The sequence below is a fragment of the Gorilla gorilla genome, chromosome 16 (genome assembly GCF_029281585.2).
Source record: "Gorilla gorilla gorilla isolate KB3781 chromosome 16, NHGRI_mGorGor1-v2.1_pri, whole genome shotgun sequence".
In the NCBI taxonomy this organism is placed as follows: domain Eukaryota; kingdom Metazoa; phylum Chordata; class Mammalia; order Primates; family Hominidae; genus Gorilla; species Gorilla gorilla.
Genome location: NC_073240.2, coordinates 68770443 through 69923875, shown reverse-complemented (window position 1 = coordinate 69923875; position 1153433 = coordinate 68770443). Strand labels below are relative to the sequence as shown.

The 1153433-nt window shown below is 44.4% G+C and overlaps 9 protein-coding genes, 3 long non-coding RNA genes and 7 pseudogenes across 34 annotated transcripts; 9 read left to right on the top strand and 10 right to left on the bottom strand.

Moving 5' to 3' along the window:
• Positions 1 to 28072: 28072 nt before the first annotated feature.
• Positions 28073 to 70681, bottom strand: NOX5 (NADPH oxidase 5). 3 transcript variants are annotated; one of them, XM_055363161.2, is made up of 16 exons: positions 70420 to 70681; positions 58563 to 58686; positions 56849 to 56999; positions 53407 to 53701; positions 51927 to 52167; positions 49675 to 49828; positions 49246 to 49424; positions 47973 to 48155; positions 46194 to 46326; positions 42382 to 42524; positions 38330 to 38374; positions 37677 to 37801; positions 37303 to 37384; positions 36156 to 36255; positions 29712 to 29878; positions 28073 to 28644 (listed from the first exon to the last, which is right to left on the bottom strand). In XM_055363161.2, the coding sequence occupies exons 1-16, from the start codon at positions 70467 to 70469 to the stop codon at positions 28513 to 28515; spliced, it is 2304 nt and encodes a 767-aa protein (XP_055219136.2). In that variant the 5' UTR covers positions 70470 to 70681; the 3' UTR covers positions 28073 to 28512. The 3 variants fall into 3 exon arrangements, with proteins under 3 accessions (XP_055219136.2, XP_055219137.2, XP_055219138.2); XM_055363162.2 differs by having other exon boundaries at positions 53407 to 53674; positions 70420 to 70675; XM_055363163.2 differs by having other exon boundaries at positions 53407 to 53617; positions 70420 to 70675.
• LOC129527004 (uncharacterized) lies at positions 40289 to 47453 on the top strand. The gene is made up of 3 exons (XR_008671840.2): positions 40289 to 40574; positions 41842 to 42016; positions 46814 to 47453. It is a non-coding gene; the product is annotated as an uncharacterized lncRNA (long non-coding RNA).
• On the bottom strand, positions 61159 to 62990 carry LOC101147318 (broad substrate specificity ATP-binding cassette transporter ABCG2-like; annotated as a pseudogene).
• Positions 70682 to 144419: 73738 nt separating the features above from the next.
• SPESP1 (sperm equatorial segment protein 1) lies at positions 144420 to 160756 on the bottom strand. The gene is made up of 2 exons (XM_019011335.3): positions 160441 to 160756; positions 144420 to 145632 (listed from the first exon to the last, which is right to left on the bottom strand). Exons 1-2 carry the CDS (start codon positions 160502 to 160504, stop codon positions 144644 to 144646), a joined length of 1053 nt encoding a protein of 350 aa, XP_018866880.2. The 5' UTR covers positions 160505 to 160756; the 3' UTR covers positions 144420 to 144643.
• A 95356-nt stretch (positions 160757 to 256112) lies between these two features.
• Positions 256113 to 257776, bottom strand: LOC101123721 (anamorsin-like; annotated as a pseudogene).
• A 12756-nt stretch (positions 257777 to 270532) lies between these two features.
• ANP32A (acidic nuclear phosphoprotein 32 family member A) lies at positions 270533 to 312421 on the top strand. Its single transcript, XM_004056396.5, has 7 exons — positions 270533 to 270750; positions 303430 to 303579; positions 303815 to 303937; positions 306749 to 306947; positions 308290 to 308387; positions 310859 to 310922; positions 311190 to 312421. Exons 1-7 carry the CDS (start codon positions 270697 to 270699, stop codon positions 311249 to 311251), a joined length of 750 nt encoding a protein of 249 aa, XP_004056444.4. The 5' UTR covers positions 270533 to 270696; the 3' UTR covers positions 311252 to 312421.
• Positions 312422 to 340086: 27665 nt separating this feature from the next.
• Positions 340087 to 365071, bottom strand: LOC101154292 (cysteine--tRNA ligase, cytoplasmic-like; annotated as a pseudogene).
• On the bottom strand, positions 363991 to 579235 carry CORO2B (coronin 2B). 6 transcript variants are annotated; one of them, XM_063698656.1, is made up of 13 exons: positions 579029 to 579235; positions 556080 to 556179; positions 446052 to 446252; positions 396502 to 396618; positions 380945 to 381094; positions 380117 to 380281; positions 377785 to 377901; positions 377163 to 377267; positions 376515 to 376611; positions 373010 to 373122; positions 372586 to 372676; positions 372268 to 372407; positions 363991 to 365953 (listed from the first exon to the last, which is right to left on the bottom strand). In XM_063698656.1, exons 3-13 carry the CDS (start codon positions 446250 to 446252, stop codon positions 365822 to 365824), a joined length of 1428 nt encoding a protein of 475 aa, XP_063554726.1. In that variant the 5' UTR covers positions 556080 to 556179; positions 579029 to 579235; the 3' UTR covers positions 363991 to 365821. The 6 variants fall into 6 exon arrangements, with proteins under 6 accessions (XP_063554726.1, XP_063554725.1, XP_063554727.1 ...); XM_063698655.1 differs by lacking the exon at positions 579029 to 579235 and adding an exon at positions 574227 to 574293; XM_063698657.1 differs by lacking the exon at positions 579029 to 579235 and adding an exon at positions 574227 to 574275 and having other exon boundaries at positions 556080 to 556144.
• A 25288-nt stretch (positions 579236 to 604523) lies between these two features.
• Positions 604524 to 608357, top strand: LOC129526871 (uncharacterized). Its single transcript, XR_008671683.2, has 3 exons — positions 604524 to 604824; positions 605219 to 605508; positions 606971 to 608357. It is a non-coding gene; the product is annotated as an uncharacterized lncRNA (long non-coding RNA).
• Positions 608358 to 659746: 51389 nt separating this feature from the next.
• ITGA11 (integrin subunit alpha 11) lies at positions 659747 to 792994 on the top strand. Of its 4 annotated transcripts, XM_031002245.3 has the most exons (30): positions 659747 to 660087; positions 688749 to 688860; positions 724959 to 725059; positions 729454 to 729545; positions 732558 to 732672; positions 735680 to 735807; positions 736986 to 737134; positions 742884 to 743028; positions 743505 to 743670; positions 745386 to 745456; positions 754521 to 754665; positions 758347 to 758495; positions 761731 to 761871; positions 762148 to 762351; positions 763088 to 763218; positions 766028 to 766194; positions 767506 to 767648; positions 769066 to 769176; positions 772796 to 772881; positions 773901 to 774108; positions 776925 to 777023; positions 778565 to 778641; positions 780435 to 780524; positions 781446 to 781536; positions 782901 to 783014; positions 783236 to 783322; positions 786617 to 786727; positions 786870 to 786965; positions 790392 to 790505; positions 791147 to 792994. In XM_031002245.3, the coding sequence occupies exons 1-30, from the start codon at positions 660036 to 660038 to the stop codon at positions 791216 to 791218; spliced, it is 3567 nt and encodes a 1188-aa protein (XP_030858105.1). In that variant the 5' UTR covers positions 659747 to 660035; the 3' UTR covers positions 791219 to 792994. The 4 variants fall into 4 exon arrangements, with proteins under 4 accessions (XP_030858105.1, XP_063554720.1, XP_063554722.1 ...); XM_063698650.1 differs by lacking the exon at positions 791147 to 792994 and having other exon boundaries at positions 790392 to 790961; XM_063698652.1 differs by lacking the exon at positions 783236 to 783322 and having other exon boundaries at positions 659888 to 660087.
• A 5409-nt stretch (positions 792995 to 798403) lies between these two features.
• On the bottom strand, positions 798404 to 816911 carry FEM1B (fem-1 homolog B). 3 transcript variants are annotated; one of them, XM_019011038.4, is made up of 3 exons: positions 815650 to 816595; positions 803787 to 804667; positions 798404 to 803564 (listed from the first exon to the last, which is right to left on the bottom strand). In XM_019011038.4, exons 1-3 carry the CDS (start codon positions 815895 to 815897, stop codon positions 803032 to 803034), a joined length of 1662 nt encoding a protein of 553 aa, XP_018866583.1. In that variant the 5' UTR covers positions 815898 to 816595; the 3' UTR covers positions 798404 to 803031. The 3 variants fall into 3 exon arrangements, with proteins under 3 accessions (XP_018866583.1, XP_004056441.1, XP_018866582.1); XM_004056393.5 differs by having other exon boundaries at positions 798404 to 804667; positions 815650 to 816911; XM_019011037.4 differs by lacking the exon at positions 815650 to 816595 and adding an exon at positions 811691 to 811776 and having other exon boundaries at positions 798404 to 804667.
• Positions 816912 to 827209: 10298 nt separating this feature from the next.
• Positions 827210 to 827330, top strand: LOC115930973 (uncharacterized; annotated as a pseudogene).
• Positions 827331 to 837605: 10275 nt separating this feature from the next.
• CLN6 (CLN6 transmembrane ER protein) lies at positions 837606 to 896345 on the top strand. Of its 3 annotated transcripts, none has more exons than XM_055362716.2 (7): positions 837606 to 837883; positions 885026 to 885140; positions 889252 to 889350; positions 891453 to 891641; positions 892000 to 892055; positions 893563 to 893685; positions 894912 to 896345. In XM_055362716.2, the coding sequence occupies exons 1-7, from the start codon at positions 837705 to 837707 to the stop codon at positions 895180 to 895182; spliced, it is 1032 nt and encodes a 343-aa protein (XP_055218691.1). In that variant the 5' UTR covers positions 837606 to 837704; the 3' UTR covers positions 895183 to 896345. The 3 variants fall into 3 exon arrangements, with proteins under 3 accessions (XP_055218691.1, XP_018866284.2, XP_004056432.2); XM_004056384.5 differs by lacking the exon at positions 837606 to 837883 and adding an exon at positions 874413 to 874650; XM_019010739.4 differs by lacking the exons at positions 837606 to 837883; positions 889252 to 889350 and adding an exon at positions 874409 to 874650.
• On the bottom strand, positions 838830 to 840416 carry LOC129526870 (non-histone chromosomal protein HMG-17-like; annotated as a pseudogene).
• A 65-nt stretch (positions 896346 to 896410) lies between the features above and the next one.
• Positions 896411 to 912739, top strand: CALML4 (calmodulin like 4). 5 transcript variants are annotated; one of them, XM_063698649.1, is made up of 6 exons: positions 897635 to 897893; positions 897949 to 898146; positions 898240 to 898270; positions 903715 to 903855; positions 905783 to 905971; positions 909345 to 912739. In XM_063698649.1, exons 2-6 carry the CDS (start codon positions 898015 to 898017, stop codon positions 909440 to 909442), a joined length of 591 nt encoding a protein of 196 aa, XP_063554719.1. In that variant the 5' UTR covers positions 897635 to 897893; positions 897949 to 898014; the 3' UTR covers positions 909443 to 912739. The 5 variants fall into 5 exon arrangements, with proteins under 5 accessions (XP_004056430.2, XP_004056431.2, XP_063554719.1 ...); XM_004056382.5 differs by having other exon boundaries at positions 896411 to 898146; XM_004056383.5 differs by lacking the exon at positions 903715 to 903855 and having other exon boundaries at positions 896411 to 898146.
• Positions 911983 to 1132383, bottom strand: PIAS1 (protein inhibitor of activated STAT 1). 5 transcript variants are annotated; one of them, XM_055362712.2, is made up of 14 exons: positions 1132227 to 1132383; positions 1013966 to 1014410; positions 961536 to 961620; positions 961229 to 961276; positions 957673 to 957763; positions 956885 to 957019; positions 949915 to 950020; positions 938759 to 938832; positions 929667 to 929827; positions 927800 to 927930; positions 926940 to 927120; positions 922229 to 922371; positions 919798 to 919835; positions 911983 to 915902 (listed from the first exon to the last, which is right to left on the bottom strand). In XM_055362712.2, exons 1-14 carry the CDS (start codon positions 1132359 to 1132361, stop codon positions 915609 to 915611), a joined length of 2067 nt encoding a protein of 688 aa, XP_055218687.1. In that variant the 5' UTR covers positions 1132362 to 1132383; the 3' UTR covers positions 911983 to 915608. The 5 variants fall into 5 exon arrangements, with proteins under 5 accessions (XP_055218687.1, XP_018866279.2, XP_055218689.1 ...); XM_019010734.4 differs by lacking the exon at positions 1132227 to 1132383 and adding an exon at positions 1046324 to 1046456; XM_055362714.2 differs by lacking the exon at positions 1132227 to 1132383 and adding an exon at positions 1045427 to 1045638.
• Positions 1053526 to 1078606, top strand: LOC134757335 (uncharacterized). The gene is made up of 4 exons (XR_010131198.1): positions 1053526 to 1053647; positions 1054113 to 1054175; positions 1073634 to 1073788; positions 1078150 to 1078606. It is a non-coding gene; the product is annotated as an uncharacterized lncRNA (long non-coding RNA).
• Positions 1114635 to 1115789, bottom strand: LOC134757334 (ubiquitin-ribosomal protein eS31 fusion protein-like; annotated as a pseudogene).
• LOC134757333 (small ribosomal subunit protein uS8-like) lies at positions 1126217 to 1127029 on the top strand (annotated as a pseudogene).
• Positions 1132384 to 1153433: the final 21050 nt, after the last annotated feature.

Below are 1153433 nucleotides of genomic sequence, written 5' to 3'. Positions count from 1 at the left end.
GTATAAGGTTAAAAAATTCAATCAGGAAAGTTTTAAAAATTAAATACCATTCCCCTCTATTCCTCTCCCAAAGGCAATCTTTGCTAATATTTTCTTGTGATTCTTTCCAGCAAAAACGAGCATGTAAAATCCTATAGATATGACTCTATTTTGTTTTTGACATGAATGGAGAGAGTACCCCCTGGGTATTCTGCAGCTCGCTCCTTTCACTCTAACATGTCTGAGAGAAGCTTCCCGTTTTAGCACAGAGCAATCCACTGTTCTTTTCCTGAACTCTACGTGTTCATATTCTTTGCTCATTTAAAAATTTGGCATTTGGTTGTTTTCTTATCAAACTTTTTGTAAATTAATAAGTTTGTGGTTAAGTTTATATGTTAGAAATACATTTTCTCTGTTTTTCACTGCTGTAACTTCTAATAAATATTAGCATTTCTCCTTTTTAGCCACACAAGGATCACAGAGAGGAGAAGAGAGGACTGTATGAGCTACCTACTGCTACTGTGACAAATTACCACAAACTTAGTGGCTTTAAACAACTCATTTATTGTCTTACAGTTCAGGAGGTCAGAGCTCTAAAGTGGGTGGGCAGGGCTACATTCCCCTGGTGGCTCTGGGGAGCCTTTTCCAGCTTATACAGACCACCTTGGTTTGTGGTCACCTCCTCCGTCTTCAAAAGCAGCAGCAAAGTGGCCTTTTCTTCCCTGTGTGACCTCTGTTTACACCCTCATGTCTTCTCTATCTGAGCCTCCTAGCTCCCTCTTATAAGGACCCTTGTGATTACACTGGGCCCACCCAGATAATCCAGGGCAACCTCCCCATCTCAACACCTTTAATTTAATCACAATAGCAAAGACCCTTTTGGCATGTAAGTTATCATATTCATAAATTCCAGGGATTAGGACATGGACATATTTGGGGATCATTTTTCAGGGAAGAAGGGGAGAAGGGTATGTTGGGGGAAGGGTTGGTAGTATTGCTGCAAATTGTAGCTGTCCCCTCACCTCTGAAAGTCTGGAACCTTCTACACTTGGTTTGATTTAAGCCTCCTAAAAAGTGACATCCCTGCTCTTCAAAGCTATCACATCACAAGGTTTGTTTCTTATCCCCTCCTTGCCCCCAACACATATATCTGGCATGAGGGTAATTTATGACAATCAAGTACCTGTGCCAGAAAATTAACTCTCCCAGCTAGGTGGTACCTCCTCACCAGGCTATAGGCTCCTGGAAGCCAGAGACCACATCTCAAGCTTTGTTGTTGTTCTATCTCACACAATCTGCCTGGCACAGCACTTCATATGTGATTAGAGAGGGAAAGAGGAAGGAAGGAGAGAGAAAGAAGGAAGGAAGGAGAAAGGAAGGAAGGAAAGAAGGAGGGAGGGAAGGAAGGAACGGGAAAGAAGGAAGGAAGGAAGGGGAAAGAAGGAAGGAAGGAAGGAAGGAAGGAGGGAAGGAAGGAAGGAAGGAGGGAAGGAAGGAAGGAAAAAAGAAGACAAGGAGTCAGTGCTTCTCTGCAGGCCCCAGCTCTCCTTGCACATTCCCGTAGAAATGCTCTCCTGTTCTTCCTCTTCCCCAAGGTCTCCCCCTCCCTGGGACTCAGCTTGACTTCTCTTTCCTTGGATGACTGGGCTTTCCAAGAGGACACTGGCTATAGGCAGGTGGTTGAGCAAAGACTTTGTGGGAAGATCATGCCCTATTTTCCATCCAGCCATTAGTGCCCTATTTTCTATTTAGCAGAACACTGAAAGCAGGAAAGAAGTAAGAATAATTAGCACGAAGTCAAACCTCTTTTGGCATTCTGCTGGGAGTGGAAGGGCAAGGAAGGCAAGGAGCAGTTCTGACATGGTTGGGGGAGAGGGTTCAGATATTGGTCTTATGCAGATACATCCGGAAGGCAGGAGGATGGGCTAGATGACCTCTCAAGGTCCCGTCCAGTCTGAGATGTTCACTGCCACTGTGTCCTCACCCCTGTGAATCTGCCTCTGGCCTCTTACTCCGAAACCTCCAGCCTTATGTCCTCCCTGAGTTGGCCAGGGAACCTTTTCCCCTCCTGATTATAAAAATAGCTCATACTTCCTATTACTGAAAGTTTGACAATTTAAAGAAGCAAGAAAATATGATATCCACAATTCAGCTACCCAGAGGGAAGCATGCTTAATATTTTAGACTATTTTTCTCCTAGTCTTTATTCTATGCATATATATTTGCAACTCCTGCAGTAGGCTTCTTTCTGCAGTTTTCTAGGGAGGGTGCATCAGGAGATCAGCCTCCCTACCTCCAGGTAGCTTGTCCCCTAATGGATGGCTGCTTCCCATACCCAGTGGCTGCCAATGACGGAGCTGCTTTGGCTCACCCCAACCAAGGAGGCAGCCGGAAAGCCTTCCTCTGCAGTAACTCAGACCTTAAGGGAGGTTTCACTTTGTCATTGAATGAAAACAAGAGACTGGGCCAGGTGTGGTAGCTCATACCTGTAATCTCAGCACTTTGGGAGGCCAAGGTGGGCAGATCACTTGAGGCCAGGAGTTTGAGACCAGCCTGGTCAATATGGTGAAACCCTGTTTCTACTAAAAATACAAAAATTAGCTGGGCCTGGTGGTGGGTGCCTGTAATCCCAGCTACTTGAGAGTCTGAGGCAGGAGAATCGCTTGAACCCGGGAGGTGGAGGTTGCAGTGAGCCGAGATTGTGCCACTGCACTCTAGCCTGGGCAACAAAGTGAGACTCCGTCAAAAAAAAAAAAAAGAACAAGAAGAAGAAGAAAGAAAAGAAAGGAAAGGAAAGAAAGAGAAAAAGAAAAGGAGACTGTCTTCAGGCCTCACAGAATTGGAGTCCTACTGGGGGAAATGGGAGGGTGGAGGCAGGTATCTCACGAAGTCCCACGGACCCACACAAGGTCTCCTGCATGGATCTCTTCCCCATCTCCCCTCTTCCTGTTGCCTCTCTAGCTTTTCACCTCTTTCTCCTCAGTAGCTACTGCTTCAGGAGAGAAGAGGTGAGATCTCTGAGAAGAAAGGTGTGGGGAGGAGGGGCTCCCTGAGGTGCAAGGCAGGAGGTGGGGAAAGGAGGACTTCTGCTTAAACTGTAGCTGCTTCACTCAATGAAGCACTCGTCTAAAATAAAACGTATCTCATTCTCTAAAAACTAATCTTTTCCAGGAAAGAAAATACAACTACAGAAATAATATTTGGCCCACATAAGAAATTGATATTCCTCCTATTACTCTACTCATAACTCTATTTCCTGTGAGCAAACACTCTGACCTTGTTAGCCCAAGAGAACATTTACATCCTCTCTGTCCAAGGTCAGATGACAAGATATCCTTTATTAACTTGACAAAACAGCATATTGTACTCAAGTTACCGACTCCTGTAATCACTCAGAAAGGAAATAGTGGTGGGTGTGGAATCCTGGGGAAGGCAGGGTAAGAAGTCTCTTTTCACTTGATCACACATATTTTTAACGTACACGAAATTACACAGTTTTGGTGTTTGTTTTTCACAATATCATAAGCACTGCCCCCCAAGTTTTTTTAAAACTCCCTAAAGACTCTATCTTATCTGAGCACGCTTGCAAATGAATTCATACTATTCCATTGTAGAGCACAGCCGTGGTTCTGTGATTTTAGGAACAGAGGTCCTTACAGACCAGAAGACCTCATATTATTCTTGCTAAAATAAATCCTTAAGATTTCCCGATAGCTAGCTTAGTAATTGCTGGTAACTTTCCAAAGACATCACTGATAAGGAGCAGCTTCTGTTAGATGATTGGAAATATTGCCCTGGTTTTCAAAACTGTGTGTAGAAGGCACTGAGGCCAGGTTTGGCAGTAACCACATAAGCGGAGTCAAGAAACATATCCTAGGAGGAGACACAGTATCTGGGTCATTGTTTCCACAGCTGTCAGTCTATCCCAGGGAACAGAACTGAAGACATTTCATCCTGGACACAGGCAGGCAGCTGTGTTACTGCACAAGAGGGGACAGACGTAGAGCCAGCACATTCCTAACTTTGAATTCTGATCATCTCTGAGATTGTGTAGCCCTCAGTTCTCAACCCTGGTTGTACATTAAGGGGGGAAAAAAGCCAGTACTCAGGACTTGTTACAGACTGATTAAAAAAAAGAATCTGAGTCTCCCCCCTCTGGAGAATCTGAGAGAGAAAGCTCTCTGTTCAATTTTCGTAGTTTGGATGACCTGGAAAGCCTCTATGGAGGCAGAGAGTGGGTTCTATGACCTCTGTTAGGTCCCCTTTCCCTCCCTGTGTTCCTTAGCCAGGACTTGGCAGGAAACACTGGGATATCAACAGTTCCACAGAGCATTTTGCGCCCAGTTTTCTTGTTTTTATCTTGAGATCTCATCATCAGGGAGACTTGGGGAATAGGCCAGTAATTTTGAAACCACAACTTGGCTTCTGACTGCCTCAGGCCTTCTTGAAAGTTTCCACCAGCCAAGAGTTTCATCCAGATATCTGCAAGGGACCTTCAAGGGAACGGCTGGGAAGCTCATTGTCCCATTAAGACTCCCTATGACCTTCCCAGAGGGCCCAGCCACACAGATGCAGCCTGGAATGTGGCAGGAAGCGGCAGAACAGGCAGGAAGCCCAGCTCCACATTACATCTCAAGCAGCCTCCAGCAGCCAGCCCTGAAATATCCCGTTTCTTCCTGATCCACCCCCACTCCCAAACACACATCTAACCAGCCAGTAAGATTCAGCAGTTACCTCTGAAATGCGTCTTGGATCTTCTGTCCTAACACCAACTCCCCAGCGCAGGAGCAATCTCCTAACTGGACTTCCAACCTCCAGTCTCTCCACCTCCAGCCCATTCTCCATGCCACGGCCAACATGATCTTACTAATCTAAGATCTTCTGGTTTGAAGATGGCATAAAGTTAGTAACCCTCCCTTCATTTTCTGGAAGTAATCCAAAAGCAAAAAGGACTTGAGTGATAAAAACACAAATTCCATTTTTAGTAAAAGTAGGAGACACCTAAACCACAAAATAGATGAAAGAGTTGCCAAAAGCAATAGAGCTTCAGCAGAGACGTTGCAGGAAGAAATAGAGCAAGGATGCTGTGCTGCAAAGACTCTGGGACTGCCTGAAAAAGAATCCTCCAGAAGGGGAGGGGCACACCTGGATGCGGAATGCACAGAGCCCTTGTGTGCAGCAGCAGAAAACGGGTGCAGGTGCTGTGGCCTGAGCTCTGCTGGCTCAGGACTCAGACAAGCCATAGTTGTAGGAAATGGTCTGTTTCTGTGGCAACAGGGGAGGAGAGACTTTGCCTCGGGGAATCTTCGCCATTGGTTGGAAAGAATTCAAGGCTCAGTGAATTTACATCAACTCTGGGTCATAAGGAAAATTTAGCCAACCTGGAAGACAATCTTGGCCTCTCTCACACCTGAGGTCCACGGGGAAGAAAAAACATTACCTTCTTCAATAATGAGTAATATATACAAAGTTTTGACAAGAAACAAAGGAGGAAAAAAAGAAAAAGAAAAAGCAAACAGCAGGTAAAGAAGATTCATCAAAAAACATTGTCATGGAGCAGATGACAATTTTAACGAGAAAATTAAGAAAACATAGCAAAGTAATTTCCCCCACAAAGAAAACACGCACATGAAAGATGAGGGAAGAGGTAATGAAACAGTGGGAGGAAATGAATCCTGAGCTGCCAGAGCTCGGGGAAGAAGTGAAAGAAAAAAAGAAAACTATCCAACCTTCACTCTTAAAAAATGAAGCCTCAAATCTGAAGCAGTAAAAGGGGAACACATACTATGGAAACTCAATGAGAGATAGTGAGAGGAATAAGAAAAGGAGGCAAATTAAATGAAAATAAAGAATTAGAAAACAATAGGTACATTTGAAAGGCAAAGAAGAATTAATTTTATATGCATTAAATATGTCTGAAAGGGGCCGGCCATGGTGGCTCACGCCTGTATTCCCAGCACTTTGGGAGGCCGAGGCAGGCGGATCGCTGGAAGTCAGGAGTTCAAGACCAGCCTGGCCAACATGGTGAAACCCCGTCTCTACTAAAAATGCAAAAATTAGCTGGCGCGCTGACACACACCTGTAGTCCCAGCTACGGGGAGGCTGAGGCAGGAAAATGACTTGAATCTGGGAGGTGGAGGTTGCAGTGAGCCGAAATCGCTCCACTGTACTCCAGCTTAGGCAACAGAGTGAGACTCCACCTCAAAGAAAAGGAAAACAAAATTCTGAAAGGGCACACAAGAAATTGATAATATCAGTTGCTTCTAGGGAATAAAATTGGGTTGGCCGTGAGGTAGGGTGGAAGGGGTGGAAGGAGGGCCAGGGTGGAAGGGAGATTTTTCACTTTTGTGTTTTTTAAAGTTTTGACTTGTATGAACATATTAGCTCATCAAAAACATTCAAATTAAGCAATACACACCCTGCCTCCAACACACACACACTTTCACAATCTGATTTTGTTACTGTCTGTTTAAAACCCTTCCATCGTTCTCATTTCTCTTAAGATAAAAAGCACATATCTAAAAATGGCTTATTAGTAGGGTGATCATATAATTTATTGTCCAACAGGGCACTTAAGATCAAAAAGATGCACTACAGATGTAAACTGGGACTAAGGCCATCTACTTATGAGGCAGGCCATGATCTGGCCCTTGTTTCCATCTCCAGCCTCATCTGTCACCTTCCAGCCCACAGGCTGTAACTGCAGTCTTACTGAGCTATAAGCAGCCACCCTCTTCCCTCCAGACCTCTCAGCACAAGCTGTCCCCTCTTCACAGTACTTTCCTTCTTCCAAGTCTCCCTACACCCTACACCCTACTCTTTGGCTTATTCTGTATATCCTTCGTGTCTGATTTACCTTACTTATTTAATCAGTTCTAAAACGCATGTTCTGGCCAGGCACAGTAGCTCATGCCTGTAATTGCAGCACTTTGGGAGGTCAGAGTGGGAGGGCTGCATGAGCCCAAGAGTTCGAGACTAGCCTGGGCAACATAGTGAGACATCGTCTTTACAAAAAGTTAAAAAAAAATTATGGTTGAGTGCAGTGGCTTATGTCTGTAATCCTAGCACTTTAGGAGGCTGAGGCAGGTGGATCGCTTGAGCTCAGGAGTTTGAGGCCAGCCTGGGCAACATGGCGAAACGCTGTCTCTACCAAAAAAAAAAAAAAAAATTAGCTGGGCGTGGTGGCATGTACCTGTAGTCCCAGCTACTAGGGAGGTTGAGATAAGAGTATTGCCTGAGCCTGGCAGGCAAAGGTTGCAGTGAGCTGAGATCGAGCCACTGCACTCCAGCCTGGGCAGCAACAGAATGAGACCTTGTCTCAACAACAACAACAAAAAAAGTTAAAAAAAAAAATTCCGGGCATGGTGGCTCATGCCTATAGTCCCATCTACTCAGGAGGTGGGAGGATCACTTGAGCCCACGAGGTTGAGGCCGCAGTGTGCTGAGATTGCACCACTACACTCCAGCCTGTGTGAGTGACAAAGACAGACCCTGTCTCTCAAAATAAATAAATAAAATAAAATGCACATTCCTCACCTCCCTACCACCCGGTTACATTTTCACATCTCTGAAATTAGAACAGGTCTTGATAAAATCCACGACATGTCGTGGTTCAATTGGCAGCATTTTTCTTAGTGGTGCGTAAATTAATGATGCATCTTTTTTTTTTTTTTTTTTTTTTTGAGACGGAGTCTCACTCTGTCCCCCAGGCTGGAGTGCAGTGGCGCAATCTCGGCTCACTGCAAGCTCCGCCTCCCGGGTTCACGCCATTCTCCTGCCTCAGCCTCCCAAATAGCTGGGACTACAGGCGCCCGCCACCATGCCCGGCTAATTTTTTGTATTTTTTAGTAGAGACAGGGTTTCACCGTGTTAGCCAGGATGGTCTCGATCTCCTGACCTCGTGATCCACCCACCTCGGCCTCCCAAAATGCTGGGATTTACAGGCTTGAGCCACTGCGCCCGGCCCTCAATCTCACTCTTAACTTGGTTCACAAAGCGGAAGTGACAAATACAAAACAGAAATTCATTTATTTATTCAACAAATATCTGCAGAATCCCCACCACTTGCTTGCATTCTTTTCCATACTGAGAACATCCCAGTGAATAAGACAAGGTCCTTTCCCTCTTGGAGCTTACAATCAAATGATGGTTGAGATACAATGATGTACATACAAATTAAAAACATAATATGTCAGAAGCTGTGACTGCAATGATGATATGCGAATATACCATTTTATTACACTTGTGGGTCCCCAGGCTTATCTGATCATAACAACTACCAGGGAGCTTGTCCAAAATACAGATTCTTGGGCCCCTGCCAGCTCCACTGAATCAAGATCTACAGCAGAGAGGCTGGGGCAAAACTATTCTAGGGAGTGCTCCAGTAATTCTTGTGATCACCTAGGCTGTGTCAGAACTTTTGAACTTTGGCTGCAAGCTAGAATCACATGGAGAGCTGTGAAGATATGTGACACTGGATCCCTTTCCCAACACTTCTGATTTCACCCATCTGGGATGAGTCCTGCATCTGTATTTCAAAGCTCACCAGATGATGCTAGTGGGCAGCCAGGGTTGAGAATGGAGGGCTACACTGCCTCAGGGATGGTTGGAGGTCAGAATTAGCAACTTGCTGCCCACTCCTGCTCAGGAATCAGGAATCAGGATCTTGTATGCAGCTGCTTGCCTGTGTCCAAGATTAAATGTCTTTAGCCTACACCCAGGGACACATGGGCAGCTAACCCAGGTACTGTGTCTTCTGTGTCTGGCTTTATACCTTTGCCTTGGATGTAGCTCCTCCTTGGATATGTTTCCTGTACAGAGCCAAGTCTGAGAGGTGACCCCTGCTGTAACATTTCAGCTGGCCCTGGCCTCAATACCCAGCTGTGATAACCTGATGCAACACTTCCAGTCACCTAGCACAAGCCATTCTCTCTTAGCAGTTTCTTTGGAATGTCCCCAGTGTATAATTTCCATTAGTAACTTCATTTTGAAATCCCATCAAGCCTACCAGCTGCTATGCCAGGAACCCAAAATGCAAACACTCCAACAGTTCCCCTTTTAAGAAAAGAAGAAAATGTTTTCCTTTTTCAGCTCAAAAATTTCCAAAATCATTATGTCACTACACCTGGCCTCTGAGGGGAGAAGGAGAGGAAAACAAGAAGATGAAAGCCCCAGAAAACCCTGGTGTGAGAAGCATTGTCATTCTCTTTTCCTACGACCAGCCCCTGAAGTCCCTACCACTCTAAGACATTGTATCCTAACTGGGCACAATAGTAGTTTTTTTCCCCCCCCCCAGAGGTAGTAGAGTGCTATGGAAAAAACTCAAGTTCAGGCCTTAGTTGGAGATGTGTGACTTCTGTAAGCCTCAGTCTCCCCATTTGTCAGTTTTGTTGTGAGGATTGGAGGAAACATAACTAAAGCAGTAAGCATGACACCTGCACATAGTAGGTAGCTATGATTGTTATTGCAACCTCTCTGACTTTCGGTATTTTTCTCCTAGAGAAATGATTATGCTGGGATTTTTTTATGTCATTGCTCAATGAGCTGGAAAAGGCAGCCCTGCTGATTAGAATGCTGGTTTGCAGGAAACAGAGTGGTAGTGTTGACATTTGCAAAAAGCTTTCTTGCTAAACTTTAAACACTTGGCAGATCTAATCCTGCTGGCATTGCCTGTTAGTGATATTTCTATGGCTATAACGGACATGCCGAGTTCAATCAGACACCCAGGGAAAGGGCAGGATAATTGGTTTCCCTCAAGTTTCCAGCAAAGTTATGTGGACGCAAAGTCTATTTTAGCATGGAGGGAACTAATGTGTATTGAGTATTACCTGTCTAGCACATTTGGAGGTGCTCAATAAATGCTGAGAAGCTGAATATACTGTGATGGAATGAATGTACTGCATAGGCCAGAATGGACTACGCATTTTTATTCTGTGCTATGTGTTTTGCTATGGATAAACGGTTAATTTCAAATATTGATGTATTTTTTTGAGCAAAGGGTGTGTCACTCCGCATGCTAGGTTCTGGGACCATACCTGTAAGCAAAACAGAAAAGGTGTCTCTGCCTTCTGAGCCCTCAGCACGTGACAGGGAAGAAACGGGAATATTCTCCTACTCTGTGTGCTAAGTCCTGTGATGGAGAAAGCACTGAAGACATCTAACCCAGCCTGGACCGAAAGCTAGGGAAGTGGAAATATATGCTGGCTCTGGAGGGCAATGGGAAACTCAGGGAAGGACTGAGCCTCGGAGGAACTGGAAACAGGTTAGCCGGCCGGTGCAGGAAGAGGAGAGAGGCAAGGTGAGGAGATCCTAACTGGTTTTGCAAACCTTACTGGATCTTCTGTTGGGCAGGCCAGTGTGCTGCAAGGCAAGGGCTTGTCGTTGCTATTAAAATAATTTCATAGAGGAAAATCGGCTTTTTGGTAAAGTTCCATTTAAAGTTTTTTTTTTTTTAATTACATTGATGGAGATAGTGGGTCTTATAATTTTAGGGCCTCCAAAGGTCTTAATCAGGCTCTGATGGTGAGCTCATTAGGGCAATGGGGAGTTATTGAAGCATTAGCAAGAGGGTGGCGAAAACGCCCTCCTTTCTCTTTGTCTCACCACGTTCCTGAGGACCTCCGTTCAGTAAGCGCAAACGGGCAGGCGTGGCTGCGGAGGTGGAGTCCATCCACTTCCTGGTTTTCTGCTCAGCCTGCGGGAAGGGCAGGGAAAGAGTTGGGGACTTGGTTGCTCCCTGGGCTTGGCACACCAGTTCAGCCTTGGCTTCGGGTCCAGGGTCCCCCACCCAAGCTCCCGTCTCTGGGGAGGCCCAGGCAGGGCGAGGACTAGCGCGGTGATCGGGAGGCTGGATCCTGGAGAGACAGGGGCCTGCTTTCCTGCCCCGAGCGGCCACGACCTCGTAGGGTTGCAAACCGAATCAATCCTCTCCGTGCCACCACCTCCAGTATCTTGTTTGTTCTCTGGACTTGATTCCTCCCTTTATGCAAAATCTGCTGGGACCTCCCGCGCCTGGAGACTCCCGGGGCGGCGTGCTGTCCCCACTGGGCGCGCAGCGCAGAGCGCCCCGGGCAGCGAGAGCGCTCCCTGCACCCAGCCCTGCTCCGGGCTCACCACCGCGGCCCTTTTCTTAGGTTGTAGACACTCCCGCCCCTGCACGTTCCGAAAGCTGCACATCCAGCGGGAAAGGCGAGAATGGGGTCGGGCAGTTCCCAACGTCCCCCTCCACAGCCCATCTCCGAGCACCCTAGGGGCAATGCCAAGCAAGCGAAAGACCACAGCGAGGCGGTTCCTCGCTGTTACTTTAAAACAAAGTGTGTGTTTTCTATGTTGGGATGTTAAGGAAAAACAAACAGGTAAAATAAGATGCTTGTAGTCACGACTCAGTGGGTAAAATGCTGTTTCTATTTATCTCCTCTTCCTTCCATCTCTGCTATCTGCCTGCCTCTCTCTCTTTTTATGATTTTCTTTGTTTTATCACACAGGGAATATGCAAATGCATTTTATTGTAAGAAGTTGAAACAATGCAGGAGATTACAAAGTAAAATGTGAACACCATATTGCAACTCGCCACCCCCATTCCACTTCCCTCCACCCCGGTAAAACCACTGCCTGCCATTTGGTATGTGACATTCACTCCTATTCCACGCATTTACACGTATGTGAAAGTACACATTCGGATATACGCAAATATAACATTGTTGCATATATGCACATATGTACATGCACACATAACTTTTTTGCAGTTTTATGTCATGGAGACCATACAGTAAGTGTTCTTCAGATTGTCATTTTCATATACTAATATGTCTTAAGGAGCTGTCAATGACAGAACATACAGGTCTTTTACGCCATAGCTCTCTTTCTAATAGCTGCAAATTCCAAACTGTGGATTTCTCATGGATTATTTAACCTCCCATTATTTACATTTCTGGTGTTTCTTTTTTTTAATTTTTTATTTTCTTTCTCTTTTTTGTCATTACGAACAGGAAGCAATGATTATTGTATTAGTTATTACTGCTGCCTAACACAATACTCCAAAAAGTAGTGGCTTAAAAGTATAATAAATATTTATAATCTCTCACATTTTTTGCCAGTCAGGAATTCACAGCTTCTTGGGTGGGTGGTTTCTGGCTCAGTGTTTTGCATGGGCTTGCAGTCAAGATGTTGACTGAGGCGTCAGTCAAATGAGGCTTGACTAGGCCTGCAGGATCTATTTGCTCTCAGAGCTGGCAAGTGGATGTGGGCTGTTGGTGGCAGCCCTTAGTTTCTCGCCCATGTGTGTCTCTCCACAAGGCTAATTGAGTGTCCTCACAACATGGTGGCTGTTTCCATCATAGCCAGTCATTCGAGAGAGCAAAGTAGAAGCATAGGGCCTTTTATGACCTAGCCTCCGAAGTCACACATTGTCACTTTGGCCACATTCTATTCATTAGGAGTAAGTCATTAAGTGTAGCCCTTTTGTGAAGGGAAGGGTATCAAAGAATTTGTGAACATATTTTAAAACCACTAGTATTACCCTTATACATAATCTTTGCGTAGTTGTGTGACTATTTCCTTAGAATACATTTCTAGAACTGGAATTGCTGGGTCTAGCGATATATGCACTTTTAACTTTGATAATTCCTCCTGTTTGTGTTAGAAACTGTTCATTGTCCCCCTAATATCCATTTTCTCTTTTCTTCCTTTTAGCAATGAATCTCCTGAGTTTCAGGTGGGTATGAGTTGAGAATATATTTTCCACCCCCCTTGCTACTACATGGGGACGTGTAACTAAGTTATGACTGATGAGAAGCATTGTGTGCAATTTCTGAAGCAGGTCCTTAAAATACGCTGTTTGTTGTACTTCTGCTTTCCCCATGGAGAAATCTATTCAGAGAACAGATGTGGTGGTGGGAGTCAGCTTCCAGCAGGTTATGCAGGTAACACCCCTGGGGATGGTGGTACAATGTACAGAAAGAACCTGTGTCCTTGCATAACCTTGTGGAGCTGAGCCAGCCTTCTTTCCAGGACTTTCTACTAGCTTAGACTTTTGTATGAGAAAAAAATAAAATAAAGCTTTTATCTCGTTTCAGCCACTGTTACTTACTGATGATTTGCCTCCTCGAAAGCCTCCCCAACAATTATGAGTATCCATTTCCTCCATCCTTGCCCACACTAGATATTATCAATCTTCAAAAAGCTATCAATCTGATGCCCCCCTAACTTATGACTTTATAATCTCCTTCACGTGCTACTGCTAGGGGCAGGGTGAAGGATATTGATATAAAATTCAAGAAAAAAACCTACCACAATCTGTATTAATAGAAAACACAAAGATATAATCTTGCTTTTAAGAAAGAAACTGCAATTTCAAAAGGACTCATACATCCCCCCATAGACTCTGCATGGATGCTGTGCCTTCCCTCAAAGGCATTACAGCCTGACTGGGAAAAGGTATCTGGACATAGAAATCTAGCAGTACAGAGTGGAGCAGTCTGGCTGGCTAATTCCTGGTACTGACCCAGGGAGATTGGGAAGGGAGCTGTGATGGAGGACATTTAGCCTCCCAAAGTCAGTGGTTCATGAATTTCGTATGCTATTCGGGTGAGAAGCAGGGAGAACGGAGTGGACTATCTGGGAGAAAGTTGTGGCAAATGCTAAGGGTACAGGCTCTGGAGTTAGACTGTCTACATTCATGTCCCATCCCTGCCACTTCACTCTGTTGGCACATACTTACTGAGTGCCTTCTGCAAGCAAGGTTCTATTGGTGAGGCTGGGCGTTCCACGAGCAACTCTGCTGTAACCGGATCTTCCTTTCAGAGTGCTGAGACAGATGACGACAGGCTGGGCTTCAGTTCCCTCACCTGGAGAGTGATGAGAACACCAGCGCAAAATTCCAGGGCCATTGGGAAGATGGAATGAAATAGTACATGTAATGGCTCTCATCCATAGTGCCTGGAACATAACAAATGCTCGTAAAGGTAGGTGTTATCATTAAGAAAAGCCATGAAGGAGAAAGTCCCTAGAGCCCCCAAGGTTCCTTTCTGTGCCTTCACTGGTGACTCCCATAAACTTTGTTTTAATGCCCCCTGATATAGTGTGGATATTTCTCCCCTCCAAATCTCATGTTGAAGTGTGATCCCAGTGTTGGAGGCAGGGGCTGGTGAGAAGTGTTAGGTCATGAGAGTGGGTCCCTCATAAATGGCTTGGTGCCCTCCTTGTGGTAATGAGTGAGTTTTTGCTCTATTAGTTAGAGTGAGATCTGATTGCATAAAAGAGCCTGGCACCTCTTCCTCCCTCTCTTGCTCCCTCTCCTGCCATGTGACCTGCCTGCTCCCCCTTTGCCTTCTGCCATGAGTAAAAGCTTCCTGAGTCCTCACCAGAAGCCGAGCAGATGCCAGTGCCATGCTTATCCAGCCTGCAGAACCATGAGCTAAATAAACCTCTTTTCTTTATAAACTACCCAGTCTCAGGTATTCCTTTATAGCAATGCAAAATGGACTAATACCACCCCCCTCCATAGAAAAACTCCTGCTTTCATAAAAGATATCAGTTCTTTCTCACTGAGGTGAAAATGATTGATGTAGTTTCATGCACTACTTCTGCTGCATTTACACTTTAGTGGAGAACATACTGTGTTTGGTTAAATCACAGGGATGAAAGTCTAATTATGAAATTTCAGGTATCAGTAAAGCTAAACCAGGGGCATTTGGGCCAATTGAGGGTGCTTCACTGATGCTGCTGAAATAAACATTTTTAGGGAGCTGGCCCAGTCTTCTCTTCCCTTCCCTTCCCTCTCTTCCAGTCCCTTCTTATCTCTCCTCTTCTGTCTCTGCTCCCCTGCCTCCCTTTTCTTTCTCTCCCTCCTCTTCCTCCTCTCCCGTCTCCTCTCTGTCTTTCCCTTGCTTAAATGGCTAAGTCCCTGATGATTCAATGTGATTACGTTTCCATAGGCAGGTGTGTGTCTTGTTTAGTCACATTAAAAATAAATCACTTGGCCACACGCAGTCGATGCATCAATCTGTTACTTTCCTCTGCTTTCCAGGAACAGATTGCTCAAAAATCAGACGACTGTTGGGTGAAATGCGAGTGGGGAAAGGAGTGAGATGAAGGGAACAGAGCCCTTCCAAACTCGCCCTTCAGCCTTCCTACCCAATCAGAAAGGAAATCAGTCATGCCCACAATCCTGCCAATAACACAGTGTAGCGGCTGCATTCTTTGGACCAATGACAGTGAGCTGTAGAAGAAAGCTCATTTGGAGAAGAGATGGGGGGCTTGTGTTTACTGAACATCTACTACGAATCAGGCCCTGTGCTTTTTTTTGCATCTGTTCTCTTCTAAAGGGGAATCAGGATCCTGGCTGGGGGACCCCGGACTATTTCACCTTTCAGGATCTCAGTTCCTTTAGACCAAAAGCACTAACTCTTATTTTTTTGTTGCACTTTTTTTAAAAAAATTAAACTTTAAGTTCTGGGGTACATGTGCAGAATGTGCAGGTTTGTTACATAGGTATACAAGTGCCATGGTGGTTTGCTGCACCCATCAACCCATCATCTACACTAGATATTTCTACTGATGCTATCCCTCCCCTAGCCCCCCAACCCCAAGATAGGCCCCAGTGTGTGATGTTCCCTTCCCTGTGTCCATGTGTTCTCATTGTTCAGCTCCCACTTATGAGTGAGAACATGCAGTGTTTGGTTTTCTGTTCTTGTGTTAATTTGCTGAGAAAGCTGGTTTCCAGCTTCATCCATGTCCCTGCAAAGGACATGAACTCATCCTTTTTAATGGCTGCATAGTATTCCATGGTGCATATATGCCACATTTTCTTTATCCAGTCTATCATTGATAGGCATAATTCCTATTATTTAAAAAAATTTTTTTTGTAGAGATGGGGTCTTGGTATGTTTCCCAGGCTGGTCTCAAACTCCTGGGCTTAAGTGATCCTCCCACCTTGGCCTCCCAAAGTTCTGGGATTATAGGTATGAGCCACCACACTAATTCACATTCTAATAATTCTTTCTGGCATCAGGGACAAGTCTTGGGGTTATTCAGACCTAGCTCCACTCTTTTGGGTAAATTGCTTATCATCTCTGAGCCTCAGTTTCTTCATCTCTAAAATGGGGATGGGAATCAAGATCAAATGAAATAATGTATTTAAGACATCTTTTTAAAATGGACAGCTAATAGTGATGATGTTTAATCTTTCCTTCATAATATGCACATTTTCACCCTCTTAGAGATTTTTTTAAATATTTTTTACAGGTTGGAATGGTGGTTTTCCAGGTGGTATGAGTATGTGTGAGTGTGTGTGTGTGTGTGTGTGTGTGTGTTCTTTTTATTCTTGATGAAAATAGTCTGAGGAAGAGACAGCTGAGGTTTTTTATAGTAATCTCGTCACTAATGACAACCAGACCCTGGCCTCCATAAATGCTACTGGGCATTCAGTCAAGGGGTAGCAAGTATCCCAAGATGTTCCCTAGCAAATCAGACCTCCCCTAGTGAATCACATCACCCTTGTGTGATCCCCTCCCACACTGAATCTGAGCTGGCCTGTGACTTGCTTTAACCAATAAAGTGTGTTGGAAGTGACACTAAGCTGTTTGTGGTCTAAGTTTTAAAAATCCTCAAATCTTATACTTTTGTGCTTTGGGGATACTCAAGTCAATATGTAAGAAGTGTGGTCTCTCTGTGCTGGAGAGATCACATAGAACAAGTGGAGAAGGAGAGACCTTGAGAATATATGGATAGAGGAAGACAGGGAGGAAGGGAGGTCCAACTGTCTCAGCTTCACAACTGAGCCAGGCCTCCATCCACCCCCTCAAGGCACCAGCAAAGTGAGTGACTTATCCTGGATACTTCAGCCCAGTAGTCCCCAGATGACCGCAGCCCCAGCTGCTATCATGTGCAACAGAAGAACCACCCAGCTGATCCCAGTCAACCTATGGACTCATGAGAGATGATAGAATGGTTGTCTTAAGCCATTCACTTTTGCACTGGTGTATTAAAAAGCAACAGATTATTGAAAAAGTCAGCAATATTTTTGAGCTTTCACTATGTACCAAATCATGGATTCTCATTAGGAGATATACAGAGGAACTGCCCGCAACTTCCCTCAGGAACTTAGTTTGGGCAAGAAGATTGTACAAAGGCAAGTATAAAGATTCTAGACATTTACTAATCCACACACAAGTGTGTGTTTGGAAGTATGATGTAAATAGACTGTTCAGTGATGGGGTCATTGGGGTTCAGTTAGGGTTAGGAACACTCCTACAGGGAGAGAGTCTTGAGCTGGATTTTGAAGGAAAGGGCAGGTGCCAGTTCAGACAATGGCTGGGGTTGGAAATGGGGGGCATTGACAGCAACATAGCAATAAAATAGGAGCATGTGGAGTGGGAGCTGAGAAACTCAAGTTTGATATCAGCTGGACATAAAAATAATGGGTCTCAAAGGGGATCTTCCCAAGTCAGGTTCTAGGCCTGCAGCAGGGACCTCAGGAAAGCTGGTTATTTCATGATCTTCATTTTCTTCATATTTGGTAAAAACATAATTTGTGAATGGCAGCATAATCCCTTTATAAATGCCCCTGATTGTGGAGTCTCCTGGGGGAAACTTCCTCTTCAGCACCCATTGAAGGGGGCTCAGAAAGATGTGTTTAAGCTGTTTATAGAGGACCCTTTTAGGCCTCCCCCAAGGACAGCCCCCAAGGGGCGGGGGTTATAAGGGCCCCTCTGTGTGGCTGATGAGAAGCAGAGACATAAGCTAGGGAAGCACAGCCGAGACCAGAGCTAATTGGTTGGTAGTTGGCAGGTTAATGGCTCACATCAGGGATAATGCAAGGCTGTAGCCATATGGCAGGAATGACTTCAGGGTTTTCCTTTCTTTGCTTCTCTCCCTTCCTGGTCTTTGGTGGGGCTTTGAAGCTCTCCTGTCTGGGAATATCTGGGTCATGCTTGAATCCTCAGCTCTGGGAGTCAAGGCAAGGCCAAAAGGTGATGACCTGTACCATGAAATGTGGACTCATAGGAAAATGAGCCATTCTGCCAGCCCCTTGAGGAACAGGGGTGCAAGTGCAAGTTGGAGGGGGCAAGGGGCAAGTGGTTCCAGCTCTGGGCAGAGAAAGACTGAGGGGTCGGGAAAACAGGTGGCTCATGACAGCATCTTTCTTCAAATTTTAGGGTGGTACCTTAGTTTGTGATTCTACCCAGTTTACTCCATTTATAAACTTAGCATATACTGTTATTATTTTTCACAGTTACTGAGTTAGGCATATGTTCAATTGTAAGTAACAGAACTCCCAGCTAACAGTGGCCTAAGCAATGTAGACCTTCCCTCAACCCACAAAGGATGATTGAATGGCCACCACATACCAGGCCCTGTTCTAGGAGCTGGGAAAGAGCAGAGAGAAAAGCAAACTTCTTTCCCTCATAGAGCAAGAAGGCAGCCCGGGTCAGGGCAGGGACTTGTCACTGTCCTGAATGCCTGGGGCTTCTGCCTCATGGGCATTGGAGACCTCAGGATGTCCAGGAATCTCAGTCAAGACAGGAAGCAGGAGAAAGAGGTGGATCAGCCTCCCTTGTTCCTTTCAGCAGAAGAGCAAAAGCTTCCCCAGAATCCCCAGCAGATCCCTCCTTACCATCACTGGAGAACCAGGCCTGTGGCTACCTCAGAATCTTCATGGTTAACTTGGTCACTGTTTATGACCTGGGGCTGCCCAGAACAAGGCAGGATTCAGTTTGCAAGGGAGAAGGAAATTGGGCAGGTAGTCAGAACCGGGTTGTCTCTGTGTTTGCAGGGGAGGCAGACACTGGAGAAGGTAAACATTCCATGGCAAATATATCATTGCAAACAGTAAGGAAATAGTGAAATAACTGTAAAATGGCATTGAAACAATCCAAGATGAGGCAAAAAGTCCTTATTGAGTGCTTGTTGTTTCCTATGGTCTTTTCCAAGTAGGACATGTGAAGAGGGAAGGAAGGATCCAGCCTGGGGGGGCTTTCAGACTGGCAGGAGATGACACGCACACATCTGAAACAACCTGTGCCCAGAGAAAGTGAAAAGGGATCTGGTGGCAACTGAATACGCAGTTCAAAGCAGTCATTGTCATAGGCACTTTCCCTGCCTGTCCTGCCCATGCTTCTTCTAGGGAACATGCCCTGCTCACAGCTGTTAAAGGTGTTGACCCATGACGTCCAGGCCCATCCCCATCCCACTAAAAGGTGTTAAAACAAGGAATATCCACTAAAAGGTGTTAAAGCAAGGGTGTGTCTGGTCTCATCGCCTGATTTTAGTGCTTTTAACGCTAAAAGGTGTTAAAAGCAAGGAAGATTCACTAAAAGGTAGATGGGACCAAACATGCCCTTGCTTTACACATTTTAGTGGATCTTCCTTGCTTTCAGATTAAAGACAGACTCCTTGGCACAGCCTCGAGGTCCATCACTGCGCCTGTGCTCCTCTCTCACTGCCTCCTGACCTGGCCTCCAGCCACCCCAAGATGGGCTGATCCCACCCAGCAACTCACACTTCTGGGTCTTTTCACACGCCTGGACTCATGTGCACAGATATACCCTCCCCCTCCCCTGTTTTCCAGCTGGTGAAGTCTCATTCCTCCTTCAAGACCACTGCCTGGGGTCATCTCGCCCCCACCCTGACCTTGCTTCCTCTCTCCTTCATGCTGCCCCAGCACCTCATGAGGACTGTGCTGGCATCTGCCCCTTGTATTGGCACTATGGGCCTGTGTGTTTCCCTCTCACTCTAGGGCAGGGCCTATGCTTCATCTTGGTATCCTTGTTAACTGATACAGTGCCTGACACAAGGTGGACACTCAGCCAGTGCCTGTGGGGTGAATGAATGAATGAGTGGTTCTCTAATGGTGACAGGGTAGGTCTCACCTGATTTAGTAGGGCTTTCCTCCCTGGGAGTTCAGCCTCAGTGTGGCTCCGGGTGGGGGGTCAGGTGCTTTATGGAGCCCTTCTGCCCTCTGCCCCTAAAGCCAACCTTATTTCCTGCTCACTGTCACCATCATCCTCTTCTCTAGAGCCGGAATCCCCTAGGAGCATTTCCTTGTTTTCCTCCTCTAGAGAAGAAGAGCCCAGAGCCAAGGAGCAGAGGGCTGCAGAGCATGGCTCGGATTTGATAAACAGGCAGGAGATTTCAGCAGCAATCAGGAGAGGAAATCACACACATTATCCCCGGAATTCATAATGCAGCGCTAATGAGCTGGAGGGGCTGGGAGTTGATCTCCACCCACCTCTTGCAGCCCAGGATCATCAGTGTTTGGAGAAGGATGCAGGGAGGGGCAGTGCCATAGCCTGATGGTCCTCTCAGGAAGGGAAGGCATTTATTAGGCCTCCAAATGTGGCTTGGTCACAAAGGACATGAAGATGAGGGGCTGCAGAGACCTCCAGGGGGCAGTGGAGCTGCGGAGGGGTGCGTGCAAGGTGGGGGACCCACAGCGACCTCCCTGTTGAATAACCTTTCCCTGAGAAAGTCCTAATGTCTGGGAAATTTCTAAATCACATTATCATTGAATTAGTATCTATTGAGGCTTGTCATAGGCAGGAACAATGATCAGCATTTATTGAACCTTTGTGCCCCAATGCTGATAGTTTACAGTTGTACCTTATCCAATTCTCTACCTCCTCCCCAAATGCACATACTCACACCATGTGCACTCACATACATTCTCACACACCATGCCCCCTCCTACACATACTCTCCATGGTGAGGTGGGCATTGCTGCCCTCACTTTACAGGGTACAGGAAGAACAAAAACACCAAGCATTTCATGACTTCCTGTCATCACACAACTCCTGGCATGTGCACCCCAGGGGATTGACTCCAGGTACCCGTGCTCCTGTCTGCACTTACTGTCTGCCGCTTCCCTGTTTTATTTTCTGAGAGCACTTACTCTCCGTAATGTCATTGTTTATTCATCTGTTTACTTGGTTTTTGCCTGCCTGCCTCCATAGAATGTAATTGTGATGAGGATGATGACAGACAACATTGACTGAAATATACTACATGCCAGGCACTGCGTTAAGCACCTCATGTACATTCACTCATTTAATCCTTGCCATTACTCTACCTAATAGTACCAATCTTATGATCATCCCCATTTTACAGGTGAGAATGCATTTACTGGGCTAAGGCCTGGAATACAGGAATGAGTATGGCTTGGATCCCCATCTGATCAAATGAGGCAGTGGCTTCTTCCCTCAGGGTAGCAACGCCTTGGGGAGAACACACTCCTGCCACGCCCCTGCCAGTCATATCTCCCTCCTCCCACTCTTGGCCCGCCCTAGAATGGGGCTTTCAGGGGGCTCTGTTGAGTAAAGCAGGTCAGTAAAGCCCTCTCAGGCCTTTGGGCTAACTGTCCGCATTCAGTGTCCCTCTGGCCTCTTTCCTCTGTGGCATCTGGCAAGGGCCCCAGGCTCCTGGCCTGGTTGTTCACGCACAGAGTTATCCACAGACACCAACTGCTGGGTCCCCCGCCTGCCCCATTCTGCTAGGTGATTGATGGGGCCACTCTTGCTCTCAGTCCCAGAGAGCTCCTTTGAATAATAACTTGGCAAAATTACCTCTCTTTTTGCTTTCCCTATCTCTGATTCATTTGCTTTTTAAGTCATTCATCTCTTTTGAGTTAGAAGAAGAATGAGGAAGAGAAGGAGGAGGTAGCACAAAGGAACCAGGCACCATGAGCCCCGCCTCCTCATTTTTTTTTTTTTTTTTTTTGAGAGGTAGTCTCCCTCTGTCCCCCAGTCTGGAGTGCAGTGGCGCTATCTCTGCTCACTGCAAGCTCCGCCTCTCAGGTTCACACCATTCTCCTGCCTCAGCCTCCCAAGTAGCTGGGACTACAGGTGCCAGCCACCACGCCTGGCTAATTTTTTTGTATTTTTAGTAGAGACGGGGTTTCACTGTGTTAGCCACAGCGGTCTCGATCTCCTGACCTTGTGATCCGCCTGCCTCAGCCTCCAAAGTGCTGGGATTACAGGTGTAAGCCACTGCACCCGGCCCCCACCTCTTCATTTTACCAAGGGAGAGCTGGAAGCAGCTCTGTCACCAGCCTGTCCCATCTTAGTGTGATTTTAAGGTGGAGTGCACCTCTGCACTTTCTAGGGTTTGCAAATTCAACCTGATCCCTGGCTATGGAATGAAAGCATGTGTGAGAGATCTAGAGCTAGAGCTGGGGGGAGGCGGGATGTTTCTAGGGCCCCTGAAGGTGCACCTTGAAAGGCAGCCAGCTGCTCTACCCACCTATACCACTGGTCCTGTCTGCCTGTGGGGATGGTGGGATGTTCTCACCCTTGCAGGGGAGCAGCAGAGAAAATAGGGAAAGGAATGAGATGGAGGCTCAAAGGAGTCACAGCAGCTCACCAACACTTATTCTGATCACAAGGCACTGGGGAGACAAAGCCCACAAGGAGTTCACAGACAAGTAAGTAGGCAAATACAATACCGTCCAATACATGTGTAGGTACAAGTAGGTACGTACAGTACAATCCTACGGAGCAGGCTGTTTATTCTGCGATGGGAGGGACCAGCAAGGAAGTCTTTACAGATAGGCTGATGATAAAGTGTTCCGAAATCTCAATCTGAAAGTGGGGAAGGGTGCTCCAAGTGTCAGGCGATGCAGAAGCAAAGGCTTGGAGGTGCGAAGCTGCACAGTGTCCTGGGGGAGCACGAAATGATGTTATTTAAAGTAAAAAAAAGAGCAAGGTGGATATTGCCAAGACCTGAGAGGTAGGCAAGGGCCAGGTAATACTGGCTGTAATGGTAGCAGATCTTCCTCTCGGGCTTATGTGGGGGAGGGCTTGTGTACCAGACTCAGGAGTTTGATGGCTGTAATAGGAGAGTCCTCCAAAAAGAAGGTGTGCAGTCAGACCCACAGCAGTGTGTGGAGGATGGATCAGAGCCAGGCTGGAGAAAGGAAGACCAGTTAGCCGGGTGGTCTTCCAAGCTTCCTTTCCGGCCAACTGGTCTTCCTTTCTCCAGCCTGTCTCTGCAGCACCAGTTCAGGCAATAGGCAATTTAAGGACTGAACCAAGGCAGGGCCAGTGGGGAAGGAAATGTGCTTGAGAAGCATTTAGAATGCCACGTTGACAGGCTTGATGATTGGCTGAAGGAGGAAGATGGGGGAGATAGAGGAGCCAAGGGTACCTCATGGGGTCACCAGCTGAAACAGACCATAGCAGTGGAAACATTCATGAAACACGCCAAGCACCTACTAGGTGGTGACGCTATTCTAGTCACTGGGGACACAGAGACAAATCATTCACTGTTCTTGAACATTCTTTAGGGTTATTTAAAGACAAGCTTAATCTGTATTTATAAACTCATGTCCAGCCAAATTTGGGTAAATCTCAGAAATTTTTTTCCTTTACCAAAAAATGCATCCTTTTCTTCCCTGCCACACTAAAACTCACTACCTGTCTTTCTTTTTTTCTCCAGCAGGCTACACTCACACAGCTAGGGTAGTTTAAGAGGGCCCATTTGTCCCTGAGTAGTATTAGGGCAGCCCTTTTGGGGCCATGGCTGGGTGGCTAAGGTTGGAGGCTGGAAGCTTCCTTGAGAGTCAAGTCTCTTTCCAGCCATTTCTGCCATTCAGGTTCAGTATTTTTTCCCCTGGGATGAATTTCCTCATAAAATAAATGTCTTGTCTGAATTAATCTTATTTTTAAAAGGAGAGAGTCATCATATTGTAAAGACAGATCATAAAAAGATGCATCAATCTGTCAGGAAGGCTGCTTAATATGAGTATTTGTTTAGCACAGACAGTGTGCCCTGAGGCATCTCAACTCCCAGGCTGGGCTGGTGCTGGGCTTAGCCCCTGTGCACACAATTTCACGTGTATGCCCACGGCCTCCACAGTCCTTCTGGACTAGTTTTGGGCCTGGACAGGGCATTTTATTTTAATACTTAGGCCATTCAGGGCCAGCAGCATATTGATAATGGGCACTATAGGAGCCTCCCTTTTTGAAGAGCCCACGGAGTGACCCCTGACGTGGAGGGCCAGTCCCCTGGCTTAGGCCTGAAATACTTTCACTTGATACCAAATCAATATTCAGGATCTTAGACAACACTGCAGATAATCTCTGCATTTTGTTTTACTCTTAAAAAATAGATACAAGCCATACAAAAGTACATAAATTAAAAAGTAAAATATCACATGAGTAATACAGGAAGTGAAACCTTACTCAGGTAACACACAAATACAGGAAACAGATAAGAGGAAAACATTCAAGTCCTCCTTTGCCTCCTCCACAGTTAACCACTGCGAACTGCTTGGCATTTGGGCATCATCGGCCATCAGCAAGAAAACGCATCAGGATGGCTGGCTGACTTTTCTCCTTTCACCAGATGTTAACAATGCTGTAGACACATCTGGGCCCCCAACAGATAAGGGCTGTCTGGGCCCAAGGCAGATTAAGGCTGGCTTCTAACTGTCTTTCCGTGTATTTTTATCTATTTATCACCACACGATATACATATGTCATTTATTTTCTGTGTTATAAATAGGATTATATCAAACACTTGGTACTTGTTTTTTTTTTTTCTTTTACATGACATCCTATTTGGGGTTTCTTTTTACAATAAAACTATAATATTAATAAAAACTTAAACTTTACAGAAGGGCAAAAAGTAAAACAAAAACAAAAACACAAAATCCTTTCCTTCATTGTATCCCTCCATTCCCATTCCCCAGAGCACACAGATAAATATATTTTCATGTATCCTTTTAGAAATGACAAGTGCTTAAACGCATACATACTTGATCTGTTCACTTTATAATAAGAAAGTGAGAACTCAGAGAGGTCAAATGATACACCCAAGGTCACACAGCAGACTGCGGCAGAGGCAAGCGTAGGACTCAGTGCCCTGCCTCCCAGAGGGCAAAGGTTTGTCCACTGTGTCTCCAACAGGTTGGCCCAGAGCCAGTCTCGGCTAATGTTCCTCATCCCTCCCTACCTTCAACCTTGTCTGCCAGCCTGGTGACTCTCCATGTTGCCCATGCCCCTCCCCTCCCACGAATGCCCCAGCTCAGTGTATTAATAGCCTGCACTTGTGCCGCTCGTCCAGGAGGGCCCTGCCTGATTGGTCATTTCAGGAATGCCTGCTGTCTCCGTCAGCGCTGTCCTCACAGAACAGTGCAACGGCACCTGGCAAAGTGGTTCAGTGGGCTTGTGTTTGTGCTTTTGTTCCCCAAATTACAAGTGACAATTAGGTGCAAAAGACTCTTTGTAAGGATAATTCCATTTAAGTAACCCCTTGCCCTGGGAGGAACCGACATCTGGTCTACACTCTGTGCTAGGCTTTGAGTCCCCATGTCTGGCCTTGGGGAGTTTGCAGCTTCATGGGGGAGGATGGGCACACGTGCCGATAACTGGCCTTTGCTCCTTCTCTCTTCTCTTTGCGTGTGTCAGCCTTATCTGTCGTGGGCCCAGATGTTTCTACAGCATTGCCAACATCTGGTGAGAGAAGAAAAGTCAGCCAGTCATCCGGATGCATTTTCCTGTTGATGGCCGATGATGCCCATCTGCACATCTGGGAAACATCCAGATGGTCAGACCATGCGTGCTGTACACTCACATGTGTGGTCCTGCTGCCTTCGATGACATGTCCACCGAGGCAGACAGAACCTGGACCTGTGAACTCTCCCCAAGCCAGGCCTGTTCAGTTCAACTTGACCTCACCGATGGACATTTTGTTGCAAGCAGAAAAGAGGAAAGCCCAGAACTGGACACTGGGTATGGGGAGGGTAGAGTTTTTGGGGGAAGGCAGCGGCAGTGAGAAGCTGCCAGCTAGAGAAACTGACCTTGAACATGAAGTCTCTTGACTTCACAGAGATGGAGCCTGGAGGTTTTGCCTCTAGTGGGGAGCTTTGGAACAGGGCGTTGTCTTCCCAGCCCCTTTCCCTTTGATTAACTGCCACTCACGGACCAGTCTCATTTCCTGGGAAATAAACCCGCTTGAGATCCGTGATTCTGCAGCGCCCTCTCGTGGGCAACTGGAATCTGTCTGGAGAGAAAACCTCAGGACACGGGCATATGGTCGTCACACATGTGGGCATTCACGTATTTTAGAATCGTATGTCCAAGTCCTTCCACCTGCTCCCACCCACTATATTATTAAGTCCTAAACGAACAGCTGACTATTTGTATATGCGGGTGGGAGCCTGGTGGAAATCTGTTACGAGAGAGCAAAGGACTGAGGACAGGGCTCAAATGTGTTAAGGTGGCGTAGACAGAGATGGGAAAGAATCCAAAACGGTGACATGCATGTGTGTGTGCATTGAGTGCATGTGTGAGACATCCTGTGCTAAACAGATTCTGCCACGTTTCCAAATGATTTGGCACAGCCTGTTTACATCCTCCAACCTTAAGTCAGAACACCCTCTTTAGTTTCCTTCTGTGCCCCAGAGAGCGTTTTGTCCAAGCCTTCCCAAGCCTGATGAAGAGAGGAAAGTACAGACTCAACAGAGGGAAAGAGGTTCCAAGAGTGTGTGGCCTCAGGCTGGTAAAACTCCAGGTGTGAGTTTCCCTGGTGAGTTGTGTGCCTCCCCAGGCTTGCTGGAAATTAAACACGATCTGGTTGGAAGGCCCCAACACCAGGTCTCCTGGCCTTGCTGACTCCCAGTCCAGGGAGATGGAGGCTTGGTGCAAGCACGAGCCCCGCTTTCCACCCACCCAAACCGAATTAGCCTCTCCTTGACTGCAGGCCCCACTCCTCCTCTCGTATTCTTCTTCCCGTTCCTCCTCACATCTTAAAGATGACATCCTCACTCCCATCCTGCTCTGTCCCAGTCCTCAAGGTATGTTTTGCCTTCCCCTTTCCAGGGCCTGCCTCAGCGTCTTCCTCCACCATCCCCTTCCTATTGCCCCTTTCAGAAGAGAGCTTTCCCCCACCTTCATTCTTCCATCCACCCAACTGGCTCATCCCCTGCACATCACAGCCACCCCCACTGCTGCATCCCAGCCCCACCTTAGATAAGGGACATCATCATCCAGGTTATGATCTGGCTTCTTTACCTCCCCCTTCCCAACCATGGACTTCCAACCCATGGAAAATAAAGGTGCCAGCTACAATCCCATTGGAAAGTGCCTGGTTCCAACCCCATGATGGCAGCCTTGGGGAAGGGTGCTTTACACTGTCAAGAAGAGAACCTAGCAGGACTGACTGCAAGTGGAGGATGCCCAGGAAATGTGGGGCTCACAGGAGCTCATGGTGTGGCACAGATGGAAATGTCCAGCTCAGATGGAGGAGGTGAGGCCCACCCTGTCCTCTGCCCAGGGCCGCTCCTCCCCACAGTATGTGCTGAGAGAGCCTTTGCTGCCTCTGCTGTTCCCTCCTGCCCAGACAGGGACAGACGCAAACAGAGGCTGGAAAACAGAGACAGAGGGAGCCAGGATAAAGAGAAATGATGTAGACGCATGAAAGCCTGGAGCAGCAAGGAGCTGTACTGAGGTGGAATGTCTTGAGCACTTGGCGTCTCATGTCACCTCACAGCAACTGTGACTGACGGATGGTATCAGCTTATTTCACAGATGAAAATAGCAGACATGGGGAAGCTTCCAGGGCCACACAGCCAGGGTGTGGCTGAGCTGAGCTTCCAGGCTTAGCCCGCTTCATCCCCAGGCACTTGGCCTTTCCACGACAGAGAGAGGCACACAAAGAGGCTGTCTCCATCCTGTTTCTCAAGCGACTCAGCACACAGAAAGAAGGAAGAGGCCAGCATACAGAGCCCAGAGAGGCTCTGAGGGACGCGCCAGGAGAGAGGGAGATGGGGAGACAAAGACACAAGGAGGGGCAAGGAAAGATGCTGCTTATTTCTCCCTATGCAAATGGATTTGGTGGAAAATACATATTTCAGGTTTCATTCCCAGATCATCAGAATCAGAATTTCTGGTAGTGGGACCAAGGAATATGCATTTAAAGAAGGCTCCTCCAAGTGGCAAGGTGTGCTGAGATATTTGCACCTAACTTGAAAATGCATCCAAAAAATCAGATAAATTGACAGATGGAAAGAGGGAGGAGGAACTGATGGATAATATGTGATAAACAGAGCAAATTATTAACTGAGGAGTCTAGAAAGTAGGCAACACTGTTCACTGTATGATTCTTCTCACTTTTTGTATGTTTGAACAATTTTATAAGATGCCGGAGAAATAAGCTTCCAAATGACTGTGATGATTGGGCAGGTTTGGGACCATGGATGTGGGGGAAGGCTCCGTTGGAAAATGTTTGGAGGAGTGGTTGCCCTCTGCCCCCTCGAACCCCACCCCCAAGCTCCCGTGACCAGCCTCTGGTTTCCTCACTTTCACAGAAACCCCAGAATCTACAGCAGACTGAACAAGGCACTGTCTCTTCCCCTGGGTTCTAGAGGAAGTTCATCTGCCCCTTGGGGTCTCCTGTTCTCTCTGTTGAGCAGGATTAGGGGTCCCTAGGCTTTGTCTTATTGGGTGGGTCATCTGAGGCTGGTCCCTGTGGGGGCATTTATACTAATGCGATGAAGCAGACCCATGGTGTGGACTTGGGGCAGAGCTTGGAGAGGTGAGGCTAGAAATTCTCTTGGAAAAATCTGAAGCCGAACTTCTCACAGTGGCCCTTCAGCACCTTGGCCAGAGCTGGGGAGCCACAGAAGAAGACCTGCACCTTGCCCTTCTTCTCAGCAGCCACTTTCTGGAACACCTGGAGTCAGTGGGGTTGAGGAAGAGAAGAGGGAAGATAGGTGGAGCTGCTGACTCACCAGTGACACAACCACCTGGAGGTAACAACATAACGGGTCGGCAGCAATGAGCATTCCCATTTTACACAGGGAGCTGCATGGCACAGCTGCTGGGTTTTACAGCAGAGTTCAACACTCAGCCATTCAACTAAGAGCCATTTGTTCAGCTGGCAACACGACCCAGAACCCCAGGTAGAGGACCAGGGCCAGAAATAAATAAAACCCAGGCCCTCCACTCAAGGATCTGCAACTGTGGGAGACAGGCACTAAATTAGACACGCAGAGAGATGCATACAGTGCTCTGGGACTCCCATGGGAGTCTGAACCTGGTGTTAGTCCCCAGGGCTGGCCACCCTGCTGTGATTTAAATATCCTTCCTGATGTCAGTCTTTCCCCCAGTGAGGACCCTTTTCTACCCCAAATTCTGCTTATGAATTGCCTTTTTCTGAAAGTCCTCTTTGATGCCCAAGCACTCACCACGGACATTCCCCTCCCACTCAGCTGTCATGACCCAGGCATGGGGTCATCTGCAGCACTTTTAAAAGCAGCACCTTCTGGGCCACTTCCTGCAAACCGCATACCCTGACAAGTAAGTGTTCAGGGAAGAAAAATAATAATAAAACCAATCTGAGAAATAAAATAAAAGGATTGCAAACGATTTCATGTCTCTGTGCCTCAGTTTCCCCATTTGTAACAGGAGATGATAAGATTTAGTGTTTTTCCAGGTCCCTGTCCACTCAGGCCTTTTGACACTGGTCCATAGGGAGTCAAGGCTGCAGGGGTCTTTGAGGTCATAGAGACTAACTTCCTCTCTGAACAGATGGAGAAACTGAGGCTAATGATGGAACAAAGTCTAGTGATAAAGCCAGTGTAGGTGCCCTGTTTACCTTTTACACCATGAGGTCCCTTCTGGACTCTGGACTTAACCTCACACTTTGCCCCTGACAGCTTGGGCCTCGTCTCCCCACCGCTGCCTCGGGCTCTCAGCTTCATCCATACCTGCAAGCTGCAGGGCTCCAGTTGGCATTACCTTGCTCCAGTCAGGCCGCCCAGGCTGGGTGCGCGTCTGCAGCCCCGTGATGGAGTCTTTCTTCTCCTTGTTGGCCAGGAGGTCGAGGGCCATCTGCAGGCCAATGGCCTTCATGTCATTCTTGCCCAGTGCAGATGTCATGTACATATGCAGCTCCAGGAAGCGGCCTGTTGGGCAGGGGACAAGGGCTACACTGAGGGTCTAGTACCCATGATGGGCGCAGGGCAGGATGCCAACCACTACCTTACCCTGGGGCTTGGAAGGAGACCCATAGGTCTTTTGCCCAGGATCTGTCGTGTAACCAGTGCCATGGAGAGGAAAGGCAGCCCGTTGCTTGAGCTGGGCCTACTATGTACATGGCACACATTGGTTACTTTATATGCACTAAGGTGAACCTCACAACCACTCCAAGAGTTAGATCTTTTATATTTATTTATTTAGTATTTTTGTGGAGATAGGATTTCACTATGTTGCTCAGGCTGGTCTTGAACTCAAGCAATCCACCCGCCTCAGCCTCCCAAAGTGCTGGGATTACAGGTGTGAGCCACCATGCCTGGCCAAGACTTTTTGTATTTATAGAAGAAGAAATGCATCCCAGGGAAGTGAGCATGGCAGTCCCTGGGCTCCAAAGCTCATGCCCTTCCATGCCTCACATGTCTGTCCTCAGCCTGGCTGGGGACACAAGCCACACACACATGAAAAGGTAATTTGGACTAAAGGGTCAAGGGTCGAGTGAATGGATCATAGCGTGAAGGCTACTGATATGCAGGGAAGGGCTGATGCAGACAGAGCTGCTTCCCAGAAGGGATGGGGACTGGGTTAGGTCTGGGACAAGGAGCGAGAGTAAAGGCAGAGGTGAAGGGAAGGCATGCTAAGAAGGACTAGTGTGAGTACAGAGTGAGAGGCTAGAACAAACGCGATGTTTGCGGGGCAAGGTGTGGTGCCCAGCTGGAGCCGCATCCTCGGATGGGAGCAAAAGGAAATGGGACTAGAAACAGATTGAGGCCAGAATGAGAAGGGTCTTGAATGCCCAGCTAGGAGACAGGGGAAGGTTGAGAGTAACTGAGTAGGGTGTGACATAATGAAACAGCACTTTAGGAAGGGGCATCGGAGAGCTGAAGAGATGGGGAAGGAGACTGGGACGAAGGAGCCCACAAGGCCAGAGCACCCGCAGTTCTGCGCCACAAAGTTATAGGTCTGCTGGGATACTGATGCTTCAGTACTCAGGAGCTCCCAGGTGGGCACCTCTGTATTCCATAACCAGACATGACATATGAATGTTATCATTTTTATGTATGCCATGGTGAGAAAAAGATTGGTGAGTGCTGCCTTAGGCTTGAGCGTCGGTTCAAGCCAGAGTTGGCAGGGCCTGATCTAGGATGTGGGAAGGAGCATTCCTGAGCTGACTGATGATCACCCCATCCTTCTCCTCTCCCTCTCTTCCCCTACACCCAGACTAAAGGAGCTTTGCCATTCCAACCTGCTCTCTATTGTTTCCTAAGTCACCATCAGCTCATTTTTCATTTGGCCTAAGGTCTCAGCTGCTGTTACAATGCAAATGGCCCTAGGAGGGCTAGCACATTTCATGTCACATGTCATTTAACCCCTAGTCGTGCTGGATGGTGTGGGAGGGAGGGAGATGTATTATGAGATGCCCACCTGGGGGACCCCTGCTTCTTACCCTCCCTCAGAGTCACCATACCCCAGAGAGGGGTAAGAGGAGAGAAGGGGAGACACCATGGTGGGAGGGAGAAGATAAAGGGGCTGTGGAGGATGACCTGGCATGGTTCTCACTCTCTCCATCCAGCTGTGTTTGAGATAGCCATCTCATTTCTGGGACACTTTCCTAAGAAAATCATCCAAAGCAAGGAAAAAAACTATGTGCACAAATATATTAATTTTGGCATTTTTATGATTATGGAGAATGAGGAATAAACAAAATGTACAGTAGTAGGAGCTTGGTTAAATAATTTACGGTATAACCACTAACTATACCACTCATTATACAGCCATTAAATACTACTACTACTTTTATTAAACACTTATTACTACTAGCACTTCTACTACAAATAAATGTATTAAGCAGTTACTATTACCACCACCACCACCACTAAATTTATCAAGCAGTTTATTAAGCTCCAGTCACTGTTCTATGTGTTCTGCAGATGACACCTCATCTAATTCCCATGACAATCCTATGAGGTGGGTACTAGTAGCATCCAGATTTTTCAGATAACTGCTTTCAAGGCAAACTAGTTAAATAATATGCCCAAGGTCCTATACCTATTAGGGTAGAGTAAAGATACAAACTTAGAATAATTGATGCTTAAGCTATAGCAATGAAAAATTATAAACCAAAAATTGTTTAATGCAAACCTTGACATATAATTAAAGTTGAAATCAGAAGCCACAAGTTTCAGCTGCAGTTAATGAGAAACCCTGAAAGAAATTTGATGTGATAGAGTTGTTGACTCGAGTGGCTTTGAGAATGCAAAGCACTGGGTTAGCTGTTACCCTTTGTTTACACAGATTAGGAAGAAGCAAACAGTAAATATTTATGTGCCAGTAACTAGAAAATTTAAATTAAATTTAAACTTTTCCTTTAGCTTGTCATCATAAAATTGAGTTTCTAATGAATTAATATACGTAAAAGCATTTAGAAAAATGAAGTCAATGCTATATAAATATTTGCTGTAATTGTTATTTACAAGAAAGGGCAAGGAGCTTTACTGAACCAGTCTAAGCTTGAAGAGTTATCTTCCAAAGACTGTTGACTTGAACTTTAAGGCTCTGAATGTTTGTTATAGTAAACTAGATCTGTTTGGATAGTTTCTTGTAGAAAACTGTGTTTGATTCCTTGAATGTATAAACTGTGTTTATCATAGGAATTTGAATTCACTCATGACAACCTTGTGATAATTAAATAGTCAAATACGATCTAGTTCTAATGAACTCAACAAGTCTAAAACACTATGCCAATTCTCTTAAAAAGTTAGAAACATATCTAAAGATATTTCTCCTTGTATAAATTATAAGGAAAACGAAACAATGACTTTAACAGATTAACATTTAAATATAGTGTAAACCCTCAATATTCCACAAAGATGTCCCATGAAGACTATGATATGATCCAGAGAAATATTTTATCATACTTAACGATGAGAGTAAATGCTTAGTAAAAAATGTAGAATACAGCAAACACTTAGGCAGTGAGGAGGGAGAGGTTGGAGAGGTTGAGGGGAGGACATTCAAACCTTCTATTTTTTTTTTTTTTTTTTTTGAGACAGGGTCTTACTCTGTTGCCCAAGCTGGAGTGCAGTAGGGCTATCATAGCTCGCTGCAGCCTCAAACTCTTGGCCTCAAGTGATCCTCCCACCTCAGCCTCCCAAGTAGCTAGGGCTACAGGTGCATGCCACCATGCCTAGCTAGTTTTTTAAAAAACATTTTTTGTAGAGACAGCATGTGCCTATGTTGCCCAGGCTGGTCTCAAACTTGACCTCAAGCAATATTCCTACCTTGGCCTCCCAAAGCACTGAGATTACAGGCATGAGCCACCAGGCCAAACATTCATTTTTGATAAAAGTATAAAAGAAGGGACCAAACAGTTAATGACTTCATGTATGTTAAGGTATTTAATCTTTTTTTAAAAAAAAAAAAAAACAGGAATGGAAGGAAAAAGGGTGTCTAATCTTTATCTTAGATCACTCTCTAAACTTTTTATTCTCATTTCATCAGAAAAAAGGTTGAGCACTCACCCCCAATAAATATATATCTGTATCCATGTTTGTCTCTACTCACAGCTTGTGTACATCAAAAATGTATGTTGCAGGCCAGGTGCAGTGGTGCATGCCTGTAATCCCAGCACTTTGGGAGGCCAAAGCTGGTAGATCACTTGAGCTCAGGAGTTCAAGACCAGCCTGAGTAACCTGGAGAAATCTCATCTACAAAAAATGAGATTAGCTGGGCATGGTGGCACACACTTGTAGTCTCAGTTACTTAGCAGGCTGAGATGGGAGGACCGCTTGAGCCCGGGAGGCAGAGGTTGCAGTGAACGCCACTGCACTCCAGCCTGGGTGACGGAGCCACACTCTGTCTCAAAAAAAAAGAAAAATTTACATTGCCGTAAAATGAACCACATTTACCCTTCCACCTGAAACAACCAGAAAAATGGACAAAACACATGAAACAATGGTTTCCAGACATTGATCAGCAGGTGGCACGGGACTATCATTGCTGAGAGAAGAGAAACAGATGAAGTAAGCCCTACAACAGCCCCGCTTATTGCCTGATGCAGTCTCCTGAGGAGAGGAGAGGAGACAGAAACTGGCATTCACAGAGGCCAGGACAGCCAGAATGTTAAGCACAAGACCGGAAAAGTGAACTGCAGAAAGGAAGAGAGGGAAGGTAGGAAGGAGAGAAGGAGAGATGCAGGGAGGAGGGGAGGCAGGGAGGAGGCTACTCACTTGCTCTGAAAATCTGCATAGTTTCTCCTAAGTCTCTGGCTGAGCATTAATTTGAATGTGTGAAAGAAAATGACCAGAAAAACTAGGATGAACGATACCTCGAGCTTAAACAGCTGGGAATAGTTGGTGTTCTCACTAAAAGCAAAGAGGCTTTGCCGTATATAGCGCATTAGGTGGAGTCCTCAGAAGTGTATCACCTTAGTACTGGGGTTAAATTAATCCCACACTAAAGGCTGCTCTAGACTCACCCCAATAAAAGTTAAAAGTGAGCCTCAAGAAGATCCACAGTCTTACATAATTTAACTGTGCACCAGAACGAAGTGCAGTACTATTTAAAGAAATAACACAAAATCCAGGCCGGTGGCTCACGCCTGTAATTCCAGCACTTTGGGAGGCTGAAGCGGGTGGATCACTTGAGGTCAGGAGTTTGAGACCAGCCTGGCCAACATGGTAAAACCTCTCTCTACTAAAAACACAAAATTAGCCTGGCATGGAGGTGGGCGCTTGTAATCCCAGCTACTTGGGAGACTGAGGCAGAAGAATTGCTTGAACCTGGGAGGCGGAGGTTGCAGTGAGCCGAGATTGCACCTGGGTGACAGAGCTAAGGTGTTTGCAGTGAAAAGCCAAAAGAGTTTCTCACCAGCAGACCTGCATTACAAAGAACCATCAGTTCTTCAAGCAGAAGGAAAACTTTCCCAGATGGAAATCTCAATCCAGGCACAAAAAGTGAAAAGACCCCAGAAATGGTAAATATATGTATAAAAATAAAAAAATTTGCTTTTCTGATTTTTAAATTTCTTTTTAAAAGATAATTGGACAAATGGTGGTACACCCATAAAATGGAATACTACTCAGCAATGAAAAGGAATGAATGGACTTACTGATATATGCAACAACACGGATAAATCTTGAAGGTATTATGCTAAGTGAAAGATGTCAGACGGAACAGACTACGTATTATATGATTCCATTTATGTAAAATTCTGTAAAAGGCAAAATTGTAGTGATAGAAAGCAGACCAGTGGTTGCCAGGGGTTACAAGTCAGGGGAGGGTGTTGACTGCAAAACAGGAAAAGGAAATTTTCAGGAGGAATGGAAAGAAATGCTCCATATTTTGATTGCAGTGGTGGTTACACTACTGTATGCATTTGTCAAAATGTCACTGTATTTATTGTACACTTAAATTGGTAAATTTTATTGTATGTAAATTATACTTCAAAAGCCAAACACAAATTAGTGTGAATAAGAATCGTTTGAGGAGCATGTTAAAATGTACATCCCTGAGCCTGACTCTCAGAGAATCTATCTGATTTGGAAGATCTGGGGTGAGGCCTAGGAATTTAAATTTTCAACATGTGCCTATTCTGAATTAAAAGATATGTCATGAAAAAGATAAATTACAAAAATAAAGAAATATATTTTTATAAAATATGAATAAGAAAACAAAAATTGGAAGGGAATCCTTTAAAATGCCTGATGTCATCTGGATAGCCTGGATAGCTGGATGAGATTATGAGGGCTTTTTTTTCCCCCTTCTATTTTTCAACTTTACAAAATGTTACATTTTAATAGAATCTCCCCCCATCCTACTTCTCCAGAAATGGAATAAACACCTCTTAAAAAGACTCTGAATTAGCCTGGGCAATATAAGGAGATTTCATCTCCACAAAAATAAAAAAAAAAAATTAGCGGAAGTGGTGGCCTGCACCTGTGGTTCCAGCTGCTCTGGAGGCCAATGTGGAGGATTGCTTGAACCTGGGAGATGGAGGCTACAGTGAGCCATAATCGTGCTACTGCACTTCAGCTTGGGCGACAGAGTGAGACCTTGTCTCAAAAAAAAAAAAAAAGACTCTGGGTTCACTTTAATGGTTAAATGGTTCATTTTAGGTTACGTGAGTTTCATATCAATAAATTATTTTTTTAAAGAAGATGAAGGCCCCTGCCCTACTCCTACTGCCCTCAGGCCCTGTCCCTCTCTTACCATATTGAGCCTCCTCGGCCTGGTCCATCTCCAGTTTAGTCAGCAGGCTCACAAACCACTCAAAAGACCGCTGGTCTCTGTTGATCCAGATAAAGTCCACCTATGGAGAGAGGCCCTTCAGCTCAGAGGCTGGGTCTCCCTGATTTGCAGGAGGCTCACATCTGTAATCCCTGGGACCCATATGACCACCCTGAAGTAAGCAGGGAACATTCAGATACCCATTTAAGGGAGGGAAAAATCAAGGCTCATAGAGGTGAGCAGCCATGCGCAGATCACAGAACAGCATGGGACCAGAACCAGGTTTCCGACCCCAAGGCGGGGATTTTCTCTAATATCTTCTATTGTTTACAACAAACAGTGTGTTGAAATACTAGCTTAGGATAGCCAGAAAAACATAAATTACTTTTTAAGAAACTCTTCTAAGTGGCCTATACAGGATGATGAATTTTCAAAAGGCAAACATGTTTCCATTATTATTTGATTATATTATTTTAATTATTATTATTATTTTTATTATTTCTTTTTTGAGACAGAGTCTCACTCTGTCACTCAGGCTGGAGTGCAGTGGTGTGGTCTCAGCTCACTGCAACCTCTGCCTCCTGGGCTCAAGTGATCCTCCCACCTCAGTCTCCCAAGTAGCTGGGACCACAGGTGCTCACCACCACACCCAACTAATTTTTGTATTTTTGTTAGAGATGGGGTTTCGCCATGTTGCCCAGGCTGGTCTTGAGCTCTTGGGCTCAAGTGATCTGCCTGCCTTGGCCTCCCAAAGTGCTAGGATTACAGGCATGAGCCACCATGCCCAGCCAGTATGTTTTCATTCTTAAAACCACCATAGGGTCATGGATAGGTAGCATCATGGCTGTAACTGAATCCAGACTGCCTAGCTGTCAAGCTTTGCAGCATTTAATGAAATGTTAAGAACATCTCTCAGAAGTGATGGGAATGTTAAAGCAGGGGAGGGGCTCAGACATTCAGGAGGCACCGGGATAACTCATTTAAGAGAATTCAGGGTATTGTGGGGAAAGAAAGATCCCATTAGGGATCACCTATCTGCTCCCACCTTTGCACAGGAGGATGGGCTCCTATTTTAGGAGTTGTCCAGGGGAGAAGGTCTGGAGGCCTGCCTGCAGGAGGTGGTACTCACCTTATGGAGCTTCATGTTGTCTTGGACACCTTCGATCCAGGAGTGCTGGCAGCTGGGGCAAGTATGCTTTCTTTTCTGGTGCCTGAGGGGAGGCAGGAGGAAGGGGTTGTAAATTTGGGGTGAGACTTTTCAGGACCCCAGAGAACAGTTCAGGGGACAGGGAGCAAGGATGGGGTGGCAGAGCCCACTCTATGAGGAAGGGGAGGGATGAGACACAAAAAGGAGAGGGGGGCAGAGCAGGAGAGGAAAGAGAGAGAAGAGCAAAGAGAGACAGGTGAAAGGAGAGGAAGGAGAAGGAATAAAGGGAGGAGGAGCAGGGAGGGCGCCTTGGGGCTCTGACCCAGGATGCAGGCAGGAGCACACTGTTCACCCACCTGTACATGATACTCTGCAGGATGGAAGCAAAGGGGGTGATGCCGATGCCTGCCCCGATGAGCACGGCATGCTCAGAGGCAAAGATCCTGCGGGTGGGGGTCCCATAAGGCCCATCGATGTAGCACTGTGCACAGGAGGGCATCAGAGAAGAGAGATGGGGGGTGACGCTGGTCTCCCCTGCTATCAGGGGATGTCCCCAGGGCTTCAGAACCCCCTTTATATATAGAAAGACATCTCCTGGGCTGGAAGCCAGGTCTAAGTGGCTCCCACTCCTGTGCTCTCAGCACCAGTCTGGGGAGAGCTCTAGGTGTTAGAATGCAGAACTAGTGAAAACAAGGACCCAATTCGCATCCCTGGGGTGCGTGCCGTGGGTGCCCAGGAGACAGGGACAGAGAGCACGTAGGCCTGTACACTGTACACCCATCCCTGCTCCTGGTGAAGAGATAGGCTGAGGGTGAGGCTGAGCACCCTTGGATATAAAGAGCAGGGGGACGGATGTGGTTACATGACCCGGATACCTGGATGTCAGCCCATGGGGATTTGAGGAGCTTGAGTACCCACAACCACAACAGCCCCTCCTTAAAGGCAAAGACTTCATTTCCTTTGGTTGGGGCAGGCATTATTGCTCATGTCCACCCCTGCAGCCTCTCACCTTGATGTTACAGAATTTGTGTTTCTCCAAAAGTATCTCAGAGCCCTGCAGGGAGTAGAGCAGAGAGTTATGGGTCTTGGAATGGACAGTGTTAGGGATTTCTTAGAAGTTTCTTGCCCTTGCCAGTCTGAGCAACTTTATAAAAAGGGAATTGCTTTTTCTGCCCAAACCATTCAGGGAACACGAAGCTCTTTTGAAAGAGAACATCAGGGATGTGCTGGTAAACTGACTTCTGGAGAAGGGATAACAGTCTTGATTGTTAGCTTCTGCCCATTTTTGTGGTGTAAATCCTGCCCACCATGGCTCCCACCATAACAACTGTGTTTAATAACCAGCTCATGAAATTCCTGAAAATTTAACAGTGGCTCCTATGGTCCAGCACAAGTCAGTTTCAGGGTGTGACTGGAGAGCATTCCCCTACTAGCCTGAAATATTCTTTTCCCTCTGCCTGAAACACCCTTTCCTCTTCCCCAGCTGTCAAATTCTGTCAGTGTACACTGCATCCTTCATTGTCCAGCTCATTTGAAGTTGCTATTCCTCTTCAAAGCTCTTCCCACCTTCTCCAAGCAGAGAAGCCAGGGCCTCCCCTGGCTCACGGCTCCCCAGGCCCTAGGGCTTTGCTCTGGGGTTCAGACAGTGTGCTCCTCGGGGAAGAGAGCAGGCCTCCTCTGTCTTCCTCAGGACTTAGAGCGTGGTAGACAGTCAGACAGCCCTGTCCGAGTCAATGCCTTTCCTTCTGGAAGGTGAAGGAAGCAGACCCCAGAACAGGCCTGAAGGAGCCTGTGCTATTTCCCGCTCTGGTGCAGGAGGCAGAGTTAGGAGTGACCTTCGCAATCATCCAGGCTGAAAGCATGGGAACGACGTGCCCACATTCCCACAGAGCTCGGGTAGAGCCTGGGTCTCCTGCTGCCTGTCCAGGATTGTGACATCACGCTGTGTTGCTTCTTTGTCCGGAGATGACTGAAGGCTGCTCCCCCTGGTGTGGGGCATGAACTCCTGGCGGTGGTTTGAGAGTTATGCTGTGAGACAGCTCTTCTCCTTTTAATTTTCTTTAGTCCTTCTGATGGCAACGACAAAGCCTTCCATTCTGGCTAATGCATCTTTTAACCTCTCTAACACTTACTAATCTCCTCTCTTTTTTCGTTCCTTTTTACAAAGTGAGAAAGGAAAGAAAGAAAAGAAAGAAAGAGTGAAAGAAAGAAAGAGAGAGGGAGGGAGGGAGGGGGAGAGAGAGAGAAGGAAGGAAGGAGAGAGAGAAAAAAAGAAAGAAAAGAAAGAAAGAAAGAAAGAAAGAAAGAAAGAAAGAAAGAAAGAAAGAAAGAAAGAAAGAAAAGAAAGAAAGAGAAAGAAAGAAAGAAGGGAGAGGGAGGGAGGGAGGAAGGGAGGAAGGGAGGGAAGGAAGGAGTAAGAGTGTGGAGCACCACCTCTGGCATGGAGCCTTAGCAGACAGGCCATCTAGCAAGAATTTAATAACATTGATTCTCATTGTTTTTACTTTCAGAGCTATCCTGTGCAGCATGCGATACTAGTTTTCCATTAGAGATAATAATCTTATGACTTGTTTTGAAATACAATTAAGTTTAAAGTAATGTTGGGATGTAAGAGAAATACTAAGTAGAAAGTATTACTGGGGCAGTTCTTACGCAAAAGTTAGGAAGGTAGCAGGCAGATGATTGGCTTCAGAGACATCCAGGTGATGTGTCACACTTCCTGAACATGGCTTGCCCTTAAGGCATGTTCCAAGGACCCACGATCCCTGGGAAGATAAGCCAGCTGACCCTCCTGTCTCTAGTCCCACCTTCCTCAGCCTTACTAGGCCACTGTCTTCAGAAGAGGCTTCCCACTGTGTGTGAGTCTCCTCCTTTGTCTTCATGTACACCAGGTCTTCGTCCTGTGGCCAGGGATCTCCCTTGGGCCTATAGGACGTCAGCTCCAGTGATGTCCTTGGATGCCTGTGCTGAGATGCAGGACTGGATGAGTGGGGGCTGTACACTCTGCTTTGTTTCAAAACAGAAATTTCTTTATTATTTAAATCACAAATCGATAATGTTAGCTTTAAAAATGCAGATATAGAAACTATTAAACAATAGTGAAAAAAGTATCAGAGCACATAACTACTCAACATTTTCTCTATGCCCTTACAGATTTTTTTCTAACACAGACATACACAACACTTTTACATAAATGGAGCATACTTTTTAGTAACCTGCTTTTTCCACTTACTACATCTTGACTGGTTTTCCAGGTAAATACATTTAAATTGACCAAATCATTTTTTTTTAGGAGACTTAATATTCTATTGTAAAGGTGATCAGCAATTTATTTAGGTATTTTCCTATTGTTCGGCATTTTGATTAGCCTCATTTTCTCATTATTGAGAACAACCACCCTCTCTGAAATAGCACTTTTCCCATCCCTACCTCTTGACACTGACTTATTTATCTTTATAGCATTTATTATCACCTGACATGTTATGCATATATTTATTTGTTCATTGTCTGTCTCCCCACCAGAAGGTAAGCAGTGACTATGCCTATGTTGCTTACTGATAGATCTCCAGCATCTAGAACAGAACCTGGAAAATAGCAGATGCTGTGCTTCATAAATATTTGCTAAATGAACAAGGAAATTACTATATTTTGTGTGCACCTGTCCAATTAGCTTTTTTTTTTTTAGTTGGAGCCTCATTCTGTTGCCCAGGCTGGAGTACAGTGGTGTAATCTCGACTCACTGCAACCTCTGCTTCCTGGGTTCAAGAGATTCTCCTGCCCCAGCCTCCCAAGTAGCTGGGACTACAGGCACACACCACCACGCCCGGCTAATTTTTGTGTTTTTAGTAGAGACGTGGTTTCACCATGTTGGCCAGGATGGTCTCAATCTCCTGACCTCATGATCCGCCAGCCTCGGCCTCCCAAAGTGCTGGGATTACAGGCGTGAGCCACCGCGCCCGGCCCCCAATTAGCTTTTAAGAATACATCTCTAAAATGGAGCTGCTGGGTGTGTAGGTATACATATTTAAAATGCTGACACATATGGCCAGGCTGCCTGCCAGAAAGATTGCGCCAATTTATAGTGGCAGAGGTGACTGAGGTCCCAAGAAAACAGCTTTTAGTGTATCTAGCCCATTGATCCACAGTGTGCCATGACTCATCTGATTTTGAAAGTCAGCTTCCTCCTTCAGGAAGTTTCCCTGATTAACAGCCGAGAACGTTCTGCTTCTCCTACCTATCCCTGCATATCCCAGACCTTTCTTCCTGGTGTGGTCCTGGAAAGGTCCTCTGGTCTGGCCAAGCAGGATCTCACCTGGATTTCAACTCTGGACTTTAAATTCCCCAATGGCAAGGTAGGGTTGGGCCAGGCCTGGGAACGTCTCCTATGGCAGGGTTTTCATATGTTAACCTGTCTCCCAGTCACGAGGCACAGTCTACTTAGTTTGAGTTCAGCCACCCTCGGCCTCAGCGTCTATTCTTATTTCTTTAGCAGTTTCTCTGTCTCTCTCTGTTCCTCTAAAGCCTTGATGGCACCAGCAACTCATCAGCTTTATAGGTTTCATCAAGGCTCAAAAGAGAATAACATTGCTGATGGTGATGATGATGATGAGGGGCTCACCTGGACCAGGCTGCCTATTTCAAGCAATACTTTATGTGCATTCATTCAGTTGGTTTTTAAAACAGTCACAGGAGAAAGGTAAGTAACAGACGAAACGACTTCTATTTTATAGATGAACAAACCAAAAGACATGCCCAAGCCCACACAGTTAGAAAGTATTAGAGCAGAGACCTGGAGATGGGTTTTTCTGATTTCAATTTCCACTCTCTTTCTGTTGCTCTCTCCCCCTTCTAATGGGGGACATCAGACTGGGAAGGATCTGGAGTGGTCAGACTTCGAGAAGGTTCTTGGACCACGGAGTTAGCAGTTGCCTAACCCCCTTGTGCTGCCATCTGTGTACACAGCAGTTGCTCAATAATTGATGCTCACTGAGAAGAATGAGGCAACTTGGTCTCTGTGGACTTGCCAGCAGAGTGGACCCCTTCCCTCCAGTAGCCACCTACCTTGGACGACCTTTGACTCTTTCTCATTGTCACACTCCGCGACAGCCTCTTAGAACCACGGCCCAGTGGGTCTGATGCCTTGAAGGACTCATACAGCCTGTTTGTCCACTGGCCTTGGGACCGAATGTGCAGCCAGATAGTGTCTGAGAAAGAGAAGAGTGGGAGGGGAAAGGAGGTCCATAGTGACCGGCACCAGGGAGCAAGCCTCACCCCACTGGAGGGATTGCTGCTGGGCCTCAGCCCTCCAAGTCCTGGTTTGAATGTCCTTCCTCAGGACCAGACTAGCAGCCATAGCCACAGGACTTGGAGAGCTGATCTCTGTGGGGCAGACCTTGAGATCTTTCTTGATGAAGTCAACCTGAGCTTAATAAGGGTACAGACTCCTGTACCAAAGAAAGGATCAGAGCAGCTCACTAGGAATTTTCTAAAGGCAGGGACTCTGCCACCTTCATCAGGCCAAGGACTCATCAAAACAGGCCCTCCTGCTATTCAATGGTTGTGCACACAGTAGGCGTTCAGTCCATGGTGGTACCAACTGCTTTCATGATACCCATGCCTGGGATGTAGCAGGTGCTTACTAAGGTCCTCTGTTGAATGAATGACTGATGGAAATGTGGTGTGAGGTGACGTGACTCTTCTGCTGAGTGGTACCAAATAGAATCCACAACATCAGAGTGAGGAGGATGCAAGAGATCTCCTGCTTTGAACTCTTGCCCTTTTCCTTTTTTTTTTTTTTAAACCAGGGATTCTTTTAGCAGTCCTGTGAAGGCAGTGGATAGTCTCCTTCTCAGAATAAGGGTCTAAATACACGAAGCAGGGATGGCCAATCTTTTGGCTTCCCTGGGTCACATTGGGAGAACAAGAATTGTCTTGGGCCACACATAAAATACACTAACACTAACAATAGCTGATGAACTAAAAAGAAAAAAAAATCACACAAACAAAAAGATCTCATCATGTTTTAAGAAAGTTTATGAATTTGTGTTGGGCCACATTCAAAGCCGTCCTGGGCCCCATGCGGCCCAAGGGCCACAGGTTGGACAAGCTTGACATAAAGTAATATACAGAGAAATTACATATGAATCCAGTTATAATTAGTTATCAAAATGTTAAAAAAAAATTTGTGACTTAGGAATCCATGTGCTTCTTTGTTAATACATGAATTAATGAGCTGTAGCAGGACCCAATGAGCCCTGGGAATCAGAAGTAGTAGTGAGCATAAATACTCTTGAAGCATTGGCCACAACTGTAACATACAGAAAGGCATCCATGGTTTTTACCGTGAAAAAGTCAGAGGTATCATTAATGCTCCTGGGGTTTGTTGCTCACATTTATCATTGAAGAAAATGCTAAATTTCAGTTAGAGGTTAGTAAAAATAAAGATGTCCCATTCAAGTTGATGAAGGAATTCATGACCTGGTGTTACTCTGCATTTTACAGAGGCTTAGAGAGGTGCTTCATAGTTTATGAGGAGTGGATTGAAAAGTCAGGACTGGAGCTCAAGTTCTAGGATCCTAGCTCCATCCACCTCTCTGAGGTTTCCTCCTTCATTAAGGCATCAGCATCCCAAGTCGCTTGAAGTGCCTCAAGCAATGACTCAGACCTAGGAGGTCTCCAAGAATGGTGGTTGAATTCATTCAGCCACAGCTGCTAAACTGAGTTCCACTCCTGACTCCAGTAAACAAGCTCTGTAAACGAAGTTGGTATATTATCAGCCCCCACATGAACCCTCTCAGCTCAGGGCAGGAGACTCTCCCAGGGTCCAAGGACAGGCAGATTCCAAACTGAGACCCAGAAGAAATCCCTTCAAGAACTGGTGAAGGTGGGGCACGGTGGCTTATGCCTGTAATCCCAGCACTTTGGGAAAGGCGGGTGGATCACCTGAGGTCAGGAGTTCAAGACCAGCCCGGCCAACGTGGTGAAATCCAGACTCTACTAAAAATACAAAAATACAAAAAAATTAGCCATGCATGGTGGCGCGTGCCTGTAATCCCAGCTACTCAGGAGGCTAAAGCAGAAGAACCCAGGAGGCGGAGGCTGCAGTGAGCCAAGATCACACCACTGCACTCCAGCTTGGGTGACAGAATGAGACTCTTAAAAAAAAAAGAACTGGTGAAATATAACAAGTTTGGAAAGTTAGGGGAGAAAAAGAATTGGTGAAATACATGACACGCCCATATAATATTAATAATAGTCAATAACCATATTAGTATCCACACACTGGAATACCATGCAGCCACAAAAAGGAAAAGCTGTATATTCACTGATATGCAAAGATCTCCATGACATACTGTTCACTAAGAAAAAGTGTGCTGCTATGAAACACTGCCTGTAGTGTGAGCCCATGTATACAAAATCTCTCCATCTGATTAGCCATGTAGATAGATAGATAGAGAGAGCTGGAAGCTTATTCACCAAATAATTGGCAATGGTTTTCCTTGGATAAAATTATTTGAAGGATTCTCATTTTCTTCTGTACATATTTTGATATTGTCTGAGTTCTCTGAGAGCATAGACGTTCTTTACAAAGTAGAAAAGAAAAGGAAAAAAATAGGGAGAAAATAGCTTCACCCTCTCCAACCTCTAACTTTGTTCTGTGGTACATCGAGGGCACAATTCAGGTGATTCCAAGGTAGGGGGTATGCAGCCCCACATGGGGAAACCCTGGCCTTGGGTCTACATCGTGAGCTGAGGGATCTGGGCCAGGGGTCCTGCTGGGCTGGGTCTGGGAGGCATCCTGAGTGACACTAAAGCTTGTAACCAGGATGAGTCAGAGAACCCCCAGCACCCAGGGCTGGATACCCCTCATGAAGCCAAGCAAGGGTCTTACTGTAATAGGTCACTCAAGGCCTTCCCTGTTGGAAATGTCAGTGCAAGCCACACTTGTCATACTTGGAGGCACCTCTCGTGGTGGGAAGGCCAATCATTGGCCTGGCCAGAAGGGCAGAGGTCCAGGTAGCAGCTCTAAAAACAGCCTGGGACCAGAAGGAAGGCACGTGCACGGGTGAGAGTCAGAGGACAGCTGAGCAAAGCATCAGCTGAACTGTTCTGTGTGTGCTGGGAACCCAAAAAGCAGTGGGAATAGTTCAGGGCTGGAGAAGGGTGTGAGGGATTCTGCTGCCTTGGGGCTCTATAAGGCCCAAGTCCAGGCAGGAGTAGGGAAGCCTGGTCTCCCATTGCAGCCCTCTTAAAAATGCCTATATCCTCTCCTGAGCTGGCTACGCCTCTGCTTAAGAACCATTCCTGGCTCCCAATTGGCTGCTCCATCCATCTGGATTCCAACTTTGCTTCTGAAGTCCTCCTTAGTCCCATCCTAGCTCTAACTGGCTTTGCCAGCCACATCACCTGCCTTTCATGCTCTTTTTCTCTCTCTGTATGTCCCTCCCTTCTTTCCTTGCTACTCCACCTGCCTACCCCCCGCCACCCCCCATAGCTCTAGTTACAGGAGACTCTTCTGAGTTTCCAGGTCCTCATGTTTTTACTTCTGCTTTTCCCTCTGCCTCCTCCCCATCTCCTTCCCTATCTGGTAAACTCCTACTAACCATTCAAAGTCCAGCTGAATGCCCCTGTGTCTGCAAAGGCTTCTCTCCACCAAGCCAGGCCCTCCCTGTAAGACTTCAGTGCAGCTGGTACAGCCCTTGCCATGCCAATCAGTGTCTGCATGCCTGCTCCCACTTCAAAGAGAGCTTTTTGAGGCTGACTTTGTGTTTCTGGCCTTGTTCAGTGCTGTGTTCCGAGTTTCCAGCCTGTACTTGGCCCACGGCAGGAACTCAGTGAATATGTGCAGAGTGACTGGAGGAGGTGGCCATTACCTTTCTGCTCAGGAGCACTGCTGATGGTGAAGGGGTGCCACTCATAGCGAGCAATGGTGGGGATGTTCAGATACAAGTAGTCACCAGGTCTATAGTGAAAAAAAGGGGGCCGCTTGATGAGGAGATGAGTGACCTGGGAAAGAGGAAGGAGATATGCATCATTCCTGCAGGCCCAAAGCCACCAGGGGCTACAGGACAAGAGGGCAGAAGCTGGGCTGCCCTCCTCCTCCATAAAACAGGCATGCCCCGAGACACGACACTCTTCTGTGCTTCTGAGTGGTGGCCCACCTCAGCACCCAACCTGCCAATCTGGAAGTGGGCAACAATCCTAGAGGGGGCAGCCAGGCTGTGTCTGAATTGGGGCCCCTGGTTTTACCCTGCTTCTCAGGGTGTAAGCACTGCTTTTTAGTGGACCCTCTGTGACGTATCCCTGTGATGCCTCCCTGGCTACTCCAGCCCTTTCTTGGAACTTCAGCCAGAGTGTGGCTAGCATTCTAACCATCAATGGGCATCTCTCCTTGGATAACAACATCCTCCCAGACAACTGCTTTGGAGCACTGTGTTATCTCTAGGCCTCACAGCAATTGTATGACGTGGATATTATTTTCTCTCTACTTTAGGGACAAGAAGAGGAGGCTCAGAGAGGTTAAATAACTTCCCAAGGCCACTGGGTAAGAAACCGTGGGATCTGAATGCAGCTGAGGCTGTTGGATGCCAGAGCCTAGACACAGAGCACAGCCTCATTCTTCAGCCTCCCAGGTCCTCTAACGCAGTGTGTCCAGAGCTGAGCCCGCCTAGAACTGCCTTCCTTTTCTCAGACACCTGGGAGACGTCCTAGACTCCATCCTCTCTGTTGCCGCAAAACATAACCAGTTGCTTCTTGAGTCTTTCTGTGATGTGCACCTGCCTCCATCCCATGGCCACTGCCTCAGTGTCAAGGCCCTCATGAACTCTCATCTTTGTATTTGCAAGAACCTCCCCACAAGCCCCCTCCAAGCTATCTTCCACAGAGCAACTAAAGAAATCTAACTAGAATATTAATGGTCACAGCTTAATACCACCATCTCCTCCCAGCGTGCTCAGGGGTTCCCCATGGCCTGCGGGGTTGGTCTCCCAGCTCAGGAGGCCCTTCATAATCAGGCCTTACTCACCTCTCTGGCTTCTTCCTGGCAACTTGGCTCCAGCTATGCCAAATTACCTGTGGTCCCCCAAGCACAGTATACCCTTTCACAATTCTGTGTCTTTACTGTGTTGTTCCTCCTGCCAGCAATACCCTTCCTTGTCTTCTCTATCCAACAAACTCTTATTCATCCCTCAAAACCCTGATATGGCATCTTCTCCCTTATTCTGAAGCTTTTTCTGACCTCCCAAAGACAAAGGGTTTAATACCTCCAGCAACACAGCCCTGCACTGTAATGAAAGGGCTGGCTCCCCTAGAAAGCAGGACAGTGCAGAACCTTCTCTATTTCTCTGTAACCTAGTTCAGGGCCTGGCACCCTGTAGGCACTAATAAATGCTTACTGAGCTGAAGGAGACTGTTCTCCCCAAAATCAGATTTTAGAGGTTTATTGCCTGCCCTGCCATTCATATTCCTAAAGCTTCCCTCCTGGAGGGCTGGACTGGGTCTTGCATTTTGCTTCTCTCCTCCATAGCAATGGGGCTGCAGCTACACTATTCTCTATATCCTTGGGGATCTGACAGGGTACCCAGCTGCTCCACCCCACAAACTGTCCCTTGGGGTGAGTTGGAAAAGCACCTCCCCATCCCCCGCCTTTGTACCTTGGAGGGGAGGAGGTTGACTTCCATGATGCACACGGCTGCCATGCGGGACACTGCCAGTCCGATGGCCTTCTCCAGGAAAAACAAGATTCCAGGCACCAGCAGCCACTTCCAGAAGTTGGGCCCATGAAAGATGAGCAGAAGCCACACGAGGAGGTAGGACAGGTGAGTCCAATAGAACACCTATGGGGGTAGGGGGGCAGTCAACTTCCAGAGCTCAAGGCCTGGGGGGTGGAACAGAGCCAGGACTCAGGGTTATCCTCAAAGCCAGGGCAGTGCCCAGAGCCTTGACTCTCTCCCAGGGATGGAGTTGGGTAAGCTGTTGGGGCTGGGAAGCTTCTTTTTCTGGGTGCTTGGCCAAAGGAGGCTGTAAGGGAAGATTCCTGATACCAGAGGCAAACATCTGAAATATCTGCCTGGGGAGGTTCTGGGCAGAGTGGACTGCCCCCACAGGGATCATGAGCATCAGTATCACTACCCCCGACCCATTCTCAGAAGGAAGAAAGGAAAGACAGCAATGGCTTCCTGGGAGTGGAGAAGAAATAGTAGAAGACAATTTTAGCACCTTCTGAAGCTTTGGGATCTTGGGCAATTTCATTACTTTTCTGAGTGTGAAATTCCTCATGGGTCAAATGAGGATTCTGATTCCTACTTCAAAGGCTTGTTGCTGGCCCAGAGTAGGTACGTGCTCAGTATGTGTCTATTTCTGATGTGGTCAGGCCACAAGATAGTCAAGCTCTCCAAACCAAGTCCTCTGTGACTTTCTGCATCTTGAGGAGGCTGGAGAGACAGAAGCAAAGATGGAACTAACATTTTCAGAGCACCTATGTGCTAGGATGTAGTTAGTGGTTTTACATGTATTATCGCCTATAATTCCTAAAATAACATAGAGAATTACACCTCCATTTTACAGATGAGAGAACTGAGGCTTGGAAAGGTTGGGCGACCAGTAAGCAGTGGAGTGGGGATTCAAAACCTGCTGAGCCTATGTTCCTTCCCCTCCCTGTACTGTTTTAAGCCCAACTTAATCCAAATAGGCTAAAGGGATAAGCCAGCAAAAAGGCAGACTCTTCCGCAGCAAAACATCTACACTTGGCAGACATAAACTACAGTCCAGTGGCAGAACACAGCAGCAGGTCCCAAATCACATGCAAATAATATGCAGACCAGCTTGGGACCTTCCTGGGCTCTGGAGTAAATCAGAGGGGACACAGAAAGAAATGAAAGTAGGACCCTGGCCTTGGGGGAAGCAAAAGGGCAGCAACTGGGGCACCTCAAAGTGGCCACTCCTGCGGATGCAGGAACTGGAGCAGATGAACATGAGGAGGAGCAGCAGCAGCAGAGCGACACCTGTCGGGGAGGCCGAACCGTGTACCCAGCCAATGCCAGGCCTCGTGGTGAGCAGCAGCTCCCAGAACTGGAAAGGGCTGGCCTCCGCCTGAGCCTGGAGTACTGGAAACAAGCTCAGAAAGGTTGAGTGACTGCAAGACCAGCTCTTCCCACTCCACCTTCCCATTGGGATCCCCACCATGCACCATCAGATACTAGCACGGGCAGAAACTTTTGTCCAGAGCGTTGGCTTATCCAGGGCACCCCTTCTCTGCCCTTTGGGCAGGCAGTACACACAGGGGCTGGGCCCTGCATTCTGGGCTTGAGGCTGCTCAAGCTTCTCCCCAACCCAACCCTGCCCCAGATCACTCACCAAAGTTCACAGTGTGGGCCATGGTGTGCACGAGGGACAGCCCCACTACCACGTAGCCCATAAGCTGGTGGAACTGGATGTTCTGGTCCAGTGGTAGGACTTGAGCCAGCCACGTGGCCCACAGCCAGGTGAGGCAGCGTCTGAGCATCAGCACCTGGCCAGGCAGAGTGGGAGAGAGCCCTGCCTCACTCTCTGTCTGCCTTGTCCTCTTTTCCCAGCCACCTCCCTGCATCCTCCTGAGCTAGCTGTGCTTTCTGAACAGGACACTCACCAAAGTCCCCTGCCCCCATGCCTTGTTGCTTCCCTGGATTCACACCTGGGGTCTCTAGAGGAGGATCTCCAGAATTGTGGCGGGAAGAGAAAGTTACAGAATGTCTATTTGTATTAATTTTTATCTAAACACATGAGAAACATCTATGCTTTTACTAATATTTAATATATGGGCCAGGCGCAGTGGCTCACTCCACTAATCTCAGCACTTTGGAAGGCTGAGACAGTAGGATCACTGGAGCCTAGGAGTTTGAGACCAGCCTGGGCAACACAGCAAGACCCCTGTCTCCATAGAAAAAAAAAATTGTTTAATTAGCTGGGCATGGTGGCACACACCTGTAATCCTAGCTACTTAGGGGGCTGAGGCAGGAGGACTGCTTGAGCCCAGGATTGCTTGAGCCCAGGCGTTTGAGGTTACAGCAACCTATGATCAGTCCACTGCACTCCAGCCTGGGTGACACAGACCTTGTCTCAAATAAATAAATAAATAAATAAATAAAATATCTCTGTTGACTTGGTGCCCTCATTTAGTCCATATGTCAGATGGGCACGTGTTGTGTTAGTTCTCGAGGTGCCTTGCAGGAGGACCAGACTTTCCCTAATCCAGAGTGGTTGACCAGGGTTCTCTCATTGCTCATTTGCTTTCAGTATATTTATGTTTGCCAAGGATGTGGACTTGTAGGTTACAGTATTTGACTTTACCAAAACTAAGCTAACTACCCCTCACAGGAAGGACAAGTAGCTTTAAAAGTTTCCCAGCAGAGAAACCACAGATTAACAGTTGTGTTAGTAATGCATGAGCAAGTGACCAAGAAAATGAATCACACGTCTCCCACTCCTGGAATGAAGTCTTTGGCAGCTCGTTGAGCCGTTAAGACAAAACCCACTTTAGGGATGGGTACCCCATTTTGCAAGATGTGATTATTACACATTGCATGTATCGAAACATCCCATGTATCAAAACATCCCATGTACCCCATAAATATATACACCTACTATGTGCCCACAAAAATTAAGATTAATAATTAAAAATAATAAAAATAAATTTAAAATAAAACCTATAAAACCCACTCTAATGAGAAGCTCATATCCAGAAGTGTATCTGAGCTAGAGATGGGCATCCCTGCTCATCAATGATGAATCTTCCCCTGTAGTTACTTTGTGCCATAAGTCTATTAGCTAATGATAATAGAGCATGCATATAAGCATAAGAGGGCTTTTGTTTTAATGGTAGGAGTTGTGTGATCAAAAACTCTTAGAGGTCAGGTGTGGTGGCTCATGCCCATAATCCCAGCACTTTGGGAGGCCGAGGAGGGTGGATCACCTGAGGTCAGGAGTTCGAGACCAGCCTGGCCAAAATGGTGAAACCCCATCTCTACTAAAAATATAAAAATTAGCTGGGCATGGTGGCGGTTGCCTGTAATCCCAGCTACGGGGAGGCTGAGGCAGGAGGATCGCTTGAACCTGGGAGGCAAAAGTTGCAGTGAGCTGAGATCGTGCCATTCCAGCTGGGCAACAAGAGCAAAATTCCGTCTCAAAAAAAAAAAAAAAAGAAAAAAAAGAAAAAAAAAAGAAAAAAAAAACACCTCTTAGAGGCCTCATCCATGAGCCAGAGAACCACATTCCAACTCCATGGTCTGGTATTCAAAGCCTCTTCTAGGGTTTCCTCTTGAAGGTGCACCTGCACAGGGGTCCACTATAGGGGAGTTGTGAAGATCAAATGGAGCGTGCTCAGCACCGTGCCTGGTGCATAGTGCACAAAAATGCCAATTATGTTATTATTTACTGGCTGTGTGACTGTGGACAAGCTACTGTCCCTCTCTGGGCGGCATCCTCCAACTCTGAGCGTTGGCCCAGCTGATTTCTAAGGTGCCACCCTGCCCTGGCATTCCAGGTGTCCTCTGTGGGTCGCTCTGTCTAGGAGGAGCCCACCTCGGCTCCTAATTAACATTTTCAGAGCACCGTGTGCTGGCAGAGCCTACCGCGATGAAGCTGCAGTCGAAGTTGAGGCACTGGCCGCAGCCCTTGGCCACCATGACGCTGGCGCCGAGGTCCCGGTGCGCGCTGGCCGCCAGCGCGAAGAGCAGCACGTGGAGGCCTGCATAGGTGGCCAGGCAGAACAGCTGGCTGCGGTGGTTGTGCCAGTAGGCGCGGGTCAGCTGGCGCGGCCGGCGCGGGCGCGGGCGTGGGCGGGGGGCGGGGGCCGTCAGCCAGTGGGCAGCGCTGCGAGAGAGGCGGGTTCCGCTCAGAGGCGAGCGGTGGGGCTGGGACCACCCGTGTCTTAACTTAAAGACCCCCTTCCAGCTATGGCCGACCAAGTCTGCCAAGCAGGCCGGCTTTCTTCACACCAGGAAACAGAGAGGTCAAGTGGCTTGGTCACAGTCGCACAGCTCCGCGGAGCTGAAAGGGGACTCCGGTCTGCCTAATGCCACAACCACCGCTATTTTTATTACTTCTCTTTACTTTCCAATTTTAAAAGAAGCAGTCGAAAAGGATGGAAGAATCTGAAATATGTTTTGGTAAGTAAGCCCCAAGAAAGTTAATAGGCAGGTGCCCAGTGCAGTGGCTCACGTCTGTAATCCCAACACTTTGTGAACCCAAGGCGGGCGGATCACCTGAGGTCAGGAGTTCGAGACCAGCCTGGCCAGAATGGTGAAACCCCGTCTCTACTAAAAATACAAAAACTAGCTGGGCGTGGTGGCTGGCACCTATAATACCAGCTACTCGGGAGGTTGAGTCAGGAGAATCGCTTGAACCCGGGAGGCGGAGGTTGCGGTGAGCCGAGATCATACCACTGCACCCCAGCCTGGGCGACAGAGTGAGACTCTGTCTCAGAAAAAAAAAAAAAAAAGTTAATACACAGGAAGAATGAACTACAAAACCGGCTCTATTCAGAGCCTGGAGTCGGACAGACTTGGGTCTTGCTGTTACACTCTTATTTTCTCCACAGCACTTATTAATTTTGTGCTTCTCTAGTTTGTGTGTTTATTGGTGTAAATGACATGTCTCTCCGTCTGGAATGGAGCCCCAGCAGGGTGGAGACCTCATTCACTGCATTAATCAGAACAGTGCCTGCTGCATAGAAGCTGCTCAAACATTTATTGCATAAATAACTACCTTTGTTAATTATTTGTGTGATCCTAGGCAACTTACTTCAGGCGAAGTAATTTCCTTTTGTAAAACGAGTATTGCTATAAAATGCACTGGTATATGCAAAAGTGCTCAGCACACAGTAGGTGCCTCAGACTTTGAGTTGATTCTGCAGAGACACTGCAGGAAGTGGAGGCAATGAAGACAGCTGCCCTGCAGTACACTCAAGAGTGGGCTAAACTGGGGAGGGGCGGGGCAGGGCGGGGAGGGGCGGGGTAGGGCGGGGTGGATCCGCGGTGAGTTCCTGCCACACTTCCGACCAGGAGTCTAACGCCGCCGTGGACAGTGCCAATGCCCGAGACCCGGCCGTACCTGATGGTCAGGTTCTCCATGACTCCGGGGAAGCGCTGCAGCTCGTCCCGGAGCTCCTCGAAGGTGATGGCCCCGTTGCCGTCCGCGTCGGCCGATTCGAAGAGCGCCAGCGTCAGCTGGTCCAGCTTCTCGTCAGGCAGCGAGATGGCGCTCTCGCGCAGACACGACTGCAGCACAGTGCGCAGCTCATCCGGGTCAATGGAGCCGCTGCCTGTCCCGAGTGGGGATGAAGCCCAGTGCGGGCCTGCCCCAGCACCCCACTCTGTACCTGCAGACGCCCCCTGCCATGCACACACTGCAAGAAGTGGTGGGCCTCTTCTGTTTACCCACCTCCAGCTTTCTGCCAGTCAGCTCTCCTTGGGGGTATAGACCATGCAACTGAAGGACCAAATGTCACCCTCAGCTCAGAAACCTTCCATGTTCCCGACTGCCTAGCTCAACAGCAATGGACACCTCCCCGCGGGTGGAGAATCTTTGGCTTCAGCGGTTGCCTGTCTCCAGAATCGGTAGCTCCCTAAGTACTACTCAACTTCCAAGACTATCTGCCCAGAAAATACACCTGCTTACTTAATCTATAAGGGGCTGTGTGCCCACAGCCTCAGTTATCCAAAGGCACACTGTATGTGGGTTAGCGCTGAGGGAGTGTGCCTTGTTGTTCAACTTGGAGCAAATGCTCTGTTTATCATGTTGTCTTGAGAGGGGCCACAGCTAGGCATTCCAGCCCAGCAGTGTGTCCTTATGTAAACAAGGGTGGTTGAAAGTGATGGGATAAGGAAGCCAAAACTACCAACAGAGATGAGATTTTTCTGTATTTTATTCTTCCTGAGCAGCAGAGCCCGTGATTAATGATTTCTTGGCCTGCTTTGGATATGGACACACCCAGTGTGGCATCCTGCTCCTGCCCCTCCTTAACCGTGCAATAGTGGGCTCTAAGTCCTCTGGGGTAGTGGACCTCACTTTGCACATCTCTAAAATGAGAGTAATCATTTCTCCCTCTCAGAACTAGCTCAAGGAAACTCGATAATGGTAAAACACCTAATGCAGTATCTGGGAGAAGGAAATTGCATATACATGGAAATTCTCATTGGTGTTGTGATCATCATTCTGGCCCAAATCACATTACGATGTAGAATCAATTAGAGTATATTATACCATTCTCCAGTCACACCTCCTGTTCTGCTTTCCTAGTCAACAGCCAAGATGACAGCAGGTTTCTGGACTCATCCAGAGGACCAGTCTCCCCCTGGCCCCTTCATGGCCTCTTCTATCTGCTTTAATCTCTCTGTTGGCCAATTTCAAATCCAGGGTCCTCCTTCACAATAATTCTCATGTGCACATTCTCCTTCATTCTCCCTTTAACCTTCCATTCTACTGACTCTAAGAATATCCCATCCCTGGGTGAAGCCAGCTACCCGTTTTCCGCCCTCCTGCACCAGGGCAGCAAAATGAACATTGCTGAAGAACAGCTTTTCAGAATGCAGGTCCATCCCTGCGAATCCCTTGCTCAACACACTTTGATGGCTCCCCGTTGCGCGTAAGTTAACTAATTTAACCTTCATCTCAACCCCATGAGTATGAAATATTATTATCATAATTCCTATTTGATAAATAAATTGAGGTACAGAGAAGTTAAGCAACTAGTCTAAGATCATATAATAAGTGATGGAACTGAGATTTGAACTTAGGTAGCTTGTGCTTAGAGTCTTAAATACTACATGATGCTGCATGATACATACAGTGGAGTATAATGCAGCCACTAAAAATGACACTATAAGTACAGTGAGTTACCACTTCACACCCATTAGGATGGCTATTATCAAAAAGCAGAATATAAGGCCAAGCACAGTGGCTCACGCCTGTAATCCCAGCACTTTGGGAGGCCAAGGCGGGTGGATCACTTGAGGCCAGGAGTTCGAGACGAGCCTGGCCAACATGGTGAAACCCTATCTCTATGAAAAATACAAAAATTAGTGGGCATGGTGGTAGGTGCCTGTAGTCCCAGCTACTCGGGAGACTGAGGCTGGAGAATCACTCGAACCTGGGAGGTGGAGGCTGCAATGAGCTGAGATCATGCCACTGCTCTCCAGTCTGGGCAACAGAGTGAGACTCCATCTCAGAAAAAAAAAAAAGCAGAAAATTACAAGTGTTAGCAAGAATGTAGAGAACTTGGACCACCTGTACATTACTGGTAGGAATGTAAAATAATGCAGCCACTGTGGAAAACAGTATGGCAGTTCCTCAAAAAATTAAAAATAGAATTACCATGTCATCCAGCAATTCCCCTTCTGGATATATACCCGGAAGAATTGAAAGCAGGAACTCAAACAGATATCTGTGCACCAATGTTCATAGCAGCATTAATCACGATAGTTAAAACGTAGAAACAGCCCAAATGTCCACTAATTGGTGAATGGATAAACAAAATATGGCATATACCTACAATGGAATATTATTCAGCCTTAAAAGGAATAAAATTCTGTCACATGCTATGACACAGATGAAGCTTGAGGATACTATACTAAGTGACATAAGCCAGATACAAAATGACAAATATTGTATAATCCCACTTAGATGAGGTGCCTAGAGAAGTCAGATTCTTAGAGACAGAATGTATGAATAGAATGGTGGTTGCCAGGGACTAGGGGAGGAGGCATGGGGATTCAGTGTTCAGTGGGCAAGGAGTTTCAATGGAAGGATGAAAAGGTTCTGGAGATGGAGGGTGGTGATGGTGGCACAGCAATGTGAATGTACTTAATTAATGCCACTGACCTGTACACTTAAAAATGGTTAAGATGGCAAATTTTACATTATGTATATTTTACCACAATAAAAATGACACTGTAAAGCAATATATTTTTACATATCAAAATGTTCATTTTTGTAAGTGAAAAAGTTCATTTTTGTAAGTGAAAAATCCCATTAAAAATGGGATTCATTTTTTAATCCCATTTTGTTAAAAAAAAAAAAAAAAGGTGTGTGGGGTGTGTATGTGCAACCAGTTAGAAGGCAATATAGCAAAATGTTATGGGTGATTTTTGTGTTATTTTTTATACCACTCTGTATTGTCTAAAATGTTCATAGTGAGCTTATACTATGAGGAAAAGGAAAAAACAACAGAGATTTTCTTTTTCAGACATACAAAAGATCAGAAAAAGGTTCTGGCCTCTGGTAAGTTGAATAGAAGGCATTTGTCTCCTGTGCCAGAGTCCCTCCTTTTCTCCCTGCTGCCCCAGAAAGGGGGGCAGGGATTAGACAGAGAGACTGGGGACTGGGAGAGAGATGTGAGGAAAGGAAGTGTCAGCCTCACCTGGAGAAACCAGTCCCAGGCTGGGCTCAGGAGGCCGGGATGGCACCTCCAGGCCTGCCAAGGTGAAATGGCCAGTTCTCACTGAGGCCCCCACTGATCTCCCCACCGCAGCCCACACCCAGGAAGAGCCCTTACCATCGATGTCATACACCTGGAAGAGGAATTTGAGTTTGTCCATGGGGCTGCCATGGATGAGCAGGGTCAGTGCCTCCTGCAGCTCCTGGAGGGTGATGGTGCCACTTCTATCGGAGTCAAATAGGGCAAAGAATCGCTCTGCAAAGAAGGACTGTGGGCGAGAAAGGTGGAAGACAGCACAACTGTGGCCGCAGGGCCTGGGCTTTGAATTCGTTCACTGTCTCCCTGTGTCTGGGGTGGTGGTGGGGGGGTGCACCACGGAGTGGCGGTATTCAGGCAGAACTCAGGTGCCTGAACACCCATCGTGATCTGCTCTAATGGAAGACCTGTTCCGATCCCTGCAGTAAGGATGGGCTTGGTTTGGGCTTCAGGCCCCCTTCAGGCACTGGACTTTGTAATTTGCATGGGCTCTCTGCCCCCTACATACAATCACCCCCATCAGCCTTTAAATCCCAGCCTCTGGGTGGCCCCTTAACCAACATGGGAAAGGGTCAGACACAGGGTCCTCCTGCAGGCTCCTTCCAGCCCTGTCTCACCCCACTTGGGGTGAGCGCAAGGGATGAGTGAATCTGGGAAGGACTTATAGATTCCACTGGAAGATCTGAGTCCTTTCTTTTGCTTGTTCTTAAGGCTGCCTACATTTTATACTTAAGGCTTGTTCTTAATCACCAGTTCACTCATTCATTCACTGAGCAGTCTTGTGCTGTGTAGCCTCTGCCTGCCAGGCCTGGTGTTAGACCCTGGGAGCACAGAAATTAAGAAGACAGGCTTGGATGATGGGTGTCCCAAAGATGCTGTGTCCTGGGATGCTCCCCTCAAGGCAGGGGGAGGACCCTGTGGAGCTCTAGTGTCTGACTTAATAAAACTATGAGGGGTTCACAAGTATGAGGTATAGGCCGAAGTCTGCTGTGGACTGACAACCTTGCCACCTTGCCTTGGCTTTCTTCTTCATCCCCAGGATCCCTGGGTAGTACCTTTATCACTCTCTACCATCCCGAATGCTCTTTGTCTTAAGATGTTTTACACCCTCCCATTTGGATGGGATTGTATCATTAGGGAGAATGGGATTTTTTCCTTCCCCATATCTGCTGCGAAAGGAGGCGTGGCGTTAGAGTTCTGAGTAGTATCCCCAGGACCAGCAGGGGAGGGTCCTTCTGATTCAAGCAGGGCATTCAGATGCTCATCAGCTAGTCCCTGTCAAGGACCAGGCCACTATTCAATGCCAGTCCCAAGGACAGCTAGGAGAGGCTGGTGTTTCAGACTCAGTCCTCCCTTCTCTGCTGATGTCTCCTCTGTGTGTCAGGGCATGCAGGCTGTGTGGGGTGGGCAGGGTAGCTATGGAGTCTGGAGGACTGGGAACAGTGTGCCACAGCAGACAGGGCTTTAATAGGTATAGACCATTGACAAGCTTATCTTGAGAGGAAGCTTAAGTCAGAGCATCAGCTCTGCCCATGAGCCTAGTGGAAATTGTGAGGTTAATCATATTGCTTAAGATTTGACAAGCTACTGACTTCCAACTTCATGTGTTGAAGACCCAGGAGGCCATGACTATTAAGAGGAATGGGAGGGTGCCATAAACATCCCGCCAGCCCGCTACAAGGTGGAGACCTCAGGAACCCCAGGGAGTTCCCTTTCCCTCCCTGTAAGGGCTATGCCCTGAGAACCAGGCCACATAACGATAAATGCAGGGCTTCCACCTTGGCCCAACACTTGCCTCTTTCACATGCAGAGCTGCTTTGAATTCTTGCAGGCTGATCTCCCCATCTTCTCCCGCAATGGTCTTAAACTGCTGAGTCACCCACCGGAGCCACCTGGCATCCTCCTCGGCACTCATGGTGCTGGGAGGCAAAGGAAACAGGTTTATGGGCTTGGGGTGGCCAAAGCCTTATGAGGTCTCATGGTGGTCCCAGGGCCTCTGCCTTGCTCTAACTAGGGACCTGAGCCTCCCTGAGTTGAATCGGGTCAATCAGTTCTGGCTGTGGATTGGAGCTTCCCACAGCCGTTTCTCCTCCTCCCTATGCCTCAGTCTCTTCCTCTTATCCTGAGTTGGCTGGCCCAGGCTTGCTTCTCTTTAGGTTCTGAAATGACAGGGCCCGAGTGAGGTGGACCCACACTGTGGGGATCAGGTCAGAGAGTGGCATGCTGCGACTGCATTAATTAACATCATGACAATGACTTTCCATCTTGCGTTTACACAGATCTTTACTGCTTTCCAAATATTTCCCACCACCACTACTTCCTTTGGTCTCTCTGACAGCCTGGTGGGCCAGGACATTTTGCAGAGAAGAAATAGGCTCAGAGCAATTAGGTAACTTAGCTAAATGTATTCAGCAAGTTAGAGACAGAGTTCAAATTCAAGTCTAGCGTTTTTTTCCATTCTGCCCCAAAGCCTCCACCCTCTGCTTAAATGCTTGTGATACAAGATGGATCAAGCCAGGATTCAGCCCTCAGGTCTTAACTCTTCAGGCCCAGGTTGTCTTCTATGATGTCACCAGGGTATTGGCTGTCTAAAACCCTCACAGATGGGCTGTCTGTACTATGATCTAAACAGAGGTGAGTGATGAAATTAGGACACTTCCCTAGCATTAGGACCCAGGAAACCAAAATTGAGGCAGTGAGTGAGGAGTTACAGATTCTTGTTGCTGTAAATGACTCCCTGGGAGAATGGCCTTGTCTATAGCTCATGAGTGTAACATAACCCTAAATGACTTAGCTACAGTAATCCTCATTCTTTGTGGATTTTGTATTTGCAAACCTGCCTACTTCCTAAAATTGATGTGTAACCCCTGAATCAGTACTCACAGCCCATCCGTAGTCATCTGTGGACATGCATAGAGCAGTGGAAACTGAGTCATCCAATGGCTTGCTCCCCACTGAGGCTGAGCAAGGCGACGATGCCTGCCTTCTTGTTTCAGCTCTCAGACAGTGAGTGTCCTTTTCATGATCTATCTAGTACTACATTTTTCACATTTTTGTGCTTTTTGTTGGTGTTTTCACTGTTTAAAATGGCTCCCAACCATAATGTTGCGGTGCTCTCTAGCATTTCTAAGCGAGCAAAGGCTGTACTGTGCAGTATGGAGGAAATACGTGTTAGGAAAGCTTCATTCAGGCACAAGTGACAGTGCTGTTGGCCATGAGTTCAATGTCAACGAATCAACAATACATATTTTAAAGGTGTCTTTAAATAGAAACACACATAAAACAAGGCAACTTATTGATCGTTTGACAAAAATATTGTGCCCTGAGGCTCACATGAGCCTAACTCTATATTTCCTTCTAAGAACAATGGTTCCGAATTCGCTAATTCAGCGTTTGCAGTGACTTTATAGAACATAAATGAGAATTGATTTTATTTTTAGAGACTAAATATTAAAAATAAATGTAATAGTTTTCACATAAGCAACTAGACAAAGAAGGAAATACATATCACACACATGTAAGTACATACTACTAAATATAAAGTCAGAAATTAAGGTATTAGAAAACCAAAAAAAAACCTCAAAATGATACATTTATTTCAATTATGGAAATGGTTTTACAGATGTATGCATATAATACTTCTCCCTTATCTGTGGGGGGATACTTTTTAAGCCCCTTAGTGGATGCCTGAAACTGCAGATAGTAGCAAACCCTATATAGACTATGTGTTTCCTATATAATACATACTTATGATAAAGTTTAATTTGTAAATTAGCTACAGTAAGAAATTAACAATAGCTAGTAATAAAATAGAACAATTATAACAATATATAACAATATACTGTAATACAAGTTAAGTAAATGTGGTCTCTCTCTCTGAAAATATGTGTTTTTACTGTACTAACCCTTCTTCTTCTTGAGATCTGTGGATCTGATAACCGAGACAGCGACTAAGTGACTGAGGGATGGGCAGCGTGTATAGTGTGGATTCACTGAACCAAGGCGGGACAGAGCAGAAAGGCTCGAGATTTCATCAGGCTACTCAGAATGGCTGCAATTTAAAACCTATGAATTGTTGATTCTAGAATTTTTCATTGGGTATTTTTGACCTTGGTTGACCATGGGCAACAAACCATAGAAAGTGAAACCATGTGTAACAGGGGGCTGTACTGTCTCTCGACACTCATCAAATTATTCTTTTCCTTTTTATTTTTTAAAAATTATGGTCTCATTTTTTATGTGAGGACACATCATAGTAAATTAAAGGGAAATGTAAGAATATTTTAAAAGAAATAACAATTTTAGGTAGGCAAATCAGGAAGATAACCATACAAGCCACGGTTATATGATTCTTCCACAAGCCCCAGGGTAAGACATTGATGGCTGGTTTATCAAATATTCCTTGCCAGTACATATTGGGGAGCCACAAGTATTGTTTACTATTTCACGGAGTCCTGGGCAGAAGTTTTGTTCCAAAAATTCGTTAGGCAGCAAAGCTGTAAAACTGGAATGCTGAAGTACTTAAACCATAACAGCCAAGATGCAATGGTTGCGAGATTTACTAATAGACCTGAAAAAACCATTATAAACACAAAAGAGATGGTCAGGAGAAGCATTGCTATGGAAACCACACTGACCTGCTGCTATGGCCAGTGCTAAATAAGTCACCATCATGAGGGCAAACATCATGATGATGAAGGTGTCCACCTTCGTCTTTAATCCTAACAAGATTAGGATTATTATACAGCATTATTTTTATAACGCACGTATTATTATAGAGGTAAATATAATACTTGGTAACATCGTCCTGGTAGTAAATTAGATAACAGTTTTCCAAAGAAATAAGATGACACTCTGTAGTATCCACTAATATATTTGTGTATAAAGAGCTTCTCTAGCACAAAGAGCTCTATGACCGACACACTGCTGAAACACCAGCTGGTGGTCAAGAAGACAACCCTGGCTCTATTCGGGATTTCAGTAGAATCATTTTTTAGCCCAAAGTAAATGGCACCTATAATCAGCCTCAGTATGGTTGTGACAATTACCTGAGCTATAGAGGCCTGGGATTTACCCAGCAGGTTTTTGAATAAATGCATGGAAACCCATCTGAGAGAACGAAGTGGCATTAGGTGGTCTTGAAAGCTGAGATTCTCTTCTTTTTCTTACCCTCTGAGAGTTGATCTAATTCAGCTTTTGTTTCTCTGTTGAAGGAGGAGTTGACATAAAACTCAGCTAATTTTTCTGTGAGTGACTTATCTCTCTTAGCGGTCTCTACAGTCTCCGTGGCTTCAGTCTTCTTCCTCTCTGTTTAATACCACAGCAGTGAATTTCCATTAATGACACCCAGGAAGAAGTCTGCAGGTTTATTATTGAACTCACAGTGGTAACCAGTTGATGCAAAGTACCCCAAGTCCTCTTAAGCAGGTCCATGGAACATTCCTCTTTGTGAGGCCATTAAGGTGAGGCTATCAAACAACTTGAAGATGGAATACCAAGGCTGGTGAATGGGAAGAAGATGATTGTTCGTCCCTACTTAGACATCCTTTTCAGGAGCAAAAAGGTCAGCATTTGCTGTGCTTGAGTCCAGTCCAGTTGTGGGCTCATCCAGGAACAAGATGAGAGGATCAGTAATAGGCTCCATTCCTATATTAGTCCTTTTTCTTTTTCCTTCTGACACACTGCAGATGAATTGAATTCTAACCTTGAAATCCGCTGCTTTATCCAGACCTAACTCTTGAATGACCATATTTATCTATTCATTTTTTTTTCACAATTCATCACAGTTGTTGGAAGCTGAAGAGCTTCTGAGAACTGTAAATGTTCTCTCACTGTTGGGGTACTCATCATGACATCATCCTGTACCATGTAACCTGAATTACATTTGAAATTGGCAGGTTGAGGTGCTGTGTTTATCAGAACATCTCCAGATAATACATGTGGGTCTTTCCTTGAAACTAAGACATCTAATAATGCCTCCACTTGCGGGTCCCAGAATGGCATTGAGGCCAGGTTTCACGATCCCATTGATATTCAATTGTATTTCTTTCTCAACTGGTTTTTGACCATGTAGAAAGCTGCTCTTCACTTTTTCTTGATAACAGATGTTATGAAAGCACAGCTCTTTCAGTAAATGCTTTCAGGTCTTTGAGGTCACCTTGGGTAAGCCATTGGTGTTTCCTTGTGACATTGGGATAAAAACTTCGACATTATTGGAAGACATCTGGAGAGTTTCTGCGTTTCTTTCCAGACACACACTCTCAGCACAAATGGCTTTCACTATTTACTCACTCTGCTTAATAGCACTTGGGTTTAACCAAAGTTTCCAATCTCAGGATCCATGTGCTCAGAGGCAGAACACTGACAATCATTGATATAAATGTTGAGATGAGTCAGCTGGACCTTCCAAACAAACCCTAAAGAAGCAGCTTCCACTTAATAATGCCACCAAGCATGTGCACTGTGCTTTCTAAATCATGAAGAGCTTTCACAAATTCTCCCAGGCTCCTCTCTAGGCTGCCTCCTTCCATGTCAAAATATCCATTTTAAATATGCAGATTATGGCACATGATTTATGCCTCAATATAGTGAAAAACAAGTTGGTTCTTTTAAAAAACTAAGAAGAAAAGCATGATTAAGGATAAAAGAGAGAATAAAACCCCCAAATATACATTAATACTGAGAAAGGCAATAGAATTACAGATAAGGAAAGGGCTACTGAAATACAAGAGTACTGTGTGCAAATGTTTGGTGGATTTAAGAGAAATGAATTAGCTCCCAAAGAAGGTAACAATCTGAATGGACCAATAATTATTTAAGAATTCAAAATGGCAGTTAGGCTAGGTGCGGTGGCTCACGCCTGTAATCCCAGCACTTTGGGAGGCCAAGGCAGATGGATCACGAGGTCAAGAGATTGAGACCATCCTGGCCAACATGGTGAAACCCCATCTCTACTAAAAATACAAAAATTAGCTGGGCATGGTGGCACATGCCTGTAGTCCCAGCTACTGGGGAGGCTGAGGCAGGAGAATCGCTTGAACCCAGGAGGCAGAGGTTGCAGTGAGTTGAGATCACAGATGCTGTCTCAAAAAAAAAAAAAAAAGAATTCAAAAGGGCAGTTAAATGTCAACCATTGAAAATAATGTCAGGGGCAGCTTGTTTTTAGAGCTGAGTTCTATCTAATCTTCAAAGAATGATAAACCTAATGGTAAACCATCTTAGATCATAGAAAGAGATAGTAAGATTCCCAATTCATTTTACAAAGCAAGCTTTACCCAAATCCAATGAAAAGAGCATATGAAAAGGAAATTCTATACAAGTTTAACTTATACAAAGCTTTAACTAAAATATAACTGAATTAAATCTAGAAGTTCACTTTAAAAAAAAAACAAACCCAACCTTAGTTTAGTTAGTTAGAACCTAATTAGTTAGTTAGAACTTAGTTTAGTAATGTAAGGATGGTTCATTATTAAGACACCTATCAACGTAATTTTTGATATCAACAAATTAAAGAAGAAAAATAGTTTTTATTATGTCAATAAATGCTAAGGAAGCACCTGATAAAGTTCAAAATTCATTCTTAATTAAAACTATAAGAAAAATGGGAGGAAATTACCTAGTTTACAAACTAGTAATTTTCTCTCTTGTTCTATGATATTTGCAATGTTTATTTAGTTTCTCTAGTTTAATGCATTAAATTCAATCTCCAAATACTAGGTATTAGTGATGGCTAGTTTCTGGGCTCAAGGGAAATAGACCAAAATCAATGATCTATATCTATCTATATTTATATGCATATAAAAATTGATATCTATATCTATATATATATTCATATTTATTTACATCTTTACCATCTATCTTATTAGCCAAAGCAGTTACAAATGGAAATTGTAAAAAATTGTATTTATAATTGTTATTAAAAGTTGGATAATTAAATGCTTTTGACAAAATGTCTACACAGAATAAAATAATTAGATAACTACAGTATACTATTTTATTTACATTTTCTGATCAAATTATAAATGCCTAAATGTAAAAATAAATAAAATAATGAGAATTAGCAGAAATTATAGGAAATTGTATCATCTTTAAGTAGGGGCACAAGATAGGAATCCCAAAAACATTAAGGAAAATGATCTGTAGATCTGCATATGTAAAAATTAATTTCTGCATGATAGAAGACAACAAATTCAAAAGGCAATAGGCTGAAGGAAAATATTTGCAATAAGCATGACGGAATGGTCACACCTGTTATAAAATAACAACAACTAAAAGGGCAACAATAACAGTAAATGCTTTTATCAGGTATTGATAAATTGCAGCTGTGTTAGTGTTCTTTTAACATAGAAGTCCTATAGGTTTGACAGAAGCAAAAACAAACAAACAGAAACCAGCAATGGAAAGTAGCAAAAGATATAAAAGGACAATTCATAAGAGAGAACTTATATTGGTTGATAAACATTTGAAAAGATGTTCAATTCACTTCTCATGCCTGGGGAAATGGGATTTATAACAATTATATCTTTTGTAGTTGGGGGAAGTGGTATCAGAATGCCAAAAATCAAAAGATTGGTAATATCCAATATAAACAGTGCTGGTGAGAACATGAATTGTACTATCTTTCAGGCAATTCAATTTTTAGGAATGTATCCTACAAAAATAAAAGTGTTATTACATAATGGCCCATATCCATCATCCACCACTGTGTACTAGATTGCCATTCGAAACAGCTAAGCCCACCCACGTTATCTATAATAGGTGTGAATCGATTTGAATAAATACAGTAGCACTGTGTGGAAGGGAATCATCAGGCTGTCAGCACTGGTCCTTAAAGAGGCAGGACTGGAGGGGAGAAAGAGGATTTCAGTTCCGTATTGCTTTACGCCTCAGTATGATTGATCTGATGGTATCCATGAGCATATACCATTCTTGTGATAATCTTTGAAAACTCTTCATTTTGAGATAATTATGGATTCACATACAGGTATGAGCCATAATGTAGAGATTTCTTTATTCCGTTTCTCCCAATTGTAATATCTCACAAAATTGTAGTACAATATCACAAAGAGGATACTGACATTGATAGAGTCAAGATACAGAACTTTCCACCACAAGACTCTCTCAAGTTGCCGGTTCACAGCCACACCTACATCCCTCCCTGCCCCCTTCCATGGCAGGTGGGCAGTGGGCAAAGTCCTGACTCTCCACTGGGCCTCCTCTGACCATCCCAGTCGGGAGGAGGAGGGAGTACCTCGTTACTGCCGGGTACGACAATTAAAAAGCAAGCAAGGCCGGGGGTGGTGGCTCACACCTGTAATCCTAATACATTTGGAGGCTGAGGCAGGAGGACTGCTTGAGTTAAGGAGTTTGAGACCAGCCTGCGCAACATAGTGAGACCTCATCTCTACAAAAATTTAAAAAATTAGCCAGGCATGATAGCATGCACCTGTGATCCCAGCTACTCTAGCAGCTGAGGTGGGAGGATGGCTTGAGCCTAGAAGGTCGAAGCTAAAGTGAACTTTAATCACACCACTGCACTCCAGCCTGGGCAACAGAGAACCCATCCCTTATAACATAATAAAATATAAAATAGAATAGAATAGAATAGAATAGAGCAAACAAAAAATCCCTCTCCATCCCCTGACCTTTAATCCTGTGCCATCAGTGAGCTCTGGCCCGGGATGTGGCTCCCCAGGGCGGCTTCTCCAAAAGGTGATATCAAGGGTGTTACTGGCCTCTTATCCCCCAGCAAATTAATACCTTAGTAAAACAAACATTTTACACGGCACAACCTCATCCCAGAACACACCTGTGAGGCAAGTGGCTCAACAGGTACAGCCCACTGATCAGATGAGAATCCGCCCTCTGAAGCACGGTTCCCAGCTTTGGGGGTCCAGTAACACAAAAGAGTCTTGTGGGGGTGGGGGTGGTCCTCACTTGGTGGGAGAGGTGCACTGTCAGCATCTCCCTAGGTTGTGTCCCAGCTAACTGTAATTCCCTATCAGAGCAGCGTTTTCTAGGTTAAAATAAGGGCTTATGGAGACCAAGCTTTCATCATTCAGGTAAAGCCTCCAGGTAGCAGGCTTCAAAGACAACAGAGTGTAAATGTTTCTTATCAGACTTAAAGAGTCTGTTGCTGGCTCACACCAACTCCGCAAGCTGCCTCTCACCTGCCTGAGCAAGTACCCGGTCCCCAGGCCTGGCCCTGCAGCCTCCTTGCCCATTCTCCCTGCCAATCCCTAGGAATCCCACCTGCTGCTTGTTCCTCTTTCTCTGAAACCCAAATGGGAGTTGGAGTTTCCCTAGAATGCCTGAGCAACCGGCGCCTCTGGGGCTCCATGAGTGAGGTCCATGGACCGCCCACAATTGCATCACCTCAAGAGTTGAAAGTGCACGTTCTCTGCAGCCCCAGATCTTCAGGACCAGAAGCTCTGAGGTTTGGGCCCTGGGAGTGTGAATTCTAGCAAGCATTCTCAGAGCCGCTGGTATTACTGAGTGAAAAGAAACCCTCAGACAGCACTTCCATGGTTTTCTAAAGTGCCTCGTGCCTGCTGGGTGATCCTGTGCCAGTTATTTGACCTCTCTGTTTCTCTGTTTGACCTCTTTATAGGCATGTGTCTTATGCTATATATGTGTGGCATGTATTTGAGTGTGTGTGTGTGTATAAAATATATCAACAAAGAGTCAAACTATAAAATACTTGAAGATACTTATTCTGAGCCAAATACGAGTGACCAATGGCCTGTGACACAGCCCTCAAGCTATCCTGAGAACATATACCCAAGGCTGTTGGGTCACAACTTGGTTTTGTACATTTTAGCAAGACATAAAACATCAATCAATACATGTAAGTTGTACACTGGTTCTGTCCGGAAAGGTGGGACAGCTGGAACCAGGGGCTTCCGGGTCGTAGGTAGATTCAAAGATTTTTCTGATTGGCAATTGGTTAAAAGAATTAAGTTTTTGTCTAAAGACTTAGGAACGTCTGGCCGGCCGCAGTGGCTCATGCCTGTAATCCCAGTACTTTGGGGGGCCGAGGCAGATGGATCACTTGAGGTCAGGAGTTCGAGACCAGCCTGTTCAACATGGCAAAACCCCATTTCTACTAAAAATACAAAAATTAGTCTGGTGTGGTGGCATGCACCTGTAATCCCAACTACTTGGGAGGCTGAGGCATGAGAATTGCTTGAGCCCAGGAGGTGGAGGTTGTAGTGAGCCAAGATCACGCCACTGCACTCCAGCCTGGGTGACAGAGTGAGGCTCTGTCTCAGAAAATAAATAAATAAATACATACATACATACATACTTAGGAATTTCTATGTTAAAATAAGGGGTTATGGAGACCAAGGTTTCGTCATTCAGGTAAAGCCTCCAGGTAGCAGGCTTCAAAGACAATAGAGTATAAATGTTTCTCATCAGACTTAAAGGGTCTGTTCTATCAGTAATCCCACAAGGGAGGAGAGTATAATGAGGCATGTCTGGTCCCTCCTTCCCATGATGGCCTGAACTAGTTTTTCAGGCTAACTTTGGAATGCCCTTTGCTGAGAGGAGGGGTCCATTCAGATGGCTGAGGGGATTAGATTTTTATTTTTGGTTTACAAATATATGTTTTAGTATGTGTATGGATGTGTGTATATATATGCATATGTCATATATGCTTTAGTGTGTGTGTGTATGTGTGTGTGTGCATGCATGCTTCAGTTTCCTCATTTATTAAAAGCGTTAGTGATAGCTCACCTTGCAGAGTTGTGACAGGGCATAGGATGTCTGTCTAGCACATGATGATTAGGTATGTACACCTTTCTCTTCTCTTTTTCATGCCTATTAACTCACGTCACTTTCCAAGTCAGCAAGTCCTAGATGGATTCCCATTTCCCAGAGGGAGCACAGACAGATGTCCTCTCAGGGCCCCTGCATTGACTTGGGGCAGAGCCAGGCCTAAGTCCCAGGCTTCAGACTCCTCAGGTTCTTCTTGAGGACCACCTGTCTAGGTTCTCACTCTCTCCTCGCCTATAAATGTGTGGTCCTAGTAAGTCACTGGAGCTGCAGGCAGCAAAGCGGGTGCTCCAGGCAGCCCCTGCCAGAGGCCAGTCCAAAGCTCCCAGGGCCCAACTCACTGTGGAGGAGGGGGGTGAGATGAGGCATGGAGAGAACCTGTAGCTGGGAGTGTCAAGGGCCAGGGCAATGCCCCCACCCAGCCTCCCACTGAGATAGGCCAGCTCCTGCACGCTCCCAAGGCAGGGGCTCCAGGCCCTCCAGTGTGCCAGCCACTTTATTTAGTATATTGGCCCCTTCTGTCTTTGGTGCAGCCCAGTGAGGTAGGTATTATTACTATCCCTGTGTACCAGAAGCAGCCCACAGCTGGAAAAGAGGAAGGGAGCTTCGCATGAGACCTTCTCATCCCTCGTGGCTTCAACATCAGCCAAGGAGCCTCTTTTAAGAGCTTCCTAGGTTTTTTCACACCAGCCCCAGAGAACCACTGTCCCGGGCCCAGCTCCACACACTTCTCCCCACCCCCGACCCAACAATGACTCTGCTTCGACCTTCACTGATGGGCGTTCACTGCCTGTGCAGACACAAAGCTTCGAGTGCCTGCTTCTCGTGTCCCTGAGCTGAAGCCGCCTTCCCATCACTGCCCCCCGCAAGACATTCACGCCTCCCACTGACTTCTAGCCACCCTTTGGTGGTTTCAAGGCAGCCCTCCACGGCCCAAAAGAGCACTCACCTAATGACTAGTGGTTCCCAAACTGCAATATGTTCTTGCCAGAAACATGAGAGTTTGTAAAAATGTGCATTCTGACTCGCCAACCTTGGTGGGGAGGAGGCAGGAATCTGCACATATCACCTGCACCCCGGATCTTGTGACCCACGCATGGGTGACCCACCCATGCACCTGGAGAAATGCTGCCCTGGGGGTTAAACAGCCTCCACTTTCTTCATCTCTCGGGACCCTCGGGAAGGCATTCCACAAAGCAGAGAGAATTCTGGAAAAAGGGCTGCATGCAAGTGCTAACGCAGGGAAGGCAGGGAGGAGGTATCTGCTGTTCACCTCCCACTTTTCAGAGACAAGATCAGTGTGGTGGGCCTGTGCAAGGGGAGAGGTAACTCTGGGAAGGAGCTGAGAAGAGACTGGGACAGCCAGAGTGATCTAGGTGGTGAGGGAATAGGGTGGGAAGGAAGGTAACACTGTAGGTAGCAGGAAGGAGCGGGAATCTTCAGATTTCAGAGCTCAAGGGGAACAATGTGCTCACCAGAGGCCAGAATTTACCCCAGGAGACCAGGATTTTAGGTCCAGCCTTGCTTTGCACCAGCTGAATGACCAGCCCACAAGCATCGCTCCAACAAAGGGCTATGAGGACCAAATGAGATGCTGTTTGGAAAAGTACAACTGGAAAGCATTGTACAAATGCTGGGTATTGCTATTACACTGACTTGGCCAGTTCTTTATTTTACAGATGAGAAAACAGACCCAGAGAGGGCTGGTGACTTATCCAAGATTGCCCAGCTTGCTAGTAGCAAGGCAAGAATAGAGCTCAGATCTTCTGACTTCTGTCCAAGGCAGACACAGTTACCTTTTGTAGATCCCACAAAGGCAAATAATCCCACCTTTCCCTTGTCCCTGGCATGGAAAGCTGGACAAATGAGCCACTCACCCTCTACAGCCTTCAGGGCCCGTCTGGGCTGGGTCTCCAGATGTGTTCATCTTCTCCTGTCTTCTAGATCACAGGTCCCAGAAAGACTGCTGTCCATTGAGCTGCCTGCACTGTGTAGCCACCCCCCTGACTCCTCCTCTTCCTGACTCCTAAAGACCTGCTCACACCCACAGTCCCTCATAAAACTGGTGGCTGAGTTGGTCTAGAAAAATCCCAACCAGAAAGCATGGAATGCAATGGGGCAAGAGTTTTATTAGGAAGGATGAGCTGTCTTCCATCTGGCCCAGTATCTTCTCTTTCCTTTCCTCAAAAATACTATGGTGAAGCTAGGTTATCTAGGAACATACTGTGAAAAAAATCACCAACAACTCCAGGCAGGCCCTGCTTATAAGTCAAGCAAGACTTCACCAATAACAATAATATCAATTATCAACAAAAATGTTTAAGCACTTATTCTGAGCCATGCACTGTGCTAAGAACTTTGCACGTATTGCTCAGTTTAATTCGTAACACAGCCCTATCTGGTGGGTGTTGGCATCATTCTATTGATTAGGGAAGTGAAACAGAGAGGTGAAGTAATGTGTCCAGTGGGCTCAGCACAAATTTTACAACTACATTGGGCTGACTGTGGAGATTGTATAGTTAACCACCCATGGAGCTATACTCAGTCTCAACATATTGTGTACAACTATATTGAAACAGTCACCTGCAGAGGTTCCTAGCCCATAGAGCCTAGGGAAAAAAGTGGGACCTGCAAGCTATTTTGTTTTAAACTTAAGGGAAATTGTATAATTACTTAGGTAATACTGCTCTGCGATTAAAATTCAAAGCGTTTATACTTTTTGTTTTGCCTGGAGAGAGATCAGCTTTGGCTGATAACCCTGGCCATCTGGTTTAGATTGGGATGTCCTAGTGGTGATTTTAGATGTCTCTGGTTAATTTCCAAAATCAGGGAAATGATTAGTTATCATTATGGTTTTGTTTTAAAGCAGAGTGCTACAAGAAATTTCTCCCAGTATGTGGCTCATGGTGGGGGTACCCTAAAGGGATCCTTTGGTGCTGGCCATGTCAAGTCTTCTGAACCAGCAGGGGCTCACTGGAAGCCTCTTTGCTGTCACTCACATATTTTTCTACCCACAGATTCAGCCAGTTCTCATTTGTTTGGGGCCAGTCCCAAGACAAGTTCTACAGAATTTCAGTGATCTTTTGGTAATCTCTGGAAATGGGGTGCTCCCATGCCTGGATAGCAGCAATTTTGGAGGCTACTTTGACTGTTTCAATAGTTTTCCTGGCAAAGTAAAGAGAGAAATACAAACACATTTCATTAAATCAGTTCAGGAATAATATGTAGGAAACAGAAAATTCTTTTGAGGAAATAAGCCAAGCAGTAAATATGAATTATACTTTCAAGTTAAGGCCAGTTAAGGGAAAAAAGCAAGAATGAGAAGATGTGAGACAGAGCTGCTGGTACCCACTGTAATTGTAACTATCTGTGTGTGTCTCTTTCTGTCCCTCTGGACTGTGAGCCCCTAAAGGCAAGATCTGTGCCTCATTAGTTTTGAATCCCAGGAAACTAGCACAGTGCTCACTATATCATGGGCATTCCATGTATGTTTGTGGAATGAATAAACCTGCCTCAATTCAACAAATACTTAGGAAACACTATATCCAGGCCCTGATTGTATATACACAGACAAGTAAGATAATCCAGCATGGTAAATGAAGATACAGAAGTGTGTTGTGAGACAGCATTGGGAAGGGAGAACCGAGGAGACTTCCCAGTGAAAGTGACTGATCTGTAGTGGGTTTTAGAACATGAGTAGGAGTTTGCCAGGTGGAAACGGAAAAGGACATTCTGGGCAGCTGGAAGATCGTGTAAGAAAGGCATGAAATGAGAATGCATTCTGTGTCCTGGGAACTATAAGCAGTTCAGGTAATGACCTGGAGACGCACACATTTGAAAGCAGAACTGGAGCAGGGAGCAGGAGTCAGGTCATGACAAATTTGGCAGGAAGAGAGCTAAAAGGCCTAGGATTACCTAGGAGCTAGGAAGCCAGTAAGCAATGCTAAGCAATGGAGCAACACATCAATACTTGCCAAAGTTCTAACAACAATCTAGTTCATATCCTAGTATCTGGACAAAATGCAAGTTTTTACAAGGGAAGTAATAAACATGAAAAAAAAATTTTTTTTTTTTTGAGATGAAGTCTCACTCTGTTGCCCAGGCTGGAGTGCAGTGGCATGATCTTGGCTTACTGCAACCTCCGTGTCCTGGACTCAAGCGATTTTCCTGCCTCAGCCTCCCTAGTAGCTGGGACTACAGGCATGCACCACCAGGCCCAGCCAATTTTTGTATTTTTAGTACAGGTGGGGTTTCACCATGTTGGGCAGACTGGTCTCGAACTCCTGACCTCAAGTGATACACCTGCTTCAGCCTCCCAAAGTGCTGGGACTACAGGTGTAAGCCACCGCACCTAGCCAGAAAATGTATTTTTAAAAGAGTCTTTTTTTCTAACAAAACTTTTGGAAGGAGAGATTTTTTTCTCTCAATGACACTTTTTTATAATTACACAAATTATAAACATTAATTATTAGGCCAAGGTTTGTGGATCACTTGAGCTCAGGAATTCGAGACCAGCCTGGGCAACATGGCGAAAACCCATCTCCACCAAAAATACAAAAACATTAGCTGGGTGTGGTGGTGTGCACCTATAGTCCCAGCTACTCAGGAGGCTGAGATGGGAGGATCACTTGAGCCCAGGAGGCAGAGGCTGCAGTGAGCCAAGATCACACCACTGCACTCCAGCCTGGGTGACAGAGTGAGACCCCATCTTGATTTTAAAAAATAATAATTATTATTATTTAAAAATCAGAAAAAAGCCTAAAAGCACCAAAAAAAGAGTAAAAATCGGTGTAATCCACTTGCCCAGATTAAAATCACTGCTAAAATGGAATGTTTGTTTATTTCTAGTTGCATGCAGAAGGTAGCCCAGCGTGGGATTCAGAGTGGGGTTGTGTCTGACAAGCTCACTTGCCTGAGCTAGTTTGCCTTGTTGAGGCCGATTTGCCACTGAGGAGGAAGTTGGATTGGGGGGCTTCAGATAGTTCCTGGGGAACAAGGGAGAGTGTGAGTCTCTTCTCCAGCTTTGCCCTGGAACTCTGATCTGAGACCCTGAAGAAAGAAGGTGGGGGGCTCTCCCTAATTTTGCAGGGAATTTGGTGTGGTTCTGGTATTATTTGGTTATTCAGGGGTCGTGAATTTTGGAGGCCCAGGAGAGAGCCCCTGCACTGGGAGGTGCTTTCCAAAGAGACACAAACTATGGGGCAATGGAAGAAGAGATCCCCTCCAAAGGCTGTCAGAGTGACCGGATGTGAGTGGCCGGCTTGTGAGTGCCTGTGAGGTGCCTACCCAGGAAATAGCTGGGGAGAACTGACAGTTGGCTGAGGGAGCCTGAGACCCTGCCATCAGCCAAAGGGGTACATCCATGCTAATGTCCCTTCCTTCACACCCACAAGCTGGAGCCAGAAAAGTAAGAAGTGGTCACTCGGGACTTCTGGTTGAGATGCATCAAGTTTACTCTGAGTTCACCCTTTGAGACCTCCCCATCTGTGCCACACACAAAGCGATGAGAGATAAAGTCTTTTTTTTTTTTTTTTTTCAGATGGAGTTTGGCTCTTGTTGCCCAGGCTGGAGTGCAGTGGTGTGATCTTGACTCACTGCAACCTCCACTTCTGGGGTTCAAACGACCCTCCTGCCTCAGTCTCCTGAGTAGCTGGGATTACAGGTGCCTGCCGCCACTCTCGGCTAATTCTTTGAATTTTTAGTAGAGATGGGGTTTCATCATATTGGCCAGGCTGGTCTCTAACTCCTGACCTCAGGTGATCCACCTGCCTCGGCCTCCCAAAGTGCTGGGATTACAGGTGTGAGCCACCGCGCCCGGTTTAAAAGACTGCCTGCTCTTGAAAAATAGACTAACATCTCTATTGACCAGAGATAAGGCAGAAATATGCAATGGCAAGTGAAACTGAAGCTACAGTCCTGCGCAGCTCCAAGTCCAGAGGCAAGTAGAGGCTGCTGCAGGTGAAGGGATGTGAATCCCTCATCTGAGGGTGCAGCTTGTGGCTGCAGTGAGCTCCAAGAATGAAGTATTCAGACAATTCCAGCTGAGCAGGGCGGGGAGCAGCTCCTCTGAGAGAGTGCCGCTCCAAGGTCTGTCCACCGAGTATTTATTGAGAGAGCTTGTTTAAACTACAATTCAAACAAAAGGCATCCACCAGGCGGCTCTTTGCAGTTGGGCCATGAGGCACATATGGCCTTGGACATACACATAGACCATAGTCTCAGGAGGCTCCTTACTACACATTCCTTTCCTTGCCCTGTTTTCAGGGTCAAGAAGTTTCAGTCGCATGCACAAACAACATGCACACAGTGCCTCGGTACTTTTCCATTCCTCGACCTCAAATGCCTTGTACATAAGCTTGAATATATTGCCATGCACCCTCCACAGAGGGGACCCTGCCTATGGCAGAGCACTGAAAAGAGCTAGGACTGGCCATTGTTGGGACAATGATTTATATCTTATATCTAGGAGAGAAGAAGAAATTGACAAAGCCTGATAGTGAAGAAGTAGACTAGGCCAACTGCTCCTTGGTGATTGGACCCACAATAGCCTCAGGATTTTCATGGACAGGAGCCTTGAGACACCAATACAAGGCCAGAATTGAACTAGGGAGCCCAGGAGGTGGGGTGAAAGCTACCACAAAACTTTTAAATGAGGACTGAACACTAACATGCACATGCCTCCACACACGCACGCACGCATACCCACACATGCACTCACACAATTACCATTCAAGGTGAACCAGTAAGCTGGCATTCCAAAAGATCTGAAAAAGAATATCAAGAATGCTAAGAAAGACAGCCAATCAAACCAAAAATAGGGAGAAGAACTCATACTTTAAGAAGTGGAAATCATAGACTTTAAGCATGTTTAGAATCCTCAAAAAAGAAAGGAAAGAAAAACATGCATTAAAAAAATAATAAGAACTTGTAAGATGGGCAGCACTGAAGTGAAACAGCCATTCACGAAAAGATATTGTATGATTCCAATTACATGAGGTACCTGGAGGAGTCAAATTCATAGACTCAGAAAGTAGAATGGTGCTTACCGGAGGCCAAGGGAAGAGGGGAATGGGGAGCTACAGCTTAATCATACAGTTTCAGTTTTGCAAGACGAAAAGAGTTCTGAAGATAGATGGTAGTGATGGTTGCACAATGTAGTAATACAACAAAACCAGGAAGTATTAACTTTCTGAAGCCTTTTGACATAGCCAAATAGCTTTCCAAGAATTGTGAAACAGCTGAAGGTGAAAAAAAAAAGAAACTATTCTGGCCGGGTGCAGTAGCTCATGCCTGTAATCCCAGCACTTTGGGAGGCTGAGGCAGGTGGATCACCTGAGGTCAGGAGTTTGAGACCAGCCTGGCCAACATGGTGAAACCCCATCTCTACTAAAAATACAAAAATTAGCCAGGCATGGTGGCACATGCCTGTAATCCCAGCTACTCGGGAGGCTGAGGCAGGAGAACTGCTTGAACCTGGGAAGTGGAAGTTGCAGTGAACCAAGATTGTGTCACTGCACTCCAGCCTGGGTGACAGAGCAAGACTCTGGCTCAGAAAAAAGCTACTCTGAATAAAGTGTTTATAAACGATATGTGCACAGGTGTAAAGTAGGCTCACTTCTTTTCCCGATCTATCCATGCTGAGTCCAGGGATAGAGAACGATTTCTATGCCCTATTTCTTAATGGACTCCACCCTAAACTCAGTAATTTTAGCTAACAAACAACAGCTAAGTTTAAAAGATCACCTATTGAACTAAAATACATATTTCTGGCATTTAACTGGCTATCTGTAAACCCTTTTATAGGAGAAATTTAAATCTATGAAGGAAATTTCCATTTGTAAAGGTGTCTGAGAGGGAGGGCTGGGTCACTAGAAACTGTTACCATTGTTTGAAATTTACATAACAGGTCTTTGTTACGGCGCCTATCCTGGCCATCTTGTCTTAACTGGGCCTTTACATACAACCTTTTTTCCTTGGTTTAAGCAAATGATGGTACAATATTTAGGCCCAAACAGAGCTAAGAACAGGTCTTAGCTCTATTCTTTTGAGATATACATTTTCTACCTTGTTTAACCTGTTGAGTCATCTTTTTAAAAGGCAAATTGTTGCATAGCTAACAATTGCTTAGGGCAATAAAACAAGTAATTAAAAGATTAACAGTCTAAATGGGGGAAAAAACTAAAACCTGGCAAGTAAGAATTACTTATAAAAACTATAAGATCTGCTTCTGTTTGTGTCTGTATGACTATATGTCACTATGTGGCATGTGTATATGATAATATTTGATAAATAAAGCTAGATTTTAAATGTTAGTAAAATAGAAATGGCTCCAAAATTATCAGTTAAATATAATTCAGACATTTTTGCCTGGGTTTACTGGTCAGACAGGCTTATGCTGCCTTTGTTACATGTTTTAAGGTCATAATACTACTGCTTCTGTAATATTTTTGATATTTGTTTGATTTGACTTTGAGCTTACATTTTGAGTTTTAAACACCTGGATTCTGAATAGGTCATCATGGTGAGGCCTGTTTATATATAAAGTTTTGGTGCCTTTATATATAAACAAAAGGAATAGCACTCAAATATAAAATTTTCTTTTTAATTCTCAGCAAGGCAAGGTACTTCTATATAGAAAGGTGTGCCCTTACAGATGCAAAAATGGTGAGTGCACACTCAGACAAGGGAGGGGAAGGGGTTCTTATCCCTGATGCACATGACCCCTGCTGCTGTGTTGTTCCCCTATTGGCTAGGGTTAGACTGCACAGGCTAAACTAATTCCGATTGGCTAATTTAAAGAGAATGATGGGGTGAGTGCTTTGGCGGGAGTCAGGGCAGAGCAGGTAGCAGGTAATCAGAATGAGTTACGGTGGAGCAGGTGATTGGAATGAGTCAGGGTGGAGTAGGTGATTGAAAAAGATTGCTTTATGAGGAAGTTAACTTTAAAAGTAGAAGGCAAAGAATTGAACATATTGACATATTAATTCTCTGAAAAGAAATTTAGAACTCATATCTAACAGGCCTGGGAACATGTTCTCAGTGCCTAGACTAGCAGCTATGAGGCAGAATCAAGCCTAATATGGCCCCTTCTTCTCTGCCCCAGCTTTACCTCCTGGCTATTCTGAGAGGGGTCTGATCCTCCAGGCACCATCTTCACAGCAATGTCTTCTGTCTTGAACTTTATACCTGGTATATAAATTCAGGACTCAGGCCCTCCTCTTTATAGCTATCCTGGGTGCTGTGTAGCTACTTGAGACCCAGGATGACTAAAAAAGACATTAGGGAGGGTACCTGTGTTATAGTTCCAAAATTACTTTCAAAAACTTAAAATATTAAATTATATTATGTTAGATAATAGATCATTATAAAGTATCTGACTCATTTTAAGGTTAAAATACCAAAATATTAATTAAACATAAGTTTATATACTTTGGCATCTTATTTTTATACGGTATTAAAAAGCTAAATATATTTAAATGTAATAAACAGTAATTTGAAGAAACCCCTTTCTAAAAAATTATAAAATGGTTTTCATCTACAAATACTGATATAAGACAGTTCAAAATTACTTCCTAGAATTTGCACTAGAAATTAGGGTTACTAAGAGTTAAAATTATTGAAAATATATGTAATCAGAACCACTAGATATGAGAAAAACAATTTTTTATACAATGTGTAAACAACAGAAAGACATGGTTTTGATAAAAAGTTATAAAGGCATAAAATATATTTGTTAAAACAATAATATTTTCTGGTTTAAAAGTTACTTAAAAGTTGTTTCAAATTTAAAAAATAGATAACACTAGCTAATGCAAAGAATTGAGAAGAGAAAATATTTTAAAAATCATAAGAGATTATAAAAGGTTTATAAAAATCTGTTGTGGTCAAAAGCTAACTAAGATTAGATAGATTTATTTATAAGGCTTATTAAAATTAATTTTAGTGTTAATAATACATAAATACAAAAGTAAAATTCAGTTTTCGCTTTTAAACAAAAATTTCATGTAGTATTAATAAGTCACAGTAAAATATTTTTGTTCACCTTTTCTATAAACTGAAAAAAAGAGAAAGAGGGAGAGTGGAGAGAAGAAAAGAAATATTCTGACTCATGCTGTTTTTCTTTGATTGGAAAACTGAGTCTCCTCTCTATTAAAGAGTAAAGGTTTTTGCTTTGTAAAATCTTTGAATTATCACTTTGGCTGAATAAATAACTATTATTTAATAGTGACCTGTGATCCTATTTTGATTGTTTTAAACCTTTTATATATTTGATAGATTTCCCAAATCAAATTTAAAATTTAAAATTGTCTTTTTTTTGGCCTCAAACTAACTTTGTGATGCTATAGAGAGCCCCCGCAGCATCCAACAAAGAGATAAACAGGATTAATTAGTATATTAAATTCCAGGGGAGGCATTGTCAAATAAGAAATGATGTTTAACCTTCTTCAAAATAGATTTTTATAAATATGTTATTAATATATGTTACAAAATTGTATGGGATTCCTAAAAATCTGATATATCTGGGTATATTCTATCACTTATAATTATGGTTATATTAAATTATTGTAGGTATAAAAAGTAAAAAATTTGCTCTTCAAAGTTCCCCTTCTTGTTAAAGAATAAATCATAAGTGTTAGAAATAATAGTTTCTTTTAAAGATTAACTTTCTTCAAGCCTCCTTGCTTTGTGCTAATAACTCTTTGTTAAGCCCTATCCTATGTAACTGTTGGACATGCTCACAGGCACATCCAAGCTCACAGCCTACGCCCCTTCCTTATATGGAAATGTTATTGCTTCCTTAAACCTTTTGTAAGCAACTTCTTTGTTCTTCCTTGCACTTACCTATTTAGCAAAGTTTTAGGCTATTAGCAAATCGGGTATCAGTTTAAGACTGTGAGGTCCCGCTCTAGCCAATGGATGCAGGACAAAGCAGTAAGGACAACCCAAATGCGTAAGGGATAAATACGTCTGCTTTTCCTTTGTTCAAGTGTGCTCTTGCCATTTTTCCATCTGTGATTAAGCAACGTTTCTGCAGAAAGTAAAGATGGCTTTGCTGAGAGATCTTTTGTCTCTGTGCTGACTTTTCTTTGTGGCACCGATTATCTATCTCTAACAATTTTGGTATTTCTAACAGTAGGTCACAAAAATGATCAAATTTCTTTGTCTATTGTGTCTTTCACTATGACCATTTTAAATCACTTTTATAGTTAATTGCTTAATTCTGATGCAGTTTCTGTAAACTCTTCACAAACAAAGTAAAATCCTAGATCATTGTGTCTTCAAGGAGGTTCATAAAAAGGATGAGAAGGACGCTGAAAAGCACTCTTAAATATTGGTTTTTGGTCATTTTAGGATCATATCATTTGGACTGGGTAAGAATTCCCAGAACTCCAAGAAAGGAGCTGGCTTATAAAACTGCTAATGCAAGCAGGACAAGAATTAATTGAATACCAAGAAAACACTCTTCCAGATTTTCATGCTAAATCAACCAGTACTAAAGTTTAGATATGCAATTTAAATAAACTCCATGGTCCAAGCCGAATTACTTATGATAACTCATCTACTAAACAGTGCTATGCACCTAAATTGTAGAAACAAAATTGGTATTTAAGAGGATATAAGTCTAACATTAAGCATGGACTAATGGAGAGCCTGGACAGCTGCCTGGTCCTTCCTGAGTCCCTAAAGCTTCCATTATTAAAAGTTCTGCATTCCATGACTCATCACGGAAGAGACAAAATAATCCAAATGAAACATATATGTATATATATTTACCTGATTGGCCATTTAAACATTTATAGAGGGATTTCATTCATCAGTTTCAATGCATGTTTTCTGGTTACATAAAAGCTTTCCTATGCAAGAGGGATGATGTATAAACAGCAGCTAAAAGGTTATTAGGAAATGTGTTTTCCTTATGGGGTATTCCTGGACAAATCTCCAGTGATAGAGGTACTTGCTTTACTGAACAAGTTGTATAATAGTTAAATAAGGTATTACTGACACAACAGCATTAGGCAAAGCCAGCTGAATTGACTGGATTGCCTTGGTCAAAAATATTGTGGATTCATGACAATCAGATCCACTTCCAGTGGAATAGTCACTGTAATGCCTATGCACCTAGTAATAGAATTTCATGTATCTTCTGCTACTAAACTCTGATATGACTAAATGCTGCAAGGCTTTACTACATTGTGCCAAAGTGTATTTTCACCAGATAAAAGAAGCTTTTCATGGTCCTCAGAAAACATGGACAATCAAACCCTTCACAATCTCACTCACTCTCTAACTCCTCAGCTTGTCTCTTCATTTAATCTTTATGTTAAAGATTGGATCTTTCATAGAGAGATTGGATCTTCTGAAAAATGACATCAGAGAAAGACTGCCCTACCCACACTGCAAAAAAACTCAGGACCTTAACCTTTGGGTTCATAGTTTCACAGCTCAGAAGGGCCTGTCCAGACTCTTGGAACCATACACCCATTGGAGACATTAAGGTAAAGCTAACCAGCTTCTCACTAGAAGCAGATAGCATCCTAGACGTCAACAGCCTTTTCCCAAGATCATGGATCAAGGCTTCTCTGCTATCACAAGACTATCGTCTCTCATTTTTTTCCTTGCTTATCTCTCTATGAACAACAGAACTAAAAAGGGGATCTCTTGTGTTTACTCATGGGGTATACTTTTCTTTGCAAGGGATTTTACAGCCAACCTTATACATGAATAGCCTTATGCCCTAGTAGACAGAAGACAAAGGGCCAATGTGGGTAAACAAATTTTAATGATACTCTGGTGATTCATAGTCAGAAACAGAACACTGATCCACTCCTCTTAACCTACATCATGGGTTAAAGAGAACATTGCCAGCATAGGTTAAAGAGAACATTGTTTGGAGGCCTTCACTCTTCTGGATGGACAAGATTTGTTAAGTCTCTTTTTCCATGGTTTGGAGTAAATGAGACAATAATTCAAAATTTCTCCCTTGTAAATAGGCTCTATAGCATATTCTGCTACAAAGCCTATGGTTACACAGTAGACTTTAAATTCTCTTGCTAAAGTTGTGCTGAATAATAGAATCACTCTAGATTACCTCCTTGCTAAACAGAAAAGTATCACTTTAGATTACCTCCTTGCTAAACAGAAAAGTATCTGTGCAGTTGCTGACACTTCTTGTTACACATGGAGGAATACATCAAGTATTATGGAAATTCAATTGTAAGGGATTAATGAAAAGGCTGCTTGGTTAAAACAAGTAGACTCTTTATCTAGCTTGTTATTTAATCTATTTAATTTTAGTTGGTTTCATTCATGGAGACCCTGGTTACGGAGCACATTCTAAACTCTTGATATTATCCTCTTGATAGTCATAAAGGTAACCTCCCTGGTGAACTGTATTCTCTCAAAAGTTTTAAATGTTTGCATACAGCCATCTGTAAAGATTCAAATTATCTCTCTTCAACTGGACCAACAAAAATTCAAATAAATGTGTTATCATAAGGACACCGTAATCTATAAATAATGTGCTGAGACCAAAAACCCAAAATGATGGTACCTGAGAGTGGTGTTAAAGACCTGTTAGTTATACTCTCACTTAATTGAGAACTTAACCAAAGGGAGGCCATTCTTTCGAATTGATTTTGTGAACTAGGCCCCAGCTGACAAGATCAAAACAAAATGGAGTCATTCATGCTAAATGCAAAATAATCAAATTGAAACTTTAATACATCCTAAAACAGATCAAATTTTGTTTTTCTCCAGTAAATAGGAGATTCCAGTACAAGGAAGTGTCCTCTACTCTAATCCTTACTCGCCTTAGAGAACACACTGTTCTGATTATTTCCCAGTGGGATTTGAGATGAAGTAAATACATTTATGATGGCAACGAAGTGATATCAATGCCTGAAATTTTGGTCAATGTCTCAATTTTGTGGGGGGAATTGTTAAGTTTAGCCTAAAGCTGCCTCCTTACCTATTTTAAGTTTGGCCCTAAAGGTTTCTCCATACATAGTAAACTGCAACCTAACTGAATGTGTGAACAAACTATAACCTATTCTTGGCCAATGGTCAACTATAACCGAGTTTCAGCCAATCAAAGGTGGCTAACTGTTCAAATTTTGTTCAAGAAAAGCAAACCCCCAGTTATAACCAATCCAGCTGTTTCCGTACCTCATTTCTGTTTTCTGAACCTCATGCTCTTTATTCTGTCCATAAGTCTTCAACCACACAGCAGCGTCAGAGTCTCTCTAGTTGTATTCTGGCCCTGGGGCTGCGTAATTCACGAATTGTTCTTTGCTCAATTAAGCTCTGTTAAATTTAATTCATCTAAGGCTTTCTTTCAACAAATAGTTGCTGGGCTATAGTAGCCACACAATTGCTATTAGGTGAATGAAGTGGGCTAGCTGCAGCAGCACCCTACAGAGGACGCCCCCACTCCAGTCAACTGCTTACAATGCCCCTGTCCAGTTCTAAGGAGCAATCAAGAGAGGTGCTTCCACTCCCAGGCTGCTAACTCACTGCATGATCTGGGCAAGGTCACCTTCTCTCTACAGGACCCAGTACTTCGTCTGCTCAATGGAGATTTTCTTCCTTTGCTCCCTGCCTCGGGACACTGTGTAAGAGCAGACATAGGGATATATAGAACATGTATTTTTTGTTTGTTTGTTTTTGAGATGGAATCTCACTTTGTCACCCAGACTGGAGTGCAATGACATGATCTCAGCTCACTGCAACCTCCACCTCCCAGGTACAAACAATTCTCCTGCCTCAGCCTCTCGAGTAGCTGGGATTACAGGCGTGTACCACCATGCCCAGCTAACTTTTGAATTTTCAGTAGGGATGGGGTTTCACCATGTTGGCCAGGCTGCTCTCAAACTCCTCTCCTCAAGTGATGCACCCGCCCCAGCCTCCCAAAGTGCTGGGTTTACAGGCGTGAGCCACCGTGCCTGGCCAGCATTTGTTTGTTTTGTTTTGTTTTGTTTTGTTTTTTAAGCCCAAACAGTTGTCTTTGTCTGAGAGACTCAGAAGGAGCTGTTTACTGGCAATTTGCTGAAGAGAAATTTTCCTTGTGGAGGTCTGACAACCAGTGTGGCATCCCTTGGGGCCAAAAAAATATGCAGAAGCTCTGTCTTTCTGGAGATGTAACTGGAGTTTATTCTAATGAGATGAAATGTGGCCTACCCCTGCCCCCTCAAATGACCTTCTCATGGAAATCAGAGCAGGTAAGATTCTCTAAGATCATTCCAGACAAGTTCTATTATTATTTTGAACTTATACACAAGATTTCAGAGGAAATTAAGTTTTCATCAGTTTCTTCTTATCTTGTTTGTTTAAGCCCTGGAAGCCTGGAACATGTCTTCTTTCTCTTGTATCCCCTGAGAGCTTGGCTGGCAGTAGCAGCTCCCTCAGCAGCTACTGCTTTGGTTCCGGTCAGTTTCCTGTTCCCTGGATCACCATCCCTCATCTTGAGGAAAATATGGAGATGGCAAAAATTCTGTCTGCTTCGGGAGGAGGTTCTGCAGGGAGCTCTGGGGTCACGGTGAGCAATCCCCTGAGTAAGAAGACAGCTCTCGGTTGCAAAATGCGTATATGCAAACACATCCCAGGAAATCCCAACCAGACCCCAAGCAGGTAGACATTCTGAGGCTCCATTTGTCAGACAGAGAAACTGGAGACAGAGTGGGTGAGTCACTGAGTTAGCTCACAGAGTGAGCTGAGGGGCCCAGCCTGGACCACAACACTCAGCCCCACTAGCACCTGCTCAGGCTCCCTTCTTCCTATGGCAGAGACACAGCCTCTGTTTGAACTTGCCTTGCTCACTCCCAGAATAGAGCCTTTGCAGCAACTGCCTCTCCTGTGGGATGCCTCTGAGGGTTCTCAGCACTCAAGAGTCAGCTAAAAGCCCACCTCCTCCTGGAGGCCCCTCCTGCTACCTCCAGCCCTGAGTTACAATAAATTCCTGCCGCCTTTACTGTTTGCAACACAAATGTGACCTGACATGCTGTGCTGTCATCAACATCTTGTGCCCTTGCTCTGTGTGGTAACTCGGTCCTTGGGTCATCATTATGCTTTACGTGTGTGGTGTGTGTACCTCATCTCCCCAGCTAGCAGGTCAGCTCTAGATAGGCAGGAACCACCTCCACCCATTCACAATTTCATTCATGCATTCATTTAAGAAATATTCTCTGCTATTCCAAGGATAAATCAATAATTAAGCAAGACGTGCTTCCAGCCCTCGCAGTGCTTAGAATTCTTATTCCCTGCAGGACCCAGCATAACCTGCTTGTAGCCAGCAGGCACGAGTTAACAGGGACAGCCTCTGGCCAACAAGTTCCAGCAGTGTCTGTCTCTTTGATCTGGTCAAAGCCCTGCAAGGACTATTTTTAAGTAGAAAAGCAGGAAGGACCACAGAGACAGAGGCTGTGGAACAGCTTTTGAATGTAATGCATTCGTAGAAAGGAATTCCTTTAGGCCCTGCTCCTGGGATACATCAGGAGCCCCACCCATAAAAGGGTGGAAGAGCCCTTATGCCCAGAATAGACCTCTAAGCTGTAACCAAAAATAAAATTCTGAGGCTCCTCCAACTATCTGAATGGACTTTCTCCTCTGCCAGGGCACTTTTAAAATTTAACCTGAGAGACTGGTTCAAGCCATGATGTGAAGTGGGGGCTCTGACATGGCTTATTATACGTCTCTGGCTCCAGCATTAACAACAACATAGACCTGATGTCTGATGAGAAGCATTTATAGTCTATTCTCTCTGAAGCCTGCTCCCTAGAGGCTTCAGCTGCATGATTAAACTTTAGTCTTGGCCAGGTGTGGTGGCTCACACCTGTAATCCCCACACTTTGGGACGCTGAGGTGGGTGGATCGCCTGAGGTCAGGAGTCCAAGACCAGCCTGGCCAACTTGGTAAAACCCCATCTCTACTAAAAATACAAAAAAATAGCTGGGAATGGTGGCAGGCACCTGTAATCCTAGCTACTCGGGAGGCTGAGGCAGGAGAATTGCTTGAACCCGGGAGGTGGAGGCTGCAGTGAGCCGAGATCGCACCATTGCACTCCAGCCTGGGCAATAAGAATGAGATTTCATCTCAAAAGCAAACAAACAAACATAAAAACACTTTAGTCTCCACAACCTCCTACAGCAACCCAGACATTTCCTTTCTACTGATCCCAGGTCTTTAGATAAACTCAACCAATTGTCAATCAAAAAAATTTAAATCTGCCTATAACCTGAAAGCTCCTCCCCCACCTTCGAGTTGTCCCACCTTTCTAGATGGAACCAATGTATTTTTAAAATGTATTTGATTGAAATCTCATGCCTCCCTAAAATGTATAGCACCAAGCTGCACCGCGACTACCTTGGGCACATGGACATATGGACACATGTTCTCAGGACCTCCTGAGGGCTGTGTCACGGGCCATGCTCACTCATATTTGGCTCAGAATAAATCTTTTCAAATATTTTACAGAATTCAATTCTTTTGGGCGACAAGACTCTCTAGGAGATCGCTTTATGGCACAGATGGGGACACTGAGGCAGAGCGGGTTTGTGGCTGATCTGGTACTAAACTGCTAGGACAGTGCTTTCATCCTAGTACCCACTGAGGCATGAATTCCTGCTGAAGGAGAAGAGTTGTTTTCCCACTTAGCAGCTGGGAGTAACCCTGGCACACGGGAGCATATAGGTGGAGAAAATAAAAGAGCATGAGAGAGAGAAAAATAGAGAGAGAGAGGTTCTGGCCATCTACTCTGCCAGGTGTTGGACCAGGGACTGGGGCAGATGGTGACTAACATGTGGTCCTGACCTCGAGCAACTCAGTGGGACAATGAGCTATTTAGCAAGTATGGTTCATGGCCCCATGATGGGTATGGGACCTGGGAGTCAGTGTAATGGACCTCTCTGAGCCTGAGTTCCCTGCAGCCATGGGGGTCCTGTCTGTTCTGCCCACCTGTCCACGTGGTTGTGAGGATTAAATGAAATAACATAGGAGGAAGCACCTAGTCCATAACACACACTCAACTCATTTTCACTCATTCAGAAGGTTGTTTTGGTTCTTCTCAACCACCTCCTTTGTTCCTCAAGTTCCAGTAAAAGAATCCTAATTAGTCTTCTTGAAGCAGAAATAGCTGAGTGTGCAGGACCCTAAATGACCCCCCGGGGGTTATTGTTCTGAGGTTCCAGCTTGCCCCACCACCCACAGAATTGACAGCTTTGGCTCATCCCTTAATGCCTGAGGCCAATGTGCTTCCTTTCCTATTTTTCATTTTTCTTATCTCTAAAAAGGGCCTGTTAAGACCTATCCCCATAATGTTGTTAGGCTCCATTGAGACATCACATGTACAGCCCCTAGCAGGTTGCACTGGACACGTGGTAGTTCCTGTCCCCTTCTTTCTCCCTCCTGCTGAAGGGGTCCTGCTGCTGACAGCAGGGAATTGTCCTCCAGAGAGTGTGGGGCAGAGATCTGAGCTGGGCAGGAGCCTCTCCTCCATGGCTGCCCCTGTGCCCTCATATCCTCCTCCAGCATCCTTAGCACAAGAGTCTCACTTTCTGTTCTGGGCACCAGAGACACACGTGGTGAGGGCACCACCACTCAGCTTGGCACATGTGAGACACAACAAGCAATGGGTGAGGGCAGCTACTGTGGGAACCCAGATGCAGAAAGAATTCTGCTTCTCTCCTCCTTCCTGCATCCCATCTTTGAGCTTGGAGAAGTCTAGAGACTCCCAGAAAATAGGTCTGAGTACAGACGTGGAGATTCCTTATTCCACTGGCTTCTGAACACTTAAAATTCATTTTCAGTCATGTGGGTAAAATTTTAACTGACCCTCCAAAACATGTGTGTGCAGATATTCTTCTGCAAAAGATCTGGTGGTAGCTTTCATTTCTAGATGGAGAAATGGAGGTGCTTCCCACTGCCCTCCACCGGAGGAGGTAACTGAAGAATGCAAGGCTCAGCTCTGCACCTGAAATATAAGGAGGAAAAAGGCAGGGTGGAGTGCTTTGTGGCTTTGGTGGGGAAAGAATCTTGGGTGACCCAGGAACTCTGTCAACTTATGTCTGAATCCAACTTCCTAAGAATCAGTCCTTGGAGTAAGATGAGTAGCTATAAATCCAGATTTTGTACTGGAAGAAGTAAAAACATGATAACTTTTTGTTTTTAAGAGATGCCAAGAACTATGAGGCCTTGGGAATCTCAGAGGAAGGAAATGTAAGCCTCCACGTCTGTCTCTGGTCCCCACTGTGAGCCAAGGCCTGTGATCCTCACCAAAGCAGAACTGACTTCCCTTTCCCCGCCTTTCCCCAACTTGCCTTGCCTTTCTTTGCTTTTTCCTCTGCTTCCTTCCCTTTCCTTCCTCTAATCATATTATTGGCACCCACAGGAATCACAGCATGAATGACAAGGCCTTCCTTTAGAGCAGCAGTCCCAGCCTGTTCCCAGAACACTGGCTCCACAGGAGAAGCATGGGGCATCTGGCGATTCCATCCACACTGGCGTATTACAGCCTCCATCTTGACCACGCACGTCCCAGACAGCTGCCAAAAGAGCATCCTCTCACTAAAGGCTCTGAGTTCACCTGGACCTACTCTTTAAATCCTAGAGATGCAGAGGAATTGGGGCCGCTGTAGCTTGGTATAGTTTGGGCAATCTCTGGACAGAGTCAGGTCCTTGGATTTAGCACCAAGTTTTGATAGCTCTCCTCATTTCTTCACCTGGTGAATTCCTACTCAACCTTCAGGTGCCACCACAAGCACAAGTGTTCCCTTTTCCAGTCCACTCCTCCCCAAGAGAGCTAATTTAGTTCTCTCCTCTAGTTCTCACTACACTGTACTTTTACTCTTTTTTTTTTTTTTTTTTTTTTTGAGACAAAGTCTCACTCTGTTGCCCAGGCTAGAGTGCAGTGGCACAATCTCGGCCCACTGCAAGCTCCGCCTCCTGGGTTTAAGTGATTCTCCTGCCTCAGCCTCCTGAGTAGCTGGGCTTACAAGCATGTGCCACCACACCCAGCTAATTTTTGTATTATTAGTAAAGACGGGGGTTTCACCATGTTGGTCAGGCTGGTCTTGAACTCCTGACCTCAGGTGATTCACCCGCCTCGGCTTCCCAAAGTGCCGGGATTACAGGTGTGAGCCACCATGCCCAGCCTACTGTATTTTTACTCTATCAGGATATACCCGAATTGAAGAAGAGGAACTCATTGAAAATGTATAGTAATAACTCACTGAGAAATTAATGTATGTCATTTATTGCTGCTGTTGGCTCACAAGGAAAGAAAAAAAGCTATCCAGAGCTTCACCTATTGGAGGGTGGCATGATTTTCTTCCTAGAGGCAACAAGGATTCTCCAACCCCCTAAGGAGCAATAGACAATTCTTTCGGTTTCTGGGTCTGAGAGAGGAAGCTGAGTAGGCATGGAGGGGCCCTGGTGTGAGAATGGCCAGCCCTGAAGACAACCTCTAAACAGGACTGTGTTTAGAGACCACTGGAGGCAGTTAAGCCAGATTATCCCAGAGGGAAATGAGAATAAAGGCAGTACTGCAAGGTAGAGGGTAAAGATGTTTTTAGGTAAAGAACATTTGTTTTTCTTAAGTGTATAGCACAGAGTGCTGAACGTATTTTCTTCCTAAAGTAACACCATAGTGTGACACCAACACACTGGCACTGCGAGAGACATTATCTCAACATTTGGGACCCAGGTTGGTGGTGGGATGCTGCATACAGAGCTGGGAAGCCTAGGCCTGCATCTTGCGATCACTAGGAGCAACAGCTGTCATGGCAACCAGAAGCTGCAAGACCCCCTTTCCAGATGGCTAAGTCCCTTGGGGGGGCCTTTGACAAACCCAGGAGAATTCAAGGATATGATGATATAAGACTTCTGGTCAGTCTTGCTTAAAGAAGGTCCAAACAGGATTTAATCTTCTTTTAATAAAAATAAGTCATGCCTATAGTGAAAACTGAAACAGTGCGAGAATAAACAAGGAAAAGAGGGTCTCCTTCCCTCTTCAGGCCCTGGTCTCGCTTTGCAGAGGTAACACCATTAGCAGGGTTTTTTTTTTTTTTTTATGTACAGATACATGATATGTACAATTATAAAGCTTCCTAAACACACACACACACACACACACACACACAGGAGTACACTGTGTTGCCCTTAGCCTTTCGCCGCCTACTCTGAGGATCATTCTGTATCAGCTTACTCAGCACCAACACATTCTTTTTTAATGGTGGAAAGGATCCCATTTTTCGTCCCCATTCAGTGGAACTTAGACATCCTAGAAACACTACATCAACTGCACCCCAAGTGTCATGGTATAATTTCATTCCTATATTTATACAGGCATGGACAAAGATCTGAGAGCTGGCTGAGGCTAGAGAGAGATTAATGTGCATGGTACAAAAGGAAAGGGCACTGGAAGGATGAATGTCCAGAGAATAATAATAAAGAGAATGGCCAGGGCCGTGGTATGAGAAAGCCACCAGCTGAGGGCTACCGCACCCAGGAGGAACCCGACACTGACCTGATTGGGTTGGCAGGGGCTGAAGGATATGAGGACTAGGACAGACTGGGCTCCTTCTCATTGGGCCTCCAGGAGCCCATGGTCACATTAGAAGTTGGAGGCCAGCTGATGGACTTTACGGTAGACACCGAGGCTGAACACTCAGTAGTAACCTGACCTATAGGGCCGCTGTCCAAGAACTGTGCAACTACTGTAGGAGCCACCAGAGTCTCAGAAAAAAGGCCTTTCTGTCAGTCAAGGATGTGCATGATAGGAGGACAAGAAGTTTAGCATGACTTCCTATACCTCCCAAACTGCCCACTTCTCTTGCTAGAAAGAGACCTCCTCCAAAAACTGCAAGCACAGATTACATATGGGCCACAAGGGAATGTAACTTTAAACCTAGCTCACCTGGAGGGTATGGTATTAACCCTTACTGTCCCACAGGCTGAGGAATGGAGGCTATATGCAAAAAGACTCTGGAACCAGGGGTAAATGAAATGCATGGGGTGCTTACTAAAATTCCTGGAGTTTGGGCTGAAAGTAACCCACTTGGACTGGCTGTAAATCAGGCACCAGTTGTGGAAGAGTTAAAACCGGGAGCAACTCCAGTTCAGGTTCACCAGTACCCACTACTCCCCGAGGCCATACGGGGTGTCCACAAGCACTTAGAGTGGTTTCATAAGCATGGAATCATAGTCAAATGTGAGTGATCCTGGAACACCCCTCTCTTGCCAGTGCAGAAGCCGTCTGGAGAATATAGGCCAGTGCAGGACTTGCATGCTGTAAACCAGGCCACAGTGACCATGCACCCAGTGGTGACAAACCTGTATTCTTTAATGGGACATATTCTGGCAAGTGCTGCCTGGTTTACAGGCCTAGACTTAAAAGATGCATTTTTCTGTCTCTGGCTGGCACCGATTAGTCAGCCTATTTTTGCTTTTCAGTGAAGTGAATCACAGTACATTTGGACAAGACTCCCACAGGGATTTAAAAACTCTCCTACAATCTTTGAAGAGGCACTGGCCTCAGACCTTAAAGCCTACACCGCACCAAATAGTGACTGTGTCTTGCTTCACTACATAGATAACCTTCTTCTAGCAGCCCCAACACGAGAGGACTGCTTCCAAGGAACCCAAGATCTCCTGCACCTGCTGTGGAAGGAAGGATATAAAATGTCAGGGAAAAGGCTCAAATTTGCTTTGAAAGTGTCCAGTATTTAGGCTTCTATATAAGCGAAGGGGAAAGATGGCTTGGTAGTGAACAAAAGCAGGCTGTTTGGACACTTTCCACTCCAACCACCTGGTGACAAATAAGAGAATTCCTAGGGGCAGCAGGGTTCTGCCATATCTGCCTCCCAAATTTCTCGCTCATGGCTAAGCCATTATATGAAGCCACAAAGTGGGGAGAGAAGGAACCCCTCCTCTTGGAGGCCAACCAGGAGAAGGCCTTTAAAGAAATCAAAGAAGCCTTAACTCAGGCCCTGGGCAGGGGGCTATCGGTACATGTAGGTGTTCATTTGCACCTTTTCAGGATGGGTTGAGGTTTTCCCCACCAGAACACAGAAAGCACAAGAAGTGACTAAGGTGTTGTTAAAAGACATTATTCTTAGATTTGGACTACTCCTGACTCTGGGGTCAGACAGTGGACCAGCACTTGTAGCTGAAATAGTTCAAGACTTAACTCAACTATTAAAAATAAAACAGAAGCTACACACAGCCTACCGGCTGCAGAGCTCAGGAAAAGTGGAGCGCATGAACCAGGCACTCAAGCAGCTGCTGAAGAAATTTTGTCTGGAGACTCTTCTGAGATGGGATCAGGTCTTGCCTGTGGTCCTCCTCGGAGTCAGGTGTACCCCCACAAAACAAACTGGGTATTCACCCTATAAGGTCTTGTTCCGCCAGCCACCCCCAATTATAAGTCGGGTTAAAGGTGATCTCTGTGAGCTAGGAGAATTAACTTTAAGGAGGCAAATGCAGGCTTTAGGGATGGCCATGCAGAAAGTGCATGGCTGGGTGTGGGAAAGAATGCCTATAAGTCTGACAGACCCAGTACACCCTTTCAAATCTGGGGACTTTGTTTTGGTTAAGAAATGGAATCCAACCACTCTGGGACCCATATGCGATGGGCCCCATACTGTAATCTTGTCCACTCCCGCTGCTGTTAAAGTTGCAGGAATCGTGCCTTAGATCCACCACAGTTGGCTGAAACTGGCATCCCAGGACCAGTGGACCTGCCAGCAGGACCCAGACCATCTGACCGGGCTGATCCTGTGACAAGACCAAGTTGCCACTGAGAACAACAACAGCCCTGCTCTGGTCACTCCGGAAGCTGACCAGTCTACACACAGTGGAAACTTGAGGAAACAGCAAACCCTGCTCTAGTCACCCCAGAAGCTGACTAGTCTACACACAGCTGAAGCTTGAGGAGTCATCATCAGATGAGTAAATGTGGCTGGAAATCTTAGGCCCAATAATCTTTCCTATATTATTAATCGTACTTCTGTTGTTCTGTTGCTTTAGCCAACCCCCTCCCCTGGGAAAACATCTCTTCTGCCCATGCTGGGTGTAAGAATGCTACTCTTTGCTTTACTTTTGATGGTCCCCATATCCATGCCAGAAGGAGAAGGGCCCATAGAAGGATGCCCTCACTGCATGCATACTACATGGATAGGAAACACAGTAGTTAAGACTTTATTGTACCATAGAAGTCTTAGTGGACAAAACAACCACCACTCAACTAATGGCTCTAACAAAGTATAAACCTTTGCCAAAGAGAGAAGATCTGCCTTGTCATGAAGGACTAAATAATAGTGATGCTTTCTATTAAATTCCATTTATAGGAAACATCAAAGGGGGGAAATGAGGCAGGAAATTCAAGAAAAATAAAATTAAAAAGAGAAAAATAAGCTTTCTATATTAGGCTGACATCCCAGAGGCAGTAACAGGCAAAGCCCAGACCCAGGCAGTCTTGATAACATTTTCAAAGAAGCCAGGGCTCAAAGGGATGTGCTCTGGAGACTCTCCCAGCACTCCCTCAACATAAGGATAAGAAAAAGTGAAGTTCCCCCTCAAATCCCACTCCCCTCTGTGTGATTGTACCTTGCTCTGCAAGTTTTATGAGTTTATACATTCCTGTTTTCTCTAACTAGTAACTTCAAGTATTCTGTTTTATCTGAGGAGCACAGTGAAGGTTATAAGACACGCCTGAGCAGGCCTAGGCTGCGGCCGTCTGGGTGCCAGAGCGAACATTACGAGATAAGCCCATGCAAGGCTCTTTTGAGTAAGCCTAGATAACAGCCATCTGGACCGCACAGCAAGAGTTGCATGTAATCCTGGGTTATGAACCTGTCACAGTTTGATTAGCTGCCTTTGTTCTGCCTCTGTATCCTGGCTTTTGCACCACTACACTTCGTATCACTGTAAGCTTGTTTCAAGCAAGCACCTTTCAAAGGTGTGTATATAAGCCAAACCCTGTCTTTGTTCAGGGCCCAGTTTTTGGATGTTAAACCACTGGGTCTGAGTGTATTCAATAAATCCTCCTGTCTCACTCCATGGTCTCTCCAGCCTCCTGATTCCCACAACACAGGTTCTGACCTTGGCTGTTCAACTTCTCTATCAATTCCATGAACAGCCCCCCAGCCCAAAGTCTTCCAATCAGTGCTGCTTAAGTTACCCAGAGCTGGTTTCTGTTGCTGATAATCTAAAACCTTGACTGAAAGATGGTAGGGAAATGGTTGGAAATAGGTCACTGGCTAGAGGATTCTTGGCAGGAGCCACCCCAGGGCCCTTCACGTCCATCAAGACAGCATGCTCCAGATGGTTGCCTGCCTGCCCAGGGTCCAGCTCCTCTGTGGTTGCTTAGAGCTCTCAAGAGAGGGCTGCTCAGGACCAGAACCAGAGACAAAGTTCCCCTCTACTCTCACACAGGAGCTCACTGGGACCCAGACTGCCCCCATGCCTGCCTGCTGAGGTAGGGATAATCATGATTGCAGCAGAGCAGGGCAGAGGTTGGGAGTCCAGGCCGTCCAGTGGGCGTGCCTGAATTCTGAATCCTAGTGCTATCCCTTTCAGCTGAATGTACTTAGGGCTCTGATTCCTCTTCTGTGAAATACAACAGCACCAACCTGACAGATTGTGCTGAGGATCAAGCTGTTGCCTGTAGAGTGCGTATTTTGGTCTGTGCCTAGCTGTTTGAAGGGTAGGTGGGGTTGGTTCTACTCAAGTATGACATGACACGCAGACACTAAAGTGACCGTTAGGAAGGGGGACGTTTGTTACGTATACAGATCCCTAGAAGCAGGAGGCGCTGCCCACCACTCAGAGCCACATGAGGAAGTGCCAGTTGCTCAAGAGCCAGAGAGGAGCAGGAGAAACGTGGGCAAGAGACTCTGTCATGACTTCCACAAGAAGGAATGAGCAAGGCAGGGTTGGCAGACTTAGGATTGATTCTTTTAAGTAATTTCAGAGAGCTCTGGGACACAGGGGCTGTCCCTTGTTGTCTGGTACCCAGCTCATGGGTGACTAAGGCAGGGGGATAATGGCCTGCAGTACAAAGGCCTGATAAAGGAGAAGGGTGGGGGTAAGAGCAAGAGTTTGGTTAGTTTGCATATGAAAGTCATGTTCTAGGATAGGCAAATTGTTTGCTATCTGTAGGAACTGGCTAACTCTAGGAGGGACAGTCCCTCCAGGGTCAGCAAGGATGCAAAGCATCAAAATACAGAAAATAAAAAGACATGGCCAATGGCCAATACACTGAGAAATGCATTTTTCTGCCATGGGCCATGTGCCTGCCATATGACCACAGACTTTGTCTCGTGCCTTCCTGACAAAAGCTCTGTGAAGCTGTCAACAGAAAGATTGATTTCCGCAGAAAAGTTAAAAGCTCATCTAAGAATCTGCAGGCAAGGGGGCAAGGATAAGGATCATCCTTTTTCACAGATGAAGAAACTGAGGGTTGGGGAGATCAAGCAATTTACCTAGAGTTACAAACCCAGTAAGGGGCAGAGCCAGGATTTGAAGCTGTCTGACCCCCAATCCTGTGTTCCTGCACTCTGTGCTGTATCAGCATAGGTCCGTACTTGAGTCCTCTGGCCTGTGCCAGGACCTGGAGGGCCTTGTTTTTGTCAACACAGAAGGTTGCCTTTGTGTTCAGTTTCCCTGTTTCCCATCAGACCTTACTATTTAAAGTGGCTCTTGTACTTTTATCTGAACTGGTTTCCACCCAGCTGACCACACCTCCACCTCAGTTCAGGCCCCTCAGGGGGAGACTTAGCAATTCTTTAGTCCCCAAAGGTCAACACCAGCAGATCTGTGAGACCAGGGAGGCTGTTAGAGCTGAAAGCCATTTTCCTCAAGTGTCTAAGCTCTCCTTTGTACATCTGGAAGCCGGGTAGGGACTGTGGTCTTGGACAGAAGAGCAGCAAAGTCAAGTGGCCTCAGGGATGTGCAGGAGAGAAGGAGAGGAGTGGCCAAGTGTATGTGCATGCATGCATGCATGTATGTGTGTGTGTGTGTGTATGCACAATGTGTTGAGTGGTGGAGGGTGGGCACACAGGGCCTTGTGGGGTGAATGTATTAAAGTGTCTAGAACACACTTCCAGGTCCTTCCCTCACTGTGTCCAGCTGAAGGTCTGTTTTGTACATTCTACAGGGCCCCATACATAAGCATCATTGTTCAATAGCAAACTTACCTAATAATGGGCTGTATGTATCATTACTTTCTGGAGTTCCTCTTATTTTGATGGGAACTTGCCTCCTTGGCTAAAACAGAAATGGCAGCTTCTCTCTGTTCTCTCTGCGTATGAGTCTTGTCTTCTCACAACATCAGGTAGCCCATCATTCACCTGAGATAGGGACGAAGCACTTGGGCTCAGGCAAAACCATTGCTTATACTTCATCTGTTGAGCAATATCAGTGTGGGGGCCCTTGAAGACAAGCAGGAAGTAGAAGGACTTCCCGCTTTTTTTTTTTTTGAGACAGAGTTTCACACTTGTTGCCCAGGCTGGAGTGCAATGGTGCAATCTCAGCTCACTGTAACCTCTGCCTCCCGGTTCAAGCAATTCTCCTGCCTCAGCCTCCCGAGTAGCTGGGATTACAGGCATGCGCCACCACACCCAGCGAATTTTGTATTTTTAGTAGAGATGGGGTTTCTCTATGTTGATCAGGCTGGTCTGGAATGAAAAAAGGGAGTCCTGGCTGGGGGTGGTGGCTCACGCCTGTAATCCCAGCACTTTGGAAGGCTGAGGCAGTGGATTGTGGGTGAATAATCAGGCAGACATCCCTGCAATGATTAAACACCAAGGGAAGGCTGTCTTCCCGAGTCCGTGACTGGCACTGGAGTTTTGGGTCCATGGATAAAATGTGTCTCCTTTGTCTCTACTAGAGAGGAAAAAGAACTGGAATTGGAAGGACAGGGAGATTGAAGGGTAGTGAGAGAGGAAGATTGAAGGGTAGCAAGAGAGGCTGGAGAAGAGAGTGAAAAGACTGCTTACCCAATTTGAAATTGGGGAGATGTTCCTCGGGCTGGTTGGTCTGAGGACCCAAGGTCATAGGTGGATCTCTTCACGGAGCGAGGGTGAGGACAGGGGACTGGTCTCCGGAAGGAGTCCCTCTGACCTGGGTCTTCAGCACCAAATTTCTCATGTGCATCCGTGTGAAGAGAGTCCACCAAACAGGCTTTGTGTGAGCAACAAGGCTGTTTATTTCACCTGGGTGCAGGCTGGCTGAGTCAGAAAAGACAGTCAGCAAAGGGTGGTGGGATTATCATTAGTTCTTATAGGTTTGGGGATAGGCGGTGGAGTTAGGAGCAATATTTTGTGGGCAGGGGGTGGATCTCACAAAGTACATTCTCAAGGGTGGGGAGAATTACCAAGAACCTGCTTAAGGGTGGGAGAGATTACAAAGAACCTTCTTAATGGTGGGGGAGATTACAAAGTACATTGATCAGTTAGGATGGGGCAGAAACAAATCGCAATGGTGGAATGTCATCAGTTAAGGCTGTTTTCACTTCTTTTGTGGATCTTCAGTTGCTTCAGGCCATCTGGATGTATACGTGCAGGTTACAGGGGATATGATGGCTTAGCCTGGGCTCAGACAGTCCCTGCTCCTCAAACACTTTCCCGGGGCTTGGAAGTGAAGTGGCAGGGAGCAGAGCTCTCCTGTTTGACCTGCAAGGGACCTCACTGAGGTGTTGCACATATGTGTCACTTGCAGCTTCCTGAGAAGTAGCTCTTAGTGTCAGCAGCAGGCTGTGTTTTCCAGTAGTTTGGGTTAGATCCCCCCTAGCTGGAGACATTCAGAGGGTCCCCAAGGGACCAGAAAATCATGTTTATGGAATGACATGAGGTCAGAAAAGAAATCAAATTCTTATGAAGGGTGGGATTTTGTTGGCCTGAGACAAGACATGTGACAGAATGCTCCAGGAGATGAGTGGCACGCATGTTTTTAATAAAGGAAGACAAGAATAGACTCCCGCCCCAAGATGGCTGCATGCTCAGGCAGTGGTCCCTGCCCAAGATTGCCAAATGAAACTTACCAGAGGATGCAGGGCGCTGCTGGAGTAGAATCCGGAACACCAGAAAGACTGAGGTAGAAAAGTTAAAAGCTCAGCTAAGAATCTGCAAGCGGGGGGCAAGGATAAGGAACATGGGTCTGAAAAGATTCAGAAGCAAGTTAAGTATGCTCAGCCCGGCTTAAGCTGAATGACAGAGAAGCAGGAGGAGAGAACCTAGAGAAGGTGTGGCCCTGAGTCCTGGGAGAGGAAGCCTCCACAGTGGGAAGAAACCACCTCCTTCCTGAGAACTAAAACCCCCATCTGACCCATGTCTTGCGCTGATGCAGAGCTTAATGGTTGACAAAAGCCTCCATGAGCATGCGATCATTTGGTTTGGTCTTCAAGCCACCCCTTGATGTGGAAGGCAATGGTTACCCCATTTTACAGGTGACAGCAAGAGAAGCACTCCCATAGCAAGATGATGAGCCTCTGTGAGAAATCAAATGTAGGTGACTAAGCCAGGGAGGTCTCCCATCTAAGCACTCTCTGGAACCTTGGCCATGATCATCTCAGCCTCCTTTATATGATATTGTGACAGTGGTTTGTCCAAGCCACCCAAATTGTCCATTCTTATCTGCAAAACCTTCAAAAATCAACCCACACTGCCCCTTATCCCTAAAGCAGAAACATCATCACTGAATGTATGTATGTGTGTGTTGTATGTATGTACAATATGTATGTATTGCTACTATTCAGGGGAGAATTTGGGAACAGTGTGAACAAATCTGACAAGAGGCTCATGTCAGCCTGAAAACCCTCAGGGGTCACAAAGCCTAGCAGAGGATGCACTTTGACATTCATGTCAACAGATTTATACAGACTGATTGGAGACCAGCTATGAGGCAGACTCTGGAGAGACACAAAAATCAGTAAGACACACATCATAGGTGTAGGAAGCTTCCTACCCAGAAGGGAGGTGAACACAAAAAGGGCCAAGAGTCCTCACAGTAGCCAGTCGACACTTCTTGGGTGTCTACTGGCTGCAGATACTGTGGCAGCATGTTGCTTGTGTTACCCACTTAACTCTCACTACAACCTGATGAGATGGGTACTTCAATCAAACGCAGTCATGCCCATGAAGCACTGGGCTTGGGTAGCAGTAAGCAGTTAACACATGCGAGCTCTCATTACACATAATTACTATCCCTGTGTTAGAGAAATGAGGCTTAAAGAGGTTACGTGATAGGCCCAGGATCCCATGCTCTATACTGTTTGATTCCAAAGTACCTTAACTTTGACCACTGATAGTGATTTTTAAACTTGTGTGCTAGTTAGAAATACAGCTTTTTTGGCTCTCTGTTGGAGATTTATTTTTAGCAAGTCTAAGGTGAGGAAGTTATTATGACAAGAAAGAGGCACACCTAGTGTTTAAGAGCATGGGCTTTGGAGTCAGACACTCGGGTTTGAGATCTAACTTTGCTTGTCACTAGCCTTGTGACCTTGCTTAATCTCATCAGGATGCAGTTCCTTGATCTGTAAATGGTGTAATAATGTTAACCATTATGTTAATATACATTAAAGGCAGTTTAATAAAGTCTTTGAGAGAATAAACTCTGAAGTCAGATGGCCCGACTTAAATTATGGCTCCAATACTTACCACTCTTGACACTGAGAGAGAAAATTGCTTTACCTCTTTGTGCCTCAGCTTCCTCATTTATAAAACTAGAGTGATACTAATTCCTTCCCCAAAGGGCTGTTTGATTTTAAAGTGTTCATACTTGTAAAGCCTAGAATAGGGCTTGAAGAGTGGGAAGGGCTCAATCAGGGTTAGCTGCTGCTATTATTAATATTGTCATCGCCATCATCAACATCGTGGCAAAAAAAAAAAAAAAACAGCTTTAACCAGGGCAATGGTAGGAGGACTAAATCTAATGGAATACACATGTAAAATCCAACAGATAAGCGCTTAGGAGCAGCAAGAACGAGAAAAGGGAAGTGTGATGCTCTTCGTCCAAAGAGTGGGGAGGGTTGTGGGTGGGCTTGGGGCTAGTCCTGGATGTGCCACCAGCATGCAGGGTGACCATGAGCAAGGTCCTCCCCTCCCTTGGCCTCAGTTTTATGATCTGTAAAATGGGGGGCTTGCATTAGTTTAGCTCGTAGATCTCCTCTGATTTTAACACACTAAGATTCTGAGAGATTTCACGCAGATGCTTTCAATTTTTTTTTTTTCTTATTTGCTGGTGGGTTAGGGCATCCTCTTGTGTTTCTAAGTTGTCATATTTTAGGCTTTTTTGAAGGACATGTTGATTTTCAACACCACACTGTCACAGTTCCTATGGATCCTGGGCAGGGAGGACGTTTCTATGACTGAAAGTGAAGCCCAAAGTCCACTGGTTGGCACCTCCTTCACATGCTGTCTTGGTGACCCTGACCAGAAAGTCCATCTGCCCTCCTCTGACATAGCAATGTCAGCTGCTCATGGAGAAGAGCTCTCCGTGTCTTCACGTCTTTGACATAGACTCAGCACTCTATTACCAGGAGCTCTCCAAATTTTTGTCTTGAGACAGGATCTTGCTGTGTTACCCAGGCTGGTCTTGAACTCCTGGGCTAAAGTGATCCTCTCGCCTCAGCCTCCCAAAGTGCTGGGACTACAGGCGTGAGCCACCGGGCCCAGCCAAGCTCTCCAAATTAAATTCCATGTAACATAGATAAGTAATACAAATGTGATAATCTGGAGTTTACATATGGAATATTAAACTCAACAGAATCACAGCAATTGCTTAGAACTTGGACCTACAGATTTTGGAGAAGGAAGTAGTATTCTATGTCAAGCGCATACAAGGGAAGGCAAAGCATGATTCAGCGAGTAAAAATACAGTAAGCTACTTTCAGATTCAGACAGTTTATTACTCACATAGACAACTCTGAAATAAAGAGTAGGCAAATATGCCACTCCCCCAAAGATCCTTGTCCTACACACCAGAAAGGATGACACCGAAACAAAATGGGCCAGATGACTGGACCGTGAGTTGTGGTGTTGTGGGACAATCAAAGATGGGAGAGAATGAACAGAGTTCAGGAGAGTCCTTTATTGAAAGGTGATCATCTGGCTCAGGTGGACTAGCGTCCAGGAAAGTCTGAGCCCTGGACAAAGAAAGCAGCCACCTTTTAAGCAGTCAGTGGCCCAGAGCTACATGATGCAGGAAGCATACTTACAGAAGCGAGAACAAAGGCAGTTGTTATTTCACGTCTTACATTCTTGGGAATACATGGTTCTGTAACATATACTTATCAATCTTATGACCTTGCAGCTGTGCTGGGGAGGTAAGCAAGAACTTGCTGAGCCTCAAGGAATGTGAAACCAGTGAGAACAGATAAGGCTCACTGAGCACAGAAGGAAAAATAGGCAGTTAGTATTCTTCTCTAACTTAGAATACGGTGGGGGGGTGGGGGATGCTACACTACACTAAGCCCTGAGGGGAAAGTTAATTTTCTGGCTTTACATAGTGTAAAATTCATGAATTCCTTCTTCAGTGGGATATACTCTCACCGAGCAGCCAGTTCTAGACTGGTTCTTTTAAAGCTATTTTGTTTCCTTTTAAGCAATGTGTACTGGATTTATCTCTTCAGGCCTACTATCTGCCTGTCTCCACCCTAGAAATGAGCAACCCAGGAGGCTGACCTGGATAAGCAGCATCAGTGGGCTCCCTTGCTCTCTGGACAGGCAGCATCAATGGGCTCCCTTGCTCTCAGGCAGTTAACCAGTGGGCACAGGAGATCAGAGAGATGGAGAGTGAGGCCAGGTGCTTACACCCCTGGCTTCCCTCTGGAAGAATCATAGCTGGCTAGCTGCTCTTCTCTATCTAAGGGGGCATCTCCTATTAGGCGGATCTATTAGTTGGTCCTCTCCACACAGTTCTGTCTCCAGGTTCTAGTAAAGGCTCCTTCTCCTCCCTCCATGTAGTTAAAGGAAGTAATGATATCTCTGCTGTTATTCACCATAAGATACCACACTCTTCTTTGTGGTATCCCTCTCCATACCTTTGTAAAAAGTATCTTTATTAACTCTCTTTAAATCGCCTAATTTGGGAAGGTCATCTGTTTTCCTAAGTTTTACAGAAAGTGGCCCCAAAGAACAGACCCTCAGAATGTGATTCTAGAATTGGATTGCTCACATATTTGAGAAGTGCAAGGATGTACACTCCTTGCCTGGGAGAAATGAGAAAGCAGTTAATCCATGGCATATGGTGGCATCATAAGTACTCAAGTTATTACTAGTAATGACACAGAGTAGATTAGAAGGTGCTGTTGGTACTCTATGCCATATCTTCTCAGCCCAGCTCTAATGTCAGCCACAGCTGTGCAGGACAGTCCCAGGCACACTGATGGCTTCCCATCTGAAACACTCACCATTCTTCGGTCTCAGAGCTTTCTCCAGAACCATAAGAACATGCTCAGCCTGCAGGAATGCACAGCCTCTTATTGCAAGGGAGTTTCCCCTCCACAAATGGGATAATTCTGAGGTACATAATTCATGATTTCTCAGGGTTATTAAACCTCAGTTCCCCACAGAGATAACACCTCAAAAATACTCCTTCACTTGCAGTCTTAACTCTCCAAACTCTCTTATCACTGCTTTCTTGGATTATTGACTCTTCTATGGTTTGGATGAGATATAAGAAGCAGAGGAGGTACTGGGATGTGCAGTATCTTTATACTTGAATATAGGACCAGGACTAGGGTGAGACAAACAAGGTGCTGAGGTCACAACATTTGAGGAAGCACTCACTCTCAGGGTTGTGCAAGTGCAGGTTTGGCACTTGTGAGTATTTCCTTAAAACTTGCATGCTAGGTGCTCATTTGCCTCACCCTAGTCCTGGCCCTGCACGGTGATAAATTGAGTCCTTGCTCAAGTCTATCTCGCCGTGGTTCTAAAGGGTCCATAACATCCCCTTCTGGTGATTTCCCCAATGTTGAGTATATAATTGACATGGATTTTCTTAGCAACTCTTAGTCCTCACATTGTTTTCCTGACCTGGGGCATTAGCGTCATTATACAGGAAGGGCAAGCGAAAGCTCCTAAGTTAGCACCCTCCCTCAACAACCAAGATGGCAAATCAATAGAAATAATGAATCTTTGAGCATTTGCTGAGTCACTCTAGAAAATTTAAAGGATGTTGGGGTGATAATTCCCATCGCACCTCCCCATTCAATTCACTCGTATGGTTCCTGCAAAACATAAACAGATGGTGGCGGATAATGATGTACTACTGAAAACTTAACCAAGTGGTAGCTCCAATTACAGCTGCCATGCCAGCTGCTACATGTTTATTACAACAGATCTAATGTTTGGGCAAATGTAATTTTAAAAATCTCCATCAATAAAGAAGGACAAATGAAGATAATACATATGGAAAGGACAGAGATACAAATTTATCCTCTCACCCCAGGGCTATGTTAGCTCTCTTGTTCTCTGTTACAATATAGTCCACAGGGACTTTGATCATTTTTACATTGCACAGAATATTGTGCTCATCCACCATAATGATAAAACATCATATTAATTAGATATGGTGAACAAGAAGCAAAAAATTTTCAGGAATTGTGCTAGAGGGTAAGAGATAAACCTCACCAAGATGCAGGAGACGATCATATTCATGAATACCCTGGGCACAAAAAAGCTACATAAACAGGTGACCCAAACCTCCAAGACTCCCCCATTCATTGCATCAACACCTTAGCTCAAACCTTGTAAATTTTCCCTATGACCAGATAAAGGAGGAAGAAAACACCTGGGTCTAATTCATGAATGGGTCAGGCTGGCATGCTGGCATGAGCCAATAAGGACTACTGCTGCTACTGCTGCAGAACATCTGTTGTGTCTAAAGTACAATATCGGGTGGTGCAGTGGGGAGGAGAAATCTTACAGGTGGAGCTTTAAGAATACTTAATCATCAATTTTATAAGGAGGGAGTAATAACCTGAAGTAAGGATATACATGGACTCCTGTGTAATGACAAATGAACTAAAAGGAGCAAGAGTAGAGACTAGGAGATGTGGGAAAGAGACATATAGATGACCTGTGAGGGTGGGCATAAGCTTGTGGAACTATGTGTGTCCATCAATGCCTACCGGAGAGTATCCACTTCAGAGGAGATACTGAAAAACCAGTGAATAAGATGGTACATCCAGTGGATGTCTGCTAGCCTCTGTCTTTGGCTACCTCAGTGCTTATAAAATGATTCCAAGAATGGAGTAAACCATAGCGGCAGGGGTGAGACCATGTTTTAGCCCAAAAACATAAGCTTTCTCTTACCAAAGTTGATCTAATTATTGCCACTACTGACTGAGTGATTATAGAGCTACATAGACCGGACCTGAGCCACCAGTAGGGTGCCATCTCTTGAATAGAGCAGCCAGCTAATCACATGAAACCCCTCCATCATGCAGGAAGCAGTGATTCATCCCTCCTGGGATTGGCATCTTCTTTGGATATGGGTTTTTCTTCTCTATCCATTGTATTTTTTTTCTTCTCTATGCAATGTATCCACTGTATCCATTTTTGTTTTCTATCCAGCATTACCATCTGAGGGCTTACACATGCCTGCTTTATAAAAGGGTATCCTATATAACATCACCCTGGACTAAGGTACCCATTTTATGATAAAGGAGGTGTGACAATGGACACATGACCTTGGGATCCACTGGTCCTAATACATCCCTGGAAGCAGCTGAATTCATTAACTTGAGTGCACTCACTCAAGTTCAGGAATTAATATGATGGCTTAAGCACTGGAGAGCGGCACAAATAGTCTGCGAGATTCTCTAAATGAAGCCTGAACTCAACAGTGACCAATGCTGTCCTTAGACCTGCTCCTCTCCCAGGCCCTTCCTCATGGAGCAGTGCCACCATGCTCCATAGTGGAATTCCAAAGTTTCTCTGAGAATCCTAAGTATGAACATTCTAAACTGTAACATTTCTCAAGGTAGAAGGAAAAAACATTTTATTTGTTTTTTATCCTGATTTACAAATATATGTATGTGACCCTCCATTTGTACCCTTTTCCTGGTCACCACAAATGTTAGGAGCAAGCTTAATACTGGTCTATGGGTAATGACAAGATTCCTGGCACATGGAAAGGGTCCAAAGATTCAGAGATAGGAAAAATTCCCCTAGGATACATAAAAGGTCCAAAGATTCACAAGGATCTGTTTTGTGCAATCTGCTCAGCATCCCTTCTTCATCAACCGTATTCCTTGGGATGGCCTGGAAGACATTCCCTTCACCAAGGTACCTTGAAGAGGCAGATGCCAGCATCCTTGAATAGTTTTGCTTTGGTTGTGCTCTCCAAGGTGATGACACTAGTGGAGATTACGAAATTACATTCTTTGCTCACAGTGGGTATAGTGAGATTCTGAAGTAGCAGAGGCCAGATGGCAGTGCTCTACTATCACAGACCAAGTGGGCACAATTATCACAATAAGTACAGGGATGGGGTGGTAAACAAAGGGCTTTGGCCTGCGCGGATCTGTGGCAATGGCTAATTAATTGCTGGATCCTAAAATGTGACCCAGTAAGCAGTCTACTAAAAGGTTGCTTAACATGTGCATGCAGGAAAATTCTGGGTCTGGGGGAACAGAAATCTTACTTGAATATGATGATTTATATCCTCTTACTCAGGTCCTAGACCTAAGCTAGTCCACAGATCACAAGTTCTTTGGCCAAAAAACAGACCAGGTCTTTTTGAGGAAGGACTCTGCAACAAGATTGTGTGAATCTCCCCTAGGTCTTCTCCAGAGTCATTTAACAGAGTGACTGAGCACTATGGAAAAGAGAATACCCATATCTTCTAAGGGTTGTTAGAGACTGTTCCTGAGTGATGCTAATCCACAGATACCTAAAATGCCACTGCCTGTCAAGAGTGGGTCTTAAGTATAGCTAGGGAGGTTTAAATGGAAGCCTCTATAATTGCAACTCCCACTGAGATAGTAAACTAACAGCAACACCACATCGCTGAATTGCAGAGATTAGTGCCACCATCACAGACCTGAAAGATGCAGGCACAGTGGTTCCCATTGCATCCCCAAATGCAATGATGGTTTTTATCTTTGGCTGGTGCAAAAAGCCTGATGAATTGTGGAAGATAACAGCAGATCATCACACACAATCAGATGGTGATGTCACTTGCAGAAATTCCAGATGGTATCTTTACTGGAGCAGATGAACACAGCCCCTAGCTCCCTAGCTGTGTTGATGAAACAAATGGATTTTCCCTCTTCTCCATTAGTTAAAGAAAAAAATGAGAAGCAGTTCACCTTCACGTAGCAGGGACTATAGAACATTATAATACTATAGTCCAGAAGTATCCTGATCATCTTGATATCCCAAAGGACATCATGCAGGTCCACTGCTTTGGTGACAGAATGCCTATTGGACTTGCGAGTGGAATGTAGCAAGCACCCTAGATGCCTTATGACACGTCAGCCAGCAGTTGGAAATAATTCCTCCAAAGCTCAGTGGCCAATCACATCAATGAAGTTCCAAGGAGTTCAAGGGTCTGGTGTATATTGGAATATCTTGTTTAAAGTAAGACACAATTTTCCTGCCACCATAAAGGGGAAGGCACAAAGCAGGGTGGCCTCTTTGCATCTTGAAGGCAACCCATGTGACAGTTGGACATGCTGCTACAATCTATTTAGTGGGTTAAAGTAAGGCTTTTCCATGACATGATTGCCTATGAAGAAAATCCTGAGAAATAAACCTCCAAAATCCTCTTAGAACTAATAAGCAAGTGTAGTAAGGTCAAAGGATATAAGACCAACACACAATAATCAATTCCATTTCTATATACTAACAATGAACAGGAAAACAAATATTAAAAACTCAATACTATTTACAATCACTCCAAAGATAATGAAATACTTAGGTACAGGATTGTATGATGAAAATTACAAATTGCTGATGAAAAAATCAAAGACGACGCAAGTACTTGGGGAGACATACTGTGTTCCTGGATTGGAAGACTTACCTAGTGAAGATGCCAGTTTCCCCCAGATTGATCTATATATTTAACACAATTCCTATCAAAATTTCAGCAAGGTTGTTTTTGTAGACATAGACAAGCTTATTCTAAAACTTATGTGGAAGGGACTGACTCTACAATTTGTTGCGGGACATCAGGAACCCTGAATGGAGGGACTGGCTGAAGCCATGGCAGAAGAACATAAATTGTGAAGATTTCATGGACATTTATTAGTTCCCCAAATTAATACTTTTATAATTTCTTACGCCTATCTTTACTGCAATCTCTGAACATAAATTGTGAAGATTTAATGGACATTTATCACTTCCCCAATCAATATTCTTGTGATTTCCTATGCCTGTCTTTACTTTAATCTCTTAATCTCATCATCTTCATAAGCTGAGGATGTATGTCGCCTCAGCACCCTGTGATGATTGCATTAACTGCACAAATTGTTTAAACAATATGAAATCTGGGCGCCTTGAAAAAAGAACAGGATAATAGTGATGTTCAGGGAACAAGAGAGATAACCATTAGATCTGGCTGCCTGACAGCCAGGTGGAACAGAGCCATATTTCTCTTCTTTCAAAAGCAAATAGGAGAAATATCGCTGAATTCTTTTTCTCAGCAAGGAACAGCCCTGAGAGAGAGAATGTGTTCCTAGGGGTAGGTCTCTGAAATGGCCGCTCTGGGAACGTCTGTCTTTTACGTTTGCAGATAAGGGATGAAATAAGCCCCAGTCTCCCGTAGCACGCCCTGGTCTCCGGTAGCGCTCCCAGGCCTATTAGGACGAGGAAATTCCCACCTGATAAATTTCGGTCAGACTGGTTGTCTGCTTTCAAACCCTGTCTCCTGATAAGATGTTACCAAAGACAATGCATGCCCAAAACTTCATTAGCAATTTTAATTTCACCCCAGTCCTGTGATCTTACCCTGCTTCCATTTGCCTTGTAATATTTTATTACCTTGTGAAGCATGTGAGCTCTGTGACCCACACCCTATTCGTACACTCCCTCCCCTTTGAAAATCACTAATAAAAACTTTCTGGTTTTGCAGATTGTGGGACATCATGGAACCTGCCAACATGTGGTGTCTCCTCTGGATACCCAGCTTTAAAATTTCTCTCTTTTGTACTCTTTCCCTTTATTTCTCAGACCAGCTGACACTTAAGGAAATAGAAAAGAACCTACGTGAAATAACGTTGAATTATCAGGGGTGGGTTCCCCTGATAAGAATTGTCAAAACTATTTTGAAAAGAAGAATAGGGTGGGAGGAATCACTTCTCCCTGTGTCAAGTCTTACTATGTAAGTATAGTGATCAAGAGTGGTACTTGGAGAAGGATAGTTGCATAGACCAATGAAGAACCTAGAAATAGGTGTACAGAAATGTACCAAATTAATCTTTAGCAAAATAGCAATAGCATTTCAAATGAAGAAGGAGAGCCTTTTTAATAAATGATGCTGAAGCAACTGGACATCCATGTTGGGGGAAAACAAAAACTTTGATAAAATCCTATACATTACACAAATGAACTCATAATGAATCATGGACCTAAATGGAAAATGTAAAACTCTAAAAGAACTAGGCAGAGAGTTCTTAGACTTAACACCAAAAACACATCTATAAAAGAAAAAAATTGAAAAATTGGACTTCATCAAAATGTAAAGCAATATTTAAAACCCTATTAAGATAATGAAAAGACAATTATGGGCTGGAAAAAAATTTCAAAATCTCATATTTGACCAAAAATTTGCGCCTAAAAATATATTAAAAACTTTCAAAATTCAACATTAAAAAAAAAAAACAATCCAAGTGACACTTCACCAAAGAGGACGTAAAGGGGTAAAATAAACACATGAAAAGATGTCCATGGCTGGGCACAGTGGTTCACACCTGTAATCCCACCACTTTGGAAAACCAAGGTGAGAGATCACTTGAGCCTAGGAGTTTGAGCCAGCCTGGGCAACATAGCAAAACCCCATCTCTACAAAAAATACAATTAGCTGGGTATGGTGGCATGCACCTATAATCCCAGCTCCTCAGGAAGCTGAGGTGAGATCACCTTAGCCCGGGAAGTTGAGACTGCAGTGAGCCATGGTCACATTGACAGGTGACAGCATGCTGGCAGCCCTCGCAGCCCTCGCTCGCTCTCGGAGCCTCCTCTGCCTGGGCTCCCACTTTGGCGGCACTTGAGGAGCACTTCAGCCCACCGCTGCACTGTGGGAGCCCCTTTCTGGGCTGGCCAAGGCCAGAGCTGGCTCCCTCAACTTGCAGGGAGGTGTGGAGGGAGAGGCACGAGCAGGAACCGCGGCTGCGGCAGCGCTTGTGGGCCAGCTGGAGTTCCAGGTGGGCATGGGCTTGGCGGGCCCCACACTCGGAGTGGCCAGCCGGCCCTGCCGGTCCCAGGCAGTGAGGGGTTTAGCACCCGGGCCAGCGGCTGCGGAGGGTGTGCTGGGTCCCCCAGCAGTGCTGGCCCACTGGTGCTGCACTCGATTTCTCGCCAGGCCTTAGCTGACTCCCCGTGGGGCAGGGCTCGGGACCTGCAACCCACCATGCCTGAGCTTCCCCCACCCACCATGGGTTCCTGCATGGCCCGAGCCTCCCCAACGAGCGCCGTCCCCTACTCCACGGCGCCCAGTCCCATAGACCACCCAAGGGCTGAGGAGTGCGGGCGCACAGCACGGGACTGGCAGGCAGCTCCACCTGCAGCCCCGGTGCGGGGTCCACTGGGTGGAGACAGCTGGGCTCCTGAGTCTGGTGGCGACTCGGAGAACCTTTATGTCTAGATAAGGGATTGTAAATACACCAATCGGCACTCTGTAACTAGCTCAAGGTTTGTAAACACACCAATCAGCACCCTGTGTCTAGCTCAGGGTTTGTGAATGCACCAATCAACACTCTGTATCTAGCTACTCTGGTGGGCACATGGAGAACTTTTGTGTCGACACTCTGTATCTAGCTAATCTAGTGGGGACGTGGAGAACTTTTGTGTCTAGCTCAGGGATTGTAAATGCACCAATCAGCACCCTGTCAAAACAGACCAATCAGTGCTCTGTAAAATGGACCAATCAGCTCTCTGTAAAATGGACCAATCAGCAGGATGTGGGTGTGGCCCAATAAGAGAATAAAAGCAGGCTGCCTGAGCCAGCAGTGGCAACCCGCTCGGGTCCCCTTCCACACTGTGGAAGCTTTGTTCTTTCACTCTTTGCAATAAATGTTGCTGCTGCTCCCTCTTTGGGTCCACACTGCCTTTATGAGCTGTAACACTCACCGCAAAGGTCTGCAGCTTCACTCCTGAAGCCAGTGAGACCACGAACCCACCAGGAGGAATGAACAACTCCAGATGCGCCACCCAAAGAGCTGTAACACTCACCACGAAGGTCTGTAACTTCAGTCCTGAGCCAGCGAGACCACAAACCCACCAGAAAGAAGAAACTCCGAGCACATCCGAACGTCAGAAGGAAAAAACTCTGGACACGCCACCTTTAAGAACTGTAACACTCACCGCGAGGGTCTGCGGCTTCATTCTTGAAGTCAGTGAGACCAAGAACCCACCAATTCCAGATACAACATGACTGCATACCAGCCTGGGCGCAATGGATTGAGACCCTGTCTCAAAGAAAAAAGAAAAGATGTTTATTGTCATTAGGCAAGAGGGAAATGGAAATTAAGACCACAATGAGCTATCACTACACACACAGCAGAATGACTAAAATAGAAATAGTGACAGCAAATGCTGGCCAGGAGGTAGAAAAACTGATCACTTATACACTGTTAGTGGGAATGTAAAATGGTATAGCCCCTCTGGAAAATAGTTTGGTAGTAGTTTCTTATGAAACTAAACATGCAACTACCGTACAACCCAACAATTGCAGTCTTGGGCATTTACCTCAGAGAAATGAAAAAACATTTATATTCACACAAAAACCTGCACCCAAATGTTCATAGCAGTTTTATTTGTAATAGCTCAATCCTGGAAACTACCCAAATGTTGTTCAACTAAAGAATGGTTAAACAAACTGGTAAATCCATACTGTGGAATACTACTCAACAACAAAAAGAAACAAACTGTTGATACATGCAACAATTTGGATGAATCCCAAGGAAATTATGCTGAGTGAAAAAAAAAAAAGCCAACCTCAAGAGGATACATACTGCATGGCTCCATTTACATAGCATTTGTGAAATAATAAAATTATAAAGATAACAGATTTGTAGTTGCAAGGGTTAGGGATATGGGAGGGGAGAAGGTAGATATGGCTGTAAAGAGGTATTGCGAGGGAATCTTGCGGTGATAACAGAGTTAAGCATCTTGATTGTGGTAGTGGTTACATGAAGCTACCCATGTGATAGAAATACATAGAGCTATACATCCCACCCTCATACACACATACAGACACACAATCAAATGAGTACTGAAATAATGGGTGAAATTTGAATAAGCTCTGTGGATTGTACCAATGTCGATTTCTTAACTTGATATTGTACTATAGTTACACCAGATGTCAACATTGGGGGAGGTTGGAGGAAAGATGCACAGAACTTCTCTGTACATTTCTTTGCAACTTCATGCAAACCTATAATTACTTTAAAATTTAAAAATAAAAGTAATGTTGGCCGGGCAGGGTGGCTCATGCCTGTAATCCCGGCACTTTGGGAGGCCGAGGTGGGCGGATCATGAGGTCGGAAGATTGAGACCATCCTGGCTAACATGGTGAAACCCTGTCTCTACTAAAAATACAAAAAATTAGCCGGGCGTAGTGGCAGGTGCCTGTAGTCCCAGCTACTCCGGAGGCTGAGGCAGGAGAATGGCATGAACCCGGGAGGCGGAGCTTGCAGTGAGCCGAGATTGCACCATTGCACTGCACCCTGGGCGACAGAGTGAGGCGCCGTCTCAAAAATAAATAAATAAATACATACATACATAAAAGTAATGTTGCCCATTTTGAATAAGCAAGGATTCTGTCGCAGGTCCAGGGTACTGTACAAGCTGCCCTAACTCTTGTACCTTAGGACTCAGTGAATCCGATGATATTGGAAGAGTCTGTGGTGGCAGAGATGCTACACAGAGGTTGGCAAACACAGTAAGAAGCACTCAGCAGACCACACAAACTTTGAAGTAAAGCCACACCATCCTCTGCCCACAGTTTCCTCCATTGGAAGGGCAGAGCCTGGCCTGTGACAGGCCCTGGCAGTGACTAAAGGCTTGACCATGAACCATCCACAACAAACTGATTATGATCCAAAAAGCATAAAACTGGATAAGGATAGCAGTGTCCCCCGACAAAATGGAAACAATTTACATTAGACCCAGCCCAAGCAGGTCTGAAATGCCTAAGGAAATTCCATGAGCAGGTGGCTCAGCCTCCCCTATGGCCCTGCCTCTGTCTTTGCTGGGGAGTTCCCTAAGATCACTAATGAAGGAAGAAAAACACAGTTCTTCTTTACAGCTCTGTATACCGGCACCAGCCAGAAGTAGGCAGCCACTGTCCTGTTGTGGGTTGAACTGTGTCCCTCAAAAGAGATATTGCGGATTCCTAAACCCCAGTGCCTCAGAATGTGACCTTATTTGGAGATAGGATCTTTACAGAGATAAGTTAAAATTGGGTCATTAGAGTGGGCCCTAATCCAAAATGACTGGTGTCCTTATGAAAAGGGGAAATTTGGACACAGACACACACACAAGGAGGATGCCATGTGAAGATGAAGGCAGAGATCAGGGTGATGTTTCTATAAACCAAGGAATGCCAAAGCTTGCCAGCAACCCCCAAGAAGCTAGCACAGAGGAGCTCAGGAAGAGGCATGGAACAGATCCTTCCTTCATAGCCCTCAGAAGAGATCAACCCTGCCCACACCTTCATTTTGGACTTCCTGTCTCCAGAACTGTGAAATAATACCTTGCTGTTATCTAAGCCACCCAGTTTGTGGTACGTTATTATGGCAGCCTTAGAAGACTACCACAAATCCTCCTCCCAGGTGGCTCTGAAAGGCAGTGGTGAAGAGAAATTCTCTCAGTGGGCAGAACTCTGAGCAGTACACATGGTTATCCATGTTGTGAGGAAGGAGAGATGGCCTGAGGTCTGGCTCTATACCTAACCATGAGCAGTGACTAACAGATAGGAATGGTTTTATAAAAAAAATTTTAAGAGAACTCTACCAAAGATAAATACCCATTTGCTCTTAATTTCATACGTAACTCTCACTCTGTTATCTGGGTTTCCTAGCCCAGCCCATTTTTGAAACAGACAACAGAGAGGTAATTGGAGGTAGATGCATTACATGATGGGGAGAAAACATAAATAAGAATATTAACAAATACTCCCCAAAAGTACAGCATACTGGAACCGCTTAGCATGGCTGTAAAAAGCCTTTACATCTTACTAGCTTCAGGTACTATTATTGGCTCTCCAGGTACCATTATAATCCCACACAACACATTGTTTAAAACGATGACAAGGTCCTGAGTCAAGGAAAGATCAACTTCTGTTCAGAATACTTTTTTATTAAGGCAGAGAAAGTGTTCAATATACTTTGCTTAAGAGTAAAATGTCCTCAAAAATGCCAAAATAAAAGTATGCGCTTAAAGGCATAAAATTTGGTTATCTGGAAAATTAATTTTTTATGAAATAGTCCAAAAAGTCCAACATTTAGGCATAACTTTTTAGTTTTGCCATGAAATTACAGATAAATTTAGCTATCTAAAATAATAAGCTGAGATACAGATGAATTAACATTTCATACTGTTTATATATTGTTCTGAATTATCTTACTGTTCTAATTTTGAAATTGCTATTTTAATCAGGAATTTAAATTGAAAAATCAGAATACTATTAGAGATTCAACAATATTCTTTTAACTCTATTCTGGATAAGTTTTGCTATAATGCCTGCTAATATGTATATGAAACTAATTACAGTTATTCTATCTAAAAGAATCAGTCACTATCATTATCTATGAGTGAAAGTTTAAAAGGATGATCATATGTACAAAGGTCAACAGTGAAAATGCAAAAATGAAATGAGTTGTTTTCTCTGCATTTTAAAAAAATTTCTATTCTGCTATATTGTGGCCATCATTAAATATTAAAATATGTTTAGGAGTCTTAAACCTTATTCTTATGGTCAGGGGCAGTAGATTTATAATAATGGAAAGGTTAAATATAACCTAATTAGAAAATAACTTGGAAAAGCTTATTAAAGATCATGATTTAACCCTTCTCCAGGAGTTTAATCCTAAGAAATTATTTTTTAAAAGAAGAAGTCAGACTGTTAAAAATGATCCATACAGTTGTATTATTTTTAAAACTAGGAAAACCTAATTTCTAATAATTAGGGATTGGTGCAGTATATAATAACATGTAAACTCAATGGAGTATTATGTAAACATTAAAAATGATTAAGTAGTGACAAAATAATGTGTACTTGATGGAAAGGCAGCATTGCAATATAAGCAGTATAATTTGATTTGCAATAATGTATCCATATAAGCAAGGACTAAAACTAAAGAGAAATATTTCTATTGAGGCAAGGGGATGATTGTAAATTTTTCCTTATATTATGTTTATACTATGAATAAAAATTGGGGAAGGGAAAACCCATTGTAGGAAAATAAGGGAGTTTAAAATTAGATGGCAGAAACAGTAATAGACTGGAAATCAGAAACTGTAGATTATCATGTTATCTCTACCATCACTTAGGATTGTGTCTTTGGACATGTTATTTTATTTCTTTGAACATCCCCTTGCCTCATATTTTTTCATCTTTTTTTCACTTTCAACCTATTTGTGTCTTTGGATCTAAAGTGAACCTCTTTTAGACACCATATAGTTTAGTCCTGTTTAGTTGTATTCATTCATTCTACAAACCTCTGCCTTGTGGTTGGAGAATTTAACTCATTTACATGTAAATTAATTACTGATAAAGAAGGATTTACTTCTGCCTTTTTTTTTGTTTGTTTTCTGTATGCTTTATATACCTTTGTCTCTCATTTCCTCTATTCCCGTCTCATTTTGTGTTTAGCTGATTTTTTTGTAGTGAACAATATTGATTCCTGTCTCATTTCCTTTTGTGTATACTTTCTGGATATTTTCTTAGTGGCTATAAGAGGGATAATACTTAACATCTTAAATTTGTAGCAATCTAGTTTGAATTGATACCAACTTAACTTCAATAACATACAAAAACCCTGCTCCTATACAGCTCTGTCTCTGTCCCTTTATGTTGTTGTTGTCACAAATTATATCTTTATACGTTGTGTAACTAATAACTGATTTTAAATGCATTTGTCTTTTATTATGTAAGAAATAAAAATAGAGTTAGAAACTAAAAATAAAATAATGCTGACTTTTATATCTACCTATACAGTTACCCTTACTACAGATCAACATGTTTTCCATACAGCTTTGAGTTACTGTCTAGTGTCCTTTTATTTCAGCTGGAAGAATTCCCAGTATTTCTTATAACTCAGGTCTACTGGTAAACTCCCTCAGGTTTTGTTTATCAGTGAATGTCTTAATTTCTCCTTTACTTTCAAAGAATAGTTCTGCTGAATATAAAATTATAGGTGCAGTTTTTGTTTACTTTCAGCATTTAAATATGTCAGCCCATTGCCTTCTGGCTCCATGTTTTCTGAGGAGAAATATCTGATAACCTTAGTTAGAATCCCTTGTATATAATGAGTCACTTCTCCCTTGCTGCTTTTAAGATTTTCTCTTTGTCTTTTCCTTTCAACAATTGGATTATAACATGTCTCAGTGCAGATCTCTTTGAGTTTATCCTGGTTAGAGTTATTGAGCTTCTAGGACATGAAGATTCATGTCTTTCATCAAATTCTGGGCACCTGCAGATATTATTTTTTCAAATAGTCTATCTACTTCTCTTATATGCTGGGACTCCAAAAATACATATGTTGGTACACTTAATGATGTCCCATGATGGGTCCCTTAGGCTCTGTTCACCTCTTCTTTTTTTTCCTTTCTACTCTCCTCAGACTTGGGTGATGTCAGTAATCCTATCTTCAAGTTCACTGATTCATTCTTCCGCCTAATTAAATCTGCCTAATCAAATTGAATCTTTCTAGTGAGTATACTATTTGTTATTGCACTTTTCAGCTCCAGAATTTCTATTTGGTTTCTTTTTGTAATTTCTATCTCTTTGCTGATATTCTCATTTTGTTCTTACTTAATAGTTTCCTTTAGTTCTTTGTCCATGGTTTCCTTTCATTCTTAGAGCATATTCAAGACAGTCAACATAAATTCTTTGTCTAGTAAATCCAATGCCTGGACTTACTATTTCTTTGTATGTCTTGTGGTTTTTGTTGAAAACTCAACATTTGACTATTATCATGTGTTAACTATGGAAATCAGATATTTCCTTTCCTGGAGTTTGTCATTTTTTTATTGTTGAAGGCTGAAGTCAGCCATTGTTTAGTGACTTTTCCAGATTATTTTTGCAAAGACTGTATTCCTTGTCACATTTAGTGACTAAAGTCTATGTTTCTTTAGCTTGTGTTTAACTAGTGTTTTGACACAGATTTTCTTAAGTGCCAGGAGCTAAAAACAAACAAATAAATTTAAAAACCACTTCTATTCTTTGCAGATTAGCTCTGTGCAGTAGCACTCCTTCAACACTTAGCCAGGCTGTTTACAACTCTGCCGTAGCCTTCACTTCTTGCTTGTACTGAACCTAGAGATCAGTCAGAGTGAAAGCTTAGGGTCCTCTCAGGTCTTTTCTGAGCATGTGTATGTTTTTCTAGATTCACCAAAATACACGGGCATTTTTGAAAGTCCTAATTTTCCAAAGACATTCTTCCTATCTTTTCTTTTTTTTTTTTGAGATGGAGTCTTGCTTTGTCGCCCAGGCTGGAGTGCAGTGGCGCGATCTCGGCTCACTGCAAGCTCCACCTCCCAGGTTCACGCCATTCTCCTGCCTCAGCCTCCCGAGTAGCTGGGACTACAGGTGCCCACTACCACGCCCGGCTAATTTTTTGTATTTTTTTAGTAGAGACGGGGTTTCACCGTGTTAGCCAGGATGGTCTCGATCTCCTGACCTCGTGATCCGCCTGCCTCGGCCTCCCAAAGTGCTGGGATTACAGGCGTGAGCCACCGCGCCCGGCCTCTTTTCCTCCCAGGCTTTAGGTGGCCTATTTTGTCTTTTGCCCCAGGTTGCTGTATGTTTTTCATTTGTCTTACAATGTTTTTGACAGTGCCTACTGCTCTTCCACCTGATGAGTTCTGAGTTAAGTATAACACACAAGGGCACCTCATATCAGTCATTCAGTGAGTCCTTACATAGGTTAGAATAGGCAAACACAATAATGTGTGAATAAGGTCTTCTGTGCTCCCTCTGGAATCAGGAAACAGGGTCCCTCACTGGCAATGTGAACTGCCATCTTCAAGACCATGGCTGAGCTAGGGAGGGGCTGAAGCAGGGAAAAGTTAAAACACCACAAAACCTCCCCACCATTTAAAAGTTGCCTTTTTCCTGATTCAGCACTTTTACTTATTTGCTATAAAATTTTGTTTTCCAGAATTCTGATACAGTTGGCTCTGACAGTTTCTGCTTGTATTGTTGTTTCTGTGCAGTGAAGAGACCTTGCCATTTTGTTGATCAATCATATTATTTTTAATATTAAGAAGATCAAGATATTTTTCCTTCTGTTTTGGATTATATGAATTCAAAAATTTTTAAATATTTTGTAAATGTTAATGATCAACACTCTTCTAACGCAAATAGATTAAAATAAAAGGCTCAGAAAATATGACAACTGAAAAGGACCTGAGAAACTATCTAACTCGACCAAGCAGAAAAAAAGAATTTCAGAGCTCAAAGAACAGGCTTTCAAATTAAAAGAATTTTAAAAATAAATGAAGTCTTCAAGAAATATGGAATTATGTAAAACAACCAAACCTATGACTTACAGGCATTTCTGAAAGAAAAGAAGAAAAAGTAAGCAACTTGGAAAACAAATTTGAAGGAATAATTCAGGAAAATTTCCCTACTCTTGATAGAGAGGTAGACATCCAGATGTAAGAAATTCAGAGAACACCTACAAGATACCATAAAAGATGAAAATCACCAAGGCCAAGGTCAACATTAAAGAAAAAATTTTAAAGGCAGCTAGAGAAAAGGGCCAAATATGGTGTCATTGCAAGATTAACCCTGAATGTAAACAGCCTAAATTCTCCACTTAAAAGATACAGATTGGCAAACTGGATGAAAAAACAAGAGCCAATCGTCTGCTGCCTCCAGGACACCCAACTAGTGTGTAATGACACTCACATTTGGTCCTTTGCCCTAGCTGCCTTTAACAGACTAACTGTGGACTTCTCCACAGAAACCGTACAAGCAGAAAAGATTGGGAGCCTATTTTTAGCCTTTTAAAAGAAAACAAATGCCAGCCAAAAATGTAATATCCTGTCAAACTAAACTTTATAAACAAAGAAGAAATTATTTCCCAGATAATCAAATGCTAAGGAAATTCTTCACCACCAGACCGGATTTACGAGATATGCTCAAGGGCGTTCTAAACGTGGAAACAGAAGGACAATACTGGCTACCGTAAAAGCACATATAAGTACAAAGTTCATAGAACCTATAAAGCAATTACAAAATTAAGACTACAAAACGATAACAACACCATGACAGGAACAAAATCTCACACATTGATATTAAGATTGAATGTAAACAACCTACAAATGCTCCACTTAAAAGATACAGTTTGGCAAATTGGATGAAAAAACAACACCTAATCATTTGCTGCCTCCAAGAGATCCACCTAAAGTGTAATGACATCCACAGGCTCAAAGTAAAAGGGTGGAAGAAGACATATCATGGAAATGGAACACAAAAGCACAGGAGTTGCTAGTCTTGTATCAGATAAAATCAGCTTTAAACCAACAGTTAAAAATATGCAAAAGAACATTACATAATGATAAAGGTTCAATTCAACAAGAAAATTTAACTATCCTAAATGTATATGCACCCAACACTGGAGCATGCAGATTTATAAAACAAATACTACTAGACCTAAGAAATGAGATAGACAGCCATACAATAATAGTGGGTGACTTCAACATCCCACTGACAGATCACTGAGGCAGAAAACTAACAAACTCTGGACTTAAATTGGACTCTTGAGGAAATAGACCTAATAGACATTTACAGAACATCCCACTCAACAACTGCAGAATATACATTTTTCTCATTTGTGCACAAAACATTCTCTAAAATTTGCCATATGCTTGGTCATTAAAAAAAGTCTCAATAATTTTTGAAAAATCCAGATTATATTAAGCACCTTCTCAGACCACAGTGGAATAAAATTAGAAATCAATACCAAGAGGAACTCTCAAAACCACATGGGTACATAAAAACTAAACAACTTGTTCCTGAACAACTTCTAGCTAAACAATGAAATTAAGGCAGAAATAAACATTTTTTTTGGAAACAAATGAAAACAGAGACACAACATACCAAAACCTGTGGGATACAGCAAAAAAAAAGAAGAAAGTGTTAAGAGGGAAGTTTATAGTGCCAAATGCCTACATCAAAAAGACAAAAAGACTTCAAATTAACAACTTAATGTTGCACTTCAAGGAACTAGAAAAATAGGAACAAACCAAACCCCAAGCCAGCAGAAGAAATCACAAAGATAAGAGCAGAACTAAATGAAACTGACACAAAAAAAATCATATAAAAGGTCAATAAAATGAACAGTTGATTCTCTGAAAGAATAAACAAAATTGATAGACCACTAGCTACATTAACCAAGAAATCAGGAAAGAAGATCCAAATAAGCACAGTCAGAAATTGCAAAGATGACATTACAACTGAAACCACAGAAATACTAAAGATCCTCAGAGACTCCTATGAACATCTTTGTGCACACAAACTAGAAAACCTAGAGGACATGGATAAATTCCTGGAAACATACAGCCCCCAAGATTGATCCAGAAGTTGAAATCCTGAACAGACCAGTAACAAGTTATGAAATTGAATCAGTAATAAAAAAATCTACCAACTAGCTGTCCCTGTCCCTGTCCCTGTCCCTCTCCCTCTCCCTCTCCCCACAGTCTCCCTCTCCCTCTCCCTCTCCCCACGGTCTCCCTCTCCCTCTCTTTCCACGGTCTCCCTCTGATGCCGAGCCGAAGCTGGACTGTACTGCTGCCATCTCGGCTCACTACAACCTCCCTGCCTGATTCTCCTGCCTCAGCCTGCCGAGTGCCTGCGATTGCAGGCACGGGCCGCCACGCCTGACTGGTTTTCATATTTTTTTTGGTGGAGATGGGGTTTCGCTGTGTTGGCCGGGCTAGTCTCCAGCTCCTAACCGCGAGTGATCCGCCAGCATCGGCCTCCCAAGGTGCCGGGATTGCAGACGGAGTCTCATTCACTCAGTGCTCAATGGTGCCCAGGCTGGAGTGCAGTGGCGTGATCTCGGCTCGCTACAACCTCCACCTCCCAGCCGCCTGCCTTGGCCTCCCAAAGTGCCGAGATTGCAGCCTCTGCCCAGCCGCCACCCCGTGTGGGAAGTGAGGAGCATCTCTGCCTGGCCGCCCATCGTCTGGGATGTGAGGAGCCCCTCTGCCTGGCTGCCCAGTCTGGAAAGTGAGGAGCACCTCTGCCCGGCCGCCATCCCATCTAGGAAGTGAGGAGCGCCTCTTCCTGGCTGCCATCCCATCTACGAAGTGAGGAGCGTCTCTGCCCGGCCGCCCATCGTCTGAGATGTGGGGAGCGCCTCTGCCCCGCCGCCCTGGCTGGGATGTGAGGAGCGCCTCTGCCCGGCTGTGACCCCGTCTGGGAGGTGAGGAGCGTCTCTGCCCAGCCGCGCCGTCTGAGAAGTGAGGAGACCCTCTGCCTGGCAACTACCCCGTCTGAGAAGTGAGGAGCCCCTCCGCCTGGCAGCCGGGTACCCCGTCTGGGAAGTGAGGAGCGTCTCCGCCCAGCAGCCACCCCGTCCGGGAGGGAGGTGGGGGTCAGCCCCCGCCAGGCCAGCCGCCCCGTGCGGGAGGTGAGGGGCGCCGCTGCCTGGCCGCCCCTACTGGGAAGTGAGGAGCCCCTCTGCCCAGCCAGCCGCCCTGTCCGGGAGGGAGGTGGGGGGGGGTCAGCCGCCCCGTCCGGGAGGTGAGGGGCGCCTCTGCCCGGCCACCCCTGCTGGGAAGTGAGGAGCCCCTCTGCCCGGCCAGCCGCCCCGTCCGGGAGGGAGGTGGGGGGGGGTCAGCCCCCCGGCTGGCCAGCCGCCCTGTCTGGGAGGTGAGGGGCGCCTCTGCCCGGCCGCCCCTACTGGGAAGTGAGGAGCCCCTCTGCCTGGCCACCACCCCGTCTGGGAGGTGTGCCCAACAGCTCATTGAGAACGGGCCATGATGACAATGGTGGTTTTGTGGAATAGAAAGGGGGGAAAGGTGGGGAAAAGATTGAGAAATCGGATGGTTGCCGTGTCTGTGTAGAAAGAGGTAGACATGGGAGACTCTTCATTTTGTTCTGTACTAGCAAAAACTCTTCTGCCTTGGGATCCTGTTGATCTGGGACCTTACCCCCAACCTTGTGCTCTCTGAAACATGTGCTGTGTCCACTCAGGGTTAAATGGATTAAGGGCGGTGCAAGATGTGCTTTGTTAAACAGATGCTTGAAGGCAGCATTCTCGTTAAGAGTCATCACCACTCCCTAATCTCAAGTACCCAGGGACACAAACACTGCGGAAGGCCGCAGGGTCCTCTGCGTAGGAAAACCAGAGACCTTTGTTCACTTGTTTATCTGCTGACCTTCCCTCCACTATTGTCCTATCACCCTGCCAAATCCCCCTCTGCAAGAAACACCCAAGAATGATCAATAAAAAAAAAAAACAAAGGCTTAACACCGGAAAAAAAAAAAAAAAATCTACCAACTAAAAAAAGCTCAGGACCAGATGGAGTCACAGCCAAATTCTACTAGACATATAAAGAAGAGCTGGTACCAATCTTACTGAAACAATTCACAAAATCAGAGAGGAGGGATTCCCCTAACTCACTTTATAAAACCAGTATCATTCTGATACCAAAATCTGGCAAGGACACAACAAAAAAAGAAAACTGCGGACCAGTATCTGTAATAAACATAGATGCAAAATCCTCAACAAAAGACTAGCAAAGCAAATCTAGAAGCACACAAAAAGATCATTCATCATAGCCAGACATGGTGGCTTATGCCTGTAATCCCAGCACTTTGGGAGTCAAAGGCAGAAGGATTGCTTGAGCTCAGGAGTTCAAGACCAGCCTGGACAACATAGTGAGACCTCATCTCTACTAAAATTCAAAAAAATTAGCTGGATGTGATGGCACATGCCTGTAGTCCCAGTTAGTTGGGGGGCTAAAGCAAGAGAAGCACTCAAGCCCACAAAGTCAAGGCTGCTGTGAGCCCTGATTGGGCCACTGCACTCCAACCCAGGATAGGGAGAGACCCTGTCTCAAAAAATAAAGGAATAAAATAAAATGAAAAAATTATTCATCACGATAATTATTCCAGGGATCGCAAGGATAATTTAACATATGCAAATCAATAAATGATTCACCACATAAACAGAATTAAAAACAAAAACCATATGATCATCTCAATAAATGCAGAAAAAGCATTTGATAAAATCCAATATCCCTTCATAAGAAAAACTCTCAACACACTGGGCATTGAAGGAACAAACTTTAAAATAGTAAGAGCCATCTATGACAAACCCACAACCAACATCATACTGAACAGGGAAAAGTTGAAAGGATTCCTCCTAAGAGTTGGAACAAGGCAAGGATATCCATTCTCACCACTCCTATTCAATATAGTGCTGGAAGTCCTAGCCAGGGCAATCAGGCAAGAGAAAGAAATAAAAGGAGGTACCCAAATAGAAAAAGAGGAAGTCAATTTATCATTGTTTGCCAAATGACATAAACTTATACCAAACTAGGAAACCAAAGATTCCTCCAAAAGACTTCTAGACCTGATAAACAACTTCAGTAAAGTTTCAGGATCCAAATTAATGCACAAAAATCAATTGTATTGCTACACAACAACAATGCTCAAGCTAAGAACCAAATCAAGAACTCAATCCCCTTTACAATGGCCACAAAAAAATACAATATCTAGAAATACATTTAACCAAGGAGGTGAAAGACATCTACAAGGAGAACCTCAAAATATAGACGAAAGTAATTGTAAATGACACAAACAAATGGAGAAACATCCCATGCTCATGGGTAGAAAGAATCAATATTGATAAAGTGACTATACCGCCCAAAGCAATCTACAGATTTAATGAAATTTCTATCAAACCACCAACATCATTTTCCACAGAATTAGAAAAAACAATTCTAAAATTCATACGGAACCAAAAAAGAGTCCAAATAGCCAAAGCAGTACTAAGCAAAAATAACAGAATAGAGAACCCAGAAATAACACCACACCCCTACAACCAACTTCAACAAATGGAGGAAGGGACACCCTATTCAATAAATGGTACTGGAAAAAATGGCTAGTCATATGCAGAAGAATGAAACTGGATCTTTGTCTCTTACCATATACAAAAAATTAACTCAGGATGGATTAAAGACTTAACCGTAAGATTTGAAGCTATAAAAATCTTGACAGACATATAGTAAGCCAAGAGATTGAATCAGCAACCAAAAACCTCTCAAGAAAGAAAGGTTCAGGACCAGATGGCTTCACTGGTGAATTCTACCCAAACATTAAGCATGAATTAACACTAATCCTTCACAAATTCAAAAACAGAAGAGGAAGGGACTGGGGCAAGGCTGAACCTGCAGGAAAGCATCAAAGGAGATTTAAACAATAATGTGTTACATTCTTGAAAATTGCTAAGAGAGTAGATTTTAAGTGTTCTCATCTCAAAAAAATGAGAAGTGTGTGAGGTAATGCATATCTTAATTACCTCAATATAATTCTCTTCCATGTTTATATATTTCAAAACATGTTATACATGATAATTATATACAATTTTTATTTGTCAGTTTAAAAAACCCTTTTTAAGGGTTTTATTTAAGTAGGAACTAAACAAGAAGTTGGCTGCATTTTAAAACACTGCATTAAAGAAAAAAAAAGAATCCCATCTAAAAGTGGTCAAAGGACATGAATAGACATTTCTCAAAGGAAGATATACAAACGGCCAACAAATGTATGGAAAAATGCTCAGCATCACTAATCATCAGGGAAACGCAAATTAAAACCACAGTGAGATACCACCTTACTCCAGAAAGAATGGCCGAAATTTTTTTTTGTTTGTTTTTAAAATGGCCGTAATTAAAAAGTCAAAAAACAATATATTGGTGTGAATGTGGTGAAAAGGGAACACTTCTACACTACTGTTGGGAATGTAATTTAGTACAACCACTATGGAAAACAGTATGGTGATTCCTTAAAGAACTAAAAGTAGATCTAGCATTTGATCCAGCAATCCCACTACTGGGTATCTACCTAATGGAAAAAAAGTCATTATATGAAAAAGACACACGCACATGCATGGATACCTCAGCAAGATGTGCAATTGCAAAGATGTAAAACCAACCTAAGTGCCAAGTGAATAAAGAAAATGTGGCACATATACACCATGGAATACTACTCAGCCATAAAAAAGAACAAAATAATGTCTTTTGCAGCAACCTGAATGGAGCTGGAGGTCATTATTCTAAATGAAGTAACTCAGGAATGGGAAAACCAAGTGCCCTATGTTCTCACTTATAAGTGGGAGCTAAGCTGTGAGGACATGAAGACACACGGAATAATGTAATGGACTTTGGGGACTCCAAGGGGAGCAGGACATGGAGGGGAGTTAGGGATAAAAGATTACATATTGGGTACAGTGTACACTGCTTGGGTGACGAGTGCACTAAAATCTCAGAATTCACCACTATAGAAATTAACCACATTACCAAAAACCACCTGTACTCCAAAAACTATTGAAATAATAAAGTAATGCATCTCACCAAAATATGAACAAATAAAACAGATAAAGCAGTATTTTACAATGCTTTAGTCCAATGTAACCACTTTCTCAAAGTTGAGTTTCAAGCACTTTGGCAGACCTATAAAGAAAATATTTTAAATGTTCTCAAATCACATTATACTGTACTAATGCTATAATCATACAAAACCTTTCTAAAACTGCAAGTAACACAAAGCTACTATTTATTAAGCACCTACTACATGCTAGGCCCTTCATATATGCTGTCTTTTTTTAAACCTTATAACTTAATCTAAACAGATATCAATTTCTACACCATTAAAAAAATGTTTAGAAGCTACAATCTGGAATTCCTTCATTTTTTGCTACCAAACCTTCAGACTTACCTTTATCTGTATTCATTTCTTCTCCTTCCCTCCTATTACTCTCTGCACCCCATCTTCAACCTCTCCTTTTCTACTGGCTCTTTCTCATCAGCTGCTAAACATGGTCTAGTCTCGTGTCCAGAGTTGGTTCCTTCGGGTGGGGTCATGATGTCTCTGACTTAAAGAATGAAGCCATGGACCTTTGCGGTGTTACGGCTCCAGATGGTGTGGACCTAAAGAGTGAGCAGCAGCAAGATTTACTGTGGAGAGCAAAAGAACAAACCTTCCTCAGCGTGGAAGGGGACCCGAGCCGGTTGCTGCTGCTGGCTGGGGTGGCTAGCTTTTATTCTCTTGTCTCCGTCCATGTCCTGCTGATTGGTCCATTTTATAGAGTGCTGATTGGTCCATTTTACAGAGCACTGATTGGTCCATTTTACAGTGTGCTGATTGGTCTATTTTATAAACCTCTAGCTAGCCACAAAGAGCTGATTGGTATGTTTTACAATGTATTGGTGGTACATTTTATAAACTTCTAGCTAGCCACAGAGCACTGATTGGTGCGTTTTACAATTCTAGCTTCAGAGTGCTGATTGGTGCATTTTACAATCCTCTTGTAAGACAGAAAAGTTCTCCAAGTCCCCACCTGACCTAGAAGTCCAGCTGGCTTCACCTCTCAGTCTCACCTATCTGAAAATAACAAACTAATATTCTCCCTGGGCTTTACATTCCCCCCACCCCCATCACCTTTTTCTCTCATTCTAGTCACTTAAATATTTCAAGAATTGTCTCTACTTTTTGTCTCCATTTTCTTTTCTTTTTTTTTTTTGAGACGGAGTCTCGCTCTGTCACCCACGCTGGAGTGCAGTGGCGCAATCTCGGCTCACTGCAAGCTCTGCCTCCCAGGTTCAGGCCATTCTCCTGCCTCAGCCTCCTGAGTAGCTGGGACTACAGGCGCCCGCCACCACGCCTGGCTAATTTTTTGTATTTTAGTAGAGATGGGGTTTCACCGTGTTAGCCAGGATGGTTTCGATCTCCTGACCTCGTGATCCGCCTGCCTCGGCCTCCCAAAGTGGTGGGATTGCAGGTGTGAGCCACTGCGCCCGGCCTCCATTTTCTTACCTTAACTCATTTTTCCAGTATGGCTTATCTCCAAACCTATCAAAACCGTTTTTGCACTAATCCAGTGGATGATTTTTAGTCTTTATCTCGTTTGATTTTTGAGTTACAACAGTGTCAAATCCTCCCTCTTTTTTAAACACTCTTTCTTCCTTTGACATCTATTCAACCACACTTTTCCTGGTGTGGTTAAATACAGGAGAAATATTTCAAATGTTTTAATATTTTTAAGCACTTTTCTAACTATTCTTACTTGGTCACTTTGGTAGGTGTTTTCTTCATTTTTCCCTCTAAATTAGAGATATTTAAAGCTTAGTTCTAGGTCTTCTCCTCTTCTCTGTACATTCTATAAAGAATGTCTCCACTGCAATAGCTTAAATTTCCATTTAGCTTCCAGATAGCTCCATTTAGCTTCCAGGTAGCTCCAAAATCGTTATTTGTAGATCTCTTAAGCTCCAGACTAATATATCTAACTGGATATGTCTCATAGGCAACTTAAATTTAATATATTCAAAAATGAGATTTCTAAAATCATCTTCTCCATAAGCATGCTTCCCCTTTTAAATATATCATAATGCATTAATATTTATTGAGCATATAATTACAGGCCAGACATTGTGCTAGCTGCTGAGAGTACAGCAGTGAACAAAATTCTTATTACTCCTTCTCTTATAGACTTACAATCTGGTAAAGAGAGACAAACATTAAACAAATAATCATATAAATAACTATAAAATTATAATACAATGTTGATACATGCTATAAAAAAGACAAGGTACACTACCACCCACAAAGTAGCTCAAGTCGGAAACAGAAGTTATTCCTTACCGCTTTCTTTATCTTGCACATCAAATTGTTAGCAGCAGTGAATCATACGGGTCTGCAGCAACCTCAATTCTTGCCTCCTCAGAAGAAATAATTCACCAGCGGACAGAAGGCAGAAGGAGAGACTGAGGCAAGTTTTAGAGCATGCGTGAACGTTTATGAAAAACTTTTAGAGCAGGAATAAAAGGAAGTAAACTTGTAAGAGGGCCAAGCAGAAAACTTGAGAGATCCAAGTGACTTCATCAGCCCTTGACTTGGGGTTTTATACACTGGCATGGCTCTGGGGTCTTCTTTCCTCCTTCCTTGATTCTTCTCTGGGGGTGGGTCATGCGCATGTGCAGTGGCCTGCCAGCACTTGGGAGGGGCCACATACTAAGTGTGATTACTGAAGTTGTACACATACTCAGTCGAGGTGTTTTTCCCTTACCTGTCGAGTGTTTAAACTCCATCATGTTACCTCTTAGTGCACATACTTGAGCCCACTTCCCCAGCTCTTGAGATTTTACTGGGAAGTTGCTGATCACCAGTGTCAGGTTTTTTCTATCTACTGGGAGAATGCCTTTTCCCGGCACTGGTTGCAACCAATTATTATTTTAGAGAGACAGTTTAACAACCACCTGACCATCATCTAATGGTCGCCTGACATTCCTGGTGGGGTCAGGAGAGGGCTTTCATACCCTGTTCATGTCTAACTACCTACAGTAACAAAATAATCACCAAATTCTTGGTTCTTAATTCCTAAATATCTCTCAAATTTACTACTTATTTCCATCTCCTCTGTTACCATCCAAGTCCAGGAGATCATCATCTTTCACCAGATATTTATGACAGTCTCCTAACTGGCCTCTACTCTCAGTCTTGCTCCTTCCTTTCCTTTATCTACACTGAAGCCATTTAAAGTGACTTGCAAAAAATGCTTAAAATCTTTCAAAATATGTTCATTGTCTTAAGAATAAAGTACAATCTCTAAAATACAAATAAAGGTCCTGCATATTATATATAAAACAAATATAAGATAACTGTAAAAGGTGAAGAAAAAAAGCCAAACTGGCTAAAGACTTCTGAACCCAAGGAATGACACGGTGGTGCATTCTCTGAATTTTCTTTTAGCCTCATATATCCCAAACTTGGAGCTAGAGAAGATGACAACCCAGAAACATGAACAGGCACAGACATAAAATCCCCAACAAAAGCCTCTTCCCTCTAGCCAAAGGATTGAGAGAGGGATCGGGGACAACACAGAAAACTTTTAGACAATAACCATTCTATTCCAGCCAAACACTACAGAAAAACTGTGACCCCCATCCAATCTCCATCCGCACTAGCAAAAGCCAAGTTGGGAACCTAGATTTCCATACTCACCAAGCTGTAAGGGCATGTTGGAGAAGGCTGAGTAGGGATACAGGACTTTCATCTCTGTTGGATGTATGAATTCTCCACTTAATATTAGTGAAGACCAGGTGAAAAGCCTAGACTTTCACCCCCACCCAGCCTTAATGAGTCATTCCTCCCCCTCACCACTACAGTAGTATCAGAGGAGCCCTAATGGTGAGCCAGGATTTTTACCACTACTCAATGGAGAAAATAATCAATAGATGTCAACACCAAGATGACAGAGATGTTGAATTATATGACAAAGATTTTAAATCAGCCATCATAAAAATGCTTCAGTGAACAATTATAAACATGCTTGAAATCCATTAAAAAGTATAAAAACTTCCCCTCCCCCAAAAAAATAGAGTCTTAGCAAAGAATTAGGAAATATAAAGAAGTACCAGGCTGAGCACAGTGGCTCACACCTGTAATCCCAGCACTTTGGGAGGCCGAGGCGGGTGGGTCACAAGGTCAGGAGTTCAAGACCAGCCTGGCCAATGTGGTGAAACCCCATCTCTACTAAAAATACAAAAATTAGCTGGGTGTGGTGGCATGTGCCTGTAGTCCCAGCTACTCGGGAGGCTGAAGCAGGAGAATCACTTGAACTCGGGATGTGGAGGTTGCAGTGAGCCGAGATTGTGCCACTGCCCTCCAGCCTGGGTGACAGAGCGAGTCTCCATCTCAAAAAAAAAAAAAAAAAAAAAAAAGAAGTACCAAATGGAAATTTTAGAACTGAAAAATACAATAATTGAAATAAAAAGCTCAGTGGATGTGCTCAACAGAAGGATGGGGAGAACAGATGAAATAATAAGTATCCTTGAAGATAGAACAATAGAAATTACCCAATCTGATCAATAAAGAGAAAATAGACTGGGAAAAGTTTGGGAGCAAAAATGAATGGAATGAGCCTCAGGGACCCAAGGGGCTATAATGAAAGATCTACCATTCATGTCACTGGAGTTTCATAAAAAGAGGAGAAAAGGAAAGAGTTGAAAACGTCCTCAAAAGAATGGGTACAGTGTCTAAATTTGGCAAAAGGCATAAACCTACAGATTCCAGAAGGTGAGCAAATCTCAAGCAGGATAAATACAAAGAAATCCATACCAAGGCACATTATATCCAAACTTCTGAAAATTAAAGTCAGAGAAAAAAAAACCCTTGAAAGCAGTGAGAGAGAGATTACATTTTACCAATAAGAAAAAGCAATAGAAATGACAGTGGATCTCTCATCAAAAACCATGAAGGCAGGGAAAAAAGTAGCACAACATTTTTCAATTGATGAAAGGAAAGATCAACCTGGAACCCTATATCATGTAAAAACATCCTTCAGGAATAAAGAATAAATTAAGATATTTTCAGACAAAGGAAAACTAAGGGAATTTGTCACTGGAAGATCTACCCTAAAAGAATGGATAAGGAAGTTTTCTATATGAGAAAGAAATCATAAAGCAAGGAGTCGTGGAACATAAAGAAGAAAATAATGGCTAGAGCAAAAATGTGAGTAGATACAATAGATTTTTCTTTTCTTTTGTGTTTTCTAAATTATGTTTGATGTTAAATCAAAATTTATAATCCTGTCTGATGTGGTTCTAAATGTATGTAGAGGAAATAGTTAAGACAATTCTAAGTTGGAGAGGATAAAGGGATCTAAAGAGAGGTAAGGTTTCTACTCTTCACTCAAACTGTTAAATGATGACACCAGTACACTGTCTTAAGTTATGTATATGTAATATGCTACCTAGAGTAACTGCTACAAATCTATTCAAATAAAACATAAATAAATCAAAATAAAATTCCAAAAAATGTTCAAGTAATCCACTGGAGGGCAGGAAAGAGAAAACAGAAAAACAAAAATCAGAGAGAACAAACATGAAACAAAAATAAAATAAAATAAAATAGCAGAATGAGCCCTAATATGCCAGTAATTATACTAAATTTAAATGGTCCAATTAAAAGGCAGAGATTGCAGAATGAATTATAAAACATGACCCAGGTTACACTTTCTACAAGAGACTCACTTCAAACATAATGATATAGGCAGGTTGAAAGTAAAAGGATAAAAAACAATATATCAAGTAAACATTAATCAAAGGAAAGCAAGAATGGCTATATTAATATCAAATAAGGTAGAATTCATAACAAAGAAAATTACCAGAGGCATAAATGGACATTATACGAGGATTAAATGTTCAGTCCATCAAAAAGACATAACAATCCTAAATGTACATGCAATAAACAACGGACCTGCAAAGTATGTGAAGCAAAAACTGATAGAACTGAAAGGAAAAATTCACAAATCCACAATTACAGTTGGAGACCTCAGCACTCCTCTTTCAACAATTGATAGAAAATCAGAAAGATTACAGAATAAATCAACAACAGACAATAGGATCTAATTAACATTTATAAAATCCTCCAACCAACAGAATATACATTATTTTCTATATGTATATACCATATCCTGGATCATAAACGAACCTTAACAACTTTTTTTTTGTTTTTTTGTTTTGTTTTGTTTTGTTTTTATTTATTTATTTATTTTTATTTTTTATTTTTTTTTTTGCTTTCTCTTTTTTTTTTATTATACTTTAAGTTTTAGGGTACATGTGCACATTGTGCACGTTAGTTACATATGTATACATGTGCCATGCTGGTGTGCTGCACCCACTAACTCGTCATCTAGCATTAGGTATATCTCCCAATGCTATCCCTCCCCCCTCCCCCCACCCCACAACAGTCCCCAGAGTGTGATATTCCCCTTCCTGTGTCCATGTGATCTCATTGTTCAATTCCCACCTATGAGTGAGAATATGCGGTGTTCAGTTCTTTGTTCTTGCGATAGTTTACTGAGAATGATGGTTTCCAATTTCATCCATGTCCCTACAAAGGACATGAACTCATCATTTTTTATGGCTGCATAGTATTCCACAGTGTATATGTGCCACATTTTCTTAATCCAGTCTATCATTGTTGGACATTTGGGTTGGTTCCAAGTCTTTGCTATTGTGAATAATGCCGCAATAAACATACGTGTGCATGTGTCTTTATAGCAGCATGATTTATAGTCCTTTGGGTATATACCCAGTAATGGGATGGCTGGGTCAAATGGTATTTCTAGTTCTAGATCCCTGAGGAATCGCCACACTGACTTCCACAATGGTTGAACTAGTTTACAGTCCCACCAACAGTGTAAAAGTGTTCCTATTTCTCCACATCCTCTCCAGCACCTGTTGTTTCCTGACTTTTTAATGACTGCCGTTCTAATTGGTGTGAGATGATATCTCATAGTGGTTTTGATTTGCATTTCTCTGATGGCCAGTGATGATGAGCATTTTTTCATGTGTTTTTTGGCTGCATAAATGTCTTCTTTTGAGAAGTGTCTGTTCATGTCCTTCGCCCACTTTTTGATGGGGTTGTTTGTTTTTTTCTTGTAAATTTGTTTGAGTTCATTGTAGATTCTGGATATTAGCCCTTTGTCAGATGAGTAGGTTGCGAAAATTTTCTCCCATGTTGTAGGTTGCCTGTTCACTCTGATGGTAGTTTCTTTTGCTGTGCAGAAGCTCTTTAGTTTAATTAGATCCCATTTGTCAATTTTGTCTTTTGTTGCCATTGCTTTTGGTGTTTTGGACATGAAGTACTTGCCCACGCCTATGTCCTGAATGGTAATGCCTAGGTTTTCTTCTAGGGTTTTTATGGTTTTAGGTCTAACGTTTAAATCTTTAATCCATCTTGAATTGATTTTTGTATAAGGTATAAGGAAGGGATCCAGTTTCAGCTTTCTACATATGGCTAGCCAGTTTTCCCAGCACCATTTATTAAATAGGGAATCCTTTCCCCATTGCTTGTTTTTCTCAGGTTTGTCAAAGATCAGATAGTTGTAGGTATGTGGCGTTATTTCTGAGGGCTCTGTTCTGTTCCATTGATCTATATCTCTGTTTTGGTACCAGTACCATGCTGTTTTGGTTACTGTAGCCTTGTAGTATAGTTTGAAGTCAGGTAGTGTGATGCCTCCAGCTTTGTTCTTTTGGCTTAGGATTGACTTGGCGATGCGGGCTCTTTTTTGGTTCCATATGAACTTTAAAGTAGTTTTTTCCAATTCTGTGAAGAAAGTCATTGGTAGCTTGATGGGGATGGCATTGAATCTGTAAATGACCTTGGGCAGTATGGCCATTTTCACGATATTGATTCTTCCTACCCATGAGCATGGAATGTTCTTCCATTTGTTTGTATCCTCTTTTATTTCCTTGAGCAGTGGTTTGTAGTTCTCCTTGAAGAGGTCCTTCACATCCCTTGTAAGTTGGATTCCTAGGTATTTTATTCTCTTTGAAGCAATTGTGAATGGGAGTTCACTCATGATTTGGCTCTCTGTTTGTCTGTTGTTGGTGTATAAGAATGCTTGTGATTTTTGTACATTGATTTTGTATCCTGAGACTTTGCTGAAGTTGCTTATCAGCTTAAGGAGATTTTGGGCTGAGACAATGGGGTTTTCTAGATAAACAATCATGTCGTCTGCAAACAGGGACAATTTGACTTCCTCTTTTCCTAATTGAATACCCTTTATTTCCTTCTCCTGCCTGATTGCCCTGGCCAGAACTTCCAACACTATGTTGAATAGGAGCGGTGAGAGAGGGCATCCCTGTCTTGTGCCAGTTTTCAAAGGGAATGCTTCCAGTTTTTGCCCATTCAGTATGATATTGGCTGTGGGTTTGTCATAGATAGCTCTTATTATTTTGAAATACGTCCCATCAATACCTAATTTATTGAGAGTTTTTAGCATGAAGGGTTGTTGAATTTTGTCAAAGGCTTTTTCTGCATCTATTGAGATAATCATGTGGTTTTTGTCTTTGGCTCTGTTTATATGCCGGATTACATTTATTGATTTGCGTATATTGAACCAGCCTTGCATCCCAGGGATGAAGCCCACTTGATCATGGTGGATAAGCTTTTTGATGTGCTGCTGGATTCGGTTTGCCAGTATTTTATTGAGGATTTTTGCGTCAACGTTCATCAAGGATATTGGTCTAAAATTCTCTTTTTTGGTTGTGTCTCTGCCCGGCTTTGGTATCAGAATGATGCTGGCCTCATAAAATGAGTTAGGGAGGATTCCCTCTTTTTCTATTGATTGGAATAGTTTCAGAAGGAATGGTACCAGTTCCTCCTTGTACCTCTGGTAGAATTCGGCTGTGAATCCATCTGGACCTGGACTCTTTTTGGTTGGTAAACTATTGATTATTGCCACAATTTCAGCTCCTGTTATTGGTCTATTCAGAGATTCAACTTCTTCCTGGTTTAGTCTTGGGAGAGTGTATGTGTCGAGGAATGTATCCATTTCTTCTAGATTTTCTAGTTTATTTGTGTAGAGGTGTTTGTAGTATTCTCTGATGGTAGTTTGTATTTCTGTGGGATCGGTGGTGATATCCCCTTTATCATTTTTTATTGTGTCTATTTGATTCTTCTCTCTTTTTTTCTTTATTAGTCTTGCTAGCGGTCTATCAATTTTGTTGATCTTTTCAAAAAACCAGCTCCTAGATTCATTGATTTTTTTAAGGGTTTTTTGTGTCTCTATTTCCTTCAGTTCTGCTCTGATTTTAGTTATTTCTTGCCTTCTGCTAGCTTTTGAATGTGTTTGCTCTTGCTTTTCTAGTTCTTTTAATTGTGATGTTAGGGTGTCAATTTTGGATCTTTCCTGCTTTCTCTTGTGGGCATTTAGTGCTATAAATTTCCCTCTACACACTGCTTTGAATGCATCCCAGAGATTCTGGTATGTTGTGTCTTTGTTCTCGTTGGTTTCAAAGAACATCTTTATTTCTGCCTTCATTTCGTTATGTACCCAGTAGTCATTCAGGAGCAGGTTGTTCAGTTTCCATGTAGTTGAGCGGCTTTGAGTGAGATTTTTAATCCTGAGTTCTAGTTTGATTGCACTGTGGTCTGAGAGATAGTTTGTTATAATTTCTGTTCTTTTACATTTGCTGAGGAGAGCTTTACTTCCAACTATGTGGTCAATTTTGGAATAGGTGTGGTGTGGTGCTGAAAAAAATGTATATTCTGTTGATTTGGGGTGGAGAGTTCTGTAGATGTCTATTAGGTCCGCTTGGTGCAGAGCTGAGTTCAATTCCTGAGTATCCTTGTTGACTTTCTGTCTCGTTGATCTGTCTAATGTTGACAGTGGGGTGTTAAAGTCTCCCATTATTAATGTGTGGGAGTCTAAGTCTCTTTGTAGGTCACTCAGGACTTGCTTTATGAATCTGGGTGCTCCTGTATTGGGTGCATATATATTTAGGATAGTTAGCTCCTCTTGTTGAATTGATCCCTTTACCATTATGTAATGGCCTTCTTTGTCTCTTTTGATCTTTGTTGGTTTAAAGTCTGTTTTATCAGAGACTAGGATTGCAACCCCTGCCTTTTTTTGTTTTCCATTTGCTTGGTAGATCTTCCTCCATCCTTTTATTTTGAGCCTATGTGTGTCTCTGCACGTGAGATGGGTTTCCTGAATACAGCACACTGATGGGTCTTGACTCTTTATCCAACTTGCCAGTCTGTGTCTTTTAATTGGAGAATTTAGTCCATTTACATTTAAAGTTAATATTGTTATGTGTGAATTTGATCCTGTCATTATGATGTTAGCTGGTTATTTTCCTCATTAGTTGATGCAGTTTCTTCCTAGTCTCGACGGTCTTTACATTTTGGCATGATTTTGCAGCGGCTGGTACCGGTTGTTCCTTTCCATGTTTAGCGCTTCCTTCAGGAGCTCTTTTAGGGCAGGCCTGGTGGTGACAAAATCTCTCAGCATTTGCTTGTCTGTAAAGTATTTTATTCCTCCTTCACTTATGAAGCTTAGTTTGGCTGGATATGAAATTCTGGGTTGAAAATTCTTTTCTTTAAGAATGTTGAATATTGGCCCCCACTCTCTTCTGGCTTGTAGGGTTTCTGCCGAGAAATCCGCTGTTAGTCTGATGGGCTTCCCTTTCAGTGTAACCCGACCTTTCTCTCTGGCTGCCCTTAACATTTTTTCCTTCATTTCAACTTTGGTGAATCTGACAATTATGTGTCTTGGAGTTGCTCTTCTCGAGGAGTATCTTTGTGGCGTTCTCTGTATTTCCTGAATCTGAATGTTGGCCTGCCTTGCTAGATTGGGGAAGTTCTCCTGGATAATATCCTGCAGAGTGTTTTCCAACTTGGTTCCATTCTCCGCATCACTTTCAGGTACACCAATCAGACGTAGATTTGGTCTTTTCACATAGTCCCATATTTCTTGGAGGCTTTGCTCATTTCTTTTTATTCTTTTTTCTCTAGACTTCCCTTCTCGCTTCATTTCATTCTTTTCATCTTCCATTGCTGATACCCTTTCTTCCAGTTGATCGCATCGGCTCCTGAGGCTTCTGCATTCTTCACGTAGTTCTCGAGACTTGGCTTTCAGCTCCATCAGCTCCTTTAAGCACTTCTCTGTATTGGTTATTCTAGTTATACATTCTTCTAAATTTTTTTCAAAGTTTTCAACTTCTTTCCCTTTGGTTTGAATGTCCTCCCGTAGCTCAGAGTAATTTGATCGTCTGAAGCCTTCTTCTCTCAGCTCGTCAAAATTATTCTCCATCCAGCTTTGTTCCGTTGCTGGTGAGGAACTGCGTTCCTTTGGAGGAGGAGAGGTGCTCTGCGTTTTAGAGTTTCCAGTTTTTCTGTTCTGTTTTTTCCCCATCTTTGTGGTTTTATCTACTTTTGGTCTTTGATGATGGTGATGTACAGATGGGTTTTCAGTGTGGATGTCCTTTCTGTTTGTTAGTTTTCCTTCTAACAGACAGGACCCTCAGCTGCAGGTCTGTTGGAATACCCTGCCGTGTGAGGTGTCAGTGTGCCCCTGCTGGGGGGTGCCTCCCAGTTAGGCTGCTCGGGGGTCAGGGGTCAGGTACCCACTTGAGGAGGCAGTCTGCCCGTTCTCAGATCTCCAGCTGCGTGCTGGGAGAACCACTGCTCTCTTCAAAGCTGTCAGACAGGGACATTTAAGTCTGCAGAGGTTACTGCTGTCTTTTTGTTTGTCTGTGCCCTGCCCCCAGAGGTGGAGCCTACAGAGGCAGGCAAGCCTCCTTGAGCTGTGGTGGGCTCCACCCAGTTCGAGCTTCCCGGCTGCTTTGTTTACCCAAGCAAGCCTAGGCAATGGCGGGCGCCCCTCCCCCAGCCTCACTGCTGCCTTGCAGTTTGATCTCAGACTGCTGTGCTAGCAATCAGCGAGATTCCGTGGGCGTAGGACCCTCCGAGCCAGGTGTGGGATATAGTCTCGTGGTGCGCCGTTTTTTAAGCCGGTCTAAAAAGCGCAATATTCGGGTGGGAGTGACCCGATTTTCCAGGTGCGGCCGTCACCCCTTTCTTTGACTCGGAAAGGGAACTCCCTGACCCCTTGCGCTTCCCAGGTGAGGCAATGCCTCGCCCTGCTTCGGCTCGCGCACGGTGCGCGCACCCACTGGCCTGCGCCCACTGTCTGGCACTCCCTAGTGAGATGAACCCGGTACCTCAGATGGAAATGCAGAAATCACCCGTCTTCTGCGTCGCTCACGCTGGGAGCTGTAGACCGGAGCTGTTCCTATTCGGCCATCTTGACTCCTCCCCCCTTTTAAAAGAATTAAATCATATATAGTTTTTTCTCTGACTGCAATAGAATCAAACTAGAAATCAGTGATGAAAGGATTACAGTAAACTCCCCCAACACTTAGAAACTATATGACATACTTTAAAATAATCCGTGGGCCAAAGAGGAAGTCTCAAAGAGGAAAATGTACACATGGCCAATAGGCAAACAAAAAGTTCAACGTCATTAAATAAAATGAAAAATACATTAAATTGAAGGAAAAGAAAATACAGCATATCAAAAGTTATAAGACATGGAAAAAACAATGCTTATAAGAAAATGTATAGTGTTAAATTCATACATTAGAAAAGAGAAAAAGTCTAACACCAAGAACCTAGAAAAATAAGAGCAAAATCCCCAAAGCAAGCAGAAGGAATGAAATGATAAAGAGCAGAAATCAATAAAATTTAACACAGAAAACAATAAAGAAAAATTAATGAAACAAATTTTTATTGGTTTGCTCTTTGAAAAGATAAAATCCACAAGCCTCTAGCAAGACTGAAAAAGGTAAAAAGAAGAAAGACACAAATTATTACCAGGAATGAAACAAGTTATATCACTAAAGACTGTAAACATCAAAAAGATAAAAAGGAATATTACGAACAACTTTAAAAACATAAATTTGAGAAGTTGGATGTAATAGACCAATTCCTCAAAAAACATGAACAGTTACATCTCATCTAACATAAAATAATTTGAATAACCCTAAAACTATTAAGGAAATTGAATTTATAGAGGTAAAACTCTCAAAACAGAAACCTCCAGGCCCAGATGGTTCACTGGCGATGATTCTACCAAATGTTGAAAGAAGAATTAACACCAATTTACAAAATCTTTTCCATAAAATAGAAGAGAGAGGAATACTCCTCAATTCATTTGATAAAGCTAATATCCTGATACCAAAACCAGAGAAGGACAGTACAAAAACAAAAAGAAAACTACAGGCCAATATCCCTCATTAATACATGCAAGAATCCATAATAAATTTCAGCACACAGAATTAAGCACACAGAAACTCATACACTGCTGGTGGTTATGTTAAATGGTACAGCCACTCTGGAAAAGAGTTGGGCAGTTTCTTATAAGACTGAATATGCAACTGCCACACAACACAACAATGGCACTCCTGGGCATTTATCCCAGAGAAATGAAAACTTATGTTCACACAAACACCTGTATATGAATGTCAGATTATATATAATCTGTATCAGATATATAATTTGCAAATATTTTCTCCCATTCTGTCAGCAGCTTTTCTTTTCTAATAGCCAAGACATGGAAACAATCCAGAAATTCTGAAACAAGTAAATGGTTAAACTGTGGAGTACCATTCAGCAATAACAAGGAATGAGTTGATACATGCAAAAATCTTGATAAATCTCCAGAGAGTTAAGCTAATGAAAAAAAATTAGTCCTAAAAGATTATGTACTGTATGATGCCATTCATATAACATTCTTGAAATGACAAAATTATGGAAATGGAGAACAGAATAGTGATTACCGGTGGTTAGACAGGGAGGGGGGAAGTGGTGTGGCTATAAAACAGCAACATGAGAGATTTTTATGATGATGGAAATGTTCTGTATCTTGTACCAATATCTATATGTTGGCTGTTATATTGTACTCTAATTTAAATACTACATTTGGGTGAAATAGGGAAAGGGTACATTTAACTAGATCTCTCTGCATTATTTTTTACAACTATAAGACATGTGAATCTATATCACAAAATAAGGTTAGTTAAAAAGCAATAGATCATAACAATAAGATATCACTACACACCTACTAGAATGGCCAAAATGCAGAATACTAACAACACTAAATGCTGGCGGGTATGTGAAGTAACAGAAACTCTCATTCATTTGGTGGGAATGCAAACATGGTACAGCTGCTTTGGAAGACAGTTTGGCAATTTCTTGCACAGCTAAACATACTCTTACCACTTGTATTAGTCCATTCTTGCATTGCTATAAAGAAGTACCTGAGGCTGGGTAATTTATAAGAAAAAAGGTTTAATTGGCCCCCGGTTCCACATGCTGTACAGGAAGTGTGGTGCAAGCATCTACTTCTGGTGAGGGCGTGAGGGAGCTTACAATCATGGCACAAAGTGACAGAGAGCTAGCATATCACATGGCGAGAGTGGGAGCAAGACAGCAAGGAGGGGAGGTCCCAGACTTTTAAACAGCCAGATCTCACATGAACTAACTGAGCAAGAGTTCACTTATCACCAAAGGGATCATGCTAAATCATTCATAAGGGATCTGCCCCTGTGATCCAGTCATCTCCCACCAAGGCCCATCTACAACATTGGGAATCACATTTCAACATGAGATTTAGAGGGGACACACATCCAAACCGTATCACGTATGATTCAGCAATCATGCTCCTTGGTGTTTACCCAAAGGAGTTGAAAACTTCTGTCCACACAAAAACCTGCACATAAACGTTTACATCAGCTTTATTCATAATTGTCAAAACTTAGAAGCAACCAAGATGTCCTTCAGTAGGTGAATGAATAAATAAATTGTGGTACATCTAGACAATAGAATATTATTCAACACCAAAAAGAAATAAACTATCAAGTCATTAAAAGACACAGAGGAAACTTACATGTGTATTACTAAATGAAAGAAACCAGTCTGAAAAGGCTACAGACTGCATTGATTCCAACTACAGACTGAGCATCCCTAATCTGAATATCCAAAATCCAAAATGGGCTGGGCGCTGTGGCTCAGGCCCGTAATCCCAGCACTTTGGGACGCCGAGGCCAGCAGATCACTTGAGATCAGGAGTTTGATACCAGCCTGGCCAACGTAGTAAAACCCTGACTCTACTAAAAAAAATACACACAAAAAAAATTTGGCCAGGTATAGGGGCACGCGCCTGTAGTCCCAGCTACTCAGGAAGCTGAGGCAGGAGAATTGCTTGAACCCAAGAGGCGGAGGTTGCAGTGAGCAAGATCGCACCATTGCACTCCAGCCTGGGAAACAGAGTGAGACTCTGTCTCAAAACGAAAAACAAAAAGCAAAAAAACAAAACAAAACAAAAATCCAAAATGTTCCAAAATCTGAAAGCTTTTGAATGCTGACAGGACATCTCAAGTGAAAAATTCCACAACTGACACATTATTTTTTCATTGTATTAATAGTATGTCATGTTTTTACTGTCAAGTACTTATGTGTGCATAAGTGTAAGAAAATAATCGCTTATCAGTAGCAAATAAATTCAGAGTCAGAAATGATAGTGATGCTAAATAACCACAGACTGTCCACATGGGTGGCTGAGATATTGACACCTTTGCTTTCTGATGGGTCATGTACACAAACCTTATTTCATGCTCAAAATTATTAAAAGTACCTTAGAAAATTACCTTCAGGCTCTGTGCATAAAGTATATATGAAACATAAATGAATTTCATGTTTAGACTTGGATCCTATCCCCAAGATATCTCATTATGTATATGCAAATACCAAAATCTGAAAAAAAAACAAAATTCAAAACACTTCTGGTCCTAGGCATTTCAAATAAGTTACTCAACTTATATATACATTCTGGAAAAGGCAAAATTGTGGAAAAAAAAAAAAAAAAGCAGTGGTTGCCAGCCAGAAGTTAGGGGAGAGAGAGGCATGAATAGATGAAACACAGAGGGTTTTAGGGCAGTGAAACTACTCTGTGTGATACTATAACGGTGGACACATGTACAATTGTCCAAATGCATAAAATGTAAAACACCAAGAGCGAATCTTAGTATAAACTATGGAGTTTAGGTGATGATGATGTGTCAATGTAGGTTCATTAATTATAACAAATGTACCACACCAATACAAGATGTGTCAGGGAGGAGAGAGACGGATGTGAGAACTCTGTACTTTCTGATCAATTTCTCTGTAAAACTAAAATTGTTTGAAAAAAATAAAGGCTACTAATAAAATAGAGTATCATTGGAGATTCTATGAACTAATTATTCTGGAAATTATTAAGCAAAGGGATTCAAGCATTTGATGTCTTTCCAATACACACTAGACCACTGGGGAATCAAATAATAGATGAAAGTTTCTCTTTATAGACACATTCCAGATAATACTGGAAGGAATGATATCTCTACTTTGTATCACCTGATCAATTAATCTATCTAGGCAATGACCATAAAAGTCTGCTAAAAATACAAAAAGAGACCCAACCATATGGAAGAATAAAACAGCATCTTGCCAAAAAAAAAAAAAAAAAGAAGAAAGAGAAAGAAAAAGAAAAACCTCAGTTTGATGAAGCCTCTCTAGATCCAACTACCAATTTATAGAAAAGATAGAGGATAGGAGAACATGCTAAATGGCACTATGGGGATGCAATTAGCAAAATCCATATTGTGGGAAACTACAGGACAAATGACCAATTTCTTCAGTAAATAAACCTAAAGGGAAAAAAAAAAGAGGTATAAAGGAATGCTTTAGATTAAAAGAGACTTATTAGTCAAATCAACCAATTTTAATGTGTGAACTTTATTTAATCTCGATTCATATAAACCCTAAATTTTAAAAATTATTTCACAATTGGGAATTTGAACATTGACTAGATATTTGATGATAGTAAAAATCATTAAACTTTTTTTTTTTTGAGATGGAGTCTCCCTCTGTTGCCCAGGCTGGAGCACAGTGACACGATCTCAGCTCACTGCAACCTGTCTCCTGGGTCCAAGCTATTCTCCTGCCTCAGCCTCCTGAGTGGCTGGGATGACAGGCATGCACCACCACACCCAGCTATGTTTTATATTTTTAGTAGAGACAGGGTTTCACCATATTGGCCAGGCTGGTCTTGAACTCCTGACCACAAATGATCCTCCTGCCTTGGCCTCCCAAAGTGCTGGGATTACTGGCGTGAGCCACTGCACCCAGCCAGAAATCATTAAACCTTTATGTGTGATATTGTGGTTATGTTTTTTTTAAAAAAAAAAAAACTTACAGAGCTTCACATTGTTATATTTTTACTGATGAAATGATAAAGTATCCGTGATTTAATTCAACATAAAATAGGAAGAGGGGAAAGGGGTAGGGATATAGATGAAAGAAGATTAGTCTTTAGATGATTGTTGAGACTAGATGATGGGTATGTGGAAGTGAACAGTAACAAAATGGAGTCACTTATGTCAAAGCCCTAATCAAAAATGGGAGCTGGGGAGGTCATAAAGAAAAAATCCTCCTGCTTACATTCTTGAAATACCTATACATCTTGGATGTATCCTGTAGTCAGAGCTTATTCTCAGGCATTTCCTTGGCCTTCAGCATTTCTGATATGATCTGACCAGGACAGGCGCCTACCAAGGCCTATCTCCTACAGTGAGCTTTGTTTCAAAGCAGTTTGTGTGGACTCCTGCTTTAAAAACTCCCTTTGTCCTGATTTTCCTGGTGTGTGTGCTTATGATTTTCATGGCTTGTGTACCCTAAATTGCAACGCTTTTTTATTCCCAATTAAAATCTTTTGTTTCGGAGAGCTTGTCTCTATGAGGTCTTTTTTTAAGGTTGACATGTACATGGATTCATTATATTATTCTTTACTTTTGCAAATTTTTGAAATTTTCCAAAGTAAAATTATTTTATAAATAACAGTAAAAGAGTATTTTTAGTAAACAAAGCCTATATATAATACTTTTTACAATACAACTAATTGTGGGAATTATTTTTGGTCCCTGCTATTAGCACAGTCCCCATATCCATTCAATCACCAAATCTTGTTGATTCTCCCTCTTCCCCCCCCCGCCCCCCAAAACAGAGTCTTGCTCTGTCACCCAGGCTGGAGTTCAGTGGCGCAATCTTGGCTCACTGCAATTCGGCTCACTGCAATCTCAGCTCACTGCAATCTCGGCTCACTGCAACCTCCACCTCCCATGTTCAAGCAATTCTCCTGCCTCAGCCTCCCAAGTAGCTGGGATTACAGGCGCCCACCATCACGCCCAGCTAATTTTTGTATTTTTAGTATTGACGGAGTTTTACCATGTTGGCCAGGCTGGTCTTGAACTCCTGACCTCAGGTGATCCGCCCACCTTGGCCTCCCAAAGTGCTGGGATTACAGGCGTGAGCCACTGCGCCCGGCCTGATTCTCCCTTTTAATTGCCAATTGTTTCCACCTACTCCAAGCAACATTTGGCCTGTGCACAGCGTGCTTCTACTTTTGCCCACTTCCAAAACTGCAGCGAGTGGGTTTGGTTGTTGTTAACAGATATTTGATCATACTAGTCCTTTTTGCTTAAAGTCCACTAATGGCTTCTCATTGATCACAGGGTAAAGGCTAAAACATTTAATAACGCACTGAAGGCGCCACAGGATATATTCTGACCTGGTGTGTATGTCACCAGATCCATCTTGTGATGCTCTTTCTTGCCTTTCTATACTCCAGGTACTTCCTGAACTTCTCATCCTTATTTTTAACTCACAGCATTCATACCTGCTGTTCCCTCTGCCTGGAATGTTCACTTTCTCCTTACACACACCCTAATCTTTCAGACTATACCTTAATTGCCACTTTCTCAGGGTAGATTTCCCATTATTCTTGGTCTAAGTGAGGTCAAACACCTCACACCTTCATAATAACTTGTCACAACTGAAATTTAAAAATTCTTGAAATTATTTGTTTAGTGTGTATCTTTCCCGCTATAATATAATGTCAAAGAGAAAAGAAAGTAGGTCTTATTTTTGTATCCCCAAAGCCTAGCATCTATTGTGTCCTGCACATAGTAAAAGGTCAATAAATCTTTATCAAACTATAAATGAATGTCTTGATGAACAAATAAATAAATGTATTTGAATATAATACTGGTCAAATCATAAACAGAATTACCTGAGCCATTATTATAATACTACACAGTTAACCTTAATGGTGTCAGTCATACTCTCTGACAAAAGATTTGAAAATCTTCAATGTGTATGTACACAAAGAAAGGAAATGAGAATGACTTCATTACATAACCAGGTTACAGTCCCTCATTGACACTCCAAAAGTACTTAATGACAAAAGAATAGAGATGTATCTTAATATAGTATCTACATTTTAAAGGAGGCACACCTATATCCAAATAAAAGTGCAGATACAAGCTCCAAGTTATGCTATTAAGACAGAAAACTCGCTGCGCGCACTGGCTCACGCCTGTAATCCCAGTACTTTGGGAGCCCGAGGAGGGTGGATTGCCTGAGGTCAGGAGTTTGAGACCAGCCTGGCCAACATGGTGAAACCCCGTCTCTACTAAAAATATAAAAATTAGCCAAGCGTGGTCATGGGTGCCTGTAATCCCAGCTACTCAGGAGGCTGAGGCAGGAGAATCACTTGAACCCAGGAGGCGGAGGTTGCAGTGAGCCAAGATCACACCACTGCACTCGAGCCTGCGTGACAGAGTGAGACTCTGTCTCAAAAAAAAAAAAAGACAACTCAGATTATCTGAAAGAATAAGAAAGACCATATGCCCCAAAATTTTACACTTTATATATATAGAATTATTTTATTTAAAACTAGCTATAGAGTGAGAGAGAGCACAGTCTCTTAACTCATAAAATGAATGAATTTAACTAATCTATTCAAGTAAAATCAAAGCTTAAACATCGTAAAGGTCTTCACAACATTTAAAATTAATGAGAAAAAACTACAAACTCATGAACCAAAATTTTATTTTAAATTAGGTTTTTAGTGCATATGAAAATTGTTCATAACACATGACACATAAAGATGTTGGCACATTTGAACTACAATAGAAAATATTTTTATACAACTTTTGAAATTACGAATATGATTATTTCTCCTGTGAAAAAATGCAGTTTGCTTAAATCAACTTTGTTATGGAATATCAAGTAGGTTTAAAATTTTTATATTATTGTTTAATAAACTTTTAATAAGGCTGTGACTCTCCTTGATCTACACATATTTTTTAATGTATTGAATACTGTAGCAGCTTTTTCTCTCATCTCTGGTGGAACACATTTAGTATCTAAATATTCATAGAGTTTAGATCTAGAATTACACAGCATGTTAATAACAGTTTCGATGTCATCAATTTTATTACTTGTTCGTCCTACTGGCAATAACTGGGACTTATACATTGTTTTTAATTTATGTTCTGCTGCTGCTGCTAGAGCAAGGCTTCGTTTTAGGTGATCTTTAGAGGCTTCAATATCTTCTCTATATGCTGGGTTGCTGGTGTCACTAAGAAGTGCCTGTTGCACTTGTGAATTAATATCTAAAATTTTTTTCAAAATGTCATCATTATTCCAACTCTCTGGGTGCTTTCCAAACTCTTCGGGTTTTTCTATCGCAGTTTCACCTGAGAGCTGAGGAACATCTTCTGATTCTGTAGAGATCTCAATGCCAGTGCTCTTATCTGAAGTGGTGACAGGTGACTTGTATGAGGTAACATATGGACTTGTAGATGATTCAGTAACAACTGGCAACATTCTTGGTGCCTCAGTTTGTTTTGCAGCTGGCTCCGGCTCTGGCTCTGGCTCTTCATTTTCAATATAAGCTTCCTCTGCATGCAAAACAATGGAAACATTGTTTGGTTTGATCGACCAGAATGGGGTACTTTCCGTGTGTTTTTTCTTTCCTATTTCCGGTGTGAAGCCTCCTGTAGGGAAAGTTGTAGTTTCTTCACTGATAGGATTGGTTAAAACATCATTCTCAGTTGAAGCGTCTCCATGTGTAACTAGCTCCTTAAATTTTGATCCCTTTGATGCTATAGAATAAACATGTTTTGGAGAGTTAGATTTTTTCTCACGACCTGGCTCCCCAGAGGGAACACTTCGTACTAGGTTCTCTAAAACTTGTATATAATGATTCAAGTTTTGCTCTTCATCAGGTGTCACAGTTATGCCTTCAGGGAAAAAATCAAATAAATAATAAGTAACATTTATTATTATATATGACACACTGACAGAATCTACTGACCAAAATTTATTTCATATGCTATCACTTAAAAATTGAAATAAAGAACCAATATGCAAAGCACCTTTGACACAGAGTCAACTTTCACTTAAATAAACAAAATTATTTCTTCAGGTTCTTATTAAACAGTTGAGCAAGATTAGTGCAAAAGTTGCATATTAACACCATTCTCTCTATACTTTTGCTTTTATTCTCCCATATAACTTATGATTCAACAGGCAACTTATTAAATGAAAATTCTTGATTATGTCCTCTAACACAGTGGTGTGCTGGAGTAGGCTTATACTGGTTCACTAGAGCCCACTGTTAAATTTTTATGAATTTTGTGAGCCAGATGTTAAACACAGACATTATTTAACAATTAACTTATCTACATTTACAATCAAATAAATTATATTAAAAGCAAAGGTAATAAATATCCCAAACTCATCACTTTCTAATTATTTTACTATTTTCTATGCTTGTGAGGTTATTTACATCTAGTGTATCTGTATGATGAAAATGCATATAATGGTGTGCTACTGTGCATCTCTACCTCCCTGCTCAGTGATGTCAACTTGGTAGTTTGAAATCAACCATGGTTGGAGTATCTACGCCACGTAAATGAGCAAATGCTACAAATCAGAGTTTCCTCCTCTCTCCGAAAAGCCAGTTTTAAATATTTACCAGTATACTACTGCCTTCAACCCAACAAAGATCTAACTATAGTCTGTGACTCATATCCACTCAACTGTTTTAGTAAGTAACGTTTTATTGGAACCCAATGAGTCTTGCCTATTTGTTTGTGTATTATCTACAGGTGCTTTTGCCTGCAACACTAGAGTAATTGTAAGAGACCACATGGCCTGCAAAGCTGAAAATACTATATTACCCTTTACAGAAAAAGTTTGTGAGTTCCTGGTCTAAATCATCAGCATTTCACTCTTAACAAAATGGTAGTTCTACTTCATGAACCGCTGGCAGCACCTTCCTTCTCCTCACCTGCCCCCGGATCAAAAATATATATATATTCTTGACTAAAGTCTAGTCAGGAAATATTTCCTGTCTTTTATTTTAAGCATCAAATTGTTTTAGTTGACTTAAAAAAGAAAAAATACAGAAAAGACAAAAAAAGCCCAAGGGTATTGTTGGGGCGTCTATCTAATGTGGAGAGTCTTTTTTTGAGGGGTCTCCTAAAATAAAATATTTTGATAAGCAAAAAAAAAAAAAGGTAGTTCTATTTATACTCCTATTTTGCAGCATCTGAGCAGTAAAGCCTCTCATTTCCAACATGGAGAACAGAAAAGATAGTAAGATATTAAGATATTCTGGAATTCTGTTCAACTACTCCTGAACCAGGGTATTTTAATTTTAAGTGCTATGGTTTTTTACCATGTGCAATTTTAAGGTTTGCCATTTTCAAGTATACAAATTGATTTAATTCAGGGAAGTAAATCACTTTTTACCAAACACTAATGCATTACGCCTACCTGAACCATCCCCCTGCAGGCTAAATAAAGTAATAAACTTTCTGTTCAGGAGGCACTTTTATTTAGCTTTTTGGTAAGCACAAAATACTCAAAAACTGCTTTGTATTTACATGTTTCTCCTCTCTTCTTTATTCTGTTACAACTTAGAAAGACCAGATAGACGTTTAATCAAAATTGAAGGCATATTTCTAAATCTTAAAAAATTCTTTTTTTTTGAGTTTTAAGGAGGCCAGCTTTATTTACTAGAAGCACCATTTGTAATTAGCATTAACAGTTTTACAAAATCTCTTTCGTACTGCTAGCATATTCCTACTTTATTCACAGAGAGTATAAACCTTTAACAGTGGCCAGAATAGATTGGTTTTGAACAGAACAGCCATCAGAAAAGAGCCCCAAACAAAATGAACCCCCAAAAACTGTAAAATCAGGGGGTGGCTGCTTGAGGTGGAAGTTCTGCATTTACGCCCAATGAGAAAACAGATATAATTTATATTAACCCATTTCACCTCAAAAACAGATGCTGATCAATGAAATTACACTAGATTCCACAGCTGATTATTAAAAAATTCTTAATGAGAACAGTTTAGTGAGCCAATGTGGTTAGTGGAAAGATACCACACGTCTGGAGGTCTTGATTCTAAAAGTAAATTCTGCATTTTATGTAATGCTTAGAAAAACCTTGTATACTCCTAAGATCCATATGATGATGATAAGTGAAAAAGAAAGCATAAAACATAAAGTAGAGTTTGATGTTATCCTTATAATACTTTTTAAAAATCACTCACATAGTATCATATATTTTGTCTGTGAACTGCAGATTTTTTTAATGGACTGTAATGATAACGTACTAAACTCATATGGGCAGTTGCCTCTAAGGAGAGGCAGTGGGACTCAATTTGGTCAGTAGAGGAGACTTTAGACTTTAACTATAATGTTTTACTCCCTAAACACACACACATACACACACACACACACACACACACCCCAATCATTTAATATAGTAAACCATTATAAGTCACATTTATTTTTTTAAGTTTCAAGAATTTTTTCTCCTTTATTTTTTAATGGCAAACAAAAATTGTATAAAAATCACATTTTAAAAAGGAAAATAACTTATTTATGTAAACTCATACTTATAAAATGCATTGTCCTGAATCAGAGTCTTCATGAAGGAAAATAATTGAGTAAAATGAATATGCCTTGTGCAGTGAAAATAAAATATTTGATCCTGGTCCTGGCTCTACCAATTTATAGCAGCATGACCTTAGGTAATTATTTAACTTATCTGGATATTCACTTAACTATAAAGCTAAGATACTACACTTGCCTTTTTATTTCACTGAACCAAATAAATTAGATATTTTAAAACACTTTCAAAGCTACAGATCACTAATAAGATATTATTCTTTATAAAGGTAACTGCTTACATTTCTCATTTTAAATATAAATTTCCCTTAAAATTATATAGAAAAACATGTTCCCTAAAAAGAACATTAAAATATACTTTGTATCTTATTTAGTGGGAAACAGTAGAAGCTTTTCCACTAAAGACAGGAACAAGGTAAGAATACCTAATATCTTCATTACTGTTAATATTTAACATCATGTTGGAGATACTAGTCAATGCAATTAGATGAGGGAAAATAATTGGAGACATAAGAATTGGACAGAAAGAGGTAAAACTATGTTTACATACAGATGATAGAATTATAAATACAGATAACACAAAAGAATCCATTGAAAAGCTACTACAATTAGTAAGAGAATTTCATAAATAGCAAGTCATAAAAATCAATATACCAAAATGAATATATAAATATAAACTGCTTAGAAGATATAAGAAATAAGATGTTGTTTACATAACAGAAAAAATGAAACAAAATATTGGCTGTGTGCAGTGATTCACACCTGTAATCCCAGCACTTTGAGAGGCCGAGGCAGGTGGATGGCTTGAGCCCAGGGGTTCGAGACTAGCCTGGGAAACATGGTGAAACCCCAACTCTATAAAAGCACAAGAATTAGCTGGGCTTGGTGGTACATACCTGTATTCCCAGCTAGTGGGAAGGCTGAAGTGAAAGGATTGCTTGAGCCTAGGGAGGCTGAGGCTGCAGTGAGCCATGATCTTTCCACTGTACTGCAGCCTGGCATTATATATATACATAACCATAAAATATTAAAAACATGCCAAAATCAATATGAAGAGTTATAGTAGGCTAAATAATGAATATTCAAAGATATCACCCTAGAACCTGTAAATATTACCTTAAGAAAGAAGTGTCTTTGCAGATGTGGTTAAATTAAGTTTCTTGACATGGGGCAATTATTCTGGATTACCTGGGTGGACTCTAAATCCAATTGCAAATGTTCTTATAAGAGATAGACACAGAGAGATTTGACACACACCCAGAAGAGGAAGAGGTAATGTGGAGGAAGAGGCAGAGATTAGACTGATGTGGCCACAAGTCATGGAATGTAGGCAGCCACCAGAAACTAGAAGACGCAAGGAGCATATTTTTCCCTTGAGTTTCCAGAAGGAGCATAGCCCAGTCTATGCCTTCATTTTGGCTCAGGGAAATGGATTCCAGACTTCTGGCCTCTAGAACTGTGAGAATAAATTTTTGCTGTTTTAAACCATCAAGTTTGTGGTAATTTGTTATAGGAGCTACAGTAAACTAATACAGGAATACAATAAAATCTTTTGAAAGACATAAATATCAACAAATAGAAAGCTATACCATGTTCTCAGATGAAAAGATTCAGCATCATAAAGATGCTTAGATGTCATATCCTCTCTTTTAATTTATACATTTAATATGTTTCTAAAAATGTCATTAATTTTTTTCTGGAGTTAGAAAACTTTATTATAAAGTTTATTTGGAAGAACAAATAAGAACAGCCAGGAAAACAAAGCCTAGCCTTATCAGATATTAAAATCAAATATTTAAATATATTATAAAGCCTCTATTATGAAAAATAGTATAGCATTGGCCATGAACAGATGAATGGAGCAGAACAGAAAATATAGAAATAGACCCAATTGCATATGGAAAAATAGCTCAAAAGGAAGAAAGGTTTCAATCTGTAAACTATTTCAGCTAATAATTAAAGAAGCCATTTATAATTAAAATATGATCATTTTGCAATAATTTTCTATGGCTATGTATACCTAAAAAGGCACAAAATCCGACGTTATGTATTTCTTGATGGAAGAACGCAACACCACCTATGAAGTAGTCTTGCAAAAAAAAATAAAACGTCAATTCTGAATCCAGTAGGTCTCCCTAGATATAACTAACAATATACAGAAAATATATAGGACAATAAGGGAGATATTAAACTACACCATGGGGGTGTAATCAGCAAAACCTAGACTGTGAAAAACTAAAGGATGTATGACCCAGTTTCTTCAACAATTAAATTGCAAGGGAAAAAACAGAGATGGAGGAAGAACTATAGATTAAAAGAGAATTAACAGGTATATCAATAAGTTACATGTATAAATCTTACTTGAATTCTGATTCTATCAAACTGGAAAAAGAGAAAGACAATCAGAAACACTAACCAGATATTTGATAATATTAAGGAATTATTTTTATAAGTAAAAAATTACATTGTTTTGTGTTTTGTAAAGTCCTTATATTTTAGTGCTTCATGCTGAAGTATTTGCTGATAAAATTATAGGATGTCTAGAATTCGCTTCTACATAATCCAAGCCCAAGAAATTAGGGAGAGTGTCCAGGGAAGTGAGAGGAAAAGGAATGTGGGTAGAGCTATCAATGAAATAGGATTAATCATGAATTAATAATAACTAAAGCTAGAAATCACCACTAAAGAACTTACCCATGTAACCAAAAACCACCTGTTCCCCAAAAACTACTGAAATGCTAATAATAGTAATAATAACTGAAGCTATTATAAATATGTGGAGATTATGTAATTCTTTGTACTTGTGTACATATTTAAATTTTTCTGTAATGTTTTTTTAATCTGAAAAAGATTTTAATTCTGAGCAACTATAATAAGCAAATCTAAAATGTAAAACCAACAAAGGTTTCAACGCTTTTAAAAAGACATTGCCATTAGATTATAGGCTGCTAAACACTTGCTTTTCAACTATTTAGCTTGCCTCTTCTCAAAGTAGTAAATAAGATACCCAGGTGGATATTAGGTGAGTTAGAGTGCCAAAGGACAGGAAAAGGAGATACTTACTACTAGCTGATTCCTTAACAAACTGCAATATTTATCATCCCCTTCTATTGTTACTCAGGCAACACCCAAAAGCCTGTTCTTGGCTGCCTAGCAACAGAGTGCACTACCTCCTACCTCGATTTTCCTCTGTTCTTCATGTACCCTTGGCTCCATATTTTTCTATTGTTAATTCCATCCTCTCTCCACACACCTTCTACCTCCTGCTTTTGTCCCCTAAAACATCTCCCTATTTCATGTTGACCTTCTCAGTTCTACTAATCAGGTCTGCTCTTGCAAATCAATTTGATCTTTATAAAAATGTTTGTAGTCAAGGTAGTAAAAGATAGTGGAGCCTCAACTGTCCCTACAGATGGCTGTGGCCACGGTGAAAACCTGTTTTTCTCCATTCTTCAGGAGGTGCTAGAAAGCTGAACAAAATTCAAATTCTTACAAGGAACAGACAATCTTGCTAGAAGTTGTGTTATTATACTTGGATATTCATAGTCTACACTGGTATACTTTATAATATCCCATCTATTTTTACCAGTAAGTGATTAAAGCAAACATGGCAATGTCCTAGAACATGGCTCTGGCCCAGGTAAGAATCTTCAGCTTGGGAAACCATGATGCTGCTCTCCAGTTCCTCTTATAAGCAGGATGGCTAACTGCTAAGCAGGCTTGAGATTTTGCTGGAATCTCAGATATGGGGCCTGAAGGTGAGCCTGAGGTTGCCTGCACTTCTCTTCTTGAAATAGTACAGGAAGAACTGTCACACAACAGAAATGGTAAGAAAGTAAACAAAATGGTACTAAATAACTGTAGGAACAAAAGTGGTAGGAAATCCAAAGGGGAAATGGAAGATAATGATTAAAAAGATCCTAATAGCTTCCACTGATTGAATGATCACTATGTGCCAGGCACTATACCCAGGGCTTTGACTGTGAGAAGTACTTTGTCAAAGAAGAAAAGGAAGAGACTTAGAAAGGATAAGCAATTTGCTTAAGATTATATTCAACTTATAAGTAAGGATGAGATTTGAACACAGGCTGCCTTACTTCAAAGCAGGTGCTTGTAACAACCACACAATGTTGTCATAAAGAAATGACACAAGGATGCTGGCAAAGCTGTATTAGTGTTGTGATAAAATTATTCTGCAGGGATACTACTCTGTTTTAAAATACATGTGAACATTAAATAAAATCAAATAAATAAATATAGTATCCGAAATTGTGCTGTCAACTGGACCAAAATATTTTAAACTACATGTAAATATTAAAATTAAATTAAATTAAATATGACCAAATTTTGTTCTATCATCAAATGGACCAAAATGCATCCCTTTCGCATATTAAGATGTATCTAGTAATATTGAAAATAATCCAGATACAGTATTTTCTTACTAGAAAGTACAAGTAACTGACAATCAATGACTTACAAAAAAATACATCCCGTTCACACAGAAATAAAAGGCAAGTTAATTACTTTTGAGTTTATTATGAGGAAAATAATAAAATCATGATTTAAAATGAGCAATGAAATATAAAATTTCAGGCTGTGCTTGGTGGCCCACGCCTGTAATCTCAGCACTTTGGGTGGGTCAACTAAGGTCAGGAGTTTGAGACCAGCCTGGCCAACATGGTGAAACCTCGTCTCTACTAAAAATACAAAAATTAACTGGGCATGGTGACATGCACCTGTAGTCCCAGCTACTCTCGAGGCTGAGGCAGGAGAATCGCTTGAACCCAGGAGGCAGAGGTTGCAGTAAGCCAAGGTTGTGCCATTGCACTCCAGCCTGGGGGACAAGAGTGAAACTCCATTTCAAAAAAATAAAATAAAATAATAGATAAATAAATAAAATTTAAAACTTCATTCAATAAATAATACATGTGAAATATATTTCCTTTTCATAGAATGACCAATTAAAGGAGGAAGAGAATAACATAAAAGCCAATTCATGAAAACTTGCTAAAATTCATAGTTCATAAAAGATATGCAAATTAAAAACAATTTTTGTTTTGCCAGTCAAGTAGGCAAATATTTTTAAATGATAAAACCTAGGATTGGCATGTGTATATGTTACTTCCTTAGTAAAATAAGTTCCCTCCTACCCAGACAGGAGAACAATAAAACCCATTTCCCATATCCCCTATACCCCAGCCCCTGGAGAACACACACCACTGCCTGTTGGTGGGTGGGGGGTGAGGGGAGGGAACTTAAAGGATGGGCCAATAGATGCAGCAAACCACCATGGCACACGTATGCCTATGTAACAAACTGCACGTTCTACACATGGATCCTGTTTTTTTTTTTAGAAGAAATAAAGAAAAAAAATAATAAGTTCCATCCTTACTTCCCTTTTGATCCCTAGATCCTTCTTTAGTCTCTCTCTAGCATACTGCTCTTTTCTTTATAGAATTTAGACAGTTCTAACTGTATTTGTTTGTTTAATATTTGTTAACTGTTACACTTAGTAAGCTCTTTGAGAGCTGTGACACATCTAATTTGTTCATTATATACTCTGTTTTACCCAGTGCCTAGAACCATACTAGACAGTCAAAAAGTATGAATAACTGAATGAATGAACAGAATGCTGGAAGGTATGTAAATTAATTGCACTTCTAGTAATTTATCTTACTAAGATAATCACAGGTAAAACATTTCTACAGAAGAATACAGAGGAAGAAAACTAGACTTCATGTTATGTTTAAAAATAAATCTGTTAGTCTAAAAACTATTGTGTGGGGAGCAGTTTCTGGCTAATTGTCCAATAATTATTAGAGAGAAAATTTTAAATGAGTAATAAGAATGTTCTTTTATTTTAGGCAAAGTAGGCAGTTTTTTATAATAAAAGACACAGCTTACTACGTCTTTCTAAATTTCTAAGTGTGAAGTTTATATAAAATAACATCATAAACATCATGGTGAAATAGCTCCATTTCTCAGAGAGCCCCCATACTTCTTGTAACTGCCTCTTACTAAATAGCCTAATGTAAGTTTAGATCACATAAACTTATGTTCTACTAATTACCTTTCATTGAATTTTATCAATCTCTAAAGTAATACTGCATTGACATAATTTTAATGTAAGTAAATCACAATCTTAATATTAAAATACCTCCATAATTTACCTTTCATTTATCTTAAAGTATGCAATTCAATGGTTTTCAGTATGTCCAGAGTGGTGCAATCACCACCACAATCTAAGTTTAAAACAGTTTTGTCATCCCACAGTAAAATCCATTTCCCATATCCCTTATCCCCCAGCCCCTGGACAACCACTAATCTATTTTCTGTAGCTACGTATTTGCTTATGCTAGACATTTCATATAAATGGACTCATATGATATGTGTCCTTTTGTGAGTGGCTTCTTATACTTAGCGTAATGTCTTCAAGATCATCTATGTTGTAGCATGTATCGGTACTTCATTGATTTTTATGGCCAAATAATATTTCATTGTGTAGATACACATACATTTCTACTTTGCCCTTGGCCAGTAGCCTTGATATGGCTACTGCTGATTGCACCCAAAATTTAATCACCAATTATGGATGCTCATTTTGTTAAAGATTTGAATATAACTAGGATTTTTATTACAATGATAGTGAAAACAAAATGGCTTTCTCCATAAAAAACTCATGTATATAAAACTTAAACATATACCCAAGCATCCATCACTTATAGATGGTCCACACACTCTGGCTGAATGTCCATAACTTTGGAGAACAAATTGCTTGTATTTTCTATACATGCCATGAAGTGGACTCATAAAGAATAAACTTCCCTTATTCTACAGCAGTTAAGTACTAAAGTAAGAATTAATAACTGAAAGCTGTAATAATGCAAGAACTACCAGTTAAAATATCCAACACCTTCAAATTAAAATGAACTTTTATGAAGGTTAAAATTTTAAAATGAACTGAGCTGGAGTACTGTATTTCCAACTCAAAGTAGTAATAATTGTGCTTAATTACTGAGGTGTACTCAAGGAATGGTCATAAAAGGAAATATTAAATCTTCTTATTCATCCAGCAATTTTCTTATAATTATGCAAATCTTAATTTTTGCTGACAGGTAAATAAACAAGTAATTATGTTCATATTAATCAAGTGTTCCAGTTAAAGAAATGTAACTTTATGGCTTTACACTTCCTGCTATTCATGTTCTTGGGTAGTGTCTTCTGACATTGGATATGGGCTTGCCCCATGTGACTTGTCTTGGCCTATAGGACATTAGCAAGTCTGATACAGTGTAGGCTTCGTAAGAGCATCCATGTTGGGGCTTATAAATCTCCTTCTTGGAAGCAAGCTGCCATGGTGTAAAGAAACTTGGGCTAGAGTACTGAAAGATGAGAAGTCATGTAAAGACCCTGGAGGATGAGAGGCCATCTGGGATGTTCCTATCCATTTGAACTTCCAGCTGAATGCAGCTGCATGAGTGACCTCAGCTATACCATATGAAGCAGAGCTGCCCAGCTGAGTCTAGTGAACCCATAGAATCATGAAAAATGATAAATTTGGGGAGCAGTCATTTTTGCCACAATACACAACCAAAACAGCCTTATTAAATTATGTAACAATTCTAGTGCAGATAAAGAGTTAAAAATCAAGATGCATCCTATGAGTAATGTTATAATTGGAACCAAAATAAACTCATTATTTTAAATCTTTCTCTTCTACTTCTGTTCACTAAAATGACAAAAATAACAATATTTCCCCACTGCAGTAGTCTAGTATGTATCGCAGGCACTTTGGTCTCTCATACCATGTTCTCCATCCCCTTGGAAAGACAGTTAATTCCATTCAGAGTGAGAAAGATAGAGTGGGAAAGACACAAAGTGGGCTTGGAACAATCAGTTAACATCAGAAAACAAGAAGTCTTTAAAAATATATGGGATCCTATCAAAAGAACAAGAGAAGACAGCTTACAATGGCTCCAAATGGTCAAGGTATGAATATTTGAGGCTCAGAAAAAACTATACTTAGGTTAAATAAATTGTGTGTTTTTAAAATGCTTCAAATATATAGTGATACTAAAAAAAAGAAAATATTTTCTTTTCAAATAATTATTATTTGGAGATAAAAAATGTTGCTTAAGTTTAATTTCACATATATTATCAAGAGATTAAAGTATATCCATTTAAGGGATAATATGATCAACAGAACAGAAAGACAGGACTTTTTTCCCCCATAAAACATCAATGGACAGGCTAATGAAACTTCCTGCTACTCCCCCACAGACTACTCTCTTGACACTTGCCTATTGGATGACATGCTCCTCATTATCTCAAACATTAACAAAGTGTGTCATGACAGTCTATTCACAGGTTTGAGAGACCTTTTAAATGCTGTAGCCTTGGGCACTAGCTAAGTGAACTTGCAGCACCAGAACTCAGTGAACTTTACCTTTAGAATGTATTTGAAATAAAAGAATATTCTTTTCCTCTTAATTTATTTGGTGATAGATTCAAACAATTGTTGCTGGTTGCTGCCTTATTGTTTCCCTTACCTTCTGTGGTTCATTAGGACAAAATCCTTCCTAAACACAATGACAGAAGCCAAAGACTGATACATTGAGCCTTCTTATAATACCAATCTAGAAATAAGAGCTTTTGTAATCCTAGACTAACCCTATTTTTCCTAGTCTATACCAAGAGATGATCTAGAGGAAATAATTTATTTGGGAGATACCTCAAAATTAATATTTTAATTTTATTTATACTTATTATGCAAAGTTTGAATCATTTAAAAATTAACATATATTAATATTAAATTAATATTAACACACTTTAATTTTAATTAGTTTGCACTCCCAGCCCATGAATATTTGATGACTTAAAATTTAAAAAGGCCAATTATATAATTTTAATAGTAGTTGATATTATTTAAATATGTAACTATTATGTTAATATTACTTTAGAAGTTACTGTGCTTTTTTTTTTTTTGAGACAAGGTCTCACTCTGTCAGCCAGGCTGGAATGCAGTGGCGCCATCTCAGCTCACTGCAACCTCTACCTCCTGGGCTCAGGTGATCCTCCCACCTCAGCCTCCCGAATAGCTGGGACTACAGGCCTGCCCCACCACATCTGGCTAATTTTTGTATTTTTTGTAAAGACAGGGTTTTGCCATGTTGCCCAGCCTGGTCTTGAATTTCTGGGCTCAGGTGATCTGCCCGCCTCAGCCTCCCAAAGTGCTGGGATTACAGGTGTAAGACACCGTGCGCGGCCTGTGCATTTTTTTTTTTAAAGCAAAAAGAATTCTCATTAAAAAGTAAAGTAAGTTGCACAGTGCAAATACATTAAAGAGGGAATACATTAAATACTTTCCCATTTAAAAATTTAAAAATGGGAAAGTATTTAAAACTATGGAAAAATCAGGTAGAGGAAACTGAATGTATAAAAATTTTATATAGTAAAACGTTGTTTCTCCAGCACCATCAGGATGTGTGTGTGTGTATGTAAAGGAGTGCCGACTTCTGTATACCCAAGCTGCATTTATGTCTAACTGAATTTAGATTAAACAAATACTAGCTAAGCTTGGATTGGGCCTGTTAGAAAGGTATAGGCAGATACAAGAAGTACTGAGGTTTTCAATAAATGCAATTACTTAATACACCCGTGATGTTTGCATAATATAACCTCAAAACTGTCTAGTAGTCTAGAAAAAATGTGTCAAAGCTGCACTTTTCATTATAAAAACCTATGTACCTTATCTTTTGCATCTCGCCAACAATTGTTTGAATAGTGGCCATATAAAAGAATGCATAGCTGATTTACATCAAGCTCAATGATTACGCATTTTGGTATACTTATTTTAAAAACAAAATTAAAATTAGAGAAAAAGTAGAGAGACAGATACAGAGAAAGCAGCCATGTACCACTGCCTGCTCTATATATTCCTTAATCCACTTCTGTAGAAGAAAGGTAATTACATATTCCAAGACATCTTCTATGATTACAACCTGTATATAGTTTCCTTATGTCTTATAACATCTATATATTCAACACAAAAATCACTCCTTTTTTCTGGGAAGCGTCTTTTCATTTCCTACAACCCTTTTCTTTCTTCCCAAGAAAGATTAGGGAATAGGGTGCTAAGAAAGACAACAGGCTGGCTGGGCACAGTGGCTCAAGCCTGTAATCCCAGCACTTTGCGAGGCCGAGGCGGATGGATCATTTGAGGTCAGGAGCTCGAGACCAGCCTGGCCAACATGGTGAAACCCCATCTCTACTAGAAATATAAAAATTAGCCAGGCAGTAGTGACGTGCGCCTATAATCCCAGCTACTCAGGAGGCTGAGGTGGGAGAATCCCTTGAGCCTGGGAGGCAGAGGTTGCGGTGAGCCGAGATCGGGCCACTGCACTCTAGTCTGGGCTAGAGAGTGAGACCCTGTCTCAGGAAAAAAAAAGGGGGGGGAAAGGGAAGGGGAGGGGGAGGGGAAAATTATGGTGTTAGGCAAGAGACTGCACTGAGTTAAGTGGGAGTCCAGGGACTCCTACCTAGCAGTCCCAGAGTGTACTGTGTGACAGTGTTAAAGTCACTTCAGTTAAAGTCTCCATATATGTTAGTCACTTGTGACTTGCTGATCTACAACTACCAAAATGCAATAACTGGTGTTAGTAATAATGATCATCAGACATCAAGAAAAGATAGTAGCATCTTCATTATGTTCTGGTCCTCTATGTCAAGGAAGAAAAATTTTACAAAACTTTTTATTAAAAACAGCTACAAATCATAAATGCTAGTATTTAAAGAGCTAACTTTAGTTACCTAGAACTTCATCTAGAACTTTTCCCATTACTATTCATAATTTAGATTGTGTTGTATTTTCAGTTTTTAAATTTGATTTTTAACTAAGATCGTTTAGCAATTCTGAAAAATAGATTTGCATAATCAGCATGCACGATAGTGCTTTTTTTAACACCTGTTAAATTGTATTTATTGATTTAAGTGAAACCAAACTCCAACATTACTAAATGCCACAATGAACTACAGTTAGACTAAATGGGGAAGCCTCACCTACCTGACTTAAATACTAAGTGCCTCAAGGTGCCCACACGATATTGTTAATATAGTAAAGTCTTAGCACCCCTGAATTTGACCTTATTGGTTTTCAGCTTTCGGGGAGGGACAAAAATTGCTCCTTGGCAGGTCTTAAGTTATAATCCTGCTTAACTAAGGCTTTGAATGCCGTGTGCGCAAGCATGCTCTCTGGGAGCGCATCCTCAGGTGAGTGTCCCAGACCGCGACCCACAATCCACATGCTCTCCAAATTTTACCGTACGGGTCAACCTTTTTCTGTACAGGGCCAGATAGTAAATACTTCAGTCTTTGCAGACCAGACTGTGTGGCAACCAGTTAACCCCGTTGTTCTAAAGCGGGAAAGCAGCCATGGGCAATACGTAAAGGAATGAGCGTGGTTGTGTGCCAGTAAAACTTTATTCACGAACAATGAAATGTGAGCGTCATGCTTTTCCACAAGTCATGAAAGAGTACATTTCATATTTACTTTGAAAATGCAAAAATAGAACATCACACACCAGGGCCTGTCGTGGGGTGGGGGGAGGGGGGAGGGATAGCATTAGGAGATATACCTAATGTAAATGACAAGTTATGGGTGCAGCACACCAATATGGCACATGGATACATATGTAACAAACCTGCACGCTGTGCACATGTACCCTAGAACTTAAAGTATAATAATTTTAAAAAAAGAAGAAAATGTAAAAATCATTCCTAGCTGGCCAGCAGCTGTCACACGACCCCTGCACGGTCACACGCCCAATGGCTGGGGAAGGATCGGGTGGGCAGAGGCAGGCCTCCGGTGAGGGGAGGGGGTTCCACCCGCACCCACGGCCCGCAGGCGCTTCCCGTCCCATCTGGGCCGCGCCGCCTCAGTTGTTGCGTTCCCTGACCAGGAGAGGAGAGGGACACCCCTCGGCGTCGAGGCCAGGACCCCGGACAGTGGGGGAGGGAGGCATGTAGGACCAGGGAGAAGGAAGGGCCAGGCTTCGAGGTCGCGGAGCTCGGGAGATTCCCCCAGGGTGTCCCCGGTCCGCTGCCTCCTCAGGCCAGTCACTCACTTGGATAAGCCGGCACAGACGAAGGCCATAGCAAAAGCGCAACTAGAAGGACTAAGGGCTTCATAGGCGTCGTCCGTAGCACTCTGCCATGCGACCGGAACGTCCTGGGGCCACCAGGCTGGGAACCTCAAGGCCGAAAGGGAAGGTGTCAGCGGAGGACCGTCCTGCCTCGGGCCCTGGGACACCCAGCAACGGTTGTCCCCAGCGCGCAAGCGCAGCGGCATGGGGGAGGGGAGAGCGAGCGGCCAAGGCCCGCCTCTCCTGGGACCGCGTGCAGGGGGCGGGGGATCGCGCGCGCCCCGCCCCGCCCCTTCCTAGTGCGCATGCTCGCTCCGCCTTCGTAGGTCCGCGCCTGGTGTGGGCTGGGAACTCCTCGACGCCCGGCTACTGCGTGCGGGGTGCTGCCTCGGGGCGTGCGGGGCTCGGCCCATCCTGCGCGGTAGGGATACCGCCGTGGTTTAAACGCGGTCCCTGTGAGGAAGGAACTGTAATGGGAGAGGCAGATAACCTGGCAATTACCACAGCGTGAAAGGGGGCTGTAGTGGGGGAAGCGCTAGGTACTGTTGTACACAGTGGAAACCCACCCCCGGAAGCGGGTGGGGAACTTGGCTAAGTGGAGGACAGCTTGGAGCACCCCAAGAACTGAGCATAGTTCCGGCGAGTTGCATTGCGGGGCCTGGGAGGGCAGTTGTTGGAGGACAGGGAGGAGAGGTAGGCAAGGGCATTAAAAACGCCCTAAGGGGCTTGGGTGTTTTTGTTTTTCAAAAGATCACATTCCATTTCTTTGACCTTCTTAAAAAGATAGAGGTAGGGATGAGGGAGAGTACGACTATGAAAGGATAGCATGAGGTTGTTTTGGGGACTAATAGATGGCAGTGGCCACAAGAATCTATACATGTGTTAAAATTCACAGAAGGCCGGGCGCGGTGGCTCACTCCTGTAATCCCAGCACTTTGGGAGGCCGAGGTGGGCGGACCACCTGAGCTCAGGAGTTCGAGACCAGCCTTACCAACATAGTGAAACTTCGTGGCTACTAAAAATACAAAATTAGCCAGGCGTGGGTGGTGGCACACGCCTGTAGTCCCAGCTACTTGGGAGACTGAGGCAGGAGAATCGCTTGAACCCGGGAAGCAGAGGTTGCAGTGAGCCAAGATCGTGCCACTGCACTCCAGCCTGGGCGACAGAGCAAGACTCCACCTCAAAAAAAATAAATAAATAAAAATAAAAATTCACAGAACTGCACATCCCAAAGAATCTGTTTTTCTGTATGGTTATTTTTAAAAATTCACATACACTCATCTCTGCCTCAGGAAGCAAGGGGCTTGGATTTTAGTCTGAGGCACCAGTACTAGAGTACTGCTAGGTTTTGAGCTGGGAACGGTTGTGATTAGATTTGTATTCCAGAAAACTCACTCTTCCTGTAGCATGAAGAATGGACTGGAGGGAAGCAAGACTAGAGGCGCTGGCGGAAACTGGGACTGCGCACGGCGCTTGCGGGCCAGCCCGAGTTCCGGGTGGGCGTGGGCTCGGCAGGCTCGGCGGGCCCGGCACTCAGCGCGGCCGGCCGTCCCCGCTGGCCACGGGCAGTTGGGGGGAGCTTAGCACCTGGGCCAGGAGCTGCTGTGCTCGATTTCTCGCCAGGCCTTAGCTGCCTCCCCGCAGGGCTGGGCTCGGGACCTGCAGCCTGCCATGCCTGAGCCTCCCTGAGGAGCGCCGCTCCCTGCTCCACGGCGCCCAGTCCCGTCGACCGCCCAAGGGCTGAGGAGCGCGGGCGCAGGGCGGGGGACTAGCAGGCAGCTCCACCTGCGCCTGGATGTGGGATCCACTGGGTGAAGCCAGCTGGGCTCCTGAGTCTGGTGGGGACTTGGAGAACCTTTATGTCTAGCTAAGGGATTGTGAATGCACCAATGGGCACTCTGTGTCTAGCTCAAGGTTTGTGAATGCACCAATCAGCACCCCGTGTCTAGCTAATCTAGTGGGGACTTGGAGAACTTTTGTGTCTAGCTCAGGGATTGTAAATGCACCAATCAGCACCCTGTCAAAACGGACCAATCAGCAGGATGTGGGTGGGGCCAGATAAGGGAATAAAAGCAGGCTGCCCGAGCCAGCAGTAGTAACCCGCTGGGGTCTCTTTCTGCGGTGTGGGAGGTTTGTTCTTTCGCTTTTTGCAATAACTTGCTGCTGTTTACTCTGGGCCCACGCTGCCTTTATAAGCTGTAATACTCGCTGCGAAGGTCTGCTGCTTCACTCCTGAAGCCAGTGAGACCACGAACCCACCGGGAGGAATGAACAACTCAGATGGGCCGCCTTAAGAGCTGTAACACTCACCATGAAGGTCTACAGCTTCACTCCTGATCCAGCTAGACCACGAATCCACCAGAAGGAAGAAACTCCAAACACATCCGAACATCAGAAGGAACAAATTCCGGACATGCCACCTTTAAGAACTGTGACACTCACCACGAGGATCCACGGCTTCATTCTTTAAGTTAGACCAAGAACCCACCAATTCCGAACACATGTTGAGGAACCAATGTCTCCAGCCAACAGCCAGTAAGGACCTGAGGCCTGACAACAATCAGGTGAGTGAACTTGGTAATAGATTCTCCCCAGGTGAGCCTGGAGTTGACCACAGCCCGGCTGACATCTTGATTGCAGCTGCCTGAGAAACCCAGAGATGGAGGCACCCAGCTAAGCCACGCTTAGATTCCTGACTCACAGAAACTGTAAGACAATAAGTGCTTGTTAAATGGAGGAGGAGAAAGCATTTGCCTAAGCAATAGCTACATACAAGGGTCTCTGTTGATTTGCTCCTTGAAAGAGACCACACTTGGAAAGGCACCTGCAGTTGGGTACACTACTTAATTGAGTTAATAATTGTCAGTCATTCTTCCAGGTCCATCTGTTTTCATTACCAGTCAAGCTGGAAGGCAGATATAAATTAAGATAATTGATTCAGATATTTTAGGGTGACACTATAGCTAGTCAACAAGGGATTGTTATAACTTGTGCATTACTATTTTGATTGGGGGTTGGAGAGTGTAATAAAGCTCTGTGGATTCTTCATAGTCTTTTCTATCTTGCTCACCCTTGCTCTAAAGGTTAGGAAACCAATGTGAAGATTCTGCCTTGTGTCCTTTAAATGTACACTCAGGAATTGGGGAAAAAACACTGGAAGGGTTTAGGGTTCCATTGAACTTACTGTAAGGTGGACTTGGGTTAAAATTCCTTTAATTACTTCACCCCTGTAAACCTCACTCTAACCAGTGAACTACTGTGGCGTACGGCGATTTTCCTTTTTTTTTTCAGTGCAGATTTATCCCTAGATGATCACTGGTCCCTTTGGAGAAGGCTAGGAGTTAAGAATCACAGCACATACTTATCTCATTGTATTACTACTGAATTCTTCAAGGGTTTCCTGCTTTCCCTTCACTTAAGAGACTGGATTTGTGAAACACACTGCAGTTTGGGGATTGAATGAGGAACTGCAAGTGAGAGGTTCAAGTAGGATGTCTTTTAGGCCCAGAGTTGGAGTCGTTTTTCCCTTGTTTGGTTATAAAAACCCCAATAAGACTTTAGTAGTTTTCATCTTGTTAACCATTAAAAAGGAAACGGTGAAATAGCCAAGGTATATCCTAATTGTGGAATTCCAGTTTTAAAAAAAAAAATGTTGTAACTCTGTACTCCATGGTCTATGTGCTAACATATAAAATTCTCTAAAATATGGTGTTGAGTAAAAAAGTTCAGAAAAACACATATATCCACTTATGCAAAATTACACCAGTTACATATTTCCATGAATTCAACTGAAATCATTCTGGAAGGAAACACAGTAAGCTGATAATAGTGCTTACTTCCAGAAAGAGAAATGAGATTGGAGGAGAACAGGGGATTTTGAAGGGAGAATTTTGCTTTTTACTTTTTCTTATCCCTTGAATTTTTTGAAGCAAGATTACTCATCTAATTAAAAATAGAAACAGTAACTTTTTACAAAATCTAGTGAAGAAAGGAGGGCTAGTGGTAGAAATGTCTTATTATGCCTCGTGTTTTCCTTTACTGACTTCACTGAAATATTTTTGAAGTGGCTAATTCACTACCCAGAGAAAAGTAGCCTGCATTTCTGCTTCACCTCTGGATTCTGTAGACTGTTTTGATAGGTAATCAAACAGTATCATTTACTGTTATATGACTTTTTTTCAGGGATGTATTTTATCTCCCCTTTATAGTTGTTTTTATGCTGTCTGTTTTACACAACACCTTGCTGGTGCTCAATAAAGACAATAAATAGCAACACATGCTCTTCCAACCTAAAGGAAAAGAATCCTTCCCCACTTTCCCCCACCCTCTTCCCCTAGAGCTGTCAAAATTCTGTTTCAAGGCTCAAATGCCACATCTGCTGGGAATCTCCCCTCCATCATCCCTCCAGTTAGAATGTATCATATCTTCCCTATCCCATATTTTCATAATGCTGTATTGTAGCCATTATTTCACCATAAATTCTGTATTTTATGTTTTTACAAGCCAGGCTTCTCTAGACCAAGGTCTTTGAGGGAAGGAATCCGATCTGAGTTATCCCTGCATCACAACCTCCTAAAACCCAGCCAAAGTAGTGTGCATTCACCAGGTGCTCAATAAATGCATATTTGAGTTCAATTGAAATCAAAAGACTGGGAATTTTTATAGAATCTTAAAAAGATCGCTGGGAATCTTGTAGAATTTTTACAGACTCTTAAAAAGAGCTAACAATACTAACCCAGCTACAGTGACAACTTCCAGCACAATCTTCAATCTCCAGAAGAAACTCCTCATCTCGAAGTGTCTTAACTCTATTATTTAAGTCCAGGTGAAACGAATAACAGGTGGTCTCATCTGTTCTTTTCTCTGTATATCATGCAAGTAATTCTAGACAATAAATTCCTGATTGTGAAACCACTATGTCAAAATAAATGTACCAGTTTGCATATCCATCAATAGTATAGTAACTAATACTGAGTGGCATCATCTTTGAAGACCAGTCACGTCAAGTGCCATATCTTGTTTTAACCTGTTTGACTTTGTTTTTCAGTGTAGCAAAGTGTTCTGCCTACTCTCCCTGTTCCCACCTTGGATTTTCCCTGTATTCCTTCTAGTATATATCTAACCCCACACTTACTGTTTTTTATTCTTTCTCCTGTTAACCCAAGTGATTTGAGTTAATAGGCTATGGGTTAGCCAGAGCTATATTTGTCTCCCTAGAAGAAGTATATTTGGGAAGTCCCTCCCCTCTTATCTTAGGTCACTTCCTTAATCCTTTCTTACCCCGCCCACCCCCCCCCCCCCGCCCCGCCCCGTCCCGCCCCATCCCATTCTCCTGGGACCAATGCACTGAGCCGCTCGGACCACAGCTTTAGCTTAATTAACACCAATGCAGTTTTTTACATCTCAGATCTCAAACATCATGTCTTAACAGCACTTGGCCCCATGTGTGGAAAAATAGTTGAAATTAAATACTATTAAATGAATGAATACCCCAATCCCTCCATGCATTTATCCATCCATCCAACTATTCATACATCCACTCTGCCCTTGTAAAAATCACCGTAACATTATCAGCATGAGAGCACCGGCAGCTTTGTCAGAGAAGGACTTCAGCCACCCGGGGGCAGTAGAGCCTCACCAGTGGCTGGGATGGCACTTGTAGTTACATCAGAGCATCTCTCCAGCTGTGACTCTAGAAACTGAATTTTGATTTTGCTGCAGTAGATCATGTTTTGCTATTGTGTGTTTTGCTTTACTCTCATGCACTTGGAACGTACCAAATAGCATGTAATAATGTTTAAGTGATTTAATAGTAATAGCCTTTGTTTTCCAAAGAAGATTTTCTTCAGTGCCGGCTACATAGAAGAATGTTACATCCAGTCTTTTCTCTGACAAAGCTAGTCCACATGCAGTTACATTATAGATAGTCCTTGGCTGAAATCAATTCATGAAATGAGACCTGGGAGCACACAGAAGAAGCAGGCTGACCTTTGGGAATACCCACTGTCTGCACGATCTGTCCCACCTGATGTAGGCAATATACACTTTTTAAATTTTTTAAAAATTGTATTTTTTTAACTATTTTATATTCGGGGGCACATGTGCAGGTTTGTTACATAGGTAAACTCGTGTCATGGGAGTTTGTTGTGTATATTATTTTATCACCCAGATACTAAGCCTGACATCTGGGCCCTGAATAGGCTCTGTGGGATGTTTTTGATTAATAAATGGATGGCAGAGGAATCCTGGAGTGTAGATGGTGATCGCTGGGAAGTGGTTACAAGTGTGTGAACCTCACAGGATTTTTAGCTCTGTCCAGGAAAACCCTCTTTCCTGTTGACTACCAAAGTCAGTGTGCATCCCTGTGAAAGTCTGAAAGTATAGCTGGGGACTTACAGAGATGCTAGGACAATGATTTATTGTCCTGTGGACTCATCCAACTAGGAGGGTCCTGGAATTCTAAAGGAATACTCAATACAAATTTAATTTGTATTCACTTAGCTTTTGTAAAATTATGTCCTCACTAAATAGAAAGATTCTTAAGGCAGAGACCATGTCTTTTTGTGTTTGTACCCCAGGGACTTTTCACAGTGCCTGGCAGAGTTCGGACACTACGTATGTGCTGAATAATATGTGAAATTTTCTGATGGGTGCCACGAAGTCAAGTAGAAGATGACTTTGGGTAAGGAGAACCTTAATCTCTGAATCTCATTGTGCTTATCCCTAAAATAAGAACCCTTTGTATTTGAATTATGCTTAAGTCTAAACCTTACATATAGATCAAATATATTTCCTTTTACACTCACAAGCATACTGGGAGGGTAGGCTAAACAAGTGCTGTATGAGCATCCCAGTTCCACAGGTGAGAAAACTGGGACTCAGACTAAAAGACCTAGCCAGGTCACTCAGCCACATCCTGATGAGCTGAGACTACAAGACCCAGGTCTTTTGACTCTCAGTACAGCACACTTTGACTATACCTTTCTGGATTACAGGGGATGATTGGACTAGTCAGTCTCTTGGAGACTTTCTTCTAGCTTCAGAAATGGTTCTCAGGCCACACTGAGAATTAGTTCAGAAACTTTTTAAACATAACCAATAATCAAGACTGTGTGGTATTGGCAGAGGAGTAGACACATGTATCAATGGAACAGAATAGAAAAATCCAGAAATAGACTACACAAATATGTCCAAGTGATTTTTCACAAAATGCAAATGCAATTAAATGAAGGAAGGATTGCCTTTTCAACAAATGGTGCTGGAGCAATTGGATGTGCACAGGTAAAAACATGAACATCAACCTAAATTTCACACTTTATATAAAAATTAACTCAAAATGGATCACAGGTATAAATCCATAAAACTTTAAGAGAAAAATAGGAGAAAATTGTTATCAGCCAGGTCCAGGTCTGTTCTGCCCATGCACAGTAAGTCAGTCACAGTCACCTGGATTTGCAAAAGACAAAATATTTATTTACAAAGCTGCCAGGTGAGGAGGTGGGAGACCAGCTCTCAAAACTGCCTCCCCAAAGATGAGGCTTAGGGATATTTATGGGTTAGGGAAGTGGGGTGGTCTAAGGTGTGGGGAAAGGTGATTGACAGTGGGGAAAAATGAAGTGGCAGGTTCTGCACAAGTGTCATTTCATGGAACATATGCACAGAAAATGCCAGCATTAGCATGATCCGAGGGAGAAGCTTTGGCCCTCTAACATCAAAAGGCCACCTCTCCAGCACCTGCACAAGCCCAGTTGAAGGGGCAGTGGCCTCAACCAGTTCAAACTGGACAGGAGCTGGCCCAAATTCCTGAAAAACAACTGAAGTGACCATTACCATGGTGACCCATGAGTTATCGATAAAGGAGCCAAGGAAGGATAAATTTCAGTGTGCAGCAGCAAGGGCTTTAGCTACTGAGGCCTTCAGCTTCACGGAAAAGGGAAGGAAAAAAAATAACAAGAAGCAGGCGACCAAAAAAACCAAGCAGGGCAGGCAGACCTGATCAAATTAACACCTGGGTTTTGAAATCTTCAGGATCTATGATTAGGCAAAAAGTTTTTAGACTTGACAACAAAAGCATAATTCATAAAACTGATAAATTGGACTGCATCACAATTTAAAATGTTTGCTCTGAGAAAGACCCTGTTAGGATGAAAAACAAATTACAAATTTCTTTTAAAATCTGCAAACCACAAATCTGACAAAGGACTAGTGTCTAGAATATAGAGAATTCTCAAAACTCAACAGTGAGAAGTATCAGTTAGAAAATGGGCAAAAGACAGACATTCACTGAAGAGAATACACAGATGCAAATAATGCACATGAAAAGGTGTTCAGCATCATTAGCCACCAGGGAAATGTGAATTAAAACTACATGAGTTATCACTACACACATATCAGGATGACTAAAATAAAAATAGTGACAACACCAAATGCTGTTGAGGATGCAGAGAAACTGGATCACTTATAAATTGCTGGTGGATTTATTCCAGCAGCCACCTCTGCAAGGCAGTTTGGCATTTTCTTATGAAACTAAATATGCAAAAACCATACAACTCAACAATTGCACTCTTGGGCACTTCTCCAAGAAAATGAAAACTTATGCCCACACAAAAACCTATACATGAGTAATCATAGCAGCTTTATTCATCATAACCAAAAAAAAATCTGGAAGCAACTGAGCTGTCCTTCAATGGGCAAATGGTTATACACACTGTGATGCACCCGCACCATGGACTACTATTCAGCAATGAAAGAAATGAACTTTTGATACATGCAACGATACATGCAATGACTTAGATGAACCTTCAGTGAATGACGCTGAGTGAAAAGTCAATCCCCAAAAATTACATATTGTATGATTCTATTTATATAACATTCTTAAAATGACAATTATAGAAATAAAGTAAGGTTAGTTGTTGTGAGGGTAGGAGATGGGAGAGGAAAGAGAAGTGGGAGGTAAGGAGGTGTGGTTAAAAATGGGCTACACAAGGGATCCTTTGGTGATGGAAATGTTCTGTGCCTTTATTATAGCAATCTCAATATCCTGGTGGAGAGCCAGGTATGGTGGCTCATGCCTGTAATCCCAGCACTTTGGGAAGCTGAGGCAGGCAGATCCCTTGAGCCTAGGAGTTCGAGACCAGCCTTGGCAACATGATGAAAACTCATCTCCCTGAAAAAATACAAAAATTAGCCAGGCATGGTTGCCCACACCTGTTGTCCCAATTACTTGGGAGGCTGAGGTGAGAGAAAGGCTTGAGCCCAGGAGGTTGAGGCTGCAGTGAGCCTTAATCATGTCACTGCACTCCAACCTGGGTGACAAAGCAAGACCCTGTCTCAAAAAAAAAAAAAAAAAAAATCCTGATCCTGGTGGTGAAATTATACACATCTTGTACATATCTTGTTTTGCAAGATGCTACCATTGTGGAGAAAACTGGGTAAAAGGGTATGTGGAATCACTATTATTTTCTACACAAATACATATGAATCTACAATTATTTCAAAAGTTTAATTTAAAAAAAAGCTCTATCCGCAAACAATTGAATCAGAATTTTTCAGGTGGAGTCTGGACATTGGGATTTTTAAAAAAATAGAGTACAAAAGATTTTAGATAATTAACTCTAATACACAACTAGGGCTGAGAAGCCCTGTGCTGTAGGGGTACAAATGCAGCAGGTGGCTCTAGTAAGTAGAGTTTGAACGAAGATGAAGAACTTTCCACATCTTTTTTTTTTTTTTTTTTTTTTTTTTTTTTTGAAACAGAGTCTTGCTCTGTTGCGCACGCTGGTGTGCAATGGCGCAATCTTGGCTTAATGCAACCTCCACCTCCCAGATTCAAGTGATTCTCCTGCCTCAGCCTCCCAAGTAGCTGGGATTACAGGCATGTACCACCACGCCCAGCTAATTTTTGTATTTTTAGTAGAGATGGGGTTTTGCCATGTTGGCCAGGCTAGTCTTGAACTCCTGGTCTCAAGTGACCCACTGGCCTTGGCCTCCAAAAGTGCTGGGATTACAGGCATGAGTCACCACACCCAGCCCACCACTTTCATTTTATTTCAATGTCAGTGAACTATATTTACCATCACAGAGGATAAATGCTTAATTTTTGATGTTGAAATTGGCAAATACTGCTAGTGGTCTCTGAGGTGGTCAGTGCAGCCTAGAGAAGGTTTAGTAGTGACCACACAAAGGCAGACCCAATTTTTAGGGCTTTTTTCCCCTTACTCCTTACTCTTACTCTGAGTAGTTGATTGAAGAAGAGTAGAAGTCAGCATCTCATTGATGCTTATTTTTTTTAACTGAGGTGAACATCACATACATAAAATTAGCCATTTTAAAGTGCACAATTTGGTGGCATTTAGTACATTCACAATGTTGTGTAATTACTCCTCCGATCTAGTTTCAAAACACTTTATTGGTGGGGTACGGTGGCTCATGCCTGTAATCCCAGCACTTTGAGAGGCCTAGGCAGGAGGATCACTTGATCCCAGGAGTCCAAGACCAGCCTGGGCAACACAGTGAGACTCCATTTTCACAAACATTTTATCTCCCCAAAAGAAAATTCCATACCTGATAAGCAGTTATTTCTCATTTCCCTCTCATTGCATCCCCTGGAAAACAACAATCTGCTTTGTCTCTTTGGATTTGCCTATTGTTAATATTTTATATAAATGGACTGATACAATATGTAGGCTTTTGTGACTGGCTTCTTTCACTTAGCATATTATTTTTGAGGTTCATTCACATTGTAGCATGTATCAGCATTTAATTCTTATGGTAAAATAACATTCCATTATATGTGTGTACCACAATTTGTTTATCCTTTTATCTGTTGATGGACATTTGGGTTCTTTCCAACCTTTCAGCTGTCGTGAATAGTGCTGCTGTGGACATGCATGTAAATGTATTTGTCTGAGTATCTGTTTTCAATTATTGGGACTATTATTTGAAACTACTGGATCAAACTGAAATTCTGTATGTTACTTTTTGAGGAATCGCCAAACTTTTCCACAACAGCTAGACATTTTGCATTCCCACTAGCAATATACAAGGGTTTGGTTTTTTTCACATCCTTACCAAGACTCCTTATTTTCTGGTTTGTTTGTTTTAATTATAGTCACTGTAAGGGGTGTGAAGTTTCTTTTTTTTTTAATTTAAGTTTTTGGTACATGTGCACAACGTGCAGGTTTGTTACATATGTATACATGTGCCATGTTGGTGTGCTGCACCCATTAACTTGTCATTTAGCATTAGGTATGTCTCCTAATGCTATCCCTCCCCCCTCCCCCCACCCCACAACAGTCCCCGGTGTGTGATGTTCCCCTTCCTGTGTCCATGTGTTCTCATTGTTCTATTCCCACCTATGAGTGAGAACATGTGGTGTTTGGTTTTTGTCCTTGCAATAGTTTGCTGAGAATGATGGTTTCCAGCTTCATCCATGTCCCTACAAAGGACATGAACTCATCATTTTTATGGCTGCATAGTATTCCATGGTGTATATGTGCCACATTTTCTTAGTCTATCATTGTTGGACATTTGGGTTTGTTCCAAGTCTTTGCTATTGTGAATAGTGCCACAATAAACATACGTGTGCATGTGTCTTTATAGCAGCATGATTTATAATCCTTTGGGTATATACCCAGTAATGGAATGGCTGGGTCAAATGGTATTTCTAGTTCTAGATCCCTGAGGAATTGCCACACTGACTTCCACAATGGTTGAACTAGTTTACAGTCCCACCAACAGTGTAAAAGTGTTCCTTTTTCTCCACATCCTCTCCAGCACCTGTTGTTTCCTGACTTTTTAATGATCGCCATTCTAACTGGTGTGAGATGGTATCTCATTGTGGTTTTGATTTGCATTTCTCTGATGGCCAGTGATGATGAGCATTTTTTCATGTGTCTTTTGGCTGCATAAATGTCTTCTTTTGAGAAGTGTCTGTTCATATCCCTTGCTCACTTTTTGATGGGGTTGTTTGTTTTTTTCTTGTAAATTTGTTTGAGTTCATTGTAGATTCTGGATATTAGCCCTTTGTCAGATGAGTAGGTTGCAAAAATTTTCTCCCATTCTGTAGGTTGCCTGTTCACTCTGATGGTAGTTTCTTTTGCTGTGCAGAAGCTCTTTAGTTTAATTAGATCCCATTTGTCAATTTTGGCTTTTGTTGCCATTGCTTTTGGTGTTTTAGACATGAAGTCCTTGCCCATGCCTATGTCCTGAATGGTATTGCCTAGGTTTTCTTCTAGGGTTTTTATGGTTTTAGGTCTAACATTTAAGTCTTTAATCCATCTTGAATTAATTTTTGTATAAGGTATAAGGAAGGGATCCAGTTTCAGCTTTCTACATATGGCTAGCCAGTTTTCCCAGCACCATTTATTAAATAGGGAATCCTTTCCCCATTGCTTGTTTTTGTCAGGTTTGTCAAAGATCAGATAGTTGTAGATACGTGGCATTATTTCTGAGGGCTCTGTTTTGTTCCATTGGTCTATATCTCTGTTTTGGTACCAGTACCATGCTGTTTTGGTTACTGTAGCCTTGTAGTATAGTTTGAAGTCAAGTAGCGTGATGCCTCCAGCTTTGTTCTTTTGGCTTAGGATTGACTTGGCAATGCGGGCTCTTTTTTGGTTCCATATGAATTTTAAAGTAGTTTTTTCCAATTCTGTGAAGAAAGTCATTGGTAGCTTGATGGGGATGGCATTGAATCTGTAAATGACCTTGGGCAGTATGGCCATTTTCACAATATAGATTCTTCCTACCCATGAGCATGGAATGTTCTTCCATTTGTTTGTGTCCTCTTTTATTTCATTGAGCAGTGGTTTGTAGTTCTCCTTGAAGAGGTCCTTCACATCCCTTGTAAGTTGGATTCCTAGGTATTTTATTCTCTTTGAAGCAATTGTGAATGGGAGTTCACTCATGATTTGGCTCTCTGTTTGTCTGTTATTGGTGTATAAGAATGTTTGTGATTTTTGTACATTGATTTTGTATCCTGAGACTTTGCTGAAGTTGCTTATCAGCTTAAGGAGATTTTGGGCTGAGATGTTGGGGTTTTCTAGATATACAATCATGTCATCTGCAAACAGGGACAATTTGACTTCCTCTTTTCCTAATTGAATTCCCTTTATTTCCTTCTCCTGCCTGATTGCCCTGGCCAGAACCTTCAACACTATGTTGAATAGGAGTGGTGAGAGAGGGCATCCCTGTCTTGTGCCAGTTTTCAAAGGGAATGCTTCCAGTTTTTGTCCATTCAGTAAGATATTGGCTGTGGGTTTGTCATAGATAGCTCTTATTATTTTGAGATACGTCCCATCAATACCTAATTTATTGAGAGTTTTTAGCATGAAGGGTTATTGAATTTTGTCAAAGGCCTTTTCTGCATCTATTGAGATAATCATGTGGTTTTTATCTTTGGTTCTGTTTATATGCTGGATTACATTTATTGATTTTCGTATGTTGAACCAGCCTTGCATCCCAGGGATGAAGCCCACTTGATCATGGTGGATAAGCTTTTTGATGTGTTGCTGGATTCGGTTTGCCAGTATTTTGTTGAGGATTTTTGCGTCGATGTTCATCAAGGATATTGGCCTAAAATTCTCTTTTTTTGTTGTTGTTGTGTCTCTGCCAGGCTTTGGTATCAGGATGATGCTGGCCTCATAAAATGAGTTAGGGAGGATTCCCTCTTTTTCTATTGATTGGAATAGTTTCAGAAGGAATGGTACCAGCTCCTCCTTGTACCTCTGGTGGAATTCGGCTGTGAATCCATCTGGTCCTGGACTTTTTTTTGGTTGGTAAGCTATTAATTATTGCCTCAATTTCAGAGCCTGTTATTGGTCTATTCAGAGATTCAGCTTCTTCCTGGTTTAGTCTTGGGAGAGTGTATGTGTCGAGGAATTTATCCATTTCTTCTAGATTTTCTAGTTTATTTGCATAGAGGTGTTTATAGTATTCTCTGATGGTAGTTTGCATTTCTGTGGGATTGGTGGTGATATCCCCTTTGTCATTTTTTATTGTGTCTATTTGATTCTTCTCTCTTTTCTTTATTAGTCTTGCTACTGGTCTATCAATTTTGTTGATCTTTTCAAAAAACCAGCTCCTGGATTCATTGATTTTTTTGAAGGGCTTTTTGTGTCTCCATTTCCGGGTGTGAAGTTTCATTGAGATTTTGATTTGCATTTTCCAAATGACTAATGATATTGCACATTTTTTTCAGGGTCATTTTGGCCACTTATATATCCTCTTTGGAGAAATGTGTATTCAAGTTTTTTCCCCATTTTTTAATTGGGTTTTTTCTCTTTTTGTTGTTGAGTTGCAAGAATTCTTTATATATTCTAGACAGTAGACTCTTATCAGGGATACGGTTTGCAGATATTTTCCCCCATTCTATGGGTTGTCTTTTCTCTTTCTAAATAACGTCTTTAATGCGCAAAAGTTTTTAATTTTGATGAAGTCCAATTTGTCTATATTTTTCCTCTGGTTGCTCATGCTTCTGATATCATATTTATGAACCCATTGCCAGATCTAAAGTCATGAAGATTTACCTCTGTTTTCTTCTAAGGATTTTATAGTTTTAGCCTTTATATTTAGATTGTTGATCCATTTTAAGTTGATTTTTAAAATATGGTGTGAGGTAGGGATCCAACTTAATTCTTTTGCATATGGACAGCCAGTTGTCCCAGCACCATTAGTTGAAACACTGTTCTTTCCCTATTGAACAGTCTTGGCACTCTTGCCAAAAATCAATTGGCCATAGATGTGTGGGCTTATTTCTCAACTCTTGATTTCATTCCACTGGCCTATATGTCTATTCTTATGGCAGTATCACAGTTTTGATTACTGTAGCTTTGTAGTAAGTTTTGAAATCTAAAAGTGTGAGTCCTGCAACTTTTTCAAGATTGTTTCAGCTCTTCAGAGCTCTCTGTGTGTTATGATCCATGAACACAGATGTCTTTTCATTTATTTAGGTCTTTTTAAATTTCTTTCAGCAGTGTTTTATAGTTTTTAGTGTACAAGTCTTTCACCTTTTTGGTAAAATTTATTCCTAGGTATTTTATTTTTTGATGCTATTGTAAATGTAATTGTCCTCTCTCAATTTTCTGTTCAAATTGTTCATTGCTTATGTATAGAAACATGGCTAAATTTTGTGTTTTGATCTTGTACCATGCAACTTTATCAAATTTGTTTCTATTAGTCCTGACCCACTTCACTCCCCCAGGCCATTTGGAACCTTCCAGAAATAACATTTATTTTAGAGCCATTCACAGACAGCTTCTGCTTCCTGTTTTAAAAATATCTGAAAATTTACTTGGATGGTGTCTAGAGAGAGACAGATGTAGGCTTGGGAAAACCCAAGAGAGTAAGAAATAACTTAGGGAAGAAGGAAAAGCATTCTTTATTCTTTTTATCCTCCATATTTAAAATAGAGCAATATGAATAGGCCCAAACATATAACTTTAGTTCTTTAGACAATATATTAGCTTTATTTGATAAGTGACTTTAATATTACCTAAGTGAACCCTTTTCCTCAAAATATAGTAGGATAGATAAGGTGTTTGTTCATTTGTTTTCTGAGATGGTGTGGTGAGCCTGGTTGGTCACCAGTGGCAGTCACCACTGCTTTTTGTCTCTTATGTAGACAATGCAAGTACATGGTATTCAGAGTAAGGACCTAACAACAGCTCCCTGATTCTAAAAAATAAAAATAAATAAAAATAAAAATAAAAAAAAGTGTTTTTAAAGACATTCTGGCCAGACACAGTGGCTCATGCCTGTAATCCCAGCACTTTGGGAGGCCAAGGCAGGTGGATCACTTGAGGTCAGGAGTTCGAGACCAGCCTGGCCAACATGGTGAAACCCCATCTCTACTAAAAATACAAAAATTAGCCAGACGTGGTGGCACACACCTGCAATCCCAGCTACTTGGGAGGCTGAATCAGGAGAATTGCTTGAACCAAGGAGACAGAGATTGCAGTGAGCCGAGATTGTGCCACTGCACTCCAGCCTGAGCAACAGAGTGAAACTCTGTCTCAAAAAAAAAAAAAAAAAAAAAAAAAAAAAAAAAAAAAATTCTGCCTTAAAAAGCAGAAACTAATATAAGCACATCCTAAAAAAATTCAAATGAAATACTTCCAGTCCCATTCCCAAGTACTAACCACCCTTGACAGTTTGCTGGGAATATAGTATTTCCTGTATTATTTATGAGCACACATATACACATGTATTCAGATTGTTTTATTTTTTAACTTATTTTAATACTGTACATGCCTGTAACTTGTTTTCTTCTCCCCAGTTTATTCCCAACTTACTTCCATGTCAGTGTATACAAAACACCTCAATGAAGTTTTTAACTCTATTGTTAAATATCTAGGTTGTCAACTTTTAACTATTACAAATATTATAAATATTCAGCAATAAGCTTTCCTTGTTCATATATTTTTGCAAATTTGTGTAAATATTCAGTGTGCTGGATTCTCAGAAATGACCTTACTGAATCATAGTATATGTGTATTTAAAATTCTGTATATGGGGTCAAATTGCCCTCCAAAAAGCTTGTATCCGTTTACCTTTCCACAAATGCAGACATGATTACTGTCTTCCCCACATCCTTTTGGTGAGACTTTCTATCTGACTCTCCACTTTGATAAAACTAATCTATTTTCAGTCATTCATGAGCTACAATTGCCTTTGTTTTAACTGACCTTGCAGTTGAAATCTCACTGGTGCTGTGAATGGCCAAGTCTTAAGTGGTTAATTAATGAAGCCGCCGTAACTTTTTTGTTTATTTTACCATTTTGATTCTTTTCTTTCAGGTCTAGAAGTCTTTTTTGTTTTGGTTTGGTTTAGTTTTGTTTTTCAAGTAGCAACAGGCAAAGATGTTAATTAAACTTGATCACAAATGACTTTATTTCAAGACTTAAGTTCTACTATAAATCATTATTTATAGATTCTGCAGACCGTGCCATTGGTTAAAGGACAACATGCAATCTATGAGAAACACCACTATTCTCTTTTACTACTATTTGTTTCAGCACTAAACCTCCAACAATACAATAGTTTGGCTGTTGGTAATGTGTATTGATTTTTTAGTAATGTGATTCACTTGGGGTACAGTTTCAGCAGGGCTGTAATACTCCCTGAACCTTTTATTTCGTTCCATATTCAAAAATATTTCTTAGATCTCTGGATACTTACATTTCAGCCCTGGAACCCCAAATCTAGGGCTTTCTGAATTTATGCCACAGAGGTGTGGCAACAGCCTCCAGGTAATTTTGAGAAAGGTAAGTCTCTCTCAGGTCAGAAAGAAAATTGCAAATTTTCTATGGCCATTTTGATTTTAGTTTATAAAACACTGTACTCTGAGTTATATAGAGGACATTATGTAATTGCATTTGTTGTTGTTGTTGTCCGGTAGTCTATTTGAGTTAGAGATTGGTTTAGAAAGATGTGGGCAGAGGGTTGTGGAGGCCTCCGTTCCTCTAAGCTGAACTCTTCTAGTTTGAGTGCCTGTTTCAGCATGAAGGGAAAACATCTATCTTCTGTTCTTTACCAGAAAAAATCTCCAGACTCAGCAGTAAGAAACCAGGCATCCTATAAGATTAGGGTGTGCTGTACTCTGAAGGGCCTACGTCAGTAACCAACCATCCTGGTTTACCTGGACAGGACTGTCTGGGTTTTAGCACTGACAGCCCTGCATCCCGTGAAATCCTGTAGTTCTGTGCAACCCAGAGGGTTGGTTGCTTTAGCAGTGCAAACAGGCTCAATGGCATCTATTACTTTGTCATTTTGTAGAAATGGCAAAATGGTTATAAAAGTTGCAATCTGTTTTAACATTTAAATTTTTTAAATTAACCCATTTAAAACACCCCAAATGTACAATTTATTATACTTGTGCTATTTATAAAAATAATCTGAGTTTTTAACAATATTAATTTACACATAGCAGTCCACTAACGGCATAAGTTAAACATTGTAAGGTGAACATCTCCTTCCTTCATTCTTGTTGGTCTGTCTCTGACTACAGAAATAGCCTCATATAAATGGCATGTCCACATTCTAAATTCAAGGCCCTCTGTGAAAGTGAGTTCTGGGCCGTGGCAGCTCTGATGAGGTGGGAGGAGTCATTTTGCCACTAAAGTGGCAAAATGTAAGACATTCAAGAGGGTGGAGTGCCAAGAACAAGGTAAGCCTGCCCGTGGTGCAGGCAAGAGGGAACATTGAAAAAAAATTTATAAAGTAACAAAACCAATAGAAAGTTGACCTACTTTTTATTGTCACTACTCCCTGGCAATTATAAAAAATGTCAATGGCAAGGCCAGGCACGTTGGCTCACACCTGTAATCCCAGCACTTTGGGAGGCCAAGGCAGGCGGACCACCTGAGGTCAGGAGTTTGAAACCAGCCTGGCCAACATGGCGAAATCGTGTCTCTACTAAAAGTACAAAAATTAGCCAGATGTGGTGGCACGTGCCTGTAATCCCAGCTACTTGGGAGGCTGAGGCAAGAGAATCACTTGAACTAGGGAGGCGGAGGTTGCACTGAGCCAACAATGCACCACTGCACTCCGGCCTGGGCGACAGAGCAAGACTCTGTCTTAAAAAAAAAAAAAAAAAAAAAAAGTCAATAATAAAACACTCCTACCTAAAAACAAAATTATTGGTCTGTACTCTATACAATAGCAGTGATTACTGGTGAGTTTTAAGAATATACATGTAATCTGTCAATTAGTACATCTATTTACCGCTTATACTTGAGAATTGTTCCAGCTGTCTGGCACAGTGTGTGCCTGAATCCAGCTCAAGTGATAAACACATTCCTGCATTGAGATGGTAGATTTGACATCAGCAATGATGGCACAGCCTTATAAAGATGAAGAAGCAAAACCTGAGTTACTTCAATCATGTCAGTCTTTGTGACCTCTTAGCGTTTTCATTTGTATTTAAAGTTGAAAACACCGCATATTCTCACTCATAGGTGGGAATTGAACAATGAGATCACATGGACACAGGAAGGGGAATATCACACTCTGGGGACTGTTGTGGGGTGGGGGGAGGGGGGAGGGATAGCATTGGGAGATATACCACCAGCATGGCACATGTATACATATGTAACTAACCTGCACAATGTGCACATGTACCCTAAAACTTAAAGTATAATAAAAAATAAATAAATAAATAAAGTTGAAAACAGGCCAGGTGCGGTGGCTCATGCCTGTAATTCCAGCACTTTGGGAGGCTGAGGCAGGCAGATCACCTGAGGTCAGGAGTTTGAGACCAGCCTGGCCAACACAGCAAAAACCTGTCTGTACTAAAAATACAAAAACTAGCTGGGCATGGTGACGTGTGCCTGTACTGTAATTCCAGCTACTTTGGAAGACTGAGGTAAGAGAATCACTTAAACTTGAGAGGCAGAGGTTGCAGTTAGCCGAGATCATGCCACCGCACTCTAACCTGGGTGACGGAGCAAGACTCCATCTCAAAAAATAAAAGGAAAAAAGTAATAAAGTTGGGAACAGTAAAGTAGGGCAAATTGTGAGATATATTTTTGTTGTTAACACAAATTTTATTTCATACGTGAAATATCTTTAAAATTTATACTCTTTTAGTAGTTGTTATAAAACTAAAGAACAAATCAAGAGAATCATTATTACTGATTATTACAGAAGGTAATCTTGTCCTATAGAGGATCGGGGATGTTGAATATATTAGGTATGCCATCGACTGCCCCCTAACAAAACAAAAAGTGAGAAGAGGCCTGCCAGAAGCACTGCTCCAAAACATTAACTCTGCAAGGAATATTTAAGGAGCTTTGGAATTGGGCGTTGGGCATTGCAGTGTTACCAGCTGTCTTTTTGTTTGTTTGTTTGTTTGTTTTTCAACATTTTCCCACCAAAAGGCATACAGATACTGTAATAAGCACATTCAGCAGTTTGTTCTAGGTCAAATCTTGGGAACATTACGCTAAGTGAAATAAGACAGTCACAAAAAGACAAATACTACATGATTCCACTTAAATGTGGTTTTAAAGAAACCAGACTCTTAGAAACAAGCAGAATTGTGGTTGCTGGGGACTGGGGAATGGGGAGAGGGGGAGTTGCTGTTTAATAGGTATAGAGCTTCAGTTTTGCAAGATGAAAAAGCTTTTAGAAATCTGTTGCACAACAATATGAAAATAGCTGACACTACTGAACTTCACACTTAAAAATGGTTAAGATGATACATTTTATACTGTTTAGCACAAAAATAATTTTATAAAAATGTACCTTTTGAAGGTTTTTTTATCTGATATGTGTAATACATAAAGCCAATTCTATCTAGATCCAGTCTTTATATTCTTTTTTTAATATACAGACAGGGTCTCACTCTGTTGCCCAGGCTAGAGTGCAGTGTTGTGATCATAGCTCATTGCAGCCTCAAACTCTTGGGCTCAAAAGATCCTCTTGCCTCAGCCTCCTGAGTAGCTAGGACTACAGGTGCATGCTACCACACCCAGCTAACTTTTTAATTTTTTGTAGAGACAGGGTCTTGCTGTGTTGTCCAGTGTTTACATTCTAAAGACACTGTATGTTGTCTGTCTAGAAATAATATGCTTTGGAGTGACCCAAACTGCAGTTAATGACATTAACAGGTAGAGGTGTTTTACGTACCCAATGAAGGGATACACCTTTGCAAACTTTTCTATATTCTTCACAGATGCAGTCTGGCCTGGTGCTATCATGAAGCACATGTTCTCTCTCTGCTTTCAAGGACAGACATTTATGGGTTTATGATCTTCTCTCTATAGAGTAGGAAATATGTAATAGAGTTACAATACAAACTCACATTCACTAAAGAACAATTTAATAAGCATTTTCTTTATTTTCATTGTTAAAACATGACAAATTGAGGTGCCTGTATTATTCTAATTTACAAAATTCTAATCTAGCTCACAGTAGGACCCTAAGGAAACATGTTTGAATTTTTGTTATCTTTCCAAAAGGCTGAATATTTTGGCTTAAACAGTTTGACATTTTTTTCATTTGTTTACTAATTTGTAATGTAATTTAATACATTGCCACTGATATGGACAGTAGACTCTTTTAGGCACTAGATAAAAAGCACAGCCTCTGTGGTCCATGCTCCAGATTATTTTTCTACTCAGTCCTAAAACCTGTGACCACCTGGCTACTTGCTCAAATATAACAAGCTGGAATGAGAATGAGACTTAGATATGATAGACTTGGCATGTATCCTCAGTGTGTGGGCTGGTGGGAGGGATCATTTGATATACAGTTAACCTCTCAACAACACAGATTTGAACTACGTGAGTCCACTTCTATGTGGGTTTTTAAAATAAATACATTAGAAAATGTGTTCTACATTTCCAACAATTTGAAAAAACTTTGATGTGAACCATGTAGCTTCAAAATAATGAAAAAATTAAGAAAGTTAAGTATGTCATAAATGTATAAAATATACGTAGATATTGGTCCATTTTATCATTTATTACCATAAAATAACATGAGTCCATTATAAGATGTTAAAATTTATAAAAACTTATGCACACACTTACAGACCATAGATGACACAATTCAGTCAAGAGAAATGTAAACAAATATAAGATGCAATATTAAATCATAATGCACCAAATGAACTGTGGTATATACTGTACTACTGTAAAAACTTCATAGCCACCTCCTGTTGCTATTGTGGGGAGCTCAACTGTCGTGAGTATCTGCTTAACTCAAGTGATGCAGATCATCTCCAGGTGAGCAGTTTCTCCCTGCAGACCATTGGAACCACAGTACATGTGATCTCTCATGGTTCTCACATAGCTTTCATTATGTTTAGTTCAATACTGTAAACCTTGACTCACACCATGGAATCCATACAAAGTGCCCCTAGTGATGCTGGAAGTGTCTCAAGAAGCAGAGAAAATTCATGACATTACAAGAAAAAGTTAGATTGCTTGATATGTACTGTGGATTGAGGTCTGCAGCTACGGTTGCCATTTCAGAAAGACAATTCACCTTGTAAACAGTTAACTTACAATATGGATAAATACAGTAGAGTACTGTCAATGGATTTTCCTTAGGATTTTTTAAATAACATTTTCTTTTGTTCTAGCTTACTTTAAGAATATAGTATATAATATATATAACATACTAAATATGTGTTAATTGACTGTTTATGTTATCAGTAATGCTATCAGTAGTTAAGTTTTGGGTGAGTCAAAAGTTACACATGGATTTTTGACTGAGCAGGGGGTAGGCACCCCTAACCCCTGCATCATTTAAGGATCAACTGTATTTAAAACTCAGAGTTATGTTTTCACAAATTTGGAATTTTGTTACCAACCACTCTGAAATCCAGCCTCACTGGGCTTTCCCTGAGCCCCACCGCTTCTCTAAAATGCTTTGCCAGACCATTTCCACACCAGCCTTCCTCTCACTCCTCCACTCTTGCTGTACCCACTTTCTGCAACCCCACAACCCCTGCTCCAGTGAGAACTTATCTTTTCTTCTTCACAGACAACTACCCCTATAAACCTTTCAGCTGGTATTTATTTATTCTTCCTTTTAATACTTTGATTTCTTTTAACCATTGAACTTTTCAAAGGAATGCAATGTTTATATAGAACTGGCCAGAATTTCAGTTACAGTTATTTTAAAAACTGGATTTGTTAATGGAAGAGTGTTTTCCAACTAGACAAATAGAAGGCAAAATGGATTGCCATTAATACAAGTGAAATACTACTAGTTATTTTGACCTGGGTAGAAGTTACATGGGTGTTCCTTTTGTGACCAATCACTGAGCTCTTCATTTCTGTCTTATACACTTCTCTGTAAATTATATTTCAAAATTACATACTTTTAAAATGTTGATATACACTGTCAAATTGCCCTTCAAGAATTCTGTGCAAATCTACATTCAGACCCCCCAGTGAGCCAAGCACTTCTTCCACATGGCGCCCTTGCCAGTTGTACAGTAGATTTCTGCCTGCACAAAGCTCATCTACTTTCAATCATTTACTGAGAACATTTTGCAGTTGTGCAGTTTCCAGGTCTTCATCTATGCTATCGATAATTGTGAAATTATGAAACATGCCATAACTATCTGCAGAAACTTTGTCCTTCCAGTCTTCCATCTTGTTTTGCCATTTTGCCATTCCATCTTATCTGCATTTGAAAATACTTCATTTCATCCTCGCGTGAAATTAGTGAGATAACTTCAAATATTGGGAATATCATAAAAGTTAGCAATTCTGACATCTTTAAAAAGCTGGGACCAAATTAGTTTCTTATCTTGCAGAAATACCAAGAGTTGGTGTTTGCAGAGAATGTTTATTCTCTGCAGAATTCTCCACTCAGCAACCATCATACCTCATCATACAACACCACTTGTTTATGATTAGCTTCCATATGATCACAGAATAGCCTCACATTTAACACATAATCCTTTATGTAACTCACAATTTTAACTATGCTGCTAAGACACTATTGGTTCAGCTGGTTTTTTTTGTTTGTTTGTTTGATAGCAAGACTTTCTCAATGAAGGAACAGCATGTTTATATTCTGGCCCAGCTCTTTTCTCTGGATTAACTACTCCAGAATGCTTACCTGTCATTTCATCTGTGCATCAAAAATACTTCTACCCCTAATCTCCAAACCACATAGACAGTGTAATCTATCATCATTTTATACAGTTCTGAGTTCTGTTTATGGTAATGAAGTTGGGAAAAAAAATTCTACTTTCATATTACCATCATGCTCAAATAACACATATACTAAAAGAATTGCTTAGTTAGTGTTACCTGTGCATCAGGTTTCATTAAAAAATAGTTTGCTGGCTTTATTTGTATCATAAATTGGTCTTCCACATAATTAGATAGTTTTAAAATACATTAATCTATAGTTTCATTGGAAAATAGTCTTCACAGTATCTTCTTTGCTCAAGATTCCCCCATCATTTCCAAGCAAACATTTTTATGAAGTTTTTTGCTAATGTTGCCACAATTTAATTTTTTGTCCTAGTCATGCAAAGTGCTACTTGATAAGAAGCCTGAAAAGTACTACTCACTCTTCATATATGAAATATTGAACATCTTCTTCCATTAACTTTTTAATTCAATATTCCTTCTTTCGAACAATTCTTTTCATTGTGAATGTGTGTCTTTATGAGTTGCGTATGCATGTTGCCTATAGTTTGACGGTGAATTGCTTACATTAGCCGGTATATCTCTGCAAATAACACATTCAAATTTTAGTGCTTCTTAATTAATTAGAGCAGTGCAACTGAACTCAGTATGTAAAGGATTATACTTCTGAGTCAATCTAGCAGAAACTCTTTTGGTTGTCATGCCTTCAAAATTACTTTCATCGTCATTATTTGATTTACTACTGGTGCTACATTTAGAAAAGGTATGTATTTTCTAGATTTTTAAAAATGTCAATGAAAGTTATTCTAGTAAATTATGGCTAAAAAGAAATGACACAAATTTTACTGCCCTAAATTGACTAATAATATTATAAATTAAATAGTAGACTTGATTAAAAATTAGGCTGATTATAAAAACAGGTTATCAAAAATGCTTACTTTTTTTCAGATTTTTATGTATTTTTGCATCACAGTTAACCACCTAACCTTAAGCTATCACACAATGCAATTTGGTCCTACTGTTCATGAAAACATGAACCTTGCCCATTCTGAGTTGAAAAGATATAAGAAGAGTCTAATTATGTCTAAAGGAGTCAAGCAGGCCCAGGGAGCGGAGGGAGATAGGGGACAGCGGGAAGACAGCTCCAGCTTCTCCTTGAGTGGCTGACCTGAGGCTGGAGAACTCTTTGAATGTTGGAAATTGGGCCACTCCCAACACAGAACCTGTGAATAGCATGGCTTTCCCAGAAGCCCGGATGAAATGTCCACTGATTTAATAACAGAATTGTTTTTGCAGAAGTAAGGATTGCCACTTTAAAGAAACACACTGATTAAATAAAAATGAATACATCAAATTTCAGAAATGCTAATACCTGAAAAGCCATACTTCTTAGAATCTAGGAAATGCCATGAGGATATTTTACTAAGTCTGTGCCTACTTTTTCTAAGTGTGTGTGTGTATGTGTGTGTGTAAGAGGCTGTAGGTTCTCTCATTGGCAGGGCTGTTGTGCAAAAAGTGCTCACTGCTAAAGACCTGGAATACAGGCATCAAGGAAGTGGAGGAGTGGGGTCTCCTGAGCCATGGATGCTAACATTCCTTTCACATGCCCAAATTTTACTTTCCCATCTGTGACACGATGTCATAAACAGTATATGCTGCCTAGCATTTTTTTTTAAGTCTTCTACTGACCTAGAACAAAGCAAAAATATGTTGATGCACTTGGGAAGCCGTAACTCCATTGGTAAGGGAAAAGTCTTTGAAGTTCTACATGTGTGTTTTAAGACTAAGGTTTGCCCTATAAGACCCCACATCCTCTGGGGACAACAGTGGCTTTCTGGGTTGCTGTGAATTAAGGTATCTGGGTACTTCCCAAAATCTGGGTACTTCTCTTTTCTCACCACACAGTTAGCTGGTTAATTGTTTATTCCATTAGAAATGAACTGGAGTTGGACCCTGAGTACATACTTATGACATTTTAGTTAGTTGTTCCTCAAGGGTATCCAGCTTCCTCTTTTTTCAAAGGGCTCTTGGTCTGTGAACTGGGTCAGAATTAGACAAAAGGAGGCTTTAGTCCTTGTTTGTAATGTTGTTATACAAATCAAGGAGAGCCTCAAGAGGCTAACCATTTTTGATCCATCAGTGTGGTTATAGATAACTAACGAAGGTACATCCAAAATATGGAAAATTAGTTTAAAAGAAGTACGTATTCCGGCCGGGTGTGGTGGCTCACACCTGTAATCTCAGCACTTTGGGAGGCCGAAGCAGGCGGATCACTTGAGGTCAGGAATTCCAGACCAGCCTGGCCAACATGGTGAAACCCTGTTCTACTAAAAATACAAAAATTAGCTGGGCCTGGTGGCGGGCACTTGTAGTCCCAGCTACTTGAGAGGCTGAGGCATGAGAATTGCTTGAACCCAGGTGGCGGAAGTTGCAGTGAGCTATTGAGATCACGCCACTGCAGTCCAGCCTTGGCAACAGAGTGAGACTCAGTCTCAAAAAAAAAAAAAAAAAAAAAAAGTATGGAGACATCAATATATATGTAGACGCATATAGATACCTAGGTATATATTTTATAGAGAGATGGAGATCATATATATACATACAGAGATACAAATAGGAATAGTTATAGATGTTTGAGTGCATTCACATATTTGTGAGTATGTATGTGCTGAGGTTTGAATATGTCCCCTCCAAAATTTAAGTGTTGAAACTTAATGGCCAATGTGATGGTATTAAGAGGTGGAGCCTCCAAGAGCTGATTAGGCCATGGAGGCTCCTCCCTCATGAATGGATTAATGTCCTTTATAAAAGAGGCTTCATTCAGGTTCAGCCCTCTTGCCCTTCTGCCTTCTGCCATGTGAGGACAATAGCATTCCTCACCTCCAGAGGATCAGTACCACGGTGCCATCGTGGAAGCAGAGAGGAGCCCTCACTAAACAACTGAGCCTGCTAGTGCCTTGATCTTGGATTTCCCAGCCTTCAGAGCATCTATTTCCTAGCGTTGTCCACTGACAGGGCCTAGAAGCAATGGCACCTCAATGGTAATGAGCACATCTGGTTTTCCAGTGTTGGTTCCTAAATTACATTCTTACTAAAAGGTACCAGTGTTCCTTATGGAAATTGCTAGTTCTAGGGCTGGAGCAGGGAAAGGACAAGACAGGACTGGAACCTTATATTGTGTCAGAAAGTGAAGAAATGCTCAATGACAGATGGAGATACATCAAAGGACATAGGAACTAGCTTGACAGAGTTCCCATTGGCCAAAACAGGGACAATCTGAACAAATAAGAATCTGAACAATCAGAATAAATAAGGATAGTAATGAATTACAACCTACCGAATAAAACAGGAGACCATGAATCCATACTGATATAAACATATAAATAAATAAGGTGGGGTCAAAGCTCTTCTTTACAGTAGAATGCCATCGAATACACGTAGAATGGAAATAGAAAACCAGCATTGGCAACCATCATGGGGATGCCCAGTTGAAGTGAGAATTGTCAATTGGTGCTAAAGCTGGGTGGAAGTTTGATGGGGAACAAGATATTGCGATAATCTCCGAATACCTCTTTACAAAATACTATGGTATTATCAAGGGAAGAACCATGACCTTATGGTGAAGAAATGGGGCAGACAATGACACAACTAGGTAATCGCTGCTAACATCACCAGTGTCAGGATGGGTCAACACAGTGTGCTTCTGGAAGGAATGCCCTGAGAAGAACACAGTAGCAGATCTTGGTGTACCTGAATCTAGACATAAGGAAATATCCCATGTTGAAGGCCATCCCACAGAATGGAAGTCCTGTACTTAGTTTCTGTCAAGGACATAGAAAACAGGAAAAGGCAAAAGACCTGTTGCAGATTTACAAGTCTGAGGATACATGACAATTAAATGCAACATACATTTCCTGGACCAGACAGGAAATAGACATTGTTAGGACAGGTGGCAAATGTGAATGAGGACTATGGATTGGACAGCAGTGGGGAACCAATGTTAATGTCCTCATTTGGAGGTTGTATACTGGTTTTATATCCTAGTGTTTTAGAAAATATACAAAGGTTCCTTAAAAGACTAATAATAATGGGTATATATAAGTAAAGAGAGAGAGTAATAGAGAAAATTTAGTGGCCTCAGCAATTGGGTAAAGTAATATGGGAGTTATTTGCAATTTTTGGAAGTTTGAAATTATTTCTAAATGATTTTTTTAGGAAAAAAGATCTACATGTACCAACATAGAAAGATCACATGGACAGGATCAGTAACAGCCACCTGCTCATCCATATTGAAGCCCAAAGCCAAAGGAACACTCAGTAATACAGATCCAGTCTTTAAGATTTTGATATTTTGTTCAATATACATTTTTGGTGCTGATTTAGATTTTTTTTAAATATTGCACTAAAATTTATCTCGATTACTGAGCTTTTGGCAATCCCTTCAGTTGTTGTGGGGACTCCCTTAAATTGTGTGCCAAAATGCCTCACTCGCCTCACCTTCATCCTGGCCACAAAATAATATATATTGTTGAATAAAAGAAAATAAATTGCAGATGAACGTGAAGAGTATGCAAAAACACAGACAAATAGAACAACTATTCACTTGTTTCTGGAAATAAGTGTTTATAAATGCAGAGAAAAACTTCTGGAAGGAAACACAGCCAGCTGTGAATGATGATCCCTCTAGGGAGAGAAGAGAGATTGGAAACAAGATATGTGGTAAAGGGAGGCTTTGGTTGGCACTCTTTATACTGTTATTGCTTAAACATTTTTGCAACAAGAATGTTTTCAGATTTTATGCACGTAATTTTATTTTTTTAATCAAATATTTTTAATCCAGAACCTTGTGGGAAGGTAGGGGGAGAAGTAATCTATTCCTCCCTTTGCCTCTACTAGGTTTAGCTGACTTCTTCCCACTGGCTAATTTGCTACAGATGTTTGGGCAGCAGTTCTGCCTCATCTCTGCATCCTTCAGATTGTATTAATTCTTTTTTGTTTGTTTTGGTGTTGCCCTTTTTTTTTTTTTATTTTTGGAGACAGAGTCTTGCTATGTCACCCAGGCAGGAGTGCAGCCTGGACCTTCCGGGCTCAAGTGATCCTCCCACCTCAGCCTTCCAAGTAGCAGGGACTACAGGCATGTACCACTACGCCTAGCCAATTTTTGTGTTTTGTAGAGACAGGGTCTCTCTAGGCTGGTCTCGAACTCCTGGGCTCAAGCAATCCTCCTGCCTTGGTCTCCCAACGTGCTGAGATTATAGGTGTGAGCCCTGTGTTTGGCCGTTTTAATTATTTAGCACATGATACATGAATAACATATTCTTTCCTCAAAATGGGTTTTGTCTCTTTTGAAAGTCCCTAGAGTACATTTTTCATATTTTATTCATTCTCCTATTACTGGAAAATAGGAGTTATTTCCCATGGAATTATTGGGAGATAGACATTGTTCAGTCAAATATGTGGCTATCCCTTGGTGAGTGAGTATTGGAAAGAGAGAGGTACACCAGGGAGCTTCTAATGGATCACTTTTCTAATCCTCTTACCCCTTCCCTCCCTATCTTCCCAAGCACCATGTACATTTTTTTATTTTTTTGAGACAGAGTCTTGCTCTATCACTCAGGCTGGAGTGCAGTGGCACTATCAGCTCACTGCAACCTCCATCTCCTAGGTTCATGCAATTCTCATGCCTCAGCCTCCTGAGTAGCTGGGATTACAGGCGCCCACCACCAAACCCGGCTAATTTTCGTATTTTTAGTAGAGATGGGGTTTCACCATGTTGGCCAGACTGGTCTCGAACTCCTGACCTCAAGTGATCTACCCGTCTTCGCCTCCCAGAGTGCTGGGATTACAGGCGTGCACCACCACGCCCAGCCCCAAGCACCATGTACTTTTATAATTCCAAAGTATTTGCTTATGTAATTATCTGACTAATATCTGTAATGTTTATGTGAGAGTAAGAGCCTTGCCTGTTTCTGTTCATTAGTGCTTCAGTGCCTGGCATATACCAGGAGCTCAAGAAGTGGAAGACATTAATCAATCAACAATTTTACATGAAATCGGTATAGCACTTGGTTCTGACTTGGGTGCACATCACAATCACCTGGGGAGTTTTTTTTTTAACCCCAAATCCTTGTCTTCAATGCAAATGTATTAAGTCAGAATCGCTGGAGGTAGCAGCTTGTCATCATATATATTTTTTTAATTTCCCAGATAATTTCAGTCTGTAGCAGGGATTGAGAAACAAAGACAGTGTCTCTGTTAGGGTTTGCCAAGAGGAGGTGCGAAAACAACCCAAATAGTACAAGGAGAGTACTTGCAGCCACCCTGGGACCTCCCGAGTGAGGGGGCTCATCTCTTCTACTGAGAATCTTGGGACCTGGGTTTTGATTTGGCTAAGTGGGAGTACCCTCATCCCCACTGCATACTTCAGAATGGCAAATGCATTACATATGAAAGTAATATGAATAGTGATTCAATCATAATAAACAAGAATGGCCCTCATTCCTCAGGTGAGGTTTTCCTCAGCCCAGGCTCGAAGGAGGGAATTTTCCTCGCCCAGCTCTCCATTAAGGCCAGCCCATGCTGTGAACGGTCTACAGAAGCTTGGCTTTGTAAAATAACTTCTGGCAGTGAACAGCAGAGGCAGGATGCTCCTAAGTGGGTGATGTTCCAAAGATTTCTGGCCTTCTTCAATGGGGCAACCTGAGTTTTGTGTTTTCTACTGCAGAATGCTGAATGGTTTTGCAGGCTGTTTTGTTTTAAGAAATGGTGGGTAAGATATTTTTGGCTTTGGTTGGGGGAAGAGGGAGGAGGTTTGTGGACAGTTGCTAGCTTCAGATCTCTTAGCTAGTCCAGGGTAGAAACCATCGTATTTTTATAAAATATGTTATAAATACCATATTTTACTGTACCTTTTAATGATATGTTTAGATTCACAAATACTTACCATTGTGTTACAACTGCCTGCAGTATTCAGTACAGTAACATGTTGTACAGGTTTGTAGCCTAGGAGTGATAGGCTATAGTATACAGCCTAGGTGTGTAGTAGGCTATGCTGTGTAGGTTTGTGTAAGTACTGTACACTCTATGATGTTTGCACAGTGATGAAATTGCCTAACACCATATTTCTCAGAACATAGGCTTCTTGTTAAGCAACTCATGACTATTGTCCCAAGTCAATATTCAGCCTTCCATCTTAGCTGCTCAGTCTCAGAGAGTAAGACAGGCAACTTCTCAGCGTACCACCCCTCAAGTCATGACTCTGTGACCAAATATATGTGTCCCAGACACTACGTCCTCACAATCTCTCTCTCTCAATCTTCTTATCCTGTTCTCTGCCTTTCTCTCCTAGCAGAGTGGTTGAACCTGAGAAAAGAAAATACGACTTCAAAAGTGTTTAACTCCTTTCTCTTCACTGTCTTCAGTGTACCTGATCCTGTGCTAAGGATTCCAGTACATTTACAGTAAAACCAACTACTGTACATCATGCGCAGAGTCCTGCAAGGGTGCTCCTACTAGCCAGATATCATTTCACAGAGGGGCCTTGAGCTCACAGAGGTAAATAATTACCCAAGCTCACACACACCTGATTCCAAGGCCATGGAATTAGAAAAATGAGTCACAGGGCCAGGCATAGTGGCTCACACCTGTAATCCCAGCACTTTGGGAGGCTGAGGCGGGTGGGTCACTTGAGGTCAGGAGTTTGAGACCAGCCTGCCAACATGGTGAAACCCTGTCTCTACTAAAAATACAAAAATTAGCCAGGTCTTGTAGCAGGCACCTGTAATCCCAGCTACTTGGGAGGCTGAGGCGGGAGAATTACTTGAACCAGGGAGGCGGAGGTTGCAGTGAACCGAGATTGCACCACTGCCCTCCAGCTGGGGCAACAAAGCAGGACTCTATCTCAAAAAAAAAAAAAAAAAAAAAAGAATGAGTCAGACAGACCCTGAGATCAGATCCCAACTACATCACTGACAAACTGTAAATTTGAGCAAGCCATGTACTTCTCCTGAGGCTCCCGTCTCATCAACAGAATGGAGTGTTACAAGAAGCAAAGTGAACAACAAATGTGAAAGCCCCTAGCAAATTCCTTTAGCACAGTGGGTACTTCATAAGTATGTGTCCATCTGTCTCTGTCTGTTCGTCTTCCCTTTCTCTCATTCTTTCTGTTTGGAACAGAGTAGGCTGTTATTAAGATGTTAGCCTGAGAGAGAACATGGTCCACGGTCCCATCTCCTTCAGAATTCTTCCAGTTCTGGGCACTCACTGCTTCATGGCTCCACCCCTTTCCTGGTTGGGTAAAAATGCCAGCTAATACAAAGATGAGTATTAGGAAAACCCATAGATATTACAGTATCTAAAATATGGAAACAGTTTAGTGATGGAGAAGCTTCTTCCCTGGAAAATTAAAGGCATTAAGAATCTGGCTGGGGCTTCTGCGACCAGGTCTAGCAAGCTCTTTGGATCCTCTGCCTGTCAGATCCTCTGCATGCCAACATCTCCAGCACTCACAGCACTTGCTCCATCTCGCTGCGAAAAGGCTGAGCATAGGTCTGCATGATTACCAGCTGCTGGTCCAGCCACTATGTAGCCTGGTCTTGGTACCAACATCATTTGTCTGAGTTTCTGGCCTTGCCCACCACTTCTGGAATTTTTGTTGGGTTATGTCTTACTTATTAATTTTTAGTGTTTTTTTTAAACATGTATTTTCTGGATAAGAGTCCTTTGTTATATGTATTACAAATAGCTTCTACTTCTATTCTGTGGTTTGTGTTATTAGTCTCTTTAGGAACTCTTTAGATAAGCAGAACTTCTTAATTTTAAAGTCATCGTTTTATCTTTTTCCTAATGGTAGTAGGAGGCCTCAAGGGTGGTAAATTCTTTCTTGGAGAGCATGGAGAGAGAGAAGGGGCAAGGAAGGAAGGATGCAGTCAGGAACCCTTTCCCTGAGAGCCTCTTTCTAGGGCCAAACACACACTAGCAGGTGACCCAGGCCGAGAGAGGCACCAAACTCCCTCACAGTGTGAAGCAAGACCACATTTCATGAAAGAATGAAACTCCATAGAAGAGAAACTAATCTGAACTTGCCACACCATGACTCCTTCTAATGGGGAGAAATTGTTCTGCATTCACCAGTCTGTAAACACTGGGGAATTCATCATAAATCAAAGGTGCGCTGACTGAGCCACTGACAAGACAGCATCTGGAGTGGGCTTTCTGGTGGAGATGATGGCAGGTGTTGAGCAGGCTCTTTGTGTTTCTCAGAAACAATGCAGCCATGTCCCCAGGTAGGCTTAAAACCCAGCCAGCCTCTTCTCCCAGTCTTTTATCATTTTTTTACAGATGAAGTCTTACCCTGTCACCCAGGCTGGAGTGCAGTAGCACCATCTCAGCTCACTGCAGCCTCCGACTCCTGGGCTCAAGCAATCCTCCTGCCTCTGCCTTCGAAGTAGCTGGGACTATAGATGCATGCCACCACACCTGGCTAAGTTTTATGCTTGTATGTAGAGACACAGTCTCCCTATGTTGCCCAAGCTGGTCTCAAACTCCTGAGCTCCAGCGGTCCTCCCATCTTGACCTCCCAAAGTGCTAGGATTACAATTATGAGCCATGATACCCAGCTGCTTCTCCTTGTCTTAAAAATGCCTTTGATCTCTTTGTTCTAATTATAAAACTTGCACATATTTGAGAAATTTTATAAATTTAAAAAGACAAAAGAAAAATTATCCATAATTTTGTATGTCTGTAGATTTATGTATATCCACATAAAGTAAGTATCATCATTTAGTATAAGTACATTGCAAAAAAATTAAAGCAGACAAATATATGGAAAAAGCAAAATTCACCTTTATTCCCACTACCATTATAAATATTTCAGTCTGTAGCCTGTTGGGGCTTTTTCATGTGCCCATGTTTTTATATCTAATTTTCTTAAAAATCAGGATCATGCTGTATCTGCCCTTTAAAACCTCCTGAACAACATGTTCTCATTAACTGTTAGCATCCTCATGACAGCTGTCTTTTACTAGAGACTTGTGCTGTGCTTACTGAATCCTCATCTCTCCCCTGTCAGGAGGGTATTCTTATTGTACAGGTAAATGAGGAAAGAGCCAGACTCTGCTCCCTAGAAATAGCCGCAAACTCAGCCAATGTGTAACCAGCACCCTGTCAGGTCAGAGTGCTTTGTCCACAGAAGTGCTCAGGGCCAAGTGGAAGCAGACAGAGCTTCTCAGCTGCCCTAAGTCACCAGATACTTCCATTGGTTGCAACTCCTGATATTTTAGACATTATAGAAATGATAAAATAGGGTTACAAAAATAATTATGTATTTGAGATGCTTACATTCAATAAGCTGACACTTTTTAAACTCCATCAAAATATATAATTCATCATCATTATGGAATTCACAAGATATTTACAGGATTTATAAAAAATAAAGTGGTGAGATCAGTGATTCATCACTACTTTTATAAATCCTGTAAATATCCTGTGAATACCATAATGATGGTATTCTACCTACCAGCAGTGCCTTCCACTAATGGGATCCAGCGCAGAAGCTGTAAGTTGCACATCTCTTTCTTCTGTCCTTGTTGGTATATCTCTGTGATCACAGATAGAACCTCTTTGGGATAGATGTAAGGTCCAAATTCTAAATTTAAGGGCCTCTGTGAATTTGAAGCCCAGGACACAATAGGCCCTGAATGGAAGGAAATATTGAAGGCCACCCTTTTAAGCCCATCAGTAAGCTCATAAAAATTCAAACCCATTGGGAGAATTGCCCCAGAAAAAGAAGTTAGAGAAAACCAGCTAACACTGTCAGGTGCACAGTTTCTGAGCATAAATCTGTAAGAAAAAAATTATCACCTTTGTAATCAGGTATAACACAGTTATCAGTTACCACCTTGTCTCCCTACTGGAATATATAGAGATCATAAAATAAATAGAACCAGCAGCTTTTTCTATAAGCTATCATAAATCATCCTAATCTTTCTAAGGGCAGAATATGGACTCCAGAGACTGGAATTTCAATCTTACCTCACTCATTCTTCTTACTAGCTGTGAGACTGATTCACTGTAAGCTTTTAACCTCTTCGAGTTTGTTTCCTAAATTATAAGGGAAAAGTAACTTCTATTTCATAGGGCTTTGCAAGAGTTGAGTGTAACAATGATTATGAACATTTCTAGTACCTAGGAGGTGCTCGGTAACTATTGGTGATTTTTCTGAACAGTGATAATTATTCCTAGGTTTACTGATGAATATTCAAACTGCATGTAACCTAAATAGGTAGCAAGTTGGTCCCATAATCACACAGATAGTAACTAACTCCAAGTGACTTTAAACAAAATTGATTTGACTATTCATCCCTATAAAATATCCTTAATGTATAAGGAAAACTACCCACAAAAATCATAAACTCTTTTCTATAATCTTATTATTGGTGTAGTGTTGGTATTGTTACTCTGAAACATTGTGTGTGTGTGTGTGTGCACATGCACACTGTAGAATACAGCAAATGAGTAGTTGTATGATCTTCTAATTCTACCACCCCAGTGTCATGAGAACTGGGATTCTCACACGAAAGAAAGAGAATAGGCCGGGTGCAGTGGCTCACGCCTGAAATCCCAGCACTTTGGGAGACCGATGCGGGCAGATCACCTGGGTTCGGGAGTTCGAGACCAGTCTAGCTAACATGGTGAAACCCAATCTCTACTAAAAATACAAAATTAGCTGGGCATGGTGGTGCGCACCTGTAATCTCAGCTACCTGAGAGGCTGAGGCGGGAGAATCGCTTGAACCTGGGAGGCAGAGGTTGCAGTGAGCCCAGATAGCACCACTGCACTCCAGCCTGGGTGACAGAGTGAGACTCCATCAAAAAAAAAAAAAAAAAAAAGAGAGAGATAGAAAGAGCATAGACATTTAAGTTAGTAGAGTTGTTTCAACTAATGGCAATATAGAGACCTTATTTGGATCCTGATTCAAGTAAACTGTAAGATAATGACATTTGAAGCAATTATAAATTTGAACATTGGGAATTTGATGATATTAAGGATTTTTTTTTTTTTTGAGATGGAGTCTCGCTTTGTCACCCGGGCTGGAGTGCAGTGGCGCAATCTTGGCCCACTGCAAGCTCCACCTCCCGGGTTCACGCCATTCTCCTGCCTCAGCCTCCCGAGTAGCTGGGACCACAGCACCTGCCACCATGCGTGGCTAATTTTTTGTATTTTTAAAAGAGACAGGGTTTCACTGTATTAGCCAGGATGGTCTTGATTTCCTGACCTCATAATCCACCCGCCTCGGCCTCCCAAAGTGCTGGGATTACAGACGTGAGCCACCAAGCCCGGCAATATTAAGGAATTTTTAAATTTTGAGTATGACAGTGGTATTGCCATTAGCTTTAAACTGTGCTTGTGTTTTAGAGATAATGTTAAAATATTTAAAGATGTAAAGATATAAAGTCTTGATAGACTTCTTGTTTCTGGTTGCACATGTACGGAACTTGGAAGTTGCCACTCCATCCTAACAAGAAAAAAGCTGAACAGACTGATGGACAACTGCTCTTGGATCCATAAGAGAGGTGAGGACACAGGCAACTGCTGCCCCGAGATGGGAAAGACGGATAAATACAGGGAGCCACAACTTACCAGAGCAGACTCATGGGCAGAAACAACCAAGGGAAGCAGTGTTGGGTAGGAGAACCTGAACTGTTCATTGACAAATTGGCCAGAGGCTTGGTGTGGACAAGCCTAACAGTTAAAAACTCCAGGGGGACCCACTCATAGAAGGGCCCCCACAGTCTTGTGATGTTTATCTTCAGGAGCTCAACCACCATTCCCACAGTAAATATCAGAGAAAACCCCCTCATGCTTCCAGCAGGAAGAGGTGGAAAGGAACCATTTGAAAATACCCCGGGGCACTATGTACTTTTTAACATCTACCCTTCAGGAGTAAGAAGTTAACCAGAGCCCAACCTAGCGGGTAGAGAGAAATATCCAACTCGGGCTCCCTCTAGCCATCCTGTTTCACCTAAGTGGGAGGAAAAAAGCTGAGAAACACATGTGATGTTCATAGTCCAGAGGCACAAGCTCACTAAAAGACGGAGACCTGTTGATGGGACTACAGAACATTTCCCCTCCCCTACACCTCACCATCATATCACTAAAGCCTATTTACAGCAGTTCCTTTTACCCAGTGCATCATGTCTGCCTATCAAGAAAAATATTACAAGGCATACCAACAGGCAAGAAACATAATTTGAATAGACAGAGCAAGCAAAAGAACCAGACATGGCAGGGACGTTGAAATGATCAGACCAGGAATTTAAAAGATCTACAATTAATATGCCAGGGGCTGTAATGGGTGAAGTAGACAGCATGCAGGAACAGATGGGTGATGTAAGCAGAGAGACGAAAATCCCAAGAAAGAACCAAAAAGAAATGCTAGAGATCAAAAACATTCTAACAGAAATGAAGAATTCCTTTGATGAGCTTATTAGACCTGACACAGCTGAGGAAAGAATCCCTGAGCTTGAGGATATCTCAATAGAAACCTTTAAAAACTGAAAGGAAAAGAGAACAAAAACTGAAAAAAATAAATAAAACAGAATATTCAAGAACCGTGGGACAACTACAAAGGGTGTAACATGCACAAAATAAAAATGCCAGGAGAAGAGAGAAAGGAACAGAAGAAGTATTTGAAACAATAATGACTGAGAATTTCCTCCAAATTAATATCAGACACCAAATCACAGATCCAGGAAGCTCAGAGAACACTAAGCAGGATAAATGCAAAAGAAAAGAAAGGTATACCTAGGCATATCATTTTCAAACTACAGAAAATCAAAGATAAAAGTTCTAAAAGAAAAACATATTACCTATAGAGGAACAAAGAAGAATTGCGTCCATCCAACTTCTGCTTAGAAACCAAGCAAGTGGGGGCAGGCGCGGTGGCTCACGCCTGTAATGCCAGCACTTTGGGAGGCCAAGGCGAGTGGATCACCTGAGGTCAGGAGTTTGAAACCAGGCTGGCCAACATGGCAAAATCCCATCTCTACTAAAAATAGAAAATTAGCTGGGCATGGTGGTGTGCACCTGTAATCCCAGCTACTCAGGAGGCTGAGGCAGGAGAATCGCTTGAACGCTGGAGGCAGAGGTTGCAGTGAGCCAGGATCACGTCACTGCACTCCAGCCTGGGCAACAGAGCAAGACTCCATCTCAAAAAAAAAAAAAAAAAAAAAAACGAAACCAAGCAAGCAAGAAGCAAGTGGAAGGAACTGTTTGAAGTGTTGAGCAAAAATTGTTACCCTGCAAAATTATCCTTCAAAAGTGAGAGAAATAAAGGCTTTCTCAAACAACAAAAATTGAGGGAAGTTTTACCTTGCAAGAAATGTGAAGTTATTTAGAGGAAAAATGATATGTCAGAAACTTCAATTTCTATAAAGAAAGGAAGAGTACTCATTGAAGAAGGAATGAGTGAAGATAAAATAAAAACTGCTATGTTTTTCTTCTTAATCTAACAAATAACAATTTGTTCAAAATAAAAGCAACAATGCATTTGATTATGATCACTTATGTGTGTATATACTTGGTTGTACTTATGTGTATATGTGTGTGTATATATATGCTTAAACATAAAATGAATGACAGAAATGTTAAAAGGGACATGAGGGAGGAACTGGGATTATTTTGTCATTAGAAGATACCCACACCACTTGTGAAATGATATAGTAATCTGAAAGTGGACTTGGATTCGTTATAAGTGAATATTGCAAAATCTAGGACAATCACTTTAAAAAGTAAAAAAAGAATTACCATTGATATGTTAAGAAGGGAAAATGGAATCATATAAAATGGTCAACTAGGCCAGGCACAGTGGCTCATGCCTGTAATCCCAACACTTTGGGAGGCCAAAGCGGGAGGATCACTTGAGCTCAGGAGTTCGAGACCAGCCTAGACATCATGGCAAAACCCTGTCTCTACAAAAAATACAAAAATTAGCCGGGTGTGGTGACATGCACCTGTGGTTCCAGCTACTCAGGAGGCTCAGTGGGGAGGATCATTTGAGCTGGGGAGGCAGAGATTGCAGTGAGCTGAGATCGCTCTACTGCACTCCAGGCTGGGTAACAGAGCAAGACCCTGTCTCAAAAAAAATAAATACATAAAATTCTAGTTAAAACCCCAAAAGACAGAAAAAAAGTGGAAGTCAAAAATAGAATTAAAGAATAAGGGCAACAAATAAAAAACGGTAACAAACATGGTAGATATTGATCCAGTTATATCAAAAATCACTTTGAACATCAGTGATTTAAATGTACCGATTAAAAGAGTACCAATTGTCAGAGTGGATCAAGAAACAAAACCTAACTATATGTTATCTACATTAAGACCACTTTAAATATAAAGACACATGTAGATTAAAAGTAGATGGATAGAGAAAATATACCATGCTAACACAAAAGAAAGCAGGAGCAGCTCTATTTCAGACAGAGCAGACTTCAAAGCAAGGAAAGATATCAGGAATTAAGAAGGATAATATTACATAATGATAGAGGGGTAAATTCTCCAAGAAGACATAACAATCCTTAACATGTATAAGCCTAACAACAAACCATCAAACTACATAAGGCAAAAACTGATAGAACTGCAAGGAGAAATACAGGAATCCACTACTATAGTTGGAAACTCCAACACTGCTCTCTCAGAAACAGACAGACCCAGCATGCAAAATATCAGTAAAGACATAGTTGAACTTAACAACAATCAACTAGATATAATTGATATCTATAGACTACTTCATCCAACAATAGCACAAATACACATTCTTCTCAAGCTCACATGGAACACTGACCAAGATAAACCACATTCTGGACCATATAACACAACCTAACAAGTGTAGAAGAACAGAAACCATGCAGGATCTGCTCTCAGACCACAATGAAATTATATTAGACATCAATAACAAAGGACAACTGGAAAATCCCAAAGTCTATGGAGATTGAACAACACATTTCTAAATAACACATGTGTTGAAGGAATTTTATGACCAATTTAAAAATATTTTGAAATAAATAAAAATGAAAATGCAACTTATCAAAATTAGTGGGATGCAGTAAAAGCCGTGCTTAGAGGGAAATTTTTAGCTTTGAATTTGTATCTTAGAGCAGAAGAAAGACCTAGAATCAATAATCTAAGTTTCTACCTTAGGAAACTAGGAAAAAAGAGCAAATTAAATCCAAAGTAAGCAGAAGAAAAGAAAATAAGGTTTAGAGCAGAAATCAATGAAATTGAAAATGGAAAATCAAAAGAGAAAATCAACAAAACCGAAAGCTAGTTCTTTGAAAAGATCAAACCACCTTGAACATCAGTAGTCTAAATGCAACAACTGAAAGACAGAGATTGTCAGAGTGAAGGAAAGTTGATAATCCTCTAGCCAGGCTAACTAAGAAAAAAAGAGACAAGACACAAATTACTAATATCAGAAACAGAAGACATCAATCACTAGAGGCTACGGACATTAAATATGAACATTATTATTTAATCATAATAAATGAATACTCTGAACAACTCTATGCTCACAAATTTGATAACCTAGATGAAATGAACCAGTTCCTTGAAAGATACAGTTTGCCAAAACTCACACACACAAAAATAGGCAATCTGAATCGGCCTATATTTTCTAAAAAATCCAATTCTTTAGGCTGAGGTGGGAGAATGGCTTGAGCCCAGGAGTTCAAGGCTGCAGAGAGCTATGATCACACCACTGCACTCCAGCCTGGGCAACAGAGTAAGACTCAATCTCTAAAAATATATATATAAATATAAACGAATACATAAATCAATGCCTGACCAGTACACCTTAAAACTGGCAAGGACACCAAAAACCAGGAAAGTCCAAGCAACTGTTACGGTCCAAAGAAGCCCAAGGAGACATGAAGACTCATGTAATATGGTATCCTGAATGGGATCCTGGAACAGAAAAAGGATGCTACGGTAAAACTAAGGAAATATGAATAAATTTTCCAAAGTAGTTAATAATAAAGTATCAGTAGTGGTTCATTAATTGTAACAAACGTACCATACTAACCTAAGATGTTCATAATAGGAGAAACCGGGAATAGGGTCTATAGCAGCTTTCTGTACTATCTTTGCAACTTTTCTGTAAATCTAAAACTGTTATAAACAGTTAATTTGTAAAAAGAAAGGAAAAGAGGGCCGGCCTGTGTGGTGGCTCGCACCTGTAATCCCAGCACTTTGGGAAGCCAAGGCGAGTGGATCACCTGAGGCAGGAGTTCGAGACCAGCCTGACCAACATGAAGAAACCCCGTCTCTACTAAAAATTCAAAATTAGCTGGGCGTGGTGGTGCATGCCTGTAATCCCAGCTACTCAGGAGGCTGAGGCAGGAGAATCGCTTGAACCGGGAGGCGGAGGTTGCGGTAAGCTGAGATCTCACGATTGCACTCCAGCCTGGGCAACAAGAGCGAAACTCCATCTCAAAAAAAAAAAAAAAAAAAAAAACATGCAACAACATAATCTCCAATTTTATTATTAGACTCAACATAGGTATTTTTAATACATATAGTCAGAACAAGCAACAAATGGGAAAATAAAATTATAAAAATTATTGTTTATTTAAAATATGACATATATGCAATCATGTAATATAAAGAATCATTTTCAGCTGGGCGTGGTGGCTCACACTTGCAATCCCAGCACTTTGGGAGGCTGAGGCAGGTGGATCACCTGAGGTCAGGAGTTTGAGATCAGCTTGACAAATATGGTGAAACCCTGTCTCTACTGAAAATACAGAAATTAGCCAGGCGTAGTGGCGTGCACCTGTAGTCCCAGCTACTTGAGAAGCTGAGACAGGAGAATTGCTTGAACCCGGGAGGCTAAGGTTGTGGCGAGCCAAGATCACACAACTGCACTCCAGCCTGGGCGACAGAGACTCTGTTCCCCTCCCCCACCCAAAAAAAAGAATCATTTTTACACTCATAACTTTGTCATTTCACCACTGTAGCTATACAAAATTTATGAAATAGGAAGTCTTCACATTAAACATCTATAAAAACGCTTTTGATGAACAGTGTGTGTGTCAATAAATTATTTAAAGTTTTTAATGTGAGAAGTGAGGTCATTCTTGTGTATAACCTTATCCAAGCCAGGTGGAATTAGCGATGCCACTGTTCACAGAGGGCAATATAGCATATCTAAACTGTTTCTATGTTTTGTTTTTAGTAGCACTCATTTTAAGAACCCAGTGTCCTTGAGGTATATTGATGGAGATGGAAGAACAAATTTTTAAAGAAATTTCAGCAAACTCAGGATAGTCATTTTTAAATTTGTATACAAAACAAATCGTTTTTTTCCTCCTCTACTTAGGCTATAGAAAGCTGGAAATGTGTCTAAACTGTGGGAAAGCTAGATAAACTACAAAATCATAACTTTCCTTGAGCCTGTCAGAGGGCTGAAGTTGCAAGTCAACCAAGTAGCCTGAGTTCCGGAGAGAGACAGGGTGCCACCTAGGAGGGAGGGACACACAAGGTCTCCCCGGAGGCTGAGCACCGGAGGAGGAAGCGGCTGTCATACAAGAGGGCGAGAAGAATCAGCAAAAATTTTAATAAAGACCGAGCGTGGAATAGACACAAGGAGAGATGGCAATCCCCCAAAAGCTCTTTTTCCCAGGTTCCCACGGAGTGTTCAGAAGAGAGACGGGGCGGGGTGAGGGCGGGGCAAGATGGAGATGAAGGCAGGGCTTGCTTGCGGTGGGAGAGCCCCTGGGGGCGCAGGTTGCAGGAGGTGACAGCCGCTTCTGCTTCTCCAGTCCTGGCCTAGAAAGAAAGTGCCTTTGGTTATTGGGTAGAGGCAGCAAAGCCTGTTGTCCTCAAGGCACAGGCACAGACCTACTGTCACTGGGGGAGGAAAAAACCCCTCTATCCTTGGGAGAGGGGCAGGAAATGGTCTTGGGTTCAGGACCCGACCCCAACACCAACATAGGTTAGCTCCACGAGGGAGGAGTGGGGAACTCTCTCCCACCCAAGACCAACAAATGCAGCGTTTGGCTGCCATGAGAGGGAGGGGCAGGAATGTTGAGACAGCACGACCCCCCTCCCAAACCCAGGCCCACGGGACCAACCTAAAACCGAGGCTGGAAGGGCAACCCAGAGCCCACCCCACCTCCCTCTCCCTCACTTTCAATTCTGTACTTATCTCCTCATGGATGGGCAGCGATCTACAAACCACACTGTGAATAGCACTACATCATACCATCCTATGTTTTGCATATTTACATTTTTCCATGATAAAGCAAAACAAACAATGTACATGCTGGCTGCGGTAACTTTTCCATGTCTAGCAAGCTGCATGTCTCCCACTGCCAGGAGTGAGGCGGTTTTGGCTAATGTGGTATTCTGGTTGGGTGAGAAATGTCCCTTACACCGCACATATTAACCGTAGTCGAAATAGAAGCACCTGATATGCTAAAGAACTAGAAAAGTCAGAGATAAAAATAAACAACAACAAAAAAGAGAAAAGCCTTTAAGAGTGTCTCTCATAGAGGAGGAAACTAGGCCCAGGAGGTGAAGCACCCTGCCCAAGGTCACCCCACTGGTTATTGGGGTACGGGGCCCCAGACCCTCAACTCTCCTTACTCTAGCCTACCCTGACAATATTTACTAGGGGTGAAAATCTTCCAGAATGTAATTTAGGGCATGGACCTACACCGTTAGCACCATACAATACCGATATAAAATAGTTTATTGGAAAATTTGTATAGGTAGAGAAGTATCAGAGGCACCTGGTCACCTGAGCTCTCATTATCCCACCCAGAGATAGGTCTGGGCATGCTGTGGCTAGCATCCGAGTGGCGAGGGACCCCACCCTCATAACACTCTATACTTAGAGGTCAAAGCAACAGGTAACACTATGTTCCTTTGTAACTGCAGAAGTTGCTAGGCTGAGGAAGAGGCCTTGTTAGAAAGGGGGCTCCCTGAAGAAGCAACCTCTGGAGCCTGTTCTTCCATCAGCAAACTCAGCCCTAAGGAGCCATGGAAAAAGAAGGAAATGAGTCTCCAGGGCCACCTCTTCTCCCCTTTTCTTTCCTCTTTACCCTAAGCAGGCTGCTGTGGCTCGTCTGAGTCTTTTGGGCTATTTGTGTCATGGACAAAAGAAAGTTACTAAATAAACAATGCTATCTGCCTAGTATTTCCATTACCCATTTTCTGGTTTGATTTGATTTGATTTTTAAATTTTATTTTATTTGTTTTTAGAGACAGGGTCTGGCTTTGTGGCCTAGGCTGGAGTACAGTGGCATGATCACAGCTCACTGCAGCCTCGACCTCCCAGGCTCAAGCAATCCTCCCACCTCAGTCTCCCAAGTATCGAGGACCACGGGCGAACACCACCATGCCCAGCTTATTTTTTTTTTAGAGATAGGGTCTCATTATGTTGCCCAGGTTAGCCTTGAACTCTTGGGCTCAAGCGATCCTTCCACCTCAGCCTCCTAAAGTGCTGGGATTACAGGTGTACACCACTGCACCTGGCTCATTTTCTGATTTTAAGGCAGCTTTTTATAAAGTATTGATCTAATCTCAAATCTGAGGGGGGATGTGATAATAAGAAAACCTAACAGGTGTATGTATTTGCTTTCACATTCACTGTTAGAATATATTTGTTTATATCTCTTGTTTATGCCAAACAATTTGCCCAAGATCACACAGTTAGAAATTGACTGAGTTGAACCTTAAACTCTGTTCTTCCGACTCAGATGTCAGTACTTTCCACAACCGTAAAATTATCTTTCACTACCTGTTCTTCCTCATTTTTCAAGTGTAATTCAAGATCTGAAAAATTTGGGTCTAGAAGTTTAGCTGCAACTTTGGAGAAAAGAACATATTGTTTAAGAGGCAAAATCTCTCCCATGTGCAAAAATTTATTTTGTGCAAAAGTAGCCATGTTTTTCCCAAGTGTTTTTTTCCCCCACCCCCCCGAAGCACAAATTCAATTAATGCCTGTGAGACTTTCCAGATAGCTCCTCTATAAACTGTGAAGCCCCTCTGGAAAGTTATTCAGTGAGTACCTAGAAGAGCCTGTTGGGAGCTACACCAAAAGCAGGAATATTCAGAGGTTAGTGCTCCATCCCTGGAGGCTCATGGATGAGGTATGACCCACATAGGGAATAATCTGGAGAGTTAACTGCAGTGGATAGGGAGAGATCCACAGCAAGTACTTGAACATTCTGTACTGATATTGCACATCTGTATGGCCAATTCTTTATTGGTCTGACATATATATAGACCTTAGGCATTGTTGCAGAGTGGTCCTTTATGCGGCTAGTGATGATAACAGCTGTAGTTGTTTCATGTGTCCAGTGCATGCATAGTTTGTTCCAAACCCTTCCTCCCAGCCTGGCTCCACTTTTTAGTGATAAATGATACCAGTATCATGAAACACATGTCACTACTCTCTGCTTTCAAGGACAAATTTTGTGTTTGGTTTTTCTCCCCCATAGGGAAGAAACATAAAACATAATGTCAATACAGATCCTTTATCTTTACTACTAAAGCACAGTAAACTAAGGTGCATATTTAATTTAACACATTCTGATGTAGCTCACTGTGGGCCCTCAATGAATAGTTTGTGAACATTTTCTACTATTGCCTTTGAAAAGGTTGTACAACTTAGCTTGAACAATTTGGCTTATTTGTTTACTAATTTGTAGAAGAAGGAATTTACAGTGTTAGATTGTGAAAAGTAGAATGTTTTAATAATGTATTAATAATTTCATTGCTAGCATGGCTCTGCTGTCTTCAGATTATTTTCCTACTCAGTTCTAGCACCTCTGGCCTCCTAGTTACTTGCCCAATTTTGACATGCAGGAATGACTGTGTAAGGCTCGTAGAAACTTGGCATGTATTCTTTCTTTGGCATCATTTAATATATTTAAACACAGCAGTGTATCTAGAGGCAGCTGGTGTTTCACCACCGGGTTTTATATATATTAAATGACACATTCCAGCAGAAGACCAGAATCTAGCCTGGCTGGATTCCTGCTGGATTTTGCAATTTTCTCTGGAATGTCTGGGCAACCCATTTTGGCACTGTCCTCGGGGGTCGGGTCGGGGGAGGTCCTCTTCTTCCCTTTCTCCCATGACAAAACTCACCTCCTCTTTATGTCTTTGTGGTCTATTAGTCTAATCAACATGTTGACTGTTATTATTTTCTCTGTTTTGTAAGTTGATTTTTTTTCTTAATTTTGTACTTCCCCTTTAGGAATATATTTTAAATTTAGAATCAGTCAGGATTTTACTTACAGTAATTGAAGAAATTGGCTTTCCAATTTTTAGATGAGTGCATGCAAACTGAAATCAAAATTTATTGCTATTAGTGAAAATCAAATGATATCAGTTTACAAAATATAAACAGGGAAAATATTCACTAATGTAAACTGCAAATGATAATCCATTATTTGTCACTCAGTAACATAGGGAGGAAAAAGATAGCTTCCATTTTTACCTAAAAAAAAATAACAAAATTTAGCAGAATACATCTAGACCAAAGTAATTCAAGTTTTGAGAGAATTGGTCTTCCTAGATCAGCAATAAAGAAGGAATTGATGACAATAATAACTTCACTTGCCAATAGCCATAAGAAAGTAGGAATTATTCAAAATGGTGTTCAAGCCAAGAATTTTTTATTTGGGGAAAATATAAGTTAAATTATCTTTTCCTATCTTATACCAGAAATGCCTAGGTAGATCAAATAGTTAATCTGTAAATGTCAGTCCATAAATAGAGAAAATAAAGTTGCATATCTATCAGGTTCCATTCACCGAATAGAGTCTCCCTCTCTCAGTGGGGAATAATTAATTTCCTAAGTTAAAGAGCAATGTTAGAAATTCTGCTGGGTGCACTGGCTCATGCCTGTGGTACAAACACTTTGGGAGGCCTAGGCAAGAGAATAGCTTGAGCCCAGGAGTTCGAGACCAGCCTGGGCAACATGGCAAAATTCAGTCTCTACAAAAAAAAAAAAAAAAGATATTTAATTAGTCAGGTGTGGTAGCATGCACCTATAGTCTCAGCTACTCAGGAGGCTGAGGTGAGAGGATCACTTGAGCCCAGGATGTTGAGGCCATAGGGAGCTGAGATTGCACCACTGCTCTCCAGCCTGGGTGACAGAGTGAGACCTTGTCTCAAAAAAAAAAAAAAAAAAAAACCTCAAAGGAAGAGGAAAGTAGCAGTAGATTTAATTACATTGGAAAAAATTGCAACAATTATGATAAATGTGTAAAAATCTTTACTAAGTGAAAATCTCATATATATAACAAAAAAGCCCTAAAGGTCCAAACAAATCAATGGGGAAAAAATATCAATAGATAATTATTTTTAAAAAGTGCTGGGTGAGGTGGCTCAAGCCTATAATCCCAGCACTTTGGGAGGCCAAGGTGGGCAGATCACCTGAGGTCAGGAGTAGTGTGGTGGTGGGCACCTGTAATCCCAGCTACTAGGGAGGCTGAGGTAGGAGAATCACTTGAACCTGGGAGGTGGAAGTTGCAGTGAGCTGAGATCCACCACTGCACTCCAACCTGGCTGACAGAGTGAGAGACTCCATCTCAAAAAAAAAAAAAAGAAAAAAAAAAACAAAAATAACTAATAGGCAAAAAAAATACATTTAACCTCAATTGTTTGCAAATTCATGCAATACAAATATCATTTTGCCAAATTCAAATAGTGCACATTACTTAAAATTGATTTTAATAAGCAATTCTGCAGTAAGATGAATTTCTGCTCACTATGGTGAGTACATACATTTTTAACTTTCTGGAACCAGTTCAGTCATGTATACCAGTAATCTGAAAAGTGGTGATATCTTTTGACATACGGGTACCATGAGGCTGACTGTATTTCTGTGATGCTGTTCACCATGATGTTGGATTCCCCTGGTTGATTAGATTTACTGTTTTTCTCTTTTAGGGAAGGATACTGCAAGTGCAGTGCCATGTGCTTCATTCAGCCTCACATCAGGGGGCACAACGTACCTGACAGTGGCAGCCTTAGCAGTGCTGAGCTGAGTAACACAGAGTAAACCACTCAGCCTTTAAATCTATGATATAAGCCTTTATATCATTTTTAATATGTGAAATAATCAAAGTCAGATTTTACAATTACCTTAGAAAGAAACTGCAAACATAAGTTCTATTTGTAAAATATTGGGGGGAGGGTATTTTCTAATATACGTTGTAAAAAAAATTTAAATGGTGAGCATGTAGTTGGTTATATATGCTTTTTGAATACTTCAACTTACAAAGTGATTGATTCAAACTTGGTACAATTAGAACAGCATCCAGAGAAGCCTTCTTTAATTTTCTATACCACATAGAAAAATGCATCGTCAAAACGGGTGAAGCTGGGCTGCGTCTGAAAACAGAACTATAATGCATTTGTTTTTTTGGGGTTTTTTGTTTGTTTGTTTGTTTTTGTTTTTGAGTCTGAGTCTCCCTCTGTAGCCCAGGCTGGAGTGCAGTGGCGCGATCTCGGCTCACTGCAACCTCAGCCTCCTGGGTCCTGGTTCAAGCAATTCTCCTGCCTCGGCCTCCCGAGTAGCTGGGATCACAGGCACGTGCCACCATGCTCAGCTAATTTTTTTTTTTGTATTTTTGGTAGAGACGGGGTTTCACCATGTTGGCCAGGCTGGTCTTGAACTCCTGACCTCGTGATCCACCCGCCTCGGCCTCCCAATGTGCTGGGATTATAGGCGTGAGCCACAGCACCCCGCCAATGCATTCGATTTTGATTGGATTATCAGCTCAGAAATTTCCCAATACCAAATTCTACCACTCTGTCTAAGGAAGGACTCTCTCCATATTTTAGCTCCTAGATCACCCTCCCCAATCTTTATACTACATAAAATAAGCTGTCTGCCTCTGCTCAAAAGGGCTGAATGGGATACATGGATACATGAATTGATAGGGTTTTAATGGATTCTTCTGGAAAGGGGACGGTCCCACACCATGCTATGGCCTTCGATGTTATTTTTTAACAACTTCTAAATAACAACATGTTGTTTTTTAAATGTGCCTGAAGATGTATATTTACCATCCAAGAGAGTACAAATTTGAGACTCCAACTTCAGCGCTACTCCACTACATGGCTTCTGTACACCTTAGTGAATTGTGGCACTTGTGAGGGTCAACGAAACTCACCCTGTTTTATGGTACATGATGGCTAAAACATGGATAGGAATGTCAGGTTGTCTGATACTAAACTATTTTGAATTCTGAGGTTGCAACCTCAGTCTTTAGAGTCTACACCCAAAGCTTTCTATGGCCCTGTTCTTCCCCCAAAGACACCAGATGTTGGAGAAGCAGGGTCCCATGAGCCTTTTCATTAACGTTTCATGAGGGAGACTTATCCTTCTGTATGGATGTCATCAAAACACCCTGAGAATATACTTACAGTTGAACCATTTTTTTCTCACTTGAATAAAATTAACCTGAGTACAGTAGTCCCCCCTTATCCACAGGGGGTGTGTTCCAAGACCCCCAGTACATGCCTGAAACCATGGATAGTACCAAACCCCATATATTCTATGTTTTTGCTATTCACACATACCTATGATAAAGTTTAACTTATAACTTAGGCACAGTAAGAGATTAACAACAGTAACTAATAGTAAAATGAAACAATTGTAACTATTCTGTAATAAAAGGCATATAAATGTGATCTCTCTCCCAAAATATCTTTTTTTTAATTTTTATTTATTTATTTATTTATTTTGAGACGGAGCCTCACTCTGTCACCCAGGCTGGAGTACAGTGGTATGATCTTGGCTCACTGCAACTTGTGCCTCCTGGGTTCAAGCAATTCTCCCTGCCTCAGCCTCCCAAGTAGCTTGGATTACAGGCAACTGCCACCATGCCCGGCTTATTTTTGTATTTTTAGGAGAGACAGCGTTTCGCCATGTCGACCAGGCTGGTCTTGAACTCCTGACCTCAGGTGCTCCACCCGCCTCAGCCTCCCAAAGTGCTGGGATTACAGGCATGAGCCACCATGCCCAGTCCTTTTTTAAAATTTTTAATTTATTTTTAATTTTTTGGGTACACAGTAGGAGTATATATTTACGGGGTACGTGAGATATTTTAATACATGCAATGTATAATAATCGTATCAGGTTAAATGCAATTATTTACCTTCATCTCAAACATTTATCTTTTGTGTTGCAAACCAATTACACTCTTAGTTATTTTAAAATGTACAATTATTTTTTACTATAGTCACTCTGTTATACTAGCAAATACTAGATCTTATTCATTCGTTTCAATTATTTTTGTACCCCTAAAATATCTTATTGTACTATACCGTGAGTAACTAAAACCTCGGAAAGTGAAAGCATGGAATACTGCATATTTCCCACCCTCAGCGTGTGTGTGTCTTAACAAAGTCAGCCAGGGCACCTGCCCCCCTCCTTCTCATCAGGCCTTCTTAGCATAGTAGCATCTGTGTGGAGGGCCAGGGCTGTGTCCTGTGGGTTAGTGATGTGATCAAGATTCCTAAATACAAAACTGAAGCGCAGGACCTTAGAGCTGGTATAAGTCTGAGGCAAGATGTTGAAAGTATTCTGCAGCCCCTGCCATGTGAAAGCAAACTGTTTCTGGTGTTACTGCTTATTGGGATGGAGAAAAAAGCATTCGCCAAACTGATAATGACATAACACGGGCTATGAAGGAGACAATGTCTGTAAAAGCAGAAGCAATTAAACTCATTGTCATTTCATTCTCTGTGTTATTCTACATACTGCATCAGCCATATTGTCAGTTAAATTGCAGATGTGATAGAAATCATCACTTCTGGCCAGGCGCGGTGGCTCACGCCTGTAATCCCAGCACTTCGGGAGGCCAAGGCGGGCGGATCACCTGAGGTCAGGAGTTGGAGACCAGCCTAGCCGACATGGTGAAACACTGTCTCTACTAAAAATACAAAAATTAGCTGGGTATGGTGGTGGGCGCCTGTAATCCCAGCTACTTGGGAGGCTGAGGCAGGAGGATCGCTTGAACCTAGGAGGCAGAGGTTGCAGTGAGGTGAGATTGCGCCATTGCACTCCATCCTTGGCAACAAAGCGAGACTCCATCTCAAAAAAGAAAGAGAAATCATCACTTCTGCATCTTTCAAGTTTTGGATAGTAGTGCTAACCACTGTGTTTCCCCCAACAATGCAATATTACTCTTTAATTTAGTTTTTAAAAAAGCAAGGGAAGGGGGAATGTCTTGGTTCTTCCAATAATAACAGCTCTCACTCCGTAGAGGGGATTGAGTGTGAAAATTCTGCCAGTTTCTAAGTATATCAATTTCAACTGTACACTCAGGAACTTGGGAAATAATCACCAGATAAATTCAAAATATCTTACCCCGGGAGTTCCTTAATTCCATGGCTTAAGTAAAATAGAGTTTACCAGCTCTCTCATTCTCTGCTCCTGTCTCTATATATCTATGAGAGTAATTCTATGGGATAATTCCTAAAAGTAGGATTGCTGGGTCAAAAGGAAAATATAGATCTTCATCCCATAAACAACGTATTACTTGCCAATCAGCTATCTTATTTTAATCTTTATGTCTTTAACTTTTAGCAATACAAAGCACTTTTAGACCTCCCTTCCCCACCCCAAATATCTTCAAATGTCCTTAGAGTCCTTGTCACAATGAGCCTACTATGAGATAGAGTCAAATCAAAACATCATTTATTCCCCTGCCTGCTGAGAGCCCCCACCTTCACAAATGGGCCAGAGTAGCTTTCAAGCTCTTGATATTTTCCTTTTATTAGCATATAGTTACTTGATCAATGACAACCAGTCATTAGTGGGAGGCTTGCAGTACAACTCTCAGCTGTTTGTCGTGCTGGGTTCTTCTCTGAGGCTCCCCAGCTTCCCTTTCATTCTGGTTTGGGAACTGACCAAGATCATGGAATCAGCAGTGGAACTGTTACTCTCTAGACTGGTGCCTCAAGACAGGGCTCCATTTACTAAACCCAGGCTGGATTTTGTTATTGTTGTTGCTGATGCACAAATCAAGTATAAATTTTATCAACTGCCCATATTATCAACTGGAAATAGTTCAGTGACTGAGATGCACCATGCCATGGAATACAAGTTTAAAATACTGAGGTATATCTAAATGAACTGACATGTAAAGTTCCCCAAATGCCTTGGAGTGAAAAAAAAGCTATAGAAAATGTTCCGAATTTACCATTTATATAAAACACACAGCAACCCAAAAACTGTATGTTTATGTACTTACATATTTGTATTTATGTGTAAATACATCGATAACATTCTGGGAGAATCCACACCAAAGTGGCGATAACAGTTACATCTCAGCGGGATTACGGGGGAGTTGGGGTGGTGAGGGAAGCTTTTTTTCCCCCCCTTTATGCTTGAGTTTTTTGCCAAAGTGTTTTCGGGTATGGTTCATGTCACATTAAGAAACAATAATACTTTTTAAACTCAGAAATTGAAAACCAAATATCATATGTTTTCACTTATATGTGGGAGCTAAGCTGTGAGGATGCAATGGTATAAGAATGATATATGGACTTTGGGGATGCAGGAGGAAGGTTGGGAGGGGGGTGAGGGACAAAAGACTACATATTGGGTATAGTGTACACTGCTCAGGTGATGGGTGCACTAAAACCTCAGAATTCACCATGAAAGAACCTATCCACATAACCAAAAAACACCTATACCCCAAAAACTATTGAAATAAAAAATTGTCAAAAGAAACAATAATATTTTTTAATCCAGAAGTTTGTGGAAAGGTGATGGTAAGAATGTACCTCCCATTTCTCCCGTTGCCCTCAGCAGGCTTCTGTCCACTGCGCTGCAAATATTTGAAGCAATGGCCTCATCTCTAGATCTTGCTGACAACATTGACACCTAATTACACAATATAATGTAATATCCTGGCTTTTGTTCTGCTTGTGGTGTGTTTTGTCTCCTTTCCAAGGTAGAAAGTTCTCTTCCTTCTGTATCCCACACAGCATTTATCAATGTGCTCAGTAAAGCCTTATTAAATAAATAAAGCCTCATGCAACTCTCCTTAAAGCAGAAGGGCCTTCTCCCCTCCAATACCGCTATGCCAAATCTAGTGAAATCCAATTGTTTCTTCCAAATTTTGTTCAAATGTTATTTCCTCTGGGAATCTTCCTCAGACTCGTTTCTTCAATTACAATTTGAAAAATGTTTTACCTCTCTTCTCATAACACTTTAAACACACATTCTTATACCTATAATATAATATTTATTTTATTATAATTACTGCATTTCAATTTGTCGCTTGTCAGCCTTCGTCTCTAGCCTACATTCCTGGAGGACAGGGAGCCAGGCATGTCACCCATCCCTCATGATAATGCAGTTCTTCACACCCACCTAAGCCTTGCAACAGCAGGTACTCAATAGGTATGTCAAATTCAGTTGAAATTAAAAGGATAAGAGAGGTTGTTATATGGAAATTTTTCTACACGTGAATCTTCTTTTATGTAATCCCACATGGAGCGATCAATGGTAATTCAGCCACTGAGACAACGTCCCACACAATACTTACTCTTCCTCTTTAAAACAAACCTCTCCTCCCCAAGGGGTTATGATCCTGTTCTTTAAGCTCAGCCATACTCCCTTTCTCTGCTAGACTCTCCACTTATCTATGCCCATCATTCTCCAGGGGGACTTCCTAACAGTGAATTTGCTGGATCAGAGAGAAGAATCTCCATTCTCATCAAGCACTGTGTATTATACGCCTTTGCCAATTGGCCTGATGAGACATGGCTCCTTTTTGTTTAAAGTTGCGTTTCTTTGATGTTCAGCGCTCCATCTTGTCTTCCTCCTCGACCTTCACCCACACATCTTTTGCTGCCCTCAGGAGCAACACTTTCCTCCTTTTAATGTTTTCACATTACCCTGATGGAATTAACAGGCAATCATCGTCATCCAGGGATCCGATTGTCCACTTGGGCAGGAGGCCAGAGCCATATAAAAGAAGGCCTGCCTCCAACTTCGTGGGCCACTTGCCTGACAAGAGCAAGGAGACTTGAGGCAACTAGCTGTGTCAGTGCATCAGCCTGGCCTAGTTAACTCCAGCTCACTCTTCAGACCTCACTTCAAAAGGCAAGTCCTCAAGCCTTTGCTGACTTCCAGATGCACTCAGATTGTCCTATTCTGAGCTCTAACGACTATTTTTTCATTGTATGTTTATTTCACTAATATTTGTAATTTACATGAGGACAGGGCACTGGTCTTTCTGTTGCTCATCATCTCCTATCTCAGTGCTTAACACCTAGTAGGAGCTCAATAAATATTTGCAAAATGAATCAAACCCATCAATTTGTAACTCTAAATGAAATCCCCAGGGCCGGGCATGGTGGCTCACAGCTGTAACCCCAGGACTTTGGGAAGCCGGGGTGGGTGGATCACCTGAGTTCAGGAGTCTGAGACCAGCCTGGCCAACATGGTGAAACCCCGTCCCTACTAAAAATACAAAATTAGCCAGGCATGGTAGCGCATCCCTGTAATCCCAGTTACTTGGAAGGCTGAGGCAGGAGAATCGCTTGAACCTGGGAGGCGGAGGTTGCAGTGAGCCGAGATGGTGCTATTGCACTCTAACCTGGGCAACAAGTGCCAAACTCCATTTCAAATAAATAAATAAATGAAATCCCCCTAGCAGTGGTTATCCCTGTCTGCACATTAAATCACCTGTGAAATTTCTTTTAAAAAAAATAATACTAATGTCTATCCCAGCAGTAGACTTTTTTTTTTTTTTTAAGACGGGGTTTCACTATTATTGCCCAGGCTGGAATGCAACCGCAAGGTCTCGGCTCACTGCAACCTACGCCTCCCGGGTTCAAGCGATTCTCCTGCCTCAGCCTCTCAAGTAGCTGGGATAACACGCATGCACCACTAAGCCCGGCTAATTTTTGTATTTTTGGTAGAGACGGGGTTTCACCATGTTGGCCAGGCTGGTTTCGAACCCCTGACCTCAGGTGATCCGCCCGCCTCTGCCTCCAAAAGTGCTGAGATTACAGGCGTGAGCCATCAGTAGAGCTTTTAAATCAGAATTTCCAGGTAATTCCTCACGTGCCACCACGGTTAAGAAACTGATGATCTGTGCCAACCTCCTTGACAAGGAAGGCCATTGGCCGCCAGGGGGCGCGCAAACAACACCAATAGTTCCAGAAAGCTACTTGCAGCTACATATGGACTTCTTTGATGAGTTCGTCCTTTCAGTGACAATTTTAGATCTGGATCCGTTTACACACACACACACGATCCTGCTTCGTAACATTAAAAAAAGTGAAAATGAACATCAGAGGCATGGTGACTTTTGTAGGTTCTGCCCCGCAAGGGCGAGGCAGCATGAGTTTGGATTGGTTTGTTTGTCTTTTTGTTACAGAGTCTCGCTCTGTCCCCCAGGCTGGAGTGTAGTGGCGCGATCTCCGCTCACTGCAACATCCCCCTCCCGGGTTCAAACGACTCTCCTGCCTCAGCCTCCCGAGTAGCCAATACTACAGGTGCACAACACCACGCCCGGCTAATTTTTGTATTAGCAGAGACGAGGTTTCACCGTGTTGGCCGGGCTGGTCTGGACTCCTGACCTCAAGCTCAGTCCGCCCGCCTCCGCCTCTCACAGTGCTGGGATTACTAGGCAGCAAGAATTTTTAATCCTTGACTGCAGAGCATTGAATGGGCTCCGCGGGCTACATTGTTTAGTTTTAACATGCGAAGGGCGAGACATTCTTGGCTAGGAAGGAATGCAGTGGATGGGCACTAGCCTTGGATCTCTTAAGGCAACCCCAAGTCAATGTCCAAAGTTTTAGATGCTTTATCTTAAAATTTAACGTGAGCCACTACTCACTTTGTCACCATTAAGTGACAGCTCTACTCCCAAAGCTTTGTGCCCCAAACACCAGCGATCACTTTGCTGGCAGAAGTTTGGTGCCAGAATACCCGACTCTGTGCCTGAATAGTCAACTCTTCCAACTTCAGGGCCTTCTGTGCGCCAGGCCCGGTGCTAGGAATTTGAGTACATCCACACATTAACTCGCTAGCTTTTAACTACCACCCTGCAAAATAGCTAGTAATGCCCCATTTTACAGATGAGGAAACCTGAGCTCAGAGAAATTAAGTAATTTGCCCCAGGGCACACATATCTTCCGACTCTAAGGCGGTGGTTATAGCCAAGTCAGACAAACCTGGGATCCCAACTGCACCACTGACAAACCGTATAAACTTGGACAAGCCGTGTCATCTTCCTGAGGCTCCATTTCTTCATCTGTAGGAGGCAGTGTTATGGAAATCAAATAACATACATGCACGCAGCCGATCAGATACCTGAACACAGAAGGCACTTCATAAATAGGTATGTCTACCTGTGTTTCTGTCTATCCTTTCTTCTTTCCTTATTCTTTCCAACCAGAATGAGATGGGTTATCAGTTGCTGGCTCTGAAAGGGAGCATGGTCCACCATTCTATCTTCTGAATACTTCCAGCTCTGGCACTCACTGCTGTGTGGGGGGGCCCCACTTCTTTACCTTCCCCTAGATATAAAGGTGAGTATTAGGAAGAATTCCAAGATGGTAAGTGTTCTGGATAGTGAAACACTTACCAAGAGAGGAAATTTCTTCTCAGGAAATTCGTAGTTCATCTAGTGTCTGGCTGGACACGTGATTGCCCAAAAGCAGGAGGTGGGGTCTTCACATTGTCCTTCTCGAAAATACCCCACAAGAATTTCACACATTATAGCAGTTGCCCTCTAAAATTTTTCTTTCTAAGTTGTTTGTTGTCTGTCATGGGAGTTGACATTTTTAAAGAAAACTTTCATAATGTTCTTTTAAATATACACAATGGGGCCGGGCATGGTGGCTCATGCCTGTAATCCCAGCACTTTGGGAAGCCAAGGTGGGCGGATCAACTGAGCTCAGGAGTTTGAGACCAGCCTGGCCAACATGGCAAAACCCCGCCTCTACTAAAAATACAAAAATTAACCAGGCATAGTGGCACATGCCTGTAGTCCCAGCTACTTGGGAGGCTGAGGCAGGAAAATCACTTGAAACTAGGAGGCAGAGGTTGCAGTGAACTGAGATTGCACCACTGCACTCCAGCCTGGGGGACAGAGTGAAACTCCATATAAAAATAAATTAAAAAATAAAAATAAACAAATAGATACAATGGAAAATAATTACTATGTAATTTGATTTCCATTATCTATTTAAAACATACATGAGCTAGCTCATCTTTAACAGTCAAAAATGTTACATCTTTTTTCCTCCTTCAATTCAAAATTTTACATAAAAATATATCTTTGTTTCAAAGTTTTTTTAATTGATTACCGTATTATCCTTATGTATAACTAAAATATGGGAAATTTATTTTAATTTTAAAATTTCATATGATTCTAAACATTAAAAAAAAATCCAGATTGAGTTATCATTGCAAGTATCATCTGTATAAAATTAAACAAAACATCAAGTTATAAATTTTTTATTAGGTATAAAATGTTGAATTACATTAACTGTATCCTGTTTAAATTGTATTAAATTATACACATATTCCTTAATGAAATAGGCTTTTGTTTTTCAGTTAGTTCATATATGTATGGAAAATATCACTGATTATTAAAATGAGACAGGGTTCAGAATAAATCCCCTTCCGATTTTTATTTCTGTATATATTAATACTTAGAAAATGTGTTTACCAACCGGGCATGGTGGCTCATGCCTGTAATCCCAGCATTTTGGGAGGCCAAGGCGGGCAGAGCACCTGAGGTCAGGAGTTCGAAACCAGCCTGGCCAACACGGTGAAACCCCGTCTCTACTGAAAATACAAAATTAGCCAGGCATGGTAGTGCATGCCTGTAATCCCAGCTAGTTGGGAGGTTGAGGCAGGAGAATCACTTGAACCCAGGAGGCAGAGGTGGCAGTGAGCCGAGATCACACCATTGCACTCTCGCCTAGGCAACAGGAGTGAAACTCCACCTCAAAAATAACTAACTAAAGTATATATGTATATATGTTTATCAAAAATATATATATGTTCATATATATATATCAGTGAGTGGAAATGGAAGGAATTTTGTTATGCAATGTCATTCAGCTTTTTAAAATTTTCTTCTGAGCTCTCCCTCTCCCTCTCCCTCTCCCTCTCCCCACAGTCTCCCTCTCCCGCTCTTTCCACGGTCTCCCTCTGATGCCGAACCGAAGCTGGACGGTACTGCTGCCATCTCAGCTCACTACAACCTCCCTGCCTGATCCTCCTGCCTCAGCCTGCCGAGTGCCTGCGATTGCAGGCGCACGCCGCCACGCCTGACTGGTTTTCGTATTTTTTTGGTGGAGACGGGGTTTCGCTGTGTTGGCCGGGCTGGTCTCCAGCTCCTAACCGCGAGTGATCGGCCAGCCTCGGCCTCCCGAGGTGCCGGGATTGCAGACGGAGTCTCGTTCACTCGGTGCTCAATGGTGCCCAGGCTGGAGTGCAGTGGCGTGATCTCGGCCCGCTACAACCACCTCCCAGCCGCCTGCCTTGGCCTCCCAAAGTGCCGAGATTGCAGCCTCTGCCCGGCTGCCGCCCCGTCTGGGAAGTGAGGAGCGTCTCCGCCTGGCCGCCCATCGTCCGGGATGTGAGGAGCCCCTCTGCCTGGCTGCCCAGTCTGGAAAGTGAGGAGCGTCTCTGCCCGGCCGCCATCCCATCTAGGAAGTGAGGAGCGCCTCTTCCCGGCCGCCATCACATCTGGGAAGTGAGGAGCGTCTCTGCCCGGCTGCCCATCGTCTGAGATGTGGGGAGCACCTCTGCCCCGCCGCCCCGGCTGGGATGTGAGGAGCGCCTCTGCCCGGCTGTGACCCCGTCTGGGAGGTGAGGAGCGTCTCTGCCCAGCCGCGCCATCTGAGAAGTGAGGAGACCCTCTGCCTGGCAACCGCCCCGTCTGAGAAGTGAGGAGCCCCTCTGCCCAGCAGCCACCCCGTCTGGGAAGTGAGGAGCGTCTCCGCCCAGCAGCCACCCCCGTCTGGGAAGCGATGAGCGTCTCCGCCCCGCAGCCACCTCGTCCGGGAGGGAGGTGGGGGGGTCAGCCCCCCGCCCGGCCAGCCGCCCCGTCTGGGAGGGAGGTGGGGGGGTCAGCCCCCCGCCCGGCCAGCCGCCCCGTCCGGGAGGGAGGTGGGGGGGTCAGCCCCCCGCCTGGCTAGCCGCCCCGTCCGGGAGGGAGGTGGGGGGGTTAGCCCCCCGCCTGGCCAGCCACCCGGTCCGAGAGGTGAGGGGCGCCTCTGCCCGGCCGCCCCTACTGGGAAGTGAGGAGCCCCTCTGCCCGGCCAGCCGCTCCGTCCGGAAGGGAGGTGGGGGGTCAACCCCCCACCCGGCCAGCCGCCCCATCCGGGAGGGAGGTGGGGGGGTTAGCCCGCCGCCTGGCCAGCCGCCCCGTCCGGGAGGTGAGGGGCACCTCTGCCCAGCCGCCCCTACTGGGAAGTGAGGAGCCCCCCCGCCCGGCCAACCGCCCCGTCCGGGAGGTGAGGGGCGCCTCTGCCCGGCCGCCCCTACTGGGAAGTGAGGAGCCCCTCTGCCCGGCCAGCCGCTCCGTCCGGGAGGGAGGTGGGGGGGTCAGCCCCCCGCCCGGCCAGCCGCCCCGTCCGGGAGGTGAGGGGCGCCTCTGCCCGGCCGCCCCTACTGGGAAGTGAGAAGCCCCTCTGCCTGGCCAGCCGCTCCGTCTGGGAGGGAGGTGGGGGGGTCAGCCCCCCGCCCGGCCAGACGCCCCGTCCGGGAGGTGAGGGGCGCCTCTGCCCGCCCGCCCGCCCCTACTGGGAAGTGAGGAGCCCCTCAGCCCGGCCAGCCGCCCAGTCCGAGAGGGAGGTGGGGGGGTCAGCCCACCGCCCAGCCTGCCGCCCTGTCCGGGAGGGAGGTGGGGGGGTCAGCCCCCCGCCTGGCCAGCCGCCCAGTCCGGGAGGGAGGTGGGGGGGTCAGCCCCCCGCCGGCCAGCCGCCCCATCCGGGAGGGAGGTGGGGGTTCAGCCCCCCACCTGGCCAGCCGCCCCATCCGGGAGGTGAGGGGCGCCTCTGCCCGGCCGCCCCTACTGGGAAGTGAGGAGCCCCTCTGCCCGGCCACCACCCCGTCTGGGAGGTGTACCCAACAGCTCATTGAGAACGGGCCATGATGACAATGGCGGTTTTGTGGAATGGAAAGGGGGGAAAGGTGGGGAAAAGATTGAGAAATCGGATGGTTGCCGTGTCTGTGTAGAAAGAGGTAGACATGGGAGACTTTTCATTTTGTTCTGTACTAAGAAAAAATTCTTCTGCCTTGGGATCCTGTTGATCTGTGACCCTACCCCCAACCCTGTGCTCTCTGAAACATGTGCTGTATCCACTCAGGGTTGAATGGATTAAGGGCGGTGCAAGATGTGTTTTGTTAAACAGATGCTTGAAGGCAGCATGCTCCTTAAGAGCCATCACCACTCCCTAATCTCAAGTACCCAGGGACACAAACACTGCGGAAGGCCGCAGGGTCCTCTGCCTAGGAAAACCAGAGAACTTTGTTCACTTGTTTATCTGCTGACCTTCCCTCCACTATTGTCCTGTAACCCTGCCAAATCCCCCTCTGCAAGAAACACCCAAGAATGATCAATAAAAAATTAAAAAAAAAAAAAAAAAAAAATTTTCTTCTGAGATATATCTCAAAAATCCCATGATGATCTAATGCCATGCTGTGCCCTTAACACCTAGATGTCTAGGCGATGAAAAGCCATGCCTTCAGTTTATGGTGCCTTGATTCCCGTTAATGAACACTTCAGTGTACCTTTCTTTGGTGCTCCAGAGGCAGAGACATAGTAAGAAGTTAAATGGGTAAGTGAGACGCCTTTCTTTTATAAAGTAAGATAAGCAGAATTATAAAGGGAAATTAAAGGGAAAGCTTCATGACACCTGGATTACAGGCATGTCATCAGGCAGAGTAGGGGCTTCCTGTTTACTGAGATGGCAAGCTGCATTAATAATGTGGTCTTCTAATGTGTAAAGCAAATGTGAACAGAAAACTACAAAGATAAACAGACAAATCCTAGCAACAATGGAAGATTTTAATATACTCATCTCACTAATGGGACAAACAAAAAAACCAATAAGGGATAGAGATTCAAACACATCAGTAACTCACTTGATGTAATGCACGCTTACAGACCTGCGATAACAATCTGCAAAGCACACATCCTTCACATCACATACAGAATATTTACAAAAATTGACTATATACACAGCCAAGTATGTGAGGTAATGCATATATGCTAATTAGCTGGATTTAACCATTCCAAATGTATACATTGTCAAAATATGTTGTATAAGTACAATTTTTCTCAATTTTTTAAAAAATGGGCCAAAGACCTTGACAGACACCTCACCAAAGAAGATATACAGATGACAAGTAAACATATGAAAAGATGCCCACATCATATGTCATCAAGGAAATGCAAATTAGAACAACAACAAGATACCACTGGCCAGGCACAGTGGCTCATGCCTGTAATCCTAGCACTATGGGAGGCCGAGATGGGCGGATCACCTGAGGCCAGGAGTTTGAGACCTGCCTGGCAGATGTGGTGAAACTCCCTTTCTCCACCACAAAAAAAGAAAAAAAAGTTAGCTGGGCATGGTGGCACGCACCCGTACTCCCAGCTACTCGAGAGGCTAAGGCATGAGAATCACATGAACCGGGGAGGCGAAGGTTGCAGTGAGCCGAGATGGCACCACTGCACTCCAGCCTGGTACAGCCACTTTGGAAGACAGTGTAGCAGTTTCTTACAGAACTAAACATACTCCTATCATAGGATCCAGCAGCTATGCTCCTTGGTATTTACCCAAAGGTGTTAAAAACTTATGTCTACACCAAAACCTGCACACCAATGTTTATAGCAGCTTCATTCATAACTGCCAAAACTTGGAAGCAATCAAGATGTTCTCAGTAGATGAATGAATAAACTATGGTACATCCAGACAATGAAATACTATTCAGCACTGAAAAGAAATGCGCTATTAAGGCATGGAGGAATCTTCAAGGCATATAACTAAGTGAAAGGAGCCGGTCTGAAAGGGGTACATACTGCATGATTCCAGCTATATGACATTCTGGAAAAAGCAAAATTGTAGAGACAGTAAAAAGATCAGGGGTTGCCAGAGCCTGAGGTAGGGTGATGAATAGACAGAGCACAGAGAATTTTTAGGGGACTGAAACTACTCTGTATGATACTATAATGGTGAGTAACTATCATTATACATACGTCCACACACATAGAAAATACAACATCCGGGGTGAACTCCAATGTGAACTACAGAGTTTGGATAATTATGATGTGCCAGTGTAAGTTCATCAATTGTAACAAATGTGCCACTCTGGTGGAAAATGTTGATAATAGTGGAGGCTCTGTATGTGTCAGGGCACAGGGTAATATGAAAGGTTTCTGTACCTTCCTCTCAATATTACTGTGAACCTCAAACTGCTCTAAAAAAGTGAAGTCATTTTTTAAAAGGACATCATAGTAGTCCTCCAAAACTTATCTTTAATCCTTATTATGTTAATAAAATTTATCCATATTGTTGATGTCACTGTTATACATTCATTTTCTCCACCTTTTGGTGTCTGCATAATTATTGAAAATCCTAAGAGCTTTTATTTATGAAGATTACCTCTAACAATAACATAGATATTAAACATTTAATCTGAGGATTGTTAAAAATATTTATTTGCTTTTAAATAACAAGGACCCCATTGTATATTAACATAGAAACATTCATTTTATTAGAAATGACTGTATTTCTCAAGACACAAAAAAATTTTAGTGAGAAAACTAAATCATTACTTTACAAATCTTCTTAGTGTCTGGCCAGATAGAAGACAGCCAGATTCTTATATCTGCTTTGGCATTTAATTTGCTGTGAAAGGCTGTTTGGCAGAAATATATGAAGATAATCCAAGCTCACACGGACGTGGAATTGGAGAGGGGAGGAATAGTTCAGTAGCCTTTATAGATCATTGTGGCCGCTTTGTAAGGTTAGTTGCAGGGTAGAATCTGAAACCGTATCAATAAAGTTTTAGTATGCAGTCATGTTAAAACCCACTGGTCTGTCTTGCAGTTTGAATGGATTTTTGCCCCTGATCAATTTTGCAGTAAACAGATTGACACTAGCACTCTCACCCCAACATGTGACAACCACGTGTTATTCATGGGAACCCCAGGAAGCTGAGGGGCCAAAGGGGGCTCCACAACTCTGAGTGGCCAACGTGACGGTGCCCTTGAGATTTTCCTCTCTTTCAGCTCATGGCAAAGCACTGAAGTTTGCGGGCAGTAAGTTACATGGATTTACAGACTAAATCATCTCTTGTTAACCTAAGCAACCCTCCCAAGATGGACAAATGTTATAAAATTGGACCTTCAAAGGGACCTTGGATCAAAGATGACACTAAAAAAACAAGCACAAGTGCGCAACAAGAGAATGGCAAACCTGACACATCTCCTGCCTGTTTGCAAGGTTACAAACAGCAACCATCCAATAATGAGGTCTGTCAAAAGGTCAGCTAGCAAGACTTGAACTTACCAAGACTACTGGAGACACAGTGATGCCTTGCTTAAGGATGGGGATACGTTCTGAGAAATGCGTTATTTGGCGATTTTGTTGTTGTGTGAACATCATAGAGTGTAGTTACACAAACATAGATGGGCTAGCTCACTACGCACCTAGGCTACGTGGTATAACCCATCGTTTCCAGGCTACAAACCCGTATGGCACACGACTGTGCTGAATACCACAGGCAACTGTAACACAATGGTGTCTGTGTATCTAAACACCTCTAAACACAGAAATGGTACAGTAAAAATACAGTATAAAAAAATGGTACACCTGTATAGGGTAGCTGCATTATAGTCTTTTGGGGCCATGGTCATTGATGTGGTGTGCTGTTGACTGACGCCTTGTTATGCAGTGCATGTCTATACATTATTTACACCCACTATTGTTAGCCACCACCATTACTTCACATACACACTAAACCCAAGACGTTAGCTATGAGATTATGAAGCAAAACATTTACATCTCTCTCGCTTTCTGTGTGTGTGTGTGTTAGTTTAGAAAGTAGGTATCAGAAGAATTCCTTTTTTTTTTTTGAGACGGAGTCTCGCTGTGTCCCCCAAGCTGGAGTGCAGTGGCTCAATCTCAGCTCACTGCAAGCTCTGCCTCCCAGGTTCACGCCATTCTCCCGCCTCAGCCTTCCGAGTAGCTGGGACTACAGGCGCCCGCCAACACGCCCGGCTAATTTTATTTTTGTATTTTTAGTAGAGACGGGGTTTCACCATGTTAGCCAGGATGGTCTCGATCTCCTGACCTCGTGATCCGCCCCCCTCGGCCTCCCAAAGTGCTGGGATTACAGGCGTGAGCCACTACACCCAGCCAAGAATTCCTTTTTTGTAAAGAAAGTCCAAAATAGTCTTTGCTGTCACTAGGAAAATATAAATTATTCAGTCTTGTATTTGACCTAAGTATATACAAGATGTTGTGTACAGATTGTTCCCTCGAGTAGCTGAACATTTCCCTACTTTATTTTCAAGATGACATCTTAGTTTTTAAATAATTAGAAATAGTGAATAGGAATTAATGCTGGAGTGTCCTGAATATCTTGCATCTGATTTGGCAATAAAAGACAAAAGAAAGGCTGTACTCAACTCTCAAAACTTGGTGCCAATATTATACATCCAATAGTATTATACTTAGCGTGCCCAAATTAGCACATAACTTATAATTAAGTGTGTAGTTGTTTATCTCTACTCAGTGACAGGCTGTGAACAGAAGGTGACAATGGTGAGGATTATATTGTCATTGTTCTGAAGAGCAATCAGAAATTATCTGGTTTTTAAAAAATTCTCCTTTTATAAATGAACAGAAAGTCATTCTGTTGCATTTTTAGGATCCAAACCAAGAAAAAACTGTATCTGATATATAAATTACATACTTGGGAATGGCTTAAATCTCAGAGTTATGAAATGTCTTAACACCTTTTATATTTGGTATAAATAAGATATTTTGTTGTTTATTGAGCTGATCAGCTTACAGTTTAATATGACCAGATATCACCCAATTCTCTTACCCAGCCTGGCAGGGCAGGAATGATTACTCTCTCCTTGCTGTCTCATGGCACTTCATACATAAACGCCATATGGCACTGTCCACCAAGTGTCATCGCCACAGCTCACATTGCTGCATAACTGACTAGACCAAATCCTTCAAAGGCTGAACCATTTCTCATTTCTTTCCTGCATCTCCCAGAGTCACTGCCATATAGTAGACATCAGTGTATAAGACACATTTGTAAAATACATGTGTTTTATTGAACTATCTGGACCATTCCTGAGCTTCTTTGGATTTCAGAGGCTATAGATTGGGTGTGATGCTCCAACCCATCTAACAAGTAACTTGCTAAGACTGAGCTTTAGGTAAAGCCCAAAGCAAGAGCAGGTTCTATAGTGGGCCCAGGTGTGGCACAGGCCATGCTGCCTGGGGCTCAGGACTGTGATCCAACAGATCCAACAGTACTCAGAGGTCTGTGGTAAATAAAAAGCTGTATGGAACAGGGAAATCCCAATAAGAGAACCCTAGCATAGTCCCATAGTATTTTAAAGCAAAGCTATACCTTCCTGAGCTGACAACTAATCTTACTTTGAGAAGAAGACCCTGGTTTACCTCAAGGACTTTGTAGATTCTGAACATTTGACTATTTGGTTGTTTCTCCAGAAAGCCAATTGTAAGATGGGGTTTGATGGACAGAAGCTATATTGGAGACTGCGTTTTGGAGCAACAATCCATTAGAGAGTAAGAGAGACAGAGGAAGAAGGTGAACTGTGATTGTTGCAACAGAGGCCTCAGCTGCTCACAAAGGGAACTCAAATTGGGATGTCCCTATTGAGTTGTCCTGCCTTGAAAGGGAACAGGTGCCAGTGTTGCCATATCAACCAGGTATTAGATGTGGGAACCACGTAACCTCGGGCAAAGCTGTTCCCGTGAGCTTTGAGAAATTTCACAGGAAGCTCAGCTGTGGCAGCCTCTCAATCCTTGACTGGGAGATGTGAGCTGAGTACCACAGTATCCACTCTACCGTAAGACTGAGTGACTATGTGGCTTGAGTTTCCCACCATGAAGTGAGTGTTCTCTGATCCTCTAAGTCTTAAGGTTTGGTGTCTGCAGAAACAAACTTATCAAGTGGAGGTGGTATCTGTGAGATCAGGTTCAAGTAGGTCTGGAAGGCACATGCAAGTTACATCTGCCACCTTGAGCTACAGTGCACCTCCCTCAGTTCAATCTGTGCCCTTATGAGGAACTTCCATTGCCCCATAGACAGAACTGAGAGTAATTCATCTGGTTGTCCACTGCAGATGGAAGGAGAATGACCTGGTAAATGAAGAGATCTACCTTGAGTTTTAGGCAGTGGCTAACACTTTGGCCACCTGGTTAGGAACTTGGTAAAAACAAGATTGTAAGATTGGTGACAATAAAGTCTGGGTAAGAGTTACGAGGATGGATATATGAAATAGGCCTAGAGTGTGGGGACATGTGTGCCTCATGCAAATGTTCACCAGAGGGCATCCATTGTAGAGGAGGCTCTTAAAGGTGTCCACATCAAGCAAATGCAATTATGGATCTATCTTGGAGCAACTAATAGCGAAAACCAAGACTGAACACCATTTCCTAGGGCGACCAGTCAACCACCCACTAGCAATTTTGTTATATTGTACTTATCAATTTGCCCTAATTGAAATAAACACCTATTTGAGGGTGCTGGTTTGTCTTCCCTGACCACCATGCATTTGCCAACATAATCATCCATGATGCCTTTGCCAACATAATCATCTGTGGAGTTAGAGAAAACCTTATTTACCATCATTAAAACCCATACAATATTTATTTATTTATTTATTTTTACCAAAGTACTCACTTCATAGCAATAAAAGCAGTGAGCCAAGATCACACCACTGCGCTCCAGCCTGGGCACCAGAGCAAGACCTTAATCTCAAAATAAATAAATAAATAAAAATAATAACTGAAGGTCCTGTTAACCATTATTAGAAAAAAAGAATGAAAATCTGGTTTGTAGGCTGTGAAACTCAGTGTGTGATTTGTTGTATTTGAGATGAGAACATCAGGTGGATATTTGGATATCCTGGTTGGGGTCCTGGGAAGAGGAAGGAATTTAAGAGACAGATTTGGAAATTTATTCTCAGGGGGGATTCAGGAGGCCTCAAGCGTAATGAAAATCTCTACGAGAGAGTTGAAAGTGAAAGGGGATGGCCAAAGAAGAGGAAAGGAGTTAAAGTTCTTTCCTACTTAAAAACCTCTCTCCAGACATACACCTCCTTTACAGTGTGAAGCAAGAGCGCATTGGCTGTCAGGAAGGAAGCAGATACAGGGAGTCAGTCTGCACCCAGCCTCAAGGCAAGTACTAGGGCGTCCTTTATTCAGTGAAGGTGCTGCAACTGAGCACCACCACGCAAGGATTCCGAACCACCTGATGGCTGTGATGATGGACGATACTGAGCATGACTTCTTTCCTTCTCCCTCAACCCTGGTGGTAGGGTCTTCACGTGGGATTAAAAGTAAAAAAATAAATAAATAAATAAAGTCCCTTTCATGACTTTAAAATGCTCAGGTGGGCCGGGCACGGTGGCTCACACCTGTAATCCCAGCAGTTTGGGAGGCTGAGGTGGGCAAATCACTTGAGCTCAGGAGTTCAAGACAGCCTGGACAACATGGTGAAACCCCTTCTCTACTAAAAATACAAAAATAGCTGAGCGTGGTGGCACACGTCTGTAGTCCCAGCTACTCGGGAGGCTGAGGCAGGAGAATCGCTTGAACCAGGGAGGCGGAGCTTGTGGTGAGCAGAGATCACACCACTGCACTCCAGCCTGGGTGACAGAGTAAGACTGTCTCAAAATAAATAAATAAATAAATAAATAAAATGTTCAGGTGTATGTTTGTTCTACTTATATATCTGTCCAACAAAGAAAATTAATAAAATTAAAGAACATATAGTAAAAATTATTCATAATCCCACCCCACAAAATAATTAACTACAACTAAAATTTTTATACGTGAATACATACATCTATTAGCATAGATATAATAGATGTACATCTATTAGCATAGATATAATAGATGTACATCTATTATATCTACTTGTGAGTGCAAATAGATATAATAGATATACACTGTTAGAAAATTAGAAATGAGAATTACATGGAAAAATTTTTAAAGTCACCTAGATAGACTCCTGGAGACTTTTTTACACCTATGCTTGCATATCTTTTTTTTTTTTTGACCAAAAAATGGAATCATACCATACACAATGTTCAATAACTCTCCTTAAAAATATGCTATCATTAATCATTGTTATCACCATTATTAGAGTTATTAATTATTGAGACATATAATTTCAGGGAGTTATCATTACTCCCATTTTACAGCTAAAAAATTGAGGATGACAGATGTTAAGTAAATTGCGATCTGGAGCAATTTTAACCAAGTCTTAGAGACTCCAAACCCATGCACTTAATCTATGTCAATAAATACTCATTTAGAATGTTGGTTTAAAATTAATTATTCAATTAATTAAAGCTACAAATGCAAAAACTGCAGTTCAATTTAAAATATTAATCATGCTCTTATTCTCCTTATACATCTAGAGAAATTTAATAATTGCTTATAAGGAGCTTGGATTAATTTTGGTCCCATTTACAAATTTAATGCTTTATTTCAAACTGAATTTTAAAATTTAATATAATAAATTTCTTTTTTATGCATTTCAATTATCTCATTAACAAAGAGATCCTTCCAGTGTCTTTAAGTAATACTTCAAATTTAATAAGTTAAATATAAATTGATGAGTCTTAAATGCCTTTAATTATTTCTCTATTGTTTATAAAATAAGTGAGATTTAAACATTAATAAGTTTAAACCAAACTCATTTACACGTTGTAAGTTAGAATCTCAAATCTAGTATGCTAAATGCTATTAAACATTACCAATATCTAAAGAACCAAACAGAAACAAATTCATTAGCACATAAATATTAATAGTGCATGTTTAATTTACTTCTTCATCTTTAGACTTAATTTCAAGTGTCTTGACTCAAAACATTTATCCAGTTCCAGTTCATGTTTTAAAGGAGTAGCCTGTATTGAACTAATTCTTCTACCAGTAACAATTACAAATTCTGAACAAAACATAAAAACACAACTGTGTGAAGGCACTGGAGGGCAGCTGAAGTTAGGAAGAGATGAGAATGAATATTATTCTTGAAGAAGGAAAGCTCACTGCGTGAGGTCCACGTTTAAATCAGCTTGTCCCCTAGCACACTTCCCAGTTCACTGCAGTGTCTGGAGAAATTGAGCTGAAGCAGAGAGTGGCACCTTTAGTAGGCTGGTGAGACAGACAGAAATCAGAGTTTGAAAAATGATCCAGAGGCATTGGAAATTGAGGGCGAGAATCCTAGAAAGGAGAAAGCCACAAAGGAAACATTCGTAATGTTCACATAAGTTTTCCTCAAATCCTTGACTGATTCGTAAATTGTGTATCCACAGGACAAGACTCCAAGAAACCTAGGAAAAAGAAGGAGGCTAAAGAACTGAGATGAGATTTTAGCAGCTGTCTAGGAGATAAAATTTGGCATTTAAATCAAACGAAAATATTGGAATTAGGCTGAGTGCGGTGGCTCATGCCTGTAATCCTAGCACTTTTGGAGGCCGAGACAGGAGGATCACTTGAGGTCAGGAGTTCGAGACGAGCCTGGCCAATACGGTGAAACCCCAATTCTACTAAAAATACAAAAATTAGCTGGGCGTAGTGATGCACACCTGTAATTCCAGCTACTCGGGAGGCTGAGGCAAGAGAATCGCTTGAACCTGGGAGGCAGGGGTTGCAGTGAGCTGAGATCATGCCACTGCACTCCAGCCTAGATAACAGAGCAAGACTCCATCTCAAAAATAAATAAATTTAAATTTAAATTTAAAATAAAATTTAAAAAGGAATTGGATAAATATGTTGGGCTTTCCATTGAAATGTCAAAAGGACCACACCTTACCACACCTTAGGGATAAAGATCACATCCTGGAACCAAGGGCAAAATGAATATATCTACCCTGACAAAGCCTAAAACTAAGCCCCACAGGATCAAGTTGATTTGCCAGCAATTTAACCACTGCCATAACAAAATGTAATGCTCTTTGGAGGAAGATACCATAACCCAGAGTTTCCACAACAGATTATTCTAACCAATCGGCTGGGCACAGTGGCTCAAGCCTGTAATCCCAGCACTTTGGGAGGCCAAGGCAGGCGGATCACAAGGTCAGGAGATCGAGACCATTCTGGGTAACACGGTGAAACCCCGTCTCTACTAAAAACACACACACACAAAAATTAGCCGGGCATGGTGGTGGGCGCCTGTAGTCCCAGCTACTTGGGAGGCTGAGGCAGGAGAATGGTGTGAACCCGGGAGGTGGAGCTGGCAGTGAGCTGAGATTGTGCCACTGCACTCCAGCCTGGGCGACAGAGCAAGACTCCATCTCAAGAAAAAAAAAAAACCAATACATAATTTTAAAAATTACTAGACATGCATAGAAGCAAAAAGTGTGACCTGTAATCAAGAGATCAGTAGAAGCAGACTTACGAATAACTCAGATGTTGAAATTAGCTGAGAAAGGCCTTAAAACAAATATTAATATATTCTTTTAACTTCCTTTTTTTAGAGACAGGGTCTCACTCTGTCACCCAGGCTGGAGTGCAGTGTCATGATCATAGCTCACTGCAGCCTCAAACTCCTGGGTGCAAGCAATTCTCCTGCTCCAGCCTCCTGAGTAGCTGGGTTTACAGATACAAGCCACCATGCCTGGCTCAGGTATAAATATCTTAAATAGGGAATCTCAATAGAAAAATGGGAAAACATTTTTAAAACCCAAGTAGACATTCCAGAATTCTAGAAATTCTAGATGAATAACCTGAATCTAACCACAAAACCAAATTGACTGACATTCTGCAAAATACTTGCCCTGTAATTTTTTTTAAAGAGTCAGAGATGTGAAAGTCAAGAAAACATGAGAAACTATTTTGTAATGCTCAGCGTATAAATTCCATACATTTTTGTTAGATTTATACTCATCATCATCACCATAATACATTTTGCATAGCCATCAAAATATTTTCAAAATAAATATATAGAAAAGTACTTATGATATAATTTAATGTTTAAAAAGATTAAAAACTCAATGTATAGAATCCTAAGAGTTTTATTTTTAATATCTCTCTCATAAATGACACTGTATATATTGATGAGGAAAGCCCTTCTTTACACGGAAAGGGCATATTGTTTGACAGCTAACAAATGTAAAAATAATGATAGAAAGTTATAATTTTATTACAACTGAAAAAATGATTAATTCAGATAGGCTTATCTGTGGATGCTAAAGCCTTTGAATGAAAAGTTGGTTAGAAACTGAATATTCACATAGTTCACAAGTCTCACACAACACATCATTTGAGGATTAAAAGAAGAAAAAAATCACCTTTACATTGGAGGAATTAGGTTGTCAAAAACCTTAACTTAATGATCAGTCTTGTCATCCTTCATGGTAAGACAACAAGACATCATATGCCTCCTAGTACGGTTTAATTTAAACAACTGTCGGCCAGCTATGGTGGCTCATGCCTGTAATGCCAGCACTGTGGGAGGCTGAGGCTGGCAGATCACTTGAGGCCAGGAGTTTGAGACCAGCCTGGGCAACATAATGGAACTCCATTCCTACTAAAAATACAAAAAATTAGCCAGGCGTGGTGGCACATGTCTGTAATCCCAGCTACACAGGAGGCTGAGGCAGGAGAATCACTTGAAGAGGTTGCAGTGAGCTGAGATTGTGCCACTGCACTCCCTTTAAAACATGTAACCACATTACATTGGTCCTTGGTTATATCCTGGTTTCAATAAAGTAAATTTTAAGTATATTTTGGAGATAATTGGAAAATTTGGATACAGACTAGGTATTAGATGATATTAAAGAATTGTTATTGGCCTGTTGTGGTGGCTCATGCATGTAATCCCAACACTTTGTGAGCTGAAATGGGAAGACCACTTAAGCCCAAGAGTTTGAGACAAGCCTGGGCAAAATAGTGAGTCCCCATCTCTAGTAAAAATAAAGAAATTAGCCAGGCATGGTGGCATGCACCTGTAGTCCCAGCTACTCAGGAGGCTGAGGTTGGTGGATTGCTTGAGGCCAGGAGTTTGAGGCTGCAGTGAGCTATGATCATGCCACTATACTGCAGCCTGGGTGACAACGCAAGAACTAGTCTCAAAAAAAAAAAAAAAAAGAAAAAAGAAAAAGAAAAACAAAGAAAAGAAAAATAATTATTGTTAATTTTGTCAGAGGTGACAATGTGTTGTGATTACATAGGAAAATGTACTTACTATTTGCAAATGCTGTAGGAATCTATTATTATTCTCAATTATGTAATCCCTCTTCCCGGGGTGAGGATTATATATCCTTCCTTCCCCACTTCTCTTGCCCTGTGATTTGTAGCTTTCTTATAGAAGGAGTCTATTTCTTTACTCCGTTGACATCATGCTGGTCTTTGATGGGTAAAATGTAAGCAAAGGTGACAGTTTGCTGGTTCTGGCAGAAACTGGAAGTGGGACTGCAAGGTTCTGTCTGCTCTTATTCTTTTCCTTCTTCCATGAGAATGGTATGACCCTGATAGAGGTTGCTCCTTCAGCCTGAGTCCCAGGATGAAAAGACAAGTAGAGCAGACCCATAGCCCATCCAAAGGCTGGAGTATGACCAGCAGCTTACATGTAATGTGAAGGAAAATAAATCTTTTTTTCCCGAAAGCTGCTGAGGTCTAGAGGTTATTTTTTTATAGCAGTGTAACTTAGTAAAAGCTGATTGATACAGATATATATTGAACTGTTCTGGGATGAAATATTTTAAGTTGTTTAACAAAAATTCAAAGAAATATGAGATATAAAAAAGGACTAAATGAAAATTTTAGAATTAAAAAATGCAACAACTTAAATTTCTTAAAACTCAGTGGATGGCTTAATAAAATGGAGATGACAGAAGAAAAGACTCAGTGAACCTAAAGCTAGAAGGACAAAAATGATTAAACCCAATCAACAGGTTTAATGAACAGAGACTCAGGGACCTATAGCAGGAAAATAAAATATTAAGTCATCTTATTAAGACCTAAAAGGAGAGGAAAAAGAAAGATGGAGCAGAAAAAATATTTTAAACACAATGGCTGCAAAGTTCTCAAATTTGGCAAAATATATAAACCTACAGATTCAGGAAGTCAAGCAAGATCCCAAATAGAATAAGCCCAGAGAAATTCACACCAAGACACATCATGCTCAAACTTCTGAAAACTAAAGACAAAGAAAAATCTCAAAAGCAGTGAGAGAGGGCTGGGCGTGGTAGCTCATGCCTGTAATCCCAGCACTTTGGGAGGCTGAGGCAGGCAGATCACAAAGTCAGGAGATCAAGACCATCCTGGCCAGCATGGTGAAACCCTGTCTCTACTAAAAATACAAACATTACTCGGGCGTGGTGGCGGGTGCCGGTAATCCCAGCTACTCAGGAGGCTGAGGCAGGAGAATCGCTTGAACCCAGGAGGTGGAAGTTGTAGTGAGCTGAGATCACGCCACTGCACTCCAGTCTGGGCAACAGAGAGAGACTCAGTCTCAAAAACAAACAAACAAACAAAAACTGTCAACTCAGAATTTTATACCCATCAAAAATATCCTTCAATAAGGAAGGGAAAGTCAAGACATTCTCAGATAAAGGAAAGCTAACAGAATTTGATACTGGCAAACCTACACTAAAAGAATATCTAAAGAAAAGTCTTCAAGCAAAAAGGAAATGACAAAAGAAGGAAACGTGAAACATAAGGAATGAAGACAGGATGAGAACAAGAATAGAATATGTAAATATAAACTATCCTGTTGGGTTTTCTAAATTATATTTGATGGTCAAAGCAAAAATTATAATACTGTGTGATATGGTTCTCAAAGTATGTGAGTAAATATTTAAGAGAATTATAAGGAGGAGGTAAAGGAACCTATAGGTTTTTACACTTTACTCAAAGTAGTAAAATGTTGATACCAGTGAACAGTGTTAAGTTATAAGTGAATAATATAATACCTAGAGTAACCACTGAAAAACTTATGAAACAGATACCTTCAAAAACACTATAGATAAATCAAATAGACCAAAAATTTTCAAGCAACGTACAAGAAGACAGGAAAAGCAAAAAAGAGAAAAAGAAAAACAGAAGGAATAAACAGAAAACAAACAAAAAAATAAAATGGTAGTCTCGAGCCCTGATATATCAATAGTTTCATTAAGTGTAAATGATCTAAATACACCAATTAAAATAAAAAATTGGCAGAATGGATTTTTAAAAAGCATGACTCAACTATATGCTATTTATAAGAGTAATGATATAGGTAAATTAAAAGTAAATGCATGAAAAAGATATACCATATAAATATTAATCAAAGCAGGAGTGGCAATGTTAACATCAAATCAAGTAGATTTAAGAACAAAGAATTTTACCGGGAAAAAAGAGGGCATTACCCAGTGATAAAGGAGTCTATCCACCAAGAAGACATAGCAATCCTAAATATTTATGCCCAAGAAAATGGAACTTCAAAATACACAAAGCAAAAATTGGCCAAACTAAAAGGAGAGATAAACTACAATTATACTAAAAGACATCAATACCCCATTCTCAACAATTGAGAGAACTATGAACAGAAACAGCAAGAATCCAGAACTAAACAACACCATCATTCAACAGGGTCTAATTAATGTTTATACAACATTCCAGTCACAAAAGCCAAATACACATTCTAACAAGCTCATGGAACATTCACTAAGACATACTACACTCTGGGTCATAAAACAAACCTCACGGTTGGGCGTGGTGGCTCATGCCTGTAATTCCAGCACTTTGGGAGGCTGAGGCAGGTGGATCACTTAAGGTCAGGAGTGCAAGACCAGCCTGGCCAACATGGGGAAACTCTGTCTCTACTAAAAATACAAAAATTACCCAGGCATGGTGGCGTCCCTGTAATCCCGATTACTCGGGAGGCTGAGGCAGGAGAACAGCTTGAACCCAGGAGGCAGAGGCTGCAGTGAGCCAAGATTGCACCATTGCACTCCAGCCTGGGGGACGAGTGAAACTCCATCTCAAAAAACAAACAAACAAAAAAACCTCAACAATTTTTTTAAAAAGTGAAATCATATAGAGTGTGTTGCTAACCACAGTGGAATCAAACTAGAAATCAAAAATAGATAAGAGAAAATTTTCCAAACACCTGACATTAAATAACACACTTTAAAATAATACATAGGTCAAGGAGAAAGTCTTAAGGGCAATTTTTTAAATGCATTGAACATAAAAATAAAGCATATTAAAATGTGTGGGATGCAGCTTAAGCACTGCTAAGAGGCAAATGTATAGAACTAAATGCTTATAGTTTCTTAAGAAACTAGAAAAGGAAGAGAAAAATAAATGCAACATAAGCAGAAGGAATGAGAGAATAAAGACAAGAGCAGAAAAACATCAGAGAAAATCAGCAAAACAAAAGTCAGTTCTTTGAAAAGATCAATAGATTGACAAACATTTAGTAGACTGACAAAGAAAAAATGAGCAAAGACATAAATTACTAATATCAGGAATAAAACTACAGATTCTATAGACACTGAAAGGATAATGAAGGAATATTATGAACAATTCTACATGCATAGATTCAATAATTTAGGTAAATTGTTAGTGAAGCCATTAATTAAATTCATTTAAAAAGACCACTACTAAAATTAATCCAATATGAAACAGGTAATTTAAAGATGCCTATAACCATTAAAGAGATTGAATTCATATTTTTTTAAGTCTGAACAATAAATCTCCAGGCCCAGATGGTTTCAGTGGATGAGAATGGATGAGCAGCAAGAGAGAAATGATGCTAAATCATTTTATGCTGAACCTACTAAATGTTTAAAAAAGAATTAACGCCAATCCTATGCAATCTTTTTTACAAAATAGAAGAAGAAACGCTTCCCAACTCATTTTATGAGGCCATTATAATCTTAATACCAAAATCAGTCAAAGAAAGCACAGAAAAAGTAAAACAGACCAATATGTCTTATGAACATAGAAGAAAAATCTTCAACAACATGTTGGCAAATTGAATCTAGCAATATATAAACAAATAATAAACACAACCAGGAGTGTTTTATTCCAAGGATGTAAGGCTGATTTAATATTCAAAAATCAATCTGTATAATCCACCATATTAAGAAGACAAAGAAGAAAAGTCACACAGTCATCAGCCTTGTCATATTGAAAAAAAGCATTTGACAAAACTCAACACCCATTCATGATAAAAACCAACTAAACAACAACAACAAAACCCCAAAACTCTTACCAAACTAACAACAAAGGGGAATTTTCTCAACTTAATAAAGAGGACCTACAAAAAACCTACAGATACCATTGTATTAAATGGTGAAAGACTGAATGCTTTTATCTTAAGATCAGAATCAAACAAAGATGTCCCCTCTCATCACTGTTATTCAACAATACTGGTAATCCTAGCCAGACCAATAAGGTAAGAAAACGAGATAAAAAGCATACAGATTGGAAAGGTAGAAATAAAACTGTCTCTATTAGCAAATTATATGATTGTCTATATGGAAAATACCAAGGAGTCTCAAAAAAAAAAAAAAAAAGCTAACGTCTTAGAATTAATAAATGAATTAAGAAAGCTTTGGGCCAACACACAAAAATCACTCATATATACTAGCAACAAACATGTGAAAACCAAAATTTAAAACACAATAGCATTTTCGATCACTCAAAAAAAGAAATATATAGATGTAAGTCTAACAAAATATGTACAGGATATGTCTACAAAAATTACAAAGCCTTTTTTTTTTAACTTTCATGGCTTTGACACTTTTAAAGATTACAGGGCAGGTATTTTGTAGAATCCCAATTCATCTGGGTTTCTCTGGTGATTCCTCATAGATTCAGGTTATGCATTTTTGTCAGGAATATCGCAAAAGTGGGTGCTGGTTTTTCTTGCTACATCCTCTTAGTTTTCAGGTTTCAATTTGTCTCATCGCTGACAATGTTCACTTTGATTGTTTGATTAAAGTGTTGTCTCCCAGGCTTTTCCACTATAAGGTTGCTCCTTTTGGTTTAAAAAAAAGTTGCACACAGCAAAAATCACTCTTGGCACATAGTTCTATGAGTTTTGACAAATATATATAACAATGTAACCACCATTGTAGTCAAGATATAGAACAGTTCCATCACTCTAGAAAATGTTTTTCATGCTGCTCCTTTGTAGTAAAGCCCTCCCCCAACCCCTTACACCAAACAACCACTGATCTGTTCTCCATCCCTACAGTTTTGCCTTTTCCATAATGTCTTTGTGCTTTAGAGGATAAGGTCATATAAATGGAATCATACAGTGTGTAGCTAAAGAATGTAAGTAGAATCACGCAATATGTAGCTAAAGCCACTCTATTGTCCCTCACAATTAATAAATATTTATGGGGAAATCATTTTAGAGTACGTAAATGTCTTGCTCGTCGTGAAACTTTCTATTTGTTTACCTATTTATATCAGTATGGACTCATGGTCCATACTCATCCATCCTATTTAATTCAATGGTCATAATCTATTACTATTCACTATGTATTTTGATGCTTAAATTGTCCCTGATTTGGCTAGTAAGAGTCCTTTCAAGCTGGTTTCTCTGTCCTTTTCACATATCCTCATCATTCTTTAGCACTTTCTGGCTTTCAGGCACAACAGTATGTCCCAGGCTTCCCTTGGACTCTTCACTGTTGGGGGGTTCCTTCTCCCAGGCCTTTTCAGTAGACAGGGCAAGTCTCTATATAATACAATTATATGCATATGTATTATGTGTGTACACACAAAATATGTATGTATGCATATATGTGTATATGGTGTGTATATATATGCATACACACATACATATATTTCTATCTATATTTACTTCTATCTCTATCTATGTAAATTGAGAACTATTAGCTTACACCAATACCTTCAGTTCCAGTCCAGCATCTCAGGGCTCATTCTAGTTTAATCCCTTTCCAGGTTTGTGCTCTCTTCTCTGACAGTGAGAAACCTGGCTCCAATCATCCTTAATATGTCTAGCTATTCAGTATGGAACCAGTTTGACATCACTGCCACCCACTCCTCCCTCATGCAAAACTCATGTCCAGGTTCAACTCCTCCCCTCAGACCAGCCTCCTGTATGAACACCCTCCTCACTCTGCTCGGGCTCCAACACCCAGTGCTGGGCTGGCCTTTGAATGGAGGCCCTCCTTTCACCTGCTGAGGCTCTGAAACCCCACCCAGGGCCTCCCCAGCTCCCATGTGAATGCTGGTCCTCACCTGGCTCAGGCTCTGACACCCGTGACAGCTCTTGCCCCTCACCCTGGGTATCCTCTTCACCCTGCTTGGGATCCCCAAGCCCAGGATGGGCTCCCCCTTGTGAATGTGCTTCTCACCTGGCTCTGGTCTGGTTCTCACCCTCCTCTTGCTGCATGGACACCTTCCCACCCTGTGCTGGGCAGCTGTCTTCATGTTGTTCCAGCTCTGACACCCCAAACTGCCCCACATGGGCACCCTCCTCACACTATCAGACAGAGAGATTAAAGCAGATCATCTTGTTCCGCCGATGCTGCTCTACATCCAGTTTGCTTAAGGCATCACCTGTTCGGGGGGCTCAAGTGAAGGGCCTGGGTTTTACAAGGGTCTTTCATCCATGATGAATTCTGAACTTCAATATTTGTCTCCTCATAAATATGAAACTGCCAAAATCGCTGCTTAGCTTTTTAGCCCCTTTGCACCTTTCTCTTCATGTTTATTTTACTTTATTTTGGAATCTTATAAGCTCAACTTTGGTGTCAGCAAATGCCTTAAAAGGAGATTATAAATAGAATTTCAGGCTCACTTCTTTGTAGTTTCCTTTTTTCTGGGATCTTGACCCCTCAAATCCTAGCTGTCTAGGTAGCACTGAACTGCAATTTTTGTCTCCCCGGCCCAGTAAGCTTGCTGAAGGTTCTGGGCTGCTGCTTTCTATTCAGCTTCCACGGCCAGAACTGTGAATTTGCAAACACCCCAAGGGGAAAAGCTACTGAGAATGCATTTAGAAAACAACTCAATTCACTTCTCTTTGCTTCAGGATATTGGTCCTTCAAGTCCTAGCTATCCTGCTTCTTCTCTAGTGCTTTCAAACAGCTTTCATAAAATAGCTTTTTAAATCTAGTTTTCATAGTGGTTCTCAGTAGGAGAGAAAATATGGTACCAACTACTCTGTCACACCTAGAAGCAGAAATCTACATTTGAGTTTTGTTTTTGTGTTTTTTGCTGAAAGCTTCTTTGAGTTGGGAAGTCAATAGGTTCACTGCCTGGTTTCCCGAGTAGGATTAGAGTGTATGTAGACAACCATCCTTCTAGAATAATTGTCTATTTTGGTGCTAGAAGAAATTAGGCATATTTTGTTCCTCTCTAAAAGGGGCTAACGTGAAACCAGCCATCTTTATAGGGTTATCTGTACCTCGAATGACTCGGATATGAACAGAAACTGTTTCTCTTAGTAGAAGCCCATTTCTTCCTTTTATCAAGTCTATATCATAAAACAAAGAAACTTCAAGCAAAGGTTACAAAAATTGGAGCGTATTTAAAATTTTTACATGTAATGAATGTGACCTTTAAAATACAAAACAGGTACATTTTTATTTTATTATTTACTCTAAGATAATCGTAGGATTATTAGAGTATTAATTTACACTACACTATCAGCACTGATGTCCAATAAAGTTTAAAGTTATAAGAACATCTTTCTCTTCCACTCATCAGTGTACCTTATGAAGTCAGATGTCATCTCATGTGGATACAACATTCACATGTGATTCTCTGAAATGTGCATCCCTGACCATGACAGACCGTACCTGGGAGAATTGTTCCAAAGAAACAAGAGTTAGAAGAAAACCCTGATTATGGACTTGCCCCAGGCCTAAAGTTGGGAGGAAAATAATTAAGGTATAAAAACATTTATAGCTTTAAATGTGTATCACTGGGTTGTCTTCACACTAGAATGCATGTAGGTAACTAACAGACATGTGTCACTGTGAGATATCCCAACTGTTGCAGGGCCCTGTGGCCCACTGGGGAGGGTATGCATTCTGGGTAGGACCAGGGTCTACATCCCAGCCCCACCTACCATTCACTAATTGTGTGACCTCACAGAGGTTGTTTAATGTATGTGAGTTTGTTTCCCCAAAAGTTAAGATAAATTATAATATTAATAATATCCACCTTACAGGCAGGGCATGGTGGCTTATACCTGTAATCCCAGCACTTTGGGAGGTCAAGGTGGGTGGATTGCTTGAGCCCAGGAGTTGGAGACCAGCCTGGGAAATATGGCAAAACCCCATCTCTACTAAATATATAAAAATTAGCCAGGAGTGTGGTGCATGCCTGTAGTCCCAGCTACTTACTTGGGAGGCTAAGGTGGGAGGATGGCTTGAGCCCAGGAGGCAGAGGCTGCTGTGAGCTGATATCACACCACTGCACTCCAGCCTGGGCGACAGAGTGAGACTCTCTCTCAAAAAAAGAAAAATCCAACTTACAGAGTTGCGAGAATTAAATGAGACAATGGTGCATGAAAACACCTGGCAAATAGTATTTCCTCTTTTAGTGACTATTTTCAAAGATGGTTTAAGATGTGGTTAGTGATTACTAAAACTATGTGAACACAACAGCTGGAGTGTCACTTTTACATACAGAATACTTTCCACATAGAGAATATTTTTCCACAATAGCTGGCAATTAATTTCATTCATTAGTCTAGTTGAGTGAGAATGGCTGTATGTAACATACATATATTAAAAGTGTTCATGTACATGAAATAATAAAAATCTAGAAGAATCTGTAGGATTATCCTGGTTGGATCTCTTTGTCTCATAGATAAGGAAACCGGGCCCAGGGGGCAAAAGGCATTTCCCTGGGTATCCTCCTCGGTTATGGGCAGAGCCAAGACTGGTTTGTGGGGGTCCAGACTCTTCACTCCCCTCTCCTCCCATGTGTCCACACGGATCATGTTTATTTGGAAGCCTACATTCATAACTGGCACTTTTTCTCTTCTGTCTCATTGTAATGGCCAAAGCAGGTCACATGGCCAGCCCAGATTCGAGGCTGGGGAAGTGGACTCCACCTCCCAATAGGAGGACCTGCAAAGCCGCATTGCAACAGATATGGCTATAGGACAGGGTGAAGACTCTAGAATATTTTTGCAATTAATCTACCACAAATGGCCAATGTCTTCCACAACCTGATCTTTTCTCCAGGCAAAGTAGCAGTGGGCCCCATACACACTTTTTCAAGTGCAAGTATTATGTTTGCCTTTTGGCATTCTAGACATCTCCTCCCTAAACTGTGGGGAAGCCTTGGAAGGGTCTATAAGTGTCTGCTGAGTGCCTATTGTGAGCTCAGCACCAGTGTGAGGCTGAGGAGAGTACAGAGGCACGAATCTGTAGGAATCAGTAAGCTGTCCCTGCAGGCTCGCAAGCGAGATAAGATACACATGGGAACAATCAGGAGACGTGAATGGCAGTGAACCACAAGTGACCCCAACACGGGCAGAGGAAGATGAGAGCAGCCTGCCAACAGTCAGGACAGCAGAGGTGCCTTGAAGGCAATGAAATGTACACTAGGCAGGGAAAGAGGACTTAAGTAGCCAGGTGGAGTTTGGGGAGAATGTCTTCGCTGAGGGAAATTGCATGAGCCTGGGTTGCTGCGGGGAGGTAGAAGGCATTCAAGGTGGAAAGATGAGGTTAGTCCAGATAATAGAAACCTTCCATTCAGGATGGCTGGGACACAATGAGGTGGCTGGGGCTACACCTGGTCTTCGAGGCAGGGGCATGGAAAAGAAGGACAAATCTGGCAGTATCTGTGAGGCAGAGCTGGGGCAACTTTAGGAGCGGAGACAACAGAGAGAAGCCTTCTTTACCAACCCAGGTAGTTGGGTGAGAATGACTATATGTAACATACGTATATTAAAAGTGTTCATGAAAATGAAATAATAAAGATCTAGAAGAATCTGTAGGATTATCCTGGTTGGATCTCTTTGTCTCATAGATAAGGAAACCGGGCCCAGGGGGTGAAAGGCATTTCCCTGGATATCCTCCTCAGTTATTGGCAGAGCCAAGACTGGTTTGTGGGGGTCCAGACTCTTCACTCCCCTCTCCTCCCATGCGTTCACACAGATCATGTCTATTTGGAAGCCTACATTCAAAACTGGCAAAGAGTTTAGGTTAAGAAGGTCTGGGCAGTGGGAACCTAACGGGAAAATGCAAAGTCTGGTTTGAAGGAAGGATAGACAGGATTTGGAACTTTTATGTCCCTAGCATTCAGACCCTAGTGGCAAACTGTATTATAAGGTAATTCAGTGTTTCATGATTCTGACATATACGTACAAAGCTTGAAGGTTCTCTTTTCTTTTCACTGTTATCTCCACTCTCTTATCCTAAATGCAAAAATATTAGTTGCTTGCTAGGTAAATAGAATTTTTCAGCTTATTTTTCCATTCTTGAAAATATTCCAGAACAAATGCAAATCAAAAGTACGTATTTGGAAAGTTCACCTTTGAAAATGTTGTAGTTAATACTGCTCACCTGCAACACCTAAAGCCAATTCTATTAGGCCCAGTATTTTTATTTCAGACTGGAACTGTCCCACATGTAAGCCACAACTGAGTACTTGAAATGTGGCCAGTCCCAATTGAGATTTGCTGAAAGCGTAATATATACACTGGATTTCAAAGACTTAGTACAATAAAAGAATATAAAATATCTCTTTAATCATTTTATACTGATTAGTTATTGAAATGATAGTATTTTGGATATACTGAGTAAAATATAAATATTAAAATTAATTTTACCTATTTTCTTTTTACTTGTTTTAATGTGACTACTAGAAAATGTAAAATTATATATGGGCTGACATTTGTGGCTCACATTATATTTCTGTTGGACAGTGATATTTTAAAAGCACATTATGAGCTGGGCGTGGTAGCTCACACCTGTAATCCCAGCACTTTGGGAGGCCGAGGCAAGTGGATCACTTGAGGTCAGGAGTTCGAGACCAGCCTGGCCAACATGGCGAAACCCCATCTCTACTAAAAATACAAAAATTAGCCGATTGTGGTGGTGCATGCCTGTAATCCCAGCTACTCGGGAGGCTGAGGCAGGAGAATTGCTTGAACCCAGGAAGCAGAGGTTGCAGTGAGCTGAGATTGCGCCACTGCACTCCAGTCTGGGTGACTGAGACTATGTCTCAAAAAAAAAAAAAAAAGCACATTATGTCTAGAAATATTATGTTATGGAGATGCCCATGTTGCAATTAATGACATTAACAGGTAGAAAGGTTTCTCATGCCCAATGAAATGAAAAATTGTTCCATACATTTCTATTTTCTTCCAGGCTGAATCTGTGATTTAGTGATAAATCATACAAATATCTTGGAGCACATGTTATATTATCTGCTTTCAAGGATATCCATTTATATGATTATGGTTTCTTTTCCCATGGGGGGGAATACGAAAGAAAATTTCAATAAAAATTTCCATTTATTAAAATGTTTTAATAATAAATATTTTAGATTATCTCTAACACATGATAAATTAATGTGCCTGCATCATTTTTGCATTAATTTATAAAATCTGAGTACAGCTAGCAGTAGGCCCTCACTGAACAGGTGTGTTTTGTTGTTGTAATTGTTTAATTAGGTCCCTCAAGTGTTTTTCATCTACAGCAGTCCCCTTGCTACTGCTACTGCTTCTTTTCATGATACTGGCTTTTTGAAGATTTCAGGTCAATTGCTTTGTTAAATATTCTGCATGGTGTTCTTTAAATTGTCCCACTATTCCCTGAATTCCTGAAAGGTAGAGACCCAGTCTAGAGGAGCTTGCTTACACTCAGGCCACACATTTTAGTAAAAATGCTTTGTAGGTGATGTTGTATGCTTAATATTACATCATATTGGGAAGCATACATATCAAGTTTTTCTATGATTCATGATGTTGAGTTTGATTACTTGCTTAAGGTGGTAATTGCCAGATTTCTTCATTGCAAATGTATGTTTCCATTTGCAGTTAACGAATAATCTGCATGATTCAAATAATCATGTGAATATTTGGTTCCCTAGTAATTGTTCACCTAATGGCTGTAACATCCATTGCCAATCCCAGCAATTGGGATGGGATTGCCATCCAAACCAAGCTGGAACCAAAATTATTTCATTAGAAGTTGTAAAATGGTGACTTTAAAATTCTATCATTCCTTTTACATCTATTAGCTACTAGCACTTTTCCATAAAGAATTGCCTTTTTCTCTCCTTCTATTACCATGAATTCATGAATTGTTTTTTTTTGTTTTGTTTCGTTTTTTGTTTTTGAGACGGAGTCTTGCTCTTTCGCCCAGGCCGGAGTGCAGTGGCGCTATCTTGGCTCACTGCAAGCTCCACCTCCCGGGTTCATGCCATTCTCCTGCCTCAGCCTCCCGAGTAGCTGGGACTACAGGCACCAGCCACTGCGCCCGGCTAATTTTTTGTATTTTTAGTAGAGACGGGCTTTCACCGTGTTAGCCAAGATGGTCTCGATCTCCTGACCTCGTGATCCGCCCGCCTCGGCCTCCCAAAGTGCTGGGATTACAGGCGTGAGCCACCGCGCCCGGCCTCATGAATTGTTATATGCAGTATTTACAAATAATTATGGTCATTATTCATTTTGATGCTCAAATTTTCCCAAATTTGACCAGTGTCATTTAGACATGCTTGCCATTCTTTGAGCACTTCCTTGCTTTCTTGTACAGTGAAATATCCCAGGCTCACCTTGTACTTCCTCTGCCCCATATTGGGCCCACTTTAGTGAAGAAAGCTATTTAGAAGCCAAGATCTGGGCACAAGGTGTGCTTGGTGCTACTTGGGTCTCTCAATGAACATTTTTTCATTGAGATATAATTCACATATAAAATTCATCCTAACATGTACAATTCAAAATGCAAATCAAAACTGCAATGAGATATCATTTTATACTCATTAGGATGGCTATTATAAACAACAACACTAGAAAATTAGTCTTGATGAGGATGTGGAGAAATTGGAACCCCTGTGCACCGTTGGTGGGAAAGTAAAATGGTATACACGGTATGGAAAACAGTGTGGCAGTTCCCTAAAACATTAAAAATAAAATCACCATATGATCCAGCAATGCCACTTCTGGGTACATATCCAAAAGAACTGAAAGCAAAGACTTGAACAGATATTTGTACATCGATGTTCATAGCAGCATTATTCACAATAGTCAAAAGGTGAAAGCTCAGGAGATCAAGACCATCCTGGCTAACACGGTGAAACCCCGTCTCTACTAAAAATACAAAAAATTAGCCGGGCATGGTGGTGGGCGCCTGTAGTCCCAGCTACTCGGGAGACAGGCGGGAGAATGGCATGAACCCGGGAGGCGGAGCTTTCAGAGAGCCGAGATCACGCCACTGCACTCCAGCCTAGGTGACAGAGCGAGACTCCGCCTCAAAAAAAAAAAAAAAGAAAGGGTGAAAGCAACCCAAGTATCCATGATGGATGAATGGCTAAACGAAGTGTGGCATAAGTGTATAATGGAATATTATTCAGCCTTAAAAAGGAAGGAAATTCTAACACATGCCACAACATGAATGAACCTTGTAGACATTATGCTAAGTGAAATAAGCAAGTCACAAAAGGGTAAATACTGTATGAATCCACTCATATGAGGTGCCTAGAATAATAAATTCATACAGAAAGTAGAACGGTGGTTGCCAGGGGATGCAGGTGGAGGGAGATGGGGAGTTATTGTTTAATGGGCACAAAGTTTCAGTTTGGGAAGATGAAAAGCTTCTGCAGGTGGCTGGTTATGATGTTTGCACAACAATGTGAATGTACTTAACACCACTGAACTGTACACTTGAAATGGTTAATATTTTAATGGTTAATGGTAAGTTTTAATTATGTATATTTTACCACAATTTTAAAAATGTTGTTCAGTTCACAGAGTTGTATAACCATCATCACTTTCTAATCTGAGAACATTTTTATCCCCCCACCCCCACAAGAAACCCAAGCCCATTAGCAACCACTCCCTGTTTCCTCCCACCCCGAGCCCTAGGCAACCACAAATCTTTCTGTCTCTGCAGATTTGCCTATTCTTGACATTTCATATAAATGAAATAAAATATGTGGCCCTGTGTCTTTCTCTTAGCATAATGCTTTCAAGGGTCATCTATGTCATTGCATGTATCAGTACTTCATATTTTTCCATGGCCAAATAGTATTTAATTGTCTAGATATACCATATTTTGTTTGTTAATTCGTTAGTTGGTGGATATGCGGGTTAGTTCCCATGTTTGAACTATTATGCATAACGCTGCTGTGAACATTAGTGTACAAATTTTTGTGTGAACACGTTTACAATTTTTTTGTAAACATGAAAATGGATATACCTAGGAATAGAATCGCTGGGTTATAATGATAACTCTATGTTTAACTTTTTGAGGAACTGCCAAGTTGTTTTCCACAGTGGCTGCATATTTTACATTCCCTCCAATATATGAGGGTTTCAAGTGAAAACTTTCTAATGCTGTTCTTTTCTAAACTTCTAAAAGATTTGTATAACTTGCTTTAAATAATACAGCTTCTGTCTTGTATTGTTTTGCAAACGTATAATAAAATATACTGGGAATGACATACACATTAAAAAAAAACTATTTTACTTATAAACTATGTATAGTCCAAGCTCTGCTATCTATAATCCAGATCCTTTTCCTACTCAACCTGTGGCCTTCTGACTCCCTGGCTGACTGACAGGTAGGGTGGGATGATTTCCAGCTTGACCTGGCGTGTTCGGGATAGACAGGCAGCGCTCAGCATCCTTCCCGCCCCTCCTCCGCAATGCAGAGCAACGGGAACTACACTTCCCAGTATGCCCCCTTCCAGCTGGAGTTTGCCTTGGGAGGAACTTGAGGGACATTTGGAAGGGAGAAGGGAAGGGGATCTGTTATTCTCTTGAGGGGGTGACAGCCAGATGCTGAACAGATGTGAGAGTCGCTGAGGCGCCCCAGCGAGCTCTCAGGAGCCGCCCGCATCAGGCTGACACCTTCATCTCCGCTGCCACCGTCGCAGCAGCTGCTCCCACGCCGCTCTCTGGACCTGCCAGCCGCCCTGTGAGCCTAGCGCGGTGTGCACGGAGCCCACCACAGCCGCAGCGCAGAGCCGCCTGTCCTCCTGAGCAGCCCCTGAAACACACACACGTGTGTGTGTGTATGTGTGTGGGGGGTAGAGGGGGTGTGGAGGCAGTATTTAAATACAATGAAGGAGAACAAAACTGAAGCGTGTCTTAGAGGCCAACTGTGCCGGGAAGTTTCTATTTCCGAACTGAACGAGTTCAGCCTTCCTATCCTTAAGTTATCGTGAGCACACACACACACACACACACACACACACACACACACACAAAAGCATTAAAAAAAGAAAAACGTGGTATTAAAAACCCCTTGTAAACACCATTTAATGGTAGAATAATAATCCATCAAACGGATGTCTCATAATTTAAGAATTAGTCCCTTAATGTTGGCATTTAGACTATTTTTCTTGTTTTGATTTATGAATAATCCTGAAAACAGTATTTTTATTATTTCTTTTAGACGGATTCCAAAATGTGGTTATTTCTGGTTCAAAATATATAATCATATTAAAGATTATCACTACACATCCCTAGATTGGCTTTCAGAAATCTAACAATTACACCCCTCCATGTATTGAACATACATTCATCTGGCCACGCCACAGCTGCCATCGAATGCTATCATTTAACAATAATTTTGCTGCTTTGATAGATTTAATTTGGGTGTAAAAATTCAGGTTTACTTTTTATTCACCTGCTGATTAGCCCTCTGTGTTCTCCCTCCTCTGTTCTTCCTTAACTCCTTTCCCTTTCTCTTCTTGTCTTTTTTCTTTCCCTCCTGCCATTCCTTCTTTCCTACCTTCCTCCCTCCCTTCTTTCCATCCTTTTTTCCTTTTTAGAATTTACATCCTTTAGTTACAAATCTGTTGAATGTCCTTATGTTTTTGTAGATTCCCCCAACTTCCTGTTGCATTTAATTGCTTCCATTTCATTATGTATTGGGGTATTCTCATGCAGCAAAAATTTACCTGTTTAGAGTTCCTAACATTACTTTTAACCGTTGAAAATTTCTTTGCAACTCAGAAAGCAGATAAATGTTAACCCCTGTTTTCTATTATTTGACAATTTAAAAATTATGGCTTGATTTTATACATTACCTCTTTGACTTATCTAAGCAGTTTTTGTATATATTAAAAGAAGATCTAACTTAAGTTTTCCCCAAAATAACTAGTTGCTGGAGTGCAATTTGGACAAATCCTACAATCTTCATGTAATTATATTTTTAGATGCTCAGTGTGGCTCTTTTTAATAACTAAGACATACTGGTTGAAATAGTTCAAAACCTCGGAAATACATAATGTGGGAATCCTGTTCCCTAGAGATACCCACTGCTGAGGATTTAGTATGTTTTAAAGTTTTTAGCTTTTTAAATTGAGATATAGTTAGCTTTTTAAATTGAGATATAGTTTAAATCAATATGCATAGATTTTAAATGTACAATTTGATTAGTTCTGTCAAATACATACCACCACCCAATCAAGATATAAAACATGGCCAGGCACGGTGGTTCACGCCTGTAATCCCAGCACTTTGGGAGGCCGAGGTGGGTGGCTCACTTGAGGTCAGGAGTTTGAGACCAGCCTGGTCAACATGGTGAAACCCCATCTCTACTAAAAACATGAAAATTAGCTGGGTGTGGTGGCGGGAGCCTGTAATCCCAGCTACTGAGGAGGCTGAGGTAGGAGAATCGCTTGAACCTGGGAGGCATAGGTTGCAGTGAGCTTAGATCACGCCACTTCACTCCAGCCAGGGCAACAGAGAAAGACTCTGTTAAAAAAAAAAAAAAAAAGATATAAAATATTTCTGCACCCAGAAATTTTCCCACAATGCTTTTCAGTCAATCTCCATTTCCCCAAAGCAACAACTATTCTATTCTAATTTCAATCACTATAGTTTAGCTTTGACTGTCCTTGAATTTCATATCAGTGGAATCATAAGTATAAACTCACCTGTGTCTGACTTCTTTCATGCAACATAGCACTTTTGAGATTCATCCATGTTGTTCTGTGTGTTAGCAGCTCATTCCTATTTATTGCTGAATAGTATTCACATTGTATTGACAAACCACAATTTATTTATCCATTTGCTTATTAATGGACATTTGGGTTCTTTCTAGTTTGGGGGTATGTTGAATAAAACTGCTAAGAACACACAGGTCCTTTTGTGGATGTGTCTAGAAGCAAAAGTTTGTTACATCTAAGTTAGGTGTAACTTTAACTTTATGAGAATCAGACACACAATTTTCCAAAGTGGGACAGGTGCTCCCTTTCCTCACAAACACTTGGTATTATTTTGTGTGTGTGTGTGTGTGACGATAATAGTTAACAAAATTTTGGCATAATCACATATTTAGAGAAAGTTGCAAGAACAAAACAAAGAACTTTTTTTTCTGAACATTTTAGAATAAATTGCCAAGCTGATGCTCCATTCCCCCTAATTCTTTAGTGTGCATTTTATACTAACAAAGACATTCTCCTACTTAGCCACATACAACCATCAAATTAGGAAATTATTGGTGCATACAACCATCTAATTCTCAGACCCTATTCAAGCTTTTTTAAAATTTAGATTTTATTTTATTTTATTTGTAGAGACAGGATCTCGGCATGTTGCCGAGGCTGGCCTCAAACTTCTGGGCTCAAGTGATCCTCTTGCCTCAGCCTCCCAAAGTGCTGGTATTACAGGCATGAGCCACCGTGCTCAGCCTCAAACTTTAACAATTATTCCAATAATATTCTTTCTAGTAAAAGGATGATTCAAAAATTATATGCTGCATTTAGTTGTCAAATTTCTTTAGTCTCCACCAAGCTGTAACTGTTCTCAGGTTTCCTTGACTTTCATGACCTTGCTACTTTGGAAGTTTACAGGCCAATGGCATTGTAGAACAGCCCCAAATTTGGGTTTATCTAAAAATTTCACTTCTAGACATGTCCACAAAATTTGGGTTTATCTAATGTTTCTTCATAATTACATTCAGATTATGCAGCTTTGGCAAGGTTATCATAGAAGGCACATCACTTTCATTTGCCCCTTTACTGATGATGTTCACTGATCACTGAATAAGGTGGTGTTTGCAAGTCTTCTCCGCTAAAAAATTATTGTTTTCCCCTTGTAAGTAATACTTTTGCAGAAGTACTCTCAGATTAGTTAACAAGTTGCTTCCCAGACAGATTTTTAATTTGTTCATTTATTAATTTATATCTGCATAAACTTGTGGTTTCCTATATTCTTCGGTGGGTCATAATCTATCATTTATGTTAATACTCAAATGGTACTAAATTTGGCTCTCCAAACTGGCTTTTGTGTCCTTTTGACACACATGTTCTTATCATTCTTGGAACAACCTATTCCTCTCTGGAACAAAAATATCCAGAATCCCCTATATTTTTTCTGTCCATCCCTAGAATCAGCCATTTCTCCAAGGAAGCCTAGTTTCTTTTAGTGAAAAATTGTATCTAGAAACCAAAATTTAGGTACTTGGTGTGCTCAATGTTATGGCATGTTACTGCTTCCAGGGCCTGTCTCAGAACAGAGCTGGAGAATAAATATATGGATGGATACACACACATACAGACACACAAACATATACATTTACATCTGTATTTATTTCTGTACCTATGTTTATTGAAAACCATGAGTGTACACCAATATTTGTTCTTCTTTTATTTTTATTTTTAGTAGAGACAGGGTTTTGCCATGTTGCCCAGGCTGGTCTCGAATTCCTGAGCTCAAGCGATCCGCCCACCTCAGCCTCCCAAAGTGCTGGGATTACAGGCATGAGCCACCATGCCCAGCCTATGCCAATACTTCTAAATCCAATCCCCCTTTCTGCATCCAATAGCCCCTTTCTCTGATATGTGCTGTCCTTATTATATTCACTTATTTGGTCAATGTGCTAAGTGCATCCAATCTTCCATGTTCATTGCCATCCCCTCCCCAGCGTGGTAACCTCTTCATCACATTCACTCTCTGACACTCCATTCTAGGTCATCCCTCTGCCAGTGTGCCCTCTTCACCTCACCTCTTGAAATCTTCACCTTGTAATCTTCTTTGAGCCTCCCTCCAGTAGATGCCCTCCTGACTCCACTTAGGCTCTGACTCCCCATGCTGGGCCACCTTCACAGTAACACCTCTCTTACCCGGCTGAGGCTCTAACTCCCCAGGTTGGGCTACCTCCTCTATGGACTCTGCTCTCCTAGCTCAGGCTGTGATATCCAACACTGGATATTTGTCTCACCCTGGGGCTCCTATTCCAATATGCCATGCTGAACTGTCCCTGGACATGACCATCTCTCTCTCTCTGTCTCTCTGCTGGAGCTCTGAATTCCTCCATGCCAGGCTTCCTCCTACATGATTAGCCTTCTCCCCCTACCTGGGCTCTGACCATGCCAGGACTTCCCACTGTAGGGATGCTTTACTCACCCTTCTCAGGCTCTGATATACTGTTCTAACCCATTGCAGCTGCCTCCCCCTACCCTCACCAAATCCCCATCACGTGGCATGTTCTTACTAGGCATTTATACATCTTCCTTTGTCAAAAGTCTGATTGGGTTTTTGCCCACTTATAAAGTTGTTTTTCTTGTTTATTGGTTTGTAGGAGTTCATCTATTCTGGATCCAAGTCCTTTTTCAATAAATGCATTGAGAATGTTTTCAACCACACTGTGGCCTGCCTTTTATTTTCTTAATGGTATTGAGCAGGAATTTTTACTTTTTACAAAATCCAATGTATATGTTTTTAATTTTATGGCTAGTGCGCTTTTTTGTGTGTCCTGTCTGAAACACTTACCTACCCTAAATTCAGAAATGTATTCCCCTATTTAAAAAAAAATTGTGTATGCTATGAGACAGAGGTCAAGGTTATTTTTTCCTACAGATTTCCAGTTTTCCAACACCATTTATTGAAAAATATATTCATTTCCTGATGAATGACCTTGGGTCTTTTGTCAAAAATCAATTACCAGCTGAACATGGTGGCTCACACCTGTATTCCCAGCATGTTGGGAGGCCAAGGGGAAAGGATTGCTTGAGATCAGGAGTTCAAGACCAGCCTGAGCAACATAGTGAGACTCTGTCTCTACAAAAATTTAAAAATTAGCCAGGTGTGGTGGTGTGCACTTGTAGTCCTAGCTACTCAGGAGGCTGAGGTGGGATGATCACTTGAGCCCATGAGATAGAGGCTGCAGTGAGCTAAAATTGTGCCACTGCACTCCAGCCTGAGAGAGAGCAAGGCCTTATCTCTAAAAAATAAACAAGTAAATAAATTACCATATATTGGAGATTCATTTCTGGACTCTCTATTCTGTTCCACTGATCTGTAGTCTATCAATACACCAATATCCCATGGTACTTGGTTACTATAACATTTATAATCAGGTGGTATAAGCTCTCCAACTCTGTTCTTCTTTTTCAAGATTGTTTTTCCTAGGTCTTTGAATTTTCTATACCTAACTATGTGTATTGAAAACCATGAATCTACACCAATTCTTTATTTTTATTTTTAGTAAAGACAGGGTTTCCCAGCCTATTGCCCAGACTGGTCTGGAACTCCTGGGCTCAAGCAATCTGCCTGCCTCGGGCCCCCAAAGTGCTGGGATTACAGGTGTGAACCACCGCGCCCAGTCTATGCCAATACTTCTCATTCCAATCCAATGCCATATAAATATAAATTTCACACTCAGCTTGATTTGCTACAAAAAAAAAGGGCTGCTTGGTATTTTGATCGGGATTATGTTGAATCTATATATCAAATTGGGGAAAATTGTTACCCTAATAATACTAAATTTCTATTCTATGAACATTATATATTGCCATTCATTTAGGTATTTGCTAAATTTTCTTACAATGTTTTATAGTTTGGAGTATAAATGTCTTGAAGATATTTTATCAAATGTATTCCCAAATATTTTATATTTTTGAATACTATCTAAGTGGCATTTTTAAAGTTTATATTTCAATTGTTTGTTGGTAGCAGATAAAAATACAGTTGACTGTATATTGACTTTGCATTACACAATATTCTTAAATTCACTTTTCAGTTTTAGTATTTTTTCATAGATTTTTAAAGATTTTAAATGTAAATAATCATGACTGCCATAATGACAGTCCTGCTTCATTTTTTTTTCAATTTGCACACCTATTTCTTTTTCCCGTCTTATCACACTGGCTAGGATTTTCAATATAATGTCAAACAGAAGTGGTGATAATGCATATTCTTACCTTTTCCTCATTTTAGGGAGGTATCATTCTGGCTCTGTCACCCATGCTGGAGTACAGTGGCACAATCTCAGCTCACTGCAATCTCTACCTCCTGGTCTCAAGCAATCCTCCCACCTCAGCCTCCCACCACTTGGCTAATTTTTTGAACTTTTTGTAGAGACAGGGTCTCACTATGTTGCCCAATATGGTATATTTTATTTTCTACCTATGTTATAAACCCTGCAAATATATTATGATTGTTGTTTTAATAGTGAATGGTCTGCCAGGCATGGTGGCTCACACCTGTAATCTCAGCATTTTGGGATGCTGAGGCAGATAAATCACCTGAGGTCGGGAGTTCGAGACCAGCCTGGCCAACATGGTGAAACCCCGTCTCTACTAAAAATACAAAAATTAGCCCGGCATGGTGGCAGCTGCCTATAATCCCAGCTACTAGGGAGGCTGAGGCAGGAGAACTGCTTGAACCCAGCAGGTGGAGGTTACAGTGAACCAAGATCACACGACTGCACTCCAGCCTGGGTGGCAGAGTGAGACTCCATCTCAAAAAAAAAAAAAAAAAAAGGGTGAATGGCCTTCTTTCATATTTACTGGGCATGATGACATGGGATCATTTTCTCTGACCTGATAAATTACTTTAGGATTTTTTCTCATGTTAGTCTACTAGGTGTGCAACTTCACAGTTCTTATTTGTCTGAGGACATTTTTTTCACTTTCATATTTGAAGTATTTTTTGGTGGAGGGTAACAGAATTCTAGGTTGACAGGGTTTTTGTTTAGCTTTGTATTTCTTTCAGCATTTTAAAGATGTTATTGTCTTCTGCTGTCCATAGGTTTTTGTTAAGAGATCAGTTATCTTTATTGTTGTTCCCCAAGAGAAATTATATCATTTTTTTCTCTGGCTGCCTTTTTTTTTTTTTTAAGAGTGTCGCTCTATTGCCCAGGCTGGAGTGCAGTGGCACGATTTCTGCTCACTGCAACCCCTGCCTTTCGGTTCAAGCGATTCTCTTGCCTCAGCCTCCTGAGTAGCTGGGATTACAGGCGCCCACCACCATGATTGGCTAATTTTTGTATTTTTAGTAGAGACGGGGTTTCACCATGCTGGCCAGGCTGGTCTCGAACTCCTGACTTCAGGTGATCCACCCGTTTCGTCCTCCCAAAGTGCTGGGATTACGGGCGTGAGCCACCATGCCTGGCCCTGGGCTGCTTTTAAGATTTTCTTTTTGGACCAGGTGTGGTGGCTCATGCCTGTAATCCCAGCACTTTGGGAGGCCGAAGAGGACGGGTCACTTGAGGTCTGGAGTTGGAGACCAGCCTGGCCAACATGGTGAAATCCCATCTCTACTAAGAATACAAAAATTAGCTGGGTGTAGTGGCGCATGCATGTAGTCCCAGCCACTCAAGCGGCTGAAGAACAAGAATCATTTGAACCCAGGAGGTGGAGGTTGCAGTGAGCTAAGATAGTGCCACTGCACTCCAGCCTGGGCAACAGAGCAAGACTTTGTCTCAAAAAAAAGAGATTTTCTTTTTATCTTAAGTTTTCAGAAGTTTTATTGTGCTTTGCTTAGGTGTGCTTTTATTATCCTGCTTGAAGCTTTTGGTGAAGCTTTTTGAATCTGTGAACTTTATCATTTATTAGATTAGGAAAATTCTCAGCCATTATTTTTTCAAGATTACTTATGTTCTTTCTCTTTCTCTTCTCTGAATGCTAATTGCACATACATTAGACCTTTTGCCTATGCCCCACATCTCTCTCTGTTATTTTTTATCCCCATTATGTTTTTTTCCTTCTGTGTTCCATTTGAATATTTTCTGTGACTATTTTTGAATCTAGCCTGGTGCTGTAACCATTCAAATAGTTCTTAACTTCAGACATTTCAACTTGCATTTCTAAAATGTCCATTTGATTCCTATTCATAGATTCAAATGATCAGTTAAAGTACTTTTTCATCCATGTTATCCATCTTTCCAATTTTTTAAAACATACTCATGATCATTATTTTGAAATCCTTGTCCACTAACTCTTGTATCTGAATCATCTCTGGGTCTGCTTCTTTTACTATTTTATCTCCTGATTGGTTGTTTCTTCCTTTTTCTTTTTTTGTTGCATGTTCAGTGACTTTTTTTTGTATGCTGTATATAGTGGTTAATACAGTGGATGGGCTCTAGATGATATTCTTCTGAATGTTGAATCTTGTTCTAGCAGCAAGTGTCTATTTAAATTTAGCCCTCACATGACATAATTGACACATCTTTTATCTGAGAATTACAAAATTTGATCATGATCATATTGTAGCCTCTCAAAGTGCTCTAGAAATTGTCAGTGGTTTACATGAAGTGGCCATGGGTGTCCGGAGAACCCTGAAACTGTATCAAATTTGTACATATTTCCAAACATTTTTATTTTATTTATTTTCAAGATATGCAGCAAGTTTAATACCTGAAGGTTAACAGAAATGGCAACAGGACACAGATGCAATGCTACAGTAAAATGGGGCTGGGGGTAGAAGGGGGCAGAGGGACACTGGATATCATCACGCCAACCAGTGAATGACTCCTCTGGTGCCCTGAGGTCATGAGACACTTGACCGTGTCACGAAGTATGGAGTAAACTAACAACTCTGAAAGACAAGTAGCTGGTAGCATTGCTGAGATTAGACTAGGGGCCAGGGCCTGGAGCTTTGTCACAGAGTGTTGATGCTCAAGGATGCCTGGGCTCAAGAGTGTTTTGGTCAGCATTTTAACATGAGGAGAAGGGCTTCTTCAGGACATACTCCCTTCTCTTAACATGAGTTGAAGAAACCCATCCCATTCTGGATAATGGGGCCCCATAATACCTTGGTCTTTTGATATACACAACACACCACTGTGCCCCCCCCAGCCAGCTTCAATCTGTCTGCTAAGCACCCACTTTGCAAATGGATCTCAGAGAGAAGAAATCCAGAGGAGGTGGGAGGAGCACTGTGGTGGGATTTGAGGAACAGGAGTTGGCCAAAGGAGCAGATGTGTCCCATGTCGGGTCCCTCCTAGGCATGGTAAAGACTGCTATTGCTCAGAAGCACCTTTTCCCCAGGTTTGAAGGCTGGTATCCCAAGGTAGGGGCAGCTGGCACAGTGGAAACTATTGCCCAGATAGCAGTTTCCACAAGCTGACTTGGGTTGGGAGCTCATCTGCTCCCTTGACTTCTCTTTTTCCAGTTCTTCGGCAAGCCCACGGGTGCAGCTCTGGCAGGTCTTCCTCTTTTTCCCTTCCCCACAAGGAGCAGCCTGCAGGGAAGTCGGATCTGGCTTCTTCAAATCTTCTGGATCCAGCAGCTCCTCTGAGTCAATGAGATCCATGCTGTCATCCTCCATATCATTGGCTGAGAGGGTCCACAGCTTGGCAGCAGCAGGGTACCCAGCAGGCTTCACTGAAGGAGATGACTTCTTGGTGATGGAAAGCTTAAGCTGACTAGAAGAACTCACTTCAAAGTTTTTTTTTTTTTTTTTTTTTGCTTGTGATCTGAACAAAGAGCAGGCTGTCACTTTCATGACCCAGGTGTTCTTGAACAGACTGTACCTCCTCAGGGCTTAAGGGCTCCCATGGCAGCTCTTTCACTTCCACAAGACCAGAAGCAGTCAGGGCTGAACACAGCTTGCTGTCTTCGCTTTGCTGTTGTTATCTACAGCTGTATCTACTGGTTCTTTCAGAAAAAGACATCCACTAGGCCGAAGGATCCGGGCGATTTCAGCCAAAATCTCAGCACTCAGTAGAGCGGTGCTTCCCAGGACTAAGCCCAACAAAATAATGTCAAAGCTGGATTATTTGTGGGCAGACTGCAACAGCTGGTTGTTTTCCACAGACACGTGGCCCTCATTGCCAGTTAACACTTGAAGCTTATCCACCAGATCTTTCAGAGCCTGCACTGGGGATGACTTATCCCAGACCACTGCCACAAACTGGCCAGCAGAGATCCCAAAATCTGCCATTCCTGCAGTGCAGTGCTGATGGACCTAAAAACTGCCGCCTGGGCTCGCTCCCAGCTTCTCCTCAGCCATCGACCCCATGCAAACATTTTCAAAATGAAAGGCACTCTCGTGTTCTCCTCCCTCTGTGCACGTTGCTGTTGGTGTGTGACAAGGCATCTAAAGATGTTTCTGGGTTTTTTTTTTTTTTTTGGTAAGGTGGTGTTAACTATATGGTTATTGGCTAGAAATTCTAAGTTATCAATTGTGTGTGTGTGTGTGTGTGTGTGTATATATATATATATATTTGTAAAAAGAACAAAACAAACAAGACGAACTCGGATGCTCCTTGCTTGGCATCGAGGCTGTGGAGAAGATGCCTTTTGGAGGGGCGATAGCTCAGGACCTGCACTGTGAGGCTGGGCCTGTTGACTCTGCAGTGGCATCCATTTAGCTTCAGGTTGTCTTGTTTCTGTATATAATGACAGCATTCTGCTGCCATCTTAGCCGTGGACAAAGGGGGATCAGCTGGCATGAGAAGTTTTTTTGTTTTGTTTTGTTTTGTTTCAGTTAAGTGGGGTAGTTTTTAAACTGTTTGTTTTTAAACAAACTATAGAACTCTTCATTGTCAGCAAAGCGAAGAGCCACTGTATCAATGAAAGTTCAAGAACCTTCTGTACTTAAACACAGTTTGCTATTTTGTTATTTTTTGCTTAGAATGTTGAAATGTTTTTGAAGTTAAATAAAGAGTATTACATTTAAAAAATAGATAAATAATAAACAAATAAATGTAGCCCTCACTCCTACTGTGTAACACTGGTCATTCATGGTCCATAATCCTAGGATGTGGGCTTTCTAGAGTCTCCATGAATACCTAGACATCCACGAAGGTTTACACATTCTACATTAGAATGAGCCTAACCTCTTGCATATCCACATTATTGTGCAGCCTCTGAAATCTCTGTTCAGCTCTCAGCCTCCCAAAAACTATTATCTGCTAGACATTCTGAAGTCTTGCCCTGCAAATACAGATCTTAACAGTGGGCTGAATAGCTGAGGGAAATTTTAATGCAATTTTTCAGGGCTCCTTTTCTGTAGCTCCTGCCTCTAAGTGACCTTGCCCTCCAAACCCAGCTGTGTTAGAAGGCCTGAGCTCCGATCTTTGTTTCTTCTGCCCAGAGACACTGCCGCTCTCTCTTTGGGCTCCATCTCTCTGTGCTGGGACGAATGTGAGGTTGGCCACGTGCTTCCCTTTTCTGAAGGATAATAATCCAGTGACGCATGTTGTCATTTTACGTAATGTGTCTAGCTTCTATTGTTGTTTACATCAGAAAGGTGAGTCCAGTACCAGCTACTCAATCGTGACTAGAACTGGATGTCAAGAAATTTATTTTTTAAAAGGAATAAATTTAAAAAACCATTATGTTTTTCCCATCTCTAGTTGTAGTGCATGGCTACACATAAAAAGCCTCTTACCACATGCTCTGACTAAAATTCAGATTACAAATTGTATTTTCCTGGACAGTGCTAAGAGCCGAGAAAAGTTCTATATTTTTATAGGGTTCTGTCTCTTATTTTCATACCTTCCATAAAACACTTAATAACAGCTGGGCACGGTGGCTCACACTGGTAATCTCAGCATTTTGGGAGGCCAAGGTGGGTGGATCACCTGAGGTTGAAAGTTCGAGACCAGCCTGACCAATATGGTGAAACTCCGTCTCTACTAAAAAATGCAAAAAAATGGCCGGGCGTGGTGGGTCACGTCTGTAATTCTAGCACTTTGGGAGGCCAAGGCAGGTGGATCACCTGAGGTCAGGAGTTTGAGACCAGCCTGGCCAACATGGCAAAACCCCATGTCTACTAAAAAAATACAAAAATTAGCCAGGTGTGGTGGCGGGCACCTGTAATCCCAGCTACTCAGGAGGCTGAGGCAGGAGAATCACTTGAACCCAGGAGGCGGAGGTTGCAATGAGCCGAGATCGTGCCATTGCACTCCAGCCTGAGTGACAAGAGCAAAACCCCGTCTCAAAAAAACAAAAAACAAACCCAAAAACGATTAATAACAAGATAGAATATATTTGACCTAATCTTTGTGGACTTTTCTATTATTCATATAAGTGGAATAAAACTTTAAAATTTACATATTGATTATTTTTTTTGAGACATTTGGCTCTTGTCGCCCAGGCTGGAGTACAGTGGCGTGATCTCAGCTCACTGCAACCTCCAGCTCCAGGGTTCGAGCGATTCTCCTGCCTCAGCCTCCCGAGTAGCTGGGATTACAGGTGTGCGCCACCATGCCCAGCTAATTTTTATATTTTTAGTCGAGACAGTGTTTCACCATGTTGGCCAGGCTGGTCTTGAACTCCTGACCTCAGGTGATCTGCCTGCCTCAGCCTCCCAAGTGCTGGGACTACAGGCGTGAGCCATGGTGCTTGGCCAATATTGATTTTCATAATAATAGAACACTACAGAAATAAATATTTCTTAGGTCAAAGACAGAACATGGAAGTACAAGTGCTCTGATTTCCTTCAAAAGTGAAATAAGAGGGAAATAGATGAGTTTTGTCACCCCATTTTTTCTCGCTTTTTGATGAATACAAAATCTAAAGGAATAAAAGCTGTGCCCAAGTACCTTCACTAAAAATGGCTTGTACACAAAATTAGATCAGAGTTAGGAAGATCTGTAATTGCTATTTCTCCTACACATTGTCTTTTAAGACAATTCAATTCCTGGTTAGCCACCTAAAATAAAAGACAATTCCTGGGTAGGAGCCTAAAATACAATGTTTATAGTAGAAAAGCTTCTGTGTTATGATCATGGAAACTGGAATTTAGTTTTGTTTCCCTCATTTTGGAAAGAATAAAGAAGTTACTTAGCAATCTCTGTTTCCCCAATACCCTATTGTTATTTACTTGACATTGAAGATTAAAGTTATTTAAACATTTCAAAGATACTTTTTAAAGTCTGGAGTTCACTATGTCTAAAGTATTCATTAAGTCATTAAATATATATTCAACATTTAATGTTCAAATAATGGAGGGGTAATAAAAATGAATCAAACATTTTTCTTATCTTTAAGGATTTATTGTAATTTTGTGGGAGAGGTAAATAAGCACAGCATGTGGAAGAAAGCAGCCACTTGCTATACTTTACCATGTTATGCAAGTTCAAGGAGAGGAAGGCTCTTGTTTGTGTGGGTAAAATGGATCATCAAAGGTTTCAAAGGAGGCAATGATATCAAATGTGGTCTTAAATTTTGGGTAGAATTTTTCGTGGTGGGGAAAAAAGGATAGACTGTACAGGTGCAAGAACTGCATAGTCAAAGATAGAAAAGAAAAAGGAATAATAGAAGGTCTAATTTGCCTGGAAATTAGAGATAACACTGGAAGGTAGTATGAGGCCTTCTTTGGGGAGTTTTAATGCCAGGTGGGAGAAAGCAGGCCACAGGGAACCAGAGAGGCTGTTGTTGACCGGAGGAGCACTGGAACTGGAACTCAGAAACATTCATCTGGCCACAAAACCACATCAAGACCTCAGGGCCAGTGCTGATCTAGACAAGAGTTTCCAACTACTCAATCTTGAACAAGGTAGTGAATTCTCATAAAATTAAATTCAATGTAGAGGAGTGTCCTATATTCTAAAGCTGAGTCCTCCCTACATTGCCATTTTAAAAATAGTCTATAGAACAATAAAAGATAAGTTTTTTAAAGAATGTCTTTATCTGGCAAAATTAAAAGTTGGGAATTCTGTGTTGGTCCTAAACCCTTTTTTGAAACGTTATTGGTGAGAAAACCCAAAGCCTGGGAACTCTTAGCACACGGTGCCAATTTAGACATGAGAAAGGGTGGGGCGAGCTTGCTTGGATAGAGTGGTGAAAAAGTGGGGCTGATAGGAGGAAAGGTAGTTGGAAACTTAGAGGACGAGTTAACCATTTGGTTATGGGAGTCAACAGAGGACAATTCCAAGGGTACCATTAATCAAAACAGGAGAGCCGGAAGGATAAAGGTAGTTTGGTGGAGGCAGAGTAGGCAGAGGCTGGCAAGGAAGAGATTCGTTTTGGAAATGTCATGTGGTTTGTTCCTGTAAGATAGCTATTTGGAAATGTCCAATGAGCAAATAAAATGTCAGTCTGCAGCTTGGGAGGGGAGGACTACTTATTGATGAAACAACAGGCATTTATTTTATACTTACTATGAGCCAAGCACTAAGTTTGGGGGAAAGAGACATATTTGCATGTTATTCCATAGACTCCCTTGCACTGATCTTTTCTTCATTAAGTACTTGTTAATATAATCCTTTTATCTGTTTTATGGTGCTTTGAACATGTAAGCCAAGATACAATGGAAATACAATATTCACATTTACACTTGGTCTACAAATGAATAGAAAACTAAGACTGAAAAAAACCTTTATTATTGTATTAGTTACTAGCATAGGCTACAGTAACAAACGGATACAAGCATATAATGGCACAGCCCCATAAAAGTTTCTTAGTCACAATTTCTCTCTTGGTGGGCAAGTAAATAGGTTGCTGAAATGACTCTTAAGAGACATTTCAGCCTGAGAGGGGGTCCACCTCATAAACACAAGGCTTCCACTGCATCTCAGTCAGTATGCAGTGGCACTTTCAAGCCTTTAAGTGGCAGCATCACTTCCACTTATAATCAACAAGCTAGAACCCAGACACATGGCCCCATCTAACTGCAAGGGCCATCTAGGAAACATAGTCAAGCTTTGTGTTCAAGGAGAAGAGGAAATGGATTTTGTTGAACAATGAGCAGACTGCCATAATTTTCATTAAATCATCTGAGAAAAAAAAGCTAACTTATAGGAAATAAAACACTGGGTCATGAAGAACACTTAGTGTACCAATGAACAGAATCTTTAGCACTGCTTCTCTGGAAAGAAGTAATTGGCACTTATAAGGAACTTCTATTCATGTAACAGTTAAACCATGTTTTATTAGAAACAAAACAGCTGAATTCCAATATTGTTCAGAGTCCTTGCAAGGGTATCATTTGTTTTTTCTAGCTGAATAGTAATCTAAGCTAACTGACCTGAAATGATGGGAAAGAAGACAATATTCCAGTATTAATATGTTTTCTACAAGCACATCGATAACCTTCCTCTTTGTTCCCAGGAATATAGGCCTCTTCAATGTGTTTGTGGTTTTTGCATTCGTTTCACCATCAGCATTTTTTCTTCACAATTGTCCTTCAATGACTGCATCCGGTTATGAACTCTTAGTTAGCCTGTGATCACCTGCCTACTTCCAGATTTTGACTAAATTCTCCAACCCTTCATGTCAGTTCTTAACTTGAGCCTGAATTGTGCTCAGAGTGGCAGACAGAAACCCATTAGCAGTAATCCATCACTGCTCAAGATCTTTTATCATTTGATATCTAGAGATATCTGCATTTATTTATGAAATATGTCGATTATCCCTTAGAACTAAATTCCTTGTAATTTAAATCAAATATCTCTACTAGGGACATTTCCTTTCCAAATCTTAAGATTATCACCAGTTCTGCTGTGGTAGAGTCTTCTTTTTTTTTTTTTTTTTTTTTGAGACGGAGTCTAACTCTGTCACCCAGGCTGGAGTGCAGTGGCACCATCTTGGCTAGTTGCAACCTCCACTTCCCAGGTTCAAGCGATCCTCCTGCCTCAGCCTCCCAAGTAGATGGGATTACAGGCGTGTGCCACCACACTGAGCTAACTTTTGTATTTTTAGTAGAGTTGGGGTTTCACCATGTTGGCCAGGCTGGTCTTGAACTCCTGACCTCAACTGATCTGCCCACCTTGGTCTCAAAAAGTGCTGGGATTACAGGTGTGAGCCACGGTGCCCAGCCGAGGAAGTCTTATTGACATCAGCAGTGATACATTGTTTCTTCTGGCTTCAAATTTGGAAAGGGAAGCATTTGAAAAGAAACTGGGATTTCAGATATTACCTCTGCTTTACATTGATCCTAAATAGGTGGTACGGTCTCTTGCTGGTAAGTAGTAGGGAGGAAGAGGGGAGATACTATGGGAGTAACATGGCTCATCAGGAAACCTTCACAGCATTATTTTGTTAGAACATGTTCGTGGATTTTTGGTTTTGGTCACCTAGCACCAGAACACTTTGTTTAGGCAGAGTCCTAAAATAGGCAGGAGGCAGGGTCACACATCCCACTGTGGAAGCTAAAGCAGGAAGATAATCTTTTTTCTCTGACAGCTGGGGCATCTGCAAATGTTCTTGCCAAGGGCTTTGAACCTCGAGGGAGTGACATAAAAAGGCAGGATGCTGAGATCATTGTAGGTATGGTGGGATTCACAGCGCATAGCAGAGATGACTTCTGAGGTGTAAGGTCCTCTGAAGAGTTTACCTAGGGCAGGGACCATCTTGGCTATGCTCCAAGTTGCCAGCTTCCCTGGCTTCTTCTTTCCTGGACCTTGTTCTTCTTTGGTTCTGTGACAGACTTATAAAAATTGCCTTTTTCTTGTGTTGGTCAAGGTAAATTTCTGTTATCTTCACCAAAAATTCTGACTAGCATAAACATTCCACATATCATCTACACCTATAATTTCCATTAAAATACCTGTTTCATTGCAAAAATTATCAATGGAAAACTTTTTAAATATAGACAAATAAAAGACCCCAAAATCAAAAACCACTATGACCTCATCGCCCATGCACAACCGTTGTAATCAAAGTTTTTAAACATTTTTTGGTACATACTCTCCCAGACATTTTTCCTGGGCATATGAATCTTTTCTGTTTTTTTCTTTTTCATTTTCCCTCTTCCCCTTTCTTTTCTTTCTTTCGCTATTATAAAAATGCTATGATACGATGATCAACATGTCTGTTATACATCTTTGCACACTTGTATCCTGAGTTTGTCTGCTCTTCTGCCTTATCTATAGAATTACTTCTCAACATGAACACAGACATGAGTTGGTCTAGCCTAGTGAAAAATGTTTGTCACACTTACTTGACTTGCCCTCCAATATATATGTAGAAGTGGTAATTCTCATATACAAAGAAGGCATATACAATAATTTCACGTACATTATTGAGTTATAAGACCAATGCAAGGCTGGGCACCATGGCTCATATCTGTAATCCCAGCACTTTGGAAGGCCCAGGCAGGAGGATCGCTTGAGCCCAGGAGCTTGAGACTAGCCTGGCCAACATGGTGAGACCTCATCTCTATAAAAATTTAAAAATTAGCCAGGTGTGGTGGTGCATGCCTGTGACCCCAGTTACTTGGGAGGCTGAGGCAGGAGGACTGCTTTAGCCCAAGAGGTCAAGGCTGCAGCGAGCCATGATCACAACACTGCACTCCAGCCTGGGTGGCAGTGAGACCCTGTCTCAAAAAGAAACGAAAAAAAAAAAAAAAAAAAGACCAATGCAGCAGAGTAAAACATGTTCCTCCACTGGGTAAAAGTCCTCTAATGCCTATCATGGCTATCTCATTTCGTCATGTACAAATGAATTCAAAGTTTTTATATTATAGTTGCTAGGATCCAGAACTTCCAAAGAAAGTTTAGGGTATACATATACTCGCCTGAAAGAACCCAATATTTCAACTAGAAATACGTTAAAAATTTACTAATTTCTCAGAATGCATTAAATTGATCTCTAATTCAAGAGGTGCTGTAGAAAATTTTTTACAAATAGATAATTACTTAGAGGTACAAATAATAATTGCCATTACAAAGCAGAGAATCTAAGAGGATTTAATTATTGTATACATAATTTTACTATGTATACGAAAGTTATAAATGCCATTTGCAAATGGTAAAAACATTAAAAGTTCTTAAAAAGTCTGATCTCTACCTCATATCTTAATAGATTTTAGTATTCTTTTCTTCATAGAGGTAAACCTCAACTCTAGATGGATTAAAACAAATTAGTGGAATCTAAATTAATTGCATTTCTATTTTTCAACCAAAATTGCCTTATGTCACTTTGTTCTATAGCTCCTCATTCCATTATTTGTCTTTAAGGCATTTATTTTTTTCCTTCACAGCCATATTTTAATACTAAAAGTAAGAGCTTACAGCTCTGGTTTTCTTCCTGATGAATAGTAAACAAACTTCCCTCATTGCTACTTCAAAACTGTCTTTAATAAATATATTTAAGAAACCGATTCACAAAATTTCTAGAGACTTCCAAACAAGTGTGCAAGTGATTTTTTTTTTTTTTTTTTTTTGGGATGGAGTTTCACTCTTGTTGCCCAGGCTGGAGTGCAATGGCGCGATTTTGGCACATGACATCCTCTGCCTCCTGGGTTCAAGTAAGTCTCCCGCCTCTGCCTCCCGAGTAGCTGGGATTACAGGCACGTGCCACCAAGCCCGGCTTTTTTTTTTTTTTTTTTTTTGTATTTTTAGTAGAGATGGCATTTCACCATGTTGGCCAGGCTGGTCTCGAACTCCTGACTTCAGGTGATCCACCCGCCTTGGCCTCCCAAAGTGCTGGGATTACAGGCGTGAGCCACCATACCTGGCCTTTTTTTTTTTTTTTTTTTTTTTTTGAGACGGAGTCTCGCTCTGTCGCCCAGGCTGGAGTGCAATGGAGTGCAGTGCTCTGCTCACTGCAAGCTCCGCCTTCCGGGTTCACGCCATTCTCCTGCCTCAGCCTCCCGAGTAGCTGGGACTACAGGCGTGCGCCACCTCACCCGGCTAATTTTTTGTATTTTTAATAGAGACGGGGTTTCACCGTTAGCCAGGATGGTCTCAATCTCCTGACCACGTGATCTGCCCACCTCAGCCTCCCAAAGTGCTGGGATTACAGGCATGAGCCACCACCCCCGGCCTTTTTTTTTTTTTTTAATGAGACAGTATCTGGCTATGTTGCCCAGGCTGGAGTGCCGAGGCGTGATCTCTGCTCACTGCAATCTCCACCTCCCGGGCTCAAGGGATCCTCCCACCTCAGCCTCTATTGTAGCTGGGACCACAGGTGCACGCCACCATGCCAGGCTAATTTTTTTTTTTTTTTCATTTTTGGTAAAGATGGGGTTTCACCATGTTGCCCAGGCTGGTCTCAAACTCCTGAGCTCAAGCTATCTGCCTGCAGCTTCCCAAAGTGCTGGGATTACAGGCGTGAGCCACTGCACCTGAGCCTTTTTTTCCTTTTTAAAAGAAACCAACCATCTTTAAGCGGTTTTTAAGATTTTTACTGTTTTTTGTTTTTAGAGAAACAGGTCTTGCTATGTTGTCCAAGCTGTTCTTGAACTCTTGGGCTCAAGTGATCCTTTCACTTCAGCCTCCCAAGTAGCTGGGCCTACAGGGGAACATCACCATGCCTGGCTTATTAATTTCACTTTAAAAGTCACATATATGACAGTTTTCATCCAACAGGGCTTTTTCTCCCTGACCAATCCATTAATAAGGTAACTGTCCAATCATTAAAAAAAAATTCTTTTTCTAAATTATCCAATAATTAAGCAAAAGAAAATAAGGAATATTTAACTTTTTAGATCCCAGGCTTCAACATTATTTGCTATTCAATAAAAATAAATAAAATGTAGTGGTTTTCACATTTGTTACCACAGATTTCAAAAGAATAATCTACATTCCTAAAAACTATTTACATATACAAACAAAAAAGACCATAATTAAGCTGGAGTTTTTCCATGTCATTGTCTTTGGGGTCCAAGCAGCAGAACCATGATGTAGGTAAGAGAGTACTATGGCCGATTGCCAGTGATGTGATTCAAGCTCAAGAACAAAAAGTTGAGCTGTGGGTATATTAGCTTGACTCATAAAAAGGATGCTAACCAAAGGGTCTCCATCTTTAGAGACCAAACAAGGGCAAATGTGCTATTGGTGCAAAAGTAATTGTGGTTTTGCCTTTTTTTAAAAAAATGGTAATTACTTTTGCACCAACCTAATAAAATGGCAATAGTAACGATATGGTTATTTGTAAAACAGTACTCTCCTACACATTTCAAAAGAGCCTAAGGACACTCATTGTTCATGTCTTTGAGAACAAAATAGGCTGCTCATTTATTTGGAATGGTTCTTGATGGAGGATATTCTGGAAGGCGGGAAGATCTTTCCTTCCTGGGCCATCTATCTCTCTAGGGGGTTAAACTTTGAATTGTATCTCATTTATTCTTCTCAGTGTGACTCAAACCTAGTTTCAGAGGTTAGAGACTCTACATCTTTCAAACACAATTCCTGTTGTAGAATTACTCCGTAGATAGGAACTCTTACCTGTTCCCAACTCCGTTTCAAAATTCAGCCAAGATTCCTTGATATGGGATTTCTTTCTGTATTTTCTGAAATGCAGTGCCACTTAGAACACTTATTTACTACTATAATATACAATAAAATGTAATTTAAAAAACAACTTTGTAAAATAAGATATGTAAGAGCAGTGTTTTTTTAATATTTGGTCATGTTGTGTGGGGCAAATACAGCTCAGCTTTGGCTTAGCTATATTCCTTTTTTAATAATAAAAAAGCAAAATCATATGAAAATTTTCTTACAAATAGATCTATTTGTAAAAGCAGAAGAAAATTTATTTCAAGTATGTAAGGAAAACGGAAATTACTCAATTGGTTATACATATACTTTTGGATATTTCAATTTCTGTAACGACTGACATCCAGTGAAGCCTTCTTTCAATCTTCTAACATTAATACAAAAGTCATCAAAATGTATAAATGTAAGATGCTTCTAAAAACAACTGTCACATTTAACGTTTGGATTTAGTAATCAGGCCATGATTTTTTCAATTCTAATTTGTTTCTGTACTTTCTCTTTAATGGGGTAGGGGGTGGGCTTCTAAGTCTTCCTCTTGAGTCTTTGTACAATAAAGTGAGCTATTTGCTTCTATTTAGCAAAGCTGGATGGGGCATATCTCTGCATTTGATTGGTTGGTTTTTAAGGGATTACTCCTCTGGAAAGACACTGTCTCATATTGCATTGCTAGCAGCGTGGTCTTAACTGTGGTTAAACTTTTAAATTGAAGATGAACATTTACCATCAAAGAGAACACAAACTTCAGGACTCCTATGTTACACAGATCATACACACCATATTGACCTGTTTTGATAAGAGTTCTGTTTGAATACAATCCTAAACACCATATCCAGAAATAACAACTGTCTCAATGGCATAAGAAATTTGGGGTTCCTCATGTATTACAAAGAAGCCAATAAAACTTAGAATAAATTCCAACTATACAAATAGGCTTCAATAAGATTAACAAAATCTGAGGATGACAGTCAAGTCAACAAGTTAAATAAATTATACTATTTATACCCAGATGAAATAAAACAATGACTTCTAACTTTTATGTTGCATTTCCCACCTACTCAGAGTAAACATCAGACTTCAAATTCTATTTATCATTTTATCTGAAAGAATTTACTGAGTAAAATCCTTAGTTGCAGGGCTTTACACTTGCAATCCATCAGGTTGCAATATTAAAGTTACTACAGCTTCTTCCCCAGTGTAAGCATTCTATATGTGTTTTATTTACATTGTCACTTTTTATTTCCTCAACTTCATATGTCTAAGAATGAAACTGTATTGCTATTATGCAACAGTATTTTAACTTTGCAACGTACATACTGGCTTATGTCTCCTTTGAACTCCTGTTCCTGAAAAATAAACACATGTATCCAGAAAAACTACCTTGAGGTGTGTGGGGAAGAGTGCAGACACGTAGAAACAAACACTAAAATACAGTCGTGTGGAAAGGTAAGGATGTATCTGTCCTTGTTGACAACAATCCCCGTGGTTTATTAACAGCCACAGGCAGCCAACTTAGTGCCGTAAGTCGGTAACTCAGTGGGCATCAGGGCTTTAAGGTCTCTTAAAACTTAATGTGATTCAAAAATACCCAAGGCAAGCACGCCGAAAAACCTGGAGAAAGTGCTCCAGTTAGAGCCTCCTTGGCAACCCAAACCGAACCAAATGACTCAGGTGGACGATTAGAATAAACCGTGCGCCGTTCTCTTTCACTAGGTCTATAAAGCCCATAAATTATGTTTGGTCCAGAAAACCAGGAGTTATGAGCACCTTCCTTTTCCACCTTTTAATATTCTACATATCTAGCAACAGTTCTTAATCCATGGTCTTCATTCATTTATTGCCTAAACAAGATCTTGGGTGTCTCTTGGTGATCAGTTCTTCCAAGCTGACCTAATATGACAGCAAACTGAAAAGCCTCTTCGTGGGAAGGGTCGCGACCGCGCGGTAAGTCATCCAAAAGTGGAAGCATCTTGCTTTTACTGACTTATGTATACGAGGGTGGCGATGGTGGCGGCCTGACAGGGACGAGGCCGGAGGGGAAGGGGCGCGCGGGCTGGGCAGCCGCGGCTGGGGTGACGGGGGCAGCCACGCTCCCCAGCGCGAGCCGCCGGACCCGGGACCCGACGAGCCCCTCCCGGCATTGCACCCTGATCCCTCTCCTTCTTCCAGGCCTTTCATCTGCCCTCCCGCTGGGCAGCCCGCGGTCCCCGGACCTCAAGCCGCCCGCCTCCTTCCGCAACCCCGTCGCGCTGCCCCGCGAAGCCCTCGGCCGGGCGGGGACCCCGACCCGACCCCTCCGGCCGCGCCCCTCCCCCTCGCAGAACGCACCTGCGGCCCCGCCCCCGGCCGAACTCTGAGGCGGCGGCTGGCTGGCAAGGCCGGGCGGCTCGGCCCTCGAGGCACAGTCACCTTCCCTGCCCCCGCCATTCCGCCCACCCCCCTCACTCAGCCACAGAGCAGCCGCCGCGCTCCTCAGCCGCCCCGAAATCTAAAGGGGTCCGTCTCCGGCACCACAACCAAATGGCCGAGCCTCCCTGGCCGGCTGCGCAGCCCGCCCATTGGTCCCTTCCCCCCCCCGCCGCCACTGCCATTGGCTGTTGCCCGGAGACCCTCGGCGGCGATTGGCTCGGGCCGCTGCCGCTCGTCCGTGGGGCCGCACATCCCGCCTCCACGGCGATCAGGTTAGTGTGCGCCGCGGGTGCTGGGGGCTCGAGAACCGAGCGGAGCTGGTTGAGCCTTCAAAGTCCTAAAACGCGCGGCCGTGGGTTCGGGGTTTATTGATTGAATTCCGCCGGCGCGGGAGCCTCTGCAGAGAGAGAGCGCGAGAGATGGAGATGGGCAGACGGATTCATTTAGAGCTGCGGAACAGGACGCCCTCTGATGTGAGCATTTGCCAAAAATATCTCTGTCGGTCCATTCTCCTACTTTGTGTGTGTGTGTGTGCGCGCTGGGGGGAGGCACTTTTTTTTGGGGGGGGGGCGCCCGGGAGGTGCGGGTTTGGGGGTCGGACTGCAAGCGAATTGGCAAGGCTGGGGGGTTGCAATGCCATCCGAGCATGTTCCGGCTGCCGCCGCCGCTGCCCTTGGTGTGTGACTACCTGTGCGTGTGCTCCCGCGTGTGCGAGTGTGGGTGCGAGAGTGTGCGTGCGAGTGTGCACCCATCGGGGGCCGGCGGGCGCACGCGTTTGGGTCGGAGAGAATGAGGCGAAATCACCCTCGGAGATCGCTGCTCCCGTGACTCCGTCTGGGGGGAAGATTAACGAGGGAGGAGGAGAGGGGCTGCCTCCTGGATTTAACAACAAAAAAAGAGGGTTTTACATTTTATAAATGTATCCCCCCTTCCGCCCCCCTCCCGCGCCTCCCCCCTCCCTTTCTCTCGCTCGCTCGCTCGCACACACAATAAGTTTGGGGCTTCGCGAGTCCGGTTTAGTTTCTGATAAATGTGGGCCGAGGCCCCCGGGGAGAGCGCGTGGGGAGGGGGCTGCAGCGGAGTTGGGAATGGCTGGAGTTTAAAGTGCGTCTTCATTTCTTTGCAGTGATGAGGCGAGAGACGGGGGAGCCATATTTGTAACTTTGTAGTGTTCGTGAACGCGCCCTTTCTCTCCCTCCCTCCCTTTCTCTGCCTCCCTTCCTCTCCTCCTCTTTCTCCCTCACTCTTTCCACCCCACCTTCGGGCCAGATGCTGATGTTTCTTCCTTTCCTTCCGAAGGGAGGATAAATTAGAAGGAGGGGGAGGGATTTTCGAACGTGCTAAGGCACAGATAATCCCCGCGTCTCCCTGCCTCCAGCGATCGCTGGTGCAAGTTGCCCAAAGGCTACGTCCCGGTGCCCCCTCGCCCCAGCTCCTTCCGGCTTCCCCAAGATGCCAGCCTTTGGGCCCTGGTGCCCCCCAGCTCGAACCCCCGGCCCGTCTTTCTCAGGGCTCGGCTCGTCGGCAGCCATTCGGCGCCTGCTTAATAAATGGGCACGGGAAACTTTGTCAGGACGCGAGCTGCCCGGAGCTGGCGCCCGTGGTGGGTACTGGCTGCGTCCACGTTTATGCGGGCATGGCAAACACGCAGCTCTAGGATGGGAGTTTGCCTCCTAGCCGCCGTTATTGATTGGGCAGCGGCGGGAGCACGGCCGGAGGAAACTTACACGGGTGGGAATCGCGAGGCTCGAGCGAAAGCTTACCCCTGAGGAGGGGAAGGTGAGGGTGGGTGACTCGAACGCTGGTTTTTATTTCTGCCTCCCTCTCGCTTTCAAACCTGAGTGTTTTCGGCGAGTTGGCGGCTCTGGGGCGGAGACCCCGGCCAACTCCCCTCTTGGCCCCTTGGGGGGACCGGGGACGCGCTGGCGGGAGGACGCCCCCAGTCTCGGTGGCCCGAGCTCCATGGAGTTGGGAGTTTGGGCAGCACCGTGCGCTGGCCTGTCGCCCCTCTAGCCCGTTAAACCCGAATCCCGGCGAAGGCAGGCCTCGCTTCCTCTTTTCCCTAGTTCCTCCCCCAAACCTGAGTGAGACTTTTGAAAACAAGATCCTTTTTGTCTACCCCCTCCCCGCCTTAACGCAGCTGTGGACTGGAGACGTGCGAGTGCCTTATGGCGCGCAGGGCGGGGAGGGGGCGGCCGCGGGAGAGGAGGGGGCGCCGCCGGTGGAGGCCGGAGTTTCCGCGCACTATTTGCGGGCGGTTTGCCTCTCTCCGGCCGCTTTCGTCCCGGCCGGGACCCGGCGCTTAGCGTTTGGGGGCTGGGTGTGGTGATGGGGGAGGGGGCCGGGGCCGCGGTCTTCCCGCGTACTTTCCGGAAGCCCCCTGCGCGGAGGGGGAAGGGCGCCAAGCGCGGGGCCGGGGTCGCCGCGGGTGGGTGCGGGGGCGCGGCTGGCCTGGCGAACCCGACCGACGCTGCCGGCCCCCCGGGAGCAAGCAGGAAAGCGGGTCGAACCGGCTCTTTAAACTTCCCCGAGTGTGTGTGTGTGTGTGTTGGGGAGGGGAGCGCACCGCGCCGTACTGGGAGCGATTTCTCACGCTTCGCCCCCTCGCCTCCCAGCCTCGCGGCCCACACGCCTGCCCCCTGCCTGGAGGCGGGGTGGGGCGCGGGTGGCGGAGGAGGGGGCACTTTCTGCACATTTGCGGGGGAGGGGGAGAAAGCTAGCGAAAGAGGGACAAAAGGGTTGGGGGAGGAGGAACTGTATTTTTTTAAACGTTCTTAAGACAAATGGCTCCCGGAGCGCGCCCCCTGCGCCCCTCCCCGCCGCGCTGCCCCTGGGCCCCCCACACACCCACCTTCGGCACCTCTCCCAACTGGGCTCCGGGAGCTGGTGGCCATGCCGCGACGCCGAAATAGGACGAGCAGCCATGTTTCCCGGGGCTTGCGCCGCACGCCCCGCCCCTCCTCCCCGGCGCGGGGCGCGGGGCGCGGGGCTCGGAATGCGGGCTCTGGGCTCCATGTGGCGCGGGGCGCTGGCAGGCGGGCGGCGGGGGTGCAGTACGCGCGGGGCCGGCCTTGTGGCTTTCTAGGCTGGTTTTGAGTTCCAGGTGTTTTATTTATTTATTTTTATTTATTTATTTTTTTTAACGGCTAGGCCCAGCCGGGGCTGAGCCCGAAGGGCGCCGAGGCGTTACTGGGGGGCAGGAGCCGCCGCCAGGGCCCTGCGCGCCTGTGGCACGACTGCCGGGCGCCGGGCTGCCATTTTGTCACCGTGGCTGTTGTCGCTGTGGGGGGCGGGGGGAGCGGAGTCTTGCGCCATCACCCCGACGGCCTCCCGCGCGGAGGAGGCAGGGGGAGCCGGCTTTGGGGACCCCCAGTTGTGCTATGAGCCCCGATGGGGGTTTCCGCCCCGCGCCAACGGCCTGAGGCTGTGCTGGAGCGTCACGGCGGCCGCGGCGCCGGGAGGACGACGATCCTCTGTGCAAATGCCCCCCCACGCGCTCCCTGCCTCCCCCGCCCTCCTCTCCGGGGTTTCGCCGTTCCTCCTGCAGGCGCTCAGACGTAGTTAAATGTGGCCTTAAGGACTAACCGATCGCTCTGGTGTTTGCTCTTTCGGCGGAAGTGATAGAGTAAGGGGAACATTAAACATGAGGTTCTTTTGGCGGGGGTGAGGGGTGTCGCGCACGCGACTCTAGTGGCCCTGACTGAAGCCAAGGACAGCAGCCTGTTCCCCGGGAGGGAAGAGTTGTCGATCCATTGGGGAAACGCCCTCCCGGGCTGGGCTCTCCGGGAAGGTAGGTCGAGCTCCGTGTTTCAGGTGGATGTTGCAGCGCCCTGCAGGCTAGGGGAACCCTCCTCCTCGGTCTAAACCTGCTCCTTCCCCCTTTTATTTTTGCCTGGGAGAAGGCAGCTACAATAGTAATGAGATCCTAAAGCGAAAGAGAGGGATGAAGGTTTGCTTTTGAAAAAAGTAAACCGCCTTTTTCTGGATGTTGACTTAGGAGCCAGGCAATTAGTCGCGTCGGGTCCTCCGATGCTGGCATCTCTGAGAATTTTAAAAAGCCGATATAGGTGCTGGTTAAGCACCTCTCGAGCTGAACTCTGGTATCTGTGCAGAGACTAACTTTCATGGCAGTGTCCAGCAGAGGCTGCCTTGGAAGCCAGCTTTTACTTTGACCTTTGGAATACATCGCATGATGTTTTCCAGGCTGACTTACTGCCTAATTGGGTTCAAGTAGCGTGATATTAACTACAGTTTATGCAAGCCAACCAGGAACTCGCAGGCAGAAAATTGAGCCTGAGTTCCCCTATGGTCATAGTCAGTTGAGTTCTGCTGCTGATAGTAGTTTCGAGTCTGAGGGGCTCCATGATGAAGATGGGCTTAGGAATTACACAGACCTGGGTTTGAATTCCTCCTGCCACAAGGAGGTAGGATACGTTTACCTGCCCTTGTGACCTTGGGCTGGTGAGCTTAACCTACCTTTTTGAAGCTTTGTTTCTTTACCTGTAAAACGGAATAATCCCATTTAATCAGTAAATGATGACAAAATTGGTTTGATATGGCCCTCAGTATATGCTGTCCATATGACAGTGTTAGTCTCGGAGACATATCAGGGTGCTTCCAGGCATTACTTTGAGCTCCTCCATGGTTTAGGATAATAACAATATTAGCTAATGCTTACATAGCAACCACGCTGTGTCTGGCACATTTCTTAAGTGGATTACATGTATCAACTAATTTAGTCCCCACAACAGCACTATGAGGTAGGTATTATTATTATCATCGTCATTGTGCATATGGAAATTGAGGCATACAGGGGTTATCATGTGACCAGTGAGTGGCAGAACCAGCATTCAAACTCAGCCAGTCTGCATACTCAACCTCTAGACTCTACTGCCTCCTTTGAAACACCCTTTTTTTCTTAAGATACTGTAAGGAAGACCTTTTTCTTCTCCAGCTTTGGAGTGGTGCCACCGTAGAAAGAGAATGAGTTTTCTATTATTGAAGATGCTGAAATGAAGAGTGGATAGCATCCTGGTTGAAGATATTAGAGGACCAGGAGGTTCAGGACCAGGGGCTGTGGATTATCATTTTATGAAGCCTTGCACTGAGTTTGCTTTAGCACATCACAGTGGGTTAGGTTGAAGTGGATCTGGCCTTTAAGGTGCTGGGGGACACATTTTGAGTAAGGAGAAGACAAGCAGGAGCTGCTCAGGCAGTCTGCATCTGCAGCCAAAAAAAACAACATAACTGGCATGTCTTTAGTATCTGGGACATAGTATACTCATAGCACCTCATGGATCATCTCACTTAATCATCCCAGCAACTCTTTAAGGGTAGGCCAAGCAGTGCAATGCCACCCCTGTTGTGAGGATGAATCATCTGATTTTTGGAGAGGTTGAGCAACTGGTAGGTGGCACAGCCGGGTTCTCGCACTGCAAAACCACAGGCCCCTTTGGTGGACAGAGATTCCGAGGATTGGATAGTCCATTGGGTCCATGGCCCATTACCAGAATCACGTGAGAGGCATGTAAAATGCAGATTCCTGGGCTCCACCCCAATCACAGGAGTACCACAGCAATCACCAAACTATAACTGAGCTCCCAATTTTTGTACAGTCATGAGCTAAGAATTATTTGTACATATAAACGTTGCAGTCAATTTGATGGTATGGAACACTCTTTGAATCCCAATGACTTGAAATGTTATTCCCCCAAAAAATAAGAAATCCACTTGTCTCGTTAGCAGATCTCGTTACAAAAAAAAAAAAAAATTGTACTCAATATATTCTGAACTTTATCAGTAAAAGAATTGTGGAAATGTGTTAGATTTTTCTCTTGTTATAAAAGTCCCTATGTAGTGTTCTTAATTTTGGCTCTTGATAAAGTTTACTATCTGCCCCCTTTGCAGAAGAGGTTTGCTGAAAAGGTGGTTCAGTAGATGGGAGGGTGGGCCCCTGGGATCTAGTGTTTTGCTTTGTTTAAGCAAATGGCAAGCCATATATTTGGGTGGTACTCTCAGGGTCTTTTTAAGTCCTTTTATGTGTTCTGTGCCCTTTAAGTAATTGGTGCCTAGTGGAAATCAGCCTCAACCCAGGAACCTCCATAGGAAGAGAAATTATCCTTGTTACTGGTTTAGTATGAAGCACTTCTCGTCTAGAGTTCTGTATAGCCAACTGAAATTCTTCGTTGTGTACTCAGAACATGTCAAAGCCTTCTGTGTATCTTGTAGTGGAATGGTCACTATTAGGTTCTAGATGTCATCTCAGAGATAGAAAGAGCTTTGGGTTGCAACGGTTAGAGCTTTGAGGCTTGAACCAAAGGTGGGGCAGCTGTGCACCCAGTGGCTGACATCAGCCTTTCAGAGCCCAGATCTTTGAAAATGACAGATAATCCTGGAATCTCTAGTTTTTGGCCTGCTGCTTTTCTACCATGTGTGTTTCCTGGGGAAAGAACCAGCAGCATAGTGGCTTTGAGTTTCAGAAGTTTTTCCCTCTAGCGTCTTGTGCCTGAGCTAATGAACGGAAGGAATGGTTATAAAATTGGCCAGGTCAAGGGGAGGAGGAGATAAATTCAAGGGGACAAATCCTAGTCCCCATAACAGCAGCCTGTGTTATGACAGCACACCACAGCCCCAATTCTCTCCTCTCTCCTGCTGCTGCTGCACCACCAGCCTCTCAAGGTGGCTTACTCTAGACTTACACAGTTGGCCATCTTTCTTTTTTTTTTTTCTTTCCCCATAGCAGTATGAGACTTGTTTCCTTTTTTATTTATTTATTTTATAATTTTTGTAGAGACGGGGTTTTGCCATGTTGCCCAGGCTGGTCTCAAACTCCTGGACTCAAGTGATCTGCCCACCTTGGCATCCCAAAGCGCTGGGATTACAGGTGTGAGCCAGCGTGCCTGGCCCCCTTCTTCAATACCATTGGAAAGACATCTGCTTGAGCTTTCAGAGCTGTCCATCCCAGAGCTTGGGTCCAAATTAATTACATCACATTGAAATAAAAAACTTCCTGGAGGCCGGGCGCGGTGGCTCACGCCTGTAATCCCAGCACTTTGGGAGGCCGAGGCGGGTGGATCACGAGGTCAGGAGATCAAGACCATCCTGGCTAACACGGTGAAACCCTGTCTCTAGTAAAAATACAAAAAATTAGCCGGGCATAGTGGCGGGTGCCTGTGGTCCCAGCTATTCGGGAGGCTGAGGCAGGAGAATGCCGTGAACCCGGGAGGCGGAACTTGCAGTGAGCAGAGATCGCGCCACTGCACTCTGGCCTGGGGGACAGAGCGAGACTCCGTCTCAAAAAAAAAAAAAAAAAAAAAAAACTTCCTGGAAATTGTGTAGGATACTCTTCAGACATCTCATGCCTTCTCTATTTTGGTGCAGTCACTTAGGAAAGGAGCAGGGAGCTTGTTGGTGATTGGGCCCTGGCCCAATGAACGTGGCCCAATTGTCTGGCCTGAATTCTAACTTAGTTTAAGAGGAGGCTCATAGCTCTGGTGTCTAGAGAGGCATTCCTTTAGAAATGTTTGCCACCAGCATCCCTCCTTTTTGTTTTGGCAGTCCATCCCTTGCTCTAGCTAGTTCTCTGGTCTCCTAGGAACTACCCTCTCCCAGTCCCCCAGCACCACTGCCTTCAAGTAGAGAAACATGGACCTGACTCTGAATCTTCTATAGCTTTGAAATAGAATTATACAACAAATGATAAATACCCAACAATGATGTTTTCATTAAAGAGATGGAGTCTGGCAGGGACAGAGATTTGTGAAGGCATGTGTTATTCAGAACTTCTCATTTAATAAAATTTGTTGAAACTAGATGAGCAAAGCACCATGGCCCTGAGCCACCTTCTCAGACATGGAAGCAGCCTCCTTGTCTAGAACTAGTTGTCCTGATGATATACAGACTCTAAGGAAGATAAAAGTCCCTTTATTCTACCACACCAAGCCCTGTCCTGGGCCTGCTGGGCCACACCCTGCAACCCAGTGCTTTCCCTCAGATTTATTTTGTTTTAGCTCCACAGCTGCCCCCTGAATTCATTCAGCTACTGTTTCCTTTACCAAAACTTGCTCCAGGCAGCAGATCTAAAAGATCAGCTTACTTACTACTCCACTGTTATTTACTCTAACGTGGATTAAAGTCAGCACTGTTTTTCCCAGAGGTATTTCCATTTGGAGATTCTGGTTTGGTGAGGAAATTACCAGAGAACTATTAAAGACTTGGATGCTCTTCTCAGCTTTGCTGTTAAGTAGGTTGGACAAGTTGTTTGGCTTCTTTGAGCCTCTGTTTTCTCCATTCTAAAATTCTAAAATGGGAGTGTTGAATTAGATCAGTGGCTTTCGAACTTTCTGCTCCTAATAGTAAGAAATACATTTTACACCACTACCTGGTATGTACACGCATTCCTGTGTTTTGTGAAAAACCAACACCATGCTCCTCCCTTACTACATGTAAAACACTTTTATTCATTAAAAAGAAAACTGACTGGCTTGGACCTACAAATTAGTTTCATTATTTTTTAATGTTTGAAAGCCATTAAAAGATGAGTATTAAGGTTTCTTTATACTCAATACTTGTAGTTTTGTTTGGGGGAATGAGAGGATGCCCTTGGTAACTTTATGAGGCCTCTCCACTGAAGGTCAATCATGACTTCTGTTTTAAACCAGCCCATCCCATCTTCTCCAGCTGCTCTCCTTATGTCTTGCTTCTCTCCCCTCCAACCTTCTCAGCATAAGGACTCAGTCCTAGGCTCCTACCCCAGACGGGTGCCTTCCAACGTTCCTGGTGCCAGTGGCCCCCCATCAGCCATGTTCCCCCAACCCCTTCTCCACACTCTTGTCACCCAGGGCCCCATCCTTCAGTGCATTGCACACTTTGCATTGCTGGGTCAGGGAAGATTGTGGAGAGAGGACAGTGCACCTGGTTTCCCCCACATAGACTGCGTGGGGGTATGTTCTGCCTCCGCCACTTCCAACTGTGGCACTTGGGCACGCCCCTCTCAGGGCACCTTCCCTTTTTGTCTCTGCAAAATGAGGTTGTAATAGTGCCTGCCTCACTGTCTGGCACACAGTAAGCTCTCAAGAAATGTTAGCTGTTGTTGCCGTTAGAACACCATAGCTAGAATACCATACCTGGCATTCACTTAAAAAGAAAAAAAAAAACCAACTTAGGGCCAGGTGCAGTGGCTCACGCCTGTACTTCCAGCACTTTGGGAGGCCAAGACAGGCAGATCACCTGAGGCCAGGAGTTCAAGAACAGGCTGGCCTTGTCTCTACTAAAAATACAAAAAAAAAAAAAATCAGCCGGGTGTGGTGGCAGGTGCCTGTAATTCCAGCTACTCTGGAGGCTGAGGCAGGAGAATCGCTTGAACCTGGGAGACGGAGGTTGCAGTGTGAGCCGATATCGTGCCACTGCATTCCAGCCTGGGCAACGAGAGCGAAACTCGGTCTCAAAAAAACCCAACTTACATTATCCGCAGACACATTACATACAAAAGTAACCATTTTCTTTCAATGGGAAAGGAGGTTTAGAAGCTAGAGATTCAAAGTTACCAGGAGTTACTTTTTCCCACTAGGAATTCACTGCAGTCCTGACATTGGACTCTAGGTAGTTTCTACTGAGGGTAAGTGACTCGTCCCTCTTCTGGGCAACTCTTTTTCTTACTGCCCTCAGCAGCTATTTCAGGCCTGCACCCCTTCCCTCCCAGCCAGGACGTCCTCTTCACAGAAAATGGAAACCTCCTGGTTTCTTAAGTAGTTGTGAGGCTGAACCTGCCTTAATCCCTCCCAGTTCAGTGGTCTTCTTGTCTTGTCCACCCCTCCCTCGGTTCCCTTGTTCCTCCTGGGCACGTAGCCACTCCTGTCCTTTGGATTCTTCTCCAGCTGGGGATGCTTCTCCCATCTTAAAGCAAAGACTCTAATTGATCCCGTGTTGCGCTGTAGTTACTGCCCATCCCACTCTTCTCCCTACTCCCTAAACTTTCTGAATTGTCTGACTATCTTCTCCATCCTGTCACCTCTCTTACTCCACCACGTGAAGTCTGGTTTGCTTCCTAAATAGTGCCAAGAATCCCAACAGCCTTCATTTCTTATCTTGCATGATGTCTCAGTGGCGGGATTCAGCATTCTTTTTTTTTTTTTTTTTTTTCCAGACAGAGTCTCACTCTGTGGCCCATGTTGGAGTGCGCAGTGGCTTGATCTCAACTCACTGCAACCTCGACCTCCTGGGTTCAAGCGATTCTCGTGCCTCAGCCTCCCGAGTAGCTGGGATTACAGGTGCCCACCACCATGCCCGGATAACTTTTTTATTTTTAGTAGAGAAGGGGTTTCACCATGTTGGCTAGGCTGGTCTTGAACTCCTGACCTCAAGTGATCTGCCTGCCTCGGCCTCCCAAAGTGCTGGGATTACAGGTGTGAGCCACTGCGCCCGGCTGGGATTCAGCATTCTTGACTTTGTGATAGATGCTCCCCGCCTTGTCTCTCCCTTTCTCTGGTATATCTTCTACGGCTCTAGTCACTCCTCAGTTTCTGGTGTCCTGTTGCTCTCCTGTTTAGCCATGAAGTATTGACTTAGTCAAACTTGGGTGCTGGGCATTCTTATCCTGTATTCTCTCCAGTTGGAAATTTGTCCTCCCTCACTGACAGCTGCAGGTACTGCGTGCTGCTCTCTGAGGTTTGAAGTTTACTGCTTGAGTAAGCTCGAGACCCACCTGATGTCTCTACCTGGGTGCTCCAAAAGTGCCCTACTCTTAAGTCCAAAGGGAACCCTTGTCCTCTGTCCCCTGCCCACACACACACACTCATGATCCTCTTTCCATCCATCATCATCACAAGTCTTGTCTGTTTAAAACATGCTCTGTTGCTTGCCACTGATCTCCCTGTATCATAGTCTAGTCTTCTTGAAGCCATGCTGTGACCTTCAACTAGAATGATCTTATCAAAACACACATGTAATGTCACCCCATACTTAAAATTCACCATTGTTCCTAGGATAAAGTCCCAAATCTTTAATAAGACCAACAAGGTGCTGCATGGTCTGGCCACTTCCCATCATCTGTTCCCTTGCCCCACTCTCTCTGGGCCTCCCTGGCTGCCTCTCATTCCTGCAAACCTGTACCACACTGAGATTGCCACTGTATCCAGTTAGCATCTAGTCATCTTTACCATCTCCAGCCTCCTCCATCAGGTTTAGATCTAGTTCTTTTGCCAGAAAACTCTTACAGAACTTTTCCCTCAGAGTGCTTCAGTTTGTAACTACATATTCCAGATTATGAATGTTTAATTAGCATCTCTGTCCCCTTGCCTAATGGGTGCACTGCACGATTTGAGGGACTTGCTTTTGCTCATCATTGTGGTCTTCAGAGCTCCACACTGTGCCTGGCACATGGTAAGCATTCTGGAAGTACTGATGGAGTGAAGGATCTGTGGTACTTACACCTTCTTGTCACTTTCATCACCTACCGGTTGGTACATCAAGCACGAAGCCACTGAAACGAAGCGCACACCTTCACACCCGCACCCCCACCCCCGCTGGTGTGAGTTTCTGATGGAGTTGCTCTGGGTGGGTGATGCACACTTCTTAGGTCGCTGGTCATCACGTTTTTCTCATTATCACATCCCTTATCAGTAAACAATTTGAACCTGAGCCCCAGTATGTCTACCTTGCAGTTACGGATTATTCACATACACTACCTATAAATATGGACATTATAAAATGTAACGCCAAAAATATAAATTAAAAAGGATACATTTAAAAATCTAAAAAGTCCTGAAATTCTTGCATCCCAGTGGATTGTCTTGGGCAGTCCACATAAGAGACTACTGTTCTAATTAATTGCTCGTTTTATTTTAAATTCAGTTACTAAAGTTCACTCTGTAAAAGAAATGCTCATACCTTCCTAGACACTGCTTGTTAAGATCTCTCCAGCTCTAGTGTGTGATGAGTAGGGGTAGGGGACATTCACAGTCTCCCTTTAATACAATAAGCTAGCTTGCCCAAGATCCTTGGTGAATCAAGGCTCCACTGCCGTGTGTCAGCTTGGTGCTCTTTGTTTAGGCTGTGTGGACAGATCCACCAAAGTCCCCTCCAGTCACCCCTGGGGTCCCGCAGAGGTAAATCCCTGGGTTCTCTCTGCCCATGTCCTGAGAGGCCAGGAAGTAGCTACGATAAGGATTCCATCAGCCATAGACTCAGGGTGGGTGGGAAGGTGGCTTTCTCCTAGTTATCTTGGAGTGGGGAACAAGTAAGAGGCGGGATGTGTGGGCTGGAAGGGCAGAGACAGAGGCGCACAGTGAAGCTTGAAAGAGAGAGGCCCGCAGAGTGTGTTTGCTGAGAGATTTCAGCGAAGTTGTGCTGGGACTCTGCAGCCAGCAGTGCCCAGTGCTGGGTTTCTGGATTCTGCTGCCTCCTGTAGAACTCGTGAGAACTATGTGTGTATGCATGTGCGTGTGCAGGGGGTGATAGGGTGGAGGCAAGGGCCTGTCATTCTCAATTTAGAGGAATTACTTTCAGATTTCTTCAGGGACCGTGCATCTGGAGGAGGGACTCATCTTCACTTTATGTAACCAACTGTCACCTTAGCCATTGGCTTCATGGGCAGGCCTAAGTGGTGTAACTGAATGGACGGGTGAGGGGAGTCCACTGATATGGCCTGTGTGCCCAGCATCAGGAATGAGACAAGGAGCTGTATAAATGCTATGTAGGTATTTTTGTAGCAAATTTAATTTCTTGAATCCAGTCCTTGCATCCTGGGCTGGGTAGGAGAGAAGAGAGTGGTTATAGTGGATGGTGGTGCCTGGCTCCTGTGGTGGAGTTGGGGTGATGGAGCATAGCACATACACTGCAGGGAGGAAGGTGTGTGGTTAGTAAAGCCGATTTCAACCCCAGCTGTGGATCAGAACTGCCAGGGGAGCATCTGAAGCAATACCCAGGCTCTGCCTGAACTGAATCAGTCTCTGAGGGTGGTGCCCCAGTCCGTGTATTTTTAGAAAGCTCTAAAGGGGACTCTAAAGCACAGTTGGGAACCACCCCATGGAGCAGGGTGCAGAGCTTCACAGCAGGTAGGAAGAAGTAGCTAAGTGGAAACTAGAGGAAAATGGAGCAGAGAAACCAGGAAATAGGAAAGAAGGATGCAGGATTTAATCTGCTGGGGTACAGGGATCTGCTCCTTGACCTGCCCCCCACATCCCCACCACCATGGGATTGTTCACACAACCACGTTCTGCTCATCACACTTGGAATTTTTCATTTACGTTTATCTCAGGATGCTGCTCCTGGGAGTGTCAAGTGGGCATTACTGATCAAGACTGGACTCGGCCCATCCTTCATGTCCAGCTCTTGAGAGGCCGTGGACCTTTTGTAAAAGGGCGGGGGCCCAGGCGCAGACCCAGGCAATCAGGTACAGTGGGTAGTAGTGCTTGAGAACTGCTGAGCCTGAGGATGTTGGCAGGTCACCTCACTGAGCCTCAGTTGCCACATCTGTGAAATGGTGAATAACGTGCTTCCCAGAGCTTGTTGTTAGCACGGAAAGAAATATCGTTTATGCCAGGTATGTGTTGTAGACGGACCCTGAAGGTTAGATTCTACCCGTCAGGGCTTGAATGAGCTGTTTGGTCAGCGGTGGGGGTGGGGGGGAGTCAGCCCCTCTCCAGAAGGTGCTTGCTGGGGTGGGAGGAAGTCTGAGAAGAGTTGTCTCGGCCTGCCCCAGGAGGAGGCCTCGCCTGGAGCTGTGAAGCGGAGGGGAGGGGCAGGGAGGCTCTGGGTAAAGGAGAGACTCCCCCCAGTTTTTTGTGGAGGTGGGGTGGGAGGAATACCAGCCAAGCTGCAGGCATCCCCTGCCCCCGGGCCTCTTCTGGGGTGGGGGCTTTCGCCCTGGCTCACCTTTTCTGTAGTAGTTGTTCTGTGACCCTAGCCTTCTTGCCTTTAAACTCCCCTTCTGGCTGCAGAAGTCTGGGCCAGCCTCTCCCAGTCCTTTATCTTTCATTCATACAGCTCCTGAGAGGTCCCCTTTTCTGGGAAGCCCTCCTCAACTCACTGGAAGAAAGGGAGCAAATTGTGTCCACCTAGGTGACATAAAGGTAAAAGTCCTGGGGACTTCCAGGGCACGCAGCAGCGTTCACCTCTCAGCCAAGTCCAATAGCACTCACTTAGGTGTGCATCTGTGGCTTTCCCTCTGTCTGGTCAGTGCTCCTTTATATGTCCATACCCCCTGCCAGAGGGCAGCATTGAGGGTGTACAGAGCCCAGTGTGACTCTCCTGCAGCTGGGGACATAGAAGAGCTCTGTGACGATGGCAGATGTGGTTCTCCAGCCTCTTGCCTGGCTGTCAGTGGGAGTAGCCTGTCTGTTCTGGCACAGGGGGCTGTTCCATATGGAGGGCCAGAAACTGGCCTTCACAGCCACCCAGGCATTCCTTCCACTTCTGCACGTCTTCCTTTCCCCATGAAGATTTGGGTGTACCCTGGTTGTGGCCTCTGAAGACTGGGCAGGCCTGTACTTTGTGAAGCTTTCAGCTGTCTCTGGTAGGCCTGATGAAGCCTATCTGCAGAGGTTGGCCTGAAGCCATAATGAGCAGTTCTGTTCTTTTTAGCCCTTGTCTAGTTTATGGCTCTGTTGCAGACATGCCTTTCTGTGTCTTGGTTAAAAGTACTGGTGTGTCTTTGCATTTAGGTGTGGTCTGTGAGTCTGGGAAAGCTTCTCCTAGAGGAGAGCCCTCCAGGGTTGCTCTTTGGGGTGGGAGTAGTGGAAGCGGAAATGGAATGCTGACTGCCCTCTTAAAGCCAGAAGGGTACTTCATTCAGGGCAGGCAGTTGGCATGTGTAGGCACTCAGGAGTCTTCCTTCAGTTTCAGCGGCCGGTGTTCATCATCAGGAGTGGCAGGGTTGGATATGGGAGTGAGAACGTGCCTCTGAGATTGACCAGTGGCCATAGACTCCAGCAAGATGTGGATCTTGGTCTGAGAGGCACCCACTGTATCAGAAACCAGACTTGTATCGACCAATGGCTCATTAGCCCCAGGAGGCTTATTACTGCCACAAATGTCCCTGATGGTGAGCAGCACTTGGCCACTACTGTCTGATGTTAACCAGAGTTATGGGGGTGGTTTCTGCAAATACACAATACTGTGGAGGGGTTATGTGGCTTACCCAGAGGTGCCCAGATAGCAAATGAAGGTGTAAGATTGGAATCCCTGTCTTTCTGGTTGACCCTTGGCTTGGCTAATTCATTCATTCATTCATTCCACACACATTGATGAATGCCGACTCTGTACTGGGTTCTGTTCTAGGAACTAGACAGACACATCACCTATGCTGCTCTTGTGGGGCTTCTGTTCCGCTGGGGGAGACAGTCAGTAGTAAGCCTTCAAGCAAAGGCATGGCTGCTGGTGTGATGAGTGCCATGAAGACCCATAAAGCTGTGTTAAAGGAGATGGGTGGTCCAGGAAGGCCTCTCTGAGGAGGTGGCATCTGAGCACTCAAGTGCCTTACACTGGACTTCTGACCCCATGAGCTGGAACTTAGGATATCTGATCTAGAAGTACCTCTAGAATTCCTCTTCCCAATGAACAAGCTAAGGCCCAGTGAGCTTAAGGTGTGAATTCATGGGGTGATTCATGGGAAAGATGAAATTAAACCCAAGAAGGACAAGTATAATAGCCGGCCACTGCTCTGCTCACACCAGCCTTGGGCTCTAGCCCTCTGCCTTTTCATCCCAGAATGTGTTTTATTATCTTCAAGACTCAGCCCTTTGAAAGATTTAGACTTCCAAATTGCATTTATTAACAATAATAAATTTATTTTCTCATGGCTGGGTGTGGGGAGGGGGTAGAAATTTTAAACACATTTGTGACAGTTGATCAGCTCTCCAGGTAAGGCAACGGCTGACTGCCTGGAGCTGGTGTTTTTCCTGCCTAGGCAGAGACACCGCCCAATTTTATACCACCAGCTGCTGTCACTGTCAGAGTGGAATTTCCATTGGTGTTTCTGAAATAGCAGTGTTTCTAGGAGGACCCCCATTTGTACTTTCTGGATTCCATCTGGACCTGGTTTAGGTGGTTAGATGCTTTAGAATGGGGGCTGGAGAGACCCTACTGATGCCTCTGACCAGAGATGGTGAGGCAGGACTCACAGGGCCCCCAGGGTTTATTTTAGGGAGAGAGAAGCCCACAGTTAAATCAGAGGTCACAAATACAGCAGCAGACCCCACCTCTCCCAAGGACCAGACTGAGCTATAATTGGCCAATAATTTCATCTAAAAGCAGGAATCCTACATCAATTTGAAAGGAGCTTCTGGCTGAAGTAAGACTTTATTAATTAGCCTGTTAGGAAAATAGTTGCCCAGTATTATGAGGGCTGGATAATTTCATGCCCACTTTTTCTTGAAGCTTCTCAAAGGAAGACACAGCCACGTGCAGTGGCTCACGCCTACAATCTCAGCACGTTGGGAGGTCGAGGCAGGTGGATCACGAGGCCAGGAGATCGAGACCATCCTGGCCAACATGGTGAAACCCCATCTCTACAAAAATACAAAAATTAATTGGGCGTGGTGGTGGGCGCCTGTAATCCCAGCTACTCAGGAGGCTGAGGCAGGAGAATCAGTTGAACCCGGGAATCAGAGGTTGCAGTGAACCGAGATTGTGCCACTACACTCCAGCCTGGCCACAGAGCGAGACTCATCTTAGAAAGCAAGGGAAGACACTAGATTTTCATTTTTGTACTAAATAGAAAAAGTAATATCTTTTTAAAAATGTGTTTTGTTTGTTTTTAACTGTTTGTTCATGCCAATGTGCCAGGCACCATATTTATTCTTTAATCTATACAGAAATGCTACTGGATGAATGGAATTATGCTCACTCTGCCAATGAGGGAACCAAGGCTCAGAAAGGTTAAGTAACCAACCTAAGGTCAGGTAGCACTGAGGAGCTGTGCTTGGATACAAAACCAGGTCATCTAACCTGGAGTCTTAGCTTTGACCCCCAACCTTCTCCCGGCAACTTTGATGATAATATGGAAATACCTAGACTCTTGACTTGACTTTACTTTCTCTTCTCTGTTATAAAATCTGCTACATTTCTTTTCCTGGGAAAGCGAAATAGATTATGCCAAAAGTTCTGATTTTTAAAAATGTTTTACTGTGAGCCGGGCGCAGTGGCTCACGCCTGTAATCCCAGGACTTTGGGAGGCTGAGGTGAGCGGATCATGAGGTCAGGAGATCAAGACCATCCTGGCCAACACGGTGAAACCCCATGTCTACTAAAAATACAAAAATTAACTGGGCTTGGTGGTGCACACCTGTAATCCCAGCTACTCAGGAGGCTGAGGCAGGAGAATCCCTTGAACCTGGGAGGCGGAGGTTGTAGTGAGCTGAGGTTGTGCCACTGCACTCCAGCCTGGCAACAGAGCAAGACTCCGTCTCAAAAAAAAAAAAAAAAAAGTTTGATTGTGAAATAGAGCACATAAAACCAAACAATATGTGTGAGATTTAATGATTTTTGTTCTATTTTTTTCTATTTATTATTTAATACTTTCAGGGATATCCTAGTAAAAGTGACTTTCCATGTACCTGCCTGTGCCTTTCTGTGCCAGGGTCTTAAGAAATGTGTGTGGGTTTCCGCTGTGGCTCTGACACTCCATCAAACACCAGGGCTTGTGCACGCAGGTGAGAAGCATACCCAGGTGCCTCAGAGATATTGAAGAGGGTCTGGAATGTGGGAGAAAGGCAAATGGCTTTCCAATAAAAGTAGGCTAAGACATAATTAGGGGCTTAGGTGCTGCTTTAAAAAATAAGTAGCAGTGTATTCCAGACTCCTCTAAGAAAAGAGAATTGCTCATTGTGGAACAGGCATGGCAACGCAGTGCCTTTGCCTGGAACACCTTGCTGCTGCCATCACTAAGACCCATTCTGGGACAAGAGGAGGCTTACCCCTTATTGAGTATCTGCCATGAGCTTTGTGTGGTCCTTGCTTGCTAGGTACTTGGCAAGCATTATCTTTTTGACCTTTTAAAACATCCCTGAGGTGTAGGTATGGCCACCCATTTCCTGACAGAGATTGGCCTACAAAGGTCAGATGGCGTCCAGGGCACACTGAGCGGCCCTTGTGTGTTGGAATGTTCCCTTCTGTTTGTCCCTTCCAGGCTGGACACTTTGGCAGCAGAAGTCAAAGACACCTTTATCATTGTACCCTCAGCACCTGGTGTAGTGCCTGGGATTTAGTAGTTCTGAGGAGCGTGTATTGAATGAATGGAGGTTAAGTAACTTAAACATTAGATAGTAGGACTCTGGGCTGGGCACAATGGCTCACGTCTGTAATCCCAGCACTTTGGGAGGCCAAGGTCGGTGGATCACCTGAGGTCAGGAGTTCGAGACCAGCCTGACCAACATGGTGAAACCCCGTCTCTACCAAAAATATAAAAAATTAGCCGGACATGATGGCACATACCTGTAATCCCAGCTACTTGGGAGGCTGAGGCAGGAGAATCACTTGAACCTGGGAGGTGGAAGTTGCGCTGAGCCGAGATGGCGTCACTGCCCTCCAGCCTGGGCGACAAGAACAAAATTCCATCTCAAATAAATAAATAAGATAATAGGACTCTGAGGCTGTATGACTGCCACCCTGTAGGTCAGAAATGGGATCTGATTCCAGCTCTTATCAGTAAGCTAGGTGAATGCAAACTGACATGCCCAAGCTTATTGATATTGCAAAATTATTTATTACGCAAAAGATTGGAAGCAACCCAGATACTCATCAATAAGACTGGTTAAGAAAAATGACGACACACTATGTAGTTGCAAAGAAGAAACGAAGAGGGTTTTTATGTACTCTATTACACAAACTCCGTGAAAAAAAAGGCAAGGCAATGATTAGTATAATATGCTAGGTTTTTAATAAAAGAAGAAATAAGATTCTGAATTTGCTTGTATGTGTGTGAACGTTCTAGAGAGATGCTTAGCAGGTGGTATAGTTGACTGGGCAGACAGAGGATAAGATAGGAGGGAGAGTTAACTGTATATCTTATATATTTTGGTTTTAAAACCATGAGAATAAATGTGTTAGTCAAAAAATTGAAAAGGAAAAAAAAAAAGAGGTGACCTTGAACCAGCGAGTCCACTGACCTGTGTGTTAGCCTCCCTATCCGTATGGTGGGGCAGTTGGACCAGATTGAGACTCCTTAGTCTGAAGTGGAATGTTGTGAATATTGTATTTCTCAGGCTTTCATGGACTTTTCCAGGAGATCCTGACCTTGTGCTAGGGTAATCTGCAGTCCCTTCCGTTGGTGGCCTGGCCTGGCCCTCTCAGGATGTTTGAGAAAGGTTGGGGGCACAGAGAGCGAGGAGCCTTCCCCAGAGGAGTCAGGCCTTGTTCCTGTCCCCATTCCTCAGAGTTTATTCTCTGAGCGCACACGTCTGGTGTGACTCAGTTGGTTCTTCCTCCAAAGTGAAGGATTACAGTGAAGAGAGACTGTTCTGGAGCATTCTGGCAAAGTGCTACAGTTTAATAGGAAGGAAAAAAATGGCAGAACATTTTCCGGGTTATTTTTAATGCTTTTCAGTTCTGCAAACATTTATTGAAAGCTAAGTGCAAGGCAGTGTGGGGGAATCAGTTGCATAATACCTCACCTCTGCTTTCTGGGGTGCAAAGTCTTGGGTAAGAAACATGCTTATAAAATTAATCATAGTAACCTCTAGGACAGCCTGGCTTACCCATGATCTCATTGGGTCCCATGGAGACAGGTGGGATTGGTAGGGACTCGTCCCATTTTACAGGTGAAGAAACTGAGTCTCAGTGAAGTCTTGTCCAAAGCCACACAGTTTGTAAGCAGTAAAGCCTGAAACCAAACCAGATTTTCCGACTACCTCTCATGTGTCCAAACCGCCATAATCAAAACATTCTCCCATAGGAGACGTCCGGGGTGTAGATTAGGCCCATTTCTACCTGGAAACATGGGGCAAGCACAGTCCTGATTAAAGCTTCTTCTCCTTCACTTTTTTGCTTTGCTTTTTTTTTTCTTCTTCTTCTTCTTCCTTTAAGGCAGAGCAAGGTAACTCTTAGGCTTATGGCCAGATCTCAGGTCTTAACTACTTTCCTGTGGTCCAAGCAGTTCTTCTTGCATTGCCTGTGAAACCCACTATCCTACCACCAGTTGCATGTGGAATGTCCCCTGTGGGTAAAGGTGTGTAACCTACAGCAGCCTTCTCTCCACCCCAATCTCATGCTGCCACCTCCTTTCCTTCCCTTCCACAAATTCTCTCGTACCCACCTGGCTTCCTAGCTGTTCCCCAATAAGGCCAAGCATGCCACCCACTCAGGATCTTTGCCCTGGCTGTTCTTTCTGTCTGGAAGGCCCTTCCTAGTTGTTGACTTGGCCTTACGTCTCTGCTGAAAGCTCACTTTGGATAGGCCTTCCTGGTTACCCTCTCTAAAGTAGTGTCCCTTGTCACTATTGCTTTTCTGTCCTTTTCTTTTCTTTTTTTTTTTTTTTTTGAGACGGAGTCTCGCTGTGTCGCCCAGGCTGGAGCGCAGTGGCGGGATCTCGGCTCACTGCAAGCTCCGCCTCCCTGGTTCACGCCATTCTCCTGCCTCAGCCTCCGGAGTAGCTGGGACTACAGGTGCCCGCCACCACACCTGGCTAATTTTTTGTATTTTTAGTAGAGTCAGGGTTTCACCGTGTTAGCCAGAATGGTCTTGATCTCCTGACCTCATGATCCGCCAGCCTCGGCCTCCCAAAGTGCTGGGATTACAGGCGTGAGCCACTGCGCCCGGTGCCTTTCTGTCCTTTTTTTTTTTTCTTTGCAGCATTCATACACATTATATACATGTGTATACATTTATTGGTTTATTCTTTGGCTCCCCTGCTAGAATGTAGATCTGTGAGACAGGCACCTAGTTTTGTTTACCACAGTATCTTTAACGCCTAGCATAGTACCTGGCATGGCATGTAGTAAATACTCTGTACGGACTATTGAATGATTGTATCGGGCCTGCATCCTAAAGCAAGTAATGCTTAAGAAGAAAGAATCAAATCATAGCATTTTAAGAGGGGAAAAGTCTCAGAGCTCTCTTTGCAGGGCTTTATCATACAATATTATTAATTCATCTAATAAGCATCCAGCACTCTTTATGTATGAAGCTCTTTGCCCACGGTCACTTACAGCCTTGTGATTCATACAGGGACAGGAAGCTCCCAAGTTTTCAGAGCAGCCCATTATTTTGTGAGACAGCCATAATGATCTAGAGGCCTTCTTACAAAGTACACTGGGGAGAAAGCTGTCTCTTTATGATTCCTGCACTCTGATCTTAGTTCTTGAACCACTGGAAAACACAATAAACGTACATGACATTCCTTCAAATAAGTGGAGAGAGATAGTGATCATGGTCTCCCCTACCCTCAAGCCTAAACATCACTAGTTCCTTCAATTGTTCTTCTAGTATCCCAGTTTTCAGATGCCTTCCTACCCTGGTTGCCTTCCTCAAATTTGTTCTTCAAATTTTGGAATTTCAGGTCTAGTCCTGTCAGTGCAGAGTGTTTTGGGACCCTGACCAAGGAGCCCTGGTCCATCCCACGTGTTCCTATCAGCACAGCCTTCGATGGCTCATCTGTGTTGGCTGCCATGGTAGAAGCCTCCTTCATGAGCCTCTGATGAAGACTAAAATCATTAAGTTCCTTTTTACATTGTCTCGAGTCATGTGGACCCTCCCTGACTCTCTTCATAGTTTTTTGGTTTGGGGTTTGCTTTTGTTTTTTAGCATTTTGAGATTAAAGCAGCCATAGACTTGTGAACAACAATGAACTCAACCTGCACTCTTTTTAAAAAACAACAAGTGCAGGTAAAGTTCTACCACCAAACCCAGATGAAGAGGATGGAACTCTGGAAGTTCAGCAATACCTGCCAAGCCTCCAACTCCTTTCTTCCCTCGTCGTGTCTTTCTCTGTCTGTGTCTGTCTCTCCCTCTCCCCTTCCTTCCAGCAGCCCCTCAGTTCCCCATAGTTTCCTTGCTTTCCCTCATTCCATTTCTTTTATTAATCCTCCTTCCAATTAGAAATATAGAGTTAACATATACTGCTAGCATTTCTTGCACTTCCATCACTAATATTTTTTGCCATACATGTGTAATTCACAGATTTAAGGAAGCTGCACATTTCACACTTGTCTAAGGGAGAAATAACTAATGTTAAATTGCTTCTTATGTGTAGCCCCTGGCTAATTTGTTTTGTGGCCTTGGATAGAAAAAACTTTCAGCCCCAGCCTTAGGTTCTTCTGCATGATTGGTTCCCATTTCTGCCCAAATCAGCGATTTCCCATTGGTGGTTGGACAACAGGGCTTCAGTCCGAGGCGGCGTTTGCTCTGCTTCTGTCATTGCTGATGCTGCTGTCATTTTGCATAGAGGTGGCAGGGAAGGAGGCCAAGGTCGAGGTTTCTTCTGTGAGGCCATTTAGCTTTCCCTGCCTCTTCTCAACTTGCAGCCCTGCCTGGAGGTGTGGAAGGTGGTGGCGGGGAGAGCAGGGGCTGAGCTCAGGTCTGGACTCTTCCTAATAGCTAATTTTATTTTCCACCTTTCTTTCCTCTTGCTTCAAGGAGGATGGAGAGTCCTGTGACTTTGAGGGTGTGGGCCCTAAGTTTGGAGTCTTGAGAGAATGGCCTAAGGTTCGATTCTACAGTGGGGTAACTGTGTAGCCTTGGGTGAGTCACAGAGTTAGTTTCCACCCAGCTTCGTCAATTGCTAGGGAAGTTGGATTAGATACAGTGGTTCCCCAAAAGTGGCATTGATGGGGTCCTTTAGTTCTTTGAAGCATTTTTTAAAAGCTGTCTGAAAATGGGGCAGACACTTACACCACGGCTGTGGGATGCGTCCTGGCCTCTGAGTCTGATTGGCATGTTTTCTTAGATGGTTATGCTGGGGGCTGGAATAGGCAGAAACTTTGAATTGCCAGCTCCTGGGTCTCTGAATAGTAACACTGGAGAAATGAATTAACTTCTATTTTGCTGACAGTTCCTCCACTCGGGGTCCATCCCGGACTCCAAGGCAGAAACCCTGGGCTGTTCCCTGAAGACTCCAATGGGATTTCCTAAGCAGACAGCAACTGCAGTCCACAAGCGGTCCCAGCCAAGCTGGGCTTCAATCTCCCAATCTGATTTCAGCAGCCAGAATTAACCGTATCTGTCAGCTGGGACAGTTGATTTTTCTAAGAGTGGTTTTAGTGGGGAGCTTTGCCTCAGAAAGTGAATAAAGGGTTAGCCTTCTGTAATCTAGATGATTCTCCAGAGCCATTCCCCACCCACACCCCACCCCTCCCCTAGCCTGTTTGGCCATTCAGCAAGCATTTACTGAAAGCCAGCCCCTCTGGGGAGGGCACCAGGGTGACACTGAGACCTCAGACCTTAGCAAGGCTGTGTTGGGGGAGAGATAGGAGGAAGAATGACTGGCCTTCAGCAGCGTTCAGGGCCCTGGTGGACAGGGGCAGGTTGCCTGGGAGGGACACAAGGGGTAAAATTTCCATTGTCTATGAGGGGAGAAGCACTTTGTAAACTGTAACATGCAACACCAAGTGATGTCATTATTTTTGCTGCACATCAGGGAGGCTAGCAGAGGGCTGAGATGGGAGGAAGCACAGGGGTTTTGCTAGGGAGCACTGATGGGTGGGGGCCTGGAAATCCTACTCTGGATTTGCACTTGATCCCTGTGGCCATTAAAAGCTTTTGGACAGGGGAGTAATGAGACATGATGTGATGTGATCAAAGCAGCATTTTAGGAAGATTGAGCAGGATTTACCCTCTTTGCTCTCTAGGCCTTGGTCTTCATTCTCTGTGGCTTTTCTGTTGCATGGGTGCAGTGCTGTGGCTCTGTAATAAGATCACCAAGAATGGCTGTGGTTTGTGTTTTGAATCACCGAATTGTCAGCTCATGGATCTGAGTAGTGATTGGTGATCCTGGTCTCTCCTCTCCTCCCACCCCAGGCATCTTGGAGGCCACTCAATGACCTGTGAGAGGATAGACATCAGGTGGGACAATGCTGGACTCCCACATTCGGAACCCAGCACCCGGGGCCTCTGGGGGGTGTTTTTATATCCTGATGTGTGGTTTTTAAAAACTTGTAATTAATTTTGTAAATTGATGTAGTTGTACTTATTTTGGGGGTGCTGATATGTTTTAAGAGATTAGATGATTGAGTTTCCCATTTCACTTATTACCCAGGGTAACTGCCCCATGTCCCAGATTTCCTTCCTGGCATCCCTCAGTGATGAATCCTGGGCCCCTTGACCCATGAAATTGGCCACGTTCTTTCCGGAACAGTGACTGAGTTTGGATGTGGGGTGGGCACTCAGGCTCAAAGTGTATGTACCGAGAGAATTTTGAAACTAGAGGGACCTTATTTCTGCACTCAGGCTCTATTGTCCAGTGTATGGACTAGAGGACTAGGAGAAGCCCAGAGAGTGGTAGTGACTTCCCGAAGGGCACACAGCAAGTTAGCGGCAAGGCGGACCAAAGCCCAGGTCATCAGAGTGCCTGACAAGCATTCTGTGCACTACACCTTGGTGCATCTTGGCCCCCTTTCCTTCTCTTCCCTGGTTACTGTTCACACACCACCTGCTGGGACTCTGCTTCCAGTGCCTACCTCTTCAGTCCTCCAGCACCTACCTCTTCAGTCTTCCAGCATCCACTGAAGGTAGGAGGGGAACAACCATTTAGAAGAGTCGAGTCTGCAGCTGGGTGCAGTGGCTCATGCCTGTAATCCCAACACTTTGGCAGGTGGAGACAGGTGGATCACATGAGGTCAGGAGTTCAAGACCAGCCTGACCAACATGGTGAAACCCCGTCTCTCCTGAAAATACAAAATCAGCCAGACGTGGTGGTGGGCGCCTGTAATTCCAGCTACTTGAGAAGCTGAGGCAAGAGAATCGCTTGAATCTGGGTGGCAGAGGTTGCAGTGAGCTGAGATCACGCCACTGCACTCCAGCTTAGGTGACAAGAACGAAACTGTCTCAAAATAAAAAGAGTCGAGTCTGTAAGATTTTCACTGGGTCGTGTACCCTGCCAGTTCTAAAACCTTCATCTCCCCTTTTCCACACTGCAGCTCCCATCCCCCAGCAAAGCTAGACCCAAAACCCCTCCTTCCCTTCTTCAGACCCCAAAACAGTTCCTGCTCCTCTGTGAACACTTTTAAGAGCTGTACACGCTCTTAAACCAGACAGGCCTGGGCTAGAGGCTGGGCAGTCAGGGAAGGCTTCCTGCGGGAGGTAGAACTGACAGGTCCTTGATGTGGAGTCTATACCAGCTGGAAGGTAGGAAGGAGGTTTAAGGGGGAGGAAGCAAAGGAACAATATCAGGGAGGGGCCCAGCTAGGATTCACCAGCTAAACAGGCCCATTTGGCAAGCCCAAAACTCAGGTCCTGCAGCCACCCCAGCCTGCGGAGTTCTGCCCTGAGTCTGTGTTTCTGGCTGGAGGAACATCTGCGGTGGAACCAGCTCCTCTGCTTTGGTGAAGCAGAAACCCAAGTCCCTCTCACACCCGCGGGAGGAGACAGAGGAAGCCGGTTCCAGGCGGTGCAGGAGCAAGTCACAGGGTTTATGTTAATGCGGGCCCTCCCCGCGCCGGCGGCTTAGCCTATGAGCCGGGGCCCTGGCAGACAGCTTAATTACCGCTGCAGCGCGCCTCAGCTTGTGTTCCTTGGCTCCCTAAAATAATAAGGATGGCGTCACCGACTTCCCCGGGCCATGTGCTCCCCGCCTGCCTTCAGAGCTCTATTGTAGGAAACAAACAACAAAAAAAATCAGAGACGTGGATGCTTTTTTCTTGGGGAGATTTTTTGTTTGTTTTAAAGTAATAGGGGACTCTGCCCCTAGTTAAGGTTTTAAAAGATCTTCTAGAGCTGTGGAGATCTGGGTCTACTACTGTTGAGGCTGCAGAATAACCTCCTGTTAGCAGAAACTTGAAAGCTACACGAGTGATCTGTTAATCCCATGGTCTTCCACTGGGGATGTGAGTTCTGATGCCTGGTGGTGGTGTGTGCTGCAGGGAAACGAATCGCCCAGCTCACAGTGACTCTGGCCCCAACTTTGGACCTTGCTTCTTCCTCTGAAAAAAGAGAACTGACCTACACCAGAGTTTTGCAGACTGTAGGTCACGTTACACATATTTTGTTCTAAGTAACATAAGAAAGTAATTGCAAGTGTTAAGTTTTGTTTTCAGTTGTGTATGCCTATACACACATAAAAACGTGTGTACTGAGCCACGGTGTAAAATGTAGAAAGCCACTGGCCTAGGAGATCCCTAAGGCCCTTCTAGCTTTCAAAATGTCTAACTTTTCTGCCAGAGCTTTCACTTTTCCCCAGCATGGAACCTGACTGATTTCTGCAGGTTTTGCCACACTGGCTGTTCAGCAAAACCATCGATTTTATGGTTAAAACAACAAAATCACAAGCATCTGTCACCCCAGTCTAAAACCTTGGTGTCTCAGACAGTTTGGCCTTCTAGCTGAAATGGGATCTGCAACAGGGGATGGCCCATTTAAAAGCTGACCTATTTAAAACCCACGAGCACCAAAAAACACAGGGTCAATTTGATATGAGTCTTCTCTTGTGTGCAAAGACTGGAACCTGAAAACCAAATTGGTCAGGGACTGACAAGGTTGAAACCAAAGCTACAAATATTTGTTGAATTCTTGCTCCGTGAAGGAAAAGAAAATCAAGGGTGGTCAGGGTTAGTGTGAAAAACAAAACAAGGTGTGGATGTAAAAATCCAAAGGGGTTGGTTTTAAGCACACCATTCCTGGTTCCCCAACAGGTTAAGAGGCCTCGTATTTACTATAAGGAAGCCGTACAGACAGCTTAATTGACTCAAATCTGCTAACCTGCCCTTCGTTTCCATTCTTGTGCCTTGACTGTACACAACAGTAAAGATAGCCGTGGAAAAAGGGGAAGGCAAGTGGCTTTTTCCAAGCTGGGGATGCTCCAAGTACATTCTTATTTAATCCAACCCTAGGTGATGGACATTATAGTCACTAAAGGAAACGGAAGCTCAGGAAGGTAAGCTGGGCTAAAAAGAAGAAAAATTGAACTTGAGCCAGTTCTCTCGGACTCGAGAGCCTGCCTTCTGTCCACCTTTCCATGTTGCCTCAGGAAGTACTAGAAAAAGAAGGAGCAGTTCTTACTCTAAGCTTCCTTCTCTCTGGTCCTGTCCTTCAAAGGGCTCTGTTTCAGGCCCAAACTGTCCACTTTAATCAGGGCCAGCTTCACAGGCATGTGACCCGTGCAGCACGCACTTGGTTTAATGCGCTGCTGTCACTGTCTTGGAATTCTTAATTTTTAAGCAAGGGGCTCCGTGTTTTTCATTTTATCCTGGGCCATGTAAGCCAGTCCTGGCTTTTGATATAGTGTATCTCCTCTGTTGGTCCTTCTGGGTCCCCCTCATCTGCCTTTAGCATGCCTGTTCTATCTGGTAGAGGCATTTGAAGAATGCACCCTGGCCCGGCCCCAGTCCTGCTACCTGGCACACTGGACTGGAGTTGTTTACTGGTGGCTGTCTCCTCCCAGCCGGCCACCACACCTCTTGCTGGCAAGGACCCCGACCTTGGCTTACTGTTTCTTCCGTGTCCCCTCAGCCAACAGTGTCGCAGGTGTGCCCCATGTGGAGAGGGCTGGAGACCTGCATGCAGAGCACTGGGTCATTCAGGTCAGGGGGAGTGTGCACAGCTGACCTGCCTCTCAGGGGCTTATGCTTGTCTTGGGCACAAGAAAGACTCCAAAAAACCACTGGTGTTTATAGAAGATAGGGTTCATTCAACATTTATTCGTCATACTGTTGAATACGTTTCATGACAGTTTGACTCACCTCTATATTCCCAGCACCTAATGTTATACCTGGCGCAATAAACAGGACATTTGTTAAGCAGTTGCTCTGGTCTCCGCTCCCTGGTAGGCTGATTACGGAGGACAGTCCCTGACCTCTAGGAGGATCGGATGCTTAATACACGATTAAATGATTCATGCAGCAGCTGCCCTTGGTGCCCCAGGATGCACAGAGCTGGGTTAGAGAAGGCTTCCTGGGGAGGGGAACTGGATTTGTAGGGTAAGAGTGAGAGATTGGGGGTGCTGAGGTTGGATAAAGAGGAGGGAGCTCCAAGAATGGAGAACCTTGGAGGTCATGTGTAGGAACTCGAATTTTTCCCAAGGCAGCGAGAAGCCAGGAATGTTTTCCAGGCTGGAGTTTACTCTTTATAGGTTAAACAGATCTCATCATCCCCTTTCTACAGAGGCAGAAGCCTGAGGCCTGGGGGAGAGAGCTGAGATCATGGAGCCAGTTGGGTCGAGCCCTCTAGGTCGAGGCCTGTTCCCAGTAATCCAGGCTGCCTCTTGACCACTTCCATCCTCACAGTCACAGAGACCTGGTCTGGAGGCAAAAGCAGGCTTGAAGTGACTCAGGGTGACAGTGACCAGTGCTGCAACGTTGGGAACAGAGGGGAAAGGCCAAATTTGAGAGATCTGTAAAGACAAGATTTCAGTTTTAAACAACAAATTGTTCCTTAGAGTAATAACGTATTTGTGTTTATCATGGAATTTTCAGGTCCCATTGATGAAAAATGACTGACAGGTCTTTGCTTTGGGGACAAGTTTTTCAGGAAGTACAGGACCCCCAGCAATCTGACATCTTGGGAACCTTCATTGCCTCCTCACTGACCTCTCTTTTGAATATGAGGGCTCCTTTTAGGTGTTCACTTGAGGAATGAAGCATTGGGTCCTGTGTAGGTTTCTCTTTGGGGTGTTGGAAAAGCTTCTGATACAAGCAGAGTAATTTCCGTTCCACTAGGTAGAGTAACCACATTTGGATATTTTTAAATGGTCAGTGGAATTGGGAAAAAGTCTACAAAAGTACAAATTTTCAGTTTAATTTTAACTTTGCGCTTCACTCACACCCAGGACTTGGCAGGGGAAGTGGGCCTTGATTTTTTTTTTTTCTTTTTAAAGCAGAACACACCCTGGGTGGAAAAGGGATGTTCTCTTCGCATGGAAGGGTTAGAACCAAGTACAGAGGAAATGGGTTGGTATTGTAGCAAGAGTTCAGGGGTGGGTCTAGGCTTTGAAACTGGAGCACTAGGAAAGTGTGGCCCTCATGGAGGCAGGCAGGGAAGGGGATGGGATGTCTTTCACAGGCAGCTGTTGGGCTGACATTTTTGTTTTGTCCTGTTTGATGCATTTCAGATACTTCACAGCTCACCTGCTGCTCTCACTGGGACCCCTCTTCATCTCATGACGAAGCAGTGGGTCTTTCCCCCATGTGGTTTGGGCTTTTTGGTGGTATCAGCAACCTCAGGTCTAAGCCCTGTCCCCTCCTTCCCCTCTGTGATCTCACCCTGCACGGTGCTGAAACCAACCAGGGAGGAAATGCAGAAACAGTGGGGATTCTGAAGACACCACCTTTAAAACGATGGGGATTTCCCAAGGGAGTGGAAGCAACCTCTTGCTATTTGGGGAAGAGCAGGGTCCCAGGCCCCTCTCTGTATCCTTGCCCCCTCCTGCAACGTCATCTGAGCCAGGGCAGGGTTAGGCTCTGTGCTTTGGTTGCTAAGGATGTGTAACCAGAGCAGAGACCTCTGGGGGTGGTGCCCACCTGGCTGGTGGAACAGTTAGAAGAGGAGCTGAAAAGAAACAGTTACAGCTGTAGGGGCGGGAAGGTGTGATCCCTTCCCTCACCCATCGTAAGAGTCATGGCCAACACTTATAATAAAAGAAAGGCTAACAAAAGAAAAGCGTAACAAATTTATTTAATCAAAGTTGTAAGTGACATGAGAACCTTCAGAGAAGAAGAACCAAAGACCCAGGAAAACTGCCTATTTTTATACTTAGGTTTGATGAAGAATAGACAGCCATGAAGAAATGGGACTGGACAAAGGGGTGTAGGCTGAGAGGGAACCCAGCAAGGCCTGTCTGTTCAGATTCTTTGTGGTCTCTCTGTGTAGCGTTCCTTCCTCCTAGATATGGGGCAGGACCTCTCTGGAATGAGGGTCTTCAAGGGAGAAGGGACAGGAGAGAGTAACCTTTCTCGGCTTTGCTTTGGGAGAGAGGAATTCTAGTTTCTGTGACCCGCCTTGGGGAAGAGAAGTTCTGGATTCTGTGACTTCTGGGGAGAGAGGGTGAGAGACAGGAGGGCAAGAGAAATTCACAGAGCTTGCTTCTGAGGCCTTCCAATCTCCTTTAGTTCAAAGTACCCAGCACGCCAAAGCCCCTTACATTTGGGTATTGTGTTCTGAGCCCCAACACAGCCAAGAACTTGTAGAATTGACTTGGGGGTCTGGGGAGAGTCCCAAGAAGCCATCAGGGGCCCCTCCTCATCTTGTGGCTAACACTAGCCACCTGAGTGCAGTAGACACCCACCCTCCTGTGACCTTCTTTTGGGATTTTAGGATAAGCAGTTCGGACGTGCCTTTAAAACGGAGGAAACACACCCCAAGGAGTGGTTATGGAGATTAAACGAGACTGTGTATGAAGCACCTAGAGTGTGCCTAGCGAGTGCTTGAGAAAGATATGATGATTATTTTTAATCAAAGCATTAATAGTGGTTGCTTGAGTATTGTCCTTCAGAGGAGCAGCCACCAGTTTTGGTGTGCTGGTAGGAGCCAGGGACTGGCCTCATCAGGGCTCCGAAACCTATGTCTATCTGTAGCATTCCTAGGCAGCCTACCCCAGCAGCAGCCCCTTGGGCTGTGGGCAGGGGTGGCAGGCAGCACTGTTCCTCTCCAGGAAGGAGGCCGACTTCCTGGACGAATTCCCTGGGCTCCCCAGCACTGCTCTCTGAGGCCCTCCTCTCCTCGGTGAACTGCAGTAAGGAGAAGCCATTGACCCGTCTAGAAAAACCGCATGTCTGCAGTCTTTGAGGGTAGACTGGAATCTCTTCTCATATTTGCCTTGCTTTGGTGGAGCTTCAAGAATTCCCAGGCCTTCCAAGGAAACCAATTACTAAAGAAGACTGTGGGCCATGTGACTCCAGTGTTTACTGCAAACGAAGGAGTTGGCTCCCCTCCCCCAATACAGTTACTCTCCCTCCATCTGCACTGGTCCCCTAAGGCCTGGCTTCCTGGCTCTACGCTGCTTTCCTGCCCTAGGGCAGAAGGTCTCACAGGATTTATTCCCAGGCACTCTTGCCATGACCTTGAGAAGGTGGCTTGACCTGGACATCTGGATCTCAGGGACTGAGGGGGTGAGAAAGGACTGAACCTCCCCCTCCCAGACCCAACAAGAAGGTGGGCTTTGGTGACCATTTCCTAGGCTGAGAGCTCCTTAGCTCCAGGAGAGGGCTGTGCTCCCTGGCTCTCCTGCTCTGTGGGCTGTGCTAGATGAAACCCACAAATTGCCGCTGTCCCGGGCGGAGCGGCATGCCTCCACCCACCAGTGAAGAATGAAGACAGGGCAGTTGCAGGGCCCTGCAGGACTCTGAGATCCAGATGTGTACCCCAGTGCTCTCCTGCTCTGCCCACTGGCAAGAGGGGGCTGAGGAGGGGCATAGCAGGCCTCATGTGGACTCTGTTTCCACCTCCTTTCCCCCATATCTCTACTTGGCCCAGAGACGCCTGAGTAAGAGGGGCACCTAGTCATTCTGGGCCCAGAAAGAAGAAGCTAGGCATGTTGGCCTGCTCAAAGGAGCAAGAGCAGCCCTGGACAGGGACAGGTTAGAAAGCCTGGCTGTTTATCCAAGAGAAGAAAAGGCCCTGAGGGGCAGGAGCAACTCTTTGAACAATGCCGGACTGCTGTTGAGAAGGACAGGCTTGTGCCATGTGACCCATTGGTGAGAAATCAGGGCCTGTGCATGGAAGTTCCAGGGAGGGAGGCAACAAATCCAGTTGACATTGGTAAGTGTTTCCTGGCACCTGCAGGGAGCTTGGGCTGCTGTGTCCTGGGCTGAAGGGACTCTTTGAGATACCAGGTGCAGGCAGGGATCACATTTAAGGTGTCTTCCAGTCCAGAGAGGCCAGGTTTCCCAGAAGCTGGCTGCTCTGGAGCAGGAAGAACTCTGGGCCAGCTGCCTGGAGGGCCACGCGCCGGGTCTCCTTTGCTTACTCCCAGGGTCATTTCATGCCTGCGACCTGGTTACTCTTCCTCGGCCTATCTTTCTACCTTCTTCATTAGAACCTGCAGTTTCACCTTCAGCTAAGTCTACCTCTTAACAGCCCTGTGAGAGGTGGCTTTTTATTCGTTCTTTCGACCTCATTAGAAATAAAGGATTTAGGACCCAAACTGGGGGTAAGGGAGCTGAGTGGGGAAAAAGACAGGGCCACAGAGGTGCCTCCAAGCACAGACTTTGAGACAGATCTCAGCATTTCATTATGGGCCCATCCTAAGTTTGTGGGTTTCCATTCTCCTTCCACATCTACGCTGGACCGTGAAGAGCAAAGTCTAGAGCTGTGCTATCCAATATAGTAGTTACCTGTGTCTGTTTACACTTAAATTAATTGAAATTAAATAGAATTAAAAGCTCTATTCCTTAGTCTCACTGGCCGTACTCCGTGGCCACATGTGACTAGTGGCCCCTGTCTTGGGCAGTACAGACTGTTTCCGTCCTTGAAGGAAGTTCTGTTGGACAGTGCTGGGCTAGAGGTGGGAGAGCTGGAGGAGCCCCTGGTCTGCTGCGCCTGCCTCAGGACAGGCCACATGGGTACTGCCATGTGAATGCCAGCTACAGCGGCAGGCTCTGCTGTGATGGCAGGAGTGGGTGAAAGCAACTGGGCGTGTGGGGGTCTCGTGGGGGCATTGGGATGGCGGGGCAAGGCCCAGAAGTCCCTAACAACGCTGTGGCTGGTGCATGTGGGTTTTGGGAGAATGCGAGAGCAGGGTTGGAATGAGACCACCAACCTTGCAGAGGCAGCAGGGCTTACTGGGTTTGTCTTCTGCGGTACAGCCAAGGCCCCTGTCTGGAGTGGCCCCCTGGTTCTGCAGCTCGGCTCACCACAGGCCTCCTCTCACCCAGATGTTGAAAAGGCAGAAAAGTCAGGGTGGGCAAATCCGTCCTGTGGTCATTGGCAGCACAGTGATCCGGAAAGCTAGAAGAAGTGACGGAGTGACTGACTGCTTCCTGCGTCTGTCTCCCTGTCCTCTGAGGAGTCCTCTAACACCCTCCCTCTTCTTCAGCCCCATTCCTCAGCCCCGCTCACACGGTCGGGCCTTCTTTCAGGTGAAAGAACTTGTCCTGGACAACAGTCGGTCGAATGAAGGCAAACTCGAAGGCCTCACAGATGAATTTGAAGAACTGGAATTCTTAAGTACAATCAACGTAGGCCTCACCTCAATCGCAAACTTACCAAAGTTAAACAAACTTAAGAAGGTAAATAGAGTGGAGTCTGTGTGTGCTGGGAGGCAGGGGGTGGGGAGTGGGAAGGGTTATTACCTATGTTTAGAAAGAGTAATTGAAGGGAAAGCCAGGTGCTTGCACCAACATGCCAGACAATTCCCTGAGACTGCTTTCCCTTCTTGCCCCTCTGGGGAAAGCCGGGCAGCTCTGAGCCGGTAGCCTTCATTTTAAAAGCTGTTTCTGCTTTTTCTTTCCCTGCCTTATTTAGCTTGAACTAAGCGATAACAGAGTCTCAGGGGGCCTGGAAGTATTGGCAGAAAAGTGTCCGAACCTCACGCATCTAAATTTAAGTGGCAACAAAATTAAAGACCTCAGCACAATAGAGCCACTGGTAAGTCATTCAGACCCTCCCCTCCCTGCAAGGAGGGGTAGGAGGTGGGAGGAATTGGCATCAGCAAATACTACTTTTGCATTTGTCCTTTTCCCACTTAATTTTTTTGACTCTCATGATGTGCTATGAGATAGAATTGAGCTATTGTTTCTGCTGAGTCCATAGAGAAACTGGGGCCCAGAGAAGGTAAATACCTTGACCAAGGTCACAGACAGAATGGGCAGCTATTGTACGGGTAGCGTAGAACCCTAGTTTCAATTTCTGGTCTCCTGCTTTTCCACTCAGTTTCTGCTCAGCTTTGGAAACCTGAGCTGTAATGTCTTCAGGTTCAGGGCATGGCTTGTTGCCCCTTTTTGGGAAGGGAAGAGCGATCCAAGAATTAAACTAGCCCTGGAGGTGGACTCCAGTTTTCTCCTTGGGTCGCTGGCCCCTGAACTGTGAGAGATGAGTCAGTCCTGACATGGAACCCTGGAATGACTGAGAGCCGTGTGGTGTGAGAGCCTCGTGCAGGCAGGCCTTCCTCAACGTGGTGTGGAGAAGAGTGACCCCTGGTCACCAGTCTTTGGTGCGATAGTGAACAGGCTCTCAGGGGCCTGGGTAGCATTTCTGGCTCCTCTGCTCATTCTTGTAGAGATAGACATCCCCTAAGCTTCACTGATTTACCAGCCAGAAAGGGGCAGGTCATGTTCAGAACAACGCTTTCTATAATTACCAGGATCTGATTCGCTGTATTCCTTTGATTTTAAGGAAATCAACTGTAAGATGTGTCACTGAAAACAACTCTTTTGGAATAGGAAATACTACCACATGAAGTAAATACACCTGTTGTGAATATACATATAAGAGTCACCTCATAAGGCCGGGCGTGGTAGCTCACACCTTTAATCCCAGCACTTTGAGAGGGCGAGGCAGGTGGATCACCTGAGGTCAGGAGTTTGAGACCAGCCTGGCCAACATGGTGACACCCCATCTGTACTAAAAATACAAAAATTAGCCCGGCGTGGTGGCACAGCCACTTGGGAGTCCCAGCCACTTGGGAGGCCGAGGCAGGAGAATCTCTTGAACCTGGAAGGCAGAGGTTGCAGTGAGCTGAGATCGCGTCACTGCACTCCAGCCTGGGTGACAGAGCGAGACTCTGTCTCCAAAAAAAAAAAAAAAAGCAGCAGCAGCAGCACCTCAGGCATCTTAGAATCGGGGAAAGGCCAGGAGGACAATTGGCCACATTTGCCAAATTTCCCTTCTGGGTTTATAGGGGAGGTTGGGTATCCCTCAGATTGGGCTGGAGTTTTCAGGGTTTCTGTCCCAAAAGGCACTCCTTGCTCTCCATGGATGCTGACGGGACTTGCTGGTGGCCAATGTGGCAGAACAGGACACTGGCATTTCTTTTCCAAGCCCTTTACCTGTCCATCGATGGCATTGGGGCCAACTAGTAGAATGTGCTTCCCACAGAACTTCTTTTCAGGCCTTCCACTGGTCTCCTAGGAAAAAGCCAAACTATTTTGATCTGTCTGGAAGTCTTGATTTTATAATGTCATTACAAAAGGAAAAAGTCTTTGAAGTTCTATATATGGGTGAGGTATGGGGATTGAGTATATAAAATCCTTGTAAAACATTGTGATTCGGTCACCGTTAGGGGTCAGGCACTCAGGCACGTCCATGTTCACACTCTCCACTGCCCCCTGCCCAGATCACACGTGTCTCAGTGCTTTCTCCGCCCCTGCTTGTCAGTGTGTGTTGCCTTACCTTCCTGGGGCGGGAAGCTGCTTTTGGTAGCAGGTGCTGGGCTTGCCCACACAGACCACTGTCAAGACTTCCTCCCTGCCCTTGGCTTCTGCTGAGAATGACCCAGGTCTCAACTGCAAGGTCATAGAGCAACCTAGCTCCCGACATTGACTCCAAGGAGCAATGGTTTCACTCCCTTGTTAGACCTGGCCCCCTTTGGAATGGGGACTCAGCCTGGGATGGGATTTTTTTTACCTGGTGCCTCGAAGGTGGGTGAGGTGGGAAGTCAAAATGCAGCTCAGTTACTTGCAAGCAGTATGACCCTTCACTTCCTGGGCCTCAGTTTCCTCTACCATCAAACAGGGATAACATTGGCTAGAACCCGTCTGGTGTAAAGCTTTGACAGAGCACATCGTGTCAAATACCATGGACAGAATTGGGGTCCTCCATTGCTTTTTCTCTTGTCCTTTTTTGACAGGCAATATTCAAAGAGTAAGAGCACAGGTCTGAAGTTGGGCTGCCTGATGAATTACCAAATCCTGTGCCCTCCATTTCCACATATGTGAAATTAACTAATAATTATTTCTACCTTACAGGGGTTGTGAGATAAAGTGACTCAGTACATGAAGTGCTATGTTAACCGCCCTTATCATCATCATTATCAGATGCAGAAGGAGTTAGTTTGTTAGTTCAAGTTGGCTTTTGGTTTCCCTCTGGCTCCTTAGTCTCAGGGAGAGGCAGTAAACCTCTTGGCTCATGCACCAAGAAAGCCCCAGGCTAATTTCAAGTCAATCACTGTTAAGACAGAAGCTGTAATTGCAGAATAAAAGTGTTAACATTGGATAAGGCTTCAAAGATCCTCCAGTCCAACCCCCCATTTTCCAGATGGAGACGCTGAGGCCCACAAACTGCAGGTGATATGTCTGGGCAAACACTGTGGCTAAGCAGAGCCAAATCCAAGCTTCCTTATCACCTGGAAGTCATGGTCTGCCCATGCTATCTCATGGCATCCTTGCCTGTTTGCTAGGGCTGTTCCTCCACCTTCCTCCCACAAATCACTTACTGTTGGCTTCATTTTTCCGCTTGCAGAAAAAGTTAGAAAACCTCAAGAGCTTAGACCTTTTCAATTGCGAGGTAACCAACCTGAACGACTACCGAGAAAATGTGTTCAAGCTCCTCCCGCAACTCACATATCTCGACGGCTATGACCGGGACGACAAGGAGGCCCCTGACTCGGATGCTGAGGGCTACGTGGAGGGCCTGGATGATGAGGAGGAGGATGAGGATGGTGGGTGACAGGGTGCGGCCCAGGGCTGCAGGGGCCCAGCTGAGGCCTTGGGGCTCGTCCTTGGCTTTGCAGAGGTGGATGGGCTGGGTGTTGGGAGGCCCCCACCCAGCTACTGAAGGCTGGCCGGCTGTCTGGTAGCTACCACCTTCCAAAGCTATGGAGGGGAGTGGGGCTGTCTGCTTTGTTTTCCATAGTCCCTAATCTGTCTCATTGGTTGACTTCCCTAAAAGAACAAAGCATGAGTCCCATGCTCATGGGAATATCCTGAGATTCTCCAACTGCATAATAACTCCTTTAAAACCATCCAACTGAATCCCCACTTCAATTTTTGTCCCTTTTCCAAAGCCCCCAGGGAGTGGGATTCTACAGTCTTTCTGTAGTGTGACCCGCACTTAGACACTCTCCCAGGGAGGGAGGGAGGGGATAGAGAGAGAAGAGGGTGTGGCCTGAGGACTCCTCTTTCCCATCTAGGTATTCAGTAGTGGAGAGGAGGTCCAGAGCTAGAGGGGTTGTGGGGCCCCCTGGTGGTTGCAGCCCACAGCCCCACACCTAGGGGCACAGGCTCAGGTGCTCAGGAGCCCCAGGTGCTCAGAAGTGGAGGACTGCAGGCCGCTTATTGGGTTCCCCGGCAGTGTGGTGTGCAGTCGAGGCCTACAGGAAGGAAGGAGGGAAAAGAAGGGAGTCCTGTTCCCTCCCCTTCTCCCTTGCCACCAGCACAGTGCAGCTTTCCCATGCATCTTCGTGGCCAGATAAAGTTGAGAATGGAGACACTTGCCTGATTAATTAATTCAGATACGGGATTTTGGTTTTCCTTGTTCAATTGGGAGTGTTTTGCAAGATACTCAGAGACCATGTTTGCCTTGGTGGGGATCTTGTGATATGGCAGAAAGGAGCCAAAACTGGCAGTCCCGGGACCAGGTCCCCTAGGCCCAGCTCAACCAGTGACTCGATGCGTGACCTTGAACAAGTCAGTTCTCCCTGTGCCTCAGATCTCTCACCTTTAACCTGAGGAGTTTGATTTGACCTTGCCACTTTCTTGGGCCCCGGAACCTGTTGCTGTGCTCTGACAATTTCCTGGTGGTCTCGGTGTGAGAGGCCTCCAGAAGGGGCCTTTCACATGCATAACACTTGTGAGGGGGGCTTATCTTTGGCACAACTTCAGGATGTGTTTAATTATGTCAGCACTGTTTTCATGAGAGTTAGTGTGTTCCATCTTTGGGCTTAGGTGGGTGTGGGAGGGTCATGAGCCCCACACTGAAGACGCTACAGGGACCTGTGCTGTGTGGGGGGCGCAGCCAGCTCACCGCTAGTTCTGTTTCCATTCCCCATTTCGATTGCACAGAGGAGGAGTATGATGAAGATGCTCAGGTAGTGGAAGACGAGGAGGACGAGGATGAGGAGGAGGAAGGTGAAGAGGAGGACGTGAGTGGAGAGGAGGAGGTAAGGAGGCTGGGCTGGGCAGGGCCACCATCTGCCCCTTTGAGGCAGTCCCCCTGACTGCCTCTGTGATCAGTCTTGGCAGCCCTGGAGCCCTGGTTAGGAAAGTCGCTCCCCCATGGGTAGAGAAGTGAGTCCATTTCAGAGCCTTTCACTGGGCTGTTTCTGGGGAGACAAGACTTGCAGTAAGCTCTGGGGAGGCTGGATTAGAAGAGGGGAAGAGGATTTTAGAGGCAGGGACTGAACCTGCTGGGGTAAGCCTGGCCGTTGTTTCTATGTGAAGAAGTACAGAATGCATGGCCCCATTTTCTGCTTTTTGCTTTCATATGCTAATTAAGATATTCATTGAGCACTTAAACTGTGCTAGGGAAAACCAAAGTCTGCCTTGAACTGATAAGTAGCAGAATAACACTGCTGGATCCCAAATCAGAGAGTGACACTATGGAAATAGAGCACCAGGAGTTGGCCATTTTCCTAAAGAGATTGGCTGGTTCCCAGTTTTTTAACAAGATCTGTGAGGGGGTGAATCCCAGCTCTACCACTCGCAAGCTGTGTGTCCCCAGACAATTTACCTGACCTTTCTGAGCCTATTTCTTCATCTGTAAAATAGGGATCATGATAGCTTTCTCACAGGGTTGTTAAGAGGATAAAGTGAAGTGTAAGTAAAATGCTTAAGGACAGTGTCTGACAAGGGGTAAGTGTCTGACTGCTTATTGTAGGCGTTCACACCCTCCTCCAGGTTCCTGGCACTGTGTTGGGTTTTGTGTTTGTGTGTTCTGAGTCTCTCTGTAGCAGAGTCATTTTCTATGACTTGCTCAGAATTCTAAATCAACTCTTGCTAATTGCAAAAGTTAGAACTAGAGAGTTTTAAAGTGACAATAGCATGGACAAGGCGCCTGTGTCCCCTCCCAACTCCCCCCGCAGTTTCCTGTCTCCCTCAATGGAGGATGCAGACACATCCGCTTGCCACACGGACTCACTCAGATAGTGTCTTCCAGTTCCAGCCAGCCGGCCCAGGCTTGAGAGACACAGGCCAATGACAATAGAATCGCGGAGGCCAGGCGTGGTGGCTCACGCCTGTAATCCTAGCACTTTGGGAGGCCGAGGCGGGCGGATCACTTGAGGTCAGGAGTTTGAGACCAGCCTAGGCAACATGGCGAGACTCCATCTCTACTAAAAATATAAAAATTAGCCAGGCATGTTGACGGATGCCTATAATTCCAGCTACACAGGAGGCTGGGGCACGAGAATCGCTTGAACCTGGGAGGCGGAGGTTGCAGTGAGCTGAGATGGCACCACCGCTGCATTCCAGCCTGGGCAATAGAGCGAGACTCAGTCAAAAAAAAGCTGGCCAGATGAGCTTGGTTTCTGTTTAGTTGTGCTGCTGGCTTTGTCTTCTCCCTAGGTCTAGACTCTTAGGCTCATCTCTAAAGAATATTGTATTTTAAAAATAAAGTCTTAGTAAAACAGGTTCCCCTAGAACAGGGCAGTAAGTTGTATTGGCTAATAGCTGTTTCATCTTCCTCTTCCTGTCACAGGAGTGCTGCATGTGAGGTTTGGGGGGGTGGGGATGGAGGGAGGGTTGTGGGTTTTGTTTTTTGTTTTTTAAATAATCTCACTGACCATCTGCATATTTCCAGCTTTCAGTAAAGGAGAGCTCATACATGCAAAAAAAACCAGAACCTTAGCAAACAGACTGATGAGGGAACTCTTTGGTGACATTTTAAAAGAATGTTTCCCTTGACAAAAAAGAAATCTGTCACCAAGTTCTTTTAAACTTCAGGAACCAGGTTTAACAAGCAGAGATTCAACTTGCATATACTTTCAGGAGCAGAGGAAAGCAAGGGCCCTGTGTTGAGAAAGAAAGTCATACACCTTGCTGAATCTCAAGCCGGTTGGGAATGATGTCCTCAGGGGGTCTTGAATTTATCTTCCCCCAACCCTTCCAGGTGGTCCAAGTTTGCAAGCTAGGGAAGGGGCTGGGTCAGATGACGTTGGACTTGCCCACAGAATCTGGATTTGCTGAAACTGGGGTCTTCTCTTGAAGCCAAAACTAGATTGAGGACAGATGCAAGAAAGGATGGCCTACTTTGCACGTCAGGGAGTCTGCTCAGGAACTTGTTCTCCTCAGAGAACGTGCAGACTGGAAAGCTGCCTGCCTTACAGGGACTTCAGATCAGAGTTCTTAACCTGGGTCCTGGAATCCATAACCCCCTGAAACTGCTTGCAAATATTATAAATGATACGGACATTTTCTGGAGAAGGAGTTCAAAGCTTTCTGCAGATTTCCCAATGGGTCCTTGATCTGAAATAAATGAAGAACCTCTGCTTTACATTCCTCCCGAGATGTCAAGTCTTGGTGGGGGCTCTGAGAGGCTGGGGGTGACCCCAGCCTTTTTGTGCTCTGTGTGGCTTCCTCAGCATGTCCCAAGGCGGGGCATTTCTAATGTTCTGGTATCTGTCCTTTCTCCTAGGAGGATGAAGAAGGTTATAACGATGGAGAGGTAGATGACGAGGAAGATGAAGAAGAGCTTGGTGGTATGGCAGCCTTTTTACTCTCAGCTGGTAGCAGCCTGGCCCTTTCACTTTGGCCTTAGATTGCTTAGACTCAGAGGCCCCTGGCAGTGGGCAGGACACTCCTGTCAGAGGCCTCAGGTTCCCCTTCCAGCTGTGCAGATGTCTTGCATCGGTTTCCAAGGATGGCACAGCTTGCTAGTCGTGGGTCCCCTGACTTCTCACTGGGTGGGTTGAGTTAAAGAGGTGGGATTAATAACTAATCTAAATGCCACTTTCTTACTTTTCCAGAAGAAGAAAGGGGTCAGAAGCGAAAACGAGAACCTGAAGATGAGGGAGAAGATGATGACTAAGTGGAATAACCTATTTTGAAAAATTCCTATTGTGATTTGACTGTTTTTACCCATATCCCCTCTCCCCCCTCCAATCCTGCCCCCTGAAACTTATTTTTTTCTGATTGTAACGTTGCTGTGGGAACGAGAGGGGAAAAGTGTACTGGGGGTTGCGGGGGGAGGGATGGCGGGTGGGGGTGGAATAAAATACTATTTTTACTGCCACTCTTTATTTTTTCCCCCTACTTTTTCTTTGTGTCCGGTTTTTGTCCCTGTAAATGCGATAGCTAAGTACACACTAAGTGAGCATTTGTTCCTGACTCTCAAAGAGGATGGTTTGGAGTTCTCTTACGTTTCCTGGTATTTCCCAAGTCTCTTGGGTTGGTTGGAAGGCTGTGGCTGGTCTCAGTTTGGTTACTCAATGCCCAGGAGGGGCTGAGCACCAGCCATATCTTTTGCTTTGGTTCACATGATACCTGCTTTTCTCGGGCCTGCTAGAGGCATCCAACGCCCTGGTTTGTAAATAGCAACCTAAAGGCGTATTTTGGCACTGGTCTGGGGACATTCCCCATCTCTCATCCCTTTTCCCCCTTCACAGATGGTGGTGGGCTTCGCTCTACAAAGAGGACTCTGATGTTACTCTTGAGCTTATGAGCCAGAGAGCTGAAAACGGCAGGCTTGTTGTGTTAAGTTACAAGGAAAATGGATTTGGTAATTAAAATTAGAAGAAACACACCTTCAAACTTCAACTTCTTTAAAAGAAAAAAAAAAACTGTCCTATCTTGTTCTGTAAAATATTAGAACGCTTTGTTTTACAAAAAATGATGAGAGAATTCTTCCACATGTACTTCTGTGCTTAGAACATTTTTACAGACCTAAGCGCTGGAGGCGTTGCTGCATGTCGGCTGGGTTTTTTTTTTCATACACCCGAGCACGGAAAAACTAACGCAAAATTGTATTTTCTTACCTAGTGGAAATCTGAAATGACTGCAAATTCCTAGTGAATGTACAGGTTTGCTTTCGTGTCCCTCTTCTGGTTGCTTTAGAAGTGACGTGTAATTTCTGAACCCATGTTTCATCTGTATAAAAGAACATCTGCACCAGTTTTTCTCCTGCCCCTCAGAAGAGCCAAACTTTGAGTTTTATGTCTGTTTGTCATTGATAAATTTCAATAAATCTTTTTATACAATTTTTTTGGGGATGGCTTCTTTGAGTCCAACAGGCCATTGATCTTTTCAAGATGCATTCCAGATGAACTGCTAGGTGAGGGGGAAGCTTCATTTTTGTTACCTGATAGAATAGCTTTTCTTATGAGATATATATAATGTGATACTATGTTTGGATATTTTTGGTCTTAAAGCAAGACTACAGTGGTGTATCTTCATTAAAAGCTTCCTTTAAAAAAGTTACAGAGATACTAAAAAAACAAGTACCCAAACAATCAAGTTGGGCCAACCTTGGAACCTTGTTTTGAATATCTTTCATTGTTTTGTTTGTCGTATTGTAAAAAGAATGTATGGTTGAAAACTCAGGAATGTTTATAAAACAAATTATTTCACAAACCCAGAGGTTTACATATGGTGTTTTATTTTGTTACTTTACTTAACAGTATTATAATCATTTCCCTGTTTCTTTAATTTTCAAAAGCATGTATCTTAAATGGCTACATAGTAGTCCATCAACTATATTCTGATTTACTTAATTCTAACCAAATGGTTAGATGTTTTCATTATGTCCAGCTTACCCCTGTAGTGGACATTGTTATATTACTACTTATTCATACTTTTTGTGGAGTTCTTAGTACAAACTCTTAGAAGTAGTAGAGTCATTGGACCAAAAGCTAAAAACATTTATGAGGCTCATGTACAAGGTTCCATGTTTTCCAGAAGAGTTCAGCCAATTTACTGTGGTTGTTTATACACGTACACATATACTCATTCTTATGTATTCATTCTTCACAGCCTTGAACCCACAACAAGCCCTAGTTCCTTACAATGTCTTATAGTTGTTGTGTGATTCCAGCAGTGTAAAGTGTTTCCAGAAGAGCCCGTGACCCACCTCACCCTCTGGGTGGTACCCTGGCACCTACTGCCCTTTGGAGCAAGCTGCCTGTGGTTCCAAGCATGGGATGGAGAAGTGACCTCCTCTGGCCCAAGTGCTGTGCTAAGCACCTGGGCTGTGAGAATGAACTAGACAGGCATGTTCTTGTGCCTCTCAGAGTGAAAGAACATGGGAGTGGGGTGAAACTGAGAGATGCTGTGGTCTGGCCTCAGATTTTCTGGCCCTGACTTCCCTCCATGGGGTCTTTAAGGATCAGGTGACTAACAGATACAGCAATAAATACTATAGGCCAGGCACGGTGGGTCATGCCTATAATCCCAGCACTTTGGGAGGTCAAGGCGGATGCACTGCTTGAGTCCAGGAGATCGCTTGAGACCAGCATAGGCAACATAGTGAGATCCCGTCTCTACAAAAAATACAGAAATTAGCCAGGCGTGGTGGTGCACACCTGTAGTCCCAGCTACTCGGGAGGCTGAGGCAGGAAAATCACTTGAGCAAGGGAAGTCGAGGCTGCAGTGGGTCATGATCACCCCACTGCACTCCAGCCTGGATGACAGGCTGAGGACTTGTCTCACAAAGAAAGAACTACAAAATGGAAGGAAAAATGGAAGGTGGTGAATGGGTTGATGTTAATGGGCCTCAGGGAGGAGAACCCTTTCTGTATTAATCGTGCCAAGCATTCACGTCAACCCTTGAGGAAGATCATATGTCCATTTAACAGATAAGGAAAACAGGTCAAGTAACTTGGAAGAAGTGGAATCAGCATGAAACCCAGGCCCATCTGGGGCTATTTTCATTCATGGAACTTAGTGGCACAGAAAGCTCAGACAAAGGAGAGGAGAGAGGGGCAGGGCTGGCTTTTCCTGAGCTCTTGCTATGGGCTAGGCCCTTTCCTTCAAATGCAGCGTCTCATTAATCTTACCGAATCATCACAGCCACCTTATGTAGATGCTATTACCCTTGCTACACAGGTGGCTTAGAGGGTAATGCCCAAGGCCATACAGCCAGGAAGAAGAGCACCATCAGGAATTAACCAGGTGTGCGATTCCAGAGCCAGCCCTCTTGCCCGTACCATAAGTGCCTCCCACATCCTGACTCCTGCTCCCCAGATCAGACCACTTGTGTGAGTGAGGCGTGTTGCAGTAGTTCCTCACCCTGACCATCATGGCTTCAGTGAGGGAAGTCTCACCACTCAGTGTGCTAGTTAATGCCACAGGACAGACCCTTGAGAGGGAAGAACTTTTTCTAAGTCACCCCATGCAACCCTCTTATTTGACCAAAGAGGAAATCAAAGCCCAGAGAAGGCAAGTGACGTGCCCAAGGTGGCCCTGCAAGGGAGTGACAGCCAAGCCTAGAACCCAGGACTCCCATCCCTGGGCTTCTGCACCATCTCACCCACAGCTGTACTGTTTGGGTGGGGGGAGGCCAGCTGCAGCGAGAAGACACACAGTGCAGTGTGTCTTCCAGGAAGAAAACAGCCGAGCCTTGAGTGAACAGGATATAGTGAGTGTCATGGCCATGTATGTGTTCTATGTGGCTTTGGAATGCATCATAGGTTCTTGATATTCACAGTGGATTTGGCTCCCTGACATTGTCCTATCTGACATTGATCACCACTGAAAGGCTGCACATTTCCTGGTGCAGACCAGTGCCTGGAGAGGACAGTAATGACAATGCTTCTTGATTATGAGCTACTCTGTGTCATGTGCTTTCCATCCATTGCCTCCTCTAATCTTCATAGATTTCACAGAGGAAACCAAAGCTCAGAAGTGAGACAACTAGCCCAGCTAGTAAGTGAAGGGCCTCAAAACTACATCCTTCTGACTCCAGAGACCTTGTTCTTAGCCACTGTGTTCAAAGTACCAGGCAAATGAGGGAAGGGGGGTTGAGCAATTCAGTTTGTCTCATTTGCTGACTTGCAAAGGCTGTTTTTATCCTGGTTTAGAAACTCATTGTTCGTGGTTGGAAGGATTCCCACAGTGGGTCTCTAATAAGCAGCTTTGGACAACAGCAGCTCTAAGTCCCTGGTCCAGCCCTTGGACAGGCCCCTGGGACAGGCTGGCCCAAGGCTGAGCAGGCCAAGGAGGGGGCTGGAGATGGTTGCACAGATGAGGGTAGGTCAAAGGCTGGGTCATCTGACTGAGGCCCTCAAGCCTGGCGGTGGTCGCACTAGCAGAGGAGAGATTGCCAGAAGCTCCGGAGTCACTGAGGCATCTGGAGTCTGCTGGCTGACTGTGAACTGGAGAGCTGACGCAAGGAACGTCCGTGGGGCTGCCTGCCAACCATCCGTTCTTCTTGGCCTAGCAACAACTCCAAGGGACCATTGGAAGGACTCACATGGATATGGACCATTCTCCATTCCTGAAGTTCAGATGGGCTGGCCCCCATCCCTCTGGGTCTTAGGTAAGCAAGTTATTTTGTCCTGGCCAGTCAGCCTAGTCCAAATCCTAACCACAGTGACTGGTACAAGGAAGGACCTGAAACCCAAATTGGTCAAATGAGGCTTGCTCCCTGGAATCTAGAAAACAAGAATCTTCCCGTGGGAGGTGCTGGGCTAGAGGATGGAGGCCTGGAGTTGAGGAGGCATAGCCCTTGGATAGAGCCATGACAGAGAACCAGCGAACCTCCAGGTGATCCGCTCTCATCCTGGGAGTCCCGATGAGTGCAATGAAGTGAGGACTTCAACAGATACTTAGAACTTACTGTTTGCCAGGGACTACACATTATTTTTCTTGTGTTTCATCATAACCCTATTCTGTAATCATCATTATCCACATTTCAAAGATTGAACCCATCTAAATACTCAATATTGGCTGCTTAGTGCCAGACACAACAGTAAATGCTTTATAAAACTCAACCTAGTGTTTCCCAAATTTCCCTGATAATCTCTGGGGCCTGTCAGACTGCCAGGCCTCATCCCTGGGAATTCTAGTTCAGTAGCCCTGGACTAGGGCCCAGGAATTTGTGATTTTAACAATGCCCAGAGGATTCTCATCATGAGGGAAGTTTGGGAAATGCTGCGTTAAACTCAATAGCCACAGCTAATATGGCCATACTCATTTAAAACTGAGAAAAGTGAGGCTCAAAGAGGTTAACTGACCTGCCCAACATCACACAGGTGGCAAGCGGAATTCAAATGTGGATCCACATATCTTTTACACCTCTTGTAGAAAGGGGATGATAATAGCTACCTGTGTATCTCACAGGCTGTGAGATGATGGAAAGATGGTGTGTTAGTCTGTTCTTACCTCACTCTAAAGAAATGCCTGGCCGGGTATGGTGGCTCACAGCTGTAATCGCAATACTTTGGGAGGCTGAGGCAGGCAGATCTCTTGAGCCCAGGAGTTAGAGACCAGCCTAGGCAACATGGTGAGACTCTGTCTCTACAAAGAATACAAAAATTAGCTAGGTGTGGTGATGTGCACCTGTAGTCCTGGCTACTCGGGAGGCTGAGGTGGGAGGATCATTTGAGCCTAGGAGGTCATGACTGCAGTGAGCTATGATTGCACCACTGCACTCCAGCCTGGGCGACAGAGCAAGCAAGACTCCATCTCAAAAAAAGAAAAGAAGTACCTGAGGCTGGGTTATTTATAAAGAGTTTTAATTGGCTCATGGTTCTGCAGGCTGTACAGGAAGTGTGTGGTCCTGGTATCTGCTCGGCTTCTGGTGAGTCCTCAGGGAATTTGACTCATGGTGGAGGCGAAACAGGAACAGGCCCGTCACATGGCAAGTAAAGGAGCAAGAGAGAGAAGGGGGAGGTGCTGTGCTCTTCTAAACAACCAGATCTCTGAGTGAACTCAGAGCAAGAACTCACTCATTACCATGGGGATGGCACCAAGCCACTCATGAGGGATCTGCCCCATCCAAACACGTCCCATCAGGCCCCACCGCTAACAGTGGGGATCACATTTCGACATGAGATTTGGAGGGGACACATATCCAAACCATACCAGATGGGAAAGAGCAGTGGAAAGCAAAAATTTCTATTTTTTTTTTTTAAGTATGGTAAAGAATCCCAGGCAACCCAAATATTTTTTGTAACAAGGAGAAAACAAAATTTTCAATGGCCCTTGGTAATTAAGACAAGCTTCTTGGAAGTTTTCCTCCCTTCCCTTTAAAAATTTACATTAGCAAAATCCACTCTGTTGCTTTTTGTTTGTTTGTTTATAAATGTAAGGGGTGCAAGTGCAGTTTTGTTCCACGGATGTATTACATAGTGGTGAAGTCTGGGCCTTTAGTGTAACCATCACCTGAATAATATACATTGTATCCATTAAATAATTTCTTTGTTTCAACCACCACAGTCATGATACATTCCATGGACTATCTTGGTTATAAAAAGCAATGGATTTGCCCTCTGGGAGTATCCTAAATCTTGCTGATGGCCTTCTGCAGGTGTTACACATTTTGGTGAGGCGCTCAGGAGTCAGGAGACCTGGATTCTCATCCTAGCTCTGAAACTAACTAGCTGGGTAGTCGCCAAGTCACCTCTGTGTCCTATAAAAACAGTGATGCGGACTAAATGACTTTGACAGTCTTAGTCGATACTTTGTTGTATTATTTCCCTCATTGCCCTGGGGCCTATAGTTACATCTATTTTGAACACAAAATAAAGCATTCCCCTGCCAAAACTCTGCAGTGGCAGTAGGAAGGGTCAATGTGGGAGAAATAGTAGCCTCTCTAGTGAGGCAGGAGTGTTTTGATAGAGAATTTGCAAAACGACTTTCTGAGGTCTCAAAGTGTAGACTGATAGCCTGGTCTATACACACCTACAATTGCCTGGGTAATCCAGCTGGCTCAATAAGGAAGTACAGATAAAACTAATCTGTATTGAGTGCCCTTTATGTGCCCAGAGCTTGACACATGTGATCTCATTTAATTCTCACAGCAGAATTCTACTTGAAGTAGCTATTAATGATTTCCACTTTCCAGATGAAGAAACGGATGTTCAGAGACATTATGTTAAGTTGCTCAAGGTCACACAGGCAGGAAGGCACCAAATGGTATTAGAACCCGTAGCTTCCTGGTCTAAAGTATGGAGCTGTTTCCTCAATTTTTAGGTCTTGTGCAGCCTACAACGAACTGCAGCAAGATTCATCTCACCCAAATCTTGGCTTGATTAATTTCACACCTTTTCTCAAGCATCCAGCTCTCAGGCCCAGCACGCTCCTCCCACTCATCTCTGCAGTTCTCCAGACTTCCAAGCCTGTGACAAAACCAGTCTCTCCATAGTCCCTGGGAACAGATGTCTTGCAACAAAAATGTTTTGAACCTCAGGAACAAGGATAATGGATCTCTACTTCTGGAGAGAGGGACACTAGATGTTGTGAAAGATCAACAGCAGCTCCTTTCAATGCCTGAAAAATAGGAAGAGGCAGCACAGTTGGTGGTACCATCCTAGGCTAGAGCTAGGAAGCCTGTGTGACCTTGGACTAACCACCTCTCTCTACTCTCCACCTCCCAGAATGTCAGGAGATACAGGGTATCCATGCATGCTGATAGGAATGATCCAGTAGAGAGGGAGGCATCAACGATAGAGGAGAGAGGGGGAGAATCTTGGAGAAAATCAGAGGCATGGGTTCTAGTACATAAATAGAAGTTTGGCCTTTGGAAAAGGACAGGACGCTTCATCCTTCATAACAGGAGAGCAGGAGAAAGGCTGTAGATACAGGTAGGTGGGCAGATTCAGTGGAGGGAAGATGGGAGAGTTCATGTTGGCTTTTGAAGGAAATGTGAGGCAAGGTCATCAGTGGGAGATGGGGGCACAGAGGGGCAGAATGGGAGTGGGAAGTTTGAGGAGAGACAGGAGGCATGAGAGTTGTTTTGGGGGTGGGAAAACAACTACACCAGGAGGCATGGGAGGGCTAAATGCCCACTTATTTGAGACCAGGGAGCATGACTTTAAAGGGAGGCCCATCACCATGGCTCAGCAGCTTGAGTGCAGGCACCAAGGAGGCAGACAGTTGCATTAACTAGCCAGATGATTCTGATGAGTAAAGCACAGGCCATGGAGGATAGGGCATTTAGAAGGCTGTGAGGATGGACCATGAGTTCTAAGCTGGCTAGGTAGGGAAGTGAGTCAGCATTGATAGTGAGAAGGTGGGGAAGGTCAACAGATGGAGATGTGCTAGGGCTGAAGGGTTGCTGGGGTTAGTGAGAAGGTCAAGGATGTGACTCTGGGAGCAGGTGTCTCATAGAACACAGAAGCCGACTTTCACTGGAGATGAGGAGGTTGCAGAATTGAGAAGCCAAGGTATTGGAAGGTTAATCCTTGAGATTGTTGACATTGCTGAGAATGATAATGGGAATAGTAATAGAAAAAAAAATAATGAATCAAAGCTAGTCCTCACTCATGCAGAAGCCAAATGCAGCAACGAAGAGGCACTCATGCCTGTTTGAAGGAGGAGGGAGGAGCCATGGAAGCAGTAATGTGGAACAAAGAACAATGCCCCAGTTCCAGGCTCTGGGGCCCAGGAAAGAGGGGCAGCCATCCTTCTGGCTTCCTCATGAGAAGTCTGCAGGGGGAGTGGAGTTATCAGGCAGGGAGCAAAAGAGGAGGTTCATCAACTGCTTATCAATGGACCACACATGGTCCCAGCAGGTTGAGGATGTGAAAAGGGTAGAAAATAGCCCTTGTTTTTCCCGCTATAAAGTTCATGTATTTTCTTAATTAATTTTTAGAGACAGGGTCTTGCTCTGTTGCCCAGTCTGTAGTGCAGTGGAGTGATCTTAGCTCACTGCAGCCTCTACCATCTGGGCAAAAATGATTCTCCCACCTCAGCCTCTTAACTGCCTGGCTGATTTTTTTAATTTTTTTTTTTTTGTAGAAACGGGGTCTTACTAGGTTACTCAGGCTGAGCTCAAGCAATACTCCCACCACAGCTTCCCAAAGTGCTGGTAAAGTGCTGGGATTGCAGGCATGAGCCACTGTGTCCAGCCACAGAGCACTTGCAGTGCAGCTAGAGACTAAGGAATGGAGCTTTTTTTTTTTTTTTTTTTTTTTTTGAGATGGAGTCTCACTCTGTCGCCCAGGGTGGAATGCAATGGTGCGATCTTGGCTCACTGCAACCTCCACTTCCTGGGTTCAAGCGATTCTCCTGCCTCAGCCTCCCAAATAGTTGGGATTACAGGTGCATGCCACCATGCCCAGCTAATTTTTGTATTTTTAGTGGAGAAGGGGTTTCACCACATTGGCCAGGCTGGTCTCAAACTCCTGACCTCAAGTGATCCATCCACCTTGGTCTCCTAAAGTGCTGGGATTACCAGCGTGAGCCACTGCACCTGGCCTAGTAATGAAGCCTTTAATTATATTTAATTAATTTAAGTGGAAAGAGACACAGGTGGTTATCATATTGGACAACACAGCTCTAGGCTTTGCTCTTCAGGGTCCTGAGCATATACATGGAAGGAAGTATTTTTAAGCTGCTGGTGTGGCAGGGCTAGGGCAGGCTACAGAGCCAGATTTTTCTGTTCCAGTGCTTATGGATGTCCACAGAGATGCTGGCTGTCTTGGGTTCTGCTTGTCTTCTCTGAGTCTTTGGAGATTGCTGGCCTCTCCTTTTGAGGGCTGCCCAACTTCCTGCAGCCCCACACCCTCACTTCTCTGTTCTAACCAGGAACAGATGGCAGTCACTGCCTGTTGCCTCCAATCCACCCACCCTCTCAGACCAGTTCTGGCAAGAAGTTCACTGACTGAGCATCCATTTTCCAGATACATAAGTCAGGTGTCCCCTGTCACCTCTGGCCAGTGTTCCAAACTTCATTGTTAGCATTCAGATGGCAGGGGGAAATCAGGAACACCACTGTACCATCCAAGCCCCATCCAGACCATACAACAGGTGTTTTGGACAACTGCAACAAAGGTTCCTCTATCACCTAAATATGATGGCAGCTCCAGGGCCGCAGGCATTCAGTTCACTCTGCTGTTCTCTGCATGACCCAGGCAAAAATGAGCTGCCTAAGCTGGTTGGTCACCAACACTAGGAAGCCCCCTGATTGGTCAGGTTCTGGCTTGGACACCAACCCTTGCTTCAATCATCTGGTGAGGGGGCTCCTGCTTTAATTTATAGGCCCTCTCAACTGTGCTGAAAGAACTGCCTGGGCCCACTTTCCCAGAAGAGGCTGTGGGCGTGCTCACCACTTGGAGCTCCACGGATTGTCTAAGGCAGCAGAGTGCCTGAGTCTGGCTGTCCACACTTCAGCACTCTAGATCCCCCTGTGGGCCTCAGTCACAGAACCTGTCTTTGCTGGCTTCCTTGAACCCTATTCATATTCTACAGGTGCCTACCTGACTTGACTTGCTGGCTTCCTTGAACCCTATTCATATTCTACAGGTGCTTACCTGACTTGACTTGACCTCCATCGTTTTGGTTCCTGGCACAGTCCTTATTACTCCTTATCAGCTCGAAGCTGTTGCCATTCAATTCCTTAGCAGGCAAAGCGGGGCAGAAATATGGAGTTTTTGCAGTGAGGGGTCTTAAACAAGAGGATAAACCCATGGTTCTGTTGACATTATGGAGTCAAACTTCTCGACAGATTGGTTTTTAGGAAATGGACCACACTCCAGAAAATAGTAAATGAGAGCAGAGATATAAAGATATATAGAGAGAGTTTTTTTTTTTTTTTTTTTTTGAGATGGAATCTCACTCTGTCACCAGGCTGGAGTGCAGTGGCACGATCTCAGCTCACTGCAACTTCCGTCTCCTAGGTTCAAGCGATTATCCTGCCTCAGCCTCCCAAGTAGCTGGGATTACAGGCACTTGCCACCACGCCCGGCTATTTTTTTTTTTTTTTTTTTTTTTGTATTTTTAGTAGAGACGGGGTTTTACCACATTGGCCAGGCTGGTCTCAAACCCCTACCCTCAGGTGATTCACCCACCTCGGCCTCCCAAAGTGCTAGATTACAGGCATGCGCCACTTCTCACCTGGCCAAGAGCAGATATTGACCACCATGCCAACCACTGGAGTAGGTATTGGGTGGGGCTACAAAGTTTAAGGAGGCTTGTTTTCTGCTCTGTTTCAAGACAGCAGACTGAAGCACGATTTGGAGTTGAGGTGTCCCTTGAGATTTTATAGTGACAGACAAAATTTTGCCAAATTTGATCAGCAGCCACCAAAAATGAGAATTCTTAAAACTGTCTCAGAATGGAAAGAGGCTTCTGACACTTAAAAATGCAGTTTCTAGCTTTCTAGGAGGAAAAAGGTACAGTAGGGGATGTTATAATATTTATTGAAAAGAAGAGAAAACAATTACTGTGCATACAAATGGGGATAGTATGTAAAGTTTATTGTCATCTGAAAAGTTAACATGCTCTAGATTCAATAAGAAAAAAAAAATTTAAAAATGAGCAAAATATTTGAACAGACCACAAAAGAAGAGCTCCTACAAGCATGGGAATGGGGACTAATTGGAAAGAGGCACAAGGGAACTGCCTGGGGGGGATGGAATTATTCTATCTCTTTACTGGAGTGTGGATTACACATGTGTATACATTTGTCAAAATTCATAAGCACGTGAAAAAGTGCCCAAGATCATGAATCATCAGGGAAATGCAAATAAAACCCACGATGAGTTATCACTCACCCACTAAAGCAGTGAAAATTAAGGAGACTGACAACACCAAAAGTTGGTGAGGATGTGGAGCAATCAGAGCGCTATGTATTAGCTGGTGGGCGTGGAAAATGGTACAACCTCTTAGGGAAACATTCTGGCAATTTTTAATTTTATAATTGTATACATACCTTCCAACCCAGCAATTTTTTTTCTTTTTCTTTTTTGTTTTGTTTTGTTTTGTTTTTGTTTTTGAGACAGGCCTCATTGGGTCACCCAGGTTGGAGTGCAGTGGCATGATCTCAGCTCACTGCAACCTTTGCATGCCCCCCCCCCAATTCCCCCCTGACCCCTGGGGGCTCAAGCGATCCTCTCACCTCAGCTTCCCAAGCAGCTGGGACCACCACAGGTGTGCACTACCACACCCAGCTATCATTTCTTTGTATTTTTAGTAGAGACAGGGTCTCGCTATATTGCCTAGGCTAGTCTTAAACACCTGGACTCAAGTGATCCACCTGCCTTGATCTCCCAAAGTGCTGGGATTACAGGTGTGAGCCACTGCGCCCAGCCAGACCCAGCCATTCTATGCCATGATATTTACCCAACAAAAGTAAAATACATTCACAAAAAGACTTGTACAAGAAAGCTTATAGCAACTTTGTTTGTAATAGCCCCAAACCGGAAACAACTCAAATGTCCAAAAACATGAATGAAAAAAAAATTGGGGTGTATCTATACAACAGAATAGTACCCAACGATAAAAATCAGTGAATTACTGATAAGCACCACCCAGAAGAATCTCAGAAACATTATGCTGAGCAAAACCAAGCCAGACACAAAAGTGTACATCCCATATCCATTTATATAAAATTTAATAACAAGCCTCTGCCAGCATGGAAATGGGGACTGATTGAAAAGAGGCATGAGGGAACTGCCTGAAGATAGAATTATTCTCTTAATTTGAGTGCGGATTACACGTGTGTATGCATTTGTCAAAATTTGGCTAGGTGCAGTGGCTTATGCCTATAATCCCAGCACTTTGGGAGGCCAAGATGGGTGGATCACCTGAGGTCAGGAGTTTGAGACCAGCCTGGCCAACATGGTGAAACCTCGTCTCTATTAAAAATACAAAAAATTAGCCGGGCATGGTGGCACGTGCCTGTAGTCCCAGCTACTTGGGAGGCAGAGGCAGGAGAATTGCTTGAACCCGGGAGGCAGAGGCTGCTGTGAGCTGAGATCACGCCACTGCACTCCAGCCTGGGCGACAGAGTGAGACTCCATCTCAAAAAAAAAAAATCAACTTGTTTTTGTGCTAACCCCTATCGACCCCAGTGGTGATGGCACTAGGCTCTAGAGGCCAAAGAAGAGACCCAGAGCCACCAAATGTGACACGGAGTTTTACTGGGGGCTTACCTGTAGGGGAGAGAGTGCAGTCATGGTGGCCAGGCAGAAGAAATGCAACTGCTTGCAAAAGGCATGCAGTTGATACAGCATTTCCACTTAGCACCCTAACAACCTTCACCTGGCAACCTTCATTCAGCTCAGAACTCAGAGACTCAATCTCCCATATGGGCTGTCTTCCACAGGGTGGGACTGGGGCTCAGATGTTCCTCATAGACAAGGAACAAATCTCCAGGTTGGCCACTCCCAGATTCCCTAGTTCACATTCAGGTGTGTCTGCCATACAGGGTCATTTTCAGGGTACCCCTAAGTTATTGCTATCAGGTGCATTTACCATACACATATAATATTTGTGCATTTCACTGTGTGTACACTACAAAAATAAAAAAACATAAATAGAGAACCTTTATTAATGATATGCATGTTGAGGCATTTAGAGATGAAGTGCAATGATTTCTGCACTTTAACGTGCATAAAAAATAAGATTAATTGATGTATATATGGTAAAGTGAATACAGCAAAATGTTCATTATAGAATCTAGGTAGTAAATATATTTTCAGGCTTTCAGTATATATGAAAAATTTCATGGTGAAATAATGGTGTGAAGATAATATGCAAAACGAAGATATAGAATTAAGATTATGGCCAATTTTAAAAAATCACTGAAAACATTAACTTTGTATCTTTATATTTAATTAAAACACATTAACATAATACTTGTATTACGAGAGAGAAAAAAAAGCTCATTATAGAAATTCTGAGGCCAGGCGCAGTGGCTTATGCCTGTAATCCCAGCATTTCGTGAGGCCGAGGTGGGCGGATCACTTGAGGTCAGGAGTTTGAGACCAGCCTGGCCAACATGATGAAACCCTGTCCCTTCTAAAAATACAAAAATAAGCCGGGTGTGGTCGCGCAGGCATGTATGTCCCAGCTACTAGGGAGGCTGAGACACAAGAAGCACTTGAGCTGGGGAGGTGGGGGTTGCAGTGAGCCGAGAACGCACCACTACACTGCATTCTGGGTGACAGAGTGAGATTCTATCTCAAAAAAAAGAAAAGAAAAAGAAAATTTAAAATATGCAGAGTAGAAATAACATTTTAAAAATCTGTACTCTCACAACCCCTGGAAAATCACTTACAACATATTAGTATATTTCTTTTTTTTACTTAACGTATCTTGAAAATTTTCCAGTGTCATTAAATGTTCTTCAAAAAAACGATTCTTAGATGGTAATATATTCCATTGCATGTATGTACTATATATAAATTGTTTAATCACTCCCTATTGTTAGATGTTGGCTTATTTCCAAGTTTTTCTATTCCAAACAAAGCTAGGGTGAACATCACTCTGCATACATCTTTGACCACATTTTGATTTTTCTTTAGGTTAGATTCCTTAAATTTGGCTTACTGGGTCAGAGGTTAGGAACATTTTTAATGTTTAATACTAACAAATCGTTTTCCAGAAAGGTTATACCAAGTTACATACCCTATGTAGTATACGAGAGTGTTTGTTTCCTGCAACTTTGATATCTTTGGGTATTTTTTTAAATTCAGTTTTAAGTTTTTTGCCAATCTATAGGGGAAAAATTGTATTGTGTTATCATTGTAATTTGTATTTCTTTGAATACTATTAAATTTAAACATTTCTTTTTTCCAAATTCTTACTAGTGATTTGTATTTCTTCTCTAAATTATCTGTTTACATCCTTTATCTATCATGTGGGGGAGGCTGTTACTACTTTTATATTGATTTGTTGAAGCTTTTTGTAAAATAAGTGTATTAATCTCATGCCTTATGTGTTTGCTACAGCTATTTCTCAGCTTATTGCTTACCTTTTCCATTAAACTTTTGATTTTGAAATAGTTATAGATTCACATGTAGTTGTGAGAAATAATACAGAGAGATTCTGCATACCCTTCACCCAGTTTCCCCCAATGGTAAGATCTTGCAAAATTATAGTACAGCCTGGGTGAGGTGGCTCATACCTGTAATCCCAGCACTTTGGGAGACCGAGGTGGGCGGATCACCTGAGGTCAGGAGTTCAAGACCAGCCCGGCCAATATGGCGAAACCCTGTTTCTACTAAAAATACAAAAAATTAGCCAGGCATGGTGGTGGGTGCCTGTAATCCCAGCTACTTGGGGGGCTGAGGCAGGAGAATCACTTGAACCCGGGAGGCAGAGGCTGCAGTGAGCTGAGATCACGCCACTGCACTCCAACCTGGGTGACAAGGGCAAAACTCTGTTTAAAAAAAAAAGATTATAGTACAATATCACAATCAGAATATTGACATTGATAGAGTCAATATATAGAACATTTCCATCACCACAAGGATTCCCCATATTGTCTTTTTCATAGCCACACCTACTTCTTTCCAGCCCCTAATCCTTCCTTAACTCCTGGCAACCACTAATCTGTCTTCCACTTGCATCATTTTGTCATTTCAGGAATTTTATATAAATGAAATCAACATTATGTAAACTTTTGGGATTATCTGTTTTCACTCAGCAGAATTCTCTGGAGGTTCATTCCAGCCACTGCATGGATCAGTAGCTTGTTCCTTTTTATTTCTGAGTAGTATTCCATGATTTGGATGTACTATAGTTTAACCACTCACCCATTGAAGGACATCTGAGTTGTTTCCAGTTTGGGGTATTATGAATAAAGCTGCTATAAACATTCATGTACAAGTTTCCATGTAAACATGTTTTCATTTCTGTGGGATAAACACACAGGAGTGCAGTTGCTGGACTATATGGTAGTTGCATGTTTAGTTTTCAAAACGGCTGCCAAACTCTGTTCCAGAGTGCCAATGCCATTTTACATTTCCACCAGAATACATGAGTCATCCAGTTTCTCTACATCCTTGCCAGTATAGGATGTTGTCACTATTTTGTTAAATTAATTAATTAATTAATTAAAGAGATAAGGTCTTGCTTTGTCACCTAGGCTGAGGTGCAGTGAAACAATCATAGCTCACTTGAGCCTCAAACTCCTGGGCTCCAGTGATCCTCCCACCTCAGCCTCCCAAGTAGCTAGAACTACAGGCACATGCTACCATGTCCAACAAAAAACTTTTTTTCTTTTTCTAGAGACAGGGTCTCACTATGTTGCCCAGACTGGTCTTGAACTCCTAGCCTCAAGCAATTCTCCTGCCTCAGCCTCCCAAAGTATTGGGATTACAGGCATGGGCCACTGTCGCAGACACTATTTTTATTTTAGAACTTCTTTTTCTTTTCTTTTTTTTTTTTTTTGAGATGGAGTCTTGCTCTGTTGCCCAGGCTAGAGTGCAGTGGCACGATTTTGGCTCATCTCTGCCTCCTGGGTTCAAGCGATTCTCCCGCCTCAGCCTCCTGAGTAGCTGGGATTACAGGCACTCACCACCACACCCAGCTAATTTATTTTAGAACTTCTGATAGATGTGTGTAACAGCTCATGGTAGATTTAATTTGCATTTCCCCAATGATTAATTTTGAACACATTTTCATGTACATATTTACTATCAGTATATCATCTTTAATGAAATATATCTTTATGTCATTTGTTCATTTTCTTTCTTCCTTTTGTTTTTCGAGACAGTCTTGCTCTGTCACCCAGGCTGGAGTACCATGGCACGATCTCGGCTCACTGCAACCTTTGCTTCCCAGGCTCAAGCAATCCTCCCACCTGAGCTTCGCCAGTAGCTGGGACTACAGTCTCACAACACCACACCCTACTCCTTTTTGGATTTTTTGTAGAGATACGGTTTCATCATGTTGCCCAGGCCAGTCTTGAACTCCTGAGCTCAAGTGATCCACCCAACTCGGCCTCCCAAAGTGCTGGGATTACAGACATGAGTCACCATGCTTGGCCCCATTTGTTGATTTTCTAATTGGATTCTTTTTCTTTTAACTGTTGAGTTTTAAGAGTTCTTTATGTATACTAGATTTGTCCTTTATTGAATTTGGGGTTTGCAAATATTTTCTCCCAGTCTGCAGCCTGTCTTTTCATCCTCTTGACATGGTCTTTTGCAGAGCAAAAATTTTTTAATTTTGATGAAATCTAGTTTTTCAATTTTTCCTTTTATGAACGATTATTTTGGTGCCAAGTCTAACAACTCTTTGCTTAGCTGTACATCCAGAAGATTTTATCCTATGTTTTCATTTCCAAAGGTTTTATAGTTTTACATTTTATATTTAAGTTCACAATCCATTTTGAATTAATTTTTGTATAAAGTGTGAGGTTTCAGTTGAGGTTCTTTTCTTTTTTTTTTTTTTTTTTTTTTAGCGATAGATGTCCGGTTTCTCCAGCACTATATTTTGAAAAGCCTCTTTTTTCTCCATTGATTTGCTTCTGCGTCTTTGTCAAAAATCAAGTGAGCACGTATATGTGAGTCTGTTCTGGGTTTTCAACTCTATTCTATTGATCTGTATGTCTATCACTGAACCAACAGCAGACACTCTTGATTACTGTAGCTATATAATGTCTTGAAATGGGATAGACTGATTGTTCTTACTTTATTCTTATTTTTCATAACTGTTTTTAGTTATTGTAGTTCCTCTGCCTTTCCATATAAATGTTAGAGGAATCTTATCTATGTCTGCAAAAAATCTTCCTGGGATTTTGGCAGAAATTGCATTAAGCTTATATATCAACTTAGGTACATCCTAGCTATGTTGTCTCCTAATCCATTAACACAGTACATCTCCCCATTTATTTATATCTTTGATTTCTTTGATTAGTGCTTTGTGGCTTTCAGCACACCCATTCTGTACATGTTTTATTAGATTTATACCTAAGTATTTCATTTTTTGAGTGATTATGGTATTTTATTTTTAATCTTGATGTCCACACGTTTATTACCAGTAAATAAAATTACAATTGACTATTCTATCTTGATCTGGTGTCACACGACTTTGCTAAACTCACTTATTCTAAAAGTTTTGGTAGATTCCTTGGAGTTTTCCATATACACAATCATATCATCTGCAATTAGGGGCTGTTTTATTTCTTTCTCCTAATCTTTATGTCTTTAATTTCCTTTCCTTGCCTTAACACTCCGTCTGGAATTTCCTGTACTATCTTGAATAAGAGTGGTGAAAGCAAACATCCTTGCTTTGTTCCTAAAATTTGGGGGCAAGCATTCAGTCTTTCTTCAGTGAGTATAATGTTAGCTGTAGGTTTTTGGTACTCCTATTTTCCTATTTTTCTAAGAGTCTTTATCAGGAATGGGTATTGAATTGATTTTTAAGTGTTGAACTGGTCTTGCATCCTGGAAATAAATCTGACTTTTTTACTCTGTATGATTCTTTTTATTTTTAATTTTTATTTTTTTCTTTCTTTCTTTCTTTCTTTCTTTTTTTTTTTTTTTTTGAGACAGAGTCTTGTTCCGTCACCCAGGCTAGAATGCAGTGGCATGATCTCTGCTCACTGCAACCTCCACTTCCCAGGTTCAAGCGATTCTCCTGCCTCAGCCTCCCAAGTAGCTGGGATTACAGGCATCCGCCACCATGCCTGGCCAATTTTTGTATTTTTAGTAGAGACAAGGTTTCAGCATGTTGAACAGGCTGGTCTCGAACTCCTGACCTTAGGTGATCTGCCCGCCTCGGGCTCCCAAAGTGCTGGGATTACAGGCTTGAGTCACTGTGCCCGGCCTGATTCTTTTTATATAGTGCTGAATTTATTTGCTAATATTTTGTTAAGGATTTTTGCATCTATATTCATAGTGAATATTGGTTTGTCATTCTCTTTGTTGTATTATTTTTAATCTGATTTTGGTATCAGGGTAATACTAGATTCATAAAATAAATTGGGAACTATTCTCACTTTTGTTTTATGAAAGACTTTGTTTAGAATTGGTGTTAGTTCTTTAAATATTTGGTAGAATTCTCCAGTAAAACCATCTGGGCCTGAAGATTTCTTTCTTGGGAGTTAAGTTATGAATCCAATTTCCTTAACAGATAAAGGTCTAATCAAGTTATTTCATATTAGGTGAGTTGTGGCAATTTGTGTTTTTTGAGAAATTGATCTTTTTCATCTAGTTTGTCAAGTTTATGTGTGTAGAGTTGTTCATAGTATTCCTTTATTTTCCTTTTGATCTCTGCAGGGTCTGTGGCAATATCCCCAATTCCATTCCTGATATTGGTAATTTATAATTAATGTCTTCTCTCATTTTTTTCTGTACATCTTGCTAGAGTTTTGTCAACTTTATTGATCTTTTCAAAGAACTAATTCTTTGTTTCATCAATTTACCTATATTTTCTGTTTTTAATTTTATTTATTTCTCCTCTTGTCTTTATTATTTCCTTCCTTCTTGCTTTGAGTGTATTTTGCTCTTTTTCTGGGTTCTTGAGGTGAGAGCTTAGACTGTTGGTTTGGGGCTTTCCCTCTTTTCTTTAATATTTATTTATTTTCTTTTTTTTAGAGATGTCGGGGGCGGGGGGTGTCTCACCATGTTGCCTAGGCTGGTCTCGAACTCCTGGGCTCAGGCAATCCTCCTGCCTTGGCCTCAAAGTGCTGAGATCACAGGTGTGAGGCACCATAGCTGGCCTTTTTTTTTTTTTTTTTTTTGGAATATTTATGTATTTTTCTTTCTTACAGAGACGGGATCTCACCCTCTTTTCTAGCGTATGTATTTAGTGCTAAAATTTTCCTCTCGGCACTACTTTGTCTTCCACAAATTTTCTTTCTTTCTTTTTCTTTCCTTCCTTCCTTCCTTCCCTCCCTCCCTCCTTTCTTTCCTTCCTTTTCTTTCTCCCTCTTTTTCTTTTCCGTTTTCTTTCTTTCTTTCTCTTTCTTTCCTTCCCTCCCTCCCTCTTTCTTTCTTTCCTTTTCTTTCTCTCTCTCTTTTCTTTTCCTTTCCTTTCTCTTTCTTTCTCTCTCTCTCCTTCCTTCCTTCTTTCCTTCCTTCCTTTTCTTGCTTTCTTTCTTTCTTTCACTTTCTTTCCTTTGCTTTCTTTCTCTCTTTCTTTCTCTCTTTCTTTCTTTCTTTCTTTCTTTCTTTCTTTCTTTCTTTCTTTCTTTCTTTCTTTCTTTCTTTCCTTCCTTCCTTCAGACAGGGTCTCAGTTTGTCACCCAGGCTGGAGTGCCGTGGTGTGATCTCAGCTCACTGCAGCCTCACTTCCTGGGCTCAAGCAATCCTCCCGCCTTAGCCTCCCAGGTAGCTGGGACTACAGACACATGCCACCACACCTGGCTAATTTTTGTATTTTTAGTCAAGACAGGGTTTCATTGTGTTGCCCAGGCTGGTCTTGAACTCCTGGACTCAAGCAATATGCCTGCCCCGACCTCCCAAAGTGCTGGGATTACAGGTGTGAGCCACCACGCTGGGCCACAATTTTTCCTATGCTTTATTTTCATTTTCATTCAGCTCATTGTATTTTTTTAAATTTCTCTTGAGACTTTTTTTTACTCAGGGATTAATAATGTGTTGTTTTGTTTATAATTGTTTGAAATTTTTACTCTCTTTTTTTATCAATATCTAGTTGGATTCCATTGTGTTCAAAGAATAAACTTTTTATGGTTTTATTCTTAAATTTATTGTCATCTTTCTGTCAGCCTCATCTGGCAGATTTATATATGAGGTACTATAATGGGATTTAAGCCTTGAAATCATGGCATTTGTGATCAGGATTAATGAAAATTTTTTATCTCTTATCCCTTGCTACTTTAAAACAATAAAATAAAATACCTCTAAGGCTTAAAAGGTAAATATCAAAATATTGAAAGAAAAAATGGGTACAGAAACCTCATCAGCTGAATATCTAGGACCACTTCTCTCATGTCATTGGTATATTAATTTGAAGCAAAGTTAAAATTCTTTTTTTTTGGGAGGGGGTGGTGGGGATGGAGTCTCAGTCTGTCACCCAGGCTGGAGTGCAGTGGCGCGATCTTGGCTTACTGCAAGCTCCGCCTCCCAGGTTCACGCCATTCTCCTGCCTCAGCTTCCCCAGCAGCTGGGACTACAGGTGCCCGCCACCACGCCTGGCTAATTTTTTGTATTTTTAGTTGAGACAGGGTTTCACCACATTAGCCAGGATGGTCTTGATCTCCTGACCTTGTGAGCCGCCCGCCTCAGCCTCCCAAAGTGCTGGGATTACAGGCATGAGCCAACGCGCCCGGCCGCAAAGTTAAAATTCTTGTTCCCTTTTGTTTTAAATAGGTAATACATTCACATGGCTCAAAACCCAGATAATATTAAAAAGGTGTATAACAAAACATTTCATTCCCACCCCATCCCCCAATTCCTCTGTTCCCACCCCTACCTTTCCCTACAAGTGACACACCTGCATCACTTTCTTTTTATTCCAAGATCCTTTTACAAATATAAATATATTATTATAACTTCTCTTCCCCCCCACTTTTTTTTCCACACAAAAAGTAGCATAAAGAACATTTAGAAGGTGAACTCTGAAGCCAGACTGGCAATGTCAAAACTGCAGATCTTCCACTCACTAGCTGTGTATGTTTACGCAAGTTTCATAACCTCTCAGTGTCTCAATTTCTTCATCCGTATTGTGAGAATAATAATAGCATCTCTCTCATATGGCTATTTGAGGATTAAATGAGCTAATATATGTATGAAGCATTTATGACAGGGCCTGGCACATGGGGATCCTTCTGTCTGTGTTACTGTTATCATAGGGAGGTGTGGTTTCATGAATCTAAGAGCTTGGGCTCTGGAGCAAGACTGCCCAAGGCCAAATTCATTTTCTTACCTGTAAAATGTAGATTATAATAGTACTTACCTGGCTGGGCATGGTGGCTCACACCTGTAATCCCAGCACTGAGGCAGGTGGATCACCTGAGGTCAGGAGTTTGAGATCAGCCTGGCCAACATGGTGAATCCCTGTCTCTACTAAAAATACAAAAATTTGTTGGGCATGGTGGCATATGCCTGTAATCTCCACCACTCAGGAAGCTGAGGCGGGAGAATCGCTTGAACCTTGGAGGCAGAGGTTGCGGTGAGCCGGGATCATGCCATTGCACTCCAGCCTGGGCAACAAGGGCGAAAGTCTGTCTCAAATAGTGATAATAATAATAATAGTACTTACCTTCATAGAGTTGTTGTGGGATTGAAATGATCATATATATATATATGTATATAAAAGGACAGTGCCTTGCACACGGTAAGCACTATTGTATTTCATCAGATCCAAGATGCCATGGATTATAAGACACATCATTATTTTATGCACTAAGAAAGAAAAACCATTACAATTAAATTATGACCTGCCTTTGACTATAACACATCCTCATTTCAAGTATGTTACAAAGTAAAAAAAAAATGCACATCTTAGAATTGATGAAATATGGGATATAAGTATTAGCTACTCCACTCTTATATTTACTTAAAAATATATCTTGGATATTGCTCTGTATTGGTACAAAGAGAGCTTCTCCTTTTTTTTTTTTTTTTTTTTTTAAATGGCTATATAGTAATCCATTGTGTGGATGAGCCATAAATTATTTAACCAGTGTCCTGTTAGTTTCCAGTCTGTTGCTGTTACAAACAATACCACAACAAATAACTTTGTAGACATGTCATTTTGCAAGTCTGCTGGTGTATCTGCAAGATAAATTCCCAGAATTGTCACTGCTGGGTCAAAGAGTAAACATATTTGAAATTTTGGCAGGTACACTAAGCTCAAGTTTTAACTTGCAAGGCCACTTCAAACTAAAGAAATCACGGATCAAGAATGTTTGGGCCAGGCGCGGTGGCTCACACCTGTAATCCCAGCACTTTGGGAGGTCGAGGCAGACGGCAACGTGAGGTCAGGAGTTCAAGACCAGCCTGACCAACATGATGAAACCCCATCTCTACTAAAAATACAAAATTAGCCAGGCATGGTGGTGCGCCACCTGTAGTCCCAGCTACCTGGGAGGCTGAGGCTGGAGAATCACTTGAATCTGGGAGGCAGAGGTTGCAGTGAGCAGAGATCGCACCACTGCACTCCAGCCCAGGTTACAGAGAGAGACTCCATCTCAAAAAGGAAAAAAAACAAAAAACAAAAAACAAAAGGATGTTTGAAAAGGATGGGCCTGATGAGAAGAATCCCACCCAAAGAACTCCATTGCTTCTGGGGAAGAGAGACTGTTCTCAAGAAAGGAGGAGAATCATTGAAAAATGAAGGATTGATCTTTGGAGAAAGTCGTTTGAAATCATATAAAGAGAATTCTCAAGGAATCAGTTTCCTACCAGGAAAACTGAGAAGAGAGAGGATAAAGCTTCATCTTCCAATAAAGAACTTCTGTGCTGCTGAAGTTGTCAGCAGGAAGTGTCTATTTCAGTACACCTGACCCTCTAAGGACAAAGTTGTTGCACCTTCTAGTTTCAAACTCTGGATAAAGTTTCTATCTGAGGAATCCTAATTTTCCAAGCTTCTTTTCCTTTTTATCATCCTTTCCCTAATTTCTGAGGTATTCAGCCTGCCTTCCTCCTTCACCTTAGCATATTATTGCTCCCATTCTTTTGCTGAGTTTTCTGGAGTATGGGCCATTTGGAAATCTTTCTTAGGAAAAAGATTCTTGGTTCTGCCTTCTTTCTCGTTTATCTTAAAATGTGATGCTTGTTGTGTCTTGGGGACCCTGTTTTATCATCCTATTACTCACCTTCCCATTTATTACTTTTCCCAGATGTCTTACTGGTGCCTGGGAGGGGTTTCCTGAGCTGATATGGTTCCTGAGCCTAACTCAATTTGTCCAGAAGCCAAAGGAATCTGCAGTCTCTGGCCATCGTTGGAGTCCCTAAGTTTTAAGCCATGTCCAGGGCTTTACAGCAAAAAGTGATTGAATTTATCAACTTCTTTCAGCCCTTTTCTGGCAGTGCTCATCCTCGCTGGTAGATATTTACTACTGGTGCTTGGTGGTTGTGCTTCTTTTCCTTTTTCCTCTCCTTTTCTTTATTTTCCTAAACCAAAACACTGTCTTTTTATTTTTGTAGAGACAGGGTCTTGCTATGGTGCCCAGGGTAGTCTCAAACTCCTGGCCTCAAGCGATCCTCCTGCCTTGGCCTCCCAAGATGCTGAGATTACAGGTATGAGCCACTGCACCTGGCCAACATTGTCTTGATTTTCTTCTGCTTTATAGAACTATTCTAAGCATTTATTCTTTAAAAAAAATTTCTGCTTTCTTTTAATATAAATATTTTTCTTTTTTGAGATGGGATCTCACCATGTTGCCCAGGCTGGTCTTGAACTCCTGATCTCAAGCAATCTGCTGGCCTCGGTCTCCCAATGTGCTGGGATTACAGGTGTGAGCCACCCACGTGGCCAAAAACATCTATTCTTTTCAGCTGCTCTTCTCTCACAATGAAAGAGGGGCAAACATGGATCTTGGAAGAAGCCTGTATTCTGGTTTTGTGTCATCTCAAGAAGATACTTGTAGTTGGGGCATCTCATTGGGCACTCCTCAGGGCTTGCCACCTCCCCAGCGGGTGGGACATCCTGCCCTCTCTTCTTTCTCCTTTCTCCACAGCCGTGGCATACTGCTGCAAAGCTCCGCAACGCCTTTGCTCAGGAAGCTCCCCGTGCAGGTTCTCATCAAGGATGTCTGCCTCCCCTGCTACAAACAGGAACGAAAACACTACTTCCTGGATTGCGTCTTTACATAAATATGTAATTTCCCAGTAACATCACTTCCTGGAGTCCAGCTTCTCATCGGTCTCGGGAACCTACAATTTCCCTACTCAGTTTTGTCCTTGTCACCTACAGGTTATTTGGAAGTCATCTTGTGGCTTTAGTCCCTGATTATTGCTTCCTCTGTTGTTTCACCTCTGATAGCCTCTTGATGGGGCCACGAGAATGAATCATTAAGACTACTGCAGCTGGGTGCGGTGGCTCACTCCTGTAATCCCAGCACTTTGGGAGGCTGAGGCGGGTGGATCATTTGAGATCAGGAGTTTGAGACCAGCCTGGCCAACATGGTGAAACCCGTCTCTACTAAAAATACAAAAATTAGCCGGGCGTAGTGGTGGCCTTTGTAATCCCAGCTACTCGGGAGGCTGAGGCAGGAGAATCTCTTGAACCTGGGAGGCGGAGGTTGCAGTGAGCCAAGATTGCACCACTGCACTCCAGCCTGGGCAACAGAGCAAGACTCCGTCTCAAAAAAAAAAAAAAAAACAGAAAAAAACCCCAAAACTACCGCAAAGCAGCTTTTTACCCCAACAAAATGTTTTCAGCTTAGTCCTGTTGAAGGGCAATCAGCCTTCCATCCTGTTCTTTAGTGATATATCATCTCTCTTTCTCTCTCCTGCTTCCCCAAGCCTATATTTAGAAAATGCATAAAACACAGATTAGAGAATACCTGTGCATCTACCAGCCAGCTTAAGAAATAAAGCCTGACCAATATAATTGAAGCCTCTTTATAATTCACAATCACAATCACTCACACTTTCCTCCCAGATAACACTATACTTATGGGTCATGCATTTTTTTCTTATTTAATTTTAATAGTGTATGTTATAGATAACTTATATTTATTATTTTTATTTTCTTATATTTATTTATTATTATTTTTTATTTTTAATTTTTTTGAGATGGAGTCTCGCTCTGTTTCCCAGGCTGGAGTGCAGTGGTGCAATCTCTGCTCACTGCAAGCTCTGCCTCCCGGGTTCACGCCATTTTCCTGCCTCAGCCTCCCGAGTAGCTGGGACTACAGGTGCCCGCCACCACGCCTGGCTAATTTTTTGTATTTTTAGTAGAGATGGGATTTCACTGTGTTAGCCAAGATGGTCTTGATCTTATGACCTCGTGATCTGCCTGCCTCGGCCTCCCAAAGTGCTGGGATTACAGGTGTGAGCCACCATGCCCGGCCAGATAACTCATATATTATTTATAAAGAATAAGTAGCACAGTGAACTATAACCCAGGTCAACATTTAGAGCATTACCAAGAACTATTTCCCTTTGAGTTCCCCTTCTGTTCCTTTCTCCTACCCCCCTCTAACTATCCTAAATATTTGAGTTTTTTCTTTGTTTTTAAAATATATAGTTCTTATATGTATGCTAAATAGTATGTTGTTTAATGTTGCTTGGTTTTGAGCTCTATAAAAATTCTATCCTGGAATTGCTTGAACCCGGGAGGCAGAGGTGGCAGTGAGCCGAGATGGCGCCACTGCACTCCAGTCTGGACGACAGAGAGAGACTCCGTCTCCAAAAAAAAAAAAATTCTATCCTGCACTCTTTTACCCTTCAACATTATGATTCTTCCAAGAAGTTGCATGTAGCTGTACCTTATTTATTTTCACTGCTGTATAATATGCTGTAATTTATCTATTCTCTGGTTGATGAACATTTAAGTTGCTTCTATGTTTTTTAAAATTAGAAACATTGCTTCAATGAACAATCTTGTACATGCTTCCTGGTGCATATGTGCAAGAGTTTTGGCAGGTCATACAATGAGGAATGGGTCTACAATGGCAGTTCTCAAACTTTGATGCCTAGGCGCGGTGGCTCACGGCTGTAATCCCAGCACTTTGGGAGGCTGAGGCGGGCGGACCACTAGCCTGGGCGACAGAGTGAGGCTCCATCTCAAAAAAAAAACAAACAAAAAAACCCCACAAAACTTTTCTGTCTATCAGAATCACCTGGAAGGCCAATAGGGAATACAAAGAGCTCACTGAAGTGGCCCAGAACCTGGGCCTATTTCTGTTTTTAACCAAGTTTCATAGGCGATTCTGAATCACACCAAAGTACAAGAACCACTGCCTAGAGTTTGGAAATGTTGGCCTTTACATAAAAACGACTAATTATTTTGTAAGTGATTGTACCAATTTATACTCCCACCAGCAGTGCATTAAAGTAACTGCTCACATTCTTTTCTTTTTTTTCTTCTTTTTTTCGAGATGGAGTTTTGCTCTTGTTGCCCAGGCTGGAGTGCAACGGCGCGATCTCAGCTCACTGCAACCTCTGCCCCAGGCTGGAGTGCAATGGCGCGATCTCGGCTCACTGCAACCTCTGCCTCTCGGGTTCAAGTGGTTCTCCTGCCTCAGCCTCCCAAGTAGCTGGGATTACAGGCGCCCACCACCACGTCTGGCTAATTTTTTGTATTTTTAGTAGAGATGGAGTTTCACCATGTTGACCATGGCTGATCTCGAACTCCTGACCTCAGGCGATCCACCTCAGCCTCCCAAAGTGCTGGGATTACAGGCGTGAGCCAACGGGCCCGGCCAGTATTGATTCTTAATTTCTTTTTCTAATTATTTGCAGCATTTTAAAAAGTACTGTCTGGGTGTGGTGGCTCACGCCTATAATCTCAGCACTTTGGGAGGCCCAAGGTGGGTGGATCACTTGAGCCCAGTGGTTCCAGACTAGCCTGGCCAGCATGGTGAAACCCCATCTCTACTAAAAATACAAAAGTTAGCTGGGCATGGTGGTGTGCACCTGTAATCCCAGCTACTGGGGAGGCTGAGGCAGGAGAATTGCTTGAACCCGAAAGGCGGAGGTTGCAGTGAGCTGAGATCTTGGCATTGCACTCCAGCCTGGGCGACAGTGAGACTCTGTCTCAAAGAAAAAGAAAAAGACAAAGAAAAAGAGGGGAGGGGCGTCTCAAAGAAAAAGAAAAAGACAAAGAGGGGAGGAGAGGGGAGGGGAGGAGAGGAGAGGGGAGAGGAGGAGAGGGGAGGGGAGGGGAGGAAGAACAAATGATATCTCTATATATTGACCTTGTATTCTGTAATTGTGCTAAACTCAGTAACTCTAGTAGCTTTTTAATACATTCACTTAGATTTTCTTCCTATGTTTACTATTATCTGCAAATAAGACAGCTTTGCTTCTTTTTCTCTCCTTTTTCCTTTCTTTTTTTTTTCTAACACAGAGAAGGGTAACCACAGCCATCAACAAATTGTTTTATACTTCAGAATTGCCTAAAGAGGTGTGGTGGCTCACACCTATAATCCCAGCACTTTGGGAGGCTGAGGCAAGGGGATCCCTTGAGGCCAGGACTTTGAGACCAGCCTGGGCAACGTAGTGAGGTGCTGTCTCTAGAAAAAAATTTAAAAATTAGCCAGGCGTGGTGGCATGAGCCTGTAGTCCTAGCTACTCAGAAGGTTGAGGTGGGAGGATTGCTTGTGCCCAGGAGTTTGAGTCTGTAGCGAGCTAAGATCCCACCACTGCACTCCAGCCAGGGTGACTGAATGAGATCCTGCCTCTAAAAAAAATAAAAACTCAAAACACAAAGAAATGACAAATATTTGAAGTGATGGGTATCCAACCACTGTAACTTGATTACTACATATTGTATACACCCCAAAATAAGTACAATTACCATGCATCGATTTAAAAAAAAAACTTCGCATTTCATGGTCTTTGTATAGAAAACTCCTAGAAATTCTTTTATTTTCTTTTTAAGACAGGGTCTCGCTCTGTTGCCCAGTCTAGAGTGCAGTGGTACAATCTTAGCTCACTGCAACCTCCTGGGTTTGAGTGATTCTCAGGCCTCAGCCCCCTGAGTAGCTGGGATTACAGGCACGTGGCACCACGCCCAGCTAATTTTTGTATTTTTAGTAGAGACGGGGTTTTGCCGTGTTGGCCAGGCTGGTCTCGAACTCCTGGCCTCATGTGGTCTGCCTGCCTTGGCCTCCCAAGGTGCTGGGATTACAGGTGTGAACCACCATGCCCAACCCCTAAAATTTGAAAAAGCACTTTCCTGTGACTGAGTGGTGGATTCAGCACATTCCACCATAACCATGAAGGGTAAACACAATCCAGATTGTATACGATTAGGAGAGTGCACAGCTTATCTTTTTTGTTCTTTTATTCATTCATGTCTTTTTTTAACTGTCCTTTTGCTGAAGAACTTTCTGATCCCTAACAGCTTTGGGTACCAGCTTCGCATAGCAGTGTTTCTCACTAGAAGCAAACTTTGCTATATCAAAGTGGACCCCTTGGAAGCATAGCTGCAACCACTGTCCACAATCTTATGGAAAAAATTCACAATTTCTTCCTTTTTTTTTTTTTTTTGCTTGAGATGGAGTCTTGCTTTGTTGCCCAGGCTGAAGTGCAGTGGTGCGATCTCAGCTCACTGTAGGCTCCGCGTCCTGGGTTCACGCCATTCTCCTGCCTCAGCCTCCCGAGTAGCTGAGACTACAGGCGCCCACCACCACGCCCGGCTAATTTTTTGTATTTTTAGTAGAGACGGGGTTTCACTGTGTTAGCCAGGATGGTCTCGATCTCCTGACCTCGTGATCTGCCCGTCTCAGCCTCCCAAAGTGCTGGGATTACAGGCGTGAGCCACCACGCCCGGCCAAAATTCACAATTTCTGGCACATACGCACTAAGTCTGGTTAAAACATCCAGAGAGAGGACGTTCAGAGTTTCCATGTATTTGTGGAACTCCCCATCCCAGAACTTGGGCAGTTTGGAGAAAATGAAATTGTCAGTCACCTGACTCCAGAATGTGGAATCCAGCAACTCAGAAAGCAAATTCTTGGCCTCTTCCAACAATCCTTGCACACAGCTGTTGACTTCCTCTCCAGCAAGTCTGCACTACACAGCTTTCTCAGGCGGTTCTGTGGCAAGCTTCACTGTGTGCTGAATTCATTACAGCATCTGCTTTTTATCAGGATCTGTGGTCTCATTGAATTTTACTGAAAATGGCTTCAGGGCAGTGTGAACGTTCCCTAGCAGCTGTGCCACCTGGGACTTCTTCTCCCTATACTCCTCAACAAGTAGCTCTTATCACCAATGTCCCTAATGTTCATGCAATAAAGGACATCACATTTGAAGTCATCCTTCAACACTCTTCTCAAGATAACGAAAGAGATGTAGGACCTGGCGTGCCCTGTGTGACATGCATCTTAGATGGTTGGCCTGGACCATGTCACCTTTCTGCCACCTATAGGTACAAATGTGTCCTTGCTCCCAGTGAGGCTGTTGCAAAGGTGAAGCTTACATGGCTTGGCTGGGCCCAGTAGGAGCGGACCACGGAGGCTGTACTCTCTGGCCTTTACCCTGCTCCCCAGAGGAAACGGCCATGGCTGGGAATCCCAGGCCCATAGCCACGGCGACAGATACTTCCCCTTCTTCTTTTTCAATCTGCTTACCTTTTATTTCTTTTTCTTGATTTATTACACAGGCTAGGACCTCCAGTACAATTCTGAATAGAAGTTGTGAGAATGGCTATCTTTACCCTTGTTCCCAATCTTAGAAGAAAGTATTCATCTTTCACCATTAGGTGTGATGAGAGGTGTAGTTACTTTTTAGATGCCTTTTATCTGGGTGAGGAAATTCCCTTCTACTCCTAGTGTGATAAGAGTTTTAAATGTGAATGAGGTTGAGTTGTTAATATATATTTTTGGGGGGTTTTTTGCTTGCTTGTTTGAGACAGGGTCTTGCTCTGTCACTCAGGTTGGAGTACAGTGGTGCCTTCACAGCTCACTGCAGCCTTGATCTCTGGGGCTTATGCAATCCTCCCACCTCAGCCTCTTGAATAGCTGAGACTACAGTGCACACAACCACACCTGGCTGATTTATTTTTTCAGTAGAGATGAGGCCTCCCTTTATTGCCCAGGCTGGTCACAAACTCCTGAGCTCAGGCAATCCTCCTGCCTGAAGTGCTGGGATTACAGTTATGAGCCACCTGGCTTGGCTGAGTGTTGAGTTGTGTCACATACTATTTCTGCTTTTTTTTTTTTTTTTTTTTTGAGACAGAGTCTTGCTCTGTCGCCCAGGCTGGAATGCAGTGGCGTGATCTCGGCTAACTGCAACTTATACCTCCCAGGTTCAAGCAATTCTCCTGCCTCAGCCTCCCGAGTAGCTGGGATTACAGGCACCTGCCACCATGCCCAGCTAATTTTTTGTATTTTTAGTAGAGACAGGGTTTCACCGTGTTGGCCAGGGTGGTCTTGAAGTCCTGACCTCGTGATTTGCCCACCTTGGCCTCTCAAAGTGGTGGGATTACAGGCGTGAGCCACGGCACCCGGCCTGTTTTTTTTTTTGTTGTTGTTTGTTTGTTTTTAGACAGATCCTCATTCTGTCACCCGCCCAGGCTAGAGTACAGTGGTGCAATCTCAGTTCACTGCAGCTTCCGCCTCCCAGGTTCATGCGATTCTCCTGCATCAGCCTCCTGAGTAGCTGGGATTACAGGCGTGCACCACCACACCCAGCTAATTTTTTTTTTTTTTTTTTGGTACTTTTAGTAGAGATAGGGTTTCGCCATGTTGGCCAGGCTGGTCTCAAACTCCTGACCTCAAGTGATCCACCTGCCTCGGCCTTCCAAAGTGCTGGGATTACAGGCGTGAGCCACGACACCCAGCCTCACATGATTTTTCTATATCTATTGAGATGCTTATATGGGTTTTATCATCTGTTTTATCAAATTACCCTTGAATTCCTGGAATAAAGCCCACTTGATCATGATGTATTATCCTTTTTATATATCACTGAATTCAATTTGTTAAAATTTTGTCTAGAATTTTTTTCCATCTATGTCCATGAAGTATATTAGTATGTAATTTTATTTTCTTGTAATGCCTTTGTTTAGTTTAAGTATCAGGGTATACTAGACTTAGAAAATGTCTTAAGAAGTGTTACTTTTTCCCCAATTTAAAGAAAGTTTATAGATTTTTTTTTCTTAAATGTTTTCTAGAATTCACCAGTGAAGCCAAATGTTCTGGTGTGTTCTTTGAGGAAAGATTTTAAATTAAAAATTTAATGTTTCAAGTAAATATGGGACTGTTTTTATTTCTTTTACAGTAAGACTTGTATTCTGTGTCTTTCAAGGAATTTGCCCATTTCATCTAAGTTTTAGAATATGTGGGCATAAGTTGTTTATAATAGTCCCTTATTATCCTTCTCACAGCTGAAGTATCTGTGGTAATGTCCCCTTTTTAATTTCCCTTTCATTGTTAATTTGAGTCTTTTTTTCTTGATCGGTTGAGCTAGTTTATCAATTTTATTCATCTTTTCAAAGGTCCAATTTTAAGGCCAGGTGTGGTGGCTCATGCCTGTAATCCCAGCACTTTGGGAGGCTGAGGCAAGCGGATCACCTGAGATCAGGAGTTTGAGACCAGCCTGGCCAACATGGGGGAACCCCATTTCTACTAAAAATACAAAAATTAGCTGGGTGTGGTGGCACATGCCTGTAACCCCAGTTACTCAGGAGACTGAGGCAGGAGAATCGCTTGAACCTAGGAGGTAGAGGTTGCAGTGAGCCGAGATCACGCCACTGCACTCCAGCCTGGGCGACAGAGCAAGACTCTGTCTCAAAAAAAAAAAAAAAAAAATCCAGTTTTAGCTGGGCACAATGGCTCATGCCTGTAATCCTAGCACTTTGGGAGGCTGAGGTGGCAGGGTCACTTCCAGGCCAGGAGTTCAAGACCAGCCTGGGCAACATAAGTGAGACCCTGTTTCTATAACAACAAAAAACACTTAGCCAGCTGGGTGGCACATGCTTGTATTCCCAGCTACTGAGGGGATAGAGGGGCTGAGGTGGGAGAATCACTTGAACCAGGGAGTTTGAGGCTGCAGTGAGCCATGATCACGCCACTGCACTCCAGTCTGGGCAACAAAGAAAAAAAAAAAAAAAAACAAGACCCTGTCTCAAAAAAAAAAAAAAAAATAGTTGGGCTCAGTGGCTCACGCCTGTAATCCCAACACTTTGGGAGGCCAAGGCAGGTGGATCACGAGGTCAGGAGATCGAGACCATCCTGGCTAACACAGTGAAACTCCGTCTCTACTAAAAATACAAAAAAAAAAAAATGTTGTTCCAGGCGTGGTGGCGGGCGCCTGTAGTCTCAGCTACTAGGGAGGCTGAGGCAGGAGAATGGCGTAAACCCAGAAGGCAGAGCTTGCAGGAAGCCGAGATTGCACCACTGCACTCCAGTCTGGGCAACAGAGGGAGACTCCCTCTCAAAAAGAAAAAACAAAAAAACATCAAAATCAAATTTTGTACCAAATTGATTAATATTCTCCATTCTTTTTTTTTTTTTTTTTTGGATACAGGGTCTGTCGTTACCCAGGCTGAAAGTGCAGTAGCACCAGTCTCTCCTGGGCTCAAGCCATCCTCCCACCTCAGCCTCCCAGGTAGCTGGGATTACAGGTATGCACCACCATGACTGGCTAATTTTTGTATTCTTTGTAGAGGTAGGGGATTCGCCATGTTGCCCAGGCTGGTCTCAAACTCGTGGGCTCAAGCAATCTGCCTGCCTTGGCCTCTCAAAGCGCTAGGATTACAGGCAAGAGCCACTGCACCTGCCCTCTTTGTCCATTTTCTATCTCATTAATTCTACTCTTTATGATTTCCTTCCCATTTACTTTGGGTGTATTTTGCTCTTTTTTTCTAGCTTCTTAATATAGAGGCTTAGAACGCTGCTTTTAGGCACTTCTTATCCACTGTAACCAATTAAAGCTATACATTACTCTAATTTATTAGCACCGTTTTAGATGTGTCTTATAAACTTTTGCTTATTGTGTTTTTATTTTCATTCAGTAATAAATATTTTCTATTTTTTTTTTAGTGCAATTTCTTTCTTTCTTTCTTTCTTTTTCTTTCTTTCTTTCTCTCTCTCTCTTTCTTTCTTTCTTTCTTTTTTTTTTGACGGAGTCTCACTCTGTCACCCAGCCTGGAGTACAGTGACGCCATGTTGGCTCACTGCAACCTCCACCTCCCGGATTCAAGTGATTCTCCTGCCTCAGTCTCCTGAGTAGCTGGGATTACAGGCATGTACCACCATGCCGGCTAATTATTGTGTTTTTAGTAGAGGCGGGGTTTCCCTATGTTGATCAGGCTGGCCTCGAACTCCTGACCTCAGGTGATCCACCTATCTCGGCCTCCCAAAGTGCTGGGATTACAGGCGTGAGCCACCGTGCCCAGCCATCAGTGCAATTTCTTCTTTAACTCTTGGGTTACATGGAAGTATACTGTTTAATTTCTCAATATTTAGGGATTATCTAGATATTTTTCTTTTTCCTCTTTAATAAATAAATAAATAAATAAATAAATAAATAATTTTTCCAAGACAGAGTCTTGCTCTGTCACCCAGGGTGAGTGCAGTGGCGTGATCTCGGCTCACTGCAACCTCTGCCTCCTGGGTTCACGTAATTCTCCCACCTCAGCCTCCCGAGTTGCTGGGATTATGGGCATGCACCACCACACCCAGATAATTTTTGTATTCTTAGTAGAGATGGGGTTTCATCATGTTGGCCAGGCTGGTCTCAAACTCTTGACCTTGTGATCTGCCCAGCTTGGCCTCCCAAAGTGCTGGGATTACAGGCATGAGCCACCGCACCTGGCCCTCCTCTTTATTTCTGTCATGCTTAGAGAATATATTTTGTACAATTTCATTCCTTATAAGTTTATCGAGATTGTATATGGCTTAGAATATGGTCTACATTTGTGAATGTTCTATGTACCCTTGAACAAGATATGTATTCTGCCAGTGCTGGGTATAGTGTTTTATAACTATATATTAGGTTAAGTTATTTAATAGTATTGTTTAAATCTTTTATATACTTATTGGTTTTCTATCTCCTTGTTCTGTCAATTAATAAGAGATAAGTGTTGAAATCTACAGCTGAAATTGTAGATTTGTCTATTTTGTCTCTCAGTCTGTCAGTTCTTTTTTCATGTACTTTGAAGCTCTATTACTTGGTGTATGCATGTTTAATTATGTCTTCTTGATGAAATGGCCCATTTCTCATCATAAAATATCACTATTTCTGCTTATAATCCTTTCTCCTAAAGTTCACTTTGCACAAATCGATACATCCATTTCAGCTTTTTTCATGATTAGTGTTTGCTTCATATATATTTTTTCTATTCTTTTACTCTTAACCTACATATGCATTATATTTAGAGCTTATTCAGGTAGACTTTTTATACAATCTGACATTTCTGCCTTTTAATTGGAGAGTTTGGGCCACTTTTATTTAATGTAACTATAAATATGGTTGTATTTAAATGCACCATTTTGCTATTTGTTTTCTATTTGTCCCTACTATTCTTTGTCCCTTTTTCCTTTTTTTGACTTCCTTTTTAATTCATAAAATACTTTAATGATTTTATTTTATCCCTACTTTTGGCTTATTAGCTCTATCTATATTTTACTTTTGAATGATTGCTCTAGAGTTTACCATATACATCTTTAAATTATCACAGTCTAACTCCAAATAATGGTATCAAACTTCACATAGGCCAGGTGTAGTGGCTTACACCTGTAATTCCACAGTTTGGGAGGCTGAGGCAGGTGGATCACTTGAGGTCAGGATTTTGAGACTAGCCTGGTCAACATGGCGAAACCCAATCTCTACTAAAAATACAAAAACTAGCTGGGTGTGGTGGTGCACGCCTGTAATCCCAGCTACTTGGGAGGCTGAGACACGAGAATCACTTGAACCCAGGAGGTGGAAGTTGCAGTGAGCCGAGATTGTGCCACTGCGTTCCAGCCTGGGCGACAGAGTGAGACTCTGTCTCAGAAAAAAAAAAAAAGAAATAAACAAACAAAAAGAAAACTTCACATAGTTAACAAGAACCATGAAGGTTCTGAGGTAATACTGTACTTGCAAGCATACAAATTAGCCTGCCACAATTTGATGCTAGTGGAAGACTCAAGATTTTTTTGGCTGCCTCTATTGATGGTATAAAAAGTAAAGAAAAAAAAAAAGACTCCGAACTTGTGCATCCTGGGTCACAGACAAAGAACCTTATAACTCATACCACAGTAGTCAGTGGATACTATGCATACAGTGAATTTGCATTCCAGCCAATGAACCCTGGGCTTAGGAAACCCCAATCTTTTATAAGGGCCTGCAAACATATCTGCTCAACCTTTGCCCTTGAGGGACAAATGCAAGTGGCTTTATTATTTTCCTCGGAATGTTGTTCTTCCTAGTGTTTTTACATTTCTCAACCAATTCCTCTGCTTTGAATGTTGTGTGTATGTGCAAACGCATACTCTCAGCGGACAAAACTGAAGTGTAATACCTCTGGTGGGCTAAGGTCACATTTCTCAGGCTCCTTGTGAAGAATTTAGGACACAGCTGATAGATGCCAGCCACACCAAACTGGCCTCTGTGGTAGGCCTGAGACCATTTGCTTCATTTCTCAGTTCAGCTGTTTGTTGCTGTAAGGCCTTGGCCACACTGTGAATATTCCCTAGACCTTGATTTTCCTGGAAGTCAGCTGGGCATAATAAATAATGCCTGTATTTTCTCAGCATCTTTTTATCACTTGAAATTTTTAAGAAGTTTTTATACTTATTGAAGGGCTCTTTTAGACTTATTTAGACAGATTTTCTTTTATCCTATGTCTCTCTTGTGTGCACATAAAAAACAAATAATAGGCAAAATAAATTGGTTATGACACTCCTAAGACTTCTCCACAATTAGATTCTGGCTCTTCTGCATCACCATGGCTCAGCATCATTGATGTCTGTGGTTTTTGACACAAGATTGTACTCAGTGTTAGCAAGAGGTTGAAGAGGCAGCATTTCTTTTTTCTTTTTTTTTTTTTTTGAGACTGAGTCTCGCTCTGTTGCCCAGGCTGGAGCACAGTGGTGTGATTTGGCTTCCTGCAACCTCTGCCTCCCAGGTTCAAACGATTCTCCCCCCTCAGCCTCCCGAGTAGCTGGGATTACAGGCGTGTGCCACTACGCCTGGCTAATTTTTTTTTTTTTTGTATTTTTAGTGGAGATGGGGTTTCACCATGTTGGCCAGGCTGGTCTTGAACTCCTGACCTCAAGTGATCTGCTTGCTTCAACCTCCCAAAGTGCTGGGATTGCAGACTTGAGCCACTGTGCCCGGCCAGCATTTCTTAATAGGACACTTCATTTTTGCTTTTGGAATTTTCTTCCTAACCAGTAACACTGATTTTGCAAGTGCAAGCAATAGAAGTATCTCAGGACTGCTGCATGGTTGAATGACTCGAAGATGTTAAAGTGGGAAAAATCAGGGCTTTTGAATTGGAAAATATAGTATGGAATGTATTTTTCCTCATGTGGTGTGATGATCAATAAATAACCTGCCTTCTGTTTCTTCATAGCCCTTTGTGATATAGGTCCTTTTTATCATCTCTTTATTTTTTGGGTTTGAAACTAAATCTCAGAAAGCTAAAGAAACCTGTGCAAGCCGCTGGAGGAAGGGTTAGTACCCAGCTGTGTCTGACTCAAAGCCATCCCCTTTCTATTTCCCTTCCTATGCCTCCATTCTGACTTTTTTTTTTTGAGCTGGAGTTTCGCTCTTGTTGCCCAGGCTGGAGTGCAATGTGCAATGGCGCAATCTCGGCTCACTGCAACTTCCACCTCCTGGGTTCAAATGATTCTCTCACCTCAGCCTCCTGAGTAGCTAGGATTACAGGCGCCCACTACCATGCCCGGCTAATTTTTGTATTTTTAGTAGAGACTGGGTTTCACCATGTTGGCCAGGCTGGCCTCGAACTCCTGACTTCAGGTGATCCACCTGCCTCGGCCTCCCAAAGTGCTGAGATTACAGGCATGAGCCACCGTGCCTGGCCATTTCTGACTTTTAAAACCTTTTTATTTTGCCTTTGGGGATTAGTAGGCCTTGGGCACTCCGTTTCTCCAAGCCATACTAGCTTGGGGAACAGAATATAATTACATCATAAAGAGCATGAATAAAACAGTGTTTCTTTGACTCAGCCTCTTCCATGGAATTGCAGGAATCTTACAGCCTCTCAAATCCCTCCCAAACAGCTTAGGGAATCCCCAAGGGGTCTCACATGTGATTCCCAATTAGTCCACCTGACCCTTCCTCAGTCGGTTTCTGTCCCTCACTTGTCCTGTGGGCCTAAAGCCAGCGGTCACATATTCCCTGGGGAGGGCCTTCATCCTGTGCCCTCATAGGGTCAAAACCATCTCTACACATGAGGGGCTCTCCTGCTGCTCCTCACCCGCAGGGCTGGGTCCTTGGAACAGCCTTGTAGGGTGTATTTCTCTTCTGAGAGAAGCTTTTCTGACCTTCATGGAAAATGATTCTCCCTCCTTTAGTCTTTCTGTCTCTGGCCTAGCCCCCACCCCCACTCCAAACCCTCCAGACATGCTTAGAGGTAGAGCAATTTATAGCTGAGGTAGTTTAGGACTAAGCTCTTGGTCAAGGGACCCCCCAAAGACAGGCCCTATCTCCCTGTATTTATTTATTTATTTATTTATTTATTTGAAATAGAGATTGGGGGGGTCTCACCATGTTGCCCAGGCTGGTCTCGAACTCCTGGGCTCAAGCAATCCTCCTGCCTCAGCCTCCCAATGTGTTGGTATTCCAGGCATGAGCCACCATATTAGTTTTCTATGGCTGTAGTAACAAGTTACCACAAACACAGTTTCGTAAAACAACGCCCAGTTATTATCTAACAGCTCTGTGGGGCAGCTCTATGGGTCAATAAACTCTGTTGCCAGGGGAACTTGGGGGTCCTGCTGTCTGACACCAGGAATTAAAGTGGAGAGTAAAAATTCTGGAGAATTTAATTTTGAAAATATTCTTTTTCTTTTTCTTTTCTTTCTTTCTTTCTTTTTTTTTTTTTTTGAGACAGAGTCTCGCTCTGTCGCCCAGGCTGGAGTGCAGTGGCATGATCTCGACTCACTGCAACCTGTACCTCCCAGGTTCAACCTGTACCTCCCAGGTTCAACCTGTACCTCCCAGGTTCAACCTGTACCTAGGGAAGCTAGGCTGGGTTTTCTGTTTAGGGTTCTCATAAGGCTGAAGCCAAAGTGTCAGCAGGACTAGGCTTTTATCTGGAGGTTCTAGGGGAGAATCTACTTCCAAGCTCATTCGGGTTGGTAGAACTCAGTTTCTTGTGGTTGTAGGACGGAGGATCCTGTTTCCTCCCTGGTGGTCAGCTGGGGGTATCTTTACTCCTAGAGGCTGCCTTCATTCTTTCTCACATTTTTCACGTCCCCACCCATCCCAGCAATAATGAGTTAAGTACCCCTCATGCTCTGAATCTCTGGTTTCCTCCTCCTCCTCCTCCTTTTTCTTCTTCTTCTTTTTTTTTTTTTTTTTGTTGAGATGGAGTCTCACTCTGTTACCCAGGCTGGAGTGCAGTGGCACTATATTAGCTCACTGCAATCTCTGCCTCCTGGGTTCAGGCGATTCTCCTGCCTCAACTCAGCCTCCTGAGTAGCTGAAACTACAGGCATGTGCCACTACGCCTGGCTAATTTTTGTATTTTTGGTAGAGACGGGGTTTTGCCATGTTGGGCAGGCTGGTCTCGAACTCCTGGCCTCAAGTGATCCACCTACCTTGGCCTCCCAAAGTGCTGGGATTGTAGGTGTGAGCCACCTCACCCACCCGCTGACTTGAGTCTCTGATTCCAGCTACACAAAGTTCTCTGCTTTTAAGGGCTCATGTGATCTGATTGACCCCAGATTGACCCCACCTGAGCAAAGCAGGACATGGCTCTATTTTAAGGTTCAAAACCTCAATTATATCCACAAAGACCCTTTTTGCCATGTAACAGATAAATTCACAGTTTTCAGGGATAAGTGCATGGGCATTGTTGGGGGCCTGCCACACCTCCCCAGCTAGTTTGTAATCTCCATGAGGAGTTGGGGTGCCAGCACAGCCCTGGCATTGTGGGTGCCTAATAAACTCTGTTGCCAGAGGAACATGGGGGTCCTGCTGTCTGACACCAGGAATTAAAGTGGAGAGTAAGAATTCTGGAGAATTTAATTTTGAAAATATTCTTTTTCTTTTTCTTTTCTTTCTTCTTTTTTTTTTTTTTTTTTGAGACAGAGTCTCGCTCTGTCTCCCAGGCTAGAGTGCAGTGGCATGATCTCGACTCACTGCAACCTGTACCTCCCAGGTTCAAGCGATTCTCCTGCCTCAGCCTCCCAAGTAGCTATTACAGGTGACCACCACCACACCTGGCTAATTTTTTTATTTTTAGTAGAGGTGGGGTTTTAACATGTTGGCCAAGCTGGTCTCAAACTCCTGACCTCAGGTGATCTGCCCACATTGGACTCCCAAAGTGCTGTGATCATAAGCGTGAACCACTGCGCCCAGCCCTGAAAATATTCTTTACTCAGAAATTGATAGAGGAAAGTATGTTACCACCTTGTGGGAGGTAAATGCCTTCAAGTCTTCGGCTCTTGCAGGTGGTAGATCTCAGAGCGTGGTTCTCTTGCGTGTGAGGAAGGCTTTGGGTGCTGTGTGCTGGTGTTGGGGAAGAGGGGCAAGATGGCGCATCAGCCTGGACAGAATGAGTCTGCTCAGGTCCAGGAAGCTGGGTTGACAGATGCAGGCTTTTCTCAGGTGGGCTTTCAGCCAGTGCTTTGGGAAATCTTAGAGACAGAAGCTATGTGGCTGAAAATAAATCCACACACATCTGGTCAGGTCTACTTTGTGCGGGGGTCTACTACATTCAGGACCTCACCAAACCTCAGAGAAACCCCTCTAGGTGGGTTATAGCAGCTTCATTTTACAGACGAGGAAACTCAGGCTCAGAAGTTGAATGATATGTTCAAAGTTACACACTGAGGCACAGAGGCAGGACTGGAGCCTGTTCGTCGGTCTCGTAGTTCAATGCTCTTTCTGTTTTTGTAGTTGCCTCCTGGGTTGGAGGTAGGAAGCCGTGGTTTGTCCCTAATGTATTAGGTGACGGTGGAAGCTCCTCTACTTTTTATTCAAGTCCTAGCCTACCTCTTTCCTCAGTCTATACTAATCTCTTGTTTCGTCTGAATTCCTACGACATTCATTTATTCATTCATTCTGAACTCAGCACATACTTACTGAGTGCCTATGACCTACTAGGCACTGTGCCAGATGCTGGATACAATGGAGAACAGGACAGACATGGTCCATCTCTCAATGGCTTACAGAGCTGCCTTCACTGTTGGGGAATACAGATGATTATATCAGTAACAATGGTGAAGTGTGATGAATGTTGGGATGGGGAAATCAAGGATGCTATGGGATTACTGAAGTGTATGTTCTGACCTATTCTAGTGATGTAAAGGATGTTTCTTGGGAGGTGGCATTGAACCTGAGACCTGAAAGATAAGACGAAATTTGCCAGACCAAGAGAATAGGCAGGTGATCCATGCAGAAGGAATGTGCTATACGAAGACCAGGAGGCAAGACAGTCCCTGGACACAGCTCAGGAAATCAGAAAAGCAAACGAAAACAAAAAGTAGGTCTGTCTGGGATGTTTTTTGACATCAACCAATTCCCCGACACCAGCTGGGTACCTAGCAATTCAATTCAATTCTGACACTAACTACCCAGAATTAGTGTGGACCCCACAGCTTAAGGGCTCAGTTGCATAAGACTGCCCCCACTTCAGACGCCAGTCCCAAATCTCAGACCACCTGTACTTCTGACCAACTGGCTATAAATCAGGGCTTCCCATGAACCCCTCCTCAGGTTTGTTAATTTGCTAGAATGGCTTGCAGAACTCAGAAAGGCACTTTACTTATAGTTTTAAGTAAGTGTTTGTTATAAAGGATATCCTAAAGCATACAAATGAACAGCCAGATGAGAAGGTACATAGGCCAGGTCTGCAAGGGTCCTGAGTGCAGGAGCTTCTGGCCCTGGGTAGTTGGGGTGCATTCACCAACTCAGAAGCTCTCAGAAACTTTCTGTTCAAAAGTTATATAGAGGCCGGGTGAGGCGGTTCACACCTGTAATCCCAGCACTTTGGGAGGCCGAGGCAGGCAGATCACTTGAGGTCAGTAGTTCAAGACCAGCCTGGCCAACATGGCAAAACCTTGTGTCTACTAAAAATATAAAAATTAGCCAGGCATGATGGCGGACGCCCATAATCCCAGCTACTTGGGAGGCTGAGGCATTAGAAACTCTTGAGCCCAGGAGGTGGATGTTGCAGTGAGCTGAGATCGTGCCACTGTACTCCAGCCTGGGTGACAGAGCGAGACTTCATCTCAAAAAAATAAAAAGGTGTATAGGGCAGTGGCTGATGCTTGTAATCCCAGCACTTTATGAGGCCAAGGTGGGAGGTTCACTTGAGGCAAGGAGTTCAAGACCAACCTGGGCAACACAGTGAGACCCTGTCTCTATAAAAAAATAAAAGTAGGCTGGGCGCGGTGGCTCACGCCTGTAATCCCAGCACTTTGGGAGGCTGAGGTGGGTGGATTACCTAAGGTAGGGAGTTTGAGACCAGCCTGCCCAACATGGAGAAAAATACAAAAAATTAGCCGGGCATGGTGGCGGGTGCCTGTAATCCCAGCTACTTGGGAGGTGGAGGCAGGAGAATCACTTGAATCCCAGAGGTGGAGGTTGTGGTGAGCTAAGATCATGCCATTGCACTCCAGCCTGGGCAACAAGAGTGAAACTCCATCACAAAAATAAATAAATAAATAAATAAAAGTAAAAATATTAGCCGAGTGTGGTGGCACATAACTGTAGTTCCAGGTACTCAGGAGGCTGAGGTGGGAGGATCTCTTGAGTCCCAGAGTTCAGTGAGGCTAAGAGTGAGCTATGATCATGCCACTGCACTACAGCCTGGGTGACAGAGTGAGACCCTGTCTCTAAAAAAAATTAAGGCTGGGTGTGGTGGCTCACATCTGTAATCTCAGCACTTTGGGAGGCCCAGGTGTGCAGTTCACTTAAAGTTAGGCATTTAAGACCAGCCTGGCTAGCATAGTGAAACCCTGTCTCTAGTAAAAATTCAAAAATTTTTACAGGTGGTGTGTGCCTGTAATCCCAGCTATTACAGAAGCTGATGTGGGAGAATTGCTTGAAACCAGGAGGCGGAGGTTGCAGTGAACCAAGATCACACCACTGCACTCCAGCCTGGGCAACAGAGTGAGACTCTGTCTCAAAAAAAATAGATAAATAAAATAAAAATAGTATCAAAAGTTTTATATAGCTCTATCTCCAGTCCCCCCTCCCCAACTTTGCGGTCAATGGGGGGAGCTGAAAGTTTCCACCCTCTTTTTTTTTTCTTCTATGTTATTCCAATGAAAAGTTTCCATCCTCTTTTACAGGGTCATACTCTGTTGCCAGGCTGGACGATCACAGCTCACTGCAGCCTTGACCTCCTGGGCTCAAGTGATCTTCTCATCTCTCAGCCTCCCAAATAGCTAGGACTACAGGTGTGCACCAGCACGCCCGATTAATTTTTGTATTCTTTTTTTTTTTTTTGAGACGATTCTCCCCCCGTCACCCAGGCTGGAGTGCAGTGGCATGATCTCGGCACACTGCAAGCTCTTCTTCCCAGGTTCACGCCATTCTCCTGCCTCAGCCTCCTGAGTAGCTGGGACTACAGGCACCTGCCACCTCGCCCGGCTAATTTTTTGTATTTTTAGTAGAGACGGGGTTTCACCATGTTAGCCAGGATGGTCTCGAACTCCTGACCTCGTGATCTGCCTGCTTCGGCCTCCCAAAGTGCTGGGATTACAGGTGTGAGCCACCACACGCAGCCTAATTTTTGTATTCTTCTGCAGAGATGGGTTTTCGCCATGTTGCACAGACTTGTCTCGAACCCCTGGGCTCAAGTGATCTGTCCACCTCAGCCTCCCAAAGTGTTAGGATTACAGGTGTGAGCCACTGCACCTAGCCAAGTTTCCATCCTCTTATTACTTGGTCTTTCTGGTGCCAGTCCCATCCTGAGACGCTACCGTAACTCACCTCATTAGCATAAACTCAAGTATGATGGAATGGGGCTCCTAATAAATTACAAAAGATATTCCTATCTTTCAGGAAATTCCCAGAATTTTAGGAGCTCTGTGCCGAGAACCAGAAACAAAGGCCAAGTATTTATTTTATTATTACCACAGTCTATAAGGAGCAGAGAGTTTCAGGCAGCAAATGGCAAGAGATGAGGTCTCAGAGATTAGAGGACCAGACCAAAAAAGAAAGAAGTTAAAAAATTTCAAAAAAAAAAAAATTTCTACTTTCCATTAGGGTAATGGGGAACCACCAAGGATTTAAGTAGGGGGGTGACTGTGATTTGATTTGCATATCATAACGATCACTTTTGTGTCTTTGTGATGAAAGGGGCTGGGTGCAGTGCTCATGTCTGTAATCCCAACATTTTGGGAGGCCGAGACAGATGGATCATTTGAGGTCAGGAGTTTGAGACTAGCCTGGCCAACATGGTGAAACCCTGTCTCTACTAAAAATACAAAAATTAGCCAGGCGTGGTGGTAGGCGTCTGTAATCCCAGCTAGTTGGGAGGCTGAGGCAGGAGAATTGCTTGAACTGGGGAGACAGAGGTTGAAGTGAGCCAGGATCGCGCCACTGCACTCTAGCCTGGGTGACAAAGCGAGGTCTCAAAAAAAAAAAAAAAAAAAAGAACTAATTAAAGGGACAAAGCTGGAGCCTGAGAGGCTGGCCAGGAAGCTGTTGTGGTAATCTGGGTGGAGACAATGATGGCCTTGGAGATGGTCATGAAGATGGAAAGAAGTGGGTGGGGCTGTGAGAAGGTAGAACTGGTCTACCTTTGATTTTGGATGCCTTGTGATCTCTATCACTCTTCCAGCAATGACTTGTGCTCTACCTTAAGACATTTGTTTTTATATTTATTTCTACTTCTTTAATGCTGTTGTCTTTTCATGGATTTCTATCTTGTCTCTCCAGCATTCCTTGAGATCAGAGATTGAATCTCATGCCCAATCCACATTTAATTGTTTGATTCTTTGGGCCTTAGCCTCCTCATTGCTAACTTGGGGAATCCACACCTTTCCTGCTTTGTAGGGTTATTTTGAAGATCCAGTATCTGATGAGATAAGGTGGTGAAGAAGCTTTAAATAGCATGCAGTTGCAATTGATTATTATCATAAAGAAATTACCTGTTTGCATTAGGTAAGCACTACCCAGAGTGTAGTCTGGTCAGAATGCAGTCAGAAAAGAGAAGTAAGAAGCTGAGGTACCCTCTCTTGTCTGGTTGATTATTAAGTTATGACTGAAGTTCAACCAATAATAGCCAAATAATATTGACTTTAGCCAGAGAGAAGCCTGGAGAAAATGTTTACCCTCATAATAGACAAAAATTGGAAGCCAATGGTTTCAGGTATCTACTGATGTAATTCTAACACCTCAACTCCACATGAAATTGGTTTGAACCCCATCCCACAATCTAGGGGAAACCCCATGCCTTCTGCAAGATTTCTGTGAATTCCCTGGGCTTAGGTTCCTCAGTGCCATCTCTGACTCTAAATTTCCTTCTTTGCTGTCTTGTTGGCCAAACCTCTATCCCAGAATTGCCCCAAAAGTTGAACACAGCCCTTTCTTTCTTGATGTCCGCCTACCCTGCTTCCATGGGGCAGCTTGTGTCATAGACATTTATTGGAGATTTGGGGAATGGATTACATTGGAGAGAAGAGTTGGATTGCAAAACGGCAGTCCAGAAAATTTAAAACATAAACTTACATCTTTCTAAGAGCTTCCCCAGTTTCCCACCTACTAGGGCTTTAGTTTCTAACCACATTGCTTAGCTTTCTTTTTTCCTCCCTCCTTTGTTCTTCCTTATCCTCAAATTCCTGTTCATTTCTTAGGCAGAGCTATTTGGCTATCTTTGTTTTTTCCTCCCAACTCATGTCTTCAGGGCCTCACCTTTTACCCCCAAGGGGCCTATCAAGGTATTTCCCCAAACAAAGACACTTCCTTCCCTAAGAACTCTGGTACCAGCTGATAAAATAATAACTTTTCTTTGCTACTGCAATGACAAGGTTGCCAAACTGTGCCTATTCTTTGGGAGCTCCAACATTAACTGGGCCTTCTGGCCAATGGGAAAGGTAACCAGTTGGCAGTCCTTGTGACTTAGGATGCACCCAAGATCTCATTGAATTTAATGCTTGCAAGTTTGGGAGAAAGGCTGGGAAGTTCTGATTAACCCATTTTATGATGGGCAAAAGTGGGGTTTAGAATTAGTTTAGCAACAACTGGATGAATGAGCTTCTGAGCAAGAACTTGAACCCAAATAGCTCATTCCATTTTCTCTTTCTTGGTAGTCTTTATGAAAATGGAAAATGTCCCTTGTTTGTTAGTCAAGTCAGCTGTTTTGACAATGAACTTGGTGCCCTGGTGCAGAAGGTCAAAAGTGACATGAGCTATGTGGCAGATAAGTTGTACTAAGTGCTGGGGGAAAAGATAAGCTGTCAGTAGATGCTTTTCTGTGTTGAGACAGAACTATTATCTCTGCAAGATAATCATCTTGAGGCTGTTAGGCAGGGCTCTTGCTAAGGAGGAATCCAGCAGGACTGCTTTGGGAGCCACTTCTTAGAGCCCCTCTGCCATGCCTTTCCCTCATGCTTTTCCCTCTCCCCTCCCCTACACCCTTTCCTCCTTTAAGGCCCAGTTCCCATGGCCAACTGTCCTCTGGGAAGCCATCCCTGGCAGCCACACATGGGTTAAATCCTCTCTCCTGGAAATCCTGTAGGCAATTACTCTCTGCTTTGCACCATTATCAAGTTCTAGACCAGTGGCTTTCAAAGTTTGTTGACTGCAACCCATAGTGAGAAACATATTTTATTATGAATCTCTGTATATATAACACACCACTTTCCTTCCCTTTCTCTTACACACACACACACACACACAAAGAGAGAGAGAGAAATATTGTGTGTGCACTATTAAAAAATGTTTCAAATTTCATCTGGTCATTCTGATGCTTTAAAACCTTCTGAGGTTTTCCATTGCATAAAAACTACATTCCAAGTAAATAGCCTGTGTATAAGGCCCTTTGCTGACTGTCCTCTCGCCAGCCTTCTTGTTGGCTTCAGAAACTCAAAGCCCTTTGGGATTCTCCCCACATGCCAGCTGCCTCCTTTCTCTCACTTTGCACATGCTCTTCCTCTGACTGCAGTGCCGTTCTCCCTCTTCTCAGTTAGAAAACTGCTTTCACTTTAGGAACTCAGATGACCTGTCACCACGAGTTCTGTCCTCTGTCTTCTGCATCTTGATTGCTCTGATCTAGTACTCAACACACTGAATTGTAATTACTGATTTACATGTCTGCATCCTTCCCTAAACCAAGCCCCCAAGTCCAGTGATTTGTATATCTCAGTTGGTTTTATATCACTGGCACCTACTGTAGTGTCATTGTCCAGCAGATGTTCATTGAAAATTAGCAAAAGGACACTGTTCTCCAGTTCCATATTATCATTAATTAAAATTCTTCCATTCCATATGGTCTTAATACCTCTGGCCATTTATATATACGTGGTGGTGCAGGGAGTGGGAGAGGGTAGATTTTGGAAGTAGTCACAGTTGATTCTATAGTTCCTGGTGTACTTCCTCCCACTCAGCCAGTAGTTTTCATTGCTAGAGGGAGGATCAGGATTCTGATAGCTGGAATACACAAATAAATAAATAGTCAGTGCCCAGCTTTTGAGTTTTTAAACAGATTTGCAAAAATTCATGGCTGAGACAGTAAAGTCTTAAAAGCCAAGGCTTTTATTTTTATCTAATTTTTTTTGAGACAGGGTCTTGGTCCTGCTGTGTCGCTTAGGCTGGAATGCAGTGGCACAATCACGGTCCACTGCAGTCTCCACCTCCTGGGCTCAAGGGATCCTCCAGCCTCAGCCTTCTGAGTAGTTGGGACAACAGGCATGCACCAGCACACTTGGCTAATTTTTTATGTTTTTGTAGATATGGGAGTCTTGCTATGTTGCCCAGCCTAGTTTCGATCTCCTGGGCTTAAGCAATCCTCCTGCCTCGGCTTCCCAGTGTTGGGATTACAGGTGTGAGCCACCGTGTCTGGCCAGGGCTTTTGATTTGAAGAGAAGAAAGGGCTCAATGCCAGAGAAAGCAGGTCATAAGGTTTATGCCACAAGCGGTAGATTGGGAAGAAAACGGGTGAAGAGACAGTGTACTTCGCCCTATGCAAGTTTAGGGATTGGGGCCACCTGGAGTGGAGTGGGAGGAGATCAGTGGGTGGGACCAGACCAGGAGGGATCAGGTAGGTAGGGCAGAGTCAGCAGCAAGAGGATCAGGGAAAGGCTGAGCATCTACTGCCGCAGTGGCCTGTGCTGGGATCCCTGTGAGGCATGCCTCGCATTGTGGGGCTGTGTGGTGGTGGCTGGGCCTTCTGGTCAGGACTCCACCTGTCAAGTGTGCAATGGAAGTGACACCTGGCCAGCCCTGTCTGCTCACCCCATCCAACTGCCCTCCAAAGGGGCAGTGGTGATGTGGGAGGAAAAGCCCTAGCACCCATACCTGGTGAACTGAACAGAATAAGCTTGAGATTTCATCCCGAGGGACACAGTCGTGGCAAATCCTAAACCTTTACATACGTTTAAAATGTCTTTAAAATTAAAGAATACCTTCTTCTCTTATCCTGTTACCCTGAGATAATCACTGCTAATTATCTCAGTCCTTCCAGACATTTCTCTCTGCATTGAATATGAATTTTAATTATTAACCAGACTGGAACCTCTCTGAGACCAAGAACTACATCTTATTCTAGCACCTAGGACAATACCCGATGCAGAAAAGGCATTTGATAAATATTTGATAAAATAATTTTGAATGAAAACTGTCTCAAAATTCCAGTAGGCAAAGAAAAATAAGCTGTTTTCATTATTTCATTATTATAAATGACTTTCAGAGAGCTATGTGAATTTCAGGCCGGTGGGGGATAAGTTAGAATGGGAGACGGCTGGTGGGTGGGGGATTTAGAATCACTTGAATCACACTGCTAAGAAGTTCTAGGGCCTGCCAGGTCTTTCAGTGATTAAAAAAGCCCAACAAGCTTTCTCTTTTCTTTCTTCCTCTCTCCTTCCTTTCTTCCAATAGAGATGAGGTCTCACTAGGTTGACCAGGCTGGTCTGGAACTCCTGGCCTCAAGCAATCCTCCCACCTTGGCTTCCCAAAGTGCTGGGATTACTGGGATTATAGGCATGAGCCACCTCGCCCGGCATCCAACACGCTTTCTAAGACCAACCCTTCCTCTCTCAGGTAGCCAAAGGAACATTCATTAAGAAAGGTGTGGCCAGCACTGCTGTTGTTGGTTTACAAGGGGATTACAGAACATGATCCCTATCTTTGGGGAGTGCCCCATTAGACAGCAGGGGGTGGGTCATCCCTGTCCCAGCTCTGGTTCCATTTCTGAGTTCTCCTAACCTGTCCTCCTCTTCCTCCCTCTTCCCTGTTGCCTCCCTATCCCCTCTTCCCACCCACCCCTGGGATCAAGGTCAGTTCCTTATCTCAGCAAGCTCTCTTAATTCTGCCATAACTACTGCCCCAGGCTGGGCCACTCCTATCTCCTACCTGGACAACCCACCAGCCCCCACCGTTTCCCGGCTTGTGTTGACCTCCAATCCCTTCCCTTGAAGTGGCCAGAGGGAGGCGTCCACTCCTGATTCAAGCCCTTCCTTAGCTCCTCAAGGCCTGGGGTGGAGTCCAGCCTTCCAGGGCAAAAATTCAGGGCTTCCCGGGTCTGGCCTTGGCCTCTTCCTCTGTGTCCTGGGCTGCTCCCGTGCTTGGGAAGCAGAGACCCTGGAAGACTGGTCCTGTTTGTCTCATCAGGAGCTTCCTGGAGGCTGCGTGGGCTGGAGCAGTGAGCCCTAGGCTGGGCTGGGCTGGACTTGGCCGAGTGCAGATGTCTGGCCTGGACACCTGGTCCCTCCACCCCTAGTTTTTTGCCCCCCTTCACTTTCCAGCTCTTCCTTCTACCACCCCCTCAGCCCAAGCCTCATTAAACGCAGACTCTCCAGGCAGAAAGGGCCCCATCCCTGTCACTATTCCTGTAGGGAAACTGCTCAAGGTCACAGAGCAGGTCACAGGCTGCCTGGGTGGGGTGAGAACACCCAGGCCAAGCCTCTTTCATGTGCTTCAAGGAAGACTAGGCAGGGTCTCCACAGCCCTGGAGGGAGGAAGGTGAGGTGCGTGCCCTCCTCTGGCTGTGCCTTGGAAACAGTTGGTCCCTGGGCCGCCCTCCTTCAAGCCTCCCTTCTCCACTTGGGGTGCTTTGATTCCTGGCTGTTGTGTGCGCCTGCTTTGCCATGAGGCCTCAGTGCCTATGGTTGGATCATTAATTCTGGAGTGAGTGGGAGGTGCAAAAGGGACCCAGTTTAGAAAAAATGGGCTTGATAGGAAGGCCAGAATCTGCCACCTGCTGGCTGGATTCAAGTTTCTACAAACTCCTGGTCTTTGAATCCTGCTGTCATCACTGTGACCTTGCTCAGTGTCCCTACCTCCCTCCTCTCATTCGAGGCCCACCGTCTTTCATTGTTCCCGTGTCCCCTTCGCTGGATCCATTCTCCTGATTCATACCAGCATCCCAATCCCAGGGGGATTTGCACATGGAGATGGTTCTGGCAAAGGCAATTGCTTAACCCAAAGAAACTATGTGCTAATGGGGGGATTCTGGGCAGTGTGACAAGCCAGATGCAAGGGAGGGGCTCTGGGACAGGAGCTTGCTAGAACTACTCTCACCCGATCTCTAGACACTCACCTTCTTTCTCTGAGTAAGGCTGACCCATTTGTGCTTGTTACTGAATTAAAATTCCAAGGAAAGACAGGCTGCAGGTTGTTCCCAAATAGGAAACACACATACACAGAGAATGAGGAGCCTCTGCCAACATCCCAGGCAGGCCTCTTCCCCTCCCTGCACCATAGCCCTACAGTCCCTGTGCAGGCTGACCAGGGGGAGGAGAAGGATCTGGTAATGTTTCCTGTGGCCGAGGTAAGTGCCTCTGCTCCAGGCAGCCCCCATCACGGCAGCCCTTCCAAGCAGGAAGGCTGGGGGGGCGGGGGCAGGGAGGTGGGGGTGTTTTCAACATGAAGTCATTTCCCACAGTGAAGAAGCAGCCACGTTCTGCACGGTCCACTGGCAGTCTGGGATGTTTGCCCAGCACCAGGAGAGAGTCTAAAAATGCCCAAGCCCATCTTGGGATCTCAGGAGGCTGGCTGGAAGACAACCCAGGAGTCGTCCAATCCCAGAACAAACTGCCCACTCCACACTGAACCCAGCCTAGGATAAAGCTCATCCCAGCCTCCAAGGGCTCCAGGTCCTGCTGGATGATATGATGCCTACACATAGACCACTGGCTTGAGCCCCTCAAGAGCAGGGCTTGTTCTTTCTCATGTCATGGTTCCCAGCACCTGGGCCTAAATAGATGCAGCTACTTGGTATGTGTTAAACTGAGTTGAAAATTCGATTAGGTGTCAGGGGTGGGATAAAGAGTTGTAGGCACGCGCAGGAGGATACTCTTGCTGATGGTAAAGGCATTAGGGACATCTCCGTAGAAGAGAAGGGTCTGAAGTTTAGCTTAAGGTATCCTTACTTGGAGAAAAGAAGGGAGCAGACACCTGGTAGGGAGCATGGCAGTGGGGACAGGTTCAAAGAGCCATGAATGGCACTCTCCTACATCATTATGATAATTAAAGCAATGTGTTGGGCTAGGCAGTGTAATTCACAATGTGTAACGGGCAGAGGGGCCAGCGTAACAGACTAGTCATGGAATATATAACATATGAAGAAATTAAGGATACACAGCCAGCCAATGGGGAATTGATGAGTTATTCAACAAATGCAGTTGGGAAAATGGGCTAGCGGGGAGACAGAAAGCAAGTTCAAGCCCGACCTTAGACAGTGTACCATAATAAGTAATGATAAACAGCCGCCCCGTTGGGCTGAGAATTGGAGATTAGGTGGGACAGAGGTACATATGAGACAGATAACCTTATCCATTCACCTGTTCCCTGAGACTCAGCAAAAGTGATTTTCTGCACCCAAGTCCTGTAGGAAGTCATTCTTTGCTTCCTTTTTCCCAATAAATTTCTTCTTTTTTTAAATCACTCGTGCTAGACAATGGGTGGTCTTGGGGATTTGTCCCATCCTCTCAACTGCTAGTGTAACGAAACCTAGGATGACACACCAGGAAGGGACCCTAGAAATTGTCCCATCCCCTCATTTTATAGATGGAGAAAATGGGGCCCAGGGAGAAAAAAAGCCTTACTCAATGTTGCACAACTAGTCGAGGGCAGGGCCAGGCCTGGACCACCCCTTCCCGGTGTCCTGCCCACTGTTCCTCTGCAGCCCTTTATCCTTTCCTCCTCACCCTTTTTCTAAGGCCCACACTGCTTTCTCCTGGCTCTTGTGAGTTCCTGTGGTGTACACACTGCCGGGTGCCTGTTCACTTTGCAGCCTGACAACTCTTATTTAAGACAACCTTGGACTACTGAGAGACTGAGGATATCTAGCATCCCTGGTCTCAGAATGGGCCCCGGCCACGCTCCCAGAACAGACTCTGCCCAGCTCTGAGTCTGGCTGGGGACAGGGAACACAGACCTTCTCTGGCTCTGGCTCTGGCTCATAAGACCCAGTCCCTGTGTATTTCCCCCACTACACTGGCTGAGTGACCTTGAACATGTCACCACTCTGGGCCTGACTGCTCTTCTTGAAAACAGGAATAATCAGACCTACCAATTAGAGCTGCTATGAAGATCAAATGAGTCAGGTGTGTGGAATCCTGCCTGATAAACTTCAAGGCACCGTTCCAATGTAGAGCGTTGGTCTCACCCAGACCCCAACGCGGGGCAGCCTCTATTGAATAGCGGTAGAACAGTGGTTCTTAACTGGGAGGTGATTCTGACACCCCAGGGGACATTGGGCAATATCTGGGGACATTTTTGGTTGTCCCAATTGGATGAGGGTTGCTATGGCATCTGATTGGTGGAGCCAGGGATACTGCTAAATATCTTACAATGTACAGGGCAGCCCCCACAGCAAAGAATTATTCACCCCAAATGTCAATAGTGCTGATATAAATGAAGGTGTGAAATTATATCTGTAGGTACAGACGTGGGTTGTCATTCCAGAAAGGCAAAGGAGCTGTGGGTGGGGAGCTGACCATCAAGGTACCATGGTGACCAAGAACAGGAACCACTGGGGTTAAATGAGATGGCTATGCCCAGGTTTGATAAGTTGAAAACATTTTATTTCAATTCTATCCTTGGGAGGCAGCATAAATAATCACAGAAGACCACAAAGGTCAATGGGGAAGAAAAAAAAAAGCTCCAGAAATATGGGAGGAGGAGATGAGTGCTGACACTGTCTAGCTGTCGGGTACGGGGTGAGGAGGCCCTACTGTAGCTGGCTGGGAGGATGGAGGTTCGTAGAGGAGAGGCCCAGCTCACCTGGAGGGGCTTGGGTAGCCCTGGCCTCTGTGGATGGGATTTTCCGTAGGGCGGCCATGGGAAAAGCAGGTATGGAGTATAATGCATCTAGTAGATCCTAGCTAATGAAAGAAAAGAGTGGACACCCATTTCTTGATTTCCAGATCTCACCCCAAACTGTGACTCTTCTGAGAACAGTGTTTATAAACTCTTTGTGCGTAGTGGGAAATGAAAGGAGGAAAAAAGAAGGAATAAAAGAAAATGTGTACAAGATCAAATGAAATGTGGCATCTCAGAGTTGCGTGACCTTGGGCCACTTCTCTCGGTTTCCTCATCTGCAGAAGGGAGTAGACGTGAGGCTCAATGAGATCCTATGTGTCAAAGGACTGCAGAAACTTTAAAGTGCTATACGGATGCGAGTGGCTGTGGTCATTCTACGTGCATAAGGCTGAAAGTGGCTGAGATAGCGGTGCTGAGACACACGCAGAGCATCCCTAGAAGCCATCAGACCCTGGTCTGCCTTCCCCAGGGCCAAGCTCCACCCTTCTCAGCCTCAGCTTCCAGGAGGACGAGGCCTCATCTCAGATGGAGTCCCCTGGGGAGGGTGGTGGTGACAGCTGAGGGTGGGGACCTGAAGGATCTAGGGGCACAGAGCGTGAGGGGCCTCAACTGGGCAGTGTGGCACATCGGCACTACTGGTGCTGGGTAGACGGTAGCAGTGGCTTCCAGTTCTCATTCTCCATAGAGACTTGGGCACTGGTGAAGCCCACAAAGGGACTGGCATCTTGATGCAGCGGGAAAGGCCCTGGCCTTGGGGTCTGAATACCCAGGGTCTTGGTGCTGGGCCCATTGTTGACCTGCTGGGTGACTTTATAAGTCATTTCCCCATTGCAACCCTCAGTTCTGTCATTTGTCAAATGGGGACACTAATCCCTACCCTGCCTGGCTCACAAATTGAATGGGAAAAGGGTGTGCAAGAGCTTTGAAGAGAATCATGGGGAAGGCAAGGGGTCATTATGGCCTTGGAGAGCAATCCTCTGAATTCCCTGAAGACAAGAGGGTGGGAAGGGAAGAGACAGAAAGGAGCCGAGCCGCTCGCTGTCCTCGTCGGGTGAGGCAGGCTTCCGGGGCTGCTGAGGGAAGAGGGGGTGGGACAAAAGAGGGATCACTGCAGCCTGCAGTCCAGCACTTACATTGTGGTACCTTCAGTGATGCTGAGAGCTCCAGGCGGGAGTGCTGAGATGTCCTGGCAGCCCCCTTCACAGGGGAAAAGTCCAAGTTCTAAGTCTAGCTGGGATCCCGCTTCCCCCCTTGCTTCCTGGTCCACTGAGACGGAGCCCCTGCCAACCCCAGGGAGTCTGTAGTCTTCACCCAGCTGAGGGGAAGCCTGGCTCCTGGGGTGGCAGGGAAAGGGGCTGCCAGCGGGGGGTCTCCAGAAGCTGGGGACTTTTATTAGCATGAGATCAGGAGGTTAGAGGTTGGCTTCCAGTTCTCGAGGTGGTAGGCGGGGGTCCTCAGGCTGGCCCCCACTCCTGTCCTGGCTCTGTCTCTGGGGTCACTGGTAAGGGAGAAGTTAAGGGACGAGTAGAAACGACGGAGAGATCGGCTTAGAAAACAGCCCAGCTGGGGAGCTAACAGTTCTTGGGGCTGTTGCGCAAGTTTTTCAGTTCCAGCTGGAGCTGCCGAATGCGGATGTCCTTCTGGGCCAGCTCCTCTTTCAACCGTCGAATCTCATCCTGCTGCCGGAAGAACATTCGAAGGAGCTGGGGTGGAGGAAGAGAGGGGGCCAAGGAGGGCCCAGGAGAGAGCAGGTGAGACAAGGATTTCCCAGGTGAGTCTCCAGCTGCCTGCCGCCCGAGCCCTCACATTCCCCCAGGCCTCCCACTGCTTGATACCTTTATTCTCCCCAGCCACTCATCACCATTGCACCTCTCCCATCTCTAGCTCAGTCCATGGCTCTTACTTTCCCTTGTGAGGTAGGAAACAAAACCTGCATCATTAATTGATTCAGGATCACTGAAAAAGGAGTGACCAAACAGTCCAGTTTTCCAAATATCCCAAGCTTGTCCCTTTTTGGGTCCTAACTTAATGCTTTTCTTTACCATTGTATTAATAGATGTATTACTACATCTATAATAATACATAATAATAGATGTATAATAATACATAATAGATGTATTATTACATGTATTACATATATTATTACATTATTATTGCTAATTTATGTATTTATTTATTTTTGAGACAAAGTCTCGCTTTGTCACCCAGGCTGTAGTGCGGTGGCATGATTTCGGCTCACTGCAACCTCTGTCTCCTGGGTTCAAACAATTCTCCTGCCTCAGCCTCCCGAGTAGCTGGGATTACAGGCATGTGCCACCATGCCTGGCTAATTTTTGTATTTTTAGTAGAGACTGGGTTTCACCATGTTGGCCAGGCTGGTCTCGAACTCCTGACCTCAAGAGATCCACCCACCTCAGCCTCCCAAAGTGCTGGGATTACAGGTGTAAGCTACCACGCCCGGCTTGTGTTGCTAATTTAGAACTTTCTAAAATGCTTTGTATCCTTCTCTTCTTAAGGAGGCTGAGGATACAGAATGGAATCTAGCTTTTTTCCTACTGATGAGGAACTATGACAAGAATACCAAAGTTTGCACTGGTCAGAGATTCCTGTACAGCTATCCTGGCAGATCTTCACCCCAATGACTCTCTAGCTTAACCCGCCTCCATTTCTCCTGTAAAGCATATTGACAGATGTCCACAAAACGCAGAGCCCTGGAAGGCAGCAGGCTCCTTGAGGCTCCTGCACACCTGAGTTGAATGTTACCCACAGTCAATTGTGTTTGGTCTCAAACTTTCTGGTGTGAATTACATTTGTTATTGTAATTGCATAATTTAATGAAATATAATATAAATTGATGAAATGAGCACAAAAAGAGAGTTGTTGTTTCTATAAAAACTTAATTAAATGCTTTAGAAAATCTTGATAAAGGTGATGCTAAAAAAATTGCGGCCGAATTGGGTGTGGAAGATCTAGCCCTAAAAGACTGGAGAATATTCTATATCTTGGCTGATGGTGGCTGCATGACTGTGTGTGTTTGTCAAAACCCTTAAACCGATACACTACAGAGGATGAATTTTACCATAGGCAAATTATACCTCAGTGTCTCAAAAAAAGATGAGAGAAAACATTGTAAAAACTAGGACTTTGCTTTCAGATGAACTTTAAATTATTTTTCTACCTAAAAGAAATGGAAACTGGAAATGGGAGTTAAGGTGTGATTTGTGTGAAAGACATGGCAGATTCCAACCAGGGAGGGCCTCCTTGAAGAAAAGGTCCTGGTCCTGCATCAAAATATGCTAAATGAATGTATATGTTTTATTTTTATTATTTATTTATTTGTTTGTTTTTGAGACAGAGTCTTGCTCCATCACCCAGACTGGAGTGCAGTGGTGCGATCTTGGCTCACTGCAACCTCCGCTTCCCGGGTTCAAGGGATTCTTCTGCTTCAGCCTCTGGAGTAGCTGGGATTACAGGTGTGTGCCACCATGCCCGGCTAATTTTTGTATTTTTAGTAGAGACGGGGTTTCACCATGTTGGCCGGGCTGGTCTTGAACTCCCGGCCTCAAGTGATCCACCCTCCTCCGCCTCCCAAGGTGCTGGGATTACAGGTGTGAGCCACCACCCCGGCCTACTTTTATTTTTTAGGGATAGAGTCTTGCCATGTTGCCCAGGCTGGACTCAAACTCCTGGGCTCAAGCGATCTTCCCACCTGAGCCTCCTGAGTAGCTGGGACTAGAGGGGTGCCACTGCACCTCGCATGTTTTATGTTTAAAACAAAAATAAATGGTTTAAAGAAGGTATTGGCTGGGCACGGTGGCTCATGCCTGTAATCCAGTACTTTAGGAGGCCGAGGTGGGTGGATCACGAGGTCAAGAGTTCAAGATCAGCCTGGCCAAGATGGTGAAACCCCATCTCTACTAAAAATATAAAAATTAGCCAGGTGTGGTGGCAGGTGCCTGTAATCCCAGCTACTCGGGAGGCTGAAGCAAAGAATTGCTTGAACCCGGGAGGTGGAGGTTGCCGAGTGAGCCGAGTGAGCCGAGATCATGCCACTGCACTCCAGCCTGGGAGACAAAGTGAGACTCCATCTCAAAACAAAACAAAACAAAACAACAACAACAAAAAAACCAAATGTACCTATTGGCTGGGCACCGTGGCTCACACCTGTAAGCCCAACACTTTGGGAGGCTGAGGCAGGTGGATCACCTGAGGTCAGGAGTTCAAGACCAGCCTGGCCAACATGGTGAAACCCTGTCTCTACTAAAAATGCAAAAATTAGCCAGGCATGGTGGTAGGTACCTGTAGTCCCAGCTACTTGGGAGGCTAAGGCAGGAGAATTGCTTGAACCCAGGAGGTGGAGGTTGCAGTGGGTCAAGATTGTGCCATTGTACCCCAGCCTGGGTGACAGAGCAAGACTCTGTCTAAAAAAAAAAAAAAAAAAAAAGAAAAAAAAGAATGTATGTATCATTTTTATGATTCTCTCCTTTTGTTTTTGTTTTTTTGAGACGGAGTTTCACTCTTGTTGCCCAGGCTGGAGTGCAATGGTGCAATATCCACTCACTGCAACCTCCACCTCCTGGGTTCAAGTGATTCTCCTGCCTCAGCCTCCCGAGTAGCTGGGATTACAGGCGTGCGCCACCACACCTGGCTAATTTTGTATTTTTAGTAGAGACAGGGTTTCACCATGTTGGTCAGGCTGGTCTTGAACTCTTAACCTCAGGCAATCCGCCCACCTCAGCCTCTCAAAGTGCTGGGATTATAGTCGTGAGCCACCGTGCCCAGCCATGATTGCCTCCTTTAACTAACTTAAAAATATATTTTTTGTTAACTAACAAACCACCAGTCCCAGTTACATCTGTTGAGAGGGATGACATGCTATTTGCCTTTGCACTAAATGACTCTACACACTCTTGTGTCTTCCAAGTTCTCAAAATTTCTTTGCATTGTTTTTTGGTCCACTTTTGTCAAAAAAAAACCGCTTTAGAGAGGTGTAATTCACGCACCATAAAAGTCACTCATTTTAAGCTTACAATTCAGCGATTTTTAGTAAAGTTCCTGAGTTGTACAATCGTAGGACTTTTCCCTTGCATCAAGCTGTCAGTTGTTTCCTCACACTTAGATCAATGTGTCCACCTTTGACAGCCCCACTTTCTAATTGGCTGCTTCCGAACTGCTGTGATGATTAAAACTGTGGATAAAGACAGAGTCAGCAGGCTTTGAGAAAGCTTCTTCCCAGTGAGGAAGATGCACAACTTTGGTGTAGATTGTGGCATCTGTTTTGTCTGCTCTGAGACCCTTTAAGCTTTTCCTGCTGGTTCTCAGTTCTGATTCCATAGGCAAGTCTACAGTGAAATATTGCTTGATTTAACTACTATTCAACCCTGCCTTCTCCAGACCCAGTGCCAGAACTGAGCTCAGGCCCTTGTTATTGCCCTCCTGGGCTATCACAATGACCCCTGTGTCTCTATCTTCAAAGAGTAGAGTTCTTTTAAAAACAAGAAAATAGCTGGGCGCAGTGTCTCATGACTGTAATCCCAGCACATTGGGAGGCGAAAGTGGGAGGATTGTTTGAGCCCAGGAGTTTAAGACCAGCCTGTGCAATATAGTAAGACCCTGTCTCTACAAAAATGTTTAAAAACAGATTAGTTGGGTATGGTGGTACACGCCGCTAGTCCCAGCTACTCAGAAGTCTAAGGTGGGATTATTGCTTGAGCCTCGGAGATTGAGGTTATACTGAGCTATGATCGTGCCACAGCACTGCAGTCTGGGAGACAGGGCAGGACTCTCTAAAACATAAATAAATAAATAAATAAATAAATAAATACAATAAAACACTTAACAAATTTTTAAATGAAAAATGTTATATATCTATATTAATAGAAAGTATAGCACCATGAACCCCCAAGTACCCATCACTCAGCTTTAGTCTCTGCCTCCTGGGTTCAAGTGATTCTCCTGCCTCAGCCACTTGAGCAGCTGGGATTACAGGTGCGCACCACCACGCCTGGCTAATTTTTGTATTTTTAGTAGAGACAGGGTTTCACCATGTTGACCAGGCTGGTCTCAAACTCCTGACCTCAGGTGATCCACCCGCCTTGGCCTCTCAAAGTGCTGGGATTACAGGCATGAGCTACGGCGCCCAGCCCGTGTGACCATTCTTACTTCGCCTCTACTGCCACCCACCTCCACTGCACCACTTTCCTCAGGGGTTATTTTAAAGCAAATCCCATTTATCCCATCATTTCATCTAGCCCTGAATATCCCTCTACAATGGCATACAAGCATATTTTATGGCAATTATCAAGTTACCTGCCAATCTCCCCCTTAAGACTGTGAGGTCCCAGAGGTCAAGAAGGGTCTTATTTTTATTAATAATAGTGATAGCGGGCCAGGTGTGGTGGCTCACATCTGTAATCCCAGCACTTTGGGAGGCCGAGGCAGGTGGATCACCTAAGGTCAGGAGTTCTAGACCAGCCTGGCAAACATGGTGAAACCCTGTCTCTACCAAAAATACAAAAATTAGCTGGGTGTGGTGGTGCACACCTGTAATCCCAGCTACTCGGGAGGCTAGGGCAGGACAATCGCTTGAACCTGCATAGGTTGCAGTGAGCTGAGATTGTGCCACTGAGCTCCAGCCTGGGCAACAGAGTGAGACTCTATCTCAAAACAAAAAATAGTGATAGCATAAGTTGGTGGTATAGACAGTGTCTAGTTTAAGATGGCTCCCATTTTATCCCCTCTCCTCAAGCATGGGCTGGCCCTAATAGCTTGCTTCAAATGAACAGAATAGGGCAGAAGTGGTGGGATACCATTTCCAAGATTAGGTGACAGAAAGACTGTAGCTTCCATCTTGGGTGCCCTCTCTTGCTCTTCTGCTCACATACCCTGTTGTGAGCTGCCTTATGGAGGAGTCCACATGGCAGGGACCTAAGGGAAGCTCTGGCCAACAGTCCAAGGAGAAACTGAGGTCCTCACTCCAATAGCCCCTGAGGACATGAGTCCTAGCAGCAACCACAAGAGTGAACTTGGAAGCTGAGCCTTCAGATGTGATTCCAGCCCCAGTGGACAGTGTAACTGTACCCTCATGAGAGACCTTCAGCCACGGGCATGCAAAGAAACTGTGAGCTAATAAGCATTTGTGGGTTTAGGCCATTAAGTTCTAGGGTAATTTGTTACACAGCAGTAGATAGCTAATACAGGTGACCTTTTTCTCTGAGCACTTAATATGAGCCAGGAAGAGTGCTAGACACTTATGAATTATCCCTTTAATGCTCACAGCTTTCCATATCCCTATTTTACCACAAGGAAATGGACTTATAAAGGTCAGTAGACTTGCTCAGTCACAGCCAGGAAATGGCAGAGCCAGGATTCAAATGTAGGTGGGGTCATGCAGCCATCTCCATTTCAGTTGTATCAGGCCTTATGTCTGGCACACAGTAGGCATCCTGTGAATCCCAGCTGAGCTAAACCATGTTGGCATCAGGGAATGGGGGTGCGGGCTGGAAGGAAATACCGCTGGGGGACATGGACAAGGCCCAGCCGAGCTGCCCCAAAAGAGCTTGCTCCCATTCCAAGTGGTACGGAGAGCACCTTCATAAACACCCAGTCTCTTCCACAAAGACTGGAAGTGTCAGACTCCAGCACTGCTGCAACGCCAGCGAGGGAGGCAGGGCTGTGATACATGAGGCCAGGCTTGCCCCTGTTAGTCAGGAATTTATAACTCCTGGAACTCCAAATGACAGCAACGTTCTGAAATGAGTTCATGAGGAGATGCATAACTGTGGGTTAGTGAATTTGAGGTGTGGGGGTGGTGTGGGGAACCAATATCTCCAGACATCCCAGCTTCTATTTATTGGGGTGAGAAGCATCAGAAGCCAACATCAGGCTACTTATGGCATTTGTCACAGAAAGAAAAATGTCTCAGAATGGAACTGGCTTAAAGGCCTGAAGCCCATAATTGAAATGTAAAGGTCTTGCTCTTCCAGGGCCTGTGGAGGTAATAACTTACATTCCTTACCTCATTCTCTGTCCTGGGTGGGACATTTTCTAATAAATCTATTCCGTTGACCACAACACTCTTCTTTTCTTTGATGGGAGCCTTAAATACCATTTTTGAGGACTTCTTATAGCCTTCTTTCAAAGACATCAGCACGGGATCTAAAGAAGGCAAGGGAAACGCTCTCACTGACGATCCCATGGACTGTCAGGTGATGGTCCAGCAGGCTGGGTGGGAGGGAAGTTCAAACAGGGGGACAGACAAGGAGAACTGGGGTGAGCTGCGCTGAAGGCAAAGGCTGCAGCCGCCTGTGCTCTGTGGAGCCCCCCGCTGTGGTACCTCGGTTGATGCCTCCCAGCCATTCATCCGGGGTCAGTGCTGGCTCCGTGCCTGGTGTCATTGGGTAAATGTCTTCCTGGTAGGAATCTGACTACAGTGGGAGGAGCAGAAGAGAGGACACATGGGGGGCTGCTGGGAAAGCCCCTACTCTTCAGTCAGACTCTTCTTACTGATCTCCAATCACGCTACCTGCTCTCCTGCCTCTATGCCTTTGCACTGTGTCTCCCTCCTGGAACTACCTGACTGCACTCATGAGCAAACCCAACTGTCCCCATCTGAGAATGCCCCTCACCCCAAATTAGGTTTGAAGACCCCAGTCCACAGCACATCTCTCACCTGGGTTTCTCCAGGGTCATGGTCAGTGGTGAGCAGGCTAAGAGGTGATGCAGGCCCCCCTCCTGGAGCCCAGCCCAGCCCCACTTACCCTCCGGGGCACGATCATGGAGATGGGCTCGATCAGGCCCTTGAGAGTCACCAGCTTGTAGAAGCGGAACACCTCGCAGGCTGACACATCCAGCCCGTGCTTGGGCATGACCCCTGTAACAGGCACACATGTGGCTCCATGGGGTCCCAGAAACTGTGTCTCAGTGATATCACCCCATGATGTTCTGGGCCAGGGGAAAGGCTGAGGAATGTACTTAGGTTTGGAGGCAACGGCCCATGCAGACGGCAGGGGGTGGACCGGGGCACCTTCAATCAGTCTCTGTCTCTGGGTGGTCACTTCTCAAGCTCCTTGGGCCAGACCTGCCTCACCACAGTGCGTGCTTTAGAATTGGACCCTTTAGAATTGGAAGAAACTGCAGAAACATTTGAATCTAGCCCACTCCTTTTCTAGATGAGGGTCCAGAGAGGGTCAGAGGGCAAGGGGTTACCCAAGGTCACAGAGCACAGCAGGGGCAGGGCCACAGAGCCCATTACCCTCTGAAATGAACAGTCATCCCTAAGCCTCCTGTGTCTCCAGTCCTGAGAGAGAAAGGAGGGAGAGGCCATTCCCCATACACCCAGAGGTCTGGATGCAGCCTAAGATTGCTGTTCTGTTCTATGTCTCCTAGAACCAACAATGTGTGCACATGTTTCCTGTGTGGGTTCACTTACCACATGTCCCTAACAGCTGCCTCTGCTGAACATCTATCATGGGGACGAGGGGCAGTGTGGTGCTAGGAGCACAGCTCTATCTAGGGGTGGACCAACGGTGTTTGAATCCTGACTCTGCCCCCTTTCCATCTAGGAGTCCTTTGGCAAGTCACAACTCTCTGAGCTTCCAGTTCCTTGGCTGGTTCGAGGAGGACAACAGTGGCCCTACCTGAGGTGATCAGCAGAATATGTTCCAAGACACTCATTAACTGCCTGGCACCGTGACGAGCACAGACCACATTCATTTCTTTCCCTGTATTGTGAATATGAGTTAAGGCTCTGCCTCTCCTCCTCTGGGCTGGAAGCCTGCTCTTCCACATAAAGGAATTCCAGCAGCTGGAGGTAAGGGGTGAAATGGTTTCCCAAATGGGATTAAGAGCCAGCAGATTCGGTCTGAGTTCTTCTTCTGCTACTTAGCAGATAAGACCTGCCTCAGGTGAGTTGCTTAACTTTTCTGAGTCTACAAGAAGTACCTACATCACAGCAAATGCTCAATAGTGGTCACAGGTGAGGAGGATGAGGATGAGGATGAAGTGAGTCATTCTGAGTCCTTCCTGCTTCTTTCCTCTCCACCCCTCCATATCCGATACCTTAGCAAGTCCTGCTGACATTACTTTCTAAACATCTGGATTCATCCTGTTCTCCCCGTCTTCCTTCTCCCCACCTATTATTCTCTCTTGCCTAAAAGTCTGCAACTTCTTCCTAACTGGTTTCCCTGTCTTCCTCCTGCCCCTCCCAAATCCATTCTCTCTACTGAAGCCAGAGAAATCTTTTTTTTTTTTTTTTTTTGACAGAGTCTGGCTCTGTTGCCCAGGTTGGAGTGCAGTGGTGTGATCTTAGCTCACTGCAACCTCTGCCTCCCAGGTTCAAGCGATTCTCCTGCCTTAGCCTCCCAAGTAGCTGGGATTACAGGGGTGTATCACCACACCCAGGTACTTTTTGTATTTTTGGTGACAGGGTTTAGAGACAGGGTTTCACCATATTGGCCAGACTGGTCTCGAACTCCTGACCTCAGGTGATCCACCTGCCTCGGCCTCCCAAACTGCTAGGATTACAGGCTTGAGCCACCACACCTGGCTGCCAGAGCAATCTTAACTAACATTTCGGATCCCATCATGTTGTCTCATGTCCCACTCAAGAAAAAGAACCCTCCCCATAATGATTTCCTTATCAAATGCAAACTTCTTTCCCAGGCTAATGCATCTCATGGATTCAGCCCCTGCCCCCCTCTCCGACGGTCTCCTAACATCCTCCCCCCATCTCCTGCTACATCACAGAGTCTACACCATGCTCAGCCACACTGACCTCCCTTCTGCTCCTAGAACATGCCAGGCTCATTCTGGCCACAGAGCCTTTGCACTAACCATTCCCCCTGCTGGGACTGCTCTTTCTCCTTCCCATCTTTCAGAGCTCAACTTAAAACATCATCATCACAGAGAGGCCTTCCCTGACCACCGGGGTAAAGTAGCCCCCAGTCATTTTCTGTTCTAGCACACCATTTGACTCTCTGCCTAGAACTCATTCCCATCCAATATTTTTCTCATTTGTTTATTGCCTGTCTCCTGCTCAGTGCAATGTGATCTCCATGAGAGTAAGGCCATGTTCTATTTTATTTGCCACTGGACTTCGTGCAGGGTCTGGTACACAGCTGGAGGTCAATAACTGTTTGTTGAACAACTATGTGAAGGAGCAGGAGGAGTCAAGTGCTCTGCCAGGTGTCTTGCACATATGGTCTCTAAGCCTTACATTAGCCATTCAAGGAAGGTTTGATTATCCGCATTTTATAGATGAGGAAACTGAGACCTAGAGGGATTAAGTGCACAGCTGAGCCAGAATGTAAACCCAGGTCTGACTCCAAAGTCCAGGCTGATTTTTATACTATTTGATGCAGGAGTGACAGTGAAGGAGGTAGGGATGACAGAGTTGGGGAAGAGTAAAGTTGATGGAATGGTGATTAGGACTTCGGACAATCTTTTGGTTTCCATTTTGCTGTTGGTCACTGGAGTGGGCTCTCAGGCCCTTTCAGCCCCGATGTTCCTGAAGCTGGCCCTCAGGCCCTGTCCATAATACCAGACCCACAGGGAAAGCAAGCTAGACTCAAGCTCCAAAGAGGATCACCCGCAGAGGTGGGAACGGGAGGTCCCTGAAAATAGGTGTTTCATTGGGTGATTTGGACCCGAAATATAGAATTGCTGAATCATATGCATTACCAGGTTAGTTGAAAGGAAGGAAAATTGGTTGTAAGACTTTTAGTGGTGGGAGAATGTGGGGTCTCACTCACTACACTACACCCTGTCAATCCCAGAGCCCTCTCTGGGTTTCTGCCTGAGAGCCTAGGGAGCTTGGGGCTGCAGTCACGGGAACACCTGGAACTTCTTCCTACCCTATCAGGCAGACAGAGCTGCTGCTGGGATCTGGGAGTCGCGGCTTCCTAGAGGCTCAGGAAGGGACTTGTGCCTAGACCCCACTCTGACCTCTAGTTACTGGACCACTTCCCACCATCGTCATAGCCACTGTGGGCTTCAGGCTCCCCATCTGCGATCAGGAGTGCAGACGCAGAGCACATGCTGGCAAGCTGCTGCTGATGGTGGATGTGAGCACGGTGGGGTGACAGCGCTGGTCCAGTGGGCAGTGACAGCTGCAGCAGGGCCAGCTCTTGCAGGTTCTGTTCCAACTTGCCCATGTGCTATGGCCTTCTGAGTCTGATTTTCCATTTAAGGGAGGGGGTGACCCATGGGCCAGATGTCCTCCCGTGCCATGAGCACACCAGCTGTGGCAGCCTCGGGGCCCCTTACCTAGGCCTTTCTGCGGGGCTGGGGAGCGGAACTCCATGAGGTAACTCAGGTAGGGCTTCTCAGTGCTGATCTCGTAGTACCGGATGTTTCCATCACCCTGGGGTCAGAAGAGATGGAGTTGAGGAAGGTGGCAGGTAGGGAGGGCATAGCAGGGCCTGGTCCCAGGAGCCAGCTGAAGACAGCTCTCCCCTGTGCCTCATGGGCAGTTAAAAAAACCAAGGAAACCTGGCTTCTAGGCTCCTGGTGGGTGCACCACAGGGGACTCACTGCAGGTGGAGAGGTGGAGGTGGATGGGCTGATGTGAGTGTGTGTGTGTAGACGGCCTTTCTGACAAACAAGGCTGTATTCACCAAGGTTCTCCTGGCGGGTATCTCAAATTCCATCATTCATCACTGACTACACTGCAGGCTCTCATCTTTATTCCAATGTAAAAGCCCACTCCAGCTCACCTTTGAAGGAATTCTTGGTAGCAGACACTTGAGTAAGGATGGGTGTCAGACTTGAGGGCAGGTGTGGATGGGAAAGGTGAGGCCCAGGAACTTGGAAGGTTAGGCTGGCTACTCTCAAGGGGGTGGGGCAGGTGCAGGGGTGCACTGAGGGCAGGGCTCTCCCACAGGCTGCCCCGGGCCCTCCTCCACCTCCTACTACCTTTCCAGCCAGGTAGAGCATGTGGGTGTCAGCATCATAGAAGGGGAACAGGAGGCCAGAGAGCCCATCAATTTCCTCTTCGATCAGGGGCATGGAGAGGTCCTCCTGAGGGAGAAGAGCTGGTCTCAGCCTCTCTGCAGGCAGGATGGCATGCCCCTCCCCAAATCCCAGGAAGGCCTCTTAGGATGGCAACTACTTTATGTTAAGACCTCCCCTAGATGTTAAAAAGCCCGTCCTATGGGTGGTGGCAAGACTGATTTTCTCGTCACGAAAAGCAGCCAGGGGCAGTGGAAAGGGTCTTACAAACAGGAGGCAAGGGACTTGTTCTCATTGTCCCCAAACCTGCTACTTGCTATGTGTCCCCAGGTAAGTCTCTCGATCTCTCTGGAGCTCAGCCCCCACTCTGGAAAAAGAGGGTGAACATCTTGCAGGTGTGGCCGACATTGTTCCTTGAAGCCTCTGTACCCAAGCTCGGCCTCTGGGGGTCTCTGTCTGATTTCTCCACTGGGAATGCTATGAGCAGCTGGTGTGCGGGCCCAGGCTCCTGACTTTCTGAGGAAGTGACCTCCGAGGCATTGATGCTTCCTTTAGCCCAAACCCAGCAGGCCTCCCCATGGCTGACCTGGTCCCAGAGGGCAATCTGTCTTGTGTTCCACCTGGAGACCCCTGTCGTGAGGAGCCGCTTCATGTTCCCCAGGAACACCACCCGGTTCACTCTGTGGTTTTTGCAGTTGGCCTCCTAGTAGGAACAGAGGGAGGTGGTGAGCCAGGGTCCCCAACATGTGGGTTCTGCAGTGGCATGAATGGTGGTCCCGAAAAGATACACCCATGTCCTCAGCCCTGGCCCCTGCAATTATTTCCTTATTTGGAAAAGGGTCCTTGCAGATGTGGTTAAGCTAAGGATTTGGAGATGAGATTACCCTGGATTATCCAGGTGGATCCTGGATGCCATCACGAGTGTCCTTGTGGGAAAGAGGTAAGATTACAGAGACACACAGGGGAGAAGGTGTGTGACCCTGGAGGCAGAGACTGGAGTGATGTGGCCACCAGCCACGGGAGCCAGCAGCCCCCAGAAGAGGCAAGGAATGGGTTTTCTCCTAGAGCATCTGTAGGGAGTACAGTCCTGCTGACACCTTGATGTGGGACATCTGGCCTCTGGAATGGTGAGAGAATACATTTCTGTTGTTTTCAGCCACCTAGTTTGTGGGCATTTGTTACAGCAGCCACGGGACACTGTTCTAAGCACTGTGCAGCAATGACTCCACAGATGCCTTCTCTGCCATTTCCCAGAGAATGTGGGGAACAGGGAGCGAGAGGGGAGCCAACGTCCACTAAGTCCAGTTGGGGGCTACACCGCTTCAGGAGCTCTCACCAGGGGCATTGCTTTTCATCCCCATAACAATATCTATCGGAAGAAATCATTATCCCCATTTTGAGGGTGAGGAAACTGAGGCTCAGGAGGACAAGAGACTCATGCCCATCACTGCTTCACAGCTTGCCTCATCAGGGAGTGCCTCCTTAACTGAGCTGTCTTGGGCCTCCTTTCCTGCCCACTGGCTCGTGACACTTGATTTCCTCCTAACACACAACAGTCCTCGGCATCAGGTAAGTTGGCAGCAAGTCAGAAAAGAGGCCAATGGGGCAGTGCACATATTCAGGCTGGCATCACACACTCTGAACTCTAGTTCTAGCTCCGCCAAAAAAGTGTAGCCCAAGAGAAGACCTTCACCTTCCCTGGGCTCATGGCCCCATTTGGGAATTGGAGATGGGGGTTCTCTGTTCATAAACATTCTTTCTGTTTGGCATGGGCTCTGGGTTTGAATCCTAGCTCCTCCTGGAACTGTGAGATTCAAGTCTCCCAACTTCGCTAAGGTTCAGTGTTCTCATGTATCAAATGAGAGGAGTAACAGCACCCAGCTGAGAGGGTTGTCCTGAGGATTAAATGAGATGATGTGCAGAGCCCCGGGCACAGTGCAGGCCACACAGTGAGCTCTTAGCAGATGTCAGTTAACACTAATCATGCTAAGCAACTCTCATTATTCTTATTTGTAGTGGTACAGGTTGAGTAGCCCTTATCTGAAATGCTTGGGCCCAGAAGTGTTTCAGATTTTGGATTATTTCAGATGTCAGAATATTCACATTATACCTACTAGTTGAGCTTCCCACATCCCCAAATCCAAAATCTGAAATGTTCCAACGAGCATTTCCTTTGGGTGTTATGTCAGTACTCAAAAAGTTTTGGATTTGGAGTCTTTTGGATTTTGGATTTTTGGATTTGGGATGCTCAACCTATAGTAGTAGAAAACTTTCTGGTCTTGTAATATTGGACTATTCCAAGGTAAACACACCCAGATCAAGCATTAATCCCTTCTTGTGTAGAAGGCAAACCTCAAATATCATCCATATTTTCCATTCCATCTCTCCCCATGACCAGCACACAGCAGGTGCTCAAAAAATGGTAATTGCTTACTTCCAAATGGCACTTAACCCCTTCCCCAAACCCAAGACCCAGGAGATTCAAAGACCAAAAGTGGAGCTAAGTTCACCATCAAGCCTGGCACCCTAGCCATTTCCCTCAGGCTCATCCTATCAAGTGGCTGGGCAGTGAGTCCAGTGTCTCCTCCTGTGCCTGTGGTGGACTTGGTTAACACCTGCGGATGTATGCACTGAAGGCTGTCACCAGTTCAGCCCCCAGAGCAAGCCAGAAGAATCCTGTCTGGAGGTAGGGGGTGCAGTGGGGACAGGAAAGGGTATGAGGTCCCTCCCCACCCAGAACAAGGCAGAGTTCCTATGAGCTGAGAAGGGCCCAGGAGAGAGAAAGGTTGTTCAACAGAGGTGCAGTGAGATGCACTGGAGAAGGGGGCTGGCACAGCCTTTTTTTTCCGGGCCTGCTGAAAGCTGAGCCCCAGCCCTCAATACCTTCCCCTTCAATCTCAAAAAATGTAGGGTTCCACCTGCAGAACACGGCCAGAGCGGGGCTCAATCACACGCAGCTTCTTGTCCTTGCACGTGGTGGTGAGCAGGCTGCCGTCCGTGTTGAAGGACATGCAGAGGATCACGTCCGTGTGGCAGTCAATCATCTTCACCGGCTCACCCACATCCAGGTTCCAGATGAGGACCTGCGAGGGCAGATGCACGGGAGGCAGGGTCAGTGGCTGCTAGGGTCCTGGGGTGTTTGTCCCCAGTCCACACTTGACTGCCCTGGGAGAAGTGCCCCATGCAGGGCCTGGGGTGTGCTGGGGTGCAGGAGGGGGTCATTGAATTCTATATGGAAAGGCTGATACATCCCTGGCACACAAATCCATCAATATCCTTGGTCAGATCCCAGCACCAGCCTGGGCTCAGTTTATGGAAGAGCAAGAAGGATACATGTTCCTTGTCAGGTCCCATGTGGTCAGCCCACCTTTTTTGAGGATGTGCCTGGGGCTCGGGGCTGAGGCTCCACTTTTTGCCCTCCAGCAGCTTTGGTTACCCCTTTTGCCACCTCTTGGTTAAGAAGTGGCCAGGCAAAGGGTGTGGGCATGGAAGGGGCATTCTCCTCCAGTCCATCAACCACCAGAGAAGGCAGAAAAGATGCCTCCGGCCTCTGTGGACCCCAGGAATGACAGGGTGCACAGGAGTTGCTCAGTTGCGTGTAGTGAATGAATGAATGAATGAATGAGCAAATGAACAGATGAGGCAATATTGGTTGCTTAGGAACCAACAGTGCTTCCTACGGGTACCCAAAAGGCCCCTTTTTCTTCCCCAATCCCTCTCCACCCAGCTGCCTGCCCACTGCATACCTTGTAGTCGTAGCCAGCGCTGAACAGGATGTTGTTGGTGGTGGGGTGCCACTCGACCAGCCCCACACGCCGGCTGTGCCCGTGCAGCTCCAGGAGTGCCTCCGTCATGTTCCGCTTCAGCCCGCCCTCGGGGATCTCCCAGATCCGCACCTGCAGAGGGAGATGAGGGTCCAGCCTGGGTGGACACGGCCAAGAGGGCCCTTGATGAGAGGTGCCCCTTTCCTCGGACACCAGGCTTTCTGAGATCTGCCTGATGAGCCACCTCCTGGCTTGAGGCGATGGGCAAAGCTCGACTGAGGCCTGCTGGGAGGTCTCAGGGTGTGGCTGGAGAGGAAGGAGACCATCTCTCTGCCTGTGGGAGGTTTTCTCTGGGAAGTCTCTGCAGACCTAAGAACTGTTATTACTGGCATGTTGCTACTGCTGTGGCCTAGCCCGGACAAAAAGAACATGCATGAGCCCCTTTTAGCAAATGTTGTGTTAAAAAGCCTATCCTTGCTTCACATGCCACATCCTTCTAGGAGACTCTGCCTTCCTGCTACTCTGCTCAGCCCCACTTTGGCTGTTTGGACCACAGGGCCTTATTCCCCACTGTGTCCCCCACCCAGGATGGACCCCTGGGCAGGGGGAACTGCATCTGGGAGGCTGAGGGGCCCCAGGTCTCTCCTGAGAGATGGTGGACTGGAAGGCAGAGACTGATCAGATGTTGGGGCCTGAGCTGAAAGGATGGGCAGAGCCTGGATAGAGCTGCTATTTTCAGTCTTGTGGATACTGATAAAGAAGCAGAAAAAGATGATCTGCAGAGAGGAGGATGGGACATGCAGAGAGAAGCAGAGAGGAGACCACGTGGCCCCAGACAGGGAGAGACTGAGCAGTTTCTCTGCAATCTTGGAATCACCCCCCTAATTATTTACATCAGCCCTGGTGGGCTTCTGTCACTCAAAGCAAACCTCCTCTGCATAGCTTCAACTATTTAATCAATAAGGTAGGTGGTAGGTGGGGGGAACATCCCTGCCCTGTTTCACCTACTGGTAGAATGAAAAGACACAATGGTATAACAGTTTATAAACTGCAAAGTGCTCTAAAGGCCTAAGGAATTATAATTGTTATTATGATCATTAATATTATTCATTACAGTCTAACTGGTTGGAGAGGAAAGAGCACATGTGACTATAATTTAGGACACTTTAAAAAAACAAAAAAAGAAAAAGAATCTTTCAGCCTGAGCAACACAGCGAGACCGTGTCTCTACCAAAGAAACAAAAATTAGCCGGGTGTAGTGGCGCACGCCTATAGTCCCAGCTACTCGGGAGGCTGAGATGGGAGGATCGCTTGAGGCCAGGCACAGAGGTTACAGTGTGCTGAGATCCACTGCACTCCTGCCTGGGCAACACAGCAAGACTCTGTCTAAAAAAAAAAAAAAAAAAAAAAAAAAACACAAAAAAGAATCTTTTCAAAAATCTGAACTCCACCCTTGCTAGTAAGGAGAAAAACAGGAAAAACAGCTTTGAGATACCGTTTATAATCTGCTAAAATAGCCAACCAAAAAAAAATAAAAAGAGCCAGTGTTGGCAAGGTAATACTAGAAGTTATAGATTGAATGGATGTTGGTCGGATTATAAATCAGAGTAGCTCTTTTGGAAGCAATTTGGCAATCTTTAGTAGGAGCCATAAAGACGTTTATATTATACTCTTTGACCCAGTAACTTCACTCTTAAAATACAATATAAGCAAAAATCTCCATGCATGAAGATGTTCACTGCAACATCATTTATATGGAAAATGTAGAAGCAGTGTAAGTGATCAACATTAAAGGAACAATTTAATACATTATATCAATATGTAATACTAGTCAATTGATTATAATTCCAAAGGCTATGAATAAATGCAGAAAGCATGTTAAAGAAAGTCAAGTCCAGGTGAGGTGGCTCATGCCTGCAATCCCAGCATTTTGGGAAGCCAAGGCAGGAGGATCACGTGAGCGCAGGAGTTCAAGACCAGACTGGGTAACATAGTGAGACTCCGCCTCTACAAAAAATTGAAAAAATTAGCCAGGTGTTGTGGCATGCACCTGTAGTCCCAACTATTCAGGAGGCTGAGGTGGGAGGATCCCTTAAGCCCAGGAGTTCAAGGCTGCAGTGAGCTATGAATGTACCACTGCACTCTATCCTGGGCAACAGAGTGAGACTCTGTCTCAGAAAAATAAAAAAAAAGGAAGAAAGCCAAAGGCAGGGCCAGGCACGGTGGCTCACGCCTGTAATCCCAGCACTTTGGGAGGCCGAGGTGGGCGGATCACGAGGTCAGGAGATCGAGACCAACCTGGCTAACATGGAGAAACCCATCTCTACTAAAAAAATACAAAAAAATTAGCCAGGCATAGTGGCGGGCACCTGTAGTCCCAGCTACTTGGGCTGCTGAGGCAGGAGAATGGTGTGAGCCTAGGAGGCGGAGCTTGCAGTGAGCCGAGATTGCGTCACTGCACTCCAGCCTGGGCGACAGAGCAAGACTCCATCTCAAAAAAAAAAAAAAAGAAGAAAAAAAGAAAGCCAAAGGCAGACCAGAGGTCCTGGGAGCAAGGCTAGGAACTGGGGTGCCCCTCAGGGAATTCCTTGGACAAATTTTCCTTCTTGGTGCCTCCTCCTCATACTATAAGAATGAGCATTTCCCTTATGTGTGTTCCCCCCACAGAGCCAGCTCCTGTGGCTGTTGACTGGGAGGTTTCAGGGTAAGAAAGGCAAGTTCTGTCAAGGGTTTGGGGTCACCCTTGGGTGCACCATTCTCAGTTTCAGTAAATCCATTTCAAAAGCCCACTTGCAAAAAACTTTATAATTTGGGGAGAGTTTGAAATATTTTCCCATCCCCATTGTCATCCCCTTTGGTGGCTCCAACCCTCTAGTAAAGTCCAAGACTCCCATACAGTCCTGTGAGATGGTGGGAGGGGGGGAATTGGGGGAGGGAGTGATGTATAGGGGGCCCAGAATACCCCAATGCTCTTTCCTCAACAACCCCTGCACCAGGGCGTTCAGGGATGAAGACTGGTCTGGAAGTGACTGAGAGGGTGCAGGGGGAACAAGCTGGTGAGTACATAACTCAGTTGTCACCAGCAAAACACATTCCTTCTGTCCCCAAATGTACTGTAGAAAGGTGACCCTGAAGCTGGGAGACTAATGCTTGGGCTAGACACCCACCTATCGCAGACACAGACACATAGACACACACACTTCTTTCTTTTTACCCAGAAGGGATACTATTACACATGTTCTTTTTCAACTTGCTTTTCTCACATAACAGATCCTGGGCATCTTTCCACACCACTCCATGAATATCTACCTTATCTTTTTAAGTGGCCAGAGACGCATCTGTTGTGTGACCGTTCCATGATGAATATAATCGACCTCTATTAATTGACATCTAAGTTCTGTTCACTTTTTTCCATGATTACAATTTATTCTATGACAAACATGCTCGTAATACAAGTTCGTGCAGTGGTGTGGATATTCTTGCAGGAAAATGGCTAGAAGTGTTTCATATTTTTTATAGTTACTGTAAAATTGTCCCCAAAAACTGTCCTAGTTTTTAACCCACAGAGTCTGAGACTGCTTCATTATGCCTCTAAAACTATACCTTTAAAAAACTGGATTTTTACCCATCTGATAGGTCAAAAATGCCACCTGTTGTTTGGATTTGTGTTCCTTCCATTCTTAGAAATACCGAGGACAGGCGTGGTAGCTCACGTCTGTAATCCTAGCACTTCAAGAAGCCTAGGCGGCAGCTGGGCGTGGTGGCGCATACTTGTAATCCCAGCTACTCAGGAGGCTGAGGCAGGAGAATCGCTGGAACCTGGGAGGTGGAGCTTGCAGTGAGCCGAGATTGTGCCACTGCACTCCAGCCTGGGTGACAGAGCGAGTCTCCGTCTCAAAAAAAAGAAGCCTAGATGGGAGGATTGCTTGAGCCCAGGAGTTCAAGACCAACCTGGGCAACACAGTGAGACCCCCATCTTTACAAAAAAGGAAAAAAAATTAGCTGGATGTGGTGGCATGCTCCTGTAGTCCCAGGTACTGGGAAGGCTAAGGCAGGGGAAGATCGCTTGAGCCCAGGAAGACGAGGCTGCAGTGAGCTATGATCACGCCACTACACTTTAGCGTGGGTGACAGAGTGAGACCCTGTCTCTAAAAAAAAAGAAAAAAAAATACCAGGCATCTTTTCTCATGTCTACTGGCTACCCTTGTCTGCACTTGAGTAGGAAGCTCTAAAGCTTTCCGACTCAAAGGTAAGAGATATTTGGGGGTAGAGGATTCTGTCTAGGGATGTCTCATACTGTATCTTGGTGCATAAGCATTGACTGAGGTAGAATAGTTGCCCCTGGCCATCAAGAAAGATCTTTGAAGCCAAAAGTTGAGCCTCATTAACTCCACTAACACCTCCCGAGGGCCTCCTATGAGCCAGTGGGGTGTGGTGTTGAACTTGTCCATGCCTGCTCTTGAGTAGCACTAAGTGGTGCATGCAGACAGAGAGCCTGTGGGGGCACAGAGCTGTTGGAAAGCTTGAACCCAGCTATTAGGGGGACCAGGGTGGGAGGGCCTGGGAGGAGCAGTGTTGGAAGAGAGGATGTTGAACTAAGTTTAAAAAGACAAGTTGGGATGTTGGAAATGGTGAGGAGGCAGAAAAATGCCCAGTGTGTGTGGGGTCAGGCGCCAGCAGGTAGGGAACCTGCACGGGGGTCAGCCTGGCTCGTATGGAGCAGGCTGGCTGGTGGAGAGGAGGCCAGAGGTCATGTGTGTCATATCTCGTCACTGAGGCTTGAAGAAGCCCTGCTTGGGCCCAGAGTCTCAGAAGAAAACTCTTTCCCAGGACACCCTAATTCCTGAGCAACCCAGTAACTGAGGCATCTCTGGGTTACACCTATGCCAGGGTAAGGTAGAGTCACATGGGGGGCTGTGGAGTGAGCCCCAGCCCAGGTTCCAGTCTCACGTACTAGCTGAGTGACTGTGAACAAGCCAGTTAACCTGTCTTGAGGCTCAGGCTCCTCATCCAGAAAATAGAGACTGTACCTGTTAGAGGTGTGTGGGTTCAAGTAAACTGGGTGCAGAGCTCTTGGAAGTGTGAAGCCTTCTAGATACATGAGCTGACATGCTGAGGTGACAGCTCTGCCTAGGAGCCTAGGGGCTAAGCCCAGGGATGGGGGGTCAGGGTAACTGGTGTCTATGCCCAGGCACCAGCCCCTTAACTGGATTCACGTCTCATGGAATGAAGGGCTACAGGTGGAAACCAAGAGAGCTGTTTTCACCAAGAACTGTTGGATGTAGGGTCTCAGGCAGGGCTTGAGGGACTCAGATGAATAAATATCCCACAGAGAGGGAGAGAGGTGCCTTGCTTTATCCCCATTTGATACCAGCCACTTCCCTCCCTGGGTCCTGGTTTTCTCATCTGCACATTTACTTTCTTTTTTTTTTTTTTTTTTTTTTTTGAGATAGAGTTTCACCTTTCGCCCAGGCTGGAGTGAAGTGATGTGATCTCAGCTTACTGAAACCTCCATCCCCTGGGTTCAAGGGATTTTCTTGCCTCAGCCTCCCAAGTCACTGGGATTATAGGCGCCCACCACCACGCCCAGCTAATTTTTGTATTTTTAGTAGAGATAAGGTTTCGCTATGTTGGCCAGGCTGGTCTCGAACTCCTGACCTCAAGTGAGATCCACTGTACCTGGCCTTCATCTGCACATTTAGATAGCATTAGTTAATCTTCCAAACTTTTCTGCTTTGACATTGAATACATTACTGAGAGAAGGAGACGGGCTCTGCTTGACCCATGGCTATAGCAAACAGTTGGCACCACATGCTACAGAGCTCAGAGGAGGAGCTGGAGTTCACAGTGGGCCTGAGTAGCTGGGAAAGGAATTCCAATCCCTTAGTATTCAAGGGATTTGTTGAAAACAGAGTGGATAAGGCATGGGAGGAGCCCTGTGGATCTGCTCAGAGGTTGCTCTGGGAGGTTACTTCAATTCAACAGGAAACTCAGTAGCGTTTGCCAAACCGGATTTCTGGAAGGAAAGGGTGGGGAGAAGTGGCAAAACCACTCTCTCCAGCAAGCCTGCCTTGCTGGGGACTGTCCCCTTTACAGGTCCCTGGGTCAGAGCCTTGTTTAACTCAGTGATGTTCAACTCAACAGAACATACCCAGCTCCCCTCTGTGTGCCAAACAGATTAGATACGGGGGAACGGTTCTTAGTCTCAAGTAGCTGTCAGTCTTGTTGGGGAGGCAGCAGACACTGCAGACAAGGCAAAGGCAAGGCAGCTGATAAGGACAGTTAATAAAGCTACAAAACCAACTGTCCCTGCACACGGGAGAGGGAGCAACTGGCCAACAAGCAAGAAGCTTTGTGGTCTGACAGCTCTGTTAGAATCCAGGCTCTGACCTTATTGGCTGTGAGATTTTCCCCAAGTTTCTTAGCCTCTCCGAACATCTGTCTTCACACCTGTAAGGATAATTATACCCATACAGCAGAGCTGCTATAAATACTAAGTAAAGATAAAATGTATACACTACCAAGCAGATGACCAAAGAATAACACTTAAGGATGCTTACCTAATATTAATTAAGGATCACACCCAAGTTTTATAGTGGTCAAACTTTAGATGTAATTGAGTTATAGTTTTCTTTTTTTTTTCAGACAGGGTCTTGCTCTCTTACCCAGGCTGGAGTGCAGTGGTGCAATCTCGGCTCACTGCAGCCTCCACCTCCCAGGATCAAGCCATCCTCCCACCTCAGCCTCCCAAGTAGCTGAAACTACAGATGCGCACCACCATGACCAGCTAATATTTGTATTTGTGTGTGTGTGTGTGTGTGTGTGTGTGTGTGTGTGTGTGTGTAGAGACAGGGTTTTGCCATATTGCCCAGGTTGGTCTCGAACTCCTGAGCTCAAGTGATCTGCCCACCTCTGCCTTGCAAAGTGCTGGGATTACAGGCATGAGCCACCGAGCCTGGCCAAGTTATATTTTTCATGTGCACTTTGTTGCCCGCTGTGTAGTCAATACATATGATATGAAGTTTGTCTCCATTTTATGGAATGCAGCATAAACTTCATCTTTAAAACGCGTACATGATTATGGAGGTGTCTGGTTGGATCTCTGCTTTCTGACATGTTGAGGGTCATGACTGCTAGTGACTTAGGGCTAGGGCTGTTAGCCCCTCTGATGACACTGTTCCTAAGGGGCAGAATTCTCCATTTAAGGGACCTGCTGCTTATTACACAGCTACAGCAAGCAGACAGTACCCACTGTCTGTATATATGGTATAGAAGTTCACAGGAGGAGTTGGAGTTCACCATGGGCCTAAGCAGCTAGGAGAAGATTTGATATCTAACCCCTTAGTAGCTACTTCAAAAAACAAACAAATCTGTTTTGGGGTGGCGTGGGGAAGAACAGGACAGTATAAGATATGGTTTCTGGGCTGGGCGAGGTGGCTCACACCTGTAATCCCAGCACTTTGGGAGGCCCAGGCGGGCAGTTCACTTGAGGTCAGGAGATCGAGACCAGCCTGGCCAACATGGTGAAACCCTGTCTTTACTAAAAATACAAAAATTAGCTGGGCGTGGTAGTGCGTGCCTGTAATCCCAGCTACTCGGGAGGCTGAGGCAGGAGAATCACTTGAACCAGGGAGTCGGAGGTTGCAGTGAGCTGAGATTGCGCCACTGCATGCCAGCCTGGTGACAGAGCAAGACTCCATCTCAAAAAAAAAAAGAAAGAAAAAAAAGAAAGATACGGTTTCTGGGCTGGGCACAATGGCTCACTCCTGTAATCCCAGCACTTTGGGATGCGAGGCGGGTGGATCACTTGAGTCCAGGAGTTTGAGACCAGCCTGGCCAACATGGTGAAACCCCGTCTCTACTAAAAATACAAAAATTAGCTGGGAGTGGTGGTGTGGGCCTGTAGTCCCAGCTACTTGGGAGGCTGAGGCATGAGAATCGCTTGAACTCAGGAAGCAGAGGTTGCAGTGAGCCAAGATTGTGTCACGGCACTCCAGCCTGGGTGCCAAAGTGAGACTCTGTCTCAAAAAAAAAAAGAAAAAGAAAAAGAAAAAGATATGGTTTCTGCCCTCGAGAAGCCTCCAATTTAGCTGTATACAGTACACAATCATTGGCCCCAAGATTTCCATCTAACCAATCCACAGAGATGGTGCCTGGGTCCAAGAGCACAGTAACTGTGATGTCTCCTGCAGTGAAGAGAAAAGCTGAAGGTGTTTGCTTAGGGGCCAGGAGGCTCCTGGAGCTCTCTCCTCCCCGTTTCTTGTCAATCATTCTGTTCATTCTAAAAATTGAGTTTATCATCATTCATCTAAACAAGAGGTAGAATCTCAACATCTACCTTGATTCTGACATCTTCTGAGCACTGGACTCACTGTTTGCCAATATGGGAAACGAATCCCACCAAACCCAGGGAGGTAGGAGGGGCAAACTGAGGACCCAGAAGGAAGCATTGTTGAGCATCTACTGCTGTGAGTCCTGGGAGGGGGTTGCTAGAGGGTGCATGAAGTGGTTGTTGTGGCGCTGGATGCATGAAAGGATAAGTGCTACCTATTATTATTATGACTACTAATGACTGTCCTTGCACAGATAAGGAAATGAGGCCCACAGAGGTGAGAAAACTTGCCCAGGTGTCACAGCTAGGAAAGGAGGAGCTGGGATTCAAACTCAGAATTGGAATCAGGCAGACTACCCTCCTCCTCTCTTCCACACTCCTGCCCGTGCCCGTACCTGATTTTTCCTTCTTCCCTGGGCTGGACCCAACCCCCTGAGGAGGACATGATCTGTCCTTCTGCTTATCATGTTGGCCAGGCTGGTCTCAAGCTGCTGACCTCAGGTGATCCACCCACCTCAGCCTCCCAAAGTGTTGGGATTACAGGCGTGAGCTACCGTGCCTGGCCTGGGCAAGTTATTTAAACTCTTGGGCCCTCACTTAAGGAAAAGAAAGTAACAGTTAATGTCTATGGAGTTCTTAGGGGACACAAAACACTTTTATATTCATCTAGTTCTCAGAGCCCGAGATGATCCCTATTTTACAGTAGGGCAACTGGTACTCAGAGGTAAAGAAACTAGTCCTAGGCCGGGTGCAGTGGCTCACGCCTGTAATCCCAGCACTTCGGGAGGCCGAGGCGGGCAGATCACGAGGTCAGGAGATTGAGATCGTCCTGGCTAACACGGTGAAACCCCGTCTCTACTAAAAATACAAAAAAAAATTAGCCGGGCGTGGTTGCAGGCGCCTGTAGTCCCAGCTTCTCAGGAGGCTGAGGCAGGAGAATGGCCTGAACCCGAGAGGTGAAGCTTGCAGTGAGCGGAGATTGCGCCACTGCACTCCAGACTGGGCGACAGAGCAAGCCTCCGTCTCTCAAAAAAAAAAAAAAAAGAAAAAAGAAACTAGTCCTAGATCACAGAGCCTGGAAGTGGCAGAGCCAGGATTTGAACCTAGGCCTAGGGACTCCTGAGCCTGGCTGCTTAGCCATGGAGCCATACTGCTGCTTTCTCTGTGGCTCCTAAATCATTAGTGAAGACCCACTCAGCGCACTGGCCCCTCAGGGCTACCTTCCTTCTACCTCTACAAAAGTGCATCACTCCCTTCCAGCTCCAAGAGGTATTGGTTCCGGAGCTCGGGAGGTGGGGGCGTGCAGGAGGCAGGGTGGTGGGTGGCGTCCAGCAGGGCTGACATCCTGTCCATCCCGCCCCCAGCTCCTCAGGGAGGGGCATCATCTACAGGGTGAGGAGAGCAGACACAGGATGGAAGAGCTTGAATAAAAGGCAAAGGAAAGATGTGGAGCTCGGCCCACCAGCAAGAGGCGCCTGCCTCTTCTCCCTCCTCCCTCTCTCCTGGGATCGCTCTCTCCCTCTCCTTGAGATGACAGAAACCTCTCTCTCTCCGTGGCTGCTGGCCCCCGGAGAAGGGCTGGGAGCACGAGGCTTGGAAACCGATAGCGCCCTTCCCTGCCGCCTGCCAGCCGCCCTCCCTAGCTGCGGCAGAAGCTATAAAAAGCATAGCCTTCAACAATAGGTGACATCACCCAGCAGCGGAAATAACTGGATTCTGCCAGATGCCAGGGAGAGTTATGGCCCCCAGCCCTCCCTCAGGCCCAAAGTCCCTGGGGAAGGGCCTGGGTATGTTCTGCTGGATCCCTGGCGGGATGGAGGATAGACTCCAGAGGACCTCCTCCTGCTCAGGGAGGGGAAACGGATCCTGGGGGACGGGGATTGATTTCACTGGAGGTTGCAGGGCTGGGGGATATGGGGAAGGAGCTGGGGAAATCAGGGCTCGTGAAATCCCACCAGTGTCCTCTGAATGTTTTGAGAGACAAGTAGAGGGAAGTGGAGGGCTGGGGGTGAAACAGGCAGGCACTACCAGGGGAACTGGTCCAGACCTGCTGTGAAGAGCTTCCCTCTGGGCCCCTGTGGCCTGGCGCCGTCCCCAGCCCTGTATGTAGCACAGTGCCTGGCACACACAGCAGCTTTGCCGACTGACCTCCCAAGCCTGGGTCTGGATGTCGTGTCTGGTGAGCAGCAAGTTGACCATTCCAACTGGAATGGGTGGAGGGAGGGCCTCGGTGGCCGATGCCTCAGGTGCTTTGAAGGAGGCAGGGAAGCCGTGGGAAGGGCCCTGGCAGCAGTGCTGACCTCCTGTCCACCCCCTGGAAGCTGCAAACTCCATTTCCTTTACACCCCACCCCCTCCCAGGCTGCAGCGGGGGATGCCTCTCCTTTGCTTTCCCCCAGCACCCAGGTTGGACCCTGAGGAGAGCAGATGCTGTGATGTAAATGTTGAGCGTGATGAATCTGAACTGTCAGCCCAGCCCACCATGGCCCTGAGCGTCAGTTTCCTCCCTTGTAGAACCAGGGCCACTGGTGAGGGGCTGAGAGTGCAGACTGGGAGTCAGGAGACCTTCCTAGGACAAAGGCTCCCTGTGTGACCTTAGGCAAGGCACCTCCCTTAGGGTCCCAGAGCGCGTCCTCCAGGAGAGGTTGGGATCCAGCCTCAGGAACCTGTTGGTTCCACTGCCAAGATCCCTAGCTCCAAGGCGGGGAGGGGTGGACACCCGGGTAAGATGGGGTTCAGGGCTGTACTTCTGGGGCAGCTGGCCTGGCAGCTGGAGCGAGAGCTTAGTTCCTCTCTGATCCAGAGACTTAATCTCCTTGTCTCTGGATCAGCAGCCCGGGCCAGCCCCTCCCTTCCTGTGCCCAAGCCCTGCGTCCCTTACCTTCACTCCTCCAGCCACACCCCTCCGCTCTTCCCTTCTCTCCACTGATCTACCTGTATCCAGCTAGCTCAGGCCCCATGTCCTCCATAAAGCTGTCTGTGACCCCCTCCATCCACACAGGTCCCCTTCCTTGGTTCCCTGGAGCGTGTAGTGTCTCCCATGCAGCACACTCGGTGGGGTCCACTGATGCTCAGATGGCTTGAGAAGCACAAGTCTCGCTGCAAAGTTGGGCTGCTCACCCTGAACCCTAAGCCTTCTCTCCTTGGGTCCAACTGCCCTTCGCAGCTGCCCTTCCTGCCCGCTCCTCTCACTGACCACCACCCCAGGGCTCCAGTCACACCAGATGGCTCTCCCTTTTCTAAGCGCACTGTATATGCATTCTCTCCAGGCCAAGCACGCCGGATATACTGGGTCTCTTCCTGGGACTCCTTCTCTAACCCTTTTTCTGTCTGTCAATGTCCTGCTTCTCCAAAGTCCAGCTAACTACCTCTTCTCCTCTCTGCACCTTGGTCAAAACTAATCTCTCTCTCTTCTCTGTGTGCATAGCCCTTTGCTTGACCTTAGTGGATGCAATGACCTCATTCTGCACCAGGTTTTGGTGGGTGGGGTGGGCCCTGCCCCTCTGCCCCTCTGCCCCTCTACTAGGGGTGTTTCCAGAGCAAGAGTGAGATGAGCAGGCATCGATGAAGGGACAGGCATACTACTGGGCATAGGCTAACCTTCATCCTCATCACAACAGCCAAAGGGAGGTATCTTACTGTTTCAGAGACGAGCAAAACCGAGGCTCAGAGAGGCCAAGTAACACTCCATTGGCCACCCAGATGGTAAATGGTGAAGCTGAGATTCCAGCCCAGGTCTACCAGATCCCTCTTTGGACCCCAGCAGCCAGGGTGGTGCGAGGCATACCGTGGTCTCTCAGTCAGTGTGTGCAAAACTGAACAGAGTCTCTTGGCTCATGTGGCCGGGGATGCAGCCTTATGTTTTTCTTGGACACAAACCATGGATGTCTTGTTTACAAGCTGGGGTCCTGGAGCATGAGGCACATATCAGGTTAAATAAGACGCTGAGCTAGGACTGGTCACAGATCCTTCTCACCATGAGCCAGGCAGGAGAAATTGAGACCTGAGGAGGAACCTGGGTGGCCAGTGATTCCAGGAGCCCTGGTCTAATTTGTCCCCCCTACATCAAGACGGGCACTGCTCATCTGTTATCCTAGCTGGGTCCCTGGGTAAGACATGAGCCACTGGGAGACAGCATTGGCTGTGTGTGATGAGGAAGCTTGGCAGAGCATGGGCTCTGCAGCGAGCAGGCCAGGTAAAATCGCTGCTCCTCTACTTCCTGGCTTGTGACCTACCTACCAACCCTCAGTTTGGGGGTGGCAGTGCCTGTCTCACGGAGTGGCTCTAAGAGCTAAATGTATGTGAAAGGCCCATCCCAGAGTGGGTAGAGGAGTGGCCCTGAGTTCCAGGGGCTACTACCTGCTGGCTGGTGACACCAGCTGGGGTCAGCCCTTCCCGCCACTCTCCCAACACCTCAGCAGGCAGGGACAGAGCCAGCTGTGGTCACCGCATTCCTTCTTGGGCTCCCTGAACCCAGGAGAGAAGGATGGGCAGCACCTCCACTTGCCCTCTCTCCCACTGACCCCAGGCCTCTTGTGCTGGCCACTGGGCTCTCCAGCCTCCACCAGCTCCTGTGCTTCCTTCCCAGCCCAGGAAGCAACAGGTGAACTCTCTGTGTCCCCCAGCTCCAGCACCTGTGCCCTTCCTTCTGCAGCCCTGGCCTGCCTATGTCCTGACCCCTGACCACCATCCCTAATTTGGTTCTGGGGCTGCTGAAGCCTGATGGACCATCTTCACTACAGGCTCTTGCTCTCTCTGCTCCCAAGGGCACTGGCTTCACTGCTGCCACTCTCAGGAGCCCTCTGTGATGGACTATGGGCTGGTCAAGTGCACTCCACCCTTCCAGTCACCTCCTCACCACTCTCCCATGTACTAGGTACTGTGCCAGCTGACCTCACCCACAGCGTATGAACTGATGGAGGCTATTTACTGTGAATCTCTCTTTCTTTGGATAACTGATTAGATGGACTATATTAATTTACTTGTTCATGTGTTTATCTTTCATTCATCCATCTACCCACCTGTCATACAGTCATCTATTTACTTATCCATTCTTTCATTCATTCATCTATCCATCATCCATTTTACTCATTCATCTCTCTATCCATCAATGTAGTCATACACCCAACAATCCATCCATCCATCCAGCCATCCATCCATCCATCCATCCATCCATCCATCCATCCATCCATCCAACAATCCATCCATCCATCCATCCATCCAGCCATCCATCCAACAATCCATCCATCCATCCATCCATCCATCCATCCGTCCATCCATCCATCCAACAATCCATCCATCCATCTATCCATCCAACAATCCATCCATCCGTCCATCCACAATCCATCCATCCATCCATGCATCCATCGATCCCATCCAACACCTACTAAGCATTTATTAGGTACCAGGCCCTGTGCTGGATGCATGGGGTGCAGAACCAAATAGGCTATGGTCTCTGCTCCCAGGAGCTCACAGTCCAGTCTGGGAAGACAGGGAGACATGAGCTCTGAAGTTCCTTCCCATTCCAACATTCCTGAAAATCTGACCGGTACCCAGGCTCTGCCAGTGAGCACCAGGTAGATGCTTGTGGCCTGACTAAAAGGCTGGGATTTTCCTTTGCCTGGGAACACCAGGGGCTTAGGCTGATCCTCCTTCATCTGGGAACACCAGGCCCTCCTCACCAGCTCAGCTGAGGCTCTGAAATCTCCTCTTTCTTCCAAGCTGGTGTACTGATGCTGCTCAGGGACAGTGTGGAACACATTGGGACCCTCCCTCTGGAAGGCCACTGCCAGCGCCCTCTGACCCTACCTCCACTGGTGAAAGTTGGTAAAATTTGAGGAAGGAGTGGCCAGAACACAGTTTCAAATTTCACTTTCCCTGGATTCTTTTTTTTTTTTTTTTTTTTTTTTTTTGAGGCAGAGTCTTGCTCTGTCACCCAGCCTGGAGTGCATGGACTGCAGTGGCATGATCTCAGCTCACTGCAACCTCCGCCTTCCAGGTTCAAGTGATTCTCCTGCCTCAGCCTTCCGAGTAGCTGGGATTACAGGGGTGTGCCACCACGCCTGCCTAATTTTTGTCTTTTTAGTAGAGATGGGGTTTCACCATGTTGGCCAAGCTGGTCTCGAACTCCTGACCTCAAACGATCCACCTGCCTCAGCCTCCCGAAGTGCTGGGATTACAGGCATGTGCCACCATGTTCGAACTCTTTTTTTTTTTTTTTTTTTGAGACAGTGGCTCATTCTGTCACCCAAGCTGGAGTGCAGTGGCACAATCACAGCTCACTGCAGCCTTGACCTTCCAGGCTCAAGTGATCCTCCCACCTCACCCTCCCTAGTAGCTGGGACTACAGGTGTGCACCACCACACCCAGCTAGTTTTTTTTTTTTAATTCAATTTTTTGTAGAGATGGGGGTCTCACTGTGTTGCCCAGGCTGTCTCAAACTCCTGGCCTCAAGTGATCCTCCTGCCTTGGCCTCCCAAAGCACTGGGATTACAGGCGTGAACCCACTGTGCCCAAGCCACTTGCCCTGGATTCTTTATCCCCCTCTCTGAATTGTCTCTTTCCCCCTTTCCCTCCTATCTCTATTTCTCCTATCTGTTCTCTCCCTGTTCTCTCTGTCTCCTCCCTGATCTGTCTTACTTATCTCCCTTCTCCTGTTTCTTCTCATTGAATGGTGGGGCACATGGAGTTCAAATTTTGGGTCACCTGTGTGGGTCCTTGGAAAAATCAGGACACTTCTCTCAGCTAAGTCTCCTTTCCTAGAAACCACGACTCAGAGAGGACAAACCAGATGGTACATTTACCCTGCCCAGCCTGCAAAGAACAGGCGCTCTTTTCCTCATGCCCATCCAGTTCCTTCCTTTTCTCCCTCCCTCCTTGTTCATATTCTTTCCCTTGCCCTTCTTTAGAGAGCATAGACAAATGCTGAATCACACGCTTAATTTTTAAATTCTAATTCTCACCTACAAAAGCAACACCTCCAAGCTCAATCACACTGAAAACACAGATCTCTGGAATCCAGCAGGGATTTGCTGCCTTGGTTCTTTCCTAGCTCCCATCCCCCCCACATCGTGGGGCTTGCTGGAAAGATGACAAAGAGGAGGGAAGAAGGGCAAAGGGTGGAGGAGGGGAGGGTAGGAAGAGAGGCCTCCAAAGGAAGCAGGGAGGGGCCTGAGCCCACCCTCCTCCGGGAGCACCCCTCTGCTCACCGATGTGTCTTCTGAGCACGAGGCAATGATGTTGTCGATGAAGGGGTTCCATTTGATATCCAGCACATTGCCCTGGTGGCCGCAGACCTTGGGGTAGTTGGGTTCAATCCTGCCTGTCTGCAGAGGAGAAAGAGAGAGAGAGAGCAGGAGATTAGTCTGATGGCCCTGGGGTGGCCTTGAATGGAGCACCTTTTTTCTGGGCCTCTCAACTGGACTGGAAGGTCCTTGAGGAATCACCTGTGTTTTATTTTTGTCTTTGGGCCCTGCTGGGCCAAGTCAGGCTGGGCCACATTGCTCTGCGGCTGTGTCCTCCCCAAGACTGAATGGTTCAGGGAGGCCACACAGCCATGGTGGGACAGGCTGCTGCTCGTTCATATACACCTCTGCAAATGAGGAAAAGGTGCCCCTGCATCAAGTAAAAGTGTTTAAAGTTAAGCTGTTACTACCCACTGGAATGACCAGCCTGATGGGCAGCAGCCCTGGTGGCACACACACAGGCCCATGATCTGCCTCGTTCACGCACGCTCAGATGCTGGGTGTACCTACTCTCCCTGGGGCCCACACTCCCTGCTTCCCCCAGGGCACAGTCAGCTTTGGATCAGGAGGAGGCTCTTTCCTGCTGCTCTGGGAGTCAGCAGAGAGGCCTGAATCTCTGGGTCCACCTATATACTCTTACACGAGCCATTCTCTCTACGATATGAATGAGCGTCCTTCTGCAGTGTACATCTTGAACACCGGTACACAGTGCCCTGTGGTTGAAAGCATAGTCTTCGGAGTCACACAGGCCTGTGTTTGAATTACAGCTCTGCTGATTTTTAGCAGTGATAGTTGTGGCCTTAGGAAAGTTAATGAACTTCTCTGAACCTCGGTTTCCCTTCTCTAAAATGAGAATAGCAATGTCTACTTTTTAGCATTGTTGTGAAGATTATGTGAGCTAATATGCTTAGCAAAGCACTTAGTGAAGAGAATATCAGTAAATGCTCAATATATGACAGCACTTATTATTGTACAGCTTAGATGACACCTCCTCCAGAAAGTCTTCCCTCATCCCTTAGTAGGTGAAGATCTCTTCCTCTGTGCTCTCACAGCATTCTGTGCTTCCCTCCATTATAACACAACCAAGCCGGGTGCGGTGGCTCACACCTGTAATCCCAGCACTTTGGGAGGCCAAGGCGGGCAGATCACCTGACGTCAGGAGTTTGAGACCAGCCTGGCCAACATGGAGAAACCCCATCTCTACTAAAAATACAAAAATTAAGCAGGCATGGTGACACATGCCTGTAATCCCAGTTACTCGGGAGGCTGAGACAGGAGAATCGCTTGAACCCGGGAGGCGGAGGTTGCGGTGAGCCAAGATTGTGCCGCTGCACTCCAGACTGGGTGACAGAGCAAGACTCTGTCTCAAAACAAACAAACAAACAAACAAATCACAACCAGATCTGATTTGCAGTTTGTTTCTGTTTGTCTGTGAGCAACTGAGGACAGAGTCTGTGTCATCCTTGTCTCTGAATCTCCAGCCCCTTACAGGTCTGGTACCCAGTAGGTGCTCAGTCCATGACTTCCTGGGAGGGGGTGAGTCCACAAAAGGATGGAACAAGGGGCGTGGATGGGTGTGGAAGAGCTGTTCCATGTTTAGCGGCTACAAAGGTGGCAGAGAAGGGAGGGGGAATAGGCAGAAGCTATGCTTCCATCTCTCAGGTCTTTTTCATGCTACTTTTTTGGGGAGTTTGGAGGAAAGGAGGCAAGGAAGTTTCTCCAGTTACGGCCCATCTGCTAACAGTGGGTAGGTGGTCAGAAAAGAGGGAAGTCTAGGGGGTTATACCGCTGTCTCCTTCAGATTCCTCATCAGAATAATAAGGAGGAGGAGAACCAATTTCTGCCAAGCCCTTGCTACTGCACATGCCTGGCACTTCCCAGTGAGATGAAGAAGAGTTATTTCAGAGTATGTGTCCTGCTGTGACCTCTTCCCCACCACTTCCTGCCTGCATCTCTATCGGCTCATTTCCAGATCGTTTGATCTTTTGCAACAGAGCCATGGCAGGATGGGTAGAGGAAAAAACAGGACTGGAGAAAATGGTAGTGGTATGGAAGATGCAGAATGAGGCAGAGAAAGAGAGGGGGAAAAAAGCCTCAGAGGCTGGACCCAGGAGAATTTCACTGATGTTGTATGTTGTGGGAAAATTAGAGGATAGAGTAAAAGGATTTGGAGAGTGTTGAAATCAGTTACAAATGGGCTTCCTTTCAATATTCTATGAAAGATGCAGTTAGGTTTGGAATATATTTTAAATTACTTTTGGGCTGTTAGAATATAATTTTTTAGGCCAGGCACGGTGGATCATGCCTGTAATCCCAGTACTTTGAGAGGCTGAGACGGGTGGATCACCTGAGGTCAGGAGTCTGAGACCAGTCTGGCCAACATGGAGAAACCCCGCCTCTACTAAAAATGCAAAAATTAGCCAGGCATGGTGGTGGGCACCTGTAATCCCAGCTACTTGGGAGGCTGAGCCATGAGAATCACTTGAACCTAGGAGGCGAGGGTTACAGGGAGCTGATATCACACCACTGCACTCCAGTCTGGGCGACAGAGTGAGACTCTGTCTTCAAAAAAAAAAAAAAAAAAAAGGAAAGTTTTTTAATTTTAATGTTAATTTTTTTTTATTTATTTGCTTTTGAGACAGTCTCACTCCGTCGCCCAGGCTGGAGTGCAGTGGTGTGATCTTGGCTCACTGCAACCTCCGCCTCCTGGGTTCAAGTGATTCTCCTGTCTCAGCCTCCTGAGTAGCTGGGACTACACGTGTCAGCCATCACGCCCAGCTAATTTTTATATTTTTAGTAGAGATGGGGTTTCCCTGTGTTGGCCAGGCTGGTTTTGAACTCCTGACCTCAGGTGATCCGCCTGCTTTGGCCTTCCAAAGCTGTGTGCCATTGTGCCCAGCTGAATATGATTTTTTTAAAATGAGACTCTAAGCAGAGGTGGGTCACATGTGACTCAGATTTATTAGGGTTACGCACGTTATCTTTAACTCTGGAAACAACCCTGTTAATTAGGTATGAGGAAATTAAGGCCCAGAGAGGTTAAGCTACTTGCCCAAGGTCAAGCAGCTGAAAGCAAAGCCGGGATTTCCACACAGGTGTGATTCTCAAAAGTGAGTGTTCTTGAACCCTACTGGTCATTGTTAGCCAGCTCCCCTCCTGCAGCTCAGACTTTTCATGGGCAGACAGGCCCTGCATCATCTGCTTCCACAGCTCACTTACTCTCTGACAGAGTCATTCCTTCCATCTGATCGCAAAAGCTGCACTGGAGTGTTCCCTGAGCAGAGCTGTGTGCATTAAGCGTTTAGCACCCAGCCCAGCGCAGGCAAATCTGAGAGGCACCGAACCAGTCAATAGGTGGCCATCAGATAACAGGAGCTTCTAGCCAGCAGCCCACGGGCGATATGCTGGAGGGGCAGGTTAGGCAACATCACCGGAACCTATTCAGAACAGAGAGGAGCCTATTTAGAAGAAGGAGTGGCCAGGGCCAGAGCCCTGCACTCGGGAAGGAGACAAGTCTTTCTAGAGACTGATGAGCTCCACTGCTTAAAAAAAAAGTTTGAAAACCACTTTTCTTTTCTTTTTCTTTTTTTTTTTTTTGAGACGGAGTCTCGCTGTCTCCCAGGCTGGAGTGCAGTGGCGCGATCTCGGCTCACTGCAGGCTCCGCCCCCCGGGGTTCACGCCATTCTCCTGCCTCAGCCTCCTGAGTAGCTGGGACCACAGGCGCCCGCCACCTTGCCCAGCTAATTTTTTGTATTTTTAGTAGAGACGGGGTTTCACCGTGTTAGCCAGGATGGTCTCGATCTCCTGACCTCGTGATCCACCCGCCTTGGCCTCCCAAAGTGCTGGGATTACAGGCGTGAGCCACCGCACCTGGCCGAAAACCAGTTTTCTATAGAGACATCAAACAAATTTAAAAATGCAATTATTAACTCCAAGAAAACATGTTGTCTGAGAAAGCTAATGTAGGCTAGGCACAGTGGCTCACACCTGTAATCCCAGCACTTTGGGAGGCCAAGGCAGGTGGATCGTTTAAGCCCAGGAGTTCGAGACCAGCCTGGGAAACATGGCAAAATTCCACCTTTACAAAAAATATACCAAAAAAATTAGCTGGGCATAGTGGCACACACCTAGAGTCCCAGCTACTTGGGAGGCTGAGGTGGGAGGATTGCTTGAGCCCAGGAGGCCTAGGCTGCAATAAATCATGATCATGCCACTCTCTTCCAGCCTGGATGACCCAGTGAGACCCTGTCTCAAAAAAAAAAAAAAAAAAAAAAAAAGAAAGCTAACGTGATCACATTGCTTAATGCTTTATGTACAAAATATTTACATGATTGTAATAATGTAAAACCTGAATATTTATATCTTAAGCAAGAATTGTGCTATGCTGTACTGGGAAGACAGAGGTGAGGAAAGTGTGTATGTGTGTGTAGTAAGAAGGGAGACAGAGCTGGAAAAAAGCTAGAGCCTCATTTTCCATAATAGGGAGCCAGTAGGCCATGTCTAACATTTGAAAATCAAGATGCAGTGGTAAAGGCATGTAATTAAGAAATATGGGGGTAAGTGCAAAAAGAAACAGCTAAAACCAGAGTAGGAAATGCAGGGGTGTCACAAGACGGGACAGGGATTGTGGCTGTAGGCAGTGGTGGGCTGTAGATGCTTAACAACTGGGTCTCCAGAGAAAAAAAGGCCCTGATTCATAGCGTTTGCCAATTTTGGTGGTGTAAATATTCCCACAATCACTGATTTCAGGCTAATGCCACCAAATACAGAGATAGAAGAGGCTCTCGGCACACTATTATAGAATATTTCCACTATGCAAATGTAATAGTCACAGATAACCTCAAGAACACAGATAATAGTGAAATAATTGGGAAGTAATACATTTTTAATATTTAGTACTTCTGCTTTTACTATAACTTAATTGCAAGTTTATTCAATGTAATTTATAATAATGGCTCTGTTTAACAACCAGCTTGCAAAACTCCTAAATTCCTAAAAATTTTACCAGTAGGCTCTCACGAGCCAGCACAAGCCAACCCCAGCACATCACTTTGCAGTGCTACAGGCTGTAGAGTATTATTAGACCTTCTGACCTCTGCACATTTATTACTTTAACAAACATAAAAATTAAAGAACAAACAAAATGCCTCTGCCAAATGTTCTAAAGGAAGCTCATTGTAAATTTTTAAAAAATGTCAGCAATCTTCTCCCCAAGTCCCACATATGCCTCTGTTGTACAAGTTACTGTTTCTGTATAGGGGGTGTGACCGGAGACCAAACTTGGTTCTGTCTGTCGCTAAAGCCTGGCTCCTAACTGCTACACAATACTGTTTTCTCATGCTTCATACTAATACACTAATACACTAACACCGACACTAACACATGGCTATTGATAATATAATAGCATATTAATATAAACACATTTATATTGATTTACAAATATAATCAAATTTAATCCTCATAACAAGCCCATTTTACAACTAAGAAAACAGAGATTTAGTGAGCTTCTATGGAGTCAAGATTTTTCAATGTTACATGACTGTACAATGACTGTTTAGATGGTCGGCTCACAGAATTGTCCCAGGGGTAGGGTTCTCAGAGGTCCAGGGCTCTAACCTGCCATCTGGTTAGAGAACCTCAGAGAACTTCAGTCTCAACAGAGCTGGGGCAGAGACCTTGCTGCCTGGGGTGGAGGGTGGAGGAAGAGACCTATTCTTTGGAGTCTATAACCCTTAGGGAGATCTTCACCCTGTTCTTGTGGGCATTATCCTGGAGGGCTCACAGAACAAGTCCAGCCCTTCTTTGCTGGGACAGACCTTCAATGTCAAACGTTGAATCGCAGCTATTGTGTACCCTGAGTCTTCCCAAGGAAGAGCTCGGGGCTGGGGATCAGGTTGTATCTCAAATACATCCTGTGTGCCAATGCCAACAGACAGAGTTATTGGCAGATAGGGTGTCTTTGAGATACAACCTGATCCCCAGCCCCAGGAGAGGGGCATGGACGCCCTGCTCCAGGATGAGTGGGAGTGTGAAGTAGGGCAACTTCTCCGGAGATCCATTTGACAGAACCTCTCCAACACTTTTAAAAGGTTCATGACCTTTGACCAATAATTCTGCTTCAGGAATTTACCCCAGGGAAATCAACAGAGAAGCACACTAAAACAGTCACTGCCATGTTATTTATCATAGGGACAGCAATGGGGACATTGTCAAAATAAATTACAGTACACCCATATAATGGAATATTCTGAGGTCATTTAGGATCATATATTCAAAGAATATTTAGTGGCATGAGCATTGCTAAAGATCTACGCTTAGTAAAATAGAATCAAGTTCTATACAGTTTGACTATCCCATATCCAAAGTGCTCGGGACCAGAAGTATTTCAGATTTTGATTTTTTTTTTCAGATTTTGAAATATTTGCATTTTACTTACTGGTTGAGCATCCCAGATCTGAAAATCCAAAATCTAAAGTGCTTCAAAGAGCATTTACTTTGAGCATCATGTTGGTGATCAACAAGTTTCAGATTTTGGAGCATTTTGGATTTTGGGTTTTTGGATTTAGAATGCTCAACCTGCATATAAAAGGATCCCTATCTAAAAAAACCAATCTACAAGAAAATACATCAGAATGCTAATAGTGACAACATCTGAATAGCTGGATATTACTAGCAGCTTCCAATTCTAACAAACATATAAAATTGTTATTAAAAAAACAGATATTATTACAAAAAACACACCTCCCATAGCCTTGATTGAAAAATATTCCACTCTGGTTTCAAGCAAACAGGTCTTAAAGAAATAATATGCAGACTGGTGCCTACCAGATTTGCACGTTTCAAAAGCTTTTGTGCAACATAAATGTATTTGTTCATACAGGTTTCTCTACACCCTTGTTACCACATGGATGGTCTGGAGGGTGCTATGGCTTGAACATGTTCCCCAGAGTTCATGTGTTGGAAACTTAGTTTCCAATGCTACAGTGTTGGGAAGTGGTTATAAGAGGTGATTAGGTCATGAGGGCTGTGCCCTCATGCATGGATTAATGTCTTTATCTTGGGAGTGGGTTAGTTATTGTGAGTGGGTTTGTTATAAAAGTGAGTTTGGTCTTCTCTTGCTCTATCTCTCTTGCCCTCCACCTTCTGCCATGGGATGTCACAGCAGGAAGGCCGTTGCCAGATGCCTGCATCGTGCTCTTTGACTTCCCAGCTTCCAGAACCGTAAGCCAAATAAATTTCTGTTTATTGTAAATGTGCCCAGCAACATAAAACAGAATAAGACCAGGGAAAATACATCTTTGAAATTAAATAAAATTATATAGTTAATTGAAAGTGCATTTCAGCGTGTGTGTGTGGCATGCACTCAGGCAGCCATGGCCGGGCCCTCCCTTGGAAAGGCTGGCGGCATGGTGAGTCCACGGGTGTGGCTCACCCAGCAGGCTGTCCAGGGGAGCAGTGGGTGCTCTCAACCCCTGTCCAGGATTTATCTGGACCCAGTGAACTGACTGGGGATGAGACAGTTTCAAACCAACGTGCATTGCAGCTTCAGCTTCCTAGATTCTCCCATCACTGCAGAGCTGAATTTTGTACATGGAAGCAAAACGTTTTCTTACCTAGAGAATCAGCTTAGCGAGGCAGAAAGAACAGACTGAGCAGGAGGTAGGATTTCCACACCTGGTTCCGGCACTCACTGGCCCAGTGACCTTGAACATAACCCCTGGCCTCTCTGGGCTTCCCAGATTCCCAGACCCTGGTCTGATACCCTTGCTGCTTTTTCATGGCTCCCCTTTTCACTTTATGAAGCAAGACACACCTGCAACCACACAGTGCCATGCTTCCAGTGTACCAGCACAGAACACAGGAATCCACATTGAGTCCACATGAGAAAGATGTGAGATGGCAATGCCAGAACAACCATGAAGAAGACAATAGTGATAACCAAAGACTATTTGATGAGTGAGTGCAAAGTGCCAGGCCTTGTGTTAAGCAATTTTTTCATTTTTTTCTTTTCTTTTCTTTTTTTTTTGAGACAGAGTTTCGCTCTTGTTGCGCAGGCTGGGGTGGAATGGTGCGATCTTGGCTCACGGTGACCTCCGCCGCCTGGGTTCAAGCGATTCTTCTGCCTCAGCCTCCCAAATAGCTGGGATTATGGTATGTGCCACTGTGCCCAGCTAATTTTTGTATTTTTAGTAGAGACGGGGTTTCACCATGTCGGTCAGGCTGGTCTTTAACTCCTTGCCTCAGGTGATCCACCCGCCTCAACCTCCCAAAGTGCTGGGATTACAGGCGTGAGCCACTGTACCTGGCCGTGTTAAGCAATTTATATACATTTAAAAATTTAATCCTTGTAACAACCCTATAAGGTTTTATTAAATCCTTATAACCCTCTGGTAACAGTTCATTTTATGGATGAGACACTGAGCTCTGGGAGGCGACTTGCCCAAGGTGACTTGTCTGGGAAGTGAGGAGCTATCATCTGCACTTGGCTGTCTGCCTCTAAGGCATCTCTGCTATGCTGGCTTCTGTTTCAGGATGTAGATGAGACACCAAGTAAATCAGGGAAGAAAGTCATTAGAAATCAGTGTATGAAGCCGGGCGTGGTGGCTCACTCCTGTAATCCCAGCACTTTGGGAGGCCGAGGCAGGCAGATCACCTGAGGTCAGGAGTTCGAGACCAGCCTGGCCAACATGACAGAACCCCATCTCTACTAAAAATACAAAATTAGCCAGGCGTGGTGGCACATGCCTATAATCCCAGCTACTCGGGAGGCTGAGGCAGGAGAATTACTTGACTCGGGAGGTGAAGGTTGCAATGAGCCAAGGTTGCGTCATTGCACTCCAGCCTGGGCAATAGGAGTAAAACTCCATCTCAAAAAAAAAAAAAAAAAAAAAACAGAAGTAGGAGCTCAACATTTCCAGTGCGGTTCCCACAAGGGGTCGGCGGCAGCTCAGTTGTGGGGCCCCTTAGATTTGTTCTTGGAGACCCTCCCTTCCTACTCTTTTTCTCACCGTCTCTCTCCTCCGCCTAGAGCTTGCCAAACTTGGCTACATTTTAGAATCACCTGGGAGTTTAAACAATCCCAATGCCCAGTGAGCAATATCAACTTATCAGTTAAAGTATCAATAAAATAAAGTGATTAATTAATCAATCAAACAATTAAATATCAATTGAATCCCAATATCTGAGAGGCAGGAGCCAGGCATTGGTATTTTTAACAGGTTTCCCAAATTGATTTCAATGAGCAGCAAAGATTGGGAACCACTACCCTAGAGGCTCCATAGCCTGCTGGGGCCTGGGCCTCCTGCCTCCTGGAGCACCTGAAATACTTGTGCATTCTAAGAGTCAGCAGCTGAAGTTTCGTCTTGTCTCATGTTGGGGAGGGTGAGCAATTAAAAACATTATCAGCTGGGCATGGTGGCTCACGCCTGTAATCCCAGCACTTTGGGAGGCCAAGGTGGGCAGATCACCTGACCTCAGGAGTGTGAGACCAGCCTGGGCAACATGGCAAAATCCCATCTTTACTAAAAAATACAAAAATTAGCTGGATGTGGTGACACATGCCTGTAATCCCAGCTACTTGGGAGGCTGAGGCATGAGAATTGCTTGAACCCAGGAGGAGGAGGTTGAAGTGAGCGGAGATTGCACCCCTGCACTCCAGCCTGGGCAACAAAGTAAGACTGTCTCCCGAAATAAAATTAAGAACATTATCATGCACATTTAATACAGGCTTATTTGTAGAAACCACAGGTAAAGCAAATAGGAAGACAGAAGTCACATTAGGCGATGAGCATGTAAAGGAGAACCCAGGGCAGTGGATCATGCTGAACCCAGCAGATGGGTGATTTACTGCTGGAATCCCAAGCCTCAGTATGAAAGATGTTTTTTCATGGGCCACCCCTATCATCACTTTCCCTCATTGTGTGCTGCCCCATGCATTCCAGACCATCTGATTAGGTTGCTTATAGTCTTCCTGGCTCTCTCTTCTATGACTGGAAGTTGATATTAAAAGAGAGAGAGTCATTATAAAACAGGTATCGTAGTCCTTCTCCCCCAGAGTCCTGGGCAGAGATCAGGCTCCCTGTGTCCCAGGCTCCTGGGCCTGAAGGAGGCTTTGCCCCCAACTCACATTTGCACAACCCTCAACACTTGCACAGACATTATCTTAATTAGTGTTACCCAGATAAACTAAATAAGGACACTTGCCCCTGGTCACACCACTTGGCAGTGACAGAACCAGAATGAGTTTACGCAGGTTCAGAGCTCTGAGTACCACTGTGGGGCGGGAGGGGGTCTCATGTTCCTAAACATGGATGTCCTTCATCCAAAGTGCTGCTTGCTCCACTGCAGGGTGTTCCCTATTTTCCAGTGACTGTCCCCAACATACACATGTATATGCTTGCATGTGCAAGTGAACACACACACACATATGTGCATGCCATACAAGCTCCTCTCCTGTGGTCCTTTCTGCCCTGGCTTCTGGCTGCGTTCTTTCTCTCCCTCCATCCCAATCAAGACTTACTTGTCTCATGTCCCCTATTTCAGGACCCTGCTTGCTTTGGCCAATTAATCAAGTAAACAAAAGCCTTCCAAAGAGGACTGGGGGACATTGGGTTAGTCCATTTCTCCTTGCGGGTCATCTATGTACATATTGACAGGAGCCTTTTAGAGAAGGCTGCTTGGCCCAAAAGTGTAATCTCCTGGGGTTTTTAGACTCTCAGGCAGACTTCTAGGACATCTATTTTGAGTCAAGGGCTTTATTCACTCTAGAGCTGGCAGGATTTCTGAAGTGGGCCCACTGGTTTATCTCCTTCCCTGTAATGTCTGCTCTTTTCAGTTCTCTCTCCAATCCACCTTACACACTGTTGCCTAATTTTCCTAGGATGCAGCTCTGATGAAATAACTCCCCAGCTCCAAAATCTTCAATGGGTCCCTACTATCTAGACCTTATAAGCCAAACTCCTTATCCAGGCATCAGAGCTGTTGTCATCCCAGCACAGTCCTGCCTTGACACTCTCCCTCAGTCTACTGCCCATGCCATGCCCATGGTTATACACCTCCACCTCCAATGCTCCTTCCTCACTGAGGGACCTTTGGTTCCTGGTTCATCCCTGCCACCAGGCTGTGAGCACCATGATGACAGTGGTCTTGACCAAGGCCACCCTCTCTTGCCGAGAGGTAGAACATGCTCTGCAGGGAGGGAGGTGAGGCAGGTGTGTCCTGAGATGGTGACATCCCTGCTTCCCAGCATTCGAGGCCTTAAATGTGATGGGTAGGGATACTGCAGAGGGAAGGTGAGGCTCCCAATATCCAGTCCCACCGTGATGGCTCAATATCGTACAGCGGGGGGAGGGGGTGATGCGCAAAAACTGTAACTGTTGGAAATGTGAGCAGTGGCAAAAAAAAGTTACATGACAGCATCTATGCAAATTGTGGAAAAAGCACATTTCTGGTTTAGGCAGAAAATCAAAAGAAAAGGACAGTGCTTGCACCATCTCGAGGCTGTCATCACTAGCATTGGCTTTCTCCTCCCCCGCCACAGAGCCATGTTCTCCAAGCAGGTGGGAGTGCTGGGGACGCGGGGTCTGGACCAACAAGGGAGTCAGCTCTGGGGTCTTCAGTATCTTCCCATGGCTGGACCCCAAACAGGCCTTCGTCCTTCAGGCTCCCCACCAGAGGACTTCCTGAACATCAGGAACCCCTCCCTAGAGGAATCTACCCCAACTGGGGGTGGCCTAGAGAGAGAGATAGGCATGGAGGACCCTGGGCAGGTGGAGCTCCATCAAGGTCAGAAGCAGGTTCCTAAGTCTGCCCTTCGCTTTTTGGCCCAGAGGCCTGGGTTTCTGCCATACCAGGGGCCTCTCAATAGAGGTCCCACCAGAACTTCTCCTGTGTGCAGGGGCTGCTGCCAAAATCATAAAAACCCCTCCTTCTGTTTGCCATTTGGCCCAAGGAACGAGGAGGGAAAAGAGGACTCTCCCACCAGGTGCCCTTCCTGTAACACCCCAATTCCACACACCTCTCCTGTAGTGTGAAAGGAAACTCATTTTGAGTTGTGATTTTTGCCCAGCCCACCTGGGATTTGGGGAGCATTACTAAAGCACTGCTACAGCAGCAGGGCAGCACTCTGGGATTCAGGGGACCTGGGTTTTCATCTCAGCTCTACTGCACACTGGCTGAGTGGCCTGAATCTCTGTCTCTCTAGGTCTCAGTCTCTCCCTCCGAAAAGTGAGACATTTTTGGGGGGCAGGGATAATAAACATGGTATCCTTGCCCCTCTTGGGGTTTCTCTATCTATAACAGGCATTGCCAATCGCTCACTGAGTCCTGCCTGAGCCCAGCAGTCCTCAGCACAGCATCTACGGAGTCCCTACCAGTCCATCAGAGAATGTCAATCTGGGGTCACGTGATCTCTTAGAGCCCTGACAGCTGTAAACATCCTGAGCCCCTTGCTAAGCCTCTGAGACTCCCTGTACCTCTCTGTAGTCAGAGAGGATTCCCAGAGGCCTCTGATGGGTTAATCCCCACAAATGCCTTTACATCTGCTCCTTCCTCTCCAGGTGCACCCTGCCCATAGCCTTCCTGAGGCACTCCAGTCTTCTAATTGTTCTCCACGGTGCTGGTCTCTTCTCGAACCCCAGAGCAAGATTGGCTTTCTATAATTATTACTTTCCTTGTGCAACTCTTCCAGAATCTTCCATGGCATACATAACTATCTGCAGGATTTTTGGCAGTTGGGCATCCAAGCCCCCTTCCTGATTTGGAGGACTCTCCCTCTGTGGGCTGTCCTGGTGGGATGCAGTGCCCTACCATGAAAGCTGAAGCAGGGGCTCCTCCTACCCAGGGTCCTCTGCTGTCCAGGGACGGGGCATGGGACTGGGTTTGGCCAATCAGACTCCTACCCAGGGTGGGCTGGGACTGGGCCCTCGGGAGCTGTCTTGGTGCTGATCTTGTTCCAAGTCTGGCTCTCCACTGTCCCAGCTCTAGCCCTTTAAATCTATGAAGCCCCTAAACCCTTTCTGCATAAGAGGACTGGGGTTGGGGGTGATTTCTGTTCCTAGCAACAGATAACAACATCTGTGTTATCTCTGCTCCTCAACAATGTCTCTGCTTTTCAGAGACAGAAACTGAGACCTAGAGACAGAGATTTGGGCCACTCAGCCAGTGCAGCAGGAATCCCGACTTAGTCAGCTCCCCTTTCTCCGTCTTATCAGATCTGACTTGCCTGCCTGGCCCTCGAGGGGCACGCACGCCCTGTTCCCACCCCCACCTGCCCTCTAACCTTATTCTTTGGTTTGCTCAACCCTACAGGGGTCACACTTCTCAAGTGTGACAGACCCAATTTTAAATGTGATGTCTCAGGTCCTATGAAAATAGTGATTATCTCCCCCAGTCCCGATATTTGGATGACCACCTTTTCCCAGACTTCTTCTCTGACAGAAACACAGAACTTCTCTGCCAGATCATGGGTGTCCTAACCCTTGGTTTGGGAAAATATGGCCCCCAAATCAGGGGGCTCCTCACTGGCCCCCTCCCTGCATTCCTTGTGACACGGTCTTTAGAAAGGCCTGCTCCTCTGGGCTTCTGCACCCCTCAAGAGACGCCCCAACTCCTGCTCCCACTGAGACGATTTAGTGCACTTCACATCTTGTGGTCTTCCTTTTCCCTCAGCTTTTCTTTCCAAAAAAAATTTTTTTTTTGAGATGGAGGGAGGTCTTGCTCTCTCGCCCAGGCTAGAGTGCAATGGCATGATCTCAGCTCACTGCAACCTCCTCCTTCTGGGTTCAAGCGATTCTCCTGCCTCAGGTTCACGAGTAGCTGGGATTACAGGCACCTGCCATCATGCCCGGCTAATTTTTGTATTTTTGTAGAGACAGGGTTTCACCATGTTGGCCAGGCTGGTCTAGAACTCTTGACCTCAGGTGATCTGCCTACCTCAGCCTCCCAAAGTGCTGGTATTACAGGTGTGAGCCACCGCGCCTGGCCCCTTTTCCCTAAGCTTTTCTAAGCCCTTCTTCCCACAGCATTTGTGATCATGCTGGCTGTCATTTACTGAGGGCTTCCCATGGGTCAGACCTGAAGCCAAGTGTTATTTCAATTTTTTAGCGCAATAACCTTACGAAGTACAGGTCATTGTGTCCATTTTGCAGATGAAGAAACTGAAGCTTAGTGAGATTAACTAACACAGCGGCAAAGCCAGGATGCAACCCTTAGTCTTTCTGACCTTCAAATTAGAATGTAAGCTCCATGCAGGGTGGTGCTCTGTCTTGTCCTCTGCTATAACCCCAGTGTCTGGAATCATGCTGGACACAAATGGTAAGCTCTCATCAAATTGTGTTGAATTAATGATGCCATAGACGGTGGACCTAATCAGGATCCCCTGTACAGTTGCATGGACTGTACACTGCACAACTCAAGGGGGTACCATTTGCATGGTGCAGAGCCTTCTGTTGTGCTCTGGGCCTAACCATGACACTGTCCTGCTTCTCCATTTAGCATTGTCTTGTGTTGTTTGCTTTATTTCACGGGTGTTTGTTGCCCTCCCAAGAGATTATCCACACTTTCATCTTAAATGAGATAATCATGGAGGGTTTCCAGCAGAGTGTGAGACATGAATGAAACCTCAGTGGTACAGACATGCTTCTTACACCCTCTGGTCTCAAACACAATGCCAGTCTATATTCAGGATCAAATGACTCCCCCAGCCACATGCTGCCAGCTGCAAAGATACTGTTGTCATTGAAGTGGGAGTGAGTCACATGGCACCATCCACATGCTCCCAGGCTGGGCCACTCTGCCTTGCCTCTTAGGGATAGCCACCGAGAGAACTGCCATCCACCAAGAGCGTGCACACTCTGCGGGGGCCCAGTGCCCACCATCTTCCCTGCCCAGACACCATAGAGACTCAGCCCTGGGCCATCACTGTCCCCATGGAAGTCATGGAATCTGTGGGCAGGGCAGGGGACCTCTGGCTCAGAACTTCAGCCTTGCTCCATCAGGGATATGTAAGGGGCCAGAGAAGGAGATGCGCCACCTCCGAGGTAATGACCCTGGGAATCTATGGCCTTGAAAATGTCCTTTACCTTGTAAGTGAACAGCCCCATGCTGAGATGACCAGTCCCTCCCCATCCCAAGCTTTCTCTCTGCTGCATCTGTGGAGGTTGGTTGATCCTCAGGGGCTGGGGTAGTGGGAGAAGGAACATATTGCACTCCGAACCCCTAGAAGTCAGGGTCTACTTTGGCTCAGCTCACACTAATGACTGACTGAGCAAGTTCCTTCCTCCCAGGGCTTCAGTTTCCTCATGAGCCAATAAATACAAACTCACTGGGCACGGTGCCTGGCACCACAGAAGCACTCGATAAATGGTAGTTATTATTATCATCTGCAAAATGCAGGTTAGCTTCCTCCCTCTGCCTCTGTGCTCTGCACAGCCCCTGGGACCAGACCCTCCTTTGTACTGTGCTTAATGGCTGTCATGGCTGTCACCCTCACCAAGGGTGAGCTTTCCATGGGTGAGGTATGTGTCTAACCCATCTTTGTACAGGCCTAGCATGGCCAGCCGCCCTGGTGCATGTGCTCAGAAAGTGTCTGCACAGTGGACCTGAACCATCAGGGCCCTTCCAGCTCTGCCAGTCTGGGGTTATATGTTGAATCTCCACCCAGCTCACCAAACACAGACAAGAACCCTCCCTGGGCCTGGAGCTGGCCACCTAGAGATGAATAAGATGGGATGATTCCCTTGGATGTCACTTCCACCACATTCTGTCTGTTTTAGTCACTACTGTATCCCAACACCCAGCACGGTGCCAGGCCCATAGTAGAGTCTCAATAAATATCTACTGAACTCATCCACGAGTGAGAAGCAGGTGATATTTCTGGGAAGGCCCTCACTCTGCCTGACCAGCTCGGAGGGCCAGGGCAGGGACTGGGTCCTACTGTCAAGCAAAGTTGGGCTGCTGGAGGGGGCAGGGAGGTGAACACACCCTGAGTACAGCGGTCCCCTGGCCTCTAGCCAGATCCACCATCTGTCCAGTAACCTGGGGCTACATTTTCTACTCTAGTTCTTCCCTATCTGAGCACTGGAGGACCGGCAATGAAGGCTGGAGTTTGGGTGTGTGGTGCCTGAGTTTGGGGCTCCCAGGGGACATGGTGTGGGCAACTCTTCTGAGCCTGGTGCTGGCTATGCCACCTGCTGATCCCTGGACACGCTCAGCTGCTTTCTTTTCTTTTCTTTTTTCTTTTTTGAAGTGGAGTCTCGCTCTTTTGCCCAGGCTGGAGTACAGTGGCACAATCTCAGCTCACTGCAACCTCTGTCTCCTGGGTTCAAATGATTCTCCTGCCTCAGTCCACTGAGTAGCTGGGATAACAGGCACCCACCACCACACCTGGCTAATTTTTGTATTTTTAGTAGCGATGGGGTTTCACCATGTTGGCCAGGCTGGTCTTGAACTCCTGATCTCAGGTGATCCGCCCACCTCGGCCTCCCAAAGTGTTGGGATTACAGGCGTGAACCACCGCCTGCTGTCTTTTCTCTGTTATTGCCCGACAGGCCTGGGGCACCCTTCTGGGGGCTCAGTGTGAGGGAGGGGAGAAAGGGCTCACACTGACACAGAAATTGGGGAATTCCTCCTCCTCCTCCCCCTGCTCTTACTATGGAGTGCTAGGCTGTTCTGCCTGACTCCTTCTCTGACAACAGGACCTGGGTCTGCTGTCCTCCCAGACTCAGTGGGAAAGGTCCTAACCCCGCCAGTGTTGTAGGAACAGCCAGCGGCCAGTGGCACAGGTGCTGTACAAGTCATCCGGGGGGAAAGTCAAGTGCATGTTAGGCCTTTGTCAGGAAGCAACAGACCTTGCAGGGGAAAGGAGAGCTCCTGTTAATTATGGAGGGGCAAGGCAGCCTCCTGGGCCAGGGGGCTGGGCCCCACCAGACCTCCGAGAGGCAGGAGATTTTCATGAAATAACAGGAAACCCTCAACCCAGCCAACGTTCAGGTTTTTCCATGGCTGCAGAGAGCCTGTGGCTGGCTGAACCAGGGGATCAGGACCTGTTCTTGACACAGTAGAGGGGACTTGGCCACCCAGCTATGGTGAAGGAGAGGGTGAAGGCAGGAACAGACATATCAGGAGAGGGGAGGCAGGAGACGCACAGAATGGGGCTGGGCAGTGGGTGAGGAACCCTCCAACCTGGTAGGGTTGTTTTATCTGCAGAATGGACAGGGGCTGGCACAGGGTGGACAATTTCCCAACACGAAGTCACCAAGGCCTATGACAAAGACAGCTATTTTCTTCCTGCCCATGGAGGTTTTGAAGGTCCGCTCCCAAATAACCTTTGCCTCTCCAAGCAAATCCCTGAAAACCCCTGGAGCACAGCCTCAGCATCCCCCCGCCACCATCTGGCCTTTCCCAGAAAAGCTGCCTCCCAGCTGCCCAAGGAAATGCTTTCTCTGTGGCAGAGAGGGGCCCTTGTCCTTAGCCATTGCATGACAGAGGGAGGGTCTCAGCTCCACCCTCTGCTGTGTGGCCGTTAGCCAGCCCTATCCCTGTCTGGGCCTCATTTGTATCATCTGTACAATGGGGCTTTGTGCAGGGTGACCTTTGAGGTTCTGGAATTTTCTTATTTGCAGTCTCTGCTCAGGCCCAGTGGGAATGACCAGCAGTGCACCCTGCAAATATAGTGATGGGGGTTGGGGTTCAATTGGGAGCTTTGCAGGAAGGGCAGAGGAGCAAGCTTTGGGGAGGAAGAGGGAGCACTGACAGATGGCTTGGAGGAGAGGGAGGGTGTGCCTCCGGGGCTCCAGGCCTGGCGGGGAGCACAGTCCCAAAAGTGCTGCTAAAAACAGGTCTTGGACTGGGCACCGTGGCTCATGCCTGTAATCCCAGCATTTTGGGAGGCTGAAGTGGGAGGATCACTTGAACACAGGAGTTCAAGACCAGCCTAGGCAGCACAGTGAAACCTGTCTCTACAAAAAAAGAAAAAAAATTAGCCAGGCATGGTGGTGCACACCTCTGGTCCCAGCTACTTGGGGAGGCTGATGTGGGAGGGTCAATTGATCCAGGAAGTAGAGACTGCAGTGAGTCGTGATGGTGCCACTGTACTCCACCCTGGGTGACAGAGCATGACTCTGTCTTAAAAAAAAAAAATAACCCAGAAGAAACAAAAAACACAGATCTTGGGCCACCTCTAGACCTCCTCAGTCAGGTCAAGGCCTCTGGGAACAAGCATTTTAAACACTCTCCTCAGGTGGCTGCGGTGTGCGCATGCTAGCACAGAGGTGACAGCAGGACTTGGGAAACACGGCTGAGACCTGCACTCCAGCTTGAGAGTCTCATGGACTCTAGTTCAAGTCCTGCCTCTGCAGCTTTCTGAGAATAACAGCCCCATGTCACAGGGGAACAGGGACAGTGTATGGAGGTGTCTGGCATTTGACGGGTTTAGGCAGTGGTGGTTATCCTTGCAGACACCTTACCCTCTGGCACCTCAGTCCTGACAGCTGAGGAAGGTGACCTGAAGCTAGATTGGCCGCCGGAAATTAAAGGCTAAGGTGGGCCAGGAAGCAGAAGTCCTGCTTCAATTCAGAATCCTTTGGAGGGTTTGTGCAGCTCATCATGACTCCTATGTCCCTCACCCATAGATGCGGACGCTAGCAGTCATGTTAGCACCACAGGTGTGGGCCACTGCCAGCACACACACGCTAAACTGATTGGATCATAATGGGCATCTAATTCAAGCTGAGCCAATCAGATATCCCTATCTGCCCACACTGTGCCCTTGCACACACAAACACACAGCTGATTGGGCCAGGATGAGCGTCTAACTCAAGCTGAGCCTATCAGATTCCCTGACCACTGTATTTAAATTAAGCCACCCCTCCACCTTCCCACACCCCTGTCCCCTTCCCTAATCAATTTCTCCTCCTAGCATTATTCTATTCTATTCTATATTCTATTCCATTTCTGTTCTATTATTATACTATATTATACCCTATAATCCACTTTATTATCTGTCTCCTCCGCTAGCGTGTAGGCCCCATGAAGGCTGGGGTTTTTGTCTGTTTTGTTCACTGCTGGGTCCCCAGTGCTTCCCACAGTGCCTGGTACAGAGAAGGTGCTCAGTAAAAATTTGTTAAGTGAATAAATTCTCTCTTCCAGGAGGTGGAATTGCAGCTAACATTTACAGAGAACCTACAATGTGTTAATGTTTTCTAAGCACTTTAAATATGTACTAACTTGTTATGATCTCCATGACCTTGGTTTTACAAAAATAGATCTATAAACATCTTATTTGAGTCTCACTACCTCTGTGGAGGAGTTATTATTTCCCTAACTTCAGAGATGAGACAACAGAGGCTCAGAAGGGTTCATGGTCTTGCTCAAGGTCACGCAGCAACTAAGTGGCAAAGCTCAAACTAGAATTTACAACTTCACCTCCTACCTCCTCAAGTCCCCATTTCTTTCCAGACACGGGATACCCCTCCTCTGCCTAGAAGATGCTATTCCTGCCCTCAGAGGCTTTACTTTCCCTGGGAAGGTGAGCTAGAGGAAGAGACAGCTCCAAAGGCCCAAGCAGAGGCTAAACTGACCGAGGAAAGGGAATTGACACAGCTTGTTTCCTGTCCTCAAAGTTACTGTGAAATCCTCATGAATGACTGACAGCAAAATGGGAGGCAGCTGCCGCAAGGGGAATTCCAGAGCATGCTGAAGTGGGGTACAAACATTCCAATTCATGCTGGACTAGAAGTATTTTCGCCATCATGGCTGCCTTCTTCAGATTACCTTCTGCTCTATTTCCCAATTTAAGTGTGGCTCACGGTGCTGAGAACAATACTGTACTTCCAGCCTGTGGTCTGACCAGTACAAAAGGAAGGGGGAAGAGTTCCTCTTTCTTCTTGCCTAAGTCTTTTTGCCTTATAAAAGAATCTCTGACTCTCTAGCTGACTGATACCTGAAGTTCTACTATTAGGGATTCATTCCTTTCGTGCTCCACCTTGCTGCTCTCAAAATAAAATAAAAATACCCCTAAAGAGAGTGTAGTGGGAGATAATATTGGTCACTGTTGACTCATTCTGAATAAGCTTTGAGAACATTCCTGAAGGCAGGTCTGAGGGAAAAGAGCATGAGGGCACCGGTGGAAAGGCTGGAGGGAGAAAGAGGGAATAAGGTAGTTGGGATCAGGGCAAACTCTTACTCAAACCCTGCCTGGTGAGGTCATGGAGCACTGCTGAGTTTGATGTTCTTCGCGTGTGCTCCACGGAGAAGCCACTGCCCACGAGCCTTTCTCTGGCGGTCAGGGCCCCTACTCTTCCACCCCACTGCCAGTGCAAGTCCAGTTTGGGGAGGGCACTTGCTTGAGGTCACCCAGTGAGTAAGAGGGTGATGGCTGTGCCAGGCCACACCCAGGTTTGCAGACACCCAGGCCAGTGCCCCATCCCACCTGTCAGTTCTGGAGACCTTGCTCACAGGAAGGGGCAGCAGGGTCACCTGAAGACCCAGGGCACACAATCACCTGGGGCATTCGCTGGCTTCACTCCCGAGTTACAGACACTGGCGGGCATTCTGATGGCCTCGTCTGTCTTCCGGGCACATGTGTGCAGAGAATATATACTACTCACCGTCCCGAAGCCCCCAGCAGGGAGCTCTCAGACCCCAAAGGGTTGCTTCTTCTCTGGAAAGCCTCGCCTAGCCAGAGGGCAGCATCGTGGCGAGGCAGGAAAGCTGTGCTACCAGCATTCCACCAGCAGAGGGCGGTGGCTGCGCTACTCTCAGCCACATCCAAGCTCTCAGACTGTGTGGGAGGGAACTGAGCCGACCAGGACCCGAGACACACACGCAGCCTCTCTCCCGCTCCCAGTCAACCCCAGCTCACAACTGTGCCCATCACTTAGAAAATTCTTCATAATGAGATGAAAATCCGCCTCCTTCTAACTTTTGCCATAAGCTCCTACTGCTGCTTCTGGGTCCACCGAAAAAGTCAACCCTTCTTTTATTTGTCAGCTCTTGGGAGCTGGAGTCCCTTTCCTAGTTGGTCACCCACGGTGCTGTGGGTCTTAGCGGGACACTGTCCTTTTTTTTTTTTTTTTTTTTTTTAGACGGAGTCTCGCTCTATTGCCCAGGCTGGAGTGCAGTGGCGCCATCTCGGCTCACTGCAAACTCCGCCTCCCCCGTTCAGGTGATTCTCCTGCCTCAGCCTCCTGAGTAGCTGGGATTACAGGCGCATGCCACCACGCCTGGCTAATTTTTGTATTTTTAGTAGAAACGGGGTTTCACCATGTTGGCCAGCTGGTCTCGAACTCCTGACCTTAAGTGATTCGCCTGCCTTGGCCTCCTAAAGTGCTGGGATTACAGGCCTGTGCCACGGAGCCCGGCCAAGACACTTTCCTTTTTTAAGAAAATTTTATTTTATTGAGACAATGTCTCACTCTGTGTGCCCAGGCCAGAGTACAGTGGCATGATCATAGTTTACTGCAGCCTCGACTGTCCAGTCTCAAGCAATTCTCCTACCTCAGCCTCCCAAGTAGCCGGGACTCAGGCATGCTTGGCTAATTTTTTATTTTTTTCATTTGTAGAGACAGGGTTGCCCAGGCTGGTTTGGAACTCCTGGGCTCAAGCAATCCTCCCACCTCAGCCTTCCAAAATGCTGGTATCATAGACGTGAGCCATTGTGCCCGACCTCTTTCTTTCTCATCTTTAAGAGATTGATGGATCCCAATCAATTCTGAGGCTCCTTCCAACTCTGACATTCCAAATGACACCCCTTTCAGTTACTGCTGAAGGGCAGAAAAGGGCAGACTCTGCACTTCCACCACCCACCCACCGGCTTAGGTTTCCAGCACTCACAGTGGCCCCCATTCACCACCCCTGTAAGCTACAACTTGTTTGTAGACCCTTTCCCTGGGAGTGTGGGTTCTCCTGCCTGCTATGTCCTCACATCCACCTGCACCTGATCTCATCTTCAACCCATACCCCACACCCTGGTACCCCCCATTAGGTGCATCTGATCCAAACTGTGATGTGAGGGGCTGCTCTAAGGTCGCCGAGCTCACACTTTGTGGCTCTCACATCCCACCTGCAGTCCCTGGCCACTTGGTGGGGGTGGGGAGGGGCAGGTTCATGGGGTGGCAGGTCCCTGCCTCATAACCTAAGGGGCCTGGTTTGCTGCCTGATGTATCTCCTCCCTCTCCACCTCTCCCTAGGCCACTCCATCCCAGAACAGGATTCTTCCTGGTTCTAGAGGCACCATTTCTTCACTTCCAAAGCTGGGCCACTGTATCACTTGCAGTCTCTTTTGAGAGTCAGATGAATTCACCGTCCTCAGACATTTCTGTTTTAACTTCAAAAATGATATGCATTATACTTGGCTCACGTCTGTAATCCCAGCACTTTGGAAGGCCGAGATAAGAGAATTGCTAGAGTCCAGGAGTTCAAGATCAGCCTGGGCAACATAGTGAGACCCCATCTGTACACATACAAAAATTAGCCAGGCATGGTGGTGCACATCTATGTCCCGGCTGTTATACAAACATTCTATGTACTTGGCTCATGCCTGTAATCCCAGCACTTTGGGAGGCTGAGGTAGGAGGATCACTTGATTCCAGGAGACTGAGGCTGCAGTGAGCTATGATTGTACCACTGCACCCCAGCCTGGGCGACAGAGTGAGATTCTGTCTCAAAAAATTTTTAAAAACCAGAAAATTATGCATACTCAAAGAAGATGACTTGAAAAACACCAAAAAAGTACACACACACACACACACACACACACACACACACACCTCCCGATTACCAAGTTGCTCAGGGATAGTTGCTGTTACTTTAGATATAAATCTTCCCCATGCTGCACTCAGCAAACAAGTGGAGTGGGGTCTTTTCACCCCGGTTCACTATTCCTGTGGGCCCCATCATGCTCTCAAGGGCTTCCAAAAAAGCTGGGCACAGTCAGAACTTTGGGAGCTTATGGATAGCCCCTGACTGCCCCTTAGAACACACCTTTCCCTGTTAAGCACTTTAACCCTGGTATGGTCCCCTGTAATCTCACCTCCTAGTATACATGCCTTGTGTAGTCCCCTCCCATATTGCACCAGGGTTGGTCTGTGTTACTAATAGAATGTGGCCAGGGTTACACAAGATTCCAGTTTCTGCCTGGGCTCTCTTGCTCTCACCTGGATCACCACTCAGAGGAGGCCAGCTGCCATGAGTGAGAACACTTAGCCTATGGAGAGACCAGGTGTGTGGGACTGAGGTCTCTGGCCAACAGCCTGCAAGGAAGTGAGGCCTCCTGCCAATAGCTGCAAGAATGAGCTTGGAAGTGTATATTCCCCAATCGAGCCTTCAGATGACTGCAGCCCTGGCCGACAGCTTTAACGCAACCAAATGAGACCCTGAACCAGAACTACCCAGCCACATTTTGGGGTAATTTGTTATGCAACAACAGAACACTAACACAGCTATATTTTCTATTTGTTGTGAGGGAGGCAGAACAGGCATTATCATCTCAGATTTTGATATGGGAAACTGAGGCAGGTAAGCCATGTGGGTGAGGCTTTGGCTCGTATGTGGGTCTACAGCCAACAGGGATGTTGAGCCAATTTTCCTGGGTCTCAAACTGTGGGCACAGTCCCTGACATTCCAGAAGATTCCTCTTCACTTTTTAAGAAAGTAGGAAAAAAAAACAACAACAGAAAAATAGGGAAATACAGAGGAAGAATAATTCCTATTATGTCGTGGTGAGTATCAGCTCCATTTTATGCCCAGCTAGAGAGAGTGGTTGTGGTTCCTTTTCCTGTGCCATTGAACATTCTTGAACAGCATGATTTTCACGGCTGCGTTGTATTCCTCAGTGTGGCTGTACTACAATACTTTATGCAATTCCCTACTTTTGGATCCATAAGTGCTTTATAATTTCCAATACTCTAAAAAGGCTGAGGCAAACATTGTAGCTGAATTCTTCCACACATGAATTTTTAAAAAGATAAATTATTGTAAGTGAAAATGCTAGGTAATAGATCTGCACTTTAAAAAAATGCTTTTGTTATGAATTTTAAGATGCCTTTCACAATGGTTGTACTAATTTACACTCCCGTCAGCAACTCAAGAGAATGGCCATTTCCCTATAACCCTGACAGCACCCAATATTATAATATTTTTATCTGCTTATTTTCAGATGAAAAATATCTCATTGTTTTCCTTTGCAAGTCTTTGATGCCTTGTAAGGTTGCTTATATCTTCATTTGCTTAGCAGATATTTGCATTTATTTGCTTGTGAATCTTCTGATTCTATGAGGCCCTCAATTATTTCCTAATGGTGTATTGGTGTTTATCTTTTTGTTAATAATTTATAAGAGCTCTTTGTATATCAGATATATTAATTCTGTGTATTAGTTCCTTATCACATTCATTGCCCCTTTTCACTTCTGATCCATCTACGGAAACTAATGATTCTAAATATTTTTCCTGGCTGGGCGCGATGGCTCATGCCTGTAATCCCAGCACTTTGAGAGGCTGAGGCAGGAGGATCACTTGAGCCCAGGATTTCAAGAGATCAGCCTAGACAACACAGTGAAACCCTGTCTCTACCAAAAAAAATTAAAAAATTAACCAGGCTTAGTGGTGCACACCTGAAGTCCCAGCTAATTGGGAGGCTGAGGTGGTAGGATAGCTTAAACCCAGCGGGTGGAGGTTGCAGTGAGCTAATATCATGCCACTGCACTCCAGCCTGGGCAACAAAGCCAGATCCTGTCTCAAAACAAAACAAACCACTAAGTACTTCTGCTTTGCCATCTTGATTCTGATCCAGACCTCTACTAGTTGGTTATCTATACATAATTTTTCAAAAATTTTTAAATTTTTCTTTATTTCCCCCCCCCCCCCTTTTTTTTTTCTGAGACAGAGTCTTGCTCTGTCACCCAGGCTGGAGTGCAGTGGCATGATCTTGGCTCACTGCAACCTCTGTCTCCTAGGTTCAAGCAATTCTCTTGCCTCAGCCTCCTGAGTAGCTGGGATTACAGGCATGCGCCATCATGCCTGGCTAATTTTTGTATTTTTAGTAGAGATAGGGTTTCACCATGTTGGCCAGGCTGGTCTTGAAGTCCTGACCTCAAGTGATCCACCCACCTTGGCCTCCTGAAGTGCTGGGATTATAGGCATGAGCCACCACACCCAGCCTTATTTATTTTTTCTTATTTGGTTTATTTCTCCAAGAAAAATATATTTATTTTATTAACAGGAAACTGTCAGGGGTTTCTTTGTTGAACCCAAAACCCACCCTTGGATTGATATTTTTAGAAAGTTGAATTTTTTTTTTCCTGAAACTCACAGCTAACTCAGAGCCAGCATTGCTCATTGAGCTCAACGAAAGTGAGGCCAAAAGTCAAGGTCAGTCCCGGGAATAGATTGCTCTTCTTGGCTGTCCTAGCCCTGGCCCACTCATGCATTCACGCAAAGCATACTGCAATTTCAGTCAGAGAACACATCCCACCCACCAGGCTGGAAAACTGACCACACTCTTCACAGCCACTTCCCACCTTTGCCCTGGCCAGCAAGATTCCCTGTTCCCTTTAGGGAATCTGCCCAACTGCAGAGGTGCCAAGATGCCCGTGTGGATTTCACACACCCAGTTGTGTCCTGAGAGATAAAGGCTCCAAGTTGCCTTCACCTCAGCACAGTGAACAGGCCATGGTCTGGGCATGAACAGGGCTCCCTGCTTCTCAAGGCCGAGTCCTGTCTCCGGCTTGCTTGCTTTCTTCCTTTCTTTCTTTTCTTTTCTTTCTTTCTTTCTTTTCTTTTTCTTTCTTCTTTCCTTTCTTTCTCTTTCCTTCCTTCTCTCCTTCCTTCCTTCCTTCTTTCTCTCTCTCTCTCTCTCTCTTTCTCTCTTTCTTTCTGATGGAGGAGTGCAGTGGTGTGGTCTTGGCTCACCGCAACCTCTGCCTCCCAGGTTCAAGCAATTCTGCTGCTTCAGCCTCCCGAGTAGTTGGGATTACAGGCACATGCCACCACGCCCAGCTAGTTTTGTATTTTTAGTAGAGATGGGGTTTCTCCACGTTGGTCAGGCTAGTCTCGAACTCCTGACCTCAGGTGATCTACCCACCTCGGCCTCCCAAAGTGCTGGGATTACAGGCGTAAGCCACCGCGCTCGGCCTGTCTTTGGCTTTCTAGGGGGTGTGTTGTTACCATATTTCTTTGTTTAGCTCAAGTGAGAGCTAACCTTGAGCTTGAAACCCTCCAATGGCTTCCCACAGCACCTAGAAGAAAACCCAAACTGGCGTGGTCTCCAAGGTTCTGGGTAGCCCAGCCCCTGACTACCACTGGCTTCCCACCCTGGGGCTCCCCGCCCTGGGCCTCAGCACATGCTATTCTCTCTTTCTAGGGCACTACTCTTCCGCATGCTCTTTACTTGACCGGCTCCTTCCCATTCAAGTTTGCAGAGAGGTCCTTCGGACTGTCTTACCTAATATATCCATCACAAGTCTCTACGGCATCACTGTGTTGGATTTCTTCACAGCACCCGTCACTGTCTGATGTAATCTTAACGACTGTTGGCGCCCTTGTTCATTGTTTGTCTCCTGACTGGCTCACACAACTCCTGAGAACAGGCACCTTGTCTGTGTTGTCTGCATGATCCAGAAGGTTCTTGGATCCCCTGTAGCGCCCCCCCTCCCCGGCCCTGGGCCATGCCTGCAGGTTGCCAGTGTGAACACGCTGTGGGGCAGATGACCTAGGCCCTCTCGCTGACCGAGGCTCACTGTGCGTCAGGCTATTTTATTCCAGTTCCATCACTTCCCAGCTGTGCGACTTTGTATAAGCTATACCTGTCTCCTCATCTGCAAGGTTGCTGAGTATTCAGTGGCACCAGGTGTCTCAAGAGCTTAGAACAGTCCCTGGCCCGTCGTACGTGTTCAACAGGTGTGGGTGATTACTGTCATCATGACAACCCTGCCAGGTGGGATTTATTATCTCTCGTTTACAAATAAGAAATCCAAGGCTTTCGGGAGTAATAACTCATCTAGAAAATGGCTGGGTCAGGACTCCAGGTCCCGAAGCCCATGGTCTTCACTGCCCCATATTCTATTTCCAGAGATGGAAGTAACTGGTCTGAAGTCTCTTTCCTTTCCAGCAACTCCCTCCACTAAAACGTACAACTGGCTCTTTCAGCATTCCTCCACATCCCCCTGCCCATCTTCAGTGCACTCTCCCATCTCACAGATGGGGAAACTGAGGCTGAGAAGGGGGAGGTAGTGAATAGAGAGGCCCAGTGCAAACCTGGCTTATCCACAGGGTCTCACCCATCCCACTCCTCATGCAGGGTTTTAAATCCAAAGCTTTGCCGTCAGGCAGATGTGGGGCTTTGGCCAAGACTCATCTGCACCCTGGGCCTCAAAAGATTTCTCTGTCCGAAAAGATCCCTGTCCAGTATTTGGGCTGAACTCTGGCTGTTGGGAATGGAAAAACGAATGGGTGTGTTTCCCAGCCTCAAGGAGCCCATCGCCTAGAAGCAGGAACAGGTGTGAAAACAGACCACGATACCCCTGCCTCAAACATGGCAGGGACATGGCAGGAAGCGGAGAGTCTGTTGGCGGAGCAGAGGAAGAAGCAGGATGGCTCCAGGCGGCTTCCTGGAGGCGGTGCCCTGAGCTGTGCAGAGAGGAGCATGAAGAAGGGCAGGCAGGTGGGAGAGACCGGGGCTGGCTCAAGGTCTGGTGAGGGCAGGTGAGTCAGGAAGGGGCAGAGTGGGCCAAGCCATGGAGCCAGGGTGGGGCAGGATTTCATCCAGAAAGGGAGGCCTTAGGGATTTTTAGAGTAGGGGTGGGGGAGCATGAGAGTGAAGGGAGATCAGGAGCGGGGAGCCTGGGGAGAGGGAAGCCTAGGGCCTGTTTGTCGAGGGTCTTCTTTGCTCCTCATCTGTGCTGCAGCTGAGCCACAGATCCTCTCACTGCCCAGGAAGGAGCCCAGAGCCAAATCTCACCCAAGGGCATGTGGTAGGTTTCTGGCAGTGCCTAGATTTGGGCTGGTCTATGGCCATACCACCCTGAACACGCTGATCTCGCTGAACCCAAATCTGCCTGACTACAAAACTGTGTATTTTTATCATTTTTGGGGACTCAATGCAGTGATTGCAATAGTGTAGATAAGAAAGGACAACATCAAGGCCCTGTCCAGCACATGGGTTTAGAGAGGCACAAAACTCCCTTGGCCCCTTCCCTGCCCATCCCCCAACACAACACCCCAACCCCCAGTGCCCACAGCCCTGCTTTCTCCACCCTAGCTCTCCAGGAAGAGCTCATTCAGGGGAGGAGGGAAGCACCTGCTCAGGCCACTTCTCTTTCTTTGTCTGGGGCTCTGCCAGGAGGAGCCAGCAGGGAAGGAGTAGTAGACAGAAAGAAAGAGAAAGAAAATTCCCGCCAGCTGTCAGGAAAGAATGGTGTCCTGGAAGGCCACTCACCCACTCCCTGGGTCCTGTGGAGTTCCGAACACTGGGGACTGGGGGAGGCCTTCATCCTTTGCCTCCTCTCATCTGAGAATCACCCTACCCACCTTATGTCCTAAATCTGGGCTCTTCCCTACTTCTGACACCTCGTGACACCTTGGAAAGGGAACTAGCTGCCTGGGGCCTCGCTTTCAGTATTTGCATATCTGAGCATCATCTGATGACTTGCCATGTGCCAGGTTTTATGTCCGCTACCCAGAATGTTCCTAAAGAATTATCTGTTCGAGCCTCTTCTCTACCTCAAACAAATAGGACACTCAGCTTTGAGAAGTACAGCAAGCTGTTAATACCATTAATCTAGGTGGTGTTCACTGCTAAATGATTTAAACTTTGCAGTATGTTTGAAAGTTTAATAATAAAATGCTGGGGGGAAAATATTTCTCAACCCAAAATATGTAATAGGTAAATACCTGATGCATTGCCATCAAAGTTAGGAACAAGAGGTTGCTATGATTTAACATTTTCCTGTAGGACCTGCCAATGCAATTAAAAAAAGAAAGATATACCAGAGGTATAAAAGTTATAAACGAAGAGGAGAATTATCACTACTTGCAAATGATAAAATAGTATCCCTAGAAACCTCAAGAGAAACCACTGAAAATTAGTATAAGCTATTTGTTAATTTAGTAACATGGCAAAATATTAACATACAGAAACTTATGGCTTTCTAGTATACAATCATCAATTAGCAAATATAATTTTAAAAGGATATACAATACAATAAAAAAGGTAAATATGTGTAACGAGAAATGAATAAGAGCTATGTGAAGAAACTTTTAATACACTACGAAAGGACACAAAGGACTAGAAAAAGTAAACTATGATCATGGATATTTAGACTCGACATCATAAGGTTGACTTTCTCTTTAATTTATCAATTTAACATAATCCCAATAAAATATCAATATTTTCTATCTATATAAGCAGATCCTAAAATTAAATATTAAAATATATAAGCTAGAAGAGCCAACTACGTTTAAGAAAAGACCACAATGAGTGGTGACTATCCCTGTTGATATTAAAACATATTATGAAGTCTTAGTAACACAGCATTGTGGTACTGGTACATGAATAACAAGACTATTAAGTAGAAAATAATGGACAGTCTGTAAAATAAACCCAAATACATTCAGAAATGTAGAATGCAGAAAAGCCTGAATCTGAAATCAGTAGGGGAAAGAATGGATTACTCATTACCTGGAATTATTTCAACTGGATAGATACCTGGGGGAAAAAAAGTTAATCTATACCTCATTCTGTACACCAAGATAAGTTCAAAATGCACCAAAGATTTAAATATAAGAATGAAATTCTAAAAGTAGTGAAAGGCCTAGTAAAAAGGTTACTTCTTTATAATCTCAGAGAAAGCCTTTCTAACTATGGCCCAAGATCCAGAAGCCATAAAAGAAAAGACTGGTAAACTTAAATACTTGAAATGTAAACAAATAAATCTGCATTGCAAAAAGTACCATTTGAAACGTATACTTGCAACTCATATTCCAAAAGGCTCATTTCCCTAACATATAAAGGACTTCTTCCATCAATAAGAAATTAATCAAAGACCCTATAAAAAATAGGTGAAGAATATGGACAGACAATTCACACAAAAAGGAAATGCAAATAGATTTTAAGCATACGAAGATATTTTCAACCTCATTTTTAATAAAAATGTTAATTGAAACTACTCTGACAAAGTTTCCCACTCATCAGCTTGGCAAAAATTTAAAACATATGATAACACTCAGGTTTTTTTGTTTTTTGTTTTTTGTTTTCTTTTTGAGACGGAGTCTCGCTCTGTCCCTCAGGCTGGAGTACAGTGGCACAATCTTGGCTCACTGCAAGATCTGCCTCCCGGGTTCACGCCATTCTCCTGCCTCAGCCTCCCGAGTAGCTGGAACTACAGGTGCCCGCCACCATGGCCGGCTAATTTTTTGTATTTTTAGTAGAGATGGAGTTTCACTGTGTTAGCCAGGATGGGCTCGATCTCCTGACCTCGTGATCCCCCTGTCTTGGCCTCCCAAAGTGCTGGGATTACAAGCGTGAGCCACCACGCCCCCGCCAATAACTCTCAGTTTTTAAGAGGTTAAATGAACAGGCACACTTACACTTTGCTGGTTCAAATATAAATTATTGCAATCTCAACGGAAAGCAATTTTGTCAACATTTCAGAAGCACACACCTTTCCCCCGACTCTGAAACTTTTAACCAAGATATACTTGTATCCAAAAAAAAATTACAGAGATCTTAGCTGTAAGGCTCATTGAATTTTTGCACGTGTACATTCATAAACCCACCACCATGATCAAAATGTAGAATACTTCTGTCATCCATTTTTCCAAAGTGGCTGTAACACTGTACACTCCCAGCAGTGTAGTATGAGAGTTCCAGCTGCTCCTCATCCTCATCAACACTTGATATTATCAGCTTTCTAAATTTTGGCCTTTCTGGTGGATGTACAGTAGTAACTCATGGTTTTAATTTTCATTTTCCTGGTGAGTAATGATGAACAAAGCATATAAACAATTCACACAAAAATAAATGCAAGTAGGTCTTAACACATAAAGAGATTTCAACTTCTGTCTTAATAAGAATGCTAACTGAAACTACTCTGAGAAAGTAGTACCTTTTCACAGGCCTATTGGCTATTTGGATATCCACTTTCATGCAATGCTTATTCAAGTCTTGTCCACTTTTTTTTCTCATTTTTAAATCCAGTCACATATTATGAATACTAATCCCTTGTCAGATATATGCAATGCAAATATTGCTCCTCTGTCTGTGGCTTGCCTTTTCACTTTGTTAATGAATCTTTTGATGAGCAAAAGTTTTTAATTTTGATTAAGTTCAATTTATTGATTGTTTTATAGCTATTGCTTTCTGTGTCCTGTTAAGAAAACTGCCTACTACCATGTCAGGAGGAAATTCTTCTGCGTGTGTGTGCGCGTGTATGTGTGTGTGTTTCCTGGAAGAAAGCACGTACCTCTTCAACTATCCATTTAAATTCTGGGGATTTATTCTACAGACATACCTGCATGCACATGAAACAAAGCGTGTCCACAGTTATTCTCTGCAGCACTGTCTATGATAGTGAAACTTAAGAAACAATCGAAATACTTATCAATAGGCAAAATGTGGCTGGCAAATGATGACCATCCAAACGATGGAATACTGTGTAGCTATAAAAATGAGCAAGGAAACTCTTTCTATATTTGATGTGGAAAGATCTCCAAGATATATAATTACATGTAAAAAAGCAAGATGTAGAGAGAGCAATGTAGGTAGTTGGTGATCTTCGTGTAAAAAAGATTGACCTCTGAACAACACAGGTTTGAATTGTTTGGGTCCATTTATCCACAGATTTTTTTTCAATAAATTGGAAATTTTTTTGAGTTTAGTGACAATTTGAAAAAGCTCACGATAAACCAGGTAGCCTAGAAATATTTTAAAAAATTTAAGAAAAAGTCCTGTGTTAGCTTGTTTAGAAAAAAAAAATTAAGAAAAAGGTATGTCATAAATGCATAGAATATCTGTAGATACTAGACTATCTTATCATTTACTGGCATAAAATATATACAAATCTATTATAAGAAGCTGAAATTTATCAAAACATACACACACTTTCAGATTATACATGGTGTCATTCGCAGTTGAGAGAAATGTAAACAAATGTTAATGACACAGTATTAAGTCATAACTGCACCAAATTGTGGCATCTACGGTACTACTGTAATAATTTTGTAGCCTGCTCTTGTTGCTATTGCAGGAAGCTCAAGTGTTGCAAGTATCTGCTTAAAATGCATGTGAGGCTAATCATCTCCATGTGTATGATTCAATTCATCTCTCCAATAAATTGCATATGGCAATACAAAGTGATCTCTTGAGGTTCTTGATGTATTTTTCATCGTGTTTAGTGCAATAGTGTAAACCTTGAATGACAACTGCAGACCTCATTTCAAGATAAATGAATCCAGCTTAAGGACTATTGTAAAAAAAAAAAGGAAATTCATGAAGTTATTCCTGAGTTATGCCAGCAGGCATGAAAACCCTGCACTTCTCAAAATACCTTATCTCATTGTGAAAATACAGCTTTTATGTGGGTGCAGGATTACTATAAGAAAGGTATAACCTATAGATTCTAATACGATTCCGGAAAAGGTGAAATCATTATATGAAAACAAAGCAAAAGGAAGTTGAACGATCTAAAGTCAGATAATTTAACATCAGCAAAGGGTGGTTTGATCATTTTGAAAGAAAATTGGCTCAAAAAATGTCATGATAACAGGAAAAGCAGCTTCTGCCAACCAGGAAGCAGCAGATGAGTTCCTAGAAGCCATTAAGAAAATCACTGAAGAGAAAGGACATCTGCCTAAACAGATTTTTATTAATTAATTAATTTATTTATTTATTCATTTATTTATTGAGACAGGGTCTTACTCTGTCACCCAGGCTGGAGTGCAATGGCATGATCTCAGCTCACTGAAACCTCCACCACTTGGGTTCAAGTGATTCTCCTGCTTCAGCCCCCTGAGTACCTGGGATTACAGGTGCACGCCATCACACCTGGCTAATTTTTGTATTTTTAGTAGAGATGGGGTTTTGCCATGCTGGCTAGGCTGGTCTTGAACTCCTGACTTCAAGAGATCCACTTGCCTCGGCCTCCCAAAGTGCTAGGATTACAGGCGCGAGCTACCGCACCAGGCCCTGAACAGGTTTTTAATGCAGACGAAAGTGCCCTGTTCTGGAAAAATATGCCACTAAGAACACTTGTTAGTGAGGAAAAGAAACAAGCATCAGGATTTAAGGCAGAAAGGGGTAGGCTAACTCTACTGTTTTGTGCAAATGTAGTCAGGTTTATGATCAGGACTACCCTTATCTGTAAAGCTGCTAACTCCCAAGTCTTGAAGGGAAAAGATTAACACCAGCTGGTAGTCTTTGTACAAGAAGGCCTGGATAACCAGAACACTTTTTCTGGATTGGTTGAATGTTTTGTCCCTGAAAAACTGCCTTTTAAAGTTCTTTTGATATTGGACAATATCCCTGGTCACCCAGAACCCCATGAGTTCAACTTGCTCCTAAACACAATGTTTCTAATTCAGCCTCTAGATCAGGAAATCATAAGAACTCCTAAGACTTATTACACATGGTACTGACCAGATGCGGTGGCTCACGCCTGTAATCCCAGCACTTTGGGAGGCCGAGGTGGGTGGATCACTTGAGGACAGGAGTTCGAGACCAGCCTGGCCAATATGGTGAAACCCCGTCTCTACTAAAAATACAAAAATTAGCTGGGCATGGTGGCGGGCACCTGTAATCCCAGCTACTGGGGAGGTTGAGGCAGGAGAATCGCTTGAACCCAGGAGATGGAGGTTGCAGTGAGCTGAGATCACTCCAATGCACTCCAGCCTGGGCGACAGCAAAACTCTGTCTCAAAAAAACAGAAAAAAAAAAAGACTCATTACACATTACACATGGGGGAAAAGATTGTCAACACTAAGAAAGAGAACCTCTATAGAGAGAACAACATGAAAATCTGGAAGGATTACATAGTTGAAGATACCATCACTGTTACAGAAAAAGCTGTGAAAGCCATCAAGCCTGAGGCAATAAATTCCCACTGGAGAAAACGGTGTCCAGATGTTGTGCATTACCTCACCGGATTTACCACAGAGCCATTCAAGGAAATAATGAAAGAGATTGTGGATATGTAAAAAAGGTGTGTAGGAGTGAAGGGTTCAAAATATGAATCTTGGCTGGGTGCAGTGGCTCATACCTGTAATCCCAACACTTTGGGAAGCCAAGATGGGTGGATTGCTTGAGCCTAGGAGTTCAAGACCAGCCTGGACAACATGGTGAAACCCCATCTCTACAAAAAATAAAAAAATTAGCCAGGCGTGGTGGTGCACACCTGAAGTCCCAGCTACTTGGGAGGCTGAGGTGAGAGCATCACTTGAGCCCAGGATGTTGAGGCTACAGTGAGCCATGATCATGCCACTGCACTCCAGCCAGGGCAACAGAGCAAGAGCCTGCCAAAAAAAAGATATGAATCTTGAAGAAGCTCAAGAGCTAACAGACGTCACACTAGAGGAATGAACAGAAGACAACTTGATGGAGATGAGTGCTTCTGAAGCAATGCCAGACAATGAGGAAGAAGACATAGAAGAAGCAGCACCAGCAAACAAATAGACATTAGACAATCTGGCAGAAGGGTCCAATTATTCAAGACTGCTCTTGACTTCTTTTATGACATGAACCCTCCCATGATACAGGCACATGGTCAAAGGAGAATTGGTACCATATAGAAACATTTTTAGAGAAATGAAAAAGCCAGACAGAAATTACGATATATTTCTGTAAAGTTACACTGAGGGTGCCTGCCTGCCTCTCTTGTCTTCCCTTCCACCTCCACCACCACTTCCACCTCTGACAGCAATGCCAACCCCTCTTCTTCCTCCTCCCCTTCAGCCTACTCAGCATGAAGATGAGGATAGACTTTTTTTGTTTTTTGAAACACAGTCTCGCTCTGTCACCCAGGCCTTGGCTCACTACAACCTCCACCTCCCGGGTTCGAGTGATTCTCCTGCCTCAGCCTTCTGAGTAGCTGGGACTACAGGCGTGCACCACCACACCTGGCTAATTTTTGTATTTTTAGTAGAGACGGGGTTTCGCCATGTTGGTCAGGCTGGTCTTGAACACTTGACCTCAGGTGATCTGTCCGCCTCGGCCTCCCAAAGTGCTGGGATTACAGGAATGAGCCACCATGTCTGGCCGAGGATAGACTTTTATAATGATTCACTTCCACTTAATGAATAGTAAATATATTTTCTCTTCCTTATGGTTTTCTTTTTAAAAATTTAATTAAAAATTTTTTTTTAGAGAGGGGCTCTTAGTGTGTTGCCTGGGCTGGTCTCGAACTCTTGGCCTCAAGTGATCTTCCTGCCTGGGCCTCCCAATGTGCTGGGATTACAGGCACGAGCCACTGTGTCCAGTCAGTTTCCTTAATAACATTTTCTCTAGCTGACTTATTGTGAGAATTTAGTATATACACATATAACATGTAAGATACGTGTTAATTGACTGTTTATGTTATTGGTAAGGCTTCTGGTCAGCAGAGTTAAGTTTTGGGGGAGTTGAAAGTTATATGTGGATTTTCAATGGTGCAGGGGTCAGCGCCCTTATCCCTCACACTCTTCCAGGTTTAAGTATGTAAGACACTCCAGTAACTGCTAACAGCAATTCCCTCCTACTGGAGGAACTGAGTGACTGGAAGCTAGGATTGAGAGGCAGACCGTCCACTGCAGGTCCTTTGCTTCTGAAGTTTAAACTGTCCAACTGCACGAAGGTTTTGCCTAAATATAAGTACTTATTTATAAACAGATAAGTTATTCTAAGTGGGTAGAGTTGTATGCATGTGGATATTGGTGGGCGAGGGCAATCCAGAGGGAGGAACAGCCGGGGCAAAGGCGTGTAGGAGAGAAAGCTGGCTGCAAAGCCGCCTGTGCCTGGGGACAGCGACAGCACTTCACAAACACTGCACAGGGGCTCATCAGGCCTCCATGTTGCATTCTGATCAGCAGGAGCATTTCACAGTCCCAGGTATAAGCTCTCTTTGGACAGGCCCATGGCACTGAGTCAGCACTGAGCTGGGGTACTTTATCTACTCTGTTTCGTTTACATCTTGTTCCAATCCCAAAGAGTAGGTCTTAGGAATGATGTCTACTGGACAAAGAAGAATGAAGCTCAGAGAGGTTAAGTAACTTGCCCAAGGTCACAGAGCCATTAAGCAGCTCGGGTGGACCTAGGGCTGTGTATCACTTCCTTTCCAGAATTCTATAGATCAGGGTGGGAAAAAGTGGGGAGTGGGTGGAAAGAGTTAAGCACCCAAGAGTGAGCAACCAGGCTCTTCCCTGCATTTTCTTGGCCAGCCCCTCCCGCTTCTACCCAGGTTGTTATCTGGCCTAGGCCCCAACCACAACCCCCAATGGCCCCCCGCTGGCCGAAGGCAGGAAGGAGGCACAGATGGCAGGCGGGGACGAGGACCCCAGCCAGGCTCACCCAGCTGTCGCTTTGGAGAGCACCGTGCATCTCGCCCTCCTCCTCCTCCATTGAACAATTGGGAGCTGGCCAGCCTGGCCCCAGCTGTTCCCTCTCCCTGGTCCAGGGCTCCTACCGACCCAAGCTTCTGGGGTTTTTGTCTCCAGGGGAGGAGAAGCACAGAGTTTCAGAATGTCAGAGCTGGCAAGACCTCGGAGGACAACGGGCCCAACATCTCATTTTACAGATGGGGAAACTGAGGCCTAGAAAGGCAAAGGAACTCACCCAAGGTTACAAAGAACCAGGCAGAGAAGCTAGGTTTCCTAACTGCCAGTGAAGCTTAGGAGTTTGGGGAGCCCCACAGGAGTGAAGCGTGCTCAGGTCTATTGCATTGCTCCCTCCCCACCAACTTTCAGCCACAGCAGTTCTGCCTGTCCTGATTTTATACAATAATATTTCCCTCTGATTTTATTTCCAAGGTCTTTAATCTGAGTGGGGCCACAGACCCTGTTAGGAGGTTTGTGAGCCCGGGTAGGAGAAAACTTACATCTATATTTTCACTAGCCTCTAACTGAAACCTCACATTTCCTTTGTGTATAAATGTAGGCAGCAAACCCCAATAGGATTACTTGAACCTATAATGTGTTCATCAACAGGTATCACAGATATTTTCAGATAACTTCTGCTACTATTAACTCGAAATATGTATGCACATCATGACTTTGAAATTAGAGTCGTTACTGTGTCCTACACTCAATCATGGTGCATAATGCATTGATAGAAAAGCACTTATTACAGCACAATTCTGGTATACATTTTGATAACTGTATTTCCTTTTTTTTTTTTTGAGACAGGATCTCATTTTGTCACCCAAGCTAGAGTGCAGTGGCATGAGCACAGCTAACTGCAGCCTCAACCTCCCCGGGTTCAAGTGATGCTCCAACCTCAGCCTCCCCCGAGTATCTGGGACTACTAGCATACGCCACCACACCTAGCTAATTTTTTTGTATTTCGTAGAGATGGTGTCTTGCTATGTTGCCCAGGTTGGTCCCAAGCTCCTGCACTCAAGCAGTCCTTCCACCTTGGCCTCCCAAAGTGCTGGGATTACAGGTGTGAGCCACTGTACCTGGCCTGTGTTTCAATATAATTGGCTTCTTTTGTAATCCTATTTTGTATACTTAAAAACTTTATTCTGTGAAGGGGTCTATGGGTTTTTCTAGACTGCCAAAAGGATCTATCCCTGACTCCCCCAAAAGTTTATCTGTTTTATTTGAATAAAATTATTCAGTGTTAAAAACTAAAGTTTGCAAACTTTTGTACTCCATCTGTGACCTCATAACATTAAGGCAGAATTCTCATGACATAAATGAGCAAACTGGGGATCGGGGGGACTGGACCCTAGGTGGGGAGGGTGCATCAGAGCCCAGCAAGCCAGGATCACACCAGCAGACTTGCACTGAAAGGTTTGTCCTGAGCCAGGCACCTTCCAGGCTTTATGTAACACCTCACTGAATCCTCAGAACAGCCTCGGGGTTAGGACTAGCATGTCTCTCATTCTACAGCGAAGGAAACTGAGGCACAGATCAGATAACTTGCCCAAAGAACATGGCTGGCAAATGGTAGAGTCAGGGTTGAAAGCCAGGCCAGCTGATGCAGACCCTGCACCCCTAATCACTGGGCACACTGCCTCCCTGTCTAGGTAGATGGAAGCCTCTCACGGGAAGTCTCTAAGGTGTTGCTGTTGTCTGGATGCTTCTCTTGGTGGGGGAAGGAGGAGTGGGAAATGGGATGGTTCTGAAGCATTTGCTGTCAGGATCAATCATCTGACACATGGGGCACTAACTAGCTGTGCAACCTTGACCAAGTGTCTTGCCCTCTCTGGGCCTCAGTGTCTCCATCTATAAATTGCAGAGTTTTAAGCACTACCCCTCCATACCTTCCACCTCTCATGCTCACCTGACGACCCACTTGGAAACTCAGGCACAGGTTGCTTAGCAACTGAAATCAAGGTCTTGGCTGAGTGGAATGGAAAGGGGGGAGACAAGAAGTGCTATGTGATGCTGATGTCACAGAGCTGTCTCTTGACACGTGAGGCTGTGAATGCTGGGACCAACCCTTCTTCCTCCCACACCCCTCCATCAAGTCAAGAGCCTTGGGATGGGAGCGGGTTGGTGGGGGGGAGGGGGGTGAGGGGGAGGGGGAGGGGTGGGCAGCAGTCAGGGACATGAGGAAGGCCATCTGGAAATGGAAACTGCCCTAAGGACTAAATCAGGCCTGAAGTTTCTCAGGCAGGGCAAACAGGCAGCCATTGTTCTGGAAGCTGCCAGGAGAAAGGCCAGTGGTAGGAGCCTTGGCCAAGGCCTCTGGGCCCCAACTGCCCCCAGGGAGATGCTCTGTTTCAAGCCAGGCAACCTTAGTTCCACTCCCCACACCCCTCCTGCACCCTAAATCATTTTTGTTCCTTGAAGTGCTGAGAGTCACTGACACATGAGGGTGCTTCCAAAGCTACAGGCTCAGATGAGACACAACAGCAAGTCTCTACCTGGCCTCCTGTTGAGGGGCTTGGGGATGGCCGCCCTTTGTGGACAGATCTCCTGCAGACTGGAATTCCACTATTACCAACACATTCCTTTGGGTCTCAGGAGTCTGGTCTCCTTAAATCTCACCCTAATCTTAACCAAATGCAAATTCCCTTAGTAAAGGAAAGCCATTGTTATCATCGACACCTTAGGAGATGTGAGTGTGGACTCTGAGAAGTGGCTGAGGGCAAGGATTCTGGGGAAGGGGGCCAGAGGGTGTCCAGGCATGTCATGCAACCTTGGATAAGACACTTCTCCTTTTTGGGATCAGGACTTGTCGTGGGCACAACAAGGTGCTTGGAATCTATGATCCCTGGGGTCCCCTCTGACTCTGGCATTGTGTCAATGTAAGACTGGGATTGGGGCACTGGGGAGGAGGGCCGGCGAGAGGTATGGACTGTGAGGACTGTGTGGCTTCAGCCTGGCTCAGAGCACAGAGCTCATGCTCATTCAATGGGGCTGTGCCTCCATCTGAGCCAGCTAGACTCCAAGGAGCCTCCGTCTCAATTCCAGCACCGTTTTCTCCCACCAACCTGGATCTTTTAATAATAGAAGACATATAGCTCAGATTTGTTGAGCACTTGCTGTACGCCAGGCACTGTGGTAAAACCTTTACATGCCTTCCCTCATTAAACCCTGGCAGGCAGTCCAACTCCAGATAAACAGGCAGGCTGGCTTGAGAGGGGCACCACCAGACTCCATGGCAGCCCTGGACCCTCCCTAGAATCCCCCACCTCCAGGCACCCAGCCTGGCATGGCCACTTCAGTCATGCCTCCCTGGAGACCCTGCACCACCATCCCTGTACCCCTTTAGGCAAAAATGACTTGCCTATGGGTACCTTCCCCTCGAGGTAGCTCACTGCTAGGCATACTCAGGGACTGTGCCAGACAACAGTAGCAGGAAGGCCAAAGACAAGGCTCACACTTGCTGGCCACAGGCTCCAAATCCCACCAAAGCTAACAGGCTATTGCTAGGATGGGGTGGCCTGGAGATGGGTAACAGTCCTTGGCATCACCATGGCTCCCGTTTACTAGCACGTACTATGGGCCAGGCTACGTGCTAAGTGCTTTTTACAGCACCTTATTTAATCATCAGGCTACGTGCTAAACCCTTTTCACAGCACCTTATTTAATCATCACAGCACCCTGAGAAACATGCACTATTATTATTTCACAAACAGGGAAACTGAGAAACAGATGTTAGATGCCTAGGGTTTCACAGCTAAGGGGTGGAGCTACAACTTCCAAAGGTATGGGAGGCTCCAGGCCCTAGAAGGAAAATGGGTAGCAGATCAAGCAGACTGGCAGATGCTTCAGAGGCCAGGGCAATGCCTCTGGGCAGAGTTAGGGCCCATGGCTTGACTTCACAGAGTCCTAGTGAACCAGCTACTGTAATTTCCAGCCTCCCTGGCTCTGCAAGGAATGAGAGGAATGGAGCCAGGAAGACAGCTCAGCTGTAGACCCAGGCCTAAGGGAGAGGGATGGATTCTTTGACCTCCCATGATGCCCACTAGCCAGGCTGCATCTCTGGCCCCCTGGACTCCAAATCCAGAGAACGCCCATCCCATAACCTTGTAATAAAATAAGAGAGCGACACTTCCATTTCTGCAGAAGGGCTCGCCTTCACTTTCCTCAAAAATCAGCAGCCATTCTTCCAAAAAAGGAAAAACACAAAGCAAGCTGTCAATCTCGAGCCTCAGACAAATGAAATAAAGTTGCGACTTTTCTCTTTAAGAGCACAATTCTCCTCCCTTTTCCAAAGTCACTTACTGTACATTCAGGCTGTCATGGGCTTTGAGATGCAAATTGCACCAAGCGGAAGGCAGCTTGAAGAACAAAGAACGATTGAGGAAAGATCTGAAAAATGGATTTGGAAAAGGCTCTCTGAATTCCCTTGGAGAGGCGGAGACCTCACTGCAGAGCAGTGATGAAGATTCAGGCTTTTTTTTTTTTTTTCTGGGGGACAGAAGGTTTGAGGAGCTCAGTGCTGATTGTGGGGGAGTGATGGGGTGTTACAGAAATCTGGAATGGGAACGAAGGCTTTGGGTAAGCAAACAAAATATTATTTTACTACAGTCCTCAGTACTGAGCTGGGCACCTTTCCTCCTGACCCTGCTTTTAATATTAGGCCTCAGACATGCTGTGAGCTATGGAGCTAAATGATCCACCAACTTCTAGATTCAACTCCAGAGTTAAGACCAGCTGGGCCATGCAATATCGTTCTAAGGGCTTTCAGGGGAGGATGCAGCCCCTTTCAGTCTGGGCAGCCCCTGTAGGGTGCTGCATTCTGCCTAGGATCTGGTGGGGACGGGCTGCCAGGATCAGCAAAGAAGAGACCCCATCTCAGAGCAGACGGGCACCCGCCTCTGTGACTTGGCCATAGGTCAGCCCAATGGCCCCTTGGCTGAGGATCTACTGTGAGCCAGCCCCTGTGCAAACCAGACAAGTTTCCCACCCTTGGGGGCTCTAGGTCCAAGAGAGGTAGCCAATTGGACTACAAACTCCAGGTGGTCAAGACTTGGTCTTGTTTACTGCTTCCTTTTCGGTCCAGGAACTCTGACTGAAACCTAGCAGGCATTCAATACCCATCTGTTGGATGAATGGGTGGGTCGGTGGGCCAATTTTGCCTCCTGACCGCTGGAGTGATGCTATCTTGTCTGGACCGCTGCTCCAGGACCCCACCCCTGCCTCTCCTTGCCAACTGGAATTGTTGCTTCATTCCTTCAGAGAGTAAGCTTCCCCAAGATCTGCTGCACTTGTATGGAGTTTGGAAACATCTACTCTCTCGGCTTCCAAAAGAGATGGACACATGGGGTGTCAGCTCATCAGAGAGGTGTAAGAAAGTGTTGGTTGAATTAATGTTCAAGGAAATCCTCTAAGACATCCAAATGGCAGCAATAGCAATACAAGGCACATTTATAGAAATGCTTCCCTCTAAACCTCTGTAAGGTGGGCAGGCACACGACTGGGAGAGCCCTGGGCTAAATTCTGACTCTGCTACTTGTGGGCTGTGCAGTCTTAAAGGAGTTACTTGACTTTTCCGAGCCTCTGTTTCTTTATCTGTAAAAAGAGGAGAATAAGTATACTTTCATCATAGAACTTGAGGTGAGATTCAAACAGAGCAGGTATGTTAGATCCTCAAAAGCTCCTCAGGCCACACTACTGTGGTGGGGAAGGAGAATGCACCATCCCAGCCCCAGAGACCCGGTGTACAGCTGGGACTGAGAATGGCTGGGTTATAGGGAGAACCCAGACTCTTGATATCTAGGCCGGGTTTCTTCTCTTTCTGCCAGGTGCCAGTTGGGGTAGGAGGTAGCTCTGTTTCTAGCCCTGTTCTTCCTGTGGCCTGGATCTGGAGGTGGCAGGCAGTCCGGGTGAAGTGCAGCAGGAAAGGGGTGGTGCCCCTGGGGAGGCCCCAGTGGTTAATCAGGCTGCTGGGCACAGTGCCTGCTCTCTGGAATATTCATAAGGCCCCTCCAGCTGTGCCAGGCAATCAGGGTGCTGATTGCTCCCCCATCTGCAGCTTAACATTCCACTCCAGAGAGCTGGCAGCTGAATGTTAACTAGGGGAAAAAACAGGCACTGGCCTTCACAATGGCAGCCTGAATAAGAGACCTGAGGAAGACAGAGCCACTCCTTCGAGATCTGCCAGCCAGAACTTATCTGTTTACCAGCATCATGGGTGGTGGAAAGAATCATGGATTCAGAAATAAGTGAGCTGGCTTGGGGTCCATACTGTATGCCCGGCTGTGCCGTCTCAGCTTCCCCAAGTGTGAGGTGGGGATGGCTGTACCCACCTGCTGAGAGGATCAATGAACATAGAGTTTGCTGGAACTCGAGAGTGCTGTACAAAGGCAAAGCATCTTCGCGGTTGTTGTTTGTAGTTGTTGTAGACACGGCTTCCTACTCTGCAGAAGAATTTTTAATCATAAATATGGAAATCTCAAGCAAGCTGGCTTTGAAGAAAATGGAGCAAGGAGAGAAAAGCTCTGTGGAAGGTTCTGAGCCTCCCTCAGGAGGTGTGGCCTCGGGGCAGGGATTTGGGGATCCTGGGCAGGTGCTATTCTCTTCTGGTCCAAATCTCTCAGAAAAGCAAGCAAGGAATGAGAGGATATGCTGGATAGCGGAGGGAAAAAACTTAGAGAAGAACTGAGACAATTCTCTGCGGCCTGCTGTTTGCTCAAGACAAAAATCTGGAGCCATTCAGCGTAGGGACAAGACTGTCCCACCATGAATTAATAGCTTATAACTAACGCTCAAAGTGATGATTTGCAGTCACCAAGAAATGGCCCAAATCTTTTCTGTGTTTGTATTGAATACAGGAAACTGTTTTCAGGGAAATTTCTATCAAACTGAGGGGGTGAAAACTGGAGCTAAAATAATCTGACCCTTTTCCTTCCTAGAAAATCGGCTAGTGTGGAATAACATCTCCACCGCTGCCAGATCAACGAAGGGTTCCGCATTGGGCCTGACTGCCTCCCTCTCCCCGCACCCCCTGCACCAACCTAGAGGCTGTCCCACGCCTGCAGGCCCAGCCCTGACCACAGGGGGCGGTAGAAGGACGGCCATGGCTTGGGCGGCAGGGGAAGCCGGCGCTGGCTCCAATACCTAAGTCATCCCGCTTTGGAGGCGGGACCCTGCGTCCCATAGTCCCCAGACTCGGGGTCCTGCCTCAAACTACTTGAGCCTCGCAGATCAAGGAGCTGCCTCACCCTCCCACGGAGTCAGTAACCCACGCCACCCCTCGCCATGCCTTCACTATGGGTCCTGCAGTTCTGTTTGAACTTTCAACCGCAAGCCCATATTCAGGTGTTACTCTGGGAGGAAACATTTGCAACATACATAAGAGAGGGCTGATGTTCAAGGCAGATGAAGACATTCATCTGACCAGAGGGCAGCAGGCAAACTTAGCGGATGGGGCCCCTCGTCTTTACCCAGTGCACACCCTGCACTGAGCCCCTCTCCGGCCTGTAGGGCCTCTGAAACTTCAGGGGCTCCCTCTTCACATCAGCGAATTGCCTTTATTTTTTCTAAAGTACAAAACGTTAAGTACTCATTGTAAGAAATTTAGATCATATAGCTAAGGGAAAAGAAAATTAAAGAGCACTCATGGTCCCAATACTTGGGAGATAACAACTTTTGACATTTGATGTATATTTTTTCAGTCGCTTCCAGATAGGTAAATAGATAGTTTTCGTTTTTGAGACGGAATCTCACTCTGTCGCCAAGCTGGAGCGCAGTTGCGCGATTTTGGCTCACTACAACCTCCGGCTCCCAGGTTTAAGCGATGCTCCTGCCTCAGCCTCCCAAGTAGCTGGGATTACAGGCACGCACCATCACGCCCAGCCAAGTTTTGTATTTTTAGTGGAGACGGGGGTTTCACCATGTTGGCCAGGAATGTCTCTTTTTTTTTTTTTTTTTTTTTTTTTTTTTAAGACAGAGTTTCGCTCTTGTTGCCCAGGCTGGAGAGCAGTGGCGCGACCTCAGCTCACCGCAACCTCCCCGCCTTCAATTCTCCTGCCTCAGCTTCCTGAGTAGCTGGGATTACAGGCACCTGCCATCATACCCCGCTAATTTTGTATTTTTAGTAGAGACGGGGTTTCTCCATGTTGGTCAGGCTGGTCTTGAACTCCTAACCTCGGGTGATCAGCCCGCCTCGGCCTCCCAAAGTGCTGGGATTACAGGGGATAGATATTTTTAATGTGATTAATCGTATATTGCATTTCTTCACATAACAGTGTATCATATAAATAGTTTTCTCTTGTTAAATATTACTTTGCATCGCTGGTCCTCAGTGTATGGTCTGGGGACCTCTGGAGATCCCCGAGACCATTTAATGCAGTCCATTGGGTCAAAAGTATTTTCCTAATAATAAGACATTGTCTGCCACTTCACTCTCATTCTCTCTCTTGAGTGTATAGTGGGGTTTTCCAAAGGCTGCATAATGTGTGATATGCAAAGCCAGCCAGCTGTCTTCTAATAAGCCAGACATATATTAAAGAGATTTGCAAAAGTGTAAAATGATGCCATTCTTCTCATTAACTTTTTTGCCTTAAAAAAAGTTATTTTTAATAAAAATATGTTTTTCAGGAGAACATGAAATAGACTTATCATTATGCAAGTTAATAAATACATATTTTAAAATTCCTTCATTTTTATTTTGAATATGCTAAATATTGACAGATATAACCCACATAAACAAAAGTTCTTTGGGATCCTCAATAATCAAGAGTGGAAAGTGATCCTGAGACTGAACGCTGGAGAATGAGACTGCTCTACAGCATCATTTTAATGACTGCATAGTGTCCCTTTGTGTGGCTCTTCCCTAATTTGTTTACCCCATTTCCTTAATGATGGACCTGCAGGTTGTTTCCAACCTTTCACTATCATAAAATTGCTACACAATCACTCAGTACTCATGTAAAGTGAAAACTTCTTGAAATGAGAGAAAACAACAGAAATCAATTGGTACTGTGAGTCATCACAATGAGTCCATGATTAATCAAGTTAAATAAAATATATTACAGCACATGAACAAATAAAGTTGAAAAAAGATATATATCAAATACACCTTATATGTATATATATAGCATATTTCTATATATAGAGAGACAAACTCTGTAAAGAGCACGTTCTTTTCTGCTGTCCATGAAGTGTTTACAAAGTGTGATCATATTCCAGACCAGTGCTACTGACAGTGTAAAACATTTTGTTACCATTACAGAAATTGAGAGGAAGCGTTTAGAAACGTTTAAGCAATTTGACAGAGAAACTTTATTTTTGTTGAATATAATTTAAAAATTGAGGCTTGTAAAAATAATCGAGTACTAAAAAATGCTGCACACATATTTTTTAAATACACTTGAGAATAGTTCTGTAGGATGAATTCCTAGAGTGGAATTGCTAGGTCAGTAGACATGCATCTTTAAATATTAGTAGAAATTGCCAACTTGCCTCATTTACATCTTACGAAGAGTGTATTTGAGCACCTGCTCTCTCACACCTTTGGCAATATTGATGATTATTACTCTTTTAAATCTTTTCCAATTAGTAGGTTAAAATATATATTTTGCCTTCTGTGAATTGCTTATTCATATCTTTTGCCTTTCTTCCTTTCTCTCTCTCTCTCTTTCTTTCTTTCTTTTTTTTGAGACGGAGTCTCGCTCTGTGGCCCAGGCTGGAGTGCACTGGCACAATCTTGGCTCACTGCAAGCTCCGCCTCCTGGGTTCACACCATTCTCCCACCTCAGCCTCCCAAGTAGCTGGGACTACAGGCGCCCGCCACCAGACCTGACTAATTTTGTTTTTGTATGTTTAGTAGAGACAGGGTTTCACCATGTTAGCCAGGATGGTCTTGATCTCATGACCTTGTGATCCACCCGCCTCTGCCTCCCAAAGTGCTGGGATTACAGGCGTGAGCCACTGCACCCGGCCTTTTGTTTCTTTCTTTTTTTTTTTTTTTTTTTTTTAGCTGGAATCTTGTTCTGTCGCCCAGGCTGGAGTGCAGTAGCGCAATCTCGCCCACTGCAACCTCCGCCTCCCGGGTTCAAGCAATTCTCCTGTCTCAGCCTCCCAAGTAGCTGGGACTACAGGCGCATGCCATCATGCCCAGCTAATTTTTGTATTTTTAGTAGAGGCGGGATTTCACCATATTGGTCAGGCTGGTTTCAAACTCCTAAACTCAGGTGATCCACCCACCTCGGCCTCCCAAAGTGCTGGGATTACAGGCGTGAGCCACCATGCCCAGACTCTTTTTTTTTTTTTTTTTTTTTTTGAGAGACAGGATCTTTCTCCGTTGCCCAGGCTGGAGTGCAGGGGAGTGATCATAGCTCACTGCAGCCTCCAATTCCTGGGTTCAAGCAATGCTCCCACCTCAGCCTCCCAAGTAGCTGGGACTTCAGGGCAAGCCACCATGCTCGGCTAATTTTTTTCTTTTTTTTTTTTTAATTTGTAGAAACAGGGTCTCAGGGCCTCACTATGTTGCCCAGACTGGTCTCAAACTCCTGGGGTTAAGTGATCTTCCTGCCTTGACCTCCCAAAGTGTTGGGATTACAGGCGTGAGCCATGGCACCTGGCCCCAGTCCCTTCTTTCTTTTTTTGAGATGGAGTTTCGATCTTGTTGCCCAGGCTGGAGTGCAATGGCACAATCTCAGCTCACCACAACCCCCGCCTCCCAGGTTCAAGCGATTCTCCTGCCTCAGCCTCCAGAGCAGCTGGAATTACAGGCATGTGCCACCATGCCTGGCTAATTTTGTATTTTTAGTAGAGACGGAGTTTCTCCATGTTGGTCAGGCTAGCCTCAAACTCTCGACCTCAGGTGATCTGCCTGCCTTGGCCTCCCAAAGTGCTAGGATTACAGACGTGAGCCACCGTGCCCGGTCGGGTTCTTTTTCTTGTTAATTTTTCTGGAACTCTTTATATATTCTTCACAGGAATACTTTGTCTATTATATATTGCAAATATTGTAGTCAAGTATGTGGCTTGAGTTTTCATTTTGTTTAGGTGCCTCATTGTAGTACAGAAACTATCTTTTAAAAATTTATTCTAACCTATTCATTTCCTTTATGATTTGGGGGATTCCTGGCTTTCTTAGGAAGCCTTTCTTCATCTCATGATTTTAAACATGCACTCCATTTTCCTCTAATACACTTGTAGCTTTTCTTATTTTAAATGTTTAGATCTTTAATGCATCTGGAATTAATTTTTGTCATGATGTGAGGTATTGCTTTTTGACCCCTGTGAGCCTAAAGTGGAGCATGGCAGGGTGCTGTCGATAGGTTTGAGCCTCAGTAAGAACCAGCCCACATGTTCCTGGGGATCTGCAGGCCTGGATGGATGGAGCTGAGTGCGTGCCTGAGGCAACAGTGATCGGAGGCCATCTGATTCAGGAGGGAAGGGAAGCTGCATTTGAGGATCCTTCCGAATGTGTTAGAGCTGCTGTGAGCCTTTGCCAAGTTGACCAGCATAGTGGATAACTTTCCCAAAAAAGTAACCAAACATCCTTAACATGTTGTGTGGTTCACTAGGAGCTTCACATCTATTATCTCACTTAAGGCCAACATGACAGATGTAGGCAGAGGAGGATTTCTGATCCTGCTTTTACCATTACAGGAAAATAAGGGTCAGAGAGGCGAAGTGACATGCACACAGTCCCAAGTCTGGCAAGTGCAGAACCCAGACCTCCCACCATCAAGTGCATGCTCCTTGGACCTCTCTGTGCATCAGGCTGTGTCCTCAGTGTCCCTGCAGCTGCCCCTCTGATGGAGAGGAAGATCTGGTCTAAGCCTTTTCCAAATCTGTGCTCCCCCACTGTGGGTAGGAGAGACTGGAAAAATCCATCCTCCACCACCAGCTGACAGTGAATTTTGAGAACCAAGGCTTCCTTCCACATGCACCTCTTCCTCCCCCTGAGCGATTTGGCGGAGGGTGGGAGTGGGGATGAGTCAGGCTGGGAAGGGGGAACTCAGCCATAAACAAGTGGGACTGACAGCAAGCACTTTCCCTGAAGCGCGTGACCTCCCACGGGCCTCTGGGGACTCCGCCTGAATGGCTATGGCTTAAAAATTTCATGATCTAGGTTTTGCAGATTTAATCTGTTATATTCACGTAAGCAGCTGCAGAAAGGGGAAAATCTTTAGATAGGAGGTGGGGGATGGGGAAGAAGGTAAATTATTTCCAGTCTCTCAGTAGAGAGCAATTAAAAAAAAATGAGTGGGCCAGGTGCAGTGGCTCATGCCTGTAATCCCAGCACTTTGGGAGGCCAAGGTGGGCAGATCACCTGACGTCAGGATTTCGAGACCAGCCTGACCAACATGGTGAAACCCCATCTCTACTAAAAATACAAAAATTAGCTGGGCGTGGTGGCACGTGCCTGCAATCCCAGCTTCTCGGGAGGCTGAGGCAGGAGAATCGCTTGAACCTGGGAGGCAGAGGTTGCAGTGAGCCGAGATCGCGCCATTGAACTTCAGCCTGGACGACAGAGCAAGACTCCATCTCAAAAAAAAAAAAAATTGTATAATTTTTGCAGATGCTCAATGTATAATACCTATGGCTGGGTCCTCATCCCTTCCGGCTCCAAACCAAGAGGACACTCAGGACACAGAGTGGTAGAGCTAGACTTGGTCTTGGAGATCAGAGTGTTCCACTCCCTCAGGGAATGGAACCTTATGTACACCAAGGGAGTGGCTTGTCCAAGTGCATACCTTTAGGCAAGCTCTGGAAAGAGATCTCAGGTCTCCTGGATCCAGGTCCTGCACTTGTTCTGTTGAATCTCAGGAAAACCCTAAAGAAGGCATAGCCACTAGATGCTTGATGAGGAAGTAAAAGGTGGGAACTCAGAGAGAAGTAGGGTCAACAGGCCTAAGAGAGACCAAGGAGGGCTCCTCTCTGCCCTGGAGCTGCAGCTGGAGTGAAGGTAGAGGCCACCTACCTGCTCCAGGGGGATGACGAGGAAGGAGCCGCCCCCTGCGCTCTCGGTGACGATGGCCAGGAAGCGGGTGTTGACGGCACAGAAGTGGTTGTCATGCACATTCTTGGTGATGGGGATCCCATCGAAGCAGTGCTCCCGGTTGGCCACCTTCCCGTAGACATTCCGGAACTTGGAGCTACGGTATTGCGGACGCCAGGACATCTGTGAGGGGCCAGGAGAGACAAGGGTCAGGCTGGGCCCTGTGCCATGAAAGGCCTGGGCTGGGCTCTTGGGGGATGGAAGCTGCGGCTCAGAGGTGCAGCAGGTGAGCAGGCCCTGGGTCCCCTGTCAGGAAGAGATGGAAAGGAAGAAGCATCCAAGAATTCAGGGCACACTCATACGCCCAGCCCGTTCTAGTGGGTTTCATCTTTTAATAAAGTCTTACAAGAACAAAGATTGGCATAGGAGCTTTTGGTACACATGCCCACTCCCACTTTCTAGAAAGGCTGCAGGGTCCTTTTACTACCCAGGAACCTATCATGTGATAGAGCAAAGCAAGAACACATACAGACTCCCTCCTGAGTATCTGGAACTGTGCTCGGTTCAGCATGGGAGATGCGGACAGCAGAGGCCAGTGTTGACCAAGATTGAGGACAGGGCCCACAGCAGGAGTGGGGCGGGGAGATGTCTCTCCACGTGCAAGAAGGCAACCCCCCATCCACTGTCATCCCCTCGGATTCTCTAGTGTTTCTAATCCACAGGTACACCCTCATAAATCTCTGAGTCCTGGATATTATCATCATATCATCAGGCACAGAGAGGTTAAGTGACTTGTCCAAGGCTACACAGCTAAGTAGGGCCATGAACATAGGTCTCCTGACTGGAAATCCAAGACTCCTCCTATGCCAGATTACCCTTTGGAGCAAGGTTTCTCAGCATGTGGCCCACAGATCACCTGTATCAAAGTCATCTGGGGTTGGGGAAGTCTCTGAGCTTCCTATGTCATTTATAAGAAATGCTGATTACTGGGTCCCAATCTAGACCTACTGAATCCAATATTTTGAGGATGGAACCCAGGAATCAGTACTTTTCCATCACAACTGGAGAGTCTCACGCGATGACAAAGCACATGATTAAAGCAATCTGGATTGCTGAGTCACTACATGAGGCGTTGCTGTCTTGGAGCACTTACAGAATCCATAGCGGACTTTGCACGAGTGACAAACTTTTGTTATAAGCCGCTAAGATTTTGGAGTTAATTTGTTATTACAGCATATCCTAGCCTGTTGTAACTGATATACTTTGTAGTTGTTTTTTTTTTTGGTTTTTTCTTTTTGTTTGTTTGTTTTTGAGACGGGGCTGTCACCCAGGCTGGAGGGCAATGGTGCGATCTCGGCTCACTGGAACCTCCGTCTCCCAGGTTCAAGTGATTCTCCCACCTCAGCCTCCTAAGTAGCTGGGATTACAGGGGCCCACCACCACGCCCTGCTAATTTTTGCATTTTTAGTAGAGACAGATTTCACCATGTTGGCCATGCTGGTCTTGAACTCCTGACCTCAGGTGATCCATCTGACTCGGCCTCCCAAAGTGCTGGGATTACAGGTGTGAGCCACGGTGCCGCCTGGCCTGCATTTGATTTAAATCAAGCCAGGAGCTAAGTCACAAAGTCCTCTTTATTGAAGGAAGAAGTTCAGAATCCAGAAGGAGAATCCCAGGGAAGATTCCTCACCTTCAAGCAAATTCTCTTCCACCAGCAGTCTGGGCCCCAACCCCTGCCTCTCCACTGCCTCTTCTCCACTTCCCAAGGTTGCCCTCCAACCCACAGGGCCAGTCTCCCTGCTCTCCGCTCCTCCCTACTTCCCTGCCTTTGCCCATGCTGTGTCCCTGTCCCACTTGCCGTCTCTCTTTCCTGAGTTCTGCTCCAGACTGTCTGGATAAAGTCATGCTGGAGAGTCAGGAGCATTGGATGGGAGGCTGGTGGGTCACTGCCCTTTCCCCTCCCCAGGCTGACTGTGTGACCTGAGGCAAGGCCTTCCCCTCTCCTCCCCAGGCTGTGTGACCTCAGGCCAGCCTCTCTCCTCCCCTCCCCAAGCTGACTATGTGACTGCAGGCAAGGCTCTCCCTTCCCCAAGCACTGGCTCCTCATCAGGACACCAACTATTCCCAAAGTGGGGTCCCAGGTGGTCCTTTACATGGTTACAGAGATGAAGTTAATTTTAGCCAGTCATGTGTTTATTTTAAATTGCTTTAGAAAAAATATAACTTGCATGCCAAATCCATGATTTCACAGATACTACCGCTAATGAGGCTAAGTTTTAAAAAGTGAATCAATTCAAAGAAAAATACAGTATGAAAAATACAGTATGGGTGGTTGGTGGACCTGGCAAAAGTTTAATCTGAAGTGAGAACACCAGGTATTTCTCTGTCTTTTCCATGCAGAACATTCTCGATGCCACAGTTTCCACAGAAGAGAAAGGAGGTGTTGAGCTTGGTCACTCCAACCTCCTGTTCCTTGCTGTGCAATTCTAGCCTGGAATGTCTTCTCTGTGCAGCCAACCCTCAGCCTTCAAGGCCCGACTCACTCTGATCTACATAGTCCACAGTGACCTTCTCAGAATCCGCAGACAGCCGGCGCCTCTCCCTGGGCTCCTAGTCTAGAGCTTGTCCTAGCCTCTCCCATCCTGGGGGTGGAGCGCTGCTCTGTGATGGCAGGAAGTGATACCAGGGTCTTCTGAAAGACTGAAGACCAGTTTGCACTTTTCCCAGGCAGCCTAGGTGAGTCGTGGAGGCCATGGGGAGACCTGCTGGGTAACTGGCCTCGTGGCAGGCCCAGCCCATCCATGAAGGGAGCCCAGCCTAGTGGGGAGACAGATGACACAGTTCAGCATCCACCAGAACCTGAGGCTCAGGGAGCCAAAGGGATGGCAAGTTCTGTCTCCAACCCCAGCACAGCCCGTGGCTGGGCACCGGGGATGGTCTGCACAAGGCCTGTTTCTAGACTGAGTGCCCAGTTCTCTGCTTTTCCCAGTGCAGACGTCACCGCAGGCTCTCCCTGGGGTACAAGGGGAAGGGTCACAAGAACCGGACTGGAAGCCACGCACACCTAGATTCAAATCCCAACCCTGCTGTGTGACTTGGGCAAATCACTTAACCTCTCTATGCCAGCTCCATCTACTCCCATATTAAAGAGGATAGCAGGCATGGTGGCAGGCACCTGTAATCCCAGCTAGTCGGGAGGCTGAAGCAGGAGAATTGCTTGAACCCAGACGGCAGAGGTTGCAGTGAGCCGAGATCGCGCCACTGCACTCCAGCCTGGGCAACAGAATGAGACTCCGTCTCAAAAAAAAAAAAAAAAAAAAAATAGGCTAGGCTGGGTGAGGTGAGTCACTCTTGTAATCCCAGCACCTTGGGAGGCTGAGGCGGACAGATCGCTTGAACCCAAGCATTGGAGACACTAGCCTGAGCAACATAGCAGAACCCTGTCTCTATACCAAAAACACACGAAGTTAGCCAGGCATAGTGGTACACGCCTATAGTCTCAGCTACTTGGGAGGCTGAGGTGGGAGGATGGCTTGAGCCTGGGAGGTGGAGGTTGCAGTGAGCTGAGTTGCACCACTGCACTACCACCTGGGCGACAGTGCCGAACCCTGTCTCAAAAAAATAAATAAAAAATAAAGGTGGCTAATCATCCCCATCACCTCCAAGGGCTTGGGAGGAGCCAATGCCAAGCTGCCTGTCATATGCCCAGCACAGGACATGCTGACCTGATAGGCTCTCCTGAGCCCACCCAGCAAAGTCCACACTTACCCCAGGTTCCCCAGGTGGAGCGCTCAGCGGCCCGCAGTTTCTGTGCCTGTTTTCCCATCTGACTTCACCTCTTCCTCGTCCACCCTCCCCCTTCTCCTTTTCCCTGCTCCTTCTGCTTCCTCCCACTCTCTGCCCTTCTTTCCTCTCTCCCCCAAATCCCCAGCTCCCCAGTCCTCAGCGTGTAGACACAGGAAGGCGGCATCTGTGGTGAAGGCTCTGGTGGGCACACTTGTGGTCTCTTGAGTGACTCCTTACCCATCTCCTGTTGCCCCCACAGCCCAGCTAGCACTTCTGAGCTGGATGCTGCATCCTGGGGGACCACAGCGCTCAGGCTCGGGGTGAGCAGGCATGTTCTCCCACTCAGCGTGTTCCCCGGGGATGGGCCTGGGCAGGCCCTAGAATGAGGCAGGCCTGCTTCCTGGAAAGAATGGAGAGTGTCTGTCTCTCAGCAAGCCTGGGCTGGCCTCTCCACTGTGGCTGGTAGGCTGGGACTGGATCTCCATGGAGATTCTCTCTGCTGGGCCTTTGAAAGGGCCAGGGGAAGGGAGGTCAGGGGCTGCTGTTGATCAATGGCTCCACATCCCTGGGCGTGGAGCTCCACTCCACGTGAACCTATGCGTAAGTGTTCACACAGAACCCTGAGCTGGGAGTCTGCAGTCCTGGCTCCGCTCCCCATTCAGACTCCTACTGACCTTGGGAAAGACACTTTGCTGCTCCAAGCACCAGTTGCTCCTCCTCCTCTACCCCAGCCCTTCTCTTTCTTTCTACTTCTGTGGAATTACAGGAAAAGAACTTGCAAAAATCATGACTCCTGCCTCCTCATTACTTCAGCATGCATTTCCTACAAAGGACGGCAATTTCCTTAGCACATCACCATCATCGCATCTGAGAAAACTGACCATTCCTCAGTACCATGTAATGCCCAGCCCGTGTTTAAATTTCCCCCCAATGCCTTTTACAGCTATTTTAGTTTCTGACCTAGGATTCAGTGAAACCTAGGTTCATGTGTTGCATTTGGTTGTGATCTCTCTTTTGCCTTCTTTAACCTAGAATACTCCTATCACCTTTTTTTTTTTAAATAGCATTGCCTTTTGGAAGATACCAGGTCAGTTGTCAGTCATCTTATAAAACATTCCAATGATTTGTCTCATGATGCTTCAGGGCAATGCCAAAGTTGTTCCTGTATCCCTTGTAAACTTTAAGAGTTAGGTCTAAGGCCTTGATTTGATTCAGGTTACTATGTCTCCATTATCAGTTACTTGGCTTTGGTAAAGCATGCGAAAGGAGAGGAGAGGGCAGGGGGAATGTGTGAGCACACACCTGGTCTGGCTGTTGGCAGTGAGGAGGCCACCTGGCCAGTGCCAAGGGTTTGTTCTGGAAGGTGATGGACAGAGGCTGGAAGGCCAGGCCAGGCACGAGTACACACTGTGGGCCAAAGCTGGGTGTCTGCAGAAGGACATGCATTACTAAGGAGCTGACCTCACTGTGAGGTCAGATGCATGGGTGTGCAGGCAGGGAACAGAAAAGACTCCTCCCTACTCTGCCAGAGAGAGGAGGCCTTGCCGAGGCTGTAACCGGGGGAGGTGCCCAGACCTCAAAGGGAAATCGGTGGGGGCGGCCAAGAGGTGACCTGAAAATCTGGCCCTTTGCCTTTACCCTTAAAGCCCTGCCCAGATCCTGGTAGATTCCCCCCGACTGATTCTAGTGAGAGCAGAACACACTCTCTTTGAATCTTTTAGGACCAATGAGCACAAGGCGCAAGACTGGGACATATTGGTTTTGAGATTGGTTTTCAAGATTGGTTTTGAACTCTGTAAAAGAAAGGACTTTCTTAATGGTTAGAGCTGCCTAACTTGGAAAAAGAAGCTACCTTGATAGGTAGTGAGCTTCCCATCCCTGGGGGGGTTCAAGATTTAGGTGGATGACCTCCGATTAAGGACGATGTGGAACAGTGAATGGAATTAGATCGCCTTCCAGCCCTGAGATAATAGAGTTCCTCTACTTTATTAAAGACATCATGTTGGAACAGAAAGGAGTTTTGGGGTCTACCACCTTGGTTCTGCCACCCTGGCTGGGGGCCTTCCTCTTTTATATTCCCCTACCCCAGTTGGGTTGCTGTGACCCTGAATGACAACAGCTCTTACATGGCAATAGCCACCTCCTTTTAGGGTGTCCCACAGAGCTGATTAATGCTTTTGGCACTTATTTCAAGCTTTAGATATGCATGTTTTCTTTCTCCAGTTAGTGGTTTTTAAGTTACCAGATCATCCAACTCCTTCTGGCCCCTGCATAGCCCCACCCCACTCCATGCCAGGTTCAGGGCTCCCTTATAGCTGAGCCTCATAGTGACTCTGGCTGAATCATCTCTCAGTATGGTAGGGGGGCAAGAGCCAAGGTCAAGCACAAGGAGGTGCCTCCTTCAGGAACCTCACCCCAAGGCTGTGACTTCAGCCTGCTGAGGTTTTGCATTTTATTTTCAGGCTGATGTGCTGCCCTGCCCACAGGATGAGGGTCTGGTCCTTACCCTCCCTCATGAGCCCTTCCTCTACCATGTTCTTCCTTCTGGTCACGCAGCCCTGTCTCCATTAGGCTCCTCATCACCAGAATACCAACACCTCTGAACCCAGTACTGCTGTCAGGCTGAGGCCTAGTGAGTCCCTTGCTGTTGACGGCACAGAATCAGCAAGGGGCCAGTGCCTGCAGAACCACCCTGAAAAGCCCACCCGCAGTCATGATCCTCTCCAGACACCACCTCTGTCAGCCCCACTGCTGTCCAGCGGGCAGAACTAGGCAGGTGCTACAATCCCATTTACAACACAGAGTGTCTGTGTGGCTCATGGAGGAGTTAAAAGAGACTTGTCCAAAGTCACAAGCTATCAAAATGGTGTAGCCAAGACTTCAGCCAAGAACTTCTGACTCTTAGTCTACTGCTCTTTCCAATACAACACACATCTTCTCCTCCTTCAGCCTCTCCACCTCAACTCTTACCCCTCCCCAGTAGCTCCATAAATACAGGGCCCTACACAAAAGTGTAAAGAAACTGTAGCAGGAAGAGTTTTAGGAGTCAGAAAGAATCCAGTGGTTTCCATCTTGGCTCTGCTACTTGTTAGTTGTATGACTTTGGACTACCTACTCAACCTGTCTGAATATCAGTTTCCTTAACTGTAAAATGAGAATAATGTCATCCAGCTCACTGGATACAATGAAGTGACCAAACACAAATTGCTTGGCAAAGTGTCTGGCCCAGGATGGGTGCTTGCTCAACACTAGCTCTACCCTCTCTCCTTCTCCTGTGAGGGAGTCTCTGACTTCAAATAATCAAATGTTTACTTGGGGAGGTCAGGCTTTGCCAGGAGGAGGAGGACAGGGCGGGCTGGGCTGGGCTGAGGGTCAGGAGGAGGGAGGGAGAGGTTCTGGATTCCAGATGTGCACAGCTGCTGGGCCTGCTCCCTGGCAGCCTCTCTCTGGGCCCAGGGCCATCCTGGTCTCCCTCCCAGATGGGGAGGGCCCGGAAGGAAAAAGTATTCATTTTGCAGCTGAATGGCCCTTATAGCCTCTCAAGAAATGTAGGATGGCTTTTTTTCCCCTCTGAGATAATCACTATGTACACTCCACGTGGAAGCAAATTGTGTCCTGTCCTCGGATCTCAAAAATGATTTATTGTGGCCAGCGGGTGCATTTTCTAGATGATGACATGAGCAAAATTTAGTTTTTAAGTGGAACACAAAAATGTAAGAGAGCAGTTTTTTTAGTTTCTGACTCAGGTGAGGGGGCAATGTGGCTATATTCACATCAAAGGGCTGGGAGGAAGCCCCCTGGGAAAGAGCTGTGTAATGTGGGGAGCCCAGGAGAACTCTCAGATCTGCCCTGGTAGCTCCCATGGGGCAGCCCATCAGAATATGTGGCAGAGCCACTCCTGGGTCATGTGCTGTCAGAGAAAGACTGGCACTTTCCATCTAGTTTGGTCTCTAGCTATGTGACCTGGGACAAGCCGCCTTCCTTCTCCAGGCTCAGTGTCCTCTTCTGTGATATGTGGGTATCAACTGACCTAGGTCCTGGAATCTGTATGAGGATGGAACATGAGAACACAAGAGAAAATAGTATGGCACTGTCATGAAGGAAAGACACCGTTACCAACTGCTCCATCTCATCCAAAGCATTCTGGGTCGTGAGCGAGAGCTGATCATCTGTTCCCCCTCCACCCGGGAAAGCTGGACACACAGGAGGAACACAGCACATGTTTCCATACTGGAGGAGCAGAGGGAACCAGCCTACAGTCCCGAGGGGCTCGCCAGCCTGGGCAGTAATTCCCAGTGGACTCCAGGCTTCAGTGTCCTCCTTTGTAAAATGAGAAAGCCAAACAGACAATGGGAGGTGCATGAACTGTGCCATTTCTCTCAGCATAGCGTCTCTCAGACCCCTGCCCTGACCATTTCCAAACTTGATTATGCATCAGAATCATCTGAGGAGTGTGTCGTGAAGGCATGTATCTGTGGAACCAACATTTGGGAGTATCTGCTCTTGCCTGTGCATCTTAGAGTAGGCTAAAACTGCACTGTCCTGTATGGTAGCTACTAGCCACATGCAGCTGCTTAAATTCAGATTAATTAAAATTAAATTGAAAACTCCTCCTCAGTTAGACTAACCACATATCAAGTGCTCAATAGGCACATGTGGCTAGTGGCTACCATATGGGACAGCAGAGATTACAGAGCATTTCCATCACTGCAGTGTGTTGCATTGGACAGCACTCGGAGAAAAGACATTAATTAGCTCCTAAAAGTCATCAATTAGCTACTAAAAGTCCTAAATCCTGGAAGAAAAGAATCAATCCAAACCTCCACACCTGGAAGTTCCTGGGTGGGGTGTACAGGGACTTAGGAAGGCTGTGATTTGGAGTCACTCCACTGTCTTTCTCTGAATCTCTGACAAACATGGAATTCTTGGGTTCCAGGACAGTTCTACCAACTCACAGGGCCCCTTGGGCAAGCCCCTCATTCTTCTCACCCAGGAAATTGGAATTCCTCCTCGCCACCCAGCTCTGTCCTGCCTCCCTCATGCTATCAGGGAGTGGATCTAAGCCAAGTGGGAACAGGCAGGGCTGGGATGGCGCCTTCTCAACAGTCTCTAGAGGGGAGGATACGCAGCATGCATCCACCACCCAATGCAAGCCCAGCTGGAGACACGGTCTATTCTACACCAGGCCTCTGCCCTGAATCCCTGCAGCCTTTCCTGCTCTGGTGAACAAGGCCGGACATGTAAGGAGAAGGCTGGCGCTTCCTCTGCCTCATTCTCTTCAAGACAGCTTCCTACCTCCCCCAGGATGGTCACTGGGAAGTCTTCTGAGGCCCCCGGATTCCATGCTGTGCTCCCCTTGCTCCTGGCTCATCACACTAACAGCAGCCAACGTGTGTTTAGTGCTTACGATGAGCTAAGCATTTTACATTCATCATATCCTGCAGTCCTTAAAATAACCCTGAGAAATAGGTACAATTATTATTCCCATTTCCAGATGCGTCTGGGTTTGTCCAGGTCACTGAAGTGGAGGAGCTGGGATCTGATTCAGAGCTGTCACCGAGGTCTCTCCTTTACTTGTCTGCTCCTCAATTATCCTGGCTGCTGTTGAGGGCAGGGACTGCACCTCATTCCTCCTTATTTTTCCAGGCTTACCACTGGGCTTAACATCATCTTGATAAATATACGAGTGAGGGAAGGAATAGGAGGGCAGGGACAAGGAAGAGCAACCCAACTCTTTGCCTCAAGGCCTACAAGAGTCCCGTTGGAGCTCCAGATCACAAACCTTGTCCATCCCCCTATTTGCAGGACCAGATCCCACAATATTCACTCTGCACAGAGAGCCAGGAAAAGGAAATGTCTGCCTCCTCTGGGCCCAACTTTTCCTCCATGTGGTCCTGACACAAAAAGGCTTTCAAGGAACCGTATCCTGCCAGAGCAGAAAAGGACTCACAGGTCCACTAAATCCAGCCTCTCATTTCATAGACCCAGAGAGGAGGAGTGACTTGTCTCTGGATGACTGGTCCACACTGCAAGCTTCCTGCCCTGGGGGTGGTAGAATCTGGTGCTGCCACCCCTCCCCTGCAGGCAGATCCCATGGGAGTCTGTCTGGGCAGGCGGTGGCAGAATACCACCCACTCAGGGAAGCATCCACGCTCCACTGGGGTTCTGAGTTCTGTGTTTCTCTGGCCAGGCAGAGAGGGGCGGTGGAGCTCAAAACACAGGCCCAACAGATGGTTTCTATTTGCAGCCACTGAGGCTGGTCTGTGCCAGACTCCTGACCTATTTTGAGGAACTGAGGGCCCTGCTGGCTCAGAGATGGCCTCCAACTTGCACCCCCTTAGCCCAAAGTCTGGCAGGGGATCAAATGGGTGGTTCAAGACCAGTGGGGAGAGGAGTGAAGGTGGAAAACCTTTGAAAATGAGGCCAGGGTGGATGGTCTGCAAGCTCGAGCTCTGGGGAACAGATCCTTGGAGTGCGAGCCCCGGGTCATCTGCCTCAGAATCACCTGAAGTGTTTGTGGAAATGCAGGCTCCCGGGCCCCACTTCCAGCCTGCAGAATCACACACTGTGGGAATGAGCTAGGAAATGTGCATTTTAACCAAGCCCACCAGGTGCTTCCTGTTTGGGATCTTTGCTGTTCAATGGACTGCCTGTGGACCAATAGCACTGGCATTACCTGGGAGCTGGTTAGAAATGGAGAATCCCAGGCCCCACCCTTGACTCAAATGAGAATCTATGGTTGAACACGGTGGTGGTCCAGGTGGTTCACATAGATGATTCAGTTGGGTATCACTCTCCAGCTCAGTGCTTCTCAAACTTGCAGGTGCATCACAATTACCCGGTGGGCTTGTGAAAACACAGATTGCTGAGGCCCACAGTTTCTGATTCAGGAAGTCTAGGGTGGGGCCCGAGAATCTGCATCCCTAACACGTTGCCAGGTGATGCTGAAGCTATTGGTCCCGGAACCAGACTTTGGTCCCTGAGTGGCATTGCAAGGAGCACTGGGCCCTCTGAAGCTTCAGCTCTGTGACTTTGCATCTGTCCCTTTACCTCCCAGTTCCTCCATCAGAAAAATGGATACAATTCATATTTGTCCTAGGATAGTTATGAGGATCCAGTGAAATAATACTGTGTGTGAACATGCTTTGCTAACCGTGACTGCTCAACAAAGATTATTTTATCAATCAATCTGCACCTTCAAAAGTGCTTTGGGTTTGCCCCTGACAACCACCCTGCCGGCCAGCGAGTGAGTAAAAGAACTGGGCCTAATGCATCCCTCGAGGGCTTTCTTCTGCATTTCTAGACTGTCATGCACAAGATCGTGCAAACACCAAGTGCTCAATAAAGGCTGGTGGAGTTAAACCCAGGACTTCTGGTTTTCAGCCCTATTCTCTGTCCACAGCAGGTCCTACTTCTCACACCCTCCTTCATGGCCTCCGGCTTCTTGGTAGGTGAGGCTGAGCAACTTTTTCAAAAGGCTGTTTCATAGTCAAGGCCAAAGGCTGAGCTGGGGAGATACCAGGCATAGCTGCCACTGCCGAGGCTCCCTGCCTGTGACATGCCCTGACCAACTCTCAGGATAACCGGGATCCCATGTTCAGAGTGCCTGGCCTGGCCCCTGGCCCACAGACCAAGACGTTGCTCCCTGTCACCTGGCAATGCAGAAAAAGATGGACTGATAAACTGTCCCCAGGGGAATGTGGTAACTGGTGATGGGCCTTCCCCTTCCCAAGAAATAATCTATCTACATTACAGCCAGGGGATGGCACGGAAGAGAAGGACGGTCTGCTGGCTCCGTTGTAGTATCTCTGTTAGAGTAAAAGGAAGCCCATCTCTCAGTGCCCCAAATGAGAAAGGAGAAGTTGAAGTTCTTTATATTGCTGCTAATCATTTTGGGTATAAAAAAGGGTAGTAAATCAACTTGCCCATAAAGAAATAGATACCAGGCCACATGCACAGAGCTTACTTGGAGATAAATTCTTTGCACTGTTCACCCTGTGCTGTCCCCAAGGAGTGTGTGTGTGTGTGTATGTTGGAGTAACCATTTCCTCTTGGACTTTGGAAACAATTCAAGGGGTCTCACCAGCTGAGGGTCTAGAAACTAGAGCAGAAACTTTTTTTTTAAATTAAACTTAATGGTACTGAGGAAATCAATGGGTTTTTGTTTGAAAACATCCGTGATAACTGTCTCATGATGTTCTCCACCTCTCACTCCCTGCCTTGTAAAAAGAATCCAGTAGTTAATTTAGGACCCAGCAAGGAAAGAGGAGTCTTGTTGGGATCTGTGGCCAACAGTTCCCCTACAATGCCCTCTGTTCCCCCAATTCACAAGGGAGGCCGCCTCATTCTAGGTGGTCGTGTAGCATTCCGCATGACTGTCCAGCACACAGCTCTGCTCCATAGAAGTGACCCACACTCAATGGTGACAGCTAAACCAACCAGCTCCTCCCCTTGAAGGGTTTAAATGTGGGCTACATTGCACCACTAGTTGGTGGCAGAGGCAGAAGCCATAAGCGGAGGGAAGAGAGATGGAGAAGAGGTCAGAGAGGAATGTAAAGGGGATCATTATAATTTTTAAAATAATGTTAGTGCACTGTTCTGCATTTACTAGGTGTAACCTTCCTGCTCTTCCCTAACTCACATCCATTTATTGGCCGGGCGTGGTGGCTCACGCCTGTAATCCCAGCACTTTGGGGGACCAAGGCAGGCAGATCACTTGAGGTCAGGAGTTTGAGACCAGCCTGACCAACGTGGCAAAACCCCATCTCTACTAAAAATACGAAAAATTAGCCAAGCGTGCTAGAGCGCACCTATAGTCCCAGCTACTCAGGAGGCTGAGGTATGAGAATCACTTAAACCAGGGAGGTGGAGGATGCAGTGAGCCAAGATAGCACCACTGCACTCCAGCCTGGATGACAGAGCAAGACTCTGTCTCCAAAAAAACACAAAAATTAAAAAATAAACAAATGACATCCATTATCCAGGGAGAGTTCGGACTGTTAAAGCAGGACTCAAAAAAATTCACATTCCAACATCCAAGATAGGATTCTGCAGCCACAAAATATCTTAAGAGCCAGAATTGTTGAGAGAGGATGTTTCTCAACTTCTGTCTCTCCGTGTTAGCCAATGAAGAGTCCTGTCTGGCTGACTCCATCACAACTCTACTGGACCGAGCTGAATGCGTTTTATCACTGCTACCTACCAGGTGGGGCTCCTGGATGACACCAGACAAGCTTCAGAGGAAACAAACTTGTATCTTCTTTGCACATCCAAGTTGTCAGGGCTGCCAGCTAAGACCATGAAGGCTGTACCCTGCACAGATGGGCCGTGTGGATGAATAGCGCCCAAGGAGTTATGCCACATGGGGGCCACGGGTGCAGGAGGCACTCACATCACCATCCCAGAGACCCCGCTGCAGCAGTCAAGATAACGGGAATCTGAGTACCTTCTAGCTCTGAAATTCCAGGCATCTGAGAGGCCTGGGAGCCTGGGAGGCCTGGCTGCTAGTCACTCTCTAGCCCTGCCTCCCTAAAGGTCAACAGAATCTGTTGCCAGCAACCAAGAGAGAACCCGCTCCAGCGATGCTGAGGGATGGCATGTGGCCCTCCCTGGTGGCCATCCGGGGCCATTCCAGCAGCCTATTTACACTGACTGCCAGGAGCATCTCCTCCTGGCAGCTCAGGAGGGGCTGTCTTTGTGCAGGTGTCAGCACCTTCTCTGGTGTAGCTGCTGATGTCAAGAGGTAAACGAATTGGCCCCACGGGGTCTGTGACCATCCCATCCCCAGGGACCTACCGTCCCCTGAACACCTGCAGCATTTCCTGGCTGCCACCCTGGCCCCTGGCACCCGGTGTGTACTTCAGGGTTGGTTGGTTCTCTTTACACGTGTTGAGATTAACTTCTCCCGGAGGCTGTAAGCTGGGCCCTGGTGTCAGCTCTGAGAGCTGGAATGCACAGGAAGTCTAAAGGTTGCCGACTTCCTGGCTGAGATTCTGGAAGGAGACAGGACACTGTTCCAAAGTGGGCCAAACAGAGGATGGCTTCACAGACAGACACAGGTTTAAATCCTAGCACCACCACTTACTAGGTATCTACTGGACAAGTTCATTAACTTTTTGGAGCTTGTGTTCTCATCTGTAAAATGTTACAAAATGTATAACAAGCCCTAGACAAGTTCATAAACATTTTGGAGCTCGAGATCTTATCTATAAAAATGGGGGCAACACTGCCTCCTTCTCAGGACAGTCTCCACCCTCTTGGTCTTCCTCACAATGCCCTATACATGGAGACTATCCATAACCCACTGACGGGCAAGTGGCTGGCCTTTGGGGGACATGGGGAGTTAAGCACCACTGCAGAGCCCGGCCATCCAGGTGTTCCCTGGGAGCACTGGGACAAGCTCCTGGAGAAGGGAGGCAGGCAGATCTGCTGACTGGACTCGTACCTGCCATTCCCAGCACCCCCCTCCCCAACCACCCTGCACTACCACGGGAACACCCCTCACCCTTGGGAGAGGGTCCAAGACCCAGTTCTGGCCAGTGAGACCTAGGAGGAAGTCCACTAGGGGGCTTCTGAGAAGGATTTTTGTCTCAGTAAGAGGAGAGAGACATAAGAAAAGTTCTTTCTTGGCATACTGGCACACACACGGCTTCCTGCCTTTGCTTGCATTTGAGGATGTAAATCCTGGCGCTCTGGCACCCATTTTGTGGCCAAGAGGTAACAAGCCTACAACCAAAAGGCCAAAATGATGAGAAGACAGACCACAAGGACAGAAGAGGCCTGGGTCCTTGATGGCACTGTGGAGCCACTGACCAAACCTAGGACCTCCTTCCTCCGCAACTCTTGTTTGAAAAACCATGAAAATCCTACAGCTTGAGTCAGTCTTGGTTGGCTTTCTTTGTTACTCGCAGCCTAAAGCATTCCAACTGATGGAAATAAAGAAGAAAAGGAACAGGGTAGTAGATCTCTGAGTCTTTGAACACTGCCTGTGACCTGTCCCCATGAGGTCTCTCTGACCCCACAGCAAAGAACTTTGCTATTTTAAGGAGGCCCAGAGACCACAGAGCCCCACCCAAGCCTAGCAGGCCTGCCCCTGCCAGGAACAAAGAAAACCATTTCGTTTCGAGGTTTTCTCTCATCCCTCAGCACAGTTCCTTGGGGTGTGCTGATGCAGCTGCCTGTGCCTGCCATGCAGTTGCCGGAAAAGTTGCACAGCTCAGGGGATGATAACAATGACCACTTAGGTCAGGGGGAGCGATAATCAAGTTCATACTGCCCGTTGCACACGACCACCCCACACAGCATCCCCTGGGTCCAGCAACACTGCTGAGCCTTGAAAGGAGATTTTTTCCCTCTTTTTCTTTCTTTATTCCACTGAATGCTGTCATTGCTACAGAAACCACGAGGAAGAGGGGTGGAGAGGAAAACGAGGTAATAGATGCAGAACATCTGGCACGGTGCCTGGTGGACACTGAGCAAACACCAGCACCCTCCCTTTTCCCTTCCAACATAATGGCAATGCTGGGTGACAGAACATGGCATCAGGCAACTCCTCCAGGGCAGGGTGCCTCTGGCAGGGGCATTACCTATCCTTTTGGATTCCTGGTTTTTAAAGGACTCTTTCTACTGGGGTGCTTTTCCTTCAAGGTGTCCACTTAGACATAGTGCGTGTGTATGCACACAACACACACACACAGACACACACACACACACACACACATGCTGGTTTAAGAGCCCAAGCTCCTGACTCCACAGCGAGTTGGGTCCCAGTCATGAGGTCAGGGTTCTCAATTAGCTTCTGTCTCAGCCTCATCCAAGTCCTCCTGATCTGACCCCTACTGAGGCTGCTCGTGTCACTGACCCTCCTGCTGGTCCCCTGACCATTTCATAAGGACATTCAGAAGGCCTGGGAGCTGCTTAGTGCATAGCCTTTCCCTGCACATCGTTTCATCCCCAGCACCTGGGCTCTTTGTTTGGGCCCTCCTGGTTTCTGTGAAAGTCAAAGCTTTGGTTGCCTGAGTACCAAACCACTGGCATAGTCTGGCCTCTGTAAATCTGCCTCTGGGGATAAAGTCTCTCTCCTCACCTCTTCCGCTGCGTCAGGACCACTCCAGTCCACAGGGCACTTTTGTGAGAATAGAGAAAGGCGCCTCTTCCTCCAACAGAATCAGCTCCAGGCTCAGTGAGTGGAATGTGGACTGGATTTCAGCCCCCACTTACCCCCTGCCAGGTGCCTTTGTGCAGGGCACAACTCTGACAACCACACACAGCAGACCTGCAATGGAGCCTTTCCAATTATTCTCCTGAACTTCTGATCTAAATGCTTTTCTCAGACATTGACTCATTCAGAACTACTCCAGAATTTCCAATGTGGAGCAGCCCCACTGAGGGGGCAACAACTTTGCAAAACTGCAAGATACATTCAGCACTCCCCAGCATGATCCCATGGCTCCCCCAGCAGACCTTGCTGGTCTCACCTTCCTGGCTCTCCTCTGCTAACTCTGAATAAAGTTACAGCATCTCTGCTGTCCAATTACAATTGATTTCTCCCTGCCCCATCTGGAGGCAAATGGCACATGTGTCCCAGGAGACCCAGTGGTCCCTCCCTCCCACATTCTCATCCTGCCCTTTCCCCAGCTTGCCTTATCTTCCACATCACATGGGAAACTGAGGGCATCCCTCTCAGCAGAAAGCCTCTTGTACCCAGCAATGCTTAGCCTCAGGGAATGAATGGAGAGGCTGGGTGAGTCCATGTAGACTCCGGAGGAGGCAGGATAAGCCCTGGGAAAAGGCCTTTCTCTGTTGCTCTGTCATGAGCAAGTGGATCTACCTTTTGGGGCCCCATTTGTCCATCAACTGTGGTGATAATAATGGTGCCTCCTCATGGAGCTGATGTGGGGATTAAAAGAAAATACATGTACAGTGACTGTAACATTACTTTGCTCATACCATGGGCTTAATACATGTAGCTATTGTAAAGTCCCTTGACTCACCTGTTTCTATTCCCTTGTTACAAAACGGATAAAGAGATATGTTACATATTTTAATGTATTTCACGCTTAGTGTTGTACTTGCTACATGTCAGGTGCTATTCTAAGCACTTTGCAAATACTGCCTTCCTTAGTCTTCATCGCAACCCAGTGAGGCAGGCGCTATTATCTTCCCCATATCACAGGGGAGGAAACTAAGGCGCAGGCATTCAGTAACTTGCTCAAGGTCACCCAGGCAAGAAGGGACAGAGAAAGGATTCAAACCCAGGCCTTCCACTCCATAGGGTGTGTGCTTAACTGGGCTATGGGGTTTCTCTGTGACTATTGTGAGAATTAAATGAGGTCATGCCTGCAAAGTGCTTGGCACGTAGAAGGCACTGGAGAGCTGGTCATTATGGTAATGTACCATTATTGTTGAATATTTATCATTGTTATTACTAATATATGCAAAGCCCCACCCAAATGATGCTGGCCCTTGCCCTTTTCTTCTTCTCTCCAGCACTGATGTTGCTGGTTTGGGTGGTGGTGGGGTTGGAGGAAGTCTCTTTATGGAAGGCTGCGTTTCCAGTTTGGGGGCAGGGAGGGAAGATTTCGGGTACAGAAGTAAGAGTGAGTAAACTCCCTCAGCACAAAGCCTCATCGAACTTCTACACCAGAAGCTCAGTAAGTTATGTTAGCTACGTACGATACAGGGAGGCGTGGAGATGAGGATACACCAGGGTGTGTGGGGCAGGAAGGGGGCTGTATCTGTAAGCCTGAGGGTCTATGGCAGGGGTAAGCAGACAGAGGGAGATGAGGCTGCCCCTGCAAGATTCAGCTCAGCAAATAACTGAGTCACCTAATACAATCATAGAGGCTCAGGGCAGAAGCCATTTCCTGCTTACATCTCCCCGTCCCATCCTGCAGATGAAGACCACGTTTGTCACAGAGCCTCTCACCCAACCGTGATGCAGAGTCTCCTCTCCCACGAGCTCCTTATGCTATAGCCAGGCTCTCCTTATTGTCCCAGGCACGTGGTTATCTCCACCTCCCCAACCCCAAGAGAGTCCAAAGAGATGCCCGCCCTCTTCTCTCTGCATCCTGGAATTTTACTCATCTCTCTCCCAACACACGCCTTCCCTGACCACCCCCCACCAACACACTCTTTCTTCCTGGGGACCCACCTGCACTTGAAGGTCCATAAACCACTCTCGGGCACTGAGGGCAAGTTGCCCTGCCCTGGTGCATTGCTTTTCCTGTGTTCGGGTCTAACTCCAAACTCCTTGATGGTTGGGATGATGTCTTAGTCATTTCTGAATCCCTCATATGAGACCAGCACAAAATCATACAATAATGAATACACAGACATAAAGTAAAACAAACAAGTAAAAATACAATTTTATAAGTAATACATTTAGAAGCAGCTTATAGGAATTAACTAATTTAGTCCTCATTATCCTCATGAAGCTGACATTATTGTGCCCATTTTGCAGGTGTAGAAACAGAGGCAGAAAAAAGGTAAGTACCTTGCTAAGGACCCCCACTTGGCAGTGGTGGGACTGGGAGCTGAACCCAGGAGTCTTGCTACACGTCCTGTGCTCAGAGCTACCCTTTGCACTCTCATTGGCCATTGAAGAGTGACTCAGTGATGACACCTGGCCTCTGCCTACTCTTCAAACTCATGACTTCTCCAGGGAAACTGACAGAGAGAGGTGCCTGGGGGCTGGGGCCCCAGCCTCTGACCAGACCTCCTGGCCTCTCTGGAGCAGCGGTTCTCAGCCCTTGCTGCTTAACTTCACCTGTGGAGACGTTTTTTCATAAGTACTGACACCTGGGTCTCTCCCCAGCCAATGAAATGGACTTGATGATGGGGCCTGAGCCTCTCTATTCTTGAGCTCCCCACAGTGAGAATGAAAAGCCACTGCTCTAGAAGCAGTGATTCCCAGGAAGACTCTGAGTCTCTTGCTTCCTCCTCCCCTCACTCAAAGGCTGGGAGTCCCGCATCTGTGTCAGCCAAGCCCCTGGCTTCTCCCTTCTGTCCACATCACTTGTCCTCAAAGGGCCCAGGGGAGAACACCTGTCTGAATCTCTAGCACTCAGGACCACATAAGCCACAGGTCGTGAGACAGGACTCAATCTAGCCAGCAGCTAGCAGCCAGCACGATAATTAAGCATGTTCTAAATTAGTTGCCAACATTTTTTAAAAGTCAGGATCTTTAAGAAAAACCTAGACTTCTTTGATTTTTCAAAAATCAAAAATCAGAAACTACTATGCACCCACATTCCCACTGTAGCCCCTTCAGGAGGGGAGGGGGATGCTCCAATTACACTCAAGCCCCCTCCTGCGTTATGGTTCTCAGCTGAGCCCTGTAAGCACTGGAACTGTGTGCCCTCACAGCAGCACGCAGTAGGAACATTTTTAAAAAATTGCTGAAGAATGAGTCTTTTTGACTTTTGAAGCAGCCCGTGCAGAAAGATTTACATATGAATCAAACAAATTGCATTTCTTGCTAGACAGCATTTCTGGATGAAAGCTAGAAACAATTAAATTACCCCAGGAAGAAAAGCTGTGGCACATCCACAGGATGGAACACAAACTCAGCAATAAAAGGAGCAAACTACTGATATCCACAACACCACAGATGACTCTCAAATACAGTAAAGCTGGGCCGGGTGTGGTGGCTCATGCCTGTAATCCCAGCACTTTGGGAGGCCAAGGGGGGCAGATTGCTTGAGCTCAGGAGTTTGAGACCAGCCTGGGCAACATGGTGAAACCCTGTCTCTACAAAAAATACAGAAGTTAGCTGGGTGTGGTGGTGTGCACCTGTAGTCCTAGCTACTTGGGGTGCTGAGGTGGGAGGATTGCTTGAGCCCAGGAGTTGGAAGCTGCAGTGAGCCGTGTTCATACCACTGCACTCTAGCCTGGGTGACAAAGCAAGACCCTGTCTCAAAAAAACCCAAAACACGAAACAACAAAAAAGAAAAAAACCTGTAAGCGGAGTGCACAAGCAGGCTCAAAGGCTGCATACCCAATGATTCCATTGATACAATATTCTGGAAAAAAACAACTTCTACAGATGGAACACGGATGAATGCTGGCAAGGCCTGGGGGTGAGAGGAGGGCCTGACCACAAAGGGGCAGGAGGGAATTTCAGGAGGCAGTGGAGATGTTCTGTATCACAATAGTGATGGTGGTTACACAATTGTTTGCATTTGTGAAATGCTTAGAAGTGGACACTAAAGAAGATGTTTTTTTAATGCATGTAAATTATACCTCGAAGAACCTGAGTTAAAAAAAAAATTAGCTGAAGACACGTTTGTCCCCATTCTAGATACAGAAAGTTGCATAAAATAAACTGTGGAAAAGCTTCAAGTTTAGAGATTCCTAAACCCCGCGTGGCACCTGAGAAGACTGGGTCCCTTCAGCATACAGCAGCATGCTCGGACCGCCCATTGCAAGGAGGCTCAGGAACAGCCGAGTGTGGTGCAGAGGAAGGGACCCTGGGCATACAGTCACTTGTCCTGCAGTGTCCTTGACTCTGGGCAGGAGTTGTCTTCGACCACTAGCACTGGAGTTAAAAACAGAGACATGGCTGGGTGCAGTGGCTCATGCCTGTAATCTCAGCACTTTGGGAGGCCAAGGTGGGTGTATCACGAGGTCAGGAGTTCGAGACCAGCCTGGCCAACATGGCAAAACCCTATCTTTACTGAAAATACAAAAATTTGCTGGGCGTGGTGGCAGGCACCTGTAATCCCAGCTACTCAGGAGGCTGAGGCAGGAGAATCAGGAGATGGAGTTTGCAGTGAGCCGAGATCATGCCATTGCACTCCAGCCTGGGTGACAGAGCGAGACTCCATCTCAAAAAAAATAAAAAGAAAAGAAAAGAAAAGAAAAGAAAAACAGAGATGCCCAGCTCCACCCCAGATCTAGTGAATTAGAATCTCTGGGCATGGACCCCAGGAACTCTTGGGTCTGATGTTTGAAAAGCCCCTAAGGTGATTTGAATGCACAACTAATACATCATATATTAGTTTTAGGCCCAAGGGATGGTAGTTCCTAATATCAGTTCCAGGCTGGAGGAAACACTGTGAACAGTACCTTTCACAGACTCATGTGGTGCTGATCACGATTGTTATTCGTGTTGGTAGTCGTGCTCACTGTTGATTCTAATATCATTTTTGTTGTTGTCATTGGCTTTAGAGACATGGTCTCACTGCTGCCCAGGCTGGAGTGCAGTGGTGATCATAGCTTACTGCAGCCTCAAACTCCCTGGGCACAAGTGATCCTCCTGCCTCAGCCTCCCGAGCAGCTGGGACTGCAGTCTCACACCACTGCAAGTCTTGTGCCATGGCTGATTCTAATAGCCAACATTGGTAGAGTGGTGCCTCTAGTTTACAGAGCACCCTGACATGGATTACCTGACTTAAGCTGGGCAGCTGGCTTTATTTTTTATCCTCATTTATGGGATGAGGAGACAGAATTACAGGTTAGGTCACCTGCTCAAGACAGCAGGACCTGCCACCCCAGTCCTTTAAGTCCATCTCAAGTCTCTTTCCATCACCCAGTCTCTAGGGCTGAAAATCCTCCTTCTTGTTGGAGGTTGAGCTGAGGAGGGCTGGGCAGAGAGCAGGAGGAATTAGAAAGTGTGTGTTCCCAACACAGCAGTCAAGGAATCTGTGCGACCCATGCTCAGCTGCAGAGAGAAGCTGCTGTAATCCGTGGTGTCAACAATGGAGGGGCTGGGGCTGCTCAAACACACCCGCCTCCAACCTCATGCTTCACAAGTGGCACAAACGGGGATTACCCAGCAGCCGTGATCCAGCATGCGGTAATCCTTACCCAGCCCTGCCTGCCCTCCCACCCACTGCTGCTGCTGCTCTTGGGAGCAACAGGCTCCTGGATGCTGGGATGGAGACGCCCAACAGGATTTCTGGAGCAAAGGAACCTGAAGCTGCCCTTGGCTTCTCCCACCAGGAGTCAACCCCACTGCCCTGAGATGACTCCTGGTCCTCCAGCCTCTGTTTACATGCAGGGTGGGAGAGGCTGACCTCACTCACTTCTGGCTCTTTGGGATGGGATGGGGTGGGGTGGGGGTGAGGAGGTGGTGTAAACACAGCTGTGGGTGGGGCAGACTGGCGGTCATTCACGTCAGGCTTCCACATGCATGGACACTGCCAGGGCTCCCACATAACCTTCCAATGGTGGTGCAAAGCACCCAGGGTCTGCATCCAGCAGCTTCAGTCAAGGCCCCTGCTGTATTGCTCTGGCAAGTCTCAATGACTTGATTCAAGAGGCAGCATGGGCCTGGGCTTAAAAGAGCCAGGCCGGTTCCTTGCTGTGTGACCCTAAGCAAACAATATCACTTCTCTGCTTCCTCATCTTTTTTTAATTTAAATTTTATTTTCTTTTAATTGAGACAGAGTCTCACTTTGTTGTCCAGGCTGGAGTGCAGTAGCGTGATCTCGGCTCACTGCAACCTCTGCTTCCCAGGTTCAAGTGATTCTCCTGCCTCAGTCTCCAGAGTAGCTGAGATTACAGGTGCCCACCACCACACCCAACTATGCTTCTCATCTTTAAAAGAGGGGTGATATTAATAGGGTTTACCTCCTAGGGCTGACATGAAGATTAGATTCCCTAAAGCATACAAAGCACCAGACACGTGCTAAGTATCTATAAATATCAGCCATCACCATCACCACCACCATCCTGTTTCCCAGTCTGTTCAATGAGAATCATTCTAATCTCTTCTGCCTACCTCACAGGGGTGTTGTGAGTTAAGGTCAACAAAACTGTAGACTCTGAGAGGACAGAGCCTGTATCTGCCTTGGTCCCCTGCTGCATCCCCAGGATTCAGAATAGTATCTGGTAGTAAGGGTGCTCAGCAAATATCTATGAATGAATGAATGGGGTGTGGGGTGAATCTTGTGACTCTGAAGGTGCTCCATAGGGCTGAGCTGCTTCTGTTTCTAATGAGTAGTCGGTGAGGTCCAACGATAGGATTTGCTGTGTCGGGAGGTGGTGAGTTCCCCATTGCTGAAGGCAATTAAAGAAACTGGAGGTCATTTAGCACAGATGTCAAGGATGGGACTCATATAGCAGGTTCAGGTCGAACTGAATGACACTGGAGAATCCTTTCCAACTCAGAGTGAATTACAGGCTAGCTCACCCCACACCAAATCCCCATGGCCTTCAACAGCATCAGGCATGTCTTCCCCAGTCAGCTCACGCTCAAGGGAATGTACAACCAACCCTCACATCCTCACACTGCAGTCACACAGTCCACCCAGCTGGGCAGTCTCAAAACACGCCCATGCCTCCACACACTCCATTTTCACATGCAGTCACTCACCCAGCAGCATTGCCACAATTGTCGTGAATGTACCGAGCACCCACTACAAACCCAGCTATGGGTTAAGTCCTTCTCCAACTTCGTCTCATTTAATTCTCACTCCTAAGCAAAAGAGATTATCCCCATTTTAAAGACGGAAAACCAAGACTCAGAAGGTCAAATAGTGGCTCACATTTATAATCCCAGCACTTTGGATCGGGAGATCACTTAGGGGTGGGAGGATCACTTGAGCCCAGGAGTTTGATACCAGCCTGGCCAACATAGTGAGAACCTATCTCTACAAATAATAAGAAAATCAGAAAAATTAGCCAGGCATGGTGGCATGTGCCTATAGTCCCAGCTCCTTGGGAGGCTGAGGTGGGAGGATCACTTGAACCTGGGAGGTCAAAGCTGTAGTGACCCATGATTGCACCACTGCCCTCCAGCCTAGGAGACCCTGTCTCAAAAAAAAAAAAAAAAGTGAAACTTGCCCAGCATCACGTGACTGTCAAGGAGCTGAACTGAGCTTTGAACCCAGGTCTGTATTATCCCAAAGCTTGTCCTCTTAAGTCACATTGCCTCCCTAACACAAACAAACAACCAAACCAAAGCAAGGCCAATCTCTTCTCATAAGGCTCTGGTAACCAACCCATCCGGAAAGGCAGAGTTATGAAGACAGAGCCACAGTTCATTCCCATCCCAGGTGCACATGTGCTGGTCTCCAGTTCAGGCCAGTGTGGAACCCTGGGCAGGTCCCCTTTCAGGAATGCCTCCTCCTCATCTCCTCCTACCAAACCCTATCCAATAGTACGAGTACAGTTCAAATGTCTCCAGCGCTGCGAAGCCTCTCTGGTCCCTGAGAAAGAACTCAGCACTCCCTGCATCGTGCTTGCTCCAGGTCTCCATGCTGGCACGCACTGCATTGTTCTCCGGCTGTTTATGTGTCTGCTTCCCCTAGCAGACTGAGTCCCATGGGGCTGGAGGCAGTGTCTGATTTGTCTGTGCCTCCATTCCAGCCATGAGCACAGGTCCTGGCACCTCCAAGATGCTCAATTGCTCATTAAACACTGTGGCTAAATTGCTTATGGCCTGGAGGGTCCCTACACCTGCACTGGCAGGGTTTATGGTGGTCACACAGTTGAGAATATTCACTGCTGATCTCATCCGTCCACTCCAAGCTGAGTAACACACCCGTTAATCAGCAGGCGAGGAGAACATCTGTGGCTCCTTCAGAAAGTAATAGCTTCCCGGAAGCGGAGCAGCATATAATAGGCCCTGTACCGTTCGCTGTGCTCCCAAGTGGAGCTCGGCCAGCAGACTGCCTTGCATTTACCCCAGCAGACTTTCTACCCTTTGTTGGGGGATTTCATCAGAGAAACTGGCTCCCCGCCCAACCCTGCCTGACACGTACAGTGGGAAGGCCTGGAAACCTTCTAGCCCTGGTCCTGCCTCGGCTGGCTGAGTGAGTGGCTGAGTGAGTGGCTGAGTGACGGCAGGCACACTCCCTCTCTGGGCCTCAGTTTGTTTATCTGCAAAACAAATAAATAATTACCCTACTATAGCTGCTTGATAAGACTCAGATTAAAAAAAGGAATGAGAGAATAAAACAGAGAAGGCACTTTGGAAATATAAAACTGATTCAAAACAAAATGTGGGACCAGGTGTTCCCTAAACGCAGACTTTTGAATGAGGTTGGAAGGGGAAGACCCTCTTTACTCCTGTGGCTTAAAATAACTTATCAGACTCATGGACAAGTGTTCTGTCCTTTCTGGGCCTCAGTTTAGTCATTTGTCAAACAAGAGGTTGAATGGAATCAGTGTTTTCCAAACTTCATAATTTGTGTATCACTGCCAACATGTTCTTGCCATTTCTACAAATCACCCGAACCATATTTATTTAAAAATTTTCTTTAAATTGGCTCTTTCTAACATTTAAATATCTGTACAAACATCATTCTAAGCAATTTAAGCCATGACATCACAGTTTGATGTCCTAGCTACCTTTTTTCCTAAAACACATTAAATAAATATACGACAATTAGGCCGGGCATGGTGGCTCACACCTGTAATCCCAGCACTTTGGGAGGCCAAGGTGGGCGGATCATCTGAGGTCAAGAGTTCGAGACCAGCCTGGCCAACACGGTGAAACCCCGTCTCTACTAAAAATATAAAAATTAGCCAGGTGTTGTGGCGTGCGCCTGTAATCCCAGCTACTCAGGAGGCTGAGGCAGGAGAGTTGCTTGAACCCGGGAGGCAAAGGCTGCAGTGAGTCAAGACTGTGCCACTGTACTCCAGCCTGGGAGACAGAGTGAGACTCTGTCTCAAAATAAAAAATAAAAAAAATATGACTCCACTTTCATCTTCTATAAAATGAGAGTGATGATGCCAGCATTGTCCACCCAAAAAGGAGAGAACACAGCAAGGAAAGACCTAGAGTTTATCTGGTCCTACTATTCACACTGAGTTTGCAGAGAATGAACACGTGCACACACACACACACACTTGCACACACTCATATATATGTACATGTACATATACATATATGTATGGGTACACATATGTATGTGTACATATATATATACACACACACATTTACACCCAGCATTTACAATTACACCCAACCATGTTTATTCAGGCCCCGCTGGGATTATCTTGTGTACTGCTGGTAGTCTATGTCCATTTTTGAGAAGCAGAGTGAGAGAGAGCCATTTGGAACATTTCCAGCTCCAACAGTCCAAGGTTTACATCCATGTGATGCACGCACCTGGCACCAGCGCCACGACAGAAGCCCCAGGGGATGATAAGACAGTCCAGCCCTCTAAGACCTTTCAATTTTGCACACACAAAAAATGCTCTCCAATTGCTTCAGTGTGTTTTATTTGTATTTTATTTAAATCCTGCTCTAAGGCATCATACTAAAATGCATACATTGCAGCAGGATGAAAATCTAAGTGATAAAATTCAGGCTAAAGGAAAGTGAGGGTAGGTGATCTAAGGCAAGGCAAAATGAATATATAAAAGGCTAATAGCTCTTGAATGCTCCCTAGAAGAGTAACACAGATTGGGGCTCTGGGCTTCCTAGCAGTCAAAGTAAAAAGGAAAACATGATTCATTCTCCTTTCATTCCTATCAGTATGTGATATATGAGCAATATCCTCAACTGCATCCCAAAGATAAATATGATGTAATTGTATCTGGGGCTGCTGACCTGACTAGGGAGATGCGGTTACCATCTTCTGACAAGTATCCCTGCCTCTCCTTGAGCCCATCTTCTATGCTGATGCCACTGTGATCCTCTCCTAGATAAATTTTTGATCACGTCACTTCCCTTTCTCAAAATCGCAAAATGTTTTCCTCTTCCCTACAGAATGAAATTTTAAATTTTCAGGCTTGTATTCAAACATCCCCTTGAACTAGCTCAAAGTATTTTTAGGGGCACATGTCTAGGAACCTCATATTTAGATCACAATGTAACTGCCTGAATTCAAATCCTGGCTCTACCACTTAGTAGCCATGTGACCTTGGGCAAGTTACATAACTTCTCTGAGTCCCATTTTCCTCTTTTGCAACATGAAGAGATAAAAAGTCCCTGCCTTGTGCTCGCCTCGGCAGCAAATATACTAAAAAGTCCCTGTCCTATAGGATTATTGAGAACCAAGTGTGATAACCCAGGAAGGGCACTGCTCATGTGCCAGGCACATCAGCGCTATCTCCTCAGCTGCGCACTCACGCCTCCCAGCCTTTGATCACACTGTTGCTTCCATCTGGCTGCCTTTCCCCTTTTCCTGTTTACTCAAATCTTTTCACACATCTGGACTCAGTTCAAGTGCCACTTGAACTGGGAGCCTTCTGTGATTTTCCCAAATTAATTCATTTTTTGCTCCTTTTCCATAGCACATGATTTACATGTAATACAACATGTGTAATATATGCAACGCTCAACCCATGTTTCTCACACTGGAGGGTCACCTCCTACTAGTAGGTTATGAAATCAAAGTGGTAGGCTGCTACCAGTATTTTAAAAAAATGAAGCGGAGTAGAAAAGACTAGAAAATAGAGTGCATATCATGACCTTTGGTTTTGTTTTGTATATATAACATGTATTTGTGTGTGTGTGTGTGTGTATGCATGTGTGTGTATTGGGTCACAACAAAAAGATTTTTCTCACTAGCAACTATAGCAAAAAAGTCTGAAAGCCACAGCACTAACTGGGTTCCTGGAGGGCAGGGACTGACTCTGTTCAACTCTGTCCCCAGCACTTAGTAGGAAGCTTGGGACATAGTAGATGCTCAATAAATATTTACTGAAGTGAATTGAAAAATCTAGTAATCCAGAATGGCATGTTACTAGGGCATTCCAGTAGCCTAAGATTCAAATGCAAACCCCCACATTCAGCCACAATCTCTAAGGGCCCCATTCAGGCACAGGGCTCACCCACTGGGATGACAACCACCCACTGGGGATTTCAAGTTGAGGTTGTTAGAAGTGAGTGGAAGAGCATAGTATGGCTTAGTCCCTGCTTACCCAGGACTCCCTCTTAAGACTCCACTTTCATCTTCTATAAAATGAGAGTGATGATGCCAGCATTGCCCACCCAACAGGGAGAGAACACAGCAAGGAAAGACCTAGAGTTTATCTGGTCCTACTATTCACACTGAGTTTGCTGAGAATGAACATGTGCATACACACACACACCCAACCACACATATATAGTCACAGACACACACATACACACACGCACACTACCCTTCATTTTACAGGTGGGAATGTGGAGGTCCAGTATGGGCAAGTGACCTGCTCAAGGTCACACAGCTGATGAGTAGCACAGCTGGGACTAGAACCAAGTCCTTTGGTTCCCAGACTACCAGTGAAGGGAGGACAAAGGATACATTAAACAGAAAAGTGCTTGAAAAACACAGAAGAGTGAAAAGTGGTGTGAGCCTAGCTCCAAGATCTGCAGAGACAAGAGGCCACAGGCCACAGTGGCTGATGCACCTGTCTCCTCCTCATTGCCTCTGGCTTCCCACCCATCCCCAGCCCCCACTCCCCACAGCCATCAGTGTCAGGATATGACTCGTCCTGCTCCCTGGAGCCCAAGAAAGCCAATGTTGTTGGAAAGCACGGGCCTGAAGGCTGACAGACCTGGCTCTGTCTCAGTCCCAACAACACCTGGACCATTTTTTTGACCCCTCAGAGCCCTGCTTCCTCATCTGGTAACCAGGGTTACTACTCTCCATATACCTGGTTCTTGGGAAAATTCAATGAGACAAGGCAAGTTAAATACCTAGTGTTTGTAAACTTTAGTTCCTTCCTTTCCCTTCTTCCTTTGAAACCCTCTGTTTTATCCTCAGGCATGTCTTCCAAATAAAACAAAACTCCAATTCTGCAAGGCTTCTCAGATCCATGCAGTTGGAATTAATCTGGCTGTGTGTGTTTGATTCCAGAACCAAATCCAGTTTGGCACACTGTGCCATCCCTCTGCGCACACCTGTCTGTCTCCCCCATGAGACCATGTGCACCCAAGAGGCAAGACCCAGCTCTTGGGGCCCTTGGTAACGCTAGCCCTCGCCCATGGGAGATCTCGCAGATGACATGGGATTGCCTGCTTGCGCTGGGGCCCACGCGCTGACACAGCCGTACTCACCGCCTGTCAGAATCATTCGACCGCGGCCTAGAAGACTTGCACAATGGCCCACGGCACCCAGCAGGCGGTTTGAATCTGGATCCAGGGCAGCTGCCTGCTTTTAAGGGAGTGGAGCATGGCAGTAAAGCCAGCAGGCCGGGCAGCAAGAGACCTTGGTGGGGGCTGGGTGACCTTGAGCAAGACCTTCCCCTTCTGTTGGAGTCATAGTAAAGTTCCAAAATCTATAAATAAGACTAAAAATAATGCTAAGTACTTTTCTGAGAAGAAACTAGGATGACCAGAGAGCTTTTTAAAGCTATACATTTCCTGCCCAAGATTCTTAACCCTTTTTCCCCCGAATAAGTGCATCTGAGGTGATGGGGAAGAGGCAGGGGTATTATTTTGAGAAGGCTCCAGTGATAATTCTGATTAGCCATATCCCCGACAGCAACCCAATTATGCCCATCATTATACTGTTTACTACAAAACCACAGGCCATAGAGTCAGTCCTTGGGCAATTACTTAACCAGTCTGAGCTGGGTTCTTCCATCACAGAACGGAGAAAAGGCTTCATGTTGGACAGGGTTGCTGGGAGGAGGGAGCGAGCCGCTGCATGTAAACCACCCAGCAGGTCTGGCCCACAGTAGGTGTTCTATAAACGGCAGCCTCCTCCACCCTGCTCATCTGGGCGAAGTTTATGTCTCTATCAAGCAGTAAGCATCTAGGAAGGAAGGCTATGGTCTTCTTTCTTGTCTCAGTCCTTTCGGGCTTCTGTAGCAAAATACCATAAACTGAGTGGCTTATGAACAACAGAAATTTATTTCTCATGGCTCTGGAGGCTGGGAAGTCCAAGACCAGGGCACAGGCAGATTTGGTGTCTGGTGATGGCCCACTTTCTGATTCACTGATGGGCCTTCTAGCTGCATCCTCACATGGTGGAAGACACAAGGGCCTCTCAGGGGTCTCTTTTATAAGTGAACTAATCCCATTCATGAGGGCTTAATCTTCATGATTTATCATAAAGGTGACTGGTTAATGACCAATCACCCCAAGGGCTCCACCTCTTAATAACTTTAGGGGTTAAGATTTCAACATGGATTTTGGAAGAACACAAACATTTTTCAACCATAGCACTTCTGCTTCTCATCTAAGCCTAAGCCACAGCCAATGGCTCAGGAATGGAAACATCACAAATATTTGAAAACCCTTTTGCATCTCACAAACATCCACTGTGTGATTGCCCTACACCAGGCCCCCCGGGTTACACAGAGAAGAGCAAGACCTGGCTGCACCCCTCAAGAGTCCTGGTCCAGGGAAAATGACTGATTCTCTGTCCACTTTGATTAGAAAGGATGACATTAGTCCTGTCTCATGGGTGCCCTAGGGAATTACTAACTAATTGGGGTCACGGTTAGTCAGAGAGTCCCAGTTAATGACCAAGCAGTGCATCCTGAGCCGGCCTAGGAGCCCTGGGAGGTGGAGGATCATTTCTCTGGCTGCCCTGAACCTGAACTAAGCCATTACTCCTGCTTCAGCCAGGAAAGCCTGCTGTGGCACCCACAGTGCCCTCACCTCTCTCCTCTCAGAGGCAGCATTGAGAAGCCCAGCTCCTGTACACAGCATCCCCACCATCCCACCCTCTCACATCCCAGTGCCTGGTAAACAGGACTCTGTGGGGAGCAAGCCCCCACCCCACCCGACTTCCACACACAGGAGCTTTGTCCCAGCTGCTGCTGCATAATACATGGGCGCAGGCCCGGACCAGCCTCGGGACCATCTTGGACAACAGGCCCGTCACTAAGAGGCTGTGAGGGGCACAGTCAGGACACAAAGCGCTCCAGTCAGAGCTGAGAGGAGCGGATAAAGGGCCCGCTGCAGCCCTGGAACCAGCCCCTCCCCCAGCACACAAGGCAGGAACGGAAAGGAAGCCGCTTCCCCAGAGGGCTCCCGGGAGTCCTGAAATCCTCCCAGGCACTTTCCAGCACAGCCTCCAGACACATCCTTGACTGTGAGGGCTCCGGGGCTTTCCTCTCATGACCCTCTAAAGTCATTCAGGAGCTCTCCTTGTCTTAGTCCCCATGTCTTTTCTTTGAAATAGTTTCTCCAGCAAGTTACTGACTTGGCAGGGTCTGGTATGCTCCTTTGTGTCTTAAGGGTGGTTTCTAATCTTGGCTGGCCCGGAGGCTCCTCATCTACCCAAACTCATGCATTAGAGGGAAAACAATAAAGAAGAATAAGAGAGGGACATTATGAATCACCTCCCAGGTACTTCGTAAAAGAAGCTATGCACAATTTTATGTGATAATACGGCACCTTCCTTTTGCAAGATATTTAAATAGAACAAATCCACTTGCAACTATCTCTATAGAAGCAGGATTGGGGACTTACATGTAACTCATTTAACAATAAAGATCTGGATGATTTGTTTCTGAACCACCCTGATAACACATTAAGATGTGTTCGCAGGTTCTCCCTGGCACAGAGACATATATTCTAGGGACCACTCCCAGAGATTCTGATTCGGGAGGTCTGTGTGAGAACCCAAGAATCTGCATTTTAACAAGCACCCAAGAGATTCCAATGCAGGTGGTCCACTGATGACACCTTTAAGGCACGGTGATGATTGAAAAATTATGGGCTTCAAATATACAGATAGGTACCACACACTGGTGGCTAACTGAACAACCCACAACAAACTAAATCTATAATAAGGAGGCTAAACTCACAGCAATTTATAATTGAAAAGCAAAAATAGCAGCAGTTGGACATTGGAGCTAAGTCAAGATGACAATGAGAACAAAGTGTTCTTACTAAGAGTTTCAGGAGTTTCAGCCATCTATACAGGTATACACAGTAGGAGCTTTGCCAAGGACTGCAAAGATGCCAGACCTCTTAGTAGAATATTGATTTCAAGGCCCTGAAAAACTCTTAGCGATGTGCTAATTTAGGTTTACAAATGCAATGGTTTGATAACCCCTGTTTAATTCAGGAGGATATCTGTAAGCAGCTTCTGGTTGTATATTAAAATAAAAGTCTATGGCATTGTGCGTCACTGGTTCTTAACAAGCCAAGGAAGTGCTTGCAATTCCAAATCTGTTCTCAATCCTTCAGGGAGAACCTTGCCAGCCACCAGGGGAGTGAAGACTGGTCCTTCAAGATTTGCCACATAGAGAGAAAGAAGGGAAGTTCTGAGAGGGTTGAAATGGGGAAGAAGTCAGGTTCAATCTATTTTGATGAACCCTAATTTGATAAGCCATTTTAATATGCCACTTCTACCATCACACGGATTTTTGAAGCCCTGAAGCTCTGGGTTTGAAGATTTGTTTTTTGCAGAAATTGCTCATTTCCCGTTCTTCTATTCTGGATTCTGTTCTTCTATTCTCTCATAGTAATAGTCTCAGTTTTTATCAGGAAAAAAACTACATTTCCCAGGTGCCTTTGCAACCTAGTATGTGGTCATGCAATAAAGTGTTGGCCAACTGGATGTAAGCTGGATGTAAGACTAAAGGCTGCTTCCATTACATGCCTCTTCTGGACCTCTCCAGAAAGACAGAAAGCAGCAGGTTTCTCTGAAGGGCCATCAGGAGTTTTGGTGAAGTGAGAGAGGGGAGTCCCGTGTCATCCTGAACCTGGCTGTACTGATTCCCTGTGCAGTCCCATAGGAGTGAATGGCTCTGATGTCCTGGACCTGGGAAAGGAACTCCAGAAAGTTGTTCCAGGCCCTAAGGAAAAATGAGCCACAAGGAGCAAGGGAGCTGGGGTCAGTTACAAACCAGATACTGTCACCTTTCTCTCCCCAAATGCTGGGAACTCCCAAGCTACAGATTTGCAGAGCTGGTGGAATCCTAAAGATCTTCCTGCCCCATTCCCTCTTTTGCAGAGGAGAAGACTGCGGCGTGAGGATCATGAGTTTCTTCATGTGAAGTCATGAGTTCATGGTCAGTTAGAGAGCAAGTTATCATCAGCAGACCAAGGTGTGAACTCAGATTGCCTGGCTCCATCCAGTTCAGTGCTCTTTCTAGACTTTGTGCTCCAACTGCTGAACAGCCCATCTCCCTGGAACTCAAGGGTGTGAAAAATCTTACCAAACAACCTCCTGTCAACCCAACAGCTCTCAGTTTTCCTGCTGTACCCCAGACCTCAGAGCACTCACTTCCACATCACCCATTCCAGTATTCCAGGACTCCTCTGCAGTGTTGGACATTTCTCATTCTCCTTTTCTCTGTCTCTCCTTTCTCTGCCCCTTCTCACGCACACCTCCTCTCATACATAAATGCAGTCATTCACTACTGATTTGTCCTTACAATCATCATTTCAAAGCCTATACACAAAGAATGCCACAGAAAATAAGAGCTTAATAAGTATAGTGCCCATCTTTATCCTTCCATATTCACATATTTACTTTTAGACCTTTTCAATGTGTACATGCATCTGCATCCAGAGCTTCTAAGATCTTCATTTGTTTTGTCTCATTTTATCTATTCCTGGGAATCTACTCCGATAAACAATGAGCAGTGTGGACACATTTCATGTTCAGGGATGCTTCTTGAAAGTAGAAAGTTGAGGCCGGGTGCAGTGGCTCCTGCCTATAGCCTCCGCACTTTGGGCAGTGGAGGTGGGTGGATGGCTTGAGCCCAGGAGTTTGAGACCAGCCTGGGCAACATAGCAAGACCCAGTCTCTATGAAAAATACAAAAATTAGCCAGCATGGTGGTGCACACCTCTAGTCCCAGCTACTTGGGAGGCTGAGGTGGGAGGATCACTTGAGCCTGGGAGGTTGAGGCTGCAGTGAGCTGAGATCATGCCACTGCACACCAGCCTGGGTGACAGAGTAAGATCTTGTCTCAAAAAAAAAAGAAAAAAAGTGGAAAATTGGAACCACCTAAATGTTTAACATAAGAGGCTAATAAAATATGTTTATGTTCATAAAATAAACTATTATATAGGCATAAAAATCATACTTTGAAGCACATTCCATATCTTAATAAATCTAATTCAATCAATTGTAGAACTGACCATTATTTTACATCCATCTAGGAAAAAGATGTAGTAATTAACTATGACATGCTTTCAGTTGAAGATATATCCAAACAGAGATAAAAAAAATTTGAAATATTATAATCAGTAAATTATGGTATAAATAATACAATGGGGAAACGCTCCTGATGCCATGTTGTAATATCAAAGGCAAAAGGTAGGAAATTGTCATATACAGTCATAGGGGAAAAAAAACAAACAAACAAGTGAAAGGAAAACACCCAATGCAAAGGGTGGTATCTTGGGAGGATTGGGCAAAGTATGATTTCAAAATTTCATCTTTACACTTTTCTGATTTTTCAAATTTTCCAGAATGAACATGTATCATTTTTACAATCTGAAATAGACACTGTTATTTTTTAAAAATAAATACAAATGGATACAATGGAACAAGAGAATCATGGAGCGTGTTACTCCAGACTGCATTCTTCTTTTTCCATCGTCTCCAACATGCGTGTACATATAGAGAACTGGTTCCCACGAGTCATGCTCAGTGGCTCAGTGGTGGGGCGCATTTTCTCATGTTGATGAACTGAGGTTGGATTAGCTTAGCTGTTGTTCAGTACGTGAAATGTTTCCCAATTGTTTTGCTAACACAAACAAAGCTTTGTACAGAGTACTTCTTTCATTTTCCCCCTGGGATTCTTTCCTTGGCTGCGTCGAGGGTGTGGAATGGAAGGTGCTACCTGCCATCAGTTCTGGGTGTTAGTTCACATCTTTGTGAGTGGGAGTCAAGGGACAGTGAGGTGTCTAAGGTTCATTTCCACGCTGATGCTCTGTTTCTCTATGTGAATATTCTGTACTGGCCTGATGCCCTATTGGCCTCCCAAACCTGCCTCACAGAAACGGAAATTATTTGACTGGGCCTCAGAGTACCCTACTCTGCGAGGTGAGAAGCCATTTTAATAAGTGAAATCAACATATCAATGCCTTGGGAGTAACATATACTCAGGTATAGAAGCAGACATAGGATCTAGTCTGGGACTAGGTTTCTACAAATTTAAACGCACAGGATGCTGGAGGAGGGGCTTTGTGATGGAAGGATGGGAGAATAGGAGGGGAGAGAGGATGTATGACGGAGGGGATGTGAGCGAAAGAGCAAGGGGTCTGTTGTTCCTGGAACAAGGGGGTCTGGAGATCAGGGAGGAAGACAAGCCTGGGGCCAGGCAGCAAGGGGTCTTAGATGTTAAATTGGGGGGTATACAGGAAAAGGATGCATGCAGGGCCCAAGCCAGCCCCCAGCCCTTCACTAGGCCTTGAGGCAAGTGCAGCACTTCAGGGCAGGGAGTGGTTCAACCATTTGCTTTGTAAACGAGGCGCTAGAGAACCTGTCTCATCCTATGAAGTCCTAGCTCCTCTTCTGGGCGCATCCATTGACATTTAGTGAGGGCTGCTGACACTGGAACCAGAGGGCTGCAGGGTCCCTGAGGATAAGGCCCATTTCCCCAAGATCTCTGCATCGTTCAGTGCCTACTACCTAAGAGGAGCTCAGCGATATTCACCTAGTTAATTCTGAATAACACATGGAATTGTCACCACATCCATTTTCTCTCTATGCCTGAGTTTCTGGCCAGGTTTTATCAGGAGGAGGAGGGTGGGTAGAGGGGAGAGGCTGGTTGCACAATTACAGGGTCCCCTGGGGATGGGCTAGCTGGCCAATGTGGATGATTCATGCAGATTCCAGGTCAAGCTAGTGTACTGAACCAGACCGCTTCGTGCTCCCCTACCCCATCCCACCCTGCCTGCCATCACAGTCAGTGACGCGGCCCACAGGCTGCTGTACAGCCCTCCAGTCCCAGGGCATGGGCTGACCCCAGCTCACCCCTGGACAGCCAGAGCAACGGCCTTCCATCAGTAGCTTTCATGCCTTTGGTTAAGTCACAGGATGTCCTGGAAGAAGAATGGCAGTGAGGGAGCAGTGGGGGGGGGGGGGGGGACAGCGGGCTCAGGTCTGGCAGTGGAAGGAGCTGGGAGACCAGCAGCAAAGAGGAGATGAAAACCCCATTTACTCCCCCAACTCCAAAGGAGATGTGGATTCGAGAGGGAAGGCCCCTGCCCTGGAGCTCAGACATTTCCCTTCCTTTTCCTCTCCACCCAAGTCTGGGACAGAGGCTCAATTCTTCACACCTAGATGCTTGATGTGGACCACAAACTGATGCCCTGCCCCAAAGCCTGCACAGCCATAGCCCTCTTCTTAAATACAGGCCCTGCTGGGAGAAATAAGATGGTCACTAACAGCCTGGTGTGACTCAGTTCACCAGATCCTCTTCTCCTTTGCTAGATAACGCTCAGACAGGGAACAATGGGGCAGGACAAATTCTCTTGACAGCAAATGTGTCCCTTTCAGGTGACCATCCCCCCGCCCACCACCACCACAATGCCCCATGCTCATGTTGCTCTTGTCACCTGCAATCCTTTTCCCTCTCCCTGCGTATCTGCCTAACCCAAATCCCAACCATCCCTGGAGGCCCAGTTCCAATGCTGCTCCTTCCTTCCTGGAACCCAGTGCACCGTGCAGGCAGCTGGGGGCCCTGGCCTCAGCATTTCTCCAGTCATGTGGCTTCTAATTCCAAGTTGATTTCCTCTCTGCTGCACCTTGAGGATAGGGTCTGAGTTTGAGTGTTCATTCTCTTTCTGTCTCTCTCTCTCTCTCTCTCTTCCTAGTACCCAGTGGGAGTTTTGGTAAACACTTGTTGAATGGATGGATGGAGGCTGAAATAGCAAACACAGTGGAAGGGAATGATGATGCTGAGGATGACAGTGCGGAATTTCAACTCCCCTCCTGGAGCCCCAAAACTCTTCAAAGCCAGCTGTGGGAAGCCTGAGAAAGGGCATTCGGGAGTCTGGGCAGGGGAGGGGTGGAGAACAAAGCCATGAGGCTCCAACCATTCAGGATGCAGGAATGCTTGTTCACGGGGAGTTCCCTCCCTAGGAGAGGAGGAACTGGGAAGTAGAGGGGAGTATGTTCCCTGACCCACAGGTCTCTCATCATTCTCCAACAGATCCCTTCACTGCACAGAGCCAAGTCCTTGAAAAACAGAATGTCCCCCAACAAACACACACGCACGCGTGCACACTCAGAGCAATACCAGGAAGTGGATGGGGGCTCCCTGGGGGAGAGGGCTGGGCTCCCAGCCAGTCAGTGGGTCAGCTTGGGCTGCCTGGCCTGGCCAGGGGAGTTGTCCTTCAGGCCAAAGTCCTCCAGGGGACCACAGTGTGGGGGAAGGAGAACTTGCCTTGCTGGCTTTTCTCCCAGGAGGCCTGGAAACTGTAACCACCAATGTTCGGGTCTGGGCTGGCCATGCGCAGCCAGCCACAGGAGGCCAAGCCCTGATCATGCCACCCTGGGCCCCTGCCTAGCTCTTCACAAAGGATGCCTGTGGGCCTGCAGTGGCCGTGCTCAGGCCCCCAGGTCTTGTTTGGGTTGCCTAAGTGCAAGGGAAGGAAACCTTGCCCCAGAGGTAGGTAGCAGGAAAGGTGGGATATGTTCTTTCACGTTGGTGGCATTTCACCAGTGTCAAAGGACATAGGCCTCTGCAAAGCTGTGGTCTGGCAGCTGCAGCTGAGCCCATGTAGACCCCCTCACTCCCATTCACTCCCAAGGCCCTGTTTCATGAGGTGCTATGCTCAAGGGCATGTGATTTTGACCAGAAGATGATAAAGGCCCTGGGGTCTTGTCACATGGCATCTGTTCCTGGAGTCCTGGTCTGACCTCTCTTAGAAAGGAGTGAAAAATGAGAGCTAAAAGGGCATTTTTTTTTTTTTTTTTTTTTTTTGAGATAGGGTCTCACTCTGTCACCCAGGCTGGAGTGTAGTAACACAATCTTAGCTCACTGCAACCTCAAATTTCTGGGCTCAAGCAATCCTCCCACCTCAGCGTCCCAAGTAGCTGGGACCACAAGCACGCATCACTGCACCAGGCTGATTTTTAAATTTTTTGTAGAGATGGGTTCTCGCTATGTCGCCCAGGCTGGTCTCAAACTCCTGGCTTCAAGAGATCCTGCCACCTCAGTCTCCTGAAGTGTTGGGATCACAGGCATGAGCCACCGCGCCTGGCCCAAAGAAGCTCTTTATAAAAAAGACTTTGAGGCAGGTTCCATTTCCTCTCCAGTGGAATCCGGGTGTGGAAGTGACCCTATGTGACTTCTGAGGCTAGGTCATAAGGGATCATACATTCTTCCTTGTTTGTTAGAACACTTGCTCCTGGAGCCCCAAGTCATGTAAAATATCTGACTACTCTGAGGCGGCCATGCCATGAGGAAGCTCAAGCCATGTGGAGACACCATGTGTAGATGCTCCAGTCAACAGTCCCAGCCCAGTCCAGCCTTCAAGTCATCCCAGTCCAGGCACCAAACATGAGTGTGAAGACACTTCCAGATGATTCTCAGATGTCACCCTAGTCATTTAGGTCTTCCTAGCAGAGACCCCAGACATGGCGGAACAGAGACAAACTATCCCCTCTGTGCCTGGCCCACAAAATCCTTGAGGCCCCTTGCTAGCCCCTCCACCTACTTCAAAAGCCCAATATCTATCTCGAGCTTGGTGAGCCAGGGAGAAAACCAGGGGAGACTCAAGATGTTTGGAGAAGGCTCCTTCTTGTAGTTCCCTCCAGCTTTGGGTGTGAAGGCTCTGATCAGCTGGCTTGCCCCTTCCCTGGTTCTGAGTCAATCCACAGTCAATGGAGGATATATTGAGCACCTACGAAGTGCCTGCCCTGTGAAACAGCTCCAGGGGTCCCATAATGTCTTCCACGTCCACCCCTCCATGCTCAAGAAACTCACCCTCTATCTGGGGCCATCAGAAGCTGACCAAAGATATCAGAGGAAACACAACTCTGTGTTCAGTTATGCTCTGGATTTTTCTGTGCCTGTCCCAGTTTCAAATACTCTGCCCCCACTCTACCCATGAGCTAGCAAAACATCCTCATCCTTTCAATGTTTCTGTATCCAAACTGTATTTTCTACACAGCCTCTTCCACTCAGAAGCAGCTCAAAAATTCTCTCAGGCCATGTGCCAGAATTTGGGGTATGGAAAATGTTTACTTTAAGGAAAGCGCCTGACCAACAACTGTACCATTCAGTGTAGCAGGACGGTACTTACATGTGCTATAAGTCATGCTGCCCGCATGTAAGGCCCTATGCTGGGGAACACAGGGACCATCAGTGCAGTCCTAGATTCACTGGAACTATCCAGGGAGCTTGGAATAAACGCTGATGCCCAACCACAGCCCAGAGGCCGTGATTCACTGGCCTGGAGGGATCTCCAGGTGACTCTAATATGTTTGCTTGGCTAAGCCCCACCACCCTAACTCCCTTTGCCTGAGGTCATTCATGCTCAGGGCTTTAAACACTATCTACAGGCTGATGGCTCCAAAATTCCCACTCCTGGTCTAGGCCTCTTTTTTGACCATTGGACCCTCCTTTTGGATTCTTGCAGTCACCTTTGACCTAACATGGTAGAGCTAAACTACTGGTCTTCTCCCCACCCCAATCTGCTTCTCTGCCACCATGACTTTCAGTAAACGAGGCTTCACCCACCCAGCTGCTCACCCTCAAAACCCAAGAGCTGGCCGGGCGCTGTGGCTCACTGCTATAATCCCAGCACTTTGGGAGGTCAAGGTGGGCGAATCACGAGGTCAGGAGTTTGAGACCTGCCTGACCAACATGGCGAAACCCCCGTCTCTACTAAAAATACAAAAATTAGCTGAGTGTGGTGGCGGGTGCCTGTAATCACAGATACTCAGGAGGCCAAGGCAGGAGAATTGCTTGAACCCGGGAGGTGGAGGTTGCAGTGAGCTGAGATATTGTGCCACTGCACTCCAGCCTGGGCGACACAGCGAGGCTCCATCTCAAAAAAAAAAAAACAAAAAAAACCCAAGAGCCCTCTGTGACTCCTCCCAGCCCACTTCTAGGTCCTGTCCATTCTCCCTTCACTTTCCAGTCTTGAAGCATCTGTACTTTCCAAATAATTTTTACACAGTTACAATCATGATACGCATACAACTTTATGTCCCACCTTTTTCACTTAGCACGAATATTTTCCCACATTGCCATATCATTTTGGTATTATAATTTTTAACGGCTGCAGAATATTCCATTGAATCAATGCTTCCTAATTTACTCAGCCAGTCTCATACCATTAGGCCTTTATTTTGTTCCCAATGTTTCATTGTTATAAATAATGCCATGATGAGCATCTTGATGCATAGAGTTTTTCCCCGCCTTTGGATTATTTCCTTTGGACAGGTTCCCAGAAGCGGGATTACTAGGTCACAGGATATGGACATTTTTATGGCTTGTGGTGTCTGTTGCCAAATTGCTCTCCAAATGGGTGATCCCACTTTACTTTATGTATCTTTGATAATGGCTTATACAACTTTGGACGACACTGCCATAGGACCCAGGACAGTGCTGCTAAGCAGCTGGGAGATTGAAGTTTTTCTTTTCAAAACTTCTTTTTTTTTTTTTCCTTGACACAGAGTCTCACTCTGTTGCCCAGACTGGAGTGTAGTGGCATGATCTCAGCTCACCACAACCTCTGCCTCCCAGGTTCAAGCGATTCTCCTGCCTCAGTCTCCTGAGTAGCTGGGATTACAGGTGTGTGCCACCATGCCTGGATAATTTTTGTGTTTTTAGTAGACACAGGGTTTCACTATGTTGGCCAGATTGGTCTTGAACTCCTGACCTCGTGATCAGCCCGCCTTGGCCTCCCAAAGTGCTGGAATTACAGGCGTGAGCCACCGTGCCCAGCCTCAAAACTTCTTAACAGCTTGCTTAATTTTCTCCTAATTATTAAAGTAAAAAATGCACAATCTAGAAAGGCAAACAGAAAAGTATAACCATGTAAACAAAAGCACCCATAATCCCACCTTTCCATAGGTTCTCAGAAGGCGTGATTTCTGATTGTTGGAATGCTGGGATGAGGAATTGAGGCTGAATTTACACAGAAGGGAGGTTTTTTTTTTAAATCACAACTTATACATAGAGAGGACTCCGGCCTTTCCAGAGTGGTCCTCTGGGGAGGACACACACATATTCTAGCCATGCTGCTGAGATAAAGTCACCTTTTAAAAAAAAAACCACACCTTTTTAATTTCCTGGTATGAAATTCTGCTTAGGACTGGCAAGGCATTCTTAGGGCTATCCTCAGTGACGGCAATCTTTGCTCTTGTTAATAGGGTTCCTCTCCTCAGCCATAATCCCAAATCGTTCAGGAACACACTTGTTCTGCTCATGGTAGGAAAGGCGGTTTGGGGGTGGGGGCTGACCATGAAGAATGGAACCAATTTCCTGATGGTAGAAGCTGCTACTGAGAGCTGCTCTCAGGAAGGTCCCAAAAACTCTGAGCAATGCTGGAGCCCTGGAGTATGCGTCAAGGGAAGGGGGCGCCCAGAGTGACAATACTGACAAGCGAACGTGATAAGAACGACGAGGGGCGGCTCATGCCTGTGGAGTGCTGACTGTGTGCCAGGCTCTGTGCCAAATGCTTTCTGTATATGAAATACACTCAGTGCTCACAACGCTTCTATGGGGTAAGAATTTGGACCCCAGCAGTCTTGACTCCACAGCCTGGGCTCTTATGCTGAACCTCCTGGTGCACATGTTCTAGTATGAGCCTCTGAAGGAGACCAGCTGCCCTTCTGAATTCTACAACATGGCACTCTTCCCCATGTTCTGTCCCTTGAGCTGCAAACTCAGATCCAGCATCCCCTATGTATTAGCCTGCTCAGGCTGCCATAACAGAATGCCACAGGCTGGGGGCTTAAACAACAGATATTTATTTCGCACAGTTCTGGAGGCTGTAAGTCCAACATCAAGGTCCAGCAGGGTTGGTTTCTGGTGAGGCCTCTCTTCCTGGTTTGCAGATGGCCGTCTTCTTGCTGTGTCCTCTGTGCACATGTGGAGAGAGAGTGAGCTCTCTGGTGTCTATTTTCTTATAAGGACACCAGTCCTACTGGGCCAGGGCTCTGCCTTTATGACTTTTATTGACCCTGAATTATCTCTTTTTTTTTTTTGAGACAGAGTCTCGCTCTGTCGCCCAGGCTGGAGTGCAGTGGCGCGATCTCGGCTCACTGCAAGCTCCGCCTCCTGGGTTCACGCCATTCTCCTGCCTCAGCCTCCCGAGTAGCTGGGACTACAGGCGCCCGCCACCACGCCCGGCTAATTTTTAGTATTTTTAGTAGAGACGGGGTTTCACCGTGTTAGCCAGGATGGTCTCGATCTCCTGACCTCGTGATCCACCCGCCTCGGCCTCCCAAAGTGCTGGGATTACAGGCATGAGCCACCGCGCCCGGCCTCCTGAATTATCTCTTTAAAGGCCCTGTCTCCAAACACACTGGGGGTTAGGGCTTCAACATATGAATTAGGGGGATACAATTCAGCCCACAGCACCATGTCACCCTAACTCTGCCCTAAACACATGGACTCCTTGACATCTGCTGATGACCTTGCACTGTTGCGGCAGTTTGTCCTCCACGAAGGCTCTTCTGTCTCAGGCCTCACACTAGTATGATTAGCAAGTGTGTTTTTTTAAGATAATAATTATTTGGAGGTTACAGGCCAACTTTCGCTCATCTGTGCATACCCTCCCATCCATCCACTCATTCATTCATTCAATTCATTTATTTGTTTGACAACACAGTCATCCAGCAACTAGTTTAGTAAGCACCTACTGCGACCACGTACTGTGTTAGCCCTGGGACTTCCATGGTGTGTAAGACACAGTGGACAATTCTGCATCCTAATTCCAGCCAACCTACCCACTTCTCTCTCCATCTGTCTTACTCTCTCACCCCAGGCAACCAATGTCTCTCACCTCCTATCCTAACAGACCCTTGACAGACCCATCCTTGAGCAGGGGGCTCTTTGACACCTTCCTGCTCAGGGGAAACAGATGGTGTTAAGCCAGTGTGGAAGCTGTTTCTAGGCAAGGGATTGCAAAGCTGTGTGTCCACCCCCTGCCCCAAGAAAACAAAATTATATATATCCCAACCAGGGAAACACGTGTGCTTGCAAGATTCGTACAGGCAGTCCCTCTTTTCCCAGGAAACAGGCTTGCTTCCACGAGACATTTTTATTAGAAAACAGAGAGGAATTGCTTCTTAGTGTTCTCAGGAAGAAAGTGGGTGTTGCACATTGCACAGAACCTCTTCACTGATGTAGAGAACTATGAAACTGGCAGTCACACCTCACATCTATCATCCCTACCTCAAGGGGGGCAATAAAAGGAAGGGAAACCCCAGAGCAGGCAGAGCTATGGGGGCTCCCACCAGCCAGGCTGATCAGAGCCCTGGGAATCGTGGAGGTTACAGCTGGATCCTGTTTAACATAGTACACGATAGGGAGAGGCGGTTAAAGACACAGCAAGAGCGCTTTTTGCTCATCTCTCTCTTAGTGACCTAAAATTTCCATATCAAAGTGAATTACAACATGTAGGTAAAACGTGTGTGTGTGTGTGTGTGTGATCAGCCCCTAATTTGGGCAGGACCAAATATCTCAATCATGGCAAAACCCTTCCTGTCTCTCAATTCTTCCCTTCCACAGCACCAAGAGTGTTTAAAAAAAATTATTTCTACTAACAAAAAAATACATGTCAGAGTGGTCTTTTAAAACATAAACCTAGTGTCATTCACCGGAATAAAGCCAGTCAACAGTTCCCCCCACTCCCACTTCAGGACCAAGTCCGTGGTCCTTGCGAATGGGATTATGATGGCTGCTGTGATTGGAATGTGTCTCCACCAGAACTCAGACGGTGCCAATGTGATGGTATTCGAGGCAGGTCCTTTCAGAGGTGATTAGGCCATGAGGGCTCCTCCCTGGTGAATGGGATTAAGGCATTTATTTAAAAAAAAAAAAAAAAGCCTTCCCATCGCGTTTGGCCTTCTGCCTTCTGCCTTCCGCCATGCTGGGACACAGTGATCCTCCCCCTCTGGAGGATGCAGCTCTTGTCAAACAAAAGAACTTGCTGATGACTTGATCTTGGACTTTCCAGGCTCCAGAGCTATGAGAAATCAATTTCTGTTCTTTATAAATGGCTCAGGTGTTTTATTATAGCAGCACAGAGGGACTAAGACAATAGCCCTCCCAGGCCTGGGCCCTGCCCCAGCACCACTAAGCAAGCCCCAGCTGCACTCAACTTCTTTCTGCTCCTCAAAGCCCTCATTTCTTCTCCGGCCTTCGCACACACAGCCATTCCCTTGACCTCAGCCACGCTTCCCAGCTGTTCTCTTGGCCAAATCCTCCTCTTCCTTCACATCTCTGCTTCCAGGCCACCCCTGGGGCAGGCCTTCTGATGCCCCGACACTGTGTGGCTGCTGCTCCTCCAGGCCCCCACAGGCACCCTCATCCTAGCACTCCTCGCACTGCGCGCTCATGGCCGCAATCCCCACCTCACACCACTCTTGACTGTAAGCTCCGTGCAGGCTGAGGCCTCTGCCACACTTACTGTTTTATCCTCGGTGCCTACCGAAAGGCACAGCACCTGACAACGCTCAGAGGATGCTGGCTGAATGAGGCCCAGGGACGGATGGAACCCTCAACCTCCCAGTGCTGCCAACCCCATCCTGTCCCCGCCTGCCACCCTGGAGCCCAGCGGCAGTATCTTAACCATCTCTACATCCCAGGGCCTGGCACAGAGCTTGGCACTCAAGCCAAGAAATGTTCAAGAAACGTTTGCTGCACTAAGGGGAGAGGGTGTGGAGGAGCGAGGAGAGAATGCAGCTTTCTGGACAGCTTTTCCAATGGCTACCTCTACCTGTCAACCATTCACACACCCACAAAACCTGCATGCCACCCCATCCCTGTCGAGGGAGGCACACACACCACAGGAGTGCCCCTGCCTTAAAGGCTGGCTAGGAGGTGTCCTCTCCCTTTTAATTAAAAGTCAGACAGGCAGCCTCCTCCCTACTCATTCCTCTCTCTCCAGTCATTTCTAGAAACCGAGAATCAGCAGGACAGCCGGGAAGGTGGTGTTGTGGTTGTGGGGAAATTGCTGGGTTTGCATCTCTCCCTCCTCACCTTCCTCCCACGCTTCTTGTCTCCCCGTGGGGGACCAGACTGAGGGGCTCAAGGGCCAGGAAGCTGGAGGCTGGGCCAGGGCTGTCCCATTTACTGTTTTCATTTCCTCAAATGTCCTTTTCTTCTCCACATCTTCCCCAAAGGCCTGGTTTTAGGGCATCCCCTCTTCCTTAGATAGGGAAGGCAAAGTGTCTGCCCACTGGTCAGCACCCATGGTCATAGTGGGCAGAAGGGTATCTGAAGGCCCCAAAAGCCACACCCACAGAAAAGACCTCCCAGCCTGGGTCTGGGGGTGGGACGGAGTTCAGAGAGAGGCTGTTAACAAAGACCGCTTTGTCTTTCTGACTAAGTCCTACAGGTACCCAGGTCTAGGACCCCAGAGAGGAGGGCAGCGGTGGTTATCCATGCTGGAGGAGCTTGTCTGCTGGTGGGAAGGGAGCATAGTGTGTACTCAGGGAAGTCCACTCCTTGGCAGATTGTGCTGAAAAATGTCCCTGGCTCACAAACCAAGCACAGTGGCAGAATGGGGCTGGGAAAGATGCAAACATTCAGGAAGGCTTCCTGGAGGAGGTGACACTGGAGCCAGGCCTCCGTGGAGGAGTGCAATTTTCACATTTTAGAAAGATTTGCAAAACAAGCAGCACTTAGGCTATTGGAATTTGATGTGCTGTGTGTGTGGTTTTTAGATGGAGGCTTGTTTGTTTGTTGAAGAAATCTTCAGCCAACAATAAGGCTGTGGGATCATCCATCTGCGAGTATCTTTTATCCCTGAAGCACTGAGACAGACTGGAGGCTACACACAGAAACTGTCTCTACTCCCTCTGCCAGCCCCAGGTCCCCTCTGGAGGGGGCCTACCCCAAGCAGCAGGGACAGCAGCAGCAGTCCACACCAAGGGGTGGGAGGGGCATGCCTCCTAGCCAGTCTCCAAGGACCATTATGATGCATCCTCGTTGCCATGGAGACCCCAGGCCCACAGAGCCTGGCTAATAGTCCCTGAATTCACTCAGGCCTCGAGCACAATTAGACAAGATTAATTTTTGAGTCACAGCATAATGAGACCCGGATGTCCGGAAAGCATGTGGCAGCCTCCCAGGGGAGGGGAGAGCCTGGGGAGGGCACACTACTGTCATGAGGTCACCAGGGCACTGCCTCTCTTGGGTGGAAGGTCTGAGGGGCAGTGGAGAGTGCATTCCCTCCTTTAGAATTCCTCAAGGGCAACCCAGATCTGTCTGGGCAGCGTGGGGGTGGGGCAATTGAAGAAAGGAAGAATAAGCTCCCTATATCCGTCTCAGGCCCTTGTGGGGACAGAGTTGGGTGGCTTTATTCTGCTCCCGCTGATGAATCTGCCAACGAATGCATCTTATATGGCTAAAGCTATGATGCATGCACAGAATAGATTCTTATATCCGTGCAAAAAATATAAATACATCATTCAAAAACCTGTAATTGAACATCTATAGGGCCAGGCACGGCAGGAGCACCCAATGGGATCTGTGGCGCGACACGCTCCCTCCCACTCAGGGCATGGGGCTTGCCCTCTGGCAGGAGAGACAAGACATGTTCAGATATAACTATCTCATCAGAGCAGTGGCATGAGAAGGATGGAGTTTGGAGCAAGGAGAGATCAGAGAAGGCTCTGTGGAGGAGGTCACACTTTGGGCTTTGAAAGCAGGAATCAGACTTTTCAAGTAGAGAGGGAGCAGAAAAGCAGAGGTTGAGTTTGGGGGCAGCAAGCCGACCAGTGTCTGGTTTGGGCAGGGGCCAAGGAGGTAAATGGTGGCCAGAGAGTGAAGGCTTTGCATGCCCAGCCAAGTGGTTTGGGCAGGGCCGAGCCAAAGGATGGGGCAATGGGCTCTAGGAATACAGGCTGGTGGATCCCCTAACCCCTAGCCCCACTCTCCTAGTCCAGACCAGCTCCAGACCCAGCTTGGGCCTGTTCCCAGGACAGATTCACAGCACGGCTGCCCCAGATCCCATCCCCACCAGCTTCCCGCAAGCAGAGTCACTCTTCCAGGCCTCAGGAGAGTCTGGACAGAACAGAAACTTTCTTTTGGCAGCGTTTCTGTACAAACCCCCAGATTTCTAAACAAAGTCCAGTTAGCAGATTAGCTCCTTGGTGCCCAGCAAAGAGATGGGAAGGCACAGAGGAGAGCTAGGTTTGCGGTAGAATTAAAACTCCAAAGTAAGGAGCTGGGGAGATTATGCTGCTGCAGAGGGGCGTTCAAGGCCAAGCGGGCTCCAGGGCAGGAATGGAGTCTGGAGACAGGCATGCTGGTGCTCACCAGGGACTGGCTTCTCTAGTCTAGGGTGTGAACTCCTTCTGGCTTCTCTCAGGTTGAGTCCTTTTTTAGAAAGCAGGCCTACTCTCTAGAGAAAACTGGACTGCTGCCCTTGGATCATTTTTTCCCCAGAAGGTTACTATTAGTAAAAATCACTGACCACGCAAAATAGAGAAGCAGAGACAGCAGAACTTCCCGTTTATCTCCACCCCCTACCAACGCGCACGCTTCCGTGCACACACACAGCAGTTCTAGGAGGGTTTAGCAATGCTAAAATCCTAAAACCCACATGGCCTGGGCCAGGAACCAGCTCAGTTCCCTGAGAGCCAGGACACCCCAATTCCAGCCAGACTGCCCGCCCTCTTCTCCAGGGGCTGCCTACAGAGCCCAGGGCACTGAGCTTCAGCCTCTGGGATCCAATTTTCTGAAACAGTGAAAATGCTCTCAGAGCCAAGTCTATGGGAACAAGTGGATGATCCAGGTGGTGGAGGGGGTCTGGATCTGAAACAAAGGTGGAGAAATCAGCGCCACCTCTTTCTCCTGGGTTCTCCATCACTCTTGACTGTGTGGCCATGGTTCTCCACTGACTTCTAACTCATACCCACCCCCACAGACTCATCAACTTCCAAAACGTCACCCTGCATCCTGCCCTCCTCTCAGTCCTCACTGGATCCCCCTGGTCAGCTCAGGCCTCTCGCCTGGACTGCCACAGTGGCCCCCTAATGGGTCAGATGCCTCCACACCGGCCAAGAGCAATGGGTCTAACTGTGCAGGCCACTGGGAGAGGGACAAGGACGGGAACCGCAGGCTGGACTTTTGCCCGAGGTTCCTCTCTGCCCTTGTTCACCACAGTAACCCTGGTGAAGCCTCTGAGCTCCACAGCAATGGAGGATTTTGTTTGTTTGGTCTTTTTTATTTTTTATTTATTTTTTTTGATGAGGGGAAACAGAAATTAGGGAGAAGTGATTGGCTAAATGCAATGCTTTTGAGAGGCCAAACAGCCAGGCAGTTAACAGCACAGGCCCTGGGGCACAATGGGGATGCAATAGAACCCTGGTTCCATTTCCGTTGTGTGACCTTGGGCATGCTGCTTAACCCCTTGGACCTCAGTTTCACAGAATGGGCATAACAGTAGAAGCCATCTCCCTGTGCTTCCTAGGTATTGAAAGGGTGATATGAGGTGCGTGTAAAACAATTAGGACTGCCCCTGGAACATGGTAAGCGCTGAATAAGCATTAGTGATTCTGTCCTACTCGTTAGTATTTTGTTGCTGGTGAATTAAAATCCCACAGCATCTCCCCTCCCTGTCACCCCAAAACCAGGCCAGCCTGGAAAAGATGTGCCAGCAGCCAGGCGAGCAAAGCCACCTCTCTCTGTCATTTCTCCTTGACCCGAGAAGGCTGTGCCTCTTAATTGCTCTTTGGTTTTATGCAATTTGAAATGAGCAGGCCACCAATTCCCTGCAGGAAAAAAAAAAAAAAGATATATATGCTTCTGCTCAAAATACTAATGAGGTTGGACTCGAGGTGAGGCTGGCAGGGGAGGGCAGTCCCTGAGGACTTCTGTGGAGCCCTGCTGGCCCTGCAGGAGGACAAGACCCAGTTTGGAGCACCCTCCAGAAGGCAGGCAGAAGGAGAGCCACTGGATGGGCTCCATGGGCCCCAGGTCAGGAGGCCAGAGTGGCTGGGGTGGCCTGTGGGAAGGGGCGTGGGGAGTGCTCTGCGTGATGCGTGGCCATTTCTCCCCGTGGGTTTGTGGATCTGGATCTTCTCCCAGGAGCTCCGGGAAGACTCTGGCTGCTGTGTTGTACCCCTCTCCTCCCACACCATCCCCAAGGCCTGAAGATGCATCTTCCCTGTGCCTGCTGCCTCTGCCCTGGCTCCATCCTCATCACCTCAACATGGTTGCTGGGCTCCAGGCCTCCAGCCTTATCCTTCACCTATCTGTCCTCCCAGTCAGTCGAGAAGTATTAGTGAGCAGCTAGCACAGGCCAGCCTTATGGGAGCCAGAACCCACCTTCCCCTTCAATCTCCTTTCCCACCAGACCAGGCCTGCTCACTGTGCTTTCCGTGGCAGGCAGGCTCCTGCTGGAGCCTCAAAATTGCTTCTCTCTCAGTCAGAAAGATCCCCCTAGATCCCATGGGGCTCTATCCCCCCTTCATTCCACAGGGATCCCCTTCTCACAACCCCCACCCCCTACCCCCCATGCCCCTGTATTTTCTTTAACAGCATTTCTACCACTGATGTCAGGATTGTGTTCTGTCCTGTCTCCCCATCCTCCTGGGCCTGTCCCTGAGGGCAGGGACTGTTCCTGTTTTATTCACCCATGTGGACTGTCCCATCACCTAGGGTCACGGGCACAGTGCATGCTTAACGAAGATTTATTGTTGTGGAATCTAATGACTTCGTCGCATCTCTTTACTACTAAAAGGCTCTTCATGGATGGACTGATACACATGGGCCCAGGAACAGCACTCCTGCACAACTCCCACCTCCCCGCAAGCCACCCCCAAGCCCTCATCACCTTCCCAGCCCCTGACCCTCCACACTCAAACCTCACTGGGCACCCTCGTGGCTCGGGAGCACCCCACGGCATCGCTGCCCTGGCCTCTGCTCACGCTGCTCCTTCCCTCACCTAGGTTCAGAGCCACACTCCAACACCGCCTCCTCCCAGACGCCCGCTCAGTCTCACCAGGGTCCCTCAGCCTTTAGGACTCGCATTCAATGCTGAGCCAATGGCTTCATCCGTATTTGTTTGCCCGTCTGCCTCCCAGGCAGAATTCAGCTTCCTTAAAGGCTGGGGAAATTGGTCCCCTCTGTGTGTCCACTGAGCCAGTACAGAGCCTGGCATGGAGCAGGTGCTTAATTGATGGTATTTTGTATTAAGATTTGGATTGGTCTAGTGATAATAACTGTTATTAACTTTATCACTCATGAGGTCCACCATGGGAAACAGGAAGACCAAGCCAGTGACAGAGCTGAGAACAGAACCCACCCCTGGAAGAAGCCCCTGAAGCCCTGCCTAAGGAGCTGAACTGAGGGAAGGGGGTCCCAGTCCCCTAAGGGAGGACAGTGGATATCTGAGCCCTGCTGCATGGCTCAGGGCCTGGAGCCACAGGCTTCTACATCTGATGACAAGGCGTATCCCACTGCCATGGGGAAGTGCTGCCTTGCTTCTCTGGTGTCTGCAACTCCCAGGGATGTAAACTGGACATCCATGTCCCCCTTCCTGGGAGGAAATCCTGCCAGTGTTCTCAGGGACACAGGACAGCAGGGCTTAGCTGCAGGAGGAAAGAGGGAGGGGGCCCCTTTGTCCCAACCTGAGGCAGGGTAGGGTCCAGCTCAAGAGAGTACTCTCTCTGGCCTGACCCCACAAGTCACAGCTGAGGCTGCCACTTGGCTGGCCACTCAGCCAGTTCTCTGGCCTCGAATGCTGCAGAGTTGGGACTTTGCATGGTACAATGCTTCCTAAATCCACTTCACTGCACAACTCAACTGACTCTTAAAATACTATCAAGGGGCAGACAGAACTGGACTGATAGCTAGAACTGCACAGACAGCTAGAACTGGACTGATAGTTCACTCTTTTCAGAATTGGAAAAAAACAATCCAGAGAGGTTAACAACTTGCCTAAGGTCACACAGCATGATAGAGGCAAAGCCCAGAGTAGAACCAAGGCTGAGATTTCAATTGTTATTATTTGGAGTCGCCAGGAAAGTATGTGCTGAAAAGCTTTCCTGGGACTGGAGGCAAGAGGTTGAGAGGGCTTTCTGTCCTCTCCAGGAATCCCACCCCACTTCCTTCTGCAGGCACACAGGCTCTGTCTCACTTCAAACCCAAAGAAATTCCATCTCTGCTCATTGGCTCGCAGACATGGGAAGTGGCTCTTTCCCCACGGCTTCTGCCCTGGAGGATGAGTTCAATAAACAGAGCCCCTTTCTCATCTTCCTGCATAAATATTTCAGGAGACAGAAACAAACAGAACTGCTTTTGATCTGCTGCTGGTTATTCAGAAATCGGGGCTCCTCCCAAGCCGGGACCACCCTGCCCAAGGAATTAGTGTCCACCAGGCCATGGGAGATACAAGATAGCACCTTCCTGCCAGGGCTGCTCACCTGGGCTGGGGAACCTGGTGAGAGCTGGAGAGCACAGCTCAGCTTGTACCAAAAGCGCCTCCACCTACCCATCCACCCACAGCTTGCTGTTCCTAGAAATGGGAGGAAATGGTCTGTTCCATGTCTGCTATTCTTGGGGATGCTTCAGTCACTGCTGCCCCTGGACCATACTGCAGGGGACACCAGGTTCCTGCACAGACAGGCACCACCTATGGGGAAAAGGGTGCAGAGCCTTCCATGCCAGGTGGACCAGAGTTCTGGCTGCAAACCTCAGCGATTCAGAGGGCCAATCCCCTTTATGTCTCCCCAAAACACCCCTTTTGTTTATTCATTCAGACATTTACGGAGCACATTATTCTTGGATCCAGAACATTCAACAGCTCCCCATTGCTGACAGGATTCTGACTTCAGACTATCATTTCCTGTGCCACCCAACCACATCTCTCTCTGCTCAAGTCATACTCCAGTTAGCCTAGTTCCTCCCTTTCCCCAAAATGAGCCCTTCCCCTTCTTAAATGCATTTGTCCTTTTGCCTTTTCTCCTCTTCTCTTCTCTCGCCCTTCTCAGGTCAGGATGGCTCATGTGCCACCTCCTCCATGAAGCCTTCCTTGACCTTCCCACCCCACAATGGGACCTTTGCATGGTGCAATGCGTCCTACACCCACTTCGCCACCTCAGAGCAAACTCACTTCACAGCTCATCCGCTTCTGGAAATACAATCAAGGGGCAGACAAACTGGACTGATAGCTCTTTTCAGAGTTGCAAAAAAAAAAACAAACAAACCCAGAGAGGGTCTTCTTCCCCTCCTCCCTGAGCTCCCTTGTAGCTTTCTAACACTGTTGCCTAGGAATTGCTCTTGTGACACTCTCATGTGTGAAGTCTTATTGTTCCAGCTCAGTCACAAGTTTCTAGAGAACGAGGCTCCAGATTGTGTTTCAGCAAATGTCTAGGAGTAGGGCTACATCCAGACCTGGCTGCTAGAGAATGGAAGCTCAGCTTTTAAGAAATGTGAATGCCTGGATCCCACCTCTCAGAGATTCTGATTCTATTGTTCTGGGGAAAGGAGGACAGGGAGGACCAACTATTTCATTTGCAGGTCCCCTTTTTCAAAAGTTTTTAAGAATTTCAAGACAGTGACAACAGAACATTAAACCAAATGTTGAAAAGGTCACACATCCATGGCTATGGTTTGAATGTCTCTGCCAAAACTGATGTTGAAATTTAATTGCCAATGTAACAGTATTAAGAGATGGGGCCTTTAAGAGGGGATTAAGTCATGAGAGCTCTGCCCTCACAAATTAATTAATGTGATTATCCTGGGAGTGGGCTCCTGATGAAAGAATGAGTTTGGCCCAATTTCCTCTCTCTGTCTCACACACTCACTATGACGTGATGCCTCTGCCATGGGATGACCCTCACCAGATGCTGGTGCCATGCTCTTGGACTTCTTAGTCTCTAGAACCATGAGCCAAATAAACTTCTGTTCTTTATAAACTACCCAGTCTGCGGTATTCTGTTACAGAAGCAGAAAATGGACTAAAGCATACATGAAGCTGGCCCTGGAAACAGGCATTTAAACCTCACCAGGTGATTTGCAGCCGGGGTTGAGAACCATCTCCATGGTCAATATCCCCATGAGCTCTGAAGGTTCTGTGCTTCTGAGCTCCCATGACAGTACACAGACCAGAATATTGTACATTCTGTACATACTGTACAGTACACAGACCAGCCTCTCCATCTCTGTATGCCTGGGCTGGCTGGAGCACAAACAAATATTTATAGAGTGAATGAATACATGAATAGATGCAGAGAGGTGGGACTTGAACCAGAAAGCTGGGAAGAATCTTTTTTTCATTTATTTATTTTTAATTGAGATGTAAAATATATATAACATGCCTACAGTGCACAAATCTTAAGTGTTTGCCTTGACAGATTTTTATACATGTATGCATTCATGTAACCACCATCACTCCAGAAATTTCTCTCATACCCTATCTCAGTTAATACTCTACCCCTATCCCCACCCCAGGTAACCACTAAAAACTGGATATAGAATTCCATCAGATGAGGGCTCTCCCAATGAAATAGACAGAACAAGCACAGGTGGGGTATATCCAAGAGACATGAAAGACGCTGACTCAGAAAATTCCCTTATGTGTGCTAAGGGCTGGAATTTACACCACATGTATGACAATGAACACAAAGGTTGAGACTTCCTCCAAGCAAGCAAGCTGGCAGGACTCAAACTCTGGTCCTCAACCTCCAAGTCTCATGAACTTGTCACAACTCTTGGCAGTCTGGAGTGGATGTGTGGTTGGAGGACACGGCGCAGAAGGAGACACACTGGCTGCAGAGTCTGGGGACACTGGGGAAGGGAAGAGGGTAAAACAGGGCCCAAGGCTGGGCAGCATCAGGGCATAAACTCGCATCCAGAAGCTCACTTCTGCACCCAGCCTCAAACCAGGTGAGGCAGTCCCCAACCAGAGGAGGAAGTGACCAACCCAAGATCACACAGCCAGGGAGGGTCAGGGCTAGGGTTTAGGCAGGAGCTCCTGAAATCCCATTCCAGTGCTCTTCTTGCCATGCTATAACCACGTTTTCCTAGAAGGAAACTTCTGGTCCTCTGCCCCCTCCTATGTTCTCAACCCTTAGATCGAACCATCTGGCAGCCCAGGCAGATGGGAAAGGCCCATACCATGGAGTGGTCCAGGCCAGGACTCCCATCTTAGGGTATGGGGTGGGGCATATGTGACACTCAGCTCCCAGGCACAGGGAGAGACCTTCAGGAGGTCTGGGCTAGGGGCTCAGAAACCCCTTCCCCGCTTCATTGCACATAGGCTTTGAGAATGTCCACTCACCTCTCTGCCTCTAGGGCAACGTGGGTAGGGGCAGACCACCTAAAGTGTGAATGGGATCACATCACTCCTTTGCTTAAAGCCCCCCTAGGACTCCCAGCAACACCACACAATGAAGCTCAAGCTTCTTGGCTTGGCATCCAAAGCTCCCCATGGCCCCTGCCTGCCTGTCCAGCCACATACAGCCCCTCCCTTTCCAGGCCAGCAGCACCCAACTGGTTCTCTCCTAGAATAAGCCAAACATGTTTCCCCTTCCATTCCTTTGTTCACGCTGCCCGCTCAACCTGGAATGCCTTTCCTGCCTCTTCATTTGCCTCTGCCTACTCATGCTGGAAGACTGAGGGAAGATCTCTCCTTCCAGAGAGCTTCCTTGGCCTGCCCAGCCATGTCTCTCATAGTTTCACAGTTCTGTGCACATGTCCCTGTCACTGCTGTTCCACGCCTCCACCCATCAGCCTCCCTTCCCCAACATCCCTGCAGCACGTGTCCTTCTGAGTGGCCTGTGTCCCCCCACAGACCAGGATCCCCCTGGAGACAGAGACTGCTTTGGTTCATCCCTGCACCCTCAGTGCCGCTTAGGGCCTGGCACACAGGGCTCAGCAAATTTTTTTTTAATAAATCTCAGTCCTCGTTTTATTTGCACAAGGGTAGGGATGGGGAAGGCGGCCCTGCACAGGAGAACAGGGAAGCCAGGGTGGAGAGGAACACAGAATAAGCTTGGCTGTCCTCTCCTCTCCACACTCACTTCCCTGGCAAAACTGGCTCACTTACAGTAACCAGCTCTCCCTCCTGCCTCATTTGCCTCTCAGGAACCCCTCTTGCACCTACTCTAGTGTTTTCCTCCCAGCAGGCTCGGTCCAGTCAATGACAACCACTTAGGGCATTATTACCCCCCTCAGGGGGACTTGTATTTTTAAGAACACCTAAAAGACCCAAAGGAAGGGAATTCTATAGTGGGTTCTAAGCGAGGTGGTAGGGGAGGACCTTCTAAACCAGCGGCCCCGCAGCACCCTCGGCCATCCACTGTCAGGCCAGCTGGCCTGCAGCTCCTGCTTGTGCATGGGGCGGTGCAGCCAGCGGGTTATGGCCCAGTTTGCCCCTTCCTGCTGTGTGAAGCAGGGCAGGCCATCCTCTCGAAAGCTGTCTCCCCCTCTGAAAAGTGGGGGTAACAGCAGAGTTATGGGGGTACCTGAGAGAACAGAAGTGCAGGGCTGGGCATGGGGGGGCAGCCTCCGAAGAGCTTTGTTGTTCCATTGTTCCCGGGGCTCTTCAAAAAGCAAAGGCCCACTGAGCTTGTGGCTCCCAGGCTGCTCCTACACTCTGGTCCTGGGAGAGGGGGGCGGTGGCGCAGAGGGGCAGCTTTGTTTGTGGCTCCTGAGTACCCTCTCCCCTTCCCTCCACCCACTCTCCCTCCCTCTGAGCCAGAGTTCCAGGGAAATCTTGGCCAGGAGACTTCTCAAGCTGGTGATATGGTCTGGCCTGAGGAAAGCTCTTAGCAACCCAGGCTCCCAACTCAGCGGCCCTTCTCATGGTTTCAGAGAAACAAAGGAGGGAAAGATTGCTGGCAGCCCAGTGTGCCAGGATGGCCAGCTTCCAGGAGGGAGAGCCGGGGGTCACGGGCCACTGTGGAGGCCAGGGGGACAGCCAGGCATGTAGGGCATGCACTGCCAGGCCTGGGCAGCTGCAGCCTGATGGTTGAGCAGAAAGGGCTCCGAAGTTGCTCCCTCTGCCTCTGCCACTGCTAAACCAGGCCTCTGGTCAGGGCGCTCCTAGTTGGTCACTTGGGGAGCCAAGTCTCTCCAACCAGGTGCCTCCTCCCATCGAGGTTAAGTTCTCAAAGTCTCCTTTCTGGAACTTTCTCCCATTCCCCACTTTTGAATCATCCTTGGCCTGCCAACATCAGGCAACTACTAGAAGCCTAGAAAAAAACCCACAGAATTGGAAAACCCAACCTAAGCAGTAACTTGGGGGAGCCCCAGTTCCCACTCAGCCACATCTTCCCTATACCCCCTTGGGAAAACTTTCTAGGGCTTCAGTTTTCTCCTCTGCAAAATGGGGGTGTCTACTGTACATCTTTAAAGTCCCTTCCGGCTGTAGCAGTCCACAGATTTCTAACAGTAGAGATTTTGTCCAAGCAGCAACAGGGAATGTTTTAGGTTTGCTCCAAATCCTGCCAAATCTTATATGTCTATACCTGGTATTCCAAAAATCCACAACACACTCTTACCGGCATGCATAGCCCTTCGATGAATGCTGTGAAAGCTACTAAAAAGAATCAGACCTAATCTCTAGATTCAGCAAGCTCACAAGTTAGGGAGCCAAAGATCATGCTCATAAGATAATCAGCAAACAACAAGGCATATTAGGCCTTTACCTGCTGGCTGGTATACCAGGGATCACATGCTACAGGAACTCCAAGGATTGAGAAATTAATGTGGATCCGAACCCTGAAAAGGTCAGTTTAACAGAACAGCTCAAGCCCTGAAACAGCCTCAATCCATAATAACTTGAGTTTGTTCCCAGATCTTTTAATGAGTAAGGCAGGAAGGCAGACTCAGGGTCTCTAGAAGACAGATTTGTGATGACAGAGTTATCAGCTGGCCACTCAGGTATGCAGAAATCCCCTTTCCCAGAATTCCAAATTTCTCGGAATCCCAAATTTCCCCATGCATTTCTGCAAGCTGGTCTTTCACCTGGAGGTCAGCAGGGCAGGCATAACCAGCAATTTCTTCAGGAGTTAAATAAAAATCCTCAGGAATTAAATCCCTTTGTCCCCTTCCACCAACACCTTTCTTTCCATTAGCCATTCCACGTCCTGGAAATTCTACCAGATTCCAGATTATAAAACTGTTAGTTCTGAAATCAAACTCAAGGTGTTTAAATGATTTGCTGCAAATGCTTCAAGGTAGTAGAGGCTATTCCTTTCCATAAACCTAAAGGAAAAGCAGCTCTGAGCCCCGGGGGCATCGGGAGGTATCTGGAGCAAAGATCAAGGTCATTTGACAGTGGGAACCTGGTCTCTCTGCCCAGGGACCCAGGTAGGACTGTGCTCTGGGACCCACCTTCCCTCACCTTCCACAGGGAGCTCTGATCTACAGAGAGCCCGGATAATACAGATCAAGGTTTGGATGCTTTATTTGGCTCACTTTTCAAATGAAAGCAGGACACCACATTTTTATAGCCAGATTATTTGTCCCAAGCATATTAAAACAGCCAAAATAGACAGAACAGGAAGAGAGAAAAGCAACTTTTCATCTGCACCAAACTAGCCTGACAGAGTAAAAACAGATAGAGGCTGTTTGGAAGAGATGAACTTTTCTCTTCCACCCACAGAGTATGAATCAATTCTGAAATAAGGACTACAGCAGGGGAGAAGTGGGCTAGCTATTGGAAGGAACTGCCTAAATCTGAGGGCCTTGAAATACTGGTGAGGAAGAGGAAAAGAGGGGGCACAGATTAGACATCACAATAAACCATTTCCTGCCATGACATCTACAAAGCGCCTTATTTACATCTTTCCATGTTACTTAAATATTAGAGCACCCTACAGAGATAGACTACTAACTCCATTTTCACAGACGCTCAGAGACATCCAGGGACTAGCCCAAGGTCACACAGTAAGGAGCAGAGGCAAGAGCGAGGCCTGGGTCTTCTGCCTCCAGATTCCACGCTCTGGACCACATATTTCAGGGTCATTCCCACCAGCCTGACAAAGTGGCAAGACAGAAGGCCTGCGAGGCAGGCTGAGTCCCTGACCGGCTGTGGGAACATTGTAAAAGTTGCCTCCCTTCCTTCCCTGGACCTCCATTTCTGCAACCATAGAAAGGGGGATAATAATAGCACAGACTTCATAGGCTGTCATGAAGCTTAAATGAATTAATACATACAAAACATATTGTATACGCTTGGCATAAACTAAGTGCTCTGGAAGGGTTAGCCGCTTCTATTATTATTGTGACTGTTATTGTCTGTTGGTCCCTTGAAAGCAGGGACCTAGCACCTCGTGAAAGGTTGGGAACTGACTACTATTAAATTGGTATTTCTTAAACGAATCTAAATTAAAATTAGGCATCATTGCCATATTCCTAAAAAGTGTAGAGTGCCGTACAGGCAGAGTGCTGGCCCAGATGACCTCAGACATCTCCGGAGTTAAATACTGATCATGGAGGCTTCCCAGCAATTAGCATGAGCACCTACCCAGGGTGAGCCTCCACACACCACCACTCTGGGCAGCCAGAGCCTCCAGGGGTGTTGACACTTATCTCATACAGGGGCCAGTAAGTTTAAGCCTGTGGCATGAACACCATGTAAAACATCCCCCTTCTCTGAGCTCGGACAGAGCAGACACCAAACTGCAGACACTTAGGGGTTTTTTTTTTGTTTGTTCGTTTTAGAGATGGGGTCTCACTACGTTGCCCAGGATGATCTCCTGCCTCAGTCTCCTGAGTAGCTGGGACTATTGGTATGGACTTTTAACGCTTTAGAAAATATATGTGTGTGTGTGTGTGCGTACATATCTCCCTATAGTTTGACTTTAAAGACCAAGGCCCAATATAGATAATAAGAAAGATTTAAAGAACAAAAATGGTCATAATTGAGCCCACTAAAAATATAAGGTGGAAAATTTCCTGCCAGAGCAAAGTTTCCTTTTGGAAAAATAAATGACTTCTCCCTCCTGCCTGAAAGCCAGGAGGGCCTCTGGCCTCTTTACACAGCCCAAGGAGGCTCCGTGAGGCATCGGGGTAGGCAACTGAACTTGGCACTTCCACACCCCCTTGCCTGGGTCAGTTTTAGAAGCAGTCAGGGTCAGGCCACCCTCCCCATCACCAAGCAGCAGGCAGGGGGAAGGAAAGAGGCCAGAATCCGAAGGTCCGGGTCTGGACCAGCCTCATCCTGCCTCACTGGGCCACCTTTTACAGGTGACTTAGCTTCTCTGTGCCTGTGTCCTTATCTGTAAAGCAGGGATGATAACAGTAACCTATGCCATGATGTCACTCTGAGGATTAAATGAGTGGATACTTGTACCATGCTCTCATCAATGTCCAGCATGCAGGAAGTGATCAAGGTCCGTGGCTTTTGACTCCCGACGTTTGCCCATTCATCCCCGGCCTGTTGCTCCCTCCTCAGCTCCCCTCCTTTCACCTGCTACCTCCTACTCATCCTTCATGACTCAACTTAAAGTCACTTCCTGATCCCTCTGACTAGGTCAGGCCCCCTGCTATTCCCAGAGTTCCCTGTACTGCTCATTTCATAAGCCCCAGGACACTCATTAATTTTCTGTCTTCCTGAGAATAACAGCTAACACTACATGTCAGGCATATGGTAAGTGCTTCACATGGATCGGCTCACTTTATCTTAATAACAATCCTTAATAGTAAAGGATTGTTACTATTATCAATCCCAATGAATGGATGAGGAAACAGATGTTCAGAGAGGTGAGGCAACTTGCCCAAGAATACACAGCAAGTAAATGACAGACTGCCATGTGTTTGACTTCAAAGCCAGCATTCCTAGCCAGTGGAACCCCAAATCATCAGGGGCTAACTCGAGAAAAGGCTGCTTCGTAAGGGCTGCAGGCCTGGACCAGGGACCTGCGTTCTCTGAACCAAGCTAGCCTCATGGAAATGGAGAAGGCGGCTCTGCCTCTGTCATACTTTGTTCTGCCCTCGGCTGAATGCCCTACCCAAGCAGCCCAATCTGATGTCAAACACCATGTATAGGACACCCTCCTCCCCCAGCACCCTTCCCCGAATCATTTACATGACTCCCAGCTCCAGTAAAGACCACAGGCAAATCTAAGCAGGACACAACCATGGGCATCACCCTCAAGGCAACCAGCATTTGTCCTGCACATCCTCAGGGGCAGGGCCACAAACACAACAGACAATAGCCCACTGTATTGTAGGTGGGGGGTTGGTGGGGAGTGGAAGCAGAGTAGGATCATGCCCCAGGACCAAAGGCCTGGAAGTGAGATGAAAGTGTTCTCTGGAGTCAGACAGCCCAGGCACAAATCCCTGCTCCCCACCCATTCATTCAACCTGTGACCTTGAGCAGTTCACCTACTCTCACTAAGCCTCACTCTCCTCCTCTAGAAAATGGGATGGATAATAGAATCTACCCCATGGTTGTACAGAGTAAATGCGATCATGCGTGCCCAACGCCTGCTTAATAACTGTTATTATCTTGATGATGGTGATTAATCTTCATGGCTTGTGGACCATTATGTGATCGGATTGAAAAGGTTCTGGCTCAAAGCCAGAAGATCTGGGCGTGCATCCCGCCTCTGACCCACATTAGCTCTGGGACCAGGGTGTGGTCATCTCTCCACTCAGACACTCTGTTTATCCGTCCCTAAATAGAGGGGACCGTCCCCACCATGACAGAGCTGATGGGATTCAGGGAAGTAACCCATGTATGTATTCTGTACGAAAGACAGCCTGAGCAAACCTGGGAGCCTCCCATCGCTACATTAATTAATTGGAAGGAGGTTGCTAGCCAGAAACCAATTACAAAGTCCCTCCAGGGGCCTCTGCGGGGGCAAAAAGGAGGGATGAGGAAGGGCGGTGGTGGCTTCTCCCCCATTCCCCACCCCCACCCCACTTGTGCCTCCTTAGCAGCTGGTCCCGCACTCCAGGCCCACAAAGGAGAGGCTCATTCTAAACAGCTTCTTTTCATGTGGAAGCCACTGGATTTGCATCTGTCCTTCCCTGGCAAGGCCTGCCCCATGCCAGCTGCCCCAAGCTCCCCAGGCTGCAGGGTGCTCCAGGACCCTGGGCCTGAGCCTGCAGGGCCTACAGGGGAAGGAATGGGAACCCAATGGGGCTGATCAGGAAAAGAGGGAAGGAGACAGGGCTGGGCGCAGAGAGAATCTGCACACGTTCTCATCTCCTGGACACCAGATAAGCTCTGTGGCCAGGCATATCCAAATCAGAGTCAGGGCTGCCCGGGTGCCAGGAGCCGAGACTCCACCAGCACTGGCCCTGGCGGAGGCTGTGTCTGCTTCAGCTAGCTGGCCTGGGAGAGAAGTGGAAAAACTCACTCCATCCCTGAGCTGCCAGGCCATTGGCCCAGCCAGCGCCCACACTCCCAACCAGCCAAACTCAAGTGTGTGCCAACCTCACAGGGCTGGCCAGTGTGGGGTGATTCTGGGAGCCCTGGAGAGCCTCACACCCTTCCCAGCTTCCTCTAAGAGCTGCCATAGGTGTCAAGGTGGCAGTGCCTTGGGGGAGGGGAACACAGGGCCTCTGGGCACAGTCCAGAAGAAAGCATCTGACAGCGCTTTTCTGGAGAGTGAGCTTCATTGCCTAGAGGGAGAGACAGTAAGGAAGGAAAGAGCCTACATTCATTAGGCACTTACAGTATGCAGGCAAGACAAGAGGTCTCCTGGCTCGTGCCCACTGGACCTCGAGACTCTGAACTCAAGGCTTTGGCCTTTCCATGTCCTTCTCCTCTAAGGTCCTGGATCCCAGGGACTGTGGCTAATGCCACTGTGTTCCTAATGCCTCACACAGGGCCTGGCCCAGAGTAGGTGCTCAGAGGGTGCTGGCTAAATGAACGAATGACTGCTAGCTGCACACCTCCCAGCATGAGAATGCTGGATATCTGGAAGAAGGCCAGGAAGGGAGAGGAGGCATAATGGGTGTGTGGGCAGAGCAGGCAGAGCCCTTGCCCACCCGCAAGTGGGCTCCCACCCGGGAGCTGGGTCTGTGCTGGTACCCCCGCTTCCTCTTCACCAAGGCTTCCTGAGGTGCTGGCTCTCTCACTTCCTCTCCCCGGGAGACCCAGACAGGAACGAGGTGCTGGGATGTAGAATGTCTGGAGGTTCAGGTATCTCCTGGGTACCTAGATTCTGCGTCAGGGAATTGGAGGCAGAGGGGCCTCATAATCCCCCTCGCCACCTGACTGTAGGTATAGCAAGGCTCCTACGGACTTTGCTCCCCTGCCCCACATCCTGTCCCTCCTTCCACTCCTGCAATGCTTTTTCCATCTAGGGCGGAGGGTGTCCCACAGAGGGAAATCCAGGCACCAGCAGGACAGGAAGGGGTGATGCAGTGGGGTAAGTGGAGTGGGGCCAAAACATTTGTGCCTGCTCAGAATGCCCCGGGACCCCTTCCCAGGCAGCCAGGTGGAAAGAGCACTGACCATGAGTCAGGACCGAGGAGTCAGGACTGAGGTGCCAGCCCCTCCAGCCTCAAACTTACTGAGTGACTTTGGGCAAGTCACAACTTCTGCTCCAGCATCTCAGTTCCCTCATTTCTCAAGGGAAAGGGTTGGGTGATTTGCCTGCACAAAAATTTTATTCTCCTATGGGTGACTCTCTAGGGGCCCTAGAGACACATGATCTTTGGCAAATGCAGGCCTGCTATTACCTGGGCAGGATAACATCATCCTCAGTCCTTTCACATTCAGCAGGAGCCACTGGCTCTTATCAGCAGGCTGTGCCCTGCTGGAGCTGGGGCAGGAGAGGGAAGGCTGCCTGCAGAAAGAGGGGCCAGGGCACAGTTGATTGTGCTGCCCACGGACCTACAATCTATCTGCTTAGCAGGGAGGAGCATGTTGGCATGAAAGGTCTTCTCTTTTCCCACATTCCCTCTCCTAAGGCCTTCTAAGGTGCAGCAGGCAATTGTGCTGCTCAGGGTACTTTGTTCCTGGACTGCTGACTCCCCTGAGCCAGGCTCAGGAAGGTAAAAAGCATTCAGCTCACTAGCGTCTAACTTAACACAGCACACCTCAAAAGAGGGGAGCCTGGTCACTATAAGCCACCTCCTCCCTTACCTGGAAGACCCACCTCTGGGTCACATTACAGCCAGCAGCCAGGAAATCACCCCAAAGGGCCTCTGAGCAGTACGAAGCGGGTTGCAAGCGCCTAGACTTCAGCTCACAGGTTTTCTTATAGCCCATTAACTTGTACTTTACACACGACTCTATTAATGTACCTCGTCCTCTGCTTTTCCAGTTGATAGCAATGTAGAAACAGATATTTAGAACTGGAGAAGCACTGCTAGTCTGGTACATGACTGAGATGGAACAGAACAAGAAAATTATACAAAGCAGTCAGAAGAACCTGAAGAATAAAATCAGCTGGAGCTACTTGTCTCAGGGAAAGCAGCCTTGGCTCCCTCGCCCCGAGCTGCCCTAGGAAGCACGTTGGACTGAGAGGAGGCAGCACCTTGACCTCCTGTGCATACTCAGGGCCCTGCATCAGAGCCTTCCTTCCCTCCACTCTTTCTTCCCTTTTTCTGGCTTTCTTCTCTTTCTCATCCTATAAAGAAAGTAAGGTAACTTACTAAATTACATACAATCAAATAAAGTTTAAAACATAACCAGGAGAAATGCCACGGGGCTAGAAGTTCTCTGGGGCTCTGTGTTCCTAAGGCTAGTTAGGGCAGGAGTCCTTCAGAAACCACAGGGTTTGCCTGCAGGTTTAGCAGCTGTGCCTCATGGTTAAGGGGGCAAGTGGATGTATGAAAGAGAGGCGGAAAACGGAAAACAGGCTCACCTCCTCTACAGAAGTGCTACTGAGGATCTAGCAACTTGCCATCTGGTTTCCTCTTCTCCACTTGCCAGGCCTCTCTGAGCTCAGAGCTCCTGCAGTCCATACCTAACCCTGGCCCAGAGGACTCTGCCCTGAGGGGACCTGATACAAGGACTAAGGCATTCGTCCAAGGGGCAGGAAGTTGGGACCCAGCCATGACCCTCTGCCTGGAGAAGCAGCAGCAGAGAAGGCTAGAGCCCTAGACACTGCCCTGGGAACTCACTCTCGAACCCATTTCCTCCCCTACCTACCGCTCCCAGTGTGTCAGCAGCGATCCTACCTCTCACACTCTCTTTAGGGTTCTCCTTCATATCTGTCTTTGTAAACAGACCACCCCCCGGAGAACAAAGAGTCTCCCAATCTCCATCAGAGGTGACTTTCTTGCCAGAACTGAAGCTGCACCAAGGCTCAGCAGAAGAGGCCCTGGAGATCATTGGAACCAAGTCTTACATTTGACAAATAGAAAAACAGAGGCCCAAGGATGGAAGTGACTGGTCCAAGGTCACACAGCCTGTTGTTGGCTAATTTAGGACTAGGGGCCAGGCCTTCAGACTTCCAGAGCATGGTGGCTTTCCCTATGGTACTGGAGGAGCTACTACCAGCGGGCTTGTAGACAGCAAGGCAGTCCCCAGGGCCTTTCCTGCATCCCTCCTGCTCTCTGTTCCCCACAAGAACACGCTGGTCTGTGAAGGGCCAGCAAGGGGAGAGAAGATAGGGTTAAGGTGGGGATTTTATTTAATCCTCTGAGCTTGCTTAAGCCAAAGCCACATTGGTTACAGCAGGAGGTGAGCGACATGGAGGGTTTGTTGGGGGCTGGATATGGGGGTGGAGGAGTGTTGAATAGTCACTGGATACCAAGAAGCTAGGCCTGTCAGTGGGCTTAACAGGTAAGCACCCACTTTCACGGACTCCCTGTCCCATCCCTGCTTCAAGGTTCAGGTCTCCAAGCAGTGCTCCTCTACCATGGAAGTCCCCCAGTAGCCAGGATGCCCAACGATGCAGAGCAGTGCAAAGATCACTGGCCATAGATTGAGACAGACTTGAGGGCAAACCCCAGCTCTGCCACATACATGCTGTGTGACCTCAGGCAAGTCATTTCACCTCTCTGAGCCTCAGTTCCTTCCACTGTTAAAGAGAACTGAAAACACCTTCCTTGCAGGCCTCCAGGGAAGGAAGGCTGCATGAGCTCGTGCACAAAAAGAGACACAGGGGAGGCGCTGAGTTAATCCTCAGCGCTATTATTAAAACCTCACACCCTTTCTCTCTCTAGCCGGGCCCATCCATTACTCCTCTGTCCCAGCCTGCTTGCATCTTTGACATTAATAACCTTAATATCCCTCCCAGCTGAATAGCATTTGCATCATTTCAAAACCCTAAGCATCTTACCCCAGGTGGGTCACAACAGCCCTGCCAGAAGTAGCCAGAGCTGAGGAAGCCCCTGCACCCTCAAGTTCATCTTCTCACAATGCTCCCAAGTCCCAGAACCAGGGCCAATGGCAAAGTTTGGAGTTGGGCCCAAGAATCCGCACAAACATTCAGTCTTGGGGCAGACCTCAGGAGGGCAAGGGTAGGCCCTGGCTTACCAGAAGGAGCCAAAACCACCCCACCTCCATCACTTGCACCCCATCCCTCCATCTGGCCCCACTGCTCTGACCACAAGCGGGCTGCCGGTCCCACTTTGGCCTCCAGCTCCCCAATTCTGGGACCCAGCTGGGCAGCTGGAAAGGGTGGAGTCTGGCCCTTGAATGGACAGCCAAGCCCGAGGCCACCGCCAGACTGTGAGCTCAGTACCCAGACAGATCTCTCTGAAGAGTGTGGGTTCACACCCTTGATGTTATTGGTTCTTTAACAGCCTGTCACAACCCAGGACCCATATTATCACCCTCACAGCACACAAGAAGAAACTGAGGCCCAAAGTGGACCCCTCCCCGACCAAGGTCATCCAGGGGATTTGGGATAGAGCTGGGACTGAACTCAGGTCTCCCTGGTCCCTTGACCCTGGCACTTTCCACTGCCCCATCATCTTTCCTCTTAACTCTTTCCTCCCTACAACTAGGAAGCCCCTGAAGTCTCTCCAATAAACGTGGGCCCCTATGACAAGGCCCAACAATCATCCTCCGATATGGGGGCTGCCAAGATGCCCACCTTTGCTTCCCCTGTCACATTCCCTCCCCACATCTTCAAGCCAACCACCTGGACCTGCCCTGTCTCTGGTAGCGGCTCCCAGGACTGGGCAGCGCCTTCTGCACAGAGTGGCTTTGGAGTGGAGCCAGCGCTCCACTCTCTGGGAGGCAGAGGCTGGCAGGTGGGGTGGGGTTTCCCCTCCGCTGGCCTCCTCGGGGCGGCAGGCCCATCCCCACACCCACTGCTCAGCACCAGCCCCTGCCAGCGACGCTTCCCGCCGCGCACTCCGTGGAGGGACACCGCTAGCCGCCCAGCCCAGCTCTCCAGGGGTTAAAAATGCAGCATCCCAAACAAGGGTTAAAAATGCAGTCCCGGGGTTGGGCCGGGCGCGGAGGGATGTTGGCCAAACCGCCGGGGCTGCCAGAGCGGCATCCTCCCCCTGGCCTCCGCAGTCCTTGGGGGCCGGAGTGACTCGAGCGGATACGGCAACAAGAGAGGCGCGCGCCGCACCTTCCCGGCACCGGCGCCCCCTCCCCACACCCACACCCCCGCGCCCCCCGCAGCCTAGCCCGGGGGCTGCAGGCGCCGGCGGGTCCCGGGCGCGGCGGGCGAGCGGCGCTTACCTTTGTGACAGTCATGCAGAAACTCCGCGGCGGAGCGGGGGCGCGGGCGCGGCGTGCGGGGGCGGCGGCGGCGGCCCGGGGCGGCGGCGGGAAGGGGGTCCGGCAGCTCCCAGCTCGCTCCCCGCGCCCAGCCGGCGGCTCGGCCGAGCCTAGGGGCTGCGCTCCGGGCGGGCAGCGCGCAGGGACCGCTCGTCGGCGCTCGCCCGCCGCTAGTCGCTGATGTCAGCCCCGAATGTGCATTTATAATAGATGAGCCTCCTTCGCCGCAGGAAGGCGAGGCAGGAAGAAAGGGAGAGAGGGAGAGGGCCCGGGCTGGGGGGCGGGGGGAGGAAGAGGGGCCGGGAACTCGCTACAAAGGAGGAGGCGGAGGGAGGAGGAGGAGGAAGCGCAGCCCGCCAGCGGCCGTGCCCCGAGCTTCCCGCTCGATCGCCGGCCGCCGGGCACCGCTGCTCCCGGAGTCGGGACGGGGGCCCGGGTCCGCGGCCTTAACCCCTTCGGGCCTGCGGACGCCACGCGGCTGGGCGAGGCTGGCTCCCGGCACCTGCCGGCTGGGAGAACGGGCGGCGCCCCGGGCTCTCGGGTGCCCCGCTGGCCCGGGGACGCTGGTGAAGTCACAGGCTGGACGGCCGAGGCGCTGCGTGGGCAAAGAAGGCGGTCGGGTTCGCCCCCTGGAGGCTCGCAAAGTCGGCCCGTGGGCCGTGAGTGTGGCGCGGCGGGCTGGGAGGGGCGTGGCAGCCGCAAGCCCGGGAGCCCTGCCCGCACCCCCACCTCGCGCTGGCCCGGGGCACAGGGTGGCCAGACGGATTTGTGTAAGCACTCTTTCGAATCTAATTCCCGCCGCGATGACTTGCCCGAAGGCCGCCTTAGTGAGTTTTGCAGAGGAGGAAACTGACGATCAGAGTGGGACAGACGTGGGAAGTGACTTAGACCACAGCACAGGACCTGCCTGCCCGAGCCGTTCCTCCCGCTCTTTCCACTCGGCCGCTAGCTCCCTAAGGAACCTCTTGTTATAGAAGCTGCCCTGCCCTAGGACTGTCTACACTACCACTGAGTGCCGCTCTACTGGTGGAGTGATAACACAGGTGCGTCCTGTGTGTTGATCCAATCCTGACTCGGGGCACAGTGTGTCCTGGAGCTGCTGCGGAGATTTGAGGGACAGTCACCTGAAGGTGACCTCGCAAGTCTTGAGAAAGGAGTCTCCCTCCCAAGCACCTGAGCAGAACCGGTTTCCGCAGATACAGAACAGCGGAGAGGGTGGAGGGGAGGGGTTAGCAGAGGTGGAAGCAGAGGGGTTCTCCAAGCAGGACAGCCTGGCAAGCCCGGAAGTGCTGGCTTCCTGCTCCACGGTAATTACCGGTGCAATTCACCTGGACAGCGAAGGCAACGTCATATATGAGCACCTGCTCTGTGGAAAGTGCTGGGGGAACAGAGAGGAGATGGGATGCCTGCCTTCCAGGAGACCAGTGTCTAGATTGGAGCAATAATAATAGAGTAACCAGCCTCCAGGAAGTGCTTTGTGGGTCATTGTGCAATTTTTTTTTTTTTTTTGAGACCGGAGTAGTCTCACTCTGTCGCCCAGGCTGGAGTGCAGTGGCGCGATCTCGGCTCACTGCAACCTCCGCCTCCTGGATTCAAGCGATTCTTCTGCCTCAGCCCCCCTAGGATCTGGGACTACAGGAACGCGCTACCACGCCCGGCTAATTTTTTATTTTTATTAGAGACGGGGTTTCACCGTATTGGCCAGGCTGGTCTCGAACTCCTGCCCTCGTGATCCACCCGCCTTTGCCTCCCAAAGTGCTGGGATTACAGACATGAGCAACCGCCCCCGGCCCTGCCATTTTTAACCACATTTTCTTGGGAGCCCTAAATGCAACAGTGTGAGGAAAGAATTACCGTCCCCATTTTGCTGATGAGTGAACAGATTTAGAGAAGGGAAGGAAATTGCCCAAGAGCACACAGTGACAGAGCGAGGACTTGAATGAAAGTCTTCTTAAATCAAGCTCAGCATTGTGCTTTGAATCCGTGAACTCCAGGGTCCATTCCTACTTGCTGCCTTATTTGAGTTTCACAGGTGTCTTAGGACATAGGTAGGCAGCTATTCGTTCCCCAGGGGAGTTCCAGGGACTTACTAAATCTCTTGGGTAGCAGATGTGCTGCAGACCTCAGGCGTCTCCTCTGTGCCAAACCCTTCCTAAGGCATCTTCCCACGTTGCTTGCCTGCCAGGAATGCTCTCTTATTCTTCTGCACTAACTCAAACGCATCCCACCTCTCACGGCACCACCTCCTTGCCACCTCTTCTGACAACTCCAGCCCAATGGCTCTCCCTGTTGCATTTAGTTCTGAGTGTCTGGTCTCATTTTCATGAGCCTCTGAGCACAGAGGCATGCCTTCTCTCACTGTGTACCCCTGGGCACATAGTAGGAGCTTAGCAAATATTTAATGCCACCAAGAACAAATCAAGCAAAATATACCTTTAACCTGCAGCACAGGAAATTTAAATTAGGCCCATGAAAGCATTTCCCACCAGCGAGCTGTCCAGCATTGGAAGAGTCAGATTCCCTGTCTCAGCTGTCTTGGGCAGGTCAGCCTCTAGCCAGAAGGATGGAGCTCAAGACCTTTCCAGGGCCCTTCCAGCCCTAGGACCCAATCGGAAGACTTTAAAGGGCAACTCAAGGACACCAGTCACCCTGCACCCATGGCTGTGACTTGTCTGTCCACTTTTATATCTTACAGAGATTTCAAATCCCAGATTGTCATCCTGAGCTCCCAGCATGCCTCTTGGCACCTTTCCCGCCATCCGCCGTTGTTGTGGGCTCTGAGAATGAGACAAGTACTTAATAGCAGCTTGAGCCAAATGTAATTAGGAACATCAATCTGCTGCCCCCAACCCATGTGATGTTCTCCAAAGGCAGAAGGAAAATGTTTCTGATCCCTCCTGTGCTGCTGGCTCACCTCTTCTGTCACATCTCCCCAGGCAGAAGGGAGGTCTAGAAGAGCAAGGGCAAACTCAGACAATGCCACATCCCCTTGTGCCCAGTCACGGCCTCTGCATGTAGGAGATACTGAGAAATACATGCATTTTCCTTTTTTCTTTTTCTTCTTTTTTTTTTGCGACGTAGTCTCACTCTGTCACCCAGGCTGAAGTGCAGTGGCGTGGTCTTGGCTCACTGCAACTTCTGCCTCTCGGGTTCAAGCGATTCTCCCACCTCCACCTCCTGAGTAGCTGGGACTACAGGTGCCCGCCACCCCACCCGACTAATTTTTGTATTTTTAGTAGAGATGGGGTTTCACTATGTTGGCCAGGCTGGTCTCGAACTCCTGACCTCGTGACCTGCCCGCCTCGGCCTCCCAAAGTGTTGGGATTACAGGTGTGAGCCACCACACCCAGCCAATACATGCATTTTATATGTGCGATTGTTAACACCACAACACTACTCATCCTGGGTCTCCAGTAACATAGCCCATCTTAGTTTGGGTTTCCTCCAAAGCAAAGCCTGAGAGAGGTGTTGGATGCAGGTGATTTAACTGGAAGGTGATCACAGGAGTGGAAGATTGGGGCAGTGGAGGTGGGGAGTAGTGCGGTTGAGAAGGAGCAAAGGTGAATACACCAGTATAAAGGTGTATTCTCACTGGGCGCATTAGCTCACACCTGTAATCCCAGCACTTTGGGAGGCCGGGGGGGGGGGGGGCAGATCACAAGGTCAGGAGTTCGAGACCAGCCTGGCCAAGATGGTGAAACCCCATCTCTACTAAACATACCAAAATTAGCCAGACGCGGTGGTGGGCACCTGTAATCCCAGCTACTCAGGAGGCTGAGGCAGGAGAATTGCTTGAACTTGGGAGGCGGAGGTTGCAGTGAGCTGAGATCGCACCACTGCACTCCAGCCTGAGTGACAGACCAAGTCTCAGAGGAAAAAAAAAAAGAAAGAAAAAGGTGTATTCTCAGGGTCACTGCAGGAGGCATCCAGGGGAGGGAGGCTCAGTTCCCCAGAGACCCGTGGATCAGATACAGAATTGCCTGTCAGCCTAGCGGGTGTTTATCCACCCTCCTCTTCCCCATTGTTTGAGGGCTGACCCGAGGGCATTACCTTCTTGCACTTCAGGGCTATGCTTTTGGGAGGGCAGAGCAGGCCTCTCAGCTTCAGAGAATGTCCTGGGGCAGAAAGTAAAAAGTCCCTGGTTCTTATGGAGGTGGGATGCTGTCAGCTCAAGTCTGGGCTCTTTCAGATGCTCTAAGCTGCAGGTGAGCTCAGAGGTGGGGTAGCCTGAGGGGATACGGTACACATTGTGGGGTAAATAAGACGTTGCAGTATTAGTTCTGGTCTCTTCTAGACACTTTCATGCCTCAATGCTTTAGGCCATGCTCTTTCCTGGGCCTCTGGGGCCCTAGCCCTCTTTCTCAGCATGGCGAACTCCTATTCATCTTTCAAAGCCCAGCTCAAGTGTCAGCTCTGCATGTAGCTCTCCTGGCGCTGTATCCATGGTCGCCTGATTCACCCTGTATTATAATCATAATGAAATATATTTGCTTCTGTCTCTTTATGGGCTCTAACCATGTGTTTTTTCTCCTTTTTAAACTCACAAGGCTGACACTTGGGAGATGCTGGATAACTGCCTCGCTGATCAATAAGGCTGTGATGGGCACCTTTATCTTCAACCTTAATAACCTCCTGATTCAAGTCCAGGTCCCTATAGCAAGGAATGAGGACCTCTCGGTGTGAGGCTCTGCCCTGCCTAATGTGCTTCTTTGCCCAGCATCTGCCCAGGCCCTGTACCGAGTGCTACTCTACAGAGTGAGGAGGGCTTGGGCTTGCAGTCTCTTAGGATTACCTGCAGCTGTGGGCACCCATCCCAGACCATGGATGAGTGGATGCTGCATTGTGGCAGAGGCCACAGGGAGATTCCCAAAGCTGTAGAGCCCCTAAGAGGGAGATGCTCCTCCAGCCCTTGCTGCCTGCCTCGCTTATGCCACCCCAGGCGGCATGCCCACATGCTGGCCCCCTCAGCTCATCAGGCTTCCAAGCTCCTGCAGCTCTCAAGTTCCCTCCCACCTCTCTGTCAGCACAGTGATTGCCCTAGCTCAGCATTTTCCCTTGCTGGGCCACTCGGACTTGCCCTCTTGCCTGCTCTCTTGTGCAACTCAGTCTGTTCTCCCCCAGCAGCTCTTGCACACGTAGATCTGGCTGCTTGAACCCCATCAGGGGCTCCCTGGTGTCCTCAGGTTGAAGTCCAACAGGGTCCTCCAAGACCTGCCCCCATCCCCCAGGCTTCCCATCTCACCATAACCTGGCCCTTCTCTCCCCGTCAGCACCTAGCTGACTCTTCTTCAGTCTTTCCTTAGGTATCACCTCCTCCAGAAAGCCTTCCTAGACTGTGACTGGAATGGTCTAGCTGCACAGCCTCTGTGCTGCTTTCCACAACTCCCTGAGCCTCGTTTTCTCTGCTCCTGTGGATGGTTTTAACATTTTCTCTTTGTGTATTTGACAAGCTCCTGCAGAATGAAGCATCCCTGGCTTGAGGACGGGGACTGGCTCTTTCACTTAGTAATTCCAGCACATAGTGCTGTGCTCAGTCAGCTTCGGGTCTCTCCTTCTCTGTATGTGGGTCTCCCATTTCTCCCTTTCTGTCTGTTTTGTCACCCAGCCGCTGTCCCCCACCACATGCCTCAGCTCCCACCCTGCCCTGCTTCTCTGCTGCATTCACCTTTCCATGCTTTGCACCTCCCCACACTTCTTCAGGGATGCCCGTTTCCCCTTCCTGCCCTCTGCCCACCACAACCCCTCCCTGCTCTCTGGCCTGGCAGAGGCGCACCTCTCTGCTGCCATCCCCTTGACCTTCATGGTTTTGCTCTTCCTCCTGTCTCTCCTCCAGCTCTGCCCCCACCAGATCTGCTTATTTCCACCCTCCTGCCCTTCTCATCTCTCTGTGTGGTTGTCTCCATCTCCCTGTCTCTGTGGACGTCTCTCTCTTTGTCCCACTGTTAGTCTCTTTCTCTCTTTGTCTTTCTTGCCTTTTTTCCGTGGCCTCTGTACAATGCACATATGCCGACTTTGGCATGGGGGATGCTGGGGGTTGGGGGGCCCTGCCCTGGGGTGTCGTCTTTCACCTCTGAGGGGTGATGACTGAGGGAGCCACCTGAACACAGGCTGGTCTGAGGCCTCTACAGGCTGCATCCTTGGCTGGGGGGCCCTCACCTGAGCAGCTGCCTCTTGGTCCCGACCCCCTCTGCAAGTGTGTGTGGGTGTGTGTCTGAATGTGAGAATGAGTGTGTAGGACTGTATGTATCTGTGCATGTGTGTGCATGTGTGGAAATGAACCAGGGAGAAGGAGCCGCAGACCTGGGCACAGTGAGGAAACCCCAGGGCAGCCTCCTCCCAGAGGGCTGCTCCCCTAGAATCTCCCTGGGGCCATGATGGCAAAGAAGCCCAGTCCCTTGTATAGAGCCAGCTGGGACTTGGGAACCAGATTTCCAGCCTTTTCTGGAACCAGATTTTCCAGATCCTTCCAGTCGTTTAGGATCTAAATTTTGATAACACCTAATCAGCAGTTCTCAAAGTGTGGGCCCCAAACCAGCCTCAGTTTCACCTGGGAGCTTTTTTGAAATGCAAATTATGGGGCTCCATACCAGGCAGATTGATTCAGAAACCTGGAGTTGGGGGGTGGTGAGCAGCAAGGAGGTATTCTGACACCCCTTCTGCCCCAGTTTGAGAACCACTGATTTATATAATAAGGTGTGGTGAGTGCCCTGTCAGATAAATCATGCAAAACAGATATGAAGGAGTTATTTTCACCTTCCATCTCTCAGGCAACATAGCTGAACAACATAGCCAAATTTTCAGCCTGAGCCAGAGGCTTTTTAGATCTTTCCACCGAAGACAAGGAGGTTACAAGCATGGCAGGGAGCAAAAGCAAGGCAAGCGGCAGGTAACGTGAAACAGCTCCAGCAAGGGACAGTAGCGTTGACATTTCACGCTTTGATTTAAAATCCTATGCAGATTTAGTGGCTCCTGGGACCATCCTGGACTTCCTGCACTCTTCCCTCTAAGTCTGAACCTGCAGCTGCTGCCAGTGACTGGAAGGGCAAGTCCCTGATTGCCTCCTGGAAGAGCTGCTCCTCAATTTGGAGAGCAAGAGTGGGGCCTCTGGAACTGGGAGGAAGGCCTTGGAGATCCACTGACAGCCCACAGGCCCTTCCCAGATGCCCCTGGGCCAGACCAGTCCTGGGCAATGCCCCCCAGGTCCTGCTTATCCCTGTTCTTCTGTGTCTGCCCCCCTCAGGAGTTCTCTCCTTCAGAGATCAGCAGAGAGCCTTCTCATTACAGTGGGGACCCCACCACCACCACCCCGGTTACATCATTTCATTCCCTGCACTGAGCTCCCAGCACTTACCACCTCCTTGGGGCTAAATACCTCCAGGCATTGCCATTGCTGCATCTCAGTCCGTTATATTTGTAAAGAGCAGGCTTTGGTTGCCAGGGTCTCTTCTTGATCAAAGATGTTTCAAACTCCTGTTCCCAAGAACAAGGCTTATCTCCCGGGTTACCGGTTACAGCTGTACTCAGCTTGTGCAGTGCCTTGGGCGAATGTTTTTTGTGTGTGGGACCTGTGTCTATATAAACAATTTGATTTTAAAATGTAATTAAAAATTCTTGGCCCATATGAGGTATTATGATGTATTGATGAAGGTTTACAATAATGAGGAGAAAAGAGGTAGTAACATATTTGTTTATTTTCCAATCTGTGCATGTGAAGATTCTTTGGCAGTGTCCAAGAATTATCTTTTCTTGTTCAGGTCCAGGAACCATCTCTTTGTGTTCTTTATTGTCAAATGTCATTCCTGGCTAATTTCTTATCTCCCACCATGAGAAAAAGGTGACAATGCTGCTGTTATTCACAATGCCATGGCTCTTAGGGATCTATTTGTATTAAAATAATATGAATCTTCTTGCCTCTGCAGTTCCCTATGACCCCTACTACTGTGTATTTAATGCTGGTTGCGTCTGTATTTACATGTACTGAGTACTGAATATTGAGTACTAAGTACAGAACAAGTGGCTGGGGCAGAATGGGAAAGGAAGGTTACAGGGAAATTCCTCAGAAACTAACAAAGAAACTCATTTAAATGTGCTTGGGCAGCTCTTTAAAGAGATATTTACCACCCAGATCACTATCCCAAATTCTTCCACAGCCTGGGGCATGGCTTTTAGATGTCAATCATCCATTCCCTCCTCTCTGCTTCCTTCGTACTTTCTTCCAAAAGAACAAAATCCTGATTAAGTGCTTTCTGCCATCATCAAAAATAGGAATTCAAGATTAGGAATAATAACATAGCTGGGCACAGTGGCTCATGCCTGTAATCCCAGCACTGTGGGAGGCTGAGGCTAGAGGATTGAGTCCAGGAGTTGGAGACCAACCTGGGCAACATAGTGAGACCCGGTCTCTACAAAAAAAAACAAAAAACAAAACAAAACAAAAAACTACGTGTAGTGGGCCTGGGTCCATCCGAGCTCTTTCTGCTGCACCATGGGGGTCTTCTGACTGTTTGAACACAGACCCTTTCCTTCCCTAAGGGAAATACACTGACTATTCCCCTCAGTGTAACTGGGACAGACCACAGCTTCCAAAGCCTTTATTGTACTTCACAAGAGAACAAAAGGACAACTTGTAAGCACTTCAACTTTCGTATTTGGGGTTCCTCTGATCAGCTCACTTTGTGGGCACACTGCTTTTCTGAAAACCTTAGCCTCTGGTATTGCCTCGGTGTAAGAGCACCAGCTTATGAGTCACCACCCAGAAGTTTCCTTCGATGTCTTACGACTTCATGATCAAGATCCACAGTAGCCCCTAACTCATTCTATGGGGCCAGCATTACCAAATTCAAACGAAGACATCACAAGAAAAGAAAACCACAGATCAATAGTCCTTATGCAGATAGATGGTGTAAGCTCTAAACAACTGCTGTGTTTACATGCAAGTACTCTATATGCAGAGCCTCCCTTGCTCCTTCCGAGGATCCCATGAAGTTACACTCATTTAGGCTGGAAGAGGCTATATGACTTACATGCAGTCACATAGCTAGTAAGTGGCAGACCTATGATTAAACCCCGTATCCAACTCCAAGCCTAGCTCTTCCTACCACGCCACCTAGTCATCTACATATGGCAAGAGAAATGGTGGACCCTGCAAGTTTGCACTGTTGTTCTTATCACCTCTGTAAGGCCTCTTGCCCAGCTGACCCACCAGAGTACAGTAGCCTCTCTCTGCAGGTGAGAACTTTCCCAAGGCCACAGACCCCACTGACCAATGACTCCTCAGCCAAAGATCACACATCAGCCTGTGCACTGTAGGGGTTATGTGTGTGAGAAGGAGGTGGAGTGGGAGGGAAATTCTGACACTCCCTGGGCAAGCCTTTCACTGTCTGCACCTCGGTTTCCTCATCTGCAAATTGGGGGCAAAGCTCTAAACACTGACAACACCAAATGCTGGGGAAGATGTGGAGCCACAGGAACTCTCATTCATTGTTGGTAGAAATGCAACAGTACAGCCACTTTGGAAGACCCTGTGGCAGTTTCCTACAAAATGAAACCTATTCTTACCATATGATCCAGCAATCGTTCTCCCTGGAGTTTACCGAGACGAGCTGAAATATTATGTCCACACAAAAACCGGCACACGGATGTTTTCAGTAGCTTTGTTCAGAATTGCCAAAACTTGGGCACAACTAAGATGTCCTTCAGTAGGTGAACAGATAAATAAACTGTGGTACATCCAGACAATGCAATATTATTCAGTGTCAAAAAGAAATGAGCTATCAAGTCATGAAAACACATAGAGGAACCTTAAATGCATATCACTAAGTGAGAGAAGCCAGTCTCCAAAGGCTACAGACTGCATGATTCCAACTAGATGACATTGTGGAAAAGGCAGAACTATGGAGACAGCGAAAAGATCAGTGGTGGCCAGGGGTTAGTGGGGAGGGATGAACGGGTGGAGCACAGAGGATTTTTAGGGCAGTGAAACTACTCTGTGTGATACTGTGATGGTGGATGCATGTTATTATACATGTGTCAAAACCCATAGAATATACAACACCAACAGTGAGCCCTAATGTAAACTCTGGACTCTGGGTGATAATGACATGTTAATGTAGATTCATTGATTGTAACAAATGTACCACTTTGGTGGGGGATGTTGACAGTGGGGGAGATTGTGTGTGTGTGGAAGCAGGGGGCATATGGGAACTTAGTGTATTTTTTTTCTTTTTTTTATGTGCTTTTTAAAATTTTTATTTTCTTTTAGGTTCTGGGATACATGTGCAGAACGTGCAGGTTTGTTACACAGTTAAACGTGTACCATGTTGGTTTGCTGCACCTATCAAGCCATAACCTAAGTATTAAGCCCCGTATGCATTAGCTAGTCTTCCTGATGCTCTCCTTCCCCTTCCTGGCTGGCGGGCCCCAGTGTGTGTTGCTCCCCTCCCTGTGTCCATGTGTTCCCATTGTTCAGCTCCCAACTTGCTGTATTTTCTGCTCAATTTTATTATGAACTTAAAACTGCTCTAAAAAATAAAATCTATTAAAAAATGGGGGCAAAATCACTCAAGTCTCAGGCTGCGGTAAATGAGCTAATGCCTGTAAAAAGAAGTTGTAAATGGTAGGATGGTTTATTGACATAAGGGATTGGTACTATTATGTTTTTAAATCCCAGATGTCCCAGAAATCTACAGTGGGAGTTCAGGTCAATCACTTTGACTTTTGGGGTCCCAGCGTCCTCAGCTACAAACCAAGATAATACTACTTGTTCTTTGTTTCCCTTCTCTACCCTCTGACAACCTCTCAGAGGGTAAAGGGGAATAGTGATGATGATGGAAATGATGATGAAAATGGTAGCCAGCACTTGTGTCTAGGCACTGTGCTAGGCACTCTATACACATTACCGCACTTAATCCTTATAACCGCTCCGACTTTACAGATGAGAAAATGAAGCATTGTTGTGGGGCTGGGGGTGGGGTGGGGGGCAGTGCAGGGAAGGGAGAGAGGAGAAGTAACTTGTCCTGGGTCATACCGCTGGTCAGTGGTAAAGCAGGTTCCGGAAGACTCAATGGCCTGTACTCAACCTCCAACTTTATCCCTTTGTCTCCCAGGTTGACCCTGCAAGGAACCCCAGGGGGTGGCCCCATTACCAGATCACTGGGGATTGGCCTCACAATAACAAATGATGATCATAGCCAATATTTCTTTTCTTTTCTTTTCTTTTCTTTTCTTATTTTTTGAGATGGACTCTCACTCTGTTGCCCAGGCTGGAGTGCAGTGGAGCGATCTCAGCTCACTGCAACCTCCGCCTCCCGGGTTCAAGCAATACTCTGCCTCAGGCTCCCAAGTAGCTGGGATTACGGGCGCCTGCCACCAAACCCGACTAATTTTTATATTTTTAGTAGAGACGGGGTTTCACTGTCTTGGTCAGGCTAGTCTTGAACTTCTGACCTCGTGATCCACCCGCCTTGGCTTCCCAAAGTGCTGGGATTACAGGCATGAGCCACCGTGCCCAGCCTTTCACAGCCAACATTTCTACAGGACTTTGAAGGAGTGAAGGGCATGCCTTCCGAAAATACGCCAAATTGGTGTATTAATTATTTTGAGTTGAAAACATTGGAGAAACTGTAGTTTCAGAAAGGGCGAGCTGACCTGTCTCTTCCTGCAGGCAGCAAGCCCTATACATTCCTCTGGGAGGGGGTTCCTCTCCATACCAGGGTGAGAAAACAGCTCTTATCAGCAGAGACAGAATTGGGAGCTGCAATGGACCTGCATAAAAATACTCTCCAAAGTAACCCTTATCTTCCACTAGCTCTACATGTATCTCCTGGTGACTTCCCTAGAAATTTACTGCCCCTAGTCAGACCCCCTTTGTCCTGTCACTTCTTCTCATACTTATCCTTCTTTGTCTAAGTATAAAGGCATCTTTTGCTTTGGCCGCTTTGAACTTCACTCTCTTATGAAGATCCCCATGTACATGTAAAACTAATACAATTTATGTGCTTTTCTCTTGTTAGTCTGACTGTTGTCAGCAGGGTTTCTAGATCCAGGCAAAGAGCCCACTAAGAGCCGAAGGGGGGTTGGAGGTGATCTTTGGCTCCCTAAAGACTCACTGTGAGACAGAACTATTTCTAAGCACATGGTATACCCTGTTTCATTTAATTCTTACAGTAACTCTGTGATATAGGTCTTATTATGATACCCACTTCACAGATGAGAAAACTGAAGCACAGAACCCAGAGAACAGAGAACCTCAGACCCAAGTGGGAGAGTGGGGATCAGCCAGTCTGAGTCATTTATTGAACATGCTGCCTCTTCGCTGGCAAGCTCAGGTGCTTGAGCTGCTATAAGGCAAACCCCAACAAGTTGTGTATATGTGTGTGTTGCACATGACGCTGTGTTTGGTAGCTTTGGGAGCTACTAAATCAATGCCAAGGGAGGCCATCCCTGGGCCTCCAGAACCCTGTCTCATGCTGGGCTCACCCCAAGGGTGCCTGGATATACAGGCTCCCTCCCCATCCAGGATGACTTTTTGTCTCCAAATTCCAGGCCAGGGAAGGGAAGTCAGGCGCATGGAGGCTTATTTGCTCCTTAACCACAGGGGAGGCCTGTGGAGCAGGAATGGGGCAGAGTGAGGGGTGTGGGGACAGGCAACAGCCCAGGCAAGCAAAGCATCTGGGACCATGAAGAGTCTGCCGGGTATCCTGACTCCCAGCAGGCATGTCCCGAGGCTGGAGGGAAGGGGAGGAACCAGCATGCCTGCAGGCACCTCTCATTTGGTACCCACAGGCTCAGAGACCCGATTTTAAGTGGAGTTCCTTCAGAGAGGATATTTTGGGTGGTGATCGGGAAGATAAGGCTTTAGAACCAGCCAGCCTGAGTCCAAATCCTGCTTCTCCTACTCTCTAGCTGTGTGGATTTGGTTGAATTACTTAGCCTCTCTGGGCCTGTTTCCTCTCCTATCAAATGGGGATAATGACGGCAGCCACCTCACAGGGGAACTGGCACAGAGTAAGGACTCAAAACACATCAGCTGCATCTCCGCTGTAAAACAGGGTTTCTAACAGGACCCTACCATGTTATGAGGGTTAAATGAGCAAAATACATGAAAAGTGCTTAGAAAGGATCCTCTTTCTCCCCAACCCCTTCTCCTCATCCAGGCAGGGCACGCAGGCATGGGGAAGGGGACTGCTTGACTTCAGTGCGCAAAATGCAAAGATGGCATTGTCAGCTGCCTCTCCACAGAGGTGGAGGAAAGATGGGGCTGCGGGAATTCGTTAGCACCAATTAACACCCCAAGGCTCCCTTCTGCTCTCACCCTGGTCTGCTTCCCTGCTGGCTGTGGGCCTGGAACCACATGGCAGAGGAAGCAGCCAGGCCCCAGGGGAGAGGGGGAAACTGGGGAACCATCAGCAAAGGCTGAGGTGCTCCAGCGAAGCCCAAGCAGGTATTATTTCTATCCAGAACAGAAGGCTCCAGAAAGGAATGAGAGGCGTGAGCATGAGGCAGGCCTGGTCCCTTAGGGCTATAGACAAATACCTCTCCCAGCCAGTGGCCCTCCTAGAGCAACTGATACGTGGAGTGAGGGTCATCCCGTCCACTATACAACGAACTAACTTTCAGTCAGAATCTGGCAATAAAAGAAAGAAAACAAACGTTGGAAAAGAAATGCAGACAGAGAAAATGTTTTGTTGAGCTTTATAAATATATATATATTTATTTTTATTTGAAAAAATGTTATTGGCATGCACATGAATATATATATTTGCTCCTTAACCACAGAAGAGGCCTCTGGAGCAGGAATGAGTCAGAGTTAGGGGAGGGGGCAGGCAACATACATCCACATGAATATATATATATATATGTACTTGAATATATCTATATGCACATGAATATATGCATATATATATATATGCATGCCAATAAAAATTTTTTTAAATAAAAAGAAAAATAAGGAAAATGGTAATGGATTAGTACTTTCTAATTATATTAGTGTTTTTCAAAACAGGAGAAAACATATCAATATATTAATCTGTCACTGTAGCAATTAAAAACATTACAGCTTGTGCAAATCTCTGGATGACATAAAAATTAATCTTAAATTCATGTTCAGTAGACAGTAAAGTAATATTTGTCTATCTTTGCTCATAATTAATTAAAGAACACTTTTTAATTAATGGTAACTTCGAAAAGTTACTTTCACATGAAGCAACAAATATGTAAATTAGGAAAATCTTAACTATAAGGATAGGTTTTATAGAGATTCTGAAAATTCCATTTCACAAAAAAAATTCCAGAAATTTCAATACTGTTTATAGCTTTGTTTCTTCAGGATCAGTCATAGTGGTTTTCACATGTTTCTGTAGCCAAAAATTTCTAATAAAATATTTTCAACAGAAAATTTGTTCATTCTATTTGGGAAGCACCTTCTGAAGTTTTTCTTCTGCAAAAATCAGATAAAATGGCTGAAAGATGGAGAACATTGATATGATTTGACCGTTTACTTTAGAAGGAGCAACCAAACTGAGTAACTCAGGTTCCATTTCTTTATCTTTACAATGACTCTATCGTCAGTGATAATTTTGAATCCGCTAAGATACAAACTATACCAGAAGAAAGAAAGATTTCACTGCTTTGGGCCAGGAACTGTGGCTCATGCCTGTAATCCCGGCACTGTAGGAGGCCAAGGCAGGCCGATCGCTTGAGCCTAGGAGTTTGAGACCAGACTGGGCAACATGGCAAAACCTACTAAAAATACAAAAAATAAAATAAATTAGCCGGTTGTAGTGGCACGCGCCTGTAGTCCCAGCTACTCAAGAGGCTGATGGGGGAGGATCGCTTGAGCCCAAGAGGCAGAGGTTGTAGTTAGCCAAGATCACTCTACCCCACTGTAGCCTGGGCAATAGAGTGAGACCCTGTTTCAAAAAAAAAAAAAAGATTTCACTGCTATGAAATTATTCTCCAAGCAATCGCATTAACAGCAGAGTCTAGGTATGCCAGAGCCCACTGCATAATTGGAATGCTCACATGCTGAAAACAATATTTATTAAAGTAATAAAAAGTGCCAATTTGCAGTGTTTTGCTATCCCCCTCAACATATTCGACAATAAGCACAGCAATGGTCTAAGTTTTAGAACTTAGACCATCTAATGTTTATAAAAAGATATTGGCATACAGTTTCCTTTTCTTGGGATGTCTGTTTGGATTTCGTATCAGGGTAGTGCTGGGTTTATAGAATGAGCCAGGAAGCTCCCTCATCTTCTATTTTTTTGGGAGAATCTGAGAAGAATTGGTTTTGATTCTTCTTTAAATGTTTGGTAGAACTCACCAGTGAAGCCTTCTGGTCCTGGACCTTTCTTTGTTGGGAGTTCTTGATTATTTACTGAATCTCTTTATTTCTTATAGCTGTTTAGGTTTCCTGTTTCTTCGTCAGTTTTTGTAGTTCTTTCGAGGAATTTGAGGATTTCATCTAGTTTTTTGGCATACAATTGTTCTTATTCATTTATAATCTTTTTTCTTTCTGTAAGGTTGGTAGTATTGTCCCCAATTTCATTTCTGACATTAGTGATATGAGTCTTATCTCCTTTTTCTTAATCAGTCTAGCTAAAGGTGTGTCACTTTTGTTGATCTTTTCAAATAACCAGCTTTTGTTTTCATTGATTTTCTCTACTATTATTCTGTTCTCTATTTATCTCCACTGAATTTTTTTCTTTTCTCTTCTTTTTTTTTCTTTTTCTTTCTTTTTTTTTTTTTTAAAGACAGAATTTCACTCTGATGCCTAGGCTAGAGTGCAGTGGCACGATCAAGGCTCACCACAGCCTCAACCTCCTAGGCTCAAGTGATCAATTCTCAGCCTCTCGAGTAGCTGGGATTACAGGCACACGCCAATACGCCCAGCTAATTTTTATGTTTTTTTTGTAGGGATGTAGTCTCACTATATTACCCAAGCTGGTCTCAAACTCCTGGGCTCAAGTGATCCTCCTGTCTTGGCCTCCCAAAGTGCTGGGATTATAGGTGTGAGCCATGGTGCCTGGCCAGTCTCTTCTCTAATATTTATTATTTCTTTCCTCTGCTTGCTTTGGGTTTAGTTTGCTCTTCTTTTTCTAGTTCCTTAATGTGTGGAGTGAGGTAATTGATTTGAGATCTTTCTTCTTTTATAAGAATTTATAGCTTTATATTTCCTTCTAACCACTGTTTTCAATGAATCCTAGGCATTTTAGTATATTACGTTTTTGTTTTCTTTTCTTTCTTTCTTTTTTTTTTTTCTTTGAGATGGAGTCTTGCTCTGTCGCCCAGGCTGGAGTGCAGTGGCATGATCTCGGCCCACTGCAAGCTCCACCTCCCGGGTTCACGCCATTCTCCTGCCTCAGCCTCCCGAGTAGCTGGGACTACCGGCGCCTGCCACCACGCCCGGCTAATTTTTTGTATTTTTTAGTAGAGACGGGGTTTCACCGTGTTAGCCAGGATGGTTTCGATCTCCTGACCCCTCGTGACCCACATGCCTTGGCCTCCCAAAGTGCTGGGATTACAGGCATGAGCCGCTGTGCCCGGCCTGTTTTCATTGTCTCGAAGTATTTTATAATTTTCTCATTTCTCTTGTGATTTTTCTGTGATCCAGTTATATTTGAATTTCAAGAAACAATGAGTAATTTTTTTGTATATGTATTTCCCACTGCAATACTTGGGATTCCTTTGTACTAAAAATTATTTGTTTTTATCTGAAATTCAAATGTAACTGAGCCACCCATATTTTATCTGAGAACCCTATTCCAATAAGAATGTAAAGACATGAGCCCTATACTCTGGGAACATCTGATGTAAGGGAGGAAAATCAGGACCATCCTAGGGAGGCTCCCAGTTCAAGGGAAAAGTATAACTCTTGGGCAGGGAGCTACAGTCTCAGGAGAAGAGGAAGGGAAGGAGCAGCACAATCTTGCCTGGAAGGTGAGGGCAAGATTGCTAGGGTAGCCAGGCCTTTGCACCAGGGTCTTTACTCTTTCCTTCAAGGCTTTCCCACCTGCACCCCATAGTCCACCCAGTGCTCAGCACCCAAAGACCCCTCTGTGTAGTCCTGGGGACTCACCAGCCCACTTCTTCCAGACTGGACTGCCCTGACAGACGCCATGGAGGCATGGGAAGGGGTGGCTGGAGGACAACATCATTAAGGCCTTTCTCCTCAGTCCCTGGGCCCCAGTACCCACTGGGTAGGAGCTTGTCCCAGTTGGCCTGCCTTTAGGGTAGAGAAGGACAAGGCCAGTGGGGGGACAGGGCACTTACAGCCCTCCCCCTACTCATCCACATTCATACGCATGTGTACACACTCACAACACACACTCACGGTCATGCTCACAGGCACCCCTTTACTACTCATTGACATTCCCATGCACAGCTACGCACACAGGCTCACCAAGCACACTAGCAGGATAACCGTGGCCTCATACTCTCAGACCCACAGAAACATGCTCCGCTCACACAGGCACATGGCCCTGCACATATTTGCATACTTGTCTACACTCTTTCAGTCCTGTACACGATAACAGACAGAGCACAGTCACAACAAATCCTGTACACTCTGCCCACCCTCTCTCAGGCTCTGGGTGTGTGCGTGTTTCTCTGCATGTTTTCCTACTGTTTGTATCTGCATCTCTGTCCATCTTCCACCCTCCCACCCAGCTGTCTGCCTCCCTCCCTGCAGCAAGATTGAGGGAGGAGGAGCAGGCCTGGTTTCCTTGACAACCGGGGACCCTCTACCTGTCCCGCTGGGCCCCGGTTAGCTGGAAGGGGAAGGCTCTGGGAGGCAGTGTTGGCTTGTCCAGGTGCTTGCTCTGAGTGGGGCTGGGGGTGAGGGCAGGGGAGAGTCGGGGAGGGAGGGATGGGTGACCATCTGGACCGGGGAGAGTGAGCTGCAGGCACTGCCCAAATGCTCCAAAATGGCAGATGGGCATCACCGTGCCTGGGAGGAGCTGGGAGGGGGGCCGCCCAGCTTGGCATATGCAGGAGCTCTTCCACTGTCCCAGCCCAGCCCTCTCCCAGCCCCTCCCCCTTATCTCCCGAGCACCCTCAGGCCTGACAGATTCTGGAAAAAAACCCTCTTCAAGCTCCCTTTCCTGGGACCCAACCAGTATTGAGAGGTAAAGTTGTGCTGGGAGCCTGGGGGACGCGGGGCGGAGGGAACATAAATCCCTCAACAACCACCAGAGCTCTATGCTCTCTGTGTGCCATTCCTTTGGGGAAAATATGGCCCCTCCTAAATTCCCATTTTGGATCCTATCCCTGGAGGCGCTAGGGAAAATTACCCGGGCTGTGCCATGGGAAACCCAGAAGAGTGGTGCTAATTTGCACAAGTCCCCACAAGATCGTGAGGAGAGCTGCGGCTCTGCTTCCTCTGGTCCCCTCGGGTTGTGCAGGCTTTTCCCTCGTACAGAATCCACTAGTGAGATGACTGGCTTATGCCTAGCACCCTGCCCTCAAGGTCCTGAAAGCTGGCCCTGAAAGGCAGGAGTCTAGGGAGCACAGCTGGAGGGCGGCCCTGACCAGCAAGGGGCAGAGAGGAGGAAAATGGGTTGTATGTGGAGGACAGTGCTTAGAGAGACAGGAGGCTGCACACTGCCGGCTGCTGGTGTTTCCCTTCAAGAAAGAACCTGCAGGCTGGGCGCGGTGGCTCAGGCCTGTCATCCTAACACTTTGGGAAACGGAGGCAGGAAGATCACTTGAGGCCAGGAGTTCAGGACCAGCCTGGGCAATATATTGAGACCCTGTTTCTACAAAAAAAAATTGTTTTTAATTAGCTGGGCATGGTGGCATGCACCTGTAGTCCCAGCTACTCCAGACTCTGGGGTGGGAGGATTGCTTGAGCCCAGGAGTTTGAGGCTGCAGTGAGCCATGATTGCACCACTGCACTCCAGCCTGGGTGACAGAGAGAGATCCTGTCTCAGAAGAAAAAAAAAAAGAAAGAAAGAAAAAGAAAAAAAAAAAAAGGAAGAACGAAAAAGAAAAAAGAAAGAGAAAGAAAGGAAGAAAACAATGAATGAACTTGCAGACCAGCTGTAGGGAGCACAGTTAGCAGCCTCCAGCACCTCCTGTCTTTCACATTCAATGTCCGGATCTTCCCAGGCAGCCCCCCAGCCAATGCCTGAGCACTGCACGGGTGCAAGTGCCCGGCCACGTCATCCCATCGCTGGACTCTTCAAATCGGCAGTCTCCACCGGGATCTCCCTGCTGGGCTGGCAGACTTGGTCAGATCTGCATCGCCGCCTGAGGCTCTCCCCGCCAATCGTCCTTACACAGGTTTAAATCCCCAACAAACTTCTTGCACTCCTAACGCCATCTCAGCGTCTGCTTACCAGAGGACCCCAACCGGCACACATGCCAAGAGCCACACGCCTTGTGCTCTCCGTGCGCGCGCGTTTGCGGGAGACCTGCTGGTCCTGGAGCGCCGCAGCTCCGAGGAAGGATGCGGGCCGCGCCCCCTGGTGGGCACGCCATGGAGCTGCACGTGGAGCGGTCTCGGGCGCTGCAGCCTCACCGACAGTCCCCCTGGGAGAACCCCAGAGAGCACTGCACCAACCGGAAAACCGGAAACGGAGGCCCAGACAGGGAAAGGGTTAGGGAAACAAAAAGTCTGGGGGCTTCTTACCATCAGCACCCTTGTTCCGTCTGCTCCCCGTCTGGTCCCTGCAGCTCTTCCAGCGGGCCGGCTTGGCACGGTCAACTTCGCCCTCCCCGCTACCCCCTCACCACCCCGCTGACGCCCCCTTCTCCGTTCCCAGACTCAAGACTGGGGCAGGGATTCTGCTTGTATGAGTGCTCCAAACCATTCAGATGCGAGGGGTCTTCTGACCGCACTTTAAGAACGATTGACCAGAACTTCTAAAATGGATGTCTCGGAGGCTTTTAATTCTCCGGGAAAGAGAGAGTCCCAAACTCTCTCAAGGCTGTCTCTCTTCCTGCCAGTGGACGGGGGAATTAACCGGCTGATTATTTTTTCTTATGCAAATGCTCTTTGCAAAACAAAGCCCAGGGTAATTTCTACATCAGATTTTTAATGAAATGCGCTGCCGCTTTCAAGTAGCACTGACGCCACTGAGTCAGGTCTGCTCCCTGCCCCCGTGGGGTGCCGGCCGCTCTCCTGGCAATGCCCAGCCACACCTCGCGCATTTCTAGGTATTTACCCCTCCCAAGCAGGAAGAACGGCGCCTAGCACGTGGTAGGAGCTCCGAACATAGCTCCGAACATATTTACTGACTAAAACTGAAGATGGTAAAGTAGGGAAAGACAGACAAGCTCATTCCTGCGTGGCCGGCGTGAGTCACCTCTTCACCCACTATCGCATTTTATTTCTCAAAACACCTCCCCGCGGTGTGTACTAAGACCTGGAGATGAAGGAACTGAGGCCAGAGAGGGGAAGTAACTTGGCCAATGTTACCCAGCCAGTCAAGGCAGGGCTTTGGCTTGCCCTGAGATCCACCTGGCTCCTCGCACCTCTCCTGCAGCCTCCACAAAGGCCTAGGAAGGAGGCGGGTGACCCCGTGTCCACACTCCCCTGTTATATCGCAGACCACATCTGTCTGGAGTCAAGGGGGAGAGAGGCCAGCGCGGTGGCTCATGCTTGTAATCCCAGCACTTTGAGAGACTGGGGTGAGAGACTTGCTTGAGCCCAGGAATTTGAAACCAGCCCGAGCAACAACGTAAGATCTCATTTCTACAAAAAGTAATAAGTTACCTGGGGGAATGGTGACGCATGCCTGTGGTCCCAGCTGCTCAGGAGGCTGAGGCAGGAAGGAGGATTTCTTAATCATGGGAGGTCATTGAGGCTGCAGTGAGCTGTGATTGTGCCACTACACTCCAGCCTGGTTAACAAAGCGAGACCCTGTCTTAAAAAAAAAATGGTGAGGGGGAAGGGAGTTTTTGCTCTCCTCTCCAACCCCACCTTCCCAGCCATTCAGGATTCCAGCAGGACCCCTGGGCCTGCCAGGCAGGAGCAGCAGCAGACAGCTTCCTGAGAAGCTGGGCTTGGATGTAGAGATGTTTGATGCCTTGGGGGCTCACCAGCCCCGCTGTGTAGTCCTGCAGCGGGTCAGAACACCAACCTCACCTGTCAACTTCTTATCTGCCCTCCCCCAGGCTAGCCCAGCTTACTGACTCAGCCCTACTGAAGCCTCTGTGCCCGCACCCACCCTCCCTGCCATTCCATTGCCAGGCTGCCCTGCCTGCCATTGGGTTAAGGGATCCCCTAACTGTGCCCCAAAGGCCTATCACAATGCCCAGTGCCCTTCATTTACCTTAAGGTGTGTGTTGTGGCCTTCCAAAGTCTAACTGGACAGACGTAATATATTACCTGGGAGGTGTGGACTATGACCAGGACCTCATGCTGTGTAATGCTGGCAACTCTCACACCTGTCATTTGCTGCACCCCCTCTTCCCTAACTCCTAAAGGACCATGACTAAGGCCGTGGAGTCCCAGTTAGCATGGTGCAAACTGATGTCAGGCTGCCTGGGTTTAAGTCCTGGCATTGCCACCTTGCAGCTCTGTGACCTTGGGCATTTACTTAACCTCTCTGTGCTTCAAAGTGATAATGAATGGAATGGTTACATATAAAGTGCTTAGCACAGTGTCTGGCCTGTAGTGAGGCCTCACTGCTGCTCTGGTTAGGAAGCTGCCTTCCCTTTGTGAAGCTGGGTATACCCAAGGCATACTTAGGTTTCCATCCCTGCACTGCCATTTTCCAGATGTATGACCTTGGATAGATTGGCCCCTGAACCCTAGCTTTGTTATGGCCTTGGATAGATTGGCCCCTGAACCTCAGCTCTGCTGTGACCTTGGATACATTGGCCCCTAAAGCTCAGCTTTGATATGACCTTGGATAGACTGGCCTCTGAACCTCAGCTCTGCTATGACCTTGGATAGACTGGCCGCTGAACTTTGACCTTGTTATGACTTTGGATAGATTGGCCCCTTAACCTCAGCCTTGTTATGACCTTGAATACACTGGCCACTGAACCTCAGCTCTGCTATGACCTTGAATAGATTGGCACCAGAACCTCAGCTCTGCTATGACCTTGGATAGATTGGCCCCTGAACCTTAACCCTTCCAAGGTTGTGTTCAGGATTCAGCTCTGTAATGTGATCCTCTATGAATCCCTTTCCTCTGTTGGGGGAAAGTGCAGGCAGGGTAGGGTCATTTGTTGAGCTGTGTATTCCCATGGCCTCCTGGCAGAGGCAAGTAGGCTTCGCATTTTCTTACCCGAGGGTACATTTATGGCCAAACCAAAGCGGAAGTTGCCAGCAATAGCCATCTCTACCTTTTGACTTTCCTTTTCCCAAAGCTGGAAGCCTGTGAAAGGGAGTGGTTATGCTGAGTCCTTGAGTGAGGCTGGAAGGGAACTGATTATGACAGGAAAGAAGACAGACTGGGATGGGGGAGGAAGATTCTCGTGAGTCCCCTCCTCACTAGGGAGGGAAAAGAGGCCCAGGGATCCCACAAGGAGAACTCTAGGAGGTGGCCAGGGCTCTGCAGAGGTGGCTCCATGACAAGGTCATGTGGGCTTGGGCAGTGAGTCCCTCGGCAGCCACAGTCACGAGTCAGGTCCTGGTGAGATCTGGGAGGGGGAGAAGACCCCGAACAACAACCAAGTGGACTTTCTTACCAGTGCGGGAACTGTCTGCGGAGTAAAGAAGATTTAGTGGAAATAAAGTGGGAACTCAACCACACCTGAGTTTGTGACTGGGCTTCAGCCACTCCACACACCAAGCCCTTGTGCTCTGCGGAGCTGCCTTTGGGGGTCCTTTCAACCCTCACGTCTCTGGCCTGAGTGCTGTAGGTCCTGGTGTTATCAGCCTTGCACTGAAGGACCTTGTGAGTGTGGCAGTCTTTCTATCTGGGAAGGGGGACTCCTCCATAGACTCACATTTATGTCAACGAAGGGAATGTGGGTGAGGAGTTGTAGGGACCTGTGCCTGGCTTGAGAATGGGGAGGTGTGCCTCCAGCAATGACGCCACCCAGCTGTTCTTTGGAAGCCTGGGGGAGCCCTGCCACACTCACTCCCTGCCACTGGCCGGTGTTCCAAGAGGCGTGGGCTCTGCTCTTCCAGGGTGGCCCCAGCGCTCATCACCCTGTCTTTCTTCCTGCCACGCATCCCTGTCATCCTGTGATTATGAGGCATTGTGGGAAGGTGGTGAGATGAGTGGCTCTTCTTTCTCTGCTCTTCCCTCCTTTCTCTGCCCAGCCCACTCCCCATCCTGTCTCTGGGCCTGTCCTCACCCCACCTTATCCTGAGCCAGGCACTGCACGAAGGGCGGAGATGAGTGGATTCTCTTCCTTCTTTCTCTGAACCCGGCTCCTCTGTGTGCCCACGATTAACCTTTCCAGTTCTGACAGTTCCAGACCATCTCCCACAGACTCACAGATCACACAGAGGGAGGGGCCAGATGGCCGTCCGTGGCCCTTGAGGCTGGCCCTGCTCATCTTGAAGTTTGGCGCTCAGCACGGACCCTCCTGTGGGACCCCTGTGCCTGTCCCCCTCCTCCCTGGCTCTGCCACCTGGAATCAAAGCAGCATCAGAGAGAGGGGCCACTTCCCCCAGACTTCTCCGAGTTCTCCATGGGGAATGTGACCACATCAACTGCAAAGCAAAGTCGTTTTCCCATTTTCTTCTGTGACAACTTAATATCATACATCGTTCATCAAGATGCAGAAATGGAAATCTCCTACCACCACATCAAGTAATCTGGGCCCCTCTCCCAGCATCTGGTACCCACAGACACCTGCTGGCAGGAACATAGAGTAAGGGGTGAGTCCCAGCCACAGGTTGCCACAGCCCATGGAGCAAGCAGCCTTCTCTCCCCCCTGCCCAGCCCCCAGCCTCGGGGTGGGTAAGCAGTGGTTTGCAAGTCAGGGGCTGTGAGCTCTGACCATGGCTTTGACATAAGTGGTTTGGGTCCCCTTGAGTGGGGAGCTCATTCTCTCAGTCCCTCTATTTACTCATTTGCAAAAGAAGAGACCTGGACTGGAGCCCCCTCTAGCCTTGGTGGGAGGGGAACCATGGAGGAAGGGAGTGAGGGTTTGTGTGTGGAGAACACACCTGGTTGGGGACAAGATGGCAGGGCCATGCCTCCATCAGGACTCACTTTTCCCAGTCACCTGGGCAGGAGGTTTAACCACAGCATCACACCTCCTCATTCAGTGCAGGGGAGGAAACCAAGGGTCTGACGTCACCCAGCGGGACCCTAGGAGAGGGTTGGTGCCCCTGAAGAGTGAGCTACATGTTGGCCTGCCTTGATGCTGGGCAGTGTGGGAAAGGGGCCGCCCACCCCAGCCCCAGCCATATGGTAGGGTGGGCCTGGGAGAGCCACCACTGTGCAATCCATTCCTTTCTGCACTCACAGAGCCCTGGGGTTGGGGTCATAAGTTTTGGAGTCAGACAGGCCTGACTTCAAATCCCAGAGCTGCCTTGCACTGGCTGTCGAGTGGCCTTTTCTGACCCTGTCCCCACACCCTGGGGGCCTCTTCCTGCAGCCCTGGAGTTTGACTCTCTGGGAAGGAGCCCTGGCTCTGTCCCTTCCTAGTCATGGGACTTTGAGCAACTGACCTGACAGCTCACTTAGCCGCTCTGAGACTCAGTTTCCTCATGTATAATGAAGTGAGAACACCATCTTTTTCATAGAGTGAATGAGATTAAACCAATGATGTGGGTGAAGTGCCCGGTGCCAGCCTGGCATGTGGGGAGTGGGCAACAGATGGTGGGGCGGGGGCTGTTATTCTGCACATGAGGAGACCGAGGTTCAGCAGTCATAGGATCTCACATGGGTGCATTTCAGGTGCCCATCTTCTGGCTAGTTCTGCAAAAGGAAGGGTCCTGGGCTGGAGATCTGCCTGGGGGAGGAGGTAAAGATCAGCTTAGACTCTGGCAGCTGGAGGTTCTCCAGGTGGGATTCCCTGCTTTCCAGGTAAACATCTCCTGGCCTCTTTGGGGTTTGCTTGGGCCCTCAGCAGAGCTTGGGTAGGAAATCTGCTCAGTATTACGTCCACCTGCTCCACGTCCCGTGGCTGGGATCCTTGGAGGGTCCTTCCACAATGGGCACCTGTGAGTCCAGTCCACTCAATTTCAGCTGCTCACCTCCCCAAATATGACCAATAGCGCCACCTACTGGCAAAGCCAAAATCTGTTACTTGGTTCCTCTCTGTCTCCCCATACTCAGGTGGTACCAGGGCCCCACAAGCCCACCTGCTGAGCCCTCCCTAAGGGGGCCCTGTCACTGCCTCTCCAACCTGTCTCTGCTGTGCTGTGCTCATCTTCCTTCTGGACTACTGCTCAGCCTCCAACATGGTCTCCCCCATCCATTCTTGCCCCTGTAATCCTTCCTCCTTTCAAAACTAGTGACCTTTCTAAGATTCCAGTAAGATTGGTTCAGCCACCCCTGCTCATAACCTTCAATGGCTCCCCATCGCTCTCAGGGACACATCCAAACTCTTCATCACGGCTTGTAAGGCCCTGCATGGTCTGGGCCCTGCCCTCGCCTCCTTCCTCTTCTCTGATAGCTTCATCTCCTCTCCCCAGCAAAATCTTCACTGTGCTACTTGCGGGGCACAAACGCACCAGGGGCAGTCCTGCTTCTGGACTTTGCCCAGGCTGATGCCTCTGCTCCTTTGCTGGAGTCACTCCCAGTTCTTTAAAACTCTTCTAGACATCACCTCCTCCAAGAAGCCTTCCACTTGTAACAAATGGCCACACATGTGGTGGTTTAAAATAGCACAAACTTACTCTCCTACAGTTCTGGAGGCCATAAGACTAAGATGAGTGTTATGGGGGCTAAAACCAAGGCGTCAGCATGGCTGCATTCCTCCTGGGCGGTTCGGGGGAGAATCTCATCCTTGCCTTTTTTGGCTTTGCATTCCTTGCTCTGGGCCCTTCCTTGTATCACTCCAGCCCTTCACTTCCATCATCACATCTCTCTCTCCAACCCTCCTGCCTCCCTGTTATAAAGATCTTGTGATTACATTTAGGACTACCCAGATAATCTGGGATAATCTCTCTATCTCAGGATCCTTAACTTAATTATATCTGTAGAGTTCCTTTTGCCACATCAGGTAACATGTGCAAGTTCTGGGGATTAGGACAAGGACACCTTTGCTGAGAGCATCATTCAGCCGACCACCCCTCTTTCTCTCAAACATGGATGTGGTGCCTTTCTTCTGTGCTTACATGGCCCCTGAGATTTCCTCTTTGTTGTACACATCCACATCCACATGTGTGACTGTCCTTTGACTCGTCTCACTCCCCTGCTAGTCCCAGCTGCAGGGACTGAGCTGTCCTTTGTGCCCCATGTTTCCGGGGCCTGGCATGGTGCCTGGAATATAAGCACCACGGGCTGAATGTTTGTTGGATGAACACATGTCTGTCTCTCTGGCTTCTTCAGCCACCTAAAGACTGACAGCAGGAAGCGCAGCTCTGAGGCAGCCTCTGCAACCACTACGTGTCCTGGTCAGGCTCCCTGTTTCCTTCCTGTCTGCTCCTGGGAGGTAGTGACCCCAGCAATCCAATAGGTTGGGAGAACTTCTTGAGGAAAGGTCTGGTGGCAGGATCGATGATGTTGAGATCAGAGGGGCTGATGATTTGGGGTAGCTGAAGGAAGCATGCGATTCTATGATGAGGAGTGATGGAGAAGGCACGGAAAGAGGGAGGAAAGGTCTTCATCATGGTATAGGGGCCTCCAGTGTGTGCAGGAGGCAGTTTGCAATGGGGGAGGACGTGGCTCCAGCCAGCTGGTTTTAAAAAGACTGGAGACTCGTAGGCACACGCTCTGCACACAGACTCCCTCTGATGGGGTTGTCACCGAGGCAACAGATAAAGCTGGTTACCCAGCAACAAGGCTCTGCCCCCCCCACCCCTCCGCGTCCTCCTATGGCCACGGCTGCCCCTTGGGAGTTTTATGTCCTTTCTAGATTGCACCAGTGTTTAGATGGAACCAGATTTCCTCTGTGTCCAAATACCAAGGATAAGCAGATGAACAGGGGTCCTTTTGTGATTCTTGTGGTCAAGGGTCATGGATGAAGCATCAGAAGAGATGGGGGCCAAGGTGTCCCAGGCTTGGAGAGCAAAACAAGAGGATGTTTTGGCCTAATCTTTCCTGGGTGCTTTAGTTTTTCCATTTGTACTAAAGTACCCCTGGAAGAATGCCAGTCTGGGATCAGGAGACCTGGTTCCAGGGCCTGAATCTGCCTCTCGCTTGCTCAGCATTTTGAGCAAGCAGCTTCCCCTCCTTGGTCCTCAGTTTCCCTATCTGTGAGAGGACACTTTGGGGATGCTGATGACCAAAGCCCCTTCTGGGTTCCAGAACCTCAGGGGTAGAGAAGAAGCAGGCATCTCCGTGCTCCCTGCCAGGTCTCCCCCCGCCCCCACCCACCCATCCTTGCTGCCATGTCTGGGTCTTGATGTATGGAAGGAGAGGGGAAGGTGGGCCATCGGTTCTGGGCCTCACTTCCATGAAGAACCCCAAATAGACTTTAGATCTCATCATCAAAGAAGTTTTAAGAGTCATTGTCATGTTTTGTAAGTGAAAAGTATTAATTTGTCATTATAAACATTTAAAATAAACTGCAGTTTTTGTAACTCTATTTGCCATTTTTCATTTTAAAAATATACCTTAGTCTAAAGTATAGAAGGCGCCAGGCCTCTGTCCATCTTCAAGAGCCCTAGTTTCTGCTGCCCAGGGTCCCTCACAGGGGCTCTGGGGGCCTGGGCTGCCTTCCGTGGGAGAAGGAAATGACATAAGACTTTCAAAGGAGTGAGGTGGTTGGTTAGGGCCAGGGCTGTGGGCACAGGAGGGGCCCAAATATTGAGGAGATTCACTCCTCAGGAAAGAGGAGGCCGGGGAGGCCCAGCTTGGGGACAGCCTCCAGGAACAGTTGTGGTGAGCTGCGCCTCTTCACCCACAGCCCAGTGGGAACTTTGAGGCAAGGCTCTCAAAGGTGAGATGAGCTACCCTCATGCCAGGTTGGGCCTGGGCCTGCAGGGAGGACCCCTGGGGGTTGTTAGCTGGACCTCCTAGTTCCCAGCCCTTTGAGCGTTAGGGGTGAGGTAGGCTGGGGGTCAGGCACTTACACAGAATGAGTCCCCGAGAGCATCCTGGCTCCGTGCCCTGTGAGCGGCCCCTCTCTCTCCATCACACCTTAGTTTCTCCCCACGGCACCCCTGTCTGCCCACTTTGGAAAGCAAGTGCTGGGAAAGGCTGAGCGAAGACCTCCATTCAGGGTCACCCAGGGGCGGTCAGCCTGGGCCCTCTTCCCCCCAGAGAGTCAGGAACCTCCTCTCCAAGACACACACCCAGTGTGCTGCGAAAAGCTGGTCATCCCAACCTCTCTGAGGATCCCACGCCCATCCTGGGGGTGGGTGGGGTAGCCCATAAGTGGGAGGGAGACTGGAGGTGTGGGGAGGCTCAGGTGTCCCCCTCTGGGAGGCAGGTGGGCTACGTTCGAGTCCTGGCTCTCTCATGGCTGCAGGAACACAGTACGGCCATTTTAGTCTTGGGGTCCCCCTTTGGGAAATGAAGAGGCTGGGCCCTCCAGAGCCGCCTGCATCTCAGATGTGTTCTGGCTCCCAAGCCACCCACCTGCCTCTTGGAGAAAACCTTCCCGCAGAGCGCCTGCAGATAGATTTGTTCTGAGACAGCACCACCTGCTGGACATTCTGGGTAGGACGCCTGTTCCTTCTAAGGTGAACCCAGAATCCCAGAACTCGGGGGCGACAGTAATAACGGTCCCTAAAAAGTACCATTGCATCTTCCATACTTTATACTTGGATCATATCATTAAATCTTTACAATCGACCATAAGAGATGGGTGCTATCGTGGTTCAATTTTATAGATGATGAAACTGAGCTTGAGAGAGGTTAAACAACTTGCCTAAATTGTTCGGGGTGTGGCTGAAATTCAGTGCAGTCATTCTGACTCCTTAGCTCCAGAGATCACTAACCAGGCCCCTGGCTTTCAGAAGGGGTCCTGAGGCCCCTGGTGAGCTACTTGCCAAAACGTCATGGCAAGTCAATGACAAAGGTGGGAAACAGCCTAAATCAACTAGCTGGGGCATTACATCCCGGGGGTTCTTTTAAGCTCGTCTTTGGGGTCTGACCCACTCTGTATTTTCATGCTGGTAAGAAAGAAGCAGCTTCAAATTCACCCCAGGCAAGCGGGTTTCTCCTTAGAGCACCCCCAGCACACCTGAGACCCTGCACGCTCCATCCACCCCTCAGCTGATTCCACTTTCCGCAGGTTTGGAAAACCTACCAAGTGTGGTTTGCAGCCCGCAGGAAGCAGGAAGCAAAGAACTTGCCAAGATTGAGAGAAGCTAAGTAACTTGCCCACGGTCACCAGCAACTTTATTTATTTTACTTTATTTTATTTTTTTGAGACACAGTCTTGCTCTGTTGCCCAGGCTGGAGTGCAGCGGCACAATCTCAGCTCACTGCAACCTCCGTCTTCCAGGTTCAAGCAATTCTCCTGCCTCAGCCTCCCAAGTAGCCAGGATTACAAGCACATGCTGCAATGCCCAGATAGTTTTTTTGTATTTTTAGTAGAGACAGGGTTTCACCATGTCAGCCAGGCTGCTCTCGAACTCCTGACCTCAAAGGATCTGCCCACCTCGGCCTCCCAAAGTGCTGGGATTACAGGCGTGAGCCACTGTGCCCAGCCACCAGCAATTTTATGCAGCAGCTGGGAACAGAATGTAGTGACCCAGCTTCCAGCTCAGGGCTTTCCCATTCCATCCTCCCCATGGTCCCTTCACCCTGACTCACAGGGGGCTTGGGCTGGACCATTCAGGGCTTAGCCAAGGGCCAAAGTGGGAGCAGGAGGGAAGGAGCTGGAAGTCCATGCTCAGGACAGTAGGAGGTTTTGGTGCCACAAGAACAGACACATAAAAACAACCAGCCAATCCATAAAATGATAAAAACCAACCAACCAATTAAAAAAAACCCAAACAATCCCAGATCATGGAAGACCCCAGTGTAAACTCCAGGAAGGAGGACTGACAAAATTGAAAAGTGCTAAAGCAAATTCTCAAAGAGCTGCACACTACATAGCAATATGGCCTGTGAGCTGCAGTTTTACTGTAAATGGCCGTTAAAACAGAAAGACCAGAGGTAATATACCAACACATGAACAGTGGTTGTTTCTGAGTAGTAGGATTGTGATTTTCTCCTCTTCTTGACAGTCTATATTTTCTAATTTTTCTGCAAAGATTCTGTATTGCTCACGTAATAAGAAAAAAATTATTTGTAAAAAGGAAGGAAGAAGAGGAGTATCTTTATGGTTTGGGAAAGAGGAGAAAGAATTTCTGAAACAAAACATAAACCAATAGGAAAAAATTTAACAAGCTAAAGATAATTTGCCATATATATATAATCAACAAGGGACTGTGATATGATATATAAAGAACTCCTGTCAATTGATAAGAAAAAGATATAACTTAAGATAAAAATGGACTAAGAATATGTATAGGTAATTTGCAGAAGAGGAAATCTAAGTCATCAATAAGCACATGAAAAGTTGTTCAACCTCACTGGTTGTACCACTTCTCATTCATCATGTTGGCAAGAATGGAAAAGTCTGAAAGTATTGAGGATCAGGAAAGATTTGGAGACATTAATACTCTCATATGCTGCTGGGAGGAGTGTAAATTAGTAAGACCCCTTTGGGGAGAAATTTGACAATAAGTAGTAAATTTGAAAATGCACATAGCAGTTTTGTTTTGAGATATATTCCTAGAGAAACTTTCATATATACGCACAGGGAGATGTATGTGCTGTGGTGTGCTGGAACCGACTTGTACAGCTTGCAAGACTGATAGTGTTCAATTCTTCCCAACTCTGCATTTAGTGATGTCCTGTTGGCAGCTTGAAATCAGTCATGGCAGGAGTGTTTCAAGACAGCTGATGGTTAAACATTTGCCAGCACACCACTGCAAATAGGTTATTTGCAGCTTTGCTTTTAAGAGAAAGGCATTGGCTAGTCTAATGTAGACTAGCCATTAGTAGAAGAACAGGCCAATAAAATGTAGTATTCTTATTCTATAAAATAGTGTACAGAATTTAAAAGAAAAGAATTAGATGTATGTATCAACATGGATTTATTTTTTAAAACATATATATATATATTTTTTTTTTTTTTTAGATGGAATCCTGCTCTGTTGCCCAGGCTGGAGTGCAGTGGCATGATCTTGGCTCACTGCAGCCTCCGCCTCCTAGGTTCCAGCAATTCTCCTGCCTCAGCCCCCCAAGTAGCTGGGATTACAGGCATGCACCACCATGCCAGGCTAATTTTTGTATTTTTAGTAGAGACAGGTTTTCACCATGTTGGCCAGGTTGGTCTCGAACTCCTGACCTCAAGTGATCCCCCGCCTCAACCTCCCAAAGTGCTAGGGCTACAGGTGTGAGCCACCACGCCCGGCCAAAAACATACTTTTAAGCTAAGAAAGCAAGTGACTGAATGAAATGGTCCATAAGATATGACTATGTAGATTGAAAATAGTATTTAATATTTATGGAACATATGTCTGTATGTAAAGTAATTTTTAAATTGACTGGGAAGATAAATACCAAATTTGTCACGCTAATTGTCTTTGGGAAGAGGAGGGCTATAGGAAGGAGATAGAGGACTTTATCTGAGGTGTTTTATTTCTTTTATTAATTCTGTATAGGCCGGGCACGGTGGCTCACGCCTGTAATCCCAACACTTTGGGAGACCGAGGCAGGTGGATCATGAGGTCAGGAGATTGAGACCATCCTGGCTAACACGGTAAGACCCCATCTCTACTAAAAATACAAAAAAAATTAGCATAAAAAAATTCTGCATAATGAGTAGTGCTGGCAAAATATTAACAACTGTCATTGTAGATGATAGAGTTGTGCATGCTTGTGATGGTCTCTGTATTTTCTGTATTTTTAAAATAAAGGAAGCAGTGCTATAAACTTTCTTGCTCTATTTATGATTACTATAATTAGGGAGGCTATGATTATGGGTACAGTTAATTTTTACAGGGTCTTTTTATTATGAAGCATAATTCCAGAACAGTTGAGTTTCTCTATGTGATTTGCCTTTATCTTATGGACACTAAGTAAGATTATAACTAATCAGGTTGCTCTCTTTGCATTGGCTGCTAGGAAGCTCAGCTGCAGATATTTGGCCTGAAAACCTCTAGCAATTATCCTGGACCTCCTATTTGCATTTACCTCATTCTTTGTTTTACCTTCTCTTTGTTACTCTCACTTTTTATTTGCTGTGATTTCTGCATTTATTTGTTTTATAATTTACTTCATTTTGTATCATATTTAAATTTAGAAACTGCTTTGAGTCTTTTCTGGAATTAAGCTGGCCATAAATTAATTTATTTTTCAAATCCATTGGTACGTAAGATGCGATCCAACAAGAGAGGGTGAAAGTCTCCTGATTGCTCACTTAAAACATTAGCTAATATTAGAGGAGTATTCCCTCCTCTAAAGAGCCAGGAGATGGAGTGAACAGAGGGTTGCAAATACTAGCTAAGGTCAAAGTCAAGGTCAGCAGAAGAAAAGGTCATCATAAGACAAGAAGGGGGCAGGTAGAAGGCAGGATCAGGAGCATAACAAGGCCACATTCATCATTCATTTATTCATTCACTCATTCATTCATTCATTCATTTAGTAACTATTGAGCACCAGGCACCAGGTCAGAGGCAGGCAGACTGCAAGGGAAGAAGAAATGTGCTGCACTGGGCAGAGGAGGCAGGCCAGGCAGAAAGCCAACAGTAGCTCCTGGTGGCCCATCTAGACATCTCAGGGTCTAGAATTACCAAAACCCACCTGGGGAAAACCCACACATAGTAGCCAGGTAGTCTGGGCTGGAGGTGGCTGGTTGTTCTCACTCTGACAGGACTCCCCGCAGGTCCCTGGAAATCTTGGAATCCCTTGCGGTAGCTAAGCCAGGATTCAATTTACAGACACTCATTCCACACACATCCCAAATTGATGCATGGTATTGCAAAGGTGAGAAAACAGAAAAGATTGCAACTGGATGGTGGAATCTTAAAGCAACTACTGGGAAGCCTTGAAGCAAATTACTCAATATCCCTGAGATGAACTTCTTCGTTTGCAAAATGGACACTACGATCCCTTGTCCGGTCAACCTCCTGACAGCAGATGTGCAGGAGAGAGGACTAGAATAGAATGGACCATCAATAGGAGAGTGGTTTTATGTGCATGAAGGAGCACCAAGTCGATTTTCTACCCAAGCAACTAAGGGTGGCAAGGACGGCTCACTGTTGGTTTTCTGCCCTCCACAATGAGTGACATGAGTTGGCAAAATGGGGAGGGCAGAGAGAGGTGCGGTCTAGGAGTTTAGGAGACCCTGTGCTGAGCAAATGAGTCCCTTTGGGAGGAAATGCCAAGTGTCTGAGTGCCATTGGCCTTGACAGTCTTCCTGGGCCCTGGCACAGCTATCCGCCGCTTTCCCAAAGCCACACCTTTGAGGCTGAGGGCTGGGGATGCCCCACCTGATGGCAGCTCCTGCCATCCCCGGGGTACCCCCCAGCCTCCCAGGCATGCTTTATTTACCCCAGCTCTTCCCCCTACAGCATTGGACTATGATAGTTTTCTTTCCAAGGAGTGATTCTGCCAGGAACTAAGGAAGGGGAGGCCCCTTTGGCTCCTTCAAATGCCACCCTGGCTGTTGCCCAGTCCCACTCTCCCAGTATTACCCCCCCTGCATTCCTGTTGCAGGCAGGGGTGTAAAGGGAGGGGCTCTGAGACTGATCCTGGAGCTTGGGGCCTAGCCTCAGGGAGCTTCCAGAAGATGGGAAGGCCAGTGGGGAACCCCCTTCTTTATCTCAAGAACTTTAAAATGTAGCAGGCAACCACACAACACACAACTCAATTCAAAGAATTGAATTTCCCACCAGGGTATGACAGAGGCTGGAGCTGGGGGAGGGGTAGAGTATGAAGGCCATGAACTTTGGAGTCATGCAAATTTGAGACCTGACATTTATAGCACCAAACGCCTTTCCATAGCAATACAAATTAAAAAGTGAAAATAAATGAATTAAACACCCACACCGAAAAATTAGGGGAAAAAATCGTGAAGACTCCATGGCAAGGTTTTCTGAGGAGGGAAATCTACCATCTCCCAGTTTTTCCTCCAGCGTGTGTCTCTCTCAGAGGAGTCCTGCCCTGCAGCCTTCATGTGGGGCATGGGAATCTATGGACACCGATTCCCACCCGTGCAAGAATGTGCCTTGCAGGCCAGGCGTGGTGGCTCAAGCCTGTAATCCCAGCACTTTGGGAGGCGAGGTGGGCGGATCACGAGGTCAGGAGATTGAGACCATCCTGGCTAACACGGTGAAACCCCGTCTCTACTAAAAATACAAAAATTAGCCGGGCATGATGGTGGGCGCCTGTAGTCCCAGCTACTCGGGAGGCTGAGGCAGGAGAACGGCGTGAACCCCGGAGGCGGAGCTTGCAGTGAGCCGAGATCTTGCCACTGCACTCCAGCCTGGGAGACAGAGCGAGACTCCGTCTCAAAAAAAAAAAAAAAAAAAAAAGAATGTGCATGACAAGCCCGTGAGCAGATTGGCTATGATGGCAGAGACCTGGGGCTGCTATTGGCCCAATGACATGGGCTTCCACCTACCCAAGGCTGATCTAGCTCCTGCCACTTCTGAATGTCCAACTTGTCCATAATGGAGACCAACATCAAACCCCTGAAATGGCATTGTTTCCTTGAGGAGACCAACCTGCCTCCTGGTGGTAAGTTGACTGCATCAGGATCCTCTTATCCTGGAAGGTGCAGGGGGCCATCCACTGCATCCTCCACCTGGAACAGGATGGATACCATCACATGGTATTCAAACACTGTGTTTTCTCCCCTAGTTGAAGCAGGGCTGTTTGAGGGCATGGATGAGTCCTAGTGAGTCGCTCAGACCCTGGCAAAAACGAGGGACTCAGTCCATGTGTGCAGAGTGGATGGGCCAATAGACATCAAATGATGACCAGTGTCACACGCCCATGCACACACACTGCATGTTGTTACATCTTGTTACTCCTCCCAGTAGCCCTCTGGGGAAGATATCATCAGTATCTCCCTTTTACAGATGGGGAAACTGAGCCAGAGAGATAGTTGCTTGCTCAGGAGATGCAGGGCCAGATGTGGATCCACAGTGGACCATCAGCACCTCTGTTCTGATCACTACACTGCATGGTTGTCTGTCTACAGAGCTTGGGGAAGGAAGGCATGAGTGGGCTGGGGTGGTCACCAAGGCGGGGTCTGAGATGCTCCTTAGATAATCAGAGGAAGGACTAGGACAGATATTCTAGGCAGAGAAACACGTGACTGGTCCAGCAGACTGCTTGGTCTGAGTAGAGGACTTGAGAGAGGTAAGGGCCAGGATCTGGAGTCATGGCGGGGCTTCCTGTCACCTGGGCAGCGTGAAAGGCTGCTGGGCAGAAGGCTGGACAGGGTGACGCCCGGTTTGGCAGTCACCACAGTGTGCGTCAGGAGGGTGGAGGGAGGGACTAGGGCAGGAGGGACTAAGGCAGGAAGGACAGATGGGAGACGTCTGCAGCTGTGTTGGGGGAGGACTGGAGACCCTGAGATCAGAGGCAGGCATAGGAGTCGATAGAAGTTGATTAATTCAAGAGTCATTACAAAGGAAGCCTTCTTTGGAGGCAAGCAGGAGGGTCTGTATGGGAATCATGGACTCTGCCCCTGGGAAATTGGCCTTGCTGGCCTTAGAGTTGCATTTTTCAGTTATTCTCACAAGCCCCTGGGGTGGGAGGAGGAAGGAGGGGACAGGGTAGAAAGATGGGGATTGGGGATCCACCAGCCCCCATGCTCTTAGCCTCTGTCTCTGCAATGCCAGGAATGGGCTCAGACACCAAGATAAACAATGTGTTGACCTGGCCCAGGCTGAGAATGATGCTGATAGTGACTATGAATCAGCCCTAGGCTTTGGTCCAGGAGAGAGAGGCATTTCCCAGTCAGGGGGAGGGAGCAAGCCAACCACTGTTCTGGAAATTTCCACTCACATTATCTCCCTCTGACAGGGGAGCAAACTGAGGGCTCCAGAGGGGACATGACTTGTTCAAGGTCACATAGCCAGTGAGAGCCAGTCTTTGAAAATGCATCCTTCTGTCTTGAAGGCCAGGGTCACTGCAATGTGTGGAGATATCTGGCCATGCAAAGCCCCTCCACCCCCGATCCCCGTTGGAAGCCTTCCTGAGTTGTCTCCGTCAGTCTAACCTGATGCTTTTTGGACTCACATTGCCTCGGTAGTTAGGAGTCTCCTTTGTTCTGCAGTAAACCAAGGCATCCCGAGGAGCCTGGAGCAAGGCATTCCTTTTCAATACATCCGGCAGCTGATTGTCACTCAGCAAGTCACACATTGATGGCTGATTGTCAGAGCTAGAGCAGAGATAACAAAGGGAAGCACACACGCCACATGGGCAGACACTAGGGCTGCTCTAGAAGGTTCCCATCTCCCTCCTTCCAGGCACATGGTAGCACTGCATACCTCTGCTCTCTTTGGAAGTTAAGTGAAGCCATATGACTTGCCCTGACCTATAAAAATGTGAGCAGAGGTGACAAATGACCCTTTTGGGCAGAAGCTTTAAGACCCAGTGTGGAGTTGGCTATGTCTCCTTCCTGCTTGCAGGGATGAAAGCAGGAATTGCCATGGAGTCGCAGGTGGCCATGAGGGTGCCCCTCCCTTCTGCTCCACATTGGAGCCAGAAATAAACTCTTATTGATTTTAAGGGTGGTTGTTGTTAGCACAGCTTAATCTAGCCTATCCTGACTGACACAGAAATTTGTACTTAGAAGTGAAGTGCTGTTAAAGCAAAAAACAACGAAAAGACGCAGTATTCTCTTAGAGATTCAGTGGCAGCAATACGGAACTGATGTTGGAAGCTGGAGAGATAGCTATGCATGCAGTGGAGAAACATTTGGTGAAACTCTCACCTGTAATTACTTGAAATGTAGGGAAAGAAGTTTGAAGACAAATTGAGTAGTGTGTTTTGCTTGCTGTTGGCTGCGTTTGGCAAAGTACTGCAAACGAGATGAGTTCAGAAATTGATTAAGGATGGGTCAGCGTAATACATGAGTGCTTATGATAGGATCAAATTTGGATCCTTTGGGGTCTTTTGCTTCCAGCCAAGGAGTAGTAAGAGACTGGATTTACTAGCCCACCTGAAACAACTAAAAATATGAAACACTGATTTTCAAGACACCAGACCTCAGGCAATGAAGTCATCCCTAAGACGCAACAAACAAATGAGACAGGCCCTGTGACCATCCCAGCTTGCTGCCTTGAGAGAGTTTCCAGGCCACGGTGCAGGGAGAAGGAACACAGGCGGGTCCCACAGACTCCCTGGGTTGAGAGGGTGGAAGGAACTGAATGTAAGGAGGCCCAGGCTGTCAGAGTTCGCAGGGCACAGGACTGGAGAGGAAAGAGCCACACAGGGGGAGAACTCCAAAGAGCCACCAAGGGTCTCCCTCAGGCATTTAGCAGAGTTTGATCAGCACCTGCGTGTGAGGAAGCCCCATGAGCCAGCGAAAGAACCACCCGAAAGGGTTAGAAGGAACAGCACCAGAAGCTCATGCGGGGCCAGTAATAGTACCTGCTCTCCAGCCACACTGAAAAACCTCAGAATTCATAGGGCACTGGGCAAAGCACTCAGGAGGATCTTGTTTTAGTAGCTGGGGATGATTAGCTCTAGATGTTGTTTTGCTGAAACTAACTCACCACTGGCACTGTGATTATGGTATTGACTGCAGTGATATAGATTCCTTCGAGTTCAGCTTATTATCACCTTGTGTTGTATGATGATCCAACTCCCCCATCACCTTTTCCTCCATCCAAACTACTCTAAAGCCTTTGTTCATATAGCATTTTTGATGTCACTGAGTATGAACTCATTTATGTACTATATCCTTCTGATGCTAGTCCTTAAAAATAAAATAGTACTACTTGGTGCCAATAGGACTCTTACTCAAATGAACATGATGACCCTGAAATCACATTATGGTCCTTAGTTATAAGATGTTAAATAGATCAATGATTTTCTTCCTTTTTTTTTTTTTTTTGAGACAGGGTCTGGCTCTGTCACCCAGGCTGGAGTGCAGTGGCACCATTTTGACTCACTGCAGCCTCCACCTTTCAGGCTCAAGCCACCCTCCCACCTCATCCTCCCGAGTAGCTGTGACTATAGGCACACACTACCACAACACCTGGCTAACTTTTTAATATTTTATGTAGAGATGGGGTTTTATAATATTTCCCAGGCTGGTCTCGAACTGCTGAGCTCAAACTATTTGCCCATCTCAGCCTCCCAAAGTGTTGGGATTACAGGTGTGAGTCACCGTGCCCTTGCAGAGGATCTGAAAAGTCACGACTATTTTCATAATAATCCTCTTTTTTTACTGTATTAAAATGTGTACTGATGGTGCAAAAGCAAAGGTGGCTAAAACTGCTGGTGCTTTTAGCGTGAATTAGGGCAGACTATACTGACAGTCACTGACTCTGTGTGTGTGTGTTTGTGTGTGTGTTTTAACCACCATGCACCTGCAGTTTAAAAAAAAAAGCCAATTTTACTTAAGAATGTTCTTGATGAGGCAGTTAAAATTATTCATGTTATTAAATATTGACCCTTAAGTACTTGCCATTTTAATATTCTAACTCAGTGTGACAAAATGGGAAAATGTATACAGCAGCTCTGCTGCATACAAAAGCATGGTGATTGTTTAAATGAAAGGGACTGGTGAGACTGAGTTGTGAGCTAAACTGCACATTTTTTATTGAACACTGGTTTTACTTGAAAAACAGATAAGGTAAAGTTAATCAGACTTGTGTATTTGGCAGACATTATCTTGAAAATAAATGAAAGGAGCCCACCACTTCAAGGAAAATAATTGACAATCATTGCTGCCAATTGTAAGATTCAAAATTTCAAGTGCAAATTAGAATTTTGGAAAACCTGCATCTGCTACTGTGGGACTGACAGCTTCCCAATACATTGTGATGGGTCGTGATGTTAAGTAATGTTGTTTTTTAAATATTGTATGATTAAATGTGTCAATATTTGGAAGATCTACATAATTCAGTGAACTAATATTTTCCAGGTGATCAAAGTATGATGTTTCAAAATCATGCACAGGCAAAAATCCATTTAAAGTGCAAGGTTGACAAATGGATTTTAATGTTACAGAGTATGAAAACATACTGATGTGATTTCAAATTCCACATTGCAACTAATCTTTAAGAAATTCCTACTAGTTGAGTTTTGGTGCATGGTTAAGGGAGAATATCTACAATTATCTTCAAAAACTGTTAAAATACTCCTCCCTTTTACAACTGCATGCTTGTGTAAAGCCAGATTTTCTTTATATACTTTAACCAAAACAACATATCACGATAGATTGACTGCAAAAGCAGGAAGGAGAATCCAGCTATCTTCTATTAACCAAACAGCAAAGAGATTTCCAAACAATGTCACTCATTCTATTACTTTTGTTTGTTTGGGACAATACAAATACTTTGATTAAAATATGTGAATACATAATATGTTTATTGCTGTTATTTAAAAATGCATTAATAAGTATTTCAAAATGTTCTGTTTTTCTATTATGATAAGTATTATTATTACTATTATTTATTTGAGACAGGGTCTTGCTCTGTCACCCTGGCAGACTCAATCTTGGCTCACTGCAGCCTCAACCTCCCAGGCTCAAGCGATCTTCCCACCTCAGCCCCCTGAGTAGCTGGGACTACAGGCACACACTGTCATGACCGGCTAATTTTTTTTTTATTTTTAGTGGAGATGGGGTTTTGCCATGTTGCCTGGGCTTGTCTGGAGCTCCTGGGCTAAAGTGATCTGCCTGCCTTGGCCTCCCAAAGTGCTGGGATTACAGGTGTGAGCCACTGCACCTGTCATGATAATTATTGATAGACATATCTCATATGTTCCAGTTATCAATTTACTGACTCTCAGTTCCAAATTTATCCTTCACTACCAGCTCTGCAAAAATGGAGATGGGCCCATTAAATAGTTTTCTTTTGCCAGCTGGCACAGTGGTAAGCGTTGTCAGTAGAGGGCGCTACAGAGCCATAGCAGAAGGAAGGGATTTTCCCCCACTGTGTTCTCTCAGCAGGCTCCTGCAGCTTGTGGCTTCTCTAGAGCCCAGCTCTGCTGTCTCGTGGCTAGCCTTTATCTTTGGTTACTGGACTGTCTCCTATGACTCTAGAAGCCTGTGGGCATTAAATAGCTTAATACACTTCAATTACAATGCAAACATTTGAATTTTGACACAAAAACTGAGATGTAAAAGTGTGATTACTGTTCTGTGGTATAAAAATGTAAAAGGATTAATGGGTTTTCAAACCATCAACACCTCAGGACTTTAGCCAACTGACCTCTTAGAAATGAAGATTCCCTGGCCATATCTCCTTCCCTGATCAAATAAAGTGAGACCCAGATCCATGAGAACCTACAGGCTACTGGAATGACATCTCTTTAGAATGTGAGAAGTCCTAATAGGTCCAGGGATCCTCTTCTTCTCTCCCAGTAGGTCTGGGGAGGTTGGGAGATGACAGTAAAGCTGGGTTTTTTTTTGTTATATTAATAAACTTGTGAGTTTCTTCTCTCTAGGTAAAAGCTTTTTCATTTAAAGTGAACTTGAAGACTGGACTTAAATCAAAATAATGAAGAGAAAGGACCAAAATGGGGCCAAATCAGCTGGGACAATGTGAGCTCTGACCATGCAGAGAAAAAAGGAGAGCAATTCATATGCTGAAGCCACCACAGACTCCAGCAGTGGATGCCAGGGCAACGACCAGGACCTCCTCACAGTCACCAGCCCAGGGTACACCCAGGACCAGCCCCTCCGCAGCTGAGGCCAGAGGTTCCAGAGGGCACATACTGTGTCAGTCTAAAGCCCCAACTCTCCTGTACTGCCACATCCTGTGTATTTTTACCGAATGAAGCCAAGCATAGCTTTGAAAATATACATTATTTTATGCAATTAAAAGTTACTGAGGGGCAGGTGGGCCTCCTGGAAAGCTGTGGCTATTCCCCTCTTCCTCCACACACACCAGGAATCTCAGGGGAGGCAGAGAAAAAAAGGAGAAAGGGAAAACATTATTGGGATCAATTAAATTGTAGGAGTTCTTGCTTCTGTTACCCAATGGATAGTGACTTGAAAGAGATCCGATCAATTACTAGAGAAAAAAACAAAATTATATATTTCTCTGAATAGTTAAAGGTAACATAAGAAAGTTTGTGACTTTGCTACTTGGATATACTTTATTGTTCCACCTAAACGAAACCTGCTCTATGAACAAGGCTCCCCGCCACACACCAGAGAGCTGATGCTCAACACATACTTATTAAACGGAAGTTACCAAGCTCCAACCATGCATTCTATAGCAGGAGTTGGCAAACTTTTTCTGTACAAGACCAGATAGTAAATATTTTAGGTTTTGCCACATAGGATCCCTGTAGCAACTACTCAAGTCTGCTGTTGTGGCTTAAAGGCAGCCATAGACAATATGTAAACAAGGCCGTGTTCCAAGAAAATTTATTTAAACACTGCATGTTCTTACTTATAAGTGGGAGCTGAACAATGTGAACACGTGGGCACAGGGAGGGGAACAACACACACTGGGGCCTGTGGGGTAGGCGGGGGGAGGGAGAGCATTGGGAAACATGGCTGACGCATGCTGGGCTTAATACCTAGGTGACGGGTTGACAGGTGCAGCAAATCACCATAGCACACATTTACCTACGTAACAAACCTGCACACCCTGCACATGTACCATAGAACTTAAAAAAAATTAGCAAAAAGGCCCCAAAACTTTATTTACAAAAACAAGCAGTGGGCTAGTCTGACCCACTACAGCCATGGGCTGTAGTTTGCTAACCTCTGCCCTAAGTCATAGCAGCCAGAGTGCCCACGCTATTGCCTAGTAGTCTCTGGAGAATAATGGCCTCTCCTCTTTCACCCTCCAGATCTCATGTGAGTGTCCTCACAGCCAACTCTAATCCAGAACCACCCTCAAGGGAACTCTGGGAAATGTAGTTCTTGGCTTCTCCTCTTCAAGAGGGTGGCAGTGATGCTAAATTGACAACAGGTAATCCAGCATACCAAGGTGTCTGAATCACCTAAGATTTACAGGCCAAGGTGCCAGGATGATAGAAACCAACTTTTCAGAATCACCTATTGTTCTTTGGATTAAAACACTAGATTAGGCTTGTGTGTGAGTGACACAAAATCCAAAATAAAAGTGCTTCAGTGAGGCAATTTAATTCTGCCTCACATCAGGTAGGTTTGGGGTGGTGCTCCACAGTGGCAGGAGCTCCTTCAATCTCGATACTCCACCATTCGTGGTTTCCCTGCCAGCATCACTTCCTGGCTCCAGGTGGCTGCAGGAAGCAGGCCAACATTCCAGCCAATAGGAAGGAGGAAGGGCTGATGAAGGGCATAGCCCCTCCATTTACAAATATTTTCCAGAAAGTGTCTCTGCCACTTCTGTTTCCATGTCATTGGCCAGAGCTTAGTCACAAGGACAAACTTAGCTGCAAGACAGAATGAGAAATTGACTTTTTATTTCAGTTTTTATTCAGAAATTTAGTTTTTAGCTGGCCATGTCACAGCTAAAAATCAGTGGTCTATGACCAAGGAAGAAAAAACAAATATTAAAACACTATCAGTGGTCTTTGACATACCAAAGTATCACAATCACACTTTGCAAAGGCTAAGATTCTGAAACCACATCACGTTATTACAGGCCAGTGTTACAGAGTTGCATCATATTCTTACAGGCCAACGTTCTGAAATGCTGTGCTATTATAGACCAGGGATTCTGAATCACTTAAGATTCTCATTGGCTAAGGTTCTAGAATTAAATAGCAGTTTTTTAGGCCAAGATTCCAAAGTCACGTAAGATTCCTACAAGCCAAGATTCAAAATCACAAAACCTAATAAACCAACCTTTGCAAGTCACATGAAATTCTTGTGATCAAGCATCCAGAAATATATGAGATTTCTAAAGAACAAGTTCCAAACTCATGCAAGATTCCTACCAGCCAGCGTACATGGAGATCAAGATTCCAAAATTAAACTGAACTTCTTGTAGACTAGGCTTCCAGACTCACACAATATTCTTGTAAAGCAAGTTTCTGACGCCATACAGTGTGATTATAGTGCTATTCTGACAGCTATGATCCTGGAATCAAACATATTTTCTATTTCAAGCCAAATTTTCAGAATCACATAATGTTTTAATAAACTAAGTTTTCAGAACCATATAAGTTTATTATAAATCAAGTTTCCAGAAGCACACAAGGTTATAAAATGACATAACATTATTAAAAGCCAAAATTGCAAATCATGTATCATTTTTAAAGGTCAATGTTCCAGAATCACCTGAAGTTCTTTCAACCATTGTATCTAGAAACACACAGCATTCCTAGAGGCTAACATTCCATAAATCCATACAATTCTTACAAACCAAGTTTCCAGAATCAAACGATGTTCTTAAATAACCTGAGTTCTTGAATCCTACATACTTCTTGTAGATGACAGTCCTGGTCTCTGGTTCCTAAGTCTCCCAAATGAGCTAGCAATTGAAGTTGACTGTGTCCTCCCAAATTAAGATTCACAAAATATTACCTTTTTCAATGCCAGTGGCAGGTGCTCTCTCTCTCTCAGGAACCCCAACAGATTCTAGAAATGTCCTACGAGAGGCAGGAGGAGCAGAGTGGTATCAACACTGTATGAAAGTTTAATAATAATAATAATTAGAACAACATTTATTCAATGTCTACCATGTGCCTCATACTAAGTTCCTGACATACTTCATCTCATTTAACCACCCCAGCAACTCCGTGGTTGACTTATCTTTGTAATTAGTTATCATCAATATTCTCATTTTATAGATTAAAAAATCCAGTCTCAGAAAGATTAGGTAAATTGACTAAGGTCATACAACTATGAAGTAGCAGATTCCAAATTATAACCTTGGTTATTGATTCCAGGGCTACAGAGAGATGCCTCCAGCATTGAGGCAGAACATAGGATAAGGGTTTCTTTTATTAGGCCTCTACCTTTGGGATCAAAACTGCTAAATTCCAACAGAAACATGATCAAAGGAACCATCTGAAGAAATGATCCTTCCTCAGGGTGGGCAAAAGGTGAGGTGCCTAGGAGACTCAGAGAGGCATACATCTAAATAAGGTGGTGATATGGTGTGGCTGTGTCCCCACCCAAATCTCATCTTGAATTGTAGCTCCCATAACTCTCACATGCTGTGGGAGGGACCCAGTGGGAGATAACTGAATCATGGGGACAGTTTCCCCCATACTGTTCTCATGGTAGTGAATAAGTCTCACAAGATCTAATGCTTTTATAAAGGGAAACCCCTTTTGCATAGTTCTCATTCTCTCTTTTGTCTGCTGCCACATAAGATGTGTCTTTCGCCTTCCGCCACGATTGTGAGGCCTCCCCAGCCACATGGAACTGTGAATCCTTTAAACCTTTTTTTCTTTATAAATTACCCAGTTTTGGGTATGTCTTTATCCGCAGCATGAAAATGGACTAGTACAGCTAGTCAGGATGAAGCTTCCAGTGCATTCTCATGTAACATAACCCATTGTGTTGGAACATGTAGGAAGAACGAATGCATTGGCTAAGCAGCTGTACCCTTCAGCATGTTTTCAAAGGGTAAGTTAGCAGTCTTTAATTGGCAGTAAATAGGGAAAAGGGGATTCCTGGACTGGCTGACAGGAGTGCTCTGGTCCATTTGGCAAATAAATTCCTAAAGTGAAAGTTGAGTTCATTATCCAGTAGTTACTCATTGAGCTTCTCTTGTGTACCTGGATCTGGAGATAAAACACTATGAAGATGTTTAGGGCAAAATTTTTGTCTTTAAGAAGTGCCACTTTACCAGGAGAAATAGGTGAACAAAGATAAAACATTAGTGCAGCTAGGAGAGGACTGCATGTGTGTGCATGTGTGTATGCAAGTGTGTGCATATGTGTACACATATGTGCAGGTGTGTGTACACATATGTGCAGGTGTGTGTACACATCCATGCATGTGCGTGTGTATGTGTATGCACAAGGAGGTGGGGAAAAGAAAGCTTCATGGAAATGAAGGTGGTAAGCTGCATCTAGAAGGGCAAAAAAGAAGTCTGCTAGGTGGGGTGGTTTTGGCAGGGGTGGTGGGAGGCCTTTCTAGCCAGAGGATCCACCATTATGCAGGTTGTCCAGGGGAAAGAGTATCAGCGTGCATGGAGAACCATGAGGCACATGTCCTATCTTAGAAATAGAGCTTACGTTAGGAAGCCAGGGGTCAGGGAGAGTTTAGGGCCAGACTGGGTCTTGTTTGGATCTGTCCTGGAAGCTACAGAGAGGCACTAAACATGAGGATGTAAGGAGGCTGGGCACAACCTTGTGAGGGCTGTGATGGGAAAATGACCACAGAAAGGTCCCCACCCTTTGATTACCTTCTCTGGGATCTTGTATTTGGGGAACAGATGTTTCAGTTGAATATTCTATACTCTTGCTCTAATACATTTTCATTATGCTTGTTTTAAGAACTGTCATGTCAAAAATAATCTTTGAAAATGTTTAAGACACTGATTTTTAAAACTATGCTTGGGGAGGAATGACTACTCAACTTCCTGACCTCATTCTCTCTAGGCCCCTGCCCAAGGAGGCCCAGCCTCAGGTTTGACTTCTCTCTTTTTACCACAAAGGAGTAGCAGTTATCACTAGTCAGCTGATACTCAGTGATCCAGCTGCACTGCATCTAGCTCCACAGTCTGTCAACAACATTGGTGAGTCTATTCCAGGTCCTTCTTGGTCAGGTTTATCTGTTTATTTGTTTATGTGTCCAGCTAACAATTTTGCACATATATTACATGTCTGTTTAAGCTGCAAACCTTTTAATCCATCTCTGCTCCCTCTAGCCTAGTTGAAAGTTTCTAAATTAAATTCAGCACACAAGATTTCCACTTCTGGTTATAATACAGCAACAGAATCCACACTTACCTTTCCATCATAGTAAACTAGCAAACAGATTGAAATATATTAAATAATTTTTCAGATATTGGTTAACAGGCACCATGGAGTATGATCTCAGGGGGAAGGGAAACAAAAAGATAAGCCAAATGATTTCTGGGGATTTGTGTCTAGAGGCACATTCTGGATTGTGGTGCAGGGAAGAATATCAAGTAGAGCAGGAAGGTTTTACTGAGTTGAGAAGACAGAGATTAATGTTCAGGCACCATGAAGAAAAAGAGTTCTAAAAAGTGCAAAAGGATTTCATTGGATCTTTGCTGAATTATAAGCCATCCATGTGGAGGCTGAAACTTCATGAATTCAGGCAAAGAACAATGGTGGATTTTAAAGTTGAATAGTTCCCAGAGTTCATACAGGTAAGGAGATATTTAGGCTCCAACTAGGCAGAGTGGAAAGTTCTTATTGATTGCCCAGGGCATTTACCAGAGCTGCCCTAATAAAGATTTAAACAAGACTTGAAAGGAGGAAGCTAACCCTTTGGCAATTTACCCTCCTTCCCAACATGCTTTACACAAAGGCAACAAAATACTGAACAGCGTAATATTCACAATTAAGCTAAAGTTTAATTAAAAATTACTAGACATGCCAAGAATCAGGATAATGTGACTCAAAACTAGGAGAAAAATCAGTCAGTAGAAGCAGAAACAGAAATGACAGAGATGACAAGATTAGCAAACAAGGTCTTTAAAATGCTATTGTAAATCTGCTTAATATGTTCAAGGACTTAAATAAAAATATGAACACAATTAGGAAAAACAGAAGATACAAAAAAGTCATTAAAAAATAACCTAAAATTACTAGAGACAAAAAAATACAATATGTGAAATGAAAATTTTACTGGATGGAGTTAAGAACAGATGAGAAGAAAACATGAAGTTGAAGACACGGCAACAGAAACCATTGACACCAAAACAGAAATGCAAAAGGCTAAACAATAAATAAGCATAGCCACAATGTCTTATGGGGCAGCACCAAACAGTCTAATACATACGTAGCTAAACTACCAGAAGAAAGAAAAAAGATAGAAAAATATTTAAGAAATATTGGAGAAAATTTTCCAAATTTGATGAATAATGTAAACCCACAGATCCAAGAACCTGAATGAGTCCCAAACAGAACAAAACAAAAACAAAAAACCCCAAAGGTACATCATGATAAAATTGTTGAAAATTAGTAATGAACTTTTAAAAGCAGTTGGAGAGAAAAAGACACTATGTCAGAGGAAAATAGATTAAAATACCACAGACTTTTTGTCATAAACTATGCATATTAGAATACAATGAAAGACATTTTTAAGGTGCTAAAAGAAAAAAAATCCTGTCAACCTAGAATTCTATATTCAGTAAAAATATCCTTCAAAAACAAAGACAAACTAAATACTTTTTTTTTTCTTTGACAAAAACAAAGCTGCTAAAATTCAATCCTGGTAGACCTACACTCTGAGAAAAGCTAAAGAAAATCCTTTAGGCAGAAGTAAAATGATACTAGATGGAAACTTGGATATACTTAAAACAATAGAGAGCATTAAAAGTAGTAAATATGTTGGTAAATATAAAATATTTTTTCTTATTTTGAAAGTTCTTTCTTTCTTTCTTTCCTTTTTTGAGATACAGTTTCCTTTCCTTCCTCCCTTTATTTCCTTCCTTCCTTCCGTCCTCTCTCTCCCTCCCTTTCTTTCTTTCTTTCTTTCTTTTTTCTTTCTTTCTTTCTTTCCTTCCTTCCTTCTTTCCTTCCTTCCTTCCTTCCTTCCGTCCTCTCTCTCCCTCCCTTTCTTTCTTTCTTTCTTTCTTTCTTTCTTTCTTTCTTTCTTTCTTTCTTTCCTTCTTTCTTTCTTTCTTTCTTTCTTTCCTTCTTTCCTTCTTTCTTTCTTTCTTTCCTTCCTTCCTTCCTTCCTTCCTTCCTTCCTTCCTTCCTTCCTTCCTTCCTTCCTTCCTTCCTTCCTTCCTTCCTTCCTTTTTTGAGATACAGGTTCCCTCTTGTGCCGAGCCTGGACTGCAGCGGCATGATCTCGGCTCACTGCAACTTCCACCTCCTGGGTTCAAGTCATTCTCCTGCCTCAGCCTCCTGAGTAGCTGGGATTACAGGCACACATCACTGCGCTCGGCTTGTTTTTTGTTTTTTTTGTTTTTTTGTTTTTTGTATTTTTGTATTTTTAGTTGAAATGAGGTTTCACCAGGTTGGCCAGGCTGGTCTCAGACTCCTGACCTCAGGTGATCCACCCACCTCGGCCTCCCAAAGTGCTGGGATTATAGGCGTGAGCCACCACACCAGGACTTATTTTGAAAGTTCTTTAAAAGACAATTGAATAAGTGTATGACAATAATAGCATAAAGGATGGGTGGGGGAAATGAGAGTATAGTGTTGTAAGGGTCATGGATTGTATGTAAAAGTATGTAATTTTATTTAAAGTTGGACTATGATGAGCTAAAGATATCTATTGTAAGCCACAGAGCAACCCCTAAAAATAAAACAAAAAAGAATGAGCAAAAAGTAGATGAGACAAACAGGAAACAAACAATAAAATGGCAGATTTATACCAAAAATTACATTAACTGTAAATGGTCTAAACAATAAAGAGGCAGATTCAACTATATGCTATCTATAAGAAATCCACCTTAAATGTAAAGGTGTACATATTTTCTAAGTAAAAGGAGGAACTCAGATACACCATGAAAATAATAATCATAAGAAAACTGGTTTGACTACATTAGTATCAGAAGAAGCAGTGTTTAGAAAAAAGAATATCACTAGACATAAGAGAAATATTTAATTATAATAAAGCACACAATTTATCAAGAAGACACAAAAATCCTCAATATGTATACTCATACTAATATAGCTTCAAGAGAGATGAAGAAAAACTAACATAACTGCAAGGATAGACATTCATAATTATTGTTGGAGATTTCCATACCCCTCTCAATTATTGATAGTACAAGTAGTAGGTAAATCAACAAAGATGAAGAAGACTTGAGCAATATCACCAATTTGATCTAATTGCCATTTCTTGATTATCTACTCACCTCCACCAAAAGAATACATATTATTTTCAAGTATACATGGAGCATGTATTAAGAAAGGTCATTTTCTGTGCCATAAAAAGTCTCAGCATATATATATATATATACATACATATTATTATTATTATTATTTTTGAGACGGAGTCTCACTCTGTCACCCAGGTTGGAGTGCGGTGGCGCCATCTTGGCTCACTGCAAGCTCTGCCTCCCGGGTTCACACCATTCTCCTGCCTCAGCCTCCTGCGTAGCTGGGACTACAGGGGCCTGCCACCATGCCCAGCTAATTTTTTGTATTTTTCAGTAGAGACGGGGTTTCACCGTTTTAGCCAGGATGGTCTCAAACTCCTGACCTCGTAATCCACCCGCCTCGGCCTCCCAAAGTGCGGGGATTACAGGCGTGAGCCACTGGGCCCAGCCGTCTCAGCATATTTTTAAGGATTGAAACAAAGCATATTTTGTGACCAAAATGGAATTAAAACACAAATCAACAACAGAAAAATATCAAAAATCCTAGAATGTATGGAAATTAAACACTTCACTTCTAAGTAAACTTTAGTTCAAAGAGTAAATCACAGGGAGATTTAAAGATATTTCAACTAAATGAAAATGAAAATTCTACATAACAAAATTTGTGACATATAGATATGGTGGTGATTAATGAGAAATATGTCTTTAAATGCTCATATTAGAATGGAAAAAGGTTTTTATCAATATTCTAAGCTTTCATCTTTAGAATCAGAAGAGCAAATTACATACAATTGAGAAACTCAACAAAACCAAAAGCTGACTTTTAAAAAGATCAATAAATTGAAAAATTTGCAACAAGATTTATCTGAGAAAAAGAGAGAGTGAGCATGAGTGCTAACATAATGAATGAAAGAGGAGGCATAACTAGAGATGCTAGAGATAATAACAACACAGTAAGGGAATATAATGAATGACTTTATGTCAAAAAAATCAACAACTTAGATGAAATGGCCAATTGATAAAGGGTACAACTTAAAAAAGATAGAAAACCTAAATAGCCATATACATGTTATGAATACATTTCTTGAACGTTGTGATATCTCATCTTTAGAGTTGTTTGTGTTAACTGTTGTGACCTGTGTTGACTGACATGACTTGAAAAGAACATAAGCAAATAAAATGCTCTGACTACTTACTCCTAAATTGATAAGGATATAGACAGCAAAAAGCAGTAAATAGATTTATGCTTCCCAACATATTAAATATGATAAAAAATACTATCTCCTGACGAGCCACAGTAAGAATGTACCCACAGAGAGTCAGGGAATAAAACCCCAGCCTGCCAAACCACCTTCAAGCCACTTCCTATTGAACAACCCATGTACTTCGCTCCCTTTGTTTGTCCAGGAAACATTGGAGTGTCAGAGATCAGAAGATATCTAGTAGTTGTTGAGGCAAAGAGAAAGACTAATTTAGGATTAGTCTGCACCATTTCCACCTTTTAGGTTTGCTTTAGCCATTTAGCTTTTAAAAGAAATAAATGCATGAATTTATAAATGTTTAATTAAGCCATTTTGTCTGCTTTTCCAGTTTTGTTTCTGCTAAAATTTAAGCAAAATTGGAATTGAAACTGAAACTGGAAACTTAAATGCACCACATATTCGTTGAAGAAATTGAATTCGTAATTTAAAAGCCCCTTTCCTATCCCCAAAACACAAAATAGTCCAGACCCAGATGAACTCACTAGTGAATTCCAACAAACACTTAAGAAAGAAATACCAATTCAAAAAAAAAAAAAAAAACACTCAGAAAAAAGAGGAGGGAACATATTCCAACTCATTATGAGACCATCATGTCCCAATACAAATAAAACTACATACAGATATTACCAAAAAAGGGAAGAAAACTATAGATCAATATCACTCATGGTGATAAATCCTTACAAAACATAAGCAAATAGAACTAACAATATTTTAAGGGATAATATATCATGCAAAAGCAGGACTTATCCCAGGAAAACAAGATTGATTTGATATCCAAAAGTTAATCATTGTAATTCACCACATTAATAGAATAAAGGATAAAAACCATATATCCATCTCAATAGATGCAGAGAAAGTACTTGAAAAAACTCAGTGGTAATTTATCATTAAAATTACTAATAAACTAGGAATAGAAGAAAACTTCCTCAACTTGATAAAGAGAATATATAAAAAACGTATGACCTGATAAGGAGAATCAGTTAAAGGTAAAAGACTATATGGTTTCCTTCCAACGTCAGAAACAAGACAAAATATCTGCTTTTATTATTTCTGTTCAACATTGTCCTAAAGATCCTATCCAGTGAAATAGGCAAGAAAAAGAAATAAAAGACATCTGAATGGAAAGGAAGAAATAAACTGTCTTCATTAGCAGACAACATAATTGTGTACATAGAAAGTTCTAAAGAACATACATTTTTAAAGGTTTGAGAACTCCTAAGTGACTTGGTGACTTTAGTAAGATCACAGGATGCAAGGCCAATAAGTAAAGATCAGCTGTTTTTCTCTACCAACAACAGCAGCTAGAAACAAAAATTTACAAAATACCATTTACAGTAGCATCAATTAATAGGAAACACTTTGGGATAAATTTGACAAAATATGTGTAAGATTTATACTTTGAAAACTACAAAATACTGCTGAGAGAAATTTTAAAAGAACTAAATAAAGGGAGAGCTATAATATGTTCATGGATTGGAGTATTGCTAAAATGTTAATCCACTTCATATTGACTGATAAAATTTCCGAGGCTTTTAAAAGTAATTGTCAAGCTTAGTGTAAAATTTATATGTAAACGATTTAGAAAATCTGCAACAATTTTGAAAAAGAAAAACAAAGTTGGAGGACTTATATTACCTGATTTTCGAACTTATTACAAAGTTACAGTAATGAAGAGAGTGTGGCACTGGCATCAAATTAGTCACATAGATCAATGGAATAGAATAAAGAATCAAAAATAGACTCACAGATACATGGTCAATTGATTGTTAACATATTTCAATAAAGGAAAAGAGAGTCTTCCAACAAATGGCACTGGAATAATTAGATATTCATATGAGGAAAAAATAAACCTCACATAAAAAATGAACCCAAAACAGGAAAAAGATCTAAAGGTGGAAGATAAAACTATTAAACTGATAGGAAAAAAAAATAGAAGAAAATCTTTTCAACTTTGGGGTAAGCAAGGATTGCCTAGCTGGGAAAGAAAAATAAAAAACCCACAAAAGAAAAAATTGATAACTTGGTTTTTCTATTAGTTTGTTAGGGCTGCCATAATAGAATACCACAGACTGGGTAACTTACATAACAAGTACCTGTCGGGGGCTGTTAAGTCCAAGATCAAGGGGCTGGCAGGTTTGGTTTCTACTGAGGCCTCTGTCTTTGGTTTTCAAACAGATGCCTTCTCACTGTGTCCTCCCACGGCCTTTTCTCTCTGCACGCACCTCTCTGGTGTCTCTTCCTCTTTTTGTAAGGAAATCAATCCTACTGTAATCAATCCCATTGTATGAGGGCCCTACCCTATGACCTCATTTAATCTTGATCATCACCTTCAAGACCCTGTCTTCAAACACAGTCACACTGGAGGTTAGAGCTTCAACATAGGAATTTTGGGGGACCATGATTCTGTCGAAAACAGAACTTTAAGTTGGTGCCTTTTACTAGGTACACATACACAAAGACACTATATTTTAATAAAGTAAATAAAGAAATCTTTTTCAACATTTAAAACTTCTGCTCTTTGAAAAACATCTTCAGTAAAGGAAAAGACAAGGCACAGGCTGGGAGGAAATATTCATATAGCTGACAAAAGCTATATGTCAAGTGAACATTATATCCTGAATTTATAAAGAATACTTAGAACTCAATAATAACAAAAAATTTGAAAAATGCTCAATAGATTAAAAAAGATCGTTCCCAAAAGAAGATGCACCAATGGCCAATAAGCATGTGAAAAGATGCTCAGCATCATTAGTCATCCTGGAAATGAAAGCCTAAACCACAATGAGGTATGACTACACACCCATTAGAATAGTTAGTATTTAAAAGCTGACGATCCAAGAATTGGAAGGATGTGGAGCATTGCTGGTGACAGTCTAAAATGGTACAGCCCCTTCAGAAAATTTTAGAAATTTCTTATAAACTTAAATATATATTTATTATATGACCCAGCAATTGTACCCCTAGGCATTTACTCAAGAGAAATGAAAACGTGTCTGTATGAAGACCCATCTGTAAAAATGTTCATAACACCTTAATAAAAACCAAAAACGAAAACCAACCAAAATGTACATGCATAAACTGGTGAGTGGATAAATAAATTGTGGTACATGCATATAATGGAATCATGCTCAACCATAAAAAATGACTATTGATACATGAAACCACATGGATAAGTCTCAGAATAATTACGCTGAATGAGAGAAGCCGGGTGTGAAAGAGTACATACTTATGACTTCATTCATTTGAAACTCTAGAAACTCCAGAAATAACAAATCTGTGTTCCAGTGACAAAAAGCTGATCAGTGGTTGCCTTAAGCTGGTTGTAAGAGTGATTGATTTGGGACACAACATATGCAAACTTTTTGGGCAGAAGAAGTGTTTTATATCTTGATTTTGATGTTGTACATGAATGTATACATTTGTAAAAACTCATCGCACTGTCAGCTTTAAGTTGGTGCATTTTAACACATTATAATTTAATAAAGTAAATAAAGTTGATTAAAATTATTTTTTAAAAATCCAGCAAGCCCAGTTTGACTCTCTGCCCAGCAGCTTATTTTGTAAACAAAGTTGATAATTTTGACCCATTTTGGGGGTTTTGGTTTCTGTTCTGGGGATAGATATGAATTAGGCCGAATTTGAGACAAGAGTCTGGAGATTTTGACTGAGTGAGCAAGTAGCAGAAATTACATTTCTACTTTTTAACAAATGAAAAATATTTTCACTAAACCCTGCAAAAGGCTCTGTCAAGAATCGAGTTAGCCTCAGCTGGGTAACTTACAAAGCCTTCTTGAGTCCTCCCATGACCCAGAATAAGGGGAAACTGTCCTTTTCCAAATTCTGACAGACTCACTAGTAATTTGCTTCAAAACATCTGTAGTCCTTCCTGACTTTTCCAACAATGTTTCACAGAAAGCTCTTCTTTTCTTTTCAAAATGCTTCAGAATTTACTTTGAAAATGAAGTTTGTATCTGTCCCCCATCCCCCTGGAATTTTGAGTGACTTATTTCAGAACTGGCTTCAATTTACATGCCTGTCATTTTAGACCATAATAAGCCCCATTAACTGTTATATGATGTCAGTTTGCTTTATTTTTGTTTTTGGGGTTTTTTAGGGGGAATGGGAGGAGGGTTAAGCTGCCTGTCTGAGAGTGGCAGATTTGGCTGATTTAGTTATACCCAGATGTGCCTAAATATAAGACAGAGAGGAATAAATACTGAGTAGGAGTTTTAGTGAATTTATGTTGTATTTCTCATAAATTCCTGTGGGTTCCTTTTGGCACCAGAATTTAATTTATTATTCTCTGTTTCTTTTTAAATAAAATCTGATGCAACAGTTAAGGGCTAGGCTCAGGCTGGGAGCCTCTGCCTCTGATCAGCTGCTGCAACATAATATAAATTAATTCAGCAAGTAATACCAGAGCATCTACTGTGTATTTAGACCTTTAGTGAGTCCCGTGGAGTGTTCAGGAAAATGTTCTGGCTTCAGGGAGCCTCCAACAGAAAAGAAGCATAAATGGTGACTAGACTTTGAGCTGGAAGAGCTAAATTTTAGTTAGGCCTCCTCTACCTAATTACCAGCCTTAGAAGAATTTATTTAACTTCTTTGTTAAAGAAATTTTTATGAGCTTCAATGTCTTCATTTGCAAAATGCAAAAAATATCCCTACTTTCTCCACAGTATCAAGGCAGGGTTCAAAGAAGGGAATGCTTAGCATGGCACTTTTAAAAAGGTACATGCAATAAAATGGTGAAGTTCATTTATTAGAGTATGATTGGGGAGATAAGCCCATCTTATCTCAGCAAAAAGTGCATGAAAGAATTTATGATTTAGTTATTTCCTCATAGAACAGCAAAAAGGGATTAGGGAAAACAATAGATTTTTATTAATATTAATATCATTAAAACAAGATTTTAAAAGCTACAAGAGTCATACTTTTACTTCTGGTTACAATAAAGTAACTTGTGTCAGACCAAAGTTTCTAGTGAAATAAACTAAAAAAGCTGGATTTTTTCTTTTCTTTTTTTTTTGAGACAGGGTTTTGCTCTGTTGCCCAGGCTGGAGTGTAGTGGTGCAATTATGGTTCACTGCCACCTCCTGGGCTCAAGAGGTCCTCCCATCTCAGCCTCCCAAGTAGTTGGGACTGCAAGCATGCACCACCACACTCAGCTAATTTTTAAATTTTTTATAAAAATGAGGTCTCACTATGTTGCCCAGGCTGGTCTTGAACTCCTGGGCTCAAGCAATCCTCCCACCTTGGCCTCCCAAAGTGCTTGGATTATAAGCATGAGCCACTGAGGCCAGCCTTGGAAAAAATATTTTTAAAAATATCTTTGAAGAATTGTAGGACACACAAGGCAACCACTATTTAAGGGGCCAAGATTTTGGAGAAAAGAAAGAAAGTTCTTTGAAAGATCTCAATATCTGGTCATTACTTTTCCCCTTGGGATATGGGAGTCTGCAGGGCCTGGTAGGGTTTACCCACAAAGAGGCAGAGAAGCCAGCAGAGCTTTAGGCTATCTGATAGAGCAGAGGAACAAAAAAGGACAGTTCTAGGCTCCCAAGGCAGCTGACTTGAGGAGCCAAGGTCCAAGAGACAATGGAGGCACAGAAAACTAAACCTGACAGTTAGCATTTTTCCACTTGAGGTATTTGTCAGTTCTTGGCTGTGCAGGGTGAGAAGCTAAGAAACTAAACAAAAGGTAGTTGGGAAACCTTTCATGGTCTCTGGGAGACAAAAATTGGAATTTAGGGCTGGGTACAGTGGCTCATGCCTATAATCCCAGCACTTTGGGAGGCTGAGGAGGGAGGATTGCTTAAGCCCAGGAGTTCAAGACCAGCCTGGGCAACATAGGGAGACCCCCATCTCTACAAAAAATTAAAAAATTAGTTAGGCATGGAGTCATGTGCCTGTGGTCCTAGCTACTTAGGAAGCTGAGGTGGGAGGATCACATTGAGCCTGGGAGGTTGAGGCTGCAGTGAGCCATGATTATGCCATTCCACTCCATCCAGCTTGGGTGACAGAGTGAGACCCTGTCTCAAAAAAAAAAAAAAAAAAAAAAAAAGAAAGAAAGAAAAGAAAAAGAAAGAATTTAGGATTTTCTAAGAATGAGTGGCTGACCCAAGAAACATCCCTGGACCTGGATGGCTGTACTCTTGGAGGAAAAATGACAAGAGAAAGAACAAATTTGGAAAGGCTAAAACCAACTTCAAGTCATTTCAGCCCTTGATTGAATGGAGGTAAACAAACAGCCCCTACTCTAAATGCGTGCCAGAGAATAGAATGAACCCTCTATAGAAGAAGATGTTATCATCCAAAGTCTCCACATGTTTTAATATAAACTCTCAAGCATTCAATAAAAAATAGTAAGTATTCCAAGTTACAAGACCAAGAGAAAAAACAGGCAAGAAAAACACACAGGAAAAATAAACCCATATGTGACTTACATATTAGGGTTATTGGACACTAAAACAACTGTGATTAATATGCTCATAAAAAGATATAACAAGATGAAGAATTTTGCTTGAGAACAACAATCTATTTTTAAAAATCAAGCAAATTCCAAAACTGAAAAGGAATATAATTGATGAAACCAGCCTGACCATCATGGTGAAACCCCATCTCTACTAAAAATACAAAAATTAGCCAGGCATGGTGGCATGCACCTGTAATCCCAGCTACTCAGGAGGCTGAGGCAGGAGAATCGCTTGAACCCAGGAGGCGGAGGTTGCAGTGAGCCGAGACTGTGCCACTGCACTCCAGCCTGGGTGACAGAACGAGACTCCATCTCAAAAAAAAGGAAGAAAGAAAAAGAACTCAATAGATGGCTCAACAATAGATTGGCACAGCTGAAGAGGATTAGTTAAGTTGTGCTTAAAGAGCATATAAGAGATATATGAGACATGGTGGAGAGTTTGAATATTAATACAATTGGAGTCTCAGACGAGAAAGAGAGAAGAATGGAGAAGAAGTGGTATTTAAAGAGATATGGAAATAATGACTAAGAATTTTCCAACAATGCCAAGACATCAAGCTAGAGATTCAAGAGTACTACAAAGTCCAAGCAAGAAAGAAAATGACATCTAGAAACATCATTGTGAATCTTTGAAAATTACAGATAAAGAGAATATTCTTTAAAGGAGTCCATGGGGCAGGCATGGTGGGTCATGCCTGCCATCCCAGCACTTTGGGAGACTGAGGTGGGAGGATTGCTTGAGTCCAGGAGTTAAAGACCAGCCTGGGCAACATAGGGAGACCTTGTCTCTACAAAAAATTTTACAAATTAGCCGGGTGTGGTGGCACATGCCTGGTCTGTAGTCTCATCTACTTGAGAGGCTTTCGTATTTTTTTCATTGGAGACGGGGTTTTGCCATGTTGGCCAGGCTAGTCTCAAATTCCTGACCCATCTACTTGCTTGAGCCTGGGAGGTCGAGGCTGCAGTGAGCCACTGCTGCACTCCAGCCTGGGTGACAAAGTGAGAAAAAAAAAAAAAAGAAAAAAGAAAAGAAAAGAAAAGAAGTCTATAGTGAAAAGACACATACCTTCAAAAGCACAATAAAAAGATGAAAGCCAGAAGACAATGGAATGATATCTTCAAATTTATAAAATAAAAATAATTGACAATCTAGGATTCTATACCCAGTGTAAAAACTTTCAAAGTGTATGCAAAATAAAGTTATTTCTAGACAGGCAAGAGTAAAATGACCCTAGATGGCAAAAAAGGAAATGTAAGAAGGAATGAAGAACAACGGAAAGGGTGAATATGTGGGTACATCTAAATAAACATTGACTTTACAAGAAAATAATGTAATGTGACATTCAAAATATATATAGAACTAAAATGTAGACAATAATAACACAAAAAGAAGGGGAATGAGTTAAAATGTACCAAGCTTGTGGCATTGTCCAGAATTTACAAAAGTACTACTTTATATCAGATTCTAGTAAGTTAAGTAATCTATGGCAATCTCTAAAATAATAGTAACAGAATGTAAAACTGACAAACTAATGGGGGAGATGGAATAATGAAAAATAGCTTATTAATTCAAAAGAAGGCAAGAAAAGGGAACATAAAACAGGTCTAGGAAAAATAGAAAACAAATAGTAAAGATGGTAGATGTAAAACCAAACTTATCAACCAAAGAACTAAATACTCCAATTAAATGTAAATGAATTAAATACTTCATTTAAAAGACAAAAGTTTTTTTTTTGAGATGGAGCCTTGCTCTGTCACCCAGGCTGGAGTGCAGTGGCGTGATCTTGGCTCACTTCAACCTCCACCTCCCAGGTTCAAGTGATTCTCCTGCCTCAGCCTCCCAAGTAGCTGGGATTACAGGTGCATGCCATCATGGCTGGCTAATTTTCGTATTTTTTTCAGTGGAGACGGGGTTTTGCCATGTTGGCCAGGCTAGTCTCAAACTCCTGACCTCAGGTGATCCACCCGCCTCGGCCTCCCAAAGTGCTGGGATTACAAGCATGAGCTACTGCACCCGGCCAAAGCTTTTAAGACTGGATTTTTAAATGCTATGCTGTTTACAAGGGTCCTTAAATATTAAGCTGAACCACATTAATGTGCCGATAGTCAACCATATTTGACTTATAAGAATAGCAGTTTCTTATAGTTCAACCTAAGATGAGGGCATAGTGAAGCTGAAAGTAAACGGATAGAAAAATATACCCTGTGAACTGTAACCAAGAGAAAGTAGAGTTTAAGGCAAGAAGCATTTCTAAGCATTTAAGAGAGACATTTCATAATGATAAAAGTGCTAGTCCATCAGGAAGATACAACTTTTCCAGATTTTTATGTATTTAACGCCATAGCTTCAAATTACATGGAGCAAAAATTAACAGGAGAAATAGACAAAAATCACTATTTTAAGAAGAGACTGTAATATACCTCTTTCAGTAACTGATGGAACAAGCAACAGCAAAAAAATCTATAAGGATATAGATCTGAACAATGTAACTAGGAAAATTCACCTAATCGCATACACGGAAGCTATGCTGTCCCTAACATCCATAGAAAACGCATTCAAATGTACATGAAACATTTATCAACACTGATCACATGCTAGCCCATAAAGCAGATTTCAACACATTTCAAATGGCGGAAATGATTCAAAGTTTGTTTTTTGACCACAGTGGACTAAATCTAGGAATCAATAATGAAAGAATAACAAGAAAATTACTAGATGTTTGAAAATAAAGCATCATGCTTCATATAATACATAGATTTTAAAAATCACAACAGAAATGAGAAAATAGTTTGAATTGAATGCTATGATAAATACTATATATCAAAACTTATGGAACTAAAGCTGTGCTTAGTGGAAAATGTATGACTTTAAATGCTTATATTAGAAAAAGTGAAAGGCTGAAATCAATTTATCTAACATTTATCTCAAGATACAGCTAAAGCTATGCTTAGAGAGCTATGTATAGCCTGAACTTCATGTATTAGAAAAGAGAAAACGCTGAAAGTCACTTATGTAAGTATCTATCCTAAGACATTAGAAAAAGAATGGCAAGCTATACAAATAGCAAATAGAAGGAAATAATAGAAATAAGAGCAGACATTAATGAAATAGAGTATAAACAACAAAGGAAAATCATCAAAATCAAAACTTGGTTGTTGGAAAGACTAATGAAATTGATAAACCTCTAGAAAAACTAAGCAACGAACAAAGAGGGAGAGCAAAAAATCATCAATATGAGTAATGAAAAGATAAATATTAATGAATTTATACAGGTTATATAGCAGAATGGTATGAGTGCACCTTCTAAAATCAGACTGCCTAGAGCTTTGGGGTTTAAAATAGAATTAATAGTATAGAATTACCTATGATAATGTAGAATTAACCTATCTGACAGTTTTGGTAAATTCTTGGTCATTATCTTTTCAGATATGACTTTTGCCCTATTTCCTCTTTTTCATTTTTCTGGGACTTCAACCAACCACACATGCTTATACATGTGTGCTTGTGTGCATTTGTACGCTTTCTGAAGGTCTTCTCCTTAGCCCTTGTCTGTCCTGGCCACATTTTCTGCAGGCTACTGGGCTTGGGTTTCCCCAGAGGTGCCCACAGGATGTGTTTGCCCTGGGGTGTGGAGCAGCCGCAGCTGAACAGTTTTGCCACCCGCAAGGGCTCCTGTGCACATGTGCAGGACTGTGCATCTGGGTCAGGGGCTCCTGAGTGTGAGGCAGTCCTGGGCCGTGCATACTCTGCTTTGCTCCTGTATGTGCAGGTTCGGGCCTGGAACAAGGCAACTGGGGCACGTTATCTGAAATCACTGTCTAGAGAGCAGAGACCCAGTCCAGGCTCCTCCTCATAAACTAGAGGTCTTCCAGGGTGCTGAACCAGGGGTCTGGAGTCCTTGGGCCTGAGGGACCAAGAGCAGATGACTTGCTCTGGGTCTTGCTCATCAGTGTTTATGGCTGTCAAGAAAAGGACCCTCTTTCCTTCAGCAGCCCCCCACCGCCTCTCCATCAGAAAGGAGCAAGGGAGGGCATCACAGGGTTCCCAGGAAGCCCCTGGGGACCCTAGGGTAGAGATCAGCCCGAAGCCTGTTTCTCCAGTCACAGCCAAAGCTATGCCCAGAAGGCCCCAAGTCTGGCAGCAAGGGTGCAGTGCTGCTGACTGGACTCACCTTGGAAGGCAGAAACGGGATGCTGCTTCCCAGGGAGCAAGGGGGAAGAGAGCCAAAGGGAGGAGGAGAGAAGAGAGTAGGGAGAAGGTAGAAGGGCTGAAAATGGAAATGGGCAGGGAACAGAAAATGGGGTGGGAGTGGGCAAGACAGAAGGCAGGGAATGAGGACAGGGGAGGGAAGAAGAAAGGAGAGGGAAGCAGGAAAGGAAGAGCTCGGTCCTCATCGCTGCCACCCACGCCTTTCATGTGCTGCCTCAAGACGATTTGCATTTTACCAGGGATGGTGCCTGGAATCCTGCAGCATAAAGCACTCATGATGGTATTTCAGGCACAGGGCTCTCAGATGCAGGAGCCTGCCCTCAATCCACATCTTGGAGGCCTTGAAAAGCTTTCCTGCCTAGGCTTAGGATTTGCTCCAGGAAGCCAGAGCCTATCCACTGGCAGCTGAGAGCTAGAAATGGGAGAAGCTTTTCTTGTGTGTTTTCAAAAGGCTTTGCTCTTTCAAAACAACTTTTCAACGAGGACCTTGAAAACCAGGATTACTCTCAAAGGATAAAACTACCTTCCCCCAGCCCTGTGTTCCAGATTGCAAAAACTTCTCTTGCCCTGGGATCTTGGGCTCAGACCCTCCCCTGGCCTTATGAGGGTACATGCAGTTTGAGGAATATCCTTTCACAGTCAGGACAACCAGATTAATAATAAATCACCATCCGGCATGTATGGTTTGGCTCGGAGGCCGTTCTGGGAATGGGGATTCAAGGCAAAAGAATCTGGCCTAATGGTTTTTCCAGTCCTGTGTTTTCACAATTCTGGCCTTCAGAGACCCCCATTTGCTCCTCACCTCTCCAGGCCTTTAGCGACCATCCTCCTCTCCCTGTGTGCTCAGACTCTAGGACTTAAGCTGGTCTGTGGCCTGAGAGGCTGGATGGAGGAGGCAGTCCCTTCTGTCTGGAGGAGGAGCAGTAAGCACTGCCCAGTTGCAGAACAGAGCACTCCAGCCGGGCCACCAGGCGGCAAGGCGAAGGCGGATTTCCAAGTGGAAGGCAGTGAGAACTATGTTGGAATCCACCTCCAGAGTCACGGAATTTTTTTTAAAATGTGCTTTTCAAACACATACTTTGAAAAAATATTTAAAGGCAGGGGAAATTAATTAGGGCCCTTTGTGCTGGAATCGCCTTCCACAGCGTTCCTTCAGCAAGAGAAGTAAAAATAGAACCTGTGAGAGTTTGAAAATGCACTGCTCACAAAGATCATATTTAAGAGCCCAGCTAGGCATGACTATTCAAATAGGAAGAATGGAGCTAATTATTTCCATCACTGCAGGGGGGAAACAGTGGCCGTCTTCTTGGGGTCATTGGAAACAGCCTGAAAACAGGAAAAACCCTCAGGAGGCTGAGAGGAGAAGCCTTTCCAAGGGACAGACCCTGCTTGTGCCCCTTAGAATAATCATCACTTTTGTCCTAACTTTGTTACTGATAAAGAGTGAGGAAATCAGGAAAAATGAGTGGAGAAAAGGAAAGCATTTGGAGGATATTAAAAGTCCCTCCTATTTATGCAACAACTTGACTTTTTTTTTTTTTTCTTTTACACATTTTCCCATTCATTTGCTCCTCAACTAACCCCAGGAAGTAGGCTTGGTAGGCATTTTCATTTTCCACAAAAGAGAATGCTTGATGAGCCCAAAGTTACACAAAGATGTCACTGGCAGGCTGGGTAAGGCCCAGAAGTCAGGTGGTCTGACTCCCACCTGGCAAAGTTTCAGTGTGACATGGTGGCGTGAGTGTGGGCTTCAGAGTCAGGAAAGTCTGAGATGAGGTCTGGGATCAACCACTTACTGGCAAGTCACTCCCGCTCTCAGCCTTGGTTTCCACATCTGTAATATTTTTCCTGGGACCTTAGGACCTAAATAGGTTCCCTTTTAAGGGCTGTCATGAAGATGAAGTGAAACGATTTGTCTAAATAACTCAGCACAGTGCATGGCCAATAAAAAGCACTCAGTCAGCGGTTGTTACCATTGTTATCATTGTGCTGGGTGATGAGAACAACAGGAGAACATTCTGGAGAAGGGAAGGATAAAGCAGCCATCAGAAACAGTCCGCTCAGAGGCATCCAGTGTCACAGCACAAGTCCTAAAGCAGGAGTCATGCGACCTTGGGTAAATTATACAGTCTTTAAGACTCCATATTCTCATCTGTAAAATGGGCATCGTGATATCTTCTATGACTGGGGCAAGGCCATGTGTTCCCCATACCATTTCTGCTTCCTGGGTTCACAGTAGAAATGACATTTTCCAACTCCCTTGTAAGATCAAGAGCCCTGCAATGATCACCTTTTGTAGTCATTGTCATCATCATCAACATCATCACCATCCCCCACTCTGTAATAGCACTTTACAATTTTCACAGTAAATTTCAACATTTTATCCCATTTCATTCTTACAGAAATTCTGATTCCTATTTTATAAACAAGAAAACTAAGTTTGAAGAGAGCAAATGACTTTGCCCACTCTATGGAGGGAGAAGCAGGACTCAAACACAGGACCCTTGCCTCCACATAGCAGTGCCCCTGGGTAGCACACTGGGGCACCTTCAGACTTGCCCTAAACAGTCTGACTTGCCCTAAACAGATTTTCCTCCGTGGCCTCTCCTCCCTTCCTAGGTTAGCCCCCCGGCCAGCCTCTAGGGAGGTAGGTGGGAGCAGGGGGTGTCTAGCTCTGGATGAGCTGGGCAGGGCTGACTCCCAGCAGGGCTACCTTGCTGTGTTGGAAGCAGAGTGATAGGCAGTCCCAGAGCTCTAAGTAGAGCCCGTATGAGAGGCAGTGCCAAGGTTTGCCATGGCCTGGGGTGCTAAGACGGATCTGTCTAGAGCACATACTGTAAAGACACCCAGAACAAAAGCCGTTTGACCAAAGGGATCCGGCATGGGGATCCTTGCACAGTGTAGTGTAGTGAGAGCTGCTCACCTTGGCTATGAAATGACCTCAACCTTGGCCACAAATGGACCCTTAAAACCAGGCACAAACCAGCTCCAAACCTCAGTCACAGGCTGACCACAAACCCAGTTATAGTTACCCCACCTAGAGACTGACTCCAAGCATGAACCATACTTGAATATTGACCCCAATCCTCAAAGGCTACAGCTCAGTGCCATGAACTAACCACTCCCTGACCACAGACTGACATCTAACCCTGGCCCCAGATTGGCTTATTGTACCCTGGCCAGATTGACCCTAGAGCAGCAGCTCTCAAGCATGTGCCATTGGTCATATAAGACAGAGGGGACAGGTGGGTCAGCCCAGCACATCTTCTCTCAGAACACTTAGACCCCCAGAGGGTTGGGGAGGGAGACCCAGGGTCATCTCTGTAAATGCATATATAACCAGAATTGTGCAATTTGGCATTTCATTTCTGTTTGATAATACTTGGTACCTTCCTTATATTACCATATTCCAATTGTAAGAAGCACAATTGAACATTTCTGTAATGAGGGTGTGTTTATAATCAATGAAGCCTTGTGAGTTGCTGTTGGCCTGGTAGTTGCTGTGATGTTGTTGTACATGTAGGAATCTGTCCATGGCTTTTCATGTCATTGGTGCTTCAACTCTGCAGTTTTTCATGGTTGGCACCATAGGTATTCAGCTCAATTACTGTTTAAAGTATCTTTTAAAAACAACAACAACATGGCTTTTTAATTGACAGTCACTCAGCCATTTCTAAGTAGGTGTAGTACTACCTTTCAGAACTCACACTGGCAAGTATAAAAAGATGACTTAAAGCGAAGTGAGGACAAAATCACATTCTGCATACTAACCTATTTCTTTTTGTCTCCCTTTAAGGTGCTAAACTTGCACCTCATGTCCACTCAGTAACAAGTATTGGGATGTAGAGCACAGCCTCACTCAGCTCTGAAAGGTAATACAGCCTGTGAGGGTGTGAGCCAGTGGCCTTTGCAATTGTGGATCTTGAGCTCTGCTCTCAGCAGATTTCAGATGTAACCATTTGTTAACTGTACTGAAGGCGTGTCCTTAAGAAGAAAGTGTTCAAATTAAAAAAGCTGCTGCCAGAAAAATATATATATATTATCTGACCTTTAAACAAAAAGGTACTATGCTCAGAGAAAGACATGGTAAGAGGGCAGCAGATGGCAATTTGATTTTAATGGAAGAAGTTGGAAGAATGATAATAATTTTCCCATTTTTCTTCACAGTAACAACTGAATGTTTTACAAGACCCAAGAAACATTATAAGGAGAGTATAAGAAAAGTATAGATGATTTCACTTATTACCCTAGTTACAACTCTTCATAAAATATGAGTAAATTATTTTTAAAATAGCAAATCATGACTAAGAAGGGTTTACTTCAGGAATTTAAGAATGGTCCAATATCAGAAAAATCTATCTGTGTATTTCACCACATTAATAAACTAAGGGAGAAAAATCACATGATATCTAAACAGATGCAAAAAAATATTTTAAAAGTTCAACATCGCTTTATGATAAAAACCCTCAGATACTAAAAATAGACAAGAACTTCTTTAATTTGAGGATGGCTCTCTACTAAAATCCTACAGCAAATATACCTAAGAAAATGTTTAAAATTTTAGATACATTCTTCTTATGTTTAGGTACAAGATAGGAATGACTATTATTATTCAGTGTATTACTAGAGGGCCTGGCCAATGCAATAAAATAAGAAAAAGAAATGAAGATTGTAATATAACTGTCGTAATGGAGGCGATAAAACTATCAACTGTGGATAATATCATGATCTGCAAATGAAAACTAACAATCCCACACAACTTATAGAGCTATGATAAATAGTTCTTCAAGAGAGCTTGTTAGAAGATCAACCTAGGTAATTCATTAGCACTTCTCTAAAATAGCAGTAAATTAGAAAAGTAGAAAATAAACTTCTAGTCAAAATAGCAGCAAATTTACAAGTCATCTAGAAAAGTGTAAAATTAACAAGACATTTGTGGATCAAATTGTAAAACTTTATAACAAAGATAAATACTAACTGGATGCAAAAGGTAAATCTAAAAAACTTATAGAAGACATGCTAAGAATAGTAAGACAATCCAAGAATATCTGCGACTGGGGCAATGCTTTTGTTTGCAAGGCCCCAAAGGTATAAACTTTAAAAGAGAAAAGCGATTATTTGTCTACATCAAAACTAGCATTTTTGTTCAATAAATAACACAATGTGCAAAGTTAAATGATAACTTGGGAGAAAACACTTTAAATGAATAAAACAGACTAGATCTGAAAAAAGACATAAGAAACTCGCCAATCAACAAGATGACACAACCCAATGTCAATCAGGAAACTTAGCTTTGAGAGAAAAATGTAAGGAAGTGTAAGAGCTAATACACAATAACATTTATGTCAGTTAAAAACATATACACATAACAGCACTGTATATTTCCCATGTCTCTAAAAACATATATTAGATATCTAAAGACATGTATTAAATACATTGGAATTAAATATGGTTCATGCTTGGACTGAATGAGGAGGGGAATTAGACTACTTTGGGGAATAAAAGCAAAAAGTAAAACAAAACAAGACGGGGGATGTATTTTCCTATTGTGGTCATAACACATTTCCACAAAATTAATGGCTTAACACAACACAAATTTATTACCTGACAAGTGCTGGAGGTCAGAAATGCAAAATCAGTTTCACTGGGCTAAGGTCAGCTGTCAGCAGGGCTGATTCCTCCTGGAGGCTCTGAGAAAAAACTGGCTTCCTTGTCTTTGCCTTTCCTTGTAGAGACTGCCTGTATTTCTTGGCAGATGACCACTTTCCTCCCCTCTCTAGCCAGCAGTACTGCTTTGTCACATCTCTCCCTCTGACTGTGCCTTGGGCCTCCCGTTATAAGAACCCTATGATGACCTTGGCCCCACCCAGATAATCCAGTATCATCTCCCATCCTTCACTTAATCACATCAGCAAAGTCTGTTTTGCTGTATGAATTAATACATTCCCAGGTTCCTGGACATGGAGATATTTGGGGGGCCATTATTCTACCTACCACAAGGACCTTGCATGGATAGATAATGATGGGATCCCAGGCATCCAAGAGAGTAATTTCCTTCATTCTCTGTAGTTCAGCGTTAATAGAACAGTGCTCTGTCGGGAGGGGAGGTGTGCTGGGACAGTGTATGTTATTGGAGCTGTGTCCCTCTTGGAAGGCTCAGCGTGGCTTTCCTGAGGCTGTGAAGTTTGAGCAGATCTCTGAAGGATGTGTCGGCATTTGGCAGGGCTGGGGCTGCTGGGATTGAGCCTCTCTCAAGGTCTCTGTGCCCCCAAGGCTCTTGCTGTCCCTGGGCTGCTTTGGAGGGATCATTTGCTCACAGCTCTGTCCCCACTGCTGGGCATGGACGGCTCTCAGAAGAGCTGCCGCCTCCACCTCTCCTCTTTCCCTTCCTCTTCCGTGGGCCCCTTTTCTCTGCGGGTGTGGCCTCCCAGCCCTCTCTTCTCCCTAAGGGCTGGCACCATTGTTTCTCCCTCTCTCCTGTTTTCAACCTCTCCTCTCTATCCTGTTGGGGCTGCAACATATTCACGTCATTCCATCTCAAAGACAAACACACCAGCCTCCCTCCATTCGTCATTCTTCTCATCTCTGAATTCTCTCTCCTTCCCTCTCCAGCCCAGTTTCTGGGAGAGCTGTCTGCACACACAGAGCTCACTCCCACACTCTCCACCACAATGTGACTTATGCCCCCTGCTCTCATAATGAAATGGTTTTTGCCAAGATTACCAATGACCTCCTTGCCAATACATTCCAGGGACATATTTCTTCTCTCATCTTCCTTGGCCCCAAGGCAGCATTTGACACCGCTGGCCATTTCCACCTCGCCAGGCACTCCTTGCTGGGCTTCCATGAATGTCCCCTGTGGTTTCCCCTCCCCTTCTAGCTGCAGCTCCCAGCCTCCTCTTCCTCTGCTCATTCTGTACAATCTTATGTTCCTCAGGCTTCTGTCCAAGATCATTCTTGCATTTCCCTCTACAGAGAAGCTCCCCAGGAGCTATCTCCATGACTCCATTACTCTTTCCAGGCAAAAGATTTCCAAATCAGTATCTCCAGATAGGCCCTCCCTCTAGAACTCCAGGCCAACTCCAGATGTTCCAGCTGTTCACCCACATCTCATTTGGCTGCCCCTCGGGTGTCTCAAACTTCCCACGCCCCAGAGTGCAGCCATTATCTCATCTTCCGGCCGCCTTGTTGCTGTATCTGAACCCCAGGAGTCCCTTTTGTTTTATTCCCTCTCCCTCTTCCCCACATCTAATCAGGCACCAAGTCTCCTCCGTTCTTCTCCCTGGTGTCTCAGGAGTCACCTGCTTGCCTCCATCTTCCCTGCTGTTGCCACGGCCAGGCCTCCCTCACCTCCTGACTGCCCTCCTTGTGGGCCTCCTGACTCCACACCCTCCACCATCATCTGTGAGCATTGACTCAGGGCCAGGCCTTGTACCAGGTCTTGCTCTAGCACCGACGCATTCTCCACCTGCAGCCCCAGGATCTTTAGAAAACACAGTTCAGATCACTTCACTCCCTACTCTTGGGATGAAGTCTGAATCCTTAGTGGAGCACAATTCTAATTTCATGAGAAAGATAAAAATCAAAACTACGAATAAATCAACACAATCCTGTGACTTGTGCTAAGTATTATAAGTAAATAGGTGATGGGAAGGAGGAATGAGGGGCCACTTACCTTGTGTAGCTATGAAAGGCCTTCTGCAGGGGTGACATGTACACTGAGACCTACAAAGTAAGTGGAAGAAGCCAGCTGGGAGGGAGGGAGAAAAAAGTGGATCTGATCACAGAGAAAAACAGGAGGTGAAGAGAAAGAGAGAAGCAGGGGTGAGGGAGTTCACACAGCCCCTGACCAGTGGAAATCACAGCCGGGCTCAGAATTCCTAAGCCCAGGCCTTGGATGCTATGAGATTCAGCTGCTCTTCCTGCTCTGGGTTCCATGAGATGCCCTGTATCCTTTTAAATCCCCACCCTTGTCACCGACCCTTTTGTTTGAGTTAATTTGAAGAACTGTTCCTGTGAACAAAAGGACCCAGATTAGAACACTACTCTCTTTTTAAAATATTTTATTTATTTATTTTTTCTGACGGAGTCTCACTCTGTCACCCAGGCTGGAGTGCAGTGGCGTGATCTTGGCTCATTGCAACCACCACCTCCCAGATTCAAGAGATTCTCCTGCCTTAGCCTTCTGAGTAGCTGGAATTACAGGCACCTGCCATCATGCCTGGCTAATTTTTATATTTTTAGTAGAGACGAGGTTTCACCATGTTGGCCAGGCTGATCTTTTTTCTTTTCTTTTTTTTGAGACAGTCTCACTCTGTTGCCCAGGCTACAGTACAGTGGTGTGATCTCAGCTCACTGCAACCTCTGCCTCCCAGGTTCAAGTGATTCTCATGCCTCAGCCTCCCAAGTAGCTGGGATTATAAGCATGCACCACCACACCTGGTTAATTTTTGTATTTTTAGTAGAGACAGCGTTTCACTATGTTGGTCAGGCTGGTCTCGAACTCCTGACCTCAGGTGATCTGCCTGCCTTGGCCTCCCAAAGTGCTGGGATTACAGGCATAAGCCACCACGCCTCGCCCACCACCCTTACGATCTCACCTTAGACGTCACTTCTTCCAAGAAGACTTCCCTGATGGACCACTCTGGGTTTAGTGCCTGTTATTAATTTTCCAGGGCTGCTGTAACAAAGTACCGTAAACTGGGTGGCTTTAAAGTAGAGAAACGTATTCCGTCACAGTTACGGAGGCCAGACGTCTGACAGCAAGGTGTTTGCAGGGTCATGCTCTCTCTGAAGTCTTTCGAGAAGAATCTGCCCCACTCCTTTCTCTTAGCTTCTGGCGTTGCTGCCAATTCTTGCTGTTCCTTGGTTGGCAGGCGCGTTGCTCCAATCCCTGCCTCTCTCATCACATGACATTCTCCCTGAGTGTCTCTGTGTCTGTCTCTTCTCCTCTTGTTTAAGGGTACCCATCATACTGGATTAGGATCCACCCTAAGGACCTCATCTTAATTTGATTATTTCTGCAAAGACCCTATTTCCAAATAAGGTCACATGCACAGGTTCCAGGGGTTAGGACTTCAACATATTTTGCAATGGAGGGCACAATTCGATCCATAACAGTGCCCCTTTCCATGGGCTCCCATAGACAGCAGCACTTGTCACACACTACTGCAATTGCTGGTCCACCTGCTGACCTCCCCCTCCAGAATGTAAGCTTTGTGAGAGCAGGGGTGCAATAGTCACACTCACGATTACCTCCCCAGGGCCTGGCACATAGCATATACAAATTATTTTTGAACAAATCCATGCTGACACAATGAGGGAATGGTTCTCTGTACCTACTCTACCTGCTTCTTTTTGCTTTAGTGACCTGCCTGGATCTCATGGCCCAGACCCGGCGAATCTGTCAGATCACAGCCACTTAAGACTACAGGGCCTTGGTTTGCAAGAGATGGACAGTAGTGGTCACAGAGCCCAACTCCTTTGACTTCAAACCAGTCTTGACTGGCAGCCAGCTAGGAGCAGAGGATACAAAGGCAAACGCTGCGTGGTCATTCCCAAGCCGACCCGCCTGCAAACTCACTTGGAGGCTGCTGCCAATGCTGCAGGCCCTGCCAGGCAGCTGTGCACGGGAGCCCTGTGCAGCTTCTGTTATCCCAGTCCACAAGCTCACTATTCAGCGCAAAGGGGAAATGCTGTACGCCAGCACCCCTGAACAGTTATCTGACCTGCTCATTGGAGAGACTCCTCACCAGCTTCAGAGGTGGGGTTGGCACAAGGAGGTGGGAGAGAAAAATAAGGAAAAACAAATCACTTTTACCTGGTTCTCGTTTAGAAATCATGAGTTACTCTCACTGATGTCACCTGTGGGGAGTGAAAGGGAAATTTACAAGGGAGAAGGCAGCCTGGCCCCACACCAACTTTCTAAAAGGGTTCACATGAGGGGATTTGGACCTCTTTCATCACTGTAAATGTCAACGAAGATAACTCTAGGTAGCAATTGGTTATTCCTCTTGATCTGGAAGCATCACTCCTTTCAAACTGCTTGGTGGGATGTATTGAGGGGGCAGCCTGATCTGAATTTTGTATAAATACCAGTATCATGGGGGAACACCTAACCAAAGAAGTGCAAACTCCTGAAAATAGTTGGTGCAGCAATGACTGACACAGTCAGTCATAATCTCCTCAACTCATTTTCTCAGCAATCTTGGGAGGTGGAAGGGAAGGAGTTATACACAGGGAGCCCTGAGGGCCAGAAAGTGAGATAACTTGTTAAACTTGGTCCCAAGTCAAGGGTAGAAATAAACTCTGATCTCTTAGCTTCTATTTTCTTTTCTTTTCTCTTTTTTTTTTTTTTTTTTTTTTTGAGACGTAGTCTTGCTCTGTCACCCAGGCTGTAGGGCAGTGGCGTGATCTCGGCTCACTGCAAGCTCCACCTCCCGGGTTCACGCCATTCTCCTGCCTCAGCCTCTGGAGCAGCTGGGACTACAGGCTCCCACCACCATGCCTGGCTAATTTTTTTGTATTTTTAGTAGAGATGGGGTTTTACCATGTTAGCCAGGATGGTCTCGATCTCCTGACCTCGTGATCCACCCGCCTCGTCCTCCCAAAATGCTGGGATTACAGGCATGAACCACTGTGCCCGGCCTCTTAGCTTCTATCTTCTTACCTTTTTTAGGGGCACTGTAGTAGTCAGGGTTCTTTAGAGAAACAACCAATAGGAGATATATATATCTCTCTCACACCATTATGGCTCACACCATTACGAAGGCTGCAGAGTCCCATAATCTGCTATTTGCAAGCTGGTGCTGTTAATTCCAGTCCAAATCAGAAGGCCTGAAAACCAGGAGGGCCAATGGTGTAGGTTCCAGCCCAGTGGCTCAGCTCCAAGTCTCAGCTTGAACAGGCAGGCAGAGAGAGATAATTCAACCTTTCTCCACCTTTTTGTTCCACTCAAGCCCTCAACAGGTTGAACAATGTAGACATTGAGGAGGGCCATCTGCTTTACTCAGCCCAACAATTCAAATGCTAATCTCTTCCAGAAACACCCTTACAGACACACCCCCAAATAACGTCTAACCAGGTATCTGGTGCTATGGTTTGTACGTGTCCCCCAAAAGTTCGTATGTTGGAAATTTAATCCCTCTGCTCTCATGAATGAATTAATGGGTTAATGGGAGCTGTACCTTGTGAATGGATTAACGTTGCTGTCACAGGAGTGGGTTTGTTATTGGGAGTGGCTTTCTTATCAAAGTGAGCTCTCTCTGGCTCCCTGGCACTTGACCTCTTGCCATGTGATGCCCTCTGCCATGTTATGATGCAGCAGGAAGGCCCTCACCAGATGCCTGTGCCATGCTCTTGGACCTTCCAGCCTCCAGAAATTCTTTTCTTATGTATTCAGATGTCAATTGAGAAAAAATGACAAGACAAGTTTCAATCATTTTAGGCGGTTTATTTGCCAAAGTTAAGGACACGTGCCCAGGAGACAGGTCTATGCCTTTCTCTGAAGATGATTTTGAGGGCTCCAAATTTAAAGGGGAAAGGGCAGGGTATTGAGAAGTTAAACAATTTTCATGTAAGAGCAGGTAGGGAAAAATATTCATGGCTCTGTCTGGCTCAGTGAATCCGCATTTTTCTTTTTTTGACTGACAATAACATAGACAAATGGGGCAGAGGAAAAATGCAGGGAATCTGCATTTTTACATAAGACAACATGGACAAAATAGGGCAGGAGAACAATCAGACATGCATTTGTTTCTGGTGGGTGGAGCGGGGGTGACTGCACCTGTAAAGGTAAGCTATCAATTTTCATTGCCATAGCGAAATTTTAACAGAAAAACTTTAGGATAAAGATCTTGAAGCTTACTAGGAATTTCCTTGTGGGCAAACTATGGGGGAGACATGTAGCTTTTCATCTTGTAGCCATCTTATTTGGGAACCAGAAAAGGGGAGGCAGGTTTGCGTGACCCAGTTCCCAGCTTAACTTTTCCCTTTGGCTTAATGAGTTTCCTTTTACACAGGTTTTCTGTTATAGCAACAGAAAAGAGACTGAAACATCTGGGCATCCCATGGCCCAGTCAAGTTGACACGTAAAATTAAGCATCACTGGCTCCAAGGGGCAGAACTTGCTGAGCAGCCTGGCAAGAGGAGAAGCAGTAGATGCCCTGTCATGGGAGTCAGAGTGTAAATGGGGATGCTGGCCACACCTGGAGAATCAGGGCTGAGGCTGGGCTGCATGTGCTTGGGGACTAAGCCTAGGGCCCCCTGGTGCCTCCAGGCTGGATGCCTACTTTACAGGAATTGGATCAGGCCCTGAGACCTCTAGGAGGGTGGAAAAGGCCTCAGAGAGCCTGGCTTGGAGATTCTGGAACTCTGAGGTGATGGTGTGGGCGTGGGCGTCGGAAGGCAGACAGCCAGTGCACACAGGAGCTGGAAGACAGGTCTTAGGGCCTGTAAATATCGTTATCCCAAAGAGAGGTATCTGGCTGTCCAGAACTTTCAAATCTTTTGATGAAAACTAACCTGTTCATGCTTCAAGAATTTGCTGGCTGGCTCTGCAGCAGCCTACTCCTGCTTCTTCCCTGAGGATGGAGTTTCCTGCAGAACCAGGCCAGGTGTGGGCAGCTGAGGATGAACAGGAGGGATGGTGAGCTGCTGTTCAAGAAAGGTGAACTAGATTGGGGTTGGGCGCAGCCTCCATGGCCTGGACTGGCTCCAGAGCTCACAGTGAACGTTAACATCTACCTGGCAAAGACAAAGAAAAATCCCTACTGGCAATTTACAGAAACATAAAATTCAGTGGAGCAAAATGAAGAGGAAAGGTGCATGAAGGCGGTAGGTCAGATGGGAACTGGAGCCTGCATAGCAGCAAAGATGGTGGGCAGTGTCCTGAAAGCCACTGGCTGTGTATTTCTCTGAGCCTTTGTTTCCACTGTTCCTTTCACTCTTATGTCCTCGTTGCCTCTCTCTGACCAAATCCTTCCTTCTTTCAATGCTCTGCTTAAAAGCTACCCCATTCTGTAAGGAGCCCTATCTTATTCCCTAGACCCTCCTATGGGTGCACTCTGAGTGGGTCACTGTACAAGCAAATAGACACAGCCCAGCTTGGTGAAGCTGGACATGGCCATCTCCACCAAGGACTCTCCAGTGCAAGTCCACATTACTCTAAGATCTACAGGTTCTGTTTTTCTAATCCCCAAACACCCCCACCCTCCACCTGCTCAGAGCAGAAGCGCCCTCTTCACCCTGTCCCTGTAGAGCTCAAGGAGCTCTGCAGTCAGGCTATGAACATCTAAGTTTCTGGGGCGTGTATCTAGTCTAATGGAAATATGACATTACCATTCACAGTTCTAACTTCTCTGAATCATACCCTTCCCCTGCCCCCTTTTTTGACCCCAAACCTCTCTGGGTCCCTGCAATAGCTATCCTCCAAGATGGCCCCAGTGGCCTGCCTTCTGATAGCCACACCTGCCGTGGTCTCCTCCCCCTCAGTGCCAGGGTTGGTCTGTGTGAACAACAGAAGATGGCAGACATGGAGGTGGAAGGCTTCCAAGATTCAGTTATATGAGACAGTACAGCTTCCTGCTCGGCATATCTCTCCCTCTCTGTCACCGCTCACTTCGGTGGAAGCCAGCTGCCATGTCTTGAGTAGCCCAGTGGAGCAGGATGAACTGAAGCCTCCTGCCGACAGAAGGTGAGACTGGAGGAGCTCCCCCGACAGCTGAGAAGCCCTGGGAGAACTGCAGCCCCGCAGACAGCCTGACCTCATGAGAGGCTCGGAGCAGAGCCACCAGCTGAGCCGCCCCCAGATTGCTGTCTCTCAGAAACTGTGGGAGACAATAAACATTCACTGTTTTAGGCTGCTGAGTTTTGGGGTGATTTTTATGCAGCAATAAAGAGTTAACACGGGGGATTCGGGCTTGTCAGGGAGCACATACTCAGCTGCTAGACAGGAGAGAAGGGGAGGAGGGGAGGAAGGAGAGATTTTACTTCCTGGGCTGGCGGTGTGACTGGATAGAAGAAGCCCCAGCACTGGCTTTGTTCCCATGCAGTGGCAGCAGCCCTTGCAGATGTAGGGCCCTGGCTGAGTGTGTGGGGCACTTTCCTGGCCAGGGTCTAGCTTTGAGTCACCACTCCATGGTTAAGGAACCCCTCCTTGTCCCATGCTCAATACATCGCAGCTGCTACTATAACTGACTGTGCTATGCTCTTGGTTTTGGCCCCTCTGAGATTTCCTTTGGTAGGAGGGTGTCAGGTTTTTGTATGTTCTGGAAGGTCCAGCTGTTCAGGGCAGGCTGGACATGCATTGCTAGAGTCCACTGCAGGGGTGAGTCTGCCATGAGGCAGGTGTTCGTTGCACAGGGCACTGCAGGGTTGGCCAGAGCAGTAAGTCAGTGGCCGTCTTCCAAGTGAGACCAATGGGTCAGGGAAGAAAGAATCCATGGCCTGGTCAGTGGACTCATCTGTGTCCAGGCTCACCAGGCCCCTGAGCTCTGCAGGGCAGCTAGTTCCAGTCCTTGCCTGGTGAGAAGGGGGATCCTAGAGGACCTAGAACCAGCCCGTGTTATGAGTGAAGGAGTCTGCAGCACTGTGGCCAAGCAAAGAGGGGACTGATAGCCACAGGATCTGGCCCTGTGGACAGGCCTATTCATGGCAGGGCCAGTTGCCCAGTCTTCCTCCATGCTGGTCTGAGAAGACGTTTCCAACCGTGGCACTGTGTGGCAGCAGTAAAGACCCTTTCAGTCGCCAGTGGAAGGAGCCCAGCTCAAAGTTGATAGTAGATATTGAGGAAGACCAACATGCTTAGTGCTTGCGTTTGCTTTAGGTACATGAGCTCACTTAATCTTCACAACAGCCTAGAAGCAGGCATTCTTACTTCCATTTCACAGATGAGAAAGAGGAGGTAGAGGGTGGGCTCATCTCAGATCTCACTGCTGGCAAGTAGTAGAGCAAGAGTTGGCCAAGGCAAGCTGGCTCCACAACCCATGTCCTTGATCCCCAGAGGGAGGAAAATCCAGGTCGAGAGCTCTTTTCAAGGAAGGCTGCATCCAGAGGCTCAAAAAATACCCCCAGTGTCCACTTCCCTCGCCACCCCTCACCAGCCCTTGGCGTGGCTTCAATCTCTGCCAGGCCTCTCCATGTGGTGGCCACCAGCCACTCAAGGCCTACAGTACTCCACTGTGTAAAGGAAGGTCCCAGAAGTCAGTCTCGCTGGGCTCCTGGGGTCACATGCTCACCTACCAGCCATCTCTACAGCCAACGGCCCCTAATGCTTTAAAGGGCCAGGATTGGGTCACAGGCTTCACCTGGGAGCCAGGTCTGGCATCAGAACCTGAGAATCTTGTAACCTGGGTGAACGGGTGCCACACAGGCAAACAGAACACGTGTGCCTGAAACAATGTCACTTACTCTCAGTGTTTTTTAAAGGCGGGGGTGGGTGAGGGGATCTAACACCACCATTAAATAATGTTCTAGAAGCACACACACCCCACTGTGCCTCCAGCCTAACATGGTAGCTCTTTTTACTCTTGGTCTTTCCTCCGGGCCTTGTCTGCCCGCACACATCTTTTGAGGTAGTTAGAAATGACAGTACAATTCACCAGCCTCAGGAGAGAGCTTGAGAAATGATAGTTAGCCTGGGGATGGCAGCTGATTCCTTTCATAAAAGACATAAAGGAATCTTCTCACTCTGGGCCTCTCAGGCTACCCTATTGCTGCATGTTGAGTGTTTGGGGTTTGTTTTCTAGTGTTGGGATTCTGTCCTTATGGCTTGGGGATAATGAGGGAAGGTTGTTTCTGCAGTGCTGGGATGAGTGAGGCCGGGAGGTGCTGGGTGGCAGTGCTACCTGGACCTTTCCCCCACCCCATGCCAGCGTCCTGGGCAAGGGTGGCCCTTACCTGAGAGCTTGCAATGTGAGACCCTGCCGGGCACTTGCCTGGGATCAGCTCTCAATGCCTGGGCTGCAAGCTGCTGGCTGAGACCGTTCTGAAGCCGAGTGTTACGGCAGAAATAGAAAGCACGGTGCCCTTTCTATCCACCAAGCGCTGTGCGAAGCCTTCTGCCACGCTGTTTCACTGAGTTCTCGTGCCGATGCTGTGATGTGGGGATGTACTGTTATTACGTCTGTCTCACACAAGGAAACTTGAGCTCAGAGAGTTAACTATCCCCATCAAAGTTACAGAGTTAGGGAAGGTACAGCCCTGATTCCATCCCCAGCAGTCAGAGCCCATGTCCACAGCCACTTTGAGACAGGGAAAAGAGGTGAAAGGGCACGGGCTGCCCAGAGTTAAATCCAAGCTTTGCTACTGGTTGGCTCTGAGCTGGTTACTCAACGTCTCTGTGCCTTAGCTTCCTCATGGGTAAAATGGGGGTAACTTCGGTACCACTTCATAGGGTTATTATGAGGGTACATGAATTAATGCCCATAAAATACTTAGACTCTGGCCAGGGACATAGTAAGTGCTCAGTAAATGCTAGCTGTTAGTATGCAGTGTTGCAAAACTTGAAAGGGAGTGAGTCTTCACCAAGGGGGCTGAGTGCCCTGTTCTAACAGGTGGCACAGGTGGGAGCACAGGAAGGAGAGACAGACCCAGAGATAAGTGGGTGGGAAGACAGACATGTAGGGTGAAATCTAAAGCAAGGCAGACCATGATTTTTTCTGATAAACCTATCAAATAGGTCATCAGAGACAAACAAGGAAGTTGCTCAATTCTCGGCAGAGATCTGGAAGGGCTTCAAGGAAGAGGCAACTTTTGACTTGGACTTTGATAGAACCATGGAGGTAGATGAGGTGGAGACATTGGAAACACAGGCAAAGAGGTAAGTAAGGCCGATGGGGGTGTTAGATCTTGGCATGTGGTCAGAGGAGGGCCAGTGCTGGGATAAGAGGAGGGAGGAGAGAGAGATGGGAGGGAATAGGGGAGGAACTCTGAATGTCCAGCAGAGACCTCCCCAGGATCTTAGAAGTGTTTACTCAGAGGGGTGGGCTGCCTGGTAGCAGAACAGGGTGTTTATGATGAAGCCCTTCAGCCTGGGCCAGGCTTACCACCAACCGCATCTCTGGGAACTCAGGGCCCATGGGCTTCAGAGGTCTGTCCACTGCCACCTGGGTGGGCTGTGCTGCTTGGCGCAGGATCACTGGCATCCACCGCCACGCAGCACCCAGGAGGGAAAGCAATCACTCCACTCAGACTTTATCCCTCTACCAGGCCCCTTCCCTGAACAAAGCCAGCATTTACAGTTTGGCCACGCTGGGGTAGGGTTACTCGGGCTGTTTATGACTTGGGATAGAGCATTTTCCTGGAGAGCAGAAGTCCCTTTCTGTCCTGTTTGAAAGCTATTCGGACTTTTGGAAAGAGTCTGGGTGATGGCATTTTGCCCTTAAAAATACAGTGAAGGCTAGAAACTGGAAAGAATTCTGATGAAGTCATTCCTCCTTCCCAAGAGCCGATTAGGCCCTGATGCCACTCCCAGGTTTCAGAAATTTGGGAAGCCCTCAGAGAGTGGCAATTTCAAGTCAGGAGCAGCTGCCGTCCAGCATAGGGACCCATGGCATCACAGCAGCAGGCCAGCCTGCTGGGAGCAGGGAAGAGAGCTCCAGGCCCTCACCATGTGTGCCTGGGCGTCCCTCTCCTCTCTGGCCCAGATGCTTCCACAGAGGAAGAAGATGAGGCCGATGAACTGCTGAGCTCTCAGGCCCTCCCTGTGGCCTTCTTCTGAAACCCCTTCAGGCCAGCATGGGAGGGGATGGGGAGAATTTCCAGCTGTGTCCACTCCCGTTACTAGGAGCCATGGCAGGTCCTTTGGCTCAGAGACTCATCTCATGTCCCAGTGGGCTGCCCAAAAATCCAAAGGCATGGGGAAGATAGGTGACCTCTAGTACCCCTGGTCCTCACCAGAGCATGCCCCCAAGCTGTCCTTACCTCCTCCTGCGCTGTGTGATTTGAGGGGCTCCAGAAAACCTTTTCGTTTCCAAATTTATCCTCCAAACCCTGCATGGGCCTGCCCTGGGGGCCAAGGATTTCCACAGTCAGACTCACAACTCGGGGTCGAGGGTCGGTGTCTCCAGAAGGCTCCTCCTCCAAGTAGGCATCCAGTGCCAGGAAAGAGCAGAGGTGGATTTAGGGCAGGGGACTGAGTGAAGGAGGCAGAGGCTGGGAGGATCTGGCAAACTCAGGAAGGAGAAGAGGTTTGGAGAAGCTTTTTGAACAGAGTTTAAAATCTGGCAGGATGCGGGGAAGTGAAGAACGGAGTGGAAACAAGCAAGGAAGGGAAGATACAGAAAATTGAGGGAGACAGAGGAAAGGAGAAGCAGAGGGGCTGAGAACCAGGAGGCAGGAGGCTGGAAAGAGGGAGGTGAGAAGAAGGGAGTGGGAAGGAATGGAAGGGAGTATGGGGGGAAGGGGGAGAGGAGAAGGCAGAAAGGGCAGCTCCAGGACTTTGGCCCGCCCACTCTCCTAGGTGCAACCATGGTAGGTCCTGGGGTACAACCTCACAGGAGGCCTCTCCCCTGAGGTTCTGGGCCAGAGACTTTCCTCACCTACTCTTTGATCTGGGCCTGCTGGGAACTTTTTATCTCCCTCGTCTACCCACCAGTTTATTACCTGCAATCAGCCTCTCTTTCCCCTGGGAGGGAAAGGTGATGCTCGGCTCCTACCCTAGGAGAGGACACTGATTAGTCTAAGCCAGTCTTGGTCATTCCTTCCCCTTTGCCAGCGATGGGTTTAATCTGGGCATGTGATGCTGCTCTAGCCAATGAGTCATAAGGGGAAGGGGACTAGCTCCTGGAAAAGTTTCCCATAAATATAAAGAGACACACGGCAGGAAACACCCTGCTTTGTCTCTGAACTCATCCTGCCTTCATGAATCCCTTGGAATTGCTGCATGCATCCTGCCACTTGCTCATGGTGCCACTGAGCCCTGAGTTCACTAACCCTTGGGACTGGACTGCTTGTGTGTGATGTCACGTATTTCCCTCATGTTTTAGGTATATATTACTTGCAGCCAAAAGCATCCTAAGAAATATAAATTTTTAATGAAAGTATTAAAAGGCTTTCAAGAAGGCTGAGCAATAGGGACAGACTGATCCAGGTACACGATGGATATTTACATGGGGAGGCAAATTTGGTCTCTCTCTGTTGCCCAGGCTGGAGTGCAGTGGTGCGATCACGGCTCTCTGCAGCCTCAACCGCCTGGGCTCAAGCACTCTTTCTGCCTCAGCTTCCTAAATAGCTGGTACTACAGGTGCGCACCACTATGCCTGGCTAATTTTTTGTACTTTTTGTAGAGACGGGATTTCACCGTGTTGCCCAGGCTGGTCTTGAACTCCTTGGCTCAAGTGATCTGCCTGCCTTAGCCTCCCAAAGTGTTGAGATTACCAGTGTTAGCCACTGCACCTGGCCTCAGGAAGGCAAATATGTGATTTCTGGAGAATGTTAATGGACCATTTAATGGACAAACATTAAACTTGGAACAAACAGAGCTAAGATCTAGACCTGAACCTCCCATCAACTCACTGTATAGCCTTGGATAAGTCAAATATTATCTGAGTGTCCCCACCTGTGAAGTGCAGAGAATGACACACCCTTCATAAGAAAGGCATGGGGTGGCCTGGTGCAGTGGCTCACGCCTGTAATCCCAGCACTTTGGGAGGCCGAGGCAGACGGGTCACTTGAGGTCAGGAGTTCGAGACCAGCCTGGACAACATGGCAAAACCCTGTCTCTACTAAAAATACAAAAATTAGCCGGATGTAGTGGTGGGTGCCTGTAATCCCAGCTACTTGGAAGGCTGAGGCAGGAGAATTGCTTGAACCTGGAAGGCTGACGTTGCAGTGAGCCAAGATCGCGCCACTGCACTCCAGCCTGGGCGATAGAGTGAGACTGTCTCAAAAAAAAAAAAAAAAAAAAAGGAAAGGCATGGGGTGTAAGGCAGGTATTATTACTGCTGATATTAATATTCTCTTTCCTTTGTAGAGCTGACAAATCATTTAGTTGTCTAATCTATAAAGACCATATTGAGATGGGAATTACTGCCCTCATTTCAAAGAAGAGGACATGGAGGCCCAGACCACCTTAGGATTTTGCCCAAGGTCACAGCTCTTGAGTTGCAGAGCTGGGATCTGTAGCTAACATCAGATCCAGGGTTCTGTCTACTCTGACCTGGGAGGGCCTGAGTGGCATTCATGCACCATTTGGAGTGAGTTAGCTTCAGGCTCTGTCCAACTGACGGTTAGAGCTGAAAACCAGGCTCTAGAAAAGAGGTCAAGATTGGGGAAGGGGCAGGAGCTTGAAAGGCCTGGAAAGTTGGCTCCACTGAAGGATAACCTAAGGAAAGCAGGCGGGTGAGCTGGCTCAGGTGCTATGCCGTGTGAACACCCATGGGCCACTGCATTCAGGGTTGGAGACTGGTACCTTCAGGTGTCTAGTGTTGAGAAAAGAGTATTGGCTGAGGCCTTGGGAAACCAGAGTTCAATTCTCAACTCTGCCCTTTCTAGCTGTGTGATAGTGGGCAAGTTCCTTAACCTCTCTGAGCCTCAGTTTACCCACCTGTAAAATGGAAGCAATAATTCTTTCCCATCCCATGTTGATATTACACAGGTCAAATGAGGTGCTTTATGAATTGTAAAGCTTTAGAGAAATCTAAGCAATTGCTTGAAGGGGGAAAGGACATCAAGAAAGAAGAGCCATCTATGTTGGCAGACAAGGCACAAGCCCCCTGGTATGGTGGGATTTGGGTCCTGCTTTGGGGTCATCAGGACTTATCCTAGCTCCAGGACAAATAGTTTGCCTGGAAAACGTTGACAAAGAGCCAGAGCTCACTGAAGGGCAGCTGATTAAAAATCAACCTGGTGAGGCTCTGCCACCATTAATGAGGTGTGATCCTGAAAGTGCAGGACCTGGGTGGATTCTGCAAAGAGCCTGTTGGCTTTGATCCCGCTTCTCCTATAAAATGTTATTTCTGCTCTTGGCCCCTCAAATTCCTAGACGGACAAATCAGTCTGGGCTGCCTGTGGAATTTGCAAAGAATGAATTTTCAAAAAACCACACTTGGGAACAATAGTTACCAGAAGTGTCTGGGTCTCAGAGGAAAAACAAACACCTTAACCCCAGTCTGCAAGTGTTTCCCAAACATCCTTCTACCTAATGCCTTCCCCCATGCTGACACCTAACATGAAGCATGTCATTTAATGAGGAGCTAGTTTACCCTGTGCTTCTGAGCCACGAAAAATAAAACACCACCAGACACAGCAGCTGTGTTGGGGCAGATTCCCCACATCCCCTTCCCTAGGGAATGAATGGCCCCAGTAGCAGCTGGGCACAGACCTCAGGGTCTGCTGTTTGGGAGAGACAGCAGTTAACTTGTCTTTTACCTACTTTTACATTTTTAATTTTAATTTTGATTTTAATTAAAGCAATGAATGTGCTTAGTTTTAAAAAGCCAAACAGGGCCAGGTGCAGTGGCTCACACCTGTAATCCCTGCACTTTGGGAAGCCAAGGCAGGAGGATCCCCTGAGGTCAGGAGTTCAAGACCAGCCTGGCTAACATGGTGAAACCCCATCTCTATTAAAAATACCTGGGCATGGTGGTGCATGCTTATAGTTCCAGCTACTCGGGAGGCACAGGCAAGAGAATTGTTTGAACCTGGGAGGCAGAGGTTGTAGTGAGCTGAGATCATGCCAGTGCACTCCAGCCTGGGCGACAGAGTGATACTTCGTCTCAAATAAATAAATGAGTAAATCAGTCAAATAGTACCATAAAATTTTTAATAAAAACGGCAGTCTCTGTATTCACCTCTCCCCATCCCCAATAGGCAATCATTTTTAACACCTTTTGGAGTATTTCACTGCATATTTCTATATAACAAGCTTATAATTCTGACCCTTGATTTTTCCTCTTTTCCTTTCATTAATTTTTAATTGACAAGTAAAAATTATGTATATTTATAGTATACAACATGACATTTTGTATGCGTATACATTGTGGAATGGCTAAATCAAGCTCTTTAATATACGCATTATCTCACATGCTCATTTTTGTGGTGAGAACACTTAAAAACCCACTCTCAGCACTTTTCAAGTATACAATATGCTGTTATTAGTTATAGTCACCATGATGTACCACAAACCTCTTGAATTTATTTCTCCAGTCTAATTGAAATTTTGTGTTCTTTGACCAGCATGACCCCAATCTCCTCAACTCCCAGCCCTTTTTAACCATAATTTCAATCTGTTTCTATGAGTTTGACTTTTTTAGATTTCATATATAAGTGAGATCATATCTTTCTGTGCATGGGTGGTTTCTCTTAACATAATGCCCCGCCAGATTCATTCATATTGTTGCAAACATCAGGATTTCCTTCCTTTTCATGGCTGAATAGTATTCCATTGTGTATATACACCATGTTTTCTTCATCTATTCATCCATTGATGGATACAAGTTGATTCCATTGAAGGAAACAAAAATATTCCTTTCTGGAACACTGGCGATTGTCGAGCTGAAGAAGATTAAAACACAGGGGGACACTCTGCCCCTCCCTCTGCTTGCCTAATGGTGATTTGTAGGAACAGGTCTTCCTGCCATCCTCCTTGCCTTTTCCTGCCTAATGAGGGGCTTCTTTCCAATGCTTGCTTATCAACTTAGAGACAGCAGTGTCAGAAGATCTAGGTGCAGACTTTACTCTTCCCATAAATTTACCTTCCCACATTTTGCTGCCTTGTGGAAGCCTGAGGCTGCTCTCTTCTTTATCTTGTCACTATAGAATTTATGAGTGTTTTAAAAAATACTGTTTAAGCAAGGCCCCTAAACCACAGCCTTGAGAGAGAAATATTCCTTCTCCCCTGTGATGGGTACAGCACACACCAATACATTTTTGCTGGTTTTTCTCTTGCTAATCTGAATTTTGTTTATAGGAGAGCATCTCAGATAAGAAGCTATGAGGGAAAGAAAAGAAATTATATTTTCTCCCCTACATTCTATCTTGGCTATTGTGAATAATGCTGTAATGAACATGGGAATGCTGACATCTTATCAGCATTGATTCTTGACTTATCTTTTTTTGACATTAGCCATAAATGTCAAAGATGATAACTTAGCTCTCTTATACTTCTCCCCTAATCCTAACATACACACACGTACACGTGTGCGCACACACACGCACATGTACACATGCAGACACACACACTTCCCAGATTCCCATCTTTTCAATATGATTGTATCATAATTTTTATCTGTCTCTTATTCAGTATTGACATGATTATGATTATATAAATATTGTTCACAGCTGAGCCACCTAGTGTACCATGATTATATTTTCTTTCTTTTGAACAGCTTTTTGTTTTTTTCAGCTAAAAATTGCTTTTCCCTCTCATTTGTTTACTCTCTATGAACTTATGATTAATTCAGCCCCTTTGTCCAGAACTATAAACATTTCTCTATTGAGTTAAATACACCATGTAAGCTTAGGTTCCTGTTTCCTGGAGCCATTTCTTTTGAAACCTTCTGTCCCCCTGCTCCCTCTGAACTGGTTGCATGCTAAGCCTCTGTAGATGTGTCATCAACAATGACAGAATAATTCAGATAAACAGGTTTGCGAACAACAGCCTATGATGGTTAATTTTATGTGTCAACTTGACTCGCCAAGGATGGCCAGATTAAATGTTATTTGTGGGTGCCTCTGTGAGTGTGTTTCCAGATAAGGTTAGCATTTGAACCAGTGGGCTCAGTAAAGTAGAGCACACTCACCAATGTGGGTCTGAATCATCCAATCTGAGAACAAAAAGACAAAGGAAGAAGAATTTGCCCTTTTGTTTCCTGCCTGCCTGTTGATCTGGGACATCTCATCTCATCTTCTGTGTCCCTTGGACTGGGATTTATACCATCAGCTCCCCCAGTTCTCAGGCTGTTGGACTTGGACTGAAATATACCACTGACTTTCCTGGGTCTCCAGCTTGCAGACAGCAGACTGTGGGACTTGTCAGCCTCCATAATTGTGTGAGCCAATTCCTCATAGTCAATCAATCCATCCATCCTTCTGGTTCTGCTTCTCTGGAGAACCCTGAGTAATACACTGCCTTGATAAGCAGATTCTACATGGGCAGGAACAGAGTGTGAGGGTCAAACAGAGAGTAGCCTACCAGCAATGTGTTCTTCAGAAGAAATGCAAAGTGTTGGCTAGGAGTGAGGTTATAATGAGTATGTGTAAGTCAGGTTGGCTGGGAATGGAGAGTAGGTAATTGTTCTTTCTGACTATGGAAATCAGAAGGCTTCCTAGTGGCGGTGATATGTGAGCTAGGCCCTGGGTGATTAATAAGATTTCAATATGCAGAGAAATGAAAAATCCAGAACTCAGTTGGAACAGAGGAAGCATTCTGAGGAAGGGAGCAGAGACTGGAAAGTGAACTGTAAGGAGGGGAACGCATGTGCTGGGAAATGAGGCTGGAAGGGCAGCAGCTGAGCCTGGTCCTAGAGGGTGAGGGGGAAACATGCACCCAAGGAGTGTGTGCAAGTGATGGTGATACCATTCATGCTATTCTAATGACCTCCTGAGCTCTGACAAAGAGTCTGCGCTTTATCCTTGCCAAAATGGAGCCACTGAATATCAAGGTTTTGAGCAACAGAGTGTCCTCTGCTGTGAAATAGGACAAACAAGCAGAGGCTGGAAGGGAGAATTCAAGCAAAGAGGAACTATTCCAGCCAGGAGCTGGAGGATAGCTTCGGGCTCTGTGAAATGGAATGTGCAAGAAATGTGTTGTTATTTTCTGAAAGTCTGTCTTGTTTATCACTGTGTCCCCAGGACCTAGACACAGTGGAGTTTTGGTGACTCTCTAATGAATGAATGCATCTTTGAACAGGCTGGAAGCCTCCCTAGGCAAACAGTATAGCCATTGCCCCAGGAGAGTCCCCCAACCCATACACCCACAGATTTTCAGCCCCTTTCCTGAGAGCTGGAGAATCTTCCACTCTCCGTGGCCACCTTGCCTTCCAGAAGCACTGTCTGTGCCTTTCTCTGGCACCATGTCCTCTGTAAGCTTGGGCTTTCTCAGAAGCCTGAAAAGAAGATTGCTTCCAACACACTTCCCTCTCATCTTTGCACACGGCCCTGCAGAGAGGGAGCCCAAAAGTCCAGCTTCAGTCTCAGAGTGGGAGATAACTCGATGGGAAAAGTAAAAACCAAATAGACCTCATCCTCCTGATTCTTCTACAGAGCAAAAGTAAACACAAATCGGTATCTGTACACTTAGCCCTGTGTCTGGCATGTGATGGGTTCTCCAACCTTTCCATTGTTATTTGTAGCTGCTGCTAAGTGCTGCCTGAGTTCACCAAAAGGGCCAGCCTTGGACCTTCCTCCCTGTGTGACCTCCCTCCCTTCCCAATCTGTCAGCGGCAGAGACTGGGCATTATGCCAGTGTGAGGGTCGGTGCTCCTGGCCACTCTGTTGAGGTCTCCACTGGCCTGAGCTCTCTGCATGCTCCACTGAGTCCCGGGGAGATGGTTATGAGGTCACCTCTGGCAAAGGTTTTTTAGACACTCCCCTCCACATCCTCCTTTTCTTGAGTCAAAGCAACCCATGATTCAGCCTCCAGGGAAGAGGAGTGAAGACAAGCTTTGAAAACAACCTGCAGGGCAGGAGGCAAGAGGCCAGCAGCAGGACTGCCTGAGCACTGATGGGTCACGGGCAGCAGATGGGAGTTTTGCTTCTAGAGATAGACAGATCACAGAACAAATCCCTACTCTCTGCAACTTACCAGTTTTGTGAGCCCTTGGATAGTTTCTAAACCTCTTTGAGTCTCAGTTTTCTCATGTGTAAATTGAGATTCGTAGTCCCTAACCCTTGGATAGTTGGAGGTTTAAAGTGGACTAGTGCCGGTCCATAAACAATGTTTTAACTGGTCTGCAGTGAGATAAAAATAGAAATGGAGAGTAAGGGTTCAAAAACTTCTACAGCACTTTAAAAATGCCTGACATCCAGGCACTGGCTCCATGGACTTGTCTCATTGAACAGGATGTAGACCAAAACATTGCTCTTCACTGGACTGGAAATACATTTAAAAAACAAAAAACGGCCAGGCGCGGTGGCTCACGCCTGTAATCCCAGCACTTTGGGGGCCGAGGCGGGCGGATCACAAGGTCAGGAGATCGAGACCATCCTGGGTAACATGGTGAAACCCCGTCTCTACTAAAAATAAAAATAAAAAAATTAGCCAAGCATGGTGGCGGGCACCTGTAGTCCCAGCTACTCAGGAGGCTGAGGCAGGAGAATGGCATGAACCCGGGAGGCAGAGGTTGCATTGAGCTGAGATCGCGCCACTGCACTCCACACTGGGCAACAGAGCAAGACTCCATCTCAAAAAAAAACAAAAAACAAAACAAAAACAAAAACAAAACGTGGTTCTTGACCACCAATAGTTTGGGAGGCACTATTGTGAAGAATCTAGCTACCCAATAAACAACATTACGATCAGAACACGGGAGTGCTGAGTGGTATTGGATTTGGTATGTTTCCTCTCTCCCCAAGCTGCCCAGGTTGGTCTATGGCAATCCCATCCTTCCTTTTATGAGATCTGCTCTGTGCCTGTCACTGGGCTCGGGACAGGAGAGTCACGTCACCTTTGACTCATGCCTCCAGCTCAGGCCTCACATCCAACCAGTTGCCAAATTCTGCCTCCCCCAGTGTCAGTGTGTTTCCCATTTCTGCCCTCTTCCTTCCAGCCCCGCTGGCCCCCACAGGACACAGGTCCTTGCCACAGTAGGGTGGTAGTGGCCTCCTTCACACACGCTGTCTGCATCCTGACCCTCCCCACTCAACTCCATCCTCCACACTGCCTGCAGAGGGAGTAAATGTTTTTATTTAAATAAACGTATTTAAGAAGAGTTTTTGATTTATAGAAAACTTACAAAGATAATACAGAGAGTTCCCATAGACCCTTCACCCAGTTTCCCCCATTGTTAAATGCTTTGATACATTTGCCATAACTAATGAATCAACACTGGTACATTGCTATTAACTAAACTCCATACCTGTTTGGGTACCATCGGTTTTGTTCGTAATGTCCTTTTTCTGTTCCAGGATCCCATCCAGGACGCCTTATCATGTTTAGTTATTATGTCTGCCCAGCCCTCTCTAGCCTGTGACAGTTTTTAAGAGAAGGAGTATTTCAAAGCAGACTCATGGGTTTCCACTCTGCTACAACCTTGGTGGCTCCCCCATTGACTTCCATGACCTGGCCCACATGACTCATGCCTCTACTTCCATTCACTGTATTCTTCATCCAACCTGAGGCCAACATACAGACAGCCCTATGTGGGGCTTGGCTCCTGTAACTTTCCCAGGCATGACTTCCCTCTTTCCTTCTTAGTATACGAAATTCCTTCTTGTCCTTCAAGAACCAGCTGGCATATAATCTCAGCCTTCTGATCATCTATATCTGGCTGCCCCATGGCTCACTGCTTATTCCTCTGTTTAGCGTGGATTCTCTTCTACTGCCAGGTCTTTCTCCCCACTAGACATAAACCCTCATAAGCCAGGTGGCTGTAGCATAGTGGCTATGCAGCAGGAGAAATTCGCTTATGTTACATTGGGCAAGTGTCTCAGCCTCTCTGACCCAATTTCCTCATCTGTAAAATGTGGCCAAAGATACATACATATCTCCAAGGGCTGAGGTAAGAGCTAATGTAACCAATGTGTTATATACTAAATTCTCAACAAACGGTGGCTATAGAATCAACCTAAATGCCCATCAGTGGATGAATGGATGAAGAAAATATGGTACATATGCACAGAGGAATAGTATTCAGCCATAGAAAAGAATGAAATCCTATCATCTGCCAATAACATGGATGGAACTGTAGGTCATTATGTTCAGTGAAATAAGCCAAGCACTGGAAGATAAATATTGCATATTCTCACTCATGTGGGAGCTGAAAAGTGGATCTCATGAAGGTAGAGAGTAGATTTGTGGTTACCAGAGGCCAGGAAGAGGAGGGAGGAGGGGGGAGATGGAGAGAAGTTGATTAATGGGTACCAATATACACTTAGATAGAAGAAATGAGACCTGGGGTTTGATAGATAAGGAGGGTGACTATAATTAACATTAATTTATTATACATTTCAGCTAGAAGATAATAATTCTAATGTTCCCAGCAGAAAGAAAAGATAAATGTTTAAGGTGATGGATATCTCAATTACCCTGATTTGATCTTTACACATTATATGAATGTATCAAATTATCTCATGTACCCCAAAAACATGTACAAATATTATGTCTCAATTTAAAATTTTTTTAATTGAAAAAATGGTATAGTTATATTACTGTCATAGTTATTATTTTTGATTCTACCTCAGCCCCTCTGTGCAGAGGCTGGCACATAAAACGCAATCAGAAATTGAATTTGGGTGGGTGCTGTCACTCACACCTGTAAACCCAGCACTTTCGGAAGTTGAGGCAGAAGGGTTCCTTGAGCCCAGGAGTTTGAGACCTTCCTGGGCAATATAGCGAGACCCCATCTCTTAAAAAAAATTGCATGATGATGTGAGCTTGTAGTCCCAGCTACTGGAATGCTGAGGTGGGATGATCCCTGGAGCCCAGGAAGTCGAGGCTGCAGTGAGTTAGAGTTCTGATCGTGCCACTGCACCCCAGCCTGGGTGACAGAATGAGACCTCATCTCTAAAAAATAAGTTTAAGAAAAGAATTGAATTTTATTTAAAAGCTCCATCATTCCACAAAGGCTTTTAGTATTTATAGAGAAGACCCACCAAAGGAAAGGGCAATGCTGAACCCGGTGGAATAAATCACAAATGGTGGAATTTCAGGCAGCTGCAGAAGAGGTATTTGGGGAAAAAACATTTCCTGTCTGTGCTCCTAGAGTCACACCCGTCTGCATCCAACCATGAATCCTGGCCACAGAGTCCTTCAGCACAGCTACCCTGGCCCTAGAGAATCCTAACCATCTCCACAACAATGCTGCTGGAACCGATTCCCATAATCACAGTGTGAACAATTGTCTCTGGGGCAAAATTACCCAGACAATACAGAAGTCAGCTTTGGAGACTGACACACAGGCTCTGTTTGGGCAGAGAGGACCAGCAGGGTTTCCAGTCACAAAGGCACACTGTTGTCATATTAGTCATCAGATGTCAGTGAGAAAGAGGCCCTTGGACATCACCTTGGTGGACAGATGAGGAAACTGAGGCCCGTAGAGTAAAAGGGCATTGCCCAGCCTCAGTCACCATCCATCAATTCATTTGTTTGTTAATCCATTCATTCCATAAACATTTGGGGACCATCTTCTCTGAACCAGATCCCATGCCACTGGGGACAAAATGATGAATGTGATTCCACAGTTTAAAATACAGCCCAGGCTTAGTGGTGTGGAGATGTCTCCAGTATTCCTTTCAGGCAAGTTCCCCCTGCCTTGCGGGTAGAGTGACTTAGTTTGCTGTGGGAGGCGCATGAATGATTCTGGTCAATATGCTATGGAGCCGGAAGCTCCCAGCAGGTGCCATTCCTTCCAGTTAAAGCTTTGACTCCTCATCAGTCACCGGTCCAACAATTCTCCTTGCTACCCCCAATCCATTCTCTGCCCTTCCATGTGCCCTGTGTCAATTGTATTCACCCCTAGAACCCTAGCATCTAGAACAGTGCCAGCACATGGGAGGTGATATGGTTTGGCTCTGTGTCCCTACCCATATCTCATCTTGTAACTCCCATAATTCCCACGTTATGTGGGAGGGACCTGGTGGGAGATGACTGAATCATGGGGGCAGGTCTTTCCCATGCTGTTCTTGTGACAGTGAATGGGTCTCACGAGATCTGATGGTTTTAAAAATGGGAGTTTCTCTGTTCAAGCTCTCTCTTTGCCTGCTGCCATCTGTGTTAAGACATGACTTGCTCCTCCTTGCCTTCTGCCATGATTGTGAGGCTTCCCCAGCCACGTGGAATTTTAAGTCCATTAAACCTCTTTCGTTTGCAAATTGCCCAGTCTCAGGTATGTCTTTATCAGCAGTGTGAGAACAGACTAATACAGGAGGTGCTCCGTAAATATTTGCCAAACTAATGGAAATGCTATGTAAACTCAAAAGCACAATACAAGTACTAGAACCAGTACCAATGTGGTTGGAAACATCGCATGTGGTTGTGTTCAGTCAGTGTAGCTACTGGGGGGGCTTGCGTTCAAATCTCAGCCCAGCTTCTGACTAGACAACTAGCCAGGTGACTTAGGGAAAGTCACTTCCGTTCTGCAAGCCTCAGTTTCCTCCTCTGCCTCACAAGGTTAAATGAGATCATGCTTCATAAAACACCTGGTTCTTTGTGTATCTGTCACACAAGGGATAACCAATATGACAATTTGGTTACATTTGGCTTTTGTTGCTTAGTTTATTCTTACATAGATGGGCAGCTGGATGTTAGGGAAAAACAGGGACAGGAAAGAGACTCCATCCAGTGGCTCTCTGAAGATTCACCCTTGTTATCAGTCACTTGGGATTCTGTTATCAGAATTTGGGATTGCTTGTTATCACAGCATTACCTAGTCTACCCTGACTAATATAAGGGCACTTTGAGAATCTGATGGAAGCTCAGGCCACAAGAAAACTGCACATTCAAGCAAAATTCAGAACCTTTCAATTTTAATGTCTTGAGATTTCATTGTGTTTCTAAGATCCTTGATGTCCCACAGCCTCCTTTCTCAGCCTTGGAATCCGAGGCACCTGGGTTGTAAGTGATGCTATGTCAGGGTTCACAAAGGCTCACAAGGCTGCGATGTGGCCAAGATAAGCTGACCCTGTCACCATGGAGCAAGGCCTATGTGTGCAAATGAGTCATGAGCTGAGAGGAAAGAGCTTGAGCCTGAGCTTTTTTTTTTCTTTTCTTTTCTTTTTATGATGATTGCTTGAGTCTGAGCTTGTTTGCCAGATGCTTTCACTAGCCCAAGCTTGTTTTGTGGACGCTTTCTGCTGCCAGCTACTTTGTAGCCCCTCCTGTGTGACAGCATCTTGCCATCAACGGGCTGCAGAAGAAGGGGTGCTTGTTGCTATTGTGAGCAAACACTGCATAAACAATCAGCTCACATGTGTGTCCCAGAGCATATGACCAATGACCTGGAGAACTCTCAGGCTGTGGGGTGGAGAGAAGGCCATTCTGAGGTCAACTGAAACCTCACTTGAGGGGCAGTTCCATAGATGGGAATGAGGAGAGAGTCATGGCCACAGCCACCTTGCCAAGGAGAGAGGCCATAACTGCCAGACAGAACCGAGGATGGAGGGGCTTCAGCAGCATGAACAATCCACACTCAGCATGGGTCACTCTCTGGGACACACATTTCCCCCTGGCTGAAAGGCTGAGCTGCTCCAGGGCCAACTGTGAGGTCAGACAGCTGCCCAGGGATGTCTCCGGCCACTCAAGGGTGTGTACTCCAGAGCAGAGAAGGGTGGGATGGGGGCAGGGGAAAGAAGGACCCTGGCCTGGGGGTCAGGCCTCCTGGTTCAAATCCCAGACTCATCACCAGCCTCCTGGGGAACCTGGGGCCATGTTACCCCTCTCTGAGCACCTCCCTATCTGGGCCCCTGAAGGGGCTCTGCCCCAGTTTTGAGGGGCAGAGGACCCCTCTTCCAGGCTCAGGGTCAGAGCTGGCTTCTCCAGAGTTGGCAAGTTGGCAAAGTTGGCAAGTGGCTGGGGCTTAACCACCTCTTCCTATCAGAGGCTCATGGCTCTGTCCCTGGGCAGGGGCCACTCTCTGCACTACAGAAGCCTGCCTACTCCCCAGTGTCTTCCCCACTGGTTATTATTATTCAATGCAGGAAGAAGAGACCACTCACCTGTAATTTCAACAGCAACAAAAGACCTGAGGTTCCACCATCAGAACTTCACGCCCTAAGGAAGATGCAGCATTTCCTGTAAAATGCAAGTGCTCCCAGGCAGAGGTAGCTCCTGAAGACATGATCAGTTATGTATACCTTAGTGGCAGCTGATTAATAGACCCTTCCCAAGAGCCAGCTGACAGGAAGCACATCGGGGTAAAAGGGAAGATGAAAACTTGGGTGCCCGGAGGAAGGGAACAAATGCGAGCAGGAGCATGGTAATAACATAGGTAAGATAGCAGACATTTATACATTACGCCTGTGTGCCAGGCACTGTTGTAAGTACTGGATAGATAGACAGATAAGTGGATAGATAGAGAGCTAGAGCTAGAGAGAGAGAGAGAGTGAGAGAGAGAGAGAGATTTATTCTGGCAATAATACTATGCCATGGGTGTTGTTATCATCACCATTTTACAAATCAGGAAACGGAGGCCCAGAAAGTTCACATGTGCTGGTCTTTGCCCTCCAGACTCACCCTCCACCTTTCTCCTCCCTGCTCTGTGCCCTGAGGGCTGATCTCTGCCCTCAACTTTACCCACTGCCTTGTCCTCTGGCTTCTAGTTGGACTCAGCCCACAGGGGCATTGGCAGGAGTACAGGGGATCAGAGTATTTGCCCAGCTTCCTTCCTGCCAGCCTTGGTTTTAGCAGAGCTGCTTTCCTCTTCCCCTGGCCACAGGTCCCACCTTCGGCCCCTCTCCCAGGGCTCTAGCTGCCACCACTTTCTTCACATGCCCCTTGCCCTTGCTCCTGACCCCTCCAGTCCCAGAGGTTGCACAGCCTTCTGGGGCTGCCCCATGCTTTGTGGGTTCTGCACACACCTCTGTAAACAGCCCCTCCTGCAAACTCTGCTCAAACATCCATTTCCTGTGGGACCCTGCTCAACGTCACTCATCTGGTAAGAGCTAGAGGCGGAATTCAAACCCTGGCCGTCCAGCTGCAGGCTGCCAGGAGCCTCTCAGCCATTATGCCCGTGCCCCTCATCAGTAAGTGTTGGCAACTCCTGAGCCTGCTGTGCATCAGGGTCTCTGTGCATTGCTCTATGGAATGGGATCCCACAGGACTTTGGTCCTGAGGTCAGTGTCTATGATGGAACATGGCATTTGTGACTTTACATGACAGTTGTGACTTTACATGACAGTTGCGCTCAGCAGGGTGGACTCACCTGATGCTCACAGGCCTGAAACTGACAGAGGGTCTGGAATATTCCTGCCATTTGTCTTGTCCTCAGTCCTGACTGAGTGCTCTTTGAGCACTCAGCCATATTTGAGCACAACAGCCATGTCAAAGATGAAAATCAGTCCAGGCTCTTTGCTTTGCCAAGGGGGAAACTGAGGCCCAAAGAGGGGTGTAGTTTGGGCCAGGTCTCCTGGCTCCATATGCCAAAGGAGGCATACAGCTCTGAGCAGGAAGGATGACTGTTCCCATAGGAGAGCGCCAGACGTAAGGTTGGCAGGAGGGGTCGGAGCTCTGCGTCCTCACCACCACTGACATTCCAAGGCTCCTCCGTTGAAAGCTTTATTTGGAGCCTAAAAGCTGGTAATTGGGAGAAGTCAGTGTGACTCATATACCAACACTGTTTTTGTTTTTCCTTTCTTAAAATTCTCAACTACTGGCTATTTTTATTTCAGAGCCAGATTTGATTTCGTGGTTTTCTTTCTCCTCTTCTGGGATTTTTTGCCCTATTGCCACAGAAACCCTGGGCCCCTTCCCCAGCTGTCATGAAGGTGCCTGAGTGATGGTCAGAGAGATGACTGGAGGGGCCCACCCGGCCACCGCAGCAGCAGCAGCCAAGGCGGGACTAAGCCTCCACACCCCACATCTCATTCGTGGCCAGCCCGGGATGCCTGCCTCTCCTGCCCTGTGGTGTTGCTGTCCTCATATGACCCTTCAGTCCCCCGACATGTGAGTCTCCTGGGGACTCAGACCTGCAGCTCCTCACTCAGTTCCTGCCTTGGCACCCCTCCCACCAAAAAGTCTTCTCCACAGGCCCTGGCTTGCTGCCCTCCCCCCAGACATCCCCTGGTCTCCCCCAGCCTCCCCACCTCTAAACTCATCATTTGTGTTCTTCCTCCACATGGCTACCAAAGTCATCTTTCATTTTTAATTTTTATTTAACCAAAATATCATATAAGCACATTATTTTCAAAAATAGTGCTACAAATTCAGGAACGCAAACTAGGAATATAAATAAACTTTCTTTTTTCTCTCTTTCTCTCCTTCCTTCCTTCCTTTCCTTCCTTCCTTCCTCCCTCTCTCTCTTTCTTCCTGTCTCTCGTTCTTCCTCTCTTTCTTCCTCTCTCTTTTTCTTTCTTTCTTCCTTTTCCTTTCTTTCTTTTTCTTTCTTTCTCTTTCTTTCCTTCCTTCCTTCCTTCATTCCTCCCTTCTCTTTCTTTCTTTCCTCCTTTCTTCTTTCTCTCTCTCTTTCTTTTATTCTTTCTTTATTCAAAGTCTTGCTCTGTTGCCCAGGCTAGAGTGCATTGATAAAATCAGAGCTCACTGTAGCCTTGATTTCCTGGACTCAAGTGATCCTCCTGCCTCAGCCTTCCTAGAAGCTGGGACCACAGGAGTGTGCCACCATGCCTGGCTAATTTAAAAAAATTTTTTTAGAGACGGGGTCTCACTATGTTGTCCAGGCTGGTCTTGAACTCCTAGGCTCAAGCAATCCTTCCACCTTGGCCTCCCAAAGTGCTGAGATTACAGGCATGAGCCATCACACCCGGCCAGAAATAAACTTTATTAAGCTGATAAAAGGGTACCTACAAAAATCCTACCGCAGATGTGATACTTGGAGTACCATGTGGAACGCTTTCCCTCTGAAATCAAGAATGAGACCAGCATGGTTGCACTGCCACTTTTATTCATCACTGCACAGCAGGTCTTAATCAGTGACATAAGCAAGAACAGACAAAAAGATATGCAGGGGCCAGAACACATTTTCTAAATTCCTAATATTGTAAAAACATTTTTAATTGTTTTATTGCTTAAAAAATAATATAAACTACCTCAAATCCTTAGAAGGAGCAAGGTAGATGTGGAAATTAAAGATGCCACCAATTATTTGCTACTGCACTGAGTCAAATTCCTCTCTTCTTGAAGCTGGACAGGCTTTAGGGACCTGTTTGAGCAGAACATGGTAGAAGTGATGGACTGGGGCTTCTGAGGCTAAGCCATAAGAAACCTTGAGAATTTCACCTGGCCCTCACTGTCTCTGGGAGCCCTGAGCCATGATAGAAGAAGTCCTTCCTATATTGAATGTCCTTGAGACCTCCAGTACTGGAAAGGGCATGTGTAGATGCTCAGACCAACAGTCCAAACTGAGCCCAGTCTGCCAACTTGCCCTGCCAAGATGTCAGATGCATATGTGAATGAGACCATCCTAGACCTGCTGATAGCCCATCACCCGGCTGACTGCTACTGAGTAACCTCTGCCAACTTCACGCCGAACACAGAACTGCTGATTCGAACTCTGCCTGAATTTCTTGGCCCACAGAACAATGAGATATAATTAAAAGGCAATGGTTCAAGCCACTATGTTTTGTAATTTGTTTTACAACAAAAGATAATCAGAATATAGCTGTAACAAATAGTGAGTACCAAACTTCTACGTAACGATATACATGGATATTTTCTTATATATTTTTTGTCTATTTTAATTGGTCTCAGAGCTGGGGTCTCACTCTGTGGCTAGAGTGCAGTGGAGTAATCATAGCTCACTGAAACCTCGAACTCCTGGGCTTAATCAATCCTCCCACTTCAGCCTCCTGAGTAGCTGAGACTAGTCATAAGCCACCATGCCTGGCTGATATCTTCTCTTTTATGAAAATTCATGAAAAACTGTCATCTCCTGCCCCCATCATTGGTTCCTTCCCTAATGGCACCAACTTTCAATTCTTTTAGCTCTTTCTTCTGGTTTCGATTTCCAAGTTTTTAAAAATAAATATGTATGTATTTATAATGTTATTACTTGAATTGCTTGTTTTTACAGAATCTCTTAACCTCCTGTCCTGGTAGTCTGGGATTTAACACTTTACCTGTGACTCTCCCACTTTCTTTATTCCCATATTTCCAAAAGCACACGTTTTAATTAAATCAGTAAGCACATTTCCGTTACTACAACTGTGTAGAAATGGTTCCGGATGGGTCAAATAGTGACTATGTTTATTTCCTGTGGCATTTAACCCTTTCTTCCATGCCGGCATTCACCCCTTAGACCTGGCCCTCAGGATTCCTGCATGGCTCCTACGCTGGCCCTCCTCTGACTGCATCTCTCCAGAGAGATTGAGGTGCTCCCAGGCCCAAAGGGATGTCCCTACCTGGGGCCCCCACCCCTCCCCTCTGGCCACACTTCCAGTTCCTGGGACTCCCAAATTCCCTGGTCAAATGTCCACAAGCCCATTTCCAGGGAGTTCTCTCCAGAACCACCCCTCCTAAAAAGGGCACATATCCCTGGGCCCTAAAGGAGGCCAAGAGGTGGGTGCTTTCTGGAGGGGTGTGGACAGACTGGAACATGAAAGCCAACATGTCCCCATGCATGCGCACCAGGACCCTCAGGAGGCAAGAAATGGAGATCGGCCTCTCCAGGGGCCTGCCCTTGGTCTTGTGCTGGGCTAGCATTAGACCGAACGGCTATCCCCCCGGTTCCCCACCTGCCTCCATTGACTTGGTTTTCTAAATTCCCACAGCCATTTCTCCACAGTGTTCCAGATATATCTGTCAAATGTCTAGCAACAATTTCACCAATACCTCAAACCATCTCATCCATCCATTCTATTTCCCCCTTTTGTGTAAAAAAAACTAAAGAAGAAACACCCAACAGCCACTGGGTGCCAGGCAGTGTGCCCAGTGCTGGAGCACGTGTGATGCATAAGGTCGGCTCCTGTCCTCCGGAAGCTTGCAATCTGGTGAGAGGGCAACATGAAGCCTGAGGTTATCTCCTGAATGCTACTGTTATAGGATTTTCCTTAGTTCAGCTAAAGATGGGGCTCTTTGTCCCATGGCCATGAAAATTCAGGCTTGCAGACAATTTGGTGAGTAAGACAGGGTTTTATTGGGCGAAAAGGAAGAAAAGGGGGAAACAAGGACTCTCACTAGACCAGAGCCCCTTGCTGGAGAGCTTCCTGTAGGCAGCTTGGATCCCGGATTCCACACAGGAAAAGGAGGGGCCAGGCTCCTCCCCACTGCAAACTGTGCAAACTTCCTGAGGCTCTACCCCAGTGCTGGAGTTTCTTTGGGGACCCCTTCCCACCTGGCTGTCTCACTACCTACACAGGTCCAGGCTCCCAGGGTGGCTGGGGGGACCCAGATACATAGAGAAAGACAGGCAGAAGGGGACACAGGGTGGGATGTTTTCATCTTGGGAATCCATAAACTTCTTACTGTAAAATTTCTTTAAACAAATTGAATGGGAAAAACATAAAACCAATAAGGGAGATAAAAGCAAGCTGTTTATGGAACCCTATAAACAGGGGTGGCTCAGAACACAATTTGAAAATCACTTTTCCAGGCCATTATACCAAGGTGTTTATAGCCATGTCACCTTTTTTGCAACTATAAGCACCAAATAAGAATGTGCTTGTTGCTTCTTGCTCCACACATGAGTTGAAATTAAGGCAAGGCTTCATTTAGCCAGGGGACAGAGGTTCTCTACCCCTACCTTAACTCAAAGCAGTAAATGGCTAATAGCAGGTGCAAGGGGTTAGCACCACTCTGGGGGGTATTTGATCAGGGGAGTGGGCTTCTGTGTTCCTCCAATTGTATCATGAAGACAACCACCCACACCAAAAAGCACCAGGCAACTCTGTCTGTCTGGTACCCACCTCTCCATCCTTTCCTCCATTCACTCACTCTACTCATACATTTGGGGAGCACAAGTTTGTCAAGGTTCTCTGTTAGGCGTTTGGGACTACTGCAGTGAACCAGATACCCACCCTAGGGTCAGTAAAGAAGATAAGGCCTGTGTCAGAAGAGAGGTACCGGTCGAGTATTACAGGAACTCAGAGGTGGAAGAAATCCCTGCCAGCGGAAGGAATGAGGGAAGGATCCCTGTGGGAGATGGCACTGAAGCTAAGCGTTGAAGGCTAGTGGGACCTGGACATGCGGAATCAGAAGTCCGTTTCAGGTCAAGACCCTGGTTGGGAAGACCAAGTTTCCTTTCTGCCAGAGCACAGTGGGAATGGAGGGGGTGGAGCAGTGGTGAAATACATCCCCTCAAACTGCCCTGAACCCAGACCCAGCTGGACAACCCCTGGCTCGTATGTGTGCCTGTGTCACCTGGGACCATTTTCCAGCATTTGCCATGTGTACAACCTGTCCAATCAACTCAAGTGAGAGCACCCCAAGGACCAGGACTATTTCATCTTCCATGAAGACAAGTCGCTGCATGGAGGTGGAGCATAATAAATGCTTGCTTGCTTGTTTCTTCATTCATGCAACAGATGTTTATTGGGCACCTACTATGTATCAGCCTCCATTCTAAGCTTGGAATAGAGCAACGAACAAAAGAGATATTGCCCCGCCCTTGTGGCACTGACATGTCAGTGAAAGCTGCAGGCACAGGCTCTTTCCCGGCTGGCTAGACAGTTGATCTCCAACTCACCCTGAAGATTGAGAAAAACAAACAAGGGTTCTCATCTCAGCTCCCTGCTTAGCTGTGTGACTCAGGGAAAGCTCTGTTATGCCTCTGAGTTTGTATCCTTGTTTATGAAAACAAGGCATTCATGATCCCACCCCACAGTGGGGCTAACGTGGAACAACGTGGGGAATGGAACAATCTGGGAGAGGTGCCCAGCACAGTGCCCTGGCCTAGTGGTACCTCTGCCTTACAAATATTAGTCCTTTTCGCTGCCCCATGCTAAGACCTCAGTTTTCTCATCTTTATAATGACCAGTTTGGGCCAGATGCTCTCCTCTCAAAAGGCCTTCTTGCAGCTGTAACATTTTGTGATTTCAAAATTCCAAAAAGGCAGGAGCAGTGGGAGGGCTCGAGTGTTATTCCTCGCAGTAAATCAGCCCCCGTATGAAGTGAACTCGCCTCCCTGGCATGCCTCAGGTTTTCCCTTTATGAAGTTTGGGACCTGCCAACTCCTTTGAGCCACACTGGCTGCTTCTCCAAGCATAAATGGCTTTACCATCCGCATGTGCAGCTTACCCGTCCCCCTGCAATCCTGTGGAGAGGAAAACGGCCCCTTCTTATGCAACCCTGTCTGGAAAGACAGACAGCAAATGAGCACAGCTAAAAATATTTCATTTTCGTGTGTGGTGGGGGGCCGAGGGGGGTTGTGGGAAGGTGGGTGACATTCCAACATGCTCTGGATTTTTATCTGTGTTTTGCTAGGAATATAAGAAATAAGAACACAAGAGTGGCAGCTCGGGCAGCTGTGAATCCGTCCCACAGTGTTTTCAGTCCAGGATTCTGAAATGTCCTCCTCCTCCTTCCTAGAAAATGCACCCAGCCTCAAGGTTCTATCCAACCTCATTAGTGGATATGGTCGATTCCCGCCCAGACTCCCTCAGATCTCACCCTCTGGCTTTTTGGAGCTTTACTGCTAATGGCAGCAACTGTGACCTTCAGAGCAATGTTCTTGGACACTGGAACAGCCTCACCGCAGGGAGACCTGGACATAGGAAGGATTGATCTCCATCCACCCAAACTCCATAGCCAATGCCTGCCATCTCAGAGCTCCCCCTGGGAACAGGCTGAGCACGGGACTTCACCTGCCCTGGAACCCTTGCTTGGCTTCTTCCCCTAGCCGATCCTGCCTCACCCACTTCCTTGGCAGTCCTCCATGGGAGCACACCCTGGGCCAATCCATGGCACCTGAATGCTGGCTCCAGGTCTACTCCTGGTAGAACCCCACGTATTTTAGAACACTTATTTTAGAGATAACACAACAGACTCAACGTGGTTAAAGGAAGTAATAATCATGACTTTTTCAAGTGCCAGTGACAGAAACCTCTTTCAAATTAGAATAAGTAAAAAAGGCTATTCATTTCAGTATTTGCCTTGAGGCCTCTGGATAGAGGATCGGCCTTTGCCTTGAGGATAGAGTTAGGAACTCTAACAATTTCAAGTTACTGCTTCTTCCAGGTGGCTGAGGAAGAAGATTCTAGGGAGTTCCTTGTAATTCTTAGGGTCTGTGGTTCCAGAGGAAAGGAAGGTGCCCTTTCTTATGGCTCTTGGGAAGGAAGGAGGAAGAGGAGGAGGCAGCTTGAGGAAGATGCTAATTAATCTTGCCTTGATCACATCCTGATACCAGAATCAGTTATTCTGGCTAGATTGATGAGTCCCTGAATGACCAGACCACAAAACTATGCCCATACCTGGCCAGCAAGGACAGGTCAGCCCTGTCTGAATCACAGGGAGTGGAGGAGAGGAATAGGGAAGACCAGGGCACTGAGTTAGAAGTGACTTACCAAAGGCCAAGGACTTAGTAAGTGGTAAAGTTGAGATTTGAACCCAGGTGCCCTGTCTTGATGCTGAGGGTTGGTTTCATTATACCACAGCTGTAATCCACAGCACCTAGCCAGTACCAGGGGCATCTCAATGACCATGGTCAACATCAGCAGCCATGACATCACTAAATTTATAGGACATCTTTAACCTTTCAACTCACTTTGACCAACACTCTCTTTTTCTCCATCCCCAGAAAACTGCAAGACATGCAGACTAATTGTAGATTCATATGCAATTCTAAGAAACAATACTGGGAGAGCCCAGGTATCCGTTACTCAGTTTCCCCTGTTGGTAACTATGGTATGCGATCACAGCCAGGAAATTGGCATTGGTATAGTCAAAATGTTTCCCACCACAAGGATCTCCCATGATGCTCTTTTAGAGCCACACCCACTTCTTTCCTATCCCCGCCTCTTCCTTAACCCCTGGAAACCACTAGAGAATCTTATGTTCTCCATTTCTATAATTTTGTCATTTAAAGAGTGTTATATAAGTGGAATCATATGGTCTATCACCTTTTGGTATTGACTTTTTTTCACTCTGTGAATTCTCTGGGTATTCAGCCAGTTGCTGCGTGTATCAATAGTTCATTCCTTTTTCTTGCTGGATAGTATCCCATGATCCCGATGTACCACAGTTTGTTTAACTATTCATTCACCTGTTAAAGGACATCTGGATTGTTTCCAGCTTGGAGCTATTACATGTAAAACTGCTGTAAACATGCATGTATAGTTTTCATGTGAACACAAGTCTTCATTTCTCTGGGATAAATGCCCAGGAGTGCAATTGCTGGGTCATATGTAGTTGCATGCTTAACTTTTAAAGAAACCGCCGAACCGTTTTTCAGAATGGCTGTACCATTTTTTCATTCTCACCAGGTTTGTATGCATGATCCAGTTTCTCAGCACTAACACTTTCTAGGTTAGCCATTCTGAAAGTTGAGTAGTGATATCTCATTGTAGTTTTAGCTGCGTTACCTTAATGGCTAATGATGATGTGCCTCTTTGCCATCTGTATGTCTCCTTTGGTGAAATGTCTGTGCACACTTTTGCCCTTTTCCTAATTGGATTGTTTGAGTATTTTACTGTTGAGTTTTGAGGACTTTATGCCAGATACTAGTCCTTTGTCAGTTATGTGGTTTGCAAGTATTTTCTCCCAGTCTTTAGTTTTTCATCCACTTAGCAGGGTATTTTTCAGAGTAAAAGTTTTTATTTTTGATGAGGTCTATGTATTAGGCCATTCTTATGTTGCTATGCAAATATCTGAGACGGATAATTTATAAGAAGAGAAGTTTAATTGTCTCATGATTCTGCAAGCTATACAGGATGCATGATGCCAGCATCTGTTTCCAGAGAGGGTCCAGGAAGCTTTTCCTCATGGTGGAAGGTGAAGTAGGAGCAGGCACTTCACATGGAGAAACCAGGAGCAAGGAGGGAGGGGGTGCCACACACTCTTACATGACCAGATCTCATGAGAACTCACTCACTATGATGAGGACAGCACCAAGCCATGAAGGATCTGCCCCCACAACCCAAACATCCCCCACCAGGTCCCACCTCCAACATTGGGGAGTACACCTCAACATGAGATCTGGAGGGGACATCCAAACTATGCCAGTACAAATTATACATTTTCCTTTTTATGGATCATGCTTTTGGTGTCAAATCTAGGGACACTTTTTTTTAGCCCTAGATCACAAAGATTTCTCCCTATGCTTTTTTTCTAAAAGTTCTATAATTTTATGCTTTGCATTTAAGTCTGCAATTTTTGTATAAGGTGTGAGGTTTATATCAAGGTTCATTTTATTTGGCCTATGGATATTCAATCACCCCAGCATCATTTGTTGAAAAGGTGATTCTTTATCGAATTTTTGCACCTTTGTCAAAAATCAGTTGCATCTATTTTTGTGGGTCTACTTCTGAGTTCTCTATTCTGTTTTATGAATCTATGTGTTTATCCCTCCAACAATACTACACAACCTTGATTACCGTAGCTATGGTGTAAGTTTTTTGAACTTGGGTGGACTGATTTCTCCTCATTTACTTTTTCAAAATTGTTTTAGCTATTCTAGTTCCTTTACCTTTCCATATAAATTTTCAAATAATCTTGTCTATATCTACAATTGGGAAGAATTGGTGCTAATTCTTCTTTAAAGTTTTGGTAGAATTCTCCAGTAAAACCATCTGCCCTGGAGATTTCTTCTTGGAAGTTTTTTAAATTATGAATTTAATTTTTACATATAATTAAACATTATATATATATTATCATTCATTTTGAAGGATTTTTAAATTTCTATTACAGATTTACTTTTGAACCCAGGAGCTGAAAATTAGAGCTGAGTGTCCAGTGTAAGAAGTGGGAAAAACAACAAAAGAATAAACTGAAAGAGACTAGAAGGAAGGAGTTAATAAAAATAAAAGTGAAAATTCATGAAATAGAAGATGAATACCCTAGAGATCAACAAAGACAAAGTCAGTTCTTTAAAAAAAGAAATACAGTAGAAAAATGTGTAGTAAGAGAGACAGAGATGGAGAGAGGGTAGGAGAAACAGAAGGAGAAGGAGGAGAATAAGCAGGGGGGGAGGAAGAAGAGGACGAGGAAGAAGTTGAAGAAGAGGAGAAGAGGGAGAAGGAGGAGGAAGAAGAGAAAGAATGAGGAGGAGGAGGAGCAGAAGGGCTTGCCCATTGTTTCCTCATGAGTAGATTCAGGTTATGCATTTCTGGCTGGAATGTTACATAAGCGATGTCAGGTCCTTCTCAGGATATCACATCTGGAAACATGGAGACATATTATGTCACCTGCCCTTTATTGAGGATACTAATTTTGATTACCTGGTTATGGTGTTATATAACTTCTCCATTGAAAAGTTATTTTTTTCAGGCTGGGTGCGGTGACTCACGGCTGTAATCCCAGCACTTTGGGAGGCTGAGGCAGGTGGATCATTTGAGGTCAAGAGTTCAAGACCATCCTGGCCAACATGGTGAAACCCTGTCTCTACTAAAAATACAAAAATCAGCTGGGTGTGGTGGTGGGCGCCTGTAATCCCAGCTATTCAGGAGGCTGAGGCAGGAGAATCACTTGAACCCAGGAGGCGGAGGTTGTAGTGAGCCAAGGTAGCACCATTGCTCTCCAGCCTGAGTGACAAGAGCGAAAATCCATCTCAAAAAAAAAAGAAAAGTTATTTTTTCTTTGCAATTATCAACCAACACATACAGAGAGAATGTTAGACTATGAAAATATCTTACTCATCACCAAATTTTCCACAAGCTTTTGTATCCATTGCTGAAACTTGCCTCTTCCAATGTTTACTGCTACATCCCCTCCACATTTGCCAGAGAGCATGCAGCATTCTACATTCTTGGCGATAGCCCTCCCTCCTCTCCCATGTGTGTCTGTTTGTTTGTATTTACCTACTTATCTATTTATCATGGCTATAGACTCTAAAACTTCTACCTTTTCAGTAATTTATAATTCACTGTTATTCCAAATTATTTGAGTGTTCAAATTATCCTAGATTTGACCAGTGGAAATCCCTTCCTGTTGTTTCTTATGTCCTTGTAACATGCTCCCATCATTTTTTGAGTGAGTCTTTCCCTTCTGGCATACTAAGATGTTTTAGGCTTATCTTGTACCTATCCTGACCCAGCCCTAGAATCAGTCATTTCTTCAAGCAGCCCTGGTTTCTTTCATTGGGGAATAATAATAGAGACCAAGATCTAGGCATGGGGTGTGCTCACCACTACCAGGGTGTCTTTGATTCTAGGTCCTTTTAGTAAACAGAGCTAGGAAACATAAACACACAATCATATAATATATATATATATACACACACACATATGTACAAATACACATTACATGTACATATTCCTATACATGTACACATACATGGACATACTCTAGAAATCATGAGTTTACATTGATACCTCCAACTCCAATTTATCCCCATTCTTTCTTGCCTTCCCTCAGTCTGTATTTAGCTGCCCCTTCTTTCACAGTGAAAATTCTATCTCCCAACTAGCACCATTCCCTTATTTAATCAATCCTACATTCATCTAAAAGCGTTTCAGAATTGCTTCGCCCATAGCACTAGAACAAAGCAAGCTGCAATTCCGACCCCCGCTGCCTCCGACCCAAGTGTGAAGTTACATAGTTGAGTACTGTATTCATACACCTCTTGGATTCATTTTTTCTTTTTTCCCTTCTGTGTGGTTATGGTACTTTTCTGAAATACAGTTGAGTTCATTTAAATACAGTTGAGCTTGGTGTGTTAAAAAGAATGGGAAGGGGAAAAAACCTTCCCCCTTTACGTTCTTTTAAATTTTATTTAATTTTTTTGAATACGCAAAATATTTACGTGCTTCCAAAAGTCAAAACTGTACAAAAAGGTATACTCAGAGAGGTGTCACTCTCTCTCACATTCCTCCCACCCCATCCCTCCACACTTGTAAGTAACCAGCTTCATTGTTTTCTGGCTCATCTTTGCTCTGTCTTTTTTTTTATATAAAGGTAAGCAGACATGGCTATGTTTTCCTATTTCTCCATTTCTTACTCAAAAGGTAGCCCACTGTATATGCCCTTTTGCACCTAAATTATTGTCACTTAAAAATATTTTCTGGAATTAATTCCATATCAGTTCATAGAGGTCTTCCCCCAGCCCTTTTTTGTGGTGGAGTAGTACTCACTCTCACAAATTGCCATGGAGAGTATAAAATAGCACATCCACTCCAAGAGACGGTTTGTGGCCAGGTGTGGTGGCTTGACTGTAATCCTGGCACTTTGGGAGGCTGAGGTGAGAGGATTGCCTGAGCCCAGGAGTTTGAGAACAGCCTGGGCAACATAGGCTGTCTTTATTAAAAAAATACAAAAACTAGCCAGTCCTGATGGCACATTCCTGTAGTCCCAGCTACTCGGGAGACTGAGGTGGGAGGATCACTTGAGCCTGGCAAGTTGAGGCTGCAGTGAGCCGTGATCATGCCACTGCACTCCAGTCTGGGTGAGAAAATAAAAATAAAAAATAAAAAAATAAAAAACGATTTGCCAGTTCACTGTCTTATAAATTTGAACAGTCACATACCCTTCAGAACTCAACGTTTCTACTCCTAGTTTTATACCCAAAACTGGAAGACACATACAAGAATTTTCAAAGCAATGTTATAATAGCAAAAACCTAAAAAAAAAAAAAAAAGCACAGTACTGCGCATCAAATGGAGATTGAATCAACAAATTGTGGTAGAATATTTTACAGCAGTCAAAATTGGTGAACTATAGCTACACAATAATAGATGTGAATTTTACCAGTAAACTATTGAATAAAAAGCTTAAGTGAGAGAAGTTAACAGACACCACAATACCATTGTTATAAAGATTATACAGATAAAAACAAAAGCAAATTAAACAATTTACTCCTCAGAAGTGTAGTGGTAAACTGTTTTGCATGTACACACACATATATATGTATATTTTTGTGTACGTGTGTGTATACATATATAATGGTAACCATATTTTTAAGGTAAAGCAATGATGAATACAAGATTCAGGATAATGATGATCTCAACAGGAGGAGGCAGGAAGATGGGATGGGAAAAGCCAGTTAGCAGTGTTCTATTTCTTGCTGTTGGTGGTAGGTTCAAAGGTGACGCATACATAAATGAAAAGATAGACCACGGATACAGCCATGATAAGCACATGCCATGAACCATACAGACATATCCAGGTTGTGTGGATCTCAATCCCGCAGCTTAGACAATTTAGGGGAGATGAGACCTTCTAAGAAAAAAATATACAAATTACAAATTTGTTCAAATTTACAAGACGGTGGACTGGCAAATTGTTTCTTTTTTTTTTTTTATTTTTTGCCACAGGATCTCACTTTCTCACCCAGCCTGAGTGCAGCGGCCTGATCATGGCTCACTGCAGCCTCAACCTGCCAGGCTCAAGTGATCCTCCCACCTCAGTCTCCCGAGTAGCTGGGACTACAGGAATGTGCCACCACACCTGGCTAATTTTTGTATTTTTTGTAAATACAAAATCAGATATCAAAATGATTATTATTAAGAATGAGAAATTACACATTTCTAAAATATGACAATGCAATCATCACAAAATCCAGAAGAATAACAGTTTTTATTAGTAGTAGCAATGGACAGTCTTACACACCTCTATGATACTGACACATTTTTTTCCTATATTTTAACATTTCTGACCCATACTCTGTGATCACCTCTTCATGTAATAATGATTTTATAAAATTTTTCTTCCAAAGAAAAGAAAAAGATAATTCGGCCTTCCCTCTGGCATGGGTTTTTAAACTGTGTTTCATGATGGTAGTTTGGAGAAAGCAGCTCCACGACCTGTTACTAATAATGTCACACCTGAAATGTCCCCAGCAGTCTCTTGCTCAGCCGATGCTTTATGCCTAGGGCCACCATCATCTGCACCTGCTGGACTGGTAGCCCTTGGAGCCAGGTGACTGTTGATAAAAGAAAAACTTCAGCCAAATTAAATTTAAAGGAGTTTAATTGAGCAATTAATGAGTCATGAATCAGCCAGCCTCCTAAGCCAGAGTAGGCTCAGAAGCTCCAGTGCAGTCACCTGGTGGAAGAAGATTTATGGGGAGAAAAAGGAAAGTGACATACAGAAAACAGAAATGAGATAAAGAAATAGCTGAATTGGTTACAGCTCAGGTGTTTGCCTTATTTGAACATGATTCAAAACGTTGGCTACATTTAGTTGGCCTAAACGCTGTGACTGGCACAGGCGACGGTCTGGTTACACCTCCACTTATTATAGTTCATGATGTACAGAAAAAACTTTAGGCTGAACTTAAAATATGTAAGGAGACAGCTTTAGGCTAAACTTGATTTAACATTGTGAAGCCTGGGTCATAACTGTATCTCCTTCAGAGTCCTTCCTGTGGCTTTAAAAGCAGGACCCACACGTTCAGTGACATCCCCTGGGGGGGTATCAGGGTGCCCTGTGGATATGGGGTGGTGCTGGCATTAGCAGGGCAGAAGCTACAGACGCCCTGCATGGCTGAACCGCTGCTTCCTCCTGCATGCTCAGCAGAGGATGCCTCAGCCTTGCAGAACCCACACAAGATGGGGGGGCTCTGAAACTGAAGCCTCATTAGCTTTGCTGCCAATCACCTCTGGAACCAGGCTTGTGAGTAGCCTGGTCCTGCTCCTCTGAGGTCACTAATAACAAGACCCTAAGTGATGGCATTGGTGGTGGTTGCTGTGTCTCTCTGGGGCACCCGAAGTAGGGCAAACAAACTACAGGTCATGTCACTGAGAGCATGAGGGAAGGCAGGTTCAGTGATCCCAGCCTTGCTTTTTTGAGTCGTTTACCCAAATATTGGTGAGCATCTACTACATGCCAGGTTCTGTGCTGGGAACTGAGGTACAATGGATATGATGGGGCTAATCCCTTCCCTGTGGGGGCTTCCTTAAGAGAAGAAGGCATCAGTTTAAGTCTGGGCACACTTGCCTGTCAGAGTTAAGTGTCCCCCGACCTTAGGCCTCCTCTGGCTTCTGTTTTACTCCATCAAACCGTCAGTGTGCTGTTCCATATGCACACTGGACATGTTGGTTCATTTACTCCCGGATTCCTGGTGCCTAGCACACAGCTGACATCAGCGCATTTGTTGAATGGAGCTGGCTGACCAGAAAAACCCAGGGCAGGGAGATTTGGAGGCCATATGATAATGAAGGAAGTTGAACTGGGACTTTAGCATTCACCTTAGGAACCTCCCCAGCCCGTTCTGACTTCTGAAGCCAGCCACACGCAAAGTGGCTCTTTCTCGCTTCCGTCTTCGCAGTGTGAGTAGCAGGGAGATCCTGATCTGCTGGCTCTTTCCTGGGGGAGAGGGGGTGGGCGAAAGAAAGAGCATGGCCTGGTGGTTGGGAGCAGACAGTGCTGGATTCAGATCTCTGCTGTACTACGCACTGTCCTGAGGCCTCCCTGAGTCCCACACAGCCACAGGCTCGTTCTCTGCAAATGATGACAGATGCCAGGCGCAGTAGCATCTCCTGGAGTATCACCTGGGAGGCCGCACAACTAGAAAGTCCACAGGGGCTCAGTACAAGGTCCCAGCCCTACTGGGCACGCAAAGCCTCTCTGCTCTCAGGCCTGACCTTGCACTAAGGGTAAGCTCCAGGAGGGCTGGGCTCATCCTTACCCCCACCGTATCCTGAGCATCCAGAACAGGGTCTGGTACAGAGCCAGTACAAGATAAATATTTATCCAAAGATGAAAAGATTACACTGCAGAAATAGAATAAATACAAAATTTTATTGTCAAAAATGACACGTCACTAGACTTGTTGCTTTGGTTAAAACGACTTCCTGGCTATGAAAAATCTGGCCTCAAAAATGTGTTTTCCACTTTTCAGGAGGACTAAATGCCAATTCAGTGCTACTTGAAGAGCTCTTTCCTTTGTTGATTCTATTATTACTAATTCACTGTGAAAGGTTCAATTGCAGACTAGGAGAAGTAGAGAGCTGGACTGGAATGAGATTGTCATAGCTCTGCTCACATATCAGAAAGCTGCAAATATTCTTTCCTCCTTTCATTTCTATACTTCAGATGTCCCAAACCAGCCTGCCAGCAGTATTTGTCCCCTGCCTTCCCTCCAACCCACCCTTAGGAATCTCAGCACAACAAACGAAAGAGGGTGACCTTGTGTACGTGAGTGTGTATGTGACTGTGGGTGTGAATATGCCTGAGTGCGTGTGTCCTCCTGTGTGAGTATGTGTGTGACACTTCTTTCCCCGTAAGGTGTTCAGAACCCAGGCTTCACTTGGTACCTCCTGTGAGCTCTGGAGCCAGGTTCTCCACTCTGTTATACCACAGTTGCCCAGAGAAGGACCCACGCACCACGTTCAGTAGACCTGGAATGCCATAAGGAATACCCAGACCTATAAATTATCTGCCTGGAGGTTCCCCAGTGCTGTCTAGGTTACCTGGACCCACACAGAAATCCTGTCTCCCTGGAAATCTAGCTTTTTAGCTCACTTTCCTAAATATCAGGTGCCCCGTCCTCACCTTGGCATTCACTTCTCTCTCTTTATTCCCATACCCAAGCTGCAGCTACTACCAGCCTGTGTAGGCCACCAGTCTACTGCAGGGGTGGCCTCCTCTAGTCTCACATAAGATGCAGCTTCTCCTCAGCATAGTCCCTAATCACCTTTAGAGTCTTCCACTCCCCCCATCCCTCCTCCACCCTAGAATTTCTTCTTTATGACCTCCTCACGGGTCATCCCTCTCTGTTATTCCTTACCCCTGCATCTCATTGTATGTTTTTTTTGTTTTGTTTCATTTTTTTGAGATGGTGTCTCACTCTGTCTCCCAGGCTGGAGTGCAGTGGCACAATCTCAGCTCACTGCTACCTCTGCCTCCTAGGTTCAAGAGATTCTCCTGCCTCAGCCTCCTGAGTAGCTGGGATTACAGGCGCACGCCACCACGCCCAGCTAATTTTTGTATTTTTAGTAGAGACGGGGTTTCACCATGTTGGTCAGGGTGGTTTCGAACTCCTAACCTCGTGATCTGTCTGCCTTGGCCTCCCAAAGTGCTGGGATTACAGGTGTGAGCCACCATGCCTGGCGGCATCTTTTTTTTTTTTTTTTAGATGGAATCTTGCTCTTGTCGCCCAGGCTGGAGTACCATGGCTGAATCTTGGCTCACTGCAACCTCTGCCTCCCAGTTTCAAGCGATTCTCCTGCCTCAGCCTCCCGCGTAGCTGGGATTATAGCCATGCCTGGCTAATTTTTTTTCGATTTCTACTAGAGACGGGGTTTCCCGCATGTTTGCCAGGCTGGTCTCGAGCTCCTGACGTCAGGTGATCCACCAGCCTCAGCCTCCCAAAGTGCTGGGATTACAGGTGTGAGCCACTGCGTCCGGCCTCACTGCATCTTATTGCACCAAAATAATGAACATCACTCGTCTGCTGATGTCTCTTTTCTTCCTCTTTGCCCTTGTGAGATTATTCCTTTTCTACTAGCAAGGAAGCTCCATGAGGGCAGGATGCATGTCTGTTTTGCTCACTGAAGTATCCCAAGTTCCTGGCATAAAGTAGGTGCTCAGTAAATATTATTGAACACCAACAAATGCATAGTATGGTTGAGCAACTGGCCAGCGGGTTTGGAATTAGCTCAATTTATTAGCTTCTGGAGCATTTTTGGAAATCCCAGTAGCTCCAGAAATAACATTACTAAAGCCCCAGGAAAGGAACATTCTGTTACTTGTTAAACAACTTCTCACCAAAGCCAAAAAAAAAAAACAAACAAACAAAAAAACCACCTCTCACCACCAACTCCATCAATAATTTCATCCTTCTTTAGCCAAATCCACTTGGGGAGAAAGAGCAATAGAATGTGCAAGGAGCAAGGAGTCCCCATTTTACCAGGTACATCTGTGGTTTCCTTAGAGTTCTGGTTTGCAATTTTGACTGGGCATCATAATTCCTGGAGAGTTTGTTTACTCCTGTGCTCTGTACCCAGAGGCTTGGCTTTCCTAGATCTGGGATGAAGCCCAGAATCTGCATCTTAATAATCTCTCTATCCAATTTAGAAGCGACTGGCAATCTCCCATCTCAATTTGAAATACTCTATCTTAGAGTTTATAAGAGCAAATGAAAATTCAGCAAAGATAAGACCTGTCATGAAGGAGGCTAAGGGGAGTTGGTTGATAAACCAAGCATCAGGTTTTCTCAGGAGCCACAGCTGAAAAAAAGGACATTATGAAAGCTGAAAGGACAGGCAGACACACAGCCAAGAATGAATCCCAGAATAAACTGAAGAATGTTTTCTAAAGGAAATGGATGTGAGTTTTTAAGGATTTGTTTTGTGAAGGAGAATATGGACTTCATGGGCATTTACACATGGGGTATGAGTTACAGGGAAACAGATTTCAGCTCCGCATAAGAAAGGATTTTATCACAGACTCACCTTGCAATATATTGGGTTAAAGGATTTACTTGAAGGTTGGAGAATATTATATTTACCATCATTTCTTCTTTGAGATAGCATTCACAGGGCTAGAAAGGAGAACAATGACCAGCAGTTGGGCTTAAGAATGGAATAAATGCCCAAAAAGAAATCTTCCATAACAAAATGTGATTACCATTGTTAATAACTGCTGGAAGGAAGATCTGGAAAATTGTGGCATTTTTCCTTAGTGGTGAATGCAAATTTGGGCCAGAGCTGAACTGCCAGACAGAGTAGTAAAGAGCTGTATGGGGGAAGGGTGGGGGAAGTGTATCACTGAGGTATCAAGGTAGGAGAAACTTGGGGAGAGCAAACAGGATAAGAAAGATGTCTGGGGACCTCTACTGTTATGTTGTATATGACATTACTACCTGGCTTTCATCTCACCTCAAAATCTTCATTAAGCTTTAGGATTTTCACAAATGTTTTGGGCTTTTGAGGGACATGGTAGTCTTGATTGCTGATTAAGTTGGACCCGAGAAAAAAACCAAAGGCTGCTCATAGAAGAAGAGCCAAATATTAGTTTTAGCAATGCTAATAGCCACCAGCAATTGAGCTCTTATTGCGTGCCACACATGGTGCTAAGTACATTAAATGCAGTATTACATTTAGTTTTCACTATCATCCTCTAAGGTAGAAATCATCATCCCCCTTTTTCAAGAAAGAAAACTGAAGCTTCAAATATAAATAAATACACACACACACACACACACACACACACACCCGTGTGTTACCCAGGTTATGTTACCCAGGCTGGTCTCAGTCTCGTTGGCTCAAGTGATCCTCCCACCTCAGTCTCCTAAAGTGCTGGGATTACAGGTGTGAGCCATCGTGCCTGGCTGGGGCCCCAAATATTTAAACAGTATGCTCAGTGCTGAAGCTGGGATTTCAGCCCAGGCCCATTTGACCTCAGGGTCTATATTTTAAAATACTACCTCCCTATGAAGTAGCTTCCCTGGTCACTGGAAAATTTCCAGTGAAAGGCTGGTGAGCCTCTGTCAGGTACGTAGTAGAGAGATTTGGGCCTGCCAGGAGTTTAGGCCATGGATGATGCCTACAAATACATACACTGGATGTGAACACACATAAGCACACACACTTCCTGAGGATGCACACATATGTCTTTTGCATACTTGCAACGGGACTGAACCAACCACAGCTCTCAACTCTGCTGTGTCTTCCTCTGGGTACATCATGTGACCTCTGTTGGGAGCTCTTGGACCGCAGGAGTTTGGCACCAGGCAGATTCAGCATTTCCTTCTCCCACACTACATATCTTAATTGAACACTTGTTCCAGGCCACACAAGGTACTAGGTACTGGGTATATAGGAATGGGAAAAAGCAGACAAGCTCCCTGCTCTTATGGAGGAGACAGACAATCAGATAACCACACAGACAAACATGCAATTGCACCATGACTCTGCTGTGATAAGGAGTTTTGTGGTGCTATGAGGGGGACAGAGCCTGAAGGCCTGAGACTGAACTGGGCTTGGAGACCCAGAGACCAAGTTCTGAGGTTGAGCAGGTGTTGTTCAGCTAGCAGATGGGGAAGAGTGCTCCGGGCAGAGAGAATAACATGAACAAGGGCCCTGCAATGGGAGGGAGTGTGGCCCTGGAGAACTGGCTGAAGACTGGTGGGGTCTGAGCAGCCATGGGGGTGGCAAATGGCCCACAAGAAGCTGGGGTTAAGTGACCAGGCAAGGCAGGGCCTTGGAATCATGACAGACAATTCCTCGAGAGCAGTAGGGAACCATTGATGGGTTTTAACAGGGAGACCAGAGACAAGTCAAAACAGATTTACATTTCAGGAAGCAAACTCTGGCTTCAGTGTGGGATAGAGATAAAGGGGGACTAGTGGGGATGCGGTGAGTCCTGCTGGGCGTGATTATATGCTCCAGTGCCATCACCATCAGGACGATGGTGGCAGATGCCAAGGTCTTTTAGGACACCAGGTCTTCCCTCACCAGCCCGAGTCCTCCACCTCTTCTGCAGGGCACTGGGGCCCAGGAAGGGATGGTCAGCTTATTCGCCCACCTAAGAAAGAAGTAGGCACCTGAAGGTGGTACAAAGTCCCTGTGTTGTCCTCCTAAGACCGTCTCCTCTTTGGCTTAGCTCAGGCATTTTGTGAAATGGTGGGGCACTGGAGGAGGGTGAAGAAGAGAGGCAAGTTCTCTAATTTCTGGGCCATTTTCCCATTTTTTTTTTTTTGTGGGAAAGTGCCCTGCAGTTATCTGCATAGATTGTCAGATTGTCTGGCAGAAACCCCAGCCGGGGCCCTCTGGGGAGAAGAAATGCATGATTCAGCCAGTGGGATGGAATCAGAAAGGTTTGCAATTGATGAGAGAGGCCAGAGGGAGGCTGGGGGAAGGGTAGGGAGTGAGGGTCATGGATTCCTCCAGGCAAGAGAGCTCTGGGGAGCAGGACAGGAGACAGTGAGGAGACCCCAGGCATGCCAAGCAGAAGGCAGACTCCTGAGCACTACTTCCCGGAGGCAAAGCTGTGCCGCCAGGGAGCCAAGAAATAATAAGATAGGACTGATTGAGTGACTGATTCAGCAGTGGGGTTGCTCTTGGTCCAGACCCAGCCTAGAAATTACAGGCCTGGGTTGCAGCATCCGGGACAGCTACTGGAATCAGGGGCCTGCCGGTGATTATGGTCAACAGCCACATGGCCCTGCCTTGCCTTCCTGGGCCATGGTCATCTCTGATTGGGGGAGGAGCTCTTGCTCATGGACCAGGCTGGAGAGCTGCTCCCAAGGAGGCCCTGCCAGGTTGTCCCAGCAGCACAGATGTCAGGGAATACTCCATCCACTCAGCACTGCAGAAACTAGCCTGGCCTCACCTGTGTCTGCAAGACAAGAATGGAGAATTCAAAATCTCCATGCATGGTGGTTGTGAAAATGCAGGTTTTCAGGAGTTGTCATGGTGCAGAGGAGACAAAAAGTGGCTTTATAATCCTAGCTCTGCCATTGCTGTGGGACTTTGGAAAATTCACTTCCCCTTTCTGAGCCTCAGTTTCCCAGCCTGGAAATGGAGATGATAGTATCCACCCTGGCTCACAAGACTTGTGATGACCAAATTTCAACACTTTGAACAAAAAACAAGATAAGACTGTAATGACTAACTTCCGTCACACATGCTTATGGTCACAGTCCATCTGACCTCCCACACTACTGTCGGGACGAGAAAGCTGAGGTCATGGAAGTTAAATGTCTTGATTAAGATCTAGTGGATGGTGAGTGGCTGAGCCAGCACTCTACCCCCATCCACTGATCCCAAGACCAAAGTTTCCTCCACCACCCCACAGCTGCCTGTGGGCTAGTCTGGAGCCAATTTGCATTTAAAGATGTTTTAAAAAAAATATTAGTTCTGAAATTCAGAACCAGAGACAACAGTTGCCTTGTTAATTTTCAGACCTAAAAGTAAGACAGCGTCAGCTCATGGCAACCTCTCCATGAACTCCAACCAAATAAAATACCTGAAGCTTTGCCCCCGCAAAAGCTTTGAAACACGAGTACCAAGGTTAGAGTTGGGTGGGTATTTTGGTTTGTTTTTTGTTTTTGTGGAGATCAGGAACTTCAAAGTTCACGTACTTGCCCTCTCCCCATCTTACGGATAAGGAAACTGAGGTCTGTAGAAGACAGGAACCAGCATGGTATCACTTATCCAGTTCCAGGCAGAGCTAGGATGAGACCTTGAGTCTTCCTTATTCTCCACATGATGCTCTTTCCAAAATGACAACTGCCTCATATATTCATCACATGTGGCTGGGTGATCTCAGGAGGTGAAGGGTGAGACTTTCAAGAAGCCCTTCAGCAGGTTGCAGGGAATCCTGGTCTCTGCAGGGGTGCAAAGAGGTTTTTACATGCAGGTTCAAAGCCCATCCTCACCCCATCAGGTCCCTTCACCTATCCTTCCTCATCCCTCATCTCCTCAGCTCCAACTTTATGCTCTGGCCTGGAGGGCTCCTCACCAATGAGCCACCACCTTCACCCACCCCTCCCTATCCCCTGCCTCGATTTCCCCCACTGCTGCCATCCTTTTCACCTATCTAATTTTTACTCTGCTTTTAAGGGGGTCATTCTGCCTGCTCCATGAAGCTTGTTCCAGGTTCTCCAGCCCTCTCTCCCTTTTCTGAACCATGGTAATAATAATAACATTATAGCTAACATTTATTGAGACTTAGTACATTCTAAGCGCTGTGCTAAGAGATCATGTCATTTAAATCCTAGGTGCATTACTGCTCCTCAGTGGATACATACTTATGTATGGGGTATGATCATCATCTCATCATTAGGCTATTCTAATGATTACCCTGGTTGCGCTGTGATAGCCAAATAAGTGTTGTCAATGTCAGTAGCCTCAGGGGCATGCTCCCCTGGGAAATTAGATGAGGGCACTGACAACCAAAGTGACCTTCAGAGACAGATTGGTCCCCACATCAGCAAAACTGAGTTATGTGCTGATGGAAAGGTCCAAAGAAGCAATGTGTAGGTCAGAGGGGGGAGGGGCTGGCTGATCACAGAAGAGTGGAGAAAGATGATGTGCCCCGACCAACACTGGCAGTGCCCAGGAGGGCAGTGGAGAGGCAGCCCTTGCCTGTGGACTGGCCACATTGTCATTCACATAACAAATCCACTTCATGCAGTCTCTCGTCATTCATTTATTACTGGTCATGCCTATGCCAGGTATTTCTCTAGGGTCTAGGAGTGGTTGGCACATGGAACAGATGAGTTTCTCTTGCATTTATCACAATGTGTAACTTTATTTTTAGCTGTTTATTGGTTATATCTCACCTTCATGGTTTGACTTTGAGCTCTCTTCTGTTCAATGCTGTGTCCCCACTGCCCAGGATGGAACCTTCCTCGCAGTAGCACTTGATAAACATTTGTTGGTTGAATGAAGGAATGAAGGACATGTCATCCCTGTTGAGGAGAGAAAGGCAGGAAATTTTATCAATGACGATGAAGATTCCAGCCTCATGCAAGGTCACCCAGGTGTGACAGGGATGTGCCCTGCCCCACTTGAGCACACGAAGCCACTTCCTGCTGGTGATACTGGCTCCTACTCAGTCCCCCTTCCAGGAGAGAATGTGAGCACCCCAACATGAGTGCTGAGTTGTCCTTGCAGGTCAGTAATGCGGTATTTAGGTTTATCCATCATATTCACACACTTTATTCACAAGAACACCCTTATCCACACCAAGGTGCAGGTTCTGGGTGGGGGCCTTAGGTGTCTGAGTGTGCCTGGCTGAGAGGCCACGTGCTGACAGCCCCCTTAGGACTTCCAGGGGATGGCCAGCCAGCAGTCCCCAGAGACTACCCCTGAGGTCAGCCTGGCAGGGCTCCTTTCCGTTGCAATGTCCACACCAACAATGGGCGCACTGTAGCTCCCCAGTGTGGAGCACCACTGCATTTGTGCTTAAAAACTGCTTCCACTCCTCTGTCACTTCCCCAGAGCAGGAGACCATCTGGGCAGAGGACTCTGGGAGGTCATTCTAATCCAACTCCCTCATTTTATAGTAATTATTTATTATAATATACATCATATATAATGGGAGTGCACAGAGACAGGCGTATGGTGTATGGAGTCATACCGTCACCATGTACAAACCCCCTGAACTAAGAAAAGAAACATTGCCAACGTATTAGAACTGTCCCCCTCCACCATTCCCTGTAGTAACTTCCAGCCTCCACACACCAGAGGCAACCATATCTTGATTCTTAGTTAACCTGTCTTTACTTTTAAAAATAGTTTTACCAGCAGGGCACTGTGGTTCACGCCTGTAAACCCAGCACTTTGGAAGGCCAACACAGGAGGACTGCTTGAGGCCAGGAGCTCAAGACCAGCCTGGGCAACATAGTGAGACCACAGTCTCTACAATAAAAAATTTAAAAAGTAGCCAGATGTGGTGGTGTGTGCCTGTAGTCCCAGCTACTATGGAGGCTGAGGTAGGAGGATCACTTGAGTCCAGGAGGCTGAGCCTCCAGTGAGCCGTGATCGCGCCACTGCACTCCCATCTGGGTGACAGAGGAAGACCCTATCTCATAAATAAATAAGGAATTAAATAAGTTTTACCACTTGATATGTATTTTTAATTGTGATTAAGATACAATTCACGTATCATAAAATTTACCCTTTTACAATTAACAATTCAGAGGTGCTTAGTATATCCCCACGGTGTGCAACCATCACCACTATCTAACTGCGGAATATTTTTATCACCCCCCAAAAAAACCCTGTCCTCATCAGCAGTCACTCCTCATTCCCCTCTCCCCATATGTCCCGGCAACCACTAATCTGGCTTTCCATCGCTATAGATCTGCCTACTCCAGATAGCTCATATAAGCAGAATCAGATGACATGTGGTGTTTTGTGACTGGCTTCTTCTACTTGGCATAATTTTTCAGGGATCATATATGTTGCAACAGATATCAGTGTTGAATAATGAAACACACTAATTTGTGATAATAGTTACATGACTGTGTTTGCCAAAAATCATGAAAGTATACATTAAAATGGGTACTTTTTTAAAAAAATGGAAATAAATTGAATGGTGCTGTATGAATTATTCTGTGACTTACTGCTTTCACCCAGCATTGTTTTGATATTATTGTGTGTTTTTACACAGCTGTAGTTTGTTCACTCCATCTCTGTGTAGTATTTCCTTGTTTGAACATGCTGGAATTTAGTTATTTTACAGCTGATGGACATTTGAATTGTTTTTCTTTGAGGACTAGTACAGTTCTGCTATGAACACTCTTTAAAGTGGCCCCTGGTGCACATGTGCAAAAGAGCCTTTACCTAGAAGTGGAATTCGAGTCATAGGGTTTTTGCATGTTCAACTCTACTAGGTAATGCTAAATTACTTTCCAAATAGTTTCATCAATTTATACTCCCATTGGCAGTGGAAGAGAGTTCCATGCCTCCATATCCTCACCAATACTTGGTGTTGTCAGACTTTTTAATTTTTGCCCATCTCATTAGGGTATAATTTTGTATCTTGTGGCTTTCATTTGCATCTCCCTCATTACTAATGAAGTTGACCCTCTTTTCCTACACTTGTAAGTCATTTATGTTTCCTCTTCTATAAAATCTCTATTTATGTCTTTTGCCTTTTTAAATTGTCATTTTCTTATTGATTCTTATTTATATATTCTAGATGCTACTCAATCTATTGTTAGTTATATGTGTTTCAACTCTTTTCTCCTAGTTTGTGGCTTATCTTTTTATTCTTTTTATGGAGTCTCCTGAGGGACAAAATTCTTAATTTTAATATAGTTAAATTGATCAATCTTTGTCTTCATGGTTTGCATTTATTGTGCTTTACTTAAGGAATCGTTTCCTACCCTGAGGTCATAAATATATTCTCTTATATAACTTCCAATAGTTTTATAGTTTTTCCTTTTATATTTAAGCCTTTGTTCCATCTGGAATTGGTTTTTGTGTATTGTATAAGGTAGGAATCTAATTTCCCTTTTTTTCCATATGGATAACCAATTGTCTTAGCACTGCACGTCTGCAGCATCTGGTCTGTCATATATCAAGCTTCTACATATGTGAGGCTTTATTTCTGGGCTCTCTTTTTCATTTCATTTCTATGCTAATATCCCACTGCCTTAATTACCATATCATTATGGTAAATCCTGATACCTGGTCTGGTAAATCCACCACTGGTTTGATGGTTCTTTTTAAAATCTGAATGTGTTGGCTATTCATGACCTTTTTGCTCTCCCATATAAATCTGAGAATCAGCTTGTTAAAGAAAATAAAATACTGTTGAGATTTTAATTGGAATTATATTAAATTTACATACCAACTTAGGGAGAACTGACATGATGATGATATTGTGTCTTCCTATCCAAGAACATGGTCTCTCTCTTCATTTATTTAGGTCTTCTTTAATGTCTTTCTATTACGTTTTACAATTTTGTTAATAAAGGGCTAGCCCATCTCTGTTAGATTATTCCTAGACTTTTTTTTTGCTGTTTTCATATTTGGTAATTTTTTAACTTTTAAATTGATATACATTAGTAAAATACATATATCATAAGAGCCCACTGAATTGTTGCAAACTGAACACACCCATTTATATAGCACCTAGATTAAGAAATAGACCATCAATAGCATCTCGTAAGTCCTTCACTCCCTTTGCCAGTCACTGGCCTCCAGGGGTAAGCACTAATCCAACTCATTCTCACCCAAGTAAGTATCAATTAATTCCACCTGTTTGTGAACTTCATTTAAATGAAGTTACATAGTATATACTCTTTGAGATCTGACTTCTTTACTCAGCATGATATTTGTGAGATTGACTCCTATTGTTATGTGTTATTGTAGACCACTCACTCTCATTTCAACACAGTATTACATTGTGTGAAAATGCCACAGTGTATTTATCCATTCTTCTGTTAATAAGTACTTAGTAGTTTCTAGCTTGGGGTTATTATAAATAGTATGGTTAAAAACATTCTGGTCCACATCTTTCAGGAATATATTCTGGAGTGGAATTGCCTATGTGTCCAACTCCAGGAGATGCTGCACTGCCCAATAGTTTTTCAGAGTGGCTGTGCCAATTGACATTCCCACCAGCAATGCAGGTGTTCATAGCAGAGTTATTCATAATATGTACAAGTTTTTGTGTGGATATATGTTTTCATTTCTATTGAATAGTTTCTGTGAATAGAATTGTTAGATCATATGGTAAACCCACCAGGAATTGTCAAACTGTTTTTGCAAAGTTCCTGCACCATTTTCATTTTCCATTCCCAGCAGCAATGTATGAGAATCCCAATTTCTCCATATTCTTGCCAATACTTGTTATTATCTATTTTCATCATTATTCTAGTCGATGTGAAGGGATATCTCATTGTGATTTTGGTTGGCATTTCCCTAATGACTAGCAATGTTGAACATTTTCTCTGTGCTTATTAGTTATTTGTATATTTTCTTTGGAGAAATGCTATTCAAATCATTAACCCATGCAAGAAAGTAGGTTATATGTCTCTATTATTACAGTTGAATTGTGATCTTTTTTTAAGTACTCTGGATGAAAGTCCCTTATCAAATTTATAATTTGAAAAATTTTCTCCCATTCTGTGGATTGTATTTTACTTTCTTGATGTTCTTGGAATCTCAAGGGTTTCAATCTTGTTAGATTCCAACTTAACAATCTGTTTTATCATTTGTGCTTTTGGTGTCACATCTAAGAAATACCTGATTGATCCAAGATCACAAAAATTTATGTCCATGTTTTCTTCTGAGTTACACAGTTCTAGCTCTTACATTTAGGTCTATGATACACTTCAACTTAAATTTTGTGTATGTGTGAGATAAGGATCCAAATGTATTCTCACTGTGGTTTTAACTTGCATTTCTCTGATGACTAACTTGAGCACCTTTTCATATTTTTATTAGTGATTTGGATACTTGTTTTTGAAGTGCCTGGTTCATCATATACTTCACCCATTTATTAATCGAAATGTTTGTTTTTTCTTAGGGATTTGTAGATGTTCTTTATGTAGTATGGATATGAGTACTTTGTTGGATAACCTACTTTGTGGGTTACATTTCCACTCTCCTGATGGTGCCTTTTGATAAACAGAAGTTCTAATTTTTATATGGTTTGATTTATCATTTTTTCTTTTATGATTTGTGCCCTGTTTAAAAAATCATTGCCTACTTCAAGACCATAAAAATATTCTGTAATATTTTCCTCTAATTTTTTTTATTGTTTTGCCTTTCACATGTAGATCTGCAACCTGGATTTGTCTTTGTGCATTTTCAAAGTAGTGAGCCAAATACACTTTGTTACATGTAGATAATCAATCAACCTAGCACCATCTATTGAAATGACAATCCCTTCTCATGCTACACTATAGTGTGGCCTTTATCATAACAGGTAACAGAATATGCATGAATCTCTTCATGGGCTCTCTTATCTGTTCCATTAGTCTGTATATCTGCCACACTGCTATAATTACTATAGCTTTATGATAGCTTGTTACCTGGTAGTGAAAGTCCTCCAGTTTAGTTCTTAGAGATTGTTTTAAATATTTTAGATATTTTCCATTTGTAAATGAATTTTAGAAGCAAGTTGTTTATGTTCACCAAACATATACATACACACTGATTTTGATTGGAATTATATTGAATTTATAGATTAATTTAGAAAAATTGACATTTTTGTAATAATGAATCTTTCCATTTTCAATCCATGAACATGGCATATTTCTCGCTCCATTTAGGACTTTTACACTTTGTCTCAATAATATTGTATAGTTTTCAGAGTAGATCTTGCACATATTTTGTGAGACTTATTCCTGAGTAGTTGGTGTTTGTTGATACTAATGTAAATTGTGTCCTTTTAAAGTGCCATTTCCTCTTTGTTTCTGGGCTATAGAAAGAAAATAGATTTCTTATTATTAATTTTGCATACAATGGCCTAGCTGAGTTCACTTATTAATTTCAATAGTTTGTACATTCTTCTCAGATTTTCCAGCTCTACATTCATGTCATCTGTGAACACAACTTTCTTTCTTTCTAATTCTTGTGCCTTTTATTTCTTTTTCTTGCCTTATTGCACTTGGTAGGACCTTCAGTACTATGTTAAGCAGATGAGATAGCAGCCTTCCTCATCTTGCTACTAATCCCAGGGGGAAAGTATACAATATTTTATTTCTAAGCATGAGGTTTGCAGTAAGGGTTTTTTAAAGATACTTTTTAACAATGTAATGATGTTCCCTGCTATTTCTAGTTTGATATGATATTTTATCATAAATAGATATTGAATTTTGTCAAATGTACTGATTGAATCTATTAAGGTGATCATATTATTTATTTTTCTATTTTCATTTGGTAATATTGTAAATTATAATATTGATTCTATTTTTGTTTATGGGGTTTTCAGCTTCCTTAAGGTACACTGGACAAAAAATTATATGTTCTCAAAGTGTATAACATGACTTTTTGATATACATATGCATTGTGAAATGATTACTGCAATCAGGCTAACATATCCATCCCCCGACATAGTCACAGTTTTTGAGTGTGTGTGTGTGATAAGAATACTTAACATCAAATTTCTTAGCAAATTTCAAGTGTATAGTATAGTATTATTAATACTAACTATAGTCACCATGCTGTGCTAGTGATCTTCAGAATTTATTCACCCAGCATAAGTGAACCTTTGTACTTTTTGACAAACACCTCCCACTTCCTTCACCTCCTAGCCACTGGCAGCCACTGTTCTATTCTCTGCATGTACGAGTTTGACTTTTTTAGATTTCACCTATGAGATCATTCAGTATTTGTTTTTCTGTTCTGGCTAATTTCACTTAGCATAATGTCCTCCAGGCTCATCCATGTTGTTGCAAATGGCAGGATTTCCTTCTTTTCTAAGACTGAATAATTCCATTTCACATACACACACACACACACATACAGATACATACACACACACACACACACACACACAGAGTACATTTTCTTCACCCATTTGTCCATTGATAGACACAGGTTGTGACTATTTTGAATAATGCTGTCATGAACATGAGGGTGCAGATAACTCTTCAAGGTATTTACTTCATTTTCTTTGGATATATACCCAGAAGTGGGATTGATGGATCATACCGTAGTTATATTTTTAATTGTTTGCAGAACTTTCATACTGAATGGCTGTACCAATTTACATTCCCACCAACAGTGTACAAGTACTCCCTTTTCTCCACATCTTCACCAACACTTGTTATCTCTTGTCTTTTTGATAACAGCCATTCTAACAGGTATGTCTCTGTGGTTTTGATTTGGATCCCTCTGATGATTAGTAATGTTGAGCACCTCTCCATATACGTGTTAGCTATATGTATCTTCTTCTTTTGAGAAGTGTCTACTTAGGTCCTTAGCCCATGTTTTAATGTTTTTTGTTGTTGTTGTGGTTGTTATTGAGTTGTTTGAGTTCCTTACATATTTTGGATATGAACCCCTTATCAGATATATAGTTAGCAGATATTTTCTCCCATTCCATAGATTGCCTTTTCACTCTGTTGATTGTCTCTTTTGCTGTGCAGAAGATTTTTAGTTTGATACAATCTCACTTGTCTATTTTTGTTTTTGTTGTCTATGCTTTTGTTGTCATGTTCAAAAAAAGTATTGCCCAGACCAATGTCAAGAAGCTTTTCCCCTGTGTTTTCTTTTAGTAATTTAATAGTTTCAAGTCTTACATTTAAGTCTTTAATCTGTTTTGAGTTGATTTTGGTATATAGTATGAGATAAAGATTCAATTTCATTTTTCTGCATATGGATTGCCAGTTTTCTCATCACCGTTTATGGAAAGAGACTATCCTTTCCTCATTGTCTGTTCTTGACACCCTTGTTAAAGATCAGGTGACTGTAGATACAAGGGTTATTTTTGGTTTCTTTATCTTTTTTGTTTATATGTCTGTTTTTATGCCAGTACAATATAGCTTCAATTACTGTAGCTTTATAATATAGCTTGAATTTGGCAATGTGATGCCTCCAGCTTTGTTTTGGCTATTCAGGATCTTTTGTGATTGCATATGAATTTTAGTTTTTTTTTTCTGTGTCTGTAAAGAATACCACTGAGATTTTGATAGTGGTTGCATTGAATGTACACCACTTTGGGTAGTTTGGACATTTAAACAATATTAATTCTTCCAGTCCAAGAACACAGAATGTCTCTCCATTTATCTGTGTCTTCTTTAATTTCCTTCATCAATGTTTTATAAATTTCAGTGTACAAGTCTTTCACCTCATTTGTTAGGTCTAACTAAAAATCCCTAAGCATTTTATTCTTTTTGTGGCTCTTGTTAATGAGATTGCTTTCCTAATTTTCTTTTCAGAGAGTTTATTGCTTGTATAGAAACACAACTGATTTTTGTATGTTGATTTGGTGTCCTGCAACTTTACTGAGTTTGTTTATTAGTTCTAACAGATTTGTTGTTGTTGTCGTTCTTGAGTCTTCAGGATTTTCTACATATAAGATCATGTCATCTGCAAACGAGATAATTTTACTTTTTTTCTCATTCAGATTTGATTGCTTGTTATTTATTCTTCTTGTCTCATTGCTCTTGTCTCATTGCTCCAGTACTATGTTTAGTAGAAATGGTGAGAATGGGCATTCTTACCTTGTAACAGATTTTGGAGGGAAAGCATTCAGTTTTCCCCCATGGTTTATAACGTTAGCTGTGGGCATTTGCTCTATGGCCTTTATTGTGAGGCAAATGCCCTTCTGTACTTATTTTGTTGAGAACTTTAATCATGCATGGATGTTGAATTTTGTCAAATGCTTTTTCTGCATCTACTGAGACGATCATATATTTTTTCTTTAATTTTGTTAATGTGGTATACCACATTGATTCATTTGCATATGCTGAACTATCCATGCATCCCAAGGATAAATCCCACTTGTTCATGGTGTATAATCCTTTTAACGTGCTTTTAAATTCAGCTCATTGGTATTTTAGTGAGGATTTTGCATCTGTGTTCATCAGGTATACTGACCTGTAGTTTTCCTTTCTTGTGGTATCATTGTCTGGCTTTGGAATTGGGTTGATGCTAAACTCATAAACGAGTTTGGAAGTATTCTGTCTTCTATTTTTAGAGGAGTTTAAGAAGAACTGGTATTAATTCTTTGAATGTTTGGTAAAATTTACATGTGAAGCCATCTAGTCCTGGACCTTTCTTTATTGGGAGGTTTTTGATCACTGATTTAATCTTTTTCTTTGTTATGGGTCTGTTCAGGCTTTCTGTTTCTTGTTGATTCAGTTTTGGCAGGTTGTACGTTTTTAGGAATTTATCCATTTCTTCTAGATTATGCAATTTGTTGGTGTGTATTTGTTCATAACATTCCCTTATAATCTTTTTTTACTTCTTAGATATCTATTGTAATGTCTCCTCTTACATTTCTGATGTTATGTATTTGAATCCTCACTTTTTTAGTTAGTCCAACTAAGGGTTTGTCCATTTTATTTTCTCAAATAACCAACTCCTAGTTTTGTTAATTTTAATTTAATTTTTTAATTCTCTATTTGATTTATTTCTGCTACAATATTTATTATTTTCTTTTTTCTACTTTGGGTTTTTTTTTCTTCTTTTCCTAGCTTCTTGATAGGCAAATTAGGTTGTTTATTTGAGATCTTTCTGCTTTTCAAATATAGGCATTTATTGCTAAACTTCCCTCTTAGTACTGTTTTTGCTGTATCCCATAGGTTTGGGTATGTTGTATTTTTGTTGCATTTGTTTCAAGATATTTTTTAAATTCTTTTTTGATTTTTCTCTTGCACCCAATGGTTGTTCAATAATGTTATTTAGTTTCCACGTATTTGTAAATTTTCCAATTTTCTTACTGTCAATGATTTCTAGTTTCATTTCACTGTGGTCAGAGAAGATGCTTGGAATGATTTTAATCTTTTTGAATTTGTTAAGAGCTGTTTTAAGACCTAATATGTAATCTTTCCTGGAGAACTTTCTATATGCACTTGAGAAGAATATGTATTCTACTACTGGGTAAAAAGTTCAGTATATGTCTCTTAGGTCCATTTGGTGTATAGAGTTGTTCAGTTTTCCTCTTTACTTATTAGTTTTCTGCCTGAATTATCTATCCACTATAGATAATGCAGTTAAAGCCTCCTACCATTATTGTATTGCTGTCTATTTCTTCCTTCAGATCGGTCGATGTTCACTTTATATATTTGGGCACATACATATTAATAGTTGTTATAGCTTCCTGTTGAGTTGATCCATTTATCACTGTATAATGAATTCCTTTGTCTCTTGTGGCATTTTTTGACTTAAGGTCTTATTTTGTCTCATCTAAGTGTAGCCACCCCTGTTCTCTTTTAACATTACATGCAACGTCTTTTTTTCATCTTTTCACGTTTAGCTTATCCGTGTCTTTAAAGCTAAAATAAACCTCTTGCAGGCAACATATTGTTGAACCTTGTTTTTTCACATTCATTTGGCAACTTTATGTCTTTTAATTGGAGAATTTAATCCATTTACATTTAATTATTAATAGGTAAGGACATATTCTTGCTATCTTGTTAATTGTTTCCTGACGATTTTGTAGAGACTTTGATCCTCTCTTATTGTCTTCCTTTGTGATTTATTGTTTTTTTTTTGGTAATGGTATGCTTGCTTCTTTTCTTTTTATCTTTTGTGTATCTACAAGACATTTTTTCCTTGTGATTACCATAAAGCTTACATATCACACCTTAGACACAAAATATATTACAATCTATTTCAAACTGAAAACAACTTAACTTCAATCACATACAAAAACTACACTTTTAGTTCTCCTCCACACACATTCTATGTTATTGATGTCACAATTTGCAACTTTTTATATTGTGTATTCTTTAATTATTGTATCTCTTTACAACATTGTCTATTACCCCATTTTAGCTCTTTATTTTGTTATAGTATATCTGGCTATTTTTTAAAGCTGTTTTTCAATTCATAAATTTCCTCTCCAGCCTCTCTCTTCAGTGTTTAATTTGCTCATTAACCAATTCCATTGAGCTTTTTGTTTCAGTTATTATACTTTTAAAATTCTGGATCTATTGATTCTGTTTCAAACCTGCTTGTTTCTTGCCCACTTTTTTAAGATACTTTTTATTTATTTAAACAGTTTTTCAATCTGGTAAGTCCAGCATATGAAGTCTTCATGGATCTGTTTCAGCTGCTTGTTGTTCTTCTGACTCTCCTTTTTGGTGCCTTATTTTCTTGTGTGTTTTGTTTTATTTTGTTTTCATTGTGAGCTGCTCATTTTCTTTGGAAATGTATTTGTGAGAATTATTTGAGGGCTGGGTTTTAGTTCCCCTAGAGATTATTTATATTTGTTTTTATTATCCTAGGACCACTTAAAATTAAATTCTCCATTTGAGGTTTTGGAGTCAGGCTGATAGGATTAATCTGGACTCCAAACTCACATAGAGACAACCTATAGTTTTGAATTTTCATGTTTTTTTTTCTCGCCATCCACAATAAATAAATAAATAAATAAACAGTTTCCAAGCTTTACCTTCTTTGTAGAGTTTTTTTCTTATTCATTCTTACACAGAAGATAAAGCTTTGGTGGGGCAGCAGGGATGTCCTAGCTTTATACAAGAAGATCTCCTATTAGATTTTCTTCCTTGGGTAGTCTTCCTGTTCTGTTCCCTGCTTCTGTAATCATAAGTCAGGAGCTCTAGATGCCCCAAATTTTGACAGCAATGCACAATTCAAAAGGGAGCTTTGGCACCAACCTCCAGCCAAGGATTTCTGGTTTCCCCTCATCTGTGATCCCTTACCTTTATGCCAGCTCATTAGTGCAGTTAAAAATATTCTTTTCCGCTCCATACAGAATTATCCACTATTTCATTTGGTAGGGTCATTTATGGTATCTAGTCTGCCATAATGCAGGAAAAAGGAGTCTCCATAACTTCTCAAAAGAGGAGACCAAGGTCCAGAGAGAAAAAGCAACTCACAGCCATGAATGCTGACACTGTGGCAGCAGTTAGATAAGTCCACTGAGATTACTACTCACGGAAGGATTTCTGGGGCCATGGCTGACCTGGAAGGTTATTTACCATGGCCAATGAGGGCAGCATAGCCAGAAGTCTCTGGTTTATGGTCAAGGAGGGTCAAGTGTCCTCCAGCCATCCTTCCATGCCTTCTTTCCCTGTTATACTTATGGTTCACAAGAGGAGGACATAGAACACGACAGGAAGACAAGGTCAGCCTAGTTGGCAGTAGAATCATGAGCTTCTTCTCAATTATGGTACACTCCAGAAAATGCTCCTTGCCCCTTCTCTTACCATCCATTTGCACTTTCTGGCTTTCAGCTGACCTCTCCTGACTCCCTGCCTCACACTCAGCAGCAGCCACCTGATGTCTGGCCGCTGGCCTGGGTGCCTGGGGAAGAAATATCTGCTGTGGGAGTGAAGAGCCACTATTGGCTCCTGACATTTAGTGCACTTGTTTTTTGATCTCTGTCCCAGGAAGAGCAAGCCAAAGAAAGTTGAACACAGCTGAGTACCCGGACTCATTACTTTTATCATCTTGAGAGCTCATAACTTATTTACTGAATGCTTACTTTACGTTAGGCCTGAGCTACACTCCTGACAGGCAGTAATTCTGCCAATTCTCATGCCAATCCTTAAGTTATGAGAGGTTAACTCACTTATTCAAGGTCCCACTATTGGTAAGTAGTGCTGGGACTCAAACTAGGTCTGTCTAATTTCAGATCCCATGATCCTGACCCCTCCATGGTACTTTATAGCCCAAGATGAACTTTTGGATCATGTAAGAGTGATGAAGCAACTGGCCCAATGTCACAAAATTGTCAGTGGCAGTGCCAGGCTTGCATGATTTTCTTCTTGATGCCCCAGGGGCAATGGGCAAGCATGGAAGCCCTCCCTGTAACTTCCAAGGGTCTGGCCTGGACAGTTGAAATCTTCCAATTATCCCCCCTGTATAAACTTGGTTGCTTTCACTGATGAAAATAAACTGTTTTCCCCTAGAGAGAAAAGAGACCACAGGTCAGGGGAGAGTCCCGCAACACTGTCCCTCGGATGCTCTGACCCCAGTCAGACTCCAGACACACAGGAGCAAGAGAGGTCTTGCCAAGCTCTCCTTCATACCTCCTGCACAGCCAGTTGGAGGAGGAGGCAAATTCCCTGTGAGCTTCTTTGAGTCCTTGCTTAGCTGCCAGCCCAGCTGCCTGCCTGCTGTCTCCCCACAGGGCTGCAGTAGAGCCAGCATGGGAAACATTGAGTGTTGCTGGGTTTCAGTCTTTCTGTGCAGCCTTGGAAGCTCTTTGGGCAAATGGACCTGGAGGAAACTGCAAAGCCGGCTCTCCTTTCTGAAATCCTGAGGAGCACCAAGCATAGAATTTGAAAAATAGAACCTCCAGGCCATGGCACAGTCTAATTTAAAGGTGAATCCTGTTTAGGAAAAAGTCAGGCTGCTCAAATGAATGAAACGTGTCAACCTTCAAAGATAGACAAAGGGGCTAGCAATGGCCTTTTCTTGTCGTTTTTGTTGCTTTCTTCCTGGAAGCAATTCTCTGAAAAGGCTGGTCCCTGCCCAAAGGAGTATGTTGTGGAGACCAGATTATATTTGGGTAGAGTGAGAGAAAAGTGGGCATTAATTCAGGGAACAGCCATGGTTCCATAGAGTAAGGGTCTCAGGAGACACGGTGTTGAAAAACATAGCCTTACTGGCCAGGCACACTGGCTCATGCCTGTCATCCCAGCACTTTGGGAGGCTGAAGCAGGTGGATCACTTGTTGTCAGGAGTTCAAGACCAACCTGACCAACATGGTGAACCCCTGTCTCTATTAAAAATATAAAAATTAGCCAGTCATGGTGGCACATTCCTGTAATCCCAGCTACTCAGGAGGCTGAGGCATGAGAATCACTTGAACCCGGGAGGGTGGAGGTTGCAGTGAGCCAAGATTGCACCGCTGCACTCCAGCCTGGGTGACAGAGCGAGACTCTGTCTCCAAAAGAAAACAAAGAAAAAAAAAACAAAACATAGCCTTAGGTAGAGCTAGAAAGAAACTCGTAGTCCAACACCTCACTACTCTATAAGTGAAGCAGCTGAGGCTCAGATAGGGGAAGGGACCTGCCTGAGATCATACCACCATGAGTGGCAGCTACAACTTAGGAGCCAGAAAGAGCCTCTGCATACTCAGAGAAAGTCTTCAAAGTCTGTCACTTGTCAGCCAGGGATCCCAGTGGGAAATCCTTTCCAGTGTGTAACAGAGGAGTCGTCAGACCCAACTGTCGTGGGGGAGGAAGAAGATATTTCAGCTGGTGTCTCTGGAGTATATTCCCAGAGTCTTTACAACCCACACCTCGCATACAAAGGTTCTTCCCTCGGTTTGTCCTTGGCACTGACCTTTTGTGGTCTAGCACCCATCACACTGTATTGTGCCCACATCATGGCTGTCTCCTCCATCAGACCGTGAGCTTTTAAAAGGCCATCTTCACAGTGCCAGCACCATTCACATAGGATGCACTCATTAAATGTCTGTTGAATGAGTGAACAAGTGAGTGAACAGATGCATTCATGTTTAGAGGGAGGGATGAATGGATAAACAAACCAGCACTTTCCCAATGAACAAGATCTCAGGTCAGTGTAGTGGAAAGTTCCCAGCACCTGGAAACAAAAGATGGATGTTGATTCACTACTTGGGTGACAAGGTCATTAGAAACCCAAGCCTCAGCATCACACAATATGCCCATGTAACCAACCTGTACATGTACCCTCTCAATCTAAACTATATATATTTTTAAAGATGTATGTTTAAATCTGAGCTCACTGCTCACCAGCCATATGAGCTTATCCAAGTCCCTTAGCCCAGGTGTGGCACTTGGTAACAGCTACATGCACCATGTGCCAGTCTTTGCCTTAAATGCTTAATCCACAATGCCTCATTCAAAATTCACAATGAACAAATGATTTAGGCACTATTGTTCCCATGTTACAGATGGAGAAACAAAGGTGCAACAAAGTTAAGAAACCATAGTATAAGACCTGAAATTAAGGTTCAGTATTATGTGCTGTCTTGACATGTGGTGAAATCACACAGGCCCCAAATGGCCCAATTGCCACTTCCCCTTCCCAGTATGCTCCAATGGATAATGTCCCCCAGCTAAACCACCGTCCTTATCAAGTGGGCCAGGTGGAATTTCTCCTTATCCCTAAATAGTGGGTTTTAGTTCTCTGCCAGACCCTGGAATTATTCAAACAAACCAATCACACTATCCTGTAGGAACCAGGAGGCACCTCGCCCTCTTGATACTACAAAGCCTGCCTCCCCCAGCCCTTGCTATTCACTCTGTTTCTGAATGTAGCCCCTGTGTGGCCCTATGTGGCATGACTCATCCCCCAGACTGTAAGGACATGTGACTAATAAACTGCTGTGGACCTCACCTGTCCTGTGTCGGGTGTCATGTGTTCAGCCATTCCCATAATCCTGGAGAGGTAATCTCCCCCTCACCAATGGGGTGAAGTGGAGGTGACTGAAACAGAAATTTGCCCAAGGTCACACCGCTAGTGAGACAGGAAGCTGGGACTTGAACCCAGGCATCTGATGCTAGAGCTTACATTCTTCACTTTGTGCCAAATTGCTCACAGTAGTCCAATAATTATCATCCCACTAGTCCATAGGCATCATAAGGTCGCAGGCAGTGTCTTGCTAATAATGTATTCCTAGGGGGTAGCACAGCACCTGGAACATTAAAGCGAAGTTTCATTGGGTGGATAAACAGATGAATGGACTTCACATTTCTGAACCTCAGTTTTCTCATCTGAAATTTCTCATCTCCCTATACCTTGCGAGAGGCAGTTGGTCAAAGACGTTAAAGTCATTAACTTTGGAAGCAGATTAACTAGGGTTAAATCCTGGCTTCACCAATCACATAACCTTGAACAAGCTCCTTAACACTCTGTGATTGAGTTTTGCCATTATAAAATGAGGACTGAATGAGTTAACATATATAACAACTCAATGACCATTATTATTGATTTGCATGGTTATTTTTGAAGAACATGTTAGAATGCATATGTAAAGGACCCTGGAGGATTGTGGAATGAGGGTGGGTCTTTGGTGATGTCCCACTTCTCCTATCAACCTTTTGAGATGGACACTGCTGGCTGCCTGCCCAAAAACCATTCTGCGCCTTCTTTCTTCCTTCCCAACAGAGCCTAAATTTTGTTAAGGAATTAGCCTCTCCTACAGCCGACTCAAAGTAATACGGCCCCATCCCCAGCCATGAACAGATTGTGACTATTCTAAGTCCATCAGGTGATTTTATTCCCTTTGCCAATGATTGGTACAGGCATGGGATCCAATTCTGCCCAGAGAAAAGTGAGGAGAGGTGTGCCAGGGGCTTCTGGGAAGTTTCCCTTTTTTCCTCTGGATGTCACCATGATGGATATATTTCAGTGGAACTCTAGCTGCCGTCTTGGACCAGCCCGAGGACAATGAGAGGGCAGAAGATGAGCTAGGGTTGTGATAACCTCTGTTTGAATTTCCTCTACCTCTTCACTTCTTATTTTTTCAGGGATAATACATTCACTCATTATTTAAGCCCATTTGGGTTCAGTTTTCTGGAGCTGGAAGACAAAGCATCACAATTGATGTAATTCTTCTTGTATTTGGCACTCTTACCCTCTTCCTATTGCAATTGATAGTTGTCAATTTTCCTGTCAATCTCTCATGTCATTTCAGTTGTAGCTTTTTTTTTCTTTTAATCTGTCCTTCTCTCTGTCTAGACATTAAACTTTTTGAGAGAGGGAGGGTGTCTGTGCTCCCTAGATTTGTGCCTGGGACATAGCACACACCCAACAAATATGTGATGAATAAATGAATGAACAAATCTCCTAGTCCTCAAGTTGTTATTAGATAAGACCGAATAAAATCACTATGCCAGCAGTAGGTGGTTTTGAATTGGAAATTCTAGAAGATTCACCAGAAAATTCTTGCTGAGTTTTATGAGATATTATCAAAGGCCATCATTAGGAAATGACATTGTCATATTTTGATTTTCACTTCCAAGTTTGGAAGCTTGAGTAATCTAGGTAAATTCTTCCTCTAAAGGGAACTTAAAAAACTGGACAAAATATTTTCCAAAACTCAGCTTGAAAGAATGAGAAAACTATTAAGGTAGTAAAAAGAATTACTGGACTGAGATCTGAAAGAGAAAGGAAACTCAAAGACATAAGCCTGGCATTTGGGGCTGCTTTTGCCCTGCAGGCATTTGGGGCTGCTTTTGCCCTGCAGGCATTTGCAAATCTGGAAGATGTGGCTGAGACTAGGAAACATTTTTGATGGTATTTGTGGGTAGGAGAAAAAGTTGTAGTTCAGCGTCTGCCAAAGTGGAGATCACAGTAAATCCTTAACACCTTAAAACCCTGAAGGGCTTTGCCCTAAGAGTGAGAGGGATCTGTCAGTACACCAGTCCCCACATAGACTGTAGCCCAGCCTTTAAATGCCTGGGTACCCAAAAAAGTCTCAATTCCTGTAACATTATTAATAGGATTAAGGTGATCTGAGTGGTGTCAAGAACCTAGCAGAAGCAAATTATTATCTTTGGAAGATAAAATTCAAGTTCTCAATTTATTTTTTACAAACAATTTTCAAGTACAATGACCTGTGCACAAAGATAATGAATCACATGAGGAACAAGACTATATATATATATATATATATACACACACACACACACACACGCACATGTATATGTGTACATTATATATGTACATGTATGTGTGTGTACATATGTGTGTATATATGTATATGTATGTATATATATACATATATACATGTATATGTGTGTGTGTGTGTGTATATATATATATATATATACACACATCAGAGGAAACAACATACAATATAAATAAATCATAAGGACTCCAGCTTCTCACACCCAGACTTTAAAATAATAATTTTTACTGTGTTTGAGTAGATAAAAGACAAGATTTAAAATTTTAACAGAGAATTTGTAAAGAACCAGATGGAAAATTTTAAACTAAAAAATTAAATAATCAAAATTAAGAGCTTAAAGAATGGATTTTGACTCAGCTGAGGAAGACTTAATAAGTTGAAAGATAGAGAAGAAGAATATATACAGAATGAACAATAGGAAGAACAAATTGAAAAATGCAAGGAGAAGATGAGATACAATGAGATTTGGTTAGAAATTCTGACAAGTGTTTAGTTGGAGTCCCAGTGGTAGAGGAGAGAGAAAATGAGATGGACACAATGTTTGAAGAGATAATGACTGAGAATTGTCCTAAACTGATGAAAGGCTTAAATCCACAGATAAAAGAAGCCAAATTAATCTCAGGAGAATAAGTAAAAATAAACCCACAACATAGCAAAGTTTCTCTAAACCAAAATTAAAAAGAAAAATCTTAAAGGCAGCTGTAGAGAAAAAAAAAAGACATTTTACATTCAAAGGAGCAAGGATTAAACTGAAAATGGACTTTTCAACCAAAACAAGAATTGGAAGACAATGAAATGATAGTTTCAATGTGCTAAAAGAAAAAACAATGCCAGTCTAGAATTTTGTGCCCAGAGAAAATATCCTTCAAAAATAAAAATGAAATAATGGCATTTTCATACAAACGAGAACAGAGAGAATTTGACATCAGAAACTCTAGTCCTAAAGGAAACACTAAATAATATTCTTCTGGCAGGAGGAAAATGATCCCATATGGAAAGTTGAAGATGAAAGAAAAGCCAGAAAAATGGTAACTATGTAGATAAATCTAAATTTTGACTGGCTGCAAAAAAAAATGTCTCCTGGGGCTTAAAATACAGACAGAATAAACAAAAATAATTGTTTTTTAATCAGGAGGGTAGCAACTGTGGGGTAAATGTTCCAAGGCCCCTGCATTGTCTGAGAGGAGGACAAAAATTATAATAAAATTAATATTAGCGCTTTATCAAGCAAATATACATGCTGGAGTCTCAAGGAAACATTAAAGAATAGCAAATGAGTTGATTACTTCCAACATAGCAGAGAGGAAATAGAATAATTACAAATGATCTATCCAAAAGAAAGAAAGAAAGAAAAAGGAACATAAATCAAGCAGGACAAATAAAAAATCCTAAGATAGTAGATTTCAAGGTGAGTATAGAGGCAATAAAATTAAATGTAAATAAACTAAGTGCTCCAATTTTAAAAAAAGTTGAAGAGTTTAAATTTAAAAACAGTTACATGCTGCTTACATGAGATAGGTCTAAAACAGAGATATAGAAAGGCTGAAAGGAAAAGAGTGGGAAATGACAGAGAGTCCATGCAAACACTAACTGAAAAAAGGCAGTGAAAACGTGTTCATATCAGACAAAATAGACTGTAAGGCAAAAAGCATTATTAAAAATAAAGACCCTTGTAATAATATAAGGTTCAAGTCACTAAGAAGATATGACAATTCAAAATCTGTACGCATCTAACTACTTAGCCTAAGCATCTATAAAGCAAAAATCAACAGAACTACAAGGAGAGACACAATTCTACAATCTTTGAGGGAGATAATTTTGCTTATTTTGTTATAAGAAAATAGCACTTTGTTAACTATGTGCCAAGCACTTTTCCACACACTTCACATGTGCTAGCTCATTTAACCCTCACAACTGTGGCATGCAGTAGGCACCCTCACTTACTAGGTGAGAATTCTGAAGCACGGAAAGCTTAAGTAACTTGCCCAAAGTCACAGAATTGGTAAAGTATCAGGACTGAGATTTGAAACCAAGCATTCTAGCTCCGGAGTGTTACTGACATTAACACTACTCTCTTAGTAACTGGCAAAAGCACACAGGCAAAACTCCATCAGGGCAGGAGGTTTGGCCGTAGTCCTATATTCTCTATGACAGCAGCTCTTCTAAGCCCAAATTTTATGGCACAATAATGTCTAGTAGTGGATTGTCATGAGGTTGAAATGAGATCACATGTTTATAAACTGGAAAATGCTGTAAAAATGTTAGTTCTGTTGCTTTACTTTTGATCTCCTATTTTATTTTATTTTCAGGTGATTTTATGTTTGTGGTATCTACTTTTGTTATCATCCCTTCAGATCCCTATTGCAAAAAGTTAGAATATAAATAACTGATAAATTGTTGTTGCATCACAGTTTATACAGCTGAGTATCAAAATGTTTGTGTCAATAGAATCTGAGTTAAACACATTAAAGGGTCACATATTGATGATGCTTTGGGATTTTTTTCATCCCACACGTTGTGTGATTCTGCTTCTGGGATATCAATACACTTAATGAAGGATGGAATGACCGGAGAGCTGGTGTGGGACCCTATGCAAGTCACTGACCTTCTCAAGCCCATTGTAAACTGCCCACTGCCTTCACAGGGCTTCAAGGAGGGTTACGGGAGACATAATTGGGAAAGCCCCTTGAATTAGATACAGAGCTAAACAAATGTCAGGCGTTGTTAAGAATCTCAAAATGATGCAGAGAGGTCAACTAGTCTGTTGCATGCTGTTTCATGTGTTGTTAATAATAAAAACTAACATTTATTGAGAGCTTGTCATGTGGCAGGCACTGTGCCAAGCCCTTCTAAGGCTGTGTTTCATCTCTTCCTCACAGTGGCCCAAGATGCAGAGCGGTCAAGGGCACTGCAACCAGATTGCCTGACACCATCTCCAGGCCCCACCATGTTACCAGCTGAGTGTCCTTGAGCAAGGTAAGGTTCCTTTCGTGCCTCGGTTTCTTCATCCGTAAAATGAGGATAACAATAACACCAACTTCATAGAGCTGTGATTATTGGATGAGTTAATGTATGTCAAGTGCTTAGAAGTGCATCTGGCACTTTGTAAGTTCTCTGTAAGAGTTTGCTGTTTTATCATTTTTATTTTATAGGCAGTAAATTGTTGTAAGTGGCAAGTCACCCAGCTATTGAGGGGCCAGGCTGGGATTCTAATCCAGGTCTCTCTGACCACAGAGCCTATGTTTAACTACTAAACTTCCTACCCAGCAGCCCCAGGAGCAACTTCAGAGGCCATCAGTCATTTGCAGAGCCTGTTTTGAGGCTCTGCAAAGACCAGGGAAAATGCTAGCTCCATTTGCCTTGCAATAATCCTCCAAATGATGCTTGATTTTTGGCCTTCGCTGAGGGGAACACTCCCAAGAGGCCTTAAGCCCAACACTTGCACCCACATTTTTCTCACTAATGCTCAGCAGAGAAAAAAGCTCACAGAAGCATTTGTTACCCAAACATTAACTAAAACACCCACACACATCATACCTCCACCCCTCCTCCACACCACCACTTGGCCTCTGCCCCCAGCTGCAAATTTCCTGGGATATGTTTATTTCTGGGACATGCTTGGGGATGAGCAGGAGCAGCTGCGGTAGTCTGGGAGAACCTTCCCTGGAAGAGCAAGAAGCTTGTCCTCTTTGCAGAAGTAAGTATAGATGAGCAGTCTCTAAGCCGGCACCCACTGGTGGCTGCCCCAGCCTAGGCGGCATTTGATCACAGGAACAAGGCCAGCCCTTCGATCCTGTGACGAAGGGGAAGTAGAGGATGGCTGCATCTTTTTTATCTTCTGGCCACTGGGCTAGTGAGGCTGACTAACAAGGCTGGCTGGAGGTGGAGATCAGCTGGTGGGTTTCATTAGTGCTCATACTGTTAGGAACTTTTTTATGGTTTGTCTTGGGTTGTGTTCCCCTATCTTCTCCTCTTCAAATTCCAAGATCAGTTATGCAACTTGTGATATTCAGAAATTCCTGCACACCCTTCCAGACTGAGGTCACCAGCCCAGAAGGCTAGGACCAGCTCTCAGCTAAATGGAGAAACATAACACGCTAATTTTTATCATTCCCTCAGCTGCCTTTCTGAAGGTCTACTTTCTCCTCCTGGACCCTCGAGCTGCACGAGAGCTGGTGCTCCTGACCCACACTCACTAAAAAATCATATCCTTTCTCTTCCCTATGAAAACTCCTCCTCTGTTCAGGGAACTTGGGGAAGAAAAGGATGTGATAAATAAGTTCACACTACAGGTGAGTGGTTGATATTAATTTAATAGGTTAATCTACTTCCCAAAGAGGATATTCTTTTTCAAGGAGTGTACCCAGAGCCAGAAACTCAAACAGCAGAGTTTCTGGCATTCCCAGACATCCCAGTTGCTTGGACAGATGTAGGCAAGTCTGGAGGCAATATAGTTAGCATGGTTTGGAGGCACTATCAGTGTTGATCCCTCAACTCTGGGGTTCAAATCCTGACACTGCCACTTTCTCACTACAAAAATTGGGGCAAGTTGCTTCACTTCTCTAAACCGTTTGCCATAGGTTGGGCTTTCTTGGAAGTAGACTCTGATATAAGGGCTTAAGTGTAAGTTGTTTTTTGGAGGAAGTGATCCCAGAGAGCGCTGTCAAGGCAATGAAGAAATAAGACAAGGAAGGAAGCTAAGGGTGCAGCAGTGAGCAGGTTACCACTCTGGGTGACTGGGGTGCAATCCCACTGGGCACTCTTTGGAGATTGTTGGAGAACACACCTCAGAGTGGTCCCTTGGAGGGGAGGGAGCTGGGGTACTTGTCCACCAGCTCCCATCGGTCACTGGTTGAGGACTGCTCCCATTAATGCCTCACCATGCCCAGTCTGCTGAGAGGTGGTCCAGGGGCTGGAGAACACCCTTGGGCTTATAGTTGGAGGCCAGAAGATCTGGCTTTCACAGGAATGGTGAACGCCAAGGGAATATATTGGAGTGTTGACAGAGACTCAATGCCATCCATTCAGTGGGAATAAAAAGACCCACGGTATGCTGAGGGATTGAATGAAGTCAGGTAGAGCATGCAGCACAGTGCCTGGTCCACGGTCAGGACTTCATCAGTCATGGTTATAGGTCCTGTTATTCATATTCGGGGGATGCTGGGTACTACCCAGACAGGAGTATGTGGTTTGTTTTGGAGAGAGGTAGGAAAGAAAATAAGGAAGGCAGGAGTAAGCCCCCATTAAATAGGGCCTTGAAGGGCAGGCAGGGCACAGGTTTGATCCTATGAGCAGCAGGGCCGCGGGGTGATGCAGGGCGCTTGGGTGAGCAGAGGACATAGCACCTGTGGAGCCCAAGGTGGGGAAAGACGTCATCTTTATGGGAGCTCAAGTGATGCCTATGAAAGCACAAGATGCCTTCGGGGAGTGTGAGGAGGCATCTGAAAAATGATCCATGAGGCAATGACACCTCCTTCACAGAAACTTCTTCAACTGGTAGAAAGGCCAGAGGCTTCTGTCCTTCTGACTGGCATGGACACAGTCCTACCCTATTCTCCCCCATCTCCTGCAAAAATCTCCAAAGGCTTCTCATTACCTATCAAATGAAAGCCATACTCCCCATTATGACATTAAAAATCCCCCACAATGTGACTCCAAATTATTTTTCAACTCTTATCTTTTTATCACTCCTTCCCCCCCACCCCGCAAAAAATTTGATCATCCCCAAAGTAAAGAAAAAGATTAAAATATAAAACTTTATCAGAGCCTTATTTATAGCCAGAGAGTGTCCTCCAGGGGATCTGTCCCTGGCATTTGAGACAATGCTGGTTGCAATGGCTCATAACCCTTAGGCAACATCTGAAAGTGGGAGAAAGAACCAACACTGCTCTGAAAAATAATGGAAAATGGTATCTTCAAAATATACGGGGTCATCTGTACATTTGAGGTTTACTTAAGGAAATGTTCCTCTTCTTTAACATGGATTTGATTGTGCTGGATCTGAAGAATATTGTTTATTATTGCTGCATGTATATGTATGCATGCATGCATGCGTGTGTGTGTGTGTGTGTGTGTGTGTGTGTGTGTGTGTGTGTGTGTGTGTTCCCATCATGCCCACTGAAAGCCCACTGAAAAAGAGGGGGCAAATGTGTACATTGCCTCCTCTGCCAATGGAGAGACTTACAGTTGACCAGACTTAGACCAAAGAAGTGGCTTCCAAGGAAGTCAGGAGTCAGGAATCAGGAGGCAAACTCCCTTTCTCCAAATACACCAGAGGGAGCTTACCCTTAAAGGGGCAGGAACCTGAAACTTGGGTTTATGCTGTTCTCACACTTCTGCCACCTCCGACTATTCCTCACTCCCTGGAAACAACTCAAATGCTGACTCTTTTGCACAGACTCTGGTAGGCTTGCATTTCCTCTACTTAGAATGTTCACGTCACCTCTGAAAAACTCCTATTACCAAGGCCCACTCTGAGGTGACCTCCTTCTCTGGCCCTCCTATGTGCTTCTCTGGCTCTCTGTTCACACTTCTATTTTAGCCCTTATCACAGTCCCATTTACCATCCAGTGCCAAAAAGCAACGAAACCAAGTGGTTAGGAGCTTGGGATCTGGAATCAGGCAAGACCAGGTTCAAATCCTGGGTCTTCCTTTTACAAGTTCTGAAACCTTACCTCTCTGATCCTCAAGTTCTTCCTCTGTAAAAGGCAGATATAATTGCACCACTTTGTAGGGCTGTCATGAAGATTAAAGGAAATGTGAGGAGGAAAGCATCCAGCTCCATAAGTGATCAATAAATGGGAGGTGTTGTTTTGATTATTACCGTTCATGTTTGTCTCCTCTCCTAGATTAGGAGCTTTGTGGAGAGGCAATAACACATCTGGTTTGTCACTCTAACCCCAGGAGAGTGTCTGGTAAATGCATTAATAGAATGGCTCAACTCCTGCTCCCTTACCAAGTTGCACCCTTGGCCGTGAACCCTATGCACTGTGGGAATTCCTCACTCTGCTGCATGTCTTGTTTCACGTCATGACTGCTTCCCAAGACTGTCCTCTTTACCCCTGTGCACTGCATCCAGACCCTCACTTTCATGGCTTCTCTCAGACATCTCAGCCCAGCCCAGGACCAGGATGGAAGTCCTGGAAACCCCCTGGGTGGTGCTGAGGACTAAACGAAATGATGCAAGAGTTGCAGTTAGCCCATATTAACTTCTCAATTAAAGGTGTTCTTCACATTGCTGTAGTGACATTCAATTCTGATGTGGCTCTTCCAGTCCGGTCCAATGTCAAGGGTTTAGCCCAGCTAAACCCCATCAGAAATGACCTCTCACCTGGAACATCCACTGACACCTCTAGACTTTTAAAGCAATTTCTATTCTCTCATACCCTTTGACATACTTTTTCTTCAAAGAGATGTTTCCTTATCCATCCTGCGTGTCTGTCTGTGCTGTGGCCATGCTCCTTCCCTTTGATATCTTTACTGCAAATGCTGTACATATTTGTGGCTTGAGAAGTGGAGATCACAAAATAACTTTCTAGATTCAGTATAGGTTGAGTACAGGGCTTGATCCTTGTAGAAATTCCAGTCACTGACCCGCAGGCACAGGATTAGGAAGAATGGCAGCATCCACCCGGCTCTAACATTTCGGATTAGACTTTGAAGTGGAAAGTGGCCGGGACAAACATACACTACTGGTGTAAACACACTTCTTCAAAGTTAACCTGCTTCACTTTGTTGGTGGGGATGAGACCTGGCATGACAAATAAAAACCAAGGGACACCCTCTAAGCACACTTGTGCATGACAAATGCAGCCACTTCCTATCACAGAAGTCATTGGTCCAAAATGGTGGCATGCATCTTTCAAACAGCAGATAACAAGGCAATCTAGTGGCTTTTTTTTTTTACTTCTTTTTTTTCCCTTTTCCCTTTGGGATTTATTATATCACTTTTTGGCAGAAGATGTGCCTTCTCAGTAACTGTAAGCTTGCTTACGCTTATCTTCGAAAAAAGTTTGCATTTCCTAAGCACAAACCAACTGATAGTACAGAGAGGAGGTGGGATCCATGAGGGGGACCGCAAGGGCAGAAAGGAGCCTAGAAGCCAGGGAGTGCCTCAAGGCGGAGCCCCCAGGCTGATTATGGAGACTGGCTGCATTAGAGGAACCTGGGAGCAGGACAGAGAAGGGTGGAGAGAAATAACCAGAGAGTGGGAGAGAGTGGGGAGTATTGGAAAAAAAAGTTGGAGAAAGTGAGACAGAAGGCCCAAGATAGACACAGGGAGACCAGTTCATCCCAGTTTGTCAGAGATTGTCCCCCAGTGTTGACACTGAAGTCCTATATTCTAGAAAACCTCTTAGTCCCAGGCAAACCAGGACAATTGATCACCCAAGGTCAAAGTGGTGAAAAACTCAGAGAAAGAGTAGAAAGAGAGAGGCACCTCTCTGAAATGAGTGCAGATCAGGGCACCCCAATAACTTTTCTGGAAGAAGAGTGCATTGTGGCCAGGCATGGTGGCTCCTGCCTATAATCCCAGCATTTTGGGAAGCCAAGGCAGGTGGATCACTTGAGGTCAGAAGTTGGAGACCAGCCTGGCCAACATGGTGAAACCCTATCTCTACTTAAAAAAAAAAAAAAAAAAGATACAGACACACACACACACACACACACAAATCAGCCAGGCATGGTGGCGGGCGCCTGTAATCCCAGCTACTTGGGGAGCTGAGGCAGGAGAATCACTTGAACCCAGGAGGCAGAGGTTGCAGTGAGCCGAGATTGCACCACTGCACTCCAGCCTGGGTGACAGAGCAAGACTCCATCTCAAAAAAAAAAAAAAAAAAAAAGAATGCATTGGTCCTAACTGAGCCAAGGCCTCTGTCATCAGTACTCCAGACCACTGCTCGTTCTCCCTCCCTAGAGAAGCCAAGGTTCTCCCAGAGGAGCATGCTCAGACTGAAATCTTGGGAGCCACAGAAGCTGCCAATAGGACCTGTCTCTGAGCTGACCATGCTCATGCAGTCTTGGCCTGAAATACCCGCTCCTTCCACCCAGTTGGGATGTTGGGATTAATACTCAATCTGCTTTCAGAATGCTGGGTTCCAATCTCAGTTCTGCCTCACAGATGATGTGGAATCTTGCGTGAATCTATTGCTACTTTGAGCTTAGATTTTTTAGTAACCATGGATTTGTCTGTCCAGTATACTTTGCCATCCCACTTTTTCTGGTTCCTTTAGGAAAGTCCTCTCCTGTAATATGTGGTTTTGATGGGGCTGTCAGTCATGGCGCCTTTCTCTTCCCAAGTCATGGGGCTGGGTGTGTGTCCCAAACTGAGCTAATTATAGCACCATATCCTCCAGACACTAGGACTGGTTCAGGGGTGGACATGAACCAAAGCCCTAGACTTTTCTGCTGGATCTACTAAACGAAGGCTGTCTCTCTCCCTTCAGAATTTATGAAGTATAAGCTTGGGACTGCTAGACAGTCAGAGAAACTCTTCTGCTGCAGGAAAGGAAAATGGAGTGAAGCAAAACTAAGAGAAGACAGAGAGAGAGCAGTAACATTGATTTGAGACCCTTGATCCAGCCATACCTGCAGACAGAACACCTTTGCACTTCCTAGTTACATGACCTTTTACATTCTATTTTCTGCTTCAGTTTGATTGTGTTGAATTTCTGTCACTTGCAAGTGAAAGAATCTTCAACTATGCAATCTCTTTACTATAAAAAATAAATACAATTTTGTACAAGATGAGTATTCAATTAGATCATGGATATGAAAGGGATTTCAAAAATAGTAAAACACTATACATAGCACTTGTACATTGTTGGTAGGAATCTAAAATGATGCAGCAACTGTGGAAAACAGTTTGGCAGTTCCTCAAATGATTAAACATAAAATTACTATATGACCAGCAATTCCACTCCTAGGTGTATACCCAAGAGAACTGAAAACATACATTCATACAAAAACTTGTATGAACATTATGCTAACATTATGCTATGTTAATGGATGGTAGAACTGTTACCAGCAAGACCGGCAGCACAAGTGTTCATAGCCACATTATTCACAATAACCTAAAGTGGAAACACCTAAATAAGCCTCACCTGATGAATGGATAAACAAAAGGGGGTAGATCCATACAATGGAATGTTACTTGGCAATAAAAAGGAATGAAATACTGATACACGTTGCAACATGGATGAACCTTGGAAACATCATGCTAAGGGAAAGAAGCCAGACTCAAAAGGTCACGTATTGTATGATTTCATTTATATGCAACGTCCAGAATAGGCAAATCCATAGAGACAGAAAATAGATTTGTGGTTGCCACGGACTGGTGGGAAGGAATGGGGAGTGACTGCTCATGGTTACAGGGCTTCTTTTTGGGGTGATAAAAATATTGTGAAATTAGTGAGGATGATTTTACAATCTTGTGAATATACTAAAAACTACTGGATTCTACGGTACAGTTTATGGCATGTGAATAAATAAATCAGTTAAAACACTGTGTACATGTAAAGAGTTATTATTATTATTCAACAGAAATCACAGCTTTCATAAAGCCCTTCACCAAATTCTCTGCAGTTCTCCAGCCTTAGAGTCTGGATTGTGCACTTGTCACTCATATGCTGCTGCCTTGGGTGTGATTTAAATAATGTTTAATAGTGATGAAATAATAAATGGTTTTAAATAGATTAATAAATAACAGATTATGATTAAATAAATAAATACATGGTTATGTCTGGTCTCCTCGGCTCCATCACCAGCTCCCCTAGTGTGGGGTTCTCCTTCCGTGTGTCCTGCAGAGCACAGGGGCACAGTAGGCACTCTGTAGGATCTGTTGAAAGAACAAATGAGGGCACACCTCTCCCCTCACCCTCCCCTGTTACACAAAAGCACACAGAGTGATCCTCAGGACCCCCATTCCCCAGGCCCCTGTGAGGACGGTGAAGGTGAATGAATGGTAGAATTGTTACCAGCGAGACCAGCAGCAGCGCAGCTAGGACAGCCACCACAGTGCGCCCCTTCAGCAAGCAGCATGCAGACTCTGAGCACAAGCTGCAGACCACCCACACGTCAGAGGTGCCTGGGGCACCCACCAGCATGCCCTGATCCTTGGGGAATTTGCATTCTTTGCACGTGCTCCAGGTCATTCTGATGCACCTGGAGATTTGTGCAAGGCAGGAATGTGGGCTGCAGCCCACTCCCTAGCTGTAGGGGTGTTCTACATTCAACTCAGCTGGCTTAAACTCAACTCAATGAAGGGGACTCACTGTCGTATAACTGGTAAGTCCCAAGGGGAGTGGGGTTAAGGGGTGGCTTCATTCAGGGGTTCAACAAGATCCTCCATTCTGTCATCCAGTGTCCACCTCACCTCAAGGCCAGATCCTCCTTCCCTACCCTGACCCTGTCAACTTCTGAGCCTACAAAGTTCCTTGTCCCAGGCTGGGAGAGGAGGCAGGAGTGGGAGAGGTGAGGAGAGAGAGTTAGTTCATTTGTTTGTTTGTTCTAGGGGCTCTTTTAGAAAGGCAAGAAAGCTTGCTTCCCAAAAAAACTTTTTCTTTTGTCATATTGCCCTTTCTGAAACGATGGGCTGGGAAGGGCAACATACTGATTCATTTCAGCCTGAACCGCATGCCTCCTTACACACACACACACACACACACACCAGGGACGGAATCACCTTCCCCGAGTCTGTGGCTGAATGGGTGAGGTGAAGATACTGAAGTAAAACCCAGATAGCCAACCGAAAGATAGTGAGGTTGGGAGACGAGCACAAGCCCACTTCACTTATGTGAACCTGGGCCTTCTCAAACTCCAGCTCATCTTCCGGGGCCCTGACTGAACATCACCTCCTCTGGGAAGCCCTTCCAATACCTCCCAGATAGAAAACTCTATCCTTTGTGCACCCACACACCACCTGTACTCACCCATCCATCCACCCGCCCAGCTACTTTGTTCCTGGGTGTTAGGGGCTGAGTACTCCGTTGTGAACCAGAGATTTCTACCCTAATGGTGTTTTCAGTCTGCACAGGAGAGAAAAGTTAAATGATCACACCAATTGATGCCTTGCTTCTCCACTAAGCACAATGAAGAGAAATGAGGGAGAGCGGGCTGGGGAATATCAGCATGTGTCTGGGACCCGACCTGGTGGGGACGGGAAGAGGGGGTGAAGGAAGCCTTTCCTGAGAAAGTCGGGGAAGGGCGCTCTGCTGTGGCTTTCCCTGCATCCTGGCCTTCCTACCCTCTGCCTCGGCTTCCTCCATTGCTGGAAAAGCCAGCCTCCACAAGCGCGGTGGAGGTCCAGGGCCTGGATTTAAAGCTCTTGAGATAAATGTGCATTGAATTTAACTATCAGTGATTAGAAGAGGGAAAGAAGGTGGCAGGGTTACAAAGAAGAGCTTCACGTTAGGTTAAGAGGGGGTGCACGGTGTCCCTGGGTGCTTTGGAATGCCTCAGGTGTGGAGGCTCGGGGAGTGGCAGTGGAGGCGAATCTGCATGTATTCCAGGGTCAGAAGAAACACTGTAGCCTCTACAATTCAAGCCGCAGGGTGCAGGGAGACACGGGGATGTCTTAGAATGGACCTTTGAGGGACATCCACTCACTTGGCCAAGGGAGACCTGCGTTCTAGCAGGTGTTCCTGAGCCAGCTTGGGTACCCTCTGAGTTTTGTGAATCTCTTTTCACTGGGAAATGGGAGTAAAAAACACTTTTCCTGAACAGAATCTGACTGAGGCGGTGCGGTGCTACACTGGTGAGGGGGTTCCCAGGAGCGGTTCTCTGGAGTTTTCTCCAGAGGCTGACGTGGGGTTGGCGGAGAAGGAGCGCTGCAGAGGCGCGTGGAGGCAGCGCGCCGCCTGCCCAGGTGGCAGAGCGGCCGAGACTGGCCCAGAGCCCGAGCCGGAGTGGTGTCCGGCGCCCCTCCCCGCCGCTCGAGCCCTCCCACTTCCTCTGAATGAGCTGCAGCTGTCAGGGAGCCCGGCGCCCCGCGCAGTGCAGGCTGCAGGCGCCGCGCCGAGGAGGCTGCCGCTCTGGCTTGCCGCCCCCCGCCGCCGCTGCACACCGGACCCCGCCGCCGTGCTGCGGGCCATGGACCTGCCCAGGGGCCTGGTGGTGGCCTGGGCGCTCAGCCTGTGGCCAGGTAGGTGCCCACCCTCTGCCTCCCCTTGCCTCTCGGAGTCCCTCCCTGGGCCCTCGGGGCTTGGATCCAGCGGCCAGGATCGGGACGCGACGCTCCTCCCAGGGTCAGACCTTGGCTGCTCTTGGGGACGTGGGTCCCCCAGGGACTGGCCCCAGTCTAGCGGTTCAGTCAAGTTTCGCAAAAGAGAGAGGTGCGAAGGCTATTGAAAGCCGGGACTCTTTGGTGTGTTTGGGAAGAGTTGAAGAGGCTTGAGTTGAAAAGCGCCCAGATCTGGTGGCCCTCCTGGGCGCCTTAGGTGCCTCCAAGGCCCACGCCGGGGTTCCCGCACGGCTGCTAGGGGCACTCGGGTGTCCCGGGAGCGCCGAGGGCGCACGGCCCCGGCTGGGGAAGGGAATCAGCGCCAAGAGAGTGTGCCCCGGCTGCCCTCCTGCCTGGCTCCGGGGAAGCATCTCAAAGTTTGGAGAGCCGGGCGCGGCGGCCCCGGAGGGCTGAAGGGTGGGGGTGAGGGCTGCCCAGAGTGCCTCCGGCCAAAGACGGAGCAAAGCCCCGGGGCGATGGCCGGTAGGCGGGGGCTAGCTCTCGTCTGCCCGGCCAGCAGCGAAGGGACACATTCGCGCAGCGCAGGACCCCCGAAACGTTACCTGACACCCGGGGTAGGGACCCGGCATTGCCTCCCAACCCGCGCTCGGAATTATGCAATTATTCAATAATCTGGGGAAAGCCGCCGTCGCCTAGACGCGCGCCGCCGCCTAATGCACTCCAGGTGTCGGGGCGCGGCAGGAACCTCCGGCCCGAGGGGCGCGCGGCTGGGAGCGGGAAGCCAGCCCTGAGCTCTCCGCCCTAGGGTACCCTGGCCCCGGCCGTCCCACACCGGGCTCCCCGGCTCCACCCTCCACGCGGGGCGGCCGCCAGTGATGCTGTTCTGTGGAAGACGGCCAAGTGCTCCGGCAAGAGCCAGCGCCTCGGTTACTGGCCGGGTGTGGGCGCTCAACCTTGCCTCCCCTTCTGCGTGGGCTCCAGGCCCGAGCTGGGGCCAGTAGTGGGGGTCAGATGCGGTGGTAGTGGGAGAGGTGCCCTCAGGGAGCTCAGGTGGAGACCCCCATCCCGCAGCCGCTTGCCCCAGTCCCCGGGTACCACGCGAAGCAAGTCCACCCTCCTGTCGGCCTACAGAGGAGCTTCTCAGAGGGCCCATGGTTAAAAGGGCCTCTGGCTAGTGGAATCCTAGAGTCACAGCTTAAAACAATCATTGATGCATTGAGTTGTGGGGGCTTGGAAGGGAGAGCAGGGGAAGAACTGCCACGAGGCCAATATGCAACTAGAAGCCAGCTGCGGGAGGAGGCCAAGCCCATTTAGGTGTGTTTAGACAGGAGGGGAGAATCTTCTCCAGGAACTGTCCTCATATCACTAGGAGATCCAGCCACAAGAAAAGAGACGCACTCCTGTGTGACTCCAGATAGGTGGCTCCATCAGAACCTTGGGAAGGAGTGGCTGCCTTAGGGGCTAGGGACAGCCTGGACCTCAGGAAGCTAAGAGCAATGGCTTTGGAATCAGACCTGGCTTCCACTTCTGGCTCTGCACCCTGCTAGCTGTTCAATCTTGGACTGGTTATGCGACCTTTCCAACAGGTTTCCTTATGTGAAGAATGGAGACACAAATTCCGTGTCCTGTAAAGTTGTCAGGATGCACTAAGGCACTGTAAGAAAGGCCCTTAACACAGGGCTGGGTGCACAGTAGGCTTTAATCAATGGTTGTTAATGGTGTTGCTACTCAAGGAGGAGGGGGCAGAGAATGACATTAAAGGACCTCTAAAGACACAGGATTTGTGACTCAGAGCTCTGCTTATATGGCGAAAACCACTCCTGAGTTATGTCTGGTCAGTTGCATTCTTGAAATATGGGATTCATTAAACGTATCAATCAATGTTGGAACAATGACATCTGCTTGCAAGGAGCTGGGGGTGGGGCCCTAGCATGTGTGCAATCTGGGTCCCGCCTGTAACTGAGAATAAGCCAAGGCCAGGGAAAGCTAAACAGAGGCACCAGGGAGTGAATGGCTTGGGGAAACCAAGGGCTGGGTGTTCAAACAAGAGAAGTTCAATTTCAGCCAGATAAGCAAGGAAGGCTTCCTGGAGGAGGAGATATCATTTGAACTGGCCCTGAAAAAGTGTGTAGAGTGTGCATGGGCCTTAAAGTGGGAATGTTCATATTTTGGAGTATTATTTTCTGAGACTAGTTAAAGAAGATGATGAATATTTTAAAACCACTCTGGTCATTGTGGACTTGGAAGACTAGAAGGGTCTCGGGGATCATTGGGTTCACTCCTCAGGCTCCAGGACAGGACTGATGTTGATACCTCATCCATGCATCACATGAATTCAATGTGAGGATTACCAGGAAGCTTGTCTACTGGTGATGGCAGTTTGGCTGGGCAGGGAACCTGTCAGAGGCCAAGTTGAGGGTGAGACCTCAGAGCATCTACTCTCCCAGAGCTCCCAGAGCTCCAGCTGCAGGCTGGACAGCGTGATGGGGTAGACAAAACTATCAGGAAAGCCTAAAAAAAAAGTAATCAAGTCCAAAGAGAGAGGACATCCATTGACCAGAGCTTTACAGTCATAACCTATCTGTAGGAAGGGTGATGATTCTTAGAAGCGTAATCTTTGCTGAGCACCTGTTATCTGCCAGGCCCCATAAAGACACAAAGTGAGATCAGACACAGTTGTAAGGGTGGAGGCCCTGGAGTTTCACTGCCTGGGATTGGCCTAGCCCTTGCCAGTTAGGGCTCTGTGCCCTTGGCAAGTTACTCCATGGCTCTGTGCCTCAGTTTCCTCACCTACAAAGTGGGGGTAATAATAGAACTTAGAGTTATCACAAAGATTAATGCTTATAAAGTGCCAGGCATGTATTAAGCACTCAAGGAGGTTGTCTTCTCCAACATCATCAGTAGCAGCAGTAGCACTCAAGATATTGACTATTCAGGATCTAAGGACACAGAGATATAACTTTCAAACTCAAGTTCTCAAGAGAAGTTTAGAGGAAGTACATTGAAGAATCAGAGGAGACATACATGCCAGGGCCCCAAATGAGTGAAGACTTTCCTAGTCCCTCCCGCAAAGCCCTGGCTCAAACTCTTGATCATAATAAGAACTCAGGGTTGTTGTTTTGTTTGTTTGATTACCATCGGGGCTGTCTTGAAGTCAGTATGCTCTTGATGTGGGTGTATTGTGGTGTGGAAAAGGAGAAGGCCCATACCATGCAACATGGCCCTTGCGGGTGGGGGTCCTACCCAACAGAAAGCAACCTGTGGAAAAGCACAGCACTAGACACCACAGGTGTACAAAGGCTCCAGAGGTCCAAGACTTGCTCCCAGCCTCTCCTTCCCGGTGGAGAGCAGGGAAGAAGGGAAAGTTTGTCACTTTGCCACCCCATTGCCCACTTGGACAGCCAAGCCCCTCAGCTGCCATTAGCTGAGGAGCTTCTGGATCTTTCCATATCACAAGCAGACCCTGGAGTCTCACTCTTTTTCCGCTTACTCACCATGCCCCCATCTCTACCCCACAGTGGACCCCCAGAGAGGGGATGTCTATCTCCATGCTCTTCCCACCATTCCCAGCCCATCCACACGGGGCTGTGAGTCCTCGAAGAACTCAGACAGTATCTTACCTCTCAACCTTGCCCTCTCTGAACCTCTTTTTCCACCCTCCTGTAGTGGGGAGCTCTTCCTTCTTCTAACAGCAGGGACCTTCCCTTCCATTCTCCCTCCCTTCCACCAACACCCCCAGCTCCTATCACTTAGGATAAAAATATGTTCTAAGCTGAGCTGGCTTTGCTCTTGCTATGTAGAAGGGAATTTGGGGAATTTTAAAAGCCCCTGTTTCTTCTCCACAATGCCTGACTTTGGGTATTATTGTCTCACCATGGGCTTCCAGAGCTTACTTTGGGAGTCAAAGTTGAACATTGTTCTAGGATCCATCATAACCCTCCCCAGGCAGTGATGGGCTCTGGCTGACTCAGGGAAGGTCAGCTACAAAATGAGCCTTAAAAATCCTCTAATATGGTTCAAAAATGGTATCTCTGCTGATCCTCATCACTGAAGTCCCCTTCCAGGCCCACCCACTCCCCACCAACTGTATGTAGGCTACCACCAAGGATTCATAGCCATTTGGAACTTTTCCCTAAGCAGCTGTGAGCTCCAAAGACACCCACACATCTTCAGCATGGAGTGCTTTCTATAGGAGCTGTGGTCCAAGGGCGACCCTCCACAACCCCATCATGCAGATCCTAACTGTGTGAATTCTTTGTCAAATGCCCATTAAGTTTGTTACCACTGACAGGAGAAGGAGAGGAGGAGACTGGTGCTGGTCATCTTGTAAATCTAAAATAAGTGAGCTGCAAAAAAATTCCATGGAGAGTTTTCATACTATATACTTCAGATCTGAGTCACACGACGTGTGAAATCCCACCTGGAGGAAAAAGTCAGTGAGGCCAAACCCCCTCCCTGCTGTCTCTCACTTCCTCCTTCACTGAAGCACTCACGAAGCAGCAGAAATAATCGGCGTGTGCATGGGCTTAGGACCTAGACTGCCCGGATGCAAATCCTTTCTACCTGGGTGACTCTGGGATAAGCCCCCAGGCCTCAGTTTTCTCAACTGTAAAATGGGCAAAATAACAACTTCATAGGACAACAATCAGGTTAAATGGTCCATATGTAATTCATTTGTGTCAAGTGCTGAGAACAGTGTCTGGCACCCAATAAGCCCTCAGCTAACAGAAGCATTATTACTCTTCCCATCATTTAATATTTGATTGATGTCAGGCACTGTGTCAAGCACTTTCTCACATCTCAGTAAGGCCTTGCTACAGTTGCACAAAGTCACTACTACAATTCTGCCATTTCCAGGTTACACATAGGAAGTTAAATGGCTCATCCAAGGTCATGTCGATAGAGTAAGAGGCATTGTTGGGATTTGTCTGACCCCCAGGCCACTGCCTTTTTTTTTTTTTTTTTTTGAGACAGTCTTGCTCTGTCGCCCAGGCTGGAGTGCAGTGGCATGATCTCGGCTCATTGCAACCTCCACCTCCCAGGTTCAAATGATTCTTCTGCCTCAGCTTCCTGAGTAGCTGGGATTACAGGCCTGTGCTACCATACCCAGCTAATTTTTGTATTTTTAGGAGAGATGGGTTTTCGCCATGTTGACCAGGCTGGTCTTGAACTCCCAACCTCAGGTGGTCTGCCTGCCTTGGCCTCCCAAAGTGCTGGGATTACAAGGGCCACTGCTTTTAATCCATGCACCATACTCTCTTCAGGAAATGGAACTTGAGGGCACAGAAAGACAGTAAGTTGTCCTTGTTAAAGGAGGTGCCTTCAACAGCTGAGGAATGGAGGAATTGGGGAATTGTTGGGGAATTGAGATCAGTATGCAAACAGCTACCCACACAGGGGCACCAGCTTCTAGGCCCAGCTAGACAGTGACTCCTCCAACAAGATGCTGACTCGGTAGAAGTGGTCCTCCTATGATGCTTCATTATGTGAGAACGTCTCTCCCCCTCCCCTCTCCCCACCCAGCTCAGGGCCCACCAGGCTCTGCCACCTGCCCCCAGGTACCCAATGCTCTGGAACACTGACTTCCCAGGGGCTGTCATTCCAGCCCATTCTCAGGGTCAAGGTTTGGCGATCTTCTCCTGTCTGCCCCGCCTGCTCCCATTCCGCTAATCAGAACCTGCTCTGAGCTTCAGGCCCAATGAGTTAACTCATGCTGAACCGCACTAATAAATGATGACAACGTGATGTGTTCTACCCAAAGGGATTTCCATTTCAACTGGCTGTGCCTTGAGCCCAAGGAATAAAGGGCTAATGGTGGGATGTCAGGCACCAGGGCCAGCCAGCAGATGAAATAGGTGAGGCTGGAAGACCTACCTGGTGTAGTCCAACCACTTAGCCCCCTGCCCCATCACTGGTCAGATACCCCCTACCCCAGCCCTTGTTGCTGATGGGCAGCCTCGTTCTATAACGTAGAAGAACCCAGCTTGTGGCTTGGGTGATGCAGCTCTAAAGCGGGCAGAGGTTTTTCCACGTGGCATGTGGGGTGAATTAGGCAAGTTGCTATAGCAATGCACTCCAGGCTTCCAAACAGGATGACACAGAGAAGGGGTTCCTGCCTGTGCAGCTGGGGCTGACAGCTTTCTTCCCCCAGCAGCATCACTCAGCTGGGCCAGACAACCAGAAATCCTGACCCTGCAGATTTTCAGGGCCCGTTTCTTCCCTGAAGATCAGAGGACTGGGCCTCAGGAAGGCCATGGAAAAATTGTGAAATGGGCAAGTGGGCGTAGCTCTAGAGAGTCTGCAAAGAGCACTCCCAATATTCCTTCTGTCAGTCAGGCCAGGCCAGGCCAGGTGAGGCCAGAGGTCCTGCTGAGACAGGTGTGTCCATTAGATGGATGGAGAAACTGAAGCCCTTGCCCCACCTCCTCCAGGCAGAAGGGTACAAAGCAGTCTCCATTCCCTCTCCATCTCCTGGAATTGCTCTCTCCCTGGCACTCATAGCCCCTGCATTCAGAGATTGGTGGCCATAATAAAGTCCCATCAATAGTTTGTAGGCAGGGTTCTCTGAGTTTATTCAAACCACATACGACACATGCAGGACCAGTTACTTAATCTGAAGGACCCAGTGCAAAATGAAAATGTGAGACGCCTTGTTTTAAAATTACTAAGAATTTCTAGATGGCCACAGCAGGGCATTCACCAAGTGCAGGGCCTTTCTGAACATGAGGCCCTCAGCCACTGTACAGGCCAAGCGCTCATCAAACCGACCCTGCTCACATGGCTCTCCCCGTGGGCCTGTTGTTTGGCAAGGAAGACACCATGATCCCACTTTACAGATGAAAAAAACCAAGTGGCCTGTCCATTTCACCAGCATGTGCTGAGCACCCACTAAGGCCCAGGCACCTCCAAGTTCTGGGAATTCCAAATTAGATAAAGCGCGGTCTCTGCCTCAAGAAACATGGAGAAGGCGCCCCACAGATCCCACAGACTGCAGGGCTCATTCCAAACACTGATGTACATGGAGGGCAGGGGTGTCTGTGGAGCAGTTCTAAAGGCACACGCCAGAGCTGTGAGGTCATTTGTAAGCCATGGAATTAAGATACTTCTGTCTCCAGTTATTGCCTCAAGACTGCTTTGGGAATCTTTTTAGGGGATCTCTGCATCTTCAACATTGGGCTCTGGAGCTTCCACCTTGGCAGACTTGAGAAGCTGGGACTTAAAATTCCTGGCCTTTTGGCAGCCCCAAGTGTTTGTATTGGCATAGTCCTCCAGGGTCAGCACTTCTAAATAAGGGGTGACTCCTGTTCACCTGCCCACATGGGCTTCGCATCTCATTCTGGCATGGAATTGTAGAGGGTCAGCACTAGGAGGGAAGGCAGGGACCAGCAGATCCAGTGGTCCTCCATCCTCGGTGAGGGTGAGAACGATGATGTAGAAGAAAACTGTCGTGCAGACCCCACCCCAGAACACATCATCACTCTCCACATTGGGGCCCAGCACGGACATTTTTTGAAGCTGTCCAATAATTCTAATGGACATCCAAGATGGAGGATCACTGGTATAATGTAAACCCAGCCCCAGTCAAGCAAAAAAACCCAAACACTCTCCAGGGAAGGAAAATGACTTGCCTAGGGTCACACAACGCCAGTGGTAAAGCCAAGATTTAACCAGTTCTCCTGACTCTCAGTCCTTCTGGAACTGCCCAGCCTGCAGTGCCACAGGATTCACAGCTGGGTTGGGCTGGAGACACAGCTTGAGAGTTGGAGAAGCTGAGTGCAACGTGGACTTTGCAGATTGGAGCTGGTAGGTGTGGAGTGATTAATTGGTGATACTCTCTATGTCCCCTACAAGGCATAAGCTACTTGATCCCTGTGTGGCCCCAAGGTGGAGACCAGAAAAACCAAAGAGGAGCTATAGATAAATTGATTTGGCTGAGGAGGCCAGTCAGAGCTGTCCACAGACAGATGCACCAGCACTGGGGTGGGGGGTTCTCTGAGTTTCTCAGAGATGTTGGCAGGGGTTAGTCGAAGTCCATCAGGGTCATTCCAACCCTGTGATCTTGGGCCCTGCTGAAGTTGAAGTGAGGGTTCAGGTGAAGGAAGCACCTGACTCAGGATGGGACACTGACAACGCCAAGCCCAGGCTGGGTGAGGAAGGAATACTCCATCAACAAGGAGGAGGAGGCCGGCCTGCGGGGTGGGACAAGCAGGGGGACACCTAGGACCTCCCTGAGGTCCCCAGCTCAGGTTTCATTGTCCCTCTTGCCCCCATTCATCCAGAGCTTTCTCCACAGCTGTCAAAGTGAGGCTCAAAAACAAACAGAGTTGTCTTACTTTCCTCCTTAAATCCTCAGTAGCTCTCTACTACCATTGGGTTGAGTCCAGACTCTTTGACAGAGCCAACCAGACCAGGTAGGAATGGCCAGCCCTGGCCTGCATTCAGGACTCACCTCTAACAGAGCCATACGTTTGGGCACCTGCACACGCCAACAGCAGCCCCAATGAGACTGAGCTTCTTAGTTTCTTAAACACACTGAGCTGTCCCTGGCCTTCACTCCTGTTGTTGCCTATGTCTGATTCTACCCTCTGCCTCATTTCTCCTGGCTGCCCCCAACTTATTCTTCAGGTCTCTGCTTGCCACTTCCTCCTGAAAACCTCCCCTGACCTCCTCAATCAGTCAAGTGGGGCCCCACTTGTGTGATTCCAAGGTGTCCTGTACTTCCCCCGCCATACAGTATTCCAGTTGCCTGGACATCTCCCCTACTGAAGAGGGAGCACCAGGAGAACAGGGACCATATCTGTAATTAGCCACTGTATCCCCGGGTCTTGCACAGCGCCAGACATAGCAGGTGCTCAGTTAAGATGTGTTGAATGAACCAAAGAACTCTCTGTCCAGGTAAATGGAAAGCTATTTAAGGGCAGGGTAGATGTCTTAAATTTCTTTGCACATGCACTCCAGGAGGTAATAGCACAATAGCCTTTGGAATCAGGCCCTGGGAGAGGCTCTGGTGGATAAAAGATGAGAAGAGATAATAACTCCTGCCTTTCAAGGAGCTTGTGGTTTAGCAGGAGAGAGATTTTTGGATAAATAACTACAATGTAAGGGAGGAAGTAATGACTGTGAGCCAGCTACAGATAAAGGACTCTGGGATTTGAGAGGTGGGAGAGAGATTATTTGTAAATGCAAGAAGGATTGGGTCTGGCAGCAAGAGGGTTAGGGAGAGAGTTCACCTGGGTAAACTGCCTGAGGTTTGGTGGGCAGGATGCCGGAGTGTGTGCTGTGAGGAATGGCAAGAACAGAACAGTGGGCTGAGGCCTCTGAGAGGAAACCAAAAGCCAACTAAGGCATTTGGATTTAGCAGATGGGAGCCATGGAAGGTTTTTGAGGGAGAGCAGTAACATGTTCTATCTGTGCTTGGAGGAGCTTCCTCAGGTGGGAGGCGGAGGCTGGATACAGCAGGGCTACGATGGGGAGCAGGTAGAATGATACGATGGCTACTGCAGTGACCCAGCAAGGGGACACCAGAGTGAAATGAGGTGGTGAGATGCAAAAGGAGTGAACCCAGGGGGATAGAATTTAACAGGGCCTGGTCACCAGAGAAGGAAAGGTGTCTGGGAGACCAAGGACGGTGTCACCAACCTGAAGAGAGACATGAGAGGATGAGAGGTTTGACAGGGGAAGTTGAGTCAGGCCTGAACGTTGACTTTGCAGTGCTCGTGGGCAGGTGGAGGTGGCCCTCAGGCAGTGGAGAATGTTGCTTGGGAGCGTGCAAGCGAGTAGTCGGACTTGGAGTGGTTTGACTGGGAGCTTTCACACAGATGTGCCTCAGTGGTGCGGGCCTGAGTGAGAGGGAGCGCCCCACGGCACAGAGCCTCTATCCCTCCACCCCTTTTCAGGCCCAGAAGCAGTGATTCATGCCCCAAACTTAAAGAGAATTCAAATTCTGACTTTAAAAGCCTTTTAGAACAGAAGAAACCAACCAGAGGGCCAGGCCAGACCACAAGCCAAACATCAGCTGTGGAATGTGCTTGCTGCTGATGGTGAAGCCAGCCAGGGGCAAAGGCACCGGCAGGCTTGCCAGCAGGCCCTACCATCGTCCTGAACATGTCCCAGTTGCCACTGAGAGTATCACCGCTCTTAACTCTCTTTTAAAAAATTTTTAATAAACACATAATAATAATTGCACATATTTCTGGGCTACATAATGTCCTCTCTTTTCAGCGTAGATCTGTCTGCATTCTAGCCCATCTGAAACCCAGCCCCTCACCCCCACCCCCCACCCAGGCTGGCCCCACATCACCTTTGTGTGAAGGCTCTGATCTCCCATCTATCTTCCCCACTCTGCTCAGCCCAAAAGAGGAAGACCAGAAGGCAGGTTACATGAGGGGTCAGGGGACAGAAAAGCTCCCATGGCCTGTGGCCACAGCCCCCTCACTGGCCTCCTTGCATCTGCCCTTGTACCTTGAGGCTCTCCCACCCAGCAGCCAGAGGACTGCCACCAGAATGTAGGTCACATCATGTCATGTCCCTGCGCCGCTCTAAACCCTCCAGGGCTCCCCGCTTACTCTGAGTAAGAGGTCCCGTGTGATCTGGCTCTCCTGCATTTCTGACTTCATCCTCTGTGCCTTCCCCACTGGCTCACTCCGCTCCACCCCTGGGGCCTCCGGGCTGTTCTTCAAACACATCAGGCACCTTGGACTTTGCACTTGCTGTTTCTTCTGCTTCGAATGCTCTTCCCCAAGAACCTTTCTCACTTCCTGCAGGTCTTTACTCCAACATGCTTCTCCCATTGAGGCCTTGCCTCGGGCTCCTACCTAAAATTCAACCCCCCTGCATGCATTCACATGCATAAACTCCCCTCCTATCCCCCTTCCCTGCTTTAGTCTCTCCGAGGCTTTTAATACTATCTCACATTATTACCTGTTTTATTTATTCATGTTGTATATTGCCTGCTCCAATGGAATGTAATCCTGAGAGCAAAGATTTTTGTCTGTTGAGTTTACTTACGCATCCCAGGGCCCAGAACAGTGCTTAGGCAGAGTACACAAGTGATAAATAGTTCAAGAATGAATCAATCAATCAGTTAAAATCTCCCCACCAGCCTGTCACAGTTGCTAGAAATCCCATTTACTAATCAATCACTCCTTTTAGATAAGCCAATCCTCCTTCTTACAACCCCAGGCTACTAGTTAGGTATACATTCAGTCCTGACTTTTCCCTGTCCACTTGTTATCAAAGGCTTTCTTTCCAGACAAGAAGAGGTTGGTGGCCATTGAGCATCGCTTACAAATGGGCAGAGCGAGGAAGGTTGCTGAAGGGAGGAAGGGCTCTGGAAGGGAGGGGAACCTTAGAAAGGAGTAAATTGGCTCACAGCAGGCAGTCCAGGTCCGCCCAGCTGGCCCCATGCTATTCATCACTATTTACTATGACTCTGAGATGACACAAGGAGACAGGCGAATGGCCTTGTTTTTACACAGTGAAAACCTAGTTATATAATGGGACTTCCTAGGAAACAAGGGGGCGGGGGCATGCAGCGGAAATGTTAAATGCCTCATTTCCCACAAAAGGATAGTGATTCAGACATCATCTATATGCCACAGAATGTGGCCATGTTGTTTAGCACCCGAGAAGGAGCTGGGAGTGCCCAGAAAAGATGGTGGGAGCTGAACATAGACCCCAGATTACAGTCCAATCCCTGGGAACCACCAAACCAGAATCTGTCCTGGTGGCTTGGGAGATGACATGAAACCCATTGCACAGGTGGAGAGACTGAGTCTGAGCCTAACAAAGTCCATATTAGGAGCCTGTTCCACTGACATAAGGTTTCAACACTGGTCTCGACAGTTAATGGCAACAGTAATACTAGCTAACATAGAAGTTAAGTAACTTAGCCAAGATCACCCGGATGATAAAGTCACAGCCTGGCGTTTGAAGCCAGGCAGTCTGACTCCAGAGACTACAATTCTGAGAGGTCAAGTGTCTTGCCCAAGGTCATACATCTGCTGCTAAACAAAAGAGCCAGAATCCAAACCTCTTAAGACTTCCATTCGATCTCTTCTAAAATAAATGTTTGGCCTTCATGTTTCTAAAAGCCCTTTAGGGGCTATGCTTCCATGCTGCCATGAACATTTCCTGAGCCAGAACCTCAATCCTGATTGTAAACCCAGATGTAACAGGAGAAAGAAGTTGACAACAGGGACTCTATTTCCAAACAATGGGTACACTCAGTGCGGGGTTGGCCCTTCCTCATCCACAGGTTCATGAGGGGTCCTGGGCCTCAGGGGTTCCCTGAGAGGCCTCAGCACCAAGGGTCTGCCTGGGAGGGCCCTTAACAGAGCCTGAACATCCCAAACAAATGGCCACCCTAGGCTTGCATCCCTCCAGTGATGGGGGCTCACCACTTTGCATGGTAGTCCTTCATTTTCTAGCAAAGGCAGATGGAGTCATGAGCCCTTGACTCCTTTAAGGACCTAAAAGTAGCAGTAGACATTTGAGATGGTTTTGCAACCATGAAAAATTGGCCTGTACTGGAAACCAAAAAGACCTCTGCATAACCCTCAGAGAACAAAAACACTTCCACTCCCCAAAGTCCGCCATCCCCACCAAGCCTAGACAATGGCATCTGGTGGATCTATGTTAAATTCCATGCAGCCAGAGAACTTTTCAGATGGGTGTGGGTATATCCACTGGAGGGCGGGCCCTGCAGGCTTAGAAGGGAAGGGCCCCCACAATTCCTTTTTTTAGTTTGCATTCAAAGAGCAGGGCAGACTGGCCCAGTAGTTCTCTGAGTCCTCTTCACCCTACTTCCTCTCGTCTGAGGGAAAGCCCTGCCACAAATTGCATATCCTGAGCCTTGTCTTGCTCTTATTTTGCCCAAATACTCTCTGGGCTGGGGCTCATCCCACATGCACAGGGCTCTTGATCCACACACCCATGACAAGCAGGAGACAAGCTTAGGAGTTGGAAAACCAAAACCAAACTGTCTGAGCTCTTTGAGATGGTTAGTATGCCAGGAAAGGGAGGGACTCACTGTCCAATTCAGCTCCAGTTAAAATGGCCTGAAGCCAGAATCAGTGCGGGCAGGGCCGCCACGTACAGCTGTACCGGCTGTGCGCTACATGATTTACATCAACTACAATGTAAACAGCATCCTCTGCAGTTGTGTAGTAAAGTGACCTCAGGAAGGGGGTGGGGGGGGGGGGCGGGTAAAGAAAGCGATAAAGGTGTACATAAATGGGCTTTTAAAAATCCTACACAGGGACTTAAAGCATCGAGTCCTGTGTGTGCCTTTCACAGATAAGGCAACTGAGGGCCATGTGAAGTAAGAAACTGGTCCAAAGTTGCAAAGCAATTTAGAAACCATACTGGCAATAGAACCAGGATTTCTGAAGCCAAATCCAGTACTCTAAGTTCCTTCCCTCCCTGAGGCTCTATCACTTTCCCCTTTAACCCCTTATTGGCAGGTTAGTGTCTTAGAAGCCTGAATACTTCTATTCATTTTTTCCGTCTCATTTAACAAATGTATATAGATCACCTATTGTGAGCTAGGCATTGTTCTAGATGCTAAGGATAAAGTGGGGAGACAGACACACTGATTCTGGCTCTTGGGATGGGATAGAAAGAATTCCTATCATTCTTATTTGTAGTATTTGCCAATTACCGTGATGTAAATCCTCCCACCATGGTCGTTTTCAAGCTGCCAACATGACATCACTGAATGGGAAGAGTGCACACAATCAGCTCTTGTATGCAGACTCCAGCACACATTAGTCCCTTCCTTTGTGGAACTTAAACTCCAGTGAGAGAGGAGACAGTGTCCAAGTAGGCAAACAGCTCTTATAACCACCTGTAATTATTTTTAATTGTAAAATACATAAAGAAGATGTTGTGAGGGAGAAGAACAGATTCTCCATAGCAATGGATTCTCCTTTCTCAGAGGCCATGACGTTAAAACTGGAGGTTGAGAAGGAGCCAGCTGAGCAAAGTTCTTGGGGAAGAATGTTCCAGACAAAGGGGACTGCAAATGCAAAGATCTCAAAGTGGGAAACAGCTTGGTGTATCTGAGGAACAGAGAGGAAGACGGTGAAGCTGGAAGGTAGTAAGTGAGAAAGCAAATCCGCAGGGCCTGGTGGGCCCTGGGAAGGGTCTAGAATCTATTCTAAATGCAATGGAGGGACTCTCGGGGGCTTTAGGCAGAGCCAGGATCTAGTTCACACTGTTGAAAGATCACTGTGGCTGCTGCAAAGAGCATAGCTTGAAGCTGAGCAAAATTGGAATGAGGGACCAGTTGGAAAACTCTAGTGCAAGTCCAAATACAAAATGAAGAGGATGGCTTAGTCCAAGTATGGCAGAAGAGACAGAGAGGAGTGGGCACATTGGAGGGAAGGGAGGGCTAGAACTTGCAGGATTTGCTGATGGGAAGTGAAGGAAAATCATAAGGAATGACTTCCAAGCTTCTGGCTTGAGCCATCTGGTGGGTGGTAATGCCATTTCCTGCAATGGGGACAAAACCATTTAAGAAGCGAAAACCTGGGTTCCTTTTCCAGCATGTGAAATGTGAGATGCTATGAGACATCCAAGTGAAATGTCCTATAAGCAGCCAGGAAATTGATTGTGGGGCTCAAAGGTCAGGCCTGGGCTGGGTGGGGTGAAATATGGGGTCCTCAGGAGCTCGGGCCATGTTGAGGCCAAGGCCCCACACACTCGCTCAGACAGAGCAAGACTCTATCTCAAAAAAAAAAGAGGAGGTCCATTTTGATCACTTTTCCTACACAGAGAAAATGATAAATGATGTAAGATGGAAGAATACACTAGTTTTCATAAAACTGTGACCCTTGTTTTTGTTTTTGGTTTTTACGGAGACGGGGTCTCCATCTGTCACCCGGGTTGGAGTGCAGTGGCGCGATCTTGGCTTACTGCAACCTCTGCCTCCTGGGTTCAAGCAATTCTCCTACCTCAGCCTCCCGAGTAGGTGAGATTACAGACGCCTGCCACTAGGCCCAGCTAATTTTTTGTATTTTAGTAGAGACGGGGTTTCACCATGTTGCCCAGGCTGGTCTCGAACTCCTGAGCTCAGGCAATCTGCCTCCCAAAGTGCTAGGATTATAGGTGTGAGCCACCGCACCCAGCCATGACCCTTGTTCTTGAAGAAGATGATCCATGTATTCTCTGAAGGCATGAGATGGCTGTCCAGGGCTCGGAGGAAAAACAATGTTAATTACAGTCAATCTCAATGTGCTGTTTGCTGCTTTAAAGTTTTAGGCCTGTTTTCCTTGAGCTTGACATCTGCTTAACCAGCCCATTGGCAAACTCCTGAGTTCTCAGAAAAAGATACAAAGGACAGCGGAGGCTCTCACCAGCCCTTGCTCGTTCTCTGTCTCCCTGTCTCCGGATGCTTCTGTGAGTCTCTGTTTCAGCCTACACGCCACCTGCCCTAGCCGACATTTGTTCTCCTCTGCAACCCCAGGGAAGGGACCCTCACTCCTCCACAGGCTGCCCAGCCCAAGATTGATTGTTTTTTTCTGATTTGGAGAATTCTTCCTCATATAGAGCTGCAAATGCTTTTGATGGCTGAGGGGAGGCTGTTGTGATAAGTCACTTGTTAACAAGCATTAGTTTATCTACCATAGAACAGGACATTGAGGGGATGGGACAGATAACAGGCAAGGCTTTTGATGAGATGACAAGACTGAAGTAGAAGAGAGGGAGGCAGGCCAGGGTCAGGGTGCTCCAAGGTTGCAGGCACCCAGTGTGTGTGATGAGGATGCGCCAGGGCCTGGCTGAAAGGGGAGGTGGAATTGACAGAGGACAGTTGGTGAATGGCAGGCTGCCCTGCGTCCCTCTACTTAGGCCCTTCTTGGATGAATATCAAGTTCATCTGAGAAGCTCACCCCTGGCGGCAGGCAGCACCTGCTTCACTCTTTCTGAGCATCCACATCAAGGCCAGCTGAATGTTCAAGACTCTCAGCTGAAGCAGACCCTGGAAATCACCTAGTGATGGCTCCCAGCCCCTCATGACACACATGAGAGAGCTCTCTGCTTCCTGGTGTGTTCTTTTTCACATGCTTAACATTCGAGAGGGCATGTGAGCACATCCCTATCTAGGGCTTCTCCTCCCAGGGAAGGTGGACACTGTGGCTGCAGCTCCATGACACAGGCCTTGCCTCAAACCACTGGCGTGCTCAGAGCCGCTCCCTGCCAGAAGCAGCAGTGGGTGTGGACTGGGGACGTGCTGTTTCCCAAATGAGATAATCTCTCCCAGAGATTCCGCTAAGAAATGAGGGGTGTGCTCATACCATGGGGACAGATGATGCTTTTCCACAGAAGCCCTCCGTGCTGCTGAAATCCTTCTCCTTTCCCTTCTGTGGCCAGTCTCTCTATCCAGCCTTCAAATGGACAGCACCCTCCATCCCTTGAACCCCTCCCCTTTCTCTAGACTCCATCAGAAGACACAATTTCTTCCTCCCATTATTCCTCCCCGTCTTCTCCAGTGAGCTGCGTTCTGACCTGCACAAAGGCTGGGGAAGCCAAGAGACACATCCAGAGATGAGGAAGGCCAGTGGCTGGCGGTGATATTATAGTTGGAGGAATAAGGAATAGGAGAGACTCCATAGCGCTTCCTTCAGAAAAAAGACAGGGGGATAAGGCCCAGTTAGCAGAGAGACGAGCAGTCCACCCAGGGGTAGTCATTTGGTAGAGAAGTAAGATGCTGACGAGTTGATCAGAGAAGCTAGAAAACAGGGGGGTCTTTTGCAAGAGTAAAGAGGAGGGATGCATCCCTCTCCTGGAAAGACCCAAGTTTGGTTAAGTTTTCTCTAGAGCACAGGAGGGTATCAGGGTGGTAAGAACTGGCTTGGCATCACCAGGCCGGCCCCAGTGGCAGCCTGCAACTGTAGCAGAAGGGCAGGCCCGGCTGGGTGCTAAGCCGTGGGGAGAGGGGTTACAGCTCACTTTCATGGGGGGCTTGAGGCTGAGGGACACTTGTTTGGACCCAAGTGCTAGAGGGGAAGGAGGGAATGACCTCAGTCCCAAAAGCCAGTCTGATAGATACTTGCGGAGGCACTGGCCGTTGGCCTGCCCACGGGAGTGCCCCCAGTGCCAGTCTGCCTGCTTCTCCCCTCTGAGGAGAGATGGATTTGGAAGTAAGTCCAGAGGAGGAGGAACACGCAGACTCAGAACCTCAGTACTGGAAATGTTTTTAGACCACCTGGCCCTACTTCCTCATTTTCTAGAAGAGGAGACAGAGGTCCAGAGAGGGAAGGTATTTGTTTCAGGTCACATAGCCAGTCGAGAAACCAGGTCTTCTGATGTCCAAACTAGTTCTCACCACAGTGGTCTCAGCACTCAGGAGGGGCTGTTATACTCCCATGTCCCCTTTGCTGAGTCCTGGAACCAGCTGTCCTAAAGTCAGAAGTTCATCCTGTGGCCTTTGACCTTAGCGTTCTGCCCTCCAGCCCCGTCCCCCCAGGGACCGTTCCTAGAAGACCTCAGGGAGATTGAGAAGCCTCTGTCGTTCCAAGGCCACAGTCATGCCTCAGAGGAGCTGGTGCTCCCTGCCTGGTGTCCGCAAGTTTTGAATTAAGAGGGGGTCTGATGGCAGCCATGGTGCCCTCCTGCCCACTTGCCCTAAGTCTCCTCATCGAGGTTTCAGCAGCACAGTCCAGCTCTGGGGCTAGGCTGTGCTTTCTGTGGAAAGGTGACCACATCTCCTGGACCCCCACCAAGGCCTCTGTCTTTCTGACATCTGGGTGTGTCCAGAAGCCCCAGCCAGGGCAGGAGCGCCCAGCCAAGTCTCCATGGTGCAGGCAAAGGGAGAGAGAGAGCTGGGCCCTGGACAATGCCAAACGTTTGATGGTGATTTTCTTTCGTTCTTTCCTTGGCTTGGGAATGCAAAATATTATCGTTTTTGCCTGGAGATTTCCCTTCCTAAATGCACTTGGCTCCGGCCAACATTAAGATGAGTTTGCATTCCTCCACACTGCCTGGTTTCCAATTCTAAATTGTTTGCTGAGACTCAAGACAGATGCTCGAGTGCCGACAACTGGAAGTCAGCTGGCGTCTGCCCAAGGGAACCTCACTGACATGTGCCGTGTTGGGTCTTCGATGTTACAAAGCAGGAGCCTCTCATTTTACAGATGGGGAAGCTGAGGCCCAGAGAGGCATCGGGGCTCTCAATGGACATCCAGCCGAGTTAATGACAAAGCCGAGATTAGAACTCAGATCACCCCACCCCAGACCAAACTTCTCTTGGCTTCACTTCAGGCTCTGTTGACTTATAAACATGTCTGTTGCCTGCCCAGTGGGGCTGTAAGCTCTGAACACCGTAAGTCATGTCTCAGCCAGCTTGGTGTCCTCACTTCTTACCATGCAACCTGGAGCTCCATAGACCCCAAATAGAGGTTTACTGAACTGAAGGGCCGTAGAGGGGACTAACACAGAAGGAGTGGTGGTGAACATAGATAAGTATGAAGAGAGGCTGTTGACCTTGGACACATTTCTACCCCGCTCTGGGCCTTAGTCTTCTCACTTATAGCAACAAGCTTTTTAAAGTTGACAGAGCAGTTCTCAGACTGTGTTCCAGGAAACCCTAAGGTTTCAGCGAGGCATCTTAGGTCTGCTACTGAGGGTGGGAAATTCCTCCCTACCCCCTAGTCCTAACCCCAACATCCACTTCTTGTGTCTACTTTTCATGTATATATTTTGTTCAAAAAATGTGGGATTCACTGTAGATAAAGTTTGGAGGCTAATAGATTATTTGATCTGGAAAATTCCTGCTTGTTCTTAAAGATAAAATCCTGGCTGGGTGCCAGTGGCTCACGTCTGTAATCCCAGCACTTTGGGAGGCCGAGGCAGGTAGATCACTTGAGGTCAGGAGTTCAAGACTAGGCTGGCCAATATGATGAAACCCTGTCTCTACTAAAAATACAAAAATTAGCCAGGCGTGGTAGCACATGCCTGTAGTCCCAGCTACTTGGAAGGCTGAGGCAGGAGAATTGCTTGAACCTGGGAGGCGGAAGTTGCAGTGAGCCGAGATTACACCATTGTACTGCAGTCTGGGCGACAGAACGAGACTCTGTCTCAAAAAAAAAAAAAAAAAAAGAAGAAGTTCCCCCTCCCTAATAACATATTTGCTACACACCACCTTTGACCCAATGGTAGCTTGTCTAACAGGGAGTTCGTGTCATGCCCCCTAGCAACTGGAAAGAGAAAAAATGAGATGAAGGAGGCCTCATGCTCTGGAGGCTCCGTTCTGCACAGAGCTGCTCCAGAGCCCAGAATCCGTGTTGGGTGCCTGGCTGGCTGTGGGTCTGTGTCTGCCATTCCCTGAGTGATTCAGGACAACCCAGCCATCAGGCCCGGTGCATGGCTGAGGCAGGAAGAGGCGGTGATTTACTTGTTAGGCCACACTTCTCCCTGACAGGGTAGGCCCGGGCCCAGCTCTGCCTAATGTTGGGCCTTCCTGATGAGATCTTGAGTAGGAAATGATTGGGGTACTACCCCAGAAACCACGAGTCCCCAGAGATCCTCAGCTCCTCTTCTCCTTGTCTTTGTCCAATCACTCTGTGAAATTATTCCTCCTCCTCCCTGATGGTCCATCACTTAAGAGCTAAGCTGCATCAATTATCAATTGCTATAATAATGTCCTGTAACAAATAATCCCCCCAAATCTCAGTGGCACACAATAATATAATTGTTTAGTTCACATATCTGGGGTCAGCTGAGGGTCGGGGAGTGAACTGGTCCAAGCTAAGCTCAAGTGAGTGGCTCCGCTGGGCTCACTGGGCTTGCTTGTGAGTTTGGGGGTGCTGACCTCAGCTAGGTTGGGCTGGGGCAACTCAGCTGGGGCAGCTCTGCTCCGAATATCTCTCACTCTTTTCCTGGGGTCAGTGGACTAGCCATCTCACGTTGCTGCCAGAAGTGCCAGCAAGCAGAAATAGACAAAGCATCCCAAGGCCCAGGCTGGGAATGGGCACACATTATTTCTGCTCAGATGGCCTAGCCCAAAGTCAAGGTTGGGGGAAATATACTCTCCTCTTTTAGAGGCAGGAATTACAAAGTCCCATGGTAAAGGGTGTGCATATAGAGAAGTGAAGAATTGAGACTAATGATGCAAGCTGGAGCGGGACCACTTGTTTTTGTATCCCAGCTCTGCCACCCACTAGATGTGTGACTTGGGACAAGTTACGGGATCGCTGTGCCTCCAGTTCCTCTCTTCCGCCACAGAGCGTCTTCCTCTGGCCATCAGCTCCCATCTGCTGCTTCATCCAGACTTTTAAGCCCTTGGGACTCTGGCTCTGTCCTTCTGGCATACCTGGTCTCCTGTGCTCTGCCTGTTGTGATCAGGGAGCCACCAATCAGTTCTGTAGTGAGCAGAGGGCATGGGCCCAGGATGGGTGAGTCTTGAAGAAGGAGGGTGTGGGAGAGGGATAAGCCTGGGTGAGGCCTCTCCAGGGTTGTCATTGTTGATAATTTGTTGTTGTTGTTAGAGCTGAAATTTCTACTTCAACTCAACACATTTTTCTGAGCACCAGGCCTTATGGTAGGATAAAGCGATAAATAGAATCCAGTTCTCCTCACATTGCTCAGTCTTAGATGGGGAGAAGATTGTGTGGAATCAGCTCTGTTCGGTGTACATGTCTAATCCTATTACTTAAGTATTCACTCCACACCCTCCATGTGGCAATGCAGGCAGAGTTGCTGCCCATGGGATGCTCACAGTCCACTGTGAGTTCCCTGTTGGCCACGCAGCTGCCCATGGGGGCGGAACCGCACACTCCCCACCTGCCTGGGGGCTTCCCAGGGTGAGGGCAAAGTTACTAGGTCTCCTATGAGAGCAGCAGGTCCCCAAGGGCAGTATCCCTGCTTCTCCCCAGAGTCAGAGGGCTCCCCAAGCTCTTCTGTAATGAAGGCCGTCTTCCCTCAACTAGCTAGAAGCTTCTCTGATGTGGGGACCACATCCCCTCATCCCTCCCTTGCTCTATCGCACTAGTGCCTACTACAGGAGCCTAGACTAGGGTCCTTGGGCCTCCAGCAATGCTCCCAAACCTAGCATTGCCTTCCTAGATGCCTCTTTGAAATGATAGCCTTGGGCAGAAGGGAAGGCTGGCTGGCAGCAGAGCAAGAACCCTCACATGTTCCCTGCTCGCCAGGGCAAAAGGGGCAGCAATGCAGAGGATACGAAACAGCCAGCCATCTGAAGCTCATTACTTCTTCACTTTTGAATGGGTTGTTTTTTTTCCCCCATAGCAGCAAGAGGTTCACTTTGCCATATCTTTTTGCTTAGGCCAGCTTATGGTCTTTTCTCCCTCCTCCTCTCCCTGTCTGTGATTTGCTTTTAGACGTGAAGATTCTTGGGGCCCAAGTAAAACTGGGAAGAGTGAGATAACACCAGAGATTCTTAGTGATAAACCCTGCCTCCCTCACCCCATCCCAGCGCCCTCCATCCAAGGAAAATGAAAGCTCTTGCTTACACAGGTGCATCTGCAACATGGAGCAGAGCCCAAAGAACCAGTGGAGGCCTGGGGCAGGGCTGCGGAGAGGCTTCTGGGAGGTGTTCATGCTTAGGTTCCACAGATCGGCTTTCTCTGGCTGTCAGCTCCAACCTGGTGCTTCATCCAGACTTTCAAGGCCCTTGGGACTCTGGCCCCATCCTTCTGGTATACCAGGTCTGCTGTGTTCCACTTGTTATGATCAAGGAGTCACCAGTCAGTTCTGTATTGAGCAGGATCTTAGAGCATGTGACTGGGATAGATGAGTCTGAAGAAGAAGAGGTGTGTAGGAGGAGACAAGCCTGGCTGAGGCCACTCCAGGGAGGATTTAAGTGACTGATGACAGTGGGTGGTGGCTGAAAGGGCAGAGGAAGACTTGATGGTGATGGGCTGGATGGCACGGGACCCGTGAGGCCTCAAAGTCATCCCGGCCGCTTCCTAGCTGTATGACCTTGGCCAGTTGCTGACTTTCTTTGTGCCTCAGTTTCCTCATCTTTAAAATGAGAATGATAATATACTTACTGCAAAACGTTGTTATAAGCATTAAATACATTCAGAATAGTGCTTGGTACATAGTAAAAGCTTTGTGCATGTACACAATTATTTTTATTATTGTTATCTAAGTGGTAGGGGACTATCAGTACCTACCTAATCAGGTAGTACTGATAGGTAGAGTATCAGTACTACCTATCAGTACCTACTATTAGTACCTAAGTCAGGGAGCTAGGAGGTAAACTAAGGCAGGAGGAGCCAACAGGTACTGATTCTGAGAACAGATTCTCAGAAGGTGAGAAATCCGGTAGGCAAGTCTATCTGCATCTTTTGGGCACTGGGCAAAGATAAAAGCCATTCATGGACGTGGCCTTGAATAGCATATAACCTAAGAGCAAGGCAGAAGGGAAGGCAGCTGTTATGCAAGGCAGGGAGTGACAGAGCTATGAGCAGCCCACGCTGAGGGCCCCAGAGGAAGGACCACTTTGCAGCAGAGGTGTCATCAGAGGTGGGCCTTGAAAGTGTAGGACGAAGGGAAGAAAGGCCTTCCAGGCATGGTGAACAACATGGGCAAAAGCATTGAGGCAAGCTCAAGGAACCAGGGCATCTTGATCCAGTTCAATTCAACCAAGATGTATTGAGTACCTTTCCTGCACCAGGCAGTGCCAGAGGTTTGCTACTCCCTTTAGTCTTGCCAACCACTTTTCCAGATAGATATTTTTATTCCTGTTTTATAGATGAGTAAACTGAAAACCAGAAAGGGAGAGTAACTCCCCAGGGTCACCCACTTATGAATGAGTGCTAGAGCCAGGCTTCTAACCAAGTCCTCCCAGAACTGAAAGCCCATCCTCTCTTCATGTCTGGCCTGACTCTCAAGGAGCCTGGCAGGATGGCAGGAGGAGCCAGGCAATTCCTGACACCTCCACCCAGGTGGGCTGTTCTCTTCTTTTCCCTGGCTCCACATTTGCACCAGGAAAGCCTGCCCAGCACCTTTGGGCCACTTCACCTATTCCTCTACATGGCCCTTCAAGGCCAGAATCACACCTCCAGAAGCTTCCTGAGCACCCAGCCCACAGGGTCCTTCTCTCTAACAACCATGGCGTCTGCTTGCAGGGCACACTTGTACTCCACGTGCTTCCTGTGAGCCACTCTCCCAAGCTGATAGGACCCATCTCTCTTCTTGTCTTGCCCTCCACTCATCCCCTGTGCTAAGTGCTAGACCCAACAATGAGTAGCAAACAGACCCCATCCTGCCCTCATGGAGCGTGCGTCCTGATGCGGGAGACAGGAGTAATCAGACAGTCACATCCATGGAGTAGAAATACTAACTGTGAGAAGAAAAGGAGAGGTCACCAGTCACCCATTAGTAAGGCACAGGGGTGATGAGATCATTAAGCAAGATGTGATGTAATCAAGGTATCAGGGAAGCTTCCCAGGGGAGGCCAGGGGAGGATTTGCATTTATGCTGGGGTTTAAAGGTGATGGGAAGCTCATCAGAGAGGCTCAGGCAGAGGAAATGGCACATGCAGAGGCCCTGAGGCGGAGGAAGCAACGTGCATCTGGAGGAGCAGAAAAGGGACTTAGAGGAAAACTCACACAAGACAAGGCTAGGGAGAGGCTGAGGGGCCATGGGGCCACATGGAACATTTTGGACTTTCTCCCAAGATCCCTGGGAAGCTATTTGGGAGGAGGAGGAGAGGCAGGGAAATGGAACAGCACAGCAGACGCTCCTTAAGCTGGAGCGAACTCTCCCCGCTGAGCTGTTGGATGGCCTTAGCCCTACACTGGCCAGCAGCCCTCAGCACCTGGGACCAGGACTGCCCTACCTGGCCTCCACCTTAACCTGTAGGGAGTGGAGTGGCTTTGAGAACTGTGAGCCCCAAGTGATGCTCTGGCTTGATGCTGTGGTTTCCGTCCCTTCTTGAGACTGACTGATGCTTTTTTTTTGAAAGACACACAAGATTCTGAGAAAGGGAGCAACAGTTGACGTAACTTTGGCCACGGCCCACAGGAGAGCAGCCCAGGAATTGTGGTTTTTTTCCCCCTCTGTCATCAATATCAAGGGCAGAACAGTGGCAAGCTGCCCAACCAGGCTCCCAACATCTCTGCAATCAGCCTGTTCATTCCCATCAAAACAACTTTATTTTATCTTGTTGGTATTTGGAAGTCATCAATCTCTGAGAAAAGTACCTCTCCCAAACATGAAACCCATCTACCATAAAAGGAGGCAGCCAGAGATCTTGTCAGGAGCCAAGGTCAGAGAGATGGACTTGACTGACATCATTTTTAGGAAATCCACTCTCTGGTTGGTTCGGTTTGGTCAGAAGCAAACGCCAACTGGTCTCTGGAGACGAAACCAGCACTTTGTAATTTAATGCCTCTTCCTTGTGGCCAGATTTCACTAATCCTGTCCCCAGTGAGGTTGGGGTTCTGTCTAGGACTAGTCCCACCTTCCCCTGGGCCCCCACAACCCCCTCACTGGGCACCTCACTTTGGCTGCAGGATGGAATGCAGGCAGCTGGCTTTCCCTCCCATTGCGTCTCCCTGCTGGAACCCAAAGGCAGAGGCAATGGGACCTAGGGCAAGAAGCAGAGACCCTCTTCTCTAAAAGGAATCTTCTCTTCTCCCCAGTGAGTCCTTCTTATGAAAAACTGATCTAGGGAGGGAAGAGAACACATCACCCCGGCACCCCAAGCTATGTGGTCATGTGTCCAGCTAATGTGTCCCCAGCTGAGTGATTTGGGGAAACTATTTAATCTCCCAGAGGTGTGATTGTATCTGTCTCATGGGGTTGGTGTGAGATTTAATTGATTAATGTAAAACTCACGGTTAGATGCCTAGGATCGTACCTGGAATATATCAGCGCTCATCATTATTTCCTTTCTCCTTTTCCTCACTGAGGGGAGAGACTGTCCCAGACAAATGAAGATCCTGGTCTCTAACTGTTCAGTCAACCAGTATCTACGAGCTGGACCTTCATTCAAGGCACTGAGGATAGAGCAGTGAGGACACAGCAGAGTCCCGTGGCACTTAGAGACTATAGGAATATTCTAAATATCAGCCATGTGACAATAAACAAATAAATGTCATATGTTTGTGATAAATGCTATGAGGAAAAATGAAGCACAGGAAGGGATCCCTGGGGTGTTTGGTGGCCTGGTGATGGACAAGATGGCATTGAAACAGAGATTCTAAGACTGGAGGGAGAGAGCCTTGCAGGTATGGGAGGAAGAGCATTCCAGGAAGAGGGAACAGCCATGGCAAAGATGCTGAGCAGAGAACAAGTCTGATGTTGGAAGGACAGCGAGAGGGTCAGTGTGGCTGGAGGAGAGGAGGAGGAGAGGGTAGAAATTAATGGGGCAGAGTGAATGCGGTGAGATTATGGAGGGCCTTGCAATGAGGAGTTTGGCCTTGGCTTTGATGGGGTGGAAAACTCATTGATACAGGGGATGGAGCTGAGGGGTAACGGGATCTCACAGGTCTTGGAAGGGTCCCTCTGGCCATGGTTGCACAACAAGCACTGATAGAGGGCTTGGGGTGGACAAGGCCCCAAAGACACAATCTGTGGCTTCACCTTCACTGGCCCTCACCCCTCTGCAGGCCTGGAAGTGGCAGGTGGTCTGGATTTCCTGACAGCTAGAACATACTTTCCTTTTCCTGCTGGGTCAGATGCAGGAAGGGGAAGTCCTAGTCTCTAGTGGGCACCAGGAAGCCAGGCAAAGTGCCATCCACAATCAGGGTGTATGTGGCCTGTGCATGTGTGTGTCTGTGTGTGTGTGCACGTGCATGCATACATGTATATCTGTGTGCGTGTGCATGTGTGCATACGTGTGTGTTCATTCCTGGGACAGATTTGGAGAGAGGGTAAGTTTCTCTCTGCCACTGCAACACTACTTCTGTAACCCCCCTGTGCCCACCAAGCTCCGAGCTCTGCACAGGTGACACTGGTGTCTCTCTCTCTCTCCTCTGTGACATTGCACATGTGACACTGCTGTCTCTCTCTCTCTCCTCTGTGACATGCCTTCACTGGCCAGGGACCTGTGTTCTTCAGGACCCTGTGCTCACCTGAACAGAGTCCTCTCCTTCAAGGCTGCCTGCTGCTAACCAGGCTGATAAGTTCATTTATGGCATGGGTTTTGTAAACAAAGCACTAACGGGTTCATATACTCTTCTTCCCCAACCCCCACTCCAGGGCCATGACACTAAATTCATGTGGCAGTTTAGGAATCATGAAGATAGAGTTGGCAGCTACATAGTCACTTGCTGCCACTGTCCTCCCCTGTACCCATAGCAAGTAGTGCTATCAGTCACACTCCTCTTGCCTACTGAGCCCAGACTTGACCTCAAAATCTTTCCTAACTCAGTGCTCCAGAAGTGCTAATGATCCATTGGCATGTTCAATAAGATAACACGTATCTAATATCCCTACTTGAAGGTCCCTCAGTTTTATTCTGGGGACTTTAATTCTATGACTCTAATGATGGAAATTTTGGCTACTGTTATGTGTTTGCTGAGCAAAAAAAAAAAAAAGGGAGACAGTGGGAAAAATCACTTGTTTCTGTACGATAGGCCTTATTAAAGTAGGTGCCCCAGGGCTTCACACTTGAATACTGAGCAGGGGGTCAGTGCCCAGGGGAAGGAGAGTGGGGCACTCGTGCGCGGGTCCAAGTCTCAAATTCAGAGGCCCTACCCAGCGGGCTTGGGTCCTTGGGCAGGTCAGTTAACCTCTCTGACCCTCTGTTTTCCCTTTGCTGCTTGTCATGGAGATCGAATGATAACATACCTGTGAATGGTCTTTGAAACTAAATAAGTATCCCACATGTGAAAGGGGCAACAATGATAAAAGATCTATTCTGCCAATTCATTTTTACTTATCCAAAAGTTTTGGCTCGTGGCAAGATCCCACCCCTCAAATTTAATGCATCCCACGCTTGGATGGGTATCAAGACCAGATGTACCCTGAAATGCCTTCTGGTGGGGAGGCGTCACAGAGTAGGTGTCTGAGGTCCTAGTTCTGATGCTACCACTGACCTGCTGTGCACCCCTGGACAATCCTCTTAACCTCTCTGGTACTGTACCAAATGCATCTGCCAAGTGAGGATGATGCTCACTCATTCTCCAAGGTCCTGTGACAGCAAATGATGGCAGATGTGAGGAGGCCCAGAAACCAAAAGTACTATACAGATGTGAGGTGCTATTTTGTTGTTTCTTGTGATTTGCCCAAAGGGGTAAAGCATTTGGCTTAACACAGGCTTCCCGCCAGGAAGAATTAGTTAATTGACAGGTGACTTAAACAAACAGGGGCGACCTTTGGGGCCAGGGCAAAAGGGTCATGGGGCTTTCTCTGTGCTCGCTTCAGCTGCCCCGGCCAAGCAGAAGCCCCTGCTGAAGCCAGACGGAGCTTTGCCAACTGGTTCAGAGGGAAGTGGGGAGCCCAGTGCCGGAGCCCATGGCCACTGGGACCTCAGGCTTGCAGACGAAGGCAGATGTCAGTTCCCTGACTCTTCAGCAGATGAAGGGAGAAGAAGAGAAGAGAAGGGAGAGCAGGAGAGAGGAGGAAAATGAGAGGGAAAAAAAAGAGGAGACCAACAAAAGCCGGAAGCAGCAGGTGGGAGGAAGGAGTGATGGAGAAGGAGGGCAACTGTCTCCCTGGTAGAATCGGGAATTCCCTGGGGGAAAGACAGGTCTTCCATTCAGACTGGGTCTCTTTGAGAGCAGGTTTTATGCTTCCCCTATCCATGTACAGGGTCTGTATTAGGCCTTTCTTTGTGTGGCTAATACAGGAATACCTAAGACTGAGTAATTTATAAAGAAAACAGGAGCCCGGCCAACATGGTGAAACCCTGTCTCTACTAAAAAATATATAAAAATCAACCAGGCATGGTGGTATGTCCCTGCAGTCTCAGCTCCTTGGGAGGCTGAGGCACAAGAATCTCTTGAACCTGAAAGGAGGAAGTTGCAGTGAGCCAAGACCGTGCCACTGTGCTCCAGCCTGGGCCACAGAGTGAGACTCTGTCGGGGAAACAGAAAAAAAAAGAGAAAGAAAGAAAGAAAAGAAAAGAGGTTTATTTTGGCTCACAGTTCTGCAGACTGTACAGAAATCATGGTGCAAGCATCTGCTTCTAATGAGGGCCTCAGGGAGCTTCCAATCATGTTGGAAGGTGAAGGGGAGCCAGCGTGTCACATGCAAGAGTGGGAGCAAGAAAGAGAGGGGGGAGGCCCCACACTCTTAAATACCCAGGTCTGTGAGAACTTAGAGTGAGAACTCACTCATCACCAAGGGGATAGCACCAAGTAATTCATGAGGGATCCGCCCCCATGACCCAAACACCTCCCACAATGCCCTACCTCCAACATTGGGAATCCTGTTGCAACGTGAAATTTGGAAGGGATACACATTGAAACCATATCAGGCTCCCCCAGGACGGGGGTGGAATCTCTCCCATCAGACTGTGGGCCCTTCCAGGCAGGGACTATGTCAGCCACCTCATACAGGGACTCCCCAAGATGGGGAAACATGCTCGTCCCACAGCCAAGACCCTCCAAGGTTCATGACCTGCCAGTGGGTCCTGACACAGCCCAGGGCCTACACCTCTGCCTGTCTGACTCCCCTGCTTCTCCTCTCCTCTCCCCCTGCCTCAGGGTTCACGGACACCTTCAACATGGACACCAGGAAGCCCCGGGTCATCCCTGGCTCCAGGACCGCCTTCTTTGGCTACACAGTGCAGCAGCACGACATCAGTGGCAATAAGTGGTGAGTGAGAGCGGCCGCCCACACCCAGCCCTGTACCATTCCACACCCAGCCCCCTCCATCCTGCCCCTGTGCCCTATGGCTGCCCCACTGGCCCTCACATGGAGACTGACATTTCCAGTGACTTGACTGTGTCCCAGCAGGTCAGAGGCTGCACAGGCTCTGCTCCTGACTATGAAAGCTTGAGTGTTCAATTTCTCAAGCCCTGTATCTTCTCATCTGTGAAATGGGAATGAACGAGCCCTCCTTCTCTGGGTTATGTGACAGCGAGGGTAGCAGGCACCTGGGGACCAATTGTAAGCCCCTGGTCATGTCTACCTGGAGAGCTGCTGGGGGTGTCTCTGAGAGGGTGGGTGTGAGTGTGCTCTCTAGCTGAAACCCAGGCAGCGATGGGGCAAAGGGGAGGGAGAGCCAGACCAAGTGGAGGGAGAGGGCGGGAAAGATCCCCAAGAGCCCTCCAGAGCAGGGGCAATCAGGAGGAAGAAAGGATTCACCTCCAATTTTAAAAATAACTTTATTTCAACATATTTTATCATCTAACTCACTCATTTCAAGTATCCAAGTCAATGATTTTTTTTTAAAATATACCATGTTGTGAGGCCATCACCACAAATCAGTTTTAGAATATTTTTATCACCCCAGTAAGATCTCTCACCACATTTACGGTTAGTCATCCTCCTCCCCACTTGGTTTTTAGCTGGCAGAAGGCTATCCTTCCTGGGATGGAAAGGGCCAGGACTCTGCATGGCCCTTTTAGAAGCCCTTGCATAGTCAAGAGACCACATGAACATTCGTGATCAATGTTCTACACTGCCCTCTTCCCACTCTGGCCCCTGTCTACCCTCCCCAACCTCTCCCCGTTCTTGTGCTCCCCCCACCCCCTTACTTGTGTTCAATGCTCCAGCCACATGGCACAATCGCAGCATTGCTGTTTCCCCAGATCTTCTTCAAACATGCTCTTCCCTTCTGTGACGCCCTCTCCTGACTTCTCTGCTCACCCCACCACCATCTGGCTAATTCTCTCATATTCTTTTTTATTTTTGTAAAGAAATATCTTACTTATTATCTTTCTACCGAGGTGTAACATACATACAATAAAGTATAGGCATCTTGAGTGTGCGGCTTAATGAACTTCCATGATATACACCTATGTAATCACCTCCCAGAGATATATACACCATTTCCAGCTTCCCAGAAGGTGGTGCCCACTCACCCCCGCCCCAGCCAGTGCCCCTCCAGGGGCCCACTATGCTGACTCCTATCTCCATAGATTAGTTTTGAACTTCATAGAGGAGAAATCATGCAATAGGTGCTCATTTGTATCTGACCTCTCACTCAACATTACGCCTGTGAGGTTTAACCTGTTGTTAAGTGAACCATACTTCATGCTTCCATTGATGAGCAGTATTCCATTGTATTAATCTACAACAATGTATTTCAGTTTAGTGTTTATTTTACTGTATTTGGATTGTTTCCATTTTGGGCTATTTCAAATAACGCTGCTATTGGCATTCATGTACGTGTCTTTTGATGGGCATATGTACTCACTTTTATTGGGTTTTTACTCCGGGATAGAATTGCTGAGTTAAAGGGTAGTTATGTTTAACTTTATAGTAGGACCTGCCAGGCATTTGTTTCAAAGTGGTTTACCAATTTAAACTCTCTCTAGTAAAACAAGAGCCTTCTGGTTGTGACATGTCTTCACTAACACATGACATTATCAGTCATTTTAATTTTAGTCATTCTAGTTGTGTGTGGTGGTATCTCATGGTGGGTTTAATTTGCATTTCTCTATTTACTAATGATGTTGACCAACTTTTCATAAATTTAATGGCCATTTTTGTATCCCCTTTTGTGAAAGGCTGTATCAGGTCTTTTGCGCATTGTAAAGATTGTGTTGTGTGTCTTTTTCTTACTGATTAAAGGCCTTTTATATATATATAAAATATATATAAATAAATATATATAATATTATAATATTTATTTTATAATATATATAATATATTATATATAATATAATATAAAATATATATATTCTGTATATATTATATATATTATATATATATATTCTGTATACACTTCCTTTGTGACATAGAAGCATTGCAAATATCTGTTCCCAGTCTATGGCTTGCCTTTTCATTCTCTAAATGGTATCTTTTGATAAACAGAAGTCCTTAACTTTAATAAAGTCTAATTTATCAATATTTTTTATGGTTAGTGCTTTTTGTGTGTCCCATTTAAGAAATCTTCACCTCTCCCCATATCATGAAGATATTCTTCTCGGTTTTCTTCTAGAAGTTTGATGTTTTTGCTTTGTCATTTAGGTCAATGATTCATCCCAAGTTAATGTTTGTGTAAGGTGTGAGATAAAGGTCAGAGGTTTTTGTTTTCCTCATATGGATGGCCAGTTGATCTGGCACAATTTGTTAAAGACTATTTTCCCCATTGAATTCTAGTGACATCTTTGTTGAAAATCGGGTGACCATAGATATATGGGCCTATTTCTTGCCTCTATTTTATTCCATTTGTCTATTTATCTAAACTTGAGCAAACAAAAAGCTGCTTTGGTTACTGCAGCTTTAAAATAAGTCTCGAAGTCAGGTAGTGTGAATTCTCTATATTTGGTTTTCTCTTCGTTTTTATTTCAGCTTTTATTTTAGATTCAGGGAGTACATGTGCAGATTTGTTACATGGGTATATTGCATTGTGTGGAGGTTTGGGGTACAAGTGATCCCGTCACCCAGGTAGTGAGCTACCCAATAGGTAGTTTTTCAACTCTTGTTCCCTCCTTCTCTCCCTCCCCACTCTAGTGGTCCTCAATGTCTATAGTTCCCATCTTTATGTCCATGTGTACCCAGTGTTTCGCTCCCACTTATAATAGTGAGAACACACCATATTAGGTTTTATGTTTCTGTGTTAATTTGCTTAGAATAATGGCATCCATGTTGCTGCAAAGGACATGATTTCTTTCTTTTTCATGGTTGTGTAGTATTCCGTGGTGTATATGAACCATAGTTTCTTTATCCAATCCACCATTAATGGGCACCTAGGTTGATTCCATGTCTTTACTATTGTGAATAGTGCTGTGATAAAACATACAAGTGCATGCGTTTGTGGCAAATGATTTATCTTCCTTTGGGTGATATACCCAGTAATTGGGATTGCTGGGTCAAATAGTAATTCTATTTTTAGTTCTCTGAGAAATCTCCAAACTCTGAACTAATTACCATTCCCACCAACAGTGTATAAGCATTTCCTTTTCTCTACAGCCTTGCCAACAACTGTTACTCTGGGGCATTTTAATAATAGCCATTCTGACTGGTGTGAGATGATAGCTCACTGTGGCTTTCATTTGCATTTCTCTGATGGTTAGTGATGTGGAGTATTTTTCCATGTTTCTTGGCAGCTTGTATGTCTTCTTTTAAGAAGTGTCTGTTCATGTCCTTTGCCCTCTTTTTAATGGGGTTGTTTATCTTTGACAAGATTGTTTTAGCTATGATAGATCCTTTATGTTTCCATATAAATTTTTAAGTCAGCTTGTCAATTTTCCTCCAACAAAATTTGCTGAGATTTTTATTGGAGTTATACTGAATTTGTATGTTCAATTTTATGGATAAATTTAGGGGAAAATGAAATCTTAATAACATTTTTTCTAATCCACTAACATGTATATCCTACCATTTATTCAGTTTTTTTAAATTTCTCTCAATAATGCTTTGAAATATTCAGTGTAAGTTTTACATATCTCTTATTGCATTAATAATATATAAAATATATTTTATACTATTAAAAATAAACTATTCTTATTTCATTTTATACTATTCATTTCATTTTATACTATGAATATAGTTATATTTATAGTTAATATAAATTATATCATAAATATATATTTAATGTAAATATATTTTCATATTTGCATTTATGCTATTAGAAATAAAATATTTTTATTTCATTTTATACTATTCATTTTATAGCATAAAAATATTTATACTTATATTTATATTACATTTAACATAAATCATATTATAATAAATATGTTATATTTAATATAAATATATTTGTGTTTATATTTTATACTATTACATATTATATATTTATATTTTATACTATTAAAAATGAAATATTCTTATTTCATTTTTCAATCTTTTTTACTAGTACATAAAAATACAATTGATTTTTATATATTTACAATACATCCAGCAACTTTACTAAAGTCATTTATTATTTCTAATAACTCCCTTTTGGATTCCTTTGGATTTTCTACATATACAATCAGATCATTTGAAATAATTACAGTTTTGTTTATTATTTTCCAATTTTCCTACCTTTATTTATTTTTCTAATTGCACTGGCTAAGATCTTCAGTGCAAGGTCAAAAAGAAGTGGTGATACTGAACATTCTTTTCTTATTTCTGCTATGATAGTGAAATTTTCCAATATTTCATAATTAAATAAGATGTTAACTCTAGTTTATTCATTTATTTATTGTAGATAACTCCAGATTAAAGAAGTTTTTTTCTATTCATAGCTTTCTAAGTTTGGTTTTTTAAAAAATTATGAACAGGTGCCGAATTTTATCAGATGATTTTTCTGCAACACCTGACATAAGGTTCTCCTTCATTCTGTTAATATGGTTAATTACATTGATTGATTGATTGATTGATTGATTGGATTGATATTTTCTTTAACTATTAAACCAACTTGTATTCCTGGGATAAACCTCATTTGGTCACCATGTATTCTCCCATGTATATATTCTCAGGAATTTTGTTTCTGTTGGGGTATTTGTATCTGTTTTGTTTCATGAGATATATTGACCTGTAAATTTTCTTTTTGGAAATACCCTTATCAAGTTTTTGTATTACAGTTATTCAGAGCTCATAAAATGTGCTAAGAAATGTTTTCATTTTTTTCTATTCTCTGGTAGAACATAAGATCTGTATTATTGCTTCTTTAAATGTTTAGGATAATCCACTAGTATAGCATCTAGGGTTGTTTTGTGGGAAGATTTCTCATTATAGATTCAACTTCTTTTTTATTATTATTATTATAATACTTTAAGTTCTAGGGTACATGTGCACAACGTGCAGTTTTGATATATAGGTATACATGTGCCATGTTGGTTTGCTGCACCCATCAACTCGTCATTTACATTACGTATTTCTCCTGTTATCCCTCCCCCAGCCCCCCACCCCCCAACAGGCCCCAGTGTGTGATATTCCCCGCCCTATGTCCAAGTGATCTCATTGTTCAATTTCCACCTATGAGTGAGAACATGCGGTGTTTGGTTTTCTGTCCTTGTGATAGTTTGCTGAGGATGATGGTTTCCAGCTTCATCCATGTGCCTGCAAAGGACATGAACCCATCCTTTTGTATGACTGCATAGTATTCCATGGTGTATATGTGCCACATTTTCTTAATCCAGTCAATCATTGCTGGACATTTGGGTTGGTTCCAAGTCTTTGCTATTGTGAATAGTGCCACAATAAACAAACGTGTGCATGTGTCTTTATAGTAGCATGATTTATAATCCTTTGGGTATATACCCAGTAATGGGATCACTGGGTCAAATGGTATTTCTAGTTCTGGATCCTTGAGGAATTGCCACACTGTCTTCCACAATGGTTGAACTAACTTACACTCCCACCAACAGTGTAAAAGCGTTCCTATTTCTCCACATCCTCTCTAGCATCTGTTGTTTCCTGACTTTTTAATGATTGCCATTCTAACTGGCGTGTGATGGTATCTCATTGTGGTTTTGATTTGCATTTCTCTGATGACCAGTGATGATGAGCATTTTTTCATGTGTCTGTTGGCTGCATAGATGTCTTCTTTTGAGAAGTGTCTGTTCATATCCTTTGCCCACTTTTTGATGGTTTTTTTTTCTTGTAAATTTGTTTGAGTTCTTTGTAGATTCTGGATATTAGCCCTTTGTCAGATGGGTAGATTGCAAAAATTTTCTCCCATTCTGTAGGTTGCCTGTTCACTCTAGTGGTAGTTTCTTTTGCCATGCAGAAGCTCTTTAGTTTAATTGATCCCATTTGTCTATTTTGGGTTTTGTTGCCATTGCTTTTGGTGTTTTAGTCATGAAATCCTTGCCAATGCCTATGTCCTGAATGGTATTGCCTAGATTTTCCTCTAGGGTTTTTATGGTTTTAGGTCTAACATTTAAGTCTTTAATCCATCTTGAATTAATTTTTGAATAAGGTGTAAGGAAGGGATCCAGTTTCAGCTTTTACATATGGCTAACCAGTTTTCCCACCATTTGTTAAATAGGGAATCCTTTCCCCATTTCTTGTTTTTGTCAGCTTTGTCAAAGATCAGGTGGTTGTAGATGTGTGGTGTTATTTCTGAGGCCTCTGTTCTGTTCCATAGGTCTATATATCTGTTTTGGTATCAGTACCATGCTCTTTTGGTTACTGTAGCCTTGTAGTATAGTTTCAAGTCAGGTAGCATGATGCCTCCAGCTTTGTTATTTTTGCTTAGGATTGTCTTGGCAATGTGGGTTCTTTTTTGGTTCCATATGAACTTTAAAGTAGTTTTTTCCAATTCTGTGAAGAAAGCCATTGGTAGCTTGATGGGGAAGGCATTGAATCTATAAATTACCTTGGGGAGTATGGCCATTTTCATAATATTGATTCTTCCTATCCATGAGCATGGAATGTTCTTCCATTTGTTTGTGTCCTCTTTTATTTCATTGAGCAGTGGTTTGTAGTTCTCCTTGAAGAGGTCCTTCACATCCCTTGTAAGTTGGATTCCTAGGTATTTTATTCTCTTTGTAGCAATTGTGAATGAGAGTTCACTCATGATTTGGCTCTCTGTTTGTCTGTTATTGGTGTATAGGAATGCTTGTGATTTTTGCACACTGATTTTGTATCCAGAGACTTTGCCGAAGTTGTTTATCAGCTTAAGGAGATTTGGGGCTGAGACAATGGGGTTTTCTAAATATACAGTCATGTCATCTGCAAACAGGGACAATTTGACTTCCTCTTTCCTAATTGAATACCCTTTATTTCTTTCTCTTGCCTGAAATCCCTGGCCAGAACTTCCAACACTATGTTGAACAGGAGTGGTGGAGAGAGGGCATCCTCGTCTTGTGCTGGTTTTCAAAGGGAATGCTTCCAGTTTTTGCCTATTCAGTATGGTATTGGCTGTGGGTTTTTCATAAATAGCTCTTATTATTTTGAGATACGTTCCATCAATACCCAGTTTATTGAGAGTTTTTAGCATGAAGGGCTGTTGAATTTTGTCAAAGGCCTTTTCTGCATCTATTGAGATAATCATGTGGTTTTTGTCTTTGGTTCTATTTATGTGATGGATTATGTTTATTAATTTGCGTATGTTGAACCAGTCTTGCATCCCAGGGATGAAGCCAACCTGATCATGGTGGATAAGCTTTTTGATGTGCTGCTGGATTCGGTTTGCCAGATTTTATTGAGGATTTTCGCATCAGTGTTCATCAGGGATATTCATCTAAAATTCTCTTTTTTTGTTGTGTCTCTGCCAGGCTTTGGTATCAGGATGATGTTGGCCTCATAAAATGAGTTAGGGAGGATTCCCTCTTTTTCTATTGATTGGAATAGTTTCTGAAGGAATGGTACCAGCTCCTCTTTGTACCTCTAGTAGAATTCAGCTGTGAATCCATCTGGTCCTGGACTTTTTTTGGTTGGTAGGCTATTATTGCCTCAATTTCAGAGCCTGTTATTGGTCTTTTCAGAGATTCAACTTCTTCCTGGTTTAGTCTTGGGAGGGTGTATGTGTCCAGGAATTTATCCATTTCTTCTAGATTTTCTAGTTTATTTGCATAGAGGTGTTTATAGTATTCTCTGATGGTAGTTTGTATTTCTGTGGGATCAGTGGTGATATCCCCTTTATCACTTTTTATTACGTCTATTTGATTCTTCTCTTTTTTCTTCTTTATTAGTCTTGCCAGCTGTCTAATCAATTTTGTTGATCTTTTCAAAAAAAAACAGCTCCTGGATTCATTGATTTTTTGAAGGGTTTTTTGTGTTTCTATCTCTTTCAGTTCTGCTCTGATCTTAGTTACTTCTTGCCTTCTTCTAGCTTTTGAATTTGTTTGCTCTTGCTTCTCTAGTTCTTTTAATTGTGATGTTAGGGTGTCAATTTTAGATCTTTCCTGCTTTCTCTTGTGGGCATTTAGTGCTATAAATTTCCCTCTACACACTGCTTTAATTGTGTCCCAGAGATTCTGGTACATTGTGTCTTTGTTCTCATTGGTTTCAAAGAACATCTTTATTTCTGCCTTCATTTGGTTATTTACCCAGTAGTCATTCAGGAGCAGGTTGTTCAGTTTCCATGTAGTTGTGTGGTTTTGAGTGAGTTCCTTAATCCTGAGTTCTAATCTGATTGCTCTGTGGTCTGAGAGACAATTTGTTGTGATTTCTGTTCTTTTGCATTTGCTGAGGAGTGCTTTACTTCCAATTATGTGGTCAATTTTAGAATAAGTGCAATGTGGTGCTGAGAAGAATGTATATTCTGTTGATTTGGGGTGGAGAGTTCTGTAGATGTCTATTAGGTCTGCTTGGTGGAGAGCTGAGTTCAAGTCCTGTATATCCTTGTTAACCTTCTGTCTCGTTGATCTGTCTAATATTGACAGTGGGGTGTTAAAGTCTCCCATTATTATTGTGTGGGAGTCTAAGTCTCTTTGTAGGTCTCTATGGACTTGCTTTATGAATCTGGGTGCTCCTGTATTGGGTGCATATATGTTTAGGATAGTTAGCTCTTCTTGTTGAATTGACCTCTTTACCATTATGTAATGGCCTTCTTTGTCTCTTTTGATCTTTGTTGGTTTAAAGTCTGTTTTGTCAGAGAGGAGGATTTCAACCCCTGCTTTTTGTTGTTGTTGTTGTTGTTGTTTGCTTTCCGTTTACTTGGTAGATCTTCCTCTATCCCTTTATTTTGAGCTTATGTGTGTTTTTGCATGGGAAATGGGTCTCCTGAATAGAGCACACTGATGGGTCTTGACTCTTTATCCAATTTGCCAGTTTGTGTCTTTTAATTGGGGAATTTAGCCCATTTACATTTAAAGTTAAAACTGTTATGTGTGAATTTGATCCTGTCATTATGATGTTAGCTGGTTATGATGTTAGCTGGTTAATTGATGCAGTTTCTTCATAGCATCAATAGTCTTTACAATTTGGCATGTTTTTGCAGTGGCTGGTACCAGTTGTTTCTTTCCACATTTAGTGCTTCCTTCAGGAGCTCTTGTAAGGCAGGCCTGGTGGTGACAAAATCTCTCAGCATTTGCTTGTCTGTAAAGGATTTTGTTTCTCCTTCATTTATGAAGCTTAGTTTGGCTGGACATGAAATTCTGGGTTGAAAATTCTTTTCTTTAAGAATGTTGAATATTGGCCCCCACACTCTTCTGGCTTGTAAGGTTTCTGCCGAGAGATCCACTGTTAGTCTGGTGGGCTTCCCTTTGTGGGTAACTCGACCTTTCTCTCTGGCTGCCTTAACATTTTTTCCTTCATTTCAACCTTGGTGAATCTGACAACTATGTGTCTTGGGGTTGCTCTTCTCTAGGAGTATCTTCGTGGTGTTCTCTGTATTTCCTGAATTTGAATGTTGGCCTGCCTTACTAGATTGGGAAAGTTCTCCTGGATAATATCCTGAAAACTGTTTTCCAACTTGGTTCCATTATCCCCATTACTTTCAGGTACACCAGTCAAACGTAGATTTGGTCTTTTCACATAGTCCCATATTTCTTGGAGGCTTTGTTTGTCTTTACTCTTTCTTCTCTAACCTTGTCTTCTCACTTTATTTCATTAATTTAATCTTCAATCACTGATACACTTGATCGAATCGGCTATTGAAGCTTGCACATGCATCACTAAGTTCTTGTGCCATGGTTTTCAGCTCCATCAGGTCATTTAAAGTCTTCTCTACACTGTTTATTCTAGTTAGCCTCTCATCTAACCTTTTTTCAAGGCTTTTAGCTTCCTTATGATGGGTTTGAACATGCTCCTTTAGCTCGGAGAAGTTTGTTATTGCCAATCTTCTGAAGCCTACTTCTGTCAACTCGTCAAAGTCATTCTCCATCCAGCTTTGTTCCGTTGCTGGCGAGGATCTGCGATCCTTTGGAGGAGAAAAGGTGCTCTGACTTTTAGAATTTTCAGCTTTTCTGCTCTGGTTTCTCCCCATCTTTGTGGTTTTATCTGCCTTTGGTCTTTGATGTTGGTGACCTACAGATGGGGTTTTGGTGTAGATGTCCTTTTTGTTGATGTGGATGCTATTCCTTTCTGTTTGTTAGTTTTCCTTCTAATAGTTGGGTCCCTCAGCTGCAGGTCTGTTGGAGTTTGCTGGAGGTCCACTCCAGACCCTGTTTGCCTGGATATCACCAGTGGAGGCTCAGTTGGATATGCAGAAATCACCCGTCTTCTGCATCGATCATGCTGGGAGCTGCAGACCGGAGCTGTTCCTATTCGGCCATCTTGGAATGGATCTCAACTTCTTAAAGATAACGGATTATTCAGATTTGCTACTCCTCCTTGTGTTAATTTTAGTAACTTGGGTTTTTCAAGTAATTTGTACATTTCATTCAAATTTTATCCACAAATATTCATATTCGCCTCCTATTATCTTTTCAATGTCTATAAGATCTATATATCTTCTTTTTCATTTCTCTTTTTGGTAATTTGTGTTGTCCCTGTTATTTTTTATCAGTCTTGCTATGGGCATATTAATTTTATTAATGTGTTCTAGGATCAACTCTGGGCTTTATTGATTTTCTCTATTGAATCCCTGATTTCTCATTCATTGGTTTCTATTCTCATTTTAATTATTTCTTCCATTTTTTTTATTTAATTTGTCTTTTTCTAGCTTCTTACTTAAATTGTTGATTTCCTGACCCTTTTTCTTTTCTAAAATATACATATAAGGCTATATATTTCCTCTAACATTGCTTTAGCTGCATCCTACAAATTTTGATGTTTTCATTATCATTCAGGTTAAAATAATTTCTAATTCTCATCGTGATTTCTTCCTTGGACCATGGGTTATTTAGAAATGTGTTTTTTAATTTCCAAATATTTGGAGATTTTCTAGTTGTCTTTCTATTATATTTCTAATTCAATTCCATGGTGGTCAAGAGAGCTGCTGTATAATTTAAAATCTTAGATGTTTGTTGGCAATATTTTAAATTACTGATTCAATCTCACTGCTTGTTATTGGTCTGTTCAAAATTACTGTTTCTTACTGATTCAAGCTAGGATAGTTGTATGCTTCCAAGAATTTATGTGTTTCCTCTAGATTTTCTAGTTTGTTTGCATAGATGTTCATAGTAGTCTTGAATGGTCTCTTATACCTCTGTGGTGTCAGTCGTAATATCTCCATTTTCATTTCTAACACAGCTTTACAATCTACTTGCAATTAGTATTTTTACCACTTTCTAAGTAACACAAGAACTTTACAACAGTTTGATTCCAGTTCCCTGTCCTGTCCTTTGTGTTATTTTTGTCATATATTTTACCTTTGCATATGTTATAAATTCCACAAGACATTATTGTTATTGTTGCTTTAAGTTGTTAATATTTATGTCTACTTATCCAGATAGCTACCCTTTCTGGTCTTCTTCATCTCTTTTATATAATTCTGTGCTCTCATTTGAGATAATTTTCTTTCAGCCAAAGAACTCTACTTAGTATTTCTTGTGGTATAAGTCTACTAACAAGAGTTCTTTCAGCCTTGTGAGTTGGGTTTTCTGTTTGTTTTTGTTCGTTTGTCTGAAAAGATCTTAATCTCACCTTAATTTTTGAAGTATTTCTTATCTAGTTTTTCTTTTAGCACTTTAAAATGTCATTCCATTGTCTATTGGCTTTACAGTTTCTGTTGAGATGTCAACCATCAGTTTTATCATTCTTTTGAATGTAATATGTCATTTTCTTGTGGTTACTTTCTTATTTGCCTTTAATGTCAGCAGTTTGACTATGATGTATCTAAATGTAGTTTTGTTGTATTTGTTCTGCATAGGGTTTCCAAAGCTTCTTGAATCTGCATTGATACTTTTAATTAGATTTGGAAAATTCTCTACCTTCATTTTTAAAAATATAGATTTTGTCCCATTTCTTCTCTCCTTTTCTTTCTAAACTTGAATTGTGTGTATGTTAGGCCTTCTCGCCATATTTCTCATATTTCTGTTCAGTTTTTTATTCCATTTTTCTCTTGCTGTGCTACAATTTAGATATCCTCTATTCATCTGTCTTCAGGGTCACTAATCCAGCTTTCTGCTGTATCCATTGTGCAGCTAAACCCATTTGATATACTCTTTATTACAGATATTTTATTTTGCTCCTGAATTTCCACTGGATTCTTTTTTTATAGATTCTAATTCTGTCACAATAATCTGTCTTGATCCCATTTGTCCATCTTTTGTTCTATTTTCTTTAACACATTAATTATAATTATTTTGAAGTCCTGGCTGGTTAACTCCAATATCTGGATCATCTCTGGTCTGCTTCTGGTGACTATTTTATCTCATGGTTATCCATTTTTTCCTGATTATTTACTCATTTTGTAAATATTGTGAATATTGTGGATGTTACAGTTTTGCCCTTATTCCTAGGATGTGGTCTTTACTCTTAGAGCATAGATTTTCTGGGATCTCAAATGAAATCCCAGAGTATTCACTAAGGTCTCTCCTTTCTGCCTGGGTATGAACCCCAACACCTTCCTCCCAGAATAGGAGGCAACCTCTAAAATCTCTGCTCCCATTGGCTGTTTTCTGATAGATTTTCCAGTGTATCATACTATGCATACACAGCTTAGGAGTCAGCCAAGAACCTGAGGGAAACTTTCAACGGAGCTTTTGAGACTCTTTTCCTGTTGTTCTCTCCTTTCTGGTACGCTGCCCTTCCCAAATCCTAGTCATCTTTGCAGCCCCAACTCCAATCCATATTTCCTCCATCCAGCAAGACTGCTACTCTCTGCATCCATTTCCCTGTGCTTCAGCAAAGAAAATGCCCTCAGAGGAAAAGCTGGGGTGAACAGGGTTTCAGCTTCTGTATTTCCCTTCTTACAAGTATTGAGCTCTGCCTTGATTGCTGTCCAGTGCCTGAAAATAGTTGTTTTAGATATTTTGTGCTGTTTACATAGTTGTTTATGGCTAGAATTGAAAGCCCTCTTTCATATTCTTTTTATCAACTTAGATATCACTTCCTCTGAGAAACTTTCTCTGACTATCCCTTCCCATCACTACATAAGCTGCCCCCATAGAATTCTGTGTTTCTCTTTTCATAGCACTTATCAAATTGAATAGTAATTGCCTGTATCATTATCTTTCCTCCTGAAATCAGCGGTATAATTCCTGGTGTTTAGTAGGTGCTCAAAGAACTTACTTTGACAGACTGAATTAAGGATTTGAGCCTCTTTCAACCAGCCCAGACATAAGATGCATGACATCCATATTGTTTACATGGTATGAAAGGTTAAAGATTGAGTTGAACTGACTTTTCCAAGACAGAATTTATTTTGACCAATATTTGTTTATTAGGCATCTGTTAATGAATTTTACTAGACTCGGCAAAATATTGGTATGAGTAAAACGTGGTTTCGCTCTCAAATAAGTCACAGGCCAGTTAAGGAGGCAACATTAATACCCTTGAAATAATTTAAAACCAATGCAAGTCAAATATGACCTGGTATTAATTATATGCATCTTTGAGGCTACTTTCTCCATGAAGGCTTTCTGAATCCTTTTCCTAGCCTAAAATGACCTTACCCTCCCCAAGCCTTTTCTCTGATAACACATATCACTTCCCACTTTGTGTTGGAGTCACTGAGGCCCATGGCCCACCTCCCCTGTTGGACACCAGCTTCATCTCCCTGCAGCCCAAGAGCAGCCAACACAGCATCATCTTCACAGCAGAAACCCAGCCAGACTCTGAAAGGAGAAATCACTGTGCCTGGGGTCTCTGGAAATGCTCCATGGAAGAGGGCAGTTGAACATGATCTTGGAGGTTGGGCATAGAAGAGCAGAAAGATATGACAGAACCAACTCCTAGTAGCTTTTGCTGATCTGAGTGCAGCCTGGAGCATTGTGGGAAAGAAATGGTGCCCCAGGTGGGCAGGGTCTCACCCATTGCAGCCACTGGACCTGAGCATGTCACTGCCACAACTGAGCTGAGAGAAACAGAGAGGGTGGCCTTGGGGACTCCGAGAGCTGAGCCCCCTCCAGAATGGACAGGGGCACACTGGGCCTTTCTAGAATCTCTGTCCCCACTTGTGTGGATCCCACCACAAATCCTACTTGGCTTTCCCCTCCCTGCTTCCTCTTCTGACCCCATCTTCTCTGTCGTATGGGCAGCATTCCAAGAATTTGATTCAGACCTAGGACCCTATGGGTGTTGATCCTAGAAAGGAGAGATTGATGCCAGTGTCATTTAGGAGACATTGGCTGACTATTAAGCATGACCCCAGTGGGATGTATTGATTCAGCTCTGTGCCAGGGTGAACCTCAAAGGAAGGACAGGAGCAAAGGTTTGAAGTGCGAAGCCTCTGCCACGTGGAAGAAGAACCTTGGGAGAACCTCTGCCAACCTTCCCGAACCTCTATTTGCCCATGTGTAAAATAGGAATGAGCATACCTGTCCCAGGGAGCTAGGCAGGATCAAAGAATACCCAAAACATGATTATATTTTGTAATCAGTGAAACAGGAAATGAGGATTGAGTCACTGCAGGCCACTGCTGACTTGATTGAGAGGCTCCCTCTGACCCAGGCTCTTCCTGCCTCTGTGGTATGGACCTGGCTTCCAACACCTCAGGCAGAGCTTGCGTGCCTTGGTCTGCATCTCCTGGGGCTGTGGGGGAGGCCAGGAAGCTGCATGTTTGAAAGAGTTTCCAAGGGGACTCTAGCAGGGAGACTGTGACCCCCCAAGGATCGTTGTTTCCACTGAGCATGTAAGACAGATTCCAGTGAGAAAGAACATCACTCCCCAGCCCCGGCTCCCAAATCCAGGTCCCGGCATTGCCCCCAGGGAAGAACCCACCGCTGACTCCCACCTCAGGCACCAATGAGATATGCCCCGTTTACCAGCCGTAAGCCTCCTTGAACATCAAGAGCCTGCAGTAAACAGTTGGAGGATAAGAGGACAGACCTGGTGGGGCAGTCACTTTATTTTCTTAACATTTCTCCTTCTGCCCACCTCACTCCCAACTCAGAGCTCAAACTCAGTAAAGCTGACCATACACCAACGCTTCAGACATCCTGAACAGTTTTCCACATCCCCTGGTTCTAGCAACAATAACAACACTCGCAGACACACAAAAAGGAAAGAGAAAACAAATTCCTCTTGGGCTGAGTGTTCTCTGCCCCTGCTTTTTAAGCCCTTGTGTATTTTCAGAGAAATTTAATCCACATGACTCTATTGCATTTACATTGAAATTATTAATTCAGTGGGTTTTAAGACCATTTGATGTCCCAGCAGCTCCAATGCAGGGCTTGCAGAGGGCCTCTCTGAGCCTTTGGTCCCCTGAAGCAGGAAGCCTCCTGGTGCTGAGAAAAAAACAGAGCTGGGCCTCACAAGTATCCCATTTTTCACTGAAGCTCTCACCCTTGGAGAGAAGAGAAGCCTCAGCTCTCAGCAAGGCGGAACGTTTCTCCTCCTCTCCTTGAGGGCGCCAGGGAGCAGAAGACTGCCAGTCCCCAGTGAGCTCCAAAAGGGGACTCTCTAGGGACATGGTGAGCTTTAAGAACAAGAGACCATGGTGAATTCCCTGGGTACAGGTGTACAGACAGGAGCAACTTGTAGGGGAAGTAGATTTGTCCCCATTTTACAGGTAAAGCAACTAAGACTCCAAATGATGACATAATTAATAAGTGTCAGAGGTAGAGGCAAGACTGGAGCCCAGATCTCTCTACTCCCTCTGCCTCAGGGCAGGAGCCTGGTGAGCCCCAAGGGGACACAGAACAGAAGCAGCCTCTGCCCCAGGGCTGCCATGCTTCTCCCCAGACACGCTGCTGGCCCCATGAGAGCGAGGCTGTGGTGTCCACAGGGCCCAGCACTAAGTGTATTTGCATAAGTGGGTTGGTGGGAGATCAAGTGCTGCCCAACCTGGAACAGAAGGCGTATGTTCACAGAACCCCGATCTCAGATGAATCCCAAAGGAGGGACACACAAAAAGGATCTCAGGTGTTCATGGGAGGGAGAGTTAATTTCCAACATAGCATGAGGCTGTGGGGGTAGAGGGAATTGAGAGCGGATTGTGAAGGAGGAGGCTTCCAGGTGGATAGGATTCCAATGTTCAGAGTAGACATGGGTGAGAGGAGTACAGCAGATGGAGGGGACAGCATGGGAAGAGTACAGAGATGGAGGGGACAGCATGGGAAAGAGTACAGAGATGGAAAAGAAGAAACTGTGTTTAGAGAAAGGACGCCATCCCATGTGGCTGGAGGAGAAGGTACAAAAAGCAGAGAAGTAAGGCCAAAAGCTGGGAGAGTGATGATCCTACCATGGAGTTCCTAAATAGCAGAGTGAAGAGACTGTACTTGGGAGGCAATAGGGAGCCACTGGAGGTTTTAGAGCAGGAGAGTGGCTCACCAGAGTTATAATTTTGGTGATCAATTTGGCTACCATGTGGAGGATGGAATCGAGGGAGGAGACCCTGGAGGTAAGGAGTCAAGTGGGAAGGCTGTAGAAGTCTAGGTGAGCAAAGAGGACGCTCAAGCTAAGGGGTGGGGGCTTGAGAAAGGGGCATGCTTTATGAGCAGCAGTAATTCATTCATTCATTCCATTAATACTTCTTGAGTACCTGTAATAGGTTCTGGAAACTCAATGGTGAATAGAATTGCAAGGTCTCTGCTCTGATGGAGTTTTTCTTCTGGAGGGGCAAAACGTATGATTAGTTTGTCCATCATCTGTCAGATAGTTATCTGTGCCATGGAAAAACATTAAGCAGGGTAAGTGGGCTTGGGAACAGTGGTTGAATTGAGGGCTCAACTTTATATAGGCTGTCTAGGATGCCGCCATGACAGGATGATAGTCATTAGAGACATGAGGGAAAGGAAGAATCTGAGAGAATCATGGTTATCTGAGAAGGAATTCCAGGCAGAAGGAATGACAAGTGCAAATAGCAAGTGAAGTAGGAGCATGCTTGAGATGTTCAAGGAACAGCAAGTGTGGCTGGAGTAGAGTGAGCTGGGGCAAGAGCAGAAGGAGGCAAGTTCAGAGTTGCAAGAGGCTGCAGGATGATTGAGGACATATCTTGCTGACTAGGGAGACTGTGGTATCCTTTATACAAAAGCAAAATCTAGCAACAGGGTGCAGGCTTTGGAAGTTCAGGTGAGCTGAGCTTTGGACTCATTGGTTTGAAGGATCCAACGGCCATCCAGGTGCAGGGGAGGGGGCCTTCAGCTTGGCAGGGAAATTAGGGCTGAGACCCACATGTGCATCAGGAGAGCTCCATTCAGCAGGGAGAAGGAAGCGGGGCTTGGGAAGAACGACAGACTGCAGAACGTCCATAGGTATGAGGAGGGAGGAGAAAGAGAAGGCGGAGAGAGAAGGGTCAGAGGAGGTGCTGTGTCCGGGGGCAGAAGAGGAGAGGATTGTGAGGAAGATGAAGGTGGGTGCAGCATCGTAAGGACTTCCAGCTCTAGGAGGGAAAGCAGCAACCAGGAGTGCCTCTCCTAGAAGCAGCTGAAGGGGCCGGGCTGGGCAGCTCACAGCACTGGGCAGCCTCTACCAGGACTGGAGCCCTGCGGATGTATGGGAATGTTTATAATATACATTAACACACACAGAAAATCTCCAGTCTCTGCAAGGATTTACTGTCATGTGTGTCATGTGTAAAGAGTCTGGAATGAACTACTGTCCAGCAATGACTCTCAAACCCTGGAAGGCTTGCTAAATCGGATTGCTGGAACCCACCTCCAGAGTTGCTGATTCCGTAGGTCTGAGTGAGGCCTGGGAATGTGCTTTTCTAGAACTTCCCAGGTGGTGCTGGTGCTGCTGGTCTGGGAAGCGCACTCTGAGAACCACACACTTAGCGGTTGCCATTCCCAGTGTCTTAAGCTGGTGACAGCAGGCAGAGGCAGAATCACCGTGTAGATGCCTCCATCTGTGGGGCCAGGGAGAGCCCAGAGACAGCGGAGATGGGGCTGGAGGGGAAGTGGGGAGGACAGAAGGTGCTATTTTTGAGGCGATCTGCTCACACTTCATTCTTGTAATGCACCCAGAGGCCCCTTCTCTCTCTCCCTCTTATCCTTTCCCCTACCTTCTTCTACTTTTCCACCCCGTTCCTTCACTTTGCCAGATTTCTCACCTTACTTTCTCATCTTTTCTCCTCCCTTTCCCCCTCATCCCCTCCTCCCCCATCCCTTCTCGTTCTTCCTTCCCCTCTTTACTCCCTCGCCTGAGTCTCTGATAGACATGGGTGAGATAGGGGGTGAGGGGTGGCCAAGGCGAAGGGAGGCTGCCCTGTCCCACCTCTCCCTGCTTCTCTCAGCAGCTGCCAGTGTCTTTAGTCTCATCAGCCTGTCTTGTACCCACGAGAGGAGGGAAGGAGAAAGAGCTCCATCCAGGCTCCCAGCACCCACCTGCAGCAGTGGGCCTGCAGACTCCCAAGGCTGGGCAAGGAGAGTGTGCACAGAGAAGCGTACAAGAGCAGCCAGAGGGAGGGTCCCTGGACCAGGAGAAAAAAGGAGAAAGGGGATCCTGGTGGAGCAGGAGAGAAAAGAAGTTGGGAGATGGGCTGCCCCCTGCAGAACTGACTGGAGCCTCAGTTTCCTGAATCCTGGGGTGCCCTAATGGGAAATAGAAGCTTCTCTTGGGAAAAAGGGAGCATTTTAAGCCTCACTCTCATCGCCCTCAGCCATGGAGGGACAGACATGGTGGCCTGACTCCCCAGAGTCACAAAGGGTCCTGGGCAGCCTTCCCGCCTCTTTGAAGGATCCTCTGGGATTATTTTGCAGCAACTTAACTCTGCACTGTGTGGCCAGACATGGAAAGGGCTGTGGAATTGGGTGTCCTGAGGATGGACTGCGAGGCAGTAGGGAGGGAGACCCAGCAGCTTGCCTGGCTTAGAAGCAAATCATCCACCATGGCCAAGTGCAGATCCTGCCAACACCCACCATCACCACTACCACTACCACCCCCAAAGCTTGGCATGACACAGCGGATGGGCAGCCATGGCCCCTGAAGTGGACCAGGGCTGGAATGGACCTACCTGGCATAGGTTGATCAGGTTAATACCCATCTCTCCTTGGGGACCTCTCTATAGACACAGTGTCTTCTACTTGTGGAGACTCCAGGCAGAGGGGAGAGCCCCATAACCTGAAGACAGGGCCACCATTCCCATGATCTTCAGAAGACCCCAATTCTCAGAGATGATGGTGGGCTGGGGAGGGACAGAATGGCTGGAGACAGGCCCAGGCGGCACAGGTGGACCACTCAGGCCTGTGGGTGGGGTTGGCGTTTAGGGCTGCTCCGTCAGCTGCAGCTCCTCCCCAGGCCTGGGAGGGGTCTGAGAAATCATTTGCCCCAGCCTCATGATTTTACAGATGAGGGCACTGAGGCCCAGAGGTAGAAAGAGACCGGACCAAGGTCACACAGCAAGTCAGTTTGAGGGCCGGGACTGAAACCTAGTCTCCCAGCCCCCAGCCCAGAGTTGCTTCCATTTCTGCGGCATTTCCACCGGGATTAACAAGCACTTAGGTGAAAACTACCCAAGGGTCAGTTCACCCACCATCGCAGATCTCATGTCTCAAGACTTTGTAGATGATATTTACCCAAACTAAATTCTAGTTGGGCAAAGGCATCCATCGTTTTACAGTGGGTTTAGGTACTGACCTTCCCAGATAACAAATTTGCATTTTCACTAGGGTCTTCCATGTCTAAAACCAGAGGCCAACTATGGTGGAATTCGGGTTGACTGCAAAGGCAATCCATGAGGAGTAAATCCACAAAACCAGCTGTGGAGCCTAGGCCCAGGAGTGTTGCCCTCTGGCACTGCCACTTCCTCCTCTCCCAACCCAGAGGTTTCCCAGCTCCCATTGCAGCCCTTTCCCACAGGCATAGAGTGCTGTCTCGGGGCACACACAGGCCTTCTGCCTCAGCAGAGGCAGCAAAGGCATGTCCGAGTAGCTCCTCACTACAGGGAGAATCTAGGCTTCGAAATCACAGAACTGAGCTCCCTTCCCAGCTTGGCTACTTTCCAAGCGATGGAAATTCAAGCACATCACATCCACTTTCTGGATCACAGTTTCTTCATCTGTAAAATGGGTGTGGTGATGTGAATCCCAAAGGGTTCTTATGAGGAAGAAATAGGAGATGGTGTTTAAGTGTCTACCGCGGGGCAGAGGCTGAATGAGTGAGTTCCCTACACTGGCCTATGCCCTGGAGAAAGGGTATGGTGTCCAGGGACAGGTTTTGAGGAAAGGGCCTCTGGGGCTTGTTGTTTGAGCAGAAAGATGGATCTTACACAAGTCTGCCCTTTTTCATCAGTGACAGTGCAGGCTGCCAGGCCTGGGGCAGCCTTGGTTGTTGCTGTGGAAGCCTTTCTGAGGAACATCCTTTGCTCTTTTCCTGGCCTGGGCCCCCAGAACAGGCTCCCAACACCACAGCACATAAACGCTCTCCACTATTTTCTCTTGGAACAAATAAAATCCGGCATCATGACTCATTCTGGTTAAAGGATAAATCACTACAGAAGCGAAGCCCAGGATAGGATGAAACCACCTAGTGCACGAGAGATAGAGGGAGAGAGAGAGAGGGAGAGAGGAAAAACTGTATTCGTGGGGAAACATTGGCCCAGGGCCCCAGGCCAAGCCACCCAGCAGACCTTGGCAGGCACACACAGACAAGAAGAAAATGAGCTGCAGAGGGCTGGGAGAGTGGAAATCCAGACATTCGTCCTCACTGGCAGGAGCTGGGGCATCTTCAGGCCCTCAAATGCACAAAGCAGCAGTGAGAATGACCAAGGAGAGCACAGCAGCCCCAGAACCAAGAGCAAAGTCTGGGGCACTGTGGATTTAGGATGTGGCCTGCAAACAGCTCCTAAGGTTCCTTGCATCTCTTGGGTGATTTTTTTTCCTCTTCTCTCCTTGCTTTTTCATTCTGTCTCCTTTTTTTTTTTTTTTTTTAATGCCAAACCACACAAGAAAGTCCCAGAAATTGAAGAGATGTCAGTGAGGGTCCAGGAAACTTCTGACACACACACAAACTGGTCAAACAGAGATGGAGCTAATCTCAGCTCCACCCTCTAAGGCCTCTAAGGCCAGTCCTCAGGGCCATAGAACGTCCTTAGTGCTGAACTCGGAAAGGCAGGAGTTCAGCCATTGCATGCTTTTAGAGGTAAGACGCACAATCTCGGTAGTGGAAATATTGAAAAGAAAGTCTCCTTGTTACTAACTTCCAAGAAAGAAAATAAATTTAACGTGGGCAGTTCAGGAAAGCCAGAGGGGTTTGCCAACTCAGCATCTTTGCCACCCGTCTCTTCCCACTCCCCCCACCAGCCTCCCCCTACAGCAGCCTGTGGGCTCCCCACAACCTCCTTTCCATTTCTGAAGCCAACACCATTCGTTCTGCGATGCCAACATCCTTCCTAAGTCCAGTGAAGGAGAGGAAATGGGAGCTTTCCACATGAGGTGGAGAATAAACAAATGTTGAAATTCCCTGTATATTGAGAGTGGCTTTCTATAATTTCATAGGTTTGAATTTTCAAGGCTGGTACTGTTTTTAATTGCTCCTTGGCACTTTATGTGCAATGATCATGACTGACACTAGGGGGAGCAAGATAGCCCTCCAATGGGTCCTCTAGTCAACCATTGAGGCTTCCCGTAGATATCACTCAGGGTAGCATGTGCCTCCATTCAGTTAGGCTATAAAATGTGAAAAACAGAATTTCTTATTGAAAACCACAAGGTGCAATGTGCATGTTTTAAGGTTATATACAATTAGAAAAACAAATGAAGGTGCCATAAATGCCTTTTCTCACTAATTTTAACTATAATTAATCACTATCTAACCCTTGTTTTCTGCAAGCTTGGATAAAATATCTTTTTCTAACTTTCTCTGACTCCTTCATGAGGAATCAAGGGCTCCTTGGGATTTCTCTTTTTTTTTTTTTTCTTTTTTTTTGAGGCAGAGCCTCGCTCTGTCGACCAGGCTGGAGTGCGGTGGCATGATCTCGGCTCACTGTAAGCTCCGCCTCCCGAGTTCACGCCATTCTCCTCCCTCAGCCTCCCGAGTAGCTGGGACTACAGGTGCCCGCCACCACGCCCGGCTAATCTTTTGTATTTTTAGTAGAGGTGGAGTTTCACTGTGTTAGCCAGGATGGTCTCAATCTCCTGACCTCGTGATCCGCCTGCCTCGGCCTCCAAAAGTGCTGGGATTACAGGCGTGAGCCACCGCGCCTGGCCGCTCCTTGGGATTTCAAACTCTTTCAAATAGCTTTTCTTTTTCAGTGCCTTCTCTTCCAAGCAGCCACAACACTCAGACACATAACCAATAGCAAGATGCTTGTTATCAACCTGAGGCCATCTTGACAAGGTTTCTGTCATCTTCTGTTGAATTCCTACTTTCCCTCTTGAATCTTTTCTTCCTGGTTTATCTGTGATGAGTCACCTTGAGACAATAATGTAGACAGACATGGAAAGAGAGTTGTAGAAAAAGCCAATCAAGAAAAATGGAAACCGGAATGGGAAAAGGAAAGAGGAAAGATGAGATGGAAAATAAAATGCCAACAAGAGAGAAGAGAGGGAAGGGAGGCTGTGAACCCCCAAGGGTAGGGCTTGCCTTTATTCATCTTGGCATCTTCAGTGGTTGGCATAGGCCCACAGATGGTGAAGAAGAAAGGGAGGGAGAGAATGGTTCCAGAAGTCTGGATGTGACCCAAGGTAAATCTTGGGGAAGCCCAAAGCTGGATGTCCTTGTGTTAAAGGGTCTGGGGACCATGGCCCCTGGATGGGAGAAGTTGAGATTTCTTATTTTTTTTAATTTTCCTTGCAAAGTTTGGAAGGGCCCCGCTAAAGTGAACTCAGGCAGAAGATCAGGTGGGTGGTGGCTGGTGGCCTGGCCCAGCTCCGGGATGGCTCACCCTGTGACAGCAGATCCTCTCTGCAATTTCTCTTCTGCCACTTTCTAACTGCCGAGCCAATGATTTTATAACCCAGGAGGAGGATATTTCCAAAAATGTAATGACACACTTCACCCTCCAATGAAGCTAGCCCACAGCCTTTTTGTTTCTTTATGGCTTCTTGAAATAAGAATAAGTCTATAAGAATGACTATTTGTCACAACACAAAGGGAGAGGAGAAAAATAAATCTGAGCTTTGAACCAGACAGAAAAGACTTCGAAGCAGTCCATGTAAACAATGATTCCCTGACGCAACCCAAGGCCGGCTTCTGTGTCCTCTGCACTCCTGCACTCCATCCACCTCCCAGAGGTGGGGCGAGGCCTGGGTAGGAGAGTGAGGCCGAAGAGCTGCCCCTTAACTAGCTGGGTGACTTCGCCTCTCTGTGCTGTAGTTTCCTCAGCTTCAAAATTGGAATGTAGCCGGGCGCGGTGGCTCACGTCTATAATCCTAGCACTTTGGGAGGCCAAGGTGGGCAAATCACCTGAGGTCAGAAGTTCGAGACCAGCCTGGCCAACATGGCAAAACCCCATCTCTACTAAAAATACAAAATTTAGTTGGGCATGGCAGTGGGCGCCTATAATCCCAGCTACTCGGGAGGCTGAGGCAGGAGAATCGCTTGAGCCCGGGAGGTGGAGGTTGCAGTGAGCCAAGATGATGCCACTGCACTTCAGCCTGGGCAACAGAGCAAGACTCTGTCTCAAAAAAAAAAAAATTGGAATGCTGTCTCTGCCTCAGGATTGAGAAGATTAGGTCAAAGTCAGGGATACCTGTAGCACAATCCCTGGTACCTAATAAACTCCCCCCAGAATATTTATTCATGCATCCATTTATTTGTTTATTCATATAAAGTGCTTTGAAAGGAGAGGCACACATGTCCCATTGTTTATTTCTTGGTTGGGCATCCTGTCCTCTATTCCCATATTATCTGTTTTCCACCATCTTAAAGCCTGGTGATCACCTGATAAAATAATCCAGGGGTTCCCAAAGCTGGCCACAAAACAGAATCACCTGTGAAAGGTCAAAAAGAATACAGATCTCTCAGTCAAGTCCAAGAATTACAAAGACAGACCCTCTAGAGGTGGTGCCTGGTAATCCCTATTTTCAAAATCCCCAGGTGAGTCTAATGCCCAGCCAGGTGCTGGAATCACTGACTTAATTTTTTCTAAGAGGTCTGTGAGTTCCCATGGATCCATAGGTTAACTCCGTTCCAGGCTTACACTGAGAGTGGCCCTCAGTGCCTGAATCCAAAGAGGGATGACCAGTGGCAAGAAGTTAAGAACCCCAGAAAGCAGGTAGGGACAACCTGACTGGGTGACAATGCTGTGCTTGTCAGTCATGTAGGCATCTAACCGTCTGTCTGTACTTAGGACCACTTTAAGTAGAGTTCTCTGGACAAGTGAGGCAAGAAGGGAGAAGACTTGGAAAGTCAGAAGGGAGGAACAGGGATGAACCTGTTGAGGATGACTCTGCCACAAGCTGCATGAAGGCAGGGAATTGTCTGTCCCTCCAGATCCCAGCTCAGGCCCAGCCTTCATCATGGAAAGCAGCATAGAAATAATGCACATGAGCACCAGCACCATGCGGGACCCTCCCTGTGAGCCCCAGCCCTTTTTCACCTGAGTGACACCTATTCGTTATGCAAGCCTCTGTCCAGGAGTTGCCCCCTCCAGGAAGGCTCCCCAGACAGCAGAGCAAGAACCCTTCCTCTGTGCCCTGCCACACCTGGAGACCCCTCTTGCGGCATGTTCTCCACACTAAATTCATCGGGTATAGGTCTCCCTGCCCTCACTGGGCTAGGGATTGGGCTGTGCTTCATTCATCTTTATGTTCACAGAGCCCAGCACATAGCAAGTGCTCATTAATTATTTCTTTGAACAGAACGTGTCCAAGTTCCTCATTTTACAGATGAGGAAATTGAGGCTCAGAGATAGCAGGTGACTCACGGTGGGTCACTTAGCCCATCTGGGGATAGGTTAGAGATAGCCATGAACATGTCAACAGGCCCACGAACAAGAAAACAGTATCTGTCCTTTCACCTCCGGGCCATCTCCTTTTTTTTTTTTTATTTTTAATTTATTTATTTATTACCCAAATCCCTGTGGCTGGTAGACACAGCTGGAAGAATGAGGGTACCAGTTGTGCCTCAGCCTCTACCTGACCACGTGATTTGGGGCCAAACCTGACATTCTCTGGGCCTTGCTTTCTTCCCCAGTCTAATGGGAATATCTTCCTTGCTGGACCACCTGCCTGGCCATGGTTTGCTGGAGACAGTTGGGTGTGTACACCTCACTGGCCACATTTAAAGAGTCACCATCCTATTTATGAGCCAAAGCAAACACACCAGCACAGATCAGAGAGCAGGAAATGCTTAGGCTCCTTTCCTTCCTACCATGCAATGGCTGAGAAGCTGTCAGACTCACACATACCAGAAATTAAAGCTGTACATTCTGCTGAGAAACATCTGTCCAAACTATTGCTGTGTTTATGTTTCATTTTTGGAGGAGAAAGCTGCTATAAAGTGGAAAGAAAAAAACCTCTGAGCATGACTTGGAAAAATAAGCAAGGGTTTGTCAGCCATCTTGCAAAGAGATGGGAGAGGGGTTACATTGCGTGTCTAGACTCTCTGTGGGGAGAACAGACCACAGCCACCTTCCTGAGAGAGCTGGGCCAAGGGCTCACCAAGGCTGGTTGTCCACCTGCAGACGGGACCCAGAAGAGTTCGGCCCAGCTGTGCTGCCAGATACACCCCAAGAAGCAAAGTGAAGATGCAGCTTGTCTTTGCAAAATGAGCACCTTCCTCTATCTGTCTATTCATGTGTTCACTCAACAAACAGTGATTGAGCCTTGACTGTGTTCAAGGTATTTGACCAGCACTGGGGGGAGATTTGAAGATGGATCAGGGTCTCTCTCTCTGCTATCTACAGGCAAATTATCTAGAGGAGAGAAAAGACACAAACAATAAAGGTATAGACAAAGCTTCATAGGAATTGAAAGAGCTTTCAGCTAAGAGATCAAGGAAGGCTTCCTGGAGGAAGAGGCACTGAAGGGTGGATGGAATGGGGATAGACTGAGAGTTTGGGATGAGGAGACCGCTCATGCAGAGGTGGGAAGGAGAGAGTGCAGGCAATGTTGAGAAACGGATAGACGAGCAGCCGCGTGTGACTGGCATTGGGGTGTGAGATGGGGAGGGGTGCTGAAGATTGACACTCGAATGTCAGACACTCTAAATGGCACAAGTTGGCTACTTTTATTCCGCACAGTCAGTGGCTGAGGTTCTCATTTTCCCTCCAGATGGGTTGAGAACTTCCTTTGCAGTCACCTTCCCTCACTCTTCCCTCTTCTCTTCTAAGAACTTCTGCAACTTAGGAAGGAAGCACTGTTTGGATGTCAGCTGAGGTGGACCTAAAAGTTGTCAAGTGCAAACCGGAGACCCAAATGTTGATTATGAAGTTGACGTTTGTGATGATGCTTGTCAACAGGTGTGTGCCCAAGCTGAAAGGGGCTGCCTCTATGTCCAGCCATCAGGGTAGCCTGTAGGCTTTGTATCTGCTGACTTCATGACTACCCATAGCTACCTATGCGTGGAGGCCTTTTATTTATCAGTATTGATAAAAGATATGCAATAGAAATTTATTTATTTATTTTTTTTAGAGACAGGGTCTCTCTCTGTCACCCAGGCTACAGTGCAGTGGCACGATCATAGCTTACTGCAGCCTTGACCTCCTGGACTCAAGTGACCCTCTTGCCTCAGCCTCTTGAGTAGCTGGGACTACAGGCACATGCCACCATACCCGGATAATTTTTTATTTTTTTATAGATGGGGTCTTGCTATGTTGCCCAGGCTGCTCTTGAACTCCTGGTCCCAATTGATGCTCCTGCCTCAGCTTCCCTAGTAGCTGGGATTATAGACATGTGCCACCATGCCCAGCTTCAAGAAAAATTGTTCAAAGCCTCTGAGCGTCTATCAATAGAAAAAGGGATGAAACTATTTATTTCAGTATCCCTGAACAGGAGAATGGTTAAAAAGTATAACACTGTGCAGCCACTATAAAGAATGAGGCAGAACTATATTATCTATCTATACCAGGCCCACCTCTAATATCTGAGGGGCCTGAGGCAAGAAAGTAAACAGAGGCTCTGGCCCACGGCCTGCCATCTTTTCTTCCCACCTCTGGTTCTCTCTCGATAATTGGGGGACATTACACGTGTAGACACTCCAGCCTGCACACCCAAGCTCTCTCTATAGCCCTGCAAATGGCCACTCCTTGGCTACTACCATCAGAAGTATGCTTCTCTATCAGAAAGGCAGGTCTAGAGGAGAGGCCTGCACAGGCCCTGGACTCAGGCCCACGCTATTTGGGCAGGAGATTCCAGCATCCCAGCCACCCACAGTAGGAGGACAGTGGCTCCAGGTGCCCTGTCCCCTTGACCCCTAGGACTCCTCACCCCATAGGAAGGGGCACAGCTAGAGAAGGGCTGGAGCGGAACCAAGAGCAGGGTCCCTAGTCACACAGTCCAAGGGCGGCATTGATAGATATTAACACAGAAATATGTCCACATACAAAATAATTAAATGGAAAAAGCATGTTACACAACCACATATGTAGAATGATTCCAGTTTTTAAATTCTGGATGTCCTCTAGATTGTCTGCATCCCTGCTGCTATAGCAGTTTTCTATAGAAGGCTGGATTGAGAAGGGGAGGGAGAAGCCTTTCAAGTTTTACTTCGCGCCAGGCACAGTGGCTCACGCCTGTAATCTCAGCACTTTGGGAGGCTGAGGAGGGCAGATCACCTGAGGTCAGGAGTTTGAGACCAGCCTGGCCAAAATGGTGAAACCCTGTCTCTACTAATAATACAAAAATTAGCCAGGCATTGTGGCGCATGCCTGTAATCCCAGCTACTCGGGAGGCTGAGGCAGGAGAATTGCTTGAACCCAGGGGGATGGAGGTTTCAGTGAGCTAAGATCCCGCCACTGCACTTCAGCCTGGGCAACAGAGTGATACTCTGTCTCAAAAAAACAAAACAAAAGTATTAGTTTGCACAGTTCTGCAACATGAGCACTGGATAACAAATGTGTATTTTACCTTTAATACACAAAGAATCACAGTTTTTAAATAAGTGAATTTTTTGAACCAATTAAAGTATTATTTATTACATATTTTCTTATGACCGAAAGAAGTAAAACAAATTTTTCAAAAATAAATAGATAAAATCAATCTGGGTGCGCTAGATGGTCGGAGATGGCTGTGGTCATGATCCCCAGATACAGTGAAAGTTCCCAGGGTAGAAGTGCTGCTTTACTTGGCCAGAGGGCCTCCTACCTGCTTCCTTAGCAGATCCTTCAAACAGGGCTTCCCATCCTGCCTGTACACCCCAGAGGATCTGCAGATTCCTGGGTCGTGTCCCACACTGGCTGAGTCAGAACCTTCTGGAGGTGGGGTTCAGGAACCTGCATTTGTACCTCCCCTCGTGATCCTGATGACCAGCAAGGGTGGAAACCACTGCCCCTCAAAACCCTGAAGGGTGAGCAGACCAGGTATAATATTCAGTCCCTTTGGGTAGATGAGAACACTGAGGCCCAAGGCAGTTAATGACCTTGTCTTCCCCTGCCAGAGCTTGCTCTATTCATCCAGCTGGGTCAACCCATGTTGGAAGACAAAAGCAAGCAGCTGGCAGTCAGTGGTCCCAAGCTGCAGCCTACTGGGTCACAGGCATCCCACTAAGCCAGGTGATTCACCAGCTCATACAAAAACTGCATTTCAGGATCCACTCTGTGCCAGATGCTGTTCTGGGTGCTGGGATATTTGTGGCTGCCCACCTGACCAGCAAGATCCTAGCTCCCTTGGGGCTTAAATCCTATAGGGAAATAAGGACAATGAAAAGTTATACAAAGAAGCCAACATCAGACACTACAAAGTACTTGAGGAATACAAGGCAAGTTGGTGAGAGAGGGAGTGACAGGTCTTCAGGAAAGGCCACTTTGGGGAGCTGGCCTTGAAGATGAGCCCTAAATGATGGCCGAGAAGACCGGCTGTGCACACAGTTTATAGCAGCCCAGGTAAAAAAAAAAAAAGAGGAGAACAATGAGGTGATATAGAGCCTCAGAAGGCGTGGTGAAGAGGGTGGATTTTGTTGGCATGGATCTGGGGCTTTCAGCCCAGTGAGAGTCGCCATGCCTCTATTTCCCCCATATAAACACTCCTCATGCTTCTCAAACTTAAGCATGCATCAGTGTCTCCTAGAGGGCTTGTGAAAACACAGACGCTGGACCCCACCCCCAGTTTCAGCCTTTGTTGATGGTCTGGGGTAGGGTCCAGGGAGAATTCTCTTTCTCAAGGGAGGGTCAGTCATTTTGTTCTGTTCTGCCCTTCGACTGATTGGATGAGGCCCACCCACGTTAGGAAGGGTGATTTGCTTTCCTTAGCCTACAGATCTAAGTGTTAATCTCATGCAAAAAACACCCTCACAGAAACACCCACAATGACGTTTGGCCATATATCTAGGCACCCCGTGGCCCAGTCAAGTTGACACATAAAATTAATCATCATGTATATGTCCCTGTTTAAATGCACACAAAGGTTTCCAGTGTCTGATAGGACTTTATGGAGGGAGAGTAAGGGATGTGCAAACAGAGGGGATCTCGTTTCCCTAGCCCCCACGAAGCCAGGCCTCACCAGATGTGTGAGCCAAGGTGAACCACAAGCCCCTGCAGTCAGTCCAGGAAGACCTGCAGGTGCCAACTTCTCCCCTTGGGCAGGTCCTGGGCCAGATTCTCCATCTACACCCAACCCCCAGCCAGGGCAGCCCCGGGGCCCCCACTGGGCAGGCATTTGGACTTGCTGCTCTCAGCGCTTCCCCAGACCCATCTTGAAGCCATTAGCCACCAAACTCACAGGGGCTGGAGGAGATTCCATTTTCCATGGAGAGAGAGGGAGAGAAAGGCCTCACTAAAGGAATAATCTCTCATTTGTTCCCTCGAGCTCTCGGCTCCTCCAGTGAAACCCCTCCCTGATGCCCCTATCTGATTTCAGAAAAGGAAAATGGAGCCAGGAGAAAAAAAGAGACAAAGGGACCGTGTGGGTTTAAGGGAGTGGGGGCTGAGTTGAGAGAAAGGAACAGGTGAGGAAGGGAATGGGGCGAGAGAGGAGAGAGGTGAGAGGCTCCTGTGGGGACAGGCCCTGCTGGCCCTAGAGAGGACAGGCCTCACTCCTCTCTGGGCACTGAGCCTTCCAATTCTTCACAATGGAAAAAAGAGCACAGGACGAGGAGTCCTGGCTGTGAAACTGATCAGTGTCTCTCTGCAGGCTCATCACACCTACATTCTGAGCCTCAGACACAAACTGCTCTGCCAGCCCCAAAGCCGTCCTGGAGATCAAAATCAAGTGCAATTAAATTGCATTGAAAGTGATTCATTCAAATGAAAAGGATAACCAATGATAATTGGATTTCCCGGGATGTGAGGTTGAGGCCTTGCAGAGGGAGGCTGTGAGGCCCATCAGGGAGGGGATTGAACCCACATTCTTCCCTTCCTGGGCAGTCCATGCCAGCCTCTGGTCTCAGGATCTCCTGCAGAGGCAGGCTCATCCTTGGAGGTTCCTTCTTCCTTCCCCTAGCATCCAGTGAGCTCAATTCATGGCCTTGGCTCATTTCATCTGCTGGGGAGCTAAGCTGCTCCTGCCTGCCTCAACAGACACAGCCTGTAAAAGCCTGACTGGGCCTAGAGCCCCAGCCCTTGCCTCTAGGCTTTCTGCCCTCCATGGCTTGGGGGAAGCACCACCCTAGGAGTCAGGACACCGTGTACTAGTCCAGCTCTGCCACTGCCTGTCTGAGGCCTCAGACACAGCACTTCTCTCCCTGGCCTTGGATCCCACATTTGAGGCTGGCCCAACGAACCTGCATGTTTCCTCCCAGCTCTGATGGTCTCGAGGCCTGTTCCCAGGTAACCAGAAACATCTGGAATGCAGGGTTCCCTGTCTAAGCAGCTGTTGTATGTGGGATGCACACAGGACAAAAGGGTTTCTGTTGCCACAAGGCTAGGCCAGGGGAAAGTTTTATGCATTCAGTTAAACAACAAGAGAGAAATAATATACATGGTGCTGGCGATTCCACCCACCACTTAGTAAGTCCAGGCCCCAGGTGGAGCATGAGCTAGGGGATATGAATCTGCTTCTCCCTCATTGGTCTTGGTTGCCATGTTTCTCTTATAGCATAATAACATATGGAATTTCTAAGAGTAATTTTAACTATGTGCACTTTTTTGCCTTGTACACTCTAAACATTAGGATGTTTTCAGTTATAAGTACCTAAAAACTCACAGACTTACTATGCAGTAAAAGGTAGTCATTGAGCCTATGTCTGAAAAGCCCAGTGGTAGTTAGGCTGCAGGTACAGTTTGATCCAGGGGTTCAAAGCATCAGCAGGACTTCAGCTCCTTCTCTTCTTGCTTCTCTCAGCTCTCCCACTGTCAATGCATCAGCTCATAACCCTCATCATCACAAGGTGGCTGCCAACAGTTCCAGGCCTTGCATTCACTCACTACAGCATCCAGAGAAAAGAGACCACCCTGCTACCTGCATCCCAAGCACAAGTCTTGAGATTCACTTGATTGGGGAGATTTAAGTCTTTGTCCCACCCTGACTCAATCACTGCAGCTGGGGGATAAACTGTCCTAACCTGAGCTATGTGCTCCATCCCTGCAACTGGGAATAGAGTCAGAATCCCTGGATCCTCAAACAGAAATGAGTACTGTTGGGAAGGAGGAAATGGAAACCAGGGAAGCAGTCAACATTGACTTTAGCATGGAAGCTGGGTCACTCCATTGAACTCCTATGCATGGAAAGTACTCGATTTCTCAACAACCCTCTTTCCAAGGATTGAATTCAGGGGCTTCTCTTAGGCCTGAGGCAAAGCCAAAAGCCCCCACAGTTGCTCCTGCTGCAGACTGTCACACAGAAGGTTAGGTTGGTCACTGGGCACCTCTTTGCCGAGTGCCTTCAGGACCACCCTACTCTGGTGCAGTAGGGCAGTCCAGGACATCTCAGACCTCAAGGAATCATGACACTACAACATTGGCCACACCAGGCTGCAGGGATTACAAGCCAGTTTATGTGAGAAAGGCCAGGGTAATCACCAAGGGCTTCCTGGAGCAGGTGGGAATTTATGCTGGATTTTAAAGGGATGATCTCCAGGGTGGGGTACACACACCACAGGGACTATGCTGGACTGTATACTGGAGTACAGAAATAAAATAAATGTGAGTTCTATTTAGATTTATATTTTATCTGAAAAAAATAGAATTACTAACATTTAATATACAGTTTATTAAAATTGGACAGTTTATGCTGGTATAATTTACATATACACTTACACATAATTAGGGGTACATATCATCTTTTTTCTTACAGGAGATTGAATTTTAAAAGTTTAGAGACCAAAACTGCCTGGAAGAATGGAGCTGAGGATAAGCAGAATTCAGGATGAGTCCCCAAAGGGCCTTGTTGGAGAGGGTGTGAGGTAGAGTCAGGTGGGAGGGCACTGGAGCCAGGGGCCCTTTGTCTTAGTCTGGGTCCTGCAGGGAGCCAAGGAGCCCAGCAGAGGGCTTCCAGAGTGCTATGTCCAGCCTTCCAGAGTGCAGTCTCCACAGGGACCATCCTCTCTTGGCAAGGCCCTTCTTAGAGGTTGGTCAACAGGGAAAGGGTCCTACAGGGCTGTGGCTGGAATGCCTGTTGCCCATTTTCCCATCCACCGAAGCCCTGCTCCCTGCGCCTCCGCAGGAAGAACGCTGGGAGCCCGCAGCCAGTGACTCACAGCACACAGCCCATGGAAAGGGCCGGACGCTCGCCACGACCTTTGGGGTTTGCTGTACCGTCTGGTGCCCACGCCAGGAGGTATAGGGTATCAAGCCCCTGAGAGGCGCAGCAGGCCCTGAGGCTGCAGAAGGCTGTGTAAGGCTGAGGCTGCAGGGGGTGGCAGGGGCTGCCAGACCCCAGGCAATTTGGCTGGTCTCAGTGGTGACGTGAACATTTTCCCTACGCTTCGGCAGTTATCCCCTCAAACTGAGACTGAATCATGTCCTCCAAACCTCAAGCCCAACAGGCACACGTAATGCCCAGACTCAAGAATGGAGAGAAGGGCTGACCCAGGCCCTCTCTTCATGGCAAAGAAACATTTGGGGCAATGCAGACGAAGCTGTCCCAGGAGAACTCCAGTCCCAGCCCTGCAGCAAACCAACTGTGGGGCTGGGTCAGCTCCCCTCTTGGGGCCTCAGTTTCTGCATCTATATTATGGCGACAGTAAGCCCTGCCCTCGTACCTCATGAAGTACTATGGACTCCCAGAGAAATGAGGTCTGGGAGAGTGGAGATGGGACCCAGGGAGTGGCCCTTGTTCTTTGAAAAGGACAAAACCGGTCTCATTGCAAATTTGAGGTCACAGTGACTTAGTGAATTTACTACCAGATTGTCCCATCTCAGCCACTGCCAGGACACATGACTTTTCGGAAGCCACCAGTCTTTGCGCATAGCTTGCCTAGATATGGCCCCTTCTGTTTCTTGGTGCCTTTCTTTCTTTTTTTTTTCCCGAGATAGAGTCTTGCTCTGTCACCCAGGCCGGAGTACAGTGACATGATCTCGGCTCACTGCAACCTCCTCCTCCCAGATTCAAGCAATTCTCCTGCCTCAGCCTCCCAAGTAACTGGGATTACAGATGCCCACCACCACGCCCGGCTAATTTTTTTTTGTATTTTTTAGTACAGACGGGGGTTTCACCATGTTGGCCAGGCTGGTCTTGAACTCCTGACTTCAGGTGATCCACCTACCTCAGCCTCCCAAAGTACTGGGATTACAGGCATGAGCCACTGCACCCAGCTGGCCATGGCTTTTCTAATCTAGAACATGCTGCGCCTGATTCTCCCGGAGGTACCCTGAGAGGTGCTCCTCCATCTGGCAACAGTGCCCGGGAGGAACGTGTCCCTCAGGAAGACTTGGTCACGTGTCAGGTTAACCTTGAAAACTGGAGCAGCCCCAGAGAAGTAAGCTTAGAGCCCAGGGTTCTCTTACTGACCTTTTTCTTTCTTTCTCTCACTTTCTCTCTCTCTCTCAAGAATGGAGCAGCCTTGACCACACAATCACTTGCAGAATTAAGTAGTCAAAAATCACCTCGTCTAGACAAACAGATTTTATGGGTCCAATTAATTTCTGCCGGTCAAAAATAGGCAGGCTTAATAAGGGGCTATATATAGAATCTGCCATCGTCTGGCTCCCCAGGGGAGAAACCTCAGCTCTTATTTCATAGACGCTTAATTTCAAACAGAGTTCTGTTAACTCCCACTTCAGACCTGGCTTTCCTTCCTGACAGTGCCAAGGTGGACCGGGGCAGGGAGAGCAATGGACCACAAGAAGCCACTTAAGTCCCATGCAGCCCGAGCCTCCCGGCCACCTCCTCCCAACCATCTAACTCTGCTGGCGTGCGGTGGCTTCTTCTTTGGGCCATGTCACCAGGCAGTGGGAAGCTGCTGGAAGAGCAAGGTCTAAAGAGCTCCAGAAAGTCCCACCTGTCCCTGTGCCCCAGATCCCACGATCATCTGTTCTCCATCCCTTGGGATCGAAAGCCTTTCAGGGCTCTTGTGGGCTGTGGTGTCCCCTCCCACACACAGTACCGCTGTCCCTGGGAAGGGTTACCGTTCTTAGCCACTGTTAGTATATGGCCTGAGCAGACAGCCAGACCGGCACGCAAGGCCTAGAGGGCCCCAGCTGTGCCGGAGTCACGTGCCACAGACCCAGCGGGCAGGTCAGAATCCTGGGACACTCTGGGCCCCCGTGATGGGGCTGCTCTCTGGTGGGTGAGAGATGAGGCATAGAGGGCCCTGGAGAGCACTAAGGACAGGACCTGGGGACCCTCCAGTCTGAGGTAGAACTCTCCCCAACATCAATGGGGGTGAGTCCACAGCCGCACCTCCAGGGTCGCAGGCTTTTCCTCCAGGGCACGGCCACCGGGGCTTGGCCGGGCCAGGAAGGAGTGGCTGCTCACTTTTCCCTAGATACATGTAAGTAAGTAAGCCAGGTGTGTTAGTTCCTTACGGCCGCCATAACAGATGATCACAACCTGGGTGGCTTAAAACAACAGAAACGCATCCCCTCAGAGTCCTGAAGGACATAAGCCTGAAATGAAGCAGCACCAGGTCTGCACTCCCTCCGCAGGCTCTGGGGGAGAATCCTTCCTTGGTTCTTCCAGCTTCTGGTGGTCCCGGGCGCTCCTTGGCTTGGGGCAGCATCTCCTAACTCTGCCTCTGTCTTCTCGTGTCTCTCTTCTCCCCATGTCTCTCCTCTGTGTTTCCTCTTCAGGACACTTGCCATTGAATTTAGGGTCCACCCAGATAATCCAGGATGATCTCAACTCAAGAACCTTAACTTAGTTACATCTGCAAAGACACTTTTTCCAAAGAAGGTTGCAAAGGCATTGGCTCAAGGCAGGAGCCCCAGCTGCATGGCAGCTTCCGCCCACTGGCTGCCTTGTCCACCCTGACCCACTCTGGGGCACCAGCTTTAAGGCTTCCCTATAAGATGAAGAATGAGGGCCCTTTCAGGTAATGACAGATGGTCAAGACTCTGTGGCTCCAGAAACATCATTCCTTTGTCAGAATGACTTCCATTACCACTCTCTCGTCATTTGACAAACTCATATTCATCCCTTAAGATCCAGCTCAAACATCACCTCCTCCTCTAGCAGGGATTTGCCTCCATCCCATTTGTTGCAGAGCCCATGTGGTCTTCATCTCTGTACCTAGGCAAGGGCCTAGAATGGGCCACAGGTCCCATGACTTTATGCTGAAAGCCCAGCATCCCTCCCCCAGGGAGACAGTGGTCCCAGCCTGAGGGTCTGCATGTGGTCACACCTCCAGGGTTCCCTCCCACCCTCCCCACCCAACTTCACCTCCACACTGCCCACCAGGCTCCATCCTCTGCCAGGAAAGAGTACCTCCCCCAATGTCTTTGCTCATCTTCTCTTCCTTCCCAGGCTGGTCGTGGGCGCCCCACTGGAAACCAATGGCTACCAGAAGACGGGAGACGTGTACAAGTGTCCAGTGATCCACGGGAACTGCACCAAACTCAACCTGGGTAACGTGGGCTGGTGGTCTCTTCACAATGAGGCCAGCGGTTGTCTAACACAAGGCAGGCTCTGATGCATGCCTATGTCCATGGTCACACTGACTCCTTCCTGCTACTCCATGAGATGACCCAGCTGATATCACTGCCCCCACTTTACACATGAGGAAGCTGAGGCCAGGGAGAGGAGGCAACTTTTCCACAGTCACACAGCTTGCCAGGGGCTCACCAGGAATCAACCCAGGCCCTAGCTGTCCCAGGCCATTCCTCTTTCTGACTCAGCCACTGCCCTTCAACTCAAAGTTTTCTCTCCCAGGAGAAAAAAAAAAAAGGACTTCCTGTCTTTTTCCTGATTTTGAAATAATAACAACAATAGCTAACATTCAGATATCTTAGATAACGTTCACCATGTGTGAGGCACATTTGGACTCATTTAATCCTCACAACACCCATATGGGATTTAACCATTTAACAGATAGGAAATGACAGCATACAGAGGTGAGGGGACCTGCCCGGGGTCACTCAGCTCACAAGGAGCAGGGCTTGGCATCCAGTTCATGCAGGCTATGGCCTCCCTTTAACCACCATGCAGCACTGCCCTTCAGAAGTGCAAGCTTTTCCTCGCCAAAGAGCTTTCAGGCATATTCTGGAACAGGGAGATGCTGTGAACAGACCCCAGCCTCCGAAGCCCTCCTAAAATCTACTCGTGTGTGTTTGCATGCATGTGTGTATCTGCTTATGTATGTGCAAATGTGTATCCACTAAGCACACGCACCAGTCCACTAAAGTGCTCCCACTTGTCCTAAAGGTCAGACAGCAGCTGGGTCATTGCTTGCTCTGCTCTCAGAAGGGAGAAAAAGTTCCATTTTGGCTGACAAGCTGCAATTCTAGGCTTTGCCCTGGAGGACTGGACTTCCCTAGGGCCAGGACCCTGGGCCTTCCTCCTTCGAGGAGCAGGATATCCACCCCAGAGCAGTGGGGTGGGTCTCCCTGGGAGATGGGGGATGGGAAGGGCAGCAGGGTCTCACTGGGCGGGAATGGCAGAGGTTCAAGAGATAAGCTGATGGATGAAAAGGTCAGCATCCAAAAGAAAGCCCACAGAACTCCCCAGGGCAGCCAGCTGTCTGTCACATGGTCCCGGAGGCTCCCGCTGTCCACATCTGCATCAGCACCATGGGTGGGGAGTTCAAAACCCAGCATAGCTGGGGCCCAAACTTCAGTGAGGAATTCGTCTAAGGGAGGAGGGTGCCTGGTTGGTGGCGTATAGTTCCAGGTCATCAGCACCCTGAGAACACAGGCTTCTGAAATTGGCCAACCTGGAGTCCCCTTCCAGCTGTACAAACTCTTTGCTCTGTGTCCATGGGGAGTTCACATCCTCTCTCTGAGCCTCAGTTTACTTGTGTGTAAAGCAAGGAGGTTGGACTCGACAACCCTTAGGATCCATTCCAGGTCTAATCTGTTTCCGAACCTTTCATGGGCACCTAGCGTGTACCAAACACTGTACTAGTTATTGGGGATATGGTAGGGAACAAGAGGCCAAGGAAGGGGACAGTAATTGGGTAGGCAAATTAGGAAACAGAATAATTTTAGGCAGGGATCAATGCTGTGCAATAAACCAGGTGCTGTAATAAGAGTGGCTAGGGAGTGATGGAAGTGGAGAGGGATTTCTACCTTAGAAGGTGATCAGGGAAGGCCTCTCTGAGTAGGTAGTTTTTGAGAAGGTTACAGGTGGGGGTGGAGCACTCCAGACAAAGGAGGAGCAAGTGCAAATGCCCTAAGGTAGGAACAACTGTGCCCTGTTGGAGAAGATAAAGAAAGGCCATGTGGTTGGGACAGAGGCAATGAGGTTGGGGGGTGGTGGAAGAGTGGGCAGTCTTCTCAGGGCTTCAGCCACCAAGAGAAGCTCCTGGTCCAGGCAGGGACGTGGATTCGTGAACCAATCTTTTTTTTTCCCTGTTGCAATGTGGACCCCATTTCTCTCCAGAGGGAGGAGGAGACATAAAGCCATCAGACCCTGGAAAGCATTTCTGAGCTGGGACACAAGCCTAGGAGGCAGTGGGTAGCAAAGTGAGTTGGGACGGAGGAAAATTACTCTTCATTTGAGGTGTGGTTCTCTCTCTCCCACTGAGGAGAAAATGCATGGCAGAAAGAACATCTGTCAGTTTTGCCCCACAGTGGAAAATGCAAGGCTGGGAAACCTGAGTCCTGGGTTTTCCTACGGCCGTTCCAGGCACTGGGCAGCACGGTGCCAGGAATGTTCTTTCCTCTTTCTCCAGGGAAGGTTAAGTGGGTGTCAGCCATTCACACCTCTGTGGGAAAGACTCTACCACTGGCACTGTCCTTCCAACACCTGGATAAAGTCAGGGTTTTCAATGAGGGGCGGGGGCTGGGGGAGGTGATGTGATTCTCAAAGCCAGGGCCTGTGTAGGGAGATATTTGGGCCCGGGACCCTCACCCAGACCTGCTGAGGAAGGCGTGAGTCTCTCCCGCTCACAGAGGGGTTGGGCAAAGACTTGAACCTGAGTCTGTCTAACTCCAACACAGGGATTTTTCCTCCCCTGCCCCTCTGTCTCAGCCAGCTGCACAGTTTCACTACAAACATCAGTCCCAGGGGAGAGGGAGGAACGAAAGGGGCAGGGTGGTGAGGTCTGGGTTCCTTAAATAAACGGAGGGCAGAATTCTAGCCAGAAGGGGGCGAGGGTTACCCAGGCCAGTGGAGCATGGAGCTGCCCCTCTAGTTCCCACTGCCACCGTGATGCCATCAGATGGGAGAAAACACAGGACTCGGGATGAAACGTCACATGGTCTGGGCTAAAGATCTTGCTCTTTAATTTCCCAGCAGGTAACCTTGTGGCAGTCACTAACCCTCTCTACACCTCAATGTTCTCATCTGTAAAATGGAAATGATGACCCCTGGGTCTCCCAGGACCGTGAGGGGTCCTGAAAGGGCAGGTGTGCGCGGTGCTTTGTAGATGATAAGGCATCTCAGAAACACCGGGGCTTTACTGTTATTTTCTCTCCAGCCTGTTTGGGCAGACAAAAGAGAAATCGAGCCCAGTCATTCTTAGCACAGCCAAGAAGGGCAGATTTCAAAAGGAGCCTTGCTTCAAACTGAGGAAAACCAAAAAGGAAAAAACAACAAACACAGCTGCCCCTACCCTCCAGTCCACAAAACAGTCTGTGTCTGACAAGCTGGGCTCTGCCAGCGGCCCACCCCCAGACTCCTGCACCAGCTGGCCTTCCTGACCTGTGTGCCCTGGGAGCCAGGCCGACTCTTCACACTTCCAGTCACCGACACAGTGCAATGCAACCCATTCTTGCTTGAGGCCTCCTTAGAAATTATTCCTCCCATTGCTCGAACCTGGGAGTTGGAGATTGCAGTGAGCCACGATGGTGCCACTCCACTCTAGCCTTGGTGACACAGTGAGACCCTGCCTCAAAAAAAAGAAAAGAAAAGAAAAGGGAGGGGAGGGAAGGGAAAATTAAAAAAAGAAAAGAGAAAAGAAAAGAAATTACTCCTTCCCCAGGCAGGGAAGCCACCCAGAGCTGTCCACACTGCATGTTAGGGCTGGCACACTCTAGCTCCCCAGCCTCTCCCACTCCCTCTTCCTGTACACGTGCACACACACACACACACACACACACACACACACACCCCAATACACTTCTGGGGAATTCAGACTCACTTCCTTTCCTTCAGTGGCCTCCAGGATGATCTGGTAAAACCTTAAGCGATGCAATTTTTTTATGATTCTAATCTGCCACAGAGCTGACCCTCTCCCTATTCCCAGCAGGCTGATAACCCAGCTCCTAAGCACCTCTCTTGGCAGCCTCCTTCAGAATGGCATTCCTGGGCAAGGCCTGGCAGCTCTGGAAGGCTCTCGTTGAGTTGTCTGTCTGTTACCCATGAGAGGAAACTCTCAGCTGTCACATGTTGGTTGTTCAGATGAGCAGAGAAGCGGGCACGGAAAGAGTTGGGCACAGGACTGGTTAAGTGTGGATGGGGGTCAACTTGGAGGAAAGCATAGCGGGGATACTGCACAAAGGAAGCCAGCCCAGGTGGGATGCCATGGCATGTTTGGGGGCACACGGGGAAGTGGGGCTCCAGTCAGATGGCTGGAGGAGGAAAAGCTGTGGGCTAGGAGATAGAAGGCTCAGTGAGTGCTCACTGTGTGACCTTGGGCAGGTTGTTTGGCCTCTCTGAGACTCGGTTTTCTCATCTCACAGGCAGTTGTGAGGAAGTCCTGAGAGTACGTCTGGGGAAGGCCTTTGTAAACCCTGAGAGCCAGAGGTCCCCAGGGTCAGGGAGAATCGGGGAGGCACCTCGGGTGACCAGACCAGCAGCAGGCTCTGGGCAGAGGGCGGGCAGGAGGGGGCTGCAAGCTGAACTTCTCCCCTCACCCCAGGAAGGGTCACCCTGTCCAACGTGTCCGAGCGGAAAGACAACATGCGCCTCGGCCTTAGTCTCGCCACCAACCCCAAGGACAACAGCTTCCTGGTAAGAGCCACCTGCCACTGCTTGGGGTCAGGAGAGGCAGGGGTGGGGGTGGGGAGGGGTGGAGCGTCTCCTTACACACCCTCATGTGCATCCTGTACACCCACTCTCCCCCACTCCAACCACCAAGCTGCCTGGCCCTGAGCATTCCAGGAAGCAGCTCCCCCGCCAGCTCCCTGCTTACGCCATTCCGGGTGGCAGGGCCCTGGGTGTTTTGGCAGGGACAGTCCAGGCAGAAGAAACAATTGAGCCCTTTTGTGTGCATATCCCGAAGGAGGGAAGAACAGCCAGAAAGGGGACAAGAATAAATGTAGATAGCCAACAAGTCTGATGGGGGACTGTCCCTTCCCTTGGGGAGCTAGTTGTCTGGGCTGGAGGTCAAATCTCTGCTCTAGGCTTGAAAAAAGAAGCAGGCTGCACCACACACCCAAAGAAGACTTGGAAGGGATGCCATAAATGAGTAAACACAGACTACCACAGCCGAGGGAAGGGCTACAGAGCGACAAGCCGTCTCAACTATCCAGGATTAGATGAAGAAGGCTGGAGGAGGTTTCTGTTTTGTTTTTAAAGAAGAGACAGGCCTTCACAAGGAAGAAAGAAAAGGGCATGTCTGGGTTGAGGTGGTAGAAACATTCATTCATTTAAACAATGATGTTTCTGAGCACTTACCATAGTATGTGCTAAGCCCAGTGCTGGGTACCGGGATTCAGCAATGAATAGAGACCCTGCCCTGCTGGAGCTTACACTGTGGTGGAAAGAGAGGCGACAAGCAAATGAGTAATGTCTAATAGGACTATGGGGGACAGACAGCAGCAGGCTCTGCTTACAGGTCTCTGTTCTGTGCCCAGGTGAGCACATATGGACTCTGCACATGGTTGTGAGAGTGGGCGGCACGATGGATTGGCACTGCCTGCTCCTTGCCACTACCTTGGAGTGAGCTGCGTTGAGTATGGGCGATGCTTGGGGTTCAAACAGGATCCTTCTGAGACTGATGGTTCCTAGAAACAGTTGCAGGAGAGGACTTCAGAGAAAATTTACCCCAGAAAACCCAGTACAAATTACTGCCCATTTTTAGATGGGGTGCTTGTGTCAGTCTTTGTTCTTGTCTATTTCTGCTGACAAATGAGACATCTGGAGCATGAATCACAAGACAAATTAGATAAGACAAATAAGACAAAAAGATAAGACGATGACTGGGATGCAAGGGGACTTGAGTGCATAGTGGCCCTGCCAGGGATAGTCATGAGGTGCCTTGATGTATATTCAGCCCACAGCCCTTTATTAGCCATAACCAGAGGCAAAGCAGGACCCCTGGCCCTAACCACACACATATCCGTCAGGGGCTTTGTCTCTACTCCCTTTTCCCTCTCAGGCTTCTTATCACATTTCTTCTTCACAAGGTGGTATGAAGGTCTGAGAGGAATGGTGTGATATATTCTCTGGGGCCTCTGTGAGTAGGTTTATCCTTGGTTTATAAATAGTCACCTGTTCATTGATTCACTCATCTGTCCATTCCCCTCTCAACAATTCATTCCTCCATTCATCTATCCAACCACCCATGCATTCATCTACCCATCTGTCTATACATCGATCCACCATCAATCTCCCATGTAATCATCCATCTTTCCATTTATTCCTTCCTGCATCCATCCATCAACCTCCATCATCTATCATTCATCCACCCATCAATTCATCATCCATCCATCCATCAACCATCCATCATCCATCTGTCATTCATCCACTTATTCATCCATCATCCATTCATCCATCATCCATCCACTTATCCATTCATCCATCTATCCATCCACCCATTCATCCATCAACCATCTATCATCCATCCATTCTCATTCATCCACCCATTCATACATGGATCATCTATCCATCCATCATCCATCCACTAATTCATTCATCATCTATCCAGCCATCATTCATTCACCCATTCATTCATCATCCATTCATCCATCATCTGTCCACTATCCATCATCCATCCATTATCCATTCATCTATCTGTCCATCCATTCACATCTATCCATCGTCCTTCCATCCATCTTCCATCCATTTATCCATCCATCCATTCATCATCCATCTATACATCATTCATCCATCCATCTACACATCATTCATCCATCCATCTACCACCCACTTATCCATCCATCTATCTGTCTATTCATCCACCTATCCATCCATCCATCTATCCATTCTTTATTCCCCTCTGTCCCCTGCCACTTCCAAACATTATGTACAGCAGCTTCAACAAAGTACACAGATAAAACATAACCTTTAAGATCTGAGCTTAAAAAGAAAGTAATTAAAGAAAGGGATCGGAAGTAGAATAATTACTCCCCTAAACCAAAGGAAATTACAGCACAAAATTTAGCTCTGGGTTTCCTGATAGCAGGATAACAATGGAAGCATGGAGCTGAGCTTTCATTTTTAATGACAATGACTCTGAGAAGAACTCTTCACTCAGTCCTTCAATGGGGACTGACATCAGTGTTTTTGGTAGAACATTTCACAGAAAGAATACAGACATTCTTATCTTCCCCTGCCCCAGTATGAGCCATGGCATGTTTTTGGGACCCAGTCCTAGAAGTTTGCCCAGTAAGGCCCTTCAGGCGACCTCTCAGACAGAGGAGTTATTCTAGTGACCCTTGAAGTGTTCACACCCGTGGGTGAAAAGGCTTCCCCAGATCCCGTGTGGTGGGTGGATGAGTGGGGTGGGCAGGTAGGGTGAAGAAGTATCATATTCCTAAATGATGAGATGGAGAACAGGGCCTTGAAAAAACAATGCAAGAGACTCCAAGATCAGTTTTTCTCCATTAGACCTGAAACCAAAGGAACTAGTACACATTGCAGCAAGAGAGAGTTCAGTTAGACCCAAAGAAGATCCCTCACCCCCTCACCCCTCAGAGAGAAGTCTGTCTTGGGTCGTGGAGGATGGGAGTGGGAGGCCATTGGACCTGGATCCTCTCTGAGGTCCCCTCACTGACTGGGGATCTGCACTGTCCTCCCCAGGCCTGCAGCCCCCTCTGGTCTCATGAGTGTGGGAGCTCCTACTACACCACAGGGATGTGTTCAAGAGTCAACTCCAACTTCAGGTTCTCCAAGACCGTGGCCCCAGCTCTCCAAAGTAAGTGGCTTCAAATCTGCAACCTCAAGCTGAGCAGTGGACAGTCCAGAGAGACTTGGGCCCTGAGCACAACAACCTGTGGCTAGAAAGCAGTATGTGGACTCTAGCACTGTCCTGCCCCAGCTCTCCGGATGATCTGGAATGTATCACTCCACTCTCTGGGCCTCTGTGGGAGTCATAATCCTGGCCTCCCTCTCCCAAGTGTGATGGTGGGGAGCAAATGAGCTAAGGTTTCAAAGACAATCCCAGCCTCAAGGGAGGCTCACTGCAGAAACCCTCGGTATATAGGAGGTTACCTGGCAAGCACATGCAGCAGACAAGCTGTGCACTGCACAATTCTGGGGGAATTGTTCTCTTAGACATGTGAATGGCGCCTCCTGATGTTGTGCAATGCAGTAGCCCTGTAGATGAAGGAACAGGGAGAACAGAAATCTCCTTGGTAGTAGTTCCACCAAATCAGTGCTCCTGGACAGCAGGGAGTTCTGTCCAGCTCGTCCAGAGCCTCATGGAACGTAAAACCTCTTGCTCATTGCCCACCTGCCAAGAAAACCTGGGGAATTACTGCTCATACCCTGCCTCCCACAAGCCCAGACTTCTTGGCTCTGAGTCTCACTATTTCCTCTGCACTAAATACCATCACCCAAGCAGCTGCTGCCAGTTTTATGGAGGGTTCGGGAATTAGCACCTCTGGCTTGCCGGCAGCCACCCTCCAGACAACAAAGCCGAGTCAGATGGGGCTGGGGAAGGGAGGAGGAGGAAGCACCAGCCCAGCAGGGGCAGAAAGGTCGTCCTTCTGGGGGATAATGACACGTGGGTTCTATTCACACAAAATGACAGAGGAAATGGCAGAGCCAGGGCACAGGAGGAGGCCTGAGGTCAGGGTACATGAGGGGTCCACTGGGGAATGTCACCACCCCTAGAGCTAGTCCCTCCAGGCCTAGATGTGACCATCCTATGGTCCCTGAACCTCATGTGGTGGAGGCCTCCTCACCTGGCTGACCAGCAGCATTGCTCTGAAGCTTACCAAATGCAGATTCCAGGGCACCCCATGTGGGTCCTAATTCAGTAGGAGTATGTGCATGTGTGTGTGTGCATGCGTGCGTGTGAGTGTGTGTGTTTTTAAGCTCCCCAAGGGAGTGTTCAGCCATGTTTAGGAACCGTAGTCCTCAAGCCAGTTTGTTCCCAAGGTATCTTAGAAAGAAAAATGTGAAATTGTAAGAAAGAAATCAACAATAATAAATGCATTATAATAATAAAGCTGGCTTAAAAATAAAAATAAAAATAACCTGTTAAAAGATTATGAACTCCTCCAAATCAAGGAATTTCTGTCTTGGTCACCCCCACTGCTGCCTGCACCATGCAGAGCTCCAGCACATAGCAGGTGCTCAGTCCACATGTGTGGAGCCGAACTAAACCAGAAAAGGACAAATGTATGAGGCTCTGCCAGGCCAGGAGTGTCAGGTCATCACATGCTGTACACAGTATGCAGGTGGGACAAGAAGTGGCGGAGCATTCATGTTGCCCAAATGCTTCTAAAATGCTCTACTAAACACAAAGCCTGCAACAGGCGTCCCAACTCAAAGCCACCCCCACCTTCCTCTGTCTGCTCATCACTGACTTCGACATAGTGCCTCTTCAAAATGCAAGAATTACTGGAACGGTTAACACACAAAAGGTTCATGCAGCATTGTTATAAAGTAGATTTTATAACAGTATAAAAACTCACCAATAAAAATGAGCAATGCCCAGATGCAGAGTGTATGCAATATTTCAAAGTAACTCCAACTGTTGACAAACAGAAATAAATTACTTAGATTTTAAAAGAGGAGGGTTTTTTTAAATATTTGTTATGGCCAATGTTTTCTTAATTTTCTTTGTTGATTTTCATTATTCCTTTTAATTTAGGTTTTTTTTAATTTGTTCGTTTTGTTTTGTTTGTTTTTGAGGCAGAGTCTCACTCTGTCACCCAGGCTGGAGTGTAGTGGCCCGATCTTGGCTCACTGCAACCTCTGCTTCCTGGGTTCAAGCAATTCTCATGCTTCAGCCTCCCAAGTAGCTGGGATTACAGGTGTGCATCACGACTCCTGGCTAATTTTTGTATTTTTAGTAGAGACGGGGTTTCGCCATGTTGGCAAGGCTGGTCTCGAACTCCTGATCTCAGGTGATCTACCCACTTAGGACTCCCAAAGTGCTGGGATTATGGGTGTGAGCCACCACTCCCAGCCTAATTTAGTATTAATATTACAAAAGCATAAAGAAACCTTTATATTCAGAGGCAGAGATAACGGCACGAGAGCTTGACCTGATGATATCAGTACCATATGAACTCAGTGGTTTCCTTAAAAAATAAATAAATAAATAAATAAAAAGTGAAACCATGATCAGTTCAGATTTATTGAGCACTTGCTTTGTGCTCAGCCCTTTAGAAGCATCTTTTCATTAATTACTCTAGGCAACTCTTTACTATCATTGTGCCTCTTTTACAGAAGAGAAAACTGAGGCTGAGAGGTTTTGTGACTGACCCTAGGTCACATAGCCAGGGAGTGCCAAAGCCAGGAGTCAGTGTGATGCCACATCCCACATTTCTAGCCACGACATCATATCTCCCTCCTAAAAACAGAAATCCATTCATTTGGGCTGAAAGTGGTAAATGCCAGCCTGCTCATTACAGCAAAACAAACAATAACAAGGTACTGATTTGAGCAGTGCTGGCTGCCTCGGAAGCACTGGCCGATTGGTAGTGGTCAGTCCCTGATTAGGAATAGAAGTGATCAGGCTTAATTTAAGCTTTGTTCAAACAGCCAGCAGAGTGGTAGAACACAGCCAGGAATTCCTGGGCTCACTCACATTGCCCAAATAAATGTCCAACCCAAGGACAGTTTCCCAGCCCAGGGAATTACACACATGGAGCAGAGTCATTCATTCGTCCTTTGAACAATTGTCCAGAGAATCAGAGACTTGCAGACACTGCTCCTTGGGTAGCCATAACTGTGTCCCCACTTTCCAGGGTGCCAGACCTACATGGACATCGTCATTGTCCTGGATGGCTCCAACAGCATCTACCCCTGGGTGGAGGTTCAGCACTTCCTCATCAACATCCTGAAAAAGTTTTACATTGGCCCAGGGCAGATCCAGGTGAGCATCTCTTGGGCTCTTTCCACTTCTGAACAGGGCCACCCAAACCCATGGCAGGTGCTGCCTTAGGTCTAAGAGAGATCTTTGCATGCATGAAGGAGGTGTAGGTAAGAGGGCAGAGGTAGTAGGACCAGCCAGCACTGGGGCACTGCAGCTCGGGGTGCTGCAGCTCAGGACACTCCTCTCTGGTGTAGCACATCAAATGACATTTTGGAGGAAGCCTCACTTCACGGGTCAGACACAAGACACCACCTATGAAGACTTAGACAAGCTAAAAAGTGACAAGGAAGGTGGGAATGGTTGAGTGGAATCTAGAGCCCTGTTGAGTGGGGCACAGGGGAGAATTAGACATACAGGTCACGGAGGGGAGATGGTAGGAGAGGTAAGGGCTGCTAGGCTCATATATCTGAAACGCTGCCTGGCTAAAGCGGAGGTAGATTCATTCCCTTTTATTCTGCCTGAGTGAGGACTAATGACTAGAAGTTATTAGATGGCAGATTTCAAGCCAATCTAAGAAATTATTTGTAACAATTAGGGCTGTTAAAAAGGGAGTGGACTTTCTCATGAAGTAATGAGTTCCCCATCACCAGAAGATCATCTTTTAGGGTATCATGGGTGAAAGTCCAGCATTAGAAGGGCACGTGTGCCAAATGAACCCTGTGGGCTCCTCCAACAGGAACGTTTCATGGTTCTATTCCTACTATAGGTCTTGAAGCTTTTTGTTTATTTTGACGCTATTAATATTGTCATTATTTTATCATCCATGGGGATAAAAGAACCTCTTCTCTTACAAGTTTTAAGGAACCTCAGTTTTGGAGTTTGGTAAACACTGTGACCTTCCACCCACACTGTTCATAATTTTTTGGACTTAGACTGATTCTCTGCTCTGCTTTTGTTTTCCTAAGAAACAAGCATAATTGTTGGGCCTTTCTTTCAATCACAAAGTCTCCATTCTCTATATGCACCCCTTCTTGTGCCACCAAGCTGTCCATTCATTCCTAGAACTTCGCAGAACTCACTTCCCTTTGGCTGTGGTTACTTTCTTGGAAAGGTCCTCAGCCCTCCTCCCTCCTGTATTATCACACAGAGACAACTCCCGGGGATCCTCACTCTCAAATTCTAAGGTTCATGGGTTCATGGGGTCAAAATGTTCTGTTGCCCTCTCCTCTCCCTTGCAGGTTGGAGTTGTGCAGTATGGAGAAGATGTGGTGCATGAGTTTCACCTCAATGACTACAGGTCTGTAAAAGATGTGGTGGAAGCTGCCAGCCACATTGAGCAGAGAGGAGGAACAGAGACCCGGACGGCATTTGGCATTGAATTTGCACGGTAAAAAAAAAAGTAGAACAAAAAAAAATTTTTTAGATCTCAGATGCTATTGTAGTTATCTATTGCCTTGTAACACACTACCACAAAATTTAGTACCTTGAGACAATAGTTTCTTAATTCCTCAAAATTCTGGGGTTTGACTGGGCTCAGCTGGTCGGTTTTCTCTTGGGTCCTCTCAGGTAGTTGCAGTCTGGTGTCACCTGGGGCTGTTGTCATCTGAAGGTTCTCACGTGGCTGGCAGTTGTTGCTGGCTGTTGGCTGAGAGCTCAGGTGGGACTGGTGACCTGAGCACCCACACGTGGCCATGTGGCTTGATTTCCTTGTGGCATGGCAACAGAAGTTTTAGAGACAGCGTCCCGAGAGTGAGCATCCCAAGAGGCCCAGGCAGGACCTGGGAGACTGCCTATAACCTAGTCTCAAAGTCCCAGAGTATGACTTCTGCCACCTTCTATTGGTTGGGCAAGTGACTGAGCCCAGGCCAGATTCAAGGGGAAGGGAATTTGGTTCTGTCCTTGATGGATGAACAGCGAGGTCATTTTGCAGAAGAGCATTTAGAATGGGGAATATTGTTGCAGCCAACTTTGAAAAATAGCTTCTGCCACAGACACTCTATAAGAAGTAGGTTCTGTGAGGATGGGGTCTTCTTATGGAGTGTTAGTCATCAATGGAGTGGAAAGAATGCAGTCAAATCTGACACCTGAGACTGTAGAGTAGTGAGGCTGATTCCTTAAAAATCACACCAGAACTTGGCCAGGCGTTGTGGCTCACACCTGTAATCCTAGCACTTTGGGAGGCCAAGGTGGGCAGATTGCCTGAGCTCAGGAGTTCGAGACCAGCCTGGGCAACATGGTGAAACCCTGTCTCTACTAAAATACAAAAAAAAAAAAAATTAGCCGGGCATGGCGGCATGCACTTGTAGTCCCACCTACTTGGGAGGCTGAGGTAGGAGAATTGCTTGAACCCAGGATGCAGAGGTTGCAGTGAGCCAAGATGGTGCCACTGCACTCCAGCCTGGTGAACAGAGCAAGACTCCATCTCAAAAAAAATAAAATAAAATAAAATCACACCAGAACTCACTCATCCAGATAAATGTTATCCCTAGATGTTGTCTATGCAGAAGGCTACATGCTTATTCCAGTAATGTTGTTGCTCAAAACATTGTGCTCACCCCCCACTGAAATTAGCCGATTTTAAAGGCAATCCCCAGATCTCTTGAGCCAAGGCCTAAACTCATAAGATGACTGTGTCAAAGGCATTTAGATTTTAAATGTCTAAATGTTACACCTATAAATATGAATTCTGCTACATTTGTTGAGACCACAGACCTGGTACCTTATAATCCCACCTTATGTAGGGTTAGTTGACGTGTTTTTTTTAAAAAATCCACAAAGTAAGAGCTATTTAGGCCAGGTGCGGTGGCTCAGACCTGTAATCCCAGCAGTTTGGGAGGCTGAGGTGGGAGGATTGCTTGAGCCCATAAGTTTGAGACCAGCCTGGGCAAAAGCATGAGACCTCATCTCTACAAAAAATACAAAAATTAGCCAGGCTTGGTGGTACATGCTTGTAGTCCCAACTATTCAGGAGGATGAGGTGGGAGGATCACTTGAGCCCAGGAGGCAGAGGCTGCAGTGAGCCAAGATCACGCCACTGCACTCCACCTAGGCAACAGAGCCAGAGCCTGTCTCAAAAAAAAAAAAAAAGAAAAAGAAAAAAAGAACTATTTAGTAGTATTGTGAATTTGTAGGCTCAAAAGATTAAGACTTTTCCAACCCCATAAATCTTTATAATTAAGTCATTGCTCAACTAGCGTGTTTCTGTTTGCTGATAAAACTTGCTCAAGCTTTTCCTAAATGAGCATTTCTCCATGTGAAGGTGGCTCTCTTACTCATCCTCACAAGGAATGGGCCATTTTTCTATTTTTGTTTTGCCTTCTTCAGGGTGAGACCCGAGACTCCCAGCAGGCCCTTGTGAAATGGCTTGGGTAAGGGAGGCAGCCCATAACTACCAGCTCTCACTTTCTCAGTGTGAAGCTAACTGACTCATACAGGGATAAAGCCCACTGTTTGGACCTCACTTTACAACCCACCAACCCCTGGTCAGTTATTCGTGTGTGACTCACCAGGTAGTTTGAACCATCAGTGACTCATGAGCACCGCTGAGGTTGCAATCTTCACCTCAAATTCTGATCTTCCCAACCTGCCAAATTCAAGTCCCAAACTACAGCTGGTGCCTTTTAAGGTGAAAGGTTTTCTGTCCTCACTCAGTTTATTCTTAATGCATGTTTTTTCCTATGCACCTATGAAAGGGCAAAGATCCAGGCCATGAACATGAGGGCTTATAAAGATGTCAGTAACCTGTGGGTCCTGGCCACTGATGGGAGGGCTGTGACAAGTGTTCACCCTAACCCTAACTCAGTGAGGATGAGAGAGGGAGGGGCCCCCATGGAGGGGCCAAGGAGAACTGCCAGGAGGAGGCGGCACTGGACCTGTCCTGGGAAGACCCTGGGATTCCAACAAAAAGAGGTGAACAGAAGACGTGCCACACAAGACATTCCACCCTGATGACAGCAGAGGAGAGGGAAAGTCAAGGAACATTTGCATTCAGAGATGCGCTCCTTTTGACCACAGCAAGGGGTTCATGTTGGTGGGAAGTGAGCCATGTAAAGATGGTGGGAGTGATGATGTTGTAGTTAAAACCAGCATGGGTGGCCACTGCAGATTCTTGAGTACAGGAGTGTAATCATCAGATATGCACGTTAAAAAAATGAGCCTGGCAGCTATGTACAGCAGGGAAGCGGAGAGGGCCCCTGAACAATGTGGTGTGATTCTACCTTTGTCCACATAACAGTTTATTGAGCATCTGCTATGTGCCTCACACTATTTTAGGCACCAAGGCTAGATCAGTGAACAAAATAGGTACAAATACCGTGCCCTCATGAGCTGACATTCTAGAGAGAGGGGCAGACAATAAATAAATAAATAAATAACAGCATACTAGAAAGAGATGAAAGCTATGGGGAGAATGGAGTGTGGTAGCGGGAGTGGAGCAGGTGCAGAGGGCAGGTACGGAATCAGCATGCACAGGGTGGTGGGGAAAGGCTTCCCTGACAGATGACCTTTGATTGGAGATTTGAAGGGAGGTGAGGGAGTTGTTGGCAAGCAGATGGCTGGGAGGGAACAGCTCAGACAAAGGCTTGGGGTGCCTGAGGCCTTCCAGACCATTGAAGAGTCCAGTGTGGGTGGGGGTGAGTGAGCAGGACCAGAGGCTAAGAGAGGAAACGGGCCAGATTTCAGAGGGCCTAGTGAGCTGTTGTCAGAACCTGGGCTTTCCCTGAGAGAAATAGGAACCTGTGCAGGTTTTGAGCAGAAAGGAGCTGTGACAGGGCCTAAATCTCCATGGGCCACTCTGGTTTCTAGGCCCATGGAGCCTGTTGTGAGTATAAAGCTCTTGCTGCTCTCAAGGAATGTATAATCTAATTTACAAAGGAACAAATCCAAGTCCCTTTACCCAGTGTAGAATCAGAATTTAAAATCTGATGATTCATGCTGATATTCGCACAATTACAGATTCATATGACATTCACACTATTCCACTCTATGGAAATACGATCCTGACATTTTTCTTGGATCCATATATAATAAAACCTGTTTTGCTCCTGCCATGCTTTTTTGCAGGGTGTTTTATTCCTGGGCCTGGCCCTTCCATGCAGTCATGGAAGCATCTAGAATCCCCTTGGAAAGAATAGCAGAGTTCTCCTGCTGCTACTGGGTTGCGCTTGAGCTCAAAACCTGCTCTCGTCATGTGGCACGTGCCTCTGCAGGCTTCAGTCCACAGCACATACTAAAATTAGTGGGTTTTTTAAGGCAACATATCCAGCATATTGGAGAATTGCTAAGAGAACGGCGGATGTTTTTTCTCTTTGCTGGTAGTTTGAAGATGTTCTAGACTAATTTATTCCAGCTTTTGTAAATTCCTCAACTCCTAAATCGTATGCATCAGTTCCTCAGCGTGCTGCGTAAGAAGAGATACCTCTGATACCAAAGCCATGTGGCTCTTTAACCTGTCATTACAGAGCTTAAATCTGTGACCTGTCCTGCCTTGCTGTGGCTCAGACCCATGAGGAATAACCTCAGAGTCTAAGACTAACATTTATTTTTAGATCCTTATTGGCAGACTATAACTTCTGGGCCAGACTCCTCGGTGAGACCATGTCTATACGCCTCAGAACCTCATGGTCTAAAGGAGGGCCGGCCACAGGGACACCAAAAGCCAGTGGTGATTTGGGAGCCAGTTTTTCATGCTTTGTAGCCCAATGGCCTGCTACAAGAGCCTCTCTGCCAGGTTGATGGTCGAGGTGCCAGCTCTGCTGTCTCCTGGGCTGGATTGCCTGATAGGTGGGCTGAGCTCATGCTCCGGGCACTGAAAACAAAATAAAAAGTGAGAAAGAGAAATATTTGTCATGGAATTTGATATTTAATGTTTCCCGAAATAGAATCAAAGTAGTCCTTGTGAGGAAGTCAGAGCTCTGTCAGGCCTCATCGCACGCATTTTATGGGTTGGTGTTGTCTGGATGCTGAGTCACCCTGGCACATCCTGTTTTCAGTACTAAAGAAAGTGAGTCTCAACTCTGGATGCTCACCAGAACCTTATAAAATACTGATGCCAGCCCGGCACGGTGGCTCACAGCTGAAATCCCAGCACTTTGGGAGGCAGAGGCGGGCAGATCACTTGAGGCCAGGAGTTCGAGACCAGACTGGCCAACATGGCAAAACCCCGTCTCTATTAAAAATACAAAAATTAGCCAAGCGTGGTGGCACAGCTCTCTAATCCCAGCTACTTAGGAGACTGAGGCACGAGAATCGCTTGAACCCGGGAGGAAGAGGTTGCAGTGAGCTGAGATTGTGCCACCGCACTCCAGCCTGGGCAACAGAGGGAGACTCTGTCTCAATTTAAAAAAAAAAAAAAAATACTAATATCCAGGCCACCACCCCAGAGATTCCAATTTCAGGGGTCTGGCTGAGGCCTGGGCATCAACGGTTTTTGTTTGTTTGTTTGTTTGTTTGTTTGTTTTGAGACAGTCTCACTCTGTCGCCCAGGCTGGAGTGCAATGGTGCGATCTCGGCTCACTGCAACCTCCGCCTCCCGGGTTCAAGCAATTCTCCTGCCTCAGCCTCCCGAGTAGTTGGGATTACAGGCGCACGCCAACACACCCGGCTAATTTTTGTATTTTTAGTAGAGGCAGGGTTTTGACATGTTAGTCAGGCTAGTCTCGAACTCCCAACCTCAGTTGATCTGCCCGCCTTGGGCTCCCACAGTGCTAGGACTACAGGTGTGAGCCACCGTGCCCGGCCAACAGTTTTTAAAGCCTCCCTCCGAGAGATGTCAGTGAGCAGCTGGGGTTGTGAACCACTGACTTAATGCCTCTAAAGGTTGCCACCTGCCCCTGAACTCCCCTCCCAGGTCCACCTCATCCCTTTGGCCTGTCCAAAACAGCAAGGTCAGGACTCCAAAGGGGCTTTTCAACATTTCATTTAAAGACAACAGATCTAAGAACCCTCTGAGCAGCTGATGAAAGAGTAGCTCTGGCCATCTCAATCCAGCTACTTCTTTGGTTTGAGGTCCTGGCACCTGTTGGGTTGCCCAAGGAGGACTTGGTCCTGGTTTCTGTGGCTGCCCCTCTGCAGGAGCATCAGGGGCTGCCCCAATCCCACTTACCTCTCATGACCCTGCCCCTGTGCTTGGCTTCCAGCTCAGAGGCTTTCCAGAAGGGTGGAAGGAAAGGGGCCAAGAAGGTGATGATTGTCATCACAGATGGGGAGTCCCACGACAGCCCAGACCTGGAGAAAGTGATCCAGCAAAGCGAGAGAGACAACGTAACAAGATATGCGGTGGCCGTAAGTCCTGGCCCACCCAAGGGCTGCTGATGGCCTCTTAGAGGCTTTACCATCAAATCCCTGGGGACTCCAAGTGACTAGTTCCAGGCAGTATCACAAGTGTCCAGGCCCTCAAAAAAGCCTCCCATTTCATCTTCTAAACAACAAGTTGAGGATCTTTCTGCACTGCTCTGGCCTATCCACAAAAGCTGTGGGTTGTGTTTCCCCCCATCCATTGCCAGGGAGGGTCTGGAACCTCAGAAAACTAGAATACACCTCCAAACCTCCCAGCTCCCAGACCCTAACTTAGCACAAGGGCTTTATCTTGCCCCTAAAAGAGAGTCCATTCAAAAATGCAAATGGCATTGCGAGGAACTCTCATGGCTACCGGCCCTGGCTCCAGCCCACCCTGGGGTCCCCAGGGTCTAGGCCGTGTGGTGTATGGGAAAGTCTGCGCTATGTTCTGGTTTGTGGTTCCTGCCCCTGTTCCCTGGCAGGTCCTGGGCTACTACAACCGCAGGGGGATCAATCCAGAAACTTTTCTAAATGAAATCAAATACATCGCCAGTGACCCTGATGACAAGCACTTCTTCAATGTCACTGATGAGGCTGCCTTGAAGGACATTGTCGATGCCCTGGGGGACAGAATCTTCAGCCTGGAAGGTAAGCAATGCATGCTAAGAGGGGATCCACTCTCTCCTGGGCTTATATCAGGTAAACCCCATAGAGCACAAACCAATCCCACAAGACGAAATGGCTTAACAAGAGTCTTCCGTAATAATAAATGCCAGGCCAGGCATGGTGACTCACGCCTATAATCCCAGCACTTTGGGAAGCCAAGGTGAGCGAATTGCTTCAGTTCAGGAGTTCAAGACCAGTTTGGTCAGCAAGGCAAAACCTCGTCTCTTTAAAAAAAAAATTACAAAAATTAGCTAGGTGTGGTGGTACATGCCTGTAGTCTTAGCTACTTAGGAAGCTGAGGTGGGAGGATCGCTTGAGCCTGGGAGGTTGAGGTTGCAGTGAGCTGATATCATGCCACTGCACTCCAGCCTGGGCAACAGAGCCAGACCCTGTCCCCAAAAATAAATAAATCATAAATGCCAACAATTGAGTATTACTCCGTGCCGGACGTGAGGCTGTGCATTTTATGAACAGTGCTGAAAGGTTGCTTTGCTAATGTTCTCATTTTTATCGCTGGGAAAACTGAAACTCAAAGGAGCTGAGTGACCTGCCAAAGTTCTCACAGCTTGGGAGCATGGTGGGCTTTGAACTAGGGTTGCCAAATTTTGCAAAAATAAAACACAGTGGGTGTGGCAGGCTTAGGTTAAAACTTATGTGTTCTCTGAAATTCAGTTTTAATTGGGCATCCTATATTGCATCAGGCAACCCTAGCTTGTACCTAGCAGAGTCTGACTCCGTATTCTGAAACCCTTAATCCCTATATGCCAACTGCTTCCAGTCCACCAAAAGCATTTTTTATTTTGGGCAGAGTCCTTCAGATTGCCTCTCTCCTTGTGATTTAAGCTCCATTTCTGATTTGCATAAATTTCATTTCCACCATAAATTGCTATAGTGGGCCCTTCCAATATCAGGCTTTGGGCATATGGGATGATTATAAAAGGAAATAGAAGGCAGTATAAAGCCTGAGAAGTCTGCAGTGCATTGGAAATGACAAGCCACAGACACACGAAGAGACTAAAATGGCCCTCGTAAACAAGGGCAGATGAATATAAAGTCTGAACGTGAGCTTTGACACCCACTCCAGAACTCAAATATCCAAATCTGTATTTCTCCTCAAAATGGTCGCCTTGAGTGATGAGAACATTCGTTCCAATGATGTGTTCGGGGAGTCCCTCTGTGGGGAGAGGCTTTCAGCACTCATGGGATTTCTTACGCAAATCTGCAGTGGTGACAGACCTCCCTCTGAGGGTGGATTTGATGTTTGAGTTCCATCCAAAGACATCTGGAACCAAAGCTAGCGAATAAAAGGAATGAACAAAGTGGGAAATTCCATTTCTGGCCAAAAACGTACACTATTTCTGTGCACTTTTGCTTACTTTCCCTCCAGTTTTAGCAGTCTCATAGTATGCATGCCCTGTAATATAACTTGTCCTGAGCCCTTTTCAGAAGTAAGTGGGCTACCAGTAACAACCCACATGGGCACCTGAAAGCTGTGTGGTGCCCCCCACTGCACAGGGTGCTGGGGAGGGCTGAGGAGGCTGGCACACTACCGGCCTCAGCTTCAGAGCGCCCCTCGAAAGAGAGCCCCACCTCCTGACGATGCCCCCAGGAAGCAGGAGCTGTGGGTTGGGCGGCAGCTCTGTCTGGCGCTAAGGGATTGGGCATGGAGCTGACATCTCTCTGTCACTCTGTTGCAGGCACCAACAAGAACGAGACCTCCTTTGGGCTGGAGATGTCACAGACGGGCTTTTCCTCGCATGTGGTGGAGGTATGTGGTGGAGGTATGGGCACAGAGCCCCACCTCTGTCTCTCGAGGGCATGCTCTTCACCTTTCTAGCTCTCTGGATCTGTCATCCACCTTCACAGATGGGTTGGCTCTTCTCCTCGCTTTCTCTCTTTCTTGGGTTCTCTCTGCCTCCCATCTTCTGTGGGCTGGAAGAGGGGAGTCGAGGTCTTCCACCTATTTATGTTGTCTTAAGCCCTCTTTAGAAGTGAATGGACTACAGATAATAATCCCATAATTTCACCTGTGAGGCGCGGGGTGTGCCTTCCCATTCAGTCCACAGAGCCTTGTGCAAAATCTAGGGCAGGTGGCAAAGCCAATGGCATGTGCCTCGGATAGCTCCAGTGCCCAAGGCGGCCTGCACATGCCAGGCCCCATGTCAATGTTGGGAGGGTATCCAGATGTTCCAGCTGTGCTCTGGCAGGTGACTCATAGGCCCCCCCACTGTGTGGGTGCTGCGTCAGATTGCAGAGGTCCTGGGGTGGGGCTGGCCCACAGAGGGAGGGGCGTGGTGTCACAAGCAACATGTGACATCTGGGGCTCTGCATCACTCCCCCGCTGTGTGCTTCACCTGGTGCTGGTTCATAAGGAGGGGCTGGAGCCTCCCAGGATTTCAAGGGGGACAGAAGAGTCGATGTCTGCGAATATACTTAATGTACTGTAAAGTCCTGCCCGGGATTGTCACGTGGGAAAACATACCGACTGCATCTGTCAGTATCGATACGTGCTCCTGTGGGTGTGCTTTGCACAGACAGGTGTCCCAGGTGTGTGTGTGTGCGTGCGTGTGTGTGTTCTGCCTGGGCTGGCACCATGAGAGTGTACTTATTCCTCCTAATTTACCAGAGAAGGCCCATTAGTGCATCCTAGTTATATGTCACTGTCATCCTCCTGTTGCCCTCTCCTAACTCCTCTGTGAGGTGGGTAGGGCAGGACTCCTTGTTCCTAGTTTACACATAAAGAATTCAAGGCATGAGAAGGTTAAGTGACCTGCTAGAGTAAAATTCATGAGAAAAAATATTAGTGTCATGCTCTTTCCTCTACACCAAGCAGCTGCTCCGTGAGAGGGAATCTCCGGGGGTCTGAGTCAGAACTTCCAAACTGGAGGGGAGGGGGACATGTGCGTGACATGCAGCCGGCAGATGGACGGAAACGCCACTCACACTCAGACTTTTCTGAGCTGCATCTGGACAGTTTCATGCCCACTGTCTTGAATAACAGCAAGATGTAAATATAGCTGCCCTATCCTGATAACAGCCCTGTTACATGTGCACAGCGGTTTAAACTTTTCCAGGAAATTCCTGCACCTCATTTCACACCAGAACAGCCCTACAAGGTTAGCAGGTGATGATAGTTATCCCATTTTAGGTGGTTGGATCAGCCACTCTTTTCAGTGCCTTCTCTGTGCTGGGTCCTGAGCCTGATGCCAGGAGAATCAGAGGCGGGAGCCCTGCCCTCAAGGAGCTCAGAGTCTGAGGGTAAAGAGCCCAGCACAGAGAGGTGAGAGCATCCATTCACGTGGGGGCCAGCAGAGTCATGTGCTCTGGCAGGACCAGCCCTGGTCTCCAGACTCTGACGTCAGAGTTGATTAGAAAATGGAACAAGGAAATGCAATTTAATTAAATCTACATGCATTTGTCAAGTGCCACTAAAGTGCTGAAAGGACCCAGAAATGATTCTTGCCACCAGGAGTCAACTTGCAAACAATCCTGAACGGCAGTTCTTAGCTTTGAGAGTAGGATGAAAGAAACTATAGATGCCTTCTAGGTAAAAGTGTACAACACCTGGAGGCCCCCCTCATCCGAAGATCCCCTGTGAAGACCCCCTGCTCAATGCAGGGCATGCGGGGAGACATGTACATGTCTAATGTTAACCAAAGCAATGTGATCAAGGTAGTATAGAAGGAAGGGCCTCCACTAAAAGAAGGGGTGGTCAGGGAAAGATCCGGGGAGGGCTTGGCACTCGAGCTGCCCCTAAAGGACACAGATTTCAGCAGTCCTGGGTGGCAGTAAGCAGGAGAATAGAGAGCATTATGGACACACACTGGGTGACATCCTGGCACAGCTCAGAGGTCAGCCCTGGTGTTGGGGACAGAAGAGAAAATGAATGTCCCAATGTTTCCTTTGTCCACTCTACAGCCATTTTTTTGAGTATCTTCATGTCTGTACCAGGTACATTAAAGAAACATTTCAGCTGACAGCCACTCATAGCCTAGCTGGGGAGAAAGACTCTTAAATAATACGCTCACTGTCCTGCTTCTAAAATCATGGTCTGTGTCTGCCTAGGAATAGGGGAGTCTAAAAAGAAGAGGACATTAAAATGGGCTTCAGGGACTCAGGGAAGCTTGAGCTGAGCCTTGAAAATGGCTCCAGCAGTTCAGTGTTGAGCAAGGTGAGTCCTTGCAGGATCAACAGGTTCCCCAGCTTCCAGAGTGGGGAGACCCAGGAGCTCACAGCCTCAGCACAAGACTTCGGTCACGTCAAGGTCATGACTGCCATGTGCAGCCCCTTCCACATATGCTCAACTTCTCTGTTCCTCAGGCAGAGGGACGCAGCTTGCCTCTCCCATATACCCTAGTTCTTCCATCACCCCTGACACAGGGACCCAGCTTGCCTCTTCCGCATACCCTAGTTCTTCCATCACCCCTGATATTTTCATCTAATTTGACTTTAAGAGAGACAACGATCGCATTTGAATCTGAGACTCTTTAGTATTAAAAACAAAAACAAAAACAAAAACCTTTCAAATGCACAGGAATGGTGCAAGCATGATGGGCTGGCTGGCTCTGTGACCGGCCACTGGGGGCTATTTTAGAGCACAGACATCTTTCAGTGCCAGGCCGCTGATGCCATCATGAATGGCCACAGCCATCCTGTCCCCAGGAGTCCAGCTCCTCAGCTCTCAGGGTCAGTTACGCCTCTCTGGGGATCAGGGCTATTGGGTCCAGCCTTTCCACTTTGCTCTGAGCATGTCTGTCTCCCAGGCAAGCCCCCAGGCTTCCTCCCTGCCAGAAGCGCCACAGATGGTCTCAAACAGCTGCTGCCTGAAAAGATACTGAAGGAGCCTGAGGCTTCCCCGGGCCTGTTTAGTTCTGGTAGAAGGAGAGATCCCTAGTAGAATGTTCTCAGATGGCAGAAGAAAGGCCCGGCTTCTCCTTGCTTGGTTTGCTGCCGTCTTAATGAGCAAGGAAATCAGTCTTTGAATTAGCAAGGGTAAAAACAACAGGAGAGAGAAGGGACCAGAGCCCAGGGTAGAGGGGAGACCCCAAGACATCACCTGGACACCCACAGAGTCCAGGGCCCCAAAACATTACATTCCAGGCTGAAGGCAAAACGTCTGAGCCATTGGGAAAACCCGGGTAGCTGGAAACCCTAGTCTTGATTTGCAGAAAGGGGAAAGAAAATATTCCAAAAATTACCATCAGGAAGGCTAGCTGTGGATCCCTGGTCAGACTTTAGAATACATTTTTAAGCTAATGCTTCCATTAGCATTTGGAAATGAACACAAAGGTCACTAAGAGCCAGAGTGGCTTCCATTAGTGCTGGCTGTCTGCTGAGGTAGTGAACTACCTGTCAAGCTGGGTAATCAAGCAGGAGCTGCAACAATCTGCCAGGAAGTTGGGAGAAGGGATTCACACCTCCGGAGGGGGACTAGACTCTAAGACTCTGTAATCCCATGGGCCTTGAGGGGAAGATGCAGAGGGAGAAAGAGGACTACAAAGAATTGATGGGCATGGGTGACGGTGTGCAGATGACCCTCCCACACAGGGCTCAGCTGGAGGGATTTCGCATCCGCTTTCCTACACTGGAATCCTAAATCTGCCCTAACTCCAAAAGTTTACAGAAGGAAGCAGTTTTATCAGGGTAGATCTTGTCTACGCAGAAACCTTGGTGACTCACCCAAGGTGGGAAGAGATCCTTTTTCTCTTGTACCTAAAGGTGAGGTCACTTACCCTGCACATGATGACCTAACAGGACCAGTGCTCAGTTCTGTTATGAAGCAGGTCAAGTTCAGCTGAGCCCTGTGTGGGAGGGTCCTCTGCAGCACCATCACCCATGCGCATCAATTCTTTGTAGTCCTCTTTCTCCCTCCGCTTCTTCCCCTCAAGGCCCATGGGATTACAGTCTTCGAGTCTAGTCCCCCTCTGGAGGTATAAACATCCCAGATGAGCTATCCCAGCCACCCTCCTGCCTCTTCAGCCTGTGCCCATCCCACAGGCCCTCCTGGGATTGAGGTCTAGACAATGAAGGGTATTGGCTATTCACTAAGGTTCTTAGTGGCTGAAGCTTTAGAGGTGTAATCTTCCCTAAGGGTTTCGCATTTGAACTGGTTTTGCGTATCTGATTCAACAAAAAATGAGAGAAGCTGATGGATAATGGTGAATTGAGGAGTTGACCTGTGGAAGCTGTAAACCCCTCCTGTGCCCCCCTAGACCTAAACAATAGACTCCTTCACCTGCCAGGCTGGGCAGGCAGTCAAGATGGTCTCCTGGCCCTCTCCCCAGGGGTCCAGGACACAGCAGCTGAGGTCCTCTGCCACGCTGGTCCCAAGGGTTTGCGAGTTGTCTCCTGGTGGCAGGAATCATTTCTGGTTCATTCGGGTCCTCCTAAGCCTGGCCCCACATCCTCAGGCTGTGCCCTAGCGCCCACTCCTGGGCCTCTTTCCCAGGGCCTCTGACAGGAGGCAACCAACTCTGATGGGGAATGAGCAGTCAGTGTAGCACGCCCAGGTCCCCGCGGCCCCTTCTGCTCACCCCAGCTGCCGGATTCCAGCACCGCACATGGTGAGGGCCCCTCCTCCATAGAAAGGCAGAGAGCCTGTTTCTGGGCCTTTCCTGCCCACACCCCATTTAAGCCTCCTGGCCATTCATTCCTTCCTCAGGTCCACTTCAAGCTTGTTGAAACAAGCCTTCTAAGACTCCAGGCCATTAGTGAAAAAGCATAATCCACCCTCTAAATGGTGTATGTGCCTTAGAAGGGGCTCCTGGGAACAGAGCCTCACCCCTCTACAGCCACTCTGACGTGGACTCTCGGGAGTTTGGTGGGGGAGGACAGCCTCGGTGTCCTCTAGGGGGTCTCCCATCACACCAGCCCACAGCACCACCAGCGACTACCTCCAGCTGGCTCCACTGTCTTGCCTCACAAAAGCCAAAAAGAGCTAGAAGGAAGAATTACTGGCACCTGGTATCCTAATTCCATGACTGCTGGGCAAGAGGGAAGCACTGTCTGGCATGTGGGCTCAGAAAAATCATTTGACCTGTCTGAGCTTGTCTTAGTAGATGTCTGAAGAATATTTGTGAAATCGAATCAAGGCTTGGAACTGGAAGTGTTCATTTTGAGACTTACTAATAAATCAAGTAAGATTTTCTTAAAAGCCTTTCCTAACCCCACTATGTACTCACCCCCTCTCTCAGTTGTTCACCTGCTCCTGGGACTGCCAAAATAACCGGTCCCTGACTCCATCAGAGCACTTCTCACACGCTACTGCAATGATGAACATGACTGTGACACCTGATTCTTCGACTCCCGACCACTGGGGAGATGCTTACAGATGGATTCATGAATGAGAAGAGCTACCATGTACCAAGTACTCACTGGCTGCCAAGCACCCTGCTAAGAATTAAAAATGCTGATTTTCACAACAGAACTGTTTTACAGCTGAGGAACTCAAGGTTCAGAGAGAGAGAGAGAGAGAGAGAGAAGAACTTGCCCAGGGTCACACAGCTAGAAGCTCTGAGCTGGAAGTGGAACTCAGAAGCCTCTGACTCCAGAGCTCCTTCCTGCTCTCACCACCACGCCAGGGATCCTCCACCTCTGTCCTAGTGACATCTTGGGCTGGATAACTCTGCCGTAAGGGACCATCTTGTGCATTGTAGGATGGTTAGCAGCATCTCTGGCCTCGACTCACTAGACGCCAGTAGCACCCCCACCACTACCCCCAGCTGTAACAAGCAAATATCACCTAGGGCACAAACCTGCCCCGGCTGAGCAGCACTGCCCTAGACCATGCTGCCTTCACTGCCGGGGCTGTGGTCCAACCCTGGCTTGGGACATGGACTGGCTGGAACACAGGGCTTTGAGAGATATGCTCACACACCCTGGGAGCACGCAGCTCAGCTGGGAAGGCAAGACTGCCTCAGAGGCCAGGTCAGAGGGCAGCTGAGAGCTGAGTTGGCAGGGTCTGGTGGTGGGAGCTACACACACTGCAGGTGCCAGGGCTACAACGTCCTTTGGGAAGGCACAGCGTGGCCTCAGACCTTCTGACAGCTGCCAAGCCTGCGACCTCATGTCTGCACAGGACGCCAGGAAAATCAGCTTGTGGGGAAGGTCCCATCGTGCAAGGCCACCCAGGCACACCCTGGTAATATCTGATGGGAGCCCAGGTGGCCCCAGATAGGAAAGGAGGCTATAAAACAGGAAGCCAGTGTGAGGCCTGCAGAGCGGGGGACACAGCTCTTCCCGGGAATGCCCACTGTTTGTTTGCCAGCTGGGCCCACATGCCTGACTTCCCCTATTAAGGATTTGGTCCCTTCTCTTTTTTTTTGCCCCACTCTTCTAGATTTTTCTAAACTCAAAATGTCTGGGCTTCCCCAGCTGGGAAGAGATTGTGACATACTAAGGCTTGCTTCAGTGGCCTTAACCTGTCCACTCCTCACAGTGTCCCCATCCTCAGAAGACTCTCCCTGGCCACAACAAATTCACTCTCAGGAAAGGGCCTCCCACTGCAGGCCCAAGACTGCAGCTGCTGTCAGGGTTAAAATGGGATGAGGTGGGAGACTGTAAGCAATCACCTGGCCAAGTGTTGCCAAACCCAGAAGTCATGACGGAATTCCCCAAGCTCCCATAAGGAGAATCAGTGTGAGGGGTCTCCCCGGCTGAATCCCAGGCCCCTGGGCCAAGCCAGCCCTTCTCAGTACATCACAGGTGCTCCCTGTCATCTGCAGAGCCAGAAATTCATCTTCAAAGGCCTGTCCATGAAGCACAGAAGCCAGGTCTGCAGTTACAAACTTGGACTCAACAGGCAGAGAGAGGGAGGAAAGGAAGGAAGAAAGTCAGACCCCAAATACTGCGCCCCTCCCTCAGGAGGGTTCAGGTGGAAAATGGAAAGCTGGACCCACAGCAGGCTTTGGGGAAACAGATGTTTTCTTCTCTGCCCTACTTACCTCTCTGGTCAAAGCCCCAGCCCTGCCTCTGACTTGCTGTGTGACCTTGGGCAAGTCCCTTCCCCCTCTGAACCTCAGCGGCTCATTTGTCAAGTGCAGATAATGAACATCTGTCCTTCTGATTTCACGGGGCCTCTGGGCCCAAATGGGCAGCCGGACGAGAAAGTACTCCACAAAGAATAGAGCACACCCCACATGCAGGAATGTTGGTGGTGACTTTGTGGACAGCGAATATATGAGTTCCTGGCTCCTGTCCTGGCCCGAACAAACTGTCAGAGCCTCCTAGGCTGAGGCTCAAGCACAGAGTAGCAGGAAGAAGGCTAATTAGAAAGTACAACGTGAAACATAACGAAGCACATTGACTCTCCCAAGACCAGCTTATTTATAGCTGTAAAAACATTCTGTCTGAACAGTCAGTTCTACCTCTGGAGGGTTAGGATTTGTTAACCCTTTGATAAGATCAGCTTGACTCTGTAAAGCGGTGGGAATCTCAAGCTCACCCAGGCAGCCAGGCAGCCGGGCTCAGGGAAGGCTCCGTGGGAGAGAGTGGTGACTTTACCAGCCTGTGTTTTGAAAGCCCAAAGCTGGGATCCAGACAGTCTGCCCCCACCCCTGTAATCACCAAGGTAACCCAGAAGGCAGCCCTTCCCTGTTTCCACCACCTTCCTTGGGCCCGTCATTGTCCCTGGTCATTTTCCTTCCTCTTCCAAGTGCTGGCTGTTTGTCTGCCTGTACCCAGTAGGTATGTCGATTGCTGAAGCAGGGGATCGGGGATACAGGAGAGAGAGGGTGAGTGGACCCAGTCTTCAAGAAAGGGCCATGGGGTCAGTAACCTGGAAACTTTCCCTCAAGGAGCCAGAGTTTCCTGTCTTCCTGCCCAAGCATTGCAGCTTCCCCTTGTCCTGCAACTGGTGGGTAGAACAAGACCCTCCAAGCCCTGAGAAACAAGCAGAAGCACCAGTGCCTTGGGTGCTGGCTGTCATGGAGGTGGCCCTGGCTTATCTTTCCAGCCTCATGTCAAGGCTCTCTGCCCCTCTTGCTTGGTGCTCCAGCCCCATCAAACAGCGTTCGGTTCCTTATGAACAAAGGTTCTGCGCTCTCTCCAGCCTCAGAGCCTTTGCACAGACTGTTCCTGGCCCTTTTCTCCAGCTCTTCTTTCTCTCTGGCTCTACCCGTCTTTCAGGTGCACGGGTAAACATGACATCCTCGAAGACTTTTCCTGACCCCCATCTCAATCTAGATTCAGCCTCACTGTGGTTTTCCCTGATTGCGTTGATTACAGTTTGCAACTGCATGTTTGTTGAGTATTTTTTTTTTTTTTTGTATCTTCAAGCTCTGTTGGTGGTGGTTGGGGGCGGGGGTACGGGGGACAATATCCCTGGCACCAAACAAATGCCTGGCACAAAGGAGACCTCAGTGAATGTTTGCTGAAGAACCAAGGAGTAGGATTTACATGCAGGGAAGCAACTCAGACACTGCAAAGAAATATTAAAGAAGGGCAAGTGCAAGGGGCCCTTTCCCTCCTTCAATACATGTCAGAAGGAGTGGACGGTGGCGAGACGGTCCCTAAAGGGTTTTGAAGCCCAAGGAGGGATGGAGGTTTGGCCCTGGATTTAGAGTTTGTTTCTAGAACATTCCTTTTTCCCTAAATTCCTGTCCTTGGGATCAATTTGACCCATTTTGTGCCAAGGATGGAATGGGGCAAGAAAGTCTCCTTGGCTTATTCAAAAGCCAAGAGCCCCAGCCAGAAGTTAGGTTGCTAAATAATGCACCCAGGAGAAGGTGCCCGAGGTGGCTGGCGGAGGCGTCACTGGTCACAGGACCTGATGTGGCTCCTGGCAACTGTCCCATGAGGACAGGTGCTGATGTGTGTCCCCTCCCCAATGCCAGGATGGGGTTCTGCTGGGAGCCGTCGGTGCCTATGACTGGAACGGAGCTGTGCTAAAGGAGACAAGTGCCGGGAAGGTCATTCCTCTCCGCGAGTCCTACCTGAAAGAGTTCCCCGAGGAGCTCAAGAACCATGGTGCATACCTGGGTAAGAGCGCAGAGTGAGGGGAGACTGGCGGGTCGTGGGCCGGGAGGGCACCCAGGGGCTGCAGAACCCCCAGCCCACACACGAGTGAGGGGCCTGCTGTGTATATTCTGGGCTGATTCAAGCACCCAACTCTGAAGAGCATCCCCGGGGGCATTTCCTCTCCACCCTGGTATCCATCGTGCCCAGCACCATGCCCAGCATATAACAGGCTCTCCATAAATAGGTAGAATAAAGGACAAGCAGTTCCCCACTCCCTTCAATGTGTTTCATTTGGTGCTTCTAGACTCTGGGTCAGCTGTTGTTGTGCCTTAAAGCTTTTGGGGCTGACTGGGGCTCCAGTACACTGAGCCTGCCTCCCAAAGGCAAAACGCAAGTCGAGTGGAACCTGCACTCATTTTTATTTCTTAATGTTCATAATCAAGGCAGAAGTCAATGCCCATGAAGCACTTTGGAAGTGGATATCTAGATAGAAGCACAAATCATTGATGGTGAAGGTCCCAGCAGCGAGGCCTTAGCCTGCTGGCCAAAGTCACCTTCCAGCTCTGCAGGAGCAGTCACCTGGCCATCCCCAGGCATGTCGCATTCGCCATGACTTGTTCCTTTCTAAAGGAAGGGCCAGAGGGGAGGGCGGCAAGGGGAGTGATGTTCAGGGTCCCCACTGTCTCTGGGTCTTTCAGAATTTCTGAACCAAATCCACTGTCTGTAAAGTTACTCCTCATTGAGGCCTCCTCGGACCCCACTCCTCCATGGACTTGGGCCACCCAGAGTGGACAGCGAATCTGTCCATGCGTCCATCTCTCTGATGCTTCATCCCATCCCGACCTTTGTTCCTCAGCTCGTTAGCCAATACCCTGCCTGTGACTCTGCCCACGCTGTGGTTACCCTGTTTTCTATCCCCAACCATGGGACCCTCAGCTGACAAAAGGGCAAAATGCTGGAATCAGGACTGTGCTAGAAAATTCAGAAGTGTAGATCCCTAGAAGTTTCCCAACAGCACCTGGCCCTAGGGCCTGCATTCCATTTAATTCGCAAGGTGTTAAACCTGAATTGCATAGCACCTGCAGTTGATACCATCAGAGTGCCATGTTAAGTGCCGTGGTAAGCAGGACACAGCGCCTGCCCTCAAGCTGCTTCTGGGCCAGTGGGAGACACAGACATGTGCGCAGATAATTATAACACAATTGAGGTAGGAGCTCAGATAAAAGCACAAATAAAGGAGAGAAAGATTGGAGTCCTTGCCTTGGCAAATGCTCAAACACTGGGAAAGTTGCTGGAAGAACAAAGGCTAGCAAACCTTTAACTAGAAACTAGAATGACTCATGTTTTATTGTGTTTCCTCCCAAGTGTACAGCCCTGTGCTGGAAGTGAGGAAACCAAAGAAGGGGTGCAAGGTGCAGGTGCCACAAGGCATTAAACAGCAAGGCAGATCACATCAGGGTGTCCCAGGGCCCATGAGGTTAATTCCAAGTGAGTCAGAGAAACGATGTGGTTGGCCGTGGTCCAGCGAGCTGGTACACTCGGGACCTACTGTGTAGGAGCTGGAGCCTGCACCAGGTCTCCACCGCAGGGGGCATTTCAAATAAGCCAATAAGGGCCAAGAAAAGGAGGGACATGTGGGAAATACCAGGTTATTTCAGGACCCAAGAAGTAGATGAGTGTGGCTGGAGCAGGGGGCAGAAGTGGGAACATGGAGGAGAGGGAAGGTTGGGATAGACTGTAGCAGGAGGCCTCGAATGCCAGGTTAAGACGTTTAAGCTTTTTCATGTTGGCAACAGGGAGCTGAACTTATCTGAGTGAGAGCTCAGCAGGATGAATATCCCCCTGGCCCAGCAAAGCCACCCTGCTTCCCCTCCCAGAAGACCCTGATGGGGTAGAGCTTGGCTGATGGACACTCATGAGGCCCAGCTGTCATGCCTTAGCCACAGTCACTGCCTTGGGTGGGGGTCTTGAGGGAGTGCCTTTTCTCCTCCTCCTCCTCCATCTAGGAGTCATCCAGTGAGAGCGGTGTCTGGGTTCTCTGCTGGGGGCAGAGATGCCTGCTGGAAGATTCCTCCTGTGTTTCAAGGGAGAGGAGCACTACAGGGGAAGGAGACCAGGAGGCCAGCTCCCAGCCTCCACTGGGGGTGCAGTATAAATTTCGGGCCATGGTCCTACCCTTTCATCAGGCCTTCAGGGAGGCTGGCCCAGCCTCAGAATGGCCCTTCCTGCTGGCCAGAGAGTTGCCTGGGTACCAAAGGTGCTGCCCACAGACAGCTGGAAGGCAGGAAGCTCTGTGAACTTTGAATGCTGACCCACGCCTGCCCAGAGGACACTTGGACCTCAAACTGCATCTCAGTGCCCCTCCTTCCAAGCAGGCCCAGAAGCCCAAGACCAACTGAGAACATTTTCAGTAGTGCCACTGAGGGCTGAGAACATTTTCAGTAGTGCCACTAAGGGCTCAGCTCAGAAGAAACCTTTGCCCTACACCACAAGGCTAAGCCCACCCACCCATATATTTATGGTTGCTCTAAATACATGGCCATGTTAGCCACCCCTTGTGAGGTCTTGGTATTATGGACCTGTCAAGCCTCATTTCCCAAAGAACAGCCTCAAGAGTGAAAACTGTTGTGTCTGGAACCAGAGCAGTTCACCCCCAGGCACTGAGTCAGCTCATCTGTACACCCTGTAGCCACTCTGGAAGCAGCCAATGAGACCCAAGTGACAGTGTTACACACACAGATACACAGATGCACACGCATATATGTGCACACACACACACACGTGCATTGCAGGGGACATCTGTTCCCCAGAAACAGCCCGGGAACTGTCAACAAAGTCCAACACTCATCTAAAATCTGGGATCCAAGATTATCTGGCAGAAAGTGGGATTCTAGGATGCCATCGGCTTTCCACACCTGCTGGAGCCCACTTTCAGGAGAGTTGCCTGAAGTTGCTGCACATTTGCTTCCTGGGTACTGGGTGGGCGACTTGAGATTCACAGTGATCAGGCACAGCCATACCGGGAGCGGGGATTGGCAGCCTTTCCAAAAGAGCCCCTGGGGTTCCTTTTCTTTCTCTTTGGCATGCTGTATGTATGGGGCTGACAAGAGCCTAGGAGCTTCCACCTTTGAGTCTGCAAAGCTTTGGGGCTGCAAGAATCCCTGAGACCCCATGTAAATATCTGAAGCAGACCAATTCCTTCCACATTTACGGCTAACACTCTAGTCCTCAGTGAGCCACTTAGCAGGCGTTTGTGGTAATAAAGAGAACTCTGGTTAGTCTCCAAGAGTGAAGATTGGTGGGGAACCAAAACAAAGTCTCCCCAGTATTAACTGAAGTGAGGCTAGAGTCTGCCCTACTCCCCATTGCCCTCTGCTGTGCTCATGAGCAGGTGAAGGAGGGATGTGTGCATTTCAAGTTAGTATTTTAGCAGTCCCACCTGGCTTCCTTTATTTTCTCCAGCAGGGGCTGGGGTGCAGTGAGTTCTCCCTACCCTCCAAACCGCCTTCCTGGATCCTGCCTCTTCCAGGCCTCCCCAGCTGCCCCTAGGAATTATGGCCCTGCATGATTGAATCTGCTCAGCTAGCCCTGAACCTACCCCATCATTGGCCCATCCTCTGGCACTGCAAAGCCATGCACCGGGCCGAGCAACGCCTGCTGAGGACACGGTGCCAAAGATCAGCCTGTTTCCTCCTGTGGCAGGGTACACAGTCACATCGGTCGTGTCCTCCAGGCAGGGGCGGGTGTACGTGGCTGGAGCCCCCCGGTTCAACCACACGGGCAAAGTCATCCTGTTCACCATGCACAACAACCGGAGCCTCACCATCCACCAGGCTCTGCGGGGCCAGCAGGTAATGGAGGGGGAGCCTGGGGCAGGGACGGAGGGAAGAGGGGGCAGATCAGACAAATGGGAGGGCAGTAAATACAGGCATGCCTGGGCCACTGGGTGCCCCAAAGGGCAGTCATGTTCCTCCAGCCACCTTCATGCTGCCAGGAGTGGCAGGAGTGCGCATCCACCTACAGAAGGCCCCATGGGCCCTCCAGGATGCCAGCTGCTTCCCTTTTCCTGGAATGGAAGCAATGAGGAATGGGAAGGCTGCCAATGCCATTGCCCCACAGGGAGGTGGTTGGCAACCAGACTGTGCTGCCAAGAGTCCTGTGTTGGACAATGATGAATGCAAATTGGAAAGCTATGATAAGAGTCATTGGTGGTGAAAACAGGGCTCCAATCCCAAGTCACTTCCAGCACAGGGGAAAACTGGGCTCCTGGGAAGCAAGGTGGCTTTCCCAGGGTTCTATGGCAAATTCATGACTGGGTCAAGCCAAGAACCCTCTTGGTGGGGCTGCCCGCATCATGCCACCTCCTGACCCTAAATAACCCCAAAATCAGGCCTGTGCTCCTCCTAACCAGCAGCATCTGTGCCCTCTCTAGGCCAGAGCTGAGTGCTGTCCAGGCCCTTCCATGTTGTCCCCAGCTCCCTGCTGGCTCTCCTGAGCCTGGGAACCGTCCTGTCTCCTGAGTCTCTGACTGCCCTTGGCCGGTCATTGTGAGAATCCGCTCCTCACCGAGTCTAACCTAAATCCCTCTCACTGCAGAGCGCCACCCTCCTGCCATTCCTCCTCCTGTCTCTTGGGTGCAGGCCATCCCAGGCGGCTCAGCTCTCACCCTCCACCCTGCCTGCCCACACTCACCCAGGGCCAGCTCTTTTGGGAATCGAGGGCTAGACCTTGAGAGCTGGAGGGAATTTGCTGATGAATTTATGACATTTTTCCTGCCCAGTTCCGCCTCCAACATCCAAAGGAGAAACCACAGTGCTGAAGGCAGCTAAATTAAGTGAATTCCAAATCGCAGTGACCCACATAGCTGAGGCCACATATTTAGACAAATTTCTCCCGCCCCCTCCCTCACTTGCTGTCTGTCCGCTTCTTAGTTACTTTATGTAGGCACATCTCTTCCCTCTCCCACCCATGTGTATTATTTCCCTTTCCTCTCTTCTAAATTTTTTATCCTTCTCCTCACTTAAAAGCTTTTAATCCTTGAGAATAGATTTCTCCTGAAAACACGCTAAGCCAGAGATGGACGGGGTAGGCAGAATCATGAGCCAGGGTGTCAGACAGACCCCAGTTCCAACCAGCTTGGCAGTGACCAGGTGACCGGCCTTCTGACCTTGGGCAAGCAATTCTCTGAGTTTTGGTTCCTTCCCTTGAAAATGAGGATGACTCTCTCTCCTAGCAGCATGGGGCTCACATGAGCTAACCCAAGGCTATAAACCATCCCACACAGGGCTTGTCCACGAACAGGGCACCTTCCCCTTTCCTAAGCTACCCAGTGATCCAATAAGCATTAATTAAGTACCTTCTGTGTGCCAGGCAAAGTACCCTGGCCAAGAGGGAACACAGCAGGCTCAATGCCTGCCCTCATGAGGCTCCCAGCAGAGGGAGTGGGGGCTGGTGGGAGGAGTATGGAGCTGAAGGCACATGGAAAAGGGGCAGGGAGCAGAGTGGAGAAGGTCAAGGATAGCTTCTAACAGGAAGTGACACATCAGCTGAGACTTGAGGGATGGCAGGGGATGGTCTGGGGAGGACGCAGGGGCGGGGAGTGCATGCAAGAGAAAAGCTTGTGCAGAGGGAAGCCTGGAAGCCAGCCAAGGCCTGGGGCTTTTGGAGCAGAGAAATAACTCAGTTTGGCGGGACCCGGGAGCACTGCAGTGGGAGCAGGAGCTTGTGGGGACAGAGGCTGGGGAGGGAGGCTGGTCCAGCACGGTCCTGCTAGAGAGTTTAGATACTATCCCAAAAGCAAGAGGTGGAGTGGTGTTAGAGGCCACGCCAGCTGCCATGGGGGTGGGCTGAAGGGGCCAGCCTGAGGCTGGAAGGCCCTTTAGAAGGCGCCTCACCTAGGGACGAAGCAGGGGGGAGCAGTTGGTGAATTGGCACCCACCACGTAGCACTTGCTGGCAGGTTTACGGGTGGGAGAGGTGGAGGGTGGAGTCAGGGTTTCTGGGTTTCTGATGAGGGGGTGGATGGTGCCCTCACTGAAGTGGGGAGCACTGTACCCCAAACAGAAGGGGAACACAGCAAGTGCTCAGACACTGAAAGAAATCATAATTCACCATCCACGATGCTAATGCCAGAATGATTTATAACATCAAAAATTAAAAACAGTGGCTTACACCTGTAATCCCAGCACTTTGAGAGGCTGAGGTGGGAGGATCACTGAAGCGTAGGAGTTCCAGACCAGCCTGGGCAACATAGTGAGACCCCATCTCTACAAATAATTTTTTAAAACAGCCAGGAGCAGTGGTAAGTGCCTGTGGTCCCAGCTACTCAGGAGGCTGAGATGGGAGGATCACTTGAACCCAGGAGTTCGAGGCTACAGTGAGCCAAGATTGCACCATTGCACTCCAGTCTCGGTGATGGAGCAAAACCTTGCCTCAAAAAAAAAAAAAAAAGAAAAAAAAGCTAACTGTCCAGCAATAATTGATTAAACACATTATGATACATGCATAATTTGGAGCACTGTGGAATCACCAGTGATTATGTTGTAGATGAAAATATAATACATCATAGAAAAATGTTCGTGATGTATTGTTTTATTTAAAAATCAGTATATAAACTATATTTGCATTATTACCCCAATTTGTAAAAATAAAAGCATATATACACACACCTACAAATAGGCAACATGCCTCAGGGGAAAAAAACGAGAAGAAAATCCACTAAAACGTTCATGGTAGTTATGTTTGGATGTCTTCTTCATACTTTTAAATAGTCTCCTGATTTTTTGCCATTATATCACTTTACACACAAGATAAATGGCCACCAATAAAATTAACAGAAAGAAAGAAGAGTGGGGAGGGGATAATGACAGAAGGAAAAGAGGGAAGGGGAGAAGGGCAAACTGAAAACAGACAAGTCCACTCTGAGGGACAGGAGAGAGAGGGAGCGCGTGAGAAGGGAGGATCCATTTGTTCACCAAAAATTCTGAGTCAAAGGATGACCTTGGCTTCCCTCTGCCCGCGAGGCGAGGGCTCTGGGTTGTGCGAGCTGGGCAGCCAGCCCACTCCTCTCTCCCATCACGTGCCGCAGATAGGCTCTTACTTTGGGAGTGAAATCACCTCGGTGGACATCGACGGCGACGGCGTGACTGATGTCCTGCTGGTGGGCGCACCCATGTACTTCAACGAGGGCCGTGAGCGAGGCAAGGTGTACGTCTATGAGCTGAGACAGGTACAGCTGGGCAGGGGCTGGGCAGCTTCTCAGGGGCCCCCAACCTCTGCTTTGACTTGGGTAGCCACGAGGGAAATGCGTTACTAGCGAGGCCAGTGCTGGAGCCAGGCCTGGGGAGAATCAGAGCCTCCTCTGTGGCTGGGCTCATATAGCCGGAGACGGGGTTCTGGGGGAATGGAGTGGTGAGAGGATGCCGGAGCAGCCTGCAGAGGGAATTATGAGCCTGAGGACTTTTGCCAAGCCCTCCCCAGCCTTTTTATGCCCCTGGTTTTGCAGAACCGGTTTGTTTATAACGGAACGCTAAAGGATTCACACAGTTACCAGAATGCCCGATTTGGGTCCTCCATTGCCTCGGTTCGAGACCTCAACCAGGATTCCTACAATGACGTGGTGGTGGGAGCCCCCCTGGAGGACAACCACGCAGGAGCCATCTACATCTTCCACGGCTTCCGAGGCAGCATCCTGAAGACACCTAAGCAGGTCAGGCTTCCCCGGGGAAGCGGATGGAGCAAATGGGACTGCAGGAGTCCCAGGAGCTTCTGTGCCTCATCTGGTTCAGGATTTTCTTCCAGGCCCTCTCACAGGAACGGATGCCAATCTGTCCTGGCCATGCTTCCCCAAGTGGAAATTTTGAAAAGGGCACATTTTACCTTCAGGACCGTCCCATCACCCCCTTTGGCACCCTCTCCCTGCTTACCTTCATCCTCCCCCAACAACAAACAACAACAAGTCCCTGGCACCTGACCCTCACTCCCCACGAGACGCGCACACATGCAGTTGCCTACCAGTGGAGCATCCCTTCTGGGCTCACTCTTCTGGAAATGCTTCATGCTAGAAACCATGCCCACCTCAAAACCGACCCGTCTCGGGTCCCATCCCCTGAGGATCGTTCTTTTGCCCACACGGTTTATCAGTAAAATAGCCTAAAAAATAGACCAGCGTGAGAGATGGGGATGGGTCGCCTCCAAGTAACATGTATTTACACTTAATGGGGAACTCTTTTAAGACACGATATTTTAATCCAAAAGAATGACTTGAATGGTAGGAATTTCAGGTGCCATGACAGGCCAGGAGAGGAGATTGCTTTGGGTTGGGGAAGCTTCTTGGTGGTTTCACACAGGCTCCCTATTGTTCCTGATTGTTCCTGCTGCTCGGGGACGCCCGCCCCCACACTCACAGTGTGCATGCCCTCCCCATCTCTTCCCGTGCCCTGCAGAGAATCACAGCCTCAGAGCTGGCTACCGGCCTCCAGTATTTTGGCTGCAGCATCCACGGGCAATTGGACCTCAATGAGGATGGGCTCATCGACCTGGCAGTGGGAGCCCTTGGCAACGCTGTGATTCTGTGGTTGGTTCCCCCACTGTTCCCACCTCCTGGGCTCTCCTGAAAGTCACAATGAATGTTTTAAAGATAGGCTTCAGGATCTTTGTCTCTTGTCTTTAACTGCCCTCACCTAGACTCACCCTGTTCTTATCCCATCTTGCTTACACATTTCCTTTTGGTGGAATCAGTGTAAATTCAATATAAATTGAAGTCCTGTCCAAAAGCCCCCGCTCTTAGAATTTGTCCTAGAAGTTATGGCTACTCAAGCATGTCTTCCACTTCAGCTTTTCAAGCTATAATACTCGCAGGGGCAAGTTGAGCGTATTTTTACCATCTGGGAGGGCCTTTCCTTCTCCCCTGGCGTGGAGGAATGTTTATCTAGTACAGAGATTTCTTTCCTCCAAAGTGCTGTGACTTCTTGCTTCCTTTCTTCAGGGCCTCATTTTCATGCTTCCTAAACACCCATTTATTTTACCATATGTTTGCTGCTTTTTGAGCCAAAAAAAAAAAGACCTTGAGTATTTTTTCATATATGTTGATGAGATATTTTTCATCATAAATATAATAACATAAAGAACATTTATAAAACAAGGAAAAAAATCACTCAGCCTGCCATCACCTTAACAATGCCCCTGTTAATGCTGTGGCATATCTCCTCCCAGTCCTTTTTCCCTTGCTTGTAATTTTATATAAATGTAATCATATTTGCCGTACAACTTTAAAAAGGCATTGAACAGAAATATGTAACCTCACAGGGAGAATGAAGGAAAGGACAGGCTCCTGTTCACAAGAATACTACAACCCAAGGGGGAAATGTCTTCCTCCAGGTTCCCTAGAAAACAGCCTGAGGCAAAAGCATCTGTGAATGCTTTGGGAGTGGGAGCAATCCTAGAAGCAGAAGTGAAGCCGGAAGGGAGCACCGATGCCGAGCGAGCCCCGATGCCGAGCGAGCCAGCCTGTCCTCACCACGTGTGCTGCTCTTTGCTCAGTGTCTCAGCATTTCCAGTGTGGCATAAAACAGCCCATTGTAGGGGAAGAAGGGGCAGCAGCAGACTTGTGGCTCCCTCAGATCCCTCATTTGTCATGGCCAGAGCATCTGCTGCCCAACAGTCCCGGTGGTGCCCCAGCCCTCTAGGCAGCACTGGGAAGCCAGGGCCTGTGTGTGTGCAGCCCAGCTAGTGTACAGGAGCAGGGTCTGTCTCTTCGAAGGTCTGTGCTGCATGTGGGGGCTCTTAGGTCCTTGTTGTTGGTGGTGGTGGTGGCAGCAACAGCAGCTTGGGCTTGCAAGGTGTGTAAAGGTGTCCACTGTGTTGGTTCCAGCCAAGAAAGCATGGCAGATGACCAAGTCCCGGGGAGGAGGTACACAGAACCTAGCAGGTCTTTAAAGTAACATATAAACTTCTCTACAGGAAGCAAGATACACATGTGCACACACACACCTCAAGAGAATCGGTCTCACAGAAATGATTGGATCAAGCTCTAGCTTTTGAAGTCTACACCTATGTGCTACCTAAATACTGATGAAATTGTTGGCGAGAGCCCTCTGGGAAGACTATGGTCAAGCCCCATAGTTCTCAAACATGACTGCCCATTAGGATCACCAGGGGAGCTTTTAAAATGTCATTGCCCGGGCTTTACCCACACCAATTAAGCAGAATTCTGTGGAGGGACCTGGGCAGCAGTAATTTTTTTTAAACTTCCCAAGTGATTCCAATGGGAAGTCAAGTTTGAGAACTTCAGATGTAACCCACTATGTTGACACAGCACTCTACACTGTCAAAGGACATTCTCACCTCCTCTGATCCTCACAATCCCCCATCGCAAAGATCATGTGACCTGCCAAGGTCCAATGAGGAACCCGTGGAGCCAAGACTCAAATCCACCCTTTCACACTACAGTGCAGAGGTGCTGTTCACCTTTATGCTAAGAAGAACAGAGCATTGGCACAGATCATCACGTTGAAGCTGTGAAACCTCTAAGCCACTCTACTCCTATTTCTTTTTATATACATTCATGGTTGGGAGAGGCAATAGGTTTCCGTTCCTAATTACATTTCACTTAGGCCGGTATAAGGGTAAATTTGTATTTCCTTGGTTACCTGGATGGGGTAGTGTGGGGGTTAGATGGACGCTGGCTGCACGTTGGAATCACCTGGGGTGCTTTAACACCTCGCTCTTCAAAGTGTGGTCCATGAAACATTCACATCACCTGGGATCTTGTTAGAAATGCAAAATCAGTGCCAAGCTATTGGATCAAAATCTGCATTTTAACATGATCCCCAGGGGGCGTGCACACATATGAAAATTTCAGAGGCACTGCTTTAAAACTTGCTAAGGTCTGATTCTGATGTGGTTTTGCCTAGGGTGTAGCTGAGGCACCAGGATTTTTTTTTTTTTTTTTTTTGAGACGGAGTCTTGCTTTGTCGCCCAGGCTGGAGTGCAGTGGCGCGATCTCGGCTCACTGAAAGCTCCGCCTCGCACCAGGATTTTTTTAAGCTCTTCAGATGACTCACATGTGCATCCAGGGTGGGGAACCACTGCTATAAAAGGTGATGAGGGAGCAAAGGGAAGTCAGCATGATCCACAGCAAGCACAGCCCCTCGGGGAAAGTGCTGAGGGGCTGCATGGAGGGGCCATGAGGTGGCTGAGCCCCTTTCCCCCACGTGCTCGCTCTTGCCAGTCCTTTGACATCCGAAGCCCCCTCCATCCTCCACCTCACCCGCTCCAGTGGCTTTGCAGATCCCACTCGCATCTGGTTCTTGTCTTTCCCCATGGTCACAGCAGGGCAGCCTGAGCCCCCGCCCCACCCCAGCTCACTGGCCCTTCTCCTCCAGGTCCCGCCCGGTGGTTCAGATCAATGCCAGCCTCCACTTTGAGCCATCCAAGATCAACATCTTCCACAGAGACTGCAAGCGCAGTGGCAGGGATGCCACCTGCCTGGCCGCCTTCCTCTGCTTCACACCTGTCTTCCTGGCACCCCATTTCCAAACAACAACTGTTGGTAAAGCAGGCCCCTCCTTTCTCCCCACCCCCAGACTCCAGTCTCCCCCTGCACCTTGCTCTATTTCAAAGCCTGGGCTTTTCCCAAAATGGGTACTAAGTGCCAGGTCGCCCTAGAGCCACCTTGGATGACTACTGGATCCCATTTGATGCTCTCATTCCAAAGGGCAAAGAGGGGATGTCATGCCAGGGTGAGAGTGGCAGTGAGCAGGGGTGATCACGACAGGGAGGACAGGAGAAGAAGGAAACATTCTGGGCGTAGAGTTTGGATCAGAACACAGGACTGATGCCAGTGGAGCAAAGTGGGGTGTGGAAGACCAGAAGTCTGCCTGGATGCAGAGGAAGAGGCAGACCCAGAAGTCCTACAGCGGGGGTGCTGGAAACCAGGAGGCCAGGTCAATGAGACCCCAGCAGCAGGGAGCCCCGCTCAGAAGTGGGTGTGAGTCCATAGCAGGGCAGTTTCCTTCTGAGGGTCCATCACTTCCAGCTAAGTCTGGAGTCAGACACCTACTCATGACAGCCCTGGCCCCAGGTGGTCTCAGGAAGTGAGCTGCGGGTTCCAGGACTGTCTGTGCTGGCACAGGAAACAGGGACTCAGGGATTCTCTCAGCCAAGGAGCAGGACCAGACAAAGAAGAGACCAAAGGGAAGATGAGAACAAAGGTGGGCCTGGGGCCTGTGCCCCTCTCTTTCAACTTCTGTCCCTGAGAGGAGACAGATATGAGAGCCAGCAGCAAACTGCAGGCGTGCTGGAGAACAGGAGAAGGGACTGAGCCTTTCCGGGAATTGGCAAAACCTAACTGAAGGGGAGGAGGCTGCAGGGTTTATGCCCCAGAATAGAGTCAGAGATTTGAGGATCCGGCAGGAAGGGGCTGGCCAGCCCTCCTTGGTGTGAGAGGAAGTACCCAGCAAAGGCTCTGACCAGCCCTGAGGGGGATCCCAGAGCCCAGGGAAAGACAGGGAAGGTGGAGGGAGAGGCGGAGGGGGTTGTTGACTGCAGCAAGTGCTCAACATGACACCGCCCTGGCCCCACATCCTGTCTCCCCTCCTCATCTGCGGTGTTCACTTTCCCTCCACTTCTTCCTTCTGCTCTTTCTCCACCCTCTTCCTCCCCCTTTTCTTTGGTTCCTTCCTTTACCTTCCTCATGCAATCACTTGCTCTCCATGTGGGAGTTTCTCACCCACACTGGGGCTCGTGAGAGGAAAGGAACAGCTCTCCCCTGGCCAGCCTGGGGGGCTTCCTGAAGGAGGCAGACAGTCTTGGATGGGCATGTGGCTCCACCTTTGTGGTCTTGCCCTCTCCCCTCCTGCAGGCATCAGATACAACGCCACCATGGATGAGAGGCGGTATACACCAAGGGCCCACCTGGATGAGGGCGGGGACCGATTCACCAACAGAGCCGTCCTGCTCTCCTCCGGCCAGGAGCTCTGTGAGAGGATCAACTTCCATGTCCTGGTAAGCTGGCAGCCCCACCAGCAGAGCCCAAGCTCCTATAGGAAGGAGCATCTGCCGTGGGAGAGGCAGAGAGTCCGCCTGGCTGGTTCTGAGCCCCCAGCAGACCTCAGGAAGCCAGCCAGGGACAGTGTCCCCTGACCTTGGCCACTCCACATTCCCACCTCATGCCCCAGAGACACGCTACATGCCACCTCACTAGACATCCTTCCAAAACCTCTTCTCCTGCCACTCTCAGATGCCGAAGGGAGGAAGGTGGGCTCAGTAGGTCCAGCAGAGAGAACTAGGAGCAGCTGGTGGGGGGCACAGCCCCAAAGGGAGGGATAAGCAGGCAGCAGCTAACAATTGAAGGCCAGGTCCAGGAGACAGTGGCATGTACAAAACAGGAGGTGAGACAGAGAGGGGCGCCAGTGATGTCACAAGTAGGGTAGTGGCCTGGTGCCCCATTTTATAGCTAAGGAAGAGAATGAGAGGTTTACTTCCATCCAGAGATACCAAATACCCAGCTCACAGCTCCAGCCTCAGAGATGCAAGCAGGCTCACTCAGAGCCCTCCTGGTCCCAGTAGTTCAATGGCCAGAGTTCAGAGATGTGAGCAGGTGTGAGAAGGTGCATCCCTGTTAAGGGGCCCCCTGAGACGCATCCACACCAGCAGCATCTTCATCCTCCCCACAGACTTGGAAATTCACTTGTTCTGACTCAGAAACTCTGGGGCTGGGGCTGGGGCCAGCACCCTGTGTTTTAACAAGCTCCCAGGGGACTCTGGTGCCAGTTCAGGTTTGAGAGCCACTGCCTTTATATAATCAGGGATTGCAGGTTCCAAGGGGAAATTTTTAGGCTGCTCTAAGCAACCCCTTTACTTACCATCTATGCTCAGAACCAACCTGAGCGCCCCTGTCTTGCTCACGAGTTTGTTCATTCACCAATTCCACATGCTGAAGCCCTTATCACAGTGCTAGGGCCATGCTGGGAGGCTCCAGGCCTATTCCTCGCTTGGGAAGGAAGAGTGACACACAGTCATATGGTTCAAACGCTACATGAGCAGCAGGCGTAACTGGTCTGAAGAGAGTGGTGGGTGGGGTGGGATGCAGGCGGGCACTGCCAGGCTTCCCAGAGGCCGAGGTGCCCGGGCAATGGGAGTCTGGCCCTGAAGGATGCGCAGGAGCTTGGCGAAACAGCCAGGCAGCTAGGTTGGCATGAGCTGAGCTTGGAGGTTGGCATGAGTGTGCTTCACAGAGGCACACTCTTCCCACCAACAGACCCGCTAGAAACCTCCATCCACCTGCAGACTCATCCTGAGGGCACAGGGCAGCTGCCCTGCCATCTAAGGAAGGTGGAAGTTCTATCTCAGCATCCATGGTCCTGGCTCATAAAATGACGTTCTCTCCTCCCTCACCCCTGCCCTCATCTCCACCCCCCAGGACACTGCTGACTACGTGAAGCCAGTGACCTTCTCAGTCGAGTATTCCCTGGAGGACCCTGACCATGGCCCCATGCTGGACGACGGCTGGCCCACCACTCTCAGAGTCTCGGTACATCTCGGTACAGGGCACGCACCTCGGGCATGAACCCCACCCCCACCTCCACCTCAACCCCAAAGCCCAGAGCCTGAGTGTGCCGGGTACAGAGGACACCATCCCTTACCTCACCTTCCCACCTCCTGTCCTGGCAAACCCACAGTGTGGCTCCTTCCTGCCTCCCTCGGGGCCTGTGCTGAGTGTTAGCAGATCAATTCCTTAAGGGCAAGGCCCAGGCCTTCTCCTGTTCAAGGTTCCCCATATCCCCAGCACAGGGGAGCACGGGGTGAGCACTGGAGAAATACAAAGAACCACTGGATGAGAAGGGATCGGAGATCTTAATCACCCACCTCCCTCCTTTACAGATGAGGACAATGGAGACCAGAGAGTGACTCTTAGAGCCTGGGGTTCTGCTTGTTAGGTGACTAACTGATTCACAGAGCTCCTAAGTATTGCAAAAAGAAGTGTTTTAACTGATTGACAAGGTCCTAAGCATTCCAAAAAGAAGCGGCCCCATCCCTCAGCCACATTTTCTAATCCCTAGCTCTGGGGCATCCAAAATGTTTGACATCTAACATTCAAATGCTCCCTGCAGCTGCAACTCCATGTAAATCCCACTCAAGGAAAATGTCAGGCAGTGATCAATTCTGCTGCTGTGCTGCAAGAGCAGGCAAAAGTTATAAAATGGAATAGCTAATGCCTGAACCTTGAGGATTTGGGAAACAACTTTTAAGCACACCATGGTGCTCTTAAGCCATTCTGTGAGGTCCAGTCTCTGAGCAACATCTGTGTGAGTGACAGAGTCCGGCCAGGAAGCAGTTTCAGAATTATTCGAGTTCTTACCTGCATTTCTTCAACACCAGGAAAGGACCGTACAGTCCACAGCAATGCCCCTGAACACCTCCCCTTCTCTCATTCACACCCATCATCCCCCACAGCCCCTCCACACCCCTCTCCCCAGGCCTCCCACAGTCCCCTGCCAAACCCCCGTCCTCACACCTCCCCTCTTTCTCCTAAGTCTGAGCTCCTGGGCTGGCAAAGCTGGATTCATCGTTAGTGAGCCGGGAGAAGGGGAAAGCTGGGCGCACTAAGTCATTTTTGTCCTCTCGCAGTAATTACAAAGTCACTATGGCAAATGAATGAGTACGTGGCACTCACCCCACAAGCATGCTGAAGCCCACAGTGCAGATTAACACACAGGGTAATCCCTGCTCTGACACCGACAATCTCCGTGCAAGGTGGTAATGAGCAGCACAGGTCAGGTGGGAGGCAGTATGCACTTGGAGGATGTACAATCAAGCAATCAGATGATAGGTCAGAGGGCCTTCCTGGAGGAGGAAGCCTTTGGCCAGACTTTAAAGGCTAGGCAGGATTCAGACATGCAGAGAGAGGGAGGATGGGCTTTTATTCCGGGAGAGCTGACAGCATCACCAAGGCAGGGAAATAGGAAAGGCAGGATGCAGCTTCAGGTAAACCCCTTTCTCACCTTATAAAGAAAAGGTGAGAAACAGAGCTGAAAACTTTGTAGAGCAGCTAAGTTTCTAAAACTCTGGTTTATCTGGATTTCTAGCCCCCAGCGAGACACATTCTTCCCATCATTCTACAAAGTCTTACTTTGCCTCTACTAAATGCCCAGCACTGTTCTAATACCATAATATCTGGCCTCTTGGGGAAGTGAGCCATCCCATATTATTGAGTGTAACAGTTGCTTATTACATTAAATTATTTATTTTAATCAGCCAGATAGAAATTCTTCTGAAGGTCATTATATAGTTCTCAAACTTCTTAAACAGTATGCTGAGTGGGAGCCGGCTGTTTTTTCTTCGAGACTTGAACTCACCAGGATGAACTTTGGTGCTAGAATGCCGTAAAGCCCCTATCCTGAACCAAGTTCCTTTCCCAAACGGCTCCATGGTGACCCCTGGATATGGCTTCGCTGGCTACCATTGTAGTCGGCAGATCCACCTTGCGGTGGGGAGCTGAGGGGCGAGATGGGTAGATCCATGCCTAAAGCAAGAGCGTGTGGATCTGACTGAGGGCCAGAGAGCTCTCCTTCGAGAAAAGTTAATGAATTTAAGATACACATGACTTTGTGACACCTGTTTCCCCACCCCTGGTTTGGGCTGTGTTGTCGGTAGTGACAGTTACTGCCCCTCAGCTCCAGGCTTGAATATCCACCTGCCTGCTGAGGTCCTTGCCCTGGGTGGGCCACAGGCACTTTAAACTCAACATGCCCCACACTGAACTTCTCACTTAACCCCTACTTTTTTTTTTTTTTTGAAATGGTATCTCCCTCTGTCGCCCAGGTTGGAGTGTAGTGACACGATCTTGGCCCACTGCAGCCTCTGCCCAAGTTCAAGCAATTCTCCTGCCTCAGCCTCCCAAGTAGCTGGGACTGCAGCCACTGCGCCCAGCTAATTTTTGTATTTTTTAGCAGAGACAAAGTTTCACCATGTTGGCCAGGTTGTTCTCGAACTCCTGACCTCAGGTGATCCACCTGTCTCAGCCTCCCAGAGTGCTAGGATTACAGGTGTGAGCCACCATGCCCAGCCAACCCCTGCTTTTATTACCAAATGCCATGATCATCCTTCCAGACGCCTAAAAAAAGAAACTCAGCTGACACCCTGGACCCCTTTCTCCCTCAGCCCCGACAACCTCTAGTTTCCTATTGATCCCGCCTCTGGGGTCACTAACCTATTTCCTCCTCTCATGCCCACTACCACACCGACACCAGCGTCATCTCTTGCCCGAATGTTGAGGCAGCCTCCTCAACGGTCTCCCTGCCTCAAGCCTCCATCTTCTCACTCCATTCTCCCACAGCAGCCAGGGCAGCCTTCAGCATGCAGGTCTGTCAGGACACTCCCTGCCTGAGGCATTCGGCGACTCCTACCAGTTGCAAGGAATGACCCCAAGGCCCTGTAAACACAGGCCCCTGACCATCTCTTCCTCTCTCCCACCCCTGTGTCTCTTACCACAGCAACACTGACCCACCCATCATTTCCCAGACTCACCGTCCCGCTCCTGCCCCAGGGCCTCTGCATCAGGCCGTCCTTCCTCCTGGACTTCACCACCTCCACCCCGGTCCACCCAGCTACCTTGACCGTCCTTCAGAACTCTGATCCCCTGTTACTTCCTCGAAGGCTTCTCTGACTTCCTACAGGCCAAAACAGCTGTTTCTCCTCTCTGCCTCTTCTATTCCTCATGCACACTTCTTTTTGGGTTTTTTGCACATTTTACACTAGTGATTTGTTCATACACCAATCCTCCCCTTGAGCTGAGGGCAGAAGCTGCATCTTTCTTGTTTTGTATCCCCAGTACCAGAGCCCTTGCCCACACACAGTAGATGATCAATAAATGTTGACCAGAACTGCTCTGCTGGGTGAGTGGGAGTGGGGGTTCTGTGCCATCAGCTCAGTTATGAACTGGAGGGGAACAAGGAGGAGCTGAGTTTTGAGCCTCGTTTTAAAGAGGGAAGCATCTATGGAAAAGCACAAGACAGAGCAGTGTGGTGTCTGGGGACAGTGCAGGAAAGCCAGCCCATGTCTAGTGTGGTGGAGACAGAGCTGGTGTACATTGAGGGCGAGGGGCTGCGGGTCCCTACCCAGCTGCCCACACCTGGCTCTCCCTGGCCCAGGTGCCCTTCTGGAACGGCTGCAATGAGGATGAGCACTGTGTCCCTGACCTTGTGCTGGATGCCCGGAGTGACCTGCCCACGGCCATGTGAGTTGGCTCCTTCCACCCCCACCCTCGCCCCTTCCCCTTCACTGCCAGAGGCTCTGGGGCTCCTGAGGCCCTGGATTATTTCCTGGACATCCTCCTCACAGGCAGCGTGGATCAAACATTGCACTTGGAGCCTGCGTTCTAGCCCAGGCTCTGCCACCAACTCCTGCATAACCTCAGGAAAGTCTCCTCTGTAATATGAAACTACTAGTCTAATCTAATTTCAAATTTTGTTAAAAAAAAAAACAAAAAAAACCCTTTCTTCAGAGCCCACATTACAAAATAGATGAAAGGTAGAGACAGGGGACTTGGAGTTCTGGGTGCTTGTCCTTCAGCCCCCAGATGAGTTGACCTCTAGGCCCGCTGGCTGAACACCTTGGGCTTTCCAATCCTTCTGATGGAAAGATGCCAGGGACACCAGCCGAGGGTGAGCAGGGGACCTACAATCCCCTGGAAGAGAAAAACATACAAGGGAAAATAATGAACAATATCATATTCTTAATTTATGTAACATATTTTCCAATAATTTACGCTCAACTTTGATCCAACTATGAGATGATTTAGATAGAAAACATATATACCATGACATAGATAATAAAGAGAAATAGCACATTCAAAACTTGTAGAAGGATAATGGAGCACATATTCTAACCAGCTAGGCTAAAATAAGGATTATCTCTACATTAGTGCTGAGCTTCCTGGTGGCCAAGGCCAAAAGGGAAACATGATGCGTGGAGTGGTGATGCGTGAGTGGTGAGGTCAAATAAGAGCTCTGGGTTCAGCGGAGGGTATGATCTCTATGGTGGGGACACCAAGGGCCTTTGAAATAGGAAGTGGTCTTGAAGGGTGAGCTCTTTCCAGCCCTGCCATCCATTTCCACTCTCCTCCCAGTGGCTATTCCCATGAGCAGAGGCCAGTCAAGTGCCCAGGCCCACCTTTTTGCCCCAACCCTGGGGCTCCTCTCTACCCCGGCTTTCCTCATTCCATCTGCCCAGTCTCTGGTGGTCTCTTGTTCTCAGGGAGTACTGCCAGAGGGTGCTGAGGAAGCCTGCGCAGGACTGCTCCGCATACACGCTGTCCTTCGACACCACAGTCTTCATCATAGAGAGCACACGCCGGCGAGTGGCGGTGGAGGCCACACTGGAGAACAGGGGCGAGAACGCCTACAGCACGGTCCTAAATATCTCGCAGTCAGCAAACCTGCAGTTTGCCAGCTTGATCCAGAAGGTAAGACCTCAGCGACCTGCCCAGACTGCCTCTGCCTGGCACAGAGGGAAAGGAAGGCCAGGTGGGGTCCTGGCTACATGTTAGAATCACAAGAAAGCTGGGTGCAGTGGCTCATGCCTGTAATCCTAGCACTTTGGGAGGCTGAGGTGGGAGGATCACTTGAGCCCAGGAGTTTGAGGCCAGCCTGGGCAACATAGTGAGACCCCATCTCTACAAAAATATATAAAGTAATTAAATAAAAAAGAATCACAGGAGAGCTTTAAAAAGCCTGCCCCCAGACTCCTCCTCTGGAGATCCTAACTGATTTGCTCTGGGGTTGGGCCTGGCATCGGGAGGCTTTTAAAGCTCTCTCGGTGACTTCAGTGTGCAGCCAGGGCTGAGAACCACCAGCACTAGGGGAGTCTGAGCCCTTTGGGAACACAGGGAGGAATACCCTTCAGCCCGACTCCTGGGCCCTGGTTAGGGGCACACACACCACGCATGTGCCACCAGCCATCCACACGTTCTACCAACAGTGCACCCTGCGGGCTTTCTTGGAAGGTCCTTCTGACAAGAATCAGAACCGGTTCCTCCCCAGGTTAAAACTTCTGATCACTCCCAGCTGCTGTCAGAACAAACTCCAGGCTCCTCATTGTGGCATTCAAGGCCCATCCCACCCACCTCCTGCCACTTCTCCTCTAACCGTGCCACGGGCCACCTTGTTCCCAGCACGCCCTGCTGGTTCCCACCATGGCCCCCACCTGGGACTCCTCTCTCCTCTGCCCAACAGCCTCCTGCTCCCATTTGGTGACCATCCACATATTGCCTACTCACGGCGTCCAGCGCTGTACTAGCACTTGGCATGCATTTAACCCTTGCAGCAACCTCAGGCATAGCAGTAGTGGTGGTAGTGGTGGTAGTGGTGGTGGTGGTGTCCCCATTTTACAGAGGAGGAAACTGAGGCATAGGGAGGGGTTAAGGCCTGCCCAGGACCACACAGCTGGTGAGCAGCAGAGCGGAATTCCCGCCCCACAGCTGGCGCCTGAGCCTGCACTATTTGACAAAGCATAGTCCTCAGCCCTGCTCTCTGGGGTATCTTTCCCGAAGCTCTCCAAGGCCACAGGCGGCCCTCCAGCCCGCACAACATCTGGCACAGCCCTTCATGTGCTCTGACGAAACATCAGTCTCCAAGTGCTGGCCTCTTGAAACCCTCGACTCCCAGGTGGCAAGAGCCCTGTCTTAGCCATGTCTGTGTCCAGAGCTGGGCACATAGAAGGCCCTCAAGACAAGTTTGTTGAGTAAACTCAGACATCGATGTCATGTGTGGGTGTTGGGGTGTCCTAGGGCCCTCAGACACAGCCTCTGTCCTCGAGGATCTCAGTGTCAATGTGGAACCCAGTGTGCCGGGCAAGACAGGTGCCAGGCCAGTCTGTCCTCTCCACCCCAGAACCACTGCCCAGCACCCCTCCCCGAGTGCCCCCCTTGCTTGCCACACACACAGGAGTAGTTCCTGTAGCCAGGAGGGGAAGCTGAGTGGAGGGAGGCCACCCCAGGAAAGCGAGGAGCTGCCTGCTCGGGTACCCCCTTCCTCCTCAGTGGGCTCCCCCATCCTCAAACAGACCTCAAGGCCTATCTGCAGCCACAGTTCCTTCTGTCAGGCCCAGGCCTGGGCCCCAATCCCACTCCCTCTCCACTGCCCAGAGTGACAGCCCAGGCTGATGATGAAGAGCCCACCTGATGGTCTCTCGAAGTCCCCTCCTGTCCAGGGACTTGTGTCTGTCTGGATTTCAGGTATACGGAGGGAATCAAGCCCCACACCAGCATCTGCCTTCCCCTGCTTCCCTGGCCCAGGCTTCACAAGGCCAGTCTCATGCTTGCTCCTAATCCTGGGGAGGGAGTCATGGAGATAGTTTCTGTGGCTCAGAAGAGCTTTTGGAAATGAGTGGAGGTAAAGAGAAGTGGGAGACATGTTCTGTGAAGTGCTGTGTCCCCACACATAGCAGGTGGGGTGCAGAGCTAGCCTGGAGCCTACCTCCTTCACAGGTGCTGCCACCCATCCCCAACCCAGGAAACGCTCATGGCTGCGAGGTCAGCATTCCTCTCCTCTCTCTCCGCAACATCCAGCCAAGGGGAACTCTAGTAGAGAAAGCACCCCTCTCAGCCAAATGCAGATGTGTTTGTCTGATCACACACTTTTTGCACACACATGCAAAAACACAGCAGCCTGCATATTTGTTCTGGGAAATGCACATGCTCTGTGTACACGCAGCAGGTACATGCACACACATGCACTGACACGCAGACACACACAGAGTCTCCACAGACACGTGCTCACATCCACGCGGGTGAATGCATGCCCAGAGACATGCACAGCCATGTGCCCAGGTAATTCCCAACAGTGCAGAGAACACAGCAGGAACAAATAATCATCATAACAGTAGCTGCCACATACGAGTGATGACAATAGGCAGGGCATGGGATAGGCGCTGCATTTATGTGCATCACGTCATGTAATCCTCATAACAACTAGATGAGGTAGTTACTGTCATCCCCATTTAACAGGTGAGCAAAATGAGACGCATACATGAGCCCCCGCCATTCTCCCCACCGCCTCTGAGTGTGTCCCCCCCCGTGTCATGCCAAGTACCAGGAACCAAGACACACCCTGGCCTCTGGGGTCTCAGACATCAGAAGGGCTGTGGTCCAGGCTTCCATATGGGTATCAGGGGCTGAGGCGGCCCCTGCAGAGTGGGCTGCAGGCTGGGGGTGAGGGAGCCTCGAGACCTGGTCCCAGGCCCCACTTAACTGCTGCCATGATGTCTGCCACCCACCTCCAGGAGGACTCAGATGGTAGCATCGAGTGTGTGAACGAGGAGAGGAGGCTCCAGAAGAAAGTCTGCAATGTCAGCTATCCCTTCTTCCGGGCCAAGGCCAAGGTTGAGACTGGGGACAATGTGGGGGAGGGTCAGGGTGGGCACTGGGAGGCACAGGGAGTTTGGGGAGGGCGGCAAGAGCGACAAGAGTGAACACAGAAGACCAGGGAGGGATGGGAGGCCTGAGGTGGCTTTTATTTGTCTTTTCTTCCACAAAATGACATTCAAGTGACCAAATTAGCCAGCCATCCCCATGCTAGCAGCCCATCCTTTAACTCAGAGAGAATTCCTACCACTCCCAGCCACTAGTCTGCCACCTGCCCTTAGCCAATCCCACTGTTCTGCAGCCTCACAAGTTTTTCAAATTTCTGGCCTCTGCCACTGTGCTGTGTATGAGGAGGGATGGGGAGAGAAACTACCATTTCGTGAGCACCTACCACCCAACTGTGCTTAAAAGCTCATGTGAATAGAGGGTAGGTATGTGAAGGGAGAAGCAAAGTAGCTGGGAAAGGGAGGGAGACGCCAGATTGCAGGGAGTATTTGGACATCAGCCCTGGGCAGCGGGCAGCCATAGAAGGTTCTGGAGTAGGAGAAGATCTAATTGAGGCCAAGCTGCATGGACTTGGGAATCAGAGAGGAGCTGTGGCAGGAGCCAGCTAGGCAGCAGCAGTGCTCCCAGGAGCAGGGTCTGCAGAGCTGGGGAAAGAGAAAGAAATGGAAATGGGGATGAGGGCTCCTTAGCAAAGCACCTCCCTGGTGAGCTATAAGTCGAAGGTGTAGTTTCTGGGTTGAGGCACCGACAAACCCAGGAGCTCTGGAGTGGGGATGGAGCAGGACACAGCCCAGGCTTCCCCACCCACGCCCAGCCACTCCTGCCGAGAAGGGGCCGCTGAGGTCTCCTGGGAAACCTCGTGAGGGTGAGACCAGGGAGAGCATCAGGGGTCTGTGCAAAGCCTCAGTAATGCCCCCAGATGGGGCGGGGAGGAGGCGAGGAGAGTCGCATGTTTCCCCACCGCGGGGCGAAGGGCAAGGGGAGCATCAGGGCCCAGGTCAGCAGTGTGGCAGGAGCGCTGCCAGACAAGGGGCAGATGCCTTGTTGGCCTGCTGGGTGGCCACTGGCCCTCATCCCTCTCCGGGCCATCTCTTCCCTGCCACACACAAAGAAGAGGTGGACAAGGCGGTCCTACCAAATGTTTCTGGCCCCCACATCCTGTGGTGCATGGCGATGGCCATCAGCCCTTCCTGCCATCAAGGGCCCCTACCCCAAAAATCCTGCAGACAGAGTCTGGAGCTGGACTTGCTGCTTTCTGGTTGCCTTTTGCTAAAAACAAAAGAAGAGGAAGAGGGAGGGGGGCTGGCTCAGCCCCGAGAAACCCTATTGTGGGAGCTGTTGTCTTTGGCTGTGTCTCCACAGCAGCCCTGAAGCTCAGCTCATGTTCTGTAGCACCTGGTCCTCCCTTTCCCAGCCTGTTCCCAGCCAGCAGCTCCCCAACCCCCAGCAAGCTCCCCCTCCCCAAGCCAGCAGGGGGCTGTGGGGAGTGGGCTGTGGGGAGTGGGCGGGGCTGGTCCCAGCAATGCCCACACATGCGACTGCTTCCTTGCAGGTGGCTTTCCGTCTTGATTTTGAGTTCAGCAAATCCATCTTCCTACACCACCTGGAGATCGAGCTCTCTGCAGGCAGGTCAGGGCCGTGCCTGCTCCTTCTCCCCCAAGCTTGCTATTCCGGGGCCCAGCTCTCTGGCTGCTAGCAACTGCTCCTCCCAACACTGAGTCCGCTGCCCCACGCCCTGTCCCTCACTGCCCCAACCTTGAGTGGAGGCAACGGGGTGGGGAGGTTGGCCGGCATCCATTGCAGGTGTGGGCCAACCTGCTGCCCCCTGTGTTGCCACCACTCTTCATTCTTTGGATGATAAATAATAATGTCAGCCCTTTACTTTTAGACAGCCCTGTATACAGCAGTAATTCACAAACCTTATGGTTATAAAGCACTGTACAGGCAAAAATCTCAGTCCTCACAGAGGCCCCTTAAGATCATCAAAGCAGGGGTTATTCCCCACACCATCTTCCAAGTTAAAAAAAGAGAGGCTCAGAGGGTGAGTGAATTTCCCAAGGACACACAGCAGTAAATTGTGCAGCTGGAAGCTGAACACTACTCGTCCTATTCCCCATCCAGGGCTCTTCCTGTCCTAGTCACCTCTCTCCCCTTTTTCTATTTTTAAGAGGCCTTTTCTTACTCTATGTGGGTCTTCCTGTCTGTCTGTCTGTCTGTCTGTCTCCCAGGCCTCTCAGAGGTAGCTTGCTATGTGTTGACCCCATGAATCACTTTGTGTCTGTAGTAAATACACTTCTCTTTTTTGCAGAATTACCTCTGTGTGGGGAAGGACAGAGGGATTGTGTCCACTCTGGAGCCTTATAAATGGCAAAAATCCTTAGCTAAGAAATAAATACCCCAGGCAAACCGAACACTAACATTCCAGCAGACAGACATGCAGGTCAGAGGTCACATAAGCGCTGGGGACTCATACCCGACACGTGCTCGCATCCCAGCTACAGTTAAATGAATTGTGCATCCTGGTAGAATTCTCACACACCACGTGGCAAACTTGGCGAGGCCTCCCTTGCTCTCTGCCCTGCTCTTAGAAAGCCCAGTCCCGTCTTCACAGGAGAAATGAGCGCGCTTGCAGAGCAGTGTCTCTGGCACAGCTGTGGGGGGTGTCTGAGAATTAGGTGTGTGTAGGAGGGGACTCTGGAGGCACATCTGTGTGTGTTGGGTCTCCCTTTTCTAACCAAGCCCCTATCCTGGGGTAAGGCTTCCAAAGGGAATCAAACTCAGTCTATGTAACAAGCAAGAACTGTACATTTTTATGTCTAAAATGATTTGCCGTGGTAGTGGTAGTTCATGGTGCTCAGATATAAAGGGAGGCACACTGGACAGAACCCCCCCCAGAAGATGTCTCTGAATTTCACTCCCAGCCTTCTTGTGGCAGCAGAGTGCCCCTGGCCGCCCTGTAGGAGCTGCCCCCGGTCAGTCCAGGGATAAATGAATGACTCTACTGTGAATTCCTCACTATTCCTCCTCCGTGGGCACAGCCTTTGCCACAGGTGTCATCTCCCACAGCCCCTGAGAGTCCAGCAGGCAGCAGGATTGGCCCGCCTGACAGACGGGGCGTCTGGGTGAGGGAGACAAACAGGCTGGGGTCCAGTCCGTGCCAGGCCAGGCACAGGCCTCCCAGCTCCAGCCCAGAGCCCTCCCCTGACTCCACCTAAAGGGGCAGCAGGTAGAGCTGGTGTCATCCATCCCCACTTCTGGCCCTTCCTCTCCTAGGAGATGCCTCAGGTTCCCTGTCTGGCCTGTCTGGTGCCCATCAGCCCCAGATAAGCCAGTGTGCTCCTTCCACAGTCTGCCTCAGACCCTTCCCGCTGCCTGTGCTGGCTGAGCCCCTTCCTGACCTTGCCGCCTGGCTCTCCTTGCAGTGACAGTAATGAGCGGGACAGCACCAAGGAAGACAACGTGGCCCCCTTACGCTTCCACCTCAAATACGAGGCTGACATCCTCTTCGCCAGGTGGGCCAGGCTCCGAGGGCCCCAGGAGAGGGAAGGCATGGGGAATGGGAGGAGGGAGGCCTAAGTGGGGGGGCACCCTCTGATGGGCCCTAATAGGGCCAGACCCCAGCACTAAGGGACTATGGATGGAGCCAAGAGTGTCCCTGGTGGGTCAGAGAGTGCAGCACCCCCATCCAATGTGGGGAGGGGATATCAAATTAGAGGAAGGAGGAGACACAGGCCCGGCCCTGGGGAGCTCCCAGCAGGGGCAAGAAGGGAGGGTGGGGGCAGTGGGAGACGTCCACCCCTGGCATAGGCAACAAGTGGATGCATGGTCTGTAGAGAATTTAAAAACAGAAACAATATCTATCATAAGTCAATCTGCTTTTTGTTATCATATTATGCCAGCACATCTAAACAATGTCAGTGGGAAAAGACTCTTCCCCAAAGGACAGACTGCTCCCACCCCCACCCCCTTGGCATGCTACTGGCCCCCAATCTGATGGAGGAAACAGCCCCTGTCCTCTGAGAGCTCATGGGCAGATGGAGAAGTCAGGGCAGAACAGCAGATACCGAGAGGAAGCTCAGGCCCTCCCACGCCAGCCATCCCTAGAGAGTGGAAGGGAGCGCAGTGGCATGGTCACTCCGAAAAGCAGCTACACTCCTAGGCAGAGAAGCTGGGGCAGGGATGAGATAACTGGCTCTTCTGACTCACGTCCACCCACTCAGGAGGCAGACATTGCTCACCCATGGCAGCGCTGATTCCTGCAAAGGCTCAGAATCCTTCCAACATGACACTCACTCCCAGCCGACACAAGCGGGAACGAACCTGTTTTTCGTGGCCCGGGGGAGGCCGGCACATGCCCTCTCCCTCTTTCATTCATCTGTCCATCCAGCCAGCCCTGACTGAGCTCACGACAGCCCTGTCCTCTGTCTCTGCAGGAGCAGCAGCCTGAGCCACTACGAGGTCAAGCCCAACAGCTCGCTGGAGAGATACGATGGTATCGGGCCTCCCTTCAGCTGCATCTTCAGGGTGAGGCTGGAGGGGAGCCGGGTAGAGGGGGAAGGACGGGATCTGAGCACCCCCATCCTGGAGGGGAGGAATGTGGAATCATCACTAGTGCCCGGAGTCCAGCCTCAACCCTGCCACCCACCCACTGTGCGACTTTAGGCAAGTCACTTCTCCTCTCTGGGCCTCTCAGTCTTCTTTTGAAAAACAACTGGACTGCAGTGGGGGATGTATGGGTGAAGATAGGGTGTGGTTGCCTAAAATTCTTAAATTTTTTTTAAACAGTGGTTTAAACACACTAGGGTTTACTCTCTCCCACAAAAGAAGTCCAGAGTTGGCAGCTTCACAAAGTCATTCAGGAGTGGGTCTTCTATTCCACCATCCTCAGCGTGAACTTACCAGCCTCCAGTTCACCTCACAGTACAAGATGGCTGCAGCTCCAGCCATCACATTCTCATTCCAGGCAGCAGGAAGGAGGAAGGGGAGAAGAGCATGCTCCCTCCTTATTAAGGGACCTCCCTGGCAGTTCCTTACTCTTCCAGTGACCTCTCTTTATCCAGAATGTTGTGACTGAGCCATAAGGGAGGCTGGGAAATGTGGCCTTTTGTCTCGGTTCTGCCACTAAGGAAAGTGGGAGAACGAGAGTTAGGAGGCAATTTGACAGCCTCTGCTATAGTGGGCCCCGATAGCTCCCTCAGCCCTGAACAGCTGTAAGTTCATCAGCTTCTCTTAGGCTGTGTGAAAGCTGAGGGCAAGCTGACAGCTGGATACTGGACTTCAGACATGCTGAGCCCTGCATGGCTTGTTCAAGAGAGGCCTAGTAAGCTGCCCAGGGTCACACAGCTCATAGGTGGTGGTGGGCCCAGGATTAGATTCCTGGTCTTTCTGGTTCCAAAGCCCTGCTTGGAATCACTGCTGCCCTGGCACTGAATGTGGCACTGCTAGAATGTGAACAATCACGCACTCCTTATTTAGTAATAAATAGCGAGTTTAATTAATTAATTGTTAATTAATGATTCCCTCTCATGATGCATTCATTGCTGTCACCATCTTCACCCCTGGCCTCAACAAAATCCCCACCCCAGGCAAGAAGAGTTGAAAATGCAGGTGGCCCATGCTCTCCGGCCTCAGGATCCCCACTGACTTGTCTTCAGCTTCCAGCCACCCATCCCCTCTCAGGGCTTTCTTGCACTCGTCCGTGCAGTCCCCGGCCACAATTTGACAGAGCTTAGGAGCTTCCATGGTGAAAATACCAGGGGTCTTGAGTGGGCCTTTTACCCAGGCCTGATGGGGGAATTGCCACCCCCAGGGGCTGGTTGGCCCCTGTGGACCTTGTTTTCCGCCCCTCTCAACTGACTGTACTGACACCTCCCTGTCTCTGGCCACAGATCCAGAACTTGGGCTTGTTCCCCATCCACGGGATGATGATGAAGATCACCATTCCCATCGCCACCAGGAGCGGCAACCGCCTACTGAAGCTGAGGGACTTCCTCACCGACCAGGTAGCGATGGCCTTGGGAGCCAGCTAGGAGAGGGGACCAGAAGGAGACAGACACTCCCCCTACGTGTGTCCCCAGGTTCCCAGACCCCAGCTCCCTTCTCCCAGGACCAGGGCTAGAGGAGGAGAAAAGAAACCTCTCTGGGATCCTGTGTCTGCCAGAGCTGGTTGTGAGGCTGTGTGTGTGTGTGTGTGTGTGTGTGTGTGTCCGTGTCCTTTATGTAGGCGAACACGTCCTGTAACATCTGGGGCAATAGCACTGAGTACCGGCCCACCCCAATGGAGGAAGACTTGCGTCGTGCTCCACAGCTGGTGAGTGTCCCCCAGACCGAGAGCCACAGTGGCTGGGGTTAGAGGCGTGCCGCCGGTGCTCCGCGGGCCGTTTCCCTCCCGACCCAATAGCTTGCCAATAAGAGCTTACTGAGCACCTGTATGTACCCAGCCCCAAACCAAGAAAAAACTGAAGGAGGAAAAGACTTCTTGGCCTGTGTGAGTCCCCCGTCTCACAGGGAGTGGGGCAAACACACAGAGTGAGTGTCTGAGAAGCCAAGGTCACAGCCTGTGGTGTGCCAGGCAAACGAGCAGAAAGGGGTGGGGAGAGTGGACTTGCACCTGGGCCAAGCGGGCCGGTAGGATACAGAGAAGCAGAGGGAAGGGGAAGAAAACAGATGCAGCCAGAACACCAGAACACACACGTGGCTTGTATTGGAGACATTTGGCCGCGTCAGCTGGGGCCTCCTGCCCTAGAGATGGAATGCAGACCAGCTTCAATTTCCAGAGCCCTCCCAAAACACCTGCTCATTTCCAGTTTGCATTCTCAGGGTTGCCTCTGCCTCCAGATACCAGTTTCTCACCCTGCTTCCACTGTTCTTCACCCAGATAACAATCTTCCCTGTTTTAGTTTTACTTCCCCCACACAAGTACCTCCCACAAAGCACTTACTGAGGGTAGCGGGCTTTGCCGAAGATTTAGGCTGGGTTGGGTTGGGGTGGGCAGCACGGCAGCAACACTAGTAACTTTCACCTGATAAATTCTAATTGTTTGAAGATTTGTTTGGGTTTCCCACCAATGTTAGTTTCTCCACTTAATCCTTATATTATAAATGATCTTGAGGTATTACTCTAGCTAAGACCTCCAGGGCAATGGTAAATAGATATGATGATGACAGAATAATCAGGATTACCTTAATCATGATTACTTAAAGGAATTTATTTTTATTTTCATTGTTAAATATGATCATTGCTATAGGCTTCACACATGAGGGGATTTCAAAATCATTAGGCGTCCGCCTTCCAGTCCTGATTTGGCTCCTTCTAACTTCTTTTGGTTTGCTAATCTTAAAAAAAATCTTTAAAGGGCAACCATTATTCCTCAGCTAATAACGTAAACAAAACTGCATTAGGCCGTGCACGGTGGCTCATGCCTGTAATCCCAGCACTTTGGGAGGCTGAGGCGGGTGGATCATGAAGTCAGGAGCTTGAGGTCAGGAGCTCGAGACCAGCCTGGCCAGCATAGTGAAACCCCATCTCTACTAAACATACAAAAATCAGCCGGGTGTGGTGGTGAGCGTCTGTAGTCCCAGCGACTCGGGCTGGGCAAGAGAATCTCTTGAACCTGGGAGGCAGACGTTGCAATGAGCCAAGATGGCGCCACTGTACTCCAGCCTGGGCAACAGAGCAAGACTCTGTCTCAAAAAAAAAAAAAAAAAAGGAGTGTATTGACATGGTTACATTCCCAGGACTCTTAGTCATTTAAGAATGGACTACATGGTTGGTATCATTGCTTACAAAAGTGTCTTGAACTTGATGGGCTTATGTTGAGAAGTAAAATTTAATTTTTAATTTTTATCTTTTAATTCCATTTTTCCACAAACTTTTTGAAATCCCTTTGAGAGGAGTGAGCAGGAGCATTGTCATGGTGGAGAAGGAGTCTCTGGTGACATTTTTGTAGCCATTTTTCTGCTAAAGCTTTGATAAACTTTCTCACAACACTGTCATAATAACCAGATGTTCTCATTCTTTGGCCCTCCAGAAAGTCAACAAGCAAAATGTTCTGAGCATTCCGAAAAACTGTTACCACAACCTTTGCTCTTGACTGATCTGCGTTTGCTTTGACTGGACCACATCCACCTCTTGGTAGCCATTGCTTTTTTTGTGCTTTGTCTTCAGGATGGTACTGGCAAAGCCATCTTTTACCTGTTATAATTATTTGAAGAAATGCTTCAGGATCTTGATGTCACTTGTTTAAAATTTCCACTGAAAGTTCTGCTCTTTTCTGCAGCTGATCTGGTTGCAACAGATTGGGCACCCGTCAAGTGGAAATTTTGCTCAACTTTAATTTTTCAATCAGAATGATGTAAACTAAGCCAACTGAGCTGTCTATAGTGTTGGCTAATGGTTCTGCTGTTAATTGTCAGGCTTCTTCAATGAGGGCCTGAACAAGATTATTTTTTTCCTCACAAATTGATATGAATGATCTGCTGCTGCAAGCTCCATCTTCAGTGTCCTCTAATCCCTTCTTTTCTTTTCTTTTCTTTTCTTTTCTTTTCTTTTCTTTTGAGACAGAGTCTGGCTCGGTCACCCAGCTGGAGTGCAGTGGCACGATCTCGGCTCACTGTGACCTCCGCCTCCCGGGTTCAAGTGATTCTCCTGCCTCAGCCTCCCAAGTAGTTGGGACTACAGGCATGTGCCACCACGCCTGGCTAATTTTTTGTATTTTTTTAATAGAGACGGGGTTTCACTGTGTTAGCCAGGATGGTCTCCATCTCCTGACCTTGTGATCCGCCTGCCTTGGCCTCCCAAAGTGCTGGGATTACAGGCGTGAGCCACCATGCCCAGCCCTCTAGTCCTTCTTAAAACAAATTATCCATTTGCAAATGCTGATTTCTTTGTGATATCATCCCCATCAACTTTTTATAAAGCATCAGTGATTTCACTGTTCTTCCACTCAAGTTTCACCATAAATTTGGTGTTTGTTTTTGCTTTAATTTTAGCAGAATTCATGTTGCTCAGATAGGGGCTCTTTTCAAACTGATGTCTTGTCTTATCTTTCTTAGTGCCTCAAACTAGATCCTGTTCACATAGGTTACAACAAGTTAATACGAGTTTATTTTGGTGCAAAAAAAGTTTTGGAATCCATGCATAGTTTTTCCATAATACACATTTTCCATGAACTTTATGAAGACCCCTTTTATCTGATTCAGGAAGTTCCCTGGGAGTTTTTATCATGAACAGAAGTTGGACTTCCTAAAATACTTTTTCTGCATCTGTTGCAGCGATCATAGAATTTTTTATCTTAATGTGTTTATATGGTGATAGGAAACATTTATAGATTCCCTAATGTTGAACAAAAGTTCTGTCCCTGGAATATATCCAGGCCGGTCACAATGTACAGCTTCAAGTGGAGCATCAGATATACCATCCTTCATTTGTCCTTCAGTCATCCCCTGGCAGACGCAATGCACATGTCCCCCACTCCCAACTTTCTCTTTGTCCCCTGTCCTCTGCCCCTGCCCCCAGAAGCAGAGCCCCAGTCGTTCAAGCAGTGTTGCTGCCCCCTGCTCCTCTAGCCCAGCAGCTCAGCCCTGAGACCCATCTTCTCTTTCAGAATCACAGCAACTCTGATGTCGTCTCCATCAACTGCAATATACGGCTGGTCCCCAACCAGGAAATCAATTTCCATCTACTGGGGAACCTGTGGTTGAGGTCCCTAAAAGCAGTAAGTAGAGCCCCTGGGCTGGGCTGGAAGGAAGAAGGGAAAGGGGGAGGCTGTTGGGATGTCTTCCACCTGGGGCTGCCTGGGGAGGGGACAGGAAGAAAAGCTTCCAGGCCAGCTTCTGACGAGCCGTCTGATTGCACAGCTCAAGTACAAATCCATGAAAATCATGGTCAACGCAGCCTTGCAGAGGCAGTTCCACAGCCCCTTCATCTTCCGTGAGGAGGATCCCAGCCGCCAGGTGAGCCCCTGGGAGCCCTGCAGAACTGGGCTTAGGCCGGACAGCTTGGGAAACGGTTGGCCATGCTCCTCTATAGAGTTTTCCTACAACCCCTGGCTGCATGTCCCAGCAGGAGAGAATCAGGCAGACCTGTGGACTGTTAGGGCAGCCGCTGAGAAGAGGGAAAAAAGCAAGACAAAGCCTCAGGGGCAACACTAGGGAAGGTCCAGAGGTCTGGTGTGAACTGAATTTGTGAAGACCAAAGGATGGGAGATGCCTCGGTATCAGCCTCTGTTAGTTGTGTAAAAGCAGATTGTTACAGATTACACTGGCTTCATTCAGGGTCCAGGAAAGGAGTGAGACTCTGTGAGACCCAACGAGAAGTGAGGTCTTAAAGAAAAGCCCATTCCTGGAAGAAGTGGCAAAGGAAGAAAAAAGAAAAGAAATAAATTTGTAAAAGAAAGCAAGCAAGCAAAGCCCAGTCCTGTGGAAATAGACAGGGCAGCCGGGTGTGGGACGCTGCTGCCCTCCACTGGCCACACCCCAGAAATGCCAGCTTGGGCTCCAGGCAAGCATTCCTACTACAGAGGCGGAGCAAGCTCCCAACACCACCCCAGGGAGATGCTGGAGAGCAAAGAGGCAGGGTCAGGAAGCATCCCTTATAAAACAATCCAACAAAAACCAATCACAGCCAGGGCGGGGGGATGCCAGGCAGAGGGGTATCAGGATCCACCTAAGGAGCTTTTTTGTTCATTCATTTGGCATTTGTTGGGTGTCTCTCCTACGACTTGGGCCGCAAAGGGGAAACAGAGATAAATTAGGCAGACAGGGAAACAGTGACAATAAATGGGTGAGTGCAGTCTGGGGGTGAGCACAGGCCCGGGGGGGAGCGATTCCGAGCGAGGGACATCCCCGGAAAGCTTCCTGGAGACTGTTTGAACCGAATCTTGAAAGATGCTGCAATGTTCCCAGCATCCAAGAGAGGGAGGTGTGGTACAGGCACCCCCGCTCCCCCACACATACCCTGCTCACACACAGAGAGAGAGAACCCTTCTTCTCACGCTGATGCTTGTCTTTTAGGTGACTTTTCCTTCTTCCACCCCCACTCAACCCCCAAAAAAATTCCTCTATACTCTCTGGATGCCTCACTCCCTTTTTTTTTTTTTTTTTTTTTTTTTTTGAGACGGAGTCTTGCTCTGTCACCCAAGCTAGAGTGCGTTGGCAGGATCTCAGCTCACTGCCAGCTCCACCTCCCAGGTTCATGCCATTCTCCTGCCTCAGCCTCCCGGGTAGCGGGGATTACAGGCGCCCGCCACTACGCCTGGCTAATTTTTTTTTTTTTTTTTTTTAGTAGAGACAGGGTTTCACCATGTTAGCCAGGATGGTCTCGATCTCCTGACCTCATGATCCGCCCGCCTCGGCTTCCCAAAGTGCTGGGATTACAGGCATGAGCCACCGTGCCCGGCCATGCCTCACTTCTCTTTTAGAAATCCAGCAACCCCAAAATTAAGCCCCTGTATGCTGGGCTGTGTGCTAGGTGCTGGCGCTGGGGAGGCAGAGCCAGGTCCCCACCTTGAGGGACGGAAAGAGCACACTTAAGGGCCCTGCCATTTGCTGGCCCCCAGCTGTGTGCTGAACATGGTGACAGACCTCACAACACTGTGAGGCACTGTCCCCACCCCCATCTCTCAGGTATGCACACCGAGGCATGTGAGATGAGGCAGGAGGGACAGTGACTTGCCTCAAGTTGAACAGTGAGTCAGTGGCCAAAGCAGGGCTCTGTCTGCAGTTGCAGGTGGTCCATTCACTCCACGTGTTAGCTGAGCTCCTGCTACATTCCCGGCACGGCTCCAGGTTCTGAGGATAGAGCAGGGACAAAACAGACAAAGCCCCCACTCTCCTACAGCTGACATTCCAGGCAGGCAATAAATATAAATATAAACGTTATCAACTGGTGATAAGGGCCACCCAGAAAAAGGCACACATCTAAGGGTGGAGTGCCAGGGGGTGCTGTTTTATACAGGGGAGTTGGGAAAAGCCTCTCCAATAAAGTGACATCAGACAGAGACCATGAGGAAGACAGGAGTGTCTCGTGGCTGTGTGAGGGAAACCCTTGCAGGCAGAGGGAATAGCAATGCCTACAGCAGGCACGCCATGGCATGCATGCTGGAGGCCAGGTGGCCAGAAGCTGGAGTAGAGCAAGAGGGAGCAGGAGGTGAGGTCAGCAAGACAGGTGGGACCCGAGAGGGGAGGGCCTTGCAGGCCAGGGCCAGGACTGCACTTTTTACTTTGTGTGAGCTTGAGCAGAGCAGAGCAGAGCATAGGCCTGCCTTCCTGATTAGAAGGATCCCTCTAGTTGCTATGCTAAGAACAAACTGCAGAGGGGAGGCAGTCGGGCAGCGCTGTAGTCTCCAGAGGAGATGTGAGAGCACTCAGGCCGAGGAGGTGGGAGTGGCAGCCACATTCCAGGTGTTTCCAAGGTAGAATGGACAGACTTTGCTGCTGGGCTCCGTGTGGGTGTGAGAGTTAGGGTCAGTGATGGATACGTGGCTTCTGGCCTGAGCAGCACGGAGGGATAGTGCTGCCATTTGCTTAGGTGAGAAAGAGCTGGAAGGAGCAGGCTTCGGGGGCTGGGGTGTTAAGAGCTTGGTTAGGGGCCTGTTACAGTTGCCAGGCAGGCCAGGAGACAGTCGGTATGAGCCTGGAATTCAGCAAAGAATCCAGGCGGACGACAGAAATGTGAGAGCAGTCGGCGTGTAGACGGTGATAGCCACAGGACTGAGGGAGCTGGCCTGGGCTTACTTTCTGACCTTCACGCCCTGGCCACTTTTGCCTTTGGGACACCTTCCTCCATAGGAAAAAAGTATTTAAAATTATGGTTTATAACCATGTTGATACAAAGATAAAAAAATGTTATCCAAGCTGGATTCTATTCCATTTTTTCCTCTAATTTTAAAAGACATGTAAACATTTTCATGGGCTCCTGAAAGTGTTATGGGCCTTGGCACCATGACTACTGTGACTCGTGGGAAAGTCAGCCCTGAGTTCACCCAGGAAGTGACTCTAGAAAAAGAAGAGGTGCAAGGACTGAACCGTGGGACACACTGACCTTTAGAAGTGCGGGAGGCGATGCGGAGGCAGCAAAGGGAGGAGTAGCCCATGTGGTGGGAGGAGGATCCAGGGAGTGGCGGGGGCCTGAGGCCAAAGGCAGCAAGTGTCTCAAGGAGGCAGGATCACGTGGGCCACTGAACCCAGTGTCGGCTGTTCAGACAGTGGTCGTCCTGAGGCCTTGGCTGGCCTGTCCACCCATCCCTCTGGTATCCCCCTGAGGAAGAGGATGCAGCTCCCCCACCAGGTGCCAGCTGTCTCCACCCTCCTGCCCCTCCCAGACTGCCACCCCAGCCCCAGAAGAGTAATGCTGTTGGCCTGGCCCCCCTCCCCTTGCAGATCGTGTTTGAGATCTCCAAGCAAGAGGACTGGCAGGTCCCCATCTGGATCATTGTAGGCAGCACCCTGGGGGGCCTCCTACTGCTGGCCCTGCTGGTCCTGGCACTGTGGAAGGTAAGGGCCCTGGCAGGGGAGGGAAGGAGCAGCATCCTGGCTGGTGGGCCCAGGCTCCAGCCCCTGGAACTTCGTGGCCGCTGCCACGTTCTCCTCTCCAGGGGAGCTGGCACCCCACCCCTCGCCATAGCAGACACACTGGTTAGGGCCAACAGACGGCACTCAGACTATGGCTCTAACCTGTTTGTGGATGCCTTTGAGAACCTGATGAAAACTAAGGTTCCTATTATTAGAGAAAAAAAAAAAAAGCAAGTACAAACAACTGCACAAAATTTCTCCCACAATGTCAAGCTGTTAACAAACCTCCCAAAGTCCATCTCTGTCTCTGAAGCTCTGGTTACAAACCCCTGGTCTCAGCCTCCTCCTGTTACAGATGAAGGAGGCCCAGAGAGGGATGTTGGCTGGGGCTGGTCACACAGCAAAATCGTGGGCACTATATGACTTCTTGCATGCAGCCCATGGTCTCATCCACTGTGTTCCAGTCCACAGAGGCAGTTCTGGAGGAGGGGTGCTCACAATGAGCTGGGGTACTCAAGGAAGCCCTGAGGGAGGAATCCCAAGGAAAGGTAGTGGAGGGAAAGCTGGGGCAGGCCTTGCCCACCCTGTCCTCCTCTGAGACGTCTCCCTTTGCCTCCTCACAGCTCGGCTTCTTTAAAAGTGCCAGGCGCAGGAGGGAGCCTGGTCTGGACCCCACCCCCAAAGTGCTGGAGTGAGGCTCCAGAGGAGACTTTGAGTTGATGGGGGCCAGGACACCAGTCCAGGTGGTGTTGAGACCCAGGCCTGTGGCCCCACCGAGCTGGAGTGGAGAGGAAGCCAGCTGGCTTTGCACTTGACCTCATCTCCCGAGCAATGGCGCCTGCTCCCTCCAGAATGGAACTCAAGCTGGTTTTAAGTGGAACTGCCCTACTGGGAGACTGGGACACCTTTAACACAGACCCCTAGGGATTTAAAGGGACACCCCTACACACACCCAGGCCCACGCCAAGGCCTCCCTCAGGCTCTGTGGAGGGCATTTGCTGCCCCAGCTACTAAGGTGCTAGGAATTCGTAATCATCCCCATCCTCCAGAGAAACCCAGGGAGGAAGACTGTAAATACGAACCCAATCTGCACACTCCAGGCCTCTAGTTCCAGAAGGACCCAAGACAAAACAGATCTGAATTCTGCCCTTTTCTCTCACCCATCCCACCCCTCCATTGGCTCCCAAGTCACACCCACTCCCTTCCCCATAGATAGGCCCCTGGGGCTCCCGAAGAATGAACCCAAGAGCAAGGGCTTGATGGTGACAGCTGCAAGCCAGGGATGAAGAAAGACTCTGAGATGTGGAGACTGATGGCCAGGCAAGTGGGACCAGGATACTGGACGCTGTCCTGAGATGAGAGGTAGCCGGGCTCTGCACCCACGTGCATTCACATTGACCGCAACTCACACATTCCCCCACCAGCTGCAGCCCCTTGCTCTCAGCTGCCAACCCTCCCGGGTCACTTTTGTTCCCAGGTACCTCATGGGAAGCATGTGGATGACACAATCCCTGGGGCTGTGCATTCCCACGTCTTCTTGCTGCAGCCTGCCCCTAGACATGGATGCACTGGCCCGGCTGCAGCTGGGCAGCAGGGGTAGGGGTAGGGAGCCTCCCCTCCCTGTATCACCCCCTCCCTACACACACACACACACACACACACACACACACACACACACACTGCCTCCCATCCTTCCCTCATGCCCACCAGTGCACAGGGAAGGGCTTGGCCAGCGCTGTTGAGGGGTCCCCTCTGGAATGCACTGAATAAAGCACGTGCAAGGACTCCCGGAGCCTGTGCAGCCTCGGTGGCAAATATCTCATCTGCCGGCCCCCAGGACAAGTGGTATGACCAGTGATAATGCCCCAAGGACAAGGGGCGTGCCTGGTGCCCAGTGGAGTAATTTTTGCCTTAGTCTTGTTTTGAGGTAGAAATGCAAGGGGGACACATCAAAGGCATCAGTCCCCCTGTGCATAGTACGACCTTTACTGTCGTATTTTTGAAAAATTAAAAATACAGTGTTTAAAAACAACCAAGCACTGACATCCCATTCTGTGGGCAGAGCATATCACAGTGAGCCATATTCCCCTTTGAAGGAGAGGAAGTAGAATGAGGGAGTTCCTTGCTTCCTCCCCCCTACCTCTACATGTCAGAAGGGACTCATCCACCATTTGGTGCCCACAACATGCCCTCCTAGTGGCTGCCTGGCCTCCGTGTGACATCTCCAGTGGTGGAGCGCTCCCTCTCCCAAGATCACCCTTCCATCTATGGCCAGTGTGGACGGTTAGGACCTAAATGTTTCACTGTAGCTTCTGCCCTTGGTTCCAGCTCTTCCCTCTCACGCCTCCCAGACTTCTCCAGGCCGGTTTCACTGTTAACCGTCTTACACTCTGACTTCAGCCAAGGCGTCTCCATTCTGTTCTTGTGCCATTCATGTCTTGGAATCCCAGTAAGTAGAACCTTGGAAATAATTTGATCTTGTTTTTGCATGAATGAGGACACTCAGAACCAGAAAGAGCCCTAGGCTCCCACAGCAAAACCAAAACTAAACCCAGGACTGCTATTTCCCAAGCCAGATTCTGTTATTCGAGCCCAGCCTTAGAAGGGCTTGATGTGGAGCAAAAGGTGAAAATGGTGAAACTAAAATTTGAGTATCAAAACCCATTGCCTTCTAATAGAATCAGAAGGAAATGTTGCTAAATCATATTCCATTTCCGTCATCACTCTTATGAATGGGGTAACCTGGCTAAATGAGAATTAATGAACCCATACTCATAAGTTTTCATTGACTTAGCACCAAGTCGTCCATCAAATATCATCAGATCTGAGAGAATGCTCTTATGGATATCTGATTTTTAGAGGTTGGCATTCATATTTTTAAAAACTGCCACCTGTGACCACACTGCAGGCCAAACAGAATGCACCTGCTGGTCAGATGCAGCCCAGAGGTCACTGAATTGCAACCTCTGGACTCTCGGTCAGAGGCAAGCAGCCCTTATTCCAGAACTCCACAGTCCCTTCACACCCTTCCCCAGACCTACACCAAGACCAACTAAGTGGTCAAAAGGTGGACAAACTGAGAGTTGTATCAAGGTCCTTAGCCTCTCAATTTGTTATCAAGTTTCCCTTTCTGAATCTATTTACCCTGAAGTATAAATATCTAAGATGAGCCTTAAGAGTGCCTGGTAGAGCAAACAAAGATGCATCTTACAGGGAGCAAAGTCTATGCTAACGCAGTGTTTCTCAATCCTGGCTGCACCTTTGAACCACGGGAGCTTTAAAAGTGACCACTGCAAGGGCCCTACCCACTATGGATCCCAATTTCATTGGTTGGGAGAGGGGCCAAGTTTGTTTCCACTTCCCCAGATGACTCTAATGGCTGAGAGTTGCAATCAACAGGTAAGTGAATATCCAGGCTGTAAGATGAAGAAACGGGGTTGTGCCCAAGCCCACTGTGCCTCATAAAGCAGATGATCTCTGCAGTGCTGCGCTTCTCAAAGAGTGGTCCCAGGACTGCCTCAGTCAGACCACAGACTCCTAAGTTCCTCCTCAGACTTCATGGATCCAAGCTCTGTGAGGTAATTCTAAGCACATTAAACATGTAGAACAGCCATCTGGATTTAATATTACATAATAGCTATAATATTCTGCTATTCTCTAATCTTCAATGTCAGTTTCTTAAACTGTCAGGCCTGTCTTTAGATGCCCTTCAACTGTGCTGGGGACTATCTTGATGGCAGCCAGCAAAGAAAATCAGCAAAAACCCCAGTGGAGTTTCTGGGTTTTATTTTTGTTAAGGAAGGTGATGGTTTCCTGACATGACAGGTATCTAGGTGGAAAGGGCAAAGTGCTAATGCAAACACAATGGAGACACTATGGAATAGCTCTGCCTAGGGACATGTGGAAGAGCTTCTAGGAGACAGTGTGGACCTTTCCATCCCTAGAGGTCTTCACAAGATAAATTCCTACCTCCATCAGTATTCAAAAGGTTTTAGCATCAATACTGTCTTGAGAATAAGACACTAGACTTGAGTCAGTCCCCTGGCTTCAAGCCCAGGATGCCAGGCAGCCTCTAATGGAGACCGCTGGCTTAATCGTGCTCCTTTCCTGGCATAACAACTCACTGCACCCATGCCTCACCACCAACAAGCAGTCTCCTCACCACCCAAATGTGCCTTAGGTGACTTAAATACAGCCATTAGTATGAATGGTCCCGTTTTTATTCAACACCACACCGGTCTTTGCTTTTACCTTCAGCTAATGTGGTTCCAGCCTTTTATCCTGCACTCCTTCTTATAATTTAAAAAAAAAAAACAAAACTCCCAAACTATCTTTATGTTAGTATTAACATCAACTAGGTTCTTCTCAAAGGACAGCCAGGCCTAATTGGCCACATTAAAATCTGCACAGTGCTTTTGTGTCACTGTCTATTCTATTAGTTTCAACATCATGCTAAAATAGGACAGCATGTTCCAAAACTGAAACTGAAACAGGAACGGAGCCTTGCTGATTTAGCATGAGGAGGGAATTGTAAGCCTTGCACCTGGACACTAAAACTTTTCAATAAGATGTATGCTAAGCCATACCTAGCAAACTTACCAGGTCCAAAGTAGAGTACAAGCAGAAAGTTATTTTTAAAGGAGGGGCACTATCCTAGAGGGACTTACCCTTTCTAATCAGCTTTGCATGGTTTGTTTTGAGACAGTGTCTCGCTCTGTTGCCCAGGCTAGAGTGCAGCGGCACCATCACAGCTCACGGCAGCCTCTGCCTCCTGGGCTCAAGCAATCCCACCTCAGCTTCCCAAGTAGCTGGGACTACAGGCACACACCACACTCGGCTAATTTTAGTATTTTTTGTAGAGACAGGGTCTCGCCATGTTGCCCAGGCTGGTCTCAAACTCCTGGATTATCTCCCTGGCACTGCATTAAAAAAGATGTGCAGCAACTTAGTAATGTGTCTGAAATGTTTTCAGAAGGTGGCCCAAGCCAGAGTCAAAAAATTTTTTTATTTGGAAAATTAGAGGAAATACAGAAAATCAAATTTCAAATAGGTGCATCTAAATGGAGAACAAGCTTATCAAGGACAGAGTCCATCTTTCTTATTTTTATTTTTGAGACAGGGTCTCGGTCTGTCACCCAGGCTAGAGTGCAGCGGCACAATCACAGCTCACTGCAGCCTCGACCTCCTGGACTTCAGTGATCCTCCCACCTCAGCCTCTCGAGTAGCTGGGACTACAGACATGCACCACCGTGCCCAGCTAATTTTTTTTTTAATTTTGTGCAGAGAGGGGGGTCTCACTTTGTTGCCCACACTGGTCTCTCTTATTTTTGTATGCATATCTGTGGTGCAGTGCCTGAAATACAGTAGGTGTTCAATAAGCGCCAACATGCAAGAGTATCTTGCCATTGATTAAGGCAAAAGCAAAACCCCAGTCCTCCCCTCTGATGGACTGGGCACACCAAATTTCTAAAGCACAGGCAAATTAGAAAATATAATTTTGTCTAAACTTGCCAACAAGCTAAGGTTTTGTGAACCACCTAAAATTTGCCTCTCTCATACTGAAATTTTCTAGGTCAAGTATCTGAAGGAATACACTACTGCCAGTATTTTCTTTAGTCATCTGTCATATACAGCAGACATTACTTGAAACAAAGAAAAAAATGTTTTAAAACCTGTCTGGATGATTTCCGCGGTCTCACTAGGTTATTGCAGCCAGGGAGTGACCTAGCAGAGATCTGAAGGTGAGCTTCCCTAGTACTGGCATCTCACAGTGAAAGAGCACTGTTCAGTGGGTCAAGAGACCCAGAGCCTACTCTCAGTTATGACACACATAGTCCTTGTGTGGCCTTTCTGGGCTTGTGTCCTGAACTATAAAACGAGAGGGTGGCACTAAATGTTTTTTTCAGATCTCTATAGAGACTGGAATAGCCACAGAGAATCTAAATTTGAAAACAAACATGTCCTGAGGGTGTGCTCCAATACCACCCTTTAATACTCTCCTGAGATGTGAAGGCTGGAAATGAGAATGCCATATTGTTGTTACTTGCAAACGATTAGTGTATCTGGGACATCCAAAAAAAGTAACTGAAAATTTATTTCTTTAAAAACAAAAAAAACCATTACAGTGCTTTTGTAAAAACATTAATATTTAGAAGTACGTAGTGGTAATAAAAGGAAAATAGTTGTTAGACCTTCATTAAAAAGAAAAACCTAAAAAAAACAAAAAACAAAACTCTGGATACAGGTGTATGATTTACCTAACCAGACATAGCTTTCTTTTGGATTAAAAAAAAAAAAAAAAAAAAAAAAGCTCAGAAGTGCAGAACTGTACAGATGTCCCTAAATCTATTAATTCAATGCTAAACGAAATAATCTCTTAACATGATAAAATTACACCAAACTTCATCTGGAAAAATAAACACGTAATAATGAAAAAAGTTAGCCACTCCCACCTCCCCACTTAAAAAAGACAAATGAAGAAATACTAGTCCAAGGCCAGGTGTGGTGGCTCACATCTGTAATCCCAACACTTTGAGAGGCTGAGGTGGGAGGACTGCTTGAACCCAGGAGTTCAAGACCAGCGTAGGCATCATGGCAAAACCCCATCTCTACAAAAAATACCAAAATAAAAAGAATTAGCTGGGCATGGTGGCACATAGCTGTAGTCCCAGCTACTTGGGAGGCTGAGGTGAGAGGATCACTTGAGCCCGGAAGATCAAGGCTACAGTAAGCCATGATGGCACCACTGTACTCCAGCCTGGGTGACAGAATGAAACCCTGTCTCAAAAAACAAACAAACAAAAAACAAACAAATTATAGGAAAATCAACATTTTAAACCAAAGAAGAGAAGGAGAAAGAAGGGAAGGGAAGCCATAAAAGTGTCTTTTTCAAATAGATCATGGGGGGAAAAAAAAAAGTATGACTTGGAATAGAGACAGCCTTACAAGCAGGATCTAAAACTCAGAATCCATTTTTTTAAATTGTGATAAATTTGACTATAGAAAAATGTAAACTTTGGATACAAAAGTACCATATTTAAAGCAAATAAGCTACAACTATTACATGACAGAGAAAATGTCCTCAAACTTCTAAGGAACTTCTAACAAGTAGAAAAAAAACACACACACACACAACCCCAAAGCAAACATCAATAGTCAATAAATATATGAAAGTGTTCAATGTTACTCATAATAAAGGCATACAAATCAAACCATGAAATGCTATTTTTCATTAATCACAACTTTGCAAAAATTAAATGATTAGATCTGATGTCAATAAAGATGTAGAGAGATGGAAGGCAATTTGTATAACTTCTGTCAAGATTTTAAGTAGTCACTAAACCAAGTTCCAGTACTAAGAATGAATTTGTCCTGTAAGTATGGTACTTAAGGATGTTGACTGCAGCATTATTTGAAATATCAAAAACTGAAAATCTAAAAGTCCATCAATAAAATCTAGTTAAATACATTTTCAATCCATCAACAGAATTAATTGCTATGAAGTTGTTGTTTTAAAAATCTATACATATAGAAATAGAAAATGCCTAAGATATATTACATGAAAAAGATAAGATACAGAATAGTGTTGCAAAGGTAGAAGTTCATTTGCATTTTAAAAACTGAAAAGGAGAAATAATACATATGTGCACAGAAACATTCTGGGAAGCTACTCAAAAAACTATTAATAGTGATTGTCTCTGCAGAGTCCAAATAGGAGGTGGGGAGAGATGAAAAGGGAACTTTTAAAATATATATTTGAATTTTTCTTTACTACGTGAATTTTTTCCCATGCACATATATAACTCTGACAACTTTAAGGCACTCAACAAAAGAACATCGCAACTAAGGCACACTGAATAATAAAGACACAAACCTCAAAGTAGTTTTTTCCAAACATTTACTGAACACAAACACCATTTTTTCCTTTTACACAGCAAGATTGTTAGTTTCAAATTAGCTGAGTTATTAGGACTGTCAATTGCCATGAAACTAAAAATGACTCTACATGTCAAACTCAAATAGAAAATGTCATGCAATATATAAATCACTAACGGACCTCTGGTGCAGTCAGCAAGTTTACTATGTTTATTAAAGTCACATAAATGGTTTGACAAAAGTGCACAATAGAATGACATCACCGGTTTGTTATAAATCACAGTGAATTACTAGAATACAACAGTGTAGTTCCTCTGCACGGAGGATTGCAGGATGGGGTGAAAAGGACAGGGTCTTTTCCATCGATTAGGCCAGTCAGATTTTACTCCCCAACTGTGTACCTTTGAAAAGACTGTGAGGAAAGCTGAGTTTCTTTCCTCATCTTTTCTTCTCTACCAGTTACTAAGCAACAACAACAAAAAGCCATGCACAAATTTTACAACACCTGATAAAAAATAGATACAAAATCTTGTTCATTTCATCATTTGGCAAGCTTGCATCTTCGCTCCTTCACTTTTCTGATTAGGCCATTCATCACATGACTCACCCTGAATAAAAGCTGTTAATAATTTAGCAATACTTACCCCTATACACACATCAAGATACACTCCCCATAACCATCAAGTCACTGTCTCTTCCCTACACATTAACACAAAGGTACACACCACAAACCTAGACTAGAGACCACATTTACTTTACAGTTTTAAAAATTAATATATCTCCACTATCAATAGTGTAGTATTTATTTCAGATCCCTTATTTGGGGGAGGGCATGCTGTATATAACCCAGCCCATCTAAAGATTTGGGCAAGTCTGCCAGAACTACATAAGAAAGCCCTGCAATGTGATAAACACATAGGAGTTTTCTACTTTCAAGAGATGACCTCCAGAACACAGCTATGCATTTTCAGAGTAGGAATGGACACACAGCTTAAAATCTCTGGACTAAAAATATTTCATAGCACAAAAGGCAGAGTTTTGTTTTCTTTAACCCCTTTTTAATGTTATATAGTCAGTGAGAAAAACAGAATAGTCATGTGTGCATCAACACATCTGACTAATCTGAAAAGGAACATTTAAGATTCTTACAGAATATCATAAAAAACAAGTCCTTTATACTTTCATTCATTTACTCACTAATTCAGCCACTGGCTGTTTCTAAACCAGCAAACTAATCAAAGGTCTGGCAACTCACTCCTCATCCCACCCCATTCCAAAAAAAAAAGAAACACTTCTGCTTAAATAACCCAAAGTGGTCGTATTCATAAAGTAGCTGCCTCAACTATAGTGGAAACTCTTAACAGGGTGTTGCTCACTTGAAATTTTAATTTTCAAAACATCTGTCAAACAGAGTTGGTATTTAGAAAGCTGCTGCCCCCAAATCATATTTTACTTCAAACAATGTTATCATACCTAAGTTCTCACAATTACCAATTATTAGTCCACTATTAGTATAATGAAATAAAACCCTTCTCAGAAACAAGCAGACCAAAGCTTACAGATGGTCTGCTTTGGGGTTTGGTTTATTTAAAATTCCCACAGCAAAGAACCTTAACGTGATTGGGCTGTGGGCTACTAGAGCAACCAGGGTGGACTGAAAAAGCTATGTTTTCAGTGTCAGTTCTAATGTAAAATTGTTCCCCTTCTTTATCAATCGAGGGGATGGGTTTGCCGCCCATTCCTTGAGTTAAATAGTTAACTTAATAGTTCAATTTTGCCAACTCTATCAAGTGCATAAAACCCACTTAAGTTTCTCATGATTTGCGAATGAAAACATCCACCTGGGCCTCCCTAGCTCATCCAGATTTATATAACAATTACTGAACAGGACAGAGAAGTTTTGGTTGAATCTGTAATACCATCAATGAAGATTTACAATTCAAAGCATAAGTATACCAATAGTAAACATCAAATGACCAAAGTGGCTGCAAAATGGAGACAGCCTAGAGTTCACAGAGGGCTGAGATATAGAACTATCATTTTCTTACCTATTTTCCTTTTTTTAAAAAAAATTAAGTTGGGGAAGGGTCTGGCTAAACATATTTTCAAACAATTCTACCAAAAACATTTTTAAAAAACAGGCATGTAGATCACTTATTTCAAAAATGATTTTATACAGGTGTTTCACAATACACATTTGGATTGATTTTACAAGATAGATTCTCAGCAAGATACTACACAATTTACCACTATACTAAACAAACAAAAAAAAAAATCTAATTACCATTAGCATAGTTCATAGTTTATTCCACTGTCTTCAAATTCGTTCTCCAACCTGTCAGCATTTCAATCAACAGTTTTACTTTCTTCAGCATTGTCTTCCCTTCTCAAAATAGAATGTCATTAAATTTTGATGTCTGAATATGTACATATAATCATTATTCTCATTTTATAAATAAGCAGTGTCTTAAATAGTGCTGGTCCTGGGTAGCCAAAGGGATGAAATGTGTTTTTAAAACATGCAACATTATCTGATATTTTAAGTTTTGATGTTTAAATAAAAATAATATACATTAATAATGGAACCAACTGAATACCAAGTATCAAAGCTATTCCTTAGACTGTCCAATAAGCAGTCCTTGTAGTTTGAAAAATAAAGGGTCTGATCTGAACTGTAGAAAAAGCATGATTCACTCACCTTGAAGAAGTGCATTTTCTCTTTCAGGCCACTGAGGGTTGCTAAGAGCAAGGTACAGTATTTCCTTGATTCATACCAGGAGGATCAAGTCTGGTAATTTTCAAATTAGGGCTCACTCAAATAAATACCTCCATTTAAGCCAACCTAAAAACCTTCCTTGTAAAATCTCAGGTTAGGAAAATAGGTATCTATTACCATGACAGAATTTACCATCAAAACCTTCCTAACTGAAGCAAGAAGACAAAGTATAATGATAGCAACTGTAAAAAGTATCTTGCATCCTTGGGGGATGGTCCCCCCTTCTGTCCCCTCCCATCCTTCAAAATATTTCATTTTGTGGGGTATCTCTATTTTATTTAAGGCCCTAGGGTGCTGATTTTGGCTTGGTCATTGTTTTATACTGATCCAACTGCAACCTTTCTCTTATACTTTACAAAGCATTATCCATATATAAAATGTTAATTGAAACCTTTTTTTTTAAGTTTATATCTGATGCTGCTACATCATTATAATGCTTTTCATTAAAGAAAAAAAAAAGCTACAGGTCTTCACTTACAGTACCATGCACTATGAGTAGCTAAGGCATTCATTTGGCACTAGAGAGAAAATTACAGATACAGCTAATTTTGCTTTCATTATCATTTTTAACATCAATAGAAATAAGCATATAACTTTCACTTGAATTTCTGTAATGCTTAAAAGATAATCACAGAATACCCTTTTAGTTTGACAGTTACAATGTTGCCATTAAAACAAAACAAAACAAAAAAACCATAAAGACCTCTGTATAGCCTGTAGGAATAAGTGACATTCTGTGGTTGAAAAATTTGCAGCTCTCAGACACAATTACCTTTCAAGTGGCATTGAGAATTATTTTCATCAAAAAAAACATGTAAGTTCCTATACCACACTAGTGATATTTCTACTTCTTGTCACAGACTAAGAAAGTGAAAAAATTCAAAAATATCCTGGTTCCTTTTCATCTGTCATAAGTAAAATACCTTATTAGGGAGGCATAAATAATGCCTTCTGGAAAAGTAGTTTCCAAATTTTAAAAGATACAGGAGGAAAAGGGAAAAGGGGACAAAAATAGAATGTATAACTACACTGACAATTTGTTTCATAAGAAAACAGCATTCATAATTTTTACATGTCTATGAGCTGAATCAAATAGACTGCTGCAATTTAGATAAATTTCATTAAAATAGACTTTGAAGAATTCAAGCCTAAAGGCAGAGTCCATCAAGATTCTCTGAAAAGTTGGTTTAAGATGATAACCATTTCGTATATACTACCCAGCATAATGCAACAATTTCAAATGGATTTAAATTTATAAATTTGTAACTATTATTAAATTAGCACATTTTCCAGATTAATCTGCAGCTATTTTTTAAAAATCCTCCTGAATGCTAAAATGGGCTGCATCACTCTGTATAAATAATGGAAGAGTGTAAACTATCTACAGCAGTTTGGCATGTGCAGAACACCTGGATATCCCATTCCTTTTAATGTTCCTTTTTAGCTCTTTTTCTTCATAAAATCCTCAAAACTGCTGCATGGATAACATGCTGACATAGGCTTAACAGAAATACTTTTGTAAGCAGCTGTTTAAAACATTATCAACTTGAAATTATAAATGTCCCTTGTTACATAAACAAAACATTTTATATCTATTCCTTTAAAAAAAAGAAAGACAAATAGGTAACCAATATGCAAATACCTTATAGTTACACCAAAACAATGTGGTTTTGTTAAAGTCTGCCTGAAATCAATTACCATGAGGCAAGAAAAACAAATACAGAACTAAGGAAGGATGGGATGAGAGGAAGGGTAGTGGAAAGAAAAGCAGAATTTATGAACACATAATTCTACTGTCTGTGATTAAAGTCCTTTACTTTTTAGCACCACATTAAACGACTTTACATATCCAGTCACTTAATGAAATCCAACAAACTCTTCAAGAGTTCTGGGGATCTGGTCTTGGTAGTTAATGTCATTAGCCCGAACTGCTCGGGCAGCCAGGCACTTGAGACTCATCTTCATTTGAGTTTTAAGCAGTATTTCAGATACCCCAGTTGTACTTTTGTCTAGCGGAGTCTTATTCTGTTTATTCGTCATGTCAGTGTGAGCTCCGGCTTCAACTAGGCTAATGATGATGGAGTGCAAGGTCAAAAAATCACTGATGGGCCTGTTGTACTGAACGATAATATGAAGGGCACTGTTTCCCTCATTGTCCACGGCATTCACCTCAGCACCACAGTCCAGCAGGAGCTTTGTGACAAGTGCATTTGGAAAGCTGCAGACGTCATTGGTGTGGAAATCATCAACTGGAGTATTGGAGTTGACAGCCAGATGCAGCAAGGTGAAACCTTCACGAGTTCTGGGATCAAGGTGAATCAGGTTGTAGATCTGCTTGTTAATTTTGCACTGATCTTCTTCGCTGCACTGTGTTTTGGTAGAGATGCACACTAAATACAGAAAGGTATAGAGATTACATTCATAATTGTCCATAGCATTGTGGACATCAGCATCTGAAATATTTTTCACTCTGTTCATACTTTGTTCTATTTCCAAAACACTGCATCTCAAAACACATTCTATGTCTGGGGCCTTCACAGTTTCATTCAAATGTATCATTTGTGAGAAAACTTGAGCAAATCGAAGAAGATCCTTGTGGGTGTTCCTGTTACCTTTTTGCCTGAGGTGCAGGGCATGAAGCCACAACTTGATACACTGCTCAAATTCCATATTATCCGCATAAACAGCTCCTCTGTAAATGATGGGATGAGAAACATCAATATTGTCAGCACCTAAAATCCGTTCCCGAACTATAAGGCCTTCCATATGAAGAGCATCTCTGTCTTGCCGAATGGACTCCAGTTCCTGAGGATTTCTACATTCAGTTCTATTCCCATAAGCATGGATTGGTGGAAGAACCTCCTTTTCGAGAATGTTATCACCATCTTGGAACCTCTCTAACATGGCTAAATATAGATAGTGGTATGTCTTTATGATGTCATAGTTCTCACGGTCATTTGCAAAGGAGGCACCCAAGAGTTCCAAAGCTTCAATCCGACTTCTTCGGTCGCAATCAGCATGAGAGAGTAACAGTTCTACGACATCAGCTTTACAGCTTTCGGCAGCTACTTTCAATGGCGTCATCCCATGGCCATTCACTACTATAGCAGCACGCCATTTTATCAGCTCTTTCACAATATCTATGTGCCCAGCTTCAGCTGCAAAGTGCAATGCTGTGGCTCCACAATGTGCTTTGGCATTGGGATCAGCACGTTGTTCTAAAAGGTATCTGACCACATCAGTGTGTCCCTTATATGCCGCAATCATTAGGCAGGTGTTGTCATATTTGTTGGCAATGCTGATGTTGGCATTATTTTCAACCAAGTATTTCACAATGTCCAGTCTGCCATCAAAGCATGCTGCCCGCAGGGGGGTTGAATTAGTTACTGTGGTATGGTTCACGTTGGCTCCATGGCTGACTAGAAGTTTAACAACTTCAAAATGTCCTGCTCCAGCTGCACACCAAAGAGCAGTGGCACCATCAATGACATACCTACACATGAAAAGAATGAGCAGTTAGATAACAGAGGCCACAGCCTAACATATGTTTAAGGGATGTATTCACTCCCACCGACCAAGACCTCACTCTCCAGAACGTTAATAAAACATCAGTTCTCATGAAAATAAAAACAGGTAATTTAAGGAAAGCACTTTGCATAGTACTTGTACCTAATATAAAGCTCAATATATGCTAGCTATTACTGTTACTACTAGAGTATATAACCCTAAAAAACAAACCTGAAAAATCACCAACTTTCTACTAGCAAAAGTAAAGACACTTCAGAAGGCACAGAGGAAATGTGTGGAGGTAGCTTCTTCACCACCAAGTTGATTCACTGATTCCTAGGAGAACAGCATGTTCCTCCTTCCCAGTAGCCTCCAGGTAGCAAGCAGTTTCTGACAATTATGAAAGCCACCCCAACCCTACATTAAAGCTGTGTTAGACACTGCTTTAAGAAGAAAAAAATAAAGCAGGTAAGTTTCCCCTAAGCTAATTGAGTACTATACTACAGCAATGAGAATGAAATAATTACTGCTCCACACACAATATGAACAGATAACATAAACCTGATGCTGAGAAAAAGAAGTCAGATGAACACAGCACATATTATATTATTACATTTACATACCTATCTGCAGTGGTAGAAGTGAGGATACTGGTTACTTTTGGGGAGAGGTAGTGAAATGGGAGAAAGCACAAAGGGGACTCTAGTAAACAAATATGTTCACTTTGTGAAATTTTTATATATTTATAATTAGTGCATTTTTCTCTAAGTTATGTTATGCTCCAATTTAAAAGTTTTAAAAATGTATATGTATATGTGTGTGCATATACTGCTTGTCTGTGTGTTCCTCAATCAACCACTACAGGAAAAAAATACTAACAGCAGGAAATTGCACTTTTGGAAAACCAAGCAGATATCTTCTCTGACATGACTGGACTTGTGGCTTCATATTTATCACTTACTTACTAAACATCTGACATGTGCTAGATTCACTACTTAACATACAAAATTAGACTATTGCTAGAGTCTGATCTTTCCCACCTTTCTACTGTCAATTTTTCCCCAACCTTAATTTCTAAATTTCTTACCACTAACCAAAAGACCTGATAAGTAGATTTTTGCTGGAGATAGTCTACTGTGCTAGAAGCAATAAGTACATTTGGAAGTGTTAAGAAGAAAGGTTGATCAAAGGAATATTCACTAGGGCAATTAAATATACACACCAAAAACCACACTAGTGAGCTTCTCACTATACAACCTTATAACACTGGTCAAATTATATCCCCCATGAAGTGGAAAAGAGAATAATGCTCCTGGTGCTATAGTTTGAATGTGTTCCCACCAAAATTCAGGTGTTGCCAAACGTGAATAGCATTAAGAGGTGATGTCTTGAAGAGGTGATTAGGTCATGAGGGCTCCTCCACTTGTGAATGAAATTAAGGACCACACACAAGAGGCGTTAGGCCTGGCATGGTGGCTTACGCCTATAATCTCAGTACTTTGGGAGGCTGAAGTGGGCAGATCACTTGAGGTCAGGAGTTCAAGACGAGCCTGGTCAACATGGTGAAACCCCATCTCTACCAAAAATACAGAAATTAGCCGGGCATGGTGGCACACGCCTATAATCCCAGATACTCAGGAGCCTGAGGCAAGAGAATCGCTTGAACCTGGGAGGCAGAGGTTGCCGTGAGCTGACATTGTGCCACTGCACTCAGCCTGGGCAACAGAGCAAAATTTCATCTCAAAAAAAAAAAAAAAAAGAGGCGTTAGCAACGTTCCACTGGCTTGCCTTTTCACCTTCCACCATGTGAGGACACAGCATTCCTCCCCTCTGGAGGATGCGGCCCTCACCAGACAACTGAACCTACTGGCACCTTGATCTTGAACATTCCAGCTTCCAGAAATATGAGAAACAAATTTCTGTTCATAAATTACAGTGTCAGGTATTTTGTTATAACACCACAGAACAGATTAAGACATATAAATATCATGGTTTAACCCCAGTTAACATCACCACAAAAAACAATACCCTTTATCACTTCTACTGAAAATACTCATTTTATAATAATTTAAGCAATTACTTCTTCAGTTTCAAATAATGACACAAAATGTTTATAAACAAAAGCCCTCTCAGTAACAGTGGCTACCTACAGAGAAGAGGCTAGGACTGGCTGGGAAGAGACTTGAAGGTACTGGAAATGTCCTATATTTTCATCTGGGTGGCAGCCACATGGATATTTAGGGAAAAAACTCACCAAACTGCATACTTAAGAACTCTGCATTTTACTATATGTAAGATATAACTCAAAAAAGATCAGAAGAAGCCTCCTAAAATTATTTTTCAAATTTTTATTTTTAAAAATGCATTTGTTAATTGATTTTTTTTAACTAAAGAATGAATCAGGCCAGGTGCGGTGGCTTATGCCTGTAATCCCAGCACTTTGGGAGGCCAAAGCAGGCAGATCACCGGAGGTCAGGAGTTCGAGACCAACCTGGCCAACATGTTGAAACCCCGTCTCTACTAATAATACAAAAATTAGCCAGGAGTGGTGGTGGCACATGCTTGTAATCCCAGCTACTCAGGAGGCTGAGGCAGGAGAATCACTTGAATCCAGGAGGCAGAGGTTGCAGTGAGCTGAGATTGCACCATTGCAATCCAGCCTGGGTGACAAGAGCAAAACTCCATCTCAAAAAAAAGAATGAATCAAGAAAATAAGACACTACATCAGTGATGCCAACTATATGTTTTGCAAACAATTCAGTTTAATTAAAATTCACTTTTGTTATTTATGTTTTTATTGTCATGATTATGTAAAGTTCAATAAACATTTATTTATTGTCAAAAAATAACACTTGCAACAGCATCAGAAAATACCAATAAATAGTAATAAATCTAATGAAAAATGCACAAGACTTCTACACTGAAAACTACAAAACACTCCTGAGATAAGTAAATGTAAATAAATGGGAAAATATTCCATGTTCATGATCCAGAAGACTCTATAATGTTAAGATGTCAATTCTCCCCCAAAATGATCTATAGATTTGATATAAACCAAATGAAAATCCTAGCAGGTTGTGTGGTGTGTGTGTGTGTGTGTGTGTGTGTGTGTGTGTGTGTGTGTCCAAGAGGTCGAGGCTACAATGAGCCATGATCAGGCCACTGCACTCTTGCCTGAGCAACAGTGTGAGACCCTCTCTCTAAAATGGGAAGGAGAGGAAGAAAAGGGAGGAAGGGAAAGAGAGAAAGAAAGAACTGACAGGCCAATTCTAAAAAGAATATGGAAATGCAAACAACCAAGATAATCTTCAAGAAAAATAAAGTTAGAGGACAAACTACAGTAATTAAAGTAAGTGCTGGCATAGGGACAGAATAATATTATCAACAGACCAAAAAAAAAAAAAAAAAAAAAAAAACTCCAGAAATAGATTCACACATACAGAATCCCTTGATTTCTGACAAAGGCTCCAGTGAAATTCAGGTAGAAAACATGGTCTTTTTAATAAATAGTTCTGGAGCAACAAGATAATCTATATGGAAAATAATTAACCTTGATTCCTACCTCACAGTACATACAAAAATTAGAGACGCAGTATAGAACTATAGTGTGAAAAGCTTCTCAAAATAAAAAAAAAAGCCATAGACTATCTTAATGAATTTAGTGTTGATCACAATTTCTTGAACAGAATACCAAAAAAAAAAGCATTAACCGTTAAAGAAAAAGAAAGTATTTATTGGATTTCATTAAAACTAGAACTTCCATTCATCAAAAAACATTATAAACAAAGCGATTAAGTGGCCAGGTGCAGTGGCTCACACCTGTAATCCCAGCACTGCGGGGGGCTAAGAAGAGGACTGTTTGAACCTAAGAGTTCAAGACCAGCCTGCGCGACACAGCAAGATCCTGTCTCTACTCAATTTAAGAAAAAAAAAAAGACTGAACAAGTATACTTCACAAAAGATATCCAAATGGCCAATAAGCATATGAAAAGATGCTCAAGATAATTACTTAACAGGGAAATGCAAATTAAAACCAGTTTACCAATACACACACCCAGCAGAATAGCTAAATTTAACAAGACTGACAGGGCAATAATAAGTGTTGAGCAAGATGTGGCAGCTGACATTCTCATTGCTGGTGGAAATTGCAAGTAGGAATGTAATTTGGTTGTTGAACTTTGGGGAAACTATTTGGCAATATTAGTTAAACACACACCTACCTGATGACCCACCAATTCCACTCCTTGATATATACCAGATAACTAAATGCAAACGTCCACCAAACAACATACACAAATGTTCACTGCAGTTTTATTCATAACAGTCAAACACTGGAAACAACCAAAATATTAATTAATAGGAAATGGATAAACTGTAGTATATTTATGCAACGGAATACCACACATCATTAAAAAAAGAAACTACTGATACATGCAAGTACATGGATGAATCTCAAAGACGCTGTGTTAAGCAAAAAAAGCCAAACAAAAAGAGTACGTACTACATAATTCTGCTTATAGGAAGTTCAAGTACAGGCAAAACTAATCTGTGGTGACAGAAGCTGTATTAGTCCATTTTCACGCTGCTGATAAAGGCATACCCGAAACTGGGCAACTTACAAAAGAAAAAGGTTTACTGGACTTACAGTTCCACATGACTGGGGAGGCTTCACAATCATGGCAGAAGGCAAGGAGCAGCAAGTCACATCTTACAGGGATGGCAGCAGGCAAAGTAAGCTTGTGCAGGGAATCTCCCCCTTATAATCATCAGATCCCGTGAGACTTACTATCAAGAGAACAGCACGGGAAAGACCTGCCTCCATGATTCAGTTGCCTCCCAGCAGGTCCCTCCCACAACACATGGGAATTCAAGATAAGATTTGGGTGGGACATAGCCAAACCCGATCAGAAGTCAAAATAATCATTACCTCTGGGAAGGAAAGGGAGGAAACTGAGAAGGGGCACAAGGGAAACTTTTAGAGTGATAAAATGTTCTACACATTGATCTAGAGAGTGACTAGATGGATGTAAACATATTAAAAATTCATCGTACAGTATTGTACACAAGATTCATGTACTTTACTAGATATACCTCCACTAAAAAAACAGATATAATTAAAAACAAAAATAGGCACAAATGACTTCAAAGAAAAATAGTTTAAATGAATACGAGTAATTTATACCAAATACTTTCATTTCAAGTAATTTCAATTTCAAGTAATTTCAATTCAAGTAATTTATACCAAATTACTTTGGTAATTTATACCGAATACAGTGCCAAGCACTGTATTCACTGCTGAATATGCAAAATATCTCACTTAATCTTCACAATAATCCTGTGAGGTAGGTACTATTATTATGCCCTATTATACTATTATATTATAGTTATAATATTAACTATTATGCAGATAAATAACTAAAAAGTTTACATGAGGGCTGGGCACAGTGGCTCACGCCTGTAATCCCAACACTTTGGGAGGCCAAGGTGGGTGGATCACCTGAGGTGGGTAGTTCAAGACCAGCCTGACCAACACGGAGAAACCCCATCTCTACTAAAAATACAAAATTAGCCAGGTGTGGTGGCGCATGTCTGTAATCCCAGCTACTCGGGAGGCTGAGGCAGAAGAATTGCTTGAACCTGGGAGGCGGAGGTTGCGGTGAGCCAAGATCGCGCCATTGCACTTTAGCCTGGGCAACAAGAGTGAGACTCCATCTCAAAAAAAAAAAAAGTTTACAGGAGATTAAAAATACAAAAGTACTTGGAATACCATAAAATGCATCAAACGTAAGGAAACATAGTACACATCATTGTTCAAACATTTGTTTCAATTTAAAGAACATTTCCAAACTGATTAATATAATCAAAAAATACAAAGTTAATACATAGTAACAATTACATAGTTACAATGTTTCTTTCCACTGGATTTGTTTTGTTTTGTTTTGAAACAGGGTCTTGCTCTGTTGCACCAGCTAAGTACAGTGGCACAATCACTGCTCATGGCAGTGGCACAACCACTGCTCACTGCCGCCTAGATCTCCCAGGCTCATGGGATCCACCCACCTCAGCCTCCTGAGTAGCTGAGACTGCATACTACCTTTTTTTTTTTTTTTTAGGTAGAGATGAGGTCTCACTATGTTGCCCAGGATGGTCTCAAATTCCTGAGCTCAAATGATATCCCCACCTAGGCCTCCCAAAGTGCTGGGATTACAGGTGTGAGCCACTGCAACTGGCCTGGTTTTCAAAACATATAATTATTATATGCCAGGGAACAGGAATCTAAACTACTTCAAACTCAAGAAATGTTAGATTAAAATAGGCAGTCACATTATCTTTAACCCTAGCAATAAACCTATAGGAAAAGCATTACCCTCATTTTACAGATGAAAAGAGACAAAAAGTGATTAAAATATTTTTCTGATCTCAAACTTCTCAGAATCTATGATGTAAGAGTAAAAATTAAATTACAAGTATTCACTTGGTTTTTATAATGGAAACTACTTGGTCAGTTTAATATTTTTCCTGGTATAGTCTAATAATTTCCATTTTTTTCCCTTGAGCTATAGTCATTTGACAGGAGCCTCAAAGAAGTTCCAACTACCTACTTCTATTGAGGCAATTAAAAATTTTAAAGATATTCTATGACAAAAGAATTCAATGCAGAATGTTTCACAAGACTGGTCCTTCAGAAACATTAGCCTTGGTAAATTTAGAATTTCTACATCTAAATCAAAATATTAAACAGATTAAAGAGAATTACAATACTAACATTTATGACATTCCTCCATCTATAAAATCTAGCTAAAATTGTAAGACTATACTGCCTCAAAACAAAATACCAAATACATTTAACAGAAATTAAAGATAAAATAAAATTAATGCAGTATTTACTAAGTTCCTAAAGGAGAAGCACTATAAAGCAATGATCTTTCTAGGCCCAGTCCAAAATTACAATGCAAGTTCTCTATTATGTATTCATCTTCAAATCAAGAAACTATAATCTGATATTCACCTTTTCAAACAAATAGTATCCATCAGATGATGGAAACTTTTCACAATAAGAGATAACATTTCTGATCACAAGGCTGAGCTCATCTATTACCTGGTTAAATCTGAAATAGAAATGCCTGGTTCAAGCATTTGAAAGGGAAATAAAAATTCATTAAATATAAATGATCCACACTTTATTTTAACCAAAGTCCTTAAAAATCATGTATTACATGAAATGTAATCCCTTGAAATATATATTGCCAATGACTTTCTAAATGAAGTCAAATACCGGCATGCCCCTCATGCCTTTCCTCTACCTCAACATTTATCAGAAGTATTAGTACTAGCACTGACTTTAAAAGAACAACACTCAACAAAAAGCCTCAAAATTCTCGGAGGTCCTATTCTCCCCATCCACATCAGCAAACCCCTTCAAGGACAGGTGGTCTCCACAAACTCTGGCAGAGAGCAGTCAGACCCTCAGAACTCAAGCCAGCACAATGTTCCATGGTCACATGACACGTCCCCCTTGTTCTGTTCCCTTTTTATAACATTCTTAACAAACAGCTTCCCACTATTCAACTAAGGGATCTTCTTTCATTCCCACTCATGTGACTTTTCTTCTTGTCCACTCATCTATATCAACATGGTATTCACACGTCACGCCACAAGTAAAATAATCTCAAATATTACTTCTAAAAATGTGAACAAGGGGCCGCGCACAGTGGTTCACGCCTGTAATCCCAGCACTTAGGGAGGCCGAGGCGTGCGGATCACGAGGTCAGGAGATCGAGACCATCCTGGCTAACACGGTGAAACCCTGTCTCTACTAAAAATACAAAAAACAGCCAGGCGTGGTTGCAGGCACCTGTAGTCCCAGCTACTCGGGAAGCTGAGGCAGGAGAATGGCATGAACCCGGGAGGCAGAGCTTGCAGTGAGCCGAGATCGCGCCACTGCACTCCAGCCCCGGCGACAGAGCGAGACTCCGTCTCAAAAAAAAAAAAAAAAAAAAGTGAACAAGAACTCAAACATCAATGGCTTAATCTAGGTGGGTGGTCCCTTTCCCCTCGAGGCTCTATCATGAATCCACTTTAGTTTCCTAAGGTATTATAGAAGTTTTTAGGTAGAATAGACTTTTTAAAACTTTTGTAATATTTATTTTAATGTATGTCTTTCTCACGCACACACACAAAACACACAGCAAACCCATAATTACACAGGATGAAGCTAAGAAGTAAAACATTCTGAAGACAACTATCAAGCAAATAACAGACAATTTAAAGAAAAGATATTTATTAAGTAAACAGCAGGTTAGTGAACAATTTGGCCAAAAATTATGAAGCTAGCACGTGAATGACTAAAAATTAGAAACACTAATCTACTTCAGCACACAGCTGTTAATCCCTATATGGCCATGTGTCTCAAGTGCTGGCTATGTATTTTTCAAAGGTCAGCCCCCAAGGGTCAAGTCAGCTTTCTATTGTTAATGTACTCAGGCTAACATTTTCACAATGTCTGAAACAAATGCAAAGTGAAATCATCACACTCTTTTTTGGTTCTAAAATCCTAAAATGACTGGGATAAACTGCAAAATAATCTCACAGAAGGTGTGAAAGCACAGAGAGTACCAGGAACTTCAATATCTCTTTTATTAATTAATTTGTAAGCTTCTCAAAAGTAGAAACCTTAGATTTCCTGTACCTTACATTTCCTCCAGAACATGACACAGGCTAGGCCCATCACAAGCATTTAATAAATAAAGACTAAACTATTTTTACATAGCAGCTAATAAATTCATAATTGTAATAATCCATAAGCTAAACTGATATACAGAATCTAGGAGATGAAATCTTAAATGATGGAAACATCTGAGATTGCAGTTTAACCAGTCTTACTCTTAGTACTTTATACAGGGATCACCAAAAGCTGGTCTCCAGCTCTCTCCAGTCTCCCACAATCTCTTTCTTAATTGCCCCAACTTAAATCCCTTCTTGCAACAGCACTGAAACACTAGTCACTGCAAGAGCACCAAGCTGCTGCCCCTCTTCTTCATGTTCTACTACTATTCTTTAAAACACAGCTCGAACGTCACCTCCTCTGTGAAGCCTTTCTAGATTCCCCCCGGATAAAACTGAGCACTTCCTTTCCATGTTTTCCCTCAGTAGTCCAAATGATTTCTACAACCCTAAATGGCATGGCATCTGCAAATACTCATTTATGTTATTAATTTCTCTCCCCCCACCCAGACTGACATCCTCCAAGACAGAAGAGTATGTTATTCATCTCTGCATATCCAATCCCTACCACAGAACCTAGCACGCAGTAGGTGTTCAATAAATGTTTACTTACCGAACTCATTAATTTCTCTGGCCAGTACAGAACATTGGGCAAGATAAGCCACTACACAGGCTCAATGCTACATTTCTAGTCATTTCAGGTTCTTTTAATTGCCACCTCAAAACATCTCTTTGACGACTGAAAAAGATGGCAATAAGCAAAACCTTTCGAAATTCTTAACTCTTTTTTCTCCCCACTATTCTCCCTTATGCACATTGCCTCAGCAGCAGTATTCCCAAGCAGCTGTTATTACAGAAATTCATCTCTCAATGACTTCATGTGCCTATACAGGTGGAATGGTACTGGAGGTTCAGAGGTCACTGTGCTTCACTCCTTCTCTAGCTGCGGAAATGCAAGGAGTTACAGAGAAGACACGGAAGCCAGTAAGGAAAAGCAAACATGAATCAGGTTGCCATCTTTGGTCAACATGAAAAAAAAATCTCCTTAATGTGTATAATGGTGATACCCGTGATATAAGCCATTGCCCATGGGCTACCATTTCATTAAGATGTAATGCTATGAATATTTTCCACTCATCTAAAATAGAAGAAAAAGCTTTTATTGTTTAAACCTAAAAAAGAATCAACCGAAACAGAACATTTCCCTAGTCATCTTAAAGAAGAAATGTTTTTTCAGTCGAGTTTTAGCCAGGCAGTTTCTAATCACCAAAAACTAAAGATATGTATTTTTATGCTCAGACCCTACTGACTTCAAAAGAAAAAAAAAATGCTAAAATAGCTTATGTACTAGCACAAGTCAACCAAAACATATGTAGCAAAATCGTTATACAGTTGTAATCTGTAAAATGTGTTACAATCCTCCAGCATAGAAAAGAGGATAATGTCAAACCTGACAATTCTGGTCAAATACCCAAAAATTCGTACAATTAAACTCAAAGGGCAAATCTTAGGCATAACAATGTGCATTTTTAAACTTCCCACCTCAACTAACAGTAAATGATCAAGCTTCCCCACAACATCACAGGATAAGATGTAATTTAAGAATGGCATCATCTCCCACATCAGGTCCAATGCCATTTTAGTAGCCAATATATCTACACCGAGCAACGTGGAGGAATCAGAATCATGTCTTCAGATGTTTGGCTGCGTGACAATCCCTCATGAGGCTGCAGCTGCTGCTGGTTCTAGGTGCTTATTTTGACATTAACGCCCAGCAGCCCACTGAAGGTTTTACGGAACCACTCACTTGAAGGGGGTAAAAATGGATGCCCAAATAACTCTTTCGGAGTTCTTCAATGTTAACCGCTGACCTCCTTAATTTCTGATCAGTTACATCACCAGTTCCACTAAAAGTAAAACCTGGAAAGGCAGCCACCTCTTCCAAATGGCTTGTTCACAGACTATCTAGTAGAGAAGACGACTATTAGAGTTCAAGGCCGAGGGTGTGGTTATCTTCCCACAGAGGGAATGAGGGGTAGGGGCTGATGAGGACGGGCAGCAAAACATGGGATGGATTATTAGCCCTGGAAGATGAAGTGGGCATTAGTGGGGCAGGAGGTGGTACAAAAAGGGGAGAAGTGAGTACCTACATGAAGAGAGGGTAAGAGAGGGTGAGGGAGGGGAGGGCCCGTGAATTAACGAGTCCGCGCGCGTCGGAGAGAGGCTGGCTTGGGATGTACCTACCCGTCGAAGCGGACGGTGCCAGTCTGCTGAGTCTGCACCCGGTAATGTTCTAAGAGCAAGCGTACCACCTTTGCGTGTCCATTGCGGGCTGCGATGATGAGGGGCGTGGAGCGCTGCCCTCCCTGCTGGCTGACATAGCCAAGCAGATAGCGGATGTCGCTTTCAGACCGGTTGAGAAGCAAGGCGGCCAGAGTCAGCACCTTGCCCTCGCTGGCCGCCTTGTATACATAGCCAGCCAGGCCCTCCATGGCCGCCGCCAACTCCAACACCCGTTTGGTCGCCACCGCTGCTGCTGCCGTGCGCCCCCGGAGGCCGCGTTCGCCAGCGCTTTAAACCTGGGCCCTCACAGCCCATTCAACAGGGCGCCGTCGCCGCCGCCGCGCCCAGGCAGCAGTGCGGCCCAGGGAAGGCGGAGACGCAGAGGAGGCCGAGTGCCGCGAAGGGCACGTCCGCGACCCAGCCCGCGCAGGGAGGAAGGCGGTCAGGGCCGCCCGCCAGGTCCCAGGCGCCGGCCCTGGACCGAGGGGATCTCCATGGCGGACGCCGCCCCGGGCCTCAGGCCGGACCCCTCCTTCCTGCGGGATGCGACAGGCGCGTGCCCGAGCTACGGGTCGCCGGCCGGGTCCCGAGAGGACCTCGCGCACCCCGGATGGCGAAAGATGGGCGCGTCTCTCCTGACCCGGCCCACCCGGCCTAAGGCCTAACACTGCCTCCTCTTGCGCTTTCCGCCCTTCGCCGTCCCTGACTGGAGGAAACCTGCAGGCTCTCGTCCCCCGAGCTCAGAAGTGCCAGGCTCTGCCAACGGCCTCGGAGATCCTCGCATAGGGGCCCCCGGGGCGATGCGGAACGCTCCCGCAAGAGCGGCGCCGGAACTTGGGCGGGGAGGAAGGCGAGCTTTCGCAGACAGGGCCGGGAGGAGAGGGCGGGAGCGGGAGGAACGCTAAGTGTGGTGTCTCCGCCTAAGCCGACCGGCGGGCACACGCGGGCCCAGTGGAGAAAGGTTCTGCTGCGCGCAGTTGGCTCATCCCGTTTGGGCCTGGATGTCCTCAATGTCCTTGACTCCTGGAACCTCCTCCTGGCCCCTACACGGCCCTGAGGATCTCCAGCCAGGGAGCGGGGGCGGAGTAAGGGCGCTAAGCCGATGGGCTAAGGAGACCACCCTATCTTACTATAGACGGTGCGGGTCCTGCTTCTGCCCCTGAGCCGGGGTTAGGGAAGGGGTTGCGCGTACTCGGAGGGTCCATTTCAGGAAAAGGGCGGCGTTTCTGAGTTCCCGAAATGTGGGAGGGCTTGAGAGCCACAGCACCAGGCTCTGAGAAGGGACTGGAAGTACGGCCTGACATTCCCGGAGAAAGGAGTTAAGTGTGAGAGAAAGATGGGAGCGAAGGGGAGCTGCGCTCGCGGTGGAAGGAGCGAGGTATCCTGGGAAGGAAAGCGAGTCCCGCGTTCAGACAGAGCAGGAATCTTATCCTGAGCCGGCAGAACCTCCGTTTTCTCACAGACATCACAAGATTGTTGTTAGGATTTGAAAAGATCGTTTATCCAACGAATATTAGAGGTCGACTACGTGCCGGGCTCTGCTTAGCACTAGGGATTCAGTAATGGAACAAACAAGTCAACAAATGATAGACAAGATCAGTTGAACTGGTATCATTACCATTTGCTCTGAAGCAAATGAAATAGAATGATGGGGGCACTCATTTAGTTTGGGTGATCAGACAAGACCTCTATGACAAGTGACAATAACAGACGGTATTCTAGGCAAAGGGGACAGCTAATATAAAAGTCCTGAGGAGGGAACAGTCTGGTGAGCTCGGAAACAGAAAGGTCAGTGTGGCTGCAGCAGAGTGGGCCACAGTAAGAATGATAGGAGATGAAGTCAGAGGATGCAACACACGTTAGGGCCTAATAACCCATAGCAAAGGGTTTAAGTCTACTCTGTGATGGGGGCATTTGAAGGGTTTTAAAGAGGGAAGTGACAAGATGCTATTTGTGTTTTTTAAAAAGATCACTCTGGCTGCTGTATGGAGAATAAACTCTGGAAGGCAAGAGTAGATAGGGGGACAGGCCTTGGATTAGGATTGTAGGAGTGGATGGTAGGTGATGAAGCTTCTGGGACAGCCTCAAAAAACTCAATATGAAAGTGACTTCCTCCCTCTTCCTTCCCCAAAGGACAAAATTTACCATAGAGAAAGAACAAATGCATTTATGTGGCTCCAAGGGACAGGGCTCGGCTCAACAAGTTCACATACATTATTTTATTTGAACCCCACCATTCCAATTCTAGGAGGTAAAGGCCTCACTTCCATTGCAGCTATTGGTGGAGGTGTGGGTCACTTCTCAAATTCTCTCCATTCTACAGCTCAGCTTTACCCACTTATTGCAGATCCCTACAGAAACACGAGTTATTTTTCTCCTTACCATAAACAAAAACAGCATTGGCAATAAGGGCTGAAGGTAAGATTCTACTGGTAGCGTCTCTGAAATAGCTGATCGAGAAGTGGGGGAAGCTGGCTGGTTTATTTGGGGACTTCAGGGTCATGAAAAAACCCAGTGTTTGACAGGGACCCAGGCTTTTTGGTCTTGGAACTTGGCAATGACACATTCAGATGTGTGATGACTTCCTTTTCTGGCTCCATACAGCAAGCATGCACCTCATCTACCATCTGTCTCCTCTCTGCCTTTCTATCTCTCTCTGTCTCTCCATATCTCTAACTCCATCTCCCTACCACCCTCCCTCTCCTCTGCCAACACACTTTGATTACCTGGGCACAAGCTGACCTGGAGGAGTGCCTGGCTCTTTAGAAAAACCATCTCCTCATAGCCTTTTACCCTATTATGTTCCTGAATCATTCTACATTCTATTCCCAACCAACTTTCTGAAGAAGGTGATGTAAAAAAGTCCAGACACAGGCCCCTTCTTCCAGTTTTGTTTTCTAAGGGAGACCTGATTCATCCAGACTCATTGCTGAATAAGAGACTTCCTTCTTCCTCGTGCCCTCTCTACCTCAATTTGGTGGTGTAACTGGATGGGTACTACAAGGGGTGACTGCTCCAAGGGTCAAGCTGGAGAGGGGCTCAGAACTTGCATTGTGTGGCCTCCACCCCAAGATGGGAATACCTCTTTGCTCCAGCAGCCCAAAGTCAGGAGGTTTGGGCTGCTGTTTTCTTCTGTGTTTATCAAAGTTGCTTCGTATAGGCTTCTGGGCTCCCTTGGTTTCTTAATAGCTATTGGCTGACTGGAGACTATTTAGTGGCCTGTTTACCTGGGCTTAGAGGGTGACGTTTCTGTGGTCAGGTTGTGCAAATCTGGAGAGAGGATGTGTAAACAGGACAAGGCTGCTTTCCCAAAGGCCAGGGCCCAGAAATAGTTCCTTGTGCTTTTGACCTATTTCCTCTTCCCTGGACAGAAAGCCACTGAGCAAATGTGCAATAGTAAAACATAACTACAAGTAGCTATATCCTGATGGAGATTGATTTGCTGATGACAACAAACTGCAGCCTTCCACCTGGAAATAAGGCAGGACTGACCTTTCCCTGCACTTTGCTTCCTAGGCATTATAGTGGCCTATGAGCAGAATTTGCCATGCCTTCCATGGAGCGTTCTTTTTCCAAGTCAGGTCAATCCAGCCTGCAGCTGTAAGTCAATGGAGTTCCTCAGATAAAGTGCATGCAAAAATGTTATTTTTCAAGCACCAGTAAAGACACTTGTTTTAATCTTATACCCCTTTCACGTACTATAGAGGAAGAGGGTGACCCTTAGTGTTGAATAGATCTGGGTGGGATTTCCATATCTATGGACAAGCTGTGGCTCTGGGCCAGTTTCTACATCTATACAATGGAGTCAAATCTTTTCCTTGCAGGGCTGGTGTGATGGGAACATGCCAGCTTCTTCACCAAGCCTGGTCCTATGAAGGGGTGCCTCAGTACATACTAGTTTCTCTTTCCTCTTACTCCCCTCCTGCCCACCTGACAAAATCCTTCTATTTTGCCCACCTGACAAAATCCTTCTATTTTGCCCACCTGGCAAAATCCTTCTATTTTGCCACTAACCTGCTCAAGAAAGGACTTTGTCCCCATCTGCATTTTCTCTGCAAGAATGTGCCCGCCTCTAAGAATGGAGAGTAAACCCATGGTATACAAGGGGCTGGGGAGGCTAATTCACAAGAGTTCAGAAATTCCAACAGAGCTGCACAAGGATGATGTCAGAAATAAGAGTGATAACTCAGAAACCACTGACAGTCTATCAGCCTGGTTTCACAAAACTGGCAGCCCACTGGCCTCTGCCTCCTCTGCCTCCCACTCTCCTTGCCTTTCCCTGAAAAGCAAATCTAATGATTGGCAAAAACAAAACCAAGGCTGGAGGAGAGGGGGTGGCTAGTCTGTGTTATTTTGCGAAGCCATTCATCTCTGCCAGATTTAGGTTTACAAGGAAAGTAGGTTGAAATAGACGTGTGTCTGCTTTGTTCTAACCCCATTCTTCTCTGGATAGTGGTACCAATCGGTATCCTGGGCTTAGAATGACAGAAATATCTGTGCCAGGCATCACAGTGAACATTTCACACAGATGAGCATGTTATATTTACAAAAGCTTCTGAAGTACATGCCATTATTATCATTCCCATTCTTCAGATGAAGAAACTAAGGCAGAGAGCTGTGGAGTAGCTTGTCTGTGGCCTCATAACTGGAGTGTGGGAGAACATCAGGATTTGAACTCAGGCTGTCTGGCCACCCCCACCCCACCTGCTACCAACCTTCTGTGCCCTCTCAGTTCTCCCCACCCATCATGTTCTTTGCAGTCAGGACCCCAGCTTTAGGTGTCCAAAGCTTTCTGTGGTCCTGGTCACTTCACTTGGGCTAAGGGGCCAATTAACTAACTTACTGAGCCATCCAATGCCAATGGGGAAGGGCTGGAGGAAACCCCACCACCATCCCACACATAGTCTGGACAGCCCTCACTTCTACCCCAGGAGCACAGATCCACATCCAAAGCAAATGCCATCTCATCCTGGACATCTTCCTTGATTTTGCCCTGAGGTCTATACCACTTTATACCTCTCTTGGGACCTTTACCTCCTTCCAAAAATTACTCGTGTCTGTACAGGATTTCATAGTCTCCAAAGGCCTTTCCCATCCACCCAGTCCAGCTTCTTCCCAGGCCTTTTAACCTCCTTCTATCACTGGGATGGCATTCAGCATGGTAATTCAGCACCTGAGCTCTGGAATCCAGCCTGCAGCATCCTAACTTCACCACTTGCTAGCTGTGTGCCGCTGGGCAAGGTACTTGCTCAACTTCTCAACATCTCGGTTTCCCTATCTGTGAAACTGGGATAATAATAACGTCACCCTTATCTGGTTGAAGGGTTGAATGAGATAAGCATACAAGCATACACAGCACCCAAACTCAGTAAGTGCTGGCTGCTGTTATCATCTCACTAAATCTTCTCCCAAAACTCCTGTGGGATTAAACCTTCCCACCACCCTCCCACACACACTCTGGTTCTTGTCATCAGTAAAAATGCATCTGAACCAGATGACCTTTAAGCTTTCTTCCAGCTCCATCAACCTATGATTCTACCATGAATCATAGTTATTATGGACACATTTTAACTCTTTATGCCATAGCAATCTCCTGAAGGCCCAGCCCTTAACATAGGGCCTTGTATACAGTTGGCTGTCCTGCCAGGGTGATGTTAGCACCTAACAATAGTCCTTGCCTCATCCACGCACTGGGATGAACAAATGAGGAAATTCCTATATAGCATTTAGTCCAGTGCCTGGCACTGAGTAAGCCCCTAATAAGTCATGATTTCTATTATTATCCCATCTGATACTAATAAGATTCCCAAACATGGTCATTAAAAGCATAGGAGCCACACTGGGTGTGGACTCATCCTAGTGCTGATCCTGTGAGACCTTGAGCAAGTTAATTCACCACCCCGTGCCTCAATTTCCTCCTCTGTAATATGGATGTGATTATGAGTAACTTCCTAATAAGGTTGTTGTGAGTTAATAGAAGGGCACTTAGAATTGTGCCTGGCATCTGCTTGGTATATGTAAGTGCTTTTTGTCATCATTTACAGATGTCAGCGGCACCAAGGGACATCCCCAAGCAGTAGTGGAGTTGGGATCCAAACCTAAGCTTGACTGATTCCAGATCCTCAGTGCTAATATTAGGAGATGTTGCTGCCCTGTGTGATCCCATGCATTTCAGCAGGAGCCTCCGTGTCCACTCCTTTCAGTTATCTTCCCTGGCAAAGGAGTTTTTATAATGGTGATTTCAGGATGGGAGGAGGGTGAGTCAGCACCAGAGAGACCTAAGTATGCCCTCAAATCATACCACAGGAGAAGCAGCCTTCTTCTCACCTGTGTCTGGTCGTATCACTTTAGCATTCCATCAGGACCTGGCCCAGAAGCCCAGAAACATGGCAACACCCACACCTGCCATCTAGCCTGGAAGCTGCAGCGAAACCCTCAGCACTCACGCTGATGTCACATTTGAGGCTAGTCCCAGCTCTTCCATGGAGACAGACCCTGGCCTTGAGGCCATTTCCCATTTCTGAGGCATGATTCACTTAGCAGACAAGACCAGACAGACTCGTTCATGTTCATACCTACCGGAGGAAGGAGAGCTGGGTGGTGGATCCAGGGGGAGAAGAAAAACAAACGGGGTTAGGGCTGGCAGGACTCTCGCTGCTGGGCTGCAGGGGCGGAGCAGGCAGGCAGAGCGCCTGACTTAGGAGCCGTGCCCAGCGTGGCCACCCACTCACCCATTTACCTTCCTTGCAGTCAAATGTATTGATTTAAACAGGAATCCGTCTGTGCTTCTAAAGCCCCAGAAACGCACTTACATCTCACGTGTAGCACAATGATTTTCAAAGAGGTTTCCCACAAATAATTTTAATTTGGGTTACTTTTTAAATATTTGATTCTCTTATTAACAAAGCAACACATGCTTATGAGGAATGCTGGGACAACTTTTCAAATGTCGATTTTAAATATATATAGAATTATACCACCAGCAATAAGATTTTCAGTAAATTTCCCAGTAGTCTGTTTTCTGAGTCCACAGACATATATAGTTCATGAAACAAAATTGGAGCCATACCACACAAAGAGTTCCATATCTTTTTTTCTTTTCATTTAACATAAAGTCATTGGCATTTTTCAATGTTACCAAATATTCTGCTACAGCAATTCATAATGGCTGCATTTATCAGAATAGATGTGTTATAATTTTGGTGGCCATGCCCTGATTGTTGGACTTTCAAGATGTTTACAAAAATATTACTATTAAAATAACAGTGCCACAAACACCTCTTTACTTGTATTTTTGTCTGTATATCTGATTATGTGCCAATAATAAATTTCTAGTAATGGAATTACTAGCTCACAGGATTTGAATATTTCTGAATATATCTAGCCAAATTACTTTCTAGAAAATACATCCAGTTTACACTCCCCCGGCAATGTGTTCGAATGTTCTCACTCTGTTTTGAGCTTGTGAGCCAGTGAGTTAGGTAACAAGGTCTCATGTTACAGATGAAGAAAATTGGGCACAAAGAGATTAAGTAGCCAGCTCCAGTTCGTACAACTGAGACACAAGCCCTGGCCTCCTGGAGTTAGTGTCAGGGGCCTTCCAGACAAGGAGAGCTCTGAAGAGGTTTCCTGACTAATGGAGTTGGATAGAACTTTCTTTGTTTTTTTTTTTGAGACGGAGTCTCACTCTGTCACCCAGGCTGGAGTGCAGTGGCGACATCTTGGCTCACTGCAACCTCCGCCTCCCAGGTTCAAGCGATTCTCCTGCCTCAGCCTCCCAAGTAGCTGGGATTACAGACGTGTGCCCCTATGCCCAGCTAATTTTTATATTTTTAGTAAGTAGAGACAGGTTTTCAGTATGTTGGCCAGGCTGGTCTAGAACTCCTGACCTCAGGTGATCCACCTGCCTCAGCCTCCCAAAGTGCTGGGATAATAGGTGTGAGCCATCATGCCTGGCTGCCTTCTATTATTTATTAGAGACATTAGTCTGTAACTTCTCCTTTTTTAATAACTTTGATATGTTTTTATATTAAAGTTATGCTGGCCTGAAAGTTGAGAAATTTTCCCTTTTTTCTCCTCTAGTATTTTCTTTGAGGGAAGGTTTCTAATTATGGATTAAAGTTTTTAAAGTAGATGTAGGTATATGTACATTTTGTACTTTTTCTTATGTTCATTTTGGTAAATTGGGCTTCTCAAAGTATTGATTCACTTCCTTCAAATTTTCGAATTTATTAGCGCACATTTTGTATAATATCTTTTTATCATTTTAATATCTGTAGCATCTGTTTTTATAGCCTGCTTTTTTCATTCCTGATACTGATAATTCATATTTTCTCTTTGTTTTTCTTAGTCTTACTACTATTTATCTTTTTTTTTTTTTTTTTTTTTTTTTTTTTTTTGGATACAAGGTCTCACTCTGTCACCCAAGCTTGAATACAGTGAAATGATCACAGTTCACTGCAGCCTTAGCTTTGGCTCAAGCGATCCTCCCACCTCAGCCTCCCAAGGTGCTAGGAGTACAGGCATGAGCCACTGTGACTGGCCTATCAGTTTTTTTTAACCTTTTCAAAGAATGAATGTTTGGATTTATTTTCCATATTGCAAATTTTTTTCTATTTCACAGATTTTTGCTCTTTATTACTTCTTTGCTTTTTCTTTATTTGGTCCTAATTTGGTTGCTCTTCTTTTAGATTCCTGATTTTCAATTCTTAGTGTTTTTTTTTTTTGAGATGGAGTCTTGCTCTGTCACCCAGGCTGGAGTGCAGTGGCACAACCTTGGCTCACTGCAACCTCCTCCTCCCGGATTCAAGCGATTCTCCTGCCTCAGCCTCCCGAGTAGCTGGGATTACAGGTGTGCACCACCATGCCCAGCTAATTTTTGTATTTTTGGTAGAGACAGGGTTTTACCATGTTGGCCAGGCTGGTCTCGAATTTCTCACCTCAAGTGATCCACCTGCCTCAGCCTCCCAAAGTGCTGGGATTACAGGCGTGAGCCACCTCACCCAGCCAATTCTTAGTCTTTTTTTTTTTTTTCATTTCTGATATATATATTTAAGGCCATACATTTTCCTCTAATCACTGTCTGGCTGACATCCTACAGTTTATAAAATAAAATTATATGTGTTTATTACAAGAATCAAATTAAGAAATTGTATCAGCTTCTCTAACATACTTATTTACACAGCAAATGTAATATACCAAGATGATGCAAACCTTTCAAATATGTCAAGCCATAGTTTTCTTTGCTTTTTTTTCTTAGTTTAAAATATATTGTTGTTCTTCCACCTTATCTTTGTTTTCATAAGTGGTTTTTCTCTTATCCTGCCTTATAATTTTGCTAGGTTTGGTGATGTAGGAAATCAAAAAAGGATTTAGACAAGAACAAATGTAGTTATGATCCGAACAATTTTGAAGCAATAGATTTACATTTGAGAACTTTTAGTTGTAATGATCCTGCAAGTTTTGGTTTGTTGTGTTTTCATTATTATTCAGTTCAAAATATTTTCTAAATCTCGTGATTTTTTTCATTTTATTCATAAGTTATTTAGAAGTCCTATCAAATCTCAAAGCGGTGGGGGATTGTATTATTAGCTACATATGACAGATGTTTGGCTTAATTCCACAGTCGAAGAACACAATCTGTAGGATTTCATTCCTTTGATATTTGTTGAGGTTTGATCATGTCTCAGCATGTGGTGTATCTGTGGGAAATGTTCAATGTGTACTTGAGAAGAATGTGCTTTCTGTACTTGTTTATAATATCTAAAACAAAAGAGTGATTATCTTCTAGGTTATATAAAAACTCATGCAAATCAGTAGGAAAAAAAATGCCACAGGAAACCCTATAGAAAAAAATGGCATAGGAAAAGAACAAGCTATTCACAGAAGCAAAAGCCCAAAATAGAAGAGATACTCAAATTTATTAGTAATCAGAGGAACGCAATCACAAGATACCACTTTTTATACTTGGACGTCAGAATGGTAAAAATTAGGCAAAATCAAATGTTAGTGTTTATCACAGAGAACTCACAAAGGTTTTTAGGTACAAAGACCTTCCTCATGGCTTTATCTGAGTGGTGGGGAAGTGAGGGCAACTTAGGTATTCATTATCACAGATGGAGAAGAACCATATGATGGATGCTCACTCTGGGAAGATTGGTTGGTGGCTCACCAAGTCTATCTCCTTTTCTTCCAAGACACACAAATAGACTACATTTTCCAGTCTTCATTGCAGTTAGGCACAGCCATTTGACTGAGGTCTAGTCAAAGAATATGAATGGAAATGATGTTGCTATTCCAGGCCCATGAAAACCTCTCACAGAAGATATTTATGCCTTTCACCTTCTGCCAATGCAATGCAGGTGGATGCGACCATCTTGGAAGCCATGTTAAAGAAGGCAGAGCCACAAGATAGATGCAGCCGGGTTCTCTAAATCACCACTGGGGAGAAACCCACACACCAATGAGGAATACCCATTTTTTGGATTTTAAGAGCAAGAAATAAACTTCAATTGTGTTCAGCATTATGTGCTTTGGGGTTTGTTTATTACAGCAACTAGTGTTACTGCAACTAATACGTAGTACACTATGAAAATACAATGCTGGAGAAAGAAGTGATGGAATAGATATGCATAAAACACCATTGATAGGCTTCACAAACATAGGGTTAAGTGCAAAAGTGTGGAAACAGAATGAAATTTATAACTAGATTCTATTTATTAAATAGCATATACACACAATATAATAATACATGTTTTCTAAGGATACATGCATATTTAAGGATGTATAACAAATGCTTTAGAATGGGTATGTATGGGCCAGGTGTGGTGGCTCATGCCTGTAATCCCAGCACTTTGAGAAGCCAAGGCAGATGGATTACCAGAGGTTGGGAGTTCGAGACCAGTCTGGCCAACATGCTGAAACCCCATCTCTACTACAAATACAAAAAATTAGCTGGGTGCAGTGGTGGGCACCTGTAATCCCAACTAATTGGGAGCCTGAGGCAGGAGAATCACTTGAACCTGGGAGCCAGAGGCTGCAGTAAGCCGTGATCGTACCACTGCACTCCAGCCTGGGAGACAGAGTAAGACTCCATCTCAAAAAAAAAAAAAAAAAAAAAAAAAAGAATGGGTATGTACGGTAGGAATCAGAGAAGAAGGGAGAAAAAAGAAAAATTTCAAGAGAGTAATTGTACTAACCTGTGAGGACAATAAATATGAAGTGAGAAGTGCAATTAATTACTTTTCTACACCTGATGACCTGAGTACAATTTTGAAAAATACAACAAATAATTTAAGAATTTAATAGAACCAGCAAACAAGTGTATGAAAAAAATCTGAACATTTTTAGGAATCAAACAAATATAAATCCATATAACAATAAGATATCAGTTGCAATAGCAAATTAGCAAGTATTTTTTAAAATATTAATATCCAGTGTTACGGAGAGTTTGGTAAAATAGGACTCCTCATATTTGGCTGAAAGGTGTGGAAATTGGTAAAATTATTTAGGAAAGCAGTTGATTGCTTCTTGGCCTTTTGGCTAAGATCAAGTGTAGGAAAGCAATTGATAATATTTATGAAGGTTCTGGAAAGGTTTATACCTTTTGTCTTAGTGATTCAATTTCTTGGAATCTAGCTAATGATATAACCTCAACAATCTCAATAATAGAACCATCAAAATAGTTTTTATAAAGATTGTATAATATAATGGGAAAATTATTGTGATGCACTATTAAGTTTTTAAAAGCAGAAAATAAAAGCAAATATTATAAATAATAATTAATATACATTTGGCTACAAATATGTAAAAATAAACAAACCCCACATCCAGGAGCATAAGATTTATGCCCTACCCACAGTAAAGTCACAGTATAGAAAGGACAGACAGCAAAAATAGGTCTCCACTTTTATGAGACGGGAGATTTCAGGCTAAGAAGTTGGTCTTGTTGAATGAGGACTAAGACCGCTTGAGTCAACATGACACAAGTCTCCTAGGAAATTCTTGCCCAGGAAGACAAGGTGGTAAACCAACAAATACATTTATTGTTTGCTTCAAGAAATTAACATATTGGGGAAAACAGTTTGCTCATTTGGCCAAAGAACTCTCCTGTCAGGATAACAGACTGCTCAAATAGGCAAAAAGCTCACGTATATGACAGTTTATTTATCAAGGTTTGCATGGAGACCTTTATTTCTCTGTGTCTACTAATCCTAACTCTCCTAAATATTACAAACTGTGCTTAATTCCTATCAGTTTCTTTCTTTGTAAGACCATCTTAAACCATTTGAGCCCAGACCCCCAAATCCTATAAACATCCTTTCTTGAAATCTCCCTCTGACATACTACTAATTCTCTATCGAGGTAGTGTTCTTCCTTTCTGCAGTAAGGCTAATACAACTTATGCCCTACCCGCTTACTTTAAAAGTAAGTGCTAAAATAAGTACTCAGACTTACTTTGCTTGATCAACAGGTTTTTCTGTTACCCAGGAGGCGGAGGTTGCAGTGAGCCAGGATCACGCCACTGCACTCCAGCCCGGGGGACCCTGTCTCAAAAAAAAATTAGATTAAATTAAAATTTTAAAGACCTAAGTAAACAGAGGGATAGATAACATTTATACTTTGGAAAACACAATATTGTAAAAATGTCAATTCTTCCCAAATTATTCGTTAGGTTCAATGCAATGTCACTCAAAATCCTTTTTTTTTTCTTTTGATAGAAGTAAAAAAGCTCAGTAGAATTTATATGGAAATTACAAAGGATGAAGAACAGCAAAGACAATCTTGAGAAGGAAGAAGAACATAGAGGATACACACTATTGAGAGAAAACATTTATTTTATATACAATTTGTTTATATAATATATAATAATGTAAATATTTATTTTATACGTGTGTGTGTGTTGTGTGTCTCACAAAGGACTCGGATCCAAAATATATAAAAATTCCTACAAATCACTATGAAAATGACTGCCAAGGGGGAAAATGAACAAAAGACTTGTGCAATCACTTTACCAAAGAGTATATTCAAATGCTCAATAAGCATATTTTTTAAAAAGAGTTTAGTATTATTAGTCATCAGGGAAGTACACATTAAGACAGCTCTGAGATACCGATATCCACTAGCTGTAGTGTCTAACTTTAAAACACTGATCATAACAATTCTCATACATTGCTGGTGGGAATATAAATTGATTCAGCTACTTTGGAAAACTGGTGCCCACCAGTGAAAAAGATACATACTCTATTATCCAGCAATTCTTCTCCTATGTATATACCCAACAGAAATGAGTGCATATGTATGCCAAAAAGCATATACTAGAGTGTTTATAGCAGCCCTGTTGGTAATAGTCAAAAACTGGAAAAACTCAAATGTCCATGAGCAGTAGAATGGATAAATTGTGGTGATATTCATACATCAGAATGTTCTACTATTACGTATTTTTATACACCAAAAAGAGAATGAATGCCCTTTACATGCAACAACATGATGAATGTCCAAACATCATGTTGAGCAGAATAAGCCAGACACAAAAGAGTCACTACTTTACTGATTCCATTGATAGAAAGTTCAAAAGAAGGCAAGAGAGTTTACCTTTTGCAGCGAGTATTAACTGGTTGACTGGAAGGCAACAAGGAAGAAGCTTCTTGCATTCTGGAAATGTTTTCTGTTTTTGTTTTTGTTTTTGTTTTGTTTTGTTTTTAAAGACCGGATCTCTCTCTATCACCTAGGCTGGAATGCAGTGGCATGTTCATAGCTCACTGCAGCCTCAAACTCCTGGGCTCAAGTGATCCTACAGCCTCAACCTCCCAAGTAGCTGGGATTACAGGTAAACACCACTACACCCAGCTCTATTCTTTCCCCCCGCCCCCCTGCAGACACCACAGTGATTTACAGCTCTATTCTTGACTTAGGGTGTTGATTCCATGGGGATAACTCATTGTTGAAATCCATCAAGTTTGGTATACTTAATGTTTATGCACTTTACTATATGTAAGTTATACTTCAACAAAAATGTTTACCAAAAAATCCAATAAGTAAACCTTTTCTTTCATATTTAGGGATGTTCACTTACTGATCATTCATTGTGCTGTGCATTTTCCACCCATATGCAATACTTGAATAATTAAATTTCTTTTTAAAATATACCTTTCTGTTGATCCTGCTAGCTAGTGGCCTTTTCCCCCTCTTTTTTTAAATATCAAAATTCCTTAAGAGAGCTGTCTGGACTCATTGTTTCCAATTACTCTCCTCTCAGTCACTCCCTTTTTTGGAAGTGAATTTTTTTTTTTTTTGGAAAGGTTCAAACATATACAAAAGAAGAGAAAATTGTAGAGTGCACATCACCCAGATTCGACAATCATAAACTCATAGTCATGATTCATCCATACCCCATCCCACACACACTCCCATTCTATTATTTTGAAGCAAATCCCAGACATTGTATTATTTCATTAATAATTATTTTAGTCTATATCTTTCAATAATATATAACCAAAATATCATCATATCTAAGCAAAATATCTTCCAAAATATCTATTCAGTGTTCCAAAATACCATCATTATGTCTAAAAAATTAACAATAATTCCTTAATATTCACAAATATTCAATCAGGGTTCAAATTTCTGTCTCATAAATGATAGCTTGTGCTATACATTTTTTTTAAATCTATCATATTGTCAAAGATCAAAAAGTTTGAAAACATACAGTGTTGGTCAAACTGTGTAAAGTGATTCAACCTCTATGGAGAGCAATTTGGTAATATTTATTAAATTATAAAATGCACATTTCCTTTGACCTAACAAGTTTACTTTTAAAAAATTTGTCCTATAGATAAATTCATACATGTGAAAAGTGGGGTATGGGGTGAGGTGGTACATGCCTGTAATCCCAGCACTTTGAGATCACTCTAGCTCATGAATTTGAGACCAGCCTGAGCAACATGATGAAATGCCATCTCTACAAAACATACAAAAATTAGCCAGGCATGATGGCTAATAGGATTGCTTGAGCCTGGGAGGCAGAGGTTGCAGTGAGCCAAGATCGTGCCATTGCATTCCAACCTGAACGACAGAGCCAGACCCTATCTCAAAAAAAAAAAAAAAAAAAAATTAAAACTTTTTTCAACCATTTAAAAATGAAGAATTATTCTTAACTTGCAGGTCAGACAAAAACAAATGATGGACCAGATCTGGCCCCTGGGTTGTAGTTTGCTAATCCCTGATTTAGCGTAAGTACTCACAAGATATTTGTAAAGTAAAAGAAAACAAAAGATAGGGAACCACCGACATTTCTATCAAAAGATGATAAACAAATGTTAAAACTTTGAAACAAAGGAACATTGAATAGTTATGTAAAAGAATGGGTTAGTTCTGCTTTGGTAGTGAAAGGGAGGAATCTCCATACTGAGAGCTGGGGGAACAAAAGAGAAAAAAAAAAACAGTAGGTATATGATACTACAATATTTTACAATTGTATGAAAATATTATTAAACTAAATACAAATATATGTGTTCATAGATGCACAGAATTTGTCAGTACAAATATAGAACAAATTGATAGCAGGAGTGACTTCTGGGGAGAGAAATTAGGTGCTAGAAGACAGGGATGTGAGGAAGACTCAAGGTTTTTTGCTGTTTTCGTTGTTTTTTTTTAAACATATGTATAGGCAGCAATATTTTATTGAATGGTACTGCTCCTTGCAGACCAGTGCTAACTCACAGGCAGTGAACCCCAAGTCAGCCTCTCAGTTTTTACTCTACATTCTTGCGTACCCCTTTTCTGGCTTCTTTTTGTAGTACAATGCATATAACATAAAACTTACCATTGTAATCATTAGAAGTATACCATTCAGTGACATTCAGTACATTTACAATGTTATGTCATTATCATAATGATCTAGCTTCGGAATGTTTTCATCACCCCAAACAGAAACCCTGTACCCATAAAGCAGTCACTCCTCTGCCCCCCAGCCACTGCAAACTACTAATCTGCTTTATGTCTCTATGATTTGCCTATTCTGGATATTGCATATAAATGGAATCATACATTGTGTGGTCTTTTGTGTCTGGCTTCCTTCATTTAGCATAATATTTCCAAGGTTTTTAAGGTTCATCCATGTATCCTGCATCGGTACTTCATTACTTTTGATAGCTAAATAATATTCCATTGTATGGCTATACCACACTTTGTTGATCCATTCATCTATTGATGAACATTTGGGTTGTTTCTACCTCTTAGCTATTGCAAATAAAGTTGCTATGAACATTTGTGTATACTTCTTGCTTGAGCTCGTTATTATTTGTGTTATATACCACAGAGCAGCGTTGGTAGGTCACATGGGAATTTTATGTTTAACTTGTGGAAAGCGGCTGGGCACGGTGGCTCACGCCTATAATTCCAGCACTTTGGGAGGCCAAGGCGGCTGGATCGCTTGAGGTCGGGAGTTCAAGACCAGTCTGGCCAACATGGTGAAACCCCCCTCTCTACTAAAAGTACAAAAATTAGCCAGATGTGGTAGCACACATCTGTAATCCCAGTTACTTGGGAGGCTGAGGCAGGAGAATCACTTGAATCTGGGAGGTGGAGGTTGCAATGAGCTGAGATCGTGCCACTGCACTCCAGCCTGGGCAACAGAGCAAGACTCCGTCTCAAAAAAAAAAAAAAAAAAAAAAAAAAAAAACCTTGTGGAAAGCCACCAAACTGTTTGCTATAGATGTATGCCTTTTAAATTGTATATAGAAGCCCCCCTTATCCTTGGGGGATATGTTTCAAAATCCCCGGTGGATGCTTGAAGTCTCGGATAGTACTGAACCCTGTGTATAGTATGTTTGTTCATCTCAAAACAAAGATGGCTACCAAACGACAAACAGCCTGGTAGCATATACGGCATGGATACTCTGGACAAAGGGATGATTCACATCCCAGACAGAGAGAGCAGGGCAGTAAGATATTTCCTCATCCTACTCAGAATGGCACAAAATTTAAACTTATGAATTTTTATTTCTGGAAATTTCCATTTAATATTTTCAGATGGCAGTTGACTGCAGGTAACCAAAACCACAGAAAGTGAAATCACAGAGAATGGGGGACTACTGTACTGTGTGCATGTCCCACCTATTCAAGAATAAATTTTAGAATATCTCTTTCTTTGAATTTTAGAACAATCTTTCTTTAAAGATTAAGGCCAGGTGTGGTGGCTCCCGCCTGTAATCCCAACACTTTAGGAGGCCGAGGCAGGAGGGTTGCTTGAGCCCTGAAGTTGGAGAGTGGCCTGGGCAACATGGCAAAACTCCATCTCTATAAAAAATACAAAAAATTAGCTAGGTATGGTGGCATGTGCCTGTAGTCCCAGCTACTTGGGAAGCTGAGGTGGGAGGATCGCTTGAACCCAGGAGGTCGAGGTTGCAGTGAGCCATGATCACACCACTGTACTCCAGCCTGGGCGACAGAGTGAGATCCTGCCTCAAAAAAAAAAAAAAAAAAAAAAAGATTAAAAAGTAAATTAAATGGGGATATACAAGTTTATGACCTCTACAATCTAGTTTACAATCTAGTATGGGGTCTAACATTACTATGCTATTATATGCTATGTCTCTGTATCTGACTCCATGGGATATAATATATACAATTAATTTCATCATATTTCACTAAAGAAGTTAACTGTTGATTATGTAGTTGACATGTAATAAAGTTATAGAATGAAAATTTCTTGAAAAACAGTACAGGGGCCGGGTGCAGTGGCTCACGCCTGTAATCCCAGCACTTTGGGAGGCTGAGGCAGGCAGATCACAAGGTCAGGAGCTCGAGACCATCCTGCCAAACATGGTGAAACCCCGTCTCTACTAAAAATACAAAAAAATTAGCTGGGCGTGGTGGCGGGTGCCTGTAGTCCCAGTTACTCGGGAGGCTGAGCCAGGAGAAGGGCGTGAACCCAGGAGGCAGAGCTTGCAGTGAGCCGAGATCGTGCCACTGCACTCCAGCCTGGGTGACAGAGCAAGACTCTGTCTCAAAAAAAAAAAAAAGTACAAATGCTCCTCAACTTAGGATGGGACTATGTTCCAATAAACCCATTGTAAGTTGAAAATGTGCAAGTTGAAAATGCATTTAATACACCTAACCTACTGAACATCACAGCTTAGCCTAGCCTACCTTAACCATGCTCAGAATACTGATATTAGCCTACAGTTGAGCACAATCATCCGGCAACACAGTCCACTGTAGAGTATCAGGTGTCTACCCTCATGACCGAGTGGCTGCTTGGGAGCTGCGACTCGCTAACGCTGCCCAGCATGGGCACATATGCCAGTATCATAGCCTGGGAAAAGAGCAGAATTTAAAAGCTGAAGTACAGTTTCTACTGAATGTGTATTGCTTTTGTACCATTATAAAGTGGAAAAATCCCAAGTCAAGCCATCATAAGTCAGGCACCATCTGTATTTATCAGCCACGCTTATGCCACATGAAACAAGCCTTATTTTACGAAAAAAACCACATTAGGAGATAACACAGCATAGTGGTTGCATGCTCTGGCTTGACCTGGATTCAAATCTGGATTCTACCACTTCCTGCTTGTGTGACTTCATGCTTATATTTTAACTACCTTGACTCTATTTCCTCAATGATAATATAGTGTCATGGGGAGCAAGTATTTTATAACGCATGCAAAACATTGTACTCAATAGATGTTTAAAAGTTTTTTTGTGGGGGCCGAGCATGGTGGCTCTTGCCTGTAATCCCAACACTTTGGGAGACCGAGGCAGGTGGATAGCTTGAGCTCAGGAGTTTGAGATCAGCCTAGGCAAAATGGCAAAACCCTGTCTCTAAAAAAGATACAACAACAACAAAAAAAACTAGCTGGGGATGGTGGTAAGCACCTGTAGTCCCAGCTACCCAAGAGGCTGAGGTGAGAGGGTGACCTGAGCCCTGGAGGGCAAGGCTGCACTGAGCCATTACCCTCCAACTGGGCAACAGACTGAGACACTGTCTTAAAAAAAAAAAAGTTTTTTAAGCAGTAGTCACCTTATGTATGGTGACCAGGCTATCATAATTCTGGAGAATCTAATGATTTGACAAAGTTGCCCCTCTCCTTCCTATTATCTCAGTAACTGAGATTCTTGGAGACAGTAGTCAGATTTGCAGAAACTAACATATCTCCCGGGAGGAGAAAGATTGAGATATACTTTCTTTCCTTTTAAAATTTGTGGTAGATTGAAAAAATTGCCACAAATTTTCTCCATCTATGTACATGAGCCCCTTTACAATGTAACTTTGTAGCTTCTTTCATCAAGAGATGAAATCTATTTCTCCACCCTTTGAGGCTGAGCTTGGCCCTGTGACTTGTGCCAGGGGAGTATGACTTTAAAGCAGAGGTATGAAGAGCTCTTGCACACTGGGGCTTCCCCTGTTGTTGCTCTTTGGAGACTGCAAAGTGAGGCACACTCAGGGCTGCCTAGTGGAGCCTGAGAGACCGGACAGAGCAGAGAGCTGGGCTTTACTAGAGTTGGCCAGATGGGTATTGTGAATGGAGACGGGGCAAGGGAGTTCAGGGTGTATCCACAGGAATGACCAAAATAGTTGACAATGAAATTTAAGCCAGGAAAGAAGGGAAGCCAGGATATATATGATATACATATATCATATATATCTATATCTCATATATATCATATATATCTCATATATAGATCATATAGATCTCATATATATGATCTATATATCATATAGATCATATAGATCTCATATAGATCTCATATATATCATATATATCTTATATATCATATATATCTCATATATATCATATATGATACATCTCATATATCATATATGATACATCTCATATATCATATATATGATACATCTCATATATCATATATATGATACATCTCATATATCATATATATGATACACATCTCATATATCATATATATGATACACATCTCATATATCATATATATGATATACATCTCATATATCATATATATGATATACATCTCATATATCATATATATGATATACATCTCATATATATCATATATATGATATACATCTCATATATATCATATATATGATATACATCTCATATATATCATATATATCATCATATATCTATATCTCATATATATCATATATCTCATATATATCATATATATCTCATATATCTCATATATCTCATATATCATATATCTCATATATATCATATATATCTCATATATCTCATATATCATATATCTCATATATATCATATATACATCTCATATATATCATATATAAATCTCATATATATGTCATATATACATCTCATATATATGTCATATATATACATCTCATATATATCATATATATACATCTCATATATATATCATATATACATCTCATATATATCATATATACATCTCATATATATATCATATATACATCTCATATATATATCATATATATCTCATATATATATCATATATATCTCATATATATCATATATATCTCATATATATCATATATATATCTCATATATATCATATATATCTCATATATATCATATATATCTCATATATATCATATATATCTCATATATATCATATATATCTCATATATATCATATATAATCTCATATATATCATATATATCTCATATATATCATATATAATCTCATATATATCATATATATCTCATATATATGATATATATCTCATATATATGGTATATATATCTCATGTATATATCATATATCTCATGTATGTCATATATATATCTCAAATATATCTCATATATATCATATATATCTCATATATATCATATATATCTCATATATATCATATATATCTCATATATATGAGATATATCTCATATATATGAGATATATCTCATATATATGAGATATATCTCATATATATGAGATATATCTCATATATATGAGATATATCTCTCATATATATCATATATATCTCATATATATATCATATATATCTCATATATATCATATATATATCTCATATATATCATATATATCTCATATATATCATATATATCTCATATATCTCATATATATATCTCATATATCTCATATATATCATATATATATCTCATATATCTCATATATATCATATATATATCTCATATATATCATATATATATATGAGATGAAGGCCAGAGAAAAGGTGGTAAGATCTATTAATTGCAGGTCCTATTGGAATCAAAGGATTGCTGGACTTGTGGTGCTGAACAACCCAAAAGTAGTGGTCAGAGCCTGGAATGCTTGAAATTTAGATTATGGAAGCAGGACTGGCTACATAATTTGTGGGCCCGGTGCAAAATGAGGATGCCTTATTCAAAAGGCAAGTAAAAGCTTTTACCTTGCTTCTAGCCTTCTCTCTCTGGACTTTTTGTGCTTTTTATATGCTACTTATGAAAATTTCTAAATAAAGAAAAAATGCAATTTTAAATTATTAGCACGAATTTTACCATTTATGTTCATATTGTGCAATGTGGAATCACCGAGTTACACAATTCGTATGTTACAGCTTGTGCCCAGAGGGTGCTCTGACTAGCCAGAAGAGACAAACAGCACAACAAAGACTCAGGAAGCTTGCAAGCAGGAAAACAAGATCCTCCCTCCCTCACGCCGCCCCTCCCCCAAGGTCGGAGCCAGAGGCGGGCGCGCTCCCTCGGGCACGCGGGTACTCTGGGGCTGGCGCAAGCCCTCAGCGACGCCGGGCGCGTGCGTTCCGCTGCCTCCAGGCCCTGGGCACCGCTGCTGTGCGCTCGCTGGCGGGGAGAGGCCTGCAGAAGTCAGGCCAGGTGTCTCTTTTTCCCTTGGGCCCGCGGCCCAACCCCGTGGCACCAGGCAGCCCCCAGCGGTATTGCGACCTCTGCGTCAGTTGCGCTCAGTCCCTAGATACAGGTGTGCCGGAGAAGCCCAGGGAAGGGATGCGTGGCCATCACTACACCCTGCCCCACGACGCGGTGGGACGCGCACCCTGACCCTCCACAGAGCCGCGCCCAGGACCTTGCCTGGGCGGAAAATGGCAGCCGTTGCCGGGAAGGAGCGGCGAGCGAGAGGCAGGCCCCGGCCAGAGACACTGGGAGCCATCCCTAGGAGGGAGGGAGGCGAGGCGGGCTTGAGCCGAGCCTTCAAGCCACTGGCGCAGGCGCCATTGTCCTGTGAGACTTCGCTGAGAAAACTCAAATTCAAAGGTAAAAAGTAAGTTTCAAGGCAATGAGAGCAGCGCATTAAACCAAGGGCGAAGCCCTTCTGAACGTGGGGCCCTGTGCGACTGCACTGCCCACACCCCTGAAGCCAGCCACGTGTGTGGGGATCCCAAAGATAGTATTGTAATAACAAATACTGTGATACACGAGTGCTATAACACAAGTATTGTATTGGTAATAACGGCTAGAGCAGTGCTGCCCAACAGAAATACAGTGCGAGCCACATATGTAATTTCACATTTTCTAGTAACCACATTTAAAAAAGAGAAAAATGGCCGGGCATGGTGGCTCACACCTGTAATCCTAGCACTTTGGGAGGCAGAGGCAGGCGGATCACTTGAGGTCAGGAGTTCGCAACCAGCCTGGCCAACATAGTGAAACCCCGCCTCTACTAAAAATACAAAAAAATTAGCTGGGCATGGTGGCGCGTGGCTGTAATCTTAGCTACTTGGGAGGCTAAGGCAGGAGAATCGCTTGAACCTGGGAGGCAGAGGTTGCAGTGAGCCGAGATGGCGCCACTGCACTCCAGCTTGGGAGACAGAGCAAGACTCCGTCTCAAAAAAATAATAATAATAAAATAAAAAGAGGGGAAAGGCTGGGGGCGGTGACTCATGCCTGTAATTCTAGCACTTTGGGAGGTTGAAGAAGGAGGATCACTTCGGGCGAGGAGTTGGACAACAGACAGGGCAACATAGTGGGACCCTGTCTGTACAAAAATTAATTAGCCAGGCACGGTGGCCCGCACCTGTAGTCCCAGCTACTGGGGAGGCTGAGGCAGGAGGATCTTTTAAAACTGATAGGTTGAGGTTTCAGTGAGTGGTGACTGCAACACTGCATTCCAGCCTTGGTGACAGAGGGAGACCCTGACTCCAAAAAAGAAAGAAAAAGTAAAAAGAAACAGGTGAAATGAATTGAAGTATTTCATTTAACCAAACATATACAAAATATTGTTTCTTTTATTTTCCCAAGCCAAACTGTATCCAGCTTTATTAAAGATACCCTCCATAAACAATCATGGCATTTCAGGCAGGACATGGGCAAACAATCGTTAACATATGCAGCAACTTTCAAACTCCCTTCTTCAATGGACTACCAAAAATCAGAAAGGCACTATAAAACCCAAATGAAGTCCTCATCTGATGCTCTGAACAGGGAAAGTTTAGAGTGAGGTTGATAGTTCATGTTTAGCATGTTGTTTAACAATGTTTCATGACCCTGACTTTCAGGAAGTGAAATGAAAATGGCAGAATTTATCTGAAGATCCACAATCTAGAAACAGAACCAATGCTTTTTTGAGGGGTTCCATCTCAGTGGCATCACTGGAAAGGCTAGATTGCCTGACACACCAGTAACCAATTATTGGGGGTCAGGTCCAACAGGTGTCTGGGTTTAAGGGAGTTAAATCTATGCTGAAAGGTGGAAAGGGAGAAGAGGACATAGAAACGAATTTGTTTTACCATCCCACAAGGCTTTTATGCCAAGGGACCTTGTGTGTCAAAGTCAGGGAATCCCCCTGCCTGGGAGCCAAGGGCAAGTCTCCCAAAACTAGAAGGGAAAAGGGTTTTCCCCACGTCAACCTAGCTTCGGAGACATTCTGTTAGTGACATATGCCCTTTTCCCAAAAAACACAGTGAAGTGTTCTGTGTGCTAACAACATAGCTTAAAAAAAAGGTAAAACAAAATTCTGCATTTTTATAAAACTTGATAAAAAATAGCATTTCTAACTGTACAGTCACCAGAAGTACACAGTTATCAAAAATGCACACACTTCACTTGGCATCTGCAGCACCTTCAGCTTTCTGTGTCCGGTCTGTTTGGGCATCTCCATTTTCTGCAGGGTTATTCCCCTCCTTGCCAGCTTCAGCTTTTCCCTTTTCCCTTTTGGTACCTTCTCTCCCTTCTTTGCAGGGGCCTTTTTAGGTTTGGGCTCTGGCTTTGGAGGAGCAGGCTTAGTAGAAAACCTCGTGGATCTTCTCTGTGGTTTGTCCTTCATCTTGGCTCTATCTGCTTTAGCATCACCTTCAGCCTTTCTCTTGGGCACAGTGGTGGGGCAACGGCGGCGGGACATAGGCGCTGGGAGCGTGGGATGCAGCAGCACGCGGGCTTTGATCTGTCCTGGGGTCGTTCTCACCTCTTTTTCACACTGCTCAAAATATTATCATTTCAACATGTAATCAACATTAAAATTTATTAAGAGACATTTGACCTTTTTTCATACTAAGTCTTCAAACTCCAGTGTGTATTTCATACTTACAGCACATCTTATTTCAAGTGCTCCCTTGCCACGTGTGTCTAGTGCTATGGTAGCAGACAGGGCAAGTCTAGAGAGTGAAGCTGCAAGTGGGTGGCTCACCACCATCCAACTTAAGAACGAGAACATTACCTGCTCATGCATCCACCTGTATGCTCCCTATGCCCCTTTCGTATCGTGCTCTCTCTCCTCACCAGAGATAATACTGGCTTGAATTTCATGTCGACCATTTTCTTGATTTTTAAAAAAATATGTAGTTTTGGCCAGGCGCGGTGGCTCACGCCTGTAATCCCAGCACTTTGGGAGGCCGAGATGGGTGGATCACGAGGTCAGGAGATCAAGACCATCCTGGCTAACACGGTGAAACCCCGTCTCTACTAAAAATACAAAAAAAATTAGCCGGGCGCGGTGGTGGGCGCCTGTAGTCCCAGCTGCTCGGGAGGCTGAGGCAGGAGATTGGCGTGAACCCGGGAGGCGGAGCTTGCAGTGAGCCACTGCAAGCAGAGTTTGCGCCACTGCACTCCAGCCTGGGTGACAGAGCGAGACTCTGTCTCAAAAAAAAAAAAAAAAATGTAGTTTTATCATAGGCATAGGTATTACCAAAGAAGATATTGTTTAGTTTACTTGTTTGAGATTTATAGAAGTTAGACTTTATGCTGTTTGTGTGTCACCACTGGTGGCATAATATCGGCTGCTAAAAAAGAAGTACCTGCCGACATTTGTGTCACTGTCACATCAATCACATCATGTGAACAAGCTATTTGGCACCAGACTTTCTGTGAGTGATTTTGATGACTATTGCATTGCTATTTTAACATTGATTGTTACTAAATTTTAAGTATTACTTTATATATTGCAATAGTGTCATCAGACATTATTAAACAGTGGTTCTAATGCTAGTGGTGAAAAACACAGCACCAAAACGTTAGACATAAAAGTGCAAGTTAGATGTGTCAATTGCCATGACTGTCCTCCCGCTCCATGTTATTAATTTAGGAATGAATGCCTTGGGAAATATTGGAACATTCTGAGAAATAAAACTCAGCATTCAAACAGAAACACTTCTAAGTTTGCAAAAATAGTTACATAACCAGGCAGAAAGAAAGGAAAAATAAAAACAAAAAACCTGGTCAGGTGGCTGCAAGATCCATGCCACAGTGATGTACACCTGAGATGCTGTGGTTGTGCATTTAAACACTCTGAGCACATCAAGCCCTATTTTATATGTATCCGCATGGGGAAATTAGAATGCTGCTAGAAAGCTATTAGGTACATGTCCATTTACACCAGCCTTTCCCATTCGGGATTTATTTCACTAAGGTCTAGCCTGCCATGTAGTGGCGAAAGAGGGAAACTACAGCTCTCTTAAAAACTATAGTATTTGATACATCAAAAGAACAAATGCAACATGAAATGAAGACTTAGAAACTCGCCATTCAACTTAAGAACTAGAACACTGCCTATTCATGCATCCACCTGTATTCCCCTTTCCTGTCTTGCTCTACCTCCTCACCAGAGGTAATACTAGCTTGAATTTCATATTGACTATATTCTTGATTTTTAAAAATATGTAGTTTTATCATAGGCATAGATATAACTAAACAAGATATTGTTTAGTTTACTTGTTTGAGCTTTATGCAAGTTTGACTTTATTTCGTTTTCCACAATTTTCCTTTTTCATACATTATATTTGACCAGGTTGATGTGTGTAGCTATAGTACATGCACTCTGTGAATATATCACTATTTTTCCATTTTCCTATCAGTAGACATTTGGTAGACCCCAATTTTTGGTAAATAGTACTGCACTGAATATTGTCATACTTGTGCAAGAACTTCCCTGCAATATATCCAGTTCAATTTTACAAAATATTGCCAAAGTGTTTTTCAAGATTGTACCAATTTACACAATATTGGTGGTATAAAAGAGGTTCCACTGATACATATCTTCACCAGTACTTGATACTAAATTTGTTAATTTTTGCCAATAGAGTTGGAATAAAATGCTATCTTATTGTGGCATTTATTTATATTTACCTGATTGTCAATGAGGTTGAGCATCTTTTCATGTTTGTTGGTAATTTATGTTTCCTTTTTTGGTAAAGTGCCTATTCATGTATTTTGCTCATCTTCCTACTGGTTTGTCTTTTTGTTATTTTAAGATTCACACAAGACCGGGTATGGTGGCTCATGCCTGTAATCCCAGCACTTTGGGAGGGCAAGATGGGTGGATAACCTGAGGTTGGGAGTTCAAAACGAGCCAGACCAACATAGAGAAACACTATCTCTACTAAAAATACAAAATTAGCCAGGCGTGGTGGTACATGCCTGTACATCCCAGCTACTCGGGAGGCCGAGACAGGAGAATCGCTTGAACCCGGAAGGCGGAGGTTGCGGTGAGCCAAGATCACGCCACTGCACTCTAGCCTGGGCGACAGACCAAGACTCCATCTCAAAAAAAAAAAAAAAAGATTCACACACACACACACACACACACACACACACGCATATGCTAGATCTTTTTGTCAGTTCTACATGTCACAGATACCTTCTTCAGTTTTGCATTTTTGCAGTTAACAACCTTGCTGGACTCTCTTATTAATTCTAATAATTTGTCTGAACATTCTTTTGAGGTTTTCTATATATGCAATTATATTACCTACAAATAATGACAGTACTGTTTTCTGTCTTACCCTTCACCTTATTGACTAGAAGGGGTGATAGCAGACATCTTTGCCTTATTCTGTTTTTGTTTGTCTGTTTGTTTGTTTGTTTTGAGACAGTGTCTCACTGTGTCACCCAGGCTGGAGTGCAGTGGGGCGATCTTGGTTCACTGCAACCTCCAACCCCAGGCTCAAGCGATTCTCCTGCCTCAGCCTCCCAAGTAGCTGGGATTACAGGTGTGCACCACCATATCCAGCTAATTTTGCCATGTTGCTCAGCCTGGTCTTGACCTCCTGAGCTCAATCCATCCACCGCCTCTGCCTCCCAAAGTGCTGGGATTACAGGTGTGAGCCACTGCGTCTGACCTTGTCTTAGTCTGCTCTTAATGGAACAATGTTTACAGTGATCTACCATTAAGAATGATGAAGATTATAGGCTTTTTAAAAATAACCTTTAACAATAGGAAGTTTCATTTTATTTCGGCTTTACTAAGAGCTTTTGTCATAAATGGATGTTAACTTTTACTGAATGCCTTTACTATATCTATTGAGATAATTATATAACTTTTCTCCTTTAATCCATTTAATGTGATGGACTAAAGTTATGGATTTGATGTTAGAGTATAAGAATGATTTATATTCTTATATTCTTTGGATAAATCCAGCTTAGCCATCATAAATTGTCTTTATTACATAATGTTGGATTCAGTTTCTTAATATTTTGTTTATAGTATTTACATCCATGTTCATCAGAGATTCTGGTCTGTTATTTCCTTTCTCATACAGTCCTTGATTAGTTTTATATCAAGTTTATACTAACCTCATACAGAGTTAAGAAGTATGCTGCTTTTGATATTCTTTGTAAGAGTTAGTATAAAATTAGAATACAAATACAGTCCCCAACTTATGATTTTTTTACTTTATGGTGATTTGAAAGTAGTTCACATTCAATAGAAACTGTACTTCAAAATCTGAACTTTAATCTTTTCCTATCTGTAGGCTAATGTGAGTGTTTTGGGCATGTTTAAGTTAGGCTAGGATAAGCTATGATGTTTGGTATCATTTGCTCCATGAAAATCTGCTACGAATTGCATGAAAACTATCTAGGCTTGATTTTTTTTTTTTTTTTTTTTTTTTTGAGACAGAGTCTCGCTCTGTCGCCCAGGCTGGAGTGCAGTGGTGCGATCTCGGCTCTCTGCAACCTCTGCCTCCCGGATTCAAGCGATTCTCTTGCCTCAGCCTCCCGAGTAGCTGGGACTATAGGCGTGCGCCACTAAGCCCAGCTAATTTTTGTATTTTTAGTAGAGACGGGGTTTCACCATGTTGGTTGACCAGGATGGTCTTGATCTCTTGACCTCGTGATCCGCCTGCCTTAACCTCCCAAAGTGCTGGGATTATAGGCATGAGCCACCGTGACCAGCTGGCTTGATTTTTTTTAAGCCACTGATTCAATTTATCCCATAGCTATTGGACTACTTGGGCTTTCTTTTCTTCAGTAGGAATTTAATTTTTAAATTTTTCATTGATATATAATAGATGTACATATTTTCAGGGTACATGTGATAATTTGGTACATTTGTATAATCAAATCAGGGCCATTGGGATAGCTGTCACCTTAAATATTTATCTTTTCTTTATGCTAGGAACGTTTGAATTATTCTCTTCTAGTTATTTTGAAATGTCCAATAGTGGCCGGCGCAGTGACTCACGCCTCTAATCCCAGCACTTTGGGAGGCCAAGGTGGGTGGATCACGAGGTCAGGAGTTCGAGATCGGCCTGACCAACGTGGTGAAACCCCATCTCTACTAAAAATACAAAAATTAGCCAGGCCTGGTGGTTCGCACCTGTAATCCCAGCTACTCGGGAGGCTGAGACAGGAGAATCGCTTGAACCCGGGAGGCAGAGGTTGCAGGAGCCGAGATCACGCCATTGCACTCCAGCCTGGGCAACAGAGTGAGGCTCTGTCACATACACAAAAAAATAATAATAAGAAATGTCCAATAGATTAATGTTAACTACAGTCACCTTATCGAATATCAGGTCTTCTTTCTTCTACCTAACTGTGTATTTGTACCCATTAATCAACCTCTCCATCCCGTCACCCGCCCTTACTGTCAATCTACTCTCTATCTTTATGAGATTCACTTTTTAGCTCCCATATGTGAGTGAGAACATGAGATATATTTGTCTTTCTGTGCTTTGCTTCATTCAACATAATGACCTCCAGTTCTATCTATGTTGCTACAATGACACAGTTTCATTCTTTTTCATGGCTGAACAGCATTCCATTGTTTATCTATACCATATTTTCTGTATCCATACATTCAGTTGATGGGCACTTAGGTTGATTCCATATTTTGGTTATTGTGAATAGTGCTGCAGCAAACATGGGAATGCGCATCTCTCTTCAATATATCAATTTCCTCTCTTTTGGATATATACCCAGTGGTGGAATTGCTGGATCATATGGTAGTTCTATTTTTAGCTTTTTGAGGAACCTCCGTATTGCTTTGCATAGCAGCTGTGGTAATTTACATTCCCACCAACAGCGTTTGAGAGTTCCCCTTTCTCCACATCCTTACCAGCCTCTGTTATTCCTTCCTTTTGATAAAAGTCATTCGAACTAGGCTAAGATAATATTTCATTGTAGCTTTGATTTGCATTTTCCTGATGATTAGTGATGTTGAGCATTTTAAAAAATACCTGTCAGCCATTTGTATGTTTTTATCACAAACGTCAATTCAGATCTTTTGCCCATTTTTTAATTGAATTTTTTTGTTGTTGTTGTTTTTTGTTGTTGTTGGTTTTGCTATTGAGTTCTTTGAGCTCCTTGTATATTCTGGTTATTAATCCCCCTTGTCATATGGATAGTTTGCAAATATTCTCTCCTATTCTTTGGGCTATCTCCTCTTAGTTGATTGTTTCCTTTACTGTGCAGAAGATTTTTAGCTTGATGTAATCCCGTTTGTCTATTTTTGGTTTTGTTGTCTGTGCCTTTGAGGTCTTACACAAAAAAATCTTTGCCCTGACCAATGTCCTGGAGCATTTCCCCAAGGTTTTCTTCTGGTGGTTTCATAGTTTTAGGTCTTAGATTTTTTTTTTTTTTGAGACGGAGTCTCACTCTGTAGCCCAGGCTGGAGTGCAGTGGCACAATCTCGGCTCACTGCAAGCTCCGCCTCCCAGGTTAATGCCATTCTCCTGCCTCAGCCTCCCGAGTAGCTGGGACTACAGGCACCCGCCACCACGCCTGGCTAATTTTTTGTATTTTTCTTTTTAGTGGAGACGGGGTTTCACTGTGTTAGCCAGGATGGTCTCGATCTCCTGACCTCGTGATCCGCCCACCTCGGCCTCCCAAAGTGCTGGGATTACAGGCATGAGCCACTGCACCCGGCCTAGGTCTTAGATATAAGTCTTTGATTTATTTTGATTTGATTTTTGTGTATGGTGAGAGATAGCAGTATAGTTCATTCTTCTGCATATGGTTATTTCATTTTCACAGCACCATTTATTGAAAAGACTATCCTTTCCCCATTGTATATTCTTGGCACATTTGTTGAAAATGAATTGGCTGCAAATGCATTTATTCATATCTGGAGTCTCTGCTCTGTTCCATTAGTCTATGTGTCTGTTTTTATGTCAGTAACATGCTAGTTTGGTTCCTATAGCTTTGTAGTATATTTTGAAGTCAGTTAGTGTGATGCTTCCAGATTTGTTCTTTTTTTTTTTTTTTTTTGAGACTGAGTTTCACTGTTAGTGCCCAGGCTGGAGTGCAATGGCACGATCTCAGCTCACTGCAACCTCCACCTCCCAGGTTCAAGTGATTCTCCTGCCTCAGCCTCCCAAGTAGCTAGGATTACAGGCATGTGCCACCACACCCAGCTAATTTTGTATTTTTAGTACAGACGGGGTTTTGCCATGTTGGCCGGGCTGGTTTTGAACTCCTGACCTCAGGTGACCCACCCAGCTCAGCCTCCCAAAGTGCTCAGATTACAGGCATGAGCCACCATGTCTGACCCAGGTTTGTTCGTTTTGCTTAGGATTGCTTTCACTATTCTGGGTCTTTTGTGGTTCCATATGAATTTTAGGATTGTTTCTTCTATTTCTGTTGAGAACATCATTGGTATTCTGATAGCAATTGCATTAAATCTGTAATCTGCTTTGGGTGGAATTATCACTTTAACAACTAACTATTCCAGTCCATGAACATAGAATAGCTTTCCATTTTGCTGTGTCCTCTTCAATTTATTTCTTCAGTGCTTTGTAGTTTTCCTTGAAGTGATCTTTCTCCTCTTCGGTTAAATTTATTCCTAGGTTTTGTTGTTGTTGTTGTTGTTGTTGTTTGTTTGTTTTTGCAGCTATTATAAATGGGATTGCCTTCTTGATTTCTTCCTCTGCTAGTTCATTATTGGATAGAAATGCTACAAATTTTTGTCTGTTGATTTTGTATCCGGCGACTTTACTGCATTTGTTTATCAGTTCTAACAGTTTTTTGGTGGAGTCTTTAGGTTTTTCTAAATGTAAGATCATGTCTTCTGTGTACAAGTCTAATTTGAATTCTTCCTTTCCAAATTGGATTCTCTTTATTTCTTTCTCTTGCCTAATTGCTATGGACAGGACTTCCAATACTATGTTGAATAAAAGTGGAGGTGGGCATCCTTGTTTTGTTCCAGAGCTTAGAACACCTCCCAGTTTCAAGCAATTCTCCTGCCTCAGCCTCCCGAGTATCTGGCATTACAGGCATGCACCACCACACCAGGCTAATTTTTGTATTTTTAGTAGAGACAGGGTTTCACTATGTTGGCCAGGCTGGTCTCGAACTCCTGACCTCAAGTGATCTGCCCACCTTGGCCTCCCAAAGTGCTAGGATTACAGTCATGAGCCACCGTTTTTAATTTTATTTATTTGGGACTTCTCTCCTTTTATCTTAGCCTAGTTAATGGTCTGTTAATTTTGTTTATCTTTTCAAAAAACCAATTTTCATTTCATTGATTTTCTCTATATTTTAGCCTAATTTCATTTATTTCTGCTCTGATATTTATTATTTCTTTCATTCTAATAATTTCCTTCTAACATGTTTGGTTTGTTCTTGTTTTTCTAGTTCCTTGAGGTGCATTGTTAGGTTGCTTATTTGAAGTCTTTCTGCTTTTTTTTTTTTTTTTGAGACGGAGTCTCGCTCTGTCGCCCAGGCTGGAGTGCAGTGGTGCAATCTCGGCTCACTGCAAGCTCCGCCTCCCGGGTTCACGCCATTCTCCTGCCTCAGCCTCCTGAGTAGCTGGGACTACAGGCGCCCGCCACTGCGCCCGGCTAATTTTTTGTATTTTTAGTAGAGATGGGGTTTCACCATGGTCTCGATCTCCTGACCTCGTGATCCGCCCACCTTGGCCTCCCAAAGTGCTGGGATTACAGGCGTGAGCCACCGCGCCCGGCCAGTCTTTCTGCTTTTTTGATGTAGGCATTTATTGCTATAAAATTCCCTCTGAGTACTGCTTTTACCATATCTCATATATTTTGTTATGTTTATTTCCATTTTGATTTGTTTGAAAAATTTAAAAAATTTTCTTTTTAATTTCTTCATTGACCCATTGGTTGTTCAGGAGTAAGTTGTTTAATTTCTATGTGTTTATGTAGTTTCTGAGATCCCTGTTGTTATTGATTTCCAGTTTTATTCCATTGTGGCCAGAAAAGATATTTGATATAATTTCTACTTTATTGAATTTGTTCAGACTTGTTTTGTAGCCTAAGATATAGTCTATTTTGGAGAATGTTACATGTGTTTATGAAAACAATGTGTATTCTGCAGCAGTTGTGTGAAATGTTCTGTAAACGTCAGTTAGGCCTATTTGGTCTAGTGTGTAGTTTAACTCTGATGCTTCTTTGTTGATTTTCTGTCTGGATGATCTGTTTATTACTGAAAAGTGGGGTGTTGAAGTCCCCTACTGTATTGTATTACGGTCTATCTCTGCCTTTAGGTTTATTCATATTTACTTAATATACTTGGGTGCTCCAGTGTTGAGTGCCTAGATACTTATAATTGTTATATCCTCTTGCTAAACTGACCCCTTTATCATTATATATTGATCTTCTTTGTCACTTTTTACAGTCTTTGACTTGTAGTCTATTTTATGTAATATAAGTATAGCTAATCCTGTTCTTTTTTGGTTTCCACTTGCATGGAATGTCTTTTTCCATCTCTTCACTTTCAGTCTATGTGTGTCTCTATTGGTAAGTTGGGTTTCTTATTCTTGATTGTGTTCATGTGATAATAACATATTAGTTAATATCACCCAGCATATAGTTGGGCCTTGTTTATCCATTCAGCCACTGTCTGTCTCTTAATTAGAGAATTGACTGAATTCTCCAATTAAACTTAATAATAACATTGAATAACCCATGTACATTCAGTGTATTATTCATAAGTAAGGACTTACTACTGCCATTTTGTTGCTTATTTTCTGGTTGTTCTGTTTTTTGTTTTGTTTTGTTTTGTTTGAGACCGGGTTTCACTGTGTCACCCAGGCTGGAGTACAGTGGTGCAATCATGGCTCACTGCAACCTCAACTTCCCTCGACTCAGGTGATCCTCCCACCTCAGCCACCCAAGTAGCTGGGACTACAGGAATGTGCTACCACACCCAACTAATTTTTATACTTTTTTTGTAGAGATGAGGTTTCAACATGTTGCCCAGGCTCGTCTCAAGCTCCTGGGTTCAAGCAACCTGCCAGCCTCAGCCTCCCAAAATGCTGGGATGACAGTCATGAGCCACCACGCCTGGCCACCTTTTATTTTTATTGTATCTGTTATAGGTTTTGCATTATGGTTACCATGGTGCTTACAAAAAAACTGATAACTTATTTTAAAGAGATGATAACTTACCTTAGATCACAAAAAAGAGCAGAAATAAAGCAGAACCAAAAAAAAAAAACCTCTGCACTTAAACTCCATCTCCCCACATTTTGACTATTTGTTGTCTCAATTCACATATTTTTATATTGCCTCTCTCTTTTTTTTTTTTTTTTTTTTTTTGTCAGAGTCTTGCTCTGTCACCCAAGCTGGAGTGCAATGGTGCAATAGCTCATTGCAACCCAGTGATTCTCCTGCCTCAGCCTCCCAAGTAGGTGGGATTACAGGTATGCACCATCACACCTGGCTAATTTTTGTATTTTTAGTAGAGACAGCGTTTCACCATGTTGGTCAGGCTGGACTCGAACTCCTGACCTCAAGTGATCCACCCACCTTGGCCTCCGAAAGTGCTGGCATGAACCACTGTGCCTAGCCACTATTGCCTGTCTCTTAACAGGTTGCTGTAGCTGCTACTGTTTTTGATAGATTTCTCTTCTAGGCTTTATATTAGAGTTATGAGTGAATTTTACATCTTAATTAGAGTATTGGAGTATTCTGGGGTTGTCTTTGTTCTTAATTTTACCAGTAGGTTTTATGCTTTCAAATGTTTTCTTTTGGCACATTAGTGTTTTTTTCTTTCAGATTGAAGAACTCCATTTAGCATTTCTTTTAAGATGGGTCTGGGGATGGTGAATTCTCTTAGCTTTTGTTTGTCAGAGAAAGACTATCTTTCCTTCATATTTAAAGGATGGCTTTGTTGGATACAGTATTCTTGGATGGCAGTTTTTTTTTTTCTTTCAGCACTTTGAAAATGCTGTCCCATTCCTTCCTGGCTTTATGGTTTCTGTTGAAGTCTTGTTGCCAGATGAACTGGAATCCCCTTATGTGTTATTTGTTTATTTTATCTTGCTGCTTTTAGGATCCTTTCTGTGTCCTTGACTTTTGAGAGTTTGATTATTATATGCCTTAGGGTAGTCCTACCTGGGCGAAATCTGCTTGGTGTTCTCTGATCTTTCTGTCCTTGGATATTTATGACTTTCTTGAGCTTTGGAAAGTTTTCTGTTATTATTATTATTATTTTGCATTAGTGCATCTTTAATGTTAAAGCTAGTTTTTTTTTGGTGTTTTTTGTTTTTTGGTCTTTTTGAGATGGAGTCTCCCTCTGTCACCCAAGCTGGAGTACAGTGGCCCTATCTTGACTCACTGCAAAGTCTGCCTCTCGGGTTCACTCCATTCTCCTGCCTCAGCCTCCCGAGTAGCTGGGACTATAGGCACCCGCCACCAGGCCCAGCTAATTTTTTTTGTATTTTTAGTAGAGACGGGGTTTCACTGTGTTAGCCAGGATGGTCTCGATCTCCTGACCTTGTGATCCGCCCACCTCAGCCTCCCAAAGTGCTGGGATTACAGGCGTGAGCCACCATGCCCATCTTTTTTTTGTGTTTTTTTTTTTTTTTTTTTTTTTTGAGATAGAGTCTTGCTCTATCACCCAGGATGGAGTGCAGTGGTGCAATATCGGCTCACTGCAACCTCTGCCTCCTGGGTTCAAGTGATACTCCTGCCTCAGCCTCCTGAGTAGCTGGGATTACAGGTGCATGCCACCATGCCTGGCTAATTTTTGTACTTTTAGTAGAGATGCGGTTTCACTATGTTGGCCAGGCTGGTGTCGAACTCTTGACCTCAGGTGATCCACCCACCTTGGCCTCCCAAAGCACTGGAATTACAGGCATGAGCCACCGCACCCAGCCAAAGCTAGTTTTTTAAATAAAATTTTATATCTATCCAGTCTTAACTAGTTTGACCATAAGGTAAGATTTTCATGAACTTTTTAGAACGCTTTACAATTTTCCATCAAACAGCAGATTAATTTTCTAAGAAAACTCTGTTATTCAGAAAAGTAAGCCGAGATTCTGGCCCCATATCAGTATGATTTCAGTGTTTTAACCTAAGGAGAAAAGCTAAATAATTCCTTTTAAATCTTAGCCAACTTGTTTATACTCACAGAATTTTGAAAGGGTTTTACAAACCCCTTTCCCTTTGCTTAAACCTTCAGTTTTGTTCCATTACTCTTTTAGGTTAGGACAATGTTTAAAACCCTCTGAACTAGACAAAATTACATTCCCTTTAACAAAAGCCGTATTCCTGTGACTTCTTACAGTCTTTTACCAAAAGCACATTCCCCATACACCTTGTATGTAAAACTGTTTCTCCAGTCGTCTCAACTACATATTACAATGTTAACGCTTAGCAACTTTTATTTTTAGTGAAAAACCTGGTAAGTAAGCAATTTCAATTATGTACTGGGGTGGAGCTTAGGACATTAGACAGAAATGAAGATAAGGTCTGACTCTTAGCATAGCTGGTGGGCATGGCTCTCCACATGTCCCCAGGCCTTACCTATCATCTAATGCTCCAAAGTAGGGAAATCAAACCATTTTCAAAAGTCAAAGAAACAGTTTGACCTTAAAGCATTTAGCAAGTCTGATATCTGACCTTAATTTAAACCAAATGTCTACACTTCCAAGACATTTTATTTTACCAATAATCTTTAAAACTGTCTTTATTTCCAAAAGGTTACTAAAGTCACGTGAACAAAAAGGCATTAGTTTCTATTTTTCTGACAAAATATTTTATTTAAGCACTTATTTTTCTTTTCCTTATTTATTTATTTATTTTGAGATGGAGTCTCATTATTTATTTAAGTAAGTTTTGTACCCCTTGTTCTTGCTCAACTCCCTCTTGAACACCAATAATTATTAGATTTGATCTTTTGAGGCAATTTCCCATATCTTGTCAGCAATCTTCATTCCTTTGTATTCTTTTTTTCTTTTTTCTCCTCTATGTAATTTCAAATTGCCTATCTTTGAGCTTATGGATTCTTTCCTCTGCTTGATCCATTCTGCTGTTGAGAGTCTCTAATGAATTTTTTGATTTAGCAAATGTATTTCTCAGTTCCAAGATTTGATTTTTTAAAATTTCAATCTTTGTTAAATTTAATAAATTCCTAATTGATTTTCTGTATTATCTTGTAGATCACTGAGTTTTCTTAAAACTGCTATTTTGAATTCTTGGTCAGAGAGCTCACATATTGCCATCTTCTTAGGGCCATCACTGGTTCCATGCTTTGTCTGTGTGGGGTGCTCATGGTTTCCTGTTTCCTGTTGTTTCTTGTGGATATACATCTACATCTTTGCATTGAAGGATTATTTATTTATTCTAGTCTTCTCTGTGTGGCCTGTTTTGCTTTTTTATTGGGTATGTTTGCTTATAGAGTCTTTGTAATATACCGCTGAATTTCTTATTTGTTTGTTTATTTTCCACTAGGTCGCTGCCTCCTTTTTGGCACTAGATGATTTCTTAAGCCCAGGTTTGCCTTGGCTCTAATGAACAATTGGAACACTGAAGTTCCAAATGGGGGAGGTCCCAGAGCAGATATCCTGGCAGTATGGATAGGCTGGCTAGGGATTAGTGCCCAGGAGACCTGTGGAATGCAACTGCTACAGTGTGGTGCTGCTAACAGCCACTCTGATTCGGTGTCTTCTTTGGCCGAGTTACAGAACCATGTTTCTAGGGCTAGGGATAGTATCCCCACCTCCCTCCTTGGTCTCTCAGTGTCCTCAGAGATATTTCTTCCTTCAGGCAATCATGATGCTTCCCATGGGTTGAGGCAGAGGCAAGGTCTCCTGCCAGGAAACCCACAATGGTGGGAAAGCTAGTCGTCCACCTCAATCTCACTTTTTCCAGTGCAGAAATCGTTGAGTCGGGAAATTTCCCACACGCTTGGTGCTGGGCAGATTATAGGGAGGGGAGTCATGGATGTAGAAATCCATTTATCTTACTGACTGCTCAGAGCTTTTTCACTTCTCTGTGACTCCAGGAACTGCCTCATCCTCATATTTGGGTTCTGGAATATTGCTGGCATAGTGCTGATCATCTCAGCACTGTGTATTTGTTTTTGGTTTTCTGTGGGAAGGAATGTAGCCAGCTTGCTTCTACACCACCAGTTTTGGACTGGAAGTCTCCAGGCTTTCTTGATGCAGCTTTGATAAGTTATATGTTTTTAGAAATGTTTCCCTTTCTAATAAATTTTGAAATTTACTAGCATAATGTTATTTATGGCATGTTTATCTTTTTCATCTCTTCCATATTTGCAGCTTTCTTCTGTTCTTCATTCATATTCTTGCTTATTTGTGAATGCTACTGTCTTTTTTTTTTTTTTTTTTTTTTTTGGGAGATGGAGGCTCCCTCTGTCACCCAGGCTGGAGTGCAGTGGTGCGATCTCAGCTCACTGCAACCTCCACCTCCAGGGTTCAAGCGATTCTCCTGTCTCAGCCTCCTGAGTAGCTGGGATTACAGGCATCCACCGCCATGCCCAGCTAATTTTTGTATTTTTAGTAGAGACAGGGTTTCACCATGTTGGCCAGGGTGGTCTTGAACTCCCAACCTCAAGTGATCCGCCTCTCTCGGCCTCCCAAAGTGCTGGGATTACAGCCGTGAGCCACCGCACCCGGCCCTGTCCCCTTTTTTTTTTAAAGGAATCTTGCCCAACATTTATCTATTTTATCTGGCCCTCCCCTGGCTTGTTATTTTATTTTATTTATATATTTATTTATTTAGACAGAGTCTCGCTCTGTTGCCCATGCTGCAGTGCAGTGGCACGATCTCAGCTCAGGGCAACCTCTGCTTCCTGGGTTCAAGCAATCCTTCTGCCTCAGCTTCCCAAATAGCTGGGATTACAAGCATGTGCCACCATGCCCAGATAATTTTTTTTGTATTTTTAGTAGAGACAAGAGTTTCACCATGTTGGCCAGGCTGGTCTCAAACTCCTGACCTCAAGTGATCCACCTGCCTTAGCCTCCCAAAGTGCTGAGATTACAGGCGTGAGCCACTGCGCCTGGCCTGGCCTTGGCTTGTTGATCATCTCTATTGTATGTTTGTTTTCTGCTTCATTAATTTTTCCTTTATATTTATTATCTCTTTCCTTATGCTTTCTTTGGGTTTATTCTGTTGGGAGTTTTTTTCTTCTTACAGTGAAGCCTAGCTTATTAATTTTCAGTCTTTTTTCTTTTCTAATGAAAGCAGCTAAAGCTATAAATTTCCCTGAATTACTATTTTTCCTGCATCCATAAGTCCTGATAAGTGTAATTTTTATCATTGATTCTGTTCAACTTTTTATTTCTTTTATGATTCCTTACTTGACTTACAAGTTATTTAGAAGTGTACTTCCTAATTTCCAAAACCTAGTGGATGTGTCACTTCTTTTTCTTTTATGCACTTCTAATTTGGTTGCTTAAGTTAAATCTATGATTGCGGATTATAAAATGTGGTTTATGTAAATCAGATTCTTGAAATTTGTTGAGGCTGGTTTTATGGCCTTTTATATGGTCAATTTTTTAAAAAGTGTCCTTGAAAAGAATGCCTGTTCCTTGATTGTTGAATGCAGGGTAATTTATTCACTAAATTCACTAAATTAAGCTAGTGAATTGTGTTATTCAAACCTTTCTTGACTCATCAATAATTGGGAGCATTGTATTGAAATACCCCACTATGTCTGTGGATTAGTCAATTTCATTTCATAATTCTATAAATTTTTATTTTATATATTTGGATGCTATTTTAGTAGGTACCCACAACTTTAGAACTATTACATCTTCCTGATAAATAAAACCTTTTATCATTGTATAAAGTCCTTATTTATCTCTTATAGTCTATTTTGTCAAATGACAATATAGTTACACCAACTTTCTTTTAACTTCAGGTTGGCACAAAAGTAATAGCAAAAACCACAATTTCTTTTTCACCAACCTAACAGTATTGCCTGTTATATCTTTTTTCCTCATTTTACTTTCATCTTTTCTGTGTCCTTTTATTTTAGGTATGTCTATTTTTTTAAATTTAGGCCTAAGAATGTGTCTTTTAGTTTATTGTTTAGTCCATTTATACTTATTGTGATTACTGATATATTTAGATTTTTACCATACCCTTTTTTGGCTTTCCATTTGTTTTCCTTTTTTAAACTTATTTTTTTCCTTTTTCTTCTGCATTGGGTTTTTGTTTTCTTATTCTATTTTACTTTTTACTGGTATGGAAGTTACACATTTTCTGTTTTTAATGATTACCCTTGAAATTTTACCATGCACATTTAACAACATCTAAAGTGAACAAATATTTGAACCTTCTCTAAGAAGAATACAAAGAACTTAGAACAGTCTAACTCTCCCCACCAACCTCGGGCCTTCTTCCCCCATCTATAAATATTATTGTCCAGTATTTGTTTCTGTCCTTTTTTAACCCCACAAATTATACACCATCATCACCTTTCATTATAAGTTTTTGCAGACAATTTTTGGAATTATTTACATACTTAATAATTGATTTGCTCATCATTCTTTCTTGCATTGCAATGATAAGTTATATATTTTTTGAAATGTTTCCCTTCTTCTGCGATCATTTTCCTTCCTCCTAAAGTATATCTTCCAGAAATTGTTTTAGTTAAGGCCTGTTAGTGGTAAAATTTCTCGGTTTTATTCTGAAATGTTCCTATTTCACCTTCATGTTTCTATTTTACATGCATTTTTGAAAGACAGTTTTGCTGGCACACAATTCTGGGTTAACTTTCTCTTAACACTTCGAAGATATTTTTCTGTCTTCTAAATTCACTGTTGCTGCCACCATATAGTTTTTGTTTCTTTGTAAACAAGGTTTCTTTTCTCTCTGGCTACTTTTAAGATCTTTGCTTTTGAAGCTTTGTGGTTTCTCTACACCATGTCCAGATGTGGGTTTCTTTCTTTTTTTTTTTTTTTTTTTTTTGAGACAGAGTCTCACTCTGTCGCCAGCTGGAGTGCAGTGGCGCGATCTGGACTCACTGCAACCTCCGACTCCCTGATTCAAGTGACTCTCCTGCCTCAGCCTCCCGAGTAGCTGGGATTACAGGCACGTGCCACCACACCCAGCTAATTTTTGTATTTTTAGTGGAGATAGGGTTTCACCATGTTGCCCAGGATGGTCTCAATCTCCTGACCTCATGATCTGCTTGCCTTGGCCTCCCAAAGTGCTGGGATTACAGGTGTGACCCACTTCTTTTTTTTGAGACAGAGTCTCATTCTGTCATCCATGCTGGAGTGCAGTGGCACAATCTTGGCTCACTGCAACCTCTGCCTCCCGGGTTCAAGTAATTCTCCTGCCTCAGCCTCCCGAGTACCTGGGACTACAGGCACCCACCACCACGCTCAGCTAATTTTTGTATTTTTAGTAGAGACGGGGTTTCACCATATTGGCCAGGCTGGTCTCGAACTCCTGACCTTGTGATCCCCCCGCCTCAGCCGCCCAAAGTGCTGGGATTACAGGCGTGTGCCACCACACCAGGCTGTGAGGCACTTCTTGATATGTGCTGTCTTTCTTTTATCTGTGGGCTCATGTCTTTTATTAGATCTGGAAATTCTTATCCAGTAGTTAGCTTTTCAAATATTGCTTCTCTCTTATTCTCTCTACTCTCTCCTTCTGGGATTCTGATTGGATATTTTTTAGACTTTCTCATTCTACCCTTTCTTCTCTTAACTCTTCCTTCATGTTTGTCATCTCCTTAGCAACCTGTGCTGCATTTTAGGTAATTTTGTCAATCTGTCTTTTGGTTTACCAATTCACTACTCAGCTTTATTTAATCTATTGTTTAGCCTGTCCACTGAGTTTTTGTTATTGTTTTGTTTTGTTTCATTTTGTTTTTAGAGATGGGGTCTCTGTTGCCCAAGCTGGAGTTTGGTGGCACAGTCGTGGCTCAATGCAGCCCCGACCTTTTGGGCTCAAGGGATCCCTCCAGCTTCAGCTTCCTCAGTAGCTGGAACTACAGGAGCATGCCACAACAGCGGCTACCTTTTTAATTTTTTTTTTTTTTTGTAGAGATAGGGGTCTCGCTATGTTGCCCAGGCTGGTCTTGAACTCCTAGCCTCAAGTGATCCTCCCACCCTGCCTCCCAAAGTGCTAGGATTACAGGTATGAGCCATTGTGCCTGGCCTCCATTCAGTTTTAATGTCAACAAATTGTTAAGCTCTAAAATTTGTATTTGCTTATTTTTCAGATATGTTTGATCAATTGCAAAGGTCTTTGCCTTATTTTCTTAAATAATAGCTTTATTGAGATATAATTCACATGTCATAAAATTCACCCTTTTGAAGTATATAATTCAGTGGTTTTTAGTATATTCACAGAAGTTGTGAAGTCATTACCACTACTTAATGCCAGAACAGTTATACCAACCCAAAGAGGAATCCTGTATCCGTTAGCCATCACTATCAACTTCCTTCTATCCCCATTATGTCTACTTTCTGTCTCTGTAGATTTGCCTATTCTGGACATTTCATATAAATGGCCTAATACAGCATATGGCCTTTTATGACTTGCATTTTTCACTTAGCATAATGTTTCCAAGGTTGAACCATGTTACATCAGTACTTAGTGCCTTCTTATAGCTGTATAATAGTCCACTGAATTTGTATACCATAATTTATTTATTTACAAGTTGATGGATTTTGGAGTTGTTCTCACTTGTTGGCTATTACGAATAATGCTCCTGTGAACATTCATGTTTAAGTTTTTCTGTGGACTTTTTTTTCAGAGCTCTTGGTCCTATACCTAAAAGCGGAGTTGCTGGGTCATGTACTAACTCTGTATTTAACAGTTTGAGGACCTGCTGGACTATTTTCCAAAGGGGCTGTGCCATTTTATAATCCCACCAGGAATATATGAAAGTTCCAATTTGTCCACATCTTCACCAACATGTGTTATTGTTTGTCTTTTTCATCCCTTGCTTTTTCCTGTGATACCATGTTTTATTTATTTAAACATTTCCTACCTAGTTATTTTAAATCTGCTATTCAATCATTTCAATAACCAAAAAGCTTAGGGCTCTAAATGTGTTATTTTTTGTCATCTGTTCTCATTCACGGTGGCTTGTTTTCTTCTGTGTTTGATACATTCCTGGAGAAATGCAAGGAAGGACTTTTGTTTCATTCATTGCTGTATTCCCATCATCTAGAACCATGACTGAAATCTAACAGGTGCTTAACAAATAGTTGTTGAATGAATAAATGGGTTCCAAGGACCTAAGCAGGAGAGTAAACCCCAAATAGCATGTACATTTGCTTCTTCCGGGTGCCAGGGTGTTGACAGATACAGAGCTATGTTAGCCTCTGTCAGTCAGTGTCTGGTTAGGAAAACAGAAGCCCTGTGCCCTATGTATTCCAAATGTATCCATCCGTGTCCAAACAAAGGACAGAAACTACACAGTGATTTAAACAAATTAAATTTAACATAAAGAAGCCAGGCGCAGTGGCTCACACCTGTAATCCCAGCACTTCAGGAGGCCAAGGTGGGTGGATCACTTGAGGTCAGGAGTTTGAGACCACCCTAGCCAACATGGTGAAACCCCATCTCTACTAAAAATACAAAAAAAATTAGCCGGGCATGTTGGTGCATACCTGTAATCCCAGCTACTTGGGAGGCTGAAGCAGGAGAATCACTTGAACCCAGGAGGCAAAGGTTGCATTGAGCCGAGATCGTGCCACTGCACTCCAGCCTGGGTGACAGAGCGAGTCTGTGTCTAAAAAAAATAAAATAAAATAAAAATAAATAAATAAATAAATAAATATCGATTAGTCGATGATTAAAAAGTAACTACAAGATGTCAAGAGAACTATAGGGCTAAGAGAAACTACCTAAGGTAGGACAAATTTTGAGAGGGCCCCCCTCCCCAGAGCTGGGGTTCAGACCTCATTGGAGATGTGGTTGCTGCCCACTGAATGGCAGAGAAGTTCACAAGGTGGCCTGGCCCAGAGCTTGTCCTCAGTCACTGGACAGGAAAGAAACAACCTTCTGGGGCCCAAATGACAATCAGGTAGGGGAGCATGCAGATGCAGAGGAGTTAAGGCACCACTGGGGACGGGAGACCTGAAGCAGCCACTGTCCATGTTGGAGGGCCACAGGCAGGTGACTACCAGGCCGGGCTGAGGCTTTGAGGTCACCGAGGTACTGTGTCCTGGATGCTTGACTGGGATAGTGCACCACCGGACGGCCTCTCACCCTCACCAGTCATCGAAGATACAGCGCCAGAGCCAGCAGGAGAAGCGTCTTCCTCTTCTAAATGGAATTCCGGGGCCTTCTACTGAAAAGGCTTGCTATGCTCACCATAAGGAGATACGTTTAAAGGAATTTTGCCCATTATCACAGAACAGGTATTAAAAAGTGAATTTGGAAACAAGAGGCAAGAAATACATCATTAGCATGCCAAGTACCTAGGTTTTGGATACAGGGAAATAGAGGTTTATACAACCATTGGGAGGCTGCGGGAGCAAAGGTAAGAGCCTGCCGCGGCACTTCAGTCGGCAGCACCCAAGTGGGTGGAACTCAAGGGCTTGCTCCGAGGCCGCTCTAATCTCAAGGGCCTCCGGGAGGCTCACACCTACTCACTCAGGTTGCAACACCACTGCAGCTGACAATCAAGAAGCACACCCAGAAGCTGCAGCGAATGCGTGTCTGTCTATGCGTCCGCCTGCAGCACCTGTGCAAACTTGCGGCCTCTCCCTTTCGCCTGCATTCCAGATCTCTCACAAGGGCTTCTCATTTGCAGGCTCTGCGGAAGCCCCACGTGGCAGAGGATTCTGGGAAATGTAGTTCCCGCCTTCTCTGCGACGCCGAGGAGACCTCAAAAGGGGATGGCAGTGACAATACGCAGTCCCTTAGAGAGACTTAAGCTTATGTGGAGTCTTGGGTCCAACCCCCCGACGTCGTCACTGGCCCCAGGGCAGGCTTCCCAGTAGCAGCCGACGTGAGCCTTTGCCCTGAAGGCAGCGCGACCTTTCCTTTGCGCTCCTTGGCTCCCTACCGCAGTCTCAGCGCCACGACTTTGTTGTTGTTGGTTTGATTTTAGTGGAGGGGAAGCGAGCAATGCATTAAAAGCATTTTTTGGGGGTCGGGGGGGAATCTGGGTGCGGTGGTTCACGTCTGTAATCCCAGCACTTTGGGAGGCCGAGGCAGGAGGACTGCTTGAGGCCAGGAGTTCCAGACCAACCTGTGCAACATAGCAAGACCCTATCTCTACCAAAAATGTAAAAATTAGTGAAGCATGATGGCACACGCCTGTACTCAGGAGGCAGAGGTGGGAGGGTGCCTTGAGCACAAGAGGTCAAGGCTGCAGTGAGCTATCATCGTGGCAGACAAAGGAAGACCCTGTGTTTTTTTGTGTTTTTTTTGGAGACGGAGTCTCGCTATGTCACCCAGGCTGGAGTGCAAGAGTGCAGTGGCACCATCTCGGCTCACTGAAACCTCCGCCTCCTGGTTTCAAGCAATTCTCCTGCTTCAGCCTCCCAAGTAGCTGGGATTACAGAAGCACGCCACCATGCCAGGCTAATTGTATTTTAGTAGAGACAGGGTTTCCCCATGTTGCCCAGGGTGGTCTCGAACTCCTGAGTTTAGGCAATCCGCCCGCCTCAGCCTCTCAAAGTGCTGAGATTACAGGCCTGAGCCACCGCGCCCGGCCGAAGACCCTGTCTTTTTTTTTTTTTTTTTTAAATAAAGCATTCTCCTAACCCCACCCCCAGGATCCAGTTGTTTTATGGGGAGGAAGCCCTTTAGATATTTTATTAATAGTTCAATCACTTCCAAAAACAGAAAATCCAGGCTACTTTAAAAAAATTATTCCCACTCAGAACATTCCTCTAAAGTCAGTGGAGTAATTTTGATTTCACTGCTTGCAACAGAAAAAAAAAACAACTGAAGACATAAGTGATTCAGACTTGTGACTGCATCACAGAGGCCTTTGAAGATCTAATGAAAGCTAGGGATTCCCGAAAAATATGTATGTATCCTCAACACACGTGGCATACAATTTCAAGCAGTTCAAAGATCGCTGACACCGATTTGTGGACCCTGTTCATGGAGAGTAAGAACCTGTTCAAAAAGAAATGAGGCTGGGCATGGTGGCTCATGCCTGTAATCCCAACACTTTGGGAGGCCGAGGCGGGCAGATCATGTGAGGTCAGGAGTTCGAGACCAACCTGGCCAAAATGGCGAAACTTGGTCTCTGCTAAAAAATACAAAAATTAGCCAGGCACAGTGGTGCACGCCTGCAGTCCCAGGTACTCGGGAGGCTGAGGCATGAGAATCGCTTGAACCTGGGAGGCAGAGGTTGCAGTAAGCTAAGATAGAACCACTGCACTCCAGCCTGGGTGACAGAGCGAGACTCCGTCTCAAAAAAAAAAAGAAAAGAAAAAGAAATTAGGAGTTATATACAAAATCTCAGCCTGCATTTTTTTAAAATTTCCAACTTTTAGGTTCAGGGGTACATGTACAGGATGTGCAGGTTTGTTACACAGGTAAATGTGTGCCATGGTGGTTTGCTGCACAGATCATCCCATCGTCCAGGTATTAAGCCCAGCATCCATTAGCTATTCTTCCTGATGCTCTCCCTCTTCCTACCCCCTACCCTCCAACAGGCCCCATGTGTCCATGTGTTCTCATCATTTAGCTCCCACTTATGAGAACATGCAGTATTTGGGTTTTTGTTCCTGCATTAGTTTGCTAAGAATAATGGTCTCTAGCTCCATCCATGTCCCTGCAAAGGACATAATCTCATCCCTTTTTATGGCTGCCTAGTATTCCATGGTGTATTTGTAACACATTTTCTATAACCAGTATATCATTGATGGGCATTTAGGTTGATTCCATGTCTTTGCTATTGTGAATAGTGCTGCAATGAACATATGCATGCATGTATCTTTATAATAAACACTCCCGCCAACAATGTAAAAGCCTTCCTTCTTCTCAACCTCACCAGTATCTGTTGTTTTTTGAGTTTTTATAATAATAGCCATTCTGATTGGTGTGAGATGGTATCTCACTGTGGTTTTGATTTGCATTTCTCTAATGATCAGTAATGTTGAGCTCTTTTTTGTATGTTTGTTGGCTACATGTATGTCTTCTTTTGAAAAGTGTCTGTTCATGTCCTTTGCCCACTTTTGGGGTTCTTTGTTTTTCTCTTGTAAATTTGTTTAAGTTCCTTATAGATGCTGGATATTAGAACTTTGTCAGATGTGTAGACTGCAAAAATTTTCTCCCATTCTGGAGGTTGTCTGCTTACTGTGTTGATAGTTTCTTTTGCTGTGCAGAAACTCTTTAGTTTAATTAGATCCCATTTGCCAATTTTTGCTTTCGTTGCGATCGCTTTTGGCATCTTCGTCATGAAACATTTGCCTGTGCCTATATCCTGAATGGTATTGCCTAGGTTTTCTTCCAGGGTTTTTATAGTTTGGGTTTCACATTTAAGTCTTTAATCTATCTTGAGTTAATTTTTGTATATGGTGTAAGGAAGGAGTCAGTTTCAATTTTCTGTATTTGGCTAGCCAGTTCTCCCAGCACCATTTATTAAGTAGGGAATCCCTTCTCCATTGCTTTTTTTTGTCAGGTTTTTAAAGATCAGATGGTCATAGGTGTGAGGTCTTACTTCTGGGTTCTCTATTCTGTTTCATTGGTCTATGTGTCTGCTTTTGTATCAGTACCATGCTGTTTTGGTTACTGTAGCCCTGTAGTATAGTTTGAAGTCAGGTAGCATGATGCTTCCAGCTTTGTTCTTTTTTCTTAGGATTGTCTTGGCTATTTGAACTATTTTTTTGGTTCCATGTGAATTTTAAAATAGTTTTTACTAATTCTGTGAAGAATGTCAATGGTAGTTTAATGGAATATAATTGAATCCATAAATTGCTTTGGGCAATATGGCCATTTTCACAATATTAATTTTTCCTATCTATGAGCATGGAATGTTTTTCCATTTGTTTGTGTCATCTCTGATTTCTTGAGCAGTGGTTTGTAGTTCTCCTTGAAGAGGTCCTTCACTTCCCTTGTTAGCTGTATTCCTAGGTATTTTATTCTTTTTGTGGCAATTGTGAAAGGAAGTTCATTCATGATTTGGTTCCAGCTTGCCTGTTGTTGGTGTATAGACATGCTAGCAATTTTTGCACATTGATTTTGTATCCTGAGACTTTGCTGAAGTTGCTTATCAGCCTAAGAAGCTTTTGCAGCCCAGCTTTTATAAATAATCCAAAGCCATTTGAATTTTTTTCCCAGGGCTTTTCTTAACACACAAAAGCATTTCTAATAAAATGTACAGTAGGCTGGGCACGGTGGCTCACACCTGTAATCCCAGCACTTTGGGAGGCCAAGATGAGCAGATCACCTGAGATCAGGAGTTCAAGACTAGCCTGGCCAACATGGTGAAACCTCATCTGTACTAAAAATACAAAAAAATCAGTGGGGCATGGTGGCGGGTGCCTGTAATCCCAGCTACTTGGAAGGCTGAGGCAAGAGAATTGCTTGAACCCGGGAGGCAGAGGTTGCAGTGAGCCAAGATTGCGCCACTGCACCCAAGTCTGGGCAACAAGAGCAAAAACTCCATCTCCACACACACACACAAAAAAACAAGTTCATCATTCACCATTGTTAGCATATTGGTTTTAAATTTTATTGAAGACATAGTAAAGTTTGTCATGTTGCATAAAAAATTTTGCAGTGGAATAGGCCTGCTTGTGTAATTAATATCTACCATGTGTTCAGGCCTGTCTCATAAACACTGAGCATAGTTTTACTAACAAAGTATTATAAGGGTATCTATTTGTAATAACTTTATTTATATGAGATTTTTATCATCTGTGTCAAGATCTGAATCAGTAACAAACTCCCAACTCAAACAGTGTTTTTATGAGGAAAGCACCATCTTATGCAGTGGTCAGTTTACTCAGCTGTTTTCAGAACTGCCCTGGGTGAAAAACTGGATTGCCTTGTTTCATGCATGATAGACTTGGTTCTCCAGGACACAGGAGCAGCATAGCAGAAAGACCCAGGAGTCCACTCTGGCTTCTGCCAGGTTGCCTTGAACAGGTTAAGTCCCATCTCCAAGTTTCTGTTTAATCATCTGTCACGGAGCAATGCCAATGACCATGGAGCGGTTGGGGGAGCACAGTCAGGGTTGCAGGAAATATTGGTTCTGTGTATGCTTTATCTTGGTACAGCTTAACAAATGCCTATTCACTACCTGGGTAACTGAGAACTGCCTCTGGTTAATTGCACAGCTAGAGAAAGGGATCCTGCTTTGTCTGCTGGGTCCATTTAGAATTATAACTTGCCCATTGTTTGATAGGGGATCCTGTAGCCAAACAAATGAATAGTTAATTTAAACTCAGACAACTGGGGCTTTTTGCTTTAGGTAGAAACCTTATTCCCAGACAGTCCATACATTATGTATAGACTGCCTTGACCTGATTCTGTTCTTGGCACTCAGGCTAGGGCCCAACACAGGAAAATCCTGGAAGGGCAAGGGAGCATGAGAGATAGGGTCAGGGGTGGATGACCTAGTTTAAAGCTTTCCTCTCACATTGCAGCAATGAAAAATCTCCAGGCCATGAGAGTTACATGCTCAACTTGATTCTCTCCATCAAGAGGATATTACTATGGTTACCTACTGCTATAAACCCAGAAGGGAATCTTTCCTGACTGCTACTACCAGGCAGAGTATCTGAAGTTTTTAAGATTAAAGATCTGTATTAGTCAGGGTTCTCTAGAGGGACAGAACTAATAGGGTATATATATATATATTCATTTGTTTGGCTACAGGATCCCCCATCAAACAATGGGCAAGTTATAATTCTAAATGGACCCAGCAGACAAAGCGGGATCCCTTTCTATAGCTGTGCAATTAACCAGAGGCAGTTCTCAGTTACCCAATTAGTGAATAGGCATTTGTTAAGCTGTACCAGGATAAGGCATATACAGAACCAATATGTCCTGCAACCCTGACTGTGCTCCACTTACCACTCCATGAGCATATATATATATATATAGAGAGAGAGAGAGAGAGTGAGAGAGAGAGAGAGAGAGAGAGAGAGGAGTTTATTAAATATTAGCTCACACAATCACAAGGTCCCACAGTAGGTTGTCTGCAAGTTGAGGGGCAAGGAGAGCCACTCTGAGTCCCTAAACTGAAGAACTTGGAGTCTGGTGTTTGAGGGCAGTAAGCATCCAGCACGGGAGAAAGATGTAGGCTGAGAGGCTAGGTCAGTCTGGTCTTTTCATGTATTTCTGCCTGCTTTATATTCTAGCTGTGCTGGCAGCTAATTAGATGGTGCCCCCCTAGATTAAAAGTGGGTCTGCATTCCCCAGCTCACTGACTCAAATGTTAATCTCCTTTGGCAACACCCTCACAGACACACCCAGGATCAATACTTTGCATCCTTCAATCCAATCAAGTTAACACTCAGTATTAACCATCACAAGATCATTTGGCATGGTATAGCTGCTTTGGAAAGCAGTGTGCAGTGTCCTGTGAAGTTAAACATATCCTCACTGTATGACCCAGCCATTCCATTTCTAGGTATTCACTGGAGATAAATGAAACGTGTTCACACAGAAACTTGTCAGTGATGTGCTCCTAGCAGCTTAATCATACTAGCCCCAAAGTGGAAACAATTCAAATGCCCTTCAACTGCTGCCTGGATTAGCAAACTGTAGTACATCCATACAATAGAATTCTACTCAATAACAACAAGAACTGAGCTCTTGACACAGCATGCATGAATCTCAAAAGCACCAGACTAAGTGAAAGCATCCAGAGAAAGCTGCAAGATTCCAGGAATATGAAATTTAAGAAAAGGCAAAACATTGATGACAGAAAGATCAGTGTCTGCCAGGAGCTTGAGGGTGGTAGAAGGACTAACATTAGCCGCCACAAGATTAAAAATTACGGTTTACGAGTCATGCAGCTGGAGGCTACAAGATTCTGACCCTCCCTAAAATGCTCCTAAGATCAGCGCTTGAGATATTTGGCAGACCCTGCACTTGATGAGTCAGCTGGCACCATCCAGATCAATAAACTGGCTCATCTGATCTTGTGGGCCCCACCCAGGAACTGACTCACCGCAAGAAGACAGCTCCGACTCTCTGTGATTTTATCCCTGACCAATCAGCACTCCTGGCTCACTGGCTTCCCCTGACCCACCAAGTTATCCTTAAAAACTCTGCTCCCCAAATGCTTGGGGAGACTGATTTGAGTAATAATAAAACTCTGGTCTCCCACGCAGCTGGCTCTGCATGGCTCTCTTTCTCTATTGCAATTCCCGTCTTGATGAACCAGCTCTGTCTAGGCAGCCGGCAAGGTGAACCCCTTGGGCGGTTACACCATCTCATCCTCCCGAGTAGCTGGCACTACAGATGCATGCCATCACACCTGGCTAATTATTTTTGTATTTTTTGTAGAGACGGGTTTTTGCCATGTTGCTCAGGCTGGTCTCAAACTCCCAAGCTCAAGTGATCCTCTCACCTCAGCCTCCCAAAGTGCTAGCATTACAGGCATGAGCCACTGCCCCTGGCCAGAATTATTATTATTATTATTATTATTATTATTATTATTACATTGAGACAGGATCTCACTCTGTACCCCAGGCTGGGGTGCAATGGCACAATCTCGGTTCACTGTAGCCTCGACCTCCTGGGCTCAAGTGATCCTCCCACCTCAGCCTCCCAAGTAGCTGGGACTACAGGCCTGTGCCACTGCACCCAGATAATTTTTGGGGTTTTTTGGTTGCTGTTTTGGGGTGTTTTATTTTTTGGTAGAGATGGGGTTTTATCGTGTTGCCCAAGCTGGTCTCGAACTCCTGGGCTTAAGCTATCTGCCTACCTCAGCCTCCCAAAGTGCTGGGACTACAAGCAAGAGCCACTGCGACTGGTCAAGGAACTATTCTTTATCATGACTGTGGCAGTGGCTACATAAGAATATACATTTGCCAAAACTCACCAAATCATACTTAAAAATTTTTATTTTATGTAGATTATGCCTTAATAAAGCCAATTTACTTTTAATGATGTGACTTGAGGCTATTGTGTTTATCTCTTAGTAAAACCTGAGACTAGTGAAGTCTACCTGAATTTGTTCTTAGACTCATTTTCTAGGCAGGTCAGTGGGCTTCAGAAGAATTCTGGCCAGGCGCAGTGGCTCACACCTGTAATCCTAGCACTTTGGGAGGCCAAAGCGGGTGCATCACCTGAAGTCAGGAGTTTGAGACTAGCCTGGCCAATGTGGCGAAACCTTGTCTCTACTGAAAATACAAAAATTAGCCAGACATGTTGGTGTGTAATCCCAGCTACTCAGGAGGCTGAGGCAGGAGACTTGCTTGAACCCGGGGGACAGAGGTTGCAGTGAGCTGAGATCACACCATTGCACTCCAGCTTGGGCAACAAGAGCGAAACTCATTCTCAAAGAGTGAAACTCGTTCTCACTTAGCTTCTAAGTGAGGCTTCTAAAACCAGAACTTTATATGGTGTTTTCTGCTTCAAGAGTCCATAGAATCAAAGCCCAGAAAGAAATTCAGGGCCACTCCTATGATCTGAAGAGGGGTAACCTGAACCACCTGGTGGGGCTGGAGGGGACCCAGGAAGTCCTCCAGACACCCTCCATATTGGTGCTGAACTTTTAGTCTTACCACTTCCTCTGGATTAAAAATTGCCTTTCCAGAGCATCCCACGTTTCTTGCCATCAGAACAACAACAGTTATCAGGCTTCTACCACTTTATTTGAGCCTCCCAATAACCCTGGAGGATGTTGCTGTGATCATGCCCATTTTATAGATAAAGAAACCAAGGCTCGGAGAATCTGGTTGGCGTTTCCAGGATTACATAGCCCTGAATTAACCTAGATGGGACCATATTATTATTATTTTTATTTTAGAGACCAGGTCTTGTTCTGTTGCCCAGGCTGAAGTGCAGTGGCATGCATCATAGTTCGCTGTTACCTCATATTCCTGGCCTCCAGTGATCTCCCATCTCAGCCTCCTGAGTAGCTGGTATTACAGGTGTGTGCCATCACATCCAGCTAATATTTTAATTTTTTGCAGAGACGAGGTCTCACTATGTTGCTCAGGCTGGTCTTGAACTCCTGGCCTCAAGCAACCCTCCCACCTCGGCCTCCCAAAGTGCTGAGCTTACAGGCATGAGCCTCCATGTCCTGCCAAAATTCTCTAAAGACTAACAGCTGTGGGTCTCCTGTAGCACTCTAATAAGTCATTAAATTCCAAAATTTGGAATTTTGCAAATTTGACTATACAGAGCTCAGGTTGACAATTCTGAAACAATTTCAAAGCAGATATTACTCGTGGCTCACCGTGGCTGTGGAAAGACCTCCCTCCAGCCTCCATGGCCTCTCCGTTCAGGCAGTTGTGTGGTGGTTTTTGGAGAATGCAGGTCCCAGAGGCAGGCTGCCCAGGTCCACCTGTGACTACACCATGGACAGGCTGTGTGGTTTGGGGTAGATGACTCAGCTTCTTTGTACCTGAGTTAACTCATCTATGAGCAGGAGCCAAGGTTAGCGCTATCCCTCAGGGCTACTGTGAGGATTAAATGAGATAATACACATTAAGCACTGAGATCAGGGTTTAGCACGCAGGAATTGTACAATAAATGTCTATTGGTTTTGTTTGTTTTGTTTTATTCTTTTTTTGTTTTGTTTTAGACAGAATCTCACTCTGTCACCCAGGCTGGTGTGCAGTGGCACAATCTTGGCTCACTGCAACTTCCGTCTCCCGGGTTCAAGCAATTCTCCTGCCTCAGCCTCCCGAGTAGCTGGGATTACAGGCACCTGCCACCATGCCCAGCTAATTGTTGTATTTTTAGTAGAGACGGAGTTTCACCATGTTGGCCAGGCTGGTCTCAAACTCCCGACCTCAAATGATCTGCTCACCTTGGCCTCTCAAAGTGCTGGGATTACATGCGTGAGCCACCGCGCCCAGCCTTTGTCAACTGTTAAGAGTGAAAGAAATTATAAGGAAAAAGAAATGATAAGGAAAAGAGTGGAGGGCTCTGGGAGCCTCTCAGCTTCTCCTAGCTCTCAGCAGCAGATGGGAGGGGAACGGGCTAGCAGAGAGCAATTCAGCTCTGGGCTGTCATGGGGACAGCAGGCTTCTGGGCAGGGTCTGAATTTATAGCCACATGTAGAAGGCAGTGATCTCTTCCATTAATGGGTGGAAATAGAGCCCTATATTAGTGATTTTGTTCAAGTTGCAAACTCAGGGTCGTGAACTGTACACTTCTCCTTCCCTTGGCTGTCTGGTTAGAGAAGAAGCAGCCATATCGGTACACTGCCTGGCTCAGGCTCAAGCCATCCAATCAGAATCCCTCCGCGGGAATTTTGAATTGGGCCCAGAAGAGGCCAACCACATTCTGCTTATCTCTTGGATGGAAGAAAGATAAACTTGGGAGCTGCTGACTGAGGCCATCGGCTGCTGTATTTCCTGGAAAGCCAGGAAAGCCAGTCTGCAGGGAGAAAGAGAGAAGGATGACATGGAAACAGTGTTGTGGATGGTGCCTTCCTGGGCTCCCAAAGTCCCAGCTCCATTCTCAGTTCCTGAGGCCCAACTGCATCCTTATGCTTAGATTCCCTAAGACACCCCTAAATCCTTGTAATAGAAATCCCCTTTTGTCATCAACCTGTCCCCCGTTGCTTCTAGTAATCACAACCACAAGAATCTGAATTAAAGCAACCTGGGGACCTTCTCTCTCCCCACAGTGTGACTTTTGGTCACCCTCCCAGCTTCTTCAGCCAGATGGGGAGTGTCCTGCAGGCAATACCAGTTGACACAGAAAGACAGTCTCCATCTTCCCCCAGTGCCCCAGTCCCCTGCTGTCTGTCCTTGTGCAGCCTTCTCACTGTGCACAGTCTTGTTGCCCACACTTAGAGATCCCCTAGTCAGGCCCCTCCTGACTGCCTCTCTCCAAAGTAACTGAGTTTTCCTGGTCCCACTTCCTCTGTCTGCCTTCTGGAGTCCCAGCCTCTGGATCCAGGAGTCTGTGTGTCATGTCTCTCAGATGGTAGCTGCAGTCTAGCAGGGGCCTTCAAAGCCTTCTGGTGGCAGGGCAGTGTGGGAAGATGTTTTGAAGAAAGAGAAATTTTCAAAAGCTCTTAAGAGACTGGATAGAAAGGGTACTGGATTAGGAGTGGAGACTGGATTCTGGCCTGGCTTGGCTTCTAACTCGCTGTGTGGCTTTAGGCTTCATTTTCCGCAGCTGCAGAATGATGAAATTAGGCAAGATCACAGGCTTTCCAGGGAGCCCTTTGGAGGTGACTTGGCCATGGCCTTGTAACCATAAGGGGAGAAGAGATGGCACCTGCTTCTCTTCACTCAGGGCACCCCCCACCCCTTAGGTGTTTCATACATTGAGCATGCTGGAAAGATCTTTGTCTTAGCCCAGGTTTCCAAAGAAGCAGAGCAGGGCAGCGTGTATGGTGTATGCTAACACTGTATTGGGGAGTGCGGTGGCTGGGAAGGAGAAGTGAGGACAAGGGGGAGTGAGACAGAGGAGAAGGGAGGGCACACAAGAGAGTGCACTGTGGAGCTGGCCACCACTCCGTCTGGACGGATGCTAGACCTTACAGGACCTTCTTTATTATTTATTTATTTATTTTGAGACTGAGCCTTGCTCTGTCGCCTGGACTAGAGTGCAGTGGCGTGATCTCGGCTCACTGCAACCTCTGCCTCCTGGGTTCATGCAATTTCTCCTGCCTCAGCCTCCCAAGTAGCTGGGATTACAGGCACATGCCATGACACCCAGTTCGTTTTTGTATTTTTAGTAGAGACAGGGTTTCACCATGTTGGTCAGGCTGGTCTTGAACTCCTGACCTCACGTGGTCCACCCGCCTCGGCCTCCCAACGTGCTGGGATTACAGGTGTGAGCCACTGCGCATGGCCCAAGACCTTCTTTAAAGTGGCTGTGTGAACTCGGAACTCAGGCCAGTCTGTCCAGAAAGAGGAAGAGAGAAAAATTTATTTGCTAATCCCTGTCTCTTGCTGGTCAAAGTTCACTCCATGGAGTGTCCAACACTCCTGCACTTCTGAGGCCAAGGGTGTGAGGCCAAGGAGAGAGGAGGTGCAGTTGACTTCTGCCTGGGTGAAGTCAGTTGTCACAGCAGCTGGACAAAACAAGTGGCAAGGAGCTGGAAGACTGGTGTGTCTAACGGATCTTAGGCGATACATTTAAAAGTATCTGATACAGGCCTGGTGCAGTGGCTCACGCCTGCAATCCCAGCACTTTGAGAGACTAAGTGGGCAGATCACAAAGTCAGTAGATCAAGACCAGCCTGGCTAACATGGTGAAACCCCATCTCTACTAAAAATATAAAAAATTAGCCAGGCGTGGTGGTGCATGCCTGTAGTCCCAGCTACTTGGGAGGCTGAGGCAGGAGAATCACTTCAACTGGGGAGGCAGAGGTTGCAGCGAGCCGAGATCGTGCCATTGCACTCCAGCCTGGGTGACAGAGCAAGACTCCGTCTCAAAAAAAAAAAAAAAAAAAAATCGGATACAGCTATAATTGAAAAGTAGCGGGAACCTCTACTAAAAGAAAAGTCAAAACCACCAAGATGCATAATACCAAAGGACCCTCTCGGCTGAAAGATTTCTTGATGCTGGCCACTGACATTGCAGCTCAGAGAGCTGAGACTAGACTCCCTTCTGATGTGCAGGGCCCATGTTCTCAGATAATCACAAACAAGATCCTGAAAATGTGTACCCCTCAGCTTTACTCTATCCTCCTCACCCAAATTTCCATGCAATTTAAAGAGCTAATGAAGATGGTATTTTTAAAGTGTCCTGGTGGGATGGGAAACAGAGGGGGCTGATAATCCCACCGGACAGGGAGAATTCTCATCTTGTTCATTCAGAAAGGCCCAGCCCCCTGCCAGGTTGGACTCCCCTCCCCTCAAGGAGCAGCAGCGGACTCCAGAAAGAAGGCAGATGTGTTTGTATTTAAGAGATTGGAGGATTAAATGAGCTAGAGAGAGGCTCCCTCCACACGGCCTCATCCTCTGATGGCTGGAAGCCCACCTCTTGAGTGTTATTAAATCGATGATGACATCATGGGCACTGCATGCCCCTCCCTCTGGAGCCCAGCAGGCTTGCAAAGCCTGCAGAGGATAAGAAATTGGGGTCAGAGCGGGAAGCCTCAATCCTTCTTGTCTGGTGTATACCGATATCGATGTGTAGATCAGATTCACCAGAATTAAATCTGGGGCCCGGTCTGAGTGCTGTCCTTGGCTGACCCTTGGGCACACTACTTCAGCTCAGGGCCTAGGTTTTTCTCTGCTACAAAACAGAGACAATCACCTGTTCTCCTTACGACCTGGTGTGTGTGGATCAAATGAAACAAGGAAAGCTTTAAAGCAAATGTGTTTTTCAGGGGACCGGGGGCGGGGGGGGGGGGGGATTGAGGTGTGGCCTGTGGGCTGCTAGAGCCCAGGATGGGGCTGATGGAAAATGACTCCCAGGCAGGCAGTCCTAGCCTCCCACAGCCAAGAAAGGACATGCAGGTTCTGACCAAAGGGGAAAGAAATAAATCCAATAAAAATCTCCCAAGAAGAAAGACAGGAAAGAAAATAGAATGGAAATAAGCATAGCTCAGACCCCTCATGGTCCGGGAAGCAGACCAAGGATACTGGGCAGGGGAATGGCACATTGCATTTGCATCTGAGGCACATCCCTTCCAAGAGGCACATCCCTTCTGCAGCGGCTTGAGGTCTGGGTGAGAGGAGACAGGACTGGAGACCTGCACATGTCGTGTGCGCCTGGTGTAGCACGGGGGTGGTGGGGAGAATGGGAGTTGGTTGCAGTTGTTCTAGTTAGCGGCCTGGGCTGCTGACAGTGACCGTGGGAAGGAGACAGTTTGTGACATTGAGAGTGGTGTGGAAGGTAACCTTTCTGTGGAGGGAAACCTCAGGTCCCGAGACGGCCTATTGTAAATAACTAGTCCACCAGTGCCGGGCTCTCTGCTAAGAGTTTCATATAGTCATCACAACTCCAATGTAGTAGATGCAATAGGCATCTTCTTGTTACAGATGAGTAAACTGAAGCTGTGAGGGGTTGAGCCATTTGCCCGCGTCACAGCTAGTTCAAAGTGGTACCACTAATGAAGTCCTGGCAATCTGCCCTGCAGGCTGTTCTCAGGTTTGACCTTTGGTTCTGTTTTTCACTTGAGGACGCTGTCCCCTTAGGTTCTGTCTGTCATGTATGCTCCGGTGACTCACGAGCCTGTCCACTGGGTTCCCAGGTCTCGCCTCAGCTTCAGACCACCGGTCCAACAGCCTTCCTGACCCACCTCAAGCTTAATGCGTTCAAAGATGAATCTTTATTTACACGAAATCTGCTCCAGCCCACTTCCCGGGGGGTGCCTCCACTATCCACCCAGGGGCAGAATCCGGCCACTGCCTGAACTCTTCTCCCCTCACCCCCCACATCCAGAGTCCCAGTCACCATACCTCTCACACGACTCTAGATGTCACCAACTCGCTCCTTCCCACTGTCACGGCCAGCCCCTCACTAGAACATCTGCAACCCACGTGCTGCACCACGCGGGTGCTACACGTGCAGGTCTCCAGTCCTGCCTCCTCTCCTCCATCCGAAAGAACAAGGGAAATCCCACATCACCCTCTGCCCCGGGGAGCATTTAAATCAGCGTAGTCTATCTCCAGGTCGCTACCCCGCCCCAGCCCAACACCCAGGCCTCAGTCACGCTAGGCAGAGATTCCCGTACCTAGGCAGGCAAGGGACCCTAACACATCCCAGCCCGCTGGTGGTCACGCGCGCAGCCCGGACAGGCCAGCAGCCCCCGCCCCGCGAGGACGCCACACTCGCAGCGCCCGGCCCTCCCCTAGCGGAGCCCGCCCCGCCTCTCTCCGCCCCGCCCCGCCCCGGGCCCGCAGCCCCGCCCGTTCCTCCCGAGGGCCGCGCGCTCTCGCCGGCCCGTCCCGAACCGCCCCGCGCTGGGAATTTGCGGCGGCCTCCGCCGGGGCAGCCGAGCTGAACCGGTCTCTTCCTCGGAAAGGCAGGGCCGAGGGGCCCGCGGGGCAGCCATGGAGGCGACGCGGAGGCGGCAGCACCTGGGAGCGGCGGGCGGCCCAGGCGCGCAGCTGGGCGCCTCCTTCCTGCAGGCCAGGTGGGCGCGCGCCGGGGTGAGAGGGCGGGCTAGGCGCATGTGCGCTGGGGCCTCGGGACCCGCCACGTGACGCTCCTAGGGCTGCCGGGCGGGAACCTCGAGTGCGGCGCTGGCCGGGGCGGGGCGGGGCGGAGCGCGGGGGGCTCGGAGGCGCGCTACCGTGGCGGCGGTGCCCCCGCGTTTCCTTCTCTGCCTGGGGAGCCTGGGGCCCACCGAGGCTCGGCCTCCCCGCTTCGCCGTTGCTTGAGTGGGAGGAGCGCCCGCCCGAAGTTTGGGGTTTTCCTCCCTTCCCGCGCTCCAGCGACCCGGGCTGGCGCCGGGACAGCCGCTGCGCTGGGAGAGCTCCCCAGGGCGGTGGGGACACACACCTCGTCACTCAGACCCCCAACTTATCCGCAAGTTCCGGGCGCCACCTCCGCGTTCTCGGGGTCCCTCCAGCCCTGAGTAGGACTTGATTCTGTCATTTATCAGGAGGCTGTCTGCTTGACCTGGGGCACCCAAGAATGTGCGAATGTAATGGAAGAGACAGCGGAGAAGGGCGGAAGCTGCCGTCCAGAGAATGAATGAGGAGCCCTTCTCAATTTTTGGTTTATCTCGTTGGGACGAGCAGAGCTCCATTCTACCTTCGTCCCGTTTTACTGACCAGAAACATTTACTGCATTCAGCAGGCATTCTTTAAGCGCCTGTGGTATGCCCAGCGCTGTGCCAGGCAGTAAGGGGGTAGGCAGGGTGAAGGTGGGAGAGGCTTACCGTCCTGTAGGGACCAGGAGAGACAGAGCCCAAGTGGGAGTGAGCGGTCATCTTGGAGGGCTTCATGGAGGAAGTGGCACTTGAGCTGAGTCTCAGAGGACTTGGTAGGGGACCCAGGGAAGACAGGCTGTTCCATCTAGGGAAACAGTGGGGAAGGGCAAGGAGTTTAGTGGTGCTGGAGCTTTCCGGCTGTAAAAGAAAGTGACAGGAGGATGCAGACTGATTGTGAAGGGCCTTTAATTGCAGCAAGTCTAGGACTCGAGTTGAGGACCTAGAGTGCAAAACTTAGGGGTAGGCGCACTGCCGTGACCGTGAGTGCCGCCTCAAATGTTGGACCTTGGAGGCCTTGCTTGTCTCACCCTAGTTCCTGTCCTAGGTGACAGGTTAAGGACACAGTCTTTATCCCATAGGCACTGGGGAGTCGTGGGAAGTTTCTGAGCACTAGCATGCGCAAAGTCCTTGTTAGGAAGTTTTTGGTACGACCTGGATGAAGGGAGAAGTCTGAGCGCTTGGGCTGAGGTGAGGGATGGCTCGTTTCTGCTGCTGAGGACATGCGGGCTGAGCAGCTGTGGACTGTGTCCGTTTTCACTTAGAAACAATGTACTGGCCATAGACCGCATACTGTAGCTCACCTGTCTCCCTCGGCCTGTGAGTTAAGTATTATTTTACTGATGAGGAAATAGGCTTAGATGGGCTGAGGAGCCTGACTGGCTGAGTCCCCGGGCTGTCTGCCCCACGCCGTGTCCAGTGGTTTCATCTCTGCTGTGACCCAACCCATTTACCAGCTCCCCTCTTCCAGGCAGCCTCTTCTGCCTGCGGGATGTCTCTGTTCCGAATCCTTGCCAAGTTGGGGGTCACTGACTGCCCTGAACTGTGACAGCCCAATGGGAACAGCCTGTGGGTCTCAGATATGGTCACCACTTTATCTCCTGTGTGGGGCTCCCATGTCTAGCATCTTACTCAGTCTTGACAATGAGCTGCCAGATGTCACTTCCAATGTACAGATGGGGAAATGGAGGCCCAGAGAGGTTACATCATTTGCTGGCAAGAACCAGGGCCTAAACCCAGGGTTTCTGACTTACGGGCTCTGCTGTTACGACTCCACTTTGGCTGCTAAGGAGTCATGTCCCTCTTCCCCTGTGTGAGCTCCCCACCAGCCAGGGTATTCCCAGGGGGGTGGTGTGAGGTGGGAGCTCTCTGTCTCCCAGGGTGTCTCTGCCCCCCACAGTGTGGCTTCAGCCCATTCCCAGTATCATTGCTGCTCAAGAGAGTAGGCAGAATCATCCTGTCCAGTTCCTAGGATGCTTGGATTTCCTCTGCTGCATCTGTGCTTTGCTCACTACCTCTTAAGGTAACCCATTCCAACGTCCACCTGCTTTGTTGCCAGTTTTTGTATTATAATGAAAGTGTTACAATTAGGCCGGGTGCCATGGCTCACGCCTGTAATCCCAGCACTTTGGGAGGCCAAGGTGGGTGGATCACTTGAGTCCAGGAGTTCGAGACCAGCCTGGCCAACATGGAGAATCCCTGTCTCTACTAAAAAATACAAAAATTATCCAGGTGTGGTGGCCCATGCCTGTAATCCCAGCTACTCAGGAGGCTGAGGCACCAGGATCCCTTGAGCCTGGGAGGCGGAGGTTGTAGTGAGCCGAGATGGCGCCACTGCACTCCAGCCTGGATGACAGTGAGACTGTCTAAAAAAAAAAAAAAAGTAAGAAAAGAAAAGAAAAGAAAGTATTATAATTAATGCCCGTGATAAATAACAAAGGCTTCAAGTTTTAAAAAGTAGTAATCCCTGTCCCACTCTTCCCTAGCACCAGAGACAATCACCCTAACTTCTTTTAGCTCTTTTTACCAGAGTCAAATTCCTATTTCCAAATAATATGTTTATAACAATAAAAAACACTATGTAGCACTTTTTATGGATCAGGCCCTGCTCTTAAGTTTTTGCATATATTAATTAAACCACGACCCTTGAGATACGATCTACTGGGCAGGCGTGGTGGCTCATGCCTGTAATCCCAGCATTTTGGGAGGCTGAGGTGGGCGGATCAGGAGGTCAGGAGTTCAAGACCAGCCTGACCAACATGGAGAAACCCTGTCTCTACTAAAAATACAAAAATTAGCCAGGCATGGTGTCATGCGCTTGTAGTCCCAGCTACTCGGGAGGCTGAGGCAGGAGAATTACTTGAACTCAGGAGGCGGAGGTTGCGGTGGGCCGAGATCGCGCCATTATACTCCAGCCTGGGCAACAAGAGTGAGACTCCGTCTCAAAAAAGAAAAAAAAGGGATAGGATCTACTGTTATCTCCATTTTACAAATGAGGACATTAAGGCCCAAGAAGTTAAATGATTTGCTCAAGATCTGGTTAGTGGCAGAGCTGGGATATGAACCCAAACAGTCTCCAAAGTCCAGACTCTTTTTTTTTTTTTTTGAGATGGCGTCTCACACTGTTACCCAGGCTGGAGTGCAGTAGCATGATCTCAGCTCACTGCAATCTCCACCTCCCAGGTTCAAGCGATTCTCCTGCCTCAGCCTCCCAAGTAGCTGGGATTACAGGCGCTCGCCACCACGCCCAGCTAATTTTTTGTATTTTTAGTAGAGACGGCGTTTCACCATGTTGGCCAGGCTGGTCTCAAACTTCTGACTTTGTGATTCACCCGCCTCAGCCTCCCAAAGTGCTGGGATTACAGGCCTAAGCCACCGTGCCCAGCCAAGTCCACACTCTTAAAAACTACACTCAACTGCTATTTCTTGGTTTATTTTATTTTATTCTTTTTTTGAGATGGAGTTTCACTCTTGTCCCCTAGGCTAGAGTGCAGTGGTGCCATCTTGGCTCACTGCAACCTCCACCTCCTGAGTTCAAGCACTTCTGCCTCAGCCTCCCGAGTAGCTGGGATTACAGATGCCCACCACCACGCCCATCTAATTTTTGTATTTTTAGTAGAGATGACGTTTCACCATGTTGGCCAGGCTGGTCTCTAACTCCTGACCTCAGGTGATCCACCCGCCTTGGCCTCCCAAAGTACTGGGATTACAGGCATGAGCCACTGCGCCCAGCCTTTGATTCCTTTTAGAAAAAAGGAAAAATTTTAAAAATTAGCCATGTGTGACAGCACATGCCTTTCTGTGGTCCCAGCTACTCAGGAGGCTGAGATGGGAGGATTGTTTGAGCCTGGGAGGTCAAGGCTGCAATGAGCCATGACTGTGTCACTGCACTCCAGCCTGGGTGACAGAGCAAGACCTTGTCTCCAAAACTAAAATAAAAAGAGGATATTAGTCCCCTACCCTAAACTTTAGCTTTCCTCACCCCTTCCTACAATTTCTGTCCCCTGTTTTCATGTTATCAAAGTAGACTATAATTATCTGCTGCTTTAAAACCGTAATTATCTTCCATGTTTTATCTGTGGATTGACTCTAAACATTGAAAATTAATATATAATGTGTATGTTATTTAAGCCATGTATTTAATAAATATTGTTCCAACAGAGCCAAATAATGTTTAACAGTTACATTTGCTTTCTTATGTTACTTTTGTTTTTCTTGGAGTTTCTAGTTGCCTTTCTTTATTCTCTCATTATATTTGCCTTCATTTCCTTAGTTTTTTTCTGTTCAAGCTTTTCATTGTCTTGTATGTCACCATTCTTTAAATAGAAGCAAAATTAGTCTCTGTGTGGTCCCCATTTGTGGGTTACTGCTTGACTTGTTCAGGATGAAACCCCTTCCTTTTCTGCCAGGCAGCCCTGCAGATGCTGCTGACTGCCTTGAGGATTTTAAGTGTATGGCATGCACTCCTCAACTGTCGTGGTGTCATTGTCCCCATATGGTAGACTTGGAAAGCTGGGAAGGAGAGAAGAGTCTAACCTTGTTTCAGGTTACCTGCCATTGTGCCATCACCATTGTTTTCAGCAGCATTTGCTAGTGATTGAGACCTAGCTGGCACAGGCTGGGGGCTCATTGTGCTAAGTCTGTGGAGCCAGGAACTTGGGACAAGGTTGAGGTTGCTCATCCCCAGAACATGAGCTGGGGGAGAGGATGCCTTTACCATTCCGTGATCTGCCTCCCGTGGGCAGAGTTCCAGGAGAAGAAAACCAGGCAGGTGCTGATTAATCTTTTTTTTTTTTTTTTTGAGACAGAGTCTTGCTGTGTTGCCCAGGCAGTGCAGTGGTGCCATCTCAGCTCACTGCAACCTCTGCCTGTGAGGTTCAAGCGATTCTCATGCCTCAGCCTCCCCAGTAGCTGAGATTACAGGCGTGCACCACCATGCTGGGCTAATTTTTGTATTTTTAGTAGAGATGGAGTTTCGTCATGTTGGTCAGGCTGGTCTTGAATTCCTGGCCTCATGTGATCTGCCCACCTCACCCTCCCAAACTGCTGGGATTACAGGCATGAGCCACTGTGCCCAGTCTAATCTTGATTTGCAAGCTGGTTGCTGAGTATCCACTCTGTGTGCCTGCTTTTTTTTTTTTTTTTTTTCAATAAGGTCTTACTCTGTCACCCAGGCTAAAGTGCAGTGGTACGGTCATAGCTCACTGCAGCCTCGACCTCCCAGGCTTAAGTGATCATCCTATTTCAGCCTCCTGAGTAGCTGGAACTACAGATGTGTGCCACCATACCCAGTTAATTTTTAATTTTTAATTTTTTATTTTTTAGAGTTGTTTTTTGTTGTTGTTGTTGTTGTTGTTGTTTTCTTTTTGAGACAGTTTCACTCTTACTGCCCAGGCTGGAGTGCAATGGCGTGATCCCGGCTCACTGCAACCTCTGCCTCCCAGGTTTAAGCGATTCTCCTGCCTCAGCCTCCCAAGTAGCTGGGATTACAGGCGCACACCACCAAGCCTGGCTAATTTAGTATTTTTATATAGAGACAGGGTTTCACCGTGTTGGCCAGGCTGGTCTCGAACTCCAGACCTCAGGTGATCTGCACACCTCAGCCTCCCAAAATGCTGGGAGTACAGGCATGAGCCACTGGGCCCAGCCCCCCTCTTTTTTTTTTTTTCCTGTCCTACTAAGTTAGGCTGGACTAATGACAGGGATTCTCATTGACCAAGGTGCTTCCTGAGGTGGAGGAGGAGGTAGTCACTGAGCCTCTAGTGTATGCTGGGTACACATAACTTCCAGATACACACATCTAAGTGTTCATACTTCCAAAATCCCTTTATTCCTCATACCGAACATCCTACTTTTTGCCAAGTTTGGAGGTATCACAGCAAGAAACTGAAGGCTGTTACCTCTTTCGCCACCCAAGTTCTCTGGGCCTGGAGGTTATCACTCTCTGCTTTTTGAGGCCTTACCCTGATGGCTACTGAGGAAGGAGCTGGGTGGGGCCTCTGTGTTGGTCACTCGTCTCAGACCACTGAGCAGTCCTCAGGGTTACTGGCTATCTATCCAGTCTGAAGATCAAGCCGCCCCTCCCTTCTCTTTCTCTGGCTCCAGTAAGCCAGGCATCTCAGCTCCATGCAGAACCTTCTTCACTTCCACCTCCAGGCCTTTACCCTGCTCTCCTGCTTTTCTGCCTAGTTAGATTCATCCATCCGTGCTTTGAGGCTCCCTTCCCTCATGCAAGCTTTGTGTATTGCCCTAAGGCCACGCTGATCCCTCCTTTTTTTTTTTTTTTTTTGTTTTAGTATTTATTGATCATTCTTGGGTGTTTCTCGGAGAGGGGGATGTGGCAGGGTCATAGGATAATAGTGGAGGGAAGGTCAGCAGATAAACACGTGAACAAAGGTCTCTGGTTTTCCTAGGCAGAGGTCCCTGCGGCCTTCCACAGTGTTTGTGTCCCTGGGTACTCGAGATTAGGGAGTGGTGATGACTCTTAAGGAGCATGCTGCCTTCAAGCATCTGTTTAACAAAGCACATCTTGCACCGCCCTTAATCCGCTTAACCCTGAGTTGACACAGCACATGTTTCAGAGAGCATGGGGTTGGGGGTAAGGTTATAGACTAACAGCATCCCAAGGCAGAATAATTTTTCTTAGTACAGAACAAAATGGAGTCTCCTATGTCTACTTCTTTCTACACAGACACAGTAACAATCTGATCTCTCTTTCTTTTCCCCACATTTCCCCCTTTTCTTTTCGACGAAACTGCCATCGTCATCATGGCCTGTTCTCGATGGTCGCTGTCTCTTCGGAGCTGTTGGGTATACCTCCCAGACGGGGCGGCCGGGTAGAGGCGCTCCACACCTCCCAGACAGGGCGGCCGGGCAGAGGCGCTCCTCACCTCCCAGACAGGGCGGCCGGGCAGAGGTGCTCCTCACCTCCCAGACGGGGCGGCCGGGCAGAGGCGCTCCTCACATCCCAGATGATGGGTGGCCGGGCAGAGACGCTCCTCACCTCCCAGACGGGGCGGCCGGGCAGAGGTGCTCCTCACCTCCCAGATAGACAATGGGCAGCCGGGCAGAGGCTCCTCACTTCCTAGATGGGGTGGCGGCTGGGGGGTGGCGGCCGGGCAGAGGCGCTCCTCACTTCCCAGACCGGGCGGCCGGGCAGAGGCGCTCCTCACATCCCAGACGATGGGCAGCCGGGCAGAGGCGCTTCTCACCTCCTAGATGGGGCGGCCGGGCAGAGGGGCTCCTCACATCTCAGATGATGGGCGGCCAGGCAGAGACGCTCCTCACTTCCTAGATGGGGTGGCGGCCGGGCAGAGCCTATAATCTTAGCACTTTCGGAGGCCAAGGCAGGCGGCTGGGAGGTGGAGGTTGTAGCGAGCCGAGATCACGCCACTGCACTCCAGCCTGGGCAACATTGAGCATTGAGTGAGCGAGACTCCATCTGCAATCCCAGCACCTCGGGAGGCCGAGGCGGGCAGATCACTCGAGGTCAAGAGCTGGAGACCAGCCCGGTCAACACAGCGAAACCCCGTCTCCACCAAAAATACAAAAACCAGTCAGGCGTGGCGGCGCGTGCCTGCAATCCCAGGCACTCGGCAGGCCGAGGCAGGAGAATCGTGGGAGCCCGAGGCAGGGAGGTTGCAGGGAGCTGAGATCATGGCAGTACAGTCCAGCCTCGGCAACACAGGGAGAAGGAAGAAGCGAGGGAGAGGGAGAGGGGGAGGGGGAGGGGGAGGGGGGAGGGAGATCCCTTTCTAACCTGATCTCCTGATAAGCCTAGTAATCAAAAACAGAATAGCAAGCTGTTGGCCAGGCATGGTGGCTCACAGCTGTAATCCCAGCACTATGGATGGCTGATGTGGGTTGATTATTGAGCCCAGGAATTTGAGACCAGCCTGGGCAACATAGTGAGACCTCATCTCTACAAAAAATAATAATAATAATAATAAAATAAAATTAGCTGGGCATAGTGGCATGCACCTGTGGTCCCAGTTACTCAGGAGACTGAGGTGGAAGGAATGCTTGAGCCTGGGAGGCCAAGGCTGCAGTGAGCTGTGATCACACCACTGAACTCCAGCCTGGGTGACCCTGTCTCCAAAAAACAAAACAAAAAAAAAACAGAATAGCAAGCTATTGAGAGCACAGGTCTTGAATTAACATAAACCCAGGTTTGAATTGTGTGTGTTATTCAGGATGACTGGGTTGCAAGTGACAGAAAGCCAGTGTGAACTGCACCATCCTTAGCAAAAAGGAATGTGTTGGCTCATATGGCCAGATCATGAACTGGCAACATGAACACTGTCAGCACTTTTTCTCCCCCTTTCCCTGATCCTCTCTGCGAGGCTCCTTCATTCTTACCTGGATGTCCCTTGAGGGTGGAACCTTGGCTGTAGGCAGTCCTGGGCTTGCACCCTTAGAACCCAGCACTATAAAGGAAGGAGCTCTTTTCCCCACCTGCAGTTGGAAAAGTCCCACTGGGCCAGTCTAGGTCACTGGCCCTTCCTGTGGCTAAGAAAATATCATGTCTTACCAGAAGAAGCAGTGGGTGGGAAATAGGCTAACAAAAGGAATTGTTGCCACAGCTCCTTACTACACGGGTGGCTTTGGCTAAGCACCTAATCCCTCTAAGCCTCAGTATCCTCATCTGTAAAGCAGATGCGTAGATTAGATGAGATAGTGCAGGTAAAGACCTAGCATTGCACATAGTTGGTGTTCAGTGAGGGGGTGGAAGATACCGAGTAGAGGGGACAGGAAGACTTAGCTGACCTAGGGAAGGCCTACCCAACCTGTCTTGCCTGCCACTAGAAAATGAGATTTCTCCCAAGAGCTTGCCTCCCTGTCCTGGGGTACTCTACCAGCCAGTATGGATCATCCTTGGAATTGGCAGGAAGGGATCTCAGAAAATTAGGGAAGCAACAGCAGTATCGACAGAAGACAGTCTTTGCAGTGCCTCTAAGCTAATGTTTGCCACTACAAAAAGAGTAACTGGTCGTTGTGACTGTTTTAATCAGCCAGTAGTTGCTGAGCATGGACCAGGGCCTGAGCTCAGAACTCTGGAGGAATACAGATTTGTGGTCCATGGCGCCTGTTCTTGGCACAAACGAGACGATGAAACCCACACCTCAGTCCTCTTAGGATGTGGCTGGCTGCTTGTCCCTGGAGGTGTGCAAGTAATTGCAGGGACTCTAAAGAGGATTTGGACTCTGATAGGGAGGTGGGTGAGTTGGGAGAACCTTAAAGGTCACCCCTGTTCTCGAGGGTCTAGATAGGAGAGTACAGCTCCAGCCCCATTATGCCAGACTGGGTTGGCGTTGAAGTGCTCCCTGCAGTGGGCTGGTGGGGCTTTGGGAAAAGCTTCATCAGGGAAGCCTTCCCAGAGGAGGCAGCACTGGTCCTGGAACTTCAGTGCATCTATGAACAGCAGATGACCAACTGTTTAGTGAGAGGGACAGGCCTCCAAAGATGTATCGTGAGGCAGTACTCCACTTCCTGCTGTGTCTCTCACATCACCTTGCTTCTGCTGGCTCCTTCTCAGGTTCTACTGTGGACTGCTGAGAAGAGGAGTACCAGCAGCCCAGCCTGACCTCCTCACAGTGCTGGAATCAAGCGAGCAGGAGGCCCTATCCATTTCAGTCTCTCTAAGGCACATTTCATTGGAGGGCTCTGATTGGCCAAGCTCTGGTCACATGCCCATCCCATAGACCAATCATGATGGACCCAACTATGGGATGGAGGTTAAAAGTATAAGCTCAGGAGCCCAATCATTTGGGTTCAAATCCTTAGCTGTGTGACCTTGAGCAAGTTATTGAGCCTCTTGGGCCTCAGTTTTTTCGTTTGTAAAATGGAGGTAATATTTCAGCCTTGAAAGGTTTCTGTGAGGATTAAATGAGATAATACATGTAAACAGCTAACAGTAGTGCCTGGGATATAGTAAGTGCTCAACTAAGGTCAGCTGCCATGATCCATCATCAAGTTTCATGCTTTTCAGCCGGGATTGCGTTCTTTGCCTTTCTTGATTTCCTCCATCTTTCGGTAGGGGAGAAACCCCAGCAGTTACACCTGTTCAGCTGTTTCCTTCCTGAATCACAGAGAAGCTAAGGTCGGGGCAGCTGAAGTCCACCTTCTCCTTGACCGCAGGGCCAGACCCCAGTATATCCAGCAAAACCCTATCCATAGAACTCAATTATGTGTGTCTCCTCCTGTCCTCAAGTCCCCAGACCTCTTTGTGGCTAATCTCGGGAAGATTTTGGTGGAGGAGGAGAGAAGAGCTGACTTCTCTCGTCTGGTTCCTTCCCAGGTATGGCTCTGTGAGCGCTGATGAGGCTGCCCGCACGGCTCCCTTCCACCTCGACCTCTGGTTCTACTTCACACTGCAGAACTGGGTTCTGGACTTTGGGCGTCCCATTGCCATGGTGAGTGTGAAATGGTGCACAGGGCTCTGACCAGCACTGAGGACACTTAGTGTGGCTTGAATTTGCCGAGTGACCTTAAACAAGTCACTTCTTTATCTCCCAGTAAACTGAGAGAATAGGCCTGGATGCCTTCATATCCTTAGCTCTATGACTTGGCCCGTCAGGCAACTGCCAGCAAGTGGGGGGCCTGAAGAGTCATACTGTGCCCCAACTCTCATGGGGGAACTGGTGGTCCTGAACAGTCATACTGTAATACTGTAACCCCCTCTGGCCTGTGTCTGGAAGCAGCTTAACCAGGTTGAACCAAATCACCAAGACAGACAAAGGGGTATGGGAAAGGAAGTGGAGCACCCCACCCCCACCCCCGTCTCCCCCGTCCTTCCCCATTACCTTGGGATAGTATTATTTTTTCTGGAGTTGAAGCACGTAGGCTGATTTTGCATATTATATATGACTGTGAGCCATGGGTAATTTTTAATGCCATCCAGTGAAACCATCCCCTGCCTTCCAAGGCTTCTTCATGCTTTAGTATCCAGTGGTGGCCTCCACAGACGAGATTAATGCTGGGAGGGCACCAGTGCCCCTTGCTTGTAGTGGGAGGATGGAAGATAGGTAGGTAGGTAGGTAGATAGATAGATAGATAATTGACAGATGATAGATAATAAATAGACGAACGTGAAGAAAATTAAGTGAGATATCACCAGGTATCAAGTCATTATTTGGTAGTGGGGGCACAGTGTGACTATTCATGGCCCCCAGACCCCTCCCACCCAACTTGCTGACAGTTGCCTGACGGGCCACAGTCATAGAGCCAAAAGATATGAAGGCATCCAGGCCTATACTCTCAGTTTACTGGAAGATAAACGGGAAGTGACTTTTTGAAGGTCACTCAGCAAATTCAAGTGTAAAAGTAACAATATCCAGTGCTAAAACTGGCACTTTGTACATCCTAGTGATCATGCAAATTAGCAAAGCCCTTTTGGGGCCGGGCATGGTGGCTCATGCCTATAATCCTAGCACTTTGGGAAGCTGAAACAGGAACATCACTTGAGCCCAGGAGTTTGAGATCAGTCAGGGCAATATAATGAGACCCTGTCTCTATAAAAGATTTGTAAATTAGCTGGGTGTGGTGATGTGCACCTGTAGTCCCAGCTACTCAGGACTGAGCTGGGAAGATCTCCTGAGCCTGGGAAGTTGAGGCTGCAGTGAGCCGTGATCACACCACTGCACTCCAGCCTGGGTGACACAGTGAGACCCTGTCTCAAAAAACAAACAAAAAGCAAAGCCTTTTTGGAAAGCAGTAATAATTCATAAGTAACAACTTGGCAAGATTAGTACTTAGAATAGTGCCTAACACAATAAGTGTTTAATGCATTTTTATTGAATGAATAATAATTATAGCAAAGTTAGAATAGTGGCTAACATCGAATGTTTACTCTGTTCTAAGCTCTTTATGTGTTTCAGTTTATTTAATTCTCATATCAACACTATTGCTAATCTCAATGTTATAGATGAGGAAACTTGAGGAGAGAGAGAATAAGTAACTGGCTCGAGGTCAAGCATAGAGGCCAGCATCTGCCCAGGCATTCTGGCCCTGGAGCCCCTTCCTGACAAGGTTGAATTCTCTGTCACATAAATATCCAGAATCCTAATATATTCATCCCTCTGACCCAGTAATACCCTTCCGAGAATCTGCCCGTAGGGATATAATCAGCAAGAAGACAGCAGTTTCCTCTAACTCAAAGATGTTCATTGCAGTGGTGTTTATGATAGCCAAACCTTAGAAATGACTTGCGTGTCCAGCATTAGGGACTGGGTAAATCAGTTTTGCTATGTCCATTATAGAGAATGTTTCCTGGCAATTAAGCAGAAATTATGGATACTATAGAGCAACCTGGAATATTTAAGGAGAAAAAAGTTTCCTAAATGACATGCAGACTGACTAATTGCAAGTCAATAACGAGCTTGTCTACCTGGGATCAAAGACTTGATGGGCGTAAAGAAAAGCTGTCCTGGCAGTGCTGTCAGGGAGTGATGGTGGGTGCTGGTTCTCCTTCCTGCAGTCTTTTTGAAGGTTGCCTTTTAAATGTGGAAAAATAAGAGGAATTGAGCCAAGAGCTGGGGCATCGGGTTGGGTTTGTGGGTGACCTAGGGCAAGTCACTGTCCTGGGCTTCATTTCTCTCTCCAAGAAGACTGGTTGGACTGGCTGCTCTGAACCTTCTTCTAGCATGAAGGAACCACATACTGGGGGCCAAAGAAGCTGCCCATCAAACTGGTGCTAGAGAGAGAGATGAGGCCAGGAGTGGGCTCGTGGCTCCCCTCACTCACTAGGACCCAGCTTCTACTGGCATAACAGGGACTCCTATTGGGCAAATCACTTCCCCCATCCTGCTTAGAGCTGCTGTGACCACTGTAACCCTAAGTAGGACTTGGTGGAGAGTAGACATTTGAAAAGCTCTTGTATACGCTAGAGATTTTCAGATGTATGCATAATAGTTGCAAATTTGTTAAAAACATTTACAAGTTATAAAAGTAACATGTCATAGATGTAACATAGTTGTAACATAAAGAAGTGTTAGACTCTCCCTACCCCTTTCCTGTCCCACTGCTGACAGTTTGGGGAATACCCCTTTCACTCTTTTCTCTGCTTATACAAACACATATATACATCCTTTTCCCTTCTAATCATAATGAGATTTTGCTTTATACTTTATTTTGCAACCTGCTTGTTTTCCTTTAGAATATATCATATGGTGGGCATGGTGGCATGTAATTCCAGCACTTTGGGAGGCCAAGGCAGGAGGATTGCCTGAGGCCAGTCCTGGCAACATAGCAAGACCCTGCTTTTACAAATAATTTAAAAATTAATGGTGCTTGGTGCCTGGCACCTGTAATCCCAGCACTTTGGGAGGTCAAGGTGGGAGGATCGCTTGAGCCCAGGAGTTTGTGACCAGCCTGGTCAACATAAGGAGACCTCATCTCAATAAAAAAGAAAAAAGAAAAAAATATATATTATAGATCTCTCTCCGTGTCAGTACATATAAGGTGTCATTTCTGTTAATGGCTACTTAACCTTCCATGGTAAGAAGTGCTATCAGGGATTCAACTGGTCCTGTTTGATTGAAGAGTCAGCCTATTTCTGATGTTTTGCTATCACAGAGTATTTTAGCAAGTATATATATGATGTAGGTAAAGAGGCAGATACACACATGTACGCTGAGTAAGAGAGATTGAGATTGCTGCGTTCTGTGAGTTTTATTTCTGCAGGTTTAGTTTATCCAATATGGCATTTCTGTGTTAAAAGAGATAACCATCTAAATCCTTCCTTGAAACTTGTGGGCCTTATGTGTGTTTTCAATCAACAGATACTAGAAGTACAGTTTGGGGGTTGTGAAATGCTTTAACCTTGCATAGGGGTTTTCACACTGGCCTGGACAAGGCCAGGGCTCAGAAGAGAGAGCATTGCAGAAGGAGGAACTGCCCCTGGCCTGCCTTCCTCTCTCTGGGAAGGTAGGGAAGGAAGAGTTGAAGCTACTTTGTAGAGCATTCTTATTTTCTCCTTTGTCTCCTAATGTGTATTTTGAACCTGGTTTGGAAGCAGTCCCTCCGCATCAGGGCCTGGCACTCAGGAGACTGATCGTGGAGTGCCAGAACCCGAATGGTCCAAGTAGGCCCTCTGGGCCACCTCTCTTGTGTTATAGATGGGGAAACCAAGGCCCAGAGAAGGGAAGTATTAGCCAAGGGTCACCCAGCAAGTTGGTGCCACAACGGAGTCCCTGAGAAGCCTACCAACTCCCAAGCTGGCATCAGGGTCATTTATTTGGTATCTGCTGGGTGAGGGGCACAGGGTCAGGCCTTGCCTGGAATTGCATCTGCTCTGTGTCTGGGGACAAGTCCGTTACCTCCTCTGGGACTCAGCTTTCCTGTCTGGATAAACCTTTGTCCCAAGGCTGCCGAGAAGGTCCAGCGATCACAGGAAGAATGAAGTGTACATGATGGGGTGGGGATGAAAGGAGTTGGGGTGGGCGGCATTAGGGGCAGACTCCCTTGAGGCCCGAGGGCCGTGAGGGGCTGTGCCCAGGTGAGCCCATTCTTCCATTTGCTCTGCAGCTGGTATTCCCTCTCGAGTGGTTTCCACTCAACAAGCCCAGTGTTGGGGACTACTTCCACATGGCCTACAACGTCATCACGCCCTTTCTCTTGCTCAAGGTACTGTCCCAGGGCCCCCACTCTCTCCTGTCATCCCCATTCTTTGCACACCTGGCAGGAAGGTGATGCTAAGCCCTGTGTCCTGACTCAAGCACGCTCCTGCCTGCTGCTGGGGGGTGAAGGCTGTGACAGAGCAGCATGTCCAGGGCCTGGGGCCCGGGGAAGGCGGAGCTGCCGGTGGCCTGGAGGGATGGAAAATATGCCCCAAGAAAGGGCTTTTGATTTGAACCTCAGCCTGGCGTGCCAGTGGGGGAAGCAGAGAGGTGTTGAGGTAGAAGGACCTAAAGACAAGGCTGTGCTTGGGAAACCGTAAAACATTTGGGGAGGCTGAGGCAGAAGTGACTGGAGGTCCAGGGAGAGGTCAAGGACCCACTGGGAAGAGAGGAAGAAGCCAGGTGACAGGAGAGGCAGCAGCAGCAGCAGCTGAACTCCATCCTCCACCCTGGAGAGCCCTGAGATGTCACTGGGAGCACGAGCAAGAACTGCTGGCTTTGCACTTTGGCAAGTAAGGGCTTTAAAACTACTATAGGTTGAGCATCCCTAATCCAAAAATCTGAAATCTGAAATGCTCCAAAGGAGTCTGAAATTTTTTAAGCACTGGCATGATACTATAAGTAGAAAACTCGGCCGGGCGCGGTGGCTGGAGCCTGTAATCCCAGCACTTTGGGAGGCTGAGGTGGGTGGATCACTTGAGGTCAGGAGTTCAAGACCAGCCTGGCCAACATGGTGAAACCCCAGTCTCCATTAAAAATAGAAAAAATTGGCCAGGCACAGTGGCTCATGCCTGTAATCCCAGCACTTTGGGAGGCTGAGGCGGGCGGATCACCTGATGTCAGGAGTTCGAGACCAGCCTGGCCAACATGGTGAAACTCCATCTCTACTAAAAATACAAAGAAAAGTAGCTGGGCATGCTGGCAGGCACCTGTAGTCCCAGCTACTCGGGAGGCTGAGGCCGGAGAATCACTTGAATCCAGGAGGTAGAGGTTGCAGTGAGCCGAGATTCCACCACCGCACTCCAGCCTGGGCGATGGAGCAACACTCCGTCTCAAAAAAGAAAATTCTACACATACGTACTTAACACAAACTTTGTTTCATGTACAAAATTATTTAAAATGTTATATAAAATTAACTTCAGGCTGTGTATGTAAAGTATATAGGAAATATAAATGAATTTTTCCAGGCATGGTGGCTCACACCTGTAATCTCAATACTTTGGGAGGCTGATACAGGAGGATCGCTTGAGGCCAGGAGTTTGAGACCAGCCTGGGCAACATAGTGAGACCCTATCTCTACAAAAAATTTAAAAATTAGCTGGGCATAATGGTGCACACCTGTAGTCCCAGCTACTCTGGGGGCTGAGGTGGGAGGATCTCTTGAGCCACTATACTCCAGCCTGAGTGACAGAGTGAGACCCTGTCTCAAAGAAAAATGAAAGAAATGAATTTCATGTTTAGACTTGCATATGCATTCCCAAGAAATCTCATTGTGTGTATGCAAATATTCCAAAATCTGAAATCTGAAACATTTCAGATAAAGGATGCTCAGCCTGTATCACCATCATTTTGTATTGAAGAAAGATACTTCAAATCTCCAGAAGTAGGAGGGGTATAATCTCAGAACTCCGGTGTGTTTTCAGTTAAACAGTGGCATTTCAGAAGCACCTGCCCCCATCCCTGACATTTTCTTCATGTTTGCTGGGACCACTCAGAAATCAGAAGGTGCCTTCAGCAGGCTGAGCCGGCCACCCACAGCCAGAGACAGTGGGAGGGCTGGGCCTGAGCCTGGACTCCTGCACTGAAGGCTGGGCTGTCCCCTCCAGCCTACAGCTCATGTGTGACTTTGGGAAAGGAGTTGGGCCCTCTGGTCTTTTTGCTCCCTGGGTAAAGTCAGCGGGGGGTGCTGCTCCGCATTCCCTCCTGGGTTCATAGGGGTCACGGGAGGATCTGGAGGCTGGGCTGGCCTGCTAAAGGGACCAGCCACTTTTTGGAGTGACATTCCAGCTGGAAGCGTCCATCCCACCCCAGGTGTGAGGGGGGAAGCAGAGGGTGTCACATACTGTGACAGAGGTGGGGTCATGCTGCCAACCCCTCTCTGAACCCCAGCTCATCGAGCGGTCCCCCCGCACCCTGCCACGCTCCATCACCTACGTGAGCATCATCATCTTCATCATGGGTGCCAGCATCCACCTGGTGGGCGACTCTGTCAACCACCGCCTGCTCTTCAGTGGCTACCAGCACCACCTGTCTGTCCGTGAGAACCCCATCATCAAGAATCTCAAGCCGGAGACGCTGGTGAGGCCACCTCCTGCTCCCTGCCTGTAAGCCCTAGGAGCACAGTCTGTCCTGGGAGGCTGAAGAAATGGCCCCCACCCCTCGCCGCACCTGTCCTTCCACCAAAGGCATTCTGCTAGGTGAGGGCACCGTCGCCTGCACCAAGCTAGGATGCTCAAGTGTTCTTAGGAAGTGGTGCACAGACTGCCTCCCACCTGGGCCCCTGTAACAGAGGGCGAGGCCCCGGGTAGGGAATAAGGCAGTGGGGGAGGCCTGGGACTGGGAGAAGGGTGGTCAGAGGGGATGCTTGGGGCCCCAGCACCTCCCTGGACTGACATCGACATCCCCCCTGACTCTGCTCTGCCTGTGCCTCCCTCAGATCGACTCCTTTGAGCTGCTCTACTATTATGATGAGTACCTGGGTCACTGCATGTGGTGAGTGATGGGCCCATCTGTGTATCCCAGGGGCCCCAACTACCGGCTAGCTCTGTCACTGGCTCAGGGACACGCTGAGCAAGGCTGTCTGGGCTGCAGGTCTCCATGTGTTGAGTCTCATCCCCTGTAAAGGCACTGTGAGCTCAACCTCCAGTGAAGTTGTCCCCGAGGTTGCCCGGGAGACCCAGCTGCTGTCCCACGCTCCAGGCCCCGGCTTCCGGCCAGCATCCCCCCCAGCATCGCCACCCCCGCCCAGCCCTCAGTGCCCGCTGCGGCCAGCAGAGGGCAGCGAGCGGCTTTGGTCCTTCCTCGCCAAGCCTGAGCCCTGAGGGTGGGGGAGGAGGACGCGTCCCTGATAAACAACCCCCAGATGGTGATGGCGGGGGGTGGGGGCACAGCCAGGGACCCCCACCCGTGTCGGGCCTGCTCTTTGGGAGTGGAGGAATCTGCGGGGAGCCAGCTGGATCAGGCTGGGGAGGGGCGTGCTGTTTGCGCTCCCCCCTCTTCAGAACTCCCAGAGGGGCACCTTTTCCTACCTACCCCGTCCCTCAGTCTGGGGAGACCTCAGAAATGTGGTCTCAGCCTCAGGAGATCCCGGGCCCAGGCTGGGAGGCTTCATCTGTTCCAACCTCCCATCTTACCCAGGAGAAACTGAGGCCAGAGGGAGGAGGGCTCCGAAGGCTGCAGCTGGGAGGTGAGGGCCAGCCCTGGACCCGGCTCACTCCTGAGTTGGTGCTCACAGCACACGCACCCTGCACGGGCGTTTCCAGGGTGTTTCGGGCCCTGCGATGTCAATCCTCCTGGCTCAGCTGGTCCAGGGTCCCTGGACAGGCCTCCTGCCATCTTTCCCTGGCCTTTGCCAGAGCCTCTTCCCACAGAAGGTTGGGGAAGGGTGGAGGGGCTAGGAACAGAGAGCTGGAGCCCCAGCAGGAAGAGGGTGTGGGTGAGAAGAGGCAGGCGGGTATACCGGTGAAAGTCAGCACAGGTGGGAGAAAGGGAGCTGGTGTGTGGAGAGGGGAGAGGGTAGTATTTTGGGGTGAGGTGTCTGAGGTGAGGGTGGGGCTGTGTGCTGAGTGTGGGTGCAGTGCTTCACCAAGAGGCCCCCGCAGGTGCTGTTCTCTTTTTTAACATGTGGACCTCCATCCTCAGCCCGGGAGGTGCCTCTGTCTCCAGGCTAGTGTGGTGCTGGGCTGCTGGTGTCTGCGGTGCATGAGACAGACAACCCCCCAGACACCCCTTACCCCCACGGAGTGAGTGAGGTGCCCTGGGCGGTGTGGATGCCTCTGGTCTTCTGACCCACACGTGCCTTGCCTTCCTGTTTCTGTTTCTGTCCCACCTTTGACGCCCAGCACAGGCAAGGTCGGGTGGAGAGGAGCGCCTCTCACCCAGGCTAGGCGTTTTGTAAACCGTGACGTGGCACTCCATGAGACCCCATGAGAGCGGGTGCAGAGGTGGTGGGAAGAGGGCCGCTGAGCAGGCCTCTAAGACACTGGCCTTCCTGTCACAGGTACATCCCCTTCTTCCTCATCCTCTTCATGTACTTCAGTGGCTGCTTTACTGCCTCTAAAGCTGAGAGCTTGATGCCAGGGCCTGCCCTGCTCCTGGTGGCGCCCAGTGGCCTGTACTACTGGTGAGTGGACATCAGCATGGGGGCAGAGGCAGGGGCACTGAGAGAGCCATGGCAGCAAAATTCTGCACTTGCCAATGGACCTGCTGTGTGGCCCTGGGGAGACTGGCCGTCTCTGGGCCCGTGCTTCTTCTTGTGTCTAGTGGGGACTGTGACAATGCCCTGTGGTGGCCTCTTTGTTTCCATGAAGCCCAGGCCTGGGTGTGGCAGGGAGGTGGGAGGAGAGGGCGAGGTTGCACAGTCTGTCTCTATCCTCAAGCCCCTCTCGCTCTGTGCCCCATCTCAAGAACCCCAGTGTTGCCCTGGGGCCGGTACAATCCACCTCCGACACCAAGCCCTGTAGTGGGCTGCGGTTTCCGCCTCTGTGAAATGGGGATGATGGTACCTGCCTGTCTTCCTCTCAGATGATGAGGATGCTGAGGACAGAGAGGGGCTTTGTCAAATGTAAAGCACTATGGCGAGGCCAGACTGGGGGGTTTCATGGCATAGGGGCTTCTGGCCTGGGGTCTTTGTTCCCTCTGGCTCTCTTTTCTTCCCATTGCAGAGGACTTAGGCCTCAGCCAGTCTCCTAGCCCTCATCTGTCACTTCTGCCCTGGAGACAGGTCACCCTGGGATTGTGGGTATCATGGGAAGGACAGGGTGGGGGCAGGACTGGACCCTTCTCTGATGGGAGGTCTCCCTCAAAATGAAAAGGGCCTCCTTTCCTGGGCCAGCTCTAGATCCTCTCCCCGGCCTGTCCCCTGTGTGGCTGAGATGGCCCACTGGGACTCATCTGTATGCTCTCTGGGGATTAAAAAGAATGGGTGGCAGCTACAGTGAGCGGGAAAGACGTTAGGGGAGCGCTTCCTGCTGGTTCTTACCCCGGCGTCCTGCCGCGGGGGTGGCTGCCGTCATAGTGGCAATTGTTTGTTGCTTTCTCCTCTAGTCAGTTTTTGTCGTGTGGAAGTATAAACTTAATGTGACCAGAGAAGCCAGAAATATACATTTTTAGGTATTCTGTTATTTAAATATTGGCAACAAACTCAACATTTAAAAAACAGTAACTATACCAGCTAAATCAATATGCTGCCCATGGGCTGTGGCTTAGAGCGGCATAGTTCACTGAGCCCTGGCACCAGAGGACTCTTCTGCCTGCCTGGAGGGCAGCCTGGCTCTCGCACACAGGGAGGGATGCCAGGCAGGACGGGGTTGCCACAGCAACTGCCTCACTCATCCCTGGCCTTTCCAGGTACCTGGTCACCGAGGGCCAGATCTTCATCCTCTTCATCTTCACCTTCTTCGCCATGCTGGCCCTCGTCCTGCACCAGAAGCGCAAGCGCCTCTTCCTGGACAGCAATGGCCTCTTCCTCTTCTCCTCCTTCGCACTGACCCTCTTGCTTGTGGCGCTCTGGGTCGCCTGGCTGTGGAATGACCCTGTTCTCCGGAAGAAGTACCCGGGTGTCATCTACGTCCCTGAGCCCTGGGCTTTCTATACCCTTCACGTCAGCAGTCGGCACTGAGTCCCTGGCACCAGGCTCTGGCGCTCTGCTGGGTGGGAGGTGGGCCATGGAGGGCATCTGAATACAGGAGTGGGAGGGGTGTGGGTGTGTAACCAGAGACCGAGAGCATGAGTGGGGTGTGCCTCGTGTGCGTGGATTCGTGTGTGTGTGTGTGTGTAGATTTGTGTGTGTGTGTCTTGTATATGTGTGCGCAGAGTGCATCATTTTCAGACTCTACTATTTCTGTCAAGTTTCTGTTTGATTTGGATCATCTCAGGATCGGATTCTGTTTTAGAGTGTTTCTGGGCCAGGATCCGGGCCCCTGCCCTCCTCTGCACCTGACCACACTCCCTACTCAGGGCTGGTCTGTTCTTCCCGGACATCTTCTGGTAGCCGTGCAGGAGAGGGCTGGGTGGGGCAGAGGCCAGGAGGGGACCTGGTGTGTCACCTACCCACCACCTGGCTCATCCCGCAGGCCCACCCTGACCCTACATTACATAGGTTACGTCAGCCTACTGTGGCTGTTGAGCAAAGCATTTCTCCTTTCTGGGCCTCATTTGCACTAGATGGGCCTGTGGTCCCAAAGTAGGTCAGTAGGTTGGGGTTGCTGACACCCCTTGGGTGCAGCTTTGGGACAGATGAGTGGCTCTGTCCTGTCACTGCCCTCTCCCTGCCTGGGGGCTATGTGCACTCCAGACCCCCGCCCAGGCTCAGGCCCATGAGGTGTGGAGACAACCTGGCCCCCAGGAGCTGGAGGCACCGCCCACTCCCCTGGCATTCCAGCTTTGCAGGTGACCCTCCTCTACCCAAAGCTCTGTCCCCCTGCTCCCACTCCAGAAGAACTGTGGCACGCGCTTCGGGCAGCCTAGCCACAGGCTTTGAGCGCCTGCATTCCTGGGGGGTGGGGGGTGGGGTGCCAAAGGCCCTGAGCAAAAGCCAGAGCTCCTCTCATCAAAGCCTTTACAAGGTGCTGGGCCCAGAGGCTTTGCCTTGACAGAGTGGCCCAGGGTTTCGAGGGAGGAGGAACCTCCCCCTACCTAGGACCCTTCCCGTGGGGGGTCTACAGAGTCGGGGACAGAAGGGAAGGGACCCACAGGAAGTCACAGTGGTGCCCAGGGATGTGTCAGCCCCCAGCCACGGGGACGCGGGATTCAAGAATGAAGTAAATACAGTCATAGCCCCAAGTGGTGTTGGAGGTGTTTTTTGTCTTTTCTCCCTTTTGTGCTGAGGTGTAGCACACACGGTGTGCCCTATAGCATGGTGAGTTGCTGTATCATGAACCCTCACGCAGCCATTGCCCCACGCTGGTGTTTTCCATCTGTGCGTCACCCCCTAGAGACACCTACACACATAAGGAGGGAGTTGGCCGGGGCACCCCAGCACACACTGGCCTAACTCCAAGGAGGCACCTCATCTCTTCTGGAGCCCCTTCCCACAGGCAAGGGGATTCAGAGGAAGCGTGTTGGCCTGGCTGCCTTCAGGCTTCCAGAGTCCCAAGTGACTTTCCTTGATGTCCTTCTCTCCATCCTCTGCACAGAGGCAGCCTTCCCTCTTCTTATCCCTGCCACGGGGTTTGGGAGGGGGAGCCTCAAACTCTGACAGGGAGGAGTGGGAGTCCCCAGCTAAAATTCTCTGGGTCTAGAAACAGGTGTAAAGCGATTCTGGGGATGTGATTTGGGGGAAAAGCACACTTTCCACACAGAGGCGGTCAGGAAAGGAGCGGGGAGGGGAGAGTGGGGCACAGGCAGCGCCTCCCGTCTATGCGCCTGTGTGCAAAGTGGCACAATGCCCCCCTTCCTATTGGCAGTGCAGCCCCTGGCCAGCAACCACTCGCACCTGGGCTGGGGGCCTTTGTGTAGGGCACACCTGTGCAGCCACACCTACTTGTAGAGCCTCATAGACTCAGCTGTGGACAAAAGCCTCACGCCCCAAACAGGGAAATGGGATCTCAAGGGGAAGAAGCTGGGGAAGCCTCACACCCTGCCCCCATTTCCTCCTTTGTGGGGGAGGGGAGCAGCACGAACTCCTGAAGACTTGGGAGCGTCAGCAGCTTCTGCGGAAGGGGTGGGGCTGAGGGTGGAGAGAGGAAGGGAAGGAAGAAAAGGGGAGCCTTCCTGGCCAGGGTAACCGGCACTAAGAGGCCTCACTCCAAGCCCGCGAGGAGCCTGCGGTGGGGCTGGAGACCCGGCTCAGGCCCCTCCACCACCCTTAAAGTCCTCAGAAGGTGGGAACTGAACTGGCACAGGCTGGGAACCGGCTGTGCGCTGGCCACTTGATTTTGCCAGCTGCCCTGTAATTCAGCTGGTGAGGTAACTGAGGCACAGACTGAGGTAGAATGATTCGCCAGTCACTCAGCAAGTCAGCAGACGGGGAGGACTGAATCCCAGCCTGAGAGCACCGAAGCTTGTATCCCTGCAATACCGAGCCCCAAGCCTGCGGGCCCCGGTGCCCATCTCTGAGTTGGGCCGTCTTGGAAGGGTTCCCTTCCTCCTACAAGATGGTGTGTGAGGAGCCTTCAATACGACCCGGGGTGTAAAGTGCCCAGCTCTAGTAGGGGCTTGACGGCATCCCCGCCGAGTCCCAGGAGAGAGAGAGAAGACCCCTTCCTGGAGTCCAGGGCTCCCAGGAAGAAACACTGGCATTTGTCCCTTTGCTTCGGCTTCTGGAGGCAGACTCTGAGCCCAGGGAGAGGCTTCTGCAGCCCCATTTCCTCAAAAATCCAACCTGCCCAGGTGGCGGGTCATGAGCTTCTGCAGCCCCATTTCCTCAAAAATCCAACCTGCCCAGGTGGCGGGTCATGAGCTGTGCTCAGGAAGCCGGAATCTGACCCTGGTGGCGTCGGGCCCGGTCTCCATGGCAGCCGAGCATTTATTACCCGGGCCTCCACCCAGCTTGGCAGACTTTAGACTTGAGGCTGGAGAAAAGGGAACTGAACGCGGTTCTGGGAGCAGCAAGCCCACGGGTAGCAGCCGAGGCCCCAGAATGGTGAGTGTGAGGGTCTGTGTCGGCCTGGCCAGGGCTGGGGGCGTGAACCTCAGGTGGAGCCCTCCCCTGACTGTTTTCCTTTCTCTGCTGCAGGCCAAGTTTCTTTCCCAAGACCAAATTAATGGTAGGTTGGGTTTGTTCTTTGATTAGCAACTCAGCAAAATATGGGCCTCATTAGGCAATTTGCTCTGCTCATGTTTTCTTGGTGGGAAGGAAGGTGGCTGGGGGAGAGCTGGGCCCACCCAGGGCCAAGAGCTGCGGGGAGGCTGCCGTTGGCGGGGTGGTGGTTGGGAGTAAGCCTCCAAAATAGACATGTGGCTTTATACTTGTCAGTGTGACTTACAAGCCAGGGCGCTAAGACAGAGCTCACTAGGTTTCCCTCCAGAACCTGACCAGTTGGATTTGGGGACTGAGGGGACTGGGGATGGAGAGAGAGACCATTAAAGGTATGGCTGGCAGCAGGGAAAGAGGAGGGGCTTTGTAATTGAGACAGAACAGAGGCCAGGTCTGCACTCTCTGGCAGGATGCATCTACTCTCTGCGCCTCAGTCTCCCTATCTGTAAAATGGAGGGTCCACTGAGCCCCCTTTGCCCTGGCATCAAGCCTGGTTTGGGCGTGAGCACTTTATTCCCTGGGTCCCCTACTCTGCCAGCCCTCGACCAAGCTTCAGTTTCACACCGTGCAGGGTTCTATTTCCAGAAGGCCAAGAGCAAAGAGTTGGGTTACAAAGAACTTGGGGGCCCAGACCTGAGCCAGGGGAGCCTCATGGCTGCAGCCCCCCTGCACCTGGCAGGAGAAGCCCGGGAGGCACAGCCAGCTGCTGCTTGAGGTTGTGACCCTGAAACCTGTCCCAACAGTGGACGTCAATGGGCCTGAGAGTCCCCCGAGGCGTCCCATTCCTCCAGGTCTTTGCTGAAACATCGCCTTCTCAGTGAGTCCTTCGCTGACCACTGGAGATAAAATTACAGGCACCTTGGGCCCTTGTGATCCAGGGTAGGGTCCTGAGAGCCCAGCCAAGTGGGGTTAGGGTTACCTGGGCAGGAGTTCCAGAGTTCTGGGTATTCCGAGCTTGGTCTAGAGGGGCAGGAATTGTGAGCTCCAGGCGGGCACCTCCACGTAGAACCCTGGAACTCTTTATCCCAAGAGGAGGGCCAGGGCAGGAGCAGAGACTTTTAAAGCACAGGGCCCGGGGCAGCGCCCTCTTGTCCAGGTCTAACGGTGATAATGAATGGTGGACTGAGGGCTGGAGTCCAGCCTTCAGCCTCAGCATCCTCCCACCCATGCCTGGTTTTGAGGCTCACTGACCCTCCCTCCTGGGATAGCCAAAGCTCCCAGAAGGGAAGAAGGTAAATTCTCTTTGTATCCCAGTATCTGACACCAAGAAAGTGGCCCCAGTGTTTAATGAGTGTGTGAAAGACTGGATGGGGTGTCCTAGCGAAGTGGGAAGAACAGGGGCTTTGGGGGCAGCAGACCTGAAGCCTAATCACCCTTGAGCCTCGGTTTTCTCACCTATGAAGTAGTATATGCCACCTTACCAGGCTGCTGTGAGCCACGGACAGAGGGGAATAATGTCAGTTACATGCTGGACGCTGGGCCAGGCACAGCCAGGTGTCACCCACATGTGGGCTGGGGCTGGCTCACTACAGCTAGCAAGAGCCATAGTTTTAGGAATTTTGCAAGCAGGATGTTAAAGCCAGCCATTATTAAATAATGTAGGATCAAACAGTGTTTCAATCCCTACATCTATCTGTACAAAAAGTTAAAAAGACAGCCCTATTGTGATCAGTGGAGATGGAGATTTGAAAGAAGTTTCAATTTAATGAATGTATTTGGTAAAAGGGTGAGAAATAGTTTAACAGTAGATCACATCAGGTTTAATGACCTGGATTCATTGGAAAAAGAATCGCACTCATTGGCGCGCAGCTTCATTTGTCAAATCATGGTTGAATCAAAACTATAGGTTGGCAATGGATATAAGAGTTGGCAAAACTTGGGCCGAGTGCAGTGGCTCACGTCTGTAATCCCAGCACTTTGGGAGGCCGAGGCAGGTGGATCACCTGATGTCAGGGGTTTGAAACCAGCCTGGCCAACATGGTGAAACCCCATCTCTACTGAAAATACAAAACTGGCCAGGTGCAGTGGCTCATGCCTGTAATCCCAGCACTTTGAGAGACCGAGGGAGGCAGATCACCTGAGGTCAGGAGTTTGAGACCAGCCTGGCCAACATGGTGAAACCCTATCTCTACTAAAAGTACAAAAATTAGCCTGGTGTGGTGGCAGGCACCTGTAATTCCAGCTACTCAGGAGGCTGAGGCAGGAGAATCACTTGAACCCAGGAGGCGGAGGTTGCAGTGAACCGAGATTGAGCCACTACACTCCAGCCTGGGCGACAAAAGCGAGACTCTGTCTCAAAAAAAAAAAAAAAAGCCGGTCATGGTGGCACATGCCTATAATCCCAGCTTCTTGGGAGGCTGAGGCAGGAGAATCACTTGAACCTGGGAGGTGGAGGCTGCAGTGAGCTGAAATTGTGCCATTGCACTCTAGCCTGGGCAACAAGAGCAAAACTCTCTCAAAAAAAAAAAAAAAAAAAGTTGGCAAAACTCATTTGTGGTAATCAAGTGGCTAGATAGAATTTATTTATTTGAGACAGAGTCTTGCTCTGTGCAATGGCATGATCTCCGCTCATTTCAACCTTCACCACCCAGACTCAAGGGATTCTCCCACCTCTGTCTCCTGAGTAGCTGGGACTACAGGCATGCACCACCACACACAAAACATTGGTAAATATTTTGTAGACATGAGGTCTTACTATATTGTCCGGGCTGGTCTCGAACTCCTGGGCCCAAGCGATACTCCTGTCTCGCCCTCCCAAAGTGCTGGGATTACAGGCGTGAGCCACTGCACCCAGCCCTAGATGGAATTTATAATAAAGGATAGTGTACATTTCTGTATTATTTGTAAATTGTGTGCTACACATCCTTTATGTTTGTACAGTGCAGAGGACACAAGTACATTTATGATCAGAGCTGGTGGTTAAACATCCAGCACAGCTGGTGTTATCCTAGGCCTTGCACAGGTCTCTTTCTTGTCCTGGGGGATTTGCATTTTCAAAGAGAAGACTTACAGGGGATTTTTAATCCAATTCATTTAACCCAATTAATCCTTTCATTCAACAAATGTTTGTGTCCCTTCTTTGTGCCAGCCCCGTTCCAGGCACTAGAGCTACATACAACAGTGAACTCAAAGATGAAAATCCCTTCCTCACGGGGGGTCACCATCGAGGGAGGGGAACGTGGTGAAATATATGTGCTAGTATCTTAGAGGGCCGACCTGGCAGGAGAAAAAGCAGGAAGGAGAACCAGGAGGTGAGGAGGGAGAGTGAAGAGATGGTGGAGGAAGGGGCCAGCGGGAAGCCCAGCTGGGTCTCCAGCACCGTGTTGTCTTGTTCCAGTGCAGGAATGCAAAGTTCAGATGTGGCCTTCCAGGTCTTTAAAGGCGTCTGAGGCAGGGAGACAGCACGTATCTGATGTGAAGGTTTGTGAGGAGGTGGGCCTCTATTTGAGCCCTGGCCCTGCTGCTGGCAAGGACCACCAGGCCCCCAATGACTGACAGGGCTTGTCGGGGAGTAGTGAAGTGCCCCCATCTGCAGATCCAGGCTGATTCTGGACCCCAAGGGTGTGATGAGCACCTTCCAGCACAGGTCAGGCAGGGAGAGCAGTGGGCCTTGAGCCCACCCTCACCCAAGGGCAAACCCAGACAGAAAGACAAGGTGAAGGTAGCCATGAGAGGTCCCCAGGGGTACCCCCTGTAGTGCTAAGGTTAAGCTCTGTGATTGGGGCAGCCCTCTCTCTGTCCCCCTGACGTGAGGTGATGGCATTGTCCCCTCTGGCACTGGGCCCTCTTGCAGGCAACTGGGTTTTATGGGAACCAAAGCTGGGGTCTTAGGCCAGGCTCTGGCCCTGCTTCCCCTGGGCCTTTTCGGCCCCTGCCACCTGGTCCTGATTTTGGTTTGCCCCTTCGGAAGCTCAGGCTCTGGAATGTTCTGAAAGGGCAGTTGTGCGGGGCTGGGGCTTTCCTCTCAGTCTCTCCACAAAGGCCGCGAATTTGTCTCTAAATGGTACATGGCGATCTGCCTGTCTTTAGTGACCCCCCTGAAATCCTACCAGGGAGGCCTGAGTGCCTTCATTAGGGAATATGAAGGGACCCCTGGTCTGTGCTGGGGATTTGGGGGGCTCCTTCTGCATCCTCTCCCTCACCCTGCTGCACTCAGTGGTGTCTGCCCTGGAACCGAAGGCAGTGTGGCCTGGTGGGCAGAGCTGCCCACAGCCAGGCTCTCAGTGTTCCAGCCCTCAATGTCCTATCCGCATGTGGGAATATGAGGGGGTGCATCACAGGGTTGTGGGGATAAAGCGAGGGCCTGGGGGTGGAGTGCTCAGCAACGTGAATTGTCATTGTTGCTGTCATCAGCTAAGGGGCTATTATTGTCCAGGCCTCTGAGGACCTACCTGGGTGGTGTGAGAAGCAGGAGAGAGAACAGAGCCCTGAGCCCCAGCCTGGGAGGGCCAGCGCCAGGCCACTGTGTTTCCACGGCTCCACCTACAGGCGTGCCTCGTCTGGGCTGGACGAGAATCTCCCTGTCCTGATGGCAGCCCCACCTACCCCTAAATCAGATGCTCAGTCAGTGCGGTCCAGGGACTTTTCCTGAACTCCCAGCTGGCCTTCCTGGGCCTCCCAGGGCCGGGAGCCCGTGGGATGGCTGTGTCAGGCTGGGAGTCTGTGGGTTTAGGGGAGCCTTAGCTCCGGCTGCCTTCCACCTCCACCAAGTACCGAAGGAGAAAGGGCTTCAGACCCTGGGAGAATTTCCCAGCAGGACCCTTTGAAGTCTCTAAGAACAGGACCAGGGCCCGAGTCCAAGGACAGCTTGAGGGTTCAGCAGCCTGGAGGCCAGGGCAGGGGCAATAGGCTCAGAAATGCCCCAGCTCTGATGATGATGATAATATCATCATATGAAGGCCACTCTCTGGCAGGCCTCTTGGGATTTCTGGCTCTCACAGTAATCCTGAGGCGTTATTATTCCCATTGTCCAGAAAAGTTGTGTTTGCAGAGGTCCCCTGGGGGTCTGGACACCTTGCTGTGGGTTCCTGCTCTCCCCTGTGGGCCCTGGAGGGGCACTGTCCTGGGAGTTCCAGTCCTGTGGGTTGGCGGGGAGCGGGAGGGAGAAGGAAGGGAGGGAGTAGGGAGAAAGGGAAGGGGAGCCAGATAAAATACAGGACACCCAGTTAAATTAGAATTTCAGACAAACAACAAATACTTTTCCAATAGAAGTATATGTCCTATGCAAAATTTGGGGCATACAATAAAAGTATATTCAGTGTTTATCTGAATTCAGTTTAACTTGGCAGTCCTGTATTTTCATTTGCTGTATCTAGCACCCTTGGGAGGGGAGAGAGGGATGGAGGGAGTAGGCAAAAGGAAGGGGAAAAGAGGGAGAAGAGACTAAGGACGGGGAGGGCGGCATGGGCAGAAAGTGACCAGACGCTGCTGACCCTCCCTCTGGGCCATGTGCAGAGTACAAGGAATGCTTCTCCCTGTATGACAAGCAGCAGAGGGGGAAGATAAAAGCCACCGACCTCATGGTGGCCATGAGGTGCCTGGGGGCCAGCCCAACGCCAGGGGAGGTGCAGCGGCACCTGCAGACCCACGGGATAGGTGAGTGGTGGTGGGAACAACGGGGAGAGGGGAGGGGCCCAGCAGGTGGGTGCAGACAGTAGAGGTGTGAAAAGCTCAGCAGTTTGAGGGGCAGGTGGCAGGGAGGCCTCCTGGGGACCCAGCTGTGGCAGCCCCAGACCAGGAGTGCCGTACCTCACTTGGGCTTCCTGGAATCCTCATAGCAACCAGTGATACCCCATCTCACAGACCTCGGGATCTAGGCGTTCCAACAGACTTATCAAACCCAGAGAAAAATCGTGCTGACAGCGATCCCATGTTGTTTTATAGAAACATTTCCCTTTGTTGAGTATTTGTCATGTGCTTAGCTCCAAAAACCCTATGAAGTAGGCATTCTCCTAACCTTTTTTTTTTTTTTTTTTTTTTTGAGGGGGGACAGCTTCTCGGTCACTGAGAAGCTGAAGTGCAGTGGTGAGATCTCAGCTCACTGCAACCTCTGCCTCCCAGGTTCAAGTGATTCTCCTGCCTCAGCCTCCCAAGTAGCTGGGATTACAGGTGCCTGCCACCATGCCTAGCTAATTTTTGCATTTTTAGTAGAGATGGGGTTTTGCCATGTTGGCCAGGCTGGTCTCGAACTCCTGACCTCAGGTGATCTGCCTGCCTCGGCCTCCCAAAGTGCTGGGGTTAGAGGCCTGAGCCACTGCGCCCAGCTTTCTCCTAACTCCATTTTATAAGCAAAGATCAAGGTTTACAGCCATTAAGTTCTTGAGCCAATGATGGCATCAGGATTAGTACCCAATTCTTCTGATATCAAAGACTGACCTAAAAACTGCAATAGTTTTTAGAAAAACTATTGCTAGAAAAAAAAATGCTGAAAGAAAACCCATCCAAGATGTTACCAAGTGGTTCTCTCTGGTAATGGGATTATGGGTGATTTTTATTCCTTTTATTGTTGTTTCCTGTATTTTCAACAATGAGAACATATACAGCTTTTCATAATCAGAAACAAGTTTTATGTTTTGTTTTGTTTTTTTTTTTCTAAGAAAAAAAGTAGTTTCAGAGCCTGGGGTTGCTGTTTGCATTGGGGGCTGGACACTCAGGAAGGAGGGACTGGCGCAGGGGAAGGGCGTCCGCTGGGAATAGCACTTGACCCAGAGCCCATAGGCTGCTGCTCAGTCTCAGGTCACCAGCTTCCTCATCTCAGGGGGGTCACCACCAGCTGCTAGGGTTACCAGAGGCCCCACTAGAGGATGCCTGCAGTTGCGCTGGGAGCCCGCCCTGGGGCAGGCCACGCTGGGCCCAGGTGGGCCTCTGGAGGCCTGCAGCCTGGCGGTGGGTTGCTCAGTGGTCTCATACCTGAGATCCCCCATGTCCAGCTCCAAAGGGGTGGTGGTTTCCTTGATTTCTGTCCCCTCCAAACAGGAAGTTGTAGTCCGGGGAAGTTTTGATTTCCTGCAGTTACATCCCAGCCAGGGCCCGTGGAGGAGGGGCTGAGATGGAGACTGCAGTGAGGGGAAGGCAGGTGAGCAGCCCAGCCTGGGACTGAGGCTTGAGGCCCCAGGTGGGGGTGCTGATCCATCCTGGTAGATGTACTGTGGTGGCTGTCAAAGGTGGAATGCACACATGGACCTGTTTCCCTCCAGTTCAGGGCAGGAGGGAAGCGCTAGAAGGGAGCAGAGGAGCCCAGTCCTCCATCTGTGGATGGGAACCCACTTTCTTGAGCTTTGGGGTGATGATAAGCATCGTCACTGAGGACGTTGCTGAAATGAAGAATGTCCAGTCCAGTGAGGGGCCCGTCGTGGGAATTCGGTGGGAGGGGATGCATCCTCTTCACTGTGACCACTGCCACATCCTGGCGTTCCCTGGTCAGTTGACCTTGAACCAGCTGTGCAGGTCCAGCAGGAGGCCAGCTGGCTTCCTAAGAGTCTTTTTCCCTCTGCTCACTCTGCTGTGTTTGCGGGTTTCCTAGACGGAAATGGAGACCTGGATTTCTCCACTTTTCTGACCATTATGCACATGCAAATAAAACAAGAAGACCCAAGGAAAGAAATTCTTCTAGCCATGTTGATGGCGGACAAGGAGAAGAAAGGTTACATCATGGCGTCCGACCTGCGGTCAAAACTCACGAGTCTGGGGGAGAAGCTCACCCACAAGGAAGGTAACAGCCTGGGTCCTGTCTCCCAACAGTCGGAGGGGGTTAGGGAGTTGGAAGGAGGGCACCAAAGCCTAGCTGATGCCACCAGGGTGGTACAGACCACCTCTGTTGATGCGCGCGCAGGAGACTGTGAGCAGATGCCACACTAGGTGGGTGCTGGACTGGAGCCTGGGGAAGAACCAGAGGGGCTGGAAGGGTGCAGGGAAAAGTCTGCCAGGGTGAAGGGACAGCCTAGGGGAAACCCAGCTAGGATCCCACAGGGCAGGGCAGCTGGAGCGTGCAGTCTGGTCTCCCCGTGTTCAAGCTCTCTCTGTGGGGCTTCATCTAGTGCATGACACCCCTGGGAGCACAAATGCCTGCTTCTACTGATAAAGAAGCAGGGGGAGTGAGCGGCTCCCAAGCAGCGGCGCAGGAGTGAAGGCAGGTCTAGACATCCCTGCCCTTCTTCCCATCACAGCAGTCTCTGCAGTTGCTGCTGAGGTCGAGTTTCCAAATTGAGGTGCTGCTTTGCTCCCTTTCCAACTCAGGCTGCTCTAAGCTCTTCCAGAAAGGGGCTCCACGGGGAACTTTGCCAGGACAGTTGGAGAACTGCCGAGACAGGCAGGGTTCCTGGTTCCAGAGCCCCATGAGAAGGGGTCTTTGCCTTGCACCTTCCTGCAGCCTAGCAGGCTGTCCTGCCTCAGAGCAGGACGACAGCCTCAGAGCAGGACGAGGCCTGGGGTCTTCTAGGAAAGCCCTTTGTACACTGTCAAGGGGATCCCCACGCCAGGCCATTTACAGCCTTTGTTCTTCCAGCCTGCGGACCCTCCTGCCTAGCCCTGCCATGTTCGCAGCAGCCAGCCAGCCAGCTCTGCCTCTGCCCGAGGCCAGGGACCCCGACCTTAGAGCCTGAGGTTTCTAGTTAGGCTGCCCTGCTTGCCTGTGGTTTGGATAGGAGAGCTGGGCTTGGCCACAAGTGGGTGCTGGAAAGAGGCTTCAATATGACGGACTTTCCGTCTCCGGTTAAATCACAGTAAACCACTGGAGGAGGGGTTTGAGGTTGTGGTTTGAATCCTGGGTGCCGGGAGACCTCAGGCGAGTCTCCTTTCTCCCACCTCGCTTTCCTTGCTGGAAATGAGGGTACAGTAGGTGACCCCTCAGGTCCCTCTGAGCTGCCACTCTACAAATCACTCTGCTCAGATTTTAGCTACCGCCATTAAGGCACAGTGCAGAGAGTTTAAAAATTGCCTGACATACAAAAATTAGCCAGGCGTGGTGGCGGGCGCCTGTAGCCCCAGCTACTCGGGAGGCTGAGGCAGGAGAATCGCTTGAATCCGGGAGGCAGAGGTTGCAGTGAGCCGAGCTTGCGCCACTACACTCCAGCTTGGGTGACAGAATGAGACTTTATTTCCATAAATAAATAAATAATCGCCCAACAGCAGGCTGGGTCTCCATACCCAGCTTTTCCAGGCTCACCTCTCGTGGCTGTTTTCACATGGATAGGGAAGACATGGGTCATCCTTCCCTCCCAGACTCCCCCCAGGACACTGCCCGGCCCTCTAGACAGCAGGTGGAGTCAGCAGAGGGAGCAGGGCCTTCTTTTTGTGGTTAATGATCTCTGTCCTAAGCAATGCCATGGCCCCCAGACTCACATACATCTCTAATAACCAGCAGAGGACTGTTTCACAGAAACTGCTGTGTTCCAGACAAGCAGGGACACCGATTTCCCTCCTACTTGCCACGGGAGATGGGAAGATTGATACCAGCAGCAGGAATCCTTTTTTTTTCTGGGTGATCAAAAGACAATTTTCAGTTTAAAAAGCATCCTTGGAATGGCTGTGGGTGAAGCCTTCTCCTGAGGCCTGGGACGGGCTGACTTTAGCACTTTGGCTTTCTGTGGGTCTTTGACGTGAGATGGAGTGAAAGGCTGTTCTACTCAGGCGTCCTCAGACTTGGCACCTGGCTAAGTGCTGTCCCTCGCCCAGATGGGAAGAGGCTGCAGTGACTGGCCCTGGAGCTGATGTTGGCCTATCCCCCAGGATGGTTTTAGCCACCTGGCTGATTGTGGAACCTTCTCCACAAAATGAGATGAATTATACTGTCCTCAACATTCTCCCAATAAATACCCAGAACTACTATCAGCTTAGGCCAAGGCACGGTGATTATACTTTCGAGAAGGATAGTTAAGCAGAGAATCACAGGATATTTTCTAACTGACCAAGGTGTGTGTGTGGAAGGTGTCCAGGCCTGGGAAGTTGACACAGGGCAGTGAGATGAGGACGGGCTAAGAGCCAGGAGCCAGGGTAGGTTGGCCCCAAGAGGCCATTGTGGAGAATACAAGCTGAAATGGCTCTTGCCAACGCCTGGGACAAGCTATTATTTTATCCCAGGAATCCAGAACCAGAAGAAACAAGCAAATGAAGTGATTTTTTTTTTTTTTTTTTTTTTTTGGAGTGATGGAGAACAATGGCAGTTTTGTTTTGTATGCTGTGAGCTCTCAACAGAGTTGGATTTATTTTTCTCTCATAAAAACCCCATCCCCCAAACATTTTTTTTTTTTTTTTAGAGGTGATGGTAGCAGACAGTGCTTGTCACTAAGTCCTCTCTTGGGGTGGGGGCAGAGGTGGTGAGGAGCACCGGCTTAGGGGAGAAGGCAGGCAAGTGAGGAGCAGGCCAAAGCCTGGGGCTGTGGAGGATGTTCGCTCTGTTTGCAGGCTGAGCTGCGGAAGGTAAAAACTCCAGGCCAAAGGATTCTAGAAATACATGCACAGGGGTCATATTTTCATGAAAAAATAAAAATAAAAGCACAGGGTGGGCCGGGCACAGTGGCTCATGCCTGTAATCCCAGCACTTTGGGAGCCTGAGGAAGGTGGATCACCTGAGGTCAGGAGTTCAAGACCAGCCTGGCCAACATGGTGAAACCCCGTCTCTACTAAAAATACAAAAATTAGCCGGGCGTACAAAAATTAGCCGGGCGTGGTGGCACTTGCCTGTAAGCTCAGCTACTCGGGAGCCTGAGGCAGGAGAATCGCTTGAACCTGGGAGGCGGAGGTTGCAGTGAGCTGAGATTGTGCCACTGCACTCCAGCCTGGGCAACAAGAGCGAAACTGTTTTAAAAAAAAAAAGCACACGGTGGCATCAGTGACCGAATCCTTACCAGTATACCTCCCTACTCCCTGCCCCTGCAGAAAGCCCGATTAGCTCAAAATGGAATAAGGGTCTCAGGAGTGCAGGGGTGGGTTGTCCCTTTCTGTTCACTGGTTTACTTCCTGACTATTCTACAGGAATAGTCAACTGCACGCTCAGGGAAGACCTTAGGGGAGCTCCAGTCCCCAAAAAACTGTTTTATAATGGAACACTAAAGCCAAACTGAAAAATTAAATGTGATTTATTGCAGTGGATGATCTCTTCAAGGAAGGAGATATCGAACCCAATGGCAAAGTGAAGTATGATGAATTTATCCACAAGATCACCCTTCCTGGACGGGACTACTGAAGGAGGAGAATGCGAGAGCCTCCCCTGGGCCTGAAAACTTGGAGCAATTAATTTTTTTTAAAAAAGTGTTCTTTTCACTTGGGGGAGATGGCAAACACAGTGGCAAGACAACATTACCCAACTATAGAAGAGAGGCTAACTAGCAACAATAATAGATGATTTCAGCCATGGTATGAGTAGATCTTTAATAAAAGATTTGTATTAATTTTATTAACTACCGTGAGTCCAGCCCTTTCAAGCATGGAAGGAGCCTGCGGTTTGGAGTCTGGCCTGGGTTCCAGTCCTGGCTCTGCTGCTTCCCACTGTGACTTTGGGCAAATCACTTCACTCCTCAAAGCACCCCCCACACAAGCTGGATTCCCACTTCTTACCTCATGGAGCCTGTTGAGTAAGGATTGAGCTGATGACTTAAGGGCAATCTACCAAGAGACTTACTCTGTATTTGGGGGCTAGAACCATCTTCCATATTTCCAAGATTTTCCAAGATGAAGCCAGTGCTAGCTGAGAAGCAGCAACGAACAGAAAGCTGTAACACTTATGACAACAATTCTTGCAGTGCCAGAGGCCCATTTACAAATTCTCATTTCCATCTCAACAGATATAGTGACATAGCATAGCTCAGGCTATTCATTCATAAACACAGAGTGTAGAGTGAAAACACATGCTACAATGAGGCAGCATCAGTTGAGAGCAGGAAGAGTGATCTACTTTACACCCCACACCAAAGGAAACCAGATGTGAGCTGCTAAATTCGCTGGCCTTGCAGAGCTCAAGAAGGGGGCTTCCAATGCTGTGAGAATTCTGAGCTGTTCCCTGGGCTCTGTTAACAGGCAGAGACGTTCCGGGATGGTCTGCTCAAGTGGCCCACACCGGTCATAGCCTTAAACCACTTCCCCAGGACTTACGGAGAGAAATAAGGGGATGTAACCAGCAATGGCCAGGGTACTATAGCCCTGGAAAACAGTAGTAGGAGCACTAGGCTTTCTGGGAGTCCATCCAGCTGGAGTGGCTTTGAGTGAGTTACACAGCTAGAAGGTGCTAGATTGGTGCTGCCAGAGATTCAGAGGTGCCATTCACTTGTCAAATCTGGATCATTTGTAGTGCCAGCACAGTCCTAAAAGGGCTGGAGTACCACACCAACACAGGTAGGGGTGCAGGGCTTCAAGTACAAAGATTTGCATCCATGTATGTATCAAAAGTGGGTTCTCTGGGCTGTGGCTTTGTCTAGTATTACCACAGTGGCTGAAGTAGAAGAAAACCAAATCAAATGGGATGTGTCTTTTGGGAGGATGTACAAGACACAAATCTTTCACTAGGCACCGGGCACAGGGAAAACTGCAGGGAACAAGAGTTGTAGTGTTAGTGCAACTGTCTCAACGATGCTGTGTGGCTTCAGACCCAAACAAGGCCCTGAGGAAGGAGACTCTCATTTCCCCAAGCATAACTGCAAGGAGAGTAAGTAGGAATTCCTAGGAGCCAAAGAGTTTTGTGGGGGTGAGGGTAAATAAATGGCCCAAATGCCAACTAGGTGAAGTTGTGACCATCTGGCTGGGAAGCCCAGGTCCGCACAGTGTAGGAGCAGATGTTTTGTGGGGTCTGAGGTTTACAAGATTTGGCTGCCTTAAGAATACAAAAACAGAAATGCAGAATTTCTGGGGCTGCTCCTAGGACCAGAACAAGTGAAGGGTCCTGGTGCTTAAACTTCATTACCTTCATGGTAAATCCACCAGAGGGCCGGTTAGATGCTGGCCCCGCCGAGAGAACTGCTGTCACTTTCAGGCAAAGCTCAAAGGTCCTAGGCCCACAGTTCTTTTGAGCTCCAGTCATGGACATTAGGAAGTAAATCCTGCACAGCCAACCTGGAATACCAAAGATTAGATGGGAGATAGATACCAATGATTTAGATGGCACAGGAAGAGCAAGTTCTGGCTATAATAAATGAGGGTACTTTCCATCAAAGCTTTTCTATATTTATCACTGAATAGTCCCAGTATGGTTTTAAAGCAAGTTTTATGAATCTCATTTGCCTAACAGGAATCTGAAATATAACTTGCCAAAAACACACAGTTGGTGTGGAATGGTCATTAGAACCTGGGGCTCCTCTTCACGGACTCCCTGCTCATTAAGGGATTCAGTGGTCCAGAGTCTAAGATCCTGTTAAGTGTTTGATTCAAACCTCTACCCGAGGAAGGGCTGTTACCTTACTCCTGGTCCTGGTTTCAAGCTCATTCCTGAAATTCCAGCTGGTTTCTCTAGCACCTAGTGTTGTTTACAAGAAGGCCACAGTGCTCTTAGCATTCAAACTGCAGATACTAAACAGATGCTGTGATTTATTAAAGAGTTAGCCATATTTCAACAAGAAAGGGAAATGATGGCTATATATTCATTACTTACCTCAAAGCATGCTGCAAGAAAATTAGTTACTTGTCATGCTTTGAAATCTCTGGATGAAAGGTGCTTTGGAAGCACAAACCATTCTCACTTGTCTCATAGGGATTGTCCCCTTGAACATCCAGCAGTGTTATTTTACAGAAGACAAATTAACTGAAGGCTTTTCTTTTATTACATCTAAAGAGCTCTACATAAACAGGTAACATTCAATAGGTAAACAATTTTTTTCCAATGCATGTAATAAATATTTTCACTTGGTACTTTTATACAAACTGACATTGTCTACTATACATTTTTAAAAGCCATTTTACTGGTTTGGCATGCGGTATGGAAATTCTAAGAGAGAAAGTTTTAAGGCAATGAATCACAGATTTAAGTTCATGGAATTTATGGTAACTTTATCTGTTTATGTACATTTTCCCCTTTGTTAAACAATTAACAGCAGCACACTCTGGGACCACCAGCTATTTTCCCTCTCTTTCTGAAATCTAAGCTTTGTATTTAATTAAAAAACAGAATTCAACATATATTGATAAAACAAAATTCTTACTAAAATAATTTCAAATGTGCTTTAAAAAGTCCTGAAGATCTTGAAAGTTTTATGTGTTTAAAATTGAAATTGTTTAAAAAAATGCTCTTTCCACATTAATTTAGAGTTTTCATTCCATTTCAGACACTTGACTCAAAGGAAAATCTGCCAAGGAATCAGATTTTTCAGAGCTTACGTGAATCTTTCCTAAGTCAGTAAAGATACAGAATTGTGATAATGTCTAAATAATTAGTAAAGCAATTTTAATGCTCAAAATAGTCAACCAAGTATGGCATGGTTCTGGTTCAGATTTTTTTTTTTTTAAGATGTATCCAATAACGCTCATGAAGTAATTAAAAGCCACTTTAACCCTGCTAGTCAAATAGCTATTTTATCAAAGATGTGTGCATACAGATGTATATATATATATATACACACACACACAGTACTGTACAGAAACAAACATATGCATACCTACTATGAACGGCCAAGGCAAGGGGGATGATGGCAACTTGACTAGATTCTGAGAACTGCTATTTGTCCACAGATAGCATGTCAATGTTGGGATGGGTTGGGGAGTGAGCGTAGGCTAAGAAAAAAAGAGATGAAGTGACTATCTGCTTTTCTTTAAACCTAGTAGTTATAGACATAGTACAGGACTCTACTAATAATTAGTAGAAATCATGAAAGTGTGATTGATATTGACCATGAGACCAACAGAGTGACAACTATTACTTAATGCAACATTTTGGAAAGTCAACAACTGATGGAAACAAACTCCTCACAGGGTGGAACGAACTAAAATTAAGACAACTGAATGGTTAGTTTCTCCTGTGGACACATGACCAAAACCACTGAAACCACCGTATGTTTATTTCTCCCTATTACCTGTTCTTCTCTCAGGTTGGTATAATGTGGGACACTGAGGGAAATTAACCTTTTCTACAACCGAAGAAAGTAGAGGGATACGTTTTCAACTGGATCATTCAAACGGTTTGTAATTCAGCATCATACACAAAGTTACTGATCAGAATTCTGAGACCACTAACAATGACACATAAAAAAACAGGAAGAAAACTATTCATTTTACCTAAGACAGCTGAATTAGTAAAAATGTTTCCTAAAGCAATGTAAAAATCAGAAAAAACTCCCCACAATTTTAGTAATTTCTACCCCAATAGAAATTTAGACACAAATTATGGTACTATTAGAAATTAGCCTAAATTAATACGACATTTGCTCACTATAATGCCAGATTCATTAAAAAACATTAACTGTTTCCTGGTTAACTGACAATCTGTTTTGGTTTTTTTTTTTTATTGCAAATTGTTTTATGACTATAACTCAGCCATTTGTGTGTGGAATACACATGCGTAGGGGAAGACTATGAAACTCACTTGTTACTCAAACACACTTGTTTATAAATACATATATACACACACACATATACATATCAACACCAACTTTTTTTTTTCCAAAATTCAAGTCAACAATTTAGTGGCAGAGAGATGCTATAAAAACATTATTTTTAGATGCCACACAGTCATGAGAACCATTAATTTTATCATACAACTGAAGTACAGCCATCTTGAATTCTACCTGGATTAAAGTTGATCATTTTTTTACCAATGCAAGGTTTAAAACTACAAGTGTATACACAAAGGTGGTCCTCATCAACTCTGAGAACATTAACAGTTGCGGTAGGAAAATCCAGTCTGGAAAACCAGCAGTCATTATGCCCCTTATCTTTTCTGTTAAACCTGCATTCTCAATCAACTAAAAAATATTTTCCACACCTGAGAACATCATACCTTCTCTGATGAGGATTTTGGAACATAAGTAGAACCACTTTTCCTTCCCTCCAACTCATATTTCTCTCCTGAAAAACAGTTTTCAGTATATTTACATGTTCCATTATGAATAAGAGTAGATCAGACTGATCCATGAATTCTAAAAAAAAAATGACTTTCCTATGTCATACTTGTTAAAAGGTGAAGAAACAGATAAACAAGGTAGATACGCTAAGAAAATAGGTATACTCAGAACCAAAGAGTAAAAATGACTAAGGGTCAAACACATCTTGAATTTCAACTGTTTATCAAATAGTAGACTTCTACAAAAATGTGGTGCATTGTACTTTCCAAACAATTTATTTTTAGGATAACTGACCGTGTATCTTTCTTTTTTAGGTGATGTAACATTACCTCTGTCAGCTGCACAAAACACCTGACAGAGCTTTCTAAGCTATTTTTACTTCCTACTTTGGTATGAAGATCTTACATGAAAACTTGTTACTCTGTGGCCAAAAAAAGCAGGTATTCACAGACTTGGTTTAAATACACAATACTGGCGATCCAGATTTAGAATAAAGAACTAGACTAAAGTGTATTATTCATAGGTCGGCTAAGCCTACTCCTTACCCAGACAGCTTTATTCCAATATCTCTAAAACATATTCTCAGGGGGTACAGAGCAAATAAGAGAATATGTGATGGAGAACATGCAATTGGGATAGTTGATAAAGATGCTCACACGTGAGTTCAAGACCTTCAAAGCACTTTGAAAGAAGCAAGCAACTGATTATATTAACTGAATGCACACTCGGGAGGAGAGGGAACAGTGATGACAGAAAAATACATACAGACGCACACAATGAACACACACACCCACGAGCCATGTCCTGAAAATACACAGGGAATGCAGCGGGACAGATGAGCTTTATAACTTAAGGCTGGATAAAATATGCACACACAAACAGAATCCAAGTCTGTCGTTTTCAGAAAATGGAAATCAAACTATCCCCCGACCCCCTCCCCACAACAAAGAAAAGCCCACGATTGAAAACTTCATACATGCAATTCCTTTTCTGTTATTGCAAATAAAATAATGCCATTGAAGTCAAATAAAACCAAAACCATAGGACAAACGATGAAAAATCTTCAGAATCCAGAAAAAAATGAACTGAAGGTGGTTTGTGGGTGCTTGTTTTTCTTTTTCTTTTCTTTCCTTTTTTTTTTAAACAAGTGTTTTATCACACAGGCAGTCTTAGATTTATATACAAAAGTAAAACTGAAAATATAGTTTTGTTCTCTGTACATTTCTTTTAATTTTTTCCCTAAAAAAAGGAAAAAAAACCACGCTTGTATACTTTTCTAAACAGAGTAAGGTAAAACAGAGCACAAAGTTCTCTTCTTTCTGCCAAGTTCATTTGATCTGGGGTGGGGATGGGAGCAGCAGGGCCTGGGAATCAGTCCAATGAAATAATGTCTGGTATGATGCCAAAGATGGATGCCGTGTCCGTGCTGCTCCTGTTTGTGACGGTGTGGCTATGGCTCTCCCTTAGGCTGTTGGAAGAAACCAGGCTGCTGTTACTGCCACTACTGCTTCCATTGGTGGTTGGCAGAGAAGTACTGCCTCCTGCACTTAACTGATCAAGAAACATCTGTGAGGAGGTATACGGGAAAAACCGAGACGAGTGTAGGAGGTCTTGATCATCTGAAACTGCTGCTGCTGCAGCGGCAAGCAAGGAGGTGTTGTAATGCTAGGGAGGGGAAACAAAAGACACAAAAATGTTAATTATACTTCCAAATTAATATATTTTCTCCTCAGCGGAACACAGCCCTAAATTTAAGATAGCCTGAGTATCTAGGGTTTCTGAAATATTTACTAAGACATTTTGCAAAATCAAATGGCCTTATGTAAGGACTGGAGCATTGATCTTGAGAAGACATTTTTGTATCTGAAACTGGAGGAAAAACAAAATATAAATTTTATTGTTTTTTGTTTTAGTTTGTATTGCAAGCAATTACCAATTCTATTTCCCAAGAAGCATATGCTCAGAAGCAGCAGGAGGGGCAGACAGTCCATGCTCTTGCTAGTAAGGAGATACTTAGCCAAGAAATCTATCAGTCAATATGACTGACTCACTGCCCTGTTTCTTTATAAAACAGTACTGGAAACCAACAGACACTGTTCTTATTATACACTCAGGCACCACTGAAAGTTAGAATTTTTATTTAAATTTTAAAGCCATAATGATAATTGGTATGATTACTCTTAAGTTTTCCAAGGAAATTTATCTTTCTCTTGGCTACACATTATACTTTTAAATACAGTCATGCGTCGCTTAATGACACGGATGTGTTTTGAGAAATGCATCATTAGGCGGTTTTGTGGTTGTGCAAACATCACAGAGTGTGCTTGCACAAACCTAGACAGTAGAGCCTGCTACACACCTAGGCTGTGTGGTCTGGCCTACTGCTCCCAGGCTACAAACCTGTACAGCATGTTACTGTGCTGAATGCCGTAGGCAACTGTAACACAACGCTAAGTATGTGTATATCTCAACATAGAAAAGGTACAGTAAAAATATGGTATAAAAGATAAAAAAAATGATACACCTGTATAGGGCACTTACCATGAATGGAGCCTGCAGTACTGGAAGTTGCTCTGGGTGAGCCAGTGAGTGAATGGTGAGTGAATGTGAGGCTTAGGACATTATTGTACACTACTGTAGACTTTATAAACACTGTACACTATGGCCACACTAAATGTGGTAAAAATATTTTTCTTTCTTCAATAATAAATTAACATTAGCTAACTAATTTTACTTTATAAACTTTAATTTTTTAAAACTTTGACTCTTGTAACACTTAAAACACAAGTACATTGTACAGCTGAACAAAAATATTTCCTTCTTTATATCCTTATTCTGTAAGTCTCTATTTTTAACATTTTAAAATATTTTTTACTTTTTAACTTTTTTGTTAAAAATGAAGACACACACAACACATTAGCCTAGGCCTACACAGGGAGGTCAGGGTCATCGATGTCACTGTCTTCCACCTGCACAGCTTGTCCCACTGCATGGTCTTCAGGGAAAATAGCATGCATGGAGCTGTCATTTGCTATGACAACAATCTTCTGGAACACCCACTGAAGGACCTGCCTGAGGCTCTTCTTAAGGAGGTGTCACTCTTTTCAGAAATATGTCCATGGTGTTTGGCTTGGTTTGTTTCTTTTTTATCATAGATTTGCTTGTAAGTAGATAATGTACCATAAACATTCCTCTCTATTAATGAAAACCTTTCATTGTTAGGGCCCATTTTTTGTTTGTTTGTTTGTTTTGTTTTTGAGATGGAGTCTCGCTCTGCCGCCCAGGTTGGAGTGCAGTGGTGCACGCAATCTCGGCTCACTGCAACCTCCGCCTCCCAGGTTCAAGTGATTCTTCTGCCTCAGCCTCCCGAGTAGCTGGGATTATAGGCGTGCACCACCACGCCCAGCTAATTTTTGTATTTTTAGTAGAGATGGGGTTTCACCATATTGGTCAGGCTGGTCTCGAACTCCTGACCTCATGATCCACCCGCTTTGGCCTCCCAAAGTGCTGGGATTATAGGTGCAAGCCACGGCGCCCGGCCAGGGCCCATGTTTTTAAATTTTTTAAGGAGCTTGTTGAGGTCTGCAAAAGCTTCTGCTAAACCTTTCACTGTGAATTTTCTTGGAGGTTCTTCCCTTTTGTCTCCTGCAGTTTCCTTTTCTCTTGCACCTTCTTCAGCTACGTCTTCCTGTTCCAGTTCCAGTTCCAACAGCTCCTCAATTAGTCAATTCCTCAGGAACCACCTCTAGGAGCTTCTCAATGTCATCCTCATCTACATCTAGGTTAAAGTTGTTTGCCATGTCAACCACAGCCTTGTCCATTTCTGCAACCTCTTCATCCTCAGCAGATTCTTTGAAGTCATGAACAAACTTCTTCAGTGTCTTCTAGATGTCATTCATATACTCCTTGGTGACATCAGTCCATGCCCAAGCAAGGTTCTTGATGCAGTCATAGCTGTTGTAAACCTTCCAGAATTGCATCAGTGTCCTCTCAGTGTTTTTCAGTTGCAGCAATAGCCTGGGCAAAGATCCTCCTCAGGATCTTTTAATAGGCCTTAAAAACTGCTACAACTCCTTGATTCACTGGTTGGATCAAAGAGGTGGTATATGGAAGGAGACACAACACTTCGATATTGGGATGAAGATCACCAATCAAATGAGGATATGTGGGAGCATTATCAACAAAAATCATAATCTTGAAAAGTATGTTACTCTCTAAACAGTACTTCTCCATTTTGCTGGCACAGCAATTCAGGAGGACATCCTGGAAGAAAAGCTGGGTCATCGATGACTTCTTATTGCTCCTGTAGTCCACGGGCAGTGTGTGTTTGCTGACATGCTTGAAGGCTCTGGAGTTCTCACTGTGCCAGATCACAAAGGGTTTCAATTTGTAGCCTGCAATATGGCCCCAAGCAAGACTGTTATCTTGTCCTTAAAAGCCTTGAAATCTAGCATTGACTTGCTTCTTTATGGATGAAAGTCCTTTCAGCCATTTATTTCCAGAATAGGGAGGTTTCATGCATATTGAAAATTTGTCTGGCAAGCAATCTTCCTTCACAATCAGCTTATCTAGAGTTTCCAAAAATTCTTCAGTTGCCTTCACATCTGCATTTGCAGACTCTCCACTCACTTTGATATTACATAATGAATAATGATTCTTCAATCGTTTAAACCACCCGGAGCTAGCAGTACATTTAACACTGTAGTTGGGTCCAGTCTTTTCTTTAAGCATTGCAAACAAACTTTTTGCTTTGGCCATGATCATTATGGTGCTGAGAGGGATATGTTTCTGTGTCTGGTCTTCAATCCAGGTTACTAACAAGTTTCTCCATATCTGATACAGGCCCTTCTCAAATTTTTGTTAGTCTTGTTGCCTTGAACAAAGCAGATCCTTTAACAGCTTCTATCACTTTGTTCTTGTTCTTTAAGACTGTAGCTATGGTAGAATGGGACTGCCTGACTGGTGAGCAATAACTATCACTGATCTTCCACTTTCATCGTCCTTAATCACTTAATTTTTTTCCATGTCAGTCACTCGATGTGGCCTCTTACTGGCAACATTAGCTGTGGATTTTGTATGCTTAGGGGCCATGATGAACAAAACAAGACAAGATTTTAATCAAGCACAAGAGGAAATGATGCAATCAAGAGATGTGGCAAACTGGGATGTATGAGGCTGTCCCGGAATAACATGGCACACTGTTTTACAGCAAACTTAAAAAAAAAAAAGTAGAGGTACACTCTAAAATAACAATAAAAAATATAGTAAATGCATAAACCAGTAACATAGTTGTTTACTATCGTTATATTGTACATAATTATACGTGTGATACTTTTACATTGACAGCATAGGTTTGTTCACACCAGCAACACCACAAACATGTGAGTAATGCCTTGTGCTACAATGTTACCATGGCTATAATTGATGTAGGGATTTTTCAGCTCCATTATAATCTTATGGAATGCATATATGGCCTGTTATTGACCAAAATGTCATTATGTGGCGCATGACTGTATTTTTAATGTACAATTAAAATAATAGTAAATTTTTCATAACATACCTGATTGTCTCCTGATAAGAAAGGAAAGAAATCTAATCCTGTGGAAGAAAATATTATTTCAGTTTAAAAAAAAAAGAAGGAAAAACTCTTCCAAATGCCCCAATACTTCAAAAACAAATACAAGTCTTATATGCTATGTCACTCAGAATTTTATTTAAACATGAAGAGTTGAGCTAAATGTTTTACGTCTCTCCTTTCTTTAGATTACTAAGGCTGAAAACTAAGCTTTGGCAATGATTTGTCTTCTCTGTGACCCCATTTGGGGGACTGGGGCCATTACTACTCTGTCAGATCTAACACTGATCCTTAAACGGGCACAGTACTTTTAACAAATGCTCTGGACTCCTCTTAAGGAAACTTTCAATCTGCTCTAAGTTACTCCTCACAAGCACTTCATGAGGTATGTAATTAGTTTTGCCCTCATTTTGCAGGTGAGAAAGTTTGAAGTTGAAAGAGTTAGGTTAAGTAAGTTGTAGTACTGATTTTTCTCTTTCTTAAATTTGCTCATTTGCTATCAGATTCAACTGACAGACTGCAGTGGCATGAGGGGAGAAGAGGTTTGAGTGCCTGAAAACTGGCTACTATTACATAAGAAGGAGTAGCTCTGATACCTGGCTGCTGAGGATTCACTGCAAGGAGGCCCCTTCCAATTAACATTCTTTTCTAGATCACCCAGTGTGTAATGCGATGAAGAGCAAGTAAACAAGCATGAATTAAATGCTTCATTATGATATCTAAACTTGGGGAAAAGTAAAACACGCAGCTACAGATAAATATATTACAACACCACAGATACTCTGGGCATCTATCTACTCACTGTCTACATTATAACCGATTACAACACGAAGGCTTACAAAATGCATAGCACTGTTGTTCTTGATAGTGACAGTGCGTTTCATACATGTAGAAAAAAAGGTACAGAAAGATATCTAACCGTTAAGAGCAGCTGTTACTGGCTGGCCGTGGTGGCTCACACCTGTAATCCCAGCACTTTGGGAAGCGAAGGCAGGCGAATCACCTGAGGTCGGGAGTTTGAGACCAGCCTGACCAACATGGTGAAACCCCGTCTCTACTAAAAATACAAAATTAGCCAGGCGTGGTGGCACATGCCTGTAATCCCAGCTGCTTGGAAGGCTGAGGCAGGAGAATTGCTTGAACCCGGGAGGCAGAGGTTGCGGTGAGCCGAGATCGCGCCATTGCACTCCAGCCTGAGCAATAAGAGCAAAACTCCGTCACACACACACACACACACACACACACACACACACACACACACACACACACACACACACACACACAGAGAGAGAGAGAGAGAGAGAGAGTAGCTGTAACTTCCCGGGAATGGGGTTGGGGGATAGGTACAGGGAAACTTTCACTTTATGTTTCTGTGTTGAATTTTCTACAATGAGCATATATGGCTTTTTTAATAAAAAAAAGTTCTTAGATTATATGACTAATATTCAAATTATTATGCTACAAACATATAAAAACATATTCAAATTATTATGCTACAAAGATATATAAAAACAATTCTTTTTGATAATATAAATGATTATTATGAACTCAAAATATATAAATGAGTATACTGACATTTCAAACAGCTTTCAAAAAGAAGGATCAGATAAATGTATACACCTAGTATGTACCCACAAAATTAAAAAAAATTTTTTTAAAGAAGGATCAAATTCATTAGAATAAAAACTAAAACTTTCAAATGTCTCAACTCACCATTATCTAAAACATAATACAACATAGTTACCCACAATGCCTGTTGCATTACAACTAAAGTCAGAGTACAATAAATAATGTTCATAGGGCTGGGCGTGGTGGCTCACACCTGTAATCCTAGCACTTTGGGAGGCCGAGGCAGGAGGACCACGAGGTCAGGACCAGCCTGACCAAAATAGTGAAACCCTGTCTCTACTAAAAATACAAAACATTAGCCTGGTGTGGTAGTGGGCGCCTATAATCCCAGCTACTCGGTCGGGAAGCTGAGGCAGGAGAATTGTTTGAACCTGGGAGGCGGAGGTTGTAGTGAGCTGAGATCGTGTCACCACACTCCAGCCCAGGCAACAGAGCAAGACTCCGTTCCCCACGGCAAAAAAAAATAATGTTCATAAATACCAAAATTCAAAACCACATACTAGCAGTCATTCAAAAACAATTTGCAGAGTACTTAAGAGCTCACAAAAACTAAAGATTATTGCACTAGTTTTACCACTGGGAGTAAAACACTGGCTACTGATGACAGTACAATCAACGAACTGGGTCAGTATTTATAACAACGGCATATTATTTCTCTCAGTCCCCTGGGTCCAAGGCCCTGTTGGCTCAGTCTTCCAGTTCTTCCTTAGGTTCACCTAGAAGAGAATTATATAGATCAAAGGCATTCATAACGCTATGTGACAATGTAGAAGAACCAGTGACTCACCTTGTAAGTCATAAGGCATGGGGGTCATGTGGAAAGGATGCCTATAGTCTTGGATGAGGGAGGTATTAATGTAGCTTGTGTCTACAGCAGGAAGGCTTGGGGTGCGGGATACTGGAGATGCTTGATGTGGAAGACTTAAAATGCTGGAAGAAGGAAAGATTGGCATAGTTTTCATTAGCCAGTTAAACTCTCAAGGTTAACAAAAAAAGGGGTTGTATCTCACAATGAATCCTCGGTTTAGTGCTGGAAATAAGAACAAAACCAAGCAAACCAATGTATAATTTAGATTATACACAATTATGAGAAAATAATTTGTATACATAATAGCATTTAACAGAGGCCACAGGACGAAGTGGACAGATGCAATGGTATCCAACATTCACAAACCTCACATTGCCTTTGGAATATCATCACCTACGCTTTCAAAATGCAAGAGAAAGGTACAGTTGAGCCACTTTAACGGGATATGAGTGAAAGATACCTACATCAAATGAAAGTCGGAAACCCTTTTAAAACAACACCGGAGTATTGGCTAGTAAGAAGCATACGTATGCCCTAGCAAAGAAAACACATATAATAAGACAGAGGGAATGAAGCAATCTGAGTGGTTCGGAGTTACCAGCTGGCCCCTCAGACTGTAATCTTTAGGAGGGCAAAAACTGGGTATTGTTTAGTATACCCAATGCCCAGTACAGTTATCAGCACATAGTTTGCATAAAAGCCCTGCTGAAGCTAATGAATGTAGTGAAACAAGAAGAAATACTCCAAAACGAATAGGTAGTGGAGAGTTTTTAAAGAGAGAACAAAATAACTGGAAAAAGAAAACATAAAACAAGAATTAGGACTCTAAAAAACAGTGAAAAGTTTAAATAGCTAAGTAGCTTTTTTTTTTTTTTTAAATTTACTAACAATTAAGGGAAAGGCAAAAAGGAGAAGAAAGAAAAAATAATAATTTAACTAATTTTGGGGCCAGGCATGGTGGCTCATTCCTGTAATCCCCATACTTTGGGAGGCTGAGGCAGAAGGATAGTTTCAGCCCAGAAGTTGCCCAGCCTGGGCAATATAGGGAGACCCTGTCTCTACGAAAAATTAAAAAACTTAGCCAGGCCTGGTGGCACATATCTGTAGTCCCAGCTACTTGGGAGATAGGTGAGAGGATTGCTTGAGCCTGGGGGGTCGAGGCTGCATGAACCGTGATTGTACCACTGCACTCAAGCCTGGGTGACAGAGCAAGAGCCTGTCTCAAAACAAAACAAAAACAAAAACAAAGCTAATTTTGAAAAGAAAAAGAATTACAGTAGCCCTCTTGGAAGGAAACATAAGGGTTATATGTTACCCCAACAATACAAGAGGCTGAAGGTATATGTGTTATAGAAAATAAAGAGAAAGGAAGCAATAAAGAGGCTGTCTTTTGCTTTTAATGCTTCATGTAAAGTACCTGGGGCATGGGGATGCAATTTCAGTGGTATAGAATATTTCAAAAGAGGGCCGGGCGTGGTGGCTCACACCTGTAATCCTAGCACTTTGGGAGGCCAAGGTGCATGGATCACCTGAGGTTGGGAGTTTGAGACCAGCCTCACCAACAGGGAGAAACCCTGTCTCTACTAAAAAATACAAAAAATTAGCCGGGCATGGTGGCGCATGCCTGTAATCCCAGCTACTCGGGAGGCTGAGGCAGGAGAATCACTTGAACCCAGGAGGCGGAGGGTGTGGTGAGCCAAGATAGTGCCACTGCACTCCAGCCTGGGAGATAAGAGTGAAACTCTGTCTCAAAAAAAAAAAAAAAAACAACATTTCAAAAGATGACAAGGTTGGATTTCTAGGAACAGAGTTCCAGTTATGATCATCTACCACATTTTAATGAATGGGATATGAAGCATAAAACACACTCTCGTCTGCCTCATAAAAATGTTTCATCTAATGGAAACTTTGTTAAACCTCTTATATCTAGAAAAAGTACCATTTACCATTAGCTGAGTCTTCTCACAATGTCTAAGAGATTATAAGAGAGGATTTAAAATGCTAGTCTTTGAAAACATCTCAAACAGCATAGACAATTTCTGGATGAACATTAAGCACTCAGTGGCTAAAGACAACAAAATGTTTTACATTTAGTGTTTGCCTCTAATTCCTGGCTGCATGCTTTTCTTTCAATTTGTGATAATGTTTTGAAATGCATTTCAACCTTTATACTGCACAATAACAAACACAATATGCTGTACTGAGGTTTCCAGTTACCAACTAGTCATTATTATAAAATGGCTACTAGTGTTGACTATGGTGTTATTCTCCTTCTAAGGATGTAAACTTTCAAGTTTCTTGTTTTTATCTGCAAATAGAGAGAGAAATGTCTGGCATTTGCAAATACTATAGCTGGGTTCAATTAGTCACTGGGAAATTCAGGAAGTACTTAATGCATTTAATGTAATTTTCCAAACATAATAAACATTATTTATTTTATTTTCTCCAAATATTTTTGGAGAAAGAGCAAAGTAAATATCCAAAGAACAAATATTAGATTCCTAAACACTCAAATGTTTTCTTTAAAGAAAAAATATATAGTCAGTAATACTACTGCATAGTTTACATAAATACATATTACTATTAATAGTCTAAAGAACAGAACAAATATATATATTACGATGCATTTAGCCCAAAAGTATTTATATATCCAGAGGTTTATGAAATGTCTTTTAAAATTGTGATTATGGCACTTAAAAAATCACGACAATGTGTATTTGGTCATACTATGGTTTGATATTTATAAAATATCTTGGAATTGAAATTCTATAGATACTTGTTCTAACTTTAGGTAATGTGACTTTTCCTTTTCTCCTACTCAGACATAAAATACATTGGTGTAATAACAAGGTCAGGCTTGCTGGGTTATAGCCATCAAGGTAGGCTTTCATCAGAGGTCATGTTCATAACAGTAGGATTTGTGCTTAAATTATTAACTTTGTTTAGAATGATGATACTGTTTTTAATGTCTTTGTTTCTGTCTGTATGCCAAGACAGACTACTGTAGAATGAAAATACCAATGTGTGAAATATGTTTGATTGAAATCTTATTTTTTTTTGAGATGGGGTCTCATTCTGTCACCCAGGTTGGAGTGCAGTGGCACGATCTTAGCTCACTGCAACCTCCACCTCCCAGGTTCAAGTGATCCTCCCCCCTCAGCCCTCCGAGTAGTTGGGACAACAGGCACACAGCGCCATACCCAGCTAATTTTTTGGTAGAGACAGGGTTTTACCATGTTGCCCAGGCTGGTCTCAAACTGATAGAAATCTTTAATCTCATCATACAATGTCAAACCTGAAAATGATTTGACTCCAGGCACAGAAATGCCTGCTCTTGATCTGGTGTTGTAACAATGCCATCTATGGACTTTCCTTCTCTCTCCTACATTCTTTCTTTAGTCCCTAATGCTTGCTGGAAGAGTTTCTGGTTAGCTTCTATTCAGTTGCAACAGGCCATGTGATTCTCCTGCTTTATACCTAAAAAGGGACACATCTATTTCTAGATTTACAATTAGTGTGCTACGATTGTGCTTCAGCACAATTAGAAATCTTGCTCAGAATCCCTGATGTGTCTACAGGACTAACAGCCTGTTTTGAGAGTATAGTTGGAGTATGCTACTTGTTTTACCACCCCCCAGAAAGTGCTAAGCTGTTTAAGGTTACTTACTTACTCATTTTATTATCATCCATGCTTAGCTGAGGGTGTTTTATACAAAGTAGATAACAATGTTTCATGAACTGAAGTATAACCTAGGTACACTGTTATTGATATAAGACTAATGGAAAATATGGGAGAAAAGTCTGCAAAGTGGGAAATGTGTGCTGCAACAGAAGTCATTCACTGCCAGCCTCATTCACATTCTGACAGATTTAAATCATTGGTCTTCCTCTGCTTTCCACTTGAAACACTCCACTTGGGGTGAATTTTACAGCATACATTCTAGTTTGAACAAATGTTCTACATCCTGTGAGCAGGAGCAGGATCACCTGGGAACTTACTAGAAATACAAATTTTTTTTTTTCTTTTCTTTTTTTTTTTTTTTTTTTTTTTTTTTTTTTTTTTTTTGAGACAGAGTCTCGCTCTGTTGCCCAGGCTGGAGTGCAATGGCACGATCTTGGCTCACTGCAATCTCCACCTCCTGGGTTCAAGCGATTCTCCTGCCTCACCCTCCAGAGTAGCTGAGATTACAGGCACATGCCACCACGCTTGGCTAATTTTTGTATTTTAGTAGAGATGAGGTTTCACCATGTTGCCCAGGCTGGTCTCAAACTCCTGAGCTCGGACAATCCACCTGCCTCAGCCTCCCAAAGTCCTAGGATTACAGGCATGAGACACGACGCCTGGCCTAGAAAGACAAATTTTCTTAGTCTCTACTCCTGACTCAGACACGGGGGAGCAATGTATGCATTTTATTAAGCTCTCAGGTAATTCTGATGTACGGACACCACAGTTTGAGAACCACGGTACTAGAATCATCTTTTGATATGAAGAATACTATATCCAAGTACCCTTTTGGTGCATTACCCCAATCCCTCCAGAGTATTACAAACCTGGGAAAAATTCAAACTATTCTTTGATTGTTAAGTTAAGTTTCACAATCAAGAATCATTTTATTTGGCAAGTCTTTAATCCCTATTTGCCAAGTTAATTTTCACGATTACTTTTTTTTTTTAATGTCTCAGCACTTACCCTTTATTATTTAGTGGTGATGTGGGAGATAGGGAAGGACAGGTCCTCTTGGCAGATGGCTCTTCTTCCTCTTCATCAGATGAACTGTCTATGGTTAGGTCAATCACTTCTACTTTCTTGTTTTTATTTGAGGACTGGTGGTGAGACGCTACCTGATGCTCCAATGTGGAGCTCAAGCATCCTACATGGGAATGATTAAAATACAAGGCAAGGGAAGAGCTATGACATCTCTCTTTTCTCCGTGTCACTACAGTTTATCAGTTACAGTTTAGATTCACAATATTCTTGGAGCCAGAGAGTAGAAAACCAACAGTGGCTCTGTTCTTCTAAGTTTAAAACTATTATTTAATAATAGTAAATTATTTTTCAAAATAATAAATTACTGAATTAGAGCAAACAATCAAAATGTGTCGTATGTCCACTTCAGAAGAAAAGTAATTTGAGAGCACAGACGGTATATTAATTTTTGTCTGTATAGTATCTGACATACTTAAATACGATGATAGCATTTTCAAAACTCATAGTGTCTTTACAGCAAAAACATACTAAAAGCCAGGAAAAAATAAATAAATGAAAAAAGAACCTTTACTACTCTGTATCAAATCTGTTAAAAATTTAAAAAGGGTACAGTTTCAAAAGTATGAGTTTACAAATGACTAATTATATTACATTACTTTGAAATCTTGTATCAGTAAATTTTTTAAAGCTGGCAAAAAAGTGAATTTAAAAGGAGTTCTATTACTTCTGAACATTTAATCAATAAGTTAATAGGAATTATTAAGCTATCCACGGATTTTAATATCGAAAACCAGACTTAAAGCAGTAGGGAGACTGCCCCTTCCTTGTGAAGAACTACTCACCATCGACTCCATTGTAAGAGGCAGAAACTTCCTGTACTTCCTTTTTCGATCTCATCGGTGCCCAAGTGCCATCCTCCTTAAATTGTATTTCATCACAGTCTGTACAGTACTTTAGGATTTCCATAAACAAGCTATAAGAAAACAATTCATCCTTACAATATATTTTAAATGAAAATAAAGGTTGAACAACTTAAGTTATATTTATTCTTAAAATCTAGTACTAACTAGGAATATAGCTGCCTAATTTATGTCACATTTATGTAAGAAAATATGTGACCTCGAAAAATGACATTTTCAAAGATTTTTAATCATATGGGAAAATGTTCACAAAAAGTGAGAAAGGTCAACAAAAGAAAGCTTCATTTCAAAAATAAAATTCTGTGTGAGTAGTATATAGACAGTAGTTACCTCTGGGTGATACCTTCATGAGTATTTATTTTTCTTCTTTATACTTTTTTGCATATTCTAAATTGCCCACAATAAGCATGTTTTATTTGATAAACTAAAGCAAAACATATACAAATATGTAATCAAAGGTTAAATCTCTTTGATAAAATACCGTGACAGACATTTAAAAACATGTATAAAGAAAGCATAAAATTAATTACGGCCAAATTCTTAGGTTATAATGTTAAATGAAACCAAAGGACAAAAATTATTACCAGTGTACAATCACAATTATGGAAAGACAAAAATCAGAAAATCATATACTGAAAAAAGCTTTTTATTTTCCTGTGTTTTCCAATTTTTCTTTAAAAGAGTATGTGTGTACATGGCTTTTATAACAAGAAATGGGAGAACCTAAAGCTATGTAATAAAGTTGGAAAATAGTACTATTTAATTCTGATTTACTAGTAAGTGATCACCGTCATTTCTGAAAAATTAAACATAAAACATTTAAGTTACATGTTGTTTGTTTGTTTTTTTCCCATGACTGGTCTGACATCTTTCAAGCTCCAGGTTATACTTGTATTGCTAAATATACTTAATTTCTGATATTACCACCTTTAGGCTCCTATGTTTTCTTAAATACTACAGGTAAGTTGCCTTAAGTGTTTTGCTAGAAAGTACAGGAAATATTAAGTAGAGGCTGGGTGTGGTGGCTCACATGCCTGTAATCTCAGCACTTTGGGAGGCCAAGGCAGGAGGATCACTTGAGCCCAGGAATTCGAGAGCAGCCTGGGCAAAATGGCAAGACTCTGTCTCTAACCCCCCATCCCCCAAAAAATCAAGGAGATGTCCTCCTTTTCACAATTTGTTTTTGTTTAGTGGCAAAAAGCGGGAGGAAAAGGGGGCTGCAGAATAGGAGAAAATTTAGAGGAACATTCCAAGATGTCTGGTAGGATAGATAAAACAAAGGGGTGTTAAAAGCAATAATTGGTTTTGTGATGCTATAGGTGGGCAAGACAAAAAAGAAAAAGAAGACCACGACTGAAGGTGGATCTAATCTCCAGAAATAGGCTAACTTCTACTGAAAAGCCCAATTTTGGATGAATCTGAGTTAACCCAAATTTCCCCATAGATTCTTGTTCCAATATGGTCTGCATATCTAGGGATGGATGGACTAATGACAGGAAAAGGAAAAGGTATAAGCACACCCTGCTTAAAACCACCAGTGCTTTAAACGACAAATGCCAGGAGGCACTGACAGTAACACACGCATTTTCAAAACAAGGGAACATCAATTTAAAAAGACAAAATATTCATAACACTAATTTGAAATAAATTACTTTGAAAATATTGGTTTGCAGACTCACAAAAATCCTACAAATATATAACTTAGAATTTTTATCCCAAATCTGATGTGTAACAAACCCAGATAATATATGGTCATTTCAAGGTACCAAAAACACTTAAAGTAACATACCCATCAATAATAAGGTGTTCATATGGAGCCTTCTTATCACAGACAGGACAAACCCAGGTTGGTTTTTTCTCATTCATCTGAATGTAAAGAGTTGCGTCAAAACATTGTAGATGAGAACATGTAAGGGCCCGACACGGAATTGTCAGCCGCATTTTACCAAGCTTTAAAAAGGGAGAAAAAGTAAATATTAGATAATTGCTATTCAACATTTAAGCTTTGACAAAAATTTCCTAGAACACAACAGGTAGGCATGCTGATTTAAAGCATACAGTGTTGACTTTTCATCAATGTAGAAGAACATTAAACACATTTCCTGTGAAATATCCATAGGTTAAAAAATTACAGTATTTCTTTGGCTATCAAAGAAAATGACTATGGAAAGTCTACAACAAGGGTTATTTACTAAAATCCACAGCTCACAGATCAGCTTTTGGTGGAGAGGGTCATAAACCCCTTGAATTACATTCAAAATTTCGTGTGTGCATTTTTCTGGAGAGAGTGCTTTCACCAGTTTTTTTTTTTTTAAACAGATGGGGTCTTGCTATATTGCCCAGGCTGAAGTGCCAACTCTTATTCACAGGCACAATCGTAGCACACTACAGCCTCAAACTCCTGGGCTCAAGCAATCCTCCTGCCTCAGCCTCCAGAGTAGCTGGCGATACAGGTGCACACCACTGTGCCCAGCTTTTCTCAAATTCTTAAAGCAGTCCTTGATCCAAAAAAAATTTAAGAACCACCTAACTAGGGATTAGGGAAAATAAAGAATGCCCTACTAAACACTGCACAATACAGAGATGCATTGATATTTGCTATCAGTCTTATCTATGAATGAAAGTAGTTCACAGGACAAAACTGAATCAATAGTGATCATTCCCCATGATGTTTGGCATAATTGCCAAGTGGCAGCTCTGAGGAGGAAGGCAGGTGCACACACTCTGCATTGCTTCCTCACTGGGAACCATCACGAGCAATTCAGCCTACAGCCCTGGACCTCTAGCATCTCCAGCATGTCAGGAGACTTCTTGCCCTGCAAATATTGCTTCAGCTAACATGGGTTGAGTCTATCCAGGAAGAGGAAATCTGCTTCATCTGGTCCCTGAGCTGCTAGCTTTAGCCCAAGGCAGAAAAGCCACGCAGAAACCTGCACAGGGAGGTACCACATCACTATCTCATTCCCTGGAAGCCAGCTTGTACCACTGTAGAGTCCCCAGATCCCACAATGGCCACCATATAGCAGAGAAGTTATCTACTTTCAATAACCACATTATTTGCCAAGTACCAGGAAAAGATTTGTGAACTTGAAAAATATAAACGCTTGTGCTGGAGAGGATGTGGAGAAATAGGAATGCTTTTACACTGTTGGTGGGACTGTAAACTAGTTCACCATTGTGGAACACAGTGTGGCAATTCCTCAAGGATCTGGAACTAGAAATACCATTTGACCCAGCAATCCCATTACTGGGTATATACCCAAAGGATTATTATAAATCATGCTACTTATAAAGACACACTGGACACGTATGTTTATTGCAGCACTATTCACAATAGCAAAGACTTGGAACCACCCCAAATGTCCATCAATGATAGACTGAATTAAGAAAATGTGGCACATATATACCATGGAATACTATGCAGCCATAAAAAAGGATGAGTTCATGTCCTTTGCAGGGACATGGATGAAGCTGGAAACCATCATTCTGAGCGAAGTATCACAAGGACAGAAAACCAAACATCGCATGTTCTCACTCACAGGTGGGAACTGAACAATGAGAACACTTGGACACGGGGCCGGGAACATCACACACCAGGGCCTGTCTTAGGGGGAGGGGCTGGGGGAGGGATAGCATTAGGAAAAGTACCTAATGTAAATGATGAGTTAACGGGTGCAGCAAACCAATATGGCACATGTATACCTGCACATTGTGCACATGTACCATAGAACTTAAAGTATTTTTTATATATATAAAATATATAAAAGAAAAATATATATATGAAAGAAAAATATAAAGGCTTGAAAAGAATATGAGTTAAATGAGGAAAAGATTCTTGGCTTACTTAGATCAATTTCAGGGAAATGTGCAATTTCCTAGTCTACCAGGAAATTAACTGTCATTTGGGGCCCAAAATAATTGCTTTGATACCGATGATTTACTGTGTCTCTAAGAAAGGCATTTAGCCTTTCTGGGCCTCTTTTACTTTCTCTAAATTAACACTATTTCCTCCTTACTTCAACCAGATGTAGCCATGATGAATAAAAATAGAACACTGAACATGCTATAAACTTATTGAGATTAGAGCAATGCCAGTTTACAGTATCAGAAGTATAACCTGGAGGGACCTAGAGTAAAAACTGGTAACTCCCTTCTGTGTACTCCCAACTCTACACTCCTGCATATGATTACAATCAAGCACCACATAACATTTTGGTCAACAATGAACCGCATATACGATGGAGGTCTTCAAATTAGACAGCCATGTTACTGGTTTCTGTATTTACTAAACTTTTTATCATTATTTTGGAGTGTACTCCCTTTACTTATATATATTTTAAAAGTTAACTGTAAAACAGCCTGAGGCAGGTCCTTCAGGAGGTATTCCAGAAGAAGGCACTGTTACCATGAGAGAGAACAGTTCCATGTCTGTCACTGCCACTGAAGACGTTCCAGTGGGACAAGATGTGGAGGTGGAAAGTAGTGATACTGATGATCCGGACCCTGTGTAGGCCTAGGCTAATGTGTGTTTGTGTCTTTGTTTTTAACAAAAAAGTGCAAAAAGTAGAAAATAAAAGTAAAAAATGTTAAAAATAGAAAAAAGCTTATAGAATAAGGATATAAAGAAAGAAAATATTTTTGTACAGCTGTACAATGTGCTTGTGTTTTAAGCTAAGTGTTGTTATTACAAGAGTCAAAAGTTAAAAAAAAATAAAAAGCTTATAAAATAAAAAAGTTACAGTGGCCAGGTGTGGTGGCTCACACCAGTAATCCCAGCACTTTGGGAGGCCGAGGAGGGAGAATCACCTGAGATCAGGAGTTTGAGACCAGCCTGGCCGACATGGCGCAACTCCGTCTCCACTAAAAACACAAAAATTAGCCAGGCATGGTGGCACACGTCTGGGATCCCAGCTACTTGGGAGGCTGAGGCAGGAGAATCGCTTGAGCCTGGGAGGCAGAGGTTACCGTGAGCCAAGATCACACCAGTGCACTCCGGCCTGGGTGACAGAGGGAGACTCTGTCTCAAAAAAAAAAATTACAGTAAGCTAAGGTTTATTACTGAAGAAAGAAAAATATTTTAAATTTATTGTAGCCAAAGTGTACAGTGTTTATAAAGTCTACAGTGATGTAAAGTGATGTCCTAGACCTTCACATTTGCTCACCACTCACTGACTTATTTGGAGTAACTTCCAGTCCCGTAAGCTCCATTCATAGTAAGTGCCCCATACAGGTGTACCATTTTTCATCTTTTATACTTTTTACTGTACCTTTTCTATGTTTAGGTACACAAATACTTAGCATTGTGTTACAACTGCCTACAGTATTCAGTTTTGTAACATGCTGTACAGTTTTGCAGCCTAGGAGCAATAGGCCAAGGTACATAGTAACCTATACCATCTAGGTTTGTGTAAGCACACCTATGATGCTTTTGTTGAATAACAACAAAATCCCCTAATAGTGCATTTCTCAAAAGGTATCCCTATCATTAAGGCATGCAAAACTGATTATTATTTATTTATGTGTGTCTCCTCCTACTAGAAACAGGTTGGACTAATTTCCTTGTCCCCATACTTGGAAATATACAGCAGTAAGACAGTCCTGTGCACTGATAAGGCTTCAGTTCTGCATGATAGGCAATTCCAGGAGGCACCACTCATGGAAGGTAAGCAGGTCATACTCAGTCATTTATAGTGCAGCCTGAGTATAAGTTCTGGTGTTAGAATGAATCCTGGCCCCACTACCTACCTACTGTGTGAACTCTGAATGTTATTTCACTTAATCACGCAGAGGCTCAGTTTTGTAAAATGGGGATAAAAATGGGATCTACACAATATGATTGTGGGGATTCAATTACGTTTACTACACAGTACCTGACACATAGTAACTTTTCAATAAATAACAGTAGTATTAATTAAAGTACAGAAACATATTTGCTTTAAATCACTTTGTACACTAGGAGACCCACCCAAACCTCAGCTTAGTAGTCATTCTTTTACTCTGGGCTCACAAAGTATTAAACAGCTTCATTAGACTCCCTTACTGCATTTCTACTCAATTTTAATTTTTGTATTTTTTGAGAAACAGTCTCGCAAGCAATTCCCCTGTCTCAGCCTCCCAAGTAGCTGGGATTACAGGCAGGTGCCACCATGCCTGGCTAATTTTTGCATTTTTAGTAGAGACAGGGTTCGCCATGTTGGCCACACTGGTCTCAAACTCCTGGCCTCAAGTGATCTGCACACCTTGGCCTCCCAAAGTGCTGGCATTATAGGCGTGAGTGACCTGCCCAGCCAATTTTTTATGATTTGATTTACATAAGCACCTGATAAAAAGGCCAAAAGAACAAAGTAGTTATTATAACAGAAAAATTACCATTAGGCAAGATACCATGTTGCATTAGTTCAGAAACATTTTCCAAATAGCAATCTGGTTGGTGGTGCCAAGTTACGTTTTTATATCTTATGTCAGACCTTAGCTTATCTATGAAATACAAATTCCTATTTTATAAGGTACTTGTGCTATTGCCTTAATACTAAGTAGAGAAACCACAGACTAAAAATTCTAGAGAAATACAGTAATAGTACACAAGGTTTATGAACTGTAGAACTATCAGACTACTTCTGATAGTTTGTGAAAACAACAGATAAGATGATAAGAAATAAAGATTGTTTCAGAATCCAAGCCACAGGCCATGAAATTTATACTCTGAAAAGCAGCTGTTTTCCAAAGGCCTTCATCTCACATACCTTTACCCCATGATCTCCAGCTGTCAGTTCATATCTTTTAGGCAAGAGAGCAACTCTCAAGCCTTTATCTTCAGCTATACTGACAAGGTGACCTACAGAGTTTTTAAGGAATGCTGACACAGAAATGGTACAAGACAGACATAAATGGGTATGTGAAAGCAAAAGCTCGCTTTCAAATGCATTATTAGCTGCCACACAAATGTCTTAGAATCATAAAATAACTATTATGTGATAATTCTCATGTTCCTGATTTTTTTAAAAAAAAATCACTAAATTCTAAATAATTATCTGAAAAACAGATATCGATTTTCTCTAACTTGGTATCAAGAGAGAAGCTGAGCTTTGAACGTCTTCATCTTGTGATTACAAATTCTTCCTTTCCCTTTATAGGACACAAATTATGTTTGCATTATTTGCAAATAAGCACTTTAACTCCCAAATGTGTTTTCTAATGCCACTAACTTTACAATAATAGTGCTATCTATATTAGTAACTGATGATGCTGCAAGAGAAAACATTCTAGATAAAAGTTTTAACCAACTTACATTTTTAAAAAGCCCTAAAAATGTCAATAAAACGTGCTTTTTCCTTGCAAAAGGAAACGAAAAAGTGTGACATTAAAAATAATTTCAGCTGGGCACAGTGGCTCACACCTGTAATCCCATCACTTTGGGAGGCTGAGGCAAGCGGATCACTTGAGGTCAGGAGTTCCAGACTAGCCTAGCCAACATGGTGAAACCTCATCTCCACTGAAAATACAAAAATTAGCCGGGCGTGGTGACAGGCACCTGTAATACCAGCTACTCAGGAGGCTGAGGCAGGAGAATTGCTTGAACCCGGGAAGTGGAGGTTGCAGTGAGCTGAGATTGCACCACTGCACTCCAGCCTGGGCAACAGAACAAGACTCTGTCTCAAAAAATAAAATTTTAAAAAGGCTGGGAGTGGTGGCTCACACCTGTAATCCCAGCATTTTGGGAAGCTAAGGCAGGCAGAACACCTGAGGTTAGGAGTTTGAGACCAGCCTGGCCAACATGGTGAAACCCCATCTCTACTAAAAATACAAAAAATTAGCCAGGCGTGGTGGCATGCACCTGTAGTTCTAGCTACTTGGGAGGCTGAGGCAGAGGAATCGCTTGAACCTGGGAGGTGGAGGTTGCAGTGAGCCAAGATCTGGCCACTGTACTCCAGCCTGGGTGACAGAGCAAAACTCTGTCTCAAAAACAAAACAAAACAAAAAGAATAATTTCACAAGTTTTTTTCACAATAATAAATATTTCATAAATACATTTCCAGAGTTTATCTTCTTTTCTTCTATCAATTCCACGTTATTTGTATTTGGGTTTACAAAGCAGCTTTTCAAAGATTCCTCCACCTCTATTTTTAATAAATCAGAGCCATAAAATTCCCAAAGAGTAAAAACATTTTTAATTATTTTTGTTGCCTTTAGCTAAATGGCACAGAAACAAAAGAAACTCATTTATTTTGAGCTCTGTACATCACAACAAGGGCAATTGTAATGCACAGTAAGACATCATATTTACATATTTCAAAGAGAACAAATCTCTTTTATTATCCCATAAATTTGATATATAGGTATTATTAAATTTTATTTTTGAGTAAAAACATACCTAAAATATATGATCTTACTATTTCAGAATAACTGTAAGGGATTATCCCTTTAGCCAAATAGAAACCCATGAAAGTATTATAATTATACATTTTACACATACATACATACACACACACACACACACACAATATACATATATAGTTGTTTTGTTTTATAATCTGAATTTTCAAAGCAGATGTCAATTTAAAATGAACTGCTGGCCGGGCGTGGTGGCTCACACCTGTAATCCCAAGGGAGGCCAAGGCAGGAGGATTGCTTGAGGCCAGGAGTCCATGACCAGCCTGGGCAACATATCAAGACCTTGTCTCTACAAAAAAATGCAAAAATTAGCCGGGTGTGGTGGCACATGCCGGTAGTCCCAGCTACTTGGGGGGTTGAAGCAGGAGCATTGCATGAATCTGGGAGGTGGAGGCTGCAGTGACCTGAGATGGCAGCACTGCACTCCATCCTGGGTGACAAAGTGAAACCCTGTCTCAAAAAAAAGAAAATAAATAAAGGTGCAAAGAGCAAAATGTGATTAATAGTTTCTAGTAATACAGAGATAAGCACCTGCACTACAGAATTGAAACACAGTTCCACAAATAAAACTTCAAAGATTTATATTGCTGTGCTTATTTATACGAATAAATGCTTCATATATGTGTTAAACATAAAGCATCATATATATTAGTACAACTATAAACACTTTTAAGTGAGATTGCAGAAAAACAATACTTTTTCCAGTGATTTAAATGGAAAATGAAGTGTATGTACTTTTCTAAACGTATTTTCTGAATTGGTGTTTTACGACAAAATGAGGCGGCAAAGAACAACAGATGGGGGAATGGATAAATCAGGGTTTCAGAGAAAGAGGGTAGAATAAATATACACCTTTTTACCTTTTTCTTTAAAAAAAAAATTTGTCTTTTTCTCACCCTCTACTTCCCCAGTCTGTGAATCATTTTTCTAAGCATGAAAAGAAAAAAAAAATAAAAAAACAAAAAAACCACACACACAAAAACCCACACCAGTCTCCTTTACAACCTAGGCTGTTATAACATTTACCTGGTTACTTAAAGAATTTTTAACACTAATATAAAAAGCCTGGAGTCAAAATATTTTTCACAAGAAAAAAATTGGCTTTATTATAAAAAGGAATAAAAATAAACGTTACAGGAATAGAAAGATATATACACAATGATACAATTTGATTTTAATTAACTTCATTGTATTTTTTTCTATAACTTACAGAAACTAATTCATGATCTAATTTTTTCATGTTTGAAGTTTCATAAATTACAAAATACTAATATTTGTAATTACAAATAACATTTAATTTCTATTTAAATTCTTTGTTTCTTTAAGAATACAGTAACTTCATCATCATCTGAGATTAATAGGATCTCAGTATCAAAAGCTTTCAATATCAGGCCTGTCTGAACAATCAGACAAATCAGGAAACAGACATGTCCTTTCATTCTTTCTCCCCAATTTAAAATATGATTAGTTTGATTAATTATAGAACAAAAAGTAACCAAAATGTCAAGGTAATTTATTATTAAATTTTTCACATATTTTCATATGGCCATATTCAACCACCACCCCTACCAAAGAGCCTAACATCAGATTAGTATAACATTTTTTTGAGACCTTTTCCCTTACAGGTTTAATAATTTGGCTAAGTCTTGGGACCATATATTTATTTCATGAAAATGATTGATTCTGACCTCATTTTCTGGCTTAAAATATCTCAAGGTTTTTTTATATGTATAACAAATTCAGCATTTAGGCTGAACAGAAGTTTTTAATTGGTGAATTGTTATAATGTGGTCATTGTCAGCAAAATGGTTAAATGAGATGTGTGGGTAATCATGGCTAGATTTTTACTCAGAAAGGTACTATCTTAAGTAAAATTTTTGGCCAGGCGCAGTGGGTCACACCTATAGTCCCAGCACTTTGGGAGTCCAAGGCGGGTGGATCACCTGAGGTCAGGAGTTCGAGACCAGCCTGACCAACGTGGAGAAACCCCATCTCTACTAAAAATACAAAATTAGCCAGGTGTGGTGGCGCATGCCTATAATCCCAGCTACTGAGGAGGCTGAGGCAGGAGAATCGCCTGAACCCGGGAGGCAGAGGTTGTGGTGAGCCGAGATGGCACCATTGCACTCCAGCCTGGGCAACAAGAGCGAAACTCCATCTCAAAAAAATAACAATAATAAAAATAAATAATGTAAAATTTTTATAAATACACTGAGACAATAAACGTTTCTTATTTTGAGATTTTACACTTGAGCCTGAGAGATGGTCATTAATCACAGGCCATATTTAGATATGTCTTACTAAGAGTAGATCATTTTTAAAGACTAGATTCCAAATGCAATGCCTAGATGTCTTTCCACTTTTCATAAACTGTAACAATGGTGGATATATTTTAGAAGTAAACAGAATTTCTCAAATAGTAAAAATACTTAATAAAAAGAGAAAATGTATGTTAAACTTTCTGGAAAGCAAGTAATAGTTAACACTTACTGGACATAGTAGAGAAACCCTTAGGCTGGTTGTAGCTATTTCACTGTCTGGATCCGCAGTCAACTTCTCTTTAACTGATATTCATTGAAGAAGAAGAAAAAAAGCAAACAGAGTAAGTTTATTAAAGATACATTACTGGAGCATTACTATAAAGAATAAAAAGCTTAAACAAATCTGTTCAATTATTTCCCAATCAATTGAATTGAAAGATAAAAACAACCATATGGCTTTTAATTCTATAAGCAAAGGATGGAAAACAATTGTTTATCTGTAGAATGACTATGTTTCCTATAAATTTCCTATTTCTCACTCAGGGGACAAAAACCTGCAGCAATATGAGAGAAATTTCTCTAATATGTTGACATATTCAACTAATGGTAGACCCTTTTTCTTTTATAACTCTAAGATATTGGATCAAGGTTTTCTTTCTTTTAAACTATGACTAATATTATTTGGGCTCTTCTATTTTCGAGGACATTAATAATAAGAATAACATTTATACATTTTTGAAAGCTCAGAAAATAAAAATATTTACTGTAAAACAGCTTAATTCAAACTTTAAATTATGAAAAGAGTCCTATTTCCTTTTTTTAACTATACAATTATTTGAATTTTAATCTATTTCTCTATAAAATACTTGTGCCCTCTTAGGCAAGTCAATCCTCCTTTCTCAGCTTAATTTTACTTGTAGTAAAATTGGAACCCACACTAGATAATCTTTAAATCTTTTCACTTCAAACTTCTTATGGTTCTTAAGGGAGGAGACACTAGTAATTTTACTTTTCCAAGGCTGTTCTTTCATTCTCTTTCAGTCTGATATAAAAGACTCTTTATACTTCTCATCTGGAAACCTGAGCTGTTACCTCTGAAAACTTCAATAACAGTAACAAGAAAAAACATTATAGGGGGTGAGACAGGAAATACAAATATGTAATATCCCAACAATTTTAGAAACTGTCCCATAATAACTTTAAAGTCTATATTGTACAAAGGGGCCGTAAGTTGGGTAGCTGTATACACAGTCAACAGACGTTCTGAGCTGTGATACAACTAAGTGTGACCAGATAGACACCATATAGAAAAGAAAACGAACAGAGGGAGAAGTACTCGGGTAAGTTACAATTTCAGAGTCTACTGTTCTGATAACCATTTATGAGAAATCCTACCTTTATTAAACACAGTCCCCTGGATTTTAGTCTGGATTTTTTTAGATGGTCCAAATCCTGGAGATCCTATCCAACTATTTCCATAAATTAGTGGATCTCAAGTAAGGTGCACATCAGACCTACCTATAGAGCTTCCTGAATCAGAATGAAAAGAGGGACACCAATTGGTAGTTTTTTAAAAGCTCCAGATACGATTCTAATGCCAGACTAAAAAGTCATTTCACGGCCTGGAAATTCCAAATTTTCAAAGTCTTAATATATTTCACAGGCTGTCTCCTGACACACGAAAAAGGCATACAACTTCTGGTTTTTAGTTTGGAAAATATAGTTATAACACTATGCTAATGAATACCATATATAAATTACAAAAAGTATGTCTTTGTCATTATACACCAAATCTTAGTCAATCCTTTCTTATAAATATGATTTTAAAAAGTAGTATCTTTGTTAAAGGCAACAAATAATCGCCATATGAAATAAACATGCAAATAGAATTCTAATGTGATTACTCACTGTGTTGGCTAATTTTAGGTGTCAACTAAACTAACTAAACGAAGGGCTACCTACATAGCTGGCAAGGCATAATTTCTGAAAGTGTCTGCGAGTGTGTTTCCAAAGGAGACCGGTGTGTCAGTCTGTGGATGAGTGAGGAAGATCTGCCCTCAATCTTGGCGGACACCATCAAATCAGCTGGAGGGCATGGAAAGAACAAAAAGGCAGAGGAAAGGAAAATAAATTCACTTTCTCTTTTTCCTTGAGCTGGAATACCCTTCTTCTCCTGCCTTTGGACTTCTGTGATCCCAGCTACTTGGGAGCCTGAGGTAGGAGGACTGCTTGAGGCCAGGAGTTTGAGACCAGTCTGGGCAACACAGTAAGACCCCATCTTTAAAAAGAAAGAATTCCAGGTTCTCTGGGCTTGGGACTCTGGGATTTGTACCACCATATCAGCCCTTCTCCTCACCCCTCTTAGGCCTTTGGCCTTAGATTGAGAGTTGGCTTCCTGGATCTGTGGCCCTTGGACTTCAATAGTCATATTACTGGCTTCGCTGGTTCTCCAGCTTGCTGATGGCCTATCTATTGTGGGCATTCTCAGCCTTCATAGTCATGTGAGCCAATTCCCCTAATACATCTCCTCTTAACTCACTCTCTCTCATCTCTCTCTCTCCTTTTCCTCTCTCCCTCTCCTTCCTCTCTAGAGTTTCTCCGGAGAACCCTAATAACCACTCTACATGCCTTCACCAACCATCCCACCAGCACCCTTTATAGACATAGCAAGCAATGGGCATAGTAACTGACTTTGAACTTTGCATATTTAAATTTCCACTTAAATGAAGCAATACTATAGATCATAGTATCAACCTTATACAAAACAAAGCTCAGTGTTTAGTGCTTAGAAAATAAATTGAAATAAGAGAGGCAACATAAAGTAGTGGTTAAGAGCATAGGACCTAGGGATAGCCTAGCTTAGAATTTAGTCTCAGTTAAATCACTTAAACTCTCTATGCCTGTTACATCATCTGGTAAATGGGAACAGTAATAGTACCTCACAGAACTCTTTTAAGGATTGAGTTAATATGCACAAAAAGTTTCAAAATACACTTGAGCCTGGGAGGCAGAGGTTGCAGTGAGCTGAAATTGCTGCCATTGCACTCCAGCCTGGGTGACAGAGTGAGATCCTGTCTCAACAACGACAAGAAAAAAAAAATTTTTTTTTGAGACAGAATCTCACTCTGTCACCCAGGCTGGAGTGCAGTGGTGAGATCTTGGTTCACTGCAGCCTCTGCATCCCAGGTTCAAGTGATTCTCCTGCCTCAGCCTCCCAAGTAGCTGGGATTAGAGGTGTGCACCACCATGGCTCAGCTAATTTTTGTATTTAGCAGAGACAGGGTTTCACCATATTGGCCAGGCTGGTCTCAAACTCCCAACCTCAGGTGATCTGCCCACTTTGGCCTCCCAAAGTGTTGGGAATATGGGTATAGCCACCATGCTGGCAACGAAAAAAGTTTTAAAATAGCCTAATATTATTCTCAATAAATATTAGCTATTGTTACTTAAAATAAAACACGATTTATATATTCACTTTCTCTCAGAGGTGGGAGAATTTTCTGAAATTATTTTAGAATGTTTGCCAATTTCTATTAAAAAAAAAAAAACCTATACCTTCTCTTTTGCCATTACAGACCCAATCCTAGTCCTTTTATTCTTGTAAAGATATTTTTTAAGGTCCTACCGGGATCTTGATTAGACTGGATTAATTCTACAGATTAATTTGGAGAACTGACATACAACAATAGAATCTTTCAATCTCTTAGCAAGATATATCTCTCCGTTTATGCAGGTCTTCTTTCAGTTTTTCTCAACCATGCTTTGTAGTTTTCGGCATACAAATCTTGCACATAGTTTGTGTGATGTATCCCCACGTGTTTCATGTTTTTGGATGTTACTGTAAAATCTTTTTTAAATTTCAATTTCCAATTGTTCATTACTAACAGAAATACAATTTGTTTTTGTATATTGACCACGCATTCTCTAACTCTGCTAAACTCACACAGTATTTCTAGTAGCTTTTTTGGAGATTCTTTGGGATCTTTTTCTATGCAGACCATAAGGTCATTTGTAAATAAAGACTATAATTATTTCTTCATTTCTAACCTGTGTGTTGGTTTCTTTTTTAAAACTTTTCCTTGTCTTATTGTGCTGTCTAGGATCTCTAGGGCAACGCTAGGGGCAGATATCCTTGCCTTGTTCTCAATCTTAGGAGTGAAGCATTCAAGTTTTAGACCATTAGTGATGATATCAGCTGTAGTGTAGACTTTTTGTAAATACTCTTTATTACACTGAGGCAGCTCCCTTCTTGATTTTGCTGACAGTTTTATCATGAATGGATGTTGAATTTGGCCAAGTGCTTTTTCTGCATCTCTGGAGATGATCATATGATTTTTCATTTTTAGTTTGTTGAGAAGGTGAATTATATTTCAGCATTTGAATGCTGAAACCAACTTCATATTATAGAAATAAATTCTGTTTGGTCACCATGTATTGTTTCACCTACTGGACTTAACAATATTCAAAACAATTCTGAAAAAGAAAAAGTCGGAGAATTCTAACTGATTTCAAGACTTACTATCAAGCTATGGTAATTAAGACTCGTTTGGCATAAGGATAGACATACAGGTCAATGTAAAAGAATAACGTCCGGAAATAGATTTATACATCTATGGTCAATTGGTTTTTGATAAAGGTGCCAAGGTAATGAAATGGAAGGAAAGATAGTCTTTTCAGCAAATGCTGTTGGAATATTTCGATATCTATGTGGGGGAAAAATGAATCTCTACTCTCACCTTGCACCATATACAAAAATTAACTCAAAATGAATCACAGACCTAGATCCAAGAGCTCAAACAATAAAATTTCTAGAAGAAAAATAGAAGAGAGTGTTTGTGACTTTCATTTAGGCAAAGATTTCATAATATATCAAAAGCATGACATTAAAAAATGGGCAAAAGATTTGGCAGATACTTCATCAAAGAAGCTATAAGAATGGCAAATAAGCACCTGAGAAGATGCTTAACATCCTTAGACATCAGAAAAATGCACAATGAAATACCACTACATACCAATCACGATGGCTACAATAAAGCAGCCTGATGATACCATATGCTGGTAAGGATGTGGAGCCACTTGAAATCTCACACATTGTTAGTGGGAATGCAAAAATGGTATATTTACTTTAAAAGAAATTGCCAAACTGTTTTCCATATATACTTATCATATGACCCAGCAATCCCACTCCTAGGTATTTACCCAAGAGAAATGAAAACATATGTCTACAAAACTGAGGTATCCATATGCAAAATGTAAATGTTTACAGCAGCTTTATTCATATTGCTGCAAAACTGGAAATAATCCAAATGTCCATCAATTTATCAGATGGATAAATGTCCATCATTTATCAAATGGATAAATTATAGTACATAAATGAAATACTACTCAGCAATAAAGAACAAACTACATGGATGAACTTCAAAAGCATTATACTAAGTGAAAGAAGCCAGACGCAAAAGGCTACATATTGTAGGATTGCATTTACCTGACATTATGGAAAAGACAAAACTACAGAGCAGAAATCACATCAATGGTAAAAGGATGGGATGGAATGCAAAAGGCCACAGATGAACTTTCTGGGGTAAAGGATGTTCTATATTTTGATTGTGGCAGTGGTTCATGATTGTATACATCTGTCAAAGGAATTTTTATTGCCTATAAATTATACTTTAAAAAACTTTCTCAAAAGAAAGAGAGAAAACGGAGGGGAAAAGCACTATGCTATATTTAATCATAAGAAAGTATGAAGAAAAAATAAAGTAAAAGTAGAAGCACTTATTACTTGTGAGCAAGGGAATAAAAAATAAAAATAAGACATATGATATTTGTCCTGCAGTAATCAGTCAACATGTGGGAAGTTCTCTGGGAGTTAAAGTTTTCACATTGTTACAGTGATCTGCAGTGTTAACAGTATTTGATTATATGACTATAATAAAGCTACAGCTAGTCACATTTAAAATTAATCTTGTTTTACCCAATAAGTCGATTTGGGGAGCAGAATTAATCTTGTTTTTAATCCCTGTTGTCATGAGCTACAGGAGTTAGCCACTACTCACATGACGCTGTATTTAAATTTAAATAAAAATTCAGCTCATCAGTTAAACTAGCCACATTTTAAGTGCTCAATAGCCACATGTTGCTGGTGGCTACCATATGAGACAGTGCAGATAGAGAACACTTCCATTATCACAGATTGTTCTATTAGTGGTGTTCTGGGGTTGTTATTATTTCAAGATAATTTCTATCCTTCATTAATATCAGGTTATTTTAATTCAGCCTTTTAAAATTTTAAGGCCAAAAACAATCAAACATATTAAGATTAATATTTCATTTTATAAGCAAAGAAACAGGCACCGAGACCTGATTTTTTTCTGTAGCTGTCTTTTCATCAGTTTACTTCAAAAATATGCAGATCTACTATGTATGTGGCACTGTGCTGAGCAATAGGAATTCAAGAAAAAAAATAAGATTAAATTCCTCCTCCAAAGAACTCATAATCTAGTAGAGGGTAAAGACGTTCAGTGAGATCATCTCTAATGCACTCTGATGGAGTATGTTCAGGAAGCTAACCAAAAGTCAACTCATCTATTTTGGGGGTTCTGGGATGCCTCCTGGAAAAAAGTGAAACAAAGGATAACGACATTAGGCAGAGAAGGCAGCAGGGGAGTTTTGAGGCATAGAGCACAAAACTAAAGCACTGAAGAAAGACTAAAGAGTTCCATATTTTTGGAATGGAATGTGAAATATGAAAATAAGAGTAAATACAGGCGACCCTGGAAAGTAATAAGCAGGTGCCACGTCATGGAAAGTTTAAAAAGTAGAGTGAATACAGGCGACCCTGGAAAGTAATAAACTTTCCATCATGTGGCACCTGCTTATGTGTCATGCTAACATACTTGGAGTTTTTATTCCCTTGGTGTTAAGAAGCCATGAAATGCAAGGGAATGAGAATGGTAAGATTTTAGATCTGTATAAATCACTTAGGAGGCTACCAGAGGAGATAGAAAAAGGCGTCAAGGAGAGGGATGTTTTATCTAAGAATGGTTTTTAAAATAAAAGCAGGATATGAGAGCTTAAACAAGGGCAATGATAGCATGATAGACAGAAGGTACATTTGAGAAATATTTAGGGAGTAAGTTTGACACGAGTTGGTGAGTTCAGTTTTAAATACTTGAATTTGAGGAACCAGTGAAATGCTTAGGTGAAGGTAGTTAGCTATATAAGTCTGAAACGCAGGCGAGAGGTCTGAGATGAAGACATGTATTTTGGGGTGGGTGTTAGTTTTAAACCATAAGCGTGTGTAGAAAAGTGCGCCCAAGATATAACTCCAAGGAACAGCCACATTTAGAATGCTTCCCTTAAGAGAATCCATTGAAGGCAGGTGATTGAGAAGATATGGTCAGAGAAGAAAGGAGAGAATTTCAAGGAGAAAGTGGTTCATATCAAATGCAGCAGAAGTATTCAGGATGAAAACTGAAAAGATACACTTTAAATTTAGCAATCAGATCATCATTTGTGACATCTGAAAGAGCAATTTCAGTGGAATGATAGAGGGTTAAAGACCATAATGAGATGCAGTGAGGAGGTAAAAAGAGCAAGTGTAGACTACTCTCACAAAAATTAGGATGAGAACAATGGGAGGAACACAGAGCTCTATCCATAGAGGAGCTTGTTTTCCTATTTTTTAAAAGATAAAAGAGTCTTGACAGCACAGAGTGACAGAAAAAGCCTGCAGACAGGGAGGAACTGAAAACACAGGACAAAGAGCAGATATATGAGGGAGCCAGGTCTCATAATACTGTTATCAAGCATCTCTACCCGGATGTCTCATCCCATCTCAAACACAAGTCTAACAGTCCACTCTGATCTCCCCCCTGCAATCTGATCTTTTCAACACAGTTTTCCGTTTCAGTAAATGGCATTACCATGTTACCTGGTGCTTGAGTAAGAAGCTTAGCACTCCTCCTTGGACTCATCACTCCACACACACAGTCAATGCCATTTCAATGCTTCTCAAAACTGTCAACTTCTATCTACCACTATCACCTTAGTTCAAGACATTATCATCTCTTACATATACTATTACAAACAGGTTCTCAACTGGCCTCACTGCATTAGCCTTGCCTTCCTTTGATTCGTCTTCAAAGTGAGAATCAGATTGTCTAAATGTAATCATGTCATTTACTCCTCTGCTTAAAAATCTTTTAATGGTTTTCTATCATCTATCTTCATATCGTCTATGTCAACTTATACCTGTCCAACTCTCTGGTCACCCTCCTTCTTGGCGCTCTCTTTTTTTTTTTTTTTTTTTTAAAGACAGTGTCTCTCTCTGTTGCCCAAGCTGGAGTGCAGTGGTGTGATCTCAGCTCACTGCAACTTCTGCCTCCCGGGTTCAAGCGATTCTCGTGCCTCAGCCTTCCGAGTAGCTGGGACTACAGGCACATGCCACCATGCCAGGATAATTTTTTTGTATTTTTAGTAGAGACAGGGTTTCACCATGTTGGTCAGGCTGGTCTGGAACTCCTGACCTCACTCAAGTGATCTACCCGCCTCAGCCTTCCAAAGTGCTGGGATTACAAGTGTGAGCCACTGCACCCAGCCCTTCTTGGCTCTCTCTATTCCAGCTGCACTGGCCTTTTCTCCTGGCATACTCTGTTCCCATCTTGGAGCTTAACTTCTCCTCATACTTATAATCTTGCCTTAAGTATCACAATATCAGAGAGGACTATGTTCCCCTATTGTACCTCTACAGAGTTCCCTGTCTATCTTCTTCAAGGCACATGTCAAAACTTTAACTCATTAATGACTTGTGCAATTATTTAATGCCTGTCTTTCTTACCAGACTGTAAACTTCTGGGGGATGCAGAGATGGTATGTGTCTTGTTTAATGTTATATTCTCCTGTTCCTGGAACACAGTAGACTCTTAACACAATTTCTTTAATGAAAAGAATAAATGAATAAAAGATTAACTTGGAGCAGGGAAAGGGACATTTCCTCTTGACACTGAACGAAATAAAGCGAGGACTGGGCACAAATGTAGATAAGCTAAAAAAGTAATTATGGTGGCACTGAGATTAAGGAAGAAATGGGTGGTTTAGGTAATTCATGTCTTGTAGCCCCAATTTTTGTGCATTGGCAGAATGCTGAGAGAGGGGGATAGTGTTTGATTAGATTATGGCTAAGTCTTGAAATAACTGCTGAAGGGAGAAGGAAGAGGAGAAAGAAACTTGATTAAGAGTTGGTAAAAGACTGTTTTTGATAGTTGTGAGGGGACAACTCTACACAAAGGTAGAAACTGCAAGACAAAATCCTAGTAAATCAAATGATTCAGAGAATGGAGTTCTCTGTGAAAAGTCTAAATAATACCAACTTTATTCTTTCAAGAACATAAGAGTGTCTGGCTTGACTACTAAAACTTTGCTAGAAGTACTTATTTTATTAAGAATGACTTACAAAGAACATATTTGTAAGTGATTTGACTCTTTTAAAATACCTGACATTTCCTTTTGTCAAGTTATTGTAAACAGAATTTTAATTACATAATTTGTTGGGAAAGTTTTTTTTTTGTTGTTGTTGTTTTTTTAACAGGCAGCATACAGGTAAAGGTAGATAACCTGTTTTTTAGTAAATTACAACAAATTTCTTACTGGTGGGATCCAAATTAATATTCCATTGGCTTCCCTGGCCAATAAGTAAGGTAAGGTATCAATTTCCACAAAAATCTCATCCAGTGTACAATTATTCTCCACATCCATCAGTATATCAGAGTAGAAATAGCTTTTGAATTAAACAGTTTTTGCTGCTTAATGGTAGCTAATAGTGGTTTCTCGGAGAAAATATAATAATTCAATTCCAGACTCACGTTCCCACTCTCCCTCCAGGTGGTGCTATAGCTACAAGCGGAGAAGAGTTAACAGCTTGAGCAAAGACAGTTGGCCTTATCGTTGTTGTTGCTGCTACTATTAAATAAAATAACTTTATCTGCCTTATTTCTTGGTATTCCCTCTTCCATACAGGCTCACATAATTCTTTGCTTTCTGACTGGCTGAGATTCTAGTATTGTGAGGCAAATATGAAGATTCTCAGTAGAATGACCAGGAATAACTTCAGCCAAGATTGTGACAGAAGACAAGTTATCTTATACTCTCCTTCAAGGCAGATGTCTGTCTTTTCTTTCAGGATCCCTACCATCTTCTTATCCCTGCCAAATGGTGCCACCACTCCCGCAGATCCCAAATCAGTGCTGTCCTTCTAGGTCTCCATCATCTGTCAATGCATGCCTACAGAGGCATTAGCCAAAGTGTGCTCCCACTGATTCAGGATTACCTGCATTTTTAAAGGACCATTTTAATACAGAAAAATTCTTCAATGAACTATTAAGGGTATATTGATATTCAGGGGTAGTGGGATCTTTTACTCTGCCACAGAAATAAGTTACAGAAAGGGGTAATAGCTATGCTACAAAAGGAAAGCTGCTATTATCTTAGTTCCTTCCACCAGAGTGTTCCTAAGTACAAATCTGATAATGGGCTTCATTAATCAGTTCACATCAAAAGTCCTTAAAGGATAGCTATCTAACACCTGCCTATAAAAGTTTTGTTTCTAAGTCCCCAGCCCTCACTCCTAAATCCACTCAGCCCCCGCCTCTCACAAATAAAAGAATAAACGAAGAACTTAGTTCACCTCTTTGGAAAGGCCAAACCCTCTGACCTTAACCCTTAAAAACAGAGGTCAGCACAGCCCCATTTGAAGACCTTGAATCTCAAATTCAACGTATCAAAACAAACCATCCAGTAATTCACACGTATGAACCCAGACTTCGCAGAAGCATTAGAAATCAGATGGCATAAACTTCTTGTTACAGATGAGGAAGATGAAACTCAGGAGCAGCGTTACTTGTCCACAGTCATATAATTGATTAATGGCAGAATTATTATTTCTACCACCCCACTGGCTCTCTTCACTTTGTAAATGCAGGGGTGAGGCCATGATATAATTCTGTACATTTTTCCTGGATAAACCACCAATCTAAAATAACTTTCTTGAAATTTATGCCAAGATGCCCTTCCCATTTCCCAGAATTCCTTAAACATTGATTTTATGAAGTTGTAGAATAATATTCTTCCATGTTCGTGCACTGACTTCACAAAGTTAATTTTAAGATTAGTAAAATATAGATTATAAAATATAGCTCACGACAAAGATATCAGAACTACTCTAAGGTCTTGTTTTACAAGTTCAGAAGGTTCTCAGTGTTTTTAATCCTCTACACAACAGGCTCCAGTGAATAAACAAATTCTAAAATTTCTTGAGTTGAGAAAATACTACTCTAACCTTTAACAAAATAGTTAGCTGAATAAGTGAAATAAGTTTATCATACGTACTTAAAGCTCTAGAATGATCCGGATTCCTTATTCCCTTTGCTCGTAACCTCTGAAGAAGAACTGTTGAGGACAACTGTTTTACAAGATATACTGCCATGGAATAGTTCTGGAAAAAAAAAGATGTATAAAACAAACAACATATGTAAGTAAACAGTACATCTATTTTAATCTCACCATGATAGGGAAAGAAAACTAACACTTCTTAAAACACCTACTGTGTGTCAAGCAGTCTTAGGTGTTCTCATGAACAGTAATTCATTTAATCCTGACCAAAAAGCTGCTGAGATGATCATAAACCTGTTTTTATGGATGAGGATACTGAAGTACAGAGAAGTAAAAGAACTTGCCCTAATTTTGCAATTTTCAAGTAACAAACCTAGAATTTAAACCCAGGTCTGTCTTGGATTTAATATTACCTATACTTGAAGCTAAAGAATTTGAGGCACTGACATGAAAGAATACTGTTAAGACTAAGTATAAGCCAAAGACAATAAGGTGTCAAAGCTATAAACCATATTTAGTAGGTAACAGATATATCTAAAATAGTATCTATTTTTTTTTTAAATGACAAATGAGATGGGCTTCCTAATTTATACCTTTTAACCTTTCTCTATGCCTTCAATTAGCTCTTGAAAAGATTGTACTTGGGCCATTATCACAACAAGCAGAGGGAATATTAAAGAAGGTTTTCAAACAGAAGCTGCTGGTTTGGCAAATGAACAGATGAATATCCATTACCAGCAGACAGACTACCCAGAGATGACAGAGGTAGAAGGGGACAAAAAAAAAAAAAAAAAAAAAACCCAAAACCAAAAAAAACCAGTTAATCGACAAGCTAAGACTAAGTGAAGGGTACATGGTTGGGTAACAGAAAGAAAAGACGGCTGAGGTTCATGAAGGGTAGGAAGATCTAAATGAGAAGGATCACTTTCTATTTGGTGCTGGGATCAAGAGGAAGATCAAGAGACTTGAAGTAAAAGGAAAAATAATTGCTGCCATCTTGTATTTTATAGCTACACACATTTTTCAAAGCATTCTTAACGTACACTGCCTACTTCATTTAAACTTTGCACAAGGCCTATTAAGACACAGGTAGGATAGGTATTTTTCTAAGTGAAGGGCTGATGAAACTGAGGCACAAAAAGATTATGCAATCTGCTCATGATTAGGCAACTGCTTGATGACAGAGCAGACACTAGAAACCAAAGGGAAAGGGTGGGAATATTAAGACATGGAACTTAATGCACTCCCCTCTTTTGACAGAAAATATACTACAATACTCTCTGGAAGGTCATATTTTTATTTAAAGTTCGGAAAGCTATCTGTGTTTACATGCTACACATTTTCTGAGAGGGAGGAAAAAGAAGTGTCAAAAAAGCTAATTTACCTTCATTAATAAATTTCACATTAATGAGGAACAAGTAACATTAAAACTTTCCCAGCCGGGAGCAGTGGCTTATGACTGTAATCCCAGCACTTTGGGAGGCTGAGGCGGGTAGGTCACGAGGTCAGGAGATCGGGACCATCCTGGCTAACGTGGTAAAACCCCGTCTCTACTAAAAATACAAAAAACTAGCCGGGTGTGGTGGCGCGCGCCTGTAGTCCCAGCTACTTGGGAGCCTGGGGCAGGAGAATGGCGTGAGCCTGGGAGGCGGAGCTTGCAGTGAGCCAAGATGGCGCCACTGCACTCCAGCCTGGGTGACAGAGCAAGACTCTGTCTCCCCCCACCAAAAAAAAAAAAAAAAATTTCCTAAATTTTAGAGCATACAACATACTAATCTGATATAGCATTGACAAGCTTTATTTGTTTATTTATTTATTTAATTTGAGACAGAGTCTCGCTCTGTCACCCAGGCCGGAGTGCAGTGGCGCAATCTCGGCTCCCTGCAACCTCCACCTCCCGGGTTCAAGTGATTCTCCTGCCTCAGCATCCCAAGTAGCTGGGACTACAAGTGTGCACCACCATATCTAGCTAATTTGTGTGTGTGTGTGTTTTGTTTTTTTGTTTTTTGTTTTTTTTAGTAGAGATGGGGTTTCACTATGTTGGCTAGGCTGGTCTTGAACTCCTGACCTCAAGTGATCCGCCTGCCTCAGCCTCCCAAAGTGCTTGGATTACAGGCATGAGTCACCGGGCCCAACTGAAAAGCTTCTTTTAGAAAAAAATCTTATTCGCCATTATTATTTACTTGCTTAATGCTTCAAGTATGACAGAAACTGGAGAAATGCTAATTAACAATGTGAAACTATGTATTGACAACTTGAATCTTCAGAACTTGGAATTACCCTAAGGCTTTATATAAATATTTAAGAAGAGATCAAGCAGAAACTGCAACAAGTTCAGTGAAAAGGTATGCTCACTCTAGTTGAAACATGTAACCAAATAGAAAAATAAAATAAAATAAAAGCAGCAAAAAGAATGTGGTACTAACAAATGTCACTTGTACTGGTAATATAAAATGAAATTTTTACATCATATGAAAGACGTTCAGCAGCAAAAAAAAACCCCACCAAAGCTTAATAGTGACAGAGATTCTTTTCTAGGTAGACAGTATTTTATTGTTCCTGCTAATCCTTCAAATACTAATTCCAACTACTGATATATATTATATTATATATTATATTATACTGATAGTTTTATTGCTTTTTCAAAAGTCTTAAAAATTATTTGTCAAGTTCACGAGATACTTTTTCTATAATTGAAATATACTCTATTCATTATGTGCCCCTTACACTAGTACAAGTTGAGTATCCCTGATCCGAAATGCTTGGGACTATAAGTATTTTGGACTCTGAATTTTTTTTTTCTTCCAGATTTTGGAATATCTGCATTATACTTACCAGTTCAGCATCCCTAATCTGAAAATCTGAAGTCTGAAATGCTCAAACAAGTATCTCCTTTGAGCATCCTGTTTTGAATTTTAGAGCATCTTGTGTTTCAGATTTTCAGATTAGGAATACTCAACCTACATCTAAATAATTTCTCTACAAATAATGAGAGTTTAATAAATGCTAAAAGCAGTGATTACCCTGAGGTAGAGCAAGAAGTTACAATATAACTCACTTACTTCTTTCAGGCGCTATACTAGCTCTCCTATTTATTTCATTTGAAAAGACACAGTTGCAACATTTCTCACTGGCAACTAATTATACAAAAGTATCTGCAAAATAGTAAGATATTCTACATGAACTATTCAGAATATCTTCACAAGCTGAATTAAAACAGTAATTTAAAAACAATCTATTAAGTTATTTTCTGGGCTTTGGAAAATAATGCTGATTTAGTGTTTTACTTCCCCAGAAAAATGTCTTCAAATCTTTGTAGTTGGAAGCCTTCCTATGGAAGAGTATTTCCCCACTCCTCTAGTGCTTTTTATCAGCGGCCATATTCCCCTCCTCTCCTACAGTTTCAGACTTCTTTCCTATTTCACCAAAAACACTCCCCTTCTTCCTTGGTGAGCTATTCTTTTCATACACAAAAACAAAACATTTTCAAAACTTTCCCCAAAAAGGAGGAAAAAGGGAACTCCAAGGTACACTAGAAATAAAATATTTAAAAGGATTTTAAAAACCTAATGGTGACACATGAGTTAAAGGAAAAAAACATAACCCTGAGAGATGTCAAAAAGAATTTTGATATAATTCAAAATCCATTTCTAAAAAAAATCCAGTAAGAGAAATATAGAAATACATTATTGATATAATATTCTATCAAAATTAATAGCAACATTATAATAATGTTGTAACAGTAGCAGTATTCTCATTAACATAAGGAGCAAGTCAAATATGTCCACTAGTGCCTGCATTGTTTAACGCTGTTTACAAAGTTCTAGGTAGTAGAACAAGAAATAAATGACAAAAGTATTAGGGTAATATAATTTATATGACATACCTAAAACTCAAAACTGTCAACATAGAAATACCAATAAATCATCTAAAAAGCTAATAGAACCAATATATGAATTTAGCTATGAAATAAATATTAAAATAACTAGTTTTTAAGTAAACCAACAATAAATACTTTGAAAATATAACAGAAAAAAAGATCTCTTTTTATAATAGCAGTAATAATAACAACCAACATAGGAATTAGCAAAAAACATGCAGGAATTGTAGGAAACCTATTAAATTGCTGAGGAACATAAAAGAAGATTTGAAAATACAGTTCCTAGAATGGTTATATTAAATACTGTAAATAAATTCTCCCTAACTTAATCTATAACTTTAAAGAAATCTCATCCAAATTCTCAGAAAGATGTGCAAATGGGGTACAGGAGCGAGGAAAAGAAATGTGATAAAGTAATTCTACTTTATCTGGAAGAAAGAATGTTAAAAAAAAAAAAAAAAAAAGTAATGCAGGAGAATCAATGTCAGCCCTGCCAGTGTGGTTCCAATAACCACCAATATGCAGATGACTCACACATTTTTTCCCTCTAGCCCAAATGTATCCTTTAAGCCTATCTGCCCCACTGCCTATTCAGGATGTCTCACAGGCATTTCAAACTCAAAAGTTTCAAAAGTAAATTCATAATTTTCTCCATCTTGTCCTCCAATGCCCATTCTTCAAAGTAAAACAAAACAAAACAAACAAAACAAAACACACCCACACTCAGTCCTTTTCCAGTGTTTCCTCTATCTCAGCAGCAATATCATTTGCCTAGCCACCCACCCAGAAACCAAAGACTCATCAGTCACATCTCCCTTTCTCTTAGCCCTCGACTTTCAATTCATCACTCAATCCTGCAGATGTCCCTACTTACCTCCATTTCTATCGCCACCACTCTAGACAAAGATACCATTTCACTAATACTTCCACAAGAGCTGGCTCCTAAGAGATGTCCTTCTGCACGATTCTGGCCTCCATTTAAACTATTTACCACTCCAAGGAGTGATCTTTTCTAAAAAGAAATACAGCACTATAAACTTTCTGCTTAAAAAGAGAAAATCCTGGCCAGGCACAGTGGCTCATGCCTGTAATCACACACTTTGGGAGGCCACGGCAGGTGGATCACAAGGTCAGGAGTTCAAGACCAGCCTGGCCAAGATGGTGAAACCCCATCTCTACTAAAAATACAAAAATTAGCCAGGTGCAGTGGCAGGTGCCTGTAATCCCAGCTACTTGGGAGGCTGTGGCAGGAGAATCGCTTGAACCCAGGGGATGGAGGTTGCAATGAGCCGAGATTGTGCCACTGTACTCCAGCCTGGGCAAGAGTGAGACTCAGTCTCAAAAAAAGAAAAAGAAAAAGAAAATCCTTAACTTTAACATTACCTACAATGCCCTGAATGGTTTAGTCCTATCTTACCCCTCTAGCCACATCTCATATACCACTCTTCCCCATTCTCTGCACTCTAGTCAGTGAATCCCTCTCAGCTTCTTGTAAAAACCAGGCTCACTCCTACCACTGGGCTGTTGTGTGGGTAGTTTCCTCTGAACCTTTCACCTGATTGCAACTCTTTTCTCAGCTCTTGGCTCAGTCACTGCTTCCTCAGGGAAGCCCTCCCTGACTGCTCTCTCGTTCAAAGTGCCCTTTGATACACTGTAAAATCACCATGTGCTTCTCTTTTATAGTACTTATAAGTAAGTTCACATTCTTTGTATGTGTCCACCAGGCCCCCACATCACAGGCCTCATGAAAATGAACTTTTTTCCCTCCCTATGGTACTGCCAGTTTTGAGTATAGTAGATGACACATGGTAAGCATTCAATAAATTTCAAATGAACTGGTGGATACATATGAGTTCATATCATGAAAATTGTCCCAAAAAAGAATGTTAGACTAAGAAACAACATAGAAAAAGATCAGAAACACACTCAGGATATGTAAAAATTAAATATATAACAATGGTGGCTTCAGAATCAACATTTATTTAGTTAACAGTGTTAGAACCAGCTATTTAAAAAGTGAAAGAAAGCAATTTTTACCTCACATCACACATATATTTAATATGAACTAAATATTTAAAGGTAAAATATGAAACCTTAGAAGTCTAGAAGAAAATAAACAAATAATTCCATAGCTTGGGAAGGGCAGATAGGCAAAGCATGATGGAGACGAGAAAAGACTATATAAAGGAAATAACTGGTTAAGTTTTGGCTACACGAAAACTTTGTGTAGCCAATATTAAATAATATTAATAATATTCTGCATATTAAATAACATAAAAATAAAAGGCCAACAAACTGGAAACAAATATTTGTAACATGAAACAGAGAGTTAAGTTTTACTATATGAAGATCTCATAATCAATAACAAAAACAGCAATAGAGAAACAGACACGGATACAGTTTTAAAATGTAATCACAAATATAAAACATTCAATCTCAGTAATAATGAAAAAAGTACTAATTAAAACACAGTGGTGGCATTATTTACCTAACAGAATTGGTAAAAATTTCAAAGAAGATAATAGTGTTAACGAGCACGCAAATAACACTGAAAGTCAGAGAATAAATTTCTACAACATCTTTGGAGAAGGTAATCTGTCAATGTACACAAAATTTCTTAAAATTCTGTAGGCTCTTTGACTCAGCAATCCCACTTCTGAGAATTTACCCTAAGGAAATTATCATATGCATGCAAAGTTATAACTACTAAGATGGTCTTCAAAATGTTCTTTGACATACTAATGAATCAATCAATAAATCAAGTAACAGGCTCAATAGTAGGGAACAGGCAAATTTATGGCATACTCATATTGGAATATGATATCATCACTTAAAATAATGCAGAAGAACATGTGATGATACAGGAGGACATTTATGATCAATTGTGGAGTAAAAGGGCCAGGTTATAAAACACTGGATACTTCATAATCCCATTTTTCAAATGGAAACATGTTGAAAACTCATTGTAAGACAAAAATAAATCCTTTTGCAGCTCATTTTACATAATTTACATATAAATTCAGGTAGGCATGGTGATTAACCCCTCCTTATAATACAAAAATCTGGTAGAAACAAAAATTTACTTACTCTTCCAATTTCTGCAGTCCAAGAAACAACAATCGTGTTTGGTACTGTTGTGGACAGTCGGACAAGTGAGGTGATATTAATTGGTCGGCTGGGTCGCTTTGGTTCCACGCCATTTTTTGTAGGTGGAAGGTAACCCTAAAAATGAAATGTAATTTATTTATAATTATTTCCACAATCATTTTGACTTCCATTCCTTAAGAAAAAACCCCCTACAAACTGCATACTAGAAAATATGAATGTTTTCATTAAAAAGTAGAGAAGCAAACATTTACAAGTTTCTTGTGTTATTATTTTTCCAAACAACCTTATACTCTCCTTATAGTAAACCTGAGAAAACTATTAGTGATGAAAATTCAAAATCTCTTAAATTCAAAAATCAGGATGAATTCATAACAAGCTTAGATAGGTACATGAGTAGTATTTCAAGGGCACCAAAAACAGTCCTCACCTTTACCTCCTGTTTAAGACACAGCATTCTTCAAATCTCCATTCTACCACAGGCTTATAGACTCACATGAACACAGCTGAGATTTTGTTGAAAAAACTTCGCCCCAAAATCCAGTACAACACTAAAGCTACCATACCCAACTCCAAATCCTATGTCTCCAAAGCTAATGTCACTGCTGCTAACTGTACATAGTTGGTACAAGTGTTTCACCCAGTCAATGAATATATATCCAAAATAAAAATGTTTTCTTAAGGAAAAACTATGATTTAACAACAGCTGTGATGACTTATTTGATAGTTATGTTGGCAATGAATTTTAAAAAATAGCTTTTAGGACTTACTGGAAGGCTGCAAGGTTTTGTATTCACTTTCACACAAAGATTGGGTGGGAAGTGATCTTCTTGTGGACAACTGGTTTCTGATAAACAAAACCTAAACAATAAAGGACAACTTTAATTTCCTTTATTAAAGGATGACTTCATTAGTATTATTGTTCAATAGATAAATTTAAAAGATGGTAAATTTAAAAACAACCAAAGGGGAAAACTATAAAAACTGGACTTTTCACCCTATTAATAAGTATATGTAAATAGGCTTAAAATAATTCTGTCAATGTAGAGTTGTGGTAATCATGACTATCACCCTGTAGTTGTCTTTGTGATATTGCCAATTATTTGGTTAAGCATGTTCTGAGAAGCACTAGTTTCTTCAGTGATTAACAGATGTTAAAAGAAAAAAAGAAAGACTCGTTAGTCAAATAAAATTAAGAAATTCTGAATCAAAACAATTAAATTAAGCTTCCTTAATACAGAACTTTTCAGAGCTTTTAATAGGCTAATAAGCATTATAAATCTCTAAGAGGAAGACCTAGCACCTGTATGCAGTATTTTCCAAATTTATTTGCCTATGAAACACTCTTCTGGTTCTTAGCAGGAAATACTGAGAATGCTTTTAAGTCCATCCCCAGGATCAGTAAGCCAAAGTACTCCTTATTTTTTGAGAAGTGAAGATATTGAATATTATTTGTGTTATATCCACATAAATTTAGAATACTATTTTAGAAACTTATAAAAATATTTCTAAATTAAATGCACAGTCTTTTGGAAACATCAAGGATAGATACATAATTCGTAAATTCTCAGTCTATTCACTCTTATTACTATTTTGCTATTTAAGGCATTTATTCTTTATTAGTACCTATTCTCAATATATACCTAAGGCTCACTGCACTGTTATAGAATGCTAATAGCACCCCTGAGTTACATAGTAGGGAGAACCCTATCTCCGAAATCTGTGAAATATTCCTCATGTGCAAACAACTCCTCTCAACACCTGCGGTATGGGGTCTTAACCTGCTGGCCATGAAATCTGAGTACGGGGATAGTGCACAATATAAAACAATTTTATATGTAAATTATTTTGAGTACATATACATGTTCAGTTTTATAGGGAAACCATTCACAGCTTCTATCAAATTCTCAAAGGGATCAGGGATCCATAAAAAAGTTAAGATTTACTGATCTACAAAGATTTTCTAGAAATATACTTAGCAAACAGATGTCAAAGCTCACAGGACCACTCCTAACCCCAGCAGAACCTTCCATTACAGGCTAATTCTTTAGGCTGCAATAGTTAAAAGGATGTCACAGTTTTTAAATAATTATTCCAATGCAGTGATCAATTTAAAACATGGACCCTGGCTGCCTGAACCCTTTCCTGTAGGAAAAGAGTAATTTAAATGACAAGACAGTGTCTATTCAACTAATCTAAATCACCCTAATGAACTGAAGAGAAAAAAGAAAAAAACGAATAGCAGAAAGTTTCTGTGAAGTGGTTCGTGGGGCAGAGAGGAGGGAGTGGAGCACGGAGGCACAACATAAATGAAAACAGACTTAGGTGTTTAATAAAGAAAACTTGGATCCTAATTCTCAACTAATTATTTTTATGCTTTAGATAAACATTTCTAATTAGGATAGCAGATAGGCGTACACTCCTAACTTAAATAATACACTATGGTTGCAGACCTAGCAACGTGGGGCAGGGAGAGAGATGAACTGTTTTATTAAAACACAAAGAACCACCTAACAATTACCAAATATAACACAACATGGTTCTTTTTTTTTTTTTCCCCAAGTCCTGGAGATACATTTCAATTAAAATAGCAGTCATCAAGATACCCTTGGAATCTCTGAATTATAGCTGATCTATCTAGACAACCTTACTTCAAAATGTGGACCACACCTGTTGCTGCTTTAAAGAATGTATGTATATTAATATAAAATACTTAGTAACTAGATCTTTTATTCTAAAGCTATGGTTTTTAAACTTTATTTTAGTCTTGGGATCCTGTCTTTAAGCAAAAATTAACCCAGAGTCAAACATGCAAAACAGATAAAAGAAGCCCCACTTTGGTTCTGACTGTGTATGCGTTTAGGAGAGAAGAGGAGGATGGCAGAAGAGTATGAACCCCTAAGGGTGGCTCCATGCAACAAGTTTGAAAACCACTGATTTAAAGGATAATGTCAAGTATCAGCACAAGCAAAATGTAAACTGTTGAGGCAGGAAGTAAAGAAGACTACAGCAATACATAATTAACTATGGAGACATCTTATTTTTGTCCTTTAATTTCTTCAGTCATTATCACAATCTGGCCGACATAAAATATACCTTTTATACAGAATCATCTTCAGCAGTGCCTTCCAAAACTGAAACTTAGATTATCACTAGTCTACTGCAGTAAGGTCCTGTCATGCTGTTTTATGGTATAAAAGTTATTAAGTATAGTCATATCCTCTTGAGAATCTTCAACTCAACTTTCGACTTCAACTCTGCTTTCTCACTGTTTTTACCTTATTATTTCAAAGCTTAGATGAGAGGTTTTCACATGGTTCCATGAAGTGCTGAACAGGCGTTTTAGATTAATCCCTTTTTTAGCCTCCTAGTGTATTTGTAACTTGTACATACAACTTAGTATCTGATTATTGAGACAAGGCTATCTGTTTGATTTATCCTCCTGACAATTAAGGGAAAACAGCTTACTGAGGAAAACAACTGTCTTATATTTTCTCTTCCATCCCTATTGCAACAGTGTGGACATTTAAGTTGGTAAATCGAATAATAAAGCATAATATGATGGTTTATATAAGGGAGATATATATATGTATATAAAAGGGAGATATATAAGGGAGAGAAATAATACAAAATATTTCTTAGACATTCTAAGATAAATGAATGGGCTAAGAAAAGAAACTCAATAAGGGGCTGTGAATCCATGTTGGAAAATTTCCCATTAGTCTTTGAAAATTTTTAAGAGATGTCTCAAATGGATCCTAAATTAGAGCATATTTAAATTATTTAAAATACAGAACAAAACAAATTAGAATATTTTGATGTTTGTTAGTCCATGACATACTGTAGACTTAAGTACTAATTCCTTATCCACAGTACTTTGCCTCTTATGGAGATAAGGCCCATGCTTTCATAAAACTTGATATGATATTGTAAGATATCATTAGCTGGAGCTTCTCAACCAACTGAGGGCAATCAAATATGGTTAGATATATAGAACATGACTTGCTATATTGAAATCTAAACTGGGGGGTGGGCGGGCAGGGGAAAAATCTAAATTGGATGAAAATTAGAATATCTCATAACAGGAGAATGTTTTCCCTCACCCAAATATCTAAACCCAATATTTTCAATACACTTATTGAAAAATCAGGTAGATTTCCTCTTATTCCTTAAAATTTTTTTTCCATTTCCCCTTCCTGATAAGGAATATTATCTTTTAAACTTTGAATATATCCTATAGTCAGCACTGTACCTTAACTGGACCTGTACTGTGAAAAGGAATATTATCTTTTAAACTTTGAATATATCCTATAGTCAGCACTGTACCTTAACTGGACCTGTACTGTGAAGTCACATTTGGTCCCAGAAATATCCCTAGAAGAGATAGAATAGGAATTACAATTACTTTTAAAGTATTTGCATGAAAGTTCATTCAAAGACATTGTTACTCCAGAAAAGTTTTTCAAATTATCATAAATACAACTGTTCTTAGAGTAACTAACACACTATATTTTCATTACTAATATTTGCATCACACAAATACTAACTCACCAATCACTGTTTTTTAAAATCATTTATTATAGACTACTGGATTCAAAGGTCAAACTTCAAGTTACACTTGACGACAACTTACATGGAACTACTGATTTGCTGCACTTGTTGTGGTGTCAAGGCAAATGCAAAACAGGTTTCTCGAAAGCGCTGACTGTTGTCTGATGCTAAAGAAGACAAGAATTATACTTTCAATTACCTTTAAATTCGCCAGTAAAGACAAAAGCAAAAAAAACCCACACATGTCTTTAATTAACTGGTATATATTCTAGAGTTTAGATAACAAGGCAATTAAAGCACTGAAAAATAAGAAATACACTAATTGTAACATAACAAACAGAAATAGAAACAAAAATGGCTAATTCCAGAATAACATATCAGGATTCAAATTCAGACAATACATAATCAAAGAAAGACTAAGGAAAATTTATCTAATCATATAAATGTTTGCATCTAAAGAGCACACTTGTATAAAAACATACGAATTTTATTTAAAATAGAATGATATAAACCCATTTAAAGAGACATGGTTTCTGGAAGAAGTAACAAACATACCCACCTTGAGAGCTAGACAGGTGAGATGACATTTGGTTTATAAAGTAAATTAAGAATTTTATCATCTCCTGTTTAACTCTACCATGCAAGTTTTATACAATAAATATCACATACAGTTTTTCTCCTAATCTTAGATGAGTTCAAAATTTGCTTATTGTCACTAACTCAAAGAAGGAAAAGAGTTGTAAAAAACAGAAGAGAATTAAGGAAGGAAGGAAGGGAGGGGAAGAGAGGTGGGAAGAAAGAGAAACGCATGCAAGCAGGTAGGTAAGCACAGTCAGACTAGAGCAGGGGTTCTAAAGTATGCCGTTATGAGCAACAATAGTTCCATTAAACTTTTTGTTTGCTTTTTTAAGAGACAGGGTCTTGCTCTGTTGCCCAGGCTGCAGTACAGTGGCACCATTATAGCACAAACTCAAACCCCTGGGCTCAAAGTGATCCTCCTGCCTCACCCTTCTGAGTAGGTAAGACTACAGGCATGCATCACCACATCCATTGGCTTTTAGTACATGTTAGATACATTTTTTTTTAAAACAGTGGTTAATATCCCTTTTGCTCACTAATGAGTCCTCAGTGCTTGGCACAAAGAAGCACTGAATACTATTTATTTGTTGAATGAGTAAAGGAATACAAAATTTTAAGAAATAGCAGATTAAACTATTTATACTACTTTTCCAGGGTAATTTTCTAGAAGAAAATGATCACTAAGAGTTATTATTAAGAAACTATCGGCTTCTGGGGCACTTAAGGCCTGCGATGAATAAGCAGCTGAAGTTAGCTGTTTCAATCTCTTGCTTAAACTGAGTTTGATCATACTTGCAAGAAACACTTCCTTTACAACTTCCAACCAAACTGCAATATGTCACGTCAAAAAGTTGATACCAAACGTATCATTAAGAGAAAGAAATAGAAAAGAGCACTGTTGATCTAGAATTCTATCTCAACATTAACAGTATCTTTAAAAGGCTAGGTCTGCTTTCTGCTTTATGTGTTCTAGGATGGCTTTTTCTTAAAGAATCTATCACCAAGGAGCAGTCACTAACAGAAAAAGTTGTCTTAATTGCGAAACATCAACCTGGCAATGCCAATAACTAAGGCCCAGAATGTAGAAAATCAGCTAACATTTCCCTCTGTCAGGCAATGCAAGTAACTAACTTCTTTGCTTCTTAGAGGATGTATCTCTATCAAGATTTTAGTCCAGTAGACAGCCTAATTTAAATCTTTGGCTCTATTTTTAAAAAGTGCTAAAATAATTTCTCAAGTCCAAAAATTCATATTACTCTCTAGGCAAAATTTCAGATGCATTTTAGAATATATGACTACAGTAAGTTTTGGATATATATAGGTTTAGAAAGAGAAGATATAACTAAAATAACGAGGCTATTTCTTATGTCACAAATAAAAATCAGGTTTCTTACTTAATAATAGCCCCTACTTCCATCTCCATTTATATATACATTGTAATGCTCATGGGGTTGCTACTATTTATCTAGAATAGCACCTTTCACACTTTGTAGTTTTTGGGCTTAATTGCTGTTACAAATGACAGTGAAGTCTATAGTTTGTGTTTTAGATAAAACTATTTAAAAACCTTTCTGAAAGTGAAGTAAGCTACCATTAGCCCTTTCAAAAAAATTCTGGACAAAAAGAATTACAGAATCTTCATACTGAAATGAGTCTTACAAAATCATCCAAAACAATGACCTCCAATATTGGGGGTATACATTTCCATGGGTACAAAAGACAATCCACAGGGATACAGAAAAAAGTATCTATCTGCAAAACAAAGTTTTATAAAGATGAGATTTTACATAAAACCTGAAATCTAATTTATAAAAAAACTAAAATGTTATATAAAATCTTAATCTTTTTAAACTCTTATTTTTCCTATAGGTTAAAAAAATTAACTGACAAATAATAATTATACATATTAATGGGGTTCACAGTGATGTTTTGACACATACAGTATATAGCGATCAGATCAAGGGAATTAGCACACACATCATCCCAAATGTTTACCATTTCTTTGTACTGGGAATGTCCTGTATGCTTTACAACATACGAGTACAATAGTTTATGTATAAGCTACATATATAGTATGTACAAGTACTTTGCTAAGAGGTACTTATGATCAAATAAGTTTGCAGATCATTGATCTAGAGTTCAACCTTCCTTCCAACCTTTCCATTCATTCTCTGTTTGAACCCTTTTAGACATGTGTGAGATGTGGCCTTTACTTTGTCAGGCAAACGATGACTGGTGATGAACAGTTTAATTGTAAAAATGCTTGCAGCCCAACAGAGAGTAGTAGAATATTGTAGAAAGGGACAAGATTACACAGACCTGGATTCCAAACCGGTTTTGCCACTTACGTGCCATGTGACCTTGGGTATTCATTCACTCTGAATCTTTCTTCCAATATTTAAACACAGAAACATACACGCTCTGATAGGATTATTTTGAAGAATGTAAATGAGTAACATATTGAAAACAACCAATAATTTCCTTTTCTTCTCACTTTTCTCGTTACCACTATACTGAGTCAAAATATATGAGGCCGTAACTTCCACCCACTGATGCCACACAGCACTGAACTAATCTCACCATCCAGTGACAGCCATTCTTCAAATATTTGAAGAGACTTAATATGCCCCTCCCTTTCCAATGACTCTTCCCACTGTATTTTAGTAAAGATTTCAGAATTACTCACTGTCCAAATCTTCCTCCTCCAGACGTACCCCAGGTTGTTACACCCTTATTAAAGTGACAGAACTGGCTGGGCATGGTGGCTCACGCCTGTAATCCCAGCACTTTGGGAGACCGAGGCGGGCAGATCATCTGAGGTCAGGAGTTCAAGATCAGCCAGGCCAACATGGTGAAACCCTGTCTCTACCAAAAATACAAACATTAGCCAGGTGTAGTGGCATGCGCCTGTAATCCCAGCTACGTGGGAGGCTGAGGCAGGAGAACAGTTTGAACCTGGGAGGCAGAGGTTGCAGTGAGCCGAGATCGCCGCACTGCACTCCAGCCTGGGCAACAAGAGTGAAACTCCATCTCATTCATTCATTCATAAATAAATAAATAAAGTGACAGAACTGGACAGCACTGTCACAGCACATATTATTTGTTCAAAATATGTGTTGCCCTTCTGTAATGGCCTATCCCAATGGGAGGATAATGTTCAGGGCCATGGACATTACCCTTGGTCAATGAAATAGGAGTGGTAGTGTACCACTTTCAAGCAGTTCAAGAGGCACCTAAGGTTTTACTATCTTTGTTTCCCCTCTGCCTTGATCCCAGAGCAAACAAAACATATAGCAGAGTCACAGTCTACAGCTAGTTAAGTAACATAAGTGGGAAAGAAGCTTTATTTCTTTGGTTATTTTTTCTTTCTTTTTTAGAGACAGGGTCTTGCCCTGTTCCCAGGCTAGAGTGCAGTGGCATGATCATAGCTCACTGCAGCCTCAAACTCCTGTGCTCAAGCAATCCTCCTGCCTCAGCCTCTACAGTAGCTGGCACTACAATAGTGGGTGCCACCATGCCCGACTAATTTTTTTTATTTTTTATTTTGTAGAGATGAGGTCTTGCTGTGTTGCCCAGGCTGAACTGGAATGCCTGGCCTCAAGAATCCTTCCACTTTGGCCTCCCAAAGTCCTGGGATTACACGCCCACATCTTCTTTAGTTGTTTGTAATAGTTGTTAGCCATTGAGATCTAAGGTTGCTTCTAAGTTGATTGATATATTCTTCCACACGTGATGTCAGTAGAACACTACTTTCATTAACTACTTTCTAGTAGTTAATCCATACAATAATCATGAAGACAATGTTATCAGACCATTTTTCAGATGAAGAAATTGAGGTTCAGAGTAATTACTAACTTGTCAAGCCTTCAAATTTGTAAGTAGAAAACTCAGAACTGGAACTCAATCTCTACATCTCCTGCCTCCAAAGTCCGTGTTCCTCTCATAACATAGGTTTATTAGCTCTCTTGATCTCGGTGCTGTACTTCTACCAGTGCAGCCTTGCATTACACTGGATCACAGAAAATCGGAAAAGAATTACCTATTATCCTCTTATTGTAACTGCTTATGACTTTTATCTATTTCCTTCCAGTAATTCTCATATCAAACTATAGATACAATACGAAAGCTTGCTTTAAAAAAATTACCCTTATTACATTTTCAATTGCAGTCTCTATTACCATTTTTAATTACTGTATTCTCTCAGGGGACATATGAACATTTTAATTACTCCCCTGATTAGTCATTTAGGTTATTTCTAGTTTTTCACTATTTGAAACAACTCTGTGGATATTTTTGGGCTTAAAGGTTTGTTTTTTGGAAGGGGGGCAGGTTATTATTTTATTTGGATCAATTCCCAGATGTGAGATTTCAGGGTCAAAAAGTATGAAGATTTTTATGAATCCTGACACACCGCAAGAGTGCTTTTCAAATGGTTGTTTTACATATAAGACCATCAGCAATTTATGCATCTAGTGATTACACTCTGGCCAGCATGGGAGTTGCTGCTAATTTAATGAATGGATCCTGGTAACTCTTGAGAAGTTTAATTCGCAACTAAAATATTTCCATGTTTTGTTATTTGCTGAATTTCCTATTTAACTAATTGTCCAATCTTGTCCTATGCCTATTTATGTATTTGCATAAGAGTTTCATATACAAGAATATTAAAACCTTGGAAATTTGCTACAAATATTTCCTCCAGTCTGCTACAATTTTTTAAATTTCATTTGGGCTACATTTTTAGATGATATAAAAGATTTTTATGTGGTCCAATCTGTCAACAATCTCCTTTTAAATTCTTCTGCTAATTCTGAACTTAGCTGTTCCTTTGCATAAATTCAATAAATACACAATTAATTTTTTGGCTTATTGTTTCTATGTAATTATTTAATATATCTGGAATTTTAGTTCATATTTTAAAAATCTAAATTTCAGTACTCCAAATTGCTTACTGTTAACACTAACACCATTTGTTAAATAAACTTTCCCTTCCCTATGGATATGTGTGCTTCTTTTATCACATATTAAATCCTTATGTCCTGTATGTTTCATTCTGGACCACGTTCCCAATTACCTTTTTTATCCTGGTGCTGGTACTCTATTTTTTGTTATAGCTTCACTGTTTCATTATCTTATAGTTAGGTTTTTCTCTATCCATTTTTTTTAATTCATCTAGATGAATTTCCAAATCTTTTTGTTACGATTTTTAAAGCTCAATAGTATTTTAAATAGAATTACAATAAACCTATGAATTATTTTCAGAGCTGATATATTTACATCTTTAACCTTCCTGTCTTGGACTATTGCACCTGTGTCCATTTATTCATATCTTCAAGGCTTTATTTCTATCATAGATTAGTTACACTGTTCCCATTAATGTCATTCTTAGTAAAATACCTACCAATAGAAGAATGATTGAATAAACATTCATAGAATACCCTAAAACCAAAGAAAGAATGAAGATTATTTCTATGTGTTGGTATGGGAGTGATCTCTCTAAGACACATCATTAAAGCGACAACGACAAGATTAAAAAAATACAGTATGCTACTTTCTGTGTAAGAGAGGAAGTAATAATACACAAAGCTACTGGCTTTTTTCGGGGGGGAAAAAAAAAAGAAAAGAAAACCAGAAGGATAAACTGAAATTAATTAAAAATGATTACCTATGAGAGACAGAGAATGGGATAAGAAATAGGAAGAATTTTAATAGTTTTCTAATTAATTTTTACTTTTAAATCAAATTCAAAAGATAAAATTGAGCAAAAATGAGTATTTCTAACTTTTTAATATTTATATTTTGCATGGACTCTCATTTTGGTTGTTATTCAAAGTGGTTATTACATAATTTCAGTTTTTGTTCTTCTAAGCTCTATTTTGCCATTCAAATTGAACTTAACCCTAGTTTTATAGCCAATTCCTTAGGATTTGCAGATAAACCTTCCCTTAACCACAAGTAAGGAAAAATTTAATTTTCCTTTCTAACATTTTATACCTCTAGTTCTAATTCATGTCTTATTATATAGGTCAGAACTTTTACAAGAATATTTGTAGATCTTCCAGGGTGACTTCTTTGCTGTAAAATTTGATGTACCTTTAACATTGTAGTTTCCTTTTTTTTTTTTAGAGACAGAGTCTCACTCTGTCACCCAGGCTGGAGTGCAGTGGTGCCATCTCAGCTCACTGCAACCTCCGCCTCCCGGGTTCAAGTGATTCTCCTGCCTCAGCCTCCCGAGTAGCTGAGACTACAGGCGAGGGCCACCATGTCCTGATTTTTTGTATTTTTAGTAGAGACGGAGTATCACCGTGTTAGCAAGGATGGTCTCAATCTCCTGATCCGCCCGCCTCAGCCTACCAAAGTGCTCGGATTACAGGTGTGAGCCACCATGCCCGTCCAACACTGTAGTTTTTAACAATCACCAGCAAAGCTGCTTCAAAACATACATGTCTGGGAGTTTAGCCCCCACTGGGAATAATTCTGATGCACCTCCATTATTAGTAACTACCTCTAGGGTTCTTCTTTCTTTTTTTCTTTTTTCTTTTTTCTTTTTTTTTTTTTAGAGGAGGTTTTGCCACATTTCCCAGGCTGGTCTCAAACTCCTGAACTCAGACAATCCACTTGCCTTGGCTTCCCAAAGTGCTGGGATTACAGGTATGAGCCACCACGCCCAGCCTAGGATTTTTTTTTTTAAACCAATAAATAAATACCCAGCAATCCCACTTCTAGGTATTTACCCGAAAGATTTGAAAACAGTATGTCAAAGAGATGTCTACACTTCCATGTTCATTGCAGCACTATTCAAAATACCAAGTACAGAATCAACCTAATAGTTCATCAACAGATGAATGGATAAAGAAAATGTGGTCCTAAATAAGTATACATAATGGAAAAGCATTCAGCCTTAAAACAGAGAGATTCTGTCATTTGTGACAAACATGAATGGAATTAGACAATACTATGCTTATTAAGTGAAATTAGCCAAATACAGAAAGACAAATACTGCATGCTCTCACTTATATGTGGAATCTAAAACAATCAAACTCATAGAAACAAAGAGTAGAATGGTGGTTACCAGATATGGTTAGAAGATAGGAGAAATAAGTTTTTTTTTTTTTAAATAAGATCTTATTGCACAACACAGTGAACATAGCTAGTAACATTTCAAAATTGCTGAGAGTAAATTTCAAATGTTCTCATCACCTAAAAAATGTAAAATATTTGTGGAAATTGATTAACATATCAGCTTGATACATTAGTTGATTCAAGCATTTCACATGGTAGTCGAAGATCATAACATCACTCTGTGCCCCATAAATATATACATCTATAATTTTTCAATAAATAAATATAAAGCTGTCTGTTGACTATAAAGATTCCCTATAATGTTAAAGAACACTTTTTCTACTTCTTTTTTAAAAAATTATTAATGGGCATTTAATTTTATGAAACCTTTTAAAGTTTCTATTTAAACTCCAAATAAGCTAATGGATTCTTGGAGTCAGAAGTCCGTGTGCTTACCCCAGTTCTGTCATTCAGTAATTCTGTGACCTTGGGCACACTGTCTGACCTTTCCATGCTTCAATTTCTTCATCTAGGTAATATAACCCTAGAGAAACCTTAGAATTATTTTGATAACTAAATAAAAATATAAAACCACTTATAACAGTGCCTACCTAACCCAAAGTAAGCAGTCAATAAATGTTAGCTATTATTACATCTGATGAATTAATATATTTCTTAATACTGAACTATTTATGACTTCTGGATACAGGATACACCTCTATCAAGGTTTTAGTCCAGTAGCCTTAGCCTAATTTAAATCTTATTATTCCTCCAATATTCTGATAAATTCTACCAGTTAATATTTTAAGGAACACAACTATATTCAAAAAGTGAAACTGAATGATAGGTTTTTTTTTTTTTTAAAGTGTTACCTTTGTTTCTTTGTATTCCTCTTTGGCCTGCTTACTTTTTAATAACTGAGAACATTTTGTAGTATACAGAAATTGTTTATTCCTCAAAAAAAGTTCTGAAGAATTTACCAGCAAATGTATCAAACCCAGAGTTTTTCTTTTTTTAAAATGTAGTTCTTTGATAATATTGTCAAGTTATCAGTATATCACATTTTATACATTATTTTCACTGCATATACATGTAGAAAAAAACATTTGGAATGTTTAATATATCTGGAAACTTCATAGAGGTTTCTGAAATTTATTAACATATAACTGTGTTAATGTATCGCTCCTAATATTTATATACATATATTTCTTCTATGTGATTTAAATCTACTTTCTATGGTTGATTTTGTTTAATCAGATCTGCAAGAAGCTTATATATTTTGCCTCTTTCATAAGCCTTTTTCTTTTTAGGTTTATTTATTAATTCCACCTTTTTTCCTATTTTTTAAAAATCTTTATTTTTAATTTTTTGTGGGTATACAGGTGTACATATTTATGGGGTATATGAAATGTTTTGATACAGGCATGCAATGCGTAATAAACTATTTTTTCTAGTTTTGTACGGTGAAATATTGCTTTCCCCCCCTCAAAATGAACATATCTTTTTTATTTCTAATTATAGAAAATATGCAATACTCACTGTAAAAAACAAAAATTAAAACCACAAGAGATTACAAAATAAAAGTCTACCCCATAATCTAGCTGCTTCCCCACAGGATGAAGAAAACCCCTGAACATTATGAAAAATTTGGTATACAACTATAGGGACTTATAAGCACACATAAATCTATGTAAGTGTGTGTGTGTGTGTGTGTGTGTGTGTGTGTGTGTGTAAATACAATTATTTTGCAATCTGCTTTTTCATTAAGATTTTAAGTTTTGAGGACATGTTTTCATTTCAACATATACATAAATTATCTAATCCACTTCAATGTCTGCAAAGTATCCACTATATAAACACAATTTAAAAATAATTTTTACCTTTATCTTTAATATACTACTTCTATTTTTCTTAAATTTTATACTAAATTCTTGGTTCTTCATCTTTTTAAATGATAAAAGCATGCAATGTTTTCCTTTGGCTTTTCATTAATGCCTTATTTTCATAATCTATTTTTTTAATGTTATTTTAAAAATCTTTGTTTTAGTATACTCACAACAACAACTTTTATAGTTTCTGCTGTTTTGAATTAGCTATTATGTTTACGGTCAAGTATATATATAGCTTTATAAATATTGCAGACACTTGAAAAGTAACTGGGCCAGGTGCAGTGGCTCAGGTCTGTCAACCCAGTGCTTTGGGTGGCTGAGGCAGAAGGATCACTTGAGGCCAGGAATTTGAGACCGCCTGGGCAATATAGTGAGACCCTGTCTCTACAAAAAATAACTTTAAAATATCAGCCAGGTGTGGTGGTATGTGCCTACAGTCCTAGTTACTCAGGAGGGTGAGGTGGGAAGGACTGCTTGAGCCCTGTAGTTCAAGGTTACAGTGAAAAATGATCGTACCACTGCATTCCAGCCAGAGTGACAGAGAGACCCTGTCTCTAAAAAATAGTAATAAACTGTATCCTCTAATATTTATAAGTCACAAAGTTTAAGAAATACATGTTATATAACACATTATATATTAAAAGTTTTTTTGTTTGTTTTATCACTGATTACTGCTGTTTATCCATGTCTTTTAGTTTTCCAAGAGAAAAAAAAATTATTTCTGTTTTAGATTTTCATTATCAATGTTTATCTTTTCTAACATTTATTTATTGTACATTCTGTGACTGCTTCTCAAGTTTGTCCTCTGTTCTACTAATTTGATTTTCTACAAAACTATTTCTCACTTCCAATGAAGACTTAATTTTGGATACTGCGTCCATTTGTTGGAATGCAAACAGGAACAGACCCTTCAGAGAAACTCATTCTCAATTCCTAATACCACTGAGAAAGGTTATTACTTCTAGCAGAATCTGGAATGTTTTAACAGATGACGTTCTAATAAAAAACAGTCATATTTTTATAATCTGCTGCTTTTTCTCATTTGTTCCAAAAAAATTTTTTTTAGATCACAATTCTCAAATCCGGCTATACAACAGAATAACTTGGAGAACTAAAACCACACCCTAGCCAACAACCAATCCCAATAATTGTGAGATCCAGATATAATATTTCTTAAAGGTTTTCCAGGTTGGCCAGGAGCAGTGGCTCACACCTGTAATCCCAGCACTTTGGGAGGCCGAGGCAGGTGGATCATTTAAGCCTGGGCAACAAGGCGAAACCCTGTCCCTACTAAAAGTACAAAAATTAGCTGGTCGTCGTGGCACATGCCAGTAACCCAAGTTACTCAGGTGGCTGAGGCAGGAGGATCACCTGAGCCTTGGGAGGTTGAGACTGCAATGAGCTGTGATTGGGCCACTGCACTCTAGTATGGGTGGCAGAGTGAGTCCCTATCTCAAAAAATAAGTAAATAATAAAGTTTTCCAGGTGATTCTAAATGGGCAGCCATATTTGAAAATTCCCATTCTAGACTGCTAAGTTGATCTGCCTAAACAAAAGATCTAAAAGGAGAAAAAGGCCAGGCATGGTAGCTCACGCCTGTAATCCTAGCACTTTAGGAGGCTGAGGCACACAGAAGTCAGGAGTTCGAAACCAGCCTGGCCGACATGGTGAAACCCCATCTCTACTAAAAATACAAAATAATTAGCTGGGCGTGGTGGCGTGCACCTGTAATCCTAGCTACTTGGGAGGCTGAAGGAGGAGAATTGCTTGAACCCTGGAGGAGGAGGTTGCAGCGAGCTGAGGTCACACTACTGTACTCCAGCCTGGGCAATAGAGTGAGACTCCATCTTTCAAAAATAAATAAATACATAAATAAAATAAAACAAAAACAAAAGAAAAAAGTGGTCTTGGTAGAGATTGCTAGCTTAGCACATCATCTACTTTTACTCTATCCTAAAATTCCAATAAAAGGTCAGTAAAGATTTTTCTTTGCTTGCCTGTTTTGTTTTTGTGTTGTAAAAGAATAAACCCAAATGAGGAGAAAGAGATAGGAGGGCAACAATAAGTGTAGAAACCGGAAAGCAAATATATGAGTGGTAACAAAGTTACCAAAGAAAAACGCATCCTCAACTAGCAGTGAAGCTGAGTGAAATAGGAGAACTGATCTAATTTATAATGCAAAATACCTGTACAAGTGGGGCTAACAGAATATAGCTAAAGTAAGGGGAATTTCTTGAAAACCTGCTTATGAAGTTATCAGATCCCCAGGTCCATTCATCCTCTCTAGTTAGCTGGACAACTGCCCTTCCTTCATCCTGCAAAAGTCAGATAGAACTGCTCAAAAAAAAAAAGAAATTCAAAACTGGAACTGGGTCTATAAAGCTTGATGTCACATTCAGGTTTAAAAAATGACCGGGCGCGGTGGCTCAAGCCTGTAATCGCAGCACTTTCGGAGGTCAAGGTGGGCAGAGCACAAGGTCAAGAGTTCAAGACCAGCCTGGCCAACATAGTGAAACCCCATCCCTACTAAACATACAAAAATTAGCCCAGCATGGTGGCGTGCGCCTGTAGTCCCAGCTACTCGGGAGCCTGAGGCAGGAGAATCACTTGAACACAGGAGAGGTTGCAGTGAGCTGAGATCGTGCCACTGCACTCCAGATTGGGTGACAGAGCAAGATTTCGTCTCAAAATAAATAAATTAATTAAAATAAGTTAAAAAAAATGAACAGACATGCCAGCATGACCAAGTATCAGAGGAAAGCCTTCAATGTGGAATAATGGTGACCAAAATGACCAAAAAAAAAAGGTAACTGGGAACAGGCAGAGATTATGCAGGAATTAGATAAATTTCCAAAGGCTCTGAAAAAAGCTATCATTTATAACCATGGTACAACTATAAAACAACCAAGGCCAGGCACGGTGGCTCATGCCTGTAATTACAGCATTTTGGGATGCTGAGGTGGGTGGATCACTTGAGGTCAGGCCAACATGGTGAAACCCCGCCTCTACTAAAAATACAAAAATTGGCTGGGCGTGGTGGGACACGCCTGCAATCCCAGCTCCTGGGAAGGCTGAGGCATAAGAATCACTTGAATCCGGGAGGTGGAGGTTGCAGTGAGCCAAGATTCCGACACTGTACTCCAGCCTGGGTGACAGCCAGCCTTGTCTCAAAAACAGAAACAAAAACAATTAACTAGTTATTGTTTAAAAAAAAGAAACATCTGTATTTTATATGTATACACAAAGTTCTTGGAGGGTAAAAATACGATGCACAAAGGAAAAGCTCAATAGACAGGCTGGACAATAAAGTTCAGGATATCTCCCAGAAAGTAAAGCAAAAAGACAAGGAGGAAGAAAACAGGTTTGAAAATTAGAGGGTTAGTCTGGGAATAGGAGTTCCAAAGAGAGAACAGAGAAAACAGAAGGAAGGAAGTAAGAAATAATTAATGAAATAATTCAAGACAAGTTCCTACAAGTAAAGAACAAGTTTCCATATTACCACTGTATTCCCAATATAATGGCTAAAATTGGTTCATATGGCAATAAAATTTCAGAACACTGCACATAAAAAGAATCCTACACGTTTCTGGAGAGGTGGGGAAAGAATAGGTTACAGAAAAAGATCAGAAACTGGTCTGGGGCGCAGTGGCTCATGCCTGTAATCCCAGCACTTTGGGAGGCTAGGGCAGGAGGATTGCTTGAGGCCAGGAATTTGAGGTCAGCTTAGATCAGCATAGCAAACCTGTCTCTACAAAAAATAACAAAATTAGCCAGGCATGATAACACAGGCCTTAGACTTGGCTACTCAGGACGCTGAGACAGGAGGATGGCTTAAGCTCAGGAGTTTGAGGCTGCAGTGAGCTATAATCATGCCACTGTACTCCAGCCTGGGTAACACAGTGAGACCCTGTCTCTAAAAAGGAGAAAAAAAAAACTGGAAACCAGCCTAACTTTGAACTTTTCAACAACACTATAATTAGAAGGCAATGGAAAAATTAATGCCTTCAAAATTCTAAAGGAAAATTATTCTTATGTTGAAGTCTACACCCAACCAAATTATCAAATAAAGTATGGGTATAGAATAAAACATTTTCAGGCATGCTTTATTTAAAAAATTACCTTCCATGCAGCTTTTTCCTATGAACTACTAAGAGATACGCCACACTAAAAAGAGGGAGAAAACTAAGAAAGAACAGGACATGGGCCTATGAAATACGAGATTAACACAGGCAAGAGGCAAAATAATATCTGAGATGTAATGAAAGAAGACCTCAAGATGACAGAGTATCCTGTGTTTGGGTTTAGCAGAGTATCAGTTCAGAAGGCTCTGGTAGGGAATTCTCATAGAACATGAAATTGACAGAATTACCTCATGCACATGAATTTAGACATTCATCTTATCCATCTGGAGATTTACACAGTGGCAAAAAAATTTTGGCAATGAATGAGAAATAAGTACACAGGGGGAAAAAAAAGAAAAGAAAATGACCAGAACAGGGAAAATAAAAAGGTATTCAAGAAATGAAAAATAGTTCACTACATTGCTCACTTACAAATAGTGTTTACATAGTCATAATAAAGTATAAATGGGATGACCCAAACAAAATTACAATATAATCAAGACAGGGCGACAAACAGATTATACGGTAGGAGTGGCAAATAAGCCAAATCCTATCTCCCATGGTGGGAAATCAATATATAATGCCTATAATGTTGCATTTTCAACTGAAAATGCAACAATTTGCAATGCAAGCATATTACTTATACATTTTTTTAAAAGCCAAAAGAGATCAAAATACTTGCCCCTAGAAAGACAGAAATGATAGAATATGAGAACATGGGATTTTTAAAATGAGCCTATTTGACATTTTAAACTATATTCATTTATAACTTTTGGTTTTTGTTTGTTTGTTTGTTTGTTTGAGCCAGAGTCTCTCTGTTGCTCAGGCCGGAGTGCAGTGGTGCAACCTCAGCTCACAGCAACATCTGCCTCCCGGTTCAAGAGATTCTCCTGCCTCAGCCTCCCAAGTAGCTGGGATTACAGGCATGCACCACCACACCCGGCTAATTTTGTATTTTTAGTAGAGATGGGGTTTCACCATGTTGGCCAGACTGGTCTCAAGCTCCTGACCTTAAGTGATCCGCCAGCCTCGGCCTCCCAAAGTGCTGAGATTACAGGAGTGAACCACCACACCTGGCTGTTCATTTGTAACTTTGAATGAAAAAAAAAAAAACAAAAAACAACGACAAAAAAAACCACAACCCAAGAAATAGTGGAAGTCACGACTGTGGTAAATGGGCCAAAGAAAAAATATCTGTATGTCCACAGGATAAAGATGAGATCTTCCTAACTTCTAACTGTCTTTACAGGAAATGTTTTACTTCTTTACATAGTTATAGCCATCAGTAGTTGAAGAATGCAAGAGTAATAACCTGATTCAAATTCTCTGGAATACCCATGTTATTTTGTTTTCATTTCAAAATAAAAATAACCTCCCACCATCATTATCAATAAAGATTACACAATTATAAAAATTCAGACAATACAGACAGAGAGAGAGAAAGGTATTACTAGCATATACTTTCTCAGATCTTTTTGTGCATGTGTGTGTATATATATGTACACACGTATGTGTACATCTATGTATACACATATGTGTGTGTATATATATTCACACATATGTATACATATACCTATATTTAGGTTTATATTATGTCCACATCTTTGTTGCCTGTGTTTTCCGCCTATAATTATGTGTGGACATGGTACAAATACAGATCAACATTATCATTTACAATGAAGCATAGCAGTAGTGAAGGTACATCTATTTTATTAATAAATGCCCTGAAGACAGAAATTATACAAGTTTCCTTTTATAAATAAGGTTTCTATAATATCACAGAATATACTTAATTAGGTACTACTCCTGTGAGTTCACTTACATTTCTAGATGTGGCTCTGAGTAATTTTAAATTAGTTTCTAAGCAAATTGTTTCCTATAGTGCAGACTCCTCCATGTTATTTAACATAAGGAAAAATAGTCTCCATGGTATTCCAAGGAAAGATTTTTTTATATAAGGCACTTTTTAATACAACCATGTTGTTTCTTAATCTACTAACTTTAAAATTACTTTTCTAAAATAGATACATGACATATGCCAAGACTTATAGACAAGAAAATGAGACTAAGTAGTAGTTGCAATTTTAACATTTAAAAAATGCCCCAGAACAGTAAACTCATAACTTTGTGCGTCTCTGTGTGTAAGAGGGTATGTAGAATTGTATATAAGAATTTTGGGACAGGTGTGGTGGCTCACACCTGTAATCCCAGCACTCTGGGTGGCCAAGGCAGGAGGATGCTTGAGGCCAGGAGTTTGAGACCAGCCTGAGTAACACTACAAGACACTCTCTACAAAAAGTTTTAAAAATGTGCCAGGCATGGTGGCTCACACCAGTAGTCCTAGCTACTTGGGAGGATGAGGCAGGAGGACCACTTTAGCCTAGGAGTTTGAGGTTGCAGTGAGCTACGCTTGTACCACTGCATTCCAGCCTGGGAGACAGAATGAGACCTTCTCTCTCAAAAAGAAAAAGAAAAAAATAAAAAGAATTTTGTATGTATAACACTCTGAGATTTAGGCTTAAAAAAAAAAAACAGCTTTTACCTTACAAGAAATGTTTCCAAGCTTCTCAATTCTTGCAGATACTTCCCAAGAAAGAAAATAAAATTCTATTTTCTTAGGGTTCCTCTAGTTGGCTTATTTAGTTGGATGAGAAACTAAATGAAAGGGAATCACTGCAGATACTGCATTGCTAAGTTTTGAAAAAACAGTGACTATTACTCTTCCAAAAATGTATTTTGGGTATATATAATAAGCACAGTGCTGATCATATCACTTCTGTTTCAAAGATTTTCATTTGTTCCCCACTTTATGAAGACAGTCTACTCATCTTGGTGTGGCAATCAAATTAAGCTAATAGCATTTCATTTTCTTCCTATAAAACCAACCAAAATAAAATGATTAAATAATTAAAAGAAATAGGATTTATAAAGTGTTTTAGAACCACTGTGAAAGGATTTTTTTCATTGTTATTTCCTAGCAGCAGCTCACTAGCCTCTAGGATTGCATTTCACTTCATGAGTTCAGGTAAATCTCACATTATCCTTTTAGCTTGGCAGAGTTCTAAACTATCCAAGAGTTGCCACCTAGGACTCCCTTGTCCTTATTCCTCCCTTCTGGCTCACAAGTGATTCTTCTAGGGCCTAACTCCCTTGAGAACTATAGTTTCAATTTCTTGTTCACCACAGTATTCAACACTATGTTACCTGCGACTGTCAGATATAAGGGTTTTGTTTGTTTATTTTTTGTCTTTCTGGTGGAACTACAATGAAGTCAACTACCATATCAACTTGGCCATTTTCCCCTTTGATGCTTCCCCTGAGAATACTGTTTTCTAGCAACTTGCCCAAGTACTCTGAGATTATCCTTTGCCCTTAAAGTTTATTTGGTGTTTGTTTTGAGACAGGGTCTTGCTCTGTTACCCAGGCAGGAGTGCAGTGGCTCGATCTTGGCTCACTGCAACCTCCATCTTCCAGGCTCAAGTGATCCTCCTGCCTCAGCCTCCTAAGTAGCTGGGACTACAGGTGTGTGCCACCACATCTGGCTAATTTTTTGTATTTTTTGTAGAGACAGAGTTTCGCCATATCACCCAGGCTGGTCTCAAACACTTGGACTCAAGCAATCTGCCCACCTTGGCCTCCCAAAGTGCTGGGATTACAGGTGTGAGCCACCACGCCCAGCCTCTTGAAGTTTTTTAGTGAGCTGTCCTCCAGGTCTATTCATTCCAAATACGTTCAATAGGGCTTCTTTGGATTTAAGTAGAGATGGCTGTAAAGAAATACTAGCCTGAAGCTTAGAGAGAGGTCTGGGTAGAGATAAACAATTAGGAAATCTCTCATACAGAGAGCAGATTAAGTTATGGGAGTGAATGAGATGACCTGAGAATACCCTGTGGAATCAAAACACAACAGAATCCCTAGGACCACCAATATTTAAAGGTTAAGTAAGATAAGAGGTGGCCAGAAATACAGAAGAAAAAGCAGGAGAAGAGAGAATTTAAAAGAAATAGGAGTGCTGAGGCAGGGCAATCAATAAACCCTATGCACAAAAAAACAAGAATAAAGCAACACCAAAGCAAATCATAACCAAATTGCTTAAGACCCAGTGAAAACAAAATCTTCAAAGCAGCCAGAAGAAAAAAGACAAAGGAAATATATAGAACAGCATACAGATAACAGCAGATTTCTTGTCAAAAATAATGCAAGCAGAAAACAGAGTAAGAAGTGGAGTAAAATTTTTGAAGTGCCAAAAGAAAAAAAAAAAACAAAAAAACATGTCAACTGTTAACACTTTACTCAGCAAAAACATCTTACAAAAACAAAGGTAAAATAAAAACTCTGAGACATACAAAAGGTAAAAGAATTCACCACAGTCCTTACATTTTAAAGAAATGGTAAAGAAAGTCCTTTAAGGAATAGGAAAACAACACCAGATTAGAATCTGGATATACACAAAAGAATGAACAATATCAGAAATGGAAACAACATCGATAAATATAAAGAATTGTTTCTTATTTAAGTATCCACAAAAGAGAACTGATTGTTTAAAGCAAAAATAACAACAACATACTGCAGTTTAAAACTTTCACAGAAGTAGGCCAGGCCCGGTGGCTCATGCCTGTAATCCCAGCACTTTGCGAGGCCGAGTCAGGAGTTCAAGACCAGCCTGGTGAACATGGTGAAAAGTTGTCTCTACTAAAAATACAAAAATTAGCCAGGCGTGGTGGCAGGTGCCTGTAATCCCAGCTACTTGGGAGTCTGAGGCAGGAGAATCACTTGAATTCGGGAGGTGGAGGTTGCAGTGAGCTGAGATCACGCCACTGCACTCCAGTCTGGGCAACACAGTAAGACTCTGTTTCAAACAACAACAACAACAAACTTACATGGACGTAAAATGTATGACAAGAATAGCACAAAGACCAGGAGGGGGAAAATAAAAATGAACTGTTGTAAAGTGGTAAAATGTCACCTGAAGTAGGGTCGTGACGAATTAAAGACGTATACTACAAAACCTAAAGCATCCACTAAAATAACACAACAAAGAGTTATAGTTAATAAGCCAACAAAGGAGACAAAAATTGAATCATTAAAAGATCATCCTAGAGAAGGCATATGAAAAAGGGGAAAGAGGAATAAAATAACAGATAAGACAAAAAGAAAATAAACACCAAGATGGTAAATTTAAAAGCAACCATATCAACAATAGCATAAAATGTAAATAGTCTAAATAACCCAATTAAAAGGCTGATATTATCAGAGTGGCAGATATGAGAGAGTTAAAAAAAAAAAACAAAAGACAACTATAACCTGTTTTTAAGAAATCCACTTTAAGTATAAGAACACAAATTGGCTGAAAGTAAAAGTATGGAAAAGATATATCATGGTAACAAAGAAGGATAAGATATACCATGACCAAAACAAAGCTGGATGACCTGGGCATGGTGGCATGGGCCTGTAGTCCCACCTACTCAGGACACTGAGGCAGAAGGATCGCTTCAGCCCAGGAGTTTGAATCCAGCCTGGGCAACACAGTAGACCCCATCTTTAAAAAACAAAAACAAAAGCAAAAGCAAACAACAAAAAACAAAGCTGTCAGAGAAAGTAGATTTCAGAACAAAAAATATTACTAGGGATAGAGAGAGTCACTGTATAGTGACAAAGGGGTCAAGAGGACATGTACATTAATAGTAGAGCTTCCAAATACATGAAGCAAAAACTGACAGAACTACAATGAGAAATAAACAAATCCACAATTATGAGCAAAGATTTTAACATCCCTCTCTCAATAAGTGATAGAACAACTGGACAGGAAATTGGAAGAATACAGAAGACTTTGAACAACACTAACAACCAATCTGATCTTTGAAATTTATAGAACACTCCACTCAACAACAGCAGAATGTGTATTTTTTCAAATGCACACAGAACATTTACCAAGATAGACCATATTCTGAGTCAAAAACAAATCTCAATTAACTTAAGAGGATTCAAGTCATACAAAGTATACTGTCCCACAGTAGAATTCAATTAAACTAAATAACAGAAATATATCAGGAATGTCTATTCAGGTCTTTGGCCCATTTATTTTTTTTTTTGATGGAGTTTTGCTCTGTTGCCCAGGCTGGAGTGCAGTGGCATGATCTTGGCTCACCGTAACCTCAGCCTCCCGGGTTCAAGCAATTCTCCTGCCTCAGCCTCCCAAGTAGCTGGGATTACAGGTGTGCGCCACCACGTCTGGAGTGTGTGTGTGTGTGTGTGTGTGTGTGTGTGTATGTATGTGTGTGTGTATATATATATATATACATACATATATATATATACACATATATATACACACACATACACTTTTTTTTTTTTTTTTTTTTTGGTAGAGACGGGGTTTCACCATGTTGGCCAGGCTGGTCTCAAACTCCTGACCTCAAGTGATCCACCCACCTCGGCCTCCCAAAGTGCTGGGATTACAGGTGTGAGCCACCATGCCCGGCCTGCCCATTTTTTAATTGGGTTATTTGGTTTGTTGCTGCTGAGTTGTTTGAGTTCTTTATATATTAACCCCTTATCAGATGTATAGGTTGCAAATATATCCTCCCATTCTATAGGTTGTCTGTGCTCTCTTGATTGTTTCCTTTGCTGTGCAGAAGCTTTTTAGTTTAATTTAATGCCATGTGTCTATAGTTGCTTTTGTTCTCTGTGCTTTCAAGGTTTAAGCCTTGTCTAGACCAATGTCACAGAGCTTTTCTCCTATGTTTTTTTCCTACTATTTTCATAGTTTCGGATCTTACATTTAAAATCTCTAATTCACTTTGAATTTAGATATTTCTTAAAAGAAGACATACAAACGGCTAGCAGATATATGAAAAAATGTTCAACATCACTAATAATAAGGGAAATGCAAATCAATCAAAACTACAATGAGAAATCACCTCACTCCAGTTAGAATGGCTACTCTCAAAAAATCAAAAGACAGCTGGGCACAGTGGATCACACCTGTAATTCCAGTGACTCAGGAGACTGAGGTGGGAGGATCACTTGAAGCGAGGAGTTTGAGACCAGCTTGCACAACATAGTGACATCCCATTTCCAAAAGAAAAAAATCAAAAGACTTAGCAGGGCATGTGGTGCATGCCTATAGTCTCAGCAACTTGGGAGGCTGAGGCAGGAGGATCACTTCAGCCCAGGAGGTCAAGGCTGCAGTGAGCTATGATTGTGCCACCACACTCCAGCCTCGGAGACAGAGCAAGACTGTGACTCTTTATTTATTTATTATTATTATTATTTTTGAGACAGACACTCGCTCTGTCATCCAGGCTGGGGTGTAGTGGTGCAATCCTGGCTCACTGCAACTTTCACCTCCCAGGTTCAAGTGATTCTCATGTCTTAGCCTCCAGAGTAGCTGGGACTACAGGTGCACACCACCACATCTGGCTAATTTTTGTAGAGGCAGGATTTCACCATGTTGACCAAGCTGGTCCCAAACTCCTGACCTCAGGTGATCTGCCCCCCTCCTCGGCCTCCCAAAGTGCTGCGATTACAGGCGTGAGCCACTGCACCTGGCCTACTCTGACTCTACACAAAACCAGAAGACAAGTGTTGGTAAGGATAAGGAGAACAGGGAACCCTTAACACAATGATGGTGGGAATGTTAATTAGTACAGTCATTACTGAAAACAGTATGGAGGTTTCTCAAAAAATTAAAAATAGAACTACCATATGATCTAGCAATCCCACTACTGGATATACACCCAAAGGAAATGAAATCAGCATGTCAAAAAGATATCTGAACTATGCTTATTGTGGCACTACTCACAATCGCAAGATATGAAATCAACCTAAATTTCCACAGAGACGAATGGATGAAGAAAATGTGGTATGGAGACATGATAGAATACTATTCAGCCACAAAAAGAATAAAATCCTGTCTTTTGTGGCAACACGGATAAACCTGGAGGACATTAAGTGAAATATGCCATGCATAGAAAGACAAATATCTCACGATATCATCCACATATGGAATCTGAAAGGCTGTTCTCACAGAAGTAGAGAACAGAATAGGGGTACGAGAACTTTGGGGAGGATAGAGGGAAGAGAAATAGGCAGAGATTGGTCCACAAGTACAAAGCTACAGTTAGATAGATAGAATAAATTCTCGTGTTCTAACGCATGGTAGCACAACTAGAGTTAACAATAATGTATTGCATATTTCAAAATAGCAAGAAGGGGCCAGGCATGACAGCTCACACCTGTAATCCCAGCACTCTGGGAGGCCAAGGCAGGTGGATCACCTGAGGTCAGGAGTTCGAGACCAGCCTGGCCAACATGGTGAAACCCCAACTCTACTAAAAATACAAATTAGCCAGGTGTGGTGGCACGCACCTGTAGTCCCAGCTACTCGGGAGGCTGAGGGAGGAGAAATACTTGAACCCGGGAGGCAGAGGCTGCAGTGAACCAGTATCATGCCACTGTACTCCAGCCTGGGCAAGACAGAGTGAGACTTTGTCTCAAGAAACGAAACAGCAACAAAAAAACAAAAACAACAACAAAAAAACGCTAGAAGGGAGGTTTTTCAATGTCCTCATCACAAACAGACGATGAATGTTTAAGGCCATAGACATGCAAATTATTCTGACCTGAACACTACACAATTGATACATGTACTGAAACATCACATTGTACGCCATAAATATGTACAATTTTTATGTGTTAGTTTAAAAAACAAGAAATATATCAGGAAAATGCCCAAATATTTGGAAACTATTACACTTCTAAATAACCCCTGGGTCAAAGATATCAAAAGGAAAACTACAAAATATTTTGAACTGAATGAAAATGAAAACAAAAAATATCACAAGTTGTGGGATACAGCTAAAGCAGTATTTAGAGAGGAATTTACAGCTCTAAAATGCCTATATTAGAAAAAAAAGGTCTTAAATCAATGGTCTCAGTTTATACCTTAAGAAACTAAAAAAAGAGAAGAGAAATGAAACCCAAAGGAATCAGGAGAAAGAAAATAATAAAGATCAGAGCAGAAAATAATCAAATTGAAAAACAAAAATATAGAAAAATCAGTGACACCAAAAGCTGGTTTCTTCTTGAAAATCAAAATTGATAAATCTCTAGCAAGACTAATCAAGAGAACAAAGAAGAAAAGACATAGATTGTCGATATCAGGAATAAGAGGTTATATCACTACATATTCTATGGATGTTAAGAGAATATTATTAATATTTGGCGTACCTTTATGCCAAAAACTTATAACTCAGCAAGAATGCACAAATGTCTTAAAAGACAAAAAACTACCAAAGTTTACTTAAGAAAAAAGATAACCTGAATAGCCCTATAAGAATCTGAATTTGTAGTTTGATAACTTCTCTGAAAGAAAACTCTAGGCCCATGTGTATTCTTGGGGGACTTCTACCAAATACTTAAGAAAAAAATAATACCAACCCTACATAAATGTTTTCAAAACACTGAAGAATTCTACCTGACAAGAAAAAATACTGATTCTACACAAACTCTTCCCCATCCCCGCCAAAAAAATGGAAAAGAAAGAAATGCTTAACTCATTCTATGAAGCCAGTACTACTTTGGTACCAAAATGAGACCAAGACCTTATTAGACAAAAAATTACCAACCATTTACCTGTCATGAACATAAATGCAAACACTCTTAATAAAACTTTAGCAAATAAAATCCAACCATATGGAAAAACAATAATTTATCATAACTAAGGGAGATTTGTTGCAAAAATACAAGGCTGGTTCACCATTCAAAAATCAAGTCACCATATTAACACACTAAAAAAGAAACACCATATTAACAGCTCAATAGATGAGGAAAATGCATTTGACAAAAACCCAACAACCATTCCTAATAAACACTCTCCAGAAACCAAGAATAGAAGTAAACATCTTCAAATCGATAATAGACAGCTATGAAAATTTACAGGAAACACTTTAGTGAGAGGTGAAAGAATCAATGTTTTCCCTCAAAAATTAGAAATGAGGCAATGACATCCACTCTTACCATTTCTATTCAACATTATACTGAAGGTTCTTGCCAGCACAATAAAGCAAGAAAAATGCATCAAGATTGGAAAAGAGTAAAACTGTCTATTCATAGAAAATACGACCTATGTAGAAAATTCAACAGAATCTACAAAACGCTTCTAGAACAATCGAATTTAGCAAGGTGAAGATGCTATACAAAAACCAGTCGTATTTCCATATAATAACAGCAAACAATCAGAAACTGAAATAAAAAAATACCATTTACAGTATAGCACCATGTACTGTGGAAGAGAGTTTGACAGTTTCTTACAAAGCTAAACATACTCTTACCATATAGTCCCACAATCACACTCCTTAGTATTTACCTAAAGGAGCTGAAAACATATGTCCACATAAAACCCTCCACATGGATGCTTACAGCACCTTTATTTATACTGCCAAAACCTGGAAGCAACCAAGATGTCCTTCATTAAGGGTAAAAACAGAAGTCCCTCAAATTTTCACTTTTCCTATGGCATCGTTTTGGGGAAAGATGAAATGTTCTAGTGGCATTCATAATTAAGGGTACTTACAATGGTCATGGGGGATCTCTCTTGTGAATATTAAGAGCCTATTATGAGACAAGATTTGTAACACCATCTCCCCGTAAGTATTAATTATCAAAGTTTCATCTCCAAGAAAGAAGAGAATTGCCCACAATAAGCAGAATATAATTACAACTCAAAATACATAAAAAGTGCAGAAAGAAAAGTTAAGGTTTTAGAAATTTCATCTTTTATATTGTTCCACAGAGAAACGAACTAGATCAAAAATAAAAAGACGAATCATGTTGCAATTTACATAAACTCAAAACATTGGAAGTAAAAAAAAATCTAGATACATAAAATAATTGAGATTCTGATGATAGAAACACTGAGCTAATCTAAGAGGCTGTACTTTCAATTGCTCTAAAAATATTTGCTATTCCACCTCACCAGCAGAAAGAAAAGCTAAAAATAGTCATCTTTCTGTTATAGAATATTTCTTGCTGTCTTAGGGAAAGTGAAACTAAAGTTCCTATCTACGAATGTCAGCCTTACAATCTTTAATGAACCCTCTGGCTTACTCAAACAAAAACTTGACAACTATGTAATTTTTTAAAATATAGCTGGAATGATATAGTTTCATCATTAGGCTGTCAGCTCCCATTAAGAAAGAAGACTGCAGAAAATACGTTTTCTCCAATTCATATACTAAATCATTAACAAATTCATATTGCTTTGACTATCTTTAAATGGGAATTTTTTAAGGAAAGAATACTTAATGATATGAGAATACAGTCATAAAATATTAAATGAAAAAGACAAGATATAAACATGAAGTATAGAGCATAAATAAGCAAATTTACATATTATGCGTTGAAAGATTGAAAAAGGCAGCAAAAATTGATTCCTTTGTAACTTTTATTTACAAAATTCTTCACATTGAGCATATGTATTGCTTTTATAATAATTTGCTTTTTATATCTTATACAAAACCAATATACTATACATGTATATAAGTGTGTGTGTGTGTATGAAATATATGCAGTCGTTTGCTAGAGCAAGAGAGAGACAGAGAGAGATCCTATTGCTAGATTTCTGAATTTTCAAGGTTGCAAATATTTCACAATAAATTGTGGCTAAAGTTCTTTGGAGTACAACAAAAATTACACATGAATTTTCCATTCATACAGAAATTACTTATACTAAGAAACAGGAAACAATTCCAACATGTAATACTATTAAACTTTAGCACTGTAAAACCCTTTGATTTCATTTTTATCACATCCTTTTATCAGGTTCCTAATAAGCCCATCCTTAATAAGCTTGCCTATGCTTTTCATCACCTTTTTTCTCTGGAGTTTAACTCTACCTATCCTAGTTATTCTAACTTTACATTATCCCTCAGATTAGTTTACTGAGTTAGTAGCTGGTCTCCTGGTAGACTTAATCAAAGGAGTCTATAAAGACTCCCAAGCAGCTCAGGAGTTAAAAGTACGGTAAATACACTTTATCTGGCTCATCTATTCTCTCACAGCTGGCAGACCATTAGGCTGTTTTAAGTCCAGCTGGGTTATGAAACAGGACTGGGTCAGTTCAAGCCAGCCAGCTATGAACCAAGTCTAATGATCAATGTTTGAATGTAAAACCAGAAAAAGTAAGCAGACTATAATTGGGATATTGATTTTCTTTCTTTTGCAAAACTTTCATTTTCTTTTTTTGTTGTTGTTAATACAAGCATTCCAAGTTTTAAAAGAACATCTAAAATTGTACTACTTGACAGCAGCTGAAAAACATTTTGGTATACAATCTCCTAGGCATTTTCCTATACATACATTGATATGTACCTATGTATGTGCACACATATAACCACATGCATGTAATATACTTTGTTCCCCACAAAATTTGCATTGAATACACCTCTTAAAACATATTAAAGTCTTTCCATGTTAATAAACATATCTTTAATGGCAACTTGATGTGAAAAAAGCTTAAAATAATTTCAAATAAATAAACAAACCAATGTCATCATTTTAAGTAGCTACTTGGTATTCTACCATATAGATGTAGCATACTTTAACCAATCTCCTATTGTCAAACACTTAGGTCATTTTCATGTTTCCCCCTTCCAGAATTAATGCCTTGATGAATCCTTCCCTCCCTGGTTGTATGTGTGTGGATGCATCATGCATTTGTGTGTTATTTCCCTGAGACATACTCTTAGAAATGGAATGGGCAAGTCAAAAGACGAACACAATTTTAAAGCTCTCGTAAAAATTGTCAAATTGCTTCCAGAAATGTACCAATTTTCATTTGCATAACCAAATGGTATATGAGTTCTAGATTTCCTTGCCGACACTGGACAGTGAATAAGAAACATCTTATTGTCTTAAATTTGCATTTCTTTGACTTTCTAGAAATTGACTACTTTTCATACCCTTATTGGCCTTTTTCTGTATTGTGAACCACCCTATTAGGCTGTAGTAGGCATTCTTTACATTTTTAAAAAAGATTTAATTCTTCCAAACTGGGAAATGACTACTTTTTTTTGGTGGTATAATGGTCACTGATGACCTAGATAACAACAGTTTCTTTGGCATGACCTAGTCAAAAACCTACCTGGAAAGGGTTCATGAGAGAAAGGAGGAAAGAAATCAAAGACAGTAAATTGAGACATCTCTGGAAAGGAATTTGTGGTGAAGGAAAAGAAAATAGGGATGTAGCTGGAGGGAAATTAGGAGAAAAGTAGTTTTTTTAAGATGGGGGACTGAGCTAGTAAAGAGGCAAAAAGTTGATAATGTAGCAGAGAAAGAATTACTAAGCAATATCCTTGAATAAGCAAGTGAGTAGGATCTAATGTGCAAGTGTAGAATCTGGTCTCAGTACAGATACCAGAGCATTCACCCTCAGTTACAGAAGAAAACATATATGGTAAATGGACAGAGATGTAGGCACATGGGCATAAGGTATATACTGGTGGAAGCCTTTATAAGTTATCTTCTGATTGGTTCCATTTTCTCAGTGAGGAAGAAATAAAACGCAAAGTAATCACCAAAGAGTTACGGCTCAACAACAGTTGTTGGAAGTACGTAGTAAGAGAAGAAGATACAAAAGTTACCTAAGAAAGTGTATGGAGAGTGTATGGACTAGGGTAATACTGTATGATGGCCAGGTAGGATTAAGCACCCCCAATCCACACACAAATTGTTTCTAACAGTCCTTTCTATATTAAAATATGTACTATGGTCATATTTCAAATATTCCCCCTTAGTTTATTCATTTTCCCGTTTAGTATAATAAACCTTTCTTTTTGAGTCTCCACAATAAAATCTTAATGAACTCTCAGTAGTTTTACTCTAGGGAAAATTCCTTCCTCACCTCAATATTATTTAAATATTATCTATGCATTTATTTCAACGCAACCTGTACTTTCCTCTGATACTGTCTATTTCATTTTTAAGCACTTAAATCTTTAAACCATTTTAATATTACTGTTAAACTGCAAGATAGGAATTTTACTTTTTAATGGCCAATTAGGTACTCCTGAACAATTTAACATCCAATTCATACCTCTAATTAGTAATTTCACTTTTATGTTATTTGAAAATTGTATTTCTACTTTATTAACTGCTTATTCAGGCACCAGTTCCACAGTTTAAATTACTACACCCCTGCAATATATAGAGATACTCTCTTTTCAGAATTCCTCTGGCTATTCTTATTTTTTTCTTCTAGATTATTTTAGTCATGATGCCTAACACACCCAACTTCGCCTTCTAGTTAAATCTTCCCAACCCTTACCTCTGACCACAGAAGTAGGATTGAGCAGACGCTGACAGGATCAGGGAGCATAATTTTCCCAGGGATAGCCCATCTACTGGCTTCTGGACAATCAATAAAATGAGAAGGCCTAAAAGGATCCATCCATTAGCGACAGATTAACTAAAATCAACCCAAAGCAGTTTAATTCAAGATTTGGAGTATGGAGTATGGGGACTAAGAGCAGATAACCATAAGCAAACAAAACAGATGCTTACAAAGATATACGGATGCCACAGAGGCAGAGAAAAAAACACACAGCCAACCAGAGAAAGTACATATCATAACTGTCTGATACTGGTTTTAAACCCTATATATTCAATACAATAAACTTTTCTTAGGTAACCTGAGGTATTATGCTTTCTTGCAATAAAAACAGTCTACAACAAAATGAAACTTCAGAATCATTTGATTAAGTTCTCCTCTTCCTGTCACACCCCTCTCTACTAAACTAGATTTTAAACTGCAACTACATAGAAATTTATTGAGAATAAATACCTTTTTTTTTTTTTTTTTGGAGACAGGGTCCCACTCTATCACCCAGACTGGAGTGCAGCCTTGATCTCCCCAGGCTCAAGTGATCCTTGCACCTCAGCCTCTTGAGTAGGTGGGACTACAGGCATGCACCACCATGCCCAGCTAATTTTTTTTTCTTTTTGGAGAAGAAGTTTCACTGTTGTTGCCCAGGCTGGAGTGCAATGGTGCGATCTTGCCTCACTGCAACCTCTGCCTCCCAGGTTCAAGCAATTCTCCTGCCTCAGCCTCCTGAGTAGCTGGGATTACAGGTACCCGCCACCACACCCGGCTAATTTTTTTATTTTTAGTAAAGATGGGGTTTCACCATGTTGGCTGGTCTGGTCTCGAACTCCTGACCTTCAGGTGATCCACCCACCTCGGCCTCCCAAAGTGCTGGGATTACAGGCGTGAACCACTGCATCCAGCCGTAAGTATCTTTCAAAGGACTGTCTTTCTATATATTAAAATATTTGGGGGCCTGTAAAAAATTTTTTCTTCAAACAGGTCCTGTACATTTGAAAAGTATTCTTTTGTTTTCTTTTTTATTGTTGCATGAGATTTTTCTTCAATTTTCTAATTCTTAGCAGACATACCAGTATTTCTCATAGTGAGCTGCATGAGAATATACCTTGAGATATTCTGGAGGAAAAACGGTTTCATGTTCAAAGAATTTGGGGAAACTGATGCATAAAATATATCTGGCTTAGAGATTCACAAAATACATTACCATATTAAAAATTGAGAAATTCCACAGGAGTAAAAATTGTTTAAATTTAAGTTTCTTAACTTAATGGGGCATGGTCAAAGAGCACCTACTAACATCCCGTGCAGCCAGTAACCAAGGATCACAGTTGTAAACCAATGGTATACAAAAGTGAGTAGACATTTCTTGTGTGCTTATTCAGTAGCTTCTAATTCCCTGAATAGACCTTTTTGTTTGTATCTTTACCTCTAGTTTCAGACTTGGAACACATGACCAACTTCCGAGTCTAGGCCAAAAAGAGTTTTGCGTTTCTCCTGGCCAGGGTTGACTGGTCAAGGGCTGAATAAGGCATTTTAAAATAGTTTAGTGAACCTCAGTCTTTTTCCTGGGAATGCTAGGACAAAGATTTATCCTCTTTCTGGCTAGATTTGAATCTGGAGGGTTTCCAGGAACTTCTGGGACCCATATAATGCCTAAAAATGGTCTTGACATAAAGGAAGCAGAACCACAAAATGGAGAATATGAAATGAATCTGTTCTACAAATATTTACTCAACAAATATTTACTGAGTACCTAGAATATGTAAAATAATATTCTAGGTGCTTAGCATACTTCAATAAACAAGAGACCCAAACCACTGCCCTTATGGCATTTACACTGTAATGAGAAGAGAAAGAAAATAAATAATACACATAGTAAAGTATGTCAGATGCTGACAATGTTATGGAAATAATAGGGCAGTGTAATGGGAATTGGAAAGAATAGGGTAGTCAGGGTAGGTGTCTCATCAGAAATATTAATACCTTGACTAGAAGAAGTTGAAGGAGATAGCCACGTGAATGTTTGTGGATGAGTATTCCAGGTAAAGAAAACACTCATGCCAAGGCCCAAGACAAGAGCATACACAGTATCTGAGAAACAGAAAGTAGACCAGTGTCGTTAGAGTCAAGTTAACAGAAAGAATAGTTATAGATGATGATATCAGACAGGTAACAAAGATGGCCAGGCAAATGGAGAGTTTTAAACAGAGGAGTAACATGATTAGCTTTTATTTAAAAGTATCACTCTGGCTACTAAATTGAGAATATTATACAGGGAACAAAGGTAGGCACAGAGATTAACATAATAATCCAGGTGAGAGATAATGGTGGCTCAGATAAGCGTAGTAGCAGTAAAGGTCATGAGAATGGTCAGATTCTAGATATACTTTAAGGGTGGAGCCAATAAAACATCCTAACTAATGAAACTGGAACATAACAAAAGAGAAGAGTCAGGATAACTCCAGAGTTTTTGACTTGAGCAACAAAAAAGGATGAAGATACTCTTAACCAAAAGGGAGAATACTGAGGGTAGACTTCATTTTGGAAGAAGAAAAAAAGTTGTTTTAGACAGGTTAAGTGTGAGATAGCTATATGAATGGTGATATAAAGCAGGCAGTCGGATGAAACTCCAGAACTCATGAGAGAGGTCTTGAGATATAAATTTAGGGTCCTCAGTGTTTAATTACTATTTAAGGCCTTGAGACTAGTTCAAATCATCAAGGGAGTGAGCGTGAGAAGAGAAGAGGAAGAACGAGGAAAGACATCTAAGAAGAAATGACTAGCATGATAGGAGGAAAATCAAGAGAGTGTGGAATCCTAGAAGTCAAGTGAGAAAGTGCGCAAGCAGGAGAACCTCATCAACTGTGTCAAGTACTAATAGATCAAGGAACCTGGAGACTGAGAACAGATCGTGGGGTTTGGCATCACAGGTGTTCTTGACAAGAGAAGTTTCAGTGGACTGAATGAAGCAAAAGCATGACTGGAGTAGACTTACAGGAGAATGAAAGGTGAGGAACTGGAGACAGTGACTACAGAAAACTTATCTATGGAATTTTGCCATGCTGAGGATCCAAGCAATGTGGCAGGGGCTGGCAAGAGAAATGAAGAGTCAAGAAAAAGATTATGGTGATGTTCACTGAGCTCTGCATCAAGCTCCTTAATCTTTGGTTATATAAATTGATGGATTAGCTTTTATGCTTATACTAGTTTTAGGTAGATTTTAATTAATTCTAACTCTTCCTCACTGTTGATTTTCTAGTAGTTTTCTTGTACAAGATTAGTTAATAGTTTCTGGCTATACTCTAATTCTATAAAGAAAAATCATTTAAAATAATATTTCACTACCTATAAACTATGTACCGTATTTACTGGTGGTATAGATAGAAACAAAGTAACTGTATATTTAGAGTTTTTTTTTTTCTTAAATGTGTGTTTTATCTAGCTAAGTATAAGCATAAGTATTTACCATCAGCTTTTTTCCTGTTTATAACTGATGACCACCTTATCTTTCATCACACATTATTAGTTTTATAATTGCTCTTAGATATAGTTTAATAGACACTTTCAAATCCATTCTAAACAATCATTTCTTTTTCAAATGAAACTATAAGGGTAAAGTATTAAAAATTGAGTAGCAGCCTAAATTCATGATCCTAGGAAAGGCTCCAAAGACTATAAATATCTGGTATAAATACTAGACACTTAACATTTGCCCATAAATGGTTTTATATTCACAACAGATGAACCAGAAGTTCCAGGCATTTGAGTAAATATTGATTTATACTTCTGAAATATACAACTTAAGATAACTCAATCTTACACACTATTATGGTCACTTTCCCCTAAGAAGAAATGGAATTTCCTTCTGATAAGGATTAAGAGGACTCATTAGAGTGAGGTGATAGGAAGTGAGACCATACCTAAGCATACTTGCTAGGAACGATGATCAGAGTGAAAACAGCTGTAAGTTAATGGACAATCCCTAACAAACACATAAATTGCAAATAAGCAAACATGTACAAATAGCTACTATCCTGGACTCTCATCCCTAAGTTAAAAATCTATAGGTTCAGAAGTAGAAATATTATGAATAGCAAGATTCATTTACTGGAGCTGACCCAGAAAAATGCTTAAACAAAAGTAGACTTCTTAGAATACGGTTCTCTAGGTCAGTGTTTCTTTGTACTCTAGGAAGTACAAAGGGTCCCATCTCCTCACGAGTGCATCTTACCATGCTGAATATGCTAGTCTTTTAAACACTCATGAATTATTTTCAAACTATGTGGCCCCTAAATATAACCCAACATCATCTGTGTTCAACCAAAGAAACAGCGATCCAACACAATGCTGGAGAAAAGCTTGCTGTGCTGTATTTAAGTATGGAACACTATTGTAATCGATTAAGAATTTCAGGAATTTTCAGCAGTAGGGCTAATACACTGACATTAGAGCCTAACCCCCCTTCACTCTACAGATCAGGCTATTTTCTTCTGCTTTATAGATAATATTAGGAGGAAACTGGAGGGGATTTTGTGGGGTATAAGAAGAGGCATATCTACAGACCTGAGGAAAATGGCACAGTGAGGAGCTCAACACACAAGACAACTAAGGAGGGGGCAGACAAAGGTGGGGGAAACATGAAGAGAGACAACTGGGAGACTGCCAAATAGAACTTTCTATTAGAATTTGGCCTGGGCCAGTTTTGCACCTAGGTAAGAGAATATTTTCTTCCTGCTTCTACTATTTCACTTTTGGAAACCACAAAACTCTCCATTCAGAAAAATTTAGAAGGTCTAGAAGCAAAGGTTATTTTCTAAAGTTTTTTTGCTTGTGTTTCTTTTGTTTATTCTTTTTTTTTTTTTTTTTTTTGCAAAGGTCATTTTCATCATGAGCACAGAGACAGGTGTTTAACCATCCATCTTTAGCCTTCATGGGCAGGTGAGGTACAAATAGCCAAGTATCTCCAATATACATATTCTCATTTCTTTCTCTTCTTTCCTCCAACCCTGGGTGCAAATGAATGCACTCTGTCTCTTACACATACATATTCATGTGTGAAAATGTATGTATACACAAATTAAGAGTATAAAAATCAACTGGAAGAGGAAGTATCACCTTTACTTGAATCAATATCTACAACTGTAGCTTGGTATACAGCAAAAGTAGTATATTTTATAATGGACCTCAGTTGAAGAACTGAAATGGACTGGTAAACATCATTTTTTAAATAGTAAAATGTTTATGTGAGGTAATTTCTTAAGCATCTAAAAATAAAGAATGTGCCTATCCTCTAATTTTATATTGAAAAATCTAACCTATGTGGGGCTATAAGAGATGTAACAAGCCACTGTCATTAAGAACCATAATTTCATTTTAAGGTTACTGTTAGTTATTTCTTTAAAAAAAATTTTTTTTAGAGATGGCGTTTTGCTATGTTGCCCAGGCTGGTTTGGAACTCCTGGGCTCAACCGACTCTCATGCTCAGCCTCCCAAGCAGCTGGGACTACAGGTGTGCACCACTGTGCCCAGCTATAATTTCATTTCATACAGATTAAACACATTTCAGAGGTTTAATCTATAAAGCATAACTGGGGTAAAACTAGAGGTGAAATGCTAGATTGGAAAGCAAAGTGAAAGGAAGCTGCAGACTTAGGCTAAAATAGATTACTTATGGGGTAGTAAAAGCTCCAGATTCTTTATTCCGGAAACACTAAGTTAAATGTCACTCTCCAATTCTGATGTAGCAAACCTAGATCATATGGTGGGAAAGTGAGAAATATGAGAAAAAAATCATGTACATAAATATAATCTTGACTTGAAATTGACTTCAAAAGAACTCCACGATCTACACAGGCATAAGGAAATTATACAGAAATATACCAATAATAAATACAAACAAATGGCCTGATTTACTTATCTAAAAGTAACCTAAATAAATTCTAGAAAAACTTCTGAAGTAAAAATATAAGTTAGAGTATTAAGATTATCTGGTAAATAGTAATATATTATCTCTGCTAAGAGGAAGTTAACAATTCATATCCTGAGTGAACCTGAAAACCTGAATTTCCTACACTTCTAGATGGATGAAACTGCAATGTGGCAAATTAAATATTGTTACAGCTCAGCTCTCTTGGCTGAGCTTTAATACAATTCTCAATGGAGTCATCAGATTTTCTTAAACCTAACCCACCTACCCTGAGTTGAATGATTGCTTCTTAGCTATACACTATAGTCCTCTCAAAATAATCTAAAGTAAAGCACTAAAGACAAATATTTTCTTCATTCAATAGCAATTCTTTCATAACTTTAACTATTGTACCTATTAAGATTTTGGCTGTCACTATGCAATGTGGGAAAATGCCTCTTCTGTCAGAGACCCTTATGTAAACTTTGTTACATAATTGCTGTACATATTTATGGAATATATATTTTTGTACATGCATACAATGTGCAATGATTAAATTAGGGTAACTAGGATATCCATCACCTCAAACATTTACCATTTCTTTGTGCTAGGAACACATCATATCTTCTCTTCTGGCCATTTTGAAATACATAATAAATTCCTATTAACTACAGTCTCCCTCTGGTAACCACCATCATCACTACCTCCATGAGATCAATTGTTTTTAGCTCCCACATATAAGTGAGAACACGAAATATTTGTCTCTCTGTGGTTAATATGAATTTTGAAGAAACAACTATGAATACATGTCTGACAGAATAAATTAGTGAAGAGGAGAAGAGGCAAGACACAGTGATTACTCTTAAAAGTTGTTGATGTTGGTAGTAAAATTTAGGCTTAAATGTGTTGGGTAAAATTTCAATAGTAACTACCTACAGAAATAGAAGGCAGAACTCCCAAACCATTAGAAAATAAAAGAGAAACAAAGTACAATTCATATCACAGAGGTCAGAAAAAAATGACAGACAACAAATTAAGATGGCAGAACAAAGACCAAATGTAACAACGTTAGCATAAAATGAGAGTAAGTTAAATTTTAAGACTGAGTTTTTAAAAAGCCAGGTACATGCTATTTGTAAGAGAGAAATCTACTACAATGAGATGTCACTTCACACCCACTAGGATGACTATACTAAAAAAGGCATACAATAACAAGTGTTGGTAAGGATGTGGCGAGAAGTGGGAATCCTCATAAATTACTGGTGGGAATATAAATGGTACAGCTGCTTTAGAAAACAGTCTGGCAGTTCTTCAAAGGTTAAACAAAGTTACCATACAAGCCAGCATTTCTAGTTCTAGGTATTTAACCAAAAGAATTGAAAACATATATCCACACAAAAAATTATACACGAATATTCATATTAGCCAAGAAGTGGAAACAACTCAGATGCCCATCAACTGATGAATGTATAAACAAAATGTGGTATATCCATATAACGGAATATTACTTGGCCATTAAAAAGAACAGTTTTGGCACATACAACTTTATGAACTTGAAAACATCATTCTAAATGAAAAAAGCCAGTCACGGAAGGTCATATACCATACGATTCCATTCATATGAGATGTCCAAAACAGGAAACTCTATAAAGACAGATGCCGTATTAGTAGTTTCAGGGGATGGGAGAGGTGGGACTAAAGAGTGATTGATAATGGGTAGAGAGGCTCTTTTCTGGGTGATGAAAATGTTCTAAAATTGATAGTGATGGTGGCTGCACAACTCTGTGGATATAGTAAAACCAATGAATTGTACACTTTAAAGCAATATATTTTGTGGTATATGAATTATATGTCAATAAAGCTATTTTAAAACAAAAAATCAAAAAGAACCCAAAAATAAACACCACAAAAGGTTGAAAACAAAAGAACAAAGTTTATGTCAGACAAATACTAACGAAAAGCTTAAAAAAAAAGATAGTAATACAAAACATGGTAGATTCAAGGGCAAAAGCCTAAACACAGAAAAAAAATATCATTTTATCTTGAAGCTTTCCCCCTAAGATCAAAATCAAAGAAGGGTCGGGCAGAGTGGCTCACACCTGTAATCCCAGCTCTTTGGGTGGGCGAGGCGGGCAGATCACTTAGGGCCAGGAGTTCGAGACCAGCCTAGCCAACATGGTGAAACCCCATCTCTACTAAAACATGAAAATTAGCTGGGTGTGGTGGTGCGCACCTATAGTCCCAGCTACTCAGAAGGCTGAGGCAGGAAGATCACTTGAGTCCAGGAGGCGGATGTTGCAGTGAGCCGAGACTGTGCTACTATACTCCAGCCTGGGCAACAGAATGAGACCCTGTCTCAAAAAAAAAAAAAGAAATAAAAATCAAAGAAGGATGTTCACTGTCACCACTATTATTCAACCCTCTATTAGAGCCATAAAGCAATAAGGCAAAGTAAATAAATGGAAGGCAGCAGGCAGATGGTTAAGAAATAAAAACTGTCCCTGTTTGCAGAAAACAAGGTAGTCTATGAAGAAATACCCCTCAAATTTACAAAAAACTTCCTAGAACTATAAGTGAACTCAGCAAGGTCACAAGATATAATCACTCAGAAAAAAACAAAATATTTAAGTACAGGTCTAACAAAACAAGTGTGGGAACTATATACCGAAAACTATAAAATGCTGATGAATAAAATTTTAAAAAAGATCTAAACAAACAGCAACATACCATGTTCATATACTGGAAGGCTCAAAATAGAAAAATTATTAATCATCCCTAAATTGATATGCAGGTTTAATGCAATTCCTATCAAAATCCCAGCAAAATTATTTGTAGAGAGAGAAGATAATTCTAAAATTTGTGTGGAAAGGCAAAAGAACTAGAAGAATATTTAAACAAAGTAAAAGCAATTACTCTACCTAATTTTATGACTTATTACATAGTCTGACATAGTAATCAAGATCATGTGGTAATGGTGGGAGACAGAAACACTGATCAATGGAACAGAACAGAGGACCCAGAAAGAGACCCACATAGGTACAGACAATGATTTTTGATAAAGATGCAAAAGTAATTCAATGGAGGAGGACGGCCTTTGCAACAAAGGCCTAAGAACAGTTAGATCTCCATAAATGAAGCTCAATCTCAATCTCACACCTCATAAAAAGTAGTAACAAATGGATCACAGATTTAAATGTAAAATGTAAAAATAAAAACTTTCGGGGAAAAAAAAATCTCCAAATCTAAAGTCAGGCAGAGAGGTTTTTGACTTGGCTGGGCACTGTGGCTCACGCCCATAATCTCAGTGTTTTGGTAGGCTGGGGTGGGAGGATCACTTGAGGCCAGGAGTATGAGACCAGATCCCGTCTCTACAAAAAGTAAAAAATAAATTAGTTGGGCGCGATGGCACACACCTGTAGTCTCAACTACTCAGAAGGCTGAGGCAGGAGGATTGCCTGAGCCCAGCAGTTCAAGGCTGCAGTGAGCTATGATCACATGCCACCGCATTCCAGCCTGGGTGACAGAGCAAGTCAAAAAAGTGGGGTGGGTGTGCAAGTGGGGTTGTTAGACTAGAAACCTAAAACACAAATCTAACAAAGAAACAAATCAGTAAATTAGACTTCCTCAAAATTAAACATTTTGTTCTATGTAAAAAGATCCTATTAAGAAGACAAGCCAGGCGTAGTGGCATGCATCTGTAGTCCCAGCTACTCAGGAGGCTGAGGCAGGAGGGCTGCTGGAGCCCAGGAATTTGAGATTAAGGTAAACTATAATCACTCTTGTGAACAGCCACTGCACTGCAGCCTGAGCAACACAGTGAGATCCCATGTCAAAAACAAACAAGGAAACAAACAAAAAAAAAAGACAAGTTACACCACAGGAGAAAAGATCTGCAAACCACAAACCCAACGAAGGACTAGAATCTAGAATCTAGAAAGAACTCTGAAAACTCATTAGGTAAAAAAAAAAAAAAACAACACTGCAATTAGAAAAGACAAAAGACATAAAAAGATATTTCACTGAAGAGGATATTCAGATGGCAAATAAACAAATAAAAGGATGTCCAACATCATTAGCTATTAGGGAAATGCAAATTAAAACCACCATGAAGGCCAGCCACGGTGGCTCACACCTGTAATCCTAGCACTTTGGGAGGTTGAGGGGAGAAGATCACTTGACTCCAGGAGTTTGAGACCAGCCTGGCCAACATGGTGAAACCCTGTCTCTACAGAAAATACAAAGAATTAGCCAGGTGTGGTGGCATGTGTCTGTAGTCTCAACTACCTGGGAGGCTTGAGAGGCGGGAGGATCACCTGAGCCAGGGAGGTTGAGGCTGCAGGGAACCATGATCATGCCACTGCCTTCCACCCTGGGTGACAGAGCGAGACCTTATCTCAAAAAACAACAACAACAACAACAACAACAAAACACAATGAGATATCACTATACTCCTATCAAAATGGCAAAACTAAAAAATAGTGATAGCATCAAATGCTGACAAGGATGCAGAAACACTGGATCATTCATTCATGGCTGCTAGGAATGTAAAACGATACAGTCAGTCTGGAAAATAATTTTGCAGACCTTTTAAAACTAAAACTAAAACTACCATACAGCCCAGCAACTGATAACCCTTGGGCATTTACCAGAGATATAAAATTTTATTTTCGCACAGGAAATTGCATATGAATATTCATAGTAATTTTATTCATTAACAGCCAAACACAGAAAACTACACTAATGTTCTTCAGTTGGTAAATGTTTAAACAAATGAAACTACATTATATGACAGAATACTTCTCAGCGCCCCCCTCCCCGCCCCCTAAAAGGAACAAACTAGTGATATACACAGCAACTTGGATGAACCTCTGGGGCTAGAGAGAGTGGGTGAAGTTATCAAAAAGTTAGCAAGAGGGAGTCTTGTGGGTGACAGGACAGTTAGGTATCTTTTATTGTGGTGGTAGTTACATGTGATAAATCTGCACAGAGCTACAAATACACACGACTGCAAATACAACTAATAAAATCTGAAAAGCTCTGTGTATTGTACCAATGTTATGTCCTAGTTTGGATACTGCACTATATTAAGAGAGATGTTAACAATGGAGAAGGCTAGGTTAAGAGTACACAGGATGTTCCTATACATTTCTCAACTTCCTACAAATCTGTAATTATTTCAAAATCAAAAGGTGTTTTGTTTTGTTTTTTTTCCCAAAGAAATACAAGCTACAGACTGGAAGAAAATATTTGCAAACTACATGTCTGACTAAAACTAGTATCTACAATATGCAAAGGAACTCTCAAAAGTCAATAATATAAAAACAAGTAATTCAATTAAAGAATGAGAAAAATACGCACAGACATTTCACCAAAGAGTATAAGTATGTCGACAGATGGCAAATAAGTATGTGGAAAGATGTTCAACATCATTAGTCATTAGGAAAATGTAAATTAAAACCAAAATGAGTTATCGCTACATACATACTTAAACATCTAAAAATAAAAAAAGTGACAATAACAAATATGCTGGCAAAGACAGAGAAAAACTGGACCTCACATACAATACCAGAAGAAACAGAAAGTGGTACAGCCACTCAGGAAGACAACCTGGTATTTTCTCGCAAAAAAAAACCCCAAAAACCCATATACTTACACATATGACCCAGCAATTCCATTCCTGGGCATGTATTTGGAGAAAAGAAAACTTATGTCCATACAAGCACCTGTACATGAATACTCAGGATAACATTATTTATGATAGCCAGAAACTGCAAACAACCAAAATGCTCTTAAATAAGTCGAATAGTTAGAGAAATTGTGATATATCCATACCATGAATCATTACTTAGCAATAAAAAAGAACTGATGGCTAACGTGCAACACCAATCATAAAAAAAACTCAAAAGACAATCACAATGGAAAAAGTAGTCACAACTTATATCACAAAGTGCTAAATTTCTTAAGTCTATAAAAAAGGGTAAAAAGCCCAACCACCAAATTTCAAAATAAAAAGCTCAAGGAACTTTGAACAGTAAAAAAAAAAAAAAAAAGAAATATATATATATATATATATATATATATATATATATATATATAGTCACCCAGCATGAGTGACAAGAGTAAAACTCCGCTCATAAACAACGACGTGCTTTTATAATTTAAAAAATATATTTTTAAAAACAACAACAACAACAAAAAAAACAAACTTCACCCTCACCCATAAGAGAAGTGCAAGTTAAAACTATAATGAGTTATAAATTTTCAACTGTTAATTTGGAATGATCAAAAAGTTTAATAACACATGGTATCGTTGAAGGCACAGGAGGAAAAAACAGTCTCTTACAGAGCCTGTAAGATTATAAATTAGCACACACACCTTTCTCTAGAGGGAAATTTGGCAACATCTACAAAAAATATTTAGATGCACTTTCTATTTCTAGGAATTATAAAACTACTGGCTATATTTAGACAAGTGCATAGTGATATATATCACAGAATATTCTCTATAGCAATGTTTTCAACAGCAAGAAACTACCCAAATGTTGACCAACAGGGGAATATTTAATAACACAGAATCCAACGAATCAATTGCCTACTAAGTAGCTGCTAAAAAAGAATGAGGCAAATATGTTTGTTTGTAGGTGCAGGAGTATCTCAGTAAAAATATAAAAAGAACTGAAAGCAACACCTGTGACTGAAATAAGGGTGAAAGAGGGACTTCCCTTTCATTGCAAACCCTTTTGTAACTTTTGAGTTTTGTATATCAATGTATTATCTATTTAAAAATTAAAAAACAATCAAAAAATTAAGTACAATTGACCCTTGAACAACACAGATTTTAACTGTGTGGGTCCATTTATACACAGATTTTCTTCCACCTCTGTCACCTCTTAGACAGCGAGATGAAAATCCTCCTATTACTCCTCCCCTTTAGCCTAGTTAATGCAAACATAACAAGTATGAAAACCTTTATAATGATCCACTTACTGAATAGTAAATATATTTTCTTTCCTTATGATTTTCTTAGTAACAGTTTCTTTTCTCTAGCTTACTTTGCTGTAAGAATACAGTACACAATACATACACAAAATATGTGTTAATCAACTGTTTATGTTATTGGTAAGGCTTCTGGTAAACAATAGGTTATAGTAAAGTTTTGGAGGAGTCAAAAGTTACATGTGAATTTTTGACTGTGTGTGTTGCAAAGGTGACATCCCAATCCCCTTGTTGTTCAAGGGTCAACTATATAATAATTCCATGTTAGCAGAAAAGTATACAATTAGACCAGTGGAACAGAGTAAGATCTAGAATAATATTCAAAGGAAGTTTTGGGAAAAAAATAAAATTAGAGCCCTATACTCATGTAAACAAAAATAAAATCCAGAATTGATTAAAAAACCCCACAAATGTCAGAAGTGGAAAATGTTATTTACTCCTCTAGGAGGTAGCATAGGTCATCTGGAATCAGACAAAATCCAACAGCTACGGGTTTAATATATGAAAAGCAATCAGTGTTATACACCATATTAATAGAATAATGGGAAAAACTATACAATCATCTCATCAGATGTTGAAAAAGCATTTAATAAATTACAACATGCAGGCTGGGCACGGTGGCTCACACCTGTAATCCCAGCACTTTGGGAGGCTGAGGCAGGTAGATCACCTGAGCTCAGGAGTTCAACACCAGCCTGGCCAATGTGGGGAAACCCCGCATTTAATAAAAATACGAAAATTAGATGGGCGTGGTGGTGCGTGCCTGTAGTACCAGCTACTCGGGAGGCTGAGGCAGAAGAATCGCTTGAACTGAGGCGGCGGAGGTTGCAGTGAACTGAGATCATGCCATTGCACTCCAGCCTGGGTGACAAGAGTAAAACTCCGTCTCAAAAATAAATAAATTAATTAATTAATTAATTACAACATGCTTTTATAATTAAAAAACTCAACAGGAAGGGCATCTATGAAAGAATCCACAGCTAACATTATACTTAATGGTGAAAGACAAGATGCTTTTCTTAAAGAACAAGAAAAGAATATCTACACTTCAAATTCAATAGCATATGAAAAGGGTTTTACATAATGATCAAGTGGGGTTTATTCCTGGAATGCAAGGATGGTTCGGTGTATGAAATTCAATATAATACACCACATTAACAGAATGAAAAAAACTACATGATCATCTGAATGGATGTAGAAAAGACATTTGACAAGTTTCAACAACATTTCATGATAAAAAACACTCAACTAGGAATGGAAGGAAACTATCTCAACATAATGAAGACCATATATGAAAAACCCACCACTAACATCACATTCAATGGTGAATGACTGAAAGCTTTTCCTCTAAGATCAGGAACAAGGCAATTCTTGCCACTTCTACTCAACATAGTACTAGAAGTACTAGCCAGAGCAATTACACAAGAAAAAAAAATGAAAGGCATTCAAATTTAAAAAGAAGTAAAATTAATCTCTGTTCACAGATGACATGACATATGTAGAAAACTCTAAAAGTTTCATGCAAAAGAAAAAAATTATTAGAACTAAGAAACAAACAGGAAAACTGCAGATACAAAATCGACACACAAAAAATGAGTCCTGTTTCCATACACAAACAATGAACACACTGAAAAGGAACTTAACAATTCAATTTTCAGTAGCATCAAGAAGGATAAAATACTTAGGAATAAACTTGACCAAAGAGGCAAAAGACATGTACACTGAAAACTACAAAACATTTCTGAAAGAAATTAAAAATATTAAAAAAAGGATAATGCTCATGAATCAAAAACAATATTGTTTAAATGTCCATAATACTCAAAGCAATCTACAGATTTAATGTAATCTTTATCAAAATCTCAATGGTATCTTTTGCAAAAATAGTAAAAAAAAAAATCTTAAAGTTGATATAAAATCTCAAAGGACTCCCAAAAGCAAAAACAATCTTGAAAAAGAACAAAACTGCAAGCCTCACACTTCCTTATTTCAAAACATATTACAAAGCTACAGTAATCAAAACAGTGTGGTCTTGACATAAAGACATACAGACCAATGGAACAGAATAGTGAGCACAGAAACAAACCCTCACACATACATAGCCAAATGATCTCTGACAAGGCTGTCAAAACCACACAATGGAAAAAGGACAGTCTTCAGTTTTTATTCAAACATATAGTTTCAAAATAAACATTTAAATAAAATTCTAGGAACTGCAGATTATCTTGAAAGGACATATAGAGATAATAAACTAATTTATTTGTTTTTTCAACAATTCAGGCTTTTTATTTTTACCTATCTTAAAGTGATTTAATTATAATACTACATCCAACATTCGGTTTCTTTTGTGCTGTAATATCTCCATCTTTGGCACATCTAAAGCTTATTTACATTTCAGTTTTAATAAATTTAGCCAAGAGTAGTGCCAAAGAATTAAAATAACTAATCTCTGCCCAGAGCTATTGGGGTCTGCTGCAAGCACTGTCAGGAATGAAGAAAAAGAATGGGCCAGGCGTGGTGGCTCACGCTTGTAATCCCAGCACTTTGGGAGGCTGAGGTGGGCAGACTGCCTGAGCTCAGGATTTTGGGACCAGCCTGGGCAACACGATGAAACCCTGTCTCTACGAAAATACAAAAAATGAGCCAGGCATGGCAGCGGGCACCTGTAGTCCCAGCTACTTGGGAGGCTGAGGCAGGAGAATTGCTTGAACCCGGGAGGCAGAAGTTGCAGTGAGCCGAGATCATGCCACTGCACTCCAACCTGGGTGACAGAGCGAGACTCCATCTCCAGAAAAGAAAAAAAAAAAAGAATGTCTTAAAATTATTTTCCAAACACCCAGCTATGTGTCAACAAAACGTCTTTTTTTTAAAAGAAAGAAAGAAATGATTGCCAAAATTAGATTCTCCCTTTTGTTACATTATCCTACCTACCCCATGATGACCACATGCCCCATGATTACCACAACCAAGTCCTCCAGCTGGCTGCCATGCAAACTCATGGCAACCCAATTTGTGCACAGGAGGCTGAGCGAAGCACGGCAGAATTCGCTGTTAAATTCTGAAATGCTGCATTTCAAACACTATACAGTATTATACTAGATGTCTGATCTTTAAATTCGATCCCAGTAAGATCTTAAATGTTGGATTTCTTTGATAAACTGTACTTACTTCTGACCCTAAGTGTTTGGCTCCTTAATCTCTCAATTAAAAAAAAAATTTCATAATTATAATTGTATAGAGTGGTTCTTTCACTGATTCTAATGGTCAAGATTCCTTTCCAATCCCAAAAAAGCCAATCATTCTTAGTTCCCAAGATCACACTCAAGTACACAGACATCCATTTATCAAAAACACACTGGATGCCTTGGGGAATTCTGGACAACTATACAAACACGACTATTACATTAAAATCACCAGATAAAAAGACAGAATATTATCTACAAAGGAATGTACAACTTAGCAGGTAAGTGTTGGACTTCATTTTGAAGGTCAGAAACCAGTGCTGCCAATTAGGGAGAAAAATTTCAAAAGAAACCCACCTACAGAAAAATTAGTGCTCTTGATTTCCCAAAATTCAAGTATAGAGGAGCACAGTTTATGCTGAATTATCTAAAAGTAGAGTAGAATGAATCATAAAACCTTTGAATGCCCTTTCTAATAGTTATCAGAGCCTGCGTCCTTGAATTTGCATCACCTGATCTCCAGGCACTGGATATTAAGCATGTGGAAAAAGGAAAACTCAATTATAAAAAATGAGAAAAGAAGAAAACTGTGAAATATAATCCAATGTCAGAGGGGCCCTTGGCAGAAAACACTGGTAACCAATGTTATTAAGATGTAGCAGAAACCTTACCCGCACTGCACAAAACATGATGGATCATTTTAACTATTTAGGAGTGTTAAAGCATCTGTTCCCTTTTTGCCTAAAGCAAAACCCAAGTTTATATAAATATATATATATTTCAAATATTTTCTATAAATTATTTCTACATCTTCTCAAGCCTAAAAGAGGTGTAAATATCTACAAAGAAATATTCTACTTTAAATAGGAAAAAGGGTCAATCTAGTTTTCTTAAATACTAAGACTATACGCCCAGCACATCTAGGTTGCCGGTCTTCTCCAGAATTATTGGTATACTATCCCATGTCAAGTAAGAACAACTGTACCTTTAAAAGAGCACAGGAAAATTCAAATATATATAGCCCAGAAAATAGACATTCTTGGTGTTTAATGGAAAAGATTGTTTTTAAATAGAAGCCACCTTCCCAGGCTTAAAAATGAGAAAAATAAAACATAGTTTGTTTAATCACAAATTGAAGGACACCCATGCGGTCAATTTAAGTGTTTCTCAATGTTTCAGATCCTTCAGTCTGTAGCGTCCAAACACTTTCTAAACAATATTAGGATACTTTCAGAATTTAGGAGGACCAAGAAAAGGCAGTGATCTTTACAGATAATTTCAAAATTTTAAATGATTTTTGGTGAAAAAACAGACACTTAAGGAAAAATGCCTAGGAAATTATTTCATTTTTATACTCATTATTTACTGTCACTGTGCTCGATGAGAAAAGAAACTGAAATGAGTTCTAAAAGAGACTATAAACATACAACTGTATGATAAAAAACATAATTTGCTTCTCTACTTTTCCCAATCCTTCCCCCCATGATAACCCTCTCAAAGGGGTAAAGGGAGCTAAATGATTTCTTTTAAAACTCAACCACAATTATGATCCATGTTGTTCCCCCACAAAATAAACAACTTAAATTATTATCAGGCAAGAAAATGAACCTCTAATTTCAATGCCTTTGGGGAGTTTAAGAAGAATGGCGCAAAAGAAATTCAGTAGAAGTCCTCTTAACTGATATTATGATTAACTGATGCTCTCCATTCCCTTTATAGAACATCCAGACCAATGCCCTACCAAGCTAACTGCTTGTGGCCAGTAGACAACTCTACAGTGCTTCCACACAATTCTGCTCACACCATGTGGTATGCTTACCAAGAACCAGAGGTTTATTCTCAAACTTGCTTATGTTAGTTGTACTTGTAATTGTAATTACAAAACTGAATTAAATATTACAAAAGCTGCTAAAATGTAAGTGTAAAAAGAAAGTTGCTGTTTTCATGAAAACTAAGTTAAATGCTCTGGGAAAGACCTGATAAAGCCAAGTTGCTATTTAAAAAATGCCAATGAAGCCAACTATAAAAGATTTTTCCCCATTCGCAACAGATTCTATACTCAAATATCTTCATAAAAGCCTTTAAGTCTTCTTGCTAAAATAATCTGAAACTGCGAAGTCATCACTGTCAAAGAAAAGGCCTTGACCAACATCAAAAGACTGGCAAATAAATATACATTAAAGTAAGATGTTTAACTTATGTATCATTTTTTATCAATTCACTACTGGTTTCAACTAGATTGGCTAAAAGGAGTATCTTAATCCATTTGGGCAGCTATAACAAAATACCTCAGACTGGAAAATTTACAAACAACAGAAATTTATTTCTCACAGTTCTGGAAGCTGGGAAGACCAAGATCAAGGCATCTGCAGATTTTGTGTCTGGTGAGGCCTATTCCTCATAGACAGCACCTTTTAGCTGTGTCCTCACAGGGTGAAAGGGGTCAAATGAAAGGGGGCAAACAAGCTCCTTGGAGCCTCTTTTATAAGAGGCATTAATCTCATCCATAAGGGCCGCACCCTCATTACCTAATCACCTGCTAAAGGCCCCACCTCTTAATACTATTGCACTGGGAATTAGGTTTCAACATTTGAATTTGTGAGGGACACATTCAGACCACAGCAAGGAGATATTCTATCCTTCAGCAATCAAGTAGAAGAACATTGAATTAGAACATTAGAAATAACACTCATAGTCAGCTGGGTGTGGTGGCTCACACCTGTAATCCTAGCACTTTGAGAGGCTGAGGTGGGCGGACTGCTTTGAGATCAGAAGTTCAAGACAAGCCTGGCCAACATGGCGAAACTCCGTCTCTACAAAAAATGCAAAAATGAGCCAGGCATGGTCGCTCCTGCCTGTCGTCCCAGCTACTCAGGAGGCGAGGTGGGAGGATCGCTTGAGCCAGGAAGCGGAGGTTGCAGTGAGCCAAGAATGTGCCACTGCACTCCAGCCTGGGCAATACAGCGAGACCATCTCGGAAAAAAAAAGAAAAAAAATAAGTAACACTCATAGTCAATAATTATTATGCCTCATACCAATCAATGAGAAATCTCTAATCAATAAAGACATATGATGTGAACTTATTCAGATATATTGCCTGAGATATTTAAAAACTTGAAAAGACATCCCCTGAGAAGGTAAAATTTGACTTCAATCTCATATAAAGCAAACAAGATGAGTCACCATACTTTTATATGACTACAGATGGCTCGACTTAACAATTTTCCAACTTTATGGTGGTAAGAAAACAATAGGTATTCAGTAGAAATTACTTCGAGTACCTACACAACCATTCTGTTGGTAACAAAACCATTCTGTTTTTCACTTCAGTACGATATTCAATAAATTACATGAGCTATTCAATACTTAATTATAAAACAGGACTTGTGTTAGATGTTATGTCAGCTAATGTAAGTGTTTTAGGCACATTTAAGGTAGGTTAAGCTAACCTATCATGTTTGGTAGGTTAAGTGTATTAAGTGCATTTCTGACTTTGGATATTTTCAATTTATGATGGATTTATTGGGACATAACCAGAGGAGCATCTGTAGTCCAAATGAATGCAAAGCTCTCTGTTCTATACATGTTGGCCTTTGAAATAATTAAAAATATTAAAAATATTTAAAAGCACTATGTTAAAAATGTATTTTCTATTTGAAAATTTACCTGAGTCAAGGAAGATATAAATAGCTAAACTAGTAACAAATATAAATCTATTAATAGATTTGTCTATACTTAAGTCTGAATCAAATCAAATACTGTATCCTAAAGAACTATTATTTTATTCACCATGAAAGTATTGTGTTTTTGCCATTATGTTCTAACAAAGCCAATTTAAACAATAACTATAAACAATATTATAAACTATTTTGAATGATACAGGTATTATTCTAAACAAAACAATATTAAAGGATTGAGAGGAAATATCAAATAATTATCTTGTCCCTGAATGGACAAGATATTTTAATCCAAAATTATTTTTCCTTTTATTTTCATAATTATGTAAATTTCACACCTCATCAACACCAATATTGGCACACTAAGCAATAAGGTATTTCAAACAAAGTACCCCTTAACACATGTGCTCAACATCCTATCAAGATTAAAATTTTCTTCCATTATTTATATGGATCAATAATATATGCAGCTGCCAAGTTAAGTGAGCTAGTGAGGTTCTCCTCTCTTTCAAAATGAAACCAGAAACACACACACACACACACACACACACACACAAACAACCCGTAAATGACTAACAAAAAGAATACCACAGAAGTATTTTAAAAGTTTATCTGTAAAGTAAGCAAGTAATTATAATTTCTATGGATTCTACATTAAACATGACATTTTTGTAATTAGGGAAAATTTTTTTTAAATGGAGTATATTAAATTTCAAAGACATCAATTAACCTCAGAGATGACAGGATAGGGCAATAAGAGGAAGAATACCATTCTTCCCTACTCTATTTCTCATCCCTATCATAGCCACTGTTTGTAATCACAGAGTGTGGTATGGCTCAGTTGTGTTTGCAAGGTAAAATGGTTAAAATCCACTGAATTAAAATGAAATAAAAGATTCTATCTACTCCATTAAAACGAGTTGGAGAGCTAATAAATGTTTACTGAACTACCATGTAACAGGTTCATATCTAGCTATTATAGGGATTTATAGATAAATGCCTCAGAAGCCTTATCATTTTGAGGAACAAAACAAAAACACTTAATAAGGGGTAAATTAAATGTTAGGACAGCCTGGGCAACATAATGAGACCTCATCTCTACAAAACATAAAAACAAAAATCAGCCAGGTGTGGTGGTGCATGCCCATGGTCTCAACTACTTGGGAGGCTGAGTTGGGAAAATTGCACGAGCCGGGGAGGTTAAGGCCACAGCAAACCAAGATCTCGCCGCCGCATTCCAGCCTGGATGACAGAGCGAAACCCTGTCTCAAAAAATAATAATTATTATTATTATTATTAAATACAATTTAAGTTGGGTGTGGTGGCTGACGCCTGTAATCCTAGCACTTTGGGAGGCCAAGGTGGGAAGATCACTTGAGTCCAGGAGTTCGAGACCAGCCTGGGTGACATGATGAGACCCTGACTCTACCAAAAATACTAAAATTAGCCAGTCATGGTGGCACGTGTCTGTAGTCTGAGCTACTGGGGAGGCTGAGGTGGCAGAACTGCTTCAGCCGGAAAGACAGAGGTTGCAGTGAGCTGAGATTGTGCCAGTGCGCTCCAGCCTGGGCAACAGAGCAAGACCCTGTCTCAAATAATAAAATAAAATAAAATTTAAAAAATAAATGTTATGAGGCCGGGTGCAGTGGCTCACACCTGTAATCCTAGCACTTTGGGAGGCCGAGGTGGGCGGATCAACTGAGGTCAGGAGCTCGAGACCAGCCTGGCCAACATGGTGAAACCCTATCTCTACTAAAAATACAAAATTAGTCGGGCATGGTGGCACGTGCCTGTAAGTCTCAGCCACTTGGGAGGATGAAGCATGAAAATCACTTGAACCCAGTGGGGCAGAGGTTGCAGTGAGCCTAGATTGTGCCACTGCACTCCAGCCTGGGCTACAGAATGGGGCTCTGTCTCAAAAAAATAAAAATAAAAAATAAATGTTATGAGAGCATGCAGGGAAAGTGAAATTGATTCTGGCTGGGGAAGAAATATACAGATGAAAGGAGGACAGCCTAGAAAGATAAATGAAAAAGGTTAAAGAAAAAAAGCATTTGAAATAAGCCTCATAGAAACAAACAGAATTGAGATAACGAGAGGCCAAAGTAAACAATAAATTAAACATCTTACTTTACAACCACCTTTTACTTCACCTCTCAATTCTTACAGTTAATTATGGACAATGAAAAGAATACTTTAATTATGGCTCCAAAATAAAGGCCTTAAAATTATTTTAAATTGTTTTAAAGAAATAACAAAATGATCGTAAGAATGAATGAGAATTATCTAATAAAATGGGAATTATCAGAACTATTGTTTTCCATTTTAGTTAGAAAGACAAAACCATGCATAAAAACATTCAGTTTACATTTGAACATCTTAAAATCTGTTTAAATCTAGTGCTTAAGGCCACGATGGAAGGGAAAAAATGAAAAAGTAAATGTGCCTGTCCCATTCTGGACTCAGTGATAGTTGTGATCAACTAGCCAGCTGGTGTTCGAAACTACATTCTCAAAAACTTGATTTTAAATATACGTATGTTTAAAAATGAAGAGAATGCTGGAAGCTATTTAATTTTCCAGAAAACGTGGTTTTCTTAGATTTAAAACAAATGAACTACCAGCAAAAATAATCATTTAGGAAAGTAAGTTCTGTGACAAATGTAGCCACTTCATTTAATGAAGTACAGAAAAAGTCTTAATAATGTTAAAGAATTTATAAAAACAGAGCGTTAAAATATACTCATCCTAAACCCTGAAGACTAATTACATAAAATCTTTTTTCAATAAATATTTTTCACATTCAATAAGCATTCCCCTTCAACAAATATTTATTGAGCCAATAAACTTCCACAAATTACTTTCTGGTGAGATCTTTTTATGCATATTAAATTGGTTTGTTTTTAATTCTATAACGATGAGATACTGAAAATCTACTTACATATCACTAAGCAATTCTATACCACCTATTCATTTCGTGACTTTCTGTGAATACATACCACAAACAGCAGATTTATTCATGAAAACTGGCATTCAAATCATACTTCAAATATAGTCAATTATTGTTATTTGTGACATTTATGTTCATAAAATCACCACAAACACTGAATTTGTGAATATATAATCACTGCTACCAGGGGAAGTATAGGGTTAGGTTCCTGCAAACCCCTGGTCACGACGTTTTCATCAACTGATCAATACATAACACATATGTACACATACATACATGTACACAGACCATATACAGAGATATGGATAGATATAGATATGGCCTTTAATTTAAAATGGGAGATATATATACATATATATCAGACAGACAAGAAAAGATGCTTATGATATATTATTAAGGGGAAAAAAGGGAAGTTATACAATACTATGTATATGATTCCTTCTGTAAAAAACAAGAAACAATTTGCTTATACTATATATGCATACACACTAAACAGCTAACAAGGAAGGAACTTTGGCAATTCCATTTTTTACAATGAGCATGTGTCACTTTTATAAGCATACAGTAGATTCTCAAAAAATGTTTTCTTATTATGGCCACTTAAAAAATAAAATAATGTGATACAAAACTCACGTTGTTTGAAAATGACTCCTATAATCTTCATGTATTCAGATAATTTCTGCTAAATATAATTAAAAACAAACACTTCATATTTCAAAGATAGAATTTCAGTAAACATTTTCAAAATGTTCTCAAAAATTCGCAAAAAATGTTCTCAACACTTGCCAGTCCCCCAAACTGAAATGTTCAATGATTTGTAACAGGGATTCACAAGCTTTTACTATACGGGTAAATATTTTGCGCTTCGCAGGCACACATGGTCTCCGTTACACATTCTTTGTTTTCGTTTCTTTCCTTTTTTGTTAATAACTCTTTGGGAATATTTTTCAGATTTCTTAGCTCAGAACCACACAAAAACAGGCCACAGACTGGATTTAGCTTGCCAGCTGTAGTATGCCAACAAACCAGCATTTAGAAGTCTGATATTTTAAATATATTATACCAAAGGCATCAGAGGTCACAACAGTTGAGTTTTATTCTACGTTAAATAAATAAGGTAGCATTATAGCAATTAAAATTACAAATTGATTAATATATTGAATTCTATATGCTAGACTACAAATCAAATGATGGAACAACACAGTAAAATAAATTTCAAGCATTTATATTATATAACCGTAATCATGAGTGTGCATGTGCATGTGCATGCCTGTAAAGCATGCACTTCTCCACTTGAAAAAAATCAGCTGAAATTTAACTAGCATACATCAAAGCTCATGTCTCCTTTTATGATCATTAAAACCATTCACTCATTTAAATAATCAAAACTAGTCAGTGATTTGTTTTAGAGATCACAACCCCTGAAAATTAAGAACTAATCAGAGACTTGTAGTGATTTATTTGGTTTTAATTTAATTTATGAGATATTATAAAATATTAATCAACCTTCTAAAATACTACTCTTTGGAAGTTTATATTCTTGAAACTTTTTAATATTTACTTTGTCAGTAACCATCACTATACTACCTTTTTTCCTGAAAGACAGCTTTTATATATTTGATTTTATCTAAATTTGAAAGATCTTCATTATTATCCAGCTGTTACTATCAAATGAAAATTTCATTATGAATAATAAACTGGGTCAAAGTAAAAGCCTAAAACGAAAATTCATCCTGCAAAAGTAACCAAATACTATCATACAATAATCTTACCTAGACTGGTGGGTTTTATCAGTTCATCCAGTAAATCATAAAATGGTAATTTTTGAAGTTTTATATCCGGATGGACTGGGTGAAGAGCTGATGTAAGATGTGGGAGTTCGAGTTCATGTTTAGGTCCCAGAAGAGAAACAGGGAGTAATGGCGATGATGCAGGGTGACCATCGTAAGTGAGTTGTGGAATGGTAGATGGAGACAAAGTTGCTGGCATAGGACTTGAATGTACGTTGGGGATGGACAAGTCTGCAGGCGTCATGATTTTCTGCGGGAACCGCCGCCTATAGAGTTCCTTAATTTTCATTTGTACAGCAGGACTACAGCCAGCCTTTAGCAAATGCAGGGCTTTTGTGAGAAGTTCGTGTTTGCGTCCGTGCTTGTTTCTCCCAGCGTAGCCCAACAGTACTTGGAGTTCAGAAACTCTAAGGCTCATAACCATTTGCTTAGAGAAAAAACAAAATGTAAAACATTAGTATTCCAATAATATAATTTACACTATTAAATGACACTTTATTATAACCCCCTTCTTATGGTTTACTTAAGTAAATAAAGGCCAGTTCACTTATAATCCTAATTATTTCAAACTTCAAATTTAATCATTTAACGTTAAGTAACCAAAGAAATTTAAAATTAATAAATTCATTGACTTCTACCCTTGGTTATAAGAAATATAGGATAAAGTATACACCAGGGAAAACCACACCTCACTTTATTCCACTGTTTTGATGAAACTGTCAGGTATTTATCAAGCACTTACTGAGTCTCCAGGAGAATGTCGAGTGCTATGTAGATGGCAAAACGTAATGATGTGCTCTCAAGAATATTTTGTTTTCTTGGGGAATAATTATAAGGATATATGAAACAACAAACAGTCCACCTCAAACACCAGATGTAGGCAGGATATCAATAGCTATTATCAAGTGTTACTTACATTCTATACTAACTCTGGAATTTGTAGACTTAAGTTATACCTTTTTTGACCAATTATATATCAGATATTCTATTTGATATTTTCATATGGAATGTCATAATCTTTACAACTCCACAAGGTATTATCCTGCCTGATTTACATATGAGGAGACAAGTTCAGAAAGGTTAGATAACTTATAAAGCCATAAAGCTACTAAGGAGTAGTCAGGATTCAAACCCAGATATGTCTGATTCTAAAGCCCATGCTCTTTCCACTAAACCATTAGGAAAAAGAGCTGGACTCATATTACTGACTCTCACTTAACTTGCAAGGCCAAGCTAGAAGTCCAGCAACCCAACTCATATGCCATAATGCATGAGGCTGCAGTAAAGAAATCTATTTAACTTTGTTTACCTATGTTCGCAAACTTATTTAGTCCCTGTTTCTCCTTTTTCCCCACCTGCTAATAGGAAATGACCATCTATACCAATCCTACCATTTTAAAGTGGTGGAAAATGGAATCCAAAGAGAAGAAATCACTTACCCAAGATCACACAGCTATTAGCAGAATCCTAAAAGACTGCATCACCACTGACAGGGAGTATTAGGATAAAAAGACACATGTAAGCTTACCATTTGCTCTCTATTTCTCCAACTAATTCCTTCACCTCATACCAAATACACAAAAGCTATGCTTATGCTGCCTTCCCTAACTCACCACCACTCACAGTGATAACCCCAGCCAATTCTCTAAGGGTTCTTTGCAGGTGGCAAAACCATTAAGCAAAAAATAAAATACTGAGGAGAAAAGTATATAAAGAGCTTTATAAGCAATATAGCTGGTTAATCAAAGAAATATGAGTCCTTCCTCTACTTCTCTGGCTTGGAAAACTCTTTCCTCAAGGTCCAGCTTTTGTTAGCCTTTGGCCACTAGCCTTGGTAGGATGATGTTTACTCTCACTATTTTTACAAAGGCCACTTTTCGTATCTGTATTTTAGCATTTATTTTGCTTTATTGTAATTTTCTGTTTACACAAGTGATTCTATAACCAAACCAGGGTTCTCCATGGTACACAACCATATTACCCTCAGCATCTAAAACTAGTGCCTGACAACAGTGGAAACTCTTCAAATGCCTGCATAATCAATGAATGAATGAATGAACGAACAAATAAACAAATAAGAAAGGACACCAGAAGAAAGGGTGGGAGGTAGCATCTACAGCGATAACTTATCCAAATAAATGCTCAAATTCATGTTCTGTAGAGGCATGCAAAGGTATAACGTAAACCTTAACAAATTCCACCCAAATCTTAGAAATGTTTTCTCTTCTTAATGTTATCAAAGATTGTAAATAATTACTAACTATAATATCAGCAGGATATCAATTTCTCCCTACTCACCAAAAGAGTACAAAATACTTCTAAAGACTTCTATTATTTAAAAAGGAACAGGGACTTCAAACTGAAATGTACTATTAATAAGTAAACTGCTTTTAAATAAATCACATGAAACTTCAAGGATTAGAGGTTAAAAATAAATTTAAGTTGGCATGGGTCAAATGTACTGCATTTTACAGAAAAAAAAGTACAAATTTTAAAGAGAACTATTTCAACCCCATTCTCCTAAATCAAAAACAAACCAGCAAAATTCAGTGACTACTGTAAACTCTGCATTGATGACAGCTTTTGTCTTTATTCTATAGGTACAAAGATTCAGATGCAATGCAGATGTATCATTTTCCTATTTTTGTAGAAGAATATGTTGACATTTCTCATAAAATCTCTTGCTTGACGGTCCAAAAAAGTTTATGACACAACAATAAACTTGAGAGCCCTCAATTACATTTTTTGTCTCTCTCTGAAACAAAGAGTAGCAGCAGCAATAACAATACTTGGTACATAGTAGGTACTCAAATAGTAGCTGCTATCAGCAAGCCAAGCTTTTTAGTTTTGTTTGTTATTTAAGAGATAGGGTCTTGCTATGTTGCCCAGACTGTTCTCAAACACCTAGGCTCAAGTGATCCTGCCTCGGCCTCCTGAGTAACTGGGTGTTTTTTTTTTTTTTTTTACAGGATTCATCATCAATTGTCACAATTATCAGGCAGGTACCGTTCTCACTTTTCAGGTGGGAAAATAAGACTTAGCAAGGTTAAGAAACTTGTTGAATGTCATGCAACTGGTTCTACTCCAAATGTACTTTCTTTCATGCTATAATATGTTGACATTAAGAGGAAACGAACCACATGCCTTTAATTGGATAACAGAAAAACCTATTTGAAGATTAATTTATTTAACTCAATCTCCATTTCAAGCTTCAACATTTTGGCTTTTAAAAACTGGTGATTAAGATAAGAAAAGAATGTGGATTCAAATTAACCATTGCAACTTATAATCAGGTATAATGAAAAATCACATGCTATCTATTGCTATTATTGGAACAGCTGTTGCATACTCTTAAGGACTGTGATAAGCATGCAGTATTTTTTAAAATGAAATAAAAGAAGGGGGCGGGAAACACTGAAGCATCTTTCAACAGAAAAGCTGCAAAGAAGCATAAAGCAGTCAATTCACAATGAAAAGTGTTGACAACACTGAGGAAAACTAAACACTAATACATCTGAGATGTTGAAATGAAATGTATTTTAATCTGCATTTATTTAAGGTGTTTAAAAATCTCCATTTGTTAGCACTACAACAAAATAAATATTTACAACTAAGGATTGCATCAACCACTACTACTATTAGAAATCATTACTTCCTCAGCAATTTCGTAGCATTCTGCTGACTCTACGTCCTCAATTGATAGAGATCTCAGAATCCTAGGGGATTTAGAATGCCTCAGAACTGTATATATTTTGAATGCAAGAGCATTCTGTAAGGAGCAACCTCTTAAAACTAATTTTTCATAATCTGACAGACGTGAACACAATTTAAAGAACCAAAAAGTTTTACAAGAAAAACAGCAGTCCCTTCCCCCTTTAACATACCCCACAATTTTCAAATCCCCGAGGCAACCACTTTCAAGTCTTTTTAGCTAGTTCTTCTGGCATTTTTTTCTCTATATTCTATGTAGTAGGTCTATGCAGCTGTTTAATTTTTTCTTTGAGGACTCTACTGACTTCCTATTATAAAATATAATGGTTTAGCTCTGTTACATCTCCTCTCCCTCATCTTTCTATCACAATTTTTGGTTGAATCAATTGTCAGTACTTACATTATTACTATGGCTGTAAGTAATATTCACAGCTGAGCCAAAAGTACATCATGATTACCCTTTCCTGTATAACTTTGCTTTCCTTACAGTTAATAACTACACCATTTTTCCATTTGCTTAGGTTTCTAGGTACCTACTGCTAATTCATCTGCAAACAGCTAAAAGTATTAACTTTCTTCTCAATATATTCAAATACACCAGGTAAATCAGTTTTCTTTCCTGTAGCCCTCCACCATATTCCAATTTGGACTGTAGGCTCTCTAGGCCTGGTGCACAATTATGGTCATGGAATTTCCCTTTAGCTTATCCCAGGAATTCCCTTGTCTCTCTTTTATACTGGATCCCGTTTCCTTATCCCACTACTTCCCCTTTCTTGGTTTTCTCTTTTTAGTGGGGTATTTCCTCTAGCAGCTTTCTGAGAAAGGGGGCATGTGAGGTACGATGTTTTTATTCCTTGCATTGTATTTTTAAAATCTTCATTTACCCTTACGACTGAGTTTGGCTCAGTACAGAGTGCTGGGCAGGAAATCATGTTGTGTCAAGATTTTGAAGGCCTTTCCTTATTGTTTTCTGGCTTCCAGTGTTAAGAAGCCTAGTACCAATCTGACCCATAATCCTTCATAGTCAACTATATATCCCCATCTGGAATCATAGCAGCTTCTCTTAATCTGTTCTGAAATTTTACAATGTTGTGCCTTGGGGTTGGTCTTTTTTTTTTTTTAATCGCATAAACTGATAACTGTCAATCCTTTTAAACTTAGAGATGTACGTCCTTCAGTTCTGGGAAGTGTTCTTACAATAATCTTCCTTCCATGTCTTTGTGTTCTCTTTCTCATACACTTATTATTCAGACACAGGTCTTCCTAGACTGATTATCTAATTTTTCCTTTACTCTATTTTCTTTTTCCTTGTGCATTTTTACATCTGTTGTCTTTTAGCTCTATCTTCTGGGATTTTCCTCAATTTTATCTCCTAACGCTTACATTAAATTTTTAATTTCCATGAACTCTTTTAATTTTCTGCATTTCTCTTTTCTTTTCCCTCTACATTTTGTTATTTTTCTTTTTTGAGAATATAAATTGGGTGTTGATGTTGTTTTCTTCTTCTCCCTACACGGGTATCTGCCTTTCATGCCTGAAGCTTTCCTTAAATGAGAGACAATCCTGGGCTGTGCATACATAGTTAAGAGTAAGATACTAAAAAGATGATGGGAAAATCTATGTGAGTGAGCAGACCAGGGTACTTCATCTAGAATGACTGGGCAATAACCTGGCTATTTTGTTTGGATTCCCTTTGCTTCCTTTTGTCTGATCACTTTTGACAGAGAGGAACAACCCAATCTCCTGCTTTGGTGGTATAAGGCTGGCTTCTATTGTTCTAAGGGCAGAGTAGTGCAGAATGGGAGGTTCAATACATTCAAGACAATAACATTTTACTCAATCCCCTTTTCAGATACGTAAAACTTTACAAAAACACAGATATATATGTACGCAAACTCTGTCCCAACTACACAGAGGCAGGGGCCATGTTCTGAGAAAGATAAATACAGACAATACTCAAACAACGTCAACAAGCAAACAGGCTTTTGCAACTAAACAGAAAGTGCCAGTTTTATTGTCTCATTAGCTGTGACCTTCCATTATTGAAGGTTATATCTACACTGTGGATAAGAATTAGGTACTTCTTGTTGAACAACATAATTAGTCTTGTTCACACATCCCACTGCAGTGGTTTACAGGATTAGTCATTAAGCAGACTCTATGAGTCTTTATCTGGTATCAATTTATAACGAATTGTAAACCAGAATGAATTCCGAAGACAGACAAAATAGGGATTTAAAAATGTCATAATATTTCATTTATACTTTTGCCTTTCATCCACAAAAGCAAATGCATAATCACAAATTCTATAACTGCACACATTAAAGCTTGCACACAACAACAAAAGTATTTTATTATTTTCAAAGTCAGATTCTTCATTCAATGGGGCTTACTTTTGGATGATTTCTAAATCTTCTCATTACAAATTGTTAATAAGCAGCTATTAGCAATCTGTCAACAATGCCCCATTCAACCAGAAAACCTAGTTAGACAGTTTCTATTCAAAGCAGCAAATCAGGTTGGTTACATACTTCTCCATAATCTTGTTTCACCCAATTTCTCAACTTTTATTTATTTTGCAGCATAAGACAACTGGAAAATGACCTGTAGTGCCTACTCCTCTAGTTAATTATCTTCCACCTCTCCAGGTCCATCTTATTGACTGCATTGAGGTCCCACAAAATGACAAAATATTGCAATTATACATAAATAGAGATCCCATTCTTCTTTAAACAAAGTATAAACACTGTTGAAATGGTGCACCATGGCTTTAATTTTTGATAATTTAAACATCATCCTTATTTATATACTACCACATTTCATGAAACTTCTATCCTTCAAAAAGCTCCTTCTGGACAATAACCTGAACATTAAAAATAACAAATCCAGCCAGGCGCAGTGGCTCAGGCCTGTAATCCCAGCACTTCAGGAGGCTGAGACAGGCAGACCACTTGAGGTCAGGAGTTTGAGACCAGCCTGACCAACATGGTGAAACCCCATCTCTACTAAAAATACAAAATTAGCCAGGCATGGTGGCGCATGCCTGTAATCCTAGCTACTCGGGAGGCTGAGGCAGGAGAATCGCTTGAGCCCAGGAGGTGAAGGTTGCAGGGAGCTGAGATCGCACCATTGTACTCCAGCCTGGGCAACAACAGCGAAACTCTGTCTCAAAAAAATAAATAACAAATCCAACTCAGAATGTTATAACATTGGAGTACAATATTTTTCCTAAAAAGTTTAGGCCAGGTGTGGTGGCTCACACCTGTAATCCCAGCACTGTGGGAGGCTGAGGCAGGAGGAACACTTGAGCCCAGGAGTTTGAGACCAGCCTGGGCAACACAGCAATACCTCATCTCTACTAAAAATAAAAAATAAAAAAAAATTAGCCAGGCTCATTGGTGGCACACACCTACAGACCCAGGAACTCAGGAGACTGAAGCAGGAGGATCCCTTGAGCCCAGGAGTTCAAGGCTGTGGTAAGCTGTGATCACACCACTGGACTCCAGTCTAGGCAACAGAGTGAGATACTGTCTCAAAAAGAAAAAAGGAAAAAAAATTTTTCAGGGCTTAGTTTAATTTTAAAATTTAGAGTGTAAATTTCTAACACATTGCCAGACTTCTTATGCAGAGGTGGGAAAATATGGCTCTTATTTAAGAAAAAGGCTGCTCTGCACACAGATGTTCAATAAATGCTTTTTGGATCAATGCACAGGCCCTAAATGAGTATGTACAGGAAGAGAAGACAGGAACAATGAACACATAGAAATAAACTAGTCTTCAGAAACATGCGTAATCATCGTATTAATTCAATTCTCAAAAGTTACTGAATACCTAAAATATGCTGAATAAATGTGCAATACAATATAATGGTACTGGCAAATACAGAATTTGGATTCTGGTACTGACTTGGCCACTAATTTACCAAATTACAATCTTACAGGTTCTGTTTTCTCACTTTGAAAAAAAAAAAAAAAAAAAAGAGGGATTAACTAGAGGTTCTCAAAGGTTCCTTAAAATTTCAAAATTCAACATTGTAACTGTATTAAATGAAATTTTCTTCTCATTCTTCTACTCTTCTATAGTTGAGGAAATACAATCCATACAGTTAGTGAAATCTTTCTATATTAAAAATGTTTTCAATCACAATTTTTAGTGTCATTTACATGGGTTGACAGACTAAAAATGACAAAACATAATATGTATTAAATACTTATAATGTACCAGTAACATACTAATTATAGTAAGCATGATTATCTTATTTAATCCTCATATGAACCTACAAGACAGAGCATTATTATTCTCACTGTATAGATAAGAAAACTGACATTACATCTAAAATCACACAGTAACTACATGATGGAGATAGGGCTCAAATCTGACCTGACTCCAGAGTTCATAACTAATACAATGTCTTATCACAAGCTCAGCCAGAGCTGAGTATATGTTACACTGAGACAGGGACAGGAAATGGGTGACGGGGGCACTAAATGACAGTCAAGGAATTTATACAGTATAACGTGAGCAGGCAGTGGAATAAATGCATATTTTAGAGGCAGTAAAGATGTAATTGAAATAGTGCTTAAGGAAGTTACCGAAGTAACCACCAATAGGATGGCTGAAATAAGAAAAAAACTAAGAAATAAACCTTCTGGCTAAAAGACATGGCAACACGCAGGATTTATCTACATGTAAGGTAAGAAGGAACTGTGCAGTGGAAATACAGGAGACAGGACCAAGAAATACTGCAAAGAAAAACTACAGGCCATGTTCAATATTCTACAAACAGGTAGGTCTTTTAAAAATTAGTACTGTACTTGATCATGAGAACAATCATCATTCACTTTTCAAATAAAATCTAGAATTTAAAAATACTAAGTAGGGCTTTAAGAAGTTTTAAGTCTATTAAATTCTAAAAGATGATTATTCTTTCCTAACTGTCCCCTTACCAAAAACAAACAAAACACTGCATTTGCAATTAGATGATCTAAGTTTCAGATAAGACAAGAGACAATGAAAGAAACAGTATACCCTATCTGAGAGAAAGCTGAAAAGCCTAAAAGAAGAAACATGTATTAACAAAACAAAAAGTGACAAGAATGCATCTTCTAAACTAAACAGTCTAAATTACAGCCTTCAGTCTGGGTCCTAGAATAGGGATTAAGGAAAAGTCCTAGAGGGGTGGTACTGAGCTATTTCCGAGTAACAGGAGTAACCTACTGAAGGTAACAGAGCTAGCAAGAAGTGGAGCTCAGACTCAAAAGGCAAATGCCAATGTCCACACAACGCTACACGGTAATAACAACTACAGACACTATCAGATAGTATGAAAATGTTTTTGGAAATAACAGCAACAGAGTATCAAAAACAGAACTTAAAGATCTTCTTGTCTAAAACTCCATCTAATATATGAAGTTTTACTCCAACTTTCTTGACTGGTCCCCCAGCCTCTGCTAAAACAGTTCTAAGAGTTCACAACCTTTAAAAGCTGCCCACATTAGCGAAAAGCTCTAGGAATTGAAAATTCCCTTTAAAGTCCGCCCAATGGCTCTAAAATTTCGTCCTCTTGGTATACCAAAATCGACTCTTAAAATGCTTAAAATGTGTTAAAAGGACTCTTTTCCTTCAACTAGCTAGACCCCTTCCCACTCCTCATCATTCTCAAGCATTCTGCAGTCCACAGTACTCAGAAGTGAATGAAATAATCTAGATATGGTGTGACTAGGCTCCAACACAGCAGTATTACTATCCCTCTTAACATGAACATGGTATTTTTACCAATATAACCTAACAAGTCATTCACGTTTTAGGTTTGTTTTATTTGGACAAGAGGGGATGTATGGTATGTGTTATTCTTTTATTTCAGCAGGGAGGGGGCTGCATCCACATCATCCTGTTGCTTATGTTAACTAAAACCTTTATTCTGTCTTTTTCACATAAATGGCTACAGCATAAAGTCAAACCACCTCATCCTCAGATACAATTTTTTTAATTTAAAAGTAGAACGTAATGTTTCATGCCATTAAACTTCATGTTTTTCAGCTCTTCATTCCAGCCTTTCAAACCCCTTTTGAAAAATTGTATCCTACACCCCTCTATTGTACAATTATCACAAAATGTGGTAAAACACTGATTTTCCAGTTTATGTCCTCCCATAGATTTTGAGTTTTTCAAGGGTAAACACTCATCTCCATATCCCCTATGCAAGTATAGTTAATGACACCAAGTAAGTGCCCAACAGATGATGATATGAATTCCTCTTCCTTTTATAATCTTAACACACCCTTTCCAGTTCTGTGCCATATATAAAATCTGAGAATTGTGCCCTTAAATATTCACCCAAGTCATCCTCAAGAACTTGGAATATGACAGTGTCAACTCTCTAGGGCCCTGAGCATATCATAAGAGATTATCCTCCAAGTAACAATAAAATTTAAGGCTACAAATGAAGATTATTCAACTATTTGCGATTAAGATGACTCTTTTTTCCTAGGATTCCCCAATCTTTTTTGTTGTTGTTCTTTGTTTTTTTGAGACAGAGTCTCACTCTGTCGCCCAGGCTGGAGTGCAGTGGCGCAATCTTGGCAACCTGTGCCTCCTGGGTTCAAGCGATTCTCCTGCCTCAGCCTCCCGAGTAGCTGGGACTACAGGTGCATGCCACCATGCCTGGCTAATCTTTTATATTTTTAGTAGAGACGCGGTTTCACTGTGTCAGCCAGGATGGTCTCAATCTCCTGACATGATCCGCCCACCTCAGCCTCCCAAAGTGATAGGATTACATTCGTGAGCCACCGCGCCCAGCCTGATTCACCTATCTTAAGGTAAAAATAAACATCTTCCAGACTGCACAAGAAAATTAAGGTTATCATATTTCAGTCCTGATTTATAAGTTTTAGACAGAAACAAGTTTTTAAAAAGACGTACACAAATGTTCTAAAAGCCCTAGGTGGCCAGGAGTGGTGGCTCACGCCTGTAATCTCAACACTTTGGGGAGGCGGCAGCGGGCAGATCACCTGAGGTCAGGATCACCTGAGGTCAGGAGTTCAAGACCAGACCGGCCAACATGGTGAAACCCCGTCTCCACTAAAAACATAAAAATTAACCAGGCACGGTCGTGGGCGCCTGTAATCCCAGCTACTTGGGAGGCTGAGGCAAGAATAGCACTTGAACCCCGGGGGCCGAGGTTGTAGTGAGCCAAGATCGCATCACTGCACTCCAGCCTGCGCAGCAGAGTAAAACTCCATCTAAAAAAAAAAAAGCCCTAGGAATGATTCCTTACAAACTACACAGAGAAATATTAAAAAGAAAAAAATAGGTTACAGCAAAAAGTTATTCAGGTCTTGCAATGACAGCTTGCCTAAATATTTTTTTAAATTCCATCAGAAGCCTATTAATAATAACGACCCTTTCTTTTCTACACAGAATGGAACACTTTCACTTGAATATTCTACTAGTTATAGATAAGAGAAATAATTTCACAACAAAAGCATCCTTTAGTCTATGTAAAGTAAAACTGCTAACTTTCCACAAAACTTACAGATCATTATGATCATTATCTTCAGAAGATTATTATGATTAAAATTTAAGTTTTATGATTTAAAGTAAAATTTACAGTTACTACAGTAGCAAAAGCAAGTTTAAGAAAATGTTTTGGCTGGGCACAGTGGCTCACGCCTGTAATCCCAGCACTTTGGGAGGCCGAAGTGGGCGGATCACCTGAGATCAGGAGTTCGAGACCAGCCTGGCCAGCATGGTGAAACGCCATCTCTACTAAAAATACAAAAATTAGCCAGGTGTGGTGGTGGGTGCCTGTAATTCCAGCTACTCAGGAGGCTGAGGCAGGAGAATTGCTTGAACCCGGCGGGGGCGGAGGTTGCAGTGAGCCAAGATCACGCCACTTCGCTCCAGCCTGGGCAAAAGAGAGAGACTCCGCCTCAAAAAAAAAAAAAAAAGAAAGAAAGAAAATGTTTTTATTTTCTTTCAAAAATTCCATTAATGTACATAAAAATTCATTTTCAAGGTGAGGCTCATGAAAACATATTACACATTCTTCCTGAAATTTATGGAAAAGGAAAATGAGCTACTCACAAAACTCTGAGGCTAAAAACCCAAACAGACTATACTTTTTAGCATCCATTTTAACATATCCAAAACATTAAACAAAAAAGCAAAAAGAAAAAAAAAAGGAATGCTAAAGTTACAGATAAGAAGCAATTTTTTTAAAAGCACAAAAAGAGAAAAACAAAGTTTAGCTATCTACAATTTACTCTGTCAAAAAGAAAAAAAAGTTTAATTGTCCATGTCTAAAGGACAATTCATAAACCAGCCAAAAGAAGAAATGATCTGTGGTTATGGTTTTATAAAAAAAGTCTTTTATCTTTTGTGGACATTAGAAAGTGAAATAAAATATGAGGTTCATCATAATCAGTCAAAAAGAACAATTACTGAAAGCTCATTCTTAATACCATTCCTTGAACATATAGCTCATCAAATTCCAGAGTACTTCTCCAAATTCTCAATGCAGCCAATGTTCTTAAAAGTTTAAAAATAAAAGTTATTTTACTTCCTGTAATCCCAGCACTTTGGGAGGCTACTCAGGAGGCTGAGGTGGGAGGATGGCTTGAGCCCAGCAGATCAAGCCTCCAGCCTGGGCGAAAGAGCATGACCCTGTCTAAAAATAAAAATTTTAAAAATTTAATTTTTAAAAAAGGAAAAAAAAGTAGAGATAAACTCTATGACAGAAGAACAATACCACTGAATCCTAAGTCTAAAGTAATCCTTTCACTCAGCTCAGTCTTCCTGAGTGATCTCATCCACTCGTAACTTCAAAACGCTATCTCTAAATTAACAATTTCCAAATCTTTATTTCCAGCCTAACCTTGGTCTCCTAAACTCCAAATCCACATCTGCTAAACACCTCTCCTTATATCCCAAGAGTCATCAACTCAACATACTCGAATCTAACACATCAACTCTCTCCAAACCTTCCATCCACCTAATCACCCGTCAATGCCAGAAGCTGGTACACCATCTTCTTGTTCACCTCCAATCTATTTACCAAGTCCTGTCAATCTTAACACCTTAAAGTATCTTAGTCCCTATTACCACTCTAATTCAGAGTCTGCAAGAGACTCTTAACTTTTCTCCCTGCCTCCAATATTATCCTCTCCAAGTCATTCTCCTCACTATTGCCAGTGATCATTCTAAAATATAAATCCAATGATGTCATGCTTGTGCTTAAACTTTTCCATGAACACCTACTGCACTCAGAGGCCCCATCTCCTTAGCATGACCACTGTAACCAATCTTTTAACCAACTCTCCATCTTCCAGGACTTTTATATATGCTGTTCTTTCAAGGAGAAGCTCTTCTCCCCCCTCCCATCCCAGCCTTTTACTAGCTAACTCCAACTCAGTAAGTTCTCAATTTTGATGTCACAACCTTTGGGATATTTTCCTTAATCCACTCCTAACATTAAAAAAATTTACCCTTTTATGTGCTCTCCTGTTTAACTCAGTTTACCGCTCTTATGCCATATGTAGAGAGGCCCTGTTTACTTGTCAATTCTTAACCAAAATACATGCTCTGTCTATAGAGACTGTCTTGTTCATCGTTAATAAATATAAGTAACAACGGTTTAGCACCTGTTAATTATTACAAACCATATTGGTAATGCAAATCTATTAGAAATTACACATATAACCTCACCAGGCACGGTGGCTCACACCTGTAATCCCAGCACTTTGGGAGGCCGAGATGGGTAGGATCACGAGGTCAGGAGATCGAGACCATCCTGGCTAACACGGTGAAACCCCGTCTCTACTAAAAAATACAAAAAAATGAGCCGGGCGTGGTGGCAGGTACCTGTAGTCCCAGGTACTCAGGAGGCTGAGGCAGGAGAATGGCATGAACCCAGGAGGCGGGGGTTGCAGTGGGCCGAGATTGCGCCACTGCACTCCAGCCTGGGCGACAGAGCAAGACTCCATCTCAAAAAAAAAAAAAAAAGAAATTATACATATAACCTCTCACAAATAAGGACATTATATAAATGTACCCAGTGCCTACTGAGCATACTGGCATCCAAACTCAGCAACTAGTGTTCAAACAATAATTTTTTAGTTTTAAGGGCTAAACTGAAGTTTATACTTAATCCTACAAAGAATGAGAAGTTATAAAAACATTTTCAATTGCAGAAAATGTTAAAGGGAGGAAACGGACATAAAAAATCAATCTAATTGAAGAGTAAATAATTTGAAAAGGGATGTAAGATATGAGACCAATTTAGAGGCTGTTTTATGAATATGAAATTGACACTACAAGAGTCTGAAATAGTGACGGTAACAACTGAGAAGGAAAGGAAGGCATAACATTAGGAAGATTTGAAAAGACTTGGATGTGAAGGAAGTCTGTAGTTCAGATGGTTCAGAAATAGGGAAGACTTCTTTGAGTACACTAACTCAGTCAGGTTTCCTGGTTAATGTTCTTACAGAATTCTGTCCCCTTCCTTTATAGCATTCAACATAGTTTCAGACTCCATACACAGTTTCAACGTGAAAAATTCTCATAACAATCTGGCCCCAACTTCCCATAACTCTTTTTTTTTTTTTTTTTTGAGATGGAGTCTCGCTCTGTCGCCCAGGCTGGAGTGCAGTGGCCCAATTTCAGCTCACTGCAAGCTCCGCCTCCTGGGTTCACGCCATTCTCCTGCCTCAGACTCCAGGTGGGACTACAGGTGCCCGCCACCACGCCCAGCTAATTTTTTTTGTATTTTTAGTAGAGACGGGGTTTCACCATGTTAGCCAGGATGGTCTCGATCTCCTGACCTCGTGATCCGCCCATCTCAGCCTCCCAAAGCGCTGGGATTACAGGCATGAACCACTGCGCCCGGCCAACTTCCCATTAACTCTTATTACTCTCTTACACAGATATCCACATGTGGATCTAGTAGCTGTTCCATAAACGTACCTCAATGTTTTCTCTCCTCATTACCTTTGCTCATGCTGTTACCCCTGCTTCAAAGAATATCCCAGTAATCACCTTTTTTAATTTTCTTTTTTTAAAGACAGGGTCTCACTCTGTCACCCAGGTTGGAATGCAGTAGCATGATCATGGCTCACTGCAGCCTTGACCTCCCAGGCTCAAGCAGCCCTCCCACCTCAGCCTCCCAAGTAGCTGGGACTACAGATTGACGTCACTCCCCATGGCTAATTTCTGTTTTTTTGTAGAGTTGGCCAGGCTGGTCTCAAACTCCAGGGCTCAAGTGTTCCGCCCCACCTCAGACTCCCAAAGTGCTGGGATTACAGGTGTGAGCCACTGTGCCTGGCCACCAACTTCCAAAACTCTTCTAAGGCCCAGTCTGAAATAAGCTTAGCCAGAAGTGACCTCTTCCTCTTATGAATACATTGTTAACTACTTAGATTTACATGGTTATTTGTTTTGTTGGTACTGCTTTCTATTATCGTTTATTATTTTTCTCCTCAAAAGAATGAAGCTGGCCAGGCGCAGTGGCTCACGCCTGTAATCCCAGCACTTTGGGAGGCCGAGGCGGGTGGATCACAAGGTCAGGAGTTCAAGACCAGCCTGGCCAACATGGTGAAACCCCGTCTCTACTAAAAATACAAAAAATTAGCCAGGCATGGTGGCATGCACCTGTAATCCCAGCTACTCAGGAGGCTGAAGCAGAGAATTGTTTAAACCTGGGCGACAGAGTGAGACTCTGTCAAAAAAAAAAAAAAAAAAAAAAGAATGAAGCAAACTCCCTGGGGTTAGCCACTCCGTGGAGGGAAGGGAGGTAGGGGTCGGGGGGGGGGGGGGGGGGGGTGCGAGGACGAAAAGAAGGTCATTAATTCCAAGAACAAAGAACAGCAGAAGAGAAAGCACCAGCAACTCAATGAAAATAAGCCTCAATGTCCACTCCCTCTCCCAAAGGATTCTGCCACTGGGTTCTACAAACCCCTACAATTGTCCTCCCACCTAATTCCCATTCTACTTATGAGCAGTAATATCTCTAGAAAAGTGCTGTTCAAAGGAAATACAATGTAAGCTGCAAATATTGAGACACACACGTAATTTTAAATGTGCTACTAGCCACATTTTAAAAAGTAAAAAGGCCAGGCACAGTGGCTCATGCCTGTAATCCCAACGCTTTCAGAGGCTGAGGTAGGACGATCACTTGAGCCCAGGAGTTCAAGACCAGCCTGGCCAACATAGTGAGGCCACATCTCTATTTCAAAAAATTACAAGTAGGTGAAATTAATTTTAATGATATATATTTACTTAATCCAATAAACCTAAAATATTATTTCAACATGCAATCAATATCAATCATTAATGAGATATTTTCCATTCTTTTTTTTATACTATGTCTTCGAAATCCAGTATGTTTTACACTTACAGCAAATCTTAATTAGGACTAACCATATTTCAAGTTCTCAATACCCACACAGAACTAGCGGCCATAGTACTGGACAGTCCATCTTCTAGGTCATCCTGTCATTCACTGAAGTAAAGTTTTAGTACCTGCCTTGGCCATTCAGGCTCCAACTTAACTCCTCATCATTACTTTCCACCCTCAGCTACCCACTTCCGAGGCCACATCTTAGACCTTTCCAGCAGAACCTGCAACACCTTCAAAATCACTAACTCGAACATTTCATTTTCCAACTACAACCTCCTTTTCTTACTTGCTTCATTTCAAGAATTCAATTCACAAAGATCTCTAATTCATTGATGTTGTCATGCCCTATCCATTAGCCCCTAAACATTCCTTTGCAAAATTCCATTGTCCCTCCATGCCTGGCACATTCAACTAGTTCCCACTTTGTAGGAGAAAAGAATGCATGCACTCATGCAGATGGATGTTATTTTACATCCACAGTCGTCAATCTCAACGGGCACAGGCATCTCACTAAACTTTCCAGTGAGCCAGCAATCAAACTTCCTACAATAACTCTTTCATATCTTTTCCTTGCTCCTCCCACATCTCCTTCCTCCAAAAACTACCTTTAGGAAGCATATATACAACAAATGACTAATTAAACTTTAACAATGCATTTAACATTGTTATTTCATATTCAAGAAAACATTTCCCAAAATAAAGTTCTAATTATTAAAACATCTGCTCTCTATAAAAATTCAAATATGGAAAGGTACAAGAGAACCAAACTATTTTTCATATAGTTACAGGAGTACTAGAAGGTAATTTCTTTTTTTTTTTTTTTTTTTTTGAGACGGAGTCCTGCTCTGTCACCCAGGCTGGAGTGCAGTGGCACAATGTCGGCTCACTGCAAGCTCCGCCTCCCAGGTTCATACCATTCTCCTGCCTCAGCCTCCCGAGTAGCTGGGACTACAGGCTCCCGCGCCACCACGCCCGGCTAATTTTTTGTATTTTTAGTAGAGACGTGGTTTCACCGTGTTAGCCAGGATGGTCTCGATATCCCGACCTTGTCATCCGCCCGCCTCGGCCTCCCAAAGTGCTGGGATTACAGGCGTGAGCCACCGTTCCCGGCCTAGAATGTAATTTCACAAAAGCAAAAACTCTATTTCATTCCCAAATGATGTGTGGGCATTTAATACAGCTGATTTGGCATATAAATCAGCACTCATTTTTATTGATAGAATGACTGGATAAGAACCTTGCTTTAAGTAAATGTGATACCAAAGGCCAAACGGGCAAAAGGAAGGAGGAGGGGAGCATAAGGGAGAATGCTTATTTGTTTGCAAGATTTAGCAGAGAATACCTATAGCCACAAAGAATACTTATAAGCCCAGTAAAGGAATAACTATTTTTATGTTTTACTAAGAGTTTTTTAAATGTATCCAAAAAAATAATGGACAAGGCCAGGTGCGGTGGCTCACGCCTGTAATCCCAGCACTTTGGGAGGCTGAGGTGGGCGGATCATGACGTCTGGAGTTCGAGACCAGCCTGGCCAACATGGTGAAACCCCGCCTCTACTAAAAATACAAAAATTAGCTGGGCACGGTGGTGCGCACCTGTAATCCCAGCTACTGGGGCAGCTGAGCCAGGAGAATGGCTTGAACCCAGGAGGTGGAGGTTGCAGTGAGCCAATATTGTGCCACTGCACTCCAGCCTGGGTGACAGAGCAAGACTCCACCTCAAAAAAAAAAAAAAAAAAAAAGGACAAAAACATTTAAGGTGTAACACAGACTTTAATGGTCTTGCCAAAAAGCTGGACTTTTCTCGTAACTCTGACGATTCAACTTCTCCGTGGATGACAGCATTGACACATAAGCCTGAGCACTTTTCAAGACTTAACCCAGGCCAGGGGCGGTGGCTCATGCCTGTAATCCCAGCACTTTGGGAGGCTGAGGTGGGTGGAACACCTGAGGTCATGAGTTCGAGACCAGCCTGGCCAACAGGGCAAAACCCCTTCTCTACTAAAAATACAAAAATTGGCCAAGCATGGTAGCAGACGCCTGTAATCCCAGCTACTCGGGAGGCTGAGGGTGGAGAATCACTTGAACCCAGGAGGCAGAGGTTGCAGTGAGCCGAGATAGCACCACTGTACTCCAACCTGGGTGACAGGAGTGCAAACTCAGTCTTAAAAAAAAAAAAGACTTAACCCCGGGTAAATCACTGTGGTAATTAACTTAAGTCCCTTCTTCCACAAACATCACCAGATGTACTTACTGGAATCTATGAGCACGTATATTGGCCGTGCTCTGTCCTTCAGGCTGGAGTACAGTGGCGCCATCACAGCTCACTACAGCCTCAACCTCCTGGCTCAAGCGATCCTCCCACCTCAGCCTCCCAAGTAGCTAGGCCACAGGCACGCGCCTCAGCCAGCTAATTTTTGTATTTTTTTGTAGACACAGGTTTTCGCTATATCACCCAGGCTGGTCTCAAACTCCTGCACTCAAGCAATCTGCACACTTCAGCCTCCCAAAGTGCTGGGACTACAGATGTGAACCACCACGTTCACCCTATACATATTTTCAGGTCTCCAAAACTTTCCTCTCCACCTTCTCCTACGGAATCCTCCTCTTTGAAGAATGCTACAGTAAATTTGGAAATTTACAAGACTATGATATAAAATATTAGATGCAATGGTTTTAAGACAACATTACAAATAACAATATATAAAACTATTGTTTCACTCCTAGTTTTCACCTTTAAAATAAACTACTGATACAAGTTACCTAGAAGAAATGGGGAAGAGAGGATGAGGGTGCACAAAGGAAGGCCCCAAGGTTTTAGAATGCTCTATTTATTAGGCTTGATGTTTGTTTTACTACCTGTCTATAAGTTACACATTTTTCTATAAGGTTATACATACTATGCTGTATATAATTTAATTTTTTTAAAAAAAGCAAGCTAGCTTTCTCTTAGAAAATAACACGATTTCTACTACCACTCAATATAAATCTTAATTCAACATAGGCAACTATTTAAGAATTATTATTATATATTAATATAGTTTGTATTATAAGCTTCACAGAAAGTTTACAATGACCTCCAGTTAAATATGAATCCACCATATACAAATGTCTGCCATATTCCCCCCATAAAGAGAAACAAAATGATAGTGAGGGAAGAAAAAAAGAAAAATCTTTAATCCACAAGGACAAAAAGAAAAAAATAACTAGAAATTTCAACAAACTTTTTGATGATGAAAAGCAGGCAATGCAGTGGTAACTAAATCAGAAGAGGAAGCTACAACCTACAAATGCCTAGAGAGGGGAATACTAAAGAAAGGCAAGCATATCTAAAAATACAGGGGGCAAGGTACAAGGGGGCTGTTGGAAAATCTGAACATACAGGATGGTTACACCCTCAGGTCTCCTCTAACTAAATATCCACGAGACAACTTCCCTACCATGCCCACTAGCCTCTCATAACACAAGAGGCCAGAGGATTACTGGAACAACTGAACCAGAGAGGCTCCAGACTCAGACCAGCATGGAACTAAGATCAAGGGTGAGGCACAAGTCTAAACGTGGAGATTAAGCAAAGTCTGCATACTCATAAGTGGGACACCTTTATCCTGCCTTGTTCCCCAAACATTATCAGCCAGGTAAGTAGCCTCAACAAGAGATTATAGAATTCCTCTCTGGAAAAAATGGACAGACCAGACCTACTCACACTTAGAAGACCATTAATCTCATTCCTGGGACTATCTAAATTCAGAGGTGAAGACTAATGGCAATTCTAAAATTCATGTTCTTTTCCCTGATTATGATTCAATTAGACACAAAATACTATACTTTTTTTTTTTTAAGGTCTTTAACCTTTAAGATGCTACCTGATTTTGAAATCACATATTAGAATAACTTCTGGGACAAAAATATTCCTTTTCCAGTCTTACTTTGACACCTTGGGGCAAGATGTTTAAGGAACAGAGGCTGAAGTTTTTCACACACCACTCTAAAGAAATGCAGAAAGAAACTGAAAAGCACTCAGTCTTACAATTTCTAGGTCCTGTTTCATGTTTATCCCACAAAAGGGAAAGGAAAAAAACAAAATAGGTAGAATGCAAATCAATCATATATATTTGGTAAGAGCTAAGCTCTGCTGGAGAGGAAGTTATTGGCTAATATTAAGTTAGGGAATTTTTCATTTATTCATGTGATTCTTATATTTTACTACAGAAAAAGCAATCAGGCCAGCATGGTGGCTCACACCGGTAATCCCAGCACTTTGGGAGGCTGAGGCAGGTGGATGATCTGAGGTCAGCAGTTCAAGACCAGCCTGGCCAACATGGTGAAAGCCCATCTCTACTAAAAACACAAATATTAGCTGGGCACAGTGGTGCGCATCCTACTCGGGAGGCTGAAGCAGAAGAATTGCTTGAATCCAGGAGGCAGAGGTTGTGGTGAGCCGAGATCATGTCACTGCACTCCAACCTGGGCAACAGAGCGAGACTCTGTCTCAAAAAAAAGAAAAAAGAAAAAACATAACCTTGAAAAAATAAAAAGTTATATATTTCCCACACCATTACTGATTAAAAGTACTTCAAGCCAGGTGCAGTGGCTCAACACCTTGAATTCCAACACTTTTAGGAGGCTGAGGCATGAGGATCACATGAGTCTGAGAGCAGCCTGGGCAACACAGCAAGACCCCATCTCCAAAAAAAAAAAAAAAAAAAAAAAAAGCTTTTAGTCAGCTGAGCATGGTGGCAAGCACCTGAAGTCCTAGCTACTCAGGAGGCTGAGGTGGAAGGATCATTTGAGCCCAGGAGTTTGAAGCTGCAGTGAGCCATGATCATACCACTGCACTCCAGCCTGGGCAAGAGAGGGAGACCCTGTCTCCAAAAAAAAAAAAAAAGTACTTCAAGCACATTCGTTCAGTGCAATGCAAGCTACTACCATTTAGCATTACTTACAGAGATGCAGGATTTAATTAAATAACTCTGCTTAGCAAACTGCCTTGTAAGAGGATCACTAGAAATAAATTTTTTCCTTTTTTTTTTTTTCTCGAGACAGGGTCTCACTCTGTCACCCAGTTGGAGTGCAGTGGATCTCAGTTCACTGCTACCTCCGTCTCCCAGGATCAAAAAATCCTACCACTTCAGCCTCCCAAGCAGCTGGAACCACAGGTGTGCATCAACATGCCCAGCTAATTTTTTGTATTTTTGGTAGAGATGTGGTTTTGCCATGTTGTCCAGGCTGGTCTGGAACCCCTGAGCTCAAGCACTCTGCCTGCCTTGGTCTCCCAAAGCACTGGAATTACAGGTGTGAGCCACTGCCCCCAGCCTTATTTTTCCTTTTAAGTTATAAAAAATACCATGAGTGGGAAGGTGAAAGGGATCGTCCCATTTTAAATTAGGCACTGCTGTACTGTAAATTTTAAATTTTAAAAAAGATCAAGTTTTCAAAGTTTTTGCTCTTGGGACTCTTGAAAGTGGAGGACCATCCCCCCCGCAAAAAAACTTTATGTCGATTAAATCTATCAATATTTACTGTATTTGCAGTTAAAGCAGAAAACTTTAAAAGATTTGTCATTTAAAAAAAAATAATAGCTGGGCATGGTGTCTCACGCCGTAATCCTAACACTTTGGGAGGCCGAGGCAGGCGATCACTGGAGCCCCTGACTTCGAGACCAGCCTGGGCGACATGGCAAAGCCCATCTCAAAAAATTAATTAATTAATTAATCCATTACTTGTTAACATAAATCTCATATTTAAAAAATATTTTTAATAAAAATTAGAAGACTATCATGGTTTTACATTTTTGCAAATCTCTTTAACATCTAGTTTAATAAAGACATCTTGATTCTCACATCTACTTTCCCATTCAATCTGTGTATCAGATTGTTTTGGATGAAGAATATAAAGGAAATCTAGCCTTATGAAGCTCTATAGAGTTGGGAAAAAATAGAGTATTTTTATTAAAATGCTCTAGCCTTTTCAGATAACTTTCGATATTCTTTGATCCTTCACCAAAACACAACAAATGGCAGGTTCTTAAAGGCTGCTGCAACGCAGGAATCTGAAACCGTATCAATGAGTATTTCCCACTCTGATAAATTGAAATTCATTGGTCTATCTTCCATTTCCAATGGATCTTTTTATCCAGGCATGATTTTGTAATATCATGCATTGGTTATTTGGAAAATATTAGTTCACTGAGTTATGCAGTTCTTCCAAATGTTGACATATTTCACTATGCAACTTCAACATAACACATTCATTAATATCACACTGATCTTATCAAAAAAGTCAAGTATTGGGAAACTGTCAAGCTCACAGTGGCAAATACATGTCTTCCAAAGTTCTATTTTCATTTGAAAGCTTAAATTTTATCATTAGTAACAAATATTGTCAGTTGTTTTCCCTGTAGTGACAGGCACACTTTGTTTATTTTCATGAAAATGTATGCCAAATACCCTAGTCTGTATAACCATACTTTGCCAGCCATTTTTTCAAGTAAAAATGGTATTCCATTTAAAAAGCTCACAACTCAACTGCACAAGTTCTTTTCCTTGAGTTAACCATCAGATTTGATATTCAATAAAAGTGTTTTACAGGTACTTTTCATTTCATCATACAAAATATACTTTTAAATGTACTCAAGGATTGAGATACAATAAAATTAGTAAGTTTTATTGCTTCATCAAGGACACAAAGTTTAACTGGCATTTTTTTTTTTAATTCCAAGTGCACAGTGATGAAGAACACAACTACTAGTACAATTTAGTACCAATGCCTTAATTTGTGCCAAGGTGCTGGCAGTTTTACCCACCACTGATTTTGCAAATGTCAGCACGTAAATAATGCCTGTTATTAGGAAAATCATTTTGACCTGGAGAACCCTCAGAAAAACTTCAGGGAACCACCAGAGGCCTGAGAAATAGACTTTGAAAACCTCTTTAAGAACTGATGCATTACCTGTATAATTTTTAAAAAGATAATTTTTAGTAAACATTCCACTATAACAGAAATATTTAAATAAATATACACACATATGTGATAATATACTAAAATCACCAATAACCTGGTACCTCATACACAGCAGATACCCAAAAATATAATAAATAACAGAATGTGATAAATAATTCTTTAATAAATAACAATTACTGAGAATCTACTATAAGCCAGTTTCTGAGCCAGTTCTGTGCCTCTTCAGTCCCCTTCTTGGGTAACTTACAGAGAAGCCCATAGACCAGAATGATGATTTTAACATATGAGAAAAAATATTTACTCTGAAATCTTTCCAATCTTTAAGATTAGACTTGCATGACTGCAAGAAAAAGTCTTAAAATTCACCATAAAGCACAAGATAGCATGTTAAGTTCTATTTTAAGCACTATGCCATGAGCTTTTTTAAAAACAGGCTTGCTCACATTCAGAAACCCAAATACAAAATGAACTGCTTTGGCTGAGCACTGCCAGAACTGCATAAAGACCCTGCATTCCATTTCTCCTCAAGCTATACAACCCTTACCTGCGATGTTTTCATTCCTATTGTTAAGTGAAACTCCAGCATTAATACTACAGAGGTTACATTAAATGTGGCAATTATTTTTTTAAAAAAACCAGTAGTGTATAGCAAAACCATCAAAACAAGTTGTTAAGAACTTTTAACCATATACACTGATAAATTCAAGAGGTAAATCTCTACAAACATACATAGGGAATATTACGCACTGTTAAAAAGAATGAGACCATCTCACTGTTTGGACATGTCATGGAAAGATCTTCACTATCTATTGTGAAAAAAAGCAAACTGTAGGATGCTACATATAGTATGGTCTCACAGTTTTAGAAAAGATATTTATGTACATGTACATTCACTTAAGTTCCTTCTATGTGCCTAGTTTTGTTCTCATCTAGACATACACACACACAATAAATTAAAAATATTATACAGACATACACATTTAAATGCCCATGCAGAGAAAAAAATGAATACAAGACCAGACACAAAAAGTGACATATTTTTATTCCATTTATATTAAATGCCCAAAATAGGCAAGTCTACAGAGACTCAAAATAGATTATCAGTCGCCTAGGGCTAAGAGTGAGGTAAGGTTTGGGAAGGGGATGATGCTAAAAGGATGTAGGGTTGCTTTTCGAGGTGAAAAAATATTCTAGAACTGATTGTGGTTAATGGTTACACAACTTTGTGAATATACCAAAAACTACCTGACTGTGCACTTTAACGATGTGAACTGTAATGGGATATGTTAATTTTATCTCAATAAAGCTGTCACGTCCCCCTGCCCACCCAAATAAGAATACACAGATACACACCAAAGTGATTGCCTCTAAGAATGAAGATGATGAGGTCTTTCCATTTTTACCCTATTTACTCTTAGGTCATTACAACGAGAAGTGTATTCACTTATTATCTCTATAACTTAAAATAATGTAAAAGGTAAATCTAAAACAGCCCTTGATAAATTATTCTGGATTTAATGTTATTCAAGTTCATCTAAGCAGCAGCAACAAAAAAGAGCGAAGATATGACCCTAAGAATATTTTCAATTTAGATTGTCTTATAGACAAGAGTATCAGGCCCCAGTCTCTGACAGAAACAAATCTTAAACATAATTTGTTCATCTGACACATGTATATTAAAAACACCTATTGTGTCCACAGGGTAGGGATGGGAGAATGGGGGGGTGTACAAACAGAACACCAGCCAACAAAAAGACGCAAACTAACAGCTCTGGCTTTAAGTTAAGGGCTTTTGCTGTACAGCTGAAGAGACAAAACACACACACAAAGTGGAATGGGGCCAGACAATAGAAAATCTTGTATACTAGACTGAGAACTAAGACTTTATCCAGTTTTCGATGGAAAGCCATTCAAAGTTTTTATAGACAGGAGTGACAGAATGAAAGGAATGTTTTGGTGAAATTAACCCGGCAACCAAAGGGGGTAAACTGAAAGCAGTGAATAGCAAAAAAGGTAAAAAAGAGATTAAGTTTTCAAAAATAGGAACGTTTACAACAGACCTATGAGAGTTACTGATATCTCCATCATTAGTTAATATTCAAAGGATTTATGTTTGCTTGATCTAAAGAAAAGCTGAAAAATAAAAAGGTGGTTTCTTCATTTTGATGAATTTTAGAAGTTCATAGCTAAGAATGAAGACTTACCAGAACTCTGAAGGAAGGGTTCTAGGGAATTATCTTTTCATGTGACACTACTGAAACCAAGAGTAGAGGGAATCAAAAGTAACAGGAGTTGCACAATTTTTAACATGGAAGGGGAAGTATAGTCATAAACATCTAGCAAAAAGTGCAGTGGCAATTAATGCTACTTCTGAAATCGATGGTTAAAGACAACTAAGTACTTTAAAATTGTCTCTACTGCCTATTTCAAAGAAATCATAATGATAAAATGTTACATAAATACAGATTTAGGTGAAGACCAAAGTTGAACGAATCAAATTTAGAGTACGATCAATTTCAAGTTCCTTCTACATGCACTACTTTTCAGATGTTGCACAAATAGCATTCTTAATTCACATATGCATTTATTAATTGGTTTAACTCATAAAGGTTTTTTCTAAAAATAAAAATGCTTTCATTGCCTATGTTATCTTTCTAAAACCAGATCCTGGGCCAGGCACGGTGGCTCACGCCTATAATCCCAGAACTTTGGGAGGCCAAGGCGGACAGATCACGAGGTCAAGAGATAGAGACCAACCTGGCCAACATGGTGAAACCCTGTCTCTACTAAAAATACAAAAATTAGCTGGGCGCAGTGGCACATGCCTGTAATCCCAGCTACTCGGGAGGCTGAGGCAGGAGAATCGCCTGAACCCCGGAGGCAGAGATTGTGGACCCCTGAAACTATGTTACCTCCCAATTTAAATGGCAACACTTTGTTTTGAGATTAAAAATATGGTAAAGTCTTATTTCCATTTTCTCTATATTAATGTTCAGTATAGTGTTTGTTTTTTGGGGGATTTTTGTTTGTTTGTTTTTGAGACGGAGTCTCACTCTGTCGCCCAGCCTGGAGTACAGTGGCACGGTCTCAGCTCTCTGTAACCTCCGCCTCCCAGGTTCAAGCAATTCTCCTGCCTCAGCCTCCTGAGTAGCTGAGATTACAGGTGCGCACCACCACGCCCGGCTAATTTTTGTATTTTTAGTAGAGATAGGGTTTCACCATGTTGGTCAGGCTGGTCTCGAACTCCTGACCTCGTGATCTGTCCGCCTTGGCTCCCAAAGTGCTGAGATTACCACGTCTGGCAATGTTCAACATAGTTTTAAAATGCCAGTTAAAAACTGATAAGCATCAGCTGGGCGTGGTGGCTCACACCTGTAATCCCAGCAAAACAAAAAAAACTGATAAGCATCTAAATAAGGTACAAAAACTTGCAATATGTGATCACTGTGATATAATTTCCAAAATCAAACATACTTGCATACTTGAAATTCTACTATTCATAGAATAGTATAAAATACTACTTCATAATCGATTTCATACTTTATCAAACATTCTGATGCTGAAGTAATGTTTGCTTACATTTTGTAAAACCTGTATCTGCCATCATTTAATAATCTTATCTCATATATTACAGAAACAAACAATAAAGGTATGACAATGAACAAATCAAGAATGACTAATTTATTTCACTGACAACATTTTACCTAATTTGTAGAGTGGGTGCAGTGGCACAGTACCTCACACCTGTAAAAACTGAGCACAGAGGCACAGTGTCTCACACCTGTAATCCCAACACTTTGGGAAACCGAGGCAGCACTGTTTGAAGCCAGGAATTTGAGACCAGCCTGGGCAACACAGTGAGACCCCTGACTCTACAAAAATAAAATAGACATTTGTATTGCCTTTTTTTTTTTTTTTTTTTTTTTGAGACGGAATCTCACACTGTAGCCCAGGCTGGAGTCCGGTGGCGCAATCTCGCTGCAACCTCTGCCTCCCAGGTTCAAGCGATTCTCCTGCCTCAGCCTCCTGAGTAGCTGAGATTACAGGCGCCCGCCACCACGCCCAGCTAATTTTTTGTATTTTTAGTGGAGACGGGGTTTCACTATCTTGGTCAGGCTGGTCTTCAACTCCTGACCTCGTGATCTGCCCACCTCAGCCTCCCAAGGTGCTGGTATTACAGGTGTGAGCCATGGCGTCCGGTCCTGCATTGCTTTCTAAAGCACAAAAAAGATCTGTCATATCAATATATTTAGTTAAAATAAAACATCTGCAAACTTTGGTACATGTCTGCAAACACACTGCAAAAAAAGGAGAATAATCTGGGCCTGGCGCGGTGGCTCACGCCTGTAATCCCAGCACTTTGGGAGGCCGAGACGGGCAAATCACAAGGTCAGGAGATCGAGACCATCCTGACTAACACGGTGAAACGCCGTCTCTACTAAAAACGTACAAAAAAATTAGCGGGGCGTAGTGGCGGGCACCTGTAGTCCCAGCTACACCAAAGGCTGAGGCAGGAGAATGGTGTTAACCCGGGAGGCGGAGCTTGCAGCGCGCCGAGATCAAGCCACTGCGCTACTGCCTGGGCAACAGAGGAAGACTCCGTCTCAAAAAAAAAAAAGTAGAATAATCTGATAGGGACTAGTTTAATAAAACACAATGTAAGGTTTCAAATGATCATATAGACCTGTATTTACTAACCTGGATAGACATGAAAATAGCAGATTATAAATAAAAAAGTGTTGTATGTTTTTATGATGAATATACATGTACATATGCTCACAGAGAGACAGTCTAAGTGGATAAATAACCAGATGTTAACCATGATATCTCTGAGTGTTGGGATTACAGGTACTGTTTATTTTTCTGCTTACTTTTCAGATTCTCTGAAATTTTCTCAAGCAAAATGATACTTACAAAAATTAATGTGTATGATTCCAACTAACAAACTCCAAACTTTTTGCAAGGAAGCTTGCAAAATGCCCTAGAATATCCAAAAATACCCTAGCATAGAGCTTTTCCAAAAGGGAAAGTATCAGCAACAACATAAGTAGAAATCTGTGAACTGGGCACCCTAGAGGACTCCAGGTCTGCTGTAGGACCTTTAAGGAGGACTACACAAGACCTAGGCTCAAGTCCCTGACACTTTTATTTGTATGACCTTGCAACAGTCACGTACCCTTTCTGGGCTCACTTTCTCTATCTATAAAAAGGATTTAGTTATTACTTGCCTTTCCTACCTCAAAGAACTGTTGGAAAGATCAAAAGAGATAATGCAATATATTACGAACTGCAAAGCACTATATAAGTAAGATATTATTATTCAAACATTAAAAAAGCAAGATGCTTCATGCCAGAGTCAAACACTTCAGAAAACACCACAATCAATTCTATGAAGTAATGAATCCGTTTTTGGTTGTTGTTTTGAAAGGCTACATCTCATCATAAACACCCAGTTTTTCTGAGACTTGGATACTTTTTCCCAGTTCCCGCTACAACCACTGGCCATTTTATTTTCTTATCCCTGGCTACCAGCAAGAAAGGGTACAAATTACACTAAACTCAAAAGCCTCAGCAAGAACCATGGAGCAGCATGCTGATGGAGTTTACCAGGAGAAACCCAAGGTTAATCAGCTATGGACTCGCCACTAAGCACTACCGCAATCAACAGGGATTACAAGAGACTCTTTGAAGAAAAAGACAATGGGATCACCCAGGAGAAAACGGTGGATGAAAAGGAGGTATTTCAAAACAATCATATGAAATACTTAGAAACTATACTGTAGTATTTTATAAACTATACTGTAGAGTTTTTAAAATACTGTTCATAAAAAAATGACATAAAACAAAAGCCATCTAAATGTGGCACTTGACAAAAGCAAGTTATAGAGATTCCAATCAAATCCATGAATAAACTGTCAGATGTACTTGACTCTATCTGAAATAAAAGCAGACAAATTACAGCGTAAGGATCAAAATTAAGTAGCTATTTCTTGAAAATAAAGAGGCAGAAAATAACAATAGAATTCACTGACGCACTCATAGGAACTTTTATAATTATGGTTTCTCTTCCCATTTAATTTCATTATTTACTCCACTAAAATGATGATGGACTTCTTCTCTCCCACTCTTCTTCCTGTAAATTAAAATGGCACTATAACTTGGTTTGAGTTTTACTCCAAAAAAAACATATTTTTTTTTAATTACTTTAAGAGGAGTTGCATGAAGCTGTCAGCTTATTAACTACCAAGATCATCTGGCCATCACACCCTCCTGCTTCTAAGTTCCTAAAGATGACAAAATACCCTCCACATTCTTAAAAATGACATTTATGGGTACTCCCCTAATGAAAAATTAAACCTTTCATAAACAAATGTGCATAGAGAATTCATTTTGATATGTATGACTCACAATCTAATTTTTATTAGCAATATCTTGAAGTGTTGCAGCTTGCACAATTCCTACAGGGGATAAAGATCTATCTGTTTTTCCCATCTGATCTTTGCACATTTCTTACAGATTTAAAAGGACTCACTAAAAAAGCCATGAGGAAAATAATTATGAATACAATCCACAGCAAAATGAAGTATGGGGCTGAAACCTAAAATAATGAAAAGTCACTGAATTTTATGTAAAGCTTCACAGTTGAAGTACTCTATTCCCATTTAAAATTTCAAAAAATCTAGATTTTTTCTTCTTACTCTGATTTTTCCTGTCATATTAGGAATGTATGATATTTACCTCCAAAAAATCACAAACAAAAAGCCTTCAGAAAATATCATTTCCAAAAGGAGTATCTGCCAAACCTTACTGCACAGAAAATTATATATACACATTCTCTTTTTTTTTAACACATTCTCAAATAACTATGGTAGGCGTTCCTGAGATCACCTCCTCCACCCCTCAAAAAAAGAACAGCAAATCTAACCACAATAAAGTATTAACCAAATTTTTTTAACGCCGCTATCACCAGCTAAGCAATTTATCACACAGCTCCTCAAAGTCTCAGACACACACAATGACATACCAACATGTCAAAACAGTTATTATAATTTGAAAAATTATACAACAGGAACTTAAGAGTAGAAAAAAAAACTTCCTCTGGAAAAACTCTAGTAGATTTGGGAGAGCACAAAAAACGAGATTAATTTTAGAAAAATAACATTTCTTCAAGTGTTTGGTGTTTATCTGATACTGGTTCATTTTCGTAAAGAGAAACTTTACCTAACAAGACTCACACCAGGGATCTGATCTATCCCCAAAGGCACTTTCTTAAAATGAGAAAGAACAAAGAAGGAAATCTCTCAGCATGTGCTTTCCATACTAGTTTCTTTGGACAGCATCAAGAGTGACAATATAGTCTGCACAAGCTTTTCAGCTTTATTCTATGGTCCATGTATAACAACTGATTAGCTATCATTCAAAAGAACTCCTAACAAAATAAATATTAGAAGACAAAGATCACAGCAACATGGTGACTCTAAGAGAAAAATTATAGAAAACATGTCTTAAAGTTGTGTGCTTCTTTTATTTCAAGGGTTAATTATCTCCAAATATTCAAATTCCTAAGGCTTTCTCATTTCAGTCAATAGTTTGAAACTGGGGAAAAATCAAAACCATCCATTGTAAATCTGCTCTCCCTTCAGTAAATTTGTAATTAGAAGTACATTTTAAAAGAATGACACTCAAAACCAATACCTTAATATACGAATCTTGGAGTGTAAACATTGTGAAGTTATTAGGAGAAAAGCTCTTTCGGTGAGGATATTCCACAGGAAAAACTCTACAGAATCAAATCTGGCATTTGGTTGTTCTAGAAGTTGTCGTTTCATTATAACGGGGAAAAAATTAAATAATTTTTATTTATTATAAAAAGAAGACTCTCCCTAAAGATTTACAATTGTATATCCCCATCTCCTCTCCGACAGAGATGTCAGTTCTCTGGGTCGAGACATAACCAGCTGCTGGGTTCACACACACAGGAAGCCACAGAGAAGATCGCGTTCAGAGCCTCGAAATAATACGCGTTAGTTAAGAACTGCCTGCTACTAAACCAAAATTATTCAAGCGGAGCCCCATTTGTCACAATCCAGTCATAAGGGTTCCACCCCCCCTCCCCCAACTGCTTGTGTAGTGGTATATCTGCTACGGTAAAGAAGCCGTCATCAGGTAAAGATTGGGGTGGGAGAAAAGCGGGGAAAAGGGGGCACCCTTTCATCTAATTTCGTGAGGCGTGAGTAATTGGTACAGTTAAGAGGAACGTTCTATTTATCGGGGGTTGGAGTAGCATGAGGGGAAAATTTCGTTCAAATCAACATGGCCAGCAAGATGTCCCTACAAACAAAAGGCAATGGGGGGATATAAACACGAACCATTCACCTCCATCAGCTACAGCATCGCCATCATGGTGTGTGCAGAGACCCCCAAAGGCTCCTCTCACCCTCCACACCAGCTAAGGCAAAAGAAGGGAGAGAGGTAGCTGCATCCCCCCCTCCCAACACTGCTTCCAAAGACACACTCTTCGAGGGGGTTTCTCCCCTCGGCTGCCCGGAATCAGAGAGAAAGAGTAACGTCCCGCCCAGGCTGACTTCCCCTCACTACCTCTCAGCCGAACCCCAACGCCGGCCCGGGGCTCGCTAAACTTTACCAGAGCTTCTCCCCCAGATCCCCACCCTATCGCCCCGGGATCGCGCTTCCCACAAGCGGGGCACCCCAGGCGCTTCCTGACAAGCGAGCAGCCGGGGAAAGCCGAGTCCGGGGCGGGGGCTACTGGGATCCACGGAGGGGCGGGGCGGCCGAAGCCAAGTTCCCGGGGGTCTGAGAAGAGCGCCTGACAGGAGCCCGGGACTGCAAAGGAGGAAGAGGAAGCGGCCACGGGGAGCTTTCCCAATCCCCCCTACAAGAGCACCCTGCCCCCAGCCCCAGCTCCCCATGGGGGGCGGGGAGGCTAACTGGAAGGTGAAAAAGCCGAGCCCATGAGACAGCTGCAGCCCCTACCTCCCGACTCCCTATCTCTTCCCCCGCCACCCCCGCCAGAGGCGCCCACAACAATAACACGCCGGGGACGACCCGTCAGCGCCCCCGAGGCACCCGGGGCCCGCGGCCCGCCGCAGGCGGGCCCCCTCTGCTGAGACCGGGCGCGCCTCTCTCCCTACAACTCCAGGCCCGGGTGGAGTCAGGCCCGAGCGGCCCCCCAGGGTCGGACCCATCCCCCCTAGCACCAGCGGCGCCGTCTCCGCGGCCGAATATTAGAAGTGAATTCGAGCTGCGCTTTACCTTTAGTTCCGCACTGTCCGCCATCTTGCGTCTGTCAGCGCAAGCGCAGTGAACTTCGCCGGGGGCCGCCGCTAAACCCGCCCCTCTAGCCGGCCTGGCCCCGCCCCGGTCCTCCCCTCCACCTTCCCAGCCCGCCTCTGGCCTCCGCCCCGCTCAGGGCGCTCGAAGCCCCGCCCCGGGCACGTACAGCTGCGGGACAGGCACGTTTCATTTAAATAATGGCGCCAAGCGGCGAGGTTTGACAGTTACTGCCCCCTCGGTCTCCCTGCCCCCCATCCTAGCTCGGCCAGCTCCTCCCGGGAAGGGCCGGAGCGAGAGGGATGCTGGCCTGAGCCCCATCTCTCTGCGGTCCGCGGAACCCTTCTGCATAGCTTCGACGCCTACGGTCACAGAAACAATGCTGTCCCCCAACCCCCAATAAGCAAGGCTTTTTCAGCACCTGCTACCTGCGAGGCTACCAGTGGGCTAAAAATAGAAATCCATTACATTTAAGGGGCCCTTAATAAAGCATTTCTATCATTATTGGCTCAGATCCTCTTGATAACGAGGGGAGGTAGGCAAGGAAGAGATAATTCCCATGGTATAGATTCAGAAATGAAAGCTCAGAGAGGAAAAGTGACTTGCACAAACAAGTATTTTAACGAGGTGGCGTAAGACAAAATTTTGAAGGTGTTCATTAACATTTTTGTTTAAAAAAGTATTTATTTAGTGACCATCTGCTTGCCTTGTGCTAACGGCTAAATATACATTTTGAAATCAAAGTCCGTGCCCTTCTGTAGTTCTCTAATGGGGAATCAGAGAAGTGAACGAACAAAGATACAATTGCAAATGTTAGTGAGTATCAGAAAGGAGCAAAAGGTCATTGAGAGAGAAAAAGGATTTGGGAGATGTACTTAATTCTGGGAGGGTTTTATCCACTAAATTGACATTTAAGTAGACTTGATGGAAGGATTATTTCATTCCTTTTCGTCTCTACTAAAAGCCTTCTATATACCTCCTCCCCAACCCCCACTTTTACTAATCAACTTTGCCTCATACCTCATGGAAAAAATGAAAGACATCAGAAATAAACTCCCTTATCTTCTCACCATCAAAACCACCCTTATCTGCATAGTAACATTTGGGTTGCTATGAATGAAGTGTCCCTGCGCCTAGGAAGGCCAGTCCCTTTACCAGTGACCGGATTTTTTTCACGCACATTCCTAAGGATTTTACTCTTACAATTACCTACCCTCCAGCATCGTTAGTTTTTTCCCTCTCAATTGAATTGCTCCTATCAGCATATAAATATATTAAAATTTCTCCCATCTAAAATAAACTTTCTTTGACTCCAAAATCGCCTCTAGGAACTGCCCTATTTTTCTGCTATCTTCATAAATTCTCAGAAAGGTTTTTCAAGATCTCTCCAATAGTGCTTGTTCCTACCTCTCACTTCACATTCACTTCTCAGTCTACCCTGATCGAGCTTTGGCTTCCATCATCTGTATCACTTATCAAGATTACTAATGATCTTGTTTCCAAAGGCAATTGCCAATTCTCTATCCATATCTCAATTGACCTCTCTGTAGAATCGTGAATAATTGACATGGTTCCTTTGATTTGAAACACTTTTCCCCCTGAACTTACCTACACGTCACAGATAGTCCTGTTCCCTCACTGGGCCTCCTTTTTGATATGCTGGTTTCTCCTCTTTGGCTCAATCTTTAAATGTTGGACTGCTCCAGGGCTCGGTCCTTGCATTCTTCTCTATTTTAACACCAGGTGATCTCATCTAACTGGTTGACTTGAAGTCTATATGCTCATGACTTTGAAAATGCTCTCTAGCCTAAACCTCTCCATTGTCAAGAAACAAAAGTAAAACAAATTGAGATTAAAGATCTCATTGGCATTATTGCAATCCTAGAATTGGACAACACTTCATTCCACAAAATAGAATAAATGTTGCAATGAATCAAGCAGAGGATGTTAGCTTTAGAGACAGAAAATAGACTGAAGAAGGCAGAAACAACAAAAAGCAGATTGGTTATATCAAAGTCACTTTTCTTTAAGGTGGAGACGTGGAGACAGAACAGTAGCAAGAAAACTGATTGGTTAACATTGGGTTACTTCAGGTATTCTATTTTAACGATTAAAACAGGAAATTTCATTATCATGCCTGTTAAAGATTGAAACTGTTCTGTTTGGAAAATTGGCTATCTCTCTTACCATTTTTTGGAAAACCAGATAACTCAGTTTTGTTTTGGTGAACATGGGTGACACCATTTTGATTTTTAGTCTGATCTGGAGGCCTGATGCAGGAATTTGGTTCAAAACAATGGCATCCCGTGATTCTTACTTAACAACCTAGGTGAAATTGTGACTAAGACTGAGGGCATTAGCACTACCCTCATTTAACATCATTCTGTGTTTCCAGTCTCAACACATCATTTATAGATTACAGTGTCCTCATGATTTTGCATTTCTGTCATTGCAGCTGAAGAGAGACCATTTGACATTCAACAATTGGCTGTATGCAAATATTTAAAACTTTTTGAGAGAACATAATTGAGAATTGTGACTATCAGGAGGACAATGCCAAGAGTTCGGAGTATGCTTCTTAGCTAGGGTTGCCATAAACCAAACCAACTAAAATCAAATAGATCAAAGAATGAGCCAGATGAGAAATCTACCTGTTTTAACCAAGTAGCCTGCTAACTTTTTGAAACTGAGTCTCTACAATACCAGATTATTTATGTACAACAAGAAGTGTCAGCAACAGCACAGATTTCCCCGTTTGGTTAGTATGTAGCAATTCTATCATCTAGCATCTCAGAAATGGGTTAAAGCAAAGAGTGCTAACTCTACAAAAGAGGCCACTAGTAAAATTTGAACAAACAGTTGCATTAGGGATGTTGCTAAAGTTACCCACTAGGTGGAATAAAAGCTCTCTTGGGTCCTGTAAATGTTTGGGTTTGACCCTTTATCAACTTACCCACAAAAACTACTAATTGTGAAATTTTAACTACAGCATTATCCTGCCAAGTGGAAGAGGTGGGCATAAGCAAGAAAAAATTAAGAAGGGAAGGAGTCTTATTATGGTAGCAAGTCTTATTCTGACAGTCTTGGAAAACGCTGTCCACAACATGATGTCAGCAATTTCTCATCCTGGTTTGCAGTTTAAATGTCTCTGGCTGTGGCATCAGGTGTTCTGCTAAACTCTCTATGTGGCTCCCTCATCAAGCATGGGACTTGTCCCTTGAAATTTATATCGAGTTGTTCAGCTTAGCAGTTTTTGTTCGTGGTTGGAGAATTGCAGTCAGATATTGAAGGCAACAAGAACTCAGGATCCAGGCTAGTCTGTAGATAGATGATAAAAACTCAAAAACAATGAACAAAGCTGCAATCTAGTAACAGGTGTACTATGGTTTTCTTCAGAAACATAATTTTTCCCTCTACAGTCATTCCCATTTCTACCAAAGATAATCATGGTAAGACCAATTTATTTTTAAAATTAATTTAGTTTCAAACTTGACCTGATTATTTACATAACTGCGGCAAGAATAACCACATAGGCTTCTTTTAAATTTATTTTGCTGGAAATTGTGACAACAAATCTGGACTTTTAAAAACCTCTTGATGTTAGGAAGTAAAACCAAGGCAGATATCAGACTTTGCCTGCAATATCTAATATCTTGAGGCTTCTGGGCCTGCCTGGAAGTGACAACTTTTATTCACTATAAGGCTGAGAACACTTGAAAATTGGCATTCTATGATTCCATGCACATTTTAAAATATGACATTGCTATATATATATGAATATATATATGAATACATATATGAATATATATATGAATATATATGAATATATATGAGAATATATATATGAATATATATATGAATATATATGAGAATATATATGAGAATATATATATGAATATATATGAGAATATATATATGAATATATATGAATATATATATGAATATATATGAGAATATATATATGAATATATATGAGAATATATATATGAATATATATGAGAATATATATATGAATATATATGAGAATATATATATGAATATATATGAGAATATATATATGAATATATATGAGAATATATATATGAATATATATATATATGAATGATGTGGTTTGGGTCTGTGTCCCCAACCAAATGTCACCTTGAATTGTAATAATCCCCAAGTGTCAAGGGCAGGACTGGGTGGATATAATTGAATCGGCATCAATTCAATTGATAATGAATGAATGAATGAACAGCACTGGCAGTGGGGTGGGAGGGAATTCCGCCATGCTGTGCTTGTGAGTTCTCACGAGATCTGATGGTTTTATAAGGGGCTTCCCCCTTTGCTCAGCAACCATTCTCTCTCCTGCCACCCTGTGAAGAGGTACCTTCCACCATGATTGTAAGTTTCCTGAGGCATTCCCAGTCACGTGGAACTGTGAGTCAATTAAACCTCTTTTCTTTATAAATTACCCAGTCTCAGGTATGTCTTCATAGCAGGGTAAGAACAGATTAATACAATATGACATTGCAGTCAAAGCTTTGGTAATATAACCAATATTTCCAGTTGTATTTTGCTGAAGAGAAGAGCTTCTTATTCAACTTATGCAAATAACCATATTGTCATAAAAATAAGAATCTTCATGAATAGTTTCCAGATTTTGGAGGAATTAGGTAGGAAGGAAAAGCAAATCTTTGAATTTTTGGTTGCAAAAGTATGCCTTACCAAATTGCTGTAAGCGATCAGCAGCTTAAAAGAAAAAAAAAATTCCTTAAATATTGAAAAAGAAAACCTATTAAAAGAGAGCCAGCAAGGTTTCGAATTTTATTATTTTTCTTTTTTCTTTTTCTTTTTTTTTTTTTTTTTGAGACACAGTCTTGCTCTTTTACCCAGGCTGGAGTGCAGTGGCACAATCTTGGCTCACCGCAACCTCCACCTCCAGGGTTCAAGTGATTCTCTTGCCTCAGCCTCCTAAGTAGCTGGGATTACAGGTGTCCACCACCATGCCCAGCTAATTTTTGTATATTTTGTAGAGACAGTGTTTCATCATTTTGCCCAGGCTGGTCTTGAACTCCTGAGCTCAAGCGATCCACCCACCTTGGCCTCCCAAAGTGCAGGGATTACAGGTGTAAGCCACCATAACTGGCCTCAAATTTTAAAAGCTGTAAAAACATCCTGATTTCTCTTTCATTCACCTCTCAAATGAATCCATCAGCCGGTCCAACTGACTCTAAATCAAAGCCCAAGCCAGTTCATTTCACTGCATCTCCACTACCATCATCCATTGATGCTTATTTTTGGACCCATTCCAAGCTGCCATAGTCTCAAAACTGCTGGTAAAACTGCCTAACTCAAAGGGCCACGTTATGACTTCCATGGCCCTAGGCACTTTTGCTTTCTTGGTTTCTGTGCTACAGTAAATATATATACAGTTGACGCTTGAACAACACGAGTTTGAACTGTGCAGATCCACTCATAGGTGGCTTTTTTTCCTGCCTGTGACACCTCTGAAACAGCAAGACCAACCCCTGGTCTTTCTCCTCCATCTCAGCCTACTCAATGTGAAGACAAGGATGAAGATCTTTATAATGATCCACATCTGCTTAATGAACAATCTTCCGTATGACTTTTGTAATCACATTTTCTTTTCTCTAGCTTACTCTAAGAATGCAATACATAACACATATAATATACAATGTATGTACTAATTGTTTATGTTATTGGTAAGGCTTCTTGTCAACAGTAAGCTATTAATAGTTAAGTTTTTGGGGAGTGAAAGTTATGCGTAAATTTTCTACTGTGTGAAGGGTCGGCTCCCCTAATCCCCTGGTTGTGCAAAGATCAACTGTATTTGGGCTTTGTCCCTCATTCCTGAGACAGAGCTCCTAAAACACATGGAATTTTCTAACAGGAGTATCTTTTGTTTTTCATAACAAGCCTCTTTCAATCACATCTAATGAGGTGACATGGAGTGGGGCCCCTAGATGTCTTCAGGATGGGTGCTGGTCCCCACAAAATTAGAAGAGGGCTGGGTATGGTGGCTCACACCTGTAATCCCAGTACTTTGGGAGGCCAAGGTGGGAGGATCGCTTGAGCACAGGAAGTCAAGGCTGCAGTAAGCTGTGTTCGCACCATTGAACACCAGGCTGGGTGACAGAGAGAGACCTCCTCCTTCCACCCCCAAAATAATTGAAAAGTGGGAACTTTCAGCCTCACCCCATTCCCTACCTTCAGGGAGAAGAAGGGGCTGGTGATTGAGTTATAAATTCTTCAACAAGAGATAGAAGAGGTTCTGCACTGGCAAACACATGAGAGTACTGTGGGGAAGAGCAACAGGGCACGGAAGCTCTGCATAGTCCCCCTTTACATTGCCCTGTGCATCTCTTCCATTCAGTTATTTGAGTGGCATAATAAACTAGTAAATGTAAGAAACACATTTTCCTCAGTTCTGTGAGTCATTCTAGTGAATTATTCACCATGAGGAAGGAATTATAGGAAGCCTTGACTTCACAGCTGGTCAGTCGGAGTGCAGGTGGCCTAAGGAACTTGTGACTGGTGTCTGAAGGAGGGTATCCTTGTGGGACTGAGCCATTAATTTGTGGGATCTGAACTAACTCCTGGAGTTGACGTCAGAATTGAAATGACTTGTAGGCCACCCAGTTGCTGACAGAGAATTGAAGAATTGGTGTGGAAAGTCACCATGTATTTAGTGTCAGGAAGAATATCAGAGGTACATTCTTCTATTAAAAAATTTAATTATATTTGCTCTTTTTGTTTCTTTGTTTTTTGTTGAGACAGAGTCTCACTCTGTCGTCCAGGCTGGAGTGCAGTGGTGCCATCTCGGCTCACTGCAACTGCGTCCCCCGGGTTCAAGCAATTCTCCTACCTCAGCCTCCCTAGTAGCTGTGATTATAGGTGTGCACTACCACGCCTGGCTAATTTTTGTATTTTTAGTAGAGACAGGGTCTTGCCATCCCCGGCCCCACCTTCTAATTTTGTGGGGACCAGCACCCATCCTAAAGCCATTTAGGGGCCCCACTCCATGTCACCTCATTAGGTGTGATTGAAAGAGGCTTGTTATGTCTCAAACTCCTGACCTCAAGTGATCTGCCCGCCTCGGCCTCCCAAAGTGCTGGGATTACAGGCTTGAGCCACCACATCCTGCCAAAAAAAAAATTATATTTCTTTTTTTTCTTTTGAGACAGAGTTTCACTCTTGTTGCCCAAGCTGGAGTGCAATGGCACAATCTCGGCTCACTGCAACCTCTGCCTCCCAGGTTCAAATGATTCTCCTGCCTCAGCCTCCCAAGTAGCTAGGATTACAGGTATGCACCACCACACCCAGCTAATTTTTTGTATTTTTAGTAGAAACAGGGTTTCACCATGTTAGCCAGGCTGGTCTCGAACTCCTGACCTCAGGTGATCCGCCTGCCTCAGCTTCCCAAAGCGTTGAGATTACAGGCATGAGCTACTGTGCTTGGCCTATATTTCTTTTTTTTTTTTTTAAAGAGAGGGTCTCCATATGTTGCCCAGGCTGGTCTAGACCTCCTGACCTCAAGTGATCCTCCCACCTCAGCTTCCCAATAGCTGGGATTATAGGCACAGGCCACCAAGCCCAAAAAATTATGTTTTAAAACTGTGTTGCTATAGATACAAATGTAATCCCAGCTGATTATGTTAGTGGATCTTTGGGGTGTTGGTTTTTGGCTGGAAACCTCTGTGGCCAGTGGCGCCTTTGTCCAAGTTTTGCTCAGGCCCGCTGGGCTCACTCTGCCCACTTGGCTTTGCAGGCTGCGCTCGGCTCACACTACCAACCAGGATCCCTCCCCTGCCGAGGGAGACTGCATGAAGTGGTAAGTGGTGAGGGGTGAGGGGTGAGGGGTGAGGGGTGAGGGGTGTGTGAGTGAGCATGGAGTCCAACTGTGCAGTCAGACATGCTGGCTGCCTCAGCAGGGTGAGCAATTCTAGGTGCCGGCTTGCACGCTGGCTCTCTGCAAGGCTGCAGCTGGACCAGGCACATGCAAGCAGCTTCCATTCCTCGCACCAGGGAACATGGTGGTGCCTGGAAGCTTGGAGATACCAGGAACCGAAGGGCTCCAAAGAGGGAGTGACAGCCCTGGCTTGAAGAGCTCCCAGGTCTGAGCTCCCCGAAGGACCACAGCTCTTCTTTCCTCCTCTTCGCCTGCAAGGTGGCGAGAAGAGGATGGCTCCTCTCTGCTAGGCAAGTCATCCCAACAAGTGTTGAGTTCTAGAAGCAAAGAGGGTAGCTCTTTCTGCAGCTAGTCATCCTGACAAGTGTTCAGCTATCAGCAGAGAGGGTAGCTCCTCTCTGCAGCTGGTCGTCTTATCATCTGCAGTGCTCTGGCTGAGCCCAGGGCTTTTATGGGCCTCAGATGGGAGGAAGTGCTGCCAATTGGTCTGTGGGCAGTCATGGGAGGGCCTGGAAAAGGCACCACAAGTTCCCACTCCAGTCAGCAGTACTAGCAGCCTGGCCTGAAGGTGGGGCTTCACCAGTAACCTGTCCTCTTCCACCCAGGAGCCAATCTGCCTCCTGCCACCGTCCATGGTGCCCAGGCTGCTTGTGCAAAAGGGCACCTGTAGGCCAGTGCTGGGTTGCCCTCAGGCGCCCCTCGGCTTCCCCCCAGAGCTCCTTGGGGCCCAAATTCCAGAAAGGACCAAGACGGCAGGGGGCTGGTGTGTCAGCTCTGCTCCAAGTGTGCACACACCTGGCCAGACTGTAACAGTGCCTGGGCTCAGCCCCAACCCTGCTCTGAGATTGGAGCAGGCACCAGGGGCAGGGAGAGGCCAGGCAGCAGGAGCAGACACCCCCCAAGCCTGAGGGGGGAGGGGGACTTTCCCAGGACCCCAAGGGTGCAGACTGCAGAGATGCCCAGGTCCTGTGCCTGGGAGGGTAGGACTCCCGCCTGCCTACTCTGTGGAGCAGCATGCAGGCAGCCCTGGCCATGCCTCCTTGCAGCTCCAGGTCCTTACTGGGCCCCTCTCTGCCCACCCCTCTGTGCCCAACCATGCTGCTCCCTGCTGGCAGGTGGCTCAGCTCAGCCCCATTGCAGTGGCACCCAACATGGCAGGCTTAGCGGGGGGGCTCTCGCTTACCCTGGCTCCTGCTGGCTCTGTGGAGCACAGCATTACTCCAGCCCAGCTCTGCCTCCTCCTGGCACCCTCCCCACAGCAGCTGACCTGATGACAGTGACCGCCGTGGACAGCCCGCTGCTGCCATCAATTGCACTTAATTTGTTCTTATTATTTGAAAAGATTTAAAGCATTTTCATGGGACCCTAAGATTATTGTGGCCTTCAGCCAATACAAAAAAAAAAATGAAAAAACTCAAAATGAATCATAGACCTGAATTTAAAAATTAAAATTAAAAAATTATTAGATGAAAATCCCTATGTTATTGAGTTAGACATAGTCTTCTTAGATATGGATCACACACTTAGATATGAATACCAACATGCATGTTGGTAGGAAAGGTACAGCCACTATGGAAAATAGTTTGGTACTTCATTTGAAAACAAGATGTACTTACTGTACAACTCAGCATTTGCACCCTTAGACAGAGAAATGACATTTTCACACAGAAGTTTGTAGAAGAATGTTCATAGCAGCTGTACTTATGAGTCCAAAACTGGAAACTACCCAAATCTCCTTTGATGAATAAATGGCTAAAACTGTGATACATACATACCATGGACTACTAATCAGCAATGAAAAAACAATACAACACCTTGGATAAATCTCTAGGAAATTATGCTGGGTTAAAAAAAAGAATTTCAAAAGAATACATAGTACATTATTGCCTTTATGTAACAATCATGTAATAACATAATTATAGACATAGGCTGGGCTTGGTGGCTCGCACCCATACTCCCTGCACTTTGGGAGGCTGAGTCAGGTGGATCGCTTGAGCCCAGGAGTTCAAGACCAACCTGGGTGACATAGCAAGACCCCTGTGTCTAAAAATAATAATAATAATAACATAATTATTGAGATAGAGAACAGGCTAGTCATTCTCTGGGGATTAGGGAAGCGTAGAAAGGATGGGTGATATTGATGCCAATTTTTTGGTTGTGATATTGTATTATAGTTGCATAGGATGTTAACATTGCAGGAGACTGAGAGAAGGGTACATGTGACTTCCCTGTACATTTCTCTTGCAGGTGACTCTACAATTATTTCAAAATAAAAAGTAGGTGTATATAGACTGTCCCCAGCTTACAATGGTTTGATCTACAATTTTAAAACTTTACCACCATGCAAAAGCAATACACATTTGGCCAGGCGCAGTGGCTCATGCCTGTAATCCCAGCACTTTGGGAGGCCGAGGTGGGTGGATCATCTGAGATAAGGAATTCAAGACCAGCCTGGGCAACATGGTGAAACCCCATCTCTACTTTTTAGTAGTATTTTTATACAAAATTCAGCTAGGCGTGGTGGCATGTGCCTGTAATCCCAGCTGCTGGGGAGGCTGAGGCAGAAGAATTACTTGAACCCAGGAGGTGGAGGTGACGCTGAGCTGAAATCACGCCACTGCACTCCAGCCCAGGCGACAGAGCAAGACTCCATCTCAAAAAAAAAAAAAAAGCGATACACATTCAGTAGAAACCATACTTCAAGTACCTACACAACCATTCTGTTTTCACTTTCAAAAACTATCCAATAAATTAACACATAAGATATTAAACACTTTATGATAAAATAGGCTTGTATTAGGCAATTTTGCCCAATTGTAAGCTAATATAAGTGTTCTGAGCACATTTAAGGTAGGCTAGGGTAGGCTATGATGTTTGGTAGGTTAGGTGGATTAAATACATTTTCAATTTGAGATAGTTTCAGTTTATGATGGGTTTGTCTGAACGTAATCCCATCTTAAGCTGAGGAACATCTGTATGTGTACATATATGAAAAGATACATATGTGTTTATGTGTGTATACATATGTGTTTGTGTATGTATATATGTACATACATATATTGCATATATTGAAACATTGACATCGATAACACCAATCCTCTGTACCCATCCGTAATTCCCAGAGAACTACTAGCCTGTTCTCCATCTCTATAATTACGTTATTATTACTATTTTAGGTGTGTGTGTGTGTGTGTGTGCATAATGAAGATGCAATATGTCCGAATTTGTGGAGAGAGGGACATCAGCAAAACGGAGAAACATGCAGCTACAAACTTTCACACCACCACAGAAATATTGAACAAATAACCAGAAATTGTCAGAGCAACTTTATCAGAACTTTGGGAAATAGTTAAAGATTTACAGCAACCAAGCAAATGCTCATTTTAAAAAATTATTTATTACCTTTTAAATTTTTTATGTTTTTAGAGACAAGGTTTCATCACATTGCCCAGGCTGGTCTTGAATTCTTGGGCTCAAGTAATCCTCCTACCTTAGCCTCCCAAAGTGCTCTGATTATAGGGTAAGCCAACACACCCAGCCAATTTTTTTTCTAAGGCAACTTGAAAATGGAAAGAAAACTTTATGAACCCTTCCCTGACTCAATAGCAGTCTTAGCGACAGCAGCCCACCTTCCCAGGGTGGGACTCCGGTCCTTGTTTATAGAGAGCAGAGCCAACTTTATACACAATTATTAGGTATGTCTATTCTAACCTGTCTGGGTGTTACCTGAAAAACTGATACAAAGTGCTCATTTCTGTTTTCACACTGTAACCCACTGTAGAAAAGCAGCAGGCATTGTTTAAACATTGTAAGGCAAACAAACAAACTGCAACTACCTGGGGCCGAAGAGTACAGTTGGTACATAGAATAACCTTCCTAAAGCCTGGGAGTAAAAGCCAGGGAGAGAGAATTGTTGGGAAATTAGGGCATTCAAATTCAAAAGTGCTCTGTATATAGGGCAACTTAGAAAGCAACACACATGTCTGGGACAGGATGCAGGTTCAAAGAACTAACAGCCTAAGATTCCACCACTGGTTGATATACAGACTCAGTGCAACCAGGAAATGAACGCTGAGGAAGAATTTCAAATGGCCTTATTAAGTGTTAAAGGGGTGCTCCTGCAAAAACTCAGATCTCAAAGATTGGAAAAAGTTTTTTGTTTGTTTTTTAAGTTCCCCATGTTCAGGGAAATTTCAGTAAAAACCCTGGCTGTACAAAAGTTAAGCCATCAACAATCAAGAACAGCAAACTCTAGGGAATGTAAATATTTGTTTTCCAGAGATAACACATTATAATAGTCAAATGTCCAGTTTTCAACAACAACAAAAACCCACAAAGCATACAAAGAAATAGGAAAGCAGTGGGAAAAATAAATTGACAGAAACCATCGCTGAGGCAGCACAGACGTTAGACTTACTAGACACAGACTTTAAGTAACTTTTTTTTTTTTTTTGAGACCGAGGGCATTTTGTATGTCTTCTTTTGAGAAGTGGCTCTTCATGTCCTTTGCCCACTTCTTATTTTTTATTTTTTTCAGACAGAGTCTTGCTCTGTCGCCCAGGCTGGAGTGCAGTGGCGCAATCTCGGCTTATTGCAACCTCTGCCTCCTGGGTTCAAGTGATTCTTCTGCCTCAGCCTCCTGAGTAGCCAGGACTACAGATGCATGTCATCACGCCCAGCTAATTTTTTGTATTTTCAGTAGAGATGGGGTTTCACTGTGTTAGCCAGGATGGTCTCAATCTCCTGGCCTTGTGATCCACCTGCCTCGGCCTCCCAAAGTGCTGGGATTACAGGTATGAGCCACCACACCCAGCCTTTGCCCACTTTTTAATGGGATTGATTGTTATTTGAGTTCCTTGTATATTCTGGATATTAGTCCCTTGAAAAATGAATAGTTTGCAAATATTTTTTCCCTTATAACAGGCTGTTTCTTCACTCTGTTGATAGTTTTCTTTGCTGTGTCAAAGTTTTTTAGTTTAATAAAGTCCCATTTGTCTATTTTTCTTTTTGTTGCCTGTGCTTTCAAGGTCTTAGCCATGAAATCTTTGCCTAGACAAGTGTCCTGAAGTGTTTTCTCTATATTTTTTCTAGTATTTTAAAAGTTTCAGATCTTACCTTTAAGTCTTTAATCTATTTTAAGTTGATTTTTCTACATGGTGAGAGATAGGGGTCCAGTTTCATTCTTCTGCATATGAATTTCCAGTTTTACTAGTACAATTTGTTGGAGAGACCGACCTTTCCCCAATGTCTGATCTTGGTGCCTTTGTTGAAAATCAGTTGTCTGTAAACATGCAAATTTATTTCTGGATTCTCTATTCTGTTGCATTGGTCTATGTGTTTGTTTTTATACAAATACCATCCTGTTTTGTTTACTATATCTGCGTCTAGCTTTGTTCTTTTTGCTCATGATTGCTTTGGCTATTCAGACGTTTTTTTTTCCTGGTTCTATACAAATTTTAAAATTGCTTTGTCTAATTCTGTGAAAAAATGATGTTGATATTTTAATAGAGATTGCATTGCATTTGTAGATTGCTTTAAAGAGTATGGTCATTTCAATGATACTAATTCTTCCAGTCATGACATGCGATGTCTTTCCATTTGGTTGTGTACTCTTCAATTTCTTTTATCAGTACTTTGTAGTTTTCCTTGCAGAGATCTTTCACCTCCTTGGTTAAATTACTCCTAGGTATATTTTTTGGTCACTATTGTAAATGGAATTACCTTTCTTATTTCTCTCTTGGCTAGTTTATTATTAATAACACTACTGATTTTTGTATGTTAATTTTGTATCCTGTAACTTTACTGAATTATTTTCTCAACAAAGAGTTTTTTGGTGGAGTCTTTAGGTTTTTCTAGATATAAGATCACAGATCATATCATCAGCAAAGAGGGACAGTTTGAGTTCCTCTTTTCCAATTTGGATGCCATATATTTCTTTCTCTTGCCTAATCACTCTGGCTAGGATTTCCAGTATTATATTGAATAAGAGTCATGAAAGTGGGCATCTTTGTCTTGTTCCAGTTCTTAGAGGAAAGGCTTTCAGCTTTTCCCCATTCAGTATGGTGTTAGCTGTGGGTTTGTCATACATGTCCTTTATTATGGTGAGGTATGCCTTCTCTGCCTAGTTTGTTGAGAGTTTTTATCATGAAGGGATGTTGAGTTTTATTAAACACTTTTTCTGCATGAGTTGAGAGATCATATGGTTTTGGTCCTTCATTCTGTTAATGTGATGGATGCTGTTTACTGATTTGCATATGTCAAACCATCCTTGCATCCCTGGGATGAATCTCACTTGATCATGGTGTATTATCTTTGTGGTATGCTGTTGGATTTGATTTGCTAGTATTTTTGAGGATTTTTGTGTCTATGTTCATCAGGTATATTGGTCTGTAGTTTTCTTTTTTGTTGCATCCTTGTCTGGTTTTGGCATCTGGGTAATGCTGGCCTCATAGAATGAGTTAGGGAGAATCTCCTCCTCTTCAATTTTTTGGAAAAGTTTGTAGGCAATTGGTGTTAGCTCTTCTTTGAAAGTTTGGTAGAATTCAGTAGTGAAGCCATCTAGTCCTGGACTTTTCTTTGTTGGGAGACTTTTATTACTTCTTTGATCTCATTACTTGTTACTGGACTGTTTAGGTTTTCTCTCTTCCTGGTTCAATCTTGGTAGGTTATATATATTGAATTTTTCCATTTTCTCTAGATTTTCCAGTTTACTGTATATAGTTGTTCATGATAGTATCTGATGATCTTGTGTATTTCTGAGTATCTGTTATAATGTCTCCTTTTTCGTTTCTGATTTTATTTGGATCTTTTTTTTTTGCTTAGTCTAGCAAGTGGTTTATCAATTTTGTTTCTTTTCAAAAAGCCAACTCTTCATTTTGTTGATCCTCTGTATTGTTTATTATTTATTTATTTATTTTGAGATGGAGTCTCACTCTGTCGCCCAGGCTGGAGGGCAGTGGCATGGTCTCAGCTCACTGCAACCTCCACTTCCCAGGTTCAAGTGATTCTCCTGCCTCAGCCTCCCGAGTAGCTGGGATTACAGACGCATGCCACCACGCCCAGCTAATATTTTGTATTTTTAGTAGAGACGGGGTTTCACCATGTTAGCCAGGATGGTCTCAATCTTCTGACCTTGTGATCTGCTTGCCTTGACCTCCCAAAGTGCTGGGATTACAGGTGTGAGCCACCGCACCTGGCTAATCCTTTGTATTGTTTTTTTAATGTAAATTTCATTTAGTTCTGCCTTGATGTTTATTTCTTTCCTTCTACTAATTTTGGTTTTGGTTTGATCTTGCTTTTTAAGTTCCTTGAAGTGCATTATTAGATTATTTACTTTAAATCTTTCTACTTTTTTGATGTAGGCACTTATTTCTATAAACTTCCCTCTCAGCACTGCTTTTGTTGTATCCCGTAGATTTTGGAATGTTATGTTTTGATTTTCATTTGTTTCAAGAATTTTTTTTATTTCTTCCTTAATTTCTTCCTTGACCCAAAGTCATTCAGGAGCATGTTGTTTAATTTTCATGTATTTGTACAGTTTCCACAGTTCCTCTTGTTATTGACTTGGTTTTTGGTGGTTTGATAAAATTGTGACATATCAATTTTCAAAAGCTTGTTGAGACACGTTTTGTGTCCCAATATATGGTCTATCCTGGAGAATGTTGTGTGTGCCGATGAGAATAATGTATGTTCTATAGCTGTTGGATGAAATGTTCTATAAATGTCAGTCCCATTTGGTCTAATGCGGAGTTTATATCCAATGTTTCTGTGTGAATTTTCTGTCTAGATGATCTGTTTAATGCTGAGAGTGGGCTGTTGAAGCCCCCAACTATTATTTTATTGGAATCTGTCTCTCCCTTTAAATCTAATAAAATTTGCTTTATATATCTGGGTGCTCCAGTGTTGGGTGCATATGTATTTAGAACTGTTGCATCCTCTTGCTAAATTGATCCCTTTATCATTATACAATGACCTTCTGTGATGGTTAATACTGAGTATAAACTTGATTGAATTGAAGGATGGCAAGTATTTATCCTGGGTGTGTCTGTGAGGGTGTTGCCAAAGGAGATTAACATTTGAGTCAGTGGACTGGGTGGGACTGAGTCAGACCCACCCTTAATCTGGGCACCATCTAATCAGCTGCCAGCACAGCTAGAATACAAAGCAGGCAGAAAAAAAATGTAAAAAGACTAGACTGGCCTAGCCTCCCAGCCTACATCTTTCTCCCATGCTGGGTGCTTCCTGCCCTTGAACATCAGACTCCAAGTTCTTCAGTTTTGGGACTCATGCTGTCTCTCCTTGCTCCTCAGCTTGCAGATGGCCTATTGTGGGCCCTATTGATGGCTCTTGTGAGTTAATACTTAAGGAACTCCCCTTTATATATCCTATTAGTTCTGTCCCTCTAGAGAACGCTGACTAATATATCTTGTCTGTTTTTGTTGTTTTTTACTTCAAGTTCATGTTATCTAAGTGTAGCTACTCCTGCTCACTTTTGATTTGTTTGCTTGGAATATCTTTTTCCATCTTTTTACTTTCAGTCTATATGTGTCTTTCCACATGATATCTGTTTCTTATAGGCAGTAAATAATTGGGTCTTTTAAAAAATCCATTCAGCCAGTCTACATCTTTTAAGTGGAAAGTTTAATTCATTTACATGCAAAGTTGTTATTGATATGTGATGGCTTTTTCTTATCATTTTAGTAAATTATTCCTGGGTGTTTTGTAAGTCCTTTAGTCGTTTTTTTTCTTTATTATTGTTTAACACTGTGGTTTGATGGCTTCTGTAGTGATAACATTTGAGTCTTTTCTCTTCCTTGTTTGTGCATTTGCTCTACCAGTTGTTCTTCCATTCTTACATGTTTCATAATGGTAAATAACATTCTTTCTCTGGCAAATTTCTTATTCATATCTTGAATTGTTTTTCTGATTTCTTTGTTATTTCACTTCCATCTGTAGGACTCCCTTAAGCATTTCTTGTAGGGAGCAGAGGGGAGAGGAGGACTTTATCCTGAATATGTGTCTATGGTTTGGTTGCATAGGATGTGTTGGCTTTGATTCTGGGTGGTGATGAATTTCCTCAGTTTTTGCTTGTCTGGGAAAGACTTTATTTCTCCTTCATTTATAAAGGATAATCTTGCTGGGTATAGCATCCTTAATTGGCAGTTTTTTCTTTCAGCACTTTGCATATACTATACTCTCCTGGCCTGTAAAGTTTCTGCTGAGAAGTCCACTATTAGTCTGATATGGGTCCCTTTATAGGGAACCAGATGTTTTTCTCTTGCTGTTTTTAGAATTCTCTCTCTGTTTTTGACAGTTTGACTATAATATGTCATGGAGAAGAACTTTGCATTATATCTATTTGGGGATCTCTAAGCCTCTTGTATCTGGATGTCTAAATCTCTCGCCAGACTTGGGAAATTTTTATCTGTTATTTCATTAAATAGGTTTTCTAACTCTTTTCTCTTTGCCTTCTAGGACTCCAAAAGTTTGAATATTTGGTTGCTTTATGGTGTTTTATGTGTCAAGTTAGGGTTTGCTCATTCTTTTTTATTCTTTTTTATTTTTGTCTAACTGGTTTATTTCAAAAGACCATTCTTCAAGTTCTGAGATTCTTTCTTCTCCTTGATCCACCCTATTGTTGAAGCTTTCAAATGTATTTTGTATTTTATTCAAAAATAAACAGTGTACACTGGTGTTGGTGGTAGCTGTGATGGGCTGTGTGAGCTAGTCCCCAGGCCTGCAGGTGACATGCACAGGTAATTGTAAGCTGTTGTGGTAGTGGCAGGGTGGGTAGGCCCCTGGGAGGAGTGGTCAGGTGTCAATGGTAGTGGACTGGGTAATCTTCAGTGCCCTGAACTGCATGCTCTGGCAAGGGTGAGGTGAAGCTGGTGCCATGTGAGTTTGTCCTCAGGGTTCCCCAGTGGTGTGTGCAGGTGTCTGTCATGATAGGCAGAGATGGGGCAACTTCCAGGCCTCTGGTAGAATGCTTGGGTTAGGAGTGGCAGTGGCCACACATTGGCCCTGCCACTGGGGAGGGCATGGTTGCTTTTAGTGGTGGCAACCTAGGCTGGCAAATGGAGAATGCATGCCTTGCTTGTTCCTCAGCCCTGGTGGCGGCGGCCCATGCCTCACTTGTGCCTCAGCCCCGGCAGCAACAGCCTGCTCCTTGCTTGTGCCTCAGACCTGGTACCATGGGGCCCCAGGACAGTGCACAGTCTGGTGTGGCTGGGATCTCAAAATGGCACCTTCCTGTAGCTGCCTAGGACTCAGGAGGAGTGTGTGACCCAGCGCAATCTCCCTCCCTGGATCAATACCATCACGTCTTCTCCGGGCACTTCCCTGTGTTAGTTTCTGGGCCCTCAAGGCTCTGGGGCTCTCCCAAGGCTAGGATTGCAGAAGTACACAGTGGAAATTTGGTCTGCTGGGGGTCTCTAAGCCACCTTTCCTTGCGCTCTGTCTTGCTTCTCTTTCCTTCCTTGTTTAAGCGTTGCGTGTCACGTTTCTGTAAAATTTCAGTGTTCTCTCTTGGATGATCTATTCGAAGTGTAATTATCTACTCACTATTTTGGTTCTTCTTAGGGGAGGAGGCGAGTACAAGATGCCTCTAGTCAGCCATCTTGAAGCCTCTCACTATCTTCACTTTAATGTTTAACTAGGCATATTGCCTAGTCAGGGCATTTTAAACCAATGATTAAGAAACCACCATTTAGTGAGGCTAGATTGAAGATAGGATCTATTTTCAGAATGAAAGCTTAACTTTTTAGTCATTAAAAAGCAGTTCAATTTTCTTTCTCACTAACATTCTTGGTATTACAACTTTAAGAATATTCATATCCAGGCACAATGGCTAATGCCTGGATAATAATCCCAATGCTTTGGGAGGCTGAGACAGGAGGATCACTTGAGGTCAGGAGTTCAAAGCAAGCCTGGGCAACATAGTGAGACTCTGTGTCAAAAAAAAAAAAATCCAAGTGTAATGGTGCACAGCTGTAGTCCTAGCTACTTGGGAAACTGAGGTGGGAGGATCACTTGAGCCCAGGAGGCTGAGGCTGCAGTGAGCCATAATCATGCTGCTGCACTCTAGTCTGGGCAATAAAATGAGACCCTGTCTCAAAAAAAAAAAAAATCCCACAAATGAGTAACTTTTAAAAATTAAAAAACTCCACATTATTAACTGTAGTTTTCAGTCTTCAGTAGAATAGTAGAATAAAATATGCCTGGGATTACAGGCATGAGCATGGTGGCTCATGCCTGTAATCCCAGCACTTTGGGAGACAGAGGAGGGAGGATCGGTTCAGCCCAGCCAGCCTGGGCAACACAGGGAGATCCAGTCTCTACAAAAAAATTAAAACATGATAGCTGAACACAGTGGCTGACACTTGTAGTCCCAGCTCCTTGGGAGGCTGAGGTAGGAGGATCTGCTTGAGCCTGGGAAGGCAAGGCTACAATGAGCTGAGATGGTGCCATTGCCCTCCAGCTTGAGTGACTGAGACCCTGTCTCAAAAAAGAAAGAAAGAAAGAAAGAAAGAAAGAAAGAAAGAAAGAAAGAAAGAAAGAAAGAAAGAAAGAAAGAAGAAAGAGAGAAAGAGAGAAAGAAAGAGAGAAAGAGAGAGACAGAAAGGGAGAGACAGAAAGGGAGAAAGAGAGACAGAAAGGGAGAAAGAGAGACAGAAAGGGAGAAAGAGAGAGAGGGAGGGAGGAAGGAAAGGGAGAAAGGGAGGAAGAGAGGGAGGAAGAGAGAGAGGAAGGAAGGAAGGAAGGGGAGAAAGAAAGAAAAAGAAAGAAAGAGAGAGAAAAGAGGAAAGAAAAGAGAGAAAGAAAGAAGGAAAGAAAGGAAAGAAGAAACAAAGAAAAGAAATAAGAAACATTAGGTAAGGAGGAGAGAATAAGGAAATATTCCAATTATATCTTATTGTGAGTGTGGCTTAGTGGAAGAAACGCAATCTCAAGGATTAGATTTTTTTGTTCAGTTTTAAAGCAACATTAAATTTCAATTAATGGGGTCAAAATATGGTAGTCTACCCTCAGGGCCATAAAATCAGGGTAGCAGAAGCCTGCTTGGAGTTAAAAATAGATCCTGGGATATGGATAATCCAAGGTTGTTACTGTTGTTACCTTCATTCTATTTCACTGCAATATATCCTCAAAACAAAAACGCCTGTGATAGTCACTAAGTTTGTTCTCAAATACCCAGGTTCTCTTTTCTGTGAATATGATAAGATGACACTTTCCCCACTTTTGAAGTTAGACACACCCATTGGTTTTGCTTTAAATAAGAAAGCGTTAGCAGGGGGAAGATGTGACACTTCTAGGCAGAGCAATGGATTTGTGCCATGTCCGTCCTCTTCCTGCTGTGATAACTGTGGAAGCATATGTTGAAGTACAGCTTTCATCACCAAGGTTCCTGAGTGACTACAACAAGCAGATGCCCTTGCTGATGCACACTGGACATGTAATATAGGCAAGAAATGAACTGACATATTTTTTAGTCATTGAGACTTTGGAGTTTGTTATTATAGCATAATCTACCTTATCTTGACCGATCTCTAATATGGGATGCTGCCAGCACAAAAACCTAAAAAAGTGGCATTGGCTTAGTGGTCAGGTGGTACTGACAAGGATGGTGAGCCATGTTACACAATGGTGACACATTTGGTAAAGCTGTTGGGTAGTCACTTGGAAGGTAGTTGATGTGCCTAGTAAACTTGTAGCTCTAGAAGAAGCAACTAGAAAACATAATGGCGTAGATAGCCAATATATTTGACAATAAATAGGGGTTCAGGGGAGGGCTAGCTAGTTTGCAAGTAGGAGTGAAAGGAAAAGATAGACCAGAAATTCAGAGACTGGCAGGGTTGGGAGGCAGGTTTCTTCTCAATACAGATTAGATAAAAGATAAAACAATAAAGACTCAGCTTCACAGCAAGGATCTAATCAAGGCTATTGCCATCACATTCATGGTCAAAATCTCTGAACAGGCTGAGGTGTTCTCAGAATAAAGGTCCAACCAGAATGGGACCTTGGGGTTGACGCCCTTAGGAAGGGGTGGGTGAGGGTATTTTGAGTGTGGGAAAGATGTTTGGTGACTAGAAGTGTGGATTACAGTAGTCCTTATGTGTGTATTTGTTCTCTCCTAAGCACATGGTGAAATTGTGCTTCCTTATTCCATTTGAAATTAATCCTGACCATGTGGCTGAATTTGGTCAATAAAATGTGAAAGGAAATTATGTGTGTCACTTTGGGGCAGAAGCTCTAAGAGCCAGTGCTCACTCATCATTTCCTTTTTCTCCTCTTCCCTCTGTCTGGGTGACCATAGAAACACATCTTGAAGTGGAGTCCCCATCAACCTGGGTCCCTCAGTGACTATGGCCAGTAGAGTGTTCTGCCACCCCTCACCTATTCTGATCAATCTACTGACTAATATGTTTAATCTTTGTAGAGTAAGACATTATTTTTGTTTTGTAGAGTAAAATATTAGGCAGGGAAAAAATGTACAAACCATAGAGTAAAAAAAGTTACATCAGATTACATACAAATTTTAATTTTTGTATAGTAAAACACACTTAAAAGAAATTATATGCTGGGCAAAACATTTGCAACACATATACATGCAAAGGGTTAATACTGACTATATATAAAGGCCATCAATAAATTGACAACAAATATTTAATAACCCAGTAGAAACAATGGGCAGAGAATATGAGGAAGTTGTGGTGGACATTGGTTGCTTGCTTCTCTACCATTGTTTTTCCTTCTCCTGCCAAAAGCAGCTAGGTTTCCCGTAGGGGAACGCCCTTCTCACATTCTTAGGCATGTGATTTGTGTAGGTTTGACCACACTCTCAGCTCTAGGGGGTGCCCAGACTGAATTAAGTCACATGCCAAGCCCTGAACCAATCACTGGGTCTGATGTTAAAGAAAAAAAAAATTATTTGTAACATTTGTTAAAGCATAGTAAAGAAAACTTTCTTTCTTTCTTTATTTTGAGACAGAGTCTTGCTCTGTCTCCCAGGCTGGAGTGCAGTGGCACGATCTCGGTTCACTGTAACCCCCGCGCCCTGGGTTCAAACATTTCTCCTGCCTCAGCCTCTGGAGTATCTGGGATTACAGGCATGTGCCACCATGCTCGGATAATTTTTATATTTTTAGTAGAGACGGGATTTCCCTATGTTGGCCAGGCTGGTCTTGAACTCCTGACCTCAAGAGAGCCACCTGCCTTGGCCTCCCAAAGTGCTGAGATTACAGGCATGAGCCACCACGTCCGGCCTAAAGAAGGCTTTATTCAGGACTATCATGATAGGTATAGGGACCACTGCAACAGGGTTTTGCCGTGGGGAAGAGGGTTGGGGCTCAACTCTGAATACAGCATGGACAAGAAGAATTTGTAGCCAAGGAGCAGGTGGAAGCAGGTGGGGAGAAAATTACTAAGAAGTGGCATTAGGAGTAGAAGGATTCTAGAGAAACCAACCTAACATGATTCTATCTGAAGACAGGCCAGGGTGATCAGACTTCAGAGGATAAGAAACGAAACCAGATCAGATACTGAGGTTGACTGGATAGGGTAGGGGGTTCTTGCTAAATTGACTTAGCAGGGTTCTTTGCTGAAACTGGATTGTACAAGGAAGTGTATGGATGGGCTTAGGAGGAGGTTCAGGAGCCTGACTACAAGTTTGGTCAAGCAAAGGATCTTTGTCACTGGAAATGAATGGATCAATTTTCTGATGTCTGGATGGGATATTACTGGGTAATTTTTTAAAAATGAGACTGCTCTAATATGCTTTCATGGAAAGGTATGCATGATATATTGTTTAATAACACAAATAAGTTTCAGAGTAAAGTGTATATGACCACATTTTACTAAATAGGAAAGAGAAGGGAAAGCCTAGAATAAATGTAAATTTGTGTCAGCATAGAGTAAAAAGCATAATGATGCAGACACATAGTTAACATTGTATACTTGTTACTAGTCTCAGCTCCAAATCTTGGCATTCTGCTTTGTGATGCTGGGGCTGAGACTCCACAAACCTCATTTCTGCTTTGTCAGCTGTTCTGTTACACTCTGTTCATAGCGGGTACTGGAGGCAGAGAGGGAAGTTGGAGGAGGGATCTCCTGTTTGCTTCCTAAAGGCTTCCTGTTCCTGTCAGAGTAACTCCAGTAATTTTTCACCCCGGCAGCAGCAGCTGGTTGCAGTTTCCAGTATTTTCCATATTCCCAGAATCAGCTTCAGGGTGCTCCTTAGAGCACCAGTATGCCAGTGCCCACTCCTCAGAGGTCTGGGTCCCAGTTCCACAGGGTCTGTCCTGCACGTTTCTGGGTTCAAATGAACCTGGCTAATTCCCTTTTCTCCCAGCCCTAGGGGTGGAAGCCACCTCCTGTAGCTCCTCCCTTACCTCAGTGTCCCCTTTCGACTTCTCGATCTTTCAATAACTGTAAGCTAACTGTATAAATTTACTGTCACTGCTGTAACAGATTGCCACAAATTTAGTGGCTTAAAACAACACAAACATATTATCTTCCAGTTCTGAAGTCATAAATCCAAAACGGGCTTTACTGAGATTAAAATCAAGGTGTCAGCAGAGCTTCATTCCTTCTGGAGGCTTTAGAGGAGAATCTTTTTCCTTGCCTTTTCCGGCTTCTAAATGTTGCCTGCATTCGTTGGTTTGTGGCCTCTTCCTCCACCTTTAAAGATGGCAGCATAGCACCTTCAAATCTCCCTCTGATTCTCATGCCTCTCTTTGTCACCTCTGAGGACTACAGAGTGTGACTACAGACTACAATGGGTGACTACATTGGTCCTGCCTGGGTAATCCAGGATAATCTCTCATCTCAAGATCTTTATCTTAATCACATCTGCAAAGTCCCTTTAGCTATGTAAGGTAACACATTCACAGGTTCCAAGAATTAGGACATGGACATCTTTGGGAGATTATTATTCTCCCTACCCCACCAATCCCCTTGATCAGGACTTGGGAAACTTTTTCTGTAAAGGACCAGACAGTAAATATTTTAGGCTTCGTGGGCCATAAAGTGTCTGTCACAACCACTCAACTTTGCTGTTGTAACATATAAGGAGCCATAGACAAGATAGAAATGAATGAGCATGCAGTATTCTGGTAAAGCTTTAGTTACAAAAATACACAATGGGTAGAATTTGGCCAGCTGGCCTTAATATTCCACCCCATCCTAGATAAAATGATCTCTGTTAACACACCGATGTATTTTCTGTTTTCCTAATTCACCTTAATTATCACAGACTGGTGAAACTGGAGGACAGTAATGAGGAGATTGTTAAATTTTTTGTATACATCTCTGTATTGTTTGGCTTGTCACAAATATATTAGCTTTATAATTAAAATATTAAATATCTAATAAAAAAATCTATAGCTTTATCTATGTATAAAAATATTTTCTTAAAAAAAAAACCAAAGACAAAATAGAACAAAATATCTGAGAGAAGAACCAAGCAATCCTATTTCAGTAAGAATCAGCCTGTCAGCAAAAATAGCTAGAGGCAGCTAGTTATTCTTTAAGGCCCATGGCAAACAATCTGTCCTTGTCCCTCCAGATGAATGTCACCCCACCTTCTCTGAAAGCCCTAAGCTTTTTTTTTTTTTTTTTTCCTTGATGGAGTTTCACTCTTATTGCCCAGGCTGGAGTGCAGTGGTGTGATCTCAGCTTACTGCAACCTCCTCCTCTCGCATTCAAGCGATTATCCTGCCTCAACCTCACGAGTGGCTGGGATTACAGGAGTATGCCACCACGCCCAGCTAATTTTTGTATTTTTAGTAGAGATGGCATATCACCATGTTGGCCAAGCTGGTCTCGAACTCCTGACCTCAGGTGGTCCACCTCCGTCACCCTCCCAAAGTGCTGGGATTACAGGCATGAGCCACCACGCCCAGCCTGAATGCCCTAGGCTCTTTATTGACACCTCAGAGGCACTGATTGTATAAAGAATCCTGCTACCTAGAATAGAAGCACCTAGTGGGCAGTAATCCCATTTTAAATTGAGAATTAGCCTAGATTAGTAATAAGGATAGTTGCTTTGGAGTCATCAAGACCTTATTGATCTTGGGCAAGTTCCTTGACTTCTTGGAGCCCCAGTGTTCTCATCTGTAATTTGGGATAAAAAGGCCCATGTGACATGACTGCAGAGTTATAACACTGAAGAACAAGGCTTCAGCTGGGTGTGGTGGCTTACACCTGTAATCCCAACATTTTGGAAGGCTGAGGTGGGTGGTTCACCTGAGGTCAGGAGTTTGAGATCAGCCTGGCCAACATGGTGAAACCCTGTATCTACTAGAAATACAAAAATTAGCCAGGAGTGGTGGTGCATGCCTGTAATCCCAGCTACTCTGGAGGCTGAGGCAGGAGAATCGCTTGAATGTGGGAGGTGAAGGCTGCAGTGAGCCAAGATCGCTCCACTGCACCCCAGCCTGGATGACAGAGCTAGACTTCATCTCAAAAAAAAAAAATTAGAAAAAAATAAAAAAGAGAACAAGCCTTCAAGTTTGGATTGGGCTTCATATCCAGGCTTCACCATTTGTGTGCTCTGTGTTCTTACGCGAGTCACTTTACGTCTCTGAGCCTGAATTTCCTCCCCTGTTTGTGAAGGATCATTACGACACCTATTTCAAAGGTTGGGTGGAGATACAATCAGAATGTAATCCTGTGGTCTTTCTGGTCAGAGCAATCATCATCATCTCTCACTTGGCTCACAGCAATGGCTTCTGCCTGGCCTTCCTGCTTTCAGCCTCCAGACTCTTCTCAAGGCAATAGCCAGGGTGCTCTGGCTGAAACTTAGTCGGATCATGACTGTCCTTTAAAATGGAAGTCCACAAACTATGGCTCACAGGGTAACTACAGCCCATGAGCTCAGAATGGTTCCCACATATTCAGATGGTTAAAAAAAGAAACAAAAGAGGAACAATATTTTGTGACCCATGAAAATTATGTGAAATTCAAACAGTGTCCATAAGTAAATTTTGTTGGAACACAGCTATGCTTCTTTGTTTACGCACTGTCGATGGCTACTCTTGTGTTACAATGGCAGGACTAAATAGTTGCAACAGAGACCATATGGCAAGCAAAGCCTGAAATATTTACTATCTAGCCCTTTGCAGAAAAAGTTTGCCAACACTGCTCTGAAACACAGATTAACAAAACAGAACAAACAATAAGCATTCTGATGGCTTCCCATCTCTCTCAGAGTAAAAGACAAAAGCACTTCATCATCTTGCCATCTCCTCATTAGTCACTCTGGCCTCCCTGCTGTCCATATACCAGTTACACTTGGCCTCAGGCCTTTCCCCTGGCTGCTCCTTTACCTTGGAACGCTCTTCTCCATGTATCTGCATAGCTAACTCCTTCATCACCTTCCACTGAATGTTGGCTCAAATGTCACCTTCCCACAGAGCACTATGTGTGATAGGGACAGGAGGCAGAAAAATTCTGGGAGGGCAGGTCCCCAGCGAGGACCCCGCCCTCGAGCCTGGAACAGTGGTCCAAAGCAAGAACTTACATCCCTGTTTTCCCACTCAAATGTTGCCTTTTCCAAAACCACTATGGCCTGCCCTAACCCGCATCCTGTGTGCATAAAAACCCCAGGCTTACCTGGGAGAGAGACGAGAAGCAGCTGGATGTTGGAGATTATGGTTGGATGTCGGAGAGAGAGACTCATCCTGAATGTAGGCATATAGTTTTTATCATCCTCTGAAGAGAGGAGTCTGGCAGGGATGGTTGGAGAATCTCAGGTGAAGATTACCTTCTTGTTCCGTCCCCTTTCCAGCTCCCTTTCTCACTGAGAGCCACTTTCATTGGCAATGAAATCCCCCACATTTACCACCTTCAATTCGTTTGTGAGACCTTATTCCTCCTGGACTCCAGACAAAAACTCGTGTGCCTCAAGTGTGGGCACAAAAAGCTGTCACACTGACCCTCTGCTGAGCTGTTAAGCTGTCTGCAGACAGCAAAGGTAAAGGGCACTGTAACACTTCCTCTGTGGCTTCAGGGACTTCCGGCACCCTCCCTTAGATGCTACCATGGGCCAGTACGGAGTTCGCTCTTGCCGGCACCTAAAAGCACACACCCTGGCTCCTGCACCTGCTCACCTGTGCTCCCACTCCCACGTGGGGTGGAGCAGAGAGTGAGTGGAGTTCGCCCCTGCCAATGCCAGTGCACTCCAGTTCCCACCCACGAAGGGGTCAGGGAACTGTCCTGCTTCACCTGGACCATCTATTTAACATTGTAAACCGTTTCTGTGCTCCCCCGATGTAGGCACTCCTGATCCACCTAACCCAGATCTATTCTTTTCACAGTAATTGTCATCTTCTAACACTCCACTTAATCACTTGTTTACTACATCCATGGGCCTATCTTTCCCAGCAGAATGAAAAGTCCTCCAGAGCAGAGATTTTTATTCATCAGTGTCTCCCAGCACTTACTACCTAGTAGATCTTAAGACAAATGTGTTGAATGAATGCATGAAATAAAAGAAAAGAAGATATGAAGTATTAAGCACATTGCCTGGCCCATAGCAGGTACTTCAAAGCACTTATCATTGTTATTATTATTGATTGACTGCTAGTATGTATAAAGTGAGTAACATAAAACAAACACAATACATTTTAATCTTTCTTACCTTCCCTTGATATCTCTTACGGCACTAAGGACAGTGCTAAGCACTCACTACTCTGATGAGATTTCACTCAGCCTTGTGCCCATCTCTATTGCTATCTACAAGAGCAAGCCAAATTTTGTGCCTCTGATCCCTGTACCTCTCTGCTCCTCAATATTCAGCTCCCAGGGTTCTGTGCCGGGGCAGAGTGTAAATGTGATTAAGGTGACACCATCTTACTACACTATATACCTATATACCTTAGTGACCCCACAGATATGGTTAGGATTTGTGCCCCCACCCAAATCTCATCTTGAATTGTAGCTCCCATAAATCCCATGTGATGTGGGAGGGGCCCAGTGGGAGATAATTGAATCATGGGGATGTTTTCCCCCATACTGTTCTCGTGGTAGTGAATAAGTCTCATGAGATCTGATGGTTTTATAAGGGGTTTTCCCTTTTGTATAGCTTCCATTCTCTCTTGCCTGCCATCAGGTAAGACATGCCTTTCGCCTTCCACCATGACTGTGAGGCCTCCACAGCCACGTGGAACTGTGAATCCATTAAACCTCTTTTTCTTTATAAATTACCCAGTCTCAGATATGTCTTTATCAGCAGCATGAAAACAGACTAATACACCTACCTTACCAGATCTGCTATCCAGAGAACTCTGAATCTGGCACCAACTTCTGAAAGACTGTTCAAATGCAAACCACTTCAGCAGTACCGATGCTTGACCCTAAGATAAGATTATGATACAAGTCTCCAGGGGTTGGAGAAAACCTGGCTATGTAATCACCATGGCTGGGCTTTGTTTATATAACAGTGTTTGAGAAATGTGTTCAGGACTATTTAAACTCAGACCATTTAAATTCTAAAGAATTCAAAAAATCAAGGCAAACACTTAAAGGATTTTAAAGACTAGCAAAAGGCCGGGTGTGGTGGCTCTGGCCTGTAATCCCAGCACTTTGGGAGGCTGGGGCAGGTGGATCACCTGAGGTCAGGATTTCAAGACCAGCCTGACCAATATGGGAAACCCCGCCTCTACTGAAAGTACAAAAATTAGCCAGGTGTGGGGGTGTGCACCTGTAGTCCCAGCTACTCAGGAGGCTGAGACAGGAAAATTGCTTGAACGTAGGAGGCGGAGGTTGCAGTGAGCCAAGATCGTGTCACTGCACTCCAGCCTGAGCGACAGAGCGAGACTCCACCTCAAAAAAAAAAAAAAAATTAGCAAGATAGGAGACTATATAACTTATATAACACCTACCTCTCCCTTCTCACCATGGTTCTAAGGATTAAGTCACTCTATGTAATATGTCTGGGGGAAACAAATGTGGGGGATTGGGAAATAGAATCTCTGTAGGTATATAATGAGATCCTACATCCTGAGCTTCCTGGGGGTATCCTCAATATCAAATATTCTGGCAGTGGCAGAGTATGCACCTTGGATTTTCGTTTCTAAAAGTATTGCCATCACTTTAATTCACTGAGATAATCTCCCAAACCCATCTGTGTGTGTGTGTGTGTATACGACAGGGTCTCACTCTGTCGCCTAGGCTAGAGTGCAGTGGTGTGATCTTGGCTCACGACAACCTCCACCTCCCAGGCTCAAGTGATCCTCCCATCTCATCCTTCCAATTAGCTGGGATCACAGGGTGCACCACCACACCCAGCTAATTTTTGTTTTTTTTTTTTTATAGAGACCAGGTTTCACCATGTTTCCCAGGCTGGTCTCAAACTTCTGGCTTCAGGTGATCTGCCCGCCTCGGCCTCCCAAAGTGCTGGGATTACAGACATGAGCCATTGCACTCAGCCTCCACACTTTTGTTTTACAAAGAAGAACAATGAGGCCAGAGAGGGACTCTCCAGTGCTAAACACAGTTCCTGGCCATAGATGCTCACTAAACATTTGCTGACTGACTAACCTTGGGCCAGTGACTTGCTTGTAATTAGCAAGTTCCAGAGTCAGAACTCAAATTCAAGTCTCTTAACCCTGAGTTCAATGTTGCCTAGGTTCTCCTCACTCCTATGATAGCTCTATCTCCCGAAGAATGAAGATTTTATGTGCCAGAGACCATGTTGTCTCTGTCAGCACCTATCTCCTCCTTAGGCCCTCTCAGCTAGAGACCAGCCAGCCAACCATGGGCAGCCTCAACTCCACACAGGCTTCAGGCCAATATTGACACTGGTAGAGAGAGTATTAACAGCCACAGATCCTTCAAGCAGTTGGGTTTGAAATTAAGTGAGCTTCTGCAATCTTGCTGAGGCCTCTGGGTACCAGACATACATTTCCCCAACACCTTTGTTACAGCTATCATGTGACAGCATTCTTTTTACAGGCCCTTCTGAAAAAGTTGTCTTGCTCTGAGTGGTGTAGTTCTGCAACCTATCCCCCAACTGATTAGACAGAGGATCAAGCCCAAGTCAATGATGGCCATCTTTTTTGTTTGTTCGGTTTTTTCTTTTTTTTTTTTTCTTTTTTTTTGAGACAGAGTCATACTCTGTCATCCAGGCTGGAGTGCAGTGACGCGATCTTGGCTCATTGCAACCTTCACCTCCTGGGCTCACTGCCTCAGCCTCTCAGAGTAGCTGGGATTACAGGCGCCCACCACGACACCTGGCTAATTTTTGTATTTTTAATAGAGATGGGGTTTCACCATAATGACCAGACTGGTCTCAAACTCCTGACTTTAGATGATCCACCTGCCTCGGCCTCCCAAAGTGCTTGGATTATAAGCGTGAGCCACCATGCCTGGCCAGTGGTGGCCATCTTTATAGGATGGAAATGAGGGAAGCCTGTAGGGTGAAAGGACGTGATAAACACTCACAAATGGACACCTCCTCTACTGCAGAGTGACCAGTGGGACCCACAAGAGTCACTCTTTAGGAAAGAGTCAGACAGAAGATGTAAGGGATGCTGAGTTGTGCCACCATATCCCCTTCAGGATGCAGGTGCTATTTGCCCAGCTGTTGGCATTATTGGCTATTGACTACCCATAGCTAAGTCTCTGTCTCTGAAGATTGCCCTCAGCCAAGTTACACCCCTTTCCAAGAAGCAGATAGTATCCAATGCCTAGTGGGAGGACAAAGCCCTGGCTCCTTGCTATCATTGTCACAGACTTTGCAAAGATTATGAAAATAAGAGAAATCTAGCATGGCTGACTCCATCTTGCTTCTAGCCTCACAGGCTGGCCGTCCTCGCTCATTCCTGGGCATAGGCTAAGCTAACCACAGGAGGAATTTAATTTATGGTTTAACTTTGAAGCAAAGATGATAACACTCCCTCCCTAAAACGGGTCCCCTCCTCATTTGGAGGCTGAAACAGCCTTTGTAAGACTCATGAAAGGCCGCAAGATTAGGACTATGAGAAGGGCCTGAGATCTGCTGAAGTGCAGGCATAGTTTTTATCATCCTTTCCTGCTTAGGAGTCATGTGGCCAGAGGTCACAAGATTTGTGACTTCCCCAACTGCTCCTATAGATAACATCACTGTTATAGAACCTAAGATTGGTCTTTTGAGATGTTTTTCAGACTTTTGCATTCTGGTAAGTGACTGATCCCACCTGAACTCATGACTCATGACTCAACCGGTCCTGTGGCCCCCACCCAGAGGTGGACTCAGCACACAAGGACGTTTTCCACACTCCTGTGATCGCATCCTCAACAAATCAGCAGCACTCATTCCCTGGGCCCCGGCACACCCATCTGTGAAAAACCCTAACCTCCAAGTCTTCAGGGAGACTGATTTGAGTAATAACTCCATCTTCCACTTGGCCAGTCTTGCATTAATTAAACTCTTTCTTTACTGCAATACTATGGTCTCAGTGAATTGGTTTTATTTGTGCAGCGGGCAGGTAGAACCCATCAGGTGGGGCTGGGTGCAGTGGCTTGTGCCTGTAATCCTAGCACTTTGGGAGGCTGAGGCGGGCAGATCACGAGGTCAGGAGATTGAGACCGTCCTGGCTAACATGGTGAAACCCCGTCTCTATTCAAAACACAAAAAAATTAGCCGGGCATGGTGGCAGGCACCTGTAGTCCCAGCTACACGGGAGGCTGAGGCAGGAGAATGGCATGAACCTGGGAGGTGGAGCTTGCAGTGAGGCGAGATTGCGCCACTGCACTCCAGCCTGGGCAACAGAGCAAGACTCCATCTCAAAAAAAAAAAAAAAAAATAGAACCCATCAGGTGATTACGTTACCTTCATTGGAGGCAACTCTGAAAAGCCATCCCAACTCCAGAACTCCCCCCAAGGTTGGCTGAGGCCCTCATCCCTCTCTCCTTACAGGCATTGATCCTGAGAGTTCTCCCCAGCAAACTTCCAGCATACAAATAGGCGCCTCAGAGGCGCCTCATCCTAAGACAGTGTGGAGCAGACAGGGAAGCTGAAGCCTGGAGACCATCTGAGAAGACGGTGAGCAAAAGCCATGAGGTACCAGACACTACGGTCTCACAGAAGTCATTCCGAGGTCAGGAGCCACAGATTAAAAATGAGAAAAAAAAAGTAGACGGGGTCAAGTCACTTTCTCAACGTATCCTGAACATCAGTTGAAGTAACGAGAAGTTGTTTTCCCTTCCTGCCAACTGGAAAGAGCCTCAGGACCACACTCAGCCAGGCACCAGAGCTGGGCATCTGCCTTGTGTCTGTCTTGTCCTTCCACTTCCCTTGACCCTTGGACCAGTGACAGGGACACTCTGCCTACATTTGTCAGCCTCTCCCTTTGAGGAACTGGCCAACGTTCTCTAAACGCCCAACTTCTGGCTGCAGCCTTGTTCTGAATAAATTGACCTAGAACAAAGGTGCTTCCTCCTGTTTGACTCCAAGTACAACAAGTTCTTTGGACACTGTGTCTTGACTTCTGCTGGCTGCCCTGGGGCGTAGTTTGAGGTGGGGTCATCTTCTCTTGCTCTGTACCCGCAGGCTCCAGCCCCCTTGCTCTCCCTGTTAATCCAGGATGCTGAGGGTAAGGCCAAATTCACTCATGTTGTGATACTCTCCTTTTCCTTTCTGGCTTTAGTTTCACCTCTGAGAAAATACAGACATGGGCCGAGCACGGTGGCTCACACTTGTAATCCCAGCACTTTGGGAGGCCGAGGTGGGTGGATCACCTGAGGTCAGGAGATCGAGACCAGCTTGACCAACACGGAGAAACCCCATCTCTACTAAAAATACAAAATTAGCCAAGTGTGGTGGCACATGATTGTAATCCCAGCTACTCGGGAGGCTGAGGCAGGAGAATTGCTTGAACTCAGGAGGTGGAGGTTGCAGTGAGCGGAGATCACACCATTGCACTCCAGCCTGGGCAACAAGAGTAAAACTCCGTCTCAAAAAAATAAAAAAAGAAAGAAAAAAGGAGAAAATACAGACATGGCTCCTATGGCCTTAGGGTTTTCCCCTCATTTCTTGCTCTCTTGCGCTGCATGTTTCTTTTATTCTTTAGCAAGAGATCTTCTCAAGTTTCAAACATTCATTAGATCTGAACTAACGGTTATAGAGAACATCTCAGTAGTAGCATGAAGTGTTCACATTGAGTCTGAAATATTAGCTCAACTACTTCTTTTTTTTTTTTTTTTTTTTTGAGACGGAGTCTCACTCTGTTGCCCCCAGGCTGGAGTGCAGCAGCACTAACTTGGCTCACTGCAAGCTCCGCCTCCCAGGTTCACGCCATTCTCCTGCCTCAGCCTCCCAAGTAGCTGGGACTACAGGTGCCCGCCACCACGCCTGGCTAATTTTGTTTTTGCATTTTTAGTAGAGACAGGGTTTCACTGTGTTAGCCAGGATGGTCTCGATCTCCTGACCTCGTGATCCGCCCTCCTCGGCCTCCCAAAGTGCTGGGATTACAGGCGTGAGCCACTGCGCCCAGCCAACTATTTCTTTTTATAATGTAAAAGTTGATGGATCATAAAAGTTGGCTTTTAAGTGGATTTACTTATTTAAACATTTTTAATATGCAAAAATTTAAACATTTACACACAAAATCATATGAAGCCCCTTATACCCTTCATCCAGCCCAATCAACCTAAAACATACGTGTTTATTTCTACTGTGTTCAGTTGACTGAGAGGAGTCAAGAGATGGTAAATCAACTCATTTACTTGCAGGTAACTGAAGGTCAACTTAAAATGACAATTCCTGATTGCTTTGTTTGATTGACCTGGGTCAGAGTGCTAATTCAGGCATGCGTGGTGAGACTCCCACATTGAACTGGTCTATAAGTGTCAATGATTCTCTCTTCTGCCCATCCCTTGGATCTGTCCCCTTCTATGTACCCCTTGCTTCTCGAATTTGGGAACCTCAGTTGTCTCTTGCCTATGCAGCTAGATTTTACATACTGAGATTTTAATAGGTTGCCTCCCTCCCTCATTTGCTCCTCCCCATTCCTCTCATTTAAACAGAGAGTTATCTCTGAACTATGAAACCTTGAAAAAGCTCTCAGGCAGAGCAGAAGGCAGAAGGAGGCAAAGCTTTCTGGCTTTTGTTTGCGGGAAACCCAAGAAGCCTGAGGGAAAATTAGGGAGTTTGCTAAGAAATAAAGGGAAGAAGCTGGTTTGCAGGTATTGATGGTGTTTAGGGACAAAAATAGAGCTTCTTGGTGGGGAAGAAGAAGAGAGAGGCCTGAGGGTCTCTGATCAGCAGGGAGCATGGTTCTGCTTCCTGAGAGGTGGCACATCCCCAGGAAGGTGCTGGCTTGTGACTACAAGCAGACTCACAAACAGTGCCTGAATCCCAAACATGACATGAAGATAACAGCATTACTGGGCCCAAAGGGACCATGTGGGCAGGGCCGATGGTTGTCTCAGTGGTACCACATGTCTGATGAGGAGCACGTTGCCACTCCCCGCTATCCCTCTCCCCAGCAGTGATATTGGCACTAGGTGAGACCCTGGAGCTGTGTTGCACCACCCCTGCTGCTGAAGAGGGGAAGAACTCAGATCAAGTCTCAGCTGGATGGAAGCATCGCTGAGCCTCAGTTAAGTAATTTGCCCAAGGCACATGGCTACTAACAAGTGGCAGAGCTAGGCCAGGTCTACCTGTGTTAGCATCCATGTGTTTAATTATGCTGCAGGATTGCAGAAATTCTGTGCCTTCGTACCTCCATCAGCTCCCAGAGGAGCAAATGACACTTTTTTGCCCAGAGGTATGAAGGTAGATCAGATACCCTTTCAAGTGATCTTTCATCCAAGGCAGCTGTGGAGTGACAGAGGCCAGGATAGGCAGGCACAACCTCCAACTCCCCAAGACTTCCCCATACTCACAGAACCTTACAACAATGCCAAGCCTCAGGTTCCTTGTCTGTGAAATGGAGGTGCAACACCTACCCACCTCATAGAGCTCATGGTGGGCAGATGATGGAGATGAAATAAACTGTAATGTACAAATGTCCCAGTTTAGCAATACAGTCAGGAAGAACAGTAACAACTAGCACTTCAACCACAGCCCTGAGGCCCTGTTGGACCTTTGAGTGTGGTTCGTTCCTGGAGGCTAAGCTCTCTGGTCCCAGTCTGTGCACAGTCTGTTCCCTTACCTGGAACATCTTGTCCCACCCTCCCCTCCCTACTTTCCCTTTGCAAACTCCTACTGATCTTCTGGTCTCAAAAGAAGATGTCACCTCCTCTGGAGGGCCTTCTTGGGCCATGCCCCACCCAAACATCTGAGTGACACACCCCTTCTCTAGGCAATCCCGACGTGCACTGCTCCTTGAGCACTGAAATCCCCACTCACCAGCCCATCAGCCCACTCCTCTCCTGCTACGGGCATCCCCCAACTACACTAGAGACCTCATTGAAGGTGGGGTCTGTCTTGTTTATGGTTATATTTCTAAGCTCTAGAACAGGACCTCACACATAAGGGACATTCAGTATTTTAATATTTGTTAAATGAAGAAAGGAAAAAATATGCCCTCTGAGTCATCAAAGACAGATTCATTTATGGCCCTAGTAGTTTTTTCTTTCCTTTTATTTATTTCTTTTCTTTCCTTTTCTTTCTCTTTCTCTTTCTTTCTCTCCCCTTCCTTCCTTCCTTTCCTTCCTTCCTTCCTTCCCTCCCTCCCTCCTTTCTTTCTTTCTTTCTCTTTCTTTCAACAGGGACTTCTCACTCTGTTGCTCAGCCTGGAGTGCAGTGGAGTGATTGTAGTTCACTGTAGCCTCTACTTTCCAGGCTCAGCAATCCTCCCACCTCAGCCTCCTGAGTAACCAGGACTACAGGCGCAGACCACCACTCCCGGCTAATTAGAAAAACATTTTTTTTGTAGAGACAGGAGCTTGTCATGTTGCCCAGGCTGGTCTCGAACGCCTAGGCTCAAGCAATCTTCCCACCATGGCCTCCTAAAGTGCTTGGATTACAGGTATGAGCTACCATCCCTGGCTCAAAATAGTTTCAATGCCAAGTGTATTTCATTCTGTCTTAATTTCCTGAAAATTGGTAATCCAAATACAGCTTAAATATAACATAGCTTGCACCAACCACCTGCAAGTAGATGACTGAATGATTAAGCCCTCCTCAATGGGCTTGATAATTCCTTGACTGGCTTCACTGGGCCTAAGACAGTTCTTGAGAAACATTTGCTGAGTAACTGGTAAACATAATATACATTTCCTTGACCAGAGTGGGGATGAAATTAACTGCATTAAAATCTTATTTGTTTAATAAAATATACAATTTTATAAGGAACAAGTCTTTACCTCTTGAAAAAATATCAAGGGCCAGGCATGGTGGCTCACGCCTGTAATCCCAGCATGTAGCAAGGCCGAGGGGGGAGGATCCCTTGATGTCATGTAGGAATGGGACAGAGTTCTTCCTTCACATATTCTTATGCTCTCTGAGTCATCAAAGTCAGATTCATTCATGGCTCTAATAGTTTTTTTCTTTTTCGAGATGGTATCTTGCTCTGTCACCCAGGCTGGAGTGCAATGGCGCGATCTCGGCTCACTGCAACCTCTGCCTCCCAGGTTCAAGGGATTCTTCTGCCTCAGCCTCTTGAGTGGCTGGGACTATAGGCGCTCGCCACCATGCCCGGCTAATTTTTTTGTATTTTTAGTAGAGATGAGGTTTCACCACATTGGCCAGGCTGGTCTCGAACTCCTGATCTCGTGATCCACCCGTCTCGGCCCCCAAAGTGTTGGGATTACAGGCGTGAGCCACGGCGCCCAGCTAGTTTCTTTTTTCTCTTCCTTTTTTTTTTTTTTTTTTTTTTTTGAGATTGGGTCTCACTCTGTTGCTCAGGCTGGAGTGCAGTGGAGTGATCATGGTTCACTGCAGCCTCAACCTCCCAAGCTCAAGCAATCCTCCCACCTCAGCCTCCTTTTTTTCTTTTTCCTTCTTCTGTTGTCCCACTGATCACAAAACCCACACCACTATCTCACTGATGATATACCGCCTAACCCTGAGGCTTTAGTCATACAGAGAAAATAGCCATTCTTCTGTGCTTCCATGTTTAACCATTTCTTTTACTTAAAGAATTCTAGAAACTGGCCTCAGAAGACCCAGATATCTCATCAAGGTGGCGCCAAGTCCCACCTAGGGCAGGAATGCTGAACAATTGATTTACAGCCTTGTTGCCTCTGGCCATACGATCAGGTGGCCCATTACTCAAGATAACCATCACAATCAGATATGGTGACCTGCATACCGTACCCATCATGTGCACTGCCCAGCCCAGCCTGCATACCTTACCCCTGATGTGATTCTCACTCTTGGTCTAATAAAAAAATCCCCACCAGCTTTTTCTGGTAGTCAGCTGACAGATCCTTTCCACTTTCACTGTCTCCCTTGTGCTTGAGTACAAGCCCTGAAATAAAAGCCTTGTCTGGAAAATCTGCTTGGTCAGTGTTAACTTTCATTGCTTGGGGAGGCAAAGAGCCTGTGGTCTGTTACAGCTAGGAGTTCGAGGCCAGCCTGGGAAATAGTGAGACTCCTGTATCCACCAAAAATTTAAAAAATTCTCTGGGTGTGGTAGCACACAACTGTTGTCCTAGCTACTCGGGAGGCTGAGGAAGGAGGATCACTTGAGCCCAGGAGTTCGAGATCAGCCTGGGCAACACAATGAGACCTATTTCTACAAAAAAATTTTAAAACTAGCCAGTTGTAGTTGGCTAGGACACACAACTGTAGGCCGAGCTACTCGAGAGGCTGAGGCAGGAGGACGATTTGGACCCAGGAGTTCAAAGTTACAGTGTTCTATGATCTCATGACTACTCTCCAGCCTGGGTGGCTGAGTGAGACCCTGACTTTAAAAAAGTAAAAAATAAAAAAATCAAGGACCAGTCTATGTGAGGTATATTAGTCTGTTCTCACATTGCTATAAGAAAATGCCTGAGACTGGCTAATTTATAAAGAAAAGATGTTTAATTGGCCCACGGTTCTGCAGGCTGAATAGGAAACATGGTGGCATCTGCTTCTGGGAGGCCTCAGGGAGCTTACAATCATGGCAAAAGGTGAAGGAGGAGCCAGCACTTGACATGGCCAGAGCAGGAGGGAGAGAGAGAGGCAGGAAGTGCTACACACTTTTAAACAACCAGATCTCACGGGAACCAAGGGGGATGGTGTTAAATAATTAGAGCCCACCCCCATGATCCAATCACCTCCCACCAGGCCCCACCTCCAACATTTGGGATTATGTTTCTTTTTCTTTTTCTGGAGACGGAGTCTCGCTCTATCGCCCAGGCTGGAGTGTAGTGGCATAATCTCGGCTCACTGCAACCTCTGCCTCTTGCGTTCAAACGATTCTCCTGCCTCAGCCTCCCAAGTAGCTGGGATTACAGGTGCACACCACAACGCCCAGCTAATTTTTGCATTTTCAGTAGAGATGGGTTTCGCCATGTTGGCCAGGCTGGTCTCGAACTCCTGACTGCAAGTGATCAGCCTGCCTCCATCTCCTAAAGTGCTGGGATTACAGGCATGAGCCACTGTGACCGGCCAGGGATTACATTTCAACATGAGATTTGACAGGGACACACATCCAAACCATATCCCGAGGCCTGATACCTGGAGCTATGGGATGGCCAAGATAACCTGGAGTCTAGATTCTAGAGAGCCCTGCCTTCAATTGCTCACAGTCTAATGATGTGCAATAATGGGTCAGGTTTTGTGTTTCACTCCCATAATCCCAACATCTTGGGATGCCAAGACAGGAGGACTGCTTGAGCCCCTGAGTTCAAGACCAGCCTTGGCAACATAGTGAGATGCTGTCTCTATTAAAAAATAAAAAAAAAATAAAAAAAAAAAAACAGAGACAAAAGGGAAATAATAAACAGTGTGCCAGTCCTAATCCTAACCCTCGCTTTTGCTCAATTCCACAGATTTGTGTTGTGCTCCCCTTTTTAACCTCAAGCTGGTCAATGAGAAGTTAATGAACTAAGAAGTCAGCCAAGCCCTAAGCCAGCAACTGCCCTAAACATTGATGAGACCTCCGGGCCATGGACGTTTTGCAATGAATGATGGGGGAAATTTAGCCTTATTCGCAGTAAACAGTACTAACTTAAAATGTACCCCACCCTACCATGACAAGCAGCTGGGCCATTAAAATTATAAATTGCCACTTAGGCTAATGTATATTGTTTGCCTGACACTCTGTGGAGCTGTTCATCTCTCTGCCAGAGACGAGCGCTATCTGGTTTTTGTCTTAGGCTGAAGTAAGAACAAGAGGTCTCCTATAAAGTTTTGGATGGCTGGTGGCAGAAGACAGTTGTCATCTCTTCAATACCCAGTGCATTCTGGGCACAAATGATGTATTCTTTTGCCCTAAGAAAAAAATGGACCTAGAGATGTAGGCTTTTTATTTCGGTCTGGCTTCCATATCTCCCATATCTTTATTTTATAGAAAAATCTTTGATAAGTCTAGAGCTGGGTATCTGGAACAAGCTGAGCCAATGAGCTCCTTCCCTGGGAATCTGGAATCAAGACTGAGAGATTACAGTTTCGGTGTGGCTGGTTAATAGACAGAACTCATAAACTCAGGATCTGGGAATGGTGATTTCTGCCACCTTGTCTGGGAAGCAAAGAAAGCCAGAATGTAGTCAGAAAAAAAGAAAGAAGGGGGGGATGAGAAATAAGGGATTATTTATTACCTTTATTTTTAATACATTTACGTTTGTGTAATTCAATTTTAATAATGACTGTGTTTCATAACTGTCTGGCAAAATTCCTGTAAATTTGATCCTCTGTTTTTGCAAACTGGTACATGCTGGCTCCAGCATACCACTGATTGAGATGAATGTTTGTTGGTCAAATTCAAATACAGGGTTAATATTAGAGTTAATATAGAGCAATCTCACCTAACCCCTCATTGCTAGCCCTTGATGCATAGATTCCTGTGCTATTGTCCTTAACTTAGAACCATTTCAGTCCCTATGGCAGCTGCTCCAAATCTTTACCTATCCTCATTTCAGAGGAAGTGATGACTGGACCCTCTCCAAGCCCCTTCTCCCCAACCCCCTATCTGTGGCTCTTGGCTATCCCCTCCAGGACCTCAGACCTTTAACTGCAGTCAGTACATCCCAAACTGAATTCATTATTTCCTGCCTGAACTTGCTCTTCCTCCCGCTTCTCTACCTATTTTACACCCTAACCACAAAGAACTATTTGTTCCCTATCTCATTTAATAGCATCCCAATTCACTCTGCTTACCAAGTTTGACCTCTTAGTGCAGTGGTTCTCAATCTTGGCTTCATTCAAAAATACATGCAAGCCTGGGCAACATAGTGAGACCATGACTCTACCAAAAAAAAAAAAAAATTAGCCAGGTGTAGTGGCAGATGCTTATATCCCCAGCTACTCAGGAGGCTGAGGTGGGAGGATTGCTTGACCTTGGGAGGTCGAGGCTGCAGTGAGCCATGATTGCTCCGCTGCACTCCAGCCTGAGCAACAGAGTAGGGGGATGTGGGAAGGGAAATGTGTGGCTGGGTACCACAGGCAGCGATTCAGACTTAATTGGTCTGAGGTGTGGCCTGGGCTTTGTGGGGAGGGGAGTTTTAAAAGATTCCCAGGCAATTCTAATGCACTGTCAAGTTGCAAACCACTGTTACAGACTAGATAAATGCTCCCTCTTAGCATTTATTATTTTAATTGGTTGCCAAGACCAGTGCATTCTGCCTCCAAAATGAGTCCCCAACCAACTGTGAATCTCCATCTCTACTGCCCTTGCTCCTTCCCCACCTCTCCTGCACTGCCATAATGGCTTTGTGGCTCGTCTCCCCACAGTCAGTCTCTGCCCCGCAGCACATCCTCCTTCAGCTGCCAGAGTGATCTTTCCAAAATACAGGTCTGGTCGTGTCTGACACCCATTGAAAAGCCATTACAGTGGCAAGCATTTGCTCCACAATATTTAGATGCAGGAAACATCACATCTCATTCTCTTTCTAAATCAAATTAAATGGGTTTTGAGCATCCATTTTTTCAGGAGAGCAGATTATTGAGGGTTTTCCTTCCTAGAATTGTACAGGAATCCCAGGAAGATAAAAAGGCCAGAAGGTTTAGGAAACGCCCCTCCGGGTCCATGTTCACGTTGGTCACTGCTGAGATTTTCCTTGTCCAACTTGTGAGGCAGCTCCATTCCCTCCAACTCAAGCAGGGCCCAAAGATCTTTCATTCACACTTTCATTCCACGGCATCTGAGGTCCAGTTTTCCTAGGCTCAGCATGTAGCTACCCTCAGTCTGGGGCACTGTGTGTCAATGGATGTTCAGGAATCCAACACCCATGGACCCACTACCCCTAAATACTCAGTCCCTTCCCTATCTTGGAGAAACTGACTCTCCCTCATCATCATTGGAAGTCTTCCCTCTCCCAGACAATGGGCTTGAGAGCTAAACACAAAGTCTTATTGGTGGAAGGGCACCTGGCCTGTAGCCTGAAGCAATCCTCTTGGCCTAGAGGAGAATCCTGGCCCTGGCTCTGGCCACCAGGGCAGATAGCTATGACTCCTCTTATTCTAGGCTTTTCTTGAGGCCCCACCCATCATCTTATCAACACATTCCTTGATTATTTAACCCAGTGGAGTTACAAAATAATAGAAGTAAGGTGTGGTGCAGTCAATGATTAAACAGTCTTACTGTTAGTTGGTCACATAGTTGCAGAAACCAGCATCAACCCTCCAAGAGCTCCTAGAAGGCAAGAGTTCGGGAGGGGCTTCTCTAGTCTATTCAGTGTCATTCAGCATCCCTCTTGGCCACTTCTAGCTACGCTCCATGGGTATGCAGGGAACATAATGAGCATAATGAATATAGTTAATTCCCTAACCATGCACCATCTTATAGCCTCCGTGACTTTGCTTATGCTGATCTCTCTGTCTCCAATACCTCCTCCTCCCTCTTTCTATACCTGGTGAGCTCCTACTATTCATTTAATATCCACTTAAATGTCACCTTCTCCAAAAACCTTCCAAAATTTTCTCCCCCAAATGTTTGAGTCATACCTTCATTTTAGGTCTTGCCATGTTACTATCACTGATACTATAGATATTGTTTCACACCCCCGCCCCCCCCCGACCCAATCAACATGCATATCTTACACTCGTGAATTTGTTGTGGGTAGGAATTATTTTTTAAATCTTTGCATCTTCAGCACCTTCCACAAGTCAGACATGAGATGAATTCCTACAATTTTAGAGCAATAGGGCACCTTGGAAGTCATCTCATCCAGTGGTTTTCCAATCTTGTTTCAGTTATGCAATCCCTCTTTTCAAACAACAACTTACATGGCAACCCAAAAAGCAGGTGAGAGCAGAGGCACTCTAGTTAAAGCAGGGAGGATGTAGTGTCAAGAGAGGTCTAGGGACCCACTTCTACAGGTCAAAATAAAAAACCACAGGTCTATCCCAGTGCCTTCATTTTACAGATAAAACAACCAAAGCCACAGGACATTTCTATTTCACATAAATCTATTCCACTCTACACCCTTAGAAAGTTGTCTCTTTGGCCAGGCACGGTGGCTCACACCTGTAATCCCAGCACTTTGGGAGGCTGAGGTGGGCAGATCACCTGAGGTCAGGAGTCCGAGACCAGACTGGTCAACATGATGAAACCCCGTCTCTACTAAAAATACAAAAATTAGCTGGGTGTGGTGGCACTCACCTGTAATCCCAGCTACTCAGGAGGCTGAGGCAGGATAATCACTTGAACCTGGGAGGCGGAAGTTGCAGTAAGGTGAGATCGCACCACTGCACTCCAGCCTGGGCGATAGAGCAAGACTACATCTCAAAAAACAAACAGAAAATTGTCCCTTTATCCTCTCCAATCTTACAGAGTCATCACAAATTCATTAGAAGAATCGACAGCCCCTTTTGAAAGTCTTCGTAGAATAAACAATTTCCTTTGCCATGTACTGTACATCCTATTAGCCAATTCTTCAAGGGAGGTGTTTACAGGCAAGTTATTACTGTGTCAGGATTGCAAAAACATGTATGGCAATTAACTGGATTTTTTTTTTTTTTTGCTTTTAAAATTTCTTTCCCTCTAATATTGTGTGGGTGTTCGTGAAGTTAAACGACTTGAGTTGGTGCCACATAGCTCTGCCAGTGTGCCTCAGTGAGCAGTTCCAACCTGCAAAAAGACTCTTCCAGCTAACAATCCCCAGGAAGGATTTGTAGTCTCTCATTACAAGGTCCAGTTGGGTTTTTGTTGTTGTTTTTAAACAATGCCAGAAAGTTGCCCAAAGTACTCCCTTTAAAAGTGGCATCACTGTGATATGCAACTCCCCTTACTTATATAGTTACATGCTGCATAATGACGTTTCAGTCAACAATGGACCACCTATACAATGGTGGTCCCCTAAAATTAAAAAAACTACACTTTTATAGTACTGTTTCTATGTTTAGATACAGAAATACTTATCATTGTGTTACAGTTGCCTACAATATTCAGTACAGTAACATGCTGTACAGGTTTGTGGCCTAGGGGCAATAGGCTAGACCATCTAATCTAGGTGCGTAGTAGGCTATACCATCTAGGTTTGTCTATGATGTTTGCACAAGGACGAAGTCATCTAACTGACACCTTTCTCAGAATGTATCTTGGTGGCTCAGTGATGCATGGCTGTATATATCAAGTCTTGGGCATTTTTATTTTTATTTTTTTGAAACGGAGTCTTGCTCTGTCACCCTGGCTGGAGTGCAGTGACTGCATCTTGGCTCACTGCAACCTCCGCCTCCCACATTCAAGCAATTCTCCTGTCTCAGCCTCCCAAGTAGCTGGGATTACACGAATGCACCACCATGCTCAGCTAATTTTTGTATTTTTAGTAGAGACGGGGTTCCACCATCTTGGCCTGGCTGGTCTCAAACTCCTGACCTCAGGTGATCTGCCCACCTTGGCTTCCCAAAGTCCTGGGATTACAGGCATGAGCCACCATGCCCGGCCAAGTCCTGGGCATTTTTAAATTACAAGGGAAGCTACTGGAAATTCTCAGGGTCAGATCACAGTTGCCTGGAGGAGTAAATGCATATTGTGAATTCCTGGGAGGGGATATTGTCATTCTATCACATTCACAGCCCTTTGTTCTCCTTTTCTGCCGTCACTGCCTGGGATCAGTCCTCAGCCTCTTTCATGTGGGCTATTGCTGTTGCCTCCTAGAACATTTCCGTCTTTAGTTCTAACCTCTCCAACCCATCTTTTGTGCTGCTACTAGAGAAGGCTTTTGCAAACACATGTGTGTCCTTGGGAAGGGGCAGCGACCAAAAGGGGCTTCTGGGAGGTTGGCCTTGTTCTGTTTCTTGATTTGGGTTCTTGGGTATGTGGATGTGTTGACTTCGCGAAAATTCATCAAGATGTAGGTTATGCTTTGTGTACTTTTCCATCTGTATATTTAAATAAAAGTTTACTTTAAAATGAAAGTGTCCCTGATCATGATACAGTCCAGATCAAAAATCATTTGCTTTTTCCCACCACATACAAGATCAAAGCCAGCCTCCTTAGCCCAACAGAGCCTTTCCAGCCTCATCCCTCCTCTCATCTATCCTGAGCTCTAGCCACACTGAACTGCTTCCTCCATGCTTCCTTCCATCTGGAACGTCATTTCCTACTTCTCCAACTGGATAAGTCTTTCCTAGTCTTTAAAATCTGATTTAAAATTTACTTTCTGTATGAAGCCTGCCCTGATTCCTCCCAGTTAGATGTCCCTCCTGAGAGTTCCCACCGGTCTTTGTGTATCACTCTATCATAGCTGGTTTATCTGTCTTGTTAGATTGTGATCCAGGGACATTTCCTTCATCTTCTTTGCGTCCCAGGATCTGGCACACAAATGTTTGTTGAATGTTATGGAATAAATGATTAAATACATGAATGGAAAGAATTGTCTTCAATTCCCTCAGACTGTAAGGGTTATAAGATCCTTCCTTGGGCTAGATGATTGGGTATACCAGAATGGAGTTATGAAAGTTTGGGATTCAGTATAGAGTCTATTGGAGGTAGGGAGGTTGTTTAGAAGCATTGTATTTAAAAATTAGCCCAGTGCAGTGGCGCATGCCTGTAATCCCAGCTACTCAGGAGGCTGAGGCAGGAGAATCGCTTAAACCCAGGAGGCAGAGGTTGCGGTGAGCCAAGATTGCACCACTGCACTCCAGCCTGGGCAACAAGAGTGAAACTCCATCTCAAAAAAAAAAAAAAAAAAAAAAAAAGAAGCAGCATTGTATTCAGACAGGAGGAAGGCTGGAGTGATGCCAGGGACTTGTGGAGCACCCACTAGCAGAAGCTACTCTGAAATCACCATGCCCCGCCCCACTTCCAAACCAGCTCTTCTTCTGGACTTCCCTCTTTCAGTTTCTAGGACTGCCATCCTCACATTCACAAGGCACCAAAGCTCTTCCTCTTTTCTCTTTTTTGCTCCCTCCATATTCAATTTGCTGCTAAACTAAATACTTCTCAAATCAATCCTCCTTCCATTCCCATTGCTGGCCCCTATGTTAAGGCACCTGGCATTTCTTAGTCTGATAGTTCCTAACTAATCTCTCAATCAGGACTTTTTGGAAACAGAAGCCAGTAATGGAAATGGACAAATTTTTTTAAAAGAGAGAAAGAAAAAGAAAAGAGCCTGGCCAGAAAGATTTATTGAAAGATTTCAGGGACGACCTATGAAACTTCAAAAAAAATGCTGGAGTCAAGGACAAGAAAGTCACTCCAGCTCTTTTGGTGCATCTCTCTGTGTCCTCGGTGATTTCAGTCTGTACCTCTTTCTCCTGTTACTCAGACACCATGGTAGAGAACATGGCCATTACTCCATAAAGTGTTACATCTGCATTCAAGAGACCAGACCTGATAGGGGCTGAAATCTCCTTGGCTCAATTACAAATCCCCATGCAAGGAACTCTGACTTGCCCAGTTGTGTCAGTCCCCTACCCCTGTATGAGCATCATTGCCATGTGGAAGAGGTAGGGCCATTCTTAGAGAAGAGGAGCTAGACAAAAACAAACAAACAAAAAAACAAAAACAAACAAACAAAAAAAACCAACCAAACAAAAAACAAGGATAAACCTACACACCTTTGGCCTCAAATCTGTCCTACAAGCTGCCACAGGGTTATTCTTCCCAAAGCAGAGTCCTTGCCTCAGCTGCAGAGAGTCACCTCAACTGTGGGCATGCCCTGTGGCGGCTTATAGCTGCCCTATGGTTAAACTGAGTGAGATGGGGGTAAGAGCCTGTGTTAGGCCACGCTTGCATTGCTATCAAGAAATACCTGAGACTGGGTAACTGATATGGTTTGGCTGGATTTAATAGGCTCACAGTTCTGTAGGCTGTACAGGAAGAATGATGTCAGCATCTGCTCCATTTCTGGGGAGGCCTCAAGGAGCTTTTACTTAGGGTGGAAGGTGAAGTGGGAGCAGGCACCCTCACATGCCAGAGCAGGAGCAAGAGACAGAGTCGGGAAGAAGGTGCCACACACTTTTAAACAACCAGATCTCATGAGAACTCACTATCTGAAGGACAGCACCAAGGGGATGGTGTTAATCATTCAAGAGAAATCTGGCCTCGTGATCCAACCACTTCCCATCAGGCCCACCATCAACCTTAGGGATTACAGTTTGATATGAAATTTAGAGGGACACATATTCAAATTATATCACTCCACCTCTGGCCCCTCAAATCTCATGTTGTTTTCACATTGTAAAATACAGTCATGCCTTCCCAACAGTCCCCCAAAGTCTTAACTCATTCCAGCATTAACTCAAAAGTCCAAAGTCCAAAGTCTCATCTGAGACAAGGCAAGTCCCTTCTACCTATGAGCCAGTAAAATAAAATAAAAACAAGTTATTTACTTCTAAGATACAATGGGGATATAGGCATTGGGTAAACATTCCTATCGGGGAATCTGCCCCGATATTCACATAGGTTCTTTTCTATTTTCCTTAAACGTCAGCCAGCTTGAGAAATAAAGGGACAGAGTACAAAAGACAGAAATTTTAAAGCTGGACATCCGGGGGAGACATCACATGTCGGTAGGTTCTGTGATGCCCCACAAGCTGCAAAAACCAGCAAGTTTTATTAGGGATTTTCAAAAAGGGAGAGAGTGTGCGAATAGGTGTGGGTCACAGACATCAAGTACTTTACAAGGTAATAGAATACCACAAGGCAAGTGGAGGCAGGGTGAGATCACAGGACCACAGGACGGAGGCGAAATTAAAATTGCTAATGAAGTTTCGGGCACCATTGTCATTGATAACATCAGGAGACAAGGTTTTGAGAGCAACCGGTCTGACCAAAATTTATTAGGCAGGAATTTCCTCTTCCTAATAAGCCTGGGAGCACTATGAGAGATGGGTCCATTTCACCCCTGCAGTCTCGACCATAAGAGATGGCTACGCCCAAGGGGGCCGTTCATAGGCCTACCCCAAGGTGCGCATTCTTTCTCAGGGATGTTCCTTGCTGAGAAAAAGAATTCAGCAATATTTCTCCCATTTGCTTTTGAAAGAAAAGAAATATGGCTCTGTTCCACCCGGCTCACTGGTGGTCAGAGTTTAAGTTTATCTCTCTTATTCCCTGAACAATTGCTGTTATCGTGTTCTTTTTTCAAGGTGCCCAGATTTCATATTGCTCAAACACACATGCTATACAATTTGTGCAGTTAATGCAATTATCGCATGGTCCTGGGGTGACATACATCTTCCTCAGCTGACAGGATTAAGAGATTAAAGACAGGCATAGGAAATCACAAGGGTATTGACTGGGGAAGTGATAAGTGTCCATGAAATCTTTACAATTTATGTTTAGAGATTGCAGTAAAGACAGGCATAAGAAATTATAAAAGTATTAATTTGGGGAACTAATAAACGTCCATGAAATCTTCACAATCCACGTTCTTCTGCCATGGCTTCAGCCAGTCCCTCCGTTTGGGGTCCCTGACTTCCCACAACACATTCCCATTCCAAAGGGGAGAAATCAGTCAAAAGAAAAGGGCTACAGGCCCCACACAAGTCCAGAACACAGAAGGGCAGTCATTAAATCTTAAAGCTCCAAACTCATCTCTTTTGACTCTATGTACTACATACAGGGCACACTGATATGAGGGGTAGGCCCCCAAGGCCTTGGGCAACTCTGCCCCTGTGGCTTTGCAGGGTTCAGCCCCGAGGCTGCTCTCATGGGTTAGAGTTGAGTGCCTGTGGCTTCTCCAAGCTGAGAGTGCAAGCTGTGGGTGGATCTACCATTCTGGGGTCTAGAAGACTGTGACCCTCTTCCCACAGTTCCACTAGTCAGTGCCCTAGCAGGGACTTTGGTGCTGCCAATCCTATATTTCCTCTTGACACTGCCCTAGAAGAGGTTCTCTGTGAGGGCTCCACTCCTGCAATAGGCTGCTTCCTGGATGCCCAAGCTTTTCCATACATCCTCTGAAATCTAGGCAGAGGCCACCAAGCCTCCACCACTCTCACACTCTGTTCAAATGCAGGCTTAACACCACGTGGAAGCCACCAAGGCTTACTTACAGCTTGCATTATTCAAAGTGGTAGCCTGAGCTGTACCTGGGCCTCTTTGAGCCATGGCTGGAGCTGAAGGTGGGGAACAGTGTTCCAAGGCTGTGCAGGACAGTGGGGCCCTGGGCCTAGTCCATGAAAGCATTCTTCCTTCCTAGGTCTCTGGGCCTGTAATAGGAGGGGCTTCCATGAAGATCTCTGAAATGCCTTTGAGGCCTTTTCCCCATTTTCTTGGATATTAGCTCTTGACTCCCTTTTAGTTAGGCAAATATCTCTAGCAAGTAGTTCCACAGCCTGCTTGAACTCCTCCCCTAAAAGAGGTTTTTCTTACTTTGCCACATAGCCAGGCTAGAAATTTTCCAAAGTTTTATGCTCTGCTTCCCTTTAAAATATATATATATATTCCAACTTTAAGTCATTTCTTTGTTCCTGCATCTGAGTACAGGTTGTTAGAAGCAGCCGTGCCACATATTGAACACTTTGTTGCTTAGAAATTTCTTCCACCAGGTACCCTAAATCATCACTCTGAAGCTCAAACTTCCACAGATCCCTAGGCCATGAATAGAATGCAGCCAATCTCTTTGCTGAGGCATAACAAGGGTGACCTTTGCTCCTGTTCCCAATAAGTTCCTCATTTTCCTTCATCTTCCTGTCTTCTTCTGAGCCCTCCAAACTCTTCCAACTTCTGCCTGATACCCAGTTCCAAAGTTGCTTCTACATTTTCAAGTATCTTTATAGCAATACCTTACTCCTTAGTATCAATATTCTGTGTTAGGCCATTCTCGCATTGCTATAAAGAAATACCTGATACTGGGTAACTTATAAAGAAAAGAAGTTTCATCAGCTCATGCTTCTGCAGGCTATACAGGAAGCATGATGCCAGCAGCTTCTCAGCTTCTGGGAAGGCCTCAAAGAGCTTTTACTCATGGCAGAAGACAAAACAGGAGGAGGCATGTCACACGGCAGAGCAGGAACAAGAGAGAGTTGGGGAGGAAGGTGGCACACACTTTTAAACAACCAGATCTTGTAAGAACTCACTCACTGTCGGCTGGGCATGGGGGCTCACACCTGTAATCCCAGGACTTTGGGAGGCTGAGGCAGGCGGATCACAAGGTCAGGAGATCGAGACCATCCTGGCTAACATGGTGAAACCCTGTCTCTACTAAAAATACCAAATAATTAAAAAAAATAAAATAAATAAATAAAAATAAAAATACAAAAAACTAGCCAGGCGTGGTGGTGGGTGTAGCTACTCGGGAAGCTGAGGCAGGAGAATGGTGTAAACCCGGGAAGCAGAGCTTGCAGTGAGCTGAGATTGTGCCACTGCACTCCAGCCTGGGCAACAGAGCAAGACTCCGTCTCAAAAACAAAACAAAGCAAAACAAAACAAAACAAAAACAAAAAACAAAAAGAAAAAACAACAACAGAAACCTCACTCACCGCCATGAGGACAGCACCAAATCGATGGTACTAAACCATTCCAGGGAAATCCACCCCCATCATCCAATCACTTCCCACCAATCCCCACCTCCAACACTGAGGATTACAATTTAGCATGAAATTTAGAGGGGACACATATCCAAACTATATCAGGGCCTGACCATTTTAACCTGATCTGGAACAACTCTGCCAGGCACTACTTCCTACAGAGTTCCCCACCTGCTTGGCAGGCTTTATCAAGCCTGGATTGCAATTTTACTTCTTCCTTTGTTCATCCTCCTTTCTCTCCTTCCTTTCATGGCTGTTGATCCCTAATAAACTCTTTCTCATGGTCTGCTTCCAGAGAGGCCAAGCTCAGGAAATTGAACATATCCTTCTGTGAACCTAGATTTCCCATCTCCTACCATCTCTTTCTGCCCCAATCCAGCCCACCCTTCAGACACCACCTCTTCTGAGAAGCCTTTCCTAGTTGCCGCATTCAGATGTGTTCTATCCATCTGGTAAAGACGGTATGCCTCTTGTATTGAATTCGCCTCATTCTCCCTAATATTGTAGCTATTTGTGAGCTTCACCACCTCCCACCCATAGGCTCTTGGAGTACTAAGCCTATTTTTGTGTTTTTTTTTTTTCCTCCAATGCTCTGCTCAACCCTTAGTGAATGATTGATAATATTCTCAAATCCTTGGGAGAATCAGACAGTATTCTCCTAGTGAATACAAATCACTAAAGCTCTTAAAAATGTGTTTTTCCCTTTGGTACTGATCAGTTTCATTAAAAATTTGTTTTTCTTGAAGAAGACAGGATAAAAAATGAATTTTAAATTACCAAATGTTTGCAAAATTGTTTAATCCTTGCTGCTAGACTATAAGCTCCTTGACAACAGTGAATATATCTTATGAACGTATTCACATCCCTCTCAAGCATGATCATGATTGCGGGATAGGGGCTAAACCCGCCAGGTCTGCAGTCCACTATGCCTCGGGTCACGTCTTGATTCCATCACTGCTACCTGCACAACCTTGAGCAAGTCAATTCACTCATTTAACTTTCAGTTTTTCACTTGTAAAATGAAAATAAATGCTGGGCGTGGTGGCTCATGCCTGTAATCCTAGCATTTTGGAAAGCTGAGGTGAGAGCAATGCTTGAGGCCAGGAGTTTGAGACCAGCTTGGTCAATACAGCGGGACCTTGCCTCTACCAAAAAATGTTAAAAATTAGCCGGGCATGCTGGTGCATGCCTGTAGCTCTAGCTACTCAAAAGGCTGGGACAGGAGGATTGTTTGGGCCCTGGAGTTCAAGGCTGCAGCGAGCTATGATTATGCCACCGTATTCCAGCCTTGGGTGACAGAGCAAGATTATGTCTCTTAAAAAAAAAATAGTGGAAATAATATCTGCCTCATGTGGTTTTTGAGGGCTTAAATGACATAACTCATATAAAGTACAGTGTCTTGGTAAGGTAAATATTTGATTAAAATTAACCAATTTTATCTATTATTAAAGGGTGTTCTATGAGGCTTATGAAATGACAAAAAAATACAAAGAAAGGAGGAGGAAGAAAATAAATTTGGAAAAAATCTTTTTAGTTATTTACTGGAGGTAGAGCCCAGGAGTCAAAGGCTGAGGTACCAAGCCATGTGAATTTCATAACTGTTTCATGTTACTTACAAATGAGCCATAACGGAGGTATTATTAATGGAAAGCAAACTCAATATGGCGCTTAATAAATGGAACTCTTCCAGAGAACAAAATGGGAAAGGAGATAAAGGAAATACATCTGTCTTAGACTAGGGCAACTGTTCTGAAAATTTTGGTCTCAGGATCCTTTTAAACTCTTAAAATTTATTGAGGATCCTAGAAACTTTGTTTATGTGGGCTATATCTGTCAACATTTACAGTATCAGAAATTAAAACATAACATTTATTATTTATTCTTCTAAAAACAACAAACTCATCACATGTTGAACATAAATAACGTATTTTATGGAAAATAACTATATTTTCCACAAAAAAATAGAAGAGTGGCATTGTTTTAGATTTTTGCAAATATCTTCAATGTCTGGCTAACAGAAGGTAGCTGAATTCTCCTATCTGCTTCTGCATTCAATCTGTTGCAACCCTATATTGTTTTGATTGAGGTACATGAAGACAATCCAGCCTCACACAGATCTGTAGAGGGACAAGGAGGAGTATTTTAACAGCTTTTTCAAATAATTGTGGGTATTCCTCTTTGATATCACACTAAAACTCATTAAGTGATACTTTCTTAAAGGTTAGTTGCAATGTGGATTCTGAAATCACAGCATAATTTTACTGTATATGTGTAATTCCTAAACAATGTATTCTTTCTTTTTTGCTTACTTTTGAATTTTAAAAAATAGTATTATACTGTATATATATTCTTCTGCAACTTGCTTTCTGTGCTCAACATTATGAAGGTCATCCATTTTAATGACTGTAACTCAAGGTTTCTTAACCTGGATGCTATGACATTTTGGGCTGGATAATCGTTTGTTATGAGGGGCTGTGCAGTACATTGTAGGATGTTTAACAGCATCCCTGGCCTTTACTCATTAGGTGCTAGTAACATCCCTCCAGTTGTAACAACTGAAAATGTCTCCAGACACTGCCAAATGTCCCCCGGGTGGAGGATAAAATCACCCCTGTTTGAGAACCACTGCTGTAACTGGAATCCATTTATCTTCACAGCTGTTAAGCATTCCATTCTATGACAATACTCCATCTATTTATCCAGTTTCCTATTGTTGGGCATTCGGGTTGTTTTTACTTTTTGGCTATTACAAATCATGCTGCCATAATTAGTTTTGAGCATGAGTTTCTCTAGACTGGAATATATATCCAGGGGTAACATTTCAGAGTCATTTCGTATGAGATGGTCAGCTTTATATAATGATATTATTTAGTTCTTTAAAACAGATCCCTATTAGATATCATGAGCTCTCAATGCCTTCAATCATTTATACATTTGCTTGAGTTCCCTCATCTCTCTTGTGCTCCAGAAGCCATGGCAGGGAGCAGAAGGATCCAGTGGACAAGAGGGACAGAGAAAAGGATGGGCCTGAGGAATGGCCCCAGGAAGGAAATGGAGGAAGTCTGGATTGTTTAGCTGCACCAGGGTCATCCAGGACCTGACTGCATCCTGACTTTTGGGCCCCATCCATGCACCACCTTGTGCCCCACATACTCCAGATTACTCCTCGTGTCTCTGCTGGGGCTGTCCCCATGCCTTGCATATCCTTTCCTGCCTCCTCCGCCTATCAAAAACTTCCTGACTTTTAAGGCCCAGTTCACACGCTGCCTCCTCCCAGAGCCTTGAGCCCCACAGCCTTTGGTTGGTCATTGTCTGGCAATCATCGTCTCCTTTGCTTCTAGAATCTTCTTGAGAGCAGGAGCCAGAGGGAAAACCGTCCTATCATTCACCAGAAAATTCACACAATCCACAGTCATGTGCCCAGTTTGCACATGGAACAGTACAGAGGAACATATGACACATTCCATCCTGCCCTCGCAGGCTTGAGGTATAGAGGACAAACCTAGGCCCTCAGAGTACAGGGATCCTGACTCCAGCACTTAGCAGCTGATCCATTTAACCACTTAATCCTACTTTCTCATTTACAAAAAAAAAAAAAAAATCTTAATACCTACCTCATGAAGTTGATGGATTAGATGAGCTCATGTCAAAGCCTGACACATAGTAGGCTCTCAACACATGTTCTTTCTCTTTCCCACTTGCACCCAGTGCAGTGACTTGCACATCAAGGTGCTCAATAATATTTGTTAAATGAACTAAGCCTTTACTCTTCTGGTGGGTCCTATCAGGGCTGCCCTGGCTCATCATTCTTGGCTTGGTTCTTTTTCTTAAGCTTTGAACTTTGGCTAGATCTGAACTAATGGTGTCTTTTTACCACATCTGATCTCCCTGTGGGAAGTCACAAGCACTCTGGAGAGTGCTTGACCCATCCAAAGAAAGTAGCTTGTGGTCAGCTCCATCCAAATGTCAAAAGCCAAAATCTTCTGATTTTCAAGAGAATCCCCAAATTGGGGTTTTAATGAATAGCTTTTGATATTTAAATGCTCGCAACAGATTTATTTTTCTTTTTCTTGAGATGGAGTCTCACTCAGTCACCCAGGCTAGAGTGCAGTGGCGAGATCTTGGCTCACTGCAACCTCCACCTCCCAGATTCAAGCGATTCTCCTGCCTCAGCCTTCTGAGTAACTGGGATTACAGGCGTGCACCACCATGCCCTGCTAATTTTTGTGTTTTTAGTGGAGACGAGGTTTCACCACATTAATCAGGCTGGTCTCAAACTCCTGACTTTAAGTAATCCTCCCAGCTCAGCGTCCCAAAGTGCTGGTATTACAGGCATGAGCCACTGTGCCCAGCAGATTAATTTTTTTTTTAACATCATATAGGACTAATTGGAAGTGTCTAACTCTGGCTTTGGCCAGTGGGCAGCCAGTTTGCAGCCTTCACTTAAAGCCAGCCACTATAGGCCCATTTTCACGTGGCCATGGAGGTAACTGCCCTTAGCCTTAAGAAGAAGGCTTTCACACAGGGCTTCTAGGAATCCTCTCCACTGAGGTTACCCCAGGCTAAAGGCTAAGGGAAGGGGAAGAAAGCCAATACTTATAGATACACCCCACAGAATACACCCACAATCTCCCTTGATTCCTACAGCAGCCCTGTGAATTAGGTGTTATCATCACCCCATTTGACAGAACAGGAGACAGAAGTACAAAGATATTAGATTATTTGCCAAAATTCCACTTTGCTGCTAAGTTATAGCATTGGGATTTGAGCCCAGGATTGCCTGACTAGTCTATAAATTCTGACTAGACTATAAATTAATAAAGAAAAGGGAGAAATGGTACCTTATTCTCTGTATCCTTCCAAACACAGGACTGGGCATGCACATAGTTAGTGCTCAGTAGGCACTGTTGACTGAAGTTCAATTGATTGACTGAGTAAAGACATGTTTATGGCCATATCTTCTCAACACTTAAACAAGAATTTGAAATTTGGCTTGTCTGTCTATGCCAGATAGATAAACTCCTCCATCGAATAAGAAAAAAAAAGCCACACCCATATAAATAAATTGAATTGTTGGAATTGAGTCATTGTTGTGGCATCAAACAGATGTAGAGCAAATATTTAAAAGAATAGAGTTGTGTGGGCTGGGCACAGTGGCCCATGCTTGTAATCCCAACACTTTGGGAGGCCAAGAAGGGAGGAGTTCAAGAACAGCCTGGACAACATAGTGAGACCACACCTCCATAAAAAAATTGAAAGTTTTAGGCTAGGCAGAGTGGCTCATGCCTATAATCCCAGCACTTTGGCAGGCTGAGGTGGGAGGATCACTTGAGCCCAGTTCAAGGCCAGCATGGGCACCATAAGGAGACCCCTTATCTTGGAAAAACAAACAGAAAGAAAATAAAAGAATAGAATTGCGATTTCCTACCAGCTTTCTATAATCTGTTCCTATTTTCCCAACTTCTCATTCCTCCAAAAGAACATTTTTCACAGTTAAAAAATAATCTCCAATTATTCTTTCATGAGCACGTCCTGAGTGGGATTCCATAGCTTATAAACTTTCAGTTAGTGTGAGTGGCTGATGATGATGACAATGATGCCTCAACTATGCACAGTGATTAATATCTCAATGTCAGTATTTCACAATATGGAGCTCAAGTTACAGTCTTAATCCAGGGGAAAAACATGAGAGGTATTTTTAGTGAAAATCCTTGTTGAAAGACTCCCCACCTATAGAAACATACAGAATAGCTGCAGGGGAGTAGATCGTTTTCCTAAAATTTTGGCAAGAAACTGTGAGGAGTCCTGATAAGGCTGGCAACACGGAAGAATATTTTTTCCTCTTGGTGGCACCCAGCCAGCTCCTGGCAGCCCTGTGCCAGCTTCCCAGAGCTGCAAATGGCTTGGAGCAATTTTATCTTGACTTTGTTATCCTAACTCACAACCTATAGAAGCAATAAAAGAGAAAACACGACGGATGAAATGTGAAGCAGTAGCAATGGGCCATGACCAATTTAAGATGAAGTTCAAAATGCACAACTGAGCTACAGACTTAGTCCAAATTTGAACTTAGTAGGTACTAAGGTGGATAAGCCCCCCAAAAGGTAGTGGCGTTAGAAAAATACAAGGAAAAGAACTATAATATTCCTTGGACTCCACGTGGGGCCAGACAGGCAGAGATTCTTTTTCCTCCCCCTTGGGAGACTTCAAATGGAAGTCATGGATGATAAAAATGATTTTCTATGTAATTCATAGGGCTATAATATCATCTGTAGCATTACAAGTGATTGTAATGCTACAGACACTGATCATAATTGATTCATGCATTAATTTATGAAATATGTTATGACACCCACTCTGCCCTTAAATAGCTCACAGTCCAGGGAGGGGCTTAGTCATGAAAACAAATAGTTAGAAGACAAAGTGATAAGTTAGGTCAGGCATGATGACTCATGCCTATAATCCCAGCCCTTTGGGAGGCCAAGGCAGGTGGATCACTTGAGCCCAGGAGTTCAAGACCAGCCTGGGCAACACAGTGAGAACTTGCCTCTACAAAAAATAAAAATACATTAGGCGAGTATGATGGCACACACCTGTGGTCCCAGCTACTGGGAAGGCTAAGGCAGAAGGATTACTGAAGCCCAGAAAATCGAACCTACAGTGAGCTGTGATCATGCTACTGTACCCCAGCATGGGCAACACAGCGAGACCCTGTCTCAAAAAACAAACAAGCAAAACCCAAAATAAGTTATACAACAAAAAGATGGGATGCAGAGAGGAAAGAGTCTGACTTATCCCTTGAGGATAGCAAGCTGGGTGAAAACCTGAGATTATGGGGCTGAGACAGGGAATTCCTCTTCATAGAGAGTTGGGCCACTAGAACCAGAAGTTTGAACCATGTCCAGGATCCATGCAGAAAATTAAAGTCAAAGGCAGAAGGAAAGTCCTAGGGCAGGAGGACAAGACAAACGGCGCAGAGGCAGCTTGCATTGCTGGAGCACAGAGCTCCAAATCCTGGAACCAAGGAGATCAGATTGATCACAAAAAGGTAGAGTCAGCATCAATTGCCTGAGTAATTCCCTCAGTCCCAGCAGCCCTGTCACTTCTTTGGGCCCCACCTCATGATCAAGCAACCAATGGGTTAAGATGGCCCAACAGGGGCCCCAGGACCACACTTCATGCCAGGCCTGCTTCTGTGTGGATTGCTTCTACACGCTGGTCAGGGGAGTGATGTGAGAGTAGATCAGCTAGCTTGGAGGGCTAAGGATGCAATGAAGGCAGAGCCTTGCTCTTGCTCTTGGGGGGAAAGAGGGATGTTTTCTCAGAGACACTGATAAACAGGCAGGTGTTCATCTGGTAGAAATAGGAAGTGAGGGAGTGGCATGTGTAAAGGCAGGAAGCGTGTGACAGGCTGGGCAATGGGCCATAGCGGTCATGGCTACCCATGAACATCAGCCAGTTGAGTTGAGCTATTTGGATGATCCTTGGGTATGGCCTTGGTTACAGGTATAGGACTTTATCCCATAGACAAAGAGAAGGAAGATGTTCTCTTCAATTAAGAAGTGGTTCTGGGCCGGGCGCGGTGGCTCATGCCTGTAATCCCAGCACTTTGGGAGGCCGAGGCAGGCGGATCATGGTAGGTCAAGAGATCGAGACAATCCCGGCCAACACGGTGAAACCCCGTCTCTACTAAAAATACAAAAATTAGCTGGGCATGGTTGTGTGTGCCTGTAATCCCAACTACTCAGGAGGCTGAGGCAGGAGAATTGCTTGAACCTGGGAGGCGGAGGTTGCAATGAGCCAAGATCGCACCACTGCCCTCTAGCCTGGTGACAGAGCAAGACTTTGTCTCAAAAAAAAAAAAAAAAAAAAAAATTAAAAAGAAAGAAGTGGTTCTGAATCCTCAGGTGCCCAGGAGCTCTCATTGCCCTGCTAGGTAGGCCTGAAACCTGGCAGTCACCATGCTCTTCTCCGTGTCCCAGAGAACAAGCCACCAGGAAATAGAAGGGAGTTGTTTGCTGCCATTTCACTGCCTCTGCGCTGAGTAGAGATGCAGATAGATGTTCCAGCTACAGGGCAGCTTTGAGAGAGTGCCCAGAGGGCTGCAGACATCAGCAGCACCCCATGACCACACCAAAGAGGCCTCAGGAGAGAAAGCAGTTCCACTGTCCCTAATCCTAGGACACAGCCATTTCTCTAGGCCTTGTCCTGTGACCTCTCAGACTCCCAAGAGGCCCACAGTCTGTGACTGATCAAGACGTAGTTTCACATTTGTCCTTTGTGGCAAATAATACATCCTCATATTAAAAGAAAGCTAGCTTACTAGGGATACAGCTCATTTGTCCCTGGTCTGGCCCTTGGGGAAACAGCTTGATTGTATCCAAAGCATAAGCATCGTCTAAAAATCCAACAGACTTTCTTTCCTTCCCATCAATGTATAAATTCACCTGAAACACTGCTTTAGAATGGTCAAACCTTCAGGGCTTCGAGAGGACTACTCCACCCAGCCTCAAGACAGCCCTGTGAGGGGGGAAAATGAGGCGCAGCAAGGCCAAGGCCCACTGCTCATGAAGCTGAGCTTCAAACCCAGACCTGCCAGACACCCAGTCCACGCATTTCCCACAGGCCCACAGGGTTGCTCCTCCTAAGCGGGCGGAGAAGCAAAGGCTGCTCTTTCCAAGGCTCTGTGGGTCCAGCAGAACATTTGCTTGTCAGGTCAGGTGAGTTTATTCATCTTATAATTTAAACCGGACTGGGCCTTAAAGACAACACCTCATGAGGTTGAAAAGTGTGTGGGGAGGGAGGGTTCATAATAATATTTTGCATTAATAGGGGTCTCTGTTTTCCCAAGCATTTTACAGTTCCCACTGAACTAGGTCTTCCAGCCCTCCTGTGAGAGAGTCAGAGCATTTCTTACCTCCAGCTCCTTCAGAGGATTAGGGCAGAGGGCAGCCAGCCTGCTTCACCTGAGCTGGCCCAAACCTCAGCTGCTTCCCCTTAAGGGGTTCCAGCCCCTCAGTGTCATTACCAGCAAGGAGGTTTGAACAGCAGGGCCTCTTCAACACCACATGCTCCCCCTGATGGCTTGCGAGGACCACCTGAGTCCTCACTCCTGATCCTGTTGAGAGCAAGTGCCTTTTTTAACAGGAGGGAGAGGCCACTCTCCTCCTCTGCCCTACCTCTTTATCTCCACAGCAATGTCATATGAGGCGAAACTAGGAGGATAAGATCTAGGGGAATCTCTGTGTAGTAGTGGGAAACATTTTAAGCTTGCGTGCTATGTAATTTTTCATAGTTTGACGGAGCACATCAATAAGTTAAACCCTCCCCAGGGCTGCCATGTTGCACAACTCAGTCCTACCTGGGGCCCTACCAGTCTCTAATCCTGTGCTCCAGCCTCAGGCTTCTCTGAGAAAGCTTCCTCCTTTGTGCTTCTGCCTTACAGATCTGACTTGCACATCTTTTTACTCTGGCTTGCAAATCTTCTCCCACTTTTCAGGAAATCTCACCTTCAAAGTCTAGGGCTTGATCTTACCCCAAAGCATCTCCTTCTCCTCAATACCATTCTTTAAGTCTGAGTTATTGAGTCTGGGATGATATCCAGGGTCAGCAGGACTGATCACAGTCAGCAGAGGCACACTGTTCCATAAAACAGAACTACAATCCGGAGGATCAGGTATGCTTCTTTATTTTTCTGATTAACCAGTGCATAACTTTTATTTTATTTTATTTTACTTTGAGATGGAGTCTTGCTCTGTCACCCAGTCTGGAGTGTAGTGACATGATCACAGCTCACTGCAAGCACCGCCTCCTGAGTTCAAGTGATTCTCCTGCCTCAGCCTCCCAAGTAGCTGCGATTACAGGTGTGTGCCAGCACACCTGGCTAATTTTTGTATTTTTAGTAGAGACAGGGTTTCATCATGTTGGCCAGGCTAGTCTTGAACTCCTGACCTCAAGTGATCTGCTTGCCTCAGCCTCCCAAAGTGCTGGGATTACAGGTGTGAGCCACCACGCCCGGCCACCAGTGCATAACTTTTATTAGGTTGGTGCAAAAGTAATTTCAGTTTTTGCCATTAAGTAATGGATAAATTAGATAGATTGGATACACACATATCTGTAATGTTTTCAGTCTAAAGTCCTAAAACCAAACGAAGCCTGCAAACATCTTCTATTTGGCCAGTATTATGAGTTTTTTTTTGTTTTTGGCTTTGTTTTTGTTTTTTTTTGAGACTGAGTCTTGCTCTGTCACCCAGGCTGGAGTGCAGTGGCGTGATCTCGGCTCACTGCAAGCTCCACCTCCTGGGTTCATGCCATTCTCCTGCCTCAGCCTCCTGAGTAGCTGGGACTACAGGTGCCCGCCACCACGCCCGGCTAATTTTTTTGTTATTTTTAGTAGAGACGGGGTTTCACCGTGTTAGCCGGGATGGTCTCGATCTCCTGACCTCATGATCCGCCTATCTCAGCCTCCCAAAGTGCTGGGATTACAGTTGTGAGCCACCGCGTCCGGCTGGCCAGTACTACGTTTTTAAAAATACCTGAGAATTGGAAATCCTTTAGGTAGGACAGGCACTCTCAGCCACAGTCCCCACTGCTCCCTGCTGCCCTACACCCAGGCTGATTCACTTATTTATATTATCTGTGTTGCCCTTAGAGGCATCTGTGTTTGCAACCACTCTTCCAAATCCACAAAGAAGAAGGAAAACATCTAATTGTCCCCTAGTTTGCAAACGTGCTTCTCTCTCAGTGGAGTTGGTATTGCACATTCTTAGCAGCAATGTGCTTGATCCTTTCCTTAAGCCTCCTTCTGCCTTGAAAGCCCCACAATAGGCTTGCTTGGCCCTGCTGGGATTGTAACATTTCATTACTGAGCTGCTTGTTTCCTAGAGACTACTCTTCTAATTGTACAAATACACAGTCAAATCTTTGAAGCTGACTCTGGAGTTGGGGGACAAGTAACAAGCACTATATCCTTAACTCCAAGCAGGGTAGGAGGGAAGTTCTGACCTAACCCCAGGACTGACCTTCAGATTATGCTTTCTTGGCCAGGTGTGGTGGCTTATGCTTGTAATCCCAGCATTTTAGGAGGCTGAGGCGAGCGGATGACTTGAGGTCAGGAGTTCGAGACCAGCCTGGCCAACATGGTGAAACCCCATCTCTGCTAAAAATACAAAAATTAGTCAGGCATGGTGGCATGTGCCTGTAATCCCAGTTACTTGGGAGGCTGAGGCAGGAGAATTGCTTGAACTCGGGGGGCAGAGGTTGCACTGAGCCAAGATCACACCACCGCACTCCAGCCTGGGTGACAGAGCGAGACTCTGTCTGAGAAGAAAAAAAAGCTTATTATTTCTTTTTAATGTGAGCAAAAGGGAGTTGCCCTGAATCAATTCTCTTGGAGTTGGGAGGGTGAAGGGACAGCCAACAACATCCTTACAGTGGAGGATTCAGGTCAGATTAAATGGGGGTCCCAACTTTTGCAATGTGAGCCACTCTCCACACCAAACTCTTCATTTCCACAGCCTGGCAGACATGATCAAGCGATCGCAGCACTCTTTCCCACCATCCTGGGCTGCTCTCTCACAGGCATTCTCAGTCTATCACTGGGTGGCCACCACAGCTTGATCAAAGGTGATAGTCATGGTGAAACCTATTTCCTGTTCTTGATGTAATGGGAAGTACACTGGGCAGCTAATAAAAGACCTGGATTCTGGGTCCGACCCTGCCTGCCGTTGACTCACTGGCAAGGCTGTTTACATCTTTAGACCTGTTTCTTACATGAGGTAGTTGAGCAGGTAATTAATTGGTTCCAATCTGATGTCAAGGCTGAGTGGCACTGATGATTTGGGTGAGGAGGGCTGAAGGATTTCAGAAAAGAAAGGATCACTGTGGGTCAGTAGCCCCGGGAGGGTCTCTAAATTAGTAGCATCCACGCCAAAGCTGATGGACATTTTTAGAGGGAGTTTCAAGTACGTGGAATCTGCAAAGGCATGGATGTGAGAATGTACTGAACAGGGAGAGGGCCTATAAATGAGCAATAGTCACTTGAATTCCTATGCTACTAAAATCTCAGATTTCACCACTATGCAATTCATCCATGTAACCAAAAACCTCTTGTACCCCAAATGCTATTGAAATAAAAAATAAAAAGGAAAAAAACTCCTAGGCTAGATGCATGCATTCTTTCTCTCAATAAACATTTCCTGTATTCTATGTGTTCGGCATTTTTCTAGGTGCTGAGATCCTCCTATGAACAAGGCAGGAGCTACTAGTACTGTAAGCTAGCTTTTTTTTTTTCTTTTTTGGTAAATAGAGATGGGATCAGGCTGGTCTCAAACTCCTGGCCTCTCGCCTTGGCCTCCCAAAATGCTGGGATTACAGGCATGAGCCACCATGCCCAGCCCAAGCTAGCTTTTTACCCACAACAAACGTAAAAATGACTGGAAACAAGTGCCCTGTGGCCCTTCTGAAGGAGTGAAGAGATGCATTTTAACAGTGCAGTAAGTAGGGCCAAGTCATCTAACTTGCCCTCAGCGTTTGCAGTGAAGATAAGTGATGTACTTCATGTAAAAGGCACTTTGCAGACTGTAAAATCCTCCACAGATGTCTATCAATCTCAGTTGTAACAATAATAACAATAGGATGAGGTGCTGATAGTGGAATTCTAGGAGAGGGCCCTCAAATTTGGCAAAAGACACTCAAAGCCCCTAGCAATCAACTCATCAGAGTAAAGCTAGTATTGACCCTTGCTCCCTGACCTATCACCTTCAACATTTTGACCCAGTTTAGGCTTCCCTTTTAAAAGCTCATAGAAATATTTCCTCACTATAATTACAGGCGAGGCTCAGGATCTCTCTGTTGTAAGAAGAGCTGGTAGAAAAGGGGCAATTAGGCCAGGCTGCGGGGGCTCATGCCGGTAATCTCAGCACTTTGGGAGGCCAAGGTGGGTGGATCACAAGGTCAGGAGTTCGAGACCAGCTTGGCCAACATGGTGAAACCTCGTCTCTACTAAAAATACAAAAATTAGCCAGGCATGGTGGGACGCGCCTGTAGTCCCAGCTACTCGGGAGGCTGAGGCAAAAGAATCGCTTGAACCCGGGAGGCAGAGGTTGCAGTAAGCCAAGATCACACCACTGCACTCCAGCCTGGGTGACAGAACGAGACCCCTTCTCAAGGAAAAAAAAAAGGAAAGGGACAATTAACCAAAGCACATAATGAAGGATACATAAATATATCTGGTGACAGGGGAGGCCCCTTCCTATTGGATACGATTCTCAGTATCCAAGGGCAAAGAGGAATATGCCTCATTTAGACCAGATGTTGAGTACTTTATTATTAAAGGCTCTTTTCAAGTGAGGTGCCCGTGAATGTGGGTGGAGACCTCCGGGGCCTCCTGTATGGACTGAGTCAAACCTCCCTTCCCTACCCTGGGGATGTCCCATGCTGCCAGCAATGGCCCCATGTAAAAAGCCTGCTAATCATGAGATTGGAGGGGACATTTGGAGTAGAGACAGTGTGACTCCTGTCACTAGAGCATAACAATGAAGAGTTCAAAAATAGTATCCACTAATGGAAAACCAATAAACATATAACTTCCAGGTAATTACTATCATATAATTAGCTCTCTGCTTTTGTATGCTCCGGTGGAAATGGGGTCAGGGAGACACCATAACACAGCTTAATACTCACCATACCTTCCACAGTGAAATGAAGATTTTTTATTCCCCAACAAAAATTGAGGGCCGGAAAGCACCAAGACTAGCTGAGCCTAGGCCTAATTCATATCGACTGGTGAGCAAGGTTCTTGGGTTATTTACTTATTTTGAGATGGAGTTTTGCTCTTGTCGCCCAGGCTGGGGTGTAGTGGCGCAATCTCAGCTCACTGCAACTTCTGCCTCCCAGATTCAAGCGATTCTCCTGCCTCAGCCTCCCAAGTATCTGGGATTACAGGCGCCTGCCACCATGCCTGGCTAGTTTTTGTATTTTTAGTAGAGACAGGGTTTCACCATGTTGGCCAAGCTGGTCTTGTACTCCTGCCCTCAGGTGATCTGCCTGCCTAGGCCTCCCAAAGTGCTGGGATTACAGGCGTGAGCCACCGCACTCCGCCTCTTGGGTAATTTAAAATGAGCTCTGTGCCTGGAGTCTGAAGATCTGATTTTCACTCCATTCGGCTTTGTCTCATCATGTGACTGCACCTTTAGCCTTCAGTGTCCCTCTAATCTGGAAAATGATGGTGTTGGAGTAAATAATATATTCTCAGCTCACCCAAGGGGGTGAAACATGATTCTTGTGGAGGCAAAAAAATCTTAGATATTACAATAGTTTACAGCCTGCCAAAGTGCAACCATACCAGGCAAAAAAATCTTATTCCTTAGTACTTATTTCTCTAATTGGATTTTCTTGGGTATTAAATGAACAGCATCGATGTTAAGTTCATGGGAGATATGCAAAATGCATGCAAGATCGTGCTGCAAAGCTATGGTGAATAGATGGTTGGGATGCGGGGACTTTCTTTTCATTGCTTGCTGCATGAGAAAGTTCCATCATGACAGCTGGTTTGTGTGTGCCTATTGGCTGCCATTAGCTGCCTTGTGGGTGTTGCTTATGTTTGATCCTCAGTGCTTTTGTGTGTAACTTAAGCCTTGAGAAATAAATAAAAATAATTTATATTTTACTATTTCATTCTTCTAAGTGAGTCAACCCATCAGTAATTATGTCAACTGCTGAAAATTATTTAAAATTGTCAACATTACAAAGAATATCTAGCTAAGCACACACACACACACACACACACACAGAGAGAGAGAGATAGAGAGAGAGAGAGTGTGTCCATAGATAGATATGAATACAGTTTTAGTATTAAAATGTCATGGGGTAATTAGGAAAAAAAAGTCTTAAAATGCTCTTTGGGAAGGTCATAATAGGTTGGGAAACATTGCACTAGGTGATTCTGAGTCCTCAGTCCTTCCAGCTGTGAGATTCTGCAGGCCCGTTTGTCCTATAGGTTGGTATCCACCTAGCTCAGCAATGTCACTTATTGTCTTGTGAAGTTGGGAAAGTTCCTTAATCTTTCTCAGCCTTAATTTGCTCATCTGGAAAGGAGGAATGCATATATGCATGAATAAATACCAGCATCTTCCTTCCAGAGGAAGAGAAATAGACCAGTTTGACCAGTGTTTCATTTCTCCTGGAAGCAGAGCCTTAGACAAGGATTTGAGCATTTGGGGGGAGATGATCCCAGGAAGCAGGAGTGAGGGAATGGGGAGAGTGAGGCAGGGAAGGAGGAAAAGCCAGTAAAGGGCGTGATGCTGAGTTGGTTACTGTTGTGGGCAGGTCAGTCCTACTGGGGAACCTCTGAGGAATCATATAGAATGTATCTCAGAATTGTTCCTTTGCAGGATGGGAGGCTGGAACATTTAAGCATGGATTTTCATCCATCACGGGTTGAGGGTTACCCCTGAGGATGTTGACTTCTCTGCACTTCCTGCTTGCTCTGCACTTAGGCTGAGTTTCTGCAGCTTTGAAGAATGATTTGAAGCAGAAAAAGGAGATGCCCGAGGTGGGGCACTAATAATATGCATGGAAATATACAACAACATGGCTGCAGCAGGGGCACAGGGCACCCAAGCCTCTGCCACAAGAACAGAGTGTGTGTTGAAGAGCAGCCCTGGCCACAGCACCGTCCATACATCCGTGCAACATCTATGCATCCACGCCTTCATCTGTGCAGCCATGCAGCCATATCTCCATCCATGCACTGTATCCATCCAGGCATCCGTTCATGCATGCATTCATCCACTCATCATGCTCCTTCCTATTCTAAAAAATGATCTGGGCGGGGGGATAGAGGGGAATGGAATGGCTAGTCTCACAGTCCCCTTACAACCTTGGGTTCTAAACTTTCCTAGGAACAAGCATCGAAAAGGCAGGTGGAGTATGTACTGTGAGCTTCCCACTACAGCTGGAAAAGTGAAGTAAAGACGTGTTCTGGTGAGGCTGCCTGGCGAGGTTGTGCAGAAAGGTAAAGTCCTCGCTTCAAAATCTGGTACTCCTCATCAGAGCTTCAGACACTGAGTTATTGACTCTAGGTGTGACTGTTCCCTGAAGATGAAGCAGAAGGTGACTGAGGAGATGTAAAGCCCTGATTCAGAATGCTCTAGTTCATCAGATACACCAGACGCCAATTTATTGATTTACAATGAGTTATAGCTGTCAAGAGAATCAGAACCCTTTGTGGGCTAATCAGCACAGAGCTTTATGAGAAGTCAAATGCGAAACACAAGGCTTCTGGGGACTCTGGAATCAGAGCCATGAGAGGAAACGAATGGTCTTCATGTCAGATATCACTGAGCTATGACAGTCTAATGCATTCACTCTCCTTTGGGGGAAGGCTTGAAGGGGATTTATAGTGAGCCTACCTTCTCCCCTGGATAGTGTTGGAGACACATGGCCAAATTCTTGCTCTCTGAGCCTTCTCACCCCAGCTGTCCACACTCGGACTGAGAGTTCTTACAACTCCCAGATTGGGTACAATGCAATTAATTTTCAATCAGAGTTCCTTAACTGAAATTATATTCCAGTTCTGCTTCCCAAGAATAATATCCAAAGCACTGTGAGTGTAATCCTGGGTCTGCTCAACCTTTGGTTACCTGACGACAGTTGCTTCAGAGTAGCTAATGGCATCCATCATGTGCGGCTTTTTCTAGCTGGGCTCTCAGAACATCCTGGCTGGCCGCCCCCTGCTCCCTGGCAACACACACACACACCCTACTCAGATCTATTCTCTGCTCTTCTCTGCCCTGCTCCATGCCACAAAGTCTGACCTCTGTGGATGCACCTCCTGGCCTCCCTTGACAGCTCATTTCTGGTTGGGTATGGCCAGGGGGGACATTAACAGGAGACTGGGGACAGGAAGAGAGTGAGATCAAATCTTTTTCTCCCTCTCCATCTCCCTGATGTCATGCCTGTCTTTGGCAGTATTTGCCACCCTCCATACCTACAGCTCCTCTTGGGTGGTTCCTTTCTTCCTGGTGCGGCTCATACTTTCTTCCTGGTGCAGCTTCCTGGTGCAGCTCCAGTAACACTATTTACTCTCCTTGTTCCTCCAGATTTAAGGGTAATAACAGCTTCCCTCCCCCCGTCCCTCAGATGCTAGTCTCTGAGTGCCCTAACGTCCACTGTTGGTGCCCTATTCTCTGCTCATGTGTAAGTATCTTTTTCTTTCAAGTGTCTTCATTTGATCCATCTAGGGTGCATTCTGCTTCTTGCCATGACCTGACTGTCATAGAGGGTATCCTTAATCTCCAAGTCTTTTTAGGCACCCATAATAGCTCCCCTTATCTTCACAAGAAAGGCTTTATGTTTCTCATGTGACAACATGTGTTAGGGTAAGAACAAAAGCAATTGACAATGACAGCTTTAGAAACCTTGGGTGAGTACAGTATGAAGTGTTTCAAGAAATGTCTCAGCAGGGCAACAGCACATAAAAAAGGAGGCAATTATGACCATCAGTGACCTTCTCAATCACAAACCAGGAAGGGTGGGTCTGTCCTGCCTTTAATCCCATCGTATTTTACTTTATGAGAAAATAGAAATATCAGGCTTAGAAATTAAATTGCTTATCAAATTTTAACCTTCAATCATAGACATTAAAGTTACTAATTATTAAAATTTAAATCATGCATTAAGGTACTTTAAACATTTTACACAAATTAAATTTTACAAAAAGAACATTGGTTGAAATCAACAGAGGTGAATTTCTCTGGGCTTCCCCTTCCTTTTTTGTTTGGCAAAACAATTTTTATTATCCTTCTTACTAAAGGGTCTAAGATTCCATGGTCCCGTTGAGAGTCACTCTGCCCATCAGTGTATCAAAGAAACAGCCTTTCTTCAATTTATTTGAGCAACTAATGCTGTTGCATAGCTATCATGGAACCTACTACAGGGGGGAACTTCATCCCACACCTTGGGGATTCACATCCCCAAAGCCCCCTCTAGCACCCCAAAGATGTCATCTTTCTTTTCCCCCTCAGCACTCAGAATTTAAACCACACAATTTGGCATCTGACTACACCTATTTTGTTCTCTAATTTCTTCATGGGTGTCACTTCTCATACTTTCAATGAAATTATAAATTATTCTGGGATAGGCATACTGTCAAATGTCATGGTGTGCCTTTCACCATCCAGGACAAGGGCAGTTTCATTGATATTACATATCTATTCAGCAAACATTTATTGAATACCTACTATGTGCCGGACACAATGCTAGGCACTGGACATATAAAGATGATTCAGATAAAATCCAGATCTTCACAGAACTCAGAATCTGGAGAGGACAAGAGTTTTTATTTATTTTGTTTTATTCTTAGTTCATGTCTTTTATTAACTCATACACAATTACTTGTCTTCTGGTTTGTTGAAGCAATAAGTCAGACAACATTTCCCACAATAATGTCTGTCAAAGTGACTGGCCTTAAAAATGTCACCACCACATTTATCTGAAGGGGATTCCCTACAAAGACAGCTAATTTTGCCATTCTCATCCACCTTATGGTATTTCAGGGCAGCCAGCTTAACCTTCTTTCTCTTTGGTCTCCATGGGAGTTGCATAAAACTTCTTTTTTTTTTTTTTTTTTTTTTTTTTTTGAGAGGGAGTCTCGCTCTGTCGCCCAGGCTGGAGTGCAGTGGCCCATGATGTCAGCTCACTGCAAGCTCCACCTCCCGGGTTCATGCCATTCTCCTGCCTCAGCCTCCCGAATAGCTGGGACTACAGGCACCCACCACCACACTCAGCTAATTTGTTGTATTTTTAGTAGAGACGGGGTTTCACCATGTTAGCCAGGATGGTCTCGATCTCATGACCTCGTGATCCGCCCGCCTCGGCCTCCCAAAGTGCTGGGATTACAGGCGTGAGCCACCGCGCCCGGCCAACAAGACTTCATTTTCTTAACACCATTGTGAAATCTCAGCACAAGGTGGAGAGTGGACCCTTTGCAAATGTGGTAGACAGACAAAGCATGTTAATCTCTGATATGGTTTGGCTGTGACCCCACCCAAATCTCATCTTGAACTGTAGTCTCGATAATCCCCACGTGTCATAGTAGGGACCTTGTGGGAGGTAACTGAATCACGGGGGTGGTTAACTTCATGCCGTTCTCATGATAGTGAACTCTCACGAGATCTGATGGTTTTTTAAGGGGCTTTTCCCACCCTTTGCTCTGCATTTCTTGCTGCGCCATTTGAAGAAAGATGTGTTTGCTTCCCCTTCTGCCATGATTGTAAGTTTCCTGAGGCCTCCCTCGCCCTGTGGAACTGTGAGTCAGTTAAACCTCTTTCATTTATAAATTACCCAGTCTCAGGTATGTCCTTACAGCAGCACGAGAACGGATGAATACAATCTCCCAGGTGCTTGCCAACAAAGATCAGCAAAGGCTGATCAGGAGGAATTCCTTCCTTCTCCTGATCTTGACCTTTGCATGTTTCATCATATCTGAGGGTTCAACCTCAAGAGTGGATGGTCTTCTCTGTAAAACTTTTTATGAAAATCTGCATTTCGGTGATTGTTCCATGGCAGATGGCAACTCAAAAAGCAGCACAATGGTTTTGAGATAGGGTCTCGCTCTGTCACCCAGGCTGGAGTGCAGTGGTGTGATCACAGATCACTACAGCCCCTACCTCCCGGGCTCAAGTGATACTCCCACCTCAGCCTCCAGAGCAGCTGGGACCACAGGCATGCACCACCACACCTGGTTTATTTTTAAATGTTTTGTAAAGATGGGGATCTTGCTACGTTGCCCAGGCTAGCCTCGAACTCCTAGGCTCAAACAGTCCTCCCACCTTGGCCTTCCAAAATGCTGGGATTACAAGGCCTAAGCTACCTCCCCTAACTAACAATACTTTTAAAATATAAAACTACAGTGCATACTGAGAAGTGCTCAAATGATGTTATGATCATGAATACAAGGGAGAGCAAAGAAAGAATGAAATTTGATTGAGATGTTGAAGAATGAGAAGGCTTTTCCAAGAAGGGCAGTGATGACGGGCACTCCAGTGATGGGGAATTGTAGGCAAAAAGGACTGTGTGTCTGCAGAATAGCAAGCAGTTGAGTATTTGGACATAGGGGCTTGGAGGGGTAGAGAGGGCATGATAATGGGAGAGGAGGTGCTGCAGAGGCCTTTTGTGACCTCCTGGCACTGAAGTCCTAAGATGTGGGCCTGCATCCAAGTTTGCCTTTTCCCTATATGCCCTTGAGCACATCAACCTTTGGAAGCTACCGTGTCTTTATCTCTAAAACAGGGACAATAATGCCTATTTCTTACTGCTGTCACTAGGATTGAAAAAGATAATTAATGGAAAAGCACCACGTTAATATCTTGCCACCCCACTTGCTGGCTAGGGGATATTAGGCAAGATGCTAAATCATTCTGAGCCTCAGTTTCTTCGTGGGACAATAATAATGATACCTACATAAAATTCTTTTAGCATTTCATGGCAAGCTTTGCCCCTCAGTATAATTATAATGCATTCTTCTTTCTGATGAGAAGCATTATGGAAGAAATCGCATTTTTCTTTCTCCCTCCCTGGCTGCCAGGACTTTCAGAAGCAGGCTTGATGCCCAGTCCCAGAAAGCATGGTACCTCTTCTGTAAGTATGTCTGCAACCTCCTCTTCCTGAACTGCATTCGTTTTTTTGTTTTTTTGTTTTTTGTTTTTGAGATGGAGCCTCGCTCTGTCACCCAGGCTGGAATTGGAGTGCAGTGGTGCGATCTTGGCTCACTGCAAGCTCCACCTCCCAGGTTCATGCCATTCTCCCACCTCAGACTCTCGAGTAGCTGGGACTACAGGCACCCGCCACCACGCCTGGCTAATTTTGTTTTTGTATTTTTAGTAGAGGCGGGGTTTCACCATGGTAGCCAGGATGGTCTCGATCTCCTGACCTTGTGATCCGCCCACCTCGGCCTCCCAAAGTACTGGGATTACAGGTGTGAGCCACTGTGCCCAGCCACATTCTTTATTTTATTACTCTTACTTCAAGTTTATCCTTCATTGCAAAGTTTTGATTCTTGATTCTTTTCTTCAAGCAACCTGCTTCTTTTCCATGCAAATATATAATCTTAGGAGATAGGAGTCCTAATTCTTGCAAAGTGTTCTTGTAAATTAAAGCAGTGTATTAGTCCATTCTTGTGCTGCTATAAAGGGATACCTGAAATTGGGTAATTCATAAAGAACAGAGGTTTAATTGACTCATGGTTCCACAGGCTGTACAGAAAGCATGGCTTGGGAGGCCTCAGGAAACTTACAACGATAAGGGAAGGTGAAGGAGAAGCAGGCACGTCTTACATGGCTGGAGCAGGAGAAAGAAAAAGACGGTAGAGATGCTACACACTTTTAAACAACCAGATCTTGGCCGGGCATGGTGGCTCATGCCTCTAATTGCAGCACTTTGGGATCACTTGAGGCCAGGAGTTCAAGACCAACCTGGTCAACATGGCAAGACCCCGTCTCTTCTGAAAACACAAAAATTAGCTGGGTGTGGTGGCCTACGCCTGTAATCCAGCTACTTGGGAGGCTGAGGCATGAGAATCACTTGAACCTGGGAGGTGGATGTTGCAGTGAGCCAGGATGGTGCCACTGCACTCCAGCCTGGGCGACAGAGTGAGACCCTGTGTCAAATAAACAAACAAACAAACAAACAAAAACAGATCTTATAACTCACTATCACAAGAACAGCACCAAACGGGAAACCCACCCCCATGGTCCAATCACACCTCCTACCAGGCCCCACCTCCAACACTGGGGATTATAATTTGGTGTGAGATTTAGGTGGGGACACAGACTCAAACCGTATCAAGCACCTTTATTTAATCAAGCTCTTCTTGCTGGAAATGATTTCCAATCCTCACATGTAGACAGGAGAGAGAGAGAGGGAACTGGGGAAATAAAAATAAAGATAAATACCCATACAGGTATCAAGACTCAAAATTATATTAGTGCAGCATTAAATACCACTTGGGCCTTTTAACTTATTCATTATTTAATTTTTAATCATAAAATTATATGCATATCCTCCTTAAAAAATTGAATATTGATAAAACTAAAGTTTTTTTGGAGCCCCTAACCTCAGTTTCCTCCCCACCTCCCCAAAGGAGACCATTATTATTAGTTAGGTGTGGAAACTTCTCTGTCCTTTCTTATGCATTTACATTTTTTTCCACAGAAAATGAACTCATCTTTACATTTTGACAGTTAATCTTCTGGGCTGTGCCTGAGGGTTGCCTTTCATTCATGATTACTTTTTAAGACAGGCCACACGTATATAAGTGTATGTAAATAAAATAACTTATGAACTCTAAAAGGGGAAAGGTTTCACATGAAATATATCTTTATGGAAGCTCCATAGCCTTCTAGAAAACAGACAGCACATGTCAGCCCTGGTATCTCCCAGCTACTTTCTCTTTTCTGAATACTGAGCCTTCAGGGGCTGCCAGGGCAGTTGACACACACTCTGTGCTAGAAGGGTGAATGTGTAAGAAGGAAAGACCCTTGCATTGGAGATCACCCCCAAGTCCCATTCTACAGATGGGTAGACCAAAGCCTAGAGGGGAGGCAAACTTCCAAGGTCACACAGCTGGGTAGAGGCCGAGCTGGGGTAGAAACCCGGCACCTTCCTGATTCCCAGTCCTGTGCCCATTCTACACTCACATGCCCAGTTCCTGCTTTCATTTTGGGAATTTGCCCATGGACCAACCTCTGTGCAGTCACCGAGGGGTGCTCATTTAACATTTAGTCCCATTTGGTACACACAAGGCACACATTGCAGATAATGTGGGAAAACTGTGAAATTGAAGGACACTGTATAGATGTGTTCATTCTCTCCTTTATCAGAAGGTTTACAGTTTGCCTTTACTATGCTAGGAGCTGAGGTATGTGACATGGGGATACAGAGCTGCATCAGATCAGGTCCTCCCTCTAGGAGTTTAGAACTAATTGAGGACACAAGACAAGTACAGCAACAGCCACAATGCCAAGTTTAAAGTGCCAAGCCCATTGGAGAGGTGGAGCGTGCAGAAAGAGACAGCCTTGCATCTAAGAGTGGGGGATCAGAGAAGGCTTCCTGGAAGGGGTGGCATCTGAGCAGCCCTTGAAGGATGATTAGGTTAGATGAGAGGTAATAAGATAAGGGAATTCCAGGCACAGCAAGGGGCTGAGCAAGAAAAGCAAGGAGGGTTTCAGAGAAAAGGTGGAGCTCAGGTTGGTAGGTAAGGTGAGAATGCTTGTAAAGGTGCTGAAGCCAGGCTCAGCCCCCTTGCATTGCAATTCTGAGGCATGTGTCTTCTTGCCTTCACTACAGTATATGCCCCAGAGGAAAGACAGCTGGCTTTATAGCTGTAAATCTTCTTGATGCCTGGAAACGTCATGCATATATTATATTATCGTGGACTATTTATAATTCCATTATAATTATAATATATATGAGAATGTACACATTAGATGTATATCTATATACAATATATTATATGTGCATATAATATAAGGAAGAGAGATGGGAGGAAGAAAAGAGGGGAGTAGGTAAACAAGCAGGCAAAGAAATTACCTCCTTCTGTCACCCACTCTTTATCCTTCCCTGGGGATATTGTGTTTTCTCATTCTAGGAGTCTAAATAAATTGTCAATTTAATCTTGTGCTGTAATATGGATATGTCACAAGTGATTTGACTGCATGTTCTAGTATGCTAATCACCATGTATTACTTCTTAGAAGTTACAAACAGCTTTGCTGTTCCCAACCCTGAGAGGAATATGTGACTGTCACAAATCCCCTCAGGAACCAGGAGCAGACACTTACAAAATCCACTACTTTAAGAGAAAAAAAATCACCCCCTCTAGGGATAAAGGAAATGCCAATTAAAACCACATGAAATATAATTTCCCTTTTCCTCCTCAAATCAGCAAAACTTTTAAATGAAATGAATGAGAATATGCACGAACATGATTGAGTTATTCCAATTCACATTAATCAAGTATGTATTAAGGATTTTTTTTTTTTGAGACAAAGTCTCACTCTGTCACCCAGGCTTGAATGCAGTGGTGTGATGACAGCTCACTGTGGCCTCAACCTCCTGGGCTCAACCAGTCCTACCTCAGCCTCCTGAGTAGCTGGCACCACAGGCATACACCACCAAACCTGGCTAGTTTTTGTATTTTTTGTGGAGATGAGGTGTCATCATGTTGCCCAGGCCTGTCTCGAATTCCTGGGCTCAAGCAATCCTCCCTCCTTGACCTCCCAATGTGTTAGGATTACAGGTGTGAGCCACCACACCTGGCCCAAGAATCTTAAAATGTTCATACCCTAGGCAGTAGTTAACATTTCTATGGATTTATTCAAAGGAAGAAAATCTGAAATGTAGACAAAGTATTAAATATGAGTGTTCATTTCAGGATTACTTGTCATAGAGACAAATGAGAAATAATAGAAATGGCAAAATGAAGGTCATAATTAAGCAATTTATAATGTACCCAGCCAGTGGAGTCTTAGGCAGGCCTTACAATGGATGTTTATGGAAGAGTTTTTAATGGCATAAAAATATGTACGTGTGTGTGTTCTGGTTTGTTTATCCCTGATTATTTTAATGTGTTTTTTCTAAAAATAGAGACTTTTTAAACCAGAAAATAATCAAAATCAGGAAATTAATGATGATATGACACCATATCACCATTACTTAATCCATAGACATAAACTCATCATTGTCCTAATAATATGCTTTATAGCAAAACGGAAAAATTTTTCTTCTAATCCAGGATACAGTAGCTGCAGTGAACCACCTCAAAAGGAGGAGCAACACTAAGATGTCCCATGTCCAGAGGTGATGGAAGAAAGTTGGAACAAAAGATACTCTGGGGAAATTGACAAGGGAATTAACTGGGGACCTGTAGCAGGAGCAGCCAGGCCTATCAGCCTTGGATTTCTCCACCTACCCTGCATGTAAGAGTTTAGGGGGCAAGGACTTGGATTAATGAGAAGGGGTCATGTATTGAGTGGCTGTCAAAATCTGGGAGGAATGAGAAACATCCAAGCCTAAAAGACCAGCTGCTGAGCTTCCCACCTAGCAGCAGGTCCTGCCTATCAACATTGTATGGAGCACAAGCTCAGTAACTGTTTTGCTCTTCTCTATACACAGGCAGCTCAACCAAAGGCAGCTGTCAGCCTAACAAGACATTGCAACTCAAAAATGCACACAGTCAAGGATCACCAAATGCATGAGGAGTGCGATACTATAAAAAAGAGATCACAGATCCAACAGACAGACAAATGCACACCTGAAGAAAGAGAGTTAATAGGGAAAACCAGAACTAGACTTAAAAATAAATGTGCTTATAAATCCTCAGAGAGATAAGAAAGTATTTTATTCATGATACAGGAATAGCTGGTTGTAAACAAGAAACAGAAATTTTGTAATAAAATATATAATTATTGAAATAAAAAATACATGGGCTAGTAGCAGAATGAACACAGTTAAAGGGTGAATCAGGGAACTGGAAGATGTGGTATGGGAATTCTTTCAGAATGCAACACGAAGTAAGAGAGATGGATTTTAAAAAGAAACAAAAGGTAAAGATATAGCAAATAGATTCAATATTCATCTAATAAGAGTTCTAGAATTACAGGCCAGAGATAACAGGGAGAAAGTATCATTTAAAGAAATAATAACTAGAGATTTTCCAGTATTTTTTAAAAAGTAGGTTCTCAGATTGAAAGGTTTCACTAGGTACCAATAAAATAATTTTTTAACCCACATCTGGACTTATCATAGTGAAACTGCACAACATCAAAGATAAAGAAAAAATTCTAAATGCTCAGAGAAAAAAAATTAGATGTACCCACTAGAAAAGAATAATATCAGACTTTTTTAGCAACATAAATTCAATACCTTCAAAATGCTAAAGTAAGGGATATTTCAGTTTATTATTTTATAGCCAAATTATATTTAAATGTGAGGATGAAATACTGGTATTTTCAAACATAAAAATACTCAGAAAATTTACTCACTCCTTCCCTTCCAGATCCTTTTTGGGGAAAAAGAAAAGCAATTAGATGTTGTACTCTAGTTAAGAAAAAAACCCAAGAGGAAACAGTGGCATGCAAAAACCAAAGGTGAATTTCTTTTATTGAGTCAAGGTCTCACTCTGTGGCCCAGACTAGAGTATAGTGGCACAAACATGGCTCACTGCAACCTTGAACTCCTGGGCTCAAGCAATACTGGGTGTAGCTGGGAGCCTTTCAAGTAGTTGGGACCACAGGTGTGCACCACCATGCCCAGTTATTTTTTATTTTTTGTTGAAACAGGGTCTCACCATGTTGTCCAGGCTGGTCTTGAACTCCCTGACTCAAGCAATCCTCCTGCCTCGGCCTCCCAAAGTGCTGAGATTATAGGCATGAGCCACCACACCCAGCTGTGAATTTCTTAAAATGATTGAATAAATCTTATTTTTATCTAAATAACTTCCTGAAAAGTTATAACAACCTAGAACTAAAATTTGGGTTAGCATACTGAGTATGCATAGGAACATTCCACAAAAAGTGGAGGTAATGAAATTAAGCTTCCTGTTAATATTTTTGCCTTGTTTGGGTGATGGTAAAAATTAATTATGGGAGGCCATTGTTTTGAACAAAGCTCCTGCCCTAGGCCTCAACAGACCAGGCTAAAAACCAAAATGGAGTCACCCATGCTAAAGTTCCATCTCACCAAACAGAAAGTAAGTTGTTATCGGACCTTCTGAGAAATCAGGATGAAACCGACCCAACAGTCCCATAGATTTTTTTTGATAAACATAGAAATGGACACTTCTGGTCTTAAAGCTTGAAACTTACATTTGTTTTATGAGTTCCTTCTTCAGGAAAGAAACCCCTGGCTTCTCAAGAAGTATCAAATAAATGAAACTCAAGAGATCATAGTATTCAGACAATGAGATGACAGGCCCCTCACTCATCATGATTGTGTCCTTACCCCAAGTTCCTGTTTTCCCACTTGTAGTTACATTTCTTCCCTGTTATATAAACCCCTAATTTTAGTCAATCAGGGAGATGGATTTGAGACTGATCTCCTTTCTCCTCAGCTGAAGCACTCAGTTAAATCCTTCTTTCTTGGCAACACTTGTTGCCTCAGTAATTGGCTCTCTGTGCTGTAAGCAGCAGGACCTAGACCAAGGACCTAGACCTGTTACCTTTTGGTAACAAGAGGAGAGAGATAACAGCCAATTCCCCAAATAGGCCAGTCACAATCAGCTGATAATGAAGTTCCCTCCGCTTTAATCTCTACCAAAAAAGTAACCTGAAGTTAACCAATCAGTTATCTTTCCATTATACTTTCTCTCTGTCCCTGCCTTACAAAAAAAGTAACTTTGAAATTACCAGTCCACTTTTCATTCTTTGTTTCTGATTTCTTCAGCTCTTCTCTGCCTATAAAAACCAACCTCTTCTGCTCAGCTCATCAAAATACTTATTCTATTTTGTGGAATAAAGTGTTGCCTGATTCTAGAAATGCGAATAAAGCCAATTAAGATGTTTAAACTAAATTTGTTGTAATTTTGTCTTTTGACAGTGAAGACATAGATACCAATTAGTTCTTTAAAATATACTTGCATATGTGCATTAAAAATGAATGTTAATAAGCACACGAAAAGAATTCAACATTAGTCATTAGGGAAATGCAAATAAAAACCACAATGAGGCACCTCACTACACCCACCAGGCTTGCTATAATAAAAAAGATAGACAATAAAAAGTATTGGCAAGGATGTGGAAAAATTGGAACCCTCATACATTGCTGATGGAATTGTAAAATAGTACAGCCACTTTGGAAAACTATTTGGCGGTTCCTCAAAATGTTAAACATAGAGTTACTATATAATCCAGCAATTCTACTCCTGGTACATACCCAAGAAAAGTGAAAACATATGTTCACACAAAAATCTGTATACAAATGTTCATAGCAACACTATTCATAATAGCTAAAAATTGGAAGCAACTAAAATGTCCATCGACTGATAGATGGATATACAAAATGTGGTATACTCATACAATGGAATATTATTCAACAATAAAAAGGAATGAGGTACTGATACATGCTATAACAAGTAAACCTTGGGAATATTATAAGCAAAAGAAGTCAAACACAACAGGCCATATATTGTACGACCCTATTTATTTACTTATTTCAGAGACAGCGTCTCACCATGTTGCCAAGGCTGGAGTGCAGTGGCTGTTTACAGGCATGATCATCGCACTCTACAGCCTGGAAATTCTGGGGCTTCAAGAATCTGCCTGCCTCAGCTGGGACTACCAGTGCACACTACCATGCCCAGCTGTGTATGATTCTATTTACATGAAATGTCCAGAAGGGGAAAATCCATAGAGACAGAAAATATGTTAATGATTGCCAGGTCCTGGAGGGAGGGGAAAATGAGAAGTGACTGCTAATGGCTGCAGGGGTGATGAAAATGTCCTGAAATTAGATAGTGGTAATGGTTGGACAACTCTGTAAATGTATGAAAAATGCCCAATATATACTTAATTTTTAAATTTTATTTATTTTTTTGAGACAGGGTTTCACTCTGTTATCCAGGTTGGAGTGCAGTGGCTCAATCGAGGCTCATTGCAACCTCTGCCTTATGGGCTCAAGCAATCCTCCCGCCTCAGCCTCCCAAGTAGCTGGGATTACAGGTGCACACCACGACACCCAGCTAATTTTTTTGTATTTTTGGTAGAGACGGGGTTTCTCCATGTTGCTGGGTCTCAAACTCCTGGGCTCAAGTGATCTGCCCATCTCGGCCTCTTAAAGTGCTGGGATTACAGGTGTGAGCCATTGTGCCTGGCCATCATTAGATACTTTAAAAGGGTGAATTTTATGGTATGTGAATTGTATCTTAATAAACCTTTTTTTTGTTTGAAATGGAGTCTCACTCGGTTGCCCAGGCTGGAGTGCAGTGGTGTGATCTCAACTCACTGCAACCTCCACCTCCCAGGGTCAAGTGATTCTCCTGCCTCAGCCTCCTGAATAGCTGAGATTACAGGCACGCACCACCATGCCTGGCTAATTTTTGTATTTTTAGTAGAGACAGGGTTTCACCATGTTGGTCAGGCTGGTCTCAAACTCCTGACCTTGTGATCCCCCTGCCTCGGCCTCCCAAAGTGCTGGGATTACAGGTGTGAGCCACCGCGCCCAGCCCAACCTGTTGTTTTTTTAAAGAAAAGAATGTTACAGTAGAATATTATTCAGCAAAAAAAATGAAGAACTGACACATGCTACAACATGAATGAACCTTGAAGACATTATGCTAAGTGAAATAAGCCAGTCACAAAAGGCTAAATATTGTATGATTCCATCTATATGTGGTAGTGAAATTCACAGAGACAAAAAGTAAAATGGCAGTTGGGAGGGCAGGAGGGGGAAAATGGGGAATTAGCGTTCAATGGGTACAGAGTTTCAGTTGGGGAAGATGAAAACTTTCTGGAAATGGATGGTAGTAATGGCTGTGCAACAATGCATATGTATTTAATGCCACTGAACTTTACACTTCAAAATGGTTAAGATCATCAGTCATTGGCACCATCCTGCAATCTAAGGCTCAGGTTCAGTGCTCTTTGAGGACACTGGGCCCCACTGGGCAGGAATCCTGGCCTTGCAGGGTCCTAGACAGGCATAGAGGAGAGCCATGTCCAGACACCCCATGCTCCACATTCTGGGGACCCGGGTCCATGAAGTGCAGGCTGCAGCACTGGTGAGAGCCGGAACTTTCAACCACCCAGAAAGGCGGTAGCCCAGGCTTATACTGCAGTGCCTGGCTCCTCTTAGCAACTAAGACAGTGCGCCTTGGCCTGGGGCAGGCAGCATTGGGGATTTGTGGCCAGGTGGGCAGTGCAGCTTCTCATTGCTGGGGCTTTACTGGGAGCTTGGGAGGGTGAGGCTACCCAGCAGCCATAATGGTGCACATGAATGTCCTGGCTGATGCTCTCAAGAGCATCAACAATGCTGAGAAGAGGAGTAAATGCCAGGTTCTTATTAGGCCATTCTCCAAAGTCATCATCCAGTTTCTAACTGTGATGATGAAGCATGGCTACATTGGTGATTTGAAACCATTGATGACCACAGAGCTGAGAAAATAGTGAACCTCACAGGCAGGTTAAATAAGTGTGGAGTGATCAGCCCCAGATTTGATGTGTGTTGGTCTGTTTCACATTGCTATAAAGAAATACTTGAGGCTGGGTAATATATAAAGAAAAGAGATTTATTTTGGCTAACAGTTCTGCAAGCTGTACAAGAAGCATAGCACTGGCATCTGCTTCTGGTGAAGGCCTCAGGAAGCTTCCACTCGTGGCACAAGGTGAAGGGGGAGCAGGCACATCACATGGCAAGAATGGAAGCAAGGGATGGAGGGAGGGGGCCACACTCCTTTAAACAACCCCATCTCGATGAACTCTCAGAGCCAGAACTCACTCCTTACAGCAAGGAGGGCACCAAGCCATTCTTAAGTCATCTGCCCCCATGACTCAAACACCTCCCACTGGGCCCCACCTTCAACATTGGGGATCACATTTCAACATGAGATTTGGAGGGGGACACACATCCAAATCATATCAATGTCCAACTCAAAGATCTAGAAAAACGGCAGAATAACCTGCTTTCATCCCACCGTTTCAATTCATTGTACTAACAACCTCAGCTGGCATCATGGACCATAAGAAAAAGCAAGACAAGAACACATATGAGGGAAAATCCTGGGATTCTTTTTCTAGGGGTGTAATACATACCTATAAATAAAATGTCTTAGTGGACCCTGGTGCTTCCAAAACATGAATAAATAAAATGGTTAAAACCTGGCAAATATCAGCAAAAATAATTTTCATACTGATAAAAAGAATACTTTTCCCAAAAATTATAACACGAGTTTACATATCTAACAACATAGCTTTGAAATATACAGCAAGAGTTTATGGATTACTAAATAATTTATAATTTGTATACAACTGGAATCATATAGCTATGTGTGTCTGTGTGTGTGTGTCTGTGTGTGTGTGTGTCTGTGTATTTTTTTTTTTTTTTTGAGATGGAGTCTCAGTCTGTCACCCAGGCTGGAGTAAAGTGGTGCAATCTCAGCTCACTGCAACCTCCGCCTCCCAGGTTCAAGCGATTATCCTGCCTCAGCCTCCTGAGTAGCTGGGATTACAGGCACGCACCACCATGCCCGAATAATTTTTGTATTTTTAGTAGAGATGGGGTTTCACCATGTTGGCCAGGCTGGTCTTGAACTCCTGACCTGAAGTGATCCACCCACCTCGGCCTCCCAAAGTGCTGGGATTACAGGTGTGAGCCACTGTGCCCGGTCTTTTTTTTTTTTTTTTTTAAGACAGGTTCTTGCTCTGTCACCCAGGCTGGAGTACAGTGACATGATCATACCTCACTATAACCTTGAACTCCTGGGCTCAAGGGGTCCTCCTGCCTTAGCCTCCCAAGTAGATGGGACTACAAGCACAGACTACTGCACCTAGCTAATTTTTTTTAGTTTTTGTAAAGATGGGGTCTCACTTTGTTACCCAGTCTAGTCTCAAACTCCTGGGTTCAAGTGATCCTCTCATCTCTGCCTCCCAAAATGCTGAGATTACAGGCATGAGCTACTGTGCCCAGCCTAGACCTATATTTATATTGAGAGACTCACACACATTCATCAGACACTGACAAATCAAGAAGACAAAAAAGTATAGAGTATCTGAAGAACAAAACAGTATTAGTTTAAGTCACACTAGCAACTGTAGCAAATAAACTTTTAACTAAGAGTAGCCGAACACTTAGACAATCAAGGTTAATTTCTTTTTCATGTAAAGTTCAATGTTTGGTTGTGGGGCACGGAGGAAGGGTCTCTGCCAGGAATTCAAGCTGATAGAAACTCTGCCACCTTCAACATGTAGTTGCCAAGGTCGCTCTGTGTTGAGATCTTGGCATTCATAGTGACAGACAGAAAGGAGAAACACACGTAAGCTGGGCCTGGAAGTGGCACACATAATTTCTGCTCATGCTCCATTGGCCAAAACTCAGTACAAGACCACATCTAATTGCAAAAAGTCCAGGAAATGTAGCCTAGTTGTGTGCCCAGGAGGAAGGGGAACAAGTTTGTTCATCAATTAGCTAGTCTTTAACACAGCAATGAACAGACAACCTGTCAATGTAATGGATATATGTAGAACTTTGAATAGAAAATGTACATTCTTCACAAATACAAATGGAACATTTATAAAAATTGACTAAGTATTGACTAAGTATTTAACTGCACAGTAAGTTCCAAAAAAATTTTTTTAAGTGATATAGCTGGGCACAGTCCCAGCTACTTAGGAGGAGGAGGTAGGATGATTGCTTGAGCCCAGGAGTTTGAGTCCAGCCTGAGCAACATAGCTAGACCCCATCTCAAAAAATAAGTAAGTAAGTAAAGTGAAATAATATAAAACATTTAATGATAAAATGTTATGTCAGCAACAACAGGAAGATGGCTAGAAACTTGTATACACCGAGAAGTTTTAAAACACAGGTCTAAATAATTAATGAGTTGACAAAAAACTACAATAAAATTAGAATTAACTGAAGTACTACTTTAAGATGACGTTAAAGTAGTCTTCAGGGAAATATATAAACTTACTTGCACTTATTATAAAGCAAGAAAGACTAATGATGAATTAACTTAGCTTTTGCATTGCTTCCCTAGGGCTGCCATAACAAATTACCACACACTGTGTGGCTTAACACAGTAGACATTTATTGCCTAATAGTTTTGGAGGCTAGAACTGAAATCAAAGTGTTGGTGACACCATGTTCTCACTGAAGGAGGTGGCTTCCTAACCTCTTACTGTCTTCTGATGATTGCCAGCAATCCTTGGCTTATAGACACATCACTCCAATCTCTGCTTCAGTCATCACATGGCATTCTCCCTGTGTGTCTGTCTCAGGGTCCAAATTTCTCTTTTCTTATAAGAACACCAGTCATATTGGATTTAGGGCCCACCTTAATCCAGTATGTTGTGTTTGGCCATTGAGGTATTGGAGTTTTCTGTTACAGCACTGAGCCTACTAACAAGGTACATCATTAGATGTATTCTCATTAATGTCAAGAGCAAGATTAGAATACCCACTATTCCCCTTCTTCATCATACCCAACTTCATGCAATAAGATTACCTCCAAAATAGACATATAAATATTAGAAGGGAAGAAGACAAAGCAAAGCATTAATTATATATAGATGAGATTTGGTTGCCTTATCTAGAAGACCTAAAAGAACCAATGAACAAACTGTCAGAATTAATAGTACCAATGTACCAAAATTAATTGCCTTTCTACTTACAAGTATAAGCTATGAGAAAATGTAATTGGAAAAAAACAATAGTAACAAAGACTATAAAGTCTTTAGGAAAAATTTTAGTAAAAGATCTTTATGAAGGTGATTTTAAACTTGACTAAAACACATTTTAAAAGACCCTACAAATCAACATGTCAGATTCTTGGATAGAAAGACGCTATATTCTAGATACATTTCTCAAAATCTAGGTATGAATTTGATGCAATAACAATCAAATTACTCAAAAGACTTTTCACAGACCTTCATAAATGAATTCATATGGAAGAATACATGTACAGGAAGAACCAAGGCAATGAAACAGAAAAAGTGGGTAAATTGCCCATCAGCTGTTAAGATACATTATAAATCAATAGTCAAAACAGTGTAGTATTTGCATAAAAATAGAAAAGGAGATAAATGGATAAATGGAAAAGAGTAAAGGGTCAGGAAATAGATCTGTGTTTATATGGGGATTTGGTATACGATAGAGTTGGTATTCGAAATCAGTGGAAAAAAGACTATTCAATAATTGGTATTAAAGCAATTAACGACCCATATGCAAAGCAACAAAATTAGATTCCTATCACATACATACACCAAAATAAATCCAGATGGAGTCAATGTTTTAATGTTTAAAAAAAGATAAGTAAATAGATACTTAAAATTATTAGTGAAAAACGTAGATCAAATCTTTTTGAACAAAAAACAAAAATCTATAAAGGAAAATACATAAATTTTGCCATATTAAGTATTTAAAATTCTGCATGTCAAAAGACATTGCAAACAAGATTAAAAAATAATCAGCAGACTGAGGAAAATGCTTGTGATAGATACAGAAAAAAAGATAGTGGCCTAAATATATAAAGCAACTCTATAAACTAATTTTTTAAATAGCCAGTAAACAATATGCTTAATCATACTAATACTCAGGAAAATCATACAAAAATAAATTATTTTCACTCAGTAGATTCTAAAAAATGTAAGTTTTTTTTAAAAGTGAAGTTTTATAATCAAGCAAAGCAGTGTTATAAGCTAACAAGGATGCTCATTATATGCAGTAGCTTTAGAGAGCAATTTGGCAGTGTGGATTAAAAGTAAATAAATGCATATTCAGCAATTCTACTTCCGTGCATCTACCACCAGAGAAACACTAGCCCCTGTGCAGAAGAACATGCAAAGGTTATTCATTGTAGAATTTATCACAGTAGCAAAAAATTGCAACCAATGTATATGCTCATCAAGAACAAAATGGGTAGATACAAAGTGGCTTATACATAAGATCGAATAATATAGGTGTCAAATGAGCAAAAAAGAAAAAAGCAAATTGCAGAGAAAACATTATACCATTGTGTAAAACACATATACAATATTATATATATATATACGTTTATTATTACACTGTACACTTCCTGTGGGTCTACATAAATGAAATAGGTATAAATAAATGAAAAATGAGTGTAAATAAGTGGGAAAAAAATTAAATGGTCTGGAAAATTAATACATCAAAGAACCCAGGGCTGTGGGTGGTGATCAGACAGATCTTTAGCTTTAATATTCTAAGTTTAATATTAATTATTAAACAATTAAATGAAATTATTAAAAATTACAACATAATTAAAAATACAATTTACGCTGTACAAGAAAAAAATTAGAGAAAAAAGACTGAAAGGAAATGTACAACAATGTATAACAATGGTTGCCTCTGGGTGATGTGTTTATGGGTGATTTTCCTTTCTTTTTTTTCCTTTCATTTTCTGTACTTTACACATTTTCTGAAATGGCCATGTGTTACTTTATAATTAGCCATGAAAAATGAAAAAGAAAAATAAAGAGCGTTTAAAAAACCCACTGTCAAATTCAGTCTTTAAAGAGCAGTGTGCTTACTTCCCTTCCCCCAAAGAGGCCCTGACATTTAGAAACAATATAAAACACTCTGAAGCACCATTTAATCCTATTACTCTTCTGGACCTCTTACAAACCTGGGGATGATCCCTTTGACTCTTTAAAATAAATCTCCCAAGGTCACGGGGTTCGTCAGTAACAGAGGGGGATGAAACTCCCAGGCCAGTGCTCCTCCCCTGCGCCATCTGGCACCTCAGAATTTCAGCAAAGATTTATTGCTTGAGCTAGCCAGAAAGCCAAATGCTCAAATGCATCTTCTTTCTAAGGGAATATTACTCCACTTAGGACCACTCTACTAACTTGCCACTGCCTCCTTTCTGGGCCTCAGTTTCCTCGTCTGTAAAATAAGGGGATTGTGTTGTCTCAGCAGGTCTGGAAATTCCAGGTTCCTAAAACATCCTGTGTGCCTGTTCTCTTCCCAGCTACTTCAAAGGATCCGCTTCTTCATACTTGCTCTATGGTGATCACTGGGAGATCGTTTCCAATCCTGGTTCTGCAGCGAATTTATGTCCTGGGTGTCCCTGGGCAATGCAGTGCCTGTCTGGGGACCTCAGTTTTCCCATCTCTACAAGGACGGTTTGGGCCCAGACCAGAGTTTTTCCACAATCTGGGAAGGTGAAGTGGGGTGACTTAGCTCCCTATAGGTCTGTTTTGCAAACCGAGGTTCTTGGTAAGGTTTTCTTTGAAACGAGAATCTTTAGCTACAAACCTGCTTGAAAACCACTGGGCAAGGAGACTTCGCAAGCTCTTTTCCAGGACTGACATTCTGTTTCTCCATGAGCAGCAGAACACTAGGTACCAGGGTAAAATAATGAAGATGACTCCCTTGGCTTGGGGCTTCCATCCTACTCCCTCTTGGGGGCTGAGCTGTTCGGTATTAAGATCTGAAATGCTCGGATCAGCTCAGCCCCCACTTCTTCCTCTCGCTCCCCGTCACCTAGGCAACCGGGCGGGGCCTGGGCGCGCGGTTCCTCCCTCCCCTTTCTCCCCACTCCAACGCCAGGCTGCATTCCCACCCTCTGCCTCCGCCTCTGCCTCTGCCCACAGCTTCTCTGCGTCTGGAGTCGCGAGTTCCACCAGTCGGGCTGCGTTTTGTGAACATGGAAACCAGATTTCAAGCGGGGGGGGGGCCCCAACGCCCGAAAATGATCCTAGTTTGCATGCTAGATTTGCCTGGCTTCTTGACGGACGTGTTGCAGCCAAAGAGTCTGACCTTGCCAGGGCAACGTATGCAGAGCTTTGGAGGCCTGAGACGGGCTTGTTGGTGCTCAGGGGGCCAGGAATAGGCAGGGTGCTCTAATACCAGAGCATCCTAGAACGCCCGGGCAAACAGCCGTGAGAGGGGGACAGCGGGTCGTCCGAGGTGGGGGCTGGAAGCACGCATCTGAGTGGTTCTCTGCTCCACGTGGGGAGTCAGGAGCAAAGGGCCCTGGGGTATAATTTCCCACGGAGTTATCTCTGTGACCCTGTGGCCAGGGCTGGGGGCCAGGGTCCGCGTGGGAGTCCACGCTGGGCTCATGATAATGGGCATATGGGTCAAATGAATAGAAAGAGATCAGAGATTTGGAAGGGATGGACAGGGGCTTTGTAGAGGCAACTGGCTGAAATTTGTACCTGCAAATTACACTGAAAAATTGGGGTTCAATTTAAGGAGTGAGTTGGAGCTCTGAAGGGAAAAAGTGCTAAGCCTGTACCAAGCTGAGCCATAAAAGGCAGCAGGACCCTGGGCAAGTCCTAGCCACTTAGTTTCTTCAACAATTAAATGGCAGGGAGATGGTATATGGACTAGGGCAACCGTCAAATATTAACAGCAATTAGAACTAATAGAAGGATTCAGCAAAGTTGCAGAGTGCAAGATCAACACACAAAAATCAGCTATATTTCTGTACATGTAAGGCAATGAACAATCCAAAAAAGAAAATTAAGAAAACAATTTCGTGTATAATATCACCAAAAAAAAATTTTTTTAAAGATGTATACTGGAACTTTCTGCTTAATTTTTCTGTAAACCTAAAACTGCCCTCCCAAAATAAGGTCTATTACATTGTAGGGGGGTGGAAAATAGAATACGCCAGGCACCTTGGCACATGCTTGTAATCCCAGCACTTTGGGAGGCCAAGGCAGGCAGATGGCTTGAACCCAGGAATTTGAGACCAACCTGGCCAACATGGTGAAACTCTGTCTCTATAAAAAAATACAAAAATTAGCCAGGCGTGCTGGGGCATGCCAGTGGTCCCAGCTACTCGGGAGGCTGAGGTGGGAGGGTCACCTGAACCTGGGAGGTGGAGGTTGCAGTGATCCCAGATGGTGCCATTGCACTCTAGCCTGGGTGACAGAATGAGACCCTGTCTCAAGCAAATGAGACCCTGTCTCAAAAAAAACTTTAAACAATTTTAAAAAATAGAATACTTAACAGTATATTTAACCAAGAAGATGTGAGACTAATACAATGAAAACATTGTTAAAATAAAGAAGATCTAAATAAATGGAAAAACATCCTGAGTTTGTGGCTTTGAAGACTTAATATTAAAATGGCAATACTACACAAAGCAATCTACAGATTCAATGCAATCTCTATCAAAATCCCAAAGGCCTTTTTGCAGAAATAGACAACATGATCCTAAAATTCATACAGAATTGTAAGGGACCATGAATAGCCAAAACAATCATGAAAAAGAACTAAGTTGGAGGACTTAGTCTTCCTGATTTCAAAACTTCATACAAAGCTACAGTAATCATCATGTACATGTACTGGCATAAGGATAGACATACAGATAAATGAGATAGAATTAAAAGTCTAGAAATAAATTCATACATCCATGGTCAACTGATTTTCAAAGACTACTATGACCATTCAAAGGGAAAGAAGAGCCTCTTCAACAAATTATGATGGGAAAACTGGATATCTACACACAAAAGAATGAAGTTGGAACCCTACATTGCACCATATACAAAAACTAATGCAAAATGGACAAAAGACCTAAATGTAAGAGCTAAAACCATAAAACTCTTACATGAACATATAAAGGTAAATGTCCATGACCTCAGATTTGGCATTGGCTTAAGAAATGACACAAAAAACACAAGCAACAAAAGAAAAAATTAGAGATCGGGCATGGTGGCTCACATCTGTAATCCCAGCACTTTGGGAGGCTGAGGTGGGCGGATCACTTGAGGTCAGCAGTTCAAGACCAGCCTGGCCAACATGGTGAAACCTTGTCTCTACTAACAATACAAAAATTAGCTGGGGGTGGTGGCGCGTGCCTGTAGACCCAGCTACTCAGGAGACTGAGGTGGGAAAATCACTTGAACCCAGAAGGCAGAGGTTGCAGCGAGCCAGAGTTGCACCATTGCACTCCAGCCTGGGCAACAGAGCAAGATTCTGCCTCAAAAAATAAATAAATAAATAAATAAATAAATAAATAAATAAATAAATAAAAGGCAAAAAAAAGAAAAAAATTAGATAAATTGGATTTCATCAAAATCAAAAACATCAAAAGATGCTTTTAAGAGAATGAAATGACAATGTACAGAATGGAAGAAAATATTTGCAAATCATATATCTGATAAGGACTTGTAGTATCCAGAATATATGACAATCTCCTACAACTCAACAACAAAAAGACAACCAATTTTTAAATGGGCAATGGACTTGAATAGACGTTTCTCTAAAGAAGTTATACAATGGCCAAGAAGCACATAAAAGATGCTTAGTATCATTGTCATTAGGGAAATTCAAATAAAAAAACACAATAAGACACTATTTTTGCACCCACTAGAATGGTTATAATTTTTTTTATAAAGGAAAATAACAAGTGTTGTTGAGGATGTGGAGCAGTTAGAACCCTCATATGTTGCTGGTGGAAATGTAAAATGGTGCATCCACTGTAGAAAGCAATTTGGCACTTCTTCAATAACTTAAACAAGAATTGCCCTGTGATCCAGCCATTCCTCTCCTGGGTATATAACTGAAAGAATTAGTCACACCCGGTGGCTCACACCTTTAATCCCAGCACTTTGGGAAGCTGAGGAGGGCAGATCACTTGAGCCCAGGAGTACAAGACCAGCCTGGGCAACATGGTGAAACCCCTTTCTGCAAAAAATACAAAAATAAGCCAGGCATAGTGGTTTATGCCTGTAGTCCCAGCTACTCAGGAGGCTGAGGCAGGAGGATTACTTGAGCCCAGGAGGCTGAGGTTGCAGTGAGCCAAGATCGTGCCATTGCACTCCAGCCTGGGTGACGGATTGAGACCCTGTCTCAATAAGAAATAAATAAATAGAAATAATATAACTGAAAGAATTGAAACAGGTGCTCAAGCAAAAATGCATACACAAATGCTCATAGCAAGCAGCATTATTCACAACAGCCAAAAGGTGGAAACAATTCAATCGTCCATCAACTGATAAACAGATAAACAAATATGTACTCAAACAATGGAATATTATTCAGCCATAACAAAGAATGAAGTACAGATACATGCTACAACATTGAAAACATTATTCTAAGTGAGGCTGGGTGTGGTGGCATGCACCTGTAATCCCAGCTACTAGGGAAGCTGAGGCATGAGCATTGCTTGAACTGGGGAGGTGGAGGTTGTGGTGAGCCAAGATCATGCCACTATACTGCAGCCTCCTGGGTAACAGAGTGAGACTCTGTCTCAAAAAAAAACAGAAAAGAAAAAAAAAACAAAAACAAAAAAAGAAAACATTATACTAAGTAAAAGAACAAGTCATAAAAGGCCACATTTTATATGATTCTGTTTATGTGAAATGTCCAGAAGAGGCAATTTTACAGACACAGAAAGTAAATTAGTGGTTTCCAGGAACTGAGGAGAAAAGGTAATGGGGAATCACTGCCTAGCGGGTATGGGATTTTCCGTAGGGGAGATGAAAATGTGGTGAATATTGTACAATACTGTGAATGCACTGTCATTCATGGTAAATTTTACATTGTATGTATTTTACCACTCTAAAAAACGTGTAATCAATTATTTCCCAAAAGACTGCTAATTCCTTAAAATTTTCTCTCACCTCCTCCAAAATAAACTTGTTTTAACAGCAAGACTATTTTGTTCAAGTATAAGCTTATGCAGAAACTCTATCTCTGAAACAGATAAAAGTGGAAGTCTTGGAGTAGAGAGATCCCTGTGTCCATTTTACCCTGTATGAAAGTCCCTAAGTAGTTGGCAGTTTCTGGAGTGTCTTCCAGCCCTGACCTTCTGGGTTTGAAGGCTTAGTAAGTGGGTGTTGAACGAATGCTCTGCTGGACTGATCTAATGAAATGATCACCTGGATTGGTGACCACACTGGAGCTCCAGCTCTAGTCCAAGTCCTCTGTGGAATTCTGGCCACAGCTTGCTGAGCTCAGCACTGGACATTATCCTTGGAAAAGATGGCAAAGTGAGCCAGTCGTGGAAGGTCTGAGAAGGCCTGCTGTAGTGGGGAGGTACATGTGATGCAGAAGAGCTGGGGGCTCTGGAGCCAGTCTGTCTGGCTTTGATACCTGGATCCACACTTAGTAACTATTTTCTGGATGTTAAATTCCCAAACTGTCCATACATCAGGGATTAATAATACTACATATGGCATGGTGGTATTGTGAGGATTAAATATGTTAATTCGTGTAAAGTGCTTAGAACAATGCTTGGCACATAGAAAGCTCTCAGTAGCTAATCTTGGCTGGGCAGGGTGGCTCAAGCCTGTAATCCCAGAACTTTGGGAGGCTGAGGTGGGTGGATCGCTTGAGCCTGGGAGTTCCAGACCAGCCTGGGCAAATGATGAGACCCCCGTCTCTACAAAAATTGCAAAAATTATTCAGGTGTGTTGGTGCATGCCTGCAGTCCTACCTATTCGGGAAGCTGAAATGGGAGGATCACTTCAGTCCAGGGGTTGAGGCTGCAGTTAAGCTGTGATTGTGCCACTGTACTCCAGCCTAGGTGACAGAACCAGACTTTGTCTCAAAAAAAATAAAAAGAAAGAAAAAAAGAAAAGAAAGAGAGAGAAAGAGGAAAGAAAGAAAAAGAAGGCAGAAAGAAAGAAAAGGAAGAAAGAAAGAAGAAAGAAAAAGAAAGAAGGAAAGAAAGAAAAGAAAAGAAAGAAAGAAAATAAATCATATTTTTATTCTAAAACTACAGTGGCCCCATTCATCATATGACTCAATACACTCAACTCTCTGATGAGGGAGTATCTCTCACCATTGAGGGTCCATGGATGACCTTGGACCACGACTTGCCCGTCAACCTGGTTTCTCCTGTGTGGTACACATGGCTGTGGCTAATGAAGGAATATTCTCAAAATCTCTGCATAATTCAGAGATTAGGCTTGAATGTGTATTTCAATCTGCTCATTTTTTTTTTTTTAATTTTTTTTTTTATTTTTTTATTTTTTATTGATCATTCTTGGGTGTTTCTCGGAGAGGGGGATTTGGCAGGGTTACAGGACAATAGTGGAGGGAAGGTCAGCAGATAAACAAGTGAACAAAGTTCTCTGGTTTTACTAGGCAGAGGACCCTGCGGCCCTCCGCAGTGTCTGTGTCCCTGGGTACCTGAGATTAGGGAGTGGTGATGGCTCTTAACGAGCATGCTGCCTTCAAGCATCTGTTTAACAAAGCACATCTTGCACCGCCCTTAATCCATTCAACCCTGAGTGGATACAGCACATGTTTCAGAGAGCACAGGGTTGGGGGTAGGGTCACAGATCAACAGGATCCCAAGGCAGAAGAATTTTTTCTTAGTACAGAGAAAAGTCTCCCATGTCTACCTCCCTCCACACAGACGCGGCAACCATCCGACCTCTCAATCCTTTCCCCACCTTTCCCCCCCTTCCACTCCACAAAACCGCCATTGTCATCATGGCCCGCTCTCAATGAGCTGCTGGGCACACCTCCCAGATGGGGCGGTGGCCGGGCAGAGGGGCTCCCCACCTCCCAGCAGGGGCGGCCGGGCAGAGGCGCCCCCCACCTCCCGGACGGGGCGGCTGGCCGGGCAGGGGGCTGACCCCCCCCACCTCCCTCCTGGACGGGGCGGCTGGCCGGGCAGAGGGGCTCCTCACTTCCCAGTAGGGGCGGCCGGGCAGAGGCGCCCCTCACCTCCCGGATGGGGCGGCTGGCCAGGCGAGGGGCTGACACCCCCACCTCCCTCCCCGACGGGGCGGCTGGCCGGGCGGGGGGCTGACCCCCCCCACCTCCCTCCCGGACGGGGCGGCTGGCCGGGCGGGGGGCTGACCCCCCACCTCCCTCCCGGACGGGGCGGCTGGCTGGGCTGTGGGCTGACCCCCCCACCTCCCTCCCGGACGGGGCGGCTGGCCGGGCTGAGGGGCTCCTCACTTCCCAGTAGGGGCGGCCAGGCAGAGGCGCCCCTCACCTCCCGGACGGGGCGGCTGGCCGGGCGGGGGGCTGACCCCCCCACCTCCCTCCCGGACGGAGCGGCTGGCCGGGCAGAGGGGCTCCTCACTTCCCAGTAGGGGCGGCCGGGCAGAGGCGCCCCTCACCTCCCGGACAGGGCGGCTGGCCGGGCGGGGGTCTGACCCTCCCACCTCCCTCCCGGACGAGGTGGCTGCCGGGCGGAGACGCTCCTCACTTCCCAGATGGGGTGGCTGCTGGGCGGAGGGGCTCCTCACTTCTCGGACGGGGCGGCTGCCGGGCGGAGGGGCTCCTCACTTCTCAGACGGGGCGGTTGCCAGGCAGAGGGTCTCCTCACTTCTCAGACGGGGCGGCCGGGCAGAGACGCTCCTCACATCCCGGACGGGGCGGCAGGGCAGAGGTGCTCCCCACATCTCAGACGATGGGCGGCCGGGCAGAGACGCTCCTCACTTCCCAGATGTGATGGCGGCCGGGAAGAGGCACTCCTCGCTTCCTAGATGGGATGGCGGCTGGGCAGAGACGCTCCTCACTTTCCAGACTGGGCAGCCAGGCAGAGGGGCTCCTCACATCCCAGACGATGGGCGGCCAGGCGGAGATGCTTCTCACTTCCCAGACGGGGCGGCGACCGGGCAGAGGCTGCAATCTCGGCACTTTGGGAGGCCAAGGCAGGCGGCTGGGAGGTGGAGGTTGTAGCAAGCCGAGATCACGCCACTGCACTCCAGCCTGGGCACCACTGAGCACCGAGTGAACGAGACTCCGTCCGCAATCCCGGCACCTCGGGAGGCCGAGGCTGGCCGATCACTCGCGGTTAGGAGCTGGAGACCAGCCCGGCCAACACAGCGAAACCCCGTCTCCACCAAAAAAATACGAAAACCAGTCAGGCGTGGCGGTGCGCGCCTGCAATCGCAGGCACTCGGCAGGCTGAGGCAGGAGAATCAGGCAGGGAGGTTGCAGTGAGCTGAGATGGCAGCAGCAGCTTCGGCTCGGCATCACAGGGAGACCGTGGAAAGAGCGGGAGAGGGAGACCGTGGGGAGAGGGAAAGGGAGAGGGAGAGGGAGAGGGAGAGGGAGAGGGAGAGCCAATCTGCTCATTTTAACCCATAGGTATTGAAATTAACTGAATGAATTGCAAGTTGTTACTTTTGTTTGGTTCATTTTGTTTGTTTGTTTGTTTGTTTGAGACAAAGTCTCACTCTGTTGCCCAGGCTGGAGTGCACTGATGTGATCAGGGCTCACTAAAACCTTGACCTCCTGGGCTCAAGCAATCCTTCCACCTCAGCTTCTTGAGTAGCTGGGAGCTGGGACTAGAAGCATGCACCACCACACCTGGCTAATTTTTGTATTTTTTTGTAGAAACAGGGTTTCACCATGTTGCCCAGGCTGATCTCAAACTCCTGGGCTCAAGCGATCCATCTACCTTGGCCTCTCAAAGTGCTAGGATTACAGGCGTGAGCCACCTCACCCGGCCTACAAACATTTTTTTTAAATGAAAAATTAAATAATAGAATGGAAAAGAATCAGATAATTGGGCTAAGTATTAAGTAAGTACTGTTTGTTGAAACTTCTGTGTCCGTTTGTGTGTATGTGTGGCCATGCACACCTATGAACTGGGTTGTGATATAACATGTATTTCTTACTAAGGGTTGCAGTTAAAAAAAAAAAAATTGAAGGCCATGATCTGGTAACAGCCAGGGATTTTCCAAAGGCCACCTGAGCTGAGCTGAGGCGGGCTAACTGCTCTAGGAAAGCAGTCCTGACTTGGTAGGCGGGACTGAATGATCTTGAGCAATTTGCCTGTCCCCTAACAAAGCTGGGACAGTGGCCTGCACTGGGGACTGGAATTAGGGAGGAGGGAAGATTCTCCAACCGAAAGATAAGGATATTTGATTGGTGGGACAGGTGACCTGATACTTGAATCAAGTCATGAGAGCTTGGCAGGCTTCACTAAACACACACACACACCCACACCTACACAGATCATTTAAGCACAAGCCAAGGGCCTATCTCAGGCATTTAGCTGTCCCTTGACCCTTTCACTGTATTTTGTCTTTTCTGGTCTACTCTATTCCCCAGGATTATTTGGGGGCTCCAGAAACTCCTCCCTTTTTAAACAAATGACTCATGCAGATTCATTTCAGAACCACAGGTTTTCTGGCTGCCCTGACCCCTCCCTTCTCACCTGCTCTCCTGGATCCCAGCTCTTGCTGGCAGCTTTAGCCCTATGCAGACTCAACCCCTTTCTCCCAACCCCCAGCATGGAAGACAGAGATCCCCTATACACAAAGTTAGAAGAGGAGGTTTGGACTCTCCCAACATTTGGAGTAATTGCCACAGCCCTGGGCAAAGGCTGCCAGCTTTGTGGAAGGTGTCTCTGGGGACTTCACAGCTGGAGATTTGTCCTGTGAAAGAGGCAGAAAAGGAGTTGCAAGTGTTGCCGAGAATGAGGGCAGCTGACATACCTGGGCTACCATTCAGTTTTGCTTACCCAGGATTAAGTGGGGGAAGGTAAATTTGCCTTCTAGTGCTTGGGACTTCAAACCCCTACTCTCATTCAACACTCATTTGCATTCCTTGTCTAGAGTACAGCAAGCCTACAAAGCCAGGACATCAAAAGCCAAAAGAAGGGGGACTTGACCACAGCTGGGGAAAGATGTATTGAGACCCAGTTTTTAAGGACTATTCATGTGCTTTAAAGAGAGTTCCTCAGATGGCAGACTTTCAATCTAGTCCTTATAGCACCCTGGGTGTTACATTATTGCCAACATCTTTGCTTCAAATTGCCTATAAGCCATGACCACAGCCAGAGTCTGTGTACAAGTAGCTTCAGCTCTTTAAGTTTCATATTCTTCACCTGCAAAATGGTTCTAATAATAATATGTATTGCATAGGGAGTGATGAAGATAAAATTAGCTTGTGGAATCACTCTAGTACAGTGCCTAAAGCAAAATAGGCATATAACAGATCGATCAGTTATCACAAATGTCCTTACAATTGTATCATATTTTGTCATTGAGATATTTTAGAAAGTTAGTGAAAAACACATAAAGCAAAACCTCCCATAACTCAACTGTGCTTAGAAAGAAAGAACTATACAAAGTCTCACAAGACCCCATTTTCCACTTCTCAGATTAAACTGCTGTTAACCATTTGCTCTGTATTTATCCCTGCATACCTACCCATAAATCACTATTTCTTCATGCTTTAAAAAAAGTGTAGAAATTGAATCATGGTCTTTATCCAATTTTTCAACAGGCTTTTTACACTTAATATACGATGAACATCTTTGTAGGTTAGTATCTGTAGAGCCACCTCATTCTTTTTATCTACTGCCTAGGTTAACCATGCACCATGCATGGTTTATTTAAACATTCCCTTATCAACATTTCAGTTTTCCATTTTTGCTATTATATCCCAGAGCTACAATGAAAATCTCATCCATATATCTTTATGCGTGTGCATGAGTTTTTCTGTATGCCAGATTTCTAGAAGTAGATCTGCTGGATCACTGAGTATGGCACATGGTAATGTTAATTGACATGGCCAAACTCTATTCCAAAAGGTTGTGTGATGTACCCTCCACTAACTGTATCAATGCAGCCATTTCCTTACTCTTATCTGTCATTTTAGTTTTATCCAATCTGACAGACAAAAACCTGATTGTTTTATGTCATACGTCTTTGACTAAAGTAATGCTAAGCATAAGTTTATGTCTTCTGGAGGTATGCATTTTCTCCTCTGTGAATTGTCTATTCAAACCTCAAACCATTTTTCTATTGGACCTTTCATATTTCCTTTTTAAACTGTAGAGCACTCTTTGTATAGGAAGGACATTTACCTTTTATCTGTTACATGTGTTGCTAATATTTTTGTCCACTCTGTCATTTGCCTTCTGACTTTGTTTATGGTATCTTTTTCCACTTATAGTTTTAAGATATTTTATGTAGTCAGATGTGTTCATTTTTCCTTTATGACTTCTGGATTTCTCCTCCGCTTGTTTAGAAAGCCTTTGTTTTCTGATTTTCTTGAGCCCACTGCTACAATCTCCATCCACTCTCCCATGACAGCTGGCAATGAATGTCCTCACTGAGCCTGACTCTGTCTCTCAGGCCAGTACCTTGGGTTCTTTATCTATCAACACAGTATAATAATGTTTGGTGCTGGGAAGTATTACATTGTGTCAGAAGAACACAGAGAATGGAAAGAGTAAAGGAGGGCAGACAGTCTGAGAAGTCAGTGGAAGAAGTGGATGGGGGTGTGTGTACCTGAAGAGTTGAGAAAGTAAAGAAGAGGAAAGAGAGATTCCATGACCTTGACCTGAGCATCTAAAAGCTGTGCTAGCTGATACTCTGAGTAGGATTTTTAAAGCCAGTAGCAACTTGAAAAGAAATTGTTTTTTTTTTCTTTTTCCAAACCCATTTCGTTCTTTACAAGCACGATACAGTGACTAGTCCTCACAACCGGGAGACAATATAAAAGCCTCCTGCCAGACCCAAAATAAAAGGAAAAGAAACTGGCCAGGCATGGTGGCTCACAACTTTAATCCCAGCACTTTGAGAACCTGAGGTGGGTAGATTACGAGGTCAGGAGTTAGAGACCAGCCTGACCAACATGGTGAAAACCCGTCTCTACTAAAAGTACTAAAGTTAGCTGAGTGTGGTGGCACATGCCTGTAACCCCAGCTACTCCGGAGGCCGAGGCAGGAGAATCACTTGAACCCAGGAGGCGGAGGTTGCAGCGAGGTGAGATCACACCACTGCACTCCAGCCTGGGTGACAGAGTGAGATTCCATCTCACAAAAAAAAAAAAAGGAAAAGCAGCTGGAAAATAGGACCTCAGCTCAAAAGCATGTTTCCTCTTGAGTGCATTTTAATATCTATACCAGGTTCCATATATCAAATGCTTAAATTTTTAAAAAGTGTTCTAGAAAATAAGGATACTCTGGTTAGAGTAAGTGAAAGTTCTTTACCTCTCCACAGTTTGCCTCTTAAACGAATAAACCAAAACAGCCCACACAGCCACATGCAAGGGAGCAACTAGGCAGCACCAACTTTCCTTCTAACAGTCATGGAAGTCAGCAGGACATGGTTAGGAGTCATTTGGAATTACTGTAGCTCCATGCTGGGAGCATTGCCCAGTGGCCCCTGAGTCTGAGGTTCCACCATCAGGCAGCAAAGCCACTCTGCCTCCACGGCTACTCCTCCTACAGCCTCGCTGTACCTAAGGGCTTGCTTGCTACCTTATCTCTGCACGGGTTAGCCTCAACCTCCTCAGCATGGGATGTCCTCTTGAGACTCACATTCAAACTCTCCACAAGAGAGGATTTGATTGGTTCCATTGGTTTCTGATGTTCTTTGGAGACTGACTCCTTGGCTGTCAGTCTATAGCCAACTGTTGTTGGGTTTGCTGTCCATCTCTGCTCCATGGTGGCAGGGTCAAATGATCAGCTTTCTTCAAAAGGAGCTCCACATGGGCAGGTGCTCCAAGAGTAAAATAATCTGTTTCCCAGTACTGACTTGTTCCAGCTGCATACACTACTACAAGATTTGACATCTATCTTCCCAGTTTATAGATTAGAAGCAATTAACAATAAAGAGGGGAAATGGAAAATGAGAAAGCATTTACAGTCATTAACCAAACATTACTAATGAACCAACATTTATTAATCACTTTCTAAGCAATAAGATCTGGCTGCTAAAAGCATAGCGTGAGGAAATAGGCCAACAATTATAATATAAAAAATTATAATTGAGATATAAGAACTGAAGAGGCTAGCAATTGGGGCCATTTAATGTCAGGGCAAGTTTTGCATCCTTTCGTAAGCCCAATCTGCTCCCAATTTAAAGCACTAAATAAAAGCTAAGATTCAAAATAAATCTGAGCCATGAAAATACTAAGCTGGGTTCTAAAGACTCAACTCAGTGGATAAGAACAACTTAGGTTTTTTATTACTGCTCTGTCATCACCCCTTCAACAAAAATCATCTACAGGCCAATTTGTGTGATCTCTGTACAGACATCAGGCTTTTAATGCTTTTTCATAGTCTATCCCAGACACTCTTGGGACTCTTGGGTTTAGGCACAGGCTCTTGGCATAAATTTCAACCCTACATGTCAAAACAAATGTTCATGTTCCACACCCATTATCTTCACTAATAACTACAGCTGCTGCTGCTGCTATTAAAATTAGCACATACAGGGTGTCAACACTGTCCCAGGCACTTTACATAGATGAACCCTCTCAATATAGTATTATGCCCACTTCAAAGATGAGAAACTCAGGCAGGTGCCTGGGAAGGTGTGTTGGCCCCATGGGGTGGGACAGATGTCAATGCTTGGAGAAGTTATCCAGGCTGGGAATCCAAGCTACACTTCCTCATTCCAGCAGGATGAGGAGCAGCCTAAGTGGATGGCTCTTCCTCAGGCTTTCTCCTTTTTGGTCTCCTTAAATATCTATAAAGCTTTTGTTGCTGTTGTTGAAGTTCTAGGGAAAGCATGAAAGAGAAGCAGCAACACCCTGTGGGCGGGAGGCAGTAGCACTCAGGGTGAGAAGTGTCCTCTCAGGAAACACTGTCAAGGCTGGCCAACCACCCTCTCCCACTGGTCTTCCTGCTCTCTTTTTGAGACGGAGTCTTGCTCTTGTCTCCCAGGCTGGAGTGCAATGGCGAGATCTTGGCTCATTGCAACCTCCGCCTCCGAGGTTCAAGTGATTCTCCTGCCTCAGCCTCCCGAGTAGCTGGGATTACAGGCATGCGCCATCACACCCAACAAATTTTGTGTTTTTAGTAGAGATGGGGTTTCACCATGTTGGCCAGGCTGGTCTCAAATTCCTGATCTCAAGTGGTCCACCAACCTCAGCCTCCCAAAGTGCTGGGGTTACAGGTGTGAGCCATGGCGCCCGGCTCTCCCTGCTGTCTTACTCCAGCTATACTCCTTCCACAGACGACTTTGGAGGTCCTGGGTTTTGCTTGGAGGTTCTGGGTTTTGCTCTCAGGAGGGAAACAAGGTTCTTTTATATCTGTGATACATACATTTGCCAGATAATTCAAGTTGGGATATTCTAAACAACTATTCTTTAGATTTTTCTAAGCTCAATCTTGTATCTATTTGGATTCTCAGAAATCTTTCTGGTTATGGCATGTTTGTTTCTTTTTTTAAAAAAATCCAGGATCATTATTAAAAGCAACTAAAACTAACCATTCTCATTCAGGATTCCTGCAGGGGATCTATATAATTTGAGGTGAGTTTAATACAGGGACTATTTACAAAGTTGTGCAGACAGAGCTTAGGGAACCCACCAAAGGACACTGACACACCCTGGGGCTAGCAAAAGAGGGGAGCAGTTATCATTCAGAGGCCTGGAGGGGAGAGGGGAGACAGTAGTTACCAGTACCAAGACAGGGTGGCCTTAGGTAGAGGAATGAAGATAAAGCATGGTGACTTGGAAAGGAAGAAACCAAGGAAATACATCCCTTTCCTCTGGCCCTCCTCCTATCTCCTGCCAGTATTTCTCATTTGCCAAACTCTACCAGAAGCCTGAGAACCAGAGAGGCCACTGACATAGTCCATGGAAGTCAGCCCCTCCTAGGGCACAGAGTAGGGTGAGAAAAGATTGGAAATGGACATGGATAGGGAGGGGCAAATGGAAGATACCCAAGGCTTCCATTATTAATGAGCATCGACAACAATATTAATCATTTCCATTTGAGTCCCTGCTTTGTGCCCTTCACACCAATCTTGCATTTTACAGATAAGAAAATGATGGTTCACAGGTTAGTGTTCTCGAGTGTCCCTGTAGATTAGAAGTCAAGATAACCCTGCAAGAGGGAAATTAATAAGAATCAAAACAAAAACGGATGATCTCAGCCATCTAGATATATTAGCTATCTGTTGCTGCTAATGAATTTTCCCCAAATTTAGTAGCATAAAACAATAAACACTTAGTATTTCACACAGTCTCTATGGGTCAGGAACAGCTTTGCTGGGCAGTTCTAACTCGGTCTCCCATGAGATTTTCAAGAAGTTGACCAGGGCTGCAATCATCCGAATGCTGGATGAGGCCTGGAGAATCCACTTCCTAGGTGGCTTATGCACCTGGCACCATGATTTGAATATCTGTCTTTAAATTTAACTGACATTGTCATAGTATTAAGAGGTGGAACATTAAGAGGTTATTAGGTTGTAATGGCTCTGCCTTCAGAGGTGGGATTAATACTGTTACAAAAGGATGAGTTCATCCCCTCTTTTTCTCTCTCTTTGCCTTGCTGCCATGTGATGACACAGCAAGAAGGCCCTTGCCAGATGCCGCTGTCTTAATCTTGGACTTCCTAGTGTGTAGAACTGTGAAGAAATAAATTTCTGCTCTTTATAAATTACCCGGTCTCAGGTATTCTGTTAGAGCAGCACAAAATGCATGAAGACACTCGCCCTGCAAGTTAGTGCTGGGTTTTAGCAGGAAACCTCAGTTCCCACCACGTGGACCTACCTCTCCACAGGACTAGTTGAGTGTCTTCATGAAATGGCAGTTGGCCTACCCTGAATGAATGATTCAAGAAAGCCAGACAGGGAGGAAGCCACATTCCCTTTTAAGACCTAGTCACAGAAGCTGCACGCACTGTTACTTCAGCCACATGCTATTCATTACAACTACGTCACAAAGTCCAGTCCACCCTCAACAGGAAGGGAATTAAGTTCCATCTTTTTTTCTTTTTAAGAGACAAGGTCTCGCTCTGTGGCCCAGGCTGGAGTGCAGTGGCATGATCATAGCTTACTGCAGACTTGAACTCCTGGACTCAAGTGATTCTCCTGCCTCAGTCTCCTGAGTAGCTAGGACTACAGGTGCATGCCACCATGCTCAGCTAATTTCATCACTTGAAGAGCAGAGTAGTAAAGAATTTTTAGGCATATTTTAAAACCACCATATGTCACAATAGCAATATTGAAGACATTGTGGTTATATAACTGAAGAATTTGGGGAGGACTTGAAACTGCACTGAAACATGACCATCACTAAACAAGGTGAAACCTCCCGAGCACACTGTGTACTGCCTGAAGAAAGAGCTGGCAGAAGAGGAATAGTTTCTCAGGCATCTGTGCAAAGATGGCCCAGGGGAAAATGCTGCACAGGAAATGGTGATCCTAGTGAACACAAGCTTTCCGATAAAAGGAGAGGCATACTTGGTTTAGGAACAGGAACCTGTCATGTCTGGATGAAATATGTGTCAGAATTATCCATTTCCCCTGGGCAAGGCTTACCTTCTGGGAAGGCAATGTCTTAGGCAGCAGACACGAGTATTTCACTAAATCTAAAGAACTATCTCCATTTAATATCAAGTAATTGCTCATTTTTGATGCCTAATAGTGTCTTATGAGTGTGGCTAATGTGACATCAGCCTGAACATTTCCAGATTTGCATAGCTAAGGACTGAGTAGATCCACGGAAGTAGAAATCCCACCCTGGTATGGCCTGCCTGCAGAGCAATCACTACCTCAGGTCACAGCCTTATCTTACCATGCCTTTTGTTAGTGCAGAACCTATTCCACAAAAACTCATGTGATGATAGGGCACTGTTTATGACAGCAAAATAGTGCAAACAACTCAAATGTCTCCAGGAAGGGATTGGTAGAATAAACTGTTACACAGTGGAGTATTATATGGCTGTAAAAAAGGAGGAGGAAGATGTTTATAACCAGTGCTTTCTGAAAGAAATTTCTGTGATAATGGACATATTCTATTCTTGGACAAATGGTAGCCATCAGCCGCATGTGGTTATTGACTGCTTGAAATGTGAATAGTTCAGCTAAGGAACTAATCTTTTTTTTTTTTAGACAGAGTCTCACTCTGTCACCCAGGCTGGAGTGCAGTGGTGCTATCTTGGCTCACGGTGACTGCTGCCTCCTGGGTTCAAGCCATTCTTGTGCCTCAGCCTCCCCAGTCGCTGGGATTATAGGTTCATGCCACCACACTTGGCTAATTTTTGTATTTTTAGTAGAGACGGGGTTTTGCCATGTTGGCCAGGCTGGTCTCCAACTCCTGGCCTCAAGTGATCCACCTGCCTCAGCCTCCCACAGTGCTGGGATTACAGGCGTGAGCCACTGCACCCAGCTAAATTTTAATTGTATTTAATTTTTGCTTAATAGCCATATATGGGTAGTGACTATTTTATTGGACAGCACTGCTTAATACAGATCTCCAGGATAGATTGTTAAGTGAAAATACAATATACAGGAAGTGTAGACCAGTGTATATAGGATGTTACTTTCTGTGAATGAAAGGAAGAGAAAAACATATGCATTACTTATATTTGTGGAAGTTGCATAAAAACACTGAAAGGATAAATTTAAATGGTTGCCTCTTCGACAAGAACAGGACGGAATGAAAGAGACTTTGCAGTGTGTGTGTGTTTTTTTTTTTTTTTTAATTTCCCTTTTCATTTTTTTTTTTTTCTTTTTGAGACAGGGTCTTGCTTAGTCACTCAGGCTGGAGTGCAGTGGTGCAATCACAGCTCACTGCAGCCTCAACCTCCCAGGCTCCTCTGGCCTCAGCTCCTGAGTAGCTGGTGACATATGCACCACCATGCCTGGCTAATTTTTGTATTTTTTTTGTAGAGACGCAGTTTTCACCATGTTGCCCAGGGTGGTCTTGAACTCCTGGGCTCAAGTGATTCTCCCGCCTTGGCCTCCCAAAATGCTGGGATTACAGGTGTGAGCCACCATGCCCAGTTCTAGATTCTTTAAATTGTGGTAAAAATAAATAAATAAATAAATAAATAAATAAATAAATAAATAAATAAAAATAAAATTTACCATCTTAACCATTTTATAAAATTAATAAACTTTACTTTTTAGGACAGTTTTGGGTTCACAGCAAAACTGAGTAGAAAGTACAGAGAGTTCCCATCCCCACTCCTGTCCCCACATACGCACAGCCTTCCACTATCAACATCCCATACCACAATGGTACCTTTGTTACAAGCAGTGAACCTACATGGGTACGGCATTATTACCCAAAGTTCATAGTTTATATTAGCATTCACTCTTGGTGGTATACATTCTATGGATTTTGACAGACATATAATGACATGTATCTACCATTGTACACATGTATAATGACGTATGTATAATGACATGCATCACACAGAATAGTTTCACTGACCTAAAAATCCTTCATGCTCTGCCTATTCATACCTCTCTCCCTTCTTACCCCTGGCAGCCACTAATCTTTTCACTGTCTCCATAGTTTTGGCTTTTCCAGAATGCTCTATAGTTGGTATTATACAGTCTGCAACATTTTCAGATTGGAAAATGCATTAGTAATATGCATTTAAGGTTCCTCTATGTCTTTTCATGGCATGATAGCTCATTTCTTTTTAGTGTTGAATCACTTGACATTGTCTGCATATACCAAAGGTTATTTATCCATTTGCCTATGAAAGGACATCTTGATTGCTTCCAAGTTTTAGCAATTATTAATAAAGCTGCCCACTACTATAAACATCTGTGTGCAGGTTTTTGTGTGGATGTAAGTTTTCAAATCATTTGGGTAAATAACAAGAAGTGTAATTGATTGATTATATGGTAAGAGTATATATAGTTTTGTGAGAAACTGTCAAAAAGTCTTCCAAAGTGGCTGTACCATTTTGTATTCCCACCAGCAATGAATGAGAGTTCCTGCTGTTCCAGACCCTTATCAGCTTTTGGTGTTGTCAGTATTTTGGATTTTGGACATTCTAATAGGTATGTAATGGTATCTCATTGTTATTTTAATTTGTAATTTCCTAATGATGTATGATGCTTAATATATTTTCACGTGCTTTTACTTGCCATCTGTAGATCTTCTTTGGTGAGATGTCTTTCAGGTCTTTGTCTATTTTTCAATCAAGTTTGTTTCCTTGTTGAGTTCTAAGAGTTCTTTGTATATTTTGGGTAACAGTCCTTTATCAGTTATATCTTTTGCATATATTTTCTCCCAGTCTATGGCTTGTATTCTCATTCTTTTGACATTGTCTTTTGCTGAGCAGTTCTAAACTTTAATGAAATCCAGCAAATCAATTATTTATTCAATGGATTGCGCCTTTGGTGTTGTATCTAAAAAGTCATGACCATAGCCCAGGCCACCTAGGTTTTCTCCTATGTTATCTTCTAGGAGTAGTGTAGTTTTACATTTTACATTTTACATTTCAGTCTATGATCTATTTTGAATTACTTTTGGGGAAGAGTGTAAAGTCTGTTTCTAGATTCATTTTCTGCATGTGGATGTCCAGTTGTTCCAGTACCATTTTTTGAAAAAATTAGCCATTTTTAGGTGTCTAGTTCAGTAATGTTAAGTATAGTCGCATTGTTGTGAAACAGATCTTCTGAACTTTTTCATCTTGCAAATCTGAAATTCTATACCCATTTCTATTAGTCCATTTTCACACTGCAGATAAAGACATACCTGAGACTGGGTAATTTATAAAGAAAAAGAGGTTTAATGGACTCACAGATCCACGTGGCTGGGGAAGCCTCTCAATCATGGCAGAAAGTGAAAGGCATGTCTTACATGACTGCAGACAAGAGAGAATTTGTGCAGGGAAACTCCCCTTTATAAAACCATCAGATCTCCTGAGACTTATTCACTATCACAGGAATAGCACGGGAAAGATCAACGCTCCTCATGATTCAATTACCTCCCACAGGGTCCCTCCCATGAGACATGCGAATTGTGGGAGCTACAATCCAAGATGAGATTTGGGTAGGGACACAGCCAAACCATATCACCATTAAACAACCCCTCCCCTTTTCCCCCTCTCCTAAGTCCTTGGCAACCACCATTCTACTTGTTATTTCTATAAATTTGACTAAGTATCTCATATAGGCCAGGCATGGTGGCTCATGCCTGTAATCCCAGCACTTTGGGAGGCCAAGGTGGGAGGAATCACTTGAGGCCAGGAGTTTGAGACAAGCCTGAGCAACCTAGCAAGATTCCATCTCTACAAAAATTTTAAAAATTAGCTGGAAGTGGTGGTGCACACCTGTAATCGCTGTACTTCGGGAGGCCAAGATGAGAGGATTGCTTGAATCCAGGAGTTTGACACCAGCCTGGGCAAGATGGTGACAGCCCATCTCTTAAAAAAAAGAAAAGGGATAGATCATAGATATTGCTCTCTTTTTGGGTACTCAATGACTTCCTGCTAGTAGATAGTCATAGATATGTAAATCACTGTTTTTCTTTTTCACCTCGGTTGCCTGAAAGCACAGAGTTAAATGTAGTGCTTAGCTACATGTCTTCCATTTGTCTAGATTTTTAGTATAACCCTCCTTACCTGCTTTTGTTAATTTATCCATGTTCCTGAATTTCATTTTAAGCTCACTCTAATGCTTTTTGAGGCAAAAGAGTCAAAAAAAAGAAGAGAAAAAATAGTCATAAAATACTTAATTTAAGAAGACAGGAAAAAAAGATGATGAGAAAATAGACACTTACACTTTTTTTTTTTTTTTTTTTAAGAGACAGGGTCTTACTCTGTTGCCCAGGCTTGAGGGAGGTGGTGAAATCATGGATCACTGCAGGCTCAACCTCCTGGGCTGAGGAGATTCTCCCTCCTCAGCCTCTTGAGTAGCTAGGACTGCAGGCATGCACCACCATGCCCAGCTAATTTTTAAAAAAATTTTTTTGTAGAGACAGGGTCTTGCTCTGTTGCCCAGGCTGGTCTCAAACTCCTCTTGGCCTCAAGGGATCCTCCTGCGTCGACTTCCCAAAGCGTTGGGATTATAGGCACAAGCCGCCATGCCCAACTTCTTACACATTTTTGGCAGAAGTTTAAAATGATATCACCTTTTTAGGATGCAATTTGAAAGTATTAAGTTTTTAAATATGAACAGTCTTTGATTCAATAGTTCTTCTGGTCATTTGTCTGACATAAATACTTGCAAAATTGTGTAAGAAGTACAAAAGATATTTGTTGTGCATTATAAACAATAATGAAAAATTATAACTAATCTAAATATCCATCAATAGGGGAAAGGTTAAGTTTTCAAAAAAGCATGCAGAGGACCTGGGGCCTACATACTTGAGTGATCAAGTATAGAATAATCTGTAGCGCTGTAATAATGATTAAGTATGGAATAATGTGTAGAGCTGCTGTTCTCAAGCTTTTTGGTCTCAGTACCCTCTTAATGCTCTTATAAATTATTGAGGATCCCAAGGGACTTTTTTGTTTTTTTTGAGACGGAGTCTCACTCTGTCACCAGGGTGGAGTGCAGTGGCACAATCTCAGCTCACTGCAACTTCTGCCTCCCAGATTCAAGTGATTCCCCTGCCTCAGCCTCCTGAGTGGCTGGGATTACAGGCACACACCACCACACCCAGCTAATTTTTGTATTTTTAGTAGAGATGGGGTTTCACCATGTTGGCCAGGATGGTCTTGATCTCTTGACCTTGTGATCTGCCTGTCTCGGCCTCCCAAAGTGCTGGGATTACAGGTGTGAGCCACCACGCCTGGCTGGAGATTTTCTTATGCAGGCTATGTCTATCAATAGTTATTGTATTAAACATTAAGACTAAGATAATTTCAAAAAATGA

Bases quoted from the DNA above. Each gene is read 5' to 3' on its own strand.
- NOX5 (XM_055363161.2), bottom strand. From the start codon at position 70,469: ATGAACACATCTGGAGACCCAGCCCAGACGGGCCCTGAAGGCTGTAGA. The intron at 58,687-70,419 runs GTGAGTGGCTCA...TTTGCCTCCCAG, and splicing joins GGCCCTGAAGGCTGTAGAGG to CACCATGAGTGCCGAGGAGG. The intron at 49,829-51,926 runs GTAGGCTCTGCC...CTGCCTGGCCAG, and splicing joins TCGACTGCAGCTTCATCGCG to GTGCTGATGCTCAGACGCTG.
- ANP32A (XM_004056396.5), top strand. From the start codon at position 270,697: ATGGAGATGGGCAGACGGATTCATTTAGAGCTGCGGAACAGGACGCCC. The intron at 270,751-303,429 runs GTGAGCATTTGC...GCCTTCTTTCAG, and splicing joins GGAACAGGACGCCCTCTGAT to GTGAAAGAACTTGTCCTGGA. The intron at 308,388-310,858 runs GTAAGGAGGCTG...CCTTTCTCCTAG, and splicing joins ACGTGAGTGGAGAGGAGGAG to GAGGATGAAGAAGGTTATAA.
- ITGA11 (XM_063698650.1), top strand. From the start codon at position 660,036: ATGGACCTGCCCAGGGGCCTGGTGGTGGCCTGGGCGCTCAGCCTGTGG. The intron at 743,671-745,385 runs GTAAGCAATGCA...ACTCTGTTGCAG, and splicing joins CAGAATCTTCAGCCTGGAAG to GCACCAACAAGAACGAGACC. The intron at 763,219-766,027 runs GTTGGTTCCCCC...CTTCTCCTCCAG, and splicing joins GGCAACGCTGTGATTCTGTG to GTCCCGCCCGGTGGTTCAGA.
- PIAS1 (XM_055362712.2), bottom strand. From the start codon at position 1,132,361: ATGGAAGCCCCAAGCCAAGGGAGTCATCTTCATTATTTTACCCTGGTA. The intron at 957,020-957,672 runs GTAAGTCCTAAA...TTTCATTTTTAG, and splicing joins CAAAACCTTGCAGCCTTCCA to GGTTACCTTCCACCTACAAA. The intron at 929,828-938,758 runs GTAAGTGTTAAC...CCCTTTTTAAAG, and splicing joins GGGTTTCTCTACTATGTCCA to CTTGGTAAAATGCGGCTGAC.
- CALML4 (XM_004056382.5), top strand. From the start codon at position 897,904: ATGAGCTTCTGCAGCCCCATTTCCTCAAAAATCCAACCTGCCCAGGTG. The intron at 898,147-898,239 runs GTGAGTGTGAGG...TCTCTGCTGCAG, and splicing joins GCAGCCGAGGCCCCAGAATG to GCCAAGTTTCTTTCCCAAGA. The intron at 903,856-905,782 runs GTGAGTGGTGGT...CGGGTTTCCTAG, and splicing joins CCTGCAGACCCACGGGATAG to ACGGAAATGGAGACCTGGAT.
- CLN6 (XM_055362716.2), top strand. From the start codon at position 837,705: ATGGCAGCCGTTGCCGGGAAGGAGCGGCGAGCGAGAGGCAGGCCCCGG. The intron at 885,141-889,251 runs GTGAGTGTGAAA...TTTGCTCTGCAG, and splicing joins TTGGGCGTCCCATTGCCATG to CTGGTATTCCCTCTCGAGTG. The intron at 889,351-891,452 runs GTACTGTCCCAG...TCTGAACCCCAG, and splicing joins CGCCCTTTCTCTTGCTCAAG to CTCATCGAGCGGTCCCCCCG.
- CORO2B (XM_031002341.3), bottom strand. The intron at 376,612-377,162 runs GTAGTAGGAGGT...TTCTGACCCCAG, and splicing joins TGCTCTACCTGGCTGGAAAG to GGTGATGGAAACATCCGGTA. The intron at 372,408-372,585 runs GTACCACAGCGG...TGCCTTCTTTAG, and splicing joins GCTGGGAGGCATCAACCGAG to ATCCCGTGCTGATGTCTTTG.
- FEM1B (XM_004056393.5), bottom strand. From the start codon at position 815,897: ATGGAGGGCCTGGCTGGCTATGTATACAAGGCGGCCAGCGAGGGCAAG. The intron at 804,668-815,649 runs GTAGGTACATCC...TTTCATGTGTAG, and splicing joins GGCACCGTCCGCTTCGACGG to GTATGTCATTGATGGTGCCA.
- SPESP1 (XM_019011335.3), bottom strand. From the start codon at position 160,504: ATGAAGCCCTTAGTCCTTCTAGTTGCGCTTTTGCTATGGCCTTCGTCT. The intron at 145,633-160,440 runs GTGAGTGACTGG...TTTTCCCTGAAG, and splicing joins GTCTGTGCCGGCTTATCCAA to GCATAACTGTGACACCTGAT.